This window comes from Eleutherodactylus coqui, chromosome 4 (genome assembly GCF_035609145.1).
Source record: "Eleutherodactylus coqui strain aEleCoq1 chromosome 4, aEleCoq1.hap1, whole genome shotgun sequence".
Lineage (NCBI taxonomy): Eukaryota > Metazoa > Chordata > Amphibia > Anura > Eleutherodactylidae > Eleutherodactylus > Eleutherodactylus coqui.
In genome coordinates, this window is record NC_089840.1 from 291317683 (window position 1) to 292430652 (window position 1112970).

Sequence of the window (1112970 nt, forward strand, 5' to 3'; positions counted from 1 at the left end):
TGTCTGAAGTAAAAATTGTTGGGGGGGGGGCAGACTCTTGCCCCCATTATGGCTTAGTAGTGGGACCTGGGAGCCTCAGATGCAGCCATGCATGCTGCCCCTGCTCTTCCCTATCTGTTTCTGTGGTGTTTCCATGACTTTCGGATGTTTTCCAGAGTGTCACAAGGACTGGCCAGAGGTACTCATGATTAACTCAGTGAAATGTTTTTGCCTGATCTAGGGACAGCAAGTACCCCTCCCAGTGACCATCCCTACCCTGCTCCACTGCCTCCCAGACACTGAGAACAGCACTAAAGGTGCCATGGCCAGGAAAAGGGCAATGCTGGGCCCCCGAGGAACTGAGGTGCAAACTTCACTAACCGATTAAACAGCACTTTTGCCAGAACCTTCTTGTATGTATTGATAAGCGCTATGGGACGCCAGTACTAAATACACCTCAAATCTTTACTCTTTGACAGCAGGATCAAGTCCGACCCCCTCAATGACCTAAGCATAGTTCCAGATAAAAAACACTTATTTAATATCTCAGTCAAAGGAACTCAAGAGGTCCTTGAAGGTATTACAATGCTCAAGGAATTCTTAGAGCAGATCTGGTTGGACAACACCATAAAAATTTTAAACAGCTCAATATAGACATCCTTATACAGAAAACTGATTGATTGGCCCACATACCTCAGATGGGACAGTTCCCATCCCAAACACATCAAAAAAATCCATCATCTACAGACAGGCCAACAGATTTAACCGGATCTGCTCCAACCCAACAGACAGAGAGGAACATTTATACCAACTTAAAAGGACATTTTTAAACTAGGGTGACCATCCCACCTCAATTGATGACCAAATAACCAGAGCCACCTGAGCAATCAACTGCTCCAATACACAGAGAAAGAAGAAAACAGTTGTATACTTCTAGTAGTGAACTAAATTTGAGGAACTTTTTAAGCAGGAGCGCACTGCCCACTGACACATTACCCCGTAATGTAAGGAGCTGCAAGACCTGCTCACATGTAATGACTGCGGACAGGATACGGATCCCGAACACACAGCAGGACTATAGGATCCCGGGGACATTCACATGTTCCACATCAGATGTCGTGTACCTGATCCTTTGCAGTAAATGTCCTGTTGGGAACTTTTATGTTAGAGACACAGGACAAAAAGTGAAAGCCAGTATGAAATCTTATGACCACACGATCAAAGAGAGAAAGACAGGATTACCTGTGGCTGAGCATTTTTCTTGTCATGAACACAAGATACAACATAGGAAAGTTATTATACTTATAGGCAATTTCAAGTCCCAATATCACAGAAGAATTGCTCATACATTAACGTACGATCATAATTCCAATCCCATGCCACCTACATCACAAAATTGTCAGGAGCCACAAACGTTGGCATAAAGGGGATTTAGATGCCAGTACTTCTACACATCTCCACAGTTCTACAACGCATTCTAAAACCAAAGATTGGGTTGAAGCAGGAGGTGTCGCAAAAGTAGCCACCCCACAGGTATACAGTGAAACTGTCAATGTCTCATGAAATCAGTTACGCTTTTTTGGATCACTACGAGGACAGTGTGATCCATGAAGAAATTTGAGTGGCCAAAGTAGAACCCCGCGCAGCGGAACAGATCTGGAGCAGATTGTACATACCGACGATCACAGGCCCGGAGGGATGCATGCGTTTCTCAGCCCTAAACCAATCCAGCTGGTTATGACTCTGGGTTTTTTACGCCCGCTTAAGTCCAAAAATAGACAGCGTGCAATGAGTTCTGTCTTAATAAACAGTGATGATCAGAATTGCAATCCCCTGCCACCTTCACCACAAAATTCTCATGAGCCACAAACGTGGACATAAAGAGGACTTGGATGCCAGTACTTCCAACCATCTGCACAATTCAGCAACGCATTCTAAAACCAAAGATTGGCTTAAAGCAGGAGGTGTCGCAAACGTAGCCACCACAGGTATACAGTGAAACTGTCAATGTCTCATGAAATCAATTGTGCTTCCTTTGATCGCTACAAGGACAGCATAAACCATGAAGAAATTTGAGTGGTCGAAGCAGGACAATTCATTCTGTCTATGTGTCAGATAGCTGAACACCGCGCTGGGAAACCTTTGTGTACCAAGAGTATAGGTGAATCCCTGATAGATTTGTTAACCAAGAGTATAGGCAAACCCCTGATAGATTTGTTAACCAAAAGTATAGGCGAACCCCTGAAACATTGGTATACCAAGAGTATAGGCGAACCCCAGGAACAATTGCTTTACCAAGAGTATAGGCGAACCCCTGAAACATTTGTGTACCAAGAGTGTAGGCGAACCCCTGAAACATTTGTTGACCAAGAGTATAGGCGAACCGCTGAAACATTTGTTGACCAAGAGTATAATTGAACCCCTGAAATATTGGTGTACCAAGAGTATAGGTGAACTCTTGAAAAATTTGTTTACTAAGAGAATAGCTGAAGCCCGGAAAAATTTGTGTACCAAATAGGTGTAACCCTGAAAATTTGTTTACTCAGAGTGCAGGTGAAACCCAGAAAAAGTTTTTAACATAGAGCTCGTACTTGCTTATTTTGCTAACAGAGCTTGGAGGCAGCGCTCCAAAAAATATATTTTTTACAGAGCCTTTTGGCCCTCTGAAGAATTGCCTGTTCCACGTGCTGACATGCTGGTTTAGGAGGAGGAAGATCAGAGGATAGACCAAGCTACTTCTCCTCTTTTTCTGGGTGATAGAGGGTGCATGGTTCTCCTGTTCCAGCTTAAAGAATCTTTATGCTTTGCTGCTTTCCACCGGTAGAGACAAGAAGTCAGGGGAAATCCAGGCTTTGTTCATCTTAATGAGTGTAAGCCTGTCGGTGCTGTCAGTTGACAGGTGGGTATGCTTATCCGTGATAATCCCTCCAGCAGCACTAAACACCCTCTCCTATAACACGCTAGTGGCAGGGCAGGCCAGCACCTCCAATGTGTACAGCGCAAGTTCATGCCACGTGTCCAGCTTTGACACCCAATAGTTGTATGGAGCAGAGGGATCACGGAGGATGTTGGTACGGTCAGCTATGTACTCCCTCACTATCTTTTTACAGTGTTTCCTCCTACTCAACCTAGACTGGGGAGTAGTGTCACAGTTTGGCTGGGGAGCCATAAAACTGGCAAAGACCTTGGAGAATGTTCCCCTGCCTGCGTTGGACATGCTGCCTTTTCCCCGCATCTCCCCTACTAGTTGGCCCACTGAAGTACGTTCTCAGCTGCTAGCATTGTCAGATGGGAACTTTAGCTTTAGCTTTTCCACCATGGTCTTGCGTCTAACGCGAGGGTCACGGGGAGGGCAGCTTAACATGAAGTCAGCCATGTGTGCCAGAATCCCAGTACGCAACACATCGCTGTCCTCATCAGGAGGATGACTCTCAGCCTCCTCCTGATAATGGCCGCATCGCCGCACACCATTTGCGTTGACTCCTCAAAGTTTCCTAACCCCTGACTGATGCCAGACATCCATGCCCATTCCTCTGTGAAAAACTGCAGAGGCTGACTACTACTCTGCCGGCCATGTTGCAGCTAGTATTCAACAATGGCTCTACGCTGCTTGCAAAGCCTGGCCAACATGTGCAACGTTGAATTTCAGCGCGTGGGAACGTCGCACAACAGTCGGTGACCTGGCAGCTAGAAGCGATGTTGCAGTGTCCTGAGAGTGGCAGCATCTCTTTTGGACTTTCTGAAATGTGCACACATACAACGCACCTTGCTGAGCAGGTCACACAAGTGGGGGTAGTTTTTCAGAAGGCGCTGAACCACCAGATTGAACACATGGGCCAGGCATGGCACGTGTGTTAGTCTTCCAAGCTGCAGAGCCACCACCAGGTTACGCCCATTGTCACACACGACCACGCCTGTTTGGAGGTTCAGCAGCGAAAGCCACAGATCGGGCTGCTCCGTCAAACCCTGTAACAGCTCTTGGGTAGTGTGTCTCTTGTCTCCCAAGCTGAGGAGTTTCAGCACGGCCTGCTGACGCTTCCCCACCGCAGTGCTGCAGCGACTCGAGTTACCGACTGAAGGCGACGTGCTCACATGCGGTAATTGAGAGGTGGAGGAGGGGGGGGGGGGTTTTGGAGGAGGTGGCATAATAACCCAGAGAAACCATTACCGAGGTAGGACCCACAATCCTTGGTGTGGGTAGCACATGAGCAGACCCAGGGTCAGATTCGGTCCCAGCCTCCACAGGGTTAATCCAATGTGCCATCAGGGAGATGTAGTGTCCCTGCCCGCCAACACTTGTCCACGTGTCGATGGTTAAGTGGACCTTCCCAGTAACCGCATTGGTGAGGGCACGTTTTATATTCCGTGAGACGTGCTGGTGTAGGGCGGGGACGGCGCAGCAGAAAAAATAGCGGCTGGGGACCGAGTACCGAGGGACCGCCACCGCCATCATGTTTCGGAAAGCCTTTGCTTCTACTAGCCTATATGGCAGTATCTCAGGCTGAGTAGTTTTGAAATATGCACGTTTAAAGATTGTGCATGCAGGTGGGTGGCCGCATATTTCTGCTTGCGTTCCAATGCTTGGGTTATCGACAGCTGATCGCTGCTCTGGGACACATTGGTGAAGGCCGTAGAGGACTGTGGAGGTGAGGGTGTGGGCGCAGGCCGGAAGATGCTAGTGCCTGCGTCATGGGAGCGGGATTGTGTGTCAGTGACAGGATGTGACATAGGGGATGAGGCAGTGGTGTGATCCACAGGCAGTGAACGGCCTTCGTTCCACGTCGTCAGGTGCTTAGACATCATATGCCTGCGCATACTGGTGGTGGTCAGGCTGGTAGTGGTGGCTCCCCTGCTGATCTTGGTGCGGCACAGGTTGCACACCACTGTTCGTCGGTCGTCCGCGCTCTCATTGAAAAACCTCCAGACCTTCAAACCCCTAGCCCTTTGCATGGGAGCTTGCCGAGAGGAGGTGCTGTGGGGAACACTTGGGGGAGTATTTGCTCTGGCCCTGCTTCTCCCCCTGGCCACCCCACTGCCTCTTCCAACCTGTCCTGCTGCAGCACTTGCCTCCCCCTCTGAAGCCCTGTCTTCATTAAGCTTACCAACCCAGGTGGGGTCAGTCACCTCATCGTCAACCAGCTCTTCCTCTGACTCCACAGTCTGCTCCTCCCTCAGACTTACTGGCCTAACAACCACCTCACTGACAGACAACTATGACTCATCATCGTCATCCACAAATAGCTCTTCGGACACTACTTGGAAGTCCCCACCCTCATCCCCCTGAGTCTATGAAAGGTCCAAATTTTGGGCATCGGTCACGACAAACTCCTCACGTGGCTGATGACCCATTTTTTCTGACTCAGGCCAGGGAGCCAAGAAGAGTTCTTGGGAGTATGTCCGTCTGAATCTCCTTTTCCTGGAGTGACCAGGCTGGGAGGAAGGAGGAGCAGCCTGAGGATTGAGAAGTCCAGTGGCTTGGCTAGCGTGAGTGGACTGCGTGGAAGACTGGGTGTTGGATAAATTACTGGACGCGTTATCCGCTATCCACATCATCCCCTGATCACACTGTTGTGCTTTTAATAATGGTCTACCACGCGGACCTACAAAATGTGAGATGAAGCTGGGGAGCGGAGATACATGGTGCTCTACTAATCTCTCAGAAGCAGGCACTGTTTCATCCCGCCCAGGACCTCGGCCTCTACCCACACCCTCATTCGGATGCCCATGTCCACGTCCTCGACCCTTACCCCTAGTCTCCATCATTTTGGATAAAGCACTTGGACTAAATGCTATGCAAAATGCAAGTTATTTTGCGGACGCTTATAGGCCAAAATAGACACAATAAACAGTGTATAATGTTGTTAGATAGCGGAGATTCCCACCACCCAGACACTGCGTGTATATATACCTTAGGCTTTCAGCAGGCACAAAAAAATTGCTAAGAGTATACTGTTGTTGGATAGCGCAGATTCACAGCCCCCAGACACTGGTATATAGCGTATGTTCTCAGCAGGCCCAGAAAAATGTAAAACTGTGTATACCGTTGTTAGATAGCACAGATTCACAGCCTTCAGACACTGGTATATAGAGTATGCTCTCAGCAGTTCCAGAAAAATTTAAAACTGTATACTGTTAGATTGTGCAGATTCACTGCCCCCAGACACTGGTATATAGTTCTCAGCAGGGGCCAAAACATTTTCTACTGTGTATACTGTTAGATAGTGGCGAATCACAGCCCCCAGTCACTGGTATATAGCGTACGCTTTGAGCCCCCCAAAAACTAAAAAAAATTTAAAATGATTGGAGTTTTGTTACTTGATGCACGGCGCTCTACTAATCCCTCAGCAGCAGGCACTGTTTCACCCCGCCCAGGACCTCAGCCTCTGCCCACACCCTCATTTGGACGCCCACATCCACGTCCTCGATTTCGACCCTTACCTCTAGTCTTCATCATGTTGGATAATGCACTTGGACTAAACGCTACGCAAAATGCAAGCTATTTTGCATACGCTTATAGGCCAAAATAGACACAATAAACAGTGAATACTGTTGTTAGATTGCGGAGATTGACCGCAGGCAGACGCAGTTACACACTGTACAATACCAGCAGGTCCAAAAATAATTTAAAGTGTGTATACTCTTGTTAGATAGCGTAGATGCACAGCACCAACACACGGGTATATAGCGTACGCTTTCAGCAGGCAAAGAAACTAGAAAAATGTTAGGAGTTTTGTTACTTCCTATCTACTCTCTGTACACCACTAGCAGTATACTGCATAAAACCGGTAACAGTATGCAGTATACAGCCGGGATGCTTGAGAATACTTTGTGTGCACTACTGGTCCCAGCCAGCCAAACTGCTGATGCACACAATGAGAGGCGTTGTAGTCCTAGAAAGGACTGTTGGGTTCTTGGAGCAAGGATCCCTGCCTAACCGCAACCTGTCAACCTGTACCCTATACTATTTCTTTCTCTATAGCAGCAGCTCTATCCCTCAACTCATGCAGCATGTGTGTGAGGCGAGCCTCAGGTGACCAGAGTTTTAATAGTCGGCGGTCACCTGATCAGCCCAGCCAGTCACTGCTAAGGATGTGCACAGGGTTGGCACGTCACAACAGGAGGTGGTAAAGCCTTCCCTGCATTTTTATTGGCTAAAAAATGACATCAAACATGTGGGGAGGGGATATGAAACTTTCTCGAGCACCGCGTGGTGCTCGGCTCGAATAACGAGTACTTTGAGTAGGCTAATGCTCGGACAAGACTGCTCACTCATCTCTAGTTAATTCCTCTACAAAACCTTTTTCACATGCACAGACCATTATGTCATGGCACAAAATGTAACATATGTGCAATTCAGATATTTTTATTAATGTGAACAAAGCCACATAGATCAGATATGATTACATATATCAATACGTTTCACACCAGTATGTCAATTATGCATTAATCAAACACAAATAGGGTAGATGTCCTCAAGTGCCATCCCTTGACAAGCAATCTAGATGAAACAAATAGAGAATAAACATTAAAAATCATCAAAAAGATGCATAATAAAATCAATACAAAAAACGCCATAAGAAAGCCTACAGATAAGGAGCAGCATTGTATTCTATATGTAAACCTGAGGGAGACAGTGTCCAACTTGTGTATCCACTCTAGTTCTTTCCTCTTGAGGGCCCTCTCTCCGTCCCCTCCCCTAATACTTTTAGAAACAGTATCCATCACCCTAAAGCGAAGTTGGCTAATCGTATGGCCTCTATCATTAACCCCTCAATGACATGGCCTATTTTGGTGTTAAGGACCAAACGATTTTTGGTATTTTTTCCATCTCCATTTTTCAACAGCCATAACTTTTTTATTTTTCCGTCGACGCGGCCGTATAAGGGCTTGTTTTTTGCGTGGCGGACTCTAGTTTTTATTGGTAGCATTTTTGGGTACATAGAATACATTGTAAAACTTTTATTATTTTTTTTATGATCGTAGGGAGAGAAAACGCATCAATTCTGCGATAGATTTTTGCGGGTTTTTTTAGAGGGTTAATTATGAAGCATAAATGACACTAAATTTTTTTCTGCGGGTCGGTACGGTTACAACGATACCAAAATTGTTATTTTTTTTAGGTTTTTCCTCTTTTCCACAATAAAAGCCCTTTTTTTTGGAAATTATTTTTTTTTTCTAAACACTGCATTCAAAGTCCTGTAACTTTTTTATTTTTCCATGGACAAAGCTCTGTGAGGGCTTATTGTTTGCGAGACGAGCTTTAGTTTTTATTGGTACCATTTTTGGGTACATACGTTTTTTGGATCACTTTTATTGCATTTTTTGGGATGCAAAATGCTAAAAAGTAGCATTTCGCCTCAGTTTTTTAGCGTTTTTTTTTAAACACTTTTTGCAGTGCAGAATTAAAAAGCATGTTCAATGTATTGTACGCATCGCTATGGACGCGTCAATATCAAATATGTGGGATTTCTTATTTTAATTTTTTTTTTATGCTAATATAAGAAAAAGCATAAAGGGTTTTTTAAAACTTTTTTTACATTTTTATTTTTTGATCTTTATTTTTCTCTTTTTATTTTACAACATCTGTGTCCCTCTGAGGGACTTACACCACTGCACTCCAGATCGCTGCGATAAGGCATGGCAGTGCTAAGGCCCTGCCATACCTTATCGCTTATTACAGCGATCTTAGGCTATGGCAATACAGTAGTGTCCAAGGAGGCGGCAGCATCAATGGTGTAGAAATTAGAGCCTTAGGCTTGAAAAAGACTTAGATTAAGTCGAAACGTCGCCATTTTATGGAGCAATAAAACCTTTTTCTACAATTTCTACACCGTTGATGCTGCCGCCTCCTTGGACACTATTGCATTTATTTGGCGTTGGGTTCATGACCCCACAGGTGGCTTGGCATACACAGATTGGAACCTCTGCACTTAAGTGCATGTGTTAGGTGTGCTGCGGGATTTTCCTATTTCTACTGACAGGCTATGGCAATACAGGACGCCGGTATCCGGCGTCATGTTGCCATAGCAACCAGCCGGGCTCTCGCGATGTTATCGCGAGAGCCGGCTGGTTGTCACAGAGGGAGCGTGCTCCCTCTGTGAACCCTTTCTTTGCCGCGATCTACTTAGATCGCGGCAGGGAAGGAGTTAACAGCGGGTGGGTGCAACTCTGATGCCCCCCGCCGTTGCAGCGGGACGCTGGCCATCACTAACAGCCGGCTCCCGCTGCGAGATAGCGCGAGATCTGCTATGATCTCGCGCTATCCCTATGACGTAAGGGTACGTCAGTTTGAGGGAAGCACCCCGCTCCCATGACGTGCCCTTACCTGTGCTCTCACTGCTGCTGGAAATACAAGATCAGGAGGATATCCCCTCTCTATAAATTTTTGGCACATCTGATTTAATCGCATATCAATATCCTCATCTCTCACCATCCTGCGAACCCTGAGCAACTGGCTCCAGGGTAACGACTGCAGGGTTTGCTTCAGATGACAGCTGCTATATAGTAATAGATTATTACGATCTGTCCACTTGCAGAATAGATTCGTCTCTAACCCAGTGTTCGTCCTAATCACCATTATATTCAGATACTAGATCCTATCCTGTGACCAGGACATCATAAATTTCAGCTCCGGTGAAATATTACTGATGGTATCATGGAATAACTCCAATTCTTCAATGGTGCCATTCCACAGCATAAAGATATAATCTGTGAAACGCCACCATTTGCCCACTTCAGACCATAGCTTAGATGTATAAATGCTGGTTATCTTCACATGATTCGTAAAAATATTTGCGTATGTGGGGGCCACGTTGGGCCCCATCGCAGTGAGCTGGTGGGTTGTCATGACGATGAATACATGCATTAACACACCATTGATGTAAGAGTGGCTGCGAGCGAGATATCGCGTTACAGCAGTAGTCCCACGCATGCGCCGTAGAGTGAGGAAGATTCCCATTGAGAAAGAGTGAACTTTGGATTATCACCCGAGAAGCTGTGAATCCCGCACATGTGCAGAAGCCCGTTCGGATGCCGGTGCCTTACTACACACTTTTAATCATAAGGTAGTGTTTACAGATGATGTGGCACATGTGCCTCCCGATGACGAGGGGAATATGGAGGTATTACACATATGTTTACTAATTAAGAAGTACTGATGTGATGAGGATTGGATATGTCTGATTAGTGACTAAGTATATAACTGAGATAATAGCATTGTATATGCGAACCAGCTTGAAAAGACCCATGCTGCGGGTGAAACAGCTGTTGCTGTATACCTTGACCAAAGAATGAAACTAAAGAAGCGATTTAATATAAAGGAAGAAATGTTGAGTATTTAACCTTCACACCACTGATGCTGCTTGCATGTATTGGAACTTGTGGATTGCTTTTGGGACTAGGATCCTGTCCTGACCTAGCGTGCATCTAATACCACTCCATCCACGACTGGAAGATTGCAGAGTGCGGCTGACAATCTGTATTTTCAGGTGACCTAATAACTATCCATAAATATATCAAGGGACAATACAGAGATCTCTCCCATCATCTATTATACCCACAACTGTAACAAGGGAGTGCTCTAATAACTATGTATAATATATCAGGGGTCAGTACAGAGATCTCTCCCATCATCTATTATACCCAGGACTGTAACAAGGGGGCGCTCTAATAACTATGTATAGATATATCAGGGGACAATACAGAGATCTCTCCCATCATCTATTATAACCAGGACTGTAACAAGGGGGCGCTCTAATAACTATGCATAGATATATCAGGGCACAGTACAGAAATCTCTCCCATCATCTATTATAGCCAGGACAGTAACAAGGGGCGCTCTAATAACTATGTATAGATATATCAGGGGACAGTACAGAGATCTCCCCCATCACCAATTTATACACAGGACTGTAACAAGGGGGTGCTCTAATAACTATGTATAGATATATCAGGGGACAGTACAGAGATCTCTCCCATCATCTATTATAACCAAGACTGGAACAAGGGGGCGCTCTAATAACTATGTATAGATATATCAGGGGTCATTACAGAGATCTCTCCCATCATCTATTTACACCCAGGACAGTAACAAGAGGGCACTCTAATAACTATGTATAGATATATCAGGGGACAATACGGAGATCTCTCCCATCATCTATTTTACCCAGGACTGTAACAAGGGGGCGCTCTAATAACTATGTATAGATATATCAGGGGACAGTACAGAGATTTCTCCCATCATTTATTATACCAGGACTGTGACTGTAACAAGGTGGCACTCTCTACATCTAGAGGAAAGAAGGTTTCTACACCAACATAAAAGGGGGTTCTTTACTGTAAGAGCCGTGAGACCATGGAACTCTCTGACAGAGGATGTGGTGATGGCAGAATCCATAGAAGAGTTCAAGAGTGGCCTGGATGCCTTTCTGTATTAGATTACATTATTAAATATTATAATCACTAATTACTCCAGAAGAGTCGGTGATCTGGGGATTATTCTGATTGCCAGATTAGATTAGAGTCAGGAAGAACGTTTTTCCCCTTAAATGGGGGAAACTGGCTTCTACCTCATTGTTTTTTTTTCCCTTCTTCTGGATCAACATTGGCAGGATGAATAAGCTGAACTAGATGGACATGTCTTTTTTCGGCCTAATATGCTATTTTACAATGGATGATACTGGATCCCGATACCTGAACCAATAACCCCTCCTACTATGTCTAAGCTATAACACTGGGGCGTATTATGTGACAAAGGGGCTTTTAGGTCCTGATGGCATGATGTATTATCCTGCTGCACTATCCCAGCATTGTGGGGGACATGTAGGCCATGAAGGGCTGCAAATGGTCACCAAGCAGTGAAATGTAGCAGGCACCAATAACTGACGGGTTTAAGCGAAACAGTATACCCAACCTCATGTACCCAGGTGAGGCACTGTGTCCAGTGTTGTGGTAATAACAGAGGCGCTCTGGTGGTCTTCTGCACCCATATCCCATTGAAGCTAAAGAACACTGTGCTGACATGCAGGATGAGTGTGTGGGATCTCCTGCAATGAATGTGGATGGGATTTCTGGTGGAGTCGCTTGTCTGTGGTTGTGCGTGGACACTGTAATGTCCACTGGGAGTAGTACTGCCGGACATTTCCCAGTAGAATCATAGAATGGGAGAGTTGGAAGGAAACTCAAGGGTCATCGGGTCCAACCCCCTGCTCAGTGCAGGATTTACTAAATCATCCCAGACAGATATTTGTCCAGCCTTTGTTTGAACACTTTCATTGAAGGAGAACTCCCCACCTCCCGTGGTAACCTGTTCCACTCATTGATCCCCCTCACTGTCTAATATCTAATCTGTGTCTCCTCCCTTTCAGTTTCATCCCATTGCTTCTAGTCTTTCCTTGTGCAGATGAGAATAGGGCTGATCCCTCTGCACTGTGACAGCCCTTCAGATATGTGTAGACAGCTATTAAGTCTCCTCTCAGCCTTCTAAACACATGACACTGGGTATCGAGGAATGTTAAATACCTCATAACTTCAGAAGATGGAAAATCTCATCCGTCTGGCACCTACAATCATAATGAACTCCAATAATTCATGCTACCATGCCATGAGCACACTGGCCAGTGTCCAACCTCACTCACAAGATACCACCTCACAACTTATACAGGTGTGGGTGTTCACAAGCCCTCCCATGAGGTAACACTACTTTATCATCAATTTACATACTGTTATCCTAGGACGTTTTCCATGCCCATGTCATAGGAAGGAAATGTGCCAAGAATAGAGGACAGTGAAGATGAAGAGCAGAAAGAGCAGATCTGGAGAATAGAGGACAATGCATTGTCACTGCAGTACTATGGATCCCGCTCTCACCTCTTAACAGGTCACCAAATAGCTGATTGTCTTCTCCTCCTCTGCAATTAAATAAAAGAAAATACAAGTCAGGACAGCTGGACAAGCAAAGCAGCAGAAGCCACCAGCCAGACAATAACATGTCTGATGGAAGGGACTGACATGACTATGGACTCCTCGTGGGCAGTGCCCAACAGTGCATCTCATGGTAAAGTCAGGCTACCTTCATACCATCATCATCATCACATTATATAAACCAGAGCTCTGACCACTGCTATTAATCATGCAGGAAACAAATAGTCCCCATTGGTGGCTGATGGTTATAGACAGAGTGGGCACAGCAATCTTAGCAAATAAGGGCACCGTGACCATCCACTTGGTTCTTCCCTTAGATGGGATTGGGGTGAACAAACACCAGGTCCTTCATGGCTAACATAGTTTGTATATTTTGGGGTCAACCAGCTCCAGAGTGATGCCCCATAGATGCCAGCTAGGGGTCTCTCTAGGGTATGAATGCCTCTGCGGGTCTATGTTACCTTTCATGTAGTAATCAAAGATACTAATCATGGCCGGTTTCAGACCGCTCACTGGAACCTTCCGTTCGGCATGAATCTCCAGGGTCTGTGTCTGATTGGTGACCTGAGAAACAGGAGAGAGATGCTGAGGATTTACATGACTATACATTATTGTATCAGAAGACTCAGACATTTCTGCCTCATACTGTTCTGTTTATTGTCCGGGTTGCTACTTATATTTTATATGCTTCAGTGCTGATTGCTGTTTTTTCCTCTTTTTATTGCTTTCATTATGATGTTTTTTACTATGGACCCCAGGTCATCATGTCAGCTCAGTGTCCTGTATGTCACGAACGGAGAAGTGGAGACCCTACTCCCCAATCTCTCCCTCACACTGCACACATACACGGTAGAGAGGATCCTGCTCCCCTATCTCTACCTCTCCCATACACAGAGAAGGGAAAATCTTGCTCCCCTATCTCTCCCACACACTGCACATACACACAGAAGAGGAGACCCTGCTCCCCTATCTCTCCGAAACACTGCACACACAGAGAAGAGGAGACTCTGCTCCCCTACCTCTATCTCTCCTATACACAGCACACATACACGGAAGAGAGGATCCTGCTCTCCTATCTCTATCTCTCCCATACACTGTACACAGAGAGGAGATCCTCTCTTGTCTCTCCTATACACTACACACACAGAGAAGTGGAGATCCTGTAGCATGAGACAACAGTAATCAATGACCCTTCCGCCTGCTTCTGGTAATCTGTCTTGGTTGCCCGCTGCTAGAGACAGACTACACAAGGCAGCAGGCAGTAGACATCAAGTTCTAAGGAAGGGAGCCCCCAGCCGTCAGCACTTTAGAGGGATTCTTCAGCACAAAATTGTCATTTCAGGTAAGTAAAGTGATTTGCAGTTTTGCTTGTTGTCACATTGGTTGTCATATAAGTACAAGTTCATTAAGAAGTTAATGACCAGTTAAAGTGATATGGTGGAGCTTTGCTTTAAGAGTAAGCCCCGGGTCTGTTGCTGCAGCGTCATGGGAACGTCTCACCTTTTCTATGTAGATGGACACACTATCTTCACCCTTCTCCACTCTGTTCACCATCGGAAGTTTCATCAGCTGCAACAAATAATCGAATATTACACATGTTACATCAAAGACTGAAGACCGAGAACTGCAGGTACTGAAGGCCACACGGTTGTCAATTAACCCCTTAGTGACCAGCCTACTTTGTGCCTTAAGGACCCAGCGGTTTTCATTGTCGCATTGCTGGAGCCGTAACTCGTTGACATAGTTGTATGGGGCTTGTTTTCTGTGGGACGAGTTGTATATTTTAATGGCTGCACTCTGGGGTACATATAATATGCTGGAGAACTTTTGTTACAATTTTTTTTTAGGGGGTGCGGGGAGGGGTGGGATGGAAATCCCTACAGAAATACTGCCTCTCTGTATTGCTTCATTCTAAGACCGATTCTTATTTTGGAGAAGTGTGAGGGTGGCGAGTTTGTATGTTATTTTATTTTTTGGTTAGGACACAACGGGACCTCATTCATCACTCAGTGGGCAAGGCCTGTAAATGACTCAGAGGGCACAGTGGGGCCTATAAAGGACTGAGGAGCCACATGGAGCCTATAAAGTACTGAGGAGGCCCAGTAAATGACTCAGGGGGCTCAGTGGAGCTTATAAATGAATCAGGGGACACAGTGGGGCCTTACTAACTGCTCTAATGGCACAAAGAACCTTGTAAATAACAAAGCGAGCACAGTAGGGTCTATAAATTACTAAGGCAGTACAGTAGGGTCTATAAATTACTAAGGGGGCACAGTAGGGTCTATAAATTACTAAGGGGGCACAGTAGGGTCTATAAATTACTAAGGCAGCACAGTAGGGTCTATAAATTACTAAGGGGGCACAGTAGGGTCTATAAATTACTAAGGGAGCCACTGTGACTGTTGCCCAGAAGCACATATAAACCTGGAGCTGGCCCTGTCTTCACACACCGACCACAGGTGGATCCCCGAGCACAGGGAAATCTGCAGTTTTGACCAGAGGAAGGATTTGCATCAGGATTATCTTTTTAGTGGTTGTAAAATACATCCGGTGAACTTACATCACTTGCTGACTTCTCCCCGAGCTCATAGCCGGACAAGAATTTGACTTCCAGAAGAGCCATGTTAGTACACGGACGTCCTCCTTTATAGCTGCAGAGTCAGAGGAGAACAGGAACAGACTTATATACAACAGTATCTGAAGGCCGCACTGACTAAAGGCATGAATGTAAGGAAAGGATTGTGTCTGCAGCTCTCGATGTGATTGGAGTATACGATAGGAAGTAACTGCAAAATTCTGCTTGCAGCTCTGGATGTGACTGTAAGAGCTGATATAACTGGGTGGGCTGTGACGGTCTATAATATGGTCTTCCTTAAAGATGACGTCTCTTACCTGAACTCCACCACTATCACCCTTTTGTCACCTTTCATGCACTGAGGTTTCGCTGACATGTCAAAGGCATCGTCCTTGGCGGCAGGTAGAGTGTTATGTACCTGAGTGACCTGTGCAAACGTAAGAACAGGAGAGACCCAACAGGTAAGAATAAGAGACAAAGTCCGACTCCCCCTCCCCATCTATATGAAGGGGTGGTCACCACACCGTCCGTACCTGCGCAATTACGGTTCCTCTCCCAGTCGCGGTTATTGTGTACTCTCCGGGGATTTCAGGTAGCTGAATCTTCTGCTGGAGCAGGCGGTTGTCATCATCCACATGGAAGCGGTGCTGGAAGCCTTTCTCGTTCGTCACTTCTATGGTCGTTTTTCCACCTTTCACCATGGTATGACTTGCAAACATGGACATTGCTTGAAGAGCGACCACTGTGTCCTGAGGACGAGAGACGGGCGAAACACTCAAACGTGAGGTGTGGGGAAAGAGTGTGAAATACACGTACTGTACGTCACTAATGATACTCACAGATGTAGCAAGCGTTAAAGGGGTTTTCCATAGAAAATACTACTAATGACCTCAGGATAGGTTATCAATAGTTGATCGGCCGGGGTCCATCGCTCAGGATCCTGACTGCTCAGCTGAGCGGGTGCATGCTGTCAGCGCCGCAAAAACAAAGGGGTCGGGGGTGAAGCAGCGGCAGTCTCGGCGCTGACCTCTGTGTAGCGCCCGTTACTTATAACTGCAGGCACGGCTCGTGTTCATTTCAGTTTGAGCCATACAAGCGCCGGCCACTACACAGAGGTCGGCACGGAGACTTCCACTGCTTCAGCTCCCACCTCTGTGTTTTTGCGGTGCTGACAGCATGCGCCCGCTTAGCTGATTGGGCGTGATGCAAAGCAACGGATCCCGGCCGATCAACTATTGATGACCTATCCTTAGGATAGGTCATCACTCGTATTCTTGCTGGAAAACCCCTTTAATAAAACACTAAACACATTTAAGGGGTATTCCGAGACCAAAGTCAGATTCCAAAAAATCATAAATCATCTCACAGGGCTCCAGTAAATCCATCCATTACCTTTCCTCTGCTTCTCTGCTCTCCTTATTCTGCAGCATCCACAGTGCTCTGTTCTTTACATAAGTACTTCCTGTTCACAGCCCTGCTGTGCTTCTCTACTACATCTCCCATAATGCTCTGGGCTGCACCTCTGCCTGTTCACTCTGCATCCTCCTCCCACACCCAAAGCTCATGAATACTAAATCCCACCCACTAACCTAAAGATAATCATTTTGCTCCTCCTCCCAAAAAAACTACTGTTTTTGGACCAAATAAATGTAAACGCAGAGTACCCATAAGCCAAGATTTGAACCCCAGTCTGACATGTTGAAGACACCATTATTAACCCCTCTGTGACTGCAACACACCTTTTTACTGACCTCACTAATGGGCTTTAAAGCTGCACATACGTTTTTTTTAAGGGAGTGGCTTGGCTGATTACTGACAGCCAGGCTGCGGCTCTCATTGGCAGTAGTTGAGAAACCTCAGATCCAGGCAGTTTAACTCTTTACATGTCACAATCAATACCAACTGCAGCATGAAAGCAGAACACAGGGGATCCTTGTGTCACCCATTGGCACCCTGCAATGCGATCGCAATGGGTTCCCGTGGCAGCCAAAACCTTGACAAGGGCTTGCATGTCTGCCATGTAACTTAGCTTATTAGGCCCTGCCTCCTGTAGAGTCTAATAGGCTGTTATAGTCTTAGTAGAATGCACTACATAAGTAATGCGGTGTACTATTCTAGTGATCGAACTATCGCATCTTCAGGTCCCCTTCAGAGACAAAAAAATGGTTTAAAAATATGTAATAAAGTTTAATTTAAAGAAACATAATAGGTAATACCGTGTTTGTAAAATGTAATTGTTCTTAGTAAGAAAAACCAAGTAATCTTGTAGCTATAAGACATTTTAATGGCAGCAAAAAATACATGATGTTATAGCGAGCTTTCAGACCTCACAGGGTCCTTCCTTAGGCAAAATTGAACAAATTTAATGACGTATTTCAGAATACACATGATCACAAGGGAGGGCAGGAACATGGTGAACTTAATCTGCACTCAATAAATACCAGAGACAGAGGGTAAGAGGGCACAGACATGTTGGGATGAACAGCATTTAGATAAGTAGCAGGGTGGGAAGACCATAATAGTAAATGATCAGTGCAGTGACAATGAATGTGAAATCTCTCCTTCAGATCTGCAAACAAAGGGAATGGAACAATACCTCTGCAGCGCCACCTATTGGATGGCAGCATTCCTTCAAATCAAAGTATGAGTTTTTTACCAAGTTTGTAAAATAATGATTGGGAATAGCACCCCACCTGGGTGCTCTCCTTGGGGAGAGATGATGCCATCATCTGACCCCCCCCCCCCTGGGGCATTCCCACACATACCCTGGGCGTCCTCCCCAAAGTCTCCACTGATGCAAGAACCCCTTTCCGAGGTTCATTCCATTTTTGAGGGTATCAAAAATGTCCATAAATTTATACTCCCAAATTCTTTTGTGACACTGCAGCTTGAATTTGCTCTTCAGTATGATAACTCTCATCTGTTCCATGTTGTATCCGTGACCACAAAAAATTTTTTACACAGGTAGTTCTGTCGTTTCCCCTTTAATTGTGTGGCAACGAGATCTCATCCTGGCTCTCAGTTTTTGTCTAGGATGAGATCCCAACACCACACAATGGAAGACCATAATAGACAGAGCAATATAAAGTTTTGGGGTATCTCAGATAATGTTAGTCCAACAGAATTAAAGGACTTTCTGACCCAGCTAATGAAAAAGCTTTTGCCAGCTAACCCTACTCCGGAACTCATTATAGATAGGGCAGATTGCCTACAGAAACCCAAATTCCTCCCTGATAATGTTCCTCACGCAAGGATTACTTTCTACCATATTAAGGAGGCTCTCATGTTTGCTTCCAGAAAAGGCTGTGGTGTTACTTGGCCCGTTAGCAAATATCCAACTATTTGCTGTTTTATCCTCAATTGCAATACAAGCCAGAAAAGCTTTCCCACACATTACAGCCATGTTTAGGCTGGGAAAATGTTGTATAAGTGGGGCTTTCTTACAAAATTTATTTTACACAAAGATGGTATCTCTTACACTTTCTACAAACCAGATGATGGTGAAAAAATGCTGGGAGCTAAGCATTCTAGAAAACCCACAGAACAACCTAGCGAAAACCACTGCCAGGTGGCCTCAGGATAGGAAACTGTCTTCTGCAACTCACTGAATCATTGACAAAAGTATTCCAGAATGGAGGGTGTGATGTAGAGACTGCTAGGCCGTCAGACATTATGTGTATGTCAGGCCCTAGATGTGTCTCAGCATGCATTTTATGTCAGCCCAGTCAGGCCAGGCTGTATGGCATCCATGTTGTGTGCAGTTAGCTAGCATTTGTCAGTACCCTGGGAAAGCTGAATAAATTCATTGTTTTAATCTCCCTTCCCTCCCTCATATTTGTCCAGGTCTTTTGATGTACAAGAGGCCAGGAAAGACTTTGTTGGAATAGCAATAAAACTAGCTAGTGACAGGGATATGCTAATTGACCACCTGCCCATGCGGATTGACACCTTGGGTGTTTCTTATAGACATCCAATTCACAATTCACATGAGAAGAAAATCTTTTAATGAAGGATATTTTGTTGTGTGTAGGTCATAGCCCAATATGGAATATATTTTCAGAATCAGGCAGGCCAGCTAAACAAAATCCACACATGTTGCGGTACGAGCTCAGTATCACCCCAAATGGCATATATATGTACCTGGGCATAATTTACGTGTCACGCTTGATAGAATAGATAAAATCATGACTAGAAATATGCCGGACCTATATTCCCGATCGGAGGGCCTCCCGCCGAGATATAACTGAAATGGGGAACTATGATTTTCCAGAGCTTGCATGACTCCCACCCACCTCTCTCCAAATGACCCTCAGAGGGGACAGGAAGAAGGTGTGTTTGGGGGAACCCTTTATAATTTGGGACTCCACAGGTCTAAATTGTCAGACCACGGAGATATGCTGCTGCATATGAGCTGTCCTGTTTTTGCTTTCTGGAACTCTGCCGAACAGACGCTTTGGGCCATGTCTCCCAAAATCGGATAACTTTCTTTTAATTTCTTCCTGTTTATTTTAAAATACTGTCTTGTTGTGTATTAATACAGTGTTCCCTTATACTCACATGTAACATATTTTTTGTATACCTTTGTGTGTGTGTGTGTGTATATATATATATATATATATATATATATATATATATATATATATATATATATATATATATATATATATATATATATATATCATCTGCATTGCTAGTCTTTTTCTAGAATAAATCTACAATTTATTAGTTAAGCCTTGTCTATTTTAAAACCAATCATAACTCCAAGGATTGTATTCATAATTCATGAGTCTGGGTTCCAGCTACCCATAACAGCTGGTGGTGGCAGTGTGCATGTGCGTGGCATTGTAGACTGCGGGAGCCGTTGGAAGGGATCAGGTGGCGATTTGAGCTTTTGCTTTGCATGCGTGCAGAAGCCCAGGAAAGCTGGATAAAAATCAGCCTGTATTCTAACGAATCCAAACTCGCAATCTCGCTAGAGTAATTGATCGAGGCTCTGCTGTGACAGTTGGTAGTGGCAAGTGCGCTTGGAACAGTCGATCCATGAGTAATCAAGAACAGAGGCGGGATCGACAGGTATCACCCCTCCCTCACCATCACAGAGGGTGACCCTTCATCAGGCACACTCTCTGCTCCTCCTAGTTGAGCAGGCTTTGATTCCTGTTAGTACAGATGTGTTTTCTGTTGCCTTCATTTAAAGGGGTTGTCCCGCGCCGAAACAGGTTTTTTTTTTTTTCAATAGCCCCCCCGTTCGGCGCGAGACAAACCCGATGCAGGGGTTAAAAAAGAAAACCGGAGAGTGCTTACCTGAATCCCCGCGCTCCGGTGACTTCTTACTTACCTGGTGAAGATGGCCGCCGGAATCTTCACCCTCGGTGGACCGCAGGGCTTCTGTGCGGTCCATTGCCGATTCCAGCCTCCTGATTGGCTGGAATCGGCACGTGACGGGGCGGAGCTACAAGGAGCCGCTCTCCGGCACGAGCGGCCCCATTCAGAAAAGAAGACCCGGACTGCGCAAGCGCGTCTAATCTAGCGATTAGACGCTGAAAATTAGACGGCTCCATGGAAACGAGGACGCTAGCAACGGAACAGGTAAGTGAAAAATTTCTGATAACTTCTGTATGGCTCATAATTAATGCACAATGTACATTACAAAGTGCATTAATATGGCCATACAGAAGTGTATACCCCCACTTTGTTTCGCGGGACAACCCCTTTAAGTTGTTGCTGTTACAGAGCATTATGCTTAGGGAAGGTTTCTCAGTTGGCCTTCTTCTATGCCAATCTTAGACAATTTTGTTTGTAATAATTCTCTTTGTTTCCCTTTCTCCCTATTCCCCTTTAAAATTTGGCAGTGCTGTGAGGGTCCACTTTACTTGTGATTCATTTCCATGATCAATATGTCACTTAAAAAATGTTCTCTTAATCCTAAAGGGCTGAATTCACCATTTAAGAGATCCTCGGTATGGAGAGGTGTATTGCATGACAAGGTTGACATGTTAGGCATTCAGAAGATGCACTTTGTGTCCACATCGTGTCCTATTTTCTCACACAGGATATTCCCCAATATCGTGCTTACCAACATGCGATTTTTACAGCGATGCGTTTTTGATTTTAAAAATTGAATTGTTTCTGTGAAATTGCGATCTTCACAAGCGTATTTTGTATATAAATAAAATGTTTGGTAGGATAAGGATGAAAAAAAAAAATTTCATTTGAAATGGTCAAGAAAGGCGGGAAGGTTGTATAATAGTGAAATCTTATTTTATATTAGTCCTGGATGTTCCCTTGGGGATACAAGGGAGGTCTCATACTGTGGTGGGGCAAAAGGAAGGCCTCATACTGTAGTTCGGGCCCTATGAACTCCTCATACTGTGGTGAGAACACTAGTGAGGCCTCATACTGTGGTGAGGGTACAACAGAGGCCTCATACTCTGGTGGGGGTGGGGGGCACTTGGGAGGCCTCATACTGCGGTGGAAGTGTGGTTGCTGGGATTTGGATAAGAAAGAGTTAACACAAATAAAATGGTGTGTGTTGTAAAAAGGAGGTCAAAAAGTATGCCTATTTTAGGACAGGAGATGAAACAGCAGTTGTGGGGTTAAAGAGTTACTGCGCTTGTGCAATACTGTAGTGAAATGTAACCAATCAGTCTGTTATTAGATAATTAATGAATATCTTTGTGTGGATTGTATAAGAGTATGTTTCCTTTTGTTAGGGGTTCAGTCTTTTGGAAAAGATTCCAATTGAATATATACATGTGCCGGTACAATAAAATGTCTATGCTTTCTGAGCACTACAGAGGCCACATACTGTTCTGGGAGCACTACGGAAGCCTCATACTGTTCTGGGAGCACTACAGAGGCCTCATACTATTCTGGGAGTACTACAGAGGCCTCATACTGTTCTGGGAGCACTACAGAGACCTCATACTATTCTGGGAGTACTACAGAGGCCTCATACTGTTCTGGGAGCACTACAGAGACAACATACTGTTCTGGCAGCACTACGGAGGCCACATACTGTTCTGGGAGCACTACAGAGGCCACATACTGTTCTGGCAGCACTATGGAAGCCTCATGCTGTTCTGGGAAAACTTTGGAGGCCTCATACTTTTCTGGGAGAACTACAGAGGTCTCATACTGTTCTGAGAGAACTACAGAGGCCTCATACTGTTCTGAGAGCACTACAGAGGCCACATACTGTTCTGGGAGCACTACAGAGACGACATACTGTTCTGGGAGCACTATGGAGGCCTCGTACTGTTCTGGGAGCACTGGGAGAACTACAGAGGACACATAGTGTTCTTGCAGCACTATGGAAGATTCATACTGTTCTGGGGAAACTATGGAGGCCTCATACCGTTCTGGGAGAACTACAGAGGTCTCTTACTATTCTGGGAGAACTACAGAGGCCACGTACTGTTCGGGGAGTCCTGCGGAGACCTCATACTGTTCTGGGAGCACTACAGAGGCCACATACTGTTCTGGGAGCAAAATGGAGGCCTCATACTGTTCTGGGAGCACTACCGAGGACACATACTGTTCTGGGAGCACTATGGAAGCCTCATGCTGTTCTGGGAAAACTATGGAGGCCTCATACTGTTCTGGGAGAACTACAGAGGTCTCATACTGTTCTGAGAGAACTACAGAGACCTCATACTGTTCTGGGAGCACTACAGAGGCCACATACTGTTCTGGTTGCACTACGGAGACCTCTTTCTGTTCTGGGAGCACTACAGAGGCCACATACTGTTCTGGGAGAACTACGAAGGCCTTACACTGTCCTGGGAGCACTATAGAGACCTCATACTGTTCCGGGAGCACTACAGAGGCCTCATACTGTTCTGGGATTACTTCGGAGGCCTCATACTCTGGTGGAGGAATTAGAATGGCCTCATATTGTAGCGGCATAGAGAATCTCTCTCCGCTTCCTCCGCTGAATGGACAGCACAGCCCGTGCCACCGGAACAAAGCTGGCAGCAGCGCTAATCCCATTGAAAGCAATGGGATAGCTTCCTGAACTTCTGCCACAGCTGTCACAGCTGTGGTAGAAGTCTGTGGTATTCTCCCTATGTTTTCAATATGGCTAGTGCTGCTGCCGCTGGCCCCATTGAAAATACTGGCAATATTGCAGCGTTTTTCTCGCGCTGCGAGGCAAGTATTTTCACTCGCTCTCCTAGCGCAAGAAAAAAAAATGCCAGTGGGTGGGAGCCCTTAATGTCAGAAGAACCACATTTTGAATTAAAAGGTTTCAGGTTGGAGTATAAAAAAAAATGCTTTCATGAGGTCAGAGAGGTAGACAACCGGTGGAGAAGGGGCTGCAATAGCCCCAACAGGAAGCATCAGGGTGCGAGTTGAAGCTTCGGTCTCTGCTTTCTTGCTTGTTGTTCAGGTTTACTGAAGTAGTTTAATGAGATTTGATTCTCTGCCTTGTACCTGAGTGGAGCTAAAACCGCCTCTTGAGTTCTGTTGTCTAGATAACCAGCGGATGATCGCCGCCATATCTCCGAGCTGCTGATTTGTTGGGTTTTTAATAGAGGCCAAGCTCAGGAGGACATAGGACGTCATCTCCACCTCCACAGATTTTGCCTTTGACCAATAAGATTCTGAATCGGATTTGGTGTCCTGGGTCCAGTACAGTAAACCATCTGCAGAGAAAAATGGAAATACTCCTGAGGATACATGGAGCAATACAGGTTAGACCGCAGGAATCTCATGTGTCCCTGCGGAGACTAACCCAGCAGCAGATCTATGCCAGGAAGGTGGTGCTGTGTCATTGCAGATCTAGAAGAGATGAATAAATGGGATCAGATGCGGATCATTTGCACTTTACCTGCTTTGCTAGCTTTTTCATACAACTTCTCCATGACGGCAGCTCTGTTCTCCACATCATCAGCCAGTGTGTACACATAAGCCTTTAGTGCCAGCTTGTAGGTGGTGGCGTTCTGTAGAGGCTCCTTCTGAATACACTTCAGTCCCTTCTTCACAACAGGATCCTACAGCAGAACACAAACAGCATTATAGTTTGAAATGTGTAGAATTTTGCAGTGCTGTTTGGCAGATTACCCTCCAGCCGCGGGGCACCTTGTTTCATACAATAAGGACCCTGATATGGGATATTATGGGGTGATATTGTATATACCAGGACAATCCACATGTGAACCAAGTTCAATAAAACTTGTCAGCACTCATCTTCCTATTAAAAAATAACCAGTAATTTATAAAAAAAATGTGAAAAAGGGAAATGCACCCCAAAAATATGGACATGTTTTGAACTAAAAATCGTCCTTAATAATAGCATGTCATATTACACAGCATACTGACTTGCATACTCCTATTCATGTTAGTGGTTCCATCTCAATTTAGTTACCTTTTCCAAGTTAATACATCCACATCACATAATTGATCATTTGTCATACGGTGAGTACATTAGGGCCAAAAGCTAGAGCGTAGCTAAAAGCTTATTTCCACCTCACAACTTCCCTTCATGGATGTCGAAAATACTCTGCAAAGAACTTTATGCTGTGTCACTGGGTATATAAAGTCAACTATCAATGCAGCCAGGGATGATACTAGCCGTCTAATGCAGTCACCATATAATAGTCAGATACCAGTTCTACGCAGTGATAGTGATTACAGGGCAGTTACCTCCAGTAATCAAAAGTGATGTCTCTTCTGATTGGTGTTGTTAACTTTCTCTTCTTGCAAAAATGATTAATCTCTGCACACTCCCCTCATCCTGGCACTACCTCCAATGCATCTTTTAGTACCCTCCCATAGGAATTTGAAGAATGTGTCAAATGGGGTACCACAAGGCTCTGTCCTGGGCCCAGTGCTGTTCAACATATTTATAAATGATCTGGAGGAAATTCTTTGAATTGCGTAGAAATATTCAGAACCCCTCTGCCCCAAGACCTCTGTGTCTTGATGATATGTTGTCTGTCTTAAATGTTTTCTGTAAAATAATCAATGAAAATAGCCATATACTTACTGATACAGGAGGGCAAATATGTGCACCACCTCAGCATGTAGGCAGCCAAATGCCAAATGCCACTTACACCTGTTTAGCACACTGATGAGACAGCCACTTACACAACCTCCTAATACAGAAGGGGTTGGCTATTTGTACCTACTCTGTGTAGGAGTTTACAGCAAAGTGCCAGACCATTCTGATACATGTGGTGCACCATGAAAACTAGCAACCTATTAATGATGCCATATCAGTTTGGTGGGTTGTCCTGCACCTCAAAAAGTGAACCACATTGCTTTGTTTTTTTTTTTGTTTTTATATTTCTCTTTCTGTGATACATTTATATTAGTGTAGGGACTCATAAAAAGCGAGCAGCCTTGACGTTGGCTTGTGAGCTCAGGTTTTTGGCTAAAATCCATCTAATACCTCGTATTTATTATGTATTATTTACATGCAGTGCGGCTTTTAAATGCTGGGGGAGCCCGGGGTGACAGTACCAATGTGGTTCACTTTTTGAGGTGCAGGGCAACCCGCCAAACTGATATGGCGTCATTAATAGGTTGCTAGTCTGCATGGTGCACCACATGTATCAGAATGTCTGGCAATTTTTATCTATTCCGTGTAGGAGTTTACACCAGGCAGTCATTCCCCTTGTATGAGAGGTTGTCTCATCGGTGTCCTCCACAGGTGTAATTGGCTCCCTCATTTGGCATTTGGCTGCTTGCATGCTCAGGTGGTGCACATATTTGCCCTTCTGTATCAGTAAGCATATGGCCGTTTTCAGTTATTGTTTGTTTGTTTTTATATTTTCCTTTCCGCAAAATAAGGTCAGTATAGCGTTGTTGGCTGTTAGCCATAGTATTTCTAGATTTTGGGTAGAAGACAAGTGTCAGGTAGTATCCACACTGAGGGGGCAGGTTACTATGGGTGACAGTAGCACTGATAAGGATTAGGGATAGCAGGCAGCAGTAGAGACACTTTCAGAGAAAGAAGGAATGATTACGTAATGCAGTTAGTCCTAGAATTAGACAGTGAAGGAATGTAGACTACTGTAGCATTGAATGAAGTTGACAGGAAAATGGCTTGATGAGTACTGGCTCTGTGTGGAATGGTTGATTTTACAAAGGTTACAGAATGTTTTTTTTAATTATTTCAATGCTTCCTCACTTTCCTTCCCTTCCCCCTTAGCCTCACAGTTAGATAGATATACAGAGATGGGAGGAGGGTGAGTGTGACTGACCTTGTAATGTAGGAGTCTGGGAACTGTACTCGCTTGCCTGAATTGAACAGAGACTTGTAATGAAGACAAACATGAATGAAGTGAATTACAGTACCTTAGTATAATCCTGTGCAAGGAGGAAGTTGAATAGAAAAGACATAAGAATCTTAAGGTATATTCTTGCTGTTATTTGTGTAAATGTAAGTTCTGTGATTTGCTTGCAGTGTTTATAATTGTTAAATTACATTACTGTTATGTTTTCAGTGTGATAATGTCATGTAAAAGAAATAAGCTGTTAATAACTTCTATGTGAGACCTGAGCGCTCCTATTATGGGAAAATATTAAAGTGATACCAATGTTAGTTAATGTGACTGTTTTACAGTTAGTACTAGGAACAGTTAAAGTTTTTTTTTTTCCTTCTCTTTCCCCTTCTCTGCCTGATAACAGGCGTTCCAGAGGGAGGGGAGTAGTAGTAGTAGTGATTGAGTGCATTTGTAAGTGGATGAAGGGATTAGTAGTACTTGCATGAATTTTTATGCTATATGGTAAACATTGTGTGCAGAGGATTATATGGTTATTAATATCTATATGAGAGAGAAAGACTACTGCATAGATGAAAGTTGTGACAAGTGTTCAAGCTGTGATGAATGTAAAATGTGTGATGGAGATATTGACTCAGGTTAAACATTTCTCTCACCTACGCATAAGACTTTAATGACCACTCAGGGTGGGATGTGAATTTCATCCACATTTTTGTATCCCTTTTTTTCTATGTCTTTGCATATGTACGTGTCAGTCTACACAGCAGCTCTGACATTCTACTTATAAACTCAGAATTTCAGGACAAGCAATGATAAACACAGGGCTGAAGTGCACGTCTTTGTAGATGAATGCCTGACCAGTAAATCTTTCTGCTTGACTGACCAGGCATTGCATAAAAAAAAAAAAAAAAACACTACATTTTTCATACCTTGTAAATTGTGGTCTAGTTTTTCTTCTTCTCAGCCCTGAGAATACCGAACTATACTAAGTCTTTCAGGCTTTACTGTACAGAAATAAATGGACACACCAAGCTGTCCTCGTGCAGGCTCGGGCTAGTCAGCAATGCCATGTTTCATTTTACTCAGCGCACCTTGACCCTGTTGCTTGTGTTGCGCCCTCTTGTGTTAAAAACAGTAGCAGCAGTTCAGCACATTCTGGACAAAAGTTCTGAGATAAGTTTACATTTTCCCATGACAGTATTAGGCCACATGATGTCCCAGCCAATACTGCCACAGGTTCAGCTTAAAATTTGGTCCACAACATGTCACTTTCACTTCCAATACACCATGCTCATGCCACACAACATGTCTGTTTAGTGTTGTAACACCCTCAATTCTGCTACCTTGCTGCATCTGGAAAAGGAGGGAAAACGGGGTAATCATCTAATAGCTTTATTTTCAGCCTGATACACATGGCTATGCACAGCTAATGGCCCAGGAGACAAGGGATTCAGTCATGTTGTTGATCATTAATTAGACAACCCTAATTTTGCACTCTTTGTGGATGGATCGAGATATGATCAAAAAGGCAGGTTCTATACAGATTATGTTGTGCTCTCCTTACATGATGAGGTCAAGGCCGAATCCCTTCCATCTCACATGTCAGCCCGAGAAGCTGAATTGCAAGCGCTGGAAAAAAAACATGCAAACATGCTTAAGAAAACACAGCTAACATCTACACAGATTCGCGCTATGCCTTTGGCATTGTTCATGAGTATGGACCCATCTGGAGAGCGAGGTCATACTTGACAGCAACTGAAAACCCAATTAAGGACAGTAAAGGTATACAGGCACTGATGAAAGCCCTTCTGCTGTCTGAGAGAATGGCCTGGAAGCATAACAAAAGGCCACTTCAAGGATGGCACAAAAGTGTTCACTGGTATCCACCAGGATTTAGCATCACAGCAGTTAAATACACACAGGGCTGCCTGATTTGTGCACAGAACAATGTGCATAGGTCTGTACAGACTCCCAAACCGTGCAGCCCTTGTCCTGACTACCCATTCCAGCATTTTCAAATAGACTACATCCAACTGCCATGGGTGGGCAGGTACTAGTACATTCTGGTCTGCTTAGACCTGTTTTCAGGGTGACCAGTCTGTCCTATCCGCTCACAATGCGACTGCCAAGAACTGGTCTCTGAGGTGGTATGCAGGTATGGGGTACCAGAGACAATTAAGAGTGACCGAGGTACTCCCTTCAAGGGAGAAGTGATGCAGAAGGTAATGAAAGCGTTAGGGGTAGAACAGGCCTTTCATGCTCTGTACCATCCACAAAGCAGTGGTAGAGCAGAGTGCTTAAATGGTACCTTAGAAACCACGATCCAGAAGGCCATGGCAGAGCTCAATAGACCATGGACCGGGTGCCTCCTCCTGGTACTCTGCTTCATAAGGTACAAACCTAACAGAACAGGTCTCAGCCCATATGAGCTCTAGAACCCAGACTTGACAGAATATAAAAAGTGTTCCTGACTACCACTACAGATGTTCAGCTAGAAGGAAAAATCTGAATAGATACATGCATCTCATTGCAAGAGAGTCTCCCCACCATAATATTATGCTTTCTCCTAAGTTGTTCAATCCCTGTTCACAACTACAGTTCCATAACTAAGGTTCTGAAGGGACTAACTAGCCTTGCTAAAGAACTAGCAGCAAGTTCTGGCATCTCTGACCCCTTTGATGACTGGTGGACTGATACGTTTGGCAGATGGAGCCACTGGATTTCATCTTTTGCTAGAACTTTAGTGACTATTCTTGCTGCTATTATTTGCTGCTGCATTATTCCGCGCCTTTGAGAATTCATCTCTAAGACTATCGACAAAGCTGTCCCTATTATGTAATATGATGTTTTGGCTACTGAATTTGATATTGAATCTGTTTTATATCAATTCTCTATTATTTTGTTTTGTCTGGATGGTGCGGGATGCTCGTCCTGGTGCTGCGGGGGCCCGGGCTGGCGGCTCTGTCCGGGGTTCCCCCACTCTACTGGTCGGTCGCATCGGCCGGTGGCACGACCCGCATTGTGCCCGGGCACGCCTGTCCACTGGTCAACTGCGCGGCGCTTGGGCTGGTGTGTGCCGCCGGGGGGAGGCGGCTTTATGATTCCCTCCGGTCGTCATGTGACTTCGCCCTGTCCCACTTGGCGGCGAATCCTGCATATATACCTTGCTGGCCCAGACTCTGATTGCCAGTGTTTGGTTTTGACTTGCCTGCCTACACCCTCATTTTTGACCTGACTTTGATGTGTTCAACTTTGGCTTTTCTTTTGACTCTGCCTCTGTTTTGCCCTCCTGTACTCGCACCTGTCTTTCGGTTTGACCCTGCTTTCTACGACTACTCTCTGGTCTGTGCTTTTGTTACTTCCCGTCAGCTACGCGGTGCTCACCTGCCGGTCTTACTGTCCCTCCTTCCTTGGGGTCCGTCACTAGTGCAGAGCAGGGATCGTTGCTCAGTTGTCACCCTGGGGCCTTGCTCAGGGGGGCAAGTAGGTAGGGACATGGGAGAGGGCTGGCGTAGGGATCCCCTGTCCATCTGCCATTGCCAGTCCTAACACTATTCCTACAGCACTTTTCCAAGATACTTTTTCTGTTGAGCGCTAGCTGTTGGGTTTAGTCAGGGATCTGGTGAAGTTGTGCAGGAAAACTGGCTCCTGTCATTAGGACTTGAGCATTTACCTTTGCACCTAGCTGCTGTAAGAGATAAAAAGGAGGGACTGTTATAGTAATAATATATGTATTCTATTGTGTGTGCGTATATATATATATATATATATATATATATATATCTTTTCATATGTTCATATGTTTCTCACATTAGCCTATGCAATTATAGATAGATAGATATAGATAGATAGATAAATAAATAGAGATAGATAGATAAATCTTTCTTCTTAGTGAATAGGTAGCATCTAAATGGTTAATTTGATCCCCTATAAGCTGGGCAAATTTAAATAACAATATTTTTTTTACTGTTTATATCTCGGCTATTTAAACTTTCCCGGCTTACAGGGGATCACAGGGAGTCATTTCTGAGTGGAAGGGACTATGCATTTGGTCCATAGAAACTCCACTGACTGATCACCTATCCAGTCCTCTATGGGAGACCATCACTATATATAGTTTTTAGAGGCTCCCTAACCATCTGGTCAAAAAATTCTTTGATTCTTTTGGCCTACACTGGATTTTTCTATTAGCAGCATATTGTGAATTACATCTTGGATCAAGCATTTGTCCTGATGCTTGTTAGTATAATTACTTTTCTGTTATCAGCAGTTTGGTATCTTCAGACCAAACCTTTCTGTCTGGAGGTTAGCGGGGGTAGACACGGTTCTCCCCCCTATTATTATACAGTGACCAACTGGTTCCTGAAGAGTTGTAGGTCCAGCTGAAATGCATTGAACCGATTTCTTAATTATCTTCATCTTTTCACTCTGATTGAGTATACACGCACTCGCTGACATCAGGATATCATTCTGTAGGTTAAAGCAACATTAGTTTTGAATATTCTCATTTCTCTAGTACATTGGCCCAGAACGCATCAAAGTGGGTCAAGCCTTACTCTCATTCGACCCTAATATTGTATTCCCTCTCCAGGAGGTGATTGTACTCAGACTGGATAGAGGGAATGAAATAAGGGACGGATGATTTCTGTACTAGTGATACTTGACTTTCATCCAGGGGATTTTCCATCCAAGAATTGAACATTGAGACGTTCTGACAGACTACAGTGCCACAGCATGAGCAATGCAGAAACCTGTAATCTTCCTGATTGGAGCTTCGGGGGAATATTGGACTGAAGATGACTGCTAGAAACGTTTGTTGAACTTGGTTCACATGTGGATTGTCCTGGCCATTGCAGCAGGTTTCTCCCTTGCACCATCGCTTCCCATGAGAGGATTCAAATATATTTAGTAAGTCTACAGCTGACCAAAAATTGCCTTATCTGTTATCCGTGAGAACATATATACCTAGAGTGACTGAGGAGGGGAAGCCAGCAATTGTAAAGTCAGAGATCACACACTTACACTAGTATCTGAGCCGGACTCCATACAGGCAGCTGTAACATAGCAAGCTAGAGAAACCTCATCATCCACACCGCCCTGAGGAAACCAAAGAAATCATATCAGTGAAGTATGCAACACTACAAAACACTGAACACTAGTAAGACTCACCATAGGAGAGCTACTTTACAGTAAGAGCAAGATATGTAATTGAATGCTCTACTCATAAGGGCAGGACGCATACCTGATGATGAATGATGACTATGAGATTAATACAAAGAATATAGTTATAGAATTATATATATTTTTAAAAGCCATCCCCTACCCTCTTCCTGCAGACATGGAGCAGCCAGAAATGTTTGTAACCTGAAGATTTGGGGTATTTCTCCTTCTTTCTGCTGCTTTCTGTACATTTTATCTCCATGTGAAGACATCTCTTCTCTGCTGCTCTTCTACTCTCACAGCAGGAGTCATAGATAAAGAGAGGAAGACTCTGCACCCCCCTCCTCCTTGTCTACTATTTATAGTATTAAGGTGGTCATACACACAAGATAATGGTTGCCCAAAAAAGCCATTTCAGCCGACTATTGCTTGAAAGAGCAATGCCAATAATTTGCACGAGCTATATATACGATGGTTGACAATTAGAGATGAGCGAGCACCAAAATGCTCGGGTGCTCATTACTCGAGACGAAATTTTCGCGATGCTCGAGGGTTCGTTTCGAGAAACGAACCCCATTGAAGTCAATGGGCGACCCGAGCATTTTTGTATATCGCCGATGCTCGCTAAGGTTTTCGTTTGTGAAAATCTGGGTAATTCAAGAAAGTGATGGGAACGACACAGAAACGGATAGGGCAGGCGAGGGGCTACATGTTGGGCTGCATATGAAGTTCACAGGTCCTACTATTAAGCCAGAATAGTAGCAAGAGTGGGCCCCCCCGACAACTTTTACATCTGAAAAGCCCTCATTAGCAATGTATACCTTAGCTAAGCACCACACTACCTCCAACAAAGCACAATCACTGCCTGCATGACACTGCGCTGCCACTTCTCCTGGGTTACATGCTGCCCAACCCCCCCCCTCACGACCCAGTGTCCACAGCGCACACCAAACTGTCCCTGCCCAGCCTTCAGCTGCCCTCATGCCACGCCACCCTCATGTCTATTTATAAGTGCGTCTGCCACAAAAAAAGCAGGCACACACTGCAGAGGGTTGACACGGCTAGGCAGCGACCCTCTTTAAAAGGGGCGGGGAAATAGCCTACAATGCTGTACAGAAGCAATGAGAAATCCAATCCTGTGCTACCTCCATCAGGAGCTGCACACGTGGGCATAGCAATGGGGAACCTATGTGCCACACACTATTCATTCTGTCAGGGTGTCTGCATGCCCCAGTCAGACCGCGGTTTTTTATAAATAGTCACAGCCAGGTACAACTCCGCAATGGGAATTCCGTGTGCACCCACAGCATGGGTGGCTCCCTGGAACCCACCGGCTGTACATAAATATATCCCATTGCATTGCCCATCACAGCTGAGGTAATAATGTCATGTTTAATGCAGGTGGGCTTCGGCCCATGATGCATGCCCCAGTCAGACTGGGGTTCTTTAGAAGTGGACAGATGCAGTTACAACTCCGTGTGGACCGACAGCATGGGTGGGTGCCAGGAAGCCACTGGCGGTACATAAATATATCCCATTGCATTGCCCATCACAGCTGAGGTAATAATGTCATGTTTAATGCAGGTGGGCTTCGGCCCACACTGCATGCCCCAGTCAGACTGGGGTTCTTTAGAAGTGGACACATGCATTTACAACTCCCTGTGGACCCACAGCATGGGTGGGTGCCAGGAAGCCACCGGCGGTACATAAATATATCCCATTGCATTGCCCAACACAGCTGATGTTACATCAGCTGTAATGCAGGTGGGCCAAAAATTAATTGGATTACACTGTAGGCGAGGGCCCCCAAAAATTGGTGTACCAACAGTACTAATGTACCTCAGAAAAATTGCCCATGCCCAACCAAGAGGGCAGGTGAAACCCATTAATCGCTTTGGTTAATGTGGCTTAATTGGTAACTAGGCCTGGAGGCAGCCCAGTAAAAATAAAAATTGGTTCAGGTGAAAGTTTCAACGCTTTAATGAGCATTGAAACGTATAAAAATTGTTTAGAAAAATTATATGACTGAGCCTTGTGGGCCTAAGAAAAACTGCCCGTTCGGCGTGATTATGTGTGGTTTCAGGAGGAGGAGCAGGAGGAGGAGCAGGAATATTATACACAGATTGATGAAGCCAAAAGGTCCCTGTTTTTGATGGGGATAGAGAACGATGCTTCCATCCGTGGGTGCAGCCTACGTAATGCTTAGGTTTCGCTGCTGTCCGCTGGTGGAGAAGAGAAGTCTGGGGAAATCCAGGCTTTGTTCATCTTGATAAGTGTTAGCCTGTCGGCACTATCGGTTGACAGGCGGGTAAGCTTATCTGTGATGATTCCCCCAGCCGCACTAAACACCCTCTCTGACAAGACACTAGCTGCAGGACAAGCAAGCACCTCCAGGGCATACAGCGCGAGTTCAGGCCACGTGTCCAGCTTCGACACCCAGTAGTTGTAGGGGGCAGAGGCGTCACGGAGGACGGTCGTGCGATCGGCTACGTACTCCCTCACCATCCTTTTGCAGTGCTCCCGCCGACTCAGCCGTGACTGGGGAGTGGTGACACAGTCTTGCTGGGGAGCCATAAAGCTGTCAAGGGCCTTAAAGAGTGTTGCCCTGCCTGTGCTGTACATGCTGCCTGATCTCCGCGCTTCCCCTGCTACCTGGCCCTCGGAACTGTGCCTTCGGCCACTAGCGCTGTCGTATGGGAATTTCACCTTCAGTTTGTCCGCCAGGGTCCTGTGGTATAGCAACACTCTTGAACCCCTTTCCTCTTCGGGTATGAGAGTGGAAAGGTTCTCCTTATACCATGGGTCAAGCAGTGTGTACACCCAGTAATCCGTAGTGGCCAGAATGCGTGTAACGCGAGGGTCACGAGAAAGGCATCCTAACATGAAGTCAGCCATGTGTGCCAGGGTACCTGTACGCAACACATGGCTGTCCTCACTCGGAAGATCATTTTCAGGATCCTCCTCCTCCTCCTCCTCCTCCTCAGGCCATACACGCTGAAAGGATGACAGGCAAGCAGCATGTGTACCCTCACCAGTGGGCCAAGCTGTCTCTTCCCCCTCCTCCTCATCTTCCTCCTCCTCCTCCTCCTCCTCCTCCTCACCGCGCTGAGATATAGACAGGAGGGTGCTCTGACTATCCAGCGACATACTGTCTTCCCCCGGCTCTGTTTCCGAGCGCAAAGCGTCTGCCTTTATGCTTTGCAGGGAACTTCTCAAGAGGCATAGCAGAGGAATGGTGACGCTAATGATTGCAGCATCGCCGCTCACCACCTGGGTAGACTCCTCAAACTTTCCAACGACCTGGCAGATGTCTGCCAACCAGGCTCACTCTTCTGAAAAGAATTGAGGAGGCTGACTCCCACTGCGCCGCCCATGTTGGAGTTGGTATTCCACAATAGCTCTACGCTGCTCATAGAGCCTGGCCAACATGTGGAGCGTAGAGTTCCACCGTGTGGGCACGTCGCACAGCAGTCGGTGCACTGGCAGATTAAACCGATGTTGCAGGGTGCACAGGGTGGCAGCGTCCGTGTGGGACTTGCGGAAATGTGCGCAGAGCCGGCGCACCTTTCCGAGCAGGTCTGACAAGCGTGGGTAGCTTTTCAGAAAGCGCTGAACCACCAAATTAAAGACATGGGCCAGGCATGGCACGTGCGTGAGGCTGCCGAGTTGCAGAGCCGCCACCAGGTTACGGCCGTTGTCACACACGACCATGCCCGGTTGGAGGCTCAGCGGCGAAAGCCAGCGGTCAGTCTGCTCTGTCAGACCCTGCAGCAGTTCGTGGGCCGTGTGCCTCTTATCTCCTAAGCTGAGTAGTTTCAGCACGGCCTGCTGACGCTTGCCCACCGCTGTGCTGCCACGCCGCGCGACACCGACTGCTGCCGACGTACTGCTGCTGACACATCTTGATTGCGAGACAGAGGTTGCATTGGAGGAGGAGGAGGAGGGTGCTTTAGTGGAGGAAGCATACATCGCCGCAGATACCACCACCGAGCTGGGGCCCGCAATTCTTGGGGTGGGTAGGATGTGAGCGGTCCCAGGCTCTGACTCTGTCCCAGCCTCCACTAAATTCACCCAATGTGCCGTCAGGGAGATATAGTGGCCCTGCCCGCCTGTGCTTGTCCACGTGTCCGTGGTTATATGCACCTTAACAGTAACCGCGTTGGTGGTAATGTGGTGGTGACTGCGGACCTAGTAGCGCGGTTTTATTTTGTTGGTTTTCGGAATGTGGCCAGGATTAAGTGGGCCGTGGCGGGGGATGTTTTTGAGGCACTACGTGTCCTCTCCACGTGTCCGTGGTTATATGCACCTTAACAGTAACCGCGTTGGTGAGAAATGGCCTCGCCGCCATCATGTCTTTGGGAAGCCTCTGTTTCCACACCCCAGAGACATACCATTAGCAGCGGTATAGGCAGAGCCCATAATTCGTAACATTTCAGCCGTAGCATTAGGACAGGCCCCACTAACATATCACTAGCAGCATTATAGGGGGAGCACAGTATTAGTTCCATTTCAGTAATAGTAGCACTCAAGACAGGCCCCAGTAACAATTCCGAAGCAGCAGTATAGTGGGAGTGCAGTCTTTGTTCCATTTCAGTAATAGTAGCACTCAAGACAGGCACCAGTAACAATTCCGAAGCAGCAGTATAGTGGGAGCGCAGTCTTCGTTCCATTTCAGTAATAGTAGCACTCAAGACAGGCACCAGTAACAATTCCGAAGCAGCAGTATAGGAGGAGCATAGTCTAAGTTCCATTTAAGTAATAGTAGCAGCCTACACAGGCCCCAGGAACAATTCCGAAGCAGCAGTATAGTGGGAGCGCAGTCTTAGTTCCATTTCAGTAGCTGCAGTATAGCCAAGGCCCAAGTTACATTTATGTAGCTAAAGTGTAGGCCAACCCCACACACCTTTCTGTACCATGAGTGCAGGCGAAGAACATAGAAATTGCTATGATCACACTGTAGGTGAGGGCCCAAAAAAATTGGTGTACCAACAGTACTAATGTACCTCAGTAAAAATTGGCCATGCCCAACCAAGATGGCAGGTGAAACCCATTAATCGCTTTGGTTAATGTGGCTTAAGTGGTAACTAGGCCTGGAGGCAGCCCAGTTTAACGAAAAATTGTTTCAAGTTCAAGTTCCAACGCTTTTAAGAGCATTGAAACGTATAAAAAAATTTTAGAAAAATTATATGAGTGAGCCTTGTGGCCCTAAGAAAAATTGCCCGTTCAGCGTGATTACGTGAGGTTTCAGGAGGAGGAGCAGGAGGAGGAGGATGAATATTATACACAGATTGATGAAGCAGAAATGTCCCCGTTTTGGATGGTGAGAGAGAACGATGCTTCCATCCGCGGGTGCAGCCTACGTATTGCTTAGGTATCGCTGCTGTCCGCTGGTGGAGAAGAGAAGTGTGGGGAAATCCAGGTTTTGTTCATCTTGATGAGTGTTAGCCTGTCGGCACTGTCGGTTGACAGGCGGGTACGCTTATCTGTGATGATTCCCCCAGCCGCACTAAACACCCTCTCCGACAAGACGCTAGCCGCAGGACAAGCAAGCACCTCCAGCGTAGAGTTCCACCGTGTGGGCACGTCGCACAGCAGTCGGTGCACTGGCAGATTAAACCGATGTTGCAGTGTCCGCAGGGTGGCAGCGTCCGTGTGGGACTTGCGGAAATGTGCGCAGAGCCGGCGCACCTTTACGAGCAGGTCTGACAAGCGTGGGTAGCTTTTCAGAAAGCGCTGAACCACCAAATTAAAGACGTGGGCCAGGCATGGCACGTGCGTGAGGCTGCCGAGCTGCAGAGCCGCCACCAGGTTACGGCCGTTGTCACACACGACGATGCCCGGTTGGAGGCTCAGCGGCGCAAGCCAGCGGTCGGTCTGCTCTGTCAGACCCTGCAGCAGTTCGTGGGCCGTGTGCCTCTTATCTCCTAAGCTGAGTAGTTTCAGCACGGCCTGCTGACGCTTGCCCACCGCTGTGCTGCCACGCCGCGCGACACCGACTGCTGGCAACGTGCTGCTGCTGCTGACACATCTTGCTTGCGAGACAGAGGTTGCGGAGGAGGAGGAGGAGGAGGAGGGTGCTTTAGTGGAGGAAGCATACACCGCCGCAGATACCAGCACCGAGCTGTGGCCCGCAATTCTGGGGGTGGGTAGGACGTGAGCGGTCCCAGGCTCTGACTCTGTCCCAGCCTCCACTAAATTCACCCAATGTGCCGTCAGGGAGATGTAGTGGCCCTGGCCGCCTGTGCTTGTTCACGTGTCCGTTGTTAAGTGGACCTTGGCAGTAACCGCGTTGGTGAGGGCGCGTACAATGTTGCGGGAGACGTGGTCGTGCAGGGCTGGGACGGCACATCGGGAAAAGTAGTGGCGACTGGGAACTGAGTAGCGCGGGGCCGCCGCCTCCATCATACTTTTGAAGGACTCCATTTCCACAACCCTATACGGCAGCATCTCAAGGCTGATAAATTTGGCTATGTGGACGGTTAACGCTTGAGCGTGCGGGTGCGTGGCGGCGTACTTGCGCTTGCGCTCAAACACTTGCGCTAGCGACGGCTGGACGGTGCGGTGCGAGACATTGGTGGATGGGGCCGAGGACAGCGGAGGTGAGGGTGTGGGTGCAGGCCAGGAGACTGTAGTGCCTGTGTCCTCAGAGCGGGGTTGGATCTCAGTGGCAGGTTGGGGCACAGGGGGAGAGGCAGCGGTGCAAACCGGAGGCGGTGAACGGCCTTCGTCCCACCTTGTGGGGTGCTTGGCCATCATATGTCTGCGCATGCTGGTGGTGGTGAGGCTGTTGGTGGTGGCTCCCCGGCTGATCTTGGCGCGACAAAGGTTGCACACCACTGTTCGTCGGTGGTCAGGCGTCTCTGTGAAAAACTGCCAGACCTTAGAGCACCTCGGCCTCTGCAGGGTGGCATGGTGCGAGGGTGTGCTTTGGGATACAGTTGGTGGATTATTTGGTCTGGCCCTGCCTCTACCCCTGGACACCGCACTGCCTCTTGCAACCTGCCCTGCTGCTGCCCGTGCCTCCCCCTCTGAAGATCTGTCCTGTGTAGGCGTTGCACACCAGGTGGGGTCAGTCACCTCATCGTCCTGCTGCTCTTCCTCCGAATCCTCTGTGCGCTCCTCCCTCGGACTTACTGCCCTTACTACTACCTCACTGCAAGACAACTGTGTCTCATCGTCATCGTCCTCCACACCCACTGAAAGGTCTTGAGACAGTTGCCGGAAGTCCCCAGCCTCATCCCCCGGACCCCGGGAACTTTCGAATGGTTGGGCATCAGTGACGATAAACTCCTCTGCTTGGAGAGGAACCACTGCTGCCCAATCTGAGCAGGGGCCCGAGAACAGTTCCTGGGAGTCTGCCCGCTCCTGAGCATGTGTCATTGTAGTGGAGTGAGGAGGCTGGGAGGAAGGAGGAGTAGCAGCCAGAGGATTTGGATTTGCAGCACTGGACGGCGCAGAACTGTGGGTGGATGATAGAAAGTGCTTCGAGCAAGCTGCCATCCACGACAGGACCTGCTCACACTGCTCATTTTCTAATAAAGGTCTCCTGCGTGGACCCATTAATTGGGCGATGAATGTGGGGACGCCAGAAACGTGCCTCTCTCCTAATCGCGCAGCAGTCGGCTGCGATACACCTTGATCAGGAGCTCGCCCTGTGCCCACACCCTCACTTGGGCCTACGCGTCCTCGTCCACGTCCTCTCGGCTTACCCCTACCCCTCAGCATGCTGTATTACCAGTGATTTCCCAGGCAGCAAATAAATTGGCGCAAGACTGCAGGACAAATACAATTTTTCCCTTTTTGGGAAACGGAGGGCACACTGACTATATTCAATCAGATAAGATATGTGTTGCACAGAAATGCAATTATATGAAGTGCAGCAGAGCGGAGACTTTTCACAGGCAGCAAATAAATTGGCGCAAGCCTGCAGGACAAATAGAATGTTTCCCTTTTTGGGAAACGGAGTGCCCACTGACTATATTCAATCAGATAAGATATGTGTTGCACAGAAATGCAGTTATATGAAGTGCAGCAGAGCAGTTACTTTTCACAGGCAGCAAATAAATTGGCGTAAGCCTTGAGGACAAATAGAATGTTTCCCTTTTTGGGAAACGGAGGGCCCACTGACTATATTCAATCAGATAAGATATGTGTTGCACAGAAATGCAGTTATATGAAGTGCAGCAGAGCGGAGACTTTTCACAGGCAGCAAATAAATTGGCGCAAGCCTGCAGGACAAATAGAATGTTTCCCTTTTTGGGATACGGAGGGCCCACTGACTATATTCAATCAGATAAGATGTGTTGCACAGAAATGCAGTTATATGAAGTGCAGCAGAGCGGAGACATTTCACAGGCAGCAAATAAATTGGCGCAAGCCTGCAGGACAAATAGAATGTTTCCCTTTTTGGGAAACGGAGGGCCCACTGACTATATTCAATCAGATAAGATATGTGTTGCACAGAAATGCAGTTATATGAAGTGCAGCACAGCGGTTACTTTTCCCAGGCAGCAAATAAATTGGCGCAAGACTGCAGGACAAATACAATTTTTCCCTTTTTTGGAAACAGAGGGCCCACTGACTATATTCAATCAATAATATATGTCTTCTGGCCCTGCCTACACAATTCTCTCCCTGTAGTATTACTGCAAGGCGCAATGCTCTGCAGACAGCCGATTTTGAAAAGAAAAAAATATGCAACACTGCTAACAGCAGCCTGCACAGTACTGCACACGGATAGATGTGGCCCGAAGAAGGACCGTTGGGGTTCTTGAAGCCTACACTCACTCCTAACACTCTCCCTACCTAAGCACCACTTCTGTCCCTGTAGTATTACTGCAAGGCGCAATGCTCTGCAGACTGCCGATTTTGAAAAAAAAAAAAATTGTGCAACACTGCTAACAGCACCCTCCACAGTACTGCACACGGATAGATGTGGCCCTGAGAAGGACCGTTGGGGTTCTTGAAGCCTACACTCACTCCTAACACTCTCCCTACAGCAGCACCAGCAGCAGCACTTTCCCTCAGCTAACTCAGTCACAAGGCATCTGAGGCGAGCCGCGGGAGGGGCCGACTTTTATACTCGGGTGACATCTGATCGCCCCAGCCACTCACAGCAGGGGGGTGGTATAGGGCTTGAACGTCACAGGGGGAAGTTGTAATGCCTTCCCTGTCTTTCAATTGGCCAGAAAAGCGCGCTAACGTCTCAGAGAGGAAACTGAAAGTAACCGGAACACCGCGTGGTGCTCATTAAGAGTAACGAGCATCCCGAACACCCTAATATTCGCACGAATATCAAGCTCGGACGAGTACGTTCGCTCATCTCTAGTCATGGCACAAAATGTAACATATGCGCAATTCATATATTTTTATTAATGTGAACAAAGCCACATAGATCAGATATGATTACATATATCGATAAGTTTCACACCAGTATGTCAATTATGCATTAATCAAACACAAATAGGGTAGATGTCCTCAAGTGCCATCCCTTGACGAGCAATCTAGATGAAACAAATAGAAAATAAACATTAAAAATCATCAAAAAGATGCATAATAAAATCAATACAAAAAACGCCATAAGAAAACCTACAGATAAGGAGCAGCATTGTATTCTATATGTAAACCTGAGAGAGACAGAGTGTCCAACTTGTGTATCCACTCTAGTTCTTTCCTCTTGAGGGCCCTCTCTCCGTCCCCTCCCCTAATACTTTTAGAAACAGTATCCATCACCCTAAAGCGAAGTTGGCTAATCGTATGGCCTCTATCATTAACCCCTTAATGACACGGCCTATTTTGGCGTTGAGGACCAAACGATTTTTGGTATTTTTTCATCTCCATTTTTCAACAGCCATAATTTTTTTATTTTTCTGCCGACGTGGCTGTATAAGGGCTTGTTTTTTGCATGGCGAACTCTAGTTTTTATTGGTACCATTTTTGGGTATATAGACTGTATTGTAAAACTTTTATTATTTTTTTTATGATCGTAGGGAGAGAAAACACATCAATTCTGCCATAGATTTTTGCGGGTTTTTTTTAGATCGTTAATTATGCAGCATAAATGACACTACATTTTTTTCTGTGGGTCGGTACGGTTACAAAGATACCAAAATTGTTATATTTTTTTTTAGGTTTTTCCACTTTTCCACAATAATAGCCCTTTTTTTGGAAATTATTATTTTTTTCTAAACTCACTGCATTCAGTCCTGTAACTTTTTTATTTTTCCATGGACAACACTCTGTGAGAGCTTACTTTTTGCGAAGCGAGCTGTCGTTTTCATTGGTACAAGTTTTGGGTACATACGTTTTTTTTAATCACTTTTATTGCGTTTTTTTTTGTGCAAAATGCAAAAAATTAGCATTTCGCATCAGTTTTTTAGCGTTTTTTTCTTCAACGCTTTTTGCCGTGCAGGATAAAAAGTGTGTTCAATGTATTGTACGCGTTGTTACGGACAACGTCAATACCAAATATGTGGGATTTTTTTTATGCTAATATAAGAAAAAGCATAAAAAATGGGGGTTTAAAACTTTTTTTTACATTGTAATTTTTTGATCTTTACTTTCCTCTTTTTTTACAACATCTGTGTCCCTCTGAGGGACTTTCACCACTGCACTCCAGTTCGCTGCGATAAGGCATAGCCTTATTTCAGCGATCTTAGGCTATGGCAATACAGGACGCTGGTATCCGGCGTCCTGTTGCCATAGTACCCAGCTGGGCTCTCATGATAACATCGTGAGAGCCGGCTGGTTGTCACAGAGGGAGCGCGCTCCCTCTGTGAACCCTTTCCCTGCCGCAATCTACTTATGATGCCCCCCGCCGTCGCAGCGGGACGTCGGCTATCACTGAAAGCCGGCTCCCGCTGTGGGATAGCGCGAGATCTGCTATGATCTCGCGCTATCCCTATGACGTAAGGGTTCGTCATTTTGTGGGAAGTACCCCGCTCCCATGATGTACCCTTACGATTCTCGATCTAATCTCCATTGTGGTCTCCCTACATAGAGGAGACCACAAGGGCATGTCACTAAGTAGATGACAAAAGATGATGGATAAGTAAAGTGGCTCAGGATGCGATAGGACTGCCCGGTATATGGGTGATTAAATGCATCACCCTTCAGCATGTTTCCACAGCATGAACAACCAAGGCAGGGAAAATGTCCCCGCCTTGGATGTGAAAACACGCGTTGGTTAGTCTTGTCTACCACTTTATAGGAGCTCACCAATCTGTCTTTGATATTTCGACATCTCCTAAAAGCCACCATTGGAGGATTGGTGAAGTCCAATATTTAGGGACACCCCTTGCCCAAAATGGGCCAATGTCGTCTCAAAATACCTGATAATCTACTTCTGAGGGGGTTGTATGTAGACACAAATATTATCCGGGGGGGGGGCTTTTCTTGTTTGCTCTGGGGCTTCCTGAGATCCGTGCGACTCAGGGATCGGGCTCTCACTGCTGCTGGAAACACAAGATCAGGAGGATATCCCCTCTCTATAAATTTTTGGCACATCTGATTTAATCGCATATCAATATCCTCATCTCTCACCATCCTGCGAACCCTGAGCAACTGGCTCCAGGGTAACGACTGCAGGGTTTGCTTCAGATGACAGCTGCTATATAGTAATAGATCATTACGATCTGTCCACTTGCAGAATAGATTCGCCTCTAACCCAGTGTTCGTCCTAATCACCATTATATTCAGATACTAGATCCTATCCTGTGACCAGGACATCATAAATTTCAGCTCCGGTGAAATATTACTGATGGTATCATGGAATAACTCCAATTCTTCAATGGTGCCATTCCACAGCATAAAGATATCATCTGTGAAACGCCACCATTTGCCCACTTTAGACCATAGCTTAGATGTATAAATGCTGGTTATCTTCACATGATTCGTAAAAATATTTGCGTATGTGGGGGCCACGTTGGGCCCCATCGCAGTGAGCCGGTGGGTTGTCATGACGATGAATACATGCATTAACACACCATTGATGTAAGAGTGGCTGCGAGCGAGATATCGCGTTACAGCAGTAGTCCCACGCATGCGCCGTAGAGTGAGGAAGATTCCCATTGAGAAAGAGTGAACTTTGGATTATCACCCGAGAAGCTGTGAATCCCGCACATGTGCAGAAGCCCGTTCGGATGCCGGTGCCTTACTACACACTTTTAATCATAAGGTAGTGTTTACAGATGATGTGGCACATGTGCCTCCCGATGACGAGGGGAATATGGAGGTATTACACATATGTTTACTAATTAAGAAGTACTGATGTGATGGGGATTGGATATGTCTGATTAGTGACTAAGTATATAACTGAGATAATAGCATTGTATATGCGAACCAGCTTGAAAAGACCCATGCTGCGGGTGAAACAGCTGTAGCTGTATACCTTGACCAAAGAATGAAACTAAAGAAGCGATTTAATATAAAGGAAGAAATGTTGAGTATTTAATCTTCACACCACTGATGCTGCTTGCATGTATTGGAACTTGTGGATTGCTTTTGGGACTAGGATCCTGTCCTGACCTAGCGTGCATCTAATACCACTCCATCCACGACTGGAAGATTGCAGAGTGCGGCTGACAATCTGTATTTTCAGGTGACCTAATAACTATCCATAAATATATCAAGGGACAATACAGAGATCTCTCCCATCATCTATTATACCCAGGACTGTAACAAGGGGGCGCTCTAATAACTATGTATAATATATCAGGGGTCAGTACAGAGATCTCTCCCATCATCTATTATACCCAGGACTGTAACAAGGGGGCGCTCTAATAACTATGCATAGATATATCAGGGCACAGTACAGAAATCTCTCCCATCATCTATTATAGCCAGGACAGTAACAAGGGGCGCTCTAATAACTATGTATAGATATATCAGGGGACAGTACAGAGATCTCCCCCATCACCAATTTATACACAGGACTGTAACAAGGGGGTGCTCTAATAACTATGTATAGATATATCAGGGGACAGTACAGAGATCTCTCCCATCATCTATTATAACCAAGACTGGAACAAGGGGGCGCTCTAATAACTATGTATAGATATGTCAGGGGTCATTACAGAGATCTCTCCCATCATCTATTTATACCCAGGACAGTAACAAGAGGGCACTCTAATAACTATGTATAGATATATCAGGGGACAATACGGAGATCTCTCCCATCATCTATTTTACCCAGGACTGTAACAAGGGGGCGCTCTAATAACTATGTATAGATATATCAGGGGACAGTACAGAGATTTCTCCCATCATTTATTATACCAGGACTGTGACTGTAACAAGGTGGCACTCTCTACATCTAGAGGAAAGAAGGTTTCTACACCAACATAAAAGGGGGTTCTTTACTGTAAGAGCCGTGAGACCATGGAACTCTCTGACAGAGGATGTGGTGATGGCAGAATCCATAGAAGAGTTCAAGAGTGGCCTGGATGCATTTCTGTATTAGATTACATTATTAAATATTATAATCACTAATTACTCCAGAAGAGTCGGTGATCCGGGGATTATTCTGATTGCCAGATTAGATTAGAGTCAGGAAGAACGTTTTTCCCCTTAAATGGGGGAAACTGGCTTCTACCTCATTGTTTTTTTTTTCCTTCTTCTGGATCAACATTGGCAGGATGAATAAGCTGAACTAGATGGACATGTCTTTTTTCGGCCTAATATGCTATTTTACAATGGATGATACTGGATCCCGATACCTGAACCAATAACCCCTCCTACTATGTCTAAGCTATAACACTGGGGCGTATTATGTGACAAAGGGGCTTTTAGGTCCTGATGGCATGATGTATTATCCTGCTGCACTATCCCAGCATTGTGGGGGACATGTAGGCCATGAAGGGCTGCAAATGGTCACCAAGCAGTGAAATGTAGCAGGCACCAATAACTGACGGGTTTAAGCGAAACAGTATACCCAACCTCATGTACCCAGGTGAGGCACTGTGTCCAGTGTTGTGGTAATAACAGAGGCGCTCTGGTGGTCTTCTGCACCCATATCCCATTGAAGCTAAAGAACACTGTGCTGACATGCAGGATGAGTGTGTGGGATCTCCTGCAATGAATGTGGATGGGATTTCTGGTGGAGTCGCTTGTCTGTGGTTGTGCGTGGACACTGTAATGTCCACTGGGAGTAGTACTGCCGGACATTTCCCAGTAGAATCATAGAATGGGAGAGTTGGAAGGAAACTCAAGGGTCATCGGGTCCAACCCCCTGCTCAGTGCAGGATTTACTAAATCATCCCAGACAGATATTTGTCCAGCCTTTGTTTGAACACTTTCATTGAAGGAGAACTCCCCACCTCCCGTGGTAACCTGTTCTACTCATTGATCCCCCTCACTGTCTAATATCTAAACTGTGTCTCCTCCCTTTCAGTTTCATCCCATTGCTTCTAGTCTTTCCTTGTGCAGATGAGAATAGGGCTGATCCCTCTGCACTGTGACAGCCCTTCAGATATGTGTAGACAGCTATTAAGTCTCCTCTCAGCCTTCTAAACACATGACACTGGGTATCGAGGAATGTTAAATACCTCATAACTTCAGAAGATGGAAAATCTCATCCGTCTGGCACCTACAATCATAATGAACTCCAATAATTCATGCTACCATGCCATGAGCACACTGGCCAGTGTCCAACCTCACTCACAAGATACCACCTCACAACTTATACAGGTGTGGGTGTTCACAAGCCCTCCCATGAGGTAACACTACTTCATCATCAATTTACATACTGTTATCCTAGGACGTTTTCCATGCCCATGTCATAGGAAGGAAATGTGCCAAGAATAGAGGACAGTGAAGATGAAGAGCAGAAAGAGCAGATCTGGAGATTAGAGGACAATGCATTGTCACTGCAGTACTATGGATCCCGCTCTCACCTCTTAACAGGTCACCAAATAGCTGATTGTCTTCTCCTCCTCTGCAATTAAATAAAAGAAAATACAAGTCAGGACAGCTGGACAAGCAAAGCAGCAGAAGCCACCAGCCAGACAATAACATGTCTGATGGAAGGGACTGACATGACTATGGACTCCTCGTGGGCAGTGCCCAACAGTGCATCTCATGGTAAAGTCAGGCTACCTTCATACCATCATCATCATCACATTATATAAACCAGAGCTCTGACCACTGCTATTAATCATGCAGGAAACAAATAGTCCCCATTGGTGGCTGATGGTTATAGACAGAGTGGGCACAGCAATCTTAGCAAATAAGGGCACCGTGACCATCCACTTGGTTCTTCCCTTAGATGGGATTGGGGTGAACAAACACCAGGTCCTTCATGGCTAACATAGTTTGTATATTTTGGGGTCAACCAGCTCCAGAGTGATGCCCCATAGATGCCAGCTAGGGGTCTCTCTAGGGTATGAATGCCTCTGCGGGTCTATGTTACCTTTCATGTAGTAATCAAAGATACTAATCATGGCCGGTTTCAGACCGCTCACTGGAACCTTCCGTTCGGCATGAATCTCCAGGGTCTGTGTCTGATTGGTGACCTGAGAAACAGGAGAGAGATGCTGAGGATTTACATGACTATACATTATTGTATCAGAAGACTCAGACATTTCTGCCTCATACTGTTCTGTTTATTGTCCGGGTTGCTACTTATATTTTATATGCTTCAGTGCTGATTGCTGTTTTTTCCTCTTTTTATTGCTTTCATTATGATGTTTTTTACTATGGACCCCAGGTCATCATGTCAGCTCAGTGTCCTGTATGTCACGCACGGAGAAGTGGAGACCCTACTCCCCAATCTCTCCCTCACACTGCACACATACACGGTAGAGAGGATCCTGCTCCCCTATCTCTACCTCTCCCATACACAGAGAAGGGAAAATCTTGCTCCCCTATCTCTCCCACACACTGCACATACACACAGAAGAGGAGACCCTGCTCCCCTATCTCTCCCAAACACTGCACACACAGAGAAGAGGAGACTCTGCTCCCCTACCTCTATCTCTCCTATACACAGCACACATACACTGAAGAGAGGATCCTGCTCTCCTATCTCTATCTCTCCCATACACTGTACACAGAGAGGAGATCCTCACTTGTCTCTCCTATACACTACACACACAGAGAAGTGGAGATCCTGTAGCATGAGACAACAGTAATCAATGACCCCTCCGCCTGCTTCTGGTAATCTGTCTTGGTTCCTGCTGCTAGAGACAGACTACACAAGGCAGCAGGCAGTAGACATCAAGCTCTAAGGAAGGGAGCCCCCCAGCCGTCAGCACTTTAGAGGGATTCTTCAGCACAAAATTGTCATTTCAGGTAAGTAAAGTGATTTGCAGTTTTGCTTGTTGTCACATTGGTTGTCATATAAGTACAAGTTCATTAAGAAGTTAATGACCAGTTAAAGTGATATGGTGGAGCTTGGCTTTAAGAGTAATCCCCGGGTCTGTTGCTGCAGCGTCATGGGAACGTCTCACCTTTTCTATGTAGATGGACACACTATCTTCACCCTTCTCCACTCTGTTCACCATCGGAAGTTTCATCAGCTGCAACAAATAATCGAATATTACACATGTTACATCAAAGACTGAAGACCGAGAACTGCAGGTACTGAAGGCCACACGGTTGTCAATTAACCCCTTAGTGACCAGCCTACTTTGTGCCTTAAGGACCCAGCGGTTTTCATTGTCGCATTGCTGGAGCCGTAACTCGTTGACATAGCTGTATGGGGGCTTGTTTTCTGTGGGACGAGTTGTATATTTTAATGGCTGCACTCTGGGGTACATATAATATGCTGGAGAACTTTTGTTACAATTTTTTTTTAGGGGGTGCGGGGAGGGGTGGGATGGAAATCCCTACAGAAATACTGCCTCTCTGTATTGCTTCATTCTAAGACCGATTCTTATTTTGGAGAAGTGTGAGGGTGGCGAGTTTGTATGTTATTTTATTTTTTGGTTAGGACACAACGGGACCTCATTCATCACTCAGTGGGCAAGGCCTGTAAATGACTCAGAGAGCACAGTGGGGCCTATAAAGGACTGAGGAGCCACATGGAGCCTATAAAGTACTGAGGAGGCCCAGTAAATGACTCAGGGGGCTCAGTGGAGCTTATAAATGAATCAGGGGACACAGTGGGGCCTTACTAACTGCTCTAATGGCACAAAGAATCTTGTAAATAACAAAGCGAGTACAGTAGGGTCTATAAATTACTAAGGCAGTACAGTAGGGTCTATAAATTACTAAGGGGGCACAGTAGGGTCTATAAATTACTAAGGCGGCACAGTAGGGTCTATAAATTACTAAGGGGGCACAGTAGGGTCTATAAATTACTAAGGGGGCACAGTAGGGTCTATAAATTACTAAGGCAGCACAGTAGGGTCTATAAATTACTAAGGGGGCACAGTAGGGTCTATAAATTACTAAGGGAGCCACTGTGACTGTTGCCCAGAAGCACATATAAACCTGGAGCTGGCCCTGTCTTCACACACCGACCACACGTGGATCCCCGAGCACAGGGAAATCTGCAGTTTTGACCAGAGGAAGGATTTACATCAGGATTATCTTTTTAGTGATTGTAAAATACATCCGGTGAACTTACATCACTTGCCGACTTCTCCGCGAGCTCATAGCCGGACAAGAATTTGACTTCCAGAAGAGCCATGTTAGTACACGGACGTCCTCCTTTATAGCTGCGGAGTCAGAGGAGAACAGGAACAGACTTATATACAACAGTATCTGAAGGCCGCACTGACTAAAGGCATGAATGTAAGGAAAGGATTGTGTCTGCAGCTCTCGGTGTGATTGGAGTATACAATAGCACGTAACTGCAACATTGTGATTGCAGCTCTGGATGTGACTGTAAGAGCTGATATAACTGGGTGGACTGTGACGGTCTATAATATGGTCTTCCTTATAGATGACGTCTCTTACCTGAACTCCACCGCTATCACCATGTTGTCACCTTTCATACACTGAGGTTTCGCTGACATGTCAAAGGCATCTTCCTTGGCGGCAGGTAGAGTGTTATGTACCTGAGTGACCTGTGCAAACGTAAGAACAGGAGAGACCCAACAGGTAAGAATAAGAGACAAAGTCCGACTCCCCCTCCCCATCTATATGAAGGGGTGGTCACCACACCGTCCCTACCTGCGCAATTACGGTTCCTCTCCCAGTCGCGGTTATCGTGTACTCTCCGGGGATTTCAGGTAGCTGAATCTTCTGCTGGAGCAGGCGGTTGTCATCATCCACATGGAAGCGGTGCTGGAAGCCTTTCTCGTTCGTCACTTCTATGGTCGTTTTTCCACCTTTCACCATGGTATGACTTGCAAACATGGACATTGCTTGAAGAGCGACCACTGTGTCCTGAGGACGAGAGACGGGCGAAACACTCAAACGTGAGGTGTGGGGAAAGAGTGTGAAATACACGTACTGTACGTCACTAATGATACTCACAGATGTAGCAAGCGTTAAAGGGGTTTTCCATAGAAAATACTACTAATGACCTCAGGATAGGTTATCAATAGTTGATCGGCCGGGGTCCATCGCTCAGGATCCTGACTGCTCAGCTGAGCGGGTGCATGCTGTCAGCGCCGCAAAAACAAAGGGGTCGGGGGTGAAGCAGTGGCAGTCTCGGCGCTGACCTCTGTGTAGCGCCCGTTACTTACAACTGCAGGCACGGCTCGTGTTCATTTCAGTTTGAGCCATACAAGCGCCGGCCACTACACAGAGGTCGGCACGGAGACTTCCATTGCTTCAGCTCCCACCTCTGTGTTTTTGCGGTGCTGACAGCATGCGCCCGCTTAGCTGATTGGGCGTGATGCAAAGCAACGGATCCCGGCCGATCAACTATTGATGACCTATCCTTAGGATAGGTCATCACTCGTATTCTTGCTGGAAAACCCCTTTAATAAAACACTAAACACATTTAAGGGGTATTCCGAGACCAAAGTCAGATTCCAAAAAATCATAAATCATCTCACAGGGCTCCAGTAAATCCATCCATTACCTTTCCTCTGCTTCTCTGCTCTCCTTATTCTGCAGCATCCACAGTGCTCTGTTCTTTACATCAGTACTTCCTGTTCACAGCCCTGCTGTGCTTCTCTACTACATCTCCCATAATGCTCTGGGCTGCACCTCTGCCTGTTCACTCTGCATCCTCCTCCCACACCCAAAGCTCATGAATACTAAATCCCACCCACTAACCTAAAGATAATCATTTTGCTCCTCCTCCCAAAAAAACTACTGTTTTTGGACCAAATAAATGTAAACGCAGAGTACCCATAAGCCAAGATTTGAACCCCAGTCTGACATGTTGAAGACACCATTATTAACCCCTCTGTGACTGCAACACACCTTTTTACTGACCTCACTAATGGGCTTTAAAGCTGCACATACATTTTTTTTAAGGGAGTGGCTTGGCTGATTACTGACAGCCAGGCTGCGGCTCTCATTGGCAGTAGTTGAGAAACCTCAGATCCAGGCAGTTTAACTCTTTACATGTCACAATCAATACCAACTGCAGCATGAAAGTAGAACACAGGGGATCCTTGTGTCACCCATTGGCACCCTGCAATGCGATCGCAATGGGTTCCCGTGGCAGCCAAAACCTTGACAAGGGCTTGCATGTCTGCCATGTAACTTAGCTTATTAGGCCCTGCCTCCTGTAGAGTCTAATAGGCTGTTATAGTCTTAGTAGAATGCACTACATAAGTAATGCGGTGTACTATTCTAGTGATCGAACTATCGCATCTTCAGGTCCCCTTCAGAGACAAAAAAATGGTTTAAAAATATGTAATAAAGTTTAATTTAAAGAAACATAATAGGTAATACCGTGTTTGTAAAATGTAATTGTTCTTAGTAAGAAAAATCAAGTAATCTTGTAGCTATAAGACATTTTAATGGATAATAAAAATACATGATGTTATAGCGAGCTTTCAGACCTCACAGGGTCCTTCCTTAGGCAAAATTGAACAAATTTAATGACGTATTTCAGAATACACATGATCACAAGGGAGGGCAGGAACATGGTGAACTTAATCTGCACTCAATAAATACCAGAGACAGAGGGTAAGAGGGCACAGACATGTTGGGATGAACAGCATTTAGATAAGTAGCAGGGTGGGAAGACCATAATAGTAAATGATCAGTGCAGTGACAATGAATGTGAAATCTCTCCTTCAGATCTGCAAACAAAGGGAATGGAACAATACCTCTGCAGCGCCACCTATTGGATGGCAGCATTCCTTCAAATCAAAGTATGAGTTTTTTACCAAGTTTGTAAAATAATGATTGGGAATAGCACCCCACCTGGGTGCTCTCCTTGGGGAGAGATGATGCCATCATCTGACCCCCCGCCCCCCTGGGGCGTTCCCACACATACCCTGGGCGTCCTCCCCAAAGTCTCCACTGATGCAAGAACCCCTTTCCGAGGTTCATTCCATTTTTGAGGGTATCAAAAATGTCCATAAATTTATACTCCCAAATTCTTTTGTGACACTGCAGCTTGAATTTGCTCTTCAGTATGATAACTCTCATCTGTTCCATGTTGTATCCGTGACCACAAAAAATTTTTTACACAGGTAGTTCAGTCGTTTCCCCTTTAATTGTGTGGCAACGAGATCTCATCCTGGCTCTCAGTTTTTGTCTAGGATGAGATCCCAACACCACACAATGGAAGACCATAATAGACAGAGCAATATAAAGTTTTGGGGTATCTCAGATAATGTTAGTCCAACAGAATTAAAGGACTTTCTGAACCAGCTAATGAAAAAGCTTTTGCCAGCTAACCCTACTCCGGAACTCATTATAGATAGGGCAGATTGCCTACAGAAACCCAAATTCCTCCCTGATAATGTTCCTCACGCAAGGATTACTTTCTACCATATTAAGGAGGCTCTCATGTTTGCTTCCAGAAAAGGCTGTGGTGTTACTTGGCCCGTTAGCAAATATCCAACTATTTGCTGTTTTATCCTCAATTGCAATACAAGCCAGAAAAGCTTTCCCACACATTACAGCCATGTTTAGGCTGGAAAAATGTTGTATAAGTGGGTCTTTCTTACAAACTTTATATTACACAAAGATGGTATCTCTTACACTTTCTACAAACCAGATGATGGTGAAAAAATGCTGGGAGCTAAGCATTCTAGAAAACCCACAGAACAACCTAGCGAAAACCACTGCCAGGTGGCCTCAGGATAGGAAACTGTCCTGCAACTCACTGAATCATTGACAAAAGTATTCCAGAATGGAGGGTGTGATGTAGAGACTGCTAGGCCGTCAGACATTATGTGTATGTCAGGCCCTAGATGTGTCTCAGCATGCATTTTATGTCAGCCCAGTCAGGCCAGGCTGTATGGCATCCATGTTGTGTGCAGTTAGCTAGCATTTGTCAGTACCCTGGGAAAGCTGAATAAATGCATTGTTTTAATCTCCCTTCCCTCCCTCATATTTGTCCAGGTCTTTTGATGTACAAGAGGCCAGGAAAGACTTTGTTGGAATAGCAATAAAACTAGCTAGTGACAGGGATATGCTAATTGACCACCTGCCCATGCGGATTGACACCTTGGGTGTTTCTTATAGACATCCAATTCACAATTCACATGAGAAGAAAATCTTTTAATGAAGGATATTTTGTTGTGTGTAGGTCATAGCCCAATATGGAATATATTTTCAGAATCAGGCAGGCCAGCTAAACAAAATCCACACATGTTGCGGTACGAGCTCAGTATCACCCCAAATGGCATATCTGTGTACCTGGGCATAATTTACGTGTCACGCTTGATAGAATAGATAAAATCATGACTAGAAATATGCCGGACCTATATTCCCGATCGGAGGGCCTCCCGCCGAGATATAACTGAAATGGGGAACTATGATTTTCCAGAGCTTGCATGACTCCCACCCACCTCTCTCCAAATGACCCTCAGAGGGGACAGGAAGAAGGTGTGTTTGGGGGAACCCTTTATAATTTGGGACTCCACAGGTCTAAATTGTCAGACCACGGAGATATGCTGCTGCATATGAGCTGTCCTGTTTTTGCTTTCTGGAACTCTGCCGAACAGACGCTTTGGGCCATGTCTCCCAAAATCGGATAACTTTCTTTTAATTTCTTCCTGTTTATTTTAAAATACTGTCTTGTTGTGTATTAATACAGTGTTCCCTTATACTCACATGTAACATATTTTTTGTATACCTTTGTGTGTGTGTGTATATATATATATATATATATATATATATATATCATCTGCATTGCTAGTCTTTTTCTAGAATAAATCTACAATTTATTAGTTAAGCCTTGTCTATTTTAAAACCAATCATAACTCCAAGGATTGTATTCATAATTCATGAGTCTGGGTTCCAGCTACCCATAACAGCTGGTGGTGGCAGTGTGCATGTGCGTGGCATTGTAGACTGCGGGAGCCATTGGAAGGGATCAGGTGGCGATTTGAGCTTTTGCTTTGCATGCGTGCAGAAGCCCAGGAAAGCTGGATAAAAATCAGCCTGTATTCTAACGAATCCAAACTCGCAATCTCGCTAGAGTAATTGATCGAGGCTCTGCTGTGACAGTTGGTAGTGGCAAGTGCGCTTGGAACAGTCGATCCATGAGTAATCAAGAACAGAGGCAGGATCGACAGGTATCACCCCTCCCTCACCATCACAGAGGGTGACCCTTCATCAGGCACACTCTCTGCTCCTCCTAGTTGAGCAGGCTTTGATTCCTGTTAGTACAGATGTGTTTTCTGTTGCCTTCATTTAAAGGGGTTGTCCCGCGCCGAAACAGGTTTTTTTTTTTTTCAATAGCCCCCCCGTTCGGCGCGAGACAAACCCGTTGCAGGGGTTAAAAAAGAAAACCGGAGAGTGCTTACCTGAATCCCCGCGCTCCGGTGACTTCTTACTTACCTGGTGAAGATGGCCGCCGGAATCTTCACCCTCGGTGGACCGCAGGGCTTCTGTGCGGTCCATTGCCGATTCCAGCCTCCTGATTGGCTGGAATCGGCACGTGACCGGGCGGAGCTACAAGGAGCCGCTCTCCGGCACGAGCGGCCCCATTCAGAAAAGAAGAAGACTGGACTGCGCAAGCGCGTCTAATCCGGCGATTAGACGCTGAAAATTAGACGGCACCATGGAGACGAGGACGCTAGCAACGGAACAGGTAAGTGAATAACTTCTGATAACTTCTGTATGGCTCATAATTAATGCACAATGTACATTACAAAGTGCATTAATATGGCCATACAGAAGTGTATACCCCCACTTTGTTTCGCGGGACAACCCCTTTAAGTTGTTGCTGTTACAGAGCATTATGCTTAGGGAAGGTTTCTCAGTTGGCCTTCTTCTATGCCAATCTTAGACAATTTTGTTTGTAATAATTCTCTTTGTTTCCCTTTCTCCCTATTCCCCTTTAAAATTTGGCAGTGCTGTGAGGGTCCACTTTACTTGTGATTCATTTCCATGATCAATATGTCACTTAAAAAATGTTCTCTTAATCCTAAAGGGCTGAATTCACCATTTAAGAGATCCTCGGTATGGAGAGGTGTATTGCATGACAAGGTTGACATGTTAGGCATTCAGAAGATGCACTTTGTGTGCACATCGTGTCCTATTTTCTCACACAGGATATTCCCCAATATCGTGCTTACCAACATGCGATTTTTACAGCGATGCGTTTTTGATTTTAAAAATTGAATTGTTTCTGTGAAATTGCGATCTTCACAAGCATATTTTGTATATAAATAAAATGTTTGGTAGGATAAGGATGAAAAAAAAAATTTCATTTGAAATGGTCAAGAAAGGCGGGAAGGTTGTATAATAGTGAAATCTTATTTTATATTAGTCCTGGATGTTCCCTTGGGGATACAAGGGAGGTCTCATACTGTGGTGGGGCAAAAGGAAGGCCTCATACTGTAGTTCGGGCCCCATGAACTCCTCATACTGTGGTGAGAACACTAGTGAGGCCTCATACTGTGGTGAGGGTACAACAGAGGCCTCATACTCTGGTGGGGGGGGGCACTTGGGAGGCCTCATACTGCGGTGGAAGTGTGGTTGCTGGGATTTGGATAAGAAAGAGTTAACACAAATAAAATGGTGTGTGTTGTAAAAAGGAGGTCAAAAAGTATGCCTATTTTAGGACAGGAGATGAAACAGCAGTTGTGGGGTTAAAGAGTTACTGCGCTTGTGCAATACTGTAGTGAAATGTAACCAATCAGTCTGTTATTAGATAATTAATGAATATCTTTGTGTGGATTGTATAAGAGTATGTTTCCTTTTGTTAGGGGTTCAGTCTTTTGGAAAAGATTCCAATTGAATATATACATGTGCCGGTACAATAAAATGTCTATGCTTTCTGAGCACTACAGAGGCCACATACTGTTCTGGGAGCACTACGGAAGCCTCATACTGTTCTGGGAGCACTACAGAGGCCTCATACTATTCTGGGAGTACTACAGAGGCCTCATACTGTTCTGGGAGCACTACAGAGACCTCATACTATTCTGGGAGTACTACAGAGGCCTCATACTGTTCTGGGAGCACTACAGAGACAACATACTGTTCTGGCAGCACTACGGAGGCCACATACTGTTCTGGGAGCACTACAGAGGCCACATACTGTTCTGGCAGCACTATGGAAGCCTCATGCTGTTCTGGGAAAACTATGGAGGCCTCATACTTTTCTGGGAGAACTACAGAGGTCTCATACTGTTCTGAGAGAACTACAGAGGCCTCATACTGTTCTGAGAGCACTACAGAGGCCACATACTGTTCTGGGAGCACTACAGAGACGACATACTGTTCTGGGAGCACTATGGAGGCCTCGTACTGTTCTGGGAGCACTGGGAGAACTACAGAGGACACATAGTGTTCTTGCAGCACTATGGAAGCTTCATACTGTTCTGGGGAAACTATGGAGGCCTCATACCGTTCTGGGAGAACTACAGAGGTCTCTTACTATTCTGGGAGAACTACAGAGGCCACGTACTGTTCGGGGAGTCCTGCGGAGACCTCATACTGTTCTGGGAGCACTACAGAGGCCACATACTGTTCTGGGAGCAAAATGGAGGCCTCATACTGTTCTGGGAGCACTACCGAGGACACATACTGTTCTGGGAGCACTATGGAAGCCTCATGCTGTTCTGGGAAAACTATGGAGGCCTCATACTGTTCTGGGAGAACTACAGAGGTCTCATACTGTTCTGAGAGAACTACAGAGACCTCATACTGTTCTGGGAGCACTACAGAGGCCACATACTGTTCTGGTTGCACTACGGAGACCTCTTTCTGTTCTGGGAGCACTACAGAGGCCACATACTGTTCTGGGAGAACTACGAAGGCCTTACACTGTCCTGGGAGCACTATAGAGACCTCATACTGTTCCGGGAGCACTACAGAGGCCTCATACTGTTCTGGGATTACTTCGGAGGCCTCATACTCTGGTGGAGGAATTAGAATGGCCTCATATTGTAGCGGCATAGAGAATCTCTCTCCGCTCCCTCCGCTGAATGGACAGCACAGCCCGTGCCACCGGAACAAAGCTGGCAGCAGCGCTAATCCCATTGAAAGCAATGGGATAGCTTCCTGAACTTCTGCCACAGCTGTCACAGCTGTGGTAGAAGTCTGTGGTATTCTCCCTATGTTTTCAATATGGCTAGTGCTGCTGCCGCTGGCCCCATTGAAAATACTGGCAATATTGCAGCGTTTTTCTCGCGCTGCGAGGCAAGTATTTTCACTCGCTCTCCTAGCGCAAGAAAAAAAAATGCCAGTGGGTGGGAGCCCTTAATGTCAGAAGAACCACATTTTGAATTAAAAGGTTTCAGGTTGGAGTATAAAAAAAAATGCTTTCATGAGGTCAGAGAGGTAGACAACCGGTGGAGAAGGGGCTGCAATAGCCCCAACAGGAAGCATCAGGGTGCGAGTTGAAGCTTCGGTCTCTGCTTTCTTGCTTGTTGTTCAGGTTTACTGAAGTAGTTTAATGAGATTTGATTCTCTGCCTTGTACCTGAGTGGAGCTAAAACCGCCTCTTGAGTTCTGTTGTCTAGATAACCAGCGGATGATCGCCGCCATATCTCCGAGCTGCTGATTTGTTGGGTTTTTAATAGAGGCCAAGCTCAGGAGGACATAGGACGTCATCTCCACCTCCACAGATTTTGCCTTTGACCAATAAGATTCTGAATCGGATTTGGTGTCCTGGGTCCAGTACAGTAAACCATCTGCAGAGAAAAATGGAAATACTCCTGAGGATACATGGAGCAATACAGGTTAGACCGCAGGAATCTCATGTGTCCCTGCGGAGACTAACCCAGCAGCAGATCTATGCCAGGAAGGTGGTGCTGTGTCATTGCAGATCTAGAAGAGATGAATAAATGGGATCAGATGCGGATCATTTGCACTTTACCTGCTTTGCTAGCTTTTTCGTACAACTTCTCCATGACGGCAGCTCTGTTCTCCACATCATCAGCCAGTGTGTACACATACGCCTTTAGTGCCAGCTTGTAGGTGGTGGCGTTCTGTAGAGGCTCCTTCTGAATACACTTCAGTCCCTTCTTCACAACAGGATCCTACAGCAGAACACAAACAGCATTATAGTTTGAAATGTGTAGAATTTTGCAGTGCTGTTTGGCAGATTACCCTCCAGCCGTGGGGCACCTTGTTTCATACAATAAGGACCCTGATATGGGATATTATGGGGTGATATTGTATATACCAGGACAATCCACATGTGAACCAAGTTCAATAAAACTTGTCAGCACTCATCTTCCTATTAAAAAATAACCAGTAATTTATAAAAAAATGTGAAAAAGGGAAATGCACCCCAAAAATATGGACATGTTTTGAACTAAAAATCGTCCTTAATAATAGCATGTCATATTACACAGCATACTGACTTGCATACTCCTATTCATGTTAGTGGTTCCATCTCAATTTAGTTACCTTTTCCAAGTTAATACATCCACATCACATAATTGATCATTTGTCATACGGTGAGTACATTAGGGCCAAAAGCTAGAGCGTAGCTAAAAGCTTATTTCCACCTCACAACTTCCCTTCATGGATGTCGAAAATACTCTGCAAAGAACTTTATGCTGTGTCACTGGGTATATAAAGTCAACTATCAATGCAGCCAGGGATGATACTAGCCGTCTAATGCAGTCACCATATAATAGTCAGATACCAGTTCTACGCAGTGATAGTGATTACAGGGCAGTTACCTCCAGTAATCAAAAGTGATGTCTCTTCTGATTGGTGTTGTTAACTTTCTCTTCTTGCAAAAATGATTAATCTCTGCACACTCCCCTCATCCTGGCACTACCTCCAATGCATCTTTTAGTACCCTCCCATAGGAATTTGAAGAATGTGTCAAATGGGGTACCACAAGGCTCTGTCCTGGGCCCAGTGCTGTTCAACATATTTATAAATGATCTGGAGGAAATTCTTTGAATTGCGTAGAAATATTCAGAACCCCTCTGCCCCAAGACCTCTGTGTCTTGATGATATGTTGTCTGTCTTAGATGTTTTCTGTAAAATAATCAATGAAAATAGCCATATACTTACTGATACAGGAGGGCAAATATGTGCACCACCTCAGCATGTAGGCAGCCAAATGCCAAATGCCACTTACACCTGTTTAGCACACTGATGAGACAGCCACTTACACAACCTCCTAATACAGAAGGGGTTGGCTATTTGTACCTACTCTGTGTAGGAGTTTACAGCAAAGTGCCAGACCATTCTGATACATGTGGTGCACCATGAAAACTAGCAACCTATTAATGATGCCATATCAGTTTGGTGGGTTGTCCTGCACCTCAAAAAGTGAACCACATTGCTTTGTTTTTTTTTTGTTTTTATATTTCTCTTTCTGTGATACATTTATATTAGTGTAGGGACTCATAAAAAGCGAGCAGCCTTGACGTTGGCTTGTGAGCTCAGGTTTTTGGCTAAAATCCATCTAATACCTCGTATTTATTATGTATTATTTACATGCAGTGCGGCTTTTAAATGCTGGGGGAGCCCGGGGTGACAGTACCAATGTGGTTCACTTTTTGAGGTGCAGGGCAACCCGCCAAACTGATATGGCGTCATTAATAGGTTGCTAGTCTGCATGGTGCACCACATGTATCAGAATGTCTGGCAATTTTTATCTATTCCGTGTAGGAGTTTACACCAGGCAGTCATTCCCCTTGTATGAGAGGCTGTCTCATTGGTGTCCTCCACAGGTGTAATTGGCTCCCTCATTTGGCATTTGGCTGCTTGCATGCTCAGGTGGTGCACATATTTGCCCTTCTGTATCAGTAAGCATATGGCCGTTTTCAGTTATTGTTTTTTTGTTTTTATATTTTCCTTTCCGCAAAATAAGGTCAGTATAGCGTTGTTGGCTGTTAGCCATAGTATTTCTAGATTTTGGGTAGAAGACAAGTGTCAGGTAGTATCCACACTGAGGGGGCAGGTTACTATGGGTGACAGTAGCACTGATAAGGATTGAGGATAGCAGGCAGCAGTAGAGACACTTTCAGAGAAAGAAGGAATGATTACGTAATGCAGTTAGTCCTAGAATTAGACAGTGAAGGAATGTAGACTACTGTAGCATTGAATGAAGTTGACAGGAAAATGGCTTGATGAGTACTGGCTCTGTGTGGAATGGTTGATTTTACAAAGGTTACAGAATGTTTTTTTTAATTATTTCAATGCTTCCTCACTTTCCTTCCCTTCCCCCTTAGCCTCACAGTTAGATAGATATACAGAGATGGGAGGAGGGTGAGTGTGACTGACCTTGTAATGTAGGAGTCTGGGAACTGTACTCGCTTGCCTGAATTGAACAGAGACTTGTAATGAAGACAAACATGAATGAAGTGAATGACAGTACCTTAGTATAATCCTGTGCAAGGAGGAAGTTGAATAGAAAAGACATAAGAATCTTAAGGTATATTCTTGCTGTTATTTGTGTAAATGTAAGTTCTGTGATTTGCTTGCAGTGTTTATAATTGTTAAATTACATTACTGTTATGTTTTCAGTGTGATAATGTCATGTAAAAGAAATAAGCTGTTAATAACTTCTATGTGAGACCTGAGCGCTCCTATTATGGGAAAATATTAAAGTGATACTAATGTTAGTTAATGTGACTGTTTTACAGTTAGTACTAGGAACAGTTAAAGTTTTTTTTTCCTTCTCTTTCCCCTTCTCTGCCTGATAACAGGCGTTCCAGAGGGAGGGGAGTAGTAGTAGTAGTGATTGAGTGCATTTGTATGTGGATGAAGGGATTAGTAGTACTTGCATGAATTTTTATGCTATATGGTAAACATTGTGTGCAGAGGATTATATGGTTATTAATATCTATATGAGAGAGAAAGACTACTGCATAGATGAAAGTTGTGACAAGTGTTCAAGCTGTGATGAATGTAAAATGTGTGATGGAGATATTGACTCAGGTTAAACATTTCTCTCACCTACGCATAAGACTTTAATGACCACTCAGGGTGGGATGTGAATTTCATCCACATTTTTGTATCCCTTTTTTTCTATGTCTTTGCATATGTACGTGTCAGTCTACACAGCAGCTCTGACATTCTACTTATAAACTCAGAATTTCAGGACAAGCAATGATAAACACAGGGCTGAAGTGCACGTCTTTGTAGATGAATGCCTGACCAGTAAATCTTTCTGCTTGACTGACCAGGCATTGCATAAAAAAAAAAAAAAAACACTACATTTTTCATACCTTGTAAATTGTGGTCTAGTTTTTCTTCTTCTCAGCCCTGAGAATACCGAACTATACTAAGTCTTTCAGGCTTTACTGTACAGAAATAAATGGACACACCAAGCTGTCCTCGTGCAGGCTCGGGCTAGTCAGCAATGCCATGTTTCATTTTACTCAGCGCACCTTGACCCTGTTGCTTGTGTTGCGCCCTCTTGTGTTAAAAACAGTAGCAGCAGTTCAGCACATTCTGGACAAAAGTTCTGAGATAAGTTTACATTTTCCCATGACAGTATTAGGCCACATGATGTCCCAGCCAATACTGCCACAGGTTCAGCTTAAAATTTGGTCCACAACATGTCACTTTCACTTCCAATACACCATGCTCATGCCACACAACATGTCTGTTTAGTGTTGTAACACCCTCAATTCTGCTACCTTGCTGCATCTGGAAAAGGAGGGGAAACGGGGTAATCATCTAATAGCTTTATTTTCAGCCTGATACACATGACTATGCACAGCTAATGGCCCAGGAGACAAGGGATTCAGTCATGTTGTTGATCATTAATTAGACAACCCTAATTTTGCACTCTTTGTGGATGGATCGAGATATGATCAAAAAGGCAGGTTCTATACAGATTATGTTGTGCTCTCCTTACATGATGAGGTCAAGGCCGAATCCCTTCCATCTCACATGTCAGCCCGAGAAGCTGAATTGCAAGCGCTGGAAAAAAAACATGCAAACATGCTTAAGAAAACACAGCTAACATCTACACAGATTCGCGCTATGCCTTTGGCATTGTTCATGAGTATGGACCCATCTGGAGAGCGAGGTCATACTTGACAGCAACTGAAAACCCAATTAAGGACAGTAAAGGTATACAGGCACTGATGAAAGCCCTTCTGCTGTCTGAGAGAATGGCCTGGAAGCATAACAAAAGGCCACTTCAAGGATGGCACAAAAGTGTTCACTGGTATCCACCAGGATTTAGCATCACAGCAGTTAAATACACACAGGGCTGCCTGATTTGTGCACAGAACAATGTGCATAGGTCTGTACAGACTCCCAAACCGTGCAGCCCTTGTCCTGACTACCCATTCCAGCATTTTCAAATAGACTACATCCAACTGCCATGGGTGGGCAGGTACTAGTACATTCTGGTCTGCTTAGACCTGTTTTCAGGGTGACCAGTCTGTCCTATCCGCTCACAATGCGACTGCCAAGAACTGGTCTCTGAGGTGGTATGCAGGTATGGGGTACCAGAGACAATTAAGAGTGACCGAGGTACTCCCTTCAAGGGAGAAGTGATGCAGAAGGTAATGAAAGCGTTAGGGGTAGAACAGGCCTTTCATGCTCTGTACCATCCACAAAGCAGTGGTAGAGCAGAGTGCTTAAATGGTACCTTAGAAACCACGATCCAGAAGGCCATGGCAGAGCTCAATAGACCATGGACCGGGTGCCTCCTCCTGGTACTCTGCTTCATAAGGTACAAACCTAACAGAACAGGTCTCAGCCCATATGAGCTCTAGAACCCAGACTTGACAGAATATAAAAAGTGTTCCTGACTACCACTACAGATGTTCAGCTAGAAGGAAAAATCTGAATAGATACATGCATCTCATTGCAAGAGAGTCTCCCCACCATAATATTATGCTTTCTCCTAAGTTGTTCAATCCCTGTTCACAACTACAGTTCCATAACTAAGGTTCTGAAGGGACTAACTAGCCTTGCTAAAGAACTAGCAGCAAGTTCTGGCATCTCTGACCCCTTTGATGACTGGTGGACTGATACGTTTGGCAGATGGAGCCACTGGATTTCATCTTTTGCTAGAACTTTAGTGACTATTCTTGCTGCTATTATTTGCTGCTGCATTATTCCGCGCCTTTGAGAATTCATCTCTAAGACTATCGACAAAGCTGTCCCTATTATGTAATATGATGTTTTGGCTACTGAATTTGATATTGAATCTGTTTTATATCAATTCTCTATTATTTTGTTTTGTCTGGATGGTGCGGGATGCTCGTCCTGGTGCTGCGCGGGCCCGGGCTGGCGGCTCTGTCCGGGGTTCCCCCACTCTACTGGTCGGTCGCATCGGCCGGTGGCACGTCCCGCATTGTGCCCGGGCACGCCTGTCCACTGGTCAACCGCGCGGCGCTTGGGCTGGTGTGTGCCGCCGGGGGGAGGCGGCTTTATGATTCCCTCCGGTCGTCATGTGACTTCGCCCTGTCCCACTTGGCGGCGAATCCTGCATATATACCTTGCTGGCCCAGACTCTGATTGCCAGTGTTTGGTTTTGACTTGCCTGCCTACACCCTCATTTTTGACCTGACTTTGATGTGTTCAACTTTGGCTTTTCTTTTGACTCTGCCTCTGTTTTGCCCTCCTGTACTCGCACCTGTCTTTCGGTTTGACCCTGCTTTCTACGACTACTCTCTGGTCTGTGCTTTTGTTACTTCCCGTCAGCTACGCGGTGCTCACCTGCCGGTCTTACTGTCCCTCCTTCCTTGGGGTCCGTCACTAGTGCAGAGCAGGGATCGTTGCTCAGTTGTCACCCTGGGGCCTTGCTCAGGGGGGCAAGTAGGTAGGGACATGGGAGAGGGCTGGCGTAGGGATCCCCTGTCCATCTGCCATTGCCAGTCCTAACACTATTCCTACAGCACTTTTCCAAGATACTTTTTCTGTTGAGCGCTAGCTGTTGGGTTTAGTCAGGGATCTGGTGAAGTTGTGCAGGAAAACTGGCTCCTGTCATTAGGACTTGAGCATTTACCTTTGCACCTAGCTGCTGTAAGAGATAAAAAGGAGGGACTGTTATAGTAATAATATATGTATTCTATTGTGTGTGCGTATATATATATATATATATATATATATATATATATATCTTTTCATATGTTCATATGTTTCTCACATTAGCCTATGCAATTATAGATAGATAGATATAGATAGATAGATAAATAAATAGAGATAGATAGATAAATCTTTCTTCTTAGTGAATATGTAGCATCTAAATGGTTAATTTGATCCCCTATAAGCTGGGCAAATTTAAATAACAATATTTTTTTTACTGTTTATATCTCGGCTATTTAAACTTTCCCGGCTTACAGGGGATCACAGGGAGTCATTTCTGAGTGGAAGGGACTATGCATTTGGTCCATAGAAACTCCACTGACTGATCACCTATCCAGTCCTCTATGGGAGACCATCACTATATATAGTTTTTAGAGGCTCCCTAACCATCTGGTCAAAAAATTCTTTGATTCTTTTGGCCTACACTGGATTTTTCTATTAGCAGCATATTGTGAATTACATCTTGGATCAAGCATTTGTCCTGATGCTTGTTAGTGTAATTACTTTTCTGTTATCAGCAGTTTGGTATCTTCAGACCAAACCTTTCTGTCTGGAGGTTAGCGGGGGTAGACACGGTTCTCCCCCCTATTATTATACAGTGACCAACTGGTTCCTGAAGAGTTGTAGGTCCAGCTGAAATGCATTGAACCGATTTCTTAATTATCTTCATCTTTTCACTCTGATTGAGTATACACGCACTCGGTGACATCAGGATATCATTCTGTAGGTTAAAGCAACATTAGTTTTGAATATTCTCATTTCTCTAGTACATTGGCCCAGAACGCATCAAAGTGGGTCAAGCCTTTGGGTTTTAAGATACTCTCATTCGACCCTAATATTGTATTCCCTCTCCAGGAGGTGATTGTACTCAGACTGGATAGAGGGAATGAAATAAGGGACGGATGATTTCTGTACTAGTGATACTTGACTTTCATCCAGGGGATTTTCCATCCAAGAATTGAACATTGAGACGTTCTGACAGACTACAGTGCCACAGCATGAGCAATGCAGAAACCTGTAATCTTCCTGATTGGAGCTTCGGGGGAATATTGGACTGAAGATGACTGCTAGAAACTTTTGTTGAACTTGGTTCACATGTGGATTGTCCTGGCCATTGCAGCAGGTTTCTCCCTTGCACCATCGCTTCCCATGAGAGGATTCAAATATATTTAGTAAGTCTACAGCTGACCAAAAATTGCCTTATCTGTTATCCGTGAGAACGTATATACCTAGAGTGACTGAGGAGGGGAAGCCAGCAATTGTAAAGTCAGAGATCACACACTTACACTAGTATCTGAGCCGGACTCCATACAGGCAGCTGTAACATAGCAAGCTAGAGAAACCTCATCATCCACACCGCCCTGAGGAAACCAAAGAAATCATATCAGTGAAGTATGCAACACTACAAAACACTGAACACTAGTAAGACTCACCATAGGAGAGCTACTTTACAGTAAGAGCAAGATATGTAATTGAATGCTCTACTCATAAGGGCAGGACGCATACCTGATGATGAATGATGACTATGAGATTAATACAAAGAATATAGTTATAGAATTATATATATTTTTAAAAGCCATCCCCTACCCTCTTCCTGCAGACATGGAGCAGCCAGAAATGTTTGTAACCTGAAGATTTGGGGTATTTCTCCTTCTTTCTGCTGCTTTCTGTACATTTTATCTCCATGTGAAGACATCTCTTCTCTGCTGCTCTTCTACTCTCACAGCAGGAGTCATAGATAAAGAGAGGAAGAATCTGCACCCCCTCCTCCTTGTCTACTATTTATAGTATTAAGGTGGTCATACACATGAGATAATGGTTGCCCAAAAAAGCCATTTCAGGCGACTATTGCTTGAAAGAGCAATGCCAATAATTTGCACGAGTTATATATACGATGGTTGACAATTAGAGATGAGCGAGCACCAAAATGCTCGGGTGCTCGTTACTCGAGACGAAATTTTCGCGATGCTCGAGGGTTCGTTTCGAGAAACGAACCCCATTGAAGTCAATGGGCGACCCGAGCATTTTTGTATATCGCTGATGCTCGCTAAGGTTTTCATTTGTGAAAATCTGGGTAATTCAAGAAAGTGATGGGAACGACACAGAAACGGATAGGGCAGGCGAGGGGCTACATGTTGGGCTGCATATGAAGTTCACAGGTCCTACTATTAAGCCAGAATAGTAGCAAGAGTGGGCCCCCCCGACAACTTTTACATCTGAAAAGCCCTCATTAGCAATGTATACCTTAGCTAAGCACCACACTACCTCCAACAAAGCACAATCACTGCCTGCATGACACTGCGCTGCCACTTCTCCTGGGTTACATGCTGCCCAACCCCCCCCCCCCTCACGACCCAGTGTCCACAGCGCACACCAAACTGTCCCTGCCCAGCCTTCAGCTGCCCTCATGCCACGCCACCCTCATGTCTATTTATAAGTGCGTCTGCCACAAAAAAAGCAGGCACACACTGCAGAGGGTTGACACGGCTAGGCAGCGACCCTCTTTAAAAGGGGCGGGGAAATAGCCTACAATGCTGTACAGAAGCAATGAGAAATCCAATCCTGTGCCACCTCCATCAGGAGCTGCACACGTGGGCATAGCAATGGGGAACCTATGTGCCACACACTATTCATTCTGTCAAGGTGTCTGCATGCCCCAGTCAGACCGCGGTTTTTTATAAATAGTCACAGCCAGGTACAACTCCGCAATGGGAATTCCGTGTGCACCCACAGCATGGGTGGCTCCCTGGAACCCACCGGCTGTACATAAATATATCCCATTGCATTGCCCATCACAGCTGAGGTAATAATGTCATGTTTAATGCAGGTGGGCTTCGGCCCACGATGCATGCCCCAGTCAGACTGGGGTTCTTTAGAAGTGGACAGATGCAGTTACAACTCCGTGTGGACCGACAGCATGGGTGGGTGCCAGGAAGCCACTGGCGGTACATAAATATATCCCATTGCATTGCCCATCACAGCTGAGGTAATAATGTCATGTTTAATGCAGGTGGGCTTCGGCCCACACTGCATGCTCCAGTCAGACTGGGGTTCTTTAGAAGTGGACACATGCATTTACAACTCCCTGTGGACCCACAGCATGGGTGGGTGCCAGGAAGCCACCGGCGGTACATAAATATATCCCATTGCATTGCCCAACACAGCTGATGTTACATCAGCTGTAATGCAGGTGGGCCAAAAGTTAATTGGATTACACTGTAGGCGAGGGCCCCCAAAAATTGGTGTACCAACAGTACTAATGTACCTCAGAAAAATTGCCCATGCCCAACCAAGAGGGCAGGTGAAACCCATTAATCGCTTTGGTTAATGTGGCTTAATTGGTAACTAGGCCTGGAGGCAGCCCAGTAAAAATAAAAATTGGTTCAGGTGAAAGTTTCAACGCTTTAATGAGCATTGAAACGTATAAAAATTGTTTAGAAAAATTATATGACTGAGCCTTGTGGGCCTAAGAAAAACTGCCCGTTCGGCGTGATTATGTGTGGTTTCAGGAGGAGGAGCAGGAGGAGGAGGAGGAATATTATACACAGATTGATGAAGCCAAAAGGTCCCTGTTTTTGATGGGGATAGAGAACGATGCTTCCATCCGTGGGTGCAGCCTACGTAATGCTTAGGTTTCGCTGCTGTCCGCTGGTGGAGAAGAGAAGTCTGGGGAAATCCAGGCTTTGTTCATCTTGATAAGTGTTAGCCTGTCGGCACTATCGGTTGACAGGCGGGTAAGCTTATCTGTGATGATTCCCCCAGCCGCACTAAACACCCTCTCTGACAAGACACTAGCTGCAGGACAAGCAAGCACCTCCAGGGCATACAGCGCGAGTTCAGGCCACGTGTCCAGCTTCGACACCCAGTAGTTGTAGGGGGCAGAGGCGTCACGGAGGACGGTCGTGCGATCGGCTACGTACTCCCTCACCATCCTTTTGCAGTGCTCCCGCCGACTCAGCCGTGACTGGGGAGCGGTGACACAGTCTTGCTGGGGAGCCATAAAGCTGTCAAGGGCCTTAAAGAGTGTTGCCCTGCCTGTGCTGTACATGCTGCCTGATCTCCGCGCCTCCCCTGCTACCTGGCCCTCGGAACTGTGCCTTCGGCCACTAGCGCTGTCGTATGGGAATTTCACCTTCAGTTTGTCCGCCAGGGTCCTGTGGTATAGCAACACTCTTGAACCCCTTTCCTCTTCGGGTATGAGAGTGGAAAGGTTCTCCTTATACCATGGGTCAAGCAGTGTGTACACCCAGTAATCCGTAGTGGCCAGAATGCGTGTAACGCGAGGGTCACGAGAAAGGCATCCTAACATGAAGTCAGCCATGTGTGCCAGGGTACCTGTACGCAACACATGGCTGTCCTCACTCGGAAGATCACTTTCAGGATCCTCCTCCTCCTCCTCCTCCTCAGGCCATACACGCTGAAAGGATGACAGGCAAGCAGCATGTGTACCCTCACCAGTGGGCCAAGCTGTCTCTTCCCCCTCCTCCTCATCTTCCTCCTCCTCCTCCTCACCGCGCTGAGATATAGACAGGAGGGTGCTCTGACTATCCAGCGACATACTGTCTTCCCCCGGCTCTGTTTCCGAGCGCAAAGCGTCTGCCTTTATGCTTTGCAGGGAACTTCTCAAGAGGCATAGCAGAGGAATGGTGACGCTAATGATTGCAGCATCGCCGCTCACCACCTGGGTAGACTCCTCAAACTTTCCAAGGACCTGGCAGATGTCTGCCAACCAGGCTCACTCTTCTGAAAAGAATTGAGGAGGCTGACTCCCACTGCGCCGCCCATGTTGGAGTTGGTATTCCACAATAGCTCTACGCTGCTCATAGAGCCTGGCCAACATGTGGAGCGTAGAGTTCCACCGTGTGGGCACGTCGCACAGCAGTCGGTGCACTGGCAGATTCAACCGATGTTGCAGGGTGCACAGGGTGGCAGCGTCCGTGTGGGACTTGCGGAAATGTGCGCAGAGCCGGCGCACCTTTCTGAGCAGGTTTGACAAGCGTGGGTAGCTTTTCAGAAAGCGCTGAACCACCAAATTAAAGACATGGGCCAGGCATGGCACGTGCGTGAGGCTGCCGAGTTGCAGAGCCGCCACCAGGTTACGGCCGTTGTCACACACGACCATGCCCGGTTGGAGGCTCAGCGGCGAAAGCCAGCGGTCAGTCTGCTCTGTCAGACCCTGCAGCAGTTCGTGGGCCGTGTGCCTCTTATCTCCTAAGCTGAGTAGTTTCAGCACGGCCTGCTGACGCTTGCCCACCGCTGTGCTGCCACGCCGCGCGACACCGACTGCTGCCGACGTGCTGCTGCTGACACATCTTGATTGCGAGACAGAGGTTGCATTGGAGGAGGAGGAGGAGGGTGCTTTAGTGGAGGAAGCATACATCACCGCAGATACCACCACCGAGCTGGGGCCCGCAATTCTTGGGGTGGGTAGGATGTGAGCGGTCCCAGGCTCTGACTCTGTCCCAGCCTCCACTAAATTCACCCAATGTGCCGTCAGGGAGATATAGTGGCCCTGCCCGCCTGTGCTTGTCCACGTGTCCGTTGTTAAGTGGACCTTGCCAGTAACCGCGTTGGTGAGGGCGCGTACAATGTTGCGGGAGAGGTGGTCGTGCAGGGCTGGGACGGCACATCGGGAAAAATAGTGGCGACTGGGAACTGAGTAGCGCGGGGCCGCCGCCGCCATCATACTTTTGAAGGACTCCGTTTCCACAACCCTATACGGCAGCATCTCCAAGCTGATAAATTTGGCTACGTGCACGTTTAACGCTTGAGCGTGCAGGTGCGTGGCAGCGTACTTGCGCTTGCGCTCATACACTTGCGCTAGCAACGGCTGGACACTGCGCTGACAGACATTGCTGGATGGGACAGCGGAGGTGAGGGTGTGGGTGCAGGCCAGGAGACGGTAGTGCCTGTGTCCTCAGAGCGGGGTTGGATCTCAGTGGCAGGTTGGAGCACAGGGGGAGAGGCAGCGGTGCAAACCGGAGGCGGTGAACGGCCTTCGCCCCACCTTGTGGGGTGCTTGGCCATCAAATGCCTGCGCATGCTGGTGGTGGTGGTGAGGCTGGTGGTGGTGGCTCCCCGGCTGATCTTGGCGCGACAAAGGTTGCACACCACTGTTCGTCGGTCGTCTGCACTCTCAGTGAAAAACTGCCAGACCTTTGAGCACCTCGGCCTCTGCAGGGTGGCATGGCGCGAGGGGACACTTTGGGAAACAGTTGGTGGATTATTCAGTCTGGCCCTGCCTCTACCCCTGGACACCGCACTGCCTCTTGCAACCTGCCCTGCTGCTGCCCTTGCCTCCCCCTCTGAAGACCTGTCCTCAGTAGGCGTAGCAAACCAGGTGGGGTCAGTCACCTCATCGTCCTGCTGCTCTTCCTCTGAATCCTCTGTGCGCTCCTCCCTCGGACTTACTGGCCTTACTACTACCTCACTGATAGACAACTGTGTCTCATCGTCATCGGCCTCCTCACCCACTGAAAGGTCTTGAGACAGTTGCCGGAAGTCCCCAGCCTCATCCCCCGGACCCCGGGAACTTTCCAATGGTTGGGCATCAGTCACAATAAACTCCTCTGGTGGGAGAGGAACCACTGCTGCCCAATCTGAGCAGGGGCTCGAGAACAGTTCCTGGGAGTCTGCCCGCTCCTCAGAATGTCTCATTTTCATGGAGTGAGGAGGCTGGGAGGAAGGAGGAGCAGCAGCCAGAGGATTCTGAGTTGCAGCAATGGACGGTGCAGAACTGTGGGTGGACGATAGATTGCTGGAAGCACTTTCTGCCATCCACGACAGGACGTGCTCACACTGCTCATTTTCTAATAAAGGTCTACCGCGTGGACTCATTAATTGTGCGATGAATGTGGGGACGCCAGAAACGTGCCTCTCTCCTAATCCCGCAGCAGTCGGCTGCGATACACCTGGATCAGGAGCTCGGCCTGTGCCTACACCCTGACTTCGGCCTCCGGGTCCTCGGCCGCGTCCACGTCCTCTAGGCCTACGCCTCAGCATGCTGTATTACCAGTAATGCAGAAACAGAACGCTGTAATTAAATGTGCCGCTTATTGGCCTGTGGTTGGAGGCTGACTTCGCTTACGGAACGCCAGGAAATAATTTGCTGCAAGCCTGCTGTAACACCTAGCTGGCTGCGTATGATTTAGTAGAACTACTACACCCAGCACACACAGACCCAGAACACTGAGCACAGTGACAGGCATGCCAAATAGATTTTTTGCCCAATATTTTTTTGAAAAGCCCCACTGCCTATATTCAATCAATAATATATGTCTTCTGCCCCTGCCTAACCACCACTTCTGTCCCTGGAGTATTACTGCAGGGCGCAATGCTCTGCACGGCCGATATAGCAAAAAAAAAAAAAGTGCAACACTGCAAAAAGCAGCCTCCACAGTACTGCACACGGTTAGATGTGGCCCTAAGAAGGACCGTTGGGGTTCTTGAAGCCTACAATCACTCCTAACACTCTCCCTGCCTAACCACCACTTCTGTCCCTGGAGTATTACTGCAGGGCGCAATGCTCTGCACGGCCGATATAGCAAAAAAAAAAAAAGTGCAACACTGCAAAAAAGCAGCCTCCACAATACTGCACACGGTTAGATGTGGCCCTAAGAAGGACCGTTGGGGTTCTTGAAGCCTACAATCACTCCTAACACTCTCCCTATACCAGCTCCAACACAACAGCACTTTCCCTCAGCTGTCAGAACGCATCTGTGGCGAGCCGCTGGAGGGGCCGATTTTTATACTCGGGTGACACCTGATCTCGCCAGCCACTCACTGCAGGGGGGTGGTATAGGGCTTGAACGTCGCAGGGGGAAGTTGTAATGCCTTCCCTGTCTTTCAATTGGCCAGAAAAGCGCGCTAACGTCTCAGAGATAAAAGTGAAAGTAACTCGAACATCGCGTGGTGCTCGTTACGAGTAACGAGCATCTCGAACACGCTAATACTCGAACGAGTATCAAGCTCGGACGAGTACGTTCGCTCATCTCTATTGACAATCATTGTTTGTCATAGACTTGATCCATTCTGTTGGCTGACCACAGCCAAAACTGCAAGTGTATAGTATGGCATGATCTGCCAAAACCTTGGAGCTCACTTGCTATACTGGTCAAATCTCTCTCTAATAACATAAAAGTAGTAATACTCATGTGTCCCCACTCCCCAGCACTCCTGCTCCTCTGCTAGTCTTCACTTCCAGGCAAGGGCATGCATACCACAGAGGTAGACCATGCAGCTGCTATGGGGTCTATGGAGAGAGGGGCTCAACTTTGTTTATTTCCATGCCCTTTTCTACTGGGTGGCTGTAGCCATTGCATTACACCCCTCTCCAGATACAATAAATGCCTTAGGGGTCATGGAAAGGGAGTCGAGGGAAAAAACAAATACAAGTCCCGGTTGTCCTGGGGGCCAAAATCAAGCACCTTATTAGGGGGCACATTTTGATTTTCGCTGTGGGGCCCCTCGCTCCCATGCACACCACTGCTTCTGGATGCACGTCCTGAGTCATGATTGAGTCCTGTCATTACTGCAGCAGAGCCAGTGATTGAGTGCAACAGAGATGATTGTCAGGATGTGCACTCAGAAGTGAAGACCAGCGGCGATCCGGCCAGCCAAAGGCAAAAAAGCACCGGGAAAGCAGGGACAGGTGAGTATTATTTCTTTATGTTAATCCACCACTCTGGAGCAGTTTCTTTCAGCTCCAGATAACCTTCTTCACTGTTGCTGCTCGGATCATTGTCTCAAATGGATGGTCAGCTTTAATCTAGATGCATTTTTTGGAATTGAAGCGGTTTGCAAACATTTACAGAGATGCTGCAGGAAAAGGCGAACTACAGTCTGATGGGAGGGGAGGAAGATGTCACAATGGTAAAACTGGTCCACTTCCCAGGAAGGTCTCTATCCACAAGCCAAAACTAGCACCAGTACCAGTAGGCATTGTTTTATCTCCCCCTGGAATAAACGGCCAGAGGAAGGTGAAGGAACATAGGGTCTATCCTGTAGCTACATTATACTCTCTGCTATATTGAGCTGTTGTTCCTCACCTTCAACTCATTGTGTAGCAGACGACCTCTGGTGTTGAAGCAGCCATTGGGCTTCTGCTGGTGTTTCAGCCAGTCCATGCTTTGTTTTATAACCTTGTCATCAATATAGATAGTAGAAGTAATCTGGCGGTAGCACTTCACAACAAAAGCTGTGAGCCTGCAGAAGGGACAGGTACAGTAATAGTCAAACACAAGAACATTGAATAGATCCTAGTACAGGATTCAAGATCATCTCCCCCTCCGGGGTCCATTTCATAACACCACAACCCTCATCTTTGAACAGGAGATTCATAGGCCTTCCTTGTAGATCAGAGAAGAAGGAAAGTCATGTCCAGTGTTCCCAAACTACATGTAACGAGGGATGGGCCACCTATATCTATAGTTCCATAGAAGTGGAAGCGGTAACTTTAGTGGTACAGAAGCCCATAGACTGATCAAGAGAAATGTGGGGCATTGATGGGCAGATAGGAACAGAGCATGATATTTTAGGTCCTCTATATGTTCTTGTGGTCCAATGCCATCCATTACCCAGACACTGGGCTCATCACTGATCCAGAGAATAGGTTTGTGCTAGTTCAGCCCATCCCTGGAGTAGTGGCTACCCATGAATGAATGAATATGAGATCTATGGAAATGTCCATGTGCCTCTGCTCATAGATTTCCATGACTTGTATTTTCATACTTCTTAATTGATGGCTGGACTGGCAGCATCCGGCAGGGAAATAATTTTTTGGGTAGAAGCACAAACACTGGAATATTTAGTGGAATGATTTGTAGAATTTGGACAACATCGGGGTAGGGTGAGGACTGCACCCCACAGGGAATAAAAGGTCAGGTTACGTATATATGCATTATGTTAACAAAAGTAAAGGGGATATACAAATTGGATGTGTGAACATTAGGTATAAGGGCGAGCACCCACTGGCGTTTTTTTACCTGCGTTTTGCGTTTTTCCTGCACAGGCATAGAGATAACGTGTTCCTGTCCACTGGCGTTTTTTTTGCGTTGCGTTTGCGTTTTTAACATAGGAACTGTCAGTTGCATATGTGTCCTTATTTTTCTCCTAATGCACCCATGAAAGTCAATGGAAATTAATGGAAAAGCCGCGAAAACGCCGCGAAAAACGCCGCGAAAAACGCGCGGAAAAATCGCGGGAAACGCGGAAAACGCAAACGCCAGTGGGTGCTCGCCCTAACGTAGAGTATCACACAGGCATATCCCAGAACAGAAACCCTCAGAATGCCCCCAAGTGTAGAGGTGACAATGGTGTATTGTGGTGGGATGCTACCTGAACACTTAATCAGTCTGGGACATCACAGTGCGTATGAAACTTCCAGATTCCACAGTTGGCAATGTTATTCGAAAATGGAGAACATCTGGTGTGTGCGGTGCAGTAACATTTGGGGAGACCTTGTAAAAGTGACAGAACATGGACAATCAATCCTTATAAGGGCTACGATGGCATCACGCACATTATCTGCCCTCACTCAGGAGGTCTCACAGGCCATTGGAACATCTATTACCACCAGAACCATTTGTAGGGAACTGCATGTGAAGGGATACCATGTACAAGTGGAGCACACAAGCCCAATATCACAGCAATGAAAGCAATGGTGCTTGGAGAATCATTTTTGGACTGCATATGACTGCAAGCAAGTGTTGTGGACAGCTGAATCACAGTACACTATCTTCTGATCAGATGGACACACTTTGGTGTGGCGGTTCCCCGGAGAACGGTTTCTACATGACTGCATTGTCTCAGCAGTGAAGTTTATAGGAGGTCCTGTTATGGTGTGGAGATGTCTCTGCTGGGATGGACTAGGGCCATTGGTTATAATGAAGTCCACTCTCAACGCCAATGGTTACAGAGAGATTCCTGACAATATGGCATCACCTACTCTGTGTCTCTACCAACATGATGGAGCACCATGTCATACAGCACTCAGTGTTGAGGCTTGGTTTGAGGATCCGAATGTCTGCAATTTGCATGGACCAGCCCAAAGTCCGGATGTCAATCCTACTGAGCATCTTTGGGATGAACTAGAACCATGCACGCCCAACATGCCCATCATCACCCGCATCACTATCTGAAGCCCCCCTTCAGGAATGGAGGAAAATCCCTCCATATTGTAGGTAATGCAAGCTAAGGTGCTGAGCTCGCATGATCCTCAGAGGGAGCCAACTGTAACTGACAGCCAGGGTCCTGCTGCACTAGCAGAGATAGAAGAGAACTCTGATCCCCGCTGTTAACCTCTTGCATGCCATGATCAATGTTGTGGCATGTAAGCAGTTAACAGAGAGAGCGCGCTCTCACTGTGACATCATTGGCCATCTGATTGTGGAGGGCTAATGGGTTGTTATCACAACAGGATGCCTGGCAATAACCTCCATGTCTGCCCTGACTTGTGATGGCAAAGATAAGTGATTATATATTGCAGTACTTCTTTAATGCAGTCTATTATCTGAAAGATCATTGGATCACAGGTTCAAGTCCCCTACAGAGACATAAAAAAGGCAAATAAAAAATAGTAAAAAAAATAGAATAGAGTAGAATCGATTGTTTTAAAACCCACCTTAATAAGTGTTTTACAATACATTATATGTACCCCAAAATGGTACCAATAAAAACTTCTCATCACACAACAAACAAGTCCACATACAGCTAGGTGGGTGGAAAAATAAAAAAAGGTATGGCTTTTTGAAAAATGGAGATGGGGGGAAAAAATAAATATAAAAATTGCAAAAAATAATTACATCCTTAAAGAAGTTGTCCGGTTGTAAACTACTTATGGCCTAGCCTCAGGTTAAATCGTCAACAGTAGACTGGGGGTTACCCGTGCCCCCCGCCAGTCAGCTGTTCTCTGAGCCGATGCACTACTTTGCAGAACTGATTTCTGCAGGAAGCAGAGAGCTCTGCTTTTACTCTAGTGGTCATGCTTGGTATTGCAGGTCAAGTTCCCTTTAAAAGGAATGAAAGTTTTGCCTGCAATACCAAGCTGGCCACTACAATATGAACAGAGCTGTCTGCTTCCTGCAAAAATGAGCTCAGTGCACAAGTACACTAGCCTGGCAAACAGCTGATTGGCAGGAGACCCCCGCCAATCTACTTCTGATGGCTTATCCTAAAGGATAGGTAATCAGTAGTTTACAAGCTGATAAACTCTGAGCCACATCCTAAAGTGGTTTTCCATGACAATACTATTGATGACCTATTCTCCGGATAGGTCATCAATAGTTGATTGGCCCAGACCGGCAGCTCGGGATCCCAGCCAATCAGCTGATTAGGTTCCACTGAGGTCTGAGCAGAAGCCACTGCTCCGACTCCCTGTGTAGCGGTCGGCATTTGTAACTACAGTTGTCCCACTCATTGAAATCAATGGGAGCTGCACCTGCAAATAGAAGCTCTGGTCACTAGAGGGGTTGGAGCAGTGACTACCGCTCTGACCTCAGTGCATATCAGCGCTGTCAGCCTGCCGCTCGGTGATCAACTATTGATGACCTTTCCTGAGGATAGCTTCTTCAATAGTATTTTTGTGGAAACCCCCTCTAAAGGGTTAATACAGCATATTGGTAATATAATTCTGTTCTTTACTCTCAGAAGACATTAAGGAGATTCTATCGAAATCCAAATTATGGAAAATGTAGCACTGAACAGACTCTCCCCACTCACCATGTGCTGCCATCCGGATCACTCTTGCCGAAGGCGCTGTATGACCCGTCTTTGCGCTTGTATGCCATCTGTCGGGCGCTTCCTATAAGATAAGGGGTAACAGCCAAAAAGTTTTACGTATGACCAAATTATGTTTTGTACAGAGCGTCGGTCCCTACTGTACTTCCGTATGCTGCAAATATTATATGATACAGCTTGGTATACCATGGCATAGAAAGTCACAGACACCATAGAACAATGCCACGCACTCACCACTCTGCAGAACATGTTCGGCCTTCGCTAGCACATCAGGGTTTATTAGATTCGATTTCTGTAAATACTGGAGGATGTAGACATTCGGGGCGAATCCAGCCATGTTCTGCTCACCGCAGCCATACGACATGGCCAGGAGATCACCGATGTTACTCATGGCCGGTCCCATGATGTCGCCTGGTCAACAGAAAAGACGCAGATAAAGCAGATGGATATTTCTATATTTCACCTCAGTCCAGGTTTCTATAGAGATTTTGAACATTTAACCCCTTCCTGCTGCTTGCTTTTGGATTTTCATTTTTAACTCCCCACCTTCCAAAACCCACAACTTTTTATTTTTCTGGTGACGCAGCTACATGAGAGCTTGTATCTTGTGGAACCATTTAACCCTTCAGTGGCGGGTTTCTTACCCCCCTGTCAGACCCACCAGGGCAGGTATTTTAAATGGGCCAATCATTTAATTTCAACTCATTTTCCAATCGCGTTCCAAGAGCCATAACTTTTTCATTTTTCCATTGACATGGCCATGTGAGGGCCTGTTTTTTGTGGGACAAGTTGTACTTTTTGATGGCATCATTTTTGGGTATATATAATGTATTGCATAACTTTTGTAAAAAAAATTGTAGGGAGATTAGGGGGAAAAAAGAAATCCTGCCATTTGTTTTTTTAATTTCATTTTTACGGCATTCAGCATGCGGAATAAATAATGTGATAATGTTATTCTCTGCGTCACACGATTCCGGCGATACCAAATTTATACAGGTTTTTTATGTTTTGCTATTTTTGTACATTTGAAACATCTTTTTTCTTAAAGGTTTGCTTTTGTGTCGCCACATTCCATGAGCCGTATTCATTTTTTTTACCATTGCCGGAGCTCTAGAAGGGCTTGGTTTTTTGTGGGATGAACTCCAGTCTTCATTTATCTAATTTTTTGGAACAAGTAAGATTTTGGTCACTTTTTATTCCATTTTTTCTAGGGGCAAGATTAACAAACTCTGTAATTCTAGCATGTTTTTTATTTTTATTTTTCACTGCATTCTCTGAGCAGTATAAATAATGTATTAAAGTAATTCTACAGGCCGGTATAATTATGACAATACCAAATTGTAATTGTTTTTTTTTCTTTTTCATGACTTTTTCACACAAACAAAAAAAAAAGTAATACAAGTTTAAATCACCTCCTTTTGCCAGATGTATAATAAAAAAATCTAAATCATAAAAGAAAAATACATACTTGGTATCGCCGCATCTGTAAATGTCCGATCTATCAAAGTAGTGCATTATTAACCCTGCACGTTGAACTTAGTCCGAAAAAAAAATAAAGAACGCCAGAAATGCATTTTTTCAGTCACCCGGTCTCCCAGAAAAAAATGCAATAAAAAGTGAACAAAAAGTTGTATGTATTCCAAAATGGTACCAACGTTAACTATAGGGCGCTTTGCAAAAAATGAGCCCTTGCTCAAGTACGTCGATGGAAAAATAAAAAAGTTATTGCGCGCAGAAGATGCAGCAGAAAATAATTTAAAAAAATTAAATGTCTTTGAAAAAAAATGCAAGTGCTGCAGTAAAAAAAAAGCTATACACATTTGGTATCGTAGTAATCGTACCGACCCGTAGAATAAAGTTATCAGGTGATTTTTGTTGCAGTTTGTGCGCCGTAGAAACAAAACGCACTGAAGGATGGTGGAATGTCATTTTTCTTTCATTTTACTCCACTTAGATTTTTGTAAAAGATTTTCAGTACATTATATGGTACTTTAAATAGCACCATTGAAAAATACAACTCGTCCCACAAAAAACAAGCCCTCATACAGCGACGTTGATGGATAAATAAAGGAGTTATGATTTTTTAAACGTTGGGAGGAAAAAAAGAAATGGGGAAAGAAGAAAAAAAGGGACCATGTCATTAAGGGGTTAAATAATGTACTAACTTCCTTCTCTGGGTCATTACGTCGCAGGGATACCACATGTGTAATTTTATTTTTAATTTTTCACAAAGTAAAGGGAGACAAGTGTTTTTAATTTTATTTATTTTATTTTTTTAAATAATTTTTTACTTTTTTTTCTTTTTTTACTTTTTTTTTGTCCCTTTAGGGGACTTTCACAGAGACCCTTCAGGACCCCCTGATGACATTCTGGGTGGGGGGGGGGGTCCTATGGTGACAGCCCTTTACATGCTGCAGTCACATAGACTGCAGCATGTAAAGGGTTAACACAGCAGCGATCAGAGGTTTTCTCTGATCTCTGCTGTAAGAGCTGGTGCCTGGCTGTCCTCTGACAACCAAGCACCAGCTCTCCCTGCAACAGAGACCATCGGCTTGCTTCTGACAAGCCGATGGTCTCTATAACAACCTGTAAACAAAGCAGGACATTAGAAGCAGGAGATTGCCGGCAGATCGGCAATATCTTCCTGCTTCTCAATGTCCTGCTTTGTTCTCTGTGGGACAGTGCAGGCAGAGCACAATGTCACAGCTTGTGGCATTGTGCTCTGCAGCTCCCATAGTGATACATAGCCCGGAAATCTTCTGCGCTATATGGCTATGGGCAGTGGAGCTGGTCCTGGAAAATTTCCGGGCGTGCCACTCAAGGGGTTAATGTACCAAATAATGTAATCAAAAACTTAAAAAAAATTTCTAAGTGGGCAAAATGGAAAAAAACACCATGCACCATTTTTTTGGAGGAAAAGTGGGTGTTTTTACATGTAAACATGACATACACTTATTATTAAAAACCGATTTCTCCACTAGAAGTTGTTGGATGGAATAGAACGCTCTGTGATTGTAACATTGATATCAGTAAGTGATTACACATCAGCGCAAAAGGATCATTTATTGTGTAAAACCGACCCCTTGTAGGGAGGCTTGGATACAAGATGTAATACGGGGGGCATGGAGGCTCTAGTACCCTGTTATACCGCCTCTAGCTTGGATACAAGATGTAATACGGGGGGCATGGAGGCTCTAGTACCCTGTTGTACTGCCTAAAGCTTGGATACAAGATGCGATACAAGCAGGCATGGAGGCTCTAGTACCCTGTTGTACCGCCTCCAGCTTGGATACAAGATGTGATACAGGCGGGCATGGAGGCTCTAGTACCCTGTTGCACTGCCTAAAGCTTGGATACAAGATGTGTTACAGGCAGGCATGGAGGCTCTAGTACCCTGTTGCACTGCCTAAAGCTTGGATACAAGATGTGTTACAGGCAGGCATGGATGCATACAGGTTCAGTATGGTATCCTGCCTTATATCGCTGTACAAACAATGTAATTGAGCCTTTATCTCTCTATCCGTCTAATCAGGGCCGACTCTTGGACACTTTATGGATCAGCCCTCTTCTTTCAGTTCAATCATTTGAATTTTTGTGTCTACTCTAATAGTCTCAAGCCATTGCATTCTTTAACAACCAGGTCTTTTAGCTTCTGTTTCTGTGAGTTATAACTCAGATGTTGGATTCATCTAGATCTCCTCTGCATAGAGGTTGAACAATGCAGGTGATAAGATGCGGCCTTGGCGTATGCCTTTCCCGATTCATAACCATTCCATGTTACTGTTGGAGGTCCTGATTGCGGCCTCTTGATTCGCATGTAACAACTGTATGAGTTGCCCCAGATGTCCCAAGACTCCCATTTGTCTTAGGCGTGGCCACAGCTTGTCGTGTTCAATGTAATTGAATGTTTTTCTGTAATCGATAAAGCGTATGTACATCTCCTTCTGGTATTCCCGGGCCTTTTTCACGATCAATTGGAGCTTTGCAATTTAATTTGTTGCTTGTTTTCCTTTGTGAAAAGCAGCTCTACTGAACCTCTAGATCATGTATACACGTAGGCTGTTGCAGTTGCAGTTAGTGTCCCAGATGGTTCCATACATGTTCTATTGACGATAAATCTGGTGATCGGGCAGCCACAGTGACAATGTTGTGGAGCCATTCCTGGGACCCCCTTGTGTGTGCGGCTGAGCAGTATCCTGCTGGAAGCCGCCATGAGAGGAACACATGTGGCTGCAGGATGTCCTGAACATAACGCTGAGCTGTCATTGTCCCTCGTTCCACTATTAGGGGTGACTGACTGTCGTATGTGATGGCCCCCCAGACCACGTATAGCAGAAAAGGTGGCAGCATATAGTGATGCACAAAAAAAGCTCCTTGTCTAAAGGAACATGCTTTATTGTTTCATAGTTTAAAAATTAGGCGACGTTTCGACCTGTAGAGGTCTTTTTCAAGCCAAAAAACAGATGAAACAAGGTATGGAGTCCATGTTCCGCACAGGTCGTACAGGTCGAAACGTCGCCTAATTTTTAAACTATGAAACAATAAAGCATGTTCCTTTAGACAAGGAGCTTTTTTTGTGCATCACTATATGCTGCCCCCTTTTCTGCTATACGTGTTTCCCCAAGGGGCTTATGTCCATAGCCCTGTTGGTGGCTCTGCATCTATCTAACTAGATTTTTTTCGCTACAGAGAACTAAGATTCTTCTCTACTTAAAAATACTATTTTCTCTAATTTGCCTCCCCCCTAGTATTTCACTCTGGATGGGTAGAGTGAGTGCCGTGGTCTTTTGCTTACTACTGCGGCCCCCCAGACCACCACACCAGCAAGGGGCAGTGTGCTGCTCCACAGCAAAGGCAGGACTAACGTGCTCACTAATTCTCCAGACATAAACTTTGCCATCGTCAGCGCCCAAACTAAAGCTGGATTTGTTTCTGAAGACAATTTGGTTCCACTCTTTAGCTGTCCATTTTTGTTGTTTATGACACTACTGCACACGGAGGTGACAGTGAGTGGATTTTGAAGTCAAAACGGAATGGATGCCATGAGACCAAATGGCCTTCAGCCAAGCACTTGGAAATGGCTCCAACAGACACAGGGGTGTAATTATGGCGCCCCCTGTCTCTGGATGGCAGACAACAAAACAGTTGGAGCTGCTGATGCTTGTTGGACGATCAGATAATCCTCTGTACTGGTGGTCTTTGGAGTGATCCTAGTCATCTTGTGTACATGTCCTTATGCATCCACTGGTCCCAACACTTCCTAATAGTCTGGGCAACTGGCCAAGATGGCAGGTAATTCACTGATACGACCATCTAGCTTCTTACATCCCAATAATGCGCCCCCCTCTGGTGATGGGGTGAAATCTCTTCTCTGTGTCATAGGGGCGTCTAGTGGTCAACAAGCTCTACACAAGCAGAAGAAGAGGTCACTACACACAAGGAGCCTCCGAGAGCCTCTTATAGGCCAAGGGGAGGAACCACTGTTAGGGCCTCAGGAGACTCGACCGTCCATCTAATCACCACAACTCTCATCAGTTACAGATCTGCCTGAGATGGAACTGCATGCCGAGGTCTGCACTAAATTGACAACTTCTTCTGGGGGCGGATGGTTTTGACAATGAGTACATTATTTTTATTCTGTGGGTCATTATGATTACAATGTAAAAAGTTTATATAGTTCTTTGTGCAGCACTGCCTAAGAAAATGAATAATCTCAAAAAAAAAATTCTGTTGTCATCTTCTGATCCTTATAAGGCCCCCTGCACACGGGCGGAAATTCTGCGGCAGGATTTCCTGCAGAATTCCCGCTCGTGACTGCCTGCATAGGATTGCATTAGATAACGCAATCCTAGGCATACGGTATTGATTTGTCCGCGTAAAAACACGCGAGGTAAACAAATCGCGGCATGTCCTAGTTCTGTGCGGGTCTCGCAGAATGTCAGTAGTGACGGGCCGTCTCCTCTCTTCACATGCGTTGGCTGAGCGACAGCCGACAGACAGCGCAGAGAGGAGACCCCGGGTGCGGTTAAGCCGCAGGCTGTGCAGGGGCACAGGTCCGCATCCCGGTGCGAGAATTCTCGCAGTGGGATCCGACCCGGCCGTCTGCAGGCGGGCTAACTTATTATTTTTCCATTGTAGAGGGGCTGACTTTTGTCTGAGGTCAGCTGCAGTTTTTTTCTGTACGATTCTCGGGTACATATGACTTTTAACCATTTTTTATTTAATTTTTTTCCTTAGAGACGGGGTGATCAAAAGAGTGCATTTCTGGCATTGTATATTTTCTTGCACCAAGCGGGACTAATAATGTGCCTGTTTTGATAACTTGGACTTTTATGGATGCAGCGATATTAATTTTTACATTTCTTAATTTATTTATTATCTGCAAAATGTATATATTTTTTTATTATTAATATTTTTTTCTAATATTTTTTCATGATTTATTTTATTTGTTTTTACCTTGACTTTTAGCCCTCACAGGCGACTTGAACTTAGGATCGCTTGATCGCTTATGCAATACTATGGTATTGCATTACACTATATTTTAACCCCTTAGTGACATTGCCTAATTTGGATCTAAGGATGCAACACATTGTGGGGGATTTTCATCTTTTGTTTAGAAACCATAACTTTCTTTTCCTGTTGACAAGGCCTATTGGACAAACCATCAGGGAATTTGGCCTCCAATACCACCTGTATGCTGATGACACCCAGCTATACACCTCTTCCCATGACATCTCTACACCTTTCCTCCAAAACATCACCGACTGTCTGCCCGCTGTCTCTAACACCATGTCCTCTCTCTACCTAAAACTAAACCTCTCTAAAACTGACCTACTGGTATTTCCATTAACCGACCTCATCCTGACATCTCCATCTCAGTGTGTGGCACCATAACTCCTAGACAACATGCTCGCTGCCTTGGGGTCATATTCGACTCTGATCTCTCCTTTATCCTCTATATACAATCTCTGGCCCGAACAGGTCAGCTGCACCTCAAAAACATCGCAAGAATCCACTCTTTTCTCACGGTGGACACGCTAAAAACGCTCACTGTTGCCCTCATCCACTCCCGGCTCGATTATTGGAACTCGTTGCTGATCGGCCTCCCCTGCACCAGACTCTACCCTCTCCAATCCATCCTGAATGCGGCAGCCAGGCTCATCTTCCTGTCCTGCCGCTACTCAGATGCCTCTGCCCTGTGCCGGTCACAGCACTGGCTGCCCATTAAATACAGAATTCAATTTAAACTTGCTACCTTCATCCACAAAGCCCTCCACAGCGCAGCGCCCCCCCCCCTATATTGTATCCCTCATATTAATCCATCACCCTGCACGGGGTCTCCGCTCTGCTAACGAAACCAGACTGAGCGCACCTTTAACCGCTTGAGTGGCACGCTCGGAAATTTTCCGGGACGAGCTCCACTGCCGATAGTGATATAGCCCGGAAGATTTCCGGGCTATGTATCACTATGGGAGCTGCAGAGCACAATGCCACAAGCTGTGACATTGTGCTCTGCCTGCACAGACCCACAGAGAACAAAGCAAGGGCTTTGAAAAACCAGCAGAAGATATTGCTGATCTGCCGGCAATCTCCTGCTTCAAAGTTCTGCTTTGTTTACAGGTTGCCATAGAGACCATCGGCTTGTCAGAAGCAAGCCGATCGTCTCTGTGGCAGGGAGAGCTGGTGCTTGGCTGTCAGAGGACAGCTAGGTACCAGCTCTTACAGCAGAGATCAGAGAAAACCTCTGATCTCTGCTGTGTTAAAGGAGATGTCCCGCGCCGAAACGGGTTTTTTTTTTTTTAAACCCCCCCCCCCCGTTCGGCGCGAGACAACCCCGATGCAGGGGTTAAAAAACCCACCCGCACAGCGCTTACCTGAATCCCGGCGGTCCGGCGTCTTCATACTCACCTGCTGAAGATGGCCGCCGGGATCCTCTGTCTTCGTGGACCGCAGCTCTTCTGTGCGGTCCACTGCCGATTCCAGCCTCCTGATTGGCTGGAATCGGCACGTGACGGGGCGGAGCTACACGGAGCCGCTCTCTGGCACGAGCGGCTCCATAGAAGACTACAGAAGACCCGGACTGCGCAAGCGCGGCTAATTTGGCCATCGGAGGCCGAAAATTAGTCGGCACCATGGAGACGAGGACGCTAGCAACGGAGCAGGTAAGTATAAAACTTTTTATAACTTCTGTATGGCTCATAATTAATGCACAATGTATATTACAAAGTGCATTATTATGGCCATACAGAAGTGTATAACCCCACTTGCTGCCTCGGGACATCTCCTTTAACTTTTTACATGCTGCAGTCTGTGACTGCAGCATGTAAAGGGCTGTGACTGCAGCATACAAAGGGCTGTCACCATCGGACCCCCGGAATGTGATCAGGGGGTCCTGATGGGTCCCTGTGGAAGTCCCCTAAAGGGACAAAAAAAAAAAGTTAAAAAAAAAAACTAAAGTAAAAAAATTATAAAAAAAAAATTATAAAAACACTTGTCTCCCTTTACTTGGTAAAAAATCAAAAATACAGTCACACATGTGGTATCCGTGTGCGTCGTAATGACCCAGAGAAGGAAGTTAATGCATTATTTAACCCCCTAATGACATGGCCCCTTTTTTCTTTTTTGGCCATTTCTTTTTTCCCTCCCCCTGTTTAAAAAAATCACAACTTGTCCCGTAAAAAACAAGCCCTTATATGGCCATGTCAATGGAAAAATGAAAAAGTTATGGCTCTTGAGACGCAGCTGCAAAATTAGTTGAAATTCAATGATTAGACCATTTTAAAAAACCTGCCCTGGTGGGCACGACAGGGTGGTAGGAAACCTGCCACTCAAGGGGTTAATACAAACCTCTCACTCCCGCCTCCAAGACTTCTCCAGAGCAGCACCGGTCCTCTGGAACGCACTACCAAAGGCTATCCGGGCAATCCAGAACTCGCAGAACTTCAGGCGTGCTCTAAAAACGCACCTCTTCAGGGAGGCATACCGCATTCCCTAAACAAACCCCTCTGTACGCCGCCTGATAACATGCTCACTGACCTGCTGACTGCAATCCCTGCTAGCCACCATCACCTGCCCCTGCAGTCATACCGATCACAATGCTAAATGTCTGACCATTGTCTGTGTATAGCATCCCTCACTCTCCACCCCGCCATACTGTGCACATCTCCAGCCCTTTACCTTCTGTATCCCCCCATTACTTGTAGTATGTAAGCTCGTTGGAGCAGGACCCGCACCCCTATTGTTTTCATCAACTGATTACTATGTAACCGTGGTTCTGTGATTTTTGCATTTTTGTCTTTCTGTATCCCCCTGTCTATGTAAGCGCTGCGGAATATGTTGGTGCTATACAAATAGAGATTATTATTATAAGGACTTGTTTTTTGCGCGGCGAGCTGTAGTTTTTATTGGTACCATTTTCTTGTACATTTAATGTATTGTATAACTTTCATTACATTTTTTGGAGGTAACGGAGAAAACTCTCCTCAGTTCTGCCATTGTTTTTATTTTCTTTACAGCATTAAACATGCAGCATAAATTACATGATTTTTTTCTCTGCGGGTTGATACGATTATAACAATAACAAAGTTGATTTTGGCTTAGTTTTTTTTAACAACATTTGCTGTGTACAGTAAAACATGTGTTCAGTTTATTGTACATGCTGTCACTCATGTCCTGACACCAATTGTGTTTTTTTTTTTTTAAACAAAAGAGGGGAAGTGTGCAAAAAAAATATTTTTCTTATTACATTTTTTATGTCCCTGTAGTGGACTTGAACTTGCGATGCTATGATCACTCTGATAATACACTGTACTTCTGTACTGCAATGCATTATCAGTTATTACAGTGATCACAGGCCATAGCAAAACGCGGACATCACTGACTAGTATCTGGTTGCCATGGGAACCCATAAGCCCTCTGCAATTACATGGCTGAGGGTCAATGACATGACAGAGGGAGCACCCTTCCTTCTGTAAACTTTTGACATGCCACAAACAACATTAATCCCTCTGTGTAAGGTGTTAACAGTAGGGATCAATGTTATTGCCGCTCCCTGCTGTTGCAGCTGGCTCTAGCTGTGAAAGTCACAGGCTCAGCTTCTGTAAACGCACCATCCAAAGGGTGTAAGTGTACGCACATTTGCAGGGACCCTTTCCCACCCAGGAAATACATGAATGCCCTGGGACAGGAAAGGGTTAAAAGGCATTCTATTAAAAGATGCCACAGGCATGCCTTAACAGGCAAGGTCATGGCAGCTCAGGCTGCATGGACATCTGAACAGAACCCTATAATCTCATCATGCAAAGGGCGTTCAGAACATTAAAATGCCAACATTTAAAGATTAGCAGCCACAATTTGTGTTCTCTGATTGTGACTGTTGTTGGCGGGTGCCAGCTGTCAGAGGCAATAGACAATTGCCATGTATGGAGTGGGCCTGGCTCCCAAGCCTACTCCATACAAGGTATCCGACATGCATCGTATATGTATAGTGCACATTGGGGAGCGGTTAATGGGAAGAGTGCAGCAGCAACAGAAATATGAAGGTTGTTAGGATACGCCCTGTATACAAATTCTAATGAATATATATATATATATATGAGAAAGGGAGAGAGTTACTTAGAGCATTCCCCCTCTGGAGGACCTAAAATACATGTACGTTACATATAGTATATTAATTTCAATGAGAACTGTGTAATGCTACATTTCTCCTGTAGGGGAGCTGCAGAGAAAAGGAATGCTCACTGCCAGGCTCCTCCACGGATTACAACTGATCACTAGGGGTCCTAGCAGCAGAGAACCCCTTTATCACTTTCCCCATTGCTCTGTACTCACCGCAAACACTGAAGAAGTTTTTAAGTGACCCCGGAACAGATGAGGGGGGGTACTCAAGCTTCACCTTCTCTGTTACAGAATTACCTGAAACAAAAAAGTTTTGTTATGTTGCTACAAATGTATCAGAGTGCTGATGATCAACAGTGCGGGTCTCAGATATTCTGTGCTAGAAACTGAAGGCAGAAGTCTGAAGCACAAGCAGATCAGGGTCCAGGAGGAAGAGACTGCAGAGGAAGAAGAGACTTCAGAGGAAGAAGAAATTCAACAGAGTAGCTGCACAGGAAGAAGACACTGCTCAGGAAGGAACAACTGTATGCATCAACTGCACAGGGGAAAGAGACTGTCAAAGCAACTGCACAGGGGAAAGAGACTGCACAAGAAGAAGAGACTACACACCCTGACTGCACAGATGGAATAGACTGCACATAACAACTGTACTGGAAGAAGAGACTGCAACCTGTGACTGCAGAGATGGAAGAGACTGCACAGGGGAAAGAGACTGAATATAGATGAGCGAGTATACTCGCTAAAGGCAATTGCTCGAGCGAGCATTGCCTTTAGCAAGTATATCCCCCGCTCGAGACTGCAGGTTCGGGTGTCGGCAGCGGGCACGCAGCTGCGGGGGAGAGCGGGGCGGAACGGAGGGGAGATCTCTCTCTCCCTCTCTCCCCCCCAGCTCCCTCCTGCTGACAGCTGCTACTCACCGCTCCCCCGCGTCGGCACCCGAACCTGCAGTCTCGAGCGGGGGAGATACTCGCTAAAGGCAATGCTCGCTTGAGCAATTGCCTTTAGCGAGTATACTCGCTCATCTCTAAGACTGAACAAAGCAACTGCACAGGGGAAAGAGACTACACAAGAAGAAGAGACTACACACCCTGACTGCACAGATGGAATAGACTGCACATAACAACTGCACTGGAAGAAGAGACTGCAACCTGTGACTGCAGAGATGGAAGAGACTGCACGGGAGGAAAAGGCTGCACACAGTGACTGTACAGGAGGAAGAGGCATCTAAGTAGATATCTTCTGAGGATTACCATCCATGATCAGCAGAGAGTTGTGTGTCTTCTCCACTACAGTCCCCTCAGGCTGAAAGAAAAAAAGTTCAGTAAATCATCTTTAATGCTGCATTTCTGTGGTGACTAACTTGGAGAAAGTGACAACAGGAAGTGCGGCCATATTGGTTGCCACTTTTGAATGGTATTTTAGAGTCTTCTGAAGCACTATCCTTCTGTCAACCTGCTCAATGTCCACCAAAGTGATAACCTACCAAGAAGGTAGTTGATTAGTGACAACTAGAGATGAACGAGCACCAAAATGCTCGGGTGCTCGTTACTCGAGACGAACTTTTCGCGATGCTCGAGGGTTCGTTTCGAGTAACGAACCCCATTGAAGTCAATGGGCGACCCGAGTATTTTTGTATATCGCCGATGCTCGCTAAGGTTTTCATTTGTGAAAATCTGGGCAATTCAAGAAAGTGATGGGAACGACACAGAAACGAATAGGGCAGGTGAGGGGCTACATGTTGGGCTGCATCTCAAGTTCCCAGGTCCCACTATTAAGCCACAATAGCGTCAAGAGTGCCCCCCCCCCAACAATTTTTACTTCTGAAAAGCCCTCATTAGCAATGGATACCTTAGCTAAGCACCACACTACCTCCAACAAAGCACAATCACTGCCTGCATGACACTCCGCTGCCACTTCTCCTGGGTTACATGCTGCCCAACCCCCAACCCCCACCCCCGCACGAGCCAGTGTCCACAGCGCACACCAAATTGTCCCTGCACAGCCTTCAGCTGCCCTCATGCCACGCCACACTCATGTCTATTTATAAGTGCGTCTGCCAGAGGAACCGCAGGCACACACTGCAGATTGTTGGCACGGCTAGGCAGCGACCCTCTTTAAAAGGGGCGGGGCGATAGTCCACAATGCTGTACAGAAGCAATGAGAAATCCAATCCTGTGCCACCTCCATCTGGAGCTGCACACATGGGCATAGCAATGGGGAACCTATGTGCCACACACTATTCATTCTGTCAAGGTGTCTGCATGCCCCAGTCAGACCGCGTTTTTTTATAAATAGTCACAGGCAGGTACAACTCCGCAATGGGAATTCCGTGTGCACCCACAGCATGGGTGGCTCCCTGGAACCCACCCGCTGTACATAAATGTATCCCATTGCAGTGCCCTGGACAGCAGAGCTAACGTCAGATGAAATGCAGGTGGGCTTCGGCCCACACTGCATGCCCCAGTCAGACTGGGGTTCTTTCGAAGTGGACACAGATGCATTAACAACTCCCTGTGGACCCACAGCATGGGTGGCTCCCTGGAACCCACCGGCGGTACATAAAAATATCCCATTGCATTGCCCATCACAGCTGAGGTAATAATGTCATGTTTAATGCAGGTGGGCTTCGGCCCACACTGCATGCCCCAGTCAGACTGGGGTTCTTTAGAAGTGGAAACAGATGCATTTACAACTCCCTGTGGACCCACAGCATGGGTGGCTGCCAGGAAGCCACCAGCGGTACATAAAAATATCCCATTGCAGTGCCCAACACAGCTGATGTAACGTCAGCTGTAATGCAGGTGGGCTAAAAATTAATTTGATTACACTGTAGGCGAGGGCCCCAAAAATTGGTGTACCAACAGTACTAATGTACCTCAGAAAAATTGCCCATGCCCAACCAAGAGGGCAGGTGAAACCCATTAATCGCTTTGGTTAATGTGGCTTAATTGGTAACTAGGCCAGGAGGCAGCCCAGTTAAAATAAAAATTGGTTGAGGTGAAAGTTTCAACGCTTTAATGAGCATTGAAACATATAAAAATTGTTTAGAAAAATTATATGACTGAGCCTTGTGGGCCTAAGAAAAATTGCCCGTTCGGCGTGATTATGTGAGGTTTCAGGAGGAGGAGCAGGAGGAGGAGGAGGAATATTATACACAGATTGATGAAGCGAAAAGGTCCCCGTTTTTGATGGGGATACAGAACGATGCTTCCATCCACGGGTGCAGCCTACCTATTGCTTAGGTATCGCTGCTGTCCACTGGTGGAGAAGAGAAGTCTGGGGAAATCAAGGCTTTGTTCATCTTGATGAGTGTTAGCCTGTCGGCACTGTCGGTTGACAGGCGGGTACGCTTATCTGTGATGATTCCCCCAGCCGCACTAAACACCCTCTCCGACAAGACGCTAGCCGCAGGACAAGCAAGCACCTCCAGGGCATACAGCGCGAGTTCAGGCCACGTGTCCAGCTTCGACACCCAGTAGTTGTATTCATTGAAATCTTCTTTATTAAATAGCCATGAGGAAGCAAGCAGCCACGTATCGACCCTGTGCTCGGGTCTTTATCAAGCTTGATAAAGACCCGAGCACAGGGTCGATACGTGGCTGCTTGCTTCCTCATGGCTATTTAATAAAGAAGATTTCAATGAATGCTGCCTGGTTCCTCCTTTCTACATTGCTGATCAACAGTGGACCCAGGGAGTCGGGACCCTAACTGGGCTATTGCATAGTGCCTTGCACCAGCGGTGTGGCTAAATCCTTGGAGTGCTGCTGTGTTTCTTTTTTTCACCCAGTAGTTGTAGGGGGCAGATGCGTCACGGAGGACGGTCGTGCGATCGGCTACGTACTCCCTCACCATCCTTTTACAGTGCTCCCGCCGACTCAGCCGTGACTGGGGAGCGGTGACACAGTCTTGCTGGGGAGCCATAAAGCAGTCAAGGGCCTTAAAGAGTGTTGGCCTGCCTGTGCTGTACATGCTGCCTGATCTCCGCGCCTCCCCTGCTACCTGGCCCTCGGAACTGCGCCTTCGGCCACTAGCGCTGTCGTATGGGAATTTTACCATCAGTTTGTCCACCAGGGTCCTGTGGTATAGCAACACTCTCAAACCCCTTTCCTCTTCGGGTATGAGAGTGGAAAGATTCTCCTTATACCGTTGGTCGAGCAGTGTGTACACCCAGTAATCCGTAGTGGCCAGAATGCGTGTAACGCGAGGGTCACGAGAAAGGCATCCTAACATGAAGTCAGCCATGTGTGCCAGGGTACCTGTACGCAACACATGGCTGTCCTCACTAGGAAGATCACTTTCAGGATCCTCCTCCTCCTCCTCCTCAGGCCATACACGCTGAAAGGATGACAGGCCAGCAGCATGTGTACCCTCACCAGTGGGCCAAGCTGTGTCTTCCCCCTCCTCCTCATCTTCCTCCTCCTCCTCCTCCTCACCGCGCTGAGATATAGACAGGAGGGTGCTCTGACTATCCAGCGACATACTGTCTTCCCCCGGCTCTGTTTTTGAGCGCAAAGCCTCTGCCTTTATGCTTTGCAGGGAACTTCTCAAGAGGCATAGCAGAGGAATAGTGATGCTAATGATTGCAGCATCGCCGCTCACCACCTGGGTAGACTCCTCAAACTTTCCAAGGACCTGGCAGATGTCTGCCAACCAGGCCCACTCTTCTGAAAATAATTGAGGAGGCTGACTCCCACTGCGCCGCCCATGTTGGAGTTGGTATTCCACTATAGCTCTACGCTGCTCATAGAGCCTGGCCAACATGTGGAGCGTAGAGTTCCACCGTGTGGGCACGTCGCACAGCAGTCGGTGCACTGGCAGATTAAACCGATGTTGCAGGGTGCGCAGGGTGGCAGCGTCCGTGTGGGACTTGCGGAAATGTGCGCAGAGTCGGCGCACCTTTCCGAGCAGGTCTGACAAGCATGGGTAGCTTTTCAGAAAGCGCTGAACCACCAAATTAAAGACGTGGACCAGGCATGGCACGTGCGTGAGGCTGCCGAGCTGCAGAGCCGCCACCAGGTTACGGCCGTTGTCACACACGACCATGCCCGGTTGGAGGCTCAGCTGCGCAAGCCAGCGGTCGGTCTGCTCTGTCAGACCCTGCAGCAGTTCGTGGGCCGTGTGCCTCTTATCTCCTAAGCTGAGTAGTTTCAGCACGGCCTGCTGACGCTTGCCCACCGCTGTGCTGCCACGCCGCGAGACACCGACTGCTGGCGACGTGCTGCTGCTGACACATCTTGATTGCGAGACAGAGGTTGCGTTGGAGGAGGAGGAGGAGGAGGAGGGTGGTTTAGTGGAGGAAGCATACACTGCCGCAGATACCACCACCGAGCTGTGGCCCGCAATTCTGGGGGTGGGTAGGACGTGAGCGGTGCCAGGCTCTGACTCTGTCCCAGCCTCCACTAAATTCACCCAATGTGCCGTCAGGGAGATATAGTGGCCCTGCCCGGCTGTGCTTGTCCACGTGTCCGTTGTTAAGTGGACCTTGGCAGTAACCGCGTTGGTGAGGGCGCGTAGAATGTTGCGGGAGACGTGGTCGTGCAGGGCTGGGACGGCACATCGGGAAAAGTAGTGGCGACTGGGAACTAAGTAGCGCGGGGCCGCCGCCATCATACTTTTGAAGGACTCCGTTTCCACAACCCTATACGGCAGCATCTCCAGGCTGATAAATTTGGCTACATGCACGTTTAACGCTTGAGCATGCGTGTGCGTGGCGGCGTACTTGCGCTTGCGCTCAAACACTTGCGCTAGCGACGGCTGGACGGTGCGCTGAGAGACATTGGTGGATGGGGCCGAGGACAGCGGAGGTGAGGGTGTGGGTGCAGGCCGGGAGACGGTAGTGCCTGTGTCCTCAGAGCGGGGTTGGATCTCAGTGGCAGGTTGGGGCACAGGGGGAGAGGCAGTGGTGCAAACCGGAGGCGGTGAATGGCCTTCGTCCCACCTTGTGGGGTGCTTGGCCATCATATGTCTGCGCATGCTGGTGGTGGTGAGGCTGGTGGTGGTGGCTCCCCGGCTGATCTTGGCGCGACAAAGGTTGCACACCACTGTTCGTCGGTCGTCTGCACTCTCAGTGAAAAACTGCCAGACCTTTGAGCACCTCGGCCTCTGCAGGGTGGCATGGCGCAAGGGGGCGCTTTGGGAAACAGTTGGTGGATTATTCGGTCTGGCCCTGCCTCTACCCCTGGCCACCGCACTGCCTCTTGCAACCTGCCCTGCTGCTGCCCTTGCCTCCCCCTCTGAAGACCTGTCCTCAGTAGGCGTAGCAAACCAGGTGGGGTAAGTCACCTCATTGTCCTGCTGCTCTTCCTCAGAATCCTCGGTGCGCTCCTCCCTCGGACTTAATGCCCTTACTACTACCTCACTGATAGACAACTGTGTCTCATCGTCATCGGCCTCCTCACCCACTGAAAGGTCTTGAGACAGTTGCCGGAAGTCCCCAGCCTCATCCCCCGGACCCCGGGAACTTTGCAATGGTTGGGCATCAGTCACGATAAACTCCTCTGGTGGGAGAGGAACCACTGCTGCCCAATCTGAGCAGGGGCCCGAGAACAGTTCCTGGGAGTCTGCCCGCTCCTCAGAATGTCTCATTTTCATGGAGTGAGGAGGCTGGGAGGAAGGAGGAGCAGCAGCCAGAGGATTCTGAGTTGCAGCAGTGGACGGCGCAGAACTCTGGGTGGACGATAGGTTGCTGGAAGCACTTTCTGCCATCCACGACAGGACCTGCTCACACTGCTCATTTTCTAATAACGGTCTACCGCGTGGACCCATTAAATGTGCTCTGAATGTGGGGACGCCAGAAATGTGCCTCTCTCCTAATCCCGCAGCAGTCGGCTGCGATACACCTGGATCAGGAGCTCGGCCTGTGCCCACACCCGGACTAGGGCCTCCGCGTCCTCGGCTGCGCCCACGTCCTCTAGGCCTACCCCTACCCCTCAGGATGCTGTATTACCAGTAATGCAGAAACACAACGCTGTAATTAAATGTGCCGCTTATTGGCCTGTGGTTGGAGGCTGAGTTCGCTTACGGAACGCCAGGAAATAATTTGGCGCAAGCCTGCTGTAACACTTAGCTGGCTGCGTATTTATTTGGAGAACTACTACCCCCAGCAGACACGGACCCAGAACACTAAGCACAGTGACAGGCAGGCCAAATAGATTTTTTTCCAATATTTTTTAGAAAAGGCCCACTGCGTATATTCAATCAATAATATATGTCTTCTGGCCCTGCCTCCACAATTCTGTCCCTGGAGTGTGTCACAGAACTGCAGAGTGTTGCACTGTTATTAACTGCAACAGAGCGGTGATTTCAGAGCCAGGAAATAATTTGGTGCACGCCTGCTGTAACACTTAGCTGGCTGCGTATTTATTTGGAGAACTACTGCCCCCAGCAGACACGGACCCAGAACACTGAGCACAGTGACAGGCAGGCCAAATATATTTTTTGCCCAATATTTTTTTTAAAAGGACCAATGCGTATATTCAATCTATAATATATGTCTTCTGCCCCTGCCTCCACACTTCTGTCCCTGGAGTATTACTGCAGGGCGCAATGCTCTGCACGGCCGATATACCAAAAAAAAAAAAAAGTGCAACACTGCTAAAAGCAGCCTCCACACTACTGCACACGGTTAGATGTGGCCCTAAGAAGGACCGTTGGGGTTCTTGAAGCCTACAATAACTCCTAACGCTCTCCCTGCCTCCACACTTCTGTCCCTGGACTATTACTGCAGGGCGCAATGCTCTGCACGGCCGATATACCAAAAAAAAAAAGTGCAACACTGCAAAAAGCAGCCTCCACACTACTGCACACGGTTAGATGTGGCCCTAAGAAGGACCGTTGGGGTTCTTGAAGCCTACACTAACTCCTAACGCTCTCCCTATAGCAGCTCCGGCACCAGCAGCACTGTCCCTCAGCTATGTCACAATGCATCTGAGGCGAGCCGCGGGAGGGGCCGATTTTTATACTCGGGTGACACCTGATCTCCAGCCACTCACTGCAGGGGGGTGGTATAGGGCTTGAACGTCGCAGGGGGAAGTTGTAATGCCTTCCCTGTCTTTCAATTGGCCAGAAAAGCGCGCTAACATCTCAGAGATGAAAGTGAAAGTAACCCGAACATCGCGTGGTACTCGTTACGAGTAACGAGCATCTCGAACACGCTAATACTCGAACGCGTATCAAGCTCGGACGAGTATGTTCGCTCATCTCTAGTGACAACCAATATGGCCGCACTTCCTTTTGAAACTTTTAAAAAATGGTCACCACAGCTAAATAAAAAAATGCCCATAATGCACAACAACCGGAGAGTGGCTGCAACTGTAACTTCTCATTTATTGATATATGGAAGGTGATGGCTTCTCGTTGCGCTCTGTGAATATCTAGTGTCTAAAGACACAAAGGGCAGCGGAGGGGTGACATGATAAAGAGGCGCCTCCTGGTGGCACCATCCGCTCATCTCTATGCCTGCACAGCATCTACGTGACTGCACAACTCTGTACTAGTCCAGCATGAGACTCGTCACGGTCATCCCCTCCCGGCTACTCACCACCACCAGCACCGACTGGATAACTACATCCCTGCGGCCCTTCTTGGGGATCACCGTCTCCTTGCCCCCGCACAGCTCCTGACTCTTCACAGCTTCAGCTATCACGGTAATATTCATTTTTCCTGGAATATGAGCAAAAGTCTGTGATGTCATCATCAGGGGTGGGGCTGTGATCAGTGATGTCATCCTCAGGGGCAGAGTTTTGACTACCTGTCAGTCAGGATATACAGCCTATATTAAAGGATATTAATGTAGTGAAAGGTGTGCAAATCCCATGTCTGATAATCACATATAATCATATCTGTCATGAGAGGGGCTCCTAGCGTAGAGCGGGTCACTGACAGGTTTTTAACTAGGGGGTTCTACAGCTGTCATGTTAGGTGGACTCCACAGAGTTGATCCTGGGGACACTGTAGAGAGCAGAGGGTGGTCCCTCTCTGAGGGTCTAGCTGAGACCTGGGTAAATGCAGGTTACGGACTCCAGGACATACAAAGAGTAGTGGGCCCGGTCACAGGGTTGGCACCAAGTAGACAGAGGTCCGCTACGAGGGATCCATTGGACATGAACATACTTTTTTATGCTTTAAATGAGTGCAGTGGCCGGACACATGGAGGCAGAACACAACAGAACCTCATTTTAAGCTTAAAAAAGTATGTTTGAAGAGACCCCCTGTTGATAGGCTGCCTAATTCATCTGTGGTCACAGCCAGGATACCGGGCCATGATACAGTGCTATGTCAGAGGGTCTAATACAGCTATCAAACTAGCACAAATTACAAACTACTATGGGGTTTACAAGGTAAAACTATTAACCCTTTCCAATCCAATTTGTATACTGGTTTTCCTAGGGGGCTTACTCTTTTTCTGCCGTTATACAATGGCGCCATATGCTGGCTAAAGCCAGTACTGCATGAGGTGACACATTGGATAGGCTCCGACAGCAGGGAGGCTGGCAATATACAGCAAGAGAACCCTGATGGATGTCTTCCACATCGGAGCTGTACAGCCTTAAATTATAATGTCTTCAGACGTCAGACAGTGGATTGGAAAGGGTTAAATCCTCTCCAAGAGGTAGGACTATGACAGCATCTTGGACATGATACACAAGTTGATTATCAGCAGTAATAGATGAATCGCAGTTACGGTAGTATATGGTGTGCGCATCTCATGTTTGATCATGTAATTATATCAGTGATGTCATCACCAGGGGGCGGGGCTGTGACTACCTCTCAGACATGATACAGGGGCTGGTTGTCAGCAGTTACAGACAGAGGTTGTCACGGTGGTATAAGATGTGTTGATCTCATGGACATCATGGCATGTAGGAAATACCCGTATTCTTACCTATTATACTTGGAGTCACAACCCAAGAAACTGTCTTTTTCACCCCTCCGGGAAGACAGAAGACTTTCTCACTGCTTTTGCTGTTCTCAGTCTTGAAATGCTCAGAAGATGGAAGAGAGGCTGCGATCTGAGGGGTAAACAGTCATATATGTACATTAATATAGAGTGATATAGGGTGATATTAGAGTTACAGACTGCAGGGAACAGACAGTATTGTCAGCCATCATTAATAGTGTGGACACTCCTGGATGGAATCGTCTTAATGGAGTCACACTTCGCATTCTGTCTCCTTGGCCCTGGTTTCCTTCACTTTCATGAAGTCTCCAAATATCTTACAACAGAAGAATACTTACCATCATCGGATCAGTCTGGTAGTTGAACACAGAGACTTTAAGATTGAAGCTCTCTCCTCGCTTCACGGAGTAAGGAAGGGTCAGATCTACAAAGAACGGCTGGAAGGCTTTGAGAGAAACTGGCTGAGAGAGACCGAAACCTCCAGGTCCAACGCAGAAGGTCTGGGCGCTCCATTCCGTGATGGTGTGAGGGACGCTCACCGACATCTCAGCAGAACCATTGTCCCTGCAGATAATGAAGGGAGGTAAAGTGGGAACATGAAGAACCATTAAATGTCCAGGTCTGATGCGACATAACTAGATTACGTGCTCAGTGGGCGTCTGACAGTCATAGCTAACCCTGCATTATATCTAGAGCTCTGTTTCTGGGATAAGATTGGAACAGCAGAATGGTCTGGGTGGAATAGAGACTGTTACAGCCATTGGTCATGAGTGATGACATCCCCTACCTTCTCCTGTTGTTGGTCATGGCCAGTTCCATGTGTCTTGTGTTGACTACAGCAGATGCCGCACCGCATGTCAGTTTACTGGTCCTCACAGAGTGCACATGTGTGACCAGCTCACCTCTTGAAGATCAGTGCACACCCAGGTTTTCCATCCCCGGCCCACCCAGACAAGTCTCTGGCTATTCTAGACACCCTTCCATGCTAGCAGGTGTCTGAGGAATTACTCTGATAGCATGCAAAGGTGTTACGGTGTTCTGTCTGCTCTTCTGGTTTTGGTCTGCCCTATTCAGCTTTACTGACTTTTTCTCTCCTGACCATGTTCATTTTGTCTGCTCCCTGCCCTGGCCTCAGCCTCTCTCAGCACTATGCAAATATTCTACCTAAGCTCTGTTCCACGACCACGTCTCCAGCTGCACCCTCTGGTACCACGTTATGGAAAACCGTGTGCAAGAATTTCACCTGTTCTGACTTAGGTTATGTTTCCCGACTACATTTCTGTTTACAACCTCCGACACTGCATTATGGCAGTTCTGACTGCGCTGTGTCAGCAGCGACATAACTGAGACTATTACTGGGCTCTCCACAGTAGAGACCAAATCCTGATTGGTGTGGTTAAAGGGCAAAAACCAGGGAACCGCAGGTGAAGCCTCTAGACCTAAGCTAAATCAGTTTAGTGGCACAGCGAGCCAGCATCCACTGACTTCAGAGTGGAGTAATAATTAGTTCCATCCCACTAGTAATATCACACACACAGGTCTTAGTAGAAAGTGTCAATCATGTTCTTATACCATAACAGGAGCATTCAGACTCTGTGGGGATCAGAGCGGCCGCATGATGCCAGATGTGATGTCAGCGTTTAACTTCAACCTGCCGGGGGTGAAGGTGTAGCTGAGCCTTCTGCATGAACTGCATGGGTTGTCCCCATCCTGATTGGCTGATTTCAGTCTGCCTCTTTTACCTGATTGGCCGGTCTATTTTCCCCACCTCTAAATAATGACTCAGTATTTTACTGCTGCATTTCCATTGTACTTCAAGATTGGAAACCATATAGGAAGGTGAGTGAAACCTGAACTGATGATACAGGTAGCTCATCGTAGGCTGAGGCAAACTTCGATCTCCAGGAGTGAACCCTACATTGATCGGGATTCCATCTTTTCTGGCAATGGTCTGCAGCCAATGGTTCTGTAGGTGCACCCATGGAAAATATTCCTGACATTACATAAACAGGTCTTACACCTTATTTATTTATGATCAAAATAACAAACCCCTTCATTTCTGAGGTCCTACCATCAAGAACTGCATCCCATTCCTGTGAACCCTTAACAAAAGACCAGACCAAGGATCTACCTGTCCACTTGGTACAAACAACAAGGACCTTACATGATATTTCCAGGTAGGTTTGATGATAAGAAGTTAGATTATTACATGGGAATAAGAGGGAAATGTTTGGGTCTGTAATACTCACGGCATTTTCTGCAGTCCCCACAGCCAGGTCTCGGGGAATAGAGTGCGAGGCTCCGAACTGCTTCCACCATCATCAGCCTCCGCAGCATCAGCTAAAGTGCCAGAAGGGGCTGCATCTTCTGGAGGAACAGCTAGACGAATGGAGAACAATTGTCACTCATAAAAGGGAGATACACCAAAGTGTACTGTGCGGGGAGATATCAGGAGGGTCAGTATATAGGATATAGTGTGGAGGATATATCAGGGGGGTCAGTATATAGGATATAGTGTGTGGGGGATATATCAGGAGGGTCAGTATATAGGATATAGTGTGTGGGGGATATATCACGAGGGTCAGTATATAGGATGTAGTGTGTGGGGGATATATCAGGAGGGTCAGTATATAGGATGTAGTGTGTGGAAGATATATCGGGAGGGTCAGTATATAGGATATAGTGAGGATGATATAAAAGAAGTGTCAGTATATAGGATGAAGTGTTTGGAGGATGTATCAGGAGGGTCAGTATATAGGATGTAGTGTGGAGGATGTATCAGGAGGGTCAGTATATAGGATGTAGTGTGTGGAAGATATATCAGGAGGGTCAGTATATAGGATGTAGTGTGGGGGATATATCAGGAGGGTCAGTATATAGGATGTAGTGTGGAGGATATATCAGGAGGGTCAGTATGTAGTGTATGGAGGATTTATCAGGATGTTCAGTATATATGATGTAGAGTATACAGGATATATCCAGGGATTCAGTATATAGTATGTGGTTTGTGGAGGAAACTTTGAACCCTTCTTATGTTCTTGGTCTATAGGACCTTCTCTAGTCTCACTAACAGTTGAGGGTGACAGATTTACTATACTCTCCGTCCACGACTTGATTCTAAATTGCTTTTTCCTTTAAATCTGAATGTTGTCACTTTCAGTATACATTATGTCATTGTGAGTTTGTTTTCTGTATTCACCACCAGCCATCATATATAGGCTTAAAATCATGCAGGGCACCAGATACTAATGAGTAACATCTATATAACAATGTAGGGGACTACATAGAGAAGTGGAGAAGAAATGATGTTTGGAGTTTTTGCTAATTTGCTAAGGATAGTGAAGGAGTACAAAAAGGAGACAGTCCGACTGAGAGATCCTCATTAAGTACGGGCAACAGTCGGGTAGGTTACAAGCGGCCGAGGTCCCAGATGCTGAGGATCAAAATTGAAAAAAAAACAAAACACACAAACCAATGGTCAAGATGATGAACCAGAAATAAAGTGGTCAGCCATAGTAACTGATTGACTCATACTGTATATCTAATTGACATCCCTTCTAAATAGGAGGTCACCCATCACTGCGCTCAGCTTTGGATTTGCAGAAAGCACTAGAAGTCAAGTCAATTCTACAGTCCAGATGTGATCTTCATGAAAGAACGACTCCCAAAAGTCTATTGTTTCAATGCCAAAAAGCTCCCTACTAAAGATGAGCGAACACCAAAATGTTCGGGTTCGCGTTATTCGAAACGAACTTCCCGCGATGTTCGGGTGTTCGTTTCAAATAACGAACCCCATTGAAGTCAATGGGCGACCGGAACATTTTTGTATTTCGCCGATGCTCGCTAAGGTTTTCATGTGTGAAAATCTTGGCAATTCAAGAAAATGATGGGAACGACACAGCAAGTTCTCCTCTGCCACAGCTGTAACAGCTGTGGCAGAGAAGAACGATGTTAGCCCATTGAATTCAATGGAGCCGTCAATACAGCACTCTCCTGCCCCTGAGCCAATCAGAGGCAGCCCTCACTCACCCATTCATGAATTCATGAATGGGTGTGAGTGAGGGCTGGCCTCTGATTGGTCAGGCTGTGACCATTCAGAGGCATCTTATTCAGCAGGCGGGGATTTTAAATCCCCGGCTGCTGAATACTACTAACAGCTGTTCAGAGCAGTTCAGGAGAACTGCAGCCTGCCGCGCTGAACTCCGTCTGTCGGCACCAGGTGAGTATATATATATTTTTTATTTTTACACATTTCTGGATGAATTGCAGGAAAGGGCTTATATATTTAACCCCTTTCCGACAATTCATCCCGCGATCGCCGGCAGCCCATTGCATTCAGTGGAGTCGGCTGTATTGACGGCTCCATTGAATTCAATGGGCAAACATCGTTCTTCTCTGTCACAGCTGTTACAGCTGTGGCAGAGAAGAAGGATTTGTCTTCTATATGTTCTCAATGGGGTTGGCGCTGCTGCCGCCGGCCCCATTGAGCGCATATAGAAATGATTTCTCAGGGAAGAAAGTTAAAGTAACCCGAACATCCGAACATCGTGTCGTGTTCGTTACGAATAACGAACATCCCGAACACCCTAATATTCGCCCGAGCATCAAGCTCGGACGAGTACGTTCGCTCATCTCTACTCCCTACCCTAACATGAAGACCAGATGAATAGGCTGCTGATCAAGGACCTCAAGGGTCTTTGGACTGTCAGGAGAAACAGTTAATACCTTGTCTCCAAAATTGCAAGTAAGTGTTCCATGGAAGACAGTCTGTAGCCAACAATAAAGTCTGGTTGTGTGTGCACAATGAGCTGCTGACTGGAACTCAACTAATGGATTCATCAATGCTGAGAAGGTACAACTGTATGAGAAAGACTGTAATAGGGTTTGTAAAAGCACAAGCAAGCTCCCGCTTGTGAGAGAAACCATAGTGTCTGCTGAACACCATCTTGTTCCCCACTGCATATTCTAGCTTACTTGACACTCGTACTTAGATGTTTTGTTCAGAAAACTAGGACAATCATAAGATTACAAGACCTGAAGAAGAAGGCTGCGATGGACGCTTGCTCACACAAATGTGCAGCGAGGCTGCTGATTAAGAAATGTACTCTGCTCAGGAAAGAGTAAAACAGATGATAAGGAGTTATTTATTTCATCTTCTGTACATATATGTCAGTCTTAACTAAGCTCAGGAATTCTTAAAGAAGACAAATTAAGGATCTCAGACAGAAACAAACAACATGTGACTAGAGAAGAGTTTTGCTCAGAGACTTTCATCACTGCAAGTGCTAGGTTTTAGTAATCTATATATATATAATTGAATGTATGCATGTCTGTCTGTGTGTCTGTCTGTTTGTCCTTTATGCGCTACTACATCATTCATCCGATCGCCATGAAACTTTGGGAAGTTGTTGAGTACACTCCTGGGAAGATTATAGGCATAGGACATTCATGCTACGATAAATGGCGCGCGTGCGTGCGTGCGTCGTCGACAGTTACGACCCCCCCACGTAGATCGTTCGATTTCCATCATTGCCACTAATTCTCTCACTTCCCGATGTTGTAGAAACATGAAATTTGGCACGAGCATTGATTATGTCATAAATAGGAAAAGCTAATGGGTCCCAACTCGATTATTCAATTCTTCGCAGAAAATTTTACGGACGGAATCTAATTTTCTCGCTTCCCAATGTCATAGAAACTTGAAATTTGGCACGAGCATTGATTATGTCATAAATAGGAAACGCTAATGGGTCCCAACTCGATTATTCAATTCTATGCGCCAAAGAATTAGCGTCCAAATTTTACGTACGGAATGTAATTTTCTCACATAGAAACTTGAAACTTGGCACGGGCATTGAATATGTCATAAATAGGAAAAGCTAATGGGTCCCAGCTCGATTATTCAATTCTATGCGCAAAACAATTAGCGTCCAAATTTTACGTACAGAATCTAATTCTCTCACTTCCTGATATATATAAATGAATGTCTGTCTGTCTGTCTGTCTGTCCTTTATGCATTACTACACCATTCATCCAATTGCCATGAGACTTTGGGAAGTTGTTGAGTACACTCCTGGGAAGATTATAGGCATAGTACAACTATCCTACGATAGGTGGCGCACGTGCGAGCGTCGTCGACAGTTATGCCCCCTAGACAAAGATCGTTTGATTTCCATCTCAAGCACGAAAGCAAAAGGCATTACGAGCAACGGGATGAGTGTTCAACCAGAAAATGATGCATCCGCCGAACGTTTCGCAAGACAATTGCTGGATATTGAGAATGCTGAGGTAAAATGAAAGCTGTGCTATGATTGGTTGCTATTTCTTATACTGCTGAGGTAACATGAAAGCTGTGCTGTGATTGGTGGCTACTTCTTATACTACTGACGTTGCATGAAAGCTGTGCTGCGATTCGTTGTTATATATTATACCACTGAGGTAACATGAAAACTGCACTGTGATTGGTTGCTATATATAATACCGCAGAGGTAACATGAAAGCTGCGCTGTGATTGATTGTTATTTTTTATATTGCTGAGGCAGAATAAAAGTTGCGCTGTGATTGGTTGTTATTTCTCTTACTGCTGAGGTAACATGAAAGCTGCGCTGTGATTGGTTGTTATATATTATACCACTGAGGTAACATGAAAGCTGCGCTGTGATTGGTTGTTATCTAGATATATAAAAACGAATGAATGTCTGTCTTCGCAGCAACGCGCGGCGGGTAAGCTAGTCTATATATATATAAAAATGTCTGTCTGTTCTTTTATGCATTATGACACCATTTATCTAATCGCCATGAAACTTTGGGAAGTTGTTGAGTACACTCCTGGGAAGATTACTGGCATAGTACATCTATCCTACGATAGGTGGCGCGCGAGCTAGCATCGTCGACAGTTATGCCCCCCAGACAGAGATCGTTTCCTTTCCATCTCAAGCACGAAAGCAAAAGGCATTACGAGCAACGGGATGAGTGTTCAACTACAAAATGATGCATCCGCCGAACGTTTCGCAAGACAATTGCTGGATATTGAGAATGCTGAGGTAAAATGAAAGCTGCACTGCGATTGGTTGCTATTTCTTATACTGCTGAGGTAACATGAAAGCTGTGCTGTGATTGGTTGTTATCTATATATATATAAAAACGTATGTCTGTCTGTCTTCGCAGCAACGCGCGACGGGTAAGCTAGTCAATAATAAGGAGGCATAACAAGTTATGCATATAAATAGTCAGGTAACCTTTAGCCTGGCTTTAATGTATTTGCTTGAAAGGACTATAAATACTTTGGCTTGTTAACAAATAAACAGAATCATTTGCAATTTCCCCAAATGCTGTGGGATATGTGATTCTCCGAGCAGCTCATACTAACCCTGATTTGGAACACAAGAATATATCTGTAGCGCCCTGTGCTTGACATATACATTGCATATTATCATCCCTGAGACCTGTCATGAATTCCTGCATGAATCAACAGCACATCTACAACCCTAAAGACAGCGGCAAAAGAATGGTATGGCTTGACAGAGCTTGGACATGTAGAAACTGAGAAGAGGGAAGCTAAAATATCTATAAGACACTAGAAGTGACTAAGAGGATATAATAATAGTAAGAGAATATAATAAAGTGCCTATAAGAGTATAAAAGTGTCCCTAAAGGTATATACGGTAATAATGCACAAAAGAGAATATAATATTGTATCTAAGAGAGTATAATAATGTCTAAGAGTAAAACAGTGCCCCCACTGTAAGAATACACAAATGTGTCAAAGAGCATAACAATGCCCCTAAATGAATATAATAGTGTACCTAAGAGAATGTAATAGTATTTCTAAAAGACTATGAAAGTGTGCCAAAGAGAGTGTAATAGCTCCTCTACCGTAAGAGAGCATAATAATGAACCTTAGAAGATGCCATAGTACCCCCCCCCCCCAAAAAAAAAAAGTATAATAGTGTACCTAAGAGAGTATAATAGCATTTCTAAGAGACTATAAAAGTGTGCCAAAGAAAGAAGCTCCTCTACTGTATCATTGATCTACTGGACAATGATAAAGTGTATAGGAAGAAGCTGATCTTGTTATGGAAGTATTGCATGATAACTTATCTTCAGGTACTACAGATTCATTATCCAGAGTACGTGATGTTTACATCTGCAGACTCAGTATAATTACTATATATTGGCATAGAAGATGTAAGGTTGTATACACTGCATTCCTTTATAAGACTTTGTAGCCTTTGTTTTGAAAAGTCTATAAAATTATTTGAATAAAAAAAGTGAGAGGACCCAGCGGGTCTGAGGGGACCCAGCGGGTCTGAGAGGCGCTTCACCCATCAGCAGGAGATAGGTAATGTTATATTCTAGAGGTGAGAGGTATAAAAAGCAGGCAGGGGAGAGAAAGCATCGCACCATCAATAAGTAACACACCATCAGCCATGAAACCCCCGGCCTAACATTGTGTTGGTCCCTCTCTGACCTGTTGAGGCCCAGACTCCACCAGACCTCTGAAGTGTCCTGTGGCACCAAAGGCGGATTCTGTAAGTTGCTCAGTGTGGCCTCCATGGATTGGACGTGTTTCTCTCAATGGGATGAGATCGGGGAGAAGTCATCACCTTCATCTCTTTGTCCTGTTCCTGAGCAGTTCTTGTAGTGTGGCTGGGTACATCCCGCTGAGGACACTCTCATTAGGGCATCCCAATGCCATAAAGAAGGTACTTACCTATACAATGTTAGGTAGATGGCATGTATCACATCCACATGATGCCAGGACCCAAATACCCAGCATAACATTGTCCATCACACCTGCTGGTTTGTCTTCTTCCCATGCTGGTGCCATCTCTTCTCCAGGTAACACACTTGGCCATTCACATGATGTAAGACATGATTTATCAGACAAGGCCACCTTTTTCCATTGCTCCATGGTCTACTTCCCATTGTAGGCACTCTCGGTGGTGGACAGAAGTCACACGGGCACTCTGACTGGTCTGTAGTTCCACCCCATACACAGCAAGCAACAATGTCTTGTATGATCTGACACCTTTCTATCATCACTGGCAGGAGCTTAATCTGTAATTTGTCCTACAGTCACTCTTCTGTGGGATTTAACCAAATAGGTGCCTTCGCCCCACACACAGAGGCGTAAGTATGATGGGGGCACAGGATGCAGTCACTCCTGGACCTAGGGGGGCCTATAAGTTAATCTTCCCCATATAAGGAGACTAGCACTATGAATGAAGCATTACACTTGGGAGCCCTGTTACAGCTCTTGCATTAGGGCCCAACAGCTTCAAATTACACCTTTACACACACACACACACACCTGTTGCTGGTTAACAGTTGTCCTTCCTTGGACCACTTCTTTAAGTAATAACCACTACATATCGGGAACACCCCAGAAGACCATCCGTTTTGTAGATGCTTTGACCAAATTGTCTACACATTCCACTTTGATCCTTGTCACAGTCGCTCCGATCCTTACATTTGACCTTTTTTCCTGCTTCCAACACAATAACCTCAGGAACTGACCGATCACTCGCTGCCTCATATACATTGTGGCATTAGGAGGTAAGTCACTACTCAGAATTGCAATCTTTTTCACCCAAGATGGTTGACACTACTCTCAGGAACATACTTTTACACCCAGAACGTCTTTAAAGTCTAGCGCCTGTCAGTTGTATTAATCCCAGCAACCGTTCACACACACACAAAAAAACCCTGACCATCTAGCCACTAACTATACATTATCTTGATCTCTCATTAAAACAGGCCTATTGCCATAGCATCACATTAGATCAGCATTAACTGAATCCGTGACGCAGTCTTGGGCATCAGTACATAGGCATCACTCTTCTTTCTCAGATAGGGTAGCAGAAACCAACAGTCAGCAAGATTACAAGCACCTGGGGTCCCGGATGCTGAGGACCACATTTGAAGAAGCACAAACTAATGGTCAAGATGAAGGACCAGAAATAAAGTGGTCAGCCATGGTAACTGACTCTTACTGTTGATCTAATTGACATCCCTTCTAAATGGGAGGTCACCTATCACCACAATCAGCTTTGGATCTGCAGAGACCACTAGAAGCCAAGTCATTTCTACAGTCCAGATGTGGTCTTCATGATAGAATGACTCCCAAAAGTCCATTGTAACAATGTCAGAAAGTTATTTACCTTATCATGAAGACTGGAGGAATGGGCAGACCAAGAACAATAATGTATTTAGACAGTCAGGAAAAACAGTGAAGATCTTGCCTTAAAAAAATTGCAAGTAAGTGTTCCAAGGAAGACAGTATATAGCCAACAATGAGGTCTGGTGGAGGGCAGCTCAGTATGTAGGATGTAGTGTGTGGAGGATATATCAGGAGGGTCATTATATAGGATGTAGTGTGTGGAGGATATATCAGGAGGGTCAGTATATAGGATGTAGCCCACATTAGTAATAATATCCCCTTTTTGTGCTCCCTGTATTAATGCCCCTCACAGGGCCCCACCAGGTATCAGTGCTCTCATAGGTCCCCAATAAATATTATTGACCCTCATAGGCCATATTTATATATTGCTTTGTGGTATCCTCGTTGTTACTTGCTCACTGAGATTTCCATCTCCTCCTAAGAAGGTTGGCACTACACACATAAAGCCTCAGGACAACAAAATTACTTCAACTCTGGCGTCTGCTAGCTTTTATTTCACACACAGCAAATGGTTTTCTCATCAACACGCAGGAAGATAACAATTCTCAGAGTTCACAACCCGCAGGGTCTCTGTCACTATCCCCAACCAGGTGTCTAGGGAACTTTCTCCCCTGTGAGACACATGACGGGCCCAGTCTGGTCCGCTCTTGGCCTCAGGCTTACAGTTCCTACAGTTGCTGTTTCTGCAGCCTCTCTCTTTTAACCAACTCTCACCCTGAATATGGCCAGAGCTGATACTTTTATCTTACTTCCTGCTACACCCACTGGACTTCTCTATCATTTCTAGTACCTGAATGTCTGTCTACAGCCCCCTGCAGGCCATTCTGTGTACTATAGCACCATATAGTTCTCCCACCTTTGATAAAGGTCGTAGACTTTATCACAGGTTTTAACTCTCCCAGGTCGAAGCACCATGTTCAGAGGTCTTTCTCTGAGTGTGGTTGTCCCTTGTTTGACACTTCTGATAGCTGCAACTTCAAAATTTTTAATCTCTTGCTCAACTCATCTCTCATACTCTTGCTCAATTGTTTGCTCATTCATGAACTGTCGTTGGCTCTTCAGTTGCTCCTCTTCAGGTACTTGTTTAGAGTCTGACTCTACTGTTTCTGTTTTGCTATTCTCTGCAACTTCTATATTGTTCTCTTCACACACATCTTCTGAGGCCCCCCCTTTCAGTCTCTGCTTCTTTAGTGGCTTTCTCAGCTTCAGCAGCCTCACCTTCTGCCTACTCTTTGGTCTCTTGTACTTTAGAGGATTGCTCACCCTCCATCTGTTGCTCAGCCCTCACCTTCTCAGTGCTTCTACTGAACCATTCTGCATATCTAGCAGACATTGTTTTCTTCTCAACAAGCAACTAATAAAACTTCTTCTGTTTCTTCTCCCAGTTGGATTCCAAAGGAAAAAAGAAAAATGATGATCCAAGCGCTTCTTGGGATTTAAAAAAGGTTGATCCACTTGATGAGTTTAAAATAAAGTTTTAATGCAACGCGTTTCAGCCCTTGTAGGGCCTTTATCTAGCATACAATATATAGCAATGTATAGCAACTATATGGTTTATATAGAGAAATTAAACAACTTACTCCTGATGTGTCTGATGATGGATCTAATTGCTGTCCTATGGCGGGCGCATTTTGGGGAGGAGTTACAAATGGGAGGGGTTTAGGACGGGATGACGTCACTAAATTATCTTTACCATTTGATAAACATAGATAAAATGAAAAAACTGTCCGTATTAGACATAGGGCAATAGGGAGGTTTATGCCCCGTTGCTCTATATATAGCTTTATTTGAGGGGATGTATTATCTTAATGTGGCATCCCGGGACGTTGGGGGTCAGCGCGATGACGTGTGCCGTGTTCCGCACTATCCCATTGGTAGGGCGTCGTGACGCGCGCGGCTAGGCGCGTCATGACGCTGGGGACTGGCGTAATGACGTAGGTCATAATCTACGTGCCAATACCTCAATTGTATATCAACTTTAGTAGTGATGTAGGCAGCGTCTTGACGTGTAGTAGAATGTACGTCACGGCACTGCTAAGGATAGATGGAAGGATGGAGTATGGATTAGCGTTCAAGTTTTAACCCATTAATGGATTGCCCATATAATTGAACCTGTTGTATAATTAAAAGAATATAAAGGGGCATAGGATAACGTCCTCTTGTATATGGAACACACAAAAAAAAACAAAAAACAAAGAAGGCAAACCATCGACAGAGGCTGAAATTCAAAAGGATATCTTCTCTCTCAATGACCCCATCCCCACTGATTTAAAATCAAAAAATAAATTTTATCCAACTGAAAGTAAAGGAGAATTCGTAGAACTCTTTTACCATAATACTTTAAAAGACTTTAAAAATATGTGTGATACACAAGCTCCAGTGAAATCTAATCTAACCGAGTCACAGAAAGCTATTTTAAAACAATTGCATACCAGAGAGGATATAGTTATCAGAACGGCTGACAATGGGGGGGGGGGGGGGGGATTGTGATACTTGACTATGATCAGTCTCACGCAGAATCTCTAAGAATACTTGACAACAAAAAATATTATGTGAAATTACCCAGTGACCCCACTAACGACATCGCTAATGAATTTAGAAAACTAATGAAAGAAGCACATTCATCTAACAGTCTTACAACAGCCAAATACAAGTACATCTGTGAAATATCTTATGAGAGTCCCTATTTCTATCACATTCCAAAAATTCACAAACATCTATCCCACCCTCCAGGACGGCCAATCATAGCTGGGATGGGGTCGATAACTAACAGATTATCACAATATATTGACATCCAACTCCAGAAATACGTTATTTCATTACCATCATACGTAAGGGACTCAGGCCATATACTCGAAATATTACAAGAAATCACATGGGCCCCTGACCACCTATGGTGCACATTTGATGTAGAGTCGCTATACTATAATATTGACCACCAACAAGGAACAGAAGCTGTACGAACCATTCTTGAAGAAGATCCTTTAATGCTCATTCAGCAAAAAGAACTCCTCAACAAGGCAATCATGTTTATACTACGCAACAAATTATTTTTTATACAACTCGTCATATTATTTACAGATCTTGGGGACCGCTATGGGCACGAAATGTGCCCCTTCATTCGCAAATCTAGTCATGGGGATTTTTGAGAGGACAAGATTCAATGATCCTCGTATAAAATTATTCAAAAGATACATTGATGACATCCCCATTATCTGGAGAGGCAGTAACCAAGGAATGTCCGACTATATAAATCAACTGAATGAGAATGAGTTCCATCTTAAGTTTACAGACCATATTAGTGACAATAAAGTTGTTTTTCTGGATCTAGAATTATCAATTGAAGATAACACACATACTGTATAATCACCAGGACACACTTCAAACATGTAGACACCAACAGTTATCTAAGGCCTCCCTCACACAGGGCGTTTGCAGAAACGCAGCATTTTGCAATGCTGCGTTACTGCAGCTTCCGCCCCGTTTCAGCAGCGCTGGCATACTTTATGCCAGCGTTTTGACTGTGTCTTCAGCTCGGCTGAAAACGCAGCCAAGAATGCTGAAAAGAAAAAAAAAAAGTAATACTCACCTAGCCGCTGCAGTCCAGGTCGCGGCCGCTGGTTTCTACCGCCTATCTGGGCTTCCTCGGCACTCCCAAGTCTATTGCCGGAGGCCAGCTTTGAGAACCCGGCCTCCGGCAATAGAGTGCTGTGATTGGTTGTCGGTGCTTGCTCAATGCCCAATCACAGCCCTTCATTGACTGTCTCAGCCAATCAGAGCTTTCCGGTGCAGATTGGCTGAGACAGTCAATGAAGGGCTGTGATTGGGCATCGAGCGTGCCGATAACCAATCACAGCACTCTATTGCCGGAGGCGGGGTTCTCAAACCTGCCCTCCAGCAAAAGACTTTGGGAGTGTTGAAGAAGCCCGGATCAGCGGCAGAGACCAGCGGCCGCGACCCAGACTGCAGCGGCTAGGTGAGTATTTACTTTCTTTTTTTCTCTCTACCTAGCTGGGGCAGATTTTCGGGGTAGGGATTCTATTGCAAGCCCTCACCCCGAAAATCGGCGAGCGGTTAACTCTGCCAAAAACGCGGCACCAAGTGTTGCCGCGTTTTCAGCAGTGCTAAAACCGCTGCCCATTCATTTTAATGGGCGACGCAGGGCTGAAAACGCCCCAAAATAGAACTTGCATCGCTGTCAAAGCGCAATGTTGCAAGGCGCTGCGTTTTCAGCCCTGTGTGAGCAGCCCCATTGAAATGAATGGGAGTGTTGTACAGCGTTTAGCGCTGGGCTGAAAAGGCAGCTGTATAAAACGCCCTGTGTGAGGGAGGCCTAAGTTTTCACAGTTGCCATTACAAGAAATGGAAAATCAACGTTCCATATGGCCAATACAAAAGAGTAAAAAGAACTGTACAAAGGACAGTGACTTCGTGGAACAAGCAAAAACCATTACCACCAGATTCCACGAAAAAGGTTACCCCAAACCCATCATTCATTCAGCTTATGAAAAAGTTAAAAATGATACAGAAAATAGTAAAATTGCTAAACTAAAAACATCTGGAGTTAAACAGGTTAACACAGAGTACAAAACCGCGTTCATTACCAAATAGTTTTCATCATGGTCCCATCAAAAATATACTTTGAAAAAATTGGTCCATTCTAATGGAGGATCCTTTTTTTAAAACCAACTTACCTAAAAATCCTATGTGTATTTTCTGAAAAAATAAAACTTTAAAAAAATTTGGTAGCACCCTCACGACCCAAAAAAGAAAAGAAAAAATGTGATGAAAAAATTCCAGGCCATAAGAAAGGGGTCTTTAGGGGCGGCAACAAAAAATGTAAGTGTTGCCTAAATATTCTACACGACACCAAGGAAATTGAAATTAAAGAGGGAGAACAGTTTACAATCCAGCAGAGATTAACTTGCAGTACCTCGTACGTTATATATCTATCACAATGCCCATGCAACCAACGTTACGTTGGGCGCACTAGTAGCGCCCTAAGGACACGAGTTTCCCAACACAAATGCAATATCAAAAAGGGATACTCCAAGCATAGCGTCTCTCGACACTTCTGTATCTCCCATAATTGTGGTCCGTCAGGTTTAAAGGTCATCCCTCTTGAATACATCTCTAATAGATCTATTCCAGATTCAAGAAAGAAAGAGATGCTCTGGATTCTTAAATCAAACACATTAACACCATCCGGATTAAATGGGATCGTGGAAAAAATCTAAAGAATAAAAGCATTTTATTGTACTATTCTATACAAACGTACAACACTCTTTTATTCCAGGATCTTATCCTATTACCAAAGCAGCACTTATGTGCCTTTCAGTTATATGTATGTATTTATTTTAATAATAGGGTCAGTATATAGGATGTAGTGTGTGGAGGATATATCAGGAGGGTCAGTATATAGGATGTAGTGTGTGGAGGATATATCAGCATGGTCAGTATATAGGTTGTAGTGTGTGGAGGATATAACAGGAGGGTCAGTATATAGGATGTAGTGTGTGGATTATATATCAGGAGGGTCAGTATATCGGATGTAGTGTGAAGGATATATAAGGAGGGTCAGTATATAGGATGTAGTGTGGAGGATATATCAGGAGGGTCAGTATATAGAATGTAGTGTGGAGGATATATCAGGAGGGTCAATATATATGATGTAGTGTGTGGAGGATATATCAGGAGGGTCAGTATATAGGATTTAGTGTATAGAGGATATATGAGGAGGGTCAGTATATGGGATGTAGTGTGTGGAGGATATATGAGGAGGGTCAGTATATGAGATGTAGTGTGCGGAGGATATATCAGAAGAGTCAGTATATAGTATGTAGAGTGTGGAGGATATATCAGAAGAGTCAGTATATAGTATGTAGAGTGTGGAGGATATATCAGGAGGGTCAGTATATAGGATTTAGTGTATAGAGGATATATGAGGAGGGTCAGTATATGAGATGTAGTGTGCGGAGGATATATCAGGAGGGTCAGTATATAGTATGTAGAGTGTGGAGGATATATCAGAAGAGTCAGTATATAGTATGTAAAGTGTGGAGGATATATCCGGAGGGTCAGTATATAGGATTTAGTGTATAGAGGATATATGAGGAGGGTCAGTATATGGGATGTAGTGTGCGGAGGATATATCAGGAGGGTCAGTATATAGGATGTAGTGTGTGGAGGATATATCAGGAGAGTCAGTATATAGGATGTAGTGTGTGGAGGATATATCAGGACGGTCAGTATATAGGATACAGTGTGGAGGATATATCAGGTGGGTCAGTATATAGGATGTAGTGTGTGGAGGATATATCAGGAGGGTTAGTATATAGGATGTAGCGTGTGGGGATATATCAGAAGGGTCAGTATATAGGATGTAGTGTGTGGGATATATCAGGAGGGGCAGTATATAGGATGTAGTGTGGAGGATATATCAGGAGGGTCAGTATATAGGATGTAGTGTGGAGGATATATCAGGAGGGGCAGTATATAGGATGTAGCGTGTGGGGGATATATAGGATGTAGTGTAGAGGGTCAGTATATACGGTATATGTGTATATGGACCTTCCATAGGTGTTTCGCCTACTGGTCTGGCCTTCTTTGGCCTAATAACGCGGGAACCTAGACATAAGGAGACACTGTGGTTACGATGCGGATTATTCTGCAGGAAGCGGATTGATTTACCTCGCCGTTTTTTATCGTCTCTGGATCTGCTGTCGCCGCTCGTGTCGCAGGTCTCACCTGTATTACTTCTTTTCTTCATACTGTATAGCACATTATCACACATAACGGATGATGTTCTTTCAGAATCCATTGATGATTTGAGGGTCTGTGAGGTTCTGCACCCCTGATGACGCTGCCACAACTCCTCTACTAGTTCTTGTTTCTCGCTGCCGAGATCTTGTGATTTTTTGTTTGTTTTTTATTGCTTTTTAGAACATTTTGAACATTTTAAAGGGTTTTTTCTCTACTGTTTGTAGAATTCTTATATTACATTGGTATTATTTCTAAGTGTTGCCTCCACCGTGGGGCGATGATATGACGTTACATTTGCTGCGTTCTGTTTATGGGATTGTTACATTTCTGTTAAATACTTTTTACTTGGGAGTCTCTGGACTATCAGTCCGCGCTCCTGTTCAGGGGGATATTAGGGGGTCATATTATGCTTTTTTTTACATCTCTTACACTGATGCCTCTACAACACTAGAGGGCACTTTCTGATACTAATGTGTCGCCCTCTGGTGGGCCATCCTTGAAAAGGTTTGTTTTGCATGCTCATGTACTCAGCGCCAAAAACGTGATCCAGCGCCAGGTTATTAGTCGCACTTTTCAACCAATGATCTTTGGATCTCCTACACAGAACTTCATACATGTGTATATATAGTAAATATATGCAGGAATAGCTAAACAATCCCAGAGGCCTCTAGAGGGCGTCCTTTTTGCTGCGCCAAATAAGCTGAAATTTAGACAGTGGCCACTTCAGACAATGCGTGCGCCATTTATGAAAAATGTGTAGATAAATAGTCGCCAACAAGCGGTGGTTTTCACCCATGCTCTCCACCACCGTGAGCCAGCTTTAATCACTACAAAGTGCTTCAGACATGAAACTGATGCAGGTCTGTCATGGTAGAACTACGCTACAGCGCCACCTATCGGCAACTTTTTTACTACATTTTTTTTTCAGAAATGGTGAGTGCTTTGTCCTAAAATGACATCATAGGTCTTGGTAGGGTTATTACGAGGGCACTTTGTAATATGGATGTGTCGCCCTCTAGTGGGCAGACCCCGAAAAGCCTTGTTTTAGCAGGCTGATGCACTTTGCGCCAAAAATGTTATGCAACGCCAGCTGTCAGTCACGATTTTCAACCAATGATTTTTTGGATATAACTGGCGTTCTCCTACACAGACCTTCATAAGTAGGAACGAGGAAGTATTTTCTGATGGATTTCATTCTGAGTCCGTAAGGAAAAATGGTGGAACTACGTTGTGTACAGTATTAGGACGGACTTCCATATAGGGACCGTTTGCACCACAGCACACATCCCCTGTACATGACACTACTGTGTGCACAAGCCCCAACTACAACTTACAAGTGGGAATGACTTCATCTATAACACCCCCTTCTCCCCATATCACACTTCAGTAAATTGAGATATGGTGTGTGGAAGATATACCATATCACGTTGGCTGTGGGCCGCTCCTCGGACGCTCTGGGGCCAGAGTGTCTTATGGTTTACTTCCTTGGAATGATTAGTAGCCAAATGGTGTGTGACAATATTGTTTCAGAGGGGTCACAGACCTTTCTCCATTACATACTGGGAGGTGCAGTTTCACATGAAATAAAGATCCACAGTCCTCGATAAGTTGCCAGTAGCACTGTCGTGTATAAAATGGTTACCAAAGCATCATTTCAGCAACACATGAAGAACCGTGTAATCGTAATGACAGTTAAAGTGTTAATTTAACCGCATGTGGAGGATATATCAGGAGGGTTAATATAGTATGTAGTGTGGAGGATATATCAGGAGGCTCAGTATATAGGAAGTAGTGTGGAGGATATATCAGGAGGTCAGTATATAGGATGTAGTGTGTGGAGGATATATCAGGAGGGTCAGTATATAGGATGTAGTGTGTGGAGGACATATCAGGAGGGTTAGTATATAGGATGTAGTGTGGAGGATATATCAGGAGGCTCAGTATATAGGAAGTAGTGTGGAGGATATATCAGGAGGCTCAGTATATAGGATGTAGTGTGGAGGATATATCAGGAGGGTCAGTATATAGGATGTAGTGTGGAGGATATATCAGGAGGGTCACTATATAGGATGTAGTGTGGAGGATATATCAGGAGGGTCAGTATATAGGATGTAGTGTGTGGAGGATATATCAGGAGGGTCAGTATATAGGATGTAGTGTGTAGAGGATTTTTCAGAGCGGTGAGTATATAGGATGTAGTGTGTGGAGGATATATCAGGGGGGTCAGTATATAGGATGTAGTGTGTGGAGGATATATCAGGAGGGTCAATATATATAGCATGTAGTGTGAGGGATATATCGGGAGGGTCAGTATATAGGATGTAGTGTGTGGAGGATACATCAGAAGGCTCAGTATATAGGATGTAGTGTGGGAGGACATATATCAGGAGGCTCAGTATATAGGATGTAGTGTGGAGGATATATCAGGAGGATCAGTATATAGTATGTAGTGTGGAGGATATTTCAGGAGGCTCAGTATATGGGATGTAGTGTGGTGGATATATCAGGAGGTCAGTATATAGGATGTAGTGTGTGGAGGATATATCAGGAGGGTCAGTATATAGTATGTAGTGCGGATGATATATCAGGAGGGTCAGTATATAGGATCTAGTGTGTGGAGGATATATCAGGAAGGTCAGTATATAGAATGTAGTGTGTGGAGGATATATCAGGAGGGTCAGTATACAGGATGTAGTGTTTGCAGAATATATGAGGAGGGTCAGTATATAGGATGTAGTGTGTGGAGGATATATCAGGAGGGTCAGTATATAGGATGTACTGTGGAGGATATATCAGGTGGGTCAGTATATAGAATGTTTTGTGTGGAGGATATATCAGGAGGGTCAGTATATAGGACATAGTGTGGAGGATATATCAGGTGGGTCAGTATATAGAAGGTAGTGTGGAGGATATATCAGGAGGGTCAGTATATAGGATGTAGTGTGTGGAGAATATATCAGGAGGGTCAGTATATAGTATGTAGTGTGTGGAGGATATATCAGGAGGGTCAGTATATAGTATGTAGTGTGTGGAGGATATATCAGGAGGCTCAGTATATAGGATGTAGTGTGTGGAGGATATATCAGGAGGGTCAGTATATAGGATGTAGTGTGGAGGATATATCAGGAGGGTCAGTATATAGGATGTAGTGTGGAGGATATATCAGGAGGGTCAGTATATAGGATGTAGTGTGTGGAGGATATATCAGGAGGGTCAGTATATAGGATGTAGCGTGGAGGATATATCAGGAGGGTCAATATATATAGCATGTAGTGTGGGGGATATATCGGGAGGGTCAGTATATAGGATGTAGTGTGGAGGACATATATCAGGAGGCTCAGTATATAGGATGTAGTGTGGAGGATATATCAGGAGGATCAGTATATAGTATGTAGTGTGGAGGATATTTCAGGAGGCTCAGTATATGGGATGTAGTGTGGAGGATATATCAGGAGGTCAGTATATAGGATGTAGCGTGTGGAGGATACATCAGAAGGCTCAGTATATAGGATGTAGTGTGGAGGACATATATCAGGAGGCTCAGTATATAGGATGTAGTGTGGAGGATATATCAGGAGGATCAGTATATAGTATGTAGTGTGGAGGATATTTCAGGAGGCTCAGTATATGGGATGTAGTGTGGAGGATATATCAGGAGGTCAGTATATAGGATGTAGTGTGTGGAGGATATATCAGGAGGGTCAGTATATAGGATGTAGTGTGTGGAGGATATATCAGGAGGGTCAGTATACAGGATGTAGTGTTTGGAGAATATATGAGGAGGGTCAGTATATAGGATGTAGTGTGTGGAGGATATATCAGGAGGGTCAGTATATAGGATGTACTGTGGAGGATATATCAGGTGGGTCAGTATATAGAATGTTTTGTGTGGAGGATATATCAGGAGGGACAGTATATAGGATATAGTGTGGAGGATATATCCGGTGGGTCAGTATATAGAAGGTAGTGTGGAGGATATATCAGGAGGGTCAGTATATAGGATGTAGTGTGTGGAGAATATATCAGGAGGGTCAGTATATAGTATGTAGTGTGTGGAGGATATATCAGGAGGGTCAGTATATAGGATGTAGTGTGTAGAGGATTTTTCAGAGCGGTGAGTATATAGGATGTAGTGTGTGGAGGATATATCAGGGGGGTCAGTATATAGGATGTAGTGTGTGGAGGATATATCAGGAGGGTCAGTATATAGGATGTAGCGTGGAGGATATATCAGGAGGGTCAATATATATAGCTTGTAGTGTGGGGGATATATCGGGAGGGTCAGTATATAGGATGTAGTGTGTGAAGGATACATCAGAAGGCTCAGTATATAGGATGTAGTGTGGAGGACATATATCAGGAGGCTCAGTATATAGGATGTAGTGTGGAGGATATATCAGGAGGATCAGTATATAGTATGTAGTGTGGAGGATATTTCAGGAGGCTCAGTATATGGGATGTAGTGTGGAGGATATATCAGGAGGTCAGTATATAGGATGTAGTGTGTGGAGGATATATCAGGAGGGTCAGTATATAGGATGTAGTGTGTGGAGGATATATCAGGAGGGTCAGTATATAGCATGTAGTGTGGATGATATATCAGGAGGGTCAGTATATAGGATCTAGTGTGTGGAGGATATATCAGGAAGGTCAGTATATAGAATGTAGTGTGTGGAGGATATATCAGGAGGGTCAGTATACAGGATGTAGTGTTTGCAGAATATATGAGGAGGGTCAGTATATAGGATGTAGTGTGTGGAGGATATATCAGGAGGGTCAGTATATAGGATGTACTGTGGAGGATATATCAGGTGGGTCAGTATATAGAATGTTTTGTGTGGAGGATATATCAGGAGGGTCAGTATATAGGACATAGTGTGGAGGATATATCAGGTGGGTCAGTATATAGGATGTAGTGTGTGGAAGATATATCAGGAGGCTCAGTATATAGGATGTAGTGTGTGGAAGATATATCAGGAGGCTCAGTATATAGGATGTAGTGTGTAGAGGATATATCAGGAGGGTCAGTATATAGGATGTAGTGTGGAGGATATATCAGGTGGGTCAGTATATAGAATGTTTGGTGTGGAGGATATATCAGGAGGGTCAGTATATAGGATGTACTGCGGAGGATATATCAGGAGGGTCAGTGAATAGGATGTAGTGTTGAGGATATATCGGAAAGGTCAGTATATAGGATGTAGTGTGTGGAGGAAATATCAGGAGGGTTAGTATATAGGATGTAGTCTGGAGGATATATCAGGAGGGTCAGTATATAGGATGTAGTGAGGAGGATACATCAGGAGGGTCAGTATATAGGATGTAGTGTGTGGAGGATATATCAGGAGGGTCAGTATATAGTATGTAGTGTGGAGGATATATCAGGAGGGTCAGTATATAGGATATAGTGAGGAGGATACATCAGGAGGGTCAGTATATAGGATGTAGTGTGTGGAGGATATATCAGGAGGGTCAGTATATAGGATGTAGTGTGGAGGATATATCAGGAGGGACAGTATATAGGGTGTAGTGTGGAGGATATATCAGGAGGGTCAGCAAATAGGATTTAGTGTGGAGGATATATCAGGAGGGTCAGTATATAGGATGTAGTGTGGAGGATATATCAGGAGGGTCAGTATATTGGATGTAGTGTGTGGAGGATATATCAGGAGGTCAGTATATAGGATGTAGTGCGGAGGATATATCAGGAGGGTCAGTATATAGGATGTAGTGTGTGGAGGATAAATCAGGAGGGTCAGTATATAGGATGTAGTGCGGAGGATATATCAGGAGGGTCAGTATATAGGATCTAGTGTGTGGAGGATATAGCAGAAGGGTCAGTATATAGGATGTAGTGTGTGGAGGATATATCAGGAGGTCAGTATATAGGATGTAGTGCGGAGGATATATCAGGAGGGTCAGTATATAGGATGTAGTGTGTGGAGGATACATCAGGAGGGTCAGTATATAGGATGCAGTGTGTTGAGGATATATCAGGAGGGTCAGTATATAGGATGTAGTGTGGAGGATATATCAGGAGGGTCAGTTTATTGGATGTAGTGTGTGGAGGATATATCAGGAGGTCAGTATATAGGATGTAGTGCGGAGGATATATCAGGAGGGTCAGTATATAGGATGTAGTGTGTGGAGGATACATCAGGAGGGTCAGTATATAGGATGCAGTGTGTGGAGGATATATCAGGAGGGTCAGTAAATAGGATTTAGTGTGGAGGATATATCAGGAGGGTCAGTATATAGGATGTAGTGTGTGGGGGATATATCAGGAGGGTCAGTATATAGGATGTAGTGTGGAGGATATATCAGGAGGGTCAGTATATAGGATGCAGTGTGTGGGGGATATGTAAGGAAGGTCAGTATATAGGATGTAGTGTGTGGGGGATATGTAAGGAAGGTCAGAATATAGGATGTAGTGTGGAGGATATATCAGGAGGTCAGTATATAGGATGTAGTGAGGAGGATACGTCAGGAGGGTCAGTATATAGGATGTAGTGTGTGGAGAATATTTCTGGAGGGTCAGTATATAGGATGCAGTGTGTGGGGGATATATCAGTAGGGTCAGTATATACGATGTAGTGTGTGGAGGATATATCAGGGGGGTCAGTGTATAGGATGTAGTGTGTGAAGGATATATCAGTACAGTCAGTATATAGGATGTAGTGTGGAGGATATATCAGGAGGGTCAGTATATAGGATGTAGTGTGGAGGATATATCAGAAAGGTCAGTATATAGGATGTAGTGAGGAGGAAACATCAGGAGGGTCAGTATATAGGATGTAGTGCGTGTAGGATATATCAGGAGGGTCAGTATATAGGATGTGGTGTGGAGGATATATCAGGGGGGTCAGAATATAAGATGTAGTGTGTGGGGGACATATCAGGAGGGTCAGTATATAGGATGTAGTGTGTGGAGGATATATCAGGAGGGTCAGTATATAGGATGTAGTGTGTGGAGGATATGTAAGGAAGGTTAGTATATAGGATGAGTTGAGGAGGATACGTCAGGAGGGTCAGTATATAGGATGTAGTGTGTGGGGGATATATCAGGGGGTCAGTATATAGGATGTAGTGTGTGGAGGGTATATCAGGAGGGTCAGTATATAGGATGTAGTGTGGAGGATATATCAGGAGGGTCAGTATAAAGGATGTAGTGTGTGAAGGATATATCAGTACAGTCAGTATATAGGATGCAGTGTGGAGGACATATCAGGAGGGTCAGTATATAGGATGCAGTGTGTGCAGGATATATCAGTTGGGTCAGTATATAGGATGTAGTGTGTGATGATATATCAGCATAGTCAGTATATAGGATGTAGTGTGTGGAGGATATATCAGGAGGGTCAGTATAGGGCATGTAGTGTGGAGGATATATCAGAAGGGTCAGTAAATAGGATGCAGTGTGTGGAGGATATATCAGGAGGGTCAGTATATAGGTTGTAGTGTGTGGGGGATATATCAGGAGGGTCAGTATATAGGATGTAGTGTGTGGAGGATATTTCAGGAGGGTCAGTATATAGGATGTATTGTGTGGAGGATATGTAAGGAAGGTCATTATATAGGATGTAGTGTGTGGAGGATATGTAAGGAAGGTCAGTATATAGGATGTAGTGTGTGGAGGATATATCAGGAGGGTCACTATATAGGATGTAGTGTGTGGGAGATATATTAGGATGGTCAGTATATAGGATGTAGTGTGGAGGATATATCAGAAAGGTCAGTATATAGGATGTAGTGAGGAGGAAACATCAGGAGGGTCAGTATATAGGATGCAGTGTGTGCAGGATATATCAGTTGGGTCAGTATATAGGATGTAGTGTGTGATGATATATCAGCATAGTCAGTATATAGGATGTAGTGTGTGGAGGATATATCAGGAGGGTCAGTATAGGGCATGTAGTGTGGAGGATATATCAGAAGGGTCAGTATATAGGATGCAGTGTGTGGAGGATATATCAGGAGGGTCAGTATATAGGTTGTAGTGTGTGGGGGATATATCAGGAGGGTCAGTATATAGGATGTAGTGTGTGGAGGATATATCAGGAGGGTCAGTATATAGTATGTAGTGCGGATGATATATCAGGAGGGTCAGTATATAGGATCTAGTGTGTGGAGGATATATCAGGAAGGTCAGTATATAGAATGTAGTGTGTGGAGGATATATCAGGAGGGTCAGTATACAGGATGTAGTGTTTGCAGAATATATGAGGAGGGTCAGTATATAGGATGTAGTGTGTGGAGGATATATCAGGAGGGTCAGTAGATAGGATGTACTGTGGAGGATATATCAGGTGGGTCAGTATATAGAATGTTTTGTGTGGAGGATATATCAGGAGGGTCAGTATATAGGACATAGTGTGGAGGATATATCAGGTGGGTCAGTATATAGAAGGTAGTGTGGAGGATATATCAGGAGGGTCTGTATATAGGATGTAGTGTGTGGAGAATATATCAGGAGGGTCAGTATATAGTATGTAGTGTGTGGAGGATATATCAGGAGGGTCAGTATATAGGATGTAGTGTGTGGAAGATATATCAGGAGGCTCAGTATATAGGATGTAGTGTGTGGAGGATATATCAGGAGGGTCAGTATATAGGATGTAGTGTGGAGGATATATCAGGAGGGTCAGTATATAGGATGTAGTGTGGAGGATATATCAGGAGGGTCAGTATATAGGATGTAGTGTGTGGAGGATATATCAGGAGGGTCAGTATATAGGATGTAGCGTGGAGGATATATCAGGAGGGTCAATATATATAGCATGTAGTGTGGGGGATATATCGGGAGGGTCAGTATATAGGATGTAGTGTGGAGGACATATATCAGGAGGCTCAGTATATAGGATGTAGTGTGGAGGATATATCAGGAGGATCAGTATATAGTATGTAGTGTGGAGGATATTTCAGGAGGCTCAGTATATGGGATGTAGTGTGGAGGCTATATCAGGAGGTCAGTATATAGGATGTAGCGTGTGGAGGATACATCAGAAGGCTCAGTATATAGGATGTAGTGTGGAGGACATATATCAGGAGGCTCAGTATATAGGATGTAGTGTGGAGGATATATCAGGAGGATCAGTATATAGTATGTAGTGTGGAGGATATTTCAGGAGGCTCAGTATATGGGATGTAGTGTGGAGGATATATCAGGAGGTCAGTATATAGGATGTAGTGTGTGGAGGATATATCAGGAGGGTCAGTATATAGGATGTAGTGTGTGGAGGATATATCAGGAGGGTCAGTATACAGGATGTAGTGTTTGGAGAATATATGAGGAGGGTCAGTATATAGGATGTAGTGTGTGGAGGATATATCAGGAGGGTCAGTGTATAGGATGTACTGTGGAGGATATATCAGGTGGGTCAGTATATAGAATGTTTTGTGTGGAGGATATATCAGGAGGGACAGTATATAGGATATAGTGTGGAGGATATATCCGGTGGGTCAGTATATAGAAGGTAGTGTGGAGGATATATCAGGAGGGTCAGTATATAGGATGTAGTGTGTGGAGAATATATCAGGAGGGTCAGTATATAGTATGTAGTGTGTGGAGGATATATCAGGAGGGTCAGTATATAGGATGTAGTGTGTAGAGGATTTTTCAGAGCGGTGAGTATATAGGATGTAGTGTGTGGAGGATATATCAGGGGGGTCAGTATATAGGATGTAGTGTGTGGAGGATATATCAGGAGGGTCAGTATATAGGATGTAGCGTGGAGGATATATCAGGAGGGTCAATATATATAGCATGTAGTGTGGGGGATATATCGGGAGGGTCAGTATATAGGATGTAGTGTGTGAAGGATACATCAGAAGGCTCAGTATATAGGATGTAGTGTGGAGGACATATATCAGGAGGCTCAGTATATAGGATGTAGTGTGGAGGATATATCAGGAGGATCAGTATATAGTATGTAGTGTGGAGGATATTTCAGGAGGCTCAGTATATAGGATGTAGTGTGTGGAGGATATATCAGGAGGGTCAGTATATAGCATGTAGTGCGGATGATATATCAGGAGGGTCAGTATATAGGATCTAGTGTGTGGAGGATATATCAGGAAGGTCAGTATATAGAATGTAGTGTGTGGAGGATATATCAGGAGGGTCAGTATACAGGATGTAGTGTTTGCAGAATATATGAGGAGGGTCAGTATATAGGATGTAGTGTGTGGAGGATATATCAGGAGGGTCAGTATATAGGATGTACTGTGGAGGATATATCAGGTGGGTCAGTATATAGAATGTTTTGTGTGGAGGATATATCAGGAGGGTCAGTATATAGGACATAGTGTGGAGGATATATCAGGTGGGTCAGTATATAGGATGTAGTGTGTGGAAGATATATCAGGAGGCTCAGTATATAGGATGTAGTGTGTGGAAGATATATCAGGAGGCTCAGTATATAGGATGTAGTGTGTAGAGGATATATCAGGAGGGTCAGTATATAGGATGTAGTGTGGAGGATATATCAGGTGGGTCAGTATATAGAATGTTTTGTGTGGAGGATATATCAGGAGGGTCAGTATATAGGATGTACTGCGGAGGATATATCAGGAGGGTCAGTGAATAGGATGTAGTGTTGAGGATATATCGGAAAGGTCAGTATATAGGATGTAGTGTGTGGAGGAAATATCAGGAGGGTTAGTATATAGGATGTAGTCTGGAGGATATATCAGGAGGGTCAGTATATAGGATGTAGTGAGGAGGATACATCAGGAGGGTCAGTATATAGGATGTAGTGTGTGGAGGATATATCAGGAGGGTCAGTATATAGTATGTAGTGTGGAGGATATATCAGGAGGGTCAGTATATAGGATATAGTGAGGAGGATACATCAGGAGGGTCAGTATATAGGATGTAGTGTGTGGAGGATATATCAGGAGGGTCAGTATATAGGATGTAGTGTGGAGGATATATCAGGAGGGACAGTATATAGGGTGTAGTGTGGAGGATATATCAGGAGGGTCAGCAAATAGGATTTAGTGTGGAGGATATATCAGGAGGGTCAGTATATAGGATGTAGTGTGGAGGATATATCAGGAGGGTCAGTATATTGGATGTAGTGTGTGGAGGATATATCAGGAGGTCAGTATATAGGATGTAGTGCGGAGGATATATCAGGAGGGTCAGTATGTAGGATGTAGTGTGTGGAGGATAAATCAGGAGGGTCAGTATATAGGATCTAGTGTGTGGAGGATATAGCAGAAGGGTCAGTATATAGGATGTAGTGTGTGGAGGATATATCAGGAGGTCAGTATATAGGATGTAGTGCGGAGGATATATCAGGAGGGTCAGTATATAGGATGTAGTGTGTGGAGGATACATCAGGAGGGTCAGTATATAGGATGCAGTGTGTGGAGGATATATCAGGAGGGTCAGTATATAGGATGTAGTGTGGAGGATATATCAGGAGGGTCAGTTTATTGGATGTAGTGTGTGGAGGATATATCAGGAGGTCAGTATATAGGATGTAGTGCGGAGGATATATCAGGAGGGTCAGTATATAGGATGTAGTGTGTGGAGGATACATCAGGAGGGTCAGTATATAGGATGCAGTGTGTGGAGGATATATCAGGAGGGTCAGTAAATAGGATTTAGTGTGGAGGATATATCAGGAGGGTCAGTATATAGGATGTAGTGTGTGGGGGATATATCAGGAGGGTCAGTATATAGGATGTAGTGTGGAGGATATATCAGGAGGGTCAGTATATAGGATGCAGTGTGTGGGGGATATGTAAGGAAGGTCAGTATATAGGATGTAGTGTGTGGGGGATATGTAAGGAAGGTCAGAATATAGGATGTAGTGTGGAGGATATATCAGGAGGTCAGTATATAGGATGTAGTGAGGAGGATACGTCAGGAGGGTCAGTATATAGGATGTAGTGTGTGGAGAATATTTCTGGAGGGTCAGTATATAGGATGCAGTGTGTGGGGGATATATCAGTAGGGTCAGTATATACGATGTAGTGTGTGGAGGATATATCAGGGGGGTCAGTGTATAGGATGTAGTGTGTGAAGGATATATCAGTACAGTCAGTATATAGGATGTAGTGTGGAGGATATATCAGGAGGGTCAGTATATAGGATGTAGTGTGGAGGATATATCAGAAAGGTCAGTATATAGGATGTAGTGAGGAGGAAACATCAGGAGGGTCAGTATATAGGATGTAGTGCGTGTAGGATATATCAGGAGGGTCAGTATATAGGATGTGGTGTGGAGGATATATCAGGGGGGTCAGAATATAAGATGTAGTGTGTGGGGGACATATCAGGAGGGTCAGTATATAGGATGTAGTGTGTGGAGGATATATCAGGAGGGTCAGTATATAGGATGTAGTGTGTGGAGGATATGTAAGGAAGGTTAGTATATAGGATGAGTTGAGGAGGATACGTCAGGAGGGTCAGTATATAGGATGTAGTGTGTGGGGGATATATCAGGGGGTCAGTATATAGGATGTAGTGTGTGGAGGGTATATCAGGAGGGTCAGTATATAGGATGTAGTGTGGAGGATATATCAGGAGGGTCAGTATAAAGGATGTAGTGTGTGAAGGATATATCAGTACAGTCAGTATATAGGATGCAGTGTGGAGGACATATCAGGAGGGTCAGTATATAGGATGCAGTGTGTGCAGGATATATCAGTTGGGTCAGTATATAGGATGTAGTGTGTGATGATATATCAGCATAGTCAGTATATAGGATGTAGTGTGTGGAGGATATATCAGGAGGGTCAGTATAGGGCATGTAGTGTGGAGGATATATCAGAAGGGTCAGTAAATAGGATGCAGTGTGTGGAGGATATATCAGGAGGGTCAGTATATAGGTTGTAGTGTGTGGGGGATATATCAGGAGGGTCAGTATATAGGATGTAGTGTGTGGAGGATATTTCAGGAGGGTCAGTATATAGGATGTATTGTGTGGAGGATATGTAAGGAAGGTCAGTATATAGGATGTAGTGTGTGGAGGATATATCAGGAGGGTCACTATATAGGATGTAGTGTGTGGGAGATATATTAGGATGGTCAGTATATAGGATGTAGTGTGGAGGATATATCAGAAAGGTCAGTATATAGGATGTAGTGAGGAGGAAACATCAGGAGGGTCAGTATATAGGATGCAGTGTGTGCAGGATATATCAGTTGGGTCAGTATATAGGATGTAGTGTGTGATGATATATCAGCATAGTCAGTATATAGGATGTAGTGTGTGGAGGATATATCAGGAGGGTCAGTATAGGGCATGTAGTGTGGAGGATATATCAGAAGGGTCAGTATATAGGATGCAGTGTGTGGAGGATATATCAGGAGGGTCAGTATATAGGTTGTAGTGTGTGGGGGATATATCAGGAGGGTCAGTATATAGGATGTAGTGTGTGGAGGATATATCAGGAGGGTCAGTATATAGTATGTAGTGCGGATGATATATCAGGAGGGTCAGTATATAGGATCTAGTGTGTGGAGGATATATCAGGAAGGTCAGTATATAGAATGTAGTGTGTGGAGGATATATCAGGAGGGTCAGTATACAGGATGTAGTGTTTGCAGAATATATGAGGAGGGTCAGTATATAGGATGTAGTGTGTGGAGGATATATCAGGAGGGTCAGTATATAGGATGTACTGTGGAGGATATATCAGGTGGGTCAGTATATAGAATGTTTTGTGTGGAGGATATATCAGGAGGGTCAGTATATAGGACATAGTGTGGAGGATATATCAGGTGGGTCAGTATATAGAAGGTAGTGTGGAGGATATATCAGGAGGGTCAGTATATAGGATGTAGTGTGTGGAGAATATATCAGGAGGGTCAGTATATAGTATGTAGTGTGTGGAGGATATATCAGGAGGGTCAGTATATAGGATGTAGTGTGTGGAGGATATATCAGGAGGGTCAGTATATAGGATGTAGTGTGGAGGATATATCAGGAGGGTCAGTATATAGGATGTAGTGTGGAGGATATATCAGGAGGGTCAGTATATAGGATGTAGTGTGTGGAGGATATATCAGGAGGGTCAGTATATAGGATGTAGCGTGGAGGATATATCAGGAGGGTCAATATATATAGCATGTAGTGTGGGGGATATATCGGGAGGGTCAGTATATAGGATGTAGTGTGGAGGACATATATCAGGAGGCTCAGTATATAGGATGTAGTGTGGAGGATATATCAGGAGGATCAGTATATAGTATGTAGTGTGGAGGATATTTCAGGAGGCTCAGTATATGGGATGTAGTGTGGAGGATATATCAGGAGGTCAGTATATAGGATGTAGCGTGTGGAGGATACATCAGAAGGCTCAGTATATAGGATGTAGTGTGGAGGACATATATCAGGAGGCTCAGTATATAGGATGTAGTGTGGAGGATATATCAGGAGGATCAGTATATAGTATGTAGTGTGGAGGATATTTCAGGAGGCTCAGTATATGGGATGTAGTGTGGAGGATATATCAGGAGGTCAGTATATAGGATGTAGTGTGTGGAGGATATATCAGGAGGGTCAGTATATAGGATGTAGTGTGTGAAGGATATATCAGGAGGGTCAGTATACAGGATGTAGTGTTTGGAGAATATATGAGGAGGGTCAGTATATAGGATGTAGTGTGTGGAGGATATATCAGGAGGGTCAGTATATAGGATGTACTGTGGAGGATATATCAGGTGGGTCAGTATATAGAATGTAATGTGTGGAGGATATATCAGGAGGGACAGTATATAGGATATAGTGTGGAGGATATATCCGGTGGGTCAGTATATAGAAGGTAGTGTGGAGGATATATCAGGAGGGTCAGTATATAGGATGTAGTGTGTGGAGAATATATCAGGAGGGTCAGTATATAGTATGTAGTGTGTGGAGGATATATCAGGAGGGTCAGTATATAGGATGTAGTGTGTAGAGGATTTTTCAGAGCGGTGAGTATATAGGATGTAGTGTGTGGAGGATATATCAGGGGGGTCAGTATATAGGATATAGTGTGTGGAGGATATATCAGGAGGGTCAGTATATAGGATGTAGCGTGGAGGATATATCAGGAGGGTCAATATATATAGCATGTAGTGTGGGGGATATATCGGGAGGGTCAGTATATAGGATGTAGTGTGTGAAGGATACATCAGAAGGCTCAGTATATAGGATGTAGTGTGGAGGACATATATCAGGAGGCTCAGTATATAGGATGTAGTGTGGAGGATATATCAGGAGGATCAGTATATAGTATGTAGTGTGGAGGATATTTCAGGAGGCTCAGTATATGGGATGTAGTGTGGAGGATATATCAGGAGGTCAGTATATAGGATGTAGTGTGTGGAGGATATATCAGGAGGGTCAGTATATAGCATGTAGTGCGGATGATATATCAGGAGGGTCAGTATATAGGATCTAGTGTGTGGAGGATATATCAGGAAGGTCAGTATATAGAATGTAGTGTGTGGAGGATATATCAGGAGGGTCAGTATACAGGATGTAGTGTTTGCAGAATATATGAGGAGGGTCAGTATATAGGATGTAGTGTGTGGAGGATATATCAGGAGGGTCAGTATATAGTATGTAGTGTGGAGGATATATCAGGAGGGTCAGTATATAGGATATAGTGAGGAGGATATATCAGGTGGGTCAGTATATAGAATGTTTTGTGTGGAGGATATATCAGGAGGGTCAGTATATAGGACATAGTGTGGAGGATATATCAGGTGGGTCAGTATATAGGATGTAGTGTGTGGAAGATATATCAGGAGGCTCAGTATATAGGATGTAGTGTGTGGAAGATATATCAGGAGGCTCAGTATATAGGATGTAGTGTGTAGAGGATATATCAGGAGGGTCAGTATATAGGATGTAGTGTGGAGGATATATCAGGTGGGTCAGTATATAGAATGTTTTGTGTGGAGGATATATCAGGAGGGTCAGTATATAGGATGTACTGCGGAGGATATATCAGGAGGGTCAGTGAATAGGATGTAGTGTTGAGGATATATCGGAAAGGTCAGTATATAGGATGTAGTGTGTGGAGGAAATATCAGGAGGGTTAGTATATAGGATGTAGTCTGGAGGATATATCAGGAGGGTCAGTATATAGGATGTAGTGAGGAGGATACATCAGGAGGGTCAGTATATAGGATGTAGTGTGTGGAGGATATATCAGGAGGGTCAGTATATAGTATGTAGTGTGGAGGATATATCAGGAGGGTCAGTATATAGGATATAGTGAGGAGGATAAATCAGGAGGGTCAGTATATAGGATGTAGTGTGTGGAGGATATATCAGGAGGGTCAGTATATAGGATGTAGTGTGGAGGATATATCAGGAGGGACAGTATATAGGGTGTAGTGTGGAGGATATATCAGGAGGGTCAGCAAATAGGATTTAGTGTGGAGGATATATCAGGAGGGTCAGTATATAGGATGTAGTGTGGAGGATATATCAGGAGGGTCAGTATATTGGATGTAGTGTGTGGAGGATATATCAGGAGGTCAGTATATAGGATGTAGTGCGGAGGATATATCAGTAGGGTCAGTATATAGGATGTAGTGTGTGGAGGATAAATCAGGAGGGTCAGTATATAGGATGTAGTGCGGAGGATATATCAGGAGGGTCAGTATATAGGATCTAGTGTGTGGAGGATATAGCAGAAGGGTCAGTATATAGGATGTAGTGTGTGGAGGATATATCAGGAGGTCAGTATATAGGATGTAGTGCGGAGGATATATCAGGAGGGTCAGTATATAGGATGTAGTGTGTGGAGGATACATCAGGAGGGTCAGTATATAGGATGCAGTGTGTGGAGGATATATCAGGAGGGTCAGTATATAGGATGTAGTGTGGAGGATATATCAGGAGGGTCAGTTTATTGGATGTAGTGTGTGGAGGATATATCAGGAGGTCAGTATATAGGATGTAGTGCGGAGGATATATCGGGAGGGTCAGTATATAGGATGTAGTGTGTGGAGGATACATCAGGAGGGTCAGTATATAGGATGCAGTGTGTGGAGGATATATCAGGAGGGTCAGTAAATAGGATTTAGTGTGGAGGATATATCAGGAGGGTCAGTATATAGGATGTAGTGTGTGGGGGATATATCAGGAGGGTTAGTATATAGGATGTAGTGTGGAGGATATATCAGGAGGGTCAGTATATAGGATGCAGTGTGTGGGGGATATGTAAGGAAGGTCAGTATATAGGATGTAGTGTGTGGGGGATATGTAAGGAAGGTCAGAATATAGGATGTAGTGTGGAGGATATATCAGGAGGTCAGTATATAGGATGTAGTGAGGAGGATACGTCAGGAGGGTCAGTATATAGGATGTAGTGTGTGGAGAATATTTCTGGAGGGTCAGTATATAGGATGCAGTGTGTGGGGGATATATCAGTAGGGTCAGTATATACGATGTAGTGTGTGGAGGATATATCAGGGGGGTCAGTGTATAGTATGTAGTGTGTGAAGGATATATCAGTACAGTCAGTATATAGGATGTAGTGTGGAGGATATATCAGGAGGGTCAGTATATAGGATGTAGTGTGGAGGATATATCAGAAAGGTCAGTATATAGGATGTAGTGAGGAGGAAACATCAGGAGGGTCAGTATATAGGATGTAGTGCGTGTAGGATATATCAGGAGGGTCAGTATATAGGATGTGGTGTGGAGGATATGTCAGGGGGGTCAGAATATAAGATGTAGTGTGTGGGGGACATATCAGGAGGGTCAGTATATAGGATGTAGTGTGTGGAGGATATATCAGGAGGGTCAGTATATAGGATGTAGTGTGTGGAGGATATGTAAGGAAGGTTAGTATATAGGATGAGTTGAGGAGGATACGTCAGGAGGGTCAGTATATAGGATGTAGTGTGTGGGGGATATATCAGGGGGTCAGTATATAGGATGTAGTGTGTGGAGGGTATATCAGGAGGGTCAGTATATAGGATGTAGTGTGGAGGATATATCAGGAGGGTCAGTATAAAGGATGTAGTGTGTGAAGGATATATCAGTACAGTCAGTATATAGGATGCAGTGTGGAGGACATATCAGGAGGGTCAGTATATAGGATGCAGTGTGTGCAGGATATATCAGTTGGGTCAGTATATAGGATGTAGTGTGTGATGATATATCAGCATAGTCAGTATATAGGATGTAGTGTGTGGAGGATATATCAGGAGGGTCAGTATAGGGCATGTAGTGTGGAGGATATATCAGAAGGGTCAGTAAATAGGATGCAGTGTGTGGAGGATATATCAGGAGGGTCAGTATATAGGTTGTAGTGTGTGGGGGATATATCAGGAGGGTCAGTATATAGGATGTAGTGTGTGGAGGATATTTCAGGAGGGTCAGTATATAGGATGTATTGTGTGGAGGATATGTAAGGAAGGTCATTATATAGGATGTAGTGTGTGGAGGATATGTAAGGAAGGTCAGTATATAGGATGTAGTGTGTGGAGGATATATCAGGAGGGTCACTATATAGGATGTAGTGTGTGGGAGATATATTAGGATGGTCAGTATATAGGATGTAGTGTGGAGGATATATCAGAAAGGTCAGTATATAGGATGTAGTGAGGAGGAAACATCAGGAGGGTCAGTATATAGGATGCAGTGTGTGCAGGATATATCAGTTGGGTCAGTATATAGGATGTAGTGTGTGATGATATATCAGCATAGTCAGTATATAGGATGTAGTGTGTGGAGGATATATCAGGAGGGTCAGTATAGGGCATGTAGTGTGGAGGATATATCAGAAGGGTCAGTATATAGGATGCAGTGTGTGGAGGATATATCAGGAGGGTCAGTATATAGGTTGTAGTGTGTGGGGGATATATCAGGAGGGTCAGTATATAGGATGTAGTGTGTGGAGGATATATCAGGAGGGTCAGTATATAGTATGTAGTGCGGATGATATATCAGGAGGGTCAGTATATAGGATCTAGTGTGTGGAGGATATATCAGGAAGGTCAGTATATAGAATGTAGTGTGTGGAGGATATATCAGGAGGGTCAGTATACAGGCGGTAGTGTTTGCAGAATATATGAGGAGGGTCAGTATATAGGATGTAGTGTGTGGAGGATATATCAGGAGGGTCAGTATATAGGATGTACTGTGGAGGATATATCAGGTGGGTCAGTATATAGAATGTTTTGTGTGGAGGATATATCAGGAGGGTCAGTATATAGTATGTAGTGTGTGGGGGATATATCAGGTGGTCAGTATATAGGATGTAGTGTGTGGAGGATATATCAGGAGGGTCAGTATATAGGATGTAGTGTGTGGAGGGTATATCAGGAGGGTCAGTATATAGGATGTAGTGTGTGGAGGGTATATCAGGAGGGTCAGTATATAGGATGTAATGTGTGGAGGATATATCAGGAGGGTCAGTATATAGGATGTAGTGTGTGGGAGATATATTAGGATGGTCAGTATATAGGATGTAGTGTGTGGAGGATATATCAGGAGGGTCAGTATATAGGATGTAGTGTGTGGAGGGTATATCAGGAGGGTCAGTATATAGGATGTAATGTGTGGAGGATATATCAGGAGGGTCAGTATATAGGATGTAGTGTGTGGAGGATATATCAGGAGGGTCAGTATATAGGATGTAGTGTGTGGAGGATATATCAGGAGGGTCATTATATAGGATGTAGTGTGTGGAGGATATATCAGGAGGGTCAGTATATAGGATGTAGTGTGGGGGATATATCAGGAGGGTCAGTATATAGGATGTAGTGTGTGGAGGATATATCAGGAGGGTTAGTATATAGGATGTAGTGTGCGGAGGACATATCAGGAGGGTCAGTATATAGGATGTAGTGTGTGGAGGATATATATAGACGGTCAGTATATTGGATGTAGTATGTCGGGAGGATCAGTATATTGGATATGTATTTATATATGCATATGAACCTCCTAATGCTGGGCTGGCCGACACCGGCATTGAACCATCAATTATGTAACCCGACATTTCTTCATAGTACATGTACCCTAGACATAAGGAAACACTGAGGTTATTATACAGATTATTCTGCAGGGAGCGGATCGGTTTACCTCCATATTTGTCATCGTCTCTGGATCTCTGTTTTCGCCGGTCGTGTCGCAGGTCTCACCTGTTTGTCTATTGCTTTACTTCTTTTCTTCCTATAGCAGATTATCACACATAATGGACGCTTTTCATATAGAATCTATGGGTGTTTTGGGGGTCTGTGAGGTTCTGCACCCCTGATGGCGCTGCCACAATTCCTCTACTAGTTTTTGTTTCTTGCTGCCGAGATCTTGTTATTTTTTTTTTCTAAGAACATTTTGGACATTTTATAGCTTTTAAAGAATTATTATATTACGTTGGGATTTTTTTAAAGTGTTGCCTCCGCCGTGGGGCGATGATATGACGTTACATTTGCTGCGTTCTGTTTATGGGATTGATTAGGAGGTCATTGTATGTTTTTTTTTACATCTTCTCTACAGTAATCTGGGCCTGAATATCGCCCGGTATCAGACATCGTCGTCGAGTTTTATACATGGAGCTGTCATACACCCATCAGTTCTTATCACACTCCAGAGAGATGAGATATGAGGTGCTGTAAAGCTACCGTATGCCCTAAACACCCCATATCTCAGCATCCTGGGGTGTGATTAGGAGAGAAAGGTATTGCAGCTCTGCAACACACCCTATCACACTCAAGGAAGCTGAAATATGTGTTGGGGCATACAGTAGCTCTACAACATCTCTTATCGTAGCTTTCTGATGTGTGATAAAGGGAGATGTAGAGCTATCATACACTCATCCAATGAGATGAGATATTAGGTGTTGTAGAGCTACTGTATCCCCCAACACTCATATATCAGCTTCTGTGAGTGTGATATGGTCTGTTGCAGAGCTGCAATACCTTTCTCTCTTAATCACACTACAGGAAGCTGAGATATGGGGTGTTGGAGGGATATGGTAGCTCTACAACACCCCTTATCTCAGCTTCCTGGAGTGTGATAAGGGGAGATGGAAGGCTACGAACCCCCACCTCCCCTTATTGCACTCTAGGAAGCTGATAAATGGGGTGTACCTGTGCCTGAAGCTTGGATGAACCATTGTAGTCACCATTAATTGCCTTTTTTGAATAATATGAAAAAAAATCTGGATGACTCTAGTTCATGTTTCGGTGACATAGAGCGCCCTTACTTTTGCCCCTTTTATCTCCCTGTCCACCATATTAGAGTGGTCTGTTCTCAATATACATGGACTGTATATGTGCCGATGCTTCCTTCCATGCAAATAAAAAGATGGAAAAATGTCTCTACAGTGCCACCTATTGGAAAGCAGCATTCCTGCAAGTTAATGTCAGATCTTTTAAGACGTCTTCTAACAATGATTGGGAATTATGAGGCTCTCACCAGCCAGGAGCCTACTGCAGACCGATGAGGGGCAAAAACCTCAAAACAGTCTGTACACGGTTATCTCTTCCTTCTGGAGAAGACTCTGGCTTTGCTTTATATTCCCAGTCATAGTTATATGGCTTATTAAAAGGACTGATATTAACTTGCAGGAATGCTGCCTTCCAATAGGTGGCACTGTAGAGGCATTGTTCCATCTTTCCATTTACATACATTTCCCAGAAGAGTATGGGTGGCCTTATTAGTCTCCTCAATAGCTGTTCTCTCTAAGGAGAGACCATATTCTTCCTGACCCAATACTTCCTTCCACTATAGATGCAACTTTGGGTATTTCTGCAGATTAGACCCCCTTTTCCCGTTTACCCTTCGCTCTATCACCCATTATTTGCAGCCAGTGGATAGCAGGCTCTATAGATTAGATACAATGTGATGGACAACACGGACACAACAGCTATCTTCCTTATCTTCCCTTATTTGTGTTATAACACCCCAATATCCTCTCCAAAGTGCTGAGATCAGATCAGCCTCCCAATAATGAATATATCTTCCGGATGGGATAAATCTTGGGTCATCTAAACCGCCAAAATAAGTGTTTTATTCCTGCAAACCATAGCCAATACCGCAGATACAAGTCTTCTTTCAGGTCAAACTCCTGACCCATAGTAACAAAAGACTTTACAAGGATCTGTAATCCAGTTACTCCGCTCTCACCGCCCCTCTACTCTCCCAGGTCTCACACCCAGTAATCTTATTTCATCCCATGCAGCCCACCAAGGGGCGCCCCTACCATGTGGCGATCTCAGAGATACAGTAACATGACGATCAACTCACTTACCTAGTGAAGACAGGAGAAGGACCCCACCGACTCTACTCAGTGCAGCGCCATCAGGATCGGTCAGCAGAGAGATCAATAATAATATAATCCGACACATACAAAGATTACTTACCACCTTCAAATATACAGGTGGTCGGAGCGACAATGTCCCAGCTGGTCAAAATGTGGAGACCATTCTCCTGGTGAGAGAAGAAGCAGATCACCATCATTGATATATAAAGGCGAAGACCAGGAGAAACTTTATTTTATATATACAAACACACACATATACAGAACAGGAGAAGTGCTATTGTGCATTGTGTATATACACTCTTGTCAAGAAAACCATCCCGCCCCTAGGAGGAGTTGTCGTGCTGCAAAACTCATCCTGCAGTTATATGTCAGGCAGATATACAAATGATGAGTTGTGGTTATTAGATGAACGGTCTTGTCACCGGAGGCCCTAAAAGTGGTTCCCCCCTTGGCCTATAAGAGGCTCTCAGAGGCTCCTTGTGTGTAGTGACCTCTTCTTCCGCTTGTGTAGAGCTTGTTGACCACTAGATGCCTCTACGATGCGGAGAAGAAATTTCACCCCATTACCAGAGTCTGAGAGGGGCGCATTATTGGGATGTGGGAAGCTGAATGGTCGTATCCATGAATTGTCCTCCACCGGCCGTTCTTACTTGACTGTTAGAAGGTGTTGGGACCAGTGGATATGTGAGGGTACACAAGCTGACCAGGCTCAGGACCCCCCCCCCCTACAGACCACCAGTAGTGAGAAGCGTCTGACCAGACTGTTAGGAGGTGTTGGGACCAGTGAATGTGTGAGGGCACACAAGGTGACCGGGCTCAGGACGCCCCCTACAGACTACCAGTAGAGAGGAGCATCTGACCAGACTGTTAGGAGGTGTTATGACCAGTTAATGTGAGGGTACACAAGGTGACTGGGCTCAGGACACCCCCTACAGACCATCAGTACTGAGGAGCATCTGACCAGACTGTTAGGAGGTGGTGGGACCAGTGGATGTGTGAGGGTACACAAGGTGACTGGGCTCTGGATGCACCTGACAGACCACCAGTAGACAAGAGCATCTGACCAGACTGTTAGGAGGTGTTGGGACCAGTGGATGGGGGCACACAAGGTGACCGGTCTCAGGACGCCCCCTAAAGACCACAGTTACAGAGGAGCGTCTGACCAGACTGTTAGGAGGTGTTGGGACCAGTGGATGTGTGAGAGCACATGAGGTGACCGGGCTGAGGACCCCCTGACAGACCACCAGTAGAGAGGAGCATCTGACCAGACAGTTAGGAGGTGTTGGGACCAGTGGATGTGTGAGGGCACACAAGGTGACCGGGCTCAGGATGCCCCCTACAGACCACCAGTAGAGAGGAGCATCTGACCAGACAGTTAGGAGGTGTTGGTACCAGTGGATGGGGGCACACAAGGTGACCGGGCTCAGGAATCCCCCCTACAGAGCACCAGTAGAGAGGAGCGTCTGACCAGACCGTTAGGTGGTGTTGGGACCAGCGGATGGGGGCACACAAGGTGACTGGGCTCAGGACGCCCCCTACAGACCACCAGTAGAGGGGAGCATCTGACCAGACTGTTAGGAGGTGTTGGGACCAGTGGATGTGTGACAGCACACAAGGTGACCGGGTTCAGGACCCCCCTATAGGCCACTAGCAGAGGGGAGCGTCTGACCAGACTGTTAGGAGGTGTTGGGACCGGTGGATGGGGGTACACAAGCTGACTGGGCTCAGGCCGCCCCCTACAGATTACCAGTAGTGAGAAGCGTCTGACCAGACTGTTAGGAGGTGTAAGAACCAGTGGATGTGTGAGGGCACATAAGGTGACCAGGCTCAGGACCCCCGACAGACCACCAGTAGAGAGGAGAATCTGACCAGACTGTTAGGAGGTGTTGGGACCAGTGGATGGGGCACACAAGGCGACCGGGCTCAGGACGCCCCCAAAAGACCTCCAGTAGAGAGGAGCTTCTGACCAGACTGTTAGGAGGTGTTGGGACCGGTGGATGCGGGCACACAAGGTGACCGGGTTGAGGACGCCCCCTACAGACCACCAGTAGAGAGGAGCGTCTGATTGTCCGACAAGCACCAACAACTCTAACTATTTTGTTGTCTGCAACCTCTCATGCTGCGGGCGGTGCTTCTGCTGTTTGAGCTATTCAGCATGCTGGATAGCTCCTCTATTTCCTACCGTGTGTAGGAGATCACTGTTCTTACTATGTTATAATGGGCTCGCCCAACACCCCCCTGGTTATTGGAAGTTGGTTTCTTCTAAGCCCCTACTTTTGGGTTAATGAGGAATCCCCATATATAAAAAAAGCCTGGTATATAAAACAGTGAGACCTGTCCACTCCAGGCAGATCCAGACTGCATGGGCTGGGGGCTACTCCCTACATATTCCCTCCAGAAAGTCAAAGACCTGCTCCAGACCAGCTGTAACCAAGTAGGTATCAGATCTCAGCCATATCTATTATGAAGCTGAAACCCCATTTTTACCAAAACAGCTCTGCACTGCACTGAGTGTTACTTTCAGTTTCCCCAGCAGAGCTGACACAATTAGCTCTGCTGCATCATTGCTGCTTTCAGTTCTAGTTCTCCGTACTTGGTGCCGTGTATTCCTAGTGCGGCCTGCTTGGTGATTGCTGGAGTCTGAAAGAAAACAGGTTGGCCAAAGCCCAGGGACAATGTTGTTGGTTTTAGGTCTCATGTTAAAATCACTGTAAATGGACACCTTACCCCAGCACTGTTTGATACAGGGTCGCAAGTTACCATCACTTATTGTTCTTTTTACCAGAAGTATCTGGGGAGCATTCCTCTTCAGTCCCCTGGGCAAATGCAATTGTGGGGTTTGAACTCCAAGTCATACCCTGTGGATGGAAGCTTACCAGTGATCATAACTGTACCAGATCTGAAGGATCAGAGTGTATCTCCTATGAAAATTACAGATCTAGTCTGCCCTGACACAGGGGACGTTACTGCTACCCCGGTGATACTCGGTACTAATTGTTCTGTAGTCTACCATGCTTTCCAGAAGTTCCTTGGAAGAGTGTGGAGTACCCCTGTGGAGCAGAAGAGTATACCTACTGACATTAGTGAGCTTTGTAACACTTTGTCTACTAGCTATAGGCACGGAGTAGTATACCATGTAGGTGAAAGACCTGTGGAAGTTCCCCCAGGAGGAGAGCGAGTTTTGAGAGTAGCCTCCAGTATTAAACTCAATCTATTACAAGATGGGATTCACGTTCTCATGGAAACACCAGGAGAGCTGATCAACAAGAATGGTTGGATGGTGATCCCTGAACAAAAGGATTGGAGGATGCGAGTAGAGTTGCCTACGGTTGTAACTGAACTGTAAGAAACTGTTCTCCTCACCCAGTTACCATTGAACCGTATCAAAATTTGGGCTATTGCTACCCAGTTCTAGGGGTGAATCCTTTTATGCTGAGGTATGTAGAATGGAAGTTAGGGATACAACCCCCGACCTCAACCTTTTTTTAAGTGATCCAAACCTCATCCACCAAATATTACAGAGCTGCACTCGTTCTTGGGATTTTGTGGATATTACCGGCATTTCGTGGAGGGGTACTCCAGAATAGCTCAAGCCCTACTTGATCTCCTGAAGAAAAATGAAAGTGAGCAGGGGAAGGAAAGAAGGTCATCAAGGAGCCTCTTAGATGAATAAGTGAACTTCTGACTGAGGATGATTTCAAGCTATTGAAGAGGAGATTAACAGAGGCCCCTGTACTAGCTTATGCCAATGTGCAGGATCTGTGCGTGCTCCACATGGATACCAGCCTTGAAGGATTAGGTGGCGTGTTGCATCAGGAATACCCTGCTGGGTTATGATCCATAGTCTTCCTCACTTGAAGCCTTGCTCCCAGTGAGAGAAACTATCCCGTTCATAAGTTGGGGCTCTTGGCCCTTATAATGGGCTATCATTGACAAGTTGCATGACTACTTGTATGGAGCGATGTTTGAAGTGAGAACGGATAACAATTCCTTGACATACATTTTGATGTTGGGTAAACTCAACGCTACGGGACATCGTTGGTCGGCAGCCTTGTTCAATTATCAGTTCACATTGAAATATAAGCCAGGATCGAAGAATATTGGGGCAGATGCTCTCTCCGAATAACCAGGACTACCTGATTTGGAGGAAGAAAACAAGTAGAAAGAAGAGCCCGGGCCTGAAGTAAGAGCTTTATGTGCTATGGCTGCTGTAATTGAGGATCAAGTAGCCTTTTCTGAAACACTGCTTATAGACTCCATTGAAAGTGGGGCTGAAGCTGTGCTTGACATGTTTGTGTACTCTGCTGCCCTGGGGGCATTTGAGAAGTGCTCCATACCCCCTGAGCTGATGATCAGAAGTCAATAGGCTGATCCTCTTATTGGACCCCTTTACCAAGCAGTGAGAACAGAGAATAAAGATATGCTGGAAATCCTTGCCTCTGGACAGTGGGCAATTCCTATAAGATTGGGAAAATTTTCAGATCAACAAAGGCTTGTTTTATCGTGTAGTGCTGTACCATGATCACCCTGGGAGGCGTCAATTGGTTGTCCCTCGCTGTTTCCAACAGATGGTTTTCCGAAGTCTACATAATTTGTCATGGCCATTTAGGACCTGAAAAGACTTATGGTCTACTACAAGACACTATGACCTGGTTATATAGATGCTGCATTCGGTGTGTACAATGCAGAGACACTTCCAGCTCAAGCAGCTTTTATGGGTCATTTGAAAAGTTTGGGTCCCATGGATCTTGTTTGTATGGACTTCCTGTGCATCGACAATGATTCAACAGGATTAGGAAATGTTCTGGTGGGGACTGATCACTTTACCCGTTATGCCCAAGCCTTTTCAACAAAAGATCAGAAGGAAGTTACTGTTGCAAGGGTACTTCGGGAAAAGTACTTCATACATTATGGATTACCACACCAGCTGCATTCCGATCAAGGCAGAGATTTCGAGAGGAAGCTAATTAGGAACTGCTTCAACGGCTGACTATCCACAAGAGTCGGACAACTCTGTATCATCCTAAAGGAGATGCTCTCCCTGAAGTTTTAACAGGACTTTACGAAATATGCTAGGTACTTTAGAGCTTGAGGACAAACTGACTTGGAGCCAGAAAGTCGAAGCCATGGTACATGCAAATAACAGCATTAGACATGAAAGTACGGGATACTCCCCATACTTCCTAATGTTTGGTAGGGAACACTGACTGCCTATTGATATTCTACTGGGAGTTTCCACAGGTGGGGTTAGTCATTGGGATCATTTGAGACACTCGAGAGCATACCGACTGGTGGAAGAGTGTCACAAAATTGAATGAGGGGAATAAATGGAGATTTGACCTTTGAGTCAAGTACCAAAAACTGAATCCAAGTGACTGTTACTTCGAAACTTGAGAGCTTCAGCGAAGCACAAGTTAGCAGACTGGTGGAGGAATGAGATGTTCACAGTAGTAGAACAACTACTTCGGGTTCCAGTTTACAAAATAAAGGTGCCGGAGGGTAGGATTAAGACTTGGCACCGGAATCATTCTGTTACGGCTGGTAGAGAACAGATCACCAAAGGGGGTCCCTACAATCAACCCACTCCCATTTCACTACCTGCTTGCCACCCTGGGCTATGCCCCAGGGCGACAACTGGGTGGCGGTCCCTGCTCTGACCTAGTGACAGGGACCCCAAGAGAGAGGGACAGGAAAGAGATGGTCAAACAAGTCTGGTCAAAACCTACTGACAGCAAAACACAGAGGGTAACACATAGAGTAGTCAGGGACAACCGAGTCAAACCGGGGAGGCATGTGCGCAGTACAAAAGGAGCAAGACAGGAGCGGAGTCAAAGGCAAAAACGGGTCAGAAACACAGAGCAGACGAGAACAGTAATTGCTGGTGCTAGCAGAGCAAAGTCTAACCAAACACTGGCAACCTCTGCTAGCACTCAGCGGCCTTATATGTGATAGTCCCTGCCCTGACAGGGCGGGGAAAGGTGACATGCCTATAGGGGAGATAAGACCGGCTCTCCCCTGGGCTGTATAATATACAGAGAGCCACTCGGCTGGCCAGAGGGAGCGCGTCCCCGAGCTAGGCGGGGCATGCGCCGCCGGCGGGAGCGGGAAACCACCAACACGGGGGAACCTCGACCGGAGCCACCTGCATTGACACTCACAGCGGCAGGAGGAGCAGAGCGCAACCGTCGGCCACCAGAGCTCCCAGCAGTAACCCTATACCTAACACATTCATTACCTATCCCCCAGATTGAAGGTCCAGATATCTTGGGTAACGATTCAAGTTGTGCCGCTTCCCAAAGTCTGACCAAACACTCTTCGGAGTCTCACGAAACTGTTGAGGATGATTGGAGGGCAGTGACTGAAGCACCTAGTCCTATAGTTTATTCTATACTGAGCAGTACATTGAACCCTCAGTACCCCAATTTTTGCCTGAGGCTGAGGGCACATCTGAGCAGAAACCCAGTCCCGTTCTACCCAGTGCTAGTATAGAGTCTAGGAGCGATGGGTTACCTCAATGGGAAGTCAGGAGAGAGGAGAGATTAAGACACCTTCTTCCTATGTTGACATATGATCCTTGGGGAGATCCCAGACGCATTTCTCAGCCTCACCTCTACCAGGCATTAGTAGGTGCTGTATCAAATCTGATGAATATGTTGCCTGTTTTTGCTCCGGGGGCATGTAATTCTTATTGAGGTGCACTGTATATTGTATATGTCAATTTCTGTATATAGTATCAGACATTTATGTCTTTGACGAGACGTAAAGATTTAACTAGGTGGAGAATGTAGGAGATCACTGTTATTAATGTGTTATCGGCTTGCCCAACACCCCCCTGGTTATTGGAAGTTGGTTTCTTCTTAGCCCCTGCTTTTGGGTTGACGAGAAAACCCCATATATGTAAATAGGGCTGGTATATAAGAGTGAGACCTGCCCACTCCAGGCAGATCCAGACCGCATGGGCTGGGGGCTACTCCCTACATATTCCCTCCAGAAAGCCAAAGACCTGCTCCAGACTCGCTGTAACCAAGAAGGTATCAGATCTCAGCCTATCTATTGTGGGGCTGAAATCCTATTTTTACTAAAACAGCTCTGCACTGCACTGAGTGTTACTTTCAGTTCCCCCAGCAGATGTGACACAATTAGCTCTGCTGCATCATTGCTGCATTCAGTTCTAGTTCTCCGTACTTGGTGCCGTGTATTCCTAGTGCGGCCTGCTTAGCGATTGCTGGAGTCTGAAGCACTTTGGCTGATCCTCTGTGGCTAAGTAATAGCCCCAGTCTGATCATTTCTAGTTAGTGTTATAGATGGGGATTGGTGTGCAGTTCAGGCACTAGTGGCAGGTTAGGTGACCGACGGCCCATGAGAAGATTAGTGGTCCGGTCACATGGATAGGATAGGCTATACTAGGGACTAGTATAGTGTAGTCAGGCTTGTTACTGGATCCAACTCCTGTGTGGAATCGTTGGACCAGAAGAGCTGCTGCACTACTTATCATTCTGATCCGGACCTCCATCACAACGCTGTTCACACCCTGCAGATCCCCATATCTACAATCAACCACAGAGTGGGCCCCCCTGCAACGTGAGTCTTCATCTGCAGGTAAATACTTTAGGGACTGCTATAAGAACTAAAGTATTTGGTGTACTACACATATTTAGAAATCAGAATTTATATATATATATTATTTCTGTACCGTTATCTTGGTAAAATTTCTTCTTCACAGACCAGTATTTCACATCTATGTTTATCCATATGTGTATGTATAGGTTATTCCCAGGAAGGGACCCTTGTTTCATTAAAGGCTCTATCCTGGGTGGAGGCACTGATTAAAGAAACTCAGTGTGATGCCCAGTCTTCCATTAAGTGAAGGTGCCAGGCCCCCCTGTCGCATACAGGTTTGCGCCAGATACTGTTGGGAAGGGTCATCACTCATATCCTCCCCCAAATAGGGTTACACGTGTTTCCCTGATAATAAACCCTATTGATTTTTTTTCCTTTTTTGGGGGGTGTGGGTGCTTGAAATATAAGCCCTCCCCTGAAAATAAGCCCTAGCTACACTTCATGGGTCGGGGAAGCAATACTCACCTAGTAGGTGGTGCATGGTGCTCGGGTCCCTCGCGCTGGCCTCCAGCTCTGCTGCAGGCTTAAAGGGGTTGTCCCGCGCCGAAACGTGTTTTTTTTTCTTTTTTCAACAGCCCCCCTCTTCGGCGCGAGACAACCCCGATGCAGGGGTTAAACAAGAACACCGGACAGTGCTTACCTGAATCCCCGCGCTCCGGTGACTTCTTACTTACCTGCTGAAGATGGCCGCCGGGATCTTCTCCCTCGGTGGACCGCAGGGCTTCTGTGCGGTCCATTGCCGATTCCAGCCTCCTGATTGGCTGGAATCGGCACGTGACGGGGCGGAGCTACAAGGAGCCGCTCTCCGGCACGAGCGGCCCCATTCAGAAAAGAAGACCCGGACTGCGCAAGCGCGTCTAATCTGGCGATTAGATGCTGAAAATTAGACGGCTCCATGGAAACGAGGACGCTAGCAACGGAACAGGTAAGTGAAAAATTTCTGATAACTTCTGTATGGCTCATAATTAATGCACAATGTACATTACAAAGTGCATTAATATGGCCATACAGAAGTGTATAGACCCACTTTGTTTCGCAGGACAACCCCTTTAAGTGTACTCCTGAACGCCAACAGAGCATTTCTTCCTGGTAGCTAGCTATGAATGCCTCACCTTCAGCAAGCGATGGCTTTGAGTCATTCATTGAGCGCTGCCTCAGCCAATCAGAGCTGGCACTCGATTAACTAATCACAGCCATTCAATTATGTCATTCAATGAATGGCTGTGATTGGTTAATCAAGCACCGGCTGTGAGTGGCTGACACAGCGCTTGATTAACCAATCAAAGCAATCGCTTGCTGAAGGTGAGGTATTCATAGCCAGCTACCAGGAAGAAATGCTCTGTTGGTGTTCAAGATTACACGGAAGCCCGCACCAGTGCTGGAAAGCAGCGCGAGGGATCCGAATGCTGCCTACTAGGTGAGTATTATAAGACACCCCTGAAAATAAGACACTGAGCCTCTTTTGGGGCAAAAATTAAAATAAGCCGGTCTTCTTTTTGGGGAAATACAGCAATATCTTGTTCGTTGTCCCTTGTTCCACGTTCCTGGCTCTGTGTTTCTTGGTCCACCCTGCATCTTGCACCTTCCCCAATTACCCCCTATATAAACCTGTCTTGTCCCTTCATTCCTTGCATGTTTATTGTGCCTACCAGCCTTTAACCAAGCTCTTCCTATTTGTTGCCGGCAATAGAGGATTAACATCCATATATTGACCCCTGGCTAGTCTCCTGACACAACTCTTCTTAACCCTTTGTGCTGCATAGACCTTTCCGTATATTGACCCCTGGCTTGTGTTCTGACAACGACTTTGCTTAACCCTTTGTGCCACATCGACCTCTCTGTGTACCAACCCTGGCTTGCCTGACCTTTTTGTTGTCTGTCTTTGCTGGCTACCATGCAAGACTGCAACCTAGTGCCTCAAATGCTACAGATAGTTTTGGCACTTACTCCAGGTCCAGTTAAAGCAGTGCCCTTGATGAGTAAGGAAGTCTGCCTAGCAACAGGGTATGACAGACCCTTCCGATTGGTTGCAGGGGTTGATTTTTCTCATTGGCTAGTTTGCCAAATATGAGAAATAACAGGATTGGGCAGAAGATAGTAGTGTGCGAATAATATGGAGCCTGCGATTGGAGGTCCTGCTGAGAGAAACCCACAGGGGTAGGACATGTGTGAGGAGTCTGACTAATCTGGTGATGATCCAGCACACAGAGTAATCAAGCATGAAGACTTAAGGCCCATTTAGACCTGACGATTCTCGCTCAAAAGTTGCTTAAAGCCGCCTATTGAGCGAGAATCGTTGGGTTTAACTGCACTGACATCGTGCAGTTCTCGTTATCGATTCACTGATCATTCTTTTTCAGCATGCTGAAAAAGAACAATCACCCTTATCAGGAGTTCACAGCTGATACTATTGTTTCAACTATATCCTGCTCTGTGAACACAGCCAGGGTATGAAGAAGACAGCGGCCCAATCATTGTGTCTAAACCAGGCATTAGAGTGAATCCTGCAAGCAGTGTAAATTACAAGCAAGTGCTTGCAGAGATGCCGCTACTGCCGGGGTGTGAGTGGCAGCAGTAGAGCACGTAAGCCATCTTATCTGCAAGCCAGCGGTATTGGAGAGTTGCAGAGGAAACGCAATAATACCAGAACAGAGTGGGAAAAGTAGAAGAGAAATGTATAAAGTAGATGGGGAGGTATCCTAAGTCCTCAGCCAAGCCTCAGGAGCTGTAGCAACCAAATCCGAATGCTGAACCGTGAGTTAAAGTATTACGTAGCACTTGAGGCCGAATCTGGTAAAGTGGGGTTAGTCACAGAGCTGGAGAGCCCCTCACAGGTCACCCCCATGCTAGTGCCATTTATACAACATTCTCCCCTATCGAATTAGGCCACATTCAGTTCAGCCAGTGGATTCACACTAAATCTCCCACAGTCTGCCGTCTCCCTCCATTTCTGCTTATATACAAATATACTTCTGTTTACTAGCGTCCATGCAAATGTGACTTTGTGAAATTGTAAATCAGTGGAGATATCTACAAGTGTAAGTAAAAGTGATCCCTACTGATTCAACCTTAGGCCAGTCTCACATAAACTGATTTAAAGTGCAGTTTCCACAATCGGTATCTGCGCATGTAATACGCGGGCATTGAAATGTATTGACTTTCGCCGGTTCACTCACACTTGCAGATGTGGATTGCGGATTCTTTGAGCATAAGAAAAATGTTAGCATGCTTTATTTACCGCAGATTCCACGTGTCTGAGCTCCTATGATCTCTATGGATGTGTTCGATCTGCAGTGCATACTGTGGACAGGCATTAGCAAGAGTGGCCTACGGAGGGCTTACACAGGCAGTCTGACACCTACTAGAAAGTAGAGAAAGGGTTAACACCTGCTGGGTGTGGCAGAAAGCAACATAAAAATGTCTGTTCCTGTCATACTCAGAAGAGAGCTACAGCCCAGTGGGGCTGTGGATGCTGGCTGCTAGCCAGAAAGGCTGTAGAAGCATCCATCAGGACCGTGAGCCTGAGGTCAAGCGTGGACAAGTTTTGGGGAACTGTCACACCAGTCTGATCCCCATGGGCGGGGATAGTGAAAGGAACCCTGTGGGTTGTGAACCCTTAATTATGGACTTTTGTGTGATATGCTGTGCTGACAACTAAATGCTGGCAGGCACCAGATTTACAAGGAATCGCAGTCTCCTGGAGTATTTGTACATGGTTGGTACCCATTTCCAGACCAAAAGGTCGGCGATCCAGAGGCGAGTTAACCCCAGCTTTTCACATATGGTGGAGAATGCACAGGCACAAACAGGAGTGGCGTACATAGCAATGTGTAAAGAGGAGGTACTTCAGTGTACAGTGTTGCTGGAGGCATTAAAAGAGCCAGGAGGCTGAATTTCCGCTTGCTATGAGAGTGACAAAAGCTGGTTAGGAGGCCGACGTTTGCAGTTGCCATGGGCAACAAATGTTGACAGCAGGAGGCTGTCACCAGGAGACGCATGAACGGTTGTGCGCGGAGAGTCTAGTGGCCAATAGGCCAATGCCAGGAGAGTTGAAGGTGAGAACCTGCCAGCTAATAGAGGGTAACATCCCGCAGTTGGTCGACTTGGATCCACAGCAGGACAGGTCAGCAGTTAAGCCAGACATTTTTGCCTTTCTTTCATTGCGGAGCAGAGACTAATAGGATGGTGAGTCTTGTCTTTGAGACTCAATATGATAAGACTAGCTGATATACCGGCTTTGCCCGAGTTTATTTGGTACAGGTGTTTACCTGTTCACATGGAAAATTTTCATTAAGTCATGGCTACTTCAGAGGAACCAAGGAATAAAATATATATACACATAGAGGAATATTAGATTCTCCTCAGGCTGCATGTACCGATGTCCCTCTGCAGAATGTGCCACTCCTCCCACTCTCCTCACTTTTTTTTTCCAACAATAGTTTTTATTGATCATGTGCTTGAATGTACATTTAAGACATTGAACGATTGTACATTTCTAAAAGAAAGCATTCCTTACAGGGAATAATAATATAAGTTTATGTTGCATTTAGAGATTAAATAAAAAGGAAAATAAAAAATCAAGAGCACATGACTTATTTTTAATATATGTGGGGAAATTAAAAGAAGGTAAAGGGAGGGGAGAGGAAGGGAAGGGGAGGGAGGATGGTTTAGATAGAAAGGTGGGGGAAGGAGGGATATGGTGGAAGAGAAAGGAAAATAGAACGATGGGAGGAGGTAGTCAGGGAGGTTAGGAATACAAAACATTAAAACTAGAGATGAGCGAGCATACTCGTCCGAGCTCGATGCTCGTTCGAGTATTAGGGTGCTCGAGATGCTCGTTACTCGAGACGAGCACCACGCGGTACTCGTCTCGATTAAACGAGCACTGACCATTGAATTCAATGGAGCCGGTAATACAGCCGGCTCTATTGAAAGCAATGGGCTGCCGGCGTACGCGGGATGAATTGTCGGGAAGGGCTTAAATATATAAGCCCTTCCCTACAATTCATCCAGAAATGTGTAAAAATAAAATATATATATATACTTACCTGGTCCCGGCAGAACGATGTTAGCCCATTGAATTCAATGGAGCCGGCAATACAGCCGACTCCATTGAAAGCAATGGGCTGCCGGCGATCGTGGGATGAATTGTCGGGAAGGGGTTAAATATATAAGCCCTTCCCTGCAATTCATCCAGAAATGTGTAAAAATAAAATATATATATATATATATACTTACCTGGTCCCGGCAGACGGAGTTCAGCGCGACAGGCTGCAGTTCTCCTGAACTGCTCTGAACAGCTGTGAGTAGTATTCAGCAGCCGGGGATTTAAAATCCCCGCCTGCTGAATCAGATGCCTCTTATTGGTCACAGCCTGACCAATCAGAGGCATCCCTCACTCACACCCATTCATGAATTCATGAATGGGTGAGTGAGGGCTGCCTCTGATTGGCTCAGCTGCCCCTGACAATTCATCCCGACAATGGCCGAGCTTCCCGACAATTCATCCCGCGTACGGGGTCTCACTCTTGCCGCTATTGTGGCTTAATAGTGGGACCTGGGAACTTGAGATACAGCCCAAAATGTAGCTCCTCGCCTGCCCTATTCGTTTCTGTGTCGTTTCCATCACTTTCTTGTATTTTGCAGATTTTCACAAATGAAAACCTTAGCGAGCATCGGCGATATACAAAAATGCTCGAGTCACCCATTGACTTCAATGGGGTTCGTTACTCGAAACGAACTCTCGAGCATCACTGAAAGTTCGACTCGAGTAACGAGCACCCGAGCATTTTGGTGCTCGCTCATCTCTAATTAAAACCTTAACTAGGTCTCCCAAAAGTTATGCTGTTTAACAAGGGAAGTTATTTAACCAAGAGTTCCACATGTTATAATATTGAGAACTACCATCATTTCGCAGGGCCAAGATTCTTTCATATATGCTATGTTCAGATATGAGCTGTATCAGGTCTTTTATGGAAGGTATTGTGCTAGATTTCCAATTTCTAGCAATTAGGGATTTGGCTCCCAACAAGATATGGCCAATAAGTTTACTTAGTGGCGTGATAATTTACCTGGATCTAGTAACAGCAGGGCTGTCTTTGGAGAGAAAGGGAGTTCGAGTCCCGAAACTTTGCTAATGACATTACATATGTCCTTCCAAAAGGGGAGAGGGTGTGGACAAGACCACAAAATATGTAATAGGGAGCCTGGTTATCCACAACCTCTCCAACAGAGGTCACTAGTTATGGCTCAGTAAGGTAGATTTGTAGTAAGATTCTAAGTTGGGAAGACCTAGACCCCCTTGATATTTATTTAAGGATAGGCTAGATAATGCTATTCTGGGCTTTTTGTTTTGCCATATATATTTGGAGAGTTGTCTTTGGAAGCTAATTAGGGTGTGTTTTGGGATCGGTAAAGGAAGTGTGCAAAAGTAATGAAGGATTTTTGGTAGTATAAGCATTTTATAAATAGAGATTCTGCCCAACCATGACAACGGATATGAAAATTTTTTTTCCAGCTCTCTTTGAATATCCACAAGAAGCTGGGGAAAGTTAACTATTATCAAGTCAGAAGTGGGGAAGGAAAGATTTACTCCTAGGTAGGGAATGGATCTTTCCTGCCACTGAAATGGAAATTCTACTTGTATTTCATTTTTTAGCTCTTCATTAAGGTGTATTCCAAGAATTTGAGATTTGTTAGAATTCAATTTTTAGTAAGAGATTTCCGGAAATTTAGAAAGTATCGTTTGAATCGCTCTCAGAGATTGGAGAGGATTTGTCAAAATAAGGAGGACGTCATCAGCAAATTGGCTAATTTTATGCTGTCTACAACCAGCTGGAATTCCATTTATATTTGGATTTGTTCTTATAGATTCGGCTAGAGGTTCCAATATTAATGTAAATAATAATGATGAGAGGGAGCATCCTTGACGAGTACCATTTGAAATAGGGAATGAATTGGAAAACATGCCATCAACAAGGACTTTTGCTGAGGGATTAGTGTATAAGGCTTGAATTGCATTTAGGATATTCCCCGAGAATCCAAACTTTTTGAGAGTGGCAAATGTGTATTCTCAATGCAGTGTGTCGAATGCTTTTTCAGCATCTAGCGTGACCAGAACTGTTGGGGAATAGATATGTTCAAGTTTATGGAGAAGATTTAAGATTCTCCTAGTCGTGTCAGAGGCTTGCCTCCCCCTTGTGAATCCCACTTAGTCTGAGTGGAGAATGTCGGGCAGAATATTTAAAAGCCTCTGCGCCAATGCCTTAGAGTAAATCTTAATATCCCAATTTACGAAGGAAATAGGTCAAAAATTGGAGGGGGAATGTGGGATCTTTACCTGGTTTAGGAATTGTCACAATTATCGCTTCCAAGTTTTCTTTAGGGAAGCAACCACCTGCGACTCCCTGATTAAAAGCTCAGGACATATGAGGGGCTAACAATTTGGAAAATTGTTTATAATATTCATTTGAGAAGTCGTCCGGGCCTGGGGCTTTTTGAGATTTTAAAGTTTTAATGGTGTTTAAAATTTCTGGGGAGTGTAATGGAGTATTGAGCAAATGTAGTTGGGTTTTCAATATAGCTGGGAGTTTAATATTTTTAAAAAATTTTTCAATATCTCTGTTAGATGGCTAGGGAGTATCCACGTCATCCCTCAGATTGTAAAGCCTCTCGTAGTATTGACGAAAATAATCTACAATTTGTGAAGGGTGATGCAGCTTAACTAATGGATTTAGATGATCTAGAATATATGGAGTTTTAGCTTTTTGTATCTGTTTTGTAACTAACCTAGCCATCAGTCTAGAAGGTTTATTATTGGACACGTAGAAGGATGCTCTTGAAGAAGTAATTTCTCTATCATGGTTATCCATGAGTCTGCCCCTAACTCCTGTCTCAACTTAAATAGTTCCGTATGAAGGAGTTCGGAAGGATCCCTTAAAAGTTGTCCTTCAGCCCTGGAAATTTGAGCCAAAAGTTTATTAATTGCTTGGTTTTTTTCTCATTTGTCTTGTGCTCCAATTTTAATGAAAACCCCTCTAATGACTGCCTTATGAGCATTTTAGACTCTGAGTGGAGATACATCAGGAGTGTCGTTATTTTTTAAATCTTCTATAGCGGTCAGTATGGTGGTGTTATATTTAGGAAGCTTTAAGAGAAGAACATTATTTCTCCAATTTTTTGGTCTTCCACATAATCCCTCCATTGAGATACAGATTGTTGTCGGTGTGTGGTCAGACCATGTTCTTGTGCCAATTTGGGCTGATAAAACTTGAAAGAGTGGATCTATTTACTAGGATTAAATTAATTCTTGAAAAGGACCTATGTCTGGGTGAATAGAAAGAATACTCTCTGGAGGAGGCATTTAAGCATCTAAAGGTATTGAGCAGAGCTTCCTTATGTAGCCATGGTGATAAGGAAGCGGTCGATCTCAAGGATCCTTGTGAGGAATCCAGAAGTTTGTCAGGTACAGCATTGAAATCACCACATATAATAAGGTTGCCTATGCCACATCTCCTGTTTTTTTGTGTTTGTTTTTTTTTGATAGTTTTATTTAAAAAAACATATATCGGAGCTTTGTTTGGGACATAAAGATTAACAAGTGTAAAAGCTTTTTGATTTAAAGAGCCTGACCGAATCAAATATCTGCCTCTTGGGTCTAGTTCTTGATGCGGGATGACAACTTGTAATGAGTTTTTAAACACTATCATTACTCCGAATTGCTTTTCAGGGGAAGAGGCTAGGAAAATTTTTGGCAATTTTTTGTGAAAGAATTTTGGAGTGGCGGATACTGTGAAGTGGGTTTCCTGTACACATATAATATCAGCAGTTGCATTCAGGGCCTCTCTCCAAAGAGAAGATCTTTTAAAGGGCCAATTTAGCCCATAAGCGTTCAAAGAGAATATCGTAACAGACATTTTATATTTTCAGCATAAACATGCAGACATGAGAAATTTTTCTGGGAAGACCTGAAGAACATCAATATACCAAGACAATACACCGGCATAGAAACGGTCGGGAACAGTGTTTTGCGTCTAAGTTTGAGTACAACTTAGTATAGAAACAAACTTTACAGAGAAACAAAGAGAGAAGTTCTGCAATTAGGTGTAGGTAATATTAAAGGAGAAAAGAAAATTAGCAGATTGACAGGGCAGCAGTTCTGTTCCGTATGGGGGGGGGGGGGGAGGGAGCCTGGGAGGGAGCATCCGGGCGCACCTATAATTTTGATAATTTCTGCTCCATGTTACTATCCCTTAAAGAGTTAATTGAGGCAATACTGGCCCCAAATTCCACCACTTGTGGAGGCAAAGAAAAAGGCTTTTTCTAAAAAGAGGTTTAATATCTTTTCTCAGGATACTCATGTTAACCTCCAGCCTCAAAAATGAATCCATTGAGATACAAAAGAAAATATCTACTTGGACATAGTCGTTTTAGGCATAGCATCATTTAGGTATTCAATATGATGTAGCAACGCAGATGAGTTATTATCCAGGTGGACACCCGTGATCAAGTAACTAGAGATGAGCGAACGTACTCGTCCGAGCTTGATACTCGTTCGAGTATTAGCGTGTTCTAGATGCTCGTTACTCGTAACGAGTACCACGCGATGTTCAGGTTACTTTCACTTTCATCTCTGAGACGTTAGCGCGCTTTTCTGGCCAATTGAAAGACAGGGAAGGCATTACAACTTCCCCCTGCGACGTTCAAGCCCTATACCACCCCCCTGCAGTGAGTGGCTGGCGAGATCAGGTGTCACCCGAGTATAAAAATCGGCCCCTCCCGCGGCTCGTCACAGATGCGTTCTGACATAGCTGAGGGAAAGTGCTATCGTGTTGGAGCTGCTATAGGGAGAGTGTTAGGAGTTATTGTAGGCTTCAAGAACCCCAACGGTCCTTCTTAGGGCCACATCTAACCGTGTGCAGTACTGTGGAGGCTGCTTTTTGCAGTGTTGCACTTTTTTTTTTTTTGGTATATCGGCCGTGCAGAGCATTGCGCCCTGCAGTAATACTCCAGGGACAGAAGTGCGTAGGCAGGGACAGAAGACATATTAATATTATTCATTGAATATAGGCAGCTGGCCTTTGCTAAAAAAAATTGGGCAAAAAATCTATTTGGCCTGCCTGTCACTGTGCTCAGTGTTCTGGGTCTGTGTGTGCTGGGTGTAGTAGTTCTACAAAATCATACGCAGCCAGCTAAGTGTTACAGCAGGCTTGCGTCAAATTATTTCCTGGCGTTACGTAAGCGAAGTCAGCCTCCAACCACAGGCCCATAAGCGGCACATTTAATTACAGCATTCTGTTTCTGCATTACTGGTAATACAGCATGCTGAGGGGTAGGGGTAGGCCTAGAGGACGTGGACGCGGACGATGACGCGGAGGCCCAAGTCAGGGTGTGGGCACAGGCCGAGCTCCTGATCCAGGTGTATCGCAGCCTACTGCTGCGGGATTAGGAGAGAGGCACGTTTCTTGCGTCCCCACATTCATCGCACATTTAATGGGTCCACGCGGTAGACCTTTATTAGAAAATGAGCAGTGTGAGCAGGTCCTGTCGTGGATGGCAGAAAGTGCTTCCAGCAATCTATCGTCCACCCACAGTTCTGCGCCGTCCACTGCTGCAACTCAGAATCCTCTGGCTGCTGCTCCTCCTTCCTCCCAGCCTCCTCACTCCATGAAAATGACACATTCTGAGGAGCGGGCAGACTCCCAGGAACTGTTCTCGGGCCCCTGCTCAGATTGGGCAGCAGTGGTTCCTCTCACACCAGAGGAGTTTTTCGTGACTGATGCCCAACCATTGGAAAGTTCCCGGGGTCCGGGGGATGAGGCTGGGGACTTCCAGCAACTGTCTCAAGACCTTTCAGTGGGTGAGGAGGCCGATGACGATGAGACACAGTTGTCTATCAGTGAGGTAGTAGTAAGGGCAGTAAGTCCGAGGGAAGAGTGCACAGAGGATTCAGAGGAAGAGCAGCAGGACAATGAGGTGACTGACCCCACCTGGTTTGCTATGCCTACTGAGGACAGGTCTTCAAAGGGGGAGGCAAGGGCAGCAGCAGGGCAGGTTGCAAGAGGCAGTGCGGTGTCCAGGGGTAGAGGCAGGGCCAGACCGAATAATCCACCAACTGTTTCCCAAAGCGCCCCCTCGCGGCATGCCACCCTGCAGAGGCCGAGGTGCTCAAAGGTCTGGCAGTTTTTCACTGAGAGTGCAGACGACCGACGAACAGTGGTGTGCAACCTTTGTCGCGCCAAGATCAGCCAGGGAGCCACCACCACCAGCATGTGCAGACATATGATGGCCAAGCACCCCACAAGGTGGGACGAAGGCCGTTCACCGCCTCCGGTTTGCACCGCTGCCTCTCCCCCTGTGCCCCAACCTGCCACTGAGATCCAACCCCGCTCTGAGGACACAGGCACTACCGTCTCCTGGCCTGCACCCACACCCTCACCTCCGCTGTCCTCGGCCCCATCCAGCAATGTCTGTCAGCGCAGCGTCCAGCCGTCGCTAGCGCAAGTGTTTGAGCGCAAGCGCAAGTACGCCGCCACGCATCCGCACGCTCAAGCGTTAAACGTGCACGTGGCCAAATTTATCAGCCTAGAGATGCTGCCGTATAGGCTTGTGGAAACGGAGTCCTTCAAAAGCATGATGGCTGAGGCGGCCCCGCGCTACTCAGTTCCCAGTCGCCAATATTTTTCCCGATGTGCCGTCCCAGCCCTGCACGACCACGTCTCCCACAACATTGTACGCGCCCTCACCAACGCGGTTACTGCCAAGGTCCACTTAACAACGGACACGTGGACAAGCACAGGCGGGCAGGGCCACTATATCTCACTGACGGCACATTGGGTGAATTTAGTGGAGGCTGGGACAGAGTCAGACCTACCCACCCCCAGAATTGCGGGCCCCAGCTCGGTGGTGGTATCTGCGGCGGTGTATGCTTCCTCCACTAAAGCACCCTCCTCCTCCTCCTCTTCCTCCAACGCAACCTCTGTCTCGCAATCAAGATGTGTCAGCAGCAGCACGTCGCCAGCAGTCGGTGTCGCGCGGCGTGGCAGCACAGCGGTGGGCAAGCGTCAGCAGGCCGTGCTGAAACTACTCAGCTTAGGAGAGAAGAGGCACACGGCCCACGAACTGCTGCAGGGTCTGACAGAGTAGACCGACCGCTGGCCTCCGCCACTGAGCCTCCAACCGGGCATGGTCGTGTGTAACAACGGCTGTAACCTGGTGGCGGCTCTGCAGCTCGGCAGCCTCACGCACGTGCCATGCCTGGCCCACGACTTTAATTTGGTGGTTCAGCGCTTTCTGAAAAGCTACCCACGCTTGTCAGACCTGCTCGGAAAGGTGCGCCGGCTCTGCGCACATTTCCGCAAGTCCCACACGGACGCTGCCACCCTGCGCACCCTGCAACATCGGTTTAATCTGCCAGTGCACCGACTGCTGTGTGACGTGCCCACACAGTGGAACTCTACGCTCCACATGTTGGCCAGGCTCTACGAGCAGCGTAGAGCTATAGTGGAATACCAACTCCAACATGGGCGGCGCAGTGGGAGTCAGCCTCCTCAATTCTTTTCAGAAGAGTGGGCCTGGTTGGCAGACATCTGCCAGGTCCTTGGAAAGTTTGAGGAGTCTACCCAGGTGGTGAGCGGCGATGCTGCAATCATTAGCGTCAACATTCCTCTGCTATGCCTCTTGAGAGGTTCCCTGCAAAGCATAAAGGCAGATGCTTTGTGCTCGGAAACAGAGCCGGGGGAAGACAGTATGTCGCTGGATAGTCAGAGCACCCTCCTGTCTATCTCAGCGCGGTGAGGAGGAGGAGGAGGAGGAGGAAGATGAGGAGGAGGGGGAAGAGACAGCTTGGCCCACTGGTGAGGGTACACATGCTGCTTGCCTGTCATCCTTTCAGCGTGTATGGCCTGAGGAGGAGGAGGAGGAGGAGGAGGAGGAGGAGGATCCTGAAAGTGATCTTCCTAGTGAGGACAGCCATGTGTTGCGTACAGGTACCCTGGCACACATGGCTGACTTCAGGTTAGGATGCCTTTCTCGTGACCCTCGCGTTACACGCATTCTGGCCACTACGGATTACTGGGTGTACACACTGCTTGACCCACGGTATAAGGAGAACCTTTCCACTCTCATACTCGAAGAGGAAAGGGGTTCGAGAGTGTTGCTATACCACAGGACCCTGGCGGACAAACTGATGGTAAAATTCCCATACGACAGCGCTAGTGGCCGAAGGCGCAGTTCCGAGGGCCAGGTAGCAGGGGAGGCGCGGAGATCAGGCAGCATGTACAGCACAGGCAGGGCAACACTCTCTAAGGCCCTTGACAGCTTTATGGCTCCCCAGCAAGACTGTGTCACCGCTCCCCAGTCACGGCTGAGTCGGCGGGAGCACGGTAAAAGGATGGTGAGGGAGTACGTAGCCAATCGCACGACCGTCCTCCGTGACGCCTCTGCCCACTACAACTACTGGGTGTCGAAGCTGGACACGTGGCCTGAACTCGCGCTGTATGCCCTGGAGGTGCTTGCTTGTCCTGCGGCTAGCGTCTTGTCAGAGAGGGTGCTTAGTGCAGCTGGGGGAATCCTCACAGATAAGCGTACCCGCCTGTCAACCGACAGTGCCGACAGGCTAACACTCATCAAGATGAACTGGGATTTCCCCAGACTTCTCTTCTCCACCAGCGGACAGCAGCAATACCTAAACAATACGTAGGCTGCACCCACGGATGGAAGCATCGTTCTCTATCACCATCCAAAACGGGGACCTTTTTGCTTCATCTATCTGTGTATAATATTCCTCCTCCTCCGCCTGCTCCTCCTCCTGAAACCTGACATAATCACGCCGAACGGGCAATTTTTCTTAGGCCCACAAGGCTCAGTCATATAATTTTTCTAAACAATTTTTATACGTTTCAATGCTCATTAAAGCGTTGAAACTTTCACCTGAACCAATTTTTATTTTTACTGGGCTGCCTCCAGGCCTAGTTACCAATTAAGCCACATTAACCAAAGCGATTAATGGGTTTCACCTGCCCTCTTGGTTGGGCATGGGCAATTTTTCTGAGGTACATTAGTACTGTTGGTGCGCCAATTTTTGGGGGCCCTCGCCTACAGTGTAATCCAATTAATTTTTTGCCCACCTGCATTACAGCTGACGTAACATCAGCTGTGTTGGGCACTGCAATGGGATATATTTATGTACCGCCGGTGGGTTCCAGGGAGCCACCCATGCTGTGGGTCCACAGGGAGTTGTAACTGCATGTGTCCTCTTCTAAAGAACCCCAGTCTGACTGGGGCATGCAGTGTGGGCCGAAGCCCACCTGCATTAAACATGACATTATTACCTCAGCTGTGATGGGCAATGCAATGGGATATAGTTATGTACCGCCGGTAGCTTCCTGGCACCCACCCATGCTGTGGGTCCACAGGGAGTTGTAACTGCATGTGTCCACTTCTAAAGAACCCCAGTCTGACTGGGGCATGCAGTGTGGGCCGAAGCCCACCTGCATTAAACATGATATTATTACCTCAGCTGTGATGGGCAATGCAATGGGATATATTTATGTACTGCCGGTGGCTTCCTGACACCCACCCATGCTGTGGGTCCACAGGGAGTTGTAACTGCATGTGTCCACTTCTAAAGAACCCCAGTCTGACTGGGGCGTGCAGTGTGGGCCGAAGCCCACCTGCATTAAACATGACATTATTACTAGAGATGAGCGAGCATACTCGTCCGAGCTTGATGCTCGTTCGAGTATTAGCGTGCTCGAGATGCTCGTTACTCGAGGCGAGCACCACGCGGTACTCCTCTCGATTAAACGAGCACTGACCATTGAATTCAATGGAGCCGGCAATACAGCCAGCTCTATTGAAAGCAATGGGCTGCCAGCGTACGCGGGATGAATTGTCGGGAAGGGGTTAAATATATAAGCCCTTCCCTACAATTCATCCAGAAATGTGTAAAAATAAAAAAAATATATATATACTTACCTGGTCCCGGCAGACGGAGTTCAGCGCGGCAGGCTGCAGTTCTCCTGAACTGCTCTGAACAGCTGTGAGTAGTATTCAGCAGCCGGGGATTTAAAACCCCGCCTGCTGAATGAGATGCCTCTGATTGGTCACAGCCTGACCAATCAGAGGCATCCCTCACTCACACCCATTCATGAATTCATGAATGGGTGAGTGAGGGCTGCCTCTGATTGGCTCAGGGGCAGCTCTCAGCTGTCCCTGCGCTGAGCTGAACTCCGTCTGCCGGGACCAGGTAAGTATATATATATATATATATATTTTATTTTTACACATTTCTGGATGAATTGCAGGGAAGGGCTTATATATTTAACCCCTTCCCGACAATTCATCCCACGATCGCCGGCAGCCCATTGCTTCAATGGAGTCGGCTGTATTGCCGGCTCCATTGAATTCAATGGGCTAACATCGTTCTGCCGGGACCAGGTAAGTATATATATATATTTTTTTATTTTTACACATTTCTGGATGAATTGTAGGGAAGGGCTTATATATTTAAGCCCTTCCCGACAATTCATCCCGCGTACGCCGGCAACCCATTGCTTTCAATAGAGCCGGCTGTATTGCCGGCTCCATTGAATTCAATGGGCTAACATCGTTCTTCTCTGCCACAGCTGTTACAGCTGTGGCAGAGGAGAACGATCTTTACGCTGACAGTGGGGGGGGGGGGGGGTCTCACTCTTGCTGCTATTGTGGCTTAATAGTGGGACCTGGGAACTTGAGATGCAGCCCAAAATGTAGCTCCTCGCCTGCCCTATTCGTTTCTGTGTCGTTTCCATCACTTTCTTGTGTTTTGCAGATTTTCACAAATGAAAACCTTAGCGAGCATCGGCGATATACAAAAATGCTCGAGTCACCCATTGACTTCAATGGGGTTCGTTACTCGAAACGAACTCTCGAGCATCACTGAAAGTTTGACTCGAGTAACGAGCACCCGAGCATTTTGGTGCTCGCTCATCTCTAATTATTACCTCAGCTGTGATGGGCAATGCAATGGGATATATTTATGTACAGCCGGTGGGTTCCAGGGAGCCACCCATGCTGTGGGTGCACACGGAATTCCCATTGCGGAGTTGTACCTGCCTGTGACTATTTATAAAAAAACGCGGTCTGACTGGGGCATGCAGACACCTTGACAGAATGAATAGTGTGTGGCACATAGGTTCCCCATTGCTATGCCCACGTGTGCAGCTCCAGATGGAGGTGGCACAGGATTGCATTTCTCATTGCTTCTGTACAGCATTGTGGACTATCGCCCCGCCCCTTTTAAAGAGGGTCGCTGCCTAGCCGTGCCAACCCTCTGCAGTGTGTGCCTGCTTTTCCTCTGGCAGACGCACTTATAAATAGACATGAGGGTGGCGTGGCATGAGGGCAGCTGAAGGCTGGGCAGGGACAGTTTGGTGTGCGCTGTGGACACTGGGTCGTGGGGGGGGGGGGTTGGGCAGCATGTAACCCAGGAGAAGTGGCAGTGGAGTGTCAAGCAGGCAGTGATTGTGCTTTGTTGGAGGTAGTGTGGTGCTTAGCTAAGGTATGCATTGCTAATGAGGGCTTTTCAGAAGTAAAAGTTGTTGGGGAGGGGCACTCTTGCCACTATTGTGGCTTAATAGTGGGACCTGTGAACTTGAGATGCAGCCCAACATGTAGCCCCTCGCCTGCCCTATCCGTTGCTGTGTCGTTCCCATCACTTTCTTGAATTGCCCAGATTTTCACAAATGGAAACCTTAGCGAGCATCGGCGATATACAAAAATGCTCGGGTCGCCAATTGACTTCAATGTGGTTCGTTATTCGAAACGAACCCTCGAGCATTGCGAAAAGTTCGTCTCGAGTAACGAGCACCCGAGCATTTTGGTGCTCGCTCATCTCTACAAGTAACCCATTGTTAGGTTCTGTATTATTTCTTGTTCCTTTTTCCTTTCTTTTTCTCCTCCTTCTCTTTTCAATAGTATTGTCATGTTAAGCTTTGCCCATGTTAGCCTCCTATCTGCACAAAGATAATTGATGGGACCAACACAACCCAATATACTCGCCGACCCACTTGGACATGTGCAGGTTCGGATTCAAACAAGTTAGCCAATCAACATCATACCCAAGCCCCATTATATATTGATATGGGAATCACATGTTGACTTACTTGATTGTCTATAGTAAAGTTATGGGCTATAAATTGTGTATTGTAGACCCTATGCACTGGGTGAAATTTGCAATATTTGTTGAAGAAAGGTTTAATATACAGAGGAACTATTGACCCAATCACTTATAATAGACTCCATCAAATTCTGATTCCTCAAGGAGAGCTGATCAAGATACCATGATCAATCAGGACATTTTGGGATACAAAAGATCAAAGCTACAGTGAGGTGACAATTTTATTGGATCAGCATGAAACAGGACATCGAGAGTTGGTGGCAAGAATGTCCAACTTGTGAAATCAGATGTAGAGTAAAAAAAAAACAACCAAAAAGCTCTTCTACATCCCATTACCAGTAAGCAACCTCTGGAACTTGTCGCATTAGATTACCTGAAGATTGAACCTGGTAAAAGTGGTTACACCCATGTGTTGACAACCATCGACCACTACACTAAGTTTACAGTTGGCACTACTCGTTAAAATGCTAACTGCAAAAAGTACTGCTCATCCTTTATCAAAAGATTTAATCATCCCATATGGATTCCCTGAAACTATACTATCAGATTGTTGACCTGCTTTGAGTCTTCCTTTTTTCATGAGTTGTACCTTCTATACTAATGCACTAAATTTTGAGAACAATTGCTTAGCACCCACAAATAAATGGTCTCTGTGAAAACCTGACGCGGACAATACTCAACCTCTTAAGAACCGTCCACCAAACAAGAAAGCGGATTGGCCTAACTTCTAGAATTGATCTACATGTATAGTAATACTGTACACTCTTCCACAGGGTATACACCCTACTATCTTATGTTCGGATGACAGGGAAAATTGCTCACTGAATTAGCCCTAGGAGTTTCAGTCCCTGATGAGAGAAATTCATTACCCTCCAACAATTGGGTAGATGACTATCAAAGACATCGTGGATCAGAGAATGAAAGCTGTACATCAAAAACAAGAGAGATACTTTAACAAATGAGAACACGCCAAACCACTTAATGTTGGAGATCAAGTGTGGCTGAGAAAGAGCAAGGATCTGGAAAACTTGATGTGACATGGGAAATACAAAAGTACAGTGTAATTACAATTCCATCCCCTAAAGGAGATCTGTACCAAATTGCAAAACCCAACACAGCACTCAAGTTAGTACACCAAAACAGGTTAAAGTTCTGAGTCATTAGGCCACAACCACAGACCTCATTTCAAGAAGAAGAGCAAGCTGCAACTGTGGATTCGGGTTCAGAACCAGAAGATACATCAAATGTTGACCTCACCAACCACATGACGTGGTGTCTAAGCGCTTTGATAAATCTGATGAAGAATACGCCTTAATGTCAACTGCCGAACAACCCATGCTGATAACACTAAAAACCTAGCTTGATTCATCAGATAATGAAAGTGAATTTACACTAAGATGTTCACAAAGAAGTACCCAAGGATGACTTCCTGTATGCTTCCAGAACTAAATACATTCCTTTCTGAATGAGGAATGGAATAAAAGTTATCTGTTATGTAACAAGACCGCACCCTGAGAGACCACTAGGTGATCAGTTTTCAAGTTTGCAACTAAAGATCCATACCCCGAGTGACTACTTGGAGCTCTGCTCTTGTTGGGATTAGTTGTAGTTATTGTTATTCCATCGTCTGGATGGTGATGATAAAATAGCTAGTGCAGAAATACGGTACTAATGGCCTGTGCACCCCACATTGTACCTTGGGACAAAATTTATTGAGGTAGTTTAGGCTGTCTACCTGAACCCATAGTATTTCACATAGGTGTGTGAGATCTCTATCACATGACTCTGTGTAAACTTTAACTTCAAGGCCTGCTTGCTTCCATTGCCATGCCACTGTCATATGTGAGGTGTTTTTTTTTTTTTTTTGTGCACTAACCTCTATTTTCTCCCTACCACGGGAAGGATATACATCTTACCAGATATTTATATGTTAATTCATAATATGAATTTTAATTTCAGTCTATGGAGAGATAATTTGTGAAAAGGGCCCCATAGCTAGCTGAGATATAAAGTGCCGCCCTAGCTCAACTCATACTTAAGACTCAGAAGTCTACAACTGAAGTGCAAAGTGTCAGCATCCAGATCATACCTCTGCTCCGCCCCAGAAGAGGTGTCATGTTGAGGGTGGCTGTTAAAGCAGAGGGAATGTAGTGTCCCAGAAGGGTACTACAAGTCTCTAATGAGAAAATAGACCTCAAGGTTCAGGAATAGATTAAACATTCCCCCTGATGAAACAAGAAGTCTGCCTAGTAACAGTGTATGATAGATCGTTGCTATTGGTTGCAGTCGGTGTTTTTATTTTATTTTTTATTGGCCAGTCTGCCAAATCAGAGAAGTAACAGGATAGGTCAGAAGGCAGTGGTGTGTGAACAATACAGAGCCTGGGATTGGAGGATTGATTGCCTAAGCGATGGATGGTCCTACTGAGAGACACTCATGGGTAGGACGTGTGAGAAGTCTGCCTTAGCTGCTGACAAGACAGCATACAGAGCAGCCGAGTAGACAGACTTAAAGTGAATCCTGTGAGCAGCCTATGTTACAAGCGAGTGGTGGCGGAGACGCCAGCTACTGCCACAGTGTGAGTGTCGACAGAAGAGCTCATAAGCGATCCTGTTATTGGATAGTTCCTGAGGGAAATGCCAGAATACCAGAACGGAGTAGGAAAAGTGGAAGATAGGGGGGCGGAGCCTAACCGCTGAGCAGCATGGAGTCCTGAGAGAGGAGCTCCGTGATAGCGGCACATACAGGGACCTTCTGTAGCTTACTGACGACTTCAAAATGGGGAAGATCGGCAGAGATAGGAGCAGCGACCCCCAAGAAACACCAAGAAAGAGCAAGGGGCAAGCAGATATGCAACGCTACTTGAAAGAAAGGAGTGCTCGGCCCCTACATGAGGCATCCAAGATGGCGCCCGGCCATGAGCCGAATGGAGCAGGAGGAAGAGATAGAGAAGATGAAGCCTCATCTGAAGGGGAAGAGAATGAACACACATCCAAAGGCTTTATGAAAGATCTGCTGACTCGTACCATGAGACCTATACTCCTAGAGCTTACCGAAATTAAAGAGGAGATGAAGCAGCTGGGAAGAAGAACAGAAGACCTCGAAACCTCCACAGCCGCCATCGCTTCACACGCCATGGAGATGGAGAGAGCCTTAAAAGAACAACACGCGCAGATCAACAGAGCTATCCTAATGCAGGAGGATATAGAGAACAAGAGCAGGCAGAACAATGTGCGTATAAAGGGCCTCCCCGAATCCTGGGCGTCAGAGGTACTCGAAAAAGTAGCGAAAGAAATCTTCGCTTCGCTCTTGGGCGAAGAAAGAGTGTCTTCGTTTGCGATCGAAAGAATACACAGAGCATTGAGACCACCTCCCTCTGCATCTGACCCTCCAAGGGATATCATCTGCAAGATGCTCACTTTCCCAGACGCAGCAGCGATTCTTCGAGCGGCAAGGAACCGTAATGACATCAAATACGGAGGCGTATCTCTACAAATCTTCCAAGATTTAGCGCCGTCCACGCTGGCGAAACGTCGCTTACTGAGACCCTTACTGGACGCTCTAAGGGAAAAAGACATTCGCTACGCCTGTCTGTTTCCTTTTGGGCTGGGCATAACACACAAGGGACGCAGACTAAATATTCGCTCTCCTGACGACCTGGATAAATGCTGGCAGGCATTGGACCTTGACCCAATTGAGCTACCCTGCTGGCAGCCGATACCAGATCTACCGAAATTCTCGAGGCTAGAACTCCAGGAAAGATGGCAACTGTCAGGAAGCGCAAAATCGCCCAAAGGAAAAAGAAAGAAACCCCGTGAGGAGGTCACTGGTTCTGAGACATGAAGGAAGAAATCGCCCAGGAGGGCACACTCTCCCTGCCAAACGTTTTGAGAAAACCGCTGGGTCAGCAACCCCCCCTACACTAAGCACCGCAGCCATGTTTTCTATATGGCATTGATGTGGAGCTGGATACCGAGGGTGCAGTAATGCTTTCTCTAACTTTAAGTGGAGTTTATTGTTCCTATGCCTTGCTTGTGTCTTATGCCTTGTTTTTGTTTTACCTATGATCTGCACGGGTTTTCCTCCTTTTACAATGGAGAATGCCTACCCTTATTAGTAGGAGGCAACTTGGGATTACCTCCCCTGAGCTGATACTACTCCCCGTGCTCTCATGGGACCTGCATTCTTTACCCATTTAAATTGGTCCCCTTTGTGCCGGTCAGGTTAGGCCGACAGCAAAACCCATTAGATTGACTGCTTGAAATTCAGCAGTCGCACCATTTTATTGCCCTTAAATAAAGGTTGGTCTCAATCGAGCAATCGAACAATGAGACCGACCTGCATTGTTTTCCTGTTCTTTATCCTTTAACACTGTAATTTCGCTTGTATTTGATAGTGAAATAAGTTTTACAGTACTTCACCTTTACCCTTACCCCCCCTTCGTGTTCTTGTCTTATTCCTTCACCCCTTCTCCACCCCTTTTCATCTCCCCCGAGGGAGGTTCTCATCTGCAATACACCTGCGTGTGTATTTCGTCCACAGCAGAGGCCGCAGTCTCGGACGCCAGGGTCAGTTCCTGCGACTCGAGTTTCATGATGGGAAGTTTACGGATCACATCATTTAATGTGAGAGGTCTCAATTCACCCTCAAAAAGACACAACGTCTCTCTATTAGCAAAAAGGTATGGCACAAGTGTTCTTCTCCTACAGGAAACCCCCTTTAAAAAAGTAAATGCCTATCACTACCAGGCAAATACTTTGAGCAGGCCTTTCATTGCGCCCACCCCACCTCTGCCTCGAAGGGGGTCTCGATTTTTCATCCACAAAGCCTTAAACTTTAAATGTCAGGCCTCTTATGAGGACGGAGAGGGAAGGGCTCTATTCTTAAAGGGGATGTGTAATAACACTAAAACCACCATAGCCAACCTCTATGTCCCCAACTCGGACCAAGTTCCCTGGTTGATCAAAAATTTGACGACTTTAAAACACTTCGCAGAGGGCCAACTGATAGTAGGAGGAGATCTAAATTTAACCTTACATCCGCTAAGTGACTCGTCCACCGGGCGCTCCCATACCTCGCAAATAAAAAATCAGGAAGCTTCTGCGCATCCTGCAAGAATTGAATTTGACGGACGCATGGCGCCTTCTGAACCCCACATCAAAAGACTATACCTTTTTCTCAAGGGTTCATCAATCCCACCAAAGACTGGACTATATATTCCTTAGTGCTGATCTCCTTACTCACTTAGTGAGAGCCAAAATCGATGTAACCACAATCTCAGATCATGCCCCGGTCCATGCGGATCTCCGCTTTCCCCAACCTAAACCCAAAGAATGGAGATGTAGACTCAATGCCTCTTTACTGGACTCTCCAGAAGAAAAAGATCAGCTTTCAGCCTCTCTAGAGGAATATTTCTCCATAAATCTGGGAGGGGACATGGGGGCCTCTGTGGTCTGGGAAGCCCACAAGGCGTTCATGCGTGGATTGTTGATAGCTTTGGGGACAGGGACAAAAAAACTCCTCCAAAAAGATATATACGATAGGTTAAACAAAATAGCAAAACTGGAACACTTAACAAAGCTATCCCAATCTAAATTAGTGCTAGGGGAACTTGAGGCGTTGAGAAGGGACCTTAAACAACGTCTCGACTCCCGCTACAATAAAAGACATCTTCACCTGAAGCATGTAGTTTACGCTCAAGGTAATAGAGGCAGTAAGTTCATGTCCTCCCTAATTAAAAAGGCACGTGCCAAAAACCTCATCCATTCTATCAAAACTGCCAATGGCTCTCAGGCCACCTCTTCGGAGGAAATCGCAAAAGTCTTCCACCAATATTATTCAGACCTCTATAATATAAGACAACTAAAACCCCTCTCCCCAGTAGAAGAAGAAGAATTGGGAAAAAAGACGGATGCCTTCCTTCGCCAAGCCCACCTTCCTAAGCTGGACAGGGAACAAGCAGAATCCCTGATGGTCCTGGTTACCCGAGGAGAAGTCGAGCTCCTTCTAAAATCCTGTCCAAAGGGCAAAAGCCCAGGTCCGGATGGTTTAAACCTCCTTTACTATAATTCCTTCAGGCAAATTCTAGTGCCCAGACTCACTGAACTCTTCAATGCTCTTTTACAGGGAGCCCCCCTCCCCAAACAATCCCTGGAGGCCCACATTACCTTACTATACAAGAATAATAAAAACCCGGACTCATGTAGCAGCTATCGCCCAATCTCCCTTCTTAACTTCGATTTAAAACTTTGGGCCAAGCTCTTAGCTAAAAGGCTGGAAAGCTTCCTGCCATCCCTGATCAATGAAGAACAGACGGGATTCGTAGGCGGAAGGGAGGGCAGAGACAATAGCAGAAAAATTCTCCACGCAATTCGGTACGCACATAAATTCAAAATACCATTACTCCTGGTAACGGATGCCAAAAAGGCTTTCGACCGTGTGGATTGGGATTACATGAAAAAAACCTTATTACACTTTAATATCCCTCAGACTTTTGTCTCTGCCATCTTTTCCTTATACGCTTCTCCAAACGCCAGACTGAAAATTAACGAGATCCTCTCACCAGCTTTTAACATCAAAAACGGCACCCGTCAGGGATGCCCCCTATCACCCTCTCTATTCGTGTTGGCTCTAGAATCCTTTCTCCAATCGATTAGACTAGACCCAGAAATCCATGGCTTGGAATGGGGGAAACAATCCCTTTCATCCGCGGCATTCGCCGATGATATAGTATTCTTAATTACCAACCCGGAGAAAGGACTATCTATACTAGAAACCGCGCTTATCAATTATGGGACGCTGTCTAATTTCAAAATTAACTTTTCCAAGTCCACTGCTTTAAATGTCTCAATTCTGGAGGCGCATTGCAAAGCCATCAAAGATAAATCACCCTTTAACTGGGCCGATAACTCAATAGATTTCCTGGGTATAAAATTAACTAAAAGAATAGAGGATCTCTATCAAGCAAATTTTCCCCCATTAATTGGTCATATTAAAAACCTTCTAAGGAACTACGATATTCCCCTAATATCTTGGTTCGGGAGAAAAAACATCTTAAAGACTTAAATACGTCCTCCCAATAATCCTTTACAAAATTAGAATGCTCCCAATTCATATCCCAAGGAGCTACTTTAAAACAATAAGATCAATCTTTTCTGGATTTGTTTGGAGGAATAAAAGGCCTAGATTGGCATACAGCCTCATGATCAAAAGAATGGAAGGGGGAATAGACCTCCCCAACGTTTCTGATTTCTATGACACTTCCCTATTAGGATATTGGATGGACCTTATATCCCCAACAAAGGACAAAATACTACCTACCTTAGCAGAAGCCTCAGAAGGGAGAGCCTTCCTGAAAGATTTGTGGTTCCCATCGAACATTAGATGTAGATCCAAGAGCTTTAACCCCCTTATTAGAGGTCCCTGTGAGACTTGGGCAAAGCTAAAGGACACTTTAGCTCCAATTCCGTCCCCATGCACCCCCATCAGAGCTATCCCTAACTTACTTAATACATCAGACGATCCCGCCTCCCACTCAGTGTGGGAGAAATTCAAAGAGGTTAAAATAGGAGCTTTACAAACACTAGCCAACAAAAATACAGATGAAATCTTAAAAGACCTCCTCCCTGGGCATAACTTCTCATTCCTGCAACAGATCTATATCAAAAGATTGTTGGCGGACTTTCTTAAAAAATTCAAGTCAACCAGACCACTAACATGCTTCGAAAAAATCCTAACGGATAATAATCCTAAATCTAGGAAAATTTCTTTTATACGTAAACAAATCATTACAATCCCTTACCATTCCAAACCCAATTTTCTCCTCTCGTGGGAAAAAGAGTTGGGCATCTCCCTCTCACCGTCCGACATTAAGACGATCCTGAACACCTCGTATGGCATATCACCTTGCATAATAGCTCAAGAAAGCCACTACAAGCTGTTGGTAAGGTGGTATAAAACACCCCAGTGGCTGGCCGCCTATAATTTATCCCCTCACCGGGAATGCTGGAGATGTGAGAGCGACGTGGGTTCCTACTCCCACATTTGGTGGAGCTGTCCAGTCTTGGCCCCCTTCTGGACAGAGGTGGAAGTGATACTCAAAAAATTTTTCCCTGGAATATCTATCTCCCCGGAGATGTTATTCCTATGGAAACCGTCTAAAAACTTTCATCCTAAGAAGAATCCACTCATTGCCTTCCTTCTTGACGCTGCTAAAGCTTTAATCCCGTTAATGTGGTTACAAAAGACGCCGCCCACACTAAATCAGTGAATGGAAAAAGTCGATTCCATTGCTAACCTTGAGGAGCTCTCTAGTTGGGCCAATGGGTCTCATGAAAAGTTCTGGTACACTTGGGGCCCCTGGAGGCAGCTGAGGGCCACATGATCGGGACATATTGATACAGGTCCCCACACGGGGAGATAGATCACCCCACGCTAGCCTATGCCAGACCAGCTAGGCCCCCCCTTCCTGGGTGGCTTCGTGAAAATCAGGCCGAGGGGGAATAAGCTTCATACGTGGCAATATAGACCCCCCTATTCTCGTAAAATCTCAATTAGGTGATACAGACCTTCATCCCATCCTCCTCTCTATATGAGCAGGACTGTCGTGCCCACCGCACCCCGGTCGGCCTCTGAGATAGCTGCCTTTCCTTCCACATAAGAAGAAGACCTAATGCACTCGCTGAGTAACTAGCTCAAAATAGGAGCGCAGAAACAGCTATATTTAGATCCATTATTAATAACCCCCCCTCCAACCCCTCCCCCCTCTGTCTACCCCCCCCCTCTTCTTACATTCCCCCCCTTAACTTTTTTAGAGATCGTTGTTGTCTCGCAGTTAAGTTGAAGCCGTTTATTGTGAAAAACAGGCGGCGCAATCTCGTTTATGGACACCAGATTGCTTTAACCACTCTTACAAAAGATACAGTCAGATGATCTCATCGGTCCGAAAGAAGAAACCTCATCAGAGCCACACCTATGGATCCTCACTCGCATCGGACCCGGAATTACATTGCTCTTATGCTTCAGTCCTCACCCCCTGAGGAGGCATAATGCACTAGATGTCTTATATATACTGTTTATGTCATTCATGTTATTCATATCTAAAATGTCAATAAAAATCTGATTTTAAAAAAAGAAAAGTGGAAGAGAAGCATGTAAACTAGATTGGAAGGTTTCCGGAGTCCTCAGCGAAGCCTCAGGACCTGTAGCAACCAAATCTGACTCCGGAACCATGACTGAAAGTGTTACTTAGCTCCTGAGGCTGGATAAAGTGGGGTTAGTCACTGTACTCCAATAACAGGGCTGGGGAGCCCCTCACAGGTCGCCCCGCATGCCAAGGCCATTTCTGCATTTAAACATTGTTCACACCTATTTGAAAAATCCAGTTGGGCTCACATTTAGTTCAGCCAGTGGATTCACACTACATCTCCCACAGTCTGCCGTCTCCCCCTATTTCTGCTTATATACAAATATACTTCTGTTTACTAGTCTCCATGCAAATGTGACTTTATGAAAGTTGTAAATCAGTGGATATCTGCAAGTGTTAGTAAAAGCGATCCCTACTGATTCAACCTTAATCTCTGCTTCTGCATTATTGCTATTGATTACATCTGCACGTATCACATCTTGTATCCAAGCGAGATGCGGTACAACAGGGTACTAGAGCCTCCCTTTGAGGGGTCGGTTCTCCACATTAAATGATCCTTTTGCTCTGATATTGTAATCACTTATATCAACACTACAATCACACACAGAAAGCTGAATTCCATTTTGACAACTTCTAGGGGAGGGATTAGTTTTTAAATATAATTTATATATATATAAAATTCATAAACTAATCCCTTCCCTAGAAGTTGTATTCACATACATACAGGAGAATTCGTACTGTGCAGTATATAAAGTGCATTCAGAAGGTCCTCAGACCCGTATTTTTTTAAATGATGTGGTTTTGTGTTTCCCCTCATTCTGCAGTCAGTACTCCATAATGAGAAAGTAAAAATTTAGAAAGATTTCTACCATTCTGTTGTCAAATATGACAAACTAACATTTTGCTCTGACATCAGTAGTCACACACTATATTCAGTACTTAGTTGAAGCCCCTTTGCAGTGATTCCAGCCTCCACTCTTCTTGGGGATGATGCCACATTTTCTGCCCTCTGTCAGGTTGGATGGGGGGGCTGTCTGTGGACACCATTTTCAGATCTCTTAGAGATGTTCTGTTGGGTTCAAGTCAGGGCTCTGGCTGGGCCACTCAAGGACATTCACAGAGTTGTCCCTAACCCACTTATGTATTCTACTGGCTGAGGTCTTAGGGTCATTGTCTTGTTGGAAGGTGACCCTTCTGCCCGGTCTGAGGTCTCTTATTCTCTGGATCAGGTTGTCATTATCACTGTACTTTGCTACATTCAGCTTTCCATCCACCCTGACCGGTCTACCCTCCACCAGTATGGTGCTGCCACCACCAGGCTTCACTGTAGGGATGGTATTGGGCAGGTGATGAGTGGCGCCTGGTTTCCATCCACCCTGACCGGTCTCCCCTCCCCCAGCATGATGCTGCCACCACCAGGCTTCACTGTAGGGATGGTATTGGGCAGGTGATGAGCGGCGCCTGGTTTCTTCCAGACAGAACGCTTGGAATGGAGGCTAAAAATTCCATATTGGTGTCATCTGACCAGAGGATCTTGTTTCTCATTGTCTGCAGGTCCATTAGGGGCTTGTTGATAAACTCCAGCTGCATGTACAAATATTTCTAGCATTCTCTTGCATTTTTGTCTTTCTGAAGTATTGAGTGCTGAATGATGGGAAAAAACTGGATTTTGGTCAGTGTAGGTGAGCCTTTCATAGGGGTGTATTTAGACTGAGTTCCCCGGTCAGCGTCCGCTCTAAATACGGCCCTGACTGTGTCACACAAGAGCCCACACATCCACAATGACCGGTAGGTGACACTGACCTCTAAGACGTTAGTGATGTCCTTCTTTTTCTCTGCACGTGAATACCATCTTGCCCGCGTAACCCAACCGTCTGGGGCATCAGGATGATCTCTCAAAATGTCCGGCCCCGGTTTCTGATTGTGGCAATAACGGTAGTCGGCTCCTTGCGAGTATATATGGGAGCGCTGTATCGGCACCAAATTCTGGATCTGTAAACACGAGAGCCACAAAAGACGTCATTATAATTATTTTTAAGCTTATCAGTAATTGTTAACCCTTTATTGCCACTGATGGTTTTGGCCTTTGGTGCGTCGATTTTCTCAATTTATTCACACAATGTTGATTGGAAATTTTGCTTAGCAGCAACACATCAAACACTAAGGGGTATCCCCAAAATCTGTTTTAGGAAAATCAAGCCTGAATGATGGGTGTCTCATGGTTAAAGCCTCCACCAGTCCCAAGAAGAGGGTACCATCTTCCCCTCACTGCACTTACTCCCCGACACACACAGTGTGGAGAAGACTGAATGGAGCGGCGGTCGCACATGTGTCACTTCATTCAACTTCAATGGGGCTGCCGGAGATAGCTGAGCGCTTGTACTCAACTATTTCCATCAGCTTATTGAAACCAATGGAGCGGCACCGAGCATGCGCGACCACGGCGCCATTCAATTACCACTTCACTGCGGGTGCAGCGAGCCTACAGTGAGGAGGATAAGGGAGCATGAGACCCATATTCCCAGGGTCAGTGGGGGTCTCTGCAGTGAGACTCCCCCGACTAGACTATCCTATGGATAGGTGGTAAACTCAGTTTTGGCATAATCCCTTTAAAGGTGTATCCCGGCGATGAGACACTTTTACTACATTTTCCATTTTTGGAAGGTTGTATTTTGCAAGCACGATATCAGTCCGAGAAATTGGGACCAATACTGCGCTTATAAAATGGAATTTCCCTTTGCCGGTGTAATGCGATTTGAAAGAAAATTGCATCAAACGTGTTTTTTTTTGTGTGTCAATGAAAACAATCCTATTGCACTCGCATGAAACGTGCATATTTATATGCGAATAATAGACAAGCTATCTGTGATCTCACAGAGGAGAAGCACATGGCACATGTACATAGAGCCACTGAAAACAATGGGTTCTATTTCTGTGTGTCTACGGGAAAATGCCCGTGTGAATAAGCCCTGAAGATCCGTTCACACGGGTGATTTTCCAAGTATGAGTTTTGTGCATTTCCAAACACAGAAGAGCCGCACAGAAGTTGAACTCCTTATTTTCAATGGGTCTATTTACACGTGCGATTTTTCTCCTTTTCAATGGACCTGCAAAAATCGCATCGCACTAGTATGTAATGTGAGGGGTACGGGGCGAGGTTGTTTTTTTTTAACCATTGAAAATCACAGGTTGCAGCAAAGTTTCGCATTTTTCTTGTAAACTCACTGCAATCGCTGGGAAATCGCCGGTTCATGAGCGCGATATCACTCAGAGTTTCTTAAATGGACCCTTCAGGAAAGAAACCTCTGACAGAGCAGATTAGACTGGCGGTGAGCGGCAGCCAGTGACTGCGCAGACGCTCCGGGCCCTGTAAGACTTCTGGCACAATGTGGCATTCGCCGGTACCTTGCTCTCGGTCAGTTCAGCCTCAGGTTTCATCATCACGACGCTCTTGTCCACCGCACGCAGCGCACACGTGGAGCCGCCATTAGCTTGAAGATGCAGCTTATTCTCTGAACCAGGAAGAGATTCTGACTCCGCGAACTTAAGACTGACCTGGAAGAGACGAGACAACGGACACATTACAGTACAGACCCTCTTCATCATCCCAAGAGCTACAGCCGCGTTCATCCAGAAGAAGACAGGGCCAAACATGTGCAGTGGAAAACTCCAATTTTGCATTCATGAAAGGGTTAAAAAGTTTCAACGAAAGATTAACCCTTTCCAATCCACTGTCTGACGTATGAAGACATTCTGATTGAAGGCTGTACAGCTCCGATGTTGAAAGATGCCCGGCAGGGTATTCTTACTGTATATTACTGGCTGCTCTTTTGTCGAGGGCCTCTCCAGCATGTTCCATACTGCAGTACTGGGTCTAGCCAGCAGACGGCGCCATTGTATAATGGCAGAAAGAGAAAGCCCTCTAGAAATCCCTGAATCCAAAATTGGATTGCAAAGGGTTAAAGGTGTTTTCCAGGCAGTGCCGGTTGTGTCAGGATACACCTGGGGTCGGAGCAGAAACTACTCCGACCCATGCAGTGGACGCCACTCGTAATTGCAGTTGCAGCTCTCAGTGAAATTAATGGGACTCTAGCCTGCAATTACAAGTGCCAGCCACTACATAGGGGTTGGAGCAGTGGCTTCCAGTGGACCCCGACACTGGCCGCGGGCCTGCCTAGAAACCCCTTTAAGGTTACTTTACAACTGAAAAGGATACAGTAGGTAATCCCAGCGGCTTCAGGTCCAGCTGCTGGGACAATCAGCAATCCCAAGATCAGCACACATTAAATGCCCCATGTGAATGGTGCGTTGGTGACATGCGTGACTGCAGCTCCATTCACTTCTAAAGGACACTGGGAGATGACTGCACTCTCTCCATGGACAATGAATGGGGCGCCAGTCTTAGGATTGCTGGGAGACCTAGAGATTGGACGGCCAGCAATCAGATGATTATCGTCTGTCCTCTGAAGGGGGAAACATCTCTGTGCTTAAGAAACCCTTTTACTCACAATATATCATGAATATTGAGTTTTATAACTTTCTAATAGACTTTAGGGCACATTTATTACTGATGTTGCACCAGAATTCTGGTGTAAGTTGCACCTTTTCGGCACAAATCAATTTAGACAGATTTACTATTGATTGGTGCCAAAAAGAAGAGCTGTTGCACCTCTCACTCCACTTCTCAAAAGTAGCATTAGAGGGATTTTCTGGGACTTAAAAAAATAAAAGGTTAAATGGCCTCAAAATAAAGAAAAAGATAATTCTTGGGTATACCAGTGGCTCCCCACCCAGCGCTGCTGCCCGGTGCCTGCCGCACAGAACCTGTACAAAGGGGCAGGCAGTTACGTGCCTTTCATAGTGCGTTGGTCCGTTCACAAGCTTCAGCAGTGATTCTTCTATGGGTATGAAGACTATGAATGACGGAAGGGTCACATGCAGAGTGTACGTCACGTGACCGTGCACTGGTTCTTCCAGGTTCCAGGTGGCAGCACCGGGGCTGCAGCGCTAGGCAGGGATATGCTGCGACGGGGGGTATTCAATTTTTCTTTATTTTAAGGCCATTTAACCTTTTTTTTCAAGTCCCAGAAAACCCCTTTAATCCCTCAATGCTCTAAGCCAAAATGAAATTTACCATTAATGGGGCTGTACCAAAGACAAATTTTATCACCTATCCCTAAAATAGGTGATACAAGTCTGATTGGTGAGGTTTCATCACTGAGGCCCCAACCGACCCTGAAAATGGGGGTTCTGTGTCCCCCCTCCTGTGCACTGCAGACTCACTGAACCCTTCGCAGTGAGAGGGAGATTGAATGGAGTTGCAGTCGCACATGTGTAGTGCCCTTGGATTCAATTTCCTCCTCACTGCAGGGTTGCATCGAGCTTACAACAATGAGGAGGGGGAGACATGGGACCCCCTGTTCTCAGGATTGGCATGGGTCTCAGTGGTGAGTCCCCCAATCCGACTTTTATCACCTGTCCAATGGTTAGGTGATAAAAGTTGATTTGGGGAATAACCCTTCAATTGTTCATAACTCTAGACTAACAGAGATTTTACTTTTAATACTGCACTGCTCTAGACCACCAGGGGCCTTATCGTTAAAGGGGTTTTCTCACTATATATATATAATTATTTTTTTTTTAAGTTTTTTATTGCGCAAAAGTTGAAACCCCCCCAAAAAAAATATATATATATCATTTTGGTATTAAAACTTTAAAATGTACTTTATGCTGCATGATTAACGAAAAAAAATTAAGGTATTTATTTTCCCTGCCCTACAAAAACATTCAATAAAAGTTATACAATACTTTATATGAACCCAAAAGATGGTATCAATGAAAACTACAGCTCGCCACATAATAAATAATCCCTCATACGGCCAACGGAAAAATCAAAAAGTTTTGTCTTTTGAAAAGATGAAAATCCCCCCAAAATCGTTGGGTTCTTCGATCCAAAATAGGCTGCGGCACTAAGGGGTTCATACAAGAATGATATCTAAAAGTGTTCTCCACTCATTAACTGTAGAATATGTGCCATAAAATTGTCTGATTGATGGGACCCCCAAAGATCCTAAAAATGGTAATTTCCAATACCTGCTCCACCATCTTTATACCTCCCCCATAGTGACCTGTCCAGTATCCGCACCTATGGGCCTGCACCCCTCCAGTAGCCGCCTCTATGGGCCTGCACCCCTCCAGCCCCGGACTGACACTCACCTTATGTTTCAGAGCAGCTGGCACTCGGATTTCTGTTATATCAGCAGCAATTTCACCAGATTTCAACTTTGTGAAAACAAATAACTTTGCTGATTCAGAATTATCCTTAATAGGAAGAGTGAACTGGAAGGAGCCAGAGAGAGCTGAAGAACGGGAGAAGATGCACAAGTTAGATTGAGGAGGGAACGAGGACCAGGAGAGACATCAACTACGTGCAGATGAGAAACGTACAGTCCGGCTTCTTCACTGTCTGCTGGCCTCCAAGGGTCAATATATTCTTGTCAATGACCTGAAAGAAAAGGAGGCATTGAGATACCAAGGAAGACGAGGATAGAGACTGATCATAAAGACACGCTGACGTCAATCACATCCTCACTGTTCAGTCTTATGCATCGCCAAATAATGAAAAGTTCTATGGGGCGTGTCTATTCACTTTTGTAGGCCAGTTTTCCAATGAGCGAAAATTTTAGATCAATGTATCAGTTAATTGATTTTGCAATTAGATTGTAGACTAGGAAGATATAGCATGCTGCTAGTATAAGTAGTGAAGGGGTTAAATGAAACCTTTTCTATATACCAGTGGATGGTATGGGATAAAGACAGACAGAAGATAAGACAGTCTTTCAGACCGCCTCCCTTGCATCCCTTTTCACTGAATTCATAAGGGTTTCATTGTATCTTATAGTTACACCTTAAGGCCTTAGTCACACGGGCGTTTTTTTCGCTCGATTTGCACATCGCATGACGGATGCGCATGCGCAAATCGCGTGACCGGCGCCGAAAAATCGGCCGAAAAGTCATCTGAAAATCTGCTCCTAGCCGCGTTTCATTAGAAACGGGCCAGAGCTGTCCAGCGCATTGCATTCAATGGAGTCGGCAATACAGCCGGCTCCATTGAAAGCAATGCGCTGCGGGCGAACCCGGGATGAATTGTCGGGAAGGGCTTAAATATATAAGCCCTTCCCTGCAATTCATCCAGAAAAGTGTTAAAATAAAAAATATATATATACTCACCTGCTCCCGGCAGCCGGAGATCCACACGGCCGGCCTGCAGTGGGTGGGAAGGGGGTGTGACTCAGGCTGAGCCAATCAGAGGCAGGTCTCAGTCACACCCATTCATGAATTCACACTTTTCTGGATGAATTGCAGGGAAGGGCTTATATATTTAAGCCCTTCCCGACAATTCATCCAGTGCTGTCTGGCAGCCCATTACTTTCAATGGAGCCGGCTGTATTGCCGGCTCTATTGAATTCAATGGACAAACATCGTTCTTCTCTGCCACAGCTGTTACAGCTGTGGCAGAGAAGAATGATTTGCCTTCTATATGTTCTCAATGGGGTCGGCGCTGCTGCCGCCAGCCCCATTGAGCGCATATAGAGAAAAGAACAGGAATCGCAGATCGCAGATAGGTGCGATCTGCGATTTCTGTTCTATAATTTATCGGACGAGCGCATAAAAAGCGCTCATGTGTCCGATACCATTGCAAAGCAATGGTTTTAAAAAAATCGCCGGACGCATGCGCATGAGCAAATCGGGCGAAAAAACGTCCGTCTGACTAAGGCCTAAAGGTGTAACTTATGTTAATCATTTTAGCTGTAGCTTATCACATATTCTTAGTAATCTTGGAGGTATGTACTTTTCCTGTGATGTCATTTATGATATATAAACTACATCCAACTTTGAATACATTAGAAATCATTTGATACCACCACAAGGCTGGTGGGATATGTATTTCTCCTAAGGGCCCAGACTTTTACATGAGATCTGGGATTGTCTTCCCCTTGGTACACACATAATTTCTCCTTAGAGAAAGTCGCAATTTTGGTTTGCATAATTTTTAAAAAGTAGTGGGACATTTAGGGGCCGTGGTCACCTGTGCTCCGTCACATTTACTATAATGCACGGGACAGTCTAGCATACAGTATAGCAGCAACCTATGCCAGCTTGGAGCTGTGGTAAGTTTCATTCTGGTCCATGGATGAGCCACCAGATGCACAAACGTACTAAAAGGCACAAGTTGTAGTTCCCCCAGAGTTGGATACTCCATCACTGACTGATATGATCTTAGTGGTAAAGGAAGTTTATGTGATAAATGTGAAGTGCATTGATGTTATGCTGTTCATATTCCTCACAGTGAAATGTGCATTGGTAAGGTTCCTCATCCCCATAGAGAGAACAGGTCACCTAGCAACAGTCTGGGGAGAGTTTAGCTAGGTTTTGGAGACAGAGACAGCCTGGGATTGGGTAATAGGCTCCCTTCAGATTTATTTAGGATGGCACTATATGAGAAGGAGTAGGCAGAGTTAAGTCAGTCTAGGCCTGGAGTTAGTATAGTCAAGAAATCACAGAGATAGAGACCGGGGAGGAACAATGAGAGCACCAGTAATAACCAGGGAAGTGGGAAGGAGAAGAACAACTTCAAGTGTGAGTACTAGAGTTGAGCGAGCATACTCATCCGAGCTTGATGCTCGTTCGAGTATTAGGGTGCTCGAGATGCTCGTTACTCGAGACGAGCACCACGCGGTACTCGTCTCGATTAAACGAGCACTGACCATTGAATTCAATACAGCCGGCAATACAGCCGGCTCCATTGAAAGCAATGGGCTGCCGGCGATCGCGGGATGAATTGTCGGGAAGGGCTTAAATATATAAGCCCTTCCCTGCAATTCATCCAGAAATGTGTAAAAATAAAAAAAATATATACTCACCTTGCCCCGGCAGACGGAGTTCAGCCGCGGCCGGCTGCAGTTCTACTGAACTGCTCTCTGTAGTATTCAGCAGCCGGGGATTTAAAATCCCCGCCTGCTGAATGAGCTGCCTCTGATTGGTCACAGCCTGACCAATCAGAGGCAGCTCTCACTCACACCCATTCATGAATTCATGAATGGGTGAGTGCTGCCTCTGATTGGCTCAGCGACCAATCAGGGGCAGCTCTCAGTAAAAATTGTTGGGGGGGTGGTCTCACTCTTGCCACTATTGTGGCTTAATAGTGAGACCTCGGAGCCCAAAATGCAGCCCTGCATGTTGCTCCTCGCCTGACCTATCCATTTCTGTGTTTTTTACATGACTTTGGTGATTTGCTAAGATTTTCACAAATGAAAACCTTAGCAGAGCACCAGTCATATACAAAAATGCTTGAGTTGCCCATTGACTTCAATGGGGTTCGAACTCTTGAGCATCACTGAAAGTTCGACTCGAGTAACGAGCACTCGAGCATTTTGGTGCTCGCTCATCTTTAGTGAGTACCTAAGAGCATGAACTGCTTTACACAAGAGAGAGAGGAGAGGAAAGGAAAGTGAAGGAGATCTTAAGTCAGCCATTCATTGGCATAGAAAGAACAGAAATTAAGTCGTCCAGACATAGGCACAGCCAGGGAGTACAAACTAGGAAGGAAAGCAAAAAGGGCAGGGTCAGCTTCTGATAGCAATCCCCTGAGCACTAATACAGAAGTAATCAATTCCTGCAACTGTAAATCTGTGAAATAACATTATCTAATGTGAACTGTAACAAACAAGAAACTGGAACTCTTCTCTGCATGTGTAGAATAAATTCCATGTGGTTTACTTCTTAACCAAACTCCTTGAGTCCCTTTCCACCAACACACCAACAGCACTGAGGTACCACAGTATGCGCTCCAGGGGGAGAAAAATGGCCTAACTAAATTATATTTAGTTCTCCAACTTTTTGCATTTATTGTTTTGCCTGTAACGGGTCCCCACTCGTACACAAGCTGATGTCACAACAAACCAGCAACTTCTCTTACCCAACTCCACGGATAAGCAGGCCATAGCATCTGAAAATTTATCACTGTATGTGGCGTGCCACGCCAGATCACGATTGACCTGCTGCTGTGCCCCCCTCCACCGACACGCACATACACGTAGGACTGTGGCCGGTCTCACTCACTACACAAGCCTCTTAACAGATTTATGTCAGGAATGCTAAAGCATATGTTACTTAGACTGGCGTGTGAGCTGCAGGTCTACGCAAATATACCCCTATAACGTTATGCTGTACTTTATCAGATCTCTGCTTGTTATTTGGAAGTGGAAATATTTACTTAGACTGGCAGGTGGGCAGTGTTCCTTCCACAAATGAGGCTCGCATCTCTTAAAACCTTAGAGACCTGCCTATTTTGTACCTTAAAGGCTGATAAATTTTCATCATTGCATTGCAGGAGCCATAGCTGTATGAAGGCTGGAATGAAGCCATAGCTGTATGAAGGTTTTTATTGGCCCCACATCAGGGTACATATCATGTGTTAGGGTGACTTCTCACTGGTGAGGGAATTGCACAATTTCAAAATCGCAAAATTATGGAGCCAATGGCTTCCAATGGCTCCATGCACATTTGCAATATTTTAACGCTTGCAATTAAGCATTAAAACAAAATTGCAGCATGTCCATTCTTGTTGTGATCTCACCGATTGTTACCAATGGGGCCGGCGGCAGCAGCGCCAGCCCCATGGAAATCAATGGGTGAGGATCGCAATCCCCTGCCACTGTGACAGCAGTGGCAGGAGACTCTTCACAACAAGGATTTTAAAATAAAAATAAAAAAGTAATTAATTGACAGCTGAGTGCTGCCTCTGATTCGTCACAGCGCTCAGCCAATCAGAGGCAGCGCTTTAGGAGGTGGGGATTTTAAAAACTAACTAAAACAATGGTATTTTATCAATTTTGTAGGGAAAAATGTGTATTTTTACCAGAATTTTTTTTCAGTTAAACTTGATTGCACTTTGTTTGCCGCTATTTTTTAGTTCCTCAAGGAGTCTTAAATGTGAATGTTTGATCACTAGGATAGTACACTGCATTACTTATGTAGTGCACTCTACTATGCCTTTGACATCAGCATTCTAGACTCTACTGGAGGCAAGGTCTAATAGGCTGAATTACATGGTAGGCGTGAAAGCCTTTGTTAGGCTTCTGGCTGCCATGAGAACTTATTGGTACCTTGAAATAACACTGTGAGGTCCTGATGGGTGACAGAGCCCCTCCCCCTGTTATCTGCTTACATGCTGCAGGGGCTATTGATTGTACCTTTAATAGATAAGCCCTGTTATTGTTTACATTCAAAGGCTGAAAATCTGACTTAAAGTTCCTCTATAAGGGGAGATTATCACCCGACTTCTGGCTGCAAATCGTGAATTTGGGTGATAATCGTCCTGTGTACATGCAGCCGCCGACAGGGCACTGAACACGGGAGATTGCGCATTTTCCGCAAGTCCCTTGCTTTTCAGCAGAACTAAGAAGTGAACAACTTTTTGAGTGATTGCGTTTTACGTTTTGAGCGACGCCTTGAGATAGGACTGTATCGTGTCTTATTTTTCATTCACATTCTTGATGTAAATGCAAGTTTTATGCGAGCGCATCACATTTCTTTTACTATTGGAACACGCAATATTCGTGCACGAGAAAATCGTGTCTGAAAGTCACAAGTGCAGCGATGCTTTTTTTTTTTGCAAAACGCATCAGACTCGGATGGTTCTATCAGATGTGGGTTTTTTGCACCCATAGATGCGCGCAAAAAAAAGCTCGTCTGACTTCGCCCTTAGGACGCATTTACATGGGCAATTTTATTGTGCGAGTTTCGTATGTTGTGAGACGCACAAAACTCGCGCGACAATATAATCCATTGTTGGAATAGGTGTATACACGCAGCGTTGAGATGGAAATACATGTTCTGCGAGTTCGCCAAAACCTCACCTATTATTTCCAATCGCTCTGGGACAAGTTTGCATTGCACTCATGTAGATGCGAGTGTGAAGTGATGCAATGTTCACACGTGGGAATATCTTCATGTGTTTGAGTCTGTATCATTGTTTTTTTCTGCTGCTCCAGCATTTCTGTTGTTTTATATTTTTTTGAGGTGAAACTTTATATATGATTAATAAAAGTTTACTTTTAGGGCAGAGCTACACCTGGGAGTTTAGCTCCGCCCCGCCCCCTCCTATTGCAAATAGTTGCGAGGGGCGGAGAGGGGGTGGAGAGGAGGCGGGAGCTCAGTTCCTGCTCCCGACTCTTCCAGCCTCCTCCCCCTGCAGAGAGGGACGCCTTATATCGGCTGGGCATGAATACCCGGCCAATATACGGTCGTCTGAATGCGCCCTTAAGGGGATCCACTCAGAGTTGTTGGTTTTGTCAGATATATTGGTGATTAAGCCCTTAACGCTACAGGATGTACAGTTACATCCTGCAGCTTCGGGGTATGTATGGAGGGAGATTGCAAGTCAATCCCATTCCATACAATGTGGGTGTCAGATGTTTCTTACAGCCAACACCCACCCACAATACAGACAGTAGCATTTAAACGCCTCTTGCACTACCGTGATGAGATCTGAAAGGCCCCAGGGCTGCCATTGCAGAGTGCCGCATGGTTTGATTGCCTGCCAGATTGCGATATGATGTAATGCTATGGCATTACATCATACTGCAGGAGTGATAAAAGCATTGTAAGTTCTTGTCCCATCAGAGGCCTAAGTAATGATAAGTTTTAAAAAGTTTTACAAATTTATAAAAAAAAAAGTTGATAAAATTTACAAAAAACCTTTTTTGTCATATTTATAATAAAATAATATAAATAATAAAACAAAAATACATATTTGGTACCGCTGTGTCCGTATAAGCCTGATCTATTAAAGTAATGCATTATTTACCCTGCACAGTGAATGTCATCAGAAAAAAAAAGGGTTCTTGGCTACCGCATCTCCAAGAAAAAATGGCTGTTAGAAGATGGCGGCAGAAAATAATTAAAAAAAGGAAATATCTTTAAAAATAAATAAAAGTAGTACAGCAGAAAAAAAAAAAAGCTAAATAAATTTGTTATCGTAGTAATTGTACTGACCCATAGAATAAATTTATCATGTCATTTATGTTGCAGTGCGAACATTGTAGGAACAGGACACACCCAAAGATGGCGGAATTTTGTTTTTTGTTTTTTTTTTTCATTTGACTCCACTTAGAATTTGTAAAAAGTTTTTAGTACATTATATGGTGAATTAAGTATTACCATTGAAAAATACAACTTGTCCCGCAAAAAAACAGCTACATTGGTGAATAGATAAAATAGTTATGATTTCTTAAAAAGGGGAGGAAAAACCGAAAACCGATGGAAAAAAAGGGCTGTGTCCTTAAGGAGTTAAAGGTGGACTTTGCTTTATTAATCTACGCTGCTTAGGAAATAGTTAAACAACTCAGAGCTGTTTACTTTTCATGCAATTTTCAGCTGCGCAAGAAAAAAAATACAACATCTTCTATGTTACGCATCGAAATAGTCCATAGAAATGAATGGGCAATATGCAGGCAACTGGGGTATTTGCTGTATGCTCATCTAAGGGCTTATTCAGACGACCGCATATCGGCCAGGTTTTCACACCTGGCCGATATGCTGTGTCCCTGTCTGCAGGGGGAGGAGCCTGGAAGAGGAGGGAGCAGTGCACTGCGCTCCCGCCGCCCACTCCACACCCTCTCCATTCCTCGGTACTATTTGCAGTGGGAGGGGCGGGACGGAGCAGAGCTAAGTCCCAGAACTTAGCTCCACCCCCACCCCTCCCCTTTCCATTGCATATAGTGCCAAGGGGTGGAGAGGGGCGGGAGCTCAGTGCACTGCAGAGAGGGACACCATGTATCAGCCGGGCATGAAAACCCACCCGATATACGGTCATCTGAAGCCGCCGTAAGAAGTCAATGGCATTTTTTTAAGCACGTGAATACGCTGTGTCAATCACCAATGGGCAGAAAACCACACAGAATCCGTATAACTTACTTGACACACACATTCAGATATTTTGGCATAGGAACAGGACAATCAGAAGTTTACAAGTCCTAAAGAAGGAAAGCTGTGATTGCCCTTGGCTCACACAAGTGTGTAATCAGGGAAAGGTGGCTGATTAAAGATGGACTTTGTTTTAGAAATGTACTCATATATCTGCTTAGCAAATAGTAAAACAAATGAGACAGAGTTCTTCATTTGATCTTCTATACATATACTTAACTATGTAAGCCTTAACTAAGCTCAGGAATGCTTATAGATTAGAATTAGTTAGCAAACAGGGTGTGACTAGAGAAGAGTTTAGCCCATGATCGACCTCCCTGATGCGCTTAGTTTAGGTAAATAAAGAATCCTAACAAGTTACACATATGTAGAGGTCAGGTGTCTTCTGGCCTCGTTTTCAATGTTTTTTGTCTAGGAGGACTAGAAGTACTTGTGCTTGTTAGCAAATAAACAGATTCAGTTGTGATTCCACAAATGCTGTGTGACATGTCGGTGATTCTCCGAGCGGCTCGTATTGAACCTCTGATTTGAAACAGAAGTCGATACCTTTAGCGATCCATTGGGTTGACAGAAATACAGTCGTATGATTGAGTCCTATGGCCGTATTTCCAGGGGTGATAACAGTCTCAGTAACTCAGACAAACATCACACTTAAATTTCAATGTGAGTACAACGTGTTCTAGTAAGAATACCCCACTGCGCTGCGTGTAGCTTTCATGCGCGATTAAAAAAATTACAAATTGTCTTATTAAATTTCTTTGCTCTCGCATGAAGCTTGCGTGTACATTCACCCCCAGCAAATAACTGGCAGGTTTTGTACGATATCACCAAAAAATAGGGCATTAGCCCATTGGAAGCAGTGGGTTAATACATCGCACGAGTTCTGTGTGTCGCGCAAACGCACAGAACTCATGGGATTTTCTCTCTTGTATATATCTCATTCGATTGTGTCAGCTCTCCTCACCAGAAAGTGAACCTCAAGATCGCGTGGTTCGTCTGTCCTAATGATGAAATCCACAGACACGGAGGCGGGCCCAAAAGTGATCGCTGAGCTGTCAATTGAGCGGATAGACAAGGAGCTTTTGGTTGTCATATGTAGCTCTTGAAGGGAGAGACTGGCGCTGCCATAGCGGACGGACACCTTGTTAGGGATGTCGGGTTCATCTTTCTCATCAGTCGTGGCCTGAAATAAAAAAAAGAACATAATCCATATGGCAATCAAAAATAGAAGCCAATGAGGCATCTAATACAATTACGCATCACACGGTATGTCAGCGCACGGTCTGGTGATGTCATACACCATCATGTACTATCAATACTGTATCTTCACCACTATAATAAAGTCTCCACACCATGCCACCCATTTCATCAATCAGCTGGCCATTGTCATGAAGTGTGACATCGGGAGATTCACCCATCTTTGTTTGTCAGCTAGTGCTCTCTGCTATCAGTTAGTTTGCATGTCTGTGGAAGCTGGGTGGATGGGTGTTCAGGAATACATCCTGCCAAGGCTAAAGCTCAATCAATATCCATCGGTATGTTAATTCACACCTGAAGCCAGAGCTTCTGATCCCATCTGCCCATTAGTGACAGACCAGGATGTCCTTTGTCCCATGACAGTAACGTTAGCAAGTCACAGGAGGAAGCGTTTTTACTCCTGTCCTCACAGGACACATTCCCTAGACTGAGCGTCTTGGACACTTCGCTACTGGAATTAGACAAACTGGGATCAAGAATCTTCTGAAAGTTTTAGTGCAACACAAGTTATATTTTCTGAACTGGGAGTCAGCCGTAACCCAATGCATCCTGTCCCATCACGGTGCGATCCCCGGGACACGTGTAATCTAACACACGCTAGACAAAACCCCTTTAAATGCCGTGGTTGGCGTCTATTTGTTGATAAACTCATGCTATGAAATACGGCGGTCCTAGTTTCTCTCCTGGGGAAATATGGCCACAATACTGGATTGTATTTTCATCAAGAAAATCTATGCATCTACTTATCTCCCTGATGTCCCTCATACCTCCCATTTAATTTCCATTTAGCAAAACTGTCTGACAGTAAGACATCCTTGTTGCCCATAGCAACCAATCAGCACAGTGTTCATTTCTCAAACTCCTGAGGAAACATGAAAGCTGTGCTGTGATTGGTGGCTATAGGCAACAATGACAGTCTTAGTGTTGAACAGTTTTGCTAAATGAGCCCCAAAAAGTTTTTTTCTGCCATCGTCACCACTAGGGAAAAATAGCTGCCAATGGAGTCCTTGATTTTCATGTCTACCAGTCTGTTATTACTATACAATGTCATTTTCGTGCAAAGTCTACTGAAGCTCTGCCCAGCGGGCACACAATTTATAAGAGGAACAGAGGCCGCTGTCTGCAGACCTGACACCTCATGAGAGAGGTGCTGTCTTCCAGTTGCACAAATCAGGACTTTCCAACTATCTGAAGAGACTTTGAAGACCTCAGAAAGAAGGTGAAGGAACTAGGAGTACAGGTAGTTTTTTTCATCCATCCTCCCAGTGGATGGCCATGGAATAAGAAGATGGCACAGGACTCTAGAGGTGAACAACTGGCTACGTCAATGGTGCCGTCAGCAAAGATTTGGATTTCTAGACCATGGAGTTAATTACCTGTACGATGGACTGCTTGCTAGAGACAGGTTGCACCTTACAAAGACAGGTAAGCATATATGTGGCAGGTGGTTTGCTTCACTCATTAGGAGGGCTTTAAACTAAAATAATATGGGAAGGGAAGTGAAAGGTAAAAATATACAGCTAATTAATACATTTGAGAACCTCTCTAGAACTGGAAAGAAAGAACAAAGAAAAAAATTCAGGAAAGTAGAGGAGCAAAAGACCCCTATCACAAACTTAAATGTTTTTACACAAATGCACAGAGCATAGGAAACAAACAAGGAGAATTGGAGCTTCGAACACAGGAAGAGAAATATGATGTCATCGGCATCACGGAAACTTGGTGGGATGATACACATGATTGGATACAAGGCTTGAAGGATACAACTTATTTATAAGAAACAGACCTAAAACCCACAGAACAATCTGAGCACCAACATAATCCAACAACAACACACTCAGAACAGGACTATCCACACCTGATGTCTGGCCACCTGCACAGACACTGGACCTGTCACTGTTCACACACAACATCCGCAGAACAGGACTATCCACACCTGATGTCTGGTCACCTGCACAGACACTGGACCTGTCACTGTTCACATACTACATCCTCAGAACAGGACTACCCACACCTGATGTCTGGTCACCTGCACAGACACTGGACCTGTCACTGTTCACACACAACATCCGCAGAACAGGACTATCCACACCTGATGTCTGGCCACCTGCACAGACACTGGACCTGTCACTGTTCACACACAACATCCTCAGAACAGGACTATCCACACCTGATGTCTGGCCACCTGCACAGACACTGGACCTGTCACTGTTCACACACACAGCATACTCAGAACAGGACTATCCACACCTGATGTCTGGCCACCTGCACAGACACTGGACCTGTCACTGTTCACACACAGAGCATACTCAGAACAGGACTATCCACACCTGATGTCTGGTCACCTGCACAGACACTGGACCTGTCACTGTTCACACACACAGCATACTCAGAACAGGACTATCCACACCTGATGTCTGGCCACCTGCACAGACACTGGACCTGTCACTGTTCACATACAACATTCTCTGAACAGGACTATCCGCACCTGATGTCTGGCCACCTGCACAGACACTGGACCCGTCACTGTTCACACACATCCTCAGAACAGGACTATCCACAGCTGATGTCTGGCCACCTGCACAGACACTGGACCTGTCACTGTTCACATACAACATTCTCAGAACAGGACTATCCACACCTGATGTCTGGCCACCTGCACAGACACTGGACCTGTCACTGTCCACACACAACATCCTCAGAACAGGACTATCCACACCTGATGTCTGGCCACCTGCACAGACACTGGACCTGTCACTGTTCACATACAACATTCTCTGAACAGGACTATCCACACCTGATGTCTGGCCACCTGCACAGACACTGGACCTGTCACTGTCCACACACAACATCCTCAGAACAGGACTATCCACACCTGATGTCTGGCCACCTGCACAGACACTGGACATGTCACTGTTCACACACACAGCATCCTCAGAACAGGACTATCCACACCTGATGTCTGGCCACCTGCACAGACACTGGACATGTCACTGTTCACACACACAGCATACTCAGAACAGGACTATCCACACCTGATGTCTGGCCACCTGCACAGACACTAGACCTGTCACTGTTCACACACACAACATCCTCAGAACAGGACTATCCACACCGGATGTCTGGCCACCTGCACAGACACTGGACCTGTCACTGTTCACACACACAGCATCCTCAGAACAGGACTATCCACACCTGATGTCTGGTCACCTGCACAGACACTGGACCTGTCACTGTTCACACACAATAACATACCAACACAATCCACAGCAACCTACTCCATAACTTACCATACTACATAATACACATAATCCTCCCTGCTGACATACCAAACATACTGCTTGCCAACATACTAACACAGTCAACATACAGCATTTGCATGTGGGCAAACAAGCACTGGGCCTACACGAACGTGACCCAAAGACATGGGTTTGGGGAAACTGACCCTATGCTGCAGGGAAGATGGAGAGGCCCTACCTAACAAGTGGAGAGATCACCTCTATAAAGCCGGCCCCACACTAGAACCTCGGCCCTGCTCTCCCTGAAAGGGTGATACTCGCAACCAGGCAGAATTGACACATTAAATGCACAAACACACTTACCACACAGCCTTGCACGCTAAAGCAGATGGTAAAACTGAATATAAAAGTGAGGGATTAGTTTGTACATTGGCCAATGAACTTAAGCTTCAAGGCAACAACAAGGCTCCTCGTGTTTTGCATTCTCTACTCTAGCAAGACGCTAAACTGGCAGCACAGGACACCATTCACACAGCAACACACTAGGGTTAGCATGCCAGACACACCACCACATAGAACAGGACAGTTCACTCCTCATGTCTAGCCACCAGCACAGACATACAGAACATGACGCTGTTCACACTATATACACAGAACAGGGCTAGCCACACCTAATGTCTAGCCACCTGCACAAACACTGGACCAGCCCCTGTTCAAACACATAACACAAGTACAGACATGCAAAACCCACAAACCCTAGAGTGAAGGGATACCAGTATCCTCTTGCAGAGGGAGGATATTTATCTGGAACCAGACCAGTGGTGATTGGCTAGCAGGAGAACACTACACCCAGCCAGCTCAATCATTCAACACCTGTGGGGCTATGCTGTTAGAAACCTATGTAGCACAACAGCTCTTAGCCAGCACAACCTAACAGTTACAGCAAGCTTTTGGGTTCTTCTATCGACCCGTCATCAGGCTGAAATGAAACTGGTTTGGCTGGGGTACAAATATAACATACAAATGCAGAGAGGACAAAAAAGGTATCATATCTACAAGATTACTTGGTTTCTCTCACTGAAAACAATCACACTTTGCTCTAGTGGCTAACACGGTACCAAACTTTTTTTAAGTTTGTACTTTCTTATCACACCCGTTTGCCTCCGGAATTTGTTCATCCTCTAATTCAAGTCATTGGCTTACACCCTAGGCATGCTGTAAAGCTTATTAGAAGGTCGGACATTGACTTATAAGGTAACTACCTTCCAAAAGGTTGCACTGTGATGCATTATTTTATCACTCATTTGCACAGACTTTTCACAAAAGCATTGCTCGATGTCTAAGACACCGTACAACCTTGTGGTGCTCTCCACAAGGAGAAACATTACGTCCCCTAGACTATCTGCCACGCCAAAAGCCAAACACTCTGCCAGTGATAGCAGCAATGTCTGCAGGTCCAAACAAAGCAAGCTGCCAAAATTCCCATCTGCCGAAAACTTATCTTTGTCACTTGCAGTTGTTTTTTACAAAACTAATGGGAAATAAGGTGTAGAGTCACAGAAAGGTGGCCCCTAGTGCAGAGCCTTCTGTGTGGTGTGAGCCACTGTCAGATTGATAGATTAGGGTGGGCGGGTGCTCTAGACTTACCCGTAATGATATGTAGGTGTTGTTCCATTCAGACGTAGGGAGCTGGAATGAGACTTCCCCCATAGAATCAGTTATGTACGTTTCTTTCCCAGTGCCTTCTTTCTTGGGGAAGCTGAGATGAACCTTTTTACCACTGAGACGTTTTCCGTCATATGACTCCAGAACCAACTGTGGTCAAGAAAGTACAAAAACGATATTAAGACAAGCCCTACTTCTTAGAAAGGACTCTGGACAATATGCCCTCTGCAGGGCTCCTCACCAATCAGCTATAACTGTGGGACAGTAAATGCTTAAGTTCCTTGGGGCTTTCCTATAGGGGGAAATGAAGCATTACATAGTGTTCATTCACATCAGTGGGTTATTTGTGAAATGCAGGACAATATACGCATTGGATACGCATGGGATATGCTCTTTGTAGCCACTGTGCACTCACCTTACATGAATACAGAGCCCCGGGCTGGTAGTACTTCTTGCAGTCTTTGAATGACAGCTTGGTGAGCTGGGATCGGATGCGGATTGTCTTTTTAGGAGCGCTGAATTTTATTTCTGGGGAAAAGAAGAAAAACCTTGATGAAACAACCCAAACTTTACATATGGCGTCAACTAAGATGATATGGATAGATGGCCCGGCACCTGAGACCTTCTCAGACCCCTACACCCCCCACTACGCTGCTGGCTAAGTAGTGTGATGGTCCTATGATTAGATGGAAGGTCCTATCCAAGGTTCAGACACCGCCAGTGTTCCGTTTCCTGTAAACAAAGCTTCATCATTGTAAAATGAAACATTCTGTAACTTTCTGTCTCAGTTTCAAGCCATTTTCAAGATCTTTGCTTGCTGCAAGCGAATAATGAGAGTGTTTTCATGCAGATCACTGTCCTGCTAACATAGATGGGCAGCTCATGATTTGTATCACAGCTCTCCCATGTAATGAGACTTGCACATTTGTTGGCAGGACTAGGTCGGAGTGGCGTCTGGATGTATTTAATAATTATTTTCCACTGCCAGAAAGAGATCTTAACTAGAGATGAGCGAACACCAAAATGTTCGGGTGTTCGTTATTCGAAACGAACTTCCCGCGATGTTCGAGGGTTCGTTTCGAATAACGAACCCCATTGAAGTCAATGGGCGACCAGAACATTTTTGTATTTCGCCGATGCTCGCTAAGGTTTTCATGTGTGAAAATCTGGGCAATTCAAGAAAGTGATGGGAACGACACAGAAACGGATAGGGCAGGCGAGGGGCTACATGTTGGGCTGCATCTCAAGTTCACAGGTCCCACTATTAAGCCACAATAGCGGCAAGAGTGGGCCCCCCCCCCTCCCAACAACTTTTACTTCTGAAAAGCCATCATTAGCATGGCATACCTTTGCTAAGCACCACACTACCTCCAACAAAGCACAATCACCGCCTGCATGACACTCCGCTGCCACTTCTACTGGGTTACATGCTGCCCAACCGCCCCCCCCCCCCCCCCCCGCAGTTGGTGGAAACAGTTGGTGGATTATTCGGTCTGGCCCTGCCTCTACCCCTGGCCACCGCACTGCCTCTTGCAACCTACCCTGCTGATGCCCTTGACTCCCCCTCTGAAGACCTGTCCTCCTGAGTAAGTGTTGCACACCAGGTGGGGTCAGTCACCTCATCGTCCTGCTGCTCTTCCTCCGAATCCTCTGTGCGCTGCTCCCTCGGACTTACTGCCCTTACTACTACCTCACTGCAAGACAACTGTGTCTGATCGTCATCGTCCTCCTCACCCACAGAAAGTTGTTGAGACAGTTGGCGGAAGTCCCCAGCCTCTTCCCCCGGACCCCGGGAACTTTCGAATGGTTGGGCATCAGTGACGATAAACTCCTCTGGTGGGAGAGGAACCGCTGCTGCCCAATCTATGCAGGGGCCCGAGAACAGTTCCTGGGAGTGTTCCCGCTCCTGAGCAGGTGTCATTGTAGTGGAGTGAGGAGGCTGGGAGGAAGGAGGAGCAGCAGACAGAGGATTCGGATTTGCAGCAGTGGACGGCGCGGAACTGCGTGTTGACGATAGGTTGCTCGAAGCACTTTCTGCCATCCAGGACAGGACCTGCTCACACTGCTCATTTTCTAATAACCGTCTCCCGCTTGGACCCATTAATTGGGCGATGAATGTGGGGACGCCAGAAACGTGCCTCTCTCCTAATCGCGCAGCAGTCGGCTGCGACACACCTGGATCAGGAGCTCGGCCTGTGCCCACACCCTGACTTGGCCCTCCGCGTCCTCGGCCGCGTCCACGTCCTCTAGGCCTACCCCTACCCCTCAGCATGCTGCATTACCAGTGATTTGATTTCACAGGCAGGAAATAAATTGGCGCAAGACTGCAGGCCAAATATAATTTTTTCCCTTTTTTGAAAACGAAAGGCCCCACTGCCTCTAGTGAATGAATAATCTAAGTTTAATAACTGTTCAGTGGCCCTGCTAATGTGTCACAGAACGTGAGGGTAGCAGAGTTATTATAACTCTGGCAGAGCAGGTATTTTTTTTCCAAATTAAGGAAAGCAAATGGCGAAGCCAGGAGTAAAACGTAGCTGGGTGCGTCTGATTTTTAAACGTTGCACACGCAGCCGACACGTACACACAGCCCTTAGGACGGACAGAGGCAGGACAAGTAGATTTTTTTTCAGTTTTTTTCCACCAAAAGGCAGCACTGCGTATATTCAATGAACATGAGAAGTTTAATAACTGTGCTGTGGGCCTGCTAATGTGTCACAGAACGTGAGGGTAGCAGAGTTATTGTAACTCTGGCAGAGCAGGTATTTTTTTTCCAAATTAAGGAAAACAAATGGCGAAGCCAGGAGTAAAATGTAGCTGGGTGCGTCTGATTTTTAAACGTTGCACACGCAGCCGACACGTGTCCACCGCCCTTAGGACGGACAGAGGCAGGACAAATAGAATTTTTTTCAGTTTTTTTCCACCAAAAGGCAGCACTGCGTATATTCAATGAACATGAGAAGTTTAATAACTGTGCTGTGGCCCTGCTAATGTGGCACAGAACTTGAGGGTAGCAGAGTTATTAACTCTGGCAGAGCAGGTATTTTTTTTCCCAATTAAGGAAATCAAATGGCAAAGCCAGCAGTAAACCGTAGCTGGGTGCGTCTGATTTTTAAACGTTGCACACGCAGCCGACACGTGTCCACAGCCCTTAGGACGGACAGAGGCAGGTCAAATAGAATTTTTTTCACTTGTTTTGCAAGCAAAAGGCCGCACTGCGTATATTCAATGAATAATAACTGTGTTGTGGCCCTGCCTACACAATTCTTTCCCTGCAGTATCAATGGAGGGTGCAATGCTCTGCAGAGGCGATTTTGAGAAGAAAAAAAATATGCAGCACAGCTAACAGCAGCCAGCACAGTACTGCACACGGTTAAATATGGCCCTAGAAAGGACCGTTGAGGTTCTTGAAGGCTACACTCACTCCTAACACTCTCCCTGCCTATGCAGCACTTGTGTCCCTAATGCCGGGTGCAACGCTCTGCAGAGGCGATTTTGAGAAGAAAAAAAAATTGCCACTGCTAACAGCAGCCAACACACAGCTATCAGTGGCCCTAATAAGCACCTTTGGGGGTCTTGAAGCCTACACTAACTACAAATTCTTTCCCTACAGCAGCTCCGGTACAAACAGCACTGTCCCTCATCTAACTCACAAGGCATCTGAGGCGAGCCGCGGGAGGGGCCGACTTTTATATTCGGCGGACACCTGATCTCGCCAGCCACTCACAGCAGGGGGGTGGTATAGGGCTGGAACAACACAGGAGGAAGTTGTAATGCCTTCCCTGTCTTTCAATTGGCCAGAAAAGCGTGCTAACGTCTCAGGGAAGGAAGTGAAAGTAACCCGAACACCGCATGGTGTTCGTTACGAATAACGAACATCCCGAACACCCTAATATCCGCACGGATATCAAGTTCGGAGGAACACGTTCGCTCATCTCTAATCTTAACCCTTTCCAATCCACTGTCTGACGTCTAAAGACATTATGATTTAAGGCTGTACAGCTCTGATCTTGGAAGACATCTGTAAATTGCCAGCCTCTCTGCTGTTGGAGCCTATCCAACGTGTCACCTCATGCAGTACTGGCTTTAGCCAGCATGTAGCGCTGTTGTGTAATGGCAGAAAGAGAGTAAGCCCCCTAGGAAAATCTGGATACAAATTGGATTGGAAAGGGTTAAAAATTACAAAGAATAGATATTATAAAGTCTGAGAGAAAGCAGCAGACATTTTTATTAAGTAAGGGGGAACCACAAGGCTCTGTCCTAGGCCCAGTGTTGTTTAACATATTTATTAATGATGTGGATGGGGGAATTAGGGGGAACTGATCAAATTTGCAGACAACGCAAAGCTCGGAGGGATAACTAATACCATAGAGGAGAGGGAGGATTCAGAAAGATCTAGACAAGCTTGAACAGTGGGCAGAGACTATCAGAATGGTATTTAACAAGGAGAAATGCAAAGTCTTACATGTGGGGAAGAAAAATGAAAAAAGCACATACAGAATGGGAGGAATTGGGCTAAGCAGCAGCACATGTGAAAAAGACTTGGGTATACTAATAGATCATAGACTGAACATGAGTCAACAATGTGATGCAGCAGCCAAAAAGGCAAACACAATTCTGGGATGTATTAAGAGAAGCATAGAGTCTAGATCACATGAGGTCATTATCCCCTCAACTCTTCCCTAGTCAGACCTCATCTGGAATACTGTATCCAGTTCTGAGCACTCCGATTTAAAAAAGACATCTACAAACTGGAGCAAGTTCAGAGAATAGCTGCCAGGATGGTGAGCAGTCTGTAAATCATGTCCTATGAGGAACGGTTAAAGGATCTGGGAATGTTTAGCTTGCAAAAAAAGAAGGCCTAGAAGAGACTTAATAGCTGTCTACAAATATCTGAAGGTCTGTCACAGTGTAGAGGAATCATTCTCATTTATACAAAGAAAGACTAGAAGCAATGGGATGAAACTGAAAGGGAGGAGACACAAATTAGAAAAAACTATCTCACAGTGAGGGTGATCAATGAGTGGAACAGGTTGCCATGGGAGATTCTGAGTTCTCCTTCAATTGACGTTTTCAAAGAGAGGCTGGACAGACATCTGGGATTATTTAGTGATCCTGCACTGAGCAGGGAGTTGGAATCAATGACCCTGGATGTCTCTTCTGTAAGTCTATAATTCTATGATAAGGGGTGAACAGACCATTGTACCTTCCTTATGTAGGACAGTGTCATATGGCTGCTCTAAACGGTGGCTGACAGACACAAAGTGAAGCTTCACCTCTTTCGATCTGGACCATGGACATCAGGAAGACTTGGGAACACTGAAGTGGGAGCTTGCAGGCACTACTAGAAAACCAGTTAGTGCTAGGTTTCTCAGTACTGCTGTACTGTGTTAGGGGCTGCCATCCACCAGCCCAGGAAGATACGTCTGGAAAGGGGAGGAAGAGAAAGTGTGCAATACACCATTTTATTGAAGCCTCATGGACTCCCCTAAATAGGGATGGTGAATGGAGGCAGTTCTGGGCATCAAGTTCTTCTTTTTACTGGTACTATTTTGAAGTATATATACCTTTTCAATATTTATTTCCATTTTGGGGAAGCAGCAGGAACAAAAAATAGTTATTTTTGCATTTACTTTTTTTTTTCCACGGAATTCACCCTGCTGGACAAATTATGTAATAATTTTACAGTATATGTTGTTATGGATATGGCAATACTCAATATGTGCAGAGTTTTTATTTTTTAAATATTTAAAGCCTTGTGTAAAGGGAAAAAGGTTTTATTTAATTTTTTCAGTAAACCATTTACCTTCTACGGTCAGTTGTGTGAGAAGCTATAATTTTTTTCTATCCTCCATTTTGTCTTGTAATCTGCTCTTCCTTCTGCCTTACACTGTCTTTCCTTTAGCGCATATTATTGTTTCTATCACAAGAATGCAAGCTCATTTTCCAAGGACATTTTACTGAGGTCTCATGAGAAACAGCTTTAATTGGCCTGAGAGAAGTCCTGCCTCTAAAGAGAGACACCACTGCACTTCTTGAATTTTTAATAACCAATGATAATAAACTAATTCTATTAAATTATATTTACTACAAGTGAGGCGTGTTTTAGCCTCATTTCAAATGTCTTTGTATAAAATATCTCTGTGGATTGACTAACAAATCAATTGATTTCCTATCACATTCAAAGTGTGTGTGATTTGTAAGCCTCCCCATGTTCAAGCATATTAACTCATAATTTGGCGATCTGAAGACATACCAACTACTGAATATTCTGCTAAAAAAATTGGCACTCAGCATTAAGCATGATCAAACTATCTCAATCCAGATCTGAGCGAAGAATTCAGTGATTTTCTCTTCTCTGGGAAAGACAGACAGAGCATTCTTTAAAGAAAAGGTAAAAAACCCTATGTCTTACAAAATTATCTGTCCTTCCCTGAGGCTATGATAATTGAAAAATGGCCAATTAAGTTCAATGTTGATAAATGTAAGGTTATGCACATGGGCAGAAGAGACGGATGTCACCAATATACACTTAATGGGGTACTGCTAGGGAAAAGTGATATGAAAAAAGATCTGGGGATACTAGTGGATTATAGATTAAACTGGAGTAACCAAGGGCAGTCAGCTGCTGCAAAAGCAAATAAAGTCTCAGGGTGCATTAAAAGAGGTATAGGGGCGAGGCATGAGAACATTATCCTCCCACTATACAAGGGACTTGTCAGGCCTCACATGGAATACTGTGTACAGTTCTGGACACCGATGCTCAGGAAAGATGTTGTAGTGCTTCAGGGGGTGCAAAAAAGGGCAACTAAATTAATAAACAGAATGGTAAGACTGGAATACCCAGAAAGGTTATCAAAATAAGAAATATTCACCCTGAAAAAAAGATGGTTAAGGGGCGACGAAATACCTATGTATAAATACATTAGAGGACAATACAAGGATCTCTCCCATGATCTGTTTATACCCAGGACTGTGACAGTAACACGATGGCTTCCTCTAAGTCTAGAGGACAGGAGGTTTCACCAACACAGAAGGGGGTTCTTTACTGTAAGAGCAGTTAGACTGTGAAACTCTCTGCCTGAGGACCTGGTGATGGCAAAATCAATAGAGGAGTTTAAGAGGGACTAGATGTCTTTTTAGAGCGATATGATATTACAGGATATGGATATTAAATAACCAGGGGGGTTATTGACATGGATCTTGGAGTTAGGTAGCAACTTTCATATGTTGGTTCAGGAATTATTCTGACTGCCATTATGGAGTCAGGAAGGATTTTTCCAGTTTAAACAGCATATTAAATGAAATACAGTAGGTGGAAATTGAAACATTGGAGAGCAGATCACGATGGGAAAAAATGAAGTGAATTAAAGTGTCTCAGCGAGTGTGTACAGAAAGTTACAAGGAACTGGAATGGAAAGGATGTTTATGTACAGTGATGTAAAAATGGTCTGTGCAATGTAAATGGAAAAGATGTCATTTTTGCTGCACAAGAGAATTAAAATGGAATGCTTGTCGATTCTGCCCATAAATCGTCGATCTATTATTTTTGTGATTTTTTTTTTTTTGTATGTGTGTGAAGGGCGCCTGTATGTGCTATATATGACTTTTAGACTTAAGTGTGAAAAAAGATGCTCAAACAATTACCCAAACCACAAGGGAGCTAGATGATGGAGCTAGATGATGGGGGAGCTACATGATGTAAGAAAAGTATGTGATGGTTTTGTCCCTCCTCAATACAGACTAGTCTAGAAAAAAAAGGGTATGATATCCATAACACAAGTACATGATGTAGTGAAAATATTGGGTTTAAATAATATTGAAGTATGATGCTAAAGTGAGATAATTGTGCACTTGACAAATCTGAGTAGAGGAGAGCCGAGGTGCGCAGACCTGGGCAGGGTGTGCTATGATGCCTGCGTAGAAGAATAATCAGTATGCGTGCCAATCCAGAATAGGAGCGTGCCCAGCGCGGCACGGAGGCAAAGATCTGACTCTTCAGCTCATTAGAATACAGTGCAGGAAAACTTCAATAGCAGATTGCAAAAGCAAAGAGTCATAAGGAAATCTTATTAGCAGCTCTGTTAAAAGGTTTGGGCCTCCCTCGCTTCAATGGGGCTTCTCAGACAAGCATTAAAATGCAGCATTTTTAAAGCGATATCTGTTCTTTTTTGGGGCGTTTCAGCATTTTTAAACGCTGTGCATCGCCCATTGAAATGAATAGGCAGCCTTGTCAGCACTGCCTGATAATGCGGTACAACCTGGTACTGAGTTTTTGAAAGTGTCAAACGCAGGTTGCTGAGCCCTAACTACACTATGTGAAAAAAGCAATACTCACTTAGCAATGAATGGCTTTGATTGGTGCATTGAGTGTTGGCTCTGATTGGCTGAGCTGCGACGCTCAAGAACCAATCAGAGCAATCTCTTGCTGGAGGCGGGGTTTTCAAACCCCATTACCAGCAAGAGATGCTCTATCAGTGCTGACAACTGCACAGAAACCTGCAGGAATCCCAGAGAACAGCGGGAGGGACTCAGACGGCGCCTGCTAGGTGAGAATAAGACATTCCCTGAAAATAAGAGCCCGTGTCTCTTTTTGGGCAAGAATTAATATGATAGGGTCATATTTTTGGGGAACATGGTATGACAGTTGGCTCAGTTCTGGCATTCAGCCTCCTTGGCTACATTTTCAGCTGTGCTGAAAACGCAACCAAAACATTGTCAAAAATGCATGACAACGCTGCTGAAACCGCAGTAAATGTAGCATCGGTAAACGCAGCATTCAAAAATGCAGCGTTTTTGCAAACTCCAGTGTGAGGGAGGCCTTAGGGTCCCTTTAGATGAGCTGATTCTCTTTTGAGTTATCGGGTGATGTCAGCGCTCTCATTCACTCTTGTGCAGCCTGTTTAGACAGGGAAATGCATTGTTGGCTCATTTAAACAACCAGCAATGATTTTTATGCCTGCAGAAACCATGCAGCCAACGGAAAGGGAACGATTCTTGTCATTCAGTTGTCTGGCATTTAGACTAAACGATCCATTTACTTTCACTCATTTGAATGATTTTTTGTGCAATAATCACTCCATCTAAACGTCCCATTTTGGTGGATTGCATTGTAAAATGTGATCACAGGTTCCCTTCAAAGCATTTTGTACAGGAAAAAACTTTTAAGCTTTTATTTTTTCCTTTCCTACACAAACACTTAGATGCAGCAGTCAGCAGCGAATGCAGCATCTGCAGGGTTAAAAGCCTAGAGGAGTGATTGGATTAGCAAGTACTTCGCTTCTTACTCCTTTCCTGGGAATGAAATAGACCCGATATGTAACCATCAGAGAGTAAATATGCTCTCTGATTGATAATGGAAATGATAAAATAATGATAATTCCATGACAGACGGGAAAGAATCACCAGTTGTTTTCTGCTGCCCCTCCCTCACTCTGCTCTGCACCCAGGCTGAAGTCATAGCCATAAATTCAGTATTCCTGCTCTTATCACACAGCCAGCTGTAGCTTCAGGGCTAAAAACAAGCGTTTGCTCTTAGTTCAAAGCCAAGAATCTTGACTTAGCCTTTTGATGAAACAACCTTTTTTGTTATTTCATTATTGTTTATACTCCCCACTTCCAAAAAATTTATAACTTTTTTGGTTTTCCATTGATGTATTTGACTAAGGGCTTATTCCCATGAGCGTATATTGGCTGGCATTTTCACTGCCGGCCGATATACGCTACCATCTAAGCTGTCTTCGCTCCCACTTGCTGACTCTCTGCCTCTCTCCTCTCCTCCGGCTGTTTGCAATGGGAGTGGGAGGGAGGGTCCAGCTGCGGACAAGGGGTGGATAAGGGGTTGGGAGGGGACAATATATGCTCATAGGAATAAGCCCTAAGGGCTTGGTTTTTGCAGGACAACTTGTATTTCTTAATGGTACCATTTAACGTGCCGTATAATCTAATGAACAATTTAAGAAAAATTCTAAGTGGAGTCAAATGGGGAAAAAATGCAATTTCACCATCTCTTGTGGGGGATCCTGTTTTAATGGCGTATACACTGAAGTTCAAGTGACACAATAACTATATTCTATGGGTTAGCACAATTATGGTAATGCTAAACTTATATTGTTTTTTTTGTTATACTACTTAAAAAATTGAAATATCTTTAAAAAACATCATTGCTACAATCTCTTGACCCCAAAAACTTTTTTTAGTTTTCAGTTGGTGCGGATGTGCGAAGGCTTGTATTTTTTTGCCAGATGAGCAGTAATTTCTACTGGTCATATTTTGGGGTTCATATGACTATTTGATCACTTATTACATATTTTCATGTAGATGGAGGTGACCAAAAAAGGACAATTCAGGTGCTATTTTGTTTTTTTTTCTGATGGCGTTGACCATGTTGGATAATTATTGTGGTTTAATAAATCAGAATTTTACAGACCTTGTGTCATAAGGGAGTACATAAAATACAAAAAGTTGTAGGATTACTTGGGGCATGCACCCTGTGATCATCAATAGTAACTTATTACCTGTCCCTTCCTCCTCCACGGATGCCTCCACCTCAAGTTCTCTTGCGTAGTCTGAACTTCGCAGGTCAAAATGTGATAATTCCACCACTAACTGTAGCTTCCCGGAGCTGTCGATCTGTGGAGAGAAGGAATGATGTCAGGACCTCAGAGTCCATCCTCTGCACTGACTGATCTGGATCGATCAACAGCAATGATTTCTGAGATTCGGTATTTATGGAAGCACTGCAACATTAGTCATGTGATCCTGACAACTAAAACTCACAATTTTTCCATTTAATTGCAGCTGTATGCCCCTGCCCTTACAATTACGGGAAAAATGGGCATTTTATTGGTGTCCCCCAGGATTACCAGCTGACAGGCTAGACCCTCCTAAGGAAGGACCCTTCTCTACCTAATGTTCAGGTGACCCAATAGGTTACCAATAGCAGTCAAGCTCTTATGTATTCTACCTGGCCTTTATATTTGGCTCTCATCATTGTAGTGTAACTGGGAAGCTCTGCATGCTTTCCCCCCTAGTAGACTATCAGAGAGCCCTGGAATAGTGGTGCCAAATATAGGACCAGCCAAACCACTGGGAATCTCTCTACCTGCAGTGCCCCCAACAGTAGTAGTAACACCTGTAGTGGCCCAATAGTAATAGTGCCCCCAGTAGTAACAGTGCCCCTAATAATAACAATGCCCCCAATATTAATAGTGCTCTCAATAGCGGTGAGGAGAGTCAGGGGTCATAACCATTCAGTACTGCAGCATCGGCTGAATTGGAGAGAAAAAAAAGTGAGTGATATACTAGATGCTGTGGAGTTCCTGCATGGCTGGAGGTGATCTAAGCCACCAATTATATTTTACTGCCCATTAATTTAAAATAGAAAGCCGCACCGGCCTTTCGACTTAATTACCAGCTGGGTTGATACATTTCAGCCAGTAACCCCAGATGTAACAGTTATGTTGTAGTCAAAAGATGCTGGATAGTCATGGGAAACGTCATTTGCCTTGAGGCTGCCTAGAGGAAGTGAAGGTGATGTATGTGGCGGTGTGAGATGGTTATTTTCAGTTGCAGTAGATAGAGTACTGTCACTTTAAGAGAGTTTATGCTGAGTTATTATGCAATTTTCAAGTACATGTACTCTTCTATGAAGCGACACATTGTAAAATACAGGTTAAGTTTAGTAAAATTAATTGGTAAAAAGGGCTGCCCCCATCTATCATCACTATCACCTAACCCGCCACTGAACAGGTACCAACCAACCGTTACAGTAGAGCTGCTCACTCTTTGGACCCCTTACCTTGGCAGCATGGGTATGACAGAGGTCTCCTTTCTTGCCGTCTTTTTTCCCCTTTGCTCTCCACCTATACTCCCACCACCATGGTCCCTTCTGACAGATTTTAATGGTCGCGTTTCCTGGCACTCTTTCACCGTATGTGTATCTATAACATAGATGAGAGGGAAGAGGGAAAAGGACAACCATTAATATAACAGCTGAGGACAACGATGGGAGTCCTGAAGACACAACACAGAGAACAATCTGAGGGAACATAAGGAAATACGAATCTAGAGAAACGACATTTTCTGGACTGCAATTCAAAATGTATAACTTACAGGCCTGACACCGATATGGGGACTTTTTCATCCATGATCGAGAGAGAGGATGGACAATCAATATGTGTAGCGAACTTGGGAAGGACTGAGGGGAGAAAAGAAGGAAGTTAAATAGAAAACACAGCAAAAGACTGTAGTAACCATCCACTACATTATTTGTACTCAGAAAGGTATCACTGTGTGTTATCTGTGGTGTTACATAGGACTGCAGGACACATCCACTACATTATCTGTACTCAGAGACTTATTACTGTGGGTTATCTGTGGTGGCACATAGGACTGCTGAGCTGCTGTATCCACCCTCTGACTTCCTTTGGGCATGTGGGGTTCAGTATTGGTCGATTGCAACTTCAAGCCTCTCTCTGTTACTTCCAAGGGCTGGGACAATTGTTTTATCTTACTCAGGGGAAAGTAAGTTTCTGGACTATGGTTAGAGGGAGGCCTACTACCCCCACTCTTTGGGGCAAGCCAGAAGAGGGTGGGGATGTATTGTAACTGGCTACCCTGTAGAGACCATAGACACAGTGATGTGTCTTCTGAAGCCCTCCTGGAGACCAACCAAGGTGGCCATAAGGCTAATCAGAGTGAGGGACAGCGGCCCTCCGGTGCCTTGGATGCAAGCAGTTCCAGTAATGGCCCTCCTGAAGCCAGATCAAGTGCTTATGGGGGAGACCGGGGTATAGTGCAGTCCCTTGAGTATATAAGCAGCTTTGCTTCCAGTATCACTGCAAGAATCCAGGAGTACTGTGAGGCCAGTGGCACCATTAAGAGGCTCCAGGAGGAGTTACAGGCAGCCAGGTCCCTGGTCAACAATTCAGGTGGGGCAAGGAGGGCCCAATACAACCAGGACATCTAAGATAAAGATCCTCACCCTGGTTAACAGAAGCATAACCATCTTTAAGGGTGCAGATGCCTTTGCAGAAAATCTGGGTAATGATGACCAGTTTGAAGGGTTGCAGGAGGGTCTGGCTGAGGCATGTGATGATATGAAGGACTCAATGTTCAATGTAGAGCAGGCCTTTTCCAGAGAACTGCAGACAGTGGAAAGCGGGCAGTCACTATGCAGCAAGTTTTAGCCAGGCAAGTTACTGTCATTTCAAGCTCAGATTTCCCTGGAGGCCTGGAAGGTATCTGTTTTGGGAATGCCCTCCCTGAACAGGAGTCCAGGGCTAAAATCAATAAAAAAGGTTTCGAAAAGATCACCCAAGTGTAGTACAGATACGTCAACCTCCCAGAAGGGCCCTGTGCTGGACCCAAAGAAAGTGGTTTGCCTAGTGCTAGATGGCCACACTGCAAAATGGCAGATGTGGGGGGTTGTTTGGCATTGGGGGGTAGTGAATCTTTAAATATGGTGACAGGGAGTGAGGCTGAAGACTGTTCTGTTGGTCTGTTTTCCATCAGGGTATTTGTGAAATTTCCCACTGGAATTCATTCGACAGGGTTACACTGGGTACTGGGTATGCCTCTTACTCCCCCTCCCAAAAGGAGAGCTGTTATTGGTTTGGTCACAGAGAAAAAAGAGAATGATAAGAGTGAGAATATAAAGAACATGGTAGCTGTTTCAATGGGATAAAGGGAGGAGCGTGATATGGAATGGTATTAATGAAGGAGATGTGGTGTATAAGTATGGGGGGGGGTAAATCTAAATAATGCAGTATTAAATGTTGGCATGTCTGCTGGTGGAGGAGTATCTGGGGGAAGTAAGGGGAAAAGTAGTGAGAGTACAAGAGTATTGAGTGCGGAAGGTGGGGCAAAAGTGCTTGGTGGTGTGTCAGGGTGATTTGGGGAAGAGTGTGGGCCCTTGTCAATCTTTTTTCCACTCGGTGGTGGCGGCTCCTAGGAGCTATGCGAGTGTTGTCACCAGGGTAAAGGGGTGACCTTCGCCTCCTGGCTTCCAGAACCCCAGGTCACATCATCTTTTCCTGTCGGCCTTAAAGAAAGGAGAGAGGTTGGTCACCGTTTGGATAGCTAGGTTTAGTACAGGGGCCTTCCAAGAGCAGAAGCGTGGAGAAGAGGCATGGTCACTTCCTACAGCTGGGCAGGGGGTCCAGGAGGAATGTGGTTCATCTCCAATGGGGAGGCAGTAGTGACTGCCCTAACTTTGAATGGTGATGCAGCCGGGCTGGTTTTCTTTCTTCTCTTGTTCTGTGATATTTTCTAAATATATACTCGTATTTCTGTTTATGGCTGTTGTATTTTGGCAATTTATTGTTATACATTGTAATTATACATTTGTTTTTTTTACTTTTATAATGAAAAAGATCCACTGTGTTATCTGTGGTGTCACATAGGACTGCAGGTATCCTGCCTCTCACTTTCTGTTGGAGGGTGTGGCTCACCTGTGAACAGGTGTTTGAAGCTCCAAGCTTCTCTCCTTCTCCTCCAGGGCCTGGGACTTTTGCTCTCTTCTACCCAGGAAAGGGTGAGGTCCTGGGTTATGGCTAGAGGGAGGATTACTACCCCCACTTTCTGGAGCCAGCAGGCAGAGGGTGGGAATGTATTGCAACTGGCTACCCAGGAGGGGCTGAGGAGATCTAGCAGGAGACACGGCGATGTGTCTCCTCACCCCTCTTGGAGACCACCCGAGGTGGCTGTTGGGATAACCAGGGTGAAGGACAGTGGCCCTCCAGGACCTCGGCTGCTGGGACTTCCAGCAAAGGCCCTCCTAGAGCCAGGCCATGTGCTTCTGGGGGAGACCCCAGTACTACCATCGAGGACTGGTGACACTGCAGCCTCGGGAGGATGTTACCATCTTTGCTGCCAGGCTCGCTTCAAGAACCCAGGAGTAGAGTGAAGCCTGTGACACCATCAGAAGTCTCCAGGAGGAGTTAAAGGCAGCCAGATCCCTGGACAACAACTCAGGTGGGGGTCAAGGAAGGCCCAATACAACTAGGCCATCCAGGAATTAAAAGGAGAGATCCTCACCCTGGTTGAGAGGAGGGCAGCTATCTTCAAGGGTGCAGGTCTCTTTGCTGAAAAGATGGGGAATTATGACCAGTTTAGAGAGTCTCAGCCGGCTCTAGATGGGGTCTGTGATGATATGAAGGACCTAGAGTCCAACATGGAGCAGGCCCCTGCCAGAGAACTGCAGACAGCAGATAGTCAGCAGTCCCTGTGCAGTGATCTTCCAGCCGGGAAAGCTACTGTTATTTTAAGCTCGGACTCCTCTGGGACAGAGGGCGAGGACAGCGGCCTGGAGGGGTGGGGGGGGGGGGGGGGCAACTGATGCTGTACATAAGACACCTGGAATCCCCTGGAGGCCTGGAGGGTCTCTGTTTTGGCAATGAACTTTTTGAACGAGACTCCCAAGCTAAAAAGAAGAAGTGGCAAAAAGATCACCCAGGTGGAATATAGTTTCGTCAGCCTCCTAGGGCAAGCCTCCAAACCAGGGGAGGGAGGTAACTGCATGGGTAGCCCCCATGTCCGATTCAGCCTAGACCCTGCTAATGTGGGTTCAGTGCACAGGAACAGGGAGAGTACTAGGCATCCTGATCCAAACACCCCCCTGGTTCATAATGACAGGAGGGGTGATGGGCAGAAGCTGGTGGTGTCTGACAGGGAGATTCTTAAGTGTGGGGGTCATCCAGCGTCGGATGATCCAGGTAAAATGTCAAAAAAGGCTGTGGAGGTGGGGTGGGGGTGGGGGGGTCATCTGGTGTCGGGTGACCCCCAGAAAGGCCTTGCAGTGGGACTAAATAAGAGGGGTCACCCAGCGTAGGGTGATCCCAAAGGTTCAGAGAAGGTGGAGGAAAAGGTGTGGGGTCATCCAGCGTCAGGTGGCCGCCAGAAAGGCCCTGCAGTGGATCTGGATAAAGGGGATTGCCTGGTGTCACATAATCCCAAGAATCCCAGGAGGTTGGGGGCCATCCAGCGTCAGGTGACCCTAAGAAGAGCCCTGCGGTGGACCCCAAAAAAGGTGGTTACCCAAGTCTGGAGAAGTGGAGAAGTCTGGGGGCGTGGGGAATGTAAACAATACAGGATTAAATGTTGAGGTGTCTGCTGGTGGAAGAGTATCTGAGGGAGATAAAGGTCATAATAAATGTACAAAAGTCACAAGTAAGGGTGGAGTGTCTGGGGGTTTGGGGAGGAGGGGGGGCCCTGGTTCAGCTGCGGACCCCCTGGTGGTGACTCCTAGGAGCTACGCGAGTGTTGCCGCCGGGATAAGTGGGGGACCTTCACCTCCCGGCTTCAGGGACCCCAGCCCACATGAGCTGTTCCTATCCGCTTAAAGAGAGGAGAGACGTCGGTCACTATAGAGGGTGAAAAGTGCGACCTGTCATTTTGGATAGATAGGTTTGGCACAGGGGCCTTCCGAGACCAATCCAGGGAGAAAAGGCATGGTTGCTTCCTACAGCCAGGCAGGGGGGCTCCAGAAGGAATGTGGTCCATCTCCGATGGGGAGGCAGTGATGCCTGCCCTAGCCGTACTAGGGTGGTGGAGCTTCTCCCCGGGATGGAATTCAGGGTGAGAGACATCTTTGCCCTGATCCACCCCTTTTGGACCTCCCTGTTTGAGGTCAGCTTCGTGAGACCAGAGAGGCGCGAGCTCTTCTGGTCAAAATACGAGCTGGCTCAGACGGAGCCCAAGTGGCGGGATTTTGTGGTTCTAGCAATTTCCGTCCAGAATGACACTAAGAGAGTGACCGTTCTGACTAGTAACAAGTCTCTCTCTTATGTTGATATCATGAACTGGATGGGCAGGTATGGGGAGATTCTTCATCCTCCCCCGATGAAACAGGCATGCACACAGTATCTGGTCAGGTAATTCCATTACCCACAGCCCTTCTTCTGCGTTCCTGGGAAGGGACAGGATTCTGGTTTTCTACCAGGGGCAGCCGAAGGTCTGCCACAGGTGTGGGGACCCCACACATTTCAGCGCACAGTGTAAGGTGTTGGTGTGAATGCTGTGTGGGGGCCCCCATCCTCATCCCGTGGCAGCATTCGGTGTATCCTGTGTGGTGCTTTAGGGCACCAATTCAGTCGCTGTCCCTTTATCGTTTGCAAACATCAGCCGAGCTCTGTCAGAGGGTCATCTGTCCCGTCGCTCAGGGAGTGAAGCTGGTGGCAACAGGGAGGAGGAAGCTATGGGGTCTCTGTGGGGTGCCTGGACAGCCCGGGCCAGAGGGGCATCGAGCTCCTGAGACCCCAAGGGATAGCAATGTGGATGAGGAAACCAGAACAATGGAGGGAGAGTTGGTGGCTGTCAGTTCTGACGGATCCTCCTGAGAAGACAGTGTGGACAAGGAAAACGACAAATGGTAAAAGCAGAAAAAAAGGGTAAGGGAAGAACAAGAAAGAAAAATAGGGGTCCTTCCTTTCTAGAGTGTGATGACTCGGTCTCACTCTCTCTGGTGCAGATACCAAAGAAAGGCCCAATCGGTTCCCCTATGGGCGACCTCTCTAACCGGTACCAAGCCCTCGATAACACCTCCTCTTCCCTGCCAGAGGGAGAGGCTGGGGGTGAGTTACCAGAGGTGGTGGCAGAGATCTCTGAAGAAGAAACCCTGGGGGATGCTGGGTCTCTTTCTTTGGGGGATCTGGTTTCCTCTGAGAAGGGGGCTACCCTGAAGCCGGAAGGTGAAGGTTATGTTTTGAGTGGTGATATGGATATCTCGGTTTCACTGAAGAAAAACAAAAAGGAGACCTCTTCTTCCGATAGGGAGGAGGGGGAGAGTAAGAGGAAAGCCATCCAGCTTGATCACCAATGATGGCGGCACTCACCCTGTTGACGCTGGCATCCATTAATGTTGCCAGCATTAAGTCAGATGCGGCTAGGTTTGCAGCTTTAGATTTTCTCAGCTAAGTTGGAACTGACATTTTATTTTTGCAAGAGACCAGGCTGATAGATTTGTTGGTCATGTACAAAGCTAAATGTGAGTGGAGGTGCAAAGCCTCCTATTGGTCTCTTACGGCCGAGCCATATAGCGGGGTGGCAGTGCTTTTTAAGACCGCGCAGGTAGAATGCAGACAGGTTATCGGGCTGGAAATGGGGAGGTGCCTGATCTTGGATATTCTCATGGGAGGTCAAGAGTTGCGTCTTATTAACATCTATGGACCCTAGTCAAAGTGGGGACTCAAAGACCTCTTTATGAGAATTAAGCCCTACCTTTTTATAAGCCAGCAAGCAGTCTTTGGTGGAGACTTTAATAATGTCACGAGGCTCTGTAATAGAGGAGGTTCCATTGACCGGCTAGGCTATGATAGCATTGCGTTAAATAGCGTAGTTAGTGAGGCACGCCTTGTGGATGTCCACGTTCGGCACTCCTCCTGGCACAGGGGGTTCACTTTGTTTGAAGGTAGTTATTGCAGGTGTAGGATAGATAGGTTTTATTTAAAGGGGGAAGCCATCTCCTTACCATTATCAGTGGTGGAGGTGAAGTTCTCCAATCACTGTATGATTCTTTTTTCTCTGAATGTCACAGAGAACCCTCGGATGGGCAAAGGTTTATGGAAGTTGAATTTGTCACTCCTGGATGAAGCGGAAATAAGACAGTCCTTTGAGGAATGTCTTCAGAGCCCGGAACCGCTACTGGGCCAATGCAACAGTAATCAGAGTGGTGGGAGATGTTAAAACATTGGGTAAGAAGGTTCTTCCGACAGATCTCCAACCTCAGAAGCCTGGACAGAAAGCGTATGTATTAGAGCCTGAGGAGGAAACTCGAGCATTTGGTCTCAATTGAAGATAGCCATGAGGAGATCTCCAGAGTGAAATCCTTGCTCAAGAGATGTCAGTATGATAGACACGCATCTTTGGTTCTTGACAGGGATTTTGGGAAATATCACTCGCCCGACCCCTACAAGAACTGTAGGATGTCAGTGAGTTGTAAATTGGCCATGGGTCTGCTAGACAGTATGGGCTCCCTGAAAAAGTCCAGATCAGGGATCCTAGAGGTTGTCAGATCCTTCTACTCTCATTTCTTGGGTGGGAAGGAACTTAATCGGGACAGAATCTCGGCTTTCCTGGCGGAAACCTTCTTGAACCAGAAATAGAGCCCTCTCTTGGCGTTTTGACAGAAGCAATATGGATGAGAAAGTTGGACTGGTGATTAATGGGCTGCAATCCAAGAAGTAACCAGGTCAAGACGGCTTAACATCTGAGTTTTATAAAGCCTTTAAGGAAATTTTGGTTCCTCTCTTGACCAGGGTTTTTAATGAATGCCTATCCACAGGCATTCTGCCGGAGTCAATGAGGAGGTCGGCCCTAATTATTCTGTCAAAGGGTAAAGATCCGCTCTGTATTGAGAATTGTCATCCCATAGCGCACCTTAACATGGACAGAAAGATTCTGACAAAAGTGCTCTTCAGTAGGTTGGTGAAAATTTCACCCCAGCTCCTTTCTGGGGCTCAGTACTGCCCCGTTCCCAGTCATAGCACGTTTAGAGCTGTGCTGAGTGTCTGGGAGGCTGTGGAGCGGGGCTGGGTGGGTATCTGAAAGGGGTTTTTACTTTCCCTGGATCAGGCTTAAGCTTTTGATTGAGTAAACCGCGAGTACCTTTGATCTGTCCTTTTGAGATACAGTCTGCCGGTGGGGTTCGCAAACTGGTTAAAAACTTTGTATTCATGGGCCAAGAGTTTCTTACATGTGAACGGTTGGCTTAGCCATCCTTTTGTAGTCGGGTCTAGTGTCTGTCAGGGATGCCCTCTGAGCCCCTTGCTTTATGCATTTGCTGTTGATCCCTTCCTCAGAAGGGGAGACAGAGGACAGTTGGCAGGGGTGAGGATGGACGCGGGGGTGCCGGGCTCGGCCCTGAGGACAGTGGCGTATGCTGATGGTGTTACTATCTTTGTCTCCTCTCATGAGAAGCCAGGGTGGGTGATGTTGGAAGTTGTTCACTACTCGGAGGTCTCTGGGTCAAAGATCAATCAAGAAAAGTGCCTTGGGGGGGATCCTGCTTTTGATCTCCCAGAACCCCAAGATTTCACTAAAATTTTAGCCATCGATTTCATCCAAGGAAATTATCCCGAGAAAAATTGGGAAGGCAGGTTGAGGAATGCCGCTCAAAAGGTGGATCAATGGAAAGGGTGGTCTTTGACCCTGAGAGAAAGGGTTTGCTTGATCAAGACTTACCTGCTCCCTTTGTTGATGTACCTGGGAAGTGTATGCATTTTGCCAGAACCTCTTTGGTCAGGGTCTACAGCCTGTTCTTCCAGCTGTTATGGGGGAATAGGTTGAACCCAGTGAAGAGGGAGTTTACTTACCGTACAAGGAGACTAGGCGGGTTGGGTATGGTCAACCCAGTGATATTCCTCGTGATTACTTTTTTGAAAGTTAATATCGCAAACCTCTGGAAAGAGAGGGCTCCTCCGTGGAGATCCTCCTGTAAGGGATGGCTTTGGTCGTTCTTCCAGGAGTGGGAGACAGGAGGGTGTGTGAAGGACTTTTGTACATCGCATGGAAATCTTCCAGCTTATGTTGCACCATTTCTGAAGGTTTTATGTCAATAGGGGCTGACCATGGGGGATGCTTGACAGGCATGTGCTGGGCCGGAGGGTTTTGGCACCCCACTTTTAGAGTCCATTGACCCTCAGAGACTGCCCAGGTGGGGATTTTGAGGGTGGGTTTGTTTCTTTCAAATTCGGTAAGAATCCCCTCAAAGTATTGGGACTTGACCTGGTGCTGCTTCAATGGTAAGCTGTATGTAGGGGACAACTTGAAGCACAGGAACATTGAGGAAAGGGATTGTCCCCGGGAGGCTTGTTGCAACACTCTGGAGAGCATGGACCACTTCTTGCTTCATTGTCCCTTTAATATAGATGTATACAAGAGGGTAGGGCTTCCATCGGTTGGCCTTGGCTGGCTGACCTTACCTATGCTGAGGGGTGTTATGGCGCATTCAGAGATCTGGGTGGTAGGGACCGCTGCACCTTACTTTTAGTAAGTATAGTAGTGAGGTATTACATGTGTAATCCACGGTGTTTAGCATTGATGCATTATAAAATCCTCCTCAAGGACGAAGTAAGTGGGAACATTCTCGGTGACCTGGTGGAGATGTGTTCTCTGGAGCTTGAAAGGTTGGGTAGGCCTTGAGCAGCCTTCCTTTGGAGGGGTTTTTTGCATTGGGGTTCCCTAGTCTAGGGAACTGTTTCCCGGTGGGAGCTGGATTCTTTCACCGTAGCTTTTTGTTTTGTTTTAAGTTAAAAGTTGAATAAAAGGCTTACTGAACCCAAACCAGGGCTGGAGGTAATGGTTATGTTTTGTCAGTTTTTTTCTATATATTTAGGCTGTGGATTATTATGCCTTATATGGTTTTGAGGGTGGTATCATATATCATGAGTGGTATTATGTGTTTTCGTGTGAGGTATTAAGTTTAAGTTTTTTCGTGGGGGGTTAGTATTATGTTATATGGGTATATTTGAAAAAGAAAAATTATATGTTCACAAATATGATTGGCAGTGGACCAGGGGAAGGGTAGAGGGTGATGTGTGTGTAGTTTAGGGAGGAGGAGGGGGAAGAAAAAAGAAAGAAAGAAAAATCTTGTTTTACAAATGTGTGTTTTTTCTCTTTTTAGTAGGTTGGCATATGCAGCACTACGGGATTATGGGGTTGGTTCTTTATGTTTTGTAATGTAGATTTGGTTGTATAAATGGGATATGTGTGATTGGGGAGGCGCCCGGACCGGTTTTCACTCTTCTACTGTTTCTGTAAAATTTTGTAAATTTGTATATGTTTGGCTATTAATTCTTGCAAATATTTCTGGTTTTATAAATATGTATATATGCTTTTTGTGACTGGATTTGGCAATTTTTTCTGTTATTTTGCTATTTTTGTTATTACACCCTGTAATGTTTTTTTACTTTTATAATAAAAAGATTCACTGTGTTATCTGTGGGGTTACATAGGACTGCAGGTCACATCTACTACATTATCTAGCATTAACCTCTTAACGCCTTTTGACGGCCTGTGGTGTTGGCGTATGTATGAAGAGAGATCTCACAGCGATCTCCCGCCATACATCACAGGTTCCGGCTGTTTCTTGCAGCCGACACCCGGTGGCAACAGCTCTGATGAGCCACCGGATTGCCATTTTTCTAATAAAAGAATCTAAATAATAAAACAAAAATACATATTTGGTAGCGCTATGTTCGTAAAAGTCCGATCTATCAAAGTAACATCTTAGAACTGTCTCACCGAAGGGAACCAATGATTACTAAAATATAACTTTTAATTAAATAAAATTAAAAAACGTGCGTGATCAAACTCGTGAATTGTGTGCCTTTTTTTTATTTTCTAGGGTAACACTGATATATTGATATTTCTTTGTTATGTTTATGTCCTGGTGTTTGACGCTCACTGGGAATTTGGAAATAGAAGATACCCCACACTCAACTTAGTTGCGTTGGAACAAGAAAAATTCCTTTATTACTTTTATTCTTCTATTTCGTAAATAAAGGCTCTGTTCACCATCTTGGGTTTATCTAGTGAACAGCAGATTATCAGTCACCGATTATTCTATATGTTCACTCCACCAGTGATTTGGTCAAAGACTGTAGCGTAATATAGACCAGACACCTGTGTCCTTTAACACACTGATAACAACGTTATCACAGTCAGCTTCTGATATCTAATAGGACATATCCCAAGCCGTCTATATCAGTGTTCAGCGCTGTGATTATAACTAATGGCGCTGTATTAAATTACTGCATAGTATGTCATTGCATTCATTCATTACTCAGCCATACTGTTTCTTTGTGAATAGCTGGTATAGGGTTATGATTAGGGATGAGCGAGCATACTCGTCCGAGCTTGATGCTCGTTCGAGTATTAGGGTGCTCGAGATGCTCGTTACTCGAGACGAGCACCACGCGGTACTCGTCTCGATTAAACGAGCACTGACCATTGAATTCAATGGAGCCGGCAATACAGCCGACTCCATTGAAAGCAATGGGCTGCCGGCGATCGCGGGATGAATTGTCGGGAAGGGGTTAAATATGTAAGCCCTTCCCTGCAATTCATCCAGAAATGTGTAAAAATAAAAAATATATATATACTTACCTGGTCCCAGCAGACGGAGTTCAGCGCGGCAGGCTGCAGTTCTCCTGAACTGCTCTGAACAGCTGTGAGTAGTATTCAGCAGCCGGGGATTTAAAATCCCCGCCTGCTGAATAAGATGCCTCTGATTGGTCACAGCCTAACCAATCAGAGGCATCCCTCACTCACACCCATTCATGAATTCATGAATGGGTGAGTGAGGGCTGCCTCTGATTGGCTCAGGGGCAGCTCTCAGCTGTCCCTGCGCTGAGCCAATCAGAGGCAGCCCTCACTCACACCCATTCATGAATTCATGAATGGGTGTGAGTGAGGGATGCTTCTGATTGGTCAGGCTGTGACCAATCAGAGGCATCTTATTCAGCAGGCGGGGATTTTAAATCCCCGGCTGCTGAATACTACTCACAGCTGTTCAGAGCAGTTCAGGAGAACTGCAGCCTGCCGCGCTGAACTCCGTCTGCCGGGACCAGGTAAGTATATATATATTTTTTATTTTTACACATTTCTGGATGAATTGCAGGGAAGGGCTTATATATTTAACCCCTTCCCGACAATTCATCCCGCGATCGCTGGCAGCCCATTGCTTTCAATGGAGTCGGCTGTATTGCCGGCTCCATTGAATTCAATGGGCTAACATCGTTCTGCCGGGACCTGGTAAGTATATATATATTTTTTATTTTTACACATTTCTGGATGAATTGTAGGGAAGGGCTTATATATTTAAGCCCTTCCCGACAATTCATCCCGCGTACGCTGGCAACCCATTGCTTTCAATAGAGCCGGCTGTATTGCCGGCTCCATTGAATTCAATGGGCTAACATCGTTCTTCTCTGCCACAGCTGTTACAGCTGTGGCAGAGGAGAACGATCTTCACGCTGACAGTGGGGGGGGGGGGGGGTCTCACTCTTGCCGCTATTGTGGCTTAATAGTGGGACCTGGGAACTTGAGATGCAGCCCAAAATGTAGCTCCTCGCCTGCCCTATTCGTTTCTGTGTCGTTTCCATCACTTTCATGTGTTTTGCAGATTTTCACAAATGAAAACCTTAGCGAGCATCGGCGATATATAAAAATGCTCGAGTCACCCATTGACTTCAATGGGGTTCGTTACTCGAAACGAACTCTCGAGCATCACTGAAAGTTCGACTCGAGTAACGAGCACCCGAGCATTTTGGTGCTCGCTCATCTCTAGTTATGATAGACCCACACACACTTTATTATGTGGAGGCTATCAGCCCTTGATTTACATATTCATGTTCAACATCTCAAATTGAGGGGACTGAGTATTGGTCTGATGGACTTAGATTTTTTACCCATCAGGACTCTCTCTAACCCCTTTTTTTTATAGTCATATTCAACATCCAAAATTTAGGGGATTGAGTATTGGTCTGATGGAATCAGATTCTATCATCCATCAGGACTCTCAATAACCCCTTGTTTATCCCTATAAAACACCATCAAAGTTCTGGGGATTGAGTATTAGTCTGATGGATTCAGATTTTATAACCCATCAAGACTCTCAATAACCCCCTATAATTCATATAGAAGTGATGGTATAGCTGGTATAGGGTTATGATAGACCCACACACACTTTATTATGATTATCACTTTATTAAGTGATTTATTATCATCAACGCGTTTCTACAGCTATCATTGATAGAGCTGCTCATCAGGATGGTATAAAGTGCTGTAGATGTGAACAGCCTGACCGGCTGTGAATGAATGAGCAGAGATGGTCTGTAGCCTCACTAACAGGCTTTAAATAGCTCAAGCCACGCCTCCCTTAGCAGGGGGCTTGTCACTGTTGCTCCAATGAGCTCGTTCTGTCAGAAGCAGAGCGCAGGACTTTGTTAACCCCTGATGGGATGATATTATTAATCTGTATGTATGATAAAACTCTTCACTCAGACAAGCACTTATGTTGGATATACTGCCTTTTCAACGCACTGCCGATGTTGTTATTCAAAATGCATTTATAGCACCACTCAATTGATGTAGTTATGAATATGGGGGATTCCAAAGCGAGTCATTCATTGATTATCATGTCATATTTAGAGGAAATACTGAAGCTAATAAATGTCTCTTATTTGTAGAACTTCCGATTATTATATATACTGGATTGTACAACAACATGCATAATGTTGAGGAGTCTATAAAAATCATTCTAACATATAAATGCATGTTTGGCAATAATGTAGCCACTAAAGATTACCGTGTCATGTTTGCATGTACTTTGTTCGAATGCATCTAGTGACACATATTGTATTATATTCTATTGTATCACTGGAACATATAATCCCTATAATTATTCTAATATCATTGCTACATGTTCAGTCAATCTGACAGTTGCAGGTATATCGACCACGGATGTATGCAATAATATCCCTATCTATTATTGATTGGGACAGATCACTGATGTCCTATATTGACACATGTGATATATGATATCACATATATTATAGATGGTTGATAGATTGTATTGAATGTAATGGGCATTCCGTTTATTCACATGATGCATGAAGTATGCACTTATCTGAGAATCACATTATGGTCATCTCCACATATTAGGGCCGTTACATAATGCCATGTCAACAGTATATGTTCTTGGAAGTCAAAAAGCTCCACTAAATAAAGAGTCATATCAATAATCCAGTGCTATGCATGTATCCAACACCGTGTTCATGTACCCTGATTAATATTAAGCCCTCGGCCATAAGATGGCATAAGTTGACTGTACCTATCGGGCACTTACGCAGAAGGTATGAGACATTTATATAAAGGCTGCGAATGACAGTTTCTCATTTAAACCTCTAGGGGAACAGCAATCCATTCTGTGGATCCATCGCGTTTCTTTTTTTAATAATTTTTGATCAACATTTCCTCTCCTTCCATTGTCCAGGATTTTTTCAAGGCCCTGAAATTTTATGGATTCTGGGTCATTATTATGTTTTTCTCGCACGTGTATGGCCAAACTTGTATTATCTCCCCTATTGATGTTTCCGACGTGCTCTAAAACACGTCTCCGTAGTTGGCGTATGGTCTTGCCAATGTAGTCAAGTGGGCAAGTACACGTGGCTTTATGAATGACCCCTGTTGTTCTACAATTTATAAAGTCTCGTATTTGGTAAACTTTACCAGTGGACGAACTGGTAAACGAGGCATCACGTTTAATAAATCTGCAGGCTTTACATCTGGTGCATCGATATGTGCCTTTAGGAAGTTCGGAGCCTAGCCAAGTGTTAGTTGCTGGTTGAGATGTGAAATGACTGTGCACCAGTCGGTCCCGCAGATTGCGTCCACGTGTCTGGTCTATATTACACTACAGTCTTTGACCAAATCACTGGTGGAGTGAACATATAGAATAATCGGTGACTGATAATCTGCTGTTCACTAGATAAACCCAAGATGGTGAACAGAGCCTTTATTTACGAAATAGAAGAATAAAAGTAATAAAGGAATTTTTCTTGTTCCAACGCAACTAAGTTGAGTGTGGGGTATCTTCTATTTCCAAATTCACAGTGAGCGTCAAACACCAGGACATAAACATAACAAAGGAATATCAATATATCAGTGTTACCCTAGAAAATAAAAAAGAGGCACACAATTCACGAGTTTGATCACGCACATTTTTTAATTTTATTTGAATAAAACTTATATTTTAGTAATCATTGGTTCCCTTCGGTGAGACAGTTCTAATATATTAAGCTTAGGGAATATTGGCTGTCACGGTGATAAATCAAAGTAACATCGTCAGAAAAAAAAGAAAGAACGCTACAAATGTGCTTTTTTGGTCACCATGTCTGCAAGAAAAAATGCAATAAAAAGCAATCAGAAAGTCGTATTCCAAAATAGTACCAGCGCAAACTGCAGGACGTCCTGCAAAAAAAATGAGCGCTTCAAAATCTATTGTGTGCAGAAGATGGCGGCAGAAAAGAATTACAAAAAATTAAATATCTTCGAAAAAAATACAAATACTATCGCAAAAAAACCTATATAAATTCGGTATCGTAGTAATCGTACTGGCCCATAGAATAAAGTTATCATGTCATCTTTGTTGCAGTTTGTGCACCATAGAAAACGGCGGAATTTCATTTTTTTCCATTTCTCTCCACAGAATTTTTTCAGTTTTTCATTATATGGTACATTAAATAGTAGCATTTAAAAATACAACTCGACCCGCAAAAAACAAGCTTTCAAACAGCGACGTCGGTGGATAAATAAAGGAGTTACGACTTTAAAAGTGGGGAGGAAAGAAAATGGGAAAACAAAGAAAAGCTTGGTCACTAAGGGGTCAAGGGATTATGACGATACGCAAACAGTTCAGCCCCACCGTCAGACACAATCAGCTCTGCTTCATTTGTGATCCACGTGTACTTACCATATTTGTCCACAATGAACTGCATGTTTGTACCATCAGCCTTTATTGCGTAAGTTCCCAGCGCTGCATCAGGGGACAGCTGGTATGAGAGGTCTGTAATCCCTGAATCATCGCTGACATTTTTCCATTGGGCTAAACGGTTTTTTCGGGAATCCTGCAGATCAGTAATAAAAATAGAACAAATGGAATATTGAGGGGTTTAGATGGAACAACTGCCCCCTACCCAGATAATAAAACTACCCCCCCCCCCCCCTGCAGTTCACTGAGACAACTCTCAGCCCAGGAGCAGCGCTGTCTGCCTCTCTCAGAGCAGTATATCCTAGCACAGCCTGAACCACCTGTCAGACACAAACACCAACACCCCCCCCCCCCCACACACACACAATCACACCCAATCAGCTGCCTGTAAACCCAAGGCTCTATAGGGCAAATTTATCAAGGGTTGTGCACCAATTTTCTTGTCTCAGAAAAGTCGCATGTTTGACGTTTGTGGGTTTTTGCTTAACAATGTGCAACTTTTAGCTGTTCTGCACTGCAGCGGCGAGAACAAGGGACATGGTTTGCGTGGTGTAAGTTTTTTTTAGACATATTTAAGAATGGTGAATCTTTAAAAAGTCGTAAGATTAGCCATAAATACAATCCAGTAAGTGGGAAGCATAAAATAGACTCAAAATGTCTAGAAATAAAGATGCAGCACTGTGATAAACTTGGTGCAAATAATGCAACATGGTGTCCAACAAAGAAAAATCATACACAATAAATCTTGCCTTCTGTGTACAGTGGGGGCGGAGCCTAGAACTATCAAGGAAAGAATCTATGAAGTTTATGTCTCTCAGTGCTCCCCTCTATGATATCATCTCCTGAGTGTGGCTCCCTCTATGTCTCCTGAGTGCAGCCCCCTCTATGTCTTCTATGTATTATTGCCTTATGTGTGATGACATAGCCAAGACTCCACTGATAATAACTTACCAGGAGTTCAACCAGCTGATACTGAGGAGACAAAATATAAAAATCACATTAAACATGAGACAATGAGTAATTACATGCAGCAGAGTCATATATAATGCGTTCAAAGAGACAACGAGGTCATTATGTACAAAGGGGTTTTAGACAGAGCCGAGTCACATTATTATGACCACCAGCTAGTATCCAGAGTAACCACCGTGTGCCGCACAGACAGCAGCTAGACATGCTAAGAGAGACTCAGTAAGGTGGAGGTAGGTGGTCTCAGGTATCTGGAGCCATACTGACTGCATCCCACAATTGCTGGAGGGTCTATAGAGCGAACATGATGATCGAGGTCTCATAGAGGCTCAATTGGGTTCAAGTCTGGGGAATTAGGGGGCCAGGTAAGTACTTGGAAGTCTTGGTCATGCTCTTCCAATTACTGTCGGACATTTCTAGCCGCGGACATGTTGAATTGTCTTGCTGGAAGATCTCATCTGCTCCAGGGAAGACAATCAACATGTATGGGTATAGGTGATCTGCAAGGATGGATCCATAACTAGAGATGAGCGAGCACCAAAATGCTCGGGTGCTCGTTACTCAAGACAAATTTTTCGCGATGCTCGAGGGTTCGTTTCGAGTAACGAACCCCATTGAAGTCAATGGGCAACTCGAGCATTTTTGTATATCGCCGATGCTCGATAAGGTTTTCATTTGTGAAAATCGGGGCAATTCAAGAAAGTGATGGGAACGACACAGAAACGGATAGGGCAGGCGAGGGGCTACATGTTGGGCTGCATCTCAAGTTCCCAGGTCCCACTATTTATAAGTGTGTCTGCCACAGGAAAAGCAGGCACACACTGCAGAGGGTTGGCACGGCTTGGCAGCGACCCTCTTTAAAAGGGGCGGGGCGATAGCCCACAATGCTGTACAGAAGCAATGAGAAATCCAATCCTGTGCCACCTCCATCTGGAGCTGCACACGTGGGCATAGCAATGGGGAACCTATGTGCCACACACTATTCATTCTGTCAAGGTGTCTGCATGCCCCAGTCAGACCGCGGTTTTTTATAAATAGTCACAGGCAGGTACAACTCCGCAATGGGAATTCCGTATGCACCCACAGCATGGGTGGCTTCCTTGAACCCACCGGCGGTACATAAAAATATCCCATTGCAGTGCCCATCACAGCTGAGGTAGTAATGTCATGTTTAATGCAGGTGGGCTTCGGCCCACACTGCATGCCCCAGTCAGACTGGGGTTCTTTAGAAGTGGAAACAGATGCATTTACAACTCCCTGTGGACCCACAGCATGGGTGGCTCCCTGGAACCCACCGGCGGTACAAAAAAATATCCCATTGCATTGCCCAACACAGCGGATGTAACGTCAGCTGTAATGCAGGTGGGCTAAAAAATCATTTGATTACACTGTAGGCGAGGGCCCACAAAAATTGCTGTATCAACAGTACTAATGTACATCAGAAAAATTGCCCATGCCCAACCAAGAGGGCAGGTGAAACCCAGTAATCGCTTTGGTTAATGTGGCTTAATTGGTAACTAGGCCAGGAGGCAGCCCAGTTAAAATAAAAATTGGTGGAGGTGAAAGTTTCAACGCTTTAATGAGCATTGAAACGTATAAAAATTGTTTAGAGAAATTATATGACTGAGCCTTGTGGGCCTAAGAAAAATTGCCCGTTCGGCGTGATTATGTGAGGTTTCAGGAGGAGGAGCAGGAGGAGGAGGAGGAATATTATACACAGATTGATGAAGCGAAAAGGTCCCCGTTTTTGATGGAGATACAGAACGATGCTTCCATCCGCGGGTGCAGCCTACCTATTGCTTAGGTATCGCTGCTGTCCGCTGGTGGAGAAGAGAAGTCTGGGGAAATCCAGGCTTTGTTCATCTTGATGAGTGTTAGCCTGTCAGCACTGTCGGTTGACAGGCGGGTACGCTTATCTGTGAGGATTCCCCCAGCCGCACTAAGCACCCTCTCTGACAAGACGCTAGCCGCAGGACAAGCAAGCACCTCCAGGGCATACAGCGCGAGTTCAGGCCACGTGTCCAGCTTCGACACTCAGTAGTTGTAGGGGGCAGAGGCGTCACGGAGGACGGTCGTGCGATCGGCTACGTACTCCCTCACCATCCTTTTACAGTGCTCCCGCCGACTCAGCCGTGACTGGGGAGCGGTGACACAGTCTTGCTGGGGAGCCATAAAGCTGTCAAGGGCCTTAAAGAGTGTTGGCCTGCCTGTGCTGTACATGCTGCCTGATCTCCGCGCCTCCCCTGCTACCTGGCCCTCGGAACTGCGCCTTCGGCCACTAGCGCTGTCGTATGGGAATTTTACCATCAGTTTGTCCGCCTGGGTCCTGTGGTATAGCAACACTCTCGAACTCCTTTCCTCTTCGGGTATGAGAGTGGAAAGGTTCTCCTTATACCGTAGGTCGAGCAGTGTGTACACCCAGTAATTCGTAGTGGCCAGAATGCGTGTAACGCGAGGGTCACGAGAAAGGCATCCTAACATGAAGTCAGCCATGTGTGCCAGGGTACCTGTACGCAACACATGGCTGTCCTCACTAGGAAGATCACTTTCAGGATCCTCCTCCTCATCCTCCTCAGGCCATACACGCTGAAAGGATGACAGGCCAGCAGCATGTGTACCCTCACCAGTGGGCCAAGCTGTGTCTTCCCCCTCCTCCTCATCTTCCTCCTCCTCCTCCTCACCGCGCTGAGATATAGACAGGAGGGTGCTCTGACTATCCAGCGACATACTGTCTTCCCCCGGCTCTGTTTCCGAGTGCAAAGCGTCTGCCTTTATGCTTTGCAGGGAACTTCTCAAGAGGCATAAAAGAGGAATGGTGACGCTAATGATTGCAGCATCGCCGCTCACCACCTGGGTAGACTCCTCAAAGTTTCGAAGGACCTGGCAGATGTCTGCCAACCAGGCCCACTCTTCTGAAAAGAATTGAGGAGGCTGACTCCCACTGCGCCGCCCATGTTGGAGTTGGTATTCCACTATAGCTCTACGCTGCTCATAGAGCCTGGCCAACATGTGGAGCGTAGAGTTCCACCGTGTGGGCACGTCGCACAGCAGTCGGTGCACTGGCAGATTAAACCGATGTTGCAGGGTGCGCAGGGTGGCAGCGTCCGTGTGGGACTTGCGGAAATGTGCGCAGAGCCGGCGCACCTTTCCGAGCAGGTCTGACAAGCGTGGGTAGCTTTTCAGAAAGCGCTGAACCACCAAATTAAAGACGTGGGCCAGGCATGGCACGTGCGTGAGGCTGCCGAGCTGCAGAGCCGCCACCAGGTTACGGCCGTTGTCACACACGACCATGCCCGGTTGGAGGCTCAGCGGCGCAAGCCAGCGGTCGGTCTGCTCTGTCAGACCCGGCAGCAGTTCGTGGGCCGTGTGCCTCCTATCTTCTAGGCTGAGTAGTTTCAGCACGGCCTGCTGACGCTTGCCCACCGCTGTGCTGCCACGACGCGCGACACCGACTGCTGCCAACGTGCTGCTGCTGCTGACACATCTTGATTGCGAGACAGAGGTTGCGGAGGAGGAGGAGGAGGGTGGTTTAGTGGAGGAAGCATACACCGCCGCAGATACCACCACCGAGCTGTGGCCCGCAATTCTGGGGGTGGGTAGGACGTGAGCGGTCCCAGGCTCTGACTCTGTCCCAGCCTCCACTAAATTCACCCAATGTGCCGTCAGGGAGATATAGTGGCCCTGCCTGCCTGTGCTTGTCCACGTGTCCGTTGTTAAGTGGACCTTGGCAGTAACCGCGTTGGTGAGGGCGCGTACAATGTTGCGGGAGACATGGTCGTGCAGGGCTGGGACGGCACATCGGGAAAAGTAGTGGCGACTGGGAACTGAGTAGCGCGGGGCCGCCGCCGCCATCATACTTTTGAAGGACTCCGTTTCCACAACCCTATACGGCAGCATCTCCAGGCTGATAAATTTGGCTACGTGCACGTTTAACGCTTGAGCGTGCGGGTGCGTGGCGGCGTACTTGCGCTTGCGCTCAAACACTTGCGCTAGCGACGGCTGGACGCTGCGCTGACAGACATTGCTGGATGGGGCCGAGGACAGCAAAGGTGAGGGTGTGGGTGCAGGCCAGGAGACGGTAGTGTCTGTGTCCTCAGAGCGGGGTTGGATCTCAGTGGCAGGTTGGGGCACAGGGGGAGAGGCAGCGGTGCAAACCGGAGGCAGTGAACGGCCTTTGTCCCACCTTGTGGGGTGCTTGGCCATCATATGTCTGCGCATGCTGGTGGTGGCTCCCCGGCTGATCTTGGCGCGACAAAGGTTGCACACCACTGTTCGTCGGTCGTCTGCACTCTCAGTGAAAAACTGCCAGACCTTTGAGCACCTCGGCCTCTGCAGGGTGGCATGGCGCGAGGGGGCGCTTTGGGAAACAGTTGGTGGATTATTTGGTCTGGCCTTGCCTCTACCCCTGGATACCGCACTGCCTCTTGCAACCTGCCCTGCGGCTGCACTTGCCTCCCCCTCTGAAGACCTGTCCTCAGTAGGCGTAGCAAACCAGGTGGGGTCAGTCACCTCATTGTCCTGCTGCTCTTCCTCAGAATCCTCGGTGCGCTCCTCCCTCGGACTTAATGCCCTTACTACTACCTCACTGATAGACAACTGTGTCTCATCGTCATCGGCCTCCTCACCCACTGAAAGGTCTTGAGACAGTTGCCGGAAGTCCCCAGCCTCATCCCCCGGACCCCGGGAACTTTCCAATGGTTGGGCATCAGTCACGATAAACTCCTCTGGTGGGAGAGGAACCACTGCTGCCCAATCTGAGCAGGGGCCCAAGAACAGTTCCTGGGAGTCTGCCCGCTCCTCAGAATGTCTCATTTTCATGGAGTGAGGAGGCTGGGAGGAAGGAGGAGCAGCAGCCAGAGGATTCTGAGTTGCAGCAATGGACGGCGCAGAACTCTGGGTGGATGATAGGTTGCTGGAAGCACTTTCTGCCATCCACGACAGGACCTGCTCACACTGCTCATTTTCTAATAAAGGTCTACCGCGTGGACCCATTAAATGTGCTATGAATGTGGGGACGCCAGAAACGTGCCTCTCTCCTAATCCCGCAGCAGTCGGCTGCGATACACCTGGATCAGGAGCTCGGCCTGTGCCCACACCCGGACTAGGGCCTCCGCGTCCTCGGCCGCGCCCACGTCCTCTAGGCCTACCCCTACCCCTCAGCATGCTGTATTACCAGGAATGCAGAAACACAACACTGTAATTAAATGTGCCGCTTATTGGCCTGTGGTTGGAGACTGAGTTCGCTTACGGAACGCCAGGAAATAATTTGGCACAAGCCTGCTGTAACACTTAGCTGGCTGCGTATTTATTTGGAGAAATACTACCCCCAGCAGACACGGACCCAGAACACTGAGCAGAGTGACAGGCAGGCCAAATAGATTTTTTCCAAATATTTTTTTCTAAAGGACCACTGCGTATATTCAATCTATAATATATGTCTTCTGGCCCTGCCTACACAATTCTATCCCTGGAGTATTACTGCAGGGCGCAATGCTCTGCACGGCCGATATACCAAAAAAAAAAAAAAATGTGCAACACTGCTAAAAGCAGCCTCAACACTACTGCACACGGTTAGATGTGGCCCTAAGAAGGACCGTTGGGGTTCTTGAAGCCTACAATAACTCCTAACGCTCTCCTTGCCTCCACACTTCTGTCCCTGGACTATTACTGCAGGGCGCAATGCTCTGCACGGCCGATATACCAAAAAAAAAAAAAAGTGCAACACTGCTAAAAGCAGCCTCCACACTACTGCACACGGTTAGATGTGGCCCTAAGAAGGACCGTTGGGGTTCTTGAAGCCTACACTAACTCCTAACACTCTCCCTACAGCAGCTCCAACACGATAGCACTGTCCCTCAGCTATCTCACAACGCATCTGTGGCGAGCCGTGGGAGGGGCCGATTTTTATACTCGGGTGACACCTGATCTCCCCAGCCACTCACTGCAGGGGGGTGGTATAGGGCTTGAATGTCGCAGGGGGAAGTTGTAATGCCGTCCCTGTCTTTCAATTGGCCAGAAAAGCGCGCTAACGTCTCAGAGAGGAAAGTGAAAGTAACCCGAACATCGCGTGGTACTCGTTACGAGTAACGAGCATCTCGAACACGCTAATACTCGAACGAGTATCAAGCTCGGACGAGTACGTTCGCTCATCTCTATCCATAACCAAATGGGTTCAGTGCCTTCCACATAGGTGAGTGTAGTGGCCCAGAGTTGGGGTGTCTATAGACTAGATGCATGCCCGTTTTGTGTAAACTGTCTTGTGTATATTTGTGTGCTCTTGTTTTGGTTCCTGTTCTGTGCAAATGCTAACAAGCTTTGTTGGGGCAAACTGTCTCCCCCTAACTAGTTGTTGAGTGTGGTATTGTGGGAGTTTAGGAGAAGTTTGGGGGCAGAGTTCAGAGTAGCCAGGAGAGAGAACAGATATGTAGTCGATGTAAGAGGACGTGTCAGCGAGAGGCTGAAGCTCCTTCTTGCTTCTGCCTGTTTGTAGCCGTGGGCCTATCTCATTTGCCGTGGGATAATTTCCCCTCCGGGGACTGAAGCACTGAGTAATGGCTCCAGCATTGACAAGTCAAAAGGAGTAACTAACAAGCCAGAAAAGGCAATAATTGTGTGTTGATCCACGGTGTCAGGAGTGTTTATCCCCGAAGATCGTCAATCAGATAACTTAGGACACCTAGATTACAGGAAGAAAAGTGCCTCCTAGAAGAACGTGTAACAGAGTTGAGTCAAAAAGGAAGCCTGCCAGAAGTGTTGTGTCTGGGACTATTGTTTACATCTGCCTGTTCTTTTTTTTGCACCGTGCATAGCTGGGCTGGGCCACGTTCCGCCATTGCTGAGAAAGGGATCACAGAGCCACCCATGACAATCCATCTTGAGAATCCCATGGTCTCACCCGTAATGTCCGGCCTCCGCTTGGACACTGCACGAGCGACCGATAAAATACTAGGAAAAACTCCCATAACGCTGCCGCCACCGGCTTGTGGTCTCCCAGCAATGGTTGCAGGGTGTTTGTTCTCTGATATTTCTCGCCAGACACGCCAACGTCTATCCATTTGAGGAAACAGAAAACGTGACTCATTGGAGAAGGCAACCATTCACCAATCAGCGGTGGTTCGATTTCAATACTGACGAGCAAATTGGACTCTTTTCTTCCGATTGGCACAATGACCATCAGAGGTAGTGTTTTCTGATCTGTTGTGTTAGACACGTCTGGTAGCCCCCCCCCCCCCCCCCCCCCCCGGGTTCATGGTGAGTGGCTCCGCTGTAATGTATCAGTCAGCCTTCCGGGATTACTTTGCGGGGGTCCAATGACGTCCCTCTGTGAGCCCTTCACATGCTGCGATCTACATAGATGTGGTGTCCCGATGTATCCCCGCTGTTGCAGTGGGAGGTTGGCTATCGGTGACAGCTGGCTCCCACTGTCGGATAGCACAGGATCTCTGCTGATCTCACGCTACCCACAGGATGTAAGCGTATGTCCTGTTGTGATAAGTACCCCGCAGCCAGGCATATATATATATATATAAATGTTCTGCTGCCATAACTTTATCTTCATTAATATAGCTGTGAGGAGCTCATTTTTCGTCAAGATGACCTGTAATTTATATTGGTACAGTTTTGGAGTACATACGGGTGTTTCATTACATTTTTTTCTTGGAGACACGGTGACTAAAAAATGCAATTCTGATGTGTATTTTTTTTCTTTGCTGATGATTTTTACCATGTGGGATAAGTACTCTTACTGTGATAGATCAGACATTTATGGATGCAGCGATACTAAATATGCTTTTTATTTAGAGTATTTTTATGTATAAATATATAGGAAAGGAAGGGGCGTAAAAAAATCTTTTTACCACCTTTTATTTTTTTCTAATTGATACTTTTGTTTTTAACTTTTAAATTTTTTTAAGTCCCCACAGGGGATTTACACTTGCGATTTATTTTATCACTCATACAGTATAATATAATACCATAGTGTTACATTATACCACATCTTGTCAGGCAATCTATTTGGCTGCTATGGCCTCTATTTGGCTTCTGAAGGCCCCCATGACTAATTGTCTATGAATCCATACCTCTGACATGGCTTGATAGACTGCCTGTCAGGATGCAGTATAGTGCATCACAAGTTGAAATCCCCAATAAGGACTAAAAATACGTTTTAAAAAGCTTTATCAAACTTTTACAGAAAATGCTCTTCCATATTTATAATAAAAAAATTTAAAAAATCTAACATCTTGGGCCCTATGGTTACTGAAAAAATGTTGTCAAAGTCATGAGTGAACCGATTGGTTTCCTCAAAAGTGAAGGAATTAAAGGGGTTCTGACACAAATAATGTTTTTATGCTTTAGCAGCCATTGTTCCCTGGTCTGCCTAATGGACCCAGGGAACCCATGGTTTAATGGCTGCTAAAGCATAAAAAGATAATACTTACCTGTTCTTCTGTTGTTGTTGACATCGGGGGGTCATCTCCCGGCAGGCCCTGCTCCTCCTCTTCTGTCTGCACGAGCCGCGCCGCTCCGGGATCGCGCGCATGCGCAGTGGAGAGGTGCCCTCTGACAGGAGTCAGGACGGGCTGTGTCTCCACTGCGCATGCGCAGCACTCCGGAGTTCAGCCGGACGGACGGGCCGCCCACAGCAAGCACTGCTTGTGACGTGCTTGCTGTGGCGGTCCGTCTGTTGACCTCGGAAGTGCCTGACGGACGGAGCAGAGCAGGAAGCAGTCTTTTTGACCGCTCCTGCTCTGCTTTAAAGGCACAGAAGAAGATGCCGGCTGGAGGGGACATGCCTGGCGATCGGGCCAGGCCAGGCAAGGTGAGTACAATTTTTTTTTTTTTTATGTCAGAACCCCTTTAATATAATTACTTAGATGATTTGTTAATAATCTCAAACAATTCCCACACGGTGGAGCTACACCTGGGGGAGATGCTCAAACTTATCACCGAGCTAGAGTTGCTTATAAATTTTGTAAAATCTAGCCTAAAACCAGATACTAAGATAAGTTTTTCACAGAGTTCTTTTGGGCTCTTATAAGGCCGCCTGCAGACGGGCAGAAATTCCGTGACGGGATTTCCGCCGCTGGAGGCCTGCATAGGATTGCGTTAACAAAAGAAGAAAGAGCTGGCAGCATAAATGGATGTAAAAAAAATACAAAACTGTAATTTTATTACCCCATTACATGTAACATGTTAACAAACGCAATCCTATGCAGACGGCCGTGGTTTGGCCGCACGAAATCTCAGGCCGCAAACAAACCACGGCATGCTCTATTTCTGTGCGGGGCTCGCAGAGCGCCGCACAGAAGCATCACTCACCCGCCGCCGGCTCCGGTCTGCGCATGCGCCGGCAGCCGGCACATGAAAGAGCTGGGGCCGCGGGACGAGGGTGAGTACGTGCTGTTCTCTGCAGGCGCTCGGGTCGGGTCCCGCGGCGAGAATTCTCGCTGCCGAATCTGACCCGGCCGTCTGCAGGCGGCATAAATGTTACTCTTTTTTACCTCCTACTAAGGCCGCCTGCAGACAAGCGGGTCGGATCCGGCAGTGAGAATTCTCGCCGCAGGACCTGACCCTAGAGCCTGCAGGGACGAGCGTGTACTCTCCCGCACCTGGCGGCCCCGGCTCTTTCATGTGCCAGCTGCGGCGCAGCCGGCGCATGCGCAGACTGGAGCCGGCGTGAGCCGGAGCCGGCGTGAAGCCTCCAATACAAGTGAATGGGTGCGTTTTTTTCACGCAGTACATCCGCAGTGCAGCTGCGGATGGAGTCACTGGTTGCTATGGCTGCAGGAAGTAGGCATGGTAGGAGGCGTCCCAACACACAGCACAGAGCTTCACAGGCAAATTTGTAGAGGGAGACAGGTAGTATTTCTTGCCAATGCAGGATGTAAGAATGCAAAATCTGTAGTAATGAATTCCTCTTGTGAATTTTTTTGCAGTGACTGAAATAAAGTCACGCTGGAGAAGCGCCTAAAAAAAGTTACATGGATCAACCATGCCCACAAAGACATCAATAATTTAAGAGTGCTCGCACAAGCAAGAGGGACAAGACGGAGTCTGGGTGTTGGTTTCTCCAGGGAGAATCCGTAGCGGGTCCCTTCTGCCCCGCGGACAAGAGGGCTGAAAATAAGAATAAATCAGAATAAACTTACCTCTCGCACGCTCCGGATACTTCCTTCAATGCGGCGTCATCTTCTCTGCGTCACGGCCGGATCTTCTTTCTTCGGCCCGGTGGATGCGCAGGATGACGTCGATGACGTGCCCCGCGCATGCGCCGTCCCGAAGCAAAGTGATCCGGCCGCGACTGAGAGAAGATGATGCGGCGGCGAAGAGAAGAAACGGAGCGGGTGAGTAAAATCTGATTTTTGTCTCCCGCGGATCCGGACGGCTTCCATAGGCTTCAATAGAAGCCCGCGGGAGCCGTCCCCGCGGGAGACCCGCATGAAAATGGAGCATGGTCCAGATTTTTTCATGCTCCATTTTTTTTAAAATCACTTTTATTGACCATCCGCGGGTATTTATCTACCCCTCGGGTGGTCAATGCATCCCTATGGGGTGCGGATCCGCGTGCAGGAGAAGAGTTAAAATCTGCTGCGGATTTTAATTCTTCTTTTGCCCATGGACATGAGCCCTAAGGGGTGTCTGCTGGTTTTTCTGCACGTTTTTTTCCGCAACACATCCGCGTATATCCACGCGTGATTTTTCATGCATCCGCACCTATCTGCAAGCACATTTAGGTACCATACATGCGTGAAAATCCGCTAGTGGAATACGGAACACTCGTGTGCAGGCGGCCTATAAGAAAGGATTTGATCCTCTCCGTTAGTAAATTTAAGAGAAAGGACTTGGTCTCTATAAGAGAGAGCATGAAGGTCCTCGGGCAAATGGCGGCTTGTTTGCCAATGGTCCCTTGGTGTCAAATCCATTCCAGACTCTTAGGCCGCCTGCACACGGGCGGAAATCCCGCGGCGGTATTTCCCGCGGGATTTCTGCCACTGAAAGTCTGCATAGGAGTGCATTACAATACGCATTCCTATGCAGACGGCCGCTGTTCGGCCGCGCAAAATCTTGCGCGGCAAAAAAACCGCGGCATGTCCTATTTTTGTGCGGGGCTCGCACTCACCCGGACGCCGGCTCCGGTCTGCGCATGCGCAGGCTGCGCGGCAGCCGGCACATGAAAGAGCCGGGGCTGCCAGGCGCGGGTGAGTACGCACTCGTCCCTGCAGGCTCTCGGGTCGGGTCCCGCGGCGAGAATTCTCGCTGCCGGATCCAACCCGCTCGTCTGCAGGCGGCCTTACAGCAGGAAATTTTGTCGGCCTGGGATAGGAGACAACTCTCACCAGATAAAAAGTTTAAATTGTCAGCTATGGGGAAAAAGTCTTTAGATTGGTGGTTAGCACCTCAAAACCTTAAAAAGAGGGGTGCGGTGGTCCCCATCCCTGTCCATTGTGGTAAATACCGACGCTAGAAGGTCAGGTTGAGGGGGCAAAAATAGCGAATGAGAACCTGCAAGGTTCCTGGTCGGTTTATGTCAGCTCTCTATCTTCTAATTATAGAGAGCTTAGAGCAGTGTGGGAAACTTTAAATCAGGCCGTAGACACGGTACGTGGAAAACACGTGAAAATACTATCTGACAATATGACAACAGTATCCTTTATTCGTCACCAGGGCAGTACCAGACACCCTCATCTACAGCAGTTGTCAGAGAGAATATTCTTCTGGGCAGAAGACAACATAAAGTCACTATCAGCAGTGCATCTAAAAGGAGAATGGACTTTAAACATGGACGTGTTCCAGTTCTTGACGTCTTAGTGGCGGTTACGTGATCATCAGATTGCTTAGTGAAGTCTTACTTTCACTTTTTAGTGCATAGCTCTCCTTAAACGCTATGTACCCGAGAAAGGAGAAGGCAGAAGTGGTTAAAAACTGCTTCTCCTCCAGATTCTCAGCTGTAACTATCATCGAAGGACCTGACCTGCTCATGCTTGATTGCAGAACAGAGGCTTTAATCTTGCACCTTTGTTTTTTTTGCCATCTGCAGGATTAAAGCCCTGGACCAAGCGCTTTATATTTACCAATTTACCACACTTGGTCCTTAACCCCTTAGTCACGAAGCCTGTTTGCGCCTTAATGACCAGGCCAAATTTTGGAAATCTGACATGTCCCACTTTGACATAGCATAACTCCATAAAGGTTTTACATATCCAAGTGATTCTGACAATGTTTTTCCACCACATATTATACTTCATTTAGGCGGTACAAATAGGCCGATACAATTTGTGTATATTTAATAAAAGCGCCAAAATTGGGAAAAATTTGAAAAAATTGTAATTTTTTCACATTTTTAACCGCAATATCTCAAATATGTGGACAAATACTGTACACATTTTTGATAAGATATAAATTCCCATTTGTTTACTTTATTCTGGATACACATTGGAAAAACGTCAGGTTTTTTAATGATTTAAGAGACGTACAAATTTAACAATGATTATTAACGGAACACTTTGTTTTCATGCACCGAGCCAAGATGGCAAAGGCTTATAGGTGTAAGAATTATGGACACCCCCACAAATGACTCCATTTTAAAAACTACACCCCTTACTCTATTCACTGAGGTGGTAGTGTGTATTTTTACCCCACAGTTTTTTTCATTAATTAATGCAAGTTAGAGGACAAAAAATAAAATTTTATTATTTTGCAAATTTGCCTCTTGGAAGACAGGATTTTTTTTCCTATAGTGCACATGAAATGAGTATTTGCATCCAAAATGGATACCCATGTTTGTCCTGTATTCAGAAACATCCCCATTGTGGCCCTAATCTTATATCTGGATGCACAACGGGGCCCAAACCGAAAAGAGCAGCTGGTGGCTTCCAGAACAGTCATTTTGCTTGAAGGTGTTTTACGCCCCATTGCCCACTTGAAGAGGCCTTGAGCAGCCAAAACTATAGAGAACCCCCACAAATGACCCCATTTTGAAAACTAAACCCCTTAACGCATTAATCTAGGGGTGTACTGTGGAATTTGACCCCACAGATTTTGAATGAATCTAAGCAAAGCAGGAGGAAAAAAAATACGATTCATTTTTTTTTGGCAATTATGTCACCTTTAAAACAGTTTTTTTTGTACAGTGTACATAGGAATGAGGACTTGTACCACACAATGGATCCCCCTGTTTGTCTCGTGTTCAGAACCATACCTATTGTGGTCCTAATATTATGTCCGTGTGCACAACGGGGCCCAAAGTGAAAGGAGCAGACGGTGACTTTTAGAACAGACATTTTGCTTAAGACGGTTTTAGGCCCCATTGCCCACCTGTAGAGCCCTTGAGAGGCTAAAACGACAGAGAACCCCCACAAATGACAACATTTTAAAAACTAGACCCCCTATTGCATTCCTCTAGGGGTGTACTGCGTATTTTTACCCCACAGTTTCTGAATGAATCTAAGCAAAGCAGAAGGAAAAAATTATGATTTTAATTTTTTTTGGCAATTGTGTCATTTTAAAACCATTTTTTGTACAGCACACATATAATGGAAGACTTTCACCCCAAAATGGATCCGCCTGTTTGTCCCGTGTTCGGAAACATACCCATTGTGGCCCCAATATTATGTCCGTATGCACAACGGGGCTCAAACCGAAAGGTGCATCAAACTTTAACTGTCTGAACCTTTACGTAATCGCCATTATCCATTGGATAGCGGCAATCATGTTATCGGGGACCGCTCACTGTGGCCCTCGGTCACTGCTCTAGGCTCACGGCTACCTTTAGTACCCAGGAGCAAGAAGACTTTAAATTTCCCGGGCCCTCCGTAGTTTCTGCATTTGCGTCTGCCATTTTGCTGATGGGCACATGTGCCAAAGTTGGGGAAAGGTCAGCGGATAAAGATCCCATCGGTGTCATCGCCAGAAGCTTTAGGTAAGTAATTTTACTTCCCCTCATGTATCTGACCCGTGACTGGAGGTGAAACGTTTAACTTTTTTTTACTTTTACGTGATTGCCGTTTTCTATAGGAAAGTGGTGATCACGTGACCAGGGGCCACAAACTACGGGCTCCCGTGTAATGTCCAAGCTCTTGGCTATGTTTGGTAGCCAGGCGCGGGGAGATTTTAAATTACCCTGGCAATCTGTGGCTTTTGCACATGCGTCCGCCATCTTGGCGGGGGGCGTGTGCGCCGAAGCCATGGTGAGGTCCACGGATAAATCCGGGGCCTTAGGAACATCATTTCATCTTCCCTCACGAATATGATCCATGAGGGTAGATGCAACTTATTTTTTCTTTTTTTTTAAACTTTTTTTTACTTTACAGGATTGCTGTTATCCATTGGATAGCAGCAATCATGTGACCAGGAACTGCATATGGCGGCTCCTGGTGACATCTCTCGGCCACACATGGGAGCCAGAGAGTTTTTAAATTTCCCAGGCCGCGTGCAACCGACATATGACGTCTGGCGCGCATGCACAGAAGGTGTCGTCGGGACCCGGGAGGCCAGGACAGCGCAGGACATCATGGAGAAGGCGAGTGAGTACTTTCAGCTGCTCTGATGGATCCGATCCATCAGGGCAGCTGAATCTTTAAATTTTTTTTTAACTTTTTGCTAGCTTTTATATGATCGCTGGCATTCGGTAAATGACGGCAATCATGTGACTGGGGGGAGGGGTCTCGCAGCCTGGAATGGAAGCTCCAGCTTGCCTGCTACCTCCGGGAGCCGGCAGCATGGAGCTGTCACGTCCTCAGCTTGCAGGGCCTTGATCCCTGCAGGAAACATGTTTCTACGTCCTTAGTGATTAAGGCCCAGCAAGCAAGGATGTAAAAAGGCAATGGGCTGGTCACTAAGGGGTTAAAAGGGTTTCAGAACATCATATGGAACTTAAATGGCACCATTGATAAATACAACTGGTCGCACAAAAAACAACAAGCCCTTGGGCAGCTACATTGATGGATAAATAAAAGGCTTTTTCGTTTGAAAGTGAAGAGGAAAAAACAAAACTAAAAAAAGGTCCCCGTCATTAACGGGTTAAAGATGAACGACTGCCTGTTTATATTGAGTGGGAAGTCACCCACTAGTCGCTTTGTTTCACTGAGCTGAAATTAAGTGACTAGCGACTAATGAACTATTTCTCGTTCATCACCCTGTTGGGTCCAGTGTTTACATGGGACAACTATCAATCAGACTCACTCGTTTGAGCAATTTTTCACCCGATAGTTGGCCGATGTAAATCCACCCTTAGATGGTTGGTTGGATGGATGAATGGATTGTTGGTTGAGTGAATGACTGTATAGATGGATCTATGAATAGTTTTTGGAAAAATGTTAAAATGGACGGCGTAAAGATGATTGTACTTGTGGTTCAATGATATCTACACTGACGGTCAAAAGTTTTAAAACGCCTCAATCTTTCCAGTTATTGTTTATATTAATGCAGTTCAAATAATGTGAAATAATTCAAAGCTTCTAAAGTTAGTTAAAAACATAAAAAATATCATGACATTTTAACCTAATTTTTTTCAGGGATCAGCACATCAAGGACGGGCTGCTCTGCAGCATGGAAAGCAAATTATGGTTTAAAATTGGATGCAAACTATTCCTACAGGTGTCTCAATATTTGTTGATTACTTTTAAACCCTCTGATCATATATTACCAGTGTTGAAACAGACTGCTCTAAGGAAGGACTTGCAGTTTTTCTCCTCAACACAGAGCTCATTGCTATGATAATGGCAAGAAAAAGGCACTTAACCAAAGAAGACAGACAATCATGTGCAGGTCGGACAAGACGAGTATCAGTAAGAAAGCCAGTGCTAAGATTGAAAAAGAAAAGAGTTGCCTGGGCCAGGAAGCACTTCCAGTGGACTACTGACAAATGGAAGAAAGTATTATGGACCCATGAATCAAAATGTGATATCTTCAGATGGATTTGCTTGGTTGAACACAGATTGGAATCACCATCATTTAACCTAGAAAGAACTTTCATTGATCAAGGATAATACCTCCTTTGGACCAGTAATAACTAGAGATGAGCGAGCGCACTCATCCGAGCTTGATGCTCATTCAAGCATTAGGGTACTCGAGATGCTCGTTACTCAAGACGAACACGAGTCAATTCCATTTCCTTCCCCGCATGTTTAGCGCCATTTTCTAGTCAATAAACATGCAGGGGAGGCATTACCACTTCCTGCTGTGACGTGCCAGCCCTATCCCACCCACCAGCAGTGAGTGGCTGGCAAGATCAGGTGACCGCTGAGTACTTAAACTGGTTTCGCCCATGGCTCGCCTTAGACACATGCTGGCAGAGGTTAGGGAAAGTGCTGCTGCTGATATAGGGAAAGTGTTAGCGTAGGTCCTGTCTTCAAGAACCCCAATGGTCCTTCTTAGGGCTACTCCTCATCGTGTGCATTACAGTTGTTGCTGGCTGGGAGCAGTAGTGCACCAATTTTTTTTTTAAGCATCTAGGGCTGTGCAGGCAATTTTAGCTATAGTGTTCTCAGTCTGCAGTGCATTAGGCAGAGTTTAGGGACAGAGCTGCTTATATAGGGAAAGTTTTACAGTCATGATTCTCTCTACAAGAACCCCAATGGACCTTTTTAGGGCTACTTCTAACAGTGTGCATTATAGTTGAGTCTGGCTGGGAGCAGTAGTGCATCAATTTCTTTTTTGCACATCTAAGCCTGTTCCCAGCCTTCAATTTATAGCGTTCTCAGGCTGCAGTGCATTACACCAAGGTCTCACCGCGAAACAGTACTGTAATATTTCCGGGGCCACTGCAAACTATTTCAGCTCTGCCGCTGTGCAGAGCGTCTCACAATACCCTTTCCTTGGTGGGGTTGAGATAGCCGCAGTTACCAGCACTATCCACTGGCTTTACAGTCTTCTCCCACTCCATACAGCCTCTGTTATCTACAAGTCTCTGTGAGCAGTAAATTACCCCTAGGTATCAGCGCAAGACAGCGAGTTAATTTTTTCAAGTTACAGTATAGAGCCTCCGCTATCTACAAGTCTCTGTGTGCAGAGAATTTCGCCACAGTTGTCAGTGCTGTACAGTTGGGTAATTTATTTGGGCCCTGCTCTATACTTAAACCGCCATTATGAGGAGTAGGGGTAAGCGTCGAGGACATGGACGCGGGCATCCAAGTGAGGGTGTGGGCACAGGTCGAGTTTTTGGTCCAGGTGAATCACAGCTGGATGTTGAGGGATTAGGAGAGAGGCAAGTTTCTGGGCTCCCCAGATTCATATCACAATTTGCGGGTCCGCGTGGTAGACCTTTATTACAAACAGACCAGTGCGAGCAGGTCCTGTCGTGGATGGCAGAAAATGCGTCCAGCAATGTATCGACCACTCATTCTTCTACGCAGTCCACTACTCCCAGCCTAGGGACTGCAACTCTGAATCCTCTGGTTGCTCTTCATCCTTCCCAGCCTCCTCACTCTATGAAAATGACAGATTCTGATGAGCAGGCAGACTCCCAGGAACTGTTCTCGGGTCCCTGCCCTGAGTGGAAAAAAACGGTTCCTCTCTCACCTGAGGAGTTTGTTGTGACCGATGCCCAATCATTGGAAAGTGCACCGTGCAGAGGGCTATGTGTTCAAAGTGACATGCTTACACTCATAAAGATGAACAAAGGCTAGATTTCCCCAGACTTCTCTTCTCCACCGGCGGAAAACAGCAAAACCTAATGATTCTTTTCGCTGCAATAGGAGAAAAATGCATTCTCTATCACCACAAAAAATGGAGGAATTAGCTTTGTCAATCACTCTCGGATATTATTACTCCTCCTCCTACTACTCGTCCTAAAACAGCATGTCATCATGCTGAACTGCCAATTTTTCAGCGGCCCAAAGGGCTCTGTTTTAAATTATTTTTACAATTTTTAAAAGTTTCAAAAGTTTTTAAACTTTAACTGAAAACAATTTTTTTCGGAGGGCTGCCTCCAGGCTCTGTTACAAATTAAGCAACAGCGAGCTGTATCTTTAAAAAAGGTTTTTGGGTTTCACCTGCCCTCGCAGTTGAGCAATTTTTAAGGGGTAAACTTGTACTCTTGGTACAGCAATTTTGCAGGCCCTCGCCTAGACTGTTATCTAACTAATTTTTCCAGCCTTCGTCTACACTCTTGGTAACCAAATGTTTTCAGGTTTCGCCTATACTCTTAGTACACCTATGTTTCAGGGGTTTGCCTACAATCTTGCTACAGAAATGTTACAGGGGTCCGCCTATACTCTTGCTACAGTAATGTTACTGGGGTCCGCCTACACACTTGCTACTGAAAGGTTTGAGGGGTTCGCCTATAGTCTTGTAACAGAAAAGTTTCATTGGCCCGCCTATACTGTGGGTGCACAAAGGTTTCCCATTGCGGTGTTCAGCTGCCTGACACATACACAGAATGAAGTATGTGGGGACACATGGATTTTTCATAGCTATTTAACTCACGGCACTTTGAGTCAAACAAGGTGGAGGCTGGGACCGAGCCTGACCCAGGGCCCGCCCACACAGAGTATTGCGGGTCCTACCTCAGTCATGGTTTCTCGGGCTTATTATGCAACCTCGTCCTCCTGCTTGGGGTCTGGGGATCAGCGTAACCACAGTTGTCCGAGATACTGGATTGGAGCATTCACAGGAAGCGTTTGTGATTTCATGAGACTTTCACAGGGTCACTGTATACCTGTCGTGGCTACTTTTGCGACACCTTTTGCTTCAAACCAATCTTTGGTGTTAGTATGTGCTGCTGCATTGTGGAGAAGTGTAGAAGTGCTGGCACCTGAGTCCCCTTTATGCCCACGTTTGCGGCTCCAGACAATTTTGTGACAGAGGTGGCACAGGATTGGAATAATGATCGTACGTTAATTTATCATCAATTTTCATCAGCATTGCGGGCTATCGCCCACACTTTCAAAGAGGGTCGCTGCCTGGCCCTGCCAACCCTCTGCAGTGTGTGTCTCCAGCTCCTCCTCATCCAGTATGCACTTATAAATCGACATGAGGGTGGTGTGGCTATGAAGCGAGCGTGTGGCATGAGGGCAGCTGAACGATGTGCAGGGAAAATTTTGTGTGCACTGTGGACGCAGGGTCGTGCGGGGGGTTGCCAGCATGTAACCCGGGTGAGGAGGCAGCGGTGTCACTCGCAGGCGGTGATTGTCCTTGGTTGTAGCTAGTGTGGTGCTTAGCCAAGATGTGCCAGCGAGTGTGCCTTGCTAATGAGGATCTGTCCCAAGTAAATAGTTAGGGGGGTGACCACCAGGCTCTTGTCCCCATTTTGGCTTAATAGTGGGACCTGGGAGCCTCAGATGCAGCTATGCATGCTGCCCCTGCCATTCCCTATCCATTTCTGTGGTGTTTCGATGACTTTCTGATGTTTTCAGGTGTTTCACAAATCATCCCTTATGCGGAGCATCGGTCCCATACAAATATGCTCGAGTCGCCCATTGACTTCAATGGGGTTCGTAACTCGAAACGAGCTCTCGAGCATTATGAAAAGTTTGACTCGAGTACCGAACACCCGAGCATTTTGGTGCTCGCTCATCTCTAGTAATAACTCATTATGTAGAACGCAAGCACTGAGCCCAATTACACAAGGCACAATCAAAGTTATATGTTCCATTAGGTCAGAAGGGAGCGACCACCATAAACTGGCACCGATGACATCTGCATCTTTAGTTCCCTCTATCTTGGCTAACAAACTACTGAAAGCAGTGAACCCATAAACAAAACTCCATTCCTTGGGGCTAAGATTACTAACTTATCTCACACTGAGTCACTGTTATTACCTTGTTTTCCTGATAATAAGCCCTACCTCAATAATAACATATATCCCGATTTTCAGGGGAAGGCTTGAAATATAGGCTAAATGTGAAAAAAAATAAATACTGAACTAGCAGCCGGCGTTCGGGTCACTCTCGCTGGGCTGCGGCACTGCTGCAGGCTTCCATGTCCTCCGGCACGCTGACAGAGCAGCTCTTCCTGGTAGCGGGGCTTGAATACCCCGCTTCCAGCAAGCTAATGCTCTGATTGGTTAATCCAACACTGCGTCAGCTGATGAAAGTCGGCGCTGGATTAACCAAACACAGCCATTCAATGAATGGCTGTGATTGGTTAATCAAGCGCCTGCTCTCATTGGCTGAGCCATAGTGCTTGTGAGACAATCACAGCACTTGCTTGCTGCAGGCTGGGTATTTAAATCCCCGTCACCAGAAGGAGAGTTCTGTGTGAACACCGAGGACACTGCAGCCTGCCGCATCGCCACCGGAGATCTGCAGGTCTAGGGACCAGGTGAGAATAAGCCTCCCCCCACAAAAAAATAGATATTGCACTGCTGCTATGCAACCTTTGCCGACTGAGAAGTACGGCCCAGGGGATTCACAATAATGTTTTATGTACTCGAGATAAATAGCTGCAATTCCTGTCACGCTTAATGAATATAAAGGGGTATTAAGCTCATTAATGCTTAACTATCTTCATTTAGCTATTTACTGATTGTCAACTTACAAAATCCTGTGATTCTATGATCGTGCTTGCCATAAAAAATGAGATTGTTCAAAAAATGTGATATCTTTGCTACATCATGCAGGGTTTTTGTGTCATCAGGGTTCATACCATCAAGTATATAACCAACACCAACTGTCAAACATGAAGGAGGAGGCATGATGGAGTTTAATATGCCATGCAGTACCCTCTGGTGTTCATCTACTTGGTCGGGGCTTTAAATAAATGATACCAAACATACTTCTAGGATATGCCAGAACTACTTAAGAAGATACAAAGAATCCAGTAGTCTACAAAGAATACAATGGCCTGCAGGGTCTCAAGACTTAAACCACATTGAGCTTGTTTGGGGTGAACTGGACAGAAGGGTGAAAGCAAAGAAATTGACAAGTGCAGCACATTTATGGGAACTTCTGTAACAACGTTGGGAAGACATTTAAGTATCTGAATGTAATTTTATAAAGAATGCCTCAATGGTGGAAAACAACATCTTATAGGTGAGCGCATTATTTTGTGTTTTTGAATACATTGAAATAAGACTCTTGAAATGGAATACCTCTTTAATGTAATTGGATTTGATGTAATACAATAGATATAATAAGGTCACAATGTCATACAAAAGAACAGTTTTACATAATATATTAAACTTACCGGTTTTTTTTGTACTTCCATGTCCTGATCCAGTGTTACCATACGGATATTAACTGAGGGAGTAGATGAGAAGTGTGTCAGGTATGTATGACATGTTACAGAGCATTATCGAAAAACGAACGTTCAATATCGTGTTAGCCAGCAGAACAATATGTGATTGTTCTCAGTAAGGCCTCATGTCCGCGGCACATGCGGATTTCCCTATGAGTCAGTTGGGAAATGATTTTTAAATGTTTGACGGCGATCGTGGATACCGTTTTTTTTTTTCGTGAAAATGTACGCAGATGCGCCGTGGATCATCTGCGTGGGAAAAATCACAAGCCCAAAGTGATTGCCTTCCCCCTCCTCCCCACCTCTCTGTTTGGTCTACAAGCAGAGAGGTATCTGCCTACAAATCTGCAATTGAATTGCGGATGAATTGCCGATTGCTCGCTTCCATAGGGATTAATAAAGCCAATCTGCGCAGAATCCGCAGTAAAATGGAGCATGCTGTGATTTCTTTTCCACATGTGGCATCCGCAAATTAAATCTGCATGTGTTTAATTGAGGTGTGGACACCGCATGCTTCCCTATGGACAGCTTGAACTGCCGATCTTCCACGCATATTCTGCAAATCGAATCAGCCTGTGAACAGTATAATGTATCTCTAGTCCCTCCTCCCCTGTATACAGTACAATGTATCTCTAGTCGCTCCCCCCTGTATACAGTCTAATGTATCTATAGCCTCCTCTTTGCTGTAAACAGTCTAATGAATCTATAGTCCATCCTTCCCTGTATACAGTATATATATATCTCTAGTCCTTCCTCCCCCGTGTACAGTGTAATGTATCTATAGTTCCTCCTCCCCTGTATACAGTGTAATGTATCTATAGTTCCTCCTCCCCCATATAGAGTATAATGTATCTATAGTTCCTCCTCCCCCATATAGAGTATAATGTATCTATAATTCCTCCTCCCCCATATACAGAATAATGTAGCTATAGTCCGTCACTGACTGATTTGCCACTAATTCTCTAACTTTCCGGTGACGAACAAACATGAAATTTGGCACAACCATTCTTTAGATACTTTATAGGAAAAGTAAAAGGGTCACAACTTGATTATTCAATTCTAAGTGCAAAAGTAAGTGACCCCCATATGTTATTTACCTAATTTAATTCTCTAACTTCCCAGTGTCATACAAACGTGAAATTTGGCACAACTTTTCTTTAGGTCCTAAATACTAAAAGTAAAGGGGCCACAATTTGATTATTCATTTCTAAGCATGAAAAGCTGTGAAAATCCGCTATACATAGGAATTTTTTCAGAAACTGTAAAGCCGAGGGAAATGATTTGTATATTGAGGAGAATCTACGTTACCTCTATGTGTATATACTGAGGAGAATCTACCTCACCTCTGTGTGTATATACTGAGGAGAATCTACCTCACCACTATGTGTATATACTGAGGAAAATCTACCTCACCTCTATGTGTATATACTGAGGAGAATCTACCTTACCTCTGTGTGTATATACTGAGGATAATCTACCTCACCTCTATGTGTATATACTGAGGAGAATCTACCTCACCTCTATGTGTATATACTGAGGAGAATCTACCTCACCTCTATGTGTATATACGGAGGAGAATCTACCTCACCTCTATGTGTATATACTGAGGAGAATCTAACTCACCTCTATGTGTATATACTGAGGAGAATCTACCTTACCTCTGTGTGTATATACTGAGGAGAATCTAACTCACCTCTATGTGTATATACTGAGGAGAATCTACCTTACCTCTGTGTGTATATACTGAGGATAATCTACCTCACCTCTATGTGTATATACTGAGGAGAATCTACCTCACCTCTATGTGTATATACTGAGAATATACTCCACCTGTATGTGTATATACTGAGGAGAATCTACCTTACCTCTATGTGTATATACTGAGAATATACTCCACCTCTATGTGTACATACTGAGGAGAATCTACCTCACCTCTATGTGTATATACTGAGGAGAATCTACCTCACCTATGTGTGTATATACTGAAGAGAATCTACCTCACCTCTATGTGTATATACTGAGGAGAATCTACCTCACCTCTGTGTGTATATACTGAGGAGAATCTACCTCACCACTATGTGTATATACTGAGGAGAATCTACCTCACCTCTATGTGTATATACTGAGAAGAATCTACCTTACCTCTGTGTGTATATACTGAGGATAATCTACCTCACCTCTATGTGTATATACTGAGGAGAATCTACCTCACCTCTATGTGTATATACTGAGAATATACTCCACCTCTATGTGTATATACTGAGGAGAATCTACCTCACCACTAAGTGTATATACTGAGGAGAATCTACCTCACCTCTATGTGTATATACTGAGAATATACTCCACCTCTATGTGTATATACTGAGGAGAATCTACCTCACCTCCTAGTGTATATACTGAGGAGAATCTATCTTACCTCTGTGTGTATATACTGAGGAGAATCTGCCTCAGCTCTATATGTATATACTGAGAATATACTCCACCTCTATGTGTACATACTGAGGAGAATCTACCTCACCTCTATGTGTATATACTGAGGAGAATCTACCTTACCTCTGTGTGTATATACTGAGGAGAATCTACCTCCCCTCTATGTGTAAATACTGAGGAGAATCTACCCCACCTCTATGCGTATATACTGAGGAGAATCTACCTCACCTATATGTGTATACACCGAGGAAAAGCTACCTCACCTCTGTGTGTGTATACACCTAGGGAAATCTACCTCACCTCTGTGTGTGTATATACTGAGGAGAATCTACCTCACCTCTATGCGTATATACTGAGGAGAATCTACCTCACCTATATGTGTATACACCGAGGAAAAGCTACCTCACCTCTGTGTGTGTATACACCTAGGGAAATCTACCTCACCTCTGTGTGTGTATATACTGAGGAGAATCTACCTCACCTCTCTGTGTATATACTGAGGAGAATCTACCTCACCTCTATGTGAATATACTGAGGAGAGTCTACCTCCCCTCTATGTGTATATACTGAGGTGAATATAACTGACCTCTATGTGTATATACTGAGGAGAATCTACCTTACCTCTATGTGCATATACTGAAGAGAATATAACTGACCTCTATGTGTATATACTGAGGAGAGTCTACCTCACCTCTATATGTTTATACTGAGGAGAATCTACCTCACCTCATTGTTTATATACTGAGGAGAATCTACCCCACCTATATGTGTATATACTGAGGAAAATCTACCTCACCCCTCTGTGTATATACTGAGGAGAATCTACCTCACCTCTGTGTGTATATACTGGAGAGAATCTACCTCACCTCCGTGTGTATAAACTGAGAAGAATATAACTGACCTCTCTGTGTATATACTGAAAGGCTGTGAAGCACATAAGAAAGCAGCCATGGACTGCAGGGATGAAGCCTTTAAGGCTAACAAGGGGCTGCAACCTCCAGTCTGTGTGTAAATTTAAATTAAAAAGGGGCGTTACCTTTAAGGGTAAAAAGTAAGGGGAGTGGGAAGGGTGGCACATTCTGCAGAGGGACATCGGTACATGCAGCCTGAGGAGAATCTAACACTCCTCTATGTGTATGCATATTTTATTACTCGGTTCTTCTATAGTAACTATGACTTCATCAAATTTTCCGTGCGAAGAACACGTAAACACCAGTACCAAATTAACTTGGGTGAAGTCGGGTATATCAACTACCTATCCCGAAAATTGATAAGAGTTCTGTAGGGAGTGCGACAAGACAGATTTATTGCTGAGGTTAAAAGTTAGCGTTCTGGTCCTATTAATGCGAAATCCTGATGTACCAAAACTGTGCAGCAGCACACAATTACAAATTTCACACCGGGGGCGAAACATTGTAAGAGCCACTGTTATAACCGGGATAGCAAAAGGAACAAGTATTTCAATTCCACGCATTCCGATAATACCAACGGATGTGCCTTTTCAATTCAAAAGGATGCAATTCCCTCTAAAAACAGCATTTGCGTTGATGATCAATAAGGCTCAAGGGCAAACACTTAAGGTAGCAGGTGTACATTTAGAAAAAACATGTTTTTCTCCTGGGCATCTGTATGTGGCGGCTCAGGTGTATACAGCCCACAAAACCTTTATATCCTAGCAAAAGATGACAAGACCAAAAATCATACAGAAGTGCTGACAGAATATTACAGTTACACTCCTCTCACATCTCAACTTTTTATGATTTAATATACAGCAAAACATGAATTAGTTTAAAAAATACAAATTTGCAGGTGACAAGCTAGTGTATCGATAACCCCTCCTCCCCTGTATACAGTATAATGTATCTATAGTCCCCTATCCTCTGTATACAGAAAAATGTATATATAGTCCCCTATCCCCTGTATACAGTATAATGTATCTATAGTCCCCTATCCTCTGTATACAGAAAAATGTATCTGTAGTCCCCTATCCCCTGTATACAGTCTAATGAATCTATAGTCCCTCCTTCCCTGTATACAGTGTAATGTATCTATAGTCCCTCCTCCCCTGTATACAGTGTAATGTATCTATAGTCCCTCCTCCCCTGTATACAGTGTAATGTATCAATAGTCTCTCCTTCCCTGTATACAGTATAATGCATCTATAGCCCCTCCTCCCCTGTATACAGTATAATGCATCTATAGCCACTCCTCCCCTGTATACAGTGTAATGTATCTATAGTCCCTCCTCCCTGTATACAGTGTAATGTATCTATAGTCCCTCCTCCCCTGTATACAGTGTAATGTATTTATAGTCCCTCCTCCCCTGTATACAGTGTAATGTATCTATAACTCCTCCTTCCCTGTATACAGTGTAATGTATCTATAGTCCCTCCTCCCCTGTATACAGTGTAATATATCTATAGTCCCTCCTTCCCTGTATACAGTGTAATGTATTTATAGTCTCTCCTCCCCTGTATACAGTGTAATGTATCTATAGTCCCTCCTCCCCTGTATACAGTGTAATGTATCTACATTCCCTCCTCCCCTGTATACAGTGTAATGTACCCATAGTCCCTCCTCCCTGTATACAGTGTAATGTATCTATAGTCCCTCCTCCCCTGTATACAGTGTAATGTATCTATAGTCCCTCCTCCCCTGTATACAGTGTAATGTATTTATAGTCCCTCCTACCCTGTATACAGTGTAATGTATCTATAACTCCTCCTTCCCTGTATACAGTGTAATGTATCTATAGTCCCTCCTCCCCTGTATACAGTGTAATGTATCTATAGTCCCTCCTTCCCAGTATACAGTGTAATGCATTTATAGTCCCTCCTACCCTGTATACAGTGTAATGTATCTATAGTCCCTCCTCCCCTGTATACAGTATAATGTATCTATAGTCCCTCCTCCCCTGTATACAGTGTAATGTATCTACAGTCCCTCCTCCCCTGTATACAGTGTAATGTATCTATAGTCCCTCCTTCCCTGTATACAGTGTAATGTATCTATAACTCCTCCTTCCCTGTATACAGTGTAATATATCTATAGTCCCTCCTCCCCTGTATACAGTGTAATGTATCTATAGTCCCTACTCCCCTGTATACAGTGTAATGTATCTATAGTCCCTCCTCCCTGTATACAGTGTAATGTATCTATAGTCTCTCCTCCCCTGTATACAGTGTAATGTATCTATAGTCCCTCCTCCCCTGTATACAGTGTAATGTATCTATAGTCCCTCCTCCCTGTATACAGTGTAATGTATCTATAGTCCCTCCTCCCCTGTATACAGTGTAATGTATCTACAGTCCCTCCTCCCCTGTATACAGTGTAATGTATCTACAGTCCCTCCTTCCCTGTATACAGTGTAATGTATCTATAGTCCCTCCTCCCCTGTATACAGTGTAATGTATCTATAGTCCCTCCTCCCTGTATACAGTGTAATGCATCTATAGTCCCTCCTCCCCTGTATACAGTGTAATGTATCAATAGTCTCTCCTCCCCTGTATACAGTGTAATGTATCTACAGTCCCTCCTTCCCTGTATACAGTGTAATGTATCTACAGTCCCTCCTCCCCTGTATACAGTGTAATGTATCTACAGTCCCTCCTTCCCTGTATACAGTGTAATGTATCTACAGTCCCTCCTCCCCTGTATACAGTGTAATGTATCTATAGTCCCTCCTCCCTGTATACAGTATAATGTATCTATAGTCCCTCCCCCCCTGTATACAGTGTAATGTATCTATAGTCCCTCCTCCCTGTATACAGTATAATGTATCTATAGTCTCTTCCACTGTATATATATATATAATGTATCTATAATCCTTCCTCCTCACCTTTTTGCCCTGGTTTATACATAGCTTTGTCGGTTTGGATGAGGGTCCCGGTATTTTTCTCCTGTGCGGTCAGCTCCTTTGAGCTCAGCTCCACCTTCTCGCCATCGCTCCTATGTCCGTGGACGGCGATGGTGACTTTCCTTGTGAAGCCTGAAGGTGCAGGAGGCTGCGGGACATTACGGTGTTACTTCAGTAGTGTTAGAGATGTGAGACCACCAGTTATATACATGTCTATATGTGTCTATCTATTGTATCTACAGAGCAGATACACTGTACAGATCCATATAAAGCCGCCATATACTGCTGGGATGCGTTGCAGTGTATTTCCTAGGATGTTAGTATGAGGGGCAGATGGGGCTCCGTACCTGGAATGACGTGCAGTGCCATGTGGGGCTGTCCGGCTGCACTGTATACAGGGTCTCACTTCCAGATGAGGTCTTCAGATCCACTGTCATCTTTGTGAACCCCTGCAGGTCCGGGGAGGAGTGCAGGCAGAAGAGGTTGTTTAATCCGTGATACACGTCAGGAGGGATGAACAGTGCAAAGCTTCTGTAATGACAAGAACACAAGCGATTCCCTGACCGTCAACCAGAGCAGAGATCAGGACACAGAGGCCGTGACCACAGCCATCCCTGACATGTGCTCTGCACTGCACATAACAGGAACGTATCTGCACCAGACCCCCTCAACCCTCTGCACATCAGTGTCATCTCTTCATCAGACCCCCTCAGCCCTCTGCAAGCTACAGTGTCATCTCTGCACCAGACCCCCTCAGCCCTCTGCACATAACAGCGTTATCTCTGCACCAGACCCCCTCAGCCCTATGCACATCAGTGTCATCTCTTCATCATACCCCCTCAGCCCTCTGCACATTACAGGGACATATCTGCACCATACCCCCTCGGCCCTCTGCAAGCTACAGTGCCATCTCTGCACCAGACCCCTCAGCCCTCTGCACATTATAGTGTCATCTCTGTACCAGACCCCGCAGCCCTCTTCCCCTAACAGTGCCATCTCTGCACCAGACCCTCTCAGCCCTCTGCACATTATAGTGTCATCTCTGTACCAGACCCCCTCAGCCCTCTTCCCCTAACAGTGCCATCTCTGCATCAGACCCTCTCAGCCCTCTGCACATTATAGTGTCATCTCTGTACCAGACCCCCTCAGCCCTCTTCCCCTAACAGTGCCATCTCTGCACCAGACCCCCTCAGCCCTCTGCATCACAGTGTCATCTCCACACCAGACCCCCTTAGCCCTCTGCACATTACAGAGTCATCTTTGCACCAGACCCCTCAGCCTGCTGCCCTGTACACTGTAATCTTATCTCTGCATGCTTCCCCCCCCTTTTATCCGTGATCATCCTTATATTGCTGGGATCTATAGTGGGAGGAGCCTAAACAAGTCTGTGCAGCGTGGGGATGCAGTCTCCTGTATGTCAGAACTATCTGGCAACCTCACTGCATGTACAGGAATGGCAGTCGCAGAATATACGAAGGGAACCGCAGGAGCTCACACTCTTCACTGTGCTGCGAGAGGCGCTCTATTGGGTGTGATCTAGCTAATAAATGGCTGAGGCAACGATCACACAGGGGTTCATTTTGTTTATTTAGTAGAGCCGCTCACACATATTGAAGCCACTGATTGCACTTACGGGATTTTGCTGGACTGTACCAGAATTCCATCCATGCTGAGGAGCAGACACAGCAGCCACATCCTGGAGCCCATTCCTGGGGAGAGACACAAATATATTACCGAAACCTCTCGCAGAAGACGCGTTTCATGTGGATAACAATCTGTCGCATTCTGGATGCAAAACGCGTTACCTCATCCGTAAAGTCATTAGAGCGTAATTGCCAGAATACCGATTGGTGCTGACTGTGCGGGCTTATCTGGGTTCTCACTAAGAGAGGCGTCTACACAAGAGCGTGCGGCACATTGTGATGTTTAATGGGGTGCGGTGTGTAAAGGGGGGTAAATACACGTTTTCTCAAAAATACATCCTTCATATACACAAGGCTTATTAGCAAGAACTCACTTCAAAAAGACGTACCCTCCACAAAAGACTGTCCCTCTCCCAAAGGTGTTTGCCCCACTGCAAAATTGTCTCTCCTAAATAGTTTGCCACCCCCCCCCCCCCAAAAAGAAAGCTGCCACATCCTTTAAAAAGTATATGCCCCCAATAGGTATGTCTCCTGTCCAAAATGTATTTAACCCCCTGAAAAGGACATGCCCCTGGAATACACATCCACCCCCACCTCAAATAGTGTGTCCTGCAAAAAAAATAAGTGTCCTCAAAAAATATATCCATTCTGCCCAAAGGTGTATGTCCCTCTTTAAAAGTGTTCCCCCCTGGAAAGATATGTTCTCTCAGCGCTTGACAAAGTATAAAGAAGCATGTTATCCATCCAAAAGTTTGTCTCTTCCACTCAAAAGTTTGTGCCCCATCCCAAAAAGTATGTGTGCCCGGAAAAGGTATTCACCCCAGATAAGCATGTGCCTCACAAAAAAGGAAGCATCTAGTCTGCCTCCCTCCTAAAAGCCTACAGCCCCCCCCCCCCCTTACAAGTAAATTCCCCCACAAAGAATGTGCTCTCTGTCCAAAAGTATGTCACTCCTAAAATGTACGCACCCAAAAAGTACCCACACCTCATGAAAAGTCTGTGCCCCCCCCCCCAACAGCGCCACAAAAATAGTTGCATTCCTCCCTCCCGCCCCTTTATAAAGTATGTATTTCCCTAAGAAAGTATCCTGTAATGGGGTAAATCTTCAAACTGCCCACAGAGCAGAGCCACAGGGAACACACAGAATGGGGTCCTCGAACCAGGAGGATCATCCCCCTGCAGACCCTTCCACGTCTCCTGCCCCAAAGATTATCCCCCTGCAGACCCTTCCAGGTCTCCTGCCCCAGGAGGATCATCCCCCTGCAGACCCTTCCACGTCTCCTGCCCCAGGAGGATCATCCCCCTGCAGACCCTTCCACATCTTCTGCCCCAGGAGGTTCATTCCCCTGCAGACCCTTCTACATCTTCTGCCCCAGTAGGTTCATCTCCTGCAGACCCTTCTACATCTTCTGCCCCAGTAGGATCATCCCCCTGCAGACCCTTCCACATCTTCCCTGCCCGTATCACAACCTGCACACTCATCTCCCATCATGATGCTTATTCTCTCCTCCCAGGACGGATCCGTCCCTCTGACATGTCATCACCAGCAGTCATCTATAACGTCCATGTTTAATCGCCCACCGGGTGTGGAGCGGGGTCTAAGGCACAAATCCTATAATCACAGGGACAGCCACCAACAAATCCCAATGATCAATCCCCATGTCTCAAATTCTCGCCTCCTTGAAAAACTCTGCTTGCTATCACTGAATAGAAACATTTGTAGTTATAGGCTTATAACCTGTACAGACCTAACACTGCTCACAGCTGAGGGTTTGTTACAATTGTATCTAGTTTAGGCCATATTTACACTGTTGAGCACGTTATCCGACCAAGAAACTTGGATCAACACCGCTCTCTTAAACCTGCGATTTTTATGCGATTGATGCATTTCTGTGAGAAAACGGCTCGGCGGTACAAGCGCAAGAAAATCGCATGTTGTTACAATAGTAGCAGAATAATAATCACATCACAGTCCCATACAGAGCAATTAATGGCCGAGTTTTTGGTGATATCGCAAAAAAATAGAACCTGCTTCATCTTTTCCAATTACCAGCATCCCCGTGAGAGGAAGAACGCCGGTGTAAATTAACCCTTTGGAAACAGTGGGTTAATACATCACACGAGTTCTGTGCGTTAAGCAGAAAGTGTAAATAAGTTTCTATGAAGTAAACACATCAACACATCTCCTGTGCTGATAGTTTGTTACAGTGTATCAGTGCAGGTAACATGTATCAGCCTGGAGTCCAGGATGTTTATATCACACAGCATTGTGGAGACTAGATACAATGTAACAAACCCTCAGCTGTGAGAACTATTCAGGACGCATGCACAGGTCTCACAGCTAAATCTGACCCAGTGCCGGCCAGTGACCCCCGCGTACCTGTCTCGGATGCACTGCGGATGTGCCGGCTGTCACGCCGCCGCACATGAGCAGTGCAGAGAATGACGCGCTGGCGATGACACAGATCTGCGGCGATTTCAATATTGACATTTCAGAATCTCCGCGGCACGGACGGCTTCCATTGACTACAATGAAAGCCGTCCGTGCGAGGCTCACACAGAAATAGAGCAAGCTGCGATTCTTTCTCATCCAAAGTGATTTCCGCTCGTGTGCGCGGCAGAATCATTTTACATTGCGTGCTATGGATGGATTCGCAGCAGGGGGCGTCTGGCCAGAAACTCTGCAGCAAAAATCCATATGCATTGGGTCTTAGAACACGAAGGGCTTTCAGCCTCTAGATCTGAATAGAAGTGTTACCATTCACTGATGGCAAGCAGAGATTTTATGAATATTGGGAAAGGAATCACAAAGTCCCTTATTAGTGAATGAGATTCGTGTATAAAGCTGCGCCAGAATTAAGGCGCAGGGAGTCTTAGACAAATTTACAGATAGTTTGCGCCAAACTTTTGCGCCCGATTTGTGGGTGTAGCCAGCTTCTGTCTGCCTTTGTGACACATTTATGAAGCGTTACTACAAGAAAGTGTCAGCAAAAAGTGGCGCTAATAAAACCTAACCACAGTTGGTGTCAATGACAAGGTAGAATAGTGGCGCATGTAGCGGTGTTACATGCGAATTAGTGCATTTTGGGGCGCAAAATAAACTACATGGGCGGGGTGCTTTTTACGTTTTTGTCCCCATTTGTGGTAAAATCAGTAATTGGACTGCGGATTATTTTCTTTTTATCAGCAAATGATGCAGAATTTAGTTTTTGGTGCAAAATATATTTCAGAAAACAAATTGTCGCATTTTTGGCGCACGCAGAACTGCGATGCAAAAATTGGCCCATCTTTCCTATTTCTGGTGCAGCGTAAATCGTACCAAATTTACAAGTCTGTGCGCCACTTTTGTAAATTTAGCACAATTTGTCTGTCTATGGCGCCATATTAGACAATGTTCATAAATACGGCGATGTCTGTTTGGGAAGAAATCACAATAAATAAGAGAAAAGCGAACGTAAAGCGACGCCACGTGAATCCTCTACTGCAAACACATCATCATGGTGTCTACCGTTCCTCACCTCGTCCCATGTCGCCGCTCCTGCTCATCTGTCTCCGTCTTCCTCCTGCCTCGGCCTTTATAATTTCTCATCAGGTGATGACAAGCGATTTCTTTCTTTACTCTTCCCTTTAATATAAAACCTTGGCTGAGTTCCTGCCACTAAACCCGCAGATCAACTGTTACTATATGTCAGCTGTGATGGCGTCACACAACAATTAGAAGGAGCTGGAGTGTAATACAGAGGTAATGTATGTATACAGTGACTGCACCAGCAGAATAGTGAGTGCAGCTCTGGAGTATAATGTAGGATGTAACTCAGGAGCAGTACAGGATAAGTAATGTATGTACACAGTGACTCCACCAGCAGAATAGTGAGTGCAGCTCTGGAGTATAATACAGGATGTAACTCAGGATCAGTACAGGATAAGTAATGTATGTATACAGTGACTCCACCAGCAGAATAGTGAGTGCAGCTCTGGAGTATAATACAGGATGTAACTCAGGATCAGTACAGGATAAGTAATGTATGTATACAGTGACTCCACCAGCAGAATAGTGAGTGCAGTTCTGGAGTATAATGTAGGATGTAACTCAGGAGCAGTACAGGATAAGTAATGTATGTACACAGTGACTCCACCAGCAGAATAGTGAGTGCAGCTCTGGAGTATAATATAGGATGTAACTCAGGATCAGTACAGGATAAGTAATGTATGTATACAGTGACTCCACCAGCAGAATAGTGAGTGCATCTCTGGAGAAGGTTATGTGTGTGAGAGCTCTGCAGGATCCAGAGTGTGGTCAGCAGTGAGAGGAATCTTACCCAGCCAAGTCTACAGGTGCTGGGCTTGCTCCAGCCATGGAGTCCCAGGCCTCCTCCCTCCGGCTTCGGTCGGGGGGAGGGAGGACTGCACCCCAGGAGGGGAGAACACCTGGTCAGAGTGGCAGCAATGTCACCCTGACTCCCCTGGAGGAGCGCAAGATGACTCGCAGCCAGAGGAAGAGCGTAGAGGAACATGCTGAAAAACAACGTATGCAGGCAAGTTGGGCTGATCGCAAGGAGGGCGAGTCAGTGACCGATGTGGCAACCCGTATTGCCAAATATATGAAAGACTTTGGGCATGTCGGGAGGCAGCTTAATAAATACAGGCAGGAGCTGCGCGTTGCCCGCTATGATGCGGAGCGGGCTAGATCTCGTACCAGAAAATTGGCCATATCACGGCAGATTGAAGCCTGTGAGGAGGCTATTGACTTTTATGCGGAGGAGAGGGAAAGGATCCTGGAAAGAAGTGGGCCTTTTAAAGAAAAACTCTTAAATGATGAGAGGTTTATCAAAATGGCGTCTGTGAACAGCGCTGCTATTAAAGAGCGCTCTGCCAGGAGCTCAAGCAGCAGTGCGGGCGAATCGGACGGTGCTCAGGATGGGCGAGCTGGGTGCTCTGGTGAGCAGCAATCTTCGCTGCCAGGTGGGACTACCGGGCCCAGCATCCCAGCTGAACAGGTAAGCCTGCCCCTCAAGTCGGGCGAATCTGACCCGGAGGACAGTGATGACAGCTGCAGCAGCAGTGGAGAGGGGGCGCTGATAATGCGGCAGATACAGCTGCAAGAGTCCCCAGAGAGGCTGCAGTCCTTCTATTTTGGGAATGATCGTCCCCCGGAGACCTCAAGCAAGAAGAAGAGGAAAGGGAAAAATACATATATTCAGGAAAAATTTGTTTATGTCACCAAGCACTCTGGTTTGGCTGCAAAGTCAGACCAGGGTGGTAACCCTGAGCTCCTAGTCCCGGGGGTCTGTGGTGGGTCCGGTGCAGGGGACTGGGGAAGAGAGGGTTAATGCGGCCCAAAACTCCAAGTCCGCTTGTGCCAGTAGTGGGAATGGAGGAGTAAAGGAGGTAGAAAAGAGTGTCGGGAAAGCAAAGGGTCGCGACCAGTCCAGAGGTGCTGGTGCTGTCGGTCACGTCCCAGTGGGAGGGAGGCGTGATCCGGCACCAGGTCCCACCTGTGGTGGCCTGGCTGTCCCGCCTGTGTCCCTAAAGCGCCTTTCAGGTGCAGAGGGGGCGCAGTGGGTGGTGGCCGGGTCTACCGATCCTCCCACCCATGGTAAACATGCTCCTGTTCCTGGAAGGGAAGCTGAAGGAACTACAACTCCCAGAGTGGCTAAGGTGGGCGGAGCTATAGCAACTAAAGTAAGGAAAAATGTTAAAAGGCCAGACACTGAATCCGCTGAAGTGCATCTCCAACCACCCACTGGAGGTGCCATGGACCTGCCCTCTGGGCAAAAAGGGAAAAAAGAGGGTAAAAATAAGGGTCCTGGTCCAGCAGCTAATGGAGAGGCGATTGAGGTAATGGATGTGGCTGTTGGTACCCCTGTTGCCCCTGTCCCTGCAAGGATCCTGGGAACTCCAGGTGTCCCTGGTTCCCCAGTTAGTATGCCATCTTGTGTACAGGTGGGTGGGGCTTCGGAGGGTAGTCAGGGGGTGGGTCAGGATCCAGTCGCCCCTCAGGCGGCGACAACAGCTGGTAGAAGTTATGCCAGTGTCGCCGCTGGAGGGAGGGGGGATGCGTCCTCCTCGTCTTTGGGCTCTGGGGACGGCGTTTTGCAACAGCGCCTCCTGGAGGCCTTGAGGAGGGGGGAGAGCTCAATGAATGTAGGGGGAAGAGTTGTGGATTTGTCTCTCTGGGTGGAGAGACATGGTCTTGGTGCCTTCCAAGAACAAAGGGGGGAGACCGTCTGGTCCCTGCCGACAACCGGGCAGGACATTGGCCGTAGGAATGTGGCTCGTCTTCAGTGGAGAGGCAATGACGCATGCCCATCCAGGAGTAAGGTGGTGGAGCTTCTGCTGAAGATGGGTTTCAGGGCAAATGACATCTATGCCCTGATCCATCCTTACGGCACGTCTGAGTTCGACATCAGCTTTGCTCGCCCGGAGGGCCTGGAGCTCTTCTGGGGGAATTATGAGCTGATGAAGGACGAGCCCGGCTGGCGCGGTTTCGCTGCACAAGTGGTAACCCGCCAGACTGGAGTCAAGAGAGTGACCGTTTTGACTCGTAACGAGTCCCTCTCGTTACGATATCATGACTTGGATAAGTCGGTACGGAGAGGTGGTGGATATGCCCAATAAGAACCGGGACGAACACGGCATCTGGTCCGGAGCCTGGACGTTTATGGTGAAACTTAAGCGTTCAGGGAATTCGATGGCCCACATACCATCCGCGGCCTTCCTTGGCAGGGATCGTATCTTGGCCTTCTACCAGGGGCAGCCAAAGCTCTGTCACAAGTGCGGCGACCCCACACATTTGAGTGCAGCCTGTAACGTCATCAGGTGCGCTCTGTGTGGCGAGGTAGGTCATCTTGCGGCATCTTGTACAGAGATTAGGTGTCACCTGTGTGGTGACCTCGGTCACCCATTCAGTCGCTGTCCGCGCTCTTTCGCCAATGCGGTCATGGCCCCAGCGGAGGAGAGCCGTGAGGTTGCTTCTGCAGGGGAGGGGACCAGCAGAGGCGATGGAGCCCAGGAGCCAAGGAAGAACAAACATGCTGGGGCAGCCAAGCTAAGGCGCCAAGAGAAGCGCGGAATGGGCAGGGAGCTGGTGGAAACCCAGGTGGCAGGTGGGTCAATGCTGGCCCCTGCTCCGGACGCAAATCATGTGGCTGAGGCTCCAGGGGACAGGGAGCTGGATGAGGAGGTCAGGAGGATCCAAAGGGAAGAGGATGCCACTTATTCAGATTCTTCCCACTATGAAAGTGTGGGTGAGGGCAAGGATGAGTGGCAAAAGAAAAAGCGCAAGCAGGGCTCCAAGAAAATGAAAAAAGGGAAGGGAAATCTTCCCCTGCAACGGGCCAGGTGCAGGAAGGCAATCCAAACTCTCCTCTGGTTGGGCTCTCCAACAGGTACCAAGCTCTCTCGTCCTCGGAGGGAGAGGTGCCTAGGACAAGCGTGGGGCCTACAGGGGGTGCTGAGCCTTCCTCTTCTGGGGGTTTGGTGACCTCCAGCGGGAGGGCTGGCCCAGAGCCCAGTGGCAAGGAGGACGAGGTTGAGGAGCCCCTTGCCATGGACCTTTCAGTGTCCAAGAAACGTGGCAAGGGGTCATCCTCAGACCCTGATGAGAAGGGGGGTGGGAAGAAGAAAGCCATCTAACTCAATCACCAATGATGGCGGCACCCGCTCCGTTGACGCTGGCATCCATTAATGTAGCCAGCATTAAGTCTGATATGGCTAGATTTGCGGCCTTTGATTTTCTCGGCCGCGTTGAAGCCGACATTTTGTTTTTACAAGAGACCAGGCTGCCAAATTTGGCAGCTGTGCATAAGGCAAGGAGGGAATAGAGGTCTGGTCCATCTTACTGGTCTCTTGCGGCCGAGCCATATAGCGGAGTGGCGGTACTTTTTACCGCAGCGGTTGAATGCCGACGGGTTATCGAGTTAGAAATAGGGAGGTGCCTGATCCTGGATGTTCTCATGAAGGGACAAGAGCTTCGGCTAATCAACATCTACGGTCCCCAAACCAAGCGGGACCGCAAGGATCTCTTTATGAGGATCAAGCCGTACCTTTTTACCAGTCGGCAGGTGATCTTTGGGGGTGACTTTAACGCAGTCACGAGGACCCGTGACAGGGGAGGCTCCCTAGGCAAGCTGACTTATGATAGCGTCGCGCTTAATAGCATAGCTAGCGAAGCACGCCTGGTGGATGTCCACATCCGGCACACCCCAGGCCACGCGGGTTTCACCTATTATAGAGGCGAGTGCAGGTCTAGAATAGATAGGTTTTATTTGAAGGAGGAAGCCATCTCTTCACCAGTTTCTGTTGTTGAGGTGGAATTCTCCGACCACTGTCTGATTTTGTTTTCCCTGAATGTTGCAGAGACCCCCCGGATGGGTAGAGGCTTATGGAGGCTGAATTCATCACTCCTGGAGGAAGCAGAGATAAGACAGTCCTTTGAGGATTTTCTGCAGAGCCAGGTACCATTACTGGATCTTTGTAGCAGTAAGTCAGAGTGGTGGGAGATGTTCAAGATCAGGGTGGCGAGGTTCTTCCGCCAGCTCTCTAGCCTCAGGAGCCTGAGTAAGTACCGTCTTTATCAGGGCCTGAGGAGGAAACTCGAACATCTCGTCTCGACTGGAGGTAGCCGCGAGGAGATCTCCAGAGTGAAGTCTTTGCTCAAAGGGTGCCAGTATAATAGGCACGCATCTTTGGTTTTTGAGAGGGACTTCGGGAAGTACCACTCACCTGACCCTTACAGAAACTGCAAGATGTCAGTGAATCGTAAAGTTGTCACTGGACTGATCGACGGTACGGGATCTCTGAACAGGTCCAGATCAGGGATTCTGGAAGTCATCAGATCCTTCTACTCGCACCTTTTGAGAAAGAGGGATCTAGATCGAGATGTGATGTCGGCTTTCCTGGCTGAAGCTGTTCCTGAGCCAGGGGATGACATCTCCCTTAATATTTTGACAGAGGAGATCAACATAGAGGAAGTTAAACTGGCGATTGATGGGCTTGCGCTCAAAAAATCGCCAGGACCGGATGGCTTAACATCTGAGTACTATAAGACCTTTAAGGACCTCTTGAGTCCCCTCTTGACTGAGGTTTTCAATGAGTGTCTTTCCTTGGACACTCTCCCAAAGTCAATGAGGAGGTTGGCTTTGATCCTTCTGTCAAAGGGTAAAGACTCGAGCCGTATTGAGAACTGGCATCCCATAGCGCTTCTCAATACGGACAGGAAGGTTCTGGCAAAAGTGCTGTTTAATCGGCTGGTGAAGTTTGCACCCCGGCTCCTCTCGGGCGCCCAGCATTGCTCTGTTCCAGGCCGTAGCACCTTTAGTGCTGTTCTAGGTGTCCGGGAGGCAGTGGAGCAGGGTAGGGCTGGTCACTGGGAGGGGTACCTGCTGTCCTTGGATCAGGCCAAAGCGTTTGATCGGGTTAATCACGAGTACCTCTGGTCTGTTCTTCTGAGATATGGCCTGCCAGTGGGGTTTGTCAATTGGCTCAAGACATTGTACGCGGGGGCTGAGACTTTCCCGCTAGTGAACGGTTGGGTCGGCCACCCATTTGAGGTTGGGTCTGGCGTCCGTCAGGGTTGTCCTCTGAGCCCCTTGCTGTACGTGTTTGCCATTGATCCTTTCCTTAGGATGATTGATGGTGGGCCTATGGCGGGGGTCGGGATGAATCGGGCGGTGCCGGAAGCCGCCCTCAGGGTGGCAGCGTACGCTGATGACGTCACCGTCTTTGTGTCCTCGAGGGGGAAGGCAGAGTACGTGATGGCAGAGGTGGATCGCTACTCGGAAGCATCTGGGTCCGACATCAACTGGGATAAGTGCGAAAGTCTCTGGTTAGGAAGGGGAGATCCTACATTTAGTCTCCCGGACACCCTTCCAGTGCCCCAGGACTCGGCTAAAGTTCTCGGCATCAAATTTGGCCGGGGAGATTACCCCATGCAAAATTGGGTGGTCAGGCTCGATGGTGCCACTCAGAAGGTGGCCCAGTGGAAGGGTTGGTCTTTGACCCTTCGGGAAAAGGTTAACCTGATCAAAACATACCTGCTCCCTTTATTCATCTACCTGGGCAGCGTATGCATTTTGCCAGAACCTCTCTGGACCCGGGTCTACAACCTGTTCTTCCTAATGTTGTGGGGGAACAGGTTGAACCTAATTAGGAGAGATGTCACATATTGCACGAGGAGACTAGGGGGGTTATCTATGGTCAACCCCGTGGTGTTTCTCGTAAACACCTTTGTTAAGATCAATATAGGCAACCTCTGGCAAGAGAGGGCTCCTCCGTGGGTATTCTCCTGTTGGGGATGGCTTCGGCCTTTCTTCCAGGAATGGGAGACAGGAGGGCGAGTGAAGGATCTTCGCACGGGCATCTTCCGGCTTACGCTACCGTGGTTCTGAAGATGATACGTCGGTGGGGTCTGGGGATGTGGGAGATCAGAACTCTGTCGAGGAAACTCCTCGATAAGAGGGTTCTGTTGACCCATTTCCAGAAGCCCCTGGCGCTCAAGGACTGCCCAAGTCGGGACCTGGAGGGAGGGTTACGTTTATTGAATTCTGACAGGATCCCCTTGAAGTTTTGGGACTTGACTTGGCGCTGTTTCCACGGGAGACTGTATGTAAGGGGCAACTTGAAGAGCAGGCCACTGGTGGATAGGGGTTGCCCCCGCCAGGAGTGCAGCAACGTACTGGAAAGCATGGAGCATTTCCTGCTTCAGTGTCCCTTTAATACAGAGGTGTACAAACGGGTGGGAGCCTCCATTGGTTGGCCCAGGTTGGCACGCCTCTCGTATGCGGAATGGGTCTATGGGGCATTCGGGGACCTTGGTCGCAGGGACCGGTGCACTTTATTCTTAGTCAGCCTAGTGGTCAGGTTTCACATTTGGAACGCACGGTGTCTAGTTTCGACGGAAGAGAAAATCCTCCCCGTGGATGAGGTGAATAGAAACATCCTGGGTGACCTGGTGAAGGTGCGCTCTCTGGATTATGAGAGGTTGGGCACGACTAAGGCCTCTCTCCTATGGAGAGGGTTTGTATTTCGTTAGGGACAGTCTTCTTATTGCTAGGGTCTTTGTAGGGACAGAATAGGGAGAGGTAGGGACAGTTTCTCTGAGGGTAAGTTTTAGGGAAGGAGTAGGGACATTGTAGGGACAGATTAACTATAGGGATAGTTTTTCTCTATTTGGTCGGTGCCCGGCTTATCATATCCAGTCCTTGTGGAGGGCTGAGTGTGACACTAGTAGAGTTTTTGTTTTCGGTCAAAGATCAGGTATGTACGGCTGCAGGTAACTGAACCTTAGGCTTTCGGGTACTAATATGTAGTGTTGGTTTGTAGTTGTGTAGTATAAGAGATGTTATATGTTTTGTTTTGTATATAGGGCTAGGGGTTATAGATAGGTTGGGTGGGGGTTTATTGGGGGGAGGGGGGGGGGGGGATTTATGCCTCAGCCGTAGCTTGACACGTCCCGGACAATGAACACTGGGCACGGACTGTTGGTGCGGGCGTGGCCCTCAGGCTGCGGCGGGCAGGGTGTGTGTATGCGGTGCAGCTCGGCTCGTCCTGGACATAGACATTGAGCACGGACTTGGGATGCAGGCGTGGCTCCCAGGCTGCATCGTAGGGGGTTGTTTGGGGTGTGTGGTGGTTTGGTCTGGATATAGGGTTAGTTTAGGATTATGTAAGGTTTTATTCTTTAGGTGGTGGGCATTAAAAAAAAAAAATTTAAAAAAAATGTAAAAAAAAATTAATAAAAAAAAAAATAGCAAAAAAAATATATATATAAAAAAAAAGGTATTGGGTTGTTCTTATTATTATTACTTTTGTTATTGTTTGCATTATTGTTATTATATAATTGCTTCGGTTATTAGTCGTTTTCTTTCTTCTTTTTTTGGGATTTCAGGCTGGATCCTGTGAGTTAGGGATGTTTTCTCACATGTGGGTATATTGTTATATGTAGTATGTAGTGTATATGTATTGGTGAGGATGAGTGAGTGTAGTTTTGGAGTGCAGGTTGGTGTAGTGTGCGGTGTGTATTGTTTGGACCAGATGGACCTTTTGCTTTTGTCCCCTTTGTCCTGCAGTAAGGCAAAGTACAGATAACACAAGTGATTTGGTTTTGTTTTATGTTTATGTCTTATGCCAAGAGAGCGATATTTATGTTCTGTTTATTGTTATGTTTTTCACTTTTATAATAAAAAGATCTACAGGATGTAACTCAGGATCAGTACAGGATAAGTAATGTATGTACATAGTGACTCCACCAGCAGAATGATGAGTGCAGCTCTGGAGAAGACTGCATGCATGAGCGCTCCTAAATCACCTTTGCTGCATCCCAGACACATTCACTCCACACCTTTAACTTGGGATGAAGTGGGATAAGCCACAGCTTTATTAACATATTAACCTTTAGGCGACTCGCACACATGCACTCAGCAGAATGACACGATTTTACTTTTGTTTTCAGAGGCAGGTTCCTGCGTCCGATAGCGGGTTTTAGCATATACCATCATTGTGATGGGTGATGAGATGTGCTAAATGTGGAAAAATAGAGCAGACAGTGCTTGAAAATTGCGATGCTAGAGAGCGCCGTGATCGAGTGACATCAATAGGAGCGTTATATAGGAATTATCGTGGTGTTCAAAACTCCATGGTAATCACGGTAAAAAGCGTATATGTGAAAGAGCACTTAAACTGGCAAAAAACATTGTTCCAAACATCAGCCTTCTCCAAGATGCTTACATTAACTGTGACTGTCCCTAGAACCTTCTGCACTGCCCGGCTTTAGGCCTCATGTCCACTAGCTAAATGGAATTGCGGATTCCGCAGCGGATTTTGCCCATAGGGAATCATTGGCCATCCGCGATCCATTAAATTGATTTTTGCACCCGTGGATGGCATTTTAAAAGAATTGCGTTTTTCACGCGCAGGAGAAAAAACGCGGCATGCTCCATTCTGCCGCAGTTTCCCCGCTGATCGGCAACATTGCTATCACATTGATAGCAATGTGTGCGGATATCTGCATACAAAAAAATACCATTTAAAGCAAATCCTGCGCGGATTGTATTTTTCAAGTGGACATGAGGCCTTAATAGCGGGCATGTAGACCTCCAGTTCTTAATGCTAGCATGGAAACACCACCAAGAAGGGCACCAGTGTAACTCTACACTGTGCTCAGACCTACCCCACCAGCCAGCACCAATGCCTTTTGGATGCCATCCTGCAACCTGGACAGAAATATATCCATTCCAATACGATTTAAATGAACCCCACCCTGTAGTAACAAATAACTCCTTATGCTATATCGCCACCCAACTCAGTGACCGGACAAAATTTGAAATCCTCATGTTCAGCGGCCTTCTTGCCTTCTCTGTTGCAGAATGTCTTCTAGCTCCCCTCCACATCTGTCATGACACCACTTCTGATCCTACCAAAATCACGTTTGTCAAAAATTCCCCAAACATGCCATGTCTTGTTTTATGAGGGCAATTAACTCCCCAGCTTTTACCTTCCCCAAGTCATGACCTCCAGCATGCAGAAGTAATATGACTTTGCCCCACGAAAACCTACTAATTTAGACCACTTCGGGAAGCACTTTTGGCCAGAAACCCAATGACACAGCACATGGATGGACCTTCGCTCTTGGCCCAATATATGAACGAGTGACCAAGCAGCCAAATAGTCAGCAGTGCCACAACTGAAAGAAAGAAAAACTAAACATTACATGTAATCTTACAGTCTACCTAACAAACTGAACTACTCCTAACCAGTCATCAAATGTAGCCTGACACGTGACCTGTAACAGTCTGACTTCCATCTGCCTAATCGCTTGACCTCATATATTCACCATAATGGCAGCGGCGATTTGAAAAGAAAGCATACCAAACTTGGCAATGACCATCCCCCGTGAGCTTTTCTTTCTTCCATCCCTTGGCAATCTGCCTCACCACAAAACGTTTCATAACGTCACCTAATTCATGCAAGCGAAGTAAAAGAGCCACCCTGGAGAGATGTTTTTGAACCGCTCCTGAGGAAGCACCCCTCCTGCAGACAAGAAATAAAAAGTCTACTAAAGTCTGTAGTAGACTGTCGGGGGTTAGTCTGCTCAAACAGACTGGTCAGTGATGTTGTCCGTTTCCAAATTGACCTAGGTAGGAGCGCTCCGAGAGGCAAAGCATAGACCAATACGCACCGTATAGGTTGAAGCAATGAACTCTGTTTATTTTCTGTATGTCTTGGTTTTTATAGACAGTCGCCCTTGCAGGATGCGACGTGGTTAAACAGGGAAAAACTTGTGATTTCCACATATGACTTAGACTTGTGATTTCACATATGACTTAGACAAGCACATTCTTTTTAGGGACTGATAACTCTCTGTGGTTAAGCCATTTCTTGACAGACTAAGGAACATCTGCTCTGGTGACCTTCCTGATTCCACTCAGGTCAGGCGTAGAGCTCAAGACAGGAAACCACAGGCTTGTTCCTCAAAACAGTCATCAGTCCTGTTACACATAAAATATTGCAGTATTCATCCTTATTGATTCAAATGGATTGCTAAGCAACATATATTAACCCTTTTAGCCCCTATCATTCCCCCATTTTGGACATCAGGAAGACACACGCAGGGTCCAGTTCTATCGCCCGATGGCGCTGACGGCCTAGTCAGGTCCCTGGACAGTATGTCTAACCTTCATCCAGCAAGGGTCGGCCTACACAGGGGCTGGAAAGGCTTTTGCCGTACATTTGCCCACACAAGAGATTATGACTTTGATTACTATATATATACACAACAGCATGACAATTATCTGTACTATACTTTGTAGGATTCCCATGAACCATCCTCCCAGACCAGAAAACCAATTTGCAGGGTTAAGAAAACTAAACCATCCCTGGTCTTTATCCTGTTTTATGCTAGTAGCTATTTTTCCCAAGGTATTGATCCTTTGGTGAATGGATTCTGAGTGATCAGAGAGGTTGAAACAACACATCCCCTCAAATTCCTCACATCCGTGGTTTACTGCGAGCAACAGGTAATCTATGGCGGCTCTATTTTGTAAAGCTGCTTTCCTGACTCCTTGTATGTCTAGTAGGAGAAGGTCCAAGGCCTGTGATGTAGCATTCAGGCCCTTTACCATATTGCATGCTAATCCATTGATTACTCTTGCGTTATATTGTGCCAACCCGGGAACACCCACAATACTGACCGCCAGTGCCGTATGTTCTGTGTAGCTAAGTAGAGTGGGTGGTCCTTCACAGTTGCTATCCAGTCCTTCTACCTCCCTCTTTTGTCTTTTGGTGAGTTGTGGGCTGTTAGGTTTTTGGTACATTAGTATACTTAATCTGGCCAGTGCACACGGCCCACCAGAGATATTACCAGGGATGTATGTGTAAGTCAGGTTACCGCAGGACAGGACCCAGCCTAATGGTAATTTGACGTGCCTAAAATGGCTGGGGCTTCGGACTGTGTGGTTACAGAGCATAGGAGTCTGTACCTTTCTACATTGCTCGACTGTGCGATTACAGAGTCTCTGGGAATCACTAGTCACCCTGGTTCTCTGCGCACAACCTCCCATATGTTCTTTATTACACGTGAAGTTATAGCATACCTCAGCCGGAGCGACATTCCTGACCCGGAAACGAGTCATATTTGACCAAAGTGTATGTTCGACCGCATCACAATGGGGACAATATTCATATACATTAAGAAAGGTATTTTCCTGGACAACATTGCTCTCCTCCACATCACTATCGTTATGCACTATTGAATATATATCGCGAAGTGTCTTTATTGGGGTGGGGATAGACAGTAAGCAAGTCCGTAAAATATCTTCCCCACTCCGAAGGTTGGGCATGCACATGTGGGAGATATTCAGTACGTCTTTTGCAAGGTATTCCCACATGTTGGGGTGTCCTTCCGCCCAACCAGTCCATCTTCTTCTTACATTGACAGTTGGTGAGGAGTTGTCCCGAAAAGAGAGTAGTCCAAGAAGACAAAGGGTAAATAATACACCTATCCAGACTATCAGTGCTGGTGTCCAGGTTGCCATCCCCCCCCCCCCACCACCCTGGGTTGGGCTTATTCTCCACCCCCCCTCGTGGTGCTGAGGCGTTGGAACTTTCTTGCAGTGTGAGGCATGAATCCAAGTGGGTTTGCCTTCTAACTTGACCGAGGTGGGAGTGGTTAACAGTACCTGGTATGGTCCGTCAAAGTGAGGTTCCACTGATTTCCTGACGTGTCTTTTTACCACCACCCAATCTCCAGGTTGCAGAGAGTGGGATCCTTCCAAACTATCAGGGTCTGGAATAGAAGAGAAAACTAGGTTGTGTGTTATTTTTAGTTTTTTGGCATAAGTCCTGCACAAAGGAAGTGACTTTATCATGACCCAGGGATAGAGCTTGTGGGTGATACAGCCCTAACCTAGGTATGGAGCCAAAGAGAATCTCATAAGGAGACAGTCCTGTTTTCCTATTTGGCGTCGTCCGTACTGAGTAGAGGGCCAAAGGTAGGCACTCGGGCCAGGGTTTTCCTGTTTCAACCATGGCTTTTTGAATTTTTAGTTTTAGTGTACCTTTCATGCGTTCCACCTTTCCTGAACTTTGTGGATGATAGGGGGTGTGGAACGCCTGCTCTACTCGTAAGGCGGACATGACTTCCTTCATTACCTCTCCAGTGAAGTGAGTACCACGGTCGCTCTCAATGGTCTCTGGTACCCCAAATCTACACACTAACTCTGACACAAGTTTTTTTGCAGTGGCCTGGGCGGTGGCCTTCAGGACCGCATAGGCCTCGGGCCACCTGGAAAAGAGGTCAACGCATACCAGAACGTACTCATACCTTCCTGACCTGGGCAGCTGGATGTAATCTATCTGTAGTCTCTGGAAGGGGTACAAAGGTCGCGGAGTGCACTTCCGAGGGGTCTTTACTACTTGACCGGGGTTGTGTAGTGCACAGATTTCACAAGCCTTGACATATGCCTTTGCCATCCTGTCAAATCCCGGAGCGTACCACATTTTCTCCACCAGGGCTACCATAGCATTGCGCGAGGCGTGCACCTTTCCATGAGCCAAAAGGGCCATACTAGGATAGGCAGCCGCAGGTAAACACATACGGGAACCCATCATCCAACCTTCATTTCCTTTTACTGCCCCTGCACTTGCCCAGCGCTCCTGCTCTTTCCCTGAGGGGAGTAGGTCCACCTCCTTCTGTGGTGGGACAGAGTCTGGTCCTTGGCAGGGGGCTCAGGATCCTCCTCCGCTGGGCAGGACCTGGTCTGAACTCTGCACACGGGTGTCCTCCAGTCCAGCAGGGCTGCAGCCTTAGTTGCTCCGTCTGCCTTCTCATTGCCTCTGCTTTCCAAGGAGTCCCCTTGGGTGTGTGCTTTTACCTTTATTATGGCTACCTGCTTTGGGAGCATGATAGCTGACATTAAACTACTTACTGCCTCACCATTCTTTATCGGTCTGCCTTGAGCTGTTAAGAAGCTCCCCGTGCGCCAAATCGGCCCATAGTCATGCGCAACGCCAAACGTGTACCTGGAGTCCGTGTAGATATTAGCAGTGACTCCCCGGGCGAGCTTACAGGCCTCGGCCAGAGCGCACAGCTCCGCTTCCTGTGCTGACATATGTGGGGGCAAGGCGCGGCCTATCAGTACTTCATTCATTGATACTACAGCAAACCCAGTCACAAATCTGCCCATCTCATTCTGGTATCGTGATCCATCCACAAACATTTCAAGGTGGGGGTTTAGGAGAGGTTTATCAGTGACATGTGCTAACCCAGCTATCTCCTGCTCCATGAGTGCTGCACAGTCGTGCTGGTGTTCTGCGTCAAAGGCCTCCTCCTCATCAGTCAGGGAATTCGCGAAAAGCTGGTCCCCTGTACTTACTCCCCCATTTGAATCAGTGTCACCTAATGGCAGTAAGGTGGCCGGATTCAAAGTTGTGCAACGTTGAAATGAGACATTGGATGAAGAGTGTACTGCAAGTTCCATTTTGATCTGTCTAGCAAGAGACAGATGTCTACGGCTCACCTGTGTCAGAATTCCATGTACGTCATGGGGCGTGAGGACCACAAGTGGGTAGTCTAGGACCACCTCAGAAGCTTTCTCAAGCAGTGCTTGTACGGCCAGAACTGCTCGTACACAGGAGGGTGAACCCCTGGCTACTGCATCAAGATGTGCACTGTAGTATGCTACAGGGCGCTTTTTGTCACCATGCTCTTGTGTGAGGACGGCAGTAGCATGTCCCCCCATCTCAGTCACAAACATCTGGAAGGGTTTATCATAGTCTGGCAGACCCAGTGCCGGAGCAGTGGTAATCTGTATTTTCAGCTGATGGAAAGCTGATTCGGCTTCCGGGGTCAAAGCAAATGGCTTAGAACTCAGGCAGTCGTACAGAGGCTGCATGGTCATGGAGGCAGAGCGAATCCACGGCCGACAATATGACACTAACCCCAGAAATGTCCGCAACTGAGCATGGGAGGCGGGGAGTGGCATGTCCTCCACCACCTTGGTACGTTCTGGCGTGAGGTGTTTTGTACCAGGACCTAGGCAGTGACCAAGAAACACAACATGAGATTTGCAAAACTGTAATTTGTCTTTACTGGCTTTACACCCACTGTCTGCAAGAAAACAAAGGAGGCTGAGTGAGGCCGCAACGCAGGCAGGTCTGTCCGGTGCACAGAGTAGGAGATCATCAACATACTGAAGCAGGGCCACACCCGGCGGGACCGTCCATGCATCAAGTACAAGCATCATACATTGGGTGAATTGATTTGGGCTGTTTTGTGCCCCTTGTGGTAGGACAGTCCAGCAGTACTGTTTTCCTCGGAACGTGAAGGCAAACAGGTACTGGCAATCGGGGTGTAGGGGGACAGAAAAGAAGGCATTGGTAAGATCGACCAGAGTGTACCAACAGGTTCCGGAGGGTATGGTGGACAACAGAGTGTATGGATTGGGAACCAGAGGTGTCTCTAGGATGGTCACCTTATTAATTTCTCTTAGATCGTGAACCATCCGGTAGGTATCAGGTTCACCTTTCTTGCCTTTCTTTTTAACCGGGAAGAGTGGCGTGTTAGCGGGTGAGACGCAAGGTTTTAAAGCATTCAAGGCACATAACTCTGTAATAGTGGAGGCTATTGCATCTTCCTGTGCCATGGCTAGGGGATACTGGCGAATCATGGGGGCTTTTTCCCCATCTTTGAGATACACCATGACTGGGGGTACGTGGAGACGCCCCAAGTCTGTCTTCCCTTTTGCCCATAGGGTCTCTGGTACTGCTGAGAGAACCTGTGTATCTTCTGGGGTCAACACATATACAGTACAAGAAGGAGGCGGAGTGACCAAGTCTGCTGCCATGAGACAGAATACCTGGTGGTCGGCCGCGGAGGTACTGACATGAGCCTCACCGGAAGGATGGAGCTGAATACAGCACCCCAGGGGTCCCATCACATCGGTTCCCATGATGCAATCCCCAGCGGGTGACACCAGGAAGCGAGTGAGGACTCGTGATCCTTGAAAGGAGACTTCTATGGGTTCGGTCTCACGCATGGGTGTTGGTTCACCGGACACTCCAACGGCTATGGCTATGGAGTCTGAGAGGGGAATACTAAGGTCATTGACTTGTGAGGTACTGACACATGATTTAGTGGCCCCTGTGTCAATTAAAAAGGGCACCTCCTTCCCCTGGATTTTTAGAGGCTGAAAAATTTGTGGTCCACTTGTGTCAGTAACTATAAGGGACACGGGGGAAGGAGTGCCAGACCTTCATTGGTAATTGGTATACCCGTTGTTTAACTGTGGGCGGGATGATGTGGTATTGGCCGTACTTCCCTGTTGCCCCCTTTCGTCTGACATGTTCTGTCTAGGGCGTTTAGGGGCCCGACAATTACGGGCCAAGTGTCCAGTCTTCCCGCAGTTATAACACTTACGGGTCTCCCGCCTGGGGTCTTTAAGTCGGACTGTGTCCCCCTCCATGGTGTAATGTTTAACCATAACACCCTTTGCGTGGTCTTCTGTGTCCATGACAAATCCTACAGCTTTCTTATATAGATCACGCGGTTTGGCCTGTCGCCAATCGGGGGTACATGCTTTAACGCGGTCGGACAGGCGCTTATCTATTCCTTGCATAAAGGCTTCACAAAAAGCAGCATTACGTATGGCCTTTGGACAATCATACAAACCCAGATCTCTGCCTACTTCCTCTAAACGGCCAAAGTAACATTCAATAGACTCGCCCTTGTTCTGTCTACACTGGGTTAGGGCTGTACGTCTTTCTTGGGCTTTATCCTTAAACCAGGCCTTAACCTTGTCCACATATTGAGTACCACTAAGTAATGTCTGGGGGTCATCTGGGCGTTCTTCAAGACCACAAAATTGAGTAATACTATTGTAAAGGCCCAGAGGACATTTTACATTCATAAGACATTCCATGTCTGTCCAAGTGGCAGAGTAGTTTTTCTGTATGACTTCCAACTTTCTATGGAAAGCTGCTGGCTCTGTCTGGGGATCGGGCAGTTGCTGACACAGTGCCATCTGGTCTATGGCGCTCCAGGGTCGCCATGTAGTGACTGTAGACCCGGGAGTTGGTCTATTTGCGTCCGTGGGTCTGTCATTAGAAGACGATGGTCCGCCGGTGTCCTCTTGTCTGACCGTGCCCAATGGTGGACTCGGTCTGTTTGTTTCTCTATAATGGGTAGTGGAGGTTGTAACGGGGAACAAGGGAACCGGTTGTCTACACTGGTCCCTGGGACGTGGAGTCCCACATACCGTACAGAGTTCTCTAAAACAGGCATTCTGTTGACCACAACGTGGACAATCCCAAGCCGGACCCCTTTTTTACTTCAGGGCCCGGGGGTCCTGATTGAGGGCTGTAGGGAGGTGTATCCATCTGGGCAGTAGCCTGTGGATACGTAGGGGGCGGCAAATTGGGATACAGAGAATTAAAGGGATTATTTGGAGACATTGGTGGAGCGGCCGGGACGACAGGAGGGGCCAATGGAACCGTAGGGGTTTCCATGGGAACGTCTATTGGTGGCCGGGCCATAGGACAATAAACTAAAATGCCCTCGCCTCGGGACTCGGAGTCCCAGTGTTCGTCTTCTGCTGTTTTAGAGCAGTCCAGGATGGCCTTCATGCCCTTTTCCAAACCCTTATTTCTTATTTCCTTTCTATGCTTATCCTCATATTGTGACCAAAATTCATAATTGAATGTTCCCGCCTTCTTGAGGCCTATACGTTTGTAAACTTTATAGGCTTGTCTGCAAATGTCCTCCCCTTCTCTATCTTTAATTATTTCAATAGGAGTCTGATATGTCTTAGATTGTTCAGACCCCATGTTTGACCAGTTTCAACTATTCTTCACTAAGTATACAGGACGTATATTTCACACAGTAAACTAAGATAATCACTGAGATTATCTGGGAACACACAGTTCCCTGTCCCGGAATAGATTTACAGAACTAAAACGTGGTCAACTTCAAACACTAGGATTCAGGGGAGACCAGACTTCGCCTCTTAGGGAACTTTTAGTAATATTATAACAGATCCAGAGTAACAATATGACTGCCAGAAATGAGACTATAATAATAACAATTATTTCAATCTCCAATACAGACAACATGACTCTTTAAGTCCCAATGAGTGAGTTCTTCCGTCTAGGACAGTTAAATGAACCTTATTCACTCTAAAATATGGGCGGGGCAGTAAATATATTGAAACAGGCAACAACTAACCTCTAGTCCGTTAGAGACACAGATCTAAAGAATCCAGACTGTATAATAGTAAGACAATCTCTTACCTTTACACCGGTGTTTTCAGTCTGGGGTCTCAGGATCCAGTGTCCACGTCAACGGGCCAGGAGTTTGTTTCAGTCTACTGGTTGCGATGTCCCATAAAGATAAGCCCCGCCCCACGTTTGGGCGCCAAGAACTGTCGCGGGTTAGTCTGCTCAAACAGACTGGTCAGTGATGTTGTCCGTTTCCAAATTGACCTAGGTAGGAGAGCTCCGAGAGGCAAAGCATAGACCAATACGCACTGTATAGGTTGAAGCAATGAACTCTGTTTATTTTCTGTATGTCTTGGTTTTTATAGACAGTCGCCCTCGCAGGATGCGACTTGTGGTTAAACAGGGAAAAACTTGTGATTTCCACATATGACTTAGACTTGTGATTTCACATATGACTTAGACAAGCACATTCTTTTTAGGGACTGATAACTCTCTGTGGTTAAGCCATTTCTTGACAGACTAAGGAACATCTGCTCTGGAGACCTTCCTGATTCCACTCAGGTCAGGTGTAGAGCTCAAGACAGGAAACCACAGGCTTGTTCCTCAAAACAGTCATCAGTCCTGTTACACATAAAATATTGCAGTATTCATCCTTATTGATTCAAATGGATTGCTATGCAACATATATTAACCCTTTTAGCCCCTATCATAGACTATCTGGGATTCCTCGAGAAAACTTGATTGCACAAACCATAAGTCCCAAGTTGCACCATATGTCTTCCATGTTGACTCTCATACTGAGCATTGAACCAAGTTTAGCAATTCAGCTCTACTAAGTCCCACAAGAAAGCCGGGAAACAGACCTCTTCCGTCTCCGCTGATGGAGGCAGGTCCTGCAAAGACTGCAAACTGAGAATGAGAAAATTCACCAGCAACAACAATTAGGTAACCCAGGACAGGTTTGGAATGGAAATAAATTTTGAACAGTAAACACTATTTTAAATGCCTGACCAACGCCAAAATGAGCAGCGACACCGAGGACTGTGTTGATCACCCGTACCACTGCTGCATTGTCTGGCAAGAAACAAATTCTTTTATTTGTCATCTCCTGCCCCATAACTCCACTGCTACTATGATAGGGAACAGTTGTAATAAGGTCAGTTTTTTGTAGACGTGTGATGCGGATAGGTTGCTCAATTTGGCATTACTACTTCGAATTAACGCCTTTGTGATCCAACCCACTGGCCAAGGAGACCTGCACCAGTGATTGTCAAAAATCATTCTAAAACCAACTGATGATGCCGCATCCGAAAACAAATGAAGCTCGCCGTTTGTCACTTCCAGCTCCTGACAAGGAAGGTCTGTCAAGTCTGACGCAGTTTTTTGTCCGGCAACAGAAAAACTATCTGGACCATGTCGATTTCAATTCCCAGAAAAGCTGTAACTGGGCTTTGTTTTTTCGGTAGACAGTGAGACTCCTATCCGTTGCATCAAAACCTGAAACGTCCACAATAAAAAAAAAGCACAAATCTGTGAATTACCTGGACCAACAATCAGGAAATCGTCCAGGTATTTTATCACCTGAGAAATGCTCATCTCATGGCAAAGCATCCACTTCAAAAAAGAACTAAACAATTCAAAGTAGTAATCCAAAATTGAGCAACCTATCGGCAAACACACGTCTACAAAAAACTGACCATCCAAGCAACAACATTGTAAATGAAAACAGTCCATGTGGAGCCAACTTCTACAGGTACGTCGGATCCCCAATGATCAAAGGATTGATGTGACATTAGAGGAAATCTGTTGTAAATTTATACATAGGGGTTATCCATCTGAACTTGTTAAGAAATCTGCAGCAAGGGCCAAGGTTATTCCCCGTATGGAATTGTTGACCCCTAGGGAACATTCTAAAGATAAACCATGAATACCTTTCATTTCGACTTATGGTCCAAATAGTGAATTCATTTCTGGCGCCCTTCAGCTCCTCTTTCATTGTTTTATGTGTTTACTAGAGATGAAAGAGCACCAAAATGCTCGGGTGCTCGTTGCTCGAGTCGAGCTTCCCGCGATGCTCGAGGCTTCTTTTCAAGTAACGAACCCCATTGAAGTCAATGGGCGACTCGAGCATTTTTGTATATCGCCGATGCTCGCTAAGGTTTTCATTTGTGCAAATCTGCAAAACCTACAAGAGTGATGGAAACGACACAGATACGGATAGGGCAGGCGAGGGGCAACATGCTGGGCTGCATCTCAGGCTCCCAGGTCCCACTATTAAGCCACAATAGCGGCAAGAGTGAGCCCCCCCCCCCCTAACAATTTTTACTTCGGACAAGCCCTCATTAACAAGGCACACCTTAGCTAAGCACCACACTACCTGCAACCAAGCACAAGCACTGCCTGCGGGACACACCGCTGCCTCTTCTCCTGGGTTACATGCTGCCCAACCCCCCGCACGACCCTGCGTCCACAGCACACACAAAAGTGTCCCTGCGCAGCCTTTAGCTGCCCTCATGCCACACGCTGGCTGCATAGCCACACCACCTTCATGTCTATTTATAAGTGCATCTGCCATGAGGAGGAAGCAGAGGCACACACTGCAGAGGGTTGGCAAGGCCAGGCAGCGACCCTCTTTAAAAGGGGCGGGGCGATAGCCCACAATGCTGTAGAGAATCAATGAGAAATTGACATTCGATCTTCATTCCAATCCTGTGCCACCTCCGTCAGAAGCTGCAAACGTGGGCATGAGTTACATAGAAAAAAGTTATCTCACCTTCTGAAGAGCTTGCGGTACTTGTGGTCTGTACACGCATAGAAAATCAACCTCCGGTCCGTTTAGCCATCCGGTCCTGTGGCGTGTTCAATAGCAGAGAGATATGTAGGAATCCGGACACATGAGTTGAATTTTCTTTGCTTTATTTTCGTTTAAGCTTGCATGATCAGGTACATGGTATCACAAGAACGCGTTTCGGCGTAATGCCTTGTTCACCTCAATGTATGATCCATAGCTTACTGATTTATAGGTTAAAAACAATTACTACTGATTCCAAATACCTGATGTATTAACTCCTTCATTACATTTTGTTCACTGCTGGTTCTCTTCCCACAGAACCCGCTGCTTGAATCTTACTTGGTAATTAACCCTTGCAGATCATTATATACTGTGTACTCATTTCTTATCCCTTATGGCACTAATAAACATTAATGCGATCGTGTTATGCACAAAACCTGGTACCTGGTTATTTGCGTGATAGTAAAATGGTTATACAGCAATTGGAAAAATTTAATTGGAATTCCGACTCATGTTGGATTGTGTGTGACGTAGTCGATTTATATTCAAGTATACCACACCACGCGGCCCTGCTGGCTGTCAAACATCATTTAGATTTTCATAGTAATTATACAATGGCATTAAAAGAATTTATTCTATTATCTATTGAATTTCTTCTCACACATAATTTTTTTTATGTTTGACAGTAAATATTATTTACAGATATCGGGAGCACCTATGGGCTCCCGTTTCTCACCAACTATCGCAAATCTAACAATGAGTTTCTGGGAAACCAAATTCATTTTTTGTTATGATAATCCATTCAGGGACCGCATGGTGTGGTATGCGCGCTATATCGATGATATTAGTATTATCTGGACAAAGAAAGCACAAGAGGACATGAACATCACTTTGAAAGAATTTGGGGCTTATATCAATAAAAACAGTTATAATTTGAAGTTTACCAGTGAATGGAAGGAAAACACTGCATCCTTTTTGGATCTAACTATAATAGGATCCAATGCAGATGGAAAAATTATTTCCAAACCCTTTAAAAAAGAAACTGCAGGCAATACAATACTACATGCACGTAGTGCACATCCACAGCACGTAATTAATGCTATACCAATAGGAGAAATGATTAGAGCTAAACGATCTTGCTCTTTAAATGAAGATTATAAAAGAACCAAAGTTGAAATAACTAATAGATTGAAAGAAAGAGGATATAAAAAAAGTCTCCTTGAAAAAAACATCTCGTAAAATGAAAAATAAACACAGAAATCAATTGTTAGAAGATTCACACAACAAAAAGAAAAGTGGAGACAATCCATTAGTGTTCTCCACAAGGTTCAGTGAACTATTTCATAGCATTAAAAAAATATTTGTAAAATATCTACCTATACTAGACCAAGATAAAATAACTAGAGATATCTTAGGTAGGGGGGTAAGGGTAGTAGCAAAAAGAAGCAGAAATCTATATGACACTTTATCCCCCAGTTCTTTCTCCTCTAAAAAAAGTGGTACCAACAAAAACTGGTTAACACTAGAGATGAGCGAACGTGCTCGGCCACGCCCCTTTTTCGCCCGAATACCGCGATTTTCGAAAAAATTCGGGGGTCGCCGTGGCGGCGCGGGGGGGTGGAGCGGGGAGTGGGGGGGAGAGGGAGAGAGAGAGGGCTCCCCCCTGTTCCCCGCTGCTTCCCCCCACGCCGCCACGCCTCTCCCCACCCCCCGGCGACCCCAAGTACTTTTCACCCGAGTAGTGAAGTACTCGAAAATCGCGGTATTCGGGCGAAAAAGGGGCGTGGCCGAGCACGTTCGCTCATCTCTAGTTAACACATAATGGATTTGTAAAATGCGGCAGTGCTAAATGCAGCACATGCAGATACGCACATAAATGCAACAGTTTCAGTGATAGTTCGGTGAAAAACATTTCCAGATAAAAGAATACATAAATTGCAATTCCTTCAACATAATCTACATAATAATATGCACAGAATGTAAACTTATGTACGTAGGTTGCACTATACGCAAACTGCGGACGCGTATGACAGAACATATTAGAAATGTAGAAAAAGGTAATAAACAGCACTCAGGAGTAGCGAAATATTTCATAGAAGTTCATGGGGGAAGCATAAAGGATTTGATATATTTTGGAATAGAAAAACTGACCAAACAAAGAAAACAAAAAGTAGATCGTTCGGAAGTACTTAAACGAGAAGGTTTCTGGATACTCACCCTGAATACCAGACAACCAGAGGGGTTGAACATCAAAACAGATCTATTATATCTGTATTGAAGTGAATGTATGATTGTAACAATCAATAGTACAATATATACTACATACAGCATGTCAAAGGTCAAGTGGGTCCCATCACATGCAGTCTACATGTAATTCAAACATTATCATAAATAAGGCTATACTAGGTTTAATACCAAATAAATAAATAAGATAAAGACTCAGTTAAAAGAGATCCTAGGAGAATTTTTTTTCTATGTATAATAGATTCTTATGCAATCACAGCACTATAACATCATAGGTGTAATATGATAAACTGGTACAAAAGTAAAAAAAATAGTAAAAAAGATGAAAGAAAGGAAAGGAAAAGAGAAAGAGGAGAAAGGAAAAGAAAAAAAAAATATTTTTTTTTTAATTCAGGGAATTTTTTTTTTTTTCATATGCGTTTTTTTATGCGTTTTTCATGCGTTTTTACTGCAGTTGTCATATAATTCACATAAAATTTACCATTATGGAATGTACACTTATAAGTCAGAACTTTAAGACAGTTATCATAGGACAGTTAACATAAGGGGAAAAAAATATTTTGTTTTTGATGGACTCTCAATGTAATTATGATGCGATCATGTTATGACAGCATGTTACTTAACACTTACATCTAGGTGTCATATATTTTATTAGTCCAACAATGCATATTATAAGTTTGTTAATCATGCTTTAACTATTTTTCCCTAATGTGTTTAAAGTGATAATCAATAATGGATATATATCTCAGTATAATGTACAAAGGATTTGTTTAAGTGCATAACACGATCGCATTAATGTTTATTAGTGCCATAAGGGATAAGAAATGAGTACACAGTATATAATGATCTGCAAGGGTTAATTACCAAGTAAGATTCAAGCAGCGGGTTCTGTGGGAAGAGAACCAGCAGTGAACAAAATGTAATGAAGGAGTTAATACATCAGGTATTTGGAATCAGTAGTAATTGTTTTTAACCTATAAATCAGTAAGCTATGGATCATACATTGAGGTGAACAAGGCATTACGCCGAAACGCGTTCTTGTGATACCATGTACCTGATCATGCAAGCTTAAACGAAAATAAAGCAAAGAAAATTCAACTCATGTGTCCGGATTCCTACATATCTCTCTGCGCATGAGTTACATAGCTATGGGGAATCCATGTGCCCACACAGTATTTATTCTGTCTACGTGTCGCATAGCTCAATCGACACCGCAAGGGGAAAGCCATCTGCACTCTGCCCCTTACCCAAGTCAGTCAGTGTATTTGTGCCAGACAGGTCAAACACCGCGATGGGAAGTCTGTGTGCACCAACAGCATAGGGGGGTCCAACGAAACCCAAGACATGAACAATAAAGAAATCAGAGCGGCCAAACATGGCAGACTTGCACAGCGCCAACGACATAGGCCTTGGCCCACAGCTTCAGCAATCGTAGGCATGAAGCTGACTTCGATGCTAGTTCATCTGCGACGGGCTCATTAAGTCAGTTAGCTTTCCTTTCACCGCTCCAATGACTGGATTAGCAGTAAAAAGCTCCACAGCCCCATCCTGGCGTACTTGCACTTCCCCCGGGACATAGGCCTCAGCCCACACCCTCAGCAAACGCGGGCATGAAGCGGAATTCGATGCTAGTTCATCTGCGACGGGGTCAGTAAATCAGTTACCTTTCCTTTCCCCACTCCAATGACTGGATTAGCCAGGAAAAAGCTCCATAGCCCCAACCTGGCGCAGTTGCATTTCCCCCGGGACATAGACCTCGGCCAACAGCTTCAGCAATCGTAGGTAGGAAGCGGATTTTCACTGCACCCAGGAGTTAGGCCTCCGCACAAACCCTCAGCAATCACGGGCCTAGAGTGGACTACAATGCTAGCGTAGCTGTGAACGTCTCATTAGCGCTGTATCGCTCCTCTTGTTTGTCCCATTGCAGTGCACCGGACAGCTGAGCTAACGTCAGATAAAATACAGGTGGGCTTCGGCCCACACTGCATGCCCGAGTCAGACTGGGTTCTTTTCATTAATAGTCACAGGCAGGTACAACTCCGCTCTGGGAAGTCTGTGTGGACCCACAGCATTGGTGGGTCCCAGGAAGCCACCGACGGTACATTAATAAATCCCATTGCAGTGCCCCGGATAGCTGAGCCAACGTGAGATAACATACAGGTGGGCTTCGGCCAACACTGCATGCCCCAGTCAGACAGTTTTTTTTTTATTAATAGTCACAGGCAGGTACAACTCCGCTCTGGGAAGTCTGTGTGCACCCACAGCATGGGTGGCTCCCTGAAACCCACCGATGGTACATAAATAAATCCCATTACAGTGCCCCGGACAGCTGAGTTAACGTCAGATAAAATACAGGTGGGCTTCGACCCACACTGCATGCCCGAGTCAGTCTGGCCTTTTTTCATAGTCACAGGCAGGTACTACTCCGCTATGGGAAGTCTGTGTGCACCCACAGCATGGGTGGCTCCCTGGAACCCACCAACAGTACATAAATTAATCCCATTGCAGTGCCCCAGACAGCTGAGCTAACGTCAGATAAAAAACAGGTGGGCGTCGGCCAACACTGCATGCCGGAGTCAGACTGGGTTTTTTTCATTAATAGTCACAGCCAGGTACATCTCCCCTCTGGTAAGTCTGTGTGGAGCCACAGCATGGGTGGGTCCCAGGAAGCCACCAACGGTACATTAATAAATCCCATTACAGTCCCCCGGATAGCTGAGCAAACGTCAGATAAAATACAGGTTGGCTTCGGCCCACACTGCATGCCCTAGTCAGTCTGGTCTTTTTTCATAGTCACAGGCAGGTACAACTCCGCAATGGGAAGTCTGTGTGCACCCACAGCATGGGTAGCTCCCTAGAACCCACCGACGGTACTTAAATAAATCCCATTTCAGTGCCCCGGATAGCTGAGCAAACGTCAGATAAAGTACAGGTGTGCTTTCAGCAACACTGCATGCCCGAGTCAGACTGAGTTTTTTTCATTAATAGTCATAGGCAGGTACAACTTCGCTTTGGGAAGTCTGTGTGGACTCAAAGCATGGGTGGGTCCCAGGAAGCCACCGACGGTACATAAATAATTCCCATTGCAGTGCCTCGGATAGCTGAGCTAACGTCAGATAAAGTACAGGTGGGCTTCGGCCCACACTGCATGCCCGAGTCAGTCTGGGTTTTTTTCATTAATAGTCACAGCCAGGTACATCTCCCCTCTGGTAAGTCAGTGTGGACCCACAGCATGGGTGGGTCCCAGGAAGCCACTGACGGTACATAAATAAATCCCATTGCAGTCCCCTGGATAGCTGAGCAAACGTCAGATAAAATACAGGTTGGCTTCGGCCCACACTGCATGCCCTAGTCAGTCTGGCCTTTTTTCATAGTCACAGGCAGGTACAACTCCGCAATGGGAAGTCTGTGTGCACCCACAGCATGGGTGGCTCCCTGGAACCCACCGACGGTACATAAATAAATCCCATTGCAGTGCCCCGGACAGCTGAGCTAACGTCAGATAAACTACAGGTGGGCTTCGGCCCACACTGCATGTCCGAGTCAGACTGGGTTTTTTTCATTAAGAGTCACAGGCAGGTACAACTCCGCTCTGGGAAGTCTGTGTGGACCCACAGCATGGGTGGGTGCCAGGAAGCCACAGACAGTACATAAATAAATCCCATTGCAGTCCCCCGGATAGCTGAGCAAACGTCAGATAAAGTACAGGTGGGCTTTTGGCAACACTGCATGCCCTAGTCAGACTGTTTTTTTTTTATATTAATAGTCACAGGCAGATACAACTCCGCTCTGGTAAGTCTGTGTGAACCCACAGCATGGGTGGGTCCCAGGAAGCCACCGACGGTACATTAATAAATCCCATTGCAGTGCCCCGGATAGCTGAGCTAACGTGAGATAAAGTACAGGTGGGCTTCGGCCAACAGTGCATGCCCTAGTCAGATTTTTTTTTTTTTTAATAATAGTCACAGGCAGGTACAACTCCGCTATGGGAAGTCTGTGTGCACCCACAGCATGGGTGGCTCCCTGGAACCCAACGATGGTACATAAATAAATCCCATTACAGTGCCCCGGACAGCTGAGTTAACGTCAGATAAAATACAGGTGGGCATCGACCCACACTGCATGCCCGAGTCAGTCTGGCCTTTTTTCATAGTCACAGGCAGGTACTACTCCGCTATGGGAAGTCTGTGTGCACCCACAGCATGGGTGGCTCCCTGGAACCCACCAACAGTACATAAATTAATCCCATTGCAGTGCCCCAGACAGCTGAGCTAACGTCAGATAAAAAACAGGTGGGCGTCGGCCAACACTGCATGCCCGAGTCAGACTGGGTTTTTTTCATTAATAGTCACAGCCAGGTACATCTCCCCTCTGGTTAGTCTGTGTGGAGCCACAGCATGGGTGGGTCCCAGGAAGCCACCAACGGTACATTAATAAATCCCATTACAGTCCCCCGGATAGCTGAGCAAACGTCAGATAAAATACAGGTTGGCTTCGGCCCACACTGCATGCCCTAGTCAGTCTGGTCTTTTTTCATAGTCACAGGCAGGTACAACTCCGCAATGGGAAGTCTGTGTGCACCCACAGCATGGGTGGCTCCCTAGAACCCACCGACGGTACTTAAATAAATCCCATTTCAGTGCCCCGGATAGCTGAGCAAACGTCAGATAAAGTACAGGTGTGCTTTCAGCAACACTGCATGCCCGAGTCAGACTGAGTTTTTTTCATTAATAGTCATAGGCAGGTACAACTTCGCTTTGGGAAGTCTGTGTGGACTCAAAGCATGGGTGGGTCCCAGGAAGCCACCGACGGTACATAAATAATTCCCATTGCAGTGCCCCGGATAGCTGAGCTAACGTCAGATAAAGTACAGGTGGGCTTCGGCCCACACTGCATGCCCGAGTCAGTCTGGGTTTTTTTCATTAATAGTCACAGCCAGGTACATCTCCCCTCTGGTAAGTCTGTGTGGACCCACAGCATGGGTGGGTCCCAGGAAGCCACCGACGGTACATAAATAATTCCCATTGCAGTGCCCCGGATAGCTGAGCTAACGTCAGATAAAGTACAGGTGGGCTTCGGCCCACACTGCATGCCCGAGTCAGTCTGGGTTTTTTTCATTAACAGTCACAGCCAGGTACATCTCCCCTCTGGTAAGTCTGTGTGGACCCACAGCATGGGTGGGTCCCAGGAAGCCACTGACGGTACATAAATAAATCCCATTGCAGTCCCCTGGATAGCTGAGCAAACGTCAGATAAAATACAGGTTGGCTTCGGCCCACACTGCATGCCCTAGTCAGTCTGGCCTTTTTTCATAGTCACAGGCAGGTACAACTCCGCAATGGGAAGTCTGTGTGCACCCACAGCATGGGTGGCTCCCTGGAACCCACCGACGGTACATAAATAAATCCCATTGCAGTGCCCCGGACAGCTGAGCTAACGTCAGATAAACTACAGGTGGACTTCGGCCCACACTGCATGCCCGAGTCAGACAGGGTTTTTTTCATTAACAGTTACAGGTAGGTACAACTCCGCAATGGGAAGTCTGTGTGCACCCACAGCATGGGTGGCTCCCTAGAACCCACCGACGGTACTTAAATAAATCCCATTTCAGTGCCCGGGATAGCTGAGCAAACGTCAGATAAAGTACAGGTGTGCTTTTGGCAACACTGCATGCCCGAGTCAGACTGAGCTTTTTTCATTAATAGTCACAGGCAGGTACAACTTCACTTTGGGAAGTTTGTGTGGACCCAAAGCATGGGTGGGTCCCAGGAAGCCACCGACGGTACATAAATAATTCCCATTGCAGTGCCCCGGATAGCTGAGCTAACGTCAGATAAAGTACAGGTGGGCTTTGGCCCACACTGCATGCCCGAGTCAGTCTGGCCTTTTTTTATAGTCACAGGCAGGTACTACTCCGCTATGGGAAGTCTGTGTGCACCCACAGCATGGGTGGCTCCCTGGAACCCACCAACGGTACATAAATAAATCTCATTACAGTCCCCCGGATAGCTGAGCAAACGTCAGATAAAATACAGGTTGGCTTCGGCCCACACTGCATGCCACAGTCAGTCTGGCCTTTTTTCATAGTCACAGGCAGGTACAACTCCGCTCTGGGAAGTCTGTGTGCACCCACAGCATGGGTGGCTCCCTGGAACCCACCGACGGTACTTAAATAAATCCCATTTCGGTGCCCCGGACAGCTGAGCTAACGTCAGATAAACTACAGGTGGGCTTCGGCCCACATTGCATGCCCGAGTCAGACTGCGTTTTTTTCATTAAGAGTCACAGGCAGGTACAACTCCGCTCTGGGAAGTCTGTGTGGACCCACAGCATGGGTGGGTCCCAGGAAGCCACCGACAGTACATAAATAAATTCCATTGCAGTCCCCCGGATAGCTGAGCAAACGTCAGATAAAGTACAGGTGGGCTTTCGGCAACACTGCATGCCCGAGTCAGACTGTTTTTGTTTATTAATAGTCACAGGCAGGTACAACTCCGCTCTGGGAAGTCTGTGTGCACCCACAGGATGGGTGGCTCCCTGGAACCCACCGACGGTACTTAAATAAATCCCGTTTCAGTGCCCCGGATAGCTGAGCAAACGTCAGATAAAGTACAGGTGGGCTTTGGCCCACACTGCATGCCCGAGTTAGACTGGGTTTTTTTCATTAAGAGTCACAGGCAGGTACAACTCCGCTCTGGGAAGTCTGTGTGGACCCACAGCATGGATGGGTCCCAGGAAGCCACCGACAGTACATAAATAAATCCCATTGCAGTCCCCCGGATAGCTGAGCAAACGTCAGATAAAGTACAGGTGGGCTTTCGGCAACACTGCATGCCCTAGTCAGACAGTTTTTTTTTTTTATTAATAGTCACAGGCAGGTACAACTCCGCTCTGGGAAGTCTGTGTGCACCCACAGCATGGGTGGCTCACTGGAACCCACCGACGGTACATAAATAAATCTCATTGCAGTGCCCCGGATAGCTAAGCTAACGTCAGATAAAATACAGGTAGGCTTCGGCCCACACTGCATGCCCGAGTCAGACTGGGTTTTTTTCATAGTCACAGGCAGGTAGAACTCCACTCTGGAAAGTCTGTGTTGACCCACAGCATGGGTGCGTCCCAGGAAGCCACCGACGGTACATAAATAAATCCCATTGCAGTCCCCCGGATAGCTGAGCTAACGTGAGATAAAGTACAGGTGGGCTTCGGCCAACACTGCATGCCCTAGTCAGACTGTTTTTTTTTTTTTAAATAATAGTCACAGGCAGGTACAACTCCGCTATGGGAAGTCTGTGTTCACCCACAGAATGGGTGGCTCCCTGGAACCCACCAGCGGTAAATAAATAAATCCCATTGCAGTGCCCCGGACAGCTGAGCTAACATTAGATAAATACAGGTGGGCTTCGGCCCACACTGCATGCCCGAGTCAGTCTGGGTTTTTTTCATTAATAGTCACAGGCAGGTACAACTCCCCTATGGGAAGTCTGTGTGGACCCACAGCATGGGTGGGTCCCAGGAAGCCACTGACGGTACATAAATAAATCCCATTGCAGTCCCCTGGATAGCTGAGCAAACGTCAGATAAAATACAGGTGGACTTCGGCCCACACTGCATGCCCTAGTCAGTCTGGCCTTTTTTCATAGTCACAGGCAGGTACAACTCCGCAATGGGAAGTCTGTGTGCACCCACAGCATGGGTGGCTCCCTGGAACCCACCGACGGTACATAAATAAATCCCATTGCAGTGCCCCGGACAGCTGAGCTAACGTCAGATAAACTACAGGTGGGCTTCGGCCCACACTGCATGTCCGAGTCAGACTGGGTTTTTTTCATTAAGAGTCACAGGCAGGTACAACTCCGCTCTGGGAAGTCTGTGTGGACCCACAGCATGGGTGGGTCCCAGGAAGCCACAGACAGTACATAAATAAATCCCATTGCAGTCCCCCGGATAGCTGAGCAAACGTCAGATAAAGTACAGGTGGGCTTTTGGCAACACTGCATGCCCTAGTCAGACTGTTTTTTTTTTATATTAATAGTCACAGGCAGATACAACTCCGCTCTGGTAAGTCTGTGTGAACCCACAGCATGGGTGGGTCCCAGGAAGCCACCGACGGTACATTAATAAATCCCATTGCAGTGCCCCGGATAGCTGAGCTAACGTGAGATAAAGTACAGGTGGGCTTCGGCCAACAGTGCATGCCCTAGTCAGATTTTTTTTTTTTTTAATAATAGTCACAGGCAGGTACAACTCCGCTATGGGAAGTCTGTGTGCACCCACAGCATGGGTGGCTCCCTGGAACCCAACGATGGTACATAAATAAATCCCATTTCAGTGCCCCGGATAGCTGAGCTAACGTGAGATTCAGTACAGGTGGGCTTCAGCCAACACTGCATTCCCTAGTCCGTCTGTTTTTTTTGGGGGGGCAGATACGTAGAACACCGCGATGGGAAAACTTACTGCACCCATACTATGCACAGACTCCTGTAGTATTCCTGTAGCAAAGGTATAAGCTGACCCCACTAATAGTTATGTTGCCGAAGTCTAGGTAGACCCCAGTAACATTTCTGTAGTTACAGTATAGACAGACCCCAGTAACATTTCCGTATCAGCAGTATAGGCAGAGCCCAGTATTAGTAAGATTTCAGTAGTAACAGCATAGACAGACCCCAGTAACATTTCCGTTGCAGCAGTAAAGGCAGAGCCCAGTATAAGTAACATTTCAGTAGTAACAGTATAGACAGACCCCAGTAACATTTCCATAGCAGCAGTATAGGCAGAGCCCAGTATTAGGTACATTTCAGTAGTAACAGTATAGATAGACCCCAGTAACATTTTAGTTGCAGAAGTATACGCAGACCCCAGAAACATTTATGTAGCAGCATTATTGGCAGACCCCTGTAACATTTCTGCTGCTGAAGTATAGGCAGACCCCTGTAACGTTAATGCAGTTACGCTCCTCTCCTTTGGCCCAAACAAGTTTCTCAGATAACTGTGGTAACACGAGAGAGAATACATGATGCGCATTGCTGATCCCCTGACCCCAAGCAGGAGGAGGAGGTGGCATTACAAAGCCAAGACACCATGACGAGGACCCGCTATAGTCTGTGTGGGAAGCACGTTAGCGGGCCCAGGGTCAGCCTCAGTTCCACGCCTCCACCTTGAATTTTGCCTCCATGGGCAAAATCAAACCTTCAGATACGAATAAGAGCTAATGGACAAAGGTAAAGCCACAGAACAAAAGTGGAAGCGACAACAGCTATGTGGAAAAGCTACTATTTTCTGAGACAAGAGGAGCATTTGATAGCAATGAAAAGGATATTCTAGGTACTAAAAGTCTGAACTCCTCCTCATCTCAATCAGAAATATGGAAAGGCTTCATTCATATGTTTTTTGTTGACCATTTCAAAGTGTTAGCAATGCAAGTTTCTGGCTATACCACTCATCTTTGTCAGGAATTACCAAAGATGATCACAAGTAAAGGCCTCATCAATCAGTCCAAAATCAGTACGGGAGTATGTGGATCTCAGCTGGCCTGCTTCCAAAAAAGATACGTGCCTGCTGCTACTCTGTCCCCAGCCCTGCAGGAATGCTGTGTTCTATAGTCGGCTCTATTCCTACCTCAGCTGTACACTAAAATATGTAATTATTATCAATACCAACAAGATGGAAGCCACTATTGCTCTAACGGTCGGCTGAATGCTTCAGCTAGGGATAATCGAATACGACCCCGGTTGTATTTAGTTGGTTTTCGGAACTGTGGCCAGAATTAAGAGGGGGGGGGGGGGGGGGCATTCCTATTGTGCCAGTTTAGGTGGAATTCTTGGACCGGTGCAAGACGTACCACAGCGAAAGCATTTGCCAAGAATGTTTTCATTGTTGGAGGAGGAGGAGGGGGAGGGTTTAGAGGAGGTGGCATAGACTGCCGCAGATACCAGAACTGAGGGAGGACCCGCAATTCTGGGTGTGGGTAGCACGTGTGCGGTCCCAGGCTCTGACTCGGTCCCAGCCTCCAGCAAATTCACCCAATGTGCCGTCAGGGAGATATAGTGGCCCTGCCCGCCAGTACTTGGGGACTGAGTAGCGTGGGACTGCCACCATCATGTTTTTGGAAAGCCTCCGTTTCCACAAGCCTGTATGGCAGCATCTCCAGGCTGATATATTTGCCAATGTGCACGCTTAATGCTTGAGCATTCGGGTGCGTGGCGGCGTTTTTGCGCTTGCGCTCCAATGCTGGACGCTGCGCTGAGAGACATTGCTGCATGGGGCCAAGGACAACGGAGTCTGCCTGCTCATCAGAATAGCCTTGATGGGTGATATTATTTATTACTAAGGTTGTAACTCGGGAACTAGAGAGTCGCCATAACATACAGTAGGTATAATTCAATCTCTGCAAGACTGCTATAGGTCTGTCTTGTAGAGGGTAAATCAGTAGTCATTAAACTGTCTGATAAAGGTGGAACTACTGTTATAATGAATAATGTTGAGTACAAAATCATGTTAGACTGATTGTCCTTGTAGATCCCTGAATACACAATCAGTTCTTAGATCAACAACTAACTGGAGAGAACTACTTGGACACCCAGATATTTTAGTACTTGGCCAGAAGTCCCCAGCCTCATCACCCGGACCCCAGGAACTTTCCAAAGGTTGGGCATCGGTCACAACAAACTCCTCAGGTGGGAGAGGAACCATTTTTTCCCAATCAAGGCAGGGGCCCGAGAACAGTTCCTGGGAGTCTGTCTGCTCATCAGAATGTGTCATTTTCATGGAGTGAGGAAGCTGGGAGGAAGGAGGAGCAGCAGCCAGAGGATTCAGAGTTGCAGCAGTGGATGGCGTAGAAGACTGGGTGGTCGATACATCGCTGGATGCATTTTCTGCTATCCACAACAGGACCTGCTCACACAGCTGATTTTGTAATAAAGGTCTACAACGTGGACCCAAAAATTGTGATATGAAGCTGGGGACCCCAGAAGCTTGCCTCTCCCCTAATCCGGCAGCAGCTGGCTGCGATTGACCTGGACCAGGAACTTGGCCTGTGCCCACACCCTCACGTGGGACTCCGCGTCCTCGACCGTGTCCACATCCTCTAGGCCTACACCTACCCCTCAGCATGGTGTTGTCAGGACGCGGGGTCCGGGAAACTGGAGGTCCCTGAAGATACCCGCAACCCCTGTCCCTTCCTACTTGCCCCCCTGGGCTAAGCCCCAGGGCGACAACTGGGCGACGGTCCCTACACTCACTAAGGAAGGGGGACACGGGGACTAACGGACAGACAGGCACTGGAACAAACAACAGCAAGGAGAGTCAGACAATCCGGGTCAGCAACAAGAGGGTACGCGGTACAAGAGGGTCAGGCAAAGGCAACGTCAGGTCCAAAGGCAGAAGGTCAGTAACAGGAGTCAGGAGTCAGAAGTATGCAGTACGCTGGTGTAGCAGGAAATCCAAAACTAACACTGGCACTGGATTGCAGACACCAGCAGGTTTAAATGCTGTCAGAGCTCCCGCCCCAGCAGCTGATTGGGGCGGGGAGCCTGACAGCAGCTGATTGCACCCAGCAGCACTGGGGAACCCGCCCCCAGCCCTGCAGGAGGCAGGACAGGAGACACATGTTTGGTTTCCGCGTCCCTGGCAACCCGGCGGCGAGGCGGAGCTCGGCGGCCAGGGGAGGTGACGAGGACCGGGGCCCCCCTGCGCCGCACAGCGGCCGCACGTGTGACAGGACCGGCGGTGCGGGCACGACGGACCCGCGAACCGCCAGTCCTTACAGTACCCCCCCTTCTACGGGGGGACACTGGACCCCCACGGCCCGGGGCAGGCTTGAGGGGGAAGGCCCTGTGAAACCTTCGAACCAATAGGGGTGCATGTACGTCCCGGGCAGGAATCCATGTACGGTCCTCAGGGCCAAACCCCCTCCAATGTACCAGATATTGTAAGATACCTCTCACACGCCGAGCATCAATTAAACGTTCTACCTCATACTCCAGTTCCCCCTGTACAAGAGTAGGAGAGGGCGGGCTCTGGGCGGGCAGAACTGGGGTTACATATTTTTTCAGCAGCCCCTTGTGGAAGACGTCGTGAATCTTCCACGACTGCGGAAGAGATAGTCGGTACGCAACAGGATTGACCACCTGAGAGACGGTGAATGGACCAACAAAGCGAGGAGCCAGCTTTAGGGATGGAACCTTGAGTTTCAAGTTTTTCGAGGCCAGTAATACCTGCTCCCCAACCACGAACGGTGCAGAGATCGTGCGTCTTTTATTAGCTTGACCAAGAATTTTATCCTGGGAACCCTGAAGGTTCTTACGAACCTGGGCCCAAACTGTGCACAGTTCATTAATGGCAGAGTCCGCAGACGGCGTGTCAGTAACTGAGGGAGAAAAAGAAAATCGAGGATGGAACCCATAGTTACACAAGAACGGCGACACATGAGAAGACGAATTTACATGGTTGTTAATGGCAAACTCGGCGAGAGGAAGGAAGTTAACCCACAGATGTTGATTGTCTGAAACGAACAGTCGCAGGTATTGGATTAATTCTTGGTTCATCCTCTCAGTCTGACCATTCGACTCGGGATGAAAAGCAGACGAAAAGGACAAACCAATATTCAGTTGCCTGCAGAAAGCTCGCCAGAAGCGAGCGACAAACTGGACCCCTCTATCTGAGACCACGTCCTCAGGAACCCCATGCAACCGCACCACCTCCTTAATAAACATGTCAGATAAAAGTTTGGCATTAGGTAACTTGCTCAGAGGAACGAAATGTGCCATTTTGGAGAACCGATCTACAATGACCCAAATGACCGTATTACCCTGTGACGGCGGCAAATCAGTGATGAAGTCCATGGACAGATGTGTCCAGGGCCTGGACGGAATGGGCAAGGGAAGAAGAGGCCCCTCAGGACGTCTCCTGACACTCTTCCCCCTGGCGCACACCGGACAAGCAGTGACAAAAGCCCGAACATCCCTACTCATATGAGGCCACCAATAAGTTCTGGAAAGTAATTCCTGAGTTCCCCGGAGACCGGGGTGACCAGCAAGTACCGAGGCATGCGTCTCTTCTAACACCTTCAACCTTAATGGTAAAGGAACAAAGAGTTTGCCTTCTGGAAGTGCTTCAGGGGCTGATTGCTGCGCAGCCTGAATTAGCGGCGAGAGGTCAGAGGAGACAGCTGCGAGAACCACCCCAGGGGAAAGGATAGTCTCAGGTTCCGACTCCGGAGGTTCCGGAATACCAAAACTCCTAGATAGGGCATCTGCCTTCACATTCTTGGAACCGGGTCGGTAAGTAACCAGGAAATTAAAACGGGAAAAGAAAAGAGCCCAACGAGCTTGTCGAGCATTCAACCTTTTAGCAGAATCTAAATATACCAGGTTCTTATGGTCTGTGAGTACCATGATCTGATGGCGTGCTCCCTCCAAAAAATGCCTCCACTCCTCGAACGCCCATTTTATAGCAAGTAACTCACGATTGCCTATATCATAATTCTGTTCGGTTGGGGAAAATTTTCTAGAAAAGTAAGCGCACGGTCTAAGATTTGTGAGTGTAGACGGCCCCTGAGAAAGGACCGCCCCTACTCCAAACTCAGAGGCATCCACCTCTACCACAAACGGACACGACAGGTCTGGTTGGACAAGAACAGGTGCGGAGGAAAAGGCAGCTTTCAGGGTAGCAAATGCCGCCAGCGCATCTGGAGACCAGGTACTCACATCTGCCCCTTTCCGGGTGAGATCCGTTAAGGGTTTAGCCACTACAGAAAAGTTCTTGATGAACTTCCGATAATAATTAGCGAAGCCCAAGAAGCGCTGGAGGGCCTTTAGAGTGATGGGTTGGGCCCACTCAGTGATGGCTTTCACCTTCCCCGGATCCATCTGGATATCCCATGGAGTAATGATATACCCTAAAAAGGATATCTTCTGCACCCCAAAGACACATTTTTCAAGCTTAGCAAACAGCTGGTTAGCCCTGAGTCGAGTCAGGACCATTTGAACATGTACCTGGTGTGTCTCCCAGTCAGGGGAAAAAATCAGAATATCATCTAGATACACTACGACGAACACCCCCATGATGTCCTGAAAAACTGAGTTCATGAAACCTTGAAATACAGCAGGGGCGTTACACAACCCAAAGGGCATGACCAGGTACTCAAAATGACCGAGGGGCGTATTGAATGCCGTCTTCCACTCATCCCCCTCCTGAATACGAATGAGGTTGTAAGCTCCCCTTAGGTCGAGTTTAGAGAACCACTGGGCACCGGTGACCTGGTTGAGGAGGTCTGGGATGAGCGGAAGGGCGTACTGGTTCCTGACAGTGATTTTGTTTAACTCCCTGTAATCAATACAGGGTCTGAGGCCCCCATCCTTTTTCTCCACAAAGAAGAAACCAGCCCCTACTGGAGACTCGGAGGGCCGGATGTGCCCCCGGGACAAACTATCCTGGATATAGTCCTTCATAGATTCCCTCTCCGGAACCGTAACATTATAGATGCGACCTTTAGGAAGTTTGGCCCCAGGGATCAACTCTATCTTACAGTCCCATTCTCTATGGGGAGGCAAGGCTTCTGATAGCTGTTTGGAAAAGACGTCCGAAAACTCGGAGAGGTAGTCAGGTAGTTCCACTCCTTCACAGGTGGAGACATCCACCCCCACTGGGCGCACGTGGCTGTCACAGCGAGAACCCCACTTGACCAGTTCCAACGTATCCCAGTTAATTACTGGGTTGTGTTTCCTTAGCCAGGGTAGCCCCAGCACAACATCCACAGACAGGTTCTTCATAACCAAAAATGTACAGGACTCCGTATGTAAGGCCCCAATAGTGAACTGTAACTCCGGGGTAACCAGATTTACAAGACCAGCCTGCAAGGGAGTAGAGTCGACACCAGAGACCAGAATAGGGGGGTCTACACGGAAAAAATACTCAGACAGTTTAGCAACAAATTCAAAATTAACAAAATTAGCAGCAGCTCCAGAATCCAGGAACGCTTGCCCAGCACGGTAGAAAGACCGGAATTCTAAGGTGCAGGGCAACAGCATCTTAGACTTTACAGGGAGTACCTTAGCTCCTAGGCAGTCCTCCCGACAACTACCTAGGAGCGGAAGTTTTCCTGCCGCGGCTTTTTCTCACAGGTCACAATGCGATGACCCGGCTCCCCACAGTAGAGACAGAGGTTCATTCTGAGACGATATTCCCGGCGTTGCTTCGGGGTCATGGTTCCCAGCTCCATGGGTTCTGTGGAGGGAGGGGTTAAGGTCGGAACCACCGACGGAGTAGACGTACGGACAGGGCTGGTCCGAGTCGAGCGTCTGGCCCTCAAGCGTCGGTCAGCCCGGATGGCCAGAGACATGGCTTGCTCCAAAGTTCTGGGCTCCGGGTGTGCCACCAAGAGGTCCTTGAGGCCCTCCGACAGGCCGGTCAAAAACAGATCCTTTAAGGCCGCGTCATTCCACCCAGACTCCGTGCAGTGTTGGCGAAATTGTGAACAATAGTCCTCAGCCACCTTCCGCCCCTGTCGCAGGGCCAGGAGTTTAGAGACTGCAAAGGCCGCACGGTCAGGCTCGTCATACAGCTGGCCCAAAGCAGTAAAAAAGGCGTCTAGTGACTGTCGGGTGGGGGAGTCAGCTGGTAAGGAGAAGGCCCAATTTTGGGGTTCTCCTCTCAGGCGAGTTATCACAAAACCCACTTTCTGGTATTCTGTGCCAGAGGTGTGGGGTCGGAGATCAAAATAAAGCTTGCAGCCTTCTCTGAACACAAAAAACTGACTTCTCTCACCAGAAAAGAAGTCAGGAGGTGTTGCTCGGGGTTCAGAAACCGTACCAGGGGTGGCAGGGAGCTGCATCATCTTAGAAGCCCCTCGCTGCTCCTGATGCTGCAGGCGAGCAGTCAGGTCCTGGACCAGGTCCGTCAGAATCTGTACCTGGTTGGCTAAAGCCGCCACAGCCTCCATAGTGGGTTTCCAGGTTGCTGGTCGGATGTAGGGAACCGACTTCCGTTCGGCCAGTGTTACTGTCAGGACGCGGGGTCCGGGAAACTGGAGGTCCCTGAAGATACCCGCAACCCCTGTCCCTTCCTACTTGCCCCCCTGGGCTAAGCCCCAGGGCGACAACTGGGCGACGGTCCCTACACTCACTAAGGAAGGGGGACACGGGGACTAACGGACAGACAGGCACTGGAACAAACAACAGCAAGGAGAGTCAGACAATCCGGGTCAGCAACAAGAGGGTACGCGGTACAAGAGGGTCAGGCAAAGGCAACGTCAGGTCCAAAGGCAGAAGGTCAGTAACAGGAGTCAGGAGTCAGAAGTATGCAGTACGCTGGTGTAGCAGGAAATCCAAAACTAACACTGGCACTGGATTGCAGACACCAGCAGGTTTAAATGCTGTCAGAGCTCCCGCCCCAGCAGCTGATTGGGGCGGGGAGCCTGACAGCAGCTGATTGCACCCAGCAGCACTGGGGAACCCGCCCCCAGCCCTGCAGGAGGCAGGACAGGAGACACATGTTTGGTTTCCGCGTCCCTGGCAACCCGGCGGCGAGGCGGAGCTCGGCGGCCAGGGGAGGTGACGAGGACCGGGGCCCCCCTGCGCCGCACAGCGGCCGCACGTGTGACAGGACCGGCGGTGCGGGCACGACGGACCCGCGAACCGCCAGTCCTTACAGGTGTATTTCGAATACAGCAAACACAGAGTGGTGTAAAAAATTTTTTAATTATTGGCGTGCAGTTGGAGGGAGACAGCGCTTATGTTACGCAAACTGCAGCCAGGAAAAAAAATAATATGGCCTAGCTGTGCAATATGCAATAGTGATGCACCTGAACTCACAGCAGCCACGCAGTGAAATGCAGAGAGTCAGAGCTAGCCGTAAGAAGGATTAAAAAAAAAATTGGGGGGAAATGCAATGCAGGCTATATAGCATGTAGCTGACTTTCACTGTATCGGGGGCTGTTGCCGTCCGCTGCGCGTGCAGTTGACGGCACACACAGAGTGGTGTAAAAAAATTTTTGATATAAAAAAAATAGCAAAACTGCTCCTAGCAACCACAACAGTAATGCACACAGTCAGATGTGGCCCTAAGAAGGACCGTTGGGGTTCTTGAAGACGCCAACACTAACTATAGCACTAGCAGCACCCTCCCTAACTTCTGCCAGCGTGTGTCTGAGGCGAGCCGCGGGCGGGAGCCGCTTTAAATACTCGGCGGTCACTTGATCTCGCCAGCCACTCACTGCAGGGGGCTGGGATAGGGCTGGCACGTCACAGGAGGAAGTTGTAATGCTTTCCCTGCATGTCTATTGGCCAGAAAATGGTGCAAAACTTTCAGGGAAGGAAATGGAATTGACTAGAGTACCGCGTGGTGTTCATCTCGAATAACGAGCATCTCGAGTACCCTAATACTTGAGCGAGCATCAAGCTCGGACGAGTACGCTCGCTCATCTCTAGTGTTTACACTGTTAATGTATGTATATAGTCTAAAATGTATATTCAGTGCATCAACTTTTAGTCACATACAATGGCATGGCTTTTCATTAGACCACCTCAATATACCATCTGCTCTGTGGCCTTTTTTTGACATGTTAGATTTATTTCTGACTTTTCAATTTTGATTTTATTTCCTCAAATCAATGGGGCACAGTCTGTTTATGAGGATCTCCCTGGCATCAATATGAGACTGCTAACTCACACGTGATACAGAAACTTTTTGACGGACATCAATTGATGAATTTTTGACATGCATGTGAAAAACCCTAGCATTCATAGTATGCAAGAAGACAATTAGCTGACACTCCCCCCCCCCCCCCCCCTTTGAGTTGGGAGTGGTGAATCTCCCTTTGCACTTTTGTTATGAGTGTCATATCCTTGAGTGAGATGTATAAGTTGTCCGATAATTTTTGTTTGGGTCTAATAAAATGAATGATGAGTGCACCCTGTGTATTATCATTCTGGGAGTGTATATTCCATTGTTTGGATCCCTTTAAGGTATAGTTGAAAGGAATTTTTACCTTTTATTTTCAAAAAATTCTTCTAAAAATACTTGCATATTACTGAGGGTCAGCATGTGTAAACATTGATGGTTTTTCTAAGCTGTCACGAGAATACATAATTTGATAATAGTTACATTGCTATTTTGATGACACACAGCATACACATGTGTAAGTGCACATCATTGTCCCTTCCTTTATTGTAATTGAGAGCCCTTAAGGTGCTCAGGATAAGTGGGACTGGTTCTGATTTTCAATATATCAGAATCGCTACGTTACATGATCTCTGTGCAAGGCAATTTTTCTCCTGGCGTCTTGTGTGATGCCTTTTTGGACTTGTGCTCATGCACATGCACATCAAGTACATGTAGTCACGTTGTTATGGCAGCGAAACGAGGTGGGTTGAGTGAGAGATCCCGCGCATGCACACAACAATGACAGGAGGCGTCACTAGGTTTGGTCATACTACGTTTCCATGACATGTGCAGTAGGATGTACAGGACGCTACATAACGCTATACTACAAAGCACATACATAGCCTCAGTGGAACGCCAGGTGAGCATCTCATTACCCCATTCTTCTGACAAGCGTTATCTAATGGCCTAGGTGCATGATTGGTTAATGAGGTGGGTGTTTCTTAATGAGTTTGGTTTTTAACGTGATACATTTTACTGTGCAGTTAGCTTTATAAAGATCCCAGTTTGGGATTGAAACGTTGTTGCTGCTGTACTTTTTTGTACATGGATGTCTGGAGGATAAATAAAGCAAATTCTCCTTGGACTGAGAGGCTCATTAGATGCTGTTGGACACCTATAGTCTGCCTTCAGAAGCACCAAATTGCTGCATGTGCACCTCCGCAGATGGAGCACTCATGGCAAAATTTAAAGGTTGCGGATAGGCAATCGCCTTCATTGTAAAACCAACAGGAGCTATTTGACTTTCGAACTGTGATAGTCGATTGCTGCCCGACTGCTACAGCTCCTCCTGGAAAGGGCCGCTGTGGATGTTGTGCCAGTATCAACTGAATCCAGATGTCCATTGCCTTTGACGTCCAGCTGATACCGGGTGGCTGGAAACATGATTCCTAAATTCCTCATCATAGCACCACCAAGCCTCACCTCCGTACAGACTACGGGTGCTGAAGATTGTGTCTACATATAATCAATAATTCAGGGCCTCTCTCCAAACAACATTGCCATAAAACATGCACCAAAGAAAAAAGGCCCAAAGCCAATTACCGAATATGTGGCTTTTTAATTCGAACCCCTTATCAAAATTCTGCTCTTTGCCTACTGCAATGTGATCCACCGACAAAAGCGGCCATATTTCAGCGTACTCTCCTAGTCTGATTTTTTTCTGTTATCTCTTCCGACAAACCACTGACCAAAGGGGCTACACCACAAAACATTGTATCTTTAAACAAGCCTTGTGACCCCATTCCCTAGTCAGATGGGCGTGGGGCACTCCCAGGTATAGTTGAAGGGGAACTACCCTTATTACTGTCTTCAAATTTGGTCAAAATATACTTTAGTTGTAGCTGAATCACTTTCCTTTGAAACCTGCAAAGAGACAGACAACCAAGCATGCTGGCAGCCCAACCCACAGTCCCCTTCATCCTCTGCTGCTGTTGATGGTGGAAGCGGGCCTGAGGTCAAATAAGTAAAAGGTCCCTTGGGCTGTTCAACCATGACATTGACTGCTCTAGCCATAGCCCCTGGTCGCTGCTGATGCAGTCACTCCTGCCGCTCCAAAACCAATTGGACTTACATGCTTGTCTTGTTCTCCAACGCTGAGAATCACTGCTGGCAGATCGAAAATCAGAAGATGATGAGGACCGCATGGATCTTCGTTTAGAGTGGTAAGATAGGTGATGATATCTACCATGCTTGTTCTGCCTACATGAATGGTGTCATCTCTTCTTCCGCCTTCTGTCCCTGGCCGACAGTTGTGAACGGCGACCTAAAGAAAAAGACAAAGAGCCAGTATTTTTCGCCCTTGACCTGAAGCGCTGAGGTGCTGTGGCCGAACCCCTTTCTGGTCTAACCACAGTGCTATGCACTAAAGGCACTGCAGTCCCATAGAAAGCCTGTGATGAACCAGACTCTTTGGGATCTGTGTGTTGGCCAGCTATGCCTGCAGCTGCCAGGTTCACCCCCCTGTGTCTCGGCACTGTTGCAGGCAGAAGTGTGTGCACTCGGATGCCTCTCCTCCTGCAGAACCAAGGAGTAGAGGTTAGGGGAGGAGGATCCTGGGTGCAAACACTGTCATCAGTGTGTGCATCCAGCAGCAGCACCACTGAGTAATTACCACTCAGGGACCCACAGCACCCTGGCTGATAACCACAATGGTTGCCCTGGCATCCCAAAAGGAAGGAGGGAACAAAGGAAGCCTGAGGAGCAGGTGAAATATGTGTATGTGATGGGGAACGCTGGTTTAGCTGAAGGGTCAGATAGGGGCATCCCCACTCTGAGACCATTTGATTCAGACTCTGCGAAAAATGCAGTGGCAAAGAGTCGTGACAGTAACAATACTGTCAGTGCTAATAAGACCAGTGATGCAGAGGCTGCTGTGAAATCAGGATCTGAGGTCTCCTGTGTGACAGGTCAGTCTGCAGTGGTCTATGAGTCCCAGACACCCTGGGATGTGGAGGCTTGTGACAAATGTAAAAAATAAAGCAAAAACTACGGGGAAAAAAATGACACAGAGTACTGATTATGGGGGGACATTGCAGTAGTTGCAGCTGCACAAGCTGAGGCAACAGTGTAGTTTCCTAGGTCTACTAAGGCCCAAATGAAACCTGGTCCTGACCCAAAATCTGATCTGGACTCTGAGGGTGTGCATACAGGAATTACTGGTGTGAATGAGAATAGGGGAGGCTTCAGAATCAGATGGTCTTTTGACAGCGTTGCATTTAACAGCATAGCTTGCCTGGTGGATGTCCACATCCAGCATGCCCAAGGAGATGAGGATTCATCTTTAATATATGGAGGCAGCAACAGGTCTAGAATAGACAGGTTTTATTTGAAGGAGGAAGCCATCTCTTCACCATGGTCCATTGTTGAGGTGGAATTCTCTGACCACTGTCTAATATTGTTTTCTCTGAATGTTGCAGAGACCCCCCGGATGGGCAGAGGTTTGTGGAGACTGAATTAGTCACTCCTGGACTAAAGCAGAAATAAGACAGTCCTTTGAGGACTTTAGGCAGAGCCAGGAACTAAAACTAGTAGTAGTACGTCAGTGCCGTGGAAGATGTTCAAGAGGAGGACCACGAGGTTCTTTCGAGAGCTCTTTAGTGCCCAACTCTAACAGAAACAGTAGGATGTCAGTGAATAGTAAAGTCATCAGTGGACTGGTTGATTGTATGGGGTCCCTGAATCGATCCAGATCATGGATTCTAGAGGTCATCCAATCCTGCTACTTGCAACTCTTGGGAAAGAGGAATCTAGTTTCGGACAGGATGTTGGCTTTCCTGTCTGAAACTCTCCCCGAGCCTGGGGGTAGACCGCTATCTGGATGTTTTGACGTTTTGACAGAAGAGATCACAGAAGAGGAGTTAAGCTGGCGATAATGGGCTTCAGCTCAAAAAATCACCAAGTCCAGATTGCTTAACATCTGAGTATTATAAGACATTCAAGGGCCTTTTGAGTTCTATCTTGATGGAGGTATTAAATGAGTGTCTTTCCTCTTTCACTCTGCCTAGGTCAATGAGGATGACAGCCTTGATCATTCTATCAAAGGGTAAAGATTCAAGGCATATTGAGAAATGGCGTCTGGTAGCACTTCTCAATAATGGATAGGAAAGTTCTGGCAAAAGTGCTCTTTAATCGACTGGTGAAGCTTCCACCCTGGCTCCTCTTGGGGTGCCCAGCATTGCTCTGTTCCAGGTCATAGCACTTTCAGTGCTGTTCTTAGTGTCTGGGAGGCAGTGGAGCAGGATAGGGCTGTCCCTGGATCAGGCTTATACTTTTGATTGGGTTGATAATGAGTACTTCTGGTCAATCCTTCAGAGAGGGTTTTTCAATTGGCTTCGACAGTTTGATAGTACGCAGGGTCTGAGACTTTCCCGATGGTTAACGGTCGGCTTGGCTGCCCTTTTGAGGTGGGTTCCGGTGTCTGTCAGGGCTGTCCTCTAAGTCTCTTGTTGTAATTGCTTGCAATAGATCCTTTCCTTGGGTGTGTATGTGTGTGTGTGTGGGGGTGGGGGGGGAGCGGAGTTTGTGGTGTCGGAGGTGGACCGCTACCTGGAGGCATCTGGATCCAGGATCAACAAGTATAAGTGTGAGAGTCTCTGGTTAGGAAGGGAAAATCCTATGTTTGATATCCTGGGTGCCCAAGGCTTCAGTAAAAGTTCTCAGCATCAAATTTGACCAGGGGAATTACTCCATGCAAAATTAGGTAGGCAGGCTGGATGGTACCACTCAAAAGGCAAATCAATGAAAGGGTTGGTCTTGGATCCTTTAGGAAAAAGGTAGCCAGTTCAAAAAATACCTGCTTCTCTTATTCATCAACCTGGGCAATGTTATGAATTTTGCCAGAACCTTTCTGGACCCTGGTCTACAATTTGATATTCCTAATGTTGTGTGGAAATAGTTTGAACCTAATCAGGAGAGATATTATGTACCGCACGAGGAGACTAGGGGGGTTATCTATGGTCAACCCTGTGGTGTTTCTTGTAAACACCATTTTTTTAAGATCAACACAGGTGACCTCTTGCAAGAGAGGACTCCTCGGTGGGTCAACTCCTGCAGGGGATTGTTTTGGCACTTCTTCCAGGAATGGGAGACAGGAGGGCAAATGAAGGACCTTCAAATGCAGATATCTCCCAGCTCACACTACTTTGGCTCTGAAGGTGAAATACCAGTGGGCTCTGGGGATGTGGGAGATCAGGACTCTGACGAGGAGGCTCCTCGACGAAAGAGTCCTGTTGACCCATTTTCAGAAGCCCCTGGCACTCAAAGACTGCCCAAGTTGGGACCTGGAGGGAAGGTTATGTTTACAGAATTCAACCTGGGTCCACTTGAAGTTTTGGGACTTGGGTTAGCACTGCTTCCACGACAGACTGTATGTAAAAGGTAATCTGCAATGTAGGCCTCTCATTGATAGGGGTTGCCCCTGTCAGGAGTGCAGCAACGTGCTGGAAAGGATGGAGAATTTTCTGCTTCAGTGCCCCTTTAATACAGGCCTCAGCTGGCACACCTCTCCTATGCGGACAGTCTTTTTTCAAAATTTCTAGAGCATGGAGAGAGTGGGAACAGATAATGAGAGAAGGGATAGGATAGGGACAGTTTCTATGAAGGGTCATACTGAGGGGCAGATTAAGTACAATCTAAGGCAAATTAGGGAAAGAATAGGGAGACCTTTTTAAAAAGAAAGGAACAGACATTGCCATGTCCATGCCTGGCTTATCATCTTCAATTCCGGTGGGTGGCTGCGAGAACTAGGGCTGCAGGTGTGCTGACCTTAGGCTTTTGGGTTTTATGAATAGTGTATGATATGTATATTGGAGTTTATGTATTTGTATATATTTATATATTCACGTTTTGACTGGTAGATAGATTGGGTGGGGAGTTGGGGAGAGTGGGTGTTAGGCACCTGTATCCCCAGAGTCCCCTCTTTAGGGAGAGGTACTGTTAGGGTTGCGCTGGCTGTTGTGGTTTGCTCCAGTCAGCCAATCTCACAGGTCTGTTGCTTATACATACCAGCTGTTTTGTCAGTGTCTGCTGGTTTCCCTCCTACAGTATGAGTAGTCTTGTGTTCCTGCTTGTCTGTGCAGGCTTCAGTGTGAACTGTGTTGTGTTCCTCCAGGTCTTCTATATCTTCTGTGCATGTGACTGGACATAAGGTGTATGTACAGTGTTCTGTATCTTCAGTATGAACAGTTTCATGCACCTGCATGTCTGTGTGGCTCTCGGTGCATGTGGTTGGAACAGTCTTGCTGTGGATCATTTACCATCTAGGGCTAGTTAGGTCCTTAGGTTCCAGTTCGGGGCCATCCCTATTGGGGCAATCAGCCTGCTTGCAAGCAGGTATCCTTGGTTAGGGGTTAGTTGTTTCATTAGACTATGGACCGCTAGACAATGAGGACCCTTGAAGTGGGCTCATGGCTTAAGTGACTTGGCCAATCTACAAACTAATTACTTGTACTTGTAGCAATCCCATCTGTTTATTCATGCGTGTTTTGAGTGTGTGTCAGTCAGTGTTTTATGTCTGCTGCTCAGTTATATCAACTTTCTGAGTCCAGTTCACAGTTCCACATTTCACGTGCCGGCAAGACTCTTTTAATACAGGAGGGGATGATATAAGGATCTGTCCCATGATCTGTTTACACCCAGGACTGTGACGGTAACGAGAGGGCATCCGCTACGTCTAGAAGAAAGCAGATTTCATCGCCAACACAGAAAAGGGTTCTTTACTGTAAGAGCAGTGAGACTGTGGAACTGTTTGCCTGAGGACGTGGTAATGGCAAAATCCATAGAGGAGTTTAAAAGGGGACTTGATGTCTTTTTAGAGCGGAAGGATATTATAGGATATGAATCTTAGGTAATTGTTAATCCGGCTATACAGGCAGGTAGGAACTATTAGGGGTTGATCCAGAGATTAGTCTGATTGCCATGAGGGAGTCGGGAAGGAATTTTCCCCCAAATGGGCTAATTGGCTGCTGCCTCTTGGGGTTTTTTGCCTTCCTCTGGATCAACAACATAGGAGGATAAACAGGCTGAACTAGATGGACATTGTCTTCATTCAGCCTTACATACTATGTTACTATGCTGAGTGCTCATTTCTCAGAATGACATTATAGTGGGATTCATGTCTTCAGTCGTAGCCTGGCACATCCAGAACATTGAACTCTGGGCATGGACTGGTGGAGCCGGCATGGCCCCCAGGCTACAGTGGGCACAGTATGGTTCATATTTAAGAAGAAAAAAAAAATGGTGTGGCTTGACACATCCTGAACTTAGATCTTTGGTCACACAGTTGTGTAGCAGGCATGACCCCCAAGCTGCAATGAGGATCCCAAAAAAGGAGAAATTTCAGGTAGTTTGGTTATATGCCGGTGGACTTAGTCTTTGTGTTACTACTTTTTGGTATTTATGTTGGTATTTATGCTATTGCTTAATTTTATTTATATTTGGTCTCAGTATGGCTCGGCTGGACATATAGCTTCATGTTCTTTTAGATACACTGTGTTATATATGTTTATATGTTGATTATGCGTGGATGTGTGAGTGTTCAGTGGTGGGAAGAACTCCGGACATGGGTATAAACTGATTTCTGCTTTTAGTTTGTGGATCATGGGTGAAGGGCCTTATCTTGCTGTATACAGTTATGTTATTGTTAGTTTGGTATTTTTGTTATGTTTTCTACTTTTCTAATAGAAGATCGATTCATGGATAAATAATGTATATACGCAGTGACTGTTGGTATAGGTTATATCTGGAGGTTATTGTTGGTGATGGTTGGACATTAGTGTAGATTAATATCTATTTCATAGTATTCGGTTCATTGCTGCTGTAACATACGTCAATGGGAAGAGTTCCTGCACATTGCGGAGTGAATGTCATTTAGTATTTACAGAGTGTTGATAATTCCTGAAGTTCAAACGCATTAAGTAAATGCCCCCGTGGCAGTTGTCCAATATTCCTTGAATCATTAGATAACAGTTTGTTTAGGGATTACATATGAAGAAAACGGAACCTTGCTGCTCATGATATTTTGAGGGTCACATGTCTTACATGTACACATTGGTAGACTCGGCTGTACTTTTGTCAGTTAACTCTTCACTTTCTTTCCTGAACAATAGGGAAGCCCTTATGTCAGGTCACAAGTTCTAGGTCGCTTCTTTCAGTATTGTGCTGGGGATCATAATGACATCCAATACTCCTTTTTACAGTAGTTAATAATGGGCTTAAAACCTGCACATACATCTTTGTAAGGTGGTGTCTTGGCTGACGACCTACAGCCAGGCTCCTGCTCTAACCACCAGGAACAGAGAAATATAAGATCCTGGCAGTATAACTGCTTACATGCCACAATCAATAGCCATTGTAGAAAGTAAATGGATGGTAGGGGAGGGGGCTCATTCTGTCATTTATTGGCACTCGCCAGTATGAATGTAAAGTACCAATCAGTTCCCATGGCAACCAGAAGCCTAACAAGGGCCTCCATGTCTTCCATGTAGCTCAGTTTACTAAGCCCCACCTTCCACAGTCTCATAGAGTGCTGTCATAGCCTTATTAGAATGCACTAAATAAGTAATGCAGTGTATTATCCTAGCGATTGGACAATCATATCTTCAAGTCTACTTCAGGGATTAAATATATATATGTCCCCGGCCTGGATGCATGTCCAGGTGTGGTGAAGGTATATAGATGACGTATTTTTTATTTGGAAAGGAACAGAGAACAAACTGCTGGCTTTTCAATCGGAACTTAATATCTTGACTGACATTAAGCTTACCGTCACATTCTCAGAGAACCAGATACAGTTTTTAGACATATTGGTATCGGTGTCTGATGGTCAGCTAAAAACAGATTTGTACCAAGAGCCAATAGAGCCTAATAAAGTGTTTGGTTTTAAGAGCTACCATCCACCCAGTATCTTAAAATCATTGCCCTGGAACCAACTGCTCAAAATGAAAAGGATAGTTGATGATGATCATCTCGATTATTGCCTAGGCCAGATATGCAAGAAGTTTTTGGTATGGGGTTATACCGCGCAACTCATTAGTGATCTTTGCTCTAAAGCACATGCAGTACCACATGATGATCTTTTTGTCTCAAAAGTAACATAGTATGTTAGGATGAATGAAGACAATGTCCATCTAGTTAAGCCTGTTTAAACCCCCTTGTTGATCCAGAGGAAGGCAAAAAACCCAAAGAGGCAAAAGCCAATTAGACCATTCAGGAGAAAAAATTTCTTCCCGACTCCATAATGGCAGTCAGAATAATCCCTGGATCAATGTTTGATAGTTCCTACCTAAATGTAAGACCCGGAACAATCAATGCACTCTAGAAAGACATCTAGTCCCCTCTTAAAGTCCTCTATGGATTTTGCCATCACCACGTCCTCAGGCAGAGAGTTCCACAGTCTTACTGCTCTTACAGTAAAGAACCCCCTTCTCTGTTGTTGATGAAACCTACTTTCTTCTAGATGTAGCAGATGCCCTCTTGTTACCGATGGTCATGGGTATAAACAGATCATGGGAGAGATCCTTGTATTGTCCTCTCCTGTATTTATACACAGTTATTTGGTCACCCCTTAGCCGTCTTTTTTCCAGGACGAATAATCCCAATTTTGATCATCTCTGTGAGTATTCCAGTCGTCTCATTCCATTTATTAATTTAGTTGCCCTTCTTTGAACCCCCTCCAGTGCTGCAACATCTTTCCTGAGCACCGGTGACCAGAACTGTGCGCAGTATTCCATGTGGGGCTGACAAGTGCCTTATATAGTGGGAGGATGATGTTATCGTCCCTTGTACCCATGCCTCTTTTAATGCTCCCCAAGACTTTTTTTTTTTTTTTTAAATCAGATTTTTATTGAATTTCCATAGATGTTCCATACAAAAATGTTGCTGTTAGAAAGCTGACATAGCGATAGTTATTCATTTTAACATTAAAACTATCAGCAGTTTTACAATTATAATCAGGTTGATGGACATCATTTTCTAAGAATCCGCTTAATTCAAACTTATAACAAATGTCTATAACTCGTGCACTTGATAATAATTGTACCAGTAAGCTGTCGGTACACAAAATAGGAATGTTGAACTCAGTTTACATTAAAGTTCACAGAAACAGGGAGGGGGGGGGGATGGAATTTAAGGGGTAGATAAAAAGATGGGGGTGTGGGGAAGAGGGAATGGGGGGGGGGCTGGTAGGTAGGCACGGGAAGCAATCCCTGAACATATATCTGAAGAGTCTTACCTCCTCCGGAACAGCGGGGCATTAAATCTGTCAATGTTCCCAGGCCTAGGTTAAGCCCTGAACGTCCGAGGTCTCGAGGTCTCCTTGAGTTCAATGTTTTTATGGGAGTTGTCCCATCCAGAGCAATTCCCTCCGAGGGTGGGATCATGGTGTTTTAGTAATAATCTTATTGGGGGATCTCTTGCTTTAGGGATTATGTCTCAGGTTTCTCCATGGGGACCAGATCTGGAGGAACTTGTCGTGAGTGCCTGTAGACCAGCTCAGGAGTTCTTCCATGTTGCATAACATATCCGCTTTCTCTCTTCATTGGGATATGGTAGGGGGTGTCTTCTGCAGCCAGTGTAGCGGAATTAGGGCTTTGGCCGTGTCCAGAAGAAAGGCTATCAATTTGTTTTTTAAAGGGTGGAAGACATGTGAGGGTTTCCAAAGGAAGATCATTTCTGCTCCTAAGGATAAGGTTGGATGGATCAACTTGAGGACTCCCTCGACCCCTCTCCAGTAAGGTATAATATCTGGGCAATCCCACCAGATGTGGGAGTAGGATCCGATACCAGAGTCGCATCTCCAACACCTGTTGTGGGGTGCCAGTTTATAGCTGAAAAGCCATTGTGGAGTTTTGTACCATCTGACAAGCAACTTGTAATGGCTTTCTTGCATGAGAATGCATGGAGAGAGGCTGTAGGCCATCCTCATGATAAGGGCGGTGTCTGCGTTTGATAGTGATATTCCTAATTCTTTTTCCCACGATGTGAGAAAGGTGGGTTTGGCAGATAGCGGAGGTGCGATGAAATGTTTTCTCAGGTGTGAGATGTTCAGTGTTTTAGGGTTTTTTTCAGTGAGAATTTTTTCGAATAAAGTTTTAGGACGAGTGGACCTATATTTTGCCTGGAATTCGCTGAGCGTTTTGTGGATGTGCTCTTTCTGCAGGAAGGAGCAGGTTTGGTGTGGAAGCAAACTCTGTCTTATTTCTTCGGGGGTTTTATGACTCAGAGCTTGCAGGTCTTCTATCCGACTATTATGAGCCTCTCTCCAGATGCTGATTATCACTGGGTCTTGTGGAAGCCCCATCAGTTTGTATAAGGTCTGAAGTGGCGTTTTTGGCGAGGGTTTGGGAGCTAGAGACTCACTTAGCCCGTCCCAGATCTCACATGGGCCTTTAAGCAATGGGTTGAAGTCTTTTGCCCTATATGTGTTCTTGCTTGGAAACCAGAGGTCATCCAAATAGTGATCCCTGTGGACTCCCTCAGCAAGGGCGTGCAGCAGTGGGTCTTTCGATAGGTTAGTTAGATCTGTCCAGTATCTGAGTTGAACAGCTCTATAGAAGTCTTGAATAGATGGGAGATCTAAGCCGCCCTCAGTTTTCCTCTTAATCATCAAACTATATGCCAATCTAGGCCTCTTCTGTCTCCACACAAATCCGGAGAAGGCCATATGTATTGTTTTGAAGAAGGACGTGGGTAGGTGTATCGGGAGCATACGAATTTGGTAAATTATTATAGGAAGCACATAGGACTTTAAGACATTTTTCCTGCCAAACCAGGATAGTGCTGGCAAGTCGTAAGAGCGTAAAAGAGCTTTGATCTGGTCGATCAGGGGTAGAAAGTTTTGACCATATATATTCTCTATTTTCTTGGTGAGTTTGACACCTAGATCGTCAACCGAGGCCTCCGACCACGACAGGGGTGAACTGGACCTTAATAAGTTACAGTGTTTCTCCCCAAGACTTTTAATGCACCCCAGCTCTTTTTCCATCTCACTTTTCCCTAGCAGTACCCCATTTAGTGTATATTGGTGACATCCATTTCTCCTGCCCATATGCATAACTTTAGATTTATCAACATTGAACTACATTTCCAATTTTTTTGTCCAAGCCCCCAGCATATCTAGGTCCGTTTGTATCCGTGCATTGTCCTCTGTTGCATTGATTATATTGTATAATTTTGTGTCATCTGCAAATACTGATATTTTACTGTGCAGTCCATGAACCCGTGCTGCTGAGGAGTTATTCTGTTGTTCACCTTGAGGTATTCTAGAATAGCATCTCTCAGAAACCCATTAAATATTTTTCCGGTTATTGAAGTAAGACTTACCGGCCTGCAGTTACCAGCCTCTCTTTTGGACCCCTTTTTGTATATTGAAACCACATTGGAAATGCGCCAATCCAATGGTACAACCCCAATATTGATAGTGTCTATAAATATTAGAAATAGCGGTCTAGCGATCACATCACTTAGTTCCCTTAGAACCTTTGGGTGTATTTCATCTGGGCCTGGCGATGTATCAATTTTAATCCTGTTTAACCAGATCTGCAGTTCTTCCTGTGTTAGGTATGCAATATTTAGCAGGGGGTTCATTTTATTCCCCTGCATCTCGTATGAAATGTATTTTTCGTTCGTGAATACACTTGAAAAGAAACTATTTACGAGATTTGCCTCCCCCCCCCCCCATTGTCTTCTATGATTTCTCCTGCATTACTTGTTAAAGGGCCAGTGCTCTCAGTGCAAATCCTTCTGCTGTTAATATAATTGAAGAAAAGTTTAGGGTTTTTTTTGCTCTCTTTGGCGATCAGTCTTTCTGCCTCCTTAGCAATTTTGATCTTTCCTTTACTTATTTAGTTTTTTCCCTGTACGATTTTAGCGCTTCTTCGCCGCCTTCTTTCTTTAGTAGTTTAAACGCTTTCTTTTTTCTTTATTGCCCCCCTTACAGTCTTGTTGAGTCACATTGGTTTCCTTCTACTTGTGGATTTTTTTTTTTAAAGGGTATGCACTGCTCACATGAGGTAATTAGGATGTTTTTAAACTTTCCTATTTGTTGTCTGTACTGCTATTTTTGAGGATGTTGTCCCAATTAATGTTACCAATAGTAGGTCTGAGCTGATCAAATTTTGCTTTACTAAAGTTTCGTTTATTTCTCGCTCCCTGATAAGGCTTCTTATTGAATGACAGCTGGAAATTAATTAAATTGTGATCACTGTTTCCCAAGTGTTCCTCAACCTGCACCCCCATTATTCGGTCCGGTTTGTTAGTTAGTACTAAGTCCAGAGTGGCCCTCCCTCTAAATGGCTCCCGCACAAGTTGGGTAAGGTAGTTATCTTTAATTGTTTTCAAGAACTTATCACCCTTGTGAGATTTGTAGGTTTCGTTTTTCCAAATTATATCTGTATAATTAAGGTCCCCCATAATAATTACTTTATTGTGGTTTGACACCTCTTCTATCTGCCTTAATAATAAGATTTCAGTTTCTTTTGTTGCTTTTGCTGGTCTATAGAAAACTCCTATCAGGATTTTGTTATTTTTTTCCCTGTGTTTCTACCCACAGAGATTCCACGTGTTCATCTCCTACACCTATATCCTCCCGTAGCCTCGGAATTAAGTAGGATTTAACGTACAGAAATACAATTTATATGTTTGTTTTTGTTCTTTATTTTTATTTTGTTACTAATGGTACTATTGGCTGATCTGACAGTTGTAACTGTACTAACCCCAACCCTGCTCAACCCCCATTCTCATTACTTGGCCTTAGGTTGCTATCTACACAATCTAATCCCCTGTTTGTCTTTTTGCCCTCCCCCAGTCCCTAGTTTAAACACTCCTCCAGCCTTCTAACCATCTTCTTCCCCAGCACAGCTGCCCTCTCCCCATTACGATGCAGTCCGTCCCTACAGTAGATCCTGTAGTCAACAGCAAAGTCAGCGCAGTTCTCCAAGAACCCGAACCGCTCCTTCTTACACCAACTCCTGAGTCACTTATTTACCTCCCTAAGATCCTGCTGCCTTTCTATTGTGGCTTTTGGTGCAGGTAGTATCTCTGAGAAAACTACCCAGGAGGTCCTCGACCTAAGCTTAAATCCTAGCTCCCTAAAATCATTTTTGAGGGCCCTCCATTGACCTCTAATTTCTTTCATTGGTACCAATGTGCACCATGACTGCTGGAACCTCACCAGCCCCTCCCAGTAATCTTTCAATCTGATCCGCGATGTGTTGAACTTAAACGCCATGAGGACAACTCACTATTCGATGATCCCAGGCTTTATGGCAGATAGCTCTATCTGTCCCCCTTATAATTGAGTCCCCCACCACTAGGATCATCCACTTGGCGTTCAGAGGACATGTGCTGCAGCGGTGCTGGCTCTGTAATGGCAATCCCCTCATCTACCAATTTTGCCAACTTGTTGGGTTGTGCCAAATCAGGACTAGTCTCCCTGGTTCTCTTCCCTCTACCCCTCCTTCCATCTGTCACCCAGCTAGCTGCCTGCTCCCCCTGCTCCTCCATAATACAATCCCCGCTGCCTCTACCCCAGCGAGTGACTGCTCAGTGAGCAGCAAACTCCTTTCCATGTTGTCAATATATCTCAGTGTTGCCAATCGCTCATTTAGATCCTGGATTTGGTCTTCCAAATGTGCGCCGAGCATGCATCCTGCGCAACAATATGGACCCTCGATCGGCTGATCAAGGACTGCATACATTGCACCAGTAGCACATTGGATGGCATTGTCAGGCATGGAGCTCATCCTAATGGGGATTTACAATTTACTTGTGGAAGTAGAAAAGATTGACTAGATCACACTCCAAGAATGCCTCCGCCTGTTCGCAACTGCTCACTCTCCTCTGCCAGTGTGCAACTGTTCACTCTTCTCCACCTGTGCGCAACCGCTCACTCACCACTGCCCATGTGCAACCGCTCACATTTCTCCATCCGTGCGCAACAGCTCTCTCACCTCCACCCATTCGCAACCGCTCACTCTTCTCCACCCATTCGTAACCGCTCACTCTTCTCCACCCATTCGTAACCGCTCACTCTCCTCCGCCCGTTCCGAGTTCAAAATGCCCCCCGCTAATGGCCTACCAAACGGGTCCCAACTTCAGAGGCAAGTTGGTTAAAACAGGGAGGTGGCAGGATGGCGTGTCCCGTGGGGGGGTGTACTCATGGCAGCATTTGTTTTACGTACATTTATTGCTATATTGGACCATCATGTACAGGTCCATTGAGCTGGAAGATGGTCTTATTGCATGTCTCTATATTATATTATGGACGGCAGGTGGTCATTTTAGTCACTCTTTGGAGTATATAATATTGCTTATGTATTTAAATACTTGATGAAATAAAGATTGGACGTTATGATTTGGACTGCTAATGGCTTTATTGTGTCATAGCTCGGTATTCAGATCTATGTGATACACAAGTTGGTTCAAAGGTCGATCTAGATACACATATAAAGTGCACATTGGTTTTGGGGCTTAGTGTTTAGATATATATGATCAAGTGTACCTATATGGTATTGCCCATTGTTTACAGACATCATTTTACAGATAAATTATCACTCTCTTTTGTGGTGCTCTTGCTATTTGCACTTAAAATACATGGACATTTAATTCTGTGCATGGTATGTGGATGTGTGTTATCACAAACAGGGAGTACATGGAGAGAGCTGCTGTAGTAGTAGCTAGCACCTATTGGCCCATTAATTATTGGTAGAAACTTTAGTAACAGTGCATTAAGTCCAATTTGTGTGTTGGGTAGCATGTCTCTGTTACCACTATGTGTGGATGAGATTTGTCTGGCTTTCATTATGTAGGCACTTGGTGTTGTTTATTATGTCCGCGACCAGGATGGTGGTTTATTGCCGTGGCAGCGGCGCATGCATAGTTAAGGGTCTATTCATCATGAGAGCTCGTGGTATTGCCAGAGGTTGGGGCATGCGCGGTAGTCTCTAACGTTGTACATAGGTGACTCATGGCTCTATGAGTTACTATTTTAGCGCATGCGCTCAGGATCTAACAGGATGCTAGCGAGTTGCCTATTGTGTCCTTATGCCTTGCACATTTATGATGCTGCTGAAGTTAATGCATCTGCCGTGACACCCGCTGTGCCAATGGGAAAGATGATGGAGGAATAGGGGGAGGGGGGTTATTGTAATTGGTTAGTGGGTATTTGGTTTGTGTATTTATATTCGATGCAGTGTACATGCACTCATGCTCGACAAAGACCTGTTTAGGTCAAAATGTCGCACTTTTTTAATGATGGAGTAAATAACTTTTATAACTTTTATTTACATGGAATTCTGATTGAGTTCCTGAGTGCTGCAGCTAATTATTTGAAGGGATTGTCCGGACATCTTGGGGTAGAGCGTTCCATAGGGTCGGTGCTGCTCTAGTGAAGTCCTGGAGGCAAGCATGTGAGGTTCATACTAGGGGGATGTCTAGTCTGACTGTGTTGGGGCAGATTGGAGGGGGTTGAGGAGAGAGTTGTCAGAGAAAAAGTGAGTAAGGCAGGAATCAACCAGGCATTCAAGTTTGGAGACGAAGGGGAGATTAGAGATAGGTCGGTAGTTGGTAGCATCAGTCAGGTCAAGGGTCAGTTTCTTTAGAAGAGGGGATATAATAAAATGTTTGAAAGAGGAGGAGAAATTACTAGAGGTTAGGGAGAGGTTGAAAATGGTGGTGAAGTTGTCCTGGAAATCCTTTGTGGAACCACAGCTTACTCAATTTGGAATGTTTACACCCTTCCATATTAATTCTGAATTGATTATATGCGCATAAGAAGTTTCCACACTGACTCAGGTTCAGAATGTATAAGCTTCCTCAATTCTCCTTTAATCTTAGGCGTGTAGCCTCTTTTAAGAGTTTAACATATGGGCAGGTCAAAAGATTACATAGATACAACGTATTGTTTAATTATTGGATGAGCATCTTGCAATTCTTCCATCCTCCGGTCATCTGTGATTGGCCATCAGGTGGTGGATTAGATGAGTGGGTTGTCTTGGTCCCACGTGTGGTTCCTTCGATATGATTGGATGTTACATCATGAACTATAAATTGCATACGTTTCCAGTAAAATTGCTTGGGTAATTATTGTGGTAGCTGTTTCAGACTGCGGTTATCTATGTCTGAGTTATACTGTCTTCCAAAGTTGCAAAACAGATGGAAAATGTAACGTGTTTATACTATATATTATCTTGTCAGCGTTTTGAGAACAGAAGTTTCATAAGAGGAAGTAGATACATTGGATACATGAAAGAAGGCATATCTATATTTGTATCAGTAATGGAAAAGTACTGGCATTTAATATACAGAATAAAAACAGGTTCATTGTCCATTACCAAAGGCCCACAGTCCAGAATATAGATATATTGGGTTTCCACTACAAAGTGGGTAATGACAGCCGGGCAAAGGGACCGGAAGAGGTGTGAGGGAAGAGGGTTGCTAGCGCAGGTGGTGGGTCGAGCAGCAGAAAGCTGTCTTGCGGATGCAGTGCTGAAAAGGCCATTAACAGGGCTAGCTGTGCAATCTTTGGGGAATTCTTTACGGATGCTTTCAACACTTGAAATGTGTGACTAGCTCTCCAGCGCTGAGGTCCATCATGGGGTCCTGTTCTATGGGGCTAAGGAGGGAATGGAAAGTGTTGAAGAGTCTTTTGGGGTTGTGGGATAGTGAGGAGACAAGGGAGGTGAATTAGACTTGTTTGGCATGATGGATGGCAAGATTGTAGGTTTTAAGCATAAATTTAAAGTGGATGAAGTCCATAGGCTGTTTGGATTTACGCCACTGCCGATCAGCACGTCTGGAGCACCGTCAGATGAAGCGCATTTGGGGCATGAGCCAGGGTTGTTGTGGTCTGCAGTTAATGGCTCTGGTCACAGGGGATACAGCTTCATTCAGGGCGTGTCTGAGGGTGGTGGAGTAATGTTGGCAGCCAGTTTGGGGCATGAGAGGAGAGAGATGGAGGACAGTGAGAACTGTAGGGTCTTGGCAAACTGTTGCGTGTGGACGATCTGGAGGTGAGATAGATGGGAGGAGGGTTTTAGGAGATGTTAAGGTGCCAAATGGAAAGGGAGAGGAGATTATGGTCCAAGAGTGGGAGGTGGAGTTAGTAAAGTGGGAGGCAGAGCAGAAGTGGAGGAAGATTAGGTCGAGAATGTTACCATCTCTGTGAGTGGAGGAGTCAGAGTTGTGCTAGGCCAAGGGAGGAGGTGAGCGATAGAAGCTGAGAGGCAGATGGGGAGATAGAGACATTAGTGGGGATGTTGAAGTCACCGAGGATGAGGGTTGGAAGTTTGCAGGACAGGAAATGGGGGAGCCAGGCAGTGAAATGTTGTAGGAACAGGTGGGCGGAGCCCGAGGGCTTGTAGATAAGTGTGGCACATAGAGGGAGTTAACAGAAGAGTCACAGGGTATGTATTGCGAAAAATGAGAAGGTGAGGGAGGGAGCCAGGGGAATAGCCTGGAAGGTGCAGTTTGGCAAGAGGAGAATGCCTACTCCTCAGCCGCACCTGTCATCTGATCTGGGGGTGTGGGAGAACTGCAGGCTATCATAGGACAATGCAGCGGGGGAGGCAGAATTAGACTGCTGAGTCCAGGTTTCAGTGAGGGTGAGTAAATTTAGGCACTTGGTGGTGAAGACGTCATAGATATTTGTTGCATGTGGATTGGGAGTTCTAGAGGGCATATTTGAAGGTGGCATGGGAGTTCATGTGGGCTTGAGGGGTGTGCGGCTTTAGTTTGAGCAGGGTATTGGCTGTGAGTGGTACAGGATGAGCCGGGGTTAGGGCAGATGTCCCCCACAGCTAAAAGTAACTGGGTAGTGAGGGTGAGCAGATGGTTGGGGGATTTGTGAGGGTAGCTGTGGTGTTTCTTGGTGGTGAGGTGGGATGGAGGCATTTGAGGAAGGTGAGAAGTGTGTGAGAGCTGTGCATGGGTGAGGAGAGCAGGTGACATGGTGTAGATAGTGTGCTGGGGCTGGTCATGGGAGGAAGGTGTGGAGGCAGGCAGTAAGGTTGCTAATGTGCAGGCCTCCTGCTCCATCAAGCGGCCATGTCAAGGAACGCGGCACGCTTGAATGCCAGGTGAGGTGGGGTGTGTGTGGAGCAGTTCCTGGCTGGTGGTAAGGCAGAGACGAAGGAGGAGGGGAGCAGTCGGTGCAGACAGATGAGCATAGCTTAGGCATAGAGACAGAACAGAGCATGAGCAAGATAAAACATGAGCATTAACGGAGCATGGCATGGGCAACATGAAGCATAGGGAGGAAGGGATTTGTTATTTCTATAGCACCAACTTATTCCACAGTGCTCTCAGGGGATTTGTTTATTACCCCCAGCAATTTCATTTTACTGACCTCAGAAGGATTGCAGTCAAACTTGAGCCGGCTACCTGAACCATGCAGGGATTGAACCTGCAGGTCATGAGTGAGAGCTTTATCACTCTGCGCCACACAAGGCCCTATAGGTGAGCATAGACATCATAGACAAAGCAAAGCATGGACGTGAGTTAGACAGTCTTTGCAAATGGTGATGAGGCACGTGCAGAAGCTAAGACAATGGAGTATAGGTGCAGATGGTGAAGCAGTGGAGAAATGAAGCAGTTTATGCAGGTTGAATGGTGAGGCAGGCTCTTACCCTGGCATCCAGCCTTAGTAGAGGTTCAAAGTGGAGGAGTTTGTGGGGAGGCTGCGGTGCCGTTTGAAGGTTGGCAGATCAGCAGAGCTGGTGTTGTTCTTCTATTGGTGTTCAGGGGACCCTTGTGGTGAGCAGGTGAAGGTTGAGGTGGCTGCAGGGCTTAGGCCAGTTGGATGGGTCTCTGAGCCGGGGTGCAGGGATCAGGGAAGGTGTTTAAGCAAAAAATGTGGGCTGTATGTCTCCTGCCCTGTTGAACTGCCTTGTATAACTGCATAACACATTTGATTCGGGTCATACTTGTGTGCCAGAAAAGTTTGGTTCATATGAGTAACATGCAGTGCACTTTGAACGCTGGGGAGCCCAGGGTGCCAGTGCAGTTCACCTATGAGGTGCAGGGCAGCCCGCTGGACTGAAATATGGCGTTACTAGTACCGTAGGATGTGATCCTGCATGGTGCGCTATATGTACTTTGTGGTCTGACACCCTGTATATGCCCTCTTTTTGTGCAAGAATAGTACTAAGCAGCCACCCCCTCCATATTAGGAGGGTGTGTGAGTGGTTGTTCATCACTACTATTTCTCCTCCATATAGCAGTTTGGCTGTCTCTATGTTGAGGGTTGGGGTGCATTTACCTGCTCTCTTGTATTAGTACATTGGTAAGTATATGGCTATTTGTTGTAATTTTTGTCCCCTTTTTTGTGTTTTTTTAGTTAAAGGGGTTGTCTCGCGGCAGCATGTGGGTCTATACACTTCTGTATGGCCATATTAATGCACTTTGTAATATACATCGTGCATTAAATAGGAGCCATACAGAAGTTATTCACTTACCTGCTCCGTTGCTAGCGTCCCCGTTGCCATGGTTCCGTCTAACTTCGGTGTCTTCTTGCTTTTTTAGACGCGCTTGCGCAGATGGATCTTCTCCCTTCGGCTGGTCTTGGAAGCATCGGCGTTTTGGCTCCGCCCCCTTTTCACGTAATCGCGTAGCTCCGCCCCCGTCATGTGCCGATTCCAGCCAATCAGGAGGCTGGAACCGGCACACGTCATGGGGCGGAGCTACGCGATGATGCGTACAAGGGGGCGGAGCCAAAACGCCGATGCTTCCAAGACCAGCCGAAGGGAGAAGATGCATCTGCGCAAGCGCGTCTAAAAAAGCAAGAAGACACCGAAGTTAGACGGAACCATGGCAACGGGGACGCTAGCAACGGAGCAGGTAAGTGAATAACTTCTGTATGGCTCATATTTAATGCACGATGTATATTACAAAGTGCATTAATATGGCCATACAGAAGTGTATAGACCCACTTGCTGCCGCGAGACAACCCCTTTAATATCCTGTCTTCCAGGTGCGGTTCACCCTTCAGCACCTGTCAGGCTGCCATTTGTGCAGAAATTTGACTTTTTACTAATTGCATTAGATTTCCTGCAGCCACCGCCAAGGTAAACGAGAAGGTTTACACAGACATTAGAGTAATCCGTTTCTGGCAAGAACCTATCATCCTTCCTGAAAAACCGCAAATATCATCCTAACATAAATAGCGCATGATGGCTGATAGTCACAGACAAGACTCATCAACAAGAATCTGACTTCCATCTGAGAATTAACACCTTCCGTCCTGGGGAGCATTCAGTTCTGAGCCTCTAATAGGAAGACTAACCACTTCATGACTGCTGAAAGACTACACGTCCTGCATTTGTGAAGTGTGGAGCGCTGGGGAGCCAAGTCCACTCCATACCTGGCGGCTGTCTGCTGGTTCTGATAGCTGACAGCTGACAGTTACTGCTTTGATTGGTATTAGCCCTCATTGCTGCAGCTAACTGTTTAAGGGCCATCTTCAACGCTGACCGTGCATCTATATAGTCAGTGTGGGCATCCCCTTCCCACACCCCATCGGCACCACTTGTAGCACAATCAGAGGGTGCTGAAAGGTCCACATGGCAGTCCGGAGTCTACTAAACGATCCCTGGGCTGCCACACATAGATGACTATCAAGCCATGCCTCTAGCAACATCTAAAGTCACTATATACTGCAAAACTGAAGTATTACAGTATACAGTACAAGCGATCAAATGAGCACAAGTTCAAGTCCCCTGTGGGGGCTATTAAATGTTCTTTTACTGAAAGTCTTCCCTTTAAAGTCTTTAAAACCTTAAGGATATGGCCATTTTCCCCCATTTTCAGTTTTTCTTCCACCCATTTAAAAAATCATAACTCTTTTATTTAACCATTGCCGGAGTTGTCTAAGGGCTTTTATTAGAGATGAGCGAGTATACTCGCTAAGGCACATTACTCGAGCAAGTAGTGCCTTAGCCGAGTATCTGCCCGCCAGTGGGGGGTGGGGAGCGGCGGGGGAGAGCGGGGAGGAATGGAGGGGAGATCTCTCTTTCTCCCCCCCCCCCCGGCTCCCTGCCGCAACTCACCTGTCACCCGCGCCGGCACTCGAATCTTTAGAGACGAGCGGGGAGATACTCGGCTAAGGCATTACTCGCTCGAGTAATGTGCCTTAGCGAGTATACTCGCTCATCTCTAGCTTTTATTAAACTTTTGTTACTTTTTTTAATAATTAAAAAACTTTTAAACTAATTTTTACAGTCTTTTAGTCATAAGAGGGGACAAGAACTTACGATGCTTTGATCACGTCTCCAGTACGATGTAATGACAGGCATTACATCATACTGCGATCTGACAAGTGATCTATCTAGCCATGCCACAAGCATTGCTTGATAGGCAGCTGCATTGTCAGCCCTGGGGTCTTTCAGAAGGCCCCAGGCTGATAGGCAACTGTATGGCAACCCGCAATCTTATCGCGGGGGGCAGTGCGGGACCTCTAAAACATTGATTGGAGCATTAAAATTCTGCTATCAGAATTGACAGTGGCATTTAAAGGGTCAACACTTCTGATCAGCAGCACTGCTTATTAAAACTGTTGCAGGTGGGTGTCAGCTGTTAACTTTATTTAATTCTGCACCATACTCAGAGGCACTGGCATCACGTTGCACTTGTACCATTTGCTGTTATCAATCACCTTTGTGAAATCTGACTACTGCATGAATCATTGTAGCCCCCACAGTGACTAGGCCTGAGGTGGAATATCCACTTGAGTTAGTTCAGCTAACTTCAGCTCGTTGCACTGCTCTCTCACAATGCCTGTCAAAGAACACAGCACTTACCACAGAATACAGTGGTCCACCATGGAGCCACACTGCAGAGAATGCCCAGCATGTGAGAATGAGTGAAGCCGAAGAGGGGTCCCAGTCCTGCACAGCCTTCTCCCTCAGCCAGTCCGGAGAAGCAGAGGCCCAGGCTCTCCACACCCATCCCCTTGCAATACTGCAGCACAGTAGAAGAGGACACCATTGCTCCCTTCCTCAAACCAACCAGCATCTGAGGACTTTATTAAAAAATATGGAGCTGGCACTAAGGGACTCTATTCAAAGTGAAATAAGCCAAATATCTTTAGCCTTGGACTCATCCCTATAAGAGTTACTAGGCTGAACAAACCATATTGAGTACAAAATGGGGGAACTTACTGCCTCCCACAATAGTTTAATTGATGGCCATTATGCGCTTAAAGACTAAAGAGCTTCCATAAAAAACAAGATGGCCAACTTAAAAGATAGAAGCAGGCGCAATAATATAAAATTCCAGGGGATACCTGAGGATGTAACTAGAGATGAGCGAACGTACTCGTCCGAGCTTGATACTCGTTCGAGTATTAGCGTGTTCAAGATGCTCGTTACTCGTGACGAGTACCACGCGATGTTCGAGTTACTTTCACTTTCATCTCTGAGACGTTAGCGCGCTTTTCTGGCCAATTGAAAGACAGGGAAGGCATTACAACTTCCCCCTGCGACGTTCAAGCCCTATACCACCCCCCTGCAGTGAGTGGCTGGCGAGATCAGGTGTCACCCGAGTATAAAAATCGGCCCCTCCCGCGGCTCGCCACAGATGCATTCAGACATAGCTCAGGGAAAGTGCTGCTGGTGCCGGAGCTGCTATAGGGAGAGTGTTAGGAGTATTTTAGGCTTCAAGAACCCCAACGGTCCTTCTTAGGGCCACATCTAACCGTGTGCAGTAGTGTGAAGGCTGCTTTTTGCAGTGTTGCACTTGCCCTGCAGTAATTATACATATTCCAGGGCCACTAGTGGTGGTGAGGCAGGGACAGAAGACATATATTTATTGAATATAGGCAGTGGGCCTTTCCAAAAACCTTTGGGGAAAAAAATCTATTTGGGCTGCCTGTGACTGTCCTCAGTGTTCTGGGTCTGTGCTGGGGGTAGTTGTCCTCCTAATTCATACGCAGCCAGCTAAGTGTTACAGCAGGCTTGCGCAAAATTATTTCCTGGCTCTGTGTTGGCTGTTACATCACCGCTGTATTCCTGTCCACAGTGCAACAGTCTGCAGTTATTTTACATACTCCAGGGCCAGTAGCGGTGAGGCAGGGACAGAAGACATATATTTATTGAATATAGGCAGTGGGCCTCTGCAAAAACATTTGGGAAAAAAAATCTATTTGGGCTGCCTGTGACTGTCCTCAGTGTACTGGGTCTGTGCTGGGTGTAGTTGTCCTCCTAATTCATACGCAGCCAGCTAAGTGTTACAGCAGGCTTGCGCAAAATTATTTCCTGGCTCTGCTGTGCGTTCGGTAAGCGAAGTGAGCCTCAAACCACAGGCCAATAAGCGGCACATTTAATTACAGCGTTCTGTTTCTGCACTACTGGTAATACACCATGCTGAGGGGTAGGGGTAGGCCTATAGGACGTGGACGCGGGCGAGGACGCGAAGGGCCAAGTCAGGGTGTGGGCACAGGCCGAGCCAGTGCGGTGGCCAGGGGTAGAGGCAGGGCCAGACCGAATAATTCACCAACTGTTTCGCAAAGCGCCCCCTCGCGCCATGCCACCCTGCAGAGGTCAAGGCGCTCTACGGTGTGGCAGTTTTTCACAGAGACGCCTGATGACCGACGAACAGTGGTGTGCAACCTTTGCCGCGCCAAGATCAGCCAGGGAGCCACCACCACTAGCATGCGCAGGCATATGATGGCCAAGCACCCCACAAGGTGGGACAAAGGCCGTTCACCGCCTCCGGTTTGCACCACTGCCTCTCCCCCTGTGCCCCAACCTGCCACTGAGATCCAACCCCCCTCTGAGGACACAGGCACTACCGTCTCCTGGCCTGCACCCAAACCCTCACCTCCGCTGTCCTCGGCCCCATCCAGCAATGTCTCTCAGCGCAGCGTCCAGACGTCGCTAGCGCCACTGTTTGAGCGCAAGCGCAAGTACGACGCCACGCACCCGCACGCTCAAGCGTTAAACGTGCACATTGCCAAATTGATCAGCCTGGAGATGCTGCCGTATAGGCTTGTGGAAATGGAGGCTTTCAAAAGCATGATGGTGGCGGCGGCCCCGCGCTACTCGGTTCCCAGTCGCCACTACTTTTCCCGATGTGCCGTCCCAGCCCTGCATGACCACGTCTCCCGCAACATTGTACGCGCCCTCACCAACGCGGTTACTGCCAAGGGCCACTTAACAACGGACACGTGGACAAGCACAGGCGGGCAGGGCCACTATATCTCCCTGACGGCACATTGGGTGAATTTAGTGGAGGCTGGGACAGAGTCAGAGCCTGGGACCGCTCACGTCCTACCCACCCCCAGAATTGCGGGCCCCAGCTCGGTGCTGGTATCTGCGGCGATGTATGCTTCCTCCACTAAACCACCCCCCTCCTCCTCCTCCAATGCAACCTCTGTCTCGCAATCAAGATGTGTCAGCAGCAGCACGTCGCCAGCAGTCGGTGTCGCGCGGCGTCGCAGCACAGCGGTGGGCAAGCGTCAGCAGGCCGTGCTGAAACTACTCAGCTTAGGAGAGAAGAGGCACACGGCCCACGAACTGCTGCAGGGTCTGACAGAGCAGACCGACCGCTGGCTTGCGCCGCTGAGCCTCCAACCGGGCATGGTCGTGTGTGACAACGGCCGTAACCTGGTGGCGGCTCTGCAGCTCGGCAGCCTCACGCACATGCCATGCCTGGCCCATGTCTTTAATTTGGTGGTTCAGCGCTTTCTGAAAAGCTACCCACACTTGTCAGACCTGCTCGGAAAGGTGTGCCGGGTCAGCGCACATTTCCGCAACTCCAAGACGGACGCTGCCACCCTGCGGACCCTGCAACATCGGTTTAATCTGCCAGTGCACCGACTGCTGTGCGACGTGCCCACACGGTGGAACTCTACGCTCCACATGTTGGCCAGGCTCTATGAGCAGCGTAGAGCTATAGTGGAATACCAACTCCAACATGGGCGGCGCAGTGGGAGTCAGCCTCCTCAATTCTTTACAGAAGAGTGGGCCTGGTTGGCAGACATCTGCCAGGTCCTTGGAAACTTTGAGGAGTCTACCCAGATGCTGAGCGGGGATGCTGCAATCATTAGCGTCACCATTCCTCTGCTATGCCTCTTGAGAAGTTCCCTGCAAAGCATAAAGGCAGACGCTTTGCACTCGGAAACGGAGGCGTGGGAAGACAGTATGTCGCTGGATAGTCAGAGCACCCTCATGTCTATATCTCAGCGCGTTGAGGAGCCATAACTTTTTTATTTTTCCGTGGACGCGGCCGTATAAGGGCTTGTTTTTTGCGTGGCGAGCTGTAGTTTTTATTGGTGCCACTTTTGGGTACATAGACAATATCGTAAATTTTTTTTTTTTTTTTTTTTTTATGATAACAGGGAGAGAAAACGCATCAATTCTGCCATAGATTTCTTTTTCTTTTTTTTACAGCGTTAATCATGCAGCATAAATGACACACTAAATTTTTTCTGCGGGTCGCTACGGTAACAATGATACCAAAATTGTTATATTTTCGTTAGATTTTTACACTTTTTTGCAATAAAACCCCCTTTTTTTGGAAATCTTTTTCTTCCTCTATAGCTGCATTCAAAGTCCTGTAACTTTTTAATTTTTCTATGTACTGAGCTCTATGAGGGCTTATTTTTTGCGAGACGAGCTGTAGTTTTTATTGGTACCATTTTGGGGAATGTACGGCTTTTTTGATCACTTTTATTGCACTTTTGGGGAGGCAAAATGCTAAAAATTAGCATTTTGCCTCTGTTTTTTAGCGTTGTTTTTTACGCTTTTTATCGTACAAAATAAAAAGTGTGTTCAACTTTTTGTACACGTCATTATGGACGCGTCAATACCAAATATGTGGGGTTTTAATTTTTTTCCTTTTTTTATGCTAATATTAGAAAAAGCATAAAAAAGGGGTTTTTTTACATTTTTTTTTACATTTTTCTTTTTTTTACGTTTTTCTTTTCTTTTTTTTACACTATTCGAGTCTCTCTGAGGGACTTGCAGCACTGTGCCTATGATCGCTGTCATAAGGCATGGCAGAGCTACTGCAGCGATTATAGGCACAGGCAATACAGGACGCCAGTGTCTGGCGTCCTGTTGCCATGGCGACAGGCCGGGCTCTCGCTATGACATTGCGAGTTCCGGCCGGAGACACAGAGGGAGCGCGATCCCTCTGTGAACTCTTTCCCTGCCGCGATCTACTTAGATCGCGGCAGGGAAGGGGTTAACAGCGGGACGCCGGCTGTGACTGACAGCCGGCTCCCGCTGCGGGATAGCGCTGGATCTTATGTGATCCCGCGCTATCCCCAGGACGTACCGGTACGTCCTGTTGCGGGAAGTACCAGGCTGCCAGGACGTACCGGTACGTCCTGGAGCGGGAAGGGGTTAAAGCGGTCCCGCCCGCGGCTCGACTCAGACACACGCTGGCAGAGATTAGGGAAAGTGCTGCTGCTGCTATAGGGTAAGTGTTACTGTAGGATCCTGTCTTCAAGAACCCCAACGGTCCTTCTTAGGGCTACATCTCACCGTGTGCATTATACTTGTGGCTGGCTGGGAGCAGTAGTGCACCATTTTTTCTTTAAGCAACTCGGGCTGTGCAGTCTTCTACACAGTCCACTACTCCCGGCCTAGGGACTGCAACTCTGAATCCTCTGGCTGCTTCTCCTTCCTCCCAGCCTCCTCACTCCATGAAAATTACAGATTCTGAGCAGGCAGACTCCCAGGAAATGTTCTCGAGTCCCTGCCATGAGTGGGAAAAAATGGTTCCTCTCTCACCTGAGGAGTTTGTCGTGACCGATGCCCAACCTTTGGAAAGTTCCCAAAGTCCGGGTGATGAGGCTGGGGGCTTACGGCAACTGTCTCAAGAGCTTTTTGTGGAAGAGGATGATGAGACACAGTTGTCTGTCAGTGAGGTAGTAGTAAGGGCAGTAAGTCCGAGGGAGGAGCGCACAGAGGATTCGGAGGAAGAGCAGTTGGACAATGAGGTGACTGACCCCACCTGGTTTGCTAAGCCTACTGAGGACAGGGCTTCAGAGGGGGAGGCAAGGGCAGCAGCAGGAAAGGTTGGAAGAGGTAGTGGAGTAGCCAGGGGTAGAGGCAGAGCCAGAGCGAAGAATCCCGCAACTGTTTCCCGAAGCACCCCCTCGCGGCAAGCCTCCATGCAGAGGACTAGGTGTTCAAAGGTGTGGATGTTTTTTAGTGAGAGCGCGAACAGCTGACAAACAGTGGTGTGCAACTTGTGTCGCACCAAAATCAGCCGGGAAGCCACCACTACCAGCCTCACCACCAACAGCATGCGCAGGCATATGATGGCCAAGCACCCCACAATGTGGGACGAAGGCCATTCACCGCCTCCGGGTCACACCGCTGCCTCTTCCCCTGTGCCACAACCTGGCACACAGATCCAATCCCCTTCCCAGGATGCAGGCACGAGCACCTCCCGGCCTGCACCCACACCCTCACCTCCACCGTCCTCCACTGTTGCGTCTTCCGGACGTGCAACCACAATAACACAAACCAAGGTCACAACTGTGCAAAAGAAACATAACACTATGGGGAATACTCTCCCTATAGTCCCCTAACCCGGGAGGGGGCCCTGCCTACTCGGCGGACCGATCGCTCTGACAAGTGCGAGCCCGCACGCGTGCCTGGGCCACTAGCAAGTCCCTTCCAGGGAGCCCTAGCACAAAATAAAGGTGAAACAGAAAACAAAACAAAACAGAAAATAACTTAGCTAGCCTGGAGAGCTTCCACCAAAATGTGTTGCTCCATCGCTGTCCAAATGCAACTGAAGTGATTGACCAGCACAGGAGATAGTGCTGGCACTGTTTAAGTAGTAGCCAGGCTATTCAGCACCAGGTGCTGACTGACATTACTCCTGCCACTACCACACCCCTCAGCTCCCGGAGAAGCAAGGGCACACCCAAAACCTGGTCTGGCCTGCAAGCAAGGTGCAGGCCTCAGCACAGCTGAAACAGTACCTCCCCTTCTGGAAGGGGCCCCAGGACCCTTTTTTACCAGACGATCTGCATGAACATCCGCTGCAGGAACCCATGATCTCTCTTCTGGGCCATAACCGCACCAGTGCACCAGGTACTGCAGGAAATTCCTGACTCGACGGGAGTCCAGAATGCAACTTATTACAAACTGCTCCTCCCCATCCACTAGCACAGGAGCCGGGGGTGGTGACTCATTCCCCGAATCGATGAATCTTTTGAGCACAGATTTATCCACCGCGTTAATCTTCTCAATTATTTTAAACGGACCGATAAATCGCGGGCCCAGTTTAGCGGATGGTTGTTTGAGTTTTATATTTCTAGTAGACAACCACACCAAGTCTCCAACACAGAATCCCGCCCCCTCAGAGCGGTGACTGTCTGTGCCGAACGGATCGCTGTAAATTTTTCTGGACCTCCGCCCACCCGGCCTCAATATCGGAACAAAACTCATTTGCTCTTGGTACCTCCGAAACCCTCTTGGAAAGGGGGCCAAAACATAGGTGAAATCCGTAGTTACAGAAGAACGGTGAAGTCCCCGTAGCCTCCAATGGTCTATTGTTTAGAGCAAACTCGGCTAGTGGTAAGAACTTTGACCAGTCCTCCTGATTTTCCGAGGCATAACAACGTAAATACTGCTCCAGGTTCTAATTACACCTCTCAGTTTGCCCATTGGTCTCAGGATGGTATGCCGAGGAAAACGAAAGCTGGATACCCAAACGAGAGCAGACTATTCGCCAAAAGCTAGAAACAAATTGTACGCCGCGATCGGAGACTATATTCTCTGGCAAACCATGTAGTCTAACGATGTGCAAATGAACAAACTCGCCAACGTCTTGGCATTAGGTAAACCGGGGAGTGCCATAAAATGGCACATTTTACTAAACTGGTCCACTACCACCCACACAACAGTGTTGCCATCGAAAGGTGGTAAATCCGTAATGAAGTCCATGGACAAATGCGTCCATGGTCTTTTAGAAATAGGCAGCGGCAATAACATACCGGCTGGCCGACTGCGGGATGACTTGGTTCTGGCACACACCTCACATGACGAAACAAAACTAAACGTATCCCGTCGTAATGACGGCCACCAATATGTTCTAGAGAGTAACTTAGGGGTATTAATAATCCCCGGATGCCCGGCCAACACCGAACTGTGAATCTCGGCCAGCACCTGTAACCTTAGATGAACAGGAACGAAAAGCTTCCCAGCCGGAAGCTTTGACGGGGCCAAATTTTGTGCTTTACGGACTTGCTCCTCTAACTCTAATGACACTGCCGACACCACCACCCCTTCAGACAGGATAGGGGCAGGAGGTTCCTCAGAAACTACTGGAAGAAAACTTCTGGAAAGAGCATCGGCCTTCACATTCTTCCAGCCTGGACATGTAACTAAAAAATTGAAACGGGAAAAGAAAAGCGACCAGCGTGCCTGTCTGAAATTAAGTCTCTTGGCAGATTCCAGATATATGAGGTTTTTGTGATCCGTGAAAACCGTTACTTTGTATCGCGCCCCCTCTAGAAAATGACACCACTCCTCGAATGCCCATTTAATCGCCAGCAATTCCCTGTCCCCAATGTCATAACTTCGCTCCGAAGACGAAAATTTACGGGAGAAGAATGCACATGGGCGGAGATCTTGCAATGTCTCAGTTCCCTGAGATACAAGTGCTCCAACCCCCACCTCTGAAGCATCGACCTCAACAATAAAGGGCCTGGAAGAATCTGGCTGCACCAGAACCAGAGCAGTAGCAAAACACCTCTTCAATCTCTGAAATGACTGCATAGCTTCCGTCGACCATTTAGTAGGAAAGCACCCCTTCTTAGTCATATCAGTATGAGGTTTAACTATCACTGAAAAATTCCTAATGAATCTACGGTAATAGTTGGCGAACCCCAAGAACCTTTGTAAGGCTTTCACATTTTCTGGTAGGACCCAATCCTGCACCGCTCGGACCTTCTCAGGATCCATCATGAACCCTTCGTGGGTAATTATATGCCCCAAAAATGTCATCTCTTGTACAGCAAACACACACTTTTCTCTTTTGGTGAACAAACAATTCTCACGCAAAGCTTGGAGGACCTGGCGAACATGAGAAACATGGGACTCGAAATCCGGAGAGAAGATCAAAATATCATCCAAGTATACTAGTACAAATCTGCCCACAAATTGAGAGAGAACCTCATTGATCAAGGACTGGAATACCGCAGGGGCATTAGTGAGACCAAAAGGCATCACCAGACTCTCAAAATGCCCTTCTGGGGTATTAAACACAGTCTTCCACTCGTCCCCCTCCTTAATCCGTATTAAATTAAATGCCCGCGCAAGTCTAGTTTGGAAAACCAGTTGAGCCATTCAACTGCGAAAACAGATCCGGAATAAGGGGGAGAGGGTATGGATTGCGTTTCGTGATTTTGTTCAGTTCCCTAAAGTCAACACAGGGACGTAACCAGTCATCTTTTTTCTTTACAAAAAAGAAACCAGCTGCTAGTGGAGAATTAGATGGCTGTATATGATTCCTTCTCAGGCTGTCCTGGATATAATCTTTGAGCGCCTGTCTCTCAGGGGCCGATATGTTGAACATGCGACTCTTGGGGAGCTTGCAGTCAGGGAGAAGTTCAATGGCACAATCCCCCTTTCTGTGCGGCGGTAATTTGTCTGCCCCCTCTTGGGAAAACACATCAGAGAAGTCAACTATAAATTCAGGCAACTCCTCTGCCTGAATGGAGGCTATATCAGCAGAAATGCAACCGGACAGACAACCAGGGCTCCATTTAACAATGCCCCCCTTTTCCCAGTCCACTACTGGGTTGTGTAAGCACAGCCAGGGCAACCCCAAGACTACTTGCGTAGGGAGGGATTCCATGACATATAGTGTTATACATTCCGTGTGGAACAGCCCAATCTTTAAATGGACATTAGATACACAAAAACTCAGATTTCTCTGAGATAGTGGAGAAGCATCAATGGCGGACACAGGGATGGGAGAATCCAAAGCGCTAATCTCTAAGCCTAAACATTTGACAGTCTCCTGATGTATTAAATTAATACTAGCTCCACAATCCAAAATGACTCATATGGGACTGTCAACACTGCCACAATGAATTTCAGTGGGAAGTACCAACCTGGAAGAGGATACCCAAGCAATCTGATGGCCTAGAGAGACCTTCCCTCAAACCTCCAGGCCATCTAGTTTTTCCGACTGAGCATTACAACGAGGGCAAAACTGAGCCATATGACCTCTACAATTACAGACAAAGCATCGGCCATTAAACTGTACCGTCCTTCTCCTCCTAACCCTGCCAGCTAGAGACCCCAGCTGCATGGGCTCTTCCATACCTGTAGGTAGGAGGTCTGGATCCGTAGACAGTTCCTGATGCCTCTCCCTGATCCGTTTCCCAACTTTAATAGCCAGAGACATGGCCTCATCCAGACTGCGAGGTACTGGATTCATGTAAACAGCACAGAATCTCCCTGAGTAGGTAAGGGCTGGTCAATCTGTTGCGTCCTCCGGACGTGCAACCACAATAACACAAACCAAGGGCACAACTGTGCAAAAGAAACATAACCCTATGGGGAATACTCTCCCTATAGTCCCCTAACCCGGGAGGGGGCCCTGCCTACTCGGCGGACCGATCGCTCTGACAAGTGCGAGCCCGCACGCGAGCCTGGGCCACTAGCAAGTCCCTATCAGGGAGCCCTAGCACAAAATAAAGGCGAAACAGAAAACAAAACAAAACAGAAAAGAACTTAGCTAGCCTGGAGAGCTTCCACCAAGATGTGTTGCTCCATCGCTGTCCAAATGCAACTGAAGTGATTGACCAGCACAGGAGATAGTGCTGGCACTGTTTAAGTAGTAGCCAGGCTATTCAGCACCAGGTGCTGACTGACATTACTCCTGCCGCTACCACACCCCTCAGCTCCCGGAGAAGCAAGGGCACACCCAAAACCTGGTCTGGCCTGCAAGCAAGGTGCAGGCCTCAGCATGATTGCAACATCCACTCCATCCAGCAATGTCTCTCAGCATAGTGTTAAGCTGTCACTAACACAAGTGTTGGAGCGAAAGCGCAAATACGCTGCCACCCACCCGCATGCACAAGCTTTAAACGTGCACATTGCCAAATTAATCAGCCTGGAGATGCTGCTGTATAGGCTTGTGGAAACTGAGGCTTTCAAAAACATGATGGCGGCGGCGGTCCCATGCTACTCAGTCCCCAGTCGCCACTATTTTCCCGGTGTGCTGTCCCGGCCCTACACCAGCACATCTCCCGCAACATAAATCATGCCCTCACCAACGTGGTTACTGGGAAGGTCCACTTAACCACGGACACATGGACAAGTACTGCTGGACAGGGCTACTTTATCTCCCTGTCGGCACATTGGGTGAACTTGGTGGAAGCTGGGACCGAGTCAGAGCCTGGGACCACTCACGTCCTACCAACACCCAGAATAGCGAGTCCTACCTCAGTGCTGGTATCTGCAGTGTCTTACACCAATTTTTCAGGCCCTCGCCTACAGTGTTATCTAACTAATTTTCCGGCTCTCGCCTACACTCTTGGTAACCAAATTTTTTCAGGTGTTCGCCTATACTCTTGGTACACCAATGTTTCAGGGGTTCGCCTACACTCTGGCTACAGAAATGTTACAGGGGTCCGCCTATACTTTTTCTACAAAAATATTACTGGGGTCCGCCTATACTCTTGCTACAGAAATGTTACTGGGGTACGCCTATACTCTTGCTACAGGAATGTTACTGGGGTCCGCCTATACCTTTTCTACTGAATGATTTGAGGGGTTTGCTATACGCTTGCTACGGAAATGTTACAGGGGTTCGCCTATACTCTTGCTACAGACATGTTACTGGGGTCTGCCTATACTTTGGCTACAGAAATGTTACTGGGGTCCACCTATACTCTTGCTATAGAAATGTTACTGGGGTCCGCCTACACTCTTGCTACAAAAATGTTCCTGGGGTCCGCCTATGCAGTTTCAACTGAAGGGTTTGAGGGGTTCACCTATACTTTTTCTACAGAAATGTTACTGGGGTCTGCCTATACTTTTTCTACAGAAATGTTACTGGGGTCTGCCTATACTTTTGCTACAGAAATGTTACAGGGGTTCGCCTATACTCTTGCTACAGAAATGTTACAGGGGTCTGCTATACTCTTGCTACAGAAATGTTACTGGGTTCCGCCTATATTCTTGCTATAGAAATGTTACTGGGGTCTGCCTATATTCTTGCTATAGAAATGTTACTGGGGTCCGCCTATATTCTTGCTATAGAAATGTTACTGGGGTCCGCCTATACACTTACTACAGAAATGTTACTGGGGTCGCCTATACTCTTGCTACAGAAATGTTACAGGGGTCTCGTAATACTCTTGCTGCAGAAATGTTACAGGGGTCTGCCTATACTTTTGCTACAGAAATGTTAGTGGGGTTCGCCTATACTCTTGCTACAGAAATGTTACAGGGGTTCACCTATACTCTTGCTACAGAAATGTTACAGGGGTCTGCCTATACTTTTGCTACAGAAATGTTACTGGGGTCCGCCTATACTCTTGCTATAGAAATGTTACTGGGTCCGCCTATACTCTTGCTATAGAAATGTTACTGGGGTCTGCCTATGCTGTGCGTGCACAAAGACTTGTATAAAAAAGAAACAATGGCAGCATTCCAGGCGTACGAATTAACTTGCATTTTTATTCCTCCATAAAACCGCGACATTTCGACCCGCACGGGGTCTTTGTCAAATATAAAGACAAATACCCCGTGCGGGTCGAAACGTTGCGGTTTTATGGAGGAATAAAAATGCAAGTTATTTAGTACGCCTGGAATGCTGCCATTGTTTCTTTTTTATACTGGACTGTTACGTTTGGAGTTTTTTGGCTCTGACTCCATTACAATTGGCGTGCATGAAGCAGATTTATTGATCTGGAATAACTGATACAAAGTCCTGAGGTTTGCTACGAATCAACGTAATTGCATTGCGGTGCACAAAGACTTACCATTGCGGTGTTTTATCTATCACCTATCTGGCACAAATACACTGACTGACTTGGGCAGAAATGTGGGCCAAGGCCGATGTCCTTGGCGGGGTGAAACTCTGCCATGTTTGGGCACTCTGTTTTCCTCATGTGTACTACCATCTTTAAGTTCCTTAGGCTCACCTATGCTGTGGGTGCAAAAAGATTTCCCATTGCGGTGTTAAACCTGTCTGGCACAAATACACTGACTGACTAGGGCAGAAATGTGGGCCGAGGTCCTTGCGGGGCGAAACTCTGCCATGTTTGGGCACTCTGTTTTTCTCATGTGTAATACCATGTTTCAGTTCCTTGGCCTCGCCTATGCTGTGGGTGCACAAAGACTTCCCATTGCAGTGTTTTCCTTGTCTGACACAAATACTATGGCAGAAATGTAGCCCAAGGCCGAGGTGAAACTCTACCATGTTTGGGCACTTTGATTTCTTCCTGTGTAATACCATCTTTGTGCACCGGCAGCATAAACAAGCCCAAGGAACTCAAAGACTTCACATTGCAATGTTGAGCTATCTGACACCTATACAGAATGAATTGTGTGTGGACACATGGATTTTCCATTGCTATGTAACTCAAGGCACCCTGGGTCACACAAGGTGGAGGCTGGGACCGAGCCTGACTCTGGGCCCGCTCACGTGCTTCCCACAGTGATTGTCCTTGGTTGCAGGAAGTGTGGTGCTTCGCGACCACCGAAATGCTCAGATCTGCGTTATTTGAGTCAAGTTTTTCGTAAAATTTGGGAGCTCTACTCAAGCATTTTTGTATCTCTCTCTCCCTCCCCCTCCCCCTCCCTTTCTCCGCCTCTCCCCCTCTCCCTCTCCCTCCCCCTCCCCCTCCCCCTCTCCCTCTCCCTCCCCCTCTCCCCTTCTCCGCCTCCCTCTCCCCCTCCCCCTCTCCCCCTCTCCCCTTCTCCCCCTCTCTCCTTCTCCCCCTCTCTCCCTCTCTCCCTCTCTCCCCTTCCCTCCTTCCCTCCTTCCCTCCCCATTAGCCCTGCACAGGTATCTCAGAGCTCAGGCCAGGGGTACGGGTAAGATCTGGAATCATTCTGGTCCTGATGAATTGCCTGCAGACCAGAAGACATCGGTGAAGCCGTATTTACATGACCAATAAACCCGTACAAGTTTTGTGCATTGCAATACGTACGTAAATAGACCCCATTTTTGCAACGGATGTATTTACATGGACAGTTTTTCTCTCAAGATGTCGCAAGATGGAAAGTTCACAGCATGTCCTATTGTTATGTGAGTCTTGCATGAGAGTCATACGTGCAAGTGTGCAGTGTCCCGCTCATCACATGGATGGGGTGCCTGTGTGCTGTGAGTTGCAGGCGAGAGTCTCAAGCGCGACTCGCTATCATTCATGTAAAAACGGCCTTATTTGATTGGGTTCATGTACATGTATTGCAATTTTTTCAAGATTTGGTAAAAAGAAAATGCTCCTTTTTCTCGCAAGAGTCACGTGAGATTGTGTCATGTAATGGGTGGTGTTCTACATTGGTGTTAGCGCAATTTTCGCTATTCAATACACTGTGGGTGCCATATTAGATTTGATTAATATACAGGCCTGGAGACCCCCCTCCCCCAATGAACACACATCTACATGGTGTACACCAAAAGGGATCTGCCCTTTATTTAGGAGGGTAAAAGTTTATAAAAGGTTTCAAGCAGGAAGTTAGTTCATTCAGGGTCCAGTTACAGCATTTTGTGTGCTGATAGGTCATTCTCATAGGGAGGTATTTGTGAGGTAGCTGTGAGATCATTCACCGGGGAGGAGCTTCCCTTGAGCATGCTCTATTCATTCTTGACTTTCTAGCCAGAAGAAATACTTCCTGTTTCTCTCCAGCCATGTCCTGTCCTTTAACACAAAGACATTTCTTTTTGCCATGCGGCTGTATCTAACATCTCATGGTCATCTCTCACACCTCTTTTAGTCTTTATTTACCATCACAAGGAAATGAAAGAAACACTTTCAGATGCTGCTAAATCTACCAGTACTTAACTACAGGAAGTGTGGAGGAAAACAAATATACCTGTTAAGACGGAGGAGAATATCCGTGCTGCTATACAGAAGCTGTACAAAGAATACCAAAATCTGGGTAAAGAGAAATCGAAAAAAACACTGATAAAGCAAATGTAAATGGCAGATTTGGAAAGGTGATCTTGTCAAGTTATTTGACATTTCCCGGCGAAATGTGATGGACATGACTAGCGTATCACAAGAAGATAAAGGATTTCTTAGGTCACAAAGAGAAGACCATATGAGTTTGTCAATGAGTGGAGTAGACAAGGTTTTCGTCTCAAAAATAAGGACTAGGTGTACAAAAGAAGACAAAAATGATTTATATAAGAATAAACCTTACAAAGCCATCGCTGAAATCAATAAGACAGTTATACTGGAAGACTCATCTCCATCATCATCAGCAACTAGTGATGAAGAGGCCGAGTTTTTGCATCCAGCAACAAAAAAAATTATGTTGAAGTCCTAAATTAACCCCTTAGTGACTAAGCCTGTTTGCGCCTTAATGACCAGGCCAAATTTTGCAAATCTGACACGTGTCACTTTAACATGGAAACACACCAGAAAGGTTTTGCATATGCAAGCGATTCTGACATAGTTTTTTTTACCACATATTGTACTTCATTTAGGCGGAAAAAAAAGACCGATAGAATTTGTGTTTATTTATTAAAAGCGCCAAAATTGGGAAAATTTTGAAAAGAATTGTCATTTTTTCACATTTCCAACTGCAATATCTCAAATATGTGCAAACATAATATAGTTTTTTTCCCTAAGATATATATTTCCATCCGTTTACTTTATTTTGGGTGCACATTGGAAAACTTTCGTTTTTTTTAACCATTTAGGAGACGTACAAATTTAACATTACTTTTCAGCATTTTGAGAAACACTTTGTTTTCCTACACCAAGCCAAGATTGGAAAGGCTCATAGGAGTCAAAATGATAGATACCCCCACAAGTGACCCCATTTTAAAAACTACACCCCTTAATGTATTCACTGAGGGGTGGCATGAGTATTTTAACCCCACAGGGTTTTTTTTAGGAGTCAATGCAATTTAGAGGAGAAAAACTAAAATTTCATATTTTTGCAAATATGTCATTTTAAAGACGGGACTTTTTCTATAGTACACATGAAAATTAGGATTTGCACCCCAGAGTGGATACCCCTGTTTGTCCCATGCTCAGAAACATACCCATTGTGGCCCTAGTATTACGTCTCTATGCACAATTGGGCCCAAAATGAAAGGAGTAACCGGTGGCTTTCGGAACAGAAATTTTGCTTGAAGGAGATTTAGGCCCTATTGCACACTCGTAGAGCCATTGAGTGACCAAAACGATGGAGAACCCCCACAAGTGACCGCATTTTGAAAAGTAGACCCCCTTAACGAATTTATCTAGGGGTACGATGACTTTTTTGACTTCACAGTTTTTGAATGAATCTAAGCCAAGCCGAAGGGAAAAAATTACGATTTTCATTTTTTTGGTAATTCTGTCATTTTAAAAGCAGTTTTTCTGTACAGCACATATATAAATGAAGACTTACACCCCAAAATGGATGCCTATGTTTGTCCCGTGTTCAGAAACATACCCATTGTGGCCCTAATCTTATGTCTGGATGCACAATGGGGCCCAAAATGAAAGGAGCAACCGGTGGCTTTCGGAACAGAGATTTTGCTTGAAGGAGATTTAGTCCCCATTGCCCAATAGTAGAGCCATTGAGTGACCAAAACGATACAGAACCCCCACAAGTGACCCCATTTTGAAAAGTAGACCCCTTAACGAATTTATCTAGGGGTGCAATGACTTTTTTGACTTTACAGTTTTTAAATGAATCTAAGCCAAGCAGAAGTAAAAAAATTATGATTTTCATTTTTTTGGCAATTGTGTCAATTTAAAAACAGTTTTTTTTGTACAGTGTACATAGGAATGAAGACGTTCACCCCAAAATGGATACCCCTGTTTGTCCCGTGTTCAGAAACATACCCATGGTGGGCCTAATCTACTTAAAGGAAACATGGCTAGGCCTATAATGGAAGGAGCACCCGTTAGATTTCAGGGTACAACGGAATAAATTTCAGGCCCCATTGCCCACTAATAGAGCCATTGAGCGGCCAAAACGATAGAGAACCCCCACAAATGACCCCATTTTGAAAACTAGACCCCTTTACAAATTCATCTAGGGGTGTACTGCATATTTTGATCCCACAGTATTTGAATGAATCTAAGCAAAGCAGAAGGAAAAAATTACGATTTTTATTTTTTTGGCAATTTTGGCAATTTAAAAACTGTTTTTTTTTGTACAGTGTACATAGGAATGAAGACGTTCACCCCAAAATGGATCCCCCCATTTGTCCCGTGTTCAGAAACATACCCATTGTGGCCCTAATCTACTTACAGGACACATGGCTAGGCCCATAATGGAGGGAATGCTCGCTGGATTTCAGGGCAGAACTGAATAAATTCCAGGCCCCATTACCCACTTATACGGAAAAAAATTGACTTCCTAAAAATAATCCCCCCCCCCCCCTCCCCGCCATCCCCATTTTTTGGCATTCCCTAATTATTAGATTATTAAAGGTAATAATATAAACTGTGTTTTATCTTTGAAGACAGGGGTAATTACGGAGGCTGTTTGGGTTGGGCACATGGGGCAAGAAAACCGGGTATCCCCCCTCCTCTCATGCTTTTTGGGGGTTATTTCATGACCTCAGTAGCAGGTATGGGTTGTAAAAAGTGGCGTTTTGTGAGTCTTCGTAAGCTTGCGGAGGTGCAGTGGTCTCACACAGAAGACGCTCAACAAGCTGCTCCTTGAACTGCATGAAGGCGAGCGTTCCCGGGGTTTCCTGTAAAATACGTATCACAGGTAGCGGTCTGAATAACGTCGGGCTCACGCAGCTGTAGGCAGAATCTGCTTGCGGAGGCCCGCAGCGGATCCCAGCTGTGAGCCCGGCTGTGACCCTGCGTACGGCCGCGTAATGTACTGCGCATAACTGCGTACTTACACTGGCGGTCATGCACAGTACACCTTTTTTTGTTTGCATTTCCCGCACCATCGCTTAGCGATGACGCGGGTACCCGCAGCCCGTATACAATGTAGTTGCATATGGCCTGCGGGTATATCCGCAACCATGGAGCACAATAGGCTCTATGCTGCGGATAGCCGCGGTAAAATAGAACCTGCTGCATTGTCTTTTCTGCGAGTGGATTACGCAATTCCAGCCCCCTAATGTGAGCGGAATTGTGTAATCCAATGCGATTGATTTGCGTAATGCCGCGGATCAGACGCATGCAGAATCCGTAATTCCTATCCGATCATGTGAGACCGACCAAAGGTAGATCGCTACCTTTTTATCATGTGACCGGGGTCCGCTCAACGAGGCCACCCGTCGCTGCTCCAGGCTCTCAGCGACCGTTGGTCGCCGAGAGCAAGGAGATTTTAAGTTTCCTGGGCTCACCGACTCCTGCGCATGTGTCCGGTATTTTGCCGGCGGTCACATGTGCAGAATCCGGGTAAGTTCATGGATGAGGATCGCGTCGGGGTGCAAATATGGAGGCCTCCGGTAAAAAGTTTCATCTCCTCTTACCGATCGCATCGGTGAGGGGGGATGAAACTAACTTTTTTTTAAAACTTTTACGTGATCGCCATTATCCATTGGATAACGGCGAACACGTGATCAGACTCTTGGCTAAGTTTTGTAGCCAAGAGCAGGGAGATTTTAAATTATCCTGGCAATCCACGGCTTTTGCGCATGCGTCTGCCGCTTTGGCGACGTCCGCGTGCGCAGAAGCTGTGGTAAGGTCCGCGGATAAATCCGGGGGCCTTAGGTACGTAATTTCATCCTCCCTCACGGATATGATCCGTGAGGGGAGATGAAATGTAAGCGTTTTAAACTTTTTTTTTTACTTTTTAAACTTTTTTAAAAACTTTTTTACACTTTTTTTTTAACTTTAAATGATCACTGTTATCCATCGGGCGCGCATGCGCAGAAGGGGACTCAGGTCCCGGAAGACCGGGACACCGCTGAGGACAGGGGGTGAGTATTTTCACCTCCCCTCATGGATCCGATCCATGAGGGGAGGTGAAATGAACCTTATTTTTACCTTTTTTTAAAACTTTTTCACGATCGCCGCTATTCACTGGATAGCGGCGATCGCAAGCCTAGGGACAGCTTGCCGCGGTCCCCAGGGACATCCCCTGGTTCCCGGCTACCTTCAGGAGCCGGGAACCAGGGGATTTTAAATTCCCCGGGGTTCCCATTCTTCTGCGCATGCGCGTGACGTCATTCATCTGGCGCGCATGCGCAGAAGAGCCGCGCCGGGTCCCGGAGGATCCATTTTTTGCGGCAGACATCGGGGAAGCCAGGTTAGTATTTTCAGCTGCCCTGATGGATCCGATCCATCAGGGCAGCTGAATCTTTAACTTTTTAAACTTTTTTTTTACACTTTATTGTGATCGGCGCTATCCATTGGGGGGGACTGCCCGCAGCCCAGCATCGAGCTGTCACGTCCAGAGCCCACGGGGCTTTATTCTCTGTAGGACGCATGTTTTTACGTCCTCAGAGAATAAAGCCCACTTGAGCAGGACGTAAAAAGGCTATGGGCTGGTCGTTAAGGGGTTAAAACCTCTTGATCATTACTTCTTGGGATTGAGAACAGCTCTCTATTTGACAAGTAAGTATGTCATTCATAGCAACTCCAAAGAGCCTGGCCCACAATGTTTCAAAAATTTCCATATCTCCAGCTACCGTTTACCGAGCTCAGGCAATCAATAGAAGTAAAATGGCAAAGAAAATCGAAGAGTCACTTTTTGAAAATCCTCCTCATTTTGTCTTGCATTGGGATAGTAAACTGTTGCCCATGGGAGTGTCAAAACTTTGGAAGATAGAGTTGAAGTTCTAGTGACTGGCAAAGATTTTGAGCATTTGCTTGGCATTCCTGTTGCCCTGAAAGGCACTGGTGAGCAGATGGCTGAAGTAGTTATTCAAGAAGTGTACCGATTTGGGCTACGTGACAATATCATCGGTATGTCTTTTGATACTATAGCATCTAATACAGGATGGATCCAAGGGGCTTGTACCAGAATTGAAAGGGAATTCGGATGAACATTATTGTGGTTGGCTTCACACCCATGAACTAATATTGAAAGGAGTGTTTGAGGACTATTGTGGCATACCATCAAGTGGTCCTGACATCCAGATTTTTCAGGAGTTCCAAAGTCTGTGGGCTTCATCTGCGTTATATACGAGAATGATGGATGAAGAAAGTCCTGTTCAAGGCTTTCTAGAAGAATGAGTGAAAATGGTTAACTACATTCAAAATGTCCTAAAAGACGGAAGTCATCCAAAAGAAGGTTGGTCTCAAAACAACTTCAGTTTCAGGATCCCAAGGACTCTGCATCAATCAAGGTGGAAAGCAAAGGCTATTTATGCACTAAAAATTGTCCTCTTCACTAAACAGTTGAATATTCCTTAATGAGAATTGAAAGGAATGAAACGGGGTTGCACATTTTGTGAGCCTCATATATGTTCGCTTTTGGCACAAGGCAACTGTAAGTCGATGGGCTCCAAAGAATAACTTGGATATGCTACAGCTTCTGAGCACTTACCCAGATGCAGACGTTAAAAAAAGAGCTCTCACAGTTGCTAAGAGACACCTTTGGTATCAGAAACAAATGTATTACTCAGGCTGATAAGGAAAATAGAACTAAAAATTTAGAAACCAAACCTGCAAAGAAAAAGGAAATGAAACGATTAGAGGGTAAAAACCTAGTTTTTGAAGGAAAAGACCTGAGCCATTTCGTTACTAATAAAACAAAGACGTTCTTTGAATTGTTTGGGATCCACAACATGACAGAATACTGCAGTTATTCTCTAGGAAAGGAAAGGCCTGTAGAGGAGAGAGGAGTGGGGTGAGAAGCAGGGGGAAGGTGAATACAGCGCCGGGACCCACGGCGCCCCCCCCCCCCCACTTGGGCCCTGAAGTGGGAGACAGAGGAGGTGAAACTGTGTGACCACAGAGACACTGTGCTGCCCAGAAGGGAACCACACTACATAGTGCACCCCAGCCTTTTTGTCCCCTCCCCCCCCCCCCCCCTGCATGGAAGCAGCTGCAAAATGCAGACCCACTGACTGGAGTAAACAACAAGACCCACGTTCCCCTCCTTGCATCTCCACTCCATTATTGCATCATACCCTTCTCCTATTAACATTGTCCCTCACGGATGGACGCTTAACCTAACAGTTGAGGACTATCCAGAGAAAGAGAGACGCAGAGGGTGTTCTCTCTAACACAGGCATAGCCTGAATTTTTCCTGGAGCCCCCACAGTAGAGCTCTGCAACAGCACAGGACAGCACTAAGTAAACAGCGACTTCCAAACAAGAGTGACACAGAGACCCCTTAGTCACAGAATTAACCATTAAATCACAATGGCCCATGGCTGAAGCGCCTACGTGAATCAGTTAAGGCACCACGGCGGGTTCCCATATACATAAAAAAAGCAGCGTCACCATGGGAAAGACAAGCCGAGAAAAAAGTAGCGAAACAATAAGCACTCCCCGTCCACATAAAGGACAAACAGACATGCAACGCTTTTTAAAGGAACATAATTCCAGATCACCCTTCCCATCTAGCAAAAAAGCGCTAAACATGACATCTACATCCCATCAGAGTCTAGAGAGAGAAGATGATGCATCATCAGGAGGCGAAGAGAGCGAGCATATCTCCAAGGCTTTTATGAGAGATCTGATCACAAGAGCCTTACATCCAGTTATCTCAGACCTCTCTGAAATTAAGGAAGAACTCAAACATATGGGGAGAAGAGTTGAAGACCTCGAGTCGACCTCAGCTGACATGATTACCCACTCCACAGCACTAGCAGAAGCAATGAAAGAACATCGCTCCCAATTAAATCATACGTTAATTATGCAAGAAGACCTTGAGAATAGAAACCGTCGTAGTAACATTAGACTCAAGGGACTTCCAGAAACCTGGGCAACAGAAGCACTCCCCAAGGTCGCCACGGAAATATTTACCTCACTCCTGGGCGCTGAACGAGCTACTACTATTACAATCGAACGCATCCACAGGGCTCTAAGACCACCTCCATCTCCCTCGGATCCACCGAGGGACGTGGTCTGTAAACTTCTAGCTTTCCCGGACGCAAGAGCAATTCTAGAGGCTGCTAGAAACAAAAAAGACTTGCAATATGGTGGCGTGCGCATTCAACTTTTTCAGGATCTAGCTCCCACAACCCTGGCCAAACGCCGGATGCTGAGACCGCTACTAGAAGCCCTAAGAGCAAAAGACATTAGATACACATGGCTCTTTCCATTTGGCATAGGAATATTCATTAAAGGCAACAACCGCACTCCAGAGGACTTAAACAAAAGCTGGCGCCAACTGGACATAGAACCTATAGACCTTCCCTGCTGGTTGCCAATCCCAGAACTGCCCATACTCCCACAGCTGACTCCGGTAGAAAGCTGGCAGCACATGGGACGCTCCAAATCGCCTAAAGGGAAAAAGAAGAACAAAGAAGATCCTACACACAACGACACCTGAATATAGCTATGGCTACCCCAGGATAAGATTTCCACGATAAGTGGCCCTATTGATCGATTGATTGACTGATTGATTGGTTGATTGTTTTTCGCTTATACATGCCTATTTTGATGCCTGTTCCACTACTAACCGTTATTCTCCTCTGACAAACCCGTTTATCTCAACCCTTACTTAACACAACAAGATCCACCCGGTTGTGGTGCCTGACTGAGTAGGCACGATTATTGTTACCCAGTTACCTAATACAGACCCTGCAAGTTCAAGGGTCTCTCCGCTAAGGGTCTGATTGTGACCGTTGCCCCTGCTGAAAGCGGGGACACCTCTGTGACACCTAACCTTAGCTGTTATAGTTCAATTGAAGCAGCTCTCCTACGTAACGAGCTGCTGATCCATTTCAGCTCCACATATTGTCCCCTTTTCCCCCAGTAACCCCTTCCCTCTCGTGTCTTCCATCCCCTCTTTACCTTACTCTTCCTCTCCGCCCGCCCCTCCTTCCACCGACTTAGGAGAGAGGCTCGAGCATAGAATAACGCTCTTTTTTGCTATCGTCTTAAGGGACCAAATATGGATGATCTCAGATGTACTTCGTACAACGTCCGGGGCCTCAACACGCCAGCGAAACGCCACAACATCGCCCTCCTCCTCAAGAGATACGGCTCTAAGATAGTGCTCCTGCAGGAGACACACTTCAAGGGGGACAGGTGCTTCGCACTGCAAGGTAAGCAGTTTCCCCAGCACTTCCACAGTTCTCACCCCACATCTGCATCCAAGGGGGTATCGACCCTCTTCCACAAAACCGTCAATTTTAACTGTGATTTGCGGTATACAGACGGAGAAGGCAGAGTCCTCTACCTAAAGGGTTCTATTAAAGGGGTTCTGACACAAATAATTTTTTTATGCTTTAGCAGCCATTGTTACCTGGTCTGCCTAATGGACCCAGGGAACCCATGGTTTAATGGCTGCTAAAGCATAAAAATCTTATACTTACCTGTTCTTCTGTTGTTGTTGACATCGGGGGGGGGGGGGGGGTCATCTCCCGGCAGGCAGTCTTCTTCCTCTACGAGCCGCGCCGCTCCGGGATTGCGCGCATGCGCAGTGGAGAGGTGCCCTCTGACAGGAGTCAGGACGGGCCGCGTCTCCACTGCGCATGCGCAGAATCTCGGAATTCAGCAGGACGGACGGACCGCCCACAGCAAGCACTGCTTGTGACGTGCTTGCTGTGGGCGGTCCGTCTGTTCACCTCGGAAGTGCCTGACGGACGGACCAGAGCAGGAAGCGGTCTTTTTGACTGCTCCTGCTCTGCTTTAAAGGCACAGAAGATGATGCCGGCTGGAGGGGACATGCCTGGCGATTGGGCCAGGCCAGGCAAGGTGAGTACAATTTTTTTTTTTTGATGTCAGAACCCCTTTAATAACATGCAGATCACAATAGCCAACTTGTATGCACCGAACACTGACCAGGTCCCCTGGTTGATAGCCCAATTAGAGGTCCTAAAAAACTTTGCAGTGGGTCAGATCATCCTGGGAGTAGACCTGAACCTGACCCTTAATCCCCTACTAGATTCTTCAATGGGCCGATCTCAGATATCACAGCCTAAACTGAGGAAATTAAAGGAGATGTCTCGAGGAAGCAGTTAATTTTTTTTTTTGCCCAGTCCCCCCCATTAAACACACATTACTAAGCCCCCCTGTAAATGACATTTCTAGCTGGTTCGTACTTACCGTTCCAGCGTTTCAGCAAGTTATAAAAGTTTCCTCAAGATGGCCGCCGGCTCTTTCCCAGTCGCTCGCTGCAGCCCGACGTGCGCGCTCCCGAGACGCCGCCAGCTGTGTCTCCATGGCAACCGGACGCATCGCAGCCGCCGACCAGACGCCCCGCAGCCGCCGACCAGACAGCAGGTAACCGGCGCTAGCCCCCGGCTCCCCAGCGCTAGCTCCCCCGGCGCAGCGACAGCCCCCCCGGCCTAGCGACAGCCCCCCCCATCGCAGCGACAGCCCCCCCGGCCTAGCGCTAGCTCCCCCGGCGCAGCGACAGCCCCCCCGGCCTAGCGCTAGCTCCCCCGGCCTAGCGACAGCCCCCCCGGCCTAGCGACAGCCCCCCCCATCGCAGCGACAGCCCCCCCGGCCTAGCGCTAGCTCCCCCGGCGCAGCGACAGCTCCCCCGGCCTAGCGACAGCTCCCCCGGCCTAGCGACAGCTCCCCCGGCCTAGCGACAGCCCCCCCCGGCCTAGCGCTAGCTCCCCCGGCCTAGCGACAGCCCCCCCGGCCTAGCGACAGCCCCCCCGGCCTAGCGACAGCCCCCCCCCATCGCAGCGACAGCCCCCCCGGCCTAGCGCTAGCTCCCCCGGCGCAGCGACAGCCCCCCCGGCCTAGCGCTAGCTCCCCCGGCGCAGCGGCAGCCCCCCCGGCGCAGCCCGGCGCAGCGGCAGCCCCCCCCCGACCCATCACTTACCTGGGAGGCTTCTCGGGGCGGCTGGGCTGGGCTGGTCTTCTCCGCTGGGCAGCTCCAGTTTCTGCACCTTCCTCTAACAGAGGATGGTGCAGAATGGCCGCTTCAGCGCGCTCCCGAGCAGTGACAGCTCGTCTGCGCATGCGCAGAAGAGCTGTAGCGGGGAGCACACTGAAGCGGCTCGTGCTGAATGGAGAAGACCGGACTGCGCAAGCACGTCTAAAAAAGCAAGCTGCCAGCGAATTTAGACGGAACCATGGAGACGAGGACGCTAGCAACAGAACAGGTAAGTGAATAACTTCTGTATGACTCATATTTAATGCACAATGTATATTACAAAGTGCATTAATATGGCCATACGGAAGTGTATAACCCCACTTGGTTTCGCGAGACCACCCCTTTAAGTAAACACATGCAAGAGCTAGGATTGGTAGATGCCTGGCGTTTACTATACCCAACAAACAGAGACTACTCCTTTTACTCGCAGGTACATCATACCTTCCAAAGACTAGACTACCTCCTAGTATCACCTGGACTCCTCACCTCACTATAGGGAGCTAAGATAGATTCAGCAACGGTTTCCGACCACACACCAATCCATGTAAATCTTTGCTCTCTGCTTCGGCAGCCTAGGGAGTGGAGATGGAGGCTAAACCCCTCCTTATTGGACTCTAAGGAGGACACTTCCTCCTTATCCACACTAATCGAGGAGTATTTTCAAATCAACTCCGAAGGTGAAGTGAGTACCCCCATGGTGTGGGAGGCCCACAAAGCCTATGTCAGAGGCTTATTGATAGCCTTGGGCTCCAGGGTCAAGAGGAAAAAACAATAAGAAATAGACGATAAACTCACACTAATAGCCCAATTGGAACAAAAAGTCAAGCTTTCCCAAACCCAGTCTCTACTAGGACAACTATCTGATCTAAGAAAAGACCTTCAGTTTTGCCTCAATTCTAAATTCAACAAAAAAACACCTGTATTGGAAACACACTGTCTACGCCCAAGGCAACAAGGGGAGCAAGCTTACTTCTTCCCTAATTAAAAAAGCTAGAGCAAAAAATACAATCGCAAAAATAAAAAAACAATCGGGGAAAGTGGTTACTTCAACCACAGAAATTGCAAAAGAGTTTCAGCTCTACTATTCGGACCTATACAACCTCCAAACCCGTCACCCCCCCCCCCCCCCCCCCGAAGACATTCCCAACTCAAAAAAAATAATAGACACCTTTCTACAACAACTACCTTTACCGAAGCTAACTGACGAGGAAGCAGACTCCCTATTGATACCTGTGTCCCAAGAAGAGGTTAAAAACCTAATAGCCACATGCCCTCCCAACAAAAGCCCTGGACAAGACAGTCTATCCTTGCCCTACTATAAAACCTTCCAATCCATACTAATCCCTAAACTGACCACATTATTTAACAACCTCTTGTCGGTAGCCTTCCTCCCTAGACAAGCACAAGAGGCCCACATAATGCTAATCCACAAGGAAAACAAGGACCCGGAGATCTGTAGTAGCTACAGGCCTATATCCCTCATCAACCTCGACGTCAAGCTCTGGGCGAAACTTTTAGCACAGAGGATTGGCAATTTCATCCCAAGGCTCATCAACGTAGAACAAGCAGGATTTGTAAAAGGGAGGGAGGGCAAGGATAATAGTCGTAGATTGTTACATGCTTCACGATACGCCCAACTCCATAATATACCCCTAGCATTCATTGGAACGGACGCCGAAAAAGCGTTTGACCAAGTTAACTGGTGTTATATGAAGTCTGCGCTATTACATTATAATATACCTTCGGAGTTCGTAACGGCGATCTTCTCCCTGTACGCTTGCCCATATGCTAGACTTAAAGTGAACGACAAATTATCCCCATCCTTTGAAATTAAAAATTGTACACGGCAGAGCTGCCCCCTCTCCCCTTCCCTATTCATCTTGGCCCTGGAGCCCCTTCTGCTACAAGTTAGACAAGATCCAGACATAGCGGGACTGTCTATCGGAAATGATCTCCTCTCCACCGCGGCTTTCGCGGACGACATCGTCTTCCTGATTACAAACCCTGAAATAGGCCTCCCCAGGTTAGTAGCCTTGCTGAATGAGTTCGGTAAACTCTCTAATTTCAAAATTAATTTTGATAAATCCATAGCATTAAGCATCTCCATTCCCAGCGCAAGTTGCAAGAGGTGCAGTAATAACTCCCCATTTAAATGGTCGGAAACATCTATGGAATACTTAGGGATCAAGATACCCAAGAAGATAAAAGACATATTCGCAGCCAACTTTGTCCCCCTGCTAGAACAGGTTAAAAAACTGTTAGCAAACTACGATATACCCCTGATATCCTGGTTTGGCAGAAGGAATATTCTGAAATCCTACATCCTCCCAACAATCCTTTACAAGGATGCTACCAATTTATCTCCCCCCAAGCTTCTTTAAAACCCCGCGCTCGGCGTTCACAGGCTATGAATGAAGGTACAAGAGACCGAGGCTAGCCTACAGTCTAATGACAAAATGGAGGTTTGAAGGAGGCATGGACCTCCCGAATGTATTAGATTACTATCGGGCCTCACAGCTGGGCTATTGGATGGACTTCGTCCAACCGAAAAGAGACCCTCTCCTGTCTGAACTGGCCACAACCCATGACTATAGCGGTTCTATGGAGGACCTGTGGTATCCAGAAAAGAATAGATACAGAGCGAAGGACTTTAACCCCCTTCTGAGAGGCCCCTGCGAGGTGTGGGATGGTCTGAAAGAAAATCTAGCTCCTAAACCCTCTCCATCCGCTCCATTGAGCTTGATCTGTAGACTAATAGATCTTCCACTGGACTCAGTCTCCACTTCGGTATGGGGAAAATTTAAAGATAATCACAGTTGGAGACCTGCAGGTCTTGGCCCACCTACCTGCACAGGAGATAATAAGTTCCCTACTTCCGGCTTGGACCCCCTCCTTTCTCCTCCGAGCCACAGTTGAAAGAGTTATAAGAGAGTTTCTTGGGATCCATAAATCAACCAGACCCCGAACCCCTTTTGAGCGCTTATTGGTGAAATCAAACTCTAGAACAAGAAAAATCTCTAACCTGCATCAACAATTCATCATACCCCACCCCTCATCCAAACCAACCTTTCTGACCACCTGGGAAAAGGAACTGGGAATATCCTTGTCACAGGGAGACATTAAAAAAATCCTTACCACTTCTTTTGGTCGCTCCCCATGCGTCCTAGCCCAGGAATCCCACTACAAACTCTTGATAAGGTGGTATAGGACCCCGCAGTGGCTCTATGCATACAAGTTGACACCTCACAACAAATGCTGGAGATGCAACGCCGAAGAGGGCTCCTACCTCCACATATGGTGGTCCTGTGGGAGACTGATGCCCTTTTGGAAAGGAGTGGGCGAAGTGCTGGGGAAAATCAAACAAAACTTCACGCTAACGCCGGAAATAGTGTTTCTATGGAAAACGTCTCCTGGGTTTCACCCGCAAAGAGATAAGCTGATAGCCTGCCTGACGGACGCCGCCAAGGCCCTGATCCCCCTGCACTGGCGAAGCGAGGTACCCCCTTCCTTATCTCAATGGAAGGAGAAAGTAGATATGATCTACAATCTAGAGGACCTAGCGAGCTGGCAAAACAACTCCTACGATAAATTTATAAAAATTTGGTATCCCTGGCGTGACCTGAGACTCCTGGACGTTCTGCAGCAGTAAGAAGAGACTCTCCCCTCTTCTCTTCTCTCCTCCCCCACTCCTCTCGTTCCTTCCCTAACCCCCCCCCCCACTTCTCCCCTCTCGTCTGTACCCCTCCCCCCCCTATTTTCTTTCTCCCCCATTAATACTATTTCTTTTGAAGTGTTTGTTCCTGTTGTGCCACACTGCGACGACAATCTGCATATATACAGTAGTCAGTAAAACTGAATGTACCGTCTAGCTTTGACAGAGCATAGCCGTATGTGATTTCCCGTTCCCCCTTTATTTTCTTTCTATCTGTATCACAAAAATTTCTTGAATAAAAAATTGATTTGAAAAAAAAAAATACCGCAGCAAGAGGAATTGCTCGAATCGGTCAGGGACGAACAACAAAAACAATTCTTGTTGAGGGTAGTGGAGCATCACAGAAAAGTCGTCACCAAGCGAACAAAAGAAAGGATGGCATGGTTCACAGTTGATTAATATAACATATGTTTTGCCTATCTTACTACCTATTAATCTTAGTGTATAGTATTAGTATTATTTTAAGTTTGTGATTTCTAGTTTTCCCAGTAAAAGTAATTAACATTGAAAAATTATATTTTTTGCCTACTTTTACAAAACCGATCAAAGTGTGCAACCTCTAAATATTATCCAATCTTCTTGAAACTTGGCATATATATCTTTACCTCACTGAGACTCGGGGCGTATGTCATCCCAGGTATAACAGCAAATCCCTTACATACAATCTTAGAGCTCCCTCCCATGGGCATGTTACGTGTAATCTGCAGTGCAAATATGCTTGTGTGACTCAGCTGTAAGGGCTCATTCATAGAAGTGTGAATACACACCGCACTACGAGTGCATTTTTTCAATGTGTAATACAGAGTGAAAAAAAAACCCATTGGATTTAAAACATTTCTTCGCATTTATATATTTTCATGCAATTTTCAGTAAAAAAAATGCAGCATGTCTTATTTTGGTCTGTATTGCGGAGCAAAATAGGTTATTGAGGTGAATGGGACTCTGCAAATCTGCAGGGAATACACATGCTACATACATATTCACTGCATTTTTTTGTTCTTGTTGATATGCGCCCCCCTCCACCACCCCCCCCCCCCCCAAAAATGAAGTCAGAAGAATGCTGCGTTTAATCCTTTCTTGCCATGCGATGTACTATTAGTTTACAGTAGCTATGTAGTTAAGGCAGGCCGCTTTAATTGCATTCTGCTGTGACAGCATGAGCACAGGAGCTATTAGTGTATGTTCACACGGTGAGATTTGGTACAGATGGTGCGAATTCTGTACCACATTCCAAATCCCAATCATTTGTATGGGAACCCGTGTCACTGTCTTCCTTGGCAGAAAAATCTGTGTTGTGATTTGTGACTTGTTAATGCAGAATCGCGTTGGAAATTCCGCTCACGGATTTTGCCCATTTACAAGGGCAAAATCCACCACAGTGATTCGCAGCTCAGTGGAGCTTTAGGGTATATTCACACAAGTGCTATTTTTTTCAGTGCTGAAAAAGTGGACCAATTTTAACATAATTTTTAAAATTTATTTCTACTAGAGATGAGCGAGCACACTCGTCTGAGCTTGATGCCCGTTCGAGCATTAGGGTGTTTGAGATGCTCGTTACTCGAACCGAGCACCACGCGGTGTTCGAGTCAATTCCATTTCCTTCCCTGAGAAATTTGCGCCATTTTCTGGCCAATATAAACACAGGGAAGGCATTACAACTTCCTCCTGTGACGTTCCAGCCCTATCCCACCCCCCTGCAGTGAGTGGCTGGCGAGATCAAGTGACCCCCGAGTATTTAAATCAGCCCCGCCCGCAGCTCGCCACAGACACATGCTAAGAGAGATCAGGGAAAGTGCTGCTGCTGCTATAGGGAGAGTTTTAGCGTCTTCAAGAACCACAACGGTCCTTCTTAGGGCCACGGCTCACCTAGTGCATTACTGTTGTGGCTGCTGTGAGCAGTTTTGCACTTTTTTTTTAAATGTATATCCGGCGTGCAGGCTGTAGCGTTCTCAGGCTGCAGCCTGTACTTGAGTATAGGGGCAGTATTGGTCAGGCAGGGACAGTGGTAGTGTAGAATCCTGTCTACAAGAACCCCAACGGTCCTTCTTAGGGCAACCTGTGACCGTGTGCATTTAACTCCGTGGTGGCTGGGAGTTGTAGTACCTCAGTATTGCACAGCAGAGCCTGCGTGCAGCCTTCATTTAAATATTTTTCTATCCGCAGTTAGCGTAACGTCTGTGCTGTCTGCCTCCAATTGTACGCCAAGAAACCACAAAATTTTTACACCGCTCTGTCTTGCACGCCAGCTGCCTCAGAAGTGTACGGTCTGTCAGACGCCCATAGATTGAAAGTGCAATACACACTGCATAGCCTCAGCCTGCATTGCAAAGAAAAAAAAGGAAATTTAAAAAAGAAATCCTTTTTACGGCTACCGGTGACCCAGTGCATTTGCCTGCGTGGCCTGTGGGACTTTACGTCCATCCAAACTGCATAGTCCACAGCAAGGCCTAAGTGCAGCCTTCCTTATAATTTATCTCTGGCTTCATTTTGCGTTATATTACCGCTGGCAGCCACCAACTGTGCGGCAATAATTCACAAACATTTTTACACCGCTCTGTCTCTGTTCGATTCTTAATCCAGCATGCTGAGGGGTAGGGGTAGTGGACGTGGACGTGGTCGCGGTCGAGGACGCGGAGCTCCAGGTGAGGGTGTGGGCATAGGCCGAGTTCCTGATCCAGGTGAATCACAGCCGGCTGCTGCGGGAGTAGGAGAGAGGACAGTTTCTGGGGTCCCCAGCTTCATATCACAATTTTTGGGTCCACGCGGTAGACCTTTATTAAAAACCGAGCAGTGTGAGCAGGTCCTGTCGTGGATGGCAGAAAGTGCATCCAGCAATCTATCGACCACCCAGTCCTCTACGTCGTCCACTGCTGCAACTCTGAATCCTCTGGCTGCTGCTCCTCCTTCCTCCCAGCCTCCTCCCTCCATGAAAATGACACATTCTGAGGAGCAGGCAGACTCCCAGGAACTGTTCTCGGGCCCCTGCCCAGATTGGGCAACAATGGTTCCTCTCCCACCGGGGGAGTTTGTCGTGACCGATGCCTAACCTTTGGAAAGTTCCCGGGGTCCGGGGGATGAGGCTGGGGACTTCCGGCAACTGTCTCAAGAGCTTTCAGTGGGTGAGGAGGACGATGACGATGAGACACAGTTGTCTATCAGTGAGGCAGTAGTAAGGGCAGTAAGTCCGAGGGAGGAGCGCACAGAGGATTGGGAGGAAGAGCAGCTGGACGATGAGGTGACTGACCCCACCTGATGTGATAAGCCAACTAAGGACAGGTCTTCAGAGGGGGAGGCAATTGCAGCCGCAGGACAGGTTGGAAGAGGCAGTGGGGTGGCCAGGGGTAGAGGCAGGGCAAGAGCGAATAATCCACCAGCTGTTTCCCAAAGCACCCCCTCGCGCCAAGCCACCGTGCAGAGGCCAAGGTGCTCTAAGGTGTGGCAGTTTTTCACTGAGACGGCGGACGACCGACGAACAGTGGTGTGCAACCTTTGTCGTGCCAAGATAAGCCGGGGAGCCACCACCAGCAGCCTCACCACCACCAGCATGCGCAGGTATATGATGGCTAAGCACCCCACAAGGTGCGACGAAGGCCGTTCACCGCCTCCGGCTTGCACCACTGCCTATCCCCCTGAGCCCCAACCTGCCACTGAGATCCAACCCACCTCTCACGACACAGGCACGACCGTCTCCTGGCCTAGACCCACACCCTTACCTCCGCTGTCCTCGGCCCCATCCAGCAATGTCTCTTAGTGCAGTGTCCAGCTGTCGCTAAGAGAATCGTTGGAGCGAAAGCGCAAATACGCTGCCACGCACCCGCACGCTCAAGCTTTAAATGTCCACATAGCCAAATTGATCAGCCTGGAGATGCTCCCCTACAGGCTGGTGGAAACTGAGGCGTTCAAAAACATGATGGCGGTGGCAGCCCCGCACTACTCTGTCCCCAGTCGCCACTATTTTTCACTGTGTGCCATCCCAGCCTTGCACGACCATGTCTCATGCAACATTGTACGCGCCCTCACCAACTCGGTTGCCAGCAAGGTCCACTTAACAACGGACACGTGGACAAGCACAGGCGGGCAGAGCCACTATATCTCCCTGACGGCACATTGGCTGAATTTAGTGGAGGCCGGGACCGAGTCAGAGCCTGAGACCGCTCACGTCCTACCCACCCTCAGAATTGCGGGCCCCAGATCGGTGCTGGTATCTGCGGCGGTGTATGCCACCTCCACTAAACCTTCCTCCTCTTCCAACGCAACCTCTACCTTGCAATCAAGACTTATCAGCAGCAGCACGTCGCCAGCAGCCGGTGTCGCGCGGCGCGGCAGCACAGCGGTGGGCAATCGTCAGCAGGCCATGCTGAAACTACTCAGCTTAGGAGAGAAGAGGCACATGGCCCACGAACTGTTGCACGGTCTGACAGAGCAGACTGACCGCTGGCTTTCGCCACTGAGCCTCCAACCGGGCATGGTCGTGTGTGACAACGGCCATAACCTGGTGGCGGCCCTGCAGCTCGGCAGCCTCACGCACGTGCCATGCCTGGCCCACGTCTTTAATTTGGTGGTTCAGCGGTTTCTGAAAGGCTACCCACACTTGTCAGACCTCCTCGGCAAGGTGCGCCCGGTCAGCGCACATTTCCGCAAGTCCAATATGGATGCTGCCACCCTGCGGACCCTGCAACATCGGTTTAATCTGCTACTGCACCGACTGCTTTGCGACGTGCCCGCATGGTGGAACTCTACGCTTCACATGTTGTCCCGGCTGTATGAGCAGCGTAGAGCTATAGTGGAATACCAACTCCAACATGGGCGGTGAAGTGGGAGTCAGCCTCCTCAATTCTTTACAGAGGAGTGGGCCTGGATGGCAGATATCTGCCAGGTCCTTGGAAACTTTGAGGAGTCTACCCTGATGGTGAGCGGCGATGCTGCAATCATTAGCGTCACCATTCCCCTGCTATGCCTGTTGAGAAGTTCCCTGCAAATCATAAAGGCTGATGCTTTGTGGGCGGAAATGGAAGCGGGGGAAGACAGTATGTCACTGGGTAGTCAGAGCACCCTCATGTCTATATCTCAGCGCATGGAGGAGGAGGAGAGGGGGAGGAGCCTGAGGAGGAAGAGACAGCTGGGCCGACTGCAGAGGGTACCCATGCTGCTTGCCTCTCATCCATTCAGCGTGTATGGCCTGAGGAGGAGCAGGAGGATCCTCAAAGTGATCTTCCTAGTGAGGACAGCCATATGTTGCGTACATGTACCCTGGCACACATGGCTGACTTTATGTTAGCATGCCTTTCTTGTGACCCTCGCGTTAGACGCATTCTGGCCACTACAGATTACTGTGTGTACACACTGCTCGACTCACGGTATAAGGAGAACCTTTTCCCTCTCATTCCCGAAGAGGAAAGGGGTTTGAGAGTGATGCAATACCACAGGGCCCTGGTGGACAAACTGATGGTAAACTTCCCATCCGACAGCGCTGGTGGCAGAAGGCGCAGTTCCGAAGGGCCAAGTAGAAGGGGAGGCGCAGAGATCAGGCAGCATGTTCAGCGCAGGCAGAGGAACGCTATCCAAGGCCTTTGCCAGCTTTATGGCTCCCCAGCAAGACTGTGTCACCACTCCCCAGTCAAGGCTGAGTCAGAGGGAGCACTGAAAGAAGATGGTTAGGGAGTACATAGCCGATCGTACCACCATCCTGCGTGACGCCTCTGCTCCGTACAACTACTGTGTGTCAAAGCTGGACATGTGGCACGAACTCGCGCTGTATGCCCTGGAGGTGCTGGCTTGCCCTGCGGCTTGCGTCTTGTCAGAGAGGGTGTTTAGTGCAGCTGGGGGAATCATCACGGACAAGCGTACCCGCCTGTCAACTGACAGCGCCGACAGGCTTACACTCATAAAGATGAACAAAGCCTGGATTTCCACAGATTTCTCTTCTCCACCAGCGGACAGCAGTGGTACCTAAAGAGCTTTGTCAATCTGTGTATGATATTCGTCCTCCTCCTCTGGCTCCTCCTCCTGAAACCTCACGTAATCACCCCGAACGGGCAATTTTTCTGTGGGCCAAAAGGCTTATATCTTTTCTAAATAATATTTATCTGTTTCAATTCTCATTAAAGCATTGAAACTTCCACCTGAACCAATTTTTATTTTGACTGGGCTGCCTCCAGGCCTAGTTACAAATTAAGCCACAGTAAGCTAAGCGATTAATGGGTTTCACCTGCCCTTTGGGTCGGGCATGGGCAATTTTTCTGGGGTACATTTGTACTGTCGGTACACCAATTTTTTCAGGCCCTCGCCTACAATGTAATCCAAGTAATTTTTATGGGCTTCGCCTGCACTCATGGTACACCACTGTGTCTGGGGTTGGCCTACACTTGTGCTACAGAAATGTAACTCTGTTCTGCCTACCTATACTTCTGCCACTGTAACGCTAGAGGGGTCTGACTAGACTTCTGCAACAGAAATGTTACTTCAGTCTGCCGATACTTCTGCTCCTGAAATGTTACCTTGGATGGTGTATACTGTTACTACTGTAATTCTACTAATACTGGGCTCTGCCCATAATGTTTCAACGGAAATGTTACGGGGGGATTTCTATACTGCTATAACAGAAATGTAACTAATAGTGGGCTCTGCCCATACTGCTTCTACGTAAATGTTACTGTGGCCTGTCTATACTGCTACTACTGAAATGTAACAAATACTATGCTCTCCCTACACTGCTGCCAGGGAAATGGGAATCTGCTGCTTTGCCCATACTGCTGCTAGGTTAATGTTAATGGGGTCTGACTATACTGCTACTACTGAAATGTAACAAATACTATGCTCTCCCTACACTGCTTCCAGGGAATTGTTTATCTGCTGCTTTGCCCATACTGCTTCTACGTTAATGTTACTGGGGCCTGTCTATACTGCTACTACTGAAATGTTACAAATGCTGTGCTCTCCCTACACTGCTGCCAGGGAAATGTGAATCTGCTGCTTTGCCCATACTGCTTCTACGTTAATGTTACGGGGGTCTGTCTGCACTGCTGTAAATGAAATGTTACTGGGGTCTATCTATACTGTTGCTACTGAAATGTGACTGGGGCATGTCGCAACTGATACTACTGAAATGTTACTAGGGTCTGTCAATACTGCTGTAAATGAAATGTTACTGGGGTCTGTCTATACTATTGCTACTTGAAATGTTACTGGGGCCTGTTCCTAATGATAGTACTGAAATGTTACTGGCGTCTGTCTGCACTGCTGGAACTGAAATGTGACTGGGGCATGTCGCAACTGATACTACTGAAATGTTACTGGGGTCTGTCTACACTGCTGGAACTGAAATGTTACTGTGGTCTGTGTACACTGCTGGAACTGAAATGTTACTGGGGTCTGTCTACACTGCTGGAACTGAAATGTTACTGGGGTCTGTCTAGACTTATACTACTGAACTGTTACTGGGGTCTGTCTATACTTATACTACTGAAACGTTACTGGGGTCTGTGTATACTGCTGCAAATGAAATGTTAGTGGGGTCTGTCCTCACTGCTGCCAATGAAATGTTACAGGTATCTGTCCATACTCTTACCACTGAAATGTTACTAATTCTCGGCTCTGCCTATACTATGCTACTGCTATGTTACAGGGTTGTGGAAACGGAGTCTTCCCAAAGACATGATGGTGGCGAGGCGCACTTCCAGGTCCCCAGGCGCGACAACTCTTCAGCAACGCGGTCACTGGGAAGGTGCATATAACCACGGACACGGGGACAGGACCCGTACTGCCTCAAAAACATCCCCCTCCTCCTCCAACAATGAAAACCCTCTTGGCAAATGCTTTCGCAGTGGTTCGTCTGGCGGCAGTCCAAGAATTTCACCTTAAATGACACAAAAAGAAAGCCCCCCACCACGGCCCACTTAAAGGGGTTGTCCTGCGGCAGCAAGTGGGTCTACACACTTCTGTATGGCCATATTAATGCACTTTGTAATGTACATTGTGCATTAATTATGAGCCATACAGAAGCTATCAAAAGTTTTATACTTACCTGCTCCGTTGCTGGTGTCCTCGTCTCCATGGTGCCGACTAATTTTCGGCCTCCGATGGCCAAATTAGCCGCACTTGCGCAGTCCGGGTCTTCTGCTTTCTTCAATGGAGCCTCTCGTGCAGGATGCCGTCTCCGTGTAGCTCCGCCCCGTCACGTGCCGATTCCAGCCAATCAGGAGGCTGGAATCGGCAATGGACCGCACAGAAGAGCTGCGGTCCACGGAGGAAGAAGATCCCGGCGGCCATCTTCACCGGTAAGTATAGAAGTCACCGGAGCACGGGGATTCAGGTAAGCGCTGTGCTGTTTTTTTTTTAAGTCCCTGCATCGGGGTTGTCTCGCGCCGAACAGGGGGGGGGGTTGAAAAAAAAAAAAAAACGTTTCGGCGCGGGACAACCCCTTTAATCCTGGCCACATTCCGAAAACCAACTAAATAAAACCGCGCTAATAAGGCCACAGTCGTGACCACTATCCCACCAACGCGGTTACTGGTAAGGTGCATATAACCACGGACACCGGGACAGGACGCGTACTGCCTCAAAAACATCCCCCTCCTCTTCCTCCAACAATGAAAACATTCTTGGCCAAAGCCCACCTGTATTTAATCTGACGTTAGCTCTGCTGTCCAGGGCACTGCAATGGCATGTATTTATGTACCGCCGGTGGGTTCCAGGGAGCCACCCATGCTGTCGGTCCACAGGGACTTCATATAGGGGAGTTGTTCCTGCCTGTGTCTATGTATTAAAAACCCCAGTCTGACTGGGGCATGCAGTGTGGGCCAAAGCCCACCTGTATTTTATCTGACATTAGCTCAGCTGTGCAGGGCAATGCAATGGGATTTACATATGTACCACCGGTGGCTTCCTGGGACCCACCCATGCTGTCGGTCCACACGGACTTCACATTAGGGAATTGTATCTGCCTATGTCTATGTATTAAAACCCCCAGTCTGGCTGGGGCATGCAGTGTGGGCCGAAGCCCACCTGCATTTTATCTGACGTTAGATCTGCTGTCCAGGGCACTGCAATGAGATATTTTTTTGTACCGCCGGTGGGTTCCAGAGAGCCACCCCTGCTGTGGGTCCACAGGGACTTCACATAGGGGAGTTGTTCCTGCCTGTGTCTACTTATAAAAACCCCAGTCTGACTGGGCCATGCAGTGTGGGCCGAAGCCCACCTGTATTTTATCTGACGTTAGCTCAGCTGTGCAGGGCAATGCAATGGGATTTATTTATGTACCGACGGTGGCTCCTGGGACCCACCCATGCTGTCGGTCCACACGGACTTCACATTAGTGAGATGTACCTGCCTGTGTATACTTATAAAAAAACCCAGTCTGACTAGGGCATGCAGTGTGGGCCGAAGCCCACCTGTATTTAATCTGATGTTAGCTCTGCTGTCCAGGGCACTGCAATGTGATCTATTTATGTACCGCCGGTGGGTTCCAGGGAGCCACCCATGCTGTGGGTCCACAGGGACTTCACATTAGGAATTTGTACCTGCCTGTGTCTATGTATTAAAAACCCCGGTCAGGCTGGGGCATGCAGTGTGGGCCGAAGCCCACCTGTATTTATTCTGATGTTAGCTCTGCTGTCCAGGGCACTGCAATGGGATATATTTATGTACCGCCGGTGGGTTCAAGGGAGCCACCCATGCTGTGGGTCCACAGGGCCTTCACATAGGGGAGTTGTACCTGCCTGTGTCTACTTATAAAAACCCCAGTCTGACTGGGGCATGCAGTGTGGGCCGAAGCCCACCTGTATTTAATCTGACGTTAGCTCTACTATCCGGGGCACTGCATTGGGACAAACTACAGGAGCAATACAGCGCTAATGAGACGTGCACAGCTACGCTAGCAATGGAGTCTGCTCTTGGCCCACGATTGCTGAGGGTTTGTGCAGAGGCCTATGTCCTGGGTGCAGTGAAAGTCTGCTTCCTGCCTACGATTGCTGAAGCTGTGGGCCGAGGCCTATGTCGTGGGCGCGGTGCAAGTCTGCCATGTTTGGCCGCTCAGATTTATTAATTGTTCATGTTTTGGGTTGCCTAGGACCCACCTATGCTGTTGGTGCCCACTTAGTTCCCATCGCGGTGTTTGACCTGTCTGGCACAAAGACACTGACTGACTTGGGTAGGGGGCAGAGTGCAGATGGCTTTTCCCTTGCGGTGTCGATTGAGCTATGCCACACCTTGACAGAATGAATACTGTGTGGCACATGGATTCCCCATTGCTATGCCCATGTTTGCAGCTCCTGACGGTGGTGGCACAGGATTAGATTTCTCATTGCTTCTGTACAGCATTGTGGGCTATCGCCCCGCCCCTTTTAAAGAGGGTCGCTGCCTGGCCCTGCCAACCCTCTGCAGTGTGTGCCTCCGGTTCCTCCTCATCGCAGATGTACTGAGAATTAGACATGAGGGTGGTGTGGCTATGCAGCCAGCATGTGGCATGAGGGCAGCTGGAGGCTGCGCAGGGACACTTCTGTGTGCGCTGCGGACGCAGGGTCGTGTGGGGGGAGTTGGGCAGCATGTAACCCAGGAGAAGAGGCAGCGGTGTGTCCCGCAGGCAGTGATTGTGCTTAGTTGGAGGTAGTGTTGTGCTTATCTAAGGTGTGCCTTGCTAATGAGGGTTTGTCTGAAGTAAAAATTGTTAGGGTGGAGGGGCCCACTCTTGCCGCTATTGTGGCTTAATAGTGGGACCTCAGAGCCTGAAATGAAGCCCAGCATGTTGCCCCTCGCCTGCCCTATCCGTTTCTGTGTCGCTTCCATCACTTTCTTGGGTTTTTCAGATTTTCACCAATGAAAACCTTAGCGGAGCATGGGTGATATACAAAAATGCTCGAGTCGCCAATTGACTTGAATGGGGTTCGTTACTCAAAACGAACGCTCGAGCATCGCGGAAAGTTTGAGCAACGAGCACCCGAGCATTTTGCTGCTCGCTCATCTCTAATTTCTACACAATTTTTATCAGATTTTTTTTTATGTATGTTATAAAAAAACACATGATGGGCCAAATTATGAAATTAAAGGTTCTGTATACCTTATTTGTGGTAACCACAGCTACATGCAATTAAAGCAGATCCCAATCGCATCAAACAAGTGCAATATGTTTTCTTTAATCGCATCCAAAAATTGCAACAAATTAAGACACGTTGAGATTTTTTTTTCACTCAGTCTGTTCATCCGATTAAAAATAATTAAAACAATTGCACATGTGAATTAAACCAGTTAAAATAATAAGCTTTATTTAGGTCCTTTTTTTCCCTAATTTTTTAGTCCAAAAATTTGGAAATTTGTGTAAATATACCCCAAGAGGCATAGGCGTAGCATCAGGGGTCGCAGTGGCGACCTGGCCCCTGTGCTCAGGAGGACCAAGGCCACCCTCCGCCATACATATATGCACATTCAGTGCATTAATGGCTGGCCGCTTTATCTGCAGCAAGGATCCGATCACTCGGCAGGCAGCACGGCCAGCCTGAGAGGAAGCAGGGAAGAGCAGGGGGAAGGAGGAGGGAGGTAGTCACATGTGCCAGCAGATCCCAGTGATGTCATCATGTGCTGCCCCTGCCTCCTGCTGACTGGAAGCTGCTGTGTCTGCATGTGCTGCTGCTGTCACATGAAGAAGAAGTGGTCCGGGCCCCAGGGTATGTGTATATATGTATATCTATCTATCTCATATATATCTTACTATTTTCTATTTATCTATTATCTTTCTACCTATTATCTATTTATCTATATCTTATCTCCTATTTATCTATCTATCATCTATCTCATATCTATCTATCTATCTATCTATCTATCTATCTATCTATCTATCTATCTATCTATCTGTCTATCTCCTATCTATCTATCTCCTATCTCATATCTATCTATCTATTAGAGATGAGCGAGCACCAAAATGCTCGGGTGCTCGTTGCTCGAGTCGAACTTTTCGCAATGCTCAAGAGCTCGTTCTGAGTAACGAACCCCATTGAAGTCAATGGGCAAGTCGAGCATTTTTGTATGGGACCGATGCTCCGCATAGGTCATGACTAGAGATGAGTGAGCACACTTGTCCGAGCTTGATGCTCGTTCGAGCATTAGGGTACTCGAGATGCTCGTTACTCGAGATGAGCACCACGCGGCAGTCAAGTCAATTCCATTTCCTTCCCCCATGTTTAGCACCATTTTCTAGCCAATAGACATGCAGGGAAGGCATTACCACTTCCTTCTGTGACGTGCCAGCCCTATCCCAACCCCCAGCAGTGCGTGGCTGGCGAGATCAAGTGACCGCCAAGTACTTAAAGCGGTCCCACCCGCGGCTCGCCTCAGACACACGCTGGCAGATATTAGGGAAAGTGCTGCTGCTATAGGGAAAGTGTTAGTGTAGGATCCTGTCTTCAAGAACCCCAACGGTCCTTCTTAGGGCTACATCTGACCATGTGCATTACTGTTGTGGCTGGCTGGGAGCAGTAGTGTGGCAGTACCAATGTGGTTCACTGTTTGAAATGCAGGGCAACCTGCCGAATTATCATGGCGTCAGTAATAGGTTGCTGGTCTGCATGGTGAACTACATATATCAGAATGGTCTGGCACCCTGTATCCACTATGTGTGGGAGTATACACCAAGCATCCACCCCCCTCATTATCAAGAGGCAGTGTGAGTGGTTGTCTCATCGGTGTCCTGCACAGGTGTTATTGGCTCCTCCATTTGGTAGTCAGCTACCTGCATGGTGAGAGGATGCATCTATATGCACTCCGCACCCAGTAAGTAACGGCCATTTTCTGTGATAGTTTTCATTTTTGTATTACGCAGCTAGGCCTGTTTGCAGCCTTCCGTAATATTTTTTTTTCTGGCTGGAGTGCAGCACAATACCGCACTCACAGTGAAAGTGCATGCAAATAATTCCTAGCCTGCTGTGAACATACTTATTTTTACCGTTCTCTGTCTGCAGTGAATTAGATGCAGAGCGTTGGGCAACAGCCACTTCTAGAGGGAAAGTTATATACACTATACAGTCTGTATCCTCTGTGCAAAAGTCCTAAAGCTCCTTTGTTGTGCTACATCTCACCGTGTGCATTTTACTGCGTGGCTGCTGGGAGTTGTAGTGCTTCCATTATTGTATTACGCAGCTAGGCCTGTTTGCACCTTTTCGTAATATTTTTTTCTGGCTGCAGTGCCATACAAACAATACCGCTCTCACTGTGAAAGTGCACGCAAATAATTCCTAGCCTGCTGCAAACAATCTTATTTATACCGTTCTCTGTCTGCAGTGAATTAGACGCAGAGCGTTGGGCCACAGCCACTTCTAGAGGGAAAGTGATATACACTATACAGTCCGTATCCTCTGTGCAAAAAACCAAAAGCTCCTTCTTAGGGCGACATCTGACCGTGTGCATTTTACTTGGTGGTTGCTGGGAGTTGTAGTGCTTCCCTTTTTATATTACACAGCTAGGCCTGTTTGCAGCCTTTCGTAATATTTTTTTCTGGCTGGAGTGCAGCACAATACCGCTCTTATCGTGAAAGTGCACGCAAATAATTCCTAGCCTGCTACGAACTACCTCATTTAAACCGTTCTCTGTCTGCAGTGAATTAGACAGTGGTCTCACCGCTAAACAGTACTGTAATATTACTGTGGCCACTGCAAAGTATTTCAGCTCTGCAGCTGTGCAGAGCATCTCACAATACCATTTCCGTTGGTGGGGTTGAGATTGCCGCAGCTATTAGCACTATCCACTGGCTTTAGAGTCTTCTCCCACTCCACACAGCCTCTATTATCTACAAGTCTCTGCGAGCAGTAAATTACCCCAAGGTATCAGTGCAAGACAGCGGGTTACTTTTTTCAAGTAACAGCATAGAGCCTCCGCTATCTACAAGTCTCTGTGTGCAGTGCATTAAAGCCCAGTTGTCAGTGCTGTACAGTGGGGTAATTTATTTGGGCCCTGCTCTATTCTTAATCCGCCATGATGAGGAGTAGGGGTAATGGTCGAGGACGTGGACGTGGATGCGGATGCAGACGCAGACGTCCAAGCTAGGGTGTGGGCACAAGCCAAGTTCCTGGTCCAGGTGAATCACAGCCGGCTGCTGCGGGATTAGGAGAGAGGCAAGTTTCTGGGGTCCCCAGCTTCATATCCCAATTTATGGGTCCACGTGGTAGACCTTTATTACAAACAGAGCAGTGTGAGCAGGTCCTGTCGTGGGTGGCAGAAAATGCATCCAGCAATGTATCGACCACCCAGTCTTCTACGCAGTCCACTACTCACAGCTTAGGGACTGCAACTCTGAATCCTCTGGCTGCTGCTCCTGCTTCCTCCCAGCCTCCTCACTCTATTAAAATGACATATTCTGATGAGCAGGCAGACTCCCAGGAACTGTTCTCGGGTCCTTGCCATGAGTGGGAAAAAATGGTTCCTCTCTCACCTGAGGAGTTTGTCATGACCGATGCCCAACCTTTGGAAAGTTCCAGAAGTCCAGGTGATGAGGCTGGGGACTTCCGGAAACTGTCTCAAGAGCTTTCAGTGGGTGAGAAGGATGATGATGATGGAACACAGTTGTCTATCAGTGAGGTAGTAGTAAGGGCAGTAAGTCCGAGGGAGGAGCGCACAGAGGATTCGGAGGAAGAGCAGCTGGACGATGAGGTGACTGACCCTACCTGGTTTGCTAAGCCTACTGAGGACAGGATTTCAGAGGGGGAGGCAAGTGCAGCAGCAGGACAGCTTGGAAGAGGCAGTGGAGTGCCCAGGGGTAGAGGCAATGCCAGAGCGAAGAATCCCCCAACTGTTTCCCAAAGCACCACCTCGTGGCAAGCCTCCGTGCAGAGGGCTAGGTGTTCAAAGGTGTGGATGTTTTTAGTGAGAACGCGGATGACCGATGAACAGTGGTGTGCAACCTGTGTCGCACAAAGATCAGCCGGGGAGCCACCACTACCAGCCTCACCAGCACCAGCATGTGCAGGCATATGATGGCCAAGCACCCCATGTGGGACAAAGGCCGTTCACAGCCTCCGGGTTACACCACTGCCTCTTCCCCTGTACCCCAACCTGCCACTCAGATCCAACCCCCCTCTCAGGACACAGGCACGAGCGCCTCCCGGCCTGCACCCACACCCTCACCTCCACTGTCGTCCACCCCATCCAGTAATGTCTCTCAGCGCAGCGTTCAGCTGTCGCTAGCACAAGCATTGGAGCAAAAGCACAAATACGCCACCATGCACCAGCACGCACAAGCTTTAAACGTGCACATTGCCAAATTAATCAGCCTGGAGATGCTTTTATACAGGCTTGTGGAAACGGAGGCTTTCAAAAACAATAATGGCGGCGGCAGTCCCGCGCTACTCGGTCCCCGGTTGCCACTATTTTTCCCGGTGTGCCGTCCCAGCCCTACACCAGCACGTCTCCCGCAACATAAATCATGCCCTCACTAACGTGGTTACTGGGAAGGTCCACTTAACCACGGACACGTGGACAAGTACTGGCGGGCAGGGTCACTATATCTCCCTGACGGTACATTGGGTGAATTTGGTGGAGGCTGGGACCGATTCAGAGCCTGGGACCGCTCACGTCCTACTCACACCCAGAATAGCAGGTCCTAGCTCGGTGCTGGTATCTGCGTCGGTTTATGCCACCTCCTCTACACCCTCCCCCTCCTCCTCCTACGCAATCTCTACCTCTCAATTAAGAAGTGTGAGCAGCACATTGCCAGCAGTCAGTATGGCGCGGCGTGGCAGCACAGCGGTGGGCAAGCGTCAGCAGGCCGTGCTGAAACTACTCAGCTTAGGTGACAAGAGGTACACGGACCCCGAACTGTTGCAAGGTCTGACAGAGCAGACCAACCTCTGGCTTTTGCCACTGAGCCTCCAACAGGGCATGGTCATGTGTGACAACGGCTGTAACCTGGTGGTGGCTCTGCAGCTCAGCAGCCTCACACACGTCATGCCTGGCCCACGTCTTCAATCTGGTGGTTCAGCGGTTTCTTTAAAACTACCGTCACTTGTTTGACCTGCTCGGCAAGGTGTGCCGCATCTGCGCACATTTCCGCTAGTCCACCACGGATGCTGCCACCCAGAGGACCCTGCAACATCAGTTTAATCTGCCAGAGCACCGACTGCTGTGCGACATGCCCACACGGTGGAATTCTATGATACACATTTTGGCCAGGCTCTATGAGCAGCGTAGAACAATAGTGGAATACCAACTCCAACATGGGCACCGTAGTCGTACTCAGCCTCCCCAATTCTTTACCGATGAGTGGGCCTGGATGGCAGATATCTGCCAGGTCTTCGGAAACTTTGAGGAGTCTACTTAGATGGTGAGCGACGATTCTGCAATCATTAGCGTTGCCATCCCGCTGCTATGCCTGCTGAGAAGTTTGCTGCAAAGCATAAAGGCTGATGCTTTTTGGTCAGAACAGGAGACGGGGGAAGGGAGTATGTCGTGTGATAGTCAGAGCACCCTCATGTCTATATCTCAGCGCGGTTTGGAGGAGGAGGAGCAGGAGGAGGAGGGGGAAGAGACAGCTGGGCTCATTGCAGAGGGTACCCATGCTGCTTGCCTCCCATCTGTTCAGCATGTATGGCCTGTGGACGAGGAGGAGGATCCTGAAAGTGATCTTCCTAGTGAGGACAGCGATGTGTTGCGTATTAGTACTCTGGCACACATGGCTGACTTCATGTTAGGCTGCCTTTCTCGTGACCCTCGCATTAGACGCATTCTGGCCAAGACGGATTAATAATAATAATAATAATAATAATAATCTTTATTTGTATAGCGCCAACTTATTCCGCAGCGCTTTACTGGGTGTACACCCTTCTCGACCCATGGTATAAAGAGAACCTTTCCACTCTCATTCGCGAAGAGGAAAGGGGTACGAGAGGGATGCAATACCACAGGGCCCTGGTGGAAAAAGTGATGCTAAACTTCCCATCTGACAGCGCTAGTGGCAGAAGCCGCAGTTCCGAGGGCCAAGTAGCAGGGGAAACGCGAGGATCAGGCAGCATGTCCAGCGCAGGCAGGGGAACACTCTCCAAGGCCTTTGCCAGCTTTGTGGCTCCCCAGCAAGACCGTGTCACCACTCCCCAGTCAAGGCTGAGTCGGAGGGAGCACTGTAAAAAGATGGTGAGGGAGTACGTAGCCGATCATACCACCGTCCTCCGTGATGCCTCTGCTCCATACAAAGCTGGACTCGTGGCACGAACTTGCGCTGTACGCCCTGGAGGTGCTGGCTTGCCCTGCTGCTAGCGTCTTGTCACAGAGGGTGTTTGGTGCAGCTGGGGGAATCATCACGGATAAGCGTACCCGCCTGTCAACTGCCAGTGTCGACATGCTTACACTCATAAAGATGAAGAAAGCCTGGATTTCCCCAGAGTTCTATTCTCCACCAGCGGAGTGCAGCAAAACTTAAAGATTCTTTTTGCTGCAACCGGAGAAAAAAGCATTCTCTATCACCGGAAAAAAGGGGGGAATTAGCTTTGTCAATCTCTCTTGGATATTAGTCCCCCTCCTCCTACTCCTCCAGAAACATGTCTTCACGCTGAACTGCCAATTTTTCTGCGGCCCAAAAGGCTCTGCTTACAATGTTTTTTAAATTTTTGCAAAGTTTCAAAAGTATTGATACTTTAACATAAATCAATTTTTCTAACAGGGCAGCCACCAGTCTCTGTTACAAATTAAGCAACAGCGAGCTGTATCTTTTTTCAGGGGTACATTTGTACTTTTGGTACACTAATTTGTCTGGCCCTCGCTTATACTGTTATCTAACTAATTTTTCCAGCCTTCGCCTACACACGTGGTACACCAATGTTTCAGGGGTTTGCCTATACTCTTGCTACAGAAATGTTACAGGGGTCTGCTTATAATTTTACTACAGAAATGTTTCTGGGGTCTGTCTATACGTTTACTACAGAAATGTTACAGTGGTCTGCCTATAACTTTGCTACAGAAATGTTACTGGGGTCTGCTTATACTTCTGCTACAGAAATGTTACAGGGGTCTGTCTATACTGTTACTAAGAAATGTTACAGGGGTCTGCCTATACCTTTGCTACAGAAATGTTACAGGGGTCTGCCTGTACTTCTGCTACAGAAATGCTACAGGGCTCTGTCTGTACTGTTACTAGAGAAATGCTACTGGGGTCTGCCTATTCTTCTGCTACAGAAATGTTACAGGGGACTGCCTATACTTCTGCTACAGAAATGTTACATGGGTCTGTCTATACTGTTACTACAGAAATGTTACTGGAGTCTGTCTATACATCTGCTACAGAAATGCTACTGGGGTCTGTCTATACTTTTACTACAGAAATGTTACAGGGGTCTGCCTATACTTCTGCCACAGAAATGTTACTGTGGTCTGTCTATACTGTTAGTACAGAAATGTTACTGGGGTCTGCCTATACTTTTGCTACAGAAATGTTACTGGGGTCTGCCTATACTTTTGCTACAGAAATGTTACTGGGGTCTGCCTATACTTCTGCTACAGAAATGTTACTGGGGTCCGCCTATACATTTGCTACTGAAATGTTACTGGTGTTTGTTTGCCTATACTTCTGCTACAGAAATGTTACTGGAGTTCGCCTTCACTTTTAGTAAAGAAATGTTACTGGCGTCTGTTTATACCTTTGCTACAGGAATGTTACAGGGGTCTGTCTATACTGTGGGTGCACTACGTCTTCCCATCATGGTGTTTTACCTATCTGGCACAAATACACTGACTGACTAGGGCATGAATTATGGGCCGAGGCCAAGGTCGTTGGCGGGGTGAAACTCTCCCATGGTTGGGCACTCTGATTTCTTCCTGTGTAATACCATCTTTGTGCACTGACAGCATAGGCGAGCCCAAGGAACTCCAAGACTTCCCCTTGAAGTGTTGAGCTATCTGTGTGGGGACACATGGATTTCCCATTGCTATGTAACTCAGGGCACCTTGGGTCACTCAAGGTGGAGGCTGGGACCGAGCCTGACCTTGGGCCCGCTCACGTACTTCCCACACAGACTATAGGAAAGTTATTATACTTATAGGCAATTTCAAGTCCCAATATCACAGAAGAATTGCTGATACATTAACGTACGATCATAATTCCAATCCCATGCCACCTCCGTCACGAAATTGTCAGACGCCACAAACGTGGGCATAAAGGGGATTCAGATGCCAGTACTTCTACACATCTCCACAGTTCTACATTGCATTCTAAAACCAAAGATTGGGTTGAAGCAGGAGGTGTCGCAAAAGTAGCCACCACAGGTATACAGTGAAACTGTCAATGTCTCATGAAATCAGTTACGCTTTTTTGGATCGCTACGAGGACAGTGTGATCCATGAAGAAATTTGAGTGGCCAAAGTAGGACAGCGCTGTGCAACAGATCTGGAGCAGATACATACCGACGATCGCAGACCCGGAGGGATGCGTGCGTTTCTCAGCCCTAAACCAATCCAGCTGGTTATGACTCTGGGTTTTTATTGTTCAATGGTTTTTATGGCATTTAACCAATACAAGTTTGATTACATAACATCAGTCAAACATTTATCACATGTATTGAGCAAATAACGAGTTGTTGATTTAAGCATAAAGATTTGCTTAACAGATGATTTACATTACATTTAAGGTAACTAAGGGTGGTTGGAGAGGGGTGGTAGGGAGGAGGGTTAATTGGGAAATGAGGGGGGGGGGAGAGGATGGGGGGGGGGTAAATATAACAATTCACTCGTATTTTTATCTGAGTTCCGACCCAATTATAATACCGATATCTATTAACCGGAATGCTCTTATTCATTTATGAATTTAACCTTGAGTTCATGTGGTGCAGTTGGAAGTAGGTGATCCAAGGTGTCCATTGATCTTTGAAATTATTTAATTTGTCCTGTCTTAGGGCAAAGATGTTTTCCATGGTCATGTGGTCGTTTAGTAAATGGATTATTTCTGAGCAGGCTTGGGGATTTCACGCCCTCCAGTTCCTTATAATTATTAGTTTCATAACTAAAAGGCTATGGGCGAGTAGTCTCCTAAAGTCTCTTGGGACATTTTCTATTCCAATTAGTAGTATTGCCAGTTCTGGTGTGGCTTGGGTTTTTAGGCCCGTTATCTTTGCCATAAGGTTGAAAAGTTCTCTCCAGATAGGTTTAATTTTGGGGCAGTTGCAGAATAAATGTAATAGGGAACCTCTTCCTCCACATTCCCTCCAGCACCTATCCAATACCTCTGGGAAGAAGTCTGCTAGTCTCGCTGGGGGTCTATACCACCGAGTAATTGTTTTATAATGTACTTCTGTTAAGGATGCACATAATGAGGCTTTGTTAGCCCACTCGTGCGCTATATTCCATTGGGATAAAGGGAAGGATCTACCTATCTCTCTCTCCCAGTTTAGGAGATTGGCACCCTTGGAGGGTCTTTGTAGGATGTTCCTTTGACTATAGAGTAGTTCATATATGTTTTTGAGTGGGAGTTTCTTAGTGGAGGGGTTGAGCAAGTTGTCAGTTAGGAGTTTAGGGAGGGAAGTGGTTATTGATGTAAAATTAGACCATTCGCTTTTAATTTGCGAATATAGAAGGAAGTCTCCATTGTTGAGGTTGTATTCTTCCTTAAGGCTCTGGAAAGACTTCATTTTAGTACCAGTTGCTAGGTCTGCAATCGTTTTAATCCCTCTAAGTCTCCAGTTTTTTGTGTTTATATTCTTTATATGGATATCAATGATTTCTAATGGGAGAGGGCACTCCGTTCTAGGAGCGAGATTTTTTGTGATGTCTAGTAGCTTTTTCCAAGTTTCTAAAGTGTTTTGTACTATTGGGTTTTTTAAGGGGCCTATGTTAATATTGATGCTTGTGGCAAGAAGTAGATTCCTGAGGGATTTGTTTCCTATGGAGTTTTGTTCGATATTGGGCCAACTGATTCCCTCTTGGGGTACACGCCAAGGCTTTATTTGGGATATGATGATAGCTTCGTAGTAAGCTACTAGATTCGGAACCTCGAGTCCACCTAATCTTCTAGGTTTGTACAGGATGCTTGCGGCTACCCTTGGTTTTTTGTTGTCCCAGACAAAAGGTCATGAGTTGCTTTTGCAGCTTTTTTTAGTAGCTTGGTGCTGCATTTTAAGGCTATTGTTCTAAATATATACAATATTTTTGGCAGGGTCATCATTTTGTAGATGACAATTCTTCCTAGCCATGTAAGTTCGACCCTTCTGTAGGAGGCTAAGTCTTTCTGGATATTTTCCAATAGGAGGGTTAGATTATGTTCCATTATATTGCTTATGGGTGTGTTTATTATAGTGCCTAGGTATTGTATTCCGGAAGGGTCCCACTCAAAGGGGAATTCTGTTTTTATGAATTTTTGGAGTTCAGGTTTCAGGTTCAATGGGAGTAGCTTTGATTTGGATGGGTTGATTTTATAGTATGATATATCTCAAAAACCTTTCAGGAGTTCTGTGGCCGCTCTGAGTGAGCTTAGAGGCGATGCCAACATCAGTACAATGTCGTCCGCAAATAATCCGATTTTATGCTGTCTGCTTGTCAGAGGGAGCCCTATGATTCTATCGGACATTTGTATTGCCTCCGCCAACGGTTCCATAATCAGGATAAAAAGTGTAGGTGAGAGGGGGCAGCCCTGTCTCGTTCCATTGGTAAAATCAAGCGGTTTGGATATCACCCCGTTTACGAAGACACGGGCCGAAGGGGCTTTGTATAAGGCTTGGATGGCCCTCAAGATGTTGTCTCTGAATCCTAATTTTTCAAGCACTGAAAAGGCGTATCCCCAGTGTATTCTGTCGAATGCCTTCTCCGCATCCAAAGTGAGGAGCAGAGAAGGCGTTCGAGAGACCTCAACCTCGCTGATTATATCCAGAAGTCGTCTTGTCGCGTCTGAAGCTTGTCTGCCTTTCACAAAGCCGACTTGGTCGCTGTGAACGAGGCTTGGAATTACTCCCTGGAGTCTCTCAGAGAGGATCTTAGCGTAAATTTTTGTATCATTATTTAAGAGAGATATGGGCCTGAAATTTACTGGGGATGAAGGTGATTTGCCTGGTTTAGGTATTGTTATAATGTTTGCTTGGAGCATCTCAGGCGGCAGAGAACCCCCCAGGATTGCTTTGTCAAAAAGGTCTCTCATATGGGTCACCAGATGGTCTTTATATAGCTTATAATATTCCCCTGAGAAGCCGTCTGGTCCCGGGGCTTTATCTTTTTTGGCTTTGTTGATAATCTGGAGTATTTCCTGGGCCGAGATAGGCGAGTTTAGTTTGTCCAATTGAGTGTCTGTAAGTTTGGGGAGTTGCAGCGGGTTTAAAAAGCTTTTTATGGTTGTTTTCGTAGGTTGGGTTACCTGAGGGTCTTTTTTAAGGTTGTATAAAGCTTCATAGAATTCTTTGAATTCCTCTGCTATGGCGATGGGATTTGATAGCTTGTTTTTTGATCCTGTGCCTAGTAAATAGGTGATCTTAGTTTTGATTCTTTTTTGTTTGACTTTATTGGCCATCCATTTAGTATTTTTGTTGTTGGCGGTGTAATATGTTGTTTTTAGGGATTTTAGATTTTTTTCATATTCATCTATCAGTATGTTACGGATTTTGAGTCTAATTTCTCTGACTTTGTTGGTTATGCTTGATGTGGGATTTGATTGGGCCGTTTGTTCTAGGTTTTTTAGTTCTTCTATGGTTTTTTTTAATAGAGAATTTTTTTCTTTTTTATATATGGAGCCTTGCTGCATCATGACACCTCTTACAACAGCTTTATGGGCATTCCAGAGCGAGAATCGACATGTCCCCGGGACATCGTTGTTCTGAAAATATTCTATGATTGTTTCTTTAATTTTCTTTTGGTATTTAGGAACCTTCATTAGAAACATGTTGTTTCTCCAATTGTTGAACAGAGGGACGCTAGGGCCCAATCTGAGTTTCAGTGTGATTGGGGCGTGATCAGACCATGTGGTCGTGCCTATTTTGGCTTCTTGTATTTTATTTAGAATTTGAAAGTCCGTTAAGAACATGTCGATTCTCGAAAACGATTTATATCTGCATGAATAAAAAGTGTATTCTCTGGAATTTACATTCATAATTCTGAAGGTATCGAATAGCTCAGATTTATATAACCAAGATGAGAGGTCAAAGCCTCTACTTCTTCCCATATGGGTTGAGTCTAAATCCTTATCTGCAATGGCATTAATGTCGCTGCATACAATCAGTGAACCCTTTTGTATTTTCTTATTTTCCTCACCACTCTGCCCAAAAATCTCAGTTGTTTTGCGTTGGGTGTATAGATGTTGGCCAGAGTGGTAAGGAAGCCATTGATCCTACACACCAGCATTAAATATCTGCCGTCGACATCTCCAATCTCCTCCAGCAGCTGGAAATCCACTGAGTCTTTGATTGTTATCAAGACACCTGCCTTCTTTTTTGCAGAGTTCGCCATATAAGTCTTGGAGAACTTGGGGTGGGAGATCTTTGGTGGATTAAGCTTAGTGAGGTGGGTCTCTTGTGCGCAGAAGATGTCTGCGTCTGATGCTAAGGCTTCCTTCCATAGGGCAGCTCTCTTAAAGGGGGTGTTCAATCCTTTAACATTTAAAGAGATTAGTTTTATGTCCATGGAGGGTCTGTGTTAGGTTTGCATAGTTGGACTGACCTTGTTTGTATCTTTTCCCTGGAGGTTTGCTTCTCTTCCTTCCGGTTGGTGGCTGGAAAAGTTCGGTGGCTCGTATGAGCATCTTGTTTTAGGTCGGAGAAGATATCGAGTGAGAGGGATAAGGGAGAGAAAAAGAACATGAAAGATAAAACTTCTTATTCTTCTAGATAATAACTTTTGCGTTGCAACCAGCAACTAAGGGGGACCTTTTCCAATTGTTGGGTTGGAAGTCCTATGGATAAGGTCTTGAGTGGGGGTTAACACAGTTCAGCCTATAACCTAAGCGCTGTTCAGATTAGCGCGAGGTCGCCATAAAGATGAGAATATGATAGTTGGTGAGGGAGGTTCAGCGGTTTGGCTCTGGGTTTTTGCCTTGTTTGTTTGGTTGCTTGCGAGACCAATCTCTTGTGACGAAGTTGGGATTGCGAACTTTAGGATTTGGTAGATTCCACTTTTGAAGTAGGTTTAGGCCTTCCTCGTAGGTTGTTATGGTGGTGACGTAGTCATCTTTGTTGATGAAGAGCTTTGTAGGGAAGCCCCATCTGTATAAGACGTTATTTTCTCTCAGAATCTCTGTGATGGGAGATAGCTTTCTACGAGCAATCATCGTTGTCTGGGAGAAGTCAGAGTATAGCTTAATATTCCCGTATGGGTGAGAGAGACCTTTAAGATTTCTAACTGCTTTCATTAGTTTTTCTTTAGTGTGGTAAAAGTGTACTCTTGTAATTACGTCCCTTGGTGCATTTTCTGGGACGCCTTTTGGCTTAGGCAGCCTATGTGTTCTATCCAGAATACGATCTTCTGTTCTGGAATCTGGTAGTAGGGTTTTAATGAGATTTTGGACGTAGTTATTTAGCTCGTCTGTTTTGACGGATTCTGCTATGCCTCTGAACTTTATATTATTACGGCGGTTACGGTCTTCGAGATCCGCCATTTTGTTTTTTGAGGGAGATAACTTCTTCTTCAAGTTTGTAATGAGCGTCTATAAGCTCGTTATGGGAGTCAGTGATCTCTCCTGTTTTGTTTTCCAGATGATCGACTCTGGCTCCCACCCCATCAATTGAGTTGTAGATTTTTGTATTTATTTGTTAGGTCTTTTCTGATAGAGCCTTTGAGTGCAATTACCATGTCTCTGATAAAGCACTCAGAGGCAGTCTGGTTGGAGCACTGAATATTGAGAAGTGGGTCTGGGGATTCTTCTTCTAGCCAGCTTAGGATGGATGGTTCTGCAGCATTAGATGTTGAATCTTTTCTAGGGCGCCTTTTCTCTGGGCTGTCTTTAGGTGAGGAGATGCCTCTTTTTTCTGTGTGAGCTGCAGCTCGTGCTGGGTAAGATGGCTGCTTCCCCCTGGTGACCCCCCCTGCTTCTGCTGAGCCCGTGCTATGTGCTCTTTCTCTTATCTCTCCCTGAGCTTCTGTCATGCTGTGTGAGCGGGGAGAGTGTTGTTTTAAGGTGTTAGAGTGAGGAGATAGCAGCGATGCAGGGGCTGATGTGAAAAGCTTACCACTGCTGCTTTCAGCTGTCATCTCCAAGCCCGGCGCTTCTGTCTCCCGCTCTCTCTCAGCACTGTGTGTGGGCTCCTTCATTTCTCTCTCCTCTGCCTCGGGGCCACGCGCTGGATAAAAATCAGTCAGCCGCTTCGGTCCTAGTCTCCCTGTTCTTCTCCTGGACATCACTGCATGCAGGAGGATCTCCCTCAGCTGTCGGGTGAGTTTTTCTGCGAGCTCGGCTTCCTTTTAGTTGCTTTTTAGGCTATGGAGGCAGCAGAGTTTCTCAGAGCACGTCTGCCATTAACTCCATCCAGGCCACGCCCCCATGACTCTGGGTTTTTTACGCCCGCTAAAATCCAAAAATAGACAGCGTGCAATGAGTTGTCTTGCTAAAAACAGTGCTGATCAGAATTGCAATCCCCTGCCACTTCCACCACAAAATTTTCAGGAGCCACAAACGCGGAAATAAAGAGGACTCGGATGCCTGTACTTCCAACCATCTGCACAATTCAGCAATGCATTCTAAAACCAAAGATTGTTTTAAAGCAGGAGGTGTTGCAAAAGTAGCCACCACAGGTATACAGTGAAACTGTCAATGTCTCATAAAATCAATTGTGCTTCCTTTGATCGCTACAAGGACAGCATAAACCATGAAGAAATTTGAGTGGCCAAAGCAGGACAATTAATTTGTCTATGTGTCAGATAGCTGAACACCGTGCTGGGAAACCTTTGTGTACCAAGAGTATAGGCGAACCCCTGATAGATTTGTTGACCAAGAGTATAGGCGAACCCCTGAAACAATTGCTTTACCAAGAGTATAGGGGAACCCCTGAAACATTTGTGCACCAAGAGTATAGGCGAACCCCTGAAACATTGGTGTACCAAGAGTATAGGTGAATCCCTAATAGATTTGTTAACCAAGAGTATAGGCAAACCCCTGATAGATTTGCTAACCAAAAGTATAGGTGAACCTCTGAAAAATTAGTGTACCAAGAGTATAGGCGAACCCCTGAAACGCTTGTGTACCAAGAGTATAGGCGAACCCCTGAAACATTGGAAGACCAAGAGCATAGGCGAACCCCTGAAAGAGTTGTTGACCAAGAGTATAGGTGAACCCCCTGAAATATTGGTGTACCAAGAGTATAGAACCCCTGAAAAATTTGTTTACTAAGAGTATAGCCGAAGCCCGGAAAAATTTGTGTACCAAATAGGTGTACCCCTGAAAAATTTGTTTACTCAGAGTGCAGGTGAAACCCAGAAAAAAATTTTAACATAGAGCTCGTACTTGCTTATTTTGCTAACAGAGCTTGGAGGCAGCCCTCCAAAAAATATATTTTTTACAGAGCCTTTTGGCCCTCTGAATAATTGCCTGTTCCACGTGCTGACATGCTGGTTTAGGAGGAGGAAGATCAGAGGATAGACCAAGATACTTCTCCCCTTTTTTGGGGTGATAGAGAGTGCATGGTTCTCCTGTTCCAGCTTAAAGAATATTTATGCTCTGCTGCTTTCCACTGGTGGAGAAGTCAGGGGAAATCCAGGCTTTGTTCATCTTTATGAGTGTAAGCCTGTCAGCGCTGTCAGTTGACAGGTGGGTACGCTTATCCGTGATAATCCCTCCAGAAGCACTAAACACCCTCTCTGATAACATGCTAGTGGCAGGGCAGGCCAGCACCTCCAAGGTGTACAGCACAAGTTCGTGCCACGTGTCCAGCTTTGACACCCAATAGTTGTATGGAGCAGAGGGATCACGGAGGACGTTGGTACGGTCAGCTATGCACTCCCTCACCATCTTTTTACAGTGTTCCCTCCTACTCAGCCTAGACTAGGGAGTAGTGTCACAGTTTGGCTGGGGAGCCATAAAACTGGCAAAGACCTTGGAGAATGTTCCCCTGCCTGCGCTGGACATGCTGCCTGATCTCCGCGTCTCCCCTGCTATTTGGCCAACTGAAGTACGTTCTCTGCCGCTAGCATTGTCAGATGGGAACTTTAGCTTTTCCACCAGGGTCTTGCGTCTAACGCGAGGGTCACGGGGAAGGCAGCTTAACATGAAGTCAGGCATGTGTGCCAGAGTCCCAGTACGCAACACATCGCTGTCCTCATCAGGAGGATGACTCTCAGCCTCCTCCTCCTGATAATGGCTGCATCGACGCACACCATTTGCGTTGATTCCTCAAAGTTTCCTAACCCCTGACTGATGTCAAACATCCATGCCCATTCCTCTGTGAAAAACTGCAGAGACTGACTACTACTCCGCCGGCCATGTTGCAGCTAGTATTCAAGAATGTCTCTGCGCTGCTCGTAATGCCTGGCCAGCATGTGCAACGTTGAATTTCAGCTCATGGGAACGTCGCACAACAGTCGGTGACCTGGCAGCTAGAAGCGATGTTGCAGTGTCCTGAGGGTGGCAGCATCTCTAGTAGACTTTTTGAAATGTGCGCATATGCAACACACTTTGCTGAGCAGGTCAGACAAATTGGGGTAGTTTTTCAGAAGGCGCTGAACCACCAGATTGAACACATGAGCCAGGCATGGCACGTGTGTTAGTCTGCCAAGCTGCAGAGCCACCACCAGGTTACGCCCATTGTCACATACGACCATGTTTGGTTGGAGGTTTAGCAGCGAAAGCCACAGATCGGTCTCCTCCATCAAACCTTGTAACAGCTCTTGGGTGGTGTGCCTCTTGTCTCCCAAGCTGAGGAGTTTCAGCACGGCCTGCTGATGCTTCCCCACCACAGTGCTGCAGTGCCACAAGCTACCGACTGAAGGCGACATGCTCACATGTGGTAATTGAGAGGTGGAGGAGGGGGGGAGTGTTTGGAGAAGGTGGCATAATAACCCGGAAAAACCATGACCGAGGTAGGACCCACAATCCTCGGTGTCGGTAGCACATGAGCAGACCCAGGGTCAGACTCGGTCCCAGCCTCCACAAGGTTAATCCAATGTGCCGTCAGGGAGATGTAGTGTCCCTGCCCGCCAGCACTTGTCCATGTGTCGGTGGTTAAGTGGACCTTCCCAGTAACCGCGTTGGTGAGGGCACGTTTTATGTCCCGTGAGATGTGCTGGTGTAGGGCAGGGACGGCGCAGCAGAAAAAATAGTGGCAGCTGGGGACCGAGTACCGAGGGACCACCACGGCCATCATGTTTCGGAAAGCCTCCATTTCTACCAGCCTTAATGGCAGCATCTCCAGGCTCAGCACTTTGGAGATATGCACGTTTAGTGATTGTGCATGCGGATTGAGTGGCCGCGTATTTCCGCTTGCGTTCCAATGCTTGGGTTATCGACAGCTGAACGCTGCGCTGGGACACATTAGTGGAGGCAGTAGAGGACTGTGGAGGTGAGGGTGTGGGTGCAGGCCGGGAGACGCTAGTGCCTGCGTCCTGGAAGCGGGATTGTGTGTCAGTGACAAGATGTGACATAGGGGAAGAGGCAGTGGTGTGACCCACAGGCGATGAACGTCCTTCGTTCCACGTCGTCAGGTGCTTAGACATCATATGCCTGCACATACTGGTGGTGGTCAGGCTGGTAGTGGTGGCTCCCCTGCTGATCTTGGTGCCGCACAAGTTGCACACCACTGTTCGTTGGTCGTCCGCGCTCTCATTGAAAAACCTCCAGACCTTCAAACCCCTAGCCCTCTGAGTGGGAGCTTGAAGAGAGGAGGTGCTGTGGGGAACAGTTGGGGGAGTATTTGCTGTGGCCCTGCTTTTCCCCCTGGCCACCCCACTGCCTCTTCCAACCTGTTCTGCTGCAGCACTTGCCTCCCCCTCTGAAGCCCTGTCTTCAGTAAGCTTACCAACCCAGGTGGGGTCAGTCATCTCATCGTCAATCAGCTCTTCCTCTGACTCCTCAGTCTGCTCCTCCCTCAGACTTACTGCCCTAACAACAACCTCACTGACAGACAACTGTGTCTCATCATCGTCATCCACAAATAGCTCTTGAGACATTACTTGGAAGTCCCCACCCTCATCACCCCGAGTCTGTGAAAGGTCCAAATTTTGGGCATCGGTCGCGACAAACGCCTCACGTGGCTGATGAACCATTTTTTCTGACTCAGGGCAGGGAACCAAGAAGAGTTCTTGGGAGTATGCCCATTCGGAATCTCTCCTTTTCCTGGAGTGACCAGGCTGGGAGGAAGGAGGAGCAGCCTGAGGATTGAGAGGTCCAGTGGCTTGGCTAGCGTGCGTGGACTGCGTGGAAGACTGGGTGTTGGATAAATTACTGGATGCGTTATCCGCTATCCACATCATCACCTGATCACACTGTTGTGCTTTTAATAATGGTCTACCACACGGACCTACAAAATGTGAGATGAAGCTGGGGAGCAGAGATACACGGTGATCTACTAATCTCTCAGAAGCAGGCACTGTTTCATCCCACCCAGGACCTCGGCCTCTGCCCACACCCTCATTCGGATGCCCATGTCCACGTCCTTGAGCTCGACCCTTTCCCCTAGTCTTCATCATGTTGGATAAAGCACTTGGACTAAATGCTACGCTAAATACAAGTTATTTTGAGGACACTTATAGGCCAAAATAGACACAATAAACAGTGTATATTGTTGTTAGATAGTGGAGATTCCCACCACCCAGACACTGCATACATATACCTTAGGCTTTCAGCAGGCACAAAAAAAATTCTAAGTGTATACTGTTGTTGGATAGTGCAGATTCACAGCCCCCAGACACTGGTATATGGAGTACGTTCTCAGCAGGCCCAGAAAAATTTAAAACGGTGTATACTGTTGTTAGATAGCGGAGAATTACAGGCCCCAGACACTGGTATATAGCATATATTCTCAGCAGGCCCAGAAAAATTTAAAACTGTGTATACCATTGTTAGATAGCACAGATTTACAGCCCTTAGACACTGGTATATAGAGTATGCTCTCAGCAGTCCCAGAAAAATTTAAAACTGTATACTGTTGTTAGATAGTGGAGAATCACAGCCCCCAGTCACTGGTATATAGCGTGCGCTTTGAGCCCCCCAAAAATGAAAAAATTAAAAAATGATTGGAGTTTTGTTACTTGATGCGCGGCGCTCTACTAATCCCTCAGCAGCAGGCACTGTTTCACCCCGCCCAGGACCTCGGTCTTTGCCCACACCCTCATTTGGACGCCCACATCCACGTCCTCGACTTCGACCCTTAACCCTAGTCTTCATCATGTTGGGTAATGCACCTGGACTAAACGCTACGCAAAATGCAAGTTATTTTGCATACGCTTATAGGCCAAAATAGACACAATAAACAGTGTATACTGTCGTTAGATTGCGGAGATGCACAGCACCAACACACGGGTATATAGAGTACGCTTTCAGCAGGCAAAAAAACGAAAAAAATGAAAAATGATAGGAGTTTTGTTACTTCTTGTCTACTCTCTGTACACCACTAGCAGTATACTGCATAAAACCGGTAACAGTATGCAGTATACAGCCTGGATACTTGAGAATACTTTGTGTGCACTACTGGTCCCAGCCAGCCAAACTGCTGATGCACACAATGAGAGGAGTTGTAGTCCTAGAAAGGACTGTTGGGTTCTTGGAGCAAGGATCCCTGCCTAACCGCAACCTGTCAACCTGTACCCTACACTATTTCTTTCTCTATAGCAGCTGCTCTATCCCTCAACTCATGCAGCATGTGTGTGAGGCGAGCCTCAGGTGACCAGAGTTTTAATAGTCGGCGGTCACCTGATCAGCCCAGCCAGTCACTGCTAAGGATGTGCACAGGGTTGGGACGTAACAGCAGGAGGTGGTAAAGCCTTCCCTGCATTTTTATTGGCTAAAAAATGGTGTCAAACATGCGGGGAGGGGAGATGAAACTTTCTCGCGTGGTGCTCGGCTCGAATAACGAGTACTTCGAGTAGGCTAATGCTTAGACAAGCATGCTCACTCATCTCTAGTTAGTTCCTTTACAAAACCTTTTTCACATGCACAGACCATTATGTCATGGCACAAAATGTAACATATGCGCAATTCAAATATTTTTATTAATGTGAACAAAGCCACATAGATCAGATATGATTACATGTATCAATAAGTTTCACACCAGTATGTCAATTATGCATTAATCAAACACAAATAGGGTAGATGTCCTGAAGTGCCGTCCCTTGACGAGCAATCTAGATGAAACAAATAGAGAATAAACATTAAAAATCATCAAAAAGATGCATAATAAAATCAATACAAAAAACGCCATAAGAAAACCTACAGATAAGGAGCAGCATTGTATTCTATATGTAAACCTGAGGGAGACAGTGTCCAACTTGTGTATCCACTCTAGTTCTTTCCTCTTGAGGGCCGTCTCTCTGTCCCCTCCCCTAATACTTTTAGAAACAGTATCCATCACCTTAAGGGTTCATTCCCACGAACATATATCGGCTCGGTTTTTACGCTGAGCTGATATACGTTGTCCTCGTGTGCAGGGGGGGGGGGATGGAAGAGCCAGGAGCAGGAACTGAGCTCCCGCCCACTCTCCGCCTCCTCTCCGTCCCTCTGCACTATTTGCAATGGGGAGACTCAGGGCGGGGGCGGGGCTAATTCAGCTCCTGGCTCCTCCATCCCCCCCCCCCACCCCTGCACACGAGGACAGCGTATATCGGCTCGGCGTGAAAACCGAGCCGATATACGTTCGTGGGAATGCACCCTAAAGCGAAGTTGGCTAATCGTATGGCCTCTATCATTAACCCCTTAAGCACACGGCCTATTTTGGCGTTGAGGAACAAACGATTTTTGGTATTTTTTCATCTCCATTTTTCAACAGCCATAACTTTTTTATTTTTTCGTAAATGCGGCCGTCTAAGGGCTTGTTTTTTGCGTGGCGAACTCTAGTTTTTATTGGTACCATTTTTGGGTACATAAAACACATTGTAAAACTTTTATTATTTTTTTTATGATCGTAGGGAGAGAAAACGTATCAATTCTGCCATAGATTTTTGCGGTTTTTTTTAGAGAGTTAATTATGCAGCATAAATAACACACTACATTTTTTTCTGCAGGTTGGTACGGTTACAACGATACCAAAATCGTTAATTTTTTTTAGGTTTTTCCCATTTTCCACAATAAAAGCCCTTTTTTGGAAATTATTTTTTTCTAAACTCACTGCATTCAAAGTCCTGTAACTTTTTTATTTTTCCATGGACAATGCTCTGTGAGGGCTTATTTTTTGCGAGATGAGCTGTAGTTTTTATTGGTACCATTTTTGGGTACATACGTTTTTTTTATCACTTTTATTGCGTTTTTGGGGATGCAAAATGCTAAAAAGTAGCATTTCGCCTCAGTTTTTTAGCGTTTTTTTAAAACGCTTTTTGCCGTGCAGGATTAAAAAGCATGTTCAATGTATTGTACGTGTCGTTACGGATGCGTCAATATCAAATATGTGGGATTTCTTTTTTAAAATTTTTTTTTGCTAATATAAGGAAAAGCATAAAAAAGGTTTTTTTTAAACTTTTTTTTACATTTTTATTTTGTGATCTTTACTTTTCTCTTTTTATTTTACACCATCTGTGTCCCTCTGCGGGACTTACACCACTGCACTCCAGATCGCTGCGATAAGGCATGGCAGTGCTAAGGCCCTGCCATACCTTATCGCTTATTACAGCGATCTTAGGCTATGGCAATACAGGACGCCGGTATCCGGCGTCCTATTGCCATAGCAACCAGCCGGGCTCTCGTGATGTTATCGCGAGAGCTGGCTGGTTGTCACAGAGGGAGCGCGCTCCCTCTGTGAACCCTTTCTTTGCCGCAATCTACTTAGATCGCGGCAGGGAAGGGGTTAACGGCGGGTGGGTGCAACTCTGATGCCCCCCGCCGTTGCAGCAGGACGCTGGCTATCACTGACAGCCGGCTCCCGGTGCGAGCTAGCACGAGATCTGCTATGATCTCGCGCTATCGCTATGACGTAAGGGTACGTCATTTTGAGGGAAGTACCCCGCTCCCATGACGTACCCTTACGTCATGGGGCGGGAAGGGGTTAAAGTGCCTAGGGATCGGGAGCTCAACTTTACTTGTCTGAATAGTGCTCTTGTGACTGAATATTCTCGATCTAACCTCCATTGTGGTCTCCCTACATAGAGGAGACCACAAGGGCATGTCACTAAGCAGATCACAAAAGATGATGGATAAGTAAAGTGGCTCAGGATGCGATAGGACTCCCCGGTATGTGGGTGATTAAATGCATCACCCTTCAGCATGTTTCCACAGCATGAACAACCAAGGCAGGGAAAATGCCCCCGCCTTGGATGTGAAAACACGTTAGTCTTGTCTACCACTTTATAGGAGCTCACCAATCTGTCTTTGATGTTTCGACATCTCCTAAAAGCCATCATTGGAGGATTGGTAAAGTCCAATATTTAGGGACACCCCTTGCCCAAAATCGGCCAATGTCGTCTCAAAATACCTGATATTCTACTTCTGAGGGGGTTGTATGTAGACAAATGTTATCCGGAGGGGGGGGGGTGGCTTTTCTTGTTTGCTCTGGGCTTTCTGAGATCCGTGCGACTCAGGGACCGTGCTCTCACTGCTGCTGGAAACACAAGATCAGGAGGATATCCACTCTCTATAAATTTTTGGCACATCTGATTTAATCGCATATCAATATCCCCATCTCTCACAATCCTGCGAACCCTGAGCAACTGGCTCCAGGGTAACGACTGCAGGGTTTGCTTCAGATGACAGCTGCTATATAGTAATAGATCATTACGATTAGAGATGAGCGAGCACCAAAATGCTCCGGTGCTCGTTGCTCGAGTCGAGCTTTCCGCGATGCTTGAGGGTTCGTTTTGAGTAACGAACCCCATTGAAGTCAATGGGCGACTCGAGCATTTTTTGTATATCACCGATGCTCGCTAAGTTTTTCATTTGTGCAAATCTTCAAAACCTACGAAAGTGCTGGAAATGACACAGAAACGGATAGGGCAGGCGAGGGGCTACATGTTGGGCTGCATCTCAAGTTCCCAGGTCCCACTATTAAGCCACAATAGCGGCAAGAGTGCCCCCCCCCCAACCATTTTTACTTCGGACAAACCCTCATTAGTAAGGCACATCTTAGCTAAGCACCACACTACCTCCAACCAAGCACAAGCACTGCCTGCGGGAAACACCCCTGCTTCTTCTCCTGGGTTACATGCTGCCCAACCCACCGCACGACCCTGCGTCCGCAACGCACACAAAAGTGTCCCTGTGCAGCCTTCAGCTGCCCTCATGCCACACGCTTGCTTCATAGCTACAACACCCTCATGTCTATTTATAAGTGCGTCTGCCATGAGTAGGTACCAGGGAGGGGGGGGGGGGCGATAGACCACAATACTGTGTGAGAATTGATAATAGATTGATGTTCCATCTTCATTCCAATCCTTTGTCACCTCCGTCAGGAGCTGCAATCGTGGGCATAAAGGGGGCTCCGCTGCCAGCCCAGCACTTCTACACATCTCCACGATGCAGCAATACTCGGTGTGGGAAGTATGTGAGCAGGCCCAGGGTCAGCCTCTGTCCCAGCAAACACCTTGTGTGGCCAAGGTGCTGCGAGTGACATTGCAATGGGGACTCCATGTGTCCACACACTACTCATTCAGTTTGGGTGTCGGATACCTCATCAACAACGCAAGCGGTAAACCATCTGCACTCTGCACCCTACCCAAGTCTGTCAGTGTTTTGGGGACAGACAGGTAAAACACCTCAATGGGAAGTCTGTTTGCACCCACAGCATGGGTGGCTAGCAGGAACCCACAGACGGTACACAAAGAAATCCCATTGCAGTGCCCCGGATAGCTGAGCTTACATCAGAGAAAATACATGTTGGCTGCGGCCCACACGCCATGCCCTAGTCAGTCTGGGTTTTTGGGGGGGCCAGATAGGTAGAACACCACGATGGGAAGATTTAGTGCACCCATAGTATACACAGACCCCTGTAATATTCCTGTAGCAAAGGTATAAGCTGACCCCAGTAAAAGTTATGTTGCAGAAGTCTAGGGAGACCCCATTAACATTTTTGTAGTAACAGTTTAGACAGACCCCAGTAACATTTCATTAGCAGAAGTATAGGCAGACCCCTGTAACATTTCTGTAGCAGCAGTATAAGCAGACCCCTGTAACATTTATGTAGCAGAAGCATAGGTAGACCCCTGTAACATGTCTGAAGCAAAAGCATAGGCAGACGCCAGTACCATATTAGCAGAAGGATACGCAGACCCCCTGTAACATTTACGAGGCAGAAGTATAGGCAGACACCAGTAACATTTCTGTAGCAGAAGTATAGGCAGACTCCTGTAACATTTAAGTGGCAGAAGCATAGGCAGACCCCAGTAACAGTTATGTAGCAGCAGTATAGGCAGACCCCTGTAACACTTCTGTAGCAGCAGTATAAGCAGACCACTGTAACATTCATGTAGCAGAAGCATAGGCAGACCCCAGTAACATGTCTGTAGTAGAAGTATAGGCAGACCCCAGTAACATGTCTGTAGTAGAAGTATAGGCAGACCCCAGTAACATGTCTGTAGTAGAAGTATAGGCAGACCCCAGTAACATTTCTGTAGTAGAAGTATAGGCAGACCCCAGTAACATTTCTGTAGTAGAAGTATAGGCAGACCCCAGTAACATTTCTGTTGCAGCAGTATAAGCAGACCCCTGTAACATTTTTGTAGCAGCAGTATAAGCAGACCCCTGTAACATTTAAGTAGCAGAAGCATAGGCAGACCCCTGTAACATTAACGTGGCAGCAGTATTAGCAGACCCCAGTAACACTCTTGTGGCAGCAGTATTAGCAGACCCCAGTAACACTCTTGAGGCAGCAGTATAGGAAGACCCATGTAAGATTTACGTTGCAGAAGTATAGGCTGAGCCCTGTAACATTCAATTGGCAGCATTATAGGCAGACCCCTGTAACATGTAAGTGGCAGCAGTATAGGCAGACCCCTGTAACCTTCTTGTAGCAGAAGTATATGCAGGCAGGCAGACCCCAGTAAAATTTCTGTAGTAATAGTATAGGCCAACCTCTGAAACATTGGGATACCATGAGCGTAGGCTGGAAAAATTAGTTGGATAAGAGTGTAGGCGTGGGCCCCAAAAATTACTGTACCAAGAGTACAAGTGTACCTCTAAAAAATTTATCAACCGAGAGGGCAGGTGAAACCCATAAACATTTTTTTAAAGATACAGCTCACTGTTGCTTAATTTGTAACAGAGCATGAAGGCAGCCCTGTTAAAAAAAATTGGTTCATGTTACAGTCTCAATACTTTTGAAACTTTGAAAAATAGTTTAAAAAATTGGTAGATGTAGATGAGCCTTTTGGGCCGCAGAAAAATTGGCGGTTCAGCGCGATGACATGTTGTTTCTGGAGGAGGAGTAGCAGGAGGAGGACTAATGTCAGAGACAGATTGACAAAGATAAATGCCCTGTTTTCACGGTGATAGAGAAGAGTGCTTTTATCTGCGGTTTGAGCGAAAAGATTCTTTAGGTTCCGCTGCTCTCCGCCGGTGGAGAAGAGAAGTCTGGGGAAATCCAGGCTTTGTTCATCTTTATGAGTGTAAGCATGTCGGCACTGGCAGTTGACAGGCGGGTATGCTTGTCCGTGATGATTCCCCCAGCTGCACTAAATACCCTCTCTAACAAGACGCTAGAGGCAGGGCAAGCAAGCACCTCCAGGGCATATAGTGCAAGTTCGTGCCACGTGTTCAGCTTTGACATCCAATAGTTGTATGGAGCTGAGGCATTACGGAGAACGGTGGTACGATTGGCTACGTACTCCCTCATCATCTTTTTACAGTGCTCCCTCCGACTCAGCCTTGACTGGGGAGTGGTAACACAGTCTTGCTGGGGATCCATAAAGCTGGCAAAGGCCTTGGAGAGTGTTCCCCTGCCTGCGCTGGACATGCTGCCTGATCTTCGCGTCTCCCCTGCTACTTGGCCCTCGGAACTGCGGCTTCTGCCACTAGCGCTGTCAGATGGGAAGTTTAGCATCACTTTTTCCACCAGGGCCCTGTGGTATTGCATCCCTCTCGTACCCCTTTCCTCTTCGCGAATGAGAGTGGAAAGGTTCTCTTTATACCATGGGTCGAGAAGGGTGTACACCCAGTAATCCGTAGTGGCCAGAATGTGTCTAACGCAAGGGTCACGAGAAAGGCAGCCTAACATGAAGTCAGCCATGTGTGCCAGGGTACCAGTACGCAACACATCGCTGTCCTCACTAGGAAGATCACTTTCTGGATCCTCCTCCTCGTCCACAGGCCATACACGCTGAACAGATGGGAGGCAAGCAGCATGGGTACCCTCTGCAGTGGGCCCAGCTGTCTCTTCCCCCTCCTCCTCCTGCTCCTCCTCCTCCTACTCCAAACTGCGCTGAGATATAGACATGAGGGTGCTCTGACTATCAAGCAACATACTCTCTTCCCCTGTTCCCTGTTCTGACCGCAAAGCATCAGCCTTCATGCATTGCAGCAAACTTCTCAACAGGCATAGCAGAGGAATGGTGACGCTAATGATTGCAGCATCGACGCTCACCATCTGGGTAGAGGAGGAGGAGGATGAGGGTTTAGAGGAGGTGGCATAGACCGCTGCAGATACCAGAACTGAGGAAGGACCCGCTATTCTGGGTGTGGGTAGGACGTCTGCGGTCCCAGGCTCTGACTCAGTCCCAGCCTCCACCAAATTCACCCAATGTGCCATCAGGGAGATATAGTGGCCCTGCCCGCTGGTAATTGTCCACGTGTCCGTGGTTAAGTGGACCTTCCCAGAAAACTGCGTTGGTGAGGGCACGATTGATGCTGCGGGAGACGTGCTGGTGTACGGCTGGGACGGCACACCAGGAAAAATAGTGGCGATTGAGGACCGAGTAGCGTGCCACCATCATGTTTTTGAAAACCTCCGTTTCCACAAGCCTGTATGGCAGCATCTCCAGGCTGATCAATTTCGCATTGTGCATGTTCAATGCTTGAGCGTGCGGGTGCGTGGCGGCGTATTTGCGCCTTCACTCCAACACTTGCGCTAGCGACAGCTGGACGTTGTGCTGAGAGACATTGCTGGATGAGGCTGAGGACAGCGGAGGTAAGGGTGTGGGTGCAGGCCGGGAGGCGCTCGTGCTTGTGCCCTGAGAGGGGGGTCGGATCTGAGTGGCAGGTTGGGACACAGGGGGAGAGGCAGTGGTGCGACCCGGAGGCGGTGAACGGCCTTCGTCCCACCTTGGAGGGTGCTTGGCCATCATATGCCTGTGCATGCTGGTGGTGGTGAGGCTGGTACTGGCGGCTCCCCGGCTGATCTTGGCGCGACACAGGTTGCACACCACTGTTCGTCGGTCGTCCGCGCTCACTGAAAAACATCCACACCTTTAAAGGCCTAGGCCTCTGCAGGGTGGCTTGGCATGAGGGGGTGCTTTGGTTAACAGTTGGGGGAGTCTTCGCTCTGGCCCTGCCTCTACCCCTGGCCACCCTACTGCCTATTCCAACCTGTCTTGCTGCTACACTTGCCTGCCCCTCTGAAGACCGGTCCTCAGTTGGCTTAGCAAACCAGGTGGGGTCAGTCACCTCATCACCCAGCAGCTCTTCCTCCGAATCCTCCGTGTGCTCCTCCCTCGGACTTACTGCCCTTACTACTACCTCACAGATAGACAATTGTGTCTCATCATCATCGACCTCCTCACCCACCGAAAGCTCTTGAGACAGTTGCCGGAAGTCCCCAGCCTCATCACCCGGACCCCGGGAGCCTTCCAAAGGTTGGGCATCGGTGGCATCATGACAAACTCCTCAGGTGGGAGAGGAACCATTTTTTCCCAATCAAGGCAGGGGCCCGAGAACAGTTCCTGGGAGTCTGCCTCCTCAGCAGAATATGTCATTTTCATGGAGTGAAGAGGCTGGGAGGAAGGAGGAGCAGCAGCGAGAGGATTTAGAGTTGCAGCAGTGGATGGCGTAGAAGACTGGGTGGTCGATACATTGCTGGATGCATTTTCTGCTATCCACGACAGGACCTGCTCACACTGCTCATTTTGTAATAAAAGGTCTACCACGTGGACCCCAAAATTGTGATATGAAACTGGGGACCCCAGAAACTTGCCTCTCTCTCAATCCCGCAGCAGCCAGCTGTGTTTCACCTGGACCAGGAACTCGGCCTGTGCCCACACCCTCACTTGGACCTCCGCGTCCTTGCCCGCATCCACGTCCTCTAGCCCTACCCCTCAGCATGGTGTATTTCGAATTGGATATGTTTGATTAGTGACTAAGTATATAACTGAGATAATAGCATTGTATATGCGAACCAGCTTGAAAAGACCCATGCTGCGGGTGAAACAGCTGTAGCTGTATACCTTGACCAAAGAATGAAACTAAAGAAGCGATTTAATATAAAGGAAGAAATGTTGAGTATTTAATCTTCACATCACTGATGCTGCTTGCATGTATTGGAACTTGTGGATTGCGTTTGGGACTAGGATCCTGTCCTGACCTAGCGTGCATCTAATACCACTCCATCCACGACTGGAAGATTGGTGAGTGCTGCTGACAATCTGTATTTTCAGGTGACCTAATAACTATGCATAAATATATCAGGGGACAATACAGAGATCTCTCCCATCATCTATTATACCCAGGACTGTAACAAGGGGGCGCTCTAACTATGTATAGATATATCAGGGGACAGTGCAGAGATCTCTCCCATCATCTATTATACCCAGGACTGTAACAAGGGGGTGTGAGGGTATATATATATATTGCCATATGTTTTTTTTTATGCTTTTATACCTGTATGCAAGTTTTATTCAATTCCAAATTAGAAAAAAAACGTATATGTCGCCTTACATCAGATATTCCAAGGCTTTAGAAGGCTGAGAGAGATGTTCTAGAAATTCAGAGAAGATACGGAACCAGACATGAAGGACGCATGTACTTGGCCGTTTTCCCAGAAGCGCTGGAACAAGATATCAAGATGTTCAACCATGTACATAATTTTCACTGTCTCAGGCCGAAAATCCGGACTGCCCATATATGGTTATGAGCCCATCACCCCCTGGTTGGGGATGGGACAAAGGGTATAAGATCTCATGTAATCTGTAATAAAACACGTCGGCACAGCGCAGCCATGTCCCGTGTGAGGAATGATACCAGATCTCCCTGTGTGGTGTTTTTTTCTTTACCGCCGGCAACGGGGCAAGTGGTGTGGGCCCGATTGGTGCTGTACTTAGAAATATTACCCTGATAGGGGCGCTCTAATAACTAAGTATAATATATCAGGGGTCAGTACAGAGATCTCTACCATCATCTATTATACCCAGGACTGTGACTCTAACAAGGTGGCACCCTCTACATCTAGCGGAAAGAAGGTTTCTACACCAACATAGAAGGGGGTTCTTTACTGTAAGAGCCGTGAGACCATCGAACTCTCTGACTGAGGATGTGGTGATGGCGAACTCGATAAAGGAGTTCAAGAGTGGCCTGGATGCCTTTCTGTATTAGATTACATTATTAAATATTATAATCACTAATTACTCCAGAAGAGTCGGTGATCCGGGGATTATTCTGATTGCCAGATTAGATTAGAGTCAGGAAGAACGATTTTCCCCTTAAATGGGGGAAGTTGTCTTCTTCACAGTTATAGACTTAAAAACTATAATTCTTTATTAGGATATTGCTTAAAAAACATATATGGGCTGACGTACACATATAGAACATATAGACGAAGGATACTAAGTACCCTTTCTAAACACCTTCCTCCTATAATAATATAAATCGGAGGTATAATTAATGTTTGACGGAAGCTCAGTGCTTAGATAAACTCAAATATAGGATAACCAAAAGTGTCGTGCTAGGACTGATAATGCAGTACTTGACTCTTAATGAAGGGGGCAGTCCCAGGCAAGGTATTTCTGGCGCTAATGCCTAGACAGTCATTATGACCTGTTGCTCACCATCAGAACACAGGTCCCTGATACTCTTTCTTTCATTTATTTTGTTGTGCTCTATATCTGGTGCTTTAGCTGAGCTGCTTTGAGAATCTTTAGCTAGACTGCTCCACCATGACTAGATCTAACTTTTATCTAGGTCTATTTGATTATCCTGTGGCTGTATCTAGTCGGTGAGGGCTTTTACCTTGCTTTCTTCGGTCCTCATAGGGCATCTGACTGCTGTATATTCAAGTGGCCCGCCGAGGCGACCATCTAGTTTTAGCCGCTGGCACTACACAGCGTGGCCGCTGACTATTTTTCAGCATTTATGCCTTGTGGCCAACCAAAGCGACCGTCTGGCACTATACAGCTTAGTCGCTGATTATTTTTCAGTGTTTACGCATTGTGGCCAACCGAAGCGACCGTCTGGCACTATACAGCGTAGTCGCTGTTTATTTTTCAGCATTTACGCATTGTGGCCAACCGAAGCAACCGTCTGGCACTATACAGCGTAGTCGCTGTTTATTTTTTCAGCATTTACGCCTTGTGACCGCTTAGTCTCAGCCTCTGGCATGATATAGCGTAGTCGCTGACTATCGTTCAGCGCTTACGCCGTGGTTGTTAAGTCACTTTAGACTCCATCTTGAATTATTACTTATTCAACAACCCTCACTGCCTAAATCAGTAACTTTGCACCATTACGATTGAGCAACTAATCTTAGATCTGTGCATCATAGCGACAGTGCTGTGGTACATATACTCTGTGTACTTTAATTCATCAACGTTAGCTCCTGATGAACCACAGTTTTTAAGTGGGGAAACGCGTTGAGCCTTAAACCTACTGAGCCTTAAGAGCCCTAGACCTACTGTCTGCAAACGTGCTTCCATATTACAGGCGCACTACAACCTCAGCTCTGGTATTAGAGCTGGAGTATTATTGTAGGCCTTCAATATGTCATTCTACTGCCACGAACTGTATTACCAATTCGGGCCCTCCCTTTGAGAACATTGATTAGAGAGTCTCAAAAAGTACATCAGATCCACTGTAAGTTTTTTCGGAGTCAAGTACTGCATTATCAGTCCTAGCACGACACTTTTGGTTATCCTATATTTGAGTTTATCTAAGCACTGAGCTTCCATCAAACATTGATTATACCTCCGATTTATATTATTATAGGAGGAAGGTGTTTAGAAAGGGTACTTAGTATCCTTCGTCTATATGTTGTCTGTGTTCGTCAGCCCATATATGTTTTTTAAGCGATAGCCTAATAAAGAGTTATAGTTTTTAAGTCTAACTGTGAAGGGCTTTAACTATTATTTACTATAGACTCTCCCATCTCTGTGATAAGGGAAATTGTCTTCTACCTCATTTTTTTTTTTTGCCTTCCTCTGGATCAACATTGGAGGGATGAATAAGCTGAACTAGATGGACATGTCTTTTTTCGGCCTAGTATGCTTTTTTACAATGGATGATACTGGATCCCGATACCTGAACCAGTAACCCCTCCTACTATGTCTAAGCTATAACACTGGGGCATATTATGTGACAGAAGGGCTTTTAGGTCCTGATGGTATGATGTATTATCCTGCTGCAATATCCCAGCATTGTGGGGGACATAAAGTCCATGAAGGGCTGAAAATGGTCAGCAAGCAGTGAAATGTAGCAGGCACCAATAACTGCTGTGTTTAAGCGAAACAGTATACCCAACCTCATGTGCCCAGGTGAGGTGCTGTGTCCAGTGTTGTGGTGATAACAGAGGCGCTCTGGTGGTCTTCTGCTCCCATATCCCATTGAAGTTAAAAAATGTTGTGCTGACCTGCTAGATGAGTGTGTGGGGTCTCCTGCAATGAATGTGGATGGGATTTCTGGCGGCGGCGCTTGTCTGTGGTTGTGCGTGGACACTGTAATGTCCACTGGAAGTAGTAATGCCTGACATTTTCCCAGTAGAATCATAGAATGTTAGAGTTGGAAGGGACCTCCGGGGTCATCTGGTCCAACCGCCTGCTCAGTGCAGGATTCACTACATCATCCCAGACAGATATTTGTCCAGCCTTTGTTTAAACACTTCCATTGAAGGAGAACTCACCACCTCCCGTGGTAACCTGTTCCACTCATTGATCCCCCTCACTGTCTAGTATCTAAACTGTGTCTCCTCCCTTTCAGTTTTATCCCATTGCTTCTAGTCTTTCCTTGTGCAGATGAGAATAGGGCTGATCCCTCTGCTCTGTGACAGCCCTTTAGATATTTGTAGACAGCTATTAAGTCTCCTCTCAGCCTTCTAAACACATGACACTGGGTATCGAGGAATGTTAAATACCTCATAACTTCAGAAGATGGAAAATCTCATCCGTCTGGCACCTACAATCATAATGAACTCCAATAATTCATGCTACCATGCCATGAGCACACTGGCCAGTGTCCAACCTCACTCACAAGATACCACCTCACAACTTATACAGGTGTGGGTGTTCACAAGCCCTCCCATGAGGTAACACCACTTAATCATCAATTTACATACTGTTACCCCAGGATGTTTTCCATGCCTGTGTTATAGGAAGGAAATGTGCCAAGAATGGAGGACAGTGAAGATGAAGAGCAGAAAGAGCAGATCTGGAGAATAGAGGACAATGCGTTGTCACTGCAGTACTATGGATCCCGCTCTCACCTCTTAACAGGTCACCAAATAGCTGATTGTCTTCTCCTCCTCTGCAATTAAATAAAAGAAAATGCAAGTCAGGACAGCTGGACAAGCAAAGCAGCAGAAGGCACCAGCCAGACAATAACATGTCTGATGGAAGGGACTGACATGACTATGGACTCCTCGTGGGCAGTGCCCCACAGTGCATCTCATGGTAAAGTGAGGCTACCTTCATACCATCATCATCATCACATTATATAAACCAGAGCTCTGACCACTGCTATTAATCATGCAGGAAACGAATAATCCCCATTGGTGGCTGATGGTTATAGATAGAGTGGGCACAGCAATCTTAGCAAATAAGGGCACCGTGACCATCCACTTGGTTCCTCCCTTAGATGGGATTGGGGTGGACAAGCACCAGGTCCTTCATGGCTAACATAGTTTGTATATTTTGGGTTCAACCAGCTCCTGAGTGATGCCCCATAGATGCCAGCTAGGGGTCTCTCTAGGGTATGAATGCCTCTGCGGGTCTATGTTACCTTTCATGTAGTAATCAAAGATACTAATCATGGCCGGTTTCAGACCGCTCACTGGAACCTTCCGTTCGGCATGAATCTCCAGGGTCTGTGTCTGATTGGTGACCTGAGAAAACAGGAGAGAAATGCTGAGGATTTACATGACTATACATTATTGTATCAGAAGACTCGGACATTTCTGCCTCATGCTGTTCTGTTTATTGTCCGGGTTGCTACTTATATTTTATATGCTTCAGTGCTGATTGCTGTTTTTTCCTCTTTTTATTGCTTTCATTATGATGTTTTTTACTATCGATCCCAGGTCATCATGTCAGCTCAGAGTCCTGTATGTCACGCACAGAGAAGTGGAGATCCTGTAGCATGAGACAACAGTAATCAATGACCCCTCCGCCTGCTTCTGGTAATCTGTCTTGGTTGCCCGCTGCTAGAGACAGACTACACAAGGCAGCAGGCAGTAGACATCAAGTTCTAAGGAAGGGAGCCCCCCAGCCGTCAGCACTTTAGAGAGATTCTTCAGCACAAATTGTCATTTCAGGTAAGTAAAGTGATTTGCAGTTTTGCTTGTTGCCACATTGGTTGTCATATAAGTACAAGTTCATTAAGACGTTAGTGACCAGTTAAAGTGATATGGTGGAGCTTGGCTTTAGGAGTAAGTCTCGGGTCTGTTGCTGCAGGGTCATGGGAACGTCTCACCTTTTCTATGTAGATGGACACACTATCTTCACCCTTCTCCACTCTGTTCACCATCGGAAGTTTCATCAGCTGCAACAAATAACCGAATATTACATCTTACATCGGAGACTGAAGACCGAGAACTGCAGGTACTGAAGGCCACACGGTTGTCTTTTTTTAAATTTTTTTAAACAATCTCTTTTATTTGTTTCACGTGAAAAAGATCCATATTACATTTTTAAAGGGGTGGTCTCGCGAAATCAAGTGGGGTCATACACTTCTGTATGGCCATATTAATGCACTTTGTAATATACATCGTGCATTAAATATGAGCCATACAGAAGTTATTCACTTACCTGCTCCGTTGCTAGCGTCCCCGTCGCCATGGTTCCGTCTAATTTCGGCGTCTTCTTGCCTTTTTAGACGCACTTGCGCAGATCCGTCTTCTCCCTTCTTCTCCCTTCGGCTCCGCTCGGCAGCATCGGCATTTTGGCTCCGCCCCCTTGTACGCATCATCGCGTAGCTCCGCCCCCGTCACGTGCCGATTCCAGCCAATCAGGAGGCTGGAACCGGCACACATCATGGGGCGGAGCTACGCGATGATGCGTACAAGGGGGCGGAGCCAAAATGCCGATGCTGCCGAGCGGAGCCGAAGGGAGAAGAAGGGAGAAGACGGATCTGCGCAAGCGCGTCTAAAAAGGCAAGAAGACGCCGAAATTAGACGGAACCATGGCGACGGGGACGCTAGCAACGGAGCAGGTAAGTGAATAACTTCTGTATGGCTCATATTTAATGCACGATGTATATTACAAAGTGCATTAATATGGCCATACAGAAGTGTATAACCCCACTTGCTGCCGCGAGACAACCCCTTTAATACAAACATACAAGGTTATGCAATTAAAGATAGACAAAATTGGCCACGCAGGGCGTCTGACATAGTAGGATTGTAAGTTTGCCTAGAAGAGTGAATTCTATGTGGAGCGGGTTCCTCATTATAATCCCTTGGCCTTTGCAGTTGTGTGTCTTTTGTTGGCCGGGTGAACGAGGCACGTAGGCATGACTGCTGTTGTGAATGCGTAGCGGAGGTAGCAATTAGTTTGTAGGTGTGTAGTGGGTGAAAGGTTATGAATTTAAACTAGAACGAATAACCAATATTACGATAAAGTAACTACGAGATGTCAGATTTTCGTGTTAAGAGATGTAGTGATGAGCCAGGTTGGGTTTTGGTAGTGGTCAAGTTTTAGGATGGGTAGTCTGATCTTTATTAGAGTGTTGTGAAATAGTGGATCCAGGGGTCCCAAACTGATAAAAAAAACTCTTTCTATTCGCTGTCTCCCAAGCTACTAGTTCCTCAAATCTGTAAATCTGGGCGACTTTGTCCCTCCAGAGGTCTAGTGTGGGGGTTGATTTTTCTTTCCAGAGGAGGGCGATAATTAATTTGGCTGCTGATAGGAGTATCGTCGGTAGGTGTTTCTTAGCTGGTGTGAATTGTGGGGTAGGTTTCCATAGTAGAACCTCTTCTGGGGTAAAAATGTATTTAGTTTTGCATATTTTGTTTATTTGATCTGTAATTTTCTCCCAGAAGGGTTTTATAGCAGGGCATTGCCACCAGATGTGTAGTATAGAGCCTTTGTCGGCCGCACACCTCCAGCAGTTGTTGTTTGGCGAAAGGTTTGCTTTGTATAGATCGTCAGGTGTTTTATACCATCTAGTGAGAATTTTAAAGGAGTTTTTCTGAATTCAGACGTATCTGGAAAATCCATGTGAATAACTGAGGACTTTCTGGGTCTTCTTCTTATTTAGGGAGATTTTTAGTTCGCTTTCCCATTCTCTGATCAACCAAGGTTTTTCTGGGGCTTGGTTAAGTAGCAGGTTTTTGTACAAGAGAGTCATATTTTTCTTTCGAAGGGGCGTAAAGGATAGGTAAGCCTCAAACCAGAGGGGGTCTCTTGTTCTGTTGCAGAAGATTGTTTGAAATCCTTTGATAGAGTTATATAGATCTAGGCTCTCTATGAAGTTGACTGATTTTGTCTGGGATTAATTCTTTGATTTGGGATGGGTTAGTGTAGCGGCGGTTTTTTAATATCTCGGTTATAGTTATTGAGCTAAGGTGTGTCCAGGCTCCGGTCACCTCCATCGGTTTGTTTGCTAGTATTGCCGGGATTAGTGAGGCTGGAGTCATTGGGGCTAATTTAGCTAGAGGTTCTTTATCTTGTCGTATGGAGCGGACTACTTTGATAGTACGCGGTTGTCAATTAACCCCTTAGTGACCAGCCTATTTTGTTCCTTAACCCCTTAGTGACGGAGCTTTTTTGCTTTTTTCCATTTTCGTTTTTTTCCTCCTCCCTTTTGAAAAATCGTAACTCTTTTATTTATCCATCGATGTCGCTGTCTGAGGGCTTGTTGCTTTTTGCAGGACGAGTTGTATTTTTCAATGGTACTATTTATTATATCATATAATGTACTAAAAAACTTTAAAAAAATTCTAAGTGGAGAGAAATGGAAAAAAACAACATTCCACCATCTTTCGTTGCGTCCTGTTTCTACGGCGCACAAACTGCAACAAAAATGACCCGATAACTTTATTCTATGGGTCAGTATGATTACTACGATACCAATAACTTTTATTTTTCCATCAACATAGTTGAGTGAGGGATCATTTTGTGCGGTACGTCCTGTCGCTTCCGTTGGTACCATTTTTGTAAACAATTGACTTTTTGATCGCTTTTTATTACATTTTTTCTTGGAGATAGGGTGACCAAAAAAGTGCATTTCTGGAGTTCTTTTTTTTTTTTTTTCCCCACCACGTTCACCGTGCGGGTAAAATAATGCATTAATTTGATAGATCGGACTTTTTCGGACGCAGCGATACCAAAAAAGTGCATTTTTGATGTAATATTTGGATTTTTTTATTGCAAATATGGCAAAAGGGTTTTGTTTTTTTTTACTTTTATTACTTTTTTTAAAATAATTAGTAAAACTTTGTTAGTCTTATTTTAAACACAATCTTTTACTACAACCAGCAATGCTTTGATCACTCCTGCAGTATGATGTAATGCTATAGCATTACGTCATACTGCTTTTTGACAGGCAGCCTATCAAGCCAACCCACAGGGCTTGATATGCAGTCTGCTAAGGCAGCCCTGGGGCCTTTCATAAGGTCGCCAGCTGCCATGACACCTGCACGGCTCCCCTGATCTCACCGCGGGGGGGGGGGCGTACGGGACAGATTTGACAGCGGCATTTAAAGGGTTAATAGCCGTTTTCAGCTGTGTAGCCAATGGCGGCTATTGCCCGTGGGTGTCAGCTGTAATACACAGTGGCGCTATCTCCCTCCATACATGTCCTGCAACGGCAGGACGTTAAAACAGTATTGGGTGTCACTAAGGGGTTAAAGACCAAGAGGGTTTCATTGTTGCATTGCTGGAGCCGTAACTTGTTGGCATAGTTGTACGGGGGCTTGTTTTCTGTGGGACGAGTTGTATATTTTAATGGCCGCACTCTGGGGTACATATAATGTGTTGTAGAACTTGTGTTACTTTTTTTTTTTTTTTGGAGGGGGGGGGGGGGTACAGGATGGAAATCCCCACAGAACTTCTGCCTTTCTTTTTGTGTTTTGCTTTTACAGCGTTCACCATTCGGTAGGAACAACATGATAAGTTTGGAAAACTCTGGATCAGCACGATTACTGCGATAACAAGTTTATTTATTTATTACTACTTTAACACAAAAAAACACATTTTTAAAGAAAGATAAATCCATCTGTATTGCCGCATTCTAAGACCCATTTTTATTTGTCAGTCAGCGGAGCTCCGTGGGGTCTTGTTTTTTGTTGGAAGAGTTGCAGTTTTTATTGGTACCAGTTTGAGGCACTGGTGAGTTTGGGATTGCTTTTATTGCATTTAAGTGAACTAAGGGGACACAGTAGGGTATATAAGTTACTAAGGGGGCACAGTAGGGTCTATAAATTACTAAGGGGGCACAGTAGGGTCTATAAATTACTAAGGGGGCACAGTAGGGTCTATAAATTACTAAGGGGGTACAGTAGGGTCTATATTACTAAGGGAGCACAGTAGGGTCTATAAATTACTAAGGGAGCACAGTAGGGTCTATAAATTACTAAGGGGGTACAAGAGGGTCTATAAATTACTAAGGGAGCACAGAAGGGTCTATAAATTACTAAGGGAGCACAGTAGGGTCTATAAGGTACGAAGGGGGCACAATAGGGTCTATAAATTACTAAGGGAGAACAATAGGGTCTATAAGTTACTAAGGGAGCACAGTAGGGTGTATAAATTACTAAGGGAGCACAGAAGGGTCTATAAATTACTAAGGGAGCAGAGTAGGGTCTATAAGCTACTAAGGGAGCACAGTAGGGTCTATAAGTTACTAAGGGAGCACAGTAGGGTGTATAAATTACTAAGGGAGCACAGTAGGGTATATAAATTACTAAGGGGGTACAAGAGGGTCTATAAATTACTAAGGGGGTACAGTAGGGTCTATAAATTACTAAGGGGACACAGTAGGGTCTATAAATTACTAAGGGGACACAGTAGGGTCTATAAATTACTAAGGGAGCACAGTAGGGGCTATAAATTACTAAGGGAGCACAGTATGGTCTATAAATTGCTAATGGAGCACAGTAGGGTCTATAAATTACTAAGGGAGCACAGTAGGGTCCATAAATTACTAAGGGGGTACAGTAGGGTCTATAAATTACTAAGGCAGCACAGTAGGGTCTATAAATTACTAAGAGAGCACAGTAGGGTCTATAAATTACTAAGAGGGCACAGTAGGGTCTATAAATTACTAAGAGAGCACAGTAGGGTCTATAAATTACTAAGGGGACACAGTAGGGTCTATAGATTACTAAGGGGGTACAGTAGGGTCTATAAATTACTAAGAGGGCACAGTAGGGTCTATAAATTACTAAGAGAGCACAGTAGGGTCTATAAATTACTAAGAGGGCACAGTAGGGTCTATAAATTACTAAGAGAGCACAGTAGGGTCTATAAATTACTAAGAGAGCACAGTAGAGTCTATAAATTACTAAGGGAGCACAGTAGGGTCTATAAGTTACTAAGGGGGCACAGTAGGGTCTATAAGTTACTAAGGGGGCACAGTAGGGTCTATAAATTACTAAGGGGGCACAATAGGGTCTATAAATTACTAAGGGGGCACAGTAGGGTCTATAAATTACTAAGGGAGCACAGTAGGGTCTATAAGTTACTAAGGGAGCACAGTAGGGTCTAAAGGTTACTAAGGGGGCACAGTAGGGTCTATAAATTACTAAGGCAGCACAGTAGGGTCTATAAATTACTAAGGGAGCACAGTAGGGTCTATAAGTTACTAAGGGGGCACAGTAGGGTCTATAAGTTACTAAGGGGGCACAGTAGGGTCTATAAATTACTAAGGGAGCACAGTAGGGTCTATAAGTTACTAAGGGAGCACAGTAGGGTCTATAAGTTACTAAGGGGGCACAGTAGGGTCTATAAATTACTAAGGGGGCACAGTAGGGTCTATAAATTACTAAGGGAGCCACTGTGGCTGTTACCCAGAAGCACATATAAACCTGGAGCTGGCCCTGTCTTCATACACCGACCACACGTGGATCCCGGAGCACAGGGAAATCTGCAGTTTTGGCCAGAGGAAGGATTTACATCAGGATTATCTTTTTAGTGGTTGTAAAATACATCCGGTGAACTTACATCACTTGACGACTTCTCCGCTAGCTCATAGCCGGACAAGAATTTGGCTTCCAGAAGAGCCATGTTAGTACACGGACGTCCTCCTTTATAGCTGCGGAGTCAGAGGAGAACAGGAACAGACTTATATACAACAGTATCTGAAGGCTGCACTGACTACAGTGTGTTTGCAGCTCTCGGTGTGATTGGAGTATACGATAGCAAGTAACTGCAAAATTGTGATTGCAGCTCTGGATGTGACTGTAAGAGCTGATATAACTGGGTGGGCTGTGACGGTTTATAATATGGTCTTCCTTATAGATGACGTCTCTTACCTGAACTCCACCACTATCACCATTTTGTCACCTTTCATGCACTGAGGTTTCGCTGACATGTCAAAGGCATCTTCCTTGGCGGCAGGTAGAGTGTTATGTACCTGAGTGACCTGTGCAAACGTAAGAACAGGAGAGACCCAACAGGTAAGAATAAGAGACAAAATCCGACTCCCCCTCCCCATCTATATGAAGGGGTGGTCACCGCACCGTCCGTACCTGCGCAATTACGGTTCCTCTCCCAGTCGCGGTTATTGTGTACTCTCCGGGGATTTCAGGTAGCTGAATCTTCTGCTGGAGCAGGCGGTTGTCGTCATCCACATGGAAGCGGTGATGGAAGCCTTTCTCGTTCATCACTTCTATGGTCGTTTTTCCACCTTTCACCATGGTACGACTTGCAAACATTGACATTGCTTGAAGAGCGACCACTGTGTCCTGAGGACAAGAGACGGGCGAAACGCTCAAACGTGAGGTGTGGGGAAAGAGTGTGAAATACACGTACTGTACGTCACTAATGATACTTACAGATGTAGCAAGCGTTAAAGGGGTTTCCATAGAAAATACTACTAATGACCTCAGGATAGGTTATCAATAGTTGATCGGCCAGGGTCCATCACTTAGGATCCGGACTGGTCAGCTGAGCGGTGCATGCTGTCAGCGCCGCAAAAACAAAGGGGTCGGGGGTGAAGCAGAGGCAGTCTCGGCGCTGACCTCTGTGTAGCGCCCGTTACTTACAACTGCAGGCACGGCTCGTGTTCATTTCATTTTGAGCCATACAAGCGCCGGCCACTACACAGGGGTTGGCACAGAGACTTCCACTGCTTCAGCTCCCACCTGTGTGTATTTGCGGTGCTGACAGCATGCGCCCACTCGGCTGATCGGTCATGATCCCAAGCGATGGATCCCGGCCGAGGATAGGTCATCACTCGTATTCTGCCTGGAAAACCCCTTTAATAAAACACTAAACACATTTAAGGGGTATTCCGAGACCAAAGTCAGATTCCAAAATAGTCATAAATCATCTCACAGGGCTCCAGTAAATCCATCCATTACCTTTCCTCTGCTTCTCTGCTCTCCTTATTCTGCAGCATCCACAGTGCTCTGTTCTTTACATCAGTACTTCCTGTTCACAGCCCTGCTGTGCTTCTCTACTACATCTCCCATAATCCTCTGGGCTGCACCTCTGCCTGTTCACTCTGCATCCTCCTCCCACACCCAAAGCTCATGAATACTAAATCCCACCCACTAACCCAAAGATAATCATTTTGCTCTCACTCCCAAAAAAACTACTGTTTTTGGACCAAATAAATGTAAACGCACAGTACCAATAAGTCAAGATTTGAACCCCAGTCTGACATGTTGAAGACACCATTATTAACCCCTCTGTGACTGCAACACCCTTTTTTACTGACCTCACTAATGGGCTTTAAAGCTGCACATACATTTTTTAAGGGAGTGGCTTGGCTGATTACTGACAGCCAGGCTGCTGCTCTCATTGGCAGTAGTGGAGAAACCCCAGATCCAGGCAGTTGAAATCTTCACATGTCACAATCAATACCAACTGCAGCATGAAAGCAGAACACAGGGGCTCCTTTTGCCACCTATTGGCACCCTGCAATCTGATCGCAATGGGTTCCTGTGGCAGCCGGAACCTTGACAAGGGCTTGCATGTCTGCCATGTAGCTTAGCTTATTAGGGCCTGCCTCCTGTAGAGTCTAATAAGCTGTTATAGGCTTAGTAGAATGCACTACATAAGTAATGCAGTGTACTATTCTAGTGATCGAAAAATCGCATCTTCAGGTCCCCTTCAGAGACTAAAAAATGGTTTAAAAAATGTAATAAAAGTCACTGTGACAATAGGCTCTTAGAGCAAATATAACCTTATCACTGGAAAAGGCCTAACACTAAAAAATAACTTTTATTAATATAGGATAAAATACTCTTCCTCGATTCTGAGGTAATTTAGACTTAACAGACAAACAAACACAAACAAAACACACATTCATCCATTAAGAGGATGACATATGAGTTAGCGGATGAAATTAGATAATTTCCCCCTGATGAGGGAAAGGAAAATGTATCCAATGCTGCCCTTAATTAAGGAATTGGAGAGTCACTTAATTAATAGCCGGGCAGAAAGTGGTTTATCCACTTTATCATGAGAATATTAGGTCACTAAGGCTTGTAGTGATTAGGCCAAGTGAACCAAATGAGCTAAGATGTTGTGCTCCAACGCTAACCTGTCAACGGTCTGTCAGGTGGAGGTGCTACCCGACTGGGCTTATCATAAAAATAAGGCTATTTAGTGTGTTTACCATAGATGAAGCCATCAGTTCAGGCTTCATCTTACAACTAATATCAGCCCTCAAGGCACCTTACCACACGAGGATTTGAGGGTCTTTAGGAGTATGCAGTTGTATCCGGAATAGATTCCCTTACGCAAGGGGCGAGTGAATACATCTACATAACAATGAGATCATTTGTGGAAAGTCTGCCGTCATATATACAGGACACCACAGATCTCCTAAAACAGCTGGAGGGAATCATAGTCTCAGATGGCACCCTTCTGGACAGTTTGGATGTAGAGGCCCTGTACAGTAATATTCCACACAAACACAGGATTGCGGCATGTCATTTCTTCCTGGATCCAAGGGAATTCATTTAAAACCCCATAATGACTTTGTCCTTGACTTGCTCAAATTTGTATTGGAGCATAATTTTTTTCTATTTGAGGGGCACCACCAGCTCAGGGGGACCGCGATGGGGAGTCCATGTGCCCCAACTAATGTGTGTCTCTTCCTGGGCTAGTGAGAGGAAAAATATGTGTTTCAAGAAAGCAATGAGAGATGGACAAATTTAATTGACATGTGGGTGAGGTACATTGACAACGTATTTATTCTTTGGTCCGGTACTGTTGTTGAATTCAAAGATTTTGAAGAGTCCCTGAATAAGAACTGTCTGGGACTGATTCTAACATCTGAAATTCAACACCGTAATATCACTTTCCTAGATTTAAAAATATACAAGTCCGAAACAGGCACTCTGGAAACCACGATTTACAGGAAACTGACAGCAACCAACAGCCTTTTGCATTGGGAGAGCTATCACCCAAACCTCCTTAAGAAAGGAATTCCGAAGGGGCAATATATCAGGGCAAGAAGAAACTGCTCTGAAGAAAGGGGTTTTGAAACACAGGCGGAGGATATGACCAGAAGATTTAGGAAGAGAGGATACCCTAATGATATCCTTACCGAGACCCTTGGGGAAGTTAGGAGCCTGAACAGGAGTGACTTGCTGAGTGTCAAGCAGAGACCTGAATCAAAGAATCTAGTGAGATTGACAGGTACATATGATGATCAATCAAATAATGTGAGGAGTATCTTACAGAAATACTGGCATATTTTGCTTAAGGACAAGGACTTAGTGGATTGTCTTGGAAATAGGGCCTCCATCACCTATCGGAGGGGTAGAAACCTGAGAGACCACCTGGTCCACAGTCACCTCACCCCAGAACCACCAAGACAAACGTGGCTAACCTCCAGAAAAATTAGGGGGACAAACCCCTGCTCAGACTGTAAAGCGTGCGAATTTATAAGGAGAGGCCCCACTTTTGTAAGTTCTAACTCTGGAAAGACATACGAAATTTGTGACTTTATCAACTGCAAAACCTTAGGAGTGATCTACTTGGCGGCCTGCCCATGCCCTTTGGAATGTGTGAGCAAGTCAAAACAACAATTTCGGAGAAGGATTTTGGCCCATGTGGGTAATGTACGAAGGGGCAAGCACGTACATGAGAGATTACCATGACGATGATCTCAGTGTCCTTAAATTCCAGGGCATTGAACTGATCAGATATAATGGAAGAAGGGGTAATATTGACAAAAAACTATTACAAAAAGAATGTATGCGGATTCACAGACTACAAACCTGCTCATCCACAGGCCTGAATGAACAGATTTCCTATGCCACATTCATCTGATAAATTATATCTGGCGTATGTGAACTAAATATGCAGGCCAATTTTGGCCTTTAATATTGTTTCCTAGTCGTGTGGAACAAGTGGTTTATTTTATTTTGACTTTAAGCATGCGTACCAATTGTAGTCCAGATGTAGGTGGGCTGTTCTTCCCTCAACCGGTCCTCTCCATCTTCTTTGCCCTTTCCACTTTGAAATGTAGCATTTGATTAGATACCTATCTTTTGACCGAATACTGAGAAACATACACATGTATACAAGATTTTGCTTCCTAATTTTTACTAATGAAAACCATTCCCCTCTGGTATTGAACCCCCCGCAACATAACTATACTTTAATCCTGTTGGGATAATGATTCTTATCTAGAGATGAGCGAACGTACTCGTCTGAGCTTGATACTCGTTCGAGTATTAGCGTATTCGAGATGCTCATTACTCGTGACGAGTACCACGCGATGTTCGAGTTACTTTCACTTTCATCTCTGAGACGTTAGCGCGCTTTTCTGGCCAATAGAAAGACAGGGAAGGCATTACAACTTCCCCCTGCGACGTTCAAGCCCTATACCAACCCCCTGCAGTGAGTGGCTGGCGAGATCAGGTGTCACCCGAGTATAAAAATCGGCCCCTCCCACGGCTCGCCACAGATTTGTTCTGACATAGAGGAGGGAAAGTGCTGTTGGTGCCGGAGCTGCTGTAGGGAGAGTGTTAAGAGTATTTTAGGCTTCAAGAACCCCAACGGTCCTTCTTAGGGCCACATCTAACCGTGTGCAGTACTGTGGAGGCTGCTTTTTGCAGTGTTGCACATTTTTTTTTTTTGTATATCGGCTATGCAGAGCATTGCGCCCTGCAGTAATACTCCAGGGCCAGAAGTGGTGGTTAGGCAGGGACAGAAGACATATATTGTGAGGCAGGGACAGAAGACATATATTGTGAGGCAGGGACAGAAGACATATATTGTGAGGCAGGGACAGAAGACATATATTGTGAGGCAGGGACAGAAGACATATTTATTGAATATAGGCAGTGGGCCTTTGCAAAAACATTTGTGGAAAAAAATCTATTTGGGCTGCCTGTGAGTGTCCTCAGTGTTCTGGGTCTGTGCTGGGTGTAGTAGTCCTCCTAATTCATACGCAGCCAGCTAAGTGTTACAGCAGGCTTGCGCAAAATTATTTCCTGCCTCTGTGCTGGCTGTTAAATCACTGCTGTATTCCAGTCCACAGTGCAACACTCTGCAGTTATTTGACATACTCCAGGGACATTTTTATTACAGCGTTCTGTTTCTGCACTACTGGTAATACACCATGCTGAGGGGTAGGGGTAGGTCTATAGGACGTGGACGCGGGCGAGGACGCGGAGGCCCAAGTCAGGGTGTGGGCACAGGCCGAGCCAGTGCGGTGGCCAGGGGTAGAGGCAGGGCCAGACCGAATAATCCACCAACTGTTTCCCAAAGCGCGCCCTCGCGCCATGCCACCCTGCAGAGGTCAAGGTGCTCTACGGTGTGGCAGTTTTTCACAGAGACGCCTGACGACCTACGAAGAGTGGTGTGCAACCTTTGTCGCGCCAAGATCAGCTGGGGAGCCACCACCACCAGCATGCGCAGGCATATGATGGCCAAGCACCCCACAAGGTGGGACAAAGGCCGTTCACCGCCTCCAGTTTGCACCACTGTCTCTCCCCCTGTGCCCCAACCTGCCACTGAGATCCACCCCCCCTCTGAGGACACAGGCACTACCGTCTCCTGGCCTGCACCCACACCCTCACCTCCGCTGTCCTCGGCCCCATCCAGCAATGTCTCTCAGCGCAGCATCCAGACGTCGCTAGCGCCACTGTTTGAGCGCAAGCGCAAGTCTGCCGCCACGCACCCGCACGCTCAAGCGTTAAACGTGCACATTGCCAAATTGATCAGCCTGGAGATGCTGCCGTATAGGCTTGTGGAAACGGAGGCTTTCAAAAGCATGATGGCGGCAGCGGCCCCGCGCTTCTCGGTTCCCAGTTGCCACTACTTTTCCTGATGTGCCGTCCCAGCCCTGCATGACCACGTCTCCCGCAACATTGTACGCGCCCTCACCAACGCGGTTACTGCCAAGGTCCACTTAACAACAGACACGTGGACAAGCACAGACGGGCAGGGCCACTATGTCTCCCTGACGGCACATTGGGTGAATTTAGTGGAGGCTGGGACAGAGTCAGAGCCTGGGACCGCTCACGTCCTACCCACCCCCCGAATTGCGTGCCCCAGCTCGGTGGTGGTATCTGCGGCGGTGTATGCTTCCTCCACTAAACCACCCTCCTCCTCCTCCTACGCAACCTCTGTCTCGCAATCAAGATGTGTCAGCAGCAGCATGTCACCAGCAGTCGGTGTCGCACGGCACGGCAGCACAGCGGTGGGCAAGCGTCAGCAGGCCGTGCTGAAACTACTCAGCTTAGGAGAGAAGAGGCACATGGCCCACGAACTGCTGCAGGGTCTGACAGAGCAGACCAACCGTTGGCTTGCGCCGCTGAGCCTCCAACCGGGCATGGTTGTGTGTGACAATGGCCGTAACCTGGTGGCGGCTCTGCAGCTCGGCAGCCTCACGCATGTGCCATGCCTGGCCCATGTCTTTAATTTGGTGGTTCAGCGCTTTCTGAAAAGCTACCCACACTTGTCATACCTGCTCGGAAAGGTGCGCCGGGTCAGTGCACATTTCCGCAACTCCAAGATGGACGCTGCCACCCTGCAGACCCTGCAACATCGGTTTAATCTGCCAGTGCACCAATTGCTGTGCGACGTGCCCACACGGTGGAACTCTATGTTCCACCTATTGGCCAGGCTCTATGAGCAGCGTAGAGCTAGTGCGGAATACCAACTCCAACATGGGCGGCGTAGTGGGAGTCAGCCTCCTCAATTATTTACAGAAGAGTGGGCCTGGTTGGCAGACATCTGCCAGGTCCTTGGAAACTTTGAGGAGTCTACCCAGATGCTGAGCGGGGATGCTGCGATCATTAGCGTCACCATTCCTTTGCTATGCCTCTTGAGAAGTTCCCTGCAAAGCATAAAGGCAGACGCTTTGCACTCAGAAACGGAGGCGGGGGAAGACAGTATGTCGCTGGATAGTCAGAGCACCCTCATGTCTATATCTCAGCGTTGAGGAGGAGGAGGAGGGGAAGGAGCATGAGGAGGAGGAGAAAGAGACAGCTTGGCCCACTGCTGAGGGTACACATGCTGCTTGCCTGTCATCCTTTCAGCGTGTATGGCCAGAGGAGGAGGATGAGGAGCATGAGGAGGAGGGGGAAGAGACAGCTTGGCCCACTGCTGAGGGTACACATGCTGCTTGCCTGTCATCCTTTCAGCGTGTATGGCCAGAGGCGGAGGGGGAGGAGGAGGAGGATCCTGAAAGTGATCTTCCTAGTGAGGACAGCCATGTGTTGCGTACAGGTACCCTGGCACACATGGCTGACTTCATGTTAGGATGCCTTTCTTGTGACCCTCGCGTTACACGCATTCTGGCCACTACGGATTACTGGCCAGACCCACTGCTTGACCCACGGTATAAGGAGAACCTTTCCACTCTCATTCCCGAAGAGGAAAGGGGTTTGAGAATGATGCTATACCACAGGGCGCTGGTGGACAAACTGATGGTAAACTTCCCATCCGACAGCGCTAGTGGCTGAAGGCACAGTTCCGAGGGCCAGGTAGCAGGGGAGGCGCAGAGATCAGGCAGCATGTACAGCGCAGGCAGGGGACCATTATCCAAGGCCTTTGCCAGCTTTCTGGCTCCCCAGCAAGACTGTGTCACCGGTACCCAGTCAAGGCTGAGTTGGCAGGAGCACTGTAAAAGGATGGTGAGGGAGTACGTAGCCGATCGCACGACTGTTCTCGGTGACGCCTCTGCCCCCTACAACTACTGGGTGTCGAAGCTGGACACGTGGCCTGAACTTGCGCTGCATGCCCTGGAGGTGCTTGCTTGTCCTGCGGCTAGCGTCTTGTCAGAGAGTGTGTTTAGTGCGGCTGGGGGAATCATCACGGATAAGCGTACCCACCTGTCAACCGACAGTGCCGACAGGCTTACACTCATCAAGATGAACAAAGCCTGGATTTCCCCAGACTTCTTTTCTTCATCAGCGGACAGCAGCGATACCTAAGTAATACGTAGGCTGCACCCGCCGATGGAAGAATCGTTCTCTATCACCATCAAAAATGGGGACCTTTTTGCTTCATCAATCTGTGTATGATATTCCTCCTCCTCCTCCTCCTGCTCCTCCTCCTGAAACCTCACATAATCACGCCGAACGGGCAATTTTTCTTAGGCCCACAAGGCTCAGTCATATAATTTTTGTAAACAATTTTTATACATTTCAATGCTCATTAAAGCGTTGAAACTTTCACCTCAACCAATTTTTATTTTAACTGGGCTGCCTCCAGGCCTAGTTACCAATTAAGCCACATTAACCAAAGCGATTAATGGGTTTCACCTGCTCTCTTGGTTGGGCATGGGCAATTTTTCTGAGGTACATTAGTACTGTTGGTACACCAATTTTGGGGGGCCCTCGCCTACAGTGTAATCCAATTAATTTTTAGCCCACCTGCATTACAGCTGACGTTACATCAACTGTGTTGGGCACTGCAATGGGATATATTTATGTACCGCCGGTAGCTTCCTGGCACCCACCCATGCTGTTGGTCCACACGGAGTTGTAGCTGCATGTGTCCACTTCTAAAGAACCCCAGTCTGACTGGGGCATGCAGTGTGGGCCGAAGCCCACCTGCATTAAGCTTGACATTACCTCAGCTGTGATGGGCACTGCAATGGGATATATTTATGTACCGCCGGTGGGTTCCAGGGAGCCACCCATGCCGTGGGTCCACAGGGAGTTGTAACTGCATGTGTCCACATCTAAAGAACCCCAGTCTGACTGGGGCATGCAGTGTGGGCCGAAGCCCACCTGCATTAAGCACGACATTACCTCAGCTGTGCTGGGCAATGCAATGGGATATATTTATGTACCGCCGGTGGGTTTCAGGGAGCCACCCATGCTGTGGGTGCACACGGAATTCCCTTTGCGGAGTTGTACCTGCCTGTGACTATTTATAAAAAACCGCGGTCTGACTGGGGCATGCAGACACCTTGACAGAATGAATAGTGTGTGGCACATAGGTTCCCCATTGCTATGCCCACGTGTGCAGCTCCAGATGGAGGTGGCACAGGATTGGATTTCTCATTGCTTCTGTACAGCATTGTGGGCTATCGCCCCGTCCCTTTTAAAGAGGGTCGCTGCCTAGCCATGCCAACCCTCTGCAGTGTGTGCCTGCGGTTCCTCCTCATGGCAGACGCACTTATAAATAGACATGAGTGTGGCGTGGCATGAGAGCAGCTGAAGGCTGGGCAGGGACAGTTTGGTGTGCGCTGTGGACACTGGATCGTGCGGGGGGTGGTTGGTCAGCATGTAACCCAGGAGAAGTGGCAGCGGAGTGTCATGCAGGCAGTGATTGTGTGATTGTTGGAGGTAGTGTGGTGCTTAGCTAAGGTATGAAGTAAAAATTGTTGGGAGAGGGAGGGCCACTCTTGCCGCTATTGTGGCTTAATAGTGGGACCTGGGAACTTGAGATGCAGCCCAACATGTAGCCCCTCGCCTGCCCTATTCATTGCTGTGTCGTTCCCATCACTTTCTTGAATTGCCTAGATTTTCACAAATGAAAACCTTAGCGAGCATCGGCGATATACAAAAATGCTCGGGTCCCCCATTGACTTCAATGGGGTTCGTTACTCGAAACGAACCCTCGAGCATCGCGATAACTTCGTCCCGAGTAACGAGCACCCGAGCATTTTGGTGCTCGCTCATCTCTATTCTTATCACATACGAGACCCCTTTTAATGTTCTGCGTTACAGTTGTGTGGAGTGAGCTGTCCAGTGCTGATCCCTGCGCTCAAACCCTGCTGTTCAGGATCACGATAGCAGGGAGCTGTCCAGTGCTGATCCCTGCGCTCAAACCCTGCTGTTCAGGATCACGATAGCAGGGAGCTGTCAAGTGCTGATCCCTGCGCTCAAACCCTGCTGTTCAGGATCAAGATAGCAGGGAGCTGTCCAGTGCTGAACCAGCAACTTACACTGACATGAAGCATTTATCGCGAGAGAGTAGGGGGAATGGATGTATCCCAAACAGGATTTGGGATTGGTCAGGGAGAAAGAGGGAAGGAGGGGCTTCTCATATATAAGAGCTGTCCTAAGCAGATGCGCGGCACTCACTATCGGGATGCCGCCAGTTATCACGGCCGCTCCCTTCTCTATTCTTTATCTTTGATTCATTCTGATGAAGCAGTATATTTGCTACAAACTGCAGAAACGTGTCGATGATGTAGAATAGTGAGCTAACTACTTTGTTTCAGGCAGTCAGTCAGTAAAGTGTTAGCCGGCTGCCCGGTTTCTATTGTCGGGCGGTCATTGCAGTACCGATCTAGCTAGCTATCTATCACAGCGGCTAGTGCTGTGAAAGTCAGGAGGATCTTTCACTTATACTTATATACCTCTGAGGAGGGTCATTATTGGGACATTGTGGTGTGAGCTGTCTTCAATAGTGCGCTATTAACCCTAGGGGCGCTCTGGCTCACTGAAGCTGGTACTATACAACGGTCCTAACAACCTAATCAGGATCAAGGAACTTGGTCTCTGGGCTATTAAAATAGGACACATGGAGCTGAAATTGGGACCTTTTTTGCATTCAGTAATCCACTTCTACACAATTAACCCTTTCCTGTCATCCTTTGATATTTATCTGGGTGGAGAAAGGAGGGAATTGTTCTGACCAGTACCTATGGAAATCAGCACTTTGTATCACTATCGCTGGCTGGAATAAACTGATAAAATTCCTGAATGTGTGAAAATTTAACCCCTTGTCTGCTGGGCTCTACAAATCTCCTATTTTGATAAAACAGCATGGGGGCATTCAGATTTCATGCCTCATAAGTGCTGTTCCTTTGCACTTATATTTGGACCATATATTAACCCTTTCCTCACAATCACATGTTTTCTTTTTACAATAATAAAACGTAAAGGGCTAACACAGTGTACCCGGCTCCCCATATATGAATCATAAATGGGGTATAACAAATCTAATAAGAGGACTTAAATCTGCATAATTGAAGTGCATGCAGTACGTTACTGTCTGACTCTCTGAACAAAGTGTATTTAATTTGGGGATCCTCAAACAAGGGGGACACCTGAAAGAGTCTAAAAGGGCTTTTTTAGCGTTTCAGTGACCGTGTCCTTTTAACGGTTGTAGGTCATCGTACCACACACTTTATAAACAACTACGGAGTGAATTGATGTACAGTATCCGTTGGGCACTTGGTTAATATTAAACTGGTTCTTATTTTGTGGAGCCAAGGGATACTGTCATCATAATTCAAATCCCCAAGGCTCTCTCTTTGTGTGATATATGTTTTGTCCTGTCCACCCAAGATTTTAATATATTTTGAAAAAAGTTAGTAAGTTTTAATAAGTTCTACTTCAGTGACTATTTCCAGATTTATTTGAAGGATTACTGCCCCGGTGATAATGTAGCTATAAGAGCTTTTAATGGCTAACAAAAATACATGATGTCATAGCGAGCTTTCAGACCTCACAGGGTCCTTCCTTAGGCAAAATGGAACAAATCTAATGACGTATTTCAGAAATACACATGATCACATGGGAGGGCAGGAACATGGTGAACTTAATCTGCACTCAATAAATACCAGAAACAGAGGGTAAGAGGGCACAGACATGTTGGGATGAACAGCATTTAAATAAGTTGCAGGGTGGGAAGACCATAATAGTAAATGATCAGTGCAGTGACAAGGAATGTGAAAGGAATGTGAAATCTCTCCTTCAGACCTGCAAACAAAGGGAATGGAACAATACCTCTGCAGCGCCACCTATTGGATGGCAGCATTCCTTCAAATCAAAGTATGAGTTTTTACCAAGTTTGTAAAATAATGATTGCGAATAGCACCTCTCCTGGGTGCTCTCCTTGGGGAGAGATGATGCCATCCTCTGACCACCCCACTCCCCCAGGCGCCCTCCTTGGGGAGAGATGATGCCATCCTCTGACCACCCCACTCCCCCAGGCGCCCTCCTTGGGGAGAGATGATGCCATCCTCTGACCACACCACCCCCCCAGGCGCCCTCCCCAAGGACATCCCTCTTGACCTCTTTCTGACTTTTCATAGTCCTCACTGATGCAAGAACCCCTTCCGAGGTTCATTCCATTTTTGAGGGTATCAAAAATGGCTAAAAATGTATACTTCCAAATTCTTTTGTGACACTGCAGCTTGAATTTGCTCTTCAGTATGATAACTCTCATATGTTCCATGTTATGTCCGTGACCACAAAAATGTTTTTACACAGGTAGTTGAGTTGTTCCCTCTCTAATTGTGTGGCAATGAGATCTCATCCTGGCTCTCAGTTTTTGTCTAGGATGAGATCCCAACACCACACAATGGAAGACCATAATAGACAGAGCTTAAAAAAGTTTTGGGGTATCTCAGATAATGTTAGTCCAACAGAATTGAAGGACTTTGTGACCCAGCTAATAAAAAATTTTTTTGCCAGCTAACCCTACTCAGGAACTCATTATAGATAGGGCACATTGCCTACAAAGACCCAAATTCCTCCCTGATCATGTTCCTCACACTGTTTTAGCAAGGATTACTTTCTACCATATTAAGGAGGCTCTAATGTTTGCTTCCAGAAAAGGCTGTGGTGTTACTTGGCCTGTTAACAAATATCCAACTATTTGCTGTTTTATCCTCAATTGCCATACAAGCCAGAAAAGCTTTCCCACACATTACATCTATGTTTTGGCAGGGAAAATGTTGTATAAGTGGGTCTTTCTTACAAACTTTATTTTACACAAAGATGGTATCTCTTACACTTTCTACAAACCAGATAATGGTGAAAAAATGCTGGGAGCTAAGCAATCTAGAAAACCCACAGAACAACCTAGCGAAAACCACTGCCAGGTGGCCTCAGGATAGGAAACTGTCTTCTGCAACTCACTGAATCATTGACAAAAGTATTCCAGAATGGAGGGTGTGATGTAGAGACTGCTAGGCCGTCAGACATTATGTGTGTGTCAGGCCCTAGACGTGTCTCAGCATCCATTTTTATATCACCCCAGTCAGGCCTGGCTGTATGGTCCAGGTCTTTTGATGTACAAGAGGCCAGGAAAGACTTTGTTGCAATAGCAATAAAACTAGCTAGTGACAGGGATATGCTAATTGACCACCTGCCCATGCGGATTGACACCTTGGGTGTTTCTTATAGACATCCAATTCACAATTCACATGAGAAGAAAATCTTTTAATGAAGGATATTTTGTTGTGTGTAGGTCCTAGCCTGATGGGAAATATATTTTCAGAATCAGGCGGGCCAGCTGAACAAAAAACCACACATGTTGCGGTACGAGCTCAGTATCACCCCAAATAGCATATCTGTGTACCTGGGCATAATTTACGTGTCACGCTTGATAGAATAGATAAAATTATGACTAGAAATATGCCGGACCTATATTCCTGATCAGAGGGCCTCCTGCCGAGATATGACTGAAATGGGGAACTATGATTTTCCAGAGCTTATATGAATCCCACCCACCTCTCTCCAAATCTGCTCAGAGGGGGCAGGGAGAAGGTGTGTTTGCGGGAATCCCTTGTAATTTGGGACTCCACAGGTCCAAATTGTCAGACCACAGAGATATGCTGCTGCATATGAACTGTCCTGTTTTTGCTTTCTGGAACTCTGGCGAACAGACCCTTTGGGCCGTGTCTCCCAAAATTAGATAACTTTCTTTTAATTTTGTCCTGTTTTTTTTTAAAAAACTGTCCTGTTGTGTATTAATACGGTGTTCCCTTATACTCACATGTAACATATTTTTCTGTATACTTCTGTATAGACTGCTAGTCTTTTTCTGGAATAAATCTACAATTTATTAGTTAAGCCTTGCCCATTTTAAAACAAATCATAACTCCAAGGATTGGGTTCATAATTCATAACTCTGGGTTCCAGCTACCATAACAGCTGGTGGTGGCAGTGTGCATGTGCGTGGCATTGTAGAGTACGGGAGCTGTTGCAACGGATCAGGTGGTGATTTGAGCTTTTGCTTTGCATGCGTGCAGAAGCCCAGGAAAGCTGGATAAAAATCAGCCTGTATTCTAACGACTCCAAACTCGCAATCTCACTACAGTGATCGATCGAGGCTCTGCTGTGACAGTTGGTAGTGGCAAGTGCACTTGGAACAGCAAATCCATGAGTAATCAAGAACAGAGGCAGGATAGACAGGTATTGCCCCTTCCTCTCCATAACAAAAGGTGATGCTTCATCAGGCACACTCTCTGCTCTTCCCTAGTTGAGCAGGCTTTGATTCCTGCTAGTACAGATGTCTTTTCTGTTGCCTTCATTTAAGCTGTTGCTGTTACAGAGCATTATGCTTAGAGAAGGTTTCTCAGTTGGCCTTCTCCTGTGCCAATCTTGGACAATTTTATTTGTAATAAATCTTTTTGTTTCCCTTTCTCCCTATTCCCCTTTAAAATTTGGCAGTGCTCTGAGGGTCCACTTTACTTGTGATTCATTTCCATGATTAATATGTCACTTAAAAAATGTTCTCTTAATCCTAAAGGGCTGAATTCAGCATTTAAAAGATCCTTGGTATGGAGAGGTGTATTGCATGACAAGGTTGACATTTTGGGCATTCAGAAGATGCAATTTGTGTCCACCTCGTGCCCTACTTTCTCACACAGGATATTCCCCAATATCATGCTTACCAACATGCGATTTTTCACGGCTATGCGTTTTTGATTTTAAAAATAGCATTGTTTCTGTGAAAGTGCGATTTTCACAAGCGTATTTTGTATATAAATAAAATGTAGGATGAGGATGAAAAAAAACATTTTCATTTGAAATGGTCAAGAAAGGCGGAAAGGTTGTATAATGGTGAAATGTTATTCTATTTTAGTTCTGGATGCTCCCTTGAGCGTACAAGGGAGGCCTCATACTGTGGTGGGGCAATAGGAAGTCCTCATACTGTAGTTCGGGCCCCATGAACGCCTCATACTGTGGTGGAAACACGAGGGAGGCCTCATACTGTGGTGAGGGTACAACAGAGGCCTCATACTGTGGTGGGGACACTTGGGAGGCCTCATACTGCGGCAGAGGTGTGGTTGCTGGGATTTGGATAAGAAAGAGTTAACACAAATAAGATGGTGCGTGTTGTAAAAAGGAGGTAAAAAAGTATGCCTATTTTAGTACAGGAGATGAAACAGCAGTTGTAGGGTTAAAGAGTTACTGCACCTGTGTAATACTGTAGTGAAATGTAACCAATCAGTTTGTTTTTAGATAATTAATGAATATCTTTGCGTGGATTGTATAAGAGTATGTTTCCTTTTGTTAGGGGTTCAGTCTTTTGGAAAAGATTCCAATTGAATACAAACATGTACCTGTACAATAAGATGTCTATGCTTTCTGAGCACTACAGAGGCCACATACTGTTCTGGGAGCACAACGGAGGCCTCATACTGTTCTGAGAACACTACGGAGGCCACATACTGATCTGGGAGCACTAAAGAGACCTCATACTGTTCTGGGAGCACTACGGAAGTCTCATACTGTTCTGGGAGCACTACGGAGGCCACATACTGTTCTGGGAGCACTACGGAGGCCACATACTGTTCTGGAAGCACTACGGAGGCCACATACTGTTCTGGAAGCACTACAAAGGCCACATACTGTTCTGGAAGCACTACGGAAGCCACATACTGTTCTGGAAGCACTACAGAGGCCACATACGGTTCTGGAAGCACTACAGAAGCCTCATACTGTTCTGGGAGCACGACAGAGACCTCATACTGTTCTGGGAGCATGACAGAGGCCTCACACTGTTCAGGGAGCACGACAGAGGCCTCATACTGTTCTGGGAGCACTACGGAGGCCACATACTGTTCTGGGAGCACTACGGAGGCCTCATACTGTTCTGGGAGCACTACAGAGACCTCATACTGATCTGGGAGCACTAAAGAGACCTCATACTGTTCTGGGAGCACTACGGAAGTCTCATACTGTTCAGGGAGCACTACGGAGGCCACATACTGTTCTGGGAGCACTACGGAGGCCACATACTGTTCTGGGAGCACTACAGAGGCCACATACTGTTCTGGAAGCACTACGGAGGCCACATACTGTTCTGGAAGCACTACGGAGGCCACATACTGTTCTGGAAGCACTACGGAGGCCACATACTGTTCTGGAAGCACTACAGAGGCCACATACGGTTCTGGAAGCACTACAGAGGCCTCATACTGTTCTGGGAGCACGACCGAGACCTCATACTGTTCAGGGAGCATGACAGAGGCCTCATACTGTTCTGGGAGCACGGCAGAGGCCTCATACTGTTCTGGGAGCACTACGGAAGCCACATGCTGTTCTGGGAGCACTACGGAGGCCTCATACTGTTCTGGGAGCACTACAGAGACCTCATACTGTTCTGGGAGCACTACAGAGGCCTCATACTGTTCTGGGAGCACTACAGAGGCCTTCTGCTATGCTGGGAGCACTACAGAGGCCACATACTGTTCTGGAAGCACTACAAAGGCCACATACTGTTCTGGAAGCACTACGGAAGCCACATACTGTTCTGGAAGCACTACAGAGGCCACATACGGTTCTGGAAGCACTACAGAAGCCTCATACTGTTCTGGGAGCACGACAGAGACCTCATACTGTTCTGGGAGCATGACAGAGGCCTCACACTGTTCAGGGAGCACGACAGAGGCCTCATACTGTTCTGGGAGCACTACGGAGGCCACATACTGTTCTGGGAGCACTACGGAGGCCTCATACTGTTCTGGGAGCACTACAGAGACCTCATACTGATCTGGGAGCACTAAAGAGACCTCATACTGTTCTGGGAGCACTACGGAAGTCTCATACTGTTCAGGGAGCACTACGGAGGCCACATACTGTTCTGGGAGCACTACGGAGGCCACATACTGTTCTGGGAGCACTACAGAGGCCACATACTGTTCTGGAAGCACTACGGAGGCCACATACTGTTCTGGAAGCACTACGGAGGCCACATACTGTTCTGGAAGCACTACGGAGGCCACATACTGTTCTGGAAGCACTACAGAGGCCACATACGGTTCTGGAAGCACTACAGAGGCCTCATACTGTTCTGGGAGCACGACCGAGACCTCATACTGTTCAGGGAGCATGACAGAGGCCTCATACTGTTCTGGGAGCACGACAGAGGCCTCATACTGTTCTGGGAGCACTACGGAAGCCACATGCTGTTCTGGGAGCACTACGGAGGCCTCATACTGTTCTGGGAGCACTACAGAGACCTCATACTGTTCTGGGAGCACTACAGAGGCCTCATACTGTTCTGGGAGCACTACAGAGGCCTTCTGCTATGCTGGGAGCACTACAGAGGCCACATACTGTTCTGGCAGCACTACAGAGGCCACATACTGTTCTGGCAGCACTACAGAGGCCACATACTGTTCTGGTAGCACTACAGAGGCCACATACTGTTCTGGGAGCACTACAGAGGCCTCATACTGTTCTGGAAACACTATGGAGGCCACATACTGTTCTGGGAGAACTACAGAGGCCTCATACTGTTCTGGGAGCACTACAGAGGGCTCATACTGTTCTGGGAGCACTACAGAGGCCTCATACTGTTCTGAGAGCACTACAGAGACCTCATACTGTTCTGGCAGCACTATGGAGGCCTCAAACTGTTCTGGCAGCACTATGGAGGCCTCATACTGCTCTGGGAGCACTACAGAGGCCACAGATTGTTCTGGGAGTACTACAGAGGCCTCAAACTGTTTTGGGAAAACTACAGAGGCCTCATACTGTTCTGCCAGCACTACAGAGGCCTCATACTGTTCTGGGAGCACTATGGAGGCCACATACTGTTCTGGAAGCACTATAGAGGCCTCATGCTGTTCTGGGAGCACTACAGAGGCCTCATACTGTTCTGGGAGCACTACAGAGGCCACAAACTGTTCTGGCAGCACTGCGGAGGCCTCATACTGTTCTGAGAGCACTAAGGAGGCCACATATTGTTCTGGGAGCACTACACAGACCTCCTACTGTTCTGGAAGCACTACAGAGGCCTCATACTGTTCTGGGAGCACTAGAGAGGCCTCATACTGTTCTGGGAGCACTACAGAGGCCTCATACTATTTTGTGAGCACTACAGAGGCCTCATACTGTTCTGTGAGCACAACAGAGACCTCATACTGTTCTGGGAGCATGACAGAGGCCTCATACTGTTCTGGGAGCACGACAGAGGCCTCATACTGTTCTGGGAGCACTACGGAGACCACATACTGTTCTGGGAGCACTACGGAGGCCTCATACTGTTCTGGGAGCACTATAGAGGTCTCATACTGTTCCGGGAGAACTACGGAGGCCTCATACTGTTCTGGAAGCACTACGGAGGCCTCATACTGTTCTGGAAGCACTACGGAGGCCTCATACTGTTCTGGGAGCACTACGGAGGCCTCATACTGTTCTGGGAGCACTACGGAGGCCTCATGCTGTTCTGGGAGCACTACAAAGGCCTCATACTGTTCTGGGAGCACTATAGAGGCGTCATGCTGTTCTGGGAGCACTACAGAGGCCACATACTGTTCTGGCAGCACTAAAGAGGCCACATACTGTTCTGGTAGCACTACAGAGGCCACATACTGTTCTGGGAGCACTACAGAGGCCTCATACTGTTCTAGAAACACTATGGAGGCCACATACTGTTCTGGGAGAACTACAGAGGCCTCATACTGTTCTGGGAGCACTACAGAGGGCTCATACTGTTCTGGGAGCACTACAGAGGCCTCATACTGTTCTGAGAGCACTACAGAGATCTCATACTGTTCTGGCAGCACTATGGAGGCCTCAAACTGTTCTGGCAGCACTATGGAGGCCTCATACTGCTCTGGGAGCACTACAGAGGCCACAGATTGTTCTGGGAGTACTACGGAGGCCTCAAACTGTTTTGGGAAAACTACAGAAGCCTCATACTGTTCTGCCAGCACTACAGAGGCCTCATGCTGTTCTGGGAGCACTATGGAGGCCACATACTGTTCTGGAAGCATTATAGAGGCCTCATGCTGTTCTGTGAGCACTACAGAGGCCTCATACTGTTCTGGGAGCACTACAGAGGCCACAAACTGTTCTGGCAGCACTGCGGAGGCCTCATACTGTTCTGAGAGCACTAAGGAGGCCACATATTGTTCTGGGAGCACTACACAGACCTCCTACTGTTCTGGAAGCACTACAGAGGCCTCATACTGTCCTTGGAGCACTACAGAGGCCTCATACTGTTCTGGGAGCACTACAGAGGCCTCATACTATTTTGTGAGCACTACAGAGGCCTCATACTGTTCTGGGAGCACTATAGAGGCCTCATACTGTTCTGGGAGCACTTCAGAGACCCCACAATGTTCTGGGAGCACTATAGAGGTCTCATACTGTTCCGGGAGCACTACGGAGGCCTCATACTGTTCTGGAAGCACTACAGAGGGCTCATACTGTTCTGGAAGCACTACGGACGCCTCATACTGTTCTGGGAGCACTACGGAGGCCTCATACTGTTCTGGGAGCACTACGGAGGCCTCATACTGTTCTGGGAGCACTACGGAGGCCTCATACTGTTCTGGGAGCACTACGGAGGCCTCATACTGTTCTGGGAGCACTACGGAGGCCTCATACTGTTCTGGGAGCATTACGGAGGCCTCATACTGTTCTGGAAGCACTACAGAGGCCTCATACTGTTCTGGGAGCACTATGGAGGCCACATACTGTTCTGAAAGCACTATAGAGGCCCATACTGTTCTGGGAGCACTACAGAGGCCTCATACTGTTCTGGAAACACTATGGAGGCCACATACTGTTCTGGGAGAACTACAGAGGCCTCATACTGTTCTGGGAGCACTACAGAGGGCTCATACTGGTCTGGGAGCAATACAGAGGCCTCATACTGTTCTGAGAGCACTACAGAGACCTCATACTGTTCTGGCAGCACTATGGAGGCCTCAAACTGTTCTGGCAGCACTATGGAGGCCTCATACTGCTCTGGGAGCACTACAGAGGCCACAGATTGTTCTGGGAGTACTACAGAGGCCTCAAACTGTTTTGGGAAAACTACAGAGGCCTCATACTGTTCTGCCAGCACTACAGAGGCCTCATACTGTTCTGGGAGCACTATGGAGGCCACATACTGTTCTGGAAGCACTATAGAGGCCTCATGCTGTTCTGGGAGCACTACAGAGGCCTCCTACTGTTCTGGGAGCACTACAGAGGCCACAAACTGTTCTGGCAGCACTGCGGAGGCCTCATACTGTTCTGAGAGCACTAAGGAGGCCACATATTGTTCTGGGAGCACTACACAGACCTCCTACTGTTCTGGAAGCACTACAGAGGCCTCATACTGTTCTGGGAGCACTACAGAGGCCTCATACTGTTCTGGGAGCACTACAGAGGCCTCATACTATTTTGTGAGCACTACAGAGGCCTCATACTGTTCTGTGAGCACGACAGAGACCTCATACTGTTCTGGGAGCATGACAGAGGCCTCATACTGTTCTGGGAGCACGACAGAGGCCTCATACTGTTCTGGGAGCACTACGGAGACCACATACTGTTCTGGGAACACTACGGAGGCCTCATACTGTTCTGGGAGCACTATAGAGGTCTCATACTGTTCCGGGAGAACTACGGAGGCCTCATACTGTTCTGGAAGCACTACGGAGGCCTCATACTGTTCTGGGAGCACTACGGAGGCCTCATACTGTTCTGGGAGCACTACGGAGGCCTCATGCTGTTCTGGGAGCACTATAGAGGTCTCATACTGTTCCGGGAGAACTACGGAGGCCTCATACTGTTCTGGAAGCACTACGGAGGCCTCATACTGTTCTGGGAGCACTACGGAGGCCTCATACTGTTCTGGGAGCACTACGGAGGCCTCATGCTGTTCTGGGAGCACTACAAAGGCCTCATACTGTTCTGGGAGCACTATGGAGGCCACAGATTGTTCTGAAAGCACTATAGAGGCCTCATGCTGTTCTGGGAGCACTACAAAGGCCTTATACTGTTCTGGGAGCACTATGAAGGCCACATACTGTTCTGGAAGCACTATAGAGGCCTCATGCTGTTCTGGGAGCACTATAGAGGCCTCATGCTGTTCTGGGAGCACTATGGAGGCCTCATACTGTTCTGGGAGCACTACAGAGGCCACAAAGTGTTCTGGTAGCACTACAGAGGCCTCATACTGTTCCGGGAGAACTACGGAGGCCTCATACTGTTCTGGAAGCACTACGGAGGCCTCATACTGTTCTGGAAGCACTACGGAGGCCTCATACTGTTCTGGGAGCACTACGGAGGCCTCATACTGTTCTGGGAGCACTACGGAGGCCTCATGCTGTTCTGGGAGCACTACAAAGGCCTCATACTGTTCTGGGAGCACTATGAAGGCCACATACTGTTCTGGGAGCACTATAGAGGCCTCATGCTGTTCTGGGAGCACTACAGAGGCCATATACTGTTCTGGCAGCACTAAAGAGGCCACATACTGTTCTGGTAGCACTACAGAGGCCACATACTGTTCTGGGAGCACTACAGAGGCCTCATACTGTTCTAGAAACACCATAGAGGCCACATACTGTTCTGGGAGAACTACACAGGCCTCATACTGTTCTGGGAGCACTACAGAGGGCTCATACTGTTCTGGGAGCACTACAGAGGCCTCATACTGTTCTGAGAGCACTACAGAGATCTCATACTGTTCTGGCAGCACTATGGAGGCCTCAAACTGTTCTGGCAGCACTATGGAGGCCTCATACTGCTCTGGGAGCACTACAGAGGCCACAGATTGTTCTGGGAGTACTACGGAGGCCTCAAACTGTTTTGGGAAAACTACAGAAGCCTCATACTGTTCTGCCAGCACTACAGAGGCCTCATGCTGTTCTGGGAGCACTATGGAGGCCACATACTGTTCTGGAAGCATTATAGAGGCCTCATGCTGTTCTGTGAGCACTACAGAGGCCTCATACTGTTCTGGGAGCACTACAGAGGCCACAAACTGTTCTGGCAGCACTGCGGAGGCCTCATACTGTTCTGAGAGCACTAAGGAGGCCACATATTGTTCTGGGAGCACTACACAGACCTCCTACTGTTCTGGAAGCACTACAGAGGCCTCATACTGTTCTTGGAGCACTACAGAGGCCTCATACTGTTCTGGGAGCACTACAGAGGCCTCATACTATTTTGTGAGCACTACAGAGGCCTCATACTGTTCTGGGAGCACTATAGAGGCCTCATACTGTTCTGGGAGCACTTCAGGGACCCCACAATGTTCTGGGAGCACTATAGAGGTCTCATACTGTTCCGGGAGCACTACGGAGGCCTCATACTGTTCTGGAAGCACTACAGAGGGCTCATACTGTTCTGGAAGCACTACGGACGCCTCATACTGTTCTGGGAGCACTACGGAGGCCTCATACTGTTCTGGGAGCACTACGGAGGCCTCATACTGTTCTGGGAGCACTACGGAGGCCTCATACTGTTCTGGGAGCATTACGGAGGCCTCATACTGTTCTGGAAGCACTACAGAGGCCTCATACTGTTCTGGGAGCACTATGGAGGCCACATACTGTTCTGAAAGCACTATAGAGGCCTCATGCTGTTCTGGGAGCACTACAAAGGCCTTATACTGTTCTGGGAGCACTATGAAGGCCACATACTGTTCTGGAAGCACTATAGAGGCCTCATGCTGTTCTGGGAGCACTATAGAGGCCTCATGCTGTTCTGGGAGCACTATGGAGGCCTCATACTGTTCTGGGAGCACTACAGAGGCCACAAACTGTTCTGGTAGCACTACAGAGGCCTCATACTGTTCTGAGAGCACTAAGGAGGCCACATATTGTTCTGGGAGCACTACACAGACCTTCTACTGTTCTGGAAGCACTACAGAGGCCTCATACTGTTCTGGGAGCACTACAGAGGCCTCATACTGTTCTGGGAGCACTACAGAGGCCTCATACTATTTTGTGAGCACTACAGAGGCCTCATACTGTTCTGGGAGCACTATAGAGGCCTCATACTGTTCTGGGAGCACTTCGGAGACCCCATAATGTTCTGGGAGCACTATAGAGGTCTCATACTGTTCCAGGAGAACTACGGAGGCCTCATACTGTTCTGGGAGAACTACAGAGGCCTCATACTGTTCTGGGAGAACTACAGTGGCCTCATACTGTTCTCGGAGAACTACAGTGGCCTCAAACTCTGTTGGAGGGATTAGAAAGGCCTCATATTGTAGCAGCATAGAGAAGCTCTCCCTGCTCCCTCCACTGAATGGACAGAGCAGCCTGTGCTACTGGAACAAAGCTGGCAGCAGCCCTGACCCCATTGAAAGCAATAGGATAGCATCCTGTACTCCTGCCACAGCTGTGGCAGAAGTCTGCGGTATTCACCCTATGTTTTCAATAGGGCTAGCGCTGCTGCCGCTGGCCCCATTGAAAACACTGGCGATATTGCAGCATTTTTCTTGCGCTGCGAGGCGAGTATTTTCACTCGCTCTCGCAGCCCAAGAAAAAAACAAACACCAGTGGGTGGGAACCCTTAATGTCAGAAAAACCACATTTTGAATTAAGAGATTTCAGATTGGAGTATGAAAAAAAAAAGAGGTCAGAGAGGTAGACAACCAGTGGAGAAGGGGCTGCAATAGCCCCAACAGGAAGCATCAGTGTGCGAATTTAAGCTTCAGTCTCTGCTTTCTTGCTTATTGTTCAGGTGTAATGAAGTAGTTTAATGAGATTTGATTCGCTGCCTCGTACCTGAGTGGAGCTAAAACCACCTCTTGAGTTCTGTTGTCTAGATAACCAGCGGATGATCGCTGCCATATCTCCTAGCTGCTGTTTTGTTGGGTTTTTAATAGAGGCCAAGCTCAGGAGGACATAGGACGTCATCTCCACATCCACGGATTTTGGCTTTGACCAATAGGATTCCGAATTGGATTTGGTCTCCTGGGTCCAGTACAGTAAACCATCTGCAGAGAAAAATAGAAATACTCCTGAGGATACATGGAGGGATACAGGTAAGACCACCGGAGCCTCATGTGTGTCCCTGCAGAGACTAACCCAGCAGTATGTCTATGCCAGGAAGATGGCACTATGTCACTGCAGATCTAGAAGAGATGAATAAATGGGATCAGATGTAGATAATTTGCACTTTACCTGCTTTGCTGGCTTTTTCGTACAACTTCTCCATGACAGCAGCTCTGTTCTCCTCATTGTCAGCCAGTGTGTACACATACGCCTTTAGTGCCAGCTTGTAGGTGGTGGCGTTCTGTAGAGGCTCATTCTGAATACACTTCAGTCCCTTCTCCACAACAGGATCCTACAGCAGAACACAAACAGCATTATAGTTTGAAATGTGTAGAATTTTGCAGTGCTGTTCGGCAGATTACCCCCCAGCCGTGGGGCAACTTGTTTCATACAATAAGGACACTGATATAGGATATTATATGGTGATATCGTATAGGCCAGGACAATCCACATGGGAACCAAGTTCAACAAAGTTTACATCACTCATCTTCTTATTAAAAAATAACCCTTTATTTATAAAAAAAAATATGTGAAAAAGGGAAATGCACCCAAAAAATATGGACATGTTTTGAACTAAAACGCGTCCTTAATAATAGCATGTCATTTACACAGCATACGGACTTGCATACTCCTATTCATGTCAGTGGTTCCATCTCAATTTAGTCACCCTTTCCAAGTTAATACATCCACATCATATAATTGATCATTTGTCATACGGTGAGTACATAAGGGCCAAAAGTAAGAGCGTAGCTAAAAGCTTATTTCCCCCTCACAACTTCTCTTCATGGCTGTCGAAAATACTTTGCAAAGAACTTTATGCTGTGTCACTGAGTATATAAAGTCACTTATCAATGCAGGCAGGGATGATACTAGCGGTCTAATGCAGTCACCATATAATAGTCAGATACCAGTTCTACGCAGTGATAGTGATTAGAGGGCAGTTACCTCCAGTAATCAAAAGTGATGTCTCTTCTGATTGGTGTTGTTAACTTTCTCTTCTTGCAAAAATGATTAATCTCTGCACACTCCCCTCATCCTGGCACTACCCCAATGCCCCTTTTAGTACCCTCCCATAGGAATTTGAGGAATGTGTCAAATGGGGTACCACAAGGCTCTGTCCTGGGCCCAGTGTTGTTCAACATTTTTATAAATGATCTGCAGGAAATTCTTTGAATTGCGTAGAAATATTCAGAACCCCTCTGCCCCATGACCTCTGTGTCTTGATGATATGTTGTTTGTCTTAGATGTTTTCTCTAAAATAATCAATGAAGATGGCCATATACTTACTGATACAGGATGGCAAATATGTGCACCACCTCAGCATGTAGGCAGCCAAATGCCAAATGAGGCAGCCACTTACACCTGTTTAGCACAGTGATGAGACAGCCACTCACACAACCTCCTAATACGGAAGGGGTTGGCTGTTTGGTGTAAACCCCTACACAGAGTAGACACAAAAGGCCAGACCATTCTGATACATGAGGTGCACCATGAAAACTAGCAACCTATTAACCCCTTAACGACCAGCCCATAGTGTTTTTACGTCCTCCCGAAGTGGGCTCTATTCTCTGAGGACGTAAAAACATGCTTCCTGCAGAGAATAGTGCCCCTCGGGCTGTGGACGTGACAGCTCCATGCTGTCGGTGTCCGCAGGTAGCTGACAGCATGGAGCTGTCATCCCGGGCTGTTCGGAGCCCCCCCCCGGCATTGCGATCGGCGCTATGCAATGGATAGCGCCGATCGCAAAAAAAGTAAATAAAAGTACATAAAAGTTAAAGATTCAGCTGCTCTGATGGATCGGATCCATCGGAGCAGCTGAAATTACTCACCGAGGTCTGGCACGCTGCTCCCCGCTCTCCTGCCGCTCCGGGGCCCGAAGCCGGTCTTCTGCGCATGCGCGCCAGGCGGCATTACGTCAGCCGCATGCGCAGAAGGCCCGGCGGCGCGGGAGATTTAAAATCTCCTGGCTCCCGGCTCCTGTAGGTAGCCGGGAGGCAGGAGATGTCAGCGGGGACTGCGGTGAGCGGTCCCCGGTACCGCGATCGCCGTTATCCAATGGTTAGCGGCGATCGCGAAAAAGTTAAAAAAAAGTTTAAAAAAAGTCAGTTTCACCTCCCCTCATGGATCGGATCCATGAGGGGAGGTGAAAATACTCACCCCCAGTCCTCAGTGGTGTCCCGATGTCCCGGGACCCGAATCCCCGTCTGCGCATGCGCGCCCGATGATTGACATCGGGCGCGTGAACAGACGGGCTCGAGCCCCGGGAAATTTAAAATCCCTCTGCTTCTGGCTGCCATGTGTAGCTAGGAGCAGAGAGATTATACCGGGGACATGATCACTGTCATCCAATGGATGACAGTGATCATGTAAAGTGAGAAAAAAGTGTAAAAAAGTAAAAAAAAAAAAAAGTAAAAAAAAGTTTTTAAAAGTTTAAAAAGCGTACGTTTCATCTCCCCTCACAGATCATATCCATGAGGGAGGATGAAAGTACGTACCTAGGGCCCCCAGATTTATCCGCGGACCTTACCACAGCTTCTGCACACGCGCCCGTCGCCAAAATGGCGGGCGCATGCGCAAAAGCTGTGGATTGCCAGGATAATTTAAATTCTCCCTGCTCCTGGCTACAAAACGTAGCCAAGAGCATGGAGATTTAATGGGGGTCCGCGGTGAGCGGTTCCTGGTCACGTGTTCGCCATTATCCAATAATGGCGATCACGTAAAAGTAAAAAAAAAAATTTGAAGTTTCATCTCCCCTCACTGATGCGATCGGTGAGAGGAGATGAATCTTTTTACCGGAGGCCTGCGTATTTGAATCTCGACGCTATCTTCCTCCGTGGACCTTCCAGGATTCTGCACATGCGATTGCCGGCAAAAAGCCGGACACATGCGCAGGAGTCGGGGAGCCCAGGAAACTTAAAATCTCCTTGCTCCCAGCGACCAACGGTCACAGAGAGCCTGGAGCAGTGACGGGTGGCCTCGTTGAGCGGTCCTCGGTCACGTGATAAAAAGGTAGCGATCTACCTTAGGCCGGTCTCACATGACCGGATAGGAATTACGGATTCCGCATGCGTCTGATCCGTGGTAATACGCAGATCAATCGCATTGGATTACACAATTCCGCTCACATTAGCGGGTCAGAATTGCGTAATCCACTCGCAGAAAAGAGAACGCAGCAGGTTCTATTTTACTGCGGATATAGGCAACATAGAGCCCATTGTGCTCCATGGTCGCGGATATACCCGCAGTCCATACGCAACTACATTGTATACGGGCTGCGGGTACCCGCGTCATCGCTAAGCGAGGGTGCGGGAAATACAAACAAAGGTGTACTGTGCATGACCGCCTGTGTGAGTACGCAGTTATGCGCAGTACATTACGCAGCCGTACGCAGGGTCACAGCCGGGCTCACAGATGGGATCCGCTGTGGGCCTCCGCAAGCGGATTCCGCCTGCACCCGCGTGAGCCCGGCGTTATTCAGACCGCTACCTGTGATACGTATTTTACAAGAAGCCCCGGGAACGCTCGCTTTCCTGCAGTTCCAGGAGCACCTTGTTGAGCGCCTTCTGTGTGAGACCGCCGCACCTCATCAAGCTTACGGAGACTCACGGAACGCCACTTTTTACACCCCATACCCGCCACTGAGGTCATGAAATACCCCCAAAAAGCATGAGAGGAGGGGGGGGGGATACCCGGTTTTATTGCCCCATGGGCCCATTCCAACCAGCCTCCGTAATTACCCCTGTCTTCGGAAATACTACACAGTTCACATTTTTACTTTTATCTAAGATTTGCGAACGCCAAAAAGGGCGCGGAGGGGGAGGGGGGGAATTTTTAGGGAGTCAATCTTTATTCTGTACAAATAAGCAATGGGGCCTGGAATTTATTCAGTTGTGCCCTAAAATCCAACAGGTGTTCCGTCCTTTATAGGCCTTGCCATGCGTCCTGTAAGTAGATTAGGGCCACAATGGGTATGTTTCTGAACTCGGGAAAAACGGGGGTATCCATTTTGGGGTGAACGTCTTCAGTTCCTATGTGCACTGTACAAAAAAACTGTTGTTAAATTGAAAAAATTGCCAAAAAAATTGAAAATCGTAACTTTTTCCTTCTGCTTTGCTTAGATTCATTCAAATACTGTGGGGTCAAAATACGCAGTACACCCCTAGATGAATTCGTTAAGGGGTCTAGTTTTCAAAATGGGGTCATTTGTGGGGGTTCTATATGGTTTTGGGCGCTCAAGAACTCTACAAGTGGGCAATAGGGCCTAAAAGGACTTCAAGCAAAATCTATGTTCTGAAAGCCACCGATTACTCCTTTTATTTTGGGCCCCGTTGTGCATGCGGACATAAGATTAGGGCCACAATGGGTATATTTCTGAAAACAGCACAAACAGGGGTATCCATTTTGGGGTGTAAGTCTTCCTTCATATGTGTGCTGTACAAAAAAAGCTGTTTTTAAAATGACAGAATTGCCAAAAAAACAAAAATCCAAATTTTCTCCTTTTGCTTTGCTTGAATTTATTCAAAAACTGTGGGGTCAAAATGCGCAGTACACCCCTAGATAAATTCGTTAAGGAGTCTAGTTTTCAAAATGGGGTCATTTGTGGGGGTTCTCTATGGTTTTGGGCGCTCAAGAACTCTACAAGTGGGCAATGGGGCCTAAAAGGACTTCAAGCAAAATTTGTGTTCCGAAAGCCACCGGTCGCTCCTTTCATTTTGGGCTCCGTTGTGTATCCAGACATAAGATTAGGGCCACAATGGGTATGTCTCTGAACACAGGACAAACAGGGGTATCCATTTTTGGGTGCAAGTCTTCCTTCATATGTGTGCTGTACAAAAAAAGCTGTTTTTAAAATGACAGAATTGCCGAAAAAACGAAAATCACAATTTTTTCCTTTTGCTTGGTTTGAATTCATTCAAAAACTGTGGGGTCAAAATATGCAGTACACCCCTAGATAAATTCCTTAAGGGGTCTAGTTTTCAAAATGGGGTCATTTGTGGGGGTTTTCTATGGTTTTGGGCGCTCAAGAACTCTACATGTGTGCTATGGGGCCTAAAAGGACTTCAAGCAAAATTTCTGTTTTGAAAGACACTGACTACTCCTTTCATTTTGGGCCCCGTTGTGGACTCAGATATAACAATAGGGCCACAATGGGTATATTTCTGAACACGGGAGAAATAGGGGTATCCATTTTGGGGTGTAAATCCTGATTTTAATGTAAACTATAGGAAAAAAATATGTCTTTAAAATGACAGATTTGCAAAAATATGAAATTTTACTTTTTCTCCTCTAAATTGAATTAATTCCTGAAAAAAAACTGTGGGGTCAAAATACTCATGACACCCCTCAGTGAATACATTAAGGGGTGTAGTTTTTAAAATGAGGTCATTTGGGGGGGTATCTATTATTCTGACACTCATGAGCCTTTACAATCTCGGCTTGGTATAGGAAAACAAAGTGTTCCTCAAAATGCTAAAAAGTAATGTTAAATTTGTACGTCTCCTAAATAGTTAAAAAAAAACGAAAGTTTTTCCAATGTGCGCCCAAAATAAAGTAAACGGGTGGAAATATAAATCTTAGCAAAAATTTCTATATTATGTTTGCACATATTTAAGATATTGCAGTTGGAAATGTGAAAAAATGACGATTTTTTCAAAATGTTCCCAATTTTGGCGCTTTTAATAAATAAACACAATTTCTATCGGTCTATTTTTTCCGCCTAAATGAAGCACAACATGTGGCGAAAAAACAATGTCAGAATCGCTTGGATATGCAAAACCTTTCTGGTGTTTTTGCATGTTAAAGTGACACATGTCAGATTTGCAAAATTTGGCCTGGTCATTAAGGCGCAAACAGGCTTGGTCACTAAGGGGTTAATGATGCCATATCAGTTCAGTGGGTTGCCCTGCACCTCAAAAAGTGAACCACATTGATTTGTTTGTTTTTATATTTCTCTTTCTGTGATACATTTATATTAGTGTAGGGACTCACAAAAAGTGAGCAGCCTTGACGTTGGCTTGTGAGCTCAGGTTTTTGGCTAAAATCCATCTAATACCTCGTATTTATTATGTATTATTCACATGCAGTGCGCCTTATAAATGCCTGGGGAGCCCGGGGTGACAGAACCAATGTGGTTCACTTTTTGAGGTGCAGGGCAACCCGCCAAACTGACATAGTGTCATTAATAGGTTACTAGTCTGCATGGTGCACCACATGTATCAGAATGGTCTGGCAATTTTTATCTATTCCGTGTAGGAGTTTACACCAGGAAGTCATTCCCCTTGTATGAGAGGCTGTCTCATCGGTGTCCTCCACAGGTGTAATTGGCTCCCTCATTTGGCATTTGGCTGCTTGCATGCTCAGGTGGTGCACATATTTGCCCTTCTGTATTAGTAAGCATATGGCTGTTTTCAGTTATTGTTTGTTTGTTTTTATTTTTTCCTTTCCGCAAAATAAGGTCAGTATAGCGTTGTTGGCTGTTAGCCATAGTAGTTCTAGATTTTAGGTAGAAAATCTAGAGGAATACGCATTGTCTCCTTAAGACAAGTGTCAGGTAGTATCCACACTGAGGGGACAGGTTACTATGGGTGACAGTAGCACTGATAAGGATTAGGGATAGCTGGCAGCAGTAGAGACACTTTCAGAGAAAAAAGGAATGATTACGTAATGCAGTTAGTCCTGGAATTAGACAGTGAAGGAATGTAGGCTACTGTAGCATTGAATGAAGTTGACAGGAAAATGGCTTGATGAGTACTGGCTCTGTGTGGAATGGTTGATTTTACAAAGGTTACAGAATGTTTTTTTTTTTATTATTTCAATGCTTCCTCTTTTTTTCTTCCCTTCCCCCTTAGCCTCACAGTTAGATAGATATACAGAGATGGGAGGAGGGTGAGTGTGACTGACCTTGTAATTTAGGAGTCTGGGACCTGTACTCGCTTGCCTGAATTGAACAGAGACTTGTAATGAAGACAAACATGAATGAAGTGAATTACAGTATCTTAGTATAAGCTTGTGCAAGGAGGAAGTTGAACAAAAAAGACATAAGAATCTTAAGTTATATTCTTGCTGTTATTTGTGTAAATGTAAGTTCTGTGATTTGCTTGCATTGTGTATAATTGTTAAATTACACTACTGTTATGTTTTCAGTGTGATAATGTCATGTAAACGAAATAAGTTGTTAATAACTTCTATGTAAGACCTGAGTGCTCCTATTATGGGAAAATATTAAAGTGATACTAATGTTAGTTAATGTGACTGTTTTACAATTAGTACTAGGAACAGTTAAAGTTTTTTTTTCTTCTCTTTCCCCTTCTCTGCCTAATAACAGGAGTTGCAGAGGGAGGGGATTAGTAGTAGTAGTGATTGAGTGCAATTTGTATGTGGATGAGGGTATTAGTAGTACTTGCATGAATTTTTATGCTATATGGTAAACATTGTGTGCAGAGGATTATATGGTTATTAATATCTATATGAGAGAGAAAGACTACTGCATAGATGAAAGTTGTGACAAGTGTTCAAGCTGTGATGAATGTAAAATGTGTGATGGAGATATTGACTCAAGTTAAACATTTCTCTCACCTACTCATAAGACTTTAATGACCACTCAGGGTGGGATGTGAATTTCATCCACATTTTTGTTTCCATTTTTTTTTGTCTTTGCCTATGTACGTGTCAGTCTACACAGCAGCTCTGACATTCTACCTATGAACTCAGAAGTTCAGGACAAGCAATGATAAACACAGGGCTGAAGTGCACGTCTTTGTAGATGAATGCCTGACCAGTAAATCTTTCTTCTTGACGGACCAGGCATTGCATACAAAAAAACCACTACATTTTTCACACCTTGTAAATTGTGGTCTAGTTTTTCTTCTTCTCAGCCCTGAGAATACCAAACTATACTAAGTCTTTCAGGCTTTACTGTACAAAAATAAATGGACACACGAGCTGTCCTCATGCAGGCTCGGGCTAGTCAGCAATGCCATGTTTCATTTTACTCAGCGCACCTTGACCCTGTTGCTTGTGTTGTGCCCTCTTGTGTTAAAAACAGTAGCAGCAGGTCAGCACATTCTGGACAAATGTTCTGAGATAAGTTTACATTTTCCTATGACAGTATTAGGCCACATGATGTCCCAGTCAATACTGCCACAGGTTCAGCTCAAAATGTGGTCCACAACACGTCACTTTCACTTCCAATACACCATGCTCATGCCACACAACATGTCCGTTTAGCATTGCAACACCCTCAATTCTGCTACCTTGCTGCATCTGGAAAAGGAGGGGAAAGGGGGTAATCATCTGATAGCTTTATTTTCAGCCTGATACACATGACTATGCACAGCTAATGGCCCAGGAGACAAGGGATTCAGTCATGTTGCTGATCATTAATTAGACAACCCTAATTTTGCACTCTTTGTGGATGGATTGAGATACGATCAAGAATGCAGGTTCTATTCAGATTATGTTGTGCTCTCCTTACATGATGAGGTCAAGGCCGAATCCCTTCCATCTCACATGTCAGCCCGAGAAGCTAAATTGTGAGCTCTGGAAAAAAAACATGCAAGCATGCTTAAGTAAAAACAGCTAACATCTACACGGACTCGCGCTATGCCTTTGGCATTGTTCATGAGTGTGGACCCATCTGGAGAGCGCGGTCATACTTGACAGCAACTGAAAACCCAATTAAGGACAGTAAAGGTATATGGGTACTGATGAAAGCCCTTCTGCTGTCTGAGAGAATGGCCTGAAAGCATAACAAAAGGCCACTTCAAGAATGGCACAAAAATGTTCACTGGTATCCACCAGGATTTAGCATCACATCAGTTAAATACACACAGGGCTGCCTGATTTGTGCACAGAACAATGTGTGTAGATCTGTACAGACTCCCAAACCGTGCAGCCCTTGTCCTGACTACCCATTCCAGCATCTTCAAATAGACTACATCCAACTGCCATGGGTGGGCAGGTACTAGTACATTCTGATCTGCTTAGACCTGTTTTCAGGGTGACCAGTCTGTCCTATCCACTCACAATGCCCCTGCCAAGAACTGGTCTCTGAGGTGGTATGCAGGTATGGGGTACCAGAGACAATTGAGAGTGACCAAGGCACTCCCTTCAAGGGAGAAGTGATGCAGAAGGTAATGAAAGCGTTAGGGGTAGAACAGGCCTTTCATGCTCTGTACCATCAACAAAGCAGTGGTAGAGCAGAGTGCTTAAATGGTACCTTTAGAAACCACGATCCAGAAGGCCATGGCAGAGCTCAATAGACCATGGGCTGAGTGCCTCCTCCTGGTACACTGCTTCATAAGGTACAAACCTAACAGAACAGGCCTCAGCCCATATGAGCCCTAGAACCCAGACTTGACAGAATATAAAAAGTGTTCCTGACCACCACTACAGATGTTCAGCTAGAAGGAAAAATCTAAATAGATACATGCATCTCATTGCAAGAGAGTCTCCACACCATGATATTATGCTTTCTCCTAGGTTGTTCAATCCCTGTTCACAACTATGGTTCTATAACTAAGGTTCTGAAGGGACTAACTAGCCTTGCTAAAGAACTAGCAGCAAGTTCTGGCATCTCCGACCCCTTTGATGACTGGTGGACTGATACTTTTGGCAGATGGAGCCACTGGATTTCATCTTTTGCTAGAACTTTAGTGACTATTCTTGCTGCTCTTATATGCTGCTGCATTATTCCGCGCCTTTGAGAATTTATCTCTAAGACTATCGACAAAGCTGTCCCTGTTATGTATTATGATGTTTTGGCTACTGAATTTGATATTGAATCTGTTTTATATCAATTCTCTATTTGTTTGTTTAATCTGGATGGTGCGGGATGCTCGTCCTGGTGCTGTGGGGGCCCGGGCTGGGGGCTCTGTCCAGGGTTCCCCCACTCTAATGGTTGGTCGCGGTGGCCGGTGGCATGTCCTGCATCATGCCCAGGCGTGCCTGTCTGCTAGTCAGCCGTGCGGCGCTTGGGCTGGTGCGTGCTGCCAGGGGGAGGCGGCTTTATGATTCCCTCCGGTCATCATGTGACTTCGCCCCTAGACTCTGGTTGCCAGTGTTTGGTTTTGACTTGTCTGCCTACACCCACATTTTTGACCTGACTTTGGTGTGTTCGACTTCGGCTTTTCTTTTGACTCTGCCTCTGTTTCGCCCTCCTGTATTCACACCTGTCTGTCGGTTTGACCCTGCTTTCTACAACTACTCTCTGGTCTGCGCTTTTGTTACTTCCTGTCAGCTACGCGGTGCTCACCTGCCGGTCTCACTGTCCCTCCTTTCTTGGGGTCCCTGTCACTAGTGCAGAGCAGGGATCGTTGCCCAGTTGTCACCCTGGGGCCTTGCTCAGGGGGGCAGGTAGGTAGTGACATGGGAGAGGGCTGCGTAGGGATCCCCTGTCCATCTGCCCTTGCCAGTCCTAACACTATTCCTACAGCACTTTTCCAAGATACTTTTTCTGTTGAGCGCTAGGTCTTGGGTTTAGTCAGGGGAGCTGGTGAAGTTGTGTAGGAAAACTGGCTCCTGTCATTAGGACTTGAGCATTTACTTTTGCACCTAGCTGCTGTAAGAGATAAAAAGGAGGGACTGTTATATTAATAATATATGTATTCTATTGTGTGTGCGTATATATACTGTATATCTCTTTTCATATGTTTCTCACATCAGCCTATGCAATTATAGATAGATATGAGATAGATAGATAGATAGATATGAGATAGATAGATAGATATGAGATAGATAGATAGATATGAGATAGATAGATAGATATGAGATAGATAGATAGATATGAGATAGATAGATAGATATGAGATAGATAGATAGATATGAGATAGATAGAGAGAGAGAGATAGTATATCTTTCTTAGTGAATAGGTAGCATCTAAATGGTTAATTTGATCCCCTATAAGCTGGGCAAATTTAAATAGCGATGTTTTTTTTGCTGTTTCTATCTCGGCTATTTAAACTTTCCCGGCTTATAGGGGATCACAGGGAGTCCTTTCTGAGTGGAAGGGACTATACATTTGGTCCATAGAAACTCCACTGACTGTGATCACCTATCCAGTCCTCTATGGGAGACCATCACTATATATAGTTTTTAGAGGCTCCCCAACCATCTGGTCAAACAATTCTTTGATTCTTTTGGCTTACACTGGATTTTTCTATTAGCAGCATATTGTGAATTACATCTTGGATCAAGCATTTGTCCTGATACTTGTCAGTGTAATTACTTTTCTGTTATCAGCAGTTTGGTATCTTCAGACCAAACCTTTCTGTCTGGAGGTTAGCGGGGGTAGACACGGTTCTCCCCTCTATTATTATACAGTGACCAACTGGTTCCTGAAGAGTTGTAGGTCCAGCTGAAATGCATTGAACCAATTTCTTAATTATCTTCATCTTTTCACTCTGATTGAGTATACACGCACTCGCTGACATCAGGATATCATTCTGTAGGTTAAAGCAACATAAGTTTTGAATATTCTCATTTCTCTAGTACATTGGCCCAGAACGCATCAAAGTGGGTCAAGCCTTTGGGCTTTAAGATACTCTCATTCGACCCTAATATTGTATTCCCTCTCCAGGAGGTGATTGTACTCAGACTGGATAGAGGGAATGAAATAAGGGACGGATGATTTCTGTACTAGTGATACTTGACTTATTTCCAGGGAATTTTCCATCCAAGAATTGAACATAGGGAACTATACAACATAATATAGTTCCTTTAGTAAATCCCTCACTGGATATATTTAGGCACTTTTGTGTCTGCTTGTCCTTCTGGTTTATTTGTCTAGTTTGTCTTGTTAGTCCATGGCCCTTCAGTTTTAATAAATATTAATAAAGATTGTTTTTAGGGAACTCCATCTGTGAATCGGGCTAAATCTCTTCGAGTTCCTTTTGCCACAGTGATTACTTACTACAGTAAAGAGAAATCTACCCCTAGCAGAATTGTGTACAAGTACCACCCAAATCTGTGTCAATTTCCACACCAAAATTCATTACATTTGAACGTACACTAATATTTATCCCCTAGTATCCATCACAAGAACCAATTCCCCTTCTGAGTTCCCATCATGGTCATGGTGTTCCCCCCCCCTCCCTTCTGTGTGCCCCTCATGCTGAGTGTAAACCCCACTCTGTACCACCCCTTGTGCAGACTATGAAACCTCTTCTGCAACCCCCCCATGCTCAGTGTGGCCTCTCTTCTGTGCCCCCACAATGCTGCGGTCACCCTTTTCTTCCTGTAATCACAAAGCCCCCGTAAAGGCCAGGAAGATTTCGGGTTACTGCATTACTCACGATGCTGCGCCGCACCCTGTCACAGCATCTCTTGGAGCATAGCCCAGATTGGCTCATCTCTCTCCCACAGCAGAGGGTGTGGAGCTAGTCCGTGTTACGCTCCAAGACGTTCTGACAGCTTACAGTCCCACAGTGTGAGCAATGCAGAATCCTGTAATCTTCCTGATTGGAGCTTCGGGGAATATTGGACTGAAGATGACTGCTAGAAACTTTTGTTGAACTTGGTTCACATGTGGATTGTCCTGGTCATGGCAGCAGGTTTCTCTCTTGCACCATCGCTTCCCATGAGAGGATCCAAATATTCAGTAAGTCTACAGCTGACCAAAAATTGCCTTATCTGTTATCCATGAGAACGTATATACCTAGAGTGACTGAGGAGGGGAAGCCGGTAATTGTAAGGTCAGAGATCACACACTTACACTAGTATCTGAGCCGGACTCCATACAGGCAGCTGTAACATAGCAAGCTAGAGAAACCTCATCATCCACACCGCCCTGAGGAAACCAAAGAAATCATATCAGTGAAGTATGCAACACTACAAAACACTGTACACCAGTAAGAATCACCATAGGAGAGCTTCTTTACAGTAAGAGCGAGATATGTAATTGAATGCTCTACTCATAAGGGCAGGACGCAAACCTGATGACGAATGATGACTATGAGATTAATACGAAGAATATAGTTATAGAGTTATATATATTTTTAAAAGCCATCCCCTACCCTCTTCCTGCAGACTGGGATCAGCCAGAAATGTTTGTAACCTGAAGATTTGGGGTATTTCTCCTTCTTTCTGCTGCTTTCTGTACATTTTATCTCCATGTGAAGATGTCTCTTCTCTGCTGCCCTTCTTCTCCTCTCACAGCAGAAGTCATAGATAAAGAGAGGAAGAATCTGCACCCCCCTCCTCCTTGTCTACTATTTAAAGTATTAAGGTGGTCATACACACAACATAATGGTTGCCCCAAAAAGGCCATTTCATGCGACTATTGCTTGAAAGAGCAATGACAATCATTGTTTGTCATAGACCTGATCCATCCTGTTGGCTGACCACAGCCAAAACTGCAAGTGTATAGTATGGCATGATCTGCCAAAACCTTGGAGCTCACTTGCTATAGTGGTCAATTCTCTCTCTAATAACCTAAAAGTAGTAATACTCATGTGTCCCCACTCCCCCTGCACTCCTGCTCCTCTGCTAGTCTTCACTTCCAGGCAAGGGCATGCATACCACAGAGGTAGACCATGCAGCTGCTATGGGGTCTATGGAGAGAGGGGCTCAGCTTTGTTTAGGTCCATGGCCTTTTTTACTGGGTGGCTGTAGCCATTGCATTACACCCCTCTCCAAATAAACTAAATGCCTTAGGGGTCAGGGAAAGGGAGTCGAGGGAAAAAACAAATAGAAGTCCCGGTTGTCCTGGGTGCCAAAATTAAAGGGGTTGTCCCGCGCCGAAACGGGTTTTTTTTTTTTTTAACCCCCCCCCCCCCCCCCCCCCGTTCGGCACGAGACAACCCCGATGCAAGGGTTAAAAAAACAACCCCCACAGCGCTTACCTGAATCCCGGCGGTCCGGCGTCTTCATACTCACCTGCTGAAGATGGCCGCCAGGATCCTCTGTCTCCATGGACCGCAGGGCTTCTGTGCGGTCCATTGCCGATTCCAGCCTCCTGATTGGCTGGAATCGGCACGTGACGGGGCGGAGCTACACGGAGCTACACGGAGCCCCATAGAGAAGAGGAGAAGACCCGGACTGCGCAAGCGCGGCTAATTTGGCCATCGGAGGGCGAAAATTAGTCGGCACCATGGAGACGAGGACGCCAGCAACGGAGCAGGTAAGTATAAAACTTTTTATAACTTCTGTATGGCTCATAATTAATGCACAATGTACATTACAAAGTGCATTATTATGGCCATACAGAAGTGTATAGACCCACTTGCTGCCTCGGGACAACCCCTTTAAGCACCTTATTAGGGGGCACATTTTTATTTTTGCTATGGGGCCCCTCATTCCCATGTACACCACTGCTTCCGGATGCACGTCCTGAGTTATGATTAAGTCCTGTGTTCACTGCAGCAAAGCCAGTGATTGAGTGCAACAGACACGATTGTCAGGATGTGCACTCAGAAGTGAAGGCCAGCGGCGATCCGGCCAGCCAAAGGCAAAAAAAGCACCGGTAAAGCAGGGACAGGTGAGTATTTATTTTATGTTGATCCACCACTCTGGAGCAGTTTCTTTCGGCTCCAGATAACCTTCTTCACTGTTGCTGCTGGGATCATTGTCTTAAATGGATGGTCAGTAAAGATGAGCGGTTATACTCGCTAAAGGCAATTGCTCGAGCGAGCATTGCCTTCAGCGAGTATCTCCCCCGCTCGAGACTAGAGGTTCGGGTGCCGGCACGGGGGAGCGGTGAGTAGCGGCTGTCATCAGGAGGGAGCGGGGGGGGGGGGAGAGAGATCTGCCCTCCGTTACGCCCCGCTCTCCCCCGCAGGTCCGTGCCCGCTGCCGGCACCCGAACCTGCAGTCTCGAGCAGGGGAGATACTCGCTAAAGGCAATGCTCACTCGAGCAATTGCCTTTAGCGAGTATACTCGCTCATCTTTAATTGTCAGCTTTAATCTAGATGCATTTTTTGAAATTGAAGCGGTTTGCAAACGTTTACAGAGATGCTGCAGGAAAAGGTGAATTATAATCTGATAGGAGGGGAGGAAGTTATCACAATGGTAAAACTGGTCCACTTCCCAGGAAGGTCTCTATCCACAAGCCCAAACTAGCACCAGTACCAGTAGCCATTGTTTCATTTCCCCCTGGAATGAATGGCCAGAGGAAGGTGAATGAACATAGGGTCTATCCTGTAGCTACATTATACTCTCTGCTATATTGAGCTGTTCCTCACCTTCAAGGCATTGTTTAGCAGACGACCTCTGGTGTTGAAGCAGCCATTGGGCTTCTGCTGGTCTTTCAGCCAGTCCATGCTTTGTTTAATAACCTTGTCATCAATGTAGATAGTAGAAGTAACCTGGCTGAAGCACTTCACAACAAAAGCTGTGAGCCTGCAGAAGGGACAGGTACAGTAATAGTCAAACACAAGAACATTGAATAGATCCTAGTACAGGATTCAAGATCATCTCCCCCTCCAGGGTCCATTTCACACAACCCTCATCTTTGGATAGGGGATCCACAGACCTTCTTTTAGATCAGAGAAGAAGGAAAGTCATGTCCAGTGTTCCCAAACTACATGTAATGAGGGATGGACCACCTTTATCTATCGTTCCATAGAAGTGGAAGCGGTAACTTTAGTGGTACAGAAGCCCATAGACTGACCAAGAGAAATGTGGGGCATTGAAGGGCAGATAGGAACAGAGCATGATATTTCAGGTCCTCTATATGTTCTTGTGGTCCAATGCTATCAATTACCAGACACTGGGCTCATCACTGATCCAGAGAATAGGTTTGTGCTAGTTCAGCCCATCCCTGGAGTAGTGGCTACCCATGAATGAATGCATATGAAAGCTATGAAAATGTCCATGTGCCTCTGCTCATAGATTTCCATGACTTAATAATTTTCTTGGTAGAAGCACAAACACTGGAATATTTAGTGGAATGATTTGCTGAATTTGGGTAACATCGGGGTAGGGCGAGGACTGCACCCTACAGGGAATAAAAGGTCAGGTTACGTATACATGCATTATGTTAACAAAAGTAAAGGGGATATACAAATTAGATGTGTGAGCATTAGGTATAACGTAGAATATCACACAGGCATATCCCAGGACAGAAACCATCAGAATGCCCCCAAGTGTAGAGGTGACAATGGGGTACGGTGATGGGATGCTACCTGAACAATTAATCAGTCTGCGACATCACAGCGCGTATGAAACTTCCAGATTCCACAGTTGGCAATGTTATTCAAAAATGGAGAACATCTGGTGTGTGCGGTGCAGTAACATTTGGGGAGACCTTGTAAAAGTGACAGAACGTGGACAACGAAGCTTTATAGGGGCTACGACGGCATCACACACATTGTCTGCCCTCACTCAGGAGGTCCCACAGGCCATTGGGACAACTATTACCACCAGAACCATTTGCAGGGAACTGCATGTGAAGGGATACTATGTACGAGTGGCTGCACACATGCCCAATATCACAGCAATGAAAGCAATGGTGCTTGGAGAATCATTCTTGGACTGCATATGACTGGAAGCAAGTGTTGTGGACAGCTGAATCACAGTACACCATCTTCTGATCAGATGGCCGCACTTGGGTGTGGCGGTTGCCCGGAGAACGGTTTCCACATGACTGCATTGTCTCAACAGTGAAGTTTGGAGGTAGTCCTGTTATGGTGTGGAGATGTCTCTGCTGGGATGGACTAGGGCCATTGGTTATAGTGAAGTCCACTCTCAATGCCAATGGTTACAGAAACATTCCTGACAATGTGGCATCACCTACTCTGTGTCTCTACCAACATGATGGAGCACCATGTCATACAGCACTCAGTGTTGAGGCTTGGTTTGAGGATCTGCATTGACCAGCCCAAAGTCCGGATGTCAATCCTACTGAGCATATTTTGGGATGAACTAGAACCTTGCACGCCCAACACGCCCATCATCCCCTGCCTCACTATCTGAAGCCCTCCTCCAGGAATGGAGGAAAATCCCTCCATATTGTAGGTAATGCAAGATAAGGAGCTGAGCTCGCATAATCTGCAGAGGGAGCCAACTGTAACTGATAGCCGGGGTCCTGCTGCAATGGCAGAGATAGAAGAGAACTCTGATTCCCGCCGTTAACCTCTTGCATGCCATGATCAATGTTGTGGCATGTAAGCAGTTAACAGAGAGAGCGCGCTCTCACTGTGACATCATTGGCCATCTGATTGTGGAGGGCTAATGGGTTGTTATCGCAACAGGATGCCTGGCAATGACCTCCATGTCTGCCCTGACTTGTGATGAAAAAGATAAGAGATTATATATTGCAGTACTTATTTACTGCAGTCTACTATCTGAAAGATCATAGGATCACAGGTTCAAGTCCCCTACAGAGACAAAAAAGGCAAATAAAAAAAAGTTAAAAAAATAGAATAGATTTTTTAAAGCCCACCTTAATAAGTGTTATACAATACATTATATGTACCCCCAAATGGTACCAATAAAAGCTTCTCATCACACAACAAACAAGTCCACATACAGCTAGGTGGGTGGAAAAATAAAAAAAAAAGGTATGGCTTTTTGAAGAATGGAGTTAGGGGGAAAAAAATAAAAACAAAAATCGCAAAAAATAATTACATCCTTAAAGAAGTTGTCCGGTTGTAAACTACTTATGGCCTATCCTTAGGATAAATCATCAACAGTAGATTGGGGGTTACCCGGGCCCCCGCTAGTCAGCTGTTCTCTCAATGATGCACTACATGAACTAATTTCTACAGGAAGCAGAGAGCTCTTTTTTTACTCTAGTGGTAATGCTTGGTATTGCAGCTTAAGTTCCCTTTGAAATGAATGAAAGTTTTGCTTGCAATACCAAGCTGGCCACTACAATATGAACAGAGCTGTCTGCTTCCTGCAAAAATGAGCTCAGTGCACAAGTACGCTAGCTTGGCAAACAGCTGATCTGTCATCTACTTCTGATGACTTATCCTAAAGGATAGGTCATCAGTAGTTTACAAGTTGATAAACTCTGAGCCACATCCTTAAAGTGGTTTTCCATGACAATACTATTGATGATGACCTATTCTCTGGATAGGTCATCAATAGTTGATTGGCCCAGACCAGCAGCTCGGGATCCCAGCCAATCAGCTGATTAGGTTCCACTGAGGTCTGAGCAGAAGCCACTGCTCTGACTCCCTGTGTAGCAGTTGGCATTTGTAACTACAATTGCACCACTTATGAAATCAATGGGAGCTGCACCTGCAAATAGAAGCTCCGGTCACTAGAAGGGTTGGAGCAGTGACCTCAGTGTATACCAGCGCTGTCAGCCTGCCACTCGGTAATCAACTATTGATGACCTTTCCTGAGGATAGGCCCTTCAATAGTATTTTTGTGGAATACCCCTTTAAAGGGCTAATACAGCATATTGGTAATACAATTCTGTTCCTTACTCTGAACTCTCAGAAGACATTTAGGAGATTCTATCAAAATCCAATTTATGGAAAATGTAGCGGACTCTCCACACTCACCATGTGCTGCCATCCGGATCACTCTTGCCGAAGGCGCTGTATGACCCGTCTGATCGCTTGTATGTCATCTGGCGGGTGCTTCCTATAAGATAAGGGGCAACAGTCAAAATGTTTTGCGTATGACCATATTATGTTTTGTACAGAGCGTCGGACCCTACTGTACTTCCATATGCAACAGATATTATATGGTACAGCTTGGTATAACATGGCATAGAAAGTCACAGACACCATAGAACAATGCCACGCACTCACCACTCTGCAGAAAATCTTTGGCCTTCGCGAGCACCTCAGGGTTTATTAGATTCGATTTCTGTAAATACTGGAGGATGTAGACATTCGGGGCGAATCCAGCCATGTTCTGCTCACCGCAGCCATACGACATGGCCAGGAGATCACCGATGTTACTCATGGCCGGTCCCATGATGTCGCCTGGTCAACAAAAAAGACGCAGATAAAGCAGATGGATATTTCTATATTTCACCTCAGTCCAGGTTTCTATAGAGATGTTGAACATTTAACCCCTTCATGCTGCGGCCCGCTTTCTTTTTCTTTTGGATTTTCATTTTTAACTCCCCCCTTTCCAAAACCCCTAATGTTTTATTTTCTGGTGACGCGGCTACATGAGAGCTTGTATCTTGTGGAATCATTTAACGTACCAAATGATGTAATCAAAAGCTTTAAAAAATTTCTAAGTGGGCAAAATGGAAAAACACACGATGCACCCTCCTGGGGGGGTTACAGCATTCATTGGGAAGTAAACATGACACTTATTATTAAAAAACGATTTCTCCCCTAGAAGTTGTGGGATGAAATAAAACGCTCTGTGATTGTAACATTGATGTAAGTGAGCACAATACAAGAGCAAAAGGGTCATTTATTGTTTAGAACTGACCCCTTATAGGGAGGCTCTAGTACCCTGATGTACCCCCTCTAGCTTGGATACAAGATGTGATACAGGCAGGCATGGAGGTTCTAGTACCTTGTTGTACTGCCTCTAGCTTAGATACAAGATGTGATACGGGCAGGCATGGAGGCTCTAGTACCCTGTTGTACCACCTCTAGCTTGGATACAAAATGTGGTGCAGGCAGACATGGAGGCTCTAGTACCCTGTTGTACTGCCTGTAGCTTGGATACAAAATGTGGTGTAGGCGAACATGGAGGCTCTAGTACTCTGTTGTACCACCTCTAGCTTGGATACAAGATGTGATACGGGCAGGCATGGAGGCTCTAGTACCCTGTTGTACCGCCTCTAGCTTGGATACATGATGTGATACGGGCGGGCATGGAGGCTCTAGTACCCTGTTGTACCGCCTGTAGCTTGGATACAAGATGTGATACAGGCAGACATGAAGGCTCTAGTACCCTTTTGTATCGCCTGTAGCTTGGATATAAAATGTGGTGCAGGCAGACATGGAGGCTCTAGTACCCTGTTGTACTGCCTCTAGCTTGGATACAATATGTGATACAAGCAGGGTTGGGGGCTCTAGTACCCTGTTGTACCGCCTCTAGCTTGGATACAAGATGTGATACGGGGGGCATGGAGGCTCTAGTGCCCTGTTGTACCGCCTCTAGCTTGGATACAAGATGTGATACGGAGGGCATGGAGGCTCTAGTACCCTGTTGTACCGCCTCTAGCTTGGATACAAGATGTGATACGGAGGGCATGGAGGCTCTAGTACCCTGTTGTACCACCTCTAGCTTGGATACAAGATGTGATACGGAGGGCATGGAGGCTCTAGTACCCTGTTGTACCACCTCTAGCTTGGATACAAATGTGATACGGGGGGCATCGAGGCTCTAGTACCCTGTTAGGCCACCTCTAGATTGGATACAAGATGTGATATGGGTGGGCATGGGGGCTCTAGTACCCTGTTGTACCGCCTCTAGCTTGGATACAAGATGTGATACAGGCGGGCATGGGGGCTCTAGTACCCTGTTGTACCGCCTCTAGCTTGGATACAAGATGTGATACAGGCAGGCATGGAGGCTCTAGTACCCTGTTGTACTGCCTCTAGCTTGGATACAAGATGTGATACGGAGGGCATGGAGGCTCTAGTACCCTGTTGTACCACCTCTAGCTTGGATACAAATGTGATACTGGAGGCATCGAGGCTCTAGCACCCTGTTAGGCCACCTCTAGATTGGATACAAGATGTGATATGGGTGGGCATGGGGGCTCTAGTACCCTGTTGTACCGCCTCTAGCTTGGATACAAGATGTGATACAGGCGGGCATGGGGGCTCTAGTACCCTGTTGTACCGCCTCTAGCTTGGATACAAGATGTGATACAGGCAGGCATGGAGGCTCTAGTACCCTGTTGTACTGCCTAAAGCTTGGATACAGGATGTGATACAGGCAGGCATGGAGGCATACAGGTTCAGTATGGTATCCTGCCATATATCACTGTACATACGCTGTAATTCAGCCTTTATCTCTCTTTATCCGTCCAATCAGGGCCGACTCTTGGACACTTTATGGATCAGCCCTCTTCTTTCAGTTCAATCATTTGAATTTTTGTGTCAGCTCTAATAGTCTCAAGCCATTGCATTCGTTGGCAACCCGGTCTTTTGTTGCTGACCCCTCCCAGCATTACCGATGCTTCTAATGAATTAGCTCACATTATGAGGCTGAAGTATGAGAGTCTCTGTTACTTAATTTTGCCCTCCAATGAAAACTTTGCTTTGATGCGGTCTAGGACTGTTTTGTTGGTTCTCTTGGAGGTCCCAGGAATTCGTAGAGATTACCTCCAGAAAAGTTTGAAGGCATCAATCTTCCTCTGGTCCATTTTCTTCAGTGTCCGACTTTTGCAGCCGTAAGCTGTGATTGGGAAGATGATTGTGTTGACTGTCCAGCATTTCATTGCAATGCTTAGGTCTCTGTTTTTCCATATCTTACCCATACATAACATTGTGCTGCCATCTAGTGTGATTTGCTGTTTTATTTCAAGTCCTGATTTCTTCATTGTGGTTAATTTTCAATTAGAGGAAGATGACGTCTTGAACTACTTCCATTTCTTCATTGCTGATGTTGATTTTTCCTGCACCGTTACCGGCTTATGTCATGATCTTAGTTTCTTGATATTCAAGTATTGGACAGCTTTTACACTTCCTTCTATAACTTTTAGTATCAGTTGTTAAAGAGCTTCTTGATTTTCTCCCCAAGGTTGTATCATCTGCAGATCTGAGATGGTTGAGGTTTCTTCCTCTGATCTTAACTCAGATGTTAATGTGTGATCGAGTATTTCCTGCAACTATCAGAGGATGCGTATTTAGCTTCTGTATCTGTGAGTTATAACTCAGATGTTGGATTCATCTAGATCTCCTCTGCATAGAGGTTGAACAATACAGGGGATAAGATGCAGCCTTGGCGTATGCCTTTCCAGATTCATAACCATTACATGTTACTGTTGGAGGTCCTATTCGCGGACTCTTGATTCGCATGTAACAACTGTATGAGTTGCCCCAGATGTCCCAAGACTCCCATTTGTCTTAGGCGTGGCCACAGCTTGTCGTGTTCAATGTAATTGAATGTTTTTCTGTAATCGATAAAGCGTATGTACATCTCCTTCTGGTATTCCCGGGCCATTTTCACGATCAATTGGAGCTTTGCAATTTAGTTTGTTGCTTGTCTTCCTTTGTGAAAACCAGCTCTACTGAACCTCTAGATCATGTATACTCGTAGGCTGTTGCTGTTGCACATGTGTTCCGCCATGAGAGGAACACATGTGGCTGCAGGATGTCCTGAACATAACGCTGAGCTGTCATTGTCCCTCGTACCACTACTAGGGGGGACCGACTGTTGTATGCGATGGCCCCCAGACTATCACACCAGCAGGGGGCAGTGTGCTGCTCCACAGCAAAGGCAGGACTAAGGTGCTCACTAATTCTCCAGACATAAACTTTGCCATCGTCAGCGCCCAAACTAAACCTGGATTTGTTTCTGAAGACAATGTGGTTCCACTCTTTAGCTGTCCATTTTTGTCGTTTATGACACTGCTACACACAGAGATGGCAGTGGGTTGATTTTGAAGTCAATACACGGAATGGATGCCACGAGATCAAATGGCCTTCAGCCAAGCACTTGGAAATGGTTCCCACAGACACAGGGGTATAATGATGGCGTCCCCTGTCTCTGGATGGCAGACAACAAAACAGTTGGAGCTGCTGATGCTTGTTGGATGATCAGATAATCCTCTGTACTGGTGGTCTTTGGAGTGCGTCCTGATCCTAGTCATCTTATGTACATGTCCTTATGCATCCACTGGTCCCAACACTTCCTAATAGTCTGGGCAAATGGCCCAGATGGCAGGTAATTCACTGATACGACCATCCAGCTTCTTACATCCCAATAACGCGCCCCCCTCTGGTAATGGGGTGAAATCTCCTCTCTGCGTCATAGGGGCATCTAGTGGCCAACAAGTTCTACACAAGCGGAAGAAGAGGTCACTACACACAAGGAACCTCCGAGAGCCTCTTATAGGCCAAGGGGGGAACCACTTTTAGGGACTCCGTTGACAAGACCGTTCATCTAATCATCACAACTCTCATCATTTACAGATCTGCCTGAGATGGAACTGCAGGCTGAATTTTACAGCAAAACGACAACTTCTTCTGGGGGCGGATGGTTTTGACAATGAGTACATTATCTTTATTCTGTGGGTCATTACGATTACAATGCTAACAAGTTTATATAGTTCTTTGTGCAGCACTGCCAAAGAAAATGAATAATCTCAAAAAAAAAATTCTGTTGTCATCTTCTGCTCCTTTCAAGGCCGCCTGCACACGGGTGGAAATTCCGCAGCAGGATTTCCCGCAGAATTTCCGCCCGCGGCTGCCTGCATAGGATTGCATTAGATAACGTTATCCTAGGCAGACGGCCATGATTTGTCTGCATGAAAACAAGTGCGGTAAACAAATCGCGGCATGTCCTAGTTATGTGTGGGTCTCGCAGAGGCCCGCACAGAAATGTCAGTAGTGACGGGCCGGCTCCTCTCTTCACATGCATTGGCTGGGCGACAGCTGGCACACAGCACAGAGAGGAGACGTCGGGAGTGGTTAAGCCACACGGCTGTGCAGGGGCACGGGTCCGAATTCTCGCAGTGGGATCCGACCCGGCCGTCTGCAGGCGGGCTAACTTATTATTTTTCCATTGTAGAGGGGCTGATTTTTGTCTGAGGTCAGCTGCAGTTTTTTTCTGTACAATTCTCAGGTACATATGACTTTTAACCATTTTTTATTAAATTTTTTCCTTGGAGACGGGGTGATGAAAAGAGCGCATTTCTGGCATTGTATATTTTCTTGCACCAAGCAGGACTAATAATGTGCCTGTTTTGATAACTTTTGCATTTCTTAATTTATTTTATCTGGAAAATGTTTATTTTTTTATTATTAATATTTTTTTCTAATATTTTTTCATTATTTATTTTACTTGTTTTTACCTTGACTTTTAGTCCTCACAGGGGACTTGAACTTAGTATCACTTGATCGCTTATGCAATAAATACTATGCTATTGCATTACACTATATTTTAACCCCTTAGTGACATTGCCTAATTTAGATCTCAGGGTGCCCACCCACTAGCGTTTTTTTACTGCGAAATTCGCAGCGTTTTTTTTTTTTCTGCAGGGGTCTTTGGGGTATGGGAGTTGTAAAGCTAAAATCGCGATTGCGCAAAATCGCGATTTCGCGGTAAATCACGATTTTGCGCGATCGCGATTTTAGCTTTACAAGTCCCATAGACCCCCTGTAGAAAAAAAAAACGTGTGGGTGGGAGCCCTAAGGATGCAACAAATTGTGGGGGATTTTCATCTTCCCTTTAGAAACCATAACTTTCTTTTCCTGTTGACAAGGCCTATTGGACAAACCATCAGGGAATTTGGCCTCCAATACCACCTGTATGCTGATGACACCCAGCTATACACCTCTTCCCGTGACATCTCTGCACCTTTACTCCGAAACATCACTAACTGTCTGCCCGCTGTCTCTAACACCATGTCCTCTCTCTACCTAAAACTAAACCTCTCTAAAACTGACCTACTGGTGTTTCCACCCTCCACTAACCGACCTCCTCCTGACATCTCCATCTCAGTGTGTGGCACCATAACTTCTAGACAACATGCCCGCTGCCTTGGGGTCATATTCGACTCCGATCTCTCCTTTACCCCCTACATCCAATCTCTGGCCCGAACATGTCAGCTGCACCTCAAGAACATCGCAAGAATCAGCTCTTTTCTCACAGTGGACACTTTTAAACCCCTCACTCCTATCTTGATTATTGTAACTCGATTCTGATCGGCCTCCCCCGCGCCGGACTTCATCCTCTCCAATCCATCCTGAATGCGGCAGCCAGGCTCCTCTTCCTGTCCAGCCGCTAGTCGGACGCCTCTGCCCTGTGCCGGTCAATGCACTGGCTGCCCGTTAAATACGGAATACAATTTAAACTTGCTAACTTCATCCACAAAGCCCTCCACAGCGCAGCACCGCCCTATATCGCCTCCCTCATCTCAATCCATCATCCAGCCCGGGCTCTCCGCTCTGCTAACGAAACCAGAATGAGCGCCCCTTTAATTCAAACCTCTTATTCCCCCTCCAAGACTTCTCCAGAGCAGCACCGGTCCTCTGGAAGGCGCTACCAAAGGCTACCGGGGCAATCGCTGACACACAAAATTTCAGGCGTGCTCTAAAAACGCACCTCTTCAGGGAGGCATACCGCATTCCCTAAACAAACCCCTCTGTACTCTGACTGATAACATGCTCCCTGACCTACTGACTGCAATTCCTGCTAGCCATCATAAACCGCTCCTGCAGTCATACTGTTTCTGCCGTCACACGGCTAAATGTCTAACCATTGTCTGTGTATAGCATCCCTCACTCTCCACCCCGCCATACCGTGCACATCTCCAGCCCCTTTACCTTCTGTATCACCCCATTACTTGTAGTATGTAAGCTCGTTGGAGCAGGACCCTCACCCCTATTGTTTCCATCAATTGATTACTATGTAACTGTGGTTCTGTGATTTTTGTCTTTCTGTATCCCCCTGTCTATGTGAGCGCTGCGGAATATGTTGGCGCTATACAAATAAAGATTACTATTATAAGGACTTGTTTTTTTGCGCGGCGAGCTGTAGCTTTTATTGGTACCATTTTCTCGGTACATTTAATGTATTGTATAACTTTCATTACATTTTTTTGGAGTGAAGGGAGAAAACTCTCCTCAGTTCTGCCATTGTTTTTATTTTCTTTACAGCATTAAACATGCAGCATAAATTACATAATTTTTTTTTTGCAGGTTGATGCGATTATAACAATAATTTTGGTTCAGCTTTTTTTTAACAACACTTGCTGTGTACAGTCAAACATGTGTTCAGCTTATTGTACATGTTGTCACTCGTGTCCTGACACCAATTGTGTTTTTTTTTTAAACAAAAGAGGGGAAGTGCGAAAAAAAATATTTTTCTTATTACATTTTTTATGTCCCTGTAGTGGACTTGAACTTGCGATGCTATGATCGCTCTGATAATACACTGTACTTCTGTACTGCAATGCACTATCAGTTATTACAGTGATCACAGGCCATAGCAAATGCGGACATCACTGACTAGTATTTGGTTGCCATGGGAACCCATATGTCCTCTGCAATTACATGGGAGCAACCTTCCTTCTGTAAACTTTTGACATGCCACAAACAACATTAATCCCTCTGTGTAAGGTGTTAACAGTAGGGATCAATGTTATTGCCGGTCCCTGCTGTTGCAGCTGGCTCCAGCTGTGAATGTCACAGGCTCAGCTTCTGTAAACGCACCATCCAAAGGGTACATGAATGCCCTGGGACAGGAAGGGGTTAAAAAGCATTCTATTAAAAGATGCCACAGGACATCTGAACAGAACCCTGTAATCTCATCGTGCAAAGGGCATTCAGAACATTAAAATGCCAACATTTAAAGATTAGCAGCCACAATTTGTGTTCTCTGATTGCGACTGTTGGTGGGTGCCAGCTGTCAGAGGCAATAGACAATCGCCATGTATGGAGTAGGCCTGGCATCCAAGCCTACTGAAGCGGCTAATGGGAAAAGTGCAGCAGCAACAGGAATATGAAGATATGAAGGTTGTTAGGATACGCCCTGTATACAAATCATATTATATATATATATATATATATATATATATATATATATATATATATATATATATATATATATATATATATATATATATATATATATATATATATATATATATATATCTAGCTGATATACCCGGCTTCGCCCGAGTTAATTGGTACTGGTGTTTATCTGGTGTTCACACGGAAATCTTATGAAGTCATGGTTACTTTAGAGATACCGGAAAAACATATGTTCACCATTTTGCATAGTTCTCTGTGTTACCCAGGAAACACTACGGGAGGTAACCATGCAACGTTTCCTTTATATAAAATTACATCAGGAAGTGAGAGAATTAGATTCCGTACGGAATGTAATTTCTTCACTTTCCGGTGTCATAGAAAAAGGAAATTTGGCACGAGCATTGATTATGTCATAAATAGGAAAAGCTTATGGGTCCCAACTAAAGATGAGCGAACACCAAAATGTTCGGGTTCGCGTTATTCGAAACGAACTTCCCGCGATGTTCGGGTGTTCGTTTCGAATAACGAACCCCATTGAAGTCAATGGGCGACCGGAACATTTTTGTATTTCGCCGATGCTCGCTAAGGTTTTCATGTGTGAAAATCTGGGCAATTCAAGAAAATGATGGGAACGACACAGCAACGGATAGGGCAGGCGAGGGGCTACATGTTGGGCTGCATCTCAAGTTCACAGGTCCCACTATTAAGCCACAATAGCGGCAAGAGTGAGACCCCCCCCCCCCCGCACTGTCAGCATAACGATCGTTCTCCTCTGCGTGCCAGAGAAGAACGATGTTAGCCCATTGAATTCAATGGAGCCGTCAATACAGCCGACTCCACTGAATGCAATGGGCTGCCGGCGATCGCGGGATGAATTGTCGGAAAGGGGTTAAATATATAAGCCCTTCCCTGCAATTCATCCAGAAATGTGTAAAAATAAAAAATATATATATACTCACCTGGTGCCGGCAGACGGAGTTCAGCGCGGCAGGCTGCAGTTCTCCTGAACTGCTCTGAACAGCTGTGAGTAGTATTCAGCAGCCGGGGATTTAAAATCCCCGCCTGCTGAATAAGATGCCTCTGATTGGTCACAGCCTGACCAATCAGAGGCCAGCCCTCACTCACACCCATTCATGAATTCATGAATGGGTGAGTGAGGGCTGCCTCTGATTGGCTCATAGATATTTGATAGAAAATGTAGGAATTGTACACATTTCTTTACAAACACTCCACATTTAAGGAGCTCAAAAGTAATTGGACAAATAAACATAACCCAAACAAAATATTTTTTGGTTCAATATTTTGTTGCGAATCCTTTGGAGGCAATCACTGCCTTAAGTCTGGAACCCATGGACATCACCAAACGCTGGGTTTCCTCCTTCTTAATGCTTTGCCAGGCCTTTACAGCCACAGCCTTCAGGTCTTGCTTGTTTGTGGGTCTTTCCGTCTGAAGTCTGGATTTGAGCAAGTGAAATGCATGCTCAATTGGGTTAAGATCTGGTGATTGACTTGGCCATTGCAGAATGTTCCACTTTTTTGCACTCATGAACTCCGGTGTAGCTTTGGCTGTATGCTTGGGGTCATTGTCCATCTGTACTGTGAAGCGCCGTCCGATCAACTTTGCAGCATTTGGCTGAATCTGGGCTGAAAGTATATCCCGGTACACTTCAGAATTCATCCGGCTACTCTTGTCTGCTGTTATGTCATCAATAAACACAAGTGACCCAGTGCCATTGAAAGCCATGCATGCCCATGCCATCACGTTGCCTCCACCATGTTTTACAGAGGATGTGGTGTGCCTTGGATCATGTGCTGTTCCCTTTCTTCTCCAAACTTTTTTCTTCCCATCATTCTGGTACAGATTGATCTTTGTCTCATCTGTCCATAGAATACTTTTCCAAAACTGGGCTGGCTTCTTGAGGTGTTGTTCGGCAAATTTAACTCTGGCCTGTCTATTTTTGGAATTGATGAATGGTTTGCATCTAGATGTGAACCCTTTGTATTTACTTTCATGGAGTCTTCTCTTTACTGTTGACTTAGAGACAGATACACCTACTTCCCTGAGAGTGTTCTGGACTTCAGTTGATGTTGTGAACGGGTTCTTCTTCACCAAAGAAAGTATGCGGCGATCATCCACCACCGTTGTCTTCCGTGGACGCCCAGGCCTTTTTGAGTTCCCAAGCTCACCAGTGAATTCCTTTTTTCTCAGAATGTACCCGACTGTTGATTTTGCTACTCCAAGCATGTCTGCTATCTCTCTGATGGATTTTTTCTTTTTTCTCAGCCTCAGGATGTTCTGCTTCACCTCAATTGAGAGTTCCTTTGACCGCATGTTGTCTGGTCACAGCAACAGCTTCCAAATGCAAACCCACACACCTGGAATCAACCCCAGACCTTTTAACTACTTAATTGATTACAGGTTAACGAGGGAGACGCCTTCTGAGTTAATTGCAGCCCTTAGATTCCATTGTCCAATTACTTTTGGTCCCTTGAAAAAGAGGAGGCTATGCATTACAGAGGTTTGATTCCTAAACCCTTTCTCCGATTTGGATGTGGAAACTCTCATATTGCAGCTGGGAGTGTGCACTTTCAGCCCATATTATATATAAAATTGTATTTCTGAACATGTTTTTGTAAACAGCTAAAATAACAAAACTTGTGTCACTGTCCAAATATTTCTGTCCCTAACTGTATATAGACTAGTTGATATACCCGGCTTCGCCCGAGTTAATTTGGTACTGGTGTTTATCTGGTGTTCATACGGTAAATCTTATGAAGTCGTGGTTACTTTAGAGATACTGAGGAAAAACATATGTTCACCATTTTGCATAGTTCTCTGCGCTACCCAGGAAACACCATGGGAAGGTAACCATGCAACGTTTTCTTTATATAAAATGACATCAGGAAGTGAGAGAATTAGATTACATACATAAAATTTGCACGCTAATTCTTTTGCGCTTAGAATTGAATAATGGAGTTGGGACCCATTAACTTTTCGTATTTATGACATAATCAATGCTTGTGCCAAATTTCATGTTTCTATGACATTGGGAAGTGAGAGATTTAGATTATGTACGTAAAATTTGGACGCTAATTCTTTTGCGCATAGAATTGAATAATGGAGTTGGGACCCATTTAGCTTTCCTATTTATGACATAATCAATGCTCATGCCAAATTTCACGTTTCTATGACACCGGAAAGTGAAGAAATTACATTCCGCACGTAAAATTTGGAAGCTAATTCTTTTGCGTATAGAATTAAATAATCGAGTTGGGACCCATTAGCTTTTTCTATTTATGACATAATCAATGCTCGTGCCAAATTTCATGTTTCTATGACACCGGAAAGTGAGATAATTACATTCCGCACGTAAAATTCGGACGCTAATTCTTTTGCGCATAGAATTGAATAATGGAGTTGGGACCCATTAGCTTTTCCTATTTATGACATAATTAGAGATGAGCGAGCACCAAAATGATTGGGTGCTCGTTACTCGAGACGAACTCGATGCTCGAGGGTTCGTTTCGAATAACGAACCCCATTGAAGTCAATGGGCGACTCGAGCATTTTTCTATATCGCCGATGCTCGCTAAGTTATTCATTTGTGAAAATCGGGGCAATTCAAGAAAGTGATGGGGACGACACAGAAACGGATAGGGCAGGCGAGGGGCTACATGTTGGGCTGCATCTCAAGTTCACAGGTCCCACTTTTAAGCCACAATTGCAGCAAGAGTGCCCCCCCCCAACAACCTTTACATCTGAAAAGCCCTCATTAGCAATGCATACCTTAGCTAAGCACTACACTACCTCCAACAAAGCACAATCACTGCCTGCATGACACTCCGCTGCCACTTCTCCTGGGTTACATGCTGCCAAATCCCTCCCCCTCCCCTGACCAAGTGTCCACAGCGCACACCAAACTGTCCCTGCCCAGCCTTCAGCTGCCCTCATGCCACGCTACCCTCATGTCTATTTATAAGTGCATCTGCCACAGGAAAAGCAGACACACACTGCAGAGGGTTGGCATGGCTAGGTAGCGACCCTCTTTAAAAGGGGCGGGGCGATAGCCCACAATGCTGTACAGAAGCAATGAGAAAACCAATCCTGTGCCACCTCCATCTGGAGCTACACACGTGGGCATAGCAATGGGGAACCTATGTGCCACACACTATTCATTCTGTCAAGGTGTCTGCATGCCCCAGTCAGACCGCGGTTTTTTATAAATAGTCACAGGCAGGTACAACTCCGCAATGGGAATTCCGTGTGCACCCACAGCATGGGTGGGTGCCAGAAAGCCACCGGCAGTACATAAATATATCCCATTGCATTGCCCATCACAGCTGAGGTAGTAATGTCATGTTTAATGCAGGTGGGCTTCGGCCCACACTGCATGCCCCAGTCAGACTGGGGTTCTTTAGAAGTGGAAACAGATGCATTTACAACTCCCTGTGGACCCACAGCATGGGTGGGTGCCAGGAAGCCACCGGCGGTACATAAATATATCCCATTGCATTGCCCAACACAGCTGATGTTATGTCAGCTGTAATGCAGGTGGGCAAAAAATTAATTGGATTACACTGTAGGCGAGGGCCCCCAAAAATTGGTCTACCAATAGTACTAATGTACCTCAGAAAAATTGCCCATGCCCAACCAAGAGGGAAGGTGAAACCCATTAATCGCTTTGGTTAATGTGGCTTAATTGGTAACTACTAGGCCTGGAGGCAGCCCAGTTAAAATAAAAATTGGTTCAGGTGAAAGTTTCAACGCTTTAATGAGCATTGAAACGTATAAAATTTGTTTACAAAAATTATATGACTGAGCCTTGTGGGCCTAGGAAAAATTGCCCGTTCGGCGTGATTATGTGAGGTTTCGGGAGGAGGAGCAGGAGGAGGAGGAGGAATATTATACACAGATTGATGAACCAAAAAGGTCACCGTTTTGGATGGTGATAGAAAACGATGCTTCCATCCGCGGGTGTAGACTATGTATTGTTTAGGTATCGCTGCTGTCCGCTGGTGGAGAAGAGAAGTCTGGGGAAATCCAGGCTTTGTTCATCTTGATGAGTGTAAGCCTGTCGGCACTGTCGGTTGACAGGTGGGTACGCTTATCCGTGATGATTCCCCCAGCCACACTAAACACACTCTCTGACAAGACGGTAGCCGCAGGACAAGCAAGCACCTCCAGGGCATACAGCGCCAGTTCAGGCCACGTGTCCAGCTTCGACACCCAGTAGTTGTAGGGGGCAGAGGCGTCACGGAGGACAATCGTGCGATCGGCTACGTACGCCCTCACCATCCTTTCACAGTGCTCCCGCCAACTCAGCCTTGACTGGGGACCGGTGACACAGTCTTGCTGGGGAGCCATAAAGCTGGCAAAGGCCTTAGATAATGTTCCCCTGCCTGCGCTGTACATGCTGCCTGATCTCTGCGCCTCCCCTGCTACCTGGCCCTCGGAACTGCGCCTTCGGCCACTAGCGCTGTCGGATGGGAAGTTTACCAACAGTTTGTCCACCAGCGTCCTGTGGTATAGCATCATTCTGGAACCCCTTTGCTCTTCGGGAATGAGAGTGGAAAGGCTCTCCTTATACCGTGGGTCGAGCAGTGTGTACACCCAGTAATCCGTAGTGGCCAGAATGCGTGTAACTCGAGGGTCACGAGAAAGGCATCCTAACATGAAGTCAGCCATGTGTGCCAGGGTACCTGTACGCAACACATGGCTGTCCTCACTCGGAAGATCACTTTCAGGATCCTCCTCCTCCTCCTCCTCCTCTTGCCATACACGCTGAAAGGATGACAGGCAAGCAGCATCTGTACCCTCAGCAGTGGGCCAAGCTGTCTCTTCCCCCTCCTCCTCATGCTCCTCCCCCTCCTCCTCTGGCCATACACGCTGAAAGGATGACAGGCAAGCAGCATCTGTCCCCTCAGCAGTGGGCCAAGCTGTCTCTTCCCCCTCCTCCTCATGCTCCTCCGCCTCCTCCTCAACGCGCTGAGATATAGACATGAGGTTGCTCTGACTATCCAGCGACATACTGTCTTCCCCAGCCCCCGTTTCCGAGTGCAAAGCGTCTGCCTTTATGCTTTGCAGGGAACTTCTCAAGAGGCATAACAGAGGAATGGTGACGCTAATGATTGCAGCATCCCCGCTCAGCATCTGGGTAGACTCCTCAAAGTTTCCAAGGACTTGGCAGATGGCTGCCAATCAGGCCCACTCTTCTGTAAAGAATTGAGGAGGCCGACTCCCACTACGCTGCCCATGTTGGAGTTGGTATTCCACAATAGCTCTACGCTGCTCATAGAGCCTGGCCAACATGTGGAATGTAGAGTTCAACCGTGTGGGCACGTCGCACAGCAGTCGGTGCACTGGCAGATTAAACCGATGTTGCAGGGTTTGCAGGGTGGCAGCGTCCGTCTTGGAGTTGCGGAAATGTGCGCTGACCCGGCGCACCTTTCCGAGCAGGTATGACAAGTGTGGGTAGCTTTTCAGAAAGCGCTGAACCACCAAATTAAACACATGGGCCAGGCATGGCACGTGCGTGAGGCTGCCGAGCTGCAGAGCCACCACCAGGATAGGGCCGTTGTCACACACGACCATGCCCGGTTGGAGGCTCAGCGGCGCAAGCCAGCGGTCGGTCTGCTCTGTCAGACCCTGCAGCAGTTCTTGGGCCGTGTGGCTCTTCTCTCTTAAGCTGAGTAGTTTCAGCACGGCCTGCTGACGCTTGCCCACAGGTGTGCTGCCACGCCGCGTGACACCGACTGCTGGCGACGTGCTGCTGGTGACACATCTTGATTGCGAGACAGAGGTTGCGTAGGAGGAGGAGGAGGGTGGTTTAGTGGAGGAAGCATACACCGCCGCAGATACCACCACCGACCTGGGGCACGCAATTCGGGGGGTGGGTAGGACGTGAGCGGTCCCAGGCTCTGACTCTATCCCAGCCTCCACTAAATTCACCCAATGTGCCGTCAGGGAGATATAGTGGCCCTGCCCGCTTGTGCTTGTCCACGTGTCTGTTGTTAAGTGGACCTTGGCAGTAACCACGTTGGTGAGGGCGCGTACAATGTTGCAGGAGATGTGGTCGTGCAGGCCTGGGATGGCAGATCGGGAAAAGTAGTGGTGACTGGGAAACGAGTAGCGCGGGGCCGCTGCCGCCATCATGCTTTTGAAAGCCTCCTTTTCCACAAGCCTATAAGGCAGCATCTCCAGGCTGATCAATTTGGCAATGTGCACGGTTAACGCTTGAGCGTGCGGGTGCGTGGTGGCGTACTTGCGCTCGCGCTCAAACAGTGGCGCTAGCGACGTCTGGACGCTGCACTGAGAGACATTGCTGGATGGGGCCGAGGATAGCGGAGGTGAGGGTGTGGGTGCAGGCCAGGAGACGGTAGTGCCTGTGTCCTCAGAGGGGGGTTGGATCTCAGTGGCTGGTTGGGCCACAGGGGGAGAGGCAGTGGTGCAACCCCGAGGTGGTGAACGGGCATCGTCCCACCTTGTGGGGTGCTTGGCCATCATATGCCTGCGCATGCTGGTGGTGGTGCCTCCCCAGCTGATCTTGGCGTGACAAAGGTTGCACACCACTGTTCGTCGGTCGTCAGGCGTCTCTGTGAAAAACTGCCACACCGTAGAGCACCTTGACCTCTGCAGGGTGGCATGGCGCGAGGGGGCAGTTTGGGAAACAATTGGTGGATTATTCGGTCTGGCCCTGCCTCTACCCCTGGCCAATGCACTGGCTCGGCCTGTGCCCACACCCTGATTGGGGCCTCGGCGTCCTTGCCCGCGTCCACGTCCTCTAGGCCTACCCCTACCCCTCAGCATGCTGTATTACCAGTAGTGCAGAAACAGAAAGCTGTAATTTAATGTGCCGCTTATTGGCCTGTGGTTGGAGGCTGACTTCGTTTACGGAACGCCAGGAAATAATTTGGCGCAAGCCTGCTGTAACACTTAGCTGGCTGCGTATGATTTTGTAGAACTACTACACCCAGCACATACAGACCCAGAACACTGAGCACAGTGACAGGCAGGCCAAATAGATTTTTTGCCCAAATTTTTTTAGCAAAGGCCCACTGCCTATATTCAATCAATAATATTAATAATATGTCTTCTGTCCCTCCCTAACCACCACTTCTGTCCCTGGAGTATGACTGCAGGGCGCAATGCTCTGCACGGCCAATATAGCTAAAAAAAAAAAAAGTGCAACACTGCAAAAAGAAGCCTCCACAGTAATGCACACGGTTAGATGTGGCCCTAAGAACGACTGTTGGGGTTCTTGAAGCCTAAAATACTCCTAACGCTCTCCCTGCCTAAGCACTTCTGTCCCTGTAGTATTACTGCAGGGCGCAATGCTCTGCACGGCCGATATACCAAAAAAAAAAAAAGTGCAACACTGCAAAAAGCAGCCTCCACAGTACTGCACACGGTTAGATGTGGCCCTAAGAAGGGCCGTTGGGGTTCTTGAAGCCTACAATCACTCCTAACACTCCCCCTATACCAGCTCCAACACAATAGCACTTTCCCTCAGCTAAGTCAGAACGCATCTGTGGCGAGCCACGGGAGGGGCCTATTTTTATACTCGGGTGACACCTGATCTCGCCAGCCACTCACTGCAAGGGGGTGCTATAGGGCTTGAACGTCGCAGGGGGAAGTTGTAATGCCTTCCCTGTCTTTCTATTGGCCAGAAAAGCGCGCTAACGTCTCAGAGATGAAAGTGAAAGTAACCCGAACATCGCATGGTACTCGTTACGAGTAACGAGCATCTCGAACACGCTAATACTCGAACAACGAACAAGTATCAAGCTCGGACGAGTACGTTCGCTCATCTCTAAGTTGGGACCCAATTACTTTTCCTATTTTGGAGATAATCTATGCGTGTCTCAAATTTCATGTCTCTACGACATCGGGAAGTTGGAGAACTTTTGTCGAGTCAGTCAGTCAGTCAGTCAGTGAATGAGTAAGTGAGTGAGTGAGTGAGGGCTTTCGTCTTTATATATATATATATATATATATATATATATATATATATAGATATATAGATAGAGATATAGATATATATATATATATATATATATATATATATATATATATATATATATATATATATATATATATAGATAGATATGAGAAAGGGAGAGAGAGGGTTACTTAGAGCATTCCCCTCTGGAGGACCTAAAATACCTGTACGTTACATACAGTATATTGATTTCAATGAGAACTGTGTAATGCTACATTTCTCCTGTAGGGGAGCTGCAGAGAAAAGTAACACTCACTGCCAGGCTCCTCCACGGATTACAACTGATCACTGGGGGTCCCAGCAGCAGAAAACCCCTTTGTCACTTTTACCATTGCTCTGTACTCACCACAAACACTGAAGAAGTTCTTATGTGACCCCGGAACAGATGAGGGGGGGTACTCAAGCTTCACCTTCTCTGTTACAGAATTACCTGAAACAAAAAAGTTTTGTTATGTTGCTACAAATGTATCAGAGTGCTGATGATCAACAGTGTGGGTCTCAGATATTCTGTGTTAGAAACTGAAGGCAGAAGTCTGAAGCACAAGCAGATCAGGGTCCAGGAGGAAGGGACTGCAGAGGAAGAAGAAATTCAACAGAGTAGCTACACAGGAAGAAGTCACTGCTCAGGAAGGAACAACTGTATGCATCAACTGCACAGGGGAAAGAGACTACACAAGAAGAAGAGACTACACACCCTGACTGCACAGATGGAATAGACTGCACATAACAACTGCACTGGAAGAAGAGACTGCAACCTGTGACTGCAAAGATGGAAGAGACTGCACAGGAGGGAAAGGCTGCACATAGTGACTGTACAGGAGGAAGAGACATGTAAGTAGATATCTTCAGAGGATTACCATCCATGATCAGCAGAGAGTTGTGCGTCTTCTCCACTATAGTCCCCTCAGGCTGAAAGAAAAAAAGTTCAGTAAATCATCTTTAATGCTGCATTTCTGTGGTGACTAACTTGGAGAAAGTGACAACAGGAAGTGCGGCCATATTGGTTGCCACTTTTGAATGGTATTTTAGAGTCTTCTAAAGCGCTCTCCTTCTGTCAACGTGCTCAATGTCCACCAAAGTGATAACCTACCGAGAAGGTAATTGATTAGTGACAACCAATATGGCCGCACTTCCTTTTGAAACGTTTAAAAAGTGGCCACCACAGCTGAATAGAAAAAAATGCCCATAATGCACAACAACCGGAGAGTGGCTGCAACTGTAACTTCTCATTTACTGATATATGGAAGGTGACGGCTTCTCGTTGCGCTCTGTGAATATCTAGTGTCTAAAGACACAAAGGGCAGCGGAGGGGTGACATGATGAAGAGGCGCCTCATGGTGGCACCATCCGCTCATCTCTATGCCTGCACAGCATCTATGTGACTGCACAACTCCTTACTAGTCCAGCATGAGACTCGTCACGGTCATCCCCTCCCGGCTACTCACCACCACCAGCACCGACTGGATTACTACATCCCTGCGGCCCTTCTTGGGGATCACCGTCTCCTTGCCCCCGCACAGCTCCTGACTCTTCACAGCTTCAGCTATCATGGTAATATTCATTTTTCCTGGAATATGAGCAAAAGTCAGTGATGTCATCATCAGGGGCGGGGCTGTGATCAGTGATGTCATCCTCAGGGGCAGAGTTTTGACTATCTGTCAGTCATGATATACAGGCTATATTAAAGGATATTAATGCAGTGTAAGCTGTGCAAATCTCATGTCTGATAATCACATATAATCATATCTGTCATGAGAGGGGCTCCTAGCGTAGAGCGGGTCGCTGACAGGTTTTTAACTGGGGGGTTCTACAGCTGTCATGTTAGGTGGACTCCACAGAGTTGATCCTGGGGACACTGTAGAGAGCAGAGGGTGGTCCCTCTCTGAGGGCCTAGCTGAGACCTGGGGAAATGCGGTTACGGACTCCAGGACATACAAAGAGTAGTGGGCCCGGTCACAGGGTTGGCACCAAGTAGACAGACGTCCGCTACGAGGGATCCATTGGACATAAATATACTTTTTTATGCTTTAAATGAGTGCAGTGGCCGGACACATGGAGGCAGAACACAACAGAACCTCATTTTAAGCTACAAATTTTAAGTTTGAAGAGACCCCCTGTTGATAGGCTGTCTAATCCATCTGTGGTCACAGCCAGGATACCGGGCCATGATACAGTGCTATGTCAGAGGGTCTGGTACAGCAATCAAACTAGCACAAATTACAAACTACTATGGGGTTTACAAGGTAAAACTATTAACCCCTTCCAATCCAATTTGTATTCTGGTTCTCCTAGGGGGTTTACTCTTTTTCTGCTGTTATACAATGGCGCCATATGCTGGCTAAAGCCAGTACTGCATGAGGTGACACATTGGATAGGCTCCAACAGCAGAGAGGCTGGCAATATACAGTAAGAGAACCCCGATGGATGTCTACCAACATCGGAGCTGTACAACCTTAAGTCATACGTCAAACAGTGGATTGGAAAGGGTTAAATCCTCACCAAGAGGTAGGACTATGACAGCATCTTGGACATGATACACAAGTTGATTATCAGCAGTAATAGATGAATCGCAGTTACTGTAGTATAAGGTGTGCGAATCTCATGTTTGATCGCATGTAATTATATCAGTGATGTCATCACCAGGGGGTGGGGCTGTGACTACCTCTCAGGCATGATACAGGGGCTGGTTGTCAGCAGTTTCAGAGGTTGTCACTGTAGTATAAGATGTGTTGATCTCATGGACATCGTGGCATGTAGGAAATACCCATATCCTTACCTATTATACTTGGAGTCACAACCCAAGAAACTGTCTTTTTCATCCCTCCGGGAAGACAGAAGACTTTCTCACTGCTTTTGCTGTTCTCAGTCTTGAAATGCTCAGAAGATGGAAGAGAGGCTGCGATCTGAGGGGTAAACAGTCATATATGTACATTAATATAGAGTGATATAGGGTGTTATTAGGCGTTACAGACTGCAGGGAACAGACAGTATTGTCAGCCATCATTAATAATGTGGACACTCCTGGATGGAACCATCATAATAGAGTCACGCTCCGCATTCTGTTTCCTTGACCCTGGTTTCCTTCACTTTCATGAAGTCTCCAAATGTCTTACAACAGAAGAATACTTACCATCATCGGATCAGTCTGGTAGTTGAACACAGAGACTTTAAGATTGAAGCTCTCTCCTCGCTTCATGGAGTAAGGAAGGGTCGAATCTACAAAGAACGGCTGGAAGGCTTTGAGAGAAACTGGCTGAGAGAGACCGAAACCTCCAGGTCCAACACAGAAGGTCTGGGCGCTCCACTCCGTGATAGTGTGAGGGACGCTCACCGACATCTCAGCAGAACCATTGTCCCTGCAGATAATGAAGGGAGGTAAAGTGGGAACATGAAGAACCATTAAATGTCCAGGTCTGATGTGACATGTTAGATTACGTGCTCAGTGGGCGTCTGACAGTCATAGTTAACCCCACATTATCTCTGGAGCCCCGTTTCTGGGATAAGATTGGAACAGCAGAATGGTCTGGGTGGAATAGAGACTGTTACAGCCATTGGTCATGAGTGATGACAACCCCTACCTTCTCCTGTTGTTGGTCATGGCCAGTTCCATGTCTCTTGTGTTGACTACAGCAGTAGCTGCACCGCATGTCAGTTTCCTGGTCCTCAAAGAGTGCACGTGTGACCAGCTCACCTCTTGAAGATCAGTGCATACCCAGCTTTTCCATCCCAGACCCACCCAGACAAGTCTCTGGCTATTCTAGGCACCATTCCATGCTAGCAGGTGTCTGAGGAATTACTCTGACAGCGTGCAAAGGTGCTACAGTGTTTTGTCTGCTCTTCTGGTTTTGGTCTGCCCTACTCAGCTTTCCTGACTTCTTCTCTTGAGCCTCGTGTGGTGCAGAGTGTAAGCTCTCACCTATGACCTGAAGGTTGCAAGTTCAATCCCTGAATGATTCAGGTAGCCGGCTCAAGGTTTGACTCAGCCTTCCATCCTTTCAAGGTTGGTAAAATGAGAACCCAGCTTGGTGGGGGGTAATAATTACATAAAAGTGCTGTGGAATAAGTTGGCGCTATACCAAGACCACGATTTGATTTTGATTTTCTCTCCTGACCATGTTTATTTTGTCTGCTCCCTGCCCTGGCCTCAGCCTCTCTCACCACTATGCAAGTATTCTACCTTAGCTCTGTTCCACGACCACGTCTCCAGCTGCACCCTCCGGTATCACGTTATGGAAAACCGTGTGCAAGAATTTCACCTGTTCTGACTTAGGTAATGTTTCCTGACCACGTTTCTGTTTACACCCTCCGGCACTGCATTATGACAGTTCTGACTGCGCTGTGTCAGCAGCGACATAACTGAGACTATTACTGGGCTCTCCACAGTAGAGACCAAATCCTGATTGGTGTGGTTAAAGGGCAAAAACCAGGGAACCGCAGGTGAAGCCTCTAGACCTAAGCTAAATCAGTTTAGTGGCACAGCGAGCCAGCATCCACTGACTTCAGAGTGGAGTGATATAATTAGTTCCATCCCACTAGTAATATCACACACACAGGTCTTAGTAGAAAGTGTCAATCATGTTCTTATACCATAACAGGAGCATTCAGACTCTGTGGGGATCAGAGCGGCCGCATGATGCCAGGTGTGATGTCAGCGTTTAACTTCAGCCTGCCGGGGGTGAAGGTGTAGCTGAGCCTTCTGCATGAACTGCATAGGTTGTCCCCATCCTGATTGGCTGATTCCAGTCTGCCCCTTTTACTTGATTGGCCGGTCTATTTTCCCCACCTCTAAATAATGACTCAGTATTTTACTGCTACATTTCCATTGTACTTCAAGATTGGAAACCATATAGGAAGGTGAGTGAAACCTGAACTGATGATACAGGTAGCTCATCGTAGGCTGAGGCAAACCTCGATCTCCAGAAGTGAACCCTACATTGATCGGGATTCCATCTTTTCTGGCAATGGTCTGCAGCCAATGGTTCTGTAGGTGCACCCATGTAAAATATTCCTGACATTACAATAAACAGGTCTTACACCTTTTTTACTTATGATCAAAATAACAAACCCCTTCATTTCCGAGGTCCTACCATCAACAACTGCATCCCATTCCTGTGAACCCTTAACAAAAGACCAGACCAAGGATCTACCTGTCCACTGGCACAAACAACAAGGACTTTACATGATATTTCCAGGTAGGTTTGATGATAAGAAGTTAGATTATTACATGGGAATAAGAGGGAAATGTTTGGGTCTGTAATACTCACGGCATTTTCTGCAGTCCCCACAGCCAAGTCTCGGGGAATATAGTGCGAGGCTCCGAACTGCTTCCACCATCATCGGCCTCCGCAGCATCAGCTAAAGTGCCAGAAATGAGGCCTGCTTCTGAAAAAGCAACTAGATGAATGGAGAACAATTGGGATGTAGTGTGTGGAGGATATATAAGGAGGGTCAGTATACAGAATGTAGTGTGTGAGGATATATCAGGAGGGTCAGTATATAGGATGTAGTGTGGAGGATATATATCAGGAGGGTCAGTATAAAGGATGTAGTGAGTGGAGGATATATCAGGAGGGTTAGTATATAGGATGTAGTGTGTGGAGGATATATCAGGAGGGTCAGCAAATAGGATGTAGAATGTGGAGGATATATCAGGAGGGTCAGTATATAGGATGTAGTGTGTGGAGGATATATCAGGAGGGTTAGTATATAGGAGGCAGTGTGTGGAGGATGTATCAGTACGGTCAGTATATAGGATGTACTGTGTGGAGGATATATCAGGAGGGTCAGTATATAGGATGTAGTGTGTGGGGGATGTATCAGGAGGGTCAGTATATAGGATGTAGTGTGTGGGGATATATCAGGAGGGTCAGTATATAGGATGTAGTGTGTGGAGGATATATCAGGAGGGTCAGTATATAGGATGTAGTGTGTGAGGATATATCAGGAGGGTCAGTATATAGGATGTAGTGTGTGGAGCATATATCAGGAGGGTCGGTATATAGGATGTAGTGTGTGGAGCATATATCAGGAGGGTCAGTATATAGGATGTAGTGTGTGGAGGATATATAAGGAGGGTCACTATACAGAATGTAGTGTGTGAGGATATATCAGGAGGGTCAGTATATAGGATGTAGTGTGGAGGATATATATCAGGAGGGTCAGTATATAGGATGTAGTGTGTGGAGGATATATCAGGAGGGTTAGTATATAGGATGTAGTGTGTGGAGGATATATCAGGAGGTCAGTATATAGGATGTACTGTGTGGAGGATATATCAGGAGGGTCAGCAAATAGGATGTAGTGTGTGGAGGATATATCAGGAGGGTCAGTATATAGGATGTAGTGTGTGGAGGATATATCAGGAGGGTTAGTATATAGGAGGCAGTGTGTGGAGGATGTATCAGTACGGTCAGTATATAGGATGTACTGTGCGGAGGATATATCAGGAGGGTCAGTATATAGGATGTAGTGTGTGGGGATATATCAGGAAGGTCAGTATATAGGATGTAGTGTGTGGATGATATATCAGGAGGGTCAGTATATAGGATGTAGTGTGTGGGGATATATCAGGAGGGTCAGTATATAGGATGTAGTGTGTGGGGATATATCAGGAGGGTCAGTATATAGGATGTAGTGTGTGGAGGATATATCAGGAGGGTCAGTATATAGGATGTAGTGTGTGAGGATATATCAGGAGGGTCAGTATATAGGATGTAGTGTGTGGAGCATATATCAGGAGGGTCGGTATATAGGATGTAGTGTGTGGAGCATATATCAGGAGGGTCAGTATATAGGATGAAGTGTGTGGAGGATATATAAGGAGGGTCACTATACAGAATGTAGTGTGTGAGGATATATCAGGAGGGTCAGTATATAGGATGTAGTGTGGAGGATATATATCAGGAGGGTCAGTATATAGGATGTAGTGTGTGGAGGATATATCAGGAGGGTTAGTATATAGGATGTAGTGTGTGGAGGATATATCAGGAGGTCAGTATATAGGATGTAGTGTGTGGAGGATATATCAGGATGGTTAGTATATAGGATGTAGTGTGTGGAGGATGTATCAGTAGGGTCAGTATATAGGATGTACTGTGTGGAGGATATATCAGGAGGGTCAGTATATAGGATGTAGTGTGTGGGGGATGTATCAGGAGGGAGAGTATATAGTATGTACTGTGTGGAGGATATATCAGGAGGGTCAGTATATAGGATGTAGTGTGTGGAGGATGTATCAGTAGGGTCAGTATATAGGATGTACTGTGTGGAGGATATATCAGGAGGGTCAGTATATAGGATGTAGTGTGTGGGGGATGTATCAGGAGGGAGAGTATATAGGATGTAGTGTGTGGAGGATATATCAGGAGGGTCAGTATATAGGATTTAGTGTGTGAGGATATATCAGGAGGGTCAGTATATAGGATGTAGTGTGTGGAGGATATATCAGGAGGGTCAGTATATAGGATGTAGTGTGTAGAGGATATATATCAGGAGGGTCAGTTCATAGGATGTAGTGTGTGGAGGATATATCAGGAGGGTCAGTATATAGGATGTAGTGTGTGGAGGATATATCAGGAGGGTCAGTATATAGGGTGTAGTGTGTGGAGGATATATCAGGAAGGTCAGTATATAGGATGTAGCGTGGAGGATATATCAGGAGGGTCAGTATATATGATGTAGTGTGTGGACGATGTAGTGTGGAGGATATATCAGGAGGGTCAGTATAAAGGATGTAGTGTGGAGGATATATCAGGAGGGTCAGTTCATAGGATGTAGTGTGTGGAGGATATATCAGGAGGGTCAGTTCATAGGATGTAGTGTGTGGAGGATATATCAGGAGGGTCAGTATATAGGATGTAGTGTGTGGAGGATATATCAGGAGGGTCAGTATATAGGATGTAGTGTGTGGAGGATATATCAGGAGGGTCAGTATATAGTATGTAGTTTGGAGGATATATCAGGAGGGTCAGTATATAGGATGTACTGTATTTAGGATATATCAGTAGGGTTAGTATATAGGATGTAGTGTGTGAGGATATATCAGGAGGTACAGTATATAGGATGTAGTATGTGGAGAATGTATCAGGAGGGTCAGTATATAGGATGTAGTATGTGGAGGATATATCCGGAGGTCAGTATATAGGATGTTGTGTGTAGAGAATATATCAGAAGGGTCAGTATATAGTATGTAGTGTGTGGAGGGTATATCAGGAGGGTCAGTATATAGGATGTAGTGTATGGAGGATATATCGGTAGGGTCAGTATATAGAATGTAGTGTGTAGAGGATATATCAGGAGGGTCTGTATACAGGATGTAGTGTGTGGAGGATATATATCAGGAGGGTCAGTTCATAGGATGTAGTGTGTGGAGGATATATCAGGAGGGTCAGTATATAGGATGTAGTGTGTGGAGGATATATCAGGAGGGTTAGTATATAGGATGTAGTATGTGGAGAATGTATCAGGAGGGTCAGTATATAGGATGTAGTGTGTGGAGGATATATCAGGAGGGTCAGTATATAGGATGTAGTGTGTGGAGGATATATGAGGAGGGTCTGTATATAGGGTGTAGTGTGTGGAGGATATATCAGGAAGGTCAGTATATAGGATGTAGCGTGGAGGATATATCAGGAGGGTCAGCATATAGAATGTAGTGTGGAGGATATATCAAGAGGGTCAGTATATAGGATGTAGTGTGGAGGATATATCAGGAGGGTCAGTATATAGGATGTAGTGTGGAGGATATATCAGTAGGATCAGTATATAGGATGTAGTGTGTGGAGGATATATCAGGAGGGTCAGTATATAGGTCGTAGTGTGTGGGGGATATATCAGGAGGGTTAGTATATAGGATGAAGTGTGTGGAGGATATATCAGTAGGGTCAGTATATAGGATGTAATGTGTAAAGGATGTATCAGGAGGGTCAATATATAGGATGTAGTATGTGGAGGATATATCAGGGGGGTCAGTATATAGCATGGAGTGTGTGGGGGATATATCAGGAGGGTCAGTATATAGGATGTAGTGTGTGGAGGATACATCAGGGGGGTCAGTATATAGGGTGTAGTGTGTGGAGGATATATCAGGAAGGTCAGTATATAGGATGCAGCGTGGAGGATATATCAGGAGGGTCAGCATATAGAATGTAGTGTGGAGGATATATCAAGAGGGTCAGTATATAGGATGTAGTGTGGAGGATATATCAGGAGGGTCAGTATATAGGATGTAGTGTGGAGGATATATCAGTAGGATCAGTATATAGGATGTAGTGTGTGGAGGATATATCAGGAGGGTCAGTATATAGGTCGTAGTGTGTGGGGGATATATCAGGAGGGTTAGTATATAGGATGAAGTGTGTGGAGGATATATCAGTAGGGTCAGTATATAGGATGTAATGTGTAAAGGATGTATCAGGAGGGTCAATATATAGGATGTAGTATGTGGAGGATATATCAGGGGGGTCAGTATATAGGATGTAGTGTGTGGGGGATATATCAGGAGGGTCAGTATATAGGATGTAGTGTGTGGAGGATACATCAGGGGGGTCAGTATATAGGGTGTAGTGTGTGGAGGATATATCAGGAAGGTCAGTATATAGGATGCAGCGTGGAGGATATATCAGGAGGGTCAGCATATAGAATGTAGTGTGGAGGATATATCAAGAGGGTCAGTATATAGGATGTAGTGTGGAGGATATATCAGGAGGGTCAGTATATAGGATGTAGTGTGGAGGATATATCAGTAGGATCAGTATATAGGATGTAGTGTGTGGAGGATATATCAGGAGGGTCAGTATATAGGTCGTAGTGTGTGGGGGATATATCAGGAGGGTTAGTATATAGGATGAAGTGTGTGGAGGATATATCAGTAGGGTCAGTATATAGGATGTAATGTGTAAAGGATGTATCAGGAGGGTCAATATATAGGATGTAGTATGTGGAGGATATATCAGGGGGGTCAGTATATAGGATGTAGTGTGTGGGGGATATATCAGGAGGGTCAGTATATAGGATGTAGTGTGTGGAGGATACATCAGGGGGGTCAGTATATAGGGTGTAGTGTGTGGAGGATATATCAGGAAGGTCAGTATATAGGATGCAGCGTGGAGGATATATCAGGAGGGTCAGCATATAGAATGTAGTGTGGAGGATATATCAAGAGGGTCAGTATATAGGATGTAGTGTGGAGGATATATCAGGAGGGTCAGTATATAGGATGTAGTGTGGAGGATATATCAGTAGGATCAGTATATAGGATGTAGTGTGTGGAGGATATATCAGGAGGGTCAGTATATAGGTCGTAGTGTGTGGGGGATATATCAGGAGGGTTAGTATATAGGATGAAGTGTGTGGAGGATATATCAGGAGGGCCAGTATATAGGATGTAGTGTGTGGAGGATATATCAGGAAGGTCAGTATGTAGTGTGTGAGGATATATCAGGAGGGTTAGTATATAGGATGAAGTGTGTGGAGGATATATCAGTAGGGTCAGTATATAGGTTGTAGTATGGAGTATATATCAGAAGGATCAGTATATAGGATGTAGTGTTAGAGAATATATCAGGAGGGTCAGTATATAGGTTGTAGTATGGAGTATATATCAGAAGGATCAGTATATAGGATGTAGTGTTAGAGAATATATCAGGAGGGTCAGTATATAGGTTGTAGTATGGAGTATATATCAGAAGGATCAGTATATAGGATGTAGTGTTAGAGAATATATCAGAAGGATCAGTATATAGGATGTAGTGTTAGAGAATATATCAGGAGGATCAGTATATAGGATGTAGTATGGAGGATAAATCATTAGGATCAGTATATAGGATGTAGTGTGTAGAGAATATATCAGGAGGATGAGTATATAGGATGTAGTATGAAGGAGGTATATTTGAACCTTCCTCGAAAATCCCCGGCCAGATTTTTCCAGCATATAGAACAACAGCCTCTTCCTCTGAACTGTAATCTAGACATAAAGAGACACTGCGGTTACGATGCGGATTATTCTCCGGGGAATCGGACTCGTTTGCCTCCATATTTGTTGTCGTCTCCGGATCTCTGCTGTCGATGTTTGTCTTGTATTTCATTGTTGGCCTCACATTACTCTCTACGGCTTTTCTTCCTATAGCAGATTATCACACCTACCGGACGGTTAGCTCATAGAATCTATGGGTGATTTGAGGGTCCGTGAGGTTCTGCACCCCTGATGACACTGCCACAACTCCTCTACTAGTCCCTCTTTCTCGCTGCCGACGTCTTAGAATACTTTTTTCTGAATTTTTTGAACATTTTGCCCATTGCACATTTTTCTTTTCTCCAGTGTTAGTAGTTATAATATGTCGGGATTATTATAACCATTGCCCACACTGCGCCGGTCATGATTACATTACACTTGCTGCTCTAGGCCTCATGCACACGGGCGGGTTGGACCCCGCATGCGGGACTCCCACAGCAGACTGAGATTCGGCGCCCGGCCGGTGACCGCAGTGTACCTGTCCGGCGGCTTCTGCCAGCGCTGCGGATGTCCCGGCCTGCAGTCCATTACACATGCGCAGTAGCCTCCGACGCGTATCCCGTGATACTTCCTCAGTGCTGACTGCAGAAGTGCTGCGAGATGGAAAGCTTCCATTGACTTCAATGGAAGCTGCACAAAATCGCAGCATGCTGTGATTTCTTCTCCACGAGCGGAAAATTGCAATCAATTTCCGCTCATGGAGATGAAATGGCGTTTTGCCATTGAATACTATGGGACTGTATTTGCTGCGGCCGCCGGCTGCGGAATCCACAATACAAATTCTCCCGTGTGCAGGCGGCCTTACCGTATCAATTGTTTTTTCCTTTTTTTAATCCCTCCTCACTGAGTGCTGATGAACCCGTATTCGGTGCTCCCGGTCAGCGTGATATCAGGAGGTGGCTTTATAAATTATTTAACCCTTCAATATTAATGCATCCTGATGGCGATTACATCACTCAGCATCGTAGGTCTTGGTAGGGTTATTACGAGGGCACTTTGTGATACTGATGTGTCGCCCTCTGGTGGGCAGACCCCGAAAAGGCTTGTTTTAGCAGGCTGAGGCACTTAGCGCCAAAAATGTGATCTAACACCAGCTGTATCGGTCACGATTGTCAACCAATGATCTTTTGAATGTAACTGGCGTTCTGCTACACAGACCTTTATAAGAAGGAACGGGGAAGTATTTTCTTATGGATTTCATTCTGAGTCTATAAGGAAAAATAGTGGATCTACGTTGTATACCGTATTACAGCGGACTTCCAGATAGGGACCGTTTGCACCACAGCACACATCCCCTGTACATGACACTACTGTGTGCACAAACCCCAACTACAACCAACAAGTGAGAATGCCTTGATCCATAACACCCCCTTCTCCCCATATCACACTCCAGTAAATTGAGATATGGAGTGTGGAAGATATACCGTATCACGACGGTCAGTATATAGCATGTAGTGCATGAAGGATATATCAGGAGACGTCATTTACTACATAGAGGAGGACATAATAGTTTGATGACATTACGGCAGGTATATAAACTAGAACAGAGGCAAACTGGTGGTGACCACAACAGCCCATCAGAAAGCTGGCTTCATTCTTTGGTCTATGCTGTAAAATGAGATTTTCATTCTGGTTGGTTGTCCTGGTTTTCATACATTAATATACAGAAATTGTATTAACCCCTTAGTGACTGCCCAGTGCATATCCTCATTAATTTCAGCGGGGACACGGTATTATACTTTTCAGGGACACCGATTATTTCTGAGGCACGGTAGTATTTTTCAGGGGACAGTGTAGATGATGATTTATTTTTCAGGGTACACAGTGTCTTATGGTTTACCTCTTAGGTAAGTCAATGAGGAGTAGTGCTATTTTCAGGTGAAGCGGTGTCGGGATATAAATCTGCGACCGCCTGCACTCCAGGCAGCAGCCCTACCCACTGAGCTATTCAGCATGCTGGACAGCTCCCTCTAATTCCTAGTCCTCTGTTCCTGGTTCTATATTTCCCTTGTCTAGTCCACCCCGTCTTGTTCCTTCCCCAATTGTTCCTCTATATAGACCTGCCCTGTTCCCTCCTTCCTTACGTGTTATATTGCCCTGTAATCAAGTGATTCTCCCACATACCGGCTCCTCTACAACTGACCGTCCATCTTGTGTACCTGACCTCGGCTATACCTGTTGACTAGGTTATTGCTTCAACCCTTTGTACTGCACCGCCATCCCGTGCACCAAACCCCGGCTACTCCTGGACCACGCTGCCATCCTGTAAGTGGCTATAGCACAAGACTTCAATCCCATGCTAGACTCATGACAAACGGTGTGTGACAATAATATTATCAGAGGAGTCACAGATATCTGGATCTCTATCTCTGCAGTTATGAAGGTCTGGGCCAGATGGAGAAGAAAAGGAACATGTCCAGACGATATTAGCTGTGAGTGTGATAACCAAGTAAGTATGAGAGCAGCACTCCAGGGGTTAAGTAAAAGGTCCAATCTTTATTGTGCCCAGACAACATTTCAACCCTCCATCTGAGGGTCTTTATCAAGTTCCTCAGACCCTCAGATGGAGGGTTGAAACGTTGTCTGGGCACAATAAAGATTGGACCTTTTACTTAACCCCTGGAGTGCTGCTCTCATACTTACTTGGTTGTTGAAATTGCGATCCAGGATCCAGGATCTTTGATGAGCGCGCACCGTCTGGTGAGAATTGTCTTCCCTATACATTGGAAAGGTGAAGTGTGTGCTGTGATCAGTATTGCTATATTGAGCTGTGAGTGTGATAGTATATTCTGTCTCTGAAAGCATCACATCAGTATAGGCTATGTGTAAGGTCTGTAACAGTCTACCTTGTGAAGCTACAAGTCTCAGTATATCTTTACCATTCTCCAGTATATACTGGGAGGTGCAGTTTCACATGAATGAAAAATCTATAGCCCTCAATAAGTTGCCAGTAAAACTGTGGAGAATAAAATGGTTACCAAAGCATCATCTCAGCAACATATGAAGAAACGGGTAATCGTAATGACAGTTAAAGTGTTAATTTAACCGCATGTGGAGGACATATGAGCAGGCTCAGTATATAGGATATAGTGTGTGGAGGATATATCAGGAGGGTCAGTATATAGGATATAGTTTGTGGAGGATATATCAGGAGGGTCAGTATATAGGATGTAGTGTGTGGAGGATATATCAGGGCAGTCAGTATATAGGATGTAGTGTGGAGGGTATATCAGGGCGCTCAGTATATAGGATGTAGTGTGTGGAGGATATATCAGGAGGGTCAGTATATAGGATGTAGTGTGTGGGGGATATATCAGGAGGGTCAGTATATACAGTGTAGTGTGGAGGATATATCAGGAGGGTCAGTATATAGGATGTAGTGTGTGGAGGATATATCAGGAGGGTCAGTATATAGGATGTAGTGTGTGGTGGATATATCGGGAGGCTCAGAATATAGGATGTAGTGTGTAAGGATATATCAGGAGGGTCAGTATATGGGATGTAGTGTGTGGAGAATATATCAAGAGGTCAGTATATAGGATGTAGTGTATGGAGGATATATCAGGATGGACAGTATATAGGATGTATTGTGTGGAAGATATAACAGGAAGGTCAGAATATAGGATGCAGTGAGTAGGTTATATCAGGAGGGTCAGTATATAGGATGAAGTGTGTGGAGGATATATCAGGATGGTCAGTATAGGATGTAGTGTGTGGGGGATACATTAGGAGGGTAAGTATATAGGATGTAGTGTGTGGAGGATATATCAGGAGAGTCAGTATATAGGATGTAGTGTAGAGGATATATCAGGAGGGTCAGTATATAGGATGTAGTGTATGGAGGATATATCAGGAGGGTCAGTATATATGATGTAGTGTGTGGAGCATATGTCAGGAGGGTCAGTATATAGGATGTAGTGTGTAGAGGAAATATCAGGAGGGTCAGTATATAGGATGTAGTGTGTGGAGGAAATATCAGGAGGATCAGTATATAGGATGTAGTGTGTGGAGGATATATCCGGAGGGTCAGTATATAGGATGTAGTGTGTGGAGGATATATCAGTAGGGTCAATATAGAAGATGTAGTATGTGGGGGATATATCAGGAGGTCAGTATATAGGATGCAATGTATAGAGGATATATCAGGAGGGTCAGTATATAGGATGTAGTGTGTGGGGGATATATTAGGAGGGTCAGTATATAGGATGTAGTGTGGAGGGTATATCAGGAGGGTCAGTATATATGATGTAGTGTGTAGAGGATATATAAGGAGGGTCAGTATATAGGATGTAGTGTGTAGAGGATATATCAGTAGGGTCAGTATATAGGATGTAGTGTGTAGAGGATATATCAGGATGGTCAGTATATAGGATGTAGTGTGTGGAGGATATATCAGGAGGGTCAGTATATAGGATGTAGTGTGTGGAGTTAATATCAGGAGGGTCAGTATATAGGATGTAGTGTGTGGAGGATATGTCAGGAGGGTCAGTATATAGGATGCAGTGTGTGGAGGATATATCAGGAAGGTCAGAATATAGGATGCAGTGAGTAGTTTATATCAGGAGGGTCAGTATATAGGATGTAGTGTGTGGAGGATATATCAGGAGGGTTAGTATATAGGATGTAGTGTGTGGAGGATATATCAGGAGGGTCAGTATATAGGATGTACTGTGTGAAGGATATATCAGGAGGGTCAGTATATAGGATGTAGTGTGTGGAGGATATATCAGGAGGGTCAGTATATAGGATGTAGTTTGTGGAGGATATATCAGGAGGGTCAGTATATAGGATGTAGTGTGTAAAGGATATATCAGGAGGGTCAGTATATAGAATGTAGTGTGGAGGATATATCAGGAGGGTCAGTATATACTTTGTAGTTTGTGGAGGATTTATCAGGAGGGTCAGTATTTAGGATGCAGTGTGTGGGGGATATATCAGAAGGGTCAGTATATAGTATGTAGTGTATGTAGGATATATCAGAAGGGTCAGTATATAGGATGCAGTGTGTGGAGGATATATTAGGAGGGTCAGTATATAGGATGTTGTGTGTAGAGAATATATCAGAAGGGTCAGTATATAGTATGTAGTGTGTGGAGGGTATATCAGGAGGGTCAGTATATAGGATGTAGTGTGTGGAGGATATATCAGGAGGGTTAGTATATAGGATGTAGTGTGGAGGATATATCAGGAGGGTTAGTATATAGGATGTAGTGTGGAGGATATATCAGGAGGGTCAGTATATAGGATGTAGTGTGGAGGATATATTAGGAGGGTCAGTATATAGGATATAGTGTGTGGAGGATATATCAGGAGGGTCAGTATTTAGGGTGTAGTGTGTGAAGGATATATCAGGAAGGTCAGTATATAGGATGTAGTGTGTAGAGGATATATCAGGAGGGTCAGTATATAGGATGTAGTGTGTAGAGGATATATCAGACGGGGTCAGTATATAGGATGTAATGTGTGGAGAATATATATCAGGAGGGTCAGTATATAGGATGTAGTGTGTAGAGGATGTATCAGACGGGGTCAGTATATAGGATAAATTGTGTGGAGGATATATCAGGAGGGTCAGTATATAGGATGTAGTGTGGAGGATATATCAGGAGGGTCAGTGTATAGGGTGTAGTGTGTGGAGAATATATATCAGGATGATCAGTATATAGGATGTAGTGTGTGGAGGATATATCAGGAGGGTCAGTATGTAGGATGTAGTGTGTGGGGGATATATCAGGAGGGTCAGTATAGTGGATGTAGTGTGTGGGGGATATATTAGGAGGGTCAGTATATAGGACGTAGTATGTCGGGAGGGTCAGTATATAGGATGTGTATGTATATATGTATATGAACCTTCCAATGCTGGTAGGGCCCCCTTCAGCAGTTCACCATCGGACATGTAACCTAGACATAAGGAGACACTGCGGTTATGATATGCAATATTCTCCAGGCAGCGGATCGGTTTGCCTCCATTTGTCATCGTCTCTGAATCTCTGTTTTTGCCTCTCGTGTCGCAGGTCTCGCCTGTTTGTCTACTGCTTTACTTCTTTTCTACCTATAGCAGATTATCACACATAATGGACCCTTTCTGTATAGAATCTATTGGTGATTTGGGGGTCTGTGAGTTTCTGCACCCCTGATGGCGCTTCCACAACTCCTCTACTAGTTCTTGTTTCTTGCTGCCGAGATCTTGTGATTTTTTTTTTCTAAGAACATTTTGGACATTTTATAGGTTTTTTATAGAATTATTATATTACGTTGGGATTTTTTTAAAGTGTTGCCTCCACCGTGGGGCGATGATATGACGTTACATTTGCTGCGTTCTGTTTATGGGATGGATTAGGAGCTCATTGTACGTTTTTTTTACATCTTCTCTACAGTAATCTGGGCCTGAATATCGCCCGGTATCAGACATCGTTGTCGCGTTTTATACATGGAGCTGTCATACACCCATCAGTTCTTATCACACTCCAGAGAGATAAGATATGAGGTGCTGTAAAGCTACCATAGCCCCAGCACCCCATATCTCAGCATCCTGGGGTGTGATTAGGAGAGAAAGGTATTGCAGCTCTGCCACACACTATATCACCCTCAAGGAAGCTGAAATATGGAGTGTTGTGGGGGCATACGGTAGCTCTACAACACCTCTTATCTTAGCTTTATGATGTGTGATGAAGGGAGATGTAGAGCTATCATACACCCATCCAATGAGATGAGATATTAGGTGTTGTAGAGCTACTGTATCCCCCAACACTCATATATCAGCTTCTGTGAGTGTGATATGGTCTGTTGCAGAGCTGCAATACCTTTCTCTCTTAATCACACTACAGGAAGCTGAGATATGGGGTGTTGGAGGGATATGGTAGCTCTACAATGCCCCTTATCTCAGCTTCCTGGAGTGTGATAAGCGGAGATGGAAGGCTACGAACCCCCACCTCCCCTTATCGCACTCCAGGAAGCTGAGAAATGGGGTGTACCTGTGCCTGAAGCTAGGATGAACCATTGTAGTCACCATTAATTGCCTTTTTTGAATAATATGAAAAAAAATCTGGATGACTCTAGTTCATGTTTCGGTGACATAGAGCATCCTTACTTTTGCCCCTTTTATCTCCCTTTTCACCATATTAGAGCCGTCTGTTCTCAATATACTTGGACTGTATATGTGTCGATGCTTCCTTCCATGCAAATGAAAAGATAGAACAATGTCTCTACAGTGCCACCTATTGGAAAGCAGCATTATTGCAAGTTATTGCAAAATCTTTTAAGAAGCTTTCTAACAATGATTGGGAATAATGAGGCTCTCACCAGCCAGGAGCCTACTGCACACCGATGAGGGGCAAAAACCTCAAAACAGTCTGTACACGGTTATCTCTTCCTTCTGGAGAAGACTCTGGCTTTGCTTTATATGCCCAGTCATAGTTATAAGGCTTATTAAAAGGACTGATATTAACTTGCAGGAATGCTGCCTTCCAATAGGTGGCGCTGTAGAGGCATTGTTCCATCTTTCCATTTACATACATTTCCCAGAAGAGTATGGATGGCCTTATTAGTCTCCTCAATAGCTGTTCTCTCTAAGGAGAGACCATATTCTTCCTGTCCCAATACTTCCTTCCACTATAGATGCAACTTTGGGTATTTCTGCAGATTAGATCCCCTTTTGCCTGTTTACCCTTCGCTCTATCACCCATCATTTGCAGCCAGTGGATAGCAGGCTCTATAGATTAGATACAATGTGATGGACAACACGGACACAACAGCTATCTTCCTTATCTTCCCTTATTTGTGTTATAACACCCCAATAACCTCTCCAAAGTGCTGAGATCAGATCTGCCCCCCAATAATGAATATATCTTCTGGATGGGATAAATCTTGGGCTATTTAAACCGCCAAAATAAGTGTTTTATTCCTGCAAACCATAGCCAGTACCGCAGATACAAGTCTTCTGTCAGGTCAAACTCCTGACCCATAGTAACAAAAGACTTTACAAGGATCTGTAATCCAGTTACTCCGCTCTCACCACCCCTCTACTCTCCCAGGTCTCACAACCAGTAATCTTATTTCATCCCATGGAGCCCACCCAGGGACGCCCGTACCATGTGGCGATCTCAGAGATTCTGTAACATGATGATCAACTCACTTACCTAGTGAAGACAGGAGAAGGACCCCACCGACTCTGTTCAGTGCAGCGCCATCAGGATCAATCAGCGGAGAGATTAATAATAATATTATCCGACAAATACAAAGATTACTTACCGAGTTCAAATGTACAGGTGGTCGGAGCGACAATGTCCCAGCTGGTCAAAATGTGGAGACCATTCTCCTGGTGAGAGAAGAAGCAGATCACTGTCACCGATATATAAAGGCAAAAACCCAGAGAAAGTTCATATTATATATACAAACATACACATATACAGGACAGGACAAGCGTTTTGTGCATTGCGTATATACACTCTTTGTCAAGAAAACCATCCCGCCCCAAAAAGGAGGAGTTGTGCTGCAAAACTCGTCCTGCAGTTTTAAGTCAGGCAGATATATAAATGATGAAAGTTGGGGTGATTAGATGGACTTAAAAGTTGTTCCCCCCTTGGCCTATAAAAGGCTCTTGGAGGCTCCTTGTGTGTAGTCACCTCTTCGTCCGCTTATGTAGAGCTTGTTGACCACTAGACGCCTCTACAACGCAGAGAAGAGATTTCACCCCATTACTAGAGTCTGAGAGGGGCGCATTATTGGGATGTGGGAAGCTGAATGGTCGTATCCATGAATTGTCTTCCACCGGCCGTTCTTATTTGACTGTTAGGAGGTGTTGGGACCAGTGGCTGTGTGAGGGTACACAAGGTAATCGGGCTCAGGACCCTCCCTACAGACCACCAGTAGTGACCAGCATCTGACCAGACTGTTAGGAGATGTTGGGACCAGTGGCTGTGTGAGGGTACACAAGGTGACCGGGCTCAGGACCCCCAGACAGACCACCAGTAGAGGAGCATCTGACCAGACTGTTAGGAAATGTTGGGACCAGTGGCTGTGGAGGGTACACAAGGTGACCAGGCTCAGGACCCCCAGACAGACCACCAGTAGAGGAGCATTTGACCAGACTGTTAGGAGGTGTAAGGACCAGTGGATGTGTGAGGGCACACAAGGTCACTGGGCTCAGGACCCCCAACAGACCACCAGTAGAGAGGAGCATCTGGCCAGACGGTTAGGAAGTGTTGGGACCAGTGGATGTGTGAGGACACACAAGGTGACTGGGCTTAGGATCACCAGTAGAGAGGAGATTTGGTCAGACGGTTAGGAAGTGTTGGGACCAGTGGATGTGTGAGGGCACACAAGGCGACCGGGCTCAGGATGCCCCCCGACAGACCACCAGTAGAAAGGAGCATCTGACCAGACTGTTAGGAGGTGTTGGGACCAGTGGCTGTGGAGGGTACACAAGGTGACCAGGCTCAGGATCCCCGGACAGACCACCAGTAGAGGAGCATCTGACCAGACTGTAAGGAGGTGTAAGGACCAGTGGATGTGTGAGGGCACACAAGGTGACCGGACTCAGGATGCCCCCGACAGACCACCAGTAGAGAGGAGCATCTGACCAGACTCTTAGGAGGTGTTGGGACCAGTGGCTGTGGAGGGTACACAAGGTAACTGGGCTCAGGACGACCCCTACAGGCCAGCAGTAGTGAGGAGCATCTTACCAGACTATTATGAGGTGTAAGGACCAGTGGATGTGTGTGGGCACACAAGGTGACGGGGCTCAGGACCCCCAACAGACCACCAGGTACTGAGCCTGGTGACCTTGTTTATCTGCCTGACATATAAGTGCAGGATGAGTTTTGCAGCACAATAACTCCTCTTAGGGGCAGGATGTTTTTTTTTTACAAAGAGTGTATATACGCACTGCACAGCATCCACTGGTCCAAACACCTCCTAACAGTCTGGTCAGATGCTACTCTGTATTGCTGGTCTGTAGAGGACGTCCTGAGCCCGGTCACCTTGTGTACCCCCATCCACTGGTCCCAACACCTTCTAACAGTCTAGTCAGAAGCTCCTCTCTACTGTTGGTCTGTCGGGGGCATCCTGAGCCCGATCGCCTTGTGTGCCCACCCCCCTAACAGTCTGGTCAGGTGCTTCTCTCTAGATGATGGTCTGTTAGGGGCACAGGGAGCCTTGTCACCTTGTTTGCCCTCACACATCCACTGGTCACTACACTTCCTAACAGTCTGGTCAGACGCTCCTCTCTACTGGTGGTCCCTCAGGGCGTCCTGAGCCTGGTCACCTCGTGTGCTCGCACACATCCACTGGTCCCAACACCTCCTAACAGTCTGGTCAGATGCTCATCTCTGGCTGGCTTAACCCGGTCACCTTGTGTGCACTCACACATCCACTGGTCCCAACACTTCCTAACAGTCTGGCGAGATGCTCCTCTCTACTGGTGGTCTGTCGGGGGTCCTGAGCCTGGTCACCTTGTCTGCTCTCACACATCCACGGTTCCCAACACCTCCTAAAAGTCTGGTCAGACGCTCCTCTGTACTGGTGATCCGTGGGGGGCCTACTGAGCCCGGTCACCTTGTGTGCCCCTATCCACTGGTCCCATCACCTCTTACAGATCACCAGTAGTGAGGAGCATCTGACCAGACTGTTGGGAGGTGTTGAGACCAGTGGATGTGTGGGAATACACAAGGTGACCAGGCTCAGGACGCCCCCAATAGACCACCAGTACAGAGGAGTGTGTGACCAGACTGTTAGGAGGTGTTGGGACCAGTGGATGTGTGAGGGCACACAAGGTGACCTGGCTCAGGACCCCCAACAGACTACCAGTGGAAAGGAGCATCTGGCCAGATGGTTAGGAGGTGTTGGGACTAGTGGATGTGTGAGGGCACACAAGGTGATGGGGCTGAGGACGCTCCCTACAGACCACAAGTAGAGGTGTGTCTGACTAGACTGTTAGGAGGTGTTGGGGCCAGTGAACGGGGGCACACAAGGTGACCGGGCTCAGGACGCCCCTTACAGACCACCAGCAAAGAGGAGCATCTGACCAGACTGTTAGCAGGTGTTGGGACCGGTGGATGGGGCACACAAGGTGACCGGGCTCAGGAAGCCCCCGACAGACCACCAGTAGAGAGGATTATCTGACCAGACTGTTAGGAGGTGTTGGGACCAGTGGATGTGTGAGGGTATGCAAGGCGACTAGGCTCAGTCCTGACCGACCACCAGTAGAGAGGAGCGTCTGACCAGACTGTTAGGAGGTGTTGGGACCAGTGCATGTGTGAGGACACACAAGCTGAGCAGGCTTAGTACACCCCCTACAGACCACCAGCAGAGGGGAGCATCTGACCAGACTATTAGGAAGTGTTGGGAGCAGTGGATGTGTGAGGGCACACAAGGTGACTGGGCTCGGGATACCTCCTACAGGCCATCAGTAGTGAGAAGCGTTTGGCCAAACTGTTAGGAGATGTAAGGACCAGTGGATGTGTGAGGGCACACAAGGTGACCGGGCTCAGGACGCCCACCACAGACCACCAGTACAGAGGATTATCTGACCAGACTGTTAGGAGGTGTTGGGACCAGTGGATGTGTGAGGGTACACAAGGCGACTAGGCTCAGTCCTGACAGACCACCAGTAGAGAGGAGCGTCTGACCAGACTGTTGGGAGGTGTTGGGACCAGTGGATGTGTGAGGACACACAAGCTGAGCAGGCTCAGTACACCCCCTACAGACCACCAGTAGAGGGGAGCATCTGACCAGACTGTTAGGAGGTGTTGGGAGCAGTGGATGTGTGACGGCAAACAAGGTGACTGGGCTCAGGATACCCCCTGCAGACCATCAGTAGTGAGAAGCATCTGACCATACTGTTAGGAGGTGTTGGGACCAGTGGATGTGTGAGGATACACAAGGAGTCAAGGGTTAGGACGCCCCCTACAGGTCACTAGTAGTGAGGAGTGTCTGACCAGACTGTTAAGAGGCGTTGAGACCATTGAGCCCTGTCAGCTTGTGTGCCCTCACACATCCACTAGTCCCAACACCGCCTTACAGTCTGGTCAGAAGCTCCTCTCTGCTGGCGATCTGTCGGGGGTCTCCCGAGCCCGATCGCCTTGTGTGCCCACACCCCCTAACAGTCTGGTCAGATGCTTCTCTCTAGATGATGGTCTGTTAGGGGCACAGGAAGCCTTGTCACCTTGTTTGCCCTCACACATCCACTGGTCACTACACTTCCTAACAGTCTGGTCAGATGCTCCTCTCTACTGGTGGTCTGTCAGGGCGTCCTGAGCCTGATCACCTCGTGTGCTCGCACACATCCACGGTTCCCAACACCTCCTAAAAGTCTGGTCAGACGCTCCTCTGTACTGGTGATTCGTAGGGGGCGTCCTGCGCCCGGTCACCTTGTGTGCCCCTATCCACTGGTCCCATCACCTCTTACAGACCACCAGTAGTGAGGAGCATCTGACCAGACTGTTGGGAGGTGTTGAGACCAGTGGATGTGTGGGAATACATAAGGTGACCAGGCTCAGCACGCCCCCAATAGACTACCAGTACAGAGGAGTGTGTGACCAGACTGTTAGGAGGTTTTGGGACCAGTGGATGTGTGAGGGCACACAAGGTGACCTGGCTCAGGACCCCCAACAGACCACCAGTGGAAAGGAGCATCTGGCCAGACGGTTAGGAGGTGTTGGGACCAGTGGATGTGTGAGGGCACACAAGGTTATGGGGCTGAGGACGCTCCCTACAGACCACAAGTAGAGGTGTGTCTGACTAGACTGTTAGTAGGTGTTGGGGGCCAGTGAACCGGGGCACACAATGTGAGCGGGTTCAGGACGCCCCCTACAGACCACCAGCAAAGAGGAGCATCTGACCAGACTGTTAGCAGGTGTTGGGACTGGTGGATGGGGGCACACAAGGCGATCAGGCTCAGGAAGCCCCCGACAGACCACCAGTAGAGAGGAGCTTCTGACCAGACTGTTTGGGGGTGGTGGGACCAGTGGGTGTGTGAGGGCACACAAGGTGGATATGTGAGGGCTCAGAACGCCCCCTACAGACCACTAGTAAAGAGTGGCATCTGACCAGAGTGTTAGGAGTTGTTGGGACCAGTGAACGGGGGCACACAAGGTGACCGGGCTCAGGACGCCCCCTATAGACCACCAGCAAAGAGGAGCATCTGACCAGACTGTTAGCAGGTGTTGGGACCGGTGGATGGGGGCACACAAGGTGACCTGGCTCAGGACCCCCAACAGACCACCAGTAGAAAGGAGCATCTGGCCAGACAGTTAGGAGGTGTTGGGACCAGTGGATGTGTAAGGGCACACAAGGTGACTGGGCTCAGTGTGCCCACGACAGACCACTAGTAGAGAGGAGCATCTTACCAGACTGTTAGGAGGTGTTGGGACAGTGGATGAGGGAAACAAGGTGACCGGGCTCAGGACGCCCCCTACAGACCACCAGCAAAGAGGAGCATCTGACCAGACTGTTAGCAGGTGTTGGGATCGGTGGATGGGGGCACACAAGGCGATCGGGCTCAGGAAGCCCCCGACAGACCACCAGTAGAGGAGCTTCTGACCAGACTGTTAGGGGGTGGTGGGACCAGTGGGTGTGTGAGGGCACACAAGGTGGCTGGGCTCAGAACGCCCCCTACAGACCACTAGTAAAGAGTGGCGTCTGACCAGAGTGTTAGGAGTTGTTGGGACCAGTGAACGGGGGCACACAAGGTGACCGGGCTCAGGACGCCCCCTACAGACCACCAGAAGAGAGGAGCATCTGGGCAGACTGTTAGGAGATGTTGGGACAGTGGATGGGGGACACAAGGTGACCGAGCTCAGGACGCCCTCTACAGACCACCAGAAGAGAGGAGCATCTGGGCAGACTGTTAGGAGATGTTGGGACCAGTGGATGTGTGAGGGCACACAAGGTGACCAGGCTCAGGACTCCCCTTGCAGTCCACCAGTAGAGAGGAGCATATGACCAGACTGTTAGAAGGTGTTGGGACCAGTGGATGTGTGAGGGCACACAAGGTGACCGGGTTCAGGACCCCCTACAGGCCACCAGCAGAGAGAGGCGTCTGACCAGAATGTTAGGATGTGTTGGGACCAGTGGATGTGTGAGGGCAAACAAGGTGACCAGGCTCAGTACCCCCCGACAGACCACCAGTAGAGAGAAGCATCTGAGCAGACTTTTAGGAGGAGTTTGATTAGGGATTAGGTGGATTAGGGCACACAAGGCAACTGGGCTCAGGACGCCCCCAACAGACTGCTAGTAGAGAGGAGCTTTTGACCAGACTGTTAGCTGCTGTTGGGACCAGTGGGTGTGTGAGGGCACACAAGGTGACTGGGCTTAGGACACCCGCTACAGACCACTAGTAGAGAGGAGCGTCTGACAAGACTGTTAGGAGGTGTTGGGACCAGTGTGTGTGTGAGGGCAGACAAAGCAACCGGGCTCAGAACCCCCCAACAGACAAGCAGTAGAGAGGAGCATCTGACCAGACTGTTAAGAGGTATTGGGACCAGTGGATGTGTGAGGGCACACAAGGTGACCGGGCTGAGGACGCCCCCACAGACCACCAGTAGAGAGGAGCATCTGATCGTCCAACTATCACCAACAACTCTAACTATTTTGTTGTCTGCAACCTCTCATGCTCCAGGCGGTGCTTCTGTTGTTTGAGCCAATCAGCATGCTGGATAGCTCCTCTATTTACTACCATGTGTAGAAGATCACTGTCATTAACGCTTTCCAAGCTACTGTCTGATGTCTGAAGACATCCTGATTGAAGGCTGTACAGCTTCGATGTCGGAAGACATCCGGCAGGGTATTCTTACTGTATATTACCAGCCGCTCTGTTGTCGGAGGGGGGGGGGGTGTCTGTGTCTCTCCAGCATGTCCCATACCGCAGTACTGGCGCCATTGTATAATGGCAGAAAGAAGAGACCCTTAGGAAACCCTGAATCCAAAATTGGATTGCAAAGGGTTAATATGTTATAATGGGCTTGCCCAACACCCCCCTGGTTATTGGAAGTTGATTTCTTTTTAGCCCCTGCTTTTGGGTTAATGAGGAAACCCCGTATATGAAAAAAAGCCTGGTATAGAAAACAGTGAGACCTGCCCACTTCAGGTAGATCCAAACCTGAAGCATGGGCTGAGGGCTACTCCCTACATATTCCCTCCAGAAAGCCAAAGACCTACTCCAGACTCGCTGTAACCAAGTAGGTATCAGATTTCAGCCTATCTATTGTGGGGCTGAAATCCAATTTTTATTAAAACAGCTCTGCACTGCACTGAGTGTTACTTTCAGTTCCCCCAGCACATGTGACACAATTAGCTCTGCTGCATCATTGCTGCATTCAGTTCTACTTCTCCATACTTGTTGCAGTGTATTCCTACTGCTTGGTGATTGCTGGAGTCTGAAGCACTTTGGCTGATCCTTTGTGGTAAAGTAATAGCCCCAGTCTGATCATTTCTAGTTAGTGTTATAGATCGGGATTGGTGCATAGTTTAGGCACTAGTGGCAGGTTAGGTGACCAACGGCCCACAGGAAGATTAGTGGACCGGTTACATGGATAGGATAGGCTATACTAGGGGCTCGTATAGTGGTGTCAGGCTTGTTCCTGGATCCAACCCCTGTGTGGAATCGTTGGACCAGAAGAGCTGCTGCACTACTTATTATTCCTATCCGGACCTCCATCACAACGCTGTTCACACCCTGCAGATCCCCGTATCTACAATCAACCACAGAGGGGCCCCCCTGCAACATGACTCTTCTTCGTCTCTGACATCTGAGGTATCACGCATGGGACACCATACGCATTTATACATATATATACCCAGGTATATAGTGACTGTGGTTAAATACTACTGGGATTGCGGATTCCGCAAGCGGGAGAAAAATGTTAGCATGCTTTATTTACCGCAGATTCCACGTGTCTGAGCTCCTATGATCTCTATGGATGTGTTCGAGCTGCAGTGCATACTGTGGACAGGCATTAGCAAGAGTGACCCTTGGAGGGCCTAGACAGGCAGTCTGACACCTACTAGAAAGTAGAGAAAGGCTTAACATCTGCTGGCAGAAAGCAACATAAAAGTCTGTTCCTGTCACACTCAGGAGAGCTACAGCCCAGTGGGGCTGGGGATGCTGGCTGCTAGCCAGAAAGGCTGTAGGAACAGCTATCAGGACCGTGAGCCTGAGGTCCAGTGCGGACCAATTTTGGAGAACCGTCACACTAGTCTGATAGAGGAAGACACCCTCTAAAGACCACTGTCGGGGATAATGGCAGTGACCCTGCGTAATTATGGACGTTTGTGTCCATAATGCTGTGCTGACAACTAAATGCTGGCAGCCTCCAAATTTTATAAGAAATCGCAGTCTCCTGGAGTATTTGTACATGGTTGGTACCCATTTCCAGACCGAAAGGTCATCGATCCAGAGGCGAGTTAACTCTAGCTTGCCACATATTGTGGAGAATGCACAGGCACAAACAGGAGTGGTGCACAAAGCAATGTGTAAAGAGGAGGTACTGCAGTGTACAGTGCTGCTGGAGGCATTAAAAGATCCAGGAAGCTGAATTTCCAATTGCTGTGGGAGTGACAAAAGCTGGCTAGGAGACCGAAGTTTGCAGTTGCCATGGGCAACAAATGTTGACAGGGGGAGGCTGTCACCAGGAGACGCATGAACGGTTGTGCGCGGAGAGTCCAGGGGCCAGTAGGCCAGTGCCAGGAGAGTTGGAGGTGAGTACCTGCCAGCTAATAGAGGGTGACTTCCCACTGTCAGTGGACTTTGATCCACAGCAGGACAGGTCAGCAGTTAAGCCAGACATTTTGCCTTTTCTTCATTGCAGACCAGAGACAGATAGGATGGAGAGTCTTGTCTCTGAGACTCCATATGATAAGACTAGCTGATATACGCGGCTTCGCCTGAGTTAATTTGGTACAGGTGTTTACCTATTGTTCACATGGAAAATTTTCATGAAGTCATGGTTACTTCAGAGGAACCAAGGAATAAAATATATATACACATAGAGGAATATTAGATTCTCCTCAGGCTGCATGTACCAATATCCCTATGCAGAATGTCACACCCCTCCCACTCTCATCACTTTTAACCCTTAAAGGTAATGCCCCTTTTTATTCAAATTTACCCCCAGACTGGAGGTTGCAGCCTCTTCTTAGCCTTAAAGGCATGATCCATCCCTGCAGTTCATGGCCGCTTCCTTATGTACTTTACAGCCTTTCAGTATTTACACGTAGAGGTCAGTTATATTCTCCTCAGTATATGCACACAGAGGTCAGTTGGATTGTTGTGGCAAAGTTCACGCTTGTACGACAGCGGGAAGCTACATTACATAGGGGTGCACTTACTTTTGCACTTCGCATTGAATAATCGACTAGTGACCCCTTTACTTATCCTATTTGTAATACTGGATTAGCGCTTTGCCAATGTGGTTCCAATATACAAAAAGGGGTCTAAAAGGGAGCCTGGTAACTACAGGCCGGTAAGTCTCACTTTAATAATTGGAAAAATATTTGAAGGGTTTCTGAGAGATGCCATCCTAAAATACCTCAAGGAGAACAACAAAATAACTCCTCACCAGCATGGGTTCATGAAGGGTCGATCATGTCAGACCAATCTGATCAGCTTCTATGATGAAAAGTTCTAGGCTGGACCTGGGAGAGTCTATTGATCTTGTATATCTGGATTTCTAAAGCATTTGACACAGTGCCGCATAATAGGTTGATATATAAAATGAGACAGCTTGGACTGGGCGGAAACGTGTGTATCTGGGTAAAGAACTGGCTCGGAGAGAGAAAGCAGAGGGTGGTAATAAGTGGTTCATACTCTGATTGGGCCATCGTTACTAGTGGGGTGCCAAAGGGTTCAGTATTAGGCCCCATTCTGTTCAATATATTTATCAATGGCCTGATATAGGGGATGCACAGTAAAATATCAATATTTGCAGACAATACAAAATTATACAAGAGAATTAATACAACAGAGGACAATCTATGGCTAGAAAAGGACCTAGATAAGCTGGGGGCTGGGCAGAAAAATGGCAAATGAAGTTTAATATTGATAAATGTAAGGTTATGGGCATGGGAAGGAGAAATGAATGTCACCAATATACACTAAATGGGGTACTGCTAGGGAAAAGTGATATGGAAAAAGACCTGGGGGTACTAGTGGACTGTAGACCTAACTGCAGCAATCAATGCCAATAAACTGCTACAAAAGCAAATAGTCTTGGGGTGCGTTAAAAGAGGTATAGGGGCAAAGGATGAGAACATTATTCTCCCACTATATAAGGCATTTGTCAGGCCCCACATGGAGTACTGTGTACAGTTCTGGATACCACTGCTCAGGAAAGATGTTGCAGTGCTCGAGGGGGGGGGGGTCAAGGAAGGGCAACTAAACTAATAAATGGAATGAGAGGACTGGAATACCCAGAAAGGCTATTAAAATTAAGATTTACCCTGGAAAAAAGACTTAAGGGGCGGCCAAATAACTATGTATAAATACATTAGGGGACAATACAAGGATCTCTCCCGTGATCTGTTTATATCCAGGACTGTGACGATAACAAGAGGGCATCCGCTACATCTAAAGGAAAGCAGGCTTCATCACCAACATAGAAGGGGGTTCTTTACTGTTAGAGCAGTGAAACTGTGGAACTCTTTGCCTGAGGATGTAGTGATGGCAAAATTGATGGAGGAGTTTAAGAGTGGACTAGACCTCTTTTTAGAATGCTACAATATTACAGGGTATAGACATCAGGTGACCAGCAGGGTTGTTCTGGGTGTTGGAACTCAAACGTTGATCCAGGGATTATTCTGACTGCCATATGGAGTCAGGAACCCATCATTCACTTTTTGTCTAAACAATGATTTTAAGGTGAGCTTAAAATCCATCATTCAGCCAGATAGAGATAACGGTGACCACATGCTGTGTTCTCAGTGGGTGACAGAGATGACATTGTAGAAAGTTGTGTCTCCATTCCCTCAGTCGTAAAGACAGGTGACGTCTCGACCACCTGTCCGCAGTCTTTGTCAAGGAGATTACATTGTATTCTGCCAACAGCCCATGTGAGACAAATGCAGCTGTGTACCAAACCCAGCCCACATGCTGTGCTCTGCAAACAGCTCACAGACGCCATTTTACAAGCAATTGAAGGTGATAAAGTGTTGATGGACATTAGTCTCCATTAACACTTTATGCAAAATGATCGCTAAAACTGTTAATCTTTCAATCATTTGAAAGATCGTCTTTGCATGTAAACTGTCCTTTAGAGATAATGTGTTGCCAGTCAGAAAGATTCTACAGATGCACATAATAAAAATACAGATTTTCATAATAAAGTTGTGCAGCTGAACATGCAGTTAGCCCTAAGAAACGGTGAATGGGATTTGCAGATAACTGAGCTCAGGAAAAGCCTGGAAATAGAGAAACCTGCTTGCTGTCAGGCAGAGAAGCAAGCAGAGATCTTGAAAGACATACTGGGTTATAAGGAAAACCAGGAAGCCCTCCATGTGTCCCAGGCACAGATGAGCTTAGATGAAGAAGCTGAAGAATATACATCGATTGGTACACTGTGGGTAGTATCAAATCTGTGAGGAAACTCATTCACAAAATGAAAGAAACTGACATGATAACTGAAAGTCACCGTCCCTGGGCTGCACCTTTGGTATTAGTTTAAAAGAAGGAAGGAAATATCAGATTTTGCATTGATGTACCGCAAAATGAATATTACCCACAAAGATGCTTATCCTCTCCTAAGGATTGAGGAATCCCTAACAGCAGTAGGATCTGCTGCTTACTTTTCCCCCTTAGACCTTACCAATGGATTTTGGCAAGTGCCAAGAGCAAGAGAAAATTATCAAGACTGCATGCACAAACCCAATGGGTTTGAGTCTAAATACTTGCCATTTGTACTTTGCAATGCCCTAGGCACATTTTAAAGACTTATGGAATGTTGTTTGGGACATAAAAATTTTGAAACAATACTGTTCTATATCTTGGCGACATTGTCTTTTCCAAACATCTGAAGAACATCTGCAACATGTAGCAAAGGTATTCTAGATTCTAATAAAACATGAACTGAAGGTCAAACCACCAATTGCCATCTATTACAGACCCAAGTCCGATATCGTGATCATGTAGTAAGTTCAGAAGGCATCTGGACTGATCCAGAGAAAACTAAAGTAGCGAAGAATTGGCCCACCCCATAAACCTAAAAATGTCTGCAGTTTCCTTGGTTTTGCAGGTTACTACTATTTATCTCCAACTTTGCCAGGATAGCAGAACTTCTTCAAGAATATATTAATGGAACATCCAAAAGAACATCAGAAAATTCCTAAAACCATTCAGTGGCTGGAAGAACAAGAATTAGCTTTTCAACAACTAAAACAAAAATGAATTACTTCCCCTGTCCTGGGGTATCCCGACTGTAATCAACCATTTCACCTATACACTGACGCTAGTAAACAAGGACTTGGTGCTGTCTTAAGTCAGCTTTAAAATGGACAAGAGAGAGTCATCTCCTTCGCCAGTCAGAATTAGTTCCTTTAATTTGGAATTTCTTGCCATAGTGTGGGCGATAACAGAAAAAAAGATTGCTTAGCCGCCTCAACATTTACTGCATATACAGACAACAATCCCTTAGTCAATTTGAATACCGTGAAACTGGGATCTCTGGAACAAAGATGGCCATCAAGATTGTTCAGTTTCGATTTCACCATAAGTATTGTGTTGGCAAAGTCAAATACAATGCAGATACGTTATCCCATCTCCGACACAAACTGATTCTCTTTTTTGAAGAAGACCAGTGTGAGGAAATCGAAATGACAGATTTCTATTCCTTTCACAGAACTCAACATGCTATTCAAGTTCCCATACCTACCAACTCGGTTAAAGAAAAACAGTGGATCTCTATTCAAAACAAGAGCAGAACATTGGGGGAAATACAAGAATTTTTTGTTCATGTTACTATCCCTAAATAGTTAATCGAGGCAATACTGGCCCCAAATTCCACCACTTGTGGAGACAAAGAAAAAAGGTTTTTCTAAAGAGAGGTTTAATATCTTTTCTCAGGATACTCATGTTAATCTCCCAGCCTCAAAAATGAATTCATTGAGATACAAAAGAAAATATCTCCTTGGACATAGTCATTTTAGGCATAGCATCATTTAGGTATTCAATATAATGTAACAACGCAGCTGAGTTATTATCCAGGTGGACACCCGTGATGAAGTAACCCATTGTTAGGTTCTGTATTATTTCTTCTTCCTTTGTCCTTTATTTTTCTCTCCTCTCTTCAATAGTATTGTCATGTTAAGCTTTGCCCATGTTAGCCTCCTATCTGCACAAAGATAATTGATGGGACCAACACAACCCAATATACGCATACCAAGCAAAGATATACTCGCCAACCCACTTGGACATGTGCAGGTTCGGATTCAAACAAGTTAGCCAGTCAACATCATACCCAAGCCCCATTATATATTGGAATGTGAACCACATGTTGACTTACTTGATTGTCTATAGTAAAGTTATGGGCTATAAATTGTGTATTGTACACCATATGCACTGGGTGAAATTTGCAATACGTAAATGACATGCTTTTTTTTCCATGTTAAAAAATCCAATAAAATATTTGTTGAAGAAAGGTTTAATATACAGAGGAACTATTGACCCAATCACTTATAATAGACTCCATCAGATTCTGATTCCTGGAGGAGAGCTAATCTAGTGCTATCAAGGTATCATGATTAGAGATGAGCGAACGTGCTCGGCCCCGCCCCTTTTTCGCCCGCATACCGCGATTTTCGAGTACTTCACTACTCGGGCGAAAAAATTCGGGGGTCGCCGTGGCGGCGCGGGGGGTTGCAGCGGGGAGTGGGGGGGAGAGGGAGAGAGAGAGGGCTCCCCCCTGTTCCCCGCTGCTACCCCCCACGCCGCCACGCCTCTCCCCGCCCCCCGGCGCACCCGAGTACTTTTCACCCGAGTAGTGAAGTACTGGAAAATCGCGGTATTCGGGCGAAAAAGGGGCGGGGCCGAGCACGTTCGCTTATCTCTAATCATGATCAATCTGGACATTTTGGGATGCAAAAGACCAAAGCTACAGTGAGGTGACAATTTTATTGGATCAGCATGAAACAGGACATTGAGAGTTGGTGGCAAGATACGCCAAACGTTGACATCACCAACCACATGATGTGGTATCTAAGCTCTTTGACAAGTCTGATGAAGTATACGCCTCAATGTCAACTGCCGAACGACCCATGCTGATAACACTAAAAACCTAGCTTGATTCGTCAGATGATGAAAGTGAATTTACACTAAGATGTTCACAAAGAAGTACCCAAGGATGTCTTCCTGTATGCTTCCAGAACTAAATACATTCCTTTCTGAATGAGGAATGGAATAAAAGTTATCTGTTATGTAACAAGACAGCACCCCGAGAGAATACTCAGTGACCAGTTCTCAAGTTTGCAACTAAAGATCCATACCCCGAGTGACTACTTGGAGCTCCGTTCTTGTTGGGATTAGTTGTAGATATTGTTATTCCATCGTCTGGATGGTGATGATAAAATAGCTGGTGCATAATTATGGTACATAATGGCCTGTGCACCCCACATTGTACCTTGGGATAAAATTTAATGAGGTATTTTAGGCTGTCTACCTGAACCTACAGTATTTCATATAGGGATCAGGAACTCCTTGCGGATCAAACCTATTACATGGCTTGGTGTAAACTTTAACTGCAAGGCCTGCTTGCTTCCATTGCCATGCCACTGTCATATGTCAGTTTCTTGTGCACTAGCCTCTATTTTCTCCCTGCCACAGGAAGGATATACACCTTACCAGATAATTCATATTAGGAATTACCATATAAATATTTCAAACTGTGGAGAGATAATTCGTGAAAAGGGACCCATAGCTAGTTGAGATATAAAGTGCCGCCCTAGCTCAACTTGTACTTTAGACTGAGAAGACTACAACTGAAGTGCAAAGTGTCAGCATCCAGGTCATACCTCTGCTCCAGAAGAGGTGTCACGTTGAGGGTGGCTGTTGTTAAAGCAGGGGGAATGTAGTGACTTAGAAGGGTACTACAAGTCTCTAATGAGAAAATAGACCTCCAGGTTCAGGAATAGGTTAAAACTAGAGATGAGCAAGCACCAAAAAAGCTCATTTCGAGTAACAAACCCCATTGAAGTCTATGGGCAACTCGAGCATTTTTGTATAGGACCGATGCTCCGCATGGGGGATGATTTGTGAAACACCTGAAAACATCAGAAAGTCATGGAAACGCCACAAACAGATAGGGAACGGCAGGGGCAGCATGCATGGCTGCATCTGAGGCTCCCAGGTCCCACTATTAAGCCAAAATTGGGGCAAGAGCCTGGCGGTTACCCCCCTAACTATTTACTTGGGACAGACCATAAGCAACAAGGCACAGGCGCTGGCACAACTTAGATAAGCACCACACTAGCTGCAACCAAGGACAATCACCGCCTGCGGGTGACACCGCTGCCTCTTCTCCCAGGTTACATGCTGGCATTGCTATCCAACCCCCTGCATGACCCTGCGTCCACAGCGAACACAAAATTTTCCCTGCGCAGCGTCCAGCTGGCCTCATGCCACATGTTTGCTTCATAGCCACACCACCCTCAGGTCGATTTATAAGTGCGTCTGCAATGAGGAGGAGCCAGAGACACACACTGTAGAGGGTTGACAGGGCTAGGCAGCGACCCTCTTCGAAAGTGTGGGCGATAGCCCACAATGCAGATGAGAATTGATGATAAATTAACGTATGATCCTCATTCCAATCCCGTGCCACCTCCGTCACAAAGTTGTCAGGAGCAGCAAACGTAGGCATAAAGGGGACTCAGGTGCCAGCACTTCTACACACCTCCACAATGCAGCAGCACATACTAACACCAAAGATTGGTTTGAAATAGGAGGTGTCGCAAAAGTAGCCACGACAGGTATACAGTGACCCTGTGAAAGTCTTATGAAATCACTAACGCTTCCTGTAAATGCTCCAATCCAGTATCTCAGATAACTGTGATCACGCTGATCCCCAGACCCCAAGCAGGAGGAGTTGGCATTATAAGCCCGAAAAACCATGACCAAGATAGGACCCGCAATACTCTGTGTGGGAAGAATGTGAGCGGGCCCAGGGTCAGGCTCGGTCCCAGCCTCCACCTTGTGTGACCCAAGGTGCCGCGAGTTACATAGCAATGGGAAATCCATGTGTCCTCACACAATTCATTCTGTGTAGGTGTCAGATAGCTAAACACCACAATGGGAAAGCCTTCTGCGCCCTACCCAAGTCAGTCAGTGTATTTGTGTCAGATAGGTAAAACACCGCAATGGGAAATCTTTGTGCACCCACAGCATAGGCGAGCCCATGAAACTCAAAGATAGTATTACACATGAAAAAAATCAGAGTGCCCACACATGGCAGAGTTTCACCCCGCCAAGAACCTCGGCCCACACTTCTGCCCTAGTCATGCTGTGTATTTCTGCCAGATAGGTAAAACACCACAATGGGAAAGCCGTCTGCACCCTAGCACTTTGGTCTCAGCAAACACACTGTGGTACCCAAGGTGCCGCGAGTTACATAGCAATGGGCAATCTGGGTCCCCTCACACTATTCATTCTGTGTTGGGGTGTCGGATAGCTCAATCGACACTGCAAGGGGAAAGCCATCTGCACTCTGCCCCCTACCCAAGTCAGTCAGTGTATTTGAGCCAGACAGGTAAACCAACGCAATGGGAAGTCTTTGTGCACCCACAGCATAGGCGAGCCCATGAAACTCAAAGACGGTATTACACATAAAGAAATCAGAGCGCCCAAACATGGCAGAGTTTCACTCCTCCCAGGACCTTGGCCTCAGCCCACACCCTCAGTAATCGTGGGCATAAAGCGGACTCGGATGCTAGTACAGCAGTGAATGTCTCATTAAATCAGCTACGGTTGCTTTCATCGCTCCAAAGACTGGATGAACCACAAAGAAGTTCCACAGGCCAAACCTGGCGCAGTTGCATCCCCCCCCCCCCCCCCCGGACTTCGGCATCTGCCCACACCTTCAGTAATCATAGGCATAAAGCGGACTTGGATGCTAGTACAGCTGTGAAGTCTCATTAAATCAGTTACAGTTGCTATCATCGCTCCAAAGACTGGATGAACCACCAAGAAGTTCCACAGGCCAAACCTGGCGCAGTTTTTTCTTCACCCCCAGGACCTCGGCCTCTGCCCACACCCTCAGTAATTGTGGGTCTATAGCGGACTGTGATGCTAGTACAGCTGTGAACGTCTCAATGCAGTAACGCTCCTTTTGTTTGGCCCAAACTACTGTCTCAGATAACTGTGGTAACACGAGAGCAAATACATGTTGCCCAGTGCTGATCCCCAGACCCCGAGCAGGAAGAGAAGGTAGCATAATAAGGCCGAGAAACCATGACCGAGGTAGGACCCAAAATACTCTGTTTGGGAAGCACATGAGCGGGCCCTGGGTCAGGCTTGGTCCCAGCCTCCACCTTGTGTGACCCAAGGTGCCATGAATTACATAGCAATGGGAAATTCATGTGTAATCACACACTTTATTCTGTGTATGAGTCAGGCAGCTGAATACCGCTATGGGAAACCTTTGTGCACCCACAGTATAGGCGGACCACTGAAACTTTTCTGTTGCAAGAGTATAGGCGGACCCCTCCAACCTTTTAGTAGCAAGTGTATAGGCGGACCCCAGTAACATTTCTGTAGCAAAGGTATAGGCGAACCCCTCAAACCTTTCAGTTGCAAGTGTATAGGCGGACCCCAGTAACATTTCTGTAGCAAGAGTATATGCGGACCCCTGTAACATTTCTGTAGAAAGAGTATAGGTCGGACCCCAGTAACATTTCTGTAGCAAGAATGTTTTTGAAAGCCTCCGTTTCCACAAGCCTGTACGGCAGCATCTCCAGGCTGATTAATTTGGCAATGTGCACGTTTTAAACTTGTGGAGGACAGTGGAGCTGAGGGTGTGGTTGCAGGCCGAGAGGTGTTTGTGCCTGCGTCCTGGGAGGGGGATTGGATCTGTGTGGCAGGTTGTGGCACAGGGGAAGAGGCAGTGGTGTGACCCAGAGGCGGTAAATGTCCTTCGTCCCACCTTGTGGGGTGCTTGGCAATCATATGCCTGCGCATGCTGGTAGTGGTCAGGCTGGTAGTGGTGGCTCCCCGGCTGATCTTGGTGCGACACAAGTTGCACACCACAGTTCTTCGATTGTCCGCACTCTCCCTAAAAAACATCCACACCTTTGAACACCTAGCCCTCTGCATGGAGGCTTGCCGTGAGGGGGTGCTTTGAGAAACAGTTGGGGGATTCTTTGCTCTGGCCCTGCCTCTACCCCTGGCCACCCCACTGCCTCTTCCAACCTGTCCTGCTGCTGCACTTGCCTCCTCCTCTGAAGCCCTGTCCTCAGTGGGCTTAGCAAACCAGGTGGGGTCAGTCACCTCATCACCCAGCAGCTCTTCCTCCGAATCCTCTGTGCGCTCCTCCCTCGGACTTAATGCTCTTACTACTACCTCATTAACAGACAACTGTGTCTCATCCTCATCCACAAAAAGCTCTTCAGACAGTTGCCGGAAGTCCCCAGCCTCATCACCTGGACTCCGGGAACTTTCCAAAGGTCACGACAAACGACGGTCATGGGCATCGGTCATGACAAACTCTTCAGGTAAGAGAGGAACCGTTTTTTCCCACTCATGGCAGGGACCTGAGAACAGTTCCTGGGAGTCTGCCTGCTCAGAATATGTCAATTTCATGGAGTGAGGAGGCTGGGAGGAAGGAGGAACAGCCAGAGGATTCAGAGTTGCATTCCCTAATCCGGGAGTAGTGGACTGCGTAGAAGACTGGTTGGTCGATACATTGCTGGACGCATTTTCTGCCATCCACGACAGGACCTGCTCACACTGCTCTGTTTGTAATGAAGGTCTACCACGCGGACCCATAAACTGGGATATGAAGCTGGGGTGCCCAGAAACTTGCCTCTCTCCTAATCTCGCAGCAGCCGGCTGTGATTCACCACGGCCAGGAACTCGGCCTGTGCCCACACCCTCACTTGGACACCCTCGTCCACGTCCTCGACCCTTACTCCTACTGCTCATCATGGCAGATTACGAATAGAGCAGGTGCCCAAATAAATTACCCCACTGTACAGCGCTGACAACTGTGGCTTAAGTCACCGCACACAGAGACTTGTAGATAGCGGAGGCTCTATGCTGTGACTTGAAAAAATTTACCCGCTGTCTTGCGCTGATACCTAGGGGTCAGGGGCGTACCTAAAGGCTCAGGGGCCCGGGTGCAAAAGTTCAGCTCGGGCTTCCCCCCAGGTCCTATTTCCCCCTCGCTCCGTATCTATGCCTGAGGGCCAATGCCCACGTGCGTATTTTATTTATAAAATCCGCACGTGGCCCCTGCACGGGAGATCCGTGCATCTTACTGCCCATAGGGATGCATTGGCATCGGTAGGGCAGCTAAAAGCATGCAGATGGGATTCCTTCCTGGTTTGCGGGTCACACGAACAGGAAGAAATCGCAGCATGCTCCATTTTCCTGCGGATTTGCCACACGGATGGCTCCCACGGCTTCCATTGAAGCCTTTGGAAGCCGTTTGTATCCGCGGCACAGCTGCAGCTGTTTTTGTACTGTGCCGCGGATACACGGGAGATCAGGAGATTTTTTTAAAATATTGGAGCGCCTGCACGCGGCACGCTGCCGGTGTGCCGAGGACATCCGCCGACCGGAAGAAAGAAAATCCGGCCATCACAGAGGGGAGCCCCGCAGCGTCTGGAGAGGTGAGTATAATGTATTTTCTCTCTCTATGTCCGCAGGCCCGCATGGATACCACTGTGGGATTCAGCAGTGAAATCCGTCCGTGCAAGTGGGGATGCGGCCTAGGACTGAGAGATGGATAGATGGGGGAGAGATGGATGGATAGATAGATATGAGATAGATAGATAGATAGGAGGGAGATATATAGATAGATAGATAGATAGATAGATAGATAGATAGATAGATAGATAGGAGGTAGATAGATATGAGACTAGGCAAGATAGATAGACATTTACATAGAAAGACATACAGACAGACAGATAGATAGATACATACATACCCTGGTGCCCGGACTATTTCTCTGCTCAGGAGAGCAGGTGTACGCAGTTTCAGCAGGAAGGAAGCAGCAGGGAGATGACCTCATCCCTGTTCCACTCGATGCCTTGCTGTGCTGTGCCCGTGTGCCGGTAAGTCCTCTCTGCTCCTTCCCCCACCCCCCATCCTCTTCCCCTGTCCTCTCTCCAAGTCCCACCCCTCCCTTCTCCTACTCTCCTCCTGGCTTGTGCTGTCGGCCGGACTGCACTAACTTAGCAAGCGGCCGCCGACAGTGCAGTGTGAAGTGTATGATGGAGGGCGGCCACTGGGCCCCCTCAAGCGCAGGGGCCAGGTCGCTGTTGCAACCCCGGCACCCCCAACCGGTACGCCTATGCTAGGGGTAATTTACTGCTCGCAGAGACTTGTAGATAATAGAGGTTGTGTGGAGTGTGAGAAGACTCTAAAGCCAGTGGATAGTGCTGGTAACTGCGGCGATCTCAGCCCCCCAAGGAAAGGGTATTGTGAGATGCTCTGCACAGTGACAGAGCTGAAATATTTTGCAGTGGCCTAGGAAATATTAGAGTACTGCTTCGCGGTGAGACCTCTGTCTAATGCACTGCAGCCTGAGAACACTATAACAAAAAAAGGCTGTGCACAGGCCTAGATGCGTAAAAAAATGTATGCACTACTGCTCCCAGACACAACTATAATGCACACGGTGAGGAGTAGCCCTAAACCATGGGGGCTCTTGTAGAGAGGATCCCAGTGGTAAAACTTTCCCTATCTCAGCAGCTCTGTCCCTAAACTCTGCGTAACGCACTGCAGACTGAGAACGGTATAACTGAAATGGTTTGCAGTAGCCTAGAAAATATAACAGTACTGTTTCACGGTGAGACCTCGGTCTAATGCACTGCAGACTGAGAATGGTATAACTGAAAGGCTGTGCACAGGCCTACATGTGTAAAAAAAGGGTGCACTACTGCTCCCAGCCAGCCAGAACTGTAATGCACACGATAAAGAGTAGCCCTAAGAAGGACCGTTGGGGTTCTTGATGACAGTATCCTACTCTAACACTTTCCTTATATAAGCAGCTCTTTCTCTCAACTCTGTCTAATGCACTGCAGACTGAGAATGCTATAGCTGGAATGCTCTGCAGAGGGATAGATGCTTTAAAAAAAAAAACTGGTGAACTACTATTTCCAGCCAGCCACAACTACAATGCACAGGATGAGAAGTGGCCCTAAGAAGGACTCTGCCGACGGCACTGCACATACAGAACAGTGTAGCTGTAACGGCCTGCAAAGGCCTAGATGCTTAAAAAAAATGATGCACTACTGCTCCCAGCCAGCCACAAGTATAATGCACACCGTCAGATGTAGCCCTAAGAAGGACCGTTGGGGTTCTTGAAGACTAGATCCTACTCTAACACTTTCCCTATATCAGCAGCAGCACTTTCCCTAACCTCTGCCAGCATGCGTCTGAGGCGAGCCGCGGGCAGGACCAGTTTAAGTACTCAGCGGTCACCTGATTGGCCCAGCCACTCACTGCTGTTGGCGGGCAGAGGGCTGACACATCACAGCAGGAAGTCGTAATGCCTTCCCCGCATGTCTATTGGCTAGAAAATGGCGCTAAACATGCGGGGAAGGGAAATGAAATTGACTCGAGTACCGCGTAAGGTTCGACTCAAGTAACGAGCATCTCGAGGACCGTAATACTCAAACAAGTAGCAAGATCGGAAAAGCATGCTCACTCATCTCTAGTTAAAACATTCTCCCTGATGAAGCAGGAAGTCTGCCTAGCAACAGGGTATGATAGATCGTTGCTATTGGTTACAGTCAGTGATTTTATTTATTTATTTTGGCTAGTCTGCCAAATCAGAGAAGTAACAGGATAGGTCAGAAGACAGTGGTGTGTGAACAATACAGAGCCTGGGATTGGAGGATTGATTGCCTAAGCGATGGATGGTCCTACTGAGAGACACTCATGGGTAGGACGTGTGAGAAGTCTGACTTAGCTGCTGATGAGACAGCATACAGAGCAACCAAGAAGAGAGACTTAAAGTGAATCCTGTGAGCAGCCTAAGTTACAAGTGAGTGGTGGCGGAGACGCCAGCTACTGCCACAGTGTGAGTGTAGACAGAAGAGCCGTAAGCAATCCTCTTATTGGATAGTTCTGGAGGGAAATGCCAGAATACCAGAACAGAGTAGGAAAAGTGGAAGATAAGCAGGTACACTAGATTGGAAGGTTTCTGGAGTCCTCAGCGAAGCCTCAGGACCTGTAGCAACCAAATCTGACTCCGGAACCATGACTGAAAGTGTTACTTAGCACCTGAGGCTGAATAAAGTGGGGTTAGTCACTGTACTCCAATAACAGGGCTGGGGAGCCCCTCACAGGTCGCCCCGCATGCTAAGGCCATTTCTGCATTTAAACATTGTTCACACCTATTTGAAAAATCCGCTTGGGCTCACATTTAGTTCAGCCAGTGGATTCACACTACATCTCCCACAGTCTGCCGTCTCCCCCCATTTCTGCTTATATACAAATATACTTCTGTTTACTAGCGTCCATGCAAATGTGACTTTATGAAAGTTGTAAATCAGTGGATATCTGCAAGTGTTAGTAAAAGTGATCCCTACTGATTCAACATTAATCTCTGTTTCTGCATTATTGCTATTGATTACATCATTGTGCTGCACAGCACTGGCGTCACGATTATCTTTTATAGTAAAAAGCATAAACACCCATTTCACCCGCTGCAGGTGTTATTGGTGGAGGAAAGTGTTGGTGAAAGTTTAATTTCATTTTGACAACTTCTAGGGGAGGGATTTGTTTTTTAAATTATATATTCACATACATACAGGAGAATCTGTGTCATTCTGTTGGTTTCAAGTCCGGGGCTCTGGCTGGGCCATTCAAGGATATTCACAGATTTGTTCCCAAGCCCCTCCTGTATTGTCCTGGCTGTGGTCTTAGGGTCATTGTCTTGTTGGAAGGGGACCCTTCTGCCCATCTGAGGTCTCTTATTCTCTGGATCAGGTTTTCACTCTGCACTTTCCTACATTCAGCTTTCCATCCACCCTGACCGGTCTCCCCTCCCCCAGCATGATGCTGCACCACCAGGCTTCACTGTAGGGATGGTATTGGGCAAGTGATGAGCGGCGCCTGGTTTCCATCCACCCTGACCTGTCTCCCCTCCCCCAGCATGATGCTGCCACCACCAGGCTTCACTGTAGGGATGGTATTGGGCAGGTGATGAGTGGCGCCTGGTTTCTTCCAGACAGAACACCATATTGGTGTCATCTGACCAGAGGATCTTGTTTCTCACTGTCTGCAGGTCCATTAGGGGCTTGTTGCTAAACTCCAGCTGCATGTACAAATATTTCTAGCATTCTCTTGCCTTTTTGTCATTATGAGGTTTGAGTGCAGAATGATGGGGAAAAACTGGATTTTGGTCAGTGTAGGTGAGCCTTTCATAGGGGTGTATTTAGACTGAGTTCCCCGGTCAGCGTCCGCTCTCAATACGGCCCTGACTGTGCCACACATATGCCCACACATCCACAATGACCGTTAGCTGACACTGACCTCTAAGACGTTCTTGATGTCCTTCTTTTTCTCTGCATATGAATGCCATCTTCTCCACGGAACCCGACCGTCTGGGGCATCAGGATGATCTCTCAAAATGTCCGGCCCCGGTTTCTGATCGTCGCAATAATCGTAGTCGGCTCCTTGCGAGTAAATATAGGAGCGCTCTATCGGCACCAATTTCTGGATCTGTAAACACGAGAGCCGCAAAAGACGTCATTATAATTATTTTTAAGCTTATCAGTAATTGTTAACCCTTTATTGCCACTGATGGTTTTGGCCTTGGGTGCGGTGATTTTCTTCATTTATTGACACATTTGTTATTTGAAAATTTTGCTTAGCAGCAACAGATCAAACACTAAGGGGTATCCCCAAAATCTGTTTTAGGAAAATCAAGCCTGAACGATGGGTGTCTCATGGTTAAAGCCTCCACCAGTCCCAAGAAGAGGGTACCATCTTTCCCTCACTGCACTTACTCCCCGACACAGACAGTGTGGAGAAGACTGAATGGAGCGGTGGTCGCATATGTGTCACTTCATTCATCTTCAATGGGGCTGCCGGAGATAGTTGAGCGATTGTACCCAGCTATTTCCCTCAGCCCATTGAAACCAATGGAGTGGCACCGAGCATGTGCGACCACCACTGCATTCAATTACCACTTCACTGTGGGTGCAGCGAGCCTACAGTGAGGAGGATAAGGGAGCATGAGGCCCATATTCCCAGGGTCAGTGGGGGTCTCTGCAGTGAGACTCCCCCGACTAGACTATCCTATGGATAGGTGGTAAACTCAGTTTTGGCATAATCCCTTTAAAGGTGTATCCCGGCGATGAGACACTTTTACTACATTTTCCATTTTTGGAAGGTTGTATTTTGCGAGCACGATATCAGTCCGAGAAATTGGGACCAATACTGTGCTTATAAAATGGAATTTCCCTTTGCCCGTGTAATGCGATTTGAAAGAAAATTGCATCAAACATGTGTTTTTTTTTTGTGTGTGTCAATGAAAACAATCCTATCGCACTCGCATGAAATGCGCATATTTATATGCAAATAATAGACAAGCTATCTGTGATCTCACAGAGGAGAAGCACATGGCACATGTACATAGAGCCACTGAAAACAATGGGTTCTATTTCTGTGTGTCTACGGGAAAATGCCCGCGTAAATAAGCCCTAAAGATCCGTTCACACGGGTGATTTTCCAAGTATGAGTTTTGTGCATTTCCAAACACAGAAGAGCCGCACAGAAGTTGAACTCCTTATTTTCGATGGGTCTATTTACATGTGCGATTTTCCTCCTTTTCAATGGACCTGCAAAAATCGCTTCGCACTAGTATGTAATGTGAGGGGTACGGGGCGAGGTTGTTTTTTTAACCATTGAAAATCACAGGTTGCAGCAATGTTTCGCATTTTTCTTGTAAAACGCACTGCAATCGCTGGGGAATCGCCGGTTCCTGAGCGCGATATCACTCAGAGTTTCTCGCTGATCTCGCACTCACTAATGTAAATGGACCCTTCAGAAAAGAAACCTCTGACAGAGCAGATTAGACTGGCGGTGAGCGGCAGCGAGTGACCGCGCAGATGCTCCGGGCCCTGTAAGACTTCTGGCACAATGTGACATTCGCCGGTACCTTGCTCTCGGTCAGTTCAGCCTCAGGTTTCATCATCACAACGCTCTTGTCCACCGCACGCAGCGCACACGTGGAGCCGCCATTAGCTTGAAGATGCAGCTTATTCTCTGAGCCAGGAAGAGATTCTGACTCCGCGAACTTAAGACTGACCTGGAAGAGACCAGACAACGGACACATTACAGTACAGACCCTCTTCATAATCCCAAGAGCCACAGCCGCGTTCATCCAGAAGAAGACATGGCCAAACATGTGCAGTGGAAAACTCCAATTTTGCAGTCATGAAAGGGTTAAAAAAGCTTGCGCAGTTTCATGGAAAGATTTACCCTTTCCAATCCACTGTCTGACGTATGAAGAAATTCTGATTGAAGGCTGTACAGCTCTGATGTTGAAAGATGCCCGGTAGGTTATTCTTACTGTATTTTACTGGCTGCTCTTTTATCGAGGGCCTCTCCAGCATGTTCCATACTGCAGTACTGGGTATAATGGCAGAAAGAGAAAGCCCTCTAGAAAACCCTGAATCCAGAATTGGATTGCAAAGGGTTAAAGGTGTTTTCCAGGCAGTGCCGGTTGTGTCGGGATACACCTGGGGTCAAAGCAGAAACTACTCCGACCCATGAAGTGGATGCCACTCGTAATTGCAGTTGCAGCTCTCAGTGTAATTAATGGGACTCTAGCCTGCAATTACAAGTGCCAGCCACTACATAGGGGTTGGAGCAGTGGCTTCCAGTGGACCCCGACACTGGCAGCGGGCCTGCCTAGAAACCCCTTTAAGGTGACTTTATAACTGAAAAGGATGCAGTAGGTAATCCCAGCGGCTTCAGGTCCAGCTGCTGGGACAATCAGCAATCCCAAGATCAGCACACATTAAATGCCCCATGTGAATGGTGCGTTGGTGACATGCGTGACTGCTGCTCCATTCACTTCTAAAGGACACTGGGAGATGACTGCACTCTCTCCATGGACAATGAATGGATCGCCAGTCTCAGGATTGCTGGGAGATCCAGAGATTGGACGGCCAGCAATCAGATGATTATCGTCTGTCCTCTGAAGGGGGAAACATATCTCTTTGCTTGTGAAACCCTTTTACTCACAATATATCATAAATATTGAGTTTTATAACTTTCTAATAGACTTTAGGGCACATTTATTACTGATGTTGCACCACAATTCTGGTGTAAGTTGCACCTTTTCGGCACAAATCAATTTAGACAGATTTACTATTGATTGGTGCCAAAAAGAACAGCTGTTGCACCTCTCACTCCACTTCTCAAAAGTAGCATTAGAGGGATTTTCTGGGACTTAAAAAATAAAAGGTTAAATGGCCTCAAAATAAAGAAAAAGATAATTCTTGGGTATACCAGTGGCTCCCCACCCAGCGCTGCTGCCCGGTGCCTGCCGCACAGTACCTGTACAAATGGGCAGGCAGTTACGTGCCATTCATAGTGCATGGGACCGTTCACAAGCCTCAGCAGTGCTTCTTCTATGGGCATGAAGACTGTAAATGAAGGAAGGGTCACATGCAGAGTGTACGTCATGTGACCGTGCACCGGTTCTTCCAGGTTCCAGGTGGCAGCACCGAGGCTGCAGCGCTAGGCAGGGATATGCCGAGATGGGGGGGGGGGGGGGGGGATTCAATTTTTATTTATTTTAAGGCCATTTAACCTTTTTTTTCAAGTCCCAGGAAACCCCTTTAATCCCTCATTGCTCTAAGCCAAAATGAAATTTACCATTAATGGGGCTGTACCAAAAACAAATTTTATCACCTATTCCTAACATAGGTGATACAAGTCTGATTGGTGAGGTTTCATCACTGAGGCCCCAACTGACCCTGAAAATGGGGGTTCTGTGTCCCCCCTCCTGTGCACTGCAGACTCACTGAACCCTTCGCAGTGATTCAATTTCCTCACTGCAGGGGTGAATCGAGCTTACAACAATGAGGAGGAGGAGACATGGGACCCCCTGTTCTCAGGATGTGCATGGGTCTCAGTGGTGAGTCCCCCAATCCGACTTTTATCACCTGTCCAATGGTTAGGTGATAAAAGTTGATTTGGGGAATAACCCTTCAATTTTTCATAACTCTAGACTAACAGAGACTTTACTTTTAATACTGCACCGCTCTAGACCACCAGGGGCCTCATCGTTAAAGGGGTTTTCTCACTATATATATATATATATATATATATATATATATATATATATATATATATATTGTTTTTTATTGTGCAAAAGTAGAACCCCCCCCCCCAAAAAAAAAAAATATATATATATATATAATTTTGGTATTAAAACTTTAAAATGTACTTTATGCTGCATGATTAACGCGTTTAAAGAAAAAAATTAAGGTGTTTATTTTCCCTGCCCTACAAAAACATTCAATAAAAGTTATACAATACTTTATATGAACCCAAAAGATGGTATCAATGAAAACTACGGCTCGCCACATAATAAATAATCCCTCATACGGCCAACGGAAAAATCAAAAAGTTTTGTCTTTTGAAAAGATGAAAATCCCCCCAAAATCGTTCTTCGATCCAAAATAGGCTGCGGCACTAAGGGGCTCATAAAAGAGTGATATCTAAAAGTGTTCTCCACTCATTATCTGTAGAATATCTGCCATAAAATTGTTAGCTATGGAGATCTGATTGCTGGGACCCCCAAAGATCCTAAAAATGGTCATTTGCAATACCTGCTCCACCATCTTTATACCTCCCCCATAGACCTGTTCAGTAGCCGCCCCTATGGGCCTGCACCCCTCCAGTAGCCGCCCCTATGGGCCTGCACCCCTCCAGTAGCCGCCCCCATGGGCCTGCACCCCTCCAGCCCTGGACTGACACTCACCTTATGTTTCAGAGCAGCTGGCACTCGAATTTCTGTTATATCAACAGCAATTCCACCAGATTGCGACTTTGTGAAAACCAATAACTTTGCTGATTCAGAATTATCCTTAATAGGAAGAGTGAACTGGAAGGAGCCGGAGAGAGCTGAAGAACGGGAGAAGATGCACAAGTTAGATGTAGGAGGGAATGAGGATCAGGAGAGACATCAACCACATACAGATGAGAGACGTACAGTCCAGCTTCTTCACTGTCTGCTGGCCTCCATGGGTCAATCTGTTCCTGTCAAGGATCTGAAAGAAAAGGAGGCATTGAGATACAGAGGAAGACAAGGATGGAGACTGATCATAAAGACACGCTGACGTCAATCACATCCTCACTGTTCAGTCTTATGCATCGCCAAATAATGAAAAGTTCTATGGGGCGTGGCTATTAAATTTTGTAGACCAGTTTTCCAATGAACAAAAATTTTAGATCAATGTATCAGTTAATTGTCTTTGCTATTAGATTGTAGACTAGAAAGATATAGCATGCTGCTAGTATAAGTAGTGAAGGGATTAAACGAAACCTTTTCTATATACCAGTGGATGCTATGGGATAAAGACAGACAGAAGATAAGACAGTCTTTCAGACCGCCTCCCTTGCATCCCTTTTCACTGAATTCATAAGGGTTTCATTGTATCTTATAGTTACACCTTAAGGGTGCGTTCACACGAACGCATATCGGCTTGGTTTTCATGCTGAGCCGATATACGTCCTCCTCATGTGCAGGGGGGGAGGATGGAAGAGCCAGAGGCAAGAACTGAGGCTCCCGCCCCCTCTCTGCCTCCTCTCCGCCCCTCTGCACTATTTGCAATGAGAGGAGGCGAGATGGGGGTGGGGCTAAGGGCCCCGAATTAGCCCCGCCCCTGTCCTGCCTCTCCCCATTGCAAATAGTGCAGAGGGGCAGAGAGAAGGCTGAGAGGGGGCGGGAGCTCAGTTCCTGCTCCTGGGCTCTTCCACCCCCCCCTGCACACGAGGAGGACGTATATCGGCTCGGCGTGAAAACCGAGCCGATATACGTTCGTGTGAACGCACCCTAAAAGTGTAACTTATGTTAATCATTTTAGCTGTAGCCTATCACATATTCTTAGTAATCTTGGAGGTATGTACTTTCCCTGTGATGTCATTTATGATATATAAACTACATCCAACTTTTGAATACATTAGAAATCATTTGATACCACAACAAGGCTGGTGTAATTTGTATTTCTCCTAAGGGCCCAGACTTCTACACGAGATCTGGGATTGTCTTCTCCTTGGTACACACAAATTCTGCTTAGAGAAAGTCGCAATTTTGGTTCGCATAATTTTTAAAAAGTAGTGGGACGTTTAGGGGCCGTGGTCACCCGTGCTCCGTCACATTTACTATAATGCGCGGGACAGTCTAGCAAACAGTATAGCAGCAACCTATGCCAGCTTGGAGCTATGGTAAGTTTCATTCTGGTCCATGGATGTGCCACCAGATGCACAAATGTACTAAAAGGCACAAGTTGTAGTTCCCCCAGAGTTGGATACTCCATCACTGACTGATATGATCTTAGTGGTAAAGGAAGTTTATGTGATAAATGTGAAGTGCTATGATGTTCATATTCCTCACAGTGAAATGTGCATTGGTAAGGTTTCTCATCCCCATAGAGAGAACAGGTCACCTAGCAACAGTCTGGGGAGAGTTTAGCCAGGTGTTGGAGACAGAGACAGCCTGGGATTGGGTAATAGGCTCCCTTCAGATTGGTTTAGGATGGCACTATATGAGAAGGATTAGGCAGAGTTAAGTCAGTCTAGGCCTGGAGTTAGTATAGTCAAGAAATCACAGAGATAGAGACCAGGTAGGAACAATGAGAGCACCAGTAATAACCAGGGAAGTGGGAAGGAGAAGAACAACTTCAAGTGTGAGTACCTAAGAGCATGAACTGCTTTACACAAGAGAGAGAGGAAAGGAAAGTGAAGGAGATCTTAAGTCAGCCATTCATTGGCATAGAAAGAACAGAAATCAAGTCGTCCAGACATAGGCACAGCTGGGGAGTACAAGCTAGGAAGGAAAGCAAAAAGGGCAGTGTCAGCTTCTGATAGCAATCCCCTGAGCACTAATACAGAAGTAATCAATTCCTGCAACTGTAAATCTGTGAAATAACATTATCTAATGTGAACTGTAACAAACAAGAAACTGGAACTCTTCTCTGCACGTGTAGAATAAATTCCACTTGGTTTACTTCCTAACCAGACTCCTTGAGTCCCTTTCCACCAACACACCAACAGCACTGAGGTACCACAGTATGCGCTCCAGGGGGGAAAAAAGGCCTAACTAAATTATATTTAGTTCTCCAACTTTTTGCATTTATTGTTTTGCCTATAACGGTTCCCCACACGTACACAAGCTGATGTCACAACAAACCAGCAACTTCTCTTACCCAACTCCACGGATAAGCAGGCCATAGCATCTGAAAATGTATCACTGTATGTGGCGTGCCACGCCAGATCACGATTGACCTGCTGCTGTGCCCCCCCCACACACACACACATATACACGTAGGACTGTGGCCGGTCTCACTCACTACAGAAAGCCTCTTAACAGATTTATGGCAGGAATGCTAAAGCATATGTTACTTAGACTGGCGTGTGAGCTGCAGGTCTACGCAAATATACCCCAATAACATTATGCTGTACTTTATCAGATCTCTGCTTGTTATTTGGAAGTGGAAATATTTACTTAGACTGGCAGGTGGGCAGTGTTCCTTCCACAAATGAGGCTCGCACCTCCTAAAGCCTTAGAGACCAGCCTATTTTGTACCTTAAAGGCTGAGAAATTTTCATCATTGCATTGCAGGAGTCATAGCTGTATGAAGGCTGGAATGAAGCCATAGCTGTATGAAGGTTTTTTTATTGGCCCCACATCAGGGTACATATCATGTGTTAGGGTGACTTCACACTGGCGAGGGAATTGCACAATTTCAAAATCGCAAAATTATGGAGCCAATGGCTTCCAATGGCTCCATGCACATTTGCAATGTTTTAATGCTTGCAATTAATAATAATATCTAATAGATTGAATTACATGGTAGGTATGAAAGCCTTTGTTAGGCTTCTGGCTGCAGTGGGAACTTATTGGCACCTTGAAATAACACTGTGAGGTGCTAATGGGTGACAGAGTCGCTCCCCCCTGTTATCTGCTTACATGCTGCAGTGGCTATTGATTGTGGCATGTGAGGGGTTAAACCTCTATTCACCAGGCTGAAACCTACAGCAGCTCCGAGTTGGCATAGCTTTTTCCTATAATACATGGCAGCTTCTGGTGTACATAACGGTAAATATTCAGTAGAACTAAGAAGTGAACAACTTTTTGAGTGATTCCGTTTTACGTTTTGAGCGACGCCTTGAGATAGGACTGTATCGTGTCTTATTTTTCATTCCCATTCTTCCCCAATCCATCGCACTCGTATTTAAATGCAAGTTTTATACGAGCGCATCACAAATGTTTTTTTTACTATTGGAACACGCAATATTCATGCACGAGAAAATTGTGTCTGAAAGTGCAGCGGTGCTTTTTTTTTTGCGCAAAACGCATCAGACTCGGATAATTCTATAAGATGTGGGTTTTTTGCACCCATAGATGTGCGCAAAAAAAAGCTCGTCTGACTTTGCCCTTAGGGCGTATTTTATTGTGCGAGTTTCGTATGTTGCGAGACGCACAAAACTCGCGCGACTAGAGATGAGCGAACGTACTCGTCCGAGCTTGATACTTGTTCGAGTATTAGCGTGTTCGAGATGCTCGTTACACTTAACGAGCACCACACGATGTTCGGGTTACTTTCACTTTCCTCTCTGAGACGTTAGCGCGCTTTTCTGGCCAATTGAAAGACAGGGAAGGCATTACAACTTCCCCCTGCGACATTCAAGCCCTATACCACCCCCCTGCAGTGAGTGGCTGGGAAGATCAGGTGTCACCCGAGTATAAAAATCGGCCCCTCCCGTGGCTCGCCACAGATGCGTTCTGACAGAGGAGGGAAAGTGCTATCATGGTGGAACTGCTATAGGGAGAGTGTTAGGAGTATTTTAGGCTTCAAGAACCCCAACGGTCCTTCTTAGGGCCACATCTAACCGTGTGCAGTACTGTGGAGGCTGCTTTTTGCAGTGTTGCACTTTTTTTTTTTTTGTATATCGGCCGTGCAGAGCATTGCACCCTGCAGTAATACTCCAGGGCCAGAAGCGCTTAGGCAGGGACAGAAGACATATTGATTGAATATAGGCAGTGGGCCTTTGCAAAAAAATTTGGGGAAAAAAATCTATTTGGGCTGCCTGTGACTGTCCTCAGTGTACTGGGTCTGTGCTGGGTGTAGTAGTTCTCCAAATTCATACGCAGCCAGCTAGGTGTTACAGCAGGCTTGCACAAAATTATTTCCTGGCTCTATCTGGGCTGTGAAATCACCGCTGTATTGCAGTTCACAGTGCAACACTCTGCAGTTCTTTGACATACTCCAGGGCCAGAAGCGCTTAGGCAGGGACAGAAGACATATTGATTATTGATTGAATATAGGCAGTGGGCCTTTGCAAAAAAATTTGGGGAAAAAATCTATTTGGGCTGCCTGTGAGTGTCCTCAGTGTTCTGGGTCTCTGCTGGGTGTAGTAGTTCTCCAAATTCATACGCAGCCAGCTAAGTGTTACAGCAGGCTTGCGCAAAATTATTTCCTGGCGTTCCGTAAGCGAAGTCAGCCTCCAACGACAGGCCAATAAGCGGCACATTTAATTACAGCGTTCTGTTTCTGCACTACTGGTAATACACCATGCTGAGGGGTAGGGGTAGGCCTAGAGGACGTGGACGCGGGTGAGGACGCGGAGGTCCAAGTCAGGGTGTGGGCACAGGCCGAGCCAGTGCGGTGGCCCGGGGTAGAGGCAGGGCCAGACCGAATAATCCACCAACTGTTTCCCAAAGCGCCCCCTCGCGCCATGAAACCCTGCAGAGGTCAAGGTGCTCTACGGTGTGGCAGTTTTTCACAGAGACGCCTCACGAACGACGAACAGTGGTGTGCAATATTTGTCGCGCCAAGATCAGCTGGGGAGGCACCACCACCAGCATGCGCAGGCATATGATGACCAAGCAACCCACAAGGTGGGACGAAGGCCGTTCACCGCCTCCGGTTTGCACCACTGCCTCTTCCCCTGTGCCCCAACCTGCCACTGAGATCCAACCCCCCTCTGAGGACACAGGCACTACCGTCTCCTGGCCTGCACCCACACCCTCACCTTTGCTGTCCTCGGCCCCATCCAGCAATGTCTTTCAGCGCAGCGTCCAGACGTCACTAGCGCCACTGTTTGAGCGCGAGCACAAGTACGCCGCCACGCACCCGCACGCTCAAGCGTTAAACGTGCACTTTGCCAAATTGATCAGCCTGGAGATGCTGCCGTATAGGCTTGTGGAAACGGATTCTTTCAAAAGCATGATGGCGGCGGCGGCCCCGTGCTACTCGGTTCCCAGTCGCCACTACTTTTCCCGATGTGCCGTCCCAGGCCTGCACGATAACGTCTCCCGCAACATTGTACGCGCCCTCACCAACGCGGTTACTGCCAAGGTCCACTTAACAACGGACACGTGGACAAGCACAGGCGGGCAGGGCCACTATATCTCCCTGACGGCACATTGGGTGAATTTAGTGGAGGCTGGGACAGAGTCAGAGCCTGGGACCGCTCATGTCCTACCCACCCCCCGAATTGCGTGCCCCAGCTCGGTGGTGGTATCTGCGGCGGTGTATGCTTCCTCCACTAAACCACCCTCCTCCTCCTCCTACGCAACCTCTGTCTTGCAATCAAGATGTGTCAGCAGCAGCACGTCGTCAGCAGTCGGTGTCGCACGGCGTGGCAGCACAGCGGAGGGCAAGCGTCAGCAGGCCGTGCTGAAACTACTCAGCTTAGAAGAGAAGAGTCAGACGGCCCACGAACTGCTGCAGGGTCTGACAGAGCAGACCGACTGCTGCCTTGCGCCGCTGAGCCTCCAACCGGGCATGGTCGTGTGTGACAACGGCCGTAACCTGGTGGCGGCTCTGCAGCTCGGCAGCCTCACGCACGTGCCATGCCTGGCACACGTCTTTAATTTGGTGGTTCAGCGCTTTCTGAAAAGCTACCCACACTTGTCATACCTGCTCGGAAAGGTGCGCTGGCTCAGCGCACATTTCCGCAACTCCAAGACGGACGCTGCCACCCTGCAAACCCTGCAACATCGGTTTAATCTGCCAGTGCACCGACTGCTGTGCGACGTGCCCACACAGTGGAACTCTACGCTCCACATGTTGGCCAGGCTCTATGAGCAGCGTAGAGCTATTGCGGAATATCAACTCCAAAATGGGCGGCATAGTGGGAGTTAGCCTCCTCAATTATTTACAGAAGAGTGGGCCTGGTTGGCAGCCATCTGCCAGGTCCTTGGAAACTTTGAGGAGTCTACCCAGATGCTGAGCGGGGATGCTGCAATCATTAGCGTCACCATTCCTCTGCTATGCCTCTTGAGAAGTTCCCTGCAAAGCATAAAGGCAGACGCTTTGCACTCGGAAACGGAGGCGGGGGAAGACAGTATGTCGCTGGATAGTCAGAGCACCCTCATGTCTATATCTCAGCGCGTTGAGGAGAAGGAGGAGGGGGAGGAGCATGAGGAGGAGGGGGAAGAGACAGCTTGGCCCACTGCTGAGGGTACAGATGCTGCTTGCCTGTCATCCTTTCAGCGCGTATGGCCAGAGGAGGAGGAGGAGGGGGAGGAGCATGAGGAGGAGGGGGAAGAAACAGCTTGGCCCACTGCTGAGGGTACACATGCTGCTTGCCTGTTATCTTTTCAGCGTGTATGGCCAGAGGAGGAGGAGGAGGAGGAGGAGGAGGAGGATCCTGAAAGTGATCTTCCGAGTGAGGACAGCCATGTGTTGCGTACAGGTACCCTGGCACACATGGCTGACTTCATGTTAGGATGCCTGTCTCGTGACCCTCGCGTTACACGCATTCTGGCCACTACGGATTACTGGGTGTACACACTGCTCGACCCACGGTATAAGGAGAGCCTTTCCACTCTCATTCCCGAAGAGGAAAGGGGTTCCAGAATGATGCTATACCACAGGGCGCTGGTGGACAAACTGATGGTAAACTTCCCATCCGACAGCGTTAGTGGCTGAAGGCGCATTTCCGCGGCCCAGGTAGCAGGGGAGGCGCAGAGATCAGGCAGCATGTACAGCGCAGGCAGGGGACCATTATCCAAGGCCTTTGCCAGCTTTCTGGCTCCCCAGCAAGACTGTTTCACCAGTCCCCAGTCAAGGCTGAGTTGGCGGGAGCACTGTAAAAGGATGGTGAGGGAGTACGTAGCCGATCGCACGACCGTCCTCCGTGACGCCTCTGTCCCCTACAACTACTGGGTGTCGAAGCTGGACGCGTGGCCTGAACTCGCGCTGTATGCCCTGGAGGTGCTTGCTTGTCCTGCGGCTAGCGTCTTGTCAGAGAGTATGTTTAGTGTGGCTGGGGGAATCATCACGGATAAGCGTACCCATCTGTCAACCGACAGTGCCGACAGGCTTACACTCATCAAGATGAACAAAGCCTGGATTTCCCCAGACTTCTCTTCTCCACCAGCGGACAGCAGCGATACCTAAGCAATACGTAGGCTGCACCCGCGGATGGAAGCATCGTTCTCTATCACCATCCAAAACGGGGACCTTTTTGCTTCATCAATCTGTGTATAATATTCCTCCTCCTCCTCCTGCTCCTCTTCCTGAAACCTGACATAATCACGCCGAACGGGCAATTTTTCTTAGGCCCACAAGGCTCACTCATATAATTTTTCTAAACAATTTTTATACGTTTCAATGCTCATTAAAGCGTTGAAACTTTCACCTCAACCAATTTTTATTTTTACTGGGCTGCCTCCAGGCCTAGTTACCAATTAAGCCACATTAACCAAAGCGATTAATGGGTTTCACCTGCCCTCTTGGTTGGGCAGGGGCAATTTTTCTCAGGTACATTAGTACTGTTGGTACACCAATTTTGGGGGGCCCTCGCCTACAGTGTAATCCAATTAATTTTTAGCCCACCTGCATTACAGCTGACGTTACATCAGCTGTGTTGGGCACTGCAATGGGATATATTTATGTACCGCCGGTGGGTTCCAGGGAGCCACCCATGCTGTGGGTCCACAGGGAGTTGTAACTGCATGTGTCCACTTCTAAAGAACCCCAGTCTGACTGGGGCATGCAGTGTGGGCCGAAGCCCACCTGCATTAAACATGACATTACCTCAGCTGTGATGGGCAATGCAATGGGATATATTTATGTACCGCCGGTGGCTTCCTGGCACCCACCCTTGCTGTTGGTCCACAGGGACTTCACAATAGGGAGTTGTACCTGCCTGTGTCTATGAATTAAAAAGCCCGGTCAGGTTGGGGCATGCAGTGTGGGCCGAAGCCCACCTGCATTTAATCTGACGTTAGCTCTGCTGTCCAGGGCACTGCAATGGGATACATTTATGTACAGCTGGTGGGTTCCAGGGAGCCACCCATGCTGTGGGTGCACACGGAATTCCCATTGCGGAGTTGTACCTGCCTGTGACTATTTATAAAAAAACGCGGTCTGACTGGGGCGTGCAGACACCTTGACAGAATGAATAGTGTGTGGCACATAGGTTCCCCATTGCTATGCCCACGTGTGCAGCTCCAGATGGAGGTGGCACAGGATTGGATTTCTCATTGCTTCTGTACAGCATTGTGGGCTATCGCCCAACCCCTTTTAAAGAGGGTCGCTGCCTAGCCGTGCCAACCCTCTGCAGTGTGTGCCTGCGGTTCCTCCTCATGGCAGACGCACTTATAAATAGACATGAGGGTGGTGTGGCATGAGGGCAGCTGAAGGCTGCGCAGGGACACTTTGGTGTGTGCTGTGGACACTGGGTCGTGCGCGGGGGGGGGGGGGGGTCAGCATGTAACCCAGGAGAAGTGGCAGCAGAGTGTCATGCATGCAGTGATTGTGCTTTGTTGGAGGTAGTGTGGTGCTTAGCTAAGGTATGCATTGCTAGTGAGGGCTTTTCAGAAGTAAAAATTGTTGGGAGGGGGCGGGGGCACTCTTGCCGCTATTGTGGCATAATAGTGGGACCTGGGAACTTGAGATGTAGCCCAACATGTAGCCCCTCGCCTGCCCTATCTGTTGCTGTGTCGTTCCCATCACTTTCTTGAATTGCCCAGATTTTCACAAACGAAAACCTTAGCGAGCATCGGCGATATACAAAAATGCTCGGGTCGCCCATTGACTTCAATGGGGTTCGTTACTCGAAACGTACCCCCGAGCATCGTGAAAAGTTCGTCTCGAGTAACGAGCACCCGAGCATTTTGGTGCTCGCTCATCTCTACGCGCGACAATATAATCCATTGTTGGAATAGGTGTATACATGCAGCGTTGAGATGGAAATACATGTTCTGCGAGTTCGCCAAAACCTCACCTATTATTTCCAATCGGTCTGGGACAAGTTTGCATTGCACTCATGTAGATGCGAGTGTGATGTGATGCAATGTTCACACGTGGGAATATCTTCATTTGTTTGAGTCTGTATCATTGTTTTTTTCTGCTGCTCCAGCATTTCTGTTGTTTTATATTTTTTTGAGGTGAAACTTTATATATGATTAATAAAAGTTTACTTTTAGGGCAGAGCTACACCCGGGCGTGAAAACCCGGCTGATATACTGTCGTCTGAAGCCGCCGTAAGAAGTCAATGGCATTTTTTTAAGCACGTGAATACGCTGTGTCTCGGAAAAATCACCAATAGGCAGAAATCCACACAGAATCCGTATAACTTACTTGACACACACATTCAGATATTTTGGCATAGGAACAGGACAATCAGAAGTTTACAAGTCCTAAAGAAGAAAAGCTGTGATTGACCTTGGCTCACACAAGTGTGTAATCAGGGAAAGATGGCTGATTAAAGATGGACTTTGTTTTAGAAATATACTCATACTAGCTGATATACCCGGCTACGCCCGAGTTAATTTGGTACTGGTGTTCATCTGGTGTTCCCACGGAAAATCTTATGAAGTCGTGGTTACTTTAGAGATACTGAGGAAAAACATATGTTCCCCATTTTGCATAGTTCTCTGCGTTACCCAGGAAACCCCATGTGGAGGCAACCATGCAACGTTTCCTTTATATAAAATGACATCAGGAAGTGAGAGAATTAGATTACGTACATAAAATTTGGACACAAATTCTTTTGTGCTTAGAATTGAATAATCGAATTGTGACCCATTAACTTTTAATACTTAGGACACAATCAATGCTTGTGCCAAATGTCATGTTTCTATGACATTGGGAAGTGAGACATTTAGATTATGTACGTAAAATTTGGATGCTAATTCTTTTGCACATAGAACTGAATAATGGAGTTGGGACCCATTAGCTTTTCCTATTTATGATATAATCAATGCTCATGCCAAATTTCCCGTTTCTATGACACCGGAAAGTGAGAAAAATACATTCCGTACGTAAAATTTCGACGCCAATTCTGTTGCGCTAGAATTGAATAATCGAGTTGGGACCCATTAGCTTTTCCTATTTATGATATAATCAATGCTCATGCCAAATTTCCCGTTTCTATGACACCGGAAAGTGAGAAAAATACATTCCGTACGTAAAATTTCGACGTCAATTCTGTTGCGCTAGAATTGAATAATCGAGTTGGGACCTAAGAACTTTTCCTATTTATGACATAATCAATGCTCGTGCCAGATTTCACGTTTCTATGATACCGGAAAGTGAGAAAATTAGATTCCGTACGTAAAATTTGGACGCTAATTCTTTTGCGCATAGAATTGAATAATCGAGTTGGGACCCATAAACTTTTCAAATTTATGACACAATCAATGCGCGTGCCAAATTTCATGTTTCTATCACATTGGGAAGTGAGAGAATTAGATTATGTACGTAAAATTTGGACGCTACTTCTTTTGCGCATAGAAATGAATTATGGAGTTGGGACCCATTAGGTTTTCCGATTTATGACATAATCAATGCTCGTGCCAAATTTCCCGTTTCTATGACACCGGAAAGTGAAAAAATTACATTCCGCATGTAAAATTTCGACGCCAATTCTTTTGCGATAGAATTCAATAATCGAGTTGGGACCCATTAGCTTTTCCTATTTTTGACATATTCAATGCTCGTGCCAAATTTCACGTTTCCATGACACCGGAAAGTGAGAAAATTAGATTCTGTACGTAAAATTTGGACGCTAATTCTTTTGCGCATAGAATTGAATAATCGAGTTGGGACCCATTAGCTTTTTCTATTTCTAACATAATTAATGCTCCTGCCAAATTTCGAGTTTCTATGACACCGGAAAGTGAGAGAATTAGATTCCGTACGTAAAATTTGCACGCTAATTCTTTTGCGCATATTATTGAATAATCGAGTTTGGACCCACTAACTTTTCCTATTTATGACATAGTCAATGCTCGTGCCAAGTTTTAAGTTTCTATGACATTGGGAAGTGATAGATTTAGATTATGTACGTAAAATTTCAACGCCAATTCTTTTGCACTAGAATTGAATAATCGAGTTTGGACCCAATAACTTTTCCTATTTTGGAGATAATCTATGCTTGTGCCAAATTTCATGTTTCTACGACATCGGGAAGTTGGAGAACTTTTGGCGAGTCAGTGAGTGAGTGAGTCAGTGAGGGCTTTCGTCTTTATATATATAGACTAGCTGATATACCCGGCTTCGCCAGAGTTATTTTGGTACTGGTGTTTATGTGGTGTTCACATGGAAAATCTTATGAAGTCGTGGTTACTTTAGAGATACTGAGGAAAAAGATATGTTCACCATTTTGCATAGTTCTCTGCGTTACTCAGAAAACACCACGTGGAGGTAACCATGCGACGTTTCCTTTATATAAAATGACATCAGGAAGTGAGAGAATTAGATTACATACATAAAATTTGGACACTAATTCTTTTGCGCTTAGAATTGAATAATTGAGTTGGGACCCATTAGCTTTTCCTATTTATGACATAATCAATGCTTGTGCCAATTTTCACGTTTCTATGACACCGGAAAGTGAGAAAATCACATTCTGCGCGTAAAATTTGGACGCTAATTCTTTTGCGCATAGAATTGAATAATCGAGTTGGGACCCATTAGCTTTTCCTATTTATGACATAATCAATGTTCGTGCCAAATTTCACGTTTCTATGACACCAGAAAGTGAAAAAAATACATTGCGCACGTAAAATTTCGACGCCAATTCTTTTGCGCTAGAATTGAATAATCGAGCTGGAACCCATTAGCTTTTCTTATTTATGACATAATCAATGCTAGTGCCAAATTTCAAGTTTCTATGACACCGAAAAGTGAGAAAATTAGATTCCGTACGTAAAATTTGGACGCTAATTCTTTTGCGCATAGAATTGAATAATCATGTTGGAACCTATTAACTTTTCCTATTTATGACATATTTAATGCCCGTGCCAAATTTGAAGTTTTTATGACATTGGGAACTAAGAGATTTAGATTATGTACTTTAAATTTCGACGCCAATTCTTTTGCGCTAGAATTGAATAATCGAGTTGGGACCCAATTACTTTTCCTATTTTGGAGATAATCTATGCTTGCAACAAAATTCATGTTTCTACGACATCGGGAAGTTGGAGAACTCGTGGCGAGTCAGTCAGTGAGTCAGTGAGGGCTTTCGTCTTTATATATATAGATATCTGCTTAGCAAATAGTAAAACAAATGAGACGGAGTTCTTCATTTGATCTTCTATGCATATACTTAACTATGTAAGCCTTAACTAAGCTCAGGAATGCTTATAGATTAGAATTAGTTAGCAAACAGGGTGTGACTAAAGAAGAGTTTAGCCCATGACCGACCTCCCTGCATGCGCTTAGTTTAGGTAAATAAAGAATCCTAACAAGTTACACATATGTAGAGGTCAGGTGTCTTCTGGCCTCGTTTTCAATGTTTTTTGTCTAGGAGGACTAGAAGTACTTGTGCTTGTTAGCAAATAAACAGATTCAGTTGTGATTCCACAAATGCTGTGCGACATGTCGGTGATTCTCCGAGCGGCTCGTATTGAACCTCTGATTTGAAACAGAAGTCGATACCTTTAGCGATCCATTGGGTTGACAGAAATACAGTCGTATGATTGAGTCCTACGGCCGTATTTCCAGGGGTGATAACAGTCTCAGTAACTCAGACAAACATCACACTTAAATTTCAATGTGAGTACAACGTGTTCTAGTAAGAATACCCCACTGCGCTGCGTGCAGCTTTCATGCACGATTAAAAAAATTACAAATTGTCTTTTTAAATTGCTTTGCTCTCGCATGAAGCTTGCGTGTACATTCACCCCCAGCAAATAACTGGCATGTTTTCTATGATATCACCAAAAAATAGGGCATTAGCCCATTGGAAGCAGTGGGTTAATACATCGCACGAGTTCTGTGTGTCGCGCAAACGCACAGAACTCATGGGATTTTCTCTCTTGTATATATCTCATTCTATTGTGTCAGCTCTCCTCACCAGAAAGGAAAGCTCAATGTCGCCACTGTCATCTGTCTCAATGATGAAATCCACGGTCACGATGACGGACCCATCACTGATCGCCAAGCTGTTAATTGGGCGGATAGACAAGGAGCTTTTGGTTGTCACATGTAGCTCTTCAAGGTAGAGACTGTCGCTGCCGTAGCGGACAGACACCTTGTTAGAGATGTAGGGTTCATCTTCCTCATCAGTCGTGGCCTGAAATAAAAAAAGAACATAATCCATATGGCAATCAAAAATAGAAGCCAATGAGGCATCTAATACGATTACGCATCACACGGCATGTCAGCGCACGGTCTGGTGATGTCATACACCATCATGTACTATCAATACTGTATCTTCACCACTATAATAAAGTCTCCACACCATGCCACCCATTTCATCAATCAGCTGGCCATTGTCATGAAGTGTGAAATCGGGAGATTCACCCATCTTTGTTTGTCAGGTTGTGTTCTCTGGTATCAGTTAGTCTGCATGCCTGTGGAAGCTAGGTGAATTAAGTATGGGTGTTGAGGAATACATGCTGCCAAGGCTAAAGCTCAATCAATATCCATCGGTATGTTAATTCACACCTGAAGCCAGAGCTTCTGATCCCATCTGCCCATTAGTGACAGACCAGGATGTCCTTTGTCCCATGACAGTAACGTTAGCAAGTCACAGGAGGTAGCGTTTTTACTCCTGTCCTCACAGGACACATTCCCTAGACTGAGCGTCTTGGACACTTCGCTACTTGAATTAGACAAACTGGGATCAAGAGTCATCTGGAAGTTTTAGTGCAACACAAGTTATATTTTCAGAACTGGGAGTCAGCCGTAACCCAATGCATCCTGTCCCATCACGTTGCGATCCCCGGGACACGTGGAATCTAACACACGCTAGACAAAAACCCATTAAATGCTGTGGTTGGTGTCTATTTGTTGATAACTCATGCTATGAAATACGGCGATCCTAGTTTCTCTCCTGGGGAAATATGGCCACAATACTGGATTGTATTTTTATCAAGAAAATCCATGCATCTACTTATCTTCTCCCTGATGTCCCTCATACGTCCCATTTAATTTCCATTTAACAAAACTGTCTGACAGTAAGACATCCTTGTTGCCCATAGCAACCAATCAGCACAGTGATCATTTCTCTGCTGAGAAAACATGAAAGCTGTGCTGTGATTGGTGGCTATAGGCAACAATGACAGTCTTACTGTTGAACAGTTTTGCTAAATGAGCCCCAAAAAGTATTTTTCTGCCATCGTCACCACTAGGGAAAAATAGCTGCCAATGGAGTCCTTGATTTTCATGTCTACCAGTCTGTTATTACTATACAATGTCATTTTCGTGCAAAGTCTACTGAAGCTCTGCCCAGCGGGCACACAATTTATAAAAGGGACAGAGGCCACTGTCTGCAGACCTGACACCTCAAGAGAGAGGTGCTGTCTTCCAGGTGCACAAATCAGGACTTTCCAACTATCTGCAGAGACTTTGAAGACCTCAGAAAGAAGGTGAGGGAACTAGGAGTACAGGTAGTTTTTTTCGTCCATTCTCCCAGTGGATGGCCAGGGAATAAGAAGATGGCACAGGATTCTAGAGGTGAACAACTGGCTACGTCAATGGTGCCGTCAGCAAAGATTTGGATTTCTAGACCATAGAGTTAATTACCTGTATGATGGACTGTTTGCTAGAGACAGGTTGCACCTTACAAAGACAGGTAAGTATATATGTGCCAGGTGCTTTGCTTCACTCATTAGGAGGGCTTTAAACTAAAATAATATGGGAAGGGAAGTGAAAGGTAAAAATTAGAGATGAGTGAGTATACTCGCTAAAGGCAATTGCTCGAGCGAGCATTGCTTTTAGCGAGTACCTGCCCGCTCGAGACTGAAGGTTCGGGTGTCGGCGGCGGGCAGGGACCTGTGGGGGAGAGCGGGGAGGAACGGAGGGGAGATCTCTCTCTCCCACTTTCCCCCCCCCCCCCCCGCTCCCTCCTGCTGACAGCCGCTACTCACCGCTCCCCCGCGCCGGCACCCGAACCTTCAGTCTCGAGCGGGCAGGTACTCGCTAAAAGCAATGCTCGCTCGAGCAATTGCCTTTAGCGAGTATACTTGCTCATCCCTAGTAAAAATATACAGCTAATTAATACATTTGAGAACCTCGCTATCAGAACTGGAAAGAAATAACAAAGACAAAAAATTCAGGAAAGTAGAGGAGCAAGAGACCCCGATCACAAACTAACATGTTTCTACACAAATGCACAGAGCATGGGAAACAAACCAGGAGAATTGGGGCTCCAAACACAGGAAGAGAAACATGATGTCATCGGCATCACGGAAACTTGGTGGGATGATACACATGATTGGATACAAGGCTTGAAGGATATAACTTATTTATAAGAAACAGACCTAAAGCCTACACCACAATCTGAGTACCAACATAATCCAACAACAACATCCGCAGAACAGGACTATCCACACCTGATGTCTGGTCAATAGCACAGACACTGGACCTGTCACTGTTCACATACAACATCCTCAGAACAGGACTATCCACACCTGATGTCTGGCCACCTGCACAGACACTGGACCTGTCACTGTTCACACACACCATCCTCAGTACAGGACTATCCACACCTGATGTCTGGCCACCTGCACAGACACTGGACCTGTCACTGTTCACATACAACATCCTCAGAACAGGACTATCCACACCTGATGTCTGGCCACCTGCACAGACACTGGACCTCTCACTGTTCACATACAACATCCTCAGAAAAGGACTATCCACACCTGATGTCTGGCCACCTGCACAGACACTGGACCTGTCACTGTTCACACACACCATCCTCAGTACAGGACTATCCACACCTGATGTCTAGCCATCTGCACAGACACTGGACCTGTCACTGTTCACATACTACATCCTCAGAACCAGACTATCCACCCCTGATGTCTGGCCACCTGCACAGACACTGGACCTGTCACTGTTCACATACTACAACCTCAGAACCGGACTATCCACACCTGATGTCTAGCCACCTGCACAGACACTGGACCTGTCACTCTTCACACACAATAACATACCAACATAATCCATAGCAACCTACTCCATAACTTACCATACTACATAACACACATACCCCTCCCTGCTGACATACCAAACATACTGCTTGCCAACATACTAACAAAGTCAACATACAAGATTTGCATACTAACACAGCATATGTTGCGTTTATGTGGACAAACAAGCACCGGGCCTACATGAACGTAACCCAAAGATATGGGTTTGGGGAAACTAACTCTATGCTGCAGGGAAGATGGTGAGGCCCTACCTAACAAGCGCAGAGATCACCTCTATAAAGCTGGCCCCACACTGGAACCTCGGCCCTGCTCTCCCTGAAAGGGTGATACTCGCAACCAGGCAGAACTGACACATTAAATGCACAAACACACTTACCACACAACCTCGCACGCTAAAGCAGATGGTAAAACTGAATATAAAAGTGAGGGATTAGTTTGTACATTGGCCAATGAACTTAAGCTTCAAGGCCACGACAAGGCTCCTCGTGTTTTGCATTCCCTACTCTAGCAAGACGCTAAACTGGCAGCATAGGACACCATTCACACAGCAACACACTAGGGTTAGCATGCCAGACACACACCCACATAGAACAGGACAGTTCCCTCCTCATCTCTAGCCAGCAGCACAGACATACAGAACATGATGCTGTTTACACCATATACACAGAACAGGGCTATCCACGCCTAATGTCTAGCTACCTGCACAAACACTGGACCAGCCCCTGTTCAAACACATAACACAAGTACAGACACGCAAAACCCACAAACCCTAGAGTGAAGGGATACCAGTATCCTCTTGCAGAAGGAAGATATTTATCTGGAACCAGACCAGTGGTGATTGGCTAGCAGGAGAACACCACACCCAGCCAGCTCAATCATTCCACACCTGTGAGGCTATACTGTTAGAAACCCATGTAGCACAACAGCTCCTAGCCAGCACAACCTAACAGTTACAGCAAGCTTTTGGGTTCTTCTATCGACCCGTCATAAGGCTGAAATGAATCTGGTTTGGCTGGGGCACAAATATAACATACAAATGCAGAGAGGACAAAAAAGGTATCATATCTACAAGATTACTTGGTTTCTATCACTGAAAACAATCACACTTTGCTCTAGTGGCTAACACGGTACCAAACTTTTTTAAGTTTGTCCTTTCTTATCACGCCCCTTTTCCTCAGGAATTTGTCCATCCTCTAATTCTAGTCATTGGCTTACACCCTAGGCATGCTGTAAAGCCTATTAGAAGTAGGTAACTACCTTCCAAAAGGTTGCACTGTGATGCATTATTTTATCACTCATTTGCACAGACTTTTCCCAAAAGCATTGCTCGATGTCTAAGACTCCGTACAACTGTGTGGTGCTCTCCACAGAAACATTATGTCCCCTAGACTATCTGCCACCCCAAAAGCCAAACACCCTGACAGTGATAGCAACAATGTCTGCAGGTCCAAACAAAGCAAGCTGCCAAAATTCCCACCTGCCATAAAATTCTCTTTATCACTTGCAGTTGTTTTTTACAAAGCTATAGGGAAATAAGGTGTAGAGTGGCAGAAAGGTGGCCCCTAGTGCAGAGCCTTCTGTGTGGTGTGAGCCACTGTCAGATTGATAGATTAGGGTGGGTGGGTGCTCTAGACTTACCCGTAATGATATGTAGGTGTTGTTCCATTCAGAGGTAGGTAGCTGGAATGAGACTTCCCCTGCAGAATCTGTTATGTACGTTTCTTTCCCAGTGCCTTCTTTCTTGGGGATGCTGAGATGGACCTTTTTACCACTGAGACGTTTTCCGTCATATGATTCCAGCACCAACTGTGGTCAAGAAAGTACAAAAACGATATTAAGACAATCCCTACTTCTTAGAAAGGACTCTGGACAATTAGCCCTCTGCAGGGCTCCCCACCAATCAGCTATAACTGTGGGACAGTAAATACTTAGGTTCATTGGGGCTTTCCTATAGGGGGAAATGAAGCATTACATATAGAGATGAGCGAGCGTACTCGTCCGAGCTTGATACTCGTTCGAGTATTAGGGTGTTCGAGATGCTCGTTACTCGAGACGAGTACCACACGATGTTCGAGTTACTTTCACTTTCATCTCTGAGACGTTAGCGCGCTTTTCTGGCCAATAGAAAGACTGGGAAGGCATTACAACTTCCCCCTGCGACGTTCAAGCCCTATACCACCCCCCTGCAGTGAGTGGCTGGCGAGATCAGGTGTCACCCGAGTATTAAAATCGGCCCCTCCCGCGGCTCGCCACAGATGCATTCTGACAGAGATCAGGGAAAGTGCTGCTGGTGCCGGAGCTGCTATAGGGAGAGTGTTAGGAGTATTTTAGGCTTCAAGAACCCCAACAGTCCTTCTTAGGCCATAGAAATCGCAGATCGCACCTATCTGCGATTCCTATTCTCTTCTCGATACGCGCACAATGGGGCCGGCGGCAGCAGCACCGACCCCATTGAGAACATATAGAAGACAAATCATTCTTCTCTGAGAAGAACAATGTTTGCCCATTGAATTCAATGGAGCCGGCAATACAGCAGGTTCCACTGAAAGCAATGGGCTGCCGGCGTGCGCGGGATGAATTGTCGGGAAGGGCTTAAATATATAAGCCCTTCCCTGCAATTTATCCAGAAATGTGTTAAAATAAAAAAAAATATATATATATATACACTTACCTTGTCCCGGCAGACGGAGTTCAGCCGTGGCGGCCGGCAGTGGGTGTGAAGGGGGTGTGAGTCAGACTCAGCGCTGAGCCAATCAGGGGGCAGGTCTGACTCACACCCACTGTAGGCCGGCCGCGCTGAACTCCGTCTGCCGGGACAAGGTAAGTATATACCGTATATACTGGCATATAAGACGACTTTTGAACCCCGAAAAATCTGCTCTGAAGTCGGGGGTCGTCTTATACGCCGGTAGTACAAAAAAAAGAAAGTGTCAAAAAATAAAAATCATTACTCACTTCCCCCGGCGTTCTGCGGCGCTGCTGCAGGATGTCGCTCCCTCCTGGTCCCCGGCAGAGCATTGCTTTCTGGACGCAGGGCTTGAAATCCCCGCCTCCAGAAAGCTACTGTGATTAGCTAACACACGCCGTCAGCCAATCACAGCCATTCAATGACATCATTGTCATTGGCTGTGATTGGCTGAAGGCACGTGTGTTTTCTGGAGGCGGGGATTTCAAGCCCTGCGTCCAGAAAGCAATGCTCTGCCGGGGACCAGGAGGGAGCGACATCCTGCAGTAGCACCGCAGAACGCTGGGGGAAGTGAGTAATGATTTTTATTTTTTGCTCCGCTGTATTCCCGGCGTATAAGGTGACAGTTGGGGGGTCGTCTTATACGCCCCGTCGCCTTATACGCCGGTATATACGGTATATATTTTTTATTTTTACACATTTCTGGATGAATTGCAGGGAAGGGCTTCTATATTTAAGCCCTTCCCGACAATTTATCCCGCGTACGCCGGCAGCCCATTGCTTTCAGTGGAACCTGCTGTATTGCCGGCTCCATTGAATTCAATGGGCTAACATCGTTCTTCTCTGCCACAGCTGTTACTGCTGTGGCAGAGGAGAACGATCTTTATGCTGACAGTGCGGGGGGGGGGCACTCTTGCCGCTATTGTGGCTTAATAGTGGGACCTGTGAACTTGAGATGCAGCCCAACATGTAGCCCCTCGCCTGCCCTATCCGTTGCTGTGTCGTTCCCATCACTTTCTTGAATTGCCCCGATTTTCACAAATGAAAACCTTAGCGAGCATCGGCGATATACAAAAATGCTCGGGTCGCCCATTGACTTCAATGGGGTTCGTTACTCGAAACGAACCCTCGAGCATCGCGATAATTTCGTTCCGAGTAACGAGCACCCGAGCATTTTGGTGCTCGCTCATCTCTAATTACATAGTGTTCATTCACATCAGTGGGTTATTTGTGAAATGCAGGACAAGATACGCATTGGATATGCATGGGATATGCTCTTTGTAGCCGCTGTGCACTCACCTTACATGAATACAGAGCCCCGGGCTGGTAGTACTCCTTGCAGTCTTTGAATGACAGCTCGGTGAGCTGGGATTGGATTTGGATTGTCTTTTTAGGAGCGCTAAATTTTACTTCTGAGGAAAAGAAGAAGAAACTTGATGAAACAACCCAAATTTTACATATGGCGTCAACTAAGATGATATGGATAGATAGCATCGCACCTGCCCATCCTCAGACCCCTACACCACCCACCATGCTGCTGGCTAAATAGTGTGATGGTCCTATGATTAGATGGAAGGTCCTATCAAAGGTTCATACACTACCAATGTTCATGGACATCAGGAAGACATGGGAGCACTGAAGTGGAAGCTTGCAGGCACCACTAGAAAACCAGACGGACACTGGCATTTAGCCCTATCCCATGCCCAGGACTCATCAGGCACAGGGAGCAGGTAAATGTGTTTGTTAGTGCTAGGTTTCTCAGTACTGCTGTACTGTGTTAGGGGCTCCCATCCACCTTCCCAGGAAGATACGTCCAGGAAGGTGAGGAAGTGTGCAAGACACTATTTTACTGAAGCCTCATGGAGGCTGTAGGAGAGGTCCTGTCCCCATAATGATGCGGTCCGTGATGTGGCTAGCATGGCACTGCCCAGAAGAACTCCCTCAAATAGGGATAGTGAATGGGTGCAGTTCTTCTGGGCATCAATTTCTACTTTTTACTAATACTATTTTGAAGTACATACATCTTTTTAATTTTTATTTCCGTTTTGGGGAAGCAAGAGGAATAAAAAAATTGGTATTTTTGCATTTACGTTTCTTTTTTTTCCACGGAATTCACCCTGCTGGACAAATTATGTAATACTTTTATGGTACGGGTTGTTATGGATGTGGCAATACTCAATATGTGCAGAGTTTTTATTTTTTAAATATTTAAAGCCTTGTGTAAGGGGAAAAAGGTTTTATTTAATTTTTTTCAGTAAACTATTTACCTTTTAGTTGTGTGAGAAGCTATAATATTTCCTGTCCTCCATTTTGTCTTGTAACCTGCTCTTCTTTAGCACATATTATTGTTCCTATCACAAGAATGCAAGCTCATTTTCCAAGGCCATTTTACTGAGGTCTCATGAGAAACAGCTTTAATTGGCCAAAGAGAAGTCCTGCCTCTAAAGAGAGATGTCACTGCACTTCTTGAATTTTTAATAACCAATGATAATAAACTAATTCTATTAAATTATATTTACTAGAAGTGAGGCGTGTTTTAGCCTAATTTCAAATGTCTTTGTATAAAATATCTCTGTGGATTGACTAACCGATCAGATGATTTCCTATCACATTCAAAGTGCGTGTGATTTGTAAGCTTCCCCACGCTCAAGCATATTAACTCATAATTTGGCCATCTGAAGACATACCAACTAGTGAATATTCTGCTAACAAATTTGGCACTCAGCGTTAAGCATGATCAAACTATCTCAATCCAGATCTGAGGGAAGAATTCAGTGATTTTCTCTTCTCTGGGAAGGACAGATGGACTGCTCTTTAAAGAAAAGGTAAAAAACCCTATGTCTTACAAAATTATCTGTCCTTCCCTGAGGCTATGATAATTGAAAAATGGCAAATGAAGTTCAATATTGATAAAGGTTATGCACATGGGCAGGAGAAACGGATACCACCAATATACACTAAATGGGGTACTGCTAGGGAAAACTGATATGGAAAAAGACCTGGGGGTATTAGTGGATTGTAGACTAAACTGGAGTAACCAATGCCAGTCAGCTGCTGCAAAGGCAAATAAAGTCTTGGGGTACATTAAAAGAGGTATAGGGGCGAAGGATGAGAACATTATCCTCCCACTATACAACGGACTTGTCAGGCCTCACATGGAATACTGTGTACAGTTCTGGACACCAGGACTTAGGAAAGATGTTGTAGTGCTTTAGGGGGTTCAAAAAAGGTCAACTAAAGTAATAAACAGAATGGGAAGACTGGAATACCCAGAGAGGTTATCAAAATAAGAATTATTCACCCTGAAAAAAATATGCTTAAGGGGCGATCAAATAACTATGTATAAATACATGAGGGGACGATACAAGGATCTCTCCCATGATCTGTTTATACCCAGGACTGTGACGGTAACAAGAGGGCATCCGCTACGTCTAGAGGAAAGCAGGTTTCATCACCAACACAGAAAAGGGTTCCTTACTGTAAGAGCAGTGAGACTGTGGAACTCTCTGCCTGAGGACGTGGTGATGGCAAAATCCATAGAGGAGTTTAAGAGGGACTAGATGTCTTTTTAGAGCGCTATGATATTACAGGATATGGATATTAAATAGCCAGAGTGGTTATTGACATGGATCTTGGAGTTAGGTAGCAACTTTCATACGATGATGCAGGAATTATTCTGACTGCCATTATGGAGTCAGGAAGGATTTCTCCCTCAAATGGGCTAAATTGGCTTCTGCCTCATTGGTTTTTTTGCCTTCCTCTGGATCCACAAGGAGGGGAGGAGACAAGCCGAACTAGATGAACATTGCCTTCTTTCAGCCTAACATATTATGTCACTATGCCCTTCTTCACTGGCCAAGAAGGGCAGATAGTATGTTTTTGGAAAATAAATCTGTATGTAAATGGTCAACTGGTGTCTGGAGTGTGAGTGTGCAGAGTGATCCTGTCACAAAAGGAAATGTGTGATAGTTTTTTGCACATGATCTTCAGGCTACCACAAAGGAAGAATACCAAGGTGAATGGATCGCATCTGTTGCAGAAAGGCTACAGTAGCAAATGGATGAATGGAAAGAATCTGAGCGTTAGAGATGGAGGTGTTTGGTAAAAATAATTGTGTATATTGCTGCTTAAAGGTAGGAAACGTTTGCTGTGTGACCAATATTGTTAGTCACAGTTTAATGAGAACTAAATCTATGTTATATGTTGTTTCGCAAAGTTAGTTTTCTTTGTCCTTCAAGAAAGGAGGGGATGGCGGTGGGAAGCATTATCTTCCTGGTGGTAAGGGGGATGATTTGCTCTTTGTTAAATCAGGGAGATAGTTACATCTCTTTGGCCTCTCCCTTTGACACTCCTGAGGCTCTACCCTATTCTATGTATGTGTCCTTGATTGTTATGGCCCCAATGTGGTGATAGGAGCTTTATACACAAGTATATGACTCATGAAGCCTGATGGGAGTTGTAATAATGCTAACTTGTTTGCATGAGATGTGTAAAATGTGGGTGCCGTTTAGTGATTGCTGGGGGGCTATACAGTTATCTTTATTTCTTAATCAAAGGTAAGATTTCCCAACGGTACATTTCTTGTAAGGACTGTGTGTCCACATAAAGACGTACATGCATTCATTGTGGTCCACATACACATTCGTTATGGTAGAGTGACGGCTTAAGAGTTGTTTGCGTGTAGTGAGGGTTTACACTTTGAACAGCATATTAAATGAAATGCAGTAGGTGGAAATTGAAACATTGGATAGCAGATCACGATGGAAAAAAATGAAGTGAATTATAGTGTCTCAGCGAGTGTGTACAGAAAGTTACAAGGAACTGGAATGGAAAGGATGTTTATGTACAGTGATGTAAAAATGGTCTGTGCAATGTAAATGGAAAAGATGTCATTTTTGCTGCACAAGAGAATTAAAATGTAATGCTTGTTGATTTTGCCCATAAATACTGTGGATCTATTATTTTTGTGATGTTTTTTTTTTGTATGTGTGTGTTTGTGAGTGTGAAGGGCGCCTGTATGTGCTATATATGACTTATGACTTTTAGACTTAAAAGTGTGAAAAAGATGCTCAAACAATTACCCGAACCACAAGGGGTGGAGCTAGATGATGTAAGAAAAGTATGTAATGGTTTTGTCCCTCCTCAATACAGACTAGTCTAGAAAAAAAAGGGTATGATATCCATAACACAAGTACATGATGTAGTGAAAATATTGGGTTCTACTTTAAATAATATTGAAGTATGATGCTAAAGTGAGATAATTGTGCACTTGACAAATCTGATGAGTACATTGCAAACAGAATCAAGTTAAGAACAAAAATTTGCTTAAAGGGTATCACATTTCCAATGAACCAATAGTTAACCGCAATTTGTGCAGGCAAAGTAAGTTGATGACGTCACTATTAGTTTTTTCCCCTTCTGGTGGCATAGTAGCGCACCTTATTCATTTTAATCGGTGATGTAGGGAATCAAAAACACATTGCAATGCTGAAGATAGAACATACAGCGCCCGTGTCAGCGCACGTTATAAAAAAAAAGCTGTGCTAAAATGCTCATCTGAGAAACCCCATTGAAATGAGTGGAGGCTTAGTGCAATATTTTTAATGGGGGGTTCAAAGCGCCTGCTAAATGCTGTAAAAATGCCTGTGGGGGAGAGGCCTTACCAAGGATTCAAGTATTTACAAATGTGCAGAGGTTACAGCTAGTAGAGGAGAGCCGAGGTGCGCAGACCTGGGCACGGTGTGCTATGATGCCTGCATAGAAGAATAATCAGTATGCATGCCAATCCAGAATAGGAGCGTGCCCAGCGCGGCACGGAGGCAAAGATCTGACTCTTCAGCTCATTAGAATACAGTGCAGGAAAACTTCAATAGCAGATTGCAAAAGCAAAGAGTCATAAGGAAATCTCATTAGCAGCTCTGTTAAAAGGTTTGGGCCTCCCTCGCTTCAATGGGGCTTCTCAGACAAGCATTAAAACGCAGCATTTTTAAAGCGATATCTGTTCTTTTTTGGGGCGTTTCAGCATTCTAAAAACTGTGCATCGCCCATTGACATGAATAGGCAGCCTTGTCAGCACTGCCTGGTAATGCGGTACAACCTGGTACTGAGTTTTTGAAAGTATTAAACGCAGGTTGCTGAGCCCTAACTACACTATGTAAAAAAAATCAATACTTACTTAGCAATGAATGGCTTTGATTGGTGCATCAAACTTTGCTTTGCTTGGCTGAGCTGTGACACTCAAGAACCAATTAGAGCAATTCTTGCTGGAGGCGGGGTTTTCAAACCCCGTTACCAGCAAGAGATGCTCTATCAGTGCTGACAACTGCACAGAAGCCTGCAGGAATGCCAGAGAACAGCGGGAGGGACTCCGTCGGCGCCTGCTAGGTGAGTATAAAACATTCCCTGAAAATAAGAGCCTGTGTCTTTTTTGGGGCAAAAATTAATATGATAGGGTCTTATTTTTGGGGAAACATGGTATGACAGTTGGCTCAGTTCTGGCATTCAGCCTCCTTGGCTTTATTTTCAGCTGTGCTGAAAACACAGCCAAAACATTGTCAAAAATGCATGAGAACGCTGCTGAAACCGCAGTAAATGTAGCATCGGTAAACGCAGCATTCAAAAATGCAGTGTTTTTGCAAACTCCAGTGTGAGGAAGGCCTTAGGGTCCCTTTAGATGAGCTGATTCTCTTTTGAGTTATCGGGTGATGTCAGCGCTCTCATTCACTCTTGTGCAGCCTGTTTAGACAGGGAAATGCATTGTTGGCTCATTTAAACAACCAGCGATGATTTTTATGCCTGCAGAAACCATGCAGCCAACGGAAAGGGAACGATTCTCGTCATTCAGTTGTTGTCTGGCATTTAGACTGAACGATCCGTTTACTTTCACTCATTTGAATGATTTTTTGTACAATAATCACTCCATCTAAACGTCCCATTTTGGTGGATGGCATTGTAAAATGTGATCACCGGTTCCCTTCAAAGCATTTCGTAAAGGAAAAAACTTTAAGCTTTTATTTTTTCCTTTCCTACACAAACACTTAGATGCAGCAGTCAGCAGCGAATGCAGCATCTGCAGGGTTAAAAGCCAAAAGGAGTGATTGGATTAGCAAGTACTTCGCTTCTTACTCCTTTCCGGGGAATGAATTAGACCCGATATGTAACCATCAGAGAGTAAATATGCTCTCTGATTGATAAGGGAAATGATAATAAATAACAATCATTCCATGACAGATGGGAAAGAATCACCAGTTGTTTTCTGCTGCCCCTCCCTCACTCTGCTCTGCACCCAGGCTGAAGTCATAGCCATAAATTCAGTATTCCTGCTCTCTTCTCACACAGCCAGCTGTAGCTTCAGAGCTAAAAACAAGCTTTTGCTCTTAGTTCAAAGCCAAGAATCTTGACTTAGCCTTTTGATAAAGCAACTGTTTTTTGTTATTTCATTATTGTTTATACACCCCACTTTCAAAAAATACATAACTTTTTTGGTTTTCCATTGATGTATTTGACTAAGGGCTTATTCCCATGAGCGTATATTGGCTGGCATTTTCACTGCCGGCCGATATACGCTACCATCTAAGCTGTCTTCGCTCCCGCTTGCTGACTCTCTGCCTCTCTCCTGCCCTCCGGCTGTTTGCATTGGGAGTGGGAGGGAGGGTCCAGCTGCGGACAAGGGGTGGACAAGGGGTGGGGAGGGGACAATATACGCTCATAGGAATAAGCCCTAAGGACTTGGTTTTTGCAGGACAACTTGTATTTCTTAATGGTACCATTTAACGTGCCGTATAATCTAATGAACAATTTAAGAAAAATTCTAAGTGGAGTCAAATGGGGAAAAAATGCAATTTCACCATCTCTTGTGGGGGATCCTGTTTTAATGGCGTATACACTGAAGTTCAAGTGACACAATAACTATATTCTATGGGTTAGCACAATTATGGTGATGCCAAACTTATATTGTTTTTTTTTGTTGTACTACTTAAAAAAATGAAATATCTTTAAAAAACACAACTGCCACAATCTTCAGACCGCAAAAACTTTTTTTAGTTTTCAGTTGGTGCAGATGTGCGAAGGCTTGTATTTTTTTGCCAGATGAGCAGTAATTTCTACTGGTCCTATTTTGGGGTTCAAATGACTATTTGATCGCTTATTACATATTTTCATGTAGATGGGGTGACCAAAAAAAGACAATTCAGGTGATATATATATTTCTTTCTGATGGCGTTGACCGTATAGGATAATTAATGTGGTTTAATAAATCAGAATTTTACAGACTCCGTATTAGCAAATATAGTATGTTTATGTTTTTTTTTTCTATATTTGTTTTATAAATATATGAAATGTGGGGTTAAAAGTTTAATATTATTTTCTGTAATAATTAAAAAAACTAAAACGTTTTTACTTATTTTTACATCTTTTTCAGCCTTCACTGTAGACTTGAAGTTGTGATCATTTGATCTCTTATACCATATAATATAGCACTTCAGCATTGCAATATAATGTATTCTACTTCTGCGGTCAACCTATTAAATTGTGCCATAGGCAGGGTTTAATAGGCAAACATTCATGGCAGCCATGCAAATCTTCACAAGGCCTTCGGCTGCCAGGACGCATGAAAGGCACCTTGTGTCATAAGGGAGTATATAAAATACAAAAAGTTGTAGGATTACTTGGGGCATGCACCCTGTGATCATCAATAGTAACTTATTACCTGTCCCTTCCTCCTCCACGGATGCCTCCACCTCAAGTTCTCTTTCGTAGTATATACTTCGCAGGTGAAAATGTGATAATTCCACCACTAACTGTAGCTTCCCAGAGCTGTCGATCTGTGGAGAGAAGGAATGATGTCAGGACCTCAGAGTCCATCCTCTGCACTGACTGATCTGGATCGATCAACAGCAATGATTTCTGAGATTCGGTATTTATGGAAGCACTGCAACATTAGTCATGTGATCCTGACAACTAGAACTCACAGTTTTTTCCTTTAATTGCAGCTCTATGCTCATGCCCTTACAATTACGGGAAAAATTGGCATTTTCTTGGTGCCCCCCAGGATTACCAGCTGATAGGCTAAACACTTCTAAGGAAGGACCCGTCTCTACCTAATGTTCTGGTGACCCGAGAGGTTACCAATAGCAGTCAAGCTCTTATGTATTCTACCTGGCCTTTGTCTTTGGCTCTCATCATTGTAGTGTAACTGAGAAGCTCTGCATGCTTTCCCCCCTAGTAGACTATCAGAGAGCCCTGGAATAGTGGTGCCAAATATAGGACCAGCCAATAGTAACCCGTGTGGCCCCAATACTAATAGTGCCCCCAGTAGTAACAGTGCCCCTAATAGTCACAATGCCCCCAATAGTAATAGTGCTTTCAATAACGGTGAGAAGAGACAGGGGTCATAAACATTGATTACTGCAGCATCGGCTGAATTGGAGAGAAAGAAGGTGACTGATATACTAGATGCTGTGGAGTTCCTGCATGGCTGGAGGTGATCTAAGCCACCAATTATATTTTACTGCCCATTAATTTAAAATAGAAAGCCGCACCGGCTTTTCGACTTAATTACCAGCTGGGTTGATACATTTCAGCCAGCCAATAACCCCAGATGTAACAGTTAGGGCTAATTCCGCCGTGTTGCCCCGCAGCTATTAGGTTCTATTGAACCTAATAGTGCAATGCTCACGGTGTGGAATTCCTATGCGGAATTCTGCCCCGTGAATTCTTCCGTACTCACCCGCGGCATGTTCTATTTGCCGCAGGCGTACGCGTGGACGGCTTCCAATGCACTCAATGGAAGCCGTCCTTCACGCTATCTTCCGCTGTGTAGCACAGCGGAAGATAGAGTGAAAACGCTTCCCCTGCCTACCGCTGGCCACGTCATATGACGCGGTGGGCATGTCATGTGACATGGCCGCGCGTCTCATGACACTGCCGACGCGTCATGCGCTCTACTGCACATGCGTGCTGGAGTGTCAGGCGGGACGTCAGGCGGTGGATTCGGAGGTAAGTATGGGGTCTCTGGGGGCAGTTGTGCAGGCTCCTCTATGGTATTCCGCTTGCGGCGCCCGTCACGGCCGTGTGCATAAGTCTTTATGTAGCAGTCAAGAGATGCCAGATAGTCATGGGAAATGTCATTTGCCTTGAGGCTGCCAAGAGGAAGTGAAGCTGATGTATGTGTCGGTGTGAGATGGTTATTTTCCGTTGCAGTAGATAGAGTACTGTCGCTTTAAGAGAGTAAAATGCGGGTTACGTTTAGGAAAAATGAATTTGAAAAAAGTGTTGCCCCGTCTATCATCACTATCACCTAACCTGCCACTGGGCAGGTACCAACCAACCATTACAGTAGAGCGGCTCACTCTTTGGCCCCCTTACCTTGGCAGCATGGGTATGACAGAGGTCTTCTTTCTTGCTGTCTTCTTTCTCCTCTGAACTCCATGAATACTCCCACCATCTCTTCCTTTGACATATTTTAATGGTCGCGTTTCCCGGCACTCTTTCTCCGTATGTGTATCTATAACATAGATGAGGGGGAAGTGGGAAAAGGACAACCATTATTATAACAGCTGAGGACAACGATGAGTCCTGAAGACCCAACACAGAGAATAGTCTGGAGGAACATAAGGAAATACACAGAAGGAGGGTCGCAAGAAAAGACAGATCTGAAGAAATGACATTTTCTGGACTGGAATTCAAAATGTATAACTTACAGGCCCGACACCGACACGGGGACTTTATCATCCATGATGGAGAGGGAAGATGGACAATCAATATGTGTATCAAACTTAGGAAGGACTGAGGGAAGAAAAGAAGGAAGTTAAATAGAAAACACCAAGCAGAAGGGCACAAAAGACTGTGGTAACCATCCACTACATTAGTTGTACTCAGAAAAGTATCACTGTGTGTTATATGTGGTGTTACATAGGACTGCAGGACACATCCACTACATTATCTGTACTCAGAGACTTATCACTGTGTGTTATCTGTGGTGTTACATAGGACTGCAGGACACATTCACTACATTATCTGTACTCAGAGACTTATCACTGTGTGTTATCTGTGGTGTTACATAGGACTGCAGGACACATCCACTACATTATCTGTACTAAGAGACTTATTACTGTAGGTTATCTGTGGTGGCACATAGGACTGCTGAGCTGCTGCATCCACCCTCTGACTTCCTTTGGGCATGTGTGGTTCAGAATTGGTTGATTGCAACTTCAAGCCTCTCTCTGTTACTTCCAAGGCCTGGGACAATTGTTTTCTCTTACTCAGGGGAAAGTAAGGTCCTGGACTATGGTTAGAGGGAGGCCTTCTACCCCCACTCTTTGGGGCAAGCCAGAAGAGGGTGGGGATGTATTGCAACCGGCTACCCTGGAGAGACTCAGGAGATCAAGCCATAGACACAGTGATGTGTCTCCTGGAGACCACCCAAGGTGGCCGTCAGGCTAATTAGAGTGAGGGAGAGCGGACCTCCGGTGCCTTGGCTGCAAGCAGTTCCAGTAATGGCTCTCCTGAAGCCAGGCCAAGTGCTTATGGGGGAGACGGGGGGACAGTGTAGCCCCTGGAGTATATAAGCAGCTTTGCTTCCAGTATCACTGCAAGAACCCAGGAGTACTGTGAGGCCAGTGGCGCCATCAAGAGGCTCCAGGAGAAGTTACCGGCAGCCATGTCCCTGGCCAACAATTCAGGTGGGACAAGGAGGACCCAATACAACCAGGACATCTAAGAAATAAAGTTAAACATCCTCACCCTGGTTGACAGAAGGATGACCATATTTAAGGGCGGAGATCCCTTTGCAGAAAATCTGGGGAATGATGACCAGTTTGAAGGGTTGCAGGAGGGTCTGGCTGAGGCATGTGATGATATGAAGGACTCAATGTCCAATGTAGAGCAGGCCTTTGCCAGAGAACTGAAGACAGTGGAAAGTGGGCGGTCACTTTGCAGTGAGTTCCAGCCAGGCACGTTACTGTCATTTCAAGTTCAGACTCCTCTAGGGAAGAGGGTGAGGACAGCAGCCTGGTAGGAAAACTAATGGCATACATAAAGCACCTAGATTTTTCTGGAGGCCTGGAAGATCTCTGCTTTGGGAATGCCCTCCCTAAATAGCAGTCAAGGGCTAAAATGAAGAAAAAAGGTTTTGAAAAGATCACCCAAGTGTATTGCAATACGTCAACCTCCCTTGGCAAGTCTCTAAACCGGGGAAAGGAGGTAGCTGCCTGGGTAGCCCCCTTTGATGACCCAGCCTGGACCCCGCTAATGTAGGTTCAGAGCACAGGAAGGGTTGTGGAAAAAGTAGGAGGTTACTCAGGATCGGGAACCCCCCAGAAGGGCCCTGACGTGGGCCTAGGGAAGTGCTGTTGCCCGGCATCGGGTGATCCCAAGTGTTTCAGGAAGGTGGAGGAAAAGATGTGAGGGGGACACCTAGATTTAGGTGGCCCCAAGAAGGGCCCTGTGCTGGGCCCAAAGAAAGTGGGTTGCCTGGTGCCAGATGGCCACATTGCAAAGATGACAGATGTGGGGGGTTATTTGGCATTGGGGGTAGTGAAGCTGTAAATATGGTGACAGGGAGTGGGGCTGAAGGCTGTTCTGTTGGTCTGTTTCCCGTCAGGATATTTGTGAAATTTCCCGCTGGAATTCATTCGACGGGGTTACACTGGGTACTGGGTATGCCTCTTATTCCCCCTCCCAAAATGAGAGCTTTTATTGGTCTGGTTGCAGAGAAAAAAGAGAATGATGAGAGTGAGAATATAAAGAACATGGAGTTGTGTCAATGGGATAAAGGAAGGAGCGTGATATGGAATGGTATGTATGAAGGAGATGTGGTGTGTGAGTGTGGGTTGGTGGTAAATCTAAATAATGCAGTATTAAATGTTGGCATGTCTGCTGGAGGAGGAGTATCTGGGTGAAGTAAGGGGAAAAGTAGTGAGAGTACAAGAGTATTGAGTGAGGAAGGTGGGGCAGGAGTGCTTGGTGTTGTGTCTTGTGATTTGGGGAGGAGTGTGGGTCCTAATCCACCTTTTCCCCACTCGGTAGTGCCAGTTCCTAGGACCTATGCGAGTGTTGCCACCAGGGTAAAGGGGTGACATTCATCTCATTGCTTCCGGAACCCCAGGTCACATCATCTTTTCCTGTCGGTCTTAAAGAAAGGAGAGAGGTTGGTCACTGTTTGGATAGCTAGGTTTAGTATAGGGGCCTTCCAAGAGCAGAAGCGTGGAGAAGAGGCATGGTCGCTTCCTACAGCTGGTATGGGGTCCAGGAGGAATGTGGTCCGTCTCCAATGGGGAGGCAGTAGTGACTGCCCTAACTCTGAATGGGGATGCAGCCGGGCCGGTTTTCTTTCTTCTCTTGTTCTGTGATATTTTGTAAATATATACTCGTATTTCTGTTTTTGGCTGTTGTATTTTGGCAATTCAACTGTTATTTTGTTATCCTTTGTTAATATACATTTATGTTTTTGTTTTTTTTAAACTTTTATAATGAAAAGATCCACTGTGTTATCTGTGGTGTTACATTGCACTATCGGTTGCATCTACTACATTATCTGGCATTAACCTCTTAACGCCTTTTGACAGCCTGTGGCGTTGGGGCCTGTAGGAAGAGAGATCTCACAGCGATCTCCCTCCATACATCACAGGTGCTAGCTGTTTCTTGCAGCCGACACCCGGTGGCAACAGCTCTGATGACCCACAGGTTGCCATATTTCTAATAAAAGAATCTAAATAATAAAACAAAAATACATATTTAGTATCGCTATGTTTGTAAACGTCCGATCTATCAAAGTAACATCGTCAGAAAAAACGTCGTCATGAACGTCGTCAGAAAAAAAAGAAAGAATGCTACAAATGTGCTTTTTTTGTTACCATGTCTCCAAAAAAAAGCAATGAAAAGCAATCAGAAAGTCGCATGTATTCCAAAATGGTACCAAAGCAAACTACAGGACGTCCCGCAAAAAATGAGCCCTCGCACAATTGTGTTCATGGAAAAATAAAAAATCCATTGTGCGTAGAAGATGGCGGCAGAAAAGAATTAAAAAACATGGAATCTCTTTCAAAAAAAAAAATCCAAATACTACAGCAAAAAAAAAACCCCTATATAAATTTATCGTAGTAATCGCACTGACCCATAGAATACAGTTATCGTGTCATTTTTGTTGCTGTTTGTGCGCCATAGAAAATGGCGGAATTTCATTTCTTTTCCATTTCTCTCCACTTAGAATTTTTTATAAGTTTTTCAGTACATTACATAGCAGCATTTAAAAATACAACTCGTCACGCAAAATACAAGCTTTCAAACAGCAACGTCGATGGATAAATAAAGGAGTTACGACTTTTTAAAAGTGGGGAGGAAAAAAAGAAAATGGAAAAACAAATAAAAGCTTGGTCACTAAGGGGTTAAGGGATTATGACGAAACGCAAACAGTTCAGCTCCACCGTCAGACACATTCAGCTCTGCTTCGTTTGTGATCCACGTGTACTTACCGTATTTGTCCACAGAAAACATCATCTGTTCATCATCAGCCTTTACAGTGTACATTCCCAGTGCTGCATCAGGGGACAGCTGGTATGAGAGGTCTGTAATCCCCGAATCATCGCTGACATTTTTCCATTGGGCCAAACGGTTTTTTTGGGGATCCTGTAGATCAGTAGTAATGACAGAACAAATAAAATATTGAGGGGTTTAGATGGAACAACTGCCCCCTACCCAGATAATAAAACTACCCCCCCTGCAGTTCACTGAGACAACTTTCAGCCCAGGAGCAGCGCTGTCTGCCTCTCTCAGAGCAGTATATCCTAGCACAGCCTGAACCACCTGTCAGACACAAACACCAACACCCCCCCACACACAATCACAACCAATCAGCTGCCTGTAAACTCAAGACTCTATAAGGCAAATTTATCAAGGGTTGTGCACCAATTTTCTTGACTCAGAAAAGTAACCGGTTTGACATTTGTGGTTTTTTTCTTAATAATGTGCAACTTTTAGCTGTTCTGCACTGCGGCAGCGAGAACAAGGGACATGGTTTGCGTGGTGTAAGTTTTTCTAGACATATTTAAGAATGGTGAATCTTTAAAAAGTCGTAAGATTAGCCATAAATACAATCCAGTAATTGGGAAGCATAAAATAGACTCAAAATGTCTAGACATAAAGATGCAGCACTGTGATAAACTTGGTGCAAATAATGCAACATGGTGTCCAACAAAGAAAAATCATACACAATAAATCTTGCCTTCTGTGTACAGTGGGGGCGGAGCCTAGAACTATCAAGGAAAGAATCTATGAAGTTTATGTCTCTCAGTGTGGCTCCCTCTATGTCGCCTGTGTGTTATGTGTGATGACATAGCCAAGACTCCACTGATAATAACTTACCTGGAGCTCAACCAGCTGATACTGAGGAGACAAAATATAAAAATCACATTAAACATGAGACAATGAGTAATTACATGCAGCAGAGTCATATATATGCGTTCAAACAGACAACGAGGTCATTATGTACAGAGGGGTTTTATACAGAGCCGAGTCGCATTAATAGGACCACCAGCTAGTATCCAGAGTAACCACCGTGTGCCGCAAGGACAGCAGCTAGACAGGCTGGGAGAGACTCAGTAAGGTGGAGGTAGGTGGTGTCGGGTATCTGGAGCCATGCTGACTGCATCCCACAGTTGCTGGAAGGTCTATAGAGCGAACACGATGATCGAGGTCTCATAGAGGCCCAATTGGGTTCAAGTCTGGGGAATTAGGAGCCAGGTAAATACTTGGAAGTCTTGGTCATGCTTTTCCAACCACTGTCAGACATTTCTAGCTGCTGACATGTTGAATTGTCTTGTTGGAAGATCTCCTCTGCTCCAATGAAGACAATCAGCATGTATGGGTATAGGTGATCTGCAAGGATGGATCCATAACCAAATTGGTTCAGTGCCTTCCACATAGGTGAGTGTAGTGGCCCAGAGTTGGGGTGTCTATAGACTAGATGCATGTCTGTTTTGTGTAAACTGTCTTGTGTATATTTGTGTGCTCTTGTTTTGGTTCCTGTTCTGTGCAAATGCTAACAAGCTTTGTTGGGGCAAACTGTCTCCCCCTAACTAGTTGTTGAGTGTGGTATTGTGGGAGATAAGGAGAAGTTTGGGGGCAGAGTTCAGAGTAGCCAGGAGAGAGAACAGATATGTAGTCGATGTAAGAGGACGTGTCAGCGAGAGGCTGCAGCTCCTTCTTGCTTCTGCCTGTTTGTAGCCGTGGGCCTATCTCATTTGCCGTGGGATAATTTCCCCTCCGGGGACTGAAGCACTGAGTAATGGCTCCTGCTATGACAAGTCAGAAGGAGTAACTAACAAGCCAGAAAAGGCAATAATTGTGTGTTGATCCACGGTGTCCGGAGTGTTTATCCCCCGAAGATCGTTAATCAGATAACGTAGGACACCTAGATTATGGGAAGAAAAGTGCCTCCTAGAAGAACGTGTAACAGAGTTGAGTCAAAAAGGAAGCCTGCTAGAAGTGTTGTGTCTGGGACTATAGTTTACATCTGCCTGTTCTTTTTTTTGCACCGCGCACAGCTGGGCTGGGCCACGTTCCGCCATTGCTGAGAAAGGGATCACAGAGCCACCCATGACAATCCATCTTGAGAATCCCATGGTCTCACCCATAATGGCCGGCCTCCGCTCAGACGCCGCATGACCGACCGATTAAATACTAGGGGAAACCTCCCATAATGCTGCCGCCACCGGCTTGTGGTCTTCCAGCAATGATTGCAGGGTGTTTTGTTTTTTGATGTTGCTCGCCAGACACGCCAACGTCCATCCATTTGAGGAAGCCGAAAACGTGACTCATTGGAGAAGGCAACCCTTCACCAATCAGCGGTGGTCCGATTTCGATACTGACGAGCAAATTGGACTCTTTTCTTCCGATTGGCACAATGACCATCAGAGGTTGTGTTCTCTGATCTGTTGTGTTAGACATGTCTGGTAACCCCCCCGGGTTCATGGTGAGTGGCTCTGCTGTAATGTATCTGTCAGCCTTCCGCGATTACTTTGCGGGGGTCCAATGACGTCCCTCTGTGAGCCCTTCACATGCTGCGATCTACATAGATGTGTCGTCCCGATGTATCCCCGCTGTTGCAGTGGGAGGTTGGCTATCGGTGACAGCAGGCTCCCTATTGTCGGATAGCACAGGATCTCTGCTGATCTCACGCTACCCACAGGATGTAAGTGTATGTCCTGTTGCGATAAGTACCCCACAGCCAGGCATATATCTATATATATAAAGCTGAAAGCCCTCACTGACTCACTGACTGACTGACTGACTCACTGACTGACTGACTGACTGACTGACTCGCCAAAAGTTCTCCAACTTCCCGATGTCGTAGAAACATGAAATTTGGTGCAAGCATAGATTATCTCCAAAATAGGAAAAGAAATTGGGTCCCAACTCGATTATTCAATTCTAGCGCAAAAGAATTGGCGTCAAAATTTAACGTACATAATCTAAATCACTCACTTCCCAATGTCATAGAAACGGGAAATTTGGCACGGGCATTGATTATGTCATAAATAGGAAAAGTTAATAGGTCCCAACTTGATTGTTCAATTCTATGCGCAAAAGAATTGGCGTCAAAATTTTACGTACATAATCTAAATCTCTCACTTCCCAATGTCATAGAAATGTGAAATTTGGCACGAGCATTGATTATGTCATAAAAAGGAAAAGCTAATGGGTCCCAACTCGATTATTCAATTCTATGCGCAAAAGAATTAGCGTTCAAATTTTACGTGCGGAATGTAATTTTCTCACTTTCCGGTGTCATAGAAACGTGAAATTTGGCACGAGCATTGATTATGTCATAAGTAGGAAAAGCGAATGGGTGCCAACTCGATTATTCAATTCTATGCGCAAAAGAATTAGCGTCCAAATTTTACGTGCGGAATGTAATTTTCTCACTTTCCGGTGTCATAGAAACGTGAAATTTGGCACGAGCATTGATTATGTCATAAATAGGAATGGCAAATGGGTCCCAACTCGATTATTCAATTCTAGCGCAAAAGAATTGGCGTCGAAATTTTACGTACGGAATGTAATTTTCTCACTTTCCGGTGTCATAGAAATGGGAAATTTGGCACGAGCATTGATTATGTCATAAATAGGAAAAGCGAATGGGTCCCAACTCGATTATTCAATTCTAGCGCAAAAGAATTGGTGTCGAAATTTTACATGCGGAATGTAATTTTCTCACTTTCCGGTGTCATAGAAACGAGAAATTTGGCACGAGCATTGATTATGTCATAAATAGGAAAAGCAAATGGGTCCCAACTCCATTATTCAATTCTATGCGCAAAAGAATTAGCATTCAAATTTTACGTACATAATCCAAATCTCTCACTTTCCAATGTCATAGAAACATGAAATTTGGCACAAGCATTGATTGTGTCATAAATAGGAAAAGCTAATGGGTCCCAACTCGATTATTCAATTCTAAGCGCAAAAGAATTAGTGTCCAAATTTTATGTACGGAATCTAATTCTCTCACTTCCTGATGTCATTTTATATAAAGGAAGCGTCGCATGGTTGCCTCCACGTGGTGTTTCCTGGGTAACGCAGAGAACTATGCAAAATGGTGAACATATGTTTTTCCTCAGTATCTCTAAAGTAACCACGACTTCATAAGCTTTTCCGTGTGAACACCAGATAAACACCAGCACCAAATTAACTTGGGCGAAGCCGGGTATATCAGCTAGTGTATATATATATATATATATATATATATATATATATATATATATATATATATATATATATTTATATTTATATTTATATAAATAAATGTTCTGCTGCCATAACTTTATCTTCATTAATATAGCTGTGAGGAGCTCATTTTTCGTCAAGATGACCTGTAATTTATATTGGTACAGTTTTGGAGTACATACGGGTTTTTTATTACATTTTTTTTTCTTGGAGACACGGTGACTAAAAAAAAAAGAATCGCAATTCTGATGTGTATTTTATTTCTTTGCTTATGATTTTTACCATGTGGGATAAGTACTGTTACTGTGATAGATCAGACATTTATGGATGCAGCGATACTAAATATGCTTTTTATTTAGAATATTTTTATGTATAAATATATAGGAAAGGAAGGGGCGTAAAAAAATTTTTAACACCTTTTATTTTTTTCTAATTGATACTTTTTTTTAATCTTTTACATTTATTTAAGTCCCCACAGGGGATTTATGCTTGTGATTTATTTTATCACTCATACAGTATAATATAATACCATAGTGTTACATTATACCACATCTTGACAGGCAATCTATTTGGCTGCTATGGCCTCTATTTGGCTTCTGAAGGCCTCCATGGCTAATTGTCTATGAATCCATACCTCTGACATGGCTTGATAGACTGCCTGTCAGAACGCAGTATACTGCAGTACTATAGTATTGCATTATATTCTATGAGTGTTCCAGCGATCACAAGTTCAAATCCCCAATAAGGACTAAAAATAAGTTTTAAAAAGTTTCATTTAATTTTTACAGAAAATGCTCTTCGATATTTATAATAAAAAAATGAAAAAAATCTAACATCTTGGTCCCTATGGTTACTAAAAATGTTTTCAAAGTCATGAGTGAACCAATTGGTTTCCTCAAAAGTGAAGGAATTAATATAATTACTTAGAAGATTTGTTAATAACCTCACACAATTCCCACATGGCGGAGCTACACTTGAGGAAGATGCTCAAACTTATCACCAAGCTAGGGTTACTTATAAATTTTGAAAAATCTAGCCTAAAACCAGATACTAAGATAAGGGTTTCACAGTTGCAGGAAGAACACCTAGATGTAGAATAACTTGTCACAGTAAGGGTTCTATTGTATCTCTTAAACGTAACTTTTAATCATCAATAAAAAATAAAAAGGAATTTGTATCTCAAAATCCTGAATTCCAGACACACAAAAACACTATAAAAACTGCACCCCTATATTTTAGAGAGGGGAAAACAGTGTATAATTCACCTAGGAGACCAATATTTTATACCAACGGTATCGGATTTTTTATCCCTGTACCCAGTGCTATACGTCCTAGAGCTAGAAAAGAATCTAGGTCGGCTCACTAAAAATGATCTTCCCAGCTTGCTTAGATTGCTGCAGCTATTCAGTAAATGAGAGACATAGAAAATACTCCCGTTTTTTGAGCAGGTGTATTGTTCCTCCCACAAGGAAATGCTGCCTTTGCTGTCAAAAGAGCCGTAGGTGTGAGAGCATTCACGCTTTTTGGGCTGTTTTCAAAGAGATCAGAAGTATAGCTGACATCTAAGTAACACTAAAGCTCAACACAGTTTTTTGTGAGCTATGGCCAACGAAGACAAAAGTGCAGTACACCAAACTGCCAAATAAATTAATTCGTGGGTTCAACGCGTTTCCGCTACAGATAGCGTAGCCTCATTAGGAACCACCAAAAGAAAGAAAAAAAAAATAATAATTTTTTTTTTTCTTCTTCTTCCTTCCTTTTTTTTTAGAACAGAAAAAAGTCAGCTTCTAGCTAATCGGTCAATCCCATAAACGGGAAAGTTTGACCTCAAAAAGTGAGGGAGATAGACGATCCTATCACTAGGCAAATCAAATGAATAAACCCAGTTTCCCCCAAAGTAAAGTTGCAGCAACAAAAATAACAAAGTAGCAGCACCAGCCTCTGTGGTAGACTGGCGGCTATCAGAGGCTGGTGCTGCTACTTTGTTATTTTTGTTCCTGCAACTTTACTTTGGGGGAAACTGGGTTTATTCATTTGATTTGCCTAGTGATAGGATCGTCTATCTCCCTCACTTTTTGAGGTCAAACTTTCCCGTTTATGGGATTGACCGATTAGCTAGAAGCTGACTTTTTTCTGTTCTCAAAAAAAAGGAAGGAAGAAGAAAAAAAAAAAAATTTTTTTTTTCTTTTGGTGGTTCCTAATGAGGCTACGCTATCCGTAGCGGAAACGCGTTGAACCCACGAATTAATTTATTTGGCAGTTTGGTGTACTGCACTTTTGTCTTCGTTGGCCATAGCTCACAAAAAACTGTGTTGAGCTTTAGTGTTACTTAGATGTCAGCTATACTTCTGATCTCTTTGAAAACAGCCCAAAAAGCGTGAATGCTCTCACACCTACGGCTCTTTTGACAGCAAAGGCAGCATTTCCTTGTGGGAGGAACAATACACCTGCTCAAAAAACGGGAGTATTTTCTATGTCTGTCATTTACTGAATAGCTGCAGCAATCTAAGCAAGCTGGGAACATAATTTTTAGTGAGCCGACCTAGATTCTTTTCTAGCTCTAGGACGTATAGCACTGGGTACAGGGATAAAAAATCCGATACCGTTGGTATAAAATATCGGTCTCCTAGGTGAATTATACACTGTTTTCCCCTCTCTAAAATATAGGGGTGCAGTTTTTATAGTATTTTTGTTTTTGTGTGTCTGGAATTCAGGATTTTGAGATACAAATTCCTTTTTATTTTTTATTGATGATTAAAAGTTACGTTTTACAGATACAACAGAACCCTTACTGTGACAACAGATACTAAGATAAGTTTTTCACAGAGTTCTTTTGGGCTCTTATAAGGCTGCCTGCAGGCGGGCGGAAATTCCGTGACGGGATTTCCGCCGCTGGAAGCCTGCATAGGATTGCGTTAACAAAAGAAGAAAGAGCTGGCAGCATAAACGAATGTAAAAAAATACAAAACTGTAATTTTATTACCCCATTACATGTAACATGTTAACAAACGCAATCCTATGCAAACGGCCGCGGTTTGGCCGAGCGAAATCTCACGCCGCAAACAAACCATGGCATGCTCTATTTCTGTGCGGGGCTCGCAGAGCGCAGCACAGAAGCGTCACTCACCCGCTGCCGGCTTCGGTCTGCGCATGTGCCGGCAGCCGGCACATGAAAGAGCTGGAGCCGCGAGACAAGGGTGAGTATGTGGTGTTCTCTGCAGGCACTCGGGTCGGGTTCCGCGGCGAAAATTCTCGCTGCCGAATACGACCCGGCCGTCTGCAGGCGGCCTAAATGTTACTCTTTTTAACCTCCTACTAAAAGAAAGGATTTGATCCTCTCCATTACTAAATTTAAGAGAAAGGACTTGGTCTCTATAAGAGAGAGCATGAAGGTCCTTGGGCAAATGGCGGCTTGTTTGCCAATGGTCCCTTGGTCTCAATTCCATTCCAGACCCTTACAGCAGGAAATTATGTCGGCCTGGGATAGGAGGCAACTCTCACCAGATAAAAAGTTTAAATTGTCAGCTATGGGGAAAAAGTCTTCAGATTGGTGGTTAGCACCTCAAAATCTTTAAAAAAGGGGTGCGGTGGTCCCTATCCCTGTCCATTGTGGTCAATACCGACGCTAGTAGGTCAGGTTGGGGGGCAAAAATAGCAAATGAGAACCTGCAAGGTTCCTGGTCGGTCTATGTCAGCTCTCTATCTTCTAATTATAGAGATCTTAGAGCAGTGTCGGAGACTTTAAATCAGGCCGTAGACACGGTACGTGGAAAACACGTGAAAATACTATCTGACAATATGACAACAGTATCTTTTATTCGTCACCAGGGCAGTACTAGACACCCTCATCTACAGTAGTTGTCAGAGAGAATATTCTCCTGGGCAGAAGACAACATAAAGTCACTATCAGCAGTGCATCTAAAAGGAGAATAGACTTTAAACATGGATGTGTTCCAGTTCTTGACGTCTTAGTGGCGGTTACGTGATCATCAGATTGCTTAGTGAAGTCTTACTTTCACTTTTTAGTGCATAGCTCTCCTTAAACGCTATGTACCCAAGAAAGGAAAGGGCAGAAGCGGTTAAAAACTGCTTCTCCTCCAGATTCTCAGCTGTAACTATCATCAAAGGATCTGACCTGCTCGTGCTTGATTGCAGAACAGAGGCTTTAATCTTGCGCCTTTGATTTTTTGCCATCTGCGGGATTAAAGCCCAGGACCAAGCGCTTTATATTTACCACACTTGGTCCTTAACCCCTTAGTGACGAAGCCTGTTTGCGCCTTAATGACCAGGCCAAATTTTGGAAATCTGACATGTGACACTTTGACATAGCATAACTCCGTAAAGGTTTTGCATATCCAAGTGATTCTGACATTGTTTTTCCGCCACATATTATACTTCATTTAGGCGGTACAAATAGGCCGATACAATTTGTGTATATTTACTAAAAGCTCCAAAATTGGGAAAAATTTGAAAAAATTCTCATTTTTTCACATTTTCAACCGCAATATCTCAAATATGGGCAAACATACTGTATAAATTTATGAAAAGATATAAATTCCCATTTGTTTACTTTATTCTGGATACACATTGGAAAAACTTCAGGTTTTTTAATGATTTAAGAGACGTACAAATTTAATATTGATTTTTAACATTTTGAGGAACACATTGTTTTCCTGCACCGAGCCAAGATGGCAAAGGCTTATAGGTGTAAGAATTATAGACACCCCCACAAATGACCTCATTTTAAAAACTACACCCCTTACTGTTTTCACTGAGGGGGTCGTGTGTATTTTTACCCCACAGTTTTTTTCATTAATTAATGCACGTTAGAGGACAAAAAATAAAATTTTATATTTTTGCAAATATGCCTCTTGGAAGACAACATTTTTTTTATAGTGCACATGAAATGAGTATTTGCACCCAAAATGGATACCCATGTTTGTCCTGTATTCAGAAACATCCCCATTGTGGCCCTAATCTTATATCTGGATGCACAACGGGGCCCAAACCGAAAAGAGCAGCCGGTGGCTTCCAGAACAGTCATTTTGCTTGAAGGTGTTTTAGGCCCTATTGCCCACTTGAAGAGGCCTTGAGCAGCCAAAACTATAGAGAACCCCCACAAATGACCCCATTTTGAAAACTAGACCCCTTAACGCATTCACCTGTTTGTCTCGTGTTCAGAACCATACCTATTGTGGTCCTAATATTATGTCCGTGTGCACAACGGGGCCCAAAGTGAAAGGAGCAGCCAGTGACTTTTAGAACAGAAATTTTGCTTAAGACGGTTTTAGGCCCCATTGCCCACCTGTAGAGCCCTTGAGAGGCCAAAACGACAGAGAACCCCCACAAATGACAACATTTTAAAAACTAGACCCCCTAACGCATTCCTCTAGGGGTGTACTGCGTATTTTTTACCCCACAGTTTCTGAATGAATCTAAGCAAAGCAGAAGGAAAAAATTATGATTTTAAATTTTGGGGGCAATTGTGTCATTTTAAAACCATTTTTTTGTACAGCACACATATAATGGAAGACTTTCACCCCAAAATGGATCCCCCTGTTGGTCCCGTGTTCAGAAACATACCCATTGTGGCCCCAATATTATGTCCGTATGCACAACGGGGCTCAAACCGAAAGGCGCATCAAACTTTAACTGTCTTAACCTTTACGTAATCGCCATTATCCATTGGATAACGGCAATCATGTTATCGGGGACCGCTCACTGTGGCCCTCGGTCACTGCTCTAGGCTCACGGCTACCTTTAGTGCCCAGGAGCAAGAAGACTTTAAATTTCCCGTGCCCTCCGTAGTTTCTGCATTTGCGTCTGCCATTTTGCTGATGGGCACATGTGCCAAAGTTGGGGAAAGGTCAGCGGATAAAGATCCCATCGGTGACATCGCTAGAAGCTTTAGGTAAGTAATTTTACTTCCCCTCATGTATCTGATCCGTGACTGGAGGTGAAACTTTTAACTTTTTTTTACTTTTACGTGATTGCCGTTTTCTATAGGAAAACGGCGATCATGTGACCAGGGGCTGCAAACTGCGGGCCCCCGTGTTATGTCCAGGCTCTTGGCTATGTTTGGTAGCCAGGCACGGGGAGACTTTAAATTACCCTGGCAATCTGTGGCTTTTGCACATGCATCCGCCATCTTGGCGGGGGGCGCGTGCGCCGAAGCCATGGTGAGGTCCACGGATAAATCCAGGGCCTTAGGAACATCACTTCATCTCCCCTCCCGGATATGATCCACGAGGGTAGATGCAACTTAAACTTTTTTTTCTTTTTTTTTAAAACTTTTTTTTACTTTACAGGATTGCTGTTATCCATTGGATAGCAGCAATCATGTGACCGGGAACCGCATATAGCGGCTCCTGGTGAAATCTCTCGGTTACACATGGGAGCCAGAGAGTTTTTAAATTTCCCAGGCCGCGTGCGACCGACATATGACGTCTGGCGCGCATGCACAGAAGGTGCCGTCGGGACCCGGGAGGCCAGGACAGCGCAGGACATCACGGAGAAGGCAAGTGAGTACTTTCAGCTGCTCTGATGGATCCGATCCATCAGGGCAGCTGAATCTTTAACTTTTTTTAACTTTTTGCTAACTTTTATATGATCGCTGGCATTCGGTAAATGACAGCAATCATGTGACTGGGTATGGGGTCTCGCAGCCCGGAATGGAATCTCCAGCTTGCCTGCTACCTCCGGGAGCCGGCAGCATGGAGCTGTCACGTCCTCAGCTTGCAGGGCCTTGATCCCTGCAGGAAACATGTTTCTACGTCCTCAGTGATTAAGGCCCAGCAAGCAAGGATGTAAAAAGGCAATGGGCTGGTCACTAAGGGGTTAAAAGGGTTTCAGAACATCATATGGAACTTAATTGGCACCATTGATAAATACAACTGGTCGCACAAAAAACAACAAGCCCTCGGACAGCTACATTGATGGATAAATAAAAGGCTTATTTTTTTGAAAGTGAAGAGGAAAAAACAAAACTAAAAAAAGGACCCCGTCATTAACGGGTTAAAGATGAACGACTGCCTGTTTATATTGAGTGGGAAGTCGCCCACTAGTCGCTTTGTTTCACTGAGCTGAAATTAAGTGACTAGCGACTAATGAACTATTTCTTGTTCATCACTCTGTTGGGTCCAGTGTTTACATGGGCCAACTATCAATCAGACTCACTTGTTTGAGCAATTTTTCACCCGATATTTGGCCGATGTAAATCCACCCTAAGGGTGCATTCACATGACCATATATCGGCTCAGTTTTCACGCCCAGCCGATATACGTCATCCTCATCTGCAGGGGGGGAGGATGGAAGAGCCAGGAGCAGGAACTGAGCTCCCGACCCCTCTCTGCCTCCTCTCCACCCCTCTGCACTATTTGCAAAGAGGAGAGGTGGGGCAGGGGTGGGGCTAATTCTCTGAACTTAGCCCCGCCCCACCTCCTTTCATTGCAAATAGTGCAGAGGGGTGGAGAGGAGGCAGAGAGGGGGCAGGAGCTCAGTTCCTGCTCCTGGCTCTTCCATCCTCCCCCCCCCCCTGCAGATGAGGACGACGTATATCGGCTCGGCGTGAAAACCGAGCCGATATACGTTCGTGTGAATCCAACCTTAGATGGTTGGCTGGATGGATGAATGGATTGTTGGTTGAGTGAATGAATGTATAGATGGATCTATGAATAGTTTTTGGAAAAATGTTAAAATGGACGGCGTAAAGATGATTGTACTTGTGGTTCAATGATATCTACACTGACGGTCAAAAGTTTTAGAATGCCTCAATCTTTCCAGTTATTGTTTATATTAATGCAGTTCAAATAACGTGAAATAGTTCAAAGCTTCTAAAGTTAGTTAAAAACATAAAAAATATCATGACATTTTAACCTAATTTTTTTCAGGGATCAGCACATCAAGGACGGGCTGCTCTGCAGCATGGAAAGCAAATTATGGTTTAAAAATGGATGCAAACTATTCCTACAGGTGTCTCAATATTTGTTGATTACTTTTAAACCCTCTGATCCTATATTACCAGTGTTGAAACAGACTGCTCTAAGGAAGGACTTGCAGTTTTTCTCCTCAACACAGAGCACATTGCTATGATAATGGCAAGAAAAAGGCACTTAACCAAAGAAGACAGACAATTATCCGCAGGTCAGAAAAAACGAGTATCAGTAAGAAAGTCAGTCCTAAGATTGAAAAAGAGAAGAGTTGCCTGGGCCAGGAAGCACTTCCAGTGGACTACTGACAAATGGAAGAAAGTATTATGGAGCCATGAATCAGAATGTGATATCTTCAGATGGATTTGCTTGGTTGACCACAGATTGGAATCACCATCATTTAACCTAGAAAAAACGTTCATAGATCAAGGACAATACCTCCTTTGGACCAGTAATAACTAGAGATGAGCGAGCGCGCTCATCCGAACTTGATGCTCATTCAAGCATTAGGGTACTCAAGATGCTCGTTACTCAAGATGAACACCACGCGGTACTCGAGTCAATTCCATTTCCTTCCCCGCATGTTTAGCGCCATTTTCTAGACAATAAACATGCGGGGGAGGCATTACCACTTCCTGCTGTGACGTGCCAGCCCTATCCCACCCACCAGCAGTGAGTGGCTGGCGAGATCAGGTGACCGCTGAGTACTTAAACTGGTCCCGCCCGTGGCTCGCCTCAGACACATGCTGGCAGAGGTTGGGGAAAGTGCTGCTGCTGATATAGGGAAAGTGTTAGCGTAGGTCCTGTCTTCAAGAACCCCAATGGTCCTTCTTAGGGCTACTCCTCATCGTGTGCATTACAGTTGTTGCTGGCTGGGAGCAGTAGTGCACCAATTTTTTTTTTAAGCATCTAGGGCTGTGCAGGCAATTTTAGCTATAGTGTTCTCAGTCTGCAGTGCATTGGGCAGAGTTTAGGGACAGAGCTGCCTATATAGGGAAAGTTTTACAGTCATGATTCTCTCTACAAGAACCCCAACGGTCCTTTTTAGGGCTACTTCTAACAGTGTGAATTATAGTTGAGTCTGGCTGGGAGCAGTAGTGCATCAATTTCTTTATTGCGCATCTAAGCCTGTTCCCAGCCTTTAATTTATAGCGTTCTCAGGCTGCAGTGCATTACACCAAGGTCTCACCGTGAAACAGTACTGTAATATTTCCGGGGCCACTGCAAACTATTTCAGCTCTGCCGCTGTGCAGAGCGTCTCACAATACCCTTTCCTTGGTGAGGTTGAGATAGCCGCAGTTACCAGCAGTATCCACTGGCTTTAGAGTCTTCTCCCACTCCATACAGCCTCTGTTATCTACAAGTTTCTGTGAGCAGTAAATTACCCCTAGGTATCAGCGCAAGACAGCAAGTTAATTTTTTCAAGTCACAGTATAGAGCCTCCGCTATCTACAAGTCTCTGTGTGCGCTGAATTTCGCCACAGTTGTCAGTGCTGTACAGTGACGTAATTTATTTGGGCCCTGCTCTATACTTAAACCGCCATTATGAGGAGTAGGGGTAAGCGTCGAGGACATGGACGCGGGCATCCAAGTGAGGGTGTGGGCACAGGTCGAGTTCCTGGTCCAGGTGAATCACAGCCGGATGTTGAGGGATTAGGAGAGAGGCACGTTTCTGGGCTCCCCAGATTCATATCACAATTTGCGGGTCCGCGTGGTAGACCTTTATTACAAACAGAGCAGTGCGAGCAGGTCCTGTCGTGGATGGCAGAAAATGCGTTCAGCAATGTATCGACCACTCAGTCTTCTACGCAGTCCACTACTCCGAGCCTAGGGACTGCAACTCTGAATCCTCTGGTTGCTCTTCCTCCCTCCAAGCCTCCTCACTTTATGAAAATGACAGATTCTGATGAGCAGGCAGACTCCCAGGAACTGTTCTCGGGTCCCTGCACTGAGTGGGAAAAAACGGTTCCTCTCTCACCTGAGGAGTTTGTTGTGACTGATGCCCAACCTTTGGAAAGTGCACCGTGAGGAGGGCTAAGTGTTCAAAGGTGTGGATGTTTTTTAGTGAGAGCGCGGATAACCGATGAACTGGGGTGTGCAAACAGTGTCGCACCAAGATCAGCCGGGGAGCCACCACTACCAGCCTCACCACCACCAACATGAGCAGGCATATGATGGCCAAGCACCCCCCAAGGTGGGAAGAAGGCCATTCACTGCCTCTGGGTCACACCACTGCCTCTTCTCCTGTGCCACAACCTGGCACACAGATCCAATCCACCTCCCAGGGCGCAGGCTCGAGCACCTCCCGGCCTGCACCCACACCCTCACCTCCATGGTCCTCCACTCCATTCAGCAATGTCTCGCAGCGCAGCGTTCAGCTGTCGCTAACACAAGCGTTGGAGCTAAAGAAGAAATACTCCGCCACCCACCTGCATGCACAAGCTTTAAATGTGCACATTGCCAAATGTATCAGCCTGGAGATGCTGCCATACAGGCTTGTGGAAACTGAGGCTTTCGAAAACATGATGGCAGTGGCGGTTAGCAGTGACCAAGCGTCAGCAAGCTGTGCTGAAACTAATCAGGTTAGGTAACAAGAGGCACACGGCCCCCAAGCTGTTGCAGGGTCTGTCTGAGCAGACCGACCTCTGGCTTTACCGCTGACCCTCCAACCGGGCATGGTCGTGTGTGACAACGGCCGTAACCTGGTGGCAGCTCTGCAGCTCGGCAGCCTCACACACGTTCCATGCCTGGCCCACGTCTTCAATGTGGTGGTTCAGCGGTTTCTGAAAAACTACCCCCACTTGTCTGACCTGCTCGGCAAGGTGCGCCGCATCTGCGCACATTTCCGCAAGTCCACCATGGATGCTGCCACCCTGAGGACCCTGCAATGTCGGTTTCAGCTGCCAGAGCACCGACTGCTGTGCGACGTGCCCACACGCTGGAATTCTATGCTGCACATGTTGGCCAGGCTGTACGAGCAGCGTAGAGCAATAGTGGAATACCAGCTGCAGCAATTGCCTCCGCAATTCTTTACTGCGGAGTGGGCATGAAGATGATCCTCGGAAACTTTGAGGAGTCTACCCAGATGGTGAGTGGCGATGCAGCCATCATTAGCATTGCCATCTCACTGCTTTGCCTGCTGAGAAGTTCACTGCTAAGCATAAAGGCCGACGCTTTGCGGTTGGAACAGGAGATGGGGGATGACAGTATGTTGCTTGATGGCCAGACAACCCTCATGTCTATATCTCAATGCGTTTTAGAGGGGGAGGAGGAGGAGGGGGGGGGGACTGCTGGCCACACTGCAGAGGGTACCCATGCTGCTTGCTTCTCATCTGTGCAGCGTGTATGGGCTGAAGAGGAGGAGGAGGATCCTGAAAGTCATCTTCCTAGTGAGGACAGCGATGTGTTGCTTACTGGGACCCTGGCACACATGGCTGACTTCATGTTAAGCTGCCTTTCCTGTGACCCCCGCGTTACAAGCATTTTGGCCAACACGGATTACTTGGTGTACATTCTTCTTGACCCATGGTATAAGGAGAACCTTTCCACTCTCATTCCCGAAGAGGAAAGGGGTACAAGAGTAATGCAATACCACAGGGCCCTGGTGGAAAAAGTGATGCTCAAGTTCCCATCTGACAGCGCTAGTGGCAGAAGACACAGTTCCGAGGGCCAGGTAGCAGGGGAGGCGTGGGGATCAGGCAGCATGTCCAGCACAGGCAGGGGAACACCAAGACCTTTGCCAGTTTTATGGCTCCCCAGCAAGACTGTGTCATGACTCCCCAGTCAAGGCTGAGTCAGAGAGAGCACTGTAAAAAGATGGTGAGGGAGCACGTAGCCGATCGTACCACCATCCTCTGTGATGCCTCTGCTCCATACAAATATTGGGTGTCAAAGCTGGACACGTGGCACAAACTTGCGCTGTACGCCCTAGAAGTGCTGGCCTGCCCTGCCGCTAGCGTTTTGTCAGAGAGGGTGTTTAGTGCAGCTCGGGAAATCATCACGGATAAGCGTACCCGCCTGTCAACTGCCAGCGCCGACATGCTTACATTCATAAAGATGAACAAAGGCTAGATTTCCCCAGACTTCTCTTCTCCACCGGCGGAAAACAGCAAAACCTAATGATTCTTTTCGCTGCAACAGGAGAAAAATGCATTCTCTATCACCACAAAAAATGGGGGAATTAGCTTTGTCAATCACTCTCGGATATTATTACTCCTCCTCCTACTACTCGTCCTAAAACAGCATGTCATCACGCTGAACTGCCAATTTTTCAGCGGCCCAAAAGGCTCTGTTTTAAATTGTTTTTACAATTTTTAAAAGTTTCAAAAGTTTTTAAACTTTAACTGAAACCAATTTTTTTGGAGGGCTGCCTCCAGGCTCTGTTACAAATTAAGCAACAGCGAGCTGTATCTTTAAAAAAGGTTTTTGGGTTTCACCTGCCCTCGCAGTTGAGCAATTTTTCAGGGGTACACTTGTACTCTTGGTACAGCAATTTTTCAGGCCCTTGCCTAGACTGTTATCTAACTAATTTTTCCAGCCTTCGTCTACACTCTTGGTAACCAAATGTTTTCAGGTTTCGCCTATACTCTTGGTACACCTATGTTTCAGGGGTTTGCCTACAATCTTGCTACAGAAATGTTACAGGGGTATTCCTATACTCTTGCTACAGAAATGTTACAGGGGTCCGCCTATACTCTTGCTACAGTAATGTTACTGGGGTCCGCCTACACACTTGCTACTAAAAGGTTTGAGGGGTTCGCCTATACTCTTGTAACAGAAAAGTTTCATTGGTCCGCCTATACTGTGGGTGCACAAAGGTTTCCCATTGCGGTGTGCAGCTGCCTGACACATACACAGAATGAAGTGTGTGGGGACACATGGATTTTTCATAGCTATTTAATCCACGGCACTTTGGGTCACACAAGGTGGAGGCTGGGACCGAGCCTGACCCAGGGCCCACCCACACAGAGTATTGCGGGTCCTACCTCAGTCATGGTTTCTCGGGCTTATTATGCAACCTCCTCCTCCTGCTTGGGGTCTGGGGATCAGCGTAACCACAGTTATCCGAGATACTGGATTGGAGCATTCACAGGAAGCGTTTGTGATTTCATGAGACTTTCACAGGGTCACTGTATACCTGTCGTTGCTACTTTTGCGACACCTTCTGCTTCAAACCAATCTTTGGTGTTAGTATGTGCTGCTGCATTGTGGAGATGTGTAGAAGTGCTGGCACCTGAGTCCCCTTTATGCCCACCTTTGCGGCTCCAGACAATTTTGTGACAGAGGTGGTACAGGATTGGAATGATGATCGTACGTTAATTTATCATCAATTTTCATCAGCATTGCGGGCTATCGCCCACACTTTCAAAGAGGGTCGCTGCCTGGCCCTGCCAACCCTCTGCAGTGTGTGTCTCCAGCTCCTCCTCATCCAGTATGCACTTATAAATCAACATGAGGGTGGTGTGGCTATGAAGCGAGCCTGTGGCATGAGGTTAGCTGAACGATGTGCAGGGAAAATTTTGTGTGCACTGTGGACGCAGGGTCATGCAGGGGGTTGCCAGCATGTAACCCGGGTGAGGAGGCAGCGGTGTCACTCACAGGCGGTGATTGTCCTTGGTTGTAGCTAGTGTGGTGCTTAGCCAAGATGTGCCAGCGCATGTGCCTTGCTCATGAGGGTCTGTCCCAAGTAAATAGGGGGGGGTGACCACCAGGCTCTTTTCCCCATTTTGGCTTAATAGTGGGACCTGGGAGCCTCAGATGCAGCCATGCATGCTGCCCCTGCCATTCCCTATCCATTTCTGTGATGTTTCGATGACTTTCTGATGTTTTCAGGTGTTTCACAAATCATCCCCTATGTGGAGCATTGGTCCCATACAAATATGCTCGAGTCGCCCATTGACTCCAATGGGGTTCGTTACTCGAAACGAGCTCTCGAGCATTATAAAAAGTTTGACTCGAGTACCGAGCACCTGAGCATTTTGGTGCTCGCTCATCTCTAGTAATAACTCATTATGTAGAACACAAGCACTGAGCCCAATTACACAAGGCACAATCAAAGTTATATGCTCCATTAGGTCAGAAGGGAGCGACCACCATAAACTGGCACCGATGACATCTGCATCTTTAGTTCCCTCTATCTTGGCAAACAAACTTCTGAAAGCAGTGAACCCATGAACAAAACTCAATTCCTTGGGGCCAAGATTACTAACTTATCTCACACTGAGTCACTGTTATTACCTTGTTTTCCTGATAATAAGCCCTACCTCAATAATAAGATATATCCCGATTTTCAGGGGAAGGCTTGAAATATAGGCTAAATGTTAAAAAAAAATAAATACTGAACTAGCAGCCGGCGTTCGGGTCACTCTCGCTGGGCTGCGGCACTGCTGCAGGCTTCCATGTCCTCCGGCACGCTGACAGAGCAGCTCTTCCTGGTAGCGGGGCTTGAATACCCCGCTTCCAGCAAGCTAATGCTCTGAATGGTTAATACAACACTGTGTCAGCTGATGAAAGTCGGCGCTGGATTAACCAAACACAGCCATTCAATGAATGGCTGTGATTGGTTAATCGAGTGCCTGTTCTCATTGGCTGAGCCATAGTGCTTGTGAGACAATCACAGCACTTGCTTGCTGGAGGTGGGGTATTTAAATCCCCGTCACCAGAAGGAGAGTTCTGTGTGAACACCGAGGACACTGCAGCCTGCCGCATCACTACCGGAGATCTGCAGGTCTAGGGACCTAGACACCACCGAACAGGTGAGAATAAGCCCCCCCTTCCCCCCCAAAAAAATAGATATTGCACTGCTGCTATGCAACCTTTGCCGACTGAGCAGTACGGCCCAGGGGATTCACAATAATGTTTTATGTACTCGAGATAAGTAGCTGCAATTCCTGTTGCGCTTAATGAATATAAAGGGGTATTAAGCGCATTAATGCTTAACTATCTTCATTTAGCTATTTACTGAGTGTCAACTTACAAAATCCCGTGATTCTAGGATCGTGCTTGCCATAAAAAATGAGATTGTTCAAAAAATGTGATATCTTTGCTACATCATGCAGGGTTTTTGTATCATCAGGGTTCATACCATCAAGTATATAACCAACACCAACTGTCAAACATGAAGGAGGAGGCATGATGGAGTTTGATATGCCATGCAGTACCCTCTGGTGTTCATCTACTTGGTCGGGGCTTTATATTACAGTAAGAGAATGATACAAAACATACTTCTAGGATATGCCAGAACTACTTAAGAAGATAAAAGGAACCCAGTAGGCTACAAAGAATAGAATGGCCTGCACGGTCTCGAGACTTAAACCACATTGAGCTTGTTTGGGGTGAACTGGACAGAATGGTGAAAGCAAAGAAATTTACAAGTGCAGCACATTTGTGGGAACTTCTGTAACAACGTTGGGAAGAAATGTAAGTATCTGAATGTAATTTTATAAAGAATGCCTCAATGGTGGAAAACAACATCTTATGGGTGAGCGCATTATTTTGTGATTTCAAATACATTGAAATAAGATTCTTGAAATGGAATACCTCTTTAATGTAATTGGATTTGATGTAATACAATAGATATAATAAGGTCACAATGTAATACAGATGAACAGTTTTACATAATATATTAAACTTACCGGTTTTTTTTTTACTTCCAAGTCCTGATCCAGTGTTACCATACGGATATTAACTGAGGGAGTAGATGAGAAATGTGTCAGATAAGTATGACATGTTACAGTGCATTATCGAAAAACGAACGTTCAATATCGTGTTAGCCAGCAGAACAAAATGTGATTGTTCTCAGTAAGGCATCGTGTCCGCGGCACATGCAGATTTCCACAGCGGAAGACCTACGAGTCAGTTGGGAAATGATTTTTAAATGTTTGACGGCGATCGTGGATACCATTTTCTATTTTTTTTTTCCGTGAAAATATACGCAGATGCGCCGTGAACCATCTGCGTGGAAAAAAAAATCACAAGCCCAAAGTGATTGCCTTCTCCCTCCTCCCCACCTCTCTGTTTGGTCTACAAGCAGAGAGGTATCTGCCTACAGATCTGCAATTGAATTGCGGATGAATTGCAGATTGCTCGCTTTCATAGGGATTAATGGAGCCAATCTGCGCAGAATCTGCAGTAAAATGGAGCATGCTGTGATTTCTTTTCCACATGTGGCATCCGCAAATTAAATCTGCATGTGTTTAATTGAGGTGTGGACACCTCATGCTTCCCTATGAGCAGCTTGAACTGCCGATCTTCCACGCAGATTCTGCAAATCGAATCCGCCTGTGGACAGTATAAGGTATCTCTAGTCCCTCCTCCCCTGTGTACAATATAAAGTATCTCTAGTCCCTCCTTCCCTGTATACAGTTTTCTGTATCTCTTGTTGCTCCCCCCTGTATACAGTATAATGTATCTATAGTCCCTCGTCCCCTGTGTACAGTATAATGTATATCTAGTCCTTTATCCCCTGTATACAGTCTAATTTATCTATAGCCCCCTCTTTGCTGTATACAGTCTAATGAATCTGTAGTCCATCCTTCCCTGTATACAGTAAATATATCTCTAGTCCTTCCTCCCCCATGTACAGTGTAATGTATCTATAGTTCCTCCTCCCCCATATACAGTATAATGTAGCTATAGTCCGTCACTGACTGATTTGCCACTAATTCTCTAACTTTCCGGTGATGAGCAAACTTGAAATTTGGCACAACCATTGTTTAGATACTATATAGGAAAAGTAACGGGGTCACAACTTGATTATTCAATTCTAAGTGCAAAAGTAAGTGACCCCCATATGTTATTTACCTAATTTAATTCTCTAACTTCCCAGTGTCATACAAACGTGAAATTTGGCACAACTATTCTTTAGGTCCTAAATAGTAAAAGTAAAGGGGCCACAACTTGATTATTCATTTCTAAGCATGAAAAGCTGTGAAAATCCGCAATACATAGGAATTTTTTCAAAAACCGTAAATCCTACGAAAATGATTTGTATATTAAGGAGAGTCTACCTCACCTATATGTGTATATACTGAGGAGAATCTACCTCACCTATATATGTATACACTGAGGAAAATCTACCTCACCTGTGTGTGTGTATATACTGAGGAGAATCTACCTCACCTCTGTGTGTATATACTGAGGAGAATCTACCTCACCTCTGTGTGTATATAATGAGAAGAATCTACCTCACCTCTATGTGTATAAACTGAGAATATAACTGATCTCTGTGTGTATATACTGAAAGGCAGTAAAGTACATAAGGAAGCAGCCATGGACTGCAGGGATAAAGCCTTTAAGGCTAACAAGAGGCTGCAACCTCCAGTCTGTGGGTAAATTTAAATTAAAAAGGGGCGTTACCTTTCAGGGTAAAAAGTAAGGAGAGTGGGAGGGGTGGCACATTCTGCAGAGGGACATCAGTACATGCAGCCTGAGGAGGATCTAACACTCCTCTATGTGTATGCATATTTTATTACTCGGTTCCTCTATAGTAACTATGACTTCATCAAATTTTCCGTGCGAACAACACGTAAACACCGGTACCAAATTAACTTGGGCGAAGTCGGGTATATCAACTACCTATCAAGAAAATTGATAAGAGTTCTCTAGGGAGTGCGACAAGACAGATTTATTTGGTCATACCCTGTACAGTTCCTTAACTCTTTGGAATTGTCAGGAGTTCCTTCCCATATGCTGAGGTTAAAAGTTAGCGTTCTGGTCCTATTAATGCAAAATCCTGATGCGCTAAAACTGCGCAACAGCACACAATTACAAATTTCACACCGGGGGCGAAACATTGTAAGAGCCACTATTACAACCGGGATAGCAAAAGGAACAAGTATTTCAATTCCACGCATTCCGATAATACCGACAGAGGTGCCTTTTCAATTCAAAAGGATGCAATTCCCTCTAAAAACAGCATTTGCGTTGATGATCAATAAAGCTCGAGGGCAAACACTTAAGGTAGCAGGTGTACATTTAGAAAAAACATGTTTTTCTCCTGGGAATCTATATGTGGCGGCTCAGGTGTATACAGCCCACAAAACCTTTATATCCTAGCAAAAGATGACAAGACCAAAGACATACAGAAATGCTGACAGAATATCTAAACTTTTTATGTTTTAATATACAGCAAAACATGAATTAGTTTAAAAAATACAAATTTGCAGGTGACAAGCTAGGGTATCGATAACCCCTCCACCCCTGTATACAGTATAATGTATCAATAGTCCCCTATCCTCTGTATACAGAAAAATGTATCTATAGTCCCCTATCCCCTGCATACAGTCTAATGAATCTATAGTCCCTCCTTCCCTGTATACAGTATAATGTATCTATAGTCCCCTATCCTCTGTATACAGAAAAAATGTATATATAGTCCCCTATCCCCTGTATACAGTATAATGAATCTATAGTCCCTCCTTTCCTGTATACAGGGTAATGTATCTATAGCCCCTATCCCCTGTATACATTGTAATGCATCTATAGTCTCTCCTTCCCTGTATACAGTGTAATGTATCTATAGTCCCTCCTCCCCTGTATACAGTGTAATGTATCTATAGTCCCTCCTCCCCTGTATACAGTGTAATGTATCTATAGTCTCTCCTTCCCTGTATACAGTGTAATGTATCTATAGTCCCTCCTCCCCTGTATACAGTGTAATGTATCTTTAGTCTCTCTTTCCCTGTATACAGTGTAATGTATCTATAGTCCCTCCTCCCCTGTATACAGTGTAATGTATCTATAGTCGCTCCTCCCCTGTATACAGTGTAATGTATCTATAGTCCCTCCTCCCCTGTATACAGTGTAATGTATCTATAGCCCCTTGTCCCCTGTATACAGTATAATGTACCTATAGTCCCTCCTCCCCTGTATACAGTGTAATGTATCTATAGTCCCTCCTCCCCTGTATACAGTGTAATGTATCTATAGTCTCTCCTCCCCTGTATACAGTGTAATGTATCTATAGTCCCTCCTCCCCTGTATACAGTGTAATGTATCTATAGTCCCTCCTCCCCTGTATACAGTGTAATATATCTATAGTCCCCCCTCCCCTGTATACAGTGTAATGTATCTATAGTCCCTCCTTCTCTGTATACAGTGTAATGTATCTATAGTCCCTCCTCCCCTGTATACAGTATAATGTATCTATAGTCCCTCCTCCCCTGTATACAGTGTAATGTATCTACAGTCCCTCCTCCCCTGTATACAGTGTAATATATCTATAGTCCCCCCTCCCCTGTATACAGTGTAATGTATCTATAGTCCCTCCTTCTCTGTATACAGTGTAATGTATCTATAGTCCCTCCTTCTCTGTATACAGTGTAATGTATCTATAGTCCCTCCTCCCCTGTATACAGTGTAATGTATGTATAATCCCTCCTCCCCTGTATACAGTGTAATGTATCAATAGTCTCTCCTCCCCTGTATACAGTGTAGTGTATCTATAGTCTCTCCTCCCCTGTATACAGTGTAATGTATCTATAGTCTCTCCTCCCCTGTATACAGTGTAATGTATCTATAGTCCCTCCTCCCCTGTATACAGTGTAATGTATCTATAGTCCCTCCTCCCCTGTATACAATGTAATGTATCTATAGCCCCTCCTCCCCTGTATACAGTATAATGTATCTATAGTCCCTCCTCCCCTGTATACAGTGTAATGTATCTATAGTCCCTCCTCCCCTGTATACAGTGTAATGTATCAATAGTCTCTCCTCCCCTGTATACAGTGTAATGTATCTATAGTCTCTCCTCCCCTGTATACAGTGTAATGTATCTATAGTCACTCCTCCCCTGTATACAGTGTAATGTATCTATAGTCCCTCCTCCCCTGTATACAGTATAATGTATCTACAGTCCCTCCTCCCCTGTATACAGTGTAATGTGTCTATAGTCCCTCCTCCCCTGTATACAGTGTAATGTATCTATATTCCCTCCTCCCCTGTATACAGTATAATGTATCAATAGTCTCTCCTCCACTGAATATATTATATTGTATCTATAATCCTTCCTCCTCACCTTTTTGCCCGGGTTTATACATAGCTTTGTCAGTTTGGATGAGGGTCGCGATTTTTTTCTTCCGTGCGGTCAGCTCCTTTGAGCTCAGCTCCACCTTCTCGCCGTCGCTCCTATGTCCGTGGATGGCGATGGTGACTTTCTCTGTGGAGCCTGAAGGTGCAGGAGGCTGCGGGACATTATGGTGTTACTTCAGTCGTGTTAGAGACGTGAGACCACCAGTTATATACATGTCTATATGTGTCTATCTATTGTATCTACAGAAGAGATACACTGTACAGATCCATTTAAAGCCGCCATATACTGCTGGGATGCGTTACAGTGTATTTCCTAGAATACTAGTGTAAGGGGCAGATGGGGCTCCGTACCTGGAATGATGTGCAGTGCCATGTGGGGCTATCCGGCTGCACTGTATACAGGGTCTCACTTCCAGATGTGGTCTTCAGATCCACTGTCATCTTTGTGAACCCCTGCAGGTCCGGGGAGGAGTGCAGGCAGAAGAGGTTGTTTAATCCGTGATACACGTCAGGAGGGATGAACAGCGCAAAGCTTCTGCAATGACAAGAACACAAGCGATTCCCTGACTGTCAGCCAGAACAGAAATCAGGACACAGAGGCCGTGACCACAGCCATCCCTGACATGTGCTCTGCTCACACATATTGAAGCCACTGATTGCACTTACGGGATTTTGCTGGACTGTACCAGAATTCCGTCCATGCTGAGGAGCAGACACAGCAGCCACATCCTGGAGCCGATTCCTGGGGAGAGACACAAATATATATCACCGAAACCTCTCGCAGAAGACGCGTTTCAGGTGGATAACAATCTGTCGCAGTCTGGATGCGAAACGCATTACCACATCCGTAAAGTCATTAGAGCGTAATTCCCAGAATACCGATTGGCGCTGACTGTGCGGGCTCATCTGGGTTCTCACTAAGAGAGGCGTCTACACAAGAGCGTGCGGCACATTGTGATTTTTTATGGGGTGCGGTACGTAAAGGGGGGTAAATACACGTCTTCTCAAAAATTCATCCTTCATATACACAAGGCTTATTAGCAAGAACTCACTTCAAAAAGACGTACACTCCACAAAAGAATGGCCCTCTCCCAAAAGGTGTGTGCCCCACTGCAAAATTTTCTCTCCTAAATAGTATGCCCCCCCCCCCCAAAAGAAAGCTGCCACATCCTTTAAAAAGTATATGCCCCCATTAGGTATGTCTCCTGTCCAAAATGTATTTAACCCCCCTGAAAAGGACATGCCCCTGGAAAACACATCCACCCCCACTTCAAATAGTATGTACCGCAAAAAAAATAAGTGTCCTCAAAAAATATATCCATTCTGCCCAAAGGTGTATGTCCCTCTTTAAAAGTGTGCGCCCCTGGAAAGATATGTGCTCTCAGCGCTTGACAAAGTATAAAGAAGCATGTTATCCATCCAAAAGTTTGTCTCTTCCCCTCAGAAGTTTGTTCCCATCCCAAAAAGTATGTGTGCCCGGAAAAGGTATTCACCCCAGATAAGCATGTGCCTCACAAAAAAGGAAGCATCTAGTCTGCCTCCCTCCTAAAAGCCTACGGCCCCCCTACAAGTAAATTGCCCCACAAAGAATGTGCTCTCTGTCCAAAAGTATGTCACTCCTAAAATGTACGCCCCCAAAAAGTACCCACACCTCATGAAAAGTCTGTGCCCCCCCCCCCAAACAGTATGTGTGCCACAAAAATAGTTGCATTCCTCCCTCCCGCCCCTTTATAAAGCATGTATTTCCCTAAGAAAGTATCCTGTAATGGTGTAAACCTTCAAACTGCCCACAGAGCAGACCCACAGGGAACACACAGAAAGGGGTCCTGGTCTCCCGCCCCAGGCGGATCATACTCCTGCAGACGGTTCCACATCTTTTGCCCCAGAAAGATTATAATTGGGCAGATGCTTCTGCGTCTCCCGCCCCAGGAGGTTTAATCCTCTTACAGATGCTCTTACATTTCCTGCCCCAGGAGGATCATTCCCCTGCAGACTATTCCGTGTCTCCTGCCCCGGTAAGATTATCCCCTTACAGACACTTTCACATCTTCTGCCCCAGGAGGATTATCATCCTGCAGACGCTTGCACGTTTCCTGCCCCAGGAGGTTCATCCTCCCAAGGACCCTTGCATGTCTCCTGCCCGGGAGGATCATCCTCCTGAGGACCCTTCCACGTCTCCTACCCCAGGAGGATCATCCCCCTGCAGACCATTCCACGTCTCCTGCCCCAGGATGTAATCTCCTGCAGACCCTTCCATGTTTCCTGCCCCAGTAGGATCATCCTCCTGCAGACCCTTCCGCGTCTCCTGCCCCAGGAGGATAATTCCCCTGCAGACCCTTCCACGTCTCCTGCCCCAGGAGGATCATCCCCCTGCAGACCCTTCCACGTCTCCTGCCCCAGGAGGTTCATCTCCTGCTGACCATTCCATGTCTCCTGCCCCAGTAGGATTATCCTCCTGCAGACCCTTCCACGTCTCCTGCCCCAGGAGGTTCATCTCCTGTAGACCCTTCCACGTCTCCTGCCCCAGAAGGTTCATCTCCTGCAGACCCTTCCATGTCTCCTGCCCCAGGAGGTTCATACCCCTGCAGACCCTTCCACGTCTCCTACCCCAGAAGGTTCATCTCCTGCAGACCCTTCCATGTCTTCTGCCCCAGGAGGTTCATCCCCCTGCAGACCCTTCAATGTCTCCTGCCCCAGAAGGTTCATCCCCCTGCAGACCCCTCTACGTCTCCTGCCCGGGAGGTTCATCTCCTGTAGACCCTTCCACGTCTCCTGCCCCAGGAGGTTCATCTCCTGTAGACCCTTCCACGTCTCCTGCCCCAGAAGGTTCATCTCCTGCAGACCCTTCTATGTCTCCTGCCCTAGGAGGTTCATCCCCCTGCAGACCCTTCCACGTCTCCTGCCCCAGGAGGTTCATCTCCTGCAGACCCTTCCATGTCTCCTGCCCCAGGAGGTTCATACCCCTGCAGACCCTTCCACGTCTCCTGCCCCAGAAGGTTCATCCCGCTGCAGACCCCTCTACGTCTCCTGCCCGGGAGGTTCATCTACTGCAGACCCCTCTACGTCTCCTGCCCCAGGAGGTTCATCCCCCTGCAGACCCTTCCACGTTTTCAGCTCCGGAAGGCTTATCATTCTGCAGACGCTTTTGCATTTTGTATTTTAAACGTTTCATGAAAAGTGTAAGAAATGATGCCAGTTTTCTGGGGCGCCGGGCATTTTATCACACTGAGTGTTACTGCTAGCTTCTATATGTTCCAATAGCTAACAGCCGGTATATACCATTCCTGCCCCCCTACAGTCTATAAATTACACTCCTATCCCTATGCCAAACCTTCCCTGTCCATATCACAACCTGCACACTCGTCTCCCATCATGATGCTTATTCTCTCCTCCCAGGAGGATCATCCCCCTGCAGACCCTTCCACGTCTTCTGCCCCAGGAGGTTCATCTCCTGTAGACCCTTCCATGTCTCCTGCCCCAGGAGGTTCATCTCCTGTAGACCCTTCCACGTCTCCTGCCCCAGAAGGTTCATCTCCTGCAGACCCTTCCATGTCTCCTGCCCCAGGAGGTTCATACCCCTGCAGACCCTTCCACGTCTCCTGCCCCAGAAGGTTCATCTCCTGCAGACCCTTCTATGTCTCCTGCCCTAGGAGGTTCATCCCCCTGCAGACCCTTCCACGTCTCCTGCCCCAGGAGGTTCATCTCCTGCAGACCCTTCCATGTCTCCTGCCCCAGGAGGTTCATACCCCTGCAGACCCTTCCACGTCTCCTGCCCCAGAAGGTTCATCCCCCTGCAGACCCCTCTACGTCTCCTGCCCGGGAGGTTCATTTCCTGTAGACCCTTCCACGTCTCCTGCCCCAGAAGGTTCATCTCCTGCAGACCCTTCCATGTCTCCTGCCCCAGGAGGTTCATACCCCTGCAGACCCTTCCACGTCTCCTGCCCCAGAAGGTTCATCTCCTGCAGACCCTTCTATGTCTCCTGCCCTAGGAGGTTCATCCCCCTGCAGACCCTTCCACGTCTCCTGCCCCAGGAGGTTCATCTCCTGCAGACCCTTCCATGTCTCCTGCCCCAGGAGGTTCATACCCCTGCAGACCCTTCCACGTCTCCTGCCCCAGAAGGTTCATCCCCCTGCAGACCCCTCTACGTCTCCTGCCCGGGAGGTTCATCTCCTGTAGACCCTTCCACGTCTCCTGCCCCAGGAGGTTCATCTCCTGCAGACCCTTCCATGTCTCCTGCCCCAGAAGGTTCATCCCCCTGCAGACCCCTCTACGTCTCCTGCCCGGGAGGTTCATCTCCTGTAGACCCTTCCACGTCTCCTGCCCCAGTAGGTTCATCTCCTGCAGACCCTTCCATGTCTCCTGCCCCAGAAGGTTCATCTCCTGCAGACCCTTCTATGTCTCCTGCCCTAGGAGGTTCATCCCCCTGCAGACCCTTCCACGTCTCCTGCCCCAGGAGGTTCATCCCCCTGCAGACCCCTCTACGTCTCCTGCCCGGGAGGTTCATCTCCTGCAGACCCCTCTACGTGTCCTGCCCCAGGAGGTTCATCCCCCTGCAGACCCTTCCACGTCTCCTGCCCCAGAAGGTTCATCTCCTGCAGACCCTTCCATGTCTCCTGCCCCAGGAGGTTCATACCCCTGCAGACCCTTCCACGTCTACTGCCCCAGAAGGTTCATCTCCTGCAGACCCTTCTATGTCTCCTGCCCTAGGAGGTTCATCCCCCTGCAGACCCTTCCACGTCTCCTGCCCCAGGAGGTTCATCTCCTGCAGACCCTTCCATGTCTCCTGCCCCAGGAGGTTCATACCCCTGCAGACCCTTCCACGTCTCCTGCCCCAGAAGGTTCATCCCCCTGCAGACCCCTCTACGTCTCCTGCCCGGGAGGTTCATTTCCTGTAGACCCTTCCACGTCTCCTGCCCCAGAAGGTTCATCTCCTGCAGACCCTTCCATGTCTCCTGCCCCAGGAGGTTCATACCCCTGCAGACCCTTCCACGTCTCCTGCCCCAGAAGGTTCATCTCCTGCAGACCCTTCTATGTCTCCTGCCCTAGGAGGTTCATCCCCCTGCAGACCCTTCCACATCTCCTGCCCCAGGAGGTTCATCTCCTGCAGACCCTTCCATGTCTCCTGCCCCAGGAGGTTCATACCCCTGCAGACCCTTCCACGTCTCCTGCCCCAGAAGGTTCATCCCCCTGCAGACCCCTCTACGTCTCCTGCCCGGGAGGTTCATCTCCTGTAGACCCTTCCACGTCTCCTGCCCCAGGAGGTTCATCTCCTGCAGACCCTTCCATGTCTCCTGCCCCAGAAGGTTCATCCCTCTGCAGACCCCTCTACGTCTCCTGCCCGGGAGGTTCATCTCCTGTAGACCCTTCCACGTCTCCTGCCCCAGAAGGTTCATCTCCTGCAGACCCTTCCATGTCTCCTGCCCCAGAAGGTTCATCTCCTGCAGACCCTTCTATGTCTCCTGCCCTAGGAGGTTCATCCCCCTGCAGACCCTTCCACGTCTCCTGCCCCAGGAGGTTCATCCCCCTGCAGACCCCTCTACGTCTCCTGCCCGGGAGGTTCATCTCCTGCAGACCCCTCTACGTGTCCTGCCCCAGGAGGTTCATCCCCCTGCAGACCTTCCACGTCTCCTGCCCCAGAAGGTTCATCTCCTGCAGACCCTTCCATGTCTCCTGCCCCAGGAGGTTCATACCCCTGCAGACCCTTCCACGTCTCCTGCCCCAGAAGGTTCATCTCCTGCAGACCCTTCTATGTCTCCTGCCCTAGGAGGTTCATCCCCCTGCAGACCCTTCCACGTCTCCTGCCCCAGGAGGTTCATCTCCTGCAGACCCTTCCATGTCTCCTGCCCCAGGAGGTTCATACCCCTGCAGACCCTTCCACGTCTCCTGCCCCAGAAGGTTCATGCCCCTGCAGACCCCTCTACGTCTCCTGCCCGGGAGGTTCATTTCCTGTAGACCCTTCCACGTCTCCTGCCCCAGAAGGTTCATCTCCTGCAGACCCTTCCATGTCTCCTGCCCCAGGAGGTTCATACCCCTGCAGACCCTTCCACGTCTCCTGCCCCAGAAGGTTCATCTCCTGCAGACCCTTCTATGTCTCCTGCCCTAGGAGGTTCATCCCCCTGCAGACCCTTCCACGTCTCCTGCCCCAGGAGGTTCATCTCCTGCAGACCCTTCCATGTCTCCTGCCCCAGGAGGTTCATACCCCTGCAGACCCTTCCACGTCTCCTGCCCCAGAAGGTTCATCCCCCTGCAGACCCCTCTACGTCTCCTGCCAGGGAGGTTCATCTCCTGTGGACCCTTCCACGTCTCCTGCCCCAGGAGGTTCATCTCCTGCAGACCCTTCCACGTCTCCTGCCCCAGAAGGTTCATCCCCCTGCAGACCCCTCTTCGTCTCCTGCCCGGGAGGTTCATCTCCTGTAGACCCTTCCACGTCTCCTGCCCCAGAAGGTTCATCTCCTGCAGACCCTTCCATGTCTCCTGCCCCAGAAGGTTCATCTCCTGCAGACCCTTCTATGTCTCCTGCCCTAGGAGGTTCATCCCCCTGCAGACCCTTCCACGTCTCCTGCCCCAGGAGGTTCATCCCCCTGCAGACCCCTCTACGTCTCCTGCCCAGGAGGTTCATCTCCTGCAGACCCCTCTACGTGTCCTGCCCCAGGAGGTTCATCCCCCTGCAGACCCTTCCACGTCTCCTGCCCCAGGAGGTTCATCTCCTGCAGACCCTTCCATGTCTCCTGCCCCAGGAGGTTCATACCCCTGCAGACCCTTCCACGTCTCCTGCCCCAGAAGGTTCATCCCCCTGCAGACCCCTCTACGTCTCCTGCCCGGGAGGTTCATCTCCTGTAGACCCTTCCACGTCTCCTGCCCCAGGAGGTTCATCTCCTGCAGACCCTTCCATGTCTCCTGCCCCAGGAGGTTCATACCCCTGCAGACCCTTCCACATCTCCTGCCCCAGAAGGTTCATCCCCCTGCAGACCCCTCTACGTCTCCTGCCCGGGAGGTTCATCTCCTGTAGACCCTTCCACGTCTCCTGCCCCAGAAGGTTCATCTCCTGCAGACCCTTCCATGTCTCCTGCCCCAGAAGGTTCATCTCCTGCAGACCCTTCTATGTCTCCTGCCCTAGGAGGTTCATCCCCCTGCAGACCCTTCCACGTCTCCTGCCCCAGGAGGTTCATCTCCTGCAGACCCTTCCATGTCTCCTGCCCCAGGAGGTTCATACCCCTGCAGACCCTTCCACGTCTCCTGCCCCAGAAGGTTCATCCCCCTGCAGACCCCTCTACGTCTCCTGCCCGGGAGGTTCATCTCCTGCAGACCCCTCTACGTGTCCTGCCGCAGGAGGTTCATCCCCCTGCAGACCCTTCCACGTCTTCAGCTCCGGAAGGCTTATCATTCTGCAGACGCTTTTGCATTTTGTATTTTAAACGTTTCATGAAAAGTGTAAGAAATGATGCCAGTTTTCTGGGGCGCCGGGCATTTTATCACACTGAGTGTTACTGCTAGCTTCTATATATTCCAATAGCTAATAGCCAGTATATACCATTCCTGCCCCCCTACAGTCTATAAATTACACTCCTATCCCTATGCCAAACCTTCCCTGCCCATATCACAACCTGCACATTCGTCTCCCATCATGATGCTTATTCTCTCCTCCCAGGAGGATCATCCCCCTGCAGACCCTTCCACGTCTTCTGCCCCAGGAGGTTCATCTCCTGTAGACCCTTCCATGTCTCCTGCCCCAGGAGGTTCATCTCCTGTAGACCCTTCCACGTCTCCTGCCCCAGAAGGTTCATCTCCTGCAGACCCTTCCATGTCTCCTGCCCCAGGAGGTTCATACCCCTGCAGACCCTTCCACGTCTCCTGCTCCAGAAGGTTCATCTCCTGCAGACCCTTCTATGTCTCCTGCCCTAGGAGGTTCATCCCCCTGCAGACCCTTCCACGTCTCCTGCCCCAGGAGGTTCATCTCCTGCAGACCCTTCAATGTCTCCTGCCCCAGAAGGTTCATCCCCCTGCAGACCCCTCTACGTCTCCTGCCCGGGAGGTTCATCTCCTGTAGACCCTTCCTCGTCTCCTGCCCCAGAAGGTTCATCTCCTGCAGACCCTTCCATGTCTCCTGCCCCAGGAGGTTCATACCCCTGCAGACCCTTCCACGTCTCCTGCCCCAGAAGGTTCATCTCCTGCAGACCCTTCTATGTCTCCTGCCCTAGGAGGTTCATCCCCCTGCAGACCCTTCCACGTCTCCTGCCCCAGGAGGTTCATCTCCTGCAGACCCTTCCATGTCTCCTGCCCCAGGAGATTCATACCCCTGCAGACCCTTCCACGTCTCCTGCCCCAGAAGGTTCATCCCCCTGCAGACCCCTCTACGTCTCCTGCCCGGGAGGTTCATCTCCTGCAGACCCCTCTACGTGTCCTACCCCAGGAGGTTCATCCCCCTGCAGACCCTTCCACGTCTTCAGCTCCGGAAGGCTTATCATTCTGCAGACGCTTTTGCATTTTGTATTTTAAACGTTTCATGAAAAGTGTAAGAAATGATGCCAGTTTTCTGGGGCGCCGGGCATTTTATCACACTGAGTGTTACTGCTAGCTTCTATATATTCCAATAGCTAATAGCCGGTATATACCATCCCTGCCCCTACAGTCTATAAATTACACTCCTATCCCTATGCCAAACCTTCCCTGCCCGTATCACAACCTGCACACTCGTCTCCCATCATGATGTTTATTCTCTCCTCCCAGGACGGATCCATCCATCTGACATGTCATCACCAGCAGTCATCTATAACGTCCATGTTTAATCGCCCACCGGGTGTGGACCGGGGTCTAAGGCACAAATCCTATATTCACAGGGACAGCCACCAACAAATCCCAATGATCAATCCCCGTGTCTCAAATTCTCGCCTCCTTGAAAAACTCTGCTTGCTATCAGTGAATAGAAACATTTGTAGTTATAGGCTTACAACCTGTACAGACCTAACACTGCTCACAGCTTAGGGTTTGTTACAATTTTATCCAGTTTAGGCCATATTTACACTGTTGAGCACGTTATCCGACCAAGAAACTTGGATCAACACCGCTCTCTTAAACCTGCGATTTTTATGAAATTGATGCATTTCTGTGAGAAAACGGCTCGGCGGTACAAGCGCAAGAAAATCGCATGTTGTTACAATAGTAGCAGAATAATAATCAGATCACAGTCCCATACAGAGCAAATAATGGCCGAGTTTTCGGTGATATCGCAAAAAAATGGAACCTGCTTCAGTTCTTCCAATTACCAGCATCACCGCGAGAGGAAGAACGCCGGTGTAAATTAACCCTTTGGAAACAGTGGGTTAATACATCACAGGAGTTCTGTGCGTTAAGCAGAAAGTGTAAATAAGCCCTTATACCGGTTTCTATGAAGTAAACACATCAACACATCTCCTGTGCTGATAGTTTGTTACAGTGTATCAGTGCAGGTAACATGTATCAGTCTGGAGTCCAGGATGTTTATATCACACAGCATTGTGGAGACTAGATACAATGTAACAAACCCTCAGCTGTGAGAACTATTCAGGCTGCATGCACAAGTCTCACAGCTAAATCTGACCCAGTGCCGGCCAGTGACCCCCGCATACCTGTCTCAGATGCACTGCGGATGTGCCGGCTGTCACGCCGCCGAAGATGAGCAGTGCAGAGAATGACACGCTGGCGATGACACAGATCTGTGGCACGGACGGCTTCTATTGACTGTAATGAAAGCCGTCTGTGCGAGTCTCGCACAAAATAGCGCAAGCTGCGATTATTCCTCCGTGAGCGGGGATCCAAAGTGATTTCCGCTCGTGTGCGCGGCAGAATCATTTTACATTGCGTGCTATGGATGGACATTGCTGCCGGATTCGCAGCAGGGGGCGTCTGGCCAAAAACTCTGCAGCAAAAATCTGTGTGCATTGGGTCTTAGAACACGAAGGGCTTTCAGCCTCTAGATCTGAATAGAAGTGTTACCATTCACTGATGGCAAGCAGAGATTTTAAGAATATTGGGAAAGGAATCACAAAGTCCCTTATTAGTGAATGAGATTCGTGTATAAAGCTGCGCCAGAATTAAGGCGCAGGGAGTCAGACAAATTTACAGATAGTTTGCAATAAAAAGAAATGATCCGACGAGCTCGTCATTATTTTCCCCTGATTGTGGGCGTGGCCAGCTTCTGTCTGCCTTTGCGACACATTTATGAAGCGTTACTACAAGAAAGTGTCAGAAAAAAGTGGCGCTAATAAAACCTAATCACAGTTGGTGTCAATGACAAGGTAGAATAGTGGCGCATGTAGCGGTGTTACATGCGAATTAGTGCATTTGTGGCGGAAAATAAACTACATGGGCGGGGTGTTTTTTACGTTTTTGTCCCCATTTGTGATAACATCAGTAATTGGACTGCGGATTATTTTCTTTTATCAGCAAATGATGCAGAATTTAGTTTTTGGTGCAAAATATATTTCAGAAAATACATTGTTGCATTATTGGCGCACGCAGAACTGCGATGCAAAAATTGGCCCATCTTTCCTATTTCTGGTGCAGCGTAAATCGTACCAAATTTACAAGTCTGTGCGCCACTTATGTAAATTTAGCACAATTTGTCTGTCTATGGCGCCATATTAGACAATGTTCATAAATACGGCGATGTCTGTTTGGGAAGAAATCACAATAAATAAGAGAAAAGCGAACATAAAGCGACGCTACGTGAATCCTCTACTGCAAACACATCATCATGGTGTCTACCGTTCCTCACCTCGTCCCATGTCGCCGCTCCGGCTCATCTGTCACCGTCTTCCTCCTGCCTCGGCCTTTATAATTTCTCATCAGGTGATGACAAGTGATTTCTTTCTTTACTCTTCACTAGACATAAAACCTTGGCTGAGTTCCTGCCACTAAATCCGCAGATCAACTGTTACTATATGTCACCTGTTCACTCCACACCTTTAACTTGGGATGAAGTGGGATAAGCCACAGCTTTATTAACATATTACCCTTTAGGCGACTCGCACACATGCGCTCAGCAGAGCGACACGATTTTACTTTTGTCTTCAGAGGCAGGTTCCTGCGTCCGATAGCGGGTTTTAGCGTACCCCATTATTGAGATGGATGATGAGATGTGCTAAATATGGAAAAATAGAACAGATAGTGCTTGAAATTTGCGATGCTAGAAAGCGCCGTGATCGAGTGAAATCAATGGGAGCGTTATATAGGAATTATCTTGGTGTTCAAAACTCCATGGTAATCACGGTAAAAAGCGCATGTGTGAAAGAGCACTTAAACCGGCAAAAAGCGTTGTTCCATGCCCAAACATCAGCCTTCATCAAGATGCTTACATTAACTGTGACTGTCCCTAGAACCTTCTGTACTACCCGGCTTTAATAGCGGGCATGTAGACCTCCAGTTCTTAATGCTAGCATGGAAACACCACTGTGGAAGAATTTTTAAAGAAGTACACCTAAATCAGGTAAAATCGATATAATAGTCACAAGTGACGTAGCCGTTAACCCAAAAACTCAGTACAGAAACCTGAATCAAGTTAATGGCAATAGGGTTCTGGAAGTCCAGCCACCCAACACCGTACTTTTATTGAAAGGAAAGAAAAGGCGTAACTATCATAAAGATATGGGAAGGATTATACAAATGTCACATATGCAAAATACATTTTTGGCTACAAGATGACTTTCCCAGACTCTAAAAATGCATTTTTGGTGTAAACACATTGGAATTCGCAGATGTGGTATAAATGTCATAGAAACCTCACAATCAGAGGATAACTTCCCCCACGGGTCAGTACTTCTTGCAACATCCTTACACCATTTTCAAGATATTTCGGCCAACAATGATATTGCAACATTTTGGAAAGTACATAGTTCTGGAATCAGTACATGGTTCATGTACCGGGCATTGTGTTCTTTTCTGAAGGCCTTAAAGGCATCCTCAGACTGAACCAAACTTCATGAACCAAACTAAATTTTCTTTCACAATTTTCTTTCACACCACCAAGAAGGGCACCAATGTAACTCTACACTGTGCTCCGACCTACCCGGCCAGCACCAGTGCCTTTTGGATGCCATCCTGCAACCTGGACAGAAATATATCCATTCCAATACGATTTAAATGAAGCCCACCCTGTAGTAACAAATAACTCCTTATGCTATATCGCCACCCAACTCAGTGACTGGACAAAATTTGAAATCCTCATGTTCAGCAGCCTTCTTGCCTTCTCTGTTGCAGAATGTCTTCTAGCTCCCCTCCACATCTGTCATGACACCACTTCTGGCCATACCAAAATCATGTTTCTCAAAAATTCCCCAAACATGCCATGTCTTGTTTTATCAGGGCAATTAACTCCCCAGCTTTTACCTTCCCCAAGTCATTACCTCCAGCATGCAGAAGTAATATAACTTTGCCCCACGAAAACCTACTAATTTGGACCACTTCGGGAAGCACTTTTGGCCAGCATCGTGTTAGGAAACCCAGTGACACAGCAAATGGATGGACTTTTGCTCTCAGCTCAGCCCAATATATATACGAGTGACCAAGCAGCCAAATGGTTGGCAGTGCCACAACTGAAAGAAAGAAAAGCTGAACATTACATGTAATCTTATAACGTACCTAGCAAACTGAACTACTCCTAACCAGTCATCAAATGTAGCCTGACACATGACTTATAGCAGTCTGACATCCATCTGCCTAATCGCTTGACTGCATATATCCGCCATAGTGGCAATGCCTATTCGAAAAGAAAGCGGACCAAACTTTTCTGGGTTCAGCCGAAGATGCCATAATCAAGAATTTAAAATGCGCTGTAAATTGTCTGTCCCCTTGCCACATCTTAACATACTCCTCCACCAGATTGACCAGACACCATGTAAGACCTACCAACGTGATGAACAACCAACGTGATGAACAACCATGCACCTCTGTCAAAAAAATCTGTTTTTGATCTCCTAACAAAAAGCTTTAACATATCATGAACAACTAAAACCTCCCCCAAACGCAAACTGCCTGGCTTAACTGTACCGGCCGACACAAGCTCGCTAATATGTATAGCTCTAAAAAAAAGTTATAGCAAAAGAGCCCTAAATAAACCGCACCCCCCCCCCCCCCCCACTGTCCGCGCATATCACCTTCAAAATGGCAAACAACTTGCATAGCAACGCAAATGACACAGGGCAATGACCATCCCCCGTGACCTTTTCTTTCTTCCATCCCTTGGCAATCTGCCTCACCACAAAACATTTCATAATGTCACCCAATTTATGTAAGCAAAGTTAAAGAGCCACCCTGGAGAGATGTTTTTGAACCAATCCTGAGGAAGCACCCCTGCTGCGCAAAAGAGATGGAAAATCTAGTATAGCCACTATTGTACTAAATGCCTGACCAACGCTAAAATGGGCAGTGACATCGAGGACTGTGTTACTCACCTGTACCCCTGCTGCATTGTCTGGCCAGAAACAAATTCCTTTATTTGTCATTTCCTGCCCCATAACTTCACTGCTACTATGATAGGGAACAGTTCTAACAAAGTCATGCTCTTCATCAACGCCTTTGTGATCCAACCCACTGGCCAAGGAGACCTGCACCAGTGATTGCCAAAAATCATCCCAAAACCAACTGATGATGCGGCAGCCAAAAACAAATGAAGCTCGCCGTTTGTCACTTCCAGCTCCTGACAGATGATCCTGCTGTTCAAAACGGTGAAGAGGGTCTGCCAAGTCTGTCGCAGCTTTTTGTCCGGCAACAGAAAAACCATCTGGACCATGTCGGTTTCAATTCCCAGAAAAGCTGTAACTGGGCTTTCTGTTTTTTCGGTAGTGGGACGCCTATCCACTGTATCTAAACCTGAAACGTCCACAAAAAAAAAAGAAGCACAAATTGGTGAATTACCTGGATCAACAATCAGGAAATCATCCAGGTAGTGTATCACCTAAGAAATGCTCATCTCAATTCAAAGTAGTAATCCGAAATTGACCAACCGATCAGCAAACACACGTCTACAAAAAACTGACCATCCAAGCAACAACCTAGTAAATGAAAGCAGTCCATGTGCGCTGGCAGCAAATGAAAAGCAGATTCTATATCGTATTTTGCCAATAAGGCCCCTGGGCCGCCTGATGAACAAGGAAAACCGCTCTATTGAATGAGGTCTATGGCACCGCTGCCTCTTCCTTTGTTATGCCATCTACTTAGATCGCGGCAGGGAAGGGGTTAACAGCGGGGGACGCATCTCTGATGCCCCTCGCTGCTGCAACAGGAGGCCGGCTATCACTGACAGCTGGCTCCCGCTGCGGGATAGCGCGAGATCAGTCATGATCTCGCGCTATCCCGATGATGTAAGGGTACGTCATTTTGTGGGAAGTACCAGCCTGCTATGATGTACCCTTACGTCATGGGCCGGGAAGGGGTTAAAGAGCTTCTCTTGAAACAACACAACATCGTCTTGAACGGATTTCAAATCTGAATTTAGGCTTAAAGCAGTATGCTGCTGGTGCAGAATGTAAAGACCGACTGCAAAGCCCTCACTGAGGACCTTTGTCTCCAGGGATGCACCCTATTGGTGACCTTAGATGTTGTTTCATTATATACAAACATTGCACACACAAGAGGGTAGAAGCAATCGTGATAGACTTCTCTCTACAGAGTGATTCAGTGGAAAGACACAGTTCATATTGGACTTATTGAAATTTGTTCTCACTAACATGAGTGAGATCCTCAGGTAAATCCATGGTGACAATTTCTTTTAGCAATTGTGTGGGACCGCTATGGGGTCGAATGTGGCCCATACATATGCTAATGTATATAGGGACACAGTTGAGAGGAAATTCATCTATACCTCCCCAGCCTGGACACTTGTCCTTGGTTGGTGGAGGCACATAGACGATACATTCATGCTGTGGAGCGGTTCCCCACAGGATTTTGTGGATTTTCATCATGAGATCAATAACATCTTTCCGGAACTTAAGTTCACACTGAATTGGTCTAATGCCAGCATCCAATTTTTGGATGTCTGTGTGAGCATCAGTGGACAGAACTTGAGTACGGACATTTTCCATAAACCGACGGACAGAAACAACCTTTTGAGGTTTGACAGTTGTCATCCACAGAAGATAATTGAATCACTTCCATGGAGCCAACTTCTACAGGTACGTCGGATCACCATTGATGAAAGCATTGATGTGAGATTAGAGGAAATCTGTTGTAAATTTATACATAGGGGTTATCCATCTGAACTTGTTAACAAATCCGCAGCAAGGGCCAAGGTTATTCCCCATACGGAATTGTTGACCCCTAGGGAACAATCTAAAGATAAACCATGAATTCCTTTCATTTCGACTTATGGTCCAAATAGTGAACTCATTTCAAAGACTCTCGGGAGACATTGGCATTAACTTTCCACTGGTCACCCTCCGATTGAAGAATTCCTTTCATCACCACTTATGTCGTTTAGAAGAGCCCCTAATCTCAGGGATGAATTGGTGCATGCATATACAAAAACCTCAGAGCGATCTAGACAATCGCACCTCACCCCTGTGAGAAATGGTCCCCTTGTGGCAATTGTGCCTGTTGCAATAATCTCCTCCGTGGTGACACTTTCAATCACCCGGGTAAAAACATAAGTTAAGTCACCGGTTTACATGTAGATCTTCCTATGTGGTCTATGCGATCTCATGTCCCTGTGGCCTCCTCTATATCCGTGAGACCACGAATGAGGTGAGAATTCGCATGACCACTCATAAAAGTACAATCCGGACGAATCAACTTGATCTTCCCGTTCCTAAGCACTTTGCGTTGATGGGTCACACTGTGAGTCAATTAAAATTTTGAGTTATTGATCAGGTATGCAAATCTGTTAGAGGCGGAGACCGTGGAAAGATGCTAAAGAAGAAAGAACTTCAATGGATTTTCGATCTCGATTCCCTTAGTCCTCATGGGATGAATCTTGATTATACTGTTACTCCATTTATCTAAATCTTTCTGGCGCCCTTCAGCTCCTTTTTCATTGTTTTATGTGTTTGCACCGTTTATGTATATAGTCTAATATGTATATTCAGTGCATCAACTTTTATTCACATACTATTGCATGGCTTTTTATTAGACCACCTCAATATACCATCTGCTCTATGGCCTTTTTTGACACGTTTTTGGACTTGTGCTCATGCACATCAAGTATATGTAGTCATGTTGTTATGGCAATGAAACGAGGCGGGTTGCGCGAGAACGGAGAGATCCCGCGCATGCACACAACAATGCTGGGAGGCATCACTAGGTTTGGTCATGCTACGTTTCCCTAACATGCGCAGTAGGACGTACAGGATGCTACACCACGCTATACTAAAATACACATACATAGCCTCAGTGGAACGCCAGGTGAGCATCTCATTACCCCATTCTTCTGACAGGCTTTATCTAATGGCCTAGGTGCATGATTGGTTAATGAGGTGGGTGTTTCTTAATGAGTTTAGTTTTTAAGGTGATACATTTTACTGTGCAGTTAGCTTGATAAAGATCCCAGTTTGGGATTGAAACGTTGTGGCTGCTGTACTTTTTTGTACATGGACGCTGTGGTCGTTGTGCCAGTATCAACTGAATCCAGATGTCCATTGCCTTGGACGTCTAGCTGATACCGGGGGGGGGGGGGGGGGGGACGGAAACGTGATGCCTAAATTCCTCATCATAGCACCACCAAGCTTCACCTCCGCACAGCCTACGAGTGCTGAAGATTGTGTCTACATATAACCAATAATTCAGGGCCTCTCTCCAAACAACATTGCCATAAAACATGCACCAAAGAAAAAAGGCCCAAAGCCAATTACCGAATATTTTTGTGACATGTGGTTTTTTAATTCGAACCCCTTATCAAAATTCTGCTCTTTGCCTACTGCAAAGAGATCCACCCACAAAAGCCACCATATGTCGACATACTCTCCTAGTCTGATTTTTTCCTGTTATTTCTTTCGACAAACCACTGACAAAAGGGGCTACACCACATAACATTGTATCTTTAAACAAGCCTTGTGGCCCCATCCCCAAGTCAGGTGGGCGTGGAGCACCCCCAGGTGTAGTTGAAGGGGAATTACCCTTATTACTTTCTTCAAATTTGGTCAAAATATACTTTAGTTGTGGCTGAATCACTTTCCTTTGAAACCTGCAAAGAGACAGACGACCAAGCATGCTGGCAGCCCCACCCACAGTCCCCTCCACCCTTTGTTGCTCTTGATTGTGGAGGCAGGTGTGAGGTCAAATGAGTAAAAGGTCCCATGGGCTGTTCAACCATGACATTGACTGTGCTAGCCATAGCCCCTGGTCACTGCTGATGCAGTCACTCCTGCCGCTCCCAAACCAATTGGGCTTACATGCTTGTCTCGTTCTCCAACACTGACCATGACTGCTGGCCGATTGAAAATCAGAAGATGATGAGGACCATACGGATCTGCGTCTAAAGTGGTAAGATAGGTGATAATATCCACCATGCTTGTTCCGCCTACATGAATGGCGGCATCTCTTCTCCCGCTTTCTGTCCCTGGTCGACCGTTCTGAACGGCGACCTGAAGAAAAAAGACAAAGAGTCAGTATTTTCCGCCATTGACCTGAAGTGCTGAGGTGCTGTGGCCGAACCCCTTTCTGGTCTAACCACTGTGCTATGCACTGAAGGCACTGCAGCGTCATAGAAAGACTGTGATGAACCAGACTCTTTGGGATCTGTGTGTTGGCCAGCTATGCCTGCAGCTGCCAAGTTCCCCACCCTGTGTCTCAGCGCTGCTGCAGGCGGAAGTGTGTGCGCCCAGGCACCTCTTCCCTTCTCTCCTCCTGCAGAACCAAGGAAGAGAGATCAGGGGAGGAGGATCCCGGGTGCAAACACTGTCATCAGTGTGTGCATCCTGCAGCAGCGCCACTGAGTGATTACCACTCAGGGACCCACGGCACCCTGGCTGATAACCACCATGGTTGCCCTGGCATCCCAAAAGCGGGTCAGATGTCCCAAAAGTAAGATCCTTATGAAAAACTAAACAGCGATAGGTTTGCCAATATAGCTGCAGTGAGGTTCACAGTTCAAATGAAGAGTCCTATGAGGGTGTGCAGGAGAGTCTGCGGGAGCAGCCTGCATGTTAAGCTGAACAAGCCCGACCACCGAGCAGCTCTGCAAAAACCATCAATCTCCTGTAGGAGCAGATTGGGCTGCCAACAACCTCCGGGGAATCAGATCTGGAGGAAGGAAACCATAAGGTGGAGGCTTTGGTGCTGCCAAAAATTGCAGCTGCTGGATTTCTCCCTGATATGGCGGTCTTCATTTCGGTGTGGAAATCCCAGAAATGGAAATCAAAATAAGGAACAAAAAAGGAAAACAAAGGAAGCCTCAGGAGCAGGTGAAATATGTGTATGTGATGGGAGCGCTGGTTTAGCTGAAAAGTCAGATAGGGGCATCCCCACCCTGAGACCATTTGATTCAGGCTCTGTGAAAAATGGAGTGGCAAAGAGTCATGACAGTGATAATACTGTCAGTGCTAATAAGGCCAGTGATGCAGAGAATGCTGTGGAGTCAGGATCTGAGATCTCCTGTGTGACGGGTCAGTCTGCAGGGGTCTCTGAGTCCCAGACACCCAGTGATGCCGAGGCTTGTGGCAAAGGTAAAAAGTAAAGCAAAAACAACGGGAAAAAAATGTACACAGAATGCTGATCATGGGGAGACATTGCTGCACAAGCTGAGGCAACAGTGTAGTCTGCTAGGTATACTAAGGCCCAATTAAAACCTGGTCCTGACCCAAAATCTGGTCTGGACTCTGAGGGTGTGCATACAGGAACTACTGATGTGAATGAGAATAGGGGAGGCTTCAGAAGCAGATGGGCTTTTGACAGCGTTACATTTAACACAATAGCTTGCCTGGTGGATGTCCACATCCGGCACACCCCAGGAGATGAGGGATTCACCTTTAATATATAGAGGCAGCAACAGGTCTAGAATAGACAGGTTGTATTTGAAGGAGGAAGCCATCTCTTCACCATGGTCCATTATTGAGGTGGAATTCTCTGACCACTGTCTAATATTGTTTTTTCTGAATGTTACAGAGACCGCCCAGATGGGCAGTGTCCTGTGGAAGCTGAATTAGTCACTCCTAGACTGAAGCAGAAATAAGACGGTCCTTTGAGGACTTTTTGCAGAGCCAGGTACCATTACTGGATCTCTGTAGTAGTAAGTCAGTGTCGTGAAAGATGTTCAAGAGGTTCTTCTGAGAGTTCTCCAACCTCAGGTGCCTGGACAGATACTGCCTGTATCAAGGCCTGAAAAGGACATTCAAACATCTTGTTTTGACTGAAGGTTTCTGTGAGGAGTGAAATCTTTACTCACGTATATTTAGTTTTTGATAGGAGTTTCGGGAAGTACTGCCCAACTCTAACAGAAACTGTAGGATGTCAGTGAATAGTAAAGTGGTCAGTGGACTGATGGGGTCCCTAAATCGATCCAGATCAGAGATTCTAGAGGTCGTCCAATCCTGCTACTCGCAACTCTTGGGAAAGAGGGATCTAGTTTCGGGCAGAATGTTGGCTTTTCTGGCTGAAACTTTCCCTGAGCCAGGGGTAGACTGCTATCTTGATGTTTTGACAGAAGAGATCACAGAAGAGGAGTTAAGCTGGCGATTGATGGGCTCCGGCTCAAAAAATCAGCAAGTCCAGATTGCTTAACATCTGAGTATTATAAGACCTTCAAGGACCTTTTGAGTCCTCTCTTGATGGAGGTATTAAATGAGTGTCTTTCCTCTTTCACTCTGCCTAGGTCAATGAGGATGACAGCCTTGATCATTCTATCAAAGGGTAAAGATTCAAGGCATATTGAGAAATGGCGTCCGGTAACACTTCTCAATAATGGATAGGACAGTTCTGGCAAAAGTGCTGTTTAATCGACTGGTGAAGCTTCCACCCTGGCTCCTCTTGGGGCGCCCAGCATTGCTCCCTTCCAGGTCATAGCACTTTTAGTGCTTTTCTTAGTATCTGGGAGGCAGTGGAGCAGGGTAGGGCTGTCCCTGAATTATGCTTAAGCTTTTGATTGGGTTAATAATGAGTACCTCTGGTCAGACCTTCTGCGATATGGCCTGCCAGGAGGGTTTGTCAATTGGCTTCGACAGTTGTACCCAGGGTCTGAGACTTTCCTGCTGGTTAATGGTTGGCTTAGCTGCCCTTTTGAGGTGGGTTCCGGTGTCTGTCAGGGCGGTCCTCTAAGTCCCTTGTTGTATTTGTTTGCAATAGATCCCTTCCCTGGGTGTGTGTGTGTGTGTGTGGGGGGGGGGGGGGTTGATCGTAAAGCTTTAGGGTTCAGGATAGACCAGGCCACTCTGAGGTGAATAGTCTCAGCTGACAATGTCACACTCTTCATGTCCTCGAGAGGAGAAGTGGAGTTTGTGGTGTCGGAGGTGGACTGCTACTTGGTGGCATCTGGGTCCAGGATCAACAAGTATAAGTGTGAGAGTCTTTGGTTTGGAAGGGAAGATCCTATGTTTGATATCCTGAGTGCCCTAGTCTTCAGTAAAAGTTCGCAGAATCAAATTTGACAAGGGGAATTAGTCCATGCAAAATTATGTAGGCAATATATCCCTCCCTACTTATTTGAGAAACACTGGCCATTTACTAGAATTAATTAATAACTTCACTTGGCAAGAGGAATATATTCTTTGCACATTAGACGTGGAGTCATTATACTCCAATATTCCTCATGATTTAGGCCTTTTAGCTGTTAAAAATTTTCTAAACAATGATCCTCTAATGCCCCCGAACCAAAAAACTTTTTTATTAAAAGCTATTGATTTTATTTTAAAAAATAATTATTTTTTATATAAAAATACATTTTATTTACAGACACTTGGGACAGCTATGGGCTCCAAAGTCGCACAGGCTCTAGCTAATCTTTTTATGGGTAATTTTGAAAAAAATCATATTTCTGACACTAATATCATATTTTATAAAAGATTTATTGATGATATTTTAATCATATGGGGTGGGTCCGAAGATAGTCTTAACACATATATTAATAGCCTTAATAATAATAGTTATAATTTAAAATTTACAAGTACCTATAGTCGGGATTATATAATATTCTTAGATCTAGTTTTAATGCACGATAATTTTAAAATAATAACCAAAACGAATTTTAAAAAAGTAGACAAAAACTCATACCTTGATTTCCGTAGTTGCCACGCAAGGCACTGGAAACAGAATATGCCATATGGACAATTGCAACGTATTCAACGCAACTGTACCCTAGATTCTGATTTTCAAGAACAGGCTTTAATTTAAAAAAACCTTTTAAAGAAAAAAACTATCCATTGCAAATTATAAATGACGCATATAGTAAATTAGTGACTAATGATAATGATAGAATAAATGCAGCAAAAAAATATAAAAATAAAAGTTTCAAAAATTTTAAAAATTTTAATAATAATAAAAAGAACCCTGCGTTTATTACCTGGTATAATAATGACAATGCTTCTATCAGAAGCATTCTGAAAAAACACTGGCTGATTCTGCTGAATGACCCATTTTTATTTGGCCACTTTAAAAAAAAACCGTTATTAATTTTTAAAAGAAATATCTGAATACAAAATCTTATTGCCCCTTCAAATCCGGAGAAAAAAAGAAAAAAACTATAGATTCTAAAAAAACAGGTAGTTATAAATGTTTGCATAACAAGTGCAAATGTTGTGCTGTTATTTCGCATAAAAAAACTTTTATTGATCATAACTAGAGATGAGCGAACGTACTCGTCCGAGCTTGATACTCGTTCGAGTATTAGCGTGTTCGAGATGCTCGTTACTCGAGACGAGTACCACGCGATGTTCGAGTTACTTTCACTTTCATCTCTGAGACGTTAGCGCGCTTTTCTGCCCAATAGAAAGACAGGGAAGGCATTACAACTTCCCCCTGCGACGTTCAAGCCCTATACCACCCCCCTGCAGTGAGTGGCTGGCGAGATCAGGTGTCACCCGAGTATATAAATCGGCCCCTCCCGCGGCTCGCCACAGATGCATTCTGACATAGCTCAGGGAAAGTGCTGCTGCTGGTGCTGCTGCTATAGGGAGAGTGTTAGGAGTTATTTTAGGCTTCAAGAACCCCAACGGTCCTTCTTAGGGCCACATCTGACCGTGTGCAGTACTGTTGAGGCTGCTTTTAGCAGTGTTGCACATTTTTTTTTGTATATCGGCCGTGCAGAGCATTGCGTCCGCAGTCTGCATTCATTGTACAGAGTATAGGGCCAGTACTGGTGAGGCAGGGAAAGAGATATTCAGGCTATATAGGCAGTGGGCTTTTTCCAAAAAATTGATCGCCGTCATCCCGCCAGAGGGAAAGAGTATACAAAATATTATACGCTGCCTACAGTATCTATCTGCTGGGGGTAGTAGTCGTAATTAATACGCAGCTAAGCGTTACAGCAGGCTTGCGCAAAATTGTTTCCTGGATCTGCTGTCTCTGTTACATGATCGCCGTCATCCCGCCAGAGGGAAAGAGTATACATAATATTATACGCTGCCTACAGTATCTATCTGCTGGGGGTAGTAGTCCTAATTAATACGCAGCTAAGCGTTACAGCAGGCTTGCGCAAAATTGTTTCCTGGATCTGCTGTGTCTGTTACATGATCGCCGTCATCCCGCCAGAGGGAAAGAGTATACATAATATTATACGCTGCCTACAGTATCTATCTGCTGGGGGTAGTAGTCGTATTTAATACGCAGCTAAGCGTTACAGCAGGCTTGCACAAAATTGTTTCCTGGATCTGCTGTCTCTGTTACATGATCGCCGTCATCCCGCCAGAGGGAAAGAGTATACATAATATTATACGCTGCCTACAGTATCTATCTGCTGGGGGTAGTAGTCGTAATTAATACGCAGCTAAGCGTTACAGCAGGCTTGCGCAAAATTGTTTCCTGGATCTGCTGTCTCTGTTACATGATCGCCGTCATCCCGCCAGAGGGAAAGAGTATACATAATATTATACACTGCCTACAGTATCTATCTGCTGGGGGTAGTAGTCGTAATTAATACGCAGCTAAGCGTTACAGCAGGCTTGCGCAAAATTGTTTCCTGGATCTGCTGTGTCTGTTACATGATCGCCGTCATCCCACCAGAGGGAAAGAGTATACATAATATTATACGCTGCCTACAGTATCTATCTGCTGGGGGTAGTAGTCCTAATTAATACGCAGCTAAGCGTTACAGCAGGCTTGCGCAAAATTGTTTCCTGGATCTGCTGTCTCTGTTACATGATCGCCGTCATCCCGCCAGAGGGAAAGAGTATACATAATATTATACGCTGCCTACAGTATCTATCTGCTGGGGGTAGTAGTCGTAATTAATACGCAGCTAAGTGTTACAGCAGGCTTGCGCAAAATTGTTTCCTGGATCTGCTGTCTCTGTTACATGATCGCCGCCATCCCGCCAGAGGGAAAGAGTATACATAATATTATACGCTGCCTACAGTATCTATCTGCTGGGGGTAGTAGTCCTAATTAATACGCAGCTAAGCGTTACAGCAGGCTTCCACAAAATTGTTTCCTGGATCTGCTGTCTCTGTTTCATCAGCGCTGTCATCCCACCAGAGGGAAACAGTATACATAATATTATATGCTGCCTACAGTATCTGTCTGCTGTATCAGCTCAGCATTTAAAAAAAATAGAAGCAAAATACTTAAGGCCTACTACTGGCCTTTGGCCACTTGACTGCTTCTGCGCTGTGAATTCCACTAGCTCAGTCATACGCACCTACGTCTCACTACAGGCGTGCGCAAAATTGTTTCCTGGCTCTGCTGTGCGTTCCGTAAGGGAAGTCAGCCTCCAACCACAGGCCAATAAGCGGCACATTTAATTACAGCGTTCTGTTTCTGCACTACTGGTAATACAGCATGCTGAGGGGTAGGGGTAGGCCTGGAGGACGTGGGCGCGAGCGAGGATGCGGAGGCCCAAGTCAGGGTGTGGGCACAGGCCGAGCTCCTGATCCAGGTGTATCGCAGCCGACTGCTGCGGGATTAGGAGAGAGGCACGTTTCTGGCGTCCCCACATTCATCTCACAATTAATGGGTCCACGCGGTAGACCTTTATTAGAAAATGAGCAGTGTGAGCAGGTCCTGTCGTGGATGGCAGAAAGTGCATCCAGCAATCTATCGACCACCCAGAATTCTGCGACGTCCACTGCTGCATCTCTGAATCCTCTGGCTGCTGCTCCTCCTTCCTCCCAGCCTCCTCACTCCATTGCAATGACACATTCTGAGGAGCAGGCAGACTCCCAGGAACTGTTCCCGGGCCCCTGCCCAGAATGGCCAGCAATGGTTCCTCTCCCACCAGAGGAGTTTGTCGTGACCGATGTCCAACCTTTGGAAAGTTCCCGGGGTCCGGGGGATGAGGCTGGGGACTTCCGGCAACTCTCTCAAGAGCTTTCAGTGGGTGAGGAGGACGATGATGATGAGACACAGTTGTTTATCAGTCAGGTAGTAGTAATTGGAGTTAGTCCGAGGGAGGAGCGCACAGAGGATTCGGAGGAAGAGCAGCAGGACAATGAGATGACTGACCCCACCTGGTTTGCTACGCCTACTGAGGACAGGTCTTCAGAGGGGGAGGCAAGGGCAGCAGCAGGGCGGGTTGGAAGAGGCAGTGCGGTGGCCAGGGGTAGAGGCAGGGCCAGACCGAATAATCCACCAACTGTTTCCCAAAGCGCCCCCTCGCGCCATGCCACCCTGCAGAGGCCGAGGTGCTCAAAGGTCTGGCAGTTTTTCACTGAGAGTGCAGACGACCGACGAACAGTGGTGTGCAACCTTTGTCGCGCCAAGATCAGCCGGGGAGCCACCACCACCTGCCTCACCACCACCAGCATGCGCAGACATATGATGGCCAAGCACCCCACAAGGTGGGACGAAGGCCGTTCACCGCCTCCGGTTTGCACCGCTGCCTCTCCCCCTGTGCCCCAACCTGCCACTGAGATCCAACCCCCCTCTCAGGACACAGGCACTACCCTCTCCTGGCCTGCACCCACACCCTCACTTCCGCTGTGCTCGGCCCCATCCACCAATGTCTCTCAGCGCACAGTCCAGCCGTCGCTAGCGCAAGTGTTGGAGCGCAAGCGCAAGTACGCCGCCACGCACCCGCACGCTCAAGCGTTAAACGTGCACATAGCCAAATTTATCAGCCTGGAGATGCTGCCGTATAGGGTTGTGGAAACGGAGGCTTTCAAAGGCATGATGGCGGCGGCCCCGCGCTACTCAGTTCCCAGTCGCCACTACTTTTCCCGATGTGCCGTCCCAGCCCTGCACGACCACGTCTCCCGCTACATTGTACACGCCCTCACTAATGCGGTTACTGGCAAGGTCCACTTAACAACGGACACGTGGACAAGCACAGGCGGGCAGGGCCACTATATCTGCCTGACGGCACATTGGGTGAATTTAGTGGAGGCTGGGACAGAGTCAGAGCCTGGGACCGCTCACGTCCTACCCACCCCCAGAATTGCGGGCCCCAGCTCGGTGGTGGTATCTGCAGCGGTGTATGCTTCTTCCACTCAACCACCCTCCTCCTCCTCCTCCTCCTCCTATGCAACCTCTATCGCAATCAAGATGTGTCAGCAGCAGCACGTCGCCAGCAGTCGGTGTCGCGCGTCGTGGCAGCACAGCGGTGGGCAAGCGTCAGCAGGCCGTGCTGAAACTACTCAGCTTAGGAGAGAAGAGGCACCAGGCCCACAAACTGCTGCAGGGTCTGACAGAGCAGACCAACCGCTGGCTTGCGCCGCTGAGCCTCCAACCGGGCATGGTCGTGTGTGACAACGGCCGTTACCTGGTGGTGGCTCTGCAGCTCGGCAGCCTCACGCACGTGCCATGCCTGGCCCACGTCTTTAATTTGGTGGTTCAGCGCTTTCTGAAAAGCTACCCACGCTTGTCAGACCTGCTCGGAAAGGTGCGCCGGCTCTGCGCACATTTCCGCAAGTCCCACACAGACGCTGCCACCCTGCGCACCCTGCAACATCGGTTTAATCTGCCAGTGCACCGACTGCTGTGCGACGTGCCCACACGGTGGAACTCTATGCTCCACATGTTGGCCAGACTCTATGAGCAGCGTAGAGCTATAGTGGAATACCAAATCCAACATGGGCGGCGCAGTGGGAGTCAGCCTCCTCAATTCTTTACAGAAGAGTGGGCCTGGTTGGCAGACATCTGCCAGGTCCTTGGAAACTTTGAGGAGTCTACCCAGAGGGTGAGCGGCGATGCTGCAATCATTAGCGTCACCATTCCTCTGCTATGCCTCTTGAGAAGTTCCCTGCAAAGCATAAAGGCAGACGCTTTGCGCTCAGAAACGGAGGCGGGGGAACACAGTATGTCGCTGGATAGTCAGAGCACCCTCATGTCTATATCTCAGCGCGTTGAGGAGCAGGAGGAGGAGGGGGAGGAGCATGAGGAGAAGGGGGAAGAGACAGCTTGGCCCACTGCTGAGGGTACCCATGCTGCTTGCCTGTCATCCTTTCAGCGTGTATGGCCTGAGGAGGAGGAGGATCCTGAAAGTGATCTTTCAAGTGAGGACAGCCATGTGTTGCGTACAGGTACCCTGGCACACATGGCTGACTTCATGTTAGGATGCCTTTCTCGTGACCCTCGCGTTACACGCATTCTGGCCACTACGGATTACTGGGTGTACACACTGCTCGACCCACGGTATAAGGAGAACCTTTCCACTCTCATACCCGAAGAGGAAAGGGGTTCGAGAGTGATGCTATACCACAGGACCCTGGCGGACAAGCTGATGGTAAAATTCCCATCCAACAGCGCTAGTGCAGAAGGCGCAGTTCCAAGGGCCAGGTAGCAGGGGAGGCGCGGAGATCAGGCAGCATGTACAGCACAGGCAGGGGAACACTCTCTAAGGCCTTTGACAGCTTTCTGGCTCCCCAGCAAGACTGTGTCACCGCTCCCCAGTCAAGGCTGAGTCGGCGGGAGCACTGTAAAAGGATGGTGAGGGAGTACGTAGCCGATCACACGACCGTCCTCCGTGACGCCTCTGCCCCCTACAACTACTGGGTGTCGAAGCTGAACACGTGGCCTGAACTAGCGCTGTATGCCCTGGAGGTGCTTGCTTATCCTGCTGCTAGCGTCTTGTCAGAGAGGGTGTTTAGTGCGGCTGGGGAAATTATCACAGATAAGCGTACCCGCCTGTCAATCGACAGTGCCGACAGGCTTACACTCATCAAGATGAACAAAGCCTGGATTTCCCCAGACTTCTCTTCTCCACCAGCGGACAGCAGCGATACCTAAACAATACGTAGGCTGCACCCGCGGATGGAAGCATTGTTCTCTATCACCATCAAAAATGTGGACCTTTTAGCTTCATCAATCTGTGTATAATATTCATCCTCCTCCTCCTGCTCCTCCTCCTGAAACCTGACGTAATCACGCCGAACGGGCAATTTTTCTTAGGCCCACAAGGCTCAGTCATATAATTTTTGTAAACAATTTTTATAAGTTTCAATGCTCATTAAAGCGTTGAAACTTTCACCTGAACCAATTTTTATTTTAACTGGGCTGCCTCCAGGCCTAGTTACAAATTAAGCCACATTAACCAAAGCAATTAATGGGTTTCACCTGCCCTCTTTGTTGGGCATGGGCAATTTTTCTGACGTACATTAGTACTGTTGGTACACCACTTTTTTGGGGCCCTCGCCTACAGTGTAATCCAATTAATTTTTTGCCCACCTGCATTAAAGCTGACGTTACATCAGCTGTGCTGGGCACTGCAATGGGATATATTTATGTACCGCCGGTGGTTTCCAGGGAGCCATCCATGCTGTGTGTCCACAGGGAGTTGTAACTGCATGTGTCTACTTCTAAAGAACCCCAGTCTGACTGGGGCATGCAGTGTGGGCCGCAGCCCACCTGCATTTAATCGGACGTTACCTCAACTGTGATGGGCAATGCAATGGGATACATTTATGTACAGCCGGTGGGTTCCAGGGAGCCACCCATGCTGTGGGTGCACACGGAATTCCCATTGCGGAGTTGTACCTGCCCGTGACTATTTATAAAAAAACGCGGTCTGACTGGGGCATGCAGACACCTTGACAGAATGAATAGTGTGTGGCACATAGGTTCCCCATTGCTATGCCCACGTGTGCAGCTCCTGATGGCGGTGGCACAGGATTATATTTCTCATTGCTTCTGTACAGCATTGTGGGCTATCGCCCCGCCCCTTTTAAAGAGGGTCGCTGCCTAGCCGTGCCAACCCTCTGCAGTGTGTGCCTGCGGTTCCTCTTCATGGCAGACGCACTTATAAATAGACATGAGGGTGGTGTGGCATGAGTGCAGCTGAAGGCTGTGCAGGGACACTTTGGTGTGCGCTGTGGACACTGCGTCGTGCGGGGGGGGGGGGGGGGGGTTGGGCAGCATGTAACCCAGGAGAAGTGGCAGCGGAGTGTCATGCAGGCAGTGATTGTGCTTTGTTGGAGGTAGTGTGGTGCTTAGCTAAGGTATGCATTGCTAATGAGGGCTTTTCAGAAGTAAAAGTTGGTGGGAGGGGGGGCACTCTTGCCGCTATTGTGGCTTAATAGTGGGACCTGGGAACTTGAGATGCAGCCCAACATGTAGCCCCTCGCCTGCCCTATCCATTGCTGTGTCGTTCCCATCACTTTCTTGAATTGCCCAGATTTTCACAAATGGAAACCTTAGCGAGCATCGGCGATATACAAAAATGCTCGAGTCGCCCATTGACTTCAATGGGGTTCGTTACTCGAAACGAACCCTCGAGCATCGCGAAAATTTCATCCCGAGTAACGAGCACCCAAGCATTTTGGTGCTCGCTCATCTCTAATCATAACCAAACTAAAATTCCCATTTCACAATATCTGACACGTAATTCTTCACAAAAAATGTATTTAATTGAATGCCCCTACAAATTAAAATATATCGGCAGACCTATTAATAAGTTAAAAACGCGTATTAATAATCACCGGTTAAACATAAAAAATAATCTACGAACCCATAGTTTGTCAAAACATTTCAATGATTTCCATGAAAGCAATTTTTCTGTGATGACTGTTACACCACTTGAAAGCATCGACGTTAAATCCATTAGTACACTAAGGAAAAAAGAGATGTATTGGATCCACCGGCTTAATACTTTAATTCCTTTCGGTCTTAATGAAATACTGGAGAAGATTTAGCATTTTTTCAAAAAAAAATAATTTTTTTTTAAAATTGCTTCATAAATAATATTTATTTCTGAAAGGTCTTTGTTACATAAATATGATTTATTGTAATTCATTTATCTATGTGCAAGTATTTTGTTTTTTAATTTATATTGATACTGAAGATTAGTAATGTTTATTTATATTCTATATATAATTGTGAATATTGGTTGCTAGGAAGTGTTATTAATTTTGTTACACACATAGAGAAACGATGTGTTCATAAGACACTATTATATAAGTGTGGCACAATAGACTGGTAAAGGAGCCGTGTTCTGTCCACGGCTTTTTAAATAAAGATTTATTTGAATGCATGGAACGCTTGTTGCGTTCCATGCGACGTCTGTTCACGCTGACGCCAATCATGGCGTATGCGTCCTGCTGGGAGGAGTGTTTCTCGCTCCCCGCTTCGAGCACCGCTGATTGCTTTTCCGGCATCTATACAGCCGGATGAAACATGTGAGTAGGTTTTATTTTTCTTATAAATATATGTGTATATTGTATGTTTAATATAGAGCTTGAAAAAGGCGATTATGTTCGCCGAAATGCGAAGATATCTCCCAGCTCACACTACCTTGGCTCTGATGGTGATATGCCAGTGCGGTCTGGGGATGTGGGAGATAAGGATTCTGATGAGGAGGCTCCTCGATGATAGAGCCCTGTTGAACCATTTTCAGAAGCCCCTGACACTCAAGGACTGCCCAAGTTGGGACATGGAGGGAGGGTTATGATTACAGAATTCATCCCGGGTCCGCTTGAAGTTTTGGGACTTGAGTTAGCACTGCTTCCACAACAGACTGTATGTTAAAGGTAATCTGCAATGTAGGCCTCTCATTGATAGGGGTTGCCCCTGTCAGGAGTGCTGCAACGTGCTGGAAAGGATGGAGAATTTCCTGCTTCGGTGCCCCTTTAATATAGAGGTATGCTAACCGGTGGGGGTCTCCATAGGCTGGCCTCAGCTGGCGCACCTCTCCTATGCAGAGTGGGCTTATGCAGCATTCAGAAGTCTTGATGGCAGGGACCGCTGCACTTTATTTCTAGTTAGCTTAGTGCTTAGATTCCACACCTAGAGTGCACAGTCCTTAATCTTGACAGAACAGAAAATCCTCCCCATGGATAAGTTATGAAGGAACATCTTGGGTGACCTGGTGCATGTATGTTCTGTGGGGTACGAGAGACTGGGCGTGTCCAAGGCTTCTCTCCTATGGAAAAAGTTTGTTTTTCGCTATGGACAGTCTTTTTTTCTAAATTTCTCGAGTAGGGAGAGAGTAGGAACAGATAAGGAGAGAAGGGATAGGATAGGAACAGTTTCTATGAAGGGTCATACTGAGGGGCAGATTAAAGGGGTTGTCCCGCGCCAAAACAGGTTTTTTTTTTATTCAATAGGCCCCCCCGTTCGGCGCGAGACAAACCCGATGCATGTGTTAAAAAAAAAAAACGTTTAGTACTTACCCGAATCCCCGCGCTGCGGCGACTTCTTACTTACCTTACTAAGATGGCCGCCGGGATCTTCACCCACGATGCACCGCGGGTCTTCTCCCATGGTGCACCGTGGGCTCTGTGCGGTCCATTGCCGATTTCAGCCTCCTGATTGGCTGGAATCGGCACACGTGACGGGGCGGAGCTACGAGGACCAGCTCTCCGGCACGAGCGGCCCCATTCACCAGGGAGAAGACCGGACTGCGCAAGCGCGTCTAATCGGGCGATTAGACGCTGAAATTAGACGGCACCATGGAGACGAGGACGCCAGCAACGGAACAGGTAAGTGAATAACTTCTGTATGGCTCATAATTAATGCACGATGTACATTACAAAGTGCATTAATATGGCCATACAGAAGTGTATACCCCCACTTGCTTTCGCGGGACAACCCCTTTAAGTACAGTCCAAGGCAAATTAGGGAAAGAATAGGGAGACCTTTTTAAAAAGAAAGGAACGTACACTGCAATGTCCATGCCTGGCTTATCATCTCCAATTCCGGTGGGTGGCTGCGAGTGCACCATGAAGCTATTTGTTTTTGATTGGGCAAAATGGAAAGGACTAGTGCTGTGGGTGAGCTGTCCTTAGGCTTTTGGGTTTAAGAATAGTGTATGATATGTATATTGGCGTTTATGTATTTGTATATATTTATATATTCACATTTTGACTTGTAGATAGATTGGGTGGAGAGTTGGGGAGAGTGGGTGTTAACCACCTGTATCCCAAGAGGCCCCTCTTTATCGAGAGGTACTGTTAGGGTTATGTTGGCTGTTGTGCCTCAGTGCTTCTAGCAGCAAAGCTTCACAGGTATGGTTGATTGTGCTGGCTGGGTGTGGTTAGCTCCAGTCAGCCAATCTCACAGGTCTGTTGCTTATACATACCAGCTGCTTTGTCAGTGTCTGCTGGTTTCCCTCCTACAGTATGAGTAGTCTTGTGCTCCTGCTTGTCTGTGCAGGCTTCAGTGTGAAATGTGTTGTATTCCTCCAGGTCTTGTGTATCTTCTGTGCATGTGACTGGACATGAGGTGTCTGTCCAGTGTTCACTATCTTCAGTGTGAACAGTGTCATGCACCTGCATGTCTGTGTGGTTGTTGGTGCATGTAGTTTGAACAGTCTTGCTGTGGATCCTTTACCATCTAGGGCTAGTTAGGTCCTTAGGTTGCAGTGTTGGGCCATCCCTATCGGGGCAATCACCCTGCTTGCAAGCAGGTATCCTGGGTTGGGGGTTAGTATTCAACGAGGACCCTTGAAGTGGGCTCGTGGCTTAAGTGACTTGGCCAGTCCACAAACTAATTCCTTGTACTTGTAGCAATTCCATCTGGTGAGTGTTTTGAGCATGTGTCAGTCAGTGTTTTATGTCTGCTGCTCAGTTATATCGACTTTCTGAGTCCAGTTCATAGTTCCACAGTTCACATGCCGGCAAGACTCTGCTGAGTACTCATGTCTCTGAATGACATTACAGTGGGATTCATGTCTTCAGTTGTAGCCTGGCACATCCTGAACATTGAACTCTGGGTATGGACTGTTGGAGCAGGCATGGCCCCCAGGCTACAGTGGGCACAGTGTGGTATATATTTAAGAAAAAAAAACTGGTGTGGTTTGACACGTCCTGAACTTAGATCTTTGGTCACACCGATGTGTAGTAGGCAAGACCCCCAAGCTGCACTGAGGATCCCAAAAAAAGGAGAAATTTCAGGTAGTTTGGTTATATGCCGGTGGACTTAGTCTTTGTGTTACTTCTTTTTGGGTATGTATGTTGGTATTTATGCTATTGCTTAATTTTATTTATGTTCGGTCTCAGTATGGTTCGGCTGGACATATAGCTTCATGTTCTTTTAGATATATTGTGTTATATACGTTTATATGTTGTATATGTGTGGATGTGTGAGTGTTCGGTGGTGGGAAGAACTCCGGACATAGGTATAAGCTGATTTCCACTTTTAGTTTGTGAATCATGGGTGAAGGGCCTTCTCTTGGTGTATACAGTTATGTTATTGTTAGTTTGGTATTTTTGTTATGTTTTCTACTTTTCTAATAAAAGATAGATTCATGGATAAATAATATATATAAACAGTGACTGTTGGTATAGGTTATATCTGGAGGTTATTGTTGGTGATGGTTGGACATTAGTGTAGATTAGGATCTATTTCATAGTATTCGGTTCATTGCTGCTGTAACATACGTCAATGGGAAGAGTTCCTGCACATTGCGGAGTGAATGTCATTTAGTATTTACAGAGTGTTGATAATTCCTGAAGTTCAAACCCATTAAGTAAATGCCCCCCATGGCAGTTGTCAAATATTCCTTGAATCATTAGATAACAGTTTGTTTAGGGATTACATATGAAGAGAACGGAACCTTGTTGTTCATGGTGTTTTGAGGGTCACATGTCTTACATGTACACATTGGTGGACTTGGCTGTACTTTTGTCAGTTAACCCTTCGCTTTCTTTCCTGAACAATAGGGAAGCCCTTATGTCAGGTCACAAGTTGTAGGTCGCTTCTTTCAGTATTGTGCTGGGGATCATAATAACATTTAATACGCCTTTTTACAGTAGTTACTAATGGGCTTAAAACCTGCACATACATCTTTGTAAGGTGGTGTCTTGGCTGACGACCTACAGCCAGGCTCCTGCTCTAACCACCAGGAACAGAGAAATATAAGATCCTGGCAGTATAACTGCTTACTTGCCACAATCAATAGCCATTGTAGCAAGTAAACAGATGGTAGGGGAGGGGGCTCATTCTGTCATTTATTGGCACTCGTCAGTATGAATGCAAAGTACCAATGGGTTCCCATGGCAACCAGAAGCCTAACAAGGGCCTCCATGTCTTCCATGTAGCTCAGTTTACTTAGCCCCACCTTCCACAGTCTCATAGAGTGCTGTCATAGGCTTATTAGAATGCACTAAATAAGTAATGCAGTGTACTATCCTAGTGATTGGACAATCGTATCTTCAAGTCTACTTCAGGGATTAAATATATGTTCCCGGCCTGGATGCATGTCCAGGTGTGGTGAAGGTATATAGATGACGTATTTTTTATTTGAAAAGGAACGGAGAACAAACTGCTGGCTTTTCATTCGGAACTTAATATTTTGACTGACATTGAGTTTACCGTCACATTCTCAGAGAACCAGATACAGTTTTTAGACTATTGGTATCGGTGTGTGATGGTCAGCTAAAAACCGATTTATACCAAAAGCCAATGGATCCTAATAATGTGCTTGGTTTTAAGAGCTACCATCCACCCAGTATCTTAAAATCATTGCCCTGGAACCAAATGCTCAAAATTTAAAGGATAGTTGATGATGATCATCTTGATTATCGCCTAGACCAGATATGCAAGAAGTTTTTGGTATGGGGTTATCCTGCGCAACTCATTAGTGATCTTTGCTCTAAAGCACATGCAGTACGACATGATGATCTTTTTGTCTCAAAAGTAACATAGTATGTTAGGATGAATGAAGACAATGTCCATCCAGTTAAACCTGTTTAAACCCCCTTGTTAATCCAGAGGAAGGCAAAAAACCCAAGGAGGCAGAAGCCAATTAGACCATTCAGTGGAAAAACTTCCTTCCCGACTCCATAATGGAAGTTAGAATAATCCCTGGATCAACCTCTCATAGTTCCTACCTAAATGTAAGACCCGGAACAACAACCCGCCGGTCACCTAATGTCTATATCCTGTAATATCCTTCCGCTCTAGAAAGACATCTAGTCCCCTCTTAAACTCGTCTATGGATTTTGCCATCACCATGTCTTCAGGCAGAGAGTTCCACAGTCTCACTGCTCTTACAGTAAAGAACCCCCTTCTATGTTGGTGATGGAATCTTCTTTCTTTTATATGTAGAGGATGCCCTCTTGTTACCGCCGCAGTCCTGGGTATAAACAGATCATGGGAGAGATCCTTGTTTTGTCCCCTCATGGATTTATACATAGTTATTTGGTCGCCCCTTAGCTGTCTTTTTTCCAGGACTAATAATCCCAATCTTGATAGCCTCTCTGGGTATTCTGGTTCCTTTGTGAGGGTATATGTATATATTGTTCTTTATGCTTTTATACCTGTATGCAAGTTCTATTCAATTCCAAATGAGAAAAAACTTAATCTGTCGCCTTACATCAGATATTCCAAATGTATCAAACCCAGCAAAGAAGAACCAGACACAAGGCCGTGTACTTGGCCGTTTTCCCAGAAGCGCCATATCAAGATGGAGACTGTTCAACTATGTACATGACTTTCACTGTCTCAGGCCGTAAATCCGGACTTCCCATATATGGTTATGAGCCCATCACCCATTCCTGGTGATGAGACAAAAGGGTATAAGATCTCATGTAATCTGTAATAAAGGGCAGCGCAGTCATGTCCCCGTGTGAGAAACTATACCAGACCTCCGTGTGGTGTTTTCTTCTTTCCGCCGGCAGCGGGGCAAGTGGGGTGGGCCTGATTGGTGTTGTACTTAGAATTACGCTGACAATTTGGCGCAACCAACTGGGGCGACAAAACCGGAGCCGTACAAACGCATTCCATCCGGATCCACGTCGCGGAGAAGCCGTCCTGCTGCAAACCGAGCCTGATCAACTCACAGAACTCCAGGTAAGACCAGCATATATTTATGTTGTGTTTTACGCTGAGAGTCTTGCAGCGGGACTGACTATCTGTGGTTTGTGACCGGACGGGTTGGGTTAAGAGTTCTACACGGTAACTCGTGTGGGCTCCGGGTTTGCCGTCATGGACCACTGACCGTGATATGCGCACCAATCGCTCACCCAGAAACTAGTCTGTAGTCTATTTGTACTTTGAAGTCCGTAGTGTTTTAACGATAGTGAAGGTTGTTTGTTGTATCTGCAGAAGTTTTTTTTCTCTTTCTTTTCATTTAGTCTCACAAGAGAAGGGACCCTCGGTTGTTTTTCCAGTATATAAGGGACTAACAATTTGAAAATTAAGAGGGATGCATTTTGTGAGACAGGCTTCATAGGAGAAGGGACTCTCGGTTGTTTTGCCTTATATATGGGGCTAACAATTTGATTTCAGAGTGATGCATTCTGTGAGGCTGGTTCCATAGGAGAAGGGACCCTCGGTTGTTTTGCCGGTATATAAGAGGCTGACATTTTGAAAATTAAGAGGGATGCATTCTATGGAGCGTGTTATTATTATTGTTGCTGTTCTAATATGCGTAAGACCTTATTAAAGAAGATAGAGCCCCTCAAGGGCCGCCGCCGTGCGGATGAATTTGTAAACTGTAAGAAAACTCTAATGAAAATGTGTGACATCGACCCGCACGGTAGATTACAAAAATGGTGTCTGGGAGGAGGTCTTTAGGACCAAGAGGCGCCTTGAAAGATCAAGGTTTGCTAGAAAGTGCTGGAGGAGGAGGAGAGAGAGACAGTCAGAGAAAGTTAAGTATGTACACATTATTTGTTTAAGAAAGTATCCGTAAGTGAAATGTTGGAAAGTACAGTAAGTGATCAAGAGGGTGTCGGGAGAGTGTCTATTGAAGGTTACATTGGCAGTTAGGTAGGGAGAAAGTGCTGAAGGAACAAGCAAAGTCGAGAAGAAAGTTACAATGCATGTGATTTGTTGGCAGAGAGAAGGAAGAAAAGGTGTATAATACAAGATAGATAATAGATGTATGTGTGTATATATGTATATACTGTATGTGCAAATAGTTAACTGAGCTTGCTTTTAGATGAGAAAGATTGTTTACATGTAGCTGTAGAGTCTGTGTCTCGTTTTCAAGGTCGGGCGATAACGGAGCAGAGAAAATGAAATACTGACCCTGGAAAATATCTTTGCTTGCTTAAAATGAATTGAAATGAATTTAATTAATTATACTGTCTTAGTAGGCAGGAAATATAGCAATTTCTAAGGTATATTCTTACTTATACAGGGGTTGAAAATGAATGTTGCAAGGTCCCAGGATATGTGTTATTTATGAGTTCAAATGCAGGTAATAGTTAAACTAAAACAACTCTATTCAGTCTGTGTTTCATATTCCTAGAGAGATAACAGATGTTTTGAAAAGGTGGGGGCTTTCAGACATCACGTTTTGTTCAGGGTCAAATACAGAGAAAGAAAGACAAGGGGGGCTGAAAGATACCCACGCATTCTAAAATACTTCAGCCTTTAATACAGCATATAATAGCTTCAGTACATAAGAAATATAGAATGTCTCAGTCACTCAGCAAACTTTTTTCACATAATTGTCAAAAATAGCGCTCATTCACAATCTCATCTCAATAGAATCATGTACTTTATAACATTATAGCACTCACCTCAATGTTTTTCAACTGATGTATGTATGTTTGTCAAACTTTTTTGTCTGTGCATCTGCATGTACTGGGACACCTTCAATGGGGGGGTGACGGAGCAAACTTGAGAGCATGGATGGATGAGAGTTAGTGACCCGTGTTCGGGCTGTGGTGAGTGTGTGATGCAGGTAATGACTGGGGATAAAAGTCCCCCCCATGCATGGGACTTTGCTTGGTTGAGATGTGGATGCTTGGACTGTTAAGCTTCAATTAAGCTGTGAAAAAAGACGCACGCAGCCAGTATCGAAGGGGTGGAGCTAGATGATGTAATAGTACGTAATGTTTCATCCCTCTTCTCGACAAGGGAGGGGGTGAGGATCTTGAGCAGCTAGTAAAAGTTTTTTTTTTTCTCTTTCTCTCTCAAATTTGATAAGACATTGCAGGCAGGAACAGTCTAATAATGAATTCACTTAAACGGATATCACATTTCCAATATTAATAGGTGTTTGTAGATTATTCTTCCCCGATGTAACTCATGTCTCTGTTATTGGTGCTAACATTTTACAGGCCTTATTTGCATCCATCAAATCTTTTTACAATGTTGTACTAACTTGAACCCGGCTACTATTCTTCCAATTGCGTACCCGGGTTCAAAGGGGGGGAGAAGAAGGCATAGGTGATCTAGGTATTGCAAGTCAGCCATTTTTAAAATTTTTTGCAAGCCATTTTTAAATTTTTAAATTTTTTGCAACAAGGTTCTAATCTTTTTGAAATAGAATATCAGCCTGATTGTCTAGCATTGATGCAACAAGCAAATTTAAGTTTTAAAAAGTTACTGAAAGCCCTTGTTAATAATGCATATTTTGAGTTGCTTTTTATAGATGGTACCAGGGTGATTGACGACTCCACACTGGATATACAGTGGTAACACAACATGACATGGTAAAAGCAGAACCTCTGCCTCCACATGTTTCAGGACAAGAAGCGGAATTAAAAAGGCCCTCACTGAGGCGTGTAGAGTGGTAGAAGGTAAGATGGCAAATATTTACACTGACTCCCGGTATGCATTTGGCATAGCTCATGATTACGGCCCAACATGGAAGGCCAGACAGTTTTTTACCTCAGCAGGACAGCCAATTAAAAATGGTGCAGAGGTGCAGAGTCTCATGGAGACCCTACTTCTACCTGACAAAGTGGAAAGCTCACACCAATTCCTACACCGGAGAAACAAGAGGCAACGCCATCACAGGCCACACAGCAAAGGCAGCGGCCCTCAAGCTGTGGAAGAAAAGAAGAAAAGAAGAATTTAAAGGAGATGTCCCGAGGCAGCAAGTGGGTCTATACACTTCTGCATGGCCATAATAATGCACTTTGTAATGTACATTGTGCATTAATTATGAGCCATACAGAAGTTATAAAAAGTTTTATACTTACCTGCTCCGTTGCTAGCGTCCTCGTCTCCATGGAGCCGACTAATTTTTGGCCTCCGATGGCCAAATTAGCCGCGCTTGCGCAGTCCGGGTCTTCAGCAGTCTTCTATGGAGCCGCTTGTGCCAGAGAGCGGCTCCGTGTAGCTCCGCCCCGTCACGTGCCGATTCCAGCCAATCAGGAGGCTGGAATCGGCAGTGGACCGCACAGAAGAGCTGCGGTCCACGAAGGTAGAAGATCCCGGCGGCCATCTTCAGCAGGTGAGTATGAAGACGCCGGACCGCCGGGATTCAGGTAAGCGCTGTGCGGGTGGTTTTTTTAACCCCTGCATCGGGGTTGTCTCGCGCCGAACGGGGGGGGGGGGTTAAAAAAAAAAAAAACCCGTTTCGGCGCGGGACATCTCCTTTAACAATAACTTTGGACTTTGATAAAAACTTGGACTTTGATAAAAACTTGGACTTTGATAAAAACTTGGACTTTGATATGCTAAAGACTTTACAGTTACAAGCCAGCAAGGAAGAAAAGGAAAAATGGACTAAAAAGGGACGGCGTATGGTGAACAGTCAACAGCACTTGCCCACCACGGTCCCTGTGCCCCATGATGGCCCAGCTGACGCACGGAAAGACGCACCTCTCAAAGCAGCAATGATGTCGATGCTTGAACGAGGACGGGTGGCTCCTGGGTTTTCTGTAGCTGCTGCATCATTTGTCCAGTTTTGCATGATCTTTGCCGTAAGCAACAGGGCAGAAGTAAATTTGCCACATCACACTTGCCTAGACCACTCTACCCATTTCAGGGATTGCAAATTGGCTACACTCAGCTCCTACTTGTTGGGAAGTATGAATACGTGCTTGTTGTTGTTGATTTCTTTTCAGGTTGGAAAGACCTACTCTGTTACTAAAGTAAATAAGCAGGTAACCGCACAGAAGCTGATGAATTAGGTAATCTGCAGATACGGGGTACCGGAAGTGATTCAAACAAAGGTACACACTTCACAGGTGAAATAATGCAACACATCATGTCTGCTTTGGGTATATTCCAGGCTTTTCACACACCCTACCATCCACGGAGTAGGGGGAAAGTAGATACAAAAGGCAATGAAGAAAAGGGGTAAATCTTGAATTGAGTGTCTCCCATTAGTTTTTCTTTTTCTCCGGAGGATACATGCCACAGTAGCTGAGTTTGGGAAATTATTTTCTTGTTAATTTTGTCATAGGCCTCTCCAAGGAATTGTTAGTAATCCATTCTGCAGTCTCTGCTTTTCTCCCAGGTCCTACAGATCAGTGTCACAATCTGAAACCAGGTGACAGGGTCTATGTAAAAAAGTTTGAGAGAGAAACCCGGTTTGAATGTCCCTACCAGATGTTGCTCACCACCCCAACTGCAGTCAAGCTCGAAGGAAAGCCCACTGGAATCCACACTTCGCACTGCAAAAGCTAATGATCCTGCATATCCTTTACATGCTATAATGTGGTACAATTCCTCTAACACACACCTTTGACTACTGTACACTAGCTCCCTGTTTCAGAGATCAGAACAAATTAATACAATCAAATGTGCAATATGAAGACTACACTGAGGGTGAGACGTTGACACTCAAGGTGGTAACTTTGATCCACATGTATACATAGATACAAGAGGAGTGCCAAGGGGGGTGCCAGACTAATTTAATTCTAGAGATCAGGTTAAAGCAGGTTTTGAGTCTTTATTTGCTATTGTCACTGTTAATAATAATGTAGATTGGATGAATTATATCTATTACAATCAGCAGAGGTTTGTAAACTACACCAGGGATGCTTTTGCAAGGGTTAGCTGACCAGTTAGGGCCCACTGCATCCAATGGCGTTCCAAAATAGAGTGGCCCTGGATATGATTTTCGCAGAAAGACGTGGGGTATGTAATTTCCTGTTTGTGTATTATCCCTTTGATCAAAAAGAGTATGAGTAAGGGACTGGACAATGTGACACCAACATTTCCCTTGTTTGAAAAAGATGAAGAGCCAGTTCCGATAATGCCAACCAGATACGTTACCAGAAGAATGGAGAAATGTACTAGTACTGCGCTGCCCCGGTCTCATAAGATGGACTGTCAGTGGACTTCCCATTTACCTAGGGATAGTGCAGAAGACCTTAGGTTCCGACGAGGGCACACCCTGCGGGGTGTTAACTCGTACAGATAGAGGGTATGGATGCCCGGAAATAAGCCCAGGGAATCCATGGCCTGCTTCAGAGGTGAGGTAGGGATCCCCCCCGCTCCTAGGAGTAGGGACTTACGGGCAAGTGGAGAAACCCTGACGCAAGGGAGAGGCGACCGAGGAAGAGTGCAAGGCCTGGTACTTGATCTCCATATTAAGTTTTTTAGGGGGGTTTGTGAGGGTATATGTATATATTGTTCTTTATGCTTTTATACCTGTATGCAAGTTTTATTCAATTCCAAATGAGAAAAAACTTAATCTGTCGCCTTACATCAGATATTCCAAAGGCCTTGCAAGGCGAAGACAAAATGTATCAAACCCAGCAAAGAAGAACCAGACACAAGGCCGTGTACTTGGCCGTTTTCCCAGAAGCGCCATATCAAGATGGAGACTGTTCAACTATGTACATAACTTTCACTGTCTCAGGCCGGAAATCCGGACTTCCCATATATGGTTATGAGCCCATCACCCATTCCTGGTGATGAGACAAAAGGGTATAAGATCTCATGTAATCTGTAATAAAGGGCAGCGCAGTCATGTCCCTGTGTGAGAAACTATACCAGACCTCCGTGTGGTGTTTTCTTCTTTCCGCCGGCAGCGGGGCAAGTGGGGTGGGCCTGATTGGTGTTGTACTTAGAATTACCCTGACACCTTCATTCCATTTATTGGGGTAATCACTGAAGAAGAATTAATTAAAAAACTAACTTTATTAATATTAATTAAAATCAAAATGGACAGAACACAACATATATCTTTATTTGAGGTGTTAGGGAACCCTTCACTTCTCAGAGTTCAAGTAGGTCTCCACAACAATGACCCCACTATTAACTATTAGGTGTCTCAGTTCTCATGTACAGGTTTATATGGTACATGAGGTGACAGTTTTCCTTTATTAATATGGTATGATCATTGAGATGAGTGGGGTTTACCCTTCCTCTTGCTGATAATTTTTTTTTTTTTTACGGGGTTACCCTCATAGTGGGTCTTCAGATCAGACAGATGTTCCAGATAGAAGGAGAGGTGTTGTACGTGTTGCTCAGATAAAAAACTGTGCTTTTACAGACTTCAATTGAGACCCTCCTAAAGATGTTTAGGTTGTGAGCACAGTGTTTATTAATGTTCCTTAGGTATCCCTTATACAAGTGTAGTAGATAGCGGTTATTCACCACTTAAGGACAGGTAAGGGTTAAGTGTCAAAAAAGGAGGACCGGAGCCTGACCGCTGCATTGTATGGCCGTGTGAGAGCAGAGCTCCGTCGGTAAGACCCCAGCAGAAGGTCACAGCTGCTATTAGAAGCGCCGGTATGAGAAGAGTCGGGAGGGAAAGGACTGCGGAACACTCAGGGACCCCGCGGGTGAGCAGAGGACAAGCTGACATGCAGCGCTTTTTAAAAGAAAAGAGTCCCCGCTCACCGCCGTTCCCAGGCAAGATGGCGCCGGCTCAGGCCACCGCTGCAGCTCACAGTAAGGAGGGGGAGGAGGGGGCCATCTCTGACAGCGAGGATGGGGAGACAGTTTCAAGAAGCTTTGTGATAGACATGATGATTATTTATAAAATGTCTATCGATTAATATAACCCAAATGTATTTTGCTGTTGTAATGACTCTAAGCTCTGTGGAGTCTAAAGGACACACACAATCTAATCATGGTATTTGCTAGCCAATGGATGGGTGATTTATTTGCTCTAAGTACATAGAAGTTGCTCAACCAGTTTCTAAGAGTTAAAGGGCCATAGTGTCGTGTATATCCTGTGTTTAATACTGAGTGTTTACCTAGCCCCCTTCCACTCCTCATCCTGAAGCTAGGTAAACAATGATTCATCACTACAGGGAGATGACTTCAGCTAGGACAAAAGTCCATACCACCTCAACACTTGGAAGGGGGTGGGCAGAGAGGTGGGGGATTCTATATGATCCGACAAATGAGAATCTTATATGTTACTGATGTAATCTGTTGCACGCCCATTGAAGGGCGGTTGTCATGTGTTATAATAAAAGGCTTGAGCCTCTACACATTGTAGAGACTCTCCCGGTTTTAGACAAGCATTTGTGTCTGATTCTGGTCGACGAAGTGTGCACACAATACTCAATTTGGAAGCGACAAAAATACCCCAAAGCCTGCTGGAGAAATCATAATCCAGATCAGTGGCGTCCCTGGGTGGGCGAGTGGATCTGTGAGGTCACAGCCTGGAACGTACAGAGATCGGCAGATGGCACGCAGAACTCAGGGGCCCGAAAATCTACAGAACACGGTAAGATTGCTTTATGTAAATCTACCGATGTGAGCTGGGTTCTGACTGCTTTTCTGCCTGTTCCTGATCCAGACTGGACCTTCACTGAAAGACAGGTCTGTCCACTCGAAAAATCACCACGTTACCTGTCTAGGGGTATTTTGTACGCTGTGTATGCTGTTGTGTCTGAGACGGTTAAAAATTGTTTATGCAAGACCAAGAGATAAATTCTGTGAGAGTTAATGTGTCAGGAGGGCGGACTCGGCTGTTTAAGTCTGAGGGAACACGCCAGTGACACGTGCTCCTAGGTTAAACTAGTGTGAGGTTAGGAAGATTTATGATACGTATACTTACGCTTATGATTGAGCGTGTTATGTTCTCATATGTGGAAAGGTATATACGTGTGAAGTATAGCCGTGCTTTGTGACGGCTGATTTCTCCAGAATATTATTGAGGTTTTGGTCATTGAAAATAATCGTCAGTCTCTGTGTATAGCTAAATGTCCTGTCTAGATCGTGTACAAGGAGTGCTCTTGGGGATTACTAGACGGTGGGCTGTTATAAAGGTAGATGATATATATATATATATACCTTGAGCCGTTGTGGGTATTCTCCAGTAATCCCGTCTGTCTGGTACTATAGAAAGAATGTGCAGTGTTTATTGTTGGGGGGAGGGCTGCTGATAAGAGTGAACTGAAAGCTTTTTCCAATTAACCCTTTCTGTTTACTTTGTCGTTCCCTGTGTTTTGTAGAATTAATGTGCATTATAATTCTGAGTGGGAAAGAGGTTATATGGGAAGGATTTGAAGAAAGCAGATTTTACAAGAGAAACACTATTGTGTCCAGAAACTTCGAATAGAATAGAGTTGAGCAGATTGAGAAGGTTCAGGCATAGACGCAGGTTGTTTAGAGAATGGGGAGCAAAGTGAGCAAGGGCAAAGGTCATAGAGCTTGTGATCTGGTTGCTGAAGGGAAGGGAGCAGAGTTTACTGAACAATGGGAAAGGACCAGGAAAAGTTGCAGAAAGAAATGCCAGGTTATAGACAGATAAGATAGATTGTAGAAAGTTTACAGAAGATGAGCAGGAAGCCTAGCAGAAAGAAATGTGTTTTTAGATTGCTAGGAGGAGGTATAATGTAGTTAAGAGATTGAAGAGGGGAAAGCATGTAGTGGGGTATGTGTATTGCTAATGAACAATGTAATGCCTTTGTGTTGACTACAGCCCCTCCCTGTAATGGCGGCCGTGCTTGCAATGTTTACAATCAAACATAGTGTGACTCTGCAGTAAATGTAGTGAGGCCTGCCCCCACCCTGAAGTTACTTCCCCCCATGTGCTCACTTTCAGGGTGTGTGATGTTACTTCCGGTCCCTCCCCATCCGGGACAGGACCTGGCCCCGCCCCTTCCTCCTCCAGCGGCCATCTTGCCTCACCTGGAAGTGCTGCTGCCCCTGGCCCCGCCCGGTCCTCCGGCAGCCATTTTGCCTCACCTGAGAGATTTGTAGCCCCGCCCCTTTCTGCCTCTGGCAGCCATTTTGCTGCACTTGGGAGGCCTATATTTCCCAATGCCACTGTATCCAGTGCTAACATCATGATTGTCTGAAGTAAGGTTTTGTTTGACCAGACTTTGTTACGCTCCAAGATGTGGCCACTTTGGATGTGTGATAAGTTCAGGGAAACAAACCTTTGTGAAGATGCAGCTTGGGACATAGTAGATGACTAAGCTGGTTTATAGTGTATGGAAGATTGGAGTTGATGCATGGGGGGCAGAGACCAGGAATACATGACAGGGGACGCTCTCTCATGTTTCCAGGGGCTCTGTTTTCCACTGCCCGCTTCTCCAATGGATACTCAGACAGATGATGTTACGGAAGGCTCCTACAGATGGAATAATTTCCCTATAGTCACCCAGCAAACTTTTTCATGCAATTTGGTGAAGTAATTTAACTTTTTATGTGAAGAAAGAGGGATTGAATTGCCCAGAGTAGGATGTTAAGTCATCCGTATTCTTTAGTTTTTCTTTAAGTCTTTTGTATATTCTAGTGTCAGTCTACACTGAAGCTATAATTATATTCCGACAGGAGAGTAAAAGCTAAACGCTGGCCATACCCTGAAATACTATTACACTGGGTGACGTAAAATTTGAATTGTGTGGCACCCCCTTGTGTTAAAAAATACTAACTGCGACCTGAAAAAAAAAACAAAAAAAAACAAACATTTTTTTTGTAAGGAGATTTTCGCTCAGACTTCGCTGTATACAATGTCACCTTGACCTACAAAGTGCTTGTTTTTGTGCCTCTTGGTTTACTAGTTTGAACGCAATGACTCTTTTTCCATTGAGTATTCCTGTTCAAAAGGGGGGAGGCATAGGTGATCTGGGCCATAGATGATCTAGGTGTTGTAGATCAGCGATTGGGTTTGGAAAAAAAATAAATAAAAAAAATAAATGGAATAAGATAACAAGATTCCGAGCCATGTGAAATAGAACATCAGCACGATTATTTAGTACTAATACAGTAAGAAACTGCAGGTATGCAAACAGTTACCAGAACCTCTGTTGATAATGCATATGTTGAGCTTTTTGCAGATGGTACCAGGGTGAGGATTGATGACTCCACATCGGATATGCAGTGGTCACACAACAAGATGTCCTAGAAGCAGAAGCTCTGCCTCCGCATGTCTCAGTACAAGAAGTGGAATTGAAGGCCCTCACTGAGGCGAGTAGAGTGGTGAGAGGTAAGACGGCAACCCTTTACACTGACTCCTGGTATGTATTTGGCATAGCTCATGATTACGGCCCAATATGGAAGGCAAGACAGTTTTTACCTCAGCAGGACAACCAATTGAGAATGCTGCAGCGGTACAGAGTCGCATGGAGGCCCTGCTTCTACCTGACAAAGTTGAGAGTTCGCACCGATTCCTACACTGGAGAGGCGAGAGACGACACCCTCGCTGACAGCATAGCAAAGGCAGCGGCCCTCAAGCCGTGGAAGAAAGAAGAAAAGATACTGACAGCATGAGTCAGTGGTAGAAACTTTGGACATTGACAAAAATTTGGACTTTGATATGCTAAAGACTTTTACAGTTACAAGCCAGCAAGGAAGAAAAGAATAAATGGACTAATATGGGAGCAGCAGAAACAGGACAGCGTGTGGTGAACGGTCAACAGCACTTGCCCACCACAGTTCCTGTATCCCATGATGGCCCAGCTGATGGACGCAAAGACCCACCTAGTAAAGCAGCACTGACGACGACGCTTGAAAGAAGTTGGACGACTTCTAGGTTCTCTGTAGCTGCTGCATCATTTGTCCGGTTTAGCATGATCTATGCCATAGGTGAGTCAGGGCAGAAGTAAATTTGCCACATCACACTTGCCTGGACCACTCTACCCATTTCAGGGATTGCAAATTGACTACGTTCAGCTCCCACTTGTTGGGAAGTATGAATACGTGCTTGTTGTTGTTGATGTCTTTGCAGGTTGGAGGCCGACCCTGTTACCAAGGCAAACAAGTAGGTAACCGCAAAGAAGCTCATGAACGAGGTAAACTGTGAATATGGGGTACCAGAAGTGATTCAGAGTCAGACAGAGGTATAAACTTCTCAGGTGAATGTAACATGTCATGTCTGCTCTGGGTGTATCCCAGGCCTTTTACATACTGTACCACCTTTAGAGTAGTGGAAAGGTGGAGAGACGTAGTGGCACGCTAAAAGTAAGATACTTAAAAATGATGCCACTTTGGAAAGACTGTCATCCAATAGCCTTATACAGTGTTAGATATGAACCCAGGGGGGAATATACATTATCTCCCTATGAGATTGTTTGGGCTAGCCCAAAGGCTAGGTTGTTACTATCCTCAGTAGTTACAATTACAATCTGATGTGTTGACCGTTGTTAAAGAACTAACCAAAGCCTATGCACAGGTGTTCTCTTCCAGACTCAGAGGCAGACACTGGGACACATATCTTGCAGCCTGGGGATTGGGTGTGCATCAAGAAGTTCCCCAGGAAGCACCCTCCTGAGCCCCGATTTGATGGCCCCTACCAGGTGCTTCTGACTACTGCCACAGCTGTGAAACTAGCCGAAAGACTTACATGGATCCATGCTTCATACTGTAAGAAAGCTTCAGATCCGGGAGACCAGTCTTAGTTGTGCCAAAGACGTTACTCTGGTTAGGGCTAGTGAGAGAGGAGGGTGGCAACTGGAATCCTTAGTCGGAAGAATATGGGGGTATGGTTACCTTCTAGTATAACTCGTCCAATGCTCAAGTAGCCGCATATTCCTTCGACTATTGTACTGTGGTCCCGTGTCTAGGCGCAAGATCCCACCGCAGGCCAGATTTAGCTCAGTCCAGCTGGTTATATGACTTATATACCCGGGGAATACAATATGTTTGCGCCACTGATAACGTCTGGGGAGAAGACTGCCGTTATTGGAGATTAGTGGGATGGAACGCAGGAATAGACTGGTCCTATAAACCGCGAAGCGCCTTAAATAAGAAAAATAAGAGCGGGAAATCCCTAATTAGTCGTATAACCCTCCTTGAGAGTAATAAGGACAGCAGGTATTGGAAGGCTGAACTTAGTATGCTGCTTGGTTTTAATGCGGTTGTTACACTAACCATGGGAGATCCAAGCCCGGGGGACGGGGGAGACATAGTCTGGGGACATACCGGTACGGGAGGATAGATCCCTTAGGGAAGTTTAAAATAAGGGGTATGGTAGATGCACCCGAATGGAAGCCTTCACTTAGTCCCGTGCCCATAATTAACCCCCTCCGCCGTAAGATAAAGACCTTGACGAACATGATGATCATAGCCGACCCTACCTTTTGAGGACACCTTGACAGTAGCGACTGGCTACTCTGACCAGAATCTCTGGTTGGAGTTGATGAGGTACAATGCTAACAGGAGCAACAGGTCTAACTGTTGCGTGTGCGGTAGTGCCCGACTACACTCGGGGATGGTCCCCCTAAATCTCCCTGTAGATGCTGAAGAGTGGTTTATTAGTCTCTTCACGAACATTTCCGCTAATTACACTGTCCGTGAGAAATGGAAGAAGGAATACTCTATAACTACTTAAGTGTTTTGCACCGGAGAGAGTATTACTGACTACCCTGGAAACTACACCTGCCAGGCAAATAGGCAGGGTGGAGGGAGATTTTTGGGGAACTCACCAACGGGTATTGCTCCTCCTACAGTATGATAGGAGGGGAATAGATGCAGAATCAGGTCCAGTCCTTAGGAGACGTTTACTGGCTTTGTGGAGACATGAGGTAGAGGACCCGCCTGGAGGGTAATTGGACAGGGGAGTGTGCCTTAGTAAAGCCCTTATGCTCCTCCACATCCTGTCAGACACCAACGTTTCCCTTGTTTGAAAAAGATGAAGAGCCAGTTCCGATAATGCCAACCACATACGCTACCAAAGAAAAGGAGAAATGTACTAGTACTGCGCCTGCCCCGATCTCCTAAGATGGATTGTCAGTGGAATTCCCATTTGCCAAGGGATAGTGCAGAAGACCTTAGGTTCCGGCGAGGGCACACCCTGTGGGGTGTTAACTTGTACAGATAGAGGGTATGGATGCCCGGAAATGAGCCCAGGGAATCCATGGCCTCCCTCTGAGGTGAGGTAGGGATTCCCCCCTCCTAGGAGTAGGGACTTACGGGCAGTGGGAAAACCCTGACGCAAGGGTGAGGCGACCTGGACGTGTTCACCATTAGGACTATCTCCAGGAGGGACATTGGTGTGGGTGAAGATTAGGGAGTCCCACGCCGTGCGTACCTGTGCACGCTACTAGTATTGTAACATTATGCTAGAGCGAGAAGAGAGACCCCTGGTGGTAGTTTTGATCTACACGTATAAATTGACGTCATAGGATAGCCAAGGGGGGTACCTGACAAGTTTTAAAAATTAGAGACCAAGTTAAAACTAGAATTGAGTCCATTTTCCTGATCATTATGGTAAATAAATGTTGACTGGATTAATTATGTTTATTATAATTAGCAGCGGTTTATAAATTATACTAGAGACGCCTTATAGTCGACTATGACTTTTCAAAATAGAGTGACCTTAGATATGACTTTAGCTAAAAAGGGGAGTGTCTGTAAGATGATAGGGGAGACTTGTCATACCTACATCCTAGACGACACGGGACCAGCGGGTAAAGACGCAGTTGCCATTAAGAAGCTGACCGCACTAACTAAAAAGAGCTAACTTTTGGGACCAGCACTCGCCATGGATGAGCGGGTGGTAAAGGATCCTGGCACAGACGGGCGTCGCTGTTGTATGTGAACTGATGGTTACCTTTTCTGTTCTAGTCTGCTGTGTTATCCCCTGTGTCAGAGAGACCTGTGAAACTGATGTTGGAAAAGCCGCCCCCACCATGAGTTTGCTGAATGCATCCCCAGAAGGAGTGGACAAGTCCTACACCCCCTTGAAGACCCTAAAACGAACCTTCAACGCGCTCCAGTTATAGGCTCATGCGCAGAAAACTGTGAAAATTAGATAGAGAATTAGAGGATAGACATTTTAAGGGGGGATTGTGATAGACATGATGATTATTTATAAAATGTCTATCGATTAATATAACCCAAATGTATTTTGCTGTTGTAATGACTCTAAGCTCTGTGGAGTCTAAAGGACACACACAATCTAATCATGGTATTTGCTAGCCAATGGATGGGTGATGTATTTGCTCTAAGTACATAGAAGTTGCTCAACCAGTTTCTAAGAGTTAAAGGGCCATAGTGTCGTGTATATCCTGTGTTTAATACTGAGTGTTTACCTAGCCCCCTTCCACTCCTCATCCTGAAGCTAGGTAAACAATGATTCATCACTACAGGGAGATGACTTCAGCTAGGACAAAAGTCCATACCACCTCAACACTTGGAAGGGGGTGGGCAGAGAGGTGGGGGATTCTATATGATCCGACAAATGAGAATCTTATATGTTACTGATGTAATCTGTTGCACGCCCATTGAAGGGCGGTTGTCATGTGTTATAATAAAAGGCTTGAGCCTCTACACATTGTAGAGACTCTCCCGGTTTTAGACAAGCATTTGTGTCTGATTCTGGTCGACGAAGTGTGCACACAATACTCAATTTGGAAGCGACAAAAATACCCCAAAGCCTGCTGGAGAAATCATAATCCAGATCAGCTTTATGAAGGAGCTCCTAACGAAAGCCCTTCACCCCATTATGACCGAGTTGGGAGAGATTAAAGAAGATATAAGGCACCTGGGAAAGGGGTGGAAGATCTTGAAGCTTCCACATCCTCCTTAACCAGCCATGCCACAGAAATGGCACAGATAGTACAAATGCATCATGACCACCTTAATAGAGCCCTCTTGATGCAGGAGGACTTAGAAAACAGAAACAGGAGATGTAATATACGCATAAAGGGGCTACCGGAATCGTGGGCCACTGATTGCCTCCCCAAGGTGGCTAAAGAAATTTTCTCCTCCTTGCTCGGAACAGAGAGATCCTCCCATATTACGATCGAACGGATCCACAGAGCCCTCAGACCCCTCCCTGCAAGCACTGAACCACCAAGGGACTTAATTTGCAAGGTACTGTCCTTTCAAGATGCGTTTGCTATTTTAAGGGCCGCCAGAAACCAGAAAAATCTAAAATACTCAGAGGCCCCTCTGCAGATTTTTCAGGACCTTGCCCCTACTACTCTGGCTAAGCGTTGTTTGCTCCGGCCACTCCTGGAGGTGCTCAGGGAAAAAAAACATTAAGTACGCATGGTTATTCCCGTTCGGACTGAGCTTTTCCCACAAAGGTCGCAGGATCAGCATCAGAGACCCCGGTGACCTGGCGGCATGCTGGCAGCTCCTGGAGATGGAGCCGATAGATCTCCCGTGCTGGCTGCCGCTTCCAGTGCTGCCTGGCCTGCCTAAGCTCCCATCCCCGGCTCCCTGGAATTCCGCCGGCTCGACAAAGTTTCCCAGGAACAAAAAAAAGAAAAGCCGCGACAACACACCAGCAGGGGACTGAATTTCAGCCTACAGCCTTGCTGGTGGTCTGATCATCTTCGCTGCCCCCAGTGGAGACTCGGAGGCTTTCCTGCCTTATATGACTTCGACATATTTGGTAATGTTACGGGACAGTGGCAGGTTGTAGACCCTGTCCGGAACCTCCCATACCAGAACCTCTCGGGTTCGCGGGGAGCACCTTTTTGGGTCATGTTGGACTCTATGTCTGTTAGGTAACTTCACGTTTCCTGTGGCAGACCCCGGGGGCCCTCCCATCCGGACTCTTCAAAAAATGCTTTTCTATATTGTTAACCATTGCATCTTTCTAGTCCTTCTAGGGTGTCTGTCAGGGCAGGTTTAGTGCAACACGGTATCTCTGCCTGGTACTACTTGATACCAGTATCCCACCCCTAGAGGGGTGTTCCGTCTTGCACACCACCCCCACTGACTGTCTTAGGACTAATTAGTCTTGTTGATATCTTAATTTTTCATTTAGAGTTTGTGTTACCCTTCCCTTACGTATCTTCCCCCCTCCCTGAGTGTCTTTCCCCTTCCGCCTTTCCTCACCGCGTCCTCGAAAAGCTCCTGAATAACACCTATAAGGCTATTTACGTGTCAGCTTTCCTCTCCTCAGGCTCTCTCTAGGCACGACATGCCTTCGCCTCACCGACCTGATGTGGACGAGCGCCTCCGCATCTCTTCTTTTAACGTGAGAGGGATTAATTCCCCTTTCAAGAGACATAACGCAGCACAGCTTCTTCGAAAATATGGCTCAAAAATCGTCTTCCTTCAGGAAACGCACTGCAAGAGGGGTAAGTGCTTAGCCCTTCCGGGCAGACAGTTCTCGCTGGGCTTCCACAACCCACACCCCACTTCAGCATCCAAGGGGGTCTCAATCCTCTTTCATAGCTCTGTCCCCTTCACTTGCGAAGCACAACATACTGACGAGGAGGGCAGAGTTATCATATTAAGAGGCCATATCAACAACTTTAAGGTTACCCTAGCTAACTTTTATTCACCAAATTCCGGTCAGGTCCCTAGAGACCCTCAGAGAATTTGCGGTGGGCCCCATTGTGAGGGTATATATATATATATTGCCATATGTGTTTTTTATGCTTTTATACCTGTATGCAAGTTTTATTCAATTCCAAATGAGAAAAAACTTTAATACTTCGCCTTACATCAGATATGCCAAGGCTGAGAGAGATGTTCTAAGAAATTCAGAGAAGATACGGAACCAGACAAGGCCGCATGTACTTGGCCGATTTCCCAGAAGCGCTGGAACAAGATATCAAGATGTTCAAATGTACATGACTGTTATATGATTTTCACTGTCTCAGTCCGCAAATCCGGACTGCCCATATATGGTTATGAGCCCATCACCCCCTAGTGGTGAGAGGGCAGAGGGTATAAGATCTCATGTAATCTGTAATAAAGCGCGCAGTTTTTTCTCCCGTGTGAGGAGCTAGACCAGACTCCTGTGTGTGGTGTCTCTTCTTACGGCCGGCAACGGGGCAAGTGGGGTGGGGCCGATTGGTGTTGCACTTAGAATTTTAACCCTCATAAATGGCGCAACCAACGTGCGGCGGTAAAATCGGAGCTTACAGCGCAATTCACCCGGATCCACGCTACTGAGAAACCGTCCTACTGCAAACCGAGCCTGATCAACTCACTTAGAACTCCAGGTAAGACAAACATATATTTATGTTGTGTTTTACACTGCGAAGTCTTGCAGCGGGACTGACTATCTGTGGTTTGTGACCGGACGGGTTGGGTTAAGAGTTCTACACGGTAACTCGTGTGGGCTCCGGGTTTGCCGTCATGGACCACTGACCGTGATATGCGCACCAATCGGTCACCCAGAAACTAGTCTGTAGTTTATTTGTTGTTGAAGTCCGTAGTGTTTTAGCGATAGTGGAGATTGTTTGATTGTTTGTTGTATCTGCAGAATTTTTTTTTCCTCTTACTTTTCATTTGATCTCACAAGAGAAGGGACCCTCAGGTTAGTTTAGTTAGTTGTTAATGGTTTAGCAGAGAGGGATGCATTTTGTGAGATGTCTCATAGAAAGAAGGGACTTTCGGTCGGTTTGCCTTATATATGGGGCTAGCGATTTGATTTCAGAGAGATGCATTTTTATGGGACTGGTTCCATGGAAGAAGATGTCCTCGGTTGTTTTGCCGGTATATAAGGGGCTGACAATTTGGAATTAAGAGGGATGCACTCTATGGAGCGTGTTATTATTATTGTTGATGTTCTAATATGCGTAAGATCTTATTAAAGAAGATAGAGCCCCTCAAGGGCTGCCGCCGTGCGGATCAATTGATGGCGGAGAGACAAGGGTCATAATCTGTAAAATGTAAGAAAACTCTAATGAAAATGTGTGACACCGACCGCATGGCAGATTACAAAATGGTGTCTGGGAGGAGGTCTTTAGGACCCAGAGGTGCCTTGGAAGACCAAGGTTTGCTAGAGAGAGAGAGAGACAGTCAGAGTAAGTTACGTATGTACACATTATTTGTTTAAGAAAGTATCCGTAAGTGAAATGTTGAAAAGTACAGTAAGTGATCAAGAGGGCGTCAGGAGAGTGTCTATTGAAGGTTATATTGGCAGTTAGGTAGGGGAGAGAAGTATGAGTAACAAGCAAGTCGATAAGAAAGTTACAATGCATATGATTTTTTTGGCAAAGAGAGAAAGAAAATGTGTATAATACAAGATAGATAATAGATATGGATATATGTGTGTATATATATATATATACTGTAGTGCAAATAGTTAGCTGAAGGGGAGAAGAGTCTGTTGACATATAGCTGTGAGCTTGTGTTCAGTCTCCAAGGTCAGGAAGATAACAGCGAGAGAGAAAATTCAATAACATCCTTGGTTAATATCTTTCCTTGCTTGCAATGAATTGAAATTAATTTAATTAGTTATACTGTCTTAGTAGGCAGGGAAATATAGTAATTTCTAATGTATATTCTTACTTATACAGGGGTTGAAAATGAATGTTGCAAGGTCCCAGCATATGTGTTAATTATGATTTCAAAATGTTTTTCAATAGTTTAAGCTAAAACAAATCAGTTTGTGTTTCATAGTCGCGGAGAGATAAGAGGTTTGTTTTGAAAAAGTGGGGGCTTTCAGAACTCACTCCAAATTCAGGGTCACAGAAACTAAATACTTCAGCGTTTAATACAGCATATAATAGCTTCAGTAGATAAGAAATATAGAATGTATCAGCAAACTTTTTTTTCACATAATTTGTCATAAATAGCGCTCATTCACAATCTCATCTCAATAGAATCATGTACTTTATAAAAATAATAGCACTCACCTCAATGTTTTTCAACTGATGTATGTATGTTTGTCAAACTTTTTTTGTCCATGCATCTGTATGGACTGGTACACCTTTAAAGGGGGGTGACGGAGCAGACTTGGGAGCATGGATGGATGAGAGTTGGTTGAGATGTGGACGTGTGGACGGTTAAGCTGAAATTAAGTTGGGAAGACGGACGCACGGAGCCAATATCGAGGGGGTGGAGCTAGATGATGTAATAGTACGTAGTAATGTTTCATCCTTCTTGTCCAAGGGAGGGGGGAGAATTTTGAGCAGCTAGATTTTTGTTTTGTTTTTTTTTCTCCTGTCTCAGATTTTGATAAGAAATTGCAGGCAGGAACAGACTAATAATGAATTCACTTAAAGGGATATCACATTTCAAATATTAATAGATGTTTTGTAGGTTATTCTTCCCCGATGTAACTCATGTTTCTGCTATAGGTGCAAACTTCTTACAGGCCTTATCTGCATCCATCAAATCTTTTTACAATGTTGTAATAACTTAAACCCGGCTACTATTGTTCCAATTGAGTACCCTGGTTTAAAGGGGGGGAGGAGAAGGCATAGGTGATCTAGGTATTGCAAGTCAGCCATTTTAGGTATTGCAAGTCAGCCATTTTTAAATTTTTTGCAAGTCATTTTTAATTTTTTAATTTTTTGCAACAAGGTTCTAATCTTTTTGAAATACAATACCAGCCTGATTGTCTAGCAGTGATGCAACAAGAAAATTTAAGTTTAAAAAAAAAAAAAGTTACTGAAAGCCCTTGTTAATAATGCATATTTTGAGTTGTTTTTTATAGATGGTACCCAGGGTGATTGACGACTCCACACTGGATATACGGTGGTTACACAACAAGATGTCCTAAAAAGCAGAATGTCTCCGCATGTCGCAGCACAAGAAGCGGAATTAAAAGCACTCACGGAGGCGTGTAGAGTGGAAGAAGGTAAGACGGCAAACATTTACACTGACTCCCGGTATGCATTTGGCATAGCTCATGATTACGGCCCAACATGGAAGGCCAGACAGTTTTTTACCACAGCGGGACAGCCAATTAAAAATGTTGCAGCGGTGCAGTCTCATGGAGACCCTACTTCTACCTGACAAGGTGGAAAGCTCACACCAATTCCTACACCGGAGAAGCAAGAGGCAATGCCATCACAGACCACACAGCAAAAGCAGCGGCCCTCAAGCCGTGGAAGAACAGAAGAAAAGAAGAATTTGATAATAACTTTGGACTTTGACTACTTTGATAATAATTTTGGACTTTGATTTGAACTTGAACTTTGATAAAAACATTGGACTTTGACTAAAACTACAAATGGACTAAAAAGGGACGGCGTATGGTGAACAGTCAACAGCACTTGCCCACCATAGTCCCTGTGCCAAATGATGGCCCAGCTGACGCACGAAAAGACGCACCTCTCAAAGCAGTAATGATGACGACGCTTGAACAAGGACGGGTGGCTCCTTGGTTTTCTGTAGCTGCTGCATCATTTGTCCAATTTTGCATGATCTTTGCCGTAAAGCAACAGGGCAGAAGTAAATTTGCCACATCACACTTGCCTAGACCACTCTACCCATTTCAGAGATTGCAAATTGGCTACACTCAGCTCCCACTTGTTGGGAAGCATGAATATGTGCTTGTTGTTGTTGATTTCTTTTCAGGTTGGAGACCTACCCTGTTACCAAAGTAAATAAGCAGGTAATCGCACAGAAGCTCATGAATGAGGTAATCCGCAGATATGGGGCACCGGAAGTGATTGAGTCAAACAAAGGTACACACTTCACAGGTGAAATAATGCAACACATCATGTCTGCTTTGGGTATATTCTAGGCTTTTCACACACCCTACCATCCGCGGAGTAGGGGGAAAGTAGATACAAAAGGCAATAGAGGAAACGGGTAAATCTTGAATTGAGTGTCTTTCATTAGTTTTTTTCCTTAGGAGGATACATGCCACAGTAGCAGAGTTTGGTGAATGATTTTCTTGTTAATTTTGTCATAGGCTCCTCCAAGGAATTGTTAGTAATGTATTCTGTAGTCTCTGCTTTTCTCTCAGGTCCTACAGATGAGTGTCACAATCTTAAACCAGGTGACAGGGTCTATGTGGAAAAGTTTGAGAGACAAACCCTGTTTAAAGGTCCTTACCAGATGTTGTTCACCACCCCAACTGCAGTCAAGCTCGAAGGAAAGCCCACTTGGATCCACACTTCGCACTGAAAGAACTAATGATCCTGTATATCCTTTACATGCTATAATGTGGTACAATTCCTCTAACACACACCTTTGACTACTGTACACTAGCCCCCTGTTTCAGAACAAATTAATACAATACACTGATGTGAGAATCCAACACCGCATCGTGCTAAGAGAGACATTGACACTCAAGGTGGTAACTTTGATCCACATGTACACATAGATACAATAGGAGTGCCAAGGGGGGTGTGAGATGAATTTAATTCTAGAGATCAGGTTAAAGCAGGTTTTGAGTCCTTATTTGCTATTGTCACTGTTAATAATAATGTAGATTGGATGAATTATATCTTTTACAATCAGCAGAGGTTTGTAAACTACACCAGAGATGCTTTACAAGGGTTAATTGACCAATTAGGGCCCACTGCATCCATGGCGTTCCAAAATAGAGTGGCCGTGGATATGATTTTAGCAGAAAGAGGTGGGGTATGTAATTTCCTGTTTGTGTATTATCCCTTTAATGGTGACCAAAATTTCCCTTGTTTGAAAAAAAAAGAGAAAAAGATGAAGAGCCAGTTCCGATAATGACAACCAGGTATGTTACCAGAAGAATGGAGAGATGGACTAGTACTGTGTCTGCCTCAGTCTCATAAGATGGACTGTCAGTGGACTTCCCATTTGCCTAGGGAAAGTGCAGAAGACCTTAGGTTCCGGCGAGGGCACACCCTGTGGGGTGTTAACTTGTACAGATAGAGGGTATGGAGGCCCGGAAATAAGCCCAGGGAATCCATGGCCTCCTTCTGAGGTGAGGTAGGGATCCCTTCCCTTTTAGGAGTAGGGACTTACGGGCAGTGGAGAAACCCTGACGCAAGGGAGAGACGACCGAAGAAGAGAGCAAGGTCTGATGCTTGATCTCCATATTAAGTTTTTTAGGGGGGTTTGTGAGGGTATATATATATATATATATTGCCATATGTGTTTTTTATGCTTTTATACCTGTATGCAAGTTTTATTCAATTCCAAATGAGAAAAAACTTTAATACTTCGCCTTACATCAGATATGCCAAGGCTGAGAGAGATGTTCTAAGAAATTCAGAGAAGATACGGAACCAGACAAGGCCGCATGTACTTGGCCGATTTCCCAGAAGCGCTGGAACAAGATATCAAGATGTTCAAATGTACATGACTGTTATATGATTTTCACTGTCTCAGTCCGCAAATCCGGACTGCCCATATATGGTTATGAGCCCATCACCCCCTAGTGGTGAGAGGGCAGAGGGTATAAGATCTCATGTAATCTGTAATAAAGCGCGCAGTTTTTTCTCCCGTGTGAGGAGCTAGACCAGACTCCTGTGTGTGGTGTCTCTTCTTACGGCCGGCAACGGGGCAAGTGGGGTGGGGCCGATTGGTGTTGCACTTAGAATTTTAACCCTCATACCATTATACTAGGAGGCGACCTAAATTTAACGATGAATCCCCTACTGGACTCGTCGACGGGCCGCTCTCAGATCTCACAAACCAAGCTGAGGCGACTGCATCGGGCCCTCTCTGAGATGGGATTGGTGGACGCCTGACGCCAGTGCTTCCCCTCCACTAAGGACTATACCTACTTCTCCCAAGTCCATGCCTCATTCCAGAGGCTTGACTATGTCCTGCTAGCCTTGGAGCTCCTGCCCTTCCTGGTGACCTCAAGTATCGCCGCCACCACCATCTCTGATCATGCCCCACTGCATGTGGACTTAAAAATGCTCTCCAATACCCCCAGGGAATGGAGATGGCGGTTGAATCCTGCTCTTTTGGACTCTAAGGAAGACAGGGCATTGCTCTCCAAACAATTAGAGGAATTCTTCAGGTTAAATTCGGGGGGGGGGGGAATCAGTCGGAGCCCCTGGTATGGGAAACGCATAAAGCGTTCATTAGAGGCTTGCTTATTGCCCTGGGCACTAGGAAAAAGAAAAGCCAACAGAGAGAAATAGACGACCTACTAAGGCAAATTGCCAAGCTAGAATACTCCACCAAACTCAAGCTCTGCAAAGAGAACCTAAATAAACTGACTTCCCTTAGAAAAGAATTAAATCTGTGCTTAAAGTCCAGATTCGACAAAAGATGCCTCCATCTTAAACACATAGTGTTCGTCCAGGGCAATAGGGGCAGCAAATATATGTCAACATTATTTAAAAAAGCCCGTACTAAAAATCAGATAGACGCTATAAAGACCCAGTCGGGGTCGAGGGCCACCTCCTCCGCTGACATTGCAACGGAATTTCAGCTATTCTATTCACAACTTTACAATTTGCGATCCCAGAGGGAGCTTGAGGAGTCCACAAATGCTAAAGACCTGATAGCAGACTTCTTAAAAAAGCTCCACCTCCCCCGGCTGGAGACTGAATCAGCTAATACACTCTTAGCTCCGGTGACGGAGGAGGAGGTGAGCAATGCCCTCGACGCCTCCCCCCCCCTGGAAAGAGCCCCGGTCCGGACGGCCTTCCTCTTATTTATTATAAATCTCTTCGCCCCGTTCTGATCCCGCGCCTAACGGAATTGTTCAATAACCTCCTGAAGGGCGGGTCTCTTCCAAAACTGGCCCAAGAGGCCCACATCACACTGATTCATAAAGAGGGCAAAGACCCTGAGATGTGTGGTAGTTATAGGCCCATCTCTCTGATAAACTTGGACGTAAAGCTGTGGGCTAAATTACTCGCCAAACGTATGGAGAACTACATTCCGCTCCTGGTCGATAGGGAGCAGACGGGCTTCGTGAGGGGCAGGGAGGGAAGGGACAATTGCATGCGCATTCTCCATGCAATACACTACGCTAATGCTAAAAGAATCCCACTCGCTCTGGTCAGCACTGATGCCGAAAAGGCTTTCGACAGAGTTGACTGAGTATATGAGATCTGTTCTGCTGCACTTTAACTTCCCTCCCCCCTTTGTCGAGGCCATATTTTCCCTATACGCAAAACCCCACGCCAGGTTAAAAATTAACAACATCCTCTCCCCCTCTTTTGAGATAAGTAATGGCACACGCCAGGGGTGCCCGTTATCACCCACCCTATTTATATTGGCATTGGAACCTCTGTTGCAGAGTGTCAGGATGGACCAGGAGATCCGGGGTCTAAACGTTGGAGACAGTGCACTCTATGCGACAGCATTTGCAGACGATGCTATATTCTTAATCACAAATCCCGAGAAGGGACTACCCAAGCTGACCGCATGTCTGGAACAGTTTGGAGCACTTTCAAACTTTAAAATTAATTTCAATAAATCAAATGTTTTGAACGTCTCGATCCCGAGTGCCAGATGTGAGCGTTTGATGGTGGCCTCTCCGTTCTCCTGGTCCAGTTCGTCAATTACCTTCCTGGGGGTGAAACTGACTAGGAGAGTCGAAGATCTGTATACCGCAAATTTCCCCCCACTGTTAGTTAAAATAAAAACCTTGCTCCAGAAATATGACCTCCCGTACGTCTCCTGGTTCGGGAGGAAAAACCTAATAAAAACCTACATTCTCCCCATAATCCTATATCAGATTAGATCCCTCCCGATTCAAATTCCCTCCAGCTTCTTTAACACCTTGCATTCGTGGTTTATAAAATTTATCTGGAGGCAAAAGAGCCCCAGGTTGGCTTATAGCCTCCTAATAAAAAGAAGAGAGGAGGGTGGAATAGGAATGCCTAATCTACATGACTATTTCATAGCAGCCCACATCAGTAACTGGCAGAGACTGACTTTACCTGGTGGTGATCCACTCTTATATCGGATGATTACAGAGATGTATGGGACCTCAACGGCGGAGGACTTGTGGTTCACCAGAAGGGCAATATATAGAAACAAAAAGTTTAACCCCTTGTTGAGAGGACCCTGTGAGGCGTGGGACCTACGGAGGGAGACACTGGCTCCTACGCCTTCCCCGATCACCCCCTTAAGCTCTCCTCCGGCCCTCCTGGGATTGCCACAGGACCCTTGTTCAAAGAAACTGTGGACGTCACTCGGAAATAAGCCCCTCAGCGAGCTTCAGGCTATGAGACACCGCAGTCCTAGGGAAATAGTAGGGTCCCTGCTGCCTGACCGGCCCCTGACGTTCCTTCAGAAGGCACAGATAGAAGGGGTGATTGGGAAATTCATTAAGACATATGCCTCCACTAGACCCCCTACCATTTTTGAGAAAGAGGTAGGTAGAAACAGACCGCATAGCAGGAAAATTGCGTTCATTCGCAAATCTTGCCTCTCTTCCTTGCCAGATACAAAACCAGCCTTCCTATACTCCTGGGAAAAAGAGCTACACATCACGCTTACTTCCCACGAAACACATTTAATCCTGAGACTCGCCTACGGGCTCTCCTCTTGTATTACCACTCAAGAAGCCCACTATAAGCTCCTTGCCAGATGGTGTAGAACTCCTCAGTGGCTCACCGACCATAAACTTTCGACCTGCAGCAAATGCTGGAGATGTGAGGGAGATACGGGCACCTTCTTGCACTTGTGGTGGAGTTGCCCGGCACTGAGCACCTTCTGGCAGGAAGTAGTAGAGGCGCTTCAAAAAATAGCCCCAAATTTCACACTCTCACCGGAGATACTGTTTTTGTGGAGGCCCTCGAGCTGTTTTAACCCTCTTAAGCAAAAATTACTAGCCCACGCGATTGATGCTGCTAAGGCACTTATCCCTCTTCTATGGCTGCAGAAAAACCCGCCCCTCTTGAGCCAATGGAGGGACAGAATGGACCTAACATCTAATCTGGAGGAGCTCTCCGGGTGGGCTATGGGCTCACATGATAAGTTCGTAGAGGTCTGGAGTCCTTGGAGAGAATTACGTGGTTTGGTTGACCCCCAGGTCCCCCCATGACCAGTGGGTGCGTAAATGGGGTGCGCCTAAGACAATTAGGAGCAGAGGAGGGCACGCGATGTCGGAAACTTCTGGAGCCGGATCTCGGCCCCCTCACACCTGCATTGGCTACGATCTCAGGAGACCCCCCCCCCCCTTACTCACCCCACCTACCTAATCTGTCTGTTGATGTCTGTCTTCCCCCGTCTTTTCATATTGGACAGACAATGCCAAGCAAAGATAGACTAATCTAAGTTATATAGGCTATTGTCTAACTGATGACGTTGTCCCCGTCAGAATCATCTATACCTGATATATGTTTTCGACAACATGTTGTTGTATATTTACTTGTTTAAAATACAATAAAAATTTGGATTTGAAAAAAAAAAAAAAAAAGTAGGACCAACTAAGAAGGGCCAACAACTGGTATTAATAGAAGTGGAGTGATTGAAGCCCTCCACTCAAAATGCCAGTATTGATGTATGATGTGAGGCCCAGTTGATGTTTAGAAGGTCCAGTTAGCAAAGGGTTAAATAGTGCCATGAAGGAGTAGATAGGGAAGACCAGCGATAAATAGAAAAAATGAGCTGATTCTTCTCTACTATTAAATATCCTCCTCCTTGAAATAACTCCAAGTTTTAGTCAGCCAAAAGAGTTAAATCAAAAATACGAGAGGAAGGGGTTAACTATTGCATAGAAAGCCCTTCCACTCAGAAAAAGTATGGCACCAATTCAGACCTACTATCCTGAGTATTAGAAAACAATTTCAGGGAGTAGTTGCTAACTATTGCACCAAACCAGCACTTTAGGGGTTAAAAGTGCCTGAATGTTTGCAGCGATATAAAGTGATTTTCCTATAATTCAGATCTCTTTGAATATTAGTAATGCTGCAGATTTCTAGGTGAAAAGACCCTATACTTGCACACAGCAGCGCTGTGAAAAGGGAGAAACTGAGTCGGCACCGATGTAGCTGCCCCACAGAAAGTATCGGGCAGCCGTCTAGTTCTAACACCTCAAACTAGCTATCTGGAGAATTACTAACTCACTAAAACCACGTCATCGACGCGTTTCTACAATGCTATTTAGTATATGCACTGTTTCATCAGGATGCGTTAATCAGTATTAGAGGGAGCAGCCGTGATATCTGGCGGCATCCCTGTAGTGAGTGCTGCGCGTCTGACAGATGCAGCGCTTATGTGTGGAGCTCCTCCTTCCCTCTCTCATCCCATCCAATCCCAAAAGTTGGCTATTGTTTGGACAATCCCCCTTGCATTCTCGCGATACAGGCTGAATGGAGCACCTCATCAGAGGCACTTCAGTACTGGACCATTCCCTGCTGTCGTGATGTCGGGCATCAGTGTGCGGAGGGGAAGATCAGCACTGGACAGCTCCCTCCTCCCTTCTGGAGCCCTGTAAAGGATTTAACACATTTGTGTGAAGGCAGGGGGTTTTATATGTTTAAATAAATATTGTAGCTCTCTTCTGGGGATAATTAGGAGGGGATTTATTATTTCTAGGGAATGATTATAGTTGGTTAAAGTAAGAAGCAAAAAAACCACGTGCATTTCTCATTGTCTAGTCCAAGACTTAGTGGGGAAGGAAAATTTTTGGAAGTAGAGATGGGTTAGTTGGTACATGGGATGAGGTTTTAGATGAAGGAAGTGTAGGATAGCTGTTCATTCAAGCCTGTAGGTGAACAGGTCTTGAGTCTATGAATCCACATGCATTCCTTCTGTAAAAGTTTCTTGTCTATATCTCCCCTTCCTCCATTTTACCTAATTAATTCAATGCCTTGGAACTTGAGAAGGCTTAGGTCATTGTCGTGATGGCCTCTCATATGTTTCACCAGGCTTCTATGCTCCCCTCTTTGTACATTCCCAACATGGGCCAGGATCCTTCTTCTAAATTGCTGTTTTGTCTTGCCTATATATTCTAGAGGGCAAGGACAAGTTGCTAAATACACCACTCCGGGTGTCTTGCAATTTATGAAGTCGCAGATCTCATATGACTTCCCAGTGTTGACGCTTTCAAAATTTGGTCCCTTTTTTATGAATCCACATGCCTTGCAGTCAGAGCAGGGGTATGTGCCCTTGATTTTTTTAGAGGTCAACCAAGTCTCTCTGGGTACTTCTGGGGCAAGATGACTATGTACAAGATGGTCTCGAAGGTTTCTCCCTCTCCGATATGTAATGGAGGGTTTGTCTCCCAGGCATTCCACAAGGTCCTTGTCCTTTAATAGGATGTACCAATATTTTTGTAAAATCCTGGTCACATTTCTTGATTGGTCGTCATACGTACTAATCAATCTCACAGTGTTCTTGCTGACTGGTTTTGGTTTGACATCCAACAGATCCTTCCTGTCTCTTTTCTTAGTCTCTTCTAGTGCCTCCTGAATGATATTTTCAGGGTATCCCCTATCCTTAAATCTTTTAGTCATGTCTTCAGCTTGTGTTTTAAAATTCACCTTCTTCGGAACAGTTCCTCCTTGCCCTTATGAATTGTCCCTTAGGGATACCTTTTTTTAAAGGACCTGGGTGGTAGCTTTCCCAGTGCAGGAGACTTTTTTTCGCCGTTGGTTTCCGGAGAATTGTTTCTAGAGTCCCCATCGGGGTCTTGGAGATGTTTAAATCCAGAAATATAATCTGTTCCTGCTGGATTTCTGACGTGAGGAATAGGCCAAGGTTGTTCTTATTGAGAGACTCCACAAATTCTTTGAGTTCCGGGACAGTTCCGGACCAAAGTATAAAAATGTCGTCTATGAACCTTACCCATAATTCGACTTGGTTGATCCATTTCAGATTTTGTTCCTGGAATACATGTTTATCCTCCCACCATCCAAGAAATAGACATGCATAGGTTGGGGCACAGGGACTTCCCATCGCGGTCCCCCGCCTTTGATGGTAGTAGCGTCCTTCAAACAGAAAAAAGTTATGTTCAAAAACGAATTTGAGCAATTCGAGAACAAAGGTATTGTGAGGTTTCATATGAGTTCCCCTTTGGTCCAGGTAGAAGCGACTCGCTTCGATTCCGTCTTTATGAGAGATGTTTGTGTAAAGCGCCTCTACGTCCAGGCTGGCCAAAAATGTACCACTCGCATTTGTGATGCCCTCCAGGCGTTTGAGGAGGTCTGTGGTGTCGCGTATATAGGATGGTAAACTTTCTTTGAATGGTCTTAAAATTACATCAATGTACTGACTTGCTCCTTGTGTCAGTGAGTCTATCCCCGAAACAATGGGCCTCCCCTTTAATGGGGTAAGGCCCTTGTGAATTTTGGGGAGCGCGTAAGAAGTCGCCGTCTGGGGTAGAGTTGGGCTGATATAGTCATATTTCGTTTTTCCAAGTTTTTTTTCCTGCCGTGCTTTTAGTGCCAGGGATCTCAAATCAGAGAGAAAGGCATCTGTGGGGTCAAAGGGTAATATGCCATAGTTTGTGGTGTCTTTCAGTAGCTTAAGACACATTTCCTTGTACTCATTGCATCCCAGGATCACCAGGTTTCCACCCTTGTCGGATGGTTTTATAATAATGCTGGGGTCCTTCTCAAGTGATCATTCCATTTATTAATTTAGTTGCCCTTCTTTGACCCCCCTTAAGCACTACAACATCTTTCCTGAGCACCGGTGACCAGAACTGTGCACAGTATTCCATGTGGGGCTGGACAAGTGCCTTATATAGCGGAAGAATAATGTTATTGTCTCTCGCCCCTATTCCCCTTTTAATGCACCCCAAGACTGTATTAGCTTTTGCAGGAGCTGACTGGCATTACTTGCTCCAGTTAAATCTACAACCCACTAGTACCCGCAGGTCTTTTTCCATCTCACTTTTCCCTAGCAGTACCCCATTTAGTGTATATTGGTGACATCCATTTCTCCTGCCCATATGCATAACCTTACATTTATCAACATTGAACTACATTTCCAATTTTTCAGCCCAAGCCCCCAGCTTATCCAGGTCCTTTTGAAGTAGTCCATTGTCCTCCGTTGCATTAATTATCATGCATAATTTTGTATCATCTGCAAATATTGATATTTTACTGTGCAGTCCCTCTATCAGGTCGTTGATAAATATCTTGAACAGAATGGGGCCTAATACTGAGCCCTGTGGCACCCCACTAGCAACAGTGGCCCAATCAGAGAACAATCCATTTATTACCACCCTCTGCTTCCTATCTCCGAGCCTGTTCTTTACCCAGATATTCTCTCAGAAACCCATAAAATATTTTTCCGGTTATTGAAGTAAGACTTACTGGCCTGTAGTTACCAGGCTCACATTTAGACCCCTTTTTGTATATTGAAACCACATTGCAAATGCGCCAATCCAATGGTACACCCCCAATATTGATAGTGTCTATAAATATTAGAAATAGGGGTCTAGCGATCACATCACTTAGTTCCCTTAGAACCCTTGGGTGTATTTCCTCTGGGCCCGGCGATTTATCAGTTTGAATCCTGTTTTACCAGCTCTGCACTTCCTCCTGTGTTAGGTATCCAATATTTAGCAGGGGGTTCATTTTATTCCCCTGCATCTCGTATGAAATGTATTTTTCGTTCGTGAATACACTTGAAAAGAAACTATTTACGAGACTTGCCTTCCTCCCATCATATTCTATGATTTCTCCTGCATTACTTGTTAAAGGACCAGTGCTCTCAGTGCAAATCCTTTTGCTGTTAATATAATTGAAGAATAGTTTAGGGTTTTTTTTGCCCTCTTTGGCCATCAGTCTTTCTGCCTCCTAAGCAATTTTGATCTTTCCTTTACTTATTTAGTTTTTTCCCTGTACGATTTTAGCGCTTCTTCGCCGCCTTCTTCTTGGCTCCTGCACAGGTTAGGTAGGTAAGGTAGTTATCTTTAATTGTTCTTAAGAACTTATCACTCTTGTGAGATTTGCAGGTTTTGTTTTCCCATATTATATCTGGATAATTAAAGTCACCCATAATAATTACTTTATTGCGGATTGACACCTCTTCTATCTGCCTTAGTAGTAATGTTTCAGTTTCTTCTGTTGATTTTGGTGGTCTATAGAAAACCGTAATCAGAATGTTGTTATTTTTTTCCCTGTATTTCTACTCATAGAGATTCCACGTGTTCATCTCCTGCACCTATGTCTTCCCGTAGCCTTGGTATTAAGTAGGATTTAACGTACAGACATACCCCTCCCCCTTTCTGGTTCCCACAGTCCTCTTCTGAAGAGATTGTAACCCTGTAAATTCACCGCCCAATCGCACTTATCATCAAGCCATGTTTTTGTTATTCCAACTATATCGTAATTTTCATCAGCCATTCTTGCTTCAAGCTCACCCACTTTGCCGATCAGACTTCTTGCATTTGTTGCCATACAATTTATATGTTTGTTTTTGTTCTTTATATTCATTTTGCTACTAATGGTACTATTGACTGATCTGACAGTTCTAACTGTACTAACACCACCTCCTGCTTGACCCATTCCCATTACTTGGCCCCAGGTTGCTATCTACAAGGTCTACTCCACTGTTTGTCTTTTTGCCCCCCCCCCCCTCCAATCCCCAGTTGAAACACTCCTCCAACCTTCTAACCATCTTCTCCCCCAGCACAGCTGCACCCTCCCCATTATGATGCAGTCCGTCCCTACAGTAGAGCCTGTAGCCAACAGCAAAGTCAGCTCAGTTCTCCGGAAACCCGAACTGCTCCTTCTTACACCAACTCTAGAGCCACTTCTTCATCTCCCTAAGATTCTGCTGCCTTTCTAGTGTGGCTTTAGGTGCAGGTAGTATCTCCGAGAAAACTACCCTGGAGGTCCTCACCCTAAGCTTGGATCCTAGGTCCTTGAAATCATTTTTGAGGGCCCTCCATTGACCTCTATTTTTTTTTATTGGTACCAATGTGCACCATGACTGCTGGATTCTCACCACCCCCTCCCATTAATCTGTCAATCAGATCCGCGATGTGTTGAACTTGAATGCCATGAAGACAACACACCATTCAATGATCCCGGTCTTTATGGCAGATTGCTTTATCTGTCCCCATTATAATTGAGTCCCCCACCACTAGGATCATCCCCTTGGCATTCAGAGGACATGTGCTGCAGCGGTGCTGGCTCTGTAATGGCATTCCCCCTCATCTAACAATTTTGCCACCTTCTTGGGTTGTGCCAGATCAGGACTAGCCTCCCTGGTTCTATTCCCTCTACCCTTTCTTCTATCTGTCACCCAGCACGCAACTGCTCACTCTTCTCCACCTGTGCGCAACCGCTCACTCTCCACCGCCCATGTGCAACCTCTCACTCTCCACCGCCCATGTGCAACCGCTCACATTCCTCCATCCGTGCGCAACAGCTCTCTCACCTCCGCCCATTCGCAACCGCTCACTCTCCTCCGCCCGTTCCGAGTTCAAAATGCCCCCACTAATGGCCTACGAAAGGAGTCCCAACTTCAGAATCAAGTTGGTTAAAACAGAGAGATGCCCGACGGGTAGGCTGACACAGAATATGTTCATCCCAACTAAAAGAGGGTGCTTCCTCTGTAGGAGTTGTGCTTGTTGCAGCAATCTAAACGGGGAAGATAAATTTACACATCCTAGTATGGGGCGGATATATCACATTAACAACAGGTTCTCTTTCCTTTCCTTGTTTGTAATTTATATGATTCTGTGTCCGTGTGGACTCAATAAAATCAGGGGAACTACAACTGAGGATAAATTACGCATTGCCAAACATAAAAGCACCATCAGGATGGGAAATGTTGATGTCCCTATGGCTAAGCATTTCATTGAGGTAGGACACACCATAAGTCAACTCACATATAGAATTATTGATGGAGTTCCAAAACTATATCGGGTGGTGACAGAGAAAATAAATTCAAGCGGCTAGAATTACAATGTATATTTAATTTGGACTCCATGTATCCTCGAGGCTTAAATCTAGAGTACAGTCCGGGCCCTTTGTTTGGGTATGTAATTTCTTTAGGGTATTAGCTGTGCTTATACATAATCATGTGTATGCATTGCGTAATTAATTGTGAGAATAGATGTATATCCTGGTCTTACTAGTAACAATATATTGTGTATGGAAGCTTGTCGGTCGGTCTGTATATTTGTACAAAATTGTTTTATACTTTTGTGATATATTTTTGTTGTACTATTTCCCTTTTCTTTTTCTCTTGGCAGGATGGCGTGTCCCGTGGTGGGTGTATTCATGGCAGCATTTGTTTTACGTATATTTATTGCTATATTGGACCATCATGTACAGGCCCATTGAGCTGGAAGATGGTCTTATTGCATGTCTCTATATTATATTATGGACGGCAGGTGGTCATTTTAGTCACTCTTTGGAGTATATAATATTGCTTATGTATTTAAATACTTGATGAAATAAAGATTGGACGTTATGATTTGGACTGCTAATGGCTTTATTGTATCATAGCTCGGTATTGAGATCTATGTGATACACAAGTTGGTTCAAAGGTCGATCTAGATACACATTGGTTTTGGGGCTTAGTGTTTAGATATATGATCTAGTGTACCTATATGGTATTGCCCTATATCACCTGGGCAAAAACACACTGATGTATAGGCAATGCCAGTTACGTCCATATGTTATTTATAGGATCGGTCACAGGGGTCACACAAAAAATATATATAAGTGATTGTGCATGGTGGTATTTTCCATTCATATTGTTTACAGACATAATTTTACAGATAAATGATCACTCTTTTGTGGTGCTCTTACCATTTGCACTTAAAATACATGGACATTTAATTTTGTGCATGGTATGCGGATGTGTGTTATCACAAACAGGGAGTACATGGGGAGAGCCGCTGTAGTAACAGCTAGCACCTATTGGCTCATTAATTATTGGTAGAAACTTTAGCAACAGTGCATTAAGTCCAATTTGTGTTGGGTAGCATGTCTCTGTTACCACTATGTGTGGATGAGATTTACCTGGCTTCTATAATGTAGGCACCTTGTGCTGTTTACTATGTCTGCGACCAGGATGGTGGTATATTGCTATGGCAGCGGCGCATGCACAGTTAAGGGACTATTTGTCATGAGATCTCATGGTATTGCCAGAGGTTGGTGCATGCGCGGTAGTCTCTAACGTTCTACATAGGTGACTCATGGGTCTATGAGTTACTATTTTAGCGCATGCGCTGATGATCTAACAGGATGCTAGTGAATTGCCTATTGTGTCCTTATGCCTTGCACATTTGTGATGCTGCTGAAGTTGATGCACCTGCCTTGACACTCGCTGTGCCAATGGGAAAGATGATGGAGGAATGGGGGGGGGGGGGAGTTATTGTAATTGGTTAGTGGGTATTTGGTTTGTGTATTTATATTCGATGCAGTGTACATGCACTCATGCTCGACAAAGAACTGTTTAGGTCAAAACGTCACACTTTTTTAATGATGGAATAAATAACGTTTATAACTTTTATTTACATGGACTTCTGATTGAGTTCCTGAGTGCTGCAGCTAATTATTTGAAGGGATTGTCCAGACATTTGGGGTAGAGCGTTCGATAGGGTCAGTGCTGCTCTAGTGAAATCTTGGAGGCAAGCATGTGAGGTTCATACTAGGGGGATGTCTAGTCTGACTGTGTTGGGGCAGATTGGAGGGGGTTGAGGAGAGAGTTGTCAGAGAAAAAGCGAGTAAGGCAGAAATTGACCAGGCATTCAAGTAGTTTGGAGATGAAGGGGAGATTAGAGATAGGTTGGTAGTTAGTAGCATCAGTCAGGTCAAGGGTCAGATTCTTTAGAAGAGGGGATATAATAAAATGTTTGAAAGAGGAGGAGAAATTACTAAAGGTTAAGGAGAGGTTGAAAATGGTGGTGAAGTGGGTAATAACAGCCGGGCAAAGGGACCGGAAGAGGTGTGAGGGAAGAGGGTTGCTAGCGCAGGTGGTGGGTCGAGCAGCGGAAAGCAGTCTAGAGGATGCAGTGCTGAAAAGGCCAGTAACAGGGCTAGCTGTGCAATCTTTGGGGAATTCTTTACGGATAATTTCAACACTTTTCTTTGAAATGTATGGCTAGCTCTCCAACGCTGAGGTCCATCATGGGGTCCTGTTTTATGGGGCTAAGGAGGGAATGGAAAGTGTTGAAGAGTCTTTTGGGGTTGTGGGATAGTGAGGAGATGAGGGAGGGGAATTAGACTTGTTTGGCATGATGGATGGCGAGATTGTAGGTTTTAAGCATAAATTTTAAGTGGATGAAGTCCATAGGCTGTTTGGATTTACGCCACTGCCGATCAGCACGTCTGGAGCACCGCCAGATGAAGCGCATTTGGGGCATGAGCAAGGGTTGTTGTGGTCTGCAGTTAATGGCTTTGGTCACAGGGGGTGCAGCTTCATTCAGGGCGTGTCTGAGGGGGGTGGAGTAATGTTTGGCAGCCAGGTTGGAGCATGAGAGGAGAGAGATGGGGGACAGGGAGGACTGCAGGGTCTTAGCAAACTGTTGGGTGCGGATGATGTGGAGGTGAGATAGATGGGGTAAGGGTTTGAAGAGATGTTAAGGTGCCAAATGGAAAGGGAGAGGAGATTATGGTCCGAGAGTGGGAGGTGGAATTAGTGGGAGGCAGAGCAGAAGTGGAGGAAGATTAGGTCGAGAATGTTACCGTCTTTGTTAGTGGGGGAGTCAGAGTTGTGCTAGGCCAAGGGAGGAGGTGAGTGTTAACAGCTGAGAGGCATATGGGGAGATAAGGTCATTAGTAGGGATGTTGAAGTCACCAAGGTTAAGGGTTGGAAGTTTGCAGGACAGGAAATAGGGGAGCCAAGCAGCTAAATGATCTAGGAACAGGTGGGTGGAGCCCGAGGGCTGGTAGATAAGTGTGACACATAGAGGGAGTTAACAGAAGAGTCACAGGGTATGTATTGCGAAAGATGAGAAGGTGAGGGAGGGAGTCGGGGGTGTAGTAGACATGATGATTAGCTAGCGTAAAATGTCTATTGATTTGTAATTAACTGGAAGTATTACGCAGCTGTAGTGATTTAACTCTGTAGAGGCAAATGGCTGCATAATCTCATTATGGTAATTGCTGGACAATGGCATGGTGAAAGATGTGTGTTTTATAACTTCAGCCTAATACAAAGTTCCATAGCAGCCTCTAAGAGTTAAATCACAATACTATATGTATACTTGTATTCATTATTGTGTGTCTTCCCAGCCTTTTTCCCCCACACTGAGCCCACCCCCCACACTGAAACTTCTCAAACAAAGACTGCCACCTACACAGGAATTCCTTTAGCTGGACTGCATGCTGAGAGGACAAGGTCCACACATACACTGGACTTGAGAGAGGTGTGGTAAGGGGGGTGGGGAATTCAATATGACCCAGCGAATAAGAATATATATATGTTACTGATGTAATCTGTTGAACGCCCATAAAGGGCAGGTAAATGTGTTTCAATAAAACCTGGGGCTCTGGAATTGTAACTCCAGAGAGAGCTGGTTGAGATTTAAGGCTGATGATTTGTGTCTGATTGGTTTCTTTCATTATGTGTGCACACTATACAATTAGGAAGTTACAGAATACCCTGAAACCTGCTCGAGAAAAATATGATCCAGTACAATTGACGTTCCTGGGTGGGCAGGTGGATGTGTGATTTTTTTATTCTGGAAAGATACAGAGACTGGCAGATAACACGCAGAACTCATGGGCCTGGAAATCTATGGAACATGGTAAGATTGCTTTATGTTAATCTACCTGTGTGATGACTTCTGTCTGTTTATCTGCCCGCCTCTACAGCCAGAGTAATAAATTACTGAAAGGCAGGTAATATAGTTCTGTCTACCCGATTACCACTGTGTAACCTGTCTAGGGGTATTTTGTATGCTCTGAATGTCGCGTCTGAGACGGTTAAAGATTGTGTATACAAGACCAAGAGACAGATTCTGTGAGGGTTATTTTGTAAGAAGGGCGGACTTGGCTGTATAAGCCTGAGGGAGCGCGCCAGGGGCGCACTCTCCTATGTAATAGTGCACAGTTTGCGCTAATACACTTGGAGAGCAAGGCCAGGAAAATTTAAAATAGGCGTATGCACTTGTATGATCGAGCGTGGTATATGCTCTCATACGTAAGGAGGGATACGCAGGGTTTAAATTATGCGTATTTACATGTATGATCGAGCGTGTTATGTTCTCATATGTGAAAAGGGATACACGGAGAATTATAGCCGTGTTGTGTGTCGGCTGAATACTCCAGAGGTCTTGGTCACTGAATATAACCGTCAGTCTTTGTGTATAGTCAAAGGTCTTGTTTAAGGAATGTGCAGTGTTTGTTACTGAGGGGTTTTACTGATAAGAGAGTGGTCTGATGTTAAGCCACTGAGCATTTTCCAGTTAACCCGTCTGTTCCTTTTGTTTTGTGTTTATAGTGTTAATGTGCATTGTGATTTGCGAGGGATATAAGAAGAGATAGGTGGAATTTGGTAAAGGAGTTTTACAGTGTCCAGAAATTTCAAATAGGATAGAATAAGCAGGCAGAATAGAATACACCATAGATCTAGGTTGTCTAGGAATTCTAGAGAATGGTGGAAAGAAAAGGCAAGCAAAGATAAGGATCAGGAAAGTTGTTGAAAGAAAGGAATGTCGGGTTGTAGACAGACTGCAGAAAGTTTTCAGAAGATAAGCAGGAGGCCCAGCAGACAGAAAAGATGCTTTAGATTGCTAAGAGGTTGTATAATGTAGGAAAGGGATTCACAAGCAGAATTGGGTAGGGGGAGGAGGAAAGAGTGTAGTGGGGGATGTGAATTGCCTGTATAATGAACAATGTAATGCCTTTGTGTTGACTATAGCCAATCCCTATAATGGCGGCGACACTTGCAATGTTTTAAAACCCCCACATAGTGTGACTCTGCAGCAAGTGTGGTGAGCCCTGCCCCTATCCTGAAATTACTCCCCCCCCCCCCCCCCCCGTGTGCTCACTTTCAGGGTGTGTGACATTCCAATCCGGGACAGGACTAAGCCCCGACCCTTCCTCCTCCAGCAGCCATCTTGCCTCACCTGGGAGATTTGTAGCCCCGCCCCTTTCCACCTTTAGCGGCCATCTTGCTGCACTCGGGAGGCCTACATTCCCCAATGCCACTGTATCCAGTGCTAACATCATGATTGTCTGAAGTAAGGTCTTGTTTGACCAGACTTTGTTACACTCCAAAATGTGATGTGTGATAAGTTCAGGGAAACAAACCTTTGTTCTTTGTGAAGATGCTGTTTTGGCCATATTAGATGACTAAGCTGGTTTATAGTGTATGGAAAATTGGAGTTGATGCATGGAGGGCAGAGGCCAGTGACCTATGAGCAGGGGACGCCCTCTCATGGTGTGTTCCCAGGGGCTCTGTTCTCCTTTGCCTGCTTCTCCAATGGATGTTCAGACAGATGATGTTAAGGAAGGCTCCTACAGATGAAATAATTTCCCTATAGATACCCAGCAAACTTTATCACGCAATTTGTCAAAGTAGTCTTGGTTTTTATGTGAGAAAGAGGGACTGAATTGCTCAGAGTAGGATGTCAATTCATCCTCATTCTTTAGTTTTTTTTCCTTATGTCTTTGTATATTCTAGTGTCAGTCTACACTGAAGCTATAATTTTATTCAGACAGGAGAGTGAAAGTTAAAGGGTGAAATTCCCTGGATACTATTTCACTGGGTGACTGTAAATTTTGCTTTTGTTGCGCTCCATTGTGTTAGAAATGCTAACTGCGACGTGAAAAAAGAAAAAAAATCTAAAGGATATTTTCGCTCAGATTTTGCTGCATACAATGTCACCTTGACCTACAAAGTGCTTGTTTTTGTGCCCCTTGGTTTCCTTTTTCAACGTTATACTAGTTTGAACGCGACTACTCCTTTTTCAATTGAGTATTCCGGCTCAAAAGGGGGAGGCATAGGTGATCTAGGGCATAGGTGATCTAGGTGTTGTAGATCAGCTATTGGGTTTAAAAATAAATAAATAAATAAACTAAAATAAAAAGGAAATAAATGATTTTGTGCTACGAGATTCAGATCCATGGGAAATAGAACATCAACATGATTATTTAGTACTGATACAGCAATAAACTGCAGGTATGCAAACAGTTACTGGAACCACTGTTGACAATGCACATGTTGACCTTTTTGCAGATGGTACCAGGGTGAGGATTGATGACTCCACATCGGATATGCAGTGGTCACACAACAAGATGTCCTAGAAGCAGAAGCTCTGCTCCGCATGTCTCAGCACAAGAAGCGGAACTGAAGGCCCTCACTGAGGTGTGTAGAGTGGTGAAAGTTAAGACAGCAACCCTTTACACTGACTCCTGGTATGCATTTGGCATAGCTCATGATTACGGCCCAATATGGAGGGCCAGACAGTTTTTTACCTTAGCAGGACAACCAATTGAGAATGGTGCAGCGGTGCAGAGTCTCATGGAGGCCCTACTACTACCTGACAGTGGAGAGCTAACACCGATTCCTACACTGAAGAAGCGAGAGACGACACCCTCGCCGACAGCACAGCAAAGGCAGCGGCCCTCAAGCCATGGAAGAAAGAAGAAAAGATACTGACAGCATGAGTCAGTGGCAAAAACTTTGGACATTGACAGAATTTGGACTTTGATATGCTAAAGACTTTACAGTTACAAGCCAGCAAGGAAGGAAAGGATAAATGGACTAAAATGGGAGCAGCAGAAACAGGACTGTGTATGGTGAACAGTCAACAGCACTTGCCTACCACAGTTCCTGTATCCCATGATGGCCCAGCTGATGCACGGAAAGACCCACCTAGTAAAGCAGCAATGACGTCGACGCTTGAAAGAGGACAGGCGACTCCTGGGTTCTCTGTAGCTGCTGCATCATTTGTTGAGTTTAGCATGATCTATGCCATAGGTGAGACAGGGCAGAAGTAAATTTGCCATATCGCACTTGCCGGGACCACTCTACCCATTTCAGGGATTGAAAATTGACTACATTCAGCTCCCACTTGTTGGGAAGTATGAATATGTGCTTGATGATGATGATGTCTTTGCAGGTTGGAGGCCGACCCTGTTACCAAGGCAAACAAGTAGGTAACTGCAAAGAAGCTCATGAACGAGGTAAACTGTGAATATGGGGTACCAGAAGGGATTTAGAGTCAGACAGAGGTACAAACTTCGCAGGTGAATGTAACATGTCATGTCTGCTCTGGGTGTATCCCAGGCCTTTTACACACTCTACCACCCCTAGAGTAGTGGAAAGGTGGAGAGACTTAGTGGCACGCTAAAAAGCAAGATACTTAAAATGACACCGAGAATGGGGCTACTTTGGAAAGACTGTCATCCAATAGCCCTATTCATTGTTAGATATGAACCCAGGGGGATCATGCATTATTTCCCTACGAGATTGTTTGGGCTAGCCCCAAGGCTAGGTTGCTACTATCCTCAGCAGTTACAATTGCAATCTGATGTGTTGACTAAGTATGTGATGTCCGTTGTTAAAGCACTAACCAAAGCCTATGCACATGTCTTCTCTTCCAGACTTAGAGGCAGACACTGGGACACATATCTTGCAGCCTGGGGATTGGGTGTGTGTCAAGAAGTTCCTCAGGAAGCACCCTCTTGAGCCCCGATTTGATGGTCCCTACCAGGTGCTTCTGACTACTGCCACAGCTGTGAAACTAGCCGAAAGACTTACATGGATCCACGCTTCATACTGTAAGAAAGCCACAGATCCAGGAGACCAGTCTTAGTTGTGCCGAGGACATTACTCTGGTTGGGGCTAGTGAGAGAGGAGGGTGGCAACTGGAATCCTTAATTGGAAGAATATGAGGGTATGGTTACCTTCTGGTATTGTGAGGGTATATATATATATTGCCATATGTTTTTTTTTATGTTTTATACCTGTATGCAAGTTTTATTCAATTCCAAATGAAAAAAACTTATATGTCGCCTTACATCAGATATGCCAAGAGGCTTTGCAAGGCTGAGAGAGATGTTCTAGAAATTCAGAGAAAACCACGGAACCAGACATGAAGGATGCATGTACTTGGCCGTTTTCCCAGAAGCCCATATCAAGATGTTCCACTATGTACATAATTTTTACTGTCCCAGGCCGGAAATCCGGACTTCTTAGAATTGAGTGGGTGATTCTTTGCACTGGAGTTAATTGAATACGTGATTTTCTGTACGTAAGCCAGAGGCGCCAGTATCAAGATAATGACTGTTATATGATTTTCACTGTCTCAGTCCGCAAATCCGGACTTCCCATATATGGTTATGAGCCCATCACCCCCTTGGGGATGGGACAAAGGGTATAAGATCTCATGTAATCTGTAATAAAGCACGTCGACGTCGGCACAGCCGAGAGCCATGTCCCGTGTGAGGAATGATACCAGACCTCTCTGTGTGGTGTTTTTTTCTTTACCGCCGGCAGCGGGCAAGTGGGGTGGGCCTGATTGGTGCTGTACTTAGAATATTTTAACCCTCATAAATGGCGCAACCAACTGGGGCGGTAAAACCAGGAGCTTACAGCACAATTCACCCGGATCCACGCTACTGAGAAGCCGTCCTGCTGCAAACCGAGCCTGATCAACTCACTTAGAACTCCAGGTAAGACAAACATATATTTATGTTGTGTTTTACGCTGAGAGTCTTGCAGCAGGACTGACTATCTGTGGTTTGTGACCGGACGGGTTGGGTTAAGAGTTCTACACGGTAACTCGTGTGGGCTCCGGGTTTGCCGTCATGGACCACTGACCGTGATATGCGCACCAATCGGTCACCCAGAAACTAGTCTGTAGTTTATTTGTTATTGAAGTCCGTAGTGTTTTAGCGATAGTGGAGATTGTTTGATTGTTTGGTGTATCTGCAGAAGTTTTTTTTTCTCTTTCTTTTCATTTAATCTCACAAGAGAAGGGACCCTCAGTTTAGTTTAGTTAGTTGTTAATGGTTTAGCAGAGAGGGATGCATTTTGTGAGATAAGGCTTCATAAGAGAAGGGACTCTCGGTCGGTTTGCCTTATATATGGGGCTAGCGATTTGATTTCAGAGAGATGCATTTTATGGGGCTTGGTTCCATAAGGAGAAGGGACCCTCGGTTGTTCTGCCGGTATATAAGGGCTGACAATTTGAAAATTAAGAGGGATGCATTCTATGGAGCGTGTTATTTTTATTATTGTTGATGTTCTAATATGCGTAAGATCTTATTAAAGAAGATAGAGCCCCTCAAGGGCTGCCGCCGTGTGGATGAATCTGTAAAATGGAAGAAAACTCTAATGAAAATGTGTGACACCGACCCGCACGGCAGATTACAAAATGGTGTCTGGGAGGAGGTCTTTAGGACCCAGAGGTGCCTTGGAAGATCAGGTTTTGCTAGACAGTGCTGGAGGAGGAGGAGAGAGAGAGAGAGAGAGACAGTCAGAGAAAGTTGTATGTACACATTATTAGTTTAAGAAAGTATCCGTAAGTGAAATGTTGAAAAGTACAGTAAGTGATCAAGAGGGCGTCAGGAGAGTGTCTATTAAAGGTTATATTGGCAGTTAGGTAGGGGAGAGAAAGTGCTGAAGGAGCAAGCAAGTCGATAAGGAAGTTACAATGCATGTGATTTGTTGGTAAAGAAAGAGATGAAAATGTGTATAATACAAGATAGATAATAGATAATATGTATAATCCATACTAGGTGGATATATATGTGTATATATATATACTGTAAGTGCAAATAGTTAACTGAGCTTGCTTTTAGGGGAGAAGAGTTTGTTGACATGTAGCTGCGAGCTTGTGTTCAGTCTTCCAGGTCGGAAGATAACAGCGAGAGAGAAAATGCAATAACAACCTTGGTTAATATCTTTGCTTGCTTGCAATGAATTGAAATGAATTTAATTAGTTATACTGTCTTAGTAGGCAGGGAAATATAGTAATTTCTAATGTATATTCTTACTTATACAGGGGTTGAAAATGAATGTTGCAAGGTCCCAACATATGTGTTAATTATGATTTCAAATGCAGGGAATAGTTAAGCTAAAAACTTATTCAGTCTGTGTTTCATATTCGCGGAGAGATAACAGTCAGGGTCACAAGGGGGGCTGAAAAATACCCAGAGATTCTAAAACACTTCAGCGTTTAATACAGCATATAATAGCTTCAGTAGATAAGAAATATAGAATATTTCAGTCACTCAGCAAACTTTTTCACATAATTTGTCATAAATAGCGCTCATTCACAATCTCATCTCAATAGAATTATGTACTTTATAAGATCATAGCACTCACCTCAATGTTTTTCAACTGATGTATGTTTGTCAAACTTTTTTTTGTCCGTGCATCTGTATGTACTGGTACACCTCAATGAGGGGGTGACGGAGCAAACTTGAGAGCATGGATGGATGGGAGTTGGTGACCCGTGTTCGAGCTGTGGTGGAATGTGTGATGCAGATAATTGACTGGGGATAAAAGTCCTCCCCATGCATGGGACTTTGCTTGGTTGAGATGTGGATGTGTGGACTGTTACGCTGAAATGGAGTTGAGAAGACGGACGCAATGTGCCAATATCGAAGGGGTGGAGCTAGATGATGTAATAGTACGTAGTAATGTTTCATCCCTCTTGTACAAGGGAGGGGGTGAGGATCTTGAACAGCTAGTAAAAGTTTTGTTGTTTTGTTTTTTTGTTTTTTTTTCCTCTCCTGTCTCAGATTTTATAAGATATTGCAGGCAGGATCAGACTAATAATGAATTCACTTAAAGGGATCTCACATTTCAAATATTAGTAGATGTTTTGTAGGTTATTCTTCCCCGGTGTAACTCATGTTTCTGTTATTGGTGCTAACTTCTTACAGGCCTTATCTGCTTCCATCAAATCTTTTTACAATGTTGTACTAACTTAAACCCGGCTACTATTGTTCCAATTGAGTACCCTGGTTTAAAGGGGGGGAGGAGAAGGTATAGGTGATCTAGGTATTGCAAGTCAGCCATTTTAGGTATTGCAAATCAGCCATTTTTAAATTTTTTTGCAAGTCATTTTTAAATTTTTAAATTTTTTGCAACAAGATTCTGATCTTTTTGAAATAGAATATCAGCCTGATTGTCTAGCAGTGATGCAACAAGAAAATTTCAGTTTTAAAAAGTTACTGAAGCCCTTGTTAATAATGCATATTTTGAGTTGTTTTTTATAGATGGTACCCAGGGTGATTGACGACTCCACACTGGATATACAGTGTTTACACAACAAGATGTCCTAAAAAGCAGAATGTCTCCGCATGTCGCAGTACAAGAAGCGGAACTAAAAGCACTCACGGAGGCGTGTGGAGTGGCCACAGGTAATACAGCAAACATTTACACTGACTCCCGGTATGCATTTGGCATAGCTCATGATTACGGCCCAACATGGAAGGCCAGACAGTTTTTTTACCTCAGCAGGACAGCCAATTAAGAATGATGCAGCGGTGCAGTCTCATGGAGACCCTACTTCTACCTGACAAAGTGGAAAGCTCACACCAATTCCTACACCAGAGAAGCAAGAGGCAATGCCATCACAGACCACACAGCAAAAGCAGCGGCCCTCAAGCCGTGGAAGAAAGAAGAAAAGAAGAATTTGATAATAACTTTGGACTTTGACTACACTTGGACTTTGATAAAAACTTGGACTTTGATAAAAACTTGGACTTTGATTTGAACTTGGACTTTGATAAAAACATTGGACTTTGATATGCTAAAGACTTTACAGTTACAAGCCAGCAAGGAAGAAAAAGACAAATGGACTAAAAAGGGACGGCGTATGGTGAACAGTCAACAGAACTTGCTTACCATAGTCCCTGTGCCTCATGATGGCCCAGCTGACGCACGGAAAGACGCACCTCTCAAAGCAGCAATGATGTCGATGCTTGAACAAGGACGGGTGGCTCCTTGGTTTTCTGTAACTGCTGCATCATTTGTCCAGTTTTGCATGATCTTTGCCGTAAAGCAACAGGGCAGAAGTAAATTTGCCACATAACACTTGCCTAGACCACTCTACCCATTTCAGGGATTGCAAATTGGCTACACTCAGCTCCCACTTGTTGGGTAGCATGAAAATGTGCTTGTTGTTGATTTCTTTTCAGGTTGGAGACCTACCCTGTTACCAAAGTAAATAAGCAGGTAATCGCACAGAAGCTCATGAATGAGGTAATCCGCAGATATGGGGTACCGGAAGTGATTGAGTCAAACAAAGGTACACACTTCACAGGTGAAATAATGCAACACATCATGTCTGTTTTGGGTATATTCCAGGCTTTTCACACACCCTACCGTCCGCGGAGTAGGGGGAAAGTAGATACAAAAGACAATAGAGGAAAATGGGCAAATTTTGAATTGAGTGTCTTTCATTAGTTTTTCTTTTTTTCCAGGAGGATACATGCCAAAGTAGCAGAGTTTGGGGAATGATTTTCTTGTTAATGTTGTCATAGGTCTCTCCAAGGAATTGTTAGTAATGTATTCTGTAGTCTCTGCTTTTCTCCCAGGTCCTACAGATGAGTGTCACTATCTAAAACCAGGTGACAGGGTCTATGTGAAAACGTTTGAGCAAGAAATCCTGTTTGAATATCCCTACCAGATGTTGTTCACCCAACTGCAGTCAAGCTCGAAGGAAAACCCACTTGGATCCACACTTCGCACTGAAAAAACTCATGATCCTGCATATCCTTTACATGCTATAATGTGGTACAATTCCCCTAACACACACCTTTGACTACTGTACACTAGCCCCCTGTTTCAGAACAAATTAATATAATCAAATGTGCAATATGAAGACTACACTGAGGGTGAGAATCCAACACCGCATCGTGCTAAGAGAGACATTGACGCTCCAGGTGGTAACTTTGATCCATGTATACATAGATACAATAGGAGTGCCAAGGGGGGTGCCAGATGAATGTAATTCTAGAGATCAGTTTAAAGCAGGTTTTGAGTCCTTATTTGCTTTTATCACTGTTAATAATAATGTAGATTGGATGAATTATATCTATTCCAATTAGCAGAGGTTTGTAAACTACACCAGAGATGCTTCGCAAGGGTTAATTGACCAGTTAGGGCCCACTGCATCCATGGCGTTCCAAAATAGAGTGGCCCTGGATATGATTTTAGCAGAAAGAGGTGGGGTATGTAATTTCCTGTTTGTGTATTATCCCTTTAATGTGACACCAACGTTTCCCTTGTTTAAAAAAGATGAAGAGCCAGTTCCGATAATGCCAACCAGATACGTTACCAGAAGAATGGAGAAATGGACTAGTACTGCGCCTGCCTCAGTCTCATAAGATGGACTGTCAGTGGACTTCCCATTTGCCTAGGGAAAGTGCAGAAGACCTTAGGTTCCGGCGAGGGCGCACCCTGCGGGGGGGGGGGGGGTTAACTTGTACAGATAGAGGGTACGGATGCCCGGAAATAAGCCCAGGGAATCCATGGCCTCCTTCTGAGGTGAGGTAGGGATCCCTCCCTTTTAGGAGTAGGGACTTATGGGCAGTGGAGAAACCCTGACGCAAGGGAGAGACGACCGAGGAAGAGTGCAAGGTCTGATGCTTGATCTCCATATTAAGTTTTTTAGGGGGGTTTGTGAGGGTATATATATATATTGCCATATGTTTTTTTTTATGTTTTATACCTGTATGCAAGTTTTATTCAATTCCAAATGAAAAAAACTTATATGTCGCCTTACATCAGATATGCCAAGAGGCTTTGCAAGGCTGAGAGAGATGTTCTAGAAATTCAGAGAAAACCACGGAACCAGACATGAAGGACGCATGTACTTGGCCGTTTTCCCAGAAGCCCATATCAAGATGTTCCACTATGTACATAATTTTTACTGTCCCAGGCCGGAAATCCGGACTTCTTAGAATTGAGTGGGTGATTCTTTGCACTGGAGTTAATTGAATACGTGATTTTCTGTACGTAAGCCAGAGGCGCCAGTATCAAGATAATGACTGTTATATGATTTTCACTGTCTCAGTCCGCAAATCCGGACTTCCCATATATGGTTATGAGCCCATCACCCCCTTGGGGATGGGACAAAGGGTATAAGATCTCATGTAATCTGTAATAAAGCACGTCGACGTCGGCACAGCCGAGAGCCATGTCCCGTGTGAGGAATGATACCAGACCTCTCTGTGTGGTGTTTTTTTCTTTACCGCCGGCAGCGGGCAAGTGGGGTGGGCCCGATTGGTGCTGTACTTAGAATATTTTAACCCTGATAGTATAACTCGTCCAACACTCAAGTGACTGCAAATTCCTTTGACTATTGTACTGTGGTCCCGTGTCTAGGCGCAAAATCCCACCGCGGACCAGATGTAGCTCAGTCCAGCTAGTTATATGACTTATATACCCGGGAAATACAATATGTTTGCGCCCTGATAATGTCTGGGGAGAAGACTGCCGTTATTGGGGATCAGTGGGATGGAACAGAGGAACCGACTGGTCCTATAAACCATGAAGTGGCTTAAATAAGAAAGATAAGAGCGGGAAATCCCTAATTAGTCGTATAACCCTCCTTGAGAATAATAAGCACAGCAGGTATTGGAAGGCTGAACTTAGTATGTTGCTTGGTTTCAATATGGTTCTTACACTAACCATGGAAAATCCAAGCCCGGGGGACTTACAGTTTGGGGACATACCGGTACAGGAGGACAGATCCCTTAGGGAAGTTTAAAATAAGGGATATGGTAGATGGTCCCGAATGGAGGCCTTCACTTAGTCCCGTGCCCATAATTAATCCCCTCCGCCCTAAGATAAAGACCTTAAAGAACATGATGATCATAGCCGACGCTACCTTTGAGGATACCTTGACAGTAGGGACTGGCTAATCTGACCAGAATCTCTGGTTGGAGTTGATGAGGTACAATGCTAACAAGAGCAAGCAAGTCTAACTGTTGCGTGTGTGGTAGTGCCCGACCACACTCGGGGATGGTCCCCCTAAATCTCCCTGTAGATGCTGAAGAGTGTTTCCTTAGTTTCTTTGTGAACACTTCCACTAATTACACTGCTTGTGAGAAGTGGAAAAAGGAATACTCTATAACTACTAAAGTGCTTTGCACTGGAGAGAGTATTACTGACTACCCTGGAAACTACACCTGCCATGCAAACAGGCAGGGTGGAGGGAGATTTTTGGGGAACTCACTAACGGTATTGCTCCTCCTATGATACGATAGGAGGGGAATGAATGCAGGATCAGGTCCAGTCCTTAGGAGATGTTTACTGGTTTTGTGAGAACATGAGATGGAGGACCCGTCTGGAAGGTAATTGGAAAGGGGAGTGTGCCTTAGTAAAGCCCTTATGCTCCTCCACATCCTATCAGACAGCATTGAGGATAATGAGGTTACCCCCAATAGTTACTTTATCTCGATCCAACTCTGCTGTGTTCTGTGGTTATCCTGTCATGTTGGTCTATCCTTGTTTCCTGCATAGGCACGGCGGTTCCTTCCAGTCTTGTCACTAGGCAGTGTAGGGTCAGTGTTGGCAGCCTGGACCTGTCCACCTTCAGGGACATTGGTGTGGGTGAAGATCAGGGAGTCCCACGCCGTGCGTACCTGTGCACACTACTAGTATTGTAACATTACACTAGAGCGAGAAGAGAGACTCCTGGTGGTAGTTTTGATCTACCTGTGTACATTGACGTCATAGGACAGCCAAAGGGGGTACCTGACGAGTTTTAAAAATTAGAGACCAAGTTAAAGCTGGATTCGAGTCTATTTTTCTGATCATTATGGTAAATAAAATGTTGACTGGATTAATTATGTTTATTATAATTAGCAGCGGTTTATAAATTACACTAGAGATGCCTTATAGGGACTAGTCGACTAATAGGACCTACTTCGACTATGACTTTTCAAAATAGAATGGCCTTAGATATGATTTTAGCTAAAAGTGGGTGTGTCTGTAAGATGATAGGGGAGACTTGTTGTACCTACATCCCAGACAACACGTGACCCGCGGGTAAAGACGCAGTTGCCATTAAGAAGCTGACCGCACTAACTAAAAGAGCTAACCTTTGGGATCAGTACTTTCCATGGATGATGGAAAGGATGTAGGATCCTGGCTCAGATGGGCATCGCTGTTGTATGTGTACTGATTATCTTTTCCATTCTAGTCTGCTGTGTTATCCCTGTGTTAGGAGGAACTGTGAAACTGCTGTTGGAAAAGCCGCTCCCACAAGGAGTTTGCTGGGTGCATCCCCAGAAGAAGCGGACAAGTCCTACACCCCCTTGAAGACCCTAAATCGAACCTTCAACGTGCTCCAGTTATAGGCTCACGCGCAGAGAACTGGGAAAATTTGACGGGGAGAGTTAGAGAATAGACATTTTAAGGGGGGATTGTAGTAGACATGATGATTAGCTAGCGTAACAGGTCTATTGATTTGTAATAAACTGGAAGTATTACGCAGCTGTAGTGATTTAACTCTGTAGAGGCTAATGGCTGCATAATCTCATTATGGTAATTGCTGGACAATGGCATGGTGAAAGATGTGTGTTTATAACTTCAGCCTAATACAAAGTTCCACAGCAGCCACTAAGAGTTAAATCACAATACTATATGTATACTTGTATTCATTATTGTGTGTCTTCCCAGCCTTTTTCCCCCCACACTGAACCCACCCCCCACACTGAAACTTCTCAAACAAAGACTGCCACCTACACAGGAATTCCTTTAGCTGGACTGCATGCTGAGAGGACAAAGTCCACACATACACTGGACTTGAGAGAGGTGTGGGAAGGGGGGGCGGGGAATTCTATATGACCCAGCGAATAAGAATATGTATATGTTACTGATGTAATCTGTTGAACGCCCATAAAGGGCAGGTAAATGTGTTTCAATAAAACCTGGGGCTCTGGAATTGTAACTCCAGAGAGAGCTGGTTGAGATTTAAGGCTGATGACTTGTGTCTGATTGGTTTCTTTCATTATGTGTGCACACTATACAATTGGGAAGTTACAGAATACCCTGAAACCTGCTCGAGAAAAATATGATCCAGTACAGGGGAATAACCTGGAAGGTGCAGTTTGGCAAGAGGAGTATGCCTACTTCTCTGCCGCACCTGTTGTCTGATCTTGGGTGGTGGAAGAACTGCAGGCTATCATAGGACAATGCAGCGGGGGAGGCAGAATTGGACTGCTGAGTCCAGGTTTCAGTGAGGGCGAGTAATTTAGGCACTTGGTGGTGAAGAGGTCGTGGATATTTATTGCGTGTGTTTGTTGCATGTGGATTGGGAGTTCCAGAGGGCACATTTGAAGGTGGCATGGGGGTGCATGTGGACTTGAGGGGTGTGTGGGTTCAGTTTGAGGGGGTTATTGGCTGTGAGCGGTACAGGGTGAGCCGGGATTAGGGCAGATGTCCCCCAGAGCTAAAATAAACAGGGTAGCAAGAGTAAGCAGAGGGTTGGGGGATTTGTGAGGGTAGCTGTGCTGTTTCTTGGTGGTGAGGTGGGATGGGGGCATTTGAAGGGATGGAAGGTGAGAAGTGTGTGAGAGCTGTGCATGGGTGAGAAGAGCAGATGGCATGGTGTAGACAGTGTGCTGGGGCTGGGCATGGGAGAAAGGTGTGGAGCTAGGCAGTGAGGTTAGAGCAAAGATGAGGGTGCTAATGTGCAGGCCTTCTGCTCCATCAAGTGGTCATGTCAAGGAACACGACACGCTCAAATGCTAGGTGGTGTGTGTGTGGAGCAAAACATGAGCATTAACAGAGCATGGCATGGGCAACATGAAGCATAGGGAGGAAGGGATTTGCTATTTCTATAGCACCAACTTATTCCACAGCGCTCTCAGGGGATTTGTTTATTACCCCCAGCAAGCTCATTTTACCAAGCTCAGAAGGATTGCAGTCAAACTTGAGCTGGTTACCTGAACCATCCATGGATTGAACCTGCAACCTTGAGGTTGTGAGTGAGAGCTTTAACACTCTGCACCACACAAGGCCCTATAGGTGTGTATGGACATCATAGATAAAGCAAAGCATGGACGTCAGCTAGACAGTCTGCGAATGGTGATGAGGCATGTGCAGAAGCATAGACAATGGAGCATGGATGCAGATGGTAAAGCAGTGGAGGAATGAAGCAGACTATGCAGGTTGAAGGGTGAGGCAGGCTCTTACCCTGGCGTCCAGGCTCAAAGTGGAGGAGTTTGTGGGGAGGCTGCGGTGCCGTTCAAGGGCTGGCAGATCAGCAGAGCTGGTGTTCTTCTATTGGTGTTCAGGGGACCCTTGTGGTGAGCGGGTGAAGGTTGAGGTGGCTGCAGGGCTTAGACCAGTTGGATGGGTCTCTGAGCCAGGGTGCAGGGATCAGGGGAGGTGTTTAAGCAATAAATGTGGGCTGTATGTCTCTTGTCCTGTCAAACTACCTTGTATAACTGCATAACACATTTGATTCGGGTCACACATCATGCAGGTCAGACTTGTATGGCAAAAAAGTTTGGTTCATATGAGTAATATGCAGTGCACTTTGAACGTTGGGGAGCCCAGGCTGCCAGTGCAGTTTACCTATGAAGTGCAGGGCAGCCCGCTGGACTGCAATATGACATTACTAATACCATAGGTTGTGAGCCCTGCATGGTGCACTACATGTACTATGTGGCCTGACACCCTGTATATGCCCTCTTTTTGTGCAAGAATAGTACTAAGCAGCCACCCCCTCCATATTAGGAGGGTGTGTGAGTGGTTGTTCATCAGTACCATTGCTCCTCCATATAGCAGTTTGGCTGTCTCTATGTTGAGGGTTGGGGTGCATTTACCTGCTCTCTTGTATTAGTACATTGGTAAGTGTATGGCTATTTGTTGACCCCTTTTTTGAGTTTTTGAGGAGTTAATATCCTGTCTCCGGGGTGCGGTTCACCCTTCAGCACCTGTCAGGCTGCCATTTGTGCAGAAATTTGACTTTTTACTAATTGCATTGGATTTCCTGCAGCCACCGCCAAGGTAAATGAGAAGGTTTACACAGACATTAGAGTAATCCGTTTCTGGCAAGAACCCATCATCCTTCCTGGAAAACTGCAAATATCATCCTAACATTCACGGCACGTGATGGCTGATAGTCACAGACAAGACTCATCAACAAGAATCTGACTTCCATCTGAGGATTAACACCTTCTGTCCTGGGGAACATTCAGTTCTGAGCCTCTAATAGGGAGATTAACCACTTTATGACTGCCGAAAGACTACACGTCCTGCATTTGTGAAGTGTGGAGCAGGCTGGGGAGCCAAGTCCACTCCTTACCTGGCAGCTATCTGTTGTTTTTGATAGTTGACAGCTGCCGGTTACTGTTGTGATTTGTATTAGCTCTCATTGTGGCAGTTCCAGGCTCTTACCCTGGCATCCGGGCTCAGTAGAGGTTCATCGTGGTGGAGTTTGTGGGGAGGCTGCGGTGCCGTTTGAGGGTTGGCAGATCAGCAGAGCTGGTGTTGTTCTTCTCGTGGTGTTCAGGGGACCCTCGTGGTGAGCAGGTGAAGGTTGAGATGGCTGCAGGGCTTAGGCCAGTTGGATGGGTCTCTGAGCCGGGTTGCAGTAATCAGGGCAGGTGTGTAAGCAATAAATGTGGGCTATATGTCTCCTGATCTGTCGAAGTACCTTGTATAACTGCATAACACATTTGATTCGGGTCACACTTCGTGGAGGTCAGACTTGTATGCCTGAAAAGTTTGGTTTATATGAGTAACATGCAGTGCACTTTGAACGCTGGGGAGCCCAGAGTGCCAGTGCAGTTCACCTATGAGGTGCAGGGCAGCCCGCTGGACTGAAATATGACGTTACTAATACCATAGGTTGTGAGCCTGCATGGTGCACTGCATGTACTATGTGGCCTGGCATCCTGTATATGCCCTCTCCTGTGCAAGAATAGTTCTAAGCAGCCACGACCTCCATATTACAAGTGTGTGAGAGTGGTTGTTCATCAGCATCATTGCTCCTCCATATAGCAGTTTGGCTGCTCTCTTGTATTAGTACATTGGTAAGTATATGACAATTTGTTGTGACTTTTGTCCCCCTTTTTTTTTGAGGAGTTAATATCCTGTCTCCGGGGTGCGGTTCACCCTTCAGCAACTGTCAGGCTGCCATTTGTGCAGAAATTCGACTTTTTATTAATTACATTCGATTTCCTGCTGCCGTAGCCAAGGTAAACTAGAATGCTTACGCAGATATAGGAGTAATCCGTTTCTGGCAGGAGCCCATCACCCTACCTGTAAAACCACAAATATCATCCTAACATTCATGGCACACCTGATCGTTACAGACAAGACTCATTAACAAGGATCCAACTTCCCTCTGGGGATTAACACCTTCTGTCCCAGGGAACATTCAGTTCTGAGCCTCTAGTGGGAAGATTATTCACTTTATGACTGACGAATAGCTGTAGATGTCCTGCATTTGTGAAGTGTGGAGTGGGCTGGGGAGCCAAGTCCACTCCTTACCTGGTGGCTATCTGCTGTTTCTGATAGCTGACAGCTGCCGGTTACTGCTGTGATTGGTATTAGCTATCATTGCGGCAGCTAACTGTTTAAGGGCAATACTCAAAGCTGACCGTGCATCTAAATAGTCAGTGTGGGCATCCCCTTCCCACACCCCATCACCACCACTTGTAGCACAATCAGAGGGTGCTGAAAGGTCCACATGGCAGTCCGGAGTCTACTAAACGCTCCCTGGGCTGCCACACATAGATGACTATCAAGCCATGCCTCCAGCAACATCTAAATTCACTATATGCTGCAAAATGGAAGTATTACAGTATACAGTACAAGCGATCAAATGAGCACAAGTTCAAGTCCCCTGTGGAGGCTATTAAATGTTCTTTTACTGAAAGTCTTCCCTTTAAAGTCCTCAAAACCTTAAGGATATGGCCATGTTTTCCCCATTTTCAGTTTTTCTTCCACCCATATATACTCGTTGATAATAAGTAAAATATGTACAGGAGACTGCAATATTCCAGTAATCTGGCCCAAGGTCTGTTGACCTCTCATTAGCCCCCCACCCCCCTTTCAGCATCTATTGTACAAGTTACTTTGTGATGAATGCATTTATCCTGGTAAACTAAATTTAAAAAAAATTGATTAAAATCCTTTTCCTGTTTTCTCTATAAAAAATCAATAGCAATAGCAAACAATAGCAAAAAAAAAAAAAGGAGGGAATGCCAAAATTGAGATTTAATTTTTGGAATTTCAGCTCCCAAGAAATGTGAATAAAAAGTGACCAAAAAGATATCTGCACCCCAAAATGGTAATTAAAACTACAGCTCATCCCCCTAAACAACTAGCCCTCACATAGCGCAATCAATGGAAAAATAAAGTTATGGGTCCCAGAATACGACAACAGAAAGCAACGTGTAAGAAAAAAAGAGTTACTTTTTAAAAATACAAAAACCTAAAAAATAACCACAACATGTAAATATGGCATCACCATAATCAGACTGAGAACAACGGTAATATGTCAATTTTACTTCACTGCAAACGCTGCAAAAACTAAACCCATCAAAAATGGTGCAAGTGCATTTTTAAAAAATTTTTCCCCACTAGAAGTTTTCAAAAGGTCTTCTATTAGAGATGAGTGAGCGTACTCGTCCGAGCTTGATGCTTGTTTGAGTCTTAGGGTTCTCAAGATGCTCGTTACTCGAGACGAGCACCACGCGGTACTGGAGTCAATTCCATTTCCTTCCCTGAAAGTTTTGCACCATTTTCTGGCCAATAGACATGCAGGGAAGGCATTACAACTTTCTCCTGTGACGTGCCAGCCCTATCCCACCCCCCTGCAGTGAGTGGCTGGCGAGATCAAGTGAGCGCTGAGTATATAAAGCAGTCCCGCCCGCTGCTCACCTCAGACACACGCTGGCAGAGATTAGGGAAGGTGCTGTTGCTCATTCAGGCATAGTGTTAGCGTCTTCAAGAACCCCAACGATCCTTCTTAGGGCCACATCTGACCGTGTGCATTACTGTTGTGGCAGCTGGGAGCAGTTTTGCACATTTTTTTTATATCGGGCGTGCAGGCTATAGCGTTCTCAGTCTGCAGTCTATACTACATAGTATATGCAGAGTGGTGGTGAGGCAGGGACTGTGGTAGTGTAGAATCCTCTCTACAAGAACCCCAACGGTCCTTCTTAGGGCTACCTGTGACCGTGTGCATATAACTGCGTGGCTGCTGGGAGTTGAGGTGCATCACTATTGCATATTGCACAGCTAGGCCTGCTTGCAGACTTCCGTATAATTTATTTCTGGCTGCAGTTTGCATAACATAAGCGCTGTCTGCCTCTAACTGCACGCCAATAAATCAAAAAATCTTTACACTGCTCTGTGTGTGATGTCAACTGCACGGACAGCGTATGGCGACAGCCCCCGATAGAGGGAAAGTCAGATACACGCTATATAGCCTGCATTGCATTTCAAAATTTTTTTTTTACAAAAAACTCCTTCTTAGGGCTGCCTGTGACCGTGTGCATTTAACTGCGTGGCTGCTGGGAGTTGAGGTGCATCACTATTGCATATTGCACAGCTAGGCCTGCTTGCAGCCTTCCGTATAATTTATTTCGGGCTGCAGTTTGTGTAACATAAGTGCTCTCAGCCTCCAACTGCACGCCAATAAATCAAACATTTTTACACCGCTCTGCGTGTGCCATCAACTGCACGCACAGCGTATGGCGACAGCCCCCGATAGAGGTAAAGTCAGATACACGCTATATAGCCTGAATTGCATTTCAAAAAATGTAAAAAAAAACCAAACTCCTTCTTAGGGCTGCCTGTGACCGTGTGCATTTAACTGCGTGGCTGCTGGGAGTTGAGGTGCATCCCTATTGCACAGCTAGGCCTTCTTGCAGCCTTTTCTATATAATTTTTTTCTGTCTGCAGTTTGCGTTACATAACCGCTGTCAGCCACCAACTGCGCGCCAATAATTCACAAAATGTTTTACACCGCTCAGTGTCTGCTCTATTCGTAATCTACAATGCTGAGGACGTGGACATGGGCGAGGACGCTGAGGTCCAAGGGAGGGTGTGAGCACAGGCCGAGTTCCTGGTCCAGGTGAATCGCAGCCGGCTGCTGCGGGATTAGGAGAGAGGAAAGTTTCTGGGGTACGCAGCTTCATATCAAAATTTTTGGGTCCACGTGGTAGACCTTTATTAGAAAATAAGCAGTGTGAGCAGGTCCTGTCATGGAAAGCAGAAAGTGCATCCAGCAATGTATCGACCACCCAGTCTTCTGCGCCGTCCACTGCTGCAACTCTGAATCCTCTCGCTGCTGCTCCGCATTCCTCCCAGCATCCTCACTCCATGAAAATGACATATTCTGATGAGCAGACAGACTCCCAGGAACTGTTCTAGGGCCCCTGCCTTGATTTGGCAAAAATGGTTCCTCTCCCACCTGAGGAGTTTGTCGTGACCGATGCCCAACCTTTGGAAAGTTCCCGGGGTCCGGGTGATGAGGCTGGGGACTTCCGGCAACTGTCTCAAGAGCTTTCAGTGGGTGAGGAAGGCGATGAGGATGAGACACAGTTGTCTATCAGTGAGGTAGTAGTAAGGGCAGTAAGTCTGAGGGAGGAGCGCACAGAGGATTTGGAGGAAGAGCCGCTGGACGATGAGGTGACTGACCCCACCTGGTTCGCTAAGCCAACTGAGGAGAGGTCTTCAGAGGGGGAGACAAGTGCAGCAGCAGGACAGGTTGGAAGTGGGGTGGCCAGGGGTAGAGGCAGGGCCAGAGCGAAGACTCCCCCAACTGTTTCCCAAAGCACCCCCTTGCGCCAAGCCACCTTGCAGAGGCCTAGGTCTTCAAAGGTGTGGATGTTTTTCAGTGAGAGCGCGGATGACCGACGAACAGTGGTGTGCAACCTGTGTCACGCCAAGATCCGCCGGGGAGCCACCACTACCAGCCTCACCACCACCAGCATGCGCAGGCATATGATGGCCAAGCACCCCACAAGGTGGGACGAAGGCCGTTCACCGCCTCTGGGTCGCACCACTGACCCTCCCCCTGTGCCCCAACCTGCAATTCAGATCCAACTCCCCTCTCAGGACACAGGCACGAGCGCCTCCCGGCCTGCTCCCACACCCTCACCTCCACTGTCCTTGACCCCATCCAGCAATGACTCACAGCACAGCGTCCAGCTGTCGCTAGCGCAAGCCTTGGAGCGTGAGCGCAAATACGCTGCCACGCGCCTGCACGCTGAAGCTTTAAACATGCACATTACCAAATTGATCAGCCTGGAGAAGCTGCCGTACAGGCTTGTGGAAACGGAGGCTTTCAAAATCATGATGGCGGTGGCGTTCCCACGCTACTCGGTCCCCAGTTGCCACTATTTTTCCTGGTTTGCCGTCCCAGCCCTACACCAGCACGTCTCCCGCAACATCAATCGTACCATCATCAACGCGGTAACTGGGAAGGTCCACTTAACCACGGACACGTGGACAAGTACTGGCGAGCAGGGCCACTATATCTCCCTGACGGCACATTGGGTGAATTTGGTGGAGGCTGGGACTGAGGCAGAGCCTGGGACCGCACACGTCCTACCCACACCCAGAATAGCGGGTCCTTCCTCGGTTCTGGCATCTGCGGCAGTCTATGCCACCTCCTCTAAACCCTCCCCATCCTCCTCTTCCTCCTACTGTCAGGACAGTGTCCGGGATATGGGGGTCCCTGAGATATCCCGCAACCCCTGTCCCTGCCTACTTGCCCCCCTGGGCTACCCCCCAGGGCGACAACTGGGCGACGGTCCCTACCCTCACTAGGGAAGCGGGACACGGGAGACAAACAGACACTGAGACAAGCAACGGTAGAATGGTCAGACAATCCGGGTAGGCAACAAGAGGGTACGCAGTACGGAGGGGTCAGGCAAAACGTGGTCAAGTCCAAAAGCAGGTGTCAGAAAAGCCGAGGTCACAAGAGCAGTCAGGATAAACGCGGGTGCAGCTGGAGAACCAAACTAACACTGGCAAGGCCTGAGAGGAAAACACACCTATTTAAATGCTGTCAGCGCTCCCGCCCCAGAAGCTGATTGGGGCGGGGAGCCTGACAGCAGCAGGGCTAATCAGGGCGGTGCTGGGGGCACGCCCCCAGTCTCACTGCACAGACAGTTACCAGGGAAGCCAGCCTGGTAGTCAAGCGACTAGAAGCACCAGCTGCCTCCCTAGCAACCCGGCGGCGACCAGTCTTACAGCGGCCCGGGGAGATCACAAGAACCGGGGTACCTCTGCGCCGTGCTCCTGTACCCCGGGTGGCCGGACCGGTGGTGCGGGCCCGGCGGCCCCGAGAGTTGCCGGTTCTGACAGTACCCCCCCTTCTACGGGGGGACACCGGACCCCCATGGCCAGGTGCGGGCTTAAGCGGGAAAGCCCTGTGGAATGCCTGGACTAGGCGTGGCGCATGCACGTCCCTGGCAGGGACCCACGTCCTATCCTCAGGGCCAAATCCTCTCCAGTGGACCAGGTACTGCAGCCCACCTCTAACCCGTCGGGCATCCACAAGCCTTTCTACTTCATACTCCAGTTCCCCCTGTACCAGAGAGGGAGGAGGCGGGTTCTGGGTGGGGAGAACTGGAGTCACATACTTCTTAAGCAAGTTCTTGTGAAAAACCTTGTGGACCTTCCAGGGGTCAGGAAGTGCCAACTTATATGACACCGGGTTGATAACCTGAGAAACCGTAAATGGGCCAATGAACCGAGGAGCAAGTTTCAGGGAGGGAACCTTAAGTCTCAGATTCTTAGATGATAATAAAACCTGCTCCCCGACCACAAAAGGTGCAGAGATAGTACGTCCTTTATTTGCGTATTTACGCAGTTTCTCTTGGGAACCCTGAAGGTTCTTACGAACCTGGGCCCAAACTGTGCACAGTTCTTCGGCGGATATGTCGGCGGCCGGATTGTTCGAGACCAAAGGAGTAGAAAGCGAGAACCGGGGATGGAACCCATAGTTACAAAAAAAAGGTGACAGTTGGGTCGACGAGTTACCATGGTTGTTAATCGCAAATTCGGCGAGAGGTAAGTAGTTGGCCCACTGATGCTGGTTATCAGAGACAAACAGTCGCAGATACTGGATAAGTTCCTGGTTCATCCGTTCCGTTTGTCCGTTACTCTCGGGATGGAAAGCGGAGGAAAAGGACAAATTAACGTTTAGATTTTTACAGAAGGCTCGCCAGAAGCGAGCGACGAACTGAACCCCTCTATCAGACACAATATCCTCGGGGATCCCATGTAACCGAACAATCTCCTTGATGAACATCTCAGACAAAAGTTTGGCGTTAGGCAACTTGCCAAGTGGAACAAAATGAGACATTTTGGAGAAACGGTCAACTATTACCCAAATGACCGTATTCCCCAGCGAGGATGGCAGATCAGTAATAAAATCCATGGACAAATGGGACCATGGCCTGGACGGAATGGGCAAGGGCAGAAGAGGCCCCTCAGGACGTCTCCTGAGGTTCTTCCCCCTTGCGCAAACCGGGCACGCGGACACAAATACCCGTACATCCTTGGCCATGTGCGGCCACCAATAGAGTCTGGCCGCTAACTCCAGAGTACCCCTGATACCGGGGTGTCCAGCTAGGACTGAAGCATGTGTCTCCTCTAACACTTTCAATCTCAGTGACAACGGGACAAATAATTTGCCTTCCGGAAGGGCTTCAGGAGCAGATTGTTGAGCGGCGTGAATGAGAGGTGAAAGGTCGGAGGAGACAGCAGCGAGGACCACCCCAGGGGAGAGAATGCTCTCAGGCTCCGGCTCGGAAGGTTCCGGAGAACCAAAACTCCTAGACAGGGCATCAGCCTTGACATTCTTAGAACCGGGTCTATAGGTAACAACAAAATTGAACCGAGAGAAAAACAAGGCCCAGCGGGCTTGCCGAGCATTTAACCTCTTAGCGGAATCTAGATAAGTGAGGTTTTTATGGTCAGTGAGTACCGTAATCTGGTGATGGGCTCCTTCCAAAAAATGCCTCCACTCTTCGAAAGCCCACTTAATCGCCAGCAATTCCCGGTTGCCTATATCATAGTTCCGTTCGGTGGACGAAAACTTCCTAGAAAAATAGGCACACGGTCTAAGGTTGGTGAGAGTGGAGGGACCTTGGGACAGTACCGCTCCCACACCAAACTCAGAGGCATCTACCTCCACCACAAAAGGACTGGACAGATCCGGTTGTACTAGGACAGGTGCAGACGAGAACGCCGCCTTTAGGGTATTGAAGGCCCTCAGAGCCTCAGAAGACCAGGTCCTCACATCTGCCCCCTTTCTGGTGAGGTCCGTTAGAGGTTTAGCCACCACGGAGAAGTCTTTAATGAATTTGCGATAGTAGTTGGCGAAGCCGAGGAAGCGTTGAAGGGCTTTCAACGACCCTGGCTGGGCCCACTCCGTGATGGCCTTCACCTTTTCAGGATCCATCTGGAAGTCGCATGGCGTGATGATATACCCCAAAAATGATATCTTTTGTACCCCGAAAACACATTTCTCGAGTTTAGCAAACAGCTTGTTATGTCTGAGTCGAGCTAGCACAGTCTGAACGTGAGTATGGTGACTCGGCAAGTCGGAGGAAAAAATCAAAATGTCGTCTAGATATACAACCACGAACACCCCCATGATATCCTGAAACACTGAGTTCATGTACCCCTGAAAAATGGCGGGGGCGTTACACAATCCAAAAGGCATAACTAGGTATTCAAAATGCCCGAGGGGCGTATTGAAGGCGGTTTTCCACTCATCCCCCTCCCGAATGCGGATGAGGTTGTATGCTCCCCTGAGATCAAGTTTAGAAAACCATCGGGCACCAGCGACCTGGTTGAGGAGGTCAGGAATGAGTGGAAGAGCATACTGGTTTCGGACTGTGATTTTATTTAGCTCTCTATAGTCAATACAGGGCCGGAGACCCCCATCCTTCTTCTCAACGAAGAAAAACCCGGCACCCACCGGGGATTCTGAGGGCCGGATGTGCCCCTTGGCCAGGCTGTCCTGGATGTAGTCCCTCATGGATTCTCTCTCTGGAACCGTAACGTTATAAATGCGGCCCTTAGGAAGTTTGGCCCCAGGAATCAAGTCTATTTTACAGTCCCATTCCCTATGAGGGGGCAGAGCTTCAGATAATTGTTTGGAGAACACGTCAGAAAACTCGGAGAGGTATTCTGGTAGGGGGCTCCCCTCGCAGGTGGAGATTCCCACCTTCACCGCACAAAGGTGGTTGGCACAGCGGGGACCCCACTTTACCAGTTCCAACGTGTCCCAATTTACTACCGGGTTGTGCTCCCGGAGCCAGGGGAGGCCTAGGACGACGTCCACAGACAAATCTCTCATCACTAGAAAGGTGCAGGTTTCCACGTGTAAGGCTCCTATAGTAAACCTTACTTCAGGGGTCACCAGATTAACCACCCCTGCTTGCAAAGGAGTGGAGTCCACTCCTGAAACCAGAATCGGAGTTTCTAAACGTAACAAAACCCCGGACAGTTGAGCAACGAAATTAAAGTTAACGAAATTAGCCGCAGCCCCCGAATCAACAAAGGCTTGCCCAGTACGGTGGAAAGCATGAAATTCTAGGGTGCAAGGCACTAACATTTTGGACAACACAGGGAGTACCTTGGCTCCTAGACAGTCCCCCCGATAACTGCCTAGGAGCGGGAGTTCTTCCTGCCGTGGCTTCTTAGCGCAGGTAGCAATGCGGTGACCCGGCTCCCCACAGTAGAAGCAGAGGTTCTTCTTCAGGCGGTGTTCCCGTCGTTGCTCGGGGTTCACGGCTCCCAGCTCCATGGCCTCGGTGGTGGGAGGGTAAAAGGTCGGGTCAGTCGAAGAAGTAGACGTGGGGAGTGGGGTGGTCCGAGCGGCGTGTCTGGCCCTCAAACGTCGGTCGGCTCGAATAGCCAGCGACATGGCTTGCTCCAGGGTTTTAGGCTCTGGGTGGGCCACAAGTAGGTCCTTGAGACCCTCAGACAGACCGGTCAAAAATAAGTCTTTTAGGGCGGCATCGTTCCACCGGGATTCCGTACAATGTTGACGGAATTGGGAACAGTAGTCCTCCGCCATCTTACAACCCTGGCGCAGGGCCAGAAGTTTGGAGACTGCGTAGCCCGCCCGGTCGGGCTCGTCATAAATTTGACCCAGGGCGAAAAAAAAGGCGTCAAGGGATAGTCGGGCTGGAGAGCCAGCTGGTAGCGAGAAAGCCCAATTCTGGGGCTCTCCCCTCAGGCGGGTAATTACGATTCCCACTTTCTGGTATTCAGTACCAGAGGAGTGGGGGCGGAGATCAAAGTAGAGCTTGCAGCTCTCTCTAAATGCAAAAAACTGATCTCTCTCTCCGGAGAAGCAATCCGGAAGCGTGGCTCGAGGTTCTGACATCGTTCCTGGAGCGGACGAGGGCTGCATGGGGCCTGCAGCTGCCACTTGTTCCCGTGGCTGCAAGCGGGCTGTTAGGTCCTGGGCAAGGGTCGTAAGGACCTGGACCTGGTTCGCTACAGCCGCCACGGCCTCCATCGAGGGGCTCAAAGTTGCCGGGCGGATGCAAGGGTCTGACCTTAGTTCGGCCAGTGTTACTGTCAGGACAGTGTCCGGGATATGGGGGTCCCTGAGATATCCCGCAACCCCTGTCCCTGCCTACTTGCCCCCCTGGGCTACCCCCCAGGGCGACAACTGGGCGACGGTCCCTACCCTCACTAGGGAAGCGGGACACGGGAGACAAACAGACACTGAGACAAGCAACGGTAGAATGGTCAGACAATCCGGGTAGGCAACAAGAGGGTACGCAGTACGGAGGGGTCAGGCAAAACGTGGTCAAGTCCAAAAGCAGGTGTCAGAAAAGCCGAGGTCACAAGAGCAGTCAGGATAAACGCGGGTGCAGCTGGAGAACCAAACTAACACTGGCAAGGCCTGAGAGGAAAACACACCTATTTAAATGCTGTCAGCGCTCCCGCCCCAGAAGCTGATTGGGGCGGGGAGCCTGACAGCAGCAGGGCTAATCAGGGCGGTGCTGGGGGCACGCCCCCAGTCTCACTGCACAGACAGTTACCAGGGAAGCCAGCCTGGTAGTCAAGCGACTAGAAGCACCAGCTGCCTCCCTAGCAACCCGGCGGCGACCAGTCTTACAGCGGCCCGGGGAGATCACAAGAACCGGGGTACCTCTGCGCCGTGCTCCTGTACCCCGGGTGGCCGGACCGGTGGTGCGGGCCCGGCGGCCCCGAGAGTTGCCGGTTCTGACACCTACGCAACCTCTACCTCTCAGTTCCGAAATGTAAGCAGTCGGTGTGGCGCGGCAGCACAGCATTGGGCAAGCGTCAGCAGGCCGTGCTGAAACTACTCAGCCTATGTGACAAGAGGCACACGGCCCCCGAACTGTTGCAGGGTCTGACAGAGCAGACCGACCTCTGGCTTTCGCCGCTGAGCCTCCAACCTGGCATGGTCGTGTGTGACAACGGCCGTAACCTGGTGGCGGCTCTGCAGCTTGGCAGCCTCACACACGTGCCATGCCTGGCCCACGTCTTCAATCTGGTGGTTTCTGAAAAAACTACCCGCACTTGTCTGACCTTCTCGGCAAGGTGCGCCGTGTCTGCGCACATTTCAGCAACTCCACCATGGACGCTGCCACCTTGAGGACCCTGCAACATCGGTTTAATCTGCCAGAGCAATGACTTCTGTGCGACGTGCCCACACGGTGGAATTCTGCGCTGCACATGTTGGCCAGGCTCTATGAGCAGCGTAGAGCAATAGTGGAATACCTACTCCAACATGGGTGGTGTAGTGGTAGTCAGCCTCCGCAATTCTTTACCGAGGAGTGAGCCTGGATGACAGACATCTGCCAGGTCCTCAGAAACTTTGAGGAGTCTACCTAGATGGTGAGCGGCGATGCTGCAATCATTAGCGTAACCATCCCACTGCTATTCCTGCTAAGGAGTTCGTTGCAAGGCAAAAGGCCGACGCTTTGCGGTTGGAACAGGAGACGGGGGATGACAGTATGTCACTTGATAGCCAGACCACCCTCATGTCTATATCTCAGCGTGTTTTGGAGGAGGAGGAGGAGGGGGAGGGGGGGGGGGGGAGGAGGGGGAAGAGACAGCTGCTTGCCTCTCATCTGTTCAGCGTGTATGGCCTGTGGAGGAAGAAGAGGAGGAGCCTGAAAGTCATCTTCCTAGTGAGGACAGCCATGTCTTGCGTACTGGCACCCTGGCACACATGGCTGACTTCATGTTAGGATGCCTTTCTCGTGATCCCCGTGTTAGACGCATTCTGGCCAACACGGATTACTGGGTGTACACCCTTCTCAACCCACGGTACAAGGAGTACCTTTCCACTCTCATTCCCGAAGAGGAAAGCGGTACAAGAGTGATGCAATACCATGGGGCCCTGGTGGACAAAGTGATGCTAAACTTTTCCATCTGACAGCGCTAGCGGCTGAAGGCACAGTCCTGAGTGCCAAGTAGCAGGGGAGGCGCGGAGATGAAGCAGCATGTTCAGCGCAGGCAGGGGAACACTCTCTAAGGCCTTTGCCAGCTTTATGTGCTGGGAAGGAGCACTGTAAAAAGATGGTGAGGGTGTACGTAGCCGATCCTACCACTGTCCTTCGTGATGCCTCTGCTCCATACAACTATTGGGTGTCAAAGCTGGACACGTGGCACAAACTTGCGCTGTATGCCCTGGAGGTGCTGGCTTGCCCTGCCGCTAGCGTCTTGTCAGAGAGGGTGTTTAGTGCAGCTGGGGGAATCATCACGGATATGCGTACCCGCCTGTCAACTGCCAGTGCCGACATGCTTACACTCATAAAGATGAACAAAGCCTGGGTTTCTCCAACCGCAGATAAAAGCACTCCTCTCTATCCCCGGGAAAATGGGGCATTTAGCTTTGTCAATCTGTCTCAGACATTAGTCCTCCTCCTGCTACTCCTCCTCCAGAAAAAACTTGTCATCGCGCTGAACGGCCAATTTTTCTGCGGCCCAAAATGCTCATCTAACAATGTTTTTACAATTTTTCAAAGTTTCAAAAGCATTGATACTTTAACACAAACCAATTTTTTCAACAGGGCTGCCTACAAGCTCTGTTACAAATTAAGCAACAGTGAGCTGTATCTTTCAAAAAATATTTATGGGTTTCACCTGCCCTCTCGGTTGATAAATTTTTCAGAGGTACACTTGTACTCTTGGTACACTTATTTTTCGGGCCCACACTTACACTCTTATTCAACTAATTTTTCCGGCCTTCGTCTACGTTCATCGTACCTCAATGTTTCAGAGGTTAGCCTATACTATTACTACAGAAATTTTACTGGGGTCTGCCTGCCTATACTTCTGCTACAAGAAAGTTACAGGGGTCTGCCTATACTGCTGCCACTTAAATGTTAAGGATGTTACTGGAGTCTGCCTATACTGCTGCCACAATGATGTTACTGGGGTCTGCCTATACTGCTGCCACATAAATGTTACAGGGGTCTGCCTATACTTCTGCCACGTGAATGTTACAGGGGTCTGCTATACTGCTGCCATGTAAATTCTTCAGCGGTCTGCCTATACTGCTGCCACAAGGATGTTACTGGGATCTGCCTATACTGCTACCACTTAAATGTTACAGGGGTCTGCCGATACTTCTGCCACAAGGATGTTACTGGGGTCTGCCTACACTTCTGCTACAGAAATGTTACTGGGATCTGCCTATACTGCTGCTACATAAATGTTACTGGGGTCTGCTTATACTGTTACTACAGAAATGTTGCTCGGCTCTGTCTATACTGTTACTACAGAAATGTTACTGGGGTCTCTCTATACTATTACTACTGAAATGTTGCTAATACTGGGCTCTGTCCATACTACTGCTACTGAAATGTTACAGGGGTCTGCCTATACTGCTGCAACACTAATGTTACAGGGGTTTGCCTATACTGTTACTACAGAAATGTCACTGGGGTCTGTCTATACTGTTACTACTGAAATGTTACAAATACTGGGCTCTGCCTATACTGCTGCTACTGAAATGTTACAGGGGTCTGCCTATACTTCTGCTACTAAAATGTTACTAGGGGGTCTGCGTATACTTCTGCTACTAAAATTTTACTGGGGTCTGCCTATACTTCTGCCACGTAAAGTTTACAGGGGTCTGCCTATACTTCTGCTACAGAAATGTTACAGGGGTCTGTCTATACTGTTACTACAGAAATGTTACTGGGGTCTCCCTAAACTTCTGCAACATAACTGTTACTGGGGTCAGCTTATACCTTTGCTACAGGAATATTATAGGGGGCTGTGTATACTATGGGTGCACTAAGTCTTCCCATCGCGGTGTTCTACCTATCTGACCCAAAAAAAACACTGACTGACTAGGGCATGGATTGTGGGCAGAGGCTAACATGTATTTTCTCTCACGTTACCCCAACTATCCGGGGCACTGCAATGGGATTTCTCTATGTACCGTCTGTGGGTTCCTGGGACCCACCCATGCTGTGGGTGCACACAGACTTCCCATGGCGCTGTTGTACCTGCCCGGCACAAAAAAAAAAAAAAAACAGACTGACTAGGGCATGGATTCTGGGCCGAGGCCAACATGTATTTTCTCTTGCGTTACCACAGCTATCCGAGGCACTGCAATGGGTTTATTTTATGTACCTGCTCTGGGTTCCTGGGACCCACCCATGCTTTGGGTGTACACAGACTTTCCATAGCGGTGTGGTACCTGCCTGGCAGTGTAAAAAAAAAAAAAAAACTGACTAGGGCATGGAGTGTGGGCCGAAGCCAACATGTATTTTCTCTCACGTTACCACAACTATCCGGGGCACTGCATTGGGATTTCTTTATGTACCTTCTCTGGGTTCCTAGGACCCACCCATGCTGTGGGTGCACACAGACTTCCCATAGCGGATTTGTATCTGCCTGCCACTTTAAAAAAAAAATTCAGACTGACTAGGGCATGGAGTGTGGGCCGAAGCCAACATGTATTTTCTCTCACGTTACCACAGATATCTGGGGCACTGCAATGGGATTTCTTTATGTACTGTCTGTGGGTTCCAGGGACCCACCCATGCTGTGGGTGCACATAGACTTCCCATAGAGGTGTTATACCTGCCTGGCACTTAAAAAAAAAAACAGACTGACTAGGGCATGGAGTGTGGGCCGAAGCCAACATGTATTTTCTCTCACGTTACCACAGCTATCCAGGGCACTGCATTGGGACAAACAAGAGGAGCGATACAGCGCTATTGAGACGTTCACAGCTACGCTAGCATCGGAGTCCGCTCTATGCCAGTGATTGCCAGCGATTGCTGAGGGTTTGTGCAGAGGCCTATGTCTTCGGCGCAGTGACAGTCTGCCATGTTTGGGCACTCTGATTTTCTTTATGTGTACTGTCTTTAAGTTCCTTGGACCCACCCATGCTGTGGGTGCACACAGACTTCCCATAGAGGTGTTTTACTGTCTGTCCCCAAAACACTGACCGACTTGGGTAGGGTGCAGAGTGCAGATGGTTTACCCTTTGCGTTGTCGATGAGGTATCCGACACCCAAACAGAATGAGTAGTGTGTGGACACATGGATTCCCCATTGCTATGTCACTCGCAGCACCTTGGGCCACACAAGCTGTTTGCTAGGACAGAGGCAGACCCAGGGCCCGCTCACATACTTCCCACACAGAGTATTGCTGCATTGTGGAGATCTGTAGAAGTGCTGGGCTGGCACCAGAGTCCCCTTTATGACCACGTTTGCAGCTCCTGACGGAGCTGGCACAGGATTGGAATGAAGATCGAACGTCAATTTCTCATCGATTCTCAACAGCATTGTGGGCTATCGCCCCCCCCCCCCTTTTAAAGAGGGTCGCTACCTGACCACGTTTGCAGCTCCAGATGGAGGTGGCACAGGATTGGAATGAAGATGGAACGTCAATCTATTATCAATTCCCAGCAGCATTGTGGGTTATCGCCCACACTTTCAAAGAGGGTCGCTGCGTGGCCCTGCCAGCCCTCTGCAGTGTGCCTGCGGTTCCTCCTCATGGCAGATGCACTTATAAATAGACATGAGGGTGGTGTGGCTATGCAGCCAGCATGTGGCATGAGGGCAGCTGAAGGCTGCGCAGGGACACTTTTGTGTGTGTTGCGGACACAGGGTCGTGCGGTGGGTTGGGCAGCATGTAATCCAGGAGAAGAGGCAGCGGTGTGTCCCGCAGGCAGTGATTGTGCTTGGTTTGAGGTAGTGTGGTGCTTAGCTAAGGTATGCCTTGCTAATGAGGGCATGTTGCCCCTGGCCTGCCCTATCCGTTTCTGTGGCGTTTCCATCACATTCGTAGGTTTTCCAGATTTTCACAAGTGAAAACCTAAGTGGAGCATTGGTCATATATAAAAATGCTCGAGTCGCCCATTGACTTCAATAGAGTTCATTACTCGAAACAAACTTTCGAGCATCGCGGAAAGTTCGACTCGAGCAACGAGCAGCCGAGCATTTTGGTGCTCGCTCATCTCCATGGTCCACCCTAAGGGTGCCATTCCCCAGCAGAAAACCTGCAGCAACTGTGCCATAAATCTGCAGTGGCCGAATGCACACCTAAATAATGCAGAATTTGCAATGGTGTTTGTTGCAGATCTGCCCTTCTATTTCAAGGATTGAAATTTGCAGCATAAATAGATACTGTGGATTTAGAATTCCCACTGGTTATTAAAACTGCTGCAGATTCGATACAGAAATTTTCTGCTTCATATTACAGAAATTGTAAAAATCTCCCCACATGGCTTGTAGTACAAATGTAAATGTAAACAAGCGTTATTTTTTTTTTCGCTATGAATTCGCTGTATTTTTTTTTTTTCCCAAATGTCAATGGGATTTTCTAATGTTCAAATCGCATCGTACAAAAAAGCAAGTTTGCGGTTTTGCGTTTTTTGTGCAATGCGATTTTAACATTAGAAAGTCCCATTGACATTTGGAAAAAAAAATGCGGTGAAAAAAGAATAATACTGGGTAAAAACTATAGATGAGCGAGTATACTCGCTAAAGGCAATTGCTCGAGCGAGCATTGCCTTTAGCAAGTATCTCCCACGCTCGAGACAGAGGGTTCGGGTGTCGGCAGCCAGCACGGAGCTGCGGGGGAGAGCGGGGCGGAACAGAGGGGAGATCTCTCTCTCCCTCTCTCCCCCCAGCTCCCTCCTGCTGACAGCCGCTACTCACCGCTCCCCCGCGCCGGCACCCGAACCCTCTGTCTCGAGCGGGGGAGATACTCGCTAAAGGCTATGCTCACTTGAGCAATTGCCTTTAGCGAGTATACTCGCTCATCTCTAGTAAAAACCCTAATACACTTTGTATCCCTATAGTCATAGTGTACTGTCTGTTGGTCCACGGGGGCCCACTAAATAATAGTGACTCTTTTGTAGCCTCCACTCAGTGAAAGTGACCCTTCTGTGGTCTACACTTTTTAATATTGACCCCTCCATAGCCCCAAGTTTTTATAGAGCTTCCTCTCTGGCCTCAATTTTTTAACATAGCTCCCGCTGTGGCCTTTAACTCCAGTAGGTAGTAGGAGAGGCAGCCCTGAACACTTGCTGAGGAACTGGCCCCTCAGGGCTCATGCCTCCCTACCCACTGGCCCAGCCCACCCCTGTCTATCCTAATGGTTACAGGTCTAATAATATTGTAAAACTTACTGCTTCCACACATGACATGTCCGCTCTTTGTCCACAGGCTACAGATATAAGGTGACTGTGCCAACTAAAGGCGACAGCAGCACTTACGGATCCATCACAATTGGTCTGTATAACTCTACTGAGTTCCACGCTGATCACAAAATATACAGGGGATTAGCAGGATCCCTTCTCTATACCTATATACTGCACAGGACCAGTTCTCCTGTACTGTAAAAAAATAATAATTATACAATGTGTATATACAGTATACACACATTGCACAGTTAGGCTGGGGTCACATGGGACGGAATTTTAGTGGAATTCTCACGGAATGGCCACACCGAAAAAAACTATTTTTTCACATTTTCAACTTCAACATCTTAATTATGTGCAAACATACTGGACACATTTTTGATGAAGTATATATTTCCATCTGTTTACTTTATTCTGGAAGCACATTTGAAAAAGCTTAGTTTTTTTAAGCATTTAGGAGACGTACAAATTTACCATTAATAATCAACATTTTGAGAAACACTTTGTTTTCCTACACCAAGCCAAGATTGCAAAGGCTCATAGGTATCAGAATGACCCTATAAAAAATACACATATTAATGTATACACTGAGGGGGTCAGGAGGATTTTGACCCCACATTTTCTTTTCAGGAGTTAATGCAATTTAGCGAAGAAAAAAAAAATTCATATTTTGCAAATATGTAGAGATGAGCGAGCACCAAAATGTTCGGGTGCTCGTTGCTCGAGTAGAACTTTCCGCGATGCTCAAGGGGTTCGTTTCGAGTACCCCATTGAAGTCAGTGGACGACTTGAGCATTTTTGTATATCACCCATGCTCCGCTAAGGTTTTTATTGGTGAAAATTTGGAAAACCCAAGAAAGTGATGGAAACGACACAGAAACGGATAGGGCAGGTGAGGGGCAACATGCTGGGCTGCATTTCAGGTTCCCAGGTCCTACTATTAAGCCACAAAAGCGGCAAGAGTGAGCCACCCCCCCCCCCTAACAATTTTTACTTTGGACAAACCCTCATTAGCAAGGCACACCTTTGCTAAGCACCACACTACCTCCAACCAAGCACAATCACTGCCTGCGGGACACACTGCTGCCTCTTCTCCTGGGTTACATGCTGCCCAACCCCCCGCACGACCCTGCGTCCGCAGCACACACCAAAGTGTCCCTGTGCAGCCTTCAGCTGCCCTCATGCCACACGCTGGCTGCATAGCCACACCACCCTCATGTCTATTTATAAGTGTGTCTGCGATCAGGAGGAACCGGAGGCACACACTGCAGAGGGTTGGCAGGGCCAGTCAGCGACTCTCTTTAAAAGGGGCAGGGTGATAGCCCACAATGCTTTACAGAAGCAATGAGAAATCCAATCCTGTGCCACCTCCGTCAGGAGCTGCAAACGTGGGCATAGAAATGGGGAATCCATGTGCCACACAGTATTCATTCTGTCAAGGTGTCGCATAGCTCAATCGACACTGCAAGGGGAAAGCCATCTGCGCTCTGCCCCCTACCCAAGTCAGTCAGTGTCTTTGTGCCAGACAGGTCAAACACAGCGATGGGAACTAAGTTTGCACCAACAGCATAGGTGGGTCCTAGGAAACCCAAGACATGAACAAAAAATAGATCTGAACGGCCAAACATGGCAGACTTACATCGGGCCCACGACATAGGCCTTGGCCCACAGCTTCAGCAATCCTAGGCAGAAAGCGGACTTTCACTGCACCCAGGACATAGGCCTCTGCACAAACCCTCAGCAATTGCGGGCCTACAGCGGACTCCAATGCTAGCGTAGTTGTGCACGTCTCATTAGCACTGTATTGCTCCTGTAGTTTGTCCCAGTGCAGTGCCCCGGATAGTAGAGCTAACATCAGATTAAATACAGGTTGGCTTCGGCCCACACTGCATGCCCCAGTCAGACTGGGTTTTTTTTATAAATAGTCACAGGCAGGTACAACTCCGCAATGGGAATTCTGTGTGCACCCACAGCATGGGTGGCTCCCTGGAACCCACCGGCAGTACATAAATACATCCTATTGCAGTGCCCTGGGCAGCAGAGCTAACGTCAGATTAAATACAGGTGGGCCTCGGCCTACACTGCATGCCCCAGTCAGACTGGGGTTTTTGTAAATAGACACAGGCAGGTACAACTCCGCGTGGACCAACAGCATGGGTGGGTCCCAAGAAGCCACCGGCGGTACATAAATAAATCCCATTGCATTGCCCTGCATAGCTGAGGTAACGTCAAATAAAATGCAGGTGGGCTTCGGCCCACACTGCATGCCCCAGTCTGACTGGGGTTTTTTATAAGTCGACACAGGCAGATACCACTCCCTAACGTGAAGTCCGTGTGGACCGACAGCATGGGTGGGTCCCAGGAAGCCACCGGCGGTACATAAATAAATCCCATTGCATTGCCCTGCACAGCTGAGGTAATGGCAGATAAAATACAGGTGGGCTTTAGCCCACACTGCATGCCCCAGTCAGACCGAGGTTTTTCAATACACAGACACAGGCAGGTACAAATCCCCTATGTGAAGTCCCTGTGGACCCACAGCATGGGTGGATCCCTGGAACCCACCGGCGGTACATAAATAGATCCCATTGCAGTGCCCTGGACAGCAGAGCTAACGTCAGATTAAATACAGGTGGGCTTCGGCCCACACTGCATGCCCCAGTCAGACTGGGTAATTTTTTTTTGGGCCATGTACGTGGAACACCACGATGGGAACACTTAGTGCACCCATAGTATGCACCGACCCCTGTAATACTCCTGTAGCTAAGGTATACGCACACCCCACTAACAGTTATGTTGCAGAAGTCTAGGGAGACCCTATTAACACTTCTGCAGTTACAGTATAGACGGAACCCAGTAACATTTCAGTAGCTGCAGTATAGGCAGAGCACAGTATCAGTTACATTTCAGTAGTAACGGTATCGACAGACCCCTGTAACATTTCCGTAACAGCAGGATAGGCATAGCCCAGTATTAGTAGGATTTCAGTAGTAACAGTATAGACAGATTGACAACACCTATGTGGAAAAGCTAGTATTTTCTAAGACAAGAGAGGGGCATTTCATTGCAATGAAAAGGATACTCAAGGTACTGAAAGGCTGCACTCCTCATCTCAAGCTAGAAAATGGAAAGGCTTCATTCCTATGGTTTCCGTTGTCCATTTCAAAGTGTTAGCAAATAGCAATCCAAGTTTCCGGCTACTACCACGCAAGCATCTTTCTTAGGAATTACCAAAGATGATCACAAGTAAAGGCCTCATCATCGGTCAGTCCAAAATCATTCAGAGAGTATGTGGTTCTTAGCTGGCCTGCTTCCATTTAGGGTCGGTACCTGCTGAAACTCAGTCCCTTGCCCTGCAGGGATGGTGTGTTCTATAGTCACCTGTATTCCGACCTCAGCTGTACGCTAATCTTTGGACTTAGCAGTACCAAGAACTTTTAAGCCACCAATGCTCTACTAGTTGGCTGAAAGCTTCAGCTAGAGATAACGTAATACTACCGCGGTTATATTTAGTTGGTTTTCAGGATGTGGCCAGGATTAAGTGGGCCGTGGGGGGGCGGGGGGGCTCTCTTATTGTGCTGTTTAAGGTGAAATTCTTGGACTGCCGCCAGACGGACCACTACAAAAGCATTTGCCAAGAATGTTTTCATTTTTGGAGGAGGAGGACGGGAATGTTTTTGAGGCAGTACGTGTCCTGTCCCCGTGTCCGTGGTTATATGCACCTTCCCAGTGACCTCGTCACTGAAAAGTTGTCGCGCCTGGGGAACCTAGTAGCGTGGCCTCGCCACCATCATGTCTTTGGGAAGCCTCCATTTCCACAACCCTGTAACATAGCAGTAGCAGCAGTATAGGCAGAGCCCAGTATTAGTAACATTTCAGTAGTAACAGTATAGACAGACCCCAGTAACATTTCCTTTGCAGCAGTGTAGGCTGAGCCCAGTAACATTTCATTTGCAGCAGTATAGACAGAGAGCGGTAACTTTTCAGTTGTAATAACAGTATAGACAGACCCCAGTAACATTTACGTTGAAGCAGAATGGACAAAGCTGCAAATTCACATTTCCCTGACAGCAGTGTAGGGAGAGCATATTTTTTTAACATTTCAGTAGTAGCAGTATAGTCAGACCCCAGTAACATTAACGTAAAAGCAGTATGGACAAAGCAGCAGATTCACAATTCCCTTGCAGCAGTGTAGGGAGAGTACAGCATCTGTAACATTTCAGTAGTAGCAGTATAGTCAGACCCCAGTAACATTAACATAAAAGCAATATGGACAAAGCAGCAGATTCACAATTCCCTTGCAGCAGTGTAGGGAGAGTACAGCATTTGTTACATTTTAGTAGTAGCAGTATAGTCAGACCCCAGTAACATTTACGTAGAAGCAGTATGGGCAAAGCAGCAGATAAACATTTCCCTGGCAGCAGTGTAGGGAGAGTACAGCATTTGTAACATTTCAGTAATAGCAGTATAGACAGGCCCCAGTAACATTTACGTAGAAGCAGTATGGTCAAAGCAGCAGAAAAACATTTCTCTTTTAGCAGTGTAGGGAGAGCATAGTATTTGTAACATTTCAGTAGTAGCAGTATAGACAGGCCCCAGTAACATTTACGTAGAAGCAGTATGGGCAGAGCCCACTATTAGTTACATTTCTGTTATAGCAGTATACACATACCCCAGTAACATTTCCGTTGAAGCAGTATGGGCAGAGCCCAGTATTAGTAAAACTACAGTAGTAACAGTATACACCAACCAAGGTAACATTTCAGGAGCAGAAGTATCGGCAGACCGAAGTTACATTTCTGTTGCTGAAGTAGAGTCAGACCCCTGTAGCATTACTGTGGCAGAAGTATAGGTTGGCAGAACAGAGTTACATTTCTGTAGCAAAAGTGTAGGCCAACCCCAGACACACTGGTGTAGCATGAGTGCAGGCGAAGCCCATAAAAATTATTTGGATTACATTGTAGGCGAGGGCCCGAAAAATTGGTGTACCGACAGTACAAATGTACCGCACAAAAAATTGCCCATGCCCAACCCAGAGGGCAGGTGAAACCCATTAATCGCTTAGCGTACTGTGGCTTAATTTTTAACTAGGCATGGAGGCAGCCCAGTCAAAATAAAAATTGGTTCAGGTGGAAGTTTCAATGCTTTAATGAGAATTGAAACAGATAAATAATATTTAGAAAAGTTATATGAGACTTTTGGCCCACAGAAAAATTGGGCGTTCGAGGTGATTACGCTAGTTTTAGGAGGAGGAGCCGGACGATTATCATACGCAGATTGACAAAGGTCTTTAGGTAGCGCTGCTGTCTGCTGGTGGAGAAGAGAAGTCTGGGGAAATCCAGGCTTTGTTCATCTTTATGAGTGTAAGCCTGTCAGCACTGTCAGTTGACAGGCGGGTACGCTTGTCCGTGATGATTCCCCCAGCTGCACTAAACACCCTCTCTGACAAGATGCTAGCCGCAGGGCAAGTCAACGCCTCCAGGGCATACAGCCCGAGTTCGGGCCACGTGTCCAGCTTTGACACCCAGTAGTTGTACGGAGCAGAGGCATAACGGAGGACGGTGGTACGATCGGCTACGTACTCCCTCACCATCTTCTTACAGTGCTCCTTCCGACTCAGCCTGGACTGGGGAGGTGTGACACAGTCTTGCTGGGGAGCCATAAAGCTGGCAAAGGCCTTGGAGAGTGTTCCCCTGCCTGCGCTGAACATGCTGCCTGATCTCCGCGCCTCCCCTTCTACTTGGCCCTCGGAACTGTGCCTTCTGCCACTAGCACTGTCATATGGGAAGTTTACCATCAGTTTGTCCACCAGGGCCCTGTGGTATTGCATCACTCTCAAACCCCTTTCCTCTTCAAGAATGAGAGTGGAAAGGTTCTCCTTGTACCGTGGGTCAAGCAGTGTGTACACCCAGTAATCCGTCGTGGCCAGAATGCGTCTAACGCGAGGGTCACGAGAAAGGCATGCTAACATAAAGTCAACCATGTGTGCCAGGGTACCTGTACGCAACATATGGCTGTCCTCACTAGGAAGATCACTTTGAGGATCCTCCTCCTCCTCAGGCCATACACGCTGAATGGATGAGAGGCAAGAAGCATGGGTACCCTCTGCAGTGGGCCCAGCTGTCTCTTCCTCCTCATGCTCCTCCCCCTCCTCCTCAACATGCTGAGATATTGACATGAGGGTGCTCTGACTATCCAGCAGCATACTGTCTTCCCCCACCTCCGTTTCCGACCGCAAAGCGTCAGCCTTTATGCTTTGCAGGGAACTTCTCAACAGGCATAGCAGGGGAATGGTGACGCTAATGAATGCAGCATCACCGCTCACCATCAGGGTAGACTCCTCAAAGTTTCCAAGGACCTGGCAGATATCTGCCATCCAGGCCCACTCCTCTGTAAAGAATTGAGGAGGCTGACTCCCACTGCGCCGCCCATGTTGGAGTTGGTATTTCACTATTGCTCTACGCTGCTCATACAGTCGCGACAACATGTTGAGCGTAGAGTTCCACCTGGTGGACATGTCGCAAAGCAGTCGGTGCACTGGCAGATTAAACCAATGTTGCAGGCTCCGCAGGGTGGCAGCATCCGTGTTGGACTTGCGGAAATGTGTGCTGACCCGGCGTACCTTGCCGAGGAGGTCTGACAAGTGTGGGTAGCCTTTCAGAAACCGCTGAACCACCAAGTTAAAGATGTTGGCCAGGCATGGCACATGTGTGAGGCTGCCAAGCTGCAGAGCCACCACCAGGTTACGGCCGTTGTCACACACGACCACGCCAGGTTGGAGGCTCAGCGGCAAAAGCCAGAGGTCGGTCTGCTCTGTCAGACCGTCCAACAGTTCGTGGGCCATGTGCCTCTTCTCTCCAAAGCTGAGTAGTTTCAGCACGGCCTGCTGAAGCTTGCACACCGCTGTGCTGCCACGCTGCCCGACACCAACTGCTGGCGACGTGCTGCTACTGACACGTCTTTATTGCGAGGTAGAAGTTGCATTGGAGGAGGAGGAGGAGGAAGGTTTAGTGGAGGTGGCATATACCGCCGCAGAAACCAGCACCGATCTGGGGCCCGCAATTCTGGGGGTGGGTAGGACATGAGTGGTCCCAGGCTCTGACTCAGTCCCAGCCTTCACTAAATTCACCCAATGTGCCGTCAGGGAGATATAGTGGGCCTGCCCGCCTGTGCTTGTCCACGTGTCCGTTGTTAAGTGGCCCTTGCCAGTAACCGAGTTGGTGAGGGCGCGTATAATGTTGCGTGAGACGTGGTCGTGCAGGGCTGGGAAGGCACACCATGAAAAATAGTGGCGACTGGGGACAGAGTAGCGCGGGGCTGCCACCGCCATCATGTTTTTAAAAGCCTCAGTTTCCACAAGCCTGTAGGGGAGCGTCTCCAGGCTGATCAATTTGGCTATGTGGACATTTAAAGCTTGAGCGTGCGGGTGCGTGATGGCGTATTTGCGCTTTCGCTCCAGCGATTCTCTTAGCGACAGCTGGACGCTGCACTGAGAGACATTGCTGGATGGGGTGAGGGTGTGGGTCCTGGCCAGGAGACGCTCGTGCCTGTGTCGTGAGAGGTGGGTTGGATCTCAGTGGCAGCTTGGGGCACTGGGGGAGAGGCAGTGGCGCAAGCCGGAGGCAGTGAACGGCCTTCGTCTTACCTTGTGGGGTGCTTGGCCATCATATGCCTGCGCATGCTGGTGGTGGTGAGGCTGGTGGTGGTGGCTCCCCGGCTGATCTTGGCGCGACAGTTCGTCGGTCGTCCGTGGTCTCAGTGAAAAACTGCTACACCTTAGAACAACTTGGCCTCTGCACAGTGGCTTGACGCGAGGGGGTGCTTTGGGAAATAGGTGGTGGATTATTCGCTCTGGCCCTGCCTCTACCCCTGGCCAATCGACTGCCTCTTCCAACTTGTCCTGCAGCTGCAATTGCCTCCCCCTCTGAAGACCTGTCCTCATTTGGCTTATCACACCAGGTGGGGTCAGTCACCTCATCGTCCACCGGCCCTTCCTCCGAATCCTCTGTGCGCTCCTCCCTCGGACTTACTGCCCTCACTACTACCTCACTGTGTCTCATCGTCATCGTCCTCCTCACCCACTGAAAGCTCTTGAGACAGTTGCTGGAAGTCCCCAGCCTCATCCCCCGGACCCCGGGAACTTTCCAAAGGTTGGGCATCGGTCACGATAAACTCGTACGGTGGGAGAGAAACCATTGCTGCCCAATCTGTGCAGGGGCCCGAGAACAGTTCCTGGGAGTCTGCCTGCTCCTCAGAATGTGTCATTTTCATGGAGTGAGGAGGCTGGGAGGAAGGAGGAACAGCAGCCAGAGGATTCAGAGTTGCAGCAGTGGACGGCGTAGAAGACTGGGTGGTCAATACATTGCTGGATGCATTTTCTGCTATCCACGACAGGACCTGCTCACACTGCTCATTTTTTAATAAAGGTCTACGACGTGGACCCAAAAATTGCGATATGAAGCTGGGGACCCCAGAAACTGTCCTCTCTCCTACTCCTGCAGCAGCCGGCTGCGATTCACCTGGACCAGGAACTCATCCTATGCCCACACCCTCACTTGGGACTCTGTGTCCTCGACTGCGACCGCATCCACGTCCTCTGCCCCTACCCCTCAGCATGCTGGATTAAGAATCGAGCAGAGACAGAGCGGTGTAAAAATGTTTGTGAATTATTGCCGCGCAGTTGGTGGCTGCCAGCAGTAATATAACGCAAAATGAAGCCATAGATTAATTATAAGGAAGGCTGTGAACTATGCAGTTTGGATGGGCGTGAAGTCCCACAGGCCACACAGGTAAATGCACTGGGTAAGCGTTAGCCGTAAAAAGGAATTTTTGTTTAAATCTCCTTATTTTACTCTGCAATGCAGCCTGAGGCTAGGCAGTGTGTATTGCACTTTCAATCTATGGGTGTCGGGCAGACCGTGAACTTCTGAGACAGCACACGTATAACAGAGCATTGTAGAAAATGTGTGGTTTCTTGGCGTACACTTAGAGGCACACTGCAGTGAGGCTACGCGAAGTGCGGACAGAAAAATATTTATAACTGAAGGCTGCACGCAGGCTAGGCTGTGCAATGCAGAGGTACTACAACTCCCATCAACCACGGAGTTAAATGCACACGGTCGCAGGTTGCCCTAAGAAGAACCGTTGGGGTTTTTGTAGACAGGATTCTACACTACCACTGTCCCTGCCTGACCAATACTGCCCCTATACTCATGTACAGACTGCAGCCTGAGAACGCTACAGCCTGCACGCCCGATATACATAAAAAATAATGTGTGCAAAACTGCTCACAGCAGCCACAACAGTAATGCACTAGGTGAGCTGTGGCCCTAAGAAGGGCTGTTGTGGTTCTTGCAGACGCCAACACTCTCACTATAGCACCAGCAGCACCCTCCCTAATCTCTGCCAGCGTGTGTCTTAGGCGAGCCGCGGGCGGGACCGCTTTAAGTACTTGGCGGTCACTTGATCTCACCAGCCACTCACTTCCGGTGGGGTGGGATAGGGCTGGCACGTCACAGCAGGAAGTGGTAATGCCCTCCCTGCATGTCTATTGGCCAGAAAATAGCACTAAACATGCAGGGAAGTAAATGGAATTGACTTGAGTACCGCATGGTGTTCGTCTCGAGTAACGAGCATCTCGAACACCCTAATACTCGAGCGAGCATCAAGCTCTGAAGAGTAAGCTCACTCATCTCTATTAGCTATCCCTCAGTATATCTTTATGTCTAAACCCAACATTATGCAGACAATTGTTTATCAGACTGACTCATGCTTGATGATAAATCTGTTGCATGTTTAGACTGTCTGGTCTTTGTTTATATAACCTCTTAGTTGGTTTAATGTTTAAATGGGTTTTGCGCCAAAATGTTGGTGCAATTTGACAGGAAAAGAAGCGCTTAAGCCACACTCCTTTTCAGTGAAGCCAAACCCTTCGGCTGTTGGCAGATACCATGAGGAACTAACATAAGGTAAGAGGATGCTAAAAACTGTCACCATATTTATCACATGCCTTAGCACCTAGGGGCAGTCGTTCACCGTCTTGTTATTTGTAAAGAGTCCCCAGGTTTACTATACTATGGCGACTTTCTTCCAAAGACAGCGCCACTTCTATGCACAGGTTATGTCTGATATTGCAGCTCAGCCTCATTCACTTCAGTGGAGCTGGACTACAATCCCAGACATGACTCACGGATAGGAATGGTGCTGTTTATGGAAGAAAGCATCCTAGACATGCTCTTGGAGGTCTAGAAAATGCATGTCACTTGCTGTTCCGGTAATAATAATAGGACACGTGGCAGGATGAAGCACAGAAGGTTTATTCATAAGCAGTGAATATGCAGCAGATACAAGAAGACAACACTTTGCGGAACAGGGCGACAAAGCTCTTCAGGGGTGACTCCAAAGCCAGAATCTCCCAGCAAGGAATGTCTGCGCAAAAAAAAGAGATGAAATTAGAAGCTGTAGTGCAAACAAGGTAATGAGTGCCTTTTCAGGGCACTGCAGGGAATTGAAAACAGATTCATCTACTATGAGTGGAACAGGTTGCCGCATGAGGTGGTGAATTCTCCTTTAATGGAAGTCTTCAAACAGAGGCTGGGCAGACATTTGTCTGGCATGATTTAGTGAATCCTGCATTAAGCATGTCGTTGGACCAAATAACCTGTATACATATTACAGAAGATCACTGGAACTCCAGCAGCAGGACACCCTTTAATTTGTGTGCTTTTGAAGCACCCTTTTTTTTTTTTAAGGGATTAATGAAAATTGTTGGTTCCTGTGAAGTAATAATTGTATGCATTTCTGGAGATTTTGGGAACTGAGGAGACATGCACCCCAAATGACTTGGGGAACTGAGTAGACACTCATTCCTAGGGACTTAGTGAACTGAGAAGATATTCACTCCTGGGGATTTAGGGAACTAAGGAAACATTCATCACTGATAAAGTTAACTGAATGTCAACTAAGTTGTCTATCAATAATCTAATCTTAAGAACTGAATGAATTCCTGAGGATTTAGGGAACTACATAGACATTTCATAGCTGGGGACTTAGGAAGCTGAGGAGATTTTCACCCCCATGGACATTGGGAACTGAGTAGACATTCACTTCCGGAGAATTAGGGAACTGAAGAGATTTTCATTGCTAACGACTTGGATCCCTAAACAGACATTCATAGATGGGGATTTAGGGAACTAATTTGCCATTTAGATGGGACAAGTGTCGGGCAAACTGTGCCCGACACTCGTCCCCGCACATGCTAGTTCCCGTGCTGTTGGCCGGGAGCTAGTATCATTAGCACATAGCGGGGCGGCAGGAGGAGAGTTCTCTCCTCGTGCTCCCCCACCCCTCTCCATTGACTTAACATAGTGGTCATTCAATACTGAACAGCCACTATTTACACTAAACGAGGAGTGATCAGCTCATCGTCCATCATTTACGCAGCATAAACAAAGGACGATGAGCTGACAGCTCACCATTCAGTGTAAATAGCAGCCACTTAGTATTGAACGGATGCTATGTTAAGTCAATGGAGAGGGACAGGGGAGCTTGAGGAGAAAAATTTCCTGCAGCCGCCACACCTTCCCGCTGGCTGCTCTGTGAGTGAGTCAGCAGTACTAGCCCCCGTGTGACCGCGCGGGAGCGAGGACATGAAAGGACGAGTGTTGGGCATAGTTTCCCCGACAATTTTCCCATCTAAATGGACCTTAAGTCGACATTTATTTAGCTTTATCAATTATCTAACATTAACAATTCAATGAATTCCTGAGGATTTAGGGAACCAAGTAAGCATTCAAACCTACGGATTTTGTCACTGTGAGTAAATGTCTCCTCAGTTTCCTCAGGGAATTAAGGAGACATTCATCCCCAAGGACTTAGATCTCTAAGTAGACACTCACCCATGGGGCATTGGGAATTGAGATATTCACCCCCAGAATGTTAGGAAACTGAGGAGACATTTAGTCCTGGGGACTAAGGAAACATTCATCCTTGAGAAATTAGATACCTAAATAAACATTTATCTCTGTAGACTTAGGTAAGTCAAGATTCATTTAACCTTCTCACTTCATCTGTAATAAACTTCTCCTATGAGAGAGAGTAAAGTTCCACCCCACAGGAGGGTCTATCACAAGCTACAAACAACCTTGGAAAACTCTTTGACAATCAAAACACAAGTGGAGTCAATGGATTCTTCAGATACAAGATTTGGGAATAACTTTTGTATTCTTCCTTTCCTTTTGGAAATCAGGAGTGAATCAATTTGTCTCAGTGGCAGATTAATTTGCTCATGTGTCCACAAAACCCACTTTAAAATAATTAATCTAATGAAAACAAGCATTTTCCTCAAATAAGCTGATGTGGCAATCATGTTACTGGTGTCCAAACTGAGACATAGCATTCAGTTGAATAACCCCTCATGCAGATGTGTCCTACTTTAAAGGGGTTTCCAGGGAGGAGAAATTAACTGGCGAGTGGTATTGGAACCTTCGATCCTGGCTCGGTTGCAGCAGCAGGCCCTTTGTGTTGACATTATGAGCAATAAGAGACAAGAGACAAAGAATGGGGTTGGTTTATTTATTCAAATGAGTCAAACAGCCATCCTCCCGATAGACATCATAGGCAAGGGAAAAGCATTGTAAAATGACCTTGAGTAAGAACTGGGCATGAAGTTGAGAAGTTGGGATGGGCAAGGTGTAAGGATGGAAGTTGGGAAGACTCAGACTAGAATCTGAAGATCAGTGACCATAGGATTTAGGTGGATGCATTTCAGGTCAATGAATTTGGAGCATCATGTGTTCTAAGTGAAGAAGAGCATGGATGTGTATTTATACTGAAGGATGATTAGATCTATATATCTGCACCACCATTGTTAATATCACGGAGTTGATGTGAAAGAACTGAAGGACAATCACAGTGGAGAACACCAGAGGTACTTAAGAAGGACATATCAGAGCTTGAGCGGGTTCAAAAGTACGCAAATAAAGTAATAATTGCAATGGGTGGACTACAATACGCAGAGAGGTTATCAAAATTGAGATTATTTAGTTTATATATATATATATATATATATATATATATATATATATATATATATATATATATATATACATACATATACAGATCCCTCCCATCATCTATTATACTCAGGACTGTAACAAGGGGGCGCTCTAATAACTATGTATAGATACATCAGGGGTCAGTACAGAGATCTCTCCCATCACCTATTATACCCAGGACTGTGACTGTAACAAGGTGGCGCCCTCTACATCTAGAGGAAAGAAGGTTTCTACACCAATTTAGAAGGGGATTCTTCACTGTAAGAGCAGTGAGACTGTGGAACTTTCTGACTGAGGACGTGGTGATGGCGAACTCGATAAATGAGTTCAAGATGCCTTTCTTTATTAGATTACATTATTAAATGTTATAGTCACTAATTACTTCAGAAGAGTCAGTGATCTGGGGATTATTCTGATTGCCAGATTAGATTAGAGTCAGGAAATGGGGGAAACTGGTTCCTACCTAATTGTTTGTTTGTTTTTTTGCCTTCCTCTGGATCAACATTGAAGGGATGAATAAGCTGAACTTGATGGACATGTCTTTTTTGGCCTAATATGCTATTCTACAATGGATGATCCTGGACCCCGATACCTGGATCAGTACCCCCTCCTACTATGTCTAAGCTATAACACTGGGGCCATATTATATGACAGAAGGGCTTTTAGGTCCTGATGGTATGATGTATTATCCTGCTGCAATATCCCAGCATTGTGGGGGACATTTGGTCCATGAAGGGCTGCAAATGGTCACCAAGCAGTGAAATGTAGCCGGCACCAATAACTGATGGGCTTAGGCGACACAGTATACCCAACCTCACGAGCCCAGATAAGGTGCTGTGTCCAGTGTTGTGGTAATAACAGAGGCACTCTGGTGGTCTTCTGATCCTATATTCCATCGAAGCTAAAGAATGTTGTGCTGACCTGCAGGATGTGTGTGGGGTCTCCTGCACAGAATGTGGATGGGATTTCTGGCGCAGTCGCTTGTCTGTGGGTGGACACTGTAATGTCCACTGGGAGTAGTAATGCCTTCCATGACATATTCCCAGTAAACACATGACACTGAGTATCGAGAAATGTTAGATACCTCATAACTTCAGAAGATGAAAAAGCTCATCCATCTGGCACCTACAATCATAAGGAACTCCAATAATTCATGCTGCCATGCCATGACTAATACTGGTGAGGGCGTTTAGAAGGCATCAAATGAGGTAACACCACTTCATCATCAATTTACATACTGTTACCCCAGGACTTTTTCCATGTCTGTGTCATAGGAAGGAAATGTGCCAAGAATGGAGGACAGTGAAGATGAAGAGCAGAAAGAGCAGATCTGGAGAATAGAGGACAATGCGTTGTCACTGCAGTACTATGGATCCCGCTCTCACCTCTTAGCAGGTCATCAAATAGCTGACCGTCTTCTCCTCCTCTGCAATTAAATAAAAGAAAATACAAGTCAGGACAGCTGGACAAGCAAAGCAGCAGAAGGACCAGCCAGACAATAACATGTCTGATGGAAGGGACTGACATGACTATGGACTCCTCGTGGGCAGTGCCCAACAGTGCATCTCATGGTAAAGTCAGGCTACCTTCACACTATCATCATTGTGATATACATATATAGACCAGAACTCTGCCCACTCCTGTTAATCTTGCAGGTAAAAAGGTAGTTCCCAATGGTGGCTGATGGTTATAGACACCACAGAGTGGGCACAGCAGTGTTAGCAAATAAGGGCAGCATGATCGTCCACCTGGCTCTTCCCCTTAGATGGGATTGGGGTGGACAAGCATCGGGTCCTTCATGGCTAACATAGTTTGTATACTATGGGGTCAACTAGGTCCAGAGTGATGCCCAATGGATGCCAGCTAGGGGTCTCTCTAGGGTATGAATGCCTATGCGGGTCTATGTTACCTTTCATGTAGTAATCATAGATTCTAATGATTGCTGGTTTCAGGTCGCTCACTGGAACCTTCCGTTCTGCATGAATCTCCAGGGTCTGTGTCTCATTGGTGACCTGAGAAAACAGGAGAGAGATGCTAAGGATTTACATGACTATACATTATTGTATCAGAAGACACGGACATTTGTGCCTCATGTTGTTCTGTTTATTGTCCGGGTTGCTACTTATATTTTATATGCTTCAGTGCTGATTGCTGTTTTTTCCTCTTTTTATTGCTTTCATTATGATGTTTTTTACTATTGACCCCAGGTCATCATGTCAGCTCAGTGTCCTGTATGTCATGCACAGAGAAGTGGAGATCCTGCTCCCCTAGAGCACACACATTGAAGTAGAGATCCTGTAGCATGAGACAACAGTAATCAATGACCCCTCCGCCTGCTTCTGGCAATCTGTCTTTGTTGCCTGCTGCTAGAGAAAATGTGTATGGAGAGCAGCATCAAGTAGAAGCTATTTCAGAAAAATATCCTGGAATCTTCAGGGAATCCAAATCCAATTATCATCTTTATTGAGTTAAAAACTCCATCAGCATGAACAACAAAACTTGCGACGTTTCGTCCTATGCAAAGGACGAAACGTCGCAAGTTTTGTTGTTCATGCTGATGGAGTTTTTAACTCAATAAAGATGATAATTGGATTTGGATTCCCTGAAGATTCCAGGATGTTTTTCTGAAATAGCTTCTACTTGATGCTGCTCTCCATACACATTTTCTCTATGCTGCATTGGGATCTTTGAAGTCCGGATCCCCTAGGTGAGCGTGCATCTATTGGCTTGACGCCATATTCTATCCCTCTCTCCCTATTTGTGAGCCTATTGGGCTGAAGGTGTGCTGCTGAGATCTTTTGTTTTTCCTGTTGCCTGCTGCTAGAGACAGACTACACAAGGCAGCAGGCAGTAGACATCAAGTTCTAAGGAAGGGAGCCCCCAGCCGTCAGCACTTTAGAGAGATTCTTCAGCACAAATTGTCATTTCAGGTAAGTAAAGTGATTTGCAGTTTTGCTTGTTGTCACATTGGTTGTCATATAAGTGCAAGGTTATTAAGAAGATAGTGACCAGTTAAAGTGATATGGTGGAGCTCTGCTTTAATAGTGAACCCCGGGTCTGTTGCTGCAGCGTCATGGGAACGAACGTCTCACCTTTTCTATGTAGATGGACACACTGTCTTCACCCTTCTCCACTCTGTTCACCATCGGAAGTTTCATCAGCTGCAACAAATAACCGAATATTACATCTTACATCGGAGACTGAAGATCAAGAACTGCAGGTACTGAGGGCCACACGGTGTCCATTAACCCCTTAGTGACCTGCCTATTTTGTGCCTTAAGGACCAAGTGGTTTTCATTGTCGCACTGCTGTTGCCGTAACTCGTTGACATAGTTGTATGGGGCTTGTTTTCTGTGGGACGAGTTGTATATTTTAATGGCCGCAGTCCGGGGTACATATAATGTGTTGTAGAACTTTTGTTACATTTTTTTGGGGGGGGAGCGTGGAAGATGGAAATCCTCACAGAAATACTGCCTCTCTGTATTGCTGCATTCTAAGACCGATTCTTATTTTTCAGTCAGCGGAGCTCCGTGGGGTCTTGTTTTTTTGCGGGAGGAGCTGTATTTTTTATTGGTACCAGTTTGAGGTACTGGTGAGTTTGGGATTGTTTTTATTGCATTTAGGTGAACAAAAGAAAAATAGCAATTCTAGAATTCCTTTTTTTATTTTTATGGCGTTCACTAAGCGATATAAATGACAAAATATTTCCTTGTATCTGTTGTTATGAACATATTACCTATAATGTGCTGCTTTTTAAAAACAGTGGGTATTTTCATTGGGGGTGGGGGGTTGGGGGGCAATGCTAATTTTGTTTAAGCTGGACTTTTAAAAAAAATAAAAATTATTGAACTTTTTTTTACACTATCTTGTAGTCTCTCAAGAAGACTTGAAGTTGTGATTGTTCAATCGCTAGGACAGTACACTGCATTATTTATGTAGTGCAGTCTACTAAGCCTATGACAGCAGCCTATTAGACACTGCAGGAGGCAGGGTCTAATAGGCTGAGTAACATGGCAGACATTGAGGCCTTTGTCAGGCTGTCATAGGAACCCATTGGCAACTTGCGATTGTACTGTGGTCTGCCAGGATCTGAGGGTTTTCCCATTAGAGCAGGAGCCTGGCTGTCAGTCAGCCAAGCCAACCGCCTTGTGCAGATTTAAAGCCTATTAGTGATTGTCGAAAAAAAAGGTGTATTGGCTCTCACAAAGGGGATAAAGCTTGTCCGGTGAGTAGACATTATAAAGAGTGGCATACGTGGCACTGTATATATGTGTAGGGGTGGGGTAGGCAGAAAGGTTACATTCTAATACCCCAGCTTTGGTTACCAATGGAGTCTCCCTCACCCTGTGTAAGTGAAGACCAACTACACAAGTTATAATGGCTCCAGCATTCTATCTATTCATGAATAAGGAAGCCCTGGATGGTCCAAACTACAGATGATGAGGAGCTGCAGAGATCAGAATAGTGGGAGGAAGCGGTGATTATAACCCCTGCGGTGATCATCTCTGGCCGGGATACATGGGAGGTCCTGGAGAGGAATCAGGGGTTGTAGCACTGGGATGACAGTCATAATGACTGAGGAGCAGAACCCAGAATATATCATCACACCAGCTTATAGGCTGAGCAGAGGACCAGAGACCGCGGCTGCGGACCAGGAGATGTCAGATAAAACCCAATCCTCCTGCTTCTGGATGAATGTGGACAGATTTGGAGGAAGAACCAACGTTTAACTCTTCACACTGGGCTATTGTCAGCACATAGCAAATGCGGGCAGATGCTTGGGCCCAGTGAACTTGGTGGCCACTCAGGGCTGGAATCAATCCGGTTTTGCTCTTTGAAATCAATTGTGTTGTAGGCCACAGATACGATGGACTATGACAACAGCACTGCAGGAAGCCGACCCTTTCCTGTTCTGCCACCCGGCACCAGACGATGATGTTCAACTACTGAATTGGCCGATGTTACACTTGTTATTGGGGTCGGTACAGTTTAGTCGGAAGCTCGTAAAAGCAGCATATACTAGACTGACCTGACCTTACTAGTGGGGGCTTGCGTGTTTCCTGGGGACCATATTTAGACATTGTATCCACATTCCTTACTCTTAGTATATGATTGGACAGCACGCCCAGTTGGGTTGGCTAACATGCCCGGCCGGCACCCTTTAGTCTGATTTGCTGTAAGTTATACCTTGTATTATGTGTTTTTTATGTTTGTAATAAAACTCTTGAATGTGAGCTACTTCCCTTCAGAAGAGTTTGAGAACGAGACCCAATTGCTCTATTTTGGGTTCTTCTCCGGGGCACCATACAAAGAAATTGTAGTTGATGATGCTTCGGTACCCCTTTAGCATCGCCTAAATTAAGAAATTCCTCCAACGTCATCACACCGCCTGCATCATTCCACATGATCCTGGCCAAAAGAGGCCAAGGCAGAAGATGGAGGACCCTGGAGAAGTGTGAGGGTGGTGAGTTTGTGGGCACAGCAAGGCCTGTAAATGACTCAAAGGGCACAGTGGGGCCTATAAAGGACTGATGTGGCACATGGGGCCTATAAAGTACTGAGGAGGCCCAGTAAATGACTTAGGGGGCTTTACTAACTGCTCTAATGGCACAAAGGAGCTTGTAAATAACAAAGGGGGCACAGTAGGGTCTATAAATTACTAAGGGACCCACTGTGACTGTTACCCAGAAGCATATATAAACCTGGAGCTGGCCCTGTCTTCATACACCGACCGCATGTGGATCCCGGAGCACGGGGAAATCTGCAGTTTTGGCTAGAGGGAGGATTTACATCAGGATTATCTTTTAAATGGCTGAAAAATACATCTGGTGAACTTACATCACTTGCCGACTTCTCCGCGAGCCCATAGCCGGACAAGAAGTTGGCTTCCAGAAGAGCCATGTTAGTACACGGACGTCTTCCTTTATAACTGCGGAGTCAGATGAGAACAGGAACAGACTTATATACAACAGTATCTGAAGGCCGTACTGACTAAAGGCATGAATGTAAGGAAAGGATTGTGTTTGCAGCTCTCAGTGTGATTGGAGTATATGATAGCAAGTAACTGCAAAATTATGATTGCAGCTCTGGATGTGACTGTAAGAGCTGATATAACTGGGTGGTCTGTGACGGTTTATAATATGGTCTTCCTTATAGATGACGTCTCTTACCTGAACTCCACCGCTATCACCATTTTGTCACCTTTCATGCACTGAGGTTTCACTGACATGACAAAGGCATCTTCCTTGGCGGCAGGTAGAGTGTTATGTACCTGAGTGACCTGTGCGAACGTAAGAACAGGAGAGACCCAACAGGTAAGAAGAAGAGACAAAATCCGACTCCCCCTCCCCAATTATATGAAGGGGTGGTCACCGCACCGTCCGTACCTGCGCAATTACGGTTCCTCTCCCATTTGCGGTTATCGTGTACTCTCCAGGGATTTCAGGTAATTGAATCTTCTGCTGGAGCAGGCGGTTGTCGTCATCCACATGGAAGCGGTGCTGGAAGCCTTTCTCGTTCGTCACTTCTATGGTCGTTTTTCCACCTTTCACCATGGTACGACTTGCAAACATTGACATTGCTTGAAGAGCGACCACTGTGTCCTGAGGATGAGAGACGGGCGAAACGCTCAAATGTGAGGTGTGGGGAAAGAGTGTGAAATACACGTACTGTACGTCACTAATGATACATACAGATGTAGCAAGCGTTAAAGGGGTTTTCCATGGAAAATACTACTAATGACCTCAGGATAGGTCATCAATAGTTGATCGGGAGGGGGCCATCGCTCAGGATCCTGACCGATCAGCTGAGCGGGCACATGCTATCAGTGCCCCAATAACAAAGGGGTCAAAGCTGAAGCAGCAGCAGTCTCGGGGCTGACCTCTGTGTAGCGACTATTACTTACAGCTGCAGGCACGGCTCGTGTTCATTTCAATTGGAGCCATACAAGCGGCGGCCACTACACAGAGGTCGGCACAGAGACTTCCACTGCTTCAGCTCCCACCTCTGTGTATTTGCGGTGCTGACAGCATGAGCCAGCTCAGCTGATCGGTCGTGATCCCAAGCGATGGATCGAGGCCGAGGATAGGTCATCACTCGTATTCTCCCTGGAAAATGCCTTTAACAAAACATCACGCACATTTAAGAGGTATTCCGAGACCAAAGTCAGATTCCAAAATAGTCATAAATCATCCCACAGGGCTCCAGTAAATCCATCCATTACCTTTCCTCTGCTTCTCTGCTCTCCTTATTCTGCAGCATCCACAGTGCTCTGTTCTTTACATCAGTATTTCCTGTTCACAGCCCTCCTGTGCTTCTCTACTAAATCCCCCATAATCCTCTGGGCTGCACCTCTGCCTGTTCACTCTGCATCCTCCTCCCACACCCAAAGCTCATGAATACTAAATCCCACCCACTAACTAAAGATGCTCATTGTGCTCCTCCTCCACAAAAAAACTACTGTTTTTGGACCAAATTAATGTAAACGCACAGTACCAATAAGCCAAGATTTGAACCCCAGTCTGACATGTTGAAGACACCATTATTAAACCCTCTGTGACTGCAACACACCTTTTTACTGACCTCACTAATGGGCTTTAAAGCTGCACATACATTTTTTTAAGGGAGTGGCTTGGCTGATTACTGACAGCTAGGCTGCTGCTCTCATTGGCAGTAGTGGAGAAACCTCAGATCCAGGCAGTTTAACTCTTTACACATCACAATCAATACCAACTGCACCATGAAAGCAGAACACAGGGGCTCCTTTTGTCACCCATTGGCACCCTGCAATGTGATCGCAATGGGTTCCCGTGGCAGCCAGAACCTTGACAAGGGCTTGCATGTCTGCCATGCAACTTAGCTTATTAGGCCCTGCCTCCTGTAGAGTCTAATAGGCTGCTGTTATAGGCTTAGTAGAATGCACTACATAAGTAATGCAGTGTACTATTCTAGTGATTGAACAATCGCATCTTCAGGTCCCCTTCAGAGACTAAAAATTGGCATAAAAAATGTAATAAAGTTTAATTTAAAGAAACCTAATAAGGAACACAGTGTCTCTAAAATGTAATTGTTCTTAGTAAAAAAAAACAAGTAATCTTGTATCTATAAGACATAGTCACTGAAGAAGAACTTATTAAAACTTACTAACTTTATTCAAAATATATTAAAATCTTGGGTGGACAGGACAAAACATATATCACACAAAGAGAGAGCCTTGGGGATTTGAATTATGATGACAGTATCCCTTGGCTCCACAAAATAAGAACCCGTTTAATAATAACCAAGTGCCCAGCGGATACTGTACATCAATTCACTCCGTAGTTGTTCATAAAGTGTGTGGTACAATGACCTACAACCGTTAAAAGGACACAGTCACTGAAACGCTACAAAAGCCCTTTTAGACTCTTTCAGGTATCCCACTTATTTGAGGACCCCAAAATTAAATACACTTTGTTCAGAGAGTCAGACAGTAACGTACTGCATGCACTTCAAATATGCAGAATTAAGTCCTCTTATTAGATTTGTTATACCCCATTTATGATTCATATATGGGGAGCCGGGTACACTGTGTTAGCCCTTTACGTTTTATTATTGTAAAAAGAAAACATGTGATGGTGAGGAAAGGGTTAATATATGGTCCAAATGTAAGTGCAAAGGAACAGCACTTATGAGGCATGAAATCTGAATGCCCCCATGCTGTTATAGCAAAAGAGGAGATTTGTAGAGCCCAGCACACAAGGGGTTAAATTTTCACACATTCAGGAATTTTATCAGTTTATTCCAGCCAGCGATAATGATACAAAGCGCTGGTTCCCCTGTCTACTAGAAAACTCTCTGAGGCCGAAATGAGTCTATTAAAGAGGGGTCTCTCCATTGTGCCAACAAATAAATACAAATCGTTTGACTGGGTTAAGGATGTGGCCCTCTTCCTCCAGAAAGTCAGATGGAAGAAGTATTTTGCTATTAAAGGACAGAATGGATGTGAGGAATTGGTGGTTAATCCTCAAGATCTGGAAACTTTGGATCTTTTGGAGGAACTATCTCGGGAAAGTGAGAGGGCCCTGGGTCATGGACCCTTTGCACAACTTAGGCCCAAGAGCACCAGTGAATGCCCATACATCGACATTTTCAAATCTCTAGTAACGGAGGAACTGGAGAAACTCGCATATACAAAGAAATACCAAACCCAGAACCTCTCAAGCGAGGAGCATTGGTATTACTAGAGAAGGACCCCAGTATTATTTTGAAGCCAGCAGATAAGGGAGAAAATATAGTGATAATAGGATGCAAAGAATACAAAGAGATGTGTCTGAGATTACTTAGGGATGCCACAAATTATGAGATCCTCCCCTCTGACCCCACCGACACCTTCCTCTCGGACATGAGATCTCTGGTGCAAAAGGTTTTGGACGAAAAACTTCACAGTAAAAATGAATTTGAATGCATATGCCCTACCTTCCCGCAGACCGCGATATTTTATGCACTTCTGAAAATCCATAAGGGCCTAACCCCTTTGAAGGGAAGACCTATTGTATCCGGAATAGATTCCCTTACACAAGGGGCGAGTGAGTACATCGACATAACAATGAGACCATTTGTGGAAAGTCTGCCGTCGTATATACGGGACACCACAGATCTCCTAAAACGGCTGGAGGGAATCACAGTCTCAGATGGCACCCACCTGGCCAGTTTGGATGTAGAGGACCTGTACAGTAATATTCCACACAAACACAGGATTGCGGCATGTCATTACTTCCTGGATCAAAGGGGAATTCATTTAAAACCCCATAATGACTTTGTCCTTGACTTGCTCAAATTTGTATTGGAACATCATTTTTTTCTATTTGAGGGGCAATTCTTCCACCAGCTCAGGGGGACCACGATGGGGAGTCCATGTGCCCCAACTTATGCGTGTCTCTTCCTGGGCTGGTGGGAGGAAAAATATGTGTTTCAAGAAAGCAATGAGAGATGGACAAATTTAATTGACATGTGGGTGATTCTTTACTGTAAGAGCAGTTAGACTGTGGAACTCTCTACCGGAGGAAGTGGTGATGGCAAAATCCATAGAGGAGTTTAAAAGGGGACTTGATGTCTTTCTGGAGAAGAAGGATATTACAGGATATAAATATTAGGTTAAGTGTCAATCCTGGTATACAGGCAGGTAGGAACTATTAGGGGTTGATCCAGGGAATAGTCTGATTGCCATTAGAGAGTCGGGAAGGAATTTTTCCCCCAAAAGGGCTAATTGGCTTCTGGCCTTGGGGTTTTTTGCCTTCCTCTGGATCAACACAGTAGGATAGACAGGCTGGACTAGATGGACATTGTCTTCATTCGGCCTTACATACTATGTTACTATGTTACTATGTTATTGATGACATGTTTATTCTTTAGTCTGGTACTGTTGTTGAATTCAAAGATTTTGATCAGTCCCTGAATAAGAACTGTCTGGGACTGTTTCTAACATCTGAAACTCAACACAGTAATATCACTTTCCTTGATTTAAAAATCTACAAGTCCGAAACAGGCACTCTGGAAACCACGATTTACAGGAAACAGACAGCAACCAATAGCCTTTTGCATTGGGAGAGCTATTACTCAAACCATCTTAAGAAAGGAATTCCGAAGGGGCAATATATCAGGGCAAGAAGAAACTGTTCCGAAGTAAGGGGTTTTGAAAGACAGGCGAAGGATATGACCAGAAGATTTAGGGAGAGAGGATACCCTAATGATATCCTTACTGAGACCCTTGGGGAAGTTAGGAGCCTGAACAGGAGTGACTTGCTGAGTGTCAAGCAGAAACCTGAATCAAAGAATCTAGTGAGATTGATAGGTACATATGATGATCAATCAAATAATGTGAGGAGTATCTTACAGAAATACTGGTATGTTTTGCTTAAGGTCAAGGACTTAGTGGAGTGTCTTGTAAATAGGGCCTCCATCACCTATCGGAGGGGTAGAAACCTGAGAGTCCACCTGGTCCACAGTCACCTCACCCCAGAACCACCAAGACAAACATGGCTAAGCTCCAGAAAAATTAGGGGGACATACCCCTGCTCGGACTGTAAAGCGTGCGAATTTATGAGGAGAGGCCCCACAGAGTTCTAACTCTGGAAAGACATATGGAATTCGTGACTGACTTTATCCACTGCAAAACCTTAGGAGTGATCTACTTGGCGGCCTGCCCATGCCCTTTGGAATATGTGGGCAAGACAAAGGAACAATTTCATAGAAGGATTTTGGCCCATGTGGGTAATGTACGAAGGGGCGAGCACACCAGCCTGGCTACCCACATGAGAGATTACCATGACGATGATCTCAGTGTCCTTAAATTCCAGGGCATTGAATTGATCAGATATAATGGAAGAAGGGGTAATATTTACAAAAAACTATTACAAAAAGAATGTATGTGGATTCCCAGACTACGAACCTGCTCATCCACAGGCCTGAATGAACAGATTTCCTATGCCTCTTTCATCTGATAAATTATATCTGGCGAATGTGAACTAAATATACAGGCCAATTTTTGCCTTAAATATTGTTTCCCAATCGGGCGGAACAAATGGTTTATTTTATTTTGACTTTAAGCATGCGTACCAATTGTAGTCCAGATGTAGGTGGGCTGTTCTTCCCTCAACCGATCCTCTTCATCTTCTTTGCCCTTTCCACTTTGAAATGTAGCATTTGATTACATGCCTCCCTTTTGACCGAATATTGAGAAACATACAAACCCTTAAAGGGGTTGTCCCACGACAGCAAGTGGGGTTAAGCACTTCTGTATGGCCATATTAATGCACTTTGTTATATACATCGTGCATTAAATATTGGCCATACAGAAGTTATATACTTACCCCCTCCCAATGCTGGCGTCCCCGTCTCCATGGCGACCACAAAACTTCTCCTCTGGTCGCACGAACAGTCGTGCTTGCGCACTGAAGATTACTCTTCTGGATGGTCCGGGCTTATGAGCTGCGTACTGGCTCCTCCCTCTTCTCCGCGTCATCGTGTAGCTCCGCCCCCGTCACGTGGTGCCGATCAGCCAATGAGGTGGCTGTAATCGGCAGTGGAGCTCAGACTGGAGAAGAACATCCACGGTGCACCATGGGAGAAGACCCGCGGTGCACCGTGGGAGAAGACCAGCGGTGCATCTTGGGAAATGACGGCAGCCATCTTGGAAGAAGAATTTTATAACTTCATAAAACTGCTTCATGGTGAGTAGAAACGCTCTATGCAAACGATTTACATGGGTAGTTTGTGATGTTTGCTGAACATGGGGGACTGAGCTGTGAAATTTTTTTTATTTTGGCCATGGGACAACCCCTTTAATGTTATAGTAGTGTGGAGGGAGCTGTCCAGTGCTGATCCCTGCACTCAAACCCTGCTGTTCAGGATCACGATAGCAGGGAGCTGTCCAGTGCTGAACCAGCAACTTACACTGACGTGAAGCACTTATTGCGAGAGAGTAGGGGGAATGGATGTATCCCAAACAGGATTTGGGATTGGTCAGGGGGGAAGAGGGAAGGAGGGGCTTCTCAGATATAAGTGCTGTCCTAAGCAGATGCGCGGCACTCACTATCGGGATGCCGCCAGTTATCACGGCCGCTTCCTTATCTATTCTTTATCTTTGATTCATCCTGATGAAGCAGTATATTTGCTACAAACTGCAGAAACGCGTCGATGATGTAGAATAGTGAGCTAACTACTTTGTTTCAGGCTATCAGTCAGTAAAGTGTTAGCCGGCTGCCCGGTTTCTATTGTCGGGCGGTCACTGCAGTACCGATCTAGCTAGCTATCTATCACAGCGGCTAGTGCTGTGAAAGTCAGCAGGATCTTTCACTTATACTTATATACCTCTGAGGAGGGTCATTATTGGGACATTGTGGTGTGAGCTGTCTTCAATAGAGTGCTATTAACCCTAGGCGCACTGGCTCACTGAAGCTGGTACTATGCAACAGTCCTAACAACCTAATCAGGATCAAGGAACTTGGTCTCTGGGCTATTAAAATAGGACACATGGAGCTGAAATTGGGACCTTTTTGTATTCAGTAATCCACTTCTACACAATTAACCCTTTCCTGTCATCCTTTGATATTTATCTGGGTGGAGAAAGGAGGGAATTGTTCTGACCAGTACCTATGGGAACCAGCGCTTTGTATCATTATCACTGGCTGGAATAAACTGATAAAATTCCTGAATGTGTGAAAATGTAACCCCTTGTGTGCTGGGCTCTACAAATCTTCTATTTTGCTATAACAGCATGAGGGCATTCAGATTTCATGCCTCATAAGTGCTGTTCCTTTGCACTTACATTTGGACCATACATTAACCCTTTCCTCCCCATCACATGTTTTCTTTTTACAATAATAAAACGTAAAGGGCTAACACAGTGTACCCGGCTCCCCATATATGAATCATAAATGGGGTATAACAAATCTAATAAGAGGACTTAAATCTGCATAATTGAAGTGCAGGCAGTACGTTACTGTCTGACTCTGAACAAAGTGTATTTAATTTTGGGGTCCTCAAACAAGGGGGATACCTGAAAGAGTCTAAAAGGGCCTTTTGTAGCGTTTCAGTGACTGTGTCCTTTTAACGGTTGTAGGTCATCGTACCACACACTTTATAAACAACTACGGAGTGAATTGATGTACAGTATCTGTTGGGCACTTGGTTATTATTAAACGGGTTCTTATTTTGTGGAGCCAAGGGATACTGTCATCATAATTCAAATCCCCAAGGCTCTCTCTTTGTGTGATATATGTTTTGTCCTGTCCACCCAAGATTTTAATATATTTTGAATAAAGTTAGTAAGTTTTATTAAGTTCTACTTCAGTGGCTATTTCCAGATTTATTTGAGGTATTACTGCCCCGGTGATAATGTAGCTATAAGACCTTATAACGGCTAGCAAAAATACATGATGTTATAGCGAGCTTTCAGACCTCACAGGGTCCTTCCTTAGGCAAAATGGAACAAATCTAATGATGTATTTCATAAATACACATGATCACATGGGAGGGCAGGAACATGGTGAACTTAATCTGCACTCAATAAATACCATAAACAGAGGGTAAGAGGGCATAGACATGTTGGGATGAACAGCATTTAGATAAGTAGCAGAGTGGGAAGACCATAATAGTAAATGATCAGTGCAGTGACAAGGAATGTGAAAGGAATGTGAAATCTCTCCTTTAGACCTGCAAACAAAAGGAATGGAACAATACCTCTGCAGTGCCACCTATTGGATGGCAGCATTCCTTCAAATCAAAGTATGCGTTTTTACCAAGTTTGTAAAATAATGATTGGGAATAGCACCCCTCCTGGGTGCTCTCCTTGGGGAGAGATGATGCTGTTCTGGGAGCACAACGGAGGCCTCATACTGTTCTGGGAGCACTACAGAGGCCTCATACTGTTCTGGGAGCCCTACAGAGGCCTCATACTGTTCTGGGAGCACTACAGATGCCTCATACTGTTCTGGCAGCACTGTGGAGGCCTCATACTGTTCAGGGAGCACTACAGAGGCATCATACTGTTCTGGGAGCACTACAGAGGCCTTGTACTGTTCTGGGAGAACTACAGGGGCCTCATACGGTTCTGGGCGCACTACAGAGGCCTCATACTGTTCTGGGAGAACTACAGGGGCCTCATACTGTTCGGGAGAACTATACAGGCCTCATACTTTTCTGGTAGCACTACAGAGGCCTCAAACTGTTCTGGCAGCACTACAGAGGTCTCATATTGTTCTGGGAGCAGTACAGAGGCCTTTTACTGTTCTGGGAGCGCTACAGAGTCCTCATACTGTTCTGGGAGCACTACGGAGGCCTCATACTGTTCTGGGAGTACTACAGAGGCCTCATACTGTTCTGGGAGCACTACTGAGGCCTCATACTGTTCTGGGAGCACTACAGAGGCCTCATACTGTTCTGGGAGCACTACAGAGGCCTCATACTGTTCTGGGAGTATGACGGAGGCCTCATACTGTTTTGGGAGAACTATAGAGGCATCATACTGTTCTGGGAGAACTATAGAGGCCTCATACTGTTCTGGGAGAACTATAGAGGCCTCATACTGTTCTGAGAGAACTATACAGGCCTCATACTGTTCTGGGAGCACTACAGAGGCCTCATACTGTTCTGGGAGCAGTACAGAGGATTCATACTGTTCTGTGAGCACTGCAGAGGTCTCATATTGTTCTGGGAGCAGTACAGAGGCCTTATACTGTTCTGGGAGTACCACAGAGGCCACATACTGTTCAGGGAGCAGTACAGAGACCTTATACTGTTCTGGGAGCACCACAGAGGCTTCATACTGTTCTGGGAGCACTACAGAGGCCTCATACTGTTCTGGGAGCACTACAGAGGCCTCATACTGTTCTGAGAAAACTTTTGAGGCCTCATACTGTTCTGGGAGCACTATAGAGGCCTCATACTGTTCTGAGAGCACTACAGAGGCCTCATACTGTTCTGGGAGCACTACAGAAGCCACATCCTGCTCTGGGAGCACTACAGAGGCCTCATACTGTTCTGGGAGCACTACAGAGGCCTAATACTGTTCTGGGATTACGACGGAGGCCTCATTCTCTGGTGAAGGGATTAGAAAGGCCTCATCTTGTAGCGGCATAGAGAAGCTCTCAACGCTCCCTCCACTGAATGGACAGAGCAGCCCGTGCCACCGGAACAAAGCTGGCAGTAGCACCAACCCCATTGAAAGAAATGGGATAGCATTCTGGACTTCTGCCACAGCTGTCACAGCTGTTGTAGAAGTTTGTGGTATTTTCCCTATGTTTTCAATAGGGGTAGCGCTGCTGCCGCTGTCCCCATTGAAAAACTGGCGATATTGCAGCGATTTTCTTGTGCTGTGAGTCAAGTATTTTCACTCGCTCTCCCAGCACAAGAAAATAAAATGCCAGTGGGTGGGAGCCCTTAATGTCAGAAGAACCACATTTTGAATTAAGAGATTTCAGGTTGGAGTATGAAAAAAAAAATGCTTTCATGAGGTCAGAGAGGTAGACAACCGGTGGAGAAGGGGCTGCAATAGCCTCAACAGGAAGCATCAGGGTGCGAGTTTAAGCTTTGGTCTCTGCTTTCTTGCTTATTGTTCAGGTTTACTGAAGTAGTTTAATGAGATTCAATTCACTTTCTCGTACCTGAGTGGAGCTAAAACCACCTCTTGAGTTCTGTTGTCTTGATAACCAGCGGATGATCGCCGCCATATCTCCGAGCTGCTGCTTTGTTGGGTTTTTAATAGAGGCCAAGCTCAGGAGGACATAGGATGTCATCTCCACATCCACGGATTTTGGCTTTGACCAATAGGATGCCGAATCGGATTTGGTCTCCTGCGTCCAGTACAGTAAACCATCTGCAGAGAAAAATGGAAATACTCCTGAGGATACATGAAGGGACACAGGCAAAACCGCAGGAATCTCATGTGTGTCAGTGCAGAGACTGACCCAGCAGCGGGTCTATGCCAGGAAGGTGGCGCTATGTCACTGCAGATCTAGAAGAGATGAATAAATGGGATCAGATGCGGATCATTTACACTTTACCTGCTTTGCTGGCTTTTTCATACAACTTCTCCATGACGGCAGCTCTGTTCTTCTCATCGTCAGCTAGTGTGTACACATACGCCTTCAGTGCGAGCTTGTAGGTGGTGGCGTTGTGTAGAGGCTCACTCTGAATACACTTTAGTCCCTTCTTCACAACAGGATCCTACAGCAGAACACAAACAGCATTATTGATTGGGATGGGTAGAATATTGCAGTGCTGTGCGGCAGAGTACCCTCCAGCTGCGGGGCACCTTGTTTCATACAATAAGGACACTGATATGGGATATTATGGGGTGATATCGTAAATACCAGGTTCAATAAAAATTTCCATCACTCATCTTCCTATTAAAAAAATAAACCTTAATTTATAAAAAAAAATATGTGAAAAAGGCAAATGCACCCCCCAAAAAAGGACGTGTTTTGAACTAAAAAGTGTCCTTAATAATAGCATGTCATATTTCACAGCACACTGACTTGCATACTCCTATTCATGTCAGTGGTTCCATCTCAATTTAGTCACCCTTTTCAAGTTAATACATCACATCACATAATTGATCATTTGTCATACGGTGAGTACATTAGGGCCAAAAGCTAGAGCGTAGCTAAAAGCTTATCTCCACCTCACAACTTCCCTACATGGATGTCGAAAATACTCTGCAAAGAACTTTATGCTGTGTCACTGGGTATATAAAGTCACCTATCAATGCAGCCAGGGATGATACTAGCCGTCTAATGCAGTCACCATATAATAGTCAGATACCAGTTCTACACAGTGATAGTGATTACAGGGCAGTTACCTCCAGTGATCAAAAGTGACATCTCTTCTGATTGGTTCTGTTAACTTTCTCTTCTTGTAAAAATGATTAATCTCTGCACACTCTCCTTATCCTGGCACTACCCCAATGCCCCTTTTAGTACCCTCCCATAGGAATTTGAAGAATGTGTCAAATGGGGTACCACAAGGCTCTGTCCTGGGCCCAGTGTTGTTCAACATTTTTATAAATGGAGGAAATTCTTTGAATTCCGTATAAATATTGAGAACCCCTCTATCCCGTGACCTCTGTGTCTTGATGATATGTTGTCGGTCTTAGATGTTTTCTATAAAATAATCAATGAAAACAGCCATATACTTACTGATACAGGAGGGAAAATATGTGCACCACCTCAGCATGTAGGCAGCCAAATGCCAAATGAGGCAGCCACTTACCCCTGTTTAGTACAGTGATGAGACAGCCACTCACACAAACTCCTAATACAGAAATGGTTGGCGGTTTGGTGTAAACTCCTACACAGAGTAGATACAAAGTGCCAGACCATTTTGATACATGTGGTGCACCATGAAAACTAGCAACCTATTAATGATGCCATATCAGTTCGGTGGGTTGCCCTGAACTTCAAAAAGTGAACCATATTGGTGTGTTTGTTTGTTTTTATATTTCTCTTTCTGTGATACAATGATATTAGTGTGGAACCTTGACGTTGGCTTGTGAGCTCAAGTTTTTGGCTAAAATCCATCTAATACCTCGTATTTATTATATATTATTCACATGCAGTGCAGCTTTTAAATGCTGGGGGAGCCTGGGGTGACAGTACCAATGTGGTTCACTATCTGAGGTGCAGGGCAACCTGCCAAACTGATATGGCGTCATTGATAGGTTGCTAGTCTGCATGGTGCACCACATGTATCAGAATGGTCTGGTAATTTTTATCTATTCTGTGTAGGAGTTTACACCAGGCAGTCATTTCCCTCTATATTAGGAGCTTGTATGAGAGGCTGTCTCATCGGTGTCCCCCACAGGTGTAATTGGCTCCCTCATTGGGCATTTGGCTGCTTGCATGCTCAGGTGGTGCACATATTTGCCCTTCTGTATCAGTAAGCATATGGCTGTTTTCAGTTATTGTTGGTTTGTTTTTATATTTTCCTTTCCATAAAATAAGGTCAGTAAAGCGTTGTTGGCTGTGAGCCATAGTAGTTCTAGATATTAGGTAGAAAATCTAGAGGAATATGCTTTGTCTCCTTAAGACAAGTGTCAGGTAGTATCCACACTGAGGGGATAGGTTACTATAGGTAACAGTAGCACTGATAAGGATCAGGGATAGCAGGCAGCAGTAGAGACACTTTCAGAGACAGAAGGAATGATTACGTAATGCAGTTAGTCGTAAAATTAGATAGTGAAGGAATGTAGACTACTGTAGCATTGAATGAAGTTGACGGGAAAATGCTTCCTCACTCTCCTATAGATAGATATACAGAGAAGGGAGGAGGGTGAGTGTGACTGACCTTGTAATGTAGGAGTCTGGGAGCTGTACTCGCTTGCATTAATTGAACAGAGACTTGTAATGAAGACAAACATGAATGAAGTGAATTACAGTATCTTAGTATAAGCTTGTGCTAACAGGAAGTTGAATAGAATAGATACAAGAATCTTAAGGTATATTCTTGCTGTTATTTGTGTAAATGTAAGTTCTGTGATTTGCTTGCAGTGTGTATAATTGTTAAATTATATTACTGTTATGTTTTCAGTGTGATAATGTCATGTAAAAGAAACAAGCTTTTAATAACTTCTATGTGAGACCTGAGTGCTCCAATTATAGGAAAATATTAAAGTGATACTAATGTTAGTTAATGTGACTGTTTTACAGCTAGTACTAAGAAAAGTTAAAGTTTTTTTTTTCTTCTCTTTCCCCTTCTCTTCCTGATAACAGGAATTCCGGAGGGAGGGGAGTAGTAGTAGTAGTAGTGATTGAGTGAATTTGTTTGTGGATGAGGGTATTAGTAGTACTTGCGTGAATTTTTATGCTATATGGTAAACATTGTGTGCAGAGGATTATATGGTTATCTATCTATATATATATAAAGCTGAAAGCCCTCACTGACTCACTGACTGACTGACTGACTGACTGACTCGCCAAAAGTTCTTCAACTTCCCGATGTCGTAGAAACATGAAATTTGGCGCAAGCATAGATTATCTCCAAAATAGGAAAAGAAATTGGGTCCCAACTCGATTATTCAATTCTAGCGCAAAAGAATTGGCGTCGAAATTTAACGTACATAATCTAAATCACTCACTTCCCAATGTCATAGAAATGGGAAATTTGGCACGAGCATTGATTATGTCATAAATAGGAAACGCTAATGGGTCCCAACTCGATTATTCAATTCTATGCGCAAAAGAATTAGCGTCCAAATTTTACGTGCGGAATGTAATTTTCTCACTTTCCGGTGTCATAGAAACGTGAAATTTGGCACGGGCATTGATTATGTCATAAATAGGAAAAGTGAATGGGTCCCAACTCGATTATTCAATTCTAGCGCAAAAGAATTGGCGTCAAAATTTTACGTGCGGAATGTAATTTTCTCACTTTCCGTTGTCATAGAAACGGGAAATTTGGCACGAGCATTGATTGTCATAAGTAGGAAAAGCTAATGGGTCCCAACTCCATTATTCAATTCTATGCGCAAAAGAATTAGCGTCCAAATTTTACGTACAGAATCTAATTTTCTCACATTCCGGTGTCATAGAAACAGGAAATTTGGCACGAGCATTGATTATGTCATAAATAGGAAAAGCTAATGGTTCCCAACTGGATTATTCAATTCTAAGCGCAAAAGAATTAGTGTCCAAATTTTATGTACGTAATCTAATTCTCTCACTTCCTAATGTCATTTTATATAAAGGAAACATCGCATGGTTGCCTCCACGTGGTGTTTCCTGGGTAACGCAGAGAACTATGCAAAATGGTGAACATATGTTTTTCCTCAGTATCTCTAAAGTAACCAGGACTTCATAAGACTTTCCATGTGAACACCAGATAAACACCAGTACCAAATTAACTCGGGCGAAGTCCTCACTGACTCACTCACAGACTCACCAAAAGTTCTCCAACTTCCCAATGTCGTAGAAACATGAATTTTGGCACAAGCATAGATTATCTCCAAAATAAGAAAAGTAATTGGGTCCCAACTCAATTATTCAATTCTAGCACAAAAGAATTAGCGTCGAAATTTAACGTACGTAATCTAAATCTCTCACTTCCCAATGTCATAGAAACTTGAAATTTGGCACGCGCATTGAATATGTCATAAATAGGAAATGTTAATAGGTCCCAACTCGATTATTCAATTCTATGCGCAAAAGAATTAGCGTCCAGACTTTTACGTACGGAATCTAATTCTCTCACTTCCCGGTGTCATAGAAACTCGAAATTTGGCACGAGCATTGATTATGTCATAGATAGGAATAGCTAATGGGTCCCAGCTCGATTATTCAATTCTATGCGCAAAAGAATTAGCGTCCAAATTTTACGTACGGAATGTAATTTTCTCACTTTCCGGTGTCATAGAAACGTGAAATTTGGCACGAGCATTGATTATGTCATAAATAGGAAAAGCTAATGGGTCCCACCTCGATTATTCAATTCTATGCGCAAAACAATTAGCGTCCAAATTTTACGTACGGAATTAAATTTTCTCACTTTCCGGTGTCATAGAAACGTGAAATTTGGCACGAGCATTGATTATGTCATAAATAGGAAATGTTAATAGGTCCCAACTCGATTATTCTATTCTATGCGCAAAAGAATTAGCGTCCAGACTTTTACGTACGGAATCTAATTCTCTCAATTCCCGGTGTCATAGAAACTCGAAATTTGGCACGAGCATTGATTATGTCATAAATAAGAAAAGCTAATGGGTCCCAACTCGATTATTCAATTCTATGCGCAAAAGAATTAGCGTCCAAATTTTACGTAAGGAATGTAATTTTCTCACTTTCCGGTGTCATAGAAACGTGAAATTTGGCACGAGCATTAATTATGTCATAAATAGGAAAAGCTAATGGGTCCCAACTCGATTATTCAATTCTATGCGCAAAAGAATTAGCCTCCAAATTTTACGTACGAAATGTAATTTTCTCACATAGAAACTTAAAATTTGGCACGGGCATTGATTATGTCATAAATAGGAAAAGTTAATGGGTCCCAACTCGATTATTTAATTCTATGTGCAAAAGAATTAGCGTCCAAATTTTTCCTACGGAATGTATTTTTCTCACTTTCCAGTGTCATAGAATAGTGAAATGTGGCATGAGCATTGATTATGTCATACATAGGAAAAGCTAATGGGTCCCAACTCGATTATTCAATTCTATGCACAAAAGAACTAGCATCCAAATTTTACATACAGAATCTAATTTTCTCACTTCTTGGTGTCATAGAAACTTGAAATTTGGCATGGGCATTGATTATGTCATAAATAGGAAAAGTTAATGGGTTCCACCTCGATTTTTCAATTCTAAGTGCAAAAGAAATAGCGTCCACATTTTACGTACGAAATCTAATTCTCTCACTTCCCAATGTCATAGAAACTTGAAATTTGGCACGAGCATTGATTATGTCATAAATAGGAAAAGTTAATGGGTCCCACCTTGATTGTTCAATTCTAAGCGCAAAAGAATTAGCGTCCAAATTTTACGTACGGAATGTAATTTCTCACTTTCCGGTGTCATATAAATGTGAAACTTGGCACGAGCATTGATTATGTCATAAATAGGAAAAGCTAATGGGTCCCAAGTCGATTATTCAATTCTATGTGCAAAAGAATTAGCGTCCAAATTTTACGTACGGAATGTATTTTTCTCACTTTCCAGTGTCATAGAAACGTGACATTTGGCACGAGCATTGATTATGTCATAAATAGGAAAAGCTAATTGGTCCTAACTCGAATATTCAATTCTAGCGCAAAAGAATTAGCGTCCAAATTTTACGTACGGAATGTAATTTTCTCACATAGAAACTTAAAATTTGGCACGCGCATTGAATATGTCATAAATAGGAAAAGTTAATGGGTCCAAACTTGATTATTTACTTCTATGCGCAAAAGAATTAGCGTCCAAATTTTTCCTACCGAATGTAATTTTCTCACTTTCCGGTGTCATAGAAACTTGAAATTTGGCACGAGCATTGATTATGTCATAAATAGGAAAAGCTAATTGGTCCTAACTCGAATATTCAATTCTAGCGCAAAAGAATTAGCATCCAAATTTTACGTACGGAATGTAATTTTCTCACTTTCCGGTGTCATAGAAACTGGAAATTTGGCACGAGCATTGATTATGTCCTAAATAGGAAAAGCTAATGGGTCCCACATCGATTGTTCAATTCTAAGCGCAAAAGAATTAGCGTCCACATTTTACGTATGGAATCTAATTCTCTCACTTCCTGATGTCATTTTACATAAAGGAAACGTCGCATGGTTACCTCCCGTGGTGTTTCCTGGGTAACACAGAGAACTATGCAAAATGGTGAACATATGTTTTTCCGGTATCTCTAAAGTAACCACGACTTCATAAGATTTCCGTGTGACTACCATATAAACACCAGTACCAAATCAACTCGGGCGAAGCCGGGTATATCAGCTAGTTAATGTCTATATGAGTGAGAAAGGCAACTGCATAGATAAAAGTTGTGACAAGTGTTCAAGCTGTGATGAATGTAAAATGTGTGATGGAGATATTGACTCGGGTTAAACGTTTCTCTCACCTACACATAAGACTTTAATGACCGCTCAGGGTGGGATGTGAATTTCATCCAAATTTTTGTTACCCTTTTTCCCTTTTTTTCTATGTCTTTGCATATGTACGTGTCAGTCTACACAGCAGCTCTGACATTCTACCTATGAACTCAGAAGTTCAGGACAAGCAATGATAAACACAGGGCTGAAGTGCACGTCTTTGTAGATGAATGCCTGACCAGTAAATCTTTCTGCTTGACTGACCAGGTGTTGCATACAAAAAAAAGCACTACATTTTTCACACCTTGTAAATTGTGGTCTAGTTTTTCTTCTTCTCAGCCCTGAGAATACCGAACTATACTAAGTCTTTCAGGCTTTACTGTACAGAAATAAATGGACACACGAGCTGTCCTCATGCAGGCTCAGGCTAGTCAGCAATGCCATGTTTCATTTTACTCAGCGCACCTTGACCCTGTTGCTTGTGTTGCACCCTCTCGTGTTAAAAACAGTAGCAGCAGGTCAGCACATTCTGGACAAAAGTTCTGAGATAAGTTTAAATTTTTCTGTGACAGTATTAGGCCACATGATGTCCCAGCCAATACTGCCCCAGGTTCAGCTCAAAATTTGGTCCATAACATGTCACTTTCACTTACAATACACCATGCTCATGCCACACAACATGTCTGTTTAGTGCTGCAACCCCCTCACCCTTTTTTCAGCCTGATACACATGACTAAAGAAATAACTAAAAGGAATAACATACACATATAAATCTAGATCCAGGAAAACCCATGGATGCTGTCAGTCCACCACCAGGGCTGACATGCCGCCGTTTTGTTTATTTGTTTGATTTCAGTTTTTGCTTATTAAGGCTCTGACTTAGTGACCACCTTATTGAGGGACTAATATAGGTCTTTGAATCCTCTTTCCACTCTATTGAGGGACTATTATAGGTCTTAGGAATTTTCCTTGTAGGTCTAGAGCGAAAATTTATCAGATGGCTATCCAAAAGGCAGCTATTCTGGGCTGCTGTGAATATGCCATCTGATTATCCAGGGACCCGATTACAAAAATTTTGCCCTCGGGATACTCTTTGACTTAACGGCTAAAATTATTCTATCTTTCTGTACTCGGGACTATTATCCCTGAGAAATTATAACTTTCTCTCGCATAAAGGGTAGAAATTTTTCTTACCTATACCCTACTCTTATTTCTACCATTGTAGTAGTAGGGTTTTCGTAGTCCTGTCAGTTCATTTATCTTATATGGCGACAATAATCTATCTAGTAATATAATTGTCACCAGTGGAAATGACAGTTCTACTCTGATTGATCCCTCTATATCCAGTGTGTCATTTATTTGACAGTGCTGGACATTTTGAGGCTTCATCAATTTTTTATTTTTGTACCACTATCCGATTTCTGACTGGGAGTCATTAAACCAGTAAAGTATAGAGATGAGCGAACGTGTTCTTCCGAACTTGATATTCGTGCGAATATTAGGGTGTTCGGGATGCTCGTTATTCGTAACGAACACCATGCGGTGTTCTGGTTATTTTCACTTCCTTCCCTGAGACGTTAGCGCGCTTTTCTGGCCAATTGAAAGACAGGGAAGGCATTACAACTTCCCCCTGTGACGTTCAAGCCCTATACCACCCCCCTGCTGTGAGTGGCTGGGAAGATCAGGTGTCACCCGAACATAAAAGTCGGCCCCTCCCGCGGTTCGCCTCAGATGCGGTGTGAGTTAGATGAGGGACAGTGCTGTTTGTACCGGAGCTGCTGTAGGGAAAGAATTGGTAGTTAGTGTAGGCTTCAAGACCCCCCAAAGGTCCTTATTAGGGCCACTGATAGCTGTGTGTTGGCTGCTGTTAGCAGTGGCAAATTTTTTTTTCTCAAAATCGCCTCTGCAGACCGTTGCACCTGGCATTAGGGACAGAAGTGCTGCATAGGCAGGGAGAGTGTTAGGAGTGAGTGTAGCCTTCAAGAACCTCAACGGTCCTTTCTAGGGCCATATTTATCCGTGTGCAGTACTGTCCAGGCTGCTGTTAGCTGTGCTGCATTTTTTTTTGCTTCTCAAAATCGCCTCTGCAGACCATTGCACCCTCCATTGATACTGCAGGGAAAGAATTGTATAGGCAGGGCGACAACACAGTTGTTATTCATTGAATATACGCAGTGCTGCCTTTTGGTGCCAAAAAACTGAAAACAAATCTATTTGTCCAGCCTCTGTCCGTCCTAAGGGCTGTGGACACGTGTGAGCTGCGTGAACAACATTGCTAAATCAGACGCACCCAGCTACGCTTTACTGCTGGCTTCGCCATTTGCTTTCCTTAATTGGGAAAAAAATACCTGCTCTCCAAGAGTTATAATAACTCTGCTACCCTCACGTTCTGTGACACATAAGCAGGGACACAGCACAGTTATTAAACTTCTCATGTTCATTGAATATACGCAGTGCTGCCTTTTGGTGGAAAAAAACTGAAAACAAATCTATTTGTCCAGCCTCTGTCCGTCCTAAGGGCGGTGGACACGTGTGAGCTGCGTGAACAACATTGCTAAATCAGACGCACCCAGCTACGCTTTACTGCTGGCTTCGCCATTTGCTTTCCTTAATTGGGAAAAAAATACCTGCTCTCCAAGAGTTATAATAACTCTGCTACCCTCACGTTCTGTGACACATAAGCAGGGACACAGCACAGTTATTAAACTTCTCATGTTCATTGAATATACGCAGTGCTGCCTTTTGGTGGAAAAAAACTGAAAACAAATCTATTTGTCCAGCCTCTGTCCGTCCTAAGGGCGGTGGACACGTGTGAGCTGCGTGAACAACATTGCTAAATCAGACGCACCCAGCTACGCTTTACTGCTGGCTTCGCCATTTGCTTTCCTTAATTGGGAAAAAAATACCTGCTCTCCAAGAGTTATAATAACTCTGCTACCCTCATGTTCTGTGACACATAAGCAGGGACACAGCACAGTTATTAAACTTCTCATGTTCATTGAATATACGCAGTGCTGCCTTTTGGTGGAAAAAAACTGAAAACAAATCTATTTGTCCAGCCTCTGTCCGTCCTAAGGGCGGTGGACACGTGTGAGCTGCGTGAACAACATTGCTAAATCAGACGCACCCAGCTACGCTTTACTGCTGGCTTCGCCATTTGCTTTCCTTAATTGGGAAAAAAATACCTGCTCTCCAAGAGTTATAATAACTCTGCTACCCTCACGTTCTGTGACACATTAGCAGGGACACAGCACAGTTATTAAACTTAGATTATTCATTCACTAGAGGCAGTGGGGCCTTTCGTTTTCCAAAAAGGGCAAAAATTATATTTGGCCTGCAGTCTTGCGCCAATTTATTTCCTGCCTGTGAAATCAAATCACTGGTAATACAGCATGCTGAGGGGTAGGGGTAGGCCTAGAGGACGTGGACGCGGCCGAGGACGCGGAGGGCCAAGTCAGGGTGTGGGCACAGCCCGAGCTCCTGATCCCGGTGTGTCGCAGCCGACTGCTGCGCGATTAGGAGAGAGGCACGTTTCTGGCGTCCCCACATTCATCGCCCAATTAATGGGTCCACGCGGGAGACGGTTATTAGAAAATGAGCAGTGTGAGCAGGTCCTGTCCTGGATGGCAGAAAGTGCTTCGAGCAACCTATCGTCTACCCGCAGTTCTGCGCCGTCCACTGCTGCCAATCCGAATCCTCCGTCTGCTGCTCCTCCTTCCTCCCAGCCTCCTCACTCCACTACAATAACACCTGCTCAGGAGCGGGAACACTCCCAGGAACTGTTCTCGGGCCCCTGCTTAGATTGGGCAGCAGCGGTTCCTCTCCCACCAGAGGAGTTTATCGTCACTGATGCCCAACCATTCGAAAGTTCCCGGGGTCCGGGGGAAGAGGCTGGGGACTTCCGCCAACTGTCTCAACAACTTTCTGTGGGTGAGGAGGACGATGACGATCAGACACAGTTGTCTTGCAGTGAGGTAGTAGTAAGGGCAGTAAGTCCGAGGGAGGAGCGCACAGAGGATTCGGAGGAAGAGCAGCAGGACGATGAGGTGACTGACCCCACCTGGTGTGCAACGCTTACTCAGGAGGACAGGTCTTCAGAGGGGGAGTCAAGGGCATCAGCAGGGCAGGTTGCAAGAGGCAGTGCGGTGGCCAGGGGTAGAGGCAGGGCCAGACCGAATAATCCACCAAGTGTTTCCCAAAGCGCCCCCTCGCGCCATGCCACCCTGCAGAGGCCGAGGTGCTCTAAGGTCTGGCAGTTTTTCACAGAGACGCCTGACGACCGACGAACAGTGGTGTGCAACCTTTGTTGCGCAAAGCTCAGCCGGGGAGCCAACACCAACAGCCTCACCACCACCACCATGCGCAGACATATGATGGCCAAGCACCCCACAAGGTGGGACGAAGGCCGTTCACCGCCTCCGGTTTGCACCCCTGCCTCTCCCCCTGTGCCCCAACCTGCCACTGAGATGCAACCCCCCTCTCAGGACACAGGCACTACTGCCTCATGGCCTGCACCCACACCCTCATCTCCGCTGTCCTCGGCCCCATCCAGCAGTGTAGTTCAGCGCACCGTTCAGCCGTCGCTTGCGCAAGTGTTCGAGCGCAAGCGCAAGTACGCCGCCACGCACCCGCACGCTCAAACGTTAACCGTCCGCATAGCAAAATTCATCAGCCTTGAGATGCTGCCGTATAGGGTTGTGGAAACTGAGTCCTTCAAAAGTATCATGGAGGCGGCGGCCCCGCGCTACTCAGTTCCCAGTCGCCACTACTTTTCCCGATGTGCCGTCCCAGCCCTGCACGACCACGTCTCCCGCAACATTGTGCGCGCCCTCACCAACGCGGTTACTGCCACGGTCCACTTAACTACGGACACGTGGACAAGCACAGGCGGGCAGGGCCACTACATCTCCCTGACGGCACATTGGGTGAATTTAGTGGAGGCTGGGACAGAGTCAGAGCCTGGGACCGCTCACGTCCTACCCACCCCCAGAATTGCGGGCCCCAGCTCGGTGCTGGTATCTGCGGAGGTGTATGCTTCCTCCACTAAAGCACCCTCCTCTTCCTCCTCTGTCTCGCAATCAAGATGTGTTAGCAGCAGCATGTCGCCAGCAGTCGGTGTCGCGCGGTGTGGCAGCACAGCGGTGGACAAGCGTCAGCAGGCCGTGCTGAAACTACTCAGCTTAGGCGATAAGAGGCACACGGCCCACGAACTGCTGCAGGGTCTGACAGAGCAGACCGACCGCTGGCTTGCGCCGCTGAGCCTCCAACCGGGCATGGTCGTGTGTGACAACGGGCGTAACCTGGTGGCGGCTCTGCAGCTCGGCAGCCTCACGCACGTGCCATGCCTGGCCCACGTCTTTAATTTGGTGGTTCAGCGCTTTCTGAAAAGCTACCCACGCTTGTCAGACCTGCTCGTAAAGGCGCGCCGGCTCTGCGCACATTTCCGCAAGTCCCACACGGACGCTGCCACCCTGCGCACCCTGCAACATCACTTTAAGCTGCCAGTGCACCGACTGCTGTGCGACGTGCCCACACGGTGGAACTCTACGCTCCACATGTTGGCCAGGCTCTATGAACAACGTAGAGCTATAGTCGAATACCAACTCCAACATGGGCGGCGCAGTGGGAGTCAGCCTCCTCAATTCCTTTCAGAAGAGTGGGCCTGGTTGGCAGACATCTGCCATGTCCTTGGTAATTTTGAGGAGTCTACCCAGGTGGTGAGAGGCGATGCTACAATCATTAGCGTCACCATTCCTCTGCTATGCATCTTGAGAAATTCCCTGCAAACCATAAAGGCAGCTGCTTTGCGCTCGGAAACGGGGGCGGGGGAAGACAGTATGCCGCTGGATAGTCAGGGCACCCTCCTGTCTATTTCTCAGCGCGTACAGGAGGAGGAGGAGGAGCATGAGGAGGATGAGGAGGAGGGGGAAGAGACAGCTTGGGCCGCTGCTGACGGTACACCGGCTGATTGCCTGTCATCCTTTCAGCGTGTATGGCCTGAGGAGGAGGAGGAGGAGGATCCTGATAGTGATCTTCCTAGTGAAGACAGCCATGTGTTGCGTACAGGTACCCTGGCACACATGGCTGACTTCATGTTAGGATGCCTTTCTCGTGACCCTCGCGTTGCACGCATTCTGGCCACGACGGATTACTGGGTGTACACACTGCTCGATCCACGGTATAAGGAGAACCTGCCCACTCTGATTCCCGAAGAGGAAAGGGGTTCGAGAGTGTTGCTATACCACAGGACCCTTGCGGACAAGCTGATGGTAAAATTCCCAGCCGACAGGGGGGGGCGGTTGGGCAGCATGTAACCCAGGAGAAGTGTCAGTGGAGTGTCATGCAGGCAGTGATTGTGCTTTGTTGGAGGTAGTGTGGTGCTTAGCAAAGGTATGCCATGCTAATGAGGGCTTTTCAGAAGTAAAAGTTGTTGGGAGGGGGGGGGCCCACTCTTGCCGGTATTGTGGCTTAATAGTGGGACCTGGGAACTTGAGATGCAGCCCAACATGTAGCCCCTCGCCTGCCCTATCCGTTTCTGTGTCGTTCCCATCACTTTGTTGAATTGCCCAGATTTTCACACATGAAAACCTTAGCGAGCATCGGCGAAATACAAAAATGCTCTGGTCGCCCATTGACTTCAATGGGGTTCGTTGTTCGAAACGAACCCTCGAGCATCCCGGGAAGTTCGTTCCGAATAACGAACACCCGAACATTTTGGTGTTCGCTCATCTCTAGTAAAGTACCATTTTTTGCGTATTGAAACCCCTGATGAACCCACGTTGTGGGAGAAACACGTTGGGTTACGCTTACAATTTTTAGTGGTCCGGCATAGCTTATTTTCTCGATGTGAACGACGTATACATCACCGAACCTGATCTCTGGATTTTGGGTCACGTTCTGTAACATCCAACTGTTGGACTTATGTCACTTTTTCATCTCCTGATTAGGTTGACGTATATACAATAGATTCTGATAATCCTGTCAGATTCTGCAAAGAGACCGAATACACTAAATGGCTGAGTCATAACGATACTCAGACTGACCGGTCTATTACTGTTTATGGACAGTGGTATCAATACATTTTTATCGGTTCCATGGGTTTTCCTGGATCTAGATTTATGTGTGTATGTTCTTCCTTTTAGTTATTTCTTTAATAAAAGTTATATTTTACTATAATTTTTTTGGTCAAGGGTCCACATAGTCAGTTCTTTCCAAACTAGTTGGACTTCACTGCCTCTGTTAAATTGATACACATGACTATGTCGAGCTAATGGCCCAGGAGACAGGGGATTCAGTCATGTTCTTGATCATTAATTAGACAACCCTAATTTTGCACTCTTTGTGGATGGATCGAGGTATAATCAAGAAGGTAGGTTCTATACAGATTTTGTTGTGCTCTCCTTACATGATGAGGTCAAGGCCCGAGAAGCTGAATTACGAGCTCTGGAAAAAAAAACATGCAAACATGCTTAAGAGAACACAGCTAAGATCTACACGGACTCGCGCTATGCCTTTGGCATGTTCATGAGTATGGACTCATTTGGAGAGCTAAGTCATACTTGAGAGCAACTGAAAACCCAATTAAGGAGAGTAAAGGTATACGGGCACTGATGTAAGCCCCTCTGCTGTCTGAGAGAATGGCCTGAAAGCATAATAAAAGGACACTTCAAGGATGGCACAAAAGAGGCAAACGTAAATCATCAGGCTGATCAGGCTGCAGAGACTGCCACACAGAAGCACAGACTTCAGACAGCAGGAGGGGTAGAGACACCTGGATATAAATGGATGGTATCTAACAAACTCTGTCTTCCACAAGCCCTCTATCCCATCATGGCTCTGGCCTCCATGGAAATACACATCTGTCAAAACCAGCTATGACAGAGGTGGTACTGGTATCCACCGGGAGTTAGCGTCACGGCAATTAAATACACACAGGGCTGCCTGATTTGTGCACAGAACAATGTGCGTAGGTCTGTACAGACTCCCAAACTGTGCAGCCCTTGTCCCGACTACCCATTCCAGCATCTTCAAATAGACTACATCCAACTGCCATGGGTGGGCAGGTACTAGTACATTCTGGTCTGCTTTGACCTGTTTTCAGGGTGACCAGTCTGTCCTACTCGCTCACAATGCGACTGCCAAGAACTGGTCTCTAAGACAATTGAGAGTGACCGATGTACCCCCTTCAAGGGAGAAGTGATGCAGAAGGTAATGAAAGTGTTAGGGGTAGAACAGGCCTTTCATGCTCTTTACCATCCACAAAGCAGTGGTAGAGCAGAGTGCTTAAATTGTACCTTAGAAACTACGATCCAGAAGGCCATGGAAGAGCTCAATAGACCATGGACCGGGTGCCTCCTCCTGGTACTCTGCTCCATAAGGTACAAACCTAACAGAACAGGCCTCAGCCCATATGAGCTCTAGAACCAGACTTGACAGAATATAAAAAGTATTCCTGACCACCACTACAGATGTTCAGCTGGAAGGAAAAATCTGAATAGATACATGCGTCTCATTGCAAGAGAGTCTCCCCAACATGATGATATTATGCTTTCTCCTAGGTTGTTCAATCCCTGTTCACAACTACAGTTCCATAACTAAGGTTCTGAAGGGACTAACTAGTCTTGCTAAAGAACTAGCAGCAAGTTCTGGCATCTCTGACCCCTTTGATGACTGGTGAAATGATACTTTCGGCAGATGGAGCCACTGGATTTCATCTTTTGCTAGGACTTTAGTGACTATTCTTGCTGCTGCATTATTCCGTGCCTTTGAGAATTTATCTCTAAGACTATTGACAAAGCTGTCCCTGTTATGTATTATGATGTTTTGGCTACTGAATTTGATATTGAATCTGTTTTATATCAATTCTCTATTTGTTAGATATGGGGTTACCACTGAGGGTGCCGGGGTCTGGTTGGTGCGGGATGCTCGTACTGGTGCTGTGGGGGCCCAAGCTGGTGGCTCTGTCCAGGGTTCCCCCACTCTGGTGGTTGGTCGCAGCAGCCAGTGGCATGTGCCGCATTGTGCATGAGCGCGCCTGTCCGCTGGTGGGCCGCGCAGTGCTTGGGCTTGTGCGTGCCACCGGGAGGAGGCGGCTTTATGATTCCCTCTGGTCGTCATGTGACTTCACCCTGTCCCTCTGGGCGGCGAATCCTACATATATACCTTGCTGGCCCAGACTCTGGTTGCCAGTGTTTGGTTTTGACTTGTCTGCCTACACTCGCATTTTTGACCTGACTTTGGTGTGTTCGCTTTCGGCTTTTCTTTTGACTCTGCCTCTGTTTTGCCCTCCTGTACTCGCACCTGTCTTTTGGTTTGATCCTGCTTTCCATGACTACTGTCTGGTCTGCGCTTTTGTTACTTCCCGTCAGCTACGCGGTGCTCACTTGCCGGTCTCACCGTCCCTCCTTCCTTGGGGTCCGTCACTAGTGCAGAGCAGGGACCGTTGCCCAGTTGTCACCCTGGGGCCTAGCTCAGGGGGGCAAGTAGGTAGGGACATGGGAGAGGGCTGGCGTAGGGATCCCCTGTCCATCTGCCCTTGCCAGTCCTAACACTATTCATACAGCACTTTTCCAAGATACTTTTTCTGTTGAGCGCTAGCTGTTGGGTTTAGTCAGGGGATCTGGTGAAGTTGTGTAGGAAAACTGACTCCTGTCATTAGGACTTGAGCATTTACCTTTGCACCTAGCTGCTGTAAGAGATAAAAAGGAGGGACTGTTATAGTAATAATATATGTATTCTATTGTGTGTGTATATATATATATATATATTTTTTTTTTTCCATATGTTTCTCATATCAGCCTATGCAATTATAGATAGATAGATATTTCTTCTTTGTAAATAGGTAGCATCTAAATGGTTAATTTGATCCCCTATAAGCTGGGAAAATTTAAATAGCGATATTTTTTTTGCTGCTTATATCTCGGCTATTTAAAGTTTCCCGACTTATAGGGGATCACAGGGGGTCCTTTCTGAGTGGAAGGGACTATACATTTGGTCCATAGAAACTCCACTGATTGTGATCACCTATCCAGTCCTCTATGGGAGACCATCACTATATATAGTTTTTAGAGGCTCCCTAACCATCTGGTCAAAAAATTATTTGATTCTTTTGGCCTACACTGGATTTTTCTATTAGCAGCATATTGTGAATTACATCTTGGATCAAGCATTTGTCCTGATTAGTGATGAGCGAGCATTACCCTTAGCGAGTACCTGCCCGCTTGAGACAAAAGGTTCGGGTGCCAGCGGCGGGCAGGGAGCTGCAGGGGAAAGCGGGGAGGAATGGAGGGGAGATCTCTCCCTCTCCCCCCCCCCCGCTATCCCCTGCTGACTGCCGCTACTCACCGCTCCCCCGCGCCGGCACCCGAACCTTGTCTCTCGAGCGGGCAGGTACTCGCTAAGGGCAATGCTCGCTCGAGCAATTTCCCCTAGCGAGTATGCTCTCATCTCTAGTCCTGATGCTTGTTAGGGTAATTGCTTTTCTGTTATCAGCAGTTTGGTATCTTCAGACCAAACCTTTCTGTCTGGAGGTTAGAGGGGGTAGACACGGTTCTCCACCCTATTATTATACAGTGACCAACTGGTTCCTGAAGAGTTGTAGGTCCAGCTGAAATGCATTGAACCAATTTCTTAATTATCTTTTCACTCTGATTGAGTATACACGCACTCGCTGATATCAGGATATCATTCTGTAGGTTAAAGCAACATTAGTTTTGAATATTCTCATTTCTCTAGTACATTGGCCCAGAAAGCATCAAAGTGGGTCAAGCCTTTGGGCTTTAAGATACTCTCACTTGGCCCTAATATTGTATTCCCTCTCCAGGAGGTGATTGTACTCAGACTGGATAGAGGGAATGAAATAAGGGACGGATGATTTCTGTACTAGTGATACTTGACTTATATCCAGGGGATTTTCCATCCAAGAATTGGGGAAGTTCCCTTAGTAAATCCCTCACTGGATATATTTAGGCACTTTTGTGTCTGTTTGTCCTTCTGGTTTATTTGTTCAGTTGGTCTTGTTAGTCCATGGCCCTTCAGCTTTAGTAAATATTAATAAGGATTGTTTTTAGGGAATTCCATCTGTGAATCGGGCTAAATCTCTTCGAGTTCCTTTTTCCACAGTGATTACTTAATACAGTAAAGGGATGTTTACCCCTAGCAGAATTGTGTACAAGTACCGCCCAAATCTGTGTCAAGTTCCACACCAAACTTCATTACATGTGAATGTACACTTATATTTATCCCCTAGTATCCACCACAAGAACCAATTCCCCTTCTGAGTCCCCATCATGGTCATGGTGCCCCCCCCCCCTTCTGTGTGCCCCTCATGCTGAGTGTAAACCCCGCTCTATACCACCCTTTGTGCAGAGTATGAACCCTCTTCTGCAACCCTCCCATACTCAGTGGGGCCTCTCTTCTGTGCCCCCATCATGCTGCGGTCACCCTTTTCTTCCTGTAATCACTAAGCCCCCGTAAAGGCCAGGAAGATTTCGGGTTACTGCATTACTCACGATGCTGCACCGCAGCCTGTCACAGCATCTCTGGGAACATAGCCCAGATTGGCTCGTCTCTCTCTCCACAGCACATGCACTGCAATGAGCAGGAGAGGGTGCAGAGTTAGTCCGTGTTACGCTCCAAGACGTTCTGACAGACTACAGTGCCACAGCGTCAGCAATGCAGAATCCTGTAATCTTCCTGATTGGAGCTTCGGGGGAATATTTGACTGAAGATGACTGCTAGAAACTTTTGTTGAACTTGGTTCACATGTGGATTGTCCTGGCCATTGCAGCAGGTTTCTCTCTTGCACCATCGCTTCCCATAGGAGGATCCAAATATTCAGTAAGTCTACAGCTGAGCTAAAATTCCTGTATCTGTTATCCGTGAGAATGTAAATACTGAGGAGGGGAAGCCGGCAATTGTAAAGTCAGAGATCGCACACTTACACTAGTATCTGAGCCGGACTCCATACAGGCAGCTGTAACATAGCAAGCTAGAGAAACCTCATCATCCACACCGCCCTGAGGAAACCAAAGAAATCATATCAGTGAAGTATGCAACACTACAAAACACTGTACACCAGTAAGAATCACCATGGGAGAGCTTCTTTACAGTAAGAGCGAGATATGTAATTGAATGCTCTACTCATGAGGGCAGGACGCATACCTGATGATGAATGATGACTATGAAATTAATATGAAGAATATAGTTATAGAGTTATATATAGTTTTAAAAACTATCCCCTACCCTCTTCCTGCATACATGGAGCAGCCGGAAATGTTGTTTGTAACCTGCAGATTTGGGGTATTTCTCCTTCTTTCTGCTGCTTTCTGTACACTTTATCTCCATGTGAAGATGTCTCTTCTCTGCTGCCCTGCTTCTCCTCTCACAGCAGGAGTCACAAATAAAGAGAGGAAGAATCTGCACCCCCCCCCCCTCCTCCTTGTCTACTATTTATAGTATTAAGGTGGTCATACACACAAGATAATGGTTGCCCAAAAAAGCCATTTCAGGCGACTATTGCTTGAAAGAGCAATGACAATAATTTGCAATGGACGATGGTTGACAATCATTGTTTGCTCTAGACCTGATCCATCCTGTTGGCTGACTACAGCCAAAACTGCAAGTGTATAGTATGGCATGATCTGCCAAAACCTTGGAGCTCACTTGCTATACTGGTCAAATTTCTCTCTAATAACATAAAAGTAGTAATACTCATGTGTCCCCACTCCCCCAGCACTCCTGCTCCTCTGCTAGTCTTCACTTCCAGGCAAGGGCATGCATACCACAGAGGTAGACCATGCAGCTGCTATGGGGTCTATGGAGAGAGGGGCTCAGCTTTGTTTAGTTCCATGCCCTTTTCTACTAGGTGGCTGTAGCCATTGCATTACACCCCTCTCCAGATAAACTAAATGCCTTAGGGGTCATGGAAAGGGAGTCGAGGAAAAAAAAACAAATACAAGTCCCGGTTGTCCTGGGTGCCAAAATCAAGCACCTTATTAGGGGGCACATTTTTATTTTTGCTGTGGGGCCCCTCACTCCCATGTACACCACTGCTTCCGGATGCACATCCTGGGTCATGATTAAGTCCTGTGTTCACTGCAGCAGAGCCAGTGATTGAGTGCAACAGACACGATTGTCAGGATGTGCACTCAGAAGTGAAGACCAGCGGCGATCCGGCCAGCCAAAGGCAAAAAAGCACCGGGAAAGCAGGGACAGGTGAGTATTATTTCTTATATAACCTTCTTCACTGTTGGTGCTCGGATCATTGTCTTAAATGGATGGTCAGCTTTAATCTACATGCATTTTTTAGAATTGAGGTGGTTTGCAAACATTTACAGAGATGCTGCAGGAAAAGGTGAATTATAATCTGATACGAGGGGATGAAGTTGTCACAATGGTAAAACTGGTCCACTTCCCAAGAAGGTCTCTATCCACAAGCCCAAACTAGCACCAGTACCATTAGCCTTTGTTTTATCTCCCCCTGGAATAAACGGCCAGAGGAAGGTGAATGAACATAGGGTCTATCCTGTAGCTACATTATACTCTCTGCTATATTGAGCTGTTGTTCCTCACCTTCAAGGCATTGTTTAGCAGACGACCTCTGGTGTTGAAGCATCCATTTGGCTTCTGCTGGTCTTTCAGCCAGTCCATGCTTTGTTTAATAACCTTGTCATCAATATAGATAGTAGAAGTAATCTGGCTGTAGCACTTCACAACAAAAGCTGTGAGCCTGCAGAAGGGACAGGTACAGTAATAGTCAAACACAAGAACATTGCATAGATCCTAGTACAGGATTCAAGATCATCTCCCCCTCCAGGGTCCATTTCATGCCACCACAACCCTCATCTTTGGACAGGAGATCCATAGACCTTCCTTGTAGATCAGAGAAGAAGAAAAGTCATGTCCAGTGTTCACAAACTACATGTAACGAGGGATGGACCACCTATATCTATAGTTCTATAGCAGTGGAAGCGGTAACTTTAGTGGTACAGAAGCCCATAGACTGACCAAGAGAAATGTGGGGCATTGAAGGGCAGATAGGAACAGAGCATGATATTTCTGGTCCTCTATATGTTCTTGTGGTCCAATGCCATCCATTACCCAGACACTGGGCTCATCACTGATCCAGAGAATAGGTTTGTGCTAGTTCAGCCCATCCCTGGAGTAGTGGCTACCCATGATGAACGCATATGAGAGCTATGGAAATGTCCATGTGCCTCTGCTCATAGATTTCCATGACTTGTATTTTCATACTTCTTAATTGATGGCTGGACTGGCAGCATCCGGCAGGGAAATAATTTTTTTTGGTAGAAGCACAAACACTGGAATATTTAGTGGAATAATTTGTAGAATGTGGGCAACATCGGGGTAGGGTGAGGACTGTACCCTACAGGGAATAAAAGGTCAGGTTAGGTATATACATTGTATTAACAAAAGTAAAGGGGATATGCAAATTGGATGTGTGAGCATTAGGTATAACGTAGAATATCACACAGGCATATTCCAGGACAGAAACCATCAGAATGCCCCCAAGTGTAGAGCTGACAATGGGGTATGGTGGTGGGATGCTACCTGAACACTTAATCAGTCTGGTACATCACAGTGCATATGCATCTTCCAGATTCCACAGTTGGCAATGTTATTCGAAAATGGAGAACATCTGGTGTGTGCATTGCAGTAACATTTGGGGAGACCTTGTAAAAGTGACAGAATGTGGACAACGAAGCCTTAGAAGGGCTACAATGGCATCACAAACATTATGCCTTCACTCAGAAGATCTCACAGGCCATTGGAACATCTATTACCAACAGAACCATTTGTAGGGAACTGCTTGTGAAGGGATACTATGTACGAGTGGCTGCACACAAGTGCAATATCACAGCAATGAAAGCAATGGTGCTTGGAGAATCATTCTTGGACTGCATATGACTAGAAGCAAGTGTTGTGGACAGCTGAATCACAGTACACCATCTTCTGATCAGATGGTCGCACTTGGGTGTGGCGGTTGCCCAGAGAGCAGTTTCCACATGACTGCATTGCCTCAACAGTGAAGTTTCGAGGAGGTCCTGTTATGGTGTGGAGATGTCTCTTCTGGGATGGACTAGGGCCATTGGTTATAGTGAAGTTCACTCTCAATGCCACTGGTTACAGAGGCATTCCTGACAATGTGGCATCACCTACTCTGTGTCTCTACCAACATGATGGAGCACCATGTCATACAGCACTCAGTGTTGAGGCTTGGTTTGAGGATCAGAATGTCCGCAAACTGCATTGACCAGCCCAAAGTCCGGATGTCAATCCTACTGAGCATCTTTGGGATGAACTAGAACCATGCACGCCCAACACGCGCATCATCCCCTGCCTCAATATCTGAAGCCCTCCTCCAGGAATGGAGGAAAATCCCTCCATATTGTAGGTAATGCAAGATTAGGAGCTGAGCTTGCATGATCCGCAGAGGGAGCCAACTGTAACTGATAGCCAGGGTCCTGCTGCAATAGCAGAGATAGAAGAGAACTTCGATCCCCACCATTAACCTCTTGCATGCCATGATCAATGTTGTGGCATGTAAGCAGTTAACAGAGATAGCGAGTTCTTACTGTGACATCATTGGCCACCTGATTGTGGAGGGCTAATGGGTTGTTATCGCAACAGGATGCCTGGCAATGATCTCCATGTCTGCCCTGACTTGTGATGGCAAAGATAAGAGATTATATATTGCAGTACTTCTTTAATGCAGTCTATTATCTGAAAGATCATTGGATCACAGGTTCAAGTCCCCTACAGAGACATAAAAAAGGCAAATAAAAAATAGTTCAAAAATAGAATAGAGTAAAATAGTTTTTTTTTTAAACCCCCCTTAATAAATGTTTTACAATACATTATATGTACCCCAAAAAGGTACCAATAAAAACTTCTCATCACAGAACAAACAAGTCCACATACAGCTAGCTGGGTGGAAAAATAAAAAAGGTATGGCTTTTTGAAGAATGTAGATGGAGGAAAAAAAATATAAACAAAAATCGCAAAAAATAATTACATCCTTAAAGAAGTTGTGCGGTTGTAAACTACTTATGGCCTATCCTCAGGATAAATCATCAATAGTAGATTGGGGGTTACCCGGGCCCCCGCCAGTCAGCTGTTCTCTGAGCCGATGCACTACTTTGCAGAAGTGATTTCTGCAGAAAGCTGACAGCTCTGTTTTTACTCTAGTGGTTATGCTTAATATTGCAGGTCAAGTTCCCTTTGAAATGAATGAAAGTTTTGCTTGCAATACCAAGCTGGCCACTACAATATGAACAGAGCTGTCTGCTTCCTGCAAAAATCAGCTCAGTGCACAAGTACGCTAGCCTGGCAAACAGCTGATTGGCAGGAGACCCCCGTCAATCTACTTCTGATGGCTTATCCTAAAGGATAGGTCATCAGTAGTTTACAACCTGATAAACTCTAAGCCACATCCTTAAAGTGGTTTTCCATGACAATACTATTGATGATGACCTATTCTCCAGATAGGTCATCAATAGTTGATTGGCCCAGACCAGCAGCTCGGGATCCCAGCCAATCAGCTGATTAGGTTCCACTGAGGTCTGAGCAGAAGCCACTGCTCCGACTCCCTGTGTAGCGGTCGGCATTTGTAACTACAGTTGCTCAACTCATTGAAATCAATGGGAGCTGCACCTGCAAATAGTCACTAGAGGGGTTGGAGCAGTGACTACCACTCTGACCTTAGTGTATACCAGCGCTGTCAGCCTGCCACTCGGTGATCAACTATTGATGACCTTTCCTGAGGATAGGTCCTTCAATAGTATTTTTGTGGAAAACCCCCTTTAAAGGGTTAATACAGCATATTGGTAATACAATTCTGTTCTTTACTCTGAACTCTCAGAAGACATTTAGGAGATTCTATCAAAATCCAATTTCTGCAAAATGTAGCACTGAACAGACTCTCCACACTCACCATGTGTTGCCATCCGGATCCTTCTCTCCGAAGGCGCTGTATGACCCGTCTTTGCGCTTGTATGTCATCTGGCGGTCGTATCCTATAAGATAAAGGGCAGCAGCCAAAATATTTTGCATGTAACCATACTACGTTTTGTACAAAGCGTTGGTCCCTACTGTACTTCCATATGCAACAGATATTATATGGTACAGCTTGGTATAATAGGGCTTAGAAAGTCACAGACTCCATAGAACAATGCCACGCACTCACCACTCTTCAGAAAATCTTTGGCCTTCGTGAGCACCTCAGGGTTTATTAGATTTGATTTCTGTAAATACTGGAGGATGTAGACATTTGGGGCGAATCTACCCATGTTTTGCTCACCGCAGCCATACGACATGGCCAGGAGATCACCGATGTTACTCATGGCCGGTCCCATGATGTCGCCTGGTCAACAAAAAAGATGCAGATAAAGCAGATGGATATTTCTATATTTCCCCTCGGTTCAGGTTTCTATAGAGATGTTGAACATTTAACCCCTTCATGCTGCGGCCCGCTTTCTTTTTCTTTTGCATTTTCATTTTTAACTCCCCCCTTTCCAAAACCCCTAACGTTTTATTTTCTGGTGACGCGGCTGCATGAGAGCTGGTTTCTTGTGGAATCATTTAACGTACCAAATGATGTAATCAAAAACTTTTAAAAATTTCTAAGTGGGCAAAATGGAAAAACACACCATGCACCCTCCTGGGGGGGTTACAGCATTCATTGGGAAGTAAACATGACACTTATTATTAAAAACCGATTTCTCCCCTAGAAGTTCTTGAATGGAATAAAACGCTCTGTGATTGTAACATTGATATCAGTAAGTGATTACACATCAGTGCAAAAGGATCATTTATTGTGAAGAACCGACCCCTTGTAGGGAGGCTTGGATACAAGATGTGATACGCGCGGGCATGGAGGCTCTAGTACCCTGTTGTACCGCCTCTAGCTTGGATACAAGACGTGATACGGGGGAGCATGGAGGCTCTAGTACCCTGTTGGACCACCTTGAGCTTGGATACAAAATGTGATGCAGCCATGGAAGTTCTAGTAAACTGTTGTACCGCCTCTAGCTTGGATACAAGATGTGATATGGGCGGGCATGGAAGCTCTGGTATCCTGTTGTACCGCCTCCATCTTGGATACAAGATGTAATATGGATGGGCATAGAGGCTCTAGCACCCTGTTGTACCACCTCTAGCTTGGATACAAGATGTAATATGGAGGACATGGAGGCTCTAGTACCCTGTTGTACCGCCTCTAGCTTGGATACATGATGATACAGGGGGCATGGAGGCTCTAGTACCCTGCTGTACCTCCTCTAGCTTGGATACAAGATGTGATACGGGTGGGTATAAAGGCTCTAGCATCCTGCTGCACCACTTAAAGCTTGGATGCAAGATGTGATACAGGCGGATATGGAGGCTCTAGTACCCTGTTGTACCGCCTCTAGCTTGGATACAAGATGTGATATGGGCAGGCATAGAGGCTCTAGTACCCTGTTGGACCACCTCTAGCTTGGATACAATATGTGATACAGGCAGGCATGGAGGCTCTAGTACCCTGTTTTACCGCCTCTAGCTTGGATACAAGATGTGATATGGGCAGGCATGGAGGCTCTAGTACCCTGTTGGACCACCTCTAGCTTGGATACAATATGTGATACAGGCAGGCATGGAGGCTCTAGTACCCTGTTGGACCACCTCTAGCTTGGATACAATATGTGATATGGGCAGGCATGGAGGCTCTAGTACCCTGTTTTACCGCCTCTAGCTTGGATACAAGATGTGATATGGGCAGGCATGGAGGCTCTAGTACCCTGTTGGACCACCTCTAGCTTGGATACAATATGTGATACAGGCAGGCATGGAGGCTCTAGTACCCTGTTGGACCACCTCTAGCTTGGATACAAGATGTGATATGGGCAGGCATGGAGGCTCTAGTACCCTGTTTTACCGCCTCTAGCTTGGATACAAGATGTGATATGGGCAGGCATGGAGGCTCTAGTACCCTGTTTTACCGCCTCTAGCTTGGATACAAGATGTGATATGGGCAGGCATGGAGGCTCTAGTACCCTGTTTTACCGCCTCTAGCTTGGATACAAGATGTGATATGGGCAGGCATGGAGGCTCTAGTACCCTGTTGGACCGCCTCTAGCTTGGATACAATATGTGATACAGGCAGGCATGGAGGCATACAGGTTCTGTATGGTATCCTGCCATATATCGCTGTACATTCACTGTAATTGAGCCTTTATCTCTCTTTATCTGTCTAATCGGGGCCGACTCTTGGACACTTTATGGATCAGCCCTCTTCTTTCAGTTCAATCATTTGAATTTTTGTGTCGGCTCTAATAGTCTCAAGCCATTGCATTCGTTGGCAACCAGGTCTTTTGTTGCTGACCCCTCCGAACATTGCCGATGCTTCTAATGAATTAGCTCACATTAAGAGGCTGAAGTATGAGAGTCTCTGTTACTTAATTTTGCCCTCCAATGAAAACGTTGCTTTGATGCAGTCTAGGACTGTTTTGTTGGTTCTCTTGGCGGTCCAAGGAATTCGTAGAGGTTACCTTCAGAAAAGTTTGTAGGCATCAATCTTCCTTCGGTCCGTTTTCTTCAGTGTCCAACTTTTGCAGCCGTGAGTTGTGATTGGGAAGATGATTGTGTTGACTGTCCAGCGTTTCGTTGCAATGCTTAGGTCTCTGTTTTTCCATATCTTACCCATACATAACATTGTGCTGTGATCTAGTGTGATATGTTGTTTTATTTCAAGTCCTGATTTCTTCATAATTGATTTGGGTTTTTCCTGTATCATTACCGGTTTATGTCATGATCTTAGTTTCTTGATATTAAAGTATCGGCCGACTTCTTCACTTCCTTCTTTAACTTTTAGTATCAGTTGTTAAAGAGCTTCTTGATATTCTCCCCAAGGTTGTATCATCTGCGGATATGAGATTGTTGAGGTTTCTTCCTCCGATCTTAACTCAGATCTTAATGTGTGATCGAGCATTTCCTGCAACTATCAGGGGATGCATATTAAGCTTCTGTTTCTGTGAGTTAGATCTTGGATTCAGATCTTGGATTCGTCTAGATCTCCTCTGCATACTGGTTGAACAATGCAGGGGATAAGATGCAGCCTTGGTGTATGCCTTTCCCGATTCTGAACGATTCTGTGTTACTGTTGGAGGTCCTGATCGCGGCCTCTTGATTCGCATGTAGCGACTGTATGAGTTGCCCCAGATGTCCCAAGACTCCCATTTGTCTTAGGTGTGGCCACAGCTTGTCGTGTTCAATGCAATTGAATGGTTTTCTGTAATCGATAAAGCGTATGTACATCTCCTTCTGGTATTCCCAGGCCTTTTCCACGATCCATTGGAGCTTTGCAATTTAGTTTGTTGTTTCTCTTCCTTTGTGAAAACCAGCTCTACTGAACCTCTAGATCATGTATACACGTAGGCTGTTGCAGTTGGTGTCCCAGATGGTCCCATACATGTTCTATTGACGATAAATCTGGTGACCGGGCAGCCACGGTGACAATGTTATGGAGCCATTCCTGTGACCCCCTTGTGTGTGCAGCCAAGCATTATCCCGCTAGAAACCGCCATGAGAGGAACAGATATGGCTGCAGGATGTCCTGAACATATCGCTGAGCTGTCATTGTCGCTCGTACCACTACTAGGGGGGACCGACTGTCGTATGTGATAGCCCCTCAGACCACCACACCAGCAGGGGGCAGTGTGCTGCTCCACAGCAAAGGCAGGACAAAGGTACTCACTAGTTCTCCAGACATAAACTTTGCCATCGTCAGCGCCCAAACTAAACCTGGATTTGTTTCTGAAGACAATTTGGTTCCACTCTTTAGCTGTCCATTTTTGTCATCCATGACACTCCTAGAAACGGAGGTGGCAGGGGGTTGATTTTGAAGACAGTACATGGAATGGATGCCATGAGACCAAATGGCCTTCAGCCAAGCACCAGGAAATGGCTCCAACAGACACAGGGGTGTAAATATGGCGCCCCCTGTCTCTGGATGGCAAACAACAAAACAGTTGGAGCTGCTGGGGCCTGTTGGACGATCAGATAATCCTCTGTACTGGTGGTCTTTGGAGTGCGTCCTGATTCTAGTCATCTTGTGTACATGTCCTTATTAGAGATGAGCGAGCACCAAAATGTTCGGGTGCTCGTTACTCGAGACAAACTTTTCGCGATGCTCGAGGGTTCGTTTCGAGTAACGAACCCCATTGAAGTCAATGGGCGACCCAAGAATTTTTGTATATCGCCGATGCTCGCTAAGGTTTCCATTTGTGAAAATCGGGGCAATTCAAGAAAGTGATGGGAACGACACAGCAATGGATAGGGCAGGCGAGGGGCTACATGTTGGGCTGCATCTCAAGTTCCCAGGTCCCACTATTAAGCCACAATAGCGGCAAGAGTGGGCCCCCCCCTCCCAACAATATTTACTTCTGAAAAGCCCTCATTAGCAATGCATACCTTAGCTAAGCACCACATTACCTCCAACAAAGCACAATCACTGCCTGCATGACACTCCGCTGCCACTTCTCCTGGGTTACATGCTGCCCCAACCCCCCCCCCCCCCGACCCAGTGTCCACAGCGCACACCAAACTGTCCCTGCCCAGCCTTCAGCTGCCCTCATGCCACGCCACACTCATGTCTATTTATAAGTGTGTCTGCCATGAGGAGGAACCGCAGACACACACTGCAGAGGGTTGACACGGCTAGGCAGCGACCCTCTTTAAAAGGGGCGGGGCGATAGCCCACAATGCTGTACAGAAGCAATGAGAAATCCAATCCTGTGCCACCTCCATCTGGAGCTGCACACGTGGACATAGCAATGGGGAACCTATGTGCCACACACTATTCATTCTGTCAAGGTGTCTGCATGCCCCAGTCAGACCGCGTTTTTTTATAAATAGTCACAGGCAGGTACAACTCCGCAATGGGAATTCCGTGTGCACCCACAGCATGGGTGGCTCCCTGGAACCCACCGGCTGTACATAAACGTATCCCATTGCAGTGCCCATCACAACTAAGGTAACGTCCGATTAAATGCAGGTGGGCTTTGGCCCACACTGCATGCCCCAGTCAGACTGGGGTTCTTTAGAAGTGGACACATGCAGTTACAACTCCCTGTGGACCCACGGCATGGGTGGCTCCCTGGAACCCACCGGCGGTACATAAATATATCCCATTGCATTGCCCATCACAGCTGAGGTAATATCGTGCTTAATGCAGGTGGGCTTCGGCCCACACTGCATGCCCCAGTCAGACTGGGGTTCTTTAGAAGTGGACACATGCAGTTACAACTCCCTGTGGACCCACAGCATGGGTGGGTGCCAGGAAGCCACCGGCGGTACATAAATATATCCCATTGCATTGCCCAACATAGCTGAGGTAATGTCGTGCTTAATGCATGTGGGCTTCGGCCCACACTGCATGCCCCAGTCAGACTGGGGTTCTTTAGAAGTGGACACATGCAGTTACAACTCCCTGTGGACCCACAGCATGGGTGGGTGCCAGGAAGCCACCGGCGGTACATAAATATATCCCATTGCAGTGCCCAACACAGCTGATGTAACGTCAGCTGTAATGCAGGTGGGCAAAAAATTAATTGGATTACACTGTAGGCGAGGGCCCCCAAAAATTGGTGTACCAACAGTACTAATGTACCTCAGAAAAATTGCCCATGCCCAACCAAGAGGGCAGGTGAAATCCATTAATCGCTTTGGTTAATGTGGCTTAATTGGTAACTAAGCCTGGAGGCAGCCCAGTTAAAATAAAAATTGGTTGAGGTGAAAGTTTCAACGCTTTAAAGAGCATTGAAACGTATAAAAATTGTTTAAAAAAAATATATGACTGAGCCTTGTGGGCCTAAGAAAAATTGCCCGTTCGGCGTGATTATGTGAGGTTTTAGGAGGAGGAGCAGGAGGAGGAATATTATACACAGATTGATGAAGCAAAAAGGTCCCCGTTTTTGATGGTGATAGAGAACGATGCTTCCATCCGCGGGTGCAGCCTACGTATTGCTTAGGTATCGCTGCTGTCCGCTGGTGCAGAAGAGAAGTCTGGGGAAATCCAGGCTTTGTTCATCTTGATGAGTGTAAGCCTGTCGGCGCTGTCGGTTGACAGGTGGGTACGCTTATCCGTGATGATTCCCCCAGCCACGCTAAACACACTCTCTGACAAGACGCTAGCCGCAGGACAAGCAAGCACCTCCAGGGCATACAGCGTGAGTTCAGGCCACGTGTCCAGCTTCGACACCCAGTAGTTGTAGGGGGCAGAGGCGTCACGGAGGACGGTCGTGCGATCGGCTACGTACTCCCTCACCATCCTTTTACAGTGCTCCCGCCGACTCAGCCTTGACTGGGGAGCGGTGACACAGTCTTGCTGGGGAGCCATAAAGCTGGCAAAGGCCTTGGAGAATGTTCCCCTGGCTGCGCTGTACATGCTGCCTGATCTCTGCGCCTGCCCTGCTACCTGGCCCTCGGAACTGCGCCTTCTGCCACTAGCGCTGTCGGATGGGAAGTTTACCATCAGTTTGTCCACCAGCGCCCTGTGGTATAGGATCATTCTCGAACCCCTTTCCTCTTCGGGAATGAGAGTGGAAAGGTTCTCCTTATACCGTGGGTCGAGCAGTGTGCACACCCAGTAATCCGTAGTGGCCAGAATGCGTGTAACGTGAGGGTCACGAGAAAGGCATCCTAACATGAAGTCAGCCATGTGTGCCAGGGTCCCTGTACGCAACACATGGCTGTCCTCACTAGGAAGATCACTTTCAGGATCCTCCCCCTCCTCCTCCTCCTCTGGCCATACACGCTGAAAGGATGACAGGCAAGCAGCATGTGTACCCTCAGCAGTGGGCCCAGCTGTCTCTTCCCCCTCCTCCTCATGCTCCTCCCCCTCCTCCTCCTCCTCTGGCCATACATGCTGAAAGGATGACAGGCAAGCAGCATGTGTACCCTCGGCAGTGGGCCAAGCTGTCTCTTCCCCCTCCTCCTCATGCTCCTCCTCAACGCGCTGAGATATAGACATGAGGGTGCTCTGACTATCCAGCGACATACTGTCTTCCCCCGCCTCCGTTTCCGAGTGCAAAGCGTCTGCCTTTATGCTTTGCAGGGAACTTCTCAAGAGGCATAGCAGAGGAATGGTGACGCTAATGATTGCAGCATCCCCGCTCAGCATCTGGGTAGACTCCTCAAAGTTTCCAAGGACCTGGCAGATGGCTGCCAACCAGGCCCACTCTTTTGTAAATAATTGAGGAGGCTGACTCCCACTACGCCGCCCATGTTGGAGTTGGTATTCCGCAATAGCTCTACGCTGCTCATAGAGTCTGGCCAACATGTGGAGCGTAGAGTTCAACTGTGTGGGCACGTCGCACAGCAATCGGTGCATTGGCAGATGAAACCGATGTTGCAGGGTCCGCAGGGTGGCAGCGTCCGTCTTGGAGTTGCGGAAATGTGCGCTGACCCAGGCACCTTTCCGAGCAGGTATGACAAGTGTGGGTAGCTTTTCAGAAAGCGCTGAACCACCAAATTAAAGACATGGGCCAGGCATGGCACGTGCGTGAGGCTGCCGAGCTGCCGAGCCGCCACCAGGTTACGGCCGTTGTCACACACGACCATGCCCGGTTGGAGGCTCAGCGGCGCAAGCCAGCGGTCGGTCTGCTCTGTCAGACCCTGCAGCAGTTCGTGGGCCGTGTGCCTCTTCTCTCCCAAGCTGAGTAGTTTCAGCACGGCCTGCTGACGCTTGCCCACCGCTGTGCTGCCACGCTGCGCGACACCGACTGCTGGCGACGTGCTGCTGCTGACACATCTTGATTGCGAGACAGAGGTTGCGTAGGAGGAGGAGGAGGGTGGTTTAGTGGAGGAAGCATACACCGCCGCAGATACCACCACCGAGCTGGGGCACACAATTCGGGGGGTGGGTAGGACGTGAGCGGTCCCAGGCTCTGACTCTGTCCCAGCCTCCACTAAATTCACCCAATGTGCCGTCAGGGAGATATAGTGGCCCTGCCCGCCTGTGCTTGTCCACGTGTCCGTTGTTAAGTGGACCTTGGCAGTAACCGCGTTGGTGAGGGCGCGTACAATGTTGCGGGAGACGTGGTCGTGCAGGGCTGGGACGGCACATCGGGAAAAGTAGTGGTGACTGGGAACCGAGTAGCGCGGGGCAGCCGCCGCCATCATGCTTTTGAAAGCCTCCGTTTCCACAAGCCTATACGGCAGCATCTCCAGGCTGATCAATTTGGCAATGTGCACGTTTAACGCTTGAGCGTGCGGGTGCGTGGCGGCGTACTTGCGCTAGCGCTCAAACAGTGGCGCTAGCGACGTCTGGACGCTGCGCTGAGAGACATTGCTGGATGGGGCCGAGGACAGCGGAGGTGAGGGTGTGGGTGCAGGCCGGTAGGCACTCGTGCCTGTGTCCTCAGAGGGGGGTTGGATCTCAGTGGCAGGTTGGGGCACAGGGGGAGAGGCAGTGGTGCAAACCGGAGGCGGTGAACGGCCTTCGTCCCACCTTGTGGGGTGCTTGGCCATCATATGCCTGCGCATGCTGGTGGTGGTGGCTCCCCAGCTGATCTTGGCGCGACAAAGGTTGCACACCAGTGTTCGTCGGTCGTCAGGCGTCTCTGTGAAAAACTGCCACACCGTTGAGCACCTTGACCTCTGCAGGGTGGCATGGCGCGAGGGGGCGCTTTGGGAAACAGTTGGTGGATTATTAGGTCTGGCCCTGCCTCTACCCCTGGCCACCGCACTGGCTCGGCCTGTGCCCACACCCTGACTTGGGCCTCCGCGTCCTCGCCCGCGTCCACGTCCTCTAGGCCTACCCCTACCCCTCAGCATGGTGTATTACCAGTAGTGCAGAAACAGAACGCTGTAATTAAATGTGCCGCTTATTGGCCTGTGGTTGGAGGCTGACTTCGCTTACGGAATGCCAGGAAATAATTTGGAGGACTACTACACCCAGCAGAGACCCAGAACACTGAGGACAGTCACAGGCAGCCCAAATAAATTTTTTTCCCCAAATGTTTTTGCAAAGGCCCACTGCCTATATTCAATCAATATATCTCTTCTCTCTCTGCGTCACCACTTCTGGCCCTGGAGTAGGTCAAAGAACTGCAGAGTGTTGCACTGTGGACTGCAATACAGCGGTGATTTAACAGCCCAGACAGAGCCAGGAAATAATTTTGCGCAAGCCTGCTGTAACACTTAGCTGGCTGCGTATGAATGAGGAGGACTACTACACCCAGCACAGACCCAGAACACTGAGGACAGTCACAGGCAGCCCAAATAGATTTTTTTCCCCAAATGTTTTTGCAAAGACCCACTGCCTATATTCAATCAATATGTCTTCTGTCCCTGCCTCACAATATATGTGTTCTGTCCCTGCCTCACAATATATGTCTTCTGTCCCTGCCTCACCACTACTGGCCCTGCACTATTTCTAATTACTGCAGGGTGCAATGCTCTGCACGGCCGATATACAAAAAAAAAAAAAAAGTGCAACACTGCAAAAAGCAGCCTCCACAGTACTGCACACGGTTAGATGTGGCCCTAAGAAGGACCGTTGGGGTTCTTGAAGCCTAAAATACTCCTAACGCTCTCCCTATAGCAGCTCCACCAAGACAGCACTTTACCTAAAGTATGTCAGAATAAATCTGTGCCGAGCCGCGGGAGGGGCCGATTTTTATACTCGGGTGACACCTGATCTCGCCAGCCACTCACTGCAGGGGGGTGGTATAGGGCTTGAACGTCACAGGGGGAAGTTGTAATGCCTTCCCTGTCTTTCTATTGGCCAGAAAAGCGCGCTAACATCTCAGAGATGAAAGTGAAAGTAACCTGAACATCGCGTGGTACTCGTTACGAGTAACGAGCATCTCGAACACGCTAATACTCGAACGAGTATCAAGCTCGGACGAGTACGTTCGCTCATCTCAAGTCCTTATGCATCCACTGGTCCCAACACTTCCTACTAGTCTGGGCAAATGGCCCAGATGGCAGGTAATTCACTGATACGACCATCCAGCTTCTTACATCCCAATAATGCGCCCAATTCTGACTCTGGTAACGCAGTGAAATCTCTTCTTTGTGTCGTAGAGGCGTCTAGTGGTCAACAAGCTCTACAAGTGGAAGAAGAGGTCACTACACACAAGGAGCCTCTGAGAGCCTCTTATAGGCCAAGGGGGAACCACTTTTAGGGACTTCGTTGACAAGACCGTCCATCTAATCACCACAACTCCCATCATTTACAGATCTGCCTGAGATGGAACTGCAGGCTGCGTTTTACAGCAAAGCGACAACTTCTGGGGGCGGATGGCTTTGACAATGAGCGCATTATCTTTATTCTGTGGGTCATTACGATTACAATGTAAAAAGTTTATATAGTTCTTTGTTCAGCACTGCCTAAGAAAATGAATAATCTAAAAAAAAATAAATTCTGTTGTCATCTTCTGATCCTTATAAGCCCCCTACACACGAGTGGAAATTCCGCAGCAGGATTTCCCGCAGAATTTCCGCCAGCGGCTGCCTTCATAGGATTGTATTAGTTAACGCAATCCTAGGCAGACGGCCGTGATTTGTCCGCTTGAAAACACACGCGGTAAACAAATCGCGGCATGTCCTATTTCTGTGTGGGTCTCGCAGAATGTCAGTAGTGACGGGCTGGCCCCCCTCTGCACATGTGTTGGCTGGGCGACAGCCGGCACACAGCGCAGAGAGGAGACGCCGGGAGCAGGTAAGCCGCACGGCTGTGCCGGGGCACGGGTCCGCATCCCGCTGCGAGAATTCTCGCAGTGGGATCTGAGCCGGCCATCTGCAGGCGGGCTAACTTATTATTTTTCCATTGTAGAGGGGCTGATTTTTGTCTGAGGTCAGCTGCAGTTTTTTTCTGTACAATTCTCGGGTACATATGACTTTTAACCATTTTTTATTTAATTTTTTCCTTGGAGACGGGTGATCAAAGAGTGCATTTCTGGCAGTGTATATTTTCTTGCACCAAGCGGGACTAATAATGTGCCTGTTTTGATAACTTGGACTTTTATGGATGCAGCGATATTAATTTTTACATTTCTTAATTTATTTTTTTTAACTGGAAAATGTTTATTTTTTATTATTAATGTTTTTTCATTATTTATTTTACTTGTTTTTAACTTGACTTTTAGTCCTCACAGGGGACTTGAATTTAGGATCGTTTGATCGCTTATGCAGTATAATGCAATACCATGGTATTGCATTACACTATATTTTAACCCCTTAGTGACATTGCCTAATTTGGATCTAAGGATGCAACAAACTGTGAGGGATTTTCATCTTCCCTTTTTAAAAACCGTAACTTTCTTTTTCTGTTTTAAACAAAAGAGGGGAAGTGTGCAAAAAAATACTTTTCTTAATACATTTTTTATGTCCCTGTAGGGGACTTGAACTTGCGATGCTATGATCGCTCTGATAATACACTGTACTTCTGTACTGCAATGCATTGTCAGTTATTATAGTGATCACAGTCCAAAGCAAACGTGGACATCACTGACTAGTATCCGGTTGCCATGGTAACCCATAAACCTTCTGCAATTACATTGCTGAGGGTCAATGACATCACAGAGGGAGCACCCTTCCTTCTGTAAACTTTTGACATGCTACAAACAACATTAATCCCACTGTGTAAGGTGTTAACAGTAGGGATCAATGTTATTGCCGCTCCCTGCTGTTGCAGCTGGCTCTAGCTGTGAATGTCACAGGCTCAGCTTCTGTAAACGCACCTTTCAAAGCGTGTAAGTGTACAGACATTTGCGGGGACCCTTTCCCACCCAGGGCATACATGAATGCCCTGGGACAGGAAGGGGTTAAAAGGCATTCTATTAAAAGATGCCACAGGCATGCCTTAACAGGCAAGGTCATGGCAGCTCAGGCTGCCAGGACATCTGAACAGAACCCTGTAATCTCATCATGCAAAGGGCGTTCAGAACATTAAAATGCCAACATTTAAAGATTAGCAGCCACAATTTGTGTTCTCTGATTGTGACTGTTGTTGGCGGGTGCCAGCTGTCAGAGGCAATAGACAATTGCCATGTATGGAGTGGGCCTGGCTCCCAAGCCTACTCCATACAAGGCATCCGACATGCATCGTATATGTATAGTGCACATTGGGGAGTGGTTAATGGGAAGAGTGCAGCAGCAACAGAAATATGAAGGTTGTTAGGATACGCCCTGTATACAAATTCTAATGAATATATATATATGAGAAAGGGAGAGAGTTACTTAGAGCATTCCCCTCTCTGGAGGACCTAAAATACATGTACGTTACATATAGTATATTGATTTCAATGAGAACTGTGTAATGCTACATTTCTCCTGTAGGGGAGCTGCAGAGAGAAGGAACACTCACTGCCAGGTTCCTCCACAGATTACAACTCATCACTGGGGGTCCCAGCAGCAGAAAACCCCTTTGTCAATTTTACCATTGCTCTGTACTCACCACAAACACTGAAGAAGTTTTTATGTGACCCCGGAACAGATGAGGAGGGGTACTCAAGCTTCACCTTCTCTGTTACAGAATTACCTGAAACAAAAAAGTTTTGTTAGGTCGCCTTCTGGTTGCTACAAATGTATCAGAGTGCTGATGATCAACAGTGCGGGTCTCAGATATTCTGTGCTAGAAACTGAAGGCAGAAGTCTGAAGCACAAGCAGATCAGGGTCCAGGAGGAAGAGACTGCAGAGGAAGAAGAGACTGCACATAACAACTGTACTGGAAGAAGAGACTGCAACCTGTGACTGCAGAGATGGAAGAGACTGCACAGGAGGAAAAGACTGCACAGTAACTTTACAGGGGGAAGAGTCATCGAAGTAGATATCTTCAGAGGATTACCATCCACGATCAGCAGAGAGTTGTGTGTCTTCTCCACTACAGTCCCCTCAGGCTGAAAGGAAAAAAGTTCAGTAAATGATCTTTAATGCCGCATTTCTGTGGTGACCAACTTCGAGAAAATGAGAAGAGGAAGTGCGGCCATATTGGTTGCCACTTTTTAATGGTATTTTAGAGTCTTCTGAAGCGCTCTCCTTCTGTCAACCTGCTCAATGTCCACCAAAGTGATAACCTACCATGAAGGTAATTGATTAGTGACAACCAATATGGCCACACTTCCTTTTGAAACTTTTAAAAAATGGTCACCACAGCTGAATAGAAAATAATACCCATAATGCACAACAACTGGAGAGGGGCTGAAACTAGAACTTCTCATTTACTGATATATGGAAGGTGACGGCTTCTCGTTGCGCTCTGTGAATATCTAGCTGTCTATAGACACAACGGGCAGCGGAGGGGTGACATGATGAAGAGGCGCCTCCTGATGGCACCATCCACTCATCTCTATGCCTGCACAGCATCTATGTGACTGCACAACTTCATACTAGTCCAGCCTAAGACCTGCCATGACCATCCCCTCCCGGCTACTCACCACCACCAGCACCGACTGGATTACTACATCCCTTCGGCCCTTCTTGGGGATCACTGTCTCCTTGCCCCCGCAAAGCTCCTGACTCTTCACAGCTTCAGCTATCATAGTAATATTCATTTTTCCTGGAATATGAGCAAAAGTCAGTGATGTCATCATCAGGGGTGGGGCTGTGATCAGTGATGACATCCTCAGGGGCAGAGTTTTGACTACCTGTCAGTCATGATATACAGGCTATATTAAAAGATATTAATGTAGTGTAAGGTGTGCAAATCTCATGTCTGATAATCACATATAATCATATCTGTGATGAGAGGGGCTTCTAGCATAGAGTGGGTTGCATAGAGGAGGTTTTTAACTGGGGGGCTCTACAGCTGTCATGTTAGGTGGACTCCACAAAGTTGATACTGGGGACACTGTAGAGAGCAGAGGGTGGCCCCTCTCTGAGGGCCTAGCTGAGACCTGAGGAAATGCAGGTTACAAACTCCAGGACATACAAAGAGTAGTGGGCCCGGTCACAGGGTTGACACCAAGTAGACAGAGGTCTACTACGAGGGATCCATTTGACATGAATATACTTTTTTATGTTTTAAATGAGTGCAGTGGCCGGACACATGGAGGCAGAACACAACGGAACCTCATTTTAAGCTACAAATTTGAAGTTTGAAGAGACTCCCTGTCGATAGGCTGTCTAATCCATCTGTGGTCACAGCCAGAATACCGGGCCATGATACAGTGCTATGTCAGGGGGTCTGATACAGCAAACAAATTAGCACAAATTTACTACCATGGGGTTTACAAGGTAAAACTATTAAATCCTCACCAAGAGGCAGGACTATGACAGCATCTTAGACATGATACACAAGTTGATTATCAGCAGTAATAGATGAATCGCAGTTACGGTAGTATACGGTGTGCGAATCTCATGTTTGATCGCATGTAATTATATCAGTGATGTCATCACCAGGGGGCGGGGCTGTGACTACCTCTCAAACATGATACAGGGGCTGGTTGTCAGCAGTTACAGAGGTTGTCACTGTAGTATGAGATGTGTTGATCTCATAGACATCTTGGCACGTAGGAAATACCCGTATCCCTACCTATTATACTTGGAGTCACAACCCAAGAAACTGTCTTTTTCACCCCTCCGGGAAGACAGAAGACTTTCTCATTGCTTTTGCTGTTCTCAGTCTTGAAATGCTCAGAAGATGGAAGAGAGGCTGCGATCTGAGGGGTAAACAGTCATATATGTGCATTAATATAGAGTAATATAGGGTGATATTAGGAGTTACAGACTGCAGGGAACAGACAGTATTGTCAGCCATCATTAATAGTGTGGACACTCCTGGACAGAACCATCCTAATAGAGTCGCACTCCGCGTTCTGTCTCCTTGGCCCTGGTTTCCTTCACTTTCATGAAGTCTCCAAATGTCTTACAACAGAAGAATACTTACCATCATCGGATCAGTCTGGTAGTTGAACACAGAGACTTTAAGATTGAAGCTCTCTCCTCGCTTCACGGAGTAAGGAACGGTCAAATCTATGAAGAACGGCTGGAAGGCTTTGAGAGAAACTGGCTGAGAGAGACCGAAACCTCCAGGTCCAACGCAGAAGGTCTGGGCGCTCCACTCCGTGATGGTGTGAGGGACGCTCACCGACATCTCAGCAGAACCATTGTCCCTGCAGATAATGAAGGGAGAACATGAAGAACCATTAAATGTCCAGGTCTGATGCGACATAACTAGATTACGTGCTCAGTGGGCGTCTGACAGTCATAGCTAACCCTGCATTATCTCTGGAGCCCCGTTTCTGGGATAAGATTGGAACAGCAGAATGATCTGGGTGGAATAGAGACTGTTACAGCCATTGGTCATGAGTGATGACATCCCCTACCTTCTCCTGTTGTTGGTCATGGCCAGTTCCATGTCTCTTGTGTTGACTACAGCAGATGCCGCACTGCATGTCAGTTTACTGCTCCTCATAGAGTGCACATGTGTGACCAGCTCACCTCTTGAGGATCAGTGCACACCCAGCTTTTCCATCCCCGGACCACCCAGACAAGTCTCTGGCTATTCTAGGCACCGTTCCATGGTAGCAGGTGTCTGAGGAATTATTCTGACAGTGTGCAAAGGTGTTACAGTGTTCGGTCTGCTCTTCTGGTTTTGGTCTGCCCTACTCAGCTTTCCTGATTTCTTCTCTTGAGCGTTGTGTGGTGCAGAGTGTAAGCTCTTGCCTATGACCTGAAGGTTGCAAGTTCAATCCCTGCTTGATTCAGGTAGCCAGCTCAAGGTTGACTCAACCTTCCAAGGTCAGTAAAATGAGAACCCAGCTTGGTGGGGGGTAATAAGTAATAATTACCTGAAAGCGCTGTGGAATAAGTTGGTGCTATACAAATACCACAGTTTGATTTTGATTTTCTCTCCTGACCATGTTTATTTTGTCTGCTCCCTGCCCTAGCCTCAGCTTCTCTCACCACTATGCAAGTATTCTACCTAAGCTCTGTTCCACGACCACGTCTCCAGCTGCACCCTCCGGTATCACGTTATGGAAAACCGTGTGCAAGAATTTCACCTGTTCTGACTTAGGTTATGTTTCCCGACTACGTTTCTGTTTACAACCTCCGACACTGCATTATGGCAGTTCTGACTGCGCTGTGTCAGCAGCGACATAACTGAGACTATTACTGAGCTCTCCACAGTAGAGACCAAATCCTGATTGGTGTGGTTAAAGGGCAACAACCAGGGAACCGCAGGTGAAGCCTCTAGACCTAAGCTAAATCAGTTTAGTGGCACAGCGAGCCAGCATCCACTGACTTCAGAGTGGAGTGATATAATTAGTTCCATCCCACTAGTAATATCACACACACAGGTCTTAGTAGAAAGTGTCAATCATGTTCTTATACCATAACAGGAGCATTCAGACTCCATGGGGATCAGAGCTGCCACATTATGCCAGGTGTGATGTCAGCGTTTAACTTCAGCCTGCCGGGGGTGTAGGTGTAGGTGAGCCTTCTGCATGAACTGCATAGGTTGTCCCCATCCTGATTGGCTGATTTCAGTCTGCCCCTTTTACTTGATTGGCCGGTCTATTTTCCCCACTTCTAAATAATGACTCAGTATTTTACTGCTACATTTCCATTGTACTTCAAGATTGGAAACCAAATAGGAAGGTGGGTGAAACCAGAGCTGGTGATACAGCTAGCTCATCATAGGCTGTGGCAAACCTCGATCTCCAGAAGTGAACCCTACATTGATCGGGATTCCATCTTTTCTGGCAATGGTCTGCAGCCAATGGTTCTGTAGGTGCACCCATGGAAAATATTACTTCTCTGCACTAATGGACCAGAGCAGGGGCGTACCTAAAGCCTAAGGGGCCCGGGTGCAAAAGTTCAGCTGGGCCCCCCTCCATCTGTACCCGTACCTATACCTAAACCGTGCTAATTTACAAACATGATGCAGCCGCTTGGTGTAATCCTTCTCATCAGGACTCCTTTCCTTGACTACGTAAAAACCTGTTGGTAATGTCTTAGGCCGCTTTCACACGGCTGCAAAAATTGCGTGAGATTTGTGCGTTGCAAGATGTACAAATCGCACATGAATATGACCCCCATTGTTTTGAATGCGATCATACACAGGAGAGATGTTTTTTTTTGTTTTTCTCTGCATCGCACGAGAATATGATGATGTGATGCGAGCTGGTTATAACACAACAACCCCTCACATCCGTGGGGACGGCACACGTTGGCGAGTGTGATAGGGGGCATAGTTTCACGGCCCAATATCAGACTCACTCGTGTGAAATTAGCCTAAGGCCGGCTGCACACGGCTGGATCTGCATTCTGGAATATGGAGCGGGCATCCGCCTATGGATTCCACAGCATGTACCGCCCACAGCATGCTATGGAAAAGCATTTTTTTTCTCTACACGAGCGGAAAGCCATTGCGGTTTTCCACTCACGGAGGAAAAAGCATGGTGTGCTGTATTTTAATGCATGTATATACCCAGGTTATACCAGCTATACATATATAATTATATACAGGAGAGGTATAACCTATACCAGCTGTACATATATAATTATATACAGTATATACCCAGGTTATACCAGCTATACATATATAATTATATACAGGAGAGGTATAACCTATACCAGCTGTACATATATAATTTTATACAGTATATACCCAGGTTATACCAGCTATACATATATATATATATATATATATATATATATATATATATATATATATATATATATATATATATATATATATATATATATATATACATATACATATACAGGAGAGGTATAACCTATACCAGCTGCACATATATAATTATATACAGGAGATACACAGGTTACACCAGCATGGTACATATAGCTATATACAGGATGTGTATCCCCCTGTATATAGTGGTATGTCCCATGCTGGTGTAACCTGTGTATCTACTGTATATAATTATATATATATATATATATACACAGGAGAGGTATATGTTATAGCAGCTGCACATATATAATTATATACAGTAGATACACAGGTTACACCAGCATGGTCCATATCACTATATACAGGATGTGTATCCCCCTGTATATAGTGGTATGTCCCATGCTGGTGTAACCTGTGTATTCCCTGTATATAATTATATATGTGCAGCTGGTATAACTTATACCAGCTATACATATATAATTATAATTCCTTCTCTACTCACCTCTGCAGCAGTCTCTGGGCAGCCTGTAATGGAAAGTCCCCCGTCTTTTGATCACATGACCAGGCTGATCACATGACCAGAGCCTGGTCATGTGATCTGCAGCCACAGGTCCTCCCCAGGTCCTCTCCCAGGTCCTGTGCATCCAGTGCTCCAGAGGTGAGTAGAGCCGCAGTAGCCCCTCCCCCTGGTAATCGCTGGCCGGCAGAGACTGATAGACTGCAGCTGTGACCACTCACAGCTGCAGTCTATCAGTTGGAGGGCCGCGCCGTGGGAGTCTGCAGCCTGTAATTGGCTGCCGGCTCCACGTGTAACAGCCCTCTCCTCTTCTCTTGCCGACCTGCGGTGCTGCCTCCCGTCTCTCTCCTCTCCCTTCTCAGCCATCATGCGGCCAACAGCGCCGATTCCCTGGGCCCCCTCAGCTCACAGGCCGGGTATATGCACTGAATGTGCATGTGGGTATGGTGGAGGGCGGCCCCGGGGCCCCCTGAGCGCAGGGGCCGAGTCGCCATGGCGACCCCAGCACCCCCTGACGCTACGCCTATGGACCAGAGCTATGGTCCAGTCCCCCTCATACTTCCCGATGACCTCTATGTTCCTGACATTACATAAACAGGTCTTACACCTAATTTATTTATGGACTTTGATCAAAATAACAAACCCCTTCATTTCTGAGGTCATACCATCAAGAACTGCATCCCATTCCTGTGAACCCTTAACAATAGACCAGACCAAGGATCTACCTGTCCACTTGGTACAAACAACAAGGACCTCACATGATATTTCCAGGTAGGTTTGATGATAAGAAGTTAGATTATTACATGGGAATAAGAGGGAAATGTTTGGGTCTGTAATACTCACGGCATTTTCTGCAGTCCCCACAGCCAAGTCTCGGGGAATAGAGTGCGAGGCTCCAAATTGCTTTCACCATCATCAGCCTCCTCAGCATCAGCTAAAGTGCCAGATAGGAGTGTAATTTCTGAAAAAGCAACTAGACGAATGGAGAGCAATTGTCACTCATCAAGGATGATACACCAAAGTGTACTGTGTGGGGGATATATCAGGAGGGTCAGTATATAGGCTGTAGTGTGTGGGGGAGATATCAGGAAGGTCAGTATATAGGATGAAGTGTGTGGAGGATATATCAGGAAGGTCAGTATATAGGATGTAGTGTGTGGAGGATATATCAGTAGGGTCAGTATATAGGATGTAGTGTGTGGAGGATACATCAGGAGGGTCAGTATATAGGATGTAGTGTGTGGAGGATATATCAGGGGGGTCAGTATATAGGATGCAGTGTGTGGGGGATATATCAGGAGGGTCAGTATATAGGATGTAGTGTAGAGTATATAACAGGAGGGTTAGTATACAGGATGTAGTGTGCAGAGGATATATCAGTAGGGTCAGTATATAGGATGTAGTGTATGGAGGATATATCAGGAGGGTCAGTATATAGGATGTAGTGTATGAGGATATATCAGGAGGGTCAGTATATAGGATGTAGTGTGTGGAGGATATATCAGGAGGGTCAGTACATAGGCTGTAGTATGTGGAGGATATATCAGGAGGGTCAGTATATAGGATGTAGTGTGTGGAGGATATATCAGGAAGGTCAGTATATAGGATGTAGTGTGTGGAGGATATATCAGGAAGGTCAGTATATAGGATGTAGTGTATGGAGGATATATGAAGAGGGTCAGTATATAGGATGTAGTGTGTGAGGATATATCAGGAGGGTCAGTATATAGGATGTAGTGTGTGGAGGATATATCAGGAGGGTCAACATATAGGATGTAGTGTGTGGAGGATATATCAGGAGGGTCAATATATAGGATGTAGTGTGTGAGGATATATCAGGAGGCTCAGTATATAGGATGTAGTGTGTGGAGGGTATATCAGGAGGGTCAGTATATAGGATGTAGTGTGTGGAGGATATATCAGGAGGGTCAATATATAGGATGTAGTGTGTGGAGGATATATCAGGAGGGTCAATATATAGGATGTAGTGTGTGAGGATATATCAGGAGGGTCAGTATATAGGATGTAGTGTGTGGAGGATGTATCAGGAGGGTCTGTATATAGGATGTAGTGTGTGGAGGATGTATAAGAAGTGTCAGTATATAGGATGAAGTGTGTGGGGGATATATTAGGAGGGTCAGTATACAGGATGTAGAGTGTGGGGGATATATCAGGAGGGTTAGAATATAAGATGCAGTGTGTGGAGGATATATCAGGAGGGTCAGTATATAGGAAGTAGTGTGTGAGGATATATCAAGAGGGACAGTATAGAGGATGTAGTGTGTAAGGATAAATGAGGAGTGTCAGTATATAGGATATAGTTTGTGGAGGATATATATCAGGAGGGTTAGTCGATAGGATGTAGTGTGTGAAGGATATATCTGGAGGGTCAGTATATAGGATGTAGTGTGTGAGGATATATCAGGAGGGTCAGTATATAGGATGTAGTGTGTGGAGGATATATCTGGAGGGTCAGTATATAGGATGTAGTGTGTGGAGGATATATCAGGAGGGTCAGTATATAGGGTGTAGTGTGTGGAGGATATATCAGGAGGGTCAGTATATAGGATGTAGTGTGTGGAGGATATATCAGGAGGGTCAGTATATAGGATGTAGTGTGTGGAGGATATATCAGGAGGGTCAGTATATAGGATGTAGTGTGTGGAGGATATATCAGGAGGGTCAGTATATAGGATGTAGTGTGTGGAGGATATATCAGGAGGGTCAGTATGAATGATGTAGTATGTGAGGATATATCAGGAAGGTCAGTATATAGGATGGGGTGTATGGAGGATATATCAGGAGGGTCAGTATATAGGATGTAGTGTGTGAGGATATATCAGGAGGGTCAGTATATAGGATGTAGTGTGTGAGGATATATCAGGAGGGTCAGTATATAGGATGCAGTGTGTGAGGATATATCAGGAGGGTCAGTATATAGGATGTAGTGTGTGGAGGATGTATCAGGAGGGTCTGTATATAGGATGTAGTGTGTGGAGGATGTATAAGAAGTGTCAGTATATAGGATGAAGTGTGTGGGGGATATATTAGGAGGGTCAGTATACAGGATGTAGAGTGTGGGGGATATATCAGGAGGGTTAGTATATAAGATGTAGTGTGTGGAAGATATATCAGGAGGGTCAGTATATAGGAAGTAGTGTGTGAGGATATATCAAGAGGGACAGTATAGAGGATGTAGTGTGTAAGGATATATGAGGAGTGTCAGTATATAGGATATAGTTTGTGGAGGATATATATCCGGAGGGTCAGTATATAGAATGTAGTGTGTGGAGGATATGTATCAGGAGGGTTAGTATATAGGATGTAGTGTGTGAAGGATATATCTGGAAGGTCAGTATATAGGATGTAGTGTGTGAGGATATATATCAGGAGGTTCAGTATATAGGATGTAGTGTGGAGGATATATCAGGAGGGTGAGTATATAGGATGTAGTGTGTGGAGGATATATTAGGAGGGTCAGTATACAGGATGTAGTGTGTGAGGATATATCAGGAGGGTCAGTATATAGGATGTAGTGTGTGGAGGATATATCAGGAGGGTCAGTATATAGGATGTAGTGTGTGGAGGATATATCAGGAGGGTCAGTATATAAGATGTAGTGTGTGGAGGATATATCAGGAGGGTCAGTATACAGGATGTAGTGTGTGAGGATATATCAGGAGGGTCAGTATATAGGATGTAGTGTGTGAGGATATATCAGGAGGGTCAGTATATAGGATGTAGTGTGTGGAGGATTTAGTGTGTAAGGATATATCAGGAGGGTCAGTTTATAGAATGTAGTGTGTGGAGGATATATCAGGAGGGTTAGTATATTTGATGTAGTGTGTGAGGATACGTCAGGAGGGCCAGTTTATAGGATGTAGTGTGTGGAGGATGTATCAGGAGGGTCAGTATACAGGATGTAGTGTGTGGGGGATATATCAGGAGGGTAAGTATATAGGATTTAGTGTGTGGAGGATATATCAGGAGGATCAGTATATAGGATGTATTGTGTGAGGATATATCAGGAGGGTCAGTATATAGGATGTATTGTGTGAGGATATATCAGGAGGGTCAGTATATAGGATGTAGTGTGTGGAGGATATATCAGGTGGGTCAGTATATAGGATGTAGTGGGGAGAATATATATCAGAAGGGTCAGTATATAGGATGTAGTGTGTGGAGGATGTATCAGGTGGGTCAGTATATAGGATGTAGTTTGTGGAGGATATATCAGGAGGATCAGCATATAGGATGTAGTGTGTGGGGGATATATCAGGAGGGTTAGTATATAGAATGTAGTGTGGAGGATATATATCAGGAGGGTCAGTATATAGGATGTAGTGTGTGAGGATATATCAGGAGCGTCAGTATATAGGATGTAGTGTGTGGAGGGTATATCAGGAGGGTCAGTATATAGGATGTAGTGTGTGAGGATATATCAGGAGGGTCAGTATATAGGATGTAGTGTATGGAGGATGTATCAGGAGGGTCAGTATATAAGATATAGTGTGTGGGGGATATATAAGGAGGGTCAGTATATAGGATGCAGTGTGTGGAGGATATATCAGGATGGTTAGCAAATAGGATGTAGTGTGTGGAGGAGATATCAGGAGGGTCAGTATATAGGATGTAGTGTATGGAGGATGTATCAGCAGGGTCAGTATATAGGATGAAGTGTGTGAGGATATATCGGGAGGGTCAGTATATAGGATGTAGTGTGTGGAGGATGTATCAGGAGGGTCAGTATATAAGATATAGTGTGTGGGGGATCTATCAGTAGGGTCAGTATATAGGATGTAGTGTGTGGAAGATCTATCAGGAGGGTCAGCATATAGGATGTAGTGTGGAGGATATATCAGGAGGGTCAGTATATAGGATGTAGTGTGTGGGGGATATATCAGGAGGGTCAGCATATAGGATGTAGTGTGGAGGATATATCAGGAGGGTCAGTATATAGGATGTAGTGTGTGGAGGATATATCAGGAGGGTCAGCATATAGGATGTAGTGTGTAGAGGACATATCAGGAGGGTCAGTATATAGGATGTAGTGTGTGGAGGATATATCAGGAGGGTCAGTATATAGGATGTAGTGTGTGGAGGAAATATCAGGAGGGTCAGTATATAGGATGTAGTGTGTGAGGATATATCAGTAGGATCAGTATATAGGATGTAGTGTGTGGAGGATATATCAGGAGGGTTAGTATATAGGATGTAGTGTTTGGAGGATATATCAGGAGGGTCAGTATATAGGATGTAGTGAGGAGGATATATCAGGAGGGTCCGTATTTCGGATCTAGTATGGAGGAGGTATATTTGAACCTTTCTTGAATACTCTCGGCCAGATTTTTCCAGCATATAGAACAACAGCCTCTTCCTCTGAACTGTGATCTAGACATAAAGAGACACTGCGGTTACAATACGGATTATTCTCCGGGGATCGGACTCGTTTGCCTCCATATTTGTTGTCATCTCCGGATCTCTGCTGTCGATGTTTGTCTTGTATTTCATTGTTGGCCTCACATTACTCTCTACGGCTTTTCTTCCTATAGCAGATTATCACACCTACCGGACGGTTAGCTCATGGAATCTATTGGTGATTTGAGGGTCTGTGAGGTTCTGCACCCCTGATGACGCTGCCACAACTCCTCTAGTAGTTCCGAATTCTCGCTGCCGACGTCTTAGAATACTTTTTTCTGAATTTTTTGAACATTTTGTACATTGCACATTTTTCTTTTCTCCAGTGTTAGTAGTTATAATATTATGTCAGGATTATTATAACCATTGCCCACACTGCGCCGGTCATGATTACATTACACTTGCTGCTCTAGGCCTCATGCACACGGGCGGGTTGGACCCCGCATGCGGGACTCCCACAGCAGACTGAGACTCGGCGCCCGGCCGGTGACCCCAGTGTACCTGTCCGGCGTCTTCTGCGAGTGCTGCGGATGTCCCGGCCTGCAGTCCATTGCACATGAGCAGTAGCCTCCGACGCGTATCCCATGATTCCTCCTCAGTGCTGACTGCAGAAGTGCTGCGGGATGGACAGCTTCCATTGATTTCAATGTTAGCTGGTCATGCGTAATCTGCACAAAATCGCAGCATGCTGTGATTTCTTCTCCACGAGTGGAAAATCGCAATCAATTTCCGCTCATGGAGATGAAATGGCGTTTTGCGATTAAATACTATGGGACTGTATTTGCTGCAGCGTCCGGAAGTGGCCGCCCGCCGCGGACTCTGCAGTACAAATTCTCCCGTGTGCAGGCGGCCTTACTTTATCACTTTTTTTTTCCCTTTTTTTAATCCCTCCTCACTGAGTGCTGATGAACCCGTATTCAGCGCTCCCGGTCAGCGTGATATCAGGAGGTCGCTTTATAAATTATTTAACCCTTCAATATTAATGCATCCTGATGGCGATTACATCACTCAGCATCATAGGTCTTGGTAGGGTTATTACGAGGGCACTTTGTGATACTGATGTGTCGCCCTCTGGTGGGCAGACCCCGAAAAGGCTTGTTTCAGCAGGCTGAGGCACTTTGCGCCAAAAATGTGATCTAACCCTAGCTGTGTCAGTCACGATTGTCAACCAATGATTTTTTTAATTTAACTGGCGTTCTGCTACACAGACCTTTATAAGAAGGAACGAGGAAGTATTTTCTTATGGATTTCATTCTGAGTCTATAAGGAAAAGTAGTGGATCTACGTTGTATACCGTATTACAGCGGACTTCCAGGTAGGGACCGTTTGCACCATAGCACACATCCCCTGTACATGACACCACTGTGTACACAAGCCCGAACTACAACCAACAAGTTGGAATGCCTTGATCCATAACACCCCCTTCTCCCCATATCACAATCCAGTAAATTGAGATATGGAGTATGGAAGACATACCGTATCACGACGGTCAGTATATAGCATGTAGTGCATGAAGGATATATCAGGAGTCGTCATTTACTATATAGAGGAGGACATAATAGTTTTATAACATTACAGCAGGTATATAAACTAGAACAGAGGCAAACTGGTGGTGACCACAACAGCCCATAAGAGAGCTGGCTTCATTCTTTGGTCTATGCTGTAAAATGAGATTTTCATTCTGGTTGGTTGTCCTGGTTTTCATACATTAATATACAGAAATTGTATTTACCCCTTAGTGACTGCCCAGTGCATATCCTCATTAATTTCAGAAGGGACACGGTATTATACTTTTCAGGGACACCGATTATTTCTGAGGCACAGTAGTATTTTTCAGGGGACAGTGTAGATGATGATTTATTTTTATAGGGACACAGTGTCTTATGGTTTACCTCCTAGCTAAGTCAATGAGGAGTAGTGCTATTTTCAGGTGAAGCGGTGTCAGGACGTAAACCTGCGACCGCCTGCACTCCAGGCAGCAGCCCTACCTACTGAGCTATTCAGCATGCTGGACAGCTCCCTCTGATTCCTAGCCCCCTGTTCCTGGTTCCATATTTTCCTTGTCTAGTCCACCCCGTCTTGTTCCTTCCCCAATTGTTCCTCTATATAGACCTGCCCCGTTCCCTCCTTCCTTACGTGTTATATTGCCCTGTAATCAAGTGATTCCCCCACATACCGGCTCCTCTACAACTGACCGTCCATCTTGTGTACCTGACCCCGGCTATACCTGTTGACTACGTTATTGCTTCAACCCTTTGTACTGCACCTCCATCCCGTGCACCAAACCCCGGCTACTCCTGGACCACGCTGCCATCCTGTAAGTGGCTATAGCACAAGACTTCAGTCCCATGCTAGACTTATGACAAACGGTGTGTGACAATAATATTATCAGAGGAGTCACAGATATCTGGATCTCAAACTCTGCAGTTATGAAGGTCTGGCCCAGATGGAGAAGAAAAGGAACATGTGCAGAGGATATCACCTGTGAGTCACTCTATGTGATAGTATATTCTGTGTCTGAATGCATCACATCAGTATAGGCTATGTGTGAGGTCTGTAACAGTCTACCTGGTGAAGCTACAAGTCTCAGTATATCTTTACCATTCTCCAGTATATACTGGGAGGTGCGGTTTCACATGAAATAAAAATCTATAGCCCTCAATAAGTTGCCAGTAACACTGTGGTGTATAAAATGTTTACCAAAGCATCATCTCAGCAACATATGTAGAACTGTGTAATCGTAATGACAGTTAAAGTGTTAATTTAAAAGCATGTGGAGGACATAGGAGGGTCAATATATAGGATACAGTGTGGAGGATATATCAGAGGGGACAGTATATAGGATGTAGTGTGTGGGGGATATATCGGGAGGCTCAGTATATAGGATGTAGTGTATGGAGGATATATCAGGATGCTCAGTATATAGGATGTAGTGTGTGGAGGATATATCAGGAAGGTCAGTATGTAGGATGTAGTGTGGAGGATATATAAGGAGGGTCAGTATATAGGATGTAGAGTGTGGTGGATATATCAGGAGGGTCAGTATATAGGATGTAGTGTGTGGAGGATATATCAGGAGGGTCAGTATATAGGATGTAGTGTGTGGGGGATATATAAGGACGGTCAGTATATAGGATGTAGTGTGTGGAGGATATATCAGGAGGGTCAGTATATAGGATACAGTGTGGAGGATATATCAGAGAGGACAGTATATAGGATGCAGTGTGTGGATGATATATCAGAGAGGACAGTATATAGGATGCAGTGTGTGGATGATATATCAGAGGGGACAGTATATAGGATGCAGTGTGTGGATGATATATCAGAGGGGACAGTATATAGGATGTAGTGTGTGGATGATATATCAGAGGGGACAGTATATAGGATGTAGTGTGTGGAGGATATATCAGGAGGGTCAGTATATAGGATGTAGTGTGTGGAGGATATATCAGGAGGGTCAGTATATAGGATATAGTGTGTGGGGGATATATCAGGAGGGTCAGTATATAGGATGTAGTGTGTAGAGGATATATCAGGAGGGTCAGTATATAGGATGCAGTTTGTGGAGGATACATCAGGAGGGTCAGTATATAGGATGTAGTGTGTAGAGGAAATATCAGGAGGGTCAGTATATAGGATGTAGTGTGTGGAGGATATATCAGGAGGGTCAGTATAAAGGATGTAGTGTGTGGAGGATATATCAGGAGGGTCAGTATATAGGATGTAGTGTGGAGGATATGTCAGGGCGGTCAACATATAGGATGTGTGTGGGGGATATATCAGGAGGGTCAGTATATAGGATGTAGTGTGGAGGATATATCAGTAGGGTCAATATATAGGATGTAGTGTGTGGGGGATATATCAGGAGGTCAGTATATAAGATGTAGTGTATGGAGGATTTATCAGGAGGATCAGTATATAGGATGTAGTGTGTGGAGGATATATGAGGAAGGTCAGAATATAGGATGCAGTGAGCAGGTTATATCAGGAGGGTCAGTATATAGGATGAAGTGCGTGGAGGATATATCAGGAGTTTCAGTATATAGGATGTAGTGTGTGGGGGATATATTAAGAGGGTAAGTATATAGGATGCAGTGTGTGGAGGATATATCAGAGGGGTCAGTATATAGGATGCAGTGTGTGTAGGATATATCAGAAAGGTCAGAATATAGGATGTAGTGTAGAGAATATATCAGGAGGGTCAGTATATATGATGTAGTGTGTGGGGATATATTAAGAGAGTAAGTATATAGGATGTAGTGTGTGCAGGAAATATCGGGAGGGTCAGTATATAGGATGTAGTGTGTGGAGGATATATCAGGAGGGCCAGTATATATGATGTAGTGTGTAGAGGATATATCAGGAGGGTCAGTATATAGGCTGTAGTGTGTGCAGGATATATCTGGAGGGTCAGTATATAGGATGTAGTGTGGAGGATATATCAGGAGGGTCAGTATATAGGATGTAGTGTGTGGAGGATATATTAGGAGGGTAAGTATATAGGATGTAGTGTGTGCAGGATATATCTGGAGGGTCAGTATATAGGATGTAGTGTGGGGGATATATCAGGAGGTCAGTATATAGGAAGTAGTGTGGAGGATATATCAGGAGGGTTAGTATATAGGATGTAGTGTGTAGGGGAAATATCAGGAGGCTCAGTATATAGAATGTAGTGTGTGAGGATATATCAGGAGGGTCAGTATATAGGATGTAGTGTGTGGAGGATATATCAGGAGGGTCAGTATATAGGATGTAGTGTGTGGAGGAAATATCAGGAGGGTCAGTATAGGATGCACTGTGTGGAGGATATATTAGGAGGGTAAGTATATAGGATGTAGTGTGTGGAGGATATATCGGAAAGGTCAGTAAATAGGATGTAGTGTGTGGAGGATACATCAGGAGAGTCAGTATATAGGGTGTAGTGTGTGGAGGATATATCAGGAGGGTCAGTATATAGGATGTAGTGTGTGAGGATATATCAGGAGGGTCAGTACTTAGAATGTAGTGTATGGAGGATATATCAGGAGGGTCAGTATATAGGATGCAGTGTGTGGAGGATATATCAGGAGGGTCAGTATATAGGATGTAGTGAGGATGATATATAAGGAGGGTCAGTATATAGGATGTAGTTTGGAGGATATATCAGGAGGGTCAGTATATAGGATGTAGTGTGTGGAGGATATATCAGGAGGTCAGTATATAGGATGTAGTGTCTGGAGGATATATCAGGAGGGTCAGTATATAGGATGTAGTGTTATCAGAGGGGTCAGTATATAGGATGTAGTGTGTAGAGGATATATCAGGAGGTCAGTATATAGGATGTAGTGTGTGGGGGATTTATTAGGAGGGTAAGTATATAGGATGCAGTGTGTGGAGGATATATCAGAAGGGTCAGTATATATGATGTAGTGTGTGGGGATATATTAGGAGGGTAAGTATATAGGATGTAGTGTGTGCAGGACATATCTGGAGGGTCAGTATATAGGATGTAGTGTGGAGGATATATCAGGAGGGTCAGTATATAGGATGTAGTGTGTAGAGGATATATCAGGAGGGTCAGTATATAGGCTGTTGTGTGTGGGGATATATTAGGAGGGTAAGTATATAGGATGTAGTGTGTGCAGGATATATCTGGAGGGTCAGTATATAGGATGTAGTGTGGAGGATATATCAGGAGGGTCAGTATATAGGATGTAGTGTGTGGGGGATATATCAGGAGGCTCAGTATATAGGATGTAGTGTGTGAGGATATATCAGGAGGGTCAGTATATAGGATGTAGTGTGTGGAGGGAATATCAGGAGGGTCAGTATAGGATGCACTGTGTGGGGGATATATTAGGAGGGTAAGTATATAGGATGTAGTGTGTGGAGGATATATCAGAAGGGTCAGTCAATAGGTTGTAGTGTGTGAAGGATACATCAGGAGAGTCAGTATATAGGATGTAGTATAAAGGATATATCAGGAGGGTCAGTATATAGGATGTAGTGTGTGAGGATATATCAGGAGGGTCAGTACTTAGAATGTAGTGTATGGAGGATATATCAGGAGGGTCAGTATATAGTAGGTAGTGTGAGGAGGATAAATCAGGAGGTCAGTATATAGGATGTAGTGTGTGGGGATATATTAGGAGGGTAAGTATATAGGATGTAGTGTGTGCAGGATAAATCTGGAGGGTCAGTATATAGGATGTAGTGTCTAGGATATATCAGGAGGGTCAGTGTATAGGATGTAGTGTGTGGGGGATGTATCAGGAGGTCAGTATATAGGATGTAGTGTGTGGGGGATATATCAGGAGGGTCAGTATATAGTGTGTAGTGTGTGGGGGATATATCAGGAGGCTCAGTATATAGGATGTAGTGTGTGGAGGATATATCAGGAGGGTCAGTATATAGGGTGTAGTGTGTGGAGGATATATCATGAAGGTCAGAATATAGGATGCAGTGGGTAGGTTATATCAGGAGGGTCAGTATATAGGATGTAGTGTGTAGAGGATATATCAGGAGGATCAGTATGTAGGATGTAGTGTGTGAGGATCTATCAGGAGGGTCAGTATATAGGATGTAGTGTGTAGAGGATATATCAGGATGGTCAGTATATAGGATGTAGTGTGTGGGGGATATATCAGAATGGTCAGTATATAGGATGTAGTGTGTGGGGGATATATCAGAATGGTCAGTATATAAATTGTAGTGTGTGGGGGATATATCAGGAGGGTCAGTATATAGTATGTAGTGTGTGGAGGATATATCAGGAGGGTCAGTATATAGGATGCAGTGTAGAGGATATATCAGGAGGATCAGTATATAGGATGTAGTGTGTGAAGGATATATCTGGAGGGTCAGTATATAGGATGTAGTGTGTGAGGATATATCAGGAGGGTCAGTATATAGGATGTAGTGTGGAGGATGTATTAGGAGGGTCAGTATATAGGATTCAGTGTGTGGAGGATATATCAGGAGGGTCAGTATAAAGGGTGTAGTGTGTGGAGGATATATCAGGAAGGTCAGTATATAGGATTTAGTGTGTGGAGGATATATCAGGAGGGTCAGTATATAGGATGTAGTGTGTGGAGAATATATATCAGGAGGATCAGTATATAGGATGTAGTGTGTGGAGGATATATCAGGAGGGTCAGTATATAGGATGTAGTGTATAGAGGATATATCAGGAGGGTCAGTACATAGAATGTAGTGTATGGAGGATATATCAGGAATGTCAGTATATAGTATGTAGTGTGGAGGATATATCAGAAGGGTCAGTATATAGGATGCAGTGTGTGGAGAATTTATCAGGAGGTTCATTATATAGGATGTAGCATGTGGAGGATATATATGGAGGTCAGTATATAGGATGTAGTGTGTAGAGGAAATATCAGGAGGGTCAGTATATAGGATGTAGTGTGTGGAGGATATATCAGGAGGTCAGTATATAGGATGTAGTGTGTGGAGGATATATCAGGAAGGTCAGAATATAGGATGCAGTGGGTAGGTTATATCAGGAGGGTCAGTATATAGGATGTAGTGTGTGGAGGATATATCAGGAGTGTCAGTATATAGTATGTAGTGTGGAGGATATATCAGAAGGGTCAGTATATAGGATGCAGTGTGTGGAGGATATATCAGGAGTGTCAGTATATATAGTATGTAGTGTGGAGGATATATCAGGAGGGTCAGTATTTAGCATGTAGTGTGGAGGATATATTAGGAGGGTCAGTATATAGGATGTAGTGTGGAGGATATATCAGGAGGGTCAGTATATAGGATGTAGTGTGTGGAGGATATATCAGGAGTGTCAGTATATAGCATGTAGTGTGGAGGATATATCAGAAGGGTCAGTATATAGGATGCAGTGTGTGGAGGATATATCAGGAGTGTCAGTATATATAGTATGTAGTGTGGAGGATATATCAGGAGGGTCAGTATTTAGGATGTAGTGTGTGAGGATATATCAGGAGGGTCAGTATATAGGATGTAGTGTGGAGGATATATCAGGAGGGTCAGTATATAGGATGTAGTGTGTGGAGGATATATCAGGAGGGTCAGTATATAGGATGTAGTGTGTGAGGATATATCAGAAGGGTCAGTATATAGGATGTAGTGTGTGGAGGATATATCAGAAGGGGCAGTATATAGGATGTAGTATATAGAGGATATATCAGGAGGGTCAGTACATAGAATGTAGTGTATGGAGGATATATCAGGACGGTCAGCATATAGGATGTAGTGTGTAGAGGATATATCAGGAGGGTCAGTATATAGGATGTAGCATGTGGAGGATATATCAGGAGGTCAGTATATAGGATGTAGTGTGTGGAGAATATATTAGGAGTGTCAGTAGATAGGACGTAGTGTGTGGAGGATATATCAGTGGGGTCAGTATATAGGATGTAGTGTATGGAGGATATATCAGGAGGATCAGTATATAGGATGTAGTGTGTGGAGTATATTTCAGGAAGGTCAGAATATAGGATGCAGTGAGTAGGTTATATCAGGAGGGTCATTATATAGGATGTAGTGTGTGGAGGATATATCAGGAGGGTCAGTATATAGGATGTAGTGTGTGGAGGATATATCAGGAGGTCTGTATATAGGATGAAGTGTATGGAGGATATATCAGAAGGGTCAGTATATAGGATGTAGTGTGGAGGATATATCAGGGAGGGTCAGTATATAGGATGTAGTGTGTAGAGGAAATATCTGGAGGGTCAGTATATAGGATGTAGTGTGTGGAGGATATATCAGGAGGGTCAGTATATAGGATGTAGTGTGTGGAGAATATATCAGGAGGGTCAGTTAAAGGATGTAGTGTGTGGAGGATATATCAGGAGGGTCAGTATATAGGATGCAGTGGGTAGGTTATATCAGGAGGGTCAGTATATAGGATGTAGTGTGTGGAGGATATATCAGGAGTGTCAATATATAGGATGTAGTGTGTGCAGTAAATATCGGGAGGGTCAGTATATAGGATGTAGTGTGTGGATGATATATCAGGAGGGTCAATATATAGGATGTAGTGTGTGGGGGATATATCAGGAGGTCAGTATATAGGATGTAGTGTATGGAGGATATATCAGGAGGATCAGTATATAGGATGTAGTGTGTAGAGGATATATGAGGAGGGTCTGTATATAGGATGTAGTGTGTGGGGATATATTAGGAGGGTAAGTATATATGATGTATTGTGTGGGGATATATTAGGAGGGTCAGTATATAGGATGTATTGTGTGCAGAATATATCAGGAGGGTCAGTATATAGGATGTAGTGTGCGGGGATATATTAGGAGGGTAAGTATATAGGATGTAGTGTGTGCAGGATATATCGGGAGGGTCAGTATATAGGATGTATTGTGTGGAGGATATATCAGGAGGGTCAGTATATAGGGTCTAGTGTATGGAGGATATATCAGGAGGGTCAGTATATAGGGTGTAGTGTGTGGAGGATATATCATGAAGGTCAGAATATAGGATGCAGTGGGTAGGTTATATCAGGAGGGTCAGTATATAGGATGTAGTGTGTAGAGGATATATCAGGAGGATCAGTATGTAGGATGTAGTGTGTGAGGATCTATCAGGAGGGTCAGTATATAGGATGTAGTGTGTAGAGGATATATCAGGATGGTCAGTATATAGGATGTAGTGTGTGGGGGATATATCAGAATGGTCAGTATATAGGATGTAGTGTGTGGGGGATATATCAGAATGGTCAGTATATAAATTGTAGTGTGTGGGGGATATATCAGGAGGGTCAGTATATAGTATGTAGTGTGTGGAGGATATATCAGGAGGGTCAGTATATAGGATGCAGTGTAGAGGATATATCAGGAGGATCAGTATATAGGATGTAGTGTGTGAAGGATATATCTGGAGGGTCAGTATATAGGATGTAGTGTGTGAGGATATATCAGGAGGGTCAGTATATAGGATGTAGTGTGGAGGATGTATTAGGAGGGTCAGTATATAGGATTCAGTGTGTGGAGGATATATCAGGAGGGTCAGTATAAAGGGTGTAGTGTGTGGAGGATATATCAGGAAGGTCAGTATATAGGATTTAGTGTGTGGAGGATATATCAGGAGGGTCAGTATATAGGATGTAGTGTGTGGAGAATATATATCAGGAGGATCAGTATATAGGATGTAGTGTGTGGAGGATATATCAGGAGGGTCAGTATATAGGATGTAGTGTATAGAGGATATATCAGGAGGGTCAGTACATAGAATGTAGTGTATGGAGGATATATCAGGAATGTCAGTATATAGTATGTAGTGTGGAGGATATATCAGAAGGGTCAGTATATAGGATGCAGTGTGTGGAGAATTTATCAGGAGGTTCATTATATAGGATGTAGCATGTGGAGGATATATATGGAGGTCAGTATATAGGATGTAGTGTGTAGAGGAAATATCAGGAGGGTCAGTATATAGGATGTAGTGTGTGGAGGATATATCAGGAGGTCAGTATATAGGATGTAGTGTGTGGAGGATATATCAGGAAGGTCAGAATATAGGATGCAGTGGGTAGGTTATATCAGGAGGGTCAGTATATAGGATGTAGTGTGTGGAGGATATATCAGGAGTGTCAGTATATAGTATGTAGTGTGGAGGATATATCAGAAGGGTCAGTATATAGGATGCAGTGTGTGGAGGATATATCAGGAGTGTCAGTATATATAGTATGTAGTGTGGAGGATATATCAGGAGGGTCAGTATTTAGCATGTAGTGTGGAGGATATATTAGGAGGGTCAGTATATAGGATGTAGTGTGGAGGATATATCAGGAGGGTCAGTATATAGGATGTAGTGTGTGGAGGATATATCAGGAGTGTCAGTATATAGCATGTAGTGTGGAGGATATATCAGAAGGGTCAGTATATAGGATGCAGTGTGTGGAGGATATATCAGGAGTGTCAGTATATATAGTATGTAGTGTGGAGGATATATCAGGAGGGTCAGTATTTAGGATGTAGTGTGTGAGGATATATCAGGAGGGTCAGTATATAGGATGTAGTGTGGAGGATATATCAGGAGGGTCAGTATATAGGATGTAGTGTGTGGAGGATATATCAGGAGGGTCAGTATATAGGATGTAGTGTGTGAGGATATATCAGAAGGGTCAGTATATAGGATGTAGTGTGTGGAGGATATATCAGAAGGGGCAGTATATAGGATGTAGTATATAGAGGATATATCAGGAGGGTCAGTACATAGAATGTAGTGTATGGAGGATATATCAGGACGGTCAGCATATAGGATGTAGTGTGTAGAGGATATATCAGGAGGGTCAGTATATAGGATGTAGCATGTGGAGGATATATCAGGAGGTCAGTATATAGGATGTAGTGTGTGGAGAATATATTAGGAGTGTCAGTAGATAGGACGTAGTGTGTGGAGGATATATCAGTGGGGTCAGTATATAGGATGTAGTGTATGGAGGATATATCAGGAGGATCAGTATATAGGATGTAGTGTGTGGAGTATATTTCAGGAAGGTCAGAATATAGGATGCAGTGAGTAGGTTATATCAGGAGGGTCATTATATAGGATGTAGTGTGTGGAGGATATATCAGGAGGGTCAGTATATAGGATGTAGTGTGTGGAGGATATATCAGGAGGTCTGTATATAGGATGAAGTGTATGGAGGATATATCAGAAGGGTCAGTATATAGGATGTAGTGTGGAGGATATATCAGGGAGGGTCAGTATATAGGATGTAGTGTGTAGAGGAAATATCTGGAGGGTCAGTATATAGGATGTAGTGTGTGGAGGATATATCAGGAGGGTCAGTATATAGGATGTAGTGTGTGGAGAATATATCAGGAGGGTCAGTTAAAGGATGTAGTGTGTGGAGGATATATCAGGAGGGTCAGTATATAGGATGCAGTGGGTAGGTTATATCAGGAGGGTCAGTATATAGGATGTAGTGTGTGGAGGATATATCAGGAGTGTCAATATATAGGATGTAGTGTGTGCAGTAAATATCGGGAGGGTCAGTATATAGGATGTAGTGTGTGGATGATATATCAGGAGGGTCAATATATAGGATGTAGTGTGTGGGGGATATATCAGGAGGTCAGTATATAGGATGTAGTGTATGGAGGATATATCAGGAGGATCAGTATATAGGATGTAGTGTGTAGAGGATATATGAGGAGGGTCTGTATATAGGATGTAGTGTGTGGGGATATATTAGGAGGGTAAGTATATATGATGTATTGTGTGGGGATATATTAGGAGGGTCAGTATATAGGATGTATTGTGTGCAGAATATATCAGGAGGGTCAGTATATAGGATGTAGTGTGCGGGGATATATTAGGAGGGTAAGTATATAGGATGTAGTGTGTGCAGGATATATCGGGAGGGTCAGTATATAGGATGTATTGTGTGGAGGATATATCAGGAGGGTCAGTATATAGGGTCTAGTGTATGGAGGATATATCAGGAGAGTCAGTATATAGGATGTAGTGTGGATGATATATCAGGAAGGTCAGTATATAGGATGTAGTGTGTGGAGGATATATCAGGAGGTCAGTATATAGGATGTAGTGTGTAGAGGAAATATCAGGAGGTCAGTATATAGGATGTAGTGTGTGGGGGATATATTAGGACGGTCAGTATATAGGATGTAGTATGTCGGGAGGGTCAGTATATAGGATGTGTATGTATATATGTATATGAACCTTCCAATGCTAGTAGGTCCCCCGACAGCAGTCCACCCATCAGTTCACCATCGGACATGTAACCTAGACATAAGGAGACACTGCGGTTATAATATGGATTATTCTCCAGGCAGCGGGTCGGTTTTCCTCCATATTTGTCATCGTCTCTGGATCTCTGTTTTTACCGCTCGTGTCGCAGGTCTCGCCTGTTTGTCTATTGCTTTACTTCTTTACTTCATGTAGCAGATTATCACACATAATGGACGCTTTCTGTATAGAATCTATGGGTGATTTGGGGGTCTGCGAGGTTCTGCACCCCTGATGGCGCTTCCACAACTCCTCTACTAGTTCCTGTTTCTTGCTGCCGAGATCTTGTGATTTTTTTTTTTTTTTTCTAAGAACATTTTGGACATTTTATAGCTTTTATAGAATTATTATATTACGTTGGGATTTTTTAAAGTGTTGCCTCCACTGTGCGCGATGATATGACGTTACATTTGCTGCGTTCTGTTTATGGGATTGACTAGGAGGTCATTGTATGTTTTTTTACATCTTCTCTGCAGTAATCTGGGCCTGACTATCGCCCGGTATCAGACATCGTTGTCGCGTTTTATACATGGAGCTGTCATACACCAATCAGTTCTTATCACACTCCAGAAAGATGAGATATGAGGAGCTGTAAAGCTACCATAGCCCCAAACACCCCATATCTCAGCATCCTGGGGTGTGATTAGGAGAGAAAGGTATTGCAGCTCTGCCACACACCATATCACACTCAAGGAAGCTGAAATATGTGTTGGGGCATACAGTAGCTCTACAACATCTCTTATCTTAGCTTTCTGATGTGTGATAAAGGGAGATGTAGAGCTATCATACACTCATCCAATGAGATGAGATATTAGGTGTTGTAGAGCTACTGTATCCCCCAACACTCATATATCAGCTTCTGTGAGTGTGATATGGTCTGTTGCAGAGCTGCAATACCTTTCTCTCTTAATCACGCTACAGAGAGCTAAGATATGGGGTGTTGGAGGGATATGCTAGCTCTACAACACCCCTTATCTCAACTTCCTGGAGTGTGATAAGGGGAGATGGAAGGCTACGAACCCCCACCTCCCCTTATTGCACTCTAGGAAGCTGATAAATGGGGTGTACCTGTGCCTGAAGCTTGGATGAACCATTGTAGTCACCATTAATTGCCTTTTTTGAATAATATGAAAACAAATCTGGATGACTCTAGTTCATGTTTCGGTGACATAGAGCGCCCTCATTTTTGCCCCTTTATCTCCCTATTCACCATATTAGAGCGGTCTGTTCTCAATATACATGGACTGTATATGTGCCGATGCTTCCTTCCATGCAAATAAAAAGATGGAAAAATGTCTCTACAGTGCCACCTATTGGAAAGCAGCATTATTGCAAGTTATTGCAAGATCTTTTAAGAAGCTTTCTAACAATGATTGGGAATAATGAGGCTCTCACCAGCCAGGAGCCTACTGCAGACCGATAAGGGGCAAAAACCTCAAAACAGTCTGTACACGGTTATCTCTTCCTTCTGGAGTAGACTCTGGCTTTGCTTTATATTCCCAGTCATAGTTATGAGGCTTATTAAAAGAACTGATATTAACTTGCAGGAATGCTGCCTTCCAATAGGTGGCGCTGTAGAGGCATTGTTCCATCTTTCCATTTACATACATTTCCCAGAAGAGTATGGATGGCCTTATCAGTCTCCTCAATAGCTGTTCTCTCTAAGGAGAGACCATATTCTTCCTGACCCAATACTTCCTTCCACTATAGATGCAACTTTGGGTATTTCTGCAGATTAGATCCCCTTTTGCCCGTTTACCCTTCGCTCTATCACCCATCATTTGCAGCCAGTGGATAGCAGGCTCTATAGATTAGATACAATGTGATGGACAGCACGGACACAACAGCTATCTTCCTTATCTTCCCTTATTTGTGTTATAACACCCCAATAACCTCTCCAAAGTGATGAGATCAGATCAGCCCCCCAATAATGAATATATCTTCTGGATGGGCTAAATCTTGGGCTATTTAAACCGCCAAAATAAGTGTTTTATTCCTGCAAACCATAGCCAGTACCGCAGATACAAGTCTTCTGTCAGGTCAAACTCCTGACCCATAGTAACAAAAGACTTTACAAGGATCTGTAATCCAGTTACTCCGCTCTCACCGCCCCTCTACTCTCCCAGGTCTCACAACCAGTAATCTTATTTCATCTCATGCAGCCCACCCAGGGGTGCCCGTACCATGTGGCGATCTCAGAGATTCTGTAACATGATGATCAACTCACTTACCTAGTGAAGACAGGAGAAGGACCCCACCGACTCTACTCAGTGCAGCGCCATCAGGATCAGTCAGCGGAGAGATCAATAATAATATTATCCGACAAATACAAAGATTACTTACCGAGTTCAAATGTACAGGTGGTCGGAGCGACAATGTCCCAGCTGGTCAAAATGTGAATACCATTCTCCTGGTGAGAGAAGAAGCAGATCACTGTCACCGATATATAAAGGCAAAAACCCAGAGAAAGTTCATATTATATATACAAACATACACATATACAGGACAGGACAAGCGTTTTGTGCATTGCGTATATACACTCTTTGTCAAGAAAACCATCCCGCCCCAAAAAGGAGGAGTTGTGCTGCAAAACTCGTCCTGCAGTTTTATGTCAGGCAGATATATAAATGATGAAAGTTGGGGTGATTAGATGGACTTAAAAGTTGTTCCCCCCTTGGCCTATAAAAGGCTCTCGGAGGCTCCTTGTGTGTAGTCACCTCTTCGTCCGCTTATGTAGAGCTTGTTGACCACTAGACGCTTCTACAACGCAGAGAAGAGATTTCACCCCATTACCAGAGTCTGAGAGGGGCGCATTATTGGGATGTGGGAAGCTGAATGGTCGTATCCATGAATTGTCTTCCACCGGCCGTTCTTATTTGACTGTTAGGAGGTGTTGGGACCAGTGGCTGTGTGAGGGTACACAAGGTAATCGGGCTCAGGACCCACCCTACAGACCACCAGTAGTGACCAGCATCTGACCAGACTGTTAGGAGATGTTGGGACCAGTGGCTGTGTGAGGGTACACAAGGTGACCAGGCTCAGGACCCCCAGACAGACCACCAGTAGAGGAGCATCTGACCAGACTGTTAGGAAATGTTGGGACCAGTGGCTGTGTGAGGGTACACAAGGTGACCAGGCTCAGGACCCCCAGACAGACCACCAGTAGAGGAGCATTTGACCAGACTGTTAGGAGGTGTAAGGACCAGTGGATGTGTGAGGGCACACAAGGCGACCGGGTTCAGGATGCCCCCCAACAGACCACCAGTAGAGAGGAGCATCTGACCAGACTGTTAGGAGGTGTTGGGACCAGTGGCTGTGTGGGGATACACAAGGTGACCAGGCTCAGGACCCCCAGACAGACCACCAGTAGAGGAGCATTTGACCAGACTGTTAGGAGGTGTAAGGACCAGTGGATGTGTGAGGGCACACAAGGTCACTGGGCTCAGGACCCCCAACAGACCACCAGTAGAGAAGAGCATCTGGCCAGACGGTTAGGAAGTGTTGGGACCAGTGGATGTGTGAGGACACACAAGGTGACTGGGCTTAGGATCACCAGTAGAGAGGAGATTTGGTAAGACGGTTAGGAAGTGTTGGGACCAGTGGATGTGTGAGGGCACACAAGGCGACCGGGCTCAGGATGCCCCCCGACAGACCACCAGTAGAAAGGAGCATCTGACCAGACTGTTAGGAGGTGTTGGGACCAGTGGCTGTGGAGGGTACACAAGGTGACCAGGCTCAGGATCCCCAGACAGACCACCAGTAGAGGAGCATCTGACCAGACTGTAAGGAGGTGTAAGGACCAGTGGATGTGTGAGGGCACACAAGGTGACCGGACTCAGGATGCCTCCGACAGACCACCAGTAGAAAGGAGCATCTGACCAGACTCTTAGGAGGTGTTGGGACCAGTGGCTGTGGAGGGTACACAAGGTAACTGGGCTCAGGACGCCCCCTACAGGCCAGCAGTAGTGAGGAGCATCTTACCAGACTATTATGAGGTGTAAGGACCAGTGGATGTGTGTGGGCACACAAGGTGACGGGGCTCAGGACCCCCAACAGACCACCAGTAGAGAGGAGCATCTGGACAGACGGTTAGCATGTGTTGGGAACAGTGGATGTGTGAGGGCACAAAAGGTGACCGGGCTCAGGATGCCCCCGACAGACCAACAGTAGAGAGGAGCTTCTGACTAGACTGTTAGAAGGTGTTGGGACCAGTGGATGGGGGTACACAAGGTGACCGGGCTCAGGACGTCCACTACAGACCAGCAATACAGAGTAGCATCTGACCAGACTGTTAGGAGGTGTTTGGACCAGTGGATGCTGTGCAGTGCGTATATACACTCTTTGTCAAAAAAAAACATCCTGCCCCTAAGAGGATTTATTGTGCTGCAAAACTCATCCTGCAGTTATATGTCAGGCAGATAAACAAGGTCACCAGGCTCAGTACCCCCCGACAGACCACCAGTAGATAGGAGCATCTGACCAGACTGTTAGCAGGTGATGGGACCGGTGGATGGGGGAACACATCCTGACCGGGCACAAGACCCCCCCCCCCTACATACCACCAATACAGAGGAGCATCTCACCAGACTGTTAGGGTCTGTTGGGACCAGTGGATGTCTGAGGGCACACAAGGTGACTGGGCTCAGGACGCCCACCACAGACCACCAGTACAGAGGATTATCTGACCAGACTGTTAGGAGGTGTTGGGACCAGTGGATGTGTGAGGGTACGCAAGGCGACTAGGCTCAGTCCCGACAGACCACCAGTAGAGAGGAGCGTCTGACCAGACTGTTAGGAGGTGTTGGGACCAGTGGATGTGTGAGGACACACAAGCTTAGCAGGCTCAGTACAGCCCCTACAGACCACCAGTAGAGGGGAGCATCTAACCAGACTGTTAGGAGGTGTTGGGAGCAGTGGATGTGTGAGGGCACACAAGGTGACTGGGCTCAGGATACCCCCTGCAGACCATCAGTAGTGAGAAGCATCTGACCAGACTGTTAGGAGGTGTTGGGACCAGTGGATGTGTGAGGATACACAAGGAGTCAAGGGTTAGGACGCCCCCTACAGGTCACTAGTAGTGAGGAGTGTCTGACCAGACTGTTAAGAGGCGTTGAGACCATTGAGCCCTGTCAGCTTGTGTGCTCTCACACATCCACTAGTCCCAACACCGCCTTACAGTCTGGTCAGAAGCTCCTCTCTACTGGCGATCTGTCGGGGGTCTCCCGAGCCCGATCGCCTTGTGTGCCCACCCCCCTAACAGTCTGGTCAGATGCTTCTCTCTAGATGATGGTCTGTTAGGGGCACAGGGAGCCTGCTCACCTTGTTTGCCCTCACACATCCACTGGTCACTACACTTCCTAACAGTCTGGTCAGACGCTCCTCTCTACTGGTGGTCCGTCAGGGCGTCCTGAGCCTGGTCACCTCGTGTGCTCGCACACATCCACTGGTCCCAACACCTCCTAGCAGTCTGGTCAGATGCTCATCTCTGGCTGGCTTAACCCGGTCACCTTGTGTGCACTCACACATCCACTGGTCCCAACACTTCCTAACAGTCTGGCGAGATGCTCCTCTCTACTGGTGGTCTGTCGGGGGTCCTGAGCCTGGTCACCTTGTCTGCTCTCGCACATCCACGGTTCCCAACACCTCCTAAAAGTCTGGTCAGACGCTCCTCTGTACTGGTGATCCGTAGGGGGCCTCCTGAGCCCGGTCACCTTGTGTGCCCCTATCCACTGGTCCCATCACCTCTTACAGATCACCAGTAGTGAGGAGCATCTGACCAGACTGTTGGGAGGTGTTGAGACCAGTGGATGTGTGGGAATACACAAGGTGACCAGGCTCAGGACGCCCCCAATAGACCACCAGTACAGAGGAGTGTGTGACCAGACTGTTAGGAAGTGTTGGGACCAGTGAATGTGTGAGGGCACACAAGGTGACCTGGCTCAGGACCCCCAACAGACTACCAGTGGAAAGGGGCATCTGGCCAGATGGTTAGGAGGTGTTGGGACTAGTGGATGTGTGAGGGCACACAAGGTGATGGGGTTGAGGACGCTCCCTACAGACCACAAGTAGAGGTGTGTCTGACCAGACTGTTAGCAGGTGTTTGGACCGGTGGATGGGGCACACAAGGTGACCGGGCTCAGGAAGCCCCCGACAGACCACCAGTAGAGAGGATTATCTGACCAGACTGTTAGGAGGTGTTGGGACCAGTGGATGTGTGAGGGTACGCAAGGCGACTAGGCTCAGTCCTGACAGACCACCAGTAGAGAGGAGCGTCTGACCAGACTGTTAGGAGGTGTTGGGACCAGTGCATGTGTGAGGACACACAAGCTGAGCAGGCTTAGTACACCCCCTACAGACCACCAGCAGAGGGGAGCATCTGACCAGACTGTTAGGAGGTGTTGGGAGCAGTGGATGTGTGAGGGCACACAAGGTGACTGGGCTCGGGATACCTCCTACAGGCCATCAGTAGTGAGAAGCGTTTGGCCAGACTGTTAGGAGATGTAAGGACCAGTGGATGTGTGAGGGCACACAAGGTGACCGGGCTCAGGACGCCCACCACAGACCACCAGTACAGAGGATTATCTGACCAGACTGTTAGGAGGTGTTGGGACCAGTGGATGTGTGAGGGTACACAAGGCGACTAGGCTCAGTCCTGACAGACCACCAGTAGAGAGGAGCGTCTGACCAGACTGTTAGGAGGTGTTGGGACCAGTGGATGTGTGAGGACACACAAGCTGAGCAGGCTCAGTACACCCGCTACAGTCCATCAGTAGTGAGAAGCATCTGACCAGACTGTTAGGAGGTTTTGGGACCAGTGGATGTGTGAGGATACACAAGAAGTCAAGGGTTAGGACGCCCCCTACAGGTCACTAGTAGTGAGGAGTGTCTGACCAGACTGTTAAGAGGCGTTGAGACCATTGAGCCCTGTCAGCTTGTGTGCCCTCACACATCCACTAGTCCCAACACCGCCTTACAGTCTGGTCAGAAGCTCCTCTCTGCTGGCGATCTGTCGGGGGTCTCCCGAGCCCGATCGCCTTGTGTGCCCACACCCCCTAACAGTCTGGTCAGATGCTTCTCTCTAGATGATGGTCTATTAGGGGCACAGGGAGCCTTGTCACCTTGTTTGCCCTCACACATCCACTGGTCACTACACTTCCTAACAGTCTGGTCAGATGCTCCTCTCTACTGGTGGTCCGTCAGGGCGTCCTGAGTCTGATCACCTCGTGTGCTCGCACACATCCACTGGTCCCAACACCTCCTAACAGTCTGGTCAGATGCTCATCTCTGGCTGGCTTAACCCGGTCTCCTTGTGTGCACTCACACATCCACTGGTCCCAACACTTCCTAACAGTCTGGCGAGATGCTCCTCTCTACTGGTGGTCTGTTGGGGGTCCTGAGCCTGGTCACCTTGTCTGCTCTCGCACATCCACGGTTCCCAACACCTCCTAAAAGTCTGGTCAGACGCTCCTCTGTACTGGTGATCCGTAGGGGGCGTCCTGCGCCCGGTCACCTTGTGTGCTCCTATCCACTGGTCCCATCACCTCTTACAGACCACCAGTAGTGAGGAGCATCTGACCAGACTGTTGGGAGGTGTTGAGACCAGTGGATGTGTGGGAATACATAAGGTGACCAGCCTCAGCACGCCCCCAATAGACCACCAGTACAGAGGAGTGTGTGACCAGACTGTTAGGAGGTGTTGGGACCAGTGGATGTGTGAGGGCACACAAGGTGACCTGGCTCAGGACCCCCAACAGACCACCAGTGGAAAGGAGCATCTGGCCAGACGGTTAGGAGGTGTTGGGACCAGTGGATGTGTGAGGGCACACAAGGAGATGGGGCTGAGGACGCTCTCTACAGACCACAAGTAGAGGTGTGTCTGACTAGACTGTTAGTAGGTGTTGGGGGCCAGTGAACGGGGGCACACAATGTGAGCGGGCTCAGGACGCCCCCTACAGACCACCAGCAAAGAGGAGCATCTGACCAGACTGTTAGCAGGTGTTGGGACTGGTGGATGGGGGCACACAGGGCGATCTGGCTCAGGAAGCCCCCGACAGACCACCAGTAGAGAGGAGCTTCTGACCAGACTGTTTGGGGGTGGTGGGACCAGTGGGTGTGTGAGGGCACACAAGGTGGATATGTGAGGGCTCAGAACGCCCCCTACAGACCACTAGTAAAGAGTGGCGTCTGACCAGAGTGTTAGGAGTTGTTGGGACCAGTGAACGGGGGCACACAAGGTGACCGGGCTCAGGACGCCCCCTACAGACCACCAGCAAAGAGGAGCATCTGACCAGACTGTTAGCAGGTGTTGGGACTGGTGGATGGGGGCACACAAGGTGACCTGGCTCAGGACCCCCAACAGACCACCAGTAGAAAGGAGCATCTGGCCAGACAGTTAGGAGGTGTTGGGACCAGTGGATGTGTAAGGGCACACAAGGTGACTGGGCTCAGTGTGCCCACGACAGACCACTAGTAGAGAGGAGCATCTTACCAGACTGTTAGGAGGTGTTGGGACAGTGGATGAGGGAAACAAGGTGACCGGGCTCAGGACGCCCCATACAGACCACCAGCAAAGAGGAGCATCTGACCAGACTGTTAGCAGGTGTTTGGATCGATGGATGGGGGCACACAAGGCGATCGGGCTCAGGAAGCCCCCGACAGACCACCAGTAGAGGAGCTTCTGACCAGACTGTTAGGGGGTGGTGGGACCAGTGGGTGTGTGAGGGCACACAAGGTGGCTGGGCTCAGAACGCCCCCTACAGACCACTAGTAAAGAGTGGCGTCTGACCAGAGTGTTAGGAGTTGTTGGGACCAGTGAACGGGGGAACACAAGGTGACCGGGCTCAGGACGCCCCCTACAGACCACCAGCAAAGAGGAGCATCTGACCAGACTGTTAGCAGGTGTTGGGACCTGTGGATGGGGGCACACAAGGTGACCTGGCTCAGGAACCCCAACAGACCACCAGTAGAAAGGAGCATCTGGCCAGACAGTTAGGAGGTGTTGGGACCAGTGGATGTGTAAGGGCACACAAGGTGACCGGGCTCAGTGTGCGCACAACAGACCACTAGTAGAGAGGAGCATCTTACCAGACTGTTAGGAGGTGTTGGGACAGTGGATGGGGGACACAAGGTGACCGAGCTCAGGACGCCCTCTACAGACCACCAGAAGAGAGGAGCATCTGGGCAGACTGTTAGGAGATGTTGGGATCAGTGGATGTGTGAGGGCACACAAGGTGACTGGGTTCAGGACCCCCTACAGGCCACCAGCAGAGAGAGGCGTCTGACCAGATTGTTAGGATGTGTTGGGACCAGTGGATGTGTGAGGGCAAACAAGGTGACCAGGCTCAGTACCCCCCGACAGACCACCAGTAGAGAGAAGCATCTGAGCAGACTGTTAGGAGGAGTTTGATTAGGGATTAGGTGGATTAGGGCACACAAGGCAACTGGGCTCAGGACGCCCCCAACAGACTGCTAGTAGAGAGGAGCTTTTGACCAGACTGTTAGCTGCTGTTGGGACCAGTGGGTGTGTGAGGGCACACAAGGTGACTGGGCTTAGGACACCCCCTACAGACCACTAGTAGAGAGGAGTGTCTGACAAGACTGTTAGGAGGTGTTGGGACCAGTGTGTGTGTGAGGGCAGACAAAGCAACCGGGCTCAGAACCCCCAACAGACAAGCAGTAGAGAGGAGCATCTGACCAGACTGTTAAGAGGTATTGGGACCAGTGGATGTGTGAGGGCACACAAGGTGACCGGGCTGAGGACGCCCCCACAGACCACCAGTAGAGAGGAGCATCTGATCGTCCAACTATCACCAACAACTCTAACTATTTTGTTGTCTGCAACCTCTCATGCTCCAGGCGGTGCTTCTGTTGTTTGAGCCAATCAGCATGCTGGATAGCTCCTCTATTTACTACCATGTGTAGAAGATCACGGTCATTAACGCTTTCCAATCCACTGTCTGATGTCTGAAGACATCCTGATTGAAGGCTGTACAGCTTCGATGTCGGAAGACATCCGGCAGGGTATTCTTACTGTATATTACCAGCCGCTCTGTTGTCGGAGGGGGGGGGGGGGGTGTCTGTGTCTCTCCAGCATGTCCCATACCGCAGTACTGGCGCCATTGTATAATGGCAGAAAGAAGAGACCCTTAGGAAACCCTGAATCCAAAATTGGATTGCAAAGGGTTAATATGTTATAATGGGCTTGCCCAACACCCCCCTGGTTATTGGAAGTTGATTTCTTTTTAGCCCCTGCTTTTGGGTTAATGAGGAAACCCCGTATATGAAAAAAAGCCTGGTATAGAAAACAGTGAGACCTGCCCACTTCAGGTAGATCCAAACCTGAAGCATGGGCTGAGGGCTACTCCCTACATATTCCCTCCAGAAAGCCAAATACCTGCTCCAGACTCGCTGTAACCAAGTAGGTATCAGATTTCAGCCTATCTATTGTGGGGCTGAAATCCCATTTTTATTAAAACAGCTCTGCACTGCACTGAGTGTTACTTTCAGTTCCCCCAGCACATGTGACACAATTAGCTCTGCTGCATCATTGCTGCATTCAGTTCTACTTCTCCATACTTGTTGCAGTGTATTCCTAGTGCGGCCTGCTTGGTGATTGCTGGAGTCTGAAGCACTTTGGCTGATCCTTTGTGGTAAAGTAATAGCCCCAGTCTGATCATTTCTAGTTAGTGTTATAGATGGGGATTGGTGCATAGTTTAGGCACTAGAGGCAGGTTAGGTGACCAACGGCCCACAGGAAGATTAGTGGACCGGTTACATGGATAGGATAGGCTATACTAGGGACTCGTATAGTGGTGTCAGGCTTGTTCCTGGATCCAACCCCTGTGTGGAATCGTTGGACCAGAAGAGCTGCTGCACTACTTATTATTCCTATCCGGACCTCCATCACAACGCTGTTCACACCCTGCAGATCCCCGTATCTACAATCAAGCACAGAGGGGCCCCCCTGCAACATGACTCTTCTTCGTCTCTGACATCTGAGGTATCACGCATGGGACACCATACGCATTTATACATATATATACCCAGGTATATAGTGACTGTGGTTAAATACTACTGGGATTGCGGATTCCGCAAGCGGGAGAAAAATGTTAGCATGCTTTATTTACCGCAGATTCCACGTGTCTGAGCTCCTATGATCTCTATGGATGTGTTCGAGCTGCAGTGCATACTGTGGACAGGCATTAGCAAGAGTGACCCTTGGAGGGCCTAGACAGGCAGTCTGACACCTACTAGAAAGTAGAGAAAGGCTTAACACCTGCTGGCAGAAAGCAACATAAAAGTCTGTTCCTGTCACACTCAGGAGAGCTACAGCCCAGTGGGGCTGGGGATGCTGGCTGCTAGCCAGAAAGGCTGTAGGAACAGCTATCAGGACCGTGAGCCTGAGGTCCAGCGCGGACCAATTTTGGAGAACCGTCACACTAGTCTGATAGAGGAAGACACCCTCTAAACACCACTGTCGGGGATAATGGCAGTAACCCTGCGTAATTATGGACGTTTGTGTCCATAATGCTGTGCTGACAACTAAATGCTGGCAGCCTCCAAATTTTATAAGAAATCGCAGTCTCCTGGAGTATTTGTACATGGTTGGTACCCATTTCCAGACCGAAAGGTCATCGATCCAGAGGCGAGTTAACCCTAGCTTGCCACATATTGTGGAGAATGCACAGGCACAAACAGGAGTGGTGCACAAAGCAATGTGTAAAGAGGAGGTACTGCAGTGTACAGTGCTGCTGGAGGCATTAAAAGAGCCAGGAAGCTGAATTTCCAATTGCTGTGGGAGTGACAAAAGCTGGCTAGGAGACCGAAGTTTGCAGTTGCCATGGGCAACAAATGTTGACAGCGGGAGGCTGTCACCAGGAGACGCATGAACGGTTGTGCGCGGAGAGTCCAGGGGCCAGTAGGCCAGTGCCAGGAGAGTTGGAGGTGAGTACCTGCCAGCTAATAGAGGGTGACTTCCCACTGTCAGTGGACTTTGATCCACAGCAGGACAGGTCAGCAGTTAAGCCAGACATTTTGCCGTTTCTTCATTGCAGTCCAGAGACAGATAGGATGGTGAGTCTTGTCTTTGAGACTCCAAATGATAAGACTAGCTGATATACGTGGCTTCGCCTGAGTTAATTTGGTCCAGGTGTTTACCTGTTGTTCACATGGAAAATTTTCATGAAGTCATGGTTACTTCAGAGGAACCAAGGAATAAAATATATATACACATAGAGACAATCAGAGGCCAATCATGAATACATGAATGGGTGTGAGTGAGGGATGCCTCTGATTGGTCAGGCTGTGACCAATCAGAGGCATCTCATTCAGCAGGCGGGGATTTTAAATCCCCGGCTGCAGAATACTACTCACAGCTGTTTAGAGCAGTTCAGGAGAACTGCAGCCTGCTGCGCTGAACTCCGTCTGCCAGGACCAGGTAAGTATATATATATTTTTTATTTTTACACATTTCTGGATGAATTGCAGGGAAGGGCTTACATATTTAACCCCTTCCCGACAATTCATCCCGCGATCGCCGGCAGCCCATTGCTTTCAATGGAGTCGGCTGTATTGCCGGCTCCATTGAATTCAATGGGCTAACATCCTTCTGCCGGGACCAGGTGAGTATATATATATTTTTTATTTTTACACATTTCTAGATGAATTGCAGGGAAGGGCTTATATATTTAAGCTCTTCCCGACAATTCATCCCGCGTACGCCGGCAGCCCATTGCTTTCAATAGAGCCGGCTGTATTGCCGGCTCCATTGAATTCAATGGTCAGTGCTCGTTTAATCGAGACGAGTACCGCGTGGTGCTCGTCTCGAGTAAGGAGCATCTCGAGCACCCTAATACTCCAACGAGCATCAAGCTCGGACGAGTATGCTCGCTCATCTCTAGTAACTAAACTAATAAATGGAATGAGAGGACTGGAATACCCAGAGAGGCTATCAAAATTAAGATTATTTACCCTGGAAAAAAGACTTAAGGGGCGACCAAATAACTATGTATAAATACATTAGGGGGCAATACAAGGATCTCTCCCATGATCTGTTTATATCCTATCTTAGGACTGTGACGATAACAAGAGGGCATCCGTTACATCTAAAGGAAAGCAGGTTTCATCACCAACATAGAAGGGTTTTTTTTTACTGTTAGAGCAGTGAAACTGTGGAACTCTCTGCCTGAGGATGTAGTGATGGCAAAATTGATAGAGGAGTTTAAGAGTGGACTAGACCTCTTTTTAGAATGCTACAATATTACAGGGTATAGACATTAGGTGACCAGCAGGGTTGTTCTGGGTGTTGGAACTCAAACGTTGATCCAGGGATTATTCTGACTGCCATATGGAGTCAGGAAGCCATCATTCACTTTTTGTCTAAACAATGATTTTAAGGTGAGCTTAAAATCCATCATTCAGCCAGATAGAGATAACGGTGACCACATGCTGTGTTCTCAGTGGGTGACGGAGATGACATTGTAGAAAGTTGAGGCACAGGACAGCAGGACCATGGCGCCAGCAGACCAGAACATCCCAAGGATGTGTCTCCATTCCCTCAGTCATAAAGACAGGTGACGTCTCGACCACCTGTCCGCAGTCTTTGTCAAGGAGATTACATTGTATTCTGCCGACAGCTCATGTGAGAAAAATGCAGCTGTGTACCAAGCCCAGCCCACATGCTGTGCTCTGCAAACAGCTCCCAGGCGCCCTTTTACAAGCAATTGAAGGTGCCAAAGTGTTGATGGACATTAGTCTCCATTAACACTTTATGCAAAATGATCGCTAAAACTGTTAATCTTTCAATCATTTGAAAGATCGTCTTTGCATGTAAACTGGCCTTTAGAGATGTGTTGCCAGTCAGAAAGATTCCACAGATGCATATAATAAAAATACAGATTTGCATAATCAAGTTGTGCAGCTGAACATGCAGTTAGCCCAGAGAAATGGTGAATGGGATTTGCAGATAACTGAGCTCAGGAAAAGCCTGGAAATAGAGAAACCTGCTTGCAGTCAGGCAGAGAAGCAAGCAGAGCTCTTGAAAGACATATTGGGTTATAAGGAAAACCAGGAAGCCCTCCATGTGTCCCAGGCACAGATGAGCTTAGATGAAGAAGCTGAAGAATATACATCGATTGGTACACTGTGGGTAGTCTCAAATCTGTGAGGAAACTAATTCACAAAATGAAAGAAGCTGACGTGATAACTGAAAGTCACAGTCCCTGGGCTGCACCTTTGGTATTAGTTTAAAAGAAGGATGGAACTATCAGATTTTGCGTTGTTGTACCGCAAAATGAATATTACCCACAAAGATGCTTATTCTCTCCTAAGGATTGAGGAATCCCTAACAGCAGTAGGATCTGCTGCTTACTTTTCCCCCTTAGACCTTACCAGTGGATTTTGGCAAGTGCCAAGAGCAAGAGAAAATCATCAAAAGACTGCATGCACAAACCCAATGGGTTTGAGTCTAAATCCTTGCCATTTTGACTTTGCAATGCCCTAGGCACATTTTAAAGACTTATGGAATGTTGTTTGGGACATAAAAATTTTGAAACAATACTGTTCTATATCTTGGCGACATTGTCTTTTCCAAACATCTGAAGAACATCTGCAACATGTAGCAGAGGTATTGTAGATTCTAATAAAACATGAACTGAAGGTCAAACCACCAATTGCCATCTATTACAGACCCAAGTCCGATATCGTGATCATGTAGTAAGTTCAGAAGGCATCTGGACTGATCCGGAGAAAACTAAAGTAGCAAAGAATTGGCCAACCCCATTAACCTAAAAAAGTCTGCCGTTTCCTAGGTTTTGCAGGTTACTACTATTTATCTCCAACTTTGCCAGGATAGCAGAACTTCTTCAAGAATATATTAATGGAACATCCAAAAGAACATCAGAAAATACCTAAAACCATTCAGTGGCTGGAAGAACAAGAATGAGCTTTTCAACAACTAAAACAAAAATGAATTACTTCCCCTGTCCTGGGGTATCCTGACTGCAATCAACCATTTCACCTATACACCGACGCTAGTAAACAAGGACTTGGTGCTGTCTTAAGTCAGCTTCAAAATGGACAAGAGAGAGTCATCTCCTTCGCCAGTCAGAATTAGTTCCTTTAATTTGGAATTTCTTGCCATGGTGTGGGCGATAACAGAAAAAAGATTGCTTAGCCGCTCAACATTTACTGCATATACAGACAACAATCCCTTAGTCAATTTGAATACCGTGAAACTGGGAGCTCTGGAACAAAGATGGCCATCAAGATTGTTCAATTTCGATTTCACCATAAGTATTGTGTTGGCAAAGTCAAATACAATGCAGATACGTTATCCCATCTCCGACAAACCGATTCTCTTTTTTTGAAGAAGACCAGTGTGAGGAAATCGAAATTACAGATTTCTATTCCTTTCACGAACCCAAAATGCTATTCAAGTTTCCATACCTACCAACCCGGTTTAAGAAAAACAGTGGATCTCTATTCAAAACAAGAGCAGAACATTGGGGGAAATGTTACTATCATGTTACTATCCCTAAAAGAGTTAATCGAGGCAATACTGGCCCCAAATTCCACCACTTGTGGAGACAAAGAAAAAATGGATTATACCTACCTGATAATCAGGTTTCCAGTAGTCTCCACGGCAGCACCCGTACCTTCCCCCCCTAAGAAAGTAGTATAGTATATAATTTCCAAAAAAACCCCAGTTAAGGGAAGAATTTTAAGTTGAGCTCCTGCCCCGGCAATTCGTTAGAATCCACTGAGGAAAGTGGGAAAGGGGGGGAGCTTTTAACCTCTCAGTATGTTCCTGTCCTACCAGGAGGAGGCAAAAAGCTCCCCCCCTTTCCCACTTTCCTCAGTGGATTCTAACGAATTGCCGGGGCAGGAGCTCAACTTAAAATTCTTCCCTTAACCGGGGTTTTTTTGGAAATTATATACTATACTACTTTCTTAGGGGGGGAAGGTACGGGTGCTGTCGTGGAGACTACTGGAAACCTGATTATCAGGTAGGTATAATCCATTTTTTCCCCAGTCGTCTCCACGCCAGCACCAATTGAGACGTACCAACTAAAGTTTTCTTAGGGTGGGATTGCTGCCGAGAGGACCTTGCGGCCGAAGGCCATGTCCTCGTCCTGCTGCACTTTTACCCTATAGTGTTTCACGAACGTATGGGGTTTCTTCCAGACTGCGGCCTTGCATATCTGTTCGACCGAGGCTGAGCTGTGTTCGGCCCATGAGGATACTACTGCCCTTGTGGAATGGGCTTTAAGAGCTAACGGGATTTCCTTCCCGAGGGCCTTATAGGATTCTATGATGGCCAGGCGGATCCACCTGGCTATGGAATTTTTTGCTGCTTTGCTACCTTTATTTGGGCCACTGAACTGGACGAACAAGTTGTCGTCCCGTCTCCAGTGGCTTGTTGCATCTATGTAGCCTAGGACTGCTCTCCTAACGTCCAGGCAGCTTAGGGTTTTTTTTTCCTCGTTCTTTGGATTACTGAAAAATGAGGGGATTATTATATCCTGGGACCTATGAAAGTCTGATACTACCTTTGGCAAAAAAGCAGGGTCCGTTTTAAATACTAGTTTGGTGTCTGCGATTTTCATGAACAGGTGGCGGATGGACAAGGCCTGTAGCTCGCTAACCCGTCTTGCGAAGGTGATGGCTACTAAAAAGATGGTTTTGATTGTAAGCATTTTTATGGGTAGTGCCTCGATCGGTTCGAACGGTGCCGCTGTCATGGCCCTTAGAGCCCAATTAAGGTTCCAGTCTGGAAAAAGATTTATGGGCCTAGGTCGCAATCTAGTTGCTGCTGCTAGGAACCTGTTGACCCATCTGTTGTCTGCGAACTTTGTGTCACATATGGCGCTAAGGGCTGAGACCTGGACCTTTAGGGTGCTCGGAGAGAGGCCCATCTCTAGGCCCTCCTGCAAGAACTCCAAGATTAGCGGAGTGTCAGGGATAGACTCCCCGCGATCCCTTCCCTGTCTCCATGAGGAAAACCTTCTCCAAACCTTCTGGTAGATCCGGTGGGTCGTCTTTTTTCTACTGGACATTAAGGTTTCTACTACTCTCTCTGAGAATCCCTTCTCTCTTAGTGAGGATTCCTCAAGAGCCATGCCGTTAAATGGAGTTTGTCTAGGCCTGGGTGGTTCAGTGGCCCCTGCGATAGGAGATCTGTCCAGGTAGGCAAGGTGACTGGGTCCTGGACGCTCAATGTTGCTAGAGGACCGAACCAGCTTCTTTTCGGCCAGAAGGGGGTCACCAGGACTAGTGTGCATACCTGGGTTCTGAAATGCTGTAGAACCCTGGGGATCAGTGGTATAGGAGGGAAGGCATACACCAGCCCTTGTCCCCAGTCCTGGCCTAGGGCATCTACTGCTGTCAGACGATCCCCTGGCCGGAGGGAGAAGAAGTTGCCTACTTTGGCGTTCTCCCTGGTTGCGAAGAGGTCCAACTGTGGGGTCCCCTACCGGTTGGTCAGGATTCTGAATGCCTCTAGGGAGAGAGACCATTCTCCTGGGTCTATTTGCCTCCTGCTGAGGAAGTCCGCTTTTTGGTTTAACGTCCCCTTCAGGTGGATTGCCGTGATCGAGAGGATCTGGCCTTCTGCCCAGTGAAAAATTTTCTGTGTGATGCTTTGCAGGGCGGGAGATCTTGTGCCCCCTTGGTGTCATATATAGGCGACCGCGGTGATATTGTCTGACAGTATCTTTACATGTTGGTTCTGTAGCGAGTTCCCCAACTGCTGTAGAACCAGCCATACTGCCTGTAGTTCTCTGTAATTTGAGGACTGTTCTTTTGTCCTCTGAGGCCAGGGGCCCTGAAAGAACTGGTTCCCCACATGCGCTCCCCAGCCCAAGGCGCTTGCGTCCGTTGTGATGTGGGTGGCTAGGTTTTGTAGCCAGTGAACCCCTTTCCGCAGGTTCTCTGGGGATGCCCACCAACGCAGGGATGTTTTCACCCCGCCTGGGATGTACATTCTTGCTCCTAGGGAGGACTGCCTTTTGTCCCACGAGGATAGGACTAAGGCCTGCAGGGCTCTGGTGTGGGCCTGGGCCCATGCCACTCCTGGAATGCATGATGTCAAGTTTCCCAGGAGAGACATTGCTTCCCGAAATGTGCAAAATCGACTTCGTAGGAAGGTTTTGACTATTTTTCGGATTTTTTGTATTTTCTCCCCGGGTAGGTAGGAGCATTGCAATTCTGAGTTGAGCGTTATTCCCAGAAACGTCTTCTGCTTGTCGGGATCTAGGCTGGATTTTTCCCAGTTTATGATCCATCCTAACGATTGGAGAAGCTCTAGCACTATCTCCAGGTGTTTTGTTAGGAGATCCTTGGACTCTGCTATTATCAAAATATCGTCCAGGTAGGGTACTATTAGGACCGATTTTTTTCCTCAGGTAGGCGGCTACCTCTGCCATAATTTTGGTAAAGATTCTGGGTGCTGAGGATATCCCGAAGGGCAGGCATCTGAATTAGTGGTGCTCTATTCCTTTGCCCATGTCCACTGCGAACCCTAGGTATTTCTGGGACCCCTTGTGGATCGGTACGTGGAAATAAGCGTCCTTTAAATCGATGGATGCCATGTAGGCTCCTTTGGGAATCAACTTTATCGTTGAGGAGATGGTTTCCATTTTGAATTTTCTGTATCGGACGCAGGTATTCAGGGGTTTCAGATTTACTATCAACCGATGTTTTCCGCAGGGTTTTCTTACTAGGAAGAGCCTGGAATAATGGCCCTGGGTTTCCTCGTTTTGCGGTACGGGGGATATTGCATTTAGTTCTTGCAAGTCGCGCACGCTTTGTCTTAGTAGGTGTAACTGTCTTTTTGAGCCTCCCGTGATAACAAATTTTCTTCTGGGGAGGGACACCAGCTCTATCTGGTATCCCTGCTGTAAGATCTTTGGGATCCATGGGCCCTCGCAGATTGCGGCCCATTGATCCACAAAGTTCCCCAGCCTTGCCCCTACGGGGATGGCGTCAGGGTCTCTGCTTCGGCTCTCCCTGGTGGGGGTTGAAGAGGATATTCCTTCCTCTGCCCCCCTTGGGGTAACTCCAGCGGCCTGTCTTGCCCTTGCCTCGGTAGGCCTCGGGCTGTTGCATTGGAGCCCGGAAGAAGGTCTTCCCTCTCTGTGGTTTTTCTTCAGGGAACCCCTTCTTCCTGTCGGCTGCTTTCTCTAAAATTTTGTCTAGGTCCGGTCCGAACAAGAACTGGCCGTAGAACGGGAGGGCGCACAGCTTATTTTTTTAGGCTAGGTCGCCTGACCATCATTTCAGCAATAACACCCTTCTGGCTGAGTTAGAGCGGACTGAGGCCTTCGCTGAAAGTTTAACAGTTTCGGCCGCGGCGTCCGCTAGGAAGTTAGTTGCCATGCGCAGGATCGGAAGAGAGTTTAGGATCTGCTCCCTCGGCGTCTTATTGGTTAGGTGAAGCTCTAGCTGTTCTAACCATACCCCCAGGGTCCGCGCCACACAAGTGGCTGCGATCCCTGGCCTAAGTATGTTTGCCGCTGCCTCCCATGATTTCTTTAGAAGGCCCTCCGCCTTGCGATCCATGGGGTCTTTTAACTGTGCGGCGTCTTCAAAGGGAAGAGTCGTCCTCTTGGCTACTTTGGCCACCGGGACGTCTACCTTAGGTACCTCCTCCCAGCTTGCGCAAACTTCCTCTTCGAGTGGGTATCTTCTTTTTACGCCTCTAGCGGAGAAGGAGCCTGTGTCTGGTTTCCTCCACTCTTTCTGAATTATTTTAGTGATATTCTTGTGGACAGGGAAGGTATGCTTGCGCCTCTCCCTTAGTCCACCGAATATCTCATCTTGCAGTGTGCGTGGTTCTCTGGGCTGTTTCATTTTTAGTGTAGCCCTGACCGACTTAATTAATTCCGTTAAATCGTCCTGATGGAATAAATATCTTTTTTTGGCCCTCCTCGTCTGAGGACTCCTCGGCCGCCTGTTCATCTTGCTCCGATCCGATAGAACTCTCGGAATCGGAAAGCTCGTCGGGAACATACGCCTTTTTCTGGCGTTTCGCTGGCGGCGCCGACTGTGACGTTAGGGCTGATCAAACCTCCTCCTTCACCAGCTTCCTAACGTCTTCCAGGAATCCCCCAGATTCCTCTCTGACTAGCCTAGCCACGCATGCCTTGCATAGAGGCCTCTGGTACGTGGCTGGCAGTCTCGTCCCGCATTCCACGCATTTTCGCAATTTTGTTCTGGGGGTGATGTCTTTTTTATCCCCCTGACAAACAAAGCATTTTTTGCGGGTAAATATGCAATTTTTCCATACACAACATACTGGATATTTGCATTGTGTTTTTGCCGCACTGGCTACTTACGGCCGCTGAGGCTGAAGTTTCAGCTATCTCTGGGGCTGGAGCACTCATTTCTGTACCGGTGCTGCAGACACCCTGCGACCTGTAGTGCTGGTTTGTTCTGGCTTCTCTCAGGTTCCTTATTTTTTAAATTTTCGCGCTCCTGCGCTAAGCCCCGCCCCCTCCGCTCCTGATGCAGGCGCGATGACGTTATCGCGCTGGACGCGTGACGTGGCGCCCCGCCCCCTGCCGTCAAAGGGCTTCCTGGAGCGCCGTGCTGTAACTTCTGCCTGGAGGACGAGGGGGAGGAACCTGGCCCGGGGGTTACCACCCCATGTGGCGTCCCGGGAGTCGTCTGGCTTGGAAGGGAGGACAGGCTGAGCCACTGCCCTCCGATCCGCCGGTAAGTAGTTCGGGCTGGCTTCTCCACCAGCTTCTCTCAGCGATCCTGCCTCCTGGCAGAACAGGAAGACACTGAGGAAAGTGGGAAAGGGGGGGGAGCTTTTAACCTCTCAGTATGTTCCTGTCCTACCAGGAGGAGGCAATCTCAATTGGTGCTGGCGTGGAGACGACTGGGGAAAAAAGGTTTTTCTAAAGAGAGGTTTAATATCTTTTCTCAGGATACTCATGTTAATCTCCCAGCCTCAAAAATGAATCCATTGAGATACAAAAGAAAATATCTCCTTGGACATAGTCATTTTAGGCATAGCATCATTTAGGTATTCAATATGATGTAACAACGCAGATGAGTTATTATCCAGGTGGACACCCATGATGAAGTAACCCATTGTTAGGAACAAAAAATAATACAGAACCTTTGTCCTTTCTTTTTCTCTCCTCTCTTCAATAGTATTGTCACGTTAAGCTTTGCCCATGCTAGCCTCCGATCCGCACAAAGATAATTGATGGGACCAACACAGCCCAATATACGCATACCAACCGAAGATATACTCGCCGACCCACTTGGACATGTGCAGGTTCGGATTCAAACAAGTTAGCCAGTCAACATCATACCCAAACCCCATTATATATTGGAATGTGAACCACATGTTGACTTACTTGATTGTCTATAGTAAAGTTATGGGCTATAAATTGTATATTGTACACCATATGCACTGGGTGAAATTTGCAATATGTAATTTACATGTTCTCTTTTTTCATGTTAAAAAATCCAATAAAATATTTGTTGAAGAAAGGTTTAATATACAGAGGAACTATTGACCCAATCACTTATAATAGACTCCATCAGATTCTGATTCCTGGAGGAGAGCTAATCTAGTGCTATCAAGGTATCATGATCAATCTGGACATTTTGGGATACAAAAGACCAAAGCTACAGTGAGGTGACAATTTTATTGGATCAGCATGAAACAGGACATTGAGAGTTTGTGGCAAGATACGCCAAACTTTGACATCACCAACCACATGATGTGGTATCGAAGCTCTTTGACAAGTCTGATGAAGAATACGCCTCAATGTCAACTGCCGAATGACCCATGCTGATAACACTAAAAACCTAGCTTGATTCGTCAGATGATGAAAGTGAATTTACACTAAGATGTTCACAAAGAAGTACCCAAAGATGACTTCCTGTATGCTTCCAGAACTAAATACATTCCTTTCTGAATGAGGAATGGAATAAAAGTTATCTGTTATGTAACAAGACAGCACCCCGAGAGACTACTCAGTGACCAGTTCTCAAGTTTGCAACTAAAGATCCATACCCCGAGTGACTACTTGGAGCTCCGTTCTTGTTGGGATTAGTTGTAGATATTGTTATTCCATCGTCTGGATGGTGATGATAAAATAGCTGGTGCATAATTATGGTACATAATGGCCTGTGCACCCCACATTGTACCTTGGGACAAAATTTTATGAGGTATTTTAGGCTGTCTACCTGAACCTACAGTATTTCATATAGGGATCAGGAACTCCTTGTGGATCAAACCTATCACATGGCTGGGTGTAAACTTTAACTGCAAGGTCTGCTTGCTTCCATTGCCATGCCACTGCCATATGTGAGTTTTTTTTGTGCACTAACTTCTATTTTCTCCCTATCACAGGAAGGATATACACCTTACCAGATATTTATATGGTAATTCCTAATATGAATTATTTCAGACTGTGGAGAGATAATTCGTGAAAAGGGACCCATAGCTAGTTGAGATATAAAGTGCTGCCCTAGCTCAACTTGTACTTTAGACTGAGAAGACTACAACTGAAGTGCAAAGTTTCAGCATCCAGGTCATACCTCTGCTCCAGAAGATGTGTCATGTTGAGGGTGGCTGTTCTTAAAGCAGGGGGAATGTAGTGACTCAGAAGGGTACTACAAATCTCTAATGAGAAAATAGACCTCCAGGTTCAGGAATAGGTTAAAACTAGAGGTGAGCGAGCACCAAAATGCTCGAGTGCTCGGAACTCGAGTCGAACTTTTCGTAATGCTCGAGAGCTCATTTCGAGTAACAAACCCCATTGAAGTCTATGGGCGACTCGAGCATTTTTGTATGGGACCGATGCTCCGTATAGGGGATGATTTGTGAAACACCTGAAAACATCAGAAAGTCATGGAAACACCACAAACAGATAGGGAACGGCAGGGGCAGCATGCATGGCTGCATGGCTCCCAGGTCCCACTATTAAGCCAAAATGGGGGCAAGAGCCTGGCGGTCACCCCCCTAACTATTTACTTGGGACAGACCATAAGCAGCAAGGCACAGGCGCTGGCACAACTTAGCTAAGCACCACACTAGCTGCAACCAAGGACAATCACCGCCTGTGGGTGACACCGCTGCCTCTTCTCCCAGGTTACATGCTGGCATTGCTATCCAACCCCCTGCATGACCCTGCGTCCACAGCGCGCACAAAATTTTCCCTGCGCAGCGTCCAGCTGGCCTCATGTCACATGCTTGCTTCATAGCCACACCACCCTCATGTCGAGGTCAAGTGCGTACTGGATGAGGAGGAGCTGGAGACACACACTGTAGAGGGTTGACAGGGCTAGGCAGCGACCCTCTTTGAAAGTGTGGGCGATAGCCCACAATGCAGATGAGAATTGATAATAAATTAACGTATGATCATCAATCCAATCCCGTGCCACCTCCGTCACAAAATTGTCAGGAGCAGCAAACGTGGGTATAAAGGGGACTCAGGTGCCAGCACTTCTACACATCTCCACAATGCAACAGCACATACTAACACCAAAGATTGGTTTGAAATAAGAGGTGTCGCAAACGTAGCCACGACAGGTATACAGTGACGCTGTGAAAGTCTTATGAAATCACTAGCGCTTCCTGTGAATGCTCCAATCCAGTATTTCAGATAACTGTGGTTACACTGATCCCCAGACCCCAAGCATGAGGAGGAGGGGGCATTATAAGCCTGAAAAACCATGACCAAGATAGGACCCGCAATACTCTGTGTGGGAAGAATGTGAGCGGGCCCAGGGTCAGGCTGGGTCCCAGCCTCCACCTTGTGTGACCCAAAGTGCCGCGAGTTACATAGCAATGGGAAATCCATGTGTCCTCACACAATTCATTCTGTGTAGGTGTCAGATAGCTAAACAAAATGGGAAAGCCGTCTGCACCCTAGCACCTTGGTCTCAGCAAACACACTGTGGTACCCAAGGTGCTGCGAGTTACATAACAATGGGCAATCTGGGTCCCCTCACACTATTCATTCTGTGTTGGTGTCAGATAGCTCAATGGACACCGCAAGGGGAAAGCCATCTGCACTCTGCCCCCTACCCAAGTCAGTCAGTGTATTTGTGCCAGACAGGTAAACCAACGCAATGGGAAGTCTTTGTGCACCCACAGCATAGGCGAGCCCATGAAACTCAAAGACGGTATTACACATAAAGAAATCAGAGCGCCCAAACATGGCAGAGTTTCACCCCTCCCAGGACCTAGGTCTCGGCTCACACCCTCAGTAATCGTGGGCATAAAGCAGACTCGATTGCTAGTACAGCTGTGAATGTCTCATTAAATCAGTTACGGTTGCTTTCATCGCTCCAAAGACTGGATGAACCACAAAGAAGTTCCACAGGCCAAACCTGGCGCAGTTGCATCCCCCCCCCCCCCCCGGACTTCGGCATCTGCCCACACCCTCAGTAATCGTGGGCATAAAGCGGACTCGGATGCTAGTACAGCTGTGAAGTCTCATTAAATCAGTTACAGTTGCTTTCATCGCTCCAAAGACTGGATGAACCACCATGAAGTTACACAGGCCCAACCTGGCGCAGTTTATTCTTCACCCCCAGGACCTTGTCCTCTGCCCACACCCTCAGTAATCGTGGGCCTCAAGCGGACTCAGATACTAGTGCAGCTGTGAACATCTCATTAAGGGCGCCCACCCACTGGCGTTTGCGTTTTCGCCGCGTTTCCCGCAATTTTTCCGCGCGTTTTTCGCGGCGTTTTTGCGGCGTTTTCGCGGCTTTTCCGTTAATTTCCATTGACATTCATGGGTGCATTAGGAGAAAAATAAGGACACATATGCAACTGGCAGTTCCTATGTTAAAAACGCAAACGCAAACGCAACGCAAAAAAAACGCAAGTGGACAGGAACACATGTTATCTCTATGCCTGTGCAGGAAAAACGCAAAACGCAGGTAAAAAAACGCCAGTGGGTGGGCGCCCTAATGCAGTAACTCTCCTTTTGTTTGGCCCAAACCACTGTCTCAGATAACTGTGGTAACACGAGAGCAAATACATGTTGCCCAGCGCTGATCCCCAGACCCCAAGCAGGAAAAAGAGGTAGCATAATAAGGCCGAGAAACCATGACCGAGGTAGGACCCGAAATACTCTGTGTGGGAAGCACATGAGCGGGCCCTGGGTCAGGCTCGGTCCCAGCCTCCACCTTGTGTGACCCAAGGTACCATGAGTTACATAGCAATGGGAAATCCATGTGTAACCACACACTTTATTCTGTGTATGAGTCAGGCAGCTGAACACCGCTATGGGAAACCTTTGTCCACCCACAGTATAGGCGGACCACTGAAACTTTTCTGTTGCAAGAGTATAGGTGGACCCCTCCAATCTTTTAGTAGCAAGTGTGTAGGCGGACCCCAGTAACATTTCTGTAGCAAGAGTATATACGGACCCCAGTAACATTTCTGTAGCAAGAGTATATTCGGACCCCAGTAACATTTCTGTAGCAAGAATGTTTTTGAAAGCCTCCGTTTCCACAAGCCTGTACGGCAGCATCTCCAGGCTGATTAATTTGGCAATGTGCACGTTTAAAGCTTGTGGAGGACAGTGGAGCTGAGGGTGTGGTTGCAGGCCAAGCGGTGTTTGTGCCTGCGTCCTGGGAGGGGGATTGGATCTGTGTGGCAGGTTGTGGCACAGGGAAAGAGGCAGTGGTATGACCCAGAGGCGGTAAATGTCCTTTGTCCCACCTTGTGGGGTGCTTGGGCATCATATGCTAGTGGTGGGGAGGCTGGTAGTGGTGGCTCCCCGGCTGATCTTGGTGCGACACAAGTTGCACACCACAGTTCGTCGGTCATCCGCGCTCTCACTAAAAAACATTTGAACACCTAGCCCTCTGCATGGAGGGGGTGCTTTGAGAAACAGTTGGGGGATTCTTTGCTCTGGCCCTGCCTTAATCACTGGCCACTCCACTGCCTCTTCCAACCTGTCCTGCTGCTGCACTTGCCGCCTCCTCTGAAGCCCTGTCCTCAGTGGGCTTAGCAAACCAGGTGGGGTCATTCACCTCATCATCCAGCAGCTCTTCCTCCGAATCTTCTGTGCGCTCCTCCCTCGGACTTAATGCCCTTACTACTACCTCATTAACAGACAACTGTGTCTCATCATCCTCATCCACAAAAAGCTCTTGAGACAGTTGCCGGAAGTCCCCAGCCTCATCACCCGGACTCCGGGAACTTTCCAAAGGTCACGACAAACGACGGTCATGGGCATCGGTCACGACAAACTCCTCAGGTAAGAGAGGAACCGTTTTTTTCCACTCAAGGCAGGGACCTGAGAACAGTTCCTCGGAGTCTGCCTGCTCAGAATATGTCATTTTCATGGAGTGAGGAGGCTGGGAGGAAGGAGGAGCAGCAGCCAGAGGATTCAGAGTTGCATTCTCTAATCAGGGAGTAGTGGACTGCGTAGAAGACTGGTGGGTCGATACATTGCTGGACGCATTTTTCTGCCATCCACGACGGGACCTGCTCACACTGCTCTGTTTGCAATAAAGGTCTACCCCGCGGACCCATAAATTGGGAAATGAAGCTGGGGTGCCCAGAAACTTGCCTCTCTCCTAATCCCGCAGCAGCCGGCTGTGATTCACCACGACCAGGAACTCGGCCTGTGCCCACACCCTCACTTGGACGCACGCGTCCACGTCCTCGACCCTTACTCCTACTGCTCACCATGGCGGATTACGAATAGAGCACAGGCCAAAATAAATTACCTCACTGTACAGCGCTGACAACTGTGGCTTAATTCACCGCACACAGAGACTTGTAGATAGCGGAGGCTCTATGCTGTGACTTGAAAAAATTAACCTGCTGTCTTGCGCTGATACCTAGGGGTCAGGGGCGCACCTAAAGGCTCAGGGGCCTGGGTGAAAAAGTTCAGCTCTGTCCCCCCCCCCCCCCCCGATCCTTTTTCCCCCTCGCTCCGTATCCATGCCTGAGGGCCAATGTCCACCTGCGAATTTTATTTATAAAATCTTACTGCCCATAGGGATGCATTGGCATCGGTAGGGCAGCTAAAAGCATGCAGATGGGATTCCTTCCCGGTTTGCGGGTCACACGCACAGGAAGAAATCGCAGCATGCTCCATTTTCCTGCGGATTTGCCACACGGATGGCTCCCGCGGCTTCGGTTGAAGCCTATGTAAGCCATTTGTATCCGCGGCACAGCCGCAGCTGTTTTTGTACTGTGCCCGCGGATACACGGGAGAACTGGAGATTTTTAAAAATATTGCCCTTACGCTGCCGCGTGTCTAGCGCATCCGTCGACCGGAAGAATGAAAATCCGGCCATCACAGAGGGGAGCCCCACAGCGTCCGGAGAGGTGAGTATAATGTATTTTCTCTCTCTATGTCCGCGGGCCCGCATGGATACCAGTGCGGGATTCAGCAGTGAAATCCGTCCGTGCAAGTGGGGATGCGGCCTAGGACTGAGAGATGGATAGATGGGGGAGAGATGGATAGATGGGGGAGAGATGGATAGATGGGGGAGAGATAGGAGACTAGGGAAGATAGACAGACATTTACATAGAAAGACATACAGACAGACACCCTGGTGCCCAGACTACTTCTCTGCTCAGGAGAGCAGATGTACGCAGTGTCAGCAGGGAGAGGACCAAATCCCTGCTCCACTCAATGCCTTGCTGTGCCCGTGTGCCGGTAAGTCCTCACTGCTCCTTACCCCACCCCCCTCCTCTTCCCCTGTCCTCTCTCCAAGTCCCACACCTCCCTTCTCCTACTCTCCTCCTGGCTTGTGCTGTCGGTCGGACGGCACTAACTTAGCAAGCGGCCGCCGAGAGTGCAGTGCGAAGTGCATGATGGAGGGTGGCCTCTGGGCCCCCTCAAGCGCAGGGCCGGGTCGCTGTTGTGACCCCGACACCCCCTACCGGTACGCCTATGCTAGGGGTAGCTTACTGCTCGCAGAGACTTGTAGATAATAGAGGCTGTGTGGAGTGGGAGAAGACTCTAAAGCCAGTGGATAGTGCTGGTAACTGCGGCGATCTCAACCCCCCCAAGGAAAGGGTATTGTGAGACGCTCTGCACAGCGGCAGAGCTGAAACACTTTGCAGTGGCCTAGGAAATATTAGAGTACTGTTTAGCGGTGTGACCTCTGTCTAATGCACTGCAGCCTGAGAACGCTATAACAAAAAAAGGCTGTGCACAGGCCTAGATGCGTAAAAAAAAAAATGTATGCACTACTGCTCCCAGCCAGACACAACTATAATGCACACGGTGAGGAGTAGCCCTAAAACCATGGGGGTTCTTGTAGAGAGGATCCCGACGGGAAAACTTTCCCTATCTCAGCAGCTCTGTCCCTAAACTCTGCGTAACGCACTGCAGACTGAGAACGGTATAACTGAAATGGTTTGCAGTAGCCTAGAAAATAAAACAGTACTGTTTCACGGTGAGACCTCGGTCTAATGTACTGCAGACAGAGAATGGTATAACTGAAAGGCTGTGCACAGGCCTACATGCGTAAAAAAAAGGGTGCACTACTGCTCCCAGCCAGCCACAACTGTAATGCACACGATAAAGAGTAGCCCTAAGAAGGACCGTTGGGGTTCTTGATGACAGTATCCTACTCTAACACTTTCCTTATATAAGGAGCTCTTTCTCTCAACTCTGCCTAATGCACTGCAGACTGAGAATGCTATAGCTGTAATGCTCTGCAGAGGGATAGATGCTTTAAAAAGAAAACTGGTGCACTACTATTTCCAGCCAGACACAACTACAATGCACAGGATGAGGAGTAGCCCTAAGAAGGACTCTGCCGATGGCACTGCACACACAGAACAGTATAGCTGTAATGGCCTGCAAAGGCCTAGATGCTTCAAAAAAATAAATAAATGGTGCACTACTGCTCCCAGCCAGCCACAAGTATAATGCACACGGTCAGATATAGCCCTAAGAAGGACCGTTGGGGTTCTTGAAGACAGGATCCTACTCTAACACTTTCCCTATATCAGCAGCAGCACTTTCCCTATCCTCTGCCAGCATGCGTCTGAGGCGAGCCGCGGGCAGGACCAGTTTAAGTACTCAGCGGTCACCTGATTGGCCCAGCCACTCACTGCTGTTGGTGGGAAGAGGGCTGGCACATCACAGCAGGAAGTGGTAATGCCTTTCCCGCATGTCTATTGGCTAGAAAATGGCGCTAAACATGCGGGGAAGGGAAATTAAATTGACTCGAGTACCGCGTGGTGTTCGACTCGAGTAACGAGCATCTCGAGTACCCTAATCGAACAAGTAGCAAGCTTGGAAGAGCATGCTCACTCATCTCTAGTTAAAACATTCTCCCTGATGAAGCAAGAAGTCTGCCTAGCAACAGGGTATGATAGATCCATGCTATTAGTTGCAGTCAATGATTTTTTTTTTTGGCTAGTCTGCCAAATCAGAGAAGTAACAGGATAGGTCAGAAGACAGTGGGGTGTGAACAATACACAGCCTGGGATTGGAGGATTGATTGCCTAAGCGATGGATGGTCCTACTGAGAGACACTCATGGGTAAGACGTGTGAGAAGTCTGCCTTAGCTGCTGACAAGACAGCATACAGAACAACCAAGAAGAGAGACTTAAAGTGAATCCTGTGAGCAGCCTAAGTTACAAGCGAGTGGTGGCGGAGACGCCAGCTACTGCCACAGTGTGAGTGTCGACAGAAGAGCCCGTAAGCAATCCTCTTATTGGATAGTTCCGGAGGGAAATGCCAGAATACCAGAACGGAGTAAGAAAAGTGGAAGATAAGCATGCAAACTAGATTGGAAGGTTTCCGGAGTCCTCAGCCAAGCCTCGGGACCTGTAGCAACCAAATCTGACTCCGGAACCATGACTGAAAGTGTTACTTAGCACCTGAGGCGAGGAAAGTGCGGTTAGTCACTGTACTCCAATAACAGGGCTGGGGAGCCCCTCACAGGTCGCCCCGCATGCTAAGGCCATTTCTGCATTTAAACATTGTTCACACCTATTTGAAAAATCCAATTGGGCTCACATTTAGTTCAGCCAGTGGATTCACACTACATCTCCCACAGTCTGCCGTCTCCCCCTATTTCTGCTTATATACAAATATACCGCTGTTTACTAGCGTCCATGCAAATGTGACTTTATGAAAGTTGTAAATCAGTGGATATCTGCAAGTGTTAGTAAAAGCGATCCCTACTGATTCAACCTTAATCTCTGCTTCTGCATTATTGCAATTCATTGCATCATTGTGCTGCACAGCACTGGCGTCACGATTATCATTTATAGTAAAAAGCATAAACACTAGAGATGAGCGAGCGTACTCGTCCGAGCTTGATGCTCGTTCGAGTATTAGGGTGTTCGAGATGCTCGTTACTCGTGACGAGTACCACTTTCATCTCTGAGACATTTGCGAGCTTTTCTGGCCAATAGAAAGACAGGGAAGGCATTACAACTTCCTCCTGTGACATTCCAGCCCTATACCACCCCCCTGCAGTGAGTGGCTGGCAAGATCAGGTGTCACCCGAGTATTTAAATCTGCCCGCCCGCGGCTCGCCACAGATGCATTCTGACATAGATCAGGGAAAGTGCTGGTGATGCTGCTGCTGCTATAGGGAGAGTGTTAGGTGTTATATTAGGCTTCAAGAACCCCAACGGTCCTTCTTAGGGCCACATCTGACCATGTGCAGTACTGTTGAGGCTGCTTTTAGCAGTGTTGCACAATTATTTTTTTTTTGTATATCGGGCATGCAGAGCATTGCATCCTTAGTCTGCAGTAATTTTACATAGTATAGGGCCAGTAATGGTGAGGCAGGGACAGTGGGAAAGGTGAAAGAGATATACAGGCTATATAGGCAGTGGGCTTTTTCAAACAAATTGGGGAAAAATACTATATTTGGGCTGCCTGTGACCGTCTTCAGTGTACTGCGTGTCTGCTGGGGGTAGTAGTCCTAATTAATACACAGCTAAGCGTTACAGCAGGCTTGCACAAAATTGTTTCCTGGCTCTGCTGTCTCCATTACATCACCGCCGTCATAGTGCCAGAGGGAAACAGTATACATAATATACGCTGCCTACAGTATCTGTCTGCTGTATCAGCTCAGCATTTTAAAAAATAGAAGCAAAATACTTAAAGGGGTTGTCCCGCACCGAAACGTTTTTTTTTTTTTTCAACAGCCCCCCCGTTCGGCGCGAGACAAACCCGATGCAGGGACCTAAAAAAAAATCCGCACAGCGCTTACCTGAATCCCCGCGCTCCGGTGACTTCTTACTTACCGGTTGAAGATGGCCGCCGGGATCTTCTCCCTCGGTGGACCGCAGCTCTTCTGTGCGGTCCATTGCCGATTCCAGCCTCCTGATTGGCTGGAATCGGCACGTGACGGGGCGGAGCTACACGGAGCCGCTCTCCGGCACGAGCGGCCCCATTCAGAAAAGAAGAAGACCCGGACTGCGCAAGCGCGTCTAATCTGGCGATTAGACGCTGAAAATTAGACGGCACCATGGAGACGAGGACGCCAGCAACGGAACAGGTAAGTGAATAACTTCTAATAACTTCTGTATGGCTCATAATTAATGCACAATGTACATTACAAAGTGCATTAATATGGCCCTACAGAAGTGTATAGACCCACTTGCTTTCGCGGGACAACCCCTTTAAGGCCTACTAGTGGCCTTTGGCCACTTGACTGCTTCTGCGCTGTGAATTCCACTAGCTGAGTCATACGCACCTACGTCTCACTACAGGCTTACGCAAAATTCTTTCCTGGCTCTGCTGTGCGTTCCGTAAGCGAAGTCAGCCTCCAACCACAGGCCAATAAGCGGCACATTTAATTACAGCGTTCTGTTTCTGCTCTACTCGTAATACACCATGCTGAGGGGTAGGGGTAGGCCTAGAGGACGTGGACGTGGAGGCCCAAGTCAGGCTGTGGGCATAGGCCGAGCTCCTGGTCCAGGTGTATCGCAGCCGACTGCTGCGGGGTTAGGAGAGAGGCAAGTTTCTGGGGTCCCCAGATTCATCTCACAATTAATAGGTCCACGCGGTAGACCTTTATTAGAAAATGAGCAGTGTGAGCAGGTCCTGTCGACCACCCAGACTTCTACGCCGTCCACTGCTGCAACTCTGAATCCTCTAGCTGCTGCTCCTCCTTCCTCCCAGCCTCCTCACTTCATTACAATGACACATTCTGAGGAGCAGGCAGACTCCCAGGAACTGTTCTCGGGCCCCTGCCCAGAATGGGCAGCAATGGTTCCGAATCCTCTCCCACCGGAGGAGTTTGTCGTGACCGATGCCCAACCTTTGGAAAGTTCCCGGGGTCCGGGGGATGAGGCTGGGGACTTCCGGCAACTGTCTCAAGAGCTTTCAGTGGGTGAGGAGGATGATGACGATGAGACACAGTTGTCTATCACACAGGTAGTAGTAATTTCAGTAAGTCCGAGGGAGGAGCGCACAGAGGATTCGGATGAAGAGCAGCTGGACGATGAGGTGACTGACCCCACCTGGTTTGCTAAGCCTACTAAGGACAGGTCTTCAGAGGGGGAGGCAAGTGCAACAGCAGGGCAGGTTGGAATAGGCAGTGCGGTGGCCAGGGGTAGAGGCAGGGCCAGACCAATAATCCACCAACTGTTTCCCAAAGCACCCCCTCGTGCCATGCGACCCTGCAGAGGCCGAGGTGCTCAAAGGTGTGGCAGTTTTTCACTGAGAGTGCAGACGACCGACAAACTGTGGTGTGCAAGGTTTGTCGCGCCAAGATCAGTCGGGGAGCCACCACCACCAGCCTCACCACCACCAGCATGCGCAGGCATATGATGGCCAAGCACCCCACAAGGTGGGACGAAGGCCGTTCACCGCCTCCGGTTTGCACCACTGCCTCTCCCCCTGTGCCCCAACCTGCCACTGAGATCCAACCCCCCTCTCAGGACACAGGCACGACCGTCTCCCGGCCTGCACCCACACCCTCACCTCTGCTGTCCTCGGCCCCATCCACCAATGTCTCTCAGCGCAGCGTCCAGCCGTCGCTAGCGCAACTGTTTGAGCGCAAGCGCAAGTACGCCGCCACGCACCCACACGCTCAAGCGCTAAACGTGCACATAGCCAAATTGATCAGCCTGGAGATGCTGCCATATAGGCTTGTGGAAACGGAGGCTTTCAAAAACATGATGGCGGCGATGGCCCCGTGCTACTCGGTTCCCAGTCGCCACTACTTTTCCCGATGTGCCGTCCCAGCCCTGCACGACCACATCTCCCGCAACATTGTACGTCCCCTCACCAATGCGGTTACTGCCAAGGTCCACTTAACAACGGACACGTGGACAAGCACAGGCGGGCAGGGCCACTATATCTCCCTGACGGCACATTGGGTGAATTTAGTGGAGGCTGGGACCGAGTCAGAGCCTGGGACCGCTCACGTCCTACCCACCCCCAGAATTGCGGGCCCCAGATCGGTGCTGGTATCTGCGGCGGTGTATGCTTCCTCCACTAAACCACCCTCCTCCTCCTACGCAACCTCTGTCTCGCAATCAAGATGTGTCAGCAGCAGCACGTCGCCAGCAGTCGGTGTCGCGCGGCGTGGCAGCATAGCGGTGGGCACGCGTCAGCAGACTGTGCTGAAACTACTCAGCTTAGCAGAGAAGAGGCACACGGCCCACAAACTGCTGCAGGGTCTGACAGAGCAGACCAACTGCTGGCTTTCGCCGCTGAGCCTCCAACCGGGCAACGGCCGTAACTTGGTGGCGGCTCTGCAGCTCGGCAGCCTCACGCACGTTCCATGCCTGGCCCACGTCTTTAATTTGGTGGTTTAGCGCTTTCTGAAAAGCTACCCACGCTTGTCAGACCTGCTCGGAAAGGTGCGCCGGGTCAGCGCACATTTCCGCAAGTCCTACACGGACGCTGCCACCCTGCAACATCGGTTTAATCTGCCAGTGCACAGAGTGCTGTGCGACGTGCCCACACGGTGCAACTCTACGCTCCACATGTTGGCCAGGCTCTATGAGCAGCGTAGAGCTATAGTGGAATACCAACTCCAACATGGGTGGCGTAGTGGGAGTCAGCCTCCTTAATTCTTTACAGAAGAGTGGGCCTGATTGGAAGACATCTGCCAGGTCCTTGGAAACTTTGAGGAGTCTACCCAGATGGTGAGCGGCGATGCTGCAGTCATTAGCATCACCATGCCTCTGCTATGCCTCTTGAGAAGTTCCCTGCAAAGCATAAAGGCAGACGCTTTGCACTCGGAAACGGAGGCGGGGGAAGACAGTATGTCGCTGGATAGTCAGAGCACCCTCATGGCTATATCTCAGCGCGTTAAGGAGGAGGAGGGGGAGAAGCATGAGGAGGAGGGGGAAGAGACAGCTTGGCCCACTGCTGAGGGTACCCTTGCTGTTTGCCTGTCATCCTTTCAGCGTGTATGGCCTGAGGAGGCGGAGGAGGAGGATCCTGAAAGTGATTTTCCTAGTGTGGACAGCCATGCGTTGCGTACAGGTACCCTGGCACACATGGCTGACTTCATGTTAGGATGCCTTTCTCGTGACCCTCGCGTTACCCGCATTCTAGCCACTACGGATTACTGGGTGTACACACTGCTTGACCCACGGTATAAGGAGAACCTTTCCACTCTCATACCCGAAGAGGAAAGGGGTTCGAGAGTGATGCTATACCACAGGACCCTGGCGGACAAACTGATGGTAAAATTCCCATCCGACAGCGCTAGTGGCAGAAGGCGCAGTTCTGATGGCCAGGTAGCAGGGGAGGCGCGGAGATCAGGCAGCATGTACAGCACAGGCAGGGGGACACTCTCCAAGGCCTTAGCCAGCTTTATGGCTCCCCAGCAAGACTGTGTCACCGCTCCCCAGTCAAGGCTGAGTCGGCGGGAGCACTGTAAAAGGATGGTGAGGGAGTACGTAGCCGATCGCACGACCGTCCTCCGTGACGCCTCTGCCCCCTACAACTACTGGGTGTCGAAGCTGGACGCGTGGCCTGAACTCGCGCTGTATGCCCTGGAGGTGCTTGCTTGTCCTGCGGGGCTAGCGTCTTGTCAGAGAGGGTGTTTAGTGCGGCTGGGGGAATCACGGATAAGCGTACCCGCCTGTCAACAGACAGTGCCGACTGGCTTACAATCATAAAGATGAACAAAGCCTGGATTTCCCCAGACTTCTCTTCTCCACCAGTGGACAGCAGCGATACCTAATCAATACGTAGGCTGCACCCGCGGATGGAAGCATCGTTCTGTATCACCATCAAAAACGGGGACCTTTTAGCTTCATCAATCTGTGTATCATATTAATCCTCCTCCTCCTGCTCCTCCTCCTGAAACCTCACGTAATCACGCCGACCGGGCAATTTTTCTTAGGCCCACAAGGCTCAGTCATATTACTTTTGTAAACAATGTTTATACGTTTCAATTCTCATTAAAGTGTTGAAACTTGCACCTGAATCAATTTTTATTTTAACTGGGCTGCCTACAGGCCTAGTTACAAATTAAGCCACATTAACCAAAGCGATTAATGGGTTTCACCTGCCCTCTTCGTTGGGCATGGGCAATTTTTCTGAGGTACATTAGTACTGTTGGTACACCAATTTTTTGGGGCCCTCGCCTACAGTGTAATCCTAGTAATTTTTAGCCCACCTGCATTAAACATGACAGTACCTCAGCTGTGCTGGGCACTGCAATGGGATATAGTTATGTACCGCCGGTGGCTTCCTGGGACCCACCCATGCTGTCGGTCCACACGGAGTTGTAACTGCATGTGTCCACTTCTAAAGAACCCCAGTCTGACTGGGGCATGCAGTGTGGGCCGAAGCCCACCTGCATTAAACCTGACTTTACCTAATCTGACTAATCTGACGTTAGCTCTGCTGTCCAGGGCACTGCAATGGGATACATTTATGCACAGCCGGTGGGTTCCAGGGAGCCACCCATGCTTTGGGTGCACACGGAATTCCCATTGTGGAGTTGTACCTGCCTGAGACTATTTATAAAAAACCCCGGTCTGACTGGGGCATGCAGACACCTTGACAGAATGAATAGTGTGTGGCACATGGGTTCCACATTGCTATGCCCACGTGTGCAGCTCCTGATGGAGGTGGCACAGGATTGGATTTCTCATTGCTTCTGTACAGCATTGTTGGCTATCGCCCCGCCCCTTTTAAAGAGGGTCGCTGCCTAGCCGTGCCAACCCTCTGCAGTGTGTGCCTGCAGTTCCTCCTCATGGCAGACGCACTTATAAATAGACATGAGGGTGGTGTGGCATGAGGGCAGCTGAAGGCTGCGCAGGGACACTTTGGTGTGCGCTGTGGACACTGGGTCATGCGGGGGGGGGGGGGGGGGGTTGGGCAGCATGTAACCCAGGACAAGTGGCAGCGGAGTGTCATGCAGGCAGTGATTGTGCTTTGTTGGAGGTAGTGTGGTGCTTAGCTAAGGTATGCCTTGCTAATGAGGGTTTTTCAGAAGTAAAAATTGTTGGGGGGGGGCACTCTTGCCGCTATTGTGGCTTAATAGTGGGACCTGGGAACTTGAGATGCAGCCCAACATGTAGCCACTCGCCTGCCCTATTCGTTTATGTGTCGTTCCCATCACTTTCTTGAATTTCCCAGATCTTCACAAATGAAAACCTTAGCGAGCATCGGCGATATACAAAAATGCTCGAGTCGCCCATTGACTTCAATGGGGTTTGTTACTCGAAACAAACCCTCGAGCATCGCGAAAAGTTTGTCTTGAGTAACGAGCACCCGAGCATTTTGGTGCTCGCTCATCTCTAATAAACACCCATTTCACCCGCTGCAGGTGTTATTGGTAGAGGAAAGTGTTGGTGAAAGTTTACCGTATATACCGGCGTATAAGGCGACGGGGCGTATAAGACGACCCCCCAACTGTCACCTTATACGCCGGTATTCAGTGGAGAAAAAAAAAAAAATTTTATTACTCACCTCCCACGGCGTTCTGTCGCGCTCCGGCAGGATGTCGCTCGCTCCGGCAGGCTGTCGCTCGCTCCTCGTCCCCGGCGCAGCATAGCTTTCTGAATGTGGGGCTTGAAATCCCCGCTTCCAGAAAGCTAATACACACGCCGGCAGCCATGACATCATTGAATGGCTGTGATTGGCTAAAGCACACGTGGCTTCAGCCAATCACACTATTCAATGACATCATTGAATGGGTGTGATTGCTAACACGTGCGCCTTCAGCCAATCACAGCCATTCAATGATGTCATTGAATAGTGTGATTGGCTGAAGCCACGTGTGCTTTAGCCAATCACAGCCATTCAATGCTGTCATGGCTGCCGGCGTGTGTATTAGCTTTCTGGAAGCGGGGATTTCAAGCCCCGCATTCAGAAAGCTATGCTGCGCCGGGGACGAGGAGCGAGCGACAGCCTGCCGGAGCGAGCGACATCCTGCCGGAGCGCGACAGGACGCCGTGGGAGGTGAGTAATAAAATTTTTTTTTTTTACACTTTTTTTTTTTTTGTATTACCGGCGCATAAGACGACCCCCGACTGCAGAGCAGATTTTTCGGGGTTCAAAAGTCGTCTTATACGCCGGTATATACGGTAATTTCATTTTGACAACTTCTAGGGGAGGGATTTGTTTTTGAAATTATAGATTCACATACATACAGGAGAATCTGTGTCATTCTGTTGGTTTCAAGTCCGGGGCTCTGGCTGGGCCATTCAAGGATATTCACAGATTTGTCCCCAAGCCCATCCTGTGTTGTCCTGGCTGTGGTCTTAGGGTCATTGTCTTGTTGGAAGGGGACCCTTCTGCCCATCTGAGGTCTCTTATTCTCTGGATCAGGTTTTCATTATGTCTCTACTTTCCTATATTCAGCTTTCCATCCACCCTGACCGGTCTCCCCTCCCCCAGCATGATGCTGCACCACCAGGATTCACTGTAGGGATGGTATTGGGCAAGTGATGAGCGGCGCCTGGTTTCCATCCACCCTGACTGGTCTCCCCTCCCCCAGCATGATGCTCCACCACCAGGCTTCACTGTAGGGATGGTAGCATCTGCTCTAAATACGGCCCTGACTGTGCCACACATATGCCCACACATCCACAGTGACCGTTAGGTGACACTGACCTCTAAGACGTTCTTGATGTCCTTCTTTTTCTCTGCATGTGAATACCATCTTCTCCACGGACCCCAACTGTCTGCGCTATCCGAATGATCTCTCAAAATGTCCGGCCCCGATTTCTGATCGTGGCAATAATCGTAGTCGGCTCCTTGCGAGTATATATGGGAGCGCTGTATCGGCACCAAATTCTGGATCTGTAAACACGAGAGCCGCAAAATACGTCATTATAATTATTTTTAAGCTTATCAGTAATTGTTAACCCTTTATTGCCACTGATGGTTTTGGCCTTGGGTGCGTTGATTTTCTTCATTTATTGACACATTGTTATTTGCAAATTTTGCTTAGCAGCAACAGATCAAACATTAAGGGGTATCCCCAAAATCAGTTTTAGGAAAATCAAGCCTGAATGATGGGTGTCTCATGGTTAAAGCCTTCACCAGTCCCAAGAAGAGGGTACCATCTTCCCTTCACTGCACTTACTCCCCGACACACACAGTGTGGAGAAGACTGAATGGAGCGACGGTCGCACATTTGTCACTTCATTCATCTTCAATGGGGCTGCCGGAGATAGTTGAGCGATTGTACCCAGCTATTTCCCTCAGCCCATTGAAACCAGCACCAAGCATGTGCGACCACCACTCTATTCAATTTCCACTTCACTGCGGGTGCAGCCAGCCTACAGTGAGGAGGATAAGGGAGCATGAGACCCATATTCCCAGGGTCAGTGGGGGTCTCTGCAGTGAGACTCCCCCGACTAGACTATCCTATGGATAGGCGGTAAACTCAGTTTTGGCATAATCCCTTTAAAGGTGTATCCCGGCGATGAGACACTTTTACTACATTTTCCATTTTTGTAAGGTTGTATTTTTCGAGCACGATATCAGTCCGAGAAATTGGGACCAATACTGCGCTTATAAAATGGAATTTCCCTTTGCCCGTGTAATGCGATTTGAAAGAAAATTGCATCAAACGTGTGGTTTTTTGTGTGTGTCAATGAAAACAATCCTATCGCACTCGCATGAAACGTGCATATTTAGGGCGCCCACCCACTGGCGATTTTTTTTTCTTTGCGTTTTGCGTTTTTTCTCAAGAGCAATTAGAATTGAATGTACTCCTGTCCACTGGCGTTTTTTTTTTTGCGGTGCGTTGCGATTTTTAACATAGGAACTGTCAGTTGCATATGTGTCCTTATTTTTCTCCTAATGCACCCATGAATGTCAATGGAAATTAATGGAAAAGGCGCGAAAAAGCCGCGAAAACGCCGAAAAAACTCCGCGAAAAACGCGCCGAAAACGCTGCGTTTTTCACGCACGAAAATCGCAAACGCCAGTGGGTGGGCGCCCTTATATGCGAATAATAGACAAGCTATCTGTGATCCCACAGAGGAGAAGCACATGGCACATGTAAATAGAGCCACTGAAAACAATGGGTTCTATTTCTGTGTGTCTACGGGAAAATGCCCGTGTGAATAAGCCCTAAAGATCCGTTCACACGGGTGATTTTCCAAGTATGAGTTTTGTGCATTTCCAAACACAGAAGAGCCGCACAGAAGTTGAACTCCTTATTTTCCATGGGTTTATTTACACGTGCGATTTTCCTCCTTTTCAATGGACCTGCAAAAATCGCATCGCACTAGTATGTAATGTGAGGGGTACGGGGCGAGGTTGTTTTTTTTAACCATTAAATAATCACAGGTTGCAGCAATGTTTCGCATTTTTCTTGTAAAACGCACTGCAATCGCTGAGGAATCGCCGATTCATGAGCGCGATATCACTCAGAGTTTCTCGCTGATCTCACACTCACTAATGTAAATGGACCCTTCAGGAAAGAAACCTCTGACTGCGCAGTCACTCGCTGCCGCTCACCGCCAGTCTAATCTGCTCTGACGCTCCGGGCCCTGTAAGACTTCTGGCACAATGTAACATTCGCCGGTACCTTGCTCTCGGTCAGTTCAGCCTCAGGTTTCATCATCACGACGCTCTTGTCCACCGCACGCAGCGCACACGTGGAGCCGCCATTAGCTTGAAGATGCAGCTTATTCTCTGAGCCAGGAAGAGATTCTGACTCCGCGAACTTAAGACTGACCTGGAAGAGACGAGACAACGGACACATTACAGTACAGACCCTCTTCATAATCCCAAGAGCCACAGCCGCGTTCATCCAGAAGAAGACATGGCCAAACATGTGCAGTGGAAAACTCCAATTTTGCAGTCATTAAAGGGTTTATAAAGCTTGCCCAGTTTCATGGAAAGATTAACCCTTTCCAATCCACTGTCTGACGTCTGAAGAAATTCTGATTGAAGGCTGTACGGCTCCAAAGTTGAAAGATGCCCAGCAGGGTATTCTTACTGTATATTACTGGCTGCTCTTTTGTCGAGGGCCTCTCCAGCATGTTCCATACTGCAGTACTGGGTCTAGCCAGCAGACGGCGCCATTGTATAATGGCAGAAAGAGAAAGCCCTCTAGAAAACCCTGAATCCAAAATTGGATTGCAAAGGGTTAAAGGTGTTTTCCAGGCAGTGCCGGTTGTGTCGGGATACACCTGGGGTCGGAGCAGAAACTACTCCGACCCATGCAGTGGACGCCACTCGTAATTGCAGTTGCAGCTCTCAGTGAAATTAATGGGACTCTAGCCTGCAATTACAAGTGCCAGCCACTACATAGGGGTTGGAGCAGTGGCTTCCAGTGGACCCCGACACTGGCAGCGGGCCTGCATAGAAACCCCTTTAGGGTGACTTTACAACTGAAAAGGATACAGTAGGCAATCCCAGCCAATCCCAAGATCAGCACACATTAAATGCCCCATGTGAATGGTGCGTTGGTGACATGCGTGACTGCAGCTCCATTCACTCCTAAAGGACACTGGGAGATCACTGCGCTTGGCTCTCTCCATAGCCACTGAATGGAGCGCTAGTCTCAGGATTGCTGGGGGACCCAGTGATTGGACGGCCAGCAATCAGATGATTATCGTCTGTCCTCTGAAGGGGGAAACATCTCTTTGCTTGTGAAACCCCTTTACTCACAATATATCATAAATATTGAGTTTTATAACTTTCTAATAGACTTTAGGGCACATTTATTACTGATGTTGCACCACAATTCTGGTGTAAGTTGCACCTTTTCGGCACAAATCAATTTAGACAGATTTACTATTGATTGGTGCCAAAAAGAACAGATGTTGCACCTCTCACTCCACTTCTCAAAAGTAGCATTAAAGGGATTTTCTGAGACTTAAAAAATAAAATGTTAAATGGCCTCAAAATAAAGAAAAAGATAATTCTTGGGTATACCAGTGGCTCCCCACCCAGCGCTGCTGCCCGGTGCCTGCCGCACAGAACCTGTACAAAGGGGCAGGCAGTTACGTGCCATTCATAGTGCAGGGGACCGTTCACAAGCTTCAGCAGTGATTCTTCTATGGGTATGAAGACTGTGAATGACGGAAGGGTCACATGCAGAGGGTACGTCACGTGACCGTGCACTGGTTCTTCCAGGTTCCAGGTGGCAGCACCGAGGCTGCAGCGCTAGGCAGGATATGCCAAGATAGGGGAGTATTCAATTTTTTTTTTATTTTACGGCCATTTAACCTTTTTTTCAAGTCCCAGGAAACCCCTTTAATCCCTCATTGCTCTAAGCCAAAAGACACATTTTATCACCTATCCCTAACATAGGTGATACAAGTCTGATTGGTGAGGTTTCATCACTGAGGCCCCAACCAATCCTGTAAATGGGGGTTCTGTGTCCCCCCTACTGTGCACTGCAGACTCACTGAACCCTTTGCAGTGAGAGGGAGATTGAATGGAGTGGCAGTCGCACATGTGTGGTGCCCTTGGATTCAATTTCCTCCTCACTGCAGGGGTGCATCGAGCTTACAACAATGAGGAGGGGGAGACATGGGACCAGATTGGCATAGGTCTCAGTGGTGAGTCCCCCAATCTGACTTTTATTACCTGTACAATGGTTAGGTGATAAAAGTTGATTTGGGGAATAACCCTTTAATTTTTCATAACTCTAGACTAACAGACACTTTACTTTTAATACTGCACTGCTCTAGACCACCAGGGGCCTTATCGTTAAAGGGGTTTCCTCACTAATATATATATATATAATATTTTAAAAAAGTTTTTTATTGTGCAAAAGTAGAGAAAAAAAATTATATATATATATATATATATATATAATTTTGGTATTAAAACTTTAAAATCTACTTTATGCTGCATGATTAACACGTTTAAAGAAAAAAAAATAAGGTGTTTCTTTTCCCTGCCCTACAAAAACATTCAATAAAAGTTATACAATACCTTATATGAACCCAAAAGATGGTATCAATGAAAACGACAGCTCGCCACATAATAAATAATCCCTCATACGGCCAACAGAAAAATCAAAAAGTTTTGTCTTTTGAAAAGATGAAAATCCCCCCAAAATCGTCCTTAGATCCAAAATAGGCTGCGGCACTAAGGGGCTCATAAAATAGTGATATCTAAAAGTGTTCTTCACTCATTAAATGTAGAATATCTGCCATAAAATTGTTATCTATGGAGGTCTGATTGCTGGGACCTCCAAAGATCCTAAAAATGGTCATTTCCAATACCTGCTCCACCATCTTTATACCTCCCCCATAGTGACCTGTTCAGTAGCCGCCCCTATGGGCCTCCACCCTTCCAGTAGCCGCCCCTGTGGGCCTGCACCCTTCCAGTAGCCGCCCCTGTGGGCCTGCACCCTTCCAGTAGCCGCCCCTGTGGGCCTGCACCCCTCCAGCCCTGGACTGACACCCACCTTATGTTTCAGAGCTGCTGGCACTCGAATTTCTGTTATATCAGCAGCAATTCCACCGGATTTTGACTTTGTGAAAACCACTAACTTTGCTGATTCAGAATTATCCTTAATAGGAAAACTGAACTGGAAGGAGCCGGAGAGAGCTGAAGAACGGGAGAAGATGCACAAGTTAGATGTAGGAGGGAATGAGGATCAGGAGAGACATCAACCACATGCAGATGAGAGACGTACAGTCCGGCTTCTTCATTGTCTGCTGGCCTCCATGGGTCAATCTGTTCTTGTCAAGGACCTGAAAGAACAGGAGGCATTGAGATACCAAGGAAGACGAGGATAGAGACTGATCATAAAGACACGCTGACATCAATCACATCCTCACTGTTTAGTCTTATGCATAGCCAAATAATGAAAAGTTCTATGGGGCGTGGCTATTAACTTTTGTAGACCAGTTTTCCAATGAACAAAAATTGTAGATCAATGTATCAGTTAATTGTTTTTGCTATTAGATTGTAGACTAGGAAGATATAGCATGCTGCTAGTATAAGTAGTGAAGGGGTTAAACGAAACCTTTTCTATATACCAGTGGATGGTATGGGATAAAGACAGACAGAAGATAAGACAGTCTTTCAGATCTCCTCCCTTGCATCCCTTTTCATTGAATTCATAAGGGTTTCATTGTATCTTATAGTTACACCTTAAGGGCGAGCACCCACTGGCGTTTTTTTACCTGCGTTTTGCGTTTTGCGTTTTTCCTGCACAGGCATAGAGATAACATGTGTTCCTGTCCACTGGCGTTTTTTTTGCGGTGCGTTGCGATTTTTAACATAGGAACTGTCAGTTGCATATGTGTCCTTATTTTTCTCCTAATGCACCCATGAATGTCAATGGAAATTAACGGAAAAGCCGCGAAAACGCCGCGGAAAAACGGCGCGGAAAACGCAATCGCCAGTGGGTGCTCGCCCTAAAGGGGTAACTTATGTTAATCATTTTAGCTGTAGCCTATCACGTATTCTTAGTAATCTTGGAGGTATGTACTTTTCCTGTGATGTCATTTATGATATATAAACTACATCCAACTTTGAATACATTAGAAATCATTTGATACCACCACAAGGCTGGTGGGATTTGTATTTCTCCTATGGGCCCAGACTTCTACACGAGATCTGGGATTGTCTTCTCCTTGGTAAACACATAAATTCTCCTTAGAGAAAGTCGCAATTTTGGTTCGCATAATTTTTAAAAAGTAGTGGGACATTTAGGGGCCGTGGTCACCTGTGCTCCGTCACATTTACTATAATGCACGGGACAGTCTAGCATACAGTATAGCAGCAACCTATGCCAGCTTGGAGCTGTAGTAAGTTTCATTCTAGTCCATGGATGTGCCACCAGATGCACAAACGTACTAAAAGGCATACGTTGTAGTTCCCCCAGAGTTGGATACTCCATCACTGTCTGATATGATCTTAGTGGTAAAGCAAGTTTATGTGATAAATGTGCATTGATGTTATGCTGTTCATATTCCTCACAGTGAAAAGGTTTCTCATCCCCATAGAGAGAACAGGTCACCTAGCAACAGTCTGGGGAGAGTTTAGCCAGGTGTTGGAGACAGAGACAGCCTGGGATTGGGTAATAGGCTCCCTTCAGATTGGTTTAGGATGGCACTATATGAGAAGGAGTAGGCAGAGTTAAGTCAGTCTAGGCCTGGAGTTAGTATAGTCAAGAAATCACAGAGATAGAGACTGGGGAGGAACAAGGAGAGCACTAGTAATATCCAGGGAAGTGGGAAGGAGAAGAACAACTTCAAGTGTGAGTACCTAAGAGCATGAACTGATTTACACAAGAGAGAGGAAAGGAAAGTGAAGGAGATCTTAAGTCAGCCATTCATTGGCATAGAAAGGACAGAAATCAAGTCGTCCAGACATAGGCACAGCCGGGGAGTACAAGCTAGGAAGGAAAGCAAAAAGGGCAGGGTCAGCTTCTGATAGCAATCCCCTGAGCACTAATACAGAAGTAATCAATTCCTGCAACTGTAAATCTGTGAAATAACATTATCTAATGTGAACTGTAACAAACAAGAAACTGGAACTCTTCTCTGCACGTGTAGAATAAATTCCATTTGGTTTACTTCTTAACCAGACTCCTTGAGTCCCTTTCCCCCCCTCTCACCAACAGCACTGAGGTACCACAGTATACACCCCAGGGGGGAAAAAAAAGGCCTAACTAAATTATATTTAGTTCTCCAACTTTTTGCATTTATGTTTTTGCCTGTAACGGGTCCCCACACGTACACAAGCTGATGTCACAACAAACCAGCAACTTCTCTTACCCAACTCCACGGATAAGCAGGCCATAGAATCATCTAAAAATGTATCACTGTATGTGGCGTGCCACGCCAGATCACGATTGACCTGCTGCTGTGCCCCCCCCCCCCTCCACCGCCACGCACATACACGTAGGACTGTGGCCGGTCTTACTCACTACACAAGCCTCTTAACAGATTTATGGCAGGAATGCTAAAGCATATGTTACTTAGACTGGCGTGTGAGCTGCAGGTCTACGTAAATATACCCCTATAACTAGAGATGAGCGAGCGTACTCGTCCGAGCTTGATATTCGTTCGAGTATTAGGGTACTCGAGATGCTCGTTACTCGAGACGAGCACCACGCGATGTTCGAGTCACTTTCATTTTCTTCCCTGAGAAATTTGCGCGCTTTTCTGGCCAATAGAAAGACAGGGAAGGCATTACAACATCCTCCTGTGACATTCCAGCCCTATCCCACCCCCCTGCAGTGAGTGGCTGGGGAGATCAGGTGACACCCGAGTATTAAAATCTGCCCCGCCCGCGGCTCGCCACAGATGTATGCTAACAGATCAGGGAAAGTGCTGTCTTGCTGTAGCTGCTATAGGGAGAGTGTTAGGTGTTATATTTGTCTTCAAGAACCCCAACGGTCCTTCTTAGGGCCACATCTGACTGTATGCAGTACTGTTGAGGCTGCTTTTAGCAGTGTTGCACAATTTATTTTTTTTTTGTATATCGGGCGTGCAGACCATAGCGTCCTCAGTCTGCACTCATTTTACAGAGTATAGGGGCAGTACTGGTGAGGCAGGGACAGTGGTACAGGGAAAGAGATATACTGTCTATATAGGCAGTGGGCTTTTTTAAAAAAATTGAGGAAAAGATAGGAATTAGGTCCTACCTGTTAATTCCTTTTCTTGAAGTCATCCTGACAGCATACACATGGAGGTTGTCTGCTGAACACCTGTTGGGACAGGAAGCGGAAATACAAAAAGGCAACTCCCACCACCGGCTCACCAGTGTGTACCAAATAACTACAGTGACCCGGCTTTGCTTAACCAATCATTTTTAATATAGAAATCATAGTACAATACGTTACTTCACGTAAAAAATAACCGAAGGGGAGGGAAAAGCCCCTATGCTGTCAGGATGACTTCAAGAAAAGGAATTAACAGGTAGGACCTAATTCCTATCTTCCCCTCGTCATCCTGACAGCATACACATGGAGGAATGCCAACGACCAAGGGCGTTAGGGAGGGACCACTGCCTGTAGCACCTTCCGCCCAAAGGCCATATCACGGTTGGCCCCCAAATCCAGGCGATAGTGTTTAACGAAAGTATGTGTGCTCGACCACGTGGCGACTCTGCCGATCTGGTCGGTTGTCGCCTGGGCTCTCTCTGCCCAGGAACAGGCAACCGCCCTAGTGGAATGGGCTCTAACGTCGCCCGGGAGTGGGATCCCCTGGGATCTGTACGCCTCTTCTATGGCCCTCCTGACCCAACGCGCTAAGGAGTCCTTAGTAGCGGCCCCTCCTCTGCGTGGACCCTGAATTTGAATAAAGAGGTTGTTAGGCTTCCTGAAGGAATGTGTGACCTCCAAATACTTCAGGACTGCTCGTCTAACATCTAAATTATGGAACCTCTGTTCCGTGGTATTACGGGGTTCCTGGCCGAAGGAGGGAAGTACTATACGCTGTTCTTTGTGAAAGTCTGTGAGAACTTTTGGTTGAAAGAAGGGGTCAGGCCTGAACTCGATTTTATCTGGGAAGGTGGTCATGTATGGGGTCCTAATCGAGAGGGATTGGATCTCCCCGATCCGTCTGGCGGATGTGATGGCCACTAAAAAGGCAACTTTGCAGGAGAGGATCTTTACTGATAGATCTTCCAGGGGCTCAAAGGGGTGTGCGCAGAGGACCTGCAAAACAAGGTTCAGGGCCCATGGGGGCATGGTTTCTCTTATAAAGGGATGGAGTCTGACTTCCCCTTTCAGATATTTCTTAATTAGCCTATGGTCGCCTAAGGGGAAGTCGAAGAAGGCCCCAAGGGCAGCCACCTGGACCTTAAGGGTACCAGGTCTTAGCCCCATGTCCTAACCATCCTGTAGGAACTCCAATATTTTGTTAATGTCGGGCTGTTGGAGGTCATGTATACTATGCCCCAACCACCTAGAGAAGGTATCCCACACCCTGGAGTATATTTTTCTGGTGGATTTTTTGAGGCTCTCACATAACGTAGTGGTCACCCTCCCTAATAGGCACTGGCTCAGGTATTTTACCCGCTCAACTTCCAGGCCGCCAGTCTGAACTGTCGGACCTTTGGGCCTGTCAGGGGACCCTGCTGAAGGAGGTCATCTCTCTGCGGCAGATGTAGAGGCTCCTGTGTCGAGAGAGCGGCCAGGAGCGGGAACCAGGGTCTCTTGGGCCAGAATGGGGCCACCAGGATAACGGAGCCTGGGGACTCCTGAATTTTCCTTAGGACCCGAGGAATCAGGGGGATAGGCAGGAAGGCGTATGCAAGATCCCAATCCCAGGCCTGGGATAGTGCATCTATTCCCAGGGAGCCCCCGTCTGCTCCCCTGGAGAAAAACCGGGGACACTTGGTGTTCTCCCAAGAGGCGAACAAGTCCACCTTGGGTGTCCCCCATCTCTCTAAAATTAGCTGGAACGCGTGTGGATGTAGAGTCCACTCCACGGGGTCTATCTTCCTGCGGCTGAGATGGTCCGCCATGGAGTTCTCTGGGCCCCTTACGTGGTACGCTGTGACGGAAGGCGTCCGCTGCTCTATCCACCCGAGAACTTTCGCCGCCAGGTCTTGGAGTCGGGGGTTCCGCGTGGATCCCTGGTGGCGGATGAGGGACACAGTTGTTATGTTATCCGAAAAGATCTTAATGTGTCTACCCCTGATCTCTGTCTCGAGGCCCCGAATGGCCTTCAAGACAGCGCAAAGTTCTTTGTAGTTGGAGGATTGAGCAGCTTCCTTCCGGTTCCAGCCCCTTTGGACGTAATGACGGCCTAAGTGGGCCCCCCAACCAGTTGCACTTGCGTCAGTAACGATGGATACTGGGGATGCGGGGTACCAAGCCATGGCTCTGGCGAGGTTGGAGATAGACATCCACCATTCCAAGGAGGATTTTATCTTGTAGGTAAGGACGACTTTCCGATCCAGGGATGCGGGGGATTTATCCCAGTTGTTTAGGATAAAGTCTTGGAGGGTTCTACAATGTAACTGGGTCCAAGGGACTACCCCGATGCAAGATGTCATGAGGCCGAGGACCCTCATGCCTCTCCTAAGGGAGACTTCAGTGGTTAGAGAAAGTGCCCGACACTCATCCTGGATCGTTTTTTGCCTTTCTAGGGGAAGGGATGAGCACTGATGGTGTGAGTCCAGAATCACTCCCAGAATTTTTTTATTTTTTTTTCTCTCTGCTCGGGCAGAAGACTGGATTTAGAGGAGTTGATGATCCAGCCTAACAACTCGAACAGACGGAGTGTGAGGTTGACCTGGAACTGGAGTTCTGAAGCCGATCCTGCTATAATCAGGAAATCGTCGAGGTATGGGACAATCAACACCTTGTCAGTCCTTAGTGCCGCCACCATCTCTAACACCAGTTTGGAGAACACCTGGGGTGCGGAGGAAATCCCGAACGGCAGGCACGTAAATTGAAAGTGAGAGACAGAGCCATCTATCACCAGGGCAAACCGCAGAAACCGCTGGGAATCTATGTGTATAGGGACATGGCAATATGCGTCCTTTAAGTCCACGGTGGCCATGACACTATCCAGCGCAATTAAGGGGATTGCTGACCGCACCGATTCCATTTTAAATCTTTGATACGCGATAGATTTATTCAGGAATTTCAGATTAATTATAGTTCTATAGGATCCGTTGGGTTTTTTGATTAGGAACAAGGGGGAGTAGCACCCCTTGAATAGTTCTTCTGCGGGAACCCGAGTGATGGCCCCTAGGGACAACAGCTCTTGCACCCCCAACTGGAGGGCCTGAGCAGACGCAGGTGACTGGCAGGGGGTGACCACGAACCTCCGGGAAGGAGGGGAGGAAAATTCAATTTTGTAGCCATCCGAGACTAGGCGTAAGGCCCAGGGATTGGAGGTCACCTCGTTCCCTCTAAGGGCGAACTCCTTCAGTCTACCCCCTACTTGTAGGATCCGGGAAGGCGGATTCTCAGCCTTTCCGCCTTTGGGATAGGACCAGCGTCTGTTTTTTCCTTTCCCCTTGTATGCTCTAGAGGGAACAAAGGGAGGAGGGTAGGAGGAGGAAGGCCGCTTAAACGATTTCTCCGATGGTAGTCCCTGGCTCTTATCCGATGCCTTCTCTAGGAGAGTATCCAAGGAAGGCCCGAAGATTCTGTGTCCTTGGAAGGGCAGGGAACAGAGTCTATTCTTGGAGGCGTTATCTCCTGTCCAGGCCTTAACCCAGACAGCCCTCCTGGCTGTGTTCGAGAGGGCTGCTTAACGGGCCCCGAACCTCACTGACTCCATAGAGGCGTCTGCCAGGAAGCCGGTTGCCTGCTGGAGGAGGGGAAGGCAGCTGGAGATGTCCTCCCTAGAGCCCCTCTGAGAAATCAGTGTCTGGAGTTGGTCTAACCAGACCGACATAGATCTCGCCACAGATGTGGCCGTGATGTTGGCTTTGACGGTCAGGGCCGCGGTCTCCCAGGCCTTTTCCATCGCAGAATCCACTCTGGTATCTAGTAGATCCCGCAGTTGGGAAATGTCCTCAAAGGGGAGGGCTGCTTTTTTTGAGACCCTGGCGACCGCCAGATCCACCTTAGGGACGGTTTCTAGGAACTCGATATCTTCTGGTGTGAAGACTATCCCATCCTTGAATTCCTTGGACAGGAAGAATTTCTGATCTGCCTGTTTCCACTCTGTCAGGATCAGCTGTTTTAAAATGTCATTAACTGGGAATGACGGTTTTGGCTGTGGTAGGAGTCCCCGGAACAGGCTATCCTGAAAGGATGGCTGCTGCGGCACCTCTTCCTCCACCTGCATGGTGCGCCGGACTGCAGTTAACAGCTGACCCAAGTCCGCCGATGAAAAGAATTACTTTCTTGCATCCTCCATGGGCGGCATGGATTCTGAAGGAGAATCTTCTAGGACCTCCTCAGAGTCTGACTCTTCCATTCGTGCCCGCCTTACCCTTTTCGTGGGGGGCGGCAGAGAAAGAGATGAGAGCGAGGCTTCAATCTCCTCGCGGATCATGGATCGGATGTCCGACATGCCCGAGGAGCCCTCTTCGCGGATCACCTTCTCCGTATAGTCCGCGCATAGTGGCTTGGTGTGGCCCTCCTCTAGCCGCCGCAAGCAAACTGGACATTTACGCACTCGCTTTTTGGCCTCTCTAACCTTTTGTGCATCTCTGTCCTAAGAGACGGAGACAGCAAAAAGGACTTCCAGCACCAGATCCTGATGTCTCAATCCTCCCTCCCCGGTACTTCCAAAGCAGTCTACTCACCAGCAGGCTGCTTTCAGTGTCCTCTCTGGCTGGCTGACATCTTCAGTAAGGTGCAGACAGGAGAGATGCAGAGGAATCCAGTCCTTTTAAATTTTCAAATTTGGCGCCGACACGCCCCCTTTAAGTGAGGCCCCGCCCCCGTGACGCGGTCGCGCTGACATCACGCCGCCGCGCCGGACCCGGGGGATATGCCGCATACACTGGGACGCCGCCGACCAGCACACCTGTGGGGACGCACGCCGACCAGCACACCGCCGACCGGACCCGCCGCCTAGGAGACACACATGGCGCCGCGCTCGCGCCGAATGGACCGCCCCGAGCGCTGCTGGCATACCTCTCTAGATGTGGATCCCTGGAGACACCGGCGTCCGAGCCTGCAGGTACCGGGGCTGCTTCCTACCGGTACGACAACCCCACTGGGCAGCGTACCGGGGGAGGATTTTCCCACTGGGGGAACAGTGCTGGGTAGATCCTGCGGGTGAGGGTCCCCTCGTAGGGTCTCACCCGCGCAAGCCCTGCCAGCCCGAACAGAGGGTCGTCCCCCCACGGGCGGACAGGCTGCATGGGAGTCTTCTTTCTTCATTCACCTCCAGCATACACCTGGAGGCCCGCTTGGACTGTCCTGTAGGGACAGGAAGACACTAGTGAGCCGGTGGTGGGAGTTGCCTTTTTGTATTTCTGCTTCCTGTCCCAACAGGTGTTCAGCAGACAACCTCCATGTGTATGCTGTCAGGATGACAAGGGGAAATACTATATTTGGGCTGCCTGTGACCGTCTTCAGTTTCCTGCGTGTCTGCTGGGGGTAGTAGTCGCTAATTAATACCCAGCTAAGCGTTACAGCAGGCTTGCGCATAATTGTTTCCTGGCTCTGCTGTGCACTCCGTTACATGATCGCCGTCATCCCGCCAGAGGGAAACAGTATACATATATACGCTGCATACGGTGTCTGTCTGCTTTTTCACCTCAGGCATGCGGACCATAGCGTCCTCAGTCTGCAGTCATTTTACAGAGTATAGGGGCAGTACTGGTGAGGCAGGGACAGTGGTATAGGGAAAGAGATATACTGTCTATATAGGCAGTGGGCTTTTTCAAAAAATTGGGGAAAAATACTGTTTGGCCTGCCTGTGACCGTCTTCAGTTTCCTAGGTCTGACTACAGGCTTGCGCATAATTGTTTCCTGGCTCTGCTGTGCGCTCCGTTACATGATCGCCGTCATCCCACCAGAGGGAAACAGTATACATGTATAAGCTGCATACGGTGTCTGTCTGCTTTTTCACCTCACCATTTAAAAAAATTGTAGCAAAATACTTAAGGCCTACCACTGGCCTTTGGCCACTTGACTGGTTTTGCGCTGTGAATTACACTAGCTCAGTCATACGCACCTACGTCTCACTACAGGCTTACGCAGAATTCTTTCCTGGCTCTGCTGTGCGTTCCGTAAGCGAAGTCAGCCACCAACCACAGGCCAATAAGCGGCACATTTAAATACAGCGTTCTGTTTCTGCTCTACTCGTAATACACCATGCTGAGGGGTAGGGGTAGGCTTAGAGAACGTGGACGCTGGCGAGGACGCGGAGGCCCAAGTCAGGGTGTGGGCACAGGCAGAGCTCCTGGTCCAGGTGTATCGCAGCCGACTGCTGCGGGATTAGGAGAGAGGCAAGTTTCTGGGGTCCCCAGATTCATCTCACAATTAATGGGTCCACGCGGTAGACCTTTACTGGAAACTGAGCAGTGTGAGCAGGTCCTGTCATGGATGGCAGAAAGTGCATCCACCAATCTATCGACCACCCAGTCTTCTACACCGTTCACTGCTGCAACTCTGAATCCTCTGGCTGCTGCTCCTCCTTCCTCCCAGCCTCCTCACTCCATTAAAATGACACATTCTGAGGAGCAGGCAGACTCCCAGGAACTGTTCTCGTGCCCCTGCCCAGATTGGGCAGCAATGGTTCCTCTCCCACCGGAGGAGTTTATCGTGACCGATGCCCAACCTTTGGAAAGTTCCCGGGGTCCGGGGGATGAGGCTGGGGACTTCCGGCAACTGTCTCAAGAGCTTTCAGTGGGTGAGGAGGACGATGACGATGAGACACAGTTGTCTATCAGTGAGGTAGTAGTAAGGGCATTAAGTCCGAGGGAGGAGCGCACAGAGGATTCGGAGGAAGAGCAGCTGGACGATGAGGTGACTGACCCCACCTGGTTTGCTAAGCCTACTGAGGACAGGTCTTCAGAAGGGGAGGCAAGTGCAGCAGCAGGGCAGGTTGGAAGAGGCAGTGCGGTGGCCAGGGGTAGAGGCAGGGCCAGACCGAATAATCCACCAACTGTTTCCCAAAGCGCACCCTCGCGCCATGCCACCCTGCAGAGGCAGAGGTGCTCAAAGGTGTGGCAGTTTTTCACTGAGAGTGCAGACGACCGACGAACTGTGGTGTGCAAGGTTTGTCGCGCCAAGATCAGTCGGGGAGCCACCACCACCAGCCTCACCACCACCAGCATGCGCAGACATATGATGGCCAAGCACCCCACAAGGTGGGACGAAGGCCGTTCACCACCTCCGGTTCGCACCACTGCCTCGCCCCTTGTGCCCCAACCTGCCACTGAGATCCAACCCCCATCTTAGGACACAGGCATGACAGTCTCCCGGCCTGCACCCACACCTTCACCTCCGCTGTCCTCGGCCCCATCCAGCAATGTCTCTCAGCGCAGCGTCCAGCCGTTGCTAGCGCAACTGTTTGAGCGCAAGCACAAGTACGCTGCCACGCACCCACACGCTCAAGCGTTAAACATGCACATAGCCAAATTGATCAGCCTGGAGATGCTGCCGTATAGGCTTGTGGAAACGGAGGCTTTCAAAAACATGATGGCGGCGGCGGCCCTGCGCTACTCGGTTCCCAGTCGCCACTACTTTTCCCGATGTGCCGTCCCAGCCCTGCACAACCACATCTCCCGCAACATTGTACGCGCCCTCACCAACGCGGTTACTGCCAAGGTCCACTTAACAACGGTCACGTGGACAAGCACAGGCGGGCAGGGCCACTATATCTCCCTGACGGCACATTGGGTGAATTTAGTGGAGGCTGGGACAGAGTCAGAGCCTGGGACCGCTCACGTCCTACCCACCCCCAGAATTGCGGGCCCCAGCTCGGTGCTGGTATCTGTGGCGGTGTATGCTTCCTCCACTAAACCACCCTCCTACTCCTCCTACGCAACCTCTGTCTCGCAATCAAGATGTGTCAGCAGCACGTCGCCAGCAGTCGGTGTCGCGCGGCGTGGCAGCACAGCGGTGGGCAAGCGTCAGCAGGCATGCTGAAACTACTCAGCTTAGGAGAGAAGAGGCACACGGCCCACGAACTGCTGCAGGGTCTGACAGAGCAGACCGACCGCTGGCTTTCGCCGCTGAGCCTCCAACCGGGCATGGTCGTGTTTGACAACAGCCGTAACCTGGTGGCGGCTCTGCAGCTCGGCAGCCTCACGCACATGCCATGCCTGGCCCACGTCTTTAATTTGGTGGTTCAGCGGTTTCTGAAAAGCTACCCACGCTTGTCAGACCTGCTCGGAAAGGTGCTCCGGCTCAGCGCACATTTCCGCAAGTCTAAGACGGACGCTGCCTCCCTGTGGACTCTGCAACATCGGTTTAATCTGCCAGTGCACCGACTGCTGTGCGGCGTGTCCACACGCTGGAACTCTACGCTCCAAATGTTGGCCAGGCTCTATGAGCAGCGTAGATCTATAGTGGAATACCAACTCCAACATGGGCGGCGTAGTGGGAGTCAGCCTCCTCAATTCTTTACAGAAGAGTGGACCTGGTTGGCAGGCATCTGCCAGGTCCTTGGAAACTTTGAGGAGTCTACCCAGATGGTGAGCGGCGATGCTGCAATCATTAGCGTCACCATTCCTCTGCTATGCCTCTTGAGAAGTTCCCTGCAAAGCATAAAGGCTGACGCTTTGCGCTCGGAAACGGAGGTGGGGAAGACAGTATGTCGCTGGATAGTCAGAGCACCTTCATGGCTATATCTCAGCGTGTTGAGGAGGAGGAGGTGGAGGAGGAGGAGGAGGAGGAGGAGGGGGAAGAGACCGCTTGGCCCACTGCTGAGAGTACCCATGCTGCTTGCCTGTCATCCTTTCAGCTTGTATGGCCGGAGGAGGAGGAGGAGGAGGAGGAGGATCCTGAAAGTGATCTTCCTAGTGAGGACAGCCATGTGCTGCGTACAGGTACCCTGGCACACATGGCTGACTTCATGTTAGGATGCCTTTCTCGTGACCCTCGCGTTACACGCATTCTGGCCACTACGGATTACTGGGTGTACACACTGCTCGATGGGCACCGGGGTTTTTTATAAATAGTCACAGGCAGGTACAACTCCGCAATGGGAATTCCGTGTGCACCCTCAGCATGGGTGGCTCCCTGGAACCCACTGGCGGTACATAAAGAAATTCCATTGCAGTGCCCAGCACAGCTGAGGTAACAATGGGATTTCTTTATGTACCGCCGGTGGGTTCCAGGGAGCCACCCATGCTGTGGGTGCACACGGAATTCCCATTGCGGAGTTGTACCTGCCTGTGACTATTTATAAAAAATCCCGGTCTGACTGGGGCATGCAGTGTGGGCCGAAGCCCACCTGCATTTAATCTGACGTTACCTCAGCTGTGCTGGGCAATGCAATGGGATTTATTTATGTACCGCCGGTGGCTTCCTGGGAACCACCTATGCTGTCGGTCCACATGGAGTTGTAACTGCATGTGTCTAGTTATAAAGAACCCCTGTCTGACTGGGGCATGCAGTGTGGGCTGAAGCCCACCTGCATTTAATCTGACGTTACCTCAGCTGTACTGGGCACTGCAATGGGATTTCTTTATGTACCGCCGGTGGGCTCCAGGGAGCCACCCATGCTGTGGGTGCACATAGAATTCCCATTGCGGAGTTGTACCGGCCTGTGACTATTTATAAAAAACCCCGGTCTGACTGGGGCATGCAGTGTGGGCCGAAGCCCACCTGCATTTAATCTGACGTTACCTCAGCTGTGCTGGGCACTGCAATGGAATTTGTTTATGTACCGCCGGTGGGTTCCAGGGAGCCACCCATGCTGTGGGTGCACACGGAATTCCCATTGCGGAGTTGTACCTGCCTGTGACTATTTATAAAAAACCCGGTCTGACTGGGGCATGCAGTGTGGGCCGAAGCCCACCTGTATTTAATCTGACGTTAACTCTACTATCCGGAGCACTCCATTGGGACAATCTACAGGAGCAATACAGCGCTAATGAGACGTGCACAGCTACGCTAGCATTGGAGTCCGCTGTAGGCCCGCGATTGCTGAGGGTTTGTGCAGAGGCCTATGTCCTGGGTGCAGTGAAAGTCCGCTTCCTGCCTAGGATTGCTGAAGCTGTGGGCCGAGGCTTATGTCGTGGGCGCGGTGCAAGTCTGCCATGTTTGGCCGGTCAGATCAATTTTTGGTTCATGTCTTGGGTTTCCTAGGACCCACCTATACTGTTGGTGCAAACTTAGCTCCCATCTCGGTGTTTGACCTGTCTGGCACAAAGACACTGACTGACTTGGGTAGGGGGCAGAGCGCAGACGGCTTTTCCCTTGCAGTGTGAATTGAGCTATGCGACACCTTGACAGAATGAATAGTGTGTGTCACATGGGTTCCCTATTGCTATGCCCACGTGTGCAGCTCCTGATGGAGGTGGCACAGGATTGGATTTCTCATTGCTTTTGTACCGCATTGTGGGCTATCGCCCCACCCCTTTTAAAGAGGGTCGCTGCCTGGCCCTGCCAACACTCTGCAGTGTGTGCCTCCGGTTCCTCCTCATGGCAGATGCACTTATAAATAGACATGAGGGTGGTGTGGCTATGAGGCCAGCGTGTGGCATGAGGGCAGCTGAAGGCTGCACAGGGACACTTTGGTGTGCGCTGTGGACACTGGGTCGTGCGGGGGGGGGGGGGGGGGTTGGGCAGCATGTAACCCAGGAGAAGTGGCAGCGGAGTGTCATGCAGGCAGTGATTGTGCTTTGTTGGAGGTAGTGTGGTGCCTAGCTAAGGTATGCCTTGCTAATGAGGGTTTTTCAGAAGTAAAAATTGTTGGGGGGGGGGGCACTCTTGCCGCTATTGTGGCTTAATAGTGGGACCTGGGAACTTGAGATGCAGCCCTGCATGTAGCCCCTCACCTGCCCTATTCGTTTCTGTGTCGTTCCCATCACTTTCTTGAATTTCCCAGATTTTCACAAATGAAAACCTTAGCGAGCATTGGCGATATACAGAAATGCTTGAGTCGCCCATTTACTTCAATGGGGTTCGTTACTCGAAACGAACCCTCAAGCATCGCAGAAAGTTCGACTCGAGTAACGAGCACCCGAGCATTTTGGTGCTCGCTCATCTCTACCTATAACATTATGCTGCACTTGATCAGATCTCTGCTTGTTATTTGAAAGTGGAAATATTTACTTAGACTGGCAGGTGGGCAGTGTTCCTTCCACTAATGAGGCTTGCACGTCTTAACACCTTAGGGACCAGCCTATTTTGTACCTTAAAGGCTGATAAATTTTTATCATTGCATTACAGGAGCCATAGCTGTATGAAGGCTGGAATGAAGCCATAGCTGTATGAAGGTTTTTTATTGGCCCCACATCAGGGTACATATCATGTGTTAGGGTGACTTCACACTGGCAAGGGAATTGCACAATTTAAAAATCGCAAAATTATGGAGCCAAGGGCTTCCAATGGCTCCATGCACATTTGCAATGTTTTAACGCTTGCAATGCAGCATTAAAACAAAATTGCAGCATGTCCATTCTTGTTGTGATCTCGCCCATTGTTACCAATGGGGCCAGCGGCAGCAGCGCCAGCCCCATGGAAATCAATGGGTGAGGATCGCAATTCCCTGCCACTGTGACAGCAGTGGCAGGAGACTCTTCACAACAAGGATTTTCGGGGGGTGCGGTGGCTTGAAATATAACCCCCCCCCCCAAAAAAAAAAAAAAAATAAAATCAATAACTGTAGAAAAATAAAAAAGTAATTGATTGACAGCTGAATGCTGCCTGACTCGTCACAGCGCTCAGCCAATCAGAGGCAGCACTTTAGGAGGTGGGGATTTTAAAAAAACTAACTAAAACAATGGTATTTTATCAATTTTGTTGGGAAAAATGTGTATTTTTACCAGAATTTTTTTTCAGTTAAACATGATTGCACTTTATTTACCGCTATTTTTTAGTTCCTCAAGGAGTCTTAAATGTGAGTGTTTTCTCACTAGGATAGTACACTGCATTACTTATGTAGTGCACTCTACTATGCCTTTGACATCAGCCTTCTAGACTCTACTGGAGGCAAGGTCTAATAGACTGAATTACATGGTAGGCGTGAAAGCCTTTGTTAGGCTTCTGGCTGCGGTGGGAACTTATTGGTACCTTGAAATAACACTGTGAGGGGCTGATGGGTGACAGAGCCCCTCCCCCTGTTATCTGCTTACATGCTGCAGTGGCTATTGATTGTGGCATGTAAGGGGTTAAACTTCTGTTCACCAGGCTGAAACCTACAGCAGCTCCAAGTTGGCACAGCTTTTTGCTATAATACATGCCAGCTTCTGGTGTACATTACGGTAAATATACGGCCAAGTTCCCTAACGCTTGGCCCAGTTTTTGAAAAAGTGTTGGGGCCCAATGCAAAGCCCCAAAAGTTGCAATTTTAGTATCTGCACCAAAATTTATGGATTTTTAATGCAGAAAACTACTGTATAAAAGTTAAAGGGGATGCCCAGGTGATCAATAGCAGAAGTCCTGGAGAGCCCCTTTAATAGGTAAGCCCTGTTATTGTTTACATTCAAAGGCTGAAAATCTGACTTAAAGTTCCTCTATAAGGGGAGATTATCACCCGACTTCTGGCTGCAAATCGTGAATGTGGGTGATAATCGTCCTGTGTACATGCAGCCGCTGACAGGGCTCTAAACATATGTAGAGGTCAGGTGTCTTCTGGCCTCGTTTTCAATGTTTTTTGTCTAGGAGGACTAGAAGTACTTGTGCTTGTTAGCAAATAAACAGATTCAGTTGTGATTCCACAAATGCTGTGCGACATGTCGGTGATTCTCCGAGCGGCTCATATTGAACCTCTGATTTGAAACAGAAGTCGATACCTTTAGCGATCCATTGGGTTGACAGAAATACATTCGTATGATTGAGTCCTACGGCCGTATTTCCAGGGGTGATAACAGTCTCAGTAACTCAGACAAACATCACACTTAAATTTCAATGTGAGTACAATGTGTTCTAGTAAGAATACCCCACTGCGCTGCGTGCAGCTTTCATGCGCGATTAAAAAAATTACAAATTGTCTTTTTAAATTGCTTTGCTCTCGCATGAAGCTTGCGTGTACATTCACCCCCAGCAAATAACTGGCATGTTTTCTGTGATATCACCAAAAAATAGGGCATTAGCCCATTGGAAGCAGTGGGTTAATACATCGCACGAGTTCTGTGTGTCGCGCAAACGCACAGAACTCATGGGATTTTCTCTCTTGTATATATCTCATTCGATTGTGGCAGCTCTCCTCACCAGAAAGTAAACCTCAATGTTGCCACTGTCATCTTTCTTAATGACGAAATCCACGGTCACGATGACGGACCCATCACTGATCGCCGAGCTGGTAATTGGGCGGATAGACAAGGAGCTTTTGGTTGTCACATGTAGCTCTTGAAGGTTGAGACGGGCGCTGCCGTAGCGGACGGACACCTTGTTAGAGATGTAGGGTTCATCTTCCTCATCAGTCGTGGCCTGAAATAAAAAAAGAACATAATCCATATGGCAATCAAAAATAGAAGCCAATGAGGCATCTAATACGATTACGCATCACACGGCATGTCAGCGCACGGTCTGGTGATGTCATACACCATCATGTACTATCAATACTGTATCTTCACCACTATAATAAAGTCTCCACACCATGCCACCCATTTCATCTTCAATCAGCTGGCCATTGTCATGAAGTGTGACATCGGGAGATTCACCCATCTTTGTTTGTCAGCTAGTGTTCTCTGGTATCAGTTAGTCTGCATGTCTCTGGAAGCTGGGTGAATGGGTGTTCAGGAATACATGCTGCCAAGGCTAAAGCTCAATCAATATCCATCGGTATGTTAATTCACACCTGAAGCCAGAGCTTCTGATCCCATCTGCCCATTAGTGACAGACCAGGATGTCCTTTGTCCCATGACAGTAACGTTAGCAAGTCACAGGAGGTAGCGTTTTTACTCCTGTCCTCACAGGACACATTCCCTAGACTGAGCGTCTTGGACACTTCGCTACTGGAATTAGACAAACTGGCATCAAGAGTCATCTGGAAGTTTTAGTGCAACACAAATTATATTTTCAGAACTGGGAGTCAGCCGTAACCCAATGCATCCTGTCCCATCACTGTGCGATCCCCGGGACACGTGGAATCTAACACACGCTAGACAAAAACCCATTAAATGCCGTGGTTGGTGTCTATTTGTTGATAAACTCATGCTATGAAATAAGGCGGTCCTAGTTTCTCTCCTGGGGAAATATGGCCACAATACTGGATTGTATTTTCATCAAGAAAATCTTTTTATCTACTTATCATCTCCCTGATGTCCCTCATACCTCCTATTTAATTTCCATTTAGCAAAACTGTCTGACAGTAAGACATCCTTGTTGCCCATAGCAACCAATCAGCACAGTGTTCATTTCTCAAACTGCTGAGGAAACATGAAAGCTGTGCTGTGATTGGTGGCTATAGGCAACAATGACAGTCTTACTGTTGAACAGTTTTGCTAAATGAGCCCCAAAAAGTCTTTTTCTGCCATCATCACCACTAGGGAAAAATAGCTGCCAATGGAGTCCTTGATTTTCATGTCTACCAGTCTGTTATTACTATACAATGTCATTTTTGTGCAAAGTCTACTGAAGCTCTGCCCAGCGGGCACACAATTTATAAGAGGAACAGAGGCCGCTATCTGCAGACCTGACACCTCACGAGAGAGGTGCTGTCTTCCAGATGCACAAATCAGGACTTTCCAACTATCTGCAGAGACTTTGAAGACCTCAGAAAGAAGGTGAAGGAACTAGGAGTACAGGTAGTTTTTTCATCCATCCTCCCAGTGGATGGCCATGGAATAAGAAGATGGCACAGGATTCTAGAGGTGAACAACTGGCTACGTCAATGGTGCCGTCAGCAAAGATTTGGATTTCTAGACCATGGAGTTAATTACCTGTACGATAGACTGCTTGCTAGAGACAGGCTGCACCTTACAAAGGCAGGTAAGTATATATGTGGCAGGTGCTTTGCTTCACTCATTGGGAGGGATTTAAACTAAAATAATATGGGAAGGGAAGTGAAAGGTAAAAATATAAGGCTAATTAATACATTTGAGAACCTCGCTATTAGAAGTGGAAAGAAAGAACAAAGAAAAAAATTCAGGAAAGTAGAGGAGCAAAAGACCCCGATCACAAACTTAAATGTTTTTACACAAATGCACAGAGCATGGGAAACAAACAAGGAGAATTGGAGCTCCGAACACAGGAAGAGAAATATGATGTCATCGGCATCACGGAAACTTAGTGGGATGAGACACAGGATTGGATACAAGGCTTGAAGGATACAACTTATTTATAAGAAACAGACCTAAAACCCACAGAACAATCTGAGCACCAACAAAATCCAACAACAACACACTCCGAACAGGACAATCCACACCTGATGTCTGGTCACCTGCAGACACTGGACCTGTCACTGTTCACATACAACATCCTCAGAACAGGACTATCCACACCTGATGTCTGGTCAGCTGCACAGACACTGGACCTGTCACTGTTCACACACAACATCCTCAGAACAGGACTATCCACACCTGATGTCTGGCCACCTGCACAGACACTGGACCTGTCACTGTTCACATACTACATCCTCTGAACAGGACTATCCACACCTGATGTCTGGCCACCTGCACAGACACTGGACCTGCCACTGTTCACATAGAACAGAGGTCCCCAACTCCAGTCCTCAGGGACCACCAACAGGTCATGTTTTTAGGATATCCAATGGTAAGAACACCTGTGGCAATGTCTGAGGCACGGACAATAATTACATCACCTGTGCAATACTGAGGAAATCCTGAAAACATGACCTGTTGGTGGTCCCTGAGGACTGGAGTTGGGGAACATTGACATAGAACATCCTCAGAACAGGACGATCCACACCTGATGTCTGGCCACTTGCACAGACACTGGACCTGTCACTGTTCACACACATCCTCAGAACAGGACTATCCACACCTGATGTCTGGCCATCTGCACAGACACTGGACCTGTCACTGTTCACACACATCCTCAGAACAGGACTATCCACACCTGATGTCTGGCCACCTGCACAGACACTGGACCTGTCACTGTTCACACACCACAAATACTCAGAACAGGACTATCCACACCTGAGGTATGGCCACCTGCACAGACACTGGACCTGTCACTGTTCACATACAACATTCTCAGAACAGGACTATCCATACCTGATGTCTGGCCACCTGCACAGACACTGGACCTGTCACTGTTCACATACTACATCCTCTGAACAGGACTATCCACACCTGATGTCTGGCCACCTGCACAGACACTGGACCTGCCACTGTTCACATAGAACATCCTCAGAACAGGACGATCCACACCTGATGTCTGGCCACTTGCACAGACACTGGACCTGTCACTGTTCACACACATCCTCAGAACAGGACTATCCACACCTGATGTCTGGCCATCTGCACAGACACTGGACCTGTCACTGTTCACACACATCCTCAGAACAGGACTATCCACACCTGATGTCTGGCCACCTGCACAGACACTGGACCTGTCACTGTTCACACACATCCTCAGAACAGGATGATCCACACCTGATGTCTGGCCACCTGCACAGACACTGGACCTGTCACTGTTCACATACATCCTCAGAACAGGACTATCCACAGCTGATGTCTGGCCACCTGTACAGACACTGGACCTGCCACTGTTCACATACAACATCTTCAGAACAGGACGATCCACACCTGATGTCTGGCCACCTGCACAGACACTGGACCTGTCACTGTTCACACACATTCTCAGAACAGGACTATCCACACCTGATGTCTGGCCACCTGCAGACACTGGACCTGTCACTGTTCACATACTACATCCGCAGAACAGGACTATCCACTCATGATGTCTGGCCACCTGCACAGACACTGGACCTGTCACTGTTCACACACAACATCCTCAGAACAGGACTATCCACACCTGATGTCTGGCCACCTACACAGACACTGGACCTGTCACTGTTCACATACAACGTGCTCAGAACAGGACTATCCACTCCTGATGTCTGGCCACCTGCACAGACACTGGACCTGTCACTGTCCACACACAACATCCTCAGAACAGGACTATCCACACCTGATGTCTGGCCACCTGTACAGACACTGGACCTGTCACTGTTTACACACAACATCCTCAGAACAGGACTATCCACACCTGATGTCTGGCCACCTGCACAGACACTGGACCTGTCACTGTTCACACACACTAACATACCAACATAATCCATAGGAACCTACTCCATAACTTACCATACTACATAATACACATAACCCTCCCTGCTGACATACCAAACATACTGCTTGCCAACATACTAACACAGTCAACATACAGCATTTGCATACTAACATAACATTTGTTACGTTCATGTGGGCAAACAAGCACTGGGCCTATATGAACGTGACCCAAAGACACGGGTTTGGGGAAACTGACCCTATGTTGCCGGGAAGATGGTGAGGTCCTACCTAACAAGCGGAGAGATTACCTCTATAAAGGCTGCCCCACACTGGAACCTCGGCCCTGCTCTCCATGAAAGGGTGATACTCGCAACCAGGCAGAACTGACACATTAAATGCACAAACACACTTACCACACAACCTCGCACACTAAAGCAGATGGTGAAAGCTGAATATAAAAGTGAGTGATTAGTTTGTACATTGGCCAATGAATTTGCCTCCGGAATTTGTCCATTCCCTAATTCAAGTCATTGGCTTACACCCTAGGCATGCTGTAAAGCTTATTAGAAGGTCGGACATTGACTTATAACTGTGATGCATTATTTTATCACTCATTTGCACAGACTTTTCCCAAAAGCATTGCTCGATGTCTAAGACTCCGTACAACTGTGTGGTGCTCTCCACAAGGAGAAACATTACGTCCCCTTGACTATCTGCCACCCCAAAAGCCAAACACCCTGCCAGTGATAGCAGCAATGTCTGCAGGTCCAAACAAAGCAAGCTGCCAAAATTCCCATCTGCCATAAACTTATCTTTATCACTTGCAGTTGTTTTTTAACAAAACTGTAGGGAAATAAGGTGTAGAGTCACAGAAAGGTGGCCCCTAGTGCAGAGCCTTCTGTGTGGTGTGAGCCACTGTCAGATTGATAGATTAGGGTGGGTGCTCTAGACTTACCCGTAATGATATGTGGGCTTTGTTCCATTCAGACGTAGGGAGCTGGAATGAGACTTCCCCTGCAGAATCTGTTATGTACGTTTCTTTCACAGTGCCTTCTTTCTTGGGGAAGCTGAGATGAACCTTTTTACCACTAAGACGCTTTCCGTCATATGACTCCAGAACCAACTGTGGTCAAGAAAGTACAAACACGATATTAAGACAATCCCTACGTCTTAGAAAGGACTCTTGACAATAAGCCCTCTGCTGGGCTCCGCACCAATCAGCTATAACTGTGGGACAGTAAATGCTTAAGTTCCTTGGGGCTTTCCTATAGGGGGAAATGAAGCATTACATAGTGTTCATTCACATCAGTGGGTTATTTGTGAAATGCAGGACAAGATACGTCCTCTAGAGTGGGATATGCTCTTTGTAGCCGCTGTGCACTCACCTTACATGAATACAGAGCCCCGGGCTGGTAGTACTTCTTGCAGTCTTTGAATGACAGCTTGGTGAGCTGGGATTGGATGCTGATTGTCTTTTTAGGAGCGCTGAATTTTATTTCTGAGGAAAAGAAGAAGAGACTTGATGAAACAACCCAAATTTTACATATGGCGTCAACTAAGATGATATGGATAGATAGCATTGCACCTGCCCATCCTCTGACCCCTCCACCTCCCACCATGCTGCTGGCTAAATAGTGTGATGGTCCTATGATTAGATGGAAGGTCCTATCAAAGGTTCAGACACCACCAGTGTTCATGGACAGCAGGAAGACATGGGAGCACTGAAGTGGGAGCTTGCAGGCACAACTAGAAAACCAGACGGACACTGGCATTTAGCCCTATCCCATGCCCAGGACTCATCAGGCACAGGGAGCAGGTAAATGTGTTTGTTAGTGCTAGGTTTCTCAGTACTGCTGTACTGTGTTAGGGGCTCCCATCCACCTTCCCAGGAAGATACGTCCAGGAAGGTGAGGAAGTGTGCAAGACACTATTTTACCGAAGCCTCATGGAGGCTGTAGGAGAGGTCCTGTCCCCATAATGATGCGGTCCGTAATGTAGCTAGCATGGCACTGCCCAGAAGAACTCCCTCAAATAGGGATAGTGAATGGATGCAGTTCTTCCGGGCATCAAGTTTTACTTTTTTCTAATACTATTTTGAAGTATATACATCTTTTTAAGTTTTATTTCTGTTTTGGGGAAGCAAGAGGAACAAAAAATTGGTATTTTTGCATTTACGTTTTTTTTTTCCACGGAATTCACCCTGCTGGACAAATTATGTAATATTTTTACGGTACGGGTTGTTATGGATGTGGCAATACTCAATATGTGCAGAGTTTTTATTTTTTAAATATTTAAAGCCTTGTGTAAGGGGAAAAAGGTTTTATTAGATTTTTTTCAGTAAACCATTTACCTTCTATGGTCAGTTGGTAAAAATACCAAGAGCAGAAGCCAATTAGCCCATTTGGGGGAAAAATTCCTTCCCGACTTCCTAATGGCAATCAGACTAATCCCTGGATCAACCCCTAATATTTCCTACCTGCCTGTATACCCAGATTAACAAATAACCTAAGATTTATATTCTGTAATATCCTGCTGCTCTAGAAAGACATCAAGTCCCCTTTTAAACTCCTCTATGGATTTTGCCATCACCACATCCTCAGGCAATAAGTTCCACAGTCTCACTGCTCTTACACTAAAGAACCCTTTTCTGTGTTGGCGATGAAACCTGCTTTCCTCTAAACATAGCGGATGCCCTCTTGTTACCGTCGCAGTCCTGGGTATAAACAGATCATGGGAGAGATCCTTGTATTGTCCCCTCATGTATTTATACATAGTTATTTGGTCGCCCCTTAGCCATCTTTTGTCCAGAGTAAATAATCCCAGTTTTGGTGCCTCTCTGGGTATTCCAGTCCCGTCATTCCGTTTACTAATTTAGTTGCCCTTCTTTGAACCCCCTCCAGCACTGCAACATTTTTCCTGAGCACCGGTGTCCAGAACTGTACACAGTATTCCATGTGGGGCCTGACAAGTGCCTTATATAATGGAAGAATAATGTTCTCGTACATCGCCCCTATACCTCTTTTAATGCACCCCAAGACTTTATTAGCTTTTGCAGCAGCTGTCTGGCATTGGTTACTCCAGTTTAATCTACAATCCACTAGTACCCCCAGGTCTTTCCCTATATCACTTTTCCCTAGCAGTACTCCATTTAATGTATATTGGTGACATCCGTTTTTCCTGCCCATGTGCAGAACGTTACATTTATCCACATTGGCCACTTTGATACAAGCATTTGGAAAAACGCAGCGTTTTACAGCGTTTTTGTGAGCGTTTGCCTGTGTTTTTGTGCAGTAACACTGCAGCAAAGTAAGTTGATGACGTCATTATTAGTTTTTTCCCCTTCTGGTGGCATTGTAGCGCACCCCATTCACTTTAATCAGCGATGTAGAGGATCAAAAATGTGCTGCTATGCTGAAGATAGAACATACAGCGCCCGTTTCGGCGCGCATTATGAAAAAAGCTGTGCTAAAATGCTCATCTGAGAAACCCCATTGAAATGAATGGAGGCTTAGTGCAATATTTTTAATGGGGTGTTCAAAGCACCTGCAAAATGCTGTAAAAATGCCTGTGGGGGGGGGGGGGGGCGTGACCAGCAGCCATGCTGTGAAGTCGCAAGTAACCTGAGCTCCGTGGCAATCCCCATCATCCTGATCTGATCCTGACTGCCCGACACCATAAACGACCAGAATCACTCACCGAGACGCAGGGAGCACCTCTGGAGAGATCGGGAGAGCTCTGGCGGGCATTCGGCGGTGGAAAACGGCTGACGACAATCTCGGGCCTGCTCCTTGGGCTCCGGCGCCGACACTTCCGGTCGAGAGAGACGGCGCGCATCCCGCGGCTCTGCTGTGTCGGAGGGACCCGACGGGGGTGCGAGGCGTGTGAGGCGGCAGAAGACAGAGCCCGGGAGGCTATGAGGTGAGAGGGGAGCCGGCGGAGGACCGCGGCGCCACGGCCCAGAGGACCCGGAGGCTTCCCGCGGCATAGAGAAGGGGGCGGGGCTCCGGCGAGTGGCAGGCGCCGACCGACGAGTACTGCGCCCCAGACTCGATAGCCCGGTACAGGAGGACCTCCGCTGTGAGAGGCGACGGGGCACCGAAAGAGGAGTGAGGAGTCAGTATAGAGGCCACTGAGCTGCTCCCCCTAAGCACCGGAGAGCAGGAGAGATACATCCCCTCCCCCTTAGCTCCAACAGCAGCCCTGCGTGAGAGGCATACTGAAGGCCTGCCAAACACCCCATAAAGGGATCACCCCTGAAACGGGTGGACACCCCATGACAGGGATCCACCGATAACCTGCACCACTCTACCACAAGGTGCATGGTGGAACCCCCCTCCACTGGGATATTACTGCAGCCCGGAACGGGCGACTGTCGCCAGACCACACAGGGCATCAGCCAGACACCATACAGCGAGGCAAGACAGCACCCCACGTGCCCAGGTACTCTCTAGTCCGGTGCGGACAACCATCAACAGGCTGTATATAATACCTACCCGCAATTACACTGCCTTTGAAACGGACAAACAGCACGCGGAACAAACCGTAAACATTTGTTTCCCTCTGCAAAGGGGTGCCGAAAAACGACCTGCGAGACACTGGCATCCCACCAAAGCATAAAAAACGCAATCAAGCCATACGAACTCTGATCACTACAACTGCCGCTCTTATAACCTTGTGAGGCTCTCAATGACAATCCAGACTACGACAAAGAGTAAATCTTGAACACACTTAACCGATAACTAACCTAACCAAGCCAAGCAGGCTAGCAACTTCTATCCCCTGGGCCACTCGCCCCGCTGCAGCGGAGCGTATTCATACATCTCAAACCCTCAACAGCAAGGAGGCCCTCCACGGCTCTCTCGGCGCATAAAGACCGCAAACATACCACCGCCGTCCTCCTCCCGCAGGCGGGGTAACCGCAAGTCGTCCAGGATGAGCCGCAACACTCCCCCACCGATAACAGAGCGCCTCAAGGCTTACGCACTTGACCCAACAACAGAAACCCACGCCGACCACCCAGACTAGAGGAAGACGCAAGCGGGGCCTCAGGCTCGGCAACACCTCCAGAGGCAGAAAGTGAACCAACGCTCAGGCAAGTCACAGCGCAGCTTTTAGAGGCCATACAGACCAGTACCACCTCCTTAACCGGGAAAATAGAGGAGGTCAAAATAGATGTAGGCTTGATACGACAAGACATGCAAAACCTTAGAAGCAGAGTGGGGGAGGCCGAGACACGTATATCACAGCTTGAAGACACCATGGCTCCAATACCAGATAAGCTCACAGAACTTGACAAAGCAGCAAACACCTGGTTCCAGCGAGCAGATGATCTGGAAAATAGACTGCGCAGAAACAATCTCCGGATAATAGGACTACCGGAACGCGCCGAGGGTCAAGATCCCTGCTCATTCATGGAAACCTGGTTGAAAGAACTTTTGCCAGAGGCCAAATTTACAACGGCCTTCGCCATCGAGCGGGCCCATAGGGTCCCGGGTCGCCCTCTTCCTCCAGGGGCACCCCCAAGACCAATGCTGGCAAGACTCCTGAGCAGCAAGGATAGAGACATCGCCCTCCAGGCCGCAAGGCGGGCGCAGAACCTCCAATATCAGAACGCTAACATCTCTCTTTTCCCAGATTTTTCGGCTGCCCTGCAGAAAACCAGAGCATCCTTCGTGGCGGTCAAGCGCCGACTGAGGGAAGCCACTATACCATATTCCATGATGTATCCAGCTCGCCTACGTGTGGTCTACAATGAACGAGCTACTTTCTTCTCCACTCCAGAGGAAGCCGAGGATTGGCTCAACCGTGTGCCAAGATCACCCAGACGCCAATGATCTTCTAACAGGTCTATCCTGGGGGGGAGGGGGGCGATGGACTTGGACATCTAAACTTGGGCAATTTGCTACTTCACATAATTTCTGAGAACCCACACGTATACACCTGCATTTGACTTCTGTCTGGCTCTCTCCCCCCCCCCCCCCCCCGCTGCTGTTCTATGCTCCTCTGTCCTTTGGGGCTCCGGGGTGCCGGCGGCCTTCTGGGGGGTTGGCTGGGGGGGCGAGAGCCTTAGACACTTGAATATAGTCAGTATTACATCCCCCTATGACTCCCAAGAGAGTGGGGACACATACTTGTGTATACCCCCGTCTGTCCCCGTTCTCCCCTCTTCCCCACTACTATCCTTCCACTTCCCTACACACTTCCCTATAGTGGAGTGATCTCGAGTAAAAGGGAAAACTACAGAAAGAATCTACTGTATGCTATATGAAAATGCTTTCTGGTCTAAATATGCATATGATACCATAGTCGGGCAGGGAAGTAAATGTACCTGTGATATTGGGGGCCTAGAGCTCTACGCAGATATAAATCTGTCTGACTGTGCCCAGTTTACCATCGTATTATAGGTGCACAGTCTTCCCCGTTATCACACGCACGTTCAAGTAATATTAAACGTTATGATGTTTGTAATACTCTGGCAATTTGCTGTTGATGTAATTACAATTGTTAAGTTCTGGATAAGTTTGTGCAGTGCATCATACGGAATCTGTTCTGGTCGGAGCATGGGGACGCATTCCTCGACCCTTGTTCGAGGGGACCTGGTGGCTGGCCGGGCGCGGGTTCGATCCCGCTCAGTGGGGTACCCTCTCCCGCATAACTATAGAAACACCCGAGTTAAATGGCCAACATAAACATACTCTCCTGGAACGTGAGGGGAATGGGAGCCCCCAGAAAACGTTCTATGATTTTCTCATATGTCAGAAACCACAACCCACACATAGTGTGCCTCCAGGAGACGCATATGATCTCTGAAAAAACAAAACAACTACAAAAACCATGGGTTCAATGGGCTATACACTCAACCTACTCTTCATATGCTAGAGGAGTGTCAATACTAATTCACAAGCGGCTGCGGTGGGAACCGGGACGCACAGTCAGAGACGCAGAGGGCAGATTTTTGTTCATCCAGGCGTGGATAGAATCCCAACCATACGTAATAATCGGGCTATACCTCCCCCCACCAGCCAACATAGCAATTCTACACCAGGCGGCCCAATTCGCCACCCAGTACCCCAACGCCTCCATAATATGTATGGGCGACTTAAACTTGATACTGGACCCCCAAATGGACAGATTAGGCACCCCCGCAGCTCACCGGGCCCAAACGAGCGCCTCGCCTCTGATGCAATTCTTACAAGAGGTCGGTTGGCGCGATGTGTGGAGAGTTAGACAACCGGCGACTCGAGAATACTCGTGTCACTCCATCGGCAGGAACACTCTATCCCGAATAGACTACTGTCTTGGAAACGCCAGACTGTGCACTGCAATAACCCACATTAAATACCTCACCAGAGGTATATCGGATCATTCGCCTATATTCGTAGAAGTCTCCACGCCAGTCATACATGCCCATAGGCATAACTGGCGTGTACACCCATTCTGGCTAAATCTATTCGGTACAAATGATAGAATCCCCGACCAACTTTCCGTTTTCCTAGAACTAAATCAGCCAGATGCCGACCCGGTGGTGCTGTGGGAGACATTAAAGGCCTTCTTACGAGGCGCTCTAAAATCATCTATCTCATATATTAAAAGGGAGTCTTCTAGGCTGGAACGTGAGATGGCGGCTCAATATGAACGCCTAGAGGCAGACTACATTGCAGACCCAACCGACGAACGCAGAGAGCAGTGGCTAAGACAGGGCAGGCAATACTTAACCCACCTACAAGAGAAGGCTCGTAGAGCCTCCTTCTTCGTAAAACAGCGCTTTTATGAACTCGGCAATCAGTCCAGTAGCCTATTGGCCACTCTGGTGCATCAAAATTCGGCATCGCCGTCGATACTCCGTATCGCGTCGGAAACAGGAGAGATACTCCACCAAAAAGACTTAATAGGAACAAGATTTCAACGCTTCTATAGAGACCTGTACGCCACTGGATTCCATGCCACACAACAAGAACTAATAAATTTCCTGTCTAACCTTAATTTCCCCACACTCTCCCAGGACCAACAGACCCTAATAGATGCCCCATTCACTCTAACTGAACTTTCGGAGGCTCTTCAGGAGATGTCCAATGGTAAAGCCCCAGGCCCAGATGGCCTACCAGTAGAGGTTTTCGCAAAATACCAAGAAATACTCCTGCCCACGCTACTCGAGACCTATAATGCTGCTTATAACAACAAAACGCTACCCCCATCCTTCTATGAGGCTACAATCGTACTCATCCTAAAACCAGGAAAAGACGCCTTGGAATGTGGCTCATATAGGCCCATATCCCTCCTTAACTCGGACTATAAACTCCTGACAAAAATGCTGGCCCGACGCCTCAATAGCGTCATTCTAGACCTGATACATCCAGACCAAACCGGATTTATGCCGGGCAAATCCACAAGAGAAAACCTGCGAAGGGTACAGGTAATAACGCAAATCGGAGCAACAGATAAAACGGACTGGGCCCTGGCTTCACTAGATGCAGCCAAGGCCTTCGATTCCATAGAGTGGCCCTTCCTGCTCCAGGTGTTGAGGAGATTCGGGTTCGGGGACCGCTTTATCCAATGGATCTCCATAATCTACAAAACACCATTGGCAGCAATCTCCGTGAACGGCACCTGTTCTACGTATTTTCCCCTGTACAGAGGGACTAGACAGGGGTGCCCCCTCTCCCCGCTTCTCTTCGCCCTGGCCATGGAACCGCTGGCCCTTATGCTCCGTGCAAGCCCTTTATACCACGGGATTCAAATCGGAAATCGGGAGGATCGCGTGGCGTTATACGCCGACGACCTCATGCTCTTTATGGCAGACCCAACAACTACCCTGCCTCATGCCATAGACGTTATTAACACGTTTGGATCCTTCTCAGGCTTACAGATAAACTGGTCAAAATCCGCCTTAATGTTAGTTTCCACACAGAACCCTCTACAATCTATGGACTCACTATGTGGATTACGTCTCTCCAGAGAATTCAAATACCTGGGAGTCCAGATCACCAATACAACTGCTAGAGCCCTAGACCTGAATGTCTATCCACTAATAGACTTATATAGATCTAAATTCAAAGTATGGGGATCACTACCCCTGTCGGTCGCAGGCCGCATTAACTTGATTAAAATGATAGTCTTACCGAAGTGCCTATACATCTTGCAGCACATCTCCGTTCCAGTCCCGACTAGATTCTTCCGGATGATGAACTCCCTCATGACCTCCTTCATATGGGGCAATTCCCGTCCAAAACTTAAACTCTCCACGCTACAGAGACCGAAAGACGAAGCCGGGTCGGCACTCCCAGACCTATTACTATACTACCTAGCCGGCCAATTGATACACTTAAAATGCTGGCTGAAAAACGGCCCACTGCCCAATTCGGAGGCCCATCTGGCCCAGGCTTTGAACACTTCTAGCCTCTGGCCGCTGCTAGAGCTCCCCGCCACGGTGAGGGGCAAAACACTGCCTATTCACAGACTGGCCATGCGGGTCTGGCGCCAGGCAAGGGAGGTGAGTGGATTCTCGGACATAGCCGCAGACATGCCGCTGTGGAGGAACCCTGGGCTGGGTGAGCTGCGACTGCTAACCGACCTAGAGGTATGGGAACAGCATGGAAAAGCTCATCTAGGAGACCTATATAATTCTAATATCCTGCTATCCTTTGAGCAACTCCAGGCCCAATACCAAATACCTCGATCTCACTTCTACAAATACCTACAGATCCGGCATGCGCTCCAGACGCAATTCCCACCCACGAGTAGCATTATATCCTATTACCCACTGATTGGAATATTAAGATCACAAGGGCCCCGCGGACTTATCTCGACATTATATTCCCATCTAACAACTTCAAAAGCCACAAGGGAAATCCCTCCCGCTTTGATTAAGTGGAAGTCTCTGATCCCAACGCTGACGGAAGAGACGTTCCAAGAGGTACTGGAATCACCGTTGTCCGTCTCCCCCTCAGCAAATAATAAACTGACCCAACTCTATATAGTTCATCAATGTTACCTCACCCCGGTGAGACTACATAAAATGGGCAGAACTCCATCCACACATTGTATTAGATGCACCTGCACATACGCTGATTTTTGGCATATGATCTGGGACTGCCCGCGGATCCGATCATATTGGGACGAAGTCATAGATCTGTTATCCACGGTCCTTGAAATCCCAATCCCTGCCACCCCAGAAATTTGCCTTTTTGGTATCCTCGACGAGGAGCAGTGGCAACATTATCACAGAATATTCCTAAGGGAGGTACTGTTCATGGCCAGAAAGGTCATCGCGATGAGATGGATGGACCAGAGGGGCCCGACCGTGGCAATGTGGAAGAGAACCACAAATTCAATCATACCCTACAACAATATAGTATACAAAGCCCGTAAGTGCCCGGATAAATTCCAAAAGGTGTGGGGCCAGTGGTGTGCCTCTTCACTGACCTTGTTTCCTCCGCAGCCGCTTTCATCAGCAATATCAGCGCTACAAAGACGATAGTAAAAACCCTCGGGGAATGGTGGTGGGGCGGGGGGACTCGGCCCCGCGCACGGTCAGCCGCCCGGAATATAACTATGCGCTTCCTTTCTCCCTCTAAAATAAAACACCTTGATGGCCCCGGCTTCGTACTGTATCTTGCCCAGTCGATATTCAGGTCTTGATGCAAGTATATACTTATGTGCCTAAGATAAGCAACACAATAGGTCTATGCTCTAAAATGGGCTCTAACACGGCTATACCTTTCTCCATGAACCCCCCATTACCCGTACCTTTCACCACTTTCCTATCCCTCCTACGACACTGTATTATACTACATGCTTGTCGCCTCCCCCTCTACTCCGGGCCGGGAAAACACACCAGATAAGATGCAAACCACAATGTACAAGCCCGATTGGCTTATATTACATGTAAGACTATGTACTGCACAATGTTTCTTTTTCTTTTTCTGTATTTGATATGTTATTAACTTGTCAATAAAACGAGTTTAAAAAAAAAAATGCCTGTGGGGGAGAGGCCTTACCAAGGATTCGAGTATTAACAAAGGTGCAGAGGTTGCAGCTAGTAGAGGAGAGCCGAGGTGCGCAGACCTGGGCAGGGTTTGCTATGATGCCTGCTTAGAAGAATAATCAGTATGCATGCCAATCCAGAATAGGAGCGTGCCCGGGGCGCCATGGGGGCAAAGATCGGACTCTTCAGCTCATTAGAATACAGTGCAGGAAAACTTCAATAGCAGATTGCAAAAGCAAAGAGTCATAAGGAAATCTCATTAGCAGCTCTGTTAAAAGGTTTGGGCCTCCCTCGCTTCAATGGGGCTTCTCAGACAAGCATTAAAACGCAGCATTTTTGAAGTGATGTCTGTTCTTTTTTGGGGCGTTTCAGCATTATTAAACGCTGTGCATCGCCCATTGAAATGAATAGGCAGCCTTGTCAGCACTGCCTGATAATGCGGTACAACCTGGTACTGGGTTTTTGAAAGTGTTAAACGCAGGTTGCTGAGCCCTAACTACACTATGTGAAAAAAGCAATACTCACTTAGCAATGAATGGTTTTGATTGGTGCATCGAGTGTTGGCTCTGATTGGCTGAGCTACGACGCTTGAGAACCAATTAGAGCAATTTCTTGCTGGAGACAGGGTTTTCAAACCCCGTTAACAGAAAGAGATGCTCTATCTGTGCTCACAAGTGCACAGTAGCCTGCAGGAATGCCAGAAAACAGCGGGACGGACTCGGACGGCGCCTGCTAGGTGAGCATAAGACATTCCCTGAAAATAAGAGCCCGTGTCTCTTTTTGGGCAAGAATTAATATGATAGGGTCATATTTTTGGGGAAACATGGTATGCAGTTAGCTCAGTTCTGGCATTCAGCCTCCTTGGCTTCATTTTCAGCTGTGCTGAAAACGCAGCCAAAACATTGTCAAAAATGCATGACAACGCTGCTGAAACCGCAGCAAATGTAGCATCAGTAAATGCAGCATTCAAAAATACAGCGTTTTTGCAAACTCCAGTGTGAGGGAGGCCTTAGGGTCCCTTTAGATGAGCTGATTCTCTTTTGAGTTATCGAGTGATGTCAGCGCTCTCATTCACTCTTGTGCAGCCTGTTTAGACAGGGAAATGCATTGTTGGCTCATTTAAACAACCAGCGATGATTTTTATGCCTGCAGAAACCATGCAGCCAACGGAAAGGGAACGATTCTCGTCATTCAGTTGTTGTCTGGCATTTAGACTGAACGATCCATTTACTTTCACTCATTTGAATGATTTTTTTGTACAATAATCACTCCATCTAAACGTCCCATTTTGGTGGATTGCATTGTAAAATGTGATGACCGGTTCCCTTCAAAGCATTTCGTAAAGGAAAAAACTTTTAAGCTTTTATTTTTTCCTTTCCTACACAAACACTTAGATGCAGCAGTCAGCAGCGAATGCAGCATCTGCAGGGTTAAAAGCCTAGAGGAGTGATTGGATTAGCAAGTACTTCGCTTCTTACTCCTTTCCTGGGAATGAAATAGACCCGATATGTAACCATCAGAGAGTAAATATGCTCTCTGATTGATAAGGGAAATGATAATAAATAATAATAATTCCATGACAGACGGGAAAGAATCACCGGTCGTTTTCTGCTGCCCCTCCTCACTCTGCTCTGCACCCAGGCTGAAGTCATAGCCATAAATTCAGTATTCCTGCTCTCTTCTCACACAGCCAGCTGTAGCTTCAGGGCTAAAAACAAGCTTTTGCTCTTAGTTCAAAGCCAAGAATCTTGACTTAGCCTTTTGATAAAACAACCGTTTTTTGTTATTTCATTATTGTTTATACTCCCCACTTTCAAAAAATACATAACTTTTTTGGTTTTCCATTGATGTATTTGACTAAGGGCTTATTCCCATGAGCGTATATTGGCTGACATTTTCACTGCCGGACGATGTACGCTACCATCTAAGCTGTCTTCGCTCCCGCTCGCTGACTCTCTGCCTCTCTCCTCCCCTCCGGCTGTTTGCAATGGGAGTGGGAGGGTCCAGCTGCGGACAAGGGGTGGATAAGGGGTGGGGTGGGGACAATATACGCTCATAGGAATAAGCCCTAAGGGCTTGGTTTTTGCAGGATAACTTGTATTTCTTAATGGTACCATTTAACGTGCCGTATAATCTAATGAACAATTTAAGAAAAATTCTAAGTGGAGTCAAATGGGGAAAAAATGCAATTTCACCATCTCTTGTGGGGGTTCCTGTTTTAATGGCGTATACACTGAAGTTCAAGTGACACAATAACTATATTCTATGGGTTAGCACAATTATGGTAATGCTAAACTTATATTGTTTTTTTTTTGTTGTACTACTTAAAAAATTGAAATATCTTTAAAAAACATCATTGCTACAATCTCTTGACCGCAAAAACCTTTTTTAGTTTTCAGTTGGTGCGGATGTGCGAAGGCTTGTATTTTTTTTGCCAGATGAGCAGTAATTTCTACTGGTCCTATTTTGGGGTTCATATGACTATTTGATCGCTTATTACATGTTTTCATGTAGATGGGGGTGACCAAAAAAGGACAATTCAGGTGCTATATATATTTCTTTCTGATGGCGTTGACCGTGTTGGATAAATAATGTGGTTTAATAAATCAGAATTTTACAGACTCAGTGTTAGCAAATATAGTATGTTTGTTTTTTTTCTATATTTTTTTTATAAATATATGAAATGTGGGGTTAAAAGTTTAATATTATTTTCTGTAATAATTAAAAAAACTAAAACATTTTTACTTATTTTTACATCTTTTTCAGCCTTCACTGTAGACTTGAAGTTGTGATCATTTGATCTCTTAAACCATATCATATAGCACTTCAGTATTGCAATATAATGTATTCTACTTCTGCGGGCAACCTATTAAATTGTGCCATAGGCAGGGTTTAATAGGCAAACATTCATGGCAGCCATGCAAAACTTCACAAGGCCTTCGGCTGCCAGGACACATGAGAGGCACCTTGTGTCATAAGGGAGTACATAAAATACAAAAAGTTGTAGGATTACTTGGGGCATGCACCCTGTGATCATCAATAGTAACTTATTACCTGTCCCTTCCTCCTCCACGGATGCCTCCACCTCAAGTTCTCCTGCGTAGTATATACTTCGCAGGTCAAAATGTGATAATTCCACCACTAACTGTAGCTTCCCAGAGCTGTCGATCTGTGGAGAGAAGGAATGATGTCAGGGCCTCAGAGTCCATCCTCTGCACTGACTGATCTGGATCGATCAACAGCAATGATTTCTGAGATTCGGTATTTATGGAAGCACTGCAACATTAGTCATGTGATCCTGACAACTAGAACTCAGTTTTTTCCTTTAATTGCAGCTCTTTGCTCATGCCCTTACAGTTACGGGAAAAATGGGCATTTTCTTGGTGCCCCCCAGGATTATCAGCTGACAGGCTAGACACGCCTAAGGAAGGACCCTTCTCTACCTAATGTTCTGGTGACCCAAGAGGTTACCAATAGCAGTCAAGCTCTTATGTATTCTACCTGGCCTTTGTCTTTGGCTCTCATCATTGTAGTGTAACTGGGAAGCTCTGCATGCTTTCCCCCTTAGTAGACTATCAGAGATCCCTGGAATAGTGGTGCCAAATATATTACCAGCCAAACCACTGGGACTCTCTCTACCTGCTGTGCCCCCAGTAGCGGCCCCAACAGTAATAGTAACCCCTGTGGCCCCAATAGTAATAGTGTCACCAGTAGTAACAGTGCCCCTAATAGTAACAATGCCCCCAATAGTAATAGTGCTTTCAATAGCAGTGAGAAGAGTCAGGGGTCATAACCATTGATTACTGCAGCATCGGCTAAATGGGATAAAAAGAAGCTGAGTGATATACTAGATGCTGTGGGGTTCCTGCATGGCTGGAGATGATCTAAGCCACCAATTATATTTTACTGCCCATTAATTTAAAATAGAAACCCACACCGGCCTTTCAACTTAATTACCAGCTGGGTTGATACATTTCAGCCAGCCAATAACCCCAGATGTAACAGTTAGGGCTAATTCCGCCGCGTTGCCCCACAGCTATTAGGTTCCATTGAACCTAATAGTGCAATGCTCACGGTGTGGAATTCCTATGCGGAATTCTGCCCCGTGAATTCTTCCGTACTCACCCGCGGCATGTTCTATTTGCCACGGGCGCACGCGTGGACGGCTTCCAATGCACTCAATGGAAGCCGTCTTTCACGCTATCTTACGCTGTGTAGCACAGCGGAAGATAGCGTGAAAACGCTTCCCCCGCCTACCGCTGGCCGCATCATTTGACGCGGTGGGCATGTCATGTGACGTGGCCGCGTGTCTCATGACACTGCCGGCGTGTCATGCGCTCTACTGCGCATGCGTGCGGGAGCATCATGCGGGACGTCAGGCGGATTCGGAGGTAAGTATGGGGTCTCTGGCAGCCGTCCTGACAGACTCCGCTGTGGTATTCCGCTTGCGGCGCCCGTCATGGCCGTGTGCATAAGGCCTTATGTTGCAGTCAAGAGATGCCGCATAGTCATGGGAAACGTCATTTGCCTTGAGGCTGCCAAGAGGAAGTGAAGGTGATGTATGTATCGGTGTGAGATGGTTATTTTGGGTTGCAGTAGATAGAGTACTGTCGCTTTAAGAGAGTAAAATGTGGGTTACGTTTAGGAAAAATTAATTTGTAAAAAGTGTCGCCCCATCTATCATCACTATCACCTAACCTGCCACTGGACAGGTACCAACCAACCATTACAGTAGAGCGGCTCATTTTTTGGCTCCCTTACCGTGGCAGCATGGGTATGACAGAGGTCTCCTTTCTTGCTGTCTTCTTTCTCCTCTGAACTCCACGAATACTCCCACCATCTCTTCTTTTGACAGATTTTAATGGTCGCGTTTCCCGGCACTCTTTCTCCGTATGTGTATCTATAACATAGATGAGAGGGAAGAGGGAAAAGGACAACCATTAATATAACAGCTGAGGACAATGATGAGTCCTGAAGACCCAACACAGAGAACAGTCTGGGGGAACATAAGGAAATACACAGAAGGAGGGTAGCAAGAAAAGACGGATCTGGAGAAATGACATTTTATGGACTGGAATTCAAAATGTATAACTTACAGGCCCGACACAGACACGGAGACTTTCTGATCCATGATGGAGAGGGAAGATGGACAATCAATATGTGTATCAAACTTAGGAAGGACTGAGGGAAGAAAAGAAGGAAGTTAAATTGAAAACACCAAGCAGAAGAGTACAAAAGACTGTGGTAACCATCCACTACATTATTTGTTCTCAGAGAGATTTCACTGTGTGTTATCTGTGGTGTTACATAGGACTGCAGGACACATCCACTACATTATCTGTACTCAGAGACTTATTACTGTGGGTTATCTGTGGTGTTACATAGGACTGCAGGACACATCCACTACATTATCTGTACTCAGAGACTTATTACTGTGGGTTATCTGTGGTGGCACATAAGACTGCTGAGCTGCTGTATCCACCGTCTGACTTCCTTTGGGCATGTGTGGTTCAGCTATTGGTTGATTGCAACTTCAAGCATCTCTCTGTTACTTACAAGGCCTGGGACAATTGTTTTCTCTTACTCAGGGGAAAGTAAGGTCCTGGACTATGGTTAGAGGGAGGCCTACTACCCCCACTCTTTGGGGCAAGCCGGAAGAGGGTGGGGATGTATTGCAACCGGCTACCCTGGAGAGACTCAGGAAATCAAGCTATAGACACAGTGATGTGTCTCCTGGAGACCACCCAAGGTGGCCATCAGGCTAATCAGAGTGAGGGAGAGCGGACCTCCGGTGCCTTAGCTGCCAGCAGTTCCAGTAATGGATCTCCTGAAGCCAGGCCAAGTGCTTATGGGGAAGACGCGGGGACAGTGTAGCCCCTGGAGTATGTAAGCAGCTTTGCTTCCAGTATCACTGCAAGAACCCAGGAGTACTGTGAGGCCAGTGGCGCCATCAAGAGGCTCCAGGAGGAGTTACAGGCAGCCATGTCCCTTGCCAACAATTCAGGTGGGACAAGGAGGACACAATACAACCAGGACATCTAAGAAATAAAGTTAAAGATCCTCACCATGGTTGACAGAAGGATGACCATATTTAAGGGCGCAGATCCCTTTGTGGAAAATCTGGGGAATGATGACCAGTTTGAAGGGTTGCAAGAGGGTCTGGCTGAGGCATGTGATGATATGAAGGACTCAATGTCCAATGTAGAGCAGGCCTTTGCTAGAGAATTGCAGACAGTGGAAAGCGGGTGGTCACTTTGCAGTGAGTTCCAGCCAGGCATGTTACTGTCATTTCAAGTTCAGACTCCTCTAGGGAAGAGGGTGAGGACAGCAGCCTGGTAGGAAAACTAATGGCATACATAAAGCACCTAGATTTTTCTGAAGGCCTGGAAGGTCTCTGCTTTGTGAATACCCTCCCTAAATAGGAATCAAGGGCTAAAATTAAGAAAAAAGGTTTTGAAAAGATCACCCAAGTGTATTACAATACGTCAACCTCCCTGGGCAAGTCTCTAAACCGGGGAAAGGAGGTAGCTGCCTGGATAGCCCCCTTTGATGTCCCAGCCTGGACCCCGCTAATGTGGGTTCAGAGCACAGGAAGGGTTGTGGAAAAAGTAGGAGGTTACTCAGGATCGGGAACCCCCCAGAAGGGCCCTGACGTGGGCCTAGGGAAGTGCTGTTGCCCAGCATCAGGTGATCCCAAGTGTTTCAGGAAGGTGGAGGAAAAGGTGTGAGGGGGACACCTAGATTTAGGTGCTGGGCCCAAAGAAAGTGGGTTACCTGGTGCCAGATGGACACATTGCAAAGATGGCAGATGTGGGGGGTTGTTTGGCATTGGGGCTAGTGAAGCTGTAAATATGGTGACAGGGAGTGGGGCTGAAGGCTGTTCTGTTGGTCTGTTTCCCATCAGGGTATTTGTGAAATTTCCCGCTGGAATTCATTCGACAGGGTTACACTGGGTACTGGGTATGCCTCTTACTCCCCCTCCCAAAAGGAGAGCTTTTATTGGTCTGGTTGCAGAGAAAAAAGAGAATGATGAGAGTGATAATATAAAAAACATGGAGTTGTGTCAATGGGATAAAGGGAGGAGCGTGATATGGAATGGTATGTATGAAGGAGATGTGGTGTATGGGTATGGGGGTGGTAAATCTAAATAATGCAGTATTAAATGTTGGCATGTCTGCTGGAGGAGGAGTATCTGGAGGAAGTAAGGGGAAAAGTAGTGAGAGCACAAGAGTATTGAGTGAGGAAGGTGGGGCAGGAGTGCTTGGTGTTGTGTCTGGTGATTTGGGGAGGAGTGTGGGCCCTAGTTCACCTTTTCCCCACTCGGTAGTGGCAACTCCTAGGACCTATATGAGTGTTGCCACCAGGGTAAAGGGGTGACATTCATCTCCTTGCTTCCGGAACCCCAGGTCACATCATCTTTTCCTGTCGGTCTTAAAAAAAGGAGAGAGGTTGGTCACTGTTTGGATAGCTAGGTTTAGTACAGGGGCCTTCCAAGAGCAGAAGCGTGGAGAAGAGGCATGGTCTCTTCCTACAGCTGGGCAGGGGGTCCAGGAGGAATATGGTCCGTCTCCAATGGGGAGGCAGAGGTGACTTCCCTAACTTTGAATGGGGATGCAGCGGGCCAGTTTTCTTTCTTCTCTTGTTCTGTGATATTTTGTAAATATTTACTCGTATTTCTGTTTATGGCTGTTGTATTTTGGCAATTTACCTGTTATTTTGTCATCCTTTGTTAATATACCTTTATGTTTATGTTTTTTTTAAACTTTTATAATGAAAAGATCTACTGTGTTGTCTGTGGTGTTACATTGGACTATCGGTCACATTTACTACATTATTTGGCATTAACCTCTTAACGCCTTTTGACGGCCTGTGGCGTTGGGGCCTGTAGGAAGAGAGATCTCACAGCGATCTCCCTCCATACATCACAGATGCCAACTGTTTCTTGCAGCCGACACCCGGTGGCAACAGCTCTGATGAGTCACGGATTGCCATATTTCTAATAAAAGAATCTAAATAATAAAACAAAAATACATATTTAGTATCGCTATGTTCGTAAACGTCTGATCTATCAAAGTAACATCGTCAGAAAAAAAAGAAAGAACGCTACAAATGTGCTTTTTTTGTTACCATGTCTCCAAAAAAAAAAGCAATCAGAAAGTCGCATGTATTCCAAAATAGTACCAAAGCAAACTACAGGACGTCCCGCAAAAAATGAGCCCTGGTACAACTGTGTTGATGGAAAAATAAAAAATCCATTGTGCGTAGATGGCGGCAGAAAAGAATTACAAAACATGGAATCTCTTTAAAAAAAAACCCCAAATACTACAGCAAAAAAACCCTATATAAATTTATCGTAGTAATCGCACTGACCCATAGAATAAAGTTATCATGTTGTTTTTGTTGCAGTTTGTGCGCCATAGAAAATGGCGGAATTTCATTTCTTTTCCATTTCTCTCCACTTAGAATTTTTAATAAGTTTTTCAGTACATTACATAGCAGCATTTAAAAATACAACTCGTCCCGCAAAATACAAGCTTTCAAACAGCAACGTCGGTGGATAAATAAAGGAGTTACGACTTTTTAAAAGGAAGAAGGAAAAAACGAAAATAGAAAAACAAAAGAAAGCTTGGTCACTAAGGGGGTTAAAGGATTATGACGAAACGCAAATAGTTCAGCCCCACCGTCAGACACAATCAGCTCTGCTTCGTTTGTGATCCACGTGTACTTACCGTATTTGTCCACAGAAAACACCATCTGTTCATCATCAGCCTTTACAGTGTACTTTCCTAGCGCTGCATCAGGGGACAGCTGATATGAGATGTCTGTAATCCCCGAATCATCGCTGACATTTTTCCATTGGGCCAAACGGTTTTTCTGGGGATCCTGTAGATCAGTAGTAATGATAGAACAAATAAAATATTGAGGGGTTTAGATGGAACAACTGCCCCCTACCAAGATTATAAAACTACCCCCCCTGCAGTTCACTGAGACAACTCTCAGCCCAGGAGCAGCGCTGTCTGCCTCTCTCAGAGCAGTATATCCTAGCACAGCCTGAACCACCTGGCAGACACAAACACCAACACCCAATCACACCCAATCAGCTGCCTGTAAACCCAAGACTCTATAGGGCAAATTTATCAAGGGCTGTGCACCAATTTTCTTAACTCAGAAAAGTCACCGGTTTGACATTTGTGGTTTTTTTCTTAATAATGTGCAACTTTTAGCTGTTCTGCACTGCGGCGGCGAGAACAAGGGACATGGTTTGCGTGGTGTAAGTTTTTCTAGACATATTTAAGAACGGTGAATCTTTAAAAAGTCGTAAGATTAGCCATAAATACAATCCAGTAATTGGGAAGCATAAAATAGACTCAAAATGTCTAGACATAGAGATGCAGCACAGTGATAAACTTGGTGCAAATAATGCAACATGGTGTCCAACAAAGAAAAATCATACACAATAAATCTTGCCTTCTGTGTACAGTGGGGGCGGAGCCTAGAACTATCAAGGAAAGAATCGATGAAGTCTATGTCTCTCAGTCTCCCCCCCCCCCTCTATTGTATGATCTCCTGAGTGTGGCTCCCTCTATGTCGCCTGTGTGTTATGTGTGATGACATAGCCAAGACTCAACTGATAATAACTTACCTGGAGCTCAACCAGCTGATACTGAGGAGACAAAATATAAAAATCACATTAAACATGAGGCAATGAGTAATTACATGCAGCAGAGTCATATATAATGCGTTCAAACAGACAACAAGGTCATTATGTACAGAGGGGTTTTATACAGAGCTGAGTCACATTATTATGACCACCAGCTAGTATCCAGAGTAACCACGGTGTGCCGCACAGACAGCAGCTAGACATGCTGGGAGAGACTCAGTAAGGTGGAGGTAGGTGGTGTTGGGTATCTGGAGCCATGCTGACTGCATCCCACAGTTGCTGGAGGGTCTATAGAGTGAACACAATGATCGAGGTCTCATAGAGGCTCAATTGGGTTCAAATCTGGTGAATTAGGGCGCCAGGGAAGTACTTGGAAGTCTTTGTCATGCTCTTCCAACTACTGTCGGACATTTCTAGCAGCTGACATGTTGAATTGTCTTGCTGGAAGATCTCATCTGCTCCAGGGAAGACAATCAGCATGTATGGGTATAGGTGATCTGCAAGGATGGATCCATAACCAAATTGGTTCAGTGCCTTCCACATAGGTGAGTGTAGTGGCCCAGAGTTGGGGTGTCTATAGACTAGATGCATGCCCGTTTTGTGTAAACTGTCTTGTGTATATTTGTGTGTACTTGTTTTGGTTCCTGTTCTGTGCAAATGCTAACAAACTTTGCTGTGGCAAAACTGTCTCATTCTAACTAGTTGTTGAGTGTGGTATTGTGGGAGATAAGGAGAAGTTTGGGGACAGAGTTCAGAGTAGCCAGGAGAGAGAACAGAGATGTAGTCGATGTAGGAGGACTTGTTAGCGAGAGGCTGCAGCTCCCTCTTGTTTCTGCTTGTGCACAGCCGTGTGCCTATCTCATTTGCCGTGGGGACTGAAGCACTGAGTAATGGCTCCTGCATTGACAAGTCAAAAGGAGTAACTAATACAGATGAGCGAACGTACTCGTCCGAGCTTGATGCTCGCTCGAGTATTAGGGTGGTCGAGATGCTCGTTACTCGAGACGAGCACCACGCGATACTCAAGTCAATTCCATTTCCTTCTCTGCATGTTTAGCGCCATTTTCTGGCCAATAGACATGCAGGGAAGGCATTACAACTTCCTCCTGTGACGTGCCAGTCCTATCCCACCCCCATGCAGTGAGTGGCTGGCGAGATCAAGTGACTAGGAGAGAGGCAAGTTTCTGGGGTCCCCAGCTTCAAATCACAATTTTTGGGTCCACGTGGTAGACCTTTATTACAAACAGAGCAGTGTGAGCAGGTCCTGTCGTGGATGGCAGAAAATGCATCCAGCAATGTGTCGACCACCCAGTCTTCTACGCCGTCCACTGCTGCAACTCTGAATCCTCTCGCTGCTGCTCCTCCTTCCTCCCAGCCTCCTCACTCCATGAAAATGACACATTCTGAGGAGCAGGCAGACTCCCAGGAACTGTTCTCGGGCCTCTGCCCAGATTGGGAAAAAATGGTTCCTCTCTCACCTGAGGAGTTTGTCGTGACCGATGCCCAACCTTTGGAAAGTTCCCGGGGTCTGGGTGATGATGCTGGGGACTTCCGGCAACTATCTCAAGAGCTTTTGTAGAGGGTGAGGAGGCCGATGATGATGAGACACAGTTGTCTATCTGTGAGGTAGTAGTAAGGGCAGTAAGTCTGAGGGAGGAGCGCACAGAGGATTTGGAGGAAGGGCCGCTGGACGATGAGGTGACTGACCCCACCTGGTTCGCTAAGCCAACTGAGGAGAGGTCTTCAGAGGGGGAGGCAAGTGCAGCAGCAGGACAGCTTGGAAGAGGCAGTGGAGTGGCCAAGGGTAGAGGCAGGGCCAGAGCGAAGACTCCCCCAACTGTTTCCCAAAGCACCCCCTCGCGCCAAGCCCCCCTGCAGAGGCCTAGGTCTTCAAAGGTGTGGTTGTTTTTCAGTGAGAGCACGGACGACCGACTAACAGTGGTGTGCAACCTGTGTCGCGCCAAGATCAGCCGGGGAGCCACCAGTGCCAGCCTCACCACCACCAGCATGCGCAGGCATATGATGGCCAAGCACCCCACAAGTTGGGACGAAGGCCGTTCACTAACTCCGGGTCGCACCACTGCCTCTCCCCCTGTGCCCCAACCTGCCACTCAGATCCAACCCTCCTCTCAGGACACAAGCACGAGCGCCTCCCGGCTGCACCCACACCCTCACCTCCGCTGCCCTCGGCCCCATCCAGCAATGTCTCACAGCGCAGCATCCAGCTGTCGCTAGCGCAAGCGCAAATACGCGACCGCACATCCGCACGCCCAAGCTTTAAACGTGCACATTGTCAAATTGATCAGCCTGGAGATGCTGTCGTACAAGCTTGTGGAAACGGAGGCTTTCAAAAACATGAAGGCAGCAGCGGTCCCACGCTACTCCGTCCACAGTCGCCACTATTTTTCCCAGTGTGCCGTCCCAGCACCAGCACGTCTCTCGCAACATCAATCATGCCCTCACGAGCATGGTTACTGGGAAGGTCCACTTAACCACGGACACGTGGACAAGTACTGGCGGGCAGGGCCGCTATATCTCCCTGATGGCACATTGGAGGAATTTGGTGGAGGCTGGGACCGAGTCAGAGCCTGGGACCGCACACGTCCTACCCACACCCAGAATTGCGGGTCCTTTCTCGGTTCTGGTATCTGCGGCGGTCTATCCCACCTCCTCTAAGCCCTTCCCCCTCCTCCTCCAACGCAACCTCTACCTCTCAATTAAGAAATGTGAGCAGCACGTCGCCAGCAATCGGTGTGGTGCGGCAGCACAGCGGTGGGCAAGCGTCAGCAGGCCGTGCTGAAACTACTCAGCCTAGGTGACAAGAGGCACATGGCCCCCGAGCTGTTGCAGGGTCTGACTGAGCAAACCGACCTCTGGCTTTCGCCGCAGAGCCTCCAACTGGGCATGGTCATGTGTGACAACGGCCGTAACCTGGGGGCGGCTCTGCAGCTCGGCAGCCTCACACACGTGCTATGCCTGGCCCACGTCTTCAATCTAGTGGTTCAGCGGGTTCTGAAAAACTACCCGCACTTGTCAGACCTGTTCGGGAAGGTACGCCATGTCTGCACACTATTCCGCAAGTCCACCACGGATGCTGCCACCCTGAGGTCACTGCAACATCGGTATAATCTGCCAGAGCCCCAGCTGCGGTGCAACGTGCCCACACGGTGGAATTCTTTGCTCCACATGTTGGCCAGGCTGTATGACCAGCGTAGAGCAATAGTGGAATACCAACTCCAACATGGGCGGTGTAGTGGGAGTCAGCCTCCCCAATTCTTTACCGAGGAGTGGGCCTGGATGGCAGACATCTGCCAGGTCCTCGGAAACTTTGAGGAGTCCACCCAGATGGTGAGCGGCGATGCTGCAATCATTAGCGTCACCATTCCTCTGCTATGCCTGCTGAGAAGTTTGCTGCGAAGCATAAAGGCTGACGCTTTGTGGTCGGAACGGGAGACGGTGGAAGAGATTATGTCGCTTGATAGTCAAAGCACCCTCATGTCTATATCTCAGCGCGTTTTGGAGGAGGAGGAGGAAGAGGAGGGGGAGGAGCAGGAGGAGGAGGGGGAAGAGACGGCTGGGCCCACTGCAGAGGGTACCCATGCTGCTTGCCTCCCATCTGTTCAACGTGTATGGCCTGTGGATGAGGAGGAGAAGGGGGAGGATCCTGAAAGTGATCTTCCTAGTGAGGACAGCTGACTTAATGCTAGGCTGGCTTTCTCGTGACCCTCACGTTAGACACATTCTAGCCACCACGGATTACTGGGTGTACACCCTTCTCAACCCATGGTATAAGGAGAACCTTTCCACTCTCATTCCCGAAGAGGAAAGGGGTTCGAGAGTGATGCAATACCACAGAGACCTGGGGGACAAACTGATGGCAAACTTCCCATCTGACAGCGCTAGCGGCAGAAGGCGTAGTTCCGAGGGCCAAGTAGCAGGGGAGGCGCAGAGATCAGGCAGCATGTTCAGCACAGGCAGGGGAACACTCTCCAAGGCCTTTGCCAGCTTTATGTCTCCCCAGCAAGACTGCGTCACCACTCCCCAGTCAAGGCTGAGTCGGAGGGAGCACTGTAAAAAGATAGTGAGGGAGTACATAGCCGATCGTACCGCAATCCTCCGTGATGCCTCAGCTCCATACAACTATTGGGTGTCAAAGCTGGACACATGGCACGAACTTGCGCTGTATGCCCTGGAGGTGCTGGCTTGCCCTGCCGCTAGCGTCTTGTCAGAGAGGGTGTTTAGTGCAGCTGGGGGAATCATCACGGACAAGCCGACCCGCCTGTCAACTGCCAGTGCCGACATGCTTACACTCATAAAGATGAACAAAGCCTGGATTTCCCCAGACTTCTCTTCTCCACCAGTGGACAGCACCTAAGTAATACGTAGGCTGCACCCGCGGATGGAAGCATCGTTCTCTATCCCCATCAAAAACGGGGACCTTTTTGCTTCATCAATCTGTGTATAATATTCCTCCTCCTCCTGCTCCTCCTCCTGAAACCTCACATAATCACGCCGAACGGGCAATTTTTCTTAGGCCCACAAGGCCAAGTCATATAATTTTTGTAAACAATTTTTTTACGTTTCAATGCTCATTAAAGCATTGAAACTTTCACCTCAACCAATTTTTATTTTAACTGGGCTGCCTCCTGGCCTAGTTACCAATTAAGCCACATTAACCAAAGCGATTAATGGGTTTCACCTGCCCTCTTGGTTGGGCATGGGCAATTTTTCTCAGGTACATTAGTACTGTTGGTACACCAATTTTTGGGGGCCCTCGCCTGCAGTGTAATCAAATTAATTTTTAGCCCACCTGCATTACAGCTGACGTTACATCAGCTGTGTTGGGCACTGCAATGGGATATATTTATGTACCGCCGGTGGGTTCCAGGGAGCCACCCATGCTGTGGGTCCACAGGGAGTTGTAACTGCATGTGTCCACTTCTAAAGAACCCCAGTCTGACTGGGGCATGCAGTGTGGGCCGAAGCCCACTTGCATTAAGCACGACATTACCTCAGCTGTGTTGGGCACTGCAATGGGATATATTTATGTACCGCCGGTGGCTTCCTGGCACCCACCCATGCTGTCGGTCCACAGGGACTTCACAATAGGGAGTTGTACCTGCCTGTGTCTATGAATTAAAAAGCCCGGTCAGGTTGGGGCATGCAGTGTGGGCCGAAGCCCACCTGCATTTAATCTGAAGTTAGCTCTACTGTCCCGGGCACTGCAATGGGATACATTTATGTACAGCCGGTGGGTTCCAGGGAGCCACCCATGCTGTGGGTGCACACGGAATTCCCATTGCGGAGTTGTACCTGCCTGTGACTATTTATAAAAAACCCCGGTCTGACTGGGGCATGCAGACACCTTGACAGAATGAATAGTGTGTGGCACATAGGTTCCCCAGTGCTATGCCCACGTGTGCAGCTCCAGATGGAGGTGGCACAGGATTGGATTTCTCATTGCTTCTGTACAGCATTGTGGACTATCGCCCCGCCCTTTTTAAAGAGGGTCACTGCCTAGCCGTGCCAACCCTCTGCAGTGTGTGCCTGCTTTTCCTCTGGCAGACGCACTTATAAATAGACATGAGGGTGGCGTAGCATGAGTGCAGATGAAGGCTGGGCAGGGACAGTTTGGTGTGCGCTGTGGACACTGGGTCGTGGGGGGGGGGGTTGGGCAGCATGTAACCCAGGAGAAGTGGCAGCGGAGTGTCATGCAGGCAGTGATTGTGTTTTGTTGGAGGTAGTGTGGTGCTTAGCTAAGGTATGCATTGCTAATGAGGGCTTTTCAGAAGTAAAAGTTGTTGGGAGGGGGGGGGGCACTCTTGCCGCTATTGTGGCTTAATAGTGAGACCTGGGAACTTGAGATGCAGCCCAACATGTAGCCCCTTGCCTGCCCTATCCGTTGCTGTGTCGTTCCCATCACTTTCTTGAATTGCCTAGATTTTCACAAATGAAAACCTTAGCGAGCATCGGCGATATACAAAAATGCTCGGGTCGCCCATTGACTTCAATGGGGTTCGTTACTCGAAACGAACCCTCGAGCATCGCGAAAAGTTCATCTCGAGTAACGAGCACCCGAGCATTTTGGTGCTCGCTCATCTCTAGCAAGGGGTAAACCATCTGCACTTTGCACCCTACGCAAGTCTGTCTGTACAGTGAGAATTCAGGCCATGTGTCCAGCTTCGATACCCAGTAGTTGTAGGGGGCAGAGGCGTCACGGAGGACGGTCGTGCGATCGGCTACGTACTCCCTCACCATCCTTTTACAGTGCTCCCGCCGACTCAGCCTTGACTGGGGAGCGGTGACACAGTCTTGCTGGGGAGCCATAAAGTTGTCAAGGGCCTTAGAGAGTGTTCCCCTGCCTGTGCTGTACATGCTGCCTGATCTCCGTGCCTCCCCTGCTACCTGGCCCTCGGAACTGCGCCTTCAGCCACTAGCACTGTCGGATAGGAATTTTACCATCAGTTTGTCCGCCAGGGTCCTGTGGTATAGCATCACTCTCGAACCCCTTTCCTCTTCGGGTATGAGAGTGGAAAGGTTCTCCTTATACCGTGGGTCGAGCAGTGTGTATACCCAGTAATCCGTAGTGGCCAAAATGCGTGTAACGTGAGGGTCACGAGAAAGGCTTCCTAACATGAAGTCAGCCATGTGTGCCAGGGTACCTGTACGCAACACATGGCTGTCCTCACTAGGAAGATCACTTTCAGGATCCTCCTCCTCCTCCTCCTCCTCCTCCTCCTCAGGCCATACACGCTGAAAGGATGACAGGCAAGCAGCATGTGTACCCTCAGCAGTGGGCCAAGCTGTCTCTTCCCCCTCCTCCTCATCCTCCTCCCCCTCCTCCTCTTCCTCCTCAACGCGCTGAGATATAGACAGGAGGGTGCTCTGACTATCCAGCGACGTACTGTCTTCCCCCGGCTCTGTTTCCGAGCGCAAAGCGTCTGCCTTTATGCATTGAGGGAACTTCTCAAGAGGCATAGCAGAGGAATGGTGATGCTAATGATTGCAGCATCGCCGCTCACCATCTGGGTAGACTCCTCAAAGTTTCCAAGGACCTGGCAGATGTCTGCCAACCAGGCCCACTCTTCTGTAAAGAATTGAGGAGGCTGACTCCCACTGCGCCGCCCATGTTGGAGTTGGTATTCCACTATAGCTCTACGCTGCTCATAGAGCCTGGCCAACATGTGGAGCGTAGAGTTCCACCGTGTGGGCACGTTGCACAGCAGTCGGTGCACTGGCAGATTAAACCGATGTTGCAGGGTGCGCAGGGTGGCAGCGTCCGTGTGGGACTTGCGGAAATGTGCGCAGAGCCGGCACACCTTTCCGAGCAGGTCTGACAAGCGTGGGTAGCTTTTCAGAAAGTGCTGAACCACCAAATTAAAGACGTGGCCCAGGCATGGCACGTGCGTGAGGCTGCAGAGCCACCACTAGGTTACGGCCGTTGTCACACACGACCATGCCCGGTTGGAGGCTCAGCGGCGCAAGCCAGCGGTCGGTCTGCTCTGTCAGACCCTGCAGCAGTTCGTGGGCCGTGTGCCTCTTATCTCCTAAGCTGAGTAGTTTCAGCACGGCCTGCTGACGTTTGCCCACCGCTGTGCTGCCACGCCGCGCGACACCAACTGCTGGCGACGTGCTGCTGCTGCTGACACATCTTGATTGCGAGACAGAGGTTGCGTTGGAGGAGGAGGAGGGTGCTTTAGTGGAGGAAGCATACACCGCCGCAGATACCACCACCGAGCTGGGGCACGCAATTCTGGGGGTGGGTAGGACGTGAGCGGTCCCAGGCTCTGACTCGGTCCCAGCCTCCACTAAATTCACCCAATGTGCCGTCAGGGAGATATAGTGGCCCTACCCGCCTGTGCTTGTCCACGTGTCTGTTGTTAAGTGGACCTTGGCAGTAACCGCATTGGTGAGGGCGCGTACAATGTTGCGGGAGACGTGGTCGTGCAGGGCTGGGACAGCACATCGGGAAAAGTAGTGGCGACTGGGAACTGAGTAGCGCGGGGCCGCCGCCGCCATCATACTTTTGAAAGACTCCGCTTCCACAACCCTATACGGCAGCATCTCCAGGCTGATAAATTTGGCTATGTGCACGTTTAACGCTTGAGCGTGCGGGTGCGTGGCGGCGTACTTGCGCTTGTGCTCAAACTCTTGCGCTAGCGACGGCTGGACGGTGCGCTGACAGACATTGCTGGATGGGGCCGAGGACAGCGGAGGTGAGGGTGTGGGTGCAGGCCAGGAGACGGTAGTGCCTGTGCCCTGAGAGGGGGGTTGGATCTCAATGGCAGGTTGGGGCACAGGGGGAGAGGCAGCGGTGCAAACCGGAGGTGGTGAACGGCCATCATATGTCTGCACATGCTGGTGGTGGTGAGGCTGGTGGTGGTGGCTCCCCGGCTGATCTTGGTGCGACAAAGGTTGCACACCACTGTTCGTCGGTCGTCTGCACTCTCAGTGAAAAACTGCCAGACCTTAGAGCACCTCGGCCTCTGCAGGGTGGCATGACACGAGGGGGTGCTTTGGGAAACAGTTGGTGGATTATTCGGTCTGTCCCTGCCTCTACCCCTGGACACCGCACTGCCTCTTGCAACCTGCCCTGCTGCTGCCCTTGCCTCCCCCTCTGAAGACCTGTCCTTAGTAGGCGTAGCAAACCAGGTGGGGTCAGTCACCTCATTGTCCTGTTGCTCTTCCTCCAAATCCTCTGTGCGCTCCTCCCTCGGACTTACTGCCCTTACTACTACCTCACTGATAGACAACTGTGTCTCAACGTCATCGTCCTCCTCACCCACTGAAAGGTCTTGAGACAGTTGCCGGAAGTCCCCAGCCTCATCCCCCGGACCCCGGGAACTTTCCAATGGTTGGGCATCAGTCACGATAAACTCCTCTGGTGGGAGAGGAACCACTGCTGCCCAATCTGAGCAGGGGCCCGAGAACAGTTCCTGGGAGTCTGCCCGCTCCTCAGAATGTGTCATTGTAATGGAGTGAGGAGGCTGGGAGGAAGGAGGAGCAGCAGTCAGGGGATTCTGAGTTGCAGCAGTGGACGGCGCAGAACTGTGGGTGGACGATAGACTGCTGGATGCACTTTCTGCCATTCACGACAGGACCAGCTCACACTGCTCATTTTCTAATAAAGGTCTACCGCGTGGACCCATTAATTGTGCGATGAATGTGGGGACGCCAGAAACGTGCCTCTCTCCTAATCCCGCAGCAGTTGGCTGCGATACACCTGGATCAGGAGCTCGGCCTGTGCCCACACCCTGACTTGGGCCTCCGCGTCCTCGGCCGCGTCCACGTCCTCTAGGCCTACCCCTACCCCTCAGCATGCTGTATTACCAGTAATGCAGAAAGAGAACGCTGTAATTAAATGTGCCGCCTATTGGCCTGTGGTTGGAGGCTGACTTCGCTTATGGAACACCAGAAAATAATTTTGCGCAAGCCTGCTGTAACACTCAGCTGGCTGCGTATGAATTTGGAGAGGTACTACACCCAGCAGAGACCCAGAACACTGAGGACAGTCACAGGCAGCCCAAATAGATTTTTTTCCCCAAATTTTTTTGCAAAGGCCCACTGCCTATATTCAATCAATATGTCTTCTGTCCCTGCCTAAGCGCTTCTGGCCCTGGAGTATTACTGCAGGGCGCAATGCTCTGCACGGCCGATATACCAAAAAAAAAAAAAGTGCAACACTGCAGAAAGCAGCCTCCACAGTACTGCACACGGTTAGATGTGGCCCTAAGAAGGACCGCTGGGGTTCTTGAAGCCTAAAATACTCCTAACGCTCTCGCTATAGCAGCTCCGGCACCAACAGCACTTTCCCTCCTCTATGTCAGAACAAATCTGTGGCGAGCCGCGGGAGGGGCCGATTTTTATACTCGGGTGACACCTGATCTCGCCAGCCACTCACAGCAGGGGGGTGGTATAGGGCTTGAACGTCGCAGGGGGAAGTTGTAATGCCTTCCCTGTCTTTCTATTGGCCAGAAAAGCGCGCTAACGTCTCAGAGATGAAAGTGAAAGTAACCCGAACATCGCGTGGTACTCGTCACGAGTAACGAGCATCTCGAACACGCTAATACTCGAACGAGTATCAAGCTCGGACGAGTACGTTCGCTCATCTCTACCCCTTGCGTTGTTGATGAGGTATCCGACACCCAAACAGAATGAGTAGTGTGTGGACACATGGAGTCCCCATTGCTATGTCACTCGCAGCACCTTGGCCACACAAGGTGTTTACTGGGACAGAGGCTGACCCAGGGCCCGCTCACATATTTCTCACACTGAGTATTGCTGCATTGTGGAGATGTGTAGAAGTGCTGGGCTGGCAACGGAGTCCCCTTTATGCCCACGTTTGCAGCTCCTGACGGAGGTGGCACAGGATTGGAATGAAGATCGAACTTCAATCTATTACCAATTCTCAACAGCATTGTGGGCGATCGCCCCCCCCCCACCCCCCTTTCAAAGAGGGTCGCTGCCTGGCCCTGCCAACCCTCTGCAGTATGTGCCTCTAGTTCCTCCTCATGGCAGACGCACTTATAAATAGACATGAGGGTGGTGTGGGATTACTTTGCGGGGGTCCAATGACGTCCCTCTGTGAGCCCTTCACATGCTGCGATCTACATAGATGTGGTGTCCCGATGTATCCCCGCTGTTGCAGTGGGAGGTTGGCTATCGGTGACAGCTGGCTCCCGCTGTCGGATAGCACAGGATCTCTGCTGATCTCGCGCTATCCACAGGATGTAAGTGTATGTCCTGTTGCGATAAGTACCCCACAGCCAGGCATATATATATATAAATGTTCTGCTGCCATAACTTTATCTTCATTAATATAGCTGTGAGGAGCTCATTTTTCATCAAGATGACCTGTAATTTATATTGGTACAGTTTTGGAGTACATACGGGTTTTTCATCACATTTTTTTTCTTGGAGACACGGTGACTAAAAAAAGAATCGCAATTCTGATGCGTATTTTTTTTCTTTGCTGATGATTTTCACCATGTGGGATAAGTACTGTTACTGTGATAGATCAGACATTTATGGATGCAGCGATACTAAATATGCTTTTTATTTAGAGTATTTTTATGTATAAATATATAGGAAAAGAAGGGGCGTAAAAAAATTTTTTACCACCTTTATTTTTTTCTAATATATGTATTTTTTTTCAACCCTTCCCCGTTCGGTGCGAGACAACCCCGATGCAGGGGTTAAACAAGAACACCGGACAGCGCTTACCTGAATCCCCGCGCTCCGGTGACTTCTTACTTACCTGCTGAAGATGGCCGCCGGGATCTTCTCCCTCGGTGGACCGCAGGGCTACTGTGCGGTCCATTGCCGATTCCAGCCTCCTGATTGGCTGGAATCGGCACGTGACGGGGCGGAGCTACACGGAGCCCGGATCCTGCACGAGTGGCCCCATTGAGAAAAGAAGAAGACCCGGACAGCGTAAGTGCGTCTAATTTGGCCATTAGACGCCGAAAATTAGACGGGCTCCATGGAAGCGAGGACGCTAGCAACGGAGCAGTTAAGTGAAAAACTTCTTATAACTTCTGTATGGCTCATAATTAATGCACAAAGTACATTACAAAGTGCATTAATATGGCCATACAGAAGTGTATAACCCCACTTGCTGCCGCGGGACAACACCTTTAAGTCCCCACAGGGGATTTATGCTTGCGATTTATTTTATCACTCATACAGTATAATATAATACCATAGTGTTACATTATAGCACATCTTGACAGAGAATCTATTTGGCTGCCATGGCCTCTATTTGGCTTCTGAAGGCCTCCACGGCTAATTGTCTATGAATCCATACCTCTGACATGGCTTGATAGACTGCCTGTCAGGACGCAGTATACTGCAGTACTATAGTATTGCACTATATTCTATGAGTGTTCCAGCGATCACAAGTTCAAATCCCCAATAAGGACTAAAAATAAGTTTTAAAAAGTTTCATTAAATTTTTACAGAAAGTGCTCTTCCATATTTATAATATAAAATGAAAAAATCTAACATCTTGGGCCCTATGGTTACTGAAAAAATGCTTTCAAAGTCATGAGTGAACCAATTGGTTTCCTCAAAAGTGAAGGAATTAATATAATTCCTTACTTAGATGATTTGTTAATAATCTCAAACAATTCCCACACTGTGGAGCTACACCTGGGGGAGATGCTCAAACTTATCACCCAGCTAGGGTTGCTTATAAATTTTGAAAAATCTAGCCTAAAACCAGATACTAAGATAAGTTTTTCCCAGAGTTCTTTTGGGCTCTTATAAGGCCGCCTGCAGACGGGCGGAAATTCCGCGACGGGATTTATGCTGCTGGAAGCCTGCATAGGATTGCGTTAACAAACGCAATCCTATGCAGACAGCCGCGGTTTGGCTGCGCGAAATTTCGCGAGGCAAACAAACCGCGGCATGCTCTACTTCTCTGCGGGGCTCGCAGAGCGCCGCACAGAAACGTCACTCACCCGCCGCCGGCTCCGGTCTGCGCATGCGCCGGCTGCCCGGCAGCCAGTACATAAAAGAGCCAGGGCCGCGGGCACGGGTGAGTACGCGCTGCTCTCTGCAGGCGCTCGGGTCGGGTCCCGCGGTGAGAATTCTCGCTGCCGGATCCGACCCAGTCGTCTGCAGGCGGCCTAAATGTTACTCTTTTTTACCTCCTACTAAAAGAAAGGATTTGATCCTCTCCGTTAGTAAATTTAAGAGAAAGGACTTGGTCTCTGTAAGAGAGCATGGAGGTCCTTGGGCAAATGGCGGCCTGTTTGCCAATGGTCCCTTGGTCTCAATTCCATTCCAGAACCTTACAGCAGGAAATTTTGTCGGCCTGGGATAGGAGGCAACTCTCACCAGATAAAAAGTTTAAATTGTCAGCTATGGGGAAAAAGTCTTTAGATTGGTGGTTAGCACCTCAAAACCTTAAAAAAGGGGTGCGGTGGTCCCTATCCCTGTCCATTGTGGTAAATACCGATGCTAGAAGGTCAGGTTGAGGGGTAAAAATAGCGAGTGAGAACCTATAAGGTTCCTGGTCGGTCAATGTCAGCTCTCTATCTTCTAATTATAGAGAGCTTAGAGCAGTGTCGGAGACTTTAAATCAGGCCGTAGAAACGGTACGTGGAAAACACGTGAAAATACTATCTGACAATATGACAACAGTATCTTTTATTCGTCACCAGGGCAGTACTAGACACCCGCATCTACAGTAGTTGTAGAAAATATTCTCCTGGGCAGAAGACAACATAAAGTCACTATCAGCAGTGCATCTAAAAGGAGAATAGACTTTAAACATGGACGTGTTCCAGTTCTTGACGTCTTAGTGGTGGTTACGTGATCATCAGATTGCTTAGTGAAGTCTTACTTTCACTTTTTAGTGCATAGCTCTCATTAAACGCTATGTACCCAAGAAAGGAAAGGGCAGAAGTGGTTAAAAACTGCTTCTCCTCCAGATTCTCAGCTGTAACTATCATCGAAGGACCTGACCTGCTCATGCTTGATTACAGAAGCAGAGGCTTTAATCTTGCGCCTTTGTTTTTTTTGCCATCTGCGGGATTAAAGCCCAGGACCAAGCGCTTTATATTTACCACACTTGGTCCTTAACCCCTTAGTGACGAAGCCTGTTTGCGCCTTAATGACCAGGCCAAATTTTGGAAATCTGACATGTGACATTTTTACATAGCATAATTCCGTAAAGGTTTTGCATATCCAAGTGATTCTGACATTGTTTTTCCGCCACATGTTGTACTTCATCCAGGTGGTAAAAATAGGCCGATACAATTTGTGTATATTTAATAAAAGCGCCAAAATTGGGAAAAATTTGAAAAAATTTTCATTTTTTCACATTTTTAACCGCAATATCTCAAATATGTGGACAAATACTGTACAAGTTTTTGATAAGATATAAATTCCCATTTGTTTACTTTATTCTGAATACACATTGGAAAAACTTTAGTTTTTTTTAATGATTTAAGAGACGTACAAATTTAACATTGATTTTTAACATTTTGAGGAACACTTTGTTTTCCTGCACCGTGTAAGAATTATAGACACCCCCACAAATGACCCCATTTTAAAAACGACACCCATTACTGTATTCATTGAGAGGATCATGTGTATTTTTACCCCACAGTTTTTGTTTAATGAATTAATGCAATTTAGAGGAGAAAAAAATAACATTATATATTTTTGCAAATATGCCTCTTAGAAGACAGGATTTTTTTTCCTATAGTGCACCTGAAAATGAATATTTGCACCCAAAATAAATACCCATGTTTGTCCTGTAATCAGAAACATCCCCATTGTGGCCCTAATCTTATGTCTGTATGCACAACGGGGCCCAAACTGAAAAGAGCAGCCGGTGGCTTTCAGAACAGTCATTTTGCTTGAAGGTGTTTTACCTCCCATTGCCCACTTGAAGAGACCTTGAGCAGCCGAAACTATAGAAAATCCCCGCAAATGACCCCATTTTGAAAACTAGACCCCTTAACGCATTCATCTAGGGGTGTACTGTGGAATTTGACACCGCTGATTTTGAATGAATCTAAGCAAAGCAGGAGGAAAAAAATACGATTTATTTTTTTTTGGCAATTATGTCCCTTTAAAACTGCTTTTTTTGTACAGTGTACATAGGAATGAGGACTTGTACCACACAATGGATCCCCCTGATTGCCTCGTGTTCAGAACCATACCTATTGTGGTCCTAATATTATGTCCGTGTGCACAACGGGGCCCAAAGTGAAAGGAGCAGCCAGTGACTTTTAGAACAGACATTTTGCTTAAGACGGTTTTAGGCCCCATTGCCCACCTGTAGAGCCCTTGAGAGGCTAAAACGACAGAGAACCCCACAAATGACAACATTTTGAAAACTAGATCCCCTAACACATTCCTCTAGGGGTGTACTGCGTATTTTTACCCCACAGTTTCTGAATGAATCTAAGCAAAGCAGAAGGAAAAAATTATGATTTTAATTTTTTTTGGCAATTGTGTCATTTTAAAAACATTTTTTGTACAGCACACATATAATGGAAGACTTTCACCCCAAAATGGATCCCCCTGTTTGTCCCGTGTTCGGAAACATACCCATTGTGGCCCCAATATTATGTCCGTATGCACAACGGGGCTCAAACCGAAAGGCGCATCAAACTTTAACTGTCTTAACCTTTACGTAATCGCCATTATCCATTGGATAACGGTAATCATGTTATCGGGGACCGCTCACTGCGGCCCTCAGTCACTGCTCTAGGCTCACGGCTACCTTTAGTACCCAGGAGCAAGAAGACTTTAAATTTCCCGAGCCCTCCATAGTTTCTGCATTTGCATCTGCCATTTTGCTGATGGGCACATACGCCAAAGTTGGGGAAAAGGTCAGCGGATAAAGATCCCATCGGTGACCGCCAGAAGCTTTAGGTAAGTAATTTTACTTCCCTTCATGTATTGGATCTGTGACTGGAGGTGAAACTTTTAACTTTTTTTTACTTTTACGTGATTGCCGTTTTCTATAGGAAAAGGGTGATCATGTGACCAGGGCCCGCAAACTGCGGGCTCCCATGTAATGTCGAGGCTCTTGGCTATGTTTGGTAGCCAGGTGCGGGGAGATTTTAAATTACCCTGGAAATCTATGGCTTTTGCACATGCGTTCGCCATCTTGGCGGGGGGCGCGTGCGCCGAAGCCATGGTGAGGTCCACGGATAAATTGGGGGCCTTAGGAACATCATTTCATCTCCCCTCATGGATATGATCCATGAAGGTAGATGCAACTTCTTTTTTTCTTTTTTTTAAACTTTTTTTTACTTTACAGGATTGCTGTTATCCATTGGATAGCAGCAATCATGTGACCGGGAACCGCATATAGCGGCTCCTGGTGACATCTCTCTGCTCTCGGCTACACATGGGAGCCAGAGAGTTTTTAAATTTCCCAGGCCGCGTGCGACCGACATATGAAGTCTGGCGCGCATGCACAGAAGGTGCCGTCGGGACCCGGGAGGCCAGAACAGCGCAGGACATCGTGGAGAAGGTGAGTGAGTACTTCCATCAGAGCAGCTGAATCTAACTTTTTTTTACTTTTTGCTAACTTTTATATGATCGCTAGCATTCGGTAAATGACGGCAATCCTGTGACTGGGGGAGGGGTCTCGCAGCCCGGAATGGAAGCTCCAGCTTGCCTGCTACCTTCGGGAGCCGGCAGCATGGAGCTGTCACGTCCTCAGCTTGTAGGGCCTTGATCCCTGCAGGAAACATGTTTCTACGTCCTCAGTGATTAAGGCCCAGCAAGCAAGGATGTAAAAAGGCAATGGGCTGGTCACTAAGGGGTTAAAAGCATTTCAGAACATCATATGGAACTTAAATGGCACCATTGATAAATACAACTGGTCCCACAAAAACCAACAAGCCCTCAGACAGCTACATTGATGGATAAATAAAAGGCTTTTTTGTTTGAAAGTGAAGAGGAAAAAACAAAACTAAAAAAAGGACCCCGTCATTAACGGGTTAAAGATGAACGACTGCCTGTTTATATTGAGTGGGAAGTCGCCCACTAGTCCCTTTGTTTCACTGAGCTGAAATTAAGTGACTAGCGACTAATGAACTATTTCTCGTTTTTTTTAAACAATCTCTTTTATTTATTTTTCACGATATAGAAGATGCGTTTTACATTTGTAGTACAAACAATATTAGTTGTTCAAAGTTAGAAATCAGCAAGAAGTCAATAAGAATTAGCCACGCAGGGCCTTGCATAGCAAAATTATGAAGCCTCATAACACAAAGAACATGTATATTGATATTGGTGCGTAGGGTAGCAGGTTGTTTGTAAACTTGGAGTGGGTGAAAGATTGTGAACTTAGGTTTGAAACATTAAAGGGGTTGTCCCGCGCCGAAACGGGTTTTTTTTTTTTCAACAGCCCCCCCGTTCGGCGCTAGACAAACCCGATGCAGGGACCTAAAAAAAAATCCGCACAGCGCTTACCTGAATCCCCGCGCTCCGGTGACTTCTTACTTACCGGTTGAAGATGGCCGCCGGGATCTTCTCCCTCGGTGGACCGCAGCTCTTCTGTGCGGTCCATTGCCGATTCCAGCCTCCTGATTGGCTGGAATCGGCACGTGACGGGGCGGAGCTACACGGAGCCGCTCTCCGGCACGAGCGGCCCCATTGAGAAAAGAAGAAGACCGGACTGCGCAAGCGCGTCTAATCCGGCGATTAGACGCTGAAAATTAGACGGCACCATGGAGACGAGGACGCTAGCAACGGAACAGGTAAATGAATAATTTCTGATAACTTCTGTATGGCTCATAATTAATGCACAATGTACATTACAAAGTGCATTAATATGGCCATACAGAAGTGTATAACCCCACTTGCTTTCGCGGGACAACCCCTTTAACTTATCAAGCATTAAAGAAACTACGAGATGACAAGTTTTGTGTTGAAAATTGAGAATTGTGTCGATGAGCCAGGCTGAGTTTTGGCGATGGTAAGGATTAAGGTGAGAAGTAAAGTGAAAGGTCAGATCTTATTGAGGTGCGGCGAAATAATGAGTCCAGGGGTTCCAGACTGAAAGGAAACTCTCTCTGCTTGCTGTTTCCCATGCCTATTAGTTCTTCAAATCTGTAGATCTGGGAGACTTTGTCTCTCCAGAGGTCCAGAGTGGGGGTTACTTTTTCCCTCCAAAGGAGTGGGATGATAAGTTTAGCTGCCGACAAGAGTATTGTCGGCAGGTGCTTCTTCAATGGTGTGAACTGCGGGGTGGGTTTCCATAAGAGGACCTCTTCTGGGGTAAAAGTGTATGAAGTTTTGCATATTTTATTTATTTGGTTGGTAATTTTCTCCCAGAAGGGTTTTATCGCAGGGCATTGCCACCAAATATGTAGGATAGAGCCCCTGCCGGCGTCACACCTCCAACAGCTATTATTTGGCGAGAGGTTTGCTTTGTATAGATAGTCTGGTGTTTTGTACCATCTGGTTAGGATTTTAAACAAGTTTTCCTGAATCCGGACGCATCTGGAAAATCCATGTGAATTGCTGAGGACTTTCTGGGTCTCTTTCTTGTTTAGGGAAATTTTTAGCTCGTTTTCCCATTCTCTAATATACCAGGGGTTTTCTGGGGCTTGGTTGAGGAGTAGGTTCTTATACAAGAGAGACGTGTTTTTCTTTGGAAGTGGTATAAAAGATAGGTAAGTCTCATACCAGAGTGGGTCTCTTGTTCTATTGCCAAATGTTGTTTGAAATCTTTTGATAGAGTTGTATAGGTCTAGGTTCTCTATGAAGCTGATTGGCTTGTTTGGGATTAATTTTTGGATTTGAGATGGATTAGTAAGACAGCAATTTTTTAATATCTCTGTTATAGTTGTTGAGCTGAGATGTGTCCAGGCTCCGGTCACCTCCTTCGGTTTGTTTGCTAATATTGCCGGGATTAGGGAGGCTGGAGTCATTGGGGCTATTTTTGCTAAGGGATCTTTATAATGTCGTAAGGAGCGGACTACTTTAATAGTACCTCTCGTGGTCAGGCTTAGATTTGAGAGAGTATTCGTGAGAGGGCCAGGTGACCAAAGATGGAATTGGTCTTTGGGCTGCAAAGCGTCTTTTTCGAGCTTTGTGTCTGGTGGGTTTTTATCTAGGTTAGCTAATGATAGCCATCTGGCTAAGTGAATGGCCTTATAATAGAGTAGGATGTTGGGTAGGTTAAAGCCCCCTTGCGCTCTTTTCTGGCTTAGGTAAGTAAGAGCTAGGCGGGGTTTGCGTTTATTCCAGATGAAATGACTAAAAGCTTGGTTTAGTTTGGTAAAGAAACTCATTGGTATTTCTATTGGTACTGTCTGTAGAGTGTAGAGGATATAGGGCAGGATGTAAGTGGAGATTAAGTTTTTCCTGCCTATCCATGAGAGGTATGGAACTTTTAATTGCTGGAGTTGAGTGTGTACTTTCTTAAGGAGGGGGACATAGTTGGCTTTAAAAAGAAAGGCAGGATTTGGGGTCAATATGATACCTAGATGTTTTAGACCTGAGGAGGGCCAAATAATGGGGTGTTGTTTTTTGAGTGAGTTTATTGTAGTGTTTGGGGCTGTGATGTTTAGGGCTTCAGATTTACTATAGTTTACTTTGAAATTTGAGATTTTCCCAAAAAGTTCAAAGATTTCTAGGCTTTTAGGGAGTGCTTTTTTGGGATTGGACATTAATATCAGAAGATCGTCTGCGAATGCAGCTGTGGTGTGGGTGTTGTTCCCTACCTTTAGTCCTCTAATGTCTGGGCTTTGTCTGATCTTCTGTAATAGAGTTTCCATAACTAATATAAAGAGGGTTGGTGACAGTGCCTGCCTAGTACCGTTATTAATAGGGAAGGAGTTTGATAATGAGCCATTTACCCGGATTCTGGCTGAGGGTTTAGAGTATAAAGATAGTATCGCCTTTATGAGTTGTGCTGGGAAGCCAAATTTAGTCAATGTGTGGGTCATGAAAGTCCAGCTCACTCGATCGAACGCTTTTTCAGCGTCTCTGCTAAGAAGGGTGAGCGGGATTCCGTTAGATTTGGCATAGTGGATGGCGTTGATGATGCGAGTTGTATTAAATTTACCTTCCCGGCCTGGGATAAAACCCGTTTGGTCTGGATGGATGAGCTTGGGGATTACTGGGGCTATGCGTTGAGCCACGAGTTTTGCCCACCATTTAAGGTCATTATTTAATAGTGAGATAGGGCGATAGTTACCACAGATTTCTGGATCTTTGCCCTCTTTTGGAATCAAAGTGATAAAAGCTTCGTGAGCTTGCTTGGGAAGCGTCGCACCTTGGAGAAGCGCGTTGCACAGGTTCGTGAAATGTGGTAATAGCGTTTTCGCGAATTTTTTATAGTAGAGCGTTGGGAGCCCGTCTGGGCCAGGGCTTTTCCCGGTAGGGATGGAAGATAATGTGTCAAATACCTCCGATGGGGTGAATGGGCGTAGCAACTGTGCTCTCTCTTCTTCTTTTAACATGGGGAGGTCAAGAGTATTGAGGAAAGAAATTATTTCTGTTGAGTCTACGTTCTGTTTATTACTGGTTGTGGGGTCATTTAGGTTATACAGAGGTGTGTAGTATTTTTCAAATTCTTTTGCTATCTCTGTTGTGGAGGTTGCTACGTTGCCTAAGGGGGATTTTATTTTGTTGATAAAGGCTTTTTCTTTTTATTTCTTAATTAGGTTTGACATAAGCTTGGAGCCTTTATCTCCATGCGAGTATATTTTATATCTGGAGATGAGGTGGGCTTTTGCTATCTTTATGTTTAGTATATTTTTCAGCTTGATTCTGGTGTTTTTTAGTTCGCTCAGAACCTTGGGATCCTGTGAGTGTTTATGTGACTTTTCTAGGTTAGAAATTTGGGACAATAGGTCATTGACCTCTTTTTCTCTTTGTTTCTTTAACTTTGTGCCGAGGGCTATTAGTTCGCCTCTAACAAAGGCCTTGTGCGTTTCCCAAAGAATCGGTTGTGGTGTTTCAGGGGTGTTGTTAAATTTAAAGAATTCTTCAAGTTTGTTTGTTAAAGTCTTTGTTTGTTCCTCATGGTCTATTAATGTGGGGTTTAGCTGCCATGTCCACTCTCTCACCGGCAGACTGTCGAGGGTAAGTTTTAGAGAGACTGGAGCGTGGTCTGATATTGAGATGGTCCCAATGTCCACTGCTTTAATAGCTTGGACGTGGGTCCCTGATATTAGAAAGTAGTCTAGCCTGTGATATGTGGCATGCACTTGGGAGTAATAGGTGAAGTCTCTTACTTCAGGGTTTAACATTCTCTAAGTATCATGAAGATTCAAGTCTGAGAGGGTGCTTTTGAGCTTACGGAGTTGTTTATAGGGAATCAAGGGAGTATTGGCTGTAGTGTCTATTTCTGGTTCCATTGCTAAATTCAGGTCTCCTCCTATGATCGCTATACCCTCTGCAAATTCTGCAAAATCGTTCAAGGTGCGGATTATCCATGGAATTTGGCTTTTGTTGGGGGCGTAAATATTTGCAAATGAAATTTTTTTGTGCGCTATGGTGCCTTTTAGAAACAGAAATCTGCCGACACAATGGAGCTGTCATCCCAGAATGCGGGCAGTCACCCCCGGCATTGCGATCAGCGCTACCCAATGGATAGCGCCGATAGCAATAAAGTAAATAAAACAGTGAAAAAAAATAAAGATTCAGTTGCCCTGATGGATAGGATCCATCAGGGCAGCTGAAAATACTCACCTGCCTTCTCCACAATGCCCCCGAAGAATCTGGTCTTCCCGGACCCACCGCCGGTCTTCTGCGCATGCGCGCCGGACGATGACGTCACGTGCATGCGCAGAAGCCGGGGAGCCCCGAGCAAATTTGAAATCTCCTGGCTCCCGGCTCCTGAAGGTAGCCGGGAACCAGGAGGTGTTACCGGGGACCGCGGTGAGGGGTCCCCAGACCCGCGATCGCCGCTATCCATTGGAAAGCGGCGATCGAGAAAAAAGTGTTAAAAGTAAAAGAAAAAGTTTTAAAAAGTTAAAAAAATCTTACGTCTCATCACCCCCCATGGATCATATCCATGAGGGAGGATGAAATGACGTACCTAAGGCCCGCGGATTTATCTGCGTACCTTACCCCAGCTTCTGCGCACGCGCCCGTCGCCAAAGTGGCGGATGCATGCGCAAAAGCTGTGGATTGCTACAAAACTTAGCCGAGAGCCTGGAGTTTTCACGGAGAGCCACGGTGAGCGGTTCCTGGTCACGTGTTCGTCGTTATCGAATGGATAATGGTGATCACGTAAAAGTAAAAAAAAAGGTGAAGGCTCATCTCCCCTCACCGATGCGATCGGTGAGAGGAGATGAAACTTTTTACCAGAGGCCTCCGTGTTTGCATCCCGACGCGATCTTTTTCCGTGAACTTTCCTGGATTCTGCGCATGCGACCGCCGGCAAAACACCGGACACATGCACAGGAGGTGGGGAGCCCAGGAAACTTAAAATCCCCTTACTCCCAGCGACCAACGGTCGCCGAGAGCCTGGAGCAGTAACGGGTGGCCTCGTTGAGCGGTCCCTAGTCACGTGAAAAAAAAGTAGCAATCTACCATTGGCCGGTCTAACACGACCGGATAGGAATTATGGATTCCGCATGTGTCTGATCCGCGGTAATACGCAGATCAATCGCATTGGATTACACAATTCTGCTCACATTAGCAGGTCGGAATTGTGTAATCCACTCGCAGAAAAGAGAACGCAGCAGGTTCTATTTTACCGTGGAAATCCGCAACATAGAGCCCATTTTGCTCCATGGTCGCAACTACCTTGTCTACGGGCTGCGGGTACCCGCGTCATCGCTAAGCGACGGTACGGGAAATACAAACAAAAAAAGAAATGTACTGCGCATGACCGCCTGTGTGAATAGGCAGTTATGCGCAGTATTACATGGCCATACGCAGGGTCATGGCCGGCTCACAGATGGGATCCGCTGCGGGCCTCCGCAAGTGGATTCCACCTACGGCCGTGTGAGCCCGGCGTTATTCAGACCACTACCTGTAATACGCAATTTACAAGAAGCCCTGGGAATGCTTGCCTTCCTGCAGTTCCAGGAGCAGCTTGTTGAGCGTCTTCTGTGTAAGACCGCCGCACCTCTGCAAGCTTACAGAGACTCACAGAGCGCCACTTTTTACACCCCATACCCGCTACTGAGGTCATGAAATACCCCCAAAAAGCATGAGAGGAGGGGGGATACCCGGTTTTATTGCCCCATGTACCCATCCCAACCAGCCTCCGTAATTACCCCTGTCTTCGGAAATCCTACACAGTTCACATTATTACTTTTATCTAATATTTGCGGAACGCCGAAAAGGGCGCGGAGTGTGTGGGGGGAGGATTTTTTTAAGGTGTCCATTTTTCATTCCGTACAAGTGGGCAATGGGGCCTGGAATTTATTCAGTTGTGCCCTGCAATCCAACGGGTGTTCCCTCCATTATAGGCCTTGCCATGTGTCCTATAATTAGATTAGGGCCACAATGGGAATGTTTCTGAACACGGGACAAACAGGGGGATCCATTTTGGGGTGAACGTCTTCATTCCTATGTACGCTGTACAAAAAAACCCAGTTTTTAAATTGACAAAATTGCCAAAAAAATTAAAATTGTAATTTTTTCCTTCTGCTTTGCTTAGATTCATTCAAATACTGTGGGGTCAAAATACGCAGTACACCCCTAGATGAATTCGTTAAGGTCTAGTTTTCAAAATGGGGTCATTTGTGGGGGTTCTTTATCGTTTGGTCACTCAATGGCTCTATTAGTGGGCAATGGGGCCTGGAATTTATTCCGTTGTACCCTGAAATCCAACGGGTGCTCCTTCAATTATAGGCCTAGCCATGTGTCCTTTAAGTAGATTAGGGCCACAAGGGGTATGGTTCTGAACACGGAACAAACAGGGGTATCTATTTTGGTGTGAAAGTCTTCATTGCTATGTGTGCGGTACAAAAAAAACTGTTTTTAAATTGATACAGCTGCCAAAAAAATGAAAATTGTAATTTTTTCCTACTGCTTTGCTTAGATTTATTCAAAAATTGTAGGGTAAAAATACACAGTACACCCCTAGATAAATTCGTTAAGGGGTCTAGTTTTCAAAATTGGATCATTGGTTGGGGTTCTCTGTCGTTTTGGCCGCTCAAGGACTCTACAAGTGGGCAATGGGGCCTAAATCACCTTCATGCTAAATTTCAGTTCTGAAAGCCACCGACTACTCCTTTCATTTTGGGCCCCGTTGTGCATCCAGACAAAATATTAGGGCCACAATGGGTATGTCTATGAACATGGGAGAAACAGGGGTATCCATTTTGGGGTGCAAGTCTTCATTCATGTGTGTGCTGTACAAACAAAGCAGTTTTTTTAATGATTGAATTGCCAAAATAACAAAAATCACATTTTTTCCCTTTGCTTTTCTTGAATTCATTCAAAAACTGTGGGGTCAAAATGGGCAGTACACCCCTAGATAAATTCGATAAGGGGTCTAGTTTTCAAAATGGGGTCACTTGTGGGGGTTCTCTTTGGTTTTGGCTGCTCAAGAGCTCTACAAAAGTGCTATGGGGCCTAAAACGCCTTCAAGGAAAATTTATGTTCTGAAAACCACCGACTACTCCTTTCATTTTGGGCCCCGTTGTGCATCCAGACATAAGATTAGGGCCACAATGGGTATGTCTCTGAACACGGGAGAAACAGGGGTATCCATTTTGGGGTGCAAGGCTTCATTTATGTGTGTGATGAACAAAAAAAGCTGTTTTTAAAATGACAGAATTGACAAAAAAACGAAAATCACAATTTTTTCCTTTTGCTTTGCTAGAATTCATTCAAAAACTGTGCGGTCAAAATAGGTAGTACACCCCTAGATAAATTCGTTAAGGGGTCTAGTTTTCAAAATAGGGTCATTTGTGGGGGTTCTCTATGGTTTTGGCCGCTCAAGAGCTCTACAAAAGTGCTATGGGGCCTAAAACACCTTCAAGCTAAATTTAGGTTCTGAAAGACACCGACTGCTCCTTTCATTTTGGATCCCGTTGTGCATCAAGACATAAGATTAGGGCCACAATGGGTATGTTTCTGAACACGGGAGAAACAGGAGTATCCATTTTGGGGTGTAAATCCTCATTTTCATGGGCACTATAGGAAAAAAATATGTCTTTAAAATGACATATTTGCAAAAATATGAAATTTTATTTGTTCTCCTCTAAATTTAATTAATTCCTGAAAAAAAACGGTGGGGTCAAAATACTCATGACACCCCTCAGTGGATACATTAAGGGGTGTAGTTTTTAAAATGGGGTCATTTTGGGGGGGGGGGGTATCTATTATTCTGACACTCATGAGCCTTTGCAAACTTGGCTTGGTGCAGGAAAACAAAGTGTTCCTCAAAATGCTGAAAAGTAATGTTAAATTTGTACGTCATCTAAATGGTTAAAAAAACACAAAAGTTTTTCAAATGTGCATTCAGAATAAAGTAAACAGATGGAAATATATATCTTATCAAAAATGTGTACAGTATGTTTGGACATATTTGACATATTACAGTTTAAAATGTGAAAAAATTACAATTTTTTCAAATTTTTCCCAATTTTGGCGCTTTTAATAAATATGCACAAATTATATCGGTCTCTTTTTACAACCAAAATGAAGTACATCATGTGGCGAAAAAACAATGTCAGAATCACTTGGATATGTAAAGCCTTTACGGAGTTATGCAACGTTGAACGACGCATGTCAGATTTCCAAAATTTGGCTTCGTCACTAAGGCGCAAACAGGCTTCGTCACTAAGGGGTTTATGCAGTTCACATAACGTGAAATAGTTCAAAGCTTCTAAAGTTAGTTAAAAACATAAAAAATATCATGACATTTTTAACCTGAAACACAACAATGGTTAAAATCACAAATTCAGACTAAAGAATTTTTTTTCAGGGATCAGCACATCAAGGACAGGCTGCTCTGTGGCACGGAAAGCAAATTATGGTTTAAAATTGGATGCAAACTATTCCTACAGGTGTCTCAACATTTGTTGATTACTCTTAAACCCTCTGATCCTATATTACGAGTGTTGAAACAGACTGCTCTAAGGAAGGACTTGCAGTTTTTCTCCTCAACACAGAGCACATTGCTATGATAATGGCAAGAAAAAGGCACTTAACCAAAGAAGACAGACAATTATCTGCAGGTCGGACAAGACGAGTATTAGTAAGAAAGCCAGTGCTAAGATTAAAAAAGAAAAGAGTTGCCTGGGCCAGGAAGCACTTCCAGTGGACTACTGACAAATGGAAGAAAGTATTATGGACCCATGAATCAAAATGTGATATCTTCAGATGGATTTCCTTGGTTGAACACAGATTGGAATCACCATCATTTAACCTAGAAAGAACTTTCATTGATCAAGGACAATACCTCCTTTGGACAAGTAATAACTAGAGATGAGCGAGCGCACTCATCCGAGCTTGGTGCTCATTCAAGCATTAGGGTACTCGAGATGCTCGTTACTCAAGACGAACACGAGTCAATTCCATTTCCTTCCCTGCATGTTTAGTGCTATTTTCTGACCAATAGACATGCAGGGAAGGCATTACAACTTCCTCCTGTGACGTTCCAGCCATGCTGGCAGAGGTTAGGGAAAGTGCTGCTGCTGATATAGGGAAAGTGTTAGCGTAGGTCCTGTCTTCAAGAACCCCAACAGTCCTTCTTAGGGCTACTCCTCATCATGTGCATTACAGTTGTTGCTGTCTGGGAGCAGTAGTGCACCAAATTTTTTTTTTTTAAGCATCTAGGGCTGTGCAGGCAATTTCAGCTATAGTGTTCTCAGTCTGCAGTGCATTAGGCAGAGTTTAGGGACAGAGCTGCTTCTATAGGGAAAGTTTTACAGTCGTGATCCTGTCTACAAGAACCCCAACGGTCCTTTTTAGTGCTACTTCTCACAGTGTGCATTATAGTTGTGTCTGGCTGAGAGCAGTAGTGCATCAATTTTTTTATTGCACATCTAGGCCTGTTCCCAGCCTTTAACTTATAGCGTTCTCAGGCTGCAGTGCATTACACCAAGGTCGCACCACGAAACAGTACTGTAATATTTCCAGGGCCACTGCAAACCATTTCAGCTCTGCCGCTGGGCAGAGCGTCTCACAATACTCTTTCCTTGTGGGGGGTTGAGATAGCCGCAGTTACCAGCACTATCCACTGGCTTTACAGTCTTCTCCCACTCCATACAGCCTCTATTATCTACAAGTCTCTGCGAGCAGTAAATTACCCCTAGGTATCAGTGCAAGACAGCGGGTTAATTTTTTCAAGTCACAGCATAGAGCCTCCGCTATCTACAAGTCTCTGTGTGCGGAGAATTAGCCACAGTTGTCAGTGCTGTACAGTGGGGTAATTTATTTGGCCCCTGCTCTATACTTAAACCGCCATGATGAAGAGTAGGTGTAAGGGTCGAGGACGTGGACATGGACGCGGACGCAGGCATCCAAGTGAGGGTGTGGGCAGAGGCCGAGTAAATCACAGCCAGATGTTGAGGGATTAGGAGAGAGGCAAGTTTCTGGGCTCCCCAGATTCATATCACAATTTGAGGGTCAGCGTGGTAGACCTTTATTACAAACAGAGCAGTGTGAGCAAGTCCTGTCGTGGATGGCAGAAAATGCGTCCAGCAATGTATCGACCACCCAGTCTTTTATGCAGTCCACTACTCCCAGCCTAGGGACTGCAACTTTGAATCCTCTGGTTGCTGCTCCTCCTTCCTGCCAGCCTCCTCACTCCATGAAAATGACAGATTCTGATGAGCAGGCAGACTCCAAGGAACTGTTCTCGGGTCCCTGCCCTGAGTGGGAAAAAACGGTTCCTCTCTCACCTGAGGAGTTTGTTGTGACTGATGCCTAACCTTTGGAAAGTGCACCGTGAAGAGGGCTAGGTGTTCAAAGGTGTGGATGTTTTTTAGTGAGAGCACGGATGACCGATGAACTGTGGTGTGCAACCTGTATCGCACCAAGATCAGCCGGGAAGCCACCACTACCAGCCTCACCACCACCAGCATGAGCAGGCATATGATGGCCAAGCACCCCACAAGGTGGGACGAAGGCCATTTACTACCTCCGGGTCACGCCACTGCCTCTTCTCCTGTGCCACAACCTGGCACACAGATCCAATCCACCTCCCAGGGCGCAGGCTCGGGCAGCTCCCAGGCTGCACCCATACCCTCATCTCCGCGGTCCTCCACTCCATCCAGCAATGTCTCTCAGCGCAGCGTTCAGCTGTCGCTAACACAAGCGTTGAAGCTAAAGCAGAAATACTCCGCCACCCACCTGCATGCACAAGCTTTAAATGTGCACATTGCCAAATTAATCAGCCTGGGGATGCTGCCATACAGGCTTGTGGAAATGGAGGCTTTCAAAAACATGATGGCAGTGGCCAAGCATCAGCAAGCTGTGCTGAAACTAATCAGGTTAGGTGACAAGAGGCACACGGCCCCCGAGCTGTTGCAGGGTCTGACTGAGCAGACCAACCTCTGGCTTTCGCCGCTGAGCCTCCAACCAGGCATGGTCGTGTGTGACAACGGCCGTAACCTGGTGGCGGCTCTGCAGCTCGGCAGCCTCACACACGTTCCATGTCTGGCCCACATCTTCAATGTGGTGGTTCAGCGGTTTCTGAAAAACTACCCCCACTTGTCTGACCTGTTCGGCAAGGTGCGTTGCATCTGCGCACATTTCCGCAAGTCCCCCATGGACGTTGCCACCCTGAGGATCCTGCAGTGTCGGTTTCAGCTGCCAGAGCACCAACTGCTGTGCAACATGCCCACACGCTGGAATTCTACGCTGCACATGTTGGCCAGGCTGTACGAGCAGCGTAGAGCAATAGTGGAATACCAGCTGCAACATGGGCGATGGAGTGGTAGTCAGCCTCCACAATTCTTTACTGAGGAGTGGGCATGGAGATGATCCTCGGAAACTTTGAGGAGTCTACCCAGAGGGTGAGAGGCGATGCAGCCATCATTAGCATGACCTTCCCACTGCTTTGCCTGCTGAGAAGTTCGCTGCTAAGCATAAAGGCCGACGCTTTGCGGTTGGAACAGGAGATGGGGGGTGACAGTATGTCGCTTGATGGCCAGACCACTATCATGTCTATATCTCAATGTGTTTTAGAGGGGGAGGGGGAGGAGGAGGAGGAGGTGGGGGGAGACTGCTGACCACACTGCAGAGGGTACCCATGCTGCTAGCTTCTCATCTGTGCAGCGTGTATGGGCTGAAGAGGAGGAGGATCCTGAAAGTCATCTTCCTAGTGAGGACAGTGATGTATTGCGTACTGGGATCCTGGCACACATGGCTGACTTCATGTTAAGCTGTCTTTCCCGTGACCCTCGCGTTAGATGCATTTTGGCCAACACGGATTACTGGGTGTACATTTTTCTTTACCCATGGTATAAGGAGAACCTTTCCACTCTCATTCCCGAAAAGGAAAGGGGTACAAGAGTAATGCAATACCACAGGGCCCTGGTGGAAAAAGTGATGCTCAAGTTCCCATCTGACAGTGCTAGTGGCAGAAGACAGTTCCGAGGGCCAAGTAGCAGGGGACGCATGGGGATCAAGCAGCATCTCCAGTGCAGGCAGGGGAACACCAAGATCTTTGCCAGTTTTATGGCTCCCCAACAAGACTGTGTCACGACTCCCCAGTCAAGGCTGAGTCAGAGAGAGCACTGTAAAAAGATGGTGAGGGAGCACGTAGCCGATCGTACCACCATCCTCTGTGATGCCTCTGCTCCATGCAAATATTGGGTGTCAAAGCTGGACATGTGGCACAAACTTGCGCTGTATGCCTTAGAGGTGCTGGCCTGCCCTGCCGCTAGCGTTTTGTCAGAGAGGGTCTTTAGTGCAGCTTGGGGAATCATCACGGATAAGAGTACCCGCCTGTCAACTGCCAGCACCGACATGCTTACACTCATAAAGATGAACAAAGGCTGGATTTCCCCAGACTTCTCTTCTCCAACGGTGGAAAACAGCAAAACCTAATGATTCTTTTCGCTGCAACAGGAGAAAAATGCATTCTCTATCACCACAAAAAATGGGGGAATTAGCTTTGTCAATCCCTCTCGGATATTATTACTCCTTCTCCTAAAACAGCATGTCATCACGCTGAACTGCCAATTTTTCAGCGGCCCAAAAGGCTCTGTTTTAAATTGTTTTTACAATTTTTAAAAGTTTCAAAAGTTTTTATACTTTAACTGAAACCAATTTTTTCGGAGGGCTGCCTCCAGGCTCTGTTACAAATTAAGCAACAGCGAGCTGTATGTTTAAAAAAGGTTTATTGGTTTCACCTGCCCTCGCAGTTGAGCAATTTTTCAGGGATACACTTGTACTCTTGGTACACCAATTTTGCAGGCCCTCGCCTAGACTGTTATCTAACTAATTTTTCCAGCCTTTTCTACACTCTTGGTAACCAAATGTTTTCAGGTTTCGCCTATACTCTTGGTACACCTATGTTTCAGGTGTTTGCCTACAATCTTGCTACAGAAATGTTACAGGGGTCCTCCTATACTCTTGCTACATAAATGTTACAGGGGTCCACCTATACTCTTGCTACAGAAATGTTACTGGGGTCCGCCTATACTCTTGTTACATAAATGTTACTGGGTTCCGCCTATACACTTGCTACTGAAAGGTTTGAGGGGTTCACCTATACTCTTGCTACAGTAATGTTACTGGGGTCCTCCTATACTCTCGCTACATAAATGTTACAGGGGTCCGCCTATACTCTTGCTACAGAAATATTACTGGGGTCCACCTATACTCTTGCTACATAAATGTTACTGAGGTCCGCCTACACACTTGCTACTGAAAGGTTTAAGGGGTTCACCTATACTCTTGTAACAGAAAAGTTTCATTGATCCGCCTATACTGTGGGAGCACAAAGGTTTCTCATTGCGGTGTTGAGCTGCCTGACACCTACACAGAATGAATTGTGTGAGGACACATGGATTTTTCATAGCTATTTAACTCACGGCACTTTGGGTCACAAAAGGTGGAGGCTGGAACCGAGCCTAACCAAGGACCTGCCCACACAGAGTATTGCGGGTCCTAGCTTGGTCATGGTTTCTCGGGCTTATTATGCAACCTTCTCCTCCTGCTTGGGGTCTGGGGATCAGCGTAACCACAGTTATCCGAGATACTGGATTGGAGCATTCACAGGAAGCGTTTGTGATTTCATGAGACTTTCACAGGGTCACTGTATACCTGTGGTGGCTACTTTTGCGACATCTTCTGCTTCAAACCAATCTTTGCTATTAATATGTGCTGCTGCATTGTGGAGATGTGTAGAAGTGCTGGCACGGAATACCTTCAGGTATTGTATTTTTGGCTTTTTCTGTGAATAATGTCTGGTTTTTTTCCCTCACCTCTGTGATTTCAATTACACAAGGCACAATCAAAGTTATATGCTCCATTAGGTCAGAAGGGAGCGACCACCATAAACTGGCACCGATGACATCTGCATCTTTAGTTCCCTCTATCTTGGCTAACAAACTACTGAAAGCAGTGAACCCATGAACAAAACTCAATTCCTTGACATTATTAAAGGGGCCAAGATATATCCCGATTTTCAGGGGAGGGCTTGAAATATAGGCTAAATGTAAAAAAAAAAAATACTAAACTAGCAGACGGCGTTCGGGTCACCCTCGTTGGGCTGCGGCACTGCTGAAGGCTTCCGTGTCCTCCGGCACACTGACAGAGCAACTCTTCCTGGTAGCGGGGCTTGAATACCCCGCTTCCAGCAAGCTAATGCTCTGATTGGTTAATCCAACACTGCGTCAGCTGATGAAAGTCGGCGCTGGATTAACCAAACACAGCCATTCAATGAATGGCTGTGATTGGTAAATCGAGCGCCTGCTCTCATTGGCTGAGCCATAGTGCTTGTGAGACAATCACAGCACTTGCTTGCTGGAGCGGGGTATTTAAATCCCCGTCACCAGATGGAGAGTTTTGTGTGAACACCGAGGACACTGCAGCCTGCCGCATCGCCATCTGAGATCTGCAGGTCTAGGGACCAGGTGAGAATAAGCCTCGCCCCACAAAAAAATAGATATTGCACTGCTGCTATGCAACGTTTGCCGACTGAGCAGTACGGCCCAGGGGATTCACAATAATGTTTTATGTACTCGACATAAGTAGCTGCAATTCCTGTCGCGCCTAATGAATATAAAGGGGTATTAAGCTCATTAATGCTTAACTATCTTCATTTAGCTATTTACTGAGTGTCAACTTACAAAATCCTGTGATTCTAGGATCGCGCTTGCCATAAAAATGAGATTGTTCAAAAAATGTGATATCTTTGCTACATCATGCAGGGTTTTTGTGTCATCAGGGTTCATACCATCAAGTATATAACCAACACCAACTGTCAAACATGAAGGAGGAGGCATGATGGAGTTTGATATGCCATGCAGTACCCTCTGGTGTTCATCTACTTGGTCAGGGCTTTATATTACAGTAAGCGAATGATACCAAACATACTTCTAGGATATGCCAGAACTACTTAAGAAGATACAAAGAATTCAGTAGTCTACAAAGAGTGGAATGGCCTGCAGGGTCTCAAGACTTAAACCACATTGAGCTTGTTTGGGGTTAACTGGACAGAAGGGTGAAAGCAAAGAAATTGACAAGTGCAGCACATTTATGGGAACTTCTGCAACAATGTTGGGAAGACATTTAAGTATCTGAATGTAATTTTATATAGAATGCCTCAATGGTGGAAAACAACATCTTATGCGTGAGCGCATTATTTTGTGATTTAGAATACATTGAAATAAGATTCTTGAAATGGAATACCTCTTTAATGTAATTGGATTTGATGTAATACAATAGATATAATAAGGTCACAATGTAATACAGATGAACAGTTTTATATAATATATTAAACTTACCGTTTTTTTTTTAACTTCCAAGTCCTGATCCAGTGTTACCATACGGATATTAACTGAGGGAGCAGATGAGAAGTGTGTCAGGTATGTATGACATGTTACAGAGCATTATCGAAAAACGAACGTTCAATATCGTGTTAGCCAGCAGAACAAAATGTGATTGCTCTCAGTAAGGCCTCATGTCCACGGCACACGCAGATTTCCACAGTGGAAGACCTACGAGGCAGTTGGGAAATGATTTTTAAATGTTTGACGGCGATCGTGGATACCATTTTCTATTTTTTTTTTCCGTGAAAATGTACGCAGATGCGCCGTGGATCATCTGCGTGGGAAAAATCACAAGCCCAAAGTGATTGCCTTCCCCCTCCTCCCCACCTCTCTGTTTGGTCTACAAGCAGAGAGGTATCTGCCTACAAATCTGCAATTGAATTGCGGATGAATTGCCGATTGCTCGCTTTCATAGGGATTAGTAAAGCCAATCTGCGCAGAATCCGCAGTAAAATGGAGCATGCTGTGATTTCTTTTCCACATGTGGCATCCGCAAATTAAATCTGCATGTGTTTAATTGAGGTGTGGACACCGCATGCTTCCCTACGACCGGCTTGAGCTGCAGATCTTCCACGCAGATTCTGCAAATCGAATCCGCCTGTGGACAGTATAAGGTATCTCTAGTCCCTCCTCCCCTGTATACAGTATACTGTATCTCTTGTTGCTCCCCCCCCTGTATACAGTATAATGTATCTATAGTCCCTCGTCCCCTGTTTACAGTATAATGTATATCTAGTCCTTTATCCCCTGTATACAGTCTAATGTATCTATAGCTCCCTCTTTGCTGTATACAGTCTAATGAATCTATAGTCCATCCTTCCCTGTATACAGTAAATATATCTCTAGTCCTTCCTGCCCCATGTACAGTGTAATGTATCTATAATTCCTCCTCCCCCATATACAGAATAATGTAGCTATAGTCCGTCACTGACTGATTTGCCACTAATTCTCTAACTTTCCAGTGATGAGCAAACTTGAAATTTGGCACAACCATGGTTTAGATACTATATAGGAAAAGTAAAGGGGTCACAACTTGATTATTCAATTCTAAGTGCAAAAGTAAGTGACCCCCATATGTTATTTACCTAATTTAATTCTCTAACTTCCCAGTGTCATACAAACGTGAAATTTGGCACAACTATTCTTTAGGTCCTAAATAGTAAAAGTAAAGGGGCCACAACTTGATTATAAATTTCTAAGCATGAAAAGCTGTGAAAATCCACAATACATAGGAATTTTTTCAAAAACCGTAAATCCTACGAAAATGATTTGTATATTAAGGAGAGTCTACCTCACCTATATGTGTATATACTGAGGAGAATCTACCTCACCTATATATGTATACACTGAGGAAAATCTACCTCACCTCTGTGTGTGTATATACTGAGGAGAATCTACCTCACCTCCGTGTGTATATACTGAGGAGAATCTACCTCACCTGTGTGTATATAATGAGAAGAATCTACCTCACCTCTATGTGTATAAACTGAGAATATAACTGATCTCTGTGTGTATATACTGAAAGGCAGTAAAGTACATAAGGAAGCAGCCATGGACTGCAGGGATGAAGCCTTTAAGGCTAACAAGAGGCTGCAACCTCCAGTCTGTGGGTAAATTTAAATTAAAAAGGGGCGTTACCTTTAAGGGTAAAAAGTAAGGAGAGTGGGAGGGGTGGCACATTCTGCAGAGGGACATCAGTACATGCAGCCTGAGGAGGATCTAACACTCCTCTATGTGTATGCATATTTTATTACTCGGTTCCTCTATAGTAACTATGACTTCATCAAATTTTCTGTGCGAACAACACGTAAACACTGGTACCAAATTAACTTGGGCGAAGTCGGGTATATCAACTACCTATCAAGAAAATTGATGAGTTCTCTAGGGAGTGCGACAAGACAGATTTATTTGGTCATACCCTGTACAGTTCCTTAACTCTTTGGAATTGTCAGGAGTTCCTTCCCATATGCTGAGGTTAAAAGTTAGCATTCTGGTCCTATTAATGCAAAATCCTGATGCGCCAAAACTGTGCAACAGCACACAATTACAAATTTCACACCGGGGACGAAAGATTGTAAGAGCCACTATTACAACCGGGACAGCAAAAGGAACAAGTATTTCAATTCCACGCATTCCGATAATACCAACGGATGTGCCTTTTCAATTCAAAAGGATGCAATTCCCTCTAAAAACAGCATTTGCGTTGATGATCAATAAGGCTCAAGGGCAAACACTTAAGGTAGCAGGTGTACATTTAGAAAAAACATGTTTTTCTCTTGGGAATGTGGCGGCTCAGGTGTATACAGCCCACAAAACCTTTATATCCTAGCAAAAGATGACAAGACCAAAAATCATACAGAACTGCTGACAGAATATTACAGTTACACTCCTCTCACATCTAAACTTTTTATGTTTTAATATACAGCAAAACATGAATTAGTTTAAAAAATACAAATTTGCAGGTGACAAGCTAGGGTATCGATAACCCCTCCTCCCCTGTATACAGTATAATGTATCTATAGTCCCCTATCCTCTGTATACCGAAAAAAATGTATATATAGTCCCCTATCCCCTGTATACAGTATAATGAATCTATAGTCCCTCCTTTCCTGTATACAGGGTAATGTATCTATAGTCCCCTATCCCCTGTATACATTGTAATGCATCTATAGTCTCTCCTTCCCTGTATAGAGTGTAATGTATCTATAGTCCCTCCTCCCCTGTATACAGTGTAATGTATCTATAGTCCCTCCTCCCCTGTATACAGTGTAATGTATCTATAGTCTCTCCTTCCCTGTATACAGTGTAATGTATCTATAGTTCCTCCTCCCCTGTATACAGTGTAATGTATCTATAGTCCCTCCTCCCCTGTATACAGTGTAATGTATCTATAGTCCCTCCTTTCCTGTATACAGTGTAATGTATCTATAGTCCCTCCTCCCCTGTATACAGTGTAATGTATCTATAGTCCCTCCTCCCTTGTATACAGGGTAATGTATCTATAACTCCTCCTGCCGTGTATACAGGGTAATGTATCTATAGTCCCTCATCCCCTGTATATAGTGTAATGTATCTATAGTCCCTCCTCCCCTGTATACACTGTAATGTATCTATAGTCCCTCCTCCCTGTATACAGTGTAATGTATCTATAATCCCTCCTCCCCTGTATACAGTGTAATGTATCTATAGCCCCTGCTCCCCTGTATACAGTGTAATGTATCTATAGTCCCTCCTCCTCTGTATACACTGTAATGTATCTATAATCCCTCCTCCCCTGTATACAGTGTAATGTATCAATAGTCTCTCCTCCACTGAATATATTATAATGTATCTATAATCCTTCCTTCTCACCTTTTTGTCCGGGTTTATACATAGCTTTGTCGGTTTGGATGAGGGTCCCGGTATTTTTCTTCCGTGCAGTCAGCTCCTTTGAGCTCAGCTCCACCTTCTCGCCATCGCTCCTGTGTCCGTGGACGGCGATGGTGACTTCCTCTGTGGAGTCTGAAGGTTCAGGAGGCTGCGGGACATTACGGTGTTACTTCAGTAGTGTTAGAGACGTGAGACCACCAGTTATATACATGTCTATATGTGTCTAACTATTGTATCTGCAGAACAGATACACTGTACAGATCCATATAAAGCCGCCATATACTGCTGGGATGCGTTACAGTGTATTTCCTAGCATGTTAGTATGAGGGGCAGATGGGGCACTTTACCTGGAATGACGTGCAGTGCCATGTGGGGCTGTCCGGCTGCACTGTATACAGGGTCTCACTTCCAGATGAGGTCTTCAGATCCACTGTCATCTTTGTGAACCCCTGCAGGTCCGGGGAGGAGTGCATGCAGAAGAGGTTGCTTAATCCGTGATACACGTCAGGAGGGATGAACAGCGCAAAGCTTCTGTAATGACAAGAACACAAGCGATTCCCTGACCATCAACCAGAGCAGAGATCAGGACACAGAGGCCGTGACCACAGCCATCCCTGACATGTGCTCTGCTCTGCACATAACAGGGTTATCTCTGCACCAGACCCCCTCAACCCTATGCACATCAGTGTCATCTCTTCATCATACCCCCTCAGCCCTCTGCACATTACAGGGTCACCTCTGCACCAGACCCCCTCAACCCTATGCACATCAGTGTCATCTCTGCACCAGACCCCCTCAGCCCTCTGCACATCAGAGTCATCTCTGCACCAGACCCCCTCAGCCCTCTTCCCCTAACAGTGCCATCTCTGCATCAGACCCTCCTCAGCCCTCTGCACATTATAGTGTCATCTCCACACCAGACCCCCTCTGCAAATTACAGGGTTATCTTTGCACCAGACCACTCAGCCTATTGCCCTGTACACTGTAATCTTATCTCTGCATGCTGCTCCCCATTTTATCTGTGATATTACTTGATCATCCTTATATTGCTGGGATCTATAGTGGGAGGAGCCTAAACAAGTCTGTGCAGTGTGGGGATGCAGTCTCCTGTATATCAGAACTATCTGGCAACCTCACTGCATGTACAGGAATGGCGGTCACAGAATATACTAAGGGAACCGCAGGGGCTCACACTCTTCACTGTGCTGCGAGAGGCGCTCTATTGGGTGTGATCTAGCTAATAAATGGCTGAGGAACGATCACACAGTGGTTCATTTTGTTTATTCAGTAGAGCCGCTCACACATATTGAAGCCACTGATTGCACTTACGGGATTCTGCTGGACTGTACCAGAATTCCATCCATGCTGAGGAGCAGACACAGCAGCCACATCCTGGAGCCCATTCCTGGGGAGAGACACAAATATATATTACGGAAACCTCTCGCAGAAGACGCGTTTCAGGTGGATAACAATCTGTCGCAGTCTGAATGCAAAACGCGTTAGCTCATCCGTAAAGTCATTAGAGCGTAATTCCCAGAATACTGATTGGCGCTGACTGTGCGGGCTTATCTGGGTTCTCACTAAGAGAGGCGTCTACACAAGAGCGTGCAGCACATTGTGATGTTTACTGGGGTGCGGTGTGTAAAGGGGGGTAAATACACATCAGCTCAAAAATACATCCTTCATATACACAAGGCTTATTAGCAACGACTCACTTCAAAAGGACGTACCCTCCACAAAAGACTGGCCCTCTCCCAAAAGGTGTGTGCCCCACTGCAAAATTGTCTCTCCTAAATAGTTTGCCCCCCCCCCAAAAGAAAGCTGCCACATCCTTTAAAAAGTATATGCCCCCAATAGGTATGTCTCCTGTCCAAAATGTATTTAACCCCCCTGAAAAGGACATGCCCCTGGAAAACACATCCACCCCCACTTCAAATAGTATGTACTGCAAAAAAAAAATTAGTGTCCTCAAAAAATATATCCATTCTGCCCAAAGGTGTATGTCCCTCTTTAAAAGTGTGCGCCCCTGGAAAGATGTGTGCTCTCAGCGCTTGACAAAGTATAAAGAAGCATGTTATCCATCCAAAAGTTTGTCTCTTCCACTCAAAAGTTTGTGCCCATCCCAAAAAGTATGTGTTCCTGGAAAAGGTATTCACCCCCAATAAGTATGTGCCTCACAAAAAAGGAAGCATCTAGTCTGCCTCTCTCCTAAAAGTATATGCCCCCCATACAAGTAAATTCCCCCACAAAGTATGTGCTCACTGTCCAAAAGTTTGTCACTCCTAAAATGTACGCCCCCAAAAAGTACCCACACCTCATGAAAAGTCTGTGCCCCCCCCAATAGTATGTGTGCCACAAAAATAGTTGCATTCCTCCCTCCCGCCCCTTTATAAAGCATGTATTTGCCTAAGAAAGTATCCTGTAATGGTGTAAATCTTCAAACTGCCCACAGAGCAGAGCCACAGGGAACACACAGAAAGGGGTCCTCGTCTCCCGCCCCAGAAGGATCATACTCCTGAAGATGCATCCTTGTCTCCTGCCCCAGCAGGATCATACTCCTGCAGATGCTTCCACATCTTTTGCCCCAGAAAGATTATAATTGGGCAGATGCTTCTGCGTCTCCCGCCCCAGGAGGTTTTATCGTCTTACAGATGCTCTTACATTTCCTGCCCCAGGAGGATCATCCCCCTGCAGACGCTTCCGTTTCTCCTGCCCCGGTAAGATTATCCCTTTACAGACACTTTCACATCTTCTGCCCCAGGATGATTATCATCCTGCAGACGCTTGCACGTTTCCTGCCCCAGGAGGTTAATCCTCCTGAGGACCCTTGCATGTCTCCTGCCCGGGAGGATCATCCTCCTGCAGACCCTTCCACGTCTTCTGCTCTGGAAGGCTTATCATTCTGCAGACGCTTCCACGTCTCCTGCCTCAGTAGGTTCATCTCCTGCAGACCCTTCCACGTCTCCTGCCCCAGGAGGATCATCCCCCTGCAGACCCTTCCACGTCTCCTGACCCAGGATGTTAATCTCCTGCAGACCCTTCCACGTCTCCTGCCCCAGTAGGATCATCCTCCTGCAGACCCTTCCACGTCTCCTGCCCCAGGAGCTTCATCTCCTGCAGACCCTTCCATGTCTCCTGCCCCAGGAGGTTCATCTCCTGTAGACCCTTCCATGTCTCCTGCCCCAGTAGGATCATCCTCCTGCAGACCCTTCCATGTCTCCTGCCCCAGGAGGATCATCCCCCAGCACACCCTTCCACGTCTCCTGCCCCAGGAGGTTCATCTCCTGCAGACCCTTCCATGTCTCCTGCCCCAGTAGGATCATCCCCCTGCAGACCCTACCACGTCCTCTGCTCCAAAAGGCTTATCATTCTGCAGACGCTTTTGCATGCCAGTTTTCTGCGGCGCCAGGCATTTTATCACACTGAGTGTTACTGCTAGCTTCTATATATTCCAATAGCTAATAGCCGGTATATACCATTCCTGCCCCCTGCAGTCTATAAATTACACTCCTCTCCTTATGCCAACCCTTCCCTGCCCGTATCACAACCTGCACAATCGTCTCCCATCATGATGCTTATTCTCTCCTCGCATGTTGGATCGGTCCCTCTGACATGTCATCACCAGCAGTCATCTATAACGTCCATGTTTAATCGCCCACCGGGTGTGGAGCGGGGTCTAAGGCACAAATCCTATATTCACAGGGACAGCCACCAACAAATCCCAATGATCAATCCCCATGTCTCAAATTCTCGCCTCCTTGAAAAACTCTGCTTGCTATCAGTGAATAGAAACATTTGTAGTTATAGGCTTACAACCTGTACAGACCTACCACTGCTCACAGCTGAGGGTTTGTTACAATTGTATCCAGTTTAGGCCATATTTACACTGTTGAGCACGTTATCCGACCAAGAAACTTGGATCAACACCGCTCTCTTAAACCGGCGATTTTTATGCGATTGATGCATTTCTGTGAGAAAACGGCTCGGCGGTACAAGCGCAAAAAAATCCCATGTTGTTACAATAGTAGCAAAATAATAATCACATCACAGTCCCATACAGAGCAAATAATGGCCGAGTTTTCGGTGATATCGCAAAAAAATGGAACCTGCTTCAGTTCTTCCAATTACCAGCATCACCGCGAGAGGAAGAACGCCGGTGTAAATTAACCCTTTGGAAACAGTGGGTTAATACATCACAGGAGTTCTGTGCGTTAAGCAGAAAGTGTAAATAAGCCCTTATACCGGTTTCTATGAAGTAAACACATCAACACATCTCCTGCGCTGATAGTTTGTTACAGTGTATCAGTGCAGGTAACATGTATCAGTCTGGAGTCCAGGATGTTTATATCACACAGCATTGTGGAGACTAGATACAATGTAACAAACCCTCAGCTGTGAGAACTATTCAGGCTGCATGCACAGGTCTCACAGCTAAATCTGACCCAGTGCCGGCCAGTGACCCCCACGTACCTGTCTCGGATGCACTGTGGATGTGCCGGCTGTCACGCCGCCGCACATGAGCAGTGCAGAGAATGACGCGCTGGCGATGACACAGATCTGCGGCGATTTCAATATTGACATTTCAGAATCTCCACTGCACGGACGGCTTCCATTGACTATAATGAAAGCCGTCTGTGCGAGTCTCGCACAAAATAGAGCAAGCTGCGATTCTTCCTCATCCAAAGTGATTTCCGCTCGGGTGCGCGGCAGAATCATTTTACATTGCGTGCTATGGATGGACATTGCTGCCGGATTCGCAGCAGGGGGCGTCTGGCCAAAAACTCTGCAGCAAAAATCTGTGTGCATTGGGTCTTAGAACACGAAGGGCTTTCAGCCTCTAGATCTGAATAGAAGTGTTTCCATTCACTGATGGCAAGCAGAGATTTTAAGATTTTTGGGAAATTAATCACAAAGTCCCTTATTAGTGAATGAGATTCGTGTATAAAGCTGCACCAGAATTAAGGCGCAGGGAGTCAGACAAATTTACAGATAGTTTGCAATAAAAAGAAATGATCCGACAAGCTCGCCATTATTTTCCCCTGATTGTGGGTGTGGCCAGCTTCTGTCTGCCTTTGCGACACATTTATGAAGCGTTACTACAAGAAAGTGTCAGCAAAAAGTGGCGCTAATAAAACCTAATCACAGTTGGTGTCAATGACAAGGTAGAATAGTGGCGCATGTAGCGGTCTTACATGCGAATTAGTGCATTTGTGGCGGAAAATTAACTACATGGACGGGGTGCTTTTTATGTTTTTGTCCCCATTTGTGATAAAATCAGTAATTGGACTGCGGATTATTTTCTTTTTATCAGCAAATGATGCAGAATTTAGTTTTTGGTGCAAAATATATTTCAGAAAATACATTGTTGCATTATTGGCGCACGCAGAACTGCGATGCAAAAATTGTCCCATCTTTCCTATTTCTGGTGCAGCGTAAATCGTACCAAATTCACAAGTCTGTGCGCCGCTTATGTAAATTTAGCACAATTTGTCTGTCTATGGCGCCATAGAAGACAATGTTCATAAATACGGCGATGTCTGTTTGGGAAGAAATCACAATAAATAAGAGAAAAGCGAACATAAAGCGACGCTACGTGAATCCTCTACTGCAAACACATCATCATGGTGTCTACCGTTCCTCACCTTGTCCCATGTTGCCGCTCCTGCTCATCTGTCTCCGTCTTCCTCCTGCCTCGGCCTTTATAATTTCTCATCAGGTGATGACAAGCGATTTCTTTCTTTACTCTTCACTAGACATAAAACCTTGGCTGAGTTCCTGCCACTAAATCCGCAGATCAACTGTTACTATATGTCACCTGTTCACTCCACACCTTTAACTTGGGATGAAGTGGGATAAGCCACAGCTTTATTAACATATTACCCTTTAGGCGACTCGCACACATGCGCTCGGCAGAACGACACGATTTGACTTTTGTTTTCAGAGGCAGGTTCCTGCATCCGATAGCAGGTTTTAGCGTATCCCATTATTGAGATGGGTGATGAGATGTGCTAAATGTGGAAAAATAGAACAGATAGTGCTTGAAATTTGCGATGCTAGAGAGCGCCGTGATCGAGTGAAATCAATGGGAGCGTTATATAGGAATTATCGTGGTGTTCAAAACTCCATGGTAATCACGGTAAAAAGCGCATGTGTGAAAGAGCCCTTAAACCGGCAAAAACGTTGTTCCATGCCCAAACATCAGCCTTCATCCAGATGCTTACATTAACTGTGACTGTCCCTAGAACCTTCTGTACTGCTCAGCTTTAATAGCGGGCATGTAGACCTCCAGTTCTTAATGCTAGCATGGAAACACCACTGTGGAAGAATTTGTAAAGAAGTACACCTAAATCAGGTAAAATAGATATAATAGTCACAAGTGACGTAGCCGTTAACCCAAAAACTCAGTACAGAAACTTGAATCAAGTTAATGGCAATAGGGTTCTGGAAGTCCAGCCACCCAACACCGTACTTTTATTGAGGGGAAAGAAAAGGTGTAACTATCATATAGATATGGAAGGATGATACAAATGTCACATATGCAAGATACATTTTTGGCTACAAGATGATTTTCCCAGACTCTAAAAATCCATTTTTGGCGTAAACACATTGGAATTCGCAGATGTGGTATAAATGTCATAGAAACCTCACAATCGGAGGATAACTTCCCCCATGGGTCAGTACTTCTTGCAACATCCTTACACCATTTTCAAGATATTTCGGCCAACAATGATATTGCAATATTTTGAAAGTACATAGTTCTGGAATCAGGACATTTATCACCGAAAGGACCAAAAATAATAAAACTTAGCTTTTATTGATTTTTAAATAATAAAAAAAGGCGTCCTTATATTTTCTCATATGTGCTAGAAGTCACACAATAATTAAAAGCAGTGGGGCTTAGATATATAGATTAATACTGCTCTGTTCCAACGATCTATCTACCACTTTTGTATTCCCTGATATCATTTTATATCCAGGGTTGCTCAGATATCTATTTATCACTGACTTACACCACCAGATGTTTGTTAGACTGTGGTGAAGCACTCACTGTCAGTGATCTTGAACACTTTTAATTCTCTATCACAAAATAGACCTAATGCCCTCTGATTCGTCACGGTACAGTGATGTCTGTTTGTTTGCAATCAGTAATCCGTTGTCTTTAGTATTGTACCTGACACACACATTTATTTGTACTGTCGTCTCATTTATAACAATTGCTCATTGATGTTGCTCAGGTCGTATCTGTTATTTTTATTTTTAGAGCAATGTCGCGGTAATTGATTTATACACAAGTCACCTCGATATGTCACCATTAGGTGTTAGGTCTGGGATGAACCATGTCCTGATTCCAATTGTCACCGTAGCAGTGAAATCCTTTTCAACTTTACTGAAACTTATCTCCATCTTGATGGAGAGGGAGGGATAGGTTCCATGGGCCGATTCTCTCCATAAGAACTAATCTATATGGGGGTTGTATGTTCATCACAATGCAACCTGCGTAGACATATGCAACTATAACAGACAGAGTCTATCATTATCACTCTGGTTAGCAGCTGTTGGTGCATCATAACAGACTGCATATACAGAGACAGAGATTTATCTGAAGGGGCATTGGATAGAGGTGATAGCCTATAACTCATTCTGGGCTACCACCAAACTATCTATGTGCAATTTATTGCAGCTACTTAAATCCTGTAGGATGAGTAGCTTGTAGATGAATACTGCAGCTGTTCCATTTAATGCAGTCACTGTTGTCGAGGGTTAATCTGTTCAAACAGACTGGTCAGTTATGTTGTCCGGTTCCAAATTGACCTACGTAGGAGCGCTCCTTGAGAGTCAAAGTACTGACCATACACGGTATATGGTGAAGTAATGAACTCTATTGTATTGTCTGTATCTCTTGGCTTTTATAGCCAGTCCCCCTCGTGGCTAAACAAGGAAAAACTCGTGATTTTACATACATCTCAAACTCATGACTTTTACATCTTATAACTTGACATTTAACTTTAGACGTGTGATATATGACTCAGACAAACACATCTTTAAGAAATTGCTGATAATTCTCTTTGTGGTTAGGCCATCTCTTACTACATTTATGAACATCTGCTATGGTGACCTTCCTGATTCCACTTAGTGGTCAGGCGTAGACCTTCAGACAGAAACCACAGGTTACTTCCTTAAAACAGTCATTAGCTCTGTTACACAGAAAATATTTGCAATATATTCATTTTCTAAAATGGATTGATATATATTCATTTTGATAAACAACATATATTAATTCCTTCAGCCCCTCTTGGCCCCTATCACTGTCATAAGACATCATTATTTGGGACAACTTACCTCTGTCCTTGATAATCACTGAAACTGTCGTCTGGTTATATTTAACCTTGGTATACAATCACATGAGCCACAAAAAATGAATAGCTCATGTGATCAGTTACAGGCATAAGGGAGTATCATAGAGCATCAAGCTAACATAAGCTTGGATCTGAGATATAAAAAATACATCCCAGACCTAACACCTAATGGTGACATATCGAGGTGACTTGTGTATAAATCAATTACCGCGACATTGCTCTAAAAATAAAAATAACAGATACGACCTGAGCAACATCAATGAGCAATTGTTATAAATGAGACGACAGTACAAATAAATGTGTGTGTCAGGTACAATACTAAAGACAACGGATTACTGATTGCAAACAAACAGACATCACTGTACCGTGACGAATCAGAGGGCATTAGGTCTATTTTGTGATAGAGAATTAAAAGTGTTCAAGATCACTGACAGTGAGTGCTTCACCACAGTCTAACAAACATCTGGTGGTGTAAGTCAGTGATAAATAGATATCTGAGCAACCCTGGATATAAAATGATATCAGGGAATACAAAAGTGGTAGATAGATCGTTGGAACAGAGCAGTATTAATCTATATATCTAAGCCCCACTGCTTTTAATTATTGTGTGACTTCTAGCACATATGAGAAAATATAAGGACGCCTTTTTTTATTATTTAAAAATCAATAAAAGCTAAGTTTTATTATTTTTGGTCCTTTCGGTGATAAGTTTCAGTAAAGTTGAAAAGGATTTCACTGCTACGGTGACAATTGGAATCAGGACATGGTTCATGCACCGGGAATTGTGTTCTTTTCTGAAGGCCTTAAAGGCATCCTCAGACTGAACCAAACTTCATGAACCCAACTAAATTTTCTTTCACAATTCCCCCCTAAAATATCTTAAAATTGGCTTCCTAAGGGCTTAGTCAGACGGGCGTTTTTTGCCGCGATTTGCGCATGCGCATGCGTCCGGCGATTTTTTAAAACCATTGCTTCGCAATGGTATCGGACACATGAGCGCTTTTTATGCGCTCGTCCGAAAAATTATAGAACAAAAAATCGCAGATCGCACCTATCTGCGATCTGCGATTCCTGTTCGCTTCTGTATATGCGCTCAATGGGGCCGGCGGCAGCAGCGCCGACCCCATTGAGAACATATAGAAGACAAATCATTCTTCTCTGCCACAGCTGTAACAGCTGTGGCAGAGAAGAACGATGTTTGCCCATTGAATTCAATGGAGCGGCAATACAGCCGCTCCATTGAAAGCAATGGGCTGCCGGCGTGCGCGGGGTTAATTGTCGGGAAGGGGTTAAATATATAAACCCTTCCCTGCAATTCATGCTAAAATGTGTTAAAATAAAAAAAAATTGTATACTCACCTTTCCGCTGCAGCCGGAGTCCAGCCGCGGCCGCTGTCAGTTCTCCTGAACTGCTTCTCGGCACTATTCAGCGGGCGGGGCTTTAAAATCCCCGCCTGCTGAATGATCTGCTCTGATTGGTCACAGCCTGACCAATCAGAGGCCGGTTTCACTCACACACCTATTCATGAATTCATGAATGGGTGAGTGACTGCTGCCTCTCAGCGCTGAGCCAATCAGGGGCAGGTCTGACTCACATCCATTCATGAATTCATGAATGGGTGTGAGTGAGGCATGCCTCTGATTGGCTCAGCGCTGAGCCAATCAGGGGGCAGGTCTGACTCACACCCCCTTCACACCCACTGCAGGACGGCTGCCCGGAGCTGCAGGCAGAAGGTGAGAATGCAATTTTTTTTTATTTTAACACATTTTAGGATGGATTGCAGGTAAGGGCTTATATATTTAAGCCCTTACCGACAATTCATCCCGGGCTCGCCCGCAGCGCATTGCTTTCAATGGAGACGGCTGTATTGCCGTCTCCATTGAATGCAATGCGCTGGACAGCTCCGGCCCGTTTCTAATGAAACGCGGCTAGGAGCAGATTTTCGGGCGATTTGCGGGCGACTTGCGCGCACCGGTCACGCGATTTGCGGATGCGCATCCGTCATGCGATCCGCAAATCGCGGCAAAAAACGCCCGTCTGACTAAGGCCTAAGGATGTTCCCTGTCTAGTAAACTTAGAACAAAGTAGACCTGCTAGCTTTGCTACACTTACTAGCCCTACCTATAGAGACCTGCCCCGAGGAAAGTCAGGAGATCTTCCTCCTGCTCCTCTGCCCATCAACCCACTGGTTCAGGTCTCTGCTATCCCTATGTTCTTCATCAATTTAGTTAATTCAATACGTGGAGGAGTTACACAAATGTCAAAGTAACTTCATCAAAATCAACATATGTATGGATAAATGAGTCCATTAATAGTCCTTTATAATATGTTATTCATCGTGTATATATCAGTCCATTAGTTTTAAGGATCTTCCAAAAGAGTGTAGAGTCCTTCAGAGTACACTTTCATATCCATAATACATGCAATTGTCAAATTTCTGCAGTGTGCTTTCCACATAAGGTACAAGGAGCTTTATCAGTTGTCAGAACAGTCATAAGGTGGGTTTCAGTATTCAATGCATTCGAAAATTTCTTGACAGATTGTCCTAGAAAACATTTGCAATTAGTACTCATGATTCTCTTACATATCACAATAACAACCTTAATGATGATGGCGATGACCAGAATCAACAGAACTCCTTGTAAAAACATATTCACAACTTCTGAGATGATTCCACCCAAACCTTTAAACCAATTTTCAAGGTTTAAATAGGATAGCCACTCTGGCCATTTAGTCTCATCTTCAGATATAGCTTTACGATACAACTCCTTCACTTTCCTAGCTTGCTTTAGATCATGAGTAATCTGCAATGTTCCTGGTGGATTTATGGAGTGACAACAGGGTGGTCCTACTATTTGGCATAGCCCTCCATGCGAAGCTGTGAGGTAATCTAAAACTACTGTATGTTGATTAGTGACTAAAATTAATTGCTTAGTATATTCATTTTGGACACTGAGTACATCAAACAATGTATCAGTAATGTTATCAAAGGCATCTCCCAGGGCTTCTATCATATGAGTGTTCCTCAATGAGTTAAACATCATACCTATTGGCCCTCCTAGCACTGCTCCAGCCTTCCAGGCCCAGTGCGTATGCGCAAAGTGTACCTTATGTTCTGATATAGCATGCTTATATAACATATGTGATGGAACGTGTTGGTAAGGAAATCCATCATTTTCCATCATATTGCATAGATGCCACCTGGAAGCTTCATCTCTATCCCATGTATGAACGCATCTGCAATATAAACTAATAACACAGTATTAGGAAATAAACATTAGGAATAAACGTCAACATTAATGAATTCCTAATAGAAAGCTTTAGCTACCACAGGGGCATGAGAGCATACCCAACCTTCTAACAGATTTCTCACTCGAGACATGATCTCATGATACATAATGTTACCACATTCTTTATCTAATACATGCTCACTAGACACAATTGAAATCTTGCCAATAACACAGGAAAGGAAGTAAAATATTTCCTTTTTTTCCTTTACAGAAGTAGGAGTAGTTCATTAAAGTTGGTAAAGGCCTTCCATCTCCTCGTTGCAGATTATGGGTACTTTGCAATGATAATAGATCTGGAATAGAACTGAAAACATGTTTATGAATCTGCTGCAATATTTTCTACATAAAATTTCAAAACAGCATCTATTGGTCACTGAAACAGGTATAAGGGTTCTAGAGAAAAATTTAAGTGGAACCTTAACAGTTTTTCCAACGTTATGGTAGGTGCAAATGGCACAATCCTTGCAATAGCGGGATGACATCCTGATGTTACCCAATGCTGTTTACCAGACTCACCATTGCCTTTTCGAACTCATATGTAGGTCCTTGTGAGATGGCACAGGTAACGGGGTGTCTGAATCCAACCCTTGACTACCTATAGCTTTTATAACTAAAGCAGGATTACATAATGGGATCAAGAATGTGATTATAATACATAAAATCACATTCCAACTAAAAGTTTGAACATACCTCTTGACATTTTATAGTTCTGTTATGAAATGATTTGTAACTTCTAAATGTTTCTCTCAAATGCTCCATGTTTTTCATAACAATGATACATTGCATAAACAATCAGATAATTTAATATCACATTTATTACACCCTAGCATTTCATTTGCTAGCAACACAAAACCAATCCTGTCAAATCTGGGCTCGAGAAAAAAACAAAAGCAAAAATGAAAAATAAATATATAAAACTAAACAACAAAACAGTCATATGAGGAATACAAATGTCTCTTTATCTTGAGGTCTCCCTTCCCTTGTTTTTCATTGCATCCCAAATATACAGGGTCTCTAGGGAAGCAGAGCAATTATAGTGTCCTTACTACTTTCCCTGGTTAGTCTGGTGTCAGTCTGTCTCCTTTATTCTTCATATCCATGGATATAAGGTATTCACAGTTGACTACAGAGCCCCTTGTTCCTTGTAGATTCCAAGCTTCCAGATGCCCTTTGTACACCATTGGTTGCCTCAGGTCTCCAGGGAGGAGCTATAACGCTTAGCCCTCCTGTGACTCGTCACCAGCTGGCAATTAGGCACTGGTTTTAACACTTGTCAGTTCTTCAGGCTCAGTTGAATAGTCACAGCTATGGAGAGATACAGCTGGCACTTAGAGAAAATAAAAATTAAAATCACACTTGCAAAGTTCCAATCTCCTGCCGGATATAACTCAGTTCATGAATTTACTCAGTCCAAAATAACCTTTATCACAAATATTTCAGTCCATAATAAATTAAAACAAAAAAACAAAGTCGCAGTCCTGGGTCTTGTGGTACTCTTCTTAATTCGTCCATAAAAATGGATGAAGCAGGTTTCTATATGTCAGCTTTATCAATCTCTGCCCAGAGTAATAAATATCTATTTCTATGACAGCATGAGCAACGTCTATATACTTTATACATACAACTCATGTATTAGTCTTTTGAACAAACAGTAATAATTCCTTAAAATTATTCAAACATTACAAATAAAGTTAATTAAGTTTACAACACAATCTTGAGATTTATCATTATCACCCGTACATTTATAATTAGCAACTTTCATACTTTGTCAGTCTAGCTTTTTCAGAGTTCTTCCCTCACACCCTCCTTTTTGTGGGAGGAACCCAATGCACACTCCCTCTCTCCATATCTTCCAGCCCCACCCCTTTGAGTCTAGCCAGTTGTTTAGACCCTTAAACCTCAAATGCAACAATAAGGATGATCAGAGCACACCTCAATACCTCGTTATACTTGCATTAATAGCACTTCACACATTTGCACCCATTAGATTTACAGGACAGTTCTTAGAAACCAACAGCTGGATACAAGTATCATCAGCAGAACCTCCACTAAATGATTTTGTAAAGGTTTTGTATACTATAGCAAGCAAAATCTATAAACTCCCACTCCTCATTAGATTTAAATAAACTAGAACGTATGTCCTGTTTACATATTATCGATCGGCCGGCTAGGGAGGGAGTACTATAGCCAAACATCTGCTCCTATGTCTAGCTTCTACATGGTGGGCAATTTCCCTTCATGCAACACCCCCCCCCCCTCCACAGCCATAACGCGCCTCTTTGGCTGTGGACGGGATGTGAATGTATCACAGCCCTTGTGATTCAGCTCAGTAGGATCTTCACGTATCTTAAATTGCATATATACATTATATATGTATCTTTTATATTACTACTTTTTCCGTTTTAATAGAATTCCCCACTTCACCCCCTCCGCAACGTCTACATCTGCAGTCTATGGAGGAGCAGAGGTTAATTTTCTGAGTATTCCAAAATCCTAAACGTAATGCAGAATCAAACAGGTGGGAACTTGAAGTGCCGTGAATAAAAACTCCTTTTATTGTAATCCGTGCATGTAAAAATCACAGGTCCGGAGGACTAGTTTCAGCTCCTCATGAGCCTTGATCAGGAGTTTTTATTCACGGCACTTCAAGTTCCCACCTGTTTGATTCTGCATTACGTATAAATACCACCGGATCGAGTGGTTAATGAAGTATGTGAGTATACTCCTACATGTGAAATATATGCTGCAAGCTGAAGTGGATAAGACAAGGTGAGACTTTTTTTGCTGCTTTACAAAATGTTAAACAGCTGCAAACTTACTCACTTAAGTACACATCATATAGCCATGAATTTCTATTTACCATTCCTGTCCAGGTGCAAATTCCCTTCATCTCCATACATGCTCTCATGTATTTTTGCCTCATATACCACCCATACCAGATCCCATCATGAACTTTCCCTGATCCCATCACATCGTGGGTATTCTCTGATCGGTCATGGGTCCCATAGCAACTGTCAAAAGTAGCGAACTTTGTCTTCAGTATTTACTATGTAAAATCTGTTTATCAAAATGACACCTGGCCGCGGGTTGCGATCCTTTTGCCTCTGTCATTACCCCTGGCTAGTGTTCAACGCATTACAGTAGCCAGTTTAATCCAGGCAACCAAATATAGACCATCAGATTTTGGAGAGGAACTTGCACTTGTAACCCTTAAACATATACTCAAGTAAGTGATGATGTAGTATTTCTAGCAATACTATACACCCACTAAAAACACAAGAACATAGTCATGATATAATGGTTGCACCTATGTGCCAAGCAATGAAAGGAGCTTCAGTTTTCTACTCAGTTAAAGTTACAGCATAAACGCTCCAGTTCATAACAGACCGTTCTCATGAAAATTTTAAAATTACATGACCAGTGAAAAACCCTACGTTACTGATTTATATAAACATGAACCACAAAGCATTCACCCAAAGCTCGCATTGCAAAACTGTACTCACACTTATACAGACGAAAGTAACATCCAAACATCAATCAGCACTAGAGATGAGCGAACGCGTTCGTCCGAGCTTGATATTCGTGCGAATATTAGGGTGTTCGGGATGTTCGTTATTCGTAACGAACACCATGCGGTGTTCTGGTTACTTTCACTTACTTCCCTGAGACGTTTGCGCGCTTTTCTGGCCAATTGAAAGACAGGGAAGGCATTACAACTTCCCCCTGTGACGTTCAAGCCCTATACCACCCCCCTGCTGTGAGTGGCTGGGAAGATCAGGTGTCACCCGAACATAAAAGTCGGCCCCTCCCGCGGCTCGCCTCAGATGCCTGGTGAGTTAGATGAGGGACAGTGCTGTTTGTACCGGAGCTGCTGTAGGGAAAGAATTGGTAGTTAGTGTAGGCTTCAAGACCCCCCAAAGGTCCTTATTAGGGCCACTGATAGCTGTGTGTTGGCTGCTGTTAGCAGTGGCAAATTTTTTTTTTCTCAAAATCGGCAGTGCAGAGCATTGCACCTGGCATTAGGGACAGAAGTGCTGCATAGGCAGGGAGAGTGTTAGGAGTGAGTGTAGCCTTCGAGAACCTCAACGGTCCTTTCTAGGGCCATATTTATCCGTGTGCAGTTCTGTCCAGGCTGCTGTTAGCTGTGCTGCATTTTTTTTTGCTTCTCAAAATCGCCTCTGCAGAGCATTGCACCCTCCATTGATACTGCAGGGAAAGAATTGTATAGGCAGGGCGACAACACAGTTGTTATTCATTGAATATACGCAGTGCTGCCTTTTGGTGCCAAAAAACGGAAAATAATTAAATTTGTCCTGCCTCTGTCCGTCCTAACGCCGGTGGACACGTGTGAGCTGCGTCTGCAACCTGTAAAAATCAGACGCACCCAGCTATGCTTTACTGCTGGCTTCGCCATTTGCTTTCCTTAATTGGGAAAAAAATACCTGCTCTGCCAGAGTTATAATAACTCTGCTACCCTCACGTTCTGTGACACATAAGCAGGGACACAGCACAGTTATTAAACTTCTCATGTTCATTGAATATACGCAGTGCTGCCTTTTGGTGGAAAAAAACTGAAAACAAATCTATTTGTCCAGCCTCTGGCCGTCCTAACGCCTGTGGACACGTGTGAGCTGCGTGAACAACATTGCTAAATCAGACGCACCCAGCTACGCTTTACTGCTGGCTTCGCCATTTGCTTTCCTTAATTGGGAAAAAAATACCTGCTCTGCCAGAGTTATAATAACTCTGCTACCCTCACGTTCTGTGACACATAAGCAGGGACACAGCACAGTTATTAAACTTCTCATGTTCATTGAATATACGCAGTGCTGCCTTTTGGTGGAAAAAAACTGAAAACAAATCTATTTGTCCAGCCTCTGGCCGTCCTAACGCCTGTGGACACGTGTGAGCTGCGTGAACAACATTGCTAAATCAGACGCACCCAGCTACGCTTTACTGCTGGCTTCGCCATTTGCTTTCCTTAATTGGGAAAAAAATACCTGCTCTGCCAGAGTTATAATAACTCTGCTACCCTCACGTTCTGTGACACATAAGCAGGGACACAGCACAGTTATTAAACTTCTCATGTTCATTGAATATACGCAGTGCTGCCTTTTGGTGGAAAAAAACTGAAAACAAATCTATTTGTCCAGCCTCTGTCCGTCCTAAGGGCTGTGGACACGTGTGAGCTGCGTGAACAACATTGCTAAATCAGACGCACCCAGCTACGCTTTACTGCTGGCTTCGCCATTTGCTTTCCTTAATTGGGAAAAAAATACCTGCTCTGCCAGAGTTATAATAACTCTGCTACCCTCACGTTCTGTGACACATTAGCAGGGACACAGCACAGTTATTAAACTTAGATTATTCATTCACTAGAGGCAGTGGGGCCTTTCGTTTTCCAAAAAGGGCAAAAATTATATTTGGCCTGCAGTCTTGCGCCAATTTATTTCCTGCCTGTGAAATCAAATCACTGGTAATACAGCATGCTGAGGGGTAGGGGTAGGCCTAGAGGACGTGGACGCGGCCGAGGACGCGGAGGGCCAAGTCAGGGTGTGGGCACAGGCCGAGCTCCTGATCCCGGTGTGTCGCAGCCGACTGCTGCGCGATTAGGAGAGAGGCACGTTTCTGGCGTCCCCACATTCATCGCCCAATTAATGGGTCCACGCGGGAGACGGTTATTAGAAAATGAGCAGTGTGAGCAGGTCCTGTCCTGGATGGCAGAAAGTGCTTCGAGCAACCTATCGTCAACACGCAGTTCTGCGCCGTCCACTGCTGCAAATCCGAATCCTCTGTCTGCTGCTCCTCCTTCCTCCCAGCCTCCTCACTCCACTACAATGACACCTGCTCAGGAGCGGGAAGACTCCCAGGAACTGTTCTCGGGCCCCTGCTCAGATTGGGCAGCAGCGGTTCCTCTCCCACCAGAGGAGTTTATAGTCACTGATGCCCAACCATTCGAAAGTTCCCGGGGTCCGGGGGATGAGGCTGGGGACTTCCGCCAACTGTCTCAAGAACTTTCTGTGGGTGAGGAGGACGATGACGATCAGACACAGTTGTCTTGCAGTGAGGTAGTAGTAAGGGCAGTAAGTCCGAGGGAGCAGCGCACAGAGGATTCGGAGGAAGAGCAGCAGGACGATGAGGTGACTGACCCCACCTGGTGTGCAACGCTTACTCAGGAGGACAGGTCTTCAGAGGGGGAGTCAAGGGCATCAGCAGGGCAGGTTGCAAGAGGCAGTGCGGTGGCCAGGGGTAGAGGCAGGGCCAGACCGAATAATCCACCAAGTGTTTCCCAAAGCGCCCCCTCGCGCCATGCCACCCTGCAGAGGCCGAGGTGCTCTAAGGTCTGGCAGTTTTTCACAGAGACGCCTGACGACCGACGAACAGTGGTGTGCAACCTTTGTTGCGCAAAGCTCAGCCGGGGAGCCAACACCAACAGCCTCACCACCACCACCATGCGCAGGCATATGATGGCCAAGCACCCCACAAGGTGGGACGAAGGCCGTTCAGCGCCTCCGGTTTGCACCCCTGCCTCTCCCCCTGTGCCCCAACCTGCCACTGAGATGCAACCCCCCTCTCAGGACACAGGCACTACCGCCTCATGGCCTGCACCCACACCCTCATCTCCGCTGTCCTCGGCCCCATCCAGCAGTGTAGTTTAGCGCACCGTCCAGCCGTCGCTTGCGCAAGTGTTCGAGCGCAAGCGCAAGTACGCCGCCACGCACCCGCACGCTCAAACGTTAACCGTCCGCATCGCAAAATTCATCAGCCTTGAGATGCTGCCGTATAGGGTTGTGGAAACGGAGTCCTTCAAAAGTATCATGGAGGCGGCGGCCCCGCGCTACTCAGTTCCCAGTCGCCACTACTTTTCCCGATGTGCCGTCCCAGCCCTGCACGACCACGTCTCCCGCAACATTGTACGCGCCCTCACCAACGCGGTTACTGCCACGGTCCACTTAACAACGGACACGTGGACAAGCACAGGCGGGCAGGGCCACTACATCTCCCTGACGGCACATTGGGTGAATTTAGTGGAGGCTGGGACAGAGTCAGAGCCTGGGACCGCTCACGTCCTACCCACCCCCAGAATTGCGGGCCCCAGCTCGGTGCTGGTATCTGCGGAGGTGTATGCTTCCTCCACTAAAGCACCCTCCTCCTCCTCCTCCTCCTCTGTCTCGCAATCAAGATGTGTTAGCAGCAGCATGTCGCCAGCAGTCGGTGTCGCGCGGTGTGGCAGCACAGCGGTGGGCAAGCGTCAGCAGGCCGTGCTGAAACTACTCAGCTTAGGCGATAAGAGGCACACGGCCCACGAACTGCTGCAGGGTCTGACACAGCAGACCGACCGCTGGCTTGCGCCGCTGAGCCTCCAACCGGGCATGGTCGTGTGTGACAACGGCCGTAACCTGGTGGCGGCTCTGCAGCTCGGCAGCCTCACGCACGTGCCATGCCTGGCCCACGTCTTTAATTTGGTGGTTCAGCGCTTTCTGAAAAGCTACCCACGCTTGTCAGACCTGCTCGTAAAGGCGCGCCGGCTCTGCGCACATTTCCGCAAGTCCCACACGGACGCTGCCACCCTGCGCACCCTGCAACATCACTTTAAGCTGCCAGTGCACCGACTGCTGTGCGACGTGCCCACATGGTGGAACTCTACGCTCCACATGTTGGCCAGGCTCTATGAACAACGGAGAGCTATAGTCGAATACCAACTCCAACATGGGCGGCGCAGTGGGAGTCAGCCTCCTCAATTCCTTTCAGAAGAGTGGGCCTGGTTGGCAGACATCTGCCATGTCCTTGGTAATTTTGAGGAGTCTACCCAGGTGGTGAGCGGCGATGCTACAATCATTAGCGTCACCATTCCTCTGCTATGCATCTTGAGAAATTCCCTGCAAACCATAAAGGCAGCTGCTTTGCGCTCGGAAACGGGGGCGGGGGAAGACAGTATGCCGCTGGATAGTCAGGGCACCCTCCTGTCTATTTCTCAGCGCGTACAGGAGGAGGAGGAGGAGCATGAGGAGGATGAGGAGGAGGGGGAAGAGACAGCTTGGGCCGCTGCTGACGGTACACCGGCTGATTGCCTGTCATCCTTTCAGCGTGTATGGCCTGAGGAGGAGGAGGAGGAGGAGGAGGAGGAGGAGGATCCTGAAAGTGATCTTCCTAGTGAGGACAGCCATGTGTTGCGTACTGGTACCCTGGCACACATGGCTGACTTCATGTTAGGATGCCTTTCTCGTGACCCTCGCGTTGCACGCATTCTGGCCACGACGGATTACTGGGTGTACACACTGCTCGATCCACGGTATAAGGAGAACCTGCCCACTCTCATACCCGAAGAGGAAAGGGGTTCGAGAGTGTTGCTATACCACAGGACCCTTGCGGACAAGCTGATGGTAAAATTCCCAGCCGACAGCGCTAGTGGCAGAAGGCGCAGTACCGAGGGCAAGGTAGCAGGGGATGTGCGTAGATCGAGCAGCATGTACATCCCAGGCAGTGCAACAGTCTTTAAGGGCCTGGCCAGCTTTATGGCTCCCCACCAAGACTGTGTCACCGCTCCCCAGTCACGGCTGAGTCGGCGGGAGCACTGTAAAAGGATGGTGAGGGAGTACGTAGCGGATCGCACGACCATCCTTGGTGACGCCTCTGCCCCTTACAACTACTGGGTGTCGAAGCTGGACACGTGGCCTGAACTAGCGCTGTATGCCCTTGAGGTGCTTGCTTGTCCTGCGGCTAGCGTCTCTTCGGAAAGGGTGTTTAGTGCGGCTGGGGGAATCATCACAGATAAGCGTAGCCGCTTGTCAACCGACAGTGCCGACAGGCTAACACTCATCAAGATGAACAAAGGCTGGATTTCCCCAGACTTCTGTTCTCCACCAGCGGACAGCAGCGATACGTAAGCAATACGTAGGCTGCACCCGCGGATGGAAGCTACGTTCTCTCTCACCATCCAAAACGGGGACATTTCTGCTTCATCAATCTGTGTCTAATATTCCTCCTCCTCCTCCTGCTCCTCCTCCTGAAACCTCACGTAATCACGCTGAACGGGCAATTTTTCTTAGGGCCACAAGGCTCACTCAAATAATTTTTCTGAACAATTTTTATAAGTTTCAATGCGCTTAAAAGCGTTGGAACTTTAACTTGAACCAATTTTTCGTTACACTGGGCTGCCTCCAGGCCTAGTTAGTTACCACTTAAGCCACATTAACCAAAGCGATTAATGGGTTTCACCTGCCCTCTTGGCTGGCCATGGCCAATTTTTGGGATGTACATTAGTACTGTTGATACAGCAATTTTTGTGGGCCGTCGCCTACGGTGTAATCAAATTAATTTTTAGCCCACCTGCATTACAGCTGACGTTACCTCAGCTGTGTTGGGCAATGCAATGGGATATTTTTGTGTACCGCCGGTGGGTTCCAGGGAGCCACCCATGCTGTAGGTGCACACGGAGTTTTTAATACATCTGTACACTTGTAAAGAACCCCAGTCTGACTGGGGCATGCAGTGTGGGCCGAAGCCCACCTGTATTACGCACGACATTACTACCTCAGCTGTGTTGGGCAATGCAATGGGATATTTCTATGTACCGCCGGTGGCTTCCTGGCACCCACCCAGGCAGTGGGTCCACAGGGAGTGTAACCTACATGTGTCCACTTGTAAAGAACCCCAGTCAGACTGGGGCATGCAGTGTGGGCCGAAGCCCACCTCTATTACGCACGACATTACTACCTCAGCTGTGTTGGGCAATGCAATGGGATATTTCTATGTACCGCCGGTGGCTTCCTGGCACCCACCCAGGCAGTGGGTCCACAGGGAGTGTAACCTACATGTGTCCACTTGTAAAGAACCCCAGTCTGACTGGGGCATGCAGTGTGGGCCGAAGCCCACCTGTATTACGCACGACATTACTACCTCAGCTGTGTTGGGCAATGCAATGGGATATTTCTATGTACCGCCGGTGGGTTCCAGGGAGCCACCCATGCTGTAGGTGCACACAGAGTTTTTAATACATCTGTACACTTGTAAAGAACCCCAGTCTGACTGGGGCATGCAGTGTGGGCCGAAGCCCACCTGTATTACGCACGACATTACTACCTCAGCTGTGTTGGGCAATGCAATGGGATATTTCTATGTACCGCCGGTGGCTTCCTGGCACCCACCCAGGCAGTGGGTCCACAGGGAGTGTAACCTACATGTGTCCACTTGTAAAGAACCCCAGTCTGACTGGGGCATGCAGTGTGGGCCGAAGCCCACCTGTATTACGCACGACATTACTACCTCAGCTGTGTTGGGCAATGCAATGGGATATTTCTATGTACCGCCGGTGGGTTCCAGGGAGCCACCCATGCTGTCGGTCCACAGGGACTTCACAATAGGGAGTTGTACCTGCCTGTGTCTATGAATTAAAAAACGCGGTCTGACTGGGGCATGCAGACACCTTGACAGAATGAATAGTGTGTGGCACATAGGTTCCCCATTGCTATGCCTACGTGTGCAGCTCCTGATGGCGGTGGCACAGGATTCTATTTCTCATTGCTTCTGCACAGCATTGTGGGCTATCGCCCCGCCCCTTTTAAAGAGGGTCGCTGCCTAGCCGTGCCAACCCTCTGCAGTGTGTGCCTGCGGTTCCTCCTCATGGCAGACGCACTTCTAAATAGACATGAGTGTGGCGTGGCATGAGGGCAGCTGAAGGCTGCGCAGGGACACTTTGGTGTGCGCTGTGGGGGGGAGGGGGGGCGGTTGGTCAGCATGTAACCCAGGAGAAGTGGCAGCGGAGTGTCATGCAGGCAGTGATTGTGCTTTGTTGTAGCTAGTGTGGTGCTTAGCAAAGGTATGCCATGCTAATGAGGGCTTTTCAGAAGTAAAAGTTGTTGGGGGGGGGGGTGGGCCCACTCTTGCCGGTATTGTGGCTTAATAGTGGGACCTGTGAACTTGAGATGCAGCCCAACATGTAGCCCCTCGCCTGCCCTATCCGTTTCTGTGTCATTCCCATCACTTTCTTGAATTGCCCAGATTTTCACACATGAAAACCTTAGCGAGCATCGGCGAAATACAAAAATGCTCTGGTCGCCCATTGACTTCAATGGAGTTCGTTGTTCGAAACGAACCCTCGAACATCGCGGGAAGTTCGTTCCGAATAACGAACACCCGAACATTTTGGTATTCGCTCATCTCTAATCAGCACACAAGTAAAATTCCTTTTAGAATAGTAAGAGACTACAAACATACAGTTATGAACATAAAAGGTTATACAGTGAATAACCACCGTATATTATCAAATTAAAACATTACCATACATAATAAAGACAGTTAAAGGGGTTGTCCTGCGGCAGCAAGTGGGTCTATACACTTCTGTATGGCCATAATAATGCACTTTGTAATATACATTGTGCATTAATTATGAGCCATACAGAAGTTATAAAAAGTTTTATACTTACCTGCTCCGTTGCTAGCGTCCTCGTTCCCATGGAGCCGACTAATTTTCGCCCTCCGATGGCCAAATTAGCCGCGCTTGCGCAGTCCGGGTCTTCTGCAGTCTTCTATGGAGCCGCTCGTGCCAGAGAGCGGCTCCGTGTAGCTCCGCCCCGTCACGTGCCGATTCCAGCCAATCAGGAGGCTGGAATCGGCAATGGACCGCACAGAAGAGCTGCGGTCCACGAAGACAGAGGATCCTGGCGGCCATCTTCAGCGGTAAGTATTGAAGTCACCGGAGCGCGGGGATTAAGGTAAGCGCTCCGGTAAACTTTCTTTACTTCCCTGCATCGGGGTTGTCTCGCGCCGAACGGGGGGGGGGGTTGAAAAAAAAAAAAACCCGTTTCGGCGCGGGACAACCCCTTTAAAGAGGAGATTGCATGATGAAATATTTGTTACGCACTTGGCACAGAGCCAACAGACTATCAGCTATGTACCCACAATCGCAGTACAGACACACAAATAACAAATCATTCACAGCAGAAAATTAAATCTTGTCATAATTCATCATATTTCATACTCATATACCTAAAGATAACAGATCCATCAGACAGCGCTCTTACATTCTCTTTTTTTGCATAACTTACTTCATTGCACATTATTAAAACATCTAGTTGTACTTTAACTTTCCGTAGTGTAACATACTAATATTCTACTAGTGTTAACAACAAAACTCCTAGAGGCATGTCACATAGCATTCTCTCCCCCTCGTAAACATCACTACATACATCCATTTAACCATTCCACCTTACCACTACTCTGTGAGTGGCATGGAGTATGGAATGCCTGCTCTATTCCCAAGGCCTTTGTCACCTCTTGACATACTTCAGAATTAAAGTGTATACCTCTGTCATTCTCAATCACCTCTGGTATTCCATACTGACACACACTAGGACATATTCATAGGTCCCACTCTTAGGATGCTGGATGAAATTATTCTGCAATCGCAGAAAATTGGTGCCAGGCATTAAGTTCAAGACTGCCAGCTTTTGGCAATTTGGCCTTCCGCAGTATGGTATCAGTATTCTTCACAGCAGCCTTCCCAAATGTGATTCTCACCAAATTAACAGTTATTGGTTTATACTCTGACACTCTATTGAGTTTGGTAAGAATCACCCCCATAGCAATCCGGCAGGGAGAGACAGTCCTGTCTTCAGATATCTAGCTATGTGCAAAATCTTGCGTCCTGCAACTGTCAGTGGGCGGCTATCCCAGAGGTCAGTTACGTATACTTACACTCTATCGGTAGCCAAAAACCGTAGAGTTGTAGTGAAACCATGGGTAAGCGAAGCGTGCAGAGCGTAAAAACACAACCACAAGTAAAAATCTATGCGTCAATACCAGAATCTCTCTCTGAAGCGTCAAAATTATTTTGTACAACTAACACTGACACTGCAGGCAACCTCCTCTCTAAGAAGAAGTCAAGAGAAATCTCTGCTTCATCCGAGAGAATAAGGTCGCTGCTCCCCGTTCAGTAGTAAGTGTAAAGATATAGCATCTCGCTGGGGCCTCCAAAACTGTGGAAGAATTTTTAAAGAAGTACACCTAAATCAGGTAAAATCAATATAATAGTCACAAGTGACGTAGCCGTTAACCCAAAAACTCAGTACAGAAACCTGAATCAAGTTAATGGCAATAGGGTTCTGGAAGTCCAGCCACCCAACACCATACTTTTGTTGAGAGGAAAGAAAAGGCGTAACTATCATATAGATATGGGAAGGATTATACAAATGTCACATATGCAAGATACATTTTTGGCTACAAGACGATTTTGCCAGACTCTAAAAATCCATTTTTGGCGTAAACACATTGGAATTCTCAGATGTGGTATAAATGTCATAGAAACCTCACAATCAGAGGATAACTTCCCCCACGGGTCAGTACTTCTTGCAACATCCTTACACCATTTTCAAGATATTTCGGCCAACAATGATATTGCAACATTTTGGAAAGTACATAGTTCTGGAATCAGTACATGGTTCATGTACCGGGCATTGTGTTCTTTTCTGAAGGCCTTAAAGGCATCCTCAGACTGAACCAAACTTCATGAACCAAACTAAATTTTCTTTCACAATTTTCTTTCACACCACCAAGAAGGGCACCAATGTAACTCTACACTGTGCTCCGACCTACCCGGCCAGCATCAATGCCTTTTGGATGCCATCCTGCAACCTGGACAGAAATATATCTATTCCAATATGATTTAAATGAACCCCACCCTGTAGTAACAAATAACTCCTTATGCTATATCGCCACCCAACTCAGTGACTGGACAAAATTTGAAATCCTCATGTTCAGCAGCCTTCTTGCCTTCTCTGTTGCAGAATGTCTTCTAGCTCCCCTCCACATCTGTCATGACACCACTTCTGGCCATACCAAAATCATGTTTCTCAAAAATTCCCCAAACATGCCATGTCTTGTTTTATCAGGGCAAGTAACTCCCCAACTTTTACCTTCCCCAAGTCATTACCTCCAGCATGCAGAAGTAATATAACTTTGCCCCACGAAAACCTACTAATTTGGACCACTTCGGGAAGCCCTTTTGGCCAGCATCGTGTTAGGAAACCCAGTGACACAGCAAATGGATGGACTTTTGCTCTCAGCTCGGCCCAATATATATATACGAGTGACCAAGCAGCCAAATGGTTGGCAGTGCCACAACTGAAAGAAAGAAAAGCTGAACATTACATGTAATCTTATAACGTACCTAACAAACTGAACTACTCCTAACCAGTCATCAAATGTAGCCTGACACATGACTTACAGCAGTCTGACATCCATCTGCCTAATCGCTTGACTGCATATATCCGCCATAGTGGCAGCGCCTATTCGAAAAGAAAGCGGACCAAACTTTTCTGGGTTCAGCCCAAGATGCCGTAATCAAGAATTTAAAATGCGTTGTAAATTGTCTGTCCCCTTGCCACATCTTAACATACTCCTCCACCAGATTGACCAGACACCATGTAAGACCTACCAACGTGATGAACAACCATGCACCTCTGTCAAAAAAATCTGTTTTTGATCTCCTAACAAAAAGCTTTAACATATCATGAACAACTAAAACCTCCCCCAAACGTAAACTGCCTGGCTTAACTGTACCGGCCGACACAAGCTCGCTAATACAGTTAGGGCCAGAAATATTTGGACAGTGACACAAGTTTTGTTATTTTAGCTGTTTACAAAAACATGTTCAGAAATACAATTATATATATATATATATATAATATGGGCTGAAAGTGCACACTCCCAGCTGCAATATGAGAGTTTCCACATCCAAATCGGAGAAAGGGTTTAGGAATCATAGCTCTGTAATGCATAGCCTCCTCTTTTTCAATGGACCAAAAGTAATTGGACAATGGACTCTAAGGGCTGCAATTAACTCAGAAGGCGTCTCCCTCGTTAACCTGTAATCAATTAAGTAGTTAAAAGGTCTGGGGTTGATTCCAGGTGTGTGGTTTTGGATTTGGAAGCTGTTGCTGTGACCAAACAACATGCGGTCAAAGGAACTCTCAATTGAGGTGAAGCAGAACATCCTGAGGCTGAAAAAAAAAGGAAAAATCCAACAGAGAGATAGCAGACATGCTTGGAGTAGCAAAATCAACAGTCGGGTACATTCTGAGAAAAAAGGAATTCACTGGTGAGCTTGGGAACTCAAAAAGGCCTGGGCGTCCACGGAAGACAACGGTGGTGGATGATCGCCGCATACTTTCTTTGGTGAAGAAGAACCCGTTCACAACATCAACTGAAGTCCAGAACACTCTCAGGGAAGTAGGTGTATCTGTCTCTAAGTCAACAGTAAAGAGAAGACTCCATGAAAGTAAATACAAAGGGTTCACATCTAGATGCAAACCATTCATCAATTCCAAAAATAGACAGGCCAGAGTTAAATTTGCCGAACAACACCTCAAGAAGCCAGCCCAGTTCTGGAAAAGTATTCTATGGACAGATGAGACAAAGATCAACCTGTACCAGAATGATGGGAAGAAAAAAGTTTGGAGAAGAAAGGGAACGGCACATGATCCAAGGCACACCACATCCTCTGTAAAACATGGTGGAGGCAACGTGATGGCATGGGCATGCATGGCTTTCAATGGCACTGGGTCACTTGTGTTTATTGATGACATAACAGCAGACAAGAGTAGCCGGATGAATTCTGAAGTGTACCGGGATATACTTTCAGCCCAGATTCAGCCAAATGCTGCAAAGTTGATCGGACGGCGCTTCACAGTACAGATGGACAATGACCCCAAGCATACAGCCAAAGCTACCCAGGAGTTCATGAGTGCAAAAAAGTGGAACATTCTGCAACGGCCAAGTCAATCACCAGATCTTAACCCAATTGAGCATGCATTTCACTTGCTCAAATCCAGACTTCAGACGGAAAGACCCACAAACAAACAAGACCTGAAGGCTGCGGCTGTAAAGGCCTGGCAAAGCATTAAGAAGGAGGAAACCCAGCGTTTGGTGATGTCCATGGGTTCCAGACTTAAGGCAGTGATTGCCTCCAAAGGATTCGCAACAAAATATTGAAAAAAAAATATTTTGTTTGGGTTATGTTTATTTGTCCAATTACTTTTGAGCTCCTAAAATGTGGAGTGTTTGTAAAGAAATGTGTACAATTCCTACATTTTCTATCAGATATTTTTGTTCAACCCTTTAAATTAAACGTTACAATCTGCACTTGAATTCTGTTGTAGAGGCTTCATTTCAAATCCAATGCGGTGGCATGCAGAGCGCAACTCGCGAAAATTGTGTTACTGTCCAAATATTTCTGGCCCTAACTGTATGTATAGCTCTAAAAAAAAGTTATAGCAAAACAGCCCTAAATAAACCGCACCCACCACTGTCCGCGCATATCACCTCCAAAATGGCAAACAACTTGCATAGCAACGCAAATGACACAGGGCGATGACCATCCCCCGTGACCTTTTCTTTCTTCCATCCCTTGGCAATCTGCCTCACCACAAAACATTTCATAATGTCACCCAATTTATGTAAGCAAAGTTAAAGAGCCACCCTGGAGAGATGTTTTTGAACCAATCCTGAGGAAGCACCCCTGCTGCGCAAAAGAGATAGAAAATCGAGTATAGCCTGTAGTCAATGATCTGTGATTCCTTGAGAAAACTTGATTGCACAAACCATAAGTCCCAAGTTGCACCATAAGTCTTCCATGTTGACTCTCATACTAAAGCATAAACCAAGTATAGCAATTCAGCTCTTCCAACTCCCACAAGAAAGCCGGGAAACAGGCCTCTTCCGTCTCCGCTGACGGATGCAGGACCCTGAAGACTGCAAACTGAGAATGAGACAACGCATCAGCAACAACATTTAGGTAACCCGGGACAGGTAAATGGAAATAAATATTGGACTATAAACACTATTGTACTAAATGCCTGACCAACGCTAAAATGGGCAGTGACATCGAGGACTGTGTTACTCACCTGTACCCCTGCTGCATTGTCTGGCCAGAAACAAATTCCTTTATTTGTCATTTCCTGCCCCATAACTTCACTGCTACTATGATAGGGAACAGTTCTAATAAAGTCATGCTCTTCATCAACGCCTTTGTGATCCAACCCACTGGCCAAGGAGACCTGCACCAGTGATTGCCAAAAATCATCCCAAAACCAACTGATGATGCGGCAGCCGAAAACAAATGAAGCTCGCCGTTTGTCACTTCCAGCTCCTGACAGATGATCCTGCTGTTCAAAACGGTGAAGAGGGTCTGCCAAGTCTGTCGCAGCTTTTTGTCCGGCAACAGAAAAACCATCTGGACCATGTCGGTTATAATTCCCAGAAAAGCTGTAACTGGGCTTTCTGTTTTTTCGGTAGTGGGACGCCTATCCACTGTATCAAAACCTGAAACGTCCACAAAAAAAACAAAACACAAATTGGTGAATTACCTGGACCAATAATCAGGAAATCATCCAGGTAGTGCATCACCTAAGAAATGCTCATCTCAATTCAAAGTAGTAAACCGAAATTGACCAACCGATCGGCAAACACACGTCTACAAAAAACTGACCATCCAAGCAACAACCTAGTAAATGAAAACAGTCCATGTGCGCTGGCAGCAAATGAAAAGCAGATTCTATATCGTATTTTGCCAATAAGGCCCCTGGGCTGCCTGATGAACAAGGAAAACCGCTCTATTGAATAAGGTCTATGGCACCGCTGCCTCTTCCTTTGTTATGCCATCTACTTAGATCATGTCAGGGAAGGGGTTAACAGTGGGGGACGCATCTCTGATGCCCCCCGCTGTTGCAGCAGGAGGCCGGCTATCACTGACAGCCGGCTCCCGCTGCGGGATAGCGCGAGATCAGTCATGATCTCGCGCTATCCCGATGATGTAAGGGTACGTCATTTTGCGGGAAGTACCAGCCTGCTATGATGTACCCTTACGTCATGGGCCGGGAAGGGGTTAAAGAGCTTCTCTTGAAACAACACAACATTGTCTTGAACGAATTTCAAATCTGAATTTAGGCTTAAAGCAGTATGCTGCTGGTGCAGAATGTAAAGACCGACTGCAAAGCCCTCACTGAGGACCTTTGTCTCCAGGGATGCACCCTATTGGTGACCTTAGATGTTGTTTCATTATATACAAACATTGCACACACAAGAGGGTAGAAGCAATCGTGATAGACTTCTCTCTACAGAGTGATTCAGTGGAAAGATACAGTTCATATTGGACTTATTGTAATTTGTTCTCACTAACATGAGTGAGATCCTCAGGTAAATCCATGGTGACAATTTCTTTTAACAATTGTGTGGGACCGCTATGGGGTCGAATGTGGCCCCTACATATGCTAATGTATATAGGGACACAGTTGAGAGGAAATTCATCTATACCTCCCCAGCCTGGACACTTGTCCTTGGTTGGTGGAGGCACATAGACGATACATTCATGCTGTGGAGCGGTTCCCCACAGGATTTTGTGGATTTTCATCATGAGATCAATAACATCTTTCCGGAACTTAAAGGGGTTGTCCCGAGGCAAAACCGCAAAATTTTATATTAGCCCATTCCCCCTGTCACCCCCCGTCATAAAGCAGCCCTTTTGAGTGGTTATAAACCGCATCCTACTTACAGTTTAGCAGAAATAATAACTTTTAAACTTCTCCATCTAAGATGGCGCCTGCGTTGTCCCTGGGTGCGTTCCACAGTGCACCGCTCGCTCTTCCTGGAGGCCTTCATGCGCGCTCCCGAGACGCCGGTCACGTGAGCAGGTGACTGACGTCATCGGTGGAGGCGTGCACTTGCAAATGAATGAAACGCCGATCCAGCCGCCACATTGGCTGGTCGGCAGAAAGCGTCACAGCGGGAGGTGGAGTCTACCGGAGAAAACAGCAAACAGCTGTTTCTCCCATCTCTTGACCACACAGAAGCGCAGGTAAGTGCACCTTTCCGCGGTACTCTTTCATGCTTTTATTAGCACAGGATCATTGCCTTATGCAGTGAGTCTGTGCATGAAAAATGTATTGTGCATGCCCTGTATAGTAATGTGTCTTACATTTTTATAGTGCCTGCCATGTGCTGCGGTTTTTTTTTTCCTGCTGTGTGCTGCTATCGCGACTGCAGTGTTTATTGTGCATGCCGCCTGCTTCCATTCGCCTGCCATGTGCTTTTTTTTCTTTTTTTTGTGCCTACCGTGTGCTTTCATGTGCCTGCCGTGTATTTTTAATTTTTTTTGTGCCGGCTTTTTTTTTTTTTTCTTTATTTTTGTGCCTGCCGTGTGCTTTCATGTGCCTGCAGTGTGCCTGCCAGGGGTATTTTTTATTTTTTTTGGTGCCTGCCGTGTGCTTCCATGTGCCTGGCGTATTCTCCTTTTTTTTGTGCCTGCCGTGTGCTTCCATGTGCCTGCCGTGTGCCTTCCTTGTGTTTTTTTTTGTTTTGTTTTTTGCCTGCCGTGTGCTTCCCTTTTTTTTTTTTTTTTTTTGTGCCTGCTGTGTGCTTCCATGTGCCTGCCGGGTTCTAACATGTGCCTGCCGTGTGCTTCTGTGTGCCTGCCATGTGCTGCTTTTTTTTCTGTGCCTGCCGTGTGCTTCCGTGTGCCTGCCATGTCCTTTTTTTTTTTCTTTTTTGTGCCTGCCGTGTGCTTCCATGTGCCTGCCGTGTGCTTCCATGTTTTTTTGGGGGGTTTTTTGTGCCTGCCGTGTGCTTCCATGTGCCTTCCGTGTGCCTGTCATGTGCTTTTTTTTTTTTTTGGTGCCTGCCGTGTGCTTCCATGTGCCTGCCGTGTTCTCCTTTTTTTTTGTGCCTGCCGTATGCTTCCATGTGCCTGCCTTTTTTTTTTTTGTGCCTGCCGTGTGCTTCTTTTTTTTTTTGGGCCTGCCGTGTGCTTCCATTTGCCTGCCGTGTGCTTCCATGTGCCTGCCGTGTGCTTCCGTTTGCTGCTTTTTTTTGTGCCTGCCGTATGCTTCCATGTGCCTGCCTTTTTTTTTGTGTGCCTGCAGTGTGCTTCCACGTGCCTGCCATGTGCTGCAATGTGCATGTGACTGCAAACTGCTTTGAATCAGCATACATTCCGCACAATTCATTCATACAATCATCATGCAATCTTCGGAAAATTTGCATGGAATAGACATAGCATTTGCATGCAATCTACACACAAACACTGCCTTCAATCGACACTATTTACCTGCATTCTACATACAATATGCATGCTATCTGCCTACAGACTGCGGATAATGCTAGCTATGAACAATCTGTCCACAATCGCCCAGTAATCAATCTAAAATTTGCCTAAATTATGCCTGCCATGGACCTTTAAAAGATTGTTATTAGAAAATGCTGCTGCTTCCATAACTGTTATTGAAGTGCCACTAACTTGGTGTTTTTTTTTGTTTTTTTTTTGTTTTTTTGTAGTCCAATTCAAGCACAAACATGTACCAGGAAGATCTTGAATTTGAGGAGCTTGATTATTCATCCGATTCTTTTGGAGAGGTAAGTTTTTGCTGAAAATGGAAAGGTTGCAGCAAACCAATGGCAATAAACATAATAATTTTTTATTTATTTTTTAACAGGACTTCCAATCTGATAGCGAGGAAAATGATGAGGATTTCCCCGAAACTCGGCATTATTCGGCGGTATGTGTTGAAATATGTATAAAAATTTTTTTGTTTATTGTTTGAAACCGCAACTAGGCATCAGTCCCGTACAAGTTATTATTTCAAAACATTATTTTGTGTGTGTATATACATACGTGTATATACATACACACACGTGTGTGTGTGTATATACACACATACATGCGCGTGTGTATGTATATACACACGAACGTACGTGTGTATCTGTATATACATACACACGTAGGAACGAGTGTATGTGTATATACAGTCACACGTAGGAACGAGTGTATGTGTATATACAGTCACACGTAGGAACGAGTGTATGTGTATATACAGTCACACGTAGGAACGAGTGTATGTGTATATACAGTCACACTTACTTACGTGTGTACACACACATTATATATATATATATATATATATATATATATATATATATATATATATATATATATATATATACACAGACACACGCGTGTACGTGTTTAGGCATACACTGGTACGCACGCGTGTACGTGTTAATGCATACACACCCGTACGTCAGTATATACATACAAACACGTACGTACATCTGTGTATATACATACAAACTCGTACGTACGTCTGTGTATGTATGCACATATACATACAGGAATCTGTGCCCTGCCTAATAAGGATGATCATGCTGCTTTCAGCAACACCATACAATTAAAAATGTACCCCTTCCTTTTATCCTAAAACATTAAATACAGTATTCTTCATATTAATCCCTTCTTAGGTTCAACAACAACTGGCAGACTCGCTATATGCTCAGGCGGACATAAGCAGTCTCCAGTGTTTTCAAAACGATCCGCAGGGTGCACCAGAAGCGGGTGCTTCAGGATCCACTGAAGATCCACATGGCAGGCTTGCCAACAAAGAGTGGTGTCACTGTGGCCAGTGCATTTCAATGCCCACAGTGGCGGAGTGTGTCTGTTGTCGAGAACACGAAGTAGTCCTACAAATGTTACCAGAAGCTTGCGTATGTGTTACACAACATCCGTTGTTTGCTCAGTATGCGCTTGTGCGCGAAAACATAGAACACGCGATAAGACTATCTGCACTGGTCACCCGGAGACAGTACGACACCACAAACAATAGGTATTTATTACAATTTTATTGTACAACACACAAGACAATGCAAGTATAATTTTTAACAAAGGAAAACGTTTATTTGAAAAGGAAAAAAGGTTAGTGAAAAAGGCAACATGGAAAAACATAAGATATCAATGCGTCTTTTTTTTTGTTTTCATGTAGACTATTAAAAATTTTTTAATAAGTTTAGAAATATTAATATATTTCCTTTTCGTTTTTTCTTAGGGTTATGCGTGTGGGCGCATATCGCTCTTATACAGCGTGGATACATGGATTCTTGGGGAAAAACAATAGAATCCCCATACCAGCGTGTGTAATTAAATCAATACGGGCAGCTTACCCTGATCCGCAAGGAAATTACACTGGTTTCCAGTTCTACATGGACCTGACTGAAAGCAATTTGGATTTCCAGTTGAACTTGTAGGATGTTTTAATTTGTGCAATTTTGTTTTCAGGCTTTACAGATTTTAAAATGTTAATAAATTTTTTTGTGAAATATAGTGTGTTTTTTTTTTTATTTGGAACGTCTCGACTACAATCACTAATCGTTCTATCATTATGTATATACATGACTACATATGCGTATGTTAGTGTGTATAATATATACACACACAAACTGTGGGTTGTGTGTGTATGTATTTTGACACACATATATATCTGTATGCCTGTGTATCTGTCTGCCTCTCTCTATCTATCTGTCTGCCTCTCTCTATCTATCTATCTGTCTGCCTCTCTCTATCTGTCTGCCTCTCTCTATCTATCTGTCTGCCTCTCTCTCTCTCTCTATCTGTCTGCCTCTCTCTCTCTATCTGTCTGCCTCTCTCTCTCTCTATCTGTCTGTCTGCCTCTATCTGTTTTTCTGCCTGCCTGTGTATTCCTTTGCAGGTCTCTATAAGGGAGGAGGGAGTTGTCCAGTGCTGAACCTTTCCCCTGCACAGCGAGGCAAGGCTTCGTTATAGCAGGGAGCTGTCCAGTGCTGAAGTCTCAGCAGAAAGTACTGTAATAGCTGCAATGCACTCCCAACATTGATGGTGTGATGGAACAAATAGTTTTATTCACCAAAATATATGTGTGGGTATATATGCGTGTACACACATATATATATAGTATACGCGTGTATGTCTATGTATGCATGTATGTAACATACCCACAGGTGTGTGTGTATGTGTGTAATACATACATATATGCATACGTCTGTGTGGGTGTATATGAGAGAGATTATATATATAAATATATATATCTCCCAGACAGACGTATGCATGTACACGTGTACGCTTGTACACTTGGACAAGTGGACACTTGGACAAGTGGACACTTGGACACGTGGACACTTGGACAAGGTGCGCGTGCGTATGTATTCGCAAACACATGCACCTACTTTGTAAGTCATGTTAGTACAATAACTTACATTAAAAAAAAATTTGGTATTGGTTAATAAAATGACCAAATTAAGAATTTTTGTGCAAAAACATTTTATAAATATTATTGCTATACTTTTAAATACGAGTGTCATTAATTTGGTCATTTTACCGTAAGCCCGCAATCCACGACAAGGATCCTCATTCTCTTGCGAGACCTATCTAAAAAAATTAAAAATTCCCTAACTAAAAATTCTACCGTAAAGGACCGAATTTTTTACAAAATGTAAAAAATTAATAAAAAATTTAAAATTAGTTAGAAACACCCGTGGAAAAATGCATAGGATTTATGGGATAAGACCGGCAACATTTCACATTGTACCAGTTATACATTCTATACAAAAAAGGCATTTTATGCAGATGATTGCAAAGAGTAAAAAGGGATGTTAATGCGATTAACAAAAGGGACTAGAGGGCATAGGAAATAAATAAGGATAAGTGACCAAAATGTTAAATAAATATCACTATACACACATGGAAATAAGATTGCAACGCACATGTAAACTATACAAAAGACAAAGTAAGTAATAAAGAGACACAGATAAAAGAGACAGACGAACCGTTGAAAATTGTAGTTCACTTATTTACAATAGACAGACACATGAAACAATAGTTGCACATGATACAAAAATATTACTAAATTTTTCGTTAAAGTTTGTTGTTTTTTTTTTTTCTATACCCACCAAAATTTTTTCTTGATTACCTTGGAAATCGACTTTGAAATTTGTGAACCAATTCCTCTTCACTGGGTTTCACAACAGGTGCAATATTATGAGGGAATTCTGAGGATTTTGAATGCCAGGAGATGGACATCTCACCTTTTGCGAACATCACAATCTCACGAATTATGTCAAATACAAATGCAATGGACTTAGGCTCATAAAGAGCTTTCAAAATCCACTGCTTCCGTGCTTTTGAGTACTCCACTCGGTAACACTTCCGGTCCTCTATCCAGTCTTCTGATTGCGTTCTTCTGAGCTTTTGAATCCTACCTACGTTGTAATTGTGGTCTAGAACAGCAAGTTGCGTTCTAGCCACCATTCCGTCATAAAAAAAATGGGTCAAAATTCGTTTGGGCCTGTATTTCAATACACTGGCATGAAAAATCTCCAAATCGCCAGTGTGACAAAAATAGGAAAGATGGCGGATGTCTTTCAGTAAACTTGTATTTCAGAACCACGGTTTTGACTTTGGTATGTGCTGTACTGTTAGGGGCTAACCAAGCGGTGGTTGGTTCAAGAAGGGCGTGACTGCAGCGGTGATATTGGGCATTGTTCTCCCACTCGTGAACGTTGATAATGTGATTTGTTGCCGATTTCCATTTTCTACCAGTAATTCGGGATTTTTTTGACTGGTATGCGAACACCACCACAGATGATTTTTGAGGCTCGATATCCACGGGGAAATGGTTGCGCAGTGTGTGCTTTTGGAAGCCACAAGCAACTGCTTGCCGACAGCTTTGGCCACATGCCAGACATCAAATTCGTGCATAATTTCTGGGAATTCCTGGCGCATTACCTTACGTATGGAGACATGCCGATCAGTTGCGACTATTTGAACGTTTAATCCATCGGTGATCAATTCAAGTAGTGTTTTCCGGAATGCAGTGGTTTCGAGAGAAACTGACGAAGCAGGTGGAACAAGTTGTTCCACCGTAAATCCCACAATTTTTTTGCTCTTCAACTCCAAAAAAGTATAAACGGTGTACTTTGCAGAAAAACCCGGGCTATCGGATTGCCCATCGCCAGCTAAATACAAGGGTGTTGATTTCATTTCTGCTATTAGATTTGCCCTCTGCTGCATCCAATGATTATCTATCACTGGGAATAATAAGTGATGTTGGTGGCGGTAGAAAGTGGTTTTTGAGATTCCTTGAAGTTTCAGAATATGTAGCATATTACTAACTTTTGCAAAATTAGATCCGCTGAGAAGGACACTGGAAGCAAGTAAAATGTTCCCCGCCGGGCAATTGTGGATGAGTGGTTGGCTTCGCCACAAGTTGCAGGTGTGGCCTCTTTCACAGAAAGATTTCACAATTACCATTGATCCCTTTGGGAAAATCTTGACGTGAGTTAGTTTAAGAAAGCATTAATTTCGGTAAGGGCAAGGGATCATTGAAAATAAACCCATCAAGGACCTTTTGAAAACTATGTACTTTTCTTCAGCGGATGGGTCCATTTCTGTTGGAGCTAAGGTTACAAATTCTGGTAAGGGGTAGCTCAAGGGGTTATCGGAATCAGAAGGAATGGCAAAATCCTCACTACCGGAACTCTCCGATGCTTGCGATGCTCTGAATGTCGAGTCGTTTTGATCATCAGAAAAAACACTTGAAAGGCTTTCCTCAAAAGTAGAAGCAATATTGCAACTTGAGGGTTGCATATTGATTCTATCGGCCTCATTGGCTGTTTTGGATATTGGGCCCTCTTCTGGTATCTCTTGAAAGGCAGTATTACCCATATTGGTTTTTAATGGTGTAGAAGAGCACGGAGTGCCCTGTGGGATTTTAAATGAAATTGGATTCCGGTGTGGACTGGCTTCTACTTCATTGCATTGGATGCCAATGCTTCTTGACTGGAGTTGTGTCCTGTGTTGCGATTTATTTGCCGCTGCTTGACAGGCCTTGCATTTACCCCTCCCTGCATTGCTTGCTTCGTTGTCGGTTTCTCTTTGCTCAAACTGTCTTTTGAAATTGACGATTACCTTTGCATCTACTGTACAACCTTCACTGATTACTGTCATAGGAATTTCTAGCTGTGTTTCATCACCTTGTAGATACACGTCGACTATCATTTCTTGAACCGCGCTAGGTGCAACCAGGGTAGATTCTTCCCTCGAAGTTTCTTCCCTCGAAGTTTCTGTGGCTGAACTTTCTGGCTGCTGCGTCTCTCCAATTCTTCTGCGTTTTCTTGAAGGTTCACCTTTCTTCGCTAACCGGGTCTCAATTTCCAACGCTGTTGGAAATATACTTGGCACAGCATTGGGCTTCAATTTTTTACGGTCGCCGACTGTTATGTAGCAATCCTCCAAGAAATGTTTGCTGCACAAACGATAACTGTAAGAATCTTTTTTTTGGGAAATCTTAGTAAGCCACTCTTCAACGTCAACAAAGATGTGAGGAGCCTGCTGTAGCCAAAGTCTTGTTTTTTCGATATTCGTTGGAAAGACATGAAGACAAGCACTTTCGCCGCCCTTCTTCCAGTATGTGGTGCAAGTTGGAACCACACAGCTAGGCATTGTGATTTTGTGTTTTAAAGTGACTGATCTGCTGTGTGTGGGAAAGAAAATGTGGTGCAAATACTCACCCTCCTGCAGTGACTTCGGAAGAATATCACGAGTCCAAACCCTGGAATCTCCAATGGCCACCGATGCGCTCCGACGTATACGCTCTGCATTTTACAAGACAAGAAGGCGTAGATCAACAGAGATGCTAAGCTACAACAACCAACCCACCCACCCACAGATACAGACCAACAGACACATCCATCCATCTGCACATACACATACATGCATGCATCCATCCCTATACACACACACACAACCACACACACATCCGCCCATGCGGCCCCATCCATGCATCCACACAGACTTATGCACGCATCATCACGTACAAACACATCCGCCCCTGCGGCCTACACACATCCGCCCATGCGGCCCCATCCATGCATCCACACAGACTTATGCACGCATCATCACGTACAAACACATCCGCCCATGCGGCCTACACACATCCGCCCTTGCGGCCCCATCCATGCATCCACACAGACTTATGCACGCATCATCACGTACAAACACATCCGCCCATGCGGCCTACACACATCCGCCCTTGCGGCCCCATCCATGCATCCACACAGACTTATGCACGCATCATCACGTACAAACACATCCGCCCTTGCGGCCTCATCCCAACGCCCATGCGGCCCCATCCATGCATCCACACAGACTTATGCACGCATCATCACGTACAAACACATCTGCCCATGCGGCCTACACACATCCGCCCATGCGGCCCCATCCATGCATCCACACAGACTTATGCACGCATCATCACTTACAAACACATCCGCCCTTGCGGCCTCATTCCAAAGCCCATGCGGCCTGCACACATCCATGCATGCATTCATTCATTCATTCAGCCTCATCCATCCATGCATCCGCACGCACTTATGCACACATATCCAGCCATGCATTCATTCATGCACCCCAGACACCTCACCCCCCAAGCGCCCACAGCACCCCAGACACCTTACCCCCCCCAGCGCCCACAGCACCCCAGACACCTCACCCCCCCCCCCCCCCAGCGCCCACAGCACTACAGACACCTCACTTACCCAGGCGGCTGCACGGCTTGGATTGTGTTCGTCCCGGCTGGCGGCTGCTGGTCCCGTGTGGCTCCCGGCTGCTGGTCCCGTGTGGCTCCCGGCTGCTGATCGATCGTCCCGGCTGGCTGCTGGTCGGTTGTCCCGGCTGGCTGCTCCTGGATGGTCCCGGCTGGCTGCTCCTAGATGGTCCCGTCTGGCTGCTCCTGGATGGTCCCATCTGGCTGCTGCTGATTCGGGGTGAAAGGCCAGATTGCTCCTTCACCCGTGTTTAAAGAGACGCCGGGAGCTGAATAGCCGCCCCTGCGCGCTCCCGTGCAGTGATAGCTCGCATGCGCAGACGAGCTGTATCGCGCGGGCACGCTGGAGAGGCTCGTTCACAGAGGGAAGAGAAGAGACTGCACAAGCGCGTCTAAAACGGACTGGTGAGGAAGAAATTAGACGGCACCATGGCGGCGGGGACACAGAGACAGCGCGAGGACAGAGACAAGTAAGTGAATAACTTCTGTATGGCTCATATTTAATACACAATGTATATTACAAAGTGCATTAATATGGCCATACAGAAGTGCTTACCCCCACTTGCTTTCGCGGGACAACCCCTTTAAGGTCACACTGAATTGGTCTAATGCCGGCATCCAATTTTTGGATGTCTGTGTGAGCATCAGTGGACAGAACTTGAGTACGGACATTTTCCATAAACTGACGGACAGAAACAACCTTTTGAGGTTTGACAGTTGTCATCCACAGAAGATAATTGAATCACTTCCATGGAGCCAACTTCTACGGGTATGTCGGATGCCCAATGATGAAAGGATTGATGTGAGATTAGAGGAAATCTGTTGTAAATTTATACATAGGGGTTATCCATCTGAACTTGTTAACAAATCCGCAGCAAGGGCCAAGGTTATTCCCCGTACGGAATTGTTGACCCCTAGGGAACAATCTAAAGATAAACCATGAATTCCTTTCATTTCGACTTATGGTCCAAATAGTGAACTCATTTCAAAGACTCTCGGGAGACATTGACATTAACTTTCCACTGGTCACCCTCCGATTGAAGAATTCCTTTCATCACCACTTATGTCGTTTAGAAGAGCCCCTAATCTCAGGGATGAATTGGTGCATGCATATACAAAAACCTCAGAGCGATCTAGACAATCGCACCTCACCCCTGTGAGAAATTGTCCCCTTGTAGCAATTGTGCCTGTTGCAATAATCTCCTCCGTAGTGACACTTTCAATCACCCGCGGACGGGTAAAAATATAAGTTAAGTCACCGGTTTACATGTAGATCTTCCTATGTGGTCTATGCGATCTCATGTCCCTGTGGCCTCCTCTATATCCGTGAGACCACGAATGAGGTGAGAATTCGCATGACCACTCATAAAAGTACAATCCGGACGAATCAACTTGATCTTCCCGTTCCTAAGCACTTTGCGTTGATGGGTCACACTGTGAGTCAATTAAAATTTTGAGTTATTGATCAGGTATGCAAATCTGTTAGAGGCGGAGACCATGAAAAGATGCTAAAGAAGAAAGAACTTCAATGGATTTTCGATCTCGATTCCCTTAGTCCTCATGGGATGAATCTTGATTATACTGTTACTCCATTTATCTAAATGTTTCTGGCGCCCTTCAGCTCCTCTTTCATTGTTTTATGTGTTTGCACCGTTTATGTATATAGTCTAATATGTATATTCAGTGCATCAACTTTTATTCACATACTATTGCATGGCTTTTTATTAGACCAACTCAATATACCATCTGCTCTATGGCCTTTTTTTGACACGTTTTTGGACTTGTGCTCATGCACATCAAGTATATGTAGTCATGTTGTTATGGCAATGAAACGAGGTGGGTTGCGCGAGAACGGAGAGATCCCGCGCATGCACACAACAATGCCGGGAGGCATCACTAGGTTTGGTCATACTACGTTTCCCTAACATGCGCAGTAGGACGTACAGGATGCTACACCACGCTATACTACAATACATATACATAGCCTCAGTGGAACGCCAGGTGAGCATCTCATTACCCCATTCTTCTGACAGGCTTTATCTAATGGCCTAGGTGCATGATTGGTTAATGAGGTGGGTGTTTCTTAATGAGTTTAGTTTTTAAGGTGATACATTTTACTGTGCAGTTAGCTTGATAAAGATCCCAGTTTGGGATTGAAACTTTGCTGCTGCTGTACTTTTTTGTACATGGACGCTGTGGTCGTTGTGCCGTATCAACTGAATCCAGATGTCCATTGCCTTGGACGTCTAGCTGATACCGTTGGGGGCGGAAACATGATGCCTAAATTCCTCATCATAGCACCACCAAGCCTCACCTCCGCACAGCCTACGAGTGCTGAATATTGTGTCTACATATAACCAATAATTCAGGGCCTCTCTCCAAACAACATTGCCATAAAACATGCACCAAAGAAAAAAGGCCCAAAGCCAATTACCGAATATTTTTGCGACATGTGGTTTCTTTAATTCGAACCCCTTATCAAAATTCTGCTCTTTGCCTACTGCAAAGAGATCCACCCACAAAAGCCGCCATATGTCGACATACTCTCCTAGTCTGATTTTTTCCTGTTATTTCTTTCGACAAACCACTGACCAAAGGGGCTACACCACATAACCTTGTATCTTTAAACAAGCCTTGTGGCCCCATCCCCAAGTCAGGTGGGCGTGGAGCACCCCCAGGTGTAGTTGAAGGGGAATTACCCTTATTACTTTCTTCAAATTTGGTCAAAATATACTTTAGTTGTGGCTGAATCACTTTCCTTTGAAACCTGCAAAGAGACAGACGACCAAGCATGCTGGCAGCCCCACCCACAGTCCCCTCCATCCTCTGTTGCTCTTGACGGTGGAGGCAGGTCTGAGGTCAAATGAGTAAAAGGTCCCATGGGCTGTTCAACCATGACATTGACTGTGCTAGCCATAGCCCCTGGTCACTGCTGATGCAGTCACTCCTGCCGCTCCCAAACCAATTGAGCTTACATGCTTGTCTCGTTCTCCAACACTGACCATGACTGCTGGCCGATTGAAAATCAGAAGATGATGAGGACCATACGGATCTGCGTCTAAAGTGGTAAGATAGGTGATAATATCCACCATGCTTGTTCTGCCTACATGAATGGCAGCATCTCTTCTCCCGCCTTCTGTCCCTGGTCGACCGTTCTGAACGGCGACCTGAAGAAAAAAGACAAAGAGTCAGTATTTTCCGCCATTGACCTGAAGTGCTGAGGTGCTGGTCTAACCACTGTGCTATGCACTGAACCCCTTTCTGGTCTAACCACTGTGCTATGTACTGAAGGCACTGCAGCGTCATAGAAAGACTGTGATGAACCAGACTCTTTGGGATCTGTGTGTTGGCCAGCTATGCCTGCAGCTGCCAAGTTCCCCACCCTGTGTCTCAGCGCTGTTGCAGGCGGAAGTGTGTGTGCCCGGGCGCCTCTTCCCTTCTCTCCTCCTGCAGAACCAAGGAAGAGAGATCAGGGGAGGAGGATCCCGGGTGCAAACACTGTCATCAGTGTGTGCATCCTGCAGCAGTGCCACTGAGTGATTACCACTCAGGGACCCACAGCACCCTGGCTGATAACCACCATGGTTGCCCTGGCATCCCAAAAGCGGGTCAGATGTCCCAAAAGTAAGATCCTTATGAAAAACTAAACAACGATAGGTTTGCCAATATAGCTGCAGTGAGGTTCACAGTTTAAATGAAGAGTCCTATGAGGGTGTGCAGGAGAGTCTGCGGGAGCAGCCTGCATGTTAAGCTGAACAAGCCCGACCACCGAGCAGCTCTGCAAAAACCATTAATCTCCTGTAGGAGCAGATTGGGCTGCCAACAACCTCCGGGGAATCAGATCTGGAGGAAGGAAACCATAATGTGGAGGCTTTGGTGCTGCCAAAAATTGCAGCTGCTGGATTTCTCCCTGATATGGCGGTCTTCATTTCGGTGTGGAAATCCCAGAAATGGAAATCAAAATAAGGAACAAAAAAGGAAAACAAAGGAAGCCTCAGGAGCAGGTGAAATATGTGTATGTGATGGGAGCGCTGGTTTAGCTGAAAAGTCAGATAGGGGCATCCCCACCCTGAGATTATTTGATTCAGGGTCTGTGAAAAATGGAGTGGCAAAGAGTCATGACAGTGATAATACTGTCAGTGCTAATAAGGCCAGTGATGCAGAGAATGCTGTGGAGTCAGGATCTGAGATCTCCTGTGTGACGGGTCAGTCTGCAGGGGTCTCTGAGTCCCAGACACCCAGTGATGCCGAGGCTTGTGGCAAAGGTAAAAAGTAAAGCAAAAACAACGGGAAAAAAATGTACACAGAATGCTGATCATGGGGAGACATTGCTGCACAAGCTGAGGCAACAGTGTAGTCTGCTAGGTATACTAAGGCCCAATTAAAACCTGGTCCTGACCCAAAATCTGGTCTGGACTCTGAGGGTGTGCATACAGGAATTACTGATGTGAATGAGAATAGGGGAGGCTTCAGAAGCAGATGGGCTTTTGACAGCGTTGCATTTAACAGCATAGCTTGCCTGGTGGATGTCCACATCCGGCACACCCCAGGAGATGAGGGATTCACCTTTAATATATAGAGGCAGCAACAGGTCTAGAATAGGCAGGTTCTATTTGAAGGAGGAAGCCATCTCTTCACCATGGTCCATTATTGAGGTGGAATTCTCTGACCACTGTCTAATATTGTTTTTTCTGAATGTTACAGAGACCGCCCAGATGGGCAGTGTCCTGTGGAAGCTGAATTAGTCACTCCTAGACTGAAGCAGAAATAAGACGGTCCTTTGAGGACTTTTTGCAGAGCCAGGTACCATTACTGGATCTCTGTAGTAGTAAGTCAGTGTCGTGAAAGATGTTCAAGAGGTTCTTCTGAGAGCTCTCCAACCTCAGGTGCCTGGACAGATACTGCCTGTATCAAGGCCTGAGAAGGAGACTCAAACATCTTGTTTTGACTGAAGGTTTCTGTGAGGAGTGAAATCTTTACTCACGTATCTTTAGTTTTTGATAGGAGTTTCGGGAAGTACTGCCCAACTCTAACAGAAACTGTAGGATGTCAGTGAATAGTAAAGTGGTCAGTGGACTGATAGGGTCCCTAAATCGATCCAGATCAGAGATTCTAGAGGTCGTCCAATCCTGCTACTCGCAACTCTTGGGAAAGAGGGATCTAGTTTCGGGCAGAATGTTGGCTTTTCTGGCTGAAACTTTCCCTGAGCCAGGGGTAGACCGCTATTTTGATGTTTTGACAGAAGAGATCACAGAAGAGGAGTTAAGCTGGTGATTGATGGGCTCCGGCTCAAAAAATCACCAAGTCCAGATTGCTTAACATCTGAGTATTATAAGACCTTCAAGGACCTTTTGAGTCCTCTCTTGATGGAGGTATTAAATGAGTGTCTTTCCTTTTTCACTCTGCCTAGGTCAATGAGGATGACAGCCTTGATCATTCTATCAAAGGGTAAAGATTCAAGGCATATTGAGAAATGGCATCCGGTAACACTTCTCAATAATGGATAGGACAGTTCTGGCAAAAGTGCTGTTTAATCGACTGGTGAAGCTTCCACCCTGGCTCCTCTTGGGGCGCCCAGCATTGCTCTCTTCCAGGTCATAGCACTTTTAGTGCTTTTCTTAGTATCTGGGAGGCAGTGGAGCAGGGTAGGGCTGTCCCTGAATTATGCTTAAGCTTTTGATTGGGTTAATAATGAGTACCTCTGGTCAGACCTTCTGCGATATGGCCTGCCAGGAGGGTTTGTCAATTGGCTTCGACAGTTGTACCCAGGGTCTGAGACTTTCCTGCTGGTTAATGGTTGGCTTAGCTGCCCTTTTGAGGTGGGTTCCGGTGTCTGTCAGGGCGGTCCTCTAAGTCCCTTGTTGTATTTGTTTGCAATTGATCCCTTCCCTGTGTGTGTGGGGGGGGGGGGAGGGAGGGGGGTTGATCGTAAAGCTTTAGCAGGGTTCAGGATAGACCAGGCCACTCTGAGGTGAATAGTCTCAGCTGACAATGTCACACTCTTCATGTCCTCGAGAGGAGAAGTGGAGTTTGTGGTGTCGGAGGTGGACTGCTACTTGGTGGCATCTGGGTCCAGGATCAACAAGTATAAGTGTGAGAGTCTTTGGTTTGGAAGGGAAGATCCCATGTTTGATATCCTGGGTGCCCTAGTCTTCAGTAAAAGTTCGCAGAATCAAATTTGACCAGGGGAATTAGTCCATGCAAAATTATGTAGGCAATATATCCCTCCCTACTTATTTGAGAGACACTGGCCATTTACTAGAATTAATTAATAACTTTACTTGGCAAGAGGAATATATTTTTGCACATTAGACGTGGAGTCATTATACTCCAATATTCCTCATGATTTAGGTCTTTTAGCTGTTAAAAATTTTCTAAACAATGATCCTCTAATGCCCCCGAACCAAAAAACTTTTTTATTAAAAGCTATTGATTTTATTTTAAAAAATAATTATTTTTTACATAAAAATACGTTTCATTTACAGACACTCGGGACAGCTATGGGCTCCAAAGTCGCACCGGCTCTAGCTAATCTTTTTATGGGTAATTTTGAAAAAATCATATTTCTGACACTAATATCATATTTTATAAAAGATTTATTGATGATATTTTAATCATATGGGGTGGGTCGGAAGATAGTCTTAACACATATATTAATAGCCTTAATAATAATAGTTATAATTTAAAATTTACAAGTACCTATAGTCAGGATTATATAATATTTTTAGATCTAGTTTTAATGCACGATAATTTTAAAATAATAACCAAAACGAATTTTAAAAAAGTAGACAAAAACTCATACCTTGATTTCCGTAGTTGCCACGCAAGGCACTGGAAACAGAATATGCCATATGGACAATTGCAACGTATTCGACGCAACTGTACCCTAGATTCTGATTTTCAAGAACAGGCTTTAATTTAAAAAAAACCTTTTAAAGAAAAAAACTATCTATTGCAAATTATAAATGACGCATATAGTAAATTAGTGACTAATGATAATGATAGAATAAATGCAGCAAAAAAAGATAAAAATAAAAGTTTCAAAAATTTTAAAAATTTTAAAAATAATAAAAAGAACCCTGCGTTTATTACCCGGTATAATAATGACAATGCTTCTATCAGAAGCATTCTGAAAAAACACTGGCTGAATCTGCTGAATGACCCATTTTTATCTGGCCACTTAGAAAAAAAAACCCGTTATTAATTTTTAAAAGAAATATCTGAATACAAAATCTTATTGCCCCTTCAAATCCGGAGAAAAAAAGAAAAAAACTATAGATTCTAAAAAAACAGGTAGTTATAAATGTTTGCATAACAAGTGCAAATGTTGTGCTGTTATTTCGCATAAAAAAACTTTTATTGATCATAACCAAACTAAAATTCCCATTTCACAATATCTGACATGTAATTCGTCAGAAATAATTTATTTAATTGAATGCCCCTGCAAATTAATATATATCGGCAGACCTATTAATAAGTTAAAAACGCATATTAATAATCACCGGTTAAACATGAAAAATAATCTACGAACCCATAGTTTGTCAAAACATTTCAATGATTTCCATGAAAGCAATTTTTTTCTGTGATGACTGTTACACCACTTGAAAGCATCGTCGTAAAATTCATTAGTACACTAAGGAAAAAAGAGATGTATTGGATCCACCGGCTTAATACTTTAATTCCTTTCGGTCTTAATGAAATACTGGAGAAGATTTAGCATTTAAAAAAAAAAAAAAAAAATTTTTTAAATTGTTTTATAAATAGTATTTATTTCTGAAAGGTCTTTGTTACATAAATATGATTTATTGTAATTCATTTATCTATGTGCAAGTATTTTGTTTTTTAATTTATATTGATACTAAAGATTAGTAGTGTTTATTTATATTTTATTTATAATTGTGAATATTGGTTGCTAGGAAGTGTTATTAATTTCGTTATACATATTGAGAAACGATGTGTTCATAAGACACTATTATATAAGTGTGGCACGATAGACTGGGAAAGGAGCCGTGTTCTGTCCACGGCTATTTAAATAAAGATTTATTTGAATGCATGGAACGCTCGTTACGTTCCATGTGACGTCTGTTCACGCTGACGCCAATCAGGACGTATGCGTCCTGTTGGGAGGAGCGTTTCTCGCTCCCCACTTTGAGCACCGCTGATTGCTTTTCCGGCGTCTATACAGCCGGATGAAACATGTGAGTAGGTTTTATTTTTCTTATAAATATATGTGTATACTAGCTGATATACCCGGCTTCGCCTGAGTTAATTTGGTACTGGTGTTGATCTGGTATTCCCACGGAAAATCTTCTGAAGTCGTGGTTACTTTAGAGATACCAGAAAGACATATGTTCACCATTTTGCATAGTTCTCTGCGTTACCCAGGAAACACCACAGGGAGGTAACCATGCGATGTTTCCTTTATACAAAATGACATCAGGAAGTGAGAGAATTAGATTCCATACGTAAAATTTGGACACTAATTCTTTGGCACTTAGAATTTAATAATCGAGTTGGGACCCATTAACTTTTCCTATTTATGACATAATCAATGCCCGTGCCAAATTTCAAGTTTCTATGACATCGGGAAGTGAGAGAATTAGATTTTGTACGTAAAATGGGGACACTAATTCTTTTGCGCTTAGAATTAAACAATCGAGGTGAGACCCATTAGCTTTTCCTATTTATGACATAATCAATGCCCGTTCCAAATTTCATGTTTCTATGACACCAAGAAGTGAGAGAATTAGATTCCGTACGTAAAATTTGGACGCTAGTTCTTTTGCGCTAGAATTGAATAATCTAGTTGGGACCCATTAGTTTTTCCTATTTATGATATAATCAATGCTTATGGCAAATTTCATGTTTCTATGACATTGGGAAGTGAAAGATTTAGATTATGTACGTAAAATTTCGATGCTAATTCTTTTGCGCTAGAATTAAATAATCGAGTTGGGACCTTTTAGCTTTTCCTATTTATGGCATAATCAATGCTTGTGCCAAATTTCACATTTCTATGACACCGGAAAGTGAGAAAATTACATTCCGCACATAAAATTTGGACACTAATTCTTTTGCCCATAGAATTGAATAATCGAGTTGCGACCCATTAACTTTTCCTATTTATGACATATTCAATGCCCGTGCCAAATTTTAAGTTTCTATGACATTGGGAAGTGAGAGATTTAGATTATGTACGTTAAATTTCGACGCTAATTCTTTTGCGCTAGAATTCAATAATAGAGTTGGGACCCAATTACTTTTCCTATTTTGGAGATAATCTATGCTCGCGCCAAAATTCATGTTTCTACGACATCAGGAAGTTGGAGAACTTTTGGCGAGTGAGTCAGTCAGTGAGTCAGTCAGTGAGGGCTTTCACCTTTATATACATAGATTGTATGTTTTATATACAGCTTGAAAAAGGCAATTATATTCGCCAAAATGCGAAGATATCTCCCAGCTCACACTACCTTGGCTCTGATGGTGATATGCCAGTGGGGTCTGGGGATGTGGGAGATCAGGATTCTGATGAGGAGGCTCCTTGATGATAGAGCCCTGTTGAACCATTTTCAGAAGCCCCTGACACTCAAGGACTGCCCAAGTTGGGACCTGGAGGGAGGGTTATGATTACAGAATTCATCCCGGGTCCGCTTGAAGTTTTGGGACTTGAGTTAGCACTGCTTCCACAACAGACTATATGTAAAAGGTAATCTGCAATGTAGGCCTCTCATTGATAGGGGTTGCCCCTGTCAGGAGTGCTGCAATGTGCTGGAAAGGATGGAGAATTTCCTGCTTTGGTGCCCCTTTAATACAGAGGTATGCTAACAGATGGGGGTCTCCATAGGCTGGCCTCAGCTGGCGCACCTCTCCTATGCGGAGTGGGCTTATGCAGCATTCAGAAGTCTTGATGGCAGGGACCGCTGCACTTTATTTCTAGTTAGCTTAGTGCTTAGATTCCACACCTAGAGTGCACAGTCCTTAATCTTGACGGAACAGAAAATCCTTCCCATGGATAAGTTATGTAGGAACATCTTGGGTGACCTGGTGCAGGTATGTTCTGTGGGGTACGAGAGGCTGGGCGTTTCCAAGGCTTCTCTCCTATGGAAAGAGTTTGTTTTTCGCTATGGACAGTCTTTTTTCAAAATTTCTCGAGTAGGGAGAGAGTAGGAACAGATAAGGAGAGAAGGGATAGGATAGGAACAGTTTCTATGAAGGGTCATACTGAGGGGCAGATTAAGTACAGTCCAAGGCAAATTAGGGAAAGAATAGGAAGACCTTTTTAAAAGAAAGGAACGTACACTGTCATGTCCATGCCTGGCTTATCATCTCCAATTCCGGTCGGTGGCTGCGAGTGCACCATGAAGCTTTTTGTTTTTGATTGGGCAAAATGCAAAGAACTAGTGCTGTGGGTGAGCTGTCCTTAGGCTTTTGGGTTTAAGAATAGTGTATGATATGTATATTGGCGTTTATGTATTTGTATATATTTATATATTCACATTTTGACTTGTAGATAGATTGGGTGGAGAGTTGGGGAGAGTGGGTGTTAACCACCTGTATCCCCAAAGGCCCCTCTTTATTGAGAGGTACTGTTAGGGTTATGTTGGCTGTTGTGCCTCAGTGCTTTTAGCAGCAAAGCTTCACAAGTATGGTTGATTGTGCTGGCTGGGTGTGGTTTGCTCCAGTCAGCCAATCTCACAGGTCTGTTGCTTATATATACCAGCTGCTTTGTCAGTGTCTGCTGGTTCCCCTCCTACAGTATGAGTAGTCTTGTGCTCCTGCTTGTCTGTGCAGGCTTCAGTGTGAACTGTATTGTGTTCCTCCAGGTCTTGTGTATCTTCTGTGCATGTGACTGGACATGAGGTGTCTGTCCAGTGTTCACTATCTTCAGTGTGAACAGTGTCATGCACCTGCATGTCTGTGTGGCTGTTGGTGCATGTGGTTTGAAGAGTCTTGCTGTGGATCCTTTACCATCTAGGGCTAGTTAGGTCCTAAGGTACCAGTGTTGGGCCATCCCTATCGGGGCAATCACCCTGCTTGCAAGCACGTATGCTGGGTTGGGGGTTAGTTGTGAACGAGGACCCTTGAAGTGGGCTCGTGGCTTAAGTGACTTGGCCAGTCCACAAACTAATTCCTTGTACTTGTAGCAATTCCATCTGGTGAGTGTTTTGAGCGCATGTCAGTCAGTGTTTTATGTCTGCTGCTCAGTTATATGGACTTTCCGAGTCCAGTTCATAGTTCCACAGTTCACGTGCCGGCAAGACTCTGCTGAGTACTCATGTCTCTGAATGACATTACAGTGGGATTCATGTCTTCAGATGTAGCCTTGCCCATCCTGAACATTGAACTCTGGGCATGGACTGTTGGAGCGGGCACAGTGTGGTTCATATTTAAGAAAAAAAAACTGGAGTGGCTTGACACGTCCTGAACTTAGATCTTTGGTCACACCGATGTGTAGCAGGGAAGACCCCCAAGCTGCACTGAGGATCCCAAAAAAAGGAGAAATTTCAGGTAGTTTGGTTATACGCCGGTGGACGGCAGTTGTCCAATATTCCTTGAATCATTAGATAACAGTTTGTTTAGGGATTACATACGAGGAAAACAGAACCTTGTTGTTCATGATGTTTTGAGGGTCACATGTCTTACATGTACACATTGGTGGACTCGGCTGTACTTTTGTCAGTTAACCCTTCGCTTTCTTTCCTGAGCAATAGGGAAGCCCTTATGTCATGTCACAAGTTCTAGGTTGCTTCTTTCAGTATTGTGCTGGGGATCATAATAACATTTAATACGCCTTTTTACAGTAGTTACTAATAGGCTTAAAACCTGCACATACATCTTTGTAAGGTGGTGTCTTGGCTGACGACCTACAGCCAGGCTCCTGCTCTAACCACCAGGAACAGAGAAATATAAGATCCTGGCAGTATAACTGCTTACTTGCCACAATCAATAGCCATTGTAGCAAGTAAACAGATGGTAGGGGAGGGGGCTCATTCTGTCATTTATTGGCACTCACCAGTATGAATGCAAAGTACCAATGGGTTCCCATGGCAACCAGAAGCCTAACAAGGGCCTCCATGTCTTCAATGTAGCTCAGTTTACTAAGCCCCACCTTCCAGTCTCATAGAGTGCTGTCATAGGCTTATTAGAATGCACTAAATAAGTAATGCAGTGTACTATCCTAGCGATTGGACAATCATATCTTCAAGTCTACTTCAGGGATTAAATATATATATATATGTCCCCAGCCTGGATGCATGTCCAGGTGTGGTGAAGGTATATAGATGACGTATTTTTTATTTGAAAAGGAACGGAGAACAAACTGCTGGCTTTTCATTCGGAACTTAATATTTTGACTGACATTAAGTTTACCGTCAAATTCTCAGAGAACCAGATACAGTTTTTAGACTATTGGTATCGGTGTGTGATGGTTAGCTAAAAACGGATTTATACCAAAAGCCAATGGATCGTAATAATGTGCTTGGTTTTACGAGCTACCATCCACCTAGTATCTTAAAATCATTGCCCTGGAACCAAATGCTCAAAATTAAAAGGATAGTTGATGATGATCATCTCGATTATCACCTAGACCAGATATGCAAGAAGTGTTTGGTATGGGGTTATCCTGCGCAACTCATTAGTGATCTTTGCTCTAAAGCACATGCAGTACGACATGATGATCTTTTTGTCTCAAAAGTAACATAGTATGTTAGGATGAATGAAGACAATGTCCATCCAGTTAAGCCTGTTTAAACCCTCTTGTTGATCCAGAGGAAGGCAAAAAACCCAAGGAGGCAGAAGCCAATTAGACCATTCAGGGGAAAAAATTCCTTCCCAACTCTATAATGGCAGAATAATCCCTGGATCAACCTCTGATAGTTCCTACCTAAATGTAAGACCCGGAACAAAAACCCGCCGGTCACCTAATGTCTATATCCTGTAATATCAATGCACTCTAGAAAGACATCTAGTCCCCTCTTAAACTCCTCTATGGATTTTGCCATCACCATGTCTTCAGGCAGAGAGTTCCACAGTCTCACTGCTCTTACAGTAAAGAACCCCCTTCTATGTTGGTGATGGAATCTTCTTTCTTTTATATGTAGAGGATGCCCTCTTGTTACCGCCGCAGTCCTGGGTATAAACAGATCATGGGAGAGATCCTTGTTTTGTCCCCTCATGGATTTATACATAGTTATTTGGTCGCCCCTTAGCCGTCTTTTTTCCAGGGTAAATAATCCCAATTTTGATAGCCTCTCTCGGTATTCCAGTTCCTTCATTCCATTTATTAATTTAGTTGCCCTTCTTTGACCCCCCTTAAGCACTACAACATCTTTCCTGAGCACCGGTGACCAGAACTGTGCACAGTATTCCATGTGGGGCCGGACAAGTGCCTTATATAGTGGAAGAATAATGTTCTTGTCTCTCGCCCCTATACCCCTTTTAATGCACCCCAAGACTGTATTAGCTTTTGCAGCAGCTGACTGGCATTACTTGCTCCAGTTAAATCTACAACCCACTAGTACCCGCAGGTCTTTTTCCATCTCACCTTTCCCTAGCAGTACCCCATTTAGTGTATATTGGTGACATCCATTTATCCTGCCCATATGCATAACCTTACATTTATCAACATTGAACTACATTTCCAATTTTTCAGCCCAAGCCCCCAGCTTATCCAGGTCCTTTTGTAGTCGTCCATTGTCCTCCGTTGCATTAATTATCATGCATAATTTTGTATCATCTGCAAATATTGATATTTTACTGTGCAGTCCCTCTATCAGGTCGTTGATAAATATCTTGAACAGAATGGGGCCTAATACTGAGCCCTGTGGCACCCCACTAGCAACAGTGGCCCAATCAGAGTACGATCCATTTATTACCACCCTCTGCTTCCTATCTCTAAGCCTATTCTTTACCCAGATATTCTCTCAGAAACCCATAAAATATTTTTCCGGTTATTGAAGTAAGACTTACTGGCCTGTAGTTACCAGGCTCACTTTTAGACCCCTTTTTGTATATTGAAACCACATTGCAAATGCACCAATCCAATGGTACAACCCCAATATTGATAGTGTCTATAAATATTAGAAATAGGGGTCTAGCGATCACATCACTTAGTTCCCTTAGAACCCTTGGGTGTATTTCCTCTGAGCCGGGCGATTTATCAGTTTTAATCCTGTTTTACCAGCTCTGCACTTCCTCCTGTGTTAGGTATGCAATATTTTGCAGGGGGTTCATTTTATTCCCCTGCATCTTGTATGAAATTTCTTTTTCGTTCGTGAATACACTTGAAAAGAAACTATTTACAAGACTTGCCTTCCTCCCATCATCTTCTATGATTTCTCCTGCTTAACTTGTTAAAGGGCCAGTGCTCTCAGTGCAAATCCTTTTGCTGTTAATATAATTGAAGAATAGTTTAGGGGGGGGGGGGTTGCCCTCTTTGGCCATCAGTCTTTCTGCCTCCTAAGCAATTTTGATCTTTCCTTTACTTATTTAGTTTTTTCCCTGTACGATTTTAGCGCCTCTTCGCCGCCTTCTTCTTGACTCCTGCTCAGGTTAGGTAAGTAAGGTAGTTATCTTTAATTTTTCTCAAGAACTTATCACTCTTGTGAGATTTGCAGGTTTCGTTTTCCCATAATATATCTGGATAATTAAAGTCACCCATAATAATTACTTTATTGCGGATTGCCACCTCTTCTATCTGCCTTAGTAGTAATGTTTCAGTTTCTTCTGTTGCTTTTGGTGGTCTATAGAAAACCCTAATCAGGATTTTGTTATTTTTTCCCCTGTATTTCTACTCATAGAGATTCCACGTGTTCATCTCCTGCACCTATGTCTTCCTGTAGCCTTGGTATTAAGTAGGATTTAACGTACAGACATACCCCTCCCCCTTTCTGGTTCCCACAGTCCTCTTCTGAAGAGATTGTAACCCTGTAAATTCACCGCCCAATCGCACTTATCATCAAGCCATGTTTTTGTTATTCCAACTATATCGTAATTTTCATCAGCCATTCTCGCTTCAAGCTCACCCACTTTGGCGATCAGACTTCTTGCATTTGTTGCCATACAATTTATATGTTTGTTTTTGTTCTTTATATTCATTTTGCTACTAATGGTACTATTGACTGATCTGACAGTTCTAACTGTACTAACACCACCTCCTGCTTGACCCATTCCCATTACTTGGCCCCAGGTTGCTATCTACAAGGTCTACTCCACTGTTTGTCTTTTTGCCCTCCCCCTCAATCCCTAGTTGAAACACTCCTCCAGCCTTCTAACCATCTTCTCCCCAGCACAGCTGCCCCCTCCCCATTATGATGCAGTCCGTCCCTACAGTAGAGCCTGTAGTCAACAGCAAAGTCAGCTCAGTTCTCTGGAAACCTGAACCGCTCCTTCTTACACCAACTCTAGAGCCACTTCTTCATCTCCCTAAGATTCTGCTGCCTTTCTAGTGTGGCTTTAGGTGCAGGTAGTATCTCCGAGAAAACTACCCTGGATGTCCTCATCCTAAGCTTGGATCCTAGGTCCCTGAAATCATTTTTGAGGGCCCTCCATTGACCTCTATTTTTTTATTGGTACCAATGTGCACCATGACTGCTGGATTCTCACCACCCCCTCCCATTAATCTGTCAATCAGATCTGCGATGTGTTGAACTTGAATGCCATGAAGACAACACACCATTCGATGATCCCGGTCTTTATGGCAGATTGCTTTATCTGTCCCCATTATAATTGAGTCCCCCACCACTAGGATCATCCCCTTGGCATTCAGAGGACATGTGCTGCAGCGGTGCTGGCTCTGTAATGGCATTCCCCCTCATCTAACAATTTTGCCAACTTGTTGGGTTGTGCCAGATCAGGACTAGCCTCCCTGGTTCTATTCCCTCTACCCTTCCTTCTATCTGTCACCCAGCACGCAACTGCTCACTCTTCTCCACCTGTGCGCAACCGCTCACTCTCCACTGCCCATGTGCAACTGCTCACTCTCCTCCACCAGTGCGCAACCGCTCACTCTCCACCGCCCATGTGCAACCGCTCACATTCCTCCATCCGTGCGCAACAGCTCTCTCACCTCCGCCCAGTCGCAACCGCTCACTCTCCTCCGCGAGTTCAAAATGCCCCCACTAATGGCCTACGAAAGGGGTCCCAACTTCAGAATCAAGTTGGTTAAAACCGAGAGATGCCCGACGGGTAGGCTGACACAGAATATGTTCATTCCAACTAAAAGAGGGTGCTTCCTCTGTATGAGTTGTGCTTGTTGCAGCAATCTAAATAGGGAAGATAAATTTACACATCCTAGTATGGGGCGGATATATCACATTAACAACAGGTTCTCTTTCCTTTCCTTGTTTGTAATTTATATGATTCTGTGTCCGTGTGGACTCACTAAAATCAGGGGAACTACAACTGAGGATAAATTACGCATTGCCAAACATAAAAGCACCATCACGATGGGAAATGTTGATGTCCCTATGGCTAAGCATTTCATTGAGGTAGGACACACCATAAGTCAACTCACATATAGAATTATTGATGGAGTTCCATAACTATATCGGGTGGTGACAGAGAAAATAAATTCAAGCGGCTAGAATTACAATGTATATTTAATTTGGACTCCATGTATCCTCGAGGCTTAATTGGGGTTATACACTTCTGTATGGCCATATTAATGCACTTTGTAATGTACATCGTGCATTAAATATGAGCCAAACAGAAGTTATTCACTTACCTGCTTCGTTGCTAGCGTCCCCGTCGCCATGGATCCGTCTAATTCTGATGTCTTCTGGTGTTTTTAGACGCGCTTGCGCAGTCCGTGCTTCTGGCTGGTGAATGGGGCCGCTCGTGCCGGAGAGCTGGTCACCGCGTCGTCATTGTAGCTCCGCCCCGTCACGTGTGCCGATTCCAGCCAATCAGGAGGCTAGAATCGGCAATGGAACACAAGGAAGGAGAAGAGAAGACCCGCGGTGCACCATGGGAGAAAACCGAGGTGCATCTCTGGGAAAGGACCGGCGGCCATCTTAGGGAGAAAATTTTTTTAACTCCTTATTTCGTCGGATCGGTGAGTAGCAAGCGGTTTAAAAACCGCTTTAATTTGCTATTTTATGCCAGGGGGGTGACAGGGGGAATGGGGTAATGTTAAATTTTGATGCTTGCCGCGAGACAACCCCTTTAAATCTAGAGTACAGTCCGGGGCCCTTTGTTTGGGTATGTAATTTCTTTAGGGTATTAGCTGTGTTTATACATAATCATGTGTATGCATTGTGTAATTGTGAGAATAGATGTATATCCTGGTCTTACTAGTAACAATATATTGTGTATGGAAGCTTGTCAGTCGGTCTGTATATTTGTACAAAATTGTTTTATACATTTGTGATATATTTTTGTTTGTACTATTTCCCTTTTCTTTTTCTCTTGGCAGGATGGCGTGCCCCGTGGTGGGTGTACTCATGGCAGCATTTGTTTTACGTACATTTATCGCTATATTGGACCATCATGTACAGGCCCATTGAGCTGGAAGATGGTCTTATTGCATGGCTCTATGTTATACTATGGACGGCAGGTGGTCATTTTAGTCACTCTTTGGAGTATATAATACTGCTTATGTATTTAAATACTTGATGAAATAAAGATTGGACGTTATGATTTGGACTGCTAATGGCTTTATTGTATCATAGCTTAGTATTCAGATCTATGTGATACACAAGTTGGTTCAAAGGTCGATCTAGATACACATTGGTTTTGGGGCTTAGTGTTTAGATATATGATCTAGTGTACCTATATGGTATTGCCCTATATCACCTGGCCAAAAACACACTGATGTATAGGCAATGCCAGTTATGTCCGTATGTTATTTATAGGATCGGTCACAGGGGTCACACAAAAAATATATATATAAGTGATTGTGCATGGTGGTGTTTTCCATTCATATTGTTTACAGACATAATTTTACAGATAAATGATCACTCTTTTGTGGTCCTTTTACCATTTGCACTTAAAATACATGGACATTTAATTTTGTGCATGGTATGTGGATGTGTGTTATCACAAACAGGGAGTATATGTGGAGAGCTGCTGTAGTAGTAGCTAGCACCTATTGGCCCATTAAGTTTTGGTAGAAACTTTAGCAACAGTGCATTAAGTTCAATTTGTGTGTTGGGTAGCATGTCTCTGTTACCTCTATGTGTGGATGAGACTTGCTTGGCTTTCATTATGTAGGCACTTAGTGTTGTTTATTATGTCCGCGACCAGGATGTTGGTATATTGCCATGGCAGCGGCGCATGCACAGTTAAGGGACTATTCATCATGAGATCTCGTGGTATTGCCAGAGGTTGGGGCATGCGTGGTAGTCTCTAACGTTGTTCACAGGTGACTCATGGTTCTATGAGTTACTATTTTAGCGCATGCGCTCATGATCTAACAGGATGCCTATTGTGTCCTTATGCCTTGCACATTTGTGATGCTGCTGAAGTTGATGCACCTGCCCTGACACCCGCTGTGCCAATGGGAAAGATGATGGAGGAATAGCGGGGGGGGGGGGGGGAGTTATTGTAATTGGTTAGTGGGTATTTGGTTTGTGTATTTATATTCGATGCAGTGTACATGCACTCATGCCCGACAAAGACCCGTTTAGGTCAAAACGTCACACTTTTTTAATGATGGAATAAATAACGTTTATAACTTTTATTTACATGGACTTCTGATTGAGTTCCGGAGTGCTGCAGCTAATTATTTGAAGGGATTGTCTGGACGTCTTGGGGTAGAGCGTTCCATAGGGTCAGTGCTGCTCTAGTGAAGTCTTGGAGGCAAGCATGTGAGGTTCATACTAGGGGGATTTCTAGTCTGACTGTGTTGGGGCAGATTGGAGGGGGTTGAGGAGAGAGTTGTCAGAGAAAAAGCGAGTAAGGCAGGAATTAACCAGGCATTCAAGTAGTTTGGAGATGAAGGGGAGATTAGAGATAGGTCGGTAGTTAGTAGCATCAGTCAGGTCAAGGGTCAGTTTCTTTAGAAGAGGGGATATAATAAAATGTTTGAAAGAGGAGGAGAAATTATTAAAGGTTAAGGAGAGGTTGAAAATGGTGGTGAAGTGGGTAATGACAGCCGGGCAAAGGGACCGGAAGAGGTGTGAGGGAAGAGGGTTGCTAGCGCAGGTGGTGGGTCGAGCAGCGGAAAGCAGTCTAGAGGATGCAGTGCTGAAAAGGCCAGTAACAGGGCTAGCTGTGCAATCTTTGGGGAATTCTTTACGGATAATTTCAACACTTTTCTTTGAAATGTATGGCTAGCTCTCCAGCGCTGAGGTCCATCATGGGGTCCTGTTTTATGGGACTAAGGAGGGAATGGAAAGTGTTGAAGAGTCTTTTGGAGTTGTGGGATAGTGAGGAGATGAGGGAGGTGAATTAGACTTGTTTGGCATGATGGATGGCGAGATTGTAGGTTTTAAGCATAAATTTTAAGTGGATGAAGTCCACAGGCTGTTTGGATTTACGCCACTGCCGATCAGCACGTCTGGAGCACCGCCAGATGAAGCGCATTTGGGGCATGAGCAAGGGTTGTTGTGGTCTGAAGTTAATGGCTCTGGTCACAGGGGGTGCAGCTTCATTCAGGGCGTGTCTGAGGGGGGTGGAGTAATGTTTGGCAGCCAGGTTGGAGCATGAGAGGAGAGAGATGGGGGACAGGGAGGACTGTAGGGTCTTGGCTAACTGTTGGGTGCGGATGATGTAGAGGTGAGATAGATGGGGGAGGGTTTGAGGAGATGTTAAGGTGCCAAATGGAAAGGGAGAGGAGATTATGGTCCGAGAGTGGGAGGTGGAATTAGTGGGAGGCAGAGCAGAAGTGGAGGAAGATTAGGTCGAGAATGTTACCGTCTTTGTTAATGGGGGAGTCAGAGTTGGGCTAGGCCAAGGGAGGAGGTGAGTGTTAACAGCTGAGAGGCATATGGGAAGATAGGGTCATTAGTAGGGATGTTGAAGTCACCAAGGTTAAGGGTTGGAAGTTTGCAGGACAGGAAATAGGGGAGCCAAGCAGCTAAATGGTCTAGGAACAGGTGGGTGGAGCCCGAGGGCTGGTAGTCAAGTGTGACACATAGAGGGAGTTAACAGAAGAGTCATAGGGTATGTATTGCGAAAGATGAGAAGGTGAGGGAGGGAGTCGGGGGTGTAGTAGACATGATGATTAGCTAGCGTAAAATGTCTATTGATTTGTAATAAACTGGAAGTATTACGCAGCTGTAGTGATTTAACTCTGTAGAGGCAAATGGCTGCATAATCTCATTATGGTAATTGCTGGACAATGGCATGGTGAAAGATGTGTGTTTTATAACTTCAGCCTAATACAAAGTTCCACAGCAGCCTCTAAGAGTTAAATCAAAATACTATATGTATACTTGTATTCATTATTGTGTGTCTTCCCAGCCTTTTCCCTCCACACTGAACCCACCCCCCACACTGAAACTTCTCAAACAAAGACTGCCACCTACACAGTAATTCCTTTAGCTGGACTGCATGCTGAGAGGACAAGGTCCACACATACACTGGGCTTGAGAGAGGTGTGGGAAGGGGGGCGGGGAATTCTATATGACCCAGCGAATAAGAATATGTATATGTTACTGATGTAATCTCTTGAACGCCCATAAAGGGCAGGTAAATGTGTTTCAATAAAACCTGGGGCTCTGGAATTGTAACTCCAGAGAGAGCTGGTTGAGATTCAAGGCTGATGACTTGTTTCTGATTGGTTTCTTTCATTATGTGTGCACACTATACAATTAGGAAGTTACAGAATACCCTGAAACCTGCTGGAGAAAAATATGATCCAGTACAGGGGAATAACCTGGAAGGTGCAGTTTGGCAAGAGGAGTATGCCTACTCCTCTGCCGCACCTGTTGTCTGATCTTGGGTGGTGGGAGAACTGCAGGCTATCATAGGACAATGCAGCGGGGGAGGCAGAATTGGACTGCTGAGTCCAGGTTTCAGTGAGGGTGAGTAATTTAGGCACTTGGTGGTGAAGAGGTCATGGATATTTATTGCGTGTGTTTGTTGCATGTGGATTGGGAGTTCCAGAGGGCACATTTGAAGGTGGCATGGGGGTGCATGTGGACTTGAGGGGTGTGTGGGTTTAGTTTGAGGGGGGTATTGGCTGTGAGCGGTACAGGGTGAGCCGGGATTAGGGCAGATATCCCCCACAGCTAAAATTAACAGGGTAGCAAGGGTGAGCAGAGGGTTGGGGGATTTGTGAGGGTAGCTGTGCTGTATCTTGGTGGTGAGGTGGGATGGAGGCATTTGAAGGGATGGAAGGTGAGAAGTGTGTGAGAGCCGTGCATGGGTGAGAAGAGCAGGTGGCATGGTGAAGTTAGTGTGCTGGGGCCAGGCATGGGAGGAAGGTGTGGAGGCAGGCAGTGAGGTTAGAGCAAAGATGAGGGTGCTAATGTGCAGGCCTTCTGCTCCATCAAGTGGTCATGTCAAGGAACACGACACACTCAAATGCTAGGTGGGGTGTGTGTGGAGCAAAACATGAGCATTAACAGAGCATGGCATGGGCAACATGAAGCATAGGGAGGAAGGGATTTGCTATTTCTATAGCACCAACTTATTCCACAGCGCTCTCAGGGGATTTGTTTATTACCCCCAGCAAGCTCATTTTACCAACCTCAGAAGGATTGCAGTCAAACTTGAGCTGGTTACCTGAACCATGCATTGATTGAACCTGCAACCTTGAGGTTGTGAGTGAGAGCTCTAACACTCTGCATCACATGAGGCCCTATAGCTGTGTATGGACATCATAGATAAAGCAAAGCATGGACGTCAGCTAGACAGTCTTTGCGAATGGTGATGAGGCATGTGCAGAAGCATAGACAATGGAGCATGGGTGAAGATGGTAAAGCAGTGGAGGAATGAAGCAGTCTATGCAGGTTGAAGGGTGAGGCAGGCTCTTACCCTGGCGTCCAGCCTCAGTAGAGGCTCAAAGTGGAGGAGTTTGTGGGGAGGCTGCGGTGCCGTTCAAGGGCTGGCAGATCAGCAGAGCTGGTGTTCTTCTATTGGTGTTCAGGGGACCCTTGTGGTGAGCACGTGAAGGTTGAGGTGGCTGCAGGGCTTAGACCAGTTGGATGGGTCTCTGAGCCAGGGTGCAGGGATCAGGGGAGGTGTTTAAGCAATAAATGTGGGCTGTATGTCTCCTGTCCTGTCAAACTACCTTGTATAACTGCATAACACATTTGATTCGGGTCACACATCATGCAGGTCAGACTTGTATGCCAAAAAAGTTTGGTTCATATGAGTAATATGCAGTGCACTTTGAACGCTGGGGAGCACAGGGTGCCAGTGCAGTTCATTTATGAAGTGCAGGGCAGCCCGCTGGACTGCAATATGACATTACTAATACCGTAGGTTGTGAGCCCTGCATGGTACACTACATGTACTATGTGGCCTGACACCCTATATATGCCCTCTTTTTGTGCAAGAATAGTACTAAGCAGCCACCCCCTCCATATTAGGAGGGTGTGTGAGTGGTTGTTCATCAGTACCATTGCTCCTCCATATAGCAGTTTGGCTGTCTCTATGTTGAGGGTTGTGGTGCATTTACCTGCTCTCTTGTATTAGTGCATTGGTAAGTGTATGGCTATTTGTTGACCCCTTTTTTGAGTTTTTGAGGAGTTAATATCCTGTCTCCGGGGTGAGGTTCACCCTTCAGCACATGTCAGGCTGCCATTTGTGCAGAAATTTGACTTTTTACTAATTGCATTGGATTTCCTTCAGCCACCGCCAAGGTAAATGAGAAGGTTTACACAGACATTAGAGTAATCCGTTTCTGGCAAGAACCCATCATCCTTCCTGGAAAACCGCAAATATCATCCTAACATTCACGGCACGTGATGGCTGATAGTCACAGACAAGACTCAGCAACAAGAATCTGACTTCCATCTGGGGATTAACACCTTCTGTCCCAAGGAACATTCAGTTCTGAGCCTCTAATAGGGAGATTAACCACTTTATGACTGCCAAAAGACTACACGTCCTGCATTTGTGAAGTGTGGAGCGGGCTGGGGAGCCAAGTCCACTCCTTACCTGGCAGCTATCTGTTGTTTTTGATAGTTGACAGCTGCCGGTTACTGTTGTGATTGGTATTAGCTCTCATTGCGGCAGTTCCAGGCTCTTACCCTGGCATCCGGGCTCAGTAGAGGTTCATCGTGGTGGAGTTTGTGGGGAGGCTGCGGTGCCGTTTGAGGGTTGGCAGATCAGCAGAGCTGGTGTTGTTATTCTTATGGTGTTCAGGGGACCCTCGTGGTCAGCAGGTGAAGGTTGAGGTGGCTGCAGGGCTTAGGCCAGTTGGGTGGGTCTCTGAGCCAGGGTGCAGTGATCAGGGCAGGTGTGTAAGCAATAAATGTGGGCTATATGTCTCCTGCCCTGTCGAGGTACCTTCTATAACTGCATAACACATTTGATTCGGGTCACACTTCATGGAGGTCAGACTTGTATGCCTGAAAAGTTTGGTTCATATGAGTAACATGCAGTGCACTTTGAACGCTGGGGAGCCCAGGGTGCCAGTGCAGTTCACCTATGAGGTGCAGGGCAGCCCGCTGGACTGAAATATGACGTTACTAATACCGTAGGTTGTGAGCCTGCATGGTGCACTGCATGTACTATGTGGCCTGACACCCTATATATGCCCTCTCCTGTGCAAGAATAGTTCTAAGCAGCCACGACCTCCATATTACAAGTGTGTGAGAGTGGTTGTTCATCAGTACCATTCCTCCTTCATATAGCAGTTTGGCTGCTCTCTTGTATTAGTACATTGGTAAGTATATGGCAATTTGTTGTGACTTTTGTCCCCCTTTTTTTTTGACGCGTTAATATCCTGTCTCCGGGGTGCGGTTCACCCTTCAGCACCTGTCAGGCTGCCATTTGTGCAGAAATTCGACTTTTTATTAATTACATTCGATTTCCTGCAGCCGTAGCCAAGGTAAACTAGAATGCTTACGCAGATATAGGAGTAATCCGTTTCTGGCAGGAGCCCATCACCCTACCTGTAAAACCACAAATATCATCCTAACATTCATGGCACACCTGATCGTTACAGACAAGACTCATTAACAAGGATCCAACTTCCCTCTGGGGATTAACACCTTCTGTCCCAGGGAACATTCAGTTTTGAGCCTGTAGTGGGAAGATTATTCACTTTATGACTGACGAACGGCTGTAGATGTCCTGCATTTGTAAAGTGTGGAGTGGGCTGGGGAGCCAAGTCCACTCCATACCTGGTGGCTATCTGCTGTTTCTGATAGCTGACAGTTACTGCTGTGGTCAGAATTAGCTATCATTGCGGCAGCTAACTGTTTAAGGGCAATACTCAAAGGTGACCATGCATCTAAATAGTCAGTGTGGGCATCCCCTTCCCACACCCCATCACCACCACTTGAAGCACAATCAGAGGGTGTTGAAAGGTCCACATGGCAGTCCGGAGTCTACTAAACGCTCCCCGGGCTGCCACACATAGATGACTATTAAGCCATGCCTCTAGCAACATCTAAAGTCACTGTATACTGCAAAATGGAAGTATTACAGTATACAGTACAAGCGATCAAATGAGCACAAGTTCAAGTCCCCTGTGGGGGCTATTAAATGTTCTTTTACTGAAAGTCTTCCCTTTAAAGTCCTCAAAACCTTAAGGATATGGCCATGTTTTCCCCATTATAAATTTTTCTTCCACCCATATATACTCGTTGATAATAAGTAAAATATGTACAGGAGACTGCAATATTCCATTAAACTGGCTCAAGGTCTGTTGACCTCTCATTAGCCCCCCCCCCCCCCCCCTGTCAGCATCTATTGTACAAGTTACTTTGTGATGAATGCATTTATCCTGTTAAACTAAATTTTAAAAAAAATTGATTAAAATCCTTTTCCTGTTTTCTCTATAAAAAATACTAAATTATAAAAAAAACACATATTTGGTATCCCCATGTACGTAAAAGTCCGAACAATAGCAAAAAAAAAAAAAAACAGGGAATGCCAGAATTGAGATTTAATTTTTGGAATTTCAGCTCCCAAGAAATGTGAATAAAAAGTGACCAAAAAGATATCTGCACCCCAAAATGGTAATTAAAACTACAGCTCATCCCCCTAAACAACTAGCCCTCACATAGCGCAATCAATGGAAAAATAAAGTTATGGGTCCCAGAATACGACGACAGAAAGCAACATGTGTAAGAAAAAAAGAGTTACTTTTTTAAAATACAAAAACCTAAAAAATAACCACAACATGTAAATATGGCATCACCATAATCAGACTGAGAACAACGGTAATATGTCAATTTTACTTCACTGCAAACGCTGCAAAAACTAAACCCATCAAAAATGGTGCAAGTGCATTTTTAAAAAATTTGTCACCACTAGAAGTTTTCAAAAGGTCTTCTATTAGAGATGAGCGAGCATACTCGTCCGAGCTTGATGCTTGTTCGAGTCTTAGGGTACTCAAGATGCTCGTTACTCGAGACGAGCACCACGCGGTACTTGAGTCAATTCCATTTCCTTCCCTGAAAGTTTTGCACCATTTTCTGGCCAATAGACATGCAGGGAAGGCATTACAACTTCCTCCTGTGACGTGCCAGCCCTATCCCACCCCCCTGCAGTGAGTGGCTGGCGAGATCAAGTGAGCGCCGAGTATATAAAGCAGTCCCGCCCGCTGCTCACCTCAGACGCACGCTGGCAGAGATTAGGAAAGGTGCTGTTGCTCATTCAGGCATAGTGTTAGCGTCTTCAAGAACCCCAACGATCCTTCTTAGGGCCACATCTGACCGTGTGCATTACTGTTGTGGCAGCTGGGAGCAGTTTTGCACATTGTTTTTATATCGGGCATGCAGGCTAAAGCGTTCTCAGTCTGCAGTCTATACTACATAGTATATGCAGAGTGGTGGTGAGGCAGGGACTGTGGTAGTGTAGAATCCTCTCTACAAGAACCCCAACGGTCCTTCTTAGGGCTACCTGTGACCGTGTGCATATAACTGCGTGGCTGCTGGGAGTTGAGGTGCATCACTATTGCATATTGCACAGCTAGGCCTGCTTGCAGACTTCCGTATAATTTATTTCTGGCTGCAGTTTGCGTAACATAAGCGCTGTCTGCCTCTAACTGCACGCCAATAAATCAAAAAAGTTTTACACCGCTCTGTGTGTGCCGTCAACTGCACGCACAGCGTATGGCAACAGCCCCCGATAGAGGGAAAGTCAGATACACGCTATATAGCCTGCATTGCATTTCAAAATTTTTTTTTACAAAAAACTCCTTCTTAGGGCTGCCTTTGACCGTGTGCATTTAACTGCGTGGCTGCTGGGAGTTGAGGTGCACAGCTAGGCCTGCTTGCAGCCTTCCATATAATTTATTTCTGTCTGCAGTTTGCGTTACATAACCGCTGTCAGCCACCAACTGCGCGCCAATAATTCACAAATTTTTTTACACCGCTCAGTGTCTGCTCTATTCGTAATCTATCATGCTGAGGGGTAGGGCTAGAGGACGTGGACGCGGGCGAGGACGCTGAGGTCCAAGTGAGGGTGTGGGCACAGGCCGAGTTCCTGGTCCAGGTGAATCGCAGCCGGCTGCTGCGGGATTAGGAGAGAGGAAGTTTCTGGGGTACACAGCTTCATATCACAATTTTTGGGTCCTCGTGGTAGACCTTTATTAGAAAATGAGCAGTGTGAGCAGGTCCTGTCATGGAAAGCAGAAAGTGCATCCAGCAATGTATCGACCACCCAGTCTTCTGCGCCGTCCACTGCTGCAACTCTGAATCCTCTCGCTGCTGCTCCTCCTTCCTCCCAGCCTCCTCACTCCATGAAAATGACATATTTTGATGAGCAGACAGACTCCCAGAAACGGTTCTAGGGCCCCTGCCTTGATTTGAAAAAAATGGTTCCTCTTCCACCTGAGGAGTTTGTCGTGACTGATGCCCAACCTTTTGAAAGTTCCCGGGGTTTCCGGGTGATGAGGCTGGGGACTTCCGGCAACTGTCTCAAGAGCTTTCAGTGGGTGAGGAAGGCGATGAGGATGAGACACAGTTGTCTATCAGTGAGGTAGTAGTAAGGGCAGTAAGTCTGAGGGAGGAGCGCATAGAGGATTCGGAGGAAGAGCCGCTGCACGATGAGGTGACTGACCCCACCTGGTTCGCTAAGCCAACTGAGGAGAGGTCTTCAGAGGGGGAGACAAGTGCAGCAGCAGGACAGGTTGGAAGTGGGGTGGCCAGGGGTAGAGGCAGGGCCAGAGCGAAGACTCCCCCTACTGTTTTCCAAAGCACCCCCTCTCGCCAAGCCACCTTGCAGAGGCCTAGGTCTTCAAAAGTGTGGATGTTCTTCAGTGAGAGCGCAGATGACCGACGAACAGTGGTGTGCAACCTGTGTCACGCCAAGATCCCCCAGGGAGCCACCACTACCAGCCTCACCACCACCAGCATGCGCAGGCATATGATGGCCAAGCACCCCACAAGGTGGGACGAAGGCCGTTCACCGCCTCTGGATCGCACCACTGCCCCTCCCCCTGTGCCCCAACCTGCAACTCAGATCCAACTCCCCTCTCAGGACACAGGCACGAGCGCCTCCTGGCCTGCTCCCACACCCTCACCTCCGCTGTCCTTGACCCCATCCAGCAATGTCTCACAGCACAGCGTCCAGCTGTCACTAGCGCAAGCCTTGGAGCGCAGGCGCAAATACGCGTCCACGCGCCCGCACGCTCAAGCTTTAAACATGCACATTGCCAAATTGATCAGCCTGGAGATGCTGCCGTACAGGCTTGTGGAAACGGAGGCTTTCAAAAACATGATGGCGGCGGCGTTCCCACACTACTTGGTTGCCACTATTTTTCCCGGTTTGCCATCCCAGCCCTACACCAGCATGTCTCCCGCAACATCAAGCGTGCCATCACCAACGCAGTAATTGGGAAGGTCCACTTAACCACGGACACGTGGACAAGTTCTGGCGGGCAGGGCCACTATATCTCCCTGATGGCACATTGGGTGAATTTGGTGGAGGCTGGGACTGAGGCAGAGCCTGGGACCGCGCACGTCCTACCCACACCCAGAATAGCGAGTCCTTCCTTGGTTCTGGCATCTGTGGCGGTCTATGCCACCTCCTCTAAACCCTCCCCCTCCTCCTCCTCCTACGCAACCTCTACCTCTCAGTTACGAAATGTGAGCAGTCGGTGTGGCGTGGCAGCACAGCGTTGGGCAGGCGTCAGCAGGCCGTGCTGAAACTACTCAGCCTAGGTGACAAGAGGCACACGGCCCCCGAACTGTTGCAGGGTCTGACAGAGCAGAACGACCTCTGGCTTTCGCCGCTGAGCCTCCAACCTGGCATGGTCATGTGTGACAACGGCCGTAACCTAGTGGCGGCTCTGCAGCTTGGCAGCCTCACACATGTGCCATGCCTGGCCCACGTCTTCAATCTGGTGGTTTCTGAAAGACTACCCGCACTTGTCTGACCTTCTCGGCAAGGTGCGCCGCATCTGCGCACATTTCCGCAACTCCACCACGGATGCTGCCACCTTGAGGACCCTGCAACATCGGTTTAATCTGCCAGAGCAACGACTTCTGTGCGACGTGCCCACACGGTGGAATTCTGCGCTGCACTTGTTGGCCAGGCTCTATGAGCAGCGTAGAGCAATAGTGGAATACCTACTCCAACATGGGTGGCGTAGTGGTAGTCAGCCTCCCCAATTCTTTACCAAGGAGTGAGCCTGGATGACAGACATCTTCCAGGTCCTCAGAAACTTTGAGGAGTCTACCTAGATGGTGAGCGGTGATGCTGCAATCATTAGTGTAACCATCCCACTGCTATTCCTGCTGAGGAGTTTGCTGCAAGGCAAAAGGCCGACGCTTTGCGGTTGGAACAGGAGACGGGGGATGACAGTATGTCGCTTGATAGCCAGACCACCCTCATGTCTATAGCTCAGCGTGTTTTGGAGGAGGAGGAGGGGGAGGGGGAGTAGCAGGAGGAGGAGGGGGAAGAGACAGCTCATCTGTTCAGCGTGTATGGCCTGTGGAGGAGGAAGAGGAGGAGCCTGAAAGTCATCTTCCTAGTGAGGACAGCCATGTCTTGCGTACTGGCACCCTAGCACACATGGCTAACTTCATGTTAGGATGCCTTTCTCGTGATTCTGGCCAACACGGATTACTGGGTGTACACCCTTCTCAACCCACGGTACAGGGAGTACTTTTCCACTCTCATTCCCGAAGAGGAAAGCGGTACAAGAGTGATGCAATACCATGGGGCCCTGGTGGACAAAGTGATGCTAAACTTCCCACCTGACAACGCTATCGGCAGAAGGCACAGTCCCGAGGGCCAAGTAGCAGGGGACGCGCGGAGATGAGGCAGCATGTTCAGCGCAGGCAGGGGAACACTCTCTAAGGCCTTTGCCAGCTTTATGTGCTCGGAGGGAGCACTGTAAAAAGATGGTAAGGGAGTATGTAGCCAATCGTACCACTGTCCTCTGTGATGCCTCTGCTCCATACAACTATTGGGTGTCAAAGCTGGACACGTGGCACAAACTTGCGCTGTATGCCCTGAAGGTGCTGGCTTGCCCTGCCGCTATCGTCTTGTCAGAGAGGGTGTTTAGTGCAGCTGGGGGAATCATCACGAATATGCGTACCCGCCTGTCAACTGCCAGTGCCGACATGCTTACACTCATAAAGATGAACAAGGCCTGGATTTCCCCAACCACAGATAAAAGCACTCCTCTCTATCCCCGGGAAAACGGGGCATTTAGCTTTGTCAATCTGTCTCAGACATTAGTCCTCCTCCTGCTACTCCTCCCCCAGAAAAAATATGTCATCGCGTTGAACGGCCAATTTTTCTGCGGCCCAAAATGCTCATCTAACAATATTTTTACAATTTTTCAGTTTCAAAAGCATTGATACTTTAACATGAACCAATTTTTTCAACAGGGCTGCCTACAGGCTCTATTACAAATTAAGCAACAGTGAGCTGTATCTTTCAAAAAATATTTATGGGTTTCACCTGCCCTCTCGGTTGATTAATTTTTCAGAGGTACACTTGTACTCTTGGTACACTTATTTTTCGGGCCCACGCCTACACTCTTATCCAACTAATTTTTCCGGCCTTCGTCTACGTTCATGGTACCTCAATGTTTCAGAGGTTAGCCTATACTATTACTACAGAAATTTTACTGGGGTCTGCCTGCCTATACTTCTGCTACAAGAAAGTTACAGGGGTCTGCCTATACTGCTGCCACTTAAATGTTAAGGATGTTACTGGGGTCTGCCTATACTGCTGCCACAAGGATGTTACTGGGGTCTGCCTATACTGCTGCCACAAGGATGTTACTGGGGTCTGCCTATACTGCTGCCACAAGGATGTTACTGGGGTCTGCCTATACTGCTGCCACATAAATGTTACAGGAGTCTGCCTATACTTCTGCCACGTAAATGTTACAGGGGTCTGCTATACTGCTGCCACGTAAATTCTTCAGCGGTCTGCCTATACTGCTGCCACAAGGATGTTACTGGGGTCTGCCTATAGTGCTGCCATATGAGCAGAAAATAGAGATGGAGGGGAGCTGCTACCGTTAAAAATTTCCTTATTTATTGAATAAAATAAAGCATACAGCTCACAAGTGCACAGACTGTTGACAAAGGCTCTTGCCGAAACGCGTTCAACGTGCACTTGTGAGCTGTATGCTTTATTTTATTCAATAAAGAAGGAAATTTTTAACGGTAGCAGCTCCCCTCCATCTCTATTTTCTGCTCATATGGAATCTGGCCGTTTGCCGTCGGCTACTTGAGGATGGAGCTCCTGTTGGATCCCAGATCTTCCTGCAACATTGAAAGTTACTGCTGGTGAGGTGAGCCCACATCTCTCTTTTTTGGCTTATTCATATAGTGCTGCCACTTAAATGTTACAGGGGTCTGCCGATACTTCTGCCACAAGGATGTTACTGGGGTCTGCCTATACTTCTGCTACAGAAATGTTACTGGGATCTGCCTATACTGCTGCTACATAAATGTTACTGGGGTCTGCCCATACTGCTGCTACATAAATGCTACTGGGGTCTGCTTATACTGTTACTACAGAAATGTTACTCGGCTCTGTCTACATAAATGTTACTGGGGTCTCTCTATACTATTACTACTGAAATGTTACTAATACTGGGCTCTGTCCATACTGCTGCTACTGAAATGTTACAGGTGTCTGCCTATACTCATGCTACTGAAATGTTACAGGGGTCTGCCTATACTGCTGCAACACTAATGTTACAGGGGTCTGTCTATACTGTTACTACTGAAATGTTACAAATACTGGGCTCTGCCTATACTGCTGCTACTGAAATGTTACTGGGGTCTGCCTATACTGCTGCTACACAAATGTTACAGGGGTCTGCCTATCCTTCTACTACTAAAATGTTACTAGGGGGTCTGCCTATACTTCTGCCACGTAAAGTTTTCAGGAGTCTGCCTATACTTCTGCTACAGAAATGTTACAGGGGTCTGCCTATACTTCTGCTAATGAAATGTTACTGGGGTCTGTCTATACTGTTACTACAGAAATGTTACTGGGGTCTCCCTAGACCTCTGCAACAGAATTGTTACTGGGGTCAGCTTATACCTTTGCTACAGGAATATTATAGGGGTCTGTGTATACTATGGGTGCACTAAGTCTTCCCATCGTGGTGTTCTACCTATCTGACCCAAAAAAACACTGACTGACTAGGGCATGGATTGTGGGCAGAGGCCAACATGTATTTTCTCTCAAGTTACCCCAACTATCCGGGGGGGCACTGCAATTGGATTTCTCTATGTACCGTCTGTGGGTTCCTGGGACCCACCCATGCTGTGGGTGCACACAGACTTCCCATGGCGCTGTTGTACCTGCCTCGCACAAAAAAAAAACCCAGACTGACTAGGGCATGCATTCTGGGCCGAGGCCAACATGTATTTTCTCTTGCGTTACCACAGCTATCCGAGGCACTGCAATGGGTTTATTTTATGTACCTTCTCTGGGTTCCTGGGACCCACCCATACTGTGGGTGCACACAGACTTCCCATAGCTGTGTTGTACCTGCCTGGCACTATAAAAAGACCCCAGACTTGCTAGGGCATGGAGTGTGGGCCGAAGCCAATATGTATTTTCTCTCACGTTACCACAGCTATCCGGGGCACTGCATTGGGACAAACAAGAGGAGCGATACAGCGCTAATGAGACGTTCACAGCTACGCTAGCATCGGAGTCCGCTCTATGCCCGTGATTGCCCGCGATTGCTGAGGGTTTGTGCAGAGGCCTATGTCCTCGGCGCAGTGACAGTCTGCCATGTTTGGGCACTCTGATTTTCTTTATGTGCACTGTCTTTAAGTTCCTTGGACCCACCCATGCTGTGGGTGCACACAGACTTCCCATAGAGGTGTTTTACTGTCTGTCCCCAAAACACTGACAGACTTGGGTAGGGTGCAGAGTGCAGATGGTTTACCCTTTGCGTTGTTGATGAGGTATCCGACACCCAAACAGAATGAGTAGTGTGTGGACACATGGATTCCCCATTGCTATGTCACTCGCAGCACCTTGGGCCACACAAGGTGTTTGCTGGGACAGTGGCAGACCCAGGGCCCGCTCACATACTACCCACACAAAGTATTGCTGCATTGTGGAGATGTGTAGAAGTGCTGGGCTGGCAGCGGAGTCCCCTTTATGACCACTGGATTGGGATGAAGATCGAACGTCAATTTCTCATCGATTCTCAACAGCATTGTGTGCTATCACCCCCCCCACACACACACACACACTTTTAAAGAGGGTCGCTACCTGACCATGTTTGCAGCTCCTGACGGAGGTGGCACAGGATTGGAATGAAGATCGAACGTCAATCTATTATCAATTCTCAACAGCATTGTGGGCTATTGCCCACACTTTCAAGGAGGGTCGCTGCCTGGCCCTGCCAACCCTCTGCAGTGTGTGCCTGCGGTTCCTCCTCATGGCAGACGCACTTATAAATCGACATGAGGGTGGTGTGGCTATGCAGCCAGCATGTGGCATGAGGGCAGCTGAAGGCTGCGCAGGGACACTTTTGTGTGTGCTGCGGACGCAGGGTCGTGCGGTGGGTTGGGCAGCATGTAACCCAGGAGAAGAGGCAGCGGTGTGTCCCGCAGGCAGTGATTGTGCTTAGTTGGAGGTAGTGTGGTGCTTAGCTAAGGTGTGCCTTGCTAATGAGGGTTTGTCCGAAGTAAAAATTGTTGGGGGGGGGGGGCTCACTCTTGCCGCTTTTGTGGCTTAATAGTGAGACCTGGGAGCCTAATATGCAGCCCTGCATGTTGCCCCTGGCCTGCCCTATCCGTTTCTGTGGCGTTTCCATCACTTTCGTAGGTTTTCCAGATTTTCACAAGTGAAAACCTAAGCGGAGCATCGGTCATATACAAAAATGCTCAAGTCGCCCATTGACTTCAATGGAGTTCGTTACTCAAAACAAACTTTCGAGCATCGCGGAAAGTTCGACTCGAGCAACAAGCATTTTGGTGCTCGCTCATCTTTATGGTCCACCCCAAGGGTGCCATTCCCCAGCAGAAAACCTGCAGCAACTATGCCATAAATCTGCAGTGGCCAAATGCACACCTAAATAATGCAGAATTTGCACTGGTGTTTGTTGCAGATCTGCCCTTCTATTTCATCGATTGAAAATTGGAACATAAATAGATACTGTGGATTTAGATTTCCCACTGTTTATTAAAACTGCTGCAGATTCGATACCGAAATTTTCTGCTTCATATTGCAGAAATTGTAAAAATCTCTCCACATGGCTTGTAATACAAATGTAAATGTAAACAAGCGGGTTTTTTTTTCGCTACGAATTAGCTGTGTTTTTTTCTCTCCAAATGTCAATGGGATTTTCTAATGTTCAAATCGCATCGTACAAAAAAGCAAGTTTGCGTTTTTGCGCTTTTTGTGCAATGCGATTTTAACATTAGAAAGTCCCATTGACATTTGAAAAAAAAATGCGGTGAAAAAAGAATAATAGTGTGTAAAAACTATAGATGAGCGAGTATACTCGCTAAAGGCAATTGCTCGAATGAGCATTGCCTTTAGCGAGTATCTCCCCCGCTCAAGACAGAGGGTTCGGGTGCCGGCAGCCAGCACGGAGCTGCAGGGGAGAGCGGGGCGGAACAGAGGGGAGATCTCTCTCTCCCTCTCTCCCCCCCCCGCTCCCTCCTGCTGACAGCCGCTACTCACCGCTCCCCTGCGTCGTCACCCGAACCCTCTGTCTCGAGCGGGGGAGATACTCGCTAAAGGCAATGCTCGCTCGAGCAATTGCTTTTAGCGAGTATACTCGCTCATCTCTAGTAAAAACCCTAATACACTTTGTATCCCTATAGTCATAGTGTACTGTCTGTTGGTCCACGGGGGCCCACTAAATAATAGTGACTCTTTTGTAGTCTCCACTCAGTGAAAGTGACCCTTCTGTGGTCTACACTTTTTAATATTGACCACTCCATAGCCCCAAGTTTTTATAGAGCTTCCTCTCTGGCCCCAATTTTTTAACAGAGCTTCATCTGTGATCCTCACTTTTAAAAAAAAGCTCCCTCTGTAGCCTTTAACTTCAGTAGGTAGTAGGAGAGGCAGCCCTGAACACTTGCTGAGGAACTGGACCCCCCAGGGCTCATGCCTTCCTACCCACTGGCCCAGCCCACCCCTGCCTATCCTAATGGTTACAGGTCTAATAATATTGTAAAACTTACTGCTTCCACACATGACATGTCCGCTCTTTGTCCGCAGGCTGCAGATATAAGGTGACTGTGCCAACTAAAGGCGACAGCAGCACTTACGGATCCATCACAATTGGTCTGTATAACTCTACCGAGTTCCACGCTGATCAAAAATATATAGGTGATTAGCAGGATCCCTTCTCTATACCTATATACTGCACAGGACCAGTTCTGCTGTACTGTAAAAAAATAATAATTATACAATGTGTATATACAGTATACACACATTGCACAGTTAGGCTGGGGTCACATGGGACGGAATTTCAGTGGAATTCTCGTGGAATGGCCACACCGAATAAAACAATTTTTTCACATTTTTAACTTCAACATCTTAATTATGTGCAAACATACTGTACACATTTTTGATGAAGTATATATTTCCATCTGTTTACTTTATTCTGGAAGCACATTTGAAAAAGCTTAGTTTTTAGAGATGAGCGAGCACCAAAATGCTCGGGTGCTCGTTACTCGGGACGAAATTATCGCGATGCTCGAGGGTTCGTTTCGAGTAACGAACCCCATTGAAGTCAAGGGCCACCCGAGCATTTTTGTATTTCGCCGATGCTCGCTAAGGTTTTCATGTGTGAAAATCGGGGCAATTCAAGAAAGTGATGGGAACGACACAGCAACGGATAGGGCAGGCGAGGGGCTACATGTTGGGCTGCATCTCAAGTTCACAGGTCCCACTATTAAGCCACAATACCGGCAAGAGTGCCCCCCCCCCCTCCCAACAACTTTTACTTCTGAAAAGCCCTCATTAGCAAGGCATACCTTAGCTAAGCACCACACTACCTCCAACAAAGCACAATCACTGCCTGCATGACACTCCGCTGCCACTTCTCCTGGGTTACATGATGCCCAACCCCCCCCCCCCTGCACGACCCAGTGTCCACAGCGCACACAAAAGTGTCCCTGCGCAGCCTTCAGCTGCCCTCATGCCACACCACCCTCATGTCTATTTATAAGTGCGTCTGCCATGACGAGGAACCGCAGGCACACACTGCAGAGGGTTGGCACGGCTAGGCAGCGACCCTCTTTAAAAGGGGCGGGGCGATAGCCCACAATGCTGTACAGAAGCAATGAGAAATATAATCCTGTGCCACCGCCATCAGGAGCTGCACACGTGGGCATAGCAATGGGGAACCTATGTGCCACACACTGTTCATTCTGTCAAGGTGTCTGCATGCCCCAGTCAGACCGCGTTTTTTAATTCATAGACACAGGCAGGTACAACTCCCTATTGTGAAGTCCCTGTGGACCGACAGCATGGGTGGGTGCCAGGAAGCCACCGGCGGTACATAAAAATATCCCATTGCATTGCCCAACACAGCTGAGGTAGTAATGTCGTGCTTAATGCAGGTGGGCTTCGGCCCACACTGCATGCCCCAGTCTGACTGGGGTTCTTTAGATGTGGTTTCAGATGCATTTATAATTCTCTGTGGACCCACAGCATGGGTGGGTGCCAGGAAGCCACCGGCGGTACATAAATATATCCCATTGCATTGCCCAACACAGCTGAGGTAGTAATGTCGTGCTTAATGCAGGTGGGCTTCGGCCCACACTGCATGCCCCAGTCTGACTGGGGTTCTTTAGAAGTGGAAATAGATGCATTTATAATTCCCTGTGGACCCACAGCATGGGTGGCTCCCTGGAACCCACCGGCGGTACATAAAAATATCCCATTGCATTGCCCAACACAGCTGAGGTAGTAATGTCGTGCTTAATGCAGGTGGGCTTCGGCCCACACTGCATGCCCCAGTCAGACTGGGGTTCTTTACAAGTGGACACATGTAGGTTAAACTCCGTGTGCACCTACAGCATGGGTGGCTCCCTGGAACCCACCGGCGGTACATAAATATATCCCATTGCATTGCCCAACACAGCTGAGGTAGTAATGTCGTGCTTAATGCAGGTGGGCTTCGGCCCACACTGCATGCCCCAGTCTGACTGGGGTTCTTTAGATGTGGTTTCAGATGCATTTATAATTCTCTGTGGACCCACAGCATGGGTGGGTGCCAGGAAGCCACCGGCGGTACATAAATATATCCCATTGCATTGCCCAATACAGCTGAGGTAGTAATGTCGTGCTTAATGCAGGTGGGCTTCGGCCCACACTGCATGCCCCAGTCTGACTGGGGTTCTTTAGAAGTGGAAACAGATGCATTTATAATTCCCTGTGGACCCACAGCATGGGTGGCTCCCTGGAACCCACCGGCGGTACATAAAAATATCCCATTGCATTGCCCAACACAGCTGAGGTAGTAATGTCGTGCTTAATGCAGGTAGGCTTCGACCCACACTGCATGCCCAAGTCAGACTGGTAATATGTACCTTAACAGTAACCGCGTTGGTGGTAATGTGGTGGTGACTGCGGACCTAGTAGCGCGGTTTTATTTTGTTGGTTTTCGGAATGTGGCCAGGATTAAGTGGGCTGTGGCGGGGGATGTTTTTGAGGCACTACGGGATGGTGGTGGTGCTCTCTTGTTGTGTCGTTAAAGGTGAAATTCTTGGACTGCCACCAGACGGACCAATGCAAAGGTATTTGCCAAGAATGTTTTCATTGTTGGAGGAGGAGGGGGATGTTTTGGAGGCACTATGTGTCCTCTACACGTGTCCGTGGTTATATGCACCTTAACAGTAACAGCGTTGGTGGGAAATAGCCTCGCCGCCATCATGTCTTTGTGAAGCCTCTGTTTCCACACCCCAGTGACATACCATTAGCAGCGGTATAGGCAGAGCCCACAATTATTAACATTTCAGCGGTAGCCTTAGGGACAGGCCCCACTAACATATCACTAGCAGCATTATAGGGGGAGCGCAGTCTTAGTTCCATTTCAGTAATAGTAGCACTCAAGACAGGCCCCAGTAACAATTCCGAAGCAGCAGTATAGTGGGAGCGCAGTCTTCGTTCCATTTCAGTAGCTGCAGTATAGACAAGGCCCAAGTTACATTTATGTAGCTAAAGTGTAGGCCAACCCCACACACCTTTCTGTACCATGAGTGCAGGCGAAGAACATAGAAATTGCTATGATTACACTGTAGGTGAGTGCCCAAAAAAATTGGTGTACCAACAGTACTAATGTACCTCAGTAAAAATTGGCCATGGCCAGCCAAGATGGCAGGTGAAACCCATTAATCGCTTTGGTTAATGTGGCTTAAGTGGTAACTAGGCCTGGAGGCAGCCCAGTTTAACGAAAAATTGGTTCAAGTTAAAGTTCCAACGCTTTTAAGAGCATTGAAACGTATAAAAATTTTTTAGAAAAATTATATGAGTGAGCCTTGTGGCCCTAAGAAAAATTGCACGTTCAGCGTGATTACGTGAGGTTTCAGGAGGAGGAGCAGGAGGAGGAGGAGGAATATTATACACAGATTGATGAAGCAGAAATGTCCCTGTTTTGGATGGTGAGAGAGAACGATGCTTCCATCCGTGGGTGCAGCCTACGTATTGCTTAGGTATCGCTGCTGTCCGCTGGTGGAGAAGAGAAGTCTGGGGAAATCCAGGCTTTGTTCATCTTGATGAGTGTAAGCCTGTCGGCACTGTCGGTTGACAGGCGGGTACGCTTATCTGTGATGATTCCCCCAGCCGCACTAAACACCCTCTCCGACAAGACGCTAGCCGCAGGACAAGCAAGCACCTCCAGGGCATACAGCGCTAGTTCAGGCCACGTGTCCAGCTTCGACACCCAGTAGTTGTAGGTGGCAGAGGCGTCACGGAGGACGGTCGTGCGATTGGCTACGTACTCCCTCACCATCCTTTTACAGTGCTCCCGCCGACTCAGCCTTGACTGGGGAGCGGTGACACAGTCTTGCTGGGGAGCCATAAAGCTGTCCAGGCCCTTAAAGACTGTTGCACTGCCTGTGCTGTACATGCTGCTCGATCTCCGCACCTCCCCTGCTACCTGGCCCTCGGAACTGCGCCTTCTGCCACTAGCGCTGTCGGGTGGGAATTTTACCATCAGCTTGTCCGCAAGGGTCCTGTGGTATAGCAACACTCTCGAACCCCTTTCCTCTTCGGGAATGAGAGTGGGAAGGTTCTCCTTATAGCGTGGGTCGAGCAGTGTGTACACCCAGTAATCCGTAGCGGCCAGAATGCGTGTAACGCGAGGGTCACGAGAAAGGCATCCTAACATGAAGTCAGCCATGTGTGCCAGGGTACCCGTACGCAACACATGGCTGTCCGCACTAGGAAGATCACTTTCAGGATCCTCCTCCTCCTCAGTCCATACACGCTGAAATGATGACAGGCAAGCAGCATGGGTACCGTCAGCAGTGGGCCAAGCTGTCTCTTCCCCCTCCTCCTCATCCTCCTCATGCTCCTCCTCCTCCTCCTGAACGCGCTGAGATATAGACAGGAGGGTGCTCTGACTATCCAGCGACATACTGTCTTCCCCCGGCTCTGTTTCCGAGCGCAAAGCGGCTGCCTTTATGGTTTGCAGGGAACTTCTCAAGATGCATAGCAGAGGAATGGTGACGCTAATGATTGCAGCATCGCCGCTCACCACCTGGGTAGACTGCTCAAAGCTTCCAAGGACCTGGCAGATGTCTGCCAACCAGGCCCACTCTTCTGAAAATAATTGAGGAGGCTGACTCCCACTGCGCCGCCCATGTTGGAGTTGGTATTCCACTATAGCTCTACGCTGCTCATAGAGCCTGGCCAACATGTGGAGCGTAGAGTTCCACCGTGTGGGCACGTCGCACAGCAGTCGGTGCACTGGCAGATTAAACCGATGTTGCAGTGTCCGCAGGGTGGCAGCGTCCGTGTGGGACATGCGGAAATGTGCGCAGAGCCGGCGCACATTTATGAGCAGGTCTGACAAGCGTGGGTAGCTTTTCAGAAAGCGCTGAACCACCAAATTAAAGACGTGGGCCAGGCATGGCACGTGCGTGAGGCTGCCGAGCTGCAGAGCCGCCACCAGGTTACGGCCGTTGTCACACACGACCATGCCCGGTTGGAGGCTCAGTGGCGCAAGCCAGCGGTCGGTCTGCTCTGTCAGACCCTGCAGCAGTTCGTGGGCCGTGTGCCTCTTATCTCCTAAGCTGAGTAGTTTCAGCACGGCCTGCTGACGCTTGCCCACCGCTGTGCTGCCACGACGCGCGACACCGACTGCTGGCGACGCGCTGCTGCTGACACATCTTGATTGCGAGACAGAGGTTGCGTTGGAGGAGGAGGAGGGTGGTTTAGTGGAGGAAGCATACACCGCCGCAGATACCAGCACCGAGCTGGGGCCCGCAATTCTGGGGGTGGGTAGGACGTGAGCGGTCCCAGGCTCTGACTCTGTCCCAGCCTCCACTAAATTCACCCAATGTGCCGTCAGGGAGATGTAGTGGCCCTGCCCGCCTGTGCTTGTCCACGTGTCCGTTGTTAAGTGGACCTTGGCAGTAACCGCGTTGGTGAGGGCGCGTACAATGTTGCGGGAGACGTGGTCATGCAGGGCTGGGACGGCACATCGGGAAAAGTAGTGGCGACTGGGAACTGAGTAGCGCGGGGCCGCCGCCGCCATCATACTTTTGAAGGACTCCGTTTCCACAACCCTATACGGCAGCATCTCAAGGCTGATAAATTTGGCTATGTGGACGGTTAACGCTTGAGCGTGCGGGTGCGTGGCGGCGTACTTGCGCTTGCGCTCAAACATTTGCGCTAGCGACGGCTGGACGGTGCGGTGCGAGACATTGCTGGATTGGGCCGAGGACAGCGGAGGTGAGGGTGTGGGTGCAGGCCAGGAGACGGTAGTGCCTTTGTCCTCAGAGGGGGGTTGGATCTCAGTGGCAGGTTGGGGCACAGGGGGAGAGGCAGCGGTGCAAACCGGAGGCGGTGAACGGCCTTCATCCCACCTTGTGGGGTGCTTGGCCATCATATGTCTGCGCATGCTGGTGGTGGTGAGGCTGTTGGTGGTGGCTCCCCGGCTGATCTTGGCGCGACAAAGGTTGCACACCATTGTTCGTCGGTCGTCAGGCGTCTCTGTGAAAAACTGCCAGACCTTAGAGCACCTTGGCCTCTGCAGGGTGGCATGGCGCGAGGGTGCGCTTTGGGAAACAGTTGGTGGATTATTCGGTCTGGCCCTGCCTCTACCCCTGGCCACTGCACTGCCTCTTGCAACCTGCCCTGCTGCTGCCCTTGCCTCCCCCTCTGAAGACCTGTCCTGAGTAGGCGTTGCACACCAGGTGGGGTCAGTCACCTCATCGTCCTGCTGCTCTTCCTCCGAATCCTCTGTGCGCTCCTCCCTCGGACTTACTGCCCTTACTACTACCTCACCGATAGACAACTGTGTCTCATCGTCATCGTCCTCCTCACCCACTGAAAGGTCTTGAGACAGTTGCCGGAAGTCCCCAGCCTCATCCCCCGGACCCCGGGAACTTTCCAATGGTTGGGCATCAGTGACGATAAACTCCTCTGGTGGGAGAGGAACCACTGCTGCCCAATCTGAGCAGGGGCCCGAGAACAGTTCCTGGGAGTCTTCCCGCTCCTGAGCATGTGTCATTTTCGTGGAGTGAGGAGGCTGGGAGGAAGAAGGAGCAGCAGACAGAGGATTCAGATTTGCAGCAGTGGACGGCGCAGAACTGTGGGTGGACGATAGGTTGCTCGAAGCACTTTCTGCCATCCACGACAGGACCTGCTCACACTGCTCATTTTCTAATAACGGTCTCCCGCGTGGACCCATTAATTGGGCGATGAATGTGGGGACGCCAGAAACGTGCCTCTCTCCTAATCGCGCAGCAGTCGGCTGCGATACACCTGGATCCGGAGTTCGGCCTGTGCCCACACCCTCACTTGGCCCTCCGCGTCCTCGGCCGCGTCCACGTCCTCTAGGCCTACCCCTACCCCTCAGCATGCTGTATTACCAGTGATTTGATTTCACAGGCAGGAAATAAATTGGCGCAAGCCTGCAGGCCAAATATACTTTTTTCCCTTTTTTGTAAAAGGAAAGGCCCACTGCGTCTATTCACTGAATAATAAGTTTAATAACTGTGTTGTGCCCCTGCAAATGTGTCACAGAACTTTAGTGTTGCAGTTATTAACTACAGCTGAGCAAGGAATTTCACAGGCAGGAAAGAAAGTGGCGCAAGCCTGCTGTAAAACGTAGCTGGTTGCGTATGAATTTTTTACTATCTCCACCCACCACACACGTACACAGAACGCTGAGGTCTGACAGAGGCAGGGCACATAGAATTTTTCCCTTTTTTTAAAAAGAAAAGGCCCACTGACTATATTCAATCAATAATATATGTCTTCTGGCCCTGCCTACACAATTCTCTCCCTGTAGTATTACTGCCGGGCGCAATGCTCTGCACAGCCGATTTTGAAAAAAAAAAAAAAATGCAACACTGCTAACAGCAGCCTGCACAGTACTGCACACGGTTAAATGTGGCCCTAAGAAGGACCGTTGGGGTTCTTGAAGCCTACACTCACTCCTAACACTCTCCCTGCCTAACCACCACTTCTGTCCCTGGACTATTAATGCGGGGCGCAATGCTCTGCAGACAGCCGATTTTGAAAAAAAAAAATATTGTGCAACACTGCTAACAGCACCCTCCACAGTACTGCACACGGATAGATGTGGCCCTGTGAAGGACCGTTGGGGTTCTTGAAGCCTACACTCACTACTAACACTCTCCCTACAGCAGCTCCGGCACCAGCACTTTCCCTCAGCTAACTCAGTCACAAGGCATCTGAGCCGAGCCGCGGGAGGCGCCGACTTTTATACTCAGGTGACATCTGATCGCCCCAGCCACTCACAGCAGGGGGGTGGTATAGGGCTTGAACGTCACAGGGGGAAGTTGTAATGCCTTCCCTGTCTTTCAATTGGCCAGAAAAGCGCGCTAACGTCTCAGAGAGGAAACTGAAAGTAACCGGAACATCGCGTGGTACTCGTTACGAGTAACGAGCATCCCGAACACGCTAATATTCGCCCGAGCATCAAGCTCGGACGAGTACGTTCGCTCATCTCTATTAGTTTTTTTAACCATTTAGGAGACGTACAAATTTACCATTAATAATCAACATTTTGAGAAACACTTTGTTTTCCTACACCAAGCCAAGATTTCAAAGGCTCATAGGTATCAGAATAACCCTATAAAAATACACATATTAATGTATTCACTGAGGGGGTCAGGAGGATTTTGACCCCACATTTTCTTTTCAAGAGTTAATGCAATTTAGCGAAGAAAAAATAAAATTTCATATTTTTGCAAATATGTAGAGATGAGTGAGTACCAAAATGCTCGGGTGCTCGCTGCTCGAGTCGAACTTTCCGCGATGCTCAAGGGGTTCGTTTTGAGTAACGAACTCCATTGAAGTCAATGGGCGACTTGAGCATTTTTGTATATCACCCATGCTCCGCTAAGGTTTTCATTGGTGAAAATCTGGAAAACCCAAGAAAGTGATAGAAACGACACAGAAACGGATAGGGCAGGTGAGGGGCAACATGCTGGGCTGCATTTCAGGTTTCCAGGTCCCACTATTAAGCCACAAAAGCGTCAAGAGTGAGCCCCCCCCCCCCCCTAACAATTTTTACTTCGGAAAAACCCTCATTAGCAAGGCACACCTTTGCTAAGCACCACACTACCTCCAACTAAGCACAAGCACTGCCTGCAGGACACACCGCTGCCTCTTCTCCTGGGTTACATGCTGCCCAACCCTTCCCCCCCCCCCGCACGACCCAGCATCCACAGCGCACACCAAAGTGTCCCTGTGCAGCCTTCAGCTGCCCTCATGCCACACGCTGGCTGCATAGCCACACCACCGTCATGTTTATTTATAAGTGTGTCTGCGATCAGGAGGAACCGGAGGCACACACTGCAGAGGGTTGGCAGGGCCAGGCAGCGACCATCTTTAAAAGGGGTGGGGCGATAGCCCACAATGCTTTACAGAAGCAATGAGAAATCCAATCCTGTGCCACCTCCGTCACGAGCTGCAAACGTGGGCATAGCAATGGGGAATCCATGTGCCACACAGTATTCATTCTGTCAAGGTGTCGCATAGCTCACTGCAAGGGGAAAGCCATCTGCGCTCTGCCCCCTACCCAAGTCAGTCAGTGTCTTTGTGCCAGACAGGTCAAACACCGCGATGGGAACTAAGTTTGCACCAACAGCATAAGTGGGTCCTAGGAAACCCAAGACATGAACAAACCCTCAGCAATTGCAGGCCCACAGCGGACTCCAATGCTAGCATAGCTGTGCACGTCTCATAAGCGCTGTATTGCTCCTGTAGTTTGCCCCAATGCAGTGCCCCGGATAGTAGAGCTAACGTCAGATTAAATACAGGTGGGCTTCGGCCCACACCACATGCCCCAGTCAGACTGGGTTTTTTTATAAATAGTCACAGGCAGGTACAACTCCGCAATGGGAATTCTGTGTGCACCCACAGCAGGGGTGGCTCCCTGGAACCCACCAGCAGTACATAAATACATCTTATTGCAGTGCCCTGGAAAGCAGAGCTAACGTCAGATTAAATACAGGTGGGCTTCGGTCCACACTGCATGCCCCAGTCAGACTGGGGCTTTTATAAATAGACACAGGCAGGTACAACTCCGTGTGGTCCCACAGCATGGGTGGGTCCCAGGAAGCCACCGGCGGTACATAAATAAATCCCATTGCATTGCCCTGCACAGCTGAGGTAACGGCAGATAAAATACAGGTGGGCTTTAGCCCACACTGCATGCCCCAGTCAGACCGAGGTTTTTCAATACATAGACACAGGCAGGTACAAATCCCCTATGTGAAGTCCCTGTGGACCCACAGCATGGGTGGATCCCTGGAACCCACCGGCAGTACATAAATAGATCCCATTGCAGTGCCCTGGACAGCAGACCTAATGTCAGATTAAATACAGGTGGGCTTCGGCCCACACTGCATGCCCCAGTCAGACTGGGTAAATTTTTTTTGGACCATGTACGTGGAACACCGCTATGGGAACACTTAGTGCACCCATAGTATGCACCGACCCCTGTAATACTCCTGTAGCTAAGGTATACGCACACCCCACTAACAGTTATGTTGCAGAAGTCTAGGGAGACCCTATTAACACTTCTGTAGTTACAGTATAGATGGACCCCAGTAACATTTCAGTAGCTGCAGTATAGGCAGAGCACAGTATCAGTTACATTTCAGTAGTAACGGTATCGACAGACCTCTGTAACATTTCCGTAACAGCAGGATAGGCATAGCCCAGTATTAGTGGGATTTCAGTAGTAACAGTATAGACAGATTGACAACACCTATGTGGAAAAGCTAGTATTTTCTGAGACAAGAGAGGGGTATTTGATTGCAATGAAATGTATACTCAAGGTACTGAAAGTCTGCACTCCTTCTCATCTCAAGCTGCAAAATGGAAAGGCTTCATTCCTATGGTTTCCGTTGTCCATTTCAAAATGTTAGCAAATAGCAATCCAACTTTCCGGCTACTACCACGCAAACATCTTTCCTAGGAATTACCAAAGATGATCACAAGTAAAGGCCTCATCATCGGTCAGTCCAAAATCATTCAGAGAGTATGTGGTTCTCAGCTGGCCTGCTTTCATTTAGGGTCGGTACCTGCTGAAACTCAGTCCCTTGCCCTGCAGGGATGGTGTGTTCTATAGTCACCTGTATTCCGACCTCAGCTGTACGCTAATCTTTGGACTTAGCAGTACCAACAAGTTGGAAGCCACCAATGCTCTACCAGTCGGCTGAAAGCTTCAGCTAGGGATAACGTAATACTACCGCGGTTGTATTTAGTTGGTTTTCAGGATGTGGCCAGGATTAAGTGGGCCGTGGCGGGGTGGGTGGTGGGGGGCTCTCTTATTGTGTCGTTTAAGGTGAAATTCTTGGACTGCCGCCAGACGGACCACTGTGAAATCATTTGCCAAGAATGTTTTCATTGTTGGAGGAGGAGGGGGATGTCTTTGAGGCAGTACGTGTCCTGTCCCCGTGTCCATGGTTATATGCGCCTTACCAGTAACCGCGTTGGTGGGATAGTGGTCGCGACTGTGGACCTATTAGCGCAGTTTTATTCCGTTGGTTTTCGGAATGTGGCCAGGATGAATTGTGGAGTGTGGATATAGTAGCACGGTTTTATTTAGTTGGTTTTCGGAATGGGGCCAGGATTAAGTGGGCCGTGGTGGGGGGCTCTCTTATTGAGTCGTTTAAAGTGAAATTCTTGGACTCCCGCCAGACGGACCACTGTGAAATCATTTGCCAAGAATGTTTTCATTGTTGGAGGAGGAGAGGGATGTCTTTGAGGCAGTACGTGTCCTGTCCCCGTGTCCATGGTTATATGCGCCTTACCAGTAACCGCGTTGGTGGGATAGTGGTCGCGACTGTGGACCTATTAGCGCAGTTTTATTCCGTTGTTTTTCGGAATGTGGCCAGGATGAATTGTGGAGTGTGGATATAGTAGCACGGTTTTATTTAGTTGGTTTTCGGAATGGGGCCAGGATTAAGTGGGCCGTGGTGGGGGGCTCTCTTATTGAGTCGTTTAAAGTGAAATTCTTGGACTCCCGCCAGACGGACCACTGTGAAATCATTTGCCAAGAATGTTTTCATTGTTGGAGGAGGAGAGGGATGTCTTTGAGGCAGTACGTGTCCTGTCCCCGTGTCCATGGTTATATGCGCCTTACCAGTAACCGCGTTGGTGGGATAGTGGTCGCGACTGTGGACCTATTAGCGCAGTTTTATTCCGTTGGTTTTCGAAATGCGGCCAGGATTAAGTGGGCCGTGGTGGGGGACTTTCTTATTGTGTCGTTTAAGGTGAAATTCTTGGACTGCCGCCAGACGGACCACTGCGAAAGCATTTGCCAAGAATGTTTTCATTGTTGGAGGAGGAGGAGGACGGGGATGTTTTTGAGGCAGTACGTGTCCTATCCCCGTGTCCGTGGTTATATGCACCTTACCAGTAACCGCGTTGGTGGGATAGTGGTCGCGACTGTGGACCTATTAGCAAGGTTTTATTCGTTGGTTTTCGGAATGTGGCCAGGATTAAGATGGCCGTGGTGGGGGGCTTTCTTATTGTGTCGTTTAAGGTGAAATTCTTGGACTGCCGCCAGACGGACCACTGCGAAAGCATTTGCCAAGAATGTTTTCACTGTTGGAGGAGGAGGACGGGGATGTTTTTGAGGCAGTACGTGTCCTATCCCCGTGTCCGTGGTTATATGCACCTTACCAGTAACCACATTGGTGGTATAGTGGTCGCGACTGTGGACCTATTAGCGCGGTTTTATTCCGTTGGTTTTCGGAATGTGGCTAGGATTAAGTGGGCCGTGGTGGGGGGCTTTCTTATTGTGCTGTTTAAGGTGAAATTCTTGGACTGCCGCCAGACGGACCACTGCAAAAGCATTTGCCAAGAATGTTTTCACTGTTGGAGGAGGAGGACGGGGATGTTTTTGAGGCAGTACGTGTCCTGTCCCCGTGTCCGTGGTTATTTGCACCTTCCCAGTGACCGCGTCGCTGAAAAGTTGTCGTGCCTGGGGAACCTAGTAGCGTGGCCTCGCCACCATCATGTCTTTGGGAAGCCTCCATTTCCACAACCCTGTAACATAGCAGTAGCAGCAGTATAGGCAGAGCCTAGTATTAGTAACATTTCAGTAGTAACAGTATAGACAGACCCAAGTAACATTTCCGTTGCAGCAGTGTAGGCTGAGCCCAGTAACATTTCATTTGCAGCAGTATAGACAGAGAGCAGTAACTTTTCAGTTGTAATAACAGTATAGACAGACCCCAGTAACATTTAAGTTGAATCAGAATGGGCAAAGCTGCAGATTCACATTTCCCTGGCAGCAGTGTAGGGAGAGCATATTTTTTTTAACATTTCAGTAGTAGCAGTATAGTCAGACCCCAGTAACATTAACGTAGAAGCAGTATGGACAAAGCAGCAGATTCACAATTTCCTTGCAGCAGTGTAGGGAGAGTACAGCATTTGTAACATTTCAGTAGTAGCAGTATAGTCAGACCCCAGTAACATTAACGTAGAAGCAGTATGGAAAAAGCAGCAGATTCACAATTCCCTTGCAGCAGTGTAGGGAGAGTACAGCATTTGTAACATTTCAGTAGTAGCAGTATAGTCAGACCCCAGTAACATTAACGTAGAAGCAGTATGGACAAAGCAGCAGATTCACAATTCCCTTGCAGCAGTGTAGGGAGAGTACAGCATTTGTAACATTTCAGTAGTAGCAGTATAGTCAGACCCCAGTAACATTAACGTAGAAGCAGTATGGACAAAGCAGCAGATTCACAATTCCCTTGCAGCAGTGTAGGGAGAGTACAGCATTTGTTACATTTTAGTAGTAGCAGTATAGTCAGACCCCAGTAACATTTACGTAGAAGCAGTATGGGCAAAGCAGCAGATAAACATTTCCCTGGCAGCAGTGTAGGGAGAGTACAGCATTTGTAACATTTCAGTAGTAGCAGTATAGACAGGCCCCAGTAACATTTACGTAGAAGCAGTATGGTCAAAGCAGCAGAAAAACATTTCCCTGGCAGCAGTGTAGGGAGAGCATAGTATTTGTAACATTTCAGTAGTAGCAGTATAGACAGGCCCCAGTAACATTTACGTAGAAGCAGTATGGGCAGAGCCCACTATTAGTTACATTTCTGTTATAGCAGTATAGACATGCCCCAGTAACATTTCCGTTGAAGCAGTATGGGCAGAGCCCAGTATTAGTAAAATTACAGTAGTAACAGTATACACCAACCAATGTAACATTTCAGGAGCAGAAGTATCGGCAGACCGAAATTACATTTCTGTTGCTGAAGTATAGTCAGACCCCTGTAGCATTACTGTGGCAGAAGTATAGGTAGGCAGAACAGAGTTACATTTCTGTAGCAAAAGTGTAGGCAAACCCCAGACACAGTGGTGTAGCATGAGTGCAGGCGAAGTCCATAAAAATTATTTGGATTACATTGTAGGCGAGAGCCCGAAAAATTGGTGTACCGACAGTACAACTGTACCCCACAAAAAATTGCCCATGCCCAACCCAGAGGGCAGGTGAAACCCATTATTCACTTAGCGTACTGTGGCTTAATTTTTAAATAGGCCTGGAGGCAGCCCAGTCAAAAAAAAATTTGGTTCAGGTGGAAGTTTCAATGCTTTAATGAGAATTGAAACAGATAAATATTATTTAAAAAAGTTATATGAGCCTTTTGGCCGACAGACAAATTGGGCGTTCGGGGTGATTACGTTAGTTTCAGGAGGAGGAGCCAAAGGAGGAGGACGATTATCATACACAGATTGACAAAGGTCTTTAGGTAGCGCTGCTGTCCGCTGGTGGAGAAGAGAAGTCTGGGGAAATCCAGGCTTTGTTCATCTTTATGAGTGTAAGCCTGTCAGCACTGTCAGTTGACAGGTGGGTACGCTTGTCCGTGATGATTCCCCCAGCTGCACTAAACACCCTCTCTGACAAGACGCTAGCCACAGGGCAAGCCAACACCTCCAGGGCATACAGCCCGAGTTCGGGCCACGTGTCCAGCTTTGACATCCAGTAGTTGTACGGAGCAGAGGCATCACGGAGGACGGTGGTACGATCGGCTACGTACTCCCTCACCATCTTCTTACAGTGCTCCCTCCGACTCAGCCTGGACTGGGGAAGTGTGACACAGTCTTGCTGGGGAGCCATAAAGCTGGCAAAGGCCTTGGAGAGTGTTTCCCTGCCTCCGCTGAACATGCTGTCTGATCTCCACGCCTCCCCTTCTACTTGGCCCTCGGAACTGCGCCTTCTGCCACTAGCGCTGTCAGATGGGAAGTTTACCATCAGTTTGTCCACCAGGGCCCTGTGGTATTGCATCATTCTCAAACCCCTTTCCTCTTCGGGAATCAGAGTGGAAAGGTTCTCCTTATACTGTGGGTCAAGCAGTGTGTACACCCAGTAATCCGTAGTGGCCAGAATGCGTCTAACGCGAGGGTCACGAGTAAGGCATGCTAACATAAAGTCAGCCATGTGTGCCAGGGTACCTGTACGCAACATATGGCTGTCCTCACTAGGAAGATCACTTTCAGGATCCTCCTCCTCCTCAGGCCATACACGCTGAATGGATGAGAGGCAAGAAGCATGGGTACCCTCTGCAGTGGGTCCAGCTGTCTCTTCCTCCTCAGGCTCCTCCCCCTCCTCCTCAACACGCTGAGATATAGACATGAGGGTGCTCTGACTATCCAGCGGCATGCTGTCTTCCCCCGCCTCCGTTTCCGACCGCAAAGCATCAGCCATTATGCTCTGCAGGGAACTTCTCAACAGGCATAGCAGGGGAATGGTGACGCTAATGATTGCAGCATCACCGCTCACCATCAGGGTAGACTCCTCAAAGTTTCCAAGGACCTGGCAGATATCTGCCATCCAGGCCCACTCCTCTGTAAAGAATTGAGGAGGCTGATTCCCAGTGCGCCGCCCATGTTGGAGTTGGTATTCCACTATAGCTCTACGCTGCTCATACAGCCGCGACAACATGTTGAGCGTAGAGTTCCACCTTGTGGGCACGTCGCAAAGCAGTCGGTGCACTGGCAGATTAAACTGATGTTGCAGGGTCCACAGGGTGGCAGCGTCTGTGTTGGACTTGCGGAAATGTGCGCTGACCCGGCGCACCTTGCCGAGGAGGTCTGACAAGTGTGGGTAGCCTTTCAGAAACCGCTGAACCACCAAGTTAAAGACGATGGCCAGGCATGGCACGTGTGTGAGGCTGCCGAGCTGCAGGGCTGCCACCAGGTTACGGCCGTTGTCACACACGACCATGCCCGGTTGGAGGCTCAGTGGCGAAAGCCAGAGGTCGGTCTGCTCTGTCAGACCGTGCAACAGTTCGTGGGCTGTGTGCCTCTTCTCTCTTAAGCTGAGTAGTTTCAGCATGGCCTGCTGAAGCTTGCACACCGCTGTGCTGCCGCGCCGTGCGACACCGACTGCTGGCGACATGCTGCTACTGACACGTCTTGATTGCGAGGTAGAGGTTGCATTGGAGGAGGAGGAGGAAGGTTTAGTGGAGGTGGCACATACCACCGCAGAAACCAGCACCGTTCTGGGGCCCGCAATTCTGGGGGTGGGTAGGACATGAGCGGTCCCAGGCTCTGACTCTGTCCCAGCCTCCACTAAATTCACCCAATGTGCCGTCAGGGAGATATAGTGGCCCTGCCCACCTGTGCTTGTCCACGTGTCCATTGTTAAGTGGACCTTGACAGTAACTGAGTTGGTGAGGGCACGTACAATGTTGCGTGAGACGTGGTCGTGCAGGGCTGGGACGGCACACCGTGAAAAATAGTGGCGACTGGGGACAGGGTAGCGCGGGGCTGCCACCGCCATCATGTTTTTGAAAGCCTCAGTTTCCACCAGCCTGTAGGGGAGCATCTCCAGGCTGATCAATTTGGCTATGTGGACATTTAAAGCTTGAGCGTGCGGGTGCGTGGTGGCGTATTTGCGCTTTCGCTCCAACGATTCTCTTAGCGACAGCTGGACGCTGCGCTGAGAGACATTGCTGGATAGGGTGAGGGTGTGGGTCCTGGCCAGGAGACGCTCGTGCCTTTGTCGTGACAGGTGGATTGGATCTCAGTGGCAGCTTGGGGCCCAGGGGGAGAGGCAGTAGCGCAAGCCAGAGGCGGTGAACGGCCTTCGTCCCACCTTGTGGGGTGCTTGGCCATCATATGCCTGCGCATGCTGGTGGTGATGAGGCTGGTGGTGGTGGCTCCCCGGCTGATCTTGGCGCGACAGTTCGCCGGTCGTCCGTGGTCTCAGTGAAAAACTGCCACACCTTAGAGCACCTTGGCCTCTGCACAGTGGCTTGGCACGAGGGGGTGCTTTGGGAAACAGGTGGTGGATTATTCGCTCTGGCCCTGCCTCTACCCCTGGCCACCCCATTGCCTCTTCCAACCTGTCCTGCGGCTGAAATTGCCTCCCCCTCTGAAGACCTGTCCTCAGTTGGCTTATCACACCAGGTGGGGTCAGTCACCTCATCGTCCAGCGGCCCTTCCTCCGAATCCTCTGTGCGCTCCTCCCTCGGACTTACTGCCCTCACTACTACCTCACTGTGTCTCATCGTCATCGTCCTCCTCACCCACTGAAAGGTCTTGAGACTATTGCCGGAAGTCCCCAGCCTCATCCCCCGGACCCCGGGAACTTTCCAAAGGTTGGGCATCGGTCACGATAAACTCCTACGGTGGGAGAGGAACCATTGCTGCCCAATCTGGGCAGGGGCCCGAGAACAGTTCCTGGGAGTCTGCCTGCTCCTCAGAATGTGTCATTTTCATGGAGTGAGGAGGCTGGGAGGAAGGAGGAACAGCAGCCAGAGGATTCAGAGTTGCAGCAGTGGACGGCGTAGAAGACTGGGTGGTCGATACATTGCTGAATGCATTTTCTGCCATCCACGACAGGACCTGCTCACACTGCTCATTTTTTAATAAAGGTCTTCGACGTGGACCCAAAAATTGCAATATGAAGCTGGGGACCCCAGAAACTGTCCTCTCTCCTACTCCTGCAGCAGCCGGCTGCGATTCACCTGGACCAGGAACTCATCCTATGCCCACACCCTCACTTGGGATTCCGCGTCCTCGACCGCGACCGCATCCACGTCCTCTGCCCCTACCCCTCAGCATGCTGGATTAAGAATCGAGCAGAGACAGAGCGGTGTAAAAATGTTTGCGAATTATTGCCGCGCAATTGGTGGCTGCCAGCAGTAATATAACGCTAAATGAAGCCAGAGATTAATTATAAGGAAGGCTGCACGCAGGCTAGGCTGTGAACTATGCAGTTTGGATGGGCGTGAAGTCCCACAGGCCACGCAGGTAAATGCACTGGGTAAGCATTAGCCGTAAAAAGGAATTTTTGTTTAAATCTCCTTATTTTACTCTGCAATGCAGCCTGAGGCTAGGCAGTGTCTATTGCACTTTCAATCTATGGGCGTCGGGCAGACCGTGAACTTCTGAGACAGCACACGTATAACAGAGCGTTGTAGAAAATGTGTGGTTTCTTGGCGTACACTTAGAGGCACACTGCAGTGAGGCTACGCGAAGTGCGGACAGAAAAATATTTATAACTGAAGGCTGCACGCAGGCTAGGCTGTGCAATGCAGAGGTACTACAACTCCCAGCAACCACGGAGTTAAATGTACACGGTCGCAGGTTGCCCTAAGAAGAACCGTTGGGGTTTTTGTAGACAGGATTCTACACTACCACTGTCCCTGCCTGACCAATACTGCCCCTATACTCAAGTACAGACTGCAGCCTGAGAACGCTACAGCCTGCACGCCCGATATACATAAAAAAAATTTTGTGCAAAAGTGCTCACAGCAGCCACTACAGGTACTACAACTCCCAGCAACCACGGAGTTAAATGCACACGGTCGCAGGTTGCCCTAAGAAGAACCGTTGGGGTACTTGTAGACAGGATTCTACACTACCACTGTCCCTGCCTGACCAATACTGCCCCTATACTCAAGTACAGACTGCAGCCTGAGAACGCTACAGCCTGCACGCCCGATATACATAAAAAAAAAATGTGTGCAAAACTGCTCACAGCAGCCACAACAGTAATGCACTAGGTGAGCTGTGGCCCTAAGAAGGGCTGTTGTGGTTCTTGCAGACGCCAACACTCTCACTATAGCACCAGCAACACCCTCCCTAATCTCTGCCAACGTGTGTCTGAGGCGAGCCGCGGGCGGGACTGCTTTAGGTACTTGGCGGTCACTTGATCTCACCAGCCACTCACTGCAGGGGGGTGGCATAGGGCTGGCACGTCACAGCAGGAAGTGGTAATGCCCTCCCTGCATGTCTATTGGCCAGAAAATGGCACTAAACATGCAGGGAAGTAAATGGAATTGACTTGAGTACCGCATGGTGTTCGTCTCGAGTAACGAGCATCTCGAACACCCTAATACTCGAGCGAACATCAAGCTCTGAAGAGTAAGCTCACTCATCTCTATTAGCTATCCCTCAGTATATCTTTATGTCTAAACCCAACATTATGCAGACAATTGTTTATCAGACTGACTCATGCTTGATGATAAATCTTTTGCATGTTTAGACTGTCTGGTCTTTGTTTATATAACCTCTTAGTTGGTTTAATGTTTAAATGGGTTTTGCGCCAAAATGTTGGTGCAATTTGACAGGAAAAGAAGCGCTTAAGCCACACTCCTTTTCAGTGAAGCCAAACCCTTCGGCTGTTGGCAGATACCATGAGGAACTAACATAAGGTAAGAGGATGCTAAAAACTGTCACCATATTTATCACATGCCTTAGCACCTAGGGGCAGTCATTCACCGTCTTGTTATTTGGAAGAAAGTCACCATAGTATAGTAAACCTGGGGACTCTTTACAAAGACAGCACCACTTCTATGCACAGGTTGTGTGTGATATGGCAGCTCAGCCTCATTCACTTCAGTGGAGCTGGACTACAATCCCAGGCATGACTCACGGATAGGAATGGTGCTGTTTATGGAAGAAAGCATCCTAGACATGCTCTTCGAGGTCTAGAAAATGCATGTCACTTGCTGTAATAATAATAGGACACGTGGGAGGATGAAGCACAGAAGGTTTATTCATAAGCAGTGAATATGCAGCAGATACAAGAAGACGACACTTTGCGGAACAGGGCGACAAAGCTCTTCAGGGGTGACTCCAAAGCCAGAATCTCCCAGCAAGGAATGTCTGCGCAAAAAAAGAGAGATGAAATTAGAAGCTGTAATGCAAACAAGGTAATGAGTGCCTTTTCAGGGCACTGCAGGGAATTGAAAACAGATTCATCTACTATGAGTGGAACAGGTTGCCGCATGAGGTGGTGAATTCTCCTTTAATGGAAGTCTTCAAACAGAGGCTGGGCAGACATTTGTCTGGCATGATTTAGTGAATCCTGCATTAAGCATGTCGTTGGACCAAATAACCTGTATACATATTACAGAAGATCACTGGAACTCCAGCAGCAGGACACCCTTTAATTTGGGTGCTTTTGAAGCACCCCCTTTTTTTTTTAAGGGATTAATGAAAATTGTTGGTTCCTGTGAAGTAATAATTGTATGCATTTCTGGAGATTTCGGGAACTGAGGAGACATGCACCCCAAATGACTTAGGGAACTGAGTAGACACTCATTCCTAGGGACTTAGGGAACTGAGTAGACACTCATTCCTAGGGACTTAGTGAACTGAGAAGATATTCACTCCTCGGGATTTAGGGAACTAAGGAAACATTCATCACTGATAAAGTTAACTGAATGTCAACTAAGTTGTCTATCAATTATCTAATCTTAAGAACTGAATGAATTCCTGAGGATTTAGGGAACTACATAGACATTTCATAGCTGGGGACTTAGGAAGCTGAGGAGATTTTCACCCCCATGGACATTGGGAACTGAGTAGACATTCACTTCCGGAGAATTAGGGAACTGAAGAGATTTTCATTGCTAATGACTTGGATCCCTAAACAGACATTCATAGATGGGGATTTAGGGAACTAATTTGCCATTTAGATGGGACAAGTGTCGGGCAAACTGTGCCCGACACTCGTCCCCGCACATGCTAGCTCCCGTGCTGTTGGCCGGGAGCTAGTATCATTAGCACATAGCGGGGCGGCAGGAGGAGAGTTCTCTCCTCGTGCTCCCCCACCCCTCTCCATTGACTTAACATAGTGGTCGTTCAATACTGAACAGCCACTATTTACACTAAACGAGGAGCGATCAGCTCATCGTCCATCATTTACGCAGCAGAAACAAAGGACGATGAGCTGACAGCTCACCATTCAGTGTAAATAGCAGCCGCTTAGTATTGAACGGATGCTATGTTAAGTCAATGGAGAGGGACGGGGGAGCTTGAGGAGAAAAATTTCCTGCAGCCCCCACACCTTCCCGCTGGCTGCTCTGTGAGTGAGTCAGCAGTACTAGCTCCCGTGTGACCGCGCGGGAGCGAGGACATGAAAGGACGAGTGTCGGGCATAGTTTCCCCGAAAATTTTCCCATCTAAATGGACCTTAAGTCGACATTTATTTAGCTTTATCAATTATCTAACATTAACAATTCAATGAATTCCTGAGGATTTAGAGAACCAAGTAAGCATTCAAACCTAGGGATTTTGTCACTGTGAGTAAATGTCTCCTCAGTTTCCTCAGGGAATTAAGGAGACATTCATCCCCAAGAACTTAGATCTCTAAGTAGACACTCACCCATGGGGCATTGGGAATTGAGATATTCACCCCCAGAATGTTAGGAAACTGAGGAGACATTTAGTCCTGGGGACTTAGGGGACTAAGGAAACATTCATCCTTGAGAAATTAGATACCTAAATAAACATTTATCTCTGTAGACTTAGGTAAGTCAAGATTCATTTAACCTTCTCACTTCATCTGTAATGAACTTCTCCTATGAGAGAGAGTAAAGTTCCACCCCACAGGAGGGTCTATCACAAGCTACTAACAACCTTGGAAACGTCTTTGACAATCAAAACACAAGTGGAGTCAATGGATTCTTCAGATGCAAGATTTGGGAATAACTTTTGTATTCTTCCTTTCCTTTTGGAAATCAGGAGTGAATCAATTTGTCTCAGTGGCAGATTAATTTGCTCATGTGTCCACAAAACCCACTTTAAAATAATTAATCTAATGAAAACAAGCATTTTCCTCAAATAAGCTGATGTGGCAATCATGTTACTGGTGTCCAAACTGGGACATAGCATTCAGTTGAATAACCACTCATGCAGATGTGTCCTACTTTAAAGGGGTTTCCAGGGAGGAGAAATTAACTGGCAAGTGGTATTGGAACCTTCGATCCTGGCTCTGTTGCAGCAGCAGGCCCTTTGTGTTGACATTATGGGCAATAAGAGACATGAGACAAAGAATGGGGTTGGTTTATTTCTTCAAATGAGTAAAACAGCCATCCTCCCGATAGACATCATAGGCAAGGGAAAAGCATTGTAAAATGACCTTGAGTAAGAACTGGGCATGAAGTTGAGAAGTTGGGGTAGGCGAGGTGTAAGGATGGAAGTTGGGAAGACTCAGACTAGAATCTGAAGATCAGTGACCATAGGATTTAGGTGGATGCATTTCAGGTCAATGAATTTGGAGCATCATGTGTTCTAAGTGAAAAAGAGCATGGATGTGTATTTATACTGAAGGATAATTAGATCTGTATATCTGTACCACCATTGTTAATATCACGGAGTTGATGTGAAAGAACTGAAGGACAATCACAGTGGAGAACACCAGAGGTACTCAAGAAGGACATACCAGAGCTTGAGCGGGTTCAAAGGTACACAAATAAAGTAATAATTGTAATGGGTGGACTACAATACGCAGAGAGGTTATCAAAATTGAGATTATTTAGTTTGAGATTGATATATATATATATATATATATGAGGTCAGTACAGAGATCCCTCCCATCATCTATTATACTCAGGACTGTAACAAGGGGGCGCTCTACGCTCTAATAACTATGTATAGATACATCAGGGGTCAGTACAGAGATCTCTCCCATCACCTATTATACCCAGGACTGTGACTGTAACAAGGTGGCGCCCTCTACATCTAGAGGAAAGAAGGTTTCTACACCAATTTAGAAGGGTATTCTTCACTGTAAGAGCAGTGAGACTGTGGAACTTTCTGACTGAGGACGTGGTGATGGCGAACTCGATAAATGAGTTCAAGATGCCTTTCTTTATTAGATTACATTATTAAATGTTATAGTCACTAATTACTTCAGAAGAGTCAGTGACCTGGGGATTATTCTGATTGCCAGATTAGATTAGAGTCAGGAAATGGGGGAAACAGGTTCCTACCTAATTGTTTTTTTTTTTTTTTTTGCCTTCCTCTGGATCAACATTGAAGGGATGAATAAGCTGAACTAGATGGACATGTCTTTTTTTTGGCCTAATATGCTATTTTACAATGGATGATCCTGGACCCCGATACCTGGACCAGTACCCCCTCCTACTATGTCTAAGCTATAACACTGGGGCCATATTATGTGACAGAAGGGCTTTAAGGTCCTGATGGTATGATGTATTATCCTGCTGCAATATCCCAGCATTGTGGGGGACATTTGGTCCATGAAGGGCTGCACATGGTCACCAAGCAGTGAAATGTAGCCGGCACCAATAACTGATGGGTTTAGGCGACACAGTATACCCAACCTCCAGGCCCAGATAAGGTGCTGTGTCCAGTGTTGTGGTAATAACAGAGGCGCTCTGGTGGTCTTCTGCTCCCATATCCCATCGAAGCTAAAGAATGTTGTGCTGACCTGCAGGATGAGTGTGTGGGGTCTCCTGCACTGACTGTGGATGGCATTTCTGGCGGCGTCGCTTGTCTGTGGCTGTGGGTGGACACTGTAATGTCCACTGGGAGTAGTAATGCCTTCCATGACATATTCCCAGTAAACACATGACACTGGGTATCGAGAAATTTTAAATACCTCATAACTTCAGAAGATGAAAAAGCTCATCCATCTGACACCTACAATCATAAGGAACTCCAATAATTCATGCTGCCATGCCATGACTAATACTGGTGAGGGCGTTTAGAAGGCATCAAATGAGGTAACACCACTTCATCATCAATTTACATATTGTTACCCCAGGACTTTTTCCATGCCTGTGTCATAGGAAGGAAATGTGCCAAGAATGTAGGACAGTGAAGATGAAGAGCAGAAAGAGCAGATCTGGAGAATAGAGGACAATGCATTGTCACTGCAGTACTATGGATCCCGCTCTCACCTCTTAGCAGGTCACCAAATAGCTGATCGTCTTCTCCTCCTCTGCAATTAAATAAAAGAAAATACAAGTCAGGACAGCTGGACAAGCAAAGCAGCAGAAGGACCAGCCAGACAATAACATGTCTGATGGAAGGGACTGACATGACTATGGACTCCTCGTGGGCAGTGCCCAACAGTGCATCTCATGGTAAAGTCAGGCTACCTTCACACTATCATCATTGTGATATACATATATAGACCAGAACTCTGCCCACTCCTGTTAATCTTGCAGGTAAAAAGGTAGTTCCCAATGGTGGCTGATGGTTATAGATACCACAGAGTGGGTACAGCAGTGTTAGCAAATAAGGGCAGCATGATCGTCCACTTGGCTCTTCCCCTTAGATGGGATTGGGGTGGACAAGCATCGGGTCCTTCATGGCTAACATAGTTTGTATACTGTGGGGTCAATTAGGTCCAGAGTGATGCCCCATGGATGCCAGCTAGGGGTCTCTCTAGGGTATGAATGCCTCTGCGGGTCTATGTTACCTTTCATGTAGTAATCATAGATTCTAATGATGGCCGGTTTCAGGTCGCTCACTGGAACCTTCCGTTCTGCATGAATCTCCAGGGTCTGTGTCTGATTGGTGACCTGAGAAAACAGGAGAGAGATGCTGAGGATTTACATGACTATACATTATTGTATCAGAAGACACGGACATTTGTGCCTCATGTTGTTCTGTTTATTGTCCGGGTTGCTACTTATATTTTATATGCTTCAGTGCTGATTGCTGTTTTTTCCTCTTTTTATTGCTTTCATTATGATGTTTTTTACTATTGACCCCAGGTCATCATGTCAGCTCAGTGTCCTGTATGTCACGCACAGAGAAGTGGAGATCCTGCTCCCCTAGAGCACACACATTGAAGTAGAGATCCTGTAGCATGAGACAACAGTAATCAATGACCCCTCCGCCTGCTTCTGGCAATCTGTCTTTGTTGCCTGCTGCTAGAGACAGACTACACAAGGCAGCAGGCAGCAGACATCAAGTTCTAAGGAAGGGAGCCCCCAGCCGTCAGCACTTTAGAGAGATTCTTCAGCACAAATTGTCATTTCAGGTAAGTAAAGTGATTTGCAGTTTTGCTTGTTGTCACATTGGTTGTCATATAAGTACAAGTTCATTAAGAAGTTAGTGACCAGTTAAAGTGATATGGTGGAGCTTCGCTTTAAGAGTAAGCCCCGGGTCTGTTGCTGCAGCATCATGGGAACGTCTCACCTTTTCTATGTAGATGGACACACTGTCTTCACCCTTCTCCACTCTGTTCACCATCGGAAGTTTCATCAGCTGCAACAAATAACCGAATATTACATCTTACATCGGAGACTGAAGACCGAGAACTGCAGGTACTGAGGTCCAAACTGTTGTCTATTAACCCCTTAGTGACCTGCCTATTTTGTGCCTTAAGGACCAAGTGGTTTTCATTGTCGCACTGCTGTTGCAGTAACTCGTTGACATAGTTGTATGGGGCTTGTTTTCTGTGGGACGAGTTGTATATTTTAATGGCCGCAGTCCGGGGTACATATAATGTGTTGTAGAACTTTTGTTACATTTTTTGGGGGGGGGAGCGTGGAGGATGGAAATCCTCACAGTAATACTGCCTCTCTGTATTGCTGCATTCTAAGACCGATTCTTATTTTTCAGTCAGCGGAGCTCCGTGGGGTCTTGTTTTTTGCGGGAGGAGCTGTAGTTTTTATTGGTACCAGTTTGAGGTACTGGTGAGTTTGGGATTGTTTTTATTGCATTTAGGTGAACAAAAGAAAAATAGCAATTCTAGAATTCCTTTTTTAAGTTTTATGGCGTTCACTAAGCGATATAAATGACAAAATATTCCCTTGTATCTGTTGTTATGAACATATTACCTATAATGTGCTGCTTTTTAAAAACATTGGGTATTTTCATTGGGGGCGGGGGGTTGGGGGGGCAATGCAAATTTTGTTTAAACTGGACTTTTTAAAAAAATAAAAATTATTGAACTTTTTTTTTACACTATCTTGTAGTCTCTCAAGAAGACTTGAAGTTGTGATTGTTCAATCGCTAGGACAGTACACTGCATTATTTATGTAGTGCAGTCTACTAAGCCTATGACAGCAGCCTATTAGACACTGCAGAAGGCAGGGTCTAATAGGCTGAGTAACATGGCAGACATTGAGGCCTTTGTCAGGCTGTCATAGGAACCCATTGGCAACTTGCGATTGTACTGTGGTCTGCCAGGATCTGAGGGTTTTCCCATTAGAGCAGGAGCCTGGCTGTCAGTCAGCCAAGCCAACCGCCTTGTGCAGATTTAAAGCCTATTAGTGATTGTCGAAAAAAAAGGTGTATTGGCTCTCACAAAGGGGATAAAGCTTGTCCGGTGAGTAGACATTATAAAGAGTGGCATACGTGGGCACTGTATATATGTGTAGGGGTGGGGTAGGCAGAAAGGTTACATTCTAATACCCCAGCTTTGGTTACCAATGGAGTCTCCCTCACCCTGTGTAAGTGAAGACCAACTACACAAGTTATAATGGCTACAGCATTCTATCTATTCATGAATAAGGAAGCCCTGGATGGTCCAAACTACAGATGATGAGGAGCTGCAGAGCTCAGAATAGTGGGGGGAAGCGGTGATTATAACCCCTGCGGTGATCATCTCTGGCCGGGATACATGGGAGGTCCTGGAGAGGAATCAGGGGTTGTAGCACTGGGATGACAGTCATAATGACTGAGGAGTAGAACCCAGAATATATCATCACACCAGCTTATAGGCTGAGCAGAGGACCAGAGACCGCAGCTGCGGACCAGGAGATGTCAGATAAAACCCAATCCTCCTGCTTCTGGATGAATGTGGACAGATTTGGAGGAAGAACCAAAGTTTAACTCTTCACACTGGGCTATTGTCAGCACCTAGCAAATGCGGGCAGATGCTGGGGCCCAGTGAACCTGGTGGCCACTCAGGGCTGGAATCAATCCGGTTTTGCTCTTTGAAATCAATTGTGTCTGTAGGCCACAGATACGATGGACTATGAAAACAGCACTGCAGGAAGCCGACCCTTTCCTATTCTGCCACCCGGCACCAGACGATGATGTTAAACTATTGAATTGGCCGATGTTACACTTGTTATTGGGGTCGGTACAGTTTAGTCGGAAGCTTGTAAAAGCAGCCTATACTGGACTGACCTGGCCTTACTAGTGGGGGCTTGCGTGTTTCCTGGGGACCATATTTAGACATTGTATCCACATTCCTTACTCTTAGTATATGATTGGACAGCACGCCCAGTTGGGTTGGCTAACATGCCCGGCCGGCACCCTTTAGTCTGATTTGCTGTAAGTTACACCTTGTATTATGTGTTTTTTATGTTTGTAATAAAACTCTTGAATGTGAGCTACTTCCCTTCAGAAGAGTTTGAGAACGAGACCCAATTGCTCTATTTTGGGTTCTTCTCCGGTGCACCATACAAAGAAATTGTAGTTGATGACGCTTCGGTACCCCTTTAGCATGGCCTAAATTAAGGAATTCCTCCAACGTCATCACACCGCCTGCATCATTCCACATGATCCTGGCCAGAGAGGCCAAAGCAGAAGATGGAGGACCCTGGAGAAGTGTGAGGGTGGTGAGTTTGTATGTTATGTTATTTTATTTTATGGTTGGGGCACAACGGGCCTCATTCATCACTCAGTGGGCACAGCAAGGCCTGTAAATGACTCAAAGGCCACAGTGGGGCCTATAAAGGACTGATGTGGCACATGGGGCCTATAAAGTACTGAGGAGGCCCAGCAAATGACTTAGGGGGCTTTACTAACTGCTCTAATGGCACAAAGGAGCTTGTAAATAACAAAGGGGGCACAGTAGGGTCTATAAATTACTAAGGGACCCACTGTGACTGTTACCCAGAAGCATATATAAACCTGAAGCTGGCAATGTCTTCATACACCAACCACATGTGGATCCCGGAGCACGGGGAAATCTGCAGTTTTGGCCAGAGGAATGATTTACATCAGGATTATCTTTTTAGTGGTTGTAAAATACATCCGGTGAACTTACATCACTTGCCGACTTCTCCGCGAGCTCATAGCCGGACAAGAATTTGACTTCCAGAAGAGCCATGTTAGTACACGGACGTCCTCCTTTATAACTGCGGAGTCAGATGAGAACAGGAACAGACTTATATACAACAGTATCTGAAGGCCGCACTGACTAAAGGCATGAATGTAAGGAAAGGATTGTGTTTGCAGCTCAGTGTGATTGGAGTATACGATAGCAAGTAACTGCAAAATTATGATTGCAGCTCTGGATGTGACTGTAAGAGCTGATATAACTGGGTGGACTGTGACGGTTTATAATATGGTCTTCCTTATAGATGACGTCTCTTACCTGAACTCCATCGCTATCACCATTTTGTCACCTTTCATGCACTGAGGTTTCGCCGACATGACAAAGGCATCTTCCTTGGCGGCAGGTAGAGTGTTATGTACCTGAGTGACCTGTGCAAATGTAAGAACAGCAGAGACCCAGCAGGTAAGAATAAGAGACAAAATCCGACTCCCCCCCCCCCCCCAACTATATGAAGGGGTGGTCACTGCACCGTCCGTACCTGCGCAATTACGGTCCCTCTCCCATTCGCGGTTATCGTGTACTCTCCGGGGATTTCAGGTAATTGAATCTTCTGCTGGAGCAGGCGGTTGTCGTCATCCACATGGAAGTGGTGCTGGAAGCCTTTCTCGTTCGTCACTTCTATGGTCGTTTTTCCACCTTTCACCATGGTACGACTTGCAAACATTGACATTGCTTGAAGAGCGACCACTGTGTCCTAAGGACGAGAGACGGGCGAAACGCTCAAACGTGAGGTGTGGGGAAAGAGTGTGAAATACACGGACTGTACGTCACTAATGATACTTACAGATGTAGCAAACGTTAAAGGGGGTTTTCCATGGAAAATACTACTAATGACCTCAGGATAGGTCATCAATACTTGATCGGCCGGGGGCCATCGCTCAGGATCCTGACCGATCAGCTGAGCGGGCACATGCTATCAGTGCCCCAATAACAAAGGGGTCAAAGATGAAGCAGCAGCAGTCTCGGGGCTGACCTCTGTGTAGCAACCATTACTTACAGCTGCAGGCACGGCTCATGTTCATTTCAGTTTGAGCCATACAAGCGGCGGCCACTACACAGAGGTCGGCACAGAGACTTCCACTGCTTCAGCTCCCACCTCTGTGTATTTGCGGTGCTGACAGCATGAGCCAGCTCAGCTGATCGGTCGTGATCCCAAGCGATGGATCCAGGCCGAGGATAGGTCATCACTCGTATTCTCCCTGGAAAACGCCTTTAACAAAACATCACGCACATTTAAGGGGTATTCCGAGACCAAAGTCAGATTCCAAAATAGTCATAAATCATCCCACAGGGCTCCAGTAAATCCATCCATTACCTTTCCTCTGCTTCTCTGCTCTCCTTATTCTGCAGCATCCACAGTGCTCTGTTCTTTACATCAGTATTTCCTGTTCACAGCCCTCCTGTGCTTCTCTACTATATCCCCCATAATCTTCTGGGCTGCACCTCTGCCTGTACACTCTGCATCCTCCTCCCACACCCAAAGCTCATGAATACTAAATCCCACCCACTAAATAAAGATGCTCATTGTGCTCCTCCTCCACAAAAAAACTACTGTTTTTGGACCAAATTAATGTAAACGCACAGTACCAATAAGCCAAGATTTGAACCCCAGTCTGACATGTTGAAGACATCATTATTAACCCCTCTGTGACTGCAACACACCTTTTTTACTGACCTCACTAATGGGCTTTAAAGATGCACATACATTTTTTTAAGGGAGTGGCTTGGCTGATTACTGACAGCCAGGCTGCTGCTCTCATTGGCAGTAGTGGAGAAACCTCAGATCCAGGCACTTTAACTCTTTACACATCACAATCAATACCAACTGCACCATGAAAGCAGAACACAGGGGCTCCTTTTGTCACCCATTGGCACCCTGCAATGCGATCGCAATGGGTTCCCGTGGCAGCCAGAACCTTGACATGGGCTTGCATGTCTGCCATGCAACTTAGCTTATTAGGCCCTGCCTCCTGTAGAGTCTAATAGGCTGCTGTTATAGGCTTAGTAGAATGCACTACATAAGTAATGCAGCGTACTATTCTAGTGATTGAACAATCGCATCTTCAGGTCGCCTTCAGTGACTAAAAATTGGCATAAAAAATGTAATAAAGTTTAATTTAAAGAAACATAATAAGTAACACAGTGTCTCTAAAATGTAATTGTTCTTAGTAAAAAAAAAAACCAAGTAATCTTGTATCTATAAGACATAGTCACTGAAGAAGAACTTATTAAAACTTACTAACTTTATTCAAAATATATTAAAATCTTGGGTGGACAGGACAAAACATATATCACACAAAGAGAGAGCCTTGGGGATTTGAATTATGATGACAGTATCCCTTGGCTCCACAAAATAAGAACCCGTTTAATAATAACCAAGTGCCCAACGGATACTGTACATCAATTCCCTCCGTAGTTGTTTATAAAGTGTGTGGTACGATGACCTACAACCGTTAAAAGGACACGGTCACTGAAACGCTAAAAAAGCCCTTTTAGACTCTTTCAGGTATCCCACTTATTTGAGGACCCCAAAATTATATACACTTTGTTCAGAGAGTCAGACAGTAACGTACTGCATGCACTTCAATTATGCAGATTTAAGTCCTCTTATTAGATTTGTTATACCCCATTTATGATTCATATATGGGGAGACGGGTACAGTATGTTAGCCCTTTACGTTTTATTATTGTAAAAAGAAAACATGTGATGGTGAGGAAAGGGTTAATATATGGTCCAAATGTAAGTGCAAAGGAACAGCACTTATGAGGCATGAAATCTGAATTCCCCCATGCTGTTATAGCAAAAGAGGAGATTTGTAGAGCCCAGCACACAAGGGGTTAAATTTTCACACATTCAGGAATTTTATCAGTTTATTCCAGCCAGCGATAATGATACAAAGCGCTGGTTCCCCTGTCTACTAGAAAACTCTCTGAGGCCGAAATGAGTCTATTAAAGAGGGGTCTCTCCATTGTGCCAACAAATAAATACAAATCGTTTGACTGGGTTAAGGATGTGGCCCTCTTCCTCCAGAAAGTCAGATGGAAGAAGTATTTTGCTATTAAAGGACAGAATGGATGCGAGGATTTGGTGGTTAATCCTCAAGATCTGGAAACTTTGGATCTTTTGGAGGAACTATCTCGGGAAAGTGAGAGGGCCCTGGGTCATGGACCCTTTACGCAACTTAGGCCCAAGAGCACCAGTGAATGTCCATACATCGACATTTTCAAATCTCTAGTAACGGAGGAACTGGAGAAACTCGCATATACAAAGAAATACCAAACCCAGAACCTCTCAAGCGAGGAAAAAAGAGCATTGGTATCACTAGAGAAGGTCCCAGTATTATTTTGAAGCCAGCAGATAAGGGAGAAAATATAGTGATAATAGGATGCAAAGAATATAAAGAGATGTGTCTGAGATTACTTAGGGATGCCACAAATTATGAGATCCTCCCCTCTGACCCCACCGACACCTTCCTCTTGGACTTGAGATCTCTGGTGCAAAAGGTTTTGGACGAAAAACTTCTCAGTAAAAATGAATTTGAATACATATGCCCTACCTTCCCGCAGACCGCGATATTTTATGCACTTCCGAAAATCCATAAGGGCCTAACCCCCTTGAAGGGAAGACCTATTGTATCCGGAATAGATTCCCTTACACAAGGGGCGAGTGAATACATCGACATAAAAATGAGACCATTTGTGGAAAGTCTGCCGTCGTATATACGGGACACCACAGATCTCCTAAAACGGCTGGAGGGAATCACAGTCTCAGATGGCACCCTCCTGGCCAGTTTGGATGTAGAGGACCTGTACAGTAATATTCCACACAAACACAGGATTGCGGCATGTCATTACTTCTTGGATCAAAGGGGAATTCATTTAAAACCCCATAATGACTTTGTCCTTGACTTGCTCAAATTTGTATTGGAACGGGGGCGTGGCCTAGATGCAGACCCGAGCAGAAGTGTCTCCCTAAACTCTGCTCTAGCCCGGTTTTGAAAGCAACTTTAAAAAGCATCCCAGCACCAAAACCTCACTAGAACTTATGCCAAAGATCTCTAGAGAGAGGAGAAGAGGAGAAAACCTTGCCACCGGAGAGGGAGGCCGGGAGAGACGGAGATCTCCGCCACCCAGCACAACTGGAGAAGTGAAGACCTCTGGGGCCGCATTGGAGAACTCACTTATCCATAGAAACAGTTTCTATACCGGAGGAGAGAGATCAGAGTAACAGCGCAACCTACACCAGACCTCCCGGTGAGTGACACATCCAGAAATCTCCTGAAGCGCGGGAGGGGGACGCCATCTTAGTCTCCGGCGGCCGTGGCTGAGCGCAGCAGGCAGAGAGAGAGAGACAGTGTCACCATCAGTCCGCACATCATCTCCCCGAATCTCCCGACAAAAGTGAGCACAGGTCGGCTCCCTACCCGCTCCATAGAAGACTGGGCACAGTTAAACTCATTACCTGCACTGATTATACAGGCTGATAACAGGGAGAATAGCTCCCTGGCACCCACGAGCCAGTGACAGGGCTCCCAAAGAGTGCAGCTTCCCCATATTATAGTTGAAGTCCTCTGAAGCCACACCGGAGAACTCACCCATCCTCAAGTGAGTCCCTACATCGGAGCAGAGAGTTCAGAGCTCCAGCGCAGCCTCTGCTAAATCACCCAGCGAGTTGTCATAATTAGAAACCTCCTGGAGCGCGGGAACGGGGCGACATTTGAATCTCCGGCGGCCGTGGCTGAGAGCTGTGTGCAGTGAGAAGTGTCAAAGATATCACCAGACTGCACACTTCCTCCCCGCACACTACCTCCCCGTACCTCCCGACACAAGTGAGCCCAGGACAGCTGATTACTCACCTTCAAAACCTGAGCATAGAGAAACTTGCTGCCCACTCCACACAACGACCTGATAACAGGGAGAATAGCTCCCTGGCACCCACTAGCCAGTGACAGAGCTCCTAAAGAGTGCAGCTTCCCCATATTATAGCTGAAGTCCTCAGAAGCCACACCGGAGAACTCACCCATCCTCAAGTGAGTCCCTACATCAGAGCAGAGAGTTTGAAGCTCCAGTGCAGCCTCTGCTAAATCACCCGGCTGAAAGCTGTGTGCAGTGGGAAGTGTCAGAGATATCTCCAGACTGCACACTACCTCCCGACACAAGTGAGCCCAGAACAGCTGATTACTCACCTTCAAAACCTGAGCATAAAGAAACTTGCTGCCCACTCCACACAACGACCTGATAACAGGGAGAATAGCTCTGCAGTTTCCATGAGCCAGTGATAAAGTCCCTGAAGATTGTGACTTTCCTATACTAAAGCTCACAAACTAAGCTTACATAAGGCTGTGTGAGCTGCAACTGATCTTTCATTGAGACAAGCACTGCTTTGCTTCACTGTACTTGAGCCAAGCAAAAACCCCTTTGGGGGGGATTGTGGATTGAACAGCAGAGCTCTGAGCCCTTCCAGTTTATAAAGTTAAAGGAAAAAAAAATAAATAAATAAAAATAAATAAATAATAATAAGAAAAAAATAAATAAATAAAAAAAAAAAAAAAAAAAAAAAGGACCCTAACTTTTTCAGAAACATCTAAGTATATTGAAAGTTCCTTACAGAAAAATGCCTAAAAGAAGGAACATTAAAACCCCACTAAACAAAGTCTCAGACTTTTTCACCACCCGCGGCTCGGGGAGACGGGGTCCACTGAACCAGGAGGGTTCCCCATCGCCTGCATGCTCCAGAGAAGATGCGGAGGTCTCCCCTTCTCGATCATCAGACGTGACAAATCAAGAAGCTGCTCAACAGCCGCAAGGAGAGGGGACACCGAAAATCACATCCAGGCGCGGGGTGAGTGCTACTTATGGGGGTGATGCTAGCGCAGCTCCACACGGTCGTGGGATGGTGCACGCGAGCTCTCAACCATCATCTACACACTCCACCCCGTTGCCAAGTCCTGAAAAACAGCGCCCCCGACTCTCCCCACACACCAACCAACACCAAGAGGACCCCACATCTGAACCTGATCCCATCATAAGTGTCCCATCATCCAATATGCCCGCTACAGAAGATTTTATAAAACAAATGATCCTAGCTTTAAGGGGATCTCTACAAAAGGACATTAAGTCTCTGTCAAATACCCTAAACACCTCTATACAAGACCTGGAAGAGAGGACCGATCATATTGAAACCAAAATGGGAGAAGTAACTGCATCCCACAATAAGTTAATAGATGCACACTACTCCCTGGAGGAGGAAGTAGAAGACATGAAGAAAAAACTCACAGATCTGGAGGATAGAAGCAGGAGATGCAACGTCAAATTCAGAGGCATCCCAGAGAGTGTCCCACAGCATGAGCTAAAAAGTTTTCTTGCTAAGCTTATTAAAAGCATCCTCCCAGAAGTCTCGAAATTAGACTGTACAATTGATAGAGCACACAGATTGCTAAAGCCGAACTTTCTCCCAGACTCTGTCCCAAGAGATGTAATAGCAAAATTCCATTTTTTCCACATAAAAGATGCCCTGATGATAGCTGCAAGGAAGCAAGGTACCCTGCCACCTCCATACACAAATATAAGCCTTTTCACAGATTTGTCACAGAATACAATACAAGCAAGGAAGGCCTTCTCTTTAATCACGGCTTCCCTGAGAGCTGCGAAGATTCCCTACAAGTGGGGTTTCCCTGCTAAAATAATAATTCACAAAGATAACGCAGTACATGCCCTAAACTCTCCAGAAGATGGCGCCAACGTCCTCACAAAATGGAGGATCCTACTCCCAGAGGAACCACTAGCAAGTAAGCCTCAGAGACCTACGAAATCCTACCATCGCCGCACGCTTCCTTCCACTCCTCCGTGAAAACGACTTAGGCACCCCAAGTGTTCTTCTCTACATGACGCTGGACACACTCTAAGCTGACCTTCAATACCGGGCTGAGGGTCCGCAAGCCGAACTTTCCCCCCCAACAACAGGATTCAGGTTTTTATACCTGCTTTTCTCCAAAGTTCTATCTGTTTAATTTTTTACAGTTACTACCTTTCCTTTAGAGGGCCTATCTTGATGCTTTCTAGCAATAAGATTGACTATTTTAGGTCTGCCCTCTTGAATAGTATGAATATTGCAACTCATACACCACTTAATGTTAACAGGCATATTACTGTTTCCGCCTGTAATTTTGTTTTAAATCCATATGCTTGCTACGCCGCTTATGTGTTCCAAATAGAAATGCTCATAACTTATTCTTACAATGCATACAAAAATTTGCTCCCAGAACGTTAGGGGATTGAACTCCCCATTCAAACGTTCAATGGTCTGGAAGGATGCTAAAGCGTCCAATATAGATATTTTATGCTTGCAGGAAACGCACTTTGCCCAACAATCTTGCCCTAAATTTTCAAATAAACAATACCCACAGGTTTACTTTTCAAATGCCCACAAAAAACACGCCGGGGTACTAATCGCCCTGAGAGATGGCCTGCATTTTTCTCTTAATAAACAAATTTCAGATGACAAGGGCAGATATCTGATACTGCAGGGCTCTATAAACAACTCACCGATTACTCTGGTGAACATTTATGCACCTAATAAATCCCAAATTTCTTTTCTGAACAAGGTAATAAAGAAGGTTAAAAGAGTCCTTGCAGGCAAACTGATTATGTGTGGAGATTTTAATATAATAGCAGACAAAGAAATAGACTCCACAGCATCCACCAGGAGCATGCCGGTCCTCCACCCGTGGTTACACAGAGAGGGTTTATATGACACATTTAGATGTCTCAATTCCTCCTCAAAGGAATTCACCTTTTTCTCTCCAAGGCACAAAACATATTCAAGGATAGACATGTTCCTGGTGGATAGAGAGACTCTCACTTCAGTTACCGACTCCACGACAGGAATCTCCACTTGGTCGGACCATGCACCGATATACATGGAACTAAACGTGGGCACGCCTTGTACCCTAGCGAAGATATGGCGTAATGACACCAATCTGTACAATATCCCTGAAAACCAAAAAATCATCAAGAAAGCCTTGGAGGAATACTTCTCTCTTAACTCTACCCCTGATATAAACAATACCACACTGTGGAACGCCCACAAGGCAGTTATAAGAGGCGTACTAATAAAACTCAAAATACAACAAAATAAAAACAAACGAGAAAAGATAGACCTCTTACTAGAAAAAATAAAGAAACTGGAATCGCTCCATCAAGAATCTTCACAAAACAAACTCTTAATAGAGCTATCTATATTGAGAAGAGAACTAAAAAAAACGCTGCTAGATAATTATAATAGGGGTCTGATGTATTCCAAGGCAAACTTCTATTCCTACATGGACAAACCTTCAAAGTTGATGGCAAGTCTGGTTAAAAAAAAACAAATGAAAGCAAAAATCCCATTCATCGTCAGCAACAATGCCCCTCAAGTAAAAATTTCCCACCCCCAAAAAATAGCTGAGCAGTTTAAGGAATATTACAAAAACCTTTACAACCTTAAAGATATCCCCAACATCTTCCAGCCCACCCCAGAGTTAATAAATAAATTCCTAGACAAATTGGCTCTCCCTACTTTAGTCACCCAGAAAGACACACTAAACAAGCCAATTTCTAATGCAGAAATTCATAGGGCCATACAGGATCTAAAAAATCACAAATCCCCTGGGCCTGATGGACTTTCAAATGAATATTACAAGAATTTTGCTCAACTGCTATCCCCATGTCTAAATTCACTATTTAACGAAGCGATGGACCAGGGTTCCATGCATGAAGAAATACTTCAAGCCACTATCGTCACCATTCCCAAACCAGGCAAGCCCCCTATAACACCAGCAAATTTCAGACCTATTTCCCTCCTGAACTCTGATCTAAAAATATATGCTAAAATATTGGCCTATAGACTTTTGGAGGTCCTACCTAAGGTCATACATAATGACCAGGTGGGCTTTACGAAGGGAAGGAGTGCCACGGATGGCACACGCAAGATACAGAACTTGCTGGATCGGATCACCTCGAGTCGGACGCCTTCTCTGCTCCTTTCCCTGGATGCGGAGAAGGCGTTCGATAGAGTGCACTGGGGCTTTGCATTTGAAGTGTTACGGAGATTTGGGGTGGGCGAGTGCTTCCTGCGAGCGGTCCAGGCTTTATATACAAAACCTTCAGCTAAAGTCTTGGTTGACGGGGTGTTGTCCTCATCATTCTACATAACAAATGGTACCCGGCAGGGATGTCCATTATCTCCTTTGCTATTTGTTATGACAATAGAACCCCTTGCAGAAATGATTAGAACCTCTCTAGAGATCAGAGGCATATCTATGGGCTTGAGACAACACAAAATAGGTCTTTTTGCCGATGATATTATTATTACTATGACAGACCCTCTGAATTCTCTAAGGGGTGTAAAAAATTGCATTACTCAATACAGCAACGCCTCACTTTACAAATTAAACTCTGATAAATCCCAGATATTAGGAATCAATATCGATCCTGTCTTAAAACTAGATATACAGAGGGAGTTTCCATACCAGTGGAAAACTGAGATACCGTATTTAGGTACTAAAATATGTCAAAATCTACCTGAAACAATCTCCGCGAACTTTGATCCCCTATATACCTCCCTCCAAATGGAGATGGAGGAATTGGGTAAAAAGGAACCATCCTGGTTCGGCAGAATAGCACTTTATAAAATGTTATTACTCCCGAGAGTGCTGTATCTCTTCCGCACATTGTCCTACCCGGTTCCCCCACTCACGATTCAAAGATTTCAGAAACAACTACTTAACTTTATCTGGTGTGACAAAAAACCGAGGTTAGCGGCGTCAATATTATACTTACATAAGAAACAGGGAGGCCTTGGCGTTCCCAATCTCCACGCCTACTACAAAGCTTCTATACTAAGTCAATCTGGTGCTTGGTTAAAATCCCAATTTTCCTCATCTTGGTGTCATATAGAGAAAAATAGGAATGGAAACAGACATCTGGACTCCCTAATTAAAGCCTCCATTCTTGGAGCCCTAAATCCAAAGATCTCTCCGCTAATATATCTCCAAGATATCTCTCTATTAATGTCAAATACCCTCCAGTTTTGGAATCAGTTAGCATTTGGATGTAAACCTGAACACAGAGACCTCCCAGCTGAGCTTCCATTTGAAGTCCTCTCATATTTCATTCGGGATCTAAACCTAAACGGGTGGTTATCAAAGGGAGTAAAATCCATCTCTGACATACTGAACAAAGATAAACCCCTTCCTTTTCAAACAATCCAAAACAAATTTGGTATACCCAATTCAGAATCTTTCACATATATAAAAATTCTCTCCTTTCTTAAACAGGCTGACATATACAATTTCTCCTTCCCGAAGGAAGTAGAGGACATATTTTTCAGATGCAAAAACTCTCATGCTTCCCAAATCACAGTTTTCTATAGCACAATCATCCAAAATGCTAATAGAGCAAAGAAGATACATCTACTAAACTGGGAACACACATTTAAAAAAAACACACCACTTCCGGTGTGGCTGAAAGCCTTTGAATGGGCCAATAAAGCCACTCTTTCAGCCAGCATTCTTCAAACCCATTATAAAGTATTAACCAACTGGTATTACACACCCTCAAAAATGGCAAGGTTTTTCCCAAATTACTCTAATTTATGTTGGAGAAATTGTGGTCAAGTAGGTACCCTATACCACTTGTTTTGGGAGTGCCCCCTGATCCATGGTTATTGGAGTGAGGTATTCAACACCATTCAAAATATAACTGGCATACGTTTATCGTGTTCGCCTCAATTGGCACTCCTTCTCATTGACTGCCAAGTTATCCCAAAAAAGAAAAGAGGGTGGATATGCCACTTTCTACTAACCGCCAAAAATATTATAGCAAAAAAATGGAAGAGGACCTCTCCTCCCTCAATTGGAGATCTCCTAGATGCAGTTTCAGACCACTATTCTTATGAAAAGATTTATGCAAAATCCAACAATCGTGTATCTAAGTTGAATAGCATTTGGAACAATTGGCAAAACTTTGAACAGAAAAATAAGTTCTGATATGTTTAAACTTGTTTTGTTGAACTCTTTCACATATGGCAAATCTCATAGAGCAGTCAACTTGATTTAAAATATATATTGCTGCACCAATGTCAATCTTTGGAATGTTTTTATTTCGGCATATTACAAAAACTCTGTAACAATGTATTTGAATGACACCTATATATGTAATGTTTGCATATGCTCTTATTTCCTTATAAAACCTAATAAAAACTATTTGGTAAAAAAAAAAAATTTGTATTGGAACATCATTTTTTTCTATTTGAGGGGCAATTCTTCCACCAGCTCAGGGGGACCACGATGGGGAGTCCATGTGCCCCAACTTATGCGTGTCTCTTCCTGGGCTGGTGGGAGGAAAAATATGTGTTTCAAGAAAGCAATGAGAGATGGACAAATTTAATGTGGGTGATTCTTTACTGTAAGAGCAGCTAGACTGTGGAACTCTCTACCGGAGGAAGTGGTGATGGCAAAATCCATAGAGGAGTTTAAAAGGGGACTTGATGTCTTTCTGGAGAAGAAGGATATTACAGGATATAAATATTAGGTTAAGTGTCAATCCTGGTATACAGGCAGGTAGGAACTATTAGGGGTTGATCCAGGGAACAGTCTGATTGCTATTAGGGAGTCGGGAAGGAATTTTTCCCCCAAAAGGGCTAATTGGCTTCTGGCCTTGGGGTTTTTTGCCTTCCTCTGGATCAACACAGTGGGATAGACAGGCTGGACTAGATGGACATTGTCTTCATTCGGCCTTACATACTATGTTACTATGTTATTGATGACATGTTTATTCTTTGGTCTGGTACTGTTGTTGAATTCAAAGATTTTGATCAGTCCCTGAATAAGAACTGTCTGGGACTGTTTCTAACATCTGAAATTCAACACCGTAATATCACTGTCCTTGATTTAAAAATCTACAAGTCCGAAACAGGCACTCTGGAAACCACGATTTACAGGAAACAGACAGCAACCAATAGCATTGGGAGAGCTATTACCCAAACCCCCTTAAGAAAGGAATTCCGAAGGGGCAATATATCAGGGCAAGAAGAAACTGTTCCGAAGTAAGGGGTTTTGAAAAACACGCGAAGGATATGACCAGAAGATTTAGGGAGAGAGGATACCCTAATGATATCCTTACCGAGACCCTTGGGGAAGTTAGGAGCCTGAACAGGAGTGACTTGCTGAGTGTCAAGCAGAAATCTGAATCAAAGAATCTAGTGAGATTGATAGGTGCATATGATGATCAATCAAATAATGTGAGGAGTATCTTACAGAAATACTGGTATGTTTTGCTTAAGGTCAAGGACTTAGTGGAGTGTCTTGGAAATAGGGCCTCCATCACCTATCGGAGGGGTAGAAACCTGAGAGTCCACCTGGTCCACAGTCACCTCACTCCAGAACCACCAAGACAAACATGGCTAAGCTCCAGAAAAATTAGGGGGACATACCCCTGCTCGGACTGTAAAGCGTGCAAATTTATGAGGAGAGGCCCCACAGAGTTCTAACTCTGGAAAGACATACGGAATTCGTGACTGACTTTATCCACTGCAAAACCTTAGGAGTGATCTACTTGGCGGCCTGCCCATGCCCTTTGGAATATGTGGGCAAGACAAAGGAACAATTTCATAGAAGGATTTTGGCCCATGTGGGTAATGTACGAAGGGGCGAGCACACCAGCCTGGCTACCCACATGAGAGATTACCATGACGATGATCTCAGTGTCCTTAAATTCCAGGGCATTGAATTGATCAGATATAATGGAAGAAGGGGTAATATTTACAAAAAACTATTACAAAAAGAATGTATGTGGATTCCCAGACTACGAACCTGCTCACCTACAGGCCTGAATGAACGGATTTCCTATGCATCTTTCATCTGATAAATTATATCTGGCGAATGTGAACTGAATATACAGGCCAATTTTGGCCTTTAATATTGTTTCCCAATCGGGCGGAACAAATGGTTTATTTTATTTTGACTTTAAGCATGCGTACCAATTGTAGTCCAGATGTAGGTGGGCTGTTCTTCCCTCAACCGGACCTCTCCATCTTCTTTGCCCTTTCCACTTTGAAATGTAGCATTTGATTACATGCCTCCCTTTTGACCGAATATTGAGAAACATACACATGTATACAAGATTTTGCTTCCTAAATAAAACCATCCCCCTCTGGTATTGAACCCCCCCCCCCCCTGCAAAATAACTATGCTTTAATCCTGTTGGGATAATGATTCTTATCACATACGAGACCCCCATGTACTGCTGCTCTGAAATGTGCCTTAAAGGGGTTGTCCCGCGACAGCAAGTGGGGTTAAGTACTTCTGTATGGCCATATTAATGCACTTTGTAATATACATCGTGCATTAAATATTGGCCATACAGAAGTTATATACTTACCCCCTCCCGATGCTGGCGTCCCCGTCTCCATGGCGACGACCAAACTTCTCCTCTGGTCGCACAAACAGTCGTGCTTGTGCACTGAAGATTACTCTTCTGGATGGTCCGGGCTCACGAGCTGCGTACTGGCTCCTCCCTCTTCTCCGCATCATCGTGTAGCTCCGGCCCCGTCACGTGGTGCCGATCAGCCAATGAGGTGGCTGTAATCGGCAGTGGAGCTCAGACTGGAGAAGAACATCCACGGTGCACCATGGGAGAAGACCCGCGGTGCACCGTGGGAGAAGACCAGCGGTGCATCTTGGGAAATGACGGCAACCATCTTGGAAGAAGAATTTTATAACTTCATAAAACTGCTTCATGGTGAGTAGAAACACTCTATGCAAACAATTTACATGGGTAGTTTGTGATGTTTGCTGAACATGGGGGACTGAGCTGTGAAAAAATTTTTAATGTTGGCCTCGGGACAACCCCTTTAATGTTATAGTAGTGTGGAGGGAGCTGTCCAGTGCTGATCCCTGCACTCAAACCCTGCTGTTCAGGATCACGATAGCAGGGAGCTGTCCAGTGCTGAACCAGCAACTTACACTGACGTGAAGCACTTATTGCGAGAGAGTAGGGGGAATGGATGTATCCCAAACAGTATTTGTGATTGGTCAGGGGGAAGAGGGAAGGAGGGGCTTCTCAAATATAAGTGCTGTCCTAAGCAGATGCGCGGCACTCACTATCGGGATGCCGCCAGTTATCACGGCCGCTCCCTTCTCTATTCTTTATCTTTGATTCATCCTGATGAAGCAGTATATTTGCTACAAACTGCATAAATGCGTCGATGATGTAGAATAGTGAGTCAACTACTTTGTTTCAGGCAATCAGTCAGTAAAGTGTTAGCCGGCTGCCCGGTTTCTATTGCCGGGCGGTCACTGCAGTACTGATCTAGCTAGCTATCTATCACAGCGGCTAGTGCTGTGAAAGTCAGCAGGATCTTTCACTTATACTTATATACCTCTGAGGAGGGTCATTATTGGGACATTGTGGTGTGAGCTGTCTTCAATAGAGTGCTATTAACCCTAGGCGCACTGGCTCACTGAAGCTGGTACTATGCAACAGTCCTAACAACCTAATCAGGATCAAGGAACTTGGTCTCTGGGCTATTAAAATAGGACACATGGAGCTGAAATTGGGACCTTTTTGTATTCAGTAATCCACTTCTACACAATTAACCCTTTCCTGTCATCCTTTGATATTTATCTGGGTGGAGAAAGGAGGGAGGTGTTCTGACCAGTACCTATGGGAACCAGCGCTTTGTATCATTATCACTGGCTGGAATAAACTGATAAAATTCCTGAATGTGTGAAAATGTAACCCCTTGTGTGCTGGGCTCTACAAATCTTCTATTTTGCTATAACAGCATGGGGGCATTCAGATTTCATGCCTCATAAGTGCTGTTCCTTTGCACTTACATTTGGACCATACATTAACCCTTTCCTCCCCATCACATGTTTTCTTTTTACAATAATAAAACGTAAAGGGCTAACACAGTGTACCCGTCTCCCCATATATGAATCATAAATGGGGTATAACAAATCTAATAAGAGGACTTAAATCTGCATATTTGAAGTGCATGCAGTACGTTACTGTCTGACTCTCTGAACAAAGTGTATTTAATTTTGGGGTCCTCAAACAAGGGGGATACCTGAAAGAGTCTAAAAGGGCCTTTTGTAGCGTTTCAGTGACTGTGTCCTTTTAACGGTTGTAGGTCATCGTACCACACACTTTATAAACAACTACGGAGTGAATTGATGTACAGTATCCGTTGGGCACTTGGTTATTATTAAACGGGTTCTTATTTTGTGGAGCCAACGGATACTGTCATCATAATTCAAATCCCCAAGGCTCTCTCTTTGTGTGATATATGTTTTGTCCTGTCCACCCAAGATTTTAATATATTTTGAATAAAGTTAGTAAGTTTTATTAAGTTCTACTTCAGTGGCTATTTCCAGATTTATTTGAGGTATCACTGCCCCGGTGATAATGTAGCTATAAGACCTTATAACGGCTAACAAAAATACATGATGTTATAGCGAGCTTTCAGACCTCACAGGGTCCTTCCTTAGGCAAAATGGAACAAATCTAATGATGTATTTCATAAATACACATGATCACATGGGAGGGCAGGAACATGGTGAACTTAATCTGCACTCAATAAATACCATAAACAGAGGGTAAGAGGGCATAGACATGTTGGGATGAATAGCATTTAGATAAGTAGCAGGGTGGGAAGACCATAATAGTAAATGATCAGTGCAGTGACAAGGAATGTGAAAGGAATGTGAAATCTCTCCTTCAGACCTGCAAACAAAAGGAATGGAACAATACCTCTGCAGTGCCACTTATTGGATGGCAGCATTCCTTCAAATCAAAGTATGCGTTTTTACCAAGTTTGTAAAATAATGATTGGGAATAGCACCCCTCCTGGGTGCTCTCCTTGGGGAGAGATGATGCTGTTCTGGGAGCACAACGGAGGCCTCATACTGTTCTGGGAGCACTACAGAGGCCTCATACTGTTCAGGGAGCACTACAGAGGCCTCATACTGTTCTGGGAGCACTACAGATGCCTCATACTGTTCTGGCAGCACTGTGGAGGCCTCATACTGTTCAGGGAGCACTACAGAGGCCTCATACTGTTCTGGGAGCACTACAGAGGCCTTGTACTGTTCTGGGAGAACTACAGGGGCCTCATACGGTTCTGGGCGCACTACAGAGGCCTCATACTGTTCTGGGAGAACTACAGGGGCCTCATACTGTTCTGGGAGAACTATACAGGCCTCATACTTTTCTGGTAGCACTACAGAGGCCTCATACTGTTCTGGCAGCACTACAGAGGTCTCATATTGTTCTGGGAGCAGTACAGAGGCCTTTTACTGTTCTGGGAGCACTACAGAGTCCTCATACTGTTCTGGGAGCACTACAGAGGCCTCATACTGTTCTGGGAGTACTACTGAGGCCTCATACTGTTCTGGGAGCACTACAGAGGCCTCATACTGTTCTGGGAGCACTACAGAGGCCTCATACTGTTCTGGGAGTATGACGGAGGCCTCATACTGTTTTGGGAGAACTATAGAGGCATCATACTGTTCTGGGAGAACTATAGAGGCCTCATACTGTTCTGGGAGCACTACAGAGGCCTCATACTGTTCTGGGAGCACTACAGAGGTCTCATATTGTTCTGGGAGCAGTACAGAGGCCTTATACTGTTCTGGGAGCACCACAGAGGCTGCATACTGTTCAGGGAGCACTACAGAGACCTAATACTGTTCTGGGAGCACCACAGAGGCCTCATACTGTTCTGGGAGCACTACAGAGGCCTCATATTGTTCTGGGAGCACTACAGAGGCCTCATACTGTTCTGGGAGCACTACAGAGGCCTCATACTGTTCTGAGAGAACTTTTGAGGCCTCATACTGTTCTGGGAGCACTATAGAGGCCTCATACTGTTCTGAGAGCACTACAGAGGCCTCATACTGTTCTGGGAGCACTACAGAAGCCACATCCTGCTCTGGGAGCACTACAGAGGCCTCATACTGTTCTGGGAGCACTACAGAGGCCTAATACTGTTCTGGGATTACGACGGAGGCCTCATTCTCTGGTGAAGGGATTAGAAAGGCCTCATCTTGTAGCGGCATAGAGAAGCTCTCAACGCTCCCTCCACTGAATGGACAGAGCAGCCCGTGCCACCGGAACAAAGCTGGCAGTAGCACCAACCCCATTGAAAGAAATGGGATAGAATTCTGCCACAGCTGTCACAGCTGTTGTAGAAGTTTGCGGTATTTTCCCTATGTTTTCAATAGGGGTAGCGCTGCTGCCGCTGTCCCCATTGAAAAACTGGCGATATTGCAGCAATTTTCTTGTGCTGTGAGTCAAGTATTTTCACTCGCTCTCCCAGCACAAGAAAATAAAATGCCAGTGGGTGGGAGCCCTTAATGTCAGAAGAACCACATTTTGAATTAAGAGATTTCAGGTTGGAGTATGAAAAAAAATGCTTTCATGAGGTCAGAGAGGTAGACAACCAGTGGAGAAGGGGCTGCAATAGCCTCAACAGGAAGCATCAGGGTGCGAGTTTAAGCTTTGGTCTCTGCTTTCTTGCTTATTGTTCAGGTTTACTGAAGTAGTTTAATGAGATTCGATTCACTTTCTCGTACCTGAGTGGAGCTAAAACCACCTCTTGAGTTCTGTTGTCTTGATAACCAGCGGATGATCGCCGCCATATCTCCGAGCTGCTGCTTTGTTGGGTTTTTAATAGAGGCCAAGCTCAGGAGGACATAGGATGTCATCTCCACATCCACGGATTTTGGCTTTGACCAATAGGATGCCGAATCGGATTTGGTCTCCTGCGTCCAGTACAGTAAACCATCTGCAGAGAAAAATGGAAATACTCCTGAGGATACATGAAGGGACACAGGCAAAACCACAGGAATCTCATGTGTGTCAGTGCAGAGACTGACCCAGCAGCGGGTCTATGCCAGGAAGGTGGCGCTATGTCACTGCAGATCTAGAAGAGATGAATAAATGGGATCAGATGCGGATCATTTACACTTTACCTGCTTTGCTGGCTTTTTCATACAACTTCTCCATGACGGCAGCTCTGTTCTTCTCATCGTCAGCTAGTGTGTACACATACGCCTTCAGTGCGAGCTTGTAGGTGGTGGCGTTGTGTAGAGGCTCACTCTGAATACACTTTAGTCCCTTCTCCACAACAGGATCCTACAGCAGAACACAAACAGCATTATTGATTGGGATGGGTAGAATATTGCAGTGCTGTGCGGCAGAGTACCCTCCAGCTGCGGGGCACCTTGTTTCATACAATAAGGACACTGATATGGGATATTATGGGGTGATATCGTAAATACCAGGTTCAATAAAAATTTCCATCACTCATCTTCCTATTAAAAAAATAAACCTTAATTTATAAAAAAAAATATGTGAAAAAGGCAAATGCACCCCCCAAAAAAGGACGTGTTTTGAACTAAAAAGTGTCCTTAATAATAGCATGTCATATTTCACAGCATACTGACTTGCATACTCCTATTCATGTCAGTGGTTCCATCTCAATTTAGTCATCCTTTCCAAGTTAATACATCACATCACATAATTGATCATTTGTCATACGGTGAGTACATTAGGGCCAAAAGCTAGAGCGTAGCTAAAAGCTTATCTCCACCTCACAACTTCACTACATGGATGTCGAAAATACTCTGCAAAGAACTTTATGCTGTGTCACTGGGTATACAAAGTCACCTATCAATGCAGCCAGGGATGATACTAGCCGTCTAATGCAGTCACCATATAATAGTCAGATACCAGTTCTACACAGTGATAGTGATTACAGGGCAGTTACCTCCAGTGATCAAAAGTGACATCTCTTCTGATTGGTGCTGTTAACTTTCTCTTCTTGTAAAAATGATTAATGTCTGCACACTCTCCTTATCCTGGCACTACCTCCAATGCCCCTTTTAGTAACCTCCCATAGGAATTTAAAGAATGTGTCAAATGGGGTACCACAAGGCTCTGTCCTGGGCCCAGTGTTGTTCAACATTTTTATAAATGGAGGAAATTCTTTGAATTCCGTAGAAATATTGAGAACCCCTCTATCCCGTGACCTCTGTGTCTTGATGATAAGTTGTCGGTCTTAGATGTTTCACATGCAGTGCAGCTTTTAAATGCTGGGGGAGCCTGGGGTGACAGTACCAATGTGGTTCACTATTTGAGGTGCAGGGCAACCTGCCAAACTGATATGGCATCATTAATAGGTTGCTAGTCTGCATGGTGCACCACATGTATCAGAATGGTCTGGTAATTTTTATCTATTCTGTGTAGGAGTTTACACCAGGCAGTCATTTCCCTCTATATTAGGAGCTTGTATGAGAGGCTGTCTCATCGGTGTCCCCCACAGGTGTAATTGGTTCCCTCATTGGGCATTTGGCTGCTTGCATGCTCAGGTGCTGCACATATTTGCCCTTCTGTATCAGTAAGCATATGGCCGTTTTCAGTTATTGTTGGTTTGTTTTTATATTTTCCTTTCCATAAAATAAGGTCAGTAAAGCGTTGTTGGCTGTTAGCCATAGTAGTTCTAGATTTTAGGTAGAAAATCTAGAGGAATACGCATTGTCTCCTTAAGACAAGTGTCAGGTAGTATCCACACTGAGGGGATAGGTTACTATAGGTAACAGTAGCACTGATAAGGATCAGGGATAGCAGGCAGCAGTAGAGACACTTTCAGAGACAGAAGGAATAATTACGTAATGCAGTTAGTCGTAAAATTAGATAGTGAAGGAATGTAGACTACTGTAGCATTGAATGAAGTTGAAGGGAAAATGCTTCCTCACTCTCCTATAGATAGATATACAGAGAAGGGAGGAGGGTGAGTGTGACTGACCTTGTAATGTAGGAGTCTGGGAGCTGTACTCGCTTGCATTAATTGAACAGAGACTTGTAATGAAGACAAACATGAATGAAGTGAATTACAGTATCTTAGTATAAGCTTGTGCTAACAGGAAGTTGAATAGAATAGATACAAGAATCTTAAGGTATATTCTTGCTGTTATTTGTGTAAATGTAAGTTCTGTGATTTGCTTGCAGTGTGTATAATTGTTAAATTACGTTACTGTTATGTTTTCAGTGTGATAATGTCATGTAAAAGAAATAAGTTGTTAATAACTTCTATGTGAGACCTGAGTGCTCCAATTATAGGAAAATATTAAAGTAATACTAATGTTAGTTAATGTGACTGTTTTACAGCTAGTACTAAGAACAGTTAAAGTTTTTTTTTTCCTTCTCTTTCCCCTTCTCTTCCTGATAACAGGAATTCCGTAGGGAGGGGAGTAGTAGTAGTAGTAGTGATTGAGTGAATTTGTTTGTGGATGAGGGTATTAGTAGTACTTGCGTGAATTTTTATGCTATATGGTAAACATTGTGTATGGAGGATTATATGGTTATCTATCTATATATATATATAAAGCTGAAAGCCCTCACTGACTCACTGACTCACTGACTGACTCGCCAAAAGTTCTCCAACTTCCCAATGTCGTAGAAACATGAAATTTGGCGCAAGCATAGATTATCTCCAAAATAGGAAAATAAATTGGATCCCAACTCGATCATTCAATTCTAGCGCAAAAGAATTGGCGTCGAAATTTAATGTACATAATCTAAATCACTCACTTCCCAATGTCATAGAAACGGGAAATTTGGCACGAGCATTGATTATGTCATAAATAGGAAAAGTTAATGGGTCCCAACTCGATTATTCAATTCTATGCGCAAAAGAATTGGCGTCAAAATTTTACGTAAATAATATAAATCTCTCACTTCCCAATATCATAGAAAAGTGAAATTTGGCAGGAGCATTGATTATGTCATAAAAAGGAAAAGCTAATGAGTCCCAACTCGATTATTCAATTCTATGCGCAAAAGAATTAGCGTCCAAATTTTACGTGCGGAATGTAATTTTCTCACTTTCCGGTGTCATAGAAACAGGAAATTTGGCACGAGCATTGATTATATCATAAATAGGAAAAGCTAATGGGTCCCAACTCAATTATTCAATTCTATGCGCAAAAGATTAAGTGTCCAAATTCTACGTACGGAATCTAATTTTCTCACTATCTGGTGTCATAGAAACATGAAATTTGGCACGAGCATTGATTATGTCATAAATAGGAAAAGTTAATCGGTCCCAACTTGATTATTCAATTCTAGCGCAAAAGAATTGGCGTCAAAATTTTACGTGTGGAGTGTAATTTCTTCACTTTCCAGTGTCATAGAAACAGGAAATTTGGCACGAGCATTGATTATGTCATAAATAGTAAAAGCTAATGGGTCCCAACTGCATTATTCAATTCTATGCGCAAAAGAATTAGCGTCCAAATTTTACGTACGGAATCTAATTTTCTCACATTCCGGTGTCATAGAAACGGGAAATTTGGCACGAGCATTGATTATGTCATAAATAGGAAAAGTTAATAGGTCCCAACTCCATTATTCAATTCTAGCGCAAAATAATTGGTGTCGAAATTTTACGTGCGGAATGTAATTTTTTCACTTTCCGGTGTCATAGAAACAGTAAATTTGGCACGAGCATTGATTATGTCATAAATATTAAAAGCTAATGAGTCCCAACTCTATTATTCAATTCTATGCGCAAAAAATTAGCGTCCAAATTTTACGTACGGAATCTAATTTTCTCACTTTCCGGTGTCATAGAAACGTGAAATTTGGCACGAGCATTGATTATGTCATAAATAGGAAAGGCTAATGGGTCCCAACTCGGTTATTCAATTCTATGCACAAAAGAATTAGCGTCAAAATTTTACGTGCGGAATGTAATTTTTTCACTTTCCAGTGTCATAGAAACGTGAAATTTGGCACGAGCATTGATTATGTCATAAATAGGAAAAGCTAATGGGTCCCACCTCGATTATTCAATTCTATGCGCAAAAGAATTAGCGTCCAAATTTTACGTACGGAATGTAATTTTCTCACTTTCCGGTGTCATAGAAACGTGAAATTTGGCACAAGCATTGATTATGTCATAAATAGGAAAAGCTAATGGGTCCCAACTCGATTATTCAATTCTATGCGCAAAAGAATTAGCGTCCAAATTTTACGTGCAGAATGTAACTTTCTCACTTTCCAGTGTCATAGAAAAGTGAAATTTGGCACGAGCATTGATTATGTCATACATAGGAAAAGCTAATGGGTCCCAACTCGATTATTCAATTCTATGCACAAAAGAATTAGCGTCCACATTTTACGTACAGAATCTAATTTTCTCACTTCTTGGTGTCATAGAAACATGAAATTTGGAATGGGCATTGATTATGTCATAAATAGGAAAAGTTAATGGGTCCCACCTCGATTGTTCAATTCTAAGCGCAAAAGAATTAGCGTCCAAATTTTACGTACGGAATGTATTTTTCTCACTTTACAGCGTCATAGAAACGTGACATTTGGCACAAGCATTGATTATGTCATAAATAGGAAAAGCTAATGGGTCCCAACTCCATTATTCAATTGCATGCGCAAAAGAATTAGCGTCCAAATTTTACGTACGGAATCTAATTTTCTCACTTTCCGGTGTCATAGATATTGGAAATTTGGCACGGGCATTGATTATGTCATAAATAGGAAAAGTTAATGGGTCCCAACTCGATTATTTAATTCTATGCGCAAAAGAATTAGCGTCCAAATTTTACGTACGGAATGTAATTTTCTCACTTTCCGGTGTCATAGAAACGTGAAATTTGGCAGGGCATTGATTATGTCATAAATAGGAAAAGCTAATTCGTCCTAACTCGAATATTCAATTCTAGCGCAAAAGAATTAGCATCCACATTTTATGTACGGAATGTAATTTTCTCACTTTCCGGTGTCATAGAAATTGGAAATTTGGCACGAGCATTGATTATATCATAAATAGGAAAAGCTAATGGGTCCCACATCGATTGTTCAATTCTAAGCGCAAAAGAATTAGCGTCCAAATTTTACGTATGGAATCTAATTCTCTCACTTCCTGATGTCATTTTATATAAAGGAAACGTCGCATGGTTACCTCCCGTGGAGTTTCCTGGGTAATGCAGAGAACTATTCAAAATGGTGAACATATGTTTTTCCGGTATCTCTAAAGTAACCACGACTTCATAAGATTTCCGTGTGACCACCATATAAACACCAGTACCAAATCAACTCGGGCGAAGCCGGGTATATCAGCTAGTTAATATCTATATGAGAGAAAAAGGCAACTGCATAGATAAAAGTTGTGACAAGTGTTCAAGCTGTGATGAATGTAAAATGTGTGATGGAGATATTGACTCGGGTTAAACATTTCTCTCACCTACACATAAGACTTTAATGACCGCTCAGGGTGGGATGTGAATTTCATCCACATTTTTGTTTCCCTTTTTCCCTTCTTTTCTATGTCTTTGCATATGTACGTGTCAGTCTACACAGCAGCTCTGACATTCTACCTATGAACTCAGAAGTTCAGGACAAGCAATGATAAACACAGGACTGAAGTGCACGTCTTTCTAGATGAATGCCTGACCAGTAAATCTTTCTGCTTGACTGACCAGGTGTTGCATACAAAAAAAAGCACTAAATTTTTCACACCTTGTAAATTGTGGTCTAGTTTTTCTTCTTCTCAGTCCTGAGAATACCAAACTATACTAAGTCTTTCAGGCTTTACTGTACAGAAACAAATGGACACACGAGCTGTCCTCGTGCAGGCTCGGGCTAGTCAGCAATGCCATGTTTCATTTTACTCAGCGCACCTTGACCCTGTTGCTTGTGTTGCACCCTCTCGTGTTAAAAACAGTAGCAGCAGGTCAGCACATTCTGGACAAAAGTTCTGAGATAAGTTTAAATTTTTCTGTGACAGTATTAGGCCACATGATGTCCCAGCCAATACTGCCCCAGGTTCAGCTCAAAATTTGGTCCATAACATGTCACTTTCACTTACAATACACCATGCTCATGCCACACAACATGTCTGTTTAGTGCTGCAACCCCCTCTCCCTTTTTTCAGCCTGATACACATGACTATGTCGAGCTAATGGCCCAGGAGACAGGGGATTCAGTCATGTTCTTGATCATTAATTAGACAACCCTAATTTTGCACTCTTTGTGGATGGATCAAGGTATGATCAAGAAGGTAGGTTCTATACAGATTATGTTGTGCTCTCCTTACATGATGAGGTCAAGGCCCGAGAAGCTGAATTACGAGCTCTGGAAAAAAAACATGCAAGCATGCTTAAGAGAACACAGCTAACATCTACACGGACTCGCGCTGTGCCTTTGGCATGTTCATGAGTATCGACTCATTTGGAGAGCTAAGTCATACTTGAGAGCAACTGAAAACCCAATTAAGGAGAGTAAAGGTATACGGGCACTGATGTAAGCCCCTCTGCTGTCTGAGAGAATGGCCTGAAAGCATAATAAAAGGACACTTCAAGGATGGCACAAAAGAGGCAAACGTAAATCATCAGGCTGATCAGGCTGCAGAGACTGCCACACAGAAGCACAGACTTCAGACAGCAGGAGGGGTAGAGACACCTGGATATAAATGGATGGTATCTAACAAGCTCTGTCTTCCACAAGCCCTCTATCCCATCATGGCTCTGGCCTCCATGGAAATACACATCTGTCAAAACCAGCTATGACAGAGGTGGTACTGGTATCCACCGGGAGTTAGCGTCACGGCAATTAAATACACACAGGGCTGCCTGATTTGTGCACAGAACAATGTGCGTAGGTCTGTACAGACTCCCAAACCGTGCAGCCCTTGTCCCGACTACCCATTCCAGCATCTTCAAATAGACTACATCCAACTGCCATGGGTGGGCAGGTACTACTACATTCTGGTCTGCTTTGACCTGTTTTCAGGGTGACCAGTCTGTCCTACTCGCTCACAATGCCACTGCCAAGAACTGGTCTCTGAGACAATTGAGAGTGACCGATGTACCCCCTTCAAGGGAGAAGTGATGCAGAAGGTAATGAAAGTGTTAGGGGTAGAACAGGCCTTTCATGCTCTTTACCATCCACAAAGCAGTGGTAGAGCAGAGTGCTTAAATTGTACCTTAGAAACTACGATCCAGAAGGCCATGGAAGAGCTCAATAGACCGTGGACCGGGTGCCTCCCCCTGCTACTCTGCTCCATAAAGTACAAACCTAACAGAATAGGCCTCAGCCCATATGAGCTCTAGAACCAGACTTGACAGAATATAAAAAGTGTTCCTGACCACCACTACAGATGTTCAGCTGGAAGGAAAAATCTGAATAGATACATGCGTCTCATTGCAAGAGAGTCTCCCCAACATGATGATGATATGCTTTCTTCTAGGTTGTTCAATCCCTGTTCACAACTACAGTTCCATAACTAAGGTTCTGAAGGGACTAACTAGTCTTGCTAAAGAACTAGCAGCAAGTTCTGGCATCTCTGACCCCTTTGATGACTGGTGAAATGATACTTTCAGCAGATGGAGCCACTGGATTTCATCTTTTGCTAGGACTTTAGTGGCTATTCTTGCTGCTGCATTATTCCGTGCCTTTGAGAATTTATCTCTAAGACTATTGACAAAGCTGTCCCTGTTATGTATTATGATGTTTTGGCTACTGAATTTGATATTGAATCTGTTTTATATCAATTCTCTATTTGTTAGATATGGGGTTACCACTGAGGGTGCCGGGGTCTGGTTGGTGCGGGATGCTCGTACTGGTGCTGTGGGGGCCCAAGCTGGTGGCTCTGTCCAGGGTTCCCCCACTCTGGTGGTTGGTCGCAGCAGCCAGTGGCATGTGCCGCATTGTGCATGAGCGCGCCTGTCCGCTGGTGGGCCGCGCGGTGCTTGGGCTTGTGCGTGCCACCGGGAGGAGGCGGCTTTATGATTCCCTCCAGTCATCATGTGACTTCACCCTGTCCCTCTGGGTGGGGAATCCTGCATATATACCTTGCTGGCCCAGACTCTGGTTGCCAGTGTTTGGTTTTGACTTGTCTGCCTACACTCGCATTTTTGACCTGACTTTGGTGTGTTCGCTTTCGGCTTTTCTTTTGACTCTGCCTCTGTTTTTCCCTCCTGTACTCGCACCTGTCTTTTGGTTTGATCCTGCTTTCCATGACTACTGTCTGGTCTGCGCTTTTGTTACTTCCCGTCAGCTACGCGGTGCTCACTTGCCGGTCTCACCGTCCCTCCTTCCTTGGGGTCCGTCACTAGTGCAGAGCAGGGACCGTTGCCCAGTTGTCACCCCGGGGCCTAGTTCAGGGGGGCAAGTAGGTAGGGACATGGGAGAGGGCTGGCGTAGGGATCCCCTGTCCATCTGCCCTTGCCAGTCCTAACACTATTCCTACAGCACTTTTCCAAGATACTTTTTCTGTTGAGCGCTAGCTGTTGGGTTTAGTCAGGGATCTGGTGAAGTGGTGTAGGAAAACTGGCTCCTGTCATTAGGACTTGAGCATTTATCTTTGCACCTAGCTGCTGTAAGAGATAAAAAGGAGGGACTGTTATAGTAATAATATATGTATTCTATTGTGTGTGTATGTATATATATATATATATATATATATATATATATATGTATATATATATATATATATATATATATATATTCATATGTTCATATGTTTCTCACATCAGCCTATGCAATTATAGATAGATAGATAGATAGATAGGAGATAGATAGATATTTCTTCTTAGTAAATAGGTAGCATCTAAATGGTTAATTTGATCCCCTATAAGCTGGGAAAATTTAAATAGCGATATTTTTTTTGCTGCTTATATCTGGGCTATTTAAAGTTTCCCGACTTATAGGGGATCACAGGGGGGTCCTTTCTGAGTGGAAGGGACTATACATTTGGTCCATAGAAACTCCACTGATTTTGATCACCTATCCAGTCCTCTATGGGAGACCATCACTATATATAGTTTTTAGAGGCTCCCTAACCATCTGGTCAAAAAATTATTTGATTCTTTTGGCCTACACTGGATTTTTCTCTTAGCAGCATATTGTGAATTACATCTTGGATCAAGCATTTGTCCTGATTAGTGATGAGCGAGCATTACCCTTAGCGAGTACCTGCCCGCTCGAGACAAAAGGTTCGGGTGCCAGCGGCGGGCAGGGAGCTGCGGGGGAAAGCGGGGAGGAATGGAGGGGAGATCTCTCCCTCTCCCCCCCCCCCCGCTATCCCCTGCTGACTGCCGCTACGCACTGCTCCCCCGCGCCGGCACCCGAACCTTGTCTCTCGAGCGGGCAGGTACTCGCTAAGGGCAATGCTCGCTCGAGTAATTTCCCCTAGCGAGTATGCTCTCATCTCTAGTCCTGATGCTTGTTAGGGTAATTGCTTTTCTGTTATCAGCAGTTTGGTATCTTCAGACCAAACCTTTCTGTCTGGAGGTTAGAGGGGGTAGACACGGTTCTCCCCCCTATTATTTATACAGTGACCAACTGGTTCCTGAAGAGTTGTAGGTCCAGCTGAAATGCATTGAACCAATTTCTTAATTATCTTTTCACTCTGATTGAGTATACACGCACTCGCTGATATCAGGATATCCTTCTGTAGGTTAAAGCAACATTAGTTTTGAATATTCTCATTTCTCTAGTACATTGGCCCAGAAAGCATCAAAGTGGGTCAAGCCTTTGGGCTTTAAGATACTCTCATTCGACCCTAATATTGTATTCCCTCTCCAGGAGGTGATTGTACTCAGACTGGATAGAGGGAATGAAATAAGGGACGGATGATTTCTGTACTAGTGATACTTGACTTATATCCAGGGGATTTTCCATCCAAGAATTGGGGAAGTTCCCTTAGTAAATCCCTCACTGGATATATTTAGGCACTTTTGTGTCAGTTTGTCCTTCTGGTTTATTTGTTTAGTTTGTCTTGTTAGTCCATGGCCCTTCAGTTTTAGTAAATATTAATAAGGATTGTTTTTAGGGAATTCCATCTGTGAATCGGGCTAAATCTCTTCGAGTTCCTTTTGCCACAGTGATTACTTAATACAGTAAAGAGATGTTTACCCCTAGCAGAATTGTGTACAAGTACCGCCCAAATCTGTGTCAAGTTCCACACCAAACTTCATTACATGTGAATGTACACTTATATTTATCCCCTAGTATCCACCACAAGAACCAATTCCCCTTCTGAGTCCCCATCGTGGTCATGGTGTCCCCCCCTTCTGTGCGCCCCTCATGCTGAGTGTAAACCCCGCTCTATACCACCCTTTGTGCAGAGTATGAACCCTCTTCTGCAACCCTCCCATACTCAGTGGGGCCTCTCTTCTGTGCCCCCATCATGCTGCGGTCACCCTTTTCTTCCTGTAATCACTAAGCCCCCGTAAAGGCCAGGAAGATTTCGGGTTACTGCATTACTCACGATGCTGCACCACAGCCTGTCACAGCATCTCTGGGAGCATAGCCCAGATTGGCTCGTCTCTCTCTCCACAGCACATGCGCTGCAATGAGCAGGAGAGGGTGCAGAGTTAGTCCGTGTTACGCTCCAAGACGTTCTGACAGACTACAGTGCCACAGCGTCAGCAATGCAGAATCCTGTAATCTTCCTGATTGGAGCTTCGGGGGAATATTTGACTGAAGATGACTGCTAGAAACTTTTGTTGAACTTGGTTCACATGTGGATTGTCCTGGCCATTGCAGCAGGTTTCTCTCTTGCACCATCGCTTCCCATAGGAGGATCCAAATATTCAGTAAGTCTACACCTGACCTAAAATTCCCGTATCTGTTATCCGTGAGAATGTAAATACTGAGGAGGGGAAGCCGGCAATTGTAAAGTCAGAGATCGCACACTTACACTAGTATCTGAGCCGGACTCCATACAGGCAGCTGTAACATAGCAAGCTAGAGAAACCTCATCATCCACACCGCCCTGAGGAAACCAAAGAAATCATATCAGTGAAGTATGCAACACTACAAAACACTGTACACCAGTAAGAATCACCATGGGAGAGCTTCTTTACAGTAAGAGCGAGATATGTAATTGAATGCTCTACTCATAAGGGCAGGACGCATACCTGATGATGAATGATGACTATGAGATTAATATGAAGAATATAGTTATAGAGTTATATATAGTTTTAAAAACTATCCCCTACCCTCTTCCTGCATACATGGAGCAGCCGGAAATGTTGTTTGTAACCTGCAGATTTGGGGTATTTCTCCTTCTTTCTGCTGCTTTCTGTACATTTTATCTCCATGTGAAGATGTCTCTTCTCTGCTGCCCTGCTTCTCCTCTCACAGCAGGAGTCACAAATAAAGAGAGGAAGAATCTGCACCCCCCTCCTCCTTGTCTACTATTTATAGTATTAAGGTGGTCATACACACAAGATAATGGTTGCCCAAAAAAGCCATTTCAGGCGACTATTGCTTAAAAGAGCAATGACAATAATTTGCAATGGACGATGGTTGACAATCATTGTTTGCTATAGACCTGTTCCATCCTGTTGGCTGACTACAGCCAAAACTGCAAGTGTATAGTATGGCATGATCTGCCAAAACCTTGGAGCTCACTTGCTATACTGGTCAAATTTCTCTCTAATAACATAAAAGTAGTAATACTCATGTGTCCCCACTCCCCCTGCACTCCTGCTCCTCTGCTAGTCTTCACTTCCAGGCAAGGGCATGCATACCACAGAGGTAGACCATGCAGCTGCTATGGGGTCTATGGAGAGAGGGGCTCAGCTTTGTTTAGTTCCATGCCCTTTCTACTAGGTGGCTGTAGCCATTGCATTACACCCCTCTCCAGATAAACAAAATGCCTTAGGGGTCATGGAAAGGGAGTCGAGGGAAAAAAACAAATACAAGTCCCGGTTGTCCTGGGTGCCAAAATCAAGCACCTTATTAGGGGGCACATTTTTATTTTTGCTGTGGGGCCCCTCACTCCCATGTACACCACTGCTTCCGGATGCACGTCCTGAGTCATGATTGAGTCATGTCATCACTGCAGCAGAGCCTGTGATTGAGTGCAACAGACACGATTGTCAGGATGTGCACTCAGAAGTGAAGACCAGCGGCGATCCGGCCAGCCAAAGGCAAAAAAGCACCGGGAAAGCAGGGACAGGTGAGTATTATTTCTTATATAACCTTCACTGTTGGTGCTCGGATCATTATCTTAAATGGATGGTCAGCTTTAATCTAGATGCATTTTTTAGAATTGAGGTGGTTTGCAAACATTTACAGAGATGCTGCAGGAAAAGGTGAATTATAATCTGATAGGAGGGGATGAAGTTGTCACAATGGTAAAACTGGTCTACTTCCCAAGAAGGTCTCTATCCACAAGCCCAAACTAGCACCAGTACCATTAGCCTTTGTTTTATCTCCCCCTGGAATAAACGGCCAGAGGAAGGTGAATGAACATAGGGTCTATCCTGTAGCTACATTATACTCTCTGCTATATTGAGCTGTTGTTCCTCACCTTCAAGGCATTGTTTAGCAGACGACCTCTGGTGTTGAAGCATCCATTTGGCTTCTGCTGGTCTTTTAGCCAGTCCATGCTTTGTTTAATAACCTTGTCATCAATATAGATAGTAGAAGTAATCTGGCTGTAGCACTTCACAACAAAAGCTGTGAGCCTGCAGAAGGGACAGGTACAGTAATAGTCAAACACAAGAACATTGCATAGATCCTAGTACAGGATTCAAGATCATCTCCCCCTCCAGGGTCCATTTCATACCACCACAACCCTCATCTTTGGACAGGAGATCCATAGACCTTCCTTGTAGATCAGAGAAGAAGGAAAGTCATGTCCAGTGTTCACAAACTACATGTAACGAGGGATGGACCACCTATATCTATAGTTCCATAGCAGTGGAAGCGGTAACTTTAGTGGTACAGAAGCCCATAGACTGACCAAGAGAAATGTGGGGCATTGAAGGGCAGATAGGAACAGAGCATGATATTTCTGGTCCTCTATATGTTCTTGTGGTCCAATGCCATCCATTACCCAGACACTGGGCTCATCACTGATCCAGAGAATAGGTTTGTGCTAGTTCAGCCCATCCCTGGAGTAGTGGCTACCCATGATGAACGCATATGAGAGCTATGGAAATGTCCATGTGCCTCTGCTCATAGATTTCCATGATTTGTATTTTCATACTTCTTAATTGATGGCTGGACTGGCAGCATCCGGCAGGGAAATAATTTTTTTGGTAGAAGCACAAACACTGGAATATTTAGTGGAATAATTTGTAGAATGTGGGCAACATCGGGGAAGGGTGAGGACTGTACCCTACAGGGAATAAAAGGTCAGGTTAGGTATATACATTGTATTAACAAAAGTAAAGGGGATATGCAAATTGGATGTGTGAGCATTAGGTATAACGTAGAATATCACACAGGCATATTCCAGGACAGAAACCATCAGAATACCCCCAAGTGTAGAGCTGACAATAGGGTATGGTGGTGGGATGCTACCTGAACACTTAATCAGTCTGGTACATCACATTGCATATGCATCTTCCAGATTCCACAGTTGGCAATGTTATTCGAAAATGGAGAACATCTGGTGTATGCGGTGCAGTAACATTTGGGGAGACCTTGTAAAAGTGACAGAATGTGGACAACGAAGCCTTAGAAGGGCTACAATGGCATCACAAACATTATGCCCTCACTCAGAAGGTCTCACAGGCCATTGGAACATCTATTACCAACAGAACCATTTGTAGGGAACTGCTTGTGAAGGGATACTATGTACGAGTGGCTGCACACAAGCCCAATATCACAGCAATGAAAGCAATGGTGCTTGGAGAATCATTCTTGGACTGCATATGACTAGAAGCAAGTGTTGTGGACAGCTGAATCACAGTACACCATCTTCTGATCAGATGGTCGCACTTGGGTGTGGCGGTTGCCCAGAGAGCAGTTTCCACATGACTGCATTGTCTCAACAGTGAAGTTTCGAGGAGGTCCTGTTATGGTGTGGAGATGTCTCTTCTGGGATGGACTAGGGCCATTGGTTATAGTGAAGTTCACTCTCAATGCCACTGGTTACAGAGGCATTCCTGACAATGTGGCATCACCTACTCTGTGTCTCTACCAACATGATGGAGCACCATGTCATACAGCACTCAGTGTTGAGGCTTGGTTTGAGGATCAGAATGTCCGCAAACTGCATTGACCAGCCCAAAGTCCGGATGTCAATCCTACTGAGCATCTTTGGGATGAACTAGAACCATGCACGCCCAACACGCGCATCATCCCCTGCCTCACTATCTGAAGCCCTCCTCCAGGAATGGAGGAAAATCCCTCCATATTGTAGGTAATGCAAGATTAGGAGCTGAGCTTGCATGATCCGCAGAGGGAGCCAACTGTAACTGATAGCCAGGGTCCTGCTGCAATAGCAGAGATAGAAGAGAACTTCGATCCCCACCGTTAACCTCTTGCATGCCATGATCAATGTTGTGGCATGTAAGCAGTTAACAGAGATAGCGAGTTCTTACTGTGATATCATTGGCCACCTGATTGTGGAGGGCTAATGGGTTGTTATCGCAACAGGATGCCTGGCAATGATCTCCATGTCTGCCCTGACTTGTGATGGCAAAGATAAGAGATTATATATTGCAGTACTTCTTTACTGCAGTCTATTATCTGAAAGATCATTGGATCACAGGTTCAAGTCCCCTACAGAGACATAAAAAAGGCAAATAAAAAATAGTTCAAAAATAGAATAGAGTAAAATAGATTTTTTTTAAAACCCCCCTTAATAAATGTTTTACAATACATTATTTGTACCCCAAAAAGGTACCAATAAAAACTTCTCATCACAGAACAAACAAGTCCACATACAGCTAGCTGGGTGGAAAAATAAAAAAGGTATGGCTTTTTGAAGAATGGAGATGGAGGAAAAAAATATAAACAAAAATCGCAAAAAATAATTACATCCTTAAAGAAGTTGTCCGGTTGTAAACTACTTATGGCCTATCCTCAGGATAAATCATCAATAGTAGATTGGGGGTTACCCGGGCCCCCGCCAGTCAGCTGTTCTCTGAGCCGATGCACTACTTTGCAGAAGTGATTTCTGCAGAAAGCTGACAGCTCTGTTTTTACTCTAGTGGTTATGCTTAATATTGCAGGTCAAGTTCCCTTTGAAATGAATGAAAGTTTTGCTTGCAATACCAAGCTGGCCACTACAATATGAACAGAGCTGTCTGCTTCCTTCAACAATCAGCTCAGTGCACAAGTACGCTAGCCTGGCAAACAGCTGATTGTCAGGAGACCCCCGCCGATCAACTTCTCATGGCTTATCCTAAAGGATAGGTCATCAGTGGTTTACAACCTGATAAACTCTAAGCCACATCCTTAAAGTGGTTTTCCATGACAATACTATTGATGATGACCTATTCTCCAGATAGGTCATCAATAGTTGATTGGCCCAGACCAGCAGCTCGGGATTCCAGCCAATCAGCTAATTAGGTTCCACTAAGGTCTGAGCAGAAGCCACTGCTCCGATTCCCTGTGTAGCGGTCGGCATTTGTAACTACAGTTGCTCAACTCATTGAAATCAATGGGAGCTGCACCTGCAAATAGTCACTAGAGGGGTTGGAGCAGTGACTACCACTCTGACCTTAGTGTATACCAGCGCTGTCAGCCTGCAACTCGGTGATCAACTATTGATGACCTTTCCTGAGGATAGGTCCTTCAATAGTATTTTTGTGGAAAACCCCCTTTAAAGGGTTAATACAGCATATTGGTAATACAATTCTGTTCTTTACTCTGAACTCTCAGAAGACATTTAGGAGATTCTATCAAAATCCAATTTCTGCAAAATGTAGCACTGAACAGACTCTCCACACTCACCATGTGCTGCCATCCGGATCCTTCTCTCCGAAGGCGCTGTATGACCCGTCTTTGCGCTTGTATGTCATCTGGCGGTCGTATCCTATAAGATAAGGCGCAGCAGCCAAAATATTTTGCATGTAACAAGAGATGAGCGAGCACCAAAATGCTCGGGTGCTCGTTACTCGAGACGAATTTTTCGCGATGCTCGAGGGTTCGTTTCGAGTAACGAACCCCATTGAAGTCAATGGGCGACCCGAGCATTTTTTGTATTTCGCCGATGCTCGCTAAGGTTTTCATGTGTGAAAATCTGGGCAATTCAAGAAAGTGATGGGAACGACACAGCAACGGATAGGGCAGGCGAGGGGCTACATGTTGGGCTGCATCTCAAGTTCACAGGTCCCACTATTAAGCCACAATACCGGCAAGAGTGGCCCCCCCCCCTCCCAACAACTTTTACTTCTGAAAAGCCCTCATTAGCATGGCATACCTTAGCTAAGCACCACACTACCTCCAACAAAGCACAATCACTGCCTGCATGACACTCCGCAGCCACTTCTCCTGGGTTACATGCTGCCCAACCCCCCCCCCCCCCCCCGCACGACAGTGTCCACAGCGTACACCAAATTGTCCCTGCCCAGCCTTCAGCTGCCCTCATGCCACGCCACCCTCATGTCTATTTATAAGTGCGTCTGCCAGAGGAAAAGCAGGCACACACTGCAGAGGGTTGGCATGGCTAGGCAGCGACCCCCCCATAAAAGGGGCGGGCCGATAGTCCACAATGCTGTACAGAAGCAATGAGAAATCCAATCCTGTGCCACCTCCATCTGGAGCTGCACACGTGGGCATAGCAATGGGGAACCTATGTGCCACACACTATTCATTCTGTCAAGGTGTCTGCATGGCCCAGTCAGACCGCAGTTTTTTATAAATAGTCACAGGCAGGTACAACTCCGCAATGGGAATTCCGTGTGCACCCACAGCATGGGTGGCTCCCTGGAACCCACCGGCAGTACATAAAAATATCCCATTGCATTGCCCATCACAGCTGAGGTAATGTCGTGTTTAATGCAGGTGGGCTTCGGCCCACACTGCATGCCCCAGTCTGACTGGGGTTCTTTACAAGTGGACAGATGTAGGTTAAACTCCGTGTACACCTACAGCATGGGTGGCTCCCTGGAACCCACCGGTGGTACATAAAAAAATCCCATTGCATTGCCCATCACAGCTGAGGTAATGTCGTGGTTAATGCAGGTGGGCTTCGGCCCACACTGCATGCCCCAGTCAGACTGGGGTTCTTTACAAGTGGACAGATGTAGTAACAACTCCCTGTGGACCCACAGCCTGGGTGGGTGCCAGGGAGCCACCGGCGGTACATAAATAAATCCCATTGCATTGCCCATCACAGCTGAGGTAATGTAGTGGTTAATGCAGGTGGGCTTCGGCCCACACTGCATGCCCCAGTCAGACTGGGGTTCTTTAGAAGTGGAAACAGATGCATTTACAACTCCCTGTGGACCGACAGCATGGGTGGGTGCCAGGAAGCCACCGGCGGTACATAAATAAATCCCATTGCATTGCCCATCACAGCTGAGGTAATGTCGTGCTTAATACAGGTGGGCTTCGGCCCACACTGCATGCCCCAGTCTGACTGGGGTTCTTTACAAGTGGACAGATGTAGGTTAAACTCCGTGTGCACCTACAGCATGGGTGGCTCCCTGGAACCCACCGGCGGTACATAAATATATCCCATTGCAGTGCCCTACTCAGCAGAGCTAACGTCAGATACAATACAGGTGGGCTTCGGCGCACACTGCATGCCCCAGTCAGACTGGTAATATGTACCTTAACAGTAACCTTGTTGGTGGTAATGTGGTGGTGACTGCGGACCTAGTGGCGCGGTTTTATGTAGTTGGTTTTCGGAATGTGGCCAGGATTAAGTGGGCCGTGGCGGGGGGGTGGTGGTGGTGCTCTCTTGTTGTGTCGTTAAAGGTGAAGTTCTTGGACTGCCACCAGACGGACCAATGCAAAGGTATTTGCCAAGAATGTTTTCATTGTTGGAGGAGGAGGGGGATGTTTTGGAGGCACTATGTGTCCTCTACACGTGTCCGTGGTTATATGCACCTGAACAGTAACAGCGTTGGTGGGAAATGGCCTCGCCGCCATCATGTCTTTGTGAAGCCTCTGTTTCCACACCCCAGTGACATACCATTAGCAGCGGTATAGGCAGAGCCCAGAATTATTAACATTTCAGCGGTAGCATTAGGGACAGGCCCCACTAACATATCACTAGCAGCAGTATAGGGGGAGCGCAGTCTTAGTTCCATTTCAGTAATAGTAGCACTCAAGACAGGCCCCAGTAACATTCCCATTGCAGCAGTTTAGGGAGATAACAGTCTCTTTCACATTTCAGTAGCTGCAGTATAGACAAGGCCCCAGTTACATTTATGTAGCTAAAGTGTTGGCCAACCCCACACACCTTTCTGTACCATGAGTGCAGGCGAAGAACATAGAAATTACTATGATTACACTGTAGGTGAGGGCCCAAAAAAATTGGTGTACCAACAGTACTAATGTACCTCAGAAAAAATTGGCCATGCCCAACCAAGATGGCAGGTGAAACCCATTAATCGCTTTGGTTAATGTGGCTTAAGTGGTAAAACTAGGCCTGGAGGCAGCCCAGTTTAACGAAAAATTGGTTCAAGTTAAAGTTTCAACGCTTTTAAGAGCATTGAAACGTATAAAAATGGTTTAGAAAAATTATATGAGTGAGCCTTGTGGCCCTAAGAAAAATTGCCCGTTCGGCGTGATTACGTGAGGTTTCAGGAGGAGGAGCAGGAGGAGGAGGAGGAATATTATACACAGATAGATGAAGCAGAAATGTCCCCGTTTTGGATGGTGATTGAGAACGATGCTTCCATCCGCGGGTGCAGCCTACGTATTGCTTAGGTATCGCTGCTGTCCGCTGGTGGAGAAGAGAAGTCTGGGGAAATCCAGGCTTTGTTCATCTTGATGAGTGTAAGCCTGTCGGTTGACAGGCGGGTACGCTTATCTGTGATGATTCCCCCAGCCGCACTAAACACCCTCTCTGACAAGACGCTAGCCGCAGGACAAGCAAGCACCTCCAGGGCATACAGCGCGAGTTCAGGCCACGTGTCCAGCTTCGACACCCAGTAGTTGTAGGGGGCAGAGGCGTCACGGAGGACAGTCGTGCGATCGGCTACGTACTCCCTCACCATCCTTTTACAGTGCTCCCGCCGACTCAGCCTTGACTGGGGAGCGGTGACACAGTCTTGCTAGGGAGCCATAAAGCTGTCCAGGGCCTTAAAGAGTGTTGCACTGCCTGGGTTGTACATGCTGCTCGATCTCCGCACCTCCCCTGCTACCTGGCCCTCGGAACTGCGCCTTCTGCCACTAGCGCTGTCGGATGGGAATTTTACCATCAGCTTGTCCGCCAGGGTCCTGTGGTATAGCAACACTCTCGAACCCCTTTCCTCTTCGGGAATGAGAGTGGAAAGGTTCTCCTTATACCGTGGGTCGAGCAGTGTGTACACCCAGTAATCCGTAGTGGCCAGAATACGTGCTACGCGAGGGTCACGAGAAAGGCATCCTAACATGAAGTCAGCCATGTGTGCCAGGGTACCTGTACGCAACACATGGCTGTCTTCACTAGGAAGATCACTTTCAGGATCCTCCTCCTCCTCCTCAGGCCATACACGCTGAAAGGATGACAGGCAAGCAGCATGGGTACCGTCAGCAGTGGGCCAAGCTGTCTCTTCCCCCTCCTCCTCATCCTCCTCCCCCTCCTCCTCCTCCTCCTCAACGCGCTGAGATATAGACAGGAGGGTGCTCTGACTATCCAGCGACATACTGTCTTCCCCCGCCTCCGTTTCCGAGCGCAAAGCATCTGCCTTTATGCTTTGCAGGGAACTTCTCAAGAGGCATAGCAGAGGAATGGTGACGCTAATGATTGCAGCATCGCCGCTCACCACCTGGGTAGACTCCTCAAAGTTTCCAAGGACCTGGCAGATGTCTGCCAACCAGGCCCACTCTTCTGAAAATAATTGAGGAGGCTGACTCCCACTGCGCCGCCCATGTTGGAGTTGGTATTCCACTATAGCTCTACGCTGCTCATAGAGCCTGGCCAACATGTGGAGCGTAGAGTTCCACCGTGTGGGCACGTTGCACAGCAGTCAGTGCACTGGCAGATTAAACCGATGTTGCAGGGTGCGTAGGGTGGCAGCGTCCGTGTGGGACTTGCGGAAATGTGCGCAGAGCCGGCGCACCTTTACGAGCAGGTCTGACAAGCGTGGGTAGCTTTTCAGAAAGCGCTGAACCACCAAATTAAAGACATGGGCCAGGCATGGCACGTGCGTGAGGCTGCCGAGCTGCAGAGCCGCCACCAGGTTACGCCCGTTGTCACACACGACCATGCCCGGTTGGAGGCTCAGCGGCGCAAGCCAACGGTCGGTCTGCTCTGTTAGACCCTGCAGCAGTTCGTGGGCCGTGTGCCTCTTCTCTCCTAAGCTGAGTAGTTTCAGCACGGCCTGCTGACGCTTGCCCACCGCTGTGCTGCCACGCCGCGCGACACTGACTGCTGGCGACGTCCTGCTGCTGCTGACACATCTAGATTGCGAGACAGAGGTTGCGGAGGAGGAGTGTGGTTTAGTGGAGGAAGCATACACCGCCGAAGATACCACCACCGAGCTGGGGCCCGCAATTCTGGGGGTGGGTAGGACGTGAGCGGTCCCAGGCTCTGACTCTGTCCCAGCCTCCACTAAATTCACCCAATGTGCCGTCAGGGAGATGTAGTGGCCCTGCCCGCCTGTGCTTGTCCACGTGTCCGTTGTTAAGTGGACCTTGGCAGTAACCGCGTTGGTGAGGGCGCGTACAATGTTGCGGGAGACGTGGTCGTGCAGGGCTGGGATGGCACATCGGGAAAAGTAGTGGCGACTGGGAACTGAGTAGCGCGGGGCCGCCGCCGCCATCATACTTTTGAAGGACTCCGTTTCCACAACCCTATATGGCAGCATCTCAAGGCTGATAAATTTCGCTATGTGGACGGTTAGCGCTTGAGCGTGCGGGTGCGTGGCGGCGTACTTGTGCTTGCGCTCAAAGACTTGCGCTAGCAACGGCTGAACGGTGCGGTGCGAGACATTGCTGGATGGGGCCGAGGACAGCGGAGGTGATGGTGTGGGTGCAGGCCAGGAGACGGTAGTGCCTGTGTCCTCAGAGGGGGGTTGGATCTCAGTGGCAGGTTGGGGCACAGGGGGAGAGGCAGCGGTGCAAACCGGAGGCAGTGAACAGCCTTCGTCCCACCTTGTGGGGTGCTTGGCCATCATATGTCTGCGCATGCTGGTGGTGGTGAGGCTGTTGGTGGTGGCTCCCCGGCTGATCTTGGCGCGACAAAGGTTGCACACCACTGTTCGTCGGTCGTCAGGCATCTCTGTGAAAAACTGCCAGACCTTAGAGCACCTCGGCCTCTGCAGGGTGGCATGGCGCGAGGGTGCGCTTTGGGAAACAGTTGGTGGATTATTCGGTCTGGCCCTGCCTCTACCCCTGGACACCACACTGCCTCTTGCAACCTGCCCTGCTGCTGCCCTTGCCTCCCCCTCTGAAGACCTGTCCTTGCAAACCAGGTGGGGTCAGTCACCTCATCGTCCTGCTGCTCTTCCTCCGAATCCTCTGTGCGCTCCTCCCTTGGACTTACTGCCCTTACTACTACCTCACCGATAGACAACTGTGTCTCATCGTCATCGTCCTCCTCACCCACTGAAAGGTCTTGAGACAGTTGCCGGAAGTCCCCAGCCTCATCCCCCGGACCCCGGGAACTTTCCAATGGCTGGGCATCAGTGACGATAAACTCCTCTGGTGTGAGAGGAACCACTGCTGCCCAATCTGAGCAGGGGCCTGAGAACAGTTCCTGGGAGTCTTCCCGCTCCTGAGCATGTGTCATTGTAGTGGAGTGAGGAGGCTGGGAGGAAGGAGGAGCAGCAGCCAGAGGATTCGGATTTGCAGCACTGGACGGCGCAGAACTGTGGGTGGATGATAGGTTGCTCGAAGAACTTTCTGCCATCCACGACAGGACCTGCTCACACTGCTCATTTTCTAATAAAGGTCTCCCGCATGGACCCATTAATTGTGCGATGAATGTGGGGACGCCAGAAACGTGCCTCTCTCCTAATCGCGTAGCAGTCGGCTGCGATACACCTGCCCACACCGTCACTTGGGCCTACGCGTCCTCGGCCGCGTCCACGTCCTCTAGGCCTACCCCTCAGCATGCTGTATTTCCAGTGATTTGATTTCCCAGCCAGGAAATAAATTGGCGCAAGCCTGTAGGCCAAATAAAATTTTTGCCCTTTTTTTTAAAAGGAAAGGCTCACTGACTATATTCAATCAATAATGCGTTGTGGCCCTGCTGTGTGTCACAGAACTGCAGTGTTATTAACTGCAGCAGAGCGGTGATTTCCCAGCCAGGAAATAAATTGACGCAAGCCTGCTGTTAAACTTAGCTGGCTGTGTATGATTTTAGTTTAAATTCTCCACCCAGCACACACGTACCCAAAACGCTGAAGACTGTCAGAGGCAGGCCAAATAGAATTTTTTTGCCCTTTTTTTTAAAAGGAAAGGCCCACTGACTATATTCAATCAATAATGTGTTGTGGCCCTGCTGTGTGTCACAGAACTGAAGTGCTATTAACTGCAGCAGAGCGGTGATTTCCCAGCCAGGAAATAAATTGGCGCAAGCCTGCTGTTAAACTTAGCTGGCTGCGTATGATTTTTTTTACCTTCTCCACCCAGCACACACGTACCCAGAACGCTGAGGACTGTCAGAGGCAGGCCAAATAGAATTTTTGCCCTTTTTTTTAAAAGGAAAGGCCCACTGACTATATTCAATCAATAATGTGTTGTGGCCCTGCTGTGTGTCACAGAACTGCAGTGCTATTAACTGCAGCAGAGCGGTGATTTCCCAGCCAGGAAATAAATTGGCGCAAGCCTGCTGTTAAACTTAGCTGGCTGCGTATGATTTTTTTTACCTTCTCCACCCAGCACACACGTACCCAGAACGCTGAGGACTGTCAGAGGCAGGCCAAATAGAATTTTTGCCCTTTTTTTTAAAAGGAAAGGCCCACTGACTATATTCAATCAATTAATAAATGTGTTGTGTGGCCCTGCTGTGTGTCACAGAACTGCAGTGTTATTAACTGCAGCAGAGCGGTGATTTCCTAGCCAGGAAATAAATTGGCGCAAGCCTGCAGGCCAAATAGAATTTTTGCCCTTTTTTTTCTAAAGGAAAGGCCCACTGCGTATATTCAATCAATAAAATATGTCTTCTGGCCCTGCCTACACAATTCTGTCCCTGGAGTATTACTGCAGGGCGCAATGCTCTGCACGGCCGATTTGGAGAAAAAAAAAGTGCAACACTGCTAACAGCAGCCTCCACAGTACTGCACACTGTTAGATGTGGCCCTAAGAAGGACCGTTGGGGTTTTTGAAGCCTACACTAACTCTTAAAACTCTCCCTGCCTAACCACCACTTCTGTCCCTGTAGTATTACTGCAGGGCGCAATGCTCTGCACGGCCGATTTGGAAAAAAAAAAAATGTGCAACACTGCTAACAGCAGCCTCCACACTACTGCACACTGTTAGATGTGGCCCTAAGAAGGACAGTTGGGGTTCTTGAAGCCTACACTAACTCCTAACGCTTTCCCTACAGCAGCTCCAACACTATAGCACTGTCCCTCAGCTATGTCACAACACATCTGAGGCGAGCCGCGGGAGGGGCCGATTTATATACTCGGGTGACATCTGATCGCCCCAGCCACTCACAGCAGGGGGGTGGTATAGGGCTGGAACATCACAGGGGGAAGTTGTAATGCCTTCCCTGTCTTTCAATTGACCAGAAAAGCGCGCTAACGTCTCAGAGAGGAAAGTGAAAGTAACCCGAACATCGCGTGGTGCTCGTTACGAGTAACGAGCATCCCGAACACCCTTATATTCGCCCGAGCATCAAGCTCGGACGAGTACGTTCGCTCATCTCTACATGTAACCATACTACGTTTTGTACAAAGCGTCGGTCCCTACTGTACTTCCATATGCAACAGATATTATATGGTACAGCTTGGTATAATAGGGCTTAGAAAGTCACAGACTCCATAGAACAATGCCACGCACTCACCACTCTTCAGAAAATCTTTGGCCTTCGTGAGCACCTCAGGGTTTATTAGATTCGATTTCTGTAAATACTGGAGGATGTAGACATTTGGGGCGAATCTACCCATGTTCTGCTCACCGCAGCCATACGACATGGCCAGGAGATCACCGATGTTACTCATGGCCGGTCCCATGATGTCGCCTGGTCAACAAAAAAGACGCAGATAAAGCAGATGGATATTTCTATATTTCACCTCAGTCAAACATTTAACCCCTTCATGCTGCGGCCCGCTTTCCTTTTCTTTTGCATTTTCATTTTTAACTCCCCCCTTTCCAAAACTCCTAACGTTTTATTTTCTGGTGACGCGGCTGCATGAGAGCTGGTTTCTTCTGGAATCATTTAACGTACCAAATGATGTAATCAAAAACTTTTAAAAATTTCTAAGTGGGCAAAATGGAAAAACACACCATGCACCCTCCTGGGGGGGTTACAGCATTCATTGTGAAGTAAACATGACACTTATTATTAAAAACCGATTTCTCCCCTAGAAGTTGTTGGATGGAATAAAACGCTCTGTGATTGTAACATTGATATCAGTAAGTGATTACACATCAGCGCAAAAGGATCATTTATTGTGAAGAACCGACCCCTTGTAGGGAGGCTTGGATACAAGATGTGATACGGGCGGGCATGGAGGCTCTAGTACCCTGTTGGACCACCTTTAGCTTGGATACAAAATGTGATGCAGGCATGGAAGCTCTAGTAAACTGTTGTACCGCCTCTAGCTTGGATACAAGATGGGTTATCGGCGGGCATGGAAGCTCTGGTATCCTGTTGTACCGCCTCCAGCTTGGATAAAAGATGTAATATGGATGGGCATAGAGGCTCTAGTACCCTGTTGTACCACCTCTAGCTTGGATACAAGATGTGATATGGGCGGGCATGAAAGCTCTGGTATCCTGTTGTACTGCCTCTCGCTTGGATACAAGATGTGATATGGGCGGGCATGGAAGCTCTAGTACCCTGTTGTACCGCCTCCAGCTTGGATACAAGATGTAATATGGATGGGCATAGAGGCTCTAGTACCCTGTTGTACCGCCTCTAGCTCGGATACAAGATGTAATATGGAGGACATGGAGGCTCTAGTACCCTGTTGTACCGCCTCTAGCTTGGATACATGATGTGATGCAGGGGGCATGGAGGCTCTAGTACCCTGCTATACCTTCTCTAGCTTGGATACAAGATGTGATATGGGCAGGCATGGAGGCTCTAGTACCCTGTTGGACTGCTTCTAGCTTGGATACAATATGTGATACAGGCAGTCATGGAGGCTCTAGTACCCTGTTTTACCGCCTCTAGCTTGGATACAAGATGTGATATGGGCAGGCATGGAGGCTCTAGTACCCTGTTGGACCGCCTCTAGCTTGGATACAATATGTGATACAGGCAGGCATACAGGTTCAGTATGGTATCCTGCCATATATCGATGTACATACGCTGTAATTGAGCCTTTATCTCTCTTTATCTGTCTAATCAGGGCCGACTCTTGGACACTTTATGGATCAGCCCTCTTCTTTCACTTCAATCATTTGAATTTTTGTGTCGGCTCTAATAGTCTCAAGCCATTGCATTCGTTGGCAACCAGGTCTTTTGTTGCTGACCCCTCCGAATATTACCGATGCTTCTAATGAATTAGCTCACATTAAGAGGCTGAAGTATGAGAGTCTCTGTTACTTAATTTTGCCCTCCAATGAAAACTTTGCTTTGATGCGGTCTAGGACTGTTTTGTTGGTTCTCTTGGCTGTCCAAGGAATTCGTAGAGGTTACCTCCAGAAAAGTTTGAAGGCATCAATCTTCCTTCGGTCCGTTTTCTTCAGTGTCCAACTTTTGCAGCCGTGAGTTGTGATTGGCAAGATGATTGTGTTGACTGTCCAGCGTTTCCTTGCAATGCTTAGGTCTCTGTTTTTCCATATCTTATCTATACATAACATTGCGCTGCCATCTATAGTGATTTGTTGTTTTATTTCAAGTCCTGATTTCTTCACAGTTGATTTGGGTTTTTCCTGTATCATTACCAGCTTATGTCATGATCTTAGTTTCTTGATATTAAAGTATCGGCCGGCTTCTTCACTTCCGTCTTTAACTTTTAGTATCAGTTGTTAAAGAGCTTCTTGATTTTCTCCCCAAGGTTGTATCATCTGCAGATCTGAGATTGTTGGTGTTTCTTCCTCTGATCTTACCTCAGATGTTAATGTGTGATCGAGCATTTCCTGCATCTATCAGCGGATGCGTATTTAGCTTCTGTATCTGTGAGTTATAACTCAGATGTTGGATTCATCTAGATCTCCTCTGCATACTGGTTGAACAATGCATGTGATAAGATGCAGCCTTGGCGTATGCCTTTCTCGATTCTGAACCATTCCGTGTTACTGTTGGAGGTCCTAATCGCGGCCTCTTGATTCGCATGTAACAACTGTATGAGTTGCCCCAGATGTCCTGAGACTTCCATTTGTCTTAGGCGTGGCCACAGCTTGTCGTGTTCAATGTAATTGAATTGTTTTCTGTAATCGATAAAGCGTATGTACATCTCCTTCTGGTATTCCCGGGCCTTTTCCACGATCCATTGGAGCTTTGCAATTTAGTTTGTTGCTTGTCTTCCTTTGTAAAACCAGCTCTACTGAACCTCTAGATCATGTATACACGTAGGCTGTTGCAGTTAGTGTCCCAGATGGTTCCATACATGTTCTATTGACGATAAATCTGGTGACCGGGCAGCCACGGTGACAATGTTGTGGGGGCTTCCTGTGACCCCCTTGTGTGATCGGCCAAGCATTATCCTGCTAGAAGCCGCCATGAGAGGAACACATGTGGCTGCAGGATGTCCTGAACATATCGCTGATCTGTCATTATCCCCCGTACCACTACTAGGGGGGACCGACTGTTGTATGTGATAGCCCCCCAGACCACCACACCAGCAGAGGGCAGTGTGCTGCTCCACAGCAAAGGCAGGACTAAGGCACTTACTAATTCTCCAGAGATAAACTTTGCCATCAGCGCCCAAACTAAACCTGGATTTGTTTCTGAAGACAATTTGGTTCCACTCTTTAGCTGTCCATTTTTGTCGTCCATGACACTCCTACAAATGGAGGTGGCAGCGGTTGGATTTTGAAGACAGTACATGGAATGGATGCCATGAGACCAAATGACCTTCAGCCAAGCATTTGGAAATGGCTCCAACAGACACAGGAGTGTAATGATGGCGCCCCCTGTCTCTTGATGGCAAACAACAAAACAGTTGGAGCTGCTGGGGCTTGTTGGATGATCAGATAATCCTCTGTACTGGTGGTCTTTGGAGTGCGTCCTGATCCTAGTCATCTTGTGTACATGTCCTTATGCATCCACTGGTCCCAACACTTCCTAATAGTCTGGTCAGAACAGCTTGGTGGGGGACAATTCATCGATAGGACCACCCAGCTTCTCACATCCCAATAATGTGCCCCTCTCAGACTCTGGTAACGGGGTGAAATCTCTTCTCTGTGTCGTAGAGGCGTCTAGTGGTCAACAAGCTCTACAAGTGGAAGAAGAGGTCACTACACACAAGGTGCCTCCGAGAGCCTCTTATAGGCCAAGGGGGAACCACTTTTAGGGCCTCAGGAGACTGGACCGTTCATCTAATCACCACAACTCTCATCGTTATCTGCCTGAGATGGAACTGTAGGACGAGTTTTACAGCAAAACGACAACTTCTTCTGGGGGCGGCATGGCTTTGACAATGAGTGCATTATCTTTATTCTGTGGGTCAGTTCGATTACAATGCTAACAAGTTTATATAGTTCTTTGTTCAGCACTACCTAAGAAAATGAATAATCTAAAAAAAAAATAGTTTTGCCATCTTCTGATCCTTATAAGGCCCCCTGCACACGGGTGGAAATTCCGCAGCAGGATTTCCCGCAGAATTTTCGACCATGGCTGCCTAAATAGGATTGCATTAGATAACGCAATCCTAGGCAGACGGCCATGATTTGTCCGCGTGAAAACACGCGTGGTAAACAAATCGCGGCATGTCCTATTTCTGTGCGGGTCTCACAGAATGTCAGTAGTGACGGGCTGGCCCCCCTCTGCACATGTGTTGGCTGGGTGACAGCTGGCACACAGCGCAGAGAGGAGACCCCGGGAGCGGTTAAGCCGCACGGCTGTGTAGGGGCACGGGTCGGCATCCCGCTGCGAGAATTCTCGCAGTGAGATCTGAGCCGGCCGTCTGCAGGCGGGCTAACTTATTATTTTTCCATTGTAGAGGGGCTGATTTTTGTCTGAGGTCAGCTGCAGTTATTTCTGCACAATTCTCGGGTACATATGACTTTTTAACCATTTTTTATTTATTTATTTCATTTCCTTGGAGACGGGGTGATCAAAAGAGTGCATTTCTGGCATTGCATATTTTCTTGCACCAAGCGGGACTAATAATGTGCCTGTTTTGATAACTTGGACTTTTATGGATGCAGCAATATTAACTTTTACATTTCTTAATTTATTTTTTTTATCTGGAAAATGTTTATTTTTTTATTACTAATATTTTTTCATTATTTATTTTACTTGTTTTTACCTTGACTTTTAGTCCTCACAGGGGACTTGAACTTAGGATCGTTTGATCACTTATGCAGTATAATGCAATACCATGGTATTGCATTACACTATATTTTAACCCCTTAGTGACATTGCCTAATTTGTATCTAAGGATGCAACAAATTGTGGGGGATTTTCATCTTCCCTTTTTAAAAACCGTAACTTTCTTTTTCTGTTTTAAACAAAAGAGGGGAAGTGTGCAAAAAAATACTTTTCTTAATACATTTTTTATGTCCCTGTAGGGGACTTGAACTTGCGATGCTATGATCGCTCTGATAATACACTGTACTTCTGTACTGCAATGCATTGTCAGTTATTATAGTGATCACAGTCCAAAGCAAACGTGGACATCACTGACTAGTATCCGGTTGCCATGGTAACCCATAAACCTTCTGCAATTACATTGCTGAGGGTCAATGACATCACAGAGGGAGCACCCTTCCTTCTGTAAACTTTTGACATGCTACAAACAACATTAATCCCACTGTGTAAGGTGTTAACAGTAGGGATCAATGTTATTGCCACTCCCTGCTGTTGCAGCTGGCTCCAGCTGTGAATGTCACAGGCTCAGCTTCTGTAAATGCACCATCCAAAGGGTGTAAGTGTACAGACATTTGCGGGGACCCTTTCCCACCCAGGGCATACATGAATACCCTGGGACAGGAAGGGGTTAAAAGGCATTCTATTAAAAGATGCCACAGGCATGCCTTAACAGGCAAGGTCATGGCAGCTCAGGCTGCCAGGACATCTGAACAGAACCCTATAATCTCATCATGCAAAGGGCGTTCAGAACATTAAAATGCCAACATTTAAAGATTAGCAGCCACAATTTGTGTTCTCTGATTGTGACTGTTGTTGGCGGGTGCCAGCTGTCAGAGGCAATAGACAATTGCCATGTATGGAGTGGGCCTGGCTCCCAAGCCTACTCCATACAAGGCATCCGACATGCATCGTATATGTATAGTGCACATTGGGGAGCGGTTAATGGGAAGAGTGCAGCAGCAACAGAAATATGAAGGTTGTTAGGATACGCCCTGTATACAAATTCTAATGAATATATATATATATGAGAAAGGGAGAGAGTTACTTAGAGCATCCCCCTCTCTGGAGGACCTAAAATACATGTACGTTACATATAGTATATTGATTTCAATGAGAACTGTGTAATGCTACATTTCTCCTGTGGGGGAGCTGCAGAGAAAAGGAACACGCACTGCCAGGTTCCTCCACGGATTACAACTGATCACTGGGGGTCCCAGCAGCAGAAAACCCATTTGTCACTTTTACCATTGCTCTGTACTCACCACAAACACTGAAGAAGTTTTTATGTGACCCCGGAACAGATGAGGGGGGGTACTCAAGCTTCACCTTCTCTGTTACAGAATTACCTGAAACAAAAAAGTTTTGTTAGGTCGCCCTTCTGGTTGCTACAAATGTATCAGAGTGCTGATGATCAACAGTGTGGGTCTCAAATATTCTGTGCTAGAAACTGAAGGCAGAAGTCTGAAGCACAAGCAGATCAGGGTCCAGGAGGAAGAGACTGCAGAGGAAGAAGAGACTGCACAGAGCATCTGTAAAGGAAGAAGAGACTAGAGAGGAAGAAAATACTGCACAGGAGGAAGAAACTTCAGAGGAAGAAGAAATGCAACAGGGTAGCTGCACAGGAAGAAGACACTGCTCATGGAGAAACAACTGTATGCATCAATTGCACAGGGGAAAGAGACTGAACAAAGCAACTGCACAGGGGAAAGAGATTACACAAGAAGAAGAGACTACACACCCTGACTGCACAGATGGAATAGACTGCACATAACAACTGTACTGGAAGAAGAGACTGCAACCTGTGACTACAGAGATGGAAGAGACTGCACAGGAGGGAAAGACTGCACACAGTAACTTTAAAGGGGGAAGAGACATGTAAGTAGATATCTTCAGAGGATTACCATCCATGATCAGCAGAGAGTTGTGTGTCTTCTCCACTACAGTCCCCTCAGGCTGAAAGAAAAAAGTTAAGTAAATGATCTTTAATGCTGCATTTCTGTGGTGACTAACTTGGAGAAAGTGACAACAGGAAGTGCGGCCATACTGGTTGCCACTTTTGAATGGTATTTAAGAGTCTTCTGAAGAGCTCTCCTTCTGTCAACCTGCTCAATGTCTACCAAAGTGATAACCTACCGCAAAGGTAATTGATTAGTGACAGCCAATATGGCCGCACTTCCTTTTGAAACTTTAAAAAAATCGTCACCACTGCTGAATAGAAAAAATGCCCATAATGCACAACAACCGGAGAGTGGCTGCAACTGTAACTTCTCATTTACTAATATATGGAAGATGACGGCTTCTCGTTGCGCTTTGTGAATATCTAGTGTCTATAGACACAAAGGACACCATCCGCTCATCTCTATGCCTGCACAGCATCTATGTGACTGCACAACTCCTTACTAGTCCAGCATGAGACTCGTCATGGCCATCCCCTCCCGGCTACTCACCACCACCAGCACCGACTGGATTACTACATCCCTGCGGCCCTTCTTGGGGATCACCGTCTCCTTGCCCCCGCACAGCTCCTGACTCTTGACAGCTTCAGCTATTATGGTAATATTCATTTTTCCTGGAATATGAGCAAAAGTCAGTGATGTCATCATCAGGGGTGGGGCTGTGATCAGTGATGTCATCCTCAGGGGCAGAGTTTTGACTACCTGTTAGTCATGATATAAAGGCTATATTAAAGGATATTAATGTAGTGTAAGGTGTGCAAATCTCATATCTGATCTGTGATGAGAGGGGCTCCAAGCGTAGAGCGGGTCACTGACAGGTTTTTAACTGGGAGGTTCTACAGCTGTCATGTTAGGTGGACTCCACAGAGTTGATCCTGGAGACACTGTAGAGAGCAGAGGGTGGTCCCTCTCTGAGGGCCTAGCTCAGACCCTGGGAAATGCAGGTTACGGACTCCAGGACATACAAAGAGTAGTGGGCCCGGTCACAGGGTTGGCACCAAGTAGACAGAGGTCTGCTACAAGGAATCCATTGGACATGAACATACCTTTTTATGCTTTAATTGAGTGCAGTGGCCGGACACATGGAGGCAGAACCTAATAGAACCTCATTTTAAGCTACAAATTTGAAGTTGGAGAAGACTCCCTGTTGATAGGCTGTCTAATCCATCTGTGGTCACAGCCAGGATACCGGGCCATGATACAGTGCTATATCAGAGGGTCTGGTACAGCAACCAAACTAGCACAAATTACAAACTACCATGGGGTTTGCAAGGTAAAACTATTAAATCCTCACCAAGAGGCAGGACTAGGACACCATCTCGGACATGATACACAGGTTGATTATCAGCAGTAATAGATGAATCACAGTTACGGTAGTATATGGTGTGCGAATCTCATGGTTGATCGCATGTAATTATATCAGTGATTTCATCACCAGGGGGCGGGGCTGTGACTACCTCTCAGACATGATATAGGGACTGGTTGTCAGCAGTTACAGATGTTGTCACTGTAGTATAAGATGTGTTGATCTCATGGACATCGTGGCATGTAGGAAATACCCGTATCCTTACCTATTATACTTGGAGTCACAACCCAAGAAACTGTCTTTTTCATCCCTCCAGGAAGACAGAAGACTTTCTCACTGCTTTTGCTGTTCTCAGTCTTGAAATGCTCAGAAGATGGAAGAGAGGCTGCGATCTGAGAGGTAAACAGTCATACATGTACATTAATATAGAGTGATATAGGGTGTTATTAGGAGTTACAGACTGCAGGGAACAGACAGTATTGTCAGCCATCATTAATAGTGTTGACACTCCTGGACGGAACCATCCTAATGGAGTCACACTGCGTTCTGTCTCCTTGGCTCTGGATTCCTTCACTTTCATGAAGTCCCCAAGTCTCGTACAACAGAAGAATACTTACCATCATCGGATCAGTCTGGTAGTTGAACACAGAGACTTTAAGATTGAAGCTCTCTCCTCGCTTCATGGAGTAAGGAAGGGTCGGATCTACAAAGAACGGCTGGAAAGCTTTGAGAGAAACTGGCTGAGAGAGACCGAAACCTCCAGGTCCAACGCAGAAGGTCTGGGCGCTCCACTCCGTGATGGTGTGAGGGACGCTCACCGACATCTCAGCAGAACCATTTTCACTGCAGATAATGAAGGGGGACATGAAGAACCATTAAATATCCAGGTCTGATGTGACATAACTAGATTACGTGCTCAGTGGGCGTCTGACAGTCATAGCTAACCCCACATTATCTATAGAACTCATTTTCTGGGATAAGATTGGAACAGCAGAATGGTCTGGGTGGAATAGAGACTGTTACAGCCATTAGTCATGACCAATGACATCCCTTACCTTCTCCTGTTGTTGGTCATGGCCAGCTCCATGTCTCTTGTGTGACTACAGCAGATGCTGCACCGCATGTCAGTTTCCTGGTCCTCATAGAGTGCACATGTGTAACCAGCTCACCTCTTGAAGAGGCCCAGCTTTTTCATCCCCGGCCCATCCAGACAGGTCTCTGGCTATTCTAGGCACCCTTACATGCTAGCAGGTGTCTGCGAAATTATTCTGACAGTGTGTAAAGGTGTTACAGTGTTCGGTCTGCTCTTCTGGTTTTGGTCTGCCCTACTCAGCTTTCCTGACTTCTTCTCTCCTGACCACGTTTATTTTGTCTGCTCCCTGCCCTGGCCTAAGCCTCTCTCACCCCTATGCAAGTATTCTACCTTAGCTCTGTTCCACGACCACGTCTCCAGCTGCACCCTCCGGTTCCACGTTATAGAAGACCTTGTGCATGAATTTCACCTGTTCTGACTTAGGTTATGTTTCCCGACCACGTTTCTGTTTACACCCTCTGACACTGCATTATGGCAGTTCTCACTGAGCTGTGTCAGCAGCGACATAACTGAGACTATTACTGAGCTCTCCACAGTAAAGACCAGGTATACAGGTAGCTCATCATAGGCTGTGGCAAACCTCGATCTCCAGAAGTGAACCCTACATTGATCGGGATTCTATCTTTTCTGGCAATGGTCTGCAGCCAATGGTTCTGTAGGTGTACCCATGGAAAATATTACTTCTCTGCACTAATGGACCAGAGCTATGGTCCAGTCCCCCTCATACTTCCCGATGACCTCTATGTTCCTGACATTACATAAACAGGTCTTACACCTAATTTATTTATGGACTTTGATCGAAATAACTAACCCCTTCTTTTCCGAGGTCCTACCGTCAAGAACTGCATCCCATTCCTGTGAACCCTTAACAATAGACCAGACCAAGGATCTACCTGTCCACTTGGTACAAACAACAAGGACCTTACATGATATTTCCAGGTAGGTTTGATGATAAGAAGTTAGATAATTACATGGGAATAAGAGGGAAATGTTTGGGTCTGTAATACTCACGGCATTTTCTGCAGTCCCCACAGCCAAGTCTCGGGGAATATAGTGCGAGGCTCCGAACTGCTTCCACCATCATCAGCCTCCGCAGCATCAGCTAAAGTGCCAGAAGGGGCTGCAGGTCCTGGGGCAGCTAGACGCATGGAGAATAATTGTCACTCATCAAGGATGATACACCAAAGTGTACTGTGTGGGGGAGATATCAGGAGGGTCAGTATATAGGATGTAGTGTGTGGGGGAGGTATCAGGAGGGTCAGTATATAGGATGTAGTGTGGGGGGATATATCAGGAGGGTCAGTATATAGGATGTAGTGTGTGGAGGATATATCAGGAGGGTCAGTATATAGGATGTAGTGTGTGGAGGATATATCAGGAGGGTCAGTATATCGGATGTAGTGTGTGGGGGATATATCAGGAGGGTCAGTATATAGGATGTAGTGTGTGGAAGATATATCTGGAGGGTCAGTATATAGGATGTAGTGTGTGGAGGATATATCAGGAGGGTCAGTATATAGGATGTAGTGTGTGGGGGAGATATCAGGAGGGTCAGTATATAGGATGTAGTGTGTGGGGGAGGTATCAGGAGGGTCAGTATATAGGATGTAGTGTGGGGGGATATATCAGGAGAGTCAGTATATAGGATGTAGTGTGTGGAGGATATATCAGGAGGGTCAGTATATAGGCTGTAGTGTGTGGAGAATATATCAGGAGGGTCAGTATATAGGATGTAGTGTGGAGAATATATCAGGAGGGTCAGTATATAGGATGTAGTGTGTGGAGGATATATCAGGGGGGTTAGTATCTAGGATGCAGTATGTGGAGGATATATCAGGGAGGGTCAGTATATAGGATGTAGTGTGTGGAGGATATATCAGGAGGCTCAGTATATAGGATGTAGTGTGTAGAGGATATATCAGGATGGTCAGTATATAGGATGTAGTGTGGAGGATATATCAGGAGGTCAGTATATAGTATGTAGTGTGTAGAGGATATATCAGGAGGGTCAGTATATAGGATATAGTGTATGGAGGATATATCAGAGGGGTCAGTATATAGGATGTAGAGTGGAGGATATATCAGGAGGGTCAGTATATAGGATGTAGTGTGTAGAGGATATATCAGGAGGGTCAGTATATATGATGTAGAGTGTGCAGGATATATCCAGGGATTCAGTATATAGGATGTAGTGTGTGGAGGAAACTTTGAACCCTTCTTATGTTCTTCGTCTATAGGAACTTCTCTAGTCTCACTAACAGTTGAGGCTGACAGATTTACTATATTCTCCTTCCACGACTTAATCTTAAATTGATTTTTCCTTTAAATCTGAATGTTATCACTTTCAGTATATATTAGGTCATCGGGAGTTTCCGTTTTCTGCATCCACCACCAGCCATCATATATAGACTTAAAATCATGCAGGGCACCAGATACGAATGATGAACATCTATATAACAATGTAGGGGACTATATAGAGAAGTGGAGAAGAAATGATGTTTGGAGTTTTTGCTAAGTTTCTAAGGATAGTGAAGGAGTACAAAAAGGAGACAGTCCGACTGAGAGATCCTCATTAAGTACGGGCAACAGTCGGATAGGTTACAAGCGGCCGAGGTCCCGGATGCTGAGGATCAAAATTAAAGAAAAAAAAAACAAAACACACAAACCAATGGTCAAGATGAAGAACCAGAAATAAAGTGGTCAGCCATAGTAACTGATTGACTCATACTGTATATCTAATTGACATCCCTTCTAAATGGGAGGCCACCTATCACTGCGCTCAGCTTTGGAGTTGCAGAAACCACTAGAAGGCAAGTCAATTCTACAGTCCAGATGTGATCTTGATGAAAGAACGACTCCCAAAAGTCTATTGTTTCAATGCCAAAAAGCTCCCTACCTTAACAAGAAGACCGGATGAATAGGCTGCTGATCAAGGACATCAAGGTCTTTGGAATGTCAGGAGAAACAGTTAATATCTTGTCTACAAAATTGCAAGTAAGTGTTCCATGGAAGACAGTCTGTAGCCAACAATAAAGTCTGGTTGTATGTGCACAATGAGCTGCTGACTGGAACTCAACTAATGGATTCATCAATGCTGAGAAGGTACAACTGTACGAGAAAGACTGTAATAGGGTTTGTAAAAGCACAAGCAAGCTCCCGCTTGTGAGAGAAACCATAGTGTCTGCTGAACACCATCTTGTTCCCCACTGCATATTCTAGCTTATTTGACACTCGTACTTAGATGTTTTGTTCAGAAAACTAGGACAATCATAAGATTACAAGACCTGAAGAAGAAGGCTGCGATGGACGTTTGCCCACACAAATGTGCAGCGAGGCTCCTGATTAAGAAATGTACTCTGCTCAGGAAAGAGTAAAACAGATGATAAGGAGTTATTTATTTCATCTTCTGTACATATATGTCAGTCTTAACTAAGCTCAGGAGTTCTTATAGAAGACAGACACAAACAACATGTGACTAGAGAAGAGTTTTGCTCAGAGACTTTCATCACTGCAAGTGCTAAGTTTTAATAATAAAGAGGCATAACAAGTTATGTATATATATAGTCAGGTAACCGTTAGCCTGGCTTCAATGTATTTGCTTGAAAGGACTTTAAATACTTTGGCTTGTTAACAAATAAACAGAATCATTTGCATTTCCACAAATGCTGTGGGATCTGTGATTCTCCGAGCAGCTCATACTAACCCGGATTTGGAACAGAAGAATATATCTGTAGCGCCCTGCGCTTGACATACACATTGCATATTATCATCCCTGAGGCCTGTCATGAATTCCTGCATGAATCAACAGCACATCAACAGCCATAAAGGCAGCGGCAAAACAATGATATGGCTTGACAGAGCTCTGAGATGAAGGAACTGAGAAGAGGGAAGTTAAAATATCTATAAGACACTAGCAGTGACTAAGAGGATATAATAATTGTAAGAGAATATAATAAAGTGCCCTTAAGAGTATAAAAGTGTCCCTAAAGGTATATACGGTAATAATGCACAAAAGAGAATATAATATTGTATCTAAGAGAGTATAATAATGTCTAAGAGTAAAACAGTGCCCCCACTGTAAGAATACACAAATGTGTCAAAGAGCATAACAATGACCCTAAATGAATATAATAGTGTACCTAAGAGAATGTAATAGTATTTCTAAAAGACTATGAAAGTGTGGCAAAGAGAGTGTAATAGCTCCTCTACCGTAAGAGAGCATAATAGTGCACCTTAGAAGATGCCATAGTAGCCCCCCCCAAAGTATAATAGTGTACCTAAGAGAGTATAATAGCATTTCTAAGAGACTATAAAAGTGTGCCAAAGAGAGAAGCCCCTCTACTGTATAATACGGTAGTACGCCTAGGAGAATATAATAGTGAGCCTACTCTAAGATAATATAATAGTGAACCTACTGTAAGAGAATATAATAGTGAACCTACTATAAGAGAATATAATAGTACACCTAATATAGTATAATAATGCCCCTAACAGAATATAATAGTGAACCTAATAAAGTATAATAATGCCTCTAAGAGAATATTATAGTGAACCTAACAATGTAACTCACCATCATACTGTAATTGACTATAACACTGTACCCTTTAAACAAAGTTAGAAGAACTTCGTGATTGAACTGTTTACAGCTTGTAGATAGATTCTTATAGTATCACAATGATATTCTGCAGAATTCGGCTACTGAAGGCGTCCTTGTGACTCTCCAGCTGCTAAGAGACTGCAACTCCCAGCTTGACAGTCTAAGAGAGAGTTGTACTTTCCCAACATCTGGAGAGACCCAAGGTGGAGATCACTGATCTACTGGGCAATGATAAAGTGTGTAGGAAGAAGCTGATCTTGTAATGGAAGTATTGCATGATAACTTATCTTCAGGTACTACAGATTCATTATCAAAAGGAAGAATCGAAGATGTCTACAAAAACGTCAGAGTACGTGATGTTTACATCTGCAGACTCGGTATAATTACTATATATTGGCATAGAAGAAGTGAGGTCGTATACACTGCTTTTCTTTATAAGACTTTGTAGCCTTTGTTTTGAAAAGTCTATAAAATTATTTGAAAAAAAAAAAGTGAGAGGACACAGCGGGTCTGAGAGGACAGAGCGGGTCTGAGAGGACAGAGCGGGTCTGAGAGGACAGAGCGGGTCTGAGAGGACACAGCGGGTCTGAGAGGACACAGCCGGTCTGAGAGGACACAGCCGGTCTGAGAGGACACAATGGGTCTGAGACGACACAATGGGTCTGAGAGGACACAGCCGGTCTGAGAGGACACAGCGGGTCTGAGAGGACACAGCGGGTCTGAGAGGACACAGCCGGTCTGAGAGGACACAGCGGGTCTGAGAGGACACAGGCGGTCTGAGAGGACACAGCCGGTCTGAGGGGACACAGCCGGTCTGAGGGGACACAGCCGGTCTGAGGGGACACAATGGGTCTGAGAGGCGCTTCACCCATCAGCAGGAGATAGGTAATGTTATATTCTAGAGGAGCGAGGTATAAAACGCAGGCAGGGTAGAGAAAGCATCGCACCATCAATAAGTAACACACCATCAGCCATGAAACCCCCGGCCTAACATTGTGTTGGTCCCTCTCTGACCTGTTGAGGCCCGGACTCCACCAGACCTCTGAAGTGTCCTGTGGTACCAACAGCGGATTCTCTAAGTTGCTCAGTGTGGCCTCCATGGATTGGACTTGTTTCTCTCAATGGGATGAGATCGGGGAGAAGTCATCACCTTCATCTCTTTGTCCTGTTCCTGAGCAGTTCTTGTAGTGTGGCTGGGTATATCCCGTTGAGGACACTCTCATTAGGGCAACCCAATGCCATGAAGAAGGTACTTAACTGGACAATGTTTGGTAGATGGCATGTATCACATCCACATGATGCCAGGACCCAAATACCCAGCATAACATTGTTCATCACACCTGCTGGTTTGTCTTCTTCCCATGCTGGTGCCATCTCTTCCCCAGGTGACACACTTGGCCATTCACATGATGTAAGACATGATTTATCAGGCAAGGCCACCTTTTTCCATTGTTACATGGTCTAGTTCCCATTGTAGGCACTCTCGGTGGTGGACAGAAGTCAAATGGGCACTCTGACTGGTCTGTAGCTCCACCACCCCATACACAGCAAGCAACAATGTCTTGTGTGATCTGACACCTTTCTATCATCACTGGCAGGAGCTTTATCTGTAATTTGTCCTACAGTCACTCTTCTGTGGGATTGAACCAAATAGGTGCCTTCGCCCCACACACAGAGGCGTAAGTATGATGGGGGCACAGGATGCAGTCACTCCTGGACCGTGGTGACCTAGGGGGCCTATAAGTTAATCTTCCCCATATAAGGAGCCTAGCACTATGAATGAAGCATTACACCTGGGAGCCCTGTTACAGCTCTTGCATTAGGGCCCAACAGCTTCAAATTACACCTTTGCCCACACACACACATAAACACACACACACACGAAGCTGTTGCTGGTTAACAGTTGTCCTTCCTTGGACCACTTCTTTAAGTAATAACCACTACATATCGGGAACACCCCAGAAGACCATCCGTTTTGTAGATGTTTTGACCAAATTGTCTACACATCCCACTTTGATCCCTGTCACAGTCGCTCCGATCCTTACATTTGACCATTTTTCCTGCTTCCAACACAATAACCTCAGGAACTGACTGATCACTCGCTGCCTCATATACATTGTGACATTAGGAGGTAAGTCACTACTCAGAATTGCAATCTTTTTCACCCAGAACGTCTTTAAAGTCTAGCGCCTGTCAGTTGTATTAATCCCAGCAACGGTTCACACACACAAAAAAAAACCCTGACGATCTAGCCACTAACTATACATTATCTTGATCTCTCATTAAAACAGGCCTATTGCCATAGTATCACATTAGATCAGCATTAACTGAATCCGTGACGCAGTCTTGGGCATCAGTACATAGGCATCACTCTTCTTTCTCAGAGAGGGTAGCAGAAACCAACAGTCAGCAAGATTACAAGCACCTGGGGTCCCGGATGCTGAGGACCACATTTGAAGAAGCACAAACTAATGGTCAAGATGAAGGACCAGAAATAAAGTGGTCAGCCATGGTAACTGACTCTCACTGTTGATCTAATTGACATCCCTTCTGAATGGGAGGTCACATATCACCACAATCAGCTTTGGATCTGCAGAGACCACTAGAAGCCAAGTCATTTCTACAGTCCAGATGTGGTCTTCATGATAGAATGACTTCCAAAAGTCCATTGTAACAATGTCAGAAAGTTATCTCTCTACCTTATCATGAAGACTGGAGGAATGGGCTGATCAAGAACAATAATGTATTTAGACAGTCAGGCAGTCAGGAAAAACAGTGAAGATCTTGCCTTAAAAATTGCAAGTAAGTGTTCCAAGGAAGACAACAATGAGGTCTGGTGGAGGCCAGCTCAGTATGCAGGATGTAGGGTGTGGAGGATATATCAGGAGGGTCAGTGTATAGTATGTAGTGTGTAAAGGATATATCAGGAGGGTCAGTATGTAGGATGTAGGGTGTGGAGGATATATCAGGGGCGTCAGTATATAGGATGTAGTGTTTGGGGATAAATCATTGGGGTCAGAATATAGAATGTAGTGTGAGGAGGATATATCAGGAGGGTCAGTATATAATATGCAGTGTGTGGGCGATATATCAGGAGGCTCAGTATGTAGGATGTAGAGTGTGGAGGATATATTAGGGGGGTCAGTATATAGGATGTAGTGTGTGGAGGATATATCAGGGGGGTTAGTATCTAGGATGTAGTGTGTGGAGTATATATGAGGAGGGTCAGTATATAGGATGCAGTATGTGGAGGATATATCAGGGAGGGTCAGTATATAGGATGTAGTGTGTGGGGGATATATTAGAAGGCTCAGTATATAAGATGTAGTGTGTGGGATATATCAGGGGGGTCAGTATATAGGATGTAGTGTGTGGAGGATATATCAGGAGGGTCAGTATATAGGATGTAGTGTGTGGACGATATATCAGGAGGCTCAGTATGTAAGATGTAGGGTGTGGAGGATATATCAGGAGGGTCAGTATATAGGATACAGTGTGTGAGGATATATCAGTAGGGTCAGTATATAGGATGTATTGTGTGAGGATATATATCTGTAGGGTCAGTATATAGGATGTATTGTGTGAGGATATATCAGTAGGGTCAGTATATAGGATGCAGTGTATGGAGGATATATCAGCTTTTATTGTACCCTCCTTTAGGCACCTGATGTGATTGTTCTTGATCTCTCCGTAGTAGCCCACATTTGTGATGCATATATTGCCGGGGTTGTGGTCATTATACCTGATAGATGGATATAACAGAGCAGTTGACATATCATGTACACTTATGGCTGACATATATCCTGTGCATCTGCAACAATGATTCTGACCAATATACATTTCCTACTGTAGGCTAGCCATGCCCTCATAAGACTACTCCCATCATCCTGTGAAAGGCTTTGCCAGGTTTACGTCTCTGCACAATATATGTGTATATGCTGAGAAGAATATACCTCCCGTAATATGTGTACATCCTGAGCAGAACATACAACACATATTCAGGAGCGGATTTGGAATTAAAAGGGGTCCTGCAAAAAAAATTACAAAGTGGCCCCATGATCACCAGGAGATCCCTGTGTTGACTGACAGCCACGCTCTCGCTATAATGGCCATGATCATAGAGAACTCTGATCCCTGTCATTTAACTCCCTAGATGCGTAATCAGTAGTGACCATGGCATCTAGGTGGTTAACCAGTGGGAGGGAGGGAGCTCCCTCTGTCCCCATCAACCCTCTTGCACCTCCAAATGCAATCGCAGGATGTTGATGCATAATCATGGCAGCCAGAAGCCTAGGAAAGGCTTCCAGACATGCCACAGTTGTATGACTATTACGGTGATCCTTCTGCATGGTCGCATAGATTGTATTCCCATTTTAGACTCACAGGAATTAAGCCTTTGCTATACTGAGTATACCAAAGATCACTCCGTGACGTCCCTTGTGGGAAGTTTTTAATAATTTTATTAAAAATTACTGTTAAAAAAATTGTTTTATTCTGTGCGAGTAACACACAATATTACTGTAATCATCATCACCTATGTAATTTCCTCCATATGTCACTGTACACGACCCACTATACTGAGACCAACACCACCAAAAATAGCACTGCAGAAGGGCCAAATAATCCCACCACACCATCATCACATATTACCACCACATAGTAATTAATAACGCAATACTGTTATTGAATATAGACTACTGCACAGATCAATAATAACACTGTATCAGGATCAAATGATACTCCCAGACTGTGAAGACATAATACTACAATAATGTTGCTAAAAAATACTATACAAAGACCATTATTACCCCCTAAAAAGTGACAATATAGAGGTGAGTATCAGATCTACACAGGTGTTCTGCAGGCTTTAAAAGCAGTATCATTATATCCAGTGATCACAGGTGACGTCCTCCGATTGGAGTTGTTCACTTTTCTTCTCCATCTGGCCTAGACCACCATGACAACTTCTTCCAGCCAAACCATGCCTCTGTAGAATTTGACACAGATATCTTTGACTCTTCAATTTACCAGCGACCTAGCTTTGTTTTCCAAATGTTTACATAATATCCCTATTTATAGTTCCCTAGGTGGTATTGATGTCACCCGTGGTAGCCCACATAGTAATAATATCCCCTTTTTGTGCTCCCTGTATTAATGCCCCTCACAGGGCCCCACCAGGTATCAGTGCTCTCATAGGTCCCCAATAAGTATTATTGACCCTCATTTATATATTGTTTTGTGGTATCCTCGTTGTTACTTGCTCACTGGGATTGCCATCTCCTCCTAAGAAGCTTGGCACTACACACATAAAGCCTCAGGACAACAAAATTACTTCAACTCTGGCGTCTGCTAGCTTTTATTTCACACACAGCAAATGATTTTCACATCAACACACAGGAAGATAACAATTTTCAGGGTTCACAACCCGCAGGGTCCCAGTTACTATCCCCAACCGGGTGTCTAGGGAATGTGCTCCCCTGTGAGACACATGATGGGCCCAGTCTGGTCCACTCTTGACCTCAGGCTTACAGTTCCTATTGCTGTCTCTGCAGCCTCTCTCTCTTTCAACCAACTTTCACCCTGAACATGGCAAGAGCTGATACTTTTATCTTACTTCCTGCTACACCCACTGGACTTCTCTATCATTTCTAGTACCTGAATGTCTGTCTACAGCCCCCTGCAGGCCATTCTGTGTACTATAGCACCATATAGTCCTCCCACCTTTGATAAAGGTCGTAGGCCTTATCACAGGTTTTAACTCTCCCAGGTCGAAGCACCATGTTCAGAGGTCTTTCTCTGAGTGTGGTTGTCCCTTGTTTGACACTTCTAATAGCTGCAACTTCTAAATTTTTAATCTCTTGCTCAACTCATCTCTCTTATACTCTCGCTCAATTGCTTGCTCATTCACGAACTGTCGTTGGCTCTTCAGTTGCTCCTCTTCAGGTACTTGTTTAGAGTCTGACTCTACTGTTTCTGTTTTGCTATTCTCTGCAATGTCTATATTGTTCTCTTCACACACATCTTCTGAGGCCCCCCCTTTCAGTCTCTGCTTCTTTAGTGGCTTTCTCAGCTTCAGCAGCCTCACCTTCTGCCTACTCTTTGGTCTCTTGTACTTTAGAGGATTGCTCACCCTCCATCTGTTGCTCAGCCCTCACCTTCTCAGTGTTTCTACTGAACCATTCTGCATATCTAGCAGACATTGTTTTCTTCTCAACAAGCAACTAATAAAACTTCTTCTGTTTCTTCTCCCAGTTGGATTCCAAAGGAAAAAAGAAAAATGATGATCCAAGCGCTTCTTGGGATTTAAAAAAGGTTGATCCACTTGATGAGTTTAAAATAAAGTTTTAATGCAACGCGTTTCAGCCCTTGTAGGGCCTTTATCTAGCATACAATATATAGCAATGTATAGCAACTATATGGTTTATATAGAGAAATTAAACAACTTACTCTTGATGCGTCTGATCATGGATCTAATTGCTCTCCTATGGCGGGCGCATTTTGGGGAGGAGTTACAAATGGGAGGGGTTTAGGACGGGATGACATCACTAAATTATCTTTACCATTTGATAAACATAGATAAAATGAAAAAACTGTCCGTATTAGACATAGGGCAATAGGGAGGTTTATGCCCCGTTGCTCTATATATAGCTTTATTTGAGGGGATGTATTATCTTAATGTGGCATCCCGGGACGTTGGGGGTCAGCGCGATGACGTGTGCCGTGTTCCGCACTATCCCATTGGAAGGGCGTCATGACGCTGGGGACTGGCGTAATGACGTAGGTCATAATCTACGTGCCAATACCTCAATTGTATATCAACGTTAGTAGTGATGTAGGCAGCGTCTTGACGTGTAGTAGAATGTACGTCACGGCACTGCTAAGGATAGATGGAAGGATGGAGTATGGATTAGCGTTCAAGTTTTAACCCATTAATGGATTGCCCATATAATTGAACCTGTTGTATAATTAAAAGAATATAAAGGGGCATAGGATAACGTCCTCTTGTATATGGAACACACAAAAAAAAAAAAAAAACAAAGAAGGCAAACCATCGACAGAGGCTGAAATTCAAAAGGATATCTTCTCTCTCAATGACCCCATCCCCACTGATTTAAAATCAAAAAATAAATTTTATCCAACTGAAAGTAAAGGAGAATTCGTAGAACTCTTTTACCATAATACTTTAAAAGACTTTAAAAATATGTGTGATACACAAGCTCCAGTGAAATCTAATCTAACTGAGTCACAGAAAGCTATTTTAAAACAATTGCATACCAGAGAGGATATAGTTATCAGAACGGCTGTCAAAGGGGGGGGGGGGGGCGGGGATTGTGATACTTGACTATGATCAGTATCACGCAGAATCTCTAAGAATACTTGACGACAAAAAATATTATGTGAAATTACCCAGTGACCCCACTAACAACATCGCTAATGAATTTAGAAAACTAATGAAAGAAGCACATTCATCTAACAGTCTTACAACAGTCGGATACAAGTACATCTGTGAAATATCTTATGAGAGTCCCTATTTCTATCACATTCCAAAAATTCACAAAAACCTATCCCACCCTCCAGGACGGCCAATCATAGCTGGGATGGAGTCGATAACTAACAGATTATCACAATATATTGACATCCAACTCCAGAAATACGTTATTTCATTACCATCATACGTAAGGGACTCAGGCCATATACTCGAAATATTACAAGAAATCACATGGGCCCTTGACCACCTATGGTGCACATTAGATGTAGAGTCGCTATACTCTAATATTGACCACCAACAAGGAACAGAAGCTGTGCGAACCATTCTTGAAGAAGATCCTTTAATGCCCATTCAGCACAAAAAATTCCACACTAAGGCAATCATGTTTATACTACGCAACAATTATTTTTTATACAACTCGTCATATTATTGACAGACCGCTATGGGCAGAAATGTGCCCCTTCATTCGCAAATCTAGTCATGGGGATTTTTGAGAGGACAAGATTCAATGATCCTCATATAAAATTATTCAAAAGATGCATTGATGACATCCTCATTATCTGGAGAGGCAGTAACCAAGGATTGTCCGACTATATAAATCAACTGAATGAGAATGAGTTCCATCTTAAGTTTACAGACCATATTAGTGACAATAAAGTTGTTTTTCTGGATCTAGAACTATCAATTGAAGATAACACACATATAATCACCAGGACACACTTCAAACATGTAGACACCAACAGTTATCTAAGGCCTCCCTCACACAGGGCGTTTGCAGAAACGCAGCGTTTTGCAATGCTGCGTTACTGCAGATTCTGCCCCGTTTCAGCAGCGCTGGCACACTTTATGCCAGTGTTTTGGCTGCATCTTCAGCTCAGCTGAAAACGCAGCCAAGAATGCTGAAAAGAAAAAAAAAAGTAATACTCACCTAGCCGCTGCAGTCTCGGTCACGGCCGCTGGTCTCTGCCGCCTATCCGGGCTTCCTCGGCACTCCCAAGTCTATTGCCGGAGGCCAGCTTTGAGAACCCGGCCTCCGGCAATAGAGTGCTGTGATTGGTTGTCGGTGCTTGCTCGATGCCTTGCTCGATGCCCAATCAGAGCTTTCCGGCGCTGATTGGCTGAGACAGTCAATGAAGGGCTGTGATTGGGCATCGAGCGTGCCGATAACCAAATCACAGCACTCTATTGCCGGAGGCGGGGTTCTCAAACCTGCCCTCCAGCAATAGACTTGGGAGTGTTGGAGAAGCCCGGATCAGCGGCAGAGACCAGCTAGGTGAGTATTTACTTTCTTTTTTTCTCTCTACCTAGCTGGGGCAGATTTTCGGGGTAGGGCTTCTATTGCAAGCCCTCACCCCGAAAATCGGCGAGCGGTTAACGCTGCCAAAAACGCGGCACCAAGTGTTGCCGCGTTTTTAGCAGTGCTAAAACCGCTGCCCATTCATTTTAATGGGCGACGCAGGGCTAAAAACGCCCCAAAATAGAACTTGCATCGCTGTCAAAGCGCAGCGTTGCAAGGCGCTGCGTTTTCAGCCCTGTGTGAGCAGCCCCATTGAAATGAATGGGAGTGTTGTACAGCGTTTAGCGCTGGGCTGAAAAGGCAGCTGTATAAAACGCCCTGTGTGAGGGAGGCCTAAGTTTTCACAGTTGCCATTACAAGAAATGGAAAATCAACGTTCCATATGGCCAATACAAAAGAGTAAAAAGAACTGTACAAAGGACAGTGACTTCGTGGAACAAGCAAAAACCATTACCACCAGATTCCATGAAAAGGGTTACCCCAAACCCATCATTCGTTCAGCTTATGAAAAAGTTAAAAATGATACAGAAAATAGTAAAATTGCTAAACTAAAAACATCTGGAGTTAAACAGGTTAACACCGAGTACAAAACCGCGTTCATTACCAAATACAGTTCTCATCATGGTCCCATCAAAAATATACTTTGAAAAAATTGGTCCATTCTAATGGAGGATCCTTTTTTAAAAACCAACTTACCTAAAAATCCTATGTGTATTTTCTGAAAAAATAAAACTTTAAAAAAATTTGGTAGCACCCTCACGACCCAAAAAAGAAAAGAAAAAATGTGATGAAAAAATTCCAGGCCATAAGAAAGGGGTCTTTAGGGGCGGCAACAAAAAATGTAAGTGTTGCCTGAATATTCTACACGACACCAAGGAAATTGAAATTAAAGAGGGAGAACAGTTTACAATCCAGCAGAGATTAACTTGCAGTACCTCGTACGTTATATATCTATCACAATGCCCATGCAACCAACGTTACGTTGGGCGCACTAGTAGCGCCCGAAGGACACGAGTTTCCCAACACAAATGCAATATCAAAAAGGAATACTCCAAGCATAGCGTCTCTCGACACTTCTGTATCTCCCGTAATTGTGGTCCGTCAGGTTTAAAGGTCATCCCTCTTGAATACATCTCTAATAGATCTACTCCAGATTCAAGAAAGAAAGAGATGCTCTGGATTCTTAAATCAAACACATTAACACCATCCGGATTAAATGGGATCGTGGAAAAAATCTAAAGAATAAAAGCATTTTATTGTACTATTCTATACAAACGTACAACACTCTTTTATTCCTGGATCTTCTTCTATTACCAAAGCAGCACTTATGTGCCTTTCAGTTATATATATGTATTTATTTTAATAATAGGGTCAGTATATAGGATGTAGTGTGTGGAGGATATATCAGCATGGTCAGTATATAGGATGTAGTGTGTGGAGGATATATCAGCATGGTCAGTATATAGTATGTAGTGTGGAGGATATATCAGGAGGGTCAGTATATAGGATGTAGTGTGTGGAGGATATATCAGGAGGGTCAGTATATAGGATGCAGTGTGTGGAGGATATATCAGGAGGGTCAGTATATAGGATGTAGTGTGTGGAGGATATATCAGGAGGGTCAGTATATAGGATGTAGTGTGTGAAGGATATATCAGGAGGGTCAGAATATAGGATATAGTGTGTGGGGGATATATCAGGAGGGTCAGTATATAGGATGTAGTGTGTGGAGGATATATCAGGAGGTTAGTATATAGGATGTAGTGTGTGGGGGATATATCAGGAGGGTCAGTATATAGGATGTAGTGTGTGGAGGATATAACAGGAGGGTCAGTATATAGTATACAGGGTGTGGAGGATATATCAGGAGGGTCAGTATATAGGATGTAGTGTGTGGAGGATATAACAGGAGGGTCAGTATATAGTATACAGTGTGTGGAGGATATATCAGGAGGTCAGTATATAGGATGTAGTGTGTAGAGGATATATCAGGAGGGTCAGTATATAGGATGTAGTGTGTAGAGGATATATCAGGAGGGTCAGTATATAGGATGTAGTGTGTGGAGGATATATCAGGAGGGTCAGTATATAGGATGTAGTGCGTGGAGGATATATCAGGAGGGTCAGTATATAGTATGCAGTGTGTGGAGGAGATATCAGGAGGGTCAGTATATAGGATGTAGTGTGTGGAGGATATAACAGGAGGGTCAGTATATAGTATGCAGTGTGTGGATGATATATCAGGAGGTCAGTATATAGGATGTAGTGTGTGGAGGATATATCAGGAGGTCAGCATATAGGATGTAGTGTGTAGAGGATATATCAGGAGGGTCAGTATATAGGATGTAGTGTGTGGAGGATATATCAGGAGGGTCAGTATATAGGATGTAGTGTGTGGAGGATATATCAGGAGGGTCAGTATATAGGATGTAGTGTGTGGAGGATATATCAGGAGGTCAGTATATAGGATGTAGTGTGTAGAGGATATATCAGGAGGGTCAGTATATAGGATGTAGTGTGTGGAGGATATATCAGGAGGGTGAGTATATAGGATGAAGTGTGTGGAGGATATATCAGGAGGGTCAGTATATAGGATGTAGTGTGTGGAGGATATATCAGGAGGGTGAGTATATAGGATGAAGTGTGTGAAGGACATATCAGGAGGATCAGTATATAGGATGTAGTGTGTGGAGGATATATCAGGAGGGTCAGTATATAGTATGTAGTGTGCGGAGGATATATCAGGAGGGTCAGTATATAGGATGTAGTGTGTGGAGGATATATCAGGAGGGTCAGTATATAGGATGTAGTGTGTGGAGGATATATCAGGAGGTCAGTATATAGGATGTAGTGTGTAGAGGATATATCAGGAGGGTCAGTATATAGGATGTAGTTTGTGAAGGATATATCAATAGTGTCAGTACATAGGATGTAGTGTGTGGAGGATATATCAGGAGGGTCAGTATATAGGATGTAGTGTGTGGAGGATATATCAGGAGCGTCAGTATATAGGATGTAGTGTGTGAAGGATATATCAGGAGGGTAAGTATACAGGATGTAGTGTGTGGAGGATATATGAGGAGGGTCAGTATATAGGATGTAGTGTGTGGAGGATATATCAGGACGGTCAGTATATAGGATGTAGTGTATAGAGGATATATGGGGAGGGTCAGTATATAGGATGTAGTGTATAGAGGATATATGAGGAGGGTTAGTATATGGGATGTAGAGTGTAGAGGATATATCAGGAGGGTAAGTATACAGGATGTAGTGTGTGGAGGACATATCAGGAGGGTCAGTATATAGGATGTAGTGTATAGAGGATATATGAGGAGGGTCAGTATATAGGATGTAGTGTGTGGAAGATATATCAGGAGGGTCAGTATATAGGATGTAGTGTGTGGAGGATATAACAGGAGGGTCAGTATATAGTATGCACTGTGTGGAGGATATATCAGGAGGGTCAGTATATAGTATGCAGTGTGCGGAGGATATATCAGGAGGGTCAGTATATAGTATGTAGAGTGTGGAGGATATATCAGAGGAGTCAGTATATAGGATGTAGTGTGTGGAGGATATATCAGGAGGGTCAGTATATAGGATGTAGTGTGTGGAGGATATATCAGGAGGGTTCGTATAAAGGATGTAGTGTGTAAGGGATATATGAGGAGGGTCAGTATATAGGATGTAGTGTGTAGAGGATATATCAGGAGGGTCAATATGTAGGATGTAGTGTGAAGGCTATATCAGGAGGATCAGTATATAGGATGTAGTGTGTGGGGGACATATCAGGAGGGTCAGTATATAGGATGTAGTGTGTGAAGGATATATCAATAGGGTCAGTATATAGGATGTAGTGTGTGGAGGATATATCAGGAGGGTCAGTATATAGGATGTAGTGTGTATAGGATATATCAGGAGAGTCAGTATATAGGATGTAGTGTGTAGAGGATTTTTCAGAGCGGTCAGTATATAGGATGTAGTGTGTGGAGGATATATCAGGAAGGTCAGTATATAGGATGTAGTGTGGTGGATATATCAGAAGGGTCAGTATATAGGATGTAGTGTGTGGAGGATATATCAGGAGGGTCAGTATATAGGATGTAGTGTGGAGGATATATCAGGAGGGTTACTATATAGGATGTAGTGTGTAGAGGATATATCAGAAGCGTCAGTATATAGGATGTAGTATGTAGGATATATCAATAGGGTCAGTATATAGGATGTAGTGTGGAGGATACTTCACGAGGGTTACTATATAGATCGTAGTGTGTAGAGGATATATCAGGAGGGTCAGCATATATGATGTAGTGTGTAGAGGATATATCAGGAGGGTCAGCATATATGATGTAGTGTGTAGAGGATATATCAGGAGGGTCAGCATATATGATGTAGTGTGTGGAGGATATATCAGGTGGTCAGTATATAGGATGTAGTGTGTAGAGGATATATCCGGAGGGTCAGTATATAGGATGTAGTGTGTAGAGGATATATCAGAGGGGTCAGTATATAGGATGTAGTGTGGAGGATATACCAGGAGGGTGAATATATAGTATGTAGTGTGTGGAGGATATATCAGGAGGGTCAGTATATAGGATGTAGTGTATGTGAAGGATATATCAGAAGGGTCAGTATATAGGATGTAGTGTGTGGAGAATATATCAGGAGGGTAAATACATAGGATGTAGTGTGTGGGGAATATATCTGGAGGGTCAGTATATAGGATATAGTGTGTGGAGGACATATCAGGAGGGTCAGTATATAGGATGTAGTGTGTGGAGGATATATAACAGGAGGGTCAGTATATAGGATGTAGTGTGTCGAGGATAAATGAGGAGGGTCAGTATATAGGATGTATTGTATAGAGGACATATGAGGACGGTCAGTATATGGGATGTAGTGCACGGAGGATATATCAGGAGGGTTCGTATATAGTAAGTAGTGTTTGGAGGATATACCAGGAGGGTCAGTATATAGGATGTAGTTTGTGGAGGATATATCAGGAGGGTCAGTATATAGGATGTAGTGTGTGGAGGATATATCAGGAGGTCAGTATATAGGATGAAATGTGTGCAGGACATATCAGGTGGGTCGGTATATAGTATGTAGTGTGCGGAGGATATATCAGGAGGGTCAGTATATAGGATGAAATGTGTGGAGGACATATCAGGAGGGTCGGTATGTAGTATGTAGTGTGCGGAGGATATATCAGGAGGGTCAGTATATAGAATGTAGTGTGTGTGGGATATATCAGGAGGGTCAGTATATAGGATGTAGTGTGGAGGATATATCTGGAGGTTCAGTATATAGGATGTAGTGTGTGGAGGATATATCAGGAGGTCAGTATATAGGATGTAGTGTGTAGAGGATATATCAGGAGGGTCAGTATATAGGATGTAGTGTGTGGAGGATATATCAGGAGGGTCAGTATATAGGATGTAGTGCGTGGAGGATATATCAGGAGGGTCAGTATATAGGATGTAGTGTGTGGAGGATATAACAGGAGGGTCAGTATATAGTATACAGTGTGTGGAGGATATATCAGGAGGGTCAGTATATAGGATGTAGTGTGTGGAGGATATATCAGGAGGTCAGTATATAGGATGTAGTGTGTAGAGGATATATCAGGAGGGTCAGTATATAGGATGTAGTGTGTGGAGGATATATCAGGAGGGTCAGTATATAGGATGTAGTGCGTGGAGGATATATCAGGAGGGTCAGTATATAGGATGTAGTGTGTGGAGGATATAACAGGAGGGTCAGTATATAGTATGCAGTGTGTGGAGGAGATATCAGGAGGGTCAGTATATAGGATGTAGTGTGTGGAGGATATAACAGGAGGGTCAGTATATAGTATGCAGTGTGTGGATGATATATCAGGAGGGTCAGTATATAGGATGTAGTGTGTGGAGGATATATCAGGAGGTCAGCATATAGGATGTAGTGTGTAGAGGATATATCAGGAGGGTCAGTATATAGGATGTAGTGTGTGGAGGATATATCAGGAGGGTGAGTATATAGGATGTAGTGTGTGGAGGATATATCAGGAGAGTCAGTATATAGGATGTAGTGTGTGGAGGATATATCAGGAGGTCAGTATATAGGATGTAGTGTGTAGAGGATATATCAGGAGGGTCAGTATATAGGATGTAGTGTGTGAAGGATATATCAGGAGGGTGAGTATATAGGATGAAGTGTGTGGAGGATATATCAGGAGGGTGAGTATATAGGATGAAGTGTGTGGAGGATATATCAGGAGGGTCAGTATATAGGATGTAGTGTGTGGAGGATATATCAGGAGGGTCAGTATATAGGATGTAGTGTGTGGAGGATATATCAGGAGGTCAGTATATAGGATGTAGTGTGTAGAGGATATATCAGGAGGGTCAGTATATAGGATGTAGTGTGTGAAGGATATATCAATAGTGTCAGTACATAGGATGTAGTGTGTGGAGGATATATCAGGAGGGTCAGTATATAGGATGTAGTGTGTGGAGGATATATCAGGAGCGTCAGTATATAGGATGTAGTGTGTGAAGGATATATCAGGAGGGTCAGTATATAGGATGTAGTGTATAGAGGATATATGAGGAGGGTCAGTATATAGGATGTCGTGTATAGAGGATATATGAGGAGGGTTAGTATATGGGATGTAGAGTGTAGAGGATATATCAGGAGGGTAAGTATACAGGATGTAGTGTGTGGAGGACATATCAGGAGGGTCAGTATATAGGATGTAGTGTATAGAGGATATATGAGGAGGGTCAGTATATAGGATGTAGTGTGTGGAGGATATATCAGGAGGGTCAGTATATAGGATGTAGTGTGTGGAGGATATAACAGGAGGGTCAGTATATAGTATGCACTGTGTGGAGGATATATCAGGAGGGTCAGTATATAGTATGCAGTGTGCGGAGGATATATCAGGAGGGTCAGTATATAGTATGTAGAGTGTGGAGGATATATCAGAGGAGTCAGTATATAGGATGTAGTGTGTGGAGGATATATCAGGAGGGTCAGTATATAGGATTTAGTGTATAGAGGATATATGAGGAGGTTCAGTATATGGGATGTAGTGTGCGGAGGATATATCAGGAGGGTCAGTATATAGGATGTAGTGTGTGGAGGATATATCAGGAGGGTCAGTATATAGGATGTAGTGTGTGGAGGATATATCAGGAGGGTCAGTATATAGGATGTAGTGTGGAGGATATATCAGGACGGTCAGTATATAGGATGTAGTGTGTGGAGGATATATCAGGAGGGTCAGTATATAGGATGTAGTGTGTGGAGGATATAACAGGAGGGTCAGTATATAGTATGCAGTGTGTGGAAGATATATCAGGAGGGTTAGTATATAGGATGTAGTGTGTGGAGGATATATCAGGAGGGTCAGTATATAGGATGTAGTGTGTGGAGGATATATCAGGAGGGTCAGTATATAGGATGTAGTGTGTGGAGGATATATATCAGGAGGGTCAGTATATAGGATGTAGTGTGCGGAGGATATATCAGGAGGGTCAGTATATAGGATGTAGTGTGTAGAGGATATATCAGGAGGGTTCGTATATAGGATGTAGTGTGTGGAGGATATATCAGGAGGGTCAGTATATAGGATGTAGTGTGTGGAGGATATATATCAGGAGGGTCAGTATATAGGATGTAGTGTGCGGAGGATATATCAGGAGGGTCAGTATATAGGATGTAGTGTGTGGAGGATATATCAGGAGGGTTCGTATATAGGATGTAGTGTGTGGAGGATATATCAGGAGGGTCAGTATATAGGATGTAGTGTGTGGAGGGTATATCAGGAGGGTCAGTATATAGGATGCAGTGTGTGGAGGATATATCAGGAGGGTCAGTATATAGGATGTAGTGTGTGGAGGATATATATCAGGAGGGTCAGTATATAGGATGTAGTGTGCGGAGGATATATCAGGAGGGTCAGTATATAGGATGTAGTGTGTGGAGGGTATATCAGGAGGGTCAGTATATAGGATGTAGTGTGTGGAGGATATATCAGGAGGGTCAGTATATAGGATGTAGTGTGTGGAGGATATATATCAGGAGGGTCAGTATATAGGATGTAGTGTGCGGAGGATATATCAGGAGGGTCAGTATATAGGATGTAGTGTGTGGAGGATATATCAAGAGGGTTCGTATATAGGATGTAGTGTGTGGAGGATATATCAGGAGGGTCAGTATATTGGATGTAGTTTGTGGAGGATATATATCAGGAGGGTCAGTATATAGGATGTAGTGTGTGGAGGATATATACCAGGAGGGTCAGTATATAGGATGTAGTGTGTGCAGGATATATCAGGAGGGTCAGTATATAGAATGTAGTGTGTGAAGGATATATCAGGAGGGTTAGTATATAGGATGAATTGTGTGGAGGACATATCAGGAGGATCAGTATGTAGTATGTTGTGTGCGGAGGATATATCAGGAGGGTCAGTATATAGGATGTAGTGTGTGGAGGATATATCAGGAGGGTTCGTATAAAGGATGTAGTGTGTAAGGGATATATGAGGAGGGTCAGTATATAGGATGTAGTGTGTAGAGGATATATCAGGAGGGTCAATATGTAGGATGTAGTGTGAAGGCTATATCAGGAGGATCAGTATATAGGATGTAGTGTGTGGGGGATATATCAGGAGGGTCAGTATATAGGATGTAGTGTGTGAAGGATATATCAATAGGGTCAGTATATAGGATGTAGTGTGTGGAGGATATATCAGGAGGGTCAGTATATAGGATGTAGTGTGTAGAGGATTTTACAGAGCGGTCAGTATATAGGATGTAGTGTGTGGAGGATATATCAGGAAGGTCAGTATATAGGATGTAGTGTGGTGGATATATCAGAAGGGTCAGTATATAGGATGTAGTGTGTGGAGGATATATCAGGAGGGTCAGTATATAGAATGTAGTTTGTGTGGGATATATCAGGAGGGTCAGTATATGGGATGCAGTGTGTGGAGGATATATCAGGAGGGTCAGTATATAGGATGTAGTGTGGAGAATATATCTGGAGGTTCAGTATATAGGATGTAGTGTGTGGGGGATATATCTGGAGGGTCAGTATATAGGATGTAGTGTGTGGAGGATATATCAGGAGGTTCAGTATATAGGATGTTGTGTGGAGGATACTTCAGGAGGTCAGTATATAGGATGTAGTGTGTAGAGGATATATCAGAAGCGTCAGTATATAGGATGTAGTATGTAGGATATATCAATAGGGTCAGTATATAGGACGTAGTGTGGAGGATACTTCAGGAGGGTTACTATATAGATCGTAGTGTGTAGAGGATATATCAGGAGGGTCAGCATATATGATGTAGTGTGTAGAGGATATATCCGGAGGGTCAGTATATAGGATGTAGTGTGTAGAGGATATATCAGAGGGGTCAGTATATAGGATGTAGTGTGGAGGATATACCAGGAGGGTGAATATATAGTATGTAGTGTGTGGAGGATATATCAGGAGGGTCAGTATATAGGATGTAGTGTATGTGAAGGATATATCAGAAGGGTCAGTATATAGTATGTAGTGTGTGGAGAATATATCAGGAGGGTAAATATATAGGATGTAGTGTGTGGGGAATATATCTGGAGGGTCAGTATATAGGATATAGTGTGTGGAGGACATATCAGGATGGTCAGTATATAGGATGTAGTGTGTGGAGGATATATAACAGGAGGGTCAGTATATAGGATGTAGTGTGTCGAGGATAAATGAGGAGGGTCAGTATATAGGATGTATTGTATAGAGGATATATGAGGACGGTCAGTATATGGGATGTAGTGCACGGAGGATATATCAGGAGGGTTCGTATATAGTAAGTAGTGTTTGGAGGATATATCAGGAGGGTCAGTATATAGGATGTAGTTTGTGGAGGATATATCAGGAGGGTCAGTATATAGGATGTAGTGTGTAGAGGATATATCAGGAGGTCAGTATATAGGATGTAGTGTGTGGAGGATATATCAGGAGGGTCAGTATATAGGATGAAATGTGTGGAGGACATATCAGGAGGGTCGGTATATAGTATGTAGTGTGCGGAGGATATATCAGGAGGGTCAGCATATAGAATGTAGTGTGTGTGGGATATATCAGGAGGGTCAGTATATAGGATGTAGTGTGGAGGATATATCTGGAGGTTCAGTATATAGGATGTAGTGTGTGGGGGATATATCAGGAGGATCAGTATATAGGATGTAGTGTGTGGAGGATATATCAGGAGGATCAGTATATAGGATGTAGTGTGGAGGATATATCTGGAGGTTCAGTATATAGGATGTAGTGTGTGGGGGATATATCTGGAGGGTCAGTATATAGGATGTAGTGTGTGGAGGATATATCAGGAGGGTCAGTATATAGGATGTTGTGTGGAGGATACTTCAGGAGGGTCAGTATATAGGATGTAGTGTGGAGGATATATCTGGAGGTTCAGTATATAGGATGTAGTGTGTGGGGGATATATCAGGAGGATCAGTATATAGGATGTAGTGTGTGGAGGATATATCAGGAGGGTCAGTATATAGGATGTAGTGTGGAGGATATATCTGGAGGTTCAGTATATAGGATGTAGTGTGTGGGGGATATATCAGGAGGGTCAGTATATAGGATGTAGTGTGTAGAGGACATATTAGGAGGGTCAGTATATAGGATGTAGTGTGTAGAGGACATATCAGGAGGGTCAGTATATATGATGTAGTGTGTAGAGGATACATCAGGAGGGTCAGTATATAGGATGTAGTGTGTAGAGGATATATCAGAAGGGTCAGTATATAGGATGTAGTGTGGAGGATATACCAGGAGGGTGAATATATAGTATGTTGTGTGTGGAGGATATATCAGGAGGGTCAGTATATATAGGATGTAGTGTATGTGAAGGATATATCAGAAGGGTCAGTATATAGGATGTAGTGTGTGGATAACATATCAGGAGGGTCAGTATATAGGATGTTGTGTGTGGGGAATATATCTGTAGGGTCAGTATATAGGATGTAGTGTGTGGAGGATATATCAGGAGGGTCAGTATATAGGATGTAGTGTGTGGAGGATATATCAGGAGGGTCAGTATATAGGATGTAGTGTGAGAAGAATATATCAGGAGGGTCAGTATATAGGATGTAGTGTGTGGAGGACATATCAGGAGGGTCAGTATATAGGATGTAGTGTGTGGAGGATATATATCAGGAGGGTCAGTATATAGGATGTAGTGTGTGGAGGATATATGAGGAGGGTCAGTATATAGGATGTATTGTATAGATGATATATGAGAAGGGTCAGTATATGAGATGTAGTGTACGGAGGATATATCAGGAGGGTCAGTATATAGAAAGTAGTGTTTGGAGAATATATCAGTAGGGTCAGTATATAGGATGTAGTGTGGAGGATCTATCAGGAGGGTCAGTATATAGGATGTAGTGTGTGGGGGATATATCAGGAGGGTCAGTATATAGGATGTAGTGTGTGAAGAATATATCAGGAGGGTCAGTATATAGGATGTAGTTTGTGGAGGATATATCGGGAGGGTTAGTATATAGGATGAAATGTGTGGAGGACATAACAGTAGGATCAGTATATAGTATGTAGTGTGTGGAGGATATATTAGGAGGGTCAGTATATAGGATGTAGTGTGCGGAGGATATATCAGGAAGGTCAGTATATAGGATGTAGTGTGTGGAGGATATATTAGGAGGGTCAGTATATAGGATGTAGTGTGTAGAGGATATATCAGGAGGGTCAGTATATAGGATGTAGTGTGTGAAGGATATATCAGGAGGGTCAGTATATAGGATGTAGTCTGTGAAGGATATATCAGGAGGGTCAGTATATAGGATGTAGTGTGTGGAGGATATATCAGGAGGGTCAGTATATAGGCTGTAGTGTGCGGAAGAGAATATATCAGGACATTCAGTATATAGGATACAGTGTGGAGGACATATCAATAGGGTCAGTATATAGGATAGAGTGTGTGAGGATATATCAGAAGGGAGAGTATATAGGATACAGTGTGGAGGATATGTCAGGGGGGTCAGTATATAGGATTTAGTGTGGAGGATATATCAGCAGGGTCAGTATATAGGATGTAGTTTGTGGGGGATATATCAGGAGGTCAGTTTATAGGGTGTAGTGTGGAGGATATATCAGGGGCTCAGTATATAGGATGCAGTGTGTGGAGGATATATCAGGAGGGTCAGTATATAGGATGTAGTGTGTGGAGGACATATCTGGAGGGTCAGTATGTAGGATATAGTGTTTGAGGATATATGAGGAGGGTCAGTATATAGGATGTAGTGTGCGGAGGATATATCAGAAGGGTCAGTATATAGGATGCAGTGTGTAGAGGATATATCAGGAGTGTCAGTATATAGGATGTAGTATGTGGAGGATATATCAGGAGGGTCAGTATATAGGATGTAGTGAGTAGGATATGTCAGGAGGGTCAGTATATGGGATGCAGTGTGTGGGGAATATATCTGGAGGGTCAGTATATAGGATGCAGTGTGTAGAGGATATATCAGGAGAGTCAGTATATAGGATGTAGTATAGAGGATATACCGTGTTTCCCCAAAAATAAGACAGTGTCTTATATTAATTTTTGTTCAAAAAGGTTTACCCTTTTTACCTGTATAGCTGCCTGGACACTATTTAAATTGACTTTTTTAATTAACTGTTAGCAGGGCTTATTTTTGGAATAGGGCTTATATTTCAAGCATCCTCAAAAAGCCTGAAAAATCATTTTGCATCCTCAAAAATTCTGGAAAATCATGCTATGTCTTATTTTTAGGATTTGTCTTATTTTCAGGGAAACAGGGTATCAGGAAGGTCAGTATATAGGATGTAGTGTGTGGAGGATATATGAGGAGGGTCAGCATATAGAATGTAGTGTGTGTGGGATATATCAGGAGGGTCAGTATATGGGATGTAGTGTGTGGGAAATATATCTGGAGGGTCAGTATATAGGATGTAGTGTGTGAAGGATATATCAGGAGGGTCAGTATATAGGATGTAGTGTGTGGAGGATATATCAGGAGGGTCAGTATATAGGATGTAGTGTGTGAAGAATATATCAGGAGGGTCAGTATATAGGATGTAGTGTGTGGAGGATATATCAGGAGGGTCAGTATATAGGATGTAGTGTGTGGAGGATATATCAGGAGGGTCAGTATATAGGATGTAGTGTGTGGAGGATATATATCAGGAGGGTCAGTATATAGGATGTAGTGTGTGGGGGATATATCAGGAGGGTCAGTATATAGGATGTAGTGTGTGGAGGATATATATCAGGAGGGTCAGTATATAGGATGTAGTGTGTGGGATATATCAGGAGGGTCAGTATATGGGATGTAGTGTGTGGGGAATATATCTGGAGGGTCAGTATATAGGATGTAGTGTGTGAAGGATATATCAGGAGGCTCAGTATATAGGATGTAGTGAGTAGGATATATCAGGAGGGTCAGTATATACCATGTAGTGTGGAGAATATATCAGGAGGTTCAGTATATAGAATGTAGTGTGTGGAGGATATATCAGGAGGGTCAGTATATAGGATGTAGTGTGGAGAATATATCAGGAGGGTCAGTATATAGGATGTAGTGTGTGGAGGATATATCAGTAGGGTCAGTATATAGGATGTAGTGTGTGGAGGACATATCAGAAGGGTTAGTATATAGGATGTAGTGTGTGGAGGATATCTGAGGAGGGTCAGTATATAGTATGTAGTGTGTGGAGGATATATCAGGAGGGTCAGTATATAGGATGTAGTGTGGAGGATACTTCAGGAGGGTCAGTATATAGGATGTAGTGTGAGAAGGATATATCAGCAGGGTCAGTATATAGGATGTAGTGTGAGAAGGATATATCAGGAGGGTCAGTATATAGGATGTAGTGTGAGAAGGATATATCAGAAGGGTCAGTATATGGGATGTAGTGTGTGGATGATATATCAGGAGGGTCAGTATATAGGTCGTAGTGTGAGAAGGATATATCAGGAGGGTTAGTATATAGGATGTAGTGTGGAGGATATATCTGGAGGGTCAGTATATAGTGTGTAGTGTAGAGGATATATCAGGAGGGTCAGTATACAGGATGTAGTGTGGAGGATATATCTGGAGGGTCAGTACATAGTGTGTAGTGTAGAGGATATATCAGGAGGGTCAGTATATAGGATGCAGTGTGGAGGATATATCTGGAGGGTCAGTATATATTGTACGTAGTGTGGAGGATATATCAGGAGGGTCAGTATATAGGATATAGTGTGGAGGATATATCTGGAGGGTCAGTACATAGTGTGTAGTGTAGAGGATATATCAGGAGGGTCAGTATATAGGATGCAGTGTGGAGGATATATCTGGAGGGTCAGTATATATTGTATGTACTGTGGAGGATAGATCGTGTATTTTTGTTGTCTCTCCCACACCTTTTTCTACCTTTTCCCGTTTTGTTCCAAATACAACAGACTCCATTCCTGATAACGGCATTGTTCTATCTGGTCGATGATGCTCTGATAGATAGATATAACATAACAGTTCATATATGATGTATATTCTGTATACCTGCAGCAATGATGCATGAGATTAATTAACACTAACAAATACATCTCTGTACTCTTGCAGTTCCGTGAGAAGCAGACTCAGCTGTGCAGGGTAATATTTAAGATTCAGGCACCCCTTACAGTGGAGACCCCCACAAGCTGCCCCATACAAGGGTGCTTCATACTGCTGGGGGGGGGGGGGGGGGGGGGAGTGTTCAGTCCTAATTATTACTTTGCACCGCAGAGCCATCTATTAGCCAGTGCCAGAGCTATCTGTAACACAGGTGACTGATAAAGAGGCTCCTTGCCTCAAAAACCTGTGTGATCTATGTAATAACAGGAATCAAACATTAACTTACCTAAAGTTTCCTCATTGGAGGGTTGTGCCACACACCGGGTGTTTCTCCATGTCAGTTTTGCACAACATTGTATGAATATCTTCAGAAAGGCATCTATATGTTTGGTGTCACCTCCATGTGAGCTTCAGACCCAATTTTCACTAACAGACTTATTAAAGCCCCTACATCTTTCAGGCCCCTATCTAGGATTGGGCCACCCACTATTTTTCGCACTAGTTCCTGTCGAAGCTTGTCGGTCATGATTAGAGATGGGCGAACGTACTCGTCCGAGCTTGATACTCGTTCGAGTATTAGCGTGTTTGAGATGCTCGTTACTCGTAACGAGTACCACGCGATGTTCGAGTTACTTTCACTTTCATCTCTGAGACGTTAGCGCGCATTTCTGGCCAATTGAAAGACAGGGAAGGCATTACAACTTCCCCCTGCAAAGTTCAAGCCCTATACCACCCCCTGCTGTGAGTGGCTGGGGAGATCAGATGTCACCCGAGTATAAAAATCGTCCCCTCCCGCGGCTCGCCTCAGATGTGTTGTGACATAGCTGAGGGACAGTGCTATAGTGTTGGAGCTGCTGTAGGGAGAGTGTTAGGAGTTAGTGTAGGCTTCAAGAACCCCAACGGTCCTTCTTAGGGCCACATCTAACAGTGTGCAGTAGTGTGGAGGCTGCTTTTAGCAGTGTTGCCCTTTTTTTTTTTTTTTGGTATATAGGCCGTGCAGAGCATTGCACCCTGCAGTAATACTACAGGGACAGAAGTGGTGGTTAGGCAGGGAGAGTGTTAGGAGTTAGTGTAGGCTTCAAGAACCCCAACGGTCCTTCTTAGGGCCACATCTAACCGTGTGCAATACTGTGGAGGCTGCTTTTTGCAGTGTTGCACTTTTTTTTTTTTTTTGGTATATCGGCCGTGCAAAGCATTGCGCCCTGCAGTAATACTCCAGGGACAGAATTGTGTAGGCAGGGCCAGAAGACATATATAGATTGAATATACGCAGTGGTCCTTTTGAAAAAAATATTTGAAAAAAAATATTTGGCCTGCCTGTCACTCTGCTCAGTGTTCTGGGTCTGTGTCTGCTGGGGGTAGTAGTTCTCCAAATAAATACGCAGCCAGCTAAGTGTTACAGCAGGCTTGCGCCAAATTATTTCCTGGCGTTCCGTAAGCGAACTCAGCCTCCAACCACAGGCCAATAAGCGGCACATTTAATTACAGTGTTGTGTTTCTGCATTCCTGGTAATACAGCATGCTGAGGGGTAGGGGTAGGCCTAGAGGACGTGGGCGCGGCCGAGGACGCGGAGGCCCAAGTCAGGGTGTGGGCACAGGCCGAGCTCCTGATCCAGGTGTATCGCAGCCGACTGCTGCGGGATTAGGAGAGAGGCACGTTTCTGGCGTCCCCACATTCATCTCACAATTAATGGGTCCACGCGGTAGACCCTTATTAGAAAATGAGCAGTGTGAGCAGGTCCTGTCGTGGATGGCAGAAAGTGCTTCCAGCAACCTATCGTCCACCCAGAGTTCTGCGCCGTCCTCTGCTGAATCCTCTGGCTGCTGCTCCTCCTTCCTCCCAGCCTCCTCACTCCATGAAAATGAGACATTCTGAGGAGCGGGCAGACTCCCAGGAACTGTTTTCGGGCCCCTGCTCAGATTGGGCAGCAGTGGTTCCTCTCCCACCAGAGGAGTTTATCGTGACTGATACCCTACCATTGCAAAGTTTCCGGGGTCCGGGGGATGAGGCTGGGGACTTACGGCAACTGTCTCAAGATCTTTCAGTGGGTGAGGAGGCCGATGACGATGAGACACAATTGTCTATCAGTGAGGTAGTAGTAAGGGCATTAAGTCCGAGGGAGAAGCGCACCGAGGATTCTGAGGAAGAGCAGCAGGACAATGAGGTGACTGACCCCACCTGGTTTGCTACGCCTACTGAGGACAGGTCTTCAGAGGGGGAGGCAAGGGCAGCAGCAGGGCAGGTTGCAAGAGGCAGTGCAGTGGCCAGGGGTAGAGGCAGGGCCAGACCGAATAATCCACCAACTGTTTCCCAAAGTGCACCCTCGCGCCATGCCACCCTGCAGAGGCCGAGGTGCTCAAAGGTCTGGCAGTTTTTCACTGAGAGTGCAGACGACCGACGAACAGTGGTGTGCAACCTTTGTCACGCCAAGATCAGCCGGGGAGCCACCACCACCAGCCTCACCACCACCAGCATGCGCAGACATATTATGGCCAAGCACCCCACAAGGTGGGACGAAGGCCGTTCACCGCCTCCGGTTTGCACCGCTGCCTCTCCCCCTGTGCCCCAACCTGCCACTGAGATCCAACCCCGCTCTGAGGACACAGGCACTACCGTCTCCTGGCCTGCACCCACACCCTCACCTCCGCTGTCCTCGGCCCCATCCACCAATGTCTCTCAGCGCACCGTCCAGCCGTCGCTAGCGCAAGTGTTTGAGCGCAAGCGCAAGTACGCCGCCACGCACCCGCACGCTCAAGCGTTAAACGTGCACATAGCAAAATTTATCAGCCTGGAGATGCTGCTGTATAGGGTTGTGGAAACGGAGTCCTTCAAAAGTATGATGGCGGCGGTGGCCCCGCGCTACTCAGTTCCCAGTCGCCACTACTTTTCCCGATGTGCCGTCCCAGCCCTGCCTGACCACGTCTCCCGCAACATTGTACGCGCCCTCACCAACGCGGTTACTGCCAAGGTCCACTTAACAACGGACACGTGGACAAGCACAGGCGGGCAGGGCCACTATATCTCCCTGACCGCACATTGTGTGAATTTAGTGGAGGCTGGGACAGAGTCAGAGCCTGGGACCGCTCACGTCCTACCCACCCCCAGAATTGCGGGCCACAGCTCGGTGGTGGTATCTGCGGCGGTGTATGCTTCCTCCACTAAACCACCCCCCTCCTCCTCCTCCGCAACCTCTGTCTCGCAATCAAGATGTGTCAGCAGCAGCAGCACGTCGCCAGCAGTCAGTGTGGCGCGTCGTGGCAGCACAGCGGTGGGCAAGCGTCAGCAGGCCGCGCTGAAACTACTCAGCTTAGGAGATAAGAGGCACACGGCCCACGAACTGCTGCAGGGTCTGACAGAGCAGACCGACCGCTGGCTTGCGCCGCTGAGCCTACAACCGGGCATGGCCGTGTGTGACAACGGCCGTAACCTGGTGGCGGCTCTGCAGCTCGGCAGCCTCACACACGTGCCATGCCTGGCCCACGTCTTTAATTTGGTGGTTCAGCGCTTTCTGAAAAGCTACCCTCGCTTGTCAGACCTGCTTGGAAAGGTGCGCCGGCTCTGCGCACATTTCCGCAAGTCCCACACGGACGCTGCCACCCTGTGCACCCTGCAACATCGGTTTAATCTGCCAGTGCACCGACTGCTGTGCGACGTGCCCACACGGTGGAACTCTACGCTCCACATGTTGGCCAGGCTCTATGAGCAGCGTAGAGCTATAGTGGAATACCAACTCCAACATGGGCGGCGCAGTGGGAGTCAGCCTCCTCAATTATTTTCAGAAGAGTGGGCCTGGTTGGCAGACATCTGCCAGGTCCTTCGAAACTTTGAGGAGTCTACCCAGGTGGTGAGTGGCGATGCTGCAATCATTAGCGTCACCATTCCTCTGCTATGCATCTTGAGAAGTTCCCTGCAAAGCATAAAGGCAGACGCTTTGCACTCGGAAACAGAGCCGGGGGAAGACAGTATGTCGCTGGATAGTCAGAGCACCCTCCTGTCTATATCTCAGCGCGGTGAGGAGGAGGAGGAGGAGGAGGAAGATGAGGAGGAGGGGGAAGACACAACTTGGCCCACTGGTGAGGGTAAACATGCTGCTGGCCTCTTATCCTTTCAGCGTGTATGGCCTGAGGAGGAGGAGGAGGAGGAGGAGGAGGATCCTGAAAGTGATCTTCCTAGTGAGGACAGCCATGTGTTGCGTACAGGTACCCTGGCACACATGGCTGACTTCATGTTAGGATACCTTTCTCGTGACCCTCGCGTTACACGCATTCTGGCCACTACGGATTACTCGGTGTACACACTGCTCGACCCACGGTATAAGGAGAACCTTTCCACTCTCATACCCGAAGAGGAAAGGGGTTCGAGAATGTTGCTATACCACAGGACCCTGGCGGACAAACTGATGGTAAAATTCCCAGATGACAGCGCTAGTGGCCGAAGGCGCAGTTCCGAGGGCCAGGTAGCAGGGGAGGCGCGGAGATCGAGCAGGATGTACAGCACAGGCAGGCCAACACTCTTTAAGGCCCTTGAAAGCTTTATGGCTCCCCAGCAAGACTGTGTCACCGCTCCCCAGTCAAGGCTGAGTCGGCGGGAGCACTGTAAAAGGATGGTGAGGGAGTACGTAGCCGATCGCACGACCGTCCTCCGTGACGCCTCTGCCCCCTACAACTACTGGGTGTCGAAGCTGGACACGTGGCCTGAACTCACGCTGTATGCCCTGGAGGTGCTTGCTTGTCCTGCGGCTAGCGTCTTGTCAGAGAGGGTGTTTAGTGCGGCTGGGGGAATCATCACAGATAAGCGTACCCGCCTGTCAACCGACAGTGCTGACAGGCTAACACTCATCAAGATGAACAAAGCCTGGATTTCCCCAGACTTCTCTTCTCCACCAGCGGACAGCAGCGATACCTAAGCAATACGTAGGCTGCACCCGCGGATGGAAGCATCGTTCTGTATCTCCATCAAAAACGGGGACCTTTTCGCTTCATCAATCTGTGTATAATATTCCTCCTCCTGCTCCTCCTCCTGAAACCTCACATAATCACGCCGAACGGGCAATTTTTCTTAGGCCCACAAGGCTCACTCATATAATTTTTCTAAACAATTTTTATACTTTTCAATGCTCATTAAAGCGTTGAAACTTTCACCTCCAACAATTTTTATTTTAACTGGGCTGCCTCCTGGCCTAGTTACCAATTAAGCCACATTAACCAAAGCGATTAATGGGTTTCACCTGCCCTCTTGGTTGGCCATGGCCAATTTTTCTGATGTACATTAGTACTGTTGATACAGCTATTTTTGTGGGCCCTCGCCTACAGTGTAATCAAATGAATTTTTAGCCCACCTGCATTACAGCTGACGTTACATCCGCTGTGTTGGGCAATGCAATGGGATATTTTTATGTACCGCCGGTGGGTTCCAGGGAGCCACCCATGCTGTGGGTCCACAGGGAGTTGTAAATGCATCTGTTTCCACTTCTAAAGAACCCCAGTCTGACTGGGGCATGCAGTGCGGGCCGAAGCCCACCTGCATTAAACATGACATTACTACCTCAGCTGTGTTGGGCAATGCAATGGGATATTTATGTACCGCCGGTGGCTTCCTGGCACCCACCCATGCTGTGGGTCCACAGGGAGTTGTAAATGCATCTGTTTCAACTTCTAAAGAACCCCAGTCTGACTGGGGCATGCAGTGTGGGCCGAAGCCCACCTGCATTAAACATGACATTACTACCTCAGCTGTGATGGGCACTGCAATGGGATATTTTTATGTACCGCCGGTGGGTTCCAGGGAGCCACCCATGCTGTGGGTCCACAGGGAGTTGTAAATGCATCTGTTTCCACTTCTAAAGAATCCCAGTCTGACTGGGGCATGCAGTGTGGGCCGAAGCCCACCTGCATTAAACATGACATTACTACCTCAGCTGTGATGGGCACTGCAATGGGATACATTTATGTACAGCTGGTGGGTTCCAGGGAGCCACCCATGTTGTGGGTGCACACGGAATTCCCATTGCGGAGTTGTACCTGCCTGTGACTATTTATAAAAAAACGCGGTCTGACTGGGGCGTGCAGACAGAATGAATAGTGTGTGGCACATAGGTTCCCCATTGCGATGCCCACGTGTGCAGCTCCAGATGGAGGTGGCACAGGATTGGATTTCTCATTGCTTCTGTACAGCATTGTGGGCTATCGCCCCGCCCCTTTTAAAGAGGGTCGCTGCCTAGCCGTGCCAACCCTCTGCAGTGTGTGCCTGCTTTTCCTGTGGCAGACGCACTTATAAATAGACATGAGGGTGGCGTGGCATGAGAGCAGCTGAAGGCTGGGCAGGGACAGTTTGGTGTGCGCTGTGGACACTGGGTCGTGGGGGTGGGGGGGAATTGGCAGCATGTAACCCAGGAGAAGTGGCAGCGGAGTGTCATGCAGGCAGTGATTGTGCTTTGTTGGAGGTAGTGTGGTGCTTAGCTAAGGTATGCATTGCTAATGAGGGCTTTTCAGAAGTAAAAATTGTTGGGAGGGGGGGGGCCCACTCTTGCCGCTATTGTGGCTTAATAGTGGGACCTGGGAACTTGAGATGCAGCACAACATGTAGCCCCTCGCCTGCCCTACCCGTTTCTGTATCGTTCCCATCACTTTCTTGAATTGCCCCGATTTTCACAAATGAAAACCTTAGCGAGCATCGGCGATATACAAAAATGCTCGAGTCGCCCATTGACTTCAATGGGGTTCGTTATCGCGAAAAATTCGTCTCGAGTAACGAGCACCCGAGCATTTTGGTGCTCGCTCATCTCTAGTCATGATGCGATGACAGACCAATCCCTCTACCACTATGCAGGTACCTGTATGCTGTATGTTGGTATTCTCTTTAAATTTTCCCCTTTGAGAGAGGGTTTGGAGTGTGGTTCCCTCTCTGTGCAGGTGAGCAGGGCTTTATATTCCTACATCTCCCCTAGTCCATTGTTGTTTATTCAGTTCAGTAGGTGGTGGTGGTTGGAGCCTCTGCTCTGGGTGAAAGCTGACTACTTACAGATAAGAGCTGATCTACTTTCCTCTCACTGTGTTGGTGTTTTGCACAGTTGTGTTGCTGCATTTAGTATACACCTCCTGGTATATTTATAGGGATAGTCAGGCCTAGAAGAAGATAGTGGGGCCGTCCTTTCCAGGACGATAACTCCATCTTTAGGCAGGGGTTCCCCAATTTACTGAGCAGTAATGGCAAGTTACTTCCATCTGCTATAGTCTGGTGGGGTGTAATCTTCTCCAGCTTACACTGTGGTTTTCCGCCCTGCGTATGTGCTGAGGTGTGGTGCTCTAGCGCCCCTGGGTATGACTGTTCCCTCATATTTTGGCATTAGTCAGCAACATTGATACAAAAAAAGGCAACAAAAGAACCAATGCCATCCTCCAGACCATTTTATATAATGGCAGCTGAAGCAATTCTGCTGAACTTCCTGCACAAATTTAATGCAACCAGTTTGCTGCTATAGAATTGTCAAGAAGGAACAGAGAAGGCAGCTCAATGGGGCTTCACACCCAAAAACAGAACTCAGCTTTGTTGGAGGAGGGACATTGGAAGAGTTGAAGTACCTAGAATTAGAAGATACAAAGTGGTACTTCAGTCATTAAGGATGTCAATTTGCTGGGAGGCAAGCTAGAGGAAGAGGCTGGCCAAATAGAAGGTCCTGGGAGTGTGGTGAAAAAAACACGTTGTCCATGACTGTCCAAACTGCACCGTTATCGCCAAGTCCAAATTGTAAACTAAATCAGCCTTTGGTTGAGCGGTAAACTGCAGGGGAGGCTGCCAATGTATGCCCACTGTTGAAAGCAATCAACTTGGTGAAAGAATGTGCGGTGGTGGTGACCAAGTTCAACATAATCAATCTGACCTGTCTAGAATCCCATCGATACTCTGGAAGCATGTGCTGCAAGAGCTAGATGGACTTATGGCCCAAGAGGTGGAAAATATTACAAGCCGGTAACACCCGCAGGTAGCTGTACAAAGAACCCTGCAGCATCGCCAGAGGATGCTACTGGACCGGCCATGGAGAACAGCTTGTAGAGTGCCTCCTTTCAGAGTGCTACGCTGGCCATGAAGTGCTGCTAACCTTCCTAGTTGCAACCAGTCAATGACTTAGAATTGGCTGCCATATTGACAGAGCTGGCATTGAAAAGAGAGGGAATAGCTATGGCCCAAACTCTGTATACTCTTTAGCCGATACAGAGGAGGGTGAACATCAACAAGCAAGATGTGACCATCATGGATGAGGCTCTACAAGAATCTTAGTGGCAGATGGAGCTTGTAGATACGAACTCCGAAAGCCACCTATGGAGTGAAGTCATCTCAGGTTCAATTAAGTCTACAGGTGAATAAATCAACGGCAGCAGTCCAACATCCTGAGCAAAAGAGGGAAGCAAAGAGATGGGAAAAATAGGCATGCTCTAGTGTAGGGTCAGGACCTCTCAATCTTCAATGATAGAGCCGCAACTGGGGTGCAAAATAGTCCAGTACTCACATCTCATACAGACGTGTTTTTATTAAATCCACCTTCAACAATGTTTCAACTGCCTTCTGCGACTTGATGGAGACCACAGAAGGTGATTGAAACGTTGTTGAAGGTGGATTTAATGTAGAACACGTCTATTTGAGATGTAAGTACTATTTTGTACCCCAGATGCGGCTCTATCATTGAAGTCTACAGGTGAACAATCCTGAAAAGATACTGCTGGATGGGTGGATCGGCTGGAACGTTAGATTTAGTTTTTATAGCTTTATGTTCTTTTAGGTATATTGTCTTTATGCTTTTATATAGTGAGTATGTGTGGGTGTGAGTGTACTGTGGTGGGAAAAACTCTGGACATGGGTATAAACAGATTTTTAGTTTAGTTTACAGATCATGGATCGGGGGTGATGGACCTTAGCTTGCTCTGTACAGTTATGTTATTGTTACAGTTTGGCATTTCTGTTATGTTTTCTACTTTTGTAATGAAGGATCTAGGGCTGGAAGGTGATATGTCGGCCTTTGGAGAACTGAGCGAGGTAGTCAATCTACTTGGAGCCCATCCTGATACATTTTCTCATAGGCCTCCTATCCACGGGCGATATATCATTGTGTAATCCGCATGCGGGTAACGCAATAAATGCTTTCCATAGGGTAACTATAAGAAGTGCAGCCCAATGTACACAAGCGGAAATCTGCCACGATTTTCTACTTCCGTATATAAATCACGGCATGACGCAATTTGGTTGCGATTTTCAGCGATGAACCTTTTATAATGATAATTTCATCGTGGAAAATCGCAGAGACTTTAGCGTACTCCCGAGGCAGCAATGTGCTGCGGCAAAACGCTATGCCCAAGGACAGGCGGCCAGAATGAGGAAGACAATGAGTTAACCAGTGTCTAGAATATGAGATACCCATAGTGGATACCAGACCTATGAGAGTTAGACCTTATATCAGGAAGGTCAGTATATAGGATGTAGTGTGTGGAGGATATATCAGGAGGGTCAGTATATAGGATTAGTGTGGAGGATATATATGGAGGGTCAGTATATAGGATGTAGTGTGTGGAGGATATATCAGGAGGGTCAGTATATAGGATGTAGTGTGTGGGGGATATATCAGGAGGGTCAGTATATAGGATGTAGTGTGTGGAGGATATATCAGGAGGGTCAGTATATAGGATGTAGTGTGTGGGGGATATATATCAGGAGGGTCAGTATATAGGATGTAGTGTGTGGAGGATATATCAGGAGGGTCAGTATATAGGATTAGTGTGGAGGATATATATGGAGGGTCAGTATATAGGATGTAGTGTGTGGAGGATATATCAGGAGGGTCAGTATATAGGATGTAGTGTGTGTAGGATATATCAGGAGGGTCAGTATATAGGATTAGTGTGGAGGATATATATGGAGGGTCAGTATATAGGATGTAGTGTGTGGAGGATATATATGGAGGGTCAGTATATAGGATGCAGTGTGTGGAGGATATATCAGGAGGGTCAGTATATAGGATATAGTGCATGGGGGATATATCAGGAGGGTCAGTATATAGGATGTAGTGCATGGGGGATATATCAGAAGGGTCAGTATATAGGATGTAGTGTGTGGAGGATATATCAGGAGGGTCAGTATATAGGATGTAGTGTGTGGAGGTTGTATCAGGAGGGTCCGTATATAGGATGTAGTGTGTGAGGGAGATAACAGGAGGGTCACTATGTAGGATGTTGTGAGGATGATATATAATAAGGGTCAGTATATAGGATGTAGTGTGTGGAGCATATATCAGGAGGGTCAGTATATAGGATGTGGTGTAAGGGGGATATATCAAGAGGGTCAGTATATAGGATGTAGTGTGTGGAGGATATATGAGGAGGGTCAGTATATAGGATGTAGTGTAAAGGATATATCAGGAGGGTCAGTATATATTGTATGTAGTGTGGAGGATATATCAGGAGGGTCAGTATACGAGATGTAGTGTGGAGGATAGATCGTGTATTTTTGTTGTCTGTCACACACCTTTTGCTACCTTTCCCCGTCCTGTTCCAAGTGCATTTGACGACAGTCCTGATAATTTACCTGGTTGATGAGCTGATAGATGGATATAACACAACAGTTTATATATGATGTATATTCTGTATACCTGCAGCAATGATGCATGAGGTTAATTAACACTAACAAATACATCTCTGTACTCTTGCAGTTCCGTGAGAAGTGGACTCAGCTGTGCAGGGTAATAATTAAGATTCAGGCACCCCTTACAGTGGAGACACCCACAAGTTGCCCCATACAAGGGTGCTTCATACTGCTGGGGGGGGGGGGGGGGGGGGGGGAGTGTTCAGTCCTAATTATTACTTTGCACAGCAGGGCCATCTATTAGCCACTGCCAGAGCTATCTGTATCCCAGCTGACTGATGAAGAGGCTCCTTGCCTCAAAAACCTTCTGAGTGCTGGTGATCTATGTAATAACAGGAATCAAACTGCATTAACTTACCTAAAGTTTCCTCATTGGAGGGTTGTGCCACGCACCAGGTGTTTCTCCATGTCAGTTTTGCACAACATTGTATGAATATCTTCAGAAAGGCATCTATATGTTTGGTGTCACCTCCCTGTGAGCTTCAGACCCAATTTTCACTAACAGACTTATTAAAGCCCCTACATCTTTCAGGCCCCTATCTAGGATTGGGCCACCCACTATTTTTCGCACTAGTTCCTGTCGAAGCTTGTCGGTCATGATGCGATGACAGACCAATCCCTTTACCACTATGCAGGTACCTGTATGCTGTATGTTGGTATTCTCTTTAAATTTTCCCCTTTGAGAGAGGGTTTGGAGTGTGGTTCCCTCTCTGTGCAGGTGAGCAGGGCTTTATATTCCTACCTCTCCCCTAGTCCATTGCTGTTTATTCAGTTCAGTAGTTGGTGGTGGTTGGAGCCTCTGCTCCGGGTGAAAGCTGACTACTTACAGATAAGAGCTGGTCTACTTTCCTCTCACTGTGTTTTGCACAGTTGTGTTGCTGCATTTAGTATACACCTCCTGGTATATTTATAGGAATAGTCAGGCCTAGAAGAAGATAGTGGGGCCGTTCTTTCCAGGACGATAACTCCATCTTTAGGCAGGGGTTCCCCATTTTACTGAGCAGTAAGGGCAAGTTACTTCCATCTGCTATAGTCTGGTGTGGTGTAATCTTCTCCAGCTTATACTGTGGTTTTCCGCCCTGCGTATGTGCTAAGGTGTGGCGCTCTAGTGCCCCCGGGTATGACAGTTCCCTCATATTTTGGCATTAGTCAGCAACATTGATACAAAAAAAAGGCAACAAAAGAACCAATGCCATCCTTCAGACCATTTTATATAATGGCAGCTGAGGCAATTCTGCTGAACTTCCTGCACAAATTTAATGCAACCAGTTTGCTGCTAGAGAATTGTCAAGAAGGAACAGAGAAGGCAGCTCAATGGGGCTTCACACCCAAAAACAGCACTCAGCTTTGTTGGAGGAGGGACGACGGAAGAGTTGAAGTACCTAGAATTAGAAGATACAAAGTGGTACTTCAGTCATTAAGGATGTCAATTTGCTGGGAGGCAAGCTAGAGGAAGAGGCTGGCCAAATAGAAGGTCCTGGGAGTGTGGTGAAAAAAACACATTCTCCATGACTGTCCAAACTGCACCGTTATCGCCAAGTACAAAAATGTAAACTAAATCAGCCTTTGGTTGAGCGGTAAACTGCAGGGGAGGCTGCCAATGTATGCCCACTGTTGAAAGCAATCAACTTGGTGAAAGAATGTGCGGTGGTGGTGACCAAGTTCAACATAATCAATCTGACCTGTCTAGAATCCCATCGATACTCTGGAAGCATGTGCTGCAAGAGCTAGATGGACTTATGGCCCAAGAAGTGGAAGAGTATTACAAGCCTGTAACACCCGCAGGTAGCTGTACAAAGAACCCTGAAGCATCGCCAGAGGATACTACTGGACCGGCCATGGAGAACAGCTTGTAGAGTGCCTCCTTTCAGAGTGCTACGCTGGCCATGAAATGCTGCTAACCTTCCTAGTTGCAACCAGTCAATGACTTAGAATTGGCTGCCATATTGACAGAGCTGGCGTTGAAAAGAGAGGGAATAGCTATGGCCCAAACTCTGTATACTCTTTAGCCGATACAGAGGAGGGTGAACATCAACAAGCAAGATGTGACCATCATGGATGAGGCTCTACAAGAATCTTAGTGGCAGATGGAGCTTGTAGATACTAACTCCGAAAGCCACCTATGGAGCGAAGTCATCTCAGGTTCAATTAAGTCTACAGGTGAATAAATCAATGGCAGCAGTCCAACATCCTGAGCAAAAGAGGGAAGCAAAGAGATGGGAAAAATAGGCATGCTCTAGTGTAGGGTCAGGACCTCTCAATCTTCAATGAGCCGCAACTGGGGTGCAAAATAGTCCAGTACTCACATCTCATACAGACGTGTTTTTATTAAATCCACCTTCAACAATGTTTCAACTGCCTTCTGCGACTTGATGAAGACCACAGAAGGTGATTGAAACGTTGTTGAAGGTGGATTTAATGTAGAACACGTCTATTTGAGATGTGAGTAATATTTTGTACCCCAGATGCGGCTCTATCATTGAAGTCTACAGGTGAACAATCCTGAAAAGATACTGCTGGATGGGTGGATCGGCTGGAACGTTAGATTTAGTTTTTATAGCTTTATGTTCTTTTAGGTATATTGTCTTTATGCTTTTATATAGTGAGTATGTGTGGGTGTGAGTGTACTGTGGTGGGAAAAACTCTGGACATGGGTATAAACAGATTTTTAGTTTAGTTTACAGATCATGGATCGGGGGTGATGGACCTTAGCTTGCTCTGTACAGTTATGTTATTGTTACAGTTTGGCATTTCTGTTATGTTTGCTACTTTTGTAATGAAGGATCTAGGGCTGGAAGGTGATATGTCGGCCTTTGGAGAACTGAGCGAGGTAGTCAATCTACTTGGAGCCCATCCTGATACATTTTCTCATAGGCCTCCTATCCACGGGAGATATATCATTGCGTAATCCGCATGCGGGTAACGCAATAAATGCTTTCCATAGGGTAACTATGAGAAGTGCAGCCCAATGTACACAAGCGGAAATCTGCCATGATTTTCTACTTCCGTATATAAATCACGGCATGACGCAATTTGGTTGCGATTTTCAGCGATGAACCTTTTATAATGATAGTTTCATCTTGGAAAATCGCAGCGACTTTAGCATACTCCCGAGGCGGCAATCTGCTGCGGGAAAACGCTATGCCCAAGGACAGGCGGCCAGAATGAGGCAGACAATGAGTTAACCAGAGTCTAGAATATGAGATACCCATAGTGGATACCAGACCTATGAGAGTTATACCTTCCCATCTCTCCTACTACTAAGCATATAGGATGTAGTGTGTGGAGGATATATATGGAGGGTCAGTATATAGGATGTAGTGTGTGGAGGATATATCAGGAGGGTCAGTATATAGGATTAGTGTGGAGGATATATATGGAGGGTCAGTATATAGGATGTAGTGTGTGGAGGATATATCTGGAGGGTCAGTATATAGGATGTAGTGTGTGGGGGATATATCAGAGGGGACAGTATAAAGAATGTAGTGTGTAGAGGATATATCAGGAGGGTCAGTATGTAGGATGTAGTGTGTGGAGGATATATCAGGAGGGTCAGTATATAGGATGTAGTGTGTGGAGGATATATCAGGAGGGTCAGTATATAGGATGTAGTGTGTGAGGGAGATAACAGGAGGGTCACTATGTAGGATGTTGTGAGGATGATATATAATAAGGGTCAGTATATAGGATGCAGTGTGGGGAGGTTGTATCAGGAGGGTCAGTATATAGGATGTGGTGTAAGGGGGATATATCAAGAGGGTCAGTATATAGGATGTAGTGTAAAGGATATATCAGGAGGGTCAGTATATAGTATGTAGTGTGGAGGATATATCAGGAGGGTCAGTATATAGGATGCAGTGTGTGGAGGATATATCAGGAGGGTCAGTATATAGGATGTAGTGTAAAGGATATCCCAGGAGGGTCAGTATATAGGATGTAGTGTAAAGGATATATCAGGAAACTCAGTATATATTGTATGTAGTGTGGAGGATATATCAGGAGGGTCAGTATATAGGATGCAGTGTGTGGGTGATATATCAGAAGGCTCAGTATATAAGATATAGTGTGTGGAGGATATATCAGGAGGCTCAGTATATAGGATGTAGTGTGTGGTGGATTTATCTGTATACAGTATATAGGAAGTAGTGTGTGGAGGATATATCAGGAGGGTCACTATATAGGATATAGTGTGGAGGATATATATCAGGAGGGTTAGTATATAGGATGTAGTCTGTAGAGGATATATCAGGAGGGTCAGTTTATAGGATGTAGTGTGTGGAGGATATATCAAGAGGGTCAGTATATAGGATGTAGTGTGTGGAGGATATATCAGGAGGCTCAGTATATAGGATGCAGTATGTGGAGGATATATCAGGAGGGTCAGTATATAGGATGTAGTGTAAAGGATATATCAAGAAGGTCAGTATATAGTATGTAGTGTAAAGGATATATCAGGAGCCTCAGTATATAGGATGTACTGTGTGGTGGTCTTATCAGTGTATAGTAGGTAGTGTGTGGAGGATATATCAGGAGGGTCAGTATATAGTATGTAGTGTGGAGGATATATCAGGAGGGTCAGTATATAGGATGTAGTGTGGGGGGATATATCAGGAGGGTTAATATATAGGATGTAGTGTGTGGGGGATTTATCAGGAGGGTCAGTATATAGGATGTAGTGTGGAGGATATATCAGGAGGGTCAGCATATAGGATGTAGTGTGTGGAGGATATATCAGGAGGGTCAGTATATAGGATGTAGTGTGTGGAGGATATATCAGGAGGGTCAGTATATAGGATGTAGTGTGGAGGATATATCAGGAGGGTCAGTATATAGGATGTAGTGTGTGGAGGATATATCAGGAGGGTCAGTATATAGGATGTAGTGTGAGGAGGATATATCAGGAGGATCAGTATATAGGATGTAGTGTGTGGAGGATATATCAGGAGGGTCAGTATATAGGATGTAGTGTGTGGAGGATATATCAGGAGGGTCAGTATATAGGATGTAGTGTGTGGAGGATATATCAGGAGGGTCAGTATATAGGATGCAGTGTGTGGAGGATATATCAGGAGGGTTAGTATATAGGGTGTAGTGTGTGGGGGATTTATCAGGAGGGTCAGTATATAGGATGTAGTGTGGAGGATATATCAGGAGGGTCAGTATATAGGATGCAGTGTGTGGAGGATATATCAGGATTGTCAGTATATAGGATGTAGTGTAAAGGATATATCAGGAGGGTCCGTATATAGTATGTAGTGTGGAGGATATATCAGGAGGGTCAGTATATAGGAAGTAGTGTGGAGGATATATCAGGAGGGTCAGTATATAGGATGTAGTGAGGAGGATATATCAGGGGGGTCAGTATATGGGATGTAGAGTGTGGAGGATATATCAGGAGGGTCAGTATATAGGATGTAGTGTAAAGGATATATCAGGAGGGTCCGTATATAGTATGTAGTGTGGAGGATATATCAGGAGGGTTATTATATAGGATGTAGTGTGTGGAGGATATATCAGGAGGGTCAGTATATAGGATGTAGTGAGGAGGATATATCAGGAGGGTCAGTATGTCGGATCTAGTATGGAGGAGGTATATTTGAACCTTTCTTGAATGCCCTCGGCAAGGCTCGTCTGCCATCTGTAAGATCAGCCAAGACCATAGCTTCCGCTTCCTCTGAACTGTAATCTAGACATAAAGAGACACTGCGGTTACAATGCGGATTATTCTCCGGGGATCGGACCCGTTTGCCTCCATATTTGTTGTCGTCTCCGGATCTCTGCTGTCGATGTTTGTCTTGTATTTCATTGTTGGCCTCACATTACTCTCTACGGCTTTTCTTCCTATAGCAGATTATCACACCTACCGGACGGTTAGCTCATAGAATCTATGGGTGATTTGAGGGTCCGTGAGGTTCTGCACCCCTGATGACGCTGCCACAGCTCCTCTACTTGTCCCTCTTTCTCGCTGCCGACGTCTTGTAATTCTTTTTTCTGAATTTTTTGAACATTTTGCCCATTGCACATTTTTCTTTCCTCCAGTGTTAGTAGTTATAATATGTCGGGATTATTATAACCATTGCCCACACTGCGCCGGTCATGATTACATCACACTTGCTGCTCTAGGCCTCATGCACACGGGCGGGTTGGACCCCGCATGCGGGACTCCCACAGCAGACTGAGACTCGGCGCCCGGCCGGTGACCCCAGTGTACCTGTCCGGCGGCTTCTGCGAGCGCTGCGGATGTCCCGGCCTGCAGTCCGCTACACATGCGCAGTAGCCTCCGACGCGTATCCCGTGATACTTCCTCAGTGCTGACTGCAGAAGTGCTGCGAGATGGAAAGCTTCCATTGACTTCAATGGAAGCTGCACAAAATCGCCGCATGCTGTGATTTCTTCTCCACGAGCGGAAAATTGCAATCAATTTCCGCTCATGCAGATGAAATGGTGTTTTGCCATTGAATACTATGGGACTGTATTTGCTGCGGCCGCCGGCTGCGGAATCCACAATACAAATTCTCCCGTGTGCAGGCAGCCTTACTGTATCAATTGTTTTTTCCTTTTTTTAATCCCTCCTCACTGAGTGCTGATGAACCCGTATTCGGTGCTCCCGGTCAGCGTGATATCAGGAGGTCGCTTTATAAATTATTTAACCCTTCAATATTAATGCATCCTGACGGCGATTACATCACTCAGCATCGTAGGTCTTGGTAGGGTTATTATGAGGGCACTTTGTGATACTGATGTGTCGCCCTCTGGTGGGCAGACCCTGAAAAGGCTTGTTTTAGCAGGCTGATGCACTTTGCGCCAAAAATGTGATCTAACGCCAGCTCTGTCAGTCACGATTGTCAACCAATGATTTTTTTGGACATAACTGGCGTTCTGCTACACAGACCTTTATAAGTAGGAACGGGGAAGTAAGTCCATAAGGAAAAACAGTGGATCTACGTTCTGTACCGTATTACAGCGGACTTCCAGATAGGGACCGTTTGAACCACAGCACACATAGTAACATAGTAACATAGTATGTAAGGCTGAATGAAGACAATGCCCATCTAGTCCAGCCTGTCTATCCTACTGTGTTGATCCAGAGGAAGGCAAAAAAAACCCAAGGCCAGAAGCCAATTAGCCCTTTTGGGGAAAAAATTCCTTCCCGACTCCCTAATGGCAATCAGACTGATCAACCCCTAATAGTTCCTACCTGCCTATATACCCGGATTGACACTTAACCTAATATTTATATCCTGTAATATCCTTCTTCTCCAGAAAGACATCAAGTCCCCTTTTAAACTCCTCTATGGATTTTGCCATCACCACTTCGTCCGGTAGAGAGTTCCACAGTCTAACTGCTCTTACAGTAAAGAATCCCCTTCTATGTTTGTGATGAAACCTACTTTCCTCTAATCGTAGCGGATGCCCTCTTGTTACCGTCGTGGTCCTGGGTGTAAACAGATCCTGGGAGAGATCCTTGTATCGTCCCCTCATGTACTTATACATGGTTATTTGGTCGCCTCTTAACCTTCTTTTTTCTAGAGTAAATAGTCCCAATTTGGATAGCCTCTCTGGATATTCCGGTCCCGTCATTCCATGTATTAGTTTAGTTGCCCTTCTTTGAACCCCCTCAAGCACTGTGACATCTTTCCTGAGCCCCGGTGACCAGAACTGTACACAGTATTCCATGTGAGGCCTGACAAGTGCCTTATATAATGGAAGGATGATGTTCTCATCCTTCGCCCCTATACCTCTTTTAATGCACCCCAAGACTTTATTTGCCTTTGCAGCAGCTGACTGGCATTGGTTACTCCAGTTTAGTCTATTATCCACTAATACCCCCAGATCCTTTTCCATATCACTTTTCCCTAGTGGTACCCCATTAAGTGTATATTGGTAACATCCATTTTTGCTGCCCATGTGCATAACCTTACATTTTTCAACATTGAACTTCATTTGCCATTTTTCTGCCCAAGCCCCTGGCTTATCTTGGTCCTTTTGTAGCCGCACATTGTCCTCCGTTGCATTAATTATATTGTATAATTTTGTGTCATCTGCAAATATTGATATTTTGCTGTGCAGCCCCTCTATCAGGTCATTGATAAATATGTTGAACAGAGTGGGGCCTAATACTGAACCCTGTGGCACCCCGCTAGTGACTGTGGTCCAATCAGAGTACGTACCATTTATTACCACCCTCTGCTTTCTATCATTGAGCCAATTTTTTACCCAATTACACACGTTTTCGCCCAGTCCGAGCTGCCTCATTTTGTATATTAGCCTATTATGTGGCACGGTGTCAAAGGCTTTAGAGAAGTCCAGATATACAAGATCAATAGATTCTCCCTGGTCCAGCCTAGAGCTTACTTCATCGTAGAAACTGATCAGATTTGTCTGACATGAACGACCCTTCATGAATCCATGCTGGTGAGGAGTTATTCCCTTATTTTCCTTGAGGTACTCATCGATGGCGTCTCTCAGAATCCCCTCGAAAATGTTTCCCGTTACTGAAGTGAGACTTACTGGCCTGTAGTTACCAGACTCACTTTTGCTCCCTTTTTTGTAAATTGGAACCACGTTGGCAATGCGCCAATCCAATGGTACAACACCGGTCTTGATAGTGTCTAGAAATATTAGGTATAGCGGCCTAGCTATCTCGTCACTTAGTTCCCTTAGTATCCTTGGGTGTAATCCATCTGGGCCCGGCGATTTATCAATTTTAGATTTCTTTAGACGCTTCCGCACCTCCTCCTGCGTTAGGTATGAGATATTTTGTGAGGGGTTCGTTTTATTCCCCTGCATCTCGTGTGGCATTTCCTTTTGTTTTGTGAATACACTTGAGAAGAAACTGTTTAGTAGATTTGCTTTCCCTTCGTCATCATCAATGATTTCTCCTGCATTGTTTTTTAAAGGACCAGCGCTCTCCCTGCAAATCCTTTTGCTGTTAATGTAGTTGAAAAATAGCTTCGGGTTGTTTTTGCTCTCTTTTGCGATCCGTCTTTCTGCTTCCTCCTTGGCAGTTTTGATCTTATCTTTGCATATTTAGTTTTTTTCCCTGTATGATTTTAGCGCTTCTTCGCTGCCTTGTTGCTTTAGTAGTTTGAACGCTTTCTTCTTTTCGTTTATTGCCCCTCTTACCGTCTTGTCGAGCCACATTGGTTTCCTTTTAGTTGAGTTTCTTTTATTTTTAAAGGGAATGAACTGCTCACATGAGGTGATTAGGATCCTTTTGAACTTTTCCCATTTGTCCTCCGTACTGATATTTTTGAGGATGTTGTCCCAATTAATGTTACCGATAGTAGTTCTAAGCTCATCAAATTTTGCTTTACTAAAGTTTAGTTTCTTTGTCACTCCCTGATAAGGCTTCCTATTGATTGACAGCTGAAAGTTGATTATATTGTGGTCACTGTTCCCCAAGTGTCCCTCAACCTGCACCCCCTTTATACGTTCCGGTTTGTTGGTTAGTACTAGGTCCAGAATGGCCCTCCCTCTTGTTGGGTCCTGCACAAGTTGGTTCAGGTAATTATCTTTAATTACTCTCAAGAATTTATCACCCCTGTGAGATTTGCAGGTTTCCTTCTCCCATGTTATATCTGGATAATTAAAGTTCCCCATGATAATTACTTCGTTTCGCTTTGAGACGTCTTCTATCTGCCTTAGTAGTAAGTTTTCAGTTTCTTCTGTTGCTTTTGGTGGTCTATAGAAGACCCCTATCAGGATTTTGTTATTTTTTCCTCCCTGTATTTCTACCCACAGAGATTTCACCTGTTCGTCTTCTACCCCTATATCCTCCCGTAGCCTCGGTTTCAAGTTCGATTTGACGTACAGACATACCCCTCCCCCTTTCTGGTTCCTTCGGTCTCTTCTGAAGAGATTGTACCCCTGCAAATTCACCGCCGAAGCGCACTTATCATCAAGCCATGTTTCCGTAATTCCGACTATATCATAGTTTTCATCAGTCATTCTCGCTTCAAGCTCACCTACTTTACCGATCAGACTTCGTGCATTCGTGGTCATACAATTTATATCATGTTTTTTTTGTTTTTTAAATTTGTTTTGTTGCTATTCGTACTTATGGCTGATCTATCAGTTCTAACTGTACTAACCCCACCCCCTGCTCGACCCCCATTCCCTTTGCTTGGACCCGGATCGCTAGTTACACTGGCTACCCCACTATTTCTCATTTTACCCTCCCCCCAGTCCCTAGTTTAAACACTCCTCCAGCCTTCTAGCCATCTTATCCCCCAGCACAGCTGCACCCTCCCCATTAAGATGCAACCCGTGCCTACGGTAGAGCCTGTAGCCGACAGCAAAGTAAGCCCAGTTCTCCAGGAACCCAAATCCCTCCTTCTTACACCAACTCCGGAGCCACTTGTTTACCTCCCTAAGATCCTGCTGCTTTTCTAGTGTGGCTTTAGGTACAGGTAGTATTTCCGAGAAAACTACCCTGGAGGTCCTCGCCCTGAGCTTGGACCCTAAGTCCCTGAAATCATTTTTGAGGGCCCTCCATCGACCTCTAATTTGTTCATTACTGCCAACGTGCACCATGACCGCTGGATCCTCACCAGCCCCTCCCAGTAACCTGTCAATCCGATCCGCGATGTGTCAAACTCGAGCGCCAGGAAGACAACACACCATTCGACGATCCCGGTCTTTATGGCAGATTGCCCTCTCTGCCCCCCTAATAATTGAGTCCCCCACCACTAGAACCTGTCTAGCCTGCCCTGCTCTCCCCGTCCCTGTCTCACTGGAGCAGTCATCCCCCTGGCGTTCCGAGGGCATGTCGTGCTGCAGCGGTGCTGGCTCTGTAATGGCATCGCCCTCATCTGCCAACGTTGCAGACATGTTGGGTTGTGCCAGTTCAGGACCAGCCTCCCTGGATCTATTCCCTCTACGCCTCCTTCTATCTGACACCCAGCTGACTGCCTGCTCCCCCTGCACTTCCGTACTACCATCCGCCCCTGCCTCTACCCCAGCGAGTGTCTGCTCAGTGAGCACCAAACTCCTTTCATCCCCTGTACATGACACTACTGTGTGCACAAGCCCCAACTACAACCAACAAGTGGGAATGCCTTGCTCTATAACACCCCCTTCTCCCCATATCACACTTCAGCAAATTGAGATATGGAGTGTGGAAGATATACCGTATCACGACGATCAGTATATAGCATGTAGTGCATGAAGGATATATCAGGAGACATCATTTACTACATAGAGGAGGACATAATAGTTTGATGACATTACGGCAGGTATATAAATTAGAACAGAGGCAAACTGGTGGTGACTACAACAGCCCATCAGAGAGCTGGCTTCATTCTTTGGTCTATGCTGAAATATGAGATTTTCATTCTGGTTGGTAGTCCTGGTTTTCATACATTAATATACAGAAATTGTATTAACCCCTTAGTGACTGCCCAGTGCATATCATAATTAATTCCAGCGGGGACACGGTATTATACTTTTCAGGGACACGGATTATTTCTGAGGCACGGTAGTATTTTTCAGGGGACAGTGTAGATGATGATTTATTTTTCAGGGTACACAGTGTCTTATGGTTTACCTCCTAGGTAAGTAAATGAGGAGTAGTGCTATTTTCAGGTAAAGCGGTGTCGGGACATAAACCTGCGACCGCCTGCACTCCAGGCAGCAGCCCTACCTACTAAGCCATTCAGCATGCTGGACAGCTCCCTCTAATTCCTAGTCCCCTGTTCCTGATTCCATATTTCCCTTGTCTAGTCCACCCGGTCTTGTTCCTTCCCCAATTGTTCCTCTATATAGACCTGCCTTGTTCCCTCCTTCCTTGCGTGTTATATATACTGTAATCAAGCGATTCTCCCACATACCGGCTCCTCTACAACTGACCATCCATCTTGTGTACCTGACCTCGGCTATACCGGTTGACTACGTTATTGCTTCAACCCTTTGTACTGCACCGCCATCCCATACACCAAACCCCGGCTACTCCTGGACCATACTACGTTCCAGTAAGTGGCTATAGCACAAAACTTCAGTCCCGTTCTAGACTCATGACAAACGGTGTGTGACAATAAGAATATCAGAGGAGTCACAGATATCTGGATCTCAAACTCTGCAGTTATGAAGGTCTGGCCCAGATGGAGAAGAAAAGGAACATGTCCAGAGTTTATCGCCTGTGAGTTACTCTGTGTTATGGTGTATCCTGTCTATGAATGCATCACATTCTTGTAGTGTGTGGAGGATATATCGGGAGGGTCAGTATATAGGATGTAGTGTGTGTGGGATATAACAGGAGGGTCAGTATATAGGATGTAGTGTGTAGAGGATATATCAGGAGGGTCAGTATATAGGATGTAGTGTGTGCAGGATATATCAGGAGGGTCAGTATATAGGATGTAGTGTGTGGAGGATATATCAGGAGGGTCAGTATATAGGAAGTAGTGTGTGGAGGATATATCAGGAGGGTCAGTATATAGGATGTAGTGTGTGGAGGATATATCAGGAGGGTCAGTATATGGGATGTAGTGTGTGGAGGATATATCAGGAGGGTCAGTATATAGGATGTAGTGTGTGGAGGATATATCAGGAGGGTCAGTATATAGGATGTAGTGTGTGGAGAATATATATGGAGGGTCAGTATATACGATGAAGTGTGTAGAGGATATATATGGAGGGTTAGTATATAGGATGTAGTGTGGAGAATATAGCTCAGAGGGGTCAGTATATAGGATGCAGTGTGTGGAGGATATATCAGGAGGTTCAGTATATAGGATGTAGTGTGTGGAGGATATATCAGGAGGGTCAGTATATAGGATGTAGTATGTGGAGGATATATCAGGAGGGTCAGTATATAGGATGTAGTGTGTGGAGGATATATCAGGAGGGTCAGTATATAGTATGTAGTGTGAAGGATATATCAGGAGGGTCAGTATATAGGATGTACTGTATGGAGGATATATCAGTAGGGTTAGTATATAGGATGTAGTGTGTGGAGGATATATTAGGAGGGTTAGTATATAGGATGTCCTGTATGGAGGATATATCAGTAGGGTTAGTATATAGGATGTAGTGTGTGGAGGATATATTAGGAGGGTTAGTATATAGGATGTCCTGTATGGAGGATATATCAGTAGGGTTAGTATATAGGATGTAGTGCGTGGAGGATATATCAGGGGGGTCAGTATATAGGATGTAGTGTGGATGATATATCAGGAGGGTCAGTATATAGCTTATAGTGTGGAGGACATATCAGGAGGGTCAGTATATAGTATATAGTGTGGAGGATATATCAAGAGGGTCCGTATATAGTAAGTTATGTGGAGGATATATCAGGAGGCTCAGTATATAGTGTGGAGGACATATCAGAGGGGACAGTATATAGGATGTAGTGTGTGGAGGATATATCAGAAGGGTCAGTATAAAGGATGTAGTGTGTGGAGGATATATCAGGAGGGTCGGTATATAGGATGTAGTGTGTGTAGGATATATCAGAAGGGTCGGTATATAGGATGTACTGCGTGGAGGATTTATCAGGAGGGTCAGTATATAGGATGTAGTGTGTGGGGGATATATCAGGAGGGTCAGTATATAGGATGTAGTGTGTGAGGATATATCAGAAGGGTCAGTATATAGGATGTACTGTGTGGGGATATATCAGGAAGGTCAGTATATAGGATGTAGTGTGTGGAGGATATATCAGCATAGTCAGTATATAGGATGTAGTGTGTGGGGGATATATCAGGAGGGTCAGTATATAGGATGTAGTGTGTGGAGGATATATCAGGGGGGTCAGTATATAGTATGTAGTGTGAAGGATATATCAGGAGGGTCAGTATATAGGATGTACTGTATGGAGGATATATCAGGAGGGTCAGTATATAGGATGTAGTATGTGGAGGATATATCAGGAGGGTCAGTATATAGGATGTAGTGTGTGAAGGATATATCAGGAGGGCCAGTATATAGGATGTAGTGTGTGGGGATATATCAGGAGGGTCAGTATATAGGATGTAGTGTGTGGAGGATATATCAGGAGGGTCAGTATATAGGATGTAGTGTGTGGAGGATATATTAGGAGGGTTAGTATATAGGATGTCCTGTATGGAGGATATATCAGTAGGGTTAGTATATAGGATGTAGTGTGTGGAGGATATATTAGGAGGGTTAGTATATAGGATGTCCTGTATGGAGGATATATCAGTAGGGTTAGTATATAGGATGTAGTGCGTGGAGGATATATCAGGAGGGTCAGTATATAGGATGTAGTGTGGATGATATATCAGGAGGGTCAGTATATAGTTTATAGTGTGGAGGACATATCAGGAGGGTTAGTATATAGTATATAGTGTGGAGGATATATCAAGAGGGTCCGTATATAGTAAGTAATGTGGAGGATATATCAGGAGGCTCAGTATATAGTATATAGTGTGGAGGACATATCAGAGGGGACAGTATATAGGATGTAGTGTGTGGAGGATATATCATTGGGGTCAGTATATAGGATGTATTGTGTGGAGGATTTATAAGAAGGGTCAGTATAAAGGATGTAGTGTGTGGAGGATATATCTGGAGGGTCGGTATATAGGATGTAGTGTGTGGAGGATATATCAGGAGGGTCGGTATATAGGATGTAGTGTGTGTAGGATAAATCAGGAGGGTCGGTATATAGGATGTAGTGTGTGGAGGATATATCAGGAGGGTCGGTATATAGGATGTAGTGTGTGGAGGATATATCAGGAGGGTCGGTATATAGGATGTACTGTGTGGAGGATTTATCAGGAGGGTCAGTATATAGGATGTAGTGTGTGGAGGATATATCAGCATAGTCAGTATATAGGATGTAGTGTGTGGGGGATATATCAGGGGGGTCAGTATATAGTATGTAGTGTGTGGAGGATATATTAGGAGGGTTAGTATATAGGATGTCCTGTATGGAGGATATATCAGTAGGGTTAGTATATAGGATGTAGTGTGTGGAGGATATATCAGCATAGTCAGTATATAGGATGTAGTGTGTGGGGGATATATCAGGGGGGTCAGTATATACGATGTAGTGTGTAGAGGATATATTAGGAGGGTTAGTATATGGGATGTAGTGTGTGGAGAATATATCAGAAGGGTCAGTATATAGGATGTACTGTGTGGAGGATATATCAGGAGGGTCAGTATATAGGGTGTAGTGTGTAGAGGATATATCAGGAGGGTCGGTATATAGGATGTACTGTGTGGAGGATTTATCAGGAGAGTCAGTATATAGGATGTAGTGTGTAGAGGATATATCAGGAGGGTCGGTATATAGGATGTACTGTGTGGAGGATATATCAGGAGAGTCAGTATATAGGATGTAGTGTGTAGAGGATATATCAGGAGGGTCGGTATATAGGATGTACTGTGTGGAGGATTTATCAGGAGGGTCAGTATATAGGATGTAGTGTGTGGAGGATTTATCAGGAGGGTCAGTATATAGGATGTAGTGTGTGGAGGATATATATCAGGAGGGTCAGTATATAGGATGTAGTGTGTGGAGGATATATATCAGGAGGGTCAGTATATAGGATGTAGTGTGGAGGATATATCAGGAGGGTTAGTATATAGGATGTAGTGTGTGGGGGATATATAGGCTGTAGTGTAGAGGGTGAGTATATAGGGTATATATATGTGTATATGAACCTTCCATAGGTGTTTCGCCTACTGGTCTGGCCTTCTTTGGCCTAATAACGCGGGAACCTAGACATAAGTAGACACTGTGGTTACGATGCGGATTATTCTGCAGGGAGCGGATTGATTTACCTCACCGTTTTTCATCGTCTCTGGATCTGCTGTCGCCGCTCGTGTCGCAGGTCTCACCTGTATTACTTCTTTTCTTCATACTGTATAGCACATTATCACACATAACGGATGATGTTCTTTCAGAATCCATTGATGATTTGAGGGTCTGTGAGGTTCTGCACCCCGGATGACGCTGCCACAACTCCTCTACTAGTTCTTGTTTCTCGCTGCCGAGATCTTGTGATTTTTTGTTTGTTTTTTATTGCTTTTTAGAACATTTTGTACATTTTAAAGTTTTTTTTCTCTACTGTTTATAGAATTCTTATATTACATTGGTATTATTTCTAAGTGTTGCCTCCACCGTGGGGCGATGATATGACGTTACATTTGCTGCGTTCTGTTTATGGGATTGTTACATTTCTGTTAAATACTTTTTACTTGGGAGTCTCTGGACTCTCAGTCCGCGCTCCTGTTCAGGGGGATATTAGGGGGTCATATTATGCTTTTTTTTACATCTCTTACACTGATGCCTCTACAACACTAGAGGGCACTTTCTGATACTAATGTGTCGCCCTCTGGTGGGCCATCCTTGAAAAGGTTTGTTTTGCATGCTCATGTACTCAGCGCCAAAAACGTGATCCAGCGCCAGCTTATTAGTCGCACTTTTCAACCAATGATCTTTGGATCTCCTACACAGAATTTCATACATGTGTATATATAGTAAATATATGCAGGAATAGCTAAACTATCCCAGAGGCCTCTAGAGGGCATCCTTTTTGCTGCGCCAAAAAAGCTGAAATTTAGACAATGGCCACTTCAGACAATGCGCGCGCCATTTATGAAAAATGTGTAGATAAATAGTCCCCAACAAGCGGTGGTTTTCACCCATGCTCTCCACCACCGTGAGCCAGCTTTAATCACTACAAAGTGCTTCAGACATGAAACTGATGCAGGTTTGTCACAGTAGAACTTGTCCACTACAGCGCCACCTATCGGCAACTTTTTTACTACATTTTTTTTTTCAAAAATGGTGAGTGCTTTGTCTTAAAATGACATTGTAGGTCTTCGTAGGGTTATTACGAGGGCACTTTGTGATACTAATGTGTCGCCCTCTGGTGGGCAGACCCCGAAAAGCCTTGTTTTGGCAGGCTGATGCACTTTGCCCCAGAAATGTTATCCAACGCCAGCTATGTCAGTCACGATTTTCAACCAATGATTTTTTGGATGTACCTGGCGTTCTGCTACACAGACCTTTATAAGATGGAACGAGGAAGTATTTTCTGATGGATTTCATTCTGAGTCCGAAAGGAAAAATGGTGGATCTGCGTTGTGTACAGTATTAGGGCGGACTTCCAGATAGGGACCGTTTGCACCACAGCACACATTCCCTGTACATGACACTACTGTGTGCACAAGCCCCAACTACAACTTACAAGTGGGAATGACTTCATCTATAACAACCCCTTCTCCCCATATCACACTTTAGTAAATTGAGATAAGGTGTGTGGAAGATATACCGCATTACGTTGGCTATAGGCCGCTCCTCGGACGCTGCAGTATTTTTCAGGGGATAGCATAGATGGCCATTAATTTCTGGGGCCAGAGTGTCTTATGGTTTACTTCCTCGGCATGATGAGTAGCCAAATGGTGTGTGACAATATTGTTTCAGAGGGGTCGCAGACAATTGGACCTCAGACTCTGCAGTTATGAAGGTCTGGCCCAGATGGAGAAGAAAAGGAACATGTGCAGAGGATATCACCTGTGAGTCACTCTATGTGATAGTATATTCTGTGTCTGAATGCATCACATCAGTATAGGCTATGTGTAAGGTCTGTAACAGTCTACCTGGTGAAGCTACAAGTCTCAGTATATCTTTACCATTCTCCAGTATATACTGGGAGGTGCAGTTTCACATGAAATAAAGATGGTCACCAAAGCATCATTTAAGCAACATATGAAGAACTGTGTAATCATTATGACACTTAAAGTGTTAATTTACCTGCATGTGGAGGATATATCAGGAGGGTCAGTATATAGGATGTAGTTTGTGGAGGATATATCAGTAGGGTGAGTATATAGGATGTAGTGTGTGGGGGATGTATCAGGAGCGTCAGTATATAGGATGTAGTGTGTGGAGGATATATCTGGAGGGTCAGTATATAGGATGTAGTGTGAGGAGGATATATCAGGAGGGTCAGTATATAGGATGTAGTGTGTGGAGGATATATCAGGAGGGTCAGTATATAGTATGTAGTGTGGAGGATATATCAGGAGGGTCAGTATATAGGATGTAGTGTGTGGAGGATATATCAGTAGGGTGAGTATATAGGATGTAGTGTGTGAAGGATATATCAGGAGGGTCAGTATATAGGATGTAGTGTGTGGAGGATATATCAGGAGGGTCAGTATATAGGATGTAGTGTGTGGAGGATACATCAGGAGGGTCAGTATATAGGATATAGTGTGGAGGATATATCAGGAGGGTCAGTATATAGGGTGTAGTGTGTGGAGGATATATCAGGAGGGTCAGTATATAGGATGCAGTGTGTGGAGGATATATCAGGAGGGTCAGTATATAGGATGTAGTGTGGGGGATATATCAGGAGGGTCAGTATATAGGATGTAGTGTGTGGAGGATATATCAGGGGGGTCAGTATATAGGATGTAGTGTCTGGAGGATATATCAGGAGGGTCATTATATAGGATGTAGTGTGTGGAGGATATATCAGGGGGGTCAGTATATAGGATGTAGTGTGTGAAGGATATATCAGAAGGGTCAGTATATAGGATGCAGTGTGTGAGGATATATCAGGGGGGTCAGTATATAGGATGTAGTGTCTGGAGGATATATCAGGAGGGTCAGTATATAGGATGTAGTGTGTGAAGGATATATCAGAAGGGTCAGTATATAGGATGCAGTGTGTGGAGGATATATCAGGGGGGTCAGTATATAGGATGTAGTGTGTGGAGGATATATCAGGAGGTCAGTATATAGGATGTAGTGTCTGGAGGATATATCAGGAGGGTCAGTATATAGGATGTAGTGTGTGAAGGATATATCAGAAGGGTCAGTATATAGGATGCAGTGTGTGGAGGATATATCAGGGGGGTCAGTATATAGGATGTAGTGTGTGGAGGATATATCAGGAAAGTCAGTATATAGGATGTAGTGTGTGGAGGATATATAAGGACGGTCAGTATATTGGATGTAGTATGTCGGGAGGGTCAGTATATTGGATGTGTATTTATATATGCATATGAACCTCCTAATGCTGGGCTGTCGGACGAGATTCCAATCATCGGCATTGCACCATCGGATATGTAACCCGACATTACTTCATCGTACATGTACCCCCCTAGACATAAGGAAACACTGTGGTTATTATACAGATTACTCTGCAGGGAGCAGATCGTTTTACCTCCATATTAGTCATCGTCTCTGAATCTCTGTTTTCGCCTCTCATGTCGCAGGTCTCGCCTGTTTGTCTGCTGCTTTACTTCTTTTCTTCCTATAGCAGATTATCACACATATTGGACGCTTTTCATATAGAATCTATGGGTGATTTGAGGTTCCGTGAGGTTCTGCACCCCTGATGGCGCTGCCACAACTCCTCTACTATTTCTTGTTTCTTGCTGCCGAGTTCTTGTGATTTTTTTTTCTAAGAACATTTTGGACATTTTATAGCTTTTATAGAATTATTATATTACGTTGGGATTTTTTAAAGTGTTGCCTCCGCCGTGGGGCGATGATATGACGTTACATTTGCTGCGTTCTGTTTATGGGATGGACTAGGAGGTCATTGTATGTTTTTTTACATCTTCTCTACAGTAATCTGGGCCTGAATATCGCCCGGTATCAGACATCATTGTTGAGCTTTATACATAGAGCTGTCATACACCCATCAGTTCTTATCACACTCCAGAGAGATGAGATATGAGGTGCTGTAAAGCTACCATAGCCCCAAACACCCCATATCTCAGCATCCTGGGGTGTGATTAGGAGAGAAAAGTATTGCAGCTCTGCAACACACCCTATCACACTCAAGGAAGCTGAAATATGTGTTGGGGCATACGGTAGCTCTACAACATCTCTTATCTTAGCTTTCTGATGTGTGATAAAGGGAGATGTAGAGCTATCATACACTCATCCAATGAGATGAGATATTAGGTGTTGTAGAGCTACTGTATCCCCCAACACTCATATATCAGCTTCTGTGAGTGTGATATGGTCTGTTGCAGAGCTGCAATACCTTTCTCTCTTAATCACACTACAGGAAGCTGAGATATGGGGTGTTGGAGGGATATGGTAGCTCTACAACACCCCTTATCTCAGCTTCCTGGAGTGCGATAAGGGAAGATGGAAGGCTACGAACCCCCACCTCCCCTTATTGCACTCTAGGAAGCTGAGAAATGGGGTGTACCTGTGCCTGAAGCTTGGACAAACCATTGTAGTCACCATTAATTGCCTTTTTTGAATAATATGAAAAAAAATCTGGATGACTCTAGTTCATGTTTCCGTGACATAGAGCGCCCTCCTTTTTGCCCCTTTATCTCCCTATTCACCATATTAGAGCCGTCTGTTCTCAATATACATGGACTGTATATGTGCCGATGCTTCCTTCCATGCAAATAAAAAGATGGAAAAATGTCTCTACAGTGCCACCTATTGGAAAGCAGCATTCCTGCAAGTTAATGTCAGATCTTTTAAGAAGCCTTCTAACAATGATTGGGAATAATGAGGCTCTCACCAGCCAGCAGCCTACTGCACACCGATGAGGGGCAAAAACCTCAAAACAGTCTGTACACGGTTATCTCTTCCTTCTGGAGAAGACTCTGGCTTTGCTTTATATTCCCAGTCATAGTTATAAGGCTTATTAAAAGGACTGATATTAACTTGCAGGAATGCTGCCTTCCAATAGGTGGCACTGTAGAGGCATTGTTCCATCTTTCCATTTACATACATTTCCCAGAAGAGTATGGGTGGCCTTATCAGTTTCCTCAATAGCTGTTCTCCCTTGGGAGAGACAATATTCTCCATGACCCAATACTTCCTTCCACTATAGATGCAACTTTGGGTATTTCTGCAGATTAGACCCCCTTTTGCCCGTTTACCCTTCGCTCTATCACCCATCATTTGCAGCCAGTGCATAGCAGGCTCTATAGATTAGATACAATGTGATGGACAACACGGACACAACAGCTATCTTCCTTATCTTCCCTTATTTGTGTTATAACACCCCAATATCCTCTCTAAAGTGCTGAGATCAGATCAGCCTCCCAATAATGAATATATCTTCCGGATGGGATAAATCTTGGACTATCTAAACCGCCAAAATAAGTGTTTTATTCCTGCAAACCATAGCCAATACCGCAGATACAAGTCTCCCTTCAGGTCAAACTCCTGACCCATAGTAACAAAAGACTTTACAAGGATCTGTAATCCAGTTACTCCACTCTCACCACCCCTCTACTCTCCCAGGTCTCACACCCAGTAATCTTATTTCATCCCATGCAGCCCACCCAGGGGCGCCCGTACCATGTGGCGATCTCAGAGATACAGTAACATGACGATCAACTCACTTACCTAGTGAAGACAGGAGAAGGACCCCACCAACTCTACTCAGTGCAGCGCCATCAGGATCAGTCAGCGGAGAGATCAATAATAATATTATCCGACACATACAAAGATTACTTACCGCGTTCAAATGTACAGGTGGTCGGAGCGACAATGTCCCAGCTGGTCAAAATGTGGAGACCATTCTCCTGGTGAGAGAAGAAGCAGATCACCATCAATGATATATAAAGGCGAAAACCGGGAGAAACTTTATTTTATATATACAAACACACACATATACAGAACAGGAGAAGTGCTACTGTGCATTGTGTATATACACTCTTGTCAAGAAAACCATCCCGCCCCAAGGAGGAGTTGTCGTGCTGCAAAACTCATCCTGCAGTTATGTCAGGCAGATATACAAATGATGAGTTGTGGTTATTAGATGAACGGTCTTGTCACCGGAGGCCCTAAAAGTGGTTCCCCCCTTGGCCTATAAGAGGCTCTCAGAGGCTCCTTGTGTGTAGTGACCTCTTCTTCCGCTTGTGTAGAGCTTGTTGACCACTAGATGCCTCTACGATGCGGAGAAGAAATTTCACCCCATTACCAGAGTCTGAGAGGGGCGCATTATTGGGATGTGGGAAGCTGAATGGTCGTATCCATGAATTGTCCTCCACCGGCCGTTCTTACTTGACTGTTAGGAGGTGTTGGGACCAGTGGATATGTGAGGGTACACAAGCTGACCAGGCTCAGGACCCCCCCTACAGACCACCAGTAGTGAGAAGCGTCTGACCAGACTGTTAGGAGGTGTTGGGACCAGTGAATGTGTGAGGGCACACAAGGTGACCGGGCTCAGGACGCCCGCTACAGACTACCAGTAGAGAGGAGCATCTGACCAGACTGTTAGGAGGTGTTATGACCAGTTAATGTGAGGGTACACAAGGTGACTGAGCTCAGGACACCACCTACAGATCATCAGTACTGAGGAGCATCTGACCAGACTGTTAGGAGGTGTTGGGACCAGTGGATGTGTGAAGATACACAAGGTGACTGGGCTCTGGATGCACCTGACAGACCACCAGTAGACAAGAGCGTCTGACCAGACTGTAAGGAGGTGTTGGGACCAGTGGATGGGGGCACACAAGGTGACCGGTCTCAGGACGCCCCCTAAAGACCACGAGTACAGAGGAGCGTCTGACCAGACTGTTAGGAGGTGTTGGGACCAGTGGATGTGTGAGAGCACATGAGGTGACCGGGCTCAGGATGCCCCCTACAGACCACCAGTAGAGAGGAGCATCTGACCAGACAGTTAGGAGGTGTTGGTACCAGTGGATGGGGGCACACAAGGTGACCAGGCTCAGGATGCCCCCTACAGACCACCAGTAGAGAGGAGCGTCTGACCAGACCGTTAGGAGGTGTTGGGACGAGTGGATGGGGGCACACAAGGTGACCGGGCTCAGGATGCCCCCTACAGACCACCAGTAGAGTGGAGCGTCTGACCAGACTGTTAGGAGGTGTTGGGACCAGTGGATGTGTGACAGCACACAAGGTGACCGGGTTCAGGACCCCCCTATAGACCATCAGCAAAGAGGAGCGTCTGACCAGACTGTTAGGAGGTGTTGGGACTAGTGGATGGGGGTACACAAGCTGACTGGGCTCAGGCCGCCCCCTACAGATTACCAGTAGTGAGAAGCGTCTGACCAGACTGTTAGGAGGTGTAAGAACCAGTGGATGTGTGAGGGCACATAAGGTGACCAGGCTCAGGACCCCCGACAGACCACCAGTAGAGAGGAGAATCTGACCAGACTGTTAGGAGGTGTTGGGACCAGTGGATGTGTGACAGCACACAAGGTGACCGGGTTCAGGACCCCCCTATAGACCACCAGCAGAGAGGAGCGTCTGACCAGACTGTTAGGAGGTGTTGGGACTGGTGGATGGGGGTACACAAGCTGACTGGGCTCAGGCCGCCCCCTACAGATTACCAGTAGTGAGAAGCATCTGACCAGACTGTTAGGAGGTGTAAGAACCAGTGGATGTGTGAGGGCACATAAGGTGACCAGGCTCAGGACCCCCGACAGACCACCAGTAGAGTGGAGCGTCTGACCAGACTGTTAGGAGGTGTTGGGACCAGTGGATGTGTGACAGCACACAAGGTGACCGGGTTCAGGACCCCCCTATAGACCACCAGCAGAGAGGAGCGTCTGACCAGACTGTTAGGAGGTGTTGGGACTGGTGGATGGGGGTACATAAGCTGACTGGGCTCAGGCCGCCCCCTACAGATTACCAGTAGTGAGAAGCGTCTGACCAGACTGTTAGGAGGTGTAAGAACCAGTGGATGTGTGAGGGCACATAAGGTGACCAGGCTCAGGACCCCCGACAGACCACCAGTAGAGAGGAGAATCTGACCAGACTGTTAGGAGGTGTTGGGACCAGTGCGTGGGGCACACAAGGCGACCGGGCTCAGGACACCCCCAAAAGACCTCCAGTAGAGAGGAGCTTCTGACCAGACTGTTAGGAGGTGTTGGGACCAGTGGATGCGGGCACACAAGGTGACCGGGTTGAGGACGCCCCCTACAGACCACCAGTAGAGAGGAGCGTCTGATCGTCCGACAATCACCAACAACTCTAACTATTTTGTTGTCTGCAACCTCTCATGCTGCGGGCGGTGCTTCTGCTGTTTGAGCTATTCAGCATGCTGGATAGCTCCTCTATTTCCTACCGTGTGTAGGAGATCACTGTTCTTACTATGTTATAATGGGTTCGCCCAACACCCCCCTGGTTATTGGAAGTTGGTTTCTTCTAAGCCCCTGCTTTTGGGTTAATGAGGAATCCCCATATATAAAAAAAGCCTGGTATATAAAACAGTGAGACCTGTCCACTCCAGGCAGATCCAGACTGCATGGGCTGGGGGCTACTCCCTACATATTCCCTCCAGAAAGTCAAAGACCTGCTCCAGACCAGCTGTAACCAAGTAGGTATCAGATCTCAGCCATATCTATTATGAAGCTGAAACCCCATTTTTACCAAAACAGCTCTGCACTGCACTGAGTGTTACTTTCAGTTTCCCCCAGCAGAGCTGACACAATTAGCTCTGCTGCATCATTGCTGCTTTCAGTTCTAGTTCTCCGTACTTGGTGCCGTGTATTCCTAGTGCGGCCTGCTTGGTGATTGCTGGAGTCTGAAAGAAAACAGGTTGGCCAAAGCCCAGGGACAATGTTGTTGGTTTTAGGTCTCATGTTAAAATCACTGTAAATTGACACCTTACCCCAGCTTTGTTTGATACAGGGTTGCAAGTTACCATCATTTATTGTTCTTTTTACCAGAAGTATCTGGGGAGCATTCCTCTTCAGTCCCCTTGGCAAATGCAATTGTGGGGTTTGAACTCCAAGTCATACCCTGTGGATGGAAGCTTACCAGTGATCATAACTGTACCAGATCTGGAGGATCAGAGTGTATCTCCTATGAAAATTACAGATCTAGTCTGCCCTGACACAGGGGACATTACTGCTACCCCGGTGATACTCGGTACTAATTGTTCTGTAGTCTACGATGCTTTCCAGAAGTTCCTTGGAAGAGTGTGGAGTACCCCTGTGGAGCAGAAGAGTATACCTACTGACATTAGAGAGCTTTGTAACACTTTGTCTACTAGCTATGGGCACGGAGTAGTATACCATGTAGGTGAAAGACCTGTGGAAGTTCCCCCAGGAGGAGAGCGAGTTTTGAGAGTAGCCTCCTGTATTAAACTCAATCTATTACAAGATGGGATTCACGTTCTCATGGAAACACCAGGAGAGCTGATCAACAAGAATGGATGGATGGTGATCCCTGAACAAAAGGATTGGAGGATGCAAGGTAGAGTTGCCTACGGTTGTAACTGAACTGTAAGAAACTGTTCTCCTCACCCAGTTACCATTGAACCGTATCAAAATGTGGGCTATTGCTACCCAGTTCTAGGGGTGAATCCTTTTATGCTGAGGTATGTAGAGTGGAAGTTAGGGATACAACCCCCGACCTCAACCTTTTTTTAAGTGATCCAAACCTCATCCACCAAATATTACAGAGCTGCGCTCGTTCTTGGGATTTTGTGGATATTACCGGCATTTCGTGGAGGGGTACTCCAGAATAGCTCAAGCCCTACTTGATCTCCTGAAGAAAAATGAAAGTGAGCAGGGGAAGGAAAGAAGGTCATCCAGGAGCCTCTTAGATGAATAAGTGAACTTCTGACTGAGGATGATTTCAAGCTATTGAAGAGGAGATTAACAGAGGCCCCTGTACTAGCTTATGCCAATGTGCAGGATCTGTGCGTGCTCCACGTGGATACCAGCCTTGAAGGATTAGGTGGCGTGTTGCATCAGGAATACCCTGCTGGGTTATGATCCATAGTCTTCCTCACTTGAAGCCTTGCTCCCAGTGAAAGAAACTATCCCGTTCATAAGTTGGGGCTCTTGGCCCTTATAATGGGCTATCATTGACAAGTTGCATGACTACTTGTATGGAGCGATGTTTAAAGTGAGAACGGATAACAATTCCTTGACATACATTTTGATGTTGGGTAAACTCAACGCTACGGGACATCGTTGGTCGTCAGCCTTGTTCAATTATCAGTTCACATTGAAATATACGCCAGGACCGAAGAATATTGGGGCAGATGCTCTCTCCGAATAACCAGAACTACCTGATTCGGAGGAAGAAAACAAGTAGAAAGAAGAGCCCGGGCCTGAAGTAAGAGCTTTATGTGCTATGGCTGCTGTAATTGAGGATCAAGTAGCCTTTTCTGAAACACTGCTTATAGACTCCATTGAAAGTGGGGCTGAAGCTGTGCTTGACATGTTTGTGTACTCTGCTGCCCTGGGGGCATTTGAGAAGTGCTCCATACCCCCTGAGCTGATGATCAGAAGTCAATAGGCTGATCCTCTTATTGGACCCCTTTACCAAGCAGTGAGAGCAGAGAATAAAGATATGCTGGAAATCCTTGCCTCTGGACAGTGGGCAATTCCTATAAGATTGGGAAAAATTTCAGATCAACAAAGGCTTGTTTTATCGTGTAGTGCTGTACCATGATCACCCTGGGAGGCGTCAATTGGTTGTCCCTCACTGTTTCCAACAGATGGTTTTCCGAAGTCTACGTAATTTGTCATGGCCATTTAGGACCTGAAAAGACTTATGGTCTACTACAAGACACTATGACCTGGTTATATAGATGCTGCATTCGGTGTGTACAATGCAGAGACACTTCCAGCTCAAGCAGCTTTTATGGGTCATTTGAAAAGTTTGGGTCCCATGGATCTTGTTTGTATGGACTTCCTGTGCATCGACAATGCTTCAACAGGATTAGGAAATGTTCTGGTGGGGACTGATCACTTTACCCGTTATGCCCAAGCCTTTTCAACAAAAGATCAGAAGGAAGTTACTGTTGCAAGGGTACTTCGGGAAAAGTACTTCATACATTATGGATTACCACACCAGCTGCATTCCGATCAAGGCAGAGATTTCGAGAGGAAGCTAATTAGGAGCTGCTTCAACGGCTGACTATACACAAGAGTCGGACAACTCCGTATCATCCTAAAGGAGATGCTCTCCCTGAAAGGTTTAACAGGACTTTACGAGATATGCTAGGTACTTTAGAGCTTGAGGACAAACTGACTTGGAGCCAGAAAGTCGAAGCCATGGTACATGCAAATAACAGCACTAGACATGAAAGTACAAGATACTCCCCATACTGCCTAATGTTTGGTTGGGAACACCGACTGCATATTCATATTCTACAGGGAGTTTCTACTGATGGGGTTAGTCATTGGGATCATTTGAGACACTCGAGAGCAAACCGATTGGTGGAAGAGTGTCACAAAATTGAATGAGGGGAATAAGTGGAGATTTGATCTTTGAGTCAAGTACCAGAAACTGAATCCAAGAGACTGAGTGTTACTTTGAAACTTGAGAGCTTCTGCGAGGCACACGTTAGCAGGCTGCTGGAGGAATGAGATGTTCACAGTAGTAGAACAACTACTTGGGGTTCCAGTTTACAAAATAAAGGTGCCGGAGGGTGGGATTAAGACTTGGCACCAGAATCATTCTGTTACAGCTGGTAGAGAATAGATGACCAAAGGGGTTCCCTACAATCAGCCCACTCCCCTTTCACTACCTGCTTGCCGCCCTGGGCTACGCCCCAGGGCGACAACTGGGCAGCGGTCCCTGCTCTGACCTAGTGACAGGGACCCCAAGAGAGAGGGACAGGAAACAGATGGTCAAACAAGCCTGGTCAAAACCTACTGACAGCAAAACACAAAGGGTAACACAGAGAGTAGTCAGGGACAACCGAGTCAAACCGGGGAGGCACGTGCGCAGTACAAAAGGAGCAAGACAGGAGCGGAGTCAAAGGCAAAAACGGGTCAGAAACACAGAGCAGACGAGAACAGTAATTGCGGGTGCTAGCAGAGCAAAGTCTAACCAAACACTGGCAACCTCTGCTAGCACTCAGCAGCCTTATATGTGAAAGTCCCTGCCCAGACAGGGCGGGGAAAGGTGACATGCCTATAGGGGAGATAAGACCGGCTCTCCCCTGGGCTGTATACTATACAGAGAGCCACGCGGCTGGCCAGAGGGAGCGCGTCCCCTAGCTAGGCGGGGCATGCGCCGCCGGCGGGAGCGGGAAACCACCAACACGGGGGAACCTCGACCGGAGCCACCTGCACTGACACTCACAGCGGCAGGAGGAGCAGAGCGCAATCGTCGGCCGCCAGCGCTCCCAGCAGTAACCCTATACCTAACACATTCACTACCTATCCCCCAGATTGAAGGTCCAGATATCTTGGGTAACGATTCAAGTTGTGCCGCTTCTCAAAGTCTGACCAAACACTCTTCGGAGTCTCACGAAACTGTTGAGGATGGTTGGAGGGCAGTGACTGAAGCACCTAGTCCCATAGTTTCTTCTATACTGAGCAGTACATTGAACCCTCAGTACCCCAATTTTTGCCTGAGGCTGAGGGCACATCTGAGCAGAAACCCAGTCCTGTTCTACCCAGTGCTAGTATAGAGTCTAGGAGCGATGGATTACCTCAATGGGAAGTCAGGAGAGAGGAGAGATTAAGACACCTTCTTCCTATGTTGACATATGATCCTTGGGGAGATCCCAGACTCATTTCTCAGCCTCACCTCTACCAGGCATTAGTAGGTGCTGTATCAAATCTGATGAATATGTTGCCTGTTTTTGCTCCGGGGGCATGTAATTCTTATACAATATACAGTGTACCTCAATATGTCAATTTCTGTATATAGTATCAGACATTTATGTCTTTGACGAGACGTAAAGATTTAACTAGGTGGAGAATGTAGGAGATCACTGTTATTAATGTGTTATCGGCTTGCCCAACACCCCCCTGGTTATTGGAAGTTGGTTTCTTCTTAGCCCCTGCTTTTGGGTTGACGAGAAAACCCCATATATGTAAATAGGGCTGGTATATAAGAGTGAGACCTGCCCACTCCAGGCAGATCCAGACTGCATGGGCTGGGGGCTACTCCCTACATATTCCCTCCAGAAAGCCAAAGACCTGCTCCAGACTCGCTGTAACCAAGAAGGTATCAGATCTCAGCCTATCTATTGTGGGGCTGAAATCCCATTTTTACTAAAACAGCTCTGCACTGCACTGAGTGTTACTTTCAGTTCCCCCAGCAGATGTGACACAATTAGCTCTGCTGCATCATTGCTGCATTCAGTTCTAGTTCTCCGTACTTGGTGCCGTGTATTCCTAGTGCGGCCTGCTTAGCGATTGCTGGAGTCTGAAGCACTTTGGCTGATCCTTTGTGGCGAAGTAATAGCCCCAGTCTGATAATTTCTAGTTAGTGTTATAGATGGGGATTGGTGTGCAGTTCAGGCACTAGTGGCAGGTTAGGTGACCGACAGCCCACGAGAAGATTAGTGGTCCGGTCACATGGCTAGGATAGGCTATACTAGGGACTAGTATTGTGTAGTCAGGCTTGTTCCTGGATCCAACTCCTGTGTGGAATCGTTGGACCAGAAGAGCTGCTGCACTACTTATCATTCTAATCCGGACCTCCATCACAACGCTGTTCACACCCTGCAGATCCCCGTATCTACAATCAACCACAGAGGGGCCCCCCTGCAACGTGAGTCTTCATCTGCAGGTAAATACTTTAGGGACTGCTATGAGAACTAAAGTATTTGGTGTACTACACATATTTAGAAATCAGAATTTATTTCTGTACCGTTATCTTGGTAAAATTTCTTCTTCACAGACCAGTATTTCACATCTATGTTTATCCGTATGTATAGGTTATTCCCAGGAAGGGACCCTTGTTTCATTAAAGGCTCTATCCTGGGTGGAGGCACTGATTAAAGAAACTCAGTGTGACGCCCAGTCTTCCATTAAGTGAAGGTGCCAGGCCCCCCTGTCGCATACAGGTTTGCGCCAGATACTGTTGGGAAGGGTCATCACTCATATCCTCCCCCAAATAGGGTTACACGTGTTTCCCTGATAATAAACCCTACAGATTTTTTTTCCTTTTTTGGGGGGTGTGGGTGCTTGAAATATAAGCCCTCCCCTGAAAATAAGCCCTAGCTACACTTCATGGGTCGGGGAAGCAATACTCACCTAGTAGGTGGCGCATGGTGCTCGGGTCCCTCGCGCTGGCCTCCAGCGCTGCTGCAGGCTTAAGTGTACTCCTGAACGTCAACAGAGCATTTCTTCCTGGTAGCTGGCTATGAATGCCTCACCTTCAGCAAGCGATTGCTTTGAGTCATTCATTGAGCGCTGCCTCAGCCAATCAGAGCTGGCATTCGATTAACTAATCACAGCCATTCAATTATGTCATTCAATGAATGGCTGTGATTGGTTAATCAAGCACCGGCTGTGAGTGGCTGACACAGCGCTTGATTAACCAATCAAAGCAATCGCTTGCTGAAGGTGAGGTATTCATAGCCGGCTACCAGGAAAAAATGCTCTGTTGGTGTTCAAGATTACACGGAAGCCCGCACCAGTGCCTGAAAGCAGCGCGAGGGACCCGAATGCTGCCTACTAGGTGAGTATTATAAGACACCCCTGAAAATAAGACAGGTAATAGAGGGTGACATCCCGCAGTTGGTCGACTTAGATCCACAGCAGGACAGGTCAGCAGTTAAGCCAGACATTTTTGCCTTTTTTTTTCATTGCGGAGCAGAGACTAATAGGATGGTGAGTCTTGTCTTTGTGACTCAATATGATAAGACTAGGTGATATACCGGCTTCGCCCGATTTTATTTGGTACAGGTGTTTACCTGTTGTTCACATGGAAAATTTTCATTAAGTCATGGTTACTTCAGAGGAACTGAGGAATAAAATATATATATACAAATAGGAATGTTAGATTCTCCTCAGGCTGCATGTACCGATGTCCCTCTGCAGAATGTGCCACCCCTCCCACTCTCCTCACTTTTTTTCCAACAATAGTTTTTATTGATCATGTGCTTGAATGCACATTTAAGACATTGAACGATTTGTACATTTCTAAAAGAAAGCATTCCTTACAGGGAATAATAATATAAGTTTATGTTGCATTTAGAGATTAAATAAAAAGGAAAATAAAAAATCAAGAGCACATGACTTATTTTTAATATATGTGGGGAAATTGAAAGAAGGTAAAGGGGGGAAGGGAAGGGGAGGGAGGACGGTTTAGATAGAAAGGTGGGGGAAGGAGGGATATGGTGGGAGAGAAAGGAAAATAGAAGGATGGGAGGAGGTAGTCAGGGAGGTTAGGAATACAAAACATTAAAACTAGAGATGAGCGAGCACCAAAATGCTCGGGTGCTCGTTACTCGGGGCGAAATTTTCGCAATGCTCGAGGGTTCGTTTCGAGTAACGAACCCCATTGAAGTCAATGGGCGACCCGAGCATTTTTGTATTTCGCCGATGCTCGCTAAGGTTTCCATGTGTGAAAATCTGGGCAATTCAAGAAAGTGATGGGAACGACACAGCAACGGATAGGGCAGGCGAGGGGCTACATGTTGGGCTGCATCTCAAGTTCACAGGTCCCACTATTAAGCCACAATACCGGCAAGAGTGGCCCCCCTCCCAACAACTTTTACTTCTGAAAAGCCCTCATTAGCAATGGATACCTTAGCTAAGCACCACACTACCTCCAACAAAGCACAATCACTGCCTGCATGACACTCCGCTGCCACTTCTCCTGGGTTACATGCTGCCCAACCCCCCCCCCCCACAGCGCACACCAAAGTGTCCCTGCACAGCCTTCAGCTGCCCTCATGCCACACCACCCTCATGTCTATTTATAAGTGCGTCTGCCATGACGAGGGACCGCAGGCACACACTGCAGAGGGTTGGCACGGCTAGGCAGCGACCCTCTTTAAAAGGGGCAGGGCGATAGCCCACAATGCTGTACAGAAGCAATGAGAAATATAATCCTGTGCCACCGCCATCAGGAGCTGCACACGTGGGCATAGCAATGGGGAACCTATGTGCCACACACTATTCATTCTGTCAAGGTGTCTGCATGCCCCAGTCAGACCGCGGTTTTTAATTCATAGACACAGGCAGGTACAACTCCCTATTGTGAAGTCCCTGTGGACCGACAGCATGGGTGGCTCCCTGGAACCCACCGGCGGTACATAAAAATATCCCATTGCATTGCCCAACACAGCTGAGGTAGTAATGTCGTGCTTAATGCAGGTGGGCTTCGGCCCACACTGCATGCCCCAGTCTGACTGGGGTTCTTTAGATGTGGAAACAGATGCATTTATAATTCTCTGTGGACCCACAGCATGGGTGGGTGCCAGGAAGCCACCGGCGGTACATAAATATATCCCATTGCATTGCCCAACACAGCTGAGGTAGTAATGTCGTGCTTAATGCAGGTGGGCTTCGGCCCACACTGCATGCCCCAGTCTGACTGGGGTTCTTTAGATGTGGAAACAGATGCATTTATAATTCTCTGTGGACCCACAGCATGGGTGGGTGCCAGGAAGCCACCGGCGGTACATAAATATATCCCATTGCATTGCCCAACACAGCTGAGGTAGTAATGTCGTGCTTAATGCAGGTGGGCTTCGGCCCACACTGCATGCCCCAGTCTGACTGGGGTTCTTTAGATGTGGAAACAGATGCATTTATAATTCTTTGTGGACCCACAGCATGGGTGGGTGCCAGGAAGCCACCGGCGGTACATAAATATATCCCATTGCATTGCCCAACACAGCGGATGTAACGTCAGCTGTAATGCAGGTGGGCTAAAAATTCATTTGATTACACTGTAGGCGAGGGCCCACAAAAATTGCTGTATCAACAGTACTAATGTACATCCAAAAAATTGGCCATGCCCAACCAAGAGGGCAGGTGAAACCCATTAATCGCTTTGGTTAATGTGGCTTAAGTGTTAACTAGGCCTGGAGGCAGCCCAGTTTAATGAAAAATTGGTTCAAGTTAAAGTTTCAACGCTTTTAAGAGCATTGAAACGTATAAAAATTGTTTAGAAAAATTACATGAGTGAGCCTTGTGGCCCTAAGAAAAATTGCCCGTTCGGCGTGATTACGTGAGGTTTCAGGAGGAGGAGCAGGAGGAGGAGGAGGAGGAATATTATACACAGATTGATGAAGCAGAAATGTCCCCGTTTTGGATGGTGAGAGAGAACGATGCTTCCATCCGCGGGTGCAGCCTACGTATTGCTTAGGTATCGCTGCTGTCCGCTGGTGGAGAAGAGAAGTCTGGGGAAATCCAGGCTTTGTTCATCTTGATGAGTGTAAGCCTGTCGGTTGACAGGTGGGTACGCTTATCCGTGATGATTCCCCCAGCCACACTAAACACACTCTCTGACAAGACGCTAGCCGCAGGACAAGCAAGCACCTCCAGGGCATACAGCGCGAGTTCAGGCCACGTGTCCAGCTTCGACACCCAGTAATTGTAGGTGGCAGAGGCGTCACGGAGGACGGTCGTGCGATCCGCTACGTACTCCCTCATCATCCTTTTACAGTGCTCCCGCCGACTCAGCCTTGACTGGGGAGCGGTGACACAGTCTTGCTGGGGAGCCATAAAACTGGCAAAGGCCTTGGAGAATGTTCCCCTGCCTGCGCTGTACATGCTGCCTGATCTCTGCGCCTCCCCTGCTACCTGGCCCTCGGAACTGCGCCTTCTGCCACTAGCGCTGTCGGATGGGAAGTTTACCATCAGTTTGTCCGCCAGCGCCCTGTGGTATAGCATCATTCTCGAACACCTTTCCTCTTCGGGAATGAGAGTGCAAAGGCTCTCCTTATACCGTGGATCGAGCAGTGTGTACACCCAGTAATCCGTAGTGGCCAGAATGCGTGTAACGCGAGGGTCACGAGAAAGGCATCCTAACATGAAGTCAGCCATGTGTGCCAGGGTACCTGTACGCAAAACATGGCTGTCTTCACTAGGAAGATCACTTTCAGGATCCTCCTCCTCCTCCTCTTCCTCCTCCTCAGGCCATACACGCTGAAAGGATGACAGGCAAGCAGCATGGGTACCGTCAGCAGTGGGCCAAGCTGTCTCTTCCCCCTCCTCCTCATCCTCCTCATGCTCCTCCTCCTCCTCCTGAACGCGCTGAGATATAGACAGGAGGGTGCTCTGACTATCCAGCGACATACTGTCTTCCCCCGGCTCTGTTTCCGAGCGCAAAGCGTCTGCCTTTATGCTTTGCAGGGAACTTCTCAAGATGCATAGCAGAGGAATGGTGACGCTAATGATTGCAGCATCGCCGCTCACCACCTGGGTAGACTCCTCAAATTTTCCAAGGACCTGGCAGATGTCTGCCAACCAGGCCCACTCTTCTGAAAATAATTGAGGAGGCTGACTCCCACTGCGCCGCGCAAGTTGGAGTTGGTATTTCACTATAGCTCTACGCTGCTCATAGAGTCTGGCCAACATGTGGAGCGTAGAGTTCCGCTGTGTGGGCACGCCGCACAGCAGTCGGTGCACTGGCAGATTAAACCGATGTTGCAGGGTCCGCAGGGTGGCAGCGTGCGTGTGGGATTTGCGGAAATGTGCGCAGATCCGGCGCACCTTTCCGAGCAGGTATGACAAGTGGGGGTAGCTTTTCAGAAAGCGCTGAACCACCAAATTAAACACATGGGCCAGGCATGGCACGTGTGTGAGGCTGCCGAGCTGCAGAGCCGCCACCAGCTTACGGCCGTTGTCACACACGACCATGCCCGGTTGGAGGCTCAGCGGCGCAAGCCAGCGGTCGGTCTGCTCTGTCAGACCCTGCAACAGTTCGTGGGCCGTGTGCCTCTTCTCTCCTAAGCTGAGAAGTTTCAGCACGGCCTGCTGACGCTTGCCCACCGCTGTGCAGCCACGCCGCGTGACACAGACTGCTGGCGACGTGCTGCTGCTGACACATCTTGATTGTGAGACAGAGGTTGCGTAGGAGGAGGAGGAGGGTGGTTTAGTGGAGGAAGCATACACCCCCGCAGATACCACCACCGAGCTGGGGCACGCAATTCGGGGGGTGGGTAGGACGTGAGCGGTCCCAGGCTCTGACTCTGTCCCAGCCTCCACTAAATTCACCCAATGTGCCGTCAGGGAGATATAGTGGCCCTGCCCGCCTGTGCTTGTCCACGTGTCTGTTGTTAAGTGGACCTTGGCAGTAACCGCGTTGGTGAGGGCGCGTACAATGTTGCGGGAGACGTGGTCGTGCAGGCCTGGGACGGCACATCGGGAAAAGTAGTGGCGACTGGGAACCGAGTAGCGTGGGGCCACCGCCGCCATCATGCTTTTGAAAGCCTCCGTTTCCACAAGCCTATACGGCAGCATCTCCAGGCTGATCAATTTTGCAATGTGCACGTTTAACGCTTGAGCGTGCGGGTGCGTGGCGTCGTACTTGCGCTTGCGCTCAAACTGTGGCGCTAGCGACGTCTGGACGCTACGCTGAGAGACATTGCTGGATGAGGCCGAGGACAGCGGAGGTGAGGGTGTGGGTGCAGGCCAGGAGACGGTAGTGCCTGTGTCCTCAGAGGGGGGTTGGATCTCAGTGGCAGGTTGGGGCACAGGGGGAGAGGCAGTGGGGCAAACTGGAGGCGTGAACGGGCATCGTCCCACCTTGTGGGGTGCTTGGCCATCATATGCCTGCGCATGCTGTTGGTGGTGCCTCCCCAGCCGATCTTGGCGCGACAAAGGTTGCACACCACTGTTCGTCGGTCGTCAGGCGTCTCTGTGAAAAACTGCCACACCGTAGAGCACCTTGACCTGTGCAGGGTGGCATGGCGCGAGGGGGCGCTTTGGGAAACAGTTGGTGGATTATTCGGTCTGGCCCTGCCTCTACCCCTGGCCACCGCACTGGCTCGGCCTGTGCCCACACCCTGACTTGGGCCTCCGCGTCCTCGCCCGCGTCCACGTCCTATAGGCCTACCCCTACCCCTCAGCATGGTATATTACCAGTGAGTTGATTTCCCAGGCAGGAAATAAATTGGCGCAAGCCTGCTGTTAAACGTAGCTGGCTGCGTATGATTTGTTTACTATCTCCACCCACCACACACGTACACAGAACGCTGAGGACTGACAGAGGCAGGGCACATAGAATTTTTCCCTTTTTTTAAAAAGAAAAGGCCCACTGACTATATTCAATCAGATAAGAAATCTGTTCCACAGAAATGCAGTCATATGAAGTGCAGCAGAGCGGAGACTTTTCACAGGCAGGAAATAAATTGGCGCAAGCCTGCAGGACAAATTGAATGTTTTCCTTTTTGGGAAACGGAGGGCCCACTGACTATATTCAATCAGATAAGATATGTGTTGCACAGAAATGCAGTTATATGAAGTGCAGCACAGCGGTTACTTTTCCCAGGCAGGAAATAAATTGGCGCAAGACTGCAGGACAAATAGAATGTTTCCCTTTTTGGGAAACGGAGAGCCCACTGACTATATTCAATCAGATAAGATATGTGTTGCACAGAAATGCAGTTATATGAAGTGCAGCAGAGCGGAGACTTTTCACAGGCAGCAAATAAATTGGCGCAAGCCTGCAGGACAAATTGAATGTTTCCCTTTTTGGGAAACGGAGGGCCCACTGACTATATTCAATCAGATAAGATATGTGTTGCACAGAAATGCAGTTATATGAAGTGCAGCACAGCGGAGACTTTTCACAGGCAGCAAATAAATTGGCGCAAGCCTGCAGGACAAATAGAATGTTTCCCTTTTTGGGAAACGGAGAGCCCACTGACTATATTCAATCAGATAAGATATGTGTTGCACAGAAATGCAGTTATATGAAGTGCAGCAGAGCGGTTACTTTTCACAGGCAGCAAATAAATTGGCGCAAGCCTGGAGGACAAATAGAATGTTTCCCTTTTTGGGAAACGGAGGGCCCACTGACTATATTCAATCAGATAAGATATGTGTTGCACAGAAATGCAGTTATATGAAGTGCAGCACAGCGGTTACTTTTCCCAGGCAGGAAATAAATTGGCGCAAGACTGCAGGACAAATACAATTTTTCCCTTTTTTGGAAACGGAGGGCCCACTGACTATATTCAATCAATAATATATGTCTTCTGGCCCTGCCTACACAATTCTCTCCCTGTAGTATTACTGCAAGGCGCAATGCTCTGCAGACAGCCGATTTTGAAAAGAAAAAAATATGCAACACTGCTAACAGCAGCCTGCACAGTACTGCACACGGATAGATGTGGCCCTAAGAAGGACCGTTGGGGTTCTTGAAGCCTACACTCACTCCTAACACTCTCCCTACCTAAGCACCACTTCTGTCCCTGTAGTATTACTGCAGGGCGCAATGCTCTGCAGACTGCCGATTTTGAAAAAAAAAAATTTGTGCAACACTGCTAACAGCACCCTCCACAGTACTGCACACGAATAGATGTGGCCCTGAGAAGGACCGTTGGGGTTCTTGAAGCCTACACTCACTCCTAACACTCTCCCTACAGCAGCACTAGCAGCAACACTTTCCCTCAGCTAACTCACAAGGCATCTGAGGCGAGCCGCGGGAGGGGCCGACTTTTTATACTCGGGTGACATCTGATTGCCCCAGCCACTCACAGCAGGGGGGTGGTATAGGGCTTGAACGTCACAGGGGGAAGTTGTAATGCCTTCCCTGTCTTTCAATTGGCCAGAAAAGCGCGCTAACGTCTCAGAGAGGAAACTGAAAGTAACCGGAACATCGCGTGGTGCTCGTTAAGAGTAACGAGCATCCCGAACACCCTAATATTCGCACGAATATCAAGCTCGGACGAGTACGTTCACTCATCTCTAATTAAAACCTTAACTAGGTCTCCCAAAAGTTATGCTGTTTAACAAGGGAAGTTATTTAACCAAGAGTTCCACATGTTATAATATTGAGAAATACCATCATTTCGCAGGGCCAAGATTCTTTCATATATATTATGTTCAGATATGAGCTGTATCAGGTCTTTTATGGAAGGTATTGTGCTAGATTTCCAATTTCTAGCAATCAGGTATTTGGCTCCCAACAAGATATGGCCAATAAGTTTACTTAGTGGCGTGATAATTTACCTGGATCTAGTAACAGTAGGGCCGTCTTTGGAGAGAAAGGGAGTTTGAGTCCCGTAACTTTGCTAATGACATTATATATGTCCTTCCAAAAGGGGAGAGCGTGTGGACAAGATAAGAAAATATGTAATAGGGAGCCTGGTTGTCCACAACCTCTCCAACAGAGGTCACTAGTTATGGCTCAGTAAGGTAGATTTGTAGTAAGATTCTTAGTTGGGAAGACCTAGACCCCCTTGATATCTATTTAAGGATAGGCTAGATAATGCTATTCTGGGCTTTTTGTTTTGCCATATATATTTAGAGAGTTGTCTTTGGAAGCTAATTAGGGTGTGTTTTGGGATCGGTAAAGGAAGTGTGCGGAAGTAATGAAGGATTTTTGGTAGTATAAGCATTTTATAAATAGAGATTCTGCCCAACCATGACAACGGATACGAAAAAAAAATTTCCAGCTCTCTTTGAATATCCACGAGAAGCTGGGGAAAGTTAACTATTATCAAGTCAGAAGTGGGGAAGGAAAGATTTACTCCTAGGTAGGGAATGGATCTTTCGTGCCACTGAAATGGAAATTCTACTTGTATTTCTTTTTTTAGCTCTTCATTAAGGTGTATTCCAAGAATTTGAGATTTGTTAGAATTCAATTTGTAGTAAGAGATTTCCGGAAATTTAGAAAGTATCGTTTGAATCGCTCTCAGAGATTAGAGAGGATTTGTCAAAATAAGGAGGACGTCATCAGCAAATTGGCTAATTTTATGCTGTCTACAATCAGCTGGAATTCCATTTATATTTGGATTTGTTCTTATAGATTCGGCTAGAGGTTCCAATATTAATGTAAATAATAATGGTGAGAGGGGGCATCCTTGACGAGTACCATTTGAAATAGGGAATGAATTGGAAAACATGCCATCAACAAGGACTTTTGCTGAGGGATTAGTGTATAAGGCTTGAATTGCATTTAGGATATTCTCCGAGAATCCAAACTTTTTGAGAGTGGCAAATGTGTATTCCCAATGCAGTGTGTCGAATGCTTTTTCAGCATCTAGCGTGACCAGAACTGTTGGGCAATAGATATGTTCAAGTTTATGGAGAAGATTTAAGATTCTCCTAGTCGCGTCAGAGGCTTGCCTCCCCCTTGTGAATCCCACTTAGTCTGAGTGGAGAATGTCGAGCAGATTATTTAAAAGCCTCTGCGCCAATGCCTTAGAGTAAATCTTAATATCCCAATTTAAGAAGGAAATAGGTCAAAAATTGGAGGGGGAATGTGGGATCTTTACCTGGTTTAGGAATTGTCACAATTATCACTTCCAAGTTTTCTTTAGGGAAGCAACCATCTGTGACTCCCTGATTAAAAGCTCGGGACATATGAGGGGCTAACAATTTGGAAAATTGTTTATAATATTCATTTGAGAAGCCGTCCGGGCCTGGGGCTTTTTGAGATTTTAAAGTTTTAATGGTGTTTAAAATTTCTGGGGAGTGTAATGGAGTATTGAGCAAATCTAGTTGGGTTTCGATATAGCTGGGAGTTTAATATATTTAAAAAAAATTTCAATTTCTCTATTACATGGCTAGGGAGTATCCACGTCATCCCTCAGATTGTAAAGCCTCTCGTAGTATTGACAAAAAGAATCTACAATTTGTGAAGGGTGATGCAGCTTAACTAATGAATTTAGAGGATCTAGAATATATAGGATCTAAAATATATGGAATTTTAGCTTTTTGTATCTGTTTTTTAACTAACCTAGCCATCAGTCTAGAAGGTTTATTATTGGACACGTAGAAGGATGCTTTTGAAGAAGTCATTTCTCTATCATGGTTATCCATCAGTCTGCCCCCAACTCCTATTTCAACCTAAATAGTTCCGTATGAAGGAGTTCGGAAGGATCCCTTAAAAGTTGTCTTTCAGCCCTGGAAATTTGAGCCAAAAGTTTATTAATTGCTTGGGTTTTTTCTCATTTGTGTTGTGTTCCAATTTTAATGAAAACCCCTCTAATGACTGCCTTATGAGCATTTCAGACTGTGAGTGGAGATACATCGGGAATGTCGTTATTTTTAAAATAATCTTCTATAGCGGTCAGTATGGTGGTGTTATATTTAGGAAGCTTTAAGAGAAGAACATTATTTCTCCAATTTTTTGGTCTTCCACATAATCCCTCCATTGAGATAGAGATTGTTGTCGGTATGTGGTCAGACCATGTTCTTGTGCCAATTTGGGCTGATAAAACTTGAAAGAGTGGATCTATTTACTAGGATTAAATCAATTCTTGAAAAGGACCTATGTCTGGGTGAATAGAAAGAATACTCTCTGGAGGATGCATTAAAGCATCTAAAGGTATTGAGCTACCTTATGTAGCCATGGTGATAGGGAAGGGGTCGATCTCAAGGATCCTCGTGAGGAATCCAGAAGTTTGTCAGGTACAGCATTAAAATCACCACATATAATAAGGTTGCCTATGTCGCATCTCCTGATTTTTTTTTTTTTGATTTTTTTTTTTATAGTTTTATTTAAAAAACATATCGGAGCTTTGTTTGGGACATAAAGATTAACAAGTGTAAAAGCTTTTTGATTTAAAGAGCCTGACAGAATCAAATATCTGCCTCTTGGGTCTAGTTCTTGATGCGTGAAGTCAACTTGTAATAAGTTTTTAAACACTATCATTACTCTGAATTGCTTTTAAGGGGAAGAGGCTAGGAAAATTTTTGGAATTTTTTTGTGAAAGAATTTTGGAGTGGCGGATACTGGGAAGTGGGTTTCCTGTACACATATAATATCAGCATTTGCATTGAGGGCCTCTCTCCTAAGAGAAGATCTTTTAAAGGGTCAATTTAGCCCATTAGCGTTCGAAGAGAATATCGTAACAGACATTTTATATTTTCAGCATAAACATGCAGACATGAGAAATTTTTCTGGGAAGACCTGAAGAACATCAATATACCAAGACAATACCCCGGCACAGAAACTGTCGGGAACAGTGTTTTACGTCTAAGTTTGAGTACAACTTAGTATAGAAACAAACTTTACAGAGAAACAAAGAGAGAAGTTCTGCAATTAGGTGTAGGTAGTATTAAAGTAGAAAAGAAAAATATTGGATTGACAGGGCAGCAGTCCTGTTCCGTATGGGGGGGTGGGGGGGGGGTGTAAAAGTTCGCCTATGAGGGAGCATCCAGGCGCACCTATAATTATGGTAATGGGATCCAATTTTTCAGGACCAGGTTCACTTCTGGAGCCAGTCATATTGTTGCTTCCTTGGGATTCTTGAGGTCAGATATGGACGTTGAGGAGTGGACAGATTTACACCGCAAGATTTAAGTAATTGGACAGCGTCCTCCGGTTTCAATATAACATGAGTTGTATCTTCTTTACGAATCAGGATCTTAATAGGAAATCCCCACCTGTAAAGAATGTTAGCTTGGTGCAAGGCTGAGGTAATTTCGGTGAATTTTTTTCCTTTCCATCATAGTAGCTTGGGATAAATCTGCATATAGCCATATATTAGAATGAGTAGGTAGTTGGTTTAATTTATGAGCCACCGACATGAGAGCATCTTTAATGTGGTAGAAATGAATTCTAGCTATTATGTCTCTTGGCGTAGAGCCGGCCAGAAATTTAGGTCTTGGGAGCCTGTGGGCTCTATCAATTATTAGATCTTGTGAAGATGCTTCAGGAAGAAGTACAGACATAAATTCACTTAAATATTTCGGTATCTCAGATGGTGTAATAGACTCCGGCACACCCCGAAATTTGATGTTACGTCTATTTCTGTCTTCCAGATCAGTGAGTTTTGATTTAATTTGATTTACTTCATCTGTGGGATTGAGTGATTTCACCCATCTTGTTTTCCGTATGAGCCACACGCTCCCCTATAGCATCTATTGTAGCTGTTAAAGATGCATTAAGGGACAAGAAGCTTGTGTGAAAGGAGTCTCTTTAAGCCACCATCATATCTTTGATAAACGCTTCCGAAGCTGGCTGAGCAGAGGACAGCAGGAATTTAATATACTCTCTCACAGAGTACATAAGTTCAATAGAGGATCCTTTTCTTCATTTATAGGTCTTTGCTTAAGTGGGCTCGCTGATGGGGCGTTGTTTTTCATTCCTCGAGGGTAAGAGGATGGCACCATCTTGTTAGTAGCTTGCGTGTGGGGACTCAAGTGTTTGCCTATAGAATGTGTATGTGCTGTGGAAGTGGGCTTATCACTCACCATTCCATCTGGTCTCTTTCTTCGAGGAGGACCCTTTAGGTGAGTCAGAGGCTCCTGCATCGTACTCCCCTTCTTCCGACAGCATTACGGAAGCGGGCGGGGAGTTCTCCGCTCGAGCGCGCGGGACCTCTGCTGCCGAGAAGAAGTCGTCCAGGCGCCGCAGCTGGGATCGGCAGGCTCTGCGGCGGGACATTACCATAGGCAGCGCTGATGGAGGAACTTTAACAGGTTGCTGGGGTCCCGAATGTGCGGTGAAGTCGCTTTAAGGTACGATTAGACACGGAGCACCAGTTCTACACCGCCATCTCTTCACTCTGCCAGGCCATGTCCCCCACTCTCCTCACTTTTAACCCTTAAACGTAATGACCCTTTTTATTCAAATTTACCCACAGACTGGAGGTTGCAGCCTCTCCTTAGCCTTAAAAGCATGATTCATCCCTGCAGTCCATGGCCGCTTCCTTATGTACTTTACAGCCTTTCAGTATATACACAGAGGTCAGTTATATTCTCTTCAGCATATGCACACAGAGGTCAGTTGGATTGTTGTGCCAAATTTCACGCTTGTACAACACCGGTAAGTTAAATTATATAGGGGTGCACTTACTTTTGCACTTCGCATTGAATAATCGAATAGTGACCCCTTTTCTTATCCTATTTGGCAATGCACCAATCCAGTGTTACAATGTGGTTCCAATATACAAAAATCGGTCTACAAGGGAGCCTGGTAACTACAGGCCAGTAAGTCTCACTTTAATAATTAGAAAAATATTTGAGGGGTTTCTGAGAGACGCTGTAGTAGAATACCTCAAGAGAACAATGGAATAACTCCTCATCAGCATGGGTTCATGAGGGGGCGATCATGTCAGACCAATCTGATCAGCTTCTACGATGAAGTAAGTTCTAGGCTGGACCTGGGAGAGTCTATTGATCTCGTATATCTGGATTTCTCGAAAGCATTTGACACTGTGCCACATAATAGGTTGATATATAAAATGAGACAGCTCGGACTGGGTGAAAACGTGTGTATCTGGGTAAAGAATTGGCTCAATGATAGAAAGCAGAGGGTGGTAATAAATGGTTCGTACTCTGATTGGGCCATCGTCGCTAGTGGGGTACCACAGGGTTCAGTATTAGGCCTGATTCTTTTCAATAAATTTATTAATGACCTGAAAGAGGGGCTGCACAGTAAAATATCAATATCTGGAGACAATACAAAATTATACAAGACAATTAATACAATTAATCTACGGCTAGAAAAGGACCTAGATAAGCTGGGGGCTTGGGTAAAAAAATGGCAAATGAAGTTTGATAAATGTAAGGTTATGCATATGGGCAGGAGAAACGGATGTCACCAACATACAATTAATGGGGTACTGCTAGGGAAAAGTGAGATGGAAAAAGACCTGGGGGTACTAGTGGACTGTAGACTTAACTGCAGCAATCAATGCCAATCAGCTGCTACAAAAGCAAATAAAGTCTTGGGGTGCATTAAAAGAGGTATAGGGGCGAAGGACGAGAACATTATTCTTCCACTATATAAGGCACTTGTCAGGCCCCAAATGGAATACTGTGTACAGTTTTGGACACCGCTGCTCAGGAAATATGTTGCAGTGCTTGAAGGGGTACAAAGAAGGGCAACTAAACTAATAAACGGAATAGGGGGACTGGAATACCCAGAGAGGCTATCAAAATTAGGATTATTCACCCTGTAAAAAAGACTGTTAACGGGGGATCAAATAACTATATACATCAGGTGACAATACAAGGATCTCTCCCATGATCGGTTTATACCCAGGACTGCAACAGTAACAAGAGGGCATCCTCTACATCTAGAAGAAAGCAGGTTTCATCACCAACATAGAAGGGGGTTCTTTACTGTAAGAGCAGTGAGACTGTTGAACTCTGCCTGAGAACGTGGTGATTAGAGATGAGCGAACGTACTCGGTAAGGCCGATTTCGCAATCGAGCACCGCGATTTTCGAGTACTTCACTACTGGGGTGAAAAGTACTCGGGGGCGCCGGGGGGTGGGGCGTGGCGTGGTGGAGCGGGGGTAGCAGCGCGGAACAGGTGGGAGCTCTCTCTCCGTCTCCCCCCACTCCCCTCTGCAACCCCCCGCTCACCCACAGCGCCCCCGAGTACTTCTTACCCAAGTAGTGAAGTACTCGAAAATCGCGGTGCTCGATTGCGAAATCGGCCTTACCGAGTACGTTCGCTCATCTCTAGTGGTGATGCCAAAATTGATAGAGGAGTTTAAGAGGGGACTAGACGTCTTGTTAGAGTGCTACAATACTACAGGGTATAGACATCAGGTGACCAGCAGGGTTGTTGTTCTGGATCTTGGAACTCAAATGTTGATCCAGGGATTATTCTGACTGCCATATGGACTCGGGAAGGAATTTTCTTCCTCAAAATGAGCTAAATTGGCTCATTTTTATTTTTTTTGCCTTCCTCTGGATCAAAAAGGGGGGGGGGGGGGTTCAAACAGGCTGAACTAGATGGACATTGTCTTCATTAATTGTCTTCAACATACTAGGTTACTATGTATATAGGACTTAAAGAATGCTTGTGCCAAATTTCATGCTTGTATGAAACCGGGAAGTTACATTACACAGGGCTGCATTTACTTTTGCCATTAGTATTGAATAATCAAGTTGTGACTAGAGATGAGCGAGCACCAAAATGCTCGGGTGCTCGTTACTCGAGACAAATTTTTCGCGATGCTCGAGGGTTCGTTTCGAGTAACGAACCCCATTGAAGTCAATGGGCGACCCGAGCATTTTTGTATATCGCCGATGCTCGCTAAGGTTTTCATTTGTGAAAATCGGGGCAATTCAAGAAAGTGACGGGAACGACACAGAAATGGATAGGGCAGGCGAGGGGCTACATGTTGGGCTGCATCTCAAGTTCCCAGGTCCCACTATGAAGCCACAATAGCGGCAAGAGTGGGCCCCCCCCTCCCAACAATTTTTACTTCTGAAAAGCCCTCATTAGCAATGCATACCTTAGCTAAGCACCACACTACCTCCAACAAAGCACAATCACTGCCTGCATGACACCTGCTGCCACTTCTCCTGGGTTACATGCTGCCGATTCCCCCCCCCCCACGACCCAGTGTCCACAGCGCACACCAAACTGTCCCTACCCAGCCTTCAGCTGCTCTCATGCCACGCCACCCTCATGTCCATTTATAAGGGCGTCTGCCACAGGAAAAGCAGGCACACACTGCAGAGGGTTGGCACGGCTAGGCAGCGACCCTCTTTAAAAGGGGCGGGGCGATAGCCCACAATGCTGTACAGAAGCAATGAGAAATCCAATCCTGTGCCACCTCCATCTGGAGCTGCACACGTGGGCATAGCAATGGGGAACCTATGTGCCACACACTATTCATTCTGTCAAGGTGTCTGCACGCCCCAGTCAGACCGCGTTTTTTTATAAATAGTCACAGGCAGGTACAACTCCACAATGGGAATTCCGTGTGCACCCACAGCATGGGTGGCTCCCTGGAACCCTCCCGCTGTACATAAATGTATCCCATTGCAGTGCCCATCACAGCTGAGGTAGTAATGTCGTGCTTAATGCAGGTGGGCTTCGGCCCACACTGCATGCCCCAGTCAGACTGGGGTTCTTTAGAAGTGGAAACAGATGCATTTACAACTCCCTGTGGACCGACAGCATGGGTGGCTCCCTGGAACCCACCGGCGGTACATAAAAATATCCCATTGCATTGCCCAACACAGCTGAGGTAGTAATGTCGTGCTTAATGCAGGTGGGCTTCGGCCCACACTGCATGCCCCAGTCAGACTGGGGTTCTTTAGAAGTGGAAACAGATGCATTTACAACTCCCTGTGGACCCACAGCATGGGTGGGTGCCAGGAAGCCACTGGCGTTACATAAAAATATCCCATTGCATTGCCCAACACAGCTGAGGTAGTAATGTCGTGCTTAATGCAGGTGGGCTTCGGCCCACACTGCATGCCCCAGTCAGACTGGGGTTCTTTAGAAGTGGAAACAGATGCATTTACAACTCCCTGTGGACCCACAGCATGGGTGGGTGCCAGGAAGCCACCGGCGGTACATAAAAATATCCCATTGCATTGCCCAACACAGCGGATGTAACGTCAGCTGTAATGCAGGTGGGCTAAAAATTCATTTGATTACACTGTAGGCGAGGGCCCACAAAAATTGCTGTATTAACAGTACTAATGTACATCAGAAAAATTGGCCATGGCCAACCAAGAGGGCAGGTGAAACCCATTAATCGCTTTGGTTAATGTGGCTTAATTGGTAACTAGGCCTGGAGGCAGCCCAGTTAAAATAAAAATTGTTGGAGGTGAAAGTTTCAACGCTTTAATGAGCATTGAAACGTATAAAAATTGTTTAGAAAAATTATATGACTGAGCCTAGTGGGCCTAAGAAAAATTGCCCGTTCGGCGTGATTATGTGAGGTTTCAGGAGGAGGAGCAGGAGGAGGAGGAGGAATATTATACACAGATTGATGAAGCGAAAAGGTCACCGTTTTTGATGGGGATACAGAACGATGCTTCCATCCGCGGGTGCAGCCTACGTATTGCTTAGGTATCGCTGCTGTCCGCTGGTGGAGAACAGAAGTCTGGGGAAATCCAGGCTTTGTTCATCTTGATGAGTGTTAGCCTGTCGGCACTGTTGGTTGACAGGCGGGTACGCTTATCTGTGATGATTCCCCCAGCCGCACTAAACACCCTCTCTGACAAGACGCTAGCCGCAGGACAAGCAAGCACCTCCAGGGCATACAGCGCGAGTTCAGGCCACGTGTCCAGCTTCGACACCCAGTAGTTGTAGGGGGCAGAGGCGTCACGGAGGACGGTCGTGCGATCGGCTACGTACTCCCTCACCATCCTTTTACAGTGCTCCCGTCAACTCAGCCGTGACTGGGGAGCGGTGACACAGTCTTGCTGGGGAGCCATAAAGCTGTCAAGGGCCTTAAAGAGTGTTGGCCTGCCTGTGCTATACATCCTGCCTGATCTCCGCGCCTCCCCTGCTACCTGGCCCTCGGAACTGCGCCTTCGGCCACTAGCGCTGTCGTATGGGAATTTTACCATCAGTTTGTCCGCCAGGGTCCTGTGGTATAGCAACACTCTCGAACCCCTTTCCTCTTCGGGTATGAGAGTGGAAAGGTTCTCCTTATACCGTGGGTCGAGCAGTGTGTACACCCAGTAATCCGTAGTGGCCAGAATGCGTGTAACGCAAGGGTCACGAGAAAGGCATCCTAACATGAAGTCAGCCATGTGTGCCAGGGTACCTCCTCCTCCTCCTCCTCCTCCTCCTCCTCAGGCCATACACGCTGAAAGAATGACAGGCCAGCAGCATGTCTACCCTCACCAGTGGGCCAAGCTGTGTCTTCCCCCTCCTCCTCATCTTCCTCCTCCTCCTCCTCCTTCTCCTCCTCACCGCGCTGAGATATAGACAGGAGGGTGCTCTGACTATCCAGCGACATACTGTCTTCCCCCAGCTCTGTTTCCGAGTGCAAAGCGTCTGCCTTTATGCTTTGCAGGGAACTTCTCAAGAGGCATAGCAGAGGAATGGTGACGCTAATGATTGCAGCATCGCCACTCACCACCTGGGTAGACTCCTCAAAGTTTCCAAGGACCTGGCAGATGTCTGCCAACCAGGCCCACTCTTCTGAAAATAATTGAGGAGGCTGACTCCCACTGCGCCGCCCATGTTGGAGTTGGTATTCCACTATAGCTCTACGCTGCTCATTGAGCCTGGCCAACATGTGGAGCGTAGAGTTCCACCGTGTGGGCACGTCGCACAGCAGTCGGTGCACTGGCAGATTAAACCGATGTTGCAGGGTGCGCAGGGTGGCAGCGTCTGTGTGGGACTTGCGGAAATGTGCGCAGAGCCGGCGCACCTTTCCGAGCAGGTCTGACAAGCGAGGGTAGCTTTTCAGAAAGCGCTGAACCACCAAATTAAAGACGTGGGCCAGGCATGGCACGTGCGTGAGGCTGCCGAGCTGCAGAGCCGCCACCAGGTTACGGCCGTTGTCACACACGTCCATGCCCGGTTGTAGGCTCAGTGGCGCAAGCCAGTGGTCGGTCTGCTCTGTCAGACCCTGCAGCAGTTCGTGGGCCGTGTGCCTCTTATCTCCTAAGCTGAGTAGTTTTAGCACGGCCTGCTGACACTTGCCCACCGCTGTGCTGCCACGCCGCGCGACACCGACTGCTGGCGACGTGCTGCTGCTGCTGACACATCTTGATTGCGAGACAGAGGCGGCGGAGGAGGAGGGTGGTTTAGTGGAGGAAGCATACACCGCCGCAGATACCACCACCGAGCTGTGGCCCGCAATTCGGGGGTGGGTAGGACGTGAGCGGTCCCAGGCTCTGACTCTGTCCCAGCCTCCACTAAATTCACCCAATGTGCCGTCAGGGAGATATAGTGGCCCTGCCCACCTGTGCTTGTCCACATGTCCGTTGTTAAGTGGACCTTGGCAGTAACCGCGTTGGTGAGGGCGCGTACAATGTTGCGGGAGACGTGGTCATGCAGGGCTGGGACGGCACATTGGGAAAAATAGTGGCGACTGGGAACTGAGTAGCGCGGGGCCGCCGCCGCCATCATACTTTTGAAGGACTCCGTTTCCACAACCCTATACGGCAGCATCTCCAGGCTGATAAATTTTGCTATGTGCACGTTTAACGCTTGAGCGTGCGGGTGCGTGGCGGCGTACTTGCGCTTGCGCTCAAACACTTGCGCTAGCGACGGCTGGATGGTGCGCTGAGAGACATTGGTGGATGGGGCCGAGGACAGCGGAGGTGAGGGTGTGGGTGCAGGCCAGGAGACGGTAGTGCCTGTGTCCTCAGAGCGGGGTTGGATCTCAGTGGTAGGTTGGGGCACAGGGGGAGAGGCAGCGGTGCAAACCGGAGGCGGTGAACGGCCTTCGTCCCACCTTGTGGGGTGCTTGGCCATCATATGTCTGCGCATGCTGGTGGTGGTGAGGCTGGTGGTGGTGGCTCCTCGGCTGATCTTGGCGCGACAAAGGTTGCACACCACTGTTCGTCGGTCGTCTGCACTCTCAGTGAAAAACTGCCAGACCTTTGAGCACCTCGGCCTCTGCAGGGTGGCATGGCGCGAGGGTGCGCTTTGGGAAACAGTTGGTGGATTATTCGGTCTGGCCCTGCCTCTACCCCTGGCCACTGCACTGGCTCTTGCAACCTGCCCTGCTGCTGCCCTTGCCT

General features: G+C 46.3%; 7 protein-coding genes across 7 annotated transcripts; all 7 read right to left on the bottom strand.

Annotated features, from left to right (window-relative positions):
• Positions 1-12849: 12849 nt before the first annotated feature.
• On the bottom strand, positions 12850-43407 carry LOC136626785 (alpha-2-macroglobulin-like protein 1). The gene is made up of 10 exons (XM_066601790.1): positions 43312-43407; positions 31726-31800; positions 24306-24468; positions 23909-24120; positions 16009-16224; positions 15793-15902; positions 15461-15551; positions 14401-14469; positions 13362-13464; positions 12850-12887 (listed from the first exon to the last, which is right to left on the bottom strand). The coding sequence occupies exons 1-10, from the start codon at positions 43405-43407 to the stop codon at positions 12850-12852; spliced, it is 1173 nt and encodes a 390-aa protein (XP_066457887.1).
• On the bottom strand, positions 41236-73535 carry LOC136626391 (alpha-2-macroglobulin-like protein 1). The gene is made up of 11 exons (XM_066601395.1): positions 73413-73535; positions 65652-65726; positions 58220-58382; positions 57823-58034; positions 49978-50193; positions 49762-49871; positions 49430-49520; positions 48309-48377; positions 47270-47372; positions 46755-46795; positions 41236-41366 (listed from the first exon to the last, which is right to left on the bottom strand). Exons 1-10 carry the CDS (start codon positions 73488-73490, stop codon positions 46758-46760), a joined length of 1155 nt encoding a protein of 384 aa, XP_066457492.1. The 5' UTR covers positions 73491-73535; the 3' UTR covers positions 41236-41366; positions 46755-46757.
• A 2347-nt stretch (positions 73536-75882) lies between these two features.
• LOC136626786 (alpha-2-macroglobulin-like protein 1) lies at positions 75883-136981 on the bottom strand. Its single transcript, XM_066601791.1, has 10 exons — positions 136888-136981; positions 99865-99994; positions 97954-98179; positions 97601-97727; positions 96257-96378; positions 88968-89019; positions 87931-88014; positions 77335-77511; positions 77083-77164; positions 75883-75907 (listed from the first exon to the last, which is right to left on the bottom strand). The coding sequence occupies exons 1-10, from the start codon at positions 136979-136981 to the stop codon at positions 75883-75885; spliced, it is 1119 nt and encodes a 372-aa protein (XP_066457888.1).
• Positions 136982-374656: 237675 nt separating this feature from the next.
• On the bottom strand, positions 374657-974916 carry LOC136626392 (pregnancy zone protein-like). The gene is made up of 7 exons (XM_066601396.1): positions 974718-974916; positions 974498-974607; positions 974168-974258; positions 971362-971430; positions 970637-970739; positions 970113-970153; positions 374657-374801 (listed from the first exon to the last, which is right to left on the bottom strand). The coding sequence occupies exons 1-6, from the start codon at positions 974907-974909 to the stop codon at positions 970116-970118; spliced, it is 603 nt and encodes a 200-aa protein (XP_066457493.1). The 5' UTR covers positions 974910-974916; the 3' UTR covers positions 374657-374801; positions 970113-970115.
• On the bottom strand, positions 387212-559974 carry LOC136626787 (alpha-2-macroglobulin-like protein 1). Its single transcript, XM_066601792.1, has 37 exons — positions 559905-559974; positions 559590-559773; positions 559225-559390; positions 554843-554895; positions 535918-535938; positions 535029-535182; positions 531258-531342; positions 530923-531061; positions 529265-529379; positions 521857-521969; positions 519510-519677; positions 514787-515005; positions 501459-501516; positions 501228-501370; positions 498390-498539; positions 496760-496948; positions 473335-473401; positions 470935-470985; positions 464968-465192; positions 459338-459467; positions 457204-457429; positions 456850-456976; positions 455519-455640; positions 454931-454982; positions 454420-454503; positions 437206-437382; positions 436954-437035; positions 433681-433837; positions 431213-431287; positions 418633-418795; positions 418234-418445; positions 394631-394846; positions 394415-394524; positions 394104-394194; positions 388414-388482; positions 387724-387826; positions 387212-387249 (listed from the first exon to the last, which is right to left on the bottom strand). Exons 1-37 carry the CDS (start codon positions 559964-559966, stop codon positions 387212-387214), a joined length of 4596 nt encoding a protein of 1531 aa, XP_066457889.1. The 5' UTR covers positions 559967-559974.
• Positions 674116-874112, bottom strand: LOC136626788 (alpha-2-macroglobulin-like protein 1). The gene is made up of 36 exons (XM_066601793.1): positions 874041-874112; positions 873059-873242; positions 872694-872859; positions 869298-869350; positions 836920-836940; positions 836006-836159; positions 832373-832457; positions 832038-832176; positions 830331-830445; positions 817678-817790; positions 817248-817415; positions 812307-812525; positions 796233-796290; positions 796002-796144; positions 793161-793310; positions 791231-791419; positions 755561-755627; positions 735902-736031; positions 731788-732013; positions 731434-731560; positions 730337-730458; positions 729748-729799; positions 729357-729440; positions 717102-717278; positions 716850-716931; positions 713468-713624; positions 711838-711912; positions 693384-693546; positions 692985-693196; positions 683232-683447; positions 683016-683125; positions 682684-682774; positions 679938-680006; positions 678755-678857; positions 678231-678271; positions 674116-674218 (listed from the first exon to the last, which is right to left on the bottom strand). Exons 1-35 carry the CDS (start codon positions 874100-874102, stop codon positions 678234-678236), a joined length of 4320 nt encoding a protein of 1439 aa, XP_066457890.1. The 5' UTR covers positions 874103-874112; the 3' UTR covers positions 674116-674218; positions 678231-678233.
• A 16895-nt stretch (positions 974917-991811) lies between the features above and the next one.
• LOC136626789 (alpha-2-macroglobulin-like protein 1) lies at positions 991812-1026304 on the bottom strand. The gene is made up of 12 exons (XM_066601794.1): positions 1026168-1026304; positions 1024681-1024906; positions 1024329-1024455; positions 1023250-1023371; positions 1022704-1022755; positions 1022065-1022148; positions 1016162-1016338; positions 1008004-1008085; positions 1004624-1004780; positions 1003004-1003078; positions 992253-992415; positions 991812-992065 (listed from the first exon to the last, which is right to left on the bottom strand). The coding sequence occupies exons 1-12, from the start codon at positions 1026302-1026304 to the stop codon at positions 991812-991814; spliced, it is 1656 nt and encodes a 551-aa protein (XP_066457891.1).
• Between the last annotated feature and the right edge of the window lie 86666 nt (positions 1026305-1112970).

What these genes read in the sequence shown, in the direction of transcription:
- LOC136626392 (XM_066601396.1), bottom strand. Translation starts at nt 974,909, where the DNA reads ATGTCAATGTTTGCAAGTCGTACCATGGTGAAAGGTGGAAAAACGACC. An exon ending in TGTCCATCTACATAGAAAAG is followed by an intron (nt 970,740 to 971,361) that starts GTGAGACGTTCC and finishes CTGTTTTCTCAG; the next exon opens with GTCACCAATCAGACACAGAC. An exon ending in CTATGATTACTACATGAAAG is followed by an intron (nt 970,154 to 970,636) that starts GTAACATAGACC and finishes ATTTAATTGCAG; the next exon opens with AGGAGGAGAAGACGATCAGC.
- LOC136626788 (XM_066601793.1), bottom strand. Translation starts at nt 874,102, where the DNA reads ATGTGGCTGCTGTGTCTGCTCCTCAGCATGGATGGAATTCTGGTACAG. An exon ending in CAGCAGCTCTGAAACATAAG is followed by an intron (nt 793,311 to 796,001) that starts GTGGGTGTCAGT and finishes CGTCTCTTCCAG; the next exon opens with GTCAGTCTTAAGTTCGCGGA. An exon ending in GATCCGGATGGCAACACATG is followed by an intron (nt 713,625 to 716,849) that starts GTGAGTGTGGAG and finishes TCCCTTCTGCAG; the next exon opens with GCTCACAGCTTTTGTTGTGA.
- LOC136626787 (XM_066601792.1), bottom strand. Translation starts at nt 559,966, where the DNA reads ATGTGGCTGCTGTGTCTGCTCCTCAGCATGGACGGAATTCTGGTACAG. An exon ending in GTATAAACCCGGGCAAAAAG is followed by an intron (nt 554,896 to 559,224) that starts GTGAGGAGGAAG and finishes CTACTCCCTCAG; the next exon opens with TTAATATCCGTATGGTAACA. An exon ending in GGGCTCTGTATTCATGTAAG is followed by an intron (nt 519,678 to 521,856) that starts GTGAGTGCACAG and finishes TCTTGACCACAG; the next exon opens with TTGGTGCTGGAATCATATGA.
- LOC136626391 (XM_066601395.1), bottom strand. Translation starts at nt 73,490, where the DNA reads ATGGACTGGCTGAAACACCAGCAGAAGCCCAATGGCTGCTTCAACACC. An exon ending in GCGGTTTTAGCTCCACTCAG is followed by an intron (nt 50,194 to 57,822) that starts GTACAAGGCAGA and finishes TCTCGTCCTCAG; the next exon opens with GACACAGTGGTCGCTCTTCA. An exon ending in CGGAGAAGTCGGCAAGTGAT is followed by an intron (nt 48,378 to 49,429) that starts GTAAGTTCACCG and finishes TATTTGTTGCAG; the next exon opens with CTGATGAAACTTCCGATGGT.
- LOC136626785 (XM_066601790.1), bottom strand. Translation starts at nt 43,407, where the DNA reads ATGGTGAGAGATGAGGATATTGATATGCGATTAAATCAGATGTGCCAA. An exon ending in TGAAAAAGCTAGCAAAGCAG is followed by an intron (nt 24,121 to 24,305) that starts GTAAAGTGCAAA and finishes TTTTCTCTGCAG; the next exon opens with ATGGTTTACTGTACTGGACC. An exon ending in CTTTGATTACTACATGAAAG is followed by an intron (nt 12,888 to 13,361) that starts GTAACATAGACC and finishes ATTTAATTGCAG; the next exon opens with AGGAGGAGAAGACAATCAGC.
- LOC136626786 (XM_066601791.1), bottom strand. Translation starts at nt 136,981, where the DNA reads ATGGTGATCTGCTTCTTCTCTCACCAGGAGAATGGTCTCCACATTTTG. An exon ending in TGTGACTCCAAGTATAATAG is followed by an intron (nt 96,379 to 97,600) that starts GTAAGAATACGG and finishes CTCATATTCCAG; the next exon opens with GAAAAATGAATATTACCGTG. An exon ending in CGAACATGTTCTGCAGAGTG is followed by an intron (nt 77,165 to 77,334) that starts GTGAGTGCGTGG and finishes CTTATCTTATAG; the next exon opens with GAAGCGCCCGACAGATGGCA.
- LOC136626789 (XM_066601794.1), bottom strand. Translation starts at nt 1,026,304, where the DNA reads ATGCGTCTAGCTGCCCCAGGACCTGCAGCCCCTTCTGGCACTTTAGCT. An exon ending in TGTGACTCCAAGTATAATAG is followed by an intron (nt 1,023,372 to 1,024,328) that starts GTAAGGATACGG and finishes CTCATATTCCAG; the next exon opens with GAAAAATGAATATTACCATA. An exon ending in CAAAGATTTTCTGAAGAGTG is followed by an intron (nt 1,008,086 to 1,016,161) that starts GTGAGTGCGTGG and finishes CTTATCTTATAG; the next exon opens with GATACGACCGCCAGATGACA.